The 1,108,167-nt window shown below is 39.8% G+C and overlaps 11 protein-coding genes and 4 pseudogenes across 18 annotated transcripts; 10 read left to right on the forward strand and 5 right to left on the reverse strand.

Annotated features, from left to right (window-relative positions):
• The first annotated feature begins 267 nt into the window (after positions 1-267).
• On the forward strand, positions 268-7,064 carry LOC113923708 (interferon-induced protein with tetratricopeptide repeats 3-like). Of its 2 annotated transcripts, XM_027596758.2 has the most exons (3): positions 311-403; positions 792-1,065; positions 5,404-7,064. In XM_027596758.2, exons 2-3 carry the CDS (start codon positions 1,055-1,057, stop codon positions 6,920-6,922), a joined length of 1,530 nt encoding a protein of 509 aa, XP_027452559.1. In that variant the 5' UTR covers positions 311-403; positions 792-1,054; the 3' UTR covers positions 6,923-7,064. The 2 variants fall into 2 exon arrangements, with proteins under 2 accessions (XP_027452558.1, XP_027452559.1); XM_027596757.2 differs by lacking the exon at positions 792-1,065 and having other exon boundaries at positions 268-403.
• Positions 298-28,218, forward strand: LOC113920742 (interferon-induced protein with tetratricopeptide repeats 1B-like). Its single transcript, XM_035724332.1, has 2 exons — positions 298-403; positions 25,567-28,218. Exons 1-2 carry the CDS (start codon positions 375-377, stop codon positions 26,984-26,986), a joined length of 1,449 nt encoding a protein of 482 aa, XP_035580225.1. The 5' UTR covers positions 298-374; the 3' UTR covers positions 26,987-28,218.
• Positions 28,219-28,461: 243 nt separating this feature from the next.
• On the reverse strand, positions 28,462-30,503 carry LOC113920736 (annotated as a pseudogene).
• A 12,611-nt stretch (positions 30,504-43,114) lies between these two features.
• LOC113920727 (interferon-induced protein with tetratricopeptide repeats 1-like) lies at positions 43,115-53,106 on the forward strand. The gene is made up of 2 exons (XM_035724333.1): positions 43,115-43,350; positions 50,709-53,106. The coding sequence occupies exons 1-2, from the start codon at positions 43,346-43,348 to the stop codon at positions 52,144-52,146; spliced, it is 1,443 nt and encodes a 480-aa protein (XP_035580226.1). The 5' UTR covers positions 43,115-43,345; the 3' UTR covers positions 52,147-53,106.
• A 15,409-nt stretch (positions 53,107-68,515) lies between these two features.
• LOC113920720 (interferon-induced protein with tetratricopeptide repeats 5-like) lies at positions 68,516-70,102 on the forward strand. The gene is given in 1 exon segment (XM_035724320.1): positions 68,516-70,102. A coding segment is annotated over 1 exon segment (1,482 nt). The 3' UTR covers positions 69,998-70,102.
• A 6,954-nt stretch (positions 70,103-77,056) lies between these two features.
• ZNF248 (zinc finger protein 248) lies at positions 77,057-100,598 on the reverse strand. Of its 5 annotated transcripts, none has more exons than XM_027594167.2 (7): positions 100,512-100,598; positions 99,667-99,738; positions 98,858-98,959; positions 98,716-98,757; positions 89,100-89,226; positions 88,717-88,812; positions 77,057-84,123 (listed from the first exon to the last, which is right to left on the reverse strand). In XM_027594167.2, exons 4-7 carry the CDS (start codon positions 98,728-98,730, stop codon positions 82,628-82,630), a joined length of 1,734 nt encoding a protein of 577 aa, XP_027449968.1. In that variant the 5' UTR covers positions 98,731-98,757; positions 98,858-98,959; positions 99,667-99,738; positions 100,512-100,598; the 3' UTR covers positions 77,057-82,627. The 5 variants fall into 5 exon arrangements, with proteins under 5 accessions (XP_027449968.1, XP_027449936.1, XP_027449952.1 ...); XM_027594135.2 differs by having other exon boundaries at positions 77,058-84,126; XM_027594151.2 differs by lacking the exon at positions 99,667-99,738 and having other exon boundaries at positions 77,058-84,126; positions 100,512-100,570.
• Positions 100,599-108,190: 7,592 nt separating this feature from the next.
• LOC113922176 (zinc finger protein 33B-like) lies at positions 108,191-136,580 on the forward strand. The gene is made up of 6 exons (XM_027594092.2): positions 108,191-108,366; positions 111,221-111,283; positions 121,424-121,550; positions 121,810-121,905; positions 130,224-130,337; positions 132,680-136,580. The coding sequence occupies exons 1-6, from the start codon at positions 108,298-108,300 to the stop codon at positions 134,929-134,931; spliced, it is 2,721 nt and encodes a 906-aa protein (XP_027449893.1). The 5' UTR covers positions 108,191-108,297; the 3' UTR covers positions 134,932-136,580.
• Positions 136,581-153,966: 17,386 nt separating this feature from the next.
• ZNF25 (zinc finger protein 25) lies at positions 153,967-168,435 on the reverse strand. Its single transcript, XM_027594182.2, has 5 exons — positions 166,608-168,435; positions 158,181-158,307; positions 157,812-157,907; positions 155,832-155,895; positions 153,967-155,382 (listed from the first exon to the last, which is right to left on the reverse strand). The coding sequence occupies exons 1-5, from the start codon at positions 166,620-166,622 to the stop codon at positions 154,332-154,334; spliced, it is 1,353 nt and encodes a 450-aa protein (XP_027449983.1). The 5' UTR covers positions 166,623-168,435; the 3' UTR covers positions 153,967-154,331.
• A 3,440-nt stretch (positions 168,436-171,875) lies between these two features.
• Positions 171,876-201,087, forward strand: LOC113920713 (oocyte zinc finger protein XlCOF6-like). Its single transcript, XM_035724219.1, is given in 7 exon segments — positions 171,876-172,033; positions 179,878-179,937; positions 190,038-190,097; positions 192,338-192,464; positions 192,736-192,831; positions 196,264-198,086; positions 198,088-201,087. Coding segments are annotated over 6 exon segments (2,529 nt in total). The 5' UTR covers positions 171,876-172,033; positions 179,878-179,922; the 3' UTR covers positions 198,496-201,087.
• Positions 201,088-210,402: 9,315 nt separating this feature from the next.
• On the forward strand, positions 210,403-261,754 carry LOC118356333 (zinc finger protein 33B-like). The gene is given in 7 exon segments (XM_035724294.1): positions 210,403-211,564; positions 212,485-212,656; positions 212,744-212,800; positions 225,304-225,439; positions 225,709-225,804; positions 253,968-256,033; positions 256,035-261,754. Coding segments are annotated over 5 exon segments (2,415 nt in total). The 5' UTR covers positions 210,403-211,564; positions 212,485-212,656; positions 212,744-212,785; the 3' UTR covers positions 256,137-261,754.
• On the reverse strand, positions 217,456-218,822 carry LOC113922224 (annotated as a pseudogene).
• LOC113923735 lies at positions 236,775-237,642 on the forward strand (annotated as a pseudogene).
• Positions 261,755-287,062: 25,308 nt separating the features above from the next.
• On the forward strand, positions 287,063-349,994 carry LOC118356334 (zinc finger protein 37A-like). 2 transcript variants are annotated; one of them, XM_035724296.1, is made up of 6 exons: positions 287,063-287,314; positions 288,976-289,122; positions 298,584-298,710; positions 299,002-299,097; positions 349,065-349,246; positions 349,864-349,994. In XM_035724296.1, exons 1-5 carry the CDS (start codon positions 287,222-287,224, stop codon positions 349,208-349,210), a joined length of 609 nt encoding a protein of 202 aa, XP_035580189.1. In that variant the 5' UTR covers positions 287,063-287,221; the 3' UTR covers positions 349,211-349,246; positions 349,864-349,994. The 2 variants fall into 2 exon arrangements, with proteins under 2 accessions (XP_035580189.1, XP_035580188.1); XM_035724295.1 differs by lacking the exons at positions 349,065-349,246; positions 349,864-349,994 and adding an exon at positions 309,172-313,648.
• On the reverse strand, positions 349,128-828,174 carry CHRM3 (cholinergic receptor muscarinic 3). 2 transcript variants are annotated; one of them, XM_027594112.2, is made up of 6 exons: positions 827,534-828,174; positions 692,579-692,691; positions 616,961-617,023; positions 582,039-582,141; positions 352,046-356,296; positions 349,128-349,264 (listed from the first exon to the last, which is right to left on the reverse strand). In XM_027594112.2, the coding sequence occupies exon 5, from the start codon at positions 356,275-356,277 to the stop codon at positions 354,505-354,507; it is 1,773 nt and encodes a 590-aa protein (XP_027449913.2). In that variant the 5' UTR covers positions 356,278-356,296; positions 582,039-582,141; positions 616,961-617,023; positions 692,579-692,691; positions 827,534-828,174; the 3' UTR covers positions 349,128-349,264; positions 352,046-354,504. The 2 variants fall into 2 exon arrangements, with proteins under 2 accessions (XP_027449913.2, XP_035580190.1); XM_035724297.1 differs by lacking the exons at positions 582,039-582,141; positions 616,961-617,023; positions 692,579-692,691; positions 827,534-828,174 and having other exon boundaries at positions 352,046-352,138; positions 352,273-356,296.
• Positions 828,175-1,032,818: 204,644 nt separating this feature from the next.
• LOC113920705 lies at positions 1,032,819-1,035,465 on the forward strand (annotated as a pseudogene).
• The last annotated feature ends 72,702 nt before the right edge of the window (positions 1,035,466-1,108,167 follow it).

The following is a 1,108,167-nucleotide window of genomic DNA, read 5'->3' on the forward strand; positions in this document are numbered from 1 at the left end:
CACTTGCAAGAAAAGAAAAGCCATTTCCTGGGACTTGCCCTAGATTTATGGTCAGATTCCTGGGAGTGCTTTCACATTCTCTCCAACTGTAAGTTTCAGAGTCATGTTTTGAAAGGACATGCTTTGACTGAGTCATCGCAGATTTCCACCTTAGGTTTTCTTTTCCTCCTCTTGAACTGAATCAGTTTCATTTCCATTTCCATTTCCCTTCACTGACGCAATCGCTCAGAAACTGGGAGAAAACATCAGCTGATGTGCCCCCCCCACCCCGCTCCTTGGCCCCCACGCCCCTTATATAATTCCTTCAGCACTGACTTGAGGCAGAATCCGAAAATTTCAGAAGAACCAATCAGCTGGGAGCCCCGCTTTTCAGAATGGAAGACGAGCAGATGGCAGACATGAGGTCAGTGACACAGGAATGCGTCAGGTCTTGGATGCAGGTTGTAAACTGAGCTTCTGGGTGCACGCAGGGTCCTGTGTGGTCCGGTTGCTCACGGATGAAGCGTGCACTTTCTCTGTGTGTGGTTTTTTGTTTTTTTTTGTTTGTTTGTTTGTTTTTCCAGGGGACACACTCAGGCTCCTGGAGCTTCCAGAACTGCTCCCCTAGCTGGGAGCCTGGATGACAGAAAGGCTTGGCAGGAATGTTAGACCCACTCGGGCACAGTTTGCAGATTTAAAGTTAGACCTCGGGGGAATTACTCGTTATGGGCTTTCGGTGGTGGTTTTCTTTGAAAAGACTAAGAGGTTAAAACCTTCTTGCCGTTTTAAAAGGAAGCATTTCTTTTCAACAGATATTATTATAGGTGGAATTGGTAGTGTAAACGCAACTCCTGCTGAGAGGAATTTTGTCCTGAAACGTTTGATCAGTCCAAGGTGGGAAGTTGAAGAAACAATTATTACAGATGGGCATTTTTCCAGAAATCTTTTACGAAAACAAAACAAGAAGCTGAGGGTTTGTTTTTATTTCTGTGATGAGAGCTGGGGAGCAGCAAGCAATCTCCCTTCAAAACAGAATGACCTAATCTCTTTTTTAATACTGATGTAATGTCTCGTGATGGAAAGCAGGTCAGTGGTTGCCTGGGATGGTGGAGGGGGTTGGCGCTGGCGAGGAGGGCACACTGGGGTATCTTTGGGGATGAGATCGAGTCTATAAGGAGATAATGGTGGTGGTTGCTTGGGTATATACATTGGTTAAAATTCATCAAACTGTACACTTAAAATTTTATTGTATGTAAAGTACAATCTTAGCAAACTTGGTTTTTTTAAAATGCACGTAGACATGCTTAAGATCTGCCATCAGATAGAGCTGAGAGACGAAGCTGTTCCCATCAAACACCCATGGGGACGGAGGATCCCAGTGACCACTCAGGGAGTGAGGAAAGAAAGCCCCCCCAAATGCTCTGAGGGGGCTGGTATTTGGGGATGGGCTGGGTAAGAGGAAGTCACTGCCAAGTGCCTCGGGTTATGGTTTCCTAACTATGTGTCTCCATGAGTGGGGCTGACCAGAAAATGTGGCCCTGCCCAGCGCTGTGTTAGCGGGTTTGCCCAAGAGGCTTTACGGTGGCCTGTGCTTGGGTGTGTCCAGAGCCCCTGACCCGAGGAAGTCTGGGGGGTAGGGGCTCTCTGGACTCTGCTGGACTGACGCCCACATCAAGCTGCCCTGTCCCCAAAGGCTGTAGGGACAGGGGCAGGTTGGGCTGCTCCTCGACAACAGGGCTTAAAACTGCCAAAGGGGAAAAACACCTCGGGGAAAGTGCTAGCACCTGCCGGCCGGCCGGCCGATGGACACCCTCCTCTGCCCCATGAAAAATTCACTTAGAACTATGACACGAATATGCCAGCAATCATGGCAGTAACAGTTTCTCTGTGGTGAGCACTTAGTAGCCCTACTCTGTTCAAAGTCCTTTCCACGTTCAGATCATCTTCCCAATAGCCCGAGGAAGGAAGAACTGTGATTTTTTTTATTAGCCTCGTTTTCGAGATGAGCAAAATGAGGCTCCGAGGGCAAATTACTTGCCTAAGGGAGTTGTCAGAGCAGGTCATTAGTGCTGAGCGTCTTGTAACTATGTATAAAGGCCCAAAGGGTGGAGTGGCTTAATGCTTTCAGTTCTGCTCCCGTCAGAGAGAAGGGGCAGGGACTGAAGGGACTCGTCTCTCAGTGGCCCTATTTGGAGACTGAGGCTGGCTGTCTTGGAGGGAAACTCACACCTTCCAGTGCACAAAGTCACACCTTAGAAGAAGGAAAAGGGGATCTCCCCAGGGCATAGTTCCCTGTAATTTGGATGGAAGGAAAAAGTAAATTCATTCAGGGACATTTTGAATGAAAGGAAATGGGGCTTAGTGACAGGATTTTAGGAAATATTCCAGAGCAGGTCAAAGAAAGAACAATTCCAGGTGTCTTGTGGTCATGTTCCTTTATTCTAGATTGTCTGACTCACCGGTTGATACACTACATTATCTCTGACAAGTACATGGGAAACTGCTTTTCAAAATCCCTCTGGAACAGTGCTTCTCAAAATATGGTACAGGGAGGGGCTCCTGCAGGTACAGAATTCCCAGGAGGCTTGTACAAATGCAGATTCCTGAGCCCAGGCCCACCCTCAGATTTCAACAGACGCCCTGGGCCTATATCCACAATGCGTTTTACCAAATCCCCAAACAGTTGGTGTGGAACCCTGTTCCCAGCAGACGCTGACTTCAGCTCTTGACACATTCAGTTTCAGCTTCTCCTCGGAGTGGATCTAGACAGCATGACATCAGGGTCATTATCCTTTCCTGTTTGATAAAAGCACAGACCTCGGGGCTAGCTTCCCCGGGTGGAAGTCTCTTCAGCATCTGCCAAGGATCCAGGAGCAGAAAATAAAATCAGCCTGGACCCCAGCTTTTCTCCAAGAATAGAGGCCCACCCATAAAAGGATATCTAGATAGACAGCAACCTCCCCCTCTTCTCTTGCCTTGGGTCCATTCCCTCGCCTCTGTGACTCTCACTATAAGGCGTTTCAGATGCAATCACACTGGATCAGCAGTGGCTTAGCTAGACATTGCTGGAGAGACAGAAGAAGCTAGAGCACTTGCAGCAGTGTGTGCGGGCCGGTGCTGGTTCCACAGGAAACTGCGAATAAAGTCAGTGAGCAAAATGTATTTTGACTAGTTAAAGGACTTCCCTTTATTCTGATCTTATTTTTCTTCCTTCTTCAGTAACGATAAAAATGCTTCTCTTTTTCTCTTTGTTTTAATACAGCGTTGGTAAGCAGAGGTGGTTAATGTCTTTGGGGATACGTTTTCTCCACAGTGAGTTGGCAACCCTATCTGGCTCCTAACTTTTTTCTGATATTGTGCTAGTCCGTGAAATCTGAAACTACGGACAATAACTGGGTTTCATGATTTCTGGAGGTTCTTTCCAAGCCCATGGAATCTACTGGTAAGAAAGAAGGAACACAAACTCAGTAAAACACCCCCCAAGCCCCAGGCAAATACCGATGTGAGAACATACTTTGAGAACTCAGTAACTTATTGACCTGAATAAGGCAAATGATCTCCCTTGGTACCTTCCAACCGCAAAGCTCAAATTTGTCAATTTTGTTTGTTTCTCAAAATACATTCTTTCTGTCTGGGGATCTGGCCTGTGTCAGGGACTCTGCCTCGGTGAGACTGACAGCGAGCTTCCAGGTGTCTCTGTGTGTGACCATGGGGAGAGGGTGGAGAAGGGTGGAGAAGCTAAACGGAAAGATCCAGTCTCACAGCATGATGGCAAACACCCCTGGGCTTTCGTTTCTTTACATGGCTCCTTCTAACCAGTCTGGGGGCTCCTAGGCCAGAGAGGGCCAGGATAACGAAACTTTATTCATCTTAGGATCCTTCAAAACTAACCAAGTGACGCAAAGGAGTGGCCCTGTAAAGGGACGTTGGATGGCTGAATCAACCTTGCCCGGAATGTGAGGCCTGAGCCCTGACTTCTAACGGAGCAGGACAAGAGATCCCGGGTCCTCCCCTCCTGTCCACCTCACCCCACGTCGCCTTGCATGGGGCAGTGGAAGGCACGTGCTCCGTGGGTTCTTGCACAGACCCTAACTACAGGAGGCAAAGTTAGGAAGCCAGAGGAAGGGTACCTCTTCTTCTGTCTCGAAAAACTTAGGGTGTGGGTTAGTCAGGGCTCTCCAGAGAAACAGAACTAGTAGGACACACATATAAGTACATTTCAGCTGCCGGGTGATGTCAGGCCCCACCCACCAAGGCTGCGGAGAGGTAGCAAGCATTTGCTAACGGTAGTTGTTTTAGGCTCTTCCCTGTGTTTGCTGGCCAAGATGCAGATGATTCTGAGCACCATAATAGAGGAAATTCAGTCAGCCGACTCCAGAGCTCAGGCTTCACTAAGGGCTTTGTCTTCAGCTTCTACTTGAAGGTTAAGACAGGATGGACTCCGGGATGGAGAACTCTTGGCTGTCCTCTCATCAGCTCGGCCTTGCACTGGCGCCAGCAACTTTGCTCAGATCAAAAGTGGGCAGGTACAAGTAGTGGACTCACAAGGGTCGACCTCAGCTGGGTTTTCTGTGACCTTGTGTATCAGTCAACAGCAAAACCAAACTGGATCTTCACAGCTTTATTCCCATTTCTTGCAAGGGAAAGGCCTTTATACAATTGAACATAGTTTTTGGTTTTCCTCACTGAGAATTTTAACCCTCTTTTTTATTCTACAACAGTTTCTAAACATACTGATTTTTACCTACTTTTTCTCTGCTTTCCAATAAAATAAAGATTAAAATAAAGATTCTCACCTGCTGCTGGTTTAAAAAATATGTGTGTGTGTGTGTGTGTGTGTGTGTGTGTGTATACACACACAAAATGAAAAAGAGAGAGATTTATTATCAGGAATTGGCTCACATGATTATGGAAGCCGAGGACCATAATCGTGGCCTGCTGTCCACAAGCTACAGACCCAGGAGAGAGCCAACAGTGTAATTCTAGTCAGAGTCCAGAGGCCCGAGAACCGGAGGGATAATGCCGTAGGGCTCCCGTCCAAGTCTGAAGGCCTGAGAGCCAGGAATGCCGACGGTATAAGCTCCAGTCTAAGGAGAGGAGAAGACCAATGTCCAGCTCACACAGCCAGACAGACGGAATTCACACTTCCTCTGCCTTTGGGTTCTACTCAGATCCTCAGCAGACGCGGTGAGGCCCATCCACACGGGGGAGGGCAGTCTGCTCTCACTCAGTCCACTGAGTCAGCTGCTAATCTCTCCTGGGGACACCGTCACACCCCCTCCCCCCACCCAGAACTAATGTTTAACAGACATCGGGGATCCCACAGCCTGGCAAGCTGACACACAAAATCAACCTGTAACTGCATCCCAGGTGCAATGTCTAGCAGGCGTGCCATCACAGTGACCGTGTTTATTTTCTCCACAGTGAGGCCAACAAGGATTCTCTGGAGAAAATCCTTCCACAGCTGAAATGCCATTTCACATGGAACTTACTTAAGAAAGACAGCGTCTCAGGTGACCTAGAAGATACAGTATGTCACCAGATTGAATTCCTAAACCCTGAGTCCAAAGCGACAATGTACAATTTCTTGGCCTACATAAAACACCTGAATGGCCACAGTGAGGCGGCACTGGAGCACCTGCGCCAGGCGGAGGAGCTGATCCAGCGGGAGCACTCGGATCAAGCAGAAACCCGAAGTCTGGTCACCTGGGGTAACTACGCCTGGGTCTACTATCACCTGGGCAGACACGCAGATGCTCGGATGTACGTTGATAAGGTGAGACAAACCTGTGAGAAGTTTTCAAACCCATACAGTATCGAGTGTGCCGAGCTTGACTGCGAAGAAGGGTGGACACGGCTGAAGTGTGGGGCAAAGCACAATGAAAGGGCCAAGGTGTGTTTTGAGAAAGCTCTGGCGGAGAAGCCCAACAACCCAGAATTCTCTTCTGGGCTGGCCATCGCGACATACCGTCTGGATAATAAACGACAGACGCCATTCTCCATGGATGCTCTGAAGCAGGCCCTTGAGCTGAATCCCGACAATCAATACGTCAAAGTGCTCTTGGCCCTGAAATTGCAGATGATGAATGAAGAAGCTGACGGGGAGCGGTTGGTTCTGGAAGCCCTGGAGAACACGCCTTGCCGAACAGATGTCCTTCGCAATGCAGCCACATTTTATCAAAAAAAAGGTGATCTAGACAAAGCTATTGAACTGTTTCTAAGGGCATCGAAATTCATTCCAAACAATGGTTACCTCTATCACCAGATTGCGTGCTGCTATAGGGCCAAAGTCAAACAAATTCAGAACACAGGAGAATCTGAAGCTACTAGGAATGGAGAGAAAATTAGAGAACTAAAGCAGTATGCTGTTGACTATGTGATTAAAGCTATTGAGAAGGGAGTAGATCCACTGTATGCATATTCTGACGAGCTCCTGGAAACAGAAGACTATTATCAGATAGCTTGCAGTAAGGAGCTCCCCGGCACTCAGAGGCAACAACCCTGCCAGCACTATCGCGACTTTCAGGGGCATCACAGGAAGTCTGAAGGCACTGCTACCCAGTGTGATTTGGAGGGTTTGCCCACAGGCACAAAAGCAACGGAGGAAGGAAAGACGGAATACCCACCACAGAACACCGCTGGAAATCAGCTTCCACAAAATGCACCGAATTCTTGGTATCTCCAAGGATTAATCCACAAGCTGAATGACGAGCTGCAGCAGGCACTCGAATGTTACGAGAAGGAGCTGGGCTACCTCCTAAGGAACAGCCCCACAGGCATAGGCAGCCTTCTCCTGCCGCTGGCTGAGCTTGAAGAAGGCAGTGAGGCAGTGGGCCGGGACCCGCACAACCCCACTCCCAGAGTTCCCGGAACCCCGAGCGGAAACGCAGAGGAGGGATGGGAACAGAGTCAGGGAACCCGCGACACCCCGGGACTCCTTTAGGGTACATTTTTGTAGCGTTGCTTCCTCATGTCTGTCTCCCCTTTCCATCCCAGCCGTGCACACCCCTCTAGCCTGTGGGCCTGACAACAAAATTACCCATGGACACAGGGCTTCGGGCCTGCACGACGCTGACTCGTTCTTAGTTCGCCCTCCGTTCATCAGATCTCCCCCATCTCTGTCCTTCTTACTGAGACTCTTAGCTGGCCACTGCCTGCCAACAGCTCTCCCAGACTGTGCCCCTTTGCTATCTAGCCTTCTGGAGCCCCTGAAAGACCACCTTTGGACTAACCCCGGAATACTCCTTATGTCTTCCTCTTGGCTTCAGCCATGTGTTTATATATATTCTCGATTGTGACACTCCAGTAAATATGTGTTCTGGATAGTGATGCTACAATAAATTTTAAAATTGCGACTCAGGATTGGAGAAAGTGTGTGGTTTGCATGTGTGACTAAGGGTTATACTCATTCCCCAAGTTTCTCTTCGGGACACTGTCTAGGGATAGTGGGTCATGATACAGCCATACCGTACCATTCTCAATGTGCCCATGGTAGCTCCGTCGTGGAGCCGGCCTGCCCTTGACTTCTGTTCCAGGCCAGGGCCTCGGCTGAGCCCAGGGCCCAGTCAGCAGCTGCTGCTACTGAGCAGGACGGCTGTGCACCCAGAAGTACCTGGGCAGTGGCCTCCCCGACCGTGTGTAGGGGGCACCAGTACGAGGCTGGCTGGAGACAAAGATCTTCACCCTCCTGAGTGGATGAAAATATTCAAGTACGCACCTCCCCGCTGGGGAAACCCAGAGTGTCGTCCACCATGCAGCAACTGTCCACCTCTCCTCACCCCACTGCAAGGCCTGCGTTCGTATGCTCTCCTAGTGGTATCATCTGATTGTCTGTGTACAGAGGAAGACTGTTATATGCCAGTTCCCAGGCAAGACAGAGGGCCTGGCATTCCCAATTCCTTTGTGAGTAGAGGGTCAGAAACTTGACTCTTTCCTCATGCAGAAGGGGAATTCTGGGAAGGTGCTTCATAAGCTACATTGGCTATAAAAGCAGCAGACTTTGGTGAGGGTGCCCCCCAGCCCTGAATTATCTGCTGGCTCCCGAAAGGCTGGCAGAGCAGCCGAGTGCCCGGCAGTCAGTTGCTGACTCCTGGCCAGCCTTGACCTATAGCAGCGCCGTCTCTTGTGTCCAGTTCCAGGGGAGTTGCTGGGTCCATGGAATATGAATATATGAAACTAACACTGAGAGCGTGGAAGAGCGTGCGGTTGGGGGCAAGGTGGGGACTGGCTACAGCGACAGCTGGAGGGGCAGTGTAGGTGAGGAACGGCCTACCATATGCAAACACACGTGCTCAAGGACACAGATTTTAAATAGTAGAGTGGTGATCAGGGAGATTGGAGGTTTCCCCAACAGGGGTACCTGGTTCCATCCCCAGGAATTACACATAGATGACTCCTAGAAGGATCCTGGACACCACCCAGGCTGTCCCTCCATGCTCAGAGTCCCATCCACCTTCCAGACGGTGTTGAGCCTCCCAGAATTGCTGTTGACTGGTCCTGACCTACACACATATGCTGTGATTTATTTTGCTGCCCAGACAATTTTATTGAAAAGATGCCTCTGCATCTACAATCTACCACTGTCTGCGGGAATACCCTCAATCTGCACTTCCTGATGTGTGGCCCTGACCTCGCACAATTCTGCCTCCGGAGACCCAGAGGGCAGTAACATAAATTGCCAGTTTTCACAGACACCCACTCCTCCTTATTTCCTGGGGCCATACCCAACCTTACCCAACTAGTAACCTGGTGGGGACTTAGAGCTCCGAGACCGATGCCATTTTACCACCTAGGCTGTGAGGCAGGCTCGGCTGGTGGTCACACAGCATGTCCCAGCAGATTCCAGGGCTGTCCACAAAACAGACAATTGGAGAAGCGGGGGGGTGGGGGATCAGTCTCCCCAGGGGAAACCATGGACTCCTCCCCTCAAGCTTACCAGCTCCAGAGAAGCAGGGACTCTAACTCCTCTGCGCACAACTGTATGCCCATCCCCATAGTGCCTGGAATGAATGAGGCTCTCAAAAACTTTTGAGAAATATAGGAACACACTGTCTCCCCTGAGAATTTGACACTGCCATTATCACCAGCTCAGAGTCACATCTTCCAAGACAACTTCTCCAAATCCTAGAAGAGGGTGCTGGGAAGATGAAACAGTAAGTGTCCCAAGCTACAGAACAGTAACAATAAAACAATGGCACGTTTATGTGCTGGCCTCTGACCTAGGATCTGTGCTAAGCGCATTGCTAGCATCTAAAAACCAGTGTGGAAGGTACGAGGCTCAGAAAGGTTTGCTAACTTGTCCGAGGGCACACAGCTAGGGAGGGGTGTGACTGGCACTCAAGCCCATAACTGTATGAAACCAAACCACCCTGCTCCCATGAATTTCTGTGCATTCTGATGTGCTATGATTTTGTTGGCACAAGCCAAGAGCTTTCAGGCTGTACTGCAAGGGCAGCTCAGAGCCCCGATTTGTAGATTTCTACTAGAATCTTTTCCTGTCATTTTCTCCACTGAATCCAAACTCCCCTCCCTCACATGGACTCCTGTGTGTGATTCCTGAGCATTCTGGCTTTCCATCTTACTCCTCCTTCCCTCTGTGTTTTGCAATCTAGTGTCAGGTTTTTAAATGCATCCTGATACAGCAAATTCACAGGACCGTGAGAGTGGTAATGCTCCTCAAGCTACATGCAAAGAAATTTAGAATTATGTCTGTGCAGGGCTGAAACGGCCCCTCCAGAACCACCAGCAGCTGACACAGGGAGCTCCATTTTTTAAAAGTCAGGCCCGGACAGCAAAGATCTCTTAAACTCTCAGTGTATACTAGCCTCGGACTTTTTTTCCTCTGCAGTTCATTTTTTTTTTTTTTTAGATTTTATTTATTTATTTATTTGAGAAAGCGAGAATGAGAGAGAGAGAGAGAGAGAGAGATCACATGAGAGGGGGGAGGGTCAGAGGGAGAAGCAGACTCCCCGCTGAGCAGGGAGCCCGATGCGGGACTCGATCCCAGGACTCCAGGATCATGACCTGAGCCGAAGGCAGTTGCCGAACCAACTGAGCCACCCAGGTGCCCTGCAGTTCATTTTCGATTCATTGTCATAGGAAACTGGGAAGGGTGGAGAGAGCCACACTCAGCAAGTCGTGGCCTGTCTTCTCTCTCCTTTGCTCTACTGGATAGAGTTACCATTCCCTAATAGGCTGCTACATTGTGTTTTCCAACGAGAATCCCAGGAAGTTGGCATCGGGGGGTCCCTAAGACATCCCCTGGGTCTGATGATTCACTAGAAAAACTCACAGGACTCAACCTACCATCCTGCTCAAGCATTAGACTTATTACAACAACAGCAAACTCAGCACAGGGAAAGAGTGCATGGGGTGAAGGTGAGAGAAACCGAGGCACAAATTCCCCAGAGTTCTGTCCCAGTAGAATCCTACAGTATGTGCTTAATTCCTCCAGCATCGAATGTGACCACACATCTGAAGCTAGTTGGAGCCTCAGTGCCCAAGGGTTTTATTGGAGACTCATCACACGGGCACCCCCTGCACATATCAATTAGCACATATCAAAATTCCAGACTCCCAGGAGGAAAGCAGGTGTCAGCATTAACCACATGGTTCGCACAAACCTCATGGGCACGGTAAACCAAACTAATCGGTTAGGGAATGGGGGGATCATTCCCAAAATCCCACTTCCCAGATGCCAGGCAAGGGCAAACCTTGCAAGCAGGCCTTTCTAAGGATCGTAGTCGAAGGCCTGATATGTTAACCCTTTCCTGCAGTTCAACCCATTGGTGTTCGTGTACCACAGGTATCTACCCCTTTATCCTTCCTTTTCCCAACAGTGCTTTCACTGTGTTTTGGTGAGTGAGGGTCCTTCAAGCACGGAGTGAGGGGACCCACGACCCCCCTGAGGTTCGCCAATATGCTAAAAGGACTCATACGCAGCATGCCGGCAGAATCGCCAGTAAGTTTTACGATAGTGTAAGGGAGGAAAACAAATCTTTTCCACCTACACTCCCAGCTTGTCCAGCAGGGGCCCTGCCAATTAGGCTGACAAAAGAAAGATTGGCAAGAGAAAAACAGCTCTTTATTAACTGGGACATCCACCCATACACATGGGGGAGCCCAGAGATGCGTCACTCAAAGGGGTGAATGGAAGTAGAGCTTATATAGTGCAGGGGAGCAAAAATCTTTCTCCCTCTAACCTCCTACATTCAGTGACTGGGCCCATGAATCCAACTGATCAGAGCCAGGTGAACAAGAGAAAAAATAGTTTAAATTACATACGTACACGCAGGAGTTCATAAGGAAGACGTGGCTTCCAGAGGTGCAAGATGATCGAGGCTTATAGACCCTCATGCAGTGTTGGTAAGTCACTGGCAGACCTAATCCCCTTCAGCTGGTACTCAAACCTGGCAGAATGAATTTGCTGACATCATAATGTCAATGGATTTTCCTTTTCTTCCTTCTTTTTCTTTTTTAAGATTTTGTTTATTTATTTGAGAGAGAGAGAGAGCGCATAAGCCTGGGGTGGGGGGTGGGGCACAGAGAGACAAGCAGACTCCCTGCTGAGCACGGAGCCAGATGCAACACAGGGGCCCTGAGATCATGACCTGAGCGAAATCAGACGCTTACCCTACTGAGCCACCCAGGCGCCCCTCACTGAATTTTTCTAAGGCTTCATAGTCTAGTGCGGGGTCTCCTGTCTCCATGAACACGTGGAGCCCAGAGAGGCCAGAGGTAATTGAACTGGGATGCTGCAGCGGCAGCACCAAGCACCTGACAATCTGGAATGATGTTGACCACGTTGAACTTTACCTGAGCCCTGTACTACTGGACAAATGCTATGGTCAAAAACTCTGCCCACCCCCCAACTCTGGTGTCTGAGAATGTGAAGAGTTAAGCTAAGCTACTCCAGGGGATTGCAGCCTCAGTATCTGTTTTGTTTCGCCAAGCAGCCTGAGGGGCATCTTGAACTAACATTGGCGTTCATGGGCAAGTGCACACCCTTGATAATGGCCTGCAGAATTACGAGCAAATGTAGGTTCCTGATATGATTTCCCCAGCAGCCCGCCTGAGCAGCAATCTCCCCCGCCTCCGAGGGCCTTCCCCTTCTGTCCCCCTCCCCTTAGATAAGCCCCTGTGGAACTTACCAAAACCCCACTCTCCTTGGTTTGAAGGGACCAATCCAGCCCTTGGCCCAGAGCCCCAAAGCATTTCACTCATGACCCACGATAAAGGCCTCCCGCCATGACTCTCTCTCTGCCTGTGGTCGGCCTTCACCTCCCCATCATGTGGGTTCAGGACCCGTGAGGGATAAACTTGTCCACTTCAACTTCTCTTGTGGTTTTTCGTTAAACCATGAAGAAACACCTTCTCCCGTATTACTTAGATAAAATTCGCCACGGGCCCCACGTTTCCCTCTGATGAGGCCAGACCCAGACCCTCCAGATTCCCGTTCTGTGTCTCATAAATGATCAGCTGAATTATTTGTCTCCATGATCAGCCAGAACAAAATGCCTGTAAATTCAACTTGGCCAAATTTCTCTCTTTCCCCACGAGAGCCTGAAATTTGACTTCCCCCTGAAGTTTAACGAGCATTGGAAGGCCAAACAATCCCTTTCCACGTTTGGCTGACAACAAGGAAAGATTGCCACCCTCTCCCCTCCCCTCCAACACCTTGTTTGCAGCCTTGTTTATACCTCTACATCAAGGAAAAGCCCTCTTTTGACTAATCTTTCAGATACTTGCAGATCTTAAGACCAGAACTGTCTCCCAATTGCCATAATCACTGTCTCTTATTGCAAGTCTTTTTTTCCCCCACTTTATAAACTCAATTTTTAGAGCACTTTTAGACATATGGGAAAATGCACGGGAAGTACAGACTTCTAATATACTTCCCTTCTCCACACCCTCACCCCTCCTCCAGATTCCCCTATTATGAACATGCATTCGTGTGTATATTAGCTCCAACTAAACGAACCAATATTGATACATTACTCCTAACTAGAGTCCATGGTTTACATTAGGGCTCCTTGTATTGAACACAACATTGCGTATCTACCATTACTTTATCATCATAAGAGTTTCATCGCCCTAAAAATGCCCTGTGCCCCAACTATACCACTTCTCCTAAAGCCCTGGCAAGCACTGATCTTTACCCTTCCGATAGTTCCGCTTTTTCCAGAACATCACGAAGTTGGATTCACACAGGATACACAGCCTTTTTAGGATGCTTCTTTCACAGAGCAGTGTGCATTTAATATTCCTTCATGTCCTCTTTGTAGCTTGATAGTGCATCCATTTTAACTGCTGCACAGTATCCCGTTGTGCGAATGTACCACAGTTTGTTTACCCCCTCACCTGTTGAGTCTTGATCGCTTCCAATTTTGGCACCAACAGTGGTGCCTGATCAGCCAGTTCACTGAGAGGAGATGGGTATAATCCAGCCCTGCACCTCTGCTTCTGTGAGTCCAATCCCCAGGTGGTATTTTGCCTGTCCTAGGAACAGTGAGGGGCTAGATCTGACCTAAAGACCCTCGAACAACTGATGATCTTTGGTGAGGGCCAGTGCCAAGACACCTGAAACAAACACATGCCTGGCTGGACACTAAGGATGTTAACCACATATTGGGGCACCCGTCATACAAAATGTCCCATTTCCAGAACACCAAGCTGGTGGTCAGCTGGCATTTTCACGGTCACATATTCCTCGTATCTGCTTCTGGAGGTTTTCTATGACTTGAGATACAAGTGTTGGTTTGGCGGTCCCACGCTAGAGCCTTCTGGAAACCTTAGTGTGGGCAGCCAGCTAAGCCTCAAAACACCCCCCTCCAGAGCCAGGTGTGGTCACAGCACACATTCTTGGAAGTCTTCTCTGCGTAGGGAGTCAGGGGACTATGCTTCTGCAAAACAGTTCAGTTGAAAGATTAAGAGTTAACCCAAGAAGGTTTTTCAGGAAGAAAGAACCCTTCCTCTGTGATTACAAAGCAACCAATGTCGACTGCTCTTTTTATAATTAAATGCTTATGAATCTGTCTCTCCACCTAGATGGCAAGTCACCCGAGAAGAGGAAACAGGTCATATCCATGTCCCAACAGACACGTAACAAATGGTCACTCGTTTTGAAATGCATAAGGAGCTCATGGCAGTGAAGGCTGCTTTGGACATGCCAACAACCTGTTAACCACAGGCTCCGTAAACACCTATGGGCTTCCCAGAGCCTGGAAATGACATGAGTAGTGGAACTTGTGCTTTGCAGCCCAGTTTAGATTTCTAAATTTCAACTGCAACTGGAAAATAGCTTCACCTCTTCTCATTTCTCTTAGTAGACACGGAACCCCTCCAAGTCCCATGATACTTCAGACAAGTCTAAAACTGTTAGCCTCCTAGATCCTGATAACCTATCTCACAGATATTATAAGAGCATGCTACGCAAGACCTTGAGCCTAGTTCAAGTTTGTAAATGTGCCTGAAAATGTACATCGACGATGCCAAGCAAATGAATAATTGACAAAAACAGAGACACAAAAATCTAATCATAACTACAACACAAGGGAGTCAGCTGGAAATCTAATTTATGGTAGCTCAAACACAGCCATTAAAACCCCTCACATGGTATGAAAATTAGTGTACCTTTCGGAAAAGAGTAGTTCACGGTGGCTGAGTATTTTCTCTTATGGATGTGATGGCATGTATTTGCCAAAGTGAGTAATCGCCAAGGTTTGACCTCCAGGCTTTGACCTCCAGAGATGAAAGGTGTTTAGAGGTCAAAGCACTTTGACCTACATTGCTTTAGCATATTGTGTGAATTATTAAGGTGCACGTGGAGACACCAAGGCACGGGGGAATGAAGTTAGTTACTGACTCGGAGCCTCATAGAAAGACAGGTAGGTACTGGCAGTGAGCTCCTGACCCCTCTTCCATAGCGCTCCCGCCAGAAAAGGACCTAGGGATTATCTAAGAAAGTACTTCTCAAACTTTAACATACCAACATACCAATGTCCATGTGATTTACATGGACATTAGGAAGACTCTAATATAGTAGGTCTGTGGAGGGCCCTGAGATTCTGGACTTCCTAAGCTTTAGTTGATGCTGATGCTGCCGGTCCACAGACCATACTGAGAAGCCAAAGTCTAGCTTGGTTTTTAGCGACAATTATTGAACAACACAATTACCTTGGAGTTCCTTCCTTCCTTAATGAATGAATGAATCATCAATCAGTGATAATTCTGATGCCTGGGCCTCCCTCTCAGAGATTCTGATTCGTTGGACTAGAGATCAGCTCAGGTGTCAGGACTCGTTTTTATTTTTCAAAGATTCCCAGGGAACTTTCCATTTTGCAGCCAGGGTTGCAAACCACTGTCCAAGGCTAACCCTTTTCTTTAACTGATGAAGCAACTGGTAAAGTTTATTTATATATTTTTAAAAGATTTTATTTATTTGAGAGAGAGAGCAAGAGCAAGAGAGAGAGAGACAGCACAAGCAGAGTGAAGGGCAGAGGGAGAAGCAGATGCCCCACTGAGCAGGGAGCCCGACGTGGGGCTCCATCCCAGGACCCCAGGATCATGACCTGAGCTGAAGGCAGATGCTTAACCGACTGAGCCACCCAGGTGCCCCTCTATTGCTCTTTTTTTTTTTAATTTTTTTATTGTTATGTTAATCACCATATATTACATCATTAGTTTTTGGTGCAGTGTTCCATGATTCATTGTTTGTTCATAACACCCAGTGCTCCGTGCAGAACGTGCCCTCCTCAATACCCATCACCAGGCTAACCCATCCCCCTACCCCCTCCCCTCTAGAACCCTCAGTTTGTTTTTCAGAGTCCATCATCTCTCATGGTTCGTCTCCCCCTCTGACATACTCCCCTTTTCTTCCTCTCCTGTTATCTTCTTCTTTTTCTTTTTTCTTAAAATATGTTGCGTTATTTGTTTCAGAAGTACAGATTTGTGATTCAACAGTCTTGCACAATTCACAGCGCTCACCATAGCACATACCCTCCCCAATGTCTATCACCCAGCCACCCCATCCCTCCCACCCCCAACCACTCCAGTAACACACAGTTTGTTTCCTGAGATTAAGAATTCCTCATATCAGTGAGGTCATGTGATACATGTCTTTCTCTGATTGACTTATTTCACTCAGCATAACACCCTCCAGTTCCATCCACGTCGTTGCAAATGGCAAGATCTCATTCCTTTTGATGGCTGCATAATATTCCATTGTGTATATATACCACCTCTTCTTTATCCATTCATCTGTCGATGGGCATCGTGGCTCTTTCCACAGTTTGGCTGTTGTGGACATTGCTGCTATAAACATTGGGGTGCACGTACCCCTTCGGGTCCCTACATTTGTATCTTTGTGGTAAATACCCAGTAGTGCAATTGCTGGATCGAACGGTAGCTCTAATTTCAACTGTTTGAGGAACCTCCATACTGTTTTCCAGAGTGGTTGCACCAGCCTGCATTCCCACCAACAGTGTAGGAGGGTTCCCCTTTCTCCACATCCCCGCCAACATCTGTCGTTCCCTGACTTGTTAATTTTAGCCATTCTGACGGGTGTGAGGTGGTATCTCATGGAGGTTTTAATTTGGATTTCCCTGATGCCGAGCGATGTTGAGCACTTTTTCATGTGCCTGTTGGCCATTTGGATGTCTTCTTTGGAGAAATGTCTGTTCATGCCTTCTGCCCATTTCTTGATTGGATTATTTGTTCTTTGGGTGTTGAGTTTGATAAGTTCTTTATAGATTTTGGATACTAGCCCTTTATCTGATATGTCGTTTGCAAATATTTTCTCCCATTCTGTCGGTTGTCTTTTGGTTTTGTGGACTGTTTCTTTTGCTGTGCAAAAGCTTTTTATCTTGATGAAATCCCAATAGTTCATTTTTGCCCTGGCTTCCCGTGCCTTTGGCGATGTTTCTAGGAAGAAGTTGCTGCGGCTAAGGTCGAAAAGTTTGCTACCTGTGTTCTCCTTTAGGATTTGGATGGACTCCTGTCTCACGTTTAGGTCTTTCAACCATTTGGAGTCTATGTTTGTGTGTGGTGTAAGGAAATGGTCCAGTTTCATTCTTCTGCATATGGCTGTCCAATTTTCCCAACACCATTTGTTGAAGAGACTGTCTTTTTGCCATTGGACATTCTTTCCTGCTTTGGCAAAAATAAGTTGACCATAGAGTTGAGGGTCCATTTCTGGGCTCTCGATTCTGTTCCATTGATCTATGTGTCTGTTTTTGTGCCAGTACCATACTGTCTTGATGATCACAGCTTTGTAATAGAGCTGGAAGTCCGGAATTGTGATGCCGCCAGCTTTGCTTTTCTTTTTCAGTATTCCTCTGGCTATTCTGGGTCTCTTCTGGTTCCATACAAATTTTAGGATTATTTGTTCCATTTCTTTGAAAAAAATGGATGGTATTTTGATGGGGATTGCATTGAATGTGTAGATTGCTCTAGGTAGCATTGACATCTTCACAATGTTTATTCTCCCAATCCATGAGCATGGAACGTTTTTTCATTTCTTTGTGTCTTCTTCATTTTCTTTCATGAGTATTTTATAGTTTTCTGAGTACAGATCCTTTGCCTCTTTGGTTAGATTTATTCCTAGGTATCTAATGGTTTTGGGTGCAATTGTAAATGGGATAGATTCCTTGATTTGTCTCTCTTCTGTCTTGTTGTTGGTGTATAGGAATGCCACTGATTTCTGTGCATTGATTTTATATCCTGCTACTTGACTGAATTCCTGTATGAGTTCTAGCAGTTTTGGGGTGGAGTCTTTTGGGTTTTCCACATACGGTATCATATCATCTGCAAAGAGTGAGAGTTTGACTTCCTCTTTGCCTATTTGGATGCCTTTGATTTCTTTTTGTTGTCTGATTGCTGTGGCTAGGACTTCTAATACTATGTTGAATAGCAGTGGTGAGAGTGGACATCCCTGCCGCGTTCCTGACCTTAGGGGAAAAGCTCTCAGCCTTTCCCCATTGAGAATGATATTCGCTGTAGGTTTTTCATAGATGGCTTTTATGATATTGAGGTATGTACCCTCTATCCCTATACTCTGAAGAGTTTTGATCAAGAAAGGATGTTGTACTTTGTCAAATGCTTTTTCTGCATCCTTTGAGAGGATCATATGATTCTTGCTCTTTCTTTTGTTAATGTATTGTATCACGTTGATTGATTTGCGGATGTTGAACCAGCCTTGCAGCCCAGGAATAAATCCCACTTGGTCATGGTGAATAATCCTTTTAATGTACTGTTGGGTCCTATTGGCTAGTATTTTGGTGAGAATTTTTGCATCCATGTTCATCAAGGATATTGGTCTGTAATTCTCTTTTTTGATGGGGTCTTTGTCTGGTTTTGGGATCAAGGTAATGCTGGCCTCATAAAATGAGTTTGGAAGTTTCCCTTCCATTTCTATTTTTTGGAACAGTTTCAGGAGAATAGGTATTAATTCTTCTTGAAATGTCTGATAGAATTCCCCTGGGAAGCCATCTGGCCCTGGGCTTTTGTTTCTTGGGAGATTTTTGATGACTGTTTCAATTTCCTTAGTGGTTATAGGTCTGTTCAGGTTTTCTATTTCTTCCTGGTTCAATTTTGGTAGTTGATACATCTCTAGGAATGCACCCATTTCTTCCAGGTTATCTAATTTGCTGGCATAGAGTTGCTCATAATATGTTCTTATAATTGTTTGTATTTCTTTGGTGTTGCTTGTGATCTCTCCTCTTTCATTCATGATTTTGTTGATTTGGGTCATTTCTCGTTTCTTTTTGATCAGTCTGGCCAGGGGTTTATCAATCTTGTTAATTCTTTCAAAGAACCAGCTCCTAGTTTCGTTGATCTGTTCTACTGTTCTTTTGGTTTCTAGTTCATTGATTTCTGCTCTGATCTTTATGATTTCTCTTCTCCTGCTGGGTTTAGGCTTCATTTGCTGTTCTTTCTCCAGCTCCTTTAGGTGTAGGGTTAGGGTGTGTATTTGAGACCTTTCTTGTTTCTTGAGAAAGGCTTGTATTGCTATATACTTTCCTCGCAGGACTGCCTTGGCTGTATCCCAAAGATGTTGGACAGTTGTGTTTTCATTTTCATTGGTTTCCATGAATTTTTTTAATTCTTCTTTAATTTCTTGGTTGACCCATTCATTCTTTAGTAGGATGCTCTTTAGCCTCCATGTATTTGAGTTCTTTCCGACTTTCCTCTTGTGGTTGAGTTCTAGTTTCAAAGCATTGTGGTCTGAAAATATGCAGGGAATGATCCCAATCTTTTAAAATATGCAGGGAATGATCCCAATCTTTTAAAATATGCAGGGAATGATCCCAATCTTTTCGTACCGATTGAGACCTGATTTGTGACCCAGGATGTGATCTATTCTGGAGAATGTTCCATGGGCACTAGAGAAGAATGTGTATTCCGTTGCTTTGGGATGGAATGTTCTGAATATGTCTGTGAAGTCCATTTGGTCCAGTGTGTCTTTTAAAGTCTTTATTTCCTTGTTGATCTTTTGCTTAGATGATCTGTCCATTTCAGTCAGGGGGGTGTTAAAGTCCCCCACTATTATTGTATTGTTGTCCATGTGTTTCTTTGCTTTTGTTATTAATTGCCTTATATAATTGGCTGCTCCCCTGTTCGGGGCCTAGATATTTACAATTGTTAGATCTTCTTGTTGGATAGACCCTTTAAGTAGGATATAGTGTCCTTCCTCATCTCTTATTACAGTCTTTGTTTTAAAATCTAGTTTGTCTGATATAAGGATGGCCACCCCAGCTTTCTTTTGGTGTCCATTAGCATGGTAAATGGTTTTCCACCCCCTCACTTTCAATCTGGGGGTGTCTTTGGGTCTAAAATGAGTGTCTTGCAGACAGCATATGGATGGGTCTTGTTTTTTAATCCAATCTGATAGCCTGTGTCTTTTGATTGGGGCATTGAGCCCATTTACATTCAGGGTAACTATTGAAAGGTATGAATTTAGTGCCATTGTATTACCTGTAAGGTGACTGTTAACTGTCTGTTCTCTGTGTTCGTTTCTGCTCTTTGCTGCTTTTAGGTTCTCTCTTTGCTTAGAGGACCCCTCTCAATATTTCTTGGAGGGCTGGTTTCGTGTTTGCAAATTCCTTTAGTTTTTGTTTGTTCTGGAAGCTTTTTATCTCTCCTTCTATTTTCAGTGATAGCTTAGCTGGATATAGTATTCTTGGCTGCATATTTTTCTCGTTTAGTGCTCTGAAGATATCTTGCCAGTCCTTTCTGGCCTGCCAGGTCTCTGTGGATAGGTCTGTTGCCAATCTAATGTTTCTACCATTGTAGGTTACATATCTCTTCTCCCGAGCTGCTTTCAGGATTTTCTCTTTGTCTCTGAGACTCGTAAGTTTTACTATTAGATGTCGGGGTGTTGACCTATTATTATTGATTTTGAGAGGGGTTCTCTGTGCCTCCTGGATTTTAATGCCTGTTTCCTTCCTCACATTAGGGAAGTTCTCTGCTATAATTTGCTCCAATATACCTTCTGCCCCTCTCTCTCTCTCTTCTTCTTTCGGGATCCCAATCATTCTAATGTTGTTTCGTCTTATCGTATCACTTATCTCTCGAATTCTGCCCTCGTGATCCTGTAGTTGTTTCTCTCTCTTTTTCTCAGCCTCTTTATTTTCCATCATTTGGTCTTCTATATCGCTGATTCTCTCTTCTGCCTCATTTATCCTAGCATTTAGTGCCCCCATTTTTGATTGCACCTCATCAATAGCCTTTTTGATTTCGATTTGGTTAGATTTTAGTTCTTTTATTTCTCCAGAAAGGGTTTCTCTAATAACTTCCACGCTTTTTTCAAGCCCAGTTAGTATCTTTAAAGTCATGATTCTGAACTCTAGGTCCGACATCGTACTAATGTCCGTATTGAGTAGGTCCCTGGCTGACGGTACTACCTCTTGTTCTTTTTGCTGAGGTGATTTCTTTCGTCTTGTCATTTTGTCCAGAGGAGAATAGATGAATGAGAGAACAAAATGGTAACAGGTTTACAATGTCCCCAGGAAATATACTGTATACCAATCAGAAAAGACCTGAAACCAGGGGAAAAGAAAGGGAAAGAAAGAAAAAAGAAAGAGAAAAAGAAAAAAAGATGAAAAAAAAAAAGATAAAAACAAAAACAAAACAATACAAAAAAAAGCAGAATATGATCAAATATGATCAGGCTAGTGCATAGATCAGTGCCACACACTAGATTTTGGGCGTATTTTGGTCTGTTAGAAAAAAGTGCCTCCTAAAATTTTAAAGGACGAAAGACATATATGTACAAAATAAGGGTTGATACAATGAAGGGATGGAAGATGACTGTAAAGATGAAAATTATAAAAGATTTTATAAAAGGACTTGGTAAGATAAGTTGTTTGAAAAAAGAAAGAAGATTTAAGAAAAAAAAGAAAAAAAGAAAAAAAAAAGGAAAAAGGGAGAGAATGTGATCAGGCAGGAGACTAGAACAAAGCCATACACTAGTGATTTAGGGTATATTTTGATCTGTTAGAAGAAACTGTACCTCAAAATTTTAAAGAGAGAACAACTTATATATATATATATATATGCCAAAAATAAGGGTAACTACTATGAAGGGATAAAATATGACTCTAAAAATGAAAAATAAAAATTTTTTTTTTAAAAAAAGGGGATTGATAAGATGTTGGTTGAAAAAGGGAAAAAGAAAAATAAAAAAAAAAACAGTCAACAAAAATTAACTTTGATGAAATAATGAATCATGGTAAAAAAAAAAAAAAAGCCATGAATCTATGTGCAGTATTCCCCTAGCGCTGGAGTTCTCCCATTCTCCTTGATCGATCAACTTGGTCTTGGCTTGCTGGCTGTTTGGGCTGATCTTCTGGGGGAGGGACCTGTTGCTGTGGTTTCCAAATGTCTTTGCCGGAGGCGGAACTGCCCCGCCCTTGTCGGTCCGGGCTAAGCAAGCTGCTCCGGTTTGTTCTCAGGAGCTTTCGTTCCCTGCAAGCTCTCGGTACAGCTTTGGAGGACCAGGGCGGAAATGGTGGCCTCCCAATCTCCACCCGGAGGAGCTGAGAACTCGGGGCCCCGCTCCTCAGTGCGCCCCCAGAGAAAAGCAGTCACTCCCGTGTCCCCGGTCTCCGGCCGCACTCCGTGCTCACCGGCCTGTGACCGAGCGTTTCTATCTCTGGCACCCGACCCTGCACGGAGTCTCCAAACCCAGCAGATCCCTGCAGTGCATTCCCGCACCGCTCCTCCCCGGGAAGGAAGGGGAGTCTCCCCGGATCTGCTGCTTGTTGGGTCCCTGCTGGGGGAGCCGTGCCCCGACTGGGCCGCAGATCACAGTTTATGGCCACCCCGAGCTGAGAGCCCGCGACTCTGCTCCGTCTCTGCAGCCGGCTTCCCCGCTCTGATACCTGGGAGCTCTGGCGCACTCAGGCACCCCCGGTCTCTCTGTGACCCCAAGGGTCCTGAGACCACACTGTCCCGGGAGGATTCCACCCCCCGCTTAGCCACTGCAGCGACGTCCCCCCGCGGAGCCGACTTCTAAAAGGTCCGATATTGTGCCTCGCGGCTCTAGCACTTGCCAGAAGCGGCCGGCGGAGGCCCCTCCCCCGCCGCCTATCCTCCCGAATATCGCCTCGGATTCACTTCTCCGCACGCCCTACCTTCCAGTAAGTGGTCGCTTTTCTGTTCAGAGAGTTGTTGCTACTCTCCTGTTCGATCTCCTGTTGAGTTCGTAGGTGTTCAGAATGGTTTGATCCCTATTCAGCTGAATTCCTGAGACCAGACGAAATCTAGGTCTCCTACTCCTCTGCCATCTTGCTCTCTATTGCTCTTTTTAATTTGTGAATATACATCGGCGCACGTGTGCACGTGCACACACGTAAACACACTCACACACTTTATTGGCTGTTTCTTCTCTCCCTGATGCTGCTCTGTCCCATGTAGCTCGTGGGTCTGTTTTTCCCAAGGAGACAGTGGGCAAGATTCTGCAAAACTGATCCTGAGCCAGAGCCCCACAGAACCAGGACTACTGCCGGAATCATAGCAATCACGGGACACATGAACACTTCCTCTGTCTTTCTGACATGTTGTCACTAGATGTCAATAGGTGAAGGGGACTAAGTGGCACAGACTTCCAGTTATACAACAGATAAGTCAAGGGATGTGAAGTACAGCATAGGAAATAGAGTCAATAATATTTTAATAGCTCTGTATGGTGACAAGTGGACACTAGACTAATCATGGGTGATTATTTCAAAATATATATAAACGTCAAATGACTATGTTTTACATCTGAAACTAATACAATATTGCATGTCAGCTATACTTCAGTAAAAAATGTTTATGCATAATAATTTTATGCACAAAAATTCCAGAGCCACCCAGCTGTCAGTACAAACAGCCCTTCTAAACTTCATGTCAGTACCAGCTTACATTTCCACACCTTTCTTTCAGATTTGGTTTGGGGCTGGCAACTTACAGAAAGTAAAACTCAACTGGCCTGCTAGAAACCTCCCTTCTGATACACAAGTAGAAGGAAAGAGCTGAAGCGGAGTGATCCCCCTTCCAAAAATCTCTTCTCCCCCACACAGGTCAGCCCTTCCCAGGGAAAGGCTGGATGCCTACTGCCCCTGAGGCTTCGCCAGGCTCTGTGTGTGGGCGTGCCCGGGGCTCCCTGACTTGGGTCCTAAGGTCGGAAGACCCAGACTGCTCTGGCCTGAAGCTCACAGCACAGCACCCTGTCTCAGTAACTGCACAGTCAGAAATATGGCAGCATTCTCCAAATGCTGTGGAGTTATGGCTCCATATGCTCCAGATGGGAAAGGGCTCTAGCTGGAGGCCAGTGTAGACTGCCCACTGCCCAGATGGAGCGACTTGGGACACATCATGAAAGCAACACCCCTAATTGCTGAATGCTCTTCAGTGAGACACACTTGCCATGTGTATTGAATTTCATCTCACCACAACCCGTGAGGAAAGATCTAGTACTCTCCTGATTTTATAGGTATGGAATTAGAGCTTAGGAGGGTGGACCAAGTAGCCCGTGATCACATGGCCAACAGTGGTCAAGTCCAGCACTGAACCCAGACACTGTGATTCCAGATAGCCTTCGCCACCGAGCACCATTGGTCTGTGTGCACAAAAGCAAATGAAGGCAAAATGTCTTACTATTTCTCATTGTGCCCAAGCCGGGGAGGAGTGAAGGGGATCTCAGAGGGAAAAAAAATGTCCCGTTGGCCCCATATCTAGAATAAAAATTATTCCATGATGGAGCTTCAACCTCTCGCATTCAGAGCACATAGCCCTAAAGTAGGGGAGACGGTATATGTCTGGAGAATTCCCCGCCATCAGGTGATTCTGTCAAGTGACAGGTCTTGGACATGTTTTCAAATGCCCCTGGATTTCTCCCTCCACGTAAAACAATGTTTGGCTGAAAGCCACTCATCCCTTTAAGTGAACTTCTGCTCCCACAGTGGGCCATCTTGGTCCTGGTTCCCCTCCTTCTGCCCCCCTGGGTACTCCACTCTCCATTTCCATGCTCCCATTTTGCTTACAGAGTTTTACTGCTACTTCTATCATTAGAGTATACTTCGGGAGTGGGATTGGGATTCTCTCTCTGTGGGCAGTCTTGAGATGTGTTGCGTTGGGGAAGAACACACAAATCTAAGCCATCTCCTGTGCTTATAAGATGTTAAGAAGGCCAGTACATTGTTCTGGGAACAATGGAACGGGCAGATGTGGTCTACTGCAAATTGCCGAAGTCCCTCCTTGGATGAGAGATAGAAAGATGTCTTTAACTCATCCAGAGAGAGATCTTGTACTACGTTCCTTCTCAAGCACACACTTTTCCTAAAAAATTCTTTATATTGGAATGCATAAAACAGATACATTTCCTGTTTGATATTCCTTTTCTGGTTAATCCTTCTTGTCTATATAACCTTCAACATAAGAAGTCTCAGGACACCACTCTGTGTGCTGAAGCAATAATGTAGAAGTTGCCTGAAGAGAAAGAAGAAAGAGCCCCAGACATCTGGGAGCCAGCCCAACACTCTAGGCTAGACCCTGGTGTTGCTAGACAGCAACCCACAGCAAGAACCTGTGTCCTCCCATAGCACCTTCACATTGCCTCAGCACCAGACAAGGCCACCCTGACACCATGACAGATTATGACAAAAACAAGGCCACTCCATAACCATGTGTGAACACAGACAAAAATATGAATGCCATCCAGCGGGGTCCAAAAAAGGCCAAACACAAGGGGAAGCTGTCTCCAGTTTTCTTCTGACAGCATTAGGGATGTACCGCAGTGTTGAGAGGGCACAGAGGGAGAGAAGGGTTTTGTAGTGTTGAGGGTAGGGCTAAAACGATTTTGACATTAGCAGAATTAATATCTCTCGAGTTGCCTTCTAGAGAACACATAACCTACCTGGTGGTGCCATGAAGTGATGAGCATTTCCTCAGGGTTTTTATGTCAACGACCACAGAAGCCAGAGAGGCAACACACATTGGGAAGAAAAGAGCACTGTGGGGTAGAATGTGACTATTCAAAGTGCTGGCTTCATTTCCATTAGACTGAACGCTCCTAAAATTACAAATAATTGTTGTCTATTTTTTCAGTGACAAATCAAATGGGAATCCCCTCGAAGAGAGCCTGGTTCAACTGAGATGTCACTTTACGTGGAAGTTGCTAGTTGAAGACACCGAACTGTCTGATTTGGAAAACAGGATCTTGGATGAGACTGATTTCCTAGACACCAAATACAATGTGGGGACCCACAACCTGCTGGCCTATGTGAAGCACCTGGCGGGCCAGAACCAGGAAGCCCTGGGGAGCCTGCAGGAGGCTGAAGGCTTAATCCAGCAGGAACGTGGTGCCCAATCAGATGTGAGACTTCTGGTCACATGGGGCAACTACGCCTGGCTGAATTACCACATGGGAAGACCCGAAGAAGCCCAGGCTTACCTGGACAAGGTAGAGAACACCTGCAAGGAGTTCGGGGCTCCCTCCCGCTACAGGATGGAGTGTCCCCAGATGGACTGTGAGGAGGGATGGGCCTTGCTGAAATGTGGAGGAAAGAATTATGAACGGGCCAAGGCCTGCTTTGAGAAGGCTCTGGCAGTGGACCCGGAAAACCCTGAATTTAGCACTGGGTATGCGATCACCACCTACCGCCTGGACGTCTTTAACAAAGCAACACAGGTTAGTGAGGCATTCTGTCTGCAGACCCTGAAAGAGGCCATCAGGCTAAATCCAGAAGATGCATATATTAAGGCTCTCCTTGCCCTGAAGCTTCAGGACATAGGCCAAGAAGCTGAAGGAGAAAAGCACATTGAAGAAGCACTGACCAACACGTCCTCGCAGACCTACGTCTTCCGATACGCGGCCAAGTTTTACCGAAGAAAAGGCTCTCTGGACAAAGCTCTTCAGCTCTTAAAAATGGCCCTGCAGGCCACCCCCTCCTCTGCCTTCCTGCACCACCAGATAGGGCTTTGCTACAGGGCACAAATGATCGAAATAAAGAGAGCTGCCAACTGGCAGCCCAGAGGACACATTAGAGAAAATGTCCACAGATTGGTTCACTTGGCTATAGATGAATTTCAAAAGGCTTTGATGATAAGGCCCACATTTGAGTTGGTTTATGTTGTACTGGCTGACATGTATGCAGAATTAGGCCAACACACAAAGGCTGAGGACACTTTTCAGAAAGTGCTGTGCATGAAGAACATCAACGATCATCTACAGCAAAAGATTCATTACCACTATGGCCATTTCCAAGAAGTTTACAAGATATCTGTACATAAAGCAATCACCCATTATTTAGAAGGTCTCAAAATCAAGAGAGCCTCCCACAACAGGGAAAAGATTCTCACTGCCTTAGAGAAGCTGGCTAAAAGATGGGTTCAACAAAATGTACATATGGTGGAAAGTTTGAGCATCCTTGGGTTCATCCACAAATTGAAAGGGGAAGCGAGTGAAGCCTTGGAGTGTTATGAGAAAGCTCTCAGGCTGGCTGCTGACTTCAACACCGTGATTTGAACTAGAGGTCACCATTACCTGTTTAATGTGTTCATAGCTAAATATAACAAACATCTTTGCTGATCACCGCTTTCAGAAACATAGAACATGCTGAAATACAAAACAGTTGATAGAACACAGACTCAGCTGCCTGCTGACCCCCCTCTTTCTTTCCTCGCTGACCCCTCCCCCCTTCTTTCCCCTTCTGTCCATGCACCCATGAAAGGAGCATCCATTCTTCTATAACACATCCCTGTGCTCATTGGCCAAGGCCAATGAATGCTGTTTGGGGCACCTGTTACCTGCTAGACCAACAAGAGTCCTTTTCTTTCTGGCTTTGCATCTGGAATGAACAGCTTCCATCCTCAGTCCATCTGGTCTCCTGGACAGAGGAGTCTTAAACAGGGAAGATTTCAGCCCCTCCTGGGCCCACACACCAGTCACATGCCAGTGTAGCTGTGTGCACGCACCCGTGTATCTGCAGGCACATAACCACAGGAGGCCCACACATTGGTCCAAAGACACTCCTGCTGCTTGGTTCACACACTCAAGGCATGAATTCCTGGAGACGGTGATCCTGAACCAGGGGCACAGGCTGCTCATATACACATGCCTCACACATCCCTCTCCACACACGCTGATTCTTGAGCTCACACAGGCGCATTCCTGCATATTTGTGCACATATGCATTCTGTATTTGGAAAATATCTGACACCAACTACCCACTCAGAAGTTAAAAAGCATAGGAAACAGAAAACAAAAACAGAAAGGATATCTTTTTCATGTGGCCAGGGGCACTGACCTATCAGATCTGAAGGCAAAGCAAATGAGCAAAGATGAGAAAGAAAAAAAGGAGAAGGGACTTCAGGGGGTCACTACCATGTTCCAGCCCCAGGGCCCATTTCCCAGGGCCCTCCTGCAGCCAAGACCTGCTGCTCAGTGAGTCAAATCTCTAACCTCATAAGAAACTCAAACTCTTCCGTATACGTTTGTCCAGCCACTGGCAATCACAAAGGATCTATGTGTTCCAGACATGTGGCTGGACATGTACTCACATCTAAGAAAAATTAAAGTGTATTGGGGAAAGACAAATAAGGGAAAAGCCTATTTAAGAGTTGCCAGCTAAACATGACAAATACAATAATGCAGTTTTTAAGTGCTTGCTGTGTGGTGCATGATACAACCTTCTCCAGTTTCTAACTAAAATATTTTCTCCCAAAACATTCAGTAAAATTAACCACTTGATAAGCTAACAAAGTCTTTGAGTGAATTTTATGGGTGAAATTTTTTAAAAGATGTATGTTCTATGTTTGGGTGGAAGTCGAAAAACAGAAGCAACGTCTAGGGCAATAGAAGGTCAGAGGGGTTGAAACCTTGGGAATACAAACACCACCAAGAATCTTTTAAAATATTGGGTAGGGATTTAGTTCTACAGGCCATGGAATTGTAAGGTTGGTTTTTCCCTGAGAGCTGGAACTGACTGGTGTGGAGGCTGGTCATTCAGAAGACATCTGGGGAACAAAAAACAACGTAATTAGCACCCTTTTCAACTTTGTCGCTACTAAAAAAGAACTGATTTATTATATTTAACCTGCAAAAAACTACTAGAGCAGGAATACTGTCTTTTTTCTTGTAAACAAGATGGGACTAAAGTCATCACAATATGCACGCTGACATTTTTAAAAAATATTTTATTTATTGGAGAGCACAAGCAGGGGGAGTGGCAGGCAGAGGGAGAAGCAGGCTCCCCACTGAGCAGGGAGCCCGATGCGGGGCTCAATCCCAGGACCCTGGGACCATGACCTGAGCCAAAGGCAGACGCTTAACTATCTGAGCCACCCAGGTGTCCCATGCTGACGTGTTTTATCAGCTAATGGAACCGATTGCTTTCTTACACCACAACAAAAACGAAGATAAATTAATGGATCAAGGCCTGATGGATGAGTAGATATGGAATCAAGCAAATACAGTCAAATGTCACTGTAGAATCTAGGTGGTGAGTATACTAGTGTTTGTTGTAAAGTTCTGTCAACTTTTCTCTGTCTGATGATGCTCAAAACAAAACGGTTAGGATAGAAAGTTCAAAAAAAGCCATATCTAAAAGGGAAACCAAAATTAGGCAAGGGAAACAAAATATATATGGGCTAGAGGATAAAAGTGCATGGAGAGAAAATATTCCAAGTGATTTGTTTGACGTGCCGGGTGTTTCTTTTCCCCACACGTGAAACTTTGCAAACACATAACATATAACACAGTCTTTGGCACCGCGGGACAGAGTCACACCCCTGGCTCTCAGCCCTCGACCTTGTGGCACGAGTCGGGAGAAGAGGATGGCTTCTCTCTACTGCTCTCATTGAGGACCAAGGGGACCCACGAACAAACTCCACCCCTTTCCCCTCTCAAGCCAAGGAAAAGCCACCTTGGTCACCTGTGTGGTGCCAACCATGATGGTAAGCAGAAAAGGAAAGGCCTCTCCCAACTATTACAGGGTAAGGGGTAAAAGTAAAGAAGGGGTACAGTTTGGATTAGGCCACAAGAGGGAGCAGGTGACACCATCCAGAAGCATGTGCAGCTTTGGGGGGCAGTTGGGTACGCAGTGATTGGGCCTCTGAGTTACCTTGTCCCTGGCTGAGCAGGAAGAGTAGGGTAAATGGAAGGGGCGCAATTTGGCATTGATGATGTCCCCCAGTTTGGGCTTGAGGGAAGCAACACCCACAAGGAAGCCACCCACAGCAGACTGGCTTGCCAGCTCCTTGCAGGTTGCTCCAGTCCCAGAACCTTCAACATAAACAGGATGCTCTGAGCCCCTGCATCAGCCACGTGAGACTTAAGCCATCCCTGGAGCGTTTCGTGTACTTCCTGTTGCAGTCTGGCCAGTACCAATGGCCCACATGAGCTCATAGGCCAGGACAACCTTGTTCCAGTCCTCTGCATTATCTATGGTGGCCTTGGTTTGCTCAAAAGTGCCTACTCAGTGATGCCAGCTTCCCTCTCACTCAGCTTCTCCCCAGTGCAGGCGATTACTTACAGTCCCTTTGCAAGGGTGCGGGCCCCTTTCTGCCCTATCTGCTCATCTGACTCCCCAGAGACAGGCCTTTTTTCTGAGTGCCCTCAGGAGGGCCAGGGCTGATCACCCAGGGAAGGCCCCGTCCGTCACTGGGCAGCAGTTCTCCCAGCCAGGTCTTGGGGTTCTGCCGGCCAAGTCCATGTGGCCGTGGGGGGCACACAAACTACCTAGGCGTCTGCCGCAGCTTGGCAGTGTTCAGAGAGGTGATGCGTCCCCCCAGACTCTTCTTACAGTGCTCCCCACCAAGAAGAACTTCCTGAGGGCACCATGGCACTGGAACCAACACACAGAAGGCCAGTATCACCCCCACCCCGTGATTTTTCAGTACGCTGTAATTTATCTCTATATTTTTAGAAGGATATATCTTATGGACAAAAAGAAAAGCAAAAAAAAAAAATCTTAAACTCTACTCAGCAATCGTTTTGAAAGTTGTTTTGTTGATTTTCTTACTCTGAGGCTGTTGTAGCACATTGTGGAATAGATGGTATGAATACCAGCCTCACTTAGACATTCAGTTCAGGAGAAAAGATACACAATTAGGTTAAGTAAAAATCTTATAAACTTGAATTTGTAAGGTGAACTCATGATCTGTTTTATCTTTAAAATATACACACAGTGCCAATGCCACTTTCCTGGTTTTGAGCCAGTACTACAGTTATATAGGAATTAGCCATTGGGGGGGTGGGGGTTTGGGGGGGAATGGAGTGAAAGGCATACAAGGCTCTTCCTACAACTTCCTGTGAACCCGTAAATATTTCAAAATAAGCCTGAAATGTCAAAAAGACAATGATAAAATTCAGTTAGTACTTGAATATGTTGCAATAGGCCAAACTGGGGGTCAAGGTGGACTGAGAGAATGCGTGAAGAGCCGAAGATGTGAAATCCATCAGACCATTCACAACAAAGGATTTCTGAGTCCTTGAGTTCTTCACGGATGTAATTGCAAGTACTTGGGAATAATCCCAAAAGCCAAGAACATGCTTTTTATATAGTGGTCCGCACACTCAAAATTCCATTCTTCTTCCATGCCATCCTGTGGATCGGGAGGAGACTGTGGGGTTAATTGTCCATGGTGCAGGAGGGGAAATAAGGCACAGAGTAATGAAGACACTGAATCTGGGCCACACAGAACAGGAAGTAGGTCCAGGGATGGAGTCTCAGATCACTCAGGGAATCTCAGTTATACAGTAGATTACAGGCATCATCTAGGCCCTGCTTCCTGCCCAGGTGTACATCAAAATCACCTGAGGATTTCTGTTTAACACAGAGACAGGAGTGGGGGCCCATTCCCAGACATGTACTCAGTTGGCCTGGGATGGGGCCTAGTTAACATTATTCTTTTTTTTTAAGACTTTTATTTTTATGAGAGTGAAAGAGAGAGAGAGCATGAGCAGGGGGAGGGGCAGAGGGAGAAGCAGGCTCCCCACTGAGCAGGGAGCCCAATGCGGAACTTGATCCCAGGACCCTGGGATCGCGACCTGAGCTGAAGGCAGACGCTTAACCCACTGAGCCACCCAGGACCCTTCATTAGCATTATTCTTAAAACCTCCCTAGATGCTTCTAGTGTGCAGTGAGGGTTGACATCCAATCATCTTTTACCAGCTGAGGAGTCTGAGGCTCATGGAGGTGAAGCAACTCATCCCAGCTGGTCAGTCACTCAGGGAGCTGGTCCGACACCACTCATCGCCTAGTGGTGAAATTTCGTTTTCTGAAAGTTTAGTTTTCTCCAGCTCTCGTTTTCTTTCTCAAGTGTAAACACGTGGGTGCGCGCACGCGCTCGCACACACACACACACACACACACACGGGCGTGTATGTGTGTGTCCTTTGTTGGCTATTTGCTCTCTGATCTCTCTAATGTCACCCATGGACAAGATTCTGAGAATCTGTTCTCTCTGAGCCAAAGCCCCTTAGAACTGGGACCGCTGCCAAATTCACAACAATGACAAACATTCTGTCTATGTCTCTGCATGCTATCCAGTGCGTTTGGAAAATTACAAACCCAATCGCTTTTCTTTTTTTTTTTAAAAGATTTTATTTATTTATTTGAGAGAGAGAATGAGAGAGAGAGAGAGAGAGCACATGAGAGGGGGGAGGGTCAGAGGGAGAAGCAGACTCCCCACCGAGCAGGGATCCCGATGCGGGACTCGATCCCAGGACTCCAGGATCATGACCTGAGCCGAAGGCAGTCACTTAACCAACTGAGCCACCCAGGCGCCCCCCAATCGCTTTTCTCCACAAGAATTCCAAAGACACGTGTTTCCCAAAACAGGAGAGCTTTTCTAATTCATGTATTTTGGCATTTGCTTACTGCCTGAGCATTTGTCAGAACACAGGGATAAACCTATCTCAGGTACTGAGAAGTTTTTATTTGTGCAGAACTTTCTGGCTAGTTCAGGATGCCTCCGAGGAAGCTTATATAACCGGTGAGGCCTGAGCTGGGCGGTGAGCTGGGCACTCTTATGTCAAACCACAACACCTTGCTCTTAGCTCCTGTCCAAGTGATCAGGGATTAAGAGGCTTTCTTGGTATTTGGCTCATTTCCTTCATTCCTGAACCAAGTGGCTTGTTTATCTCCGTCAGGCTGAAACCAAAAGTAACCACGAGAATCTTGATCACTTTAGTAAGAGTAGGTTTTTATATGTTACAGTAGATTCCTTCTATAGTTAGGAGACTGACTGAAAATGGAGCTACCTTCCTTAATCCTTCCTTTCTTACACAGCCATCCAGAATCTAGCCACCAACCTCCATCACGGGCAACAGTGGGCTGAAGCTCTCCTGTAGGGTGTGAGGCAGATCTGGGTCCACACACTGACCAGTCACTGAGTCTTCACACCACTAGAAACACCCCTCAATATGGTGGCAGGTCCACAGTCTTTGGTAATCCAGTTTCATTCAACTCCATACTCACCTGGAAACCCTACAAGACACTGCACAGTCCTTGGCCCTTGACTCTTGATGGTGAAGCTGTGGACGAAAGGCACCATAAGAACGTTCCATCTCTTACCTCAGTTCTCTGTTCTCTCATCTCAACCACTTGCTGTTCTCTCTCAACAAGCTTCTTCTGTTTTTATTATTTTCAGGCCACATGAAAAAACATGGCTGACAAGGGGACCCAAATGCCTATGTGACAGCTCTGACATGCCCCAGATTCAGCTTTCCAGGGAAGCAAGTCTAATTGTCTCCTCCTAACAAATTTTTTTAAAAGATTTTATTTATTTATGAGAGCGAGAGAGCAGGAGCAGGGGGAGGGGCAGAAAAATAGGAGAAATTAAAATCAAACCATTCTGATGTAAAACATGAATGTCTTGTTAAGGATTTAGCTCATCTGAGTAACTTAGGGATTCTGCTTCTACCTGTGAAGAGGTATTTATCCATGTACAACATGAGGTGTTAGCAACGATACAGAGCCTTCCTTGAGCTACAGATAAACAGTCTAATGCTATTCTATTACCAAGGATCACTTGGGCTAGGAAACCTAAAGACTTCTGCTGGGTCTTAATGGTTCAGGGAGCGGAGCGAGCTCTTCTGTTAACAGTTCTGGTAAGGTTTCTCATCATAACTTCTAAGTCTGCCAGGTCTACTCCAAGCCATGAATTTATGATTCCAAGGTATTGGTTAAAATGATCCCCAGAATATGTGGCAGGAAGGTCACAGCCTTGGCTATGACCACAGCTGTTGTCTTCATATTCAAAAAGTTCCTCATCAGGGTAATCATCTATTCTCGGTAAGTCTCTTTTCCTTCTTGAGTGAGATTCGGGAATAGTGGTTGTAGCCATTTTGAGAAAGTTAAAGAGAATGTTAAATACCACAAAAAACAAAAACACATGCCACCAAAGCCTTTCCAACTATCAAGACATTCATAAGCCCAAGACTGGTGATCATATCCACAAAGAAAAATATACCCCTTAGGTGCATACATCAAACCAGACATGGTGACAGTACTCATAAAGTCATTAACAGGCAATGAAGGGAGGTGAGCTCAAGCCAGGGGTCAGTTTGGGGGAGAGTCCCACAAGTTTCATTGAGTTGGCAAGCTTAGGGATGGGCGGCCATGGGGGGAAGGTTGGATATATGTAAAGACAGGGAGGGAAGAACACTAGGTATACAGACACCTTTAAGAGTTAGTGACCACCAGTGAAGAAGTCCTACTGAGTGTAAAACAGCAAAAATCATAAGAATTCCTATACAGAGAAACAATAGTCTAAAATCTCAGTGAGCTTAGGAATTTCCATTAGATTTTGATAGTTATGAAAGAGTTATTGTACTGGTTTGGTCCTGACTCTTGGGAAAATATATTCAGATGTCGTCTGCTTCTTTTCTGGGATGTGGTCAGTTTGAGGTTTTCAGCTGATTTGGTCATCCAGTTGGATGTTGGAGCCTTTTTAGAATGAGAACCATGAATCCATGAATCAGTGCCTTCTAATTTTGTGGCACCAGAGGAGGTTGGATGAAGTCTTTGTGGAGATGTCTTTTCCAATAAACCATATCTCCAGGTTGGAGGCTCTGATGTTCAATGTCTTGGTCTCCCAGGAGCACACTGTGGAAAGGCTATTCTACCAAAGTAGGATTATCCTCTATGGATTTGATTAGGCTTTTGTAAAATTGAAGCATATCCCTTTTTATCAGCTGTGGATTAAAGGAAGGCAAGCTACATTGAATGTCCTGCTACAAGAAGAACAGTCTCTCATTTAACTGGTGTCAGAATGTTAGGAATTTCATATAATTTTTGGAACATTACATTAACATACATCATGCAAATATAACATAAAGAAGGTTTAGTATGACTATTTTTTCTTTAAAGTAGGCTCCACACCCAGTGTGGAGCCCAATGAAGGGCTTGAACTCATGACCCTGAGATCAAGACCTGAGCTGAAATCAAGAATCGGATGCTTAACTGATGGAGCCACCCAGGTGCCCCAGGATTACTTTTTATTTGACAATGCTTCCCATGTATTTTAATATATCAGATAAGACTAATTAATTTAATAGATTGTTCAATGCTCCAGGGACTCTCTTAAAAAAATCCCCCCAATGTTTCTTCCGGTCAAAAAGACTTAATTTAGATTTTGATTTGGGGAGGTTTATAAAGAATATCAGAAGGTTTGGACACCTGGCTAAATAGGATCACAGGAAAGTATGAAACAATACTTATCAATTTAACCAAAGTGACAAAATTCTAGAAGTATACTCCTCCTCATAGTAATCTCAATTCTTCTATCATAAAACCTATTTATTAATAGGCCTAAATATATATAAGGTATATATACACACACACACAATCTTACAATCTCTCTGTAAAAATTAAGAGCCAAAAGCAAATAAACTTATGCATAGCAATCAATGTCTCAATATATTATTTTATTAGGAAATGACTTAAATAAATATTTAATGACTAGCCACCAACTAATTTAATTCAGCAAAACTCCAAGGTTTTAAATTACCAAAAAGATTTGGGGACACTATTTCTTAAGACATTAATATTGCCAGAAAGTTAATTTGTAAACTTTATCTTACTTACATCTACTTAATTCACTTGTTCTTAATAATTATGTTTAGATGAGTCATGAACATTTCACAAGACATTAAACAGCTAACTGTTATCTTTAACTTATCTTTCTTGCTGACAAATTCTGTAACAGAGGTAATATGATCTTGTATGATTAGTAAACCCAGGTAGAAAAATTTGCTTATCTGCATTACATCTAATGCTGGTAACTCTGAAAACATGCCTGTTTTAATTAAACCAACAAACTTCAGTTAGCTTTCATTTATTAAGTTTAACCGTATGGTGCCTGGGTGGATCAGTCGGTTAAGCGTCTGACTTCAACTCAGGTCACAATCTCAGGGTCCTGGGATCAAGCCCCACGTCAGGCTCCCGGCTCAGTGGGGAGCCTGCTTCTCCCTCCCCCTCTGCCTCTCCCTCGGTTTGTGCTTTCTCTCTCTCTCAAATAAATAACTAAAATCTTAAAAAAAACAAAACAAAACAGAAAAGATGAACTCTAGGGCACATGAACTTAAAACTTATTTGGATTAATTGCTATTATAGTCTGGAGAGTTGTTATGAATACTAAATCTATATAAGCACTTAATATTCTTTTTTTAAGATTTATTTATTTATTTTAGAGAGAGAGAGCATGAGCAGGAGGGACAGAGGAAGGAAAGAGAATCTCAAGCAGATGCCCCACTGAGTGTGGAGCCTGACGTGGGGCTCGATCTCACCACCCTGAGATCACAACCTGAGCCAAAGAGTCCTACATTTTCCCAATGGTGCCACCAGGCGCCCCAGCACCTATTATTCTTTCAGCCGATTAAACAGAGCCACAGGCAGTTCAGGAAAAGATGGCAGAGAAGTAGGGGACCCTATTCCAACTGGTCCCCAGCATTGAGCTGGATATCTACCAGACCACTCTGAACACCCACAAAATCAGCCTGAGATGTAAGAAGATAGGTCTGGATCTCTACAAACAGAATATCGCAGGCATTTGGTTTTGAGGTACAAGCGGGGAGCCATGATTCTGTGGGCAGATATTGGAGGATAAACGGCAGGGGGAGGGAGCCTGGCCATGGGGACCCTACACCACCAGTGAGTGATAGCCTTACGCGCTGGGGACAGGGCACAGACTCACAGACCGGTAGTGGCGGGGAAAGGACTTTAGGGCAGCCCCCAGACAGAAACCGGAGCAGCGGGGCGATGTGGGCGAACTGGGGGCGGCTGGCGGTTTTAGAAGCACAAAGGGCAGAGACCTGCCCTGAATTGGAGGCAAGGACTGGTAGCACTGCGGAGGGGCACACAACCCAGGCTGCTGCAGTTTATAGCAGCACAGACAGAAATGGAGATAGTGTGGCCTGGAGAGCTCACTGAAGAACTGACTTCGATCTCTCTGCTCTGAGGCCAAGGGTGGGAAACAATCTCTTCTGCTCTGACTCTCAGAAGAGACCCGGGAAGCTACCAGGGAAAGCTGCCAGAGAACAAAAGCCCCCCCCCAAAAATGGTTTTCACTGATCCTATCTGCCCCACAGGGGGCAGGGCAACTCTGCCGAAACAAGGTTGCCTGAGTAACAGCACAGCAGGCCCCTCCCCCAGAAGACACGCTGGGAAAACAAGAGTCCAGCAACCCTAAGGTCCCTTTAAAACAGGTGCATCTTGCTTCGGTTGTGGTCAATAATTTGGACTCTGTACATTCCCTCAACCACCCCTCAACAGAATGACTAGGAAGAGGAACCCCCAAAATAGGAAAGACTCAGAGACTGTGACTTCTGCCACAGATATAACCAAGATGTCAGAGATGGAATTCAGGGTAGCAATTGTGAAAACAACAGCTAGAATGGAGAAAATGATTAATGGCAACATAGAGTCTCTAAGGGCAGAAATGAAAGCTGAACTGGCAGAACTATCAATGAGATCCAATCTAAGCTAGATAAGCTAACAGCTAGGGTAGGCGAGACAGAAGAACAAATTAGTGATCTAGAAGACCAATTAATAGAAAAGAAGGAAAAACAGGAGGCCAGGGGAAAACGACTCAAAATCCATGAAAATAGAGAAATAAGTGACACCATGAAACGTTCCAATGTCAGAATTATTGGGATCCCTGAGGAGGTGGAGGGAGAGAGAGGACTGGAAGATATATTTGAGCAAATCATAGCTGAGAACTTCCCTAATCTGGGGAATGAAATAAACATTCGTGTTCTAGAGGCAGAGAGGACCCCTCCCAAGATCAAGGAAAACAGGCCAATGCCCCAGCTTGTAATAGTAAAACTCGCAAATCTTAGAACCAAGGAAACCATCTTAAGGGCAGTTGGGGGAAGAGATTCCTTATGTACAGGGGGGAGGAACATCAGAATAACGTCAGACCTATCCACAGAGACCTGGCAAGCCAGAAAGGGCTGGCAAGACATATTCAGGGTACTAAATGAGAAGAACATGCAGCCAAGAATACTTTATCTGGCAAGGCTGTCATTTAGAATGGATGGAGAGATGCAGAGTATCCAAGACCAGCAGAAACTGAAAGAATATGTGACCACTAAGCCGGCCCTGAAGGAAATATTAAGGGGGATTCTAAAAAGGAGAAAGACCCCAAGAGTGATATACAACAGAAATTTACAGAGACAATCTATAGCAACAAGGTCTTCACAGGCAACATGATGACAATAAATTCATATCTTTCAATAATCACTCTCAATGTGAATGGCCTAAATGCTCCCATAAAATGGCACAGGGTTGCAGATTGGATAAAAAGACAGGACCCATCTATATGCTGTCTACAAGAGACTCATTTTGAACTAAAGATACATCCACACTGAAAGTGAAGGGATGGAGACCCATCTTCCATGCCAACGGACCTCAAAAGAAAGCTGGGGTAGCAATTCTCATATCAAATTAGATTTTAAGCTAAAGACTGTAGTTATAGACACAGAAGGACACTGTATCATTCTTTTTTTTTTTAAGATTTTATTTATTTATTTGACAGAGAGAGACACAGCGAGAGAGGGAACACAGCAGAGGGAGTGAGAGAGGGAGAAGCAGGCTTCCCACAGAGCAGGGAGCCCAATGCGGGGCTCGATCCCAGGACCCTGGGATCATGACCTGAGCCGAAGGCAGACACTTAACGACTGAGTCACCCAGGCGCCCTGACACTGTATCATTCTTAAAGGGTCTATCCAACAAGAAGATCTAACAATTGTAAATATCTACTCCCCCAACATGGGAGCAGCAATCTACATAGGTCAACCGTTAATCAAAATAAAGAGTCATATTGATAACAATACATTGATTGTAGGAGACCTCAATAGTCCACTCTAAGCAATAGACAGATCATCTAAGCAGAAAATCAACAAAGAAACAAGAGCTTTGATTGACACACTGGACCAGATGGGCCTCACAGATATATACAGAACATTCCACCCTAAAACAAGAGAATACTCATTCTTCTCAAGTGCACATGGAACTTTCTCCAGAATAGAGCACATACTGGGTCAAAATCAGGTCTCAACCAATACCAAAAGATTGAGATTATTCCCTGCATATTTCAGACCATAATGCTTTAAAACTGGAACTCAATCACAAGAAAAAATTTGGAAGAGATTCAAACACTTGGAAGCTAAAGACCACTCTCCTCAAGAATGTTTGGGTCAACCAGGAAATCAAAGAAGAACTTAAAAAATTCATGAAAACCAATGAGAACGAAAACACATTGGTCCAAACCCTATGGGATACTGCAAAGGCGATCCTAAGGGGGAAATACATAGCCATCTAAGCCTCACTCAAAAAAATAGAAAAATCCCGAATTCACCAATGTACTTTACACCTTAAAGAACTAGAGAAAAAGCAACAAATGATGCCTAAGCCACGCATTAGAAGAGAAACAAGATTAGAGTAGAGATCAATGAATTAGAAACCAGAAACACAGTAGATCAGATTAATAAAACTAGAAGCTGGTTCTTTGAAAGAATTAATAAGATTGATAAACCACTGGCCAGACTTATCCAAAAGAAAAGAGAAAGGACCCAAATAAAATTATGAATGAAAGGGGAGAGATCACAACTCACAACAAGGAAATAGAAATAATTATTAGAAATTATTATTAACAACTATATGCCAATAAATTAAGCAACCTGGAAGAAATGGATGCCTTCCTGGAAACCTATACACTGCCAAGACTGAAACAAGAAGAAATTGACAACCTAAATAGGCCAATAACCAGTAACGAGATTGAAGCAGCGATCAAAAACCTCCCAAAAAACAAGAGCCCAGGGCCTGATGGATTCCCTGGGGAATTCTACCAAACATTCAAAGAAATAATACCTATTCTCCTGAAGCTGTTTCAAAAAATAGAAGGAAAGCTTCCAGACTCATTCTATGAGACCAGCATTATTTAATACCCAAACCAGGCAAAGTCCCCATCAAAAAGAAGAATTTCAGACCCATATCCCTGATGAATATGGATTCCAAAATTCTCAGAAAAATTCTAGCTAATAGGATCCAACAATACATTAAAAGGATCATCCACCACAACCAAGTGGGATTTATCCCCGGGATGCAAGGGTGGATCAACATTCACAAATCAATCAATGTGAGAGAACACATTAATAAGAGGTGAGGGAAGAACCATATAGTCCCTCCAATTGATGCAGAAAAAGCATTTGACAAAATACAGCATCCTTTCCTGATTAAAACTCTTCAGAGTACAGGGATAGAGGGAACATTCCTCAAGTTCATAAAATCCGTCTATGAAAAACCCACAGCGAATATCACCCTCAATGGGGTAAAGCTGAGAGCCTTTCCCTTAAGATCAGGAACACGTCAAGGATGCCCACTCTTGCCACTATTGTTCAACATAGTACTAGAAGTCCTAGCAACAGCAATCAGACAACAAAAAGAAATAAAAGGTATTCAAATTGGCAAAGAAGAAGTCAAACTCTCTCTCTTCGCAGATGACATGATACTTTATGTGGAAAACCCAAAAGACTCCAGTCCCAAATTACTAGAACTCACACAGCAATTCAGGAATGTGGCAGGACACAAAATCAATGCACAGAAATCAGTTGCTCTCTTATACATTAACAACGCAACTGTAGAAAGAGAAATTAGAGAAACAATTCCATTTACAATAGCACCAAAAACCATAAGAGACCTTGGAATAAACCTAACCAAAGAGGTAAAGAATCTATAGTCTAGGAACTACAGAACACTCATGAAAGAAATTGAAGAAGACACAAAAAGATGGAAAAACATTCCATGCTCATGGGTCGGAAGAATAAACATTGTTAAAATGTCTATGCTACCCAGAGCAATCTATACTTTCAGCACCATCCTGATCAAAATTCCAATGACATTTTTCAAAGTGCTGGAAAAAACAACCCTAAAATTTGTATGGAAAAGACCCTGAATCGCCAAGGAAATGTTGAAAAAGAAAAACAAAGTTGGGGGCATCACGTTGCCTGATTTCAAGCTATATTACAAAGCAGTGATCACCAAGACAGCATGGTACTGGCACAAAAACAGACATTTGGACCAATAGAACAGAATAGAGAGCCCAGATATGGACCCTCAACTCTATGGTCAAATAATCTTCGACAAAGCAAGAAAAAATATGCAATGGAAAAAAGACAGTCTCTTCAATAAATAGTGCTGGGAAAATTGGACAACTATATACAGAAGAATGAAACTCGACCATTGTCTAACACCATACACAAAGATAAATTCAAAATGGATGAAAGATTTCAATGTGAGACAGGAATCCATCAAAATCTTAGAGAAGAACATAGGCAGTAACCTCTTTGACATCAGCCACAGCAACTTCTTTCAAGATACATCTCCAAAGGCTGGTGCAACAAAAGCAAAAATGAACTTTTGGGATTTCACCAGGATAAAAAGCTTCTGCACAGCAAAGGAAACAGTCAACAAAACAAAGAGGCAACCCACAGAATGGGAGAAGATATTTGCAAATGATTCTACGGACAAAGGGCTGATTTCCAAGATCTATAAAGAACTTCTCAAACTCAACACCCAAAAAACAAATAATCAAGTCAAAAATGGGCAGAAGATATGAACAGACCCTTCTCCGAAGAAGACATATAAATGGCTAACAGACACATGAAAAAATGTTCATCATCATTAGCCATCAGGGAAATTCAAATCAAAACCACATTGAGATACTACCTTACACCAGCTAGAATGGCAAAAAATTGACAAGGCAAGAAACAACAAATGTTAGAGAGGTTGTGGAGAAAGGGGAACCCTCTTACACTGTTGGTGGGAATGCAAGTTGGTACAGCCACTTTGGAAAACAGTACGGAGGTTCCTCAAAAAAATTAAAAATAGAGCTACCCTATGACCCAGGAATTGTACTACTGGGTATTTAGCCCAAAGACACAGATGTAGTGAAAAGAAGGGCCATATGCACCCCAATGTTCATAGCAGCAATGTCCGCAATAGCCAAACTGTGGAAGGAGCCAAGAGGCCCTTCAACAGATGAATGGATAAAGAAGATGTGGTCCATATATACAATGGAATATTACTCAGCCATCAGAAAGGATGAATACCCAACTTTTACATCAACATGTATGGGATTGGAGGAGATTATGCTAAGTGAAATAAGTCAAGAAAAAAATCAATTATCATATGGTTTCACTTAGTTGTGGAACATAAGGAACAGCGTGGAGGACATTAGGAGAAGGAAGGGAAAAATGAACAAGGGGAAATCGGAGGGGGAGACGAACCATGAGAGACGATGGACTCTGAGAGACAAACTGAGGGTTCTAGAGGGGAGGGGGGTGGGGGACAGGTTAGCCTGGTGATGGGTATTAAGGAGGGCACGTTCTGCGTGGAGCACTGAGTGTTATACGAAGACAATGAATCATGGGTCACTACATCAAAAACTAATGACGCATTGTATGGTGACTAATGTAACGTAATAAAATTAAATTAAATTTAAAAATATAAATAAACAGAGCCACGGGCACCTAGAGAACTGGACAGAACTGGACAGTGCTCCTGCACACCTATGTGAGTCAGGGCTGAGAAGTAAGAACACTTTAGACCACTACCCCAGAGAGCACTAAAAATACCGTCATTAAGGCCTAAAGTGTTCTGTTTGAAGTCTCAAGATGCTAACACAGATATTTTCTCTGTTCCAGTGAACAAAGAAGAGGTTAGATACAGGCTCTTAACTGTCATTGGCCATTCTCAGGAAGGGTATGCAAAACAAAGGCAGAGTAGAATTAGTAAAACACAACCTCTTGGTCAATCACAGCAAATTTGGGTTGAGACTCCAGTTTAGTAATATATATGCAGCATTTTATACTATGAAAGGGACACTTTGTTTCCAGATGAGCAAACAAAGGCACAGATTTGGGGCATGAGCTTGGCAAGTTCACACAAGCCGATTCTCACAGGCATCCCTGGCTCCAGGCTCAGTGGACTATACGTGCCTGGCATTCCTCCCCCGTGCACCCCCCTTCCCTGCCCCCAACCAGCTCTCTATAAGGCCATGCAGAACCTGAGAGAGGAATTCGCCTTGTCAGTGAAACTGCTTTCACCAGCCTCCTCTCAATCGGTTTTTTCAAACAGAACAAAGAAAGCCATCCCTGTTTCATTTTCCCCAAGCTGGAACTCTGCTAACTAGTTTCAGTTTCCACTTTCGGTTTTTATCTTGGTTTCCAGTTTAATTTGGTAACAACACGGCCACAGCTTACTCATTAACTATTTATCTTATAAAGCCCCGAGGTGGAGCTTTAAGTCCAGAGCATCCTCAAGACCGGCTGGATCTCAGAGGAAAACACTGCAGAACCACTGTCTAATTCATCACAGCCATGAGGTAAGGATTTTTCTGCTCCCCCGCCTTTCAGTCTCAAGTTTTGGAAAAACTGTTAATCAAAACCATCTCCAGAGACTTCCCTTCAGTAATGTCAAGTTTCCTTACTCTTCTATTTGAGCATCTGCTTGGGGACAGAGTGTTCATTAATTCAGGCATTTTCCTTTGTGTTAGCATTACCCTGAGGAAGCTTACCTCATAATAAAGCCCAAAGAAGCAGAGGGATGTGGGATGAGAGTTTTCTAGGAAGGGAGAAAATGACCCCCAGTCTCTAAGATTCTTTTCCCTACACTCACTACTGTCTGACAGTTGGTCTGGAAAGAGACAGTGCTTTCTGCTGGCTCCTCACTATGGGGGAAAAAAGGGACCCACATAGCTGTAGGAGCCACAGTCCTGGGTTCTCTCAGATTCTTGAGGAAAATACCGTGGGCATGGGGTAGCAGAAGCTCACAGCCTAGAGAACGAGACCTTCCTCTGGAGACTTCGGTTCTCACTGTCTGTGCTGCTGGGCTCCCAAGGCAGGTCTTCTCAACCTGACTGGATTCAAGATGCGCAGACTACCTCTCCCTATGGAAGCCAGTGGTCTGCAGATCCCTGATATCCTGGCCACGGGGCTTGATCGGAGTTGTGTACTTAGGAACATCCACATATTCCTTAGCTAACGGCCCTAATGTGGGAATTTCTATGTTGTCTAAACTGAATCTTGATTTAAATCACCCTTGATATCAACAGACTAAAAAAATTTTAATTAATATCGACTTGCAAATTTCCCCTCAGTGCTCCAGTGGACAAACTTTTGAAGGGACAGAAGTTCCAGAAAGTGCATAATTACAGGCCTATGATCAACCCTCCTCCCTGGTCTATAGACAGATGGAATGGGTTATCATCGATAAAGGAAATAATAATAATGCTAACAATATAGAAGTAGCTATCACTTCCTCGATGCTTATTAAGTGCCAGCCTGGCTTCTAAAAGTATTATGTAAATTATTACATTTAACCCTCAAAAGACAGCAATGAGGCAGGTACTCGGATCATACTGATTTTGCAATAATGAATCTTAGATTTAGAACCGTTAAGGATCACACAGATAACAAATGATAGAGCTGAGACATGAGCCAGAGTCTCTATTCAGTGATACCTTATTTAACCTTTAAACCAATGTTTCTTTTTTTAAAAAAGATTTGTTTATTTATTTTTAGAGAGGCAGGGGAGGGGCAGAGGGAAAGAGAGAATCCCAAGCAGACTCCCCACTGAGTGCAGAGCCCAGCACGGGACTCCATCCCAGGACCCTGAGATCATGACCTGAGCCAAAGAGTCAGACGCTTAATGACTGCGCCACCCAGGTGCCCCTAAATTTCTTAAAGTGTACCAGTGGGGGGTTCATGAGATCATTTCAGACTGCATACTAATTAGTTTTTGTTTTAATGCTTTTGTGTTTATTTCAACATGTACTAGAGAAAAATATGTATATATCACTTGTAGAATTTCTCCTGGGTTAGCAGCATGATTTTTTATTGTGATCATATAGGTATATATGATAAAATATATTATATATATATAATTATATATAAAATATATAAAAATATTTTATGGTATGATAAAATTAGCCATTTTCACATATATGATTTTGTGGTATTTAGTACATTCATGATGTTGTCCAACCATCACCAGTATCTACTTCAAGAATATTTTCATTACTCTGAGGAGAAACCCCATACCCTTTAAGCATTCACTCTCCACTCATCCTTTGCTCCAGGATCTGGCAACCATTAATCTGCTTTCTCTCTATGGATTTGCCTACTGTGGATATTTCATATCAATGGAAGCATGCAAGAAGTGGCTTTCTGTGGCTGCCTTATTTCACTTAGCATAATGTCTTCAAGGTTCATCCATGTTGTAGCAGGTGTGAGAATGTCCTTCCATGTTTAGGCTAAATAATATTCTACTGTATATATATTCCATTCATCTCTTGATGGCCATTTAGGTTGCTCCCACCTTTTGACTATTGTGAACAATGCTGCTATGAATATAAGTATGTGAATATCTGTTCGAGTCTCTGTTTTCACTTCTTTTGGGTATATACCCCAAAGTGGCACTGCTGAATCATATGACAATTCTATTTAATTTTTTTGAAGAATTATCACCATTTTCCATGGCAACCGCCCCATTTTATATTCCCCGTAGTAATGCACAACAGTTCTAATTTTTCCATATCCTCATCAACACTTGTTTTCTCTGTTTTGCTGATAGCAGCCATCCTAATGGGTATGAAGTGGTATCTCATTTTGCTTTTGATTTGCATTTTGCTAATGACTGGTGATGTTGAGCATCTTTCATGTGCTTAAGGCCACCTGGTATCTTCTTTGGAGAAATGTCTGTTCAATCCTTTGCTCATTTTTTAGTCAGTTGTTGTGTTTTTTCTAATTAAAGATTTTTTATTTATTTATTTGAGAGAGAAAGAGCGTGAGTAGGGGGAGGGGCAGAGGGAGCGGAAGAGAGAGAATCTCAAACAGACTCCCTGATGAGTGGGGAGTCTGATGGGGGGCTCGATCCCAGGACCCTGGGATCATGACCTGAGCCAAAGTCAAGAGTTGGATGCTTAACTGACTGAGTCACCCAGGTGCCCCAGTTGTTTGTTTTTTTGTTGTTGAGTTACAAGAGTTGTCTATATAGTCTGGATATTAATCCCTTATCAGATATGTGGTTTGCAAATAATCTCTCCCATTTTGTGGGTTGTCTTTTCATCTGTCAGTAGTGCTCTTTGATGTACAAACATTTCTAATTTTGATGAAATCCAATTTAATCTCTGTTTACTTGTGTTGCCTGTGCTTTTGGTGTCCTAACCAAGACTGCCAAATCCAACGTCATGAAGATTTTTCCTATTTTCTTCTAAGATTTTTGTAGTTTTGGTCCATTTTGAGGGTTTTTGTTTTTTTTAGTATACAGTATAAGGATCCAACTTCATTCTTTTGCATGTGGATATCCAGCTTTCCTGGCACCATTTGTTTTTTTTGGGGGGGGTTGTTATTTTTTTTAAAGATTTTATTTATTTGAGAGAGCGAGCAAACATGAATGGGGAGAGGGACAGAGGAAGAAGGAGAGAGAGAATCAGACTCCCTGCTGAGCAGGGAGCCGGATGGACCCAGGACCCTGAGATCATGACCTGAGCCGAGAGTAGACGCTTAACTGACTGAGCCACCCAGGCACCCCCTGGCACCAGTCACTGAAACACCTTTCCCCATTAAATGGTCTTGGCACATGTGTCAAAAATCATTTGGCCATCGTTATGGACTGAATTGTGTCCCTCTGGTCACGTGTTGAAGCTCTAACCCCCACTGTGACTGTATGTAGAGGTGGGGCCTGTGAGGAAGTACTAAGGGTTAATTGAGGTCATAAGGGTGGGGCCTTAATCTGAAAGGGCTGATCTCCTTGGAGAAGAGGAAGTGCACTCACTCTCTCTCAATCCAATGCACCATAGAGGAAAAGTCATGTGGATGCCAGTAAGAGCTTTTATCAGGAAACAAATCAGTAGGTACCTTGATTCATGACTTCCAGCATCCAGAACTGTGAGAAAATAAATGTCTGCCGTTTAAGCCACCCAGTATGTGGTACTTCATTATGGTAGCCCTAGAAGACTAATGCAACCATAAATGTGAGTGCTTATTTCTGGGCTCTCAATTCTATTCTACTGATCAATAAGTCTATCTTTATGACCATACCACCTGGTTTTTATTATTGTTGCTTTGTAGTAAGTTTTGAAATCCAAAAGTATGAGACCTCCAACTCTGTTCTTTTTTAAAATCATTTTGGTTATTTGAGATCCCTTGAGATTCCCATCTGAATTTTCGGATGGATATTTCTATTTCTGAAACAAACAAACGATAAAAGCCATTGGAATTTTGACAGGGATTGCACTGAGTCTGTAGATTGCTTTGGGCGCTACTGACATCTGAACAATATTAAAGCTTCCAGGCCATGAACACAGGATGCTTCTTACTTTATTTCTGTCTTCCTTACCTTCTTTCAGCAATGTTCTGTAGTTTCCAGTGTACGAGCCTTTCACTGGAAGGCTTTATTGTTGACTTTATTACTAAGTATTTTATTCTTTTGATGCTATTAAAAAAGAATTGTTTTCTTAATTTGCTTCCTAGGCTGTTCATTGTTAGTGCACAGAAACACAACTGATTTTTACATGTTGATTTTGTATACTGCAAAGGTCTAAATAAACAGAAATATAGCATGTTCATGGACTAGAAGACTCAACATAGCAAAACTGTCAATTCTCCCTTAACTGATATAAAATTCCTATCAAAACTCCAGCAACAGGGCGGCTGGATGGCTCAGTCAGTTAAGCGTCTGCCTTCAGCTCAGGTCGTGATCCTGGGGTCCTGGGATCGAGCTGCAGTCAGGCTCCCTGCTCAGCAAGGAGTCTCCTTGTCCCTTTCTCTCTGCCCCTCCACCCCCCTCATATGCTCTCGCATGCACACACGCTCTCTTTCTCTCCCTCAAATAAAGTCTTTAAAAAAAGAAATATTAAAAACACTCCAGCAAGATTTTTTGTAAATATAGACAATATTAATCTAAAATTTATACGGAAGGGCAAAGGAACTAGGATAATAATTTTTAAGAAGAATAGAGTGAGAGGAATCATCCCACACAATTTTAAGACTATGATAAGTGAAATTATATGGTACTGGTGTAGGGATAAATACATAGCTCAGGGAAACAGAATAAGGAACCAGGAAATAATCCCACATAATTACTGCCAACTGATTTTTCACAAAGGTGCAAAAGCAGTTCAACGAAGAAAGAAGAGTCTTTTCAACAAATGGTGATGAAACAATCAGATACCCATAGGCAGAAAATAAGCCAGCAAATTAATCTTCTTACATTATGCAAAAGTTAACTCAAAATGGATCAGAGATATAATGTAAAACGTGTAGAAGAAATCACAGGAGGGGTGCGTGGGTGGCTCAGTCAGTTATTCGCCTGCCTTCTGCTCAGACTGTGATCTCAGTGTCCTGAGGTCGAGCCCCTCATTGGGCTCCCTGCTCAGTGGGGAGTCTGCTTCTCCCTCTCCCTCCGCCCCTCCCCCAGCTCACACTGGCTCTTTCTCTCTCGCTCTCTCTCAAATAAATAAATAAAAATCTTTAAAATAGGGCGCCTGGGTGGCTCAGTCATTAAGCGTCTGGCTTCAGCTCAGGTCATGATCCCAGGGTCCTGGGATCGAGCCCCACATCGGGCTCCCTGCTCTTCGGGAAGCCTGCTTCTCCCTCTCCCACTCCTCCTGCTTGTGTTCCCTCTCTCTGTCAAGTAAATAAATAAAATCTTTAAAAAAAAATCTTTAAAATAAAACAAAAACAAAAACAAATTAAAGGGGCTCCTGGATGGCTCAGTCGGTTACATGTCTGCCTTCTGCTCAGGTCTTGATCTCAGGGTCCTGGGATCAAGTCCCGCATCAGGCTCCCTGCTTAGCCGGGAGTCTGCTTCTCCCTCTGCCTGCCGCATCCCCTGCTTATGCTCTCTCTCTGGCAAATAAATAAATAAAATCTTTTAAAAATTAATTAATTAACTAAATAAAAGAAAAAGAAATCACAAGAGAGAATCTTCAGGACCTCGTGCTTGCTCTGGGGTTCCTGGACACCATACCAAGAGCATGATCCATGAAAGAAAAAAAATCAATAAATTATAGTTCATAAAAAAATAGAAACTTTTGCTCTTCAAAAGAGCTTATTAAAGGATAAAAAAAAAACAAAAAACAAGAACACAGGCTACACCCTGAGAGAAAATATTTGAAAACCACATACCTCACAAAGGACACATATCTAGAATCTATACAGAATTCTTGAAACCTGACAATGAAAAAACAAACAATCCAATTAGAAAACAGGCAGAAGAAATGAAGAGATATTTCACCAAAGAGGATGTGTGGATGGTAAAGGAGTACTAAAGATTTTCAACACCACTAGTCCATAGGGAAGGGAAATTAAGCCCAAGTGAGATATCACTAACCCCTATTAAGACAGCTAAGAAAAAAAAAATTTTAAGTGAAGTTCCAAATGCTGGTAAAAATGCAGAGAATTGGATCCTTCATGCATTGCTAGGAGGAATGTAAAATGATAGTCACTGTGGAAAATAGTCTGGCAGTTACTTAAAAACATAAGCACACGCTAACCATATGACCTGGATGCCACTCCTGGGCAGTTATCTCTGGGAAATGAAAATGTATGTCCACACAAAAGTCTGTGCACAGCTCTTCATAGTACATTTAACTGTAATAGGCCCAAACTGAAAACAATGGAAATGTCCTAGAATAGATGCATAGGTAAACCAACTATGGCATGCCCATGCCACGGAATATTATTCCCCAGTGAAAAGGAATGACCCATCGATAAACTCAACAACTTGGATGGATGTCAGGGGCATTATGATGAGTGGAAAAAAAAAAAAAGGCAATCTCAAAATGTAACATACTGTATTGTTCCATGATATGACATTCTTGAAGTGACAGAATTGTAGAGATGAAAACAAGTGACCAGAGGCTAGGGATGTTTGGTGAGGAGAAGGGAGGGCAACAGGTGTGATTCTGAAGGAATAATATGAGGTCGATGTTTGTGATGATAAAGTAGTTCTGCACCTGACTGAGGTGGTGGTTCCATGGATTTACTCACTCACGTGATGAAATGACACAAAACTGACAGATATTTTCCCAAAGTCAGTATCTTTGCTATGGTACTGTCGATCGGTAAGGCCGGTCCCTGGAAGAAACTGGGGGAAGGGTACGCCGGACCCCTGTACTCTCTTTGCAAATATCAGTGAGTCTATAATTATTTCCAAATAAAAAGTGGGGGAAAACAAAACTTGGTTGAACAAATATCATCCCTTTTAGGTGGTCTTCGTTTGTTGCAAAATCTACAGACTAAGGTCCTGAAGTGAATAATGTTTCGTAAGGCTCTACCTTTCTAACTGGTTTCTCTCCTGATTAGAGATATAGGAACACAGGACACTCTTATTATAGCACGTAAGATGTATGCTCTAAATGCTTCACAAAAACAGGCGTATTTATTTTCACCCAACTCCAGACTCAAGTGTGGTGCGTCTGTTACTGTCCACGTCTTACCAAAAAGACTCTGAACCACAGAGAGGTTACTTGGTGGAAAGTGGTGAAGCCAGTGTATGGGACCAGACAAGCTGCATCCAAAGTTCGTGCAGATCTTAGAAATATAAGGACTCTAAGGAAAACCACAGCAGGCATGCCCTTTCCAAGGCTAAGTTCCAAAAATGAGGCATTTTATTTGGCTTCTTTCTATTGATTGTTCCTCATTCAACAAAGAAAATGTTTTGTTTTTGTTTTCACAGTAAGAACACGGATGAGGTCAAAGCTAAGCTGGACCAGCTGAGATGTCACTTTACGTGGGAGTTGCTAGTTGAAGACACCGAACTGCCTGATTTGGAAAACAGGATCTTGGATCAGATTGATTTCCTAGACACCAAATACAATGTGGGGATCCACAACCTGCTGGCCTATGTGAAGCACCTGGCGGGCCAGAACCAGGAAGCCCTGGGGAGCCTGCAGGAGGCTGAAGGCTTAATCCAGCAGGAACGTGGTGCCCAATCAGATGTGAGACTTCTGGTCACATGGGGCAACTACGCCTGGCTGAATTACCACATGGGAAGACCCGAAGAAGCCCAGGCTTACCTGGACAAGGTAGAGAACACCTGCAAGGAGTTCGGGGCTCCCTCCCGCTACAGGATGGAGTGTCCCCAGATGGACTGTGAGGAGGGATGGGCCTTGCTGAAATGTGGAGGAAAGAATTATGAACGGGCCAAGGCCTGCTTTGAGAAGGCTCTGGCAGTGGACCCGGAAAACCCTGAATTTAGCACTGGGTATGCGATCACCACCTACCGCCTGGACGTCTTTAACAAAGCAACACAGGTTAGTGAGGCATTCTGTCTGCAGACCCTGAAAGAGGCCATCAGGCTAAATCCAGAAGATGCATATATTAAGGCTCTCCTTGCCCTGAAGCTTCAGGACATAGGCCAAGAAGCTGAAGGAGAAAAGCACATTGAAGAAGCACTGACCAACACGTCCTCGCAGACCTACGTCTTCCGATACGCGGCCAAGTTTTACCGAAGAAAAGGCTCTCTGGACAAAGCTCTTCAGCTCTTAAAAATGGCCCTGCAGGCCACCCCCTCCTCTGCCTTCCTGCACCACCAGATAGGGCTTTGCTACAGGGCACAAATGATCAAAATAAAGAGAGCTGCCAACTGGCAGCCCAGAGGACACGTTAAAGAAAATTCTGACAAAATGGTAAGAATGGCCATATCTCATTTTCAATTTGCTCTGGAACAAAAGCCCACATTTGAAGTTGCTTATATACACCTTGCAAGTATGTACATAGAAGCTGACGACTACGAAAGAGCTGAAGACACATACCAAAGAGCGTTCTGCTTGAAATCACTGGACGAAGAAAAACTGCAAAAGATACATTTCCACTATGGTCAATTTCAGGAATTTCAAAAGAAATCTGAGGTCAATGCAATTATCCATTATTTGAAAGCAGTAAAAATAGAGAAGGCATCATTGTCAAAGGATAAAAGTATGAATTCTTTGGAGAAATTGGCTTTAAGGAAACTTCGTAGAAATGCATCAGATGTAGAAAGCTTGAGCATTCTTGGGTTCATCTACAAAGTCAAAGGAGAAATGAATAAGGCCCTGGAGTACTATGAGCAGGCCCTGTGGCTGGCTGCTGACTTTGGGAACTCTGAGACACAATCCCTAGCCGTGGAAATATGAACCACGTTCACATTTTGTTTGATTTTTAGGTAAATGTGTTTAATCATTTTTTCTGCTTGCTACTTTCAGAAACATATTAAGTAATCCACTATAGTGATACAAGTTTTTAACATTTATACTCAAACCTGATAAAATATTGTTTGTATTCAATAGTGAATAGTGAAACAGATATATATACATTTCTGTATGTGAGAGTGAGAGGAACCATTTCTCTGTGTATGTTATCTAGTAGAAAAACAGTTTTTTGAGTAGATTTGTAGCAGATAAAGCACTGGACTTACATAAAATAAAATGTTTAATTCATTCGTTTTATCAACAAATAGTTTTCAGTGTTAGACACTGAATATGGTGATGTGGGGGAGGAAAAAATCTTTTTACTCTACCCATCTTAGGTTCACTGGCCAGGACCCTGAATGAGACTGACAAGGACAGATCAACAAGAGAAAAACAGAGGTTTATTAACACATGCATCTCACATACACATGGGAACTCCCAGTGACGAGTAACTCAAAGGGTGGTTAGAACTTGGACTTACATAACATCCTAACAAACGAACATTACATTTAGAGAAGGGATAAGAAAAAGGAAAAGAACCTTGAGTTTCTAGTGTGGCAAATTGTAGGAAGGTAAATATATGGGGGAGATTAATGGAAAATAAGAGCTAGTTAATAAGGTCTGTCATGTAGATTTCTCTGGTAGTGACTCTGGGCTGATAAGGGCCTAGAGGTGTCTCAGGCAATCAACTTCTCTCTTGCTGGGTAGAGAGGGTAAGGGGATACCTTTACAAATTTATGTACTGCTTTCAGGCAGATAGGGGGATTGCAGAGAGTTTTTCTTACATCTGCTTCTTAATTGCCTTCAGCTGAAAATAATCCATATGCCAGGTGCCTGGGTGGCTCAGTCGGCTACACATCTGCCTTTGGCTAAGGTCATGATCTCAGGGTCCTGGAATTGGACCCACATCGGGCTCCCTGAGAAGAAGTCTGCTTCTCCCTCTGCCCCCTCCCTGCTCGTGTGCATGCGCATTCTCTCTCTTGAAAAAAAAAAATAAAATCTTTAAAAATAAAAATAATAATCCATATGCCAACGTGGCATATTTTGGGGGTGCATACTCTGCTATCTTTCAATGGAGCAAGCAGACATTTCCCCAAACCTCCTGAAGTTCACAATCTAGAGAGAGAGACAGTAAAACAAGTGCACAGTCAATTCAAGGTCAGCTTTCTCCATGAAGATGCATGGAAGTTCAATTATTCATTGCCAAATTGTTCCAAGCAGCTTCTCTAGTTTTATGCCTTTTGAAGCACTATTTATTCAGTCATTTTCCAGTCTGATCAAGAAATAGGAAAAGGAAGGCGCCCGGGTGGCTCAGTTGGTTAAGCGACTGCCTTCGGCTCAGGTCATGATCCCGGGGTCCTGGGATCGAGTCCCGCATCGGGCTCCCCCTGCTCTGTGGGGAGCCTGCTTTTCCCTCTGCCTCTGCCTGCCACTCCCCCTGCCTGTGCTCTCCCTCTCTCTCTCTGTGTCAAATAGATAAATAAGATCTTAAAAAAAAAAAATAGGAAAAGGATACTAAATGATCTGAGAGACCATCAGTAACAATCATTTTTGATTATGACATTTTATTAAAAGGGGTTGCACACCGAGGAATATTTTTAAAAGGAAAAAATAAGGAAACCACATGACCTTTTTCATTCTTACATTCATTTTGGGGGTGGGTATATTTATTTCCTACTGTGGCTGTAATAAATGACTACAATCTCGGTGGCTTAAAACCACAGAAATGTATTATCTTACAGTCCTGGAGGTAAGAAGTCTGAAATGGGTTTCGTTGGACTGAAATCAAGGTGTTGGCATGGCCACGCTGCCTCTAGAGGTTCTAGGGGACAAGCCCTCTTGTACCTTTTCCAACTACTAGAGGCTGCCTGTATTTCTTGGTGGGGACCCTAATCCACAAGACTACAAGTCCTCAAGGAATTCACAGACAGACTGCACAGGCCTTTGGATTTCTACCAGAATTCTATAGGAATTGAAGGGACCAGATTTTTTTTTTATCATTGAAGGGCAGACATCAGAGTTACAGAGATGCAATCTTCCGCACTTACTTATAACTAAAACCAGAGATTTACTAGATCGAACAAAAATGGCATCTTAGAGTGCTTATGATTGGGGCAGGAGGCCAGGTGGTCCTAAAAAGAAGTCTGACCACTGCCAACTCTCCCAGAGTGAGAAATACTGAAGGTAAATAATTGTTGGATAATTGGTTGATTCTCTACTAGGCAACTCTTCCCAGATATTTCTATCCATCATTTATCACCCAAAAGCAGAGCTCATTCATGCAAAATAAGTCTCTGGATTATGTGATGTGTTTGTGTGAGGTGTGTTTGACAATCTGCAAAGACCACAGTTATTAGTGTCTTATAACCTAATACCATCTCTCTATCCCCTCCCTCCCTACTCTGGAGGAGTTCTCTGCACCCTCTGGGCTCAGTAGCTCTAACGTTTGCAACAGTCTTGATGTTTGCAGAGAAAAACAACAAGCAGCAAATCCAGAAAAACAGATGTTTTTTAGTATTGAAAATGCTACTGCCAAGCTTACACATGACTATCTCCAGCCATTACCAAGAAGTCTCTTTAAATTGACAGCTGACTTCCGGGAGCTGGCTCCTCCCATGGAAATGACTGACAGAACCTCAGCTGGTGTCCTTATTTGGAGTTTCCAAAATTTCTTCAAGTGCCTAGGGAATATCTCTCATGTCCCCTAAATCGGGCCAAGCCACAGCTCCTGCTATTCACTACTGTGAAGGTGCCCCAGGCCAGATCTTTGCTAACTGCTGTCTGCACACCACTGCAAGCTTCAGTTCCTTGCGGACCCTCCCCGGCCACTGATGTCTCCATTCTCATGATGCTGCTGGTGCCAGAACTGCAATGGGAATGAGGGCCCGTACCCATAGCCTGCCCCAGCTTGAATGACCCACCCTCAGTCTGAATCCACAGCTCTGTGGCTTGTCCCCAGCCAGACCAAATGTGATACAGCCACCTCCACTCCGGAGTCCCAGGTTGAAGGGAGTGGGCCTGCTCTGACATGCCCCTTGATATCTACCCTTTTAACCAGGCCTCCTCTTAAACTCAAGTTCCGTCCCCAACTGCTCTTCATCTGTGTTCCACTCTTCCTCTCCTACCTGAAATCCAGCTCTATCTCTTCCAGGCTGTGTTGTGAGGACTAACTCAAATGAATGTAAACAAATACAGGAGGGTATTATTTATAGCACTGATTCTCAAGCAGGGAGGGTGAGAGGGCAGAAGAGAAAGTTGCCCCTGAGAGGAAAAAAAAAAGTTGCTTTGGCAATTTACAATTTTGTTTGTCACAACTGCAGGGTGCTACTAACATCTAGTGGGTATGTGGAAGGATGCCGCTTCGATATCTCACAATGCTGGGCAGCTTCCTACCACACAGATTATCCAACCCAAATGTCAATAGCGCCAACATTGAGAAATCCTCTCCTACACCTATTTCTGAGAAGAGTTATTGCTTAAGTTTTGGTTTCCCAAGCAGATTTTAGATCACATGCCATGCTTCACTTTCTATGTCCCTTTGTTGGTAGCTGTTGTGTTTTACGTGTTGATTAGAATAAATTCAAAAGACAAGGCACTACTGATTTTCCTAAGAACTCACCCAATCCAACAGTCTGTGAAAAAAGATCAATATTCAAATTCCATCTAGTAATTTTGGTATGTTCAACACCCACTCAACAGCCAGGCGTGTTTCTTCTCAATCCTGAAAATGTATCTTTGAAATTTTTACAGATGGCTTTTGTGTTTCTGAATTTGAATTCCTAAACAATATAAGTAGATAACCAGGATGTTTTTTTCCTTTCATGTTTACCTCTGATTACTTAGTTGCTATCCATCTAAACTGTCATAAGCAAAGACAATCTCTTGGCCCGGATATGGTTAAGAGAAAAGAAGGGAAAGAAGTAGGAATGAGGCAGAAAATAACGCACTGAAAAATTTTTCAAGCACTGGAGTGCTTACTGAAATTTTCAACATCCTTGGTAAGGAGGAAATTGTGGGTTTATTTTTCACCCACAACAAACTGTTCAGTACCTTTTCTAAAATGTGGCTTCCTGGGTCACCTGGGTGGCTCAGCTGGTTAAGCGTCTGCCTTTGGCTCATCCCCGTCATGATCCCGGGATCCCAGCCTCACCTCGAGCTCCCTGCTCAGTGGGGAGTCTTCTCCCTTTCCCTCTCCCTGCTCCTGCTCTCTCTCTCTTTCTCACTCTGTCTCTCAAATAAACAAATAAAATCTTTAAAAAATAAATAAATACATAAAATGTGGCTTCCTGCTTCAGTTAAACAGGCCCATGACAGTATCACTCTGATCTTATTTCTTAAGATGTTTTCCCTGCTCTTGCCACTCCAACCACACCATCCATGCATAGCAAGGACGCTCCCACCTCCTGGGGTTTGAACTTTCTTCCCTGCCCCATAACCACAGTGCTTTGAACTTTCCCTGCCTGAACATCCTTCTCTGGCCCCATAACCACAGTGCTCACTCCTTCACCTGCTTCAGCTCTTTACTCAAATGTCACTCAGTGAAACCTTTCCTCCCCCACATATTTATAATGGAAAACATCCTGCACTGTTACCCTATCCATGCTTTTTCTCCATAGCACCATCTGACACACAATGCTTTATTTGTTCATTATCTTTACTCTCTCCAGAAATTAACTCCATGAAGGTAGGTCCCTTGTCTGTTTTCTTCTTTGCTGTACGGACTGTGTCTGGCACAATGTCTGGCTCTTAGCAGTTCAATATAATTTGTTGAATCGATGAATGAATGATTGAAGTCGAAGGGGGCAAAAATTTTAGTGTATGGGTATTTGGCATTTTCTGCTTAGAGTCCCAATACCACCCCTACCTTTATTAGAAGTATATTAAGCAAAGCATGGCTGCCAAGGGCGCAGAAGACAAGCACTGTCATACAACTCTGGGTAGGGGGTGTAGAAATCTCTCAGCAAAGCCATTCGGCAAAAGCTATCAAATTTTACCGCTGGGAGTAATGGTACAGGGACACAGCAGCCCACCTGTGCAATGGGTACGTTGTCTGTTGAATCAGGACGGGAAGCAGGGATTTCCGCTTAGGATGCAGAGAGATACAAAGAGCATCACTGCCACCCTTACAATAAAAATAACACGGAATAATCTTCTGTTGTTTTATTTTTTAAAAGATTTTATTTATTTATTTGAGAGAGAGCCCGCACGCGCATGAGTGAAGGGGAGGGGCAGAGGGACAAGAAGACTCCCGGCAGAGCAGGGAGCCCCACGCGGGGCTCGATCCCAGGACCCTGATCATGGCCTGAGCCAAAGGCAGACGCTCAACCGAATGAGCCACCCAGGTGCCCCTCTCCTGTCATTTTATTAAAAAAAAAAAAAAGTCACTCGAGTTTGTGCATACTCGGCGAGGCAGGCGAGACCCCAGACCAGATGCCAGAGGCCCCGCTGCAAATCCCACACCAGGATCTTGCAAGAGCTTCTGTTTCCTGGATCTGGCCTCCGCCTAGTCCAGGAACAGAGTGACTACCTAGTTTCGTTTTCCCGCTCGGTGCGCCTATGTTCATAAAGGCGAAGGCTCCGCAGGGCTCCGAACTCGCGCTGCAGACGCCTGCCCGCGGGAAGCGCACTCCCGGCCCGGCCGCCTCCGCGCCCCCGGCAGCGTCTACGCCTGCCCGCGCCCCAAGCGCACTCCCCTCGCTCAGTAGCCCGGGCTCCCCGTCCTGAGCAGAAAGCCTGAGGGGACGGCCGCCTCCCAGGACGGCCTGCCACCACCATGAGTGAGGATTTTCTCCGCTTCTGTTCCCAAACTACGCGTAGGCCTCGGACTCCGTGGCCCGCGCTGCGCCACGGTCCTTTCGGGGGCGAGCCCTGGACGCCCCGCAGCGGGCATCGGGGTGGGGCGCCCGCGCGAGCCCGGGCCCCGCCTGCACTGGCCTCCCGCTCCCTTCCGGGACTGTCACTGTCGGCTTGTCACCTGGACCTGCTGCTACCGCCCTGGTGCCTTTCTAACTTCGGGGTCTCAGCTTGTCCCCTCCTGGGAGCTACAGATTCTTGGTGATCCGCCCAGTCCGCGATTTTGTGCGGATGTCTGTAGCTGTCTCCTTTACCAAGGTAAGGCGCAGGGCTGTTTTTCTCATCCGGTTTGTGTGCGCTGCGCTAGCACCCTGCCCTGCACCTGATTAGTGAACCGTCTGCATTAATGAGTTGAGGGATTAGAGGCTAAATTCTTGTTCCAAGTCCTGACTCCAAACACCTACTAGTTGGATGACCCAAAGCAACATTTCTTAAACTCTGTGAGTCTGTTTCTTATCCGTAAAAATGAATGGCATCCAAATCTTAGGACTGTGGAAAGAGTTAATCAACTGCTTAGCATGTTAATATTTGCAAATGCTGATGATTATTATATGAAGTAAAAAAAATGAAATTTAGTAAGTGCCCCACCTCTCACATCCATAGGAAGGGAGGGAGGTTTCAGGAAGGTGCCTGAAGAAAGGAGGAAAAAGGGGTGCCCTGTATGTGTATGTGGGATGGCCTGGAAGCCAGTGAACCCCACTGGGGACTGTCCCCCAAGAATAATGAAAGGCTGCTCCTTCCTGGCCAAAAATCAAAGTTGCCTAAAGATAAATGTTGCCTCTTTCAGACACAAGAGCCTCTCTCTGCCAGCTTCCCAGAGACAAAGTTTGAAAATTAACTGGACAAAGTTTAAAAAGTAAAACTTATCATGGCATCCAGTTGTATACAAATTCCAAGGTCTGGGCAAAGCACTTCAGTGGCTGACTGAGTGACCCTTGGATAGTTCACGGCCACATTCATATTCCCTGGGACAGCCCTCCTCAACCTCCTTGGGCTGGGGTGGACCTTCAAAACAGAAGCAGAGTGCCACCGTACTGTGTGGATGGGCAGGGGCCTGGGCAGGCTGTTAAGGGGTTGTCTTGCCATGATTCTGGTGCACTTGCACCGGAGAAAGAAACCACTAACCTTCACCAAGGGACAATCATACCAGGTTTCCCAGTCAGGACCACAGAAGACAGTCCAAACCCTATCTTCAGAATCAAACACAGGGCCAGACAGAGAGCTGGCCAAGATATAAAGCCAAGTGGGATAGGGAAGACCGCAGTGGGAAAAAGTTCGGATCCATTAGCAGGAAGGGAAGAACTAGCGGGAGTTCGTCATCTGGAGTCCAGGTGCTTTTTATGTTAAGCCTAACTTCGGGGCTGGATGTGCCAGGAGCTGCCAGGATATTATCTACAGTTTCATTCATTCAACAAATATTTATTGAGCTTCCATTATCTGCCTAGCATAGTAGATGCTGCAGACACAGAGGTGAAAAAAATAAAATCACAATAAGGTCTCTATACTCATGGGGTTTATATTTAAATGGGAGAAATAAATAGGTAAGTGAGTAAATAATCAGCATAATTCAGAAAGTGATAAGAGCTACAAGGAAAATAAAATAGTGTAATGGGCTAAGAGAGTGACCTAGAATGGAGGGGGCCGTTTTCGATAGTTCTGCCCCAGCAGCCTCTTGGGTAGGATATATATGAGCTGAGTAACAGGACGAGCTAGTCACGCAAAAATTTAGAAGCAGAGCATCCCAAGTAGAGTAAAAACAACAGGTATAAAAGTCCTTAAACTTGATGTGTTTGAGATAGGAAGAAAAGTCCAGTATGTCTCAAACACAGTGAATGAGGAGAGTAGGAGGAAAAAGGTCGGACGGGTAGGCAAGGCCAGGCTCCTTTGGGACCTGTGGGAAATGGCAAGGGCTGGATTAGTATCTACGGGTGTTGGGTAGCCATTGGGAGATTGTAAGCAGAAGACTGACATGATCTGGTTTATAGTTTCAAAAGTTTACCAGGACTGTATAGGGAATAAAGACAGGAAACAGGGAGATTTGCCCCAGCCCCAAGGAAAGGTGATTGTGGTTCAGACTAGGAAAACAGCAGTGGAAATGCAGAAAAGTGGATGGATTTGAGATGTGGTAGAATTAACAAAACCTTGTACTGGATTGGATGAGGGATTAAGACAAGAGGAATGGAGGGATCAAAGATTACTCCTAGGTTATTTGTCAAACAAGATGGGGAAGAGAGGAGGAACAGGATCAAGGAGTCCAGGTTTCTGTATTGGATATGTTTATTTCAGAGGCCAACTGAACTTCTAATTGAAGATGTGAACTAAAAACTCCTGAAGTCTGGAGTTCAGGGGAGAGATCAGAAGTTGAAGAAGTATGCTGGAAGGTCATCAGGGTATATGAGGAAGTCTTTATTGGATTGTAGGAATAAAGTATTTTAATTCATTTCTTTTGATGATAATTGTATCTTTGATAACTAAGATCAATGCCCTTCCTTCAGATCATTTTTTAAAGATTGTATTTATTTATTTGACAGAGAGAGAGAGAGAGTACAAGCAGGGGGAGCGGCAGAGGGAGAGGGAGAAGCAGAGTCTCCGCTGAGCAGGAAGCCCGATGCGGGGCTCAGTCCCAGGACCCTGCGATCATGACCTGAGCTGAAGGCAGATGCTTAACCAATTGAGCCACCCAGGTGCCCCTGGATCACTTTTAATATATATTTACCTAGCTCTTTCGTTGTTTGAGAGAGCCACTAATCATCCTTAAAGAAATCCCTCTGCCACTTCTTATCTCAAGCACTCTGCACCGCAAGTCCTGGTGAGAGGCGGCTCCATCTAAAATGACCGCAATAATGTAGAATGTTGGGACTTTTGATTGAGGGCTCATATTTGAAACCATCACTTTAACCTGAGACCTTTAAATACCTGGCTTGTCCTTCCCCATGGGCAGCCAAACAGACCTCTTAGCTGTTCTTTAAGCTGCTCTAAAATCCCTTCACATTTTCTTTTTAGGTCCTCCCCAGGCAAAATGAATTTTAAATACATTACATATATCCTATACTTTAAAGTAAACTATTCTAAAAAACAACTTCCAATTTTTATGTTAAAGAGGTAGAATAGCATTATGGTTGAAAGACACTAGCTTTATGCACTCTGAATCAGGCAGAACCAGGTTTGAACCTGAGCTCGGCCACTTCATAGCTGAGTAACCTCGGACATGTAATTTAAATTCTGTCCCCCAGTCCTCATCCATACAACTGTGAAAATAATAAAATGTTATAAAAATTAAATGTAATTTGGAAGTGCTTGGCACACTGCCTGGCATGCAGTAAACTAGTGATGAATGGCAGCTTCTGTTTTTTTATGGTGGGGGGATTGTTTTGTTTTGTTTTTTGAATGCTCATCTGATTGATTCTGGATCATATATTATAAATGGTGCAGCATTTACATTATTGAGCCAAATCAGCAGTGAGCCCAGGTCATATGTATAAAGTTGTTTTTTCAAATCTATCTTGATTTGCCATTTAATTTAGCTCTTCACCTTGAATAAAATATCAAACAATTTTAAGTTAAAAGGAGAGCTCTAACCTGTTGTTCTGGAGGCCTTTTGTTCTAGGAAGCTGGCCAGGCCCAGTATCTCCTGTGTCCTGTCTCATACAGGAGCCACGAGTCATATGTGGTTATTCAAATTAATTAAAAGTAAATAAAATTTAAAATTCAGTTCTTCAGCCATCCTAGTCAGATTTCAAGGGATCAGTGGTCACTTGTGGCTAGTGTCCATCATATTGCACAGCACACATAAGAACATTTCCGTCACGGCAGGAAGTTCTGTTGGCAAGCTCTGGTTTAGAACCTACAATCACTAAAAGGTGATACACACAGAGAGAGTGAGAATAAATATGAAAATTATAAAACTGAAATTAATAATCTACAAATTATCTTAAATGTGTGCTAAAGACAATATTGTCATTAAGGATGAAATTTAGTTTTTATAAAAGTTGGAAAACAATTCATGGAGTAGTAGATTAGATTAAAACCTCAATCTCATATGTGATTCAAAGTACTCTTCTCCTTCCCAGCTCCCAGCAAATATTGATATGAGTGTGATGCAGGACAGGAAAATGAGATATACCAGACTTTAGGAGGACTGGCAAGGTGAGGGTGCAGCATTAGCTAGAGTGGTCAGGGGTACCCCTCTTTGAAGAGCTGACATTTGAGCCAAGATCAGAATTATGAGACTAAGTAATCCTTAGAATTCTCTTAGGAAGAGTTCAGAGTAAGGGTGTAAAAAGCAGGTGCAAATGCCCTGAGGTAGATAGACTTGGCGGAGGAAAGAAACTTTTTTTTAAGGCCAGTACGACTGGAGCACAATGAATAAGAGGAGATTGTACAAAATGAGGCTAGAGATGTAGACATGGGACAGATGATGAAGGGCATGGCAACCATGGTTCCGAGTTTGAGGCTGGAGTTAAAATATTTGAGTATTAACAATGTAGAGCTTCACTTCTGCTTCATGTTCCATCTTCCTTGCAATTATCCTCACCTCTCTGCTGCAGGCATCATTCTTTCCCTTGATACTGAATCATTCCCACTGACATATCATGAAATCATTAACAATTTCATGATTAAAACTTTTTTTGACAGTTCTCTCAGCCTCCTTCCAGATGGAGCTCTGTCTATTCCCTTAATAGTAAAATTCCTTGAAAAGAGTGGCCTATATTCCCCATATCCACTTTTTCACCTCCCATTGTCCCACCAACCAGTAATGTTTTCATCCCTGCCTTTCTAGTAAAATGCTCATCAAGGTCCCCCACAGCTCTGCTACAGCACCAACGGTAATCTCTTCAACCTCTTAGACTCATTGTACATATTGATAGCCATCTGTCCTTCCTGAAATAAATATTTCTTCCTTAGGCTTTCATGACATCATGGACATCATGGATATTTTTTCTTTTTTTCCTTTTTTTTTTTTTTTTAATCCACTTCACCCATCCCCTCATCCACTTCCCCTCTGGCAACCACCAGTTTCTCCTCTGTGTTTTAAGAGTCTGGTCTTTTGTTGGTCTCTTTTCCTTTCATTTGTTTTGTTTCTTAAATTCCACATATGAGTGAAATCATATGGTATTTGTCTTTCACTAATTTATTTCATTTGGCATTATACTCTCTAGCTCCATCCATGTAGTTGTAAATGGCAAGACTGCATTCTTTTTTATGGCTGAGTAATACTCCATTGTGTATCTCGCCATCTTCCTGATCCATTCATCTATCAATGGACTCCTGGGCTGCTTCCATAATTTGGCTGTTGTAAATGATGCTGTGACAAACATAGGGGTGCACGTATCCCTTTAAATTAGTGTTCTGGGGCGCCTGCGTGGCTCAGCTGGTTAAGTGTCTGCTTTCGGCTCAGGTCATGATCCCAGATCCTGGGATCGAGCCCCATGTCAGGCTCTCTGCTCGGTGGGGATCCTGCTTCTCCTTCCTCTGCCTGCCACTCCCCCTGCTTATGCTTTCTCTCTCTCCGGCAAATAAATAAATAAAATCTTTAAAAATAAATAAATAAATAAAATTAGTGTTCTTATATTCTCTAGGTAAATACCCAGTAGTGGATCATATGGTAATTCTATTTTAAGTTTTTTCAGGAAACTCTGCTGTTCTCATTTCCCTGATTAGTGGTGTTGAGCATCTTTTCATGTGTCTCTTGACCATTTGTATGTCCTCTTTGGAAAAATGTCTTTTCAAGTTCTCTGCCCATTTTTAATCAGATTATTTGGGTTTTTTGGTATTGAGTTCTATAAGTTCTTTATATATTTTGGATATTAACCCCTATCATTTGCAAATATCTCTTCCCATTCAGTAGATTGCCTTGTCATTTTGTTGATGGTTTCCTCTGCTGTGCAAAATTTTTTATTTTGGTGTAGTCCCAATAGTTTAATTTTGCTTTTTTTCCCTCGCCTGAGGAGACATGTCTAGAAAAATGTTTCTATGGCCAACGTCAAAGAAATTACTGCCTATATTTTCTTCTAGGAGTTTTATGGTTTCAGGTCTTACATTTAGGTTTTTAATCCATTTTGAGTTTATTTTTTTAATTTTTTAGAAGATTTTATTTATTTATTTAGAGAGAGAGAGCGCGTGAATGCGTGAGTGAGGGGAGGTGCAGAGGGAGACAGAATCTCCAACAGACTCTGTGCTAAGTGCAGAGCTGGATGCGGGGCTGGATCCCACGACCCTGAGATCGTGACCTGAGCCGAAACGAAGAGTCGGTCATTCAACCCACTGAGCCACCCAGGCGCCCCTAAGAGTTTTTGTGTATAGTATAAGAAAGTGGTCCAGCTTCATTCTTTTCCAAGTAGCTGTCCAGTTTTCCCAGCACCATTTGTTGAAAAGACTTTTTCCCTTTGTATGTTCTTACCTCTTTTGTTGAAGAGTAATTGACCATGTAAGCGTGCGTTTATTTCTGAGCTCTCTTTCCTGTTCCATTGATCTCTGTTTTTGTGCCAGTGCCAGACTGTTTTGATGACGACAGCTTTGTAGTAAATCTTGAGATCTGGGTTTGTGGTATCTCCAGCTTTGTTCTTCTTCCTTAATTATTGCTTTGGCTGATCAGGGTCTTTGGCAGTTCCATAAAAATTTTATTATTTGCTCTAGTTCTGTGAAAACTGTTGGTATTTGGGTAGCAACTGCATTAAATCTCTAGATTGCTTTGGGTAGTATGGACGTTTTAACAATACCGGTTCTTCTCATGACACCAGTGCTTTCCAGCTCCCTCACTCATTGCTCGTGCTTGGCCTCCTTTCCTGCTCCTACTCTGCTTGACCTGGAGTGTAGTACAGCTTCGTTTTGACCATTTCATTCTAGAACTCACGGTTTTAAAGTTGATGTGCATGCCAGTGACTCCCCGTTTTATATCCCTAGTTCTAACTTCACTCTCTTCATCCCCAGTATTTTCTTCATTAATATCCAACTTCATACACGACCTCTTGACTTGCATGTCTCATCCGACATCTCAAAATTAACATTTGCAAATAGTCCTCTCGACTTACCCGCTCAGTTCCTGAAGTCAAAGTGTAAGCGTTACCCGGGGTTCCCTCTTCTCCTTCTGGCCCACCCCACACCCAACCCATCGGAAAGAGCTGCCAGCTCTGTCCCGGACATAACCACCCAGACCCCACTAAACCTCCACTGCAACCCCAGCACTGGCTAGCTCCCACTCCCCTTGGATCCCCTCAGCAGCTGCTTTCGTGTCTTTTTCAGGGAGATTTGCTTCAGCCATGCTATTTAAATTTTAACCACCTATTTGACCCCCTGCCAGCCTCCCATTTCTCCTTTTCTGCTTTATTGTTCTCCTTATTACTTCCTACCCATCTCACATACTCTATATTTTCAATTATTTTGGGATATTCTTATGGCACACCCTCCCCACCCTGACCCCTCATTAGAATGTAAGATACATGAAGTCAGGGCTTTTTTTTTTTCCCCCTGTTTTGTTTACTGCTGTATCTCAACACTTTGAACAGTGCCCTGAATAAATTCTCTGGATAATTATTTGTTGAATAAATACTTCCCTATCAGATTCCCAACTTCCTTTCTTGCTCCCACCCCCATTGTCTATTCTCCACAGAGCAGCCAGAGGGATTTTTTTTTTAAGCCTGTATCAAACATTCTCATTTCCCTACTTAAAAATCTCCCTGTAGTCGTTTCCCATTACAACCAGAGTAAAATTAATACTCCTTGTCATGGGCTGCAAGCCCTGCACCTCTGTCCCTGCTACAACCATGCCTCATCTCCCACTCTTCCCCTTCACTATGCATCACATACACTTTCCTACTTTCCTTCCTTCTGGTCCCTGAACACTTCGAGTCTGTTCCCACCTCAGGGCCTTTGCACCTGCTGGTTCCTCAGCCCAAACCAGGGTTTCTCAACCTCAGTATGACTGACATTTTGGGCTCGATAACTCATGGTGCGTGGGGCCTCCCTGTGCGCTGTCAGATATTTAGCCGCATCCGTGGCCTTGATCAGTAGATGCCAGTAGCATTCCTCCAGTGCGATGACTACAGTTGTCTCCAGACATTACCAGACGTTTCGGGGGAGGGACGGCAAAAGCACCCTCGTTGAGAAGCGGTTGCTTAGACCATTCTGCCCTCAGATCTTTGAGGGCTGCTTCTGTTCCATTGCTGAGATCTTACTGTTTCAATTGCTCCTTTCTACATGGGCTGTTCCTTCACAATCTTAACTAAAGTACCCCCCCACACACACACACATACCACCACCACTTAATACCATTAATCTGATTTTTTTTTCTTTTTAACACTCCTCACTATCCGGAATCATGCTGTCCATTTGTGTTTCCATATTGATTTGTTTCCATATTTCTTTTCTTTCAACTCCTTTGGCTCCTTCCTCTTCCAGAGTGAAATTACCATGAAGAAAGGGCCTTTTTCGAACTTACTTGCTCACTACTGTATCCACTACAACTAGAACTGGCACGGATGACGAGGTGGTCGATAAATGTTTTGATGTTTCTGCCCATAAACATTTATACAAATACATGTGGGGGTGGGGGTCCTGTGTACAGTAGAAAGGGGAATATACATGCATGTTCTCACACACAGTGTACCCGGTTCATCCCATAAGCAGGGCACTTCTCTGTTCGAGAGAAGCCTTAAGGAATTTTTTTCTGTATATTTCTTAATTACGGCCAGTGGCAGATTTAGAAAGTCCTTCCTGACTGCCTCACCACCACCATCAACAAAACAAACAAATAAAACTAGGAATATTAATCCAGACTTTGTCCATTGCAGATAGTAGAAACCTAATTCAAACTAGCTTAAACAAAGAAAGAGTTCTTTCTTTCTTTAAGAGAAGTTCAGGGGTAGACAGGGTGATCCAGGCAAGGCTGTTAAGTCACTCTCTTGGGCATTCTGTCCTTCCTCCTGTCGAAGCTCTGTTTTCCGCTCTGTTAGATTCCTTCTCAGGCAGGCCGTCCTCAAGTCTGGAAAGATGGCCACCAGCAAACCCAAACCTATATTCTACCAGTTTAAAATTTTTAGAAGGAAGAGACATACTTCTAGCGAAGCCTCATTTCAGCAAAATGATATTTTAATTGGACTATCTCTGAGTAAATCACTGGGACCAGGGAATGGCTGGAATATCGTGTGTTTTCCCAGACCGGAGTGAATGGTGCACCGCCCATCTCCAATCACATGGACCGATAGTAGAGGAGAGGATGTTCCAGAAATGAAATCCAAGAGAAGGGATCCTCACCAAATCGAAGCCAGAGATGTCCACAGCATTGGACTGTGTACACTGTCCGGGTCACTTCCGTGAACCTTGGCTGGAATGCTGAGTTGTTATTGACTATTTACTTATAAGCTCTGTACAAGCAGGGCTGTGTCTCGTTCAGGGTTCCATCCCCAGGGTTATTTATAAGATCTTGCACATAGAAGGCTGTCCATAATGAATAAATATTTCCTTTCCCTTCCTTTCCCCTTCACCTTCCTAGTTTCAGAGATCCTGTTTCCAGTGGGCTCTGCAGAAATTATACTGGGTCTCGCACAAAGGGAGCTGGGCAAATATTTGTGAAGTAAATATTAAGGGCACTGATAAGTTCATAATAGCCCTTAGCCTCTACTTTTGCCCACAACCCCAGAGGACAAAAGGAGGTAGTGCTTTATAGCAAAACCTACTGAGCTTGGGGCACCTCAGTGGCTCAGATGGTTAAGCGTCTGCCTTCGGCTTGGGTCACGATCTCTGGGTCCTGGGGTGGAGCCCCGCGGGGTGGGCTGCCTGCTCAGCGGGGAGTCTGCTTCTCCCTCTCCCTCTGCCTCTCCCCCTGCTTGTGTGCCCTCTCTGTCTCTCTCAAATGAATAAAATCTTAAAAAAAAAAAAAAACCTACTGAGCTTATTACTTAGCCTCCTTTTGCCTTTTCCCTATCTTCTCTGAAATCTGTTACTCTCCTTTTTATCTACCGAAAATGCTTTCCCCATCTCTTGACAGACCTGTTCCTGTCTGTTTCTGGGCCTTTTCTCTCTGTGGGGTTTCCTTCCTCCCTCAGCAAAAATGATGTATTGGTATGGCTTCCGTGTCTCCTTCAGTGTACTTCTTTTTCTTATTTCTATTCTTCTTTCCTTTCCTATTGATAACACAGAAGTGGAATTTTGATGTTTGTTATTGACTGTTTACAGATCTATGATACTCAATTTTCAAGGCTAGTAAACAAAACATTTAAATTTCTCTCTGTAAAAATAAGTGGTACTTGGCACAGTTAGTGACTGCCAAAAGGAAATCAATACCCAGCCATCTTTGTGGAACTGGTTTTGCAATAAATAATGAGAATTTAATGAAATATTTCTAGGATATAGCTGTACACAGAGGAAACTAATATAAAGTTATAGGGGCCTAGTGCTTCAACTGGAAATTCCAACAGAAGATCAATTTGGTTGCTAAGCAGAGAACAATGTTTAAGGTTTAAAAATGGACTTATTTCTTCAAAAATATAAAAAGGATTTTATCTTTGACAGTGAAATTCCTAAGGACCCCTTGAAGGCCATTCTGTTGGAGTTAGAATGTCACTTTACATGGAATTTACTTAAGGAAGACATTCTGTTTGATGTGGAAGATACAATTGGGCAGCAGCTTGAATCTGTCACCACAGAATCCAGACTTACTCTTTATAACCTATTGGCCTATGTGAAACATCTAAAAGGCCAAAATGAAGATGCCCTAGAATGCTTGGAACAAGCAGAACACATAATCCAGCAAGAGCACTCAGACAAAGAAGTGCGACATCTGGTCACTTGGGGAAACTATGCCTGGGTGTATTATCACATGGACCAGCTTAAGGAAGCTCAGAAGCATTTAGACAAGATAGGGACCACCTGTAAGAAACTGTCCAGTCCTTCTGACTACAGGTCGGACAGGCCTGAGATTGACTGTGAGAAAGGGTGGGCACTCTTGAAATTTGGAGGAAAGTATTACCACAGGGCAAAAGTGGCTTTTGAGAAGGCTCTGGAAGTGGAACCTGACAATCCAGAATTTAACATCGGTTATGCCATCACAGTGTACCGGCTGGACGATACTGACAGACACGGGTGTATAAAGAGCTTTTCTCTGGGCCCGCTGAGGAAGGCTGTCTCCCTGAACCCAGGTAACACCTACATTAAGGTTTTACTGGCACTGAAGCTTCAAGATGTACAAGCAGAAGATGAAGGGGAAAGGTATATTGAAGAAATCCTGGACCAAATATCCTCCCAACCTCATGTCCTTCGTTATGCAGCCAAATTCTACAGGAGAAAAAATTCCTGGGACAAAGCTCTTGAAGTTTTGAAAAAGGCCTTGAAGGTGACACCAATGTCTTCGTTCCTGCATCACCAGATGGGACTTTGCTATCGGGCGCAAATGATCGACATCAAGGAGGCCACAGGCAACAGACCTACAGGGGAGGATAAACTGAGGATGGACAGGCTTATTACAATGGCTATCTTTCATTTCAAAGTAGCTGTGCAATGAGACTTCAAGTTCCCCTTTGTCTACACAGCCCTGGCGAGCATGTATGTCGAGGCAGGCCAGTGTAATAAAGCTGAAGAAGTTTTCCAGAAAGTGCTTCATCTGGAGAACATAACTGATGATCACAAACATCAGATCCACTACTACTACGGCCGCTTTCAGGAATTTCACTGTAAGTCAGAAAGTACTGCCATCCACCATTATTTAGAGGCCTTAAAGATCAGTGACCAATCATCCCTCCGTCCCAAACTGACAAGTGTTCTGAAGAAACTGGCTCTGAAGAGACTTGGTCATGATGCTTCAGATGTGCAGTTATGTGCCCTGGGGCTTGTTTACAAGCTGGAGGGAGAAGAGAGGCAAGCTGCTCAGTACTATGAGCGGGCCCAGAGGATAGATCCAGAAAATGCAGAGCCCCTTGCCGCTCTCTGTGAGCTTCGACTTTCTATTTAAATATATACTCTAGGAAATTGCTTTTAAGCTTTTCTTACCATTTTGGGCTCATATATTTTTATTGTTTTAATCCATTTTTTTTCAAGATTTTATTTATTTATTTGACAGAGAGATACAGCGAGAGAGGGAACACAAGCAGGGCGAGTGGGAGAGGGAGAAGCAGGCTTCCCGCAGAGCAGGGAGCCCGACGTGGGGCTCGATCCCAGGACCCTGGGATCATGACCTGAGCCGAAGGCAGACGCTCAACCAACTGAGCCACCCACGTGCCCCCTATTGTAAATTATAGAACCAATTTTTATTGAATGTTTACTGTATACCAGGCATCATGCTAAATGTGACGAATCTTTTGGCTTTTTTTTTTTAATTAAAATAGTGTATCCATTTGAAAACAAAAACATTCCAGATGCACCTTTCAAAAATGGTATGGCCATTATGACTATATCCCCCTTATCTCTGCTATTTATAATTTTCTGATTAGGGGCACTTGGGTGGTTCATTCAGTTAAGTGTTTTGACTCTTGATGCTTGTCCCTCTCCCTCCGCCCCTCCCCCCTTCCTCACTTTCTCTCAAATAAATAAAATCTTTAAATAATAATAACTTTCTGATTAAATTTTGTCATATTTCCCATATTGCTCACTTATGCAGGAAGCATAATCCTGCATAAGCCTTTGACCCCTAGGTCAAGAACGCTCTTTCAGGAGTGCAAAATTATATTAGTTAAGCTCTTAATTATGCAGCTTGCAAAAGATGGATCCTATCCAGTTCTGACTCTGATGAGGATATTTAATCATTAGCCTAACAGTCACTTAAAGAATCCTTTTTGTTGAAAGAAAAAGTTCATAATAGTAAAAAGTCTGCCATCTATGATGACTTCAATAAAAGGAGAAAAAAACTAAAATAGGGGGGAAAGGATTTCTTTAAATATAGAACTTTAGGGACCCATGAGAAATCAGAAGTGTTATCTCCCCAAAATGTTCACTGCATAACTAGAAACAGTTGTGAGAAAAAAATGAACAATGGAAAATCGTTAGTCTCAAGTTTCTCTGGTCTTTTAACTAGAAGAATAAACCTAACCTAAATTTAATTAATTTTATTCCAACTAAAACTGCAGAGTTTTGGGGTTTAAATTATTGAGACAGAAAGCAGATTGAGAAATTGGGAAAAATGATTTAAAAAAATGGGTAAAATAGATGTCCCCATTCTACATCCATAGATTACCAAGGTTTCAGTGATTTGGTTTTGAGTCTGGACTGGGTGGTTCTTGTACCTCCAATTTCTGGCCTTTCGTTAACTCCTTTAGTATTCCAAACTTACTTCTGGATAGCTTTTTCTTTTACCTGAAGGTTTCAGATTTACATGTTTTCCTGTAGATCTTTCAGGAATACTTAAGCCCTGCTTTTGGCTTGGATATCCACCTTGAAGGGTCTATTGCTTAAGGACTCTTATCCCTGGGGGGCTTTTTAAGTTGAGATGCTGATGAAAGTGGCTTCTTTAAAGTTGTTTCTCTGATTATCATCTACAGTTATATTTACCACCACAGTATTAGTGGAAAAGTGTGCCTTGTGGTTTGATTCTCTGCACTGCCACTGCCTAAAGACTACTATGGATGTTTACTTTTTACTTATTGTTACTATTTTTATTTTAAATTTCTGTTCTGATTTTATTACAAAAGTGATGAATTCTCATTGTAAAATTTTAAACAGACAGAAGCATATGAATTTAAAAGTAAGGCACTCCTCACCCTAACCCAACTCCATACCCCCGTGGTAACTCGTGAACAATAGGTATCCTTCCAGATGTGTTTTCTATGCATATTCAAACGTACATCCATACTGCAATGTATTTCATGAATTAAAATTTTTTAAAAGTTTGATTTACTTAAGTCTCTGCTGTTTTTATTTTACTAACTTCATTTGTTTATTCAAGAAGGAAGAACAGGGAAGGGAATGATCAAGTATTTCAGAAATTCAGGATGAAGTCCTATCCTGTCAGAAGAAGCATTTTTTTTTTAGAAGAAGTATTTATCACATTTTGCAGCACATACTTTATTTTGCAGCAAGTCACTGGGAATAATGTTGGAATTAAGGTTATGTTCCCAAGTATGGACTCCATACACAATAAGATACAATTATGATATCAAAACAATAATACAGCTAAAAGCCTCTAAAATTAAATATTAGACTTTAAAGTCTATTAAATGACTTTAAAATTCACTAGATATTAAAACATTGAAAAAATTGATTCACATGGGGGCGCCTGGGTGGCTCAGTTGTTAAGCGTCTGCCTTCGGCTCAGGTCATGATCCCAGGGTCCTGGGATGGAGCCCCGCATCGGGCTCCCTGCTCCGCAGGAGGCCTGCCTCTCCCTCTCCCACTCTCCTTGCCTGTATTCCCTTTCTTGCTGTGTCTCTCTCTGTCAAATAAATAAAATCTTAAAAAAAAAAAAAGAATTGGTTCACATGATTTTGGAAGCCAAGGATCATAATCGTGGCCTGCTGTCCACAAGCTACAGACCCAGGAGAGAGCCAACAGTGTAATTCTAGTCAGAGTCCAGAGGCCCGAGAACCGGAGGGATAATGCCGTAGGGCTCCCGTCCAAGTCTGAAGGCCTGAGAACCAGGAATGCCGACGGTATAAGCTCCAGTCTAAGGAGAGGAGAAGACCAATGTCCAGCTCACACAGCCAGACAGACGGAATTCACACTTCCTCTGCCTTTGGGTTCTACTCAGATCCTCAGCAGACGCGGTGAGGCCCATCCACACGGGGGAGGGCAGTCTGCTCTCACTCAGTCCACTGAGTCAGCTGCTAATCTCTCCTGGGGACACCGTCACACCCCCTCCCCCCACCCAGAACTAATGTTTAACAGACATCGGGGATCCCACAGCCTGGCAAGCTGACACACAAAATCAACCTGTAACTGCATCCCAGGTGCAATGTCTAGCAGGCGTGCCATCACAGTGACCATGATCTTCTCCACAGTGAGGCCAACAAGGATTCTCTGGAGAAAATCCTTCCACAGCTGAAATGCCATTTCACGTGGAACTTAAGAAAGACAGCATCTCAGGTGATCTAGAAGATACAGCATGTCACCAGATTGAATTCTTAAACAGAGTCCAAAGCTACAACGTACAATTTCTTGGCCTACATAAAACACCTGAATGGCCACAGCGAGGCGGCGCTGGAGCGCCTGCGCCAGGCGGAGGGGCTGATCCAGCGGGAGCACTCGGATCAAGCAGAAACCCGAAGTCTGGTCACCTGGGGTAACTACGCCTGGGTCTACTATCACCTGGGCAGACACGCAGATGCTCGGATGTGCGCTGACAAGATGAGATGAGTTGGGAGACATTCTCACATCACTACAGTACTGAGTGGCCACTGGTTTCTTCAGTGACCAGAGCTGCCTGGGTCCTCAGCAGGGCAGGTCCCTGGGAACTGGGATCACTACCGCCATCTGCTGACACTGTAGCTCCTGCTCCTCCTTGTTTTAGCCATCTGTACATGTCTTAGCTTTGCCGGTCTCTGGGTGCAGCAAAACCAAAGGAGGTCCGTTGCATGCTGCCCTGAAAGGCTCAGAAAGCTGGGTGCTCACTGGGCTCTTCCTTTCCCAGGGAGAACCCTTTCTGGCTGGGAGTTCCCTGTGGGCACTGAGCAGCGCCAGCCAGGGCAGGTGGAATCAGGGGACAAAACGAAGCTCTTTTCCTCTCTTTGAAAAGTTATTCTCAGGGTTTTTATTTTTTATTTTTTTCCATTGTTGCTGAATTTTGGTAAGCGGACACCTGAGCTTTGCCGGAGCTGGTTTTATTCATGAATAAGGTGTGTAACTGTGGATCTCAACTGGGGGCGGCGGGATCCCCTACTTCACCATCTTGGTGACATCACTCTCCAACAGAGTTTTGTGTTTCATTTTCAAATAACTCCTAATCAACGACAAAACTGTCTGATTCACACCTACTGATTGATAAATGAACTTACGTATTTTATTTTTTTAATCTTACAACAACCCCATAAAGTAGTTACTGCTGTCATTCACTTTTTAGCGGGGGAGAAACTGAGTATTTCGATGGTTAAGTCACCTGTGTAGACTCACAAATGTGTTGAGTGGTAGAGTCTGGACGTGTAAGCAGACCAGGCTGACTGCAAAGTCCAGGCTCCTTGACGGTGTCTCACTACAGACTACCAAGACCCCACAGCCCCAGCTCCTATGGGACAGCCTTTAACAACTGTCCTCAGTCACAGTCGCGGGCCTCACTCCTTGGCCTATGCAGCTGAAGAAGAGACCTTCTGGGATCGAGGCCCACACATTTTACTGCATATAGGGAGCTTTCCTCACAGAAAGTGACAGGGGCCATCACAGCTCATCTTCTGCTGGATGCCAGTCATCCTCTCCCCTGTAGCCTTCCCTCCACCTTGAAACAGCCGATGCTTGGCACAGCCTATCCTCCAAGGCCTTTCTCTGAAGGTAAGTCCCGGGCAGGCTCAAAACTACACACAGTAATACACCCAACTGAGAAGCATTTGGAGATTGTGACCACGACACACTGCAATCCAATTACAACTCTTTTTCTTTCTGACTACCAAACTCCACAGAACCCAAAAGAGCACAAACTTCCTTTCCAGTTCTCTGTCCAGAACCGGGTGTCCAAAGGATAAAGGCTGGAGCCTCCCGCATGGAGCTCAGGAGGCTGGAGACAACATGGAGCCGCACACGTGCAGAGCAAAGAGCTGTGCCTTACCTGCCCAGTGTCATCAGAGGTGCCATCTTTTACAGTTCTAGATTCAGTGCCCATTAGCCTCTACGGCCCCTCCTTTAGAGCTGCCCAAAACAATCTCTTCTCCCTGGAGGTGTTGTTTTTACGATTCCTAAGAACAGGGTTTAAAAGGGGGCTTTAATCATAGCCTGTGTCTATACTGAGAGAAACCTACCACAAACAAATGTATATCACAGACACATCATTTATGAACATAGGTAAAACATTTAAGAAAAACTGAAAACAGAGGCCAATAATTAAAAAAATGTCACATCCGTGATCATCAAGATTTCTCTCGGGCTGCAAAATAGGTCTGCTAGGGAATATTATATAAACATTAAACAAAATGGAAAAATTCTAAAAATATAATCCAAGAGAAGACCCCCTCCTCTTGGAATTAACTTTAAGTGCAAACTCTGGCATTTTTATAAAGAGCATGATGCTTTGTGACTATCTCTTTATTGAATAGTACACAGTGAAAATCTTTATTCGTAAATATATTTTAACAATATAAAATTCCTCCCTTATATTCATGATGATACTATAGTCCAGAGATTTACATGTTCAGAGAAAAAAATACCTAGACATAAATAAGAAATGTGCAGCCTGTATGAAGGGAACTATTGGACTTCAGTGAATAATAATTTAAAATATTTGAGTAATAAGAGGTACAAATCATTTTCCTAAATAAAAAGATGAAGTATATTATGGTACAATATTCCAAGCAAAATCTCCACAAACTTTCGTATTTTCACATTTTTTTTTGTTCTGTTGCTAGAACAAATGTAAATTTTATGTAGAATAATAAGAGGCAAACATTTTGTAAAAAGACAGACTGAAGCTGAAGTGTCTTTAATAGCTACAATAATCTAAATATTTTAGTTATGAGTTGTGAAAAGAACATGTAAAGTCCTAATATCATGTTAGAATTTAGTATGTGAAAATGGTACAATCTGCAAGAGGTAGAAAGAAATGGGCCTCCCGGGGTTAACTGATGGTGTCTCCAGACAGCTAGTAAGAGTAGATGTTTACTTCCTATATTGCAATGAATACATATCTGTGTGTAATTTTAAGTATTCCTAATTGAAATATAAAATTTAAACTATCAAAGTTCAAAAAATCATGAGTTTCATAATTTTAATGTTGAGAATGTAGGACACCAATAGCAGACAAAACTTATTTAAAAGTTTGAATTTATGAAATCCTGACTTCAAAAAAAAAAAATCCTTCCGTGGACAAGTTTTAGAGGGTGCTCCAAAATAATGAGAAAGGGAATCATATTAATGTGGAATAATATGTTATAAAGTGAAAAAAGCCATTAGGTATAGTTCTCATTGTTGCTGTAAACAGAGATAAAATATACAGATTCTTATTATGAAGAGCACATAAATCAAGAAGATACTGTAATACTTCTATGACCAACTATTATAAAATGAGCATCTCAGTTAAAATGAGGCTAAAGGACCAAAGGTACTGCAGGTCCTACGGCCGCACACCCCCGAGTGCTGACTGCGGCAGCCAGCCCCGGGGGAAGTGGGGAGCGGCAGGCAGCAACGGTCCACTCGGTGCTCCTGCTCTTGTTCCCCATCCTGGGCCTGCCCATGCTGCTAGGAGGTCTGGCTGAGGCCTGTGAGCTCTGCTCCAGAGGAACCCTGTGCCCTGGTGTCCGGTAGCCCAAGACCTCTCCCCCAAACCCATTTACTGACCTCCTGCCCCAGCCCAGGAACCCCAAAACACAGACCCTGGGTCCATCTGCAGCTTATCTTTTTGCAAACCCTGCCTGACATAAAACAATAAAACTAGAAACTTACAAAATAAATAAATTATAAATAAAAATAAAATGAAGCTAAGGACATGAGCCAACACTGAGCAAGAAACTGAATATGAGCAGTCAATAGTGTTGAACTGCTCAATGTCTCTAGAAAATCAATTCAAGATTATGTAAGGTTGGAAAAGCCCGTAAAAGAATAGGATCCATTATGGAAATGGGTTTGGAGAACTCACGTTTCCAAACTTTGGGTGGATCTGAAATTCATATAGCTTTTCTGGAGTCAAATTCATCAGAACTGAATATGAACTTACTTTTAATCCAGAAATTACAGTTTTAGAAAGAAATCCAAAGAAGAAAACTTGGAGGAGTGTAGAAAGGTGTATGCCCAAAGGTATTCCTCCACAATGTTAATTTATAGTAATAAAAATATTGGAAGTCACCTAAGTGCGTATCAATAGGTTATAGGCAAAACGGCATTGATCCCTAAGAGAGAACCCTAGGTGGTCATTAAAAACGAGCACCTAAGGGCTGAAAAGCCAACATGGACAAGATGTTAATCACATATTCTGAAGTGAAAAATGGGAATTTACAGTATATATGTTATCCTAATACTGTGTGCGTGAGTGTGCATTTCCAAAAAGAACACTGAAATAGAAGCAGCCAAACCAAACACCAGAGACAAAACTACAACCCACCTATGGAGAACAACAGGGAGCAGTATTACTATTAATTTTCCCATATAAGTAAAATTGAAGAACACATTTCAGAGAATGTAGTCTATGACTTCTGTTTAATATTAAAGTCATTTTATTTATATTTTCTAAGCATGATTACTTTCTCTTTGTTACCTAACAGCATGCTGTTTCATAGGTAAAAGTTTTTCACAACCTCCCATAGTATCTGCTCTTCTAAAGTTACTGAGGTTCAGGTATGTTTTTCATCACAACCATTAGCAGTTTTAAAACTTGTGGATACATTTTATAGGAATTTTTAAATGTTTCAAACTATAAAAATATATAATACCTGCACAAATCACCGAATTGTCTGGGAAGGAAAGACCCCCAAAAACATAAACAATAGTTGTTCATCCATAGGCTATTAAAAATTACATGGTTTATTTCTCTTCAGTAGCAATTACAAATACAGTTTTTGCAAATCACTGGGCATGACAGCTTTAAAGTTGTCTAACTCCAGGCAACAACATATCATTTGGAAATGGCATGGATACTTTTGCTTGCAATATACAATTTTAATATTGACAGTATTTCTGATTTGCCCAAGTCAAATGCCCATGAGTCCGGTTTAAGGAGGTAAACAAATATGGATTAAAACACATGGAAAAAGGCCTAGGATACATGCTGAACTAAAAACCAAGTTATTTTAGGAGAGGCAAGTATTGAGAGGCGGGGGAGAAGATTCATCTGTTACATTTTCCTTAGAGTATTTATGGCCTCCTCCCCCAACACGGGTACCTGGTGTGGACCACTGGCACAGGAGCACCCAGTCCCAGGAAGGCTCAGGAAGCAGGACTAGCCCCTGGGCCCTCGTCACAGTTGCCATGCTTCTCCAAGTTCCTTTTCTAGTTTAAAGTATGTGGTTGGAGACCCAAAAGAGCAGGACATGCCTTCACTAGGGGCTGGAGTTCAAGTAGTTCTAAACTCCCCTGCTGTCCTCTGACGATGTGACCTTCTTTGGGTTGGGTGGGGGGGGGGGCGGCTGAAACAAGGGAGAATTTTTGGCCTGTGTGTCACTCCAAGTAAGCTGAAACTGAGGCCTGCTCTTTCAGATGGGGTTAACTATTCCCATCTTTTATATGAGGAAACTGAACCAGAGAGGCTCAACCATCCCAAACTACGGACTCCAGACATGGTTGAGCAGGCAAGATATCCAGCATCACCCTTCCAATTCCTCAAGGATCTGAGGGGACCTTACTCTTAAAAAAGTAGTGTCTAAGTCAGTTCTTCGTTGTCTGAAAGAGAAGCCTGGGGAAGTGCAGAGTCTGAAAGGCGGTGCAGGTGGGGAGGGGGAAGGAGGTGGGAGATTACGTAGTGTCCCATCACTCAGTGGTACATGAAGATTCTGTGGAAATAATGGGAATCAGAACAGGCTAAGCCTTCCCCAGAAACACATGGGATGAAGGAGTTGGGCAAGGGCAGCTACAACTGCAGGTGCCTACTGGGAGCAACAAGCGGCGTGGTTGAGGGCATCTAGGATACCCAGGGGTTGAACCTTTCCAGAAGCGATGGCTCTACCCTTCCCCACCAAGTATAGGCTGGATGTGAAGTGACAGGGCACACCGGGCAAGGGGAGGCTAAGTTCCACACAGAAAATGGGACTAATTCCCAAAAGACAGGTTCTAGAGAATTTACCAGGAAACAATTTCCAGGCACTAGGAATGTGAATTGCTTAGTCATTTCAGAAAGCCATACCTATGACCCAGCCACTCCTTTTCTGACTTTGCACTTGAGCATTAGTTTTTAAGTTCTGGGAGATGACCCAATCACTGGCTGTGAAATCAGTTTAGTATATGGGAATAAGCATTTCTTTTAACAGAATGTGGTACAGCACAAAATAAAACATCGAAGTATATTACAGGTAATTAGGGTGTTGTTTCAGGAAACAAAACCATAGGTACCTAAAATTGTTGGTTATACATGTACATGTATTACACACACACACACTCTCTCTCTCTCCCTCTCTCTCTCTCCCTCTCCAGATAACCAAATGGCTCACTCCCTCCACTGTAGCCTTCCCAGTGAGGTCATCTCTTCTCCATGCTATGCAGACTCAGACATCTCTCTGACAACTTTTCCTATTTTCATTTTATTTTACAGCACTTATTGCCATCATCTTCTCCCTTGCAGACATTTTCCTGATAGAGGACTTCTGATAGCAACAAGGACACAAACTATCTGGTCACAATGACTTGTGAAAAAATAGTCTAGGATGAGTTCTCATTGGCCTATTTTGTAACAAATGACCATTCCTGGATCAATACAAATGCGGGTCCAGGAAGAGATGGTATCATCTGGTCAACTCTTATGTTCACAAGGATGGGCTATCTCATGGGAAGAATGTAGAAAAGTTGCCTCAGGCAAACAAAAAGTAACAGCCACTACACATAATATTTAAGTACATGCTAAAAATGCCCTAGCAAGTGGACAAGGAAAAGGGTGAATTAATCAAACAATGCAGGGACAACTGGCTATTTATTTGGAAGAATACAGAGCTGCTTATCTCACAACACATGTAACAAGAAACACCACAGAGGGACATATGAAAAATGTCATTTAACATAATGTCTGCTTCATGCATGTCAACAGAGACATACCTGCCACAGTGCTCACTTCCAAAAGGAATTTACTTGTGACGATACAAAAGCACAATGAAGTAGAAATACTTAACTTTCAACTAGTAGAATAAGTTTATTTCTAATACTAAGACTTTACATAGGAATTTACAGAAATTAAAAAAACACCGTGCTGCTTATTATCCACTGGCTCCACCCAGACCTTCTCTCCACTTTCTCTGTGCCCACCTGGGCTAACCTGCAGATTGCATCTGGCTGGGTTCTCCAAAGGAAGGCACCAGCAATTCGGTGCCACAATTCTGGTGGGGACAATATCCCCTCGGAGATGGTCTCTCCTCCATGAGAGCAGCTCTTATTGGGCTCTGGTGATGCTAGTTTCTTTCCATCCTTTGCCCCTTTACGACTTAGAATGGTCACAGCTTCTGGGTGATGCTAGTCTCTAGGTGCTTCAGTATCCCTTGTTTCTGGCCCACACCACTGTAATACGTCTACCATTACAATCCTCTTGGTTGGGGTAGAATTCTGTTTTTCATTAGAAGCAGGGCTGATACAAAAGCTATCCTTGTATTAACTTGTCAAAAGAAGTCATTCTTCCCCCAAATCACTGTATAGAACATGAATACTTAGAACTAAGTACTCGTTTGTACCAGCTGGAATACCTTCAGCTAGAAGTAACAGATAGCCTTAAAGAAAAATAAGCAACTATTATTACCACAGTAACAGAAAGTCCTAGCCGAGAACAGGTCCAGATGGAGTTGTGCAGCTCAATGACGTCCCCTCTGAGCCAGGTTTTTCCCATTTTATCTACTGTTATCTTCAAGCTATTGCCCTTCAGGGCCACAAGCTATAATTTGGTATAACATACATACATGAAAAAGTCCAGCATAAGAGAGACAATCTCTCCTTGTGTCTTCTCATGTCACAATAGTTTATCACTAAGATCTTTCCCAGAAGTACCGCAGAATATTCTCCAAACATCTCAACAGAATCATTAGAATAGCATCTCCACGATTAACTTAGATTAATCTGGATTTACTCCTAAATCATCTGGGGGAAGAACGGAAAGAGAGACAAAACAGAGCCCAGCAAGTAAGAAGCAGAGTAGTGGGTGGGCAATGTCTCTTGGAACTGCTCATCACTGTGTTCCAAGGAGGTGTGGGAAAACAGTAGGACAAAGAAGGCAGGGACAGTGTGTGACAACCTATTATTTTAAATACGAATACATAGTTCCTGGGGCACATACAACAGATCATGCCTAAATAGATACGATAATGAAATACCAAGAGTCAGAAAGTGACATTCGAGTACATACCACTATTTTTTATTTGTGGAGTGCAGTGAGTATTCCTGTTCATAAATGGTGTTAACCTTTGCAAAATTCATGTAAATCCCACTGTTATTAACAGCACTTACAACATTATAGACTGACCCAGAGGCAGCTGAAAAACCTCAGAAAAATATTATTTGGCTTCTTTGGGAAGTAGTAGTAGATCGGTAACAATGGCCATACTAATTCCTATTTGCCAGCAACATCAGAGGGAAGGTTGGTGATGTGGTTGTAAAATAACATATACCGGCCAAATGATAAAGAGACTCAGGTAGTATTTACAATTAAGACTGGTGCAGAGGTAGTTAAGAAACCTCACAAAAACAAATTTGGGGTTCTTTACTGAAGAGGCAGTTCAGCAATACTGGCCATAGCCATTTGTTTATGTCAGGAAATGAGGGCGGGGGGTATGTAGTTTGTACTTTAAATTGTCCAGATATATTTTCATATATACACAGTGGTGTGCTGGTAAGTATTTGACAACAGGTTCTCTGAGAAAATAAAAACCCTGGTTTGTAGAGTTTGCCAATTTCCAGGGCATAAATGCTCCCACTAAAGCCAAGCTACCAAAAGGACGACACTGAGTGCAGAGGTGGGAAGAGATGTGCAGTAGCACATTAGATGGTATTTTTACCATGAGACTCGATAATATAAGTAACCTAAAGAACAAAGAGCAAAATGTTATAAAATAATTAAGAAGTGGAGTGCTGTGTATTTATTACCTTTTTAATATAATTTTTAAATAATGACTATGTTTAACAACTGGCTCACAAAATTCCCGAAAATTTAACCATTGGCAGCTGCAAGCCAGTGTGAGCTTACTCCAACACACCACTGTGTACGTGTGGGTTCATGTGTATAAATATATTTACATATACATATATATACATATATAATTATATCAACCTATAAAGACACTGGTGGTATTTAGCGTGGGACATACTAATATAGACCATAATAGCTATTTAATTAAGGGATATTTTCTCTTCACAAGTATGTTGGACTCCAATATGCAAATCAAGCATACCTCTAACTTCTGCTATATTACTATACCCACATCAGGCCTGCAAACATCAGGCCTGCAAAACAAATATTTAATATTGTTGTGACTCAACTTTTTTTAAGCTTCAGATTCCACTGTGAATATGGGTATGAATGAATACCATCCACTATATTTACAATAAAATTTGGTATCACATCTGGAATATGACACAACAAATTCTAGACAAAGATTTCTACCACATTCCTTAAGTGAATAAATTTCCCCTCAATATAAATTTTCTGATGAAAAGCTTCAGTTTTTCTTGAGAGCTTTCACATATTCAAAATATCAGTAAGGTTTTATGCTAGTATTAATTATCTGAAATACGATAAGACATCGCTTTCTAGTAATGTGAGGCATTCTTTGGGCTTCATTCGTCTCATTTTTAAAAATGGTGTAAGAATTTGAAAAGGGCGGGTGAAGGTTTCTGGACATCAGGATGTTGAAAGAGCTTTCACCCTTGTGTGAATTCTCTGGTGTTTTGTAAGTACCGACCTCTGACTGAAGGTTTTTCCACATCCATCACACTCATAGGGCTTCTCTCCTGTGTGAGTTCTCTGATGTTTAGTGAGAGCTGATTTTTCACAGAAGGTTTTCCCACACTCGTTACATTTATAGGGTTTCTCCCCTGTGTGAGTTCTTTGATGAACAATGAGGTTTGACTTCACACAGAAGGACTTCCCACATTCATTACACATAAAGGGTTTCTCTCCTGTGTGTGTTCTCTGATGGACAGTTAGGGCTGACCTGTGGCAGAAGGATTTCCCACACGTGTTACATTCGTACGGTTTCTCCCCTGTGTGTGTTCTCTGATGTTCTGTGAGGTTTGACTTTACACAGAACGTTTTTCCACATTGCTTACATTCATAGGGTTTTTCTCCTGTATGTGTTCGCTGATGGTTGGTAAGGTGTGGTTTCTGACAAAAGGATTTCCCACATTCGGTACATTCATAGGGTTTCTCTCCTGTGTGTGTTCTTTGATGTTGAGTGAGGTTTGACTTCTCCCAGAATGTTTTCCCACATTCACCACATTCAAAGGTTTTTTCTCCTGAGTGACCTCTTCGAAGCTGGGTGAGATGTGACTTCTTGTTGAAGTTATTTCCATTTTCATTGTGCTCATAAGGTTTTTTGCCCATGTGTACTATCTGACGTTTAAAGAGGGTTGACTTTTCCCACGTTTTAGGACCTACTTTATATTCGTGGGGAATCTTTCTTGTATAGGTTCCCTGATGGATAATGAAAGTTGAGTTATCACAGAAGGTTTGCCCATATTCATTGTATTCATAAGGAGTCTCTCCTGTAAGAGTTCTCTGATGTCCCAATCTTAAATCTGTATAGAAGGACTTCCCACAAATATTGCATTCATATGGCTCCATCTCCAAATGAGTTCTCTGAGATAAACTGAGTTCTAAACTGTGGATGAAGGTTCTTCCACATGCATTATATTTACAAAGCGTCTCTCCTATCTGTATTTTCTTGTTTGTGAAAAAGGCCGCTTCCTCATGGAAGGCTTGTCCGTCTTCATTATACTCAGAAGGCGGGTCAAAAATTGGCTGACTGAGGTCGTGGCTATGATTGAGCACATTCCTTTTTTGACTATATTTATAAGATTTCCCTCCGGGAGGTGTTTTCTCATGCTTAATATCAAGGAGCAATTTCTCATATACATTAAACTCATCAGGCTTCTTCCCAGAATAGCTCTTTCTACTAATAATTAAGCCTGAAATATTTTTCAAACTCATTTCACACGAGTCACATATCTTACATGGAAAATTTCTTGAAGGAACAGAATCTGTGCCCAGACTGAAAGCTTTTCTTACTCTATCACCACTATCTACATTTAATGTTTTGTTGGTGGTGAAAGCAAGTTGCCAAAAATGTTCGTCTTCATTGTCCTGGCTGCTCTCTATCAGGTCATCAACTTTCCAGTCTTCTAGAAATGAGAAAAATAACCACATCTTATGAATCCTAGTACACTTCTAATGGGACTAAACTCACACAAACACCCTTTCATGTAGTCGATTCTTTTCTTTTAGGCTCAGTTTCCTGGCGTGAACTAAATCCAAGCAAAGGTTTCCTTTATCCTCCTGGTCTCAGTGGAAAGTAAATACATGCTACAGTGGAAACAGGAAATGGAAACTGGCAAGGACATTTAACATTTTAAATATAAAACCTTCAAAACTGGACGGAAAAGGGTGAAAATTCGAAACTGGGAGTGGCTGATGCAGGGAAACTCAGCGAATGGGGTGAGCCGGACAGAGACACTTAACACTAAATAAAGTGATGTGGAGACTAGTGGACATGCCTTTCAGAGGAGGAACTATGTGTGGTGGAGACAGAACAGTTCCAACCTAATCCCCTCACATACAGATTCCTGGGGTAGGATTCTGGCTGGAGCACATGATTCTACTCTGCGCACCAACACCAAACTTCCTCGGGTTCAACCAAGAAGTACTATAGCCCAGCATCTAGTTTTTCTTTTAACTTATTTTATAAGAAATAATTTTTTTTAAATGCTGTAAGACGCAGACTAGAGAAAGTGAAATAAAATCAAGACACACGGTGAGCAAGCTCTCACAGCTTGACTACTATGGTAGGATTCTCACTAGTATACATGCTGCCCGTCCTTTTTTCCCCTCCATTTGATTTATAAGCATCAACATAAATTTCTGAAAGCGCCTACTTCCTCATTTTTTAAGGAACACTGCTTTACCTCAGACTCTCACTCTCCATCTAGCTGAGATTCACTACACCACAAATATCCAAAAGGAAATACAAAACTGATGAGGGGCAGGCCATCTCTGCGGAAGGACCAGGTTTACTTTGTTTTCTCACAGCTGCTAATGAATCTGTCCTGACTATCAAGTCATACATTGATTCACTTCAATCTGCCGGATTACTTCTCCCCAAAGCCATTCTATGTCTGAGGCAATGTTGATCTCTAAGTCTGCTTTTATAACTAGGTTTATCTTTTCTATCAAGGTTTTCTGCTTTTATATCTAGCCTCATCTGTAGTTTTTACCTACTGGTGAGACCCATAAGGATGTTTCTCTATACAGTTCTGAGACCACTGGTAAACTTTATCATAACAATCCTTGGCTGTGCTTCACTGTTGCCACCCAATGCAACAGCGTCAATCACGTGAGAAAAAACTTCGATGGCAGTCCTGAGCCCACTGCTCCAAGGGCCAAATAGTAGTAATTATTAGCCAGCAAAAACAAATCAATGCAAAACAAACTTTCTGCCAACTGGATTCAAAGTAAGTGTCCAAGCCACCACATCACATGTCCAAGTAACAGTATTTCTGTACAGCTCCAGATGGGCCTCTCATAAACCACTCACTCCCATAAACACAATGCAAACTGCATTCCAGCCCTGGCTCTTCCTGGAACCTGGACATCTTTCTGGATATGCTGCTTTCTTTCATTGAAAATAAGCCAAAAAAAAAAAATAATAAAGAGAATAAATGCCAACAAACACTGCAACACCCCATCCACTTTCATCCTTCACTCAGTCTTTAAAAGTTTACTGCCTGTAAAATTCACCATAATTTGGTGATGAAGTTCCTTGCTCAATGCTACACCCTTTGTCAAGACCACAGTCTAGCTCTTGGCAGGTGTTACCAAAATCCTGCTTCCTCTGACCTCACGAAAGAGACAGAACATGAATAATTCATAAATGCAATGTGCATATGAATTATTTCCAACCTGTATGTGATGAACTGTAATACACGAGGACAAAATGGGAATGTGCTTTTTGGAAAAGTACTACAGAATGCTTTCTGAATGGATGAAAAAGAGTGATCTCTTCCAAACTTGACTTCAGTTAATCAAAAAAGTAATTAGTAAATTATCAGAATTAGGAAAAGAAAGGGCCTTTTCTGTGGGAAAACAAAATCTCAATAAAGAAAGAAACCCTAAGCAAGAGTAATATGATTAGTTCTGAGTTTTGAGGATGTAGCCACTAGTGGGTCATAAAATATGGGTTACTTAAATTACAGGGAAAAAAAAGAGCTCTAATTTAAAGTAAGTGAGATAATAACAAGCCATTACTATGTACCATTCAATGTTTAAACACTTTATACGTACAATATTAAATATCTGAAAAGCAAAGTAAACAAGAATGAAAGTTGTAGACAGAAGAGAAAGCATTTATACACGAAATTTAAAGATACAAGAGAGGATGGGGTTTAGAGGAAATTCTGGAGAGCAGAGAGAAAGGAACGAGACAGGTAGAATAGGAGGACCACATTATCATAGTCAATGAAAGGAGACTTTAATTTTAATTTCATTTCTTAATAAGTAGCAACTTTGCCAGGCTAGTGAAAAATAAATCGGATGCTTCAGGTAAGAAAATAAAAATCATTTAGGGATTAGATCAAGCCAGGAAAGAAAGAACACACAGTTCTGGTTTTGAGTGGGATCAGTGAGACGTGAGAAAACAAAGAGACGGGAAAGCTGGTTTTAAAAGGCAAGCGACCCAGGAGTTTGAGGACACTAGCAATTGGGGATAATGGGTTTAGTGCACTGACCCCGGAGCTGCCATGTAAGATAGTAATAGGATGCTAGGATATTCCTTATTGGATTCCTGAGAAACAAGGCTCCCCAGTTTTCATGGTGCTCAGACTGTTCCTCCTCAAGCTCCTCTCGTGATGAGATTTAATAGATTTTCAGGCCTCGCAGAAGAAGAATTGTTCCAGGACCACTGCTCTCATGTGCAAACCACCACTTTCTAGGAGTCTGCAAACTATGACTGCTGAGCAAAGGTCCTTGAACTACGACTGTTTTTTCCGTTTTTAGAGGGAAAAGACAGAAGAGGCAGTAGGGAGGAGTGAGGAGGGAGAAGAGAGAGGGGAGGAGAGGGAAAAGGAGAACCAGGCAAGAGGAGGAGGAGGAGGAGGAGGAGGGGGAGGAGGGGGAGGAGGGGGAGGGGGAGGAGGAGGAGGAGGAGGGGGAGGAGGGGGAGGGGGAGGAGGAGGAGGGGGAGGAGGAGGAGGAGGAGGGGGAGGAGGAGGAGGAGGAGGGGGAGGAGGACTCACATCCAGACTGCATGTGACCCACCAGACCTAAAATATGTGCTACTGTCTTCACATAAAAGACCACCAGCCTCTGATCTGGAAGCCCTCAGCCAACCTTGTGCCTTTACCACCACCCACAGCTGACGCCTCACGCACGGGCACTACTGGCTCTGGCCTCAGCCACGTGCACCACACTCGCACAGAACCAACATCCTTTTCAACGCACAGCCTGGGCTCTAGCAGTTCTCTCCAGCTTCTCATGTCCAAGTTTAGGTATGTCGTAAGTCCCCTATCATCTCATTTCCTCTCAGTAAATGGCCCCTGATTTACCCATTTGCTTAAGACAAATCAGTCGAGTCATACTGGACTCCTGGCTCTCTTCCACACTATCAATCCAACAGCAAATCTTGTTGGCCTCATCCTCAAGATCTACATACACACCTACCACTCCTCAGCACTTCCAACATCGCCTAAGCCATTATCCTCTCTCCTGTGGAGTATATAATAGTCTCCTAAGTGGTATTCCTTCCTTGCTCGTGCCTGAGCACCACCTAAACACCAGACTGTATTTACTGCATACACTATAAATCAGATCTGATGACTTAATCTGACTTACATTTACTCAAAAAAAAAAAAATACAATGATTTCTCACATCACTCAAAATAAAATTACCATGGTCCATGCTACTTATGACATCACCTCCTATCACTCTCCCCAACACGTATTCACCTCCAGCCACAATGGCCTCCTTGCCATTCTTCAAACAGTCTAAGAACACCGCTGAGAGGTTTGGCACCTGCCTGGAACAGCTCACAGTTTCACTTCACTAGGGTCTCATCCCTCCTTTGGACCTCATCAAACAGGTTTTCTCCAACTTCCTTACCCATTAGCACAGGCCATTATTCTCTACCCCTTCCCCACTCCTTTAACTCTCTCCACAGTGCTTACCACCACAAACACTGTATGTACACAGTCACACACATACACTTGTGCACGTGCGCACACACACATACTTCTTGTCCCTCACTGTAATACACACTCCATGAAAAAGGGATGTTATTCTTTTAATTACCTAAAAACATAACTGGATCATAGTGGGTACCCAACACATATTTGTTAAATGAATGTGTTAAGTATAGCATGAATACACACCAGATAACAAAAGGTGTCTGAAGAGAATAGAGGGAAGGTGAACAATTTTAAAAGATAAGCTAACCAAGAAAAATCACCTAAGATGAAGCCAACTTAGTTTGCATTATAGGTATTAGTAAATCACTCTAAAATATCATAGGACAAAGGAAAGCATTTATGAGGGCAAACTGACATGTGGAGGAATGTGATTAAGGTAATGGAGGGATGTGAGCCAACTGTCCTTTGTCACTTCCAAAGGTCTAAAGTTTAAAAAAGAAATTTCTGAAGAATATTTCACAAGTGATAAACCCTAAACCAAAGGCCTAAGATCTCATTCCGTTGTCTTCCATCTGCCTGTGAACTCACTCTCTCACCTGGGTGGCACTGGCTTGGGAATCCTGCCTCTAATATCCAGGGCTCTTCTCCTTGCTCTATCTTGAAGACCACTTCTGGCTTAGTAATGCAATATCCTGTTGAGAAAAAATAATACCAGATGATGGCTAAATAGCCTGGCTTCAGGGACTCTGAAAAAATGATGGGGAAGAAAGGTACAGCCTCAGGAACTGCCCAAGGGAGATGCCCAAATGAACCAACCCCTGAGGAGGTTAAGAACACAGCATTCTTTATGGTGGCCAGAGAAACTGGTCATCTCAGGACCTTGAATCTCAAGCATCAATCAAAATTCCACAGGCAGTTCATATGTTTCAACAACTAGAAATGCATGCTACGGGTTGTCACAAGGAAAAAAAATTCTTACCTACTGAGACAAAATGGCTGTAATTTTCTAGAATCACATCTCTGTATAGTATCTTCTGAGCAGGATCCAGCAGATACCACTCTTCCTGAGTGAAGTCCACACATACATCTTTGAATGACACTTGTTCCTGTAATGGTATATTCCTTTTCTATATGAAGCTGTCAGAACCATATGACATGGAAGAAATTTAAAAGAGCTAATCTCTTTAGAGTTTGCTAAAAACTGACACATAGGATGCCTTCTTTTGTGTTATTTACTATGTAGGATAAAAGAAATATCTCGTACAAACCAAGTTTCCACTAAAGGCTTAGAACTGTTCCCCTTGCTGCAAATACTACTGATGAAAACAAACACACACCATTCCTGTTCTCAAAGTGCTTATGATGTGATGAGGAGATATATACATTAACATTTATTAAGTTATACACAAGAGGTAGCATGATGCACACAGTAGACTGGAAAGGAAAGCAGAGCAAGAAAAAATTAGTTCTTTAATATTATCATTTATATGATAGAAAAAATAGACAATAAAACAGACAAAGCAGACCAGAAGGGGACCCAGATACTGGAAATAATAAACAAGAACTTCAAAATGGATTATGATTAATATGTTCAATAAAACAGGAAAATATGAACAAAATAACTGGGAGAAGTTCAATGGATATATGGTATGTGTACTGTGCAGAAAAAAATTACTAGAGCAGGCTGAGACTGGTCTGCTTTGAAAGGTCTGCTGCTATAAGGGTATCCCTTGGCTGGCACCTGGGAACTTAAATTACCTAATAAGAATGGTTCACTGAGCCTAAACTGTTTGTGTAAGCAATATGGTTTATACTGCACACATGCATTCCTTCTAAGTCTGGAAGTTTCTGTGCCAAGCAGAGAGTACCAATGTGATCAGCTCCTGATTAAAAACATTGAGCCCTGAGTGTCTACTGAGCTTCCGTGGCAGACATTTCATGTTTGTTGTCAATCTCATTGCTAGATTTGGGAGAAAACTCTTAGAAGTTTGCTCCTGGCTTCCTCTCAACTCTGCTCCATGTGTGCCTTTTCCCCTTATTGATTCTGCTTTATATTCTTGCACTTTAGTAAGTCATAGCCATAAGTAGAACCACCTGCTGAGTCACCCTAGTAAGTCACTGAGCTTGGGGATGGTCTTAGGGACCTCTGATAGATGTGTATACAGACACATACGTATACACATACATACATAGATAAAATGGGCATTCTAGAGCTGAGAAATACAACACTGGAATTAAGAACTCATTAAATGGGTTCAAAATCCTATTAGAGAAAACATATATCAATCTAACAACAATCTAAACATGTATGTATCTAACAAAAGGGTACCAAAATACATACCTCCAAAACTGATAGAACTGAAAGGAGAAATACACAAATTTATAATCCTAGGTGGGAGGCTTCAACACTCCTCTGTCAATACTGAGAGATCAAGGAGGCAGAAAATCAGTAAGTATAAAGATGACCTGAACCACACTATCCATCAACATGATCTAATTGAGTTACAGAATACCCCATCCAAAACAATAAAACACAGATTTTATCATTCTATTCTAGCTCATATGTAACATTCACCATGACAGACCATAGTCTTGGCCACAAAACACACCTTAACAAATTTAAAAGAACAGCTATCATACAAAATACGTTCTCTGACTACAATGGAATAGAAATCAATAAACAAGAAATAGCTGGGAAATCACTTGAACACTTGAAAATTAAACAACACATAAATAACCTATAGTTCAAAGAGGTCTCGAAAGAAATTTTTAAACATTGTACATGAAATAAAAATAAAAATACCACTTATCAAAATTTGTGGGATGAACTGAAAGCAGTACATAGAGGGAAATTTATAGCAGTGTATATATTAGAAAAGTTTCCATCTTAGTACACTATAGAAGAAAAGTAAATTAAGCCAAAAGCAAGCAAAATAAAGGAAATATTAGAATATATCAATGAAATTGAAAACATGAAAAAAAAAGAAAATTAATGACACCAACAGATGCTTCTTTGAAAAGATCAATAAATTAACAAACTTCCAGAAAACCTAACCAAGAAAAAAGAGAAAAGAAACAAATTGTGAATCTCAGAAATGAAAGGTCAACACTACTGATCCTAAGGACATTAAAATAATGAGAATACTACAAACAATTCTATTCCTGAAAAATTAACTTAGTTGAAATGGATAAATTCCTTAAAAGACACAGCTACCAATTCATACAAGGAGAAATAGATAACCTGAACAGATCTATATCTGTTAAAAACAAAATTGAATTACTAGTCAAATCACTCCCAAAATACAAAGTACTAAGCTCAAATGGTGTCACTAGTGAATTCTACTGAACATTTAAGGAAAAAATACTAATTCTCCACAATCTCCTGCAGTAAATAACACCTTCAAACTCATATTATAGGGCCAACATTACCCTGATTCTAAAACTAGATAAAGACATGAGAAACTAAAGACCAATATCTCCCATCAGCAAAGACACAAAAATCCTCAAATATTGGCAAATCAAATCTGACAATGTATACAATGAATTATAAACCATAACCAAGTGGAATTTATTCCAGGTATGGAAGGCCAGGTCAATGTTAATAATAATAAAAAAAAAAATCAATACAATCCAGCACATCAATAAGCCAAAGAAGAAAAATTACATGATCAAATCGATTGATGAAAGAAAAGCATTTGACAAAATCTAACAGCCATTCATGATGAAAATTCTCAGCACACTAGGAATAGGGGGAATTCTCTCAGCTTGATAAAGACCATCCACAAAAACCTTACAGCTAACACCATATTTAATGTTAAGAGACTGGACACTTTTCCCCTAAGGGCAGGAATAGGGCGAGGATGTCTTATCTCAATACTCCTATTCAACTCTGTACTAGAAGTCCTAGCTAGTGCAGTAAGACCAAAACCAAACCAAACCAAACCAAACCAACCCCAAACCAGAAATAACACATATGTGATTGGCTCTGTATCCTGTTTCATTGATCTATCTATTTTTTGTGCCAGTACCATACTGTTTTGATTACTATAGCTTTGTAGTATATCTGGAAATCTGGGACTGTGATCAATTTGTGAAATAAATCCAGCTTTGTTTTTCTTTCCTAATATTGCTCTGGCTATTCAAAGTAGAACAGAACAGGGACGCCTGGGTGGCTCAGTCGTTGGGCCAACATTACCTCAGGTCATGATCCCAGGGTCCTGGGATCGAGCCCCGCACTGGGCTCCCTGCTCCGCGGGAAGCCTGCTTCTCCCTCTCCCACTCCCCCTGCTGGTGTTCCCTCTCTCGCTATGTGTCTTTCTCTGTCAAATAAATAAATAAAATCTTAAAAAAAAAAAAAGTAGAACAGAACAGAGAGACCAGAAATAAGCCAACAGTTATATGGTCAGCTAATCTTCAACAAAGGAGGCAAGAATATCCAATGGGAAAAAGACAATCTCTTCAACAAATGGTGTTGGGAAAATTGGACAGCTAGCTACATGCAAAAGAATGAAACCAGACCACTTTCTTACACCATACACAAAAATAAACTCAAAATGGATTAAAGACCTAAATGTGAGACCGGAAACCGTAAAAATCCTAGAAAAGCACACAGGTAGTAACTTCTTTGACATCAGCCATAGCAACTTCTTTCTAGATATGTCTCTGAAGAGAAGGGAAGCAAAAGCAGAATCAGACTTTGGGACTACACCAAAACAAAAAGCTTCTGCACAGCAAAGGTAACCATCAATAAAACAAAAAGACAACCTACTAATAGGAGAAGATATTTGCAAATGATATATCCGTTAAGGATTTGATATCCAAAATATATAACTCAACACCAAAAAAACCCCAAATAAGCTGATTAAAAACTGGGCAAAGGACCTGAATAAACATTTTTCCAAAGAAGACATTCAGATGACCAAGAGACACATGAAGAGATGCTCAACATCACTAATCACAAGAGAAACTCAAATCAAAACCACAATGAGATATCACCTCACACCTGTCAGAATGGTTAGAATCAAAACAAGAAATTACAAGAGTTGGTGATAATGTGAAGAAAAAGGAACCCTTGTGTACTGATGGTGGGGATGAAAACTGGTTCAGCCATTATGGAAAACAGTGTGGAGGTTCCTCAAAAAATTAAAAATAGAACTATCCTATGATCCAGTAATTCCATTACCAGGTATTTACCCAAAGAAAAGGAAAACGCTGATTGGAAAAGGTATTTATATTGCAGCACTATTTACAGTAGGCAAGATGGATAAAGAAGATGTGGGGTGTGTGTGTGTGTGTGTGTGTGTGTGTGTGTAATGGAATATTACTCAGCCGGAGAAAAGAATGAAATCTTGACAATGCCAACAACATAGATGGATCTAGAGGGTATAGTACTAAGTGAAATAAGTCAGACAAAGACAAATATCATATGATTTCACTCATATGTGCAATTTAAGAAACAAAACAAAGCAAAAAAGAAACAAACAAAAAAAAGAGACTCCCAAATATAGAGAACAAACTGGTGATTATCAGAGGGAGGGTGGGTGGAAGGAGGGGATGAGACAATTGGGTGTATCACTGAAAAGGAAAAACAAACTCTCTTTATTTGAAGTCAATATTATTGTCTATGTAGAAAATCTCAAGTAACTTACAAAAAGAAAGAAAAAAATCTACTGGAAGTAATAAGGAAATATCAAAACATCACAGGATACAAGATCAATAAAAAAAGTCAACTGTTTTCCTGTATCTGAAAATACCACTTACAATTGCACCCCCAAAAAAGGTACTCAAGTATAAAATCTAACACAATATGTATATACAGAAAAACACACCAATCGATGGAAGAAATCAAAGATCTAAAGAAATGGAGAGATAGTCCATATTCATCAATAGGAAGACTCAATATGCCTAAGATGTCAATTCTTTCCAACTTAATCTATAAATTCAACACAATCCAAATAAAACCCCCAGCTATTTTGCAGATACTGACAAAATGATTCTGAAGTTTATATAGAAAGACAAAGGATCTAGAATAGCCAACACAATGTGGAAGAAAAATGAGAATTCACATTGCCTGATCTTAAGAGTTACAATAAAGCGGGCGCCTGGGTGGCTCAGATGGTTAAGCGTCTGCCTTCGGCTCAGGTCATGATCCCAGGGTCCTGGGATCGAGTCCCACATCGGGCTCCCTGCTCCTTGGGAGCCTGCTTCTCCCTTTGCTTCTCTCTCTCTCTCCCTCTCTCTCTCTCCTCCTCTGTCTCTCATGAATAAATAAATAAAATCTTTAAAAAAAAAAAAAAGAGTTACTATAAAGCTACCAGTAACCAAGACAGTGTGTTAGTGCTGAGAGAGACACATAGATCAACAGAACAGAACAGAGGGTCCAGGAATAGATCTACCAAAACAGAGGCAAATGTTTTTTGACAAAGACATAAAGGCAATAAAAGGAGAAAAGAGAGGCTTTCAACAAATGGTGCTTGAACAACTGGACACTCATGCAAAAGAAATCAACCTAGACACAGACCTTACACAAGGAATAACTAAAAATGAATATGAGGTCTAAATGTAAAATGCAAAACTTTAAACCTTCTAGAAGAAAATACAGAACAAATATAGGAGAAAAATCTCTGTGACCCTAGATTTGGTAATAAGTTTTTAGATACAACAGAAAAAGCATATTCCATGGGGGTGGGGGGAAGCACAGGTTGAATATTATTAAAAATAAAATCTGCTCTGTTAAAGACATTTCTAAGAAAATGAAAGACAAGGCACAGACTGGAAGAAAATATCTGCAACATATATATCTAATGAAGGATTTGCATCCAAAAACTACAAAAGAACACTTAAAGCTTCAAAAGAAGAAAACAAATGACCCAATTGAAAAATGGGCAAAAGATCTGAACAAACATTTCACCAAAGATATAAGGATAACAAATATATATATGAACAGATGCTCAACATCACCTATTAGTGGGAAAATGCAGACAACATGACATATTTATTAGAATGTGTTAAATTAAAATTTAAATCCAAAATTATGACAATACCAATTTCAGGTCCAGAATCAGAACAACAAAGATTCTGATTTGTAGTTGGTAGGAACACATATTGATACAGCACCTTTGAAAAAAACAGTTTGGCAATTTTTTGCAAAGCTATACATACATACATACATACATACATACAAAACTGACCCAGCAATTTCACACCCTATGTGTTTGAAAACTTATGTCTGCTTAAAAACCTACACATGCGCACCTTAATTCATAATGGCCCCAAACTGGAAGAATCAAGAGTCCATGGGTTAACAACTCTGAAATCATGTATGTGCATTCTGGAATTGAACTATTAAATAAATGAAATTCAGATGACGTTAGCTGGATTCTCATCGTTAGAGTGGAGATTACAGACAAACAAGGAGAGAAGGTTACAATGTTCCATATGGTAATGATTACAACAGGAGACAACAGTGTGAACTAAAACTTAGCTTAATATATAGATGGTTACATACTGAAATATTTATAGACACCTGTATATACATGAGAAAGTATACACGTGTATTTCCTCTTTCAGTTAGCTGAATGGGTCTGTGAGCAATGACACACCAGTAGCAACAGGCACACCTAGTCCCCAATCTTGGTTTCTCATACTATGCTCCAATGAAAAGAACCAGAGCTATTTAGAAAAAAAAAAAAAAAAAGGCTAATTCCAGAGCAGGAAAGACATAAGATGAACCTGGGGGAGGAAGGAAGAAGTATTCAAACAATAACGGGGTGTGTCAAAAGACACAGGAACCAACAGAAGGTACTTTTTAAACATTTTCTTATTTTTGAGAGAGAAGGAGAGGGAAACAGAGCATGAGCAGGGGGAGGAGCAGAGGGAGAGAGAGAGAATTTCAAGCAGGCTCCACGCTCAGCAGAGAGACCAGGACCCTGAGATCATGACCTGAGCCGAAATCAAGAGTCGGACACTCAACCGACTCAGCCACTCACGCGCCCTTAGAAGAGGCTTTTAATAACCAACCTGAAATAACTTGAGCAATGAAAGAAAACAAGGTAGCATTGTACTATAACCAAAATATAAAATAACTATCCATGAATTCATGCTGATATAAATAAATGGATTAGTAAATAGGAGAGAACAGGAAAATCTCCTATGAAGAATTCCTGATAATTTATGTAGATACTCCAGCAGGAAGGAGGTATCATGTAACTCCCCACTTCTTTCCAAAGAGTACAGTATGAAAACAGAGGAAACAAAGAGTAGCTTTACTGCTACTCGTGACCACATTACTTCAGCTAAGCGATCAACAGTGATACATCACCGTAGTAAGTCATGTTGACAACACTTACCCTTGATATGATGTCACCAAATGACATTATATCTCTGTGGTCTTCCTCCAAGAAGCCCATAACCTCAGTCTTACCATGAAAACAACAGCAGACAATTCCCAATTGAGGGACATCCTACAAAACACCTGAATGTATTCCTCAAAACTGCCAAGGTTATCAAAAACAAGGAAAGTCTGAGAAATTGTCACAGCCAAGGGGAGCTTAAGGAAACAACTAAGTGAAACATGGTATCCTGAAAGAGAAACCTGCATGGGGGAGAAAACACCAGGGTCAATTAGCAAAATACAAATTATATACCATAAAATAATAGTTTGCAACCCATGTAACAGACAAGCATTAGTATGCCTAATATATAAAGAGCTAAACACCGAAGAATAAAAAAAAAAAAAAGCCAGAAACCTAAGAGCAAAATGGGCAAAAGATATGAACAGAGGGTTCACAGAAACGTAAATACATCTTTCAGATACATGAAAAAGAAATTCAACCTCACTCATAGTTTAAAAAATTGCAAATACAAACTTCATAAAATACCACTTTTTATCTATCCATTGCCAAAATTCCAAAAGTTGAACCACATGTTCTATGGAAGAAGCTGTGGACAAAACAGCACTCACTCGGTGTCAAAGGGAGCGACACAAAATGATACCATAATCCCAACTGATCAAGTGTATCAATTATATTCACCCTTTGACCTGGCAATGCACTTCTGGGAATTTATCTGAGAGAAAAAACCTATATGTACAAGGTCATTCATTAGAACATGGTTTGTAGTGGCAAAAGGTTTGAAATAGCTCATAAGTAATAATCACCAGTTTAATAAACAATGGAACATCCATGCTTGAATTACTGTGCGGTTATAACAAAGAAAGAAGCAATCCATGTTCTGTTAACAGAAAGATGTTTGGGACAGGCTGAAAAAAGTGAAAAAAAGCAAAGAAAAAATGGAAAATCATGTAGAGACTCGCTACTCAAAGTGTGGTTCCCTAAGCAGCAGAGTCAGCTTCACCTGGGAGCTTTTTAGAAATGCAAAACCCAGGGCCCTACCAGATCCACTAAATCAAAATCTGCATTTTAACAGGATGCCAGTGAGGTACAGGTGCATCTAAGTTTGAAAAGCCCTAAGGATGATGGATTCCCTTCTAAATAAAAGTACGGGGCATACAAGAATATCTTTTAACTGAAAAAAGAAACACTGGGAGGACAAACAAGAAAGACAGGTATCTACAGTAGGATGACCATATGTTCCAGTTTGTCTGGGACTGTCCCAATATATGCCAGTTGTCCCATCATAACGTTATAGAACCTCTTTCATTCTCAGTGGAAGTTTCTCCATTTAGATGAGAAATAAATGTCACCATTCCTAGAGGGAACATCACTTAACCTTTTAACAATGTTAATATATTACTAATTCAAAATATTTTATTTAAAAAAAAGAAAGACAAAACCAGTCAGGAAAAAAGACAGACTGAAAAAAGCAGTGAGCCAACGATGGGTAAGCAATAAACCCAAGGAGAGGCAACGTCCGGGGCAAAAGGGAAAGACAACTTCATGAGGAACAGGAAGGGAATGTATCAGAGTTAAGAAAGGAGAGCTAGGAGGGAGGTGTCAGAGACAACAGAGACTGAGGACTATGCCATAGGAATGTCAAGTAAGACAAAGACAAAAACTGGATTTGACTACAATTTGGTGGCCTTTTCCAGAAATGCTTCAGGTGAGTGGTGGTGGTGAAGGAGCAAGAATGCATTCATGAGGTTGAAATGCAAATGAGAAATGCAGAGACCAAAACCAGAAGAGTCTGCTACTCAAGCTAGAAATACAAACAAGCTGACGCAAACACTTATGGAGAGTTATCTGGAGGATGTCTGGTCCCTCCATTCTGCCAGATCTTCAAAGTCGTATTCCTGGATTAAGCAGGACCATGAGAGAGCTGTCTACTCAAACCTCATTTTTGGTCCTCTGAAAAGCATCCACACATCTTTGGCATGGTGCTGTGTCTATCAGATGATTACAGGCAATTTCAGTGTTTTGATTAGAAAGATCAGAGAAAATTTCACAACTTGCACAACTCTGTAAAATTAAGAGTCCTACATCTAATTCTACCAACTCTTTGAATTTGCTACTCTCGACATATTTCCCTTCAAGTAATTCTTGCATAGTTTTCTTTTCTCATTGTAAAAATATGAATCCTTACAAACTTTAGAAAACTCATTTTAAAACAAAGTGGGAATAAACAAACAAAAAGCTCACCTGGGATCTGTTCATTTTCCGCTCTTAGTGAAGGAGGGAGAGCTGAGGAAGAAGGAAGGAAGAAGGAAGTTAGGAGAGACTTGGCCTGCCTTGCAGTTCCTGGATTTACCTGCCTACACAGCTCCACATACAAGATACTTACGTGTCCATGTGTGGCTCCGATATATGTTGAGCTTAGACATGATACTTTTCACTGAGTGAATGTAAACATTTGTTTCTTATTGATTTATTACCAATTTAGGTTCTGTGACACAGAAAAATTAAAAACATGAGAAGATGAGTTTAACATTTAACAGTAACCTAAAGGAGGAAACACTATGGATTTGTCAGAACTGATGTGGTAGGGAAAAATTAAAAATCTCAAGCCACATTGTTAATCTGTTTTCCTCTTAACACTGAATCCCTTGAGGTCAGATAATCCAAGAAACCTCTGAAAAAAAGAGATGGGGGTGTTTAAGGCAAGATAAAAAAAAAGTTTAGTTTGTTCTAACCTTCTTACAACTTTCAAAAGTCTTTGACTTAACAATGCAAAATGGGCAGTGGCTCGGGAATTTGCAGACCTGACTTTTAACCATGGTTCTGCAACTAACAAACTGCATGATCTTGGTCAGTCACCTTCTCAGACTCAAAATCTTTTTTTCATTTTTCAAATAAGGTCAAAACAGATAACCTGTTGCCTGCACTACCATCCTGTGCGTCTATAGAGCCAGGAGAGCGGGAACCTCAGCATCTTTCTAGATGCCATTCTCAGCATCTTTCTAGATGCCATCAACGATGGGAAATACTGAACGGAAAATGAGGGAAGTAGGGGGTGTTTGGGGAGGGTGAGAACAGAATTTCCTTCGCTATGGCTGGTGAGCCTTTCATTCCCAACCATGCCCTCACAAACTCTCCAAAGAGGTGACATTTCCTGTGTAACCTGCGTGCCCACCCCTCTCAGCTCCAGCTCACCTCGCTCTTCTTAAATTTGTCCCAGACCTTCCACCGTCACACAGCCTTCGATGGCTTCAGGATACTGTCATGCTTATACATAACAAATAACAAATGAATACATAATAAATAATAACTGGGGACCTGGGGAATGTTAGAGCCAGGAAAGGGCCTTGGTGGCTAGCTAGTCCAGCCTCTATCCTCTTCCATTGCACAAATGAGTTAACTGAGCAATGAAGGCCCTAGAGACTTGTCCAAGCTCCAGCCGCATGTATTACATAAATAACAAATAGCTAGCAAAATGTGAGTGCTCAGAACAATGCCATGCGGCAAGTATTACTGACATCCACACTTTACAGATAAGGAGACCGAGCCTCATGTCGACTATTCGATCAGAGCAATTCATTCACATCTGACGCCCTGCCAGCTTCTCCTACAACCGCGCCCCTCCTAGTAAGCCCGGCGCACATACGACGCACGCACACACGTCAAAACGTCAGGCGCGCACGCACGTCGCGCACGCGCACTCACTCCTTCCCGGAGCCCCACCCCCTCCCTGTGGGCCCAGCGCACACGTCACGCACGCGCACTCCCCACCCGCGGCCGCACGACGGCGCAGCCAGCTTAGCGCTGGGGCTGGACACCTGCGGGCCTTTCGAGCCCGCGAGCCCACGTTCCCACGCGGGACCCTGGTCCCTTAGAGATGCCCCCGCCCGCCGTCCCTTCAACTCTGCAAGCGCCGCTGACTCCTGGGGTCGCTCCGGTGTCCGCGGAGCTCCTACCCACCCCCCGGCCCCGCCGCCCCAGTCGGACCCCCGAGCCGCGCAGGGCCCCCTCGGTCCACGCCCCCACCCCCCGGGGCTCACCCGCAGCTTCCTCGCCGCGTGGACCCGGAAGCCAGGGAAGGTTTCCCACGAGGGGCTGGAGGCCGGGGAAGGACGAGCCGGGAGGAGAAGGCGGGGATGCACATGCGCAGAGGGAGGGAGCGGCGCGGCGCGGCGGCGGCGGGTAGCTGGAGCTCCGCTCCTGGCCGCTTGGGCTGGGAAAGTGCCTCTACCCTTAGAAGGGATGCCTCACCCCTTAGTCGTAAAAAGTAAGCTAATAGTACCGAGCTAGCAGGGTTTTAGTGAAGAGGCCTTTAGGACGTAGATCTAGCACGTAAATTGTTCAGTACCTCTCTCGAGATTGTCTTTCCCCGGTATACACCGTACCCATTTCTTGAGAAATCAGCTGGAGAGTTTCTGCCGACTTTGCCGAGTTGAGAGATTACTAGCTGAGATACTCAAGCCTGCTGCGTAGAGCCAGGCTTCTTTCTGTCCTTGCTCCTCGACCTGTGCATCAAAGCAGTGCGTCTTTTAGACACAAGCCGAGAGAAGGAAAGCTGTGCTTGAATTTCATTTATGTACCTGGTATCTGTGACCAGCGTGGTTATTCTCGAATGAGAGAAGCAGCGAGCTAGCAATTCGGTATTAATACTAAAAACCGTTCATGTGTAAAAAACTGTTCGTGTACCAAACTTGAAGAAAGCACGCTCTCCCGCAACCTCCCATTTACACTACCCCAACTTCCCCCAATATTAACATTTTACAGAGCCATGGTACTTTTATCAAAACTAGGAAAGTAACTCGGGTGCAATTCTATTAACTAATTACAGAGTTTATTCAGATTTCCACTAACGTCCTTTTACTGATCCAGGATCCTATACAGATACCACAGTACATTTAATCATCCTGTCTGCTCCAATCTGTAAGAGTTTTTTCGTCTTTCCTTGTCTTTCATGACCTTCACATGGTTGAAGATCTAGTCAGGTATTGTGAAGAATGTCCCTGAATTTACGTTTGTCTAATGTTTTCTCCTTATTGGACTGAGGTTATAAATTTTTAGGAAGAATCCCTTGGGAGGGTGTGCCCTACCTATGTATCAGGTGACACATGATATCAACTATCATACTAACCTTTATTACTTGGTTAAGATGGTATCTGACAGGTTTCTCCACTATATAGATAGGATTTTTCCATTTCCAGGGTGCACTTAAGAGTGGGTTGCTAAGTCCAATGCACACTCAGGGGACAGAGGAAATTAGCTCCATTTGGAATTTGTGGTCATATTTTAAAATCACCACGTGTATTAATTTGAGAGGAGACCCTCTGAGGCTACCCAAGTATACTGTTTCTATTTAGAGTTTTGGCCACTAATTTTAACTTTCATTGCTGGATCTTGCCTGCAACCACTTTTACTGTGGTGTTCTAAATGGTGATTCTTCTGTTTTACTTCTATATTTATTGGAATTCTTAAGGAAAGATTTTCATTTTCCCCATTTATTTATTCCATCACGTATTTATGTGAGTACGGGCTCATAGATAACCTATTTTTTTCTCCTCCATTGTTACTCAACCCATCTTTCTCACCCAACGCTTCCATCTGTTTTATGTTTTACATCTTTATCCTTTTCAGAAATATGTATCTCCTGAGTTTGGCTTTTTTCACTTAGCAAAATTCATTTAAGCCTCATTGGTGTTGTTGCTCCTTTTCTCAAATCAGCTCCTTTCTCCCCACTTTTTTCATTTCATCCAAAGCTATTATGTTATTATGTTGCTCAGATTGTTCCAGCTTGGGCATTGAGAGCTATCACAGGTTAGCTTTTGGGTCCTTTTAACAAATCCTTATCATTGTTTCTAAATTACTTCCTTACTTTTTGACATACAAGGTGCTCCAGGCTCCTTGTTATTTTCTGTGTCATGAGATCAAGCCCCGCATCAGGCTCTGCACTCAGTGTGGAGCCTGCTTAAGTTTCTCTCTCCCCCTCTCCCTCTGTTTATTTGGATGGTAGTGTTGTTTATGTTGAAATCCTTACTGATTTTCCTTCCGCTGAAAAAAATGTCGATGTCTCCAATTAGGGATTGGATTTGCCTCCTGTATTTTGAAGCTCTGTTGTTAGATGCATACACATTTAGAATTGTTATGCTTTCTTGGATAATTGGTCTCATTTACATTGTGTAACGTTGCACTTCATCCTGGATTATATTCCTTGTGGTGACATCAGTTTATCTAGTATTCATATAGTTTTTTTTCAGTTTTGTTTTGGTTAGCGATTGCATGGTATATCTCCATTCTTTTCTCTAAACCTATGTTTGTATTCAGATGTAGTGTGGGTTTCTTAAGAGAATAACCTTAAATATTTCTTTAAGCACTTTATAGGTGGCATTTTATTTTTTTCTGCTTAGTTTCTCGTGAGAATGCTTTTGAAAGCTGCTGAAAGTGTTTGGATATTATTTGCTTTTCTGTGAACATCTCCGTGTGAGCATTTATTCATAGTAATCTTTTTGACGACTATTGTATATGGTGTCAATGTACATTCATAACATTGCATGAGCAACCATCACAACTGTTTTCAACATGAGTCAAGACCTAAATAAAAACATTATTGTTGAAATAAAAACATTATTGTTGAGAAGAGTATTTGTAAATACATTCATGTGAATCAAGAACAGCATCACCTTGGCCCTAGTGCTCCTCCATTTGCTTTAAGTGGGAAAACTTGTGTGGGCCCTGAGGCCTATAGGGTCTTCTTGGGGTTGAGGAGTCTCTGAGTTTCTAAAACCCCTGAGGGCCTAAAATCTTGTGGACTGGGGGTGTGAGAGTATATTAAAAAATCCCCCCATTGATTTGGTAGGGCCAATAATGCTCTGTGAGTGCCAGGGACCTAGCAGCCATGGGGGAAGCAGCAGTGACTTATGCTCATTTGAGCATATACCGCATTCCTAAAGACCGTATATACCTTCTGAGGATGTTGTTTTCCAGTTGGCAACATAATTGAATCTTCAGTAAACCATTCCACTTTTCAGTTAGACCAGCCGTTTCAGAGTGATAAAGTACTTGGTATGACCAGTTAATTCAATGGGCATGAGCTTAATGCTACACTTCCTCTGTTGTGAAATGAATTTCTTGACCAGAGGCAGTGCTATGGGGAATACTACCATAGTGAATAAGGCATTCTTTAAGACCACAACTAGTGGTGCTGGCAGGAGCATTGCAGATGGGAAAGACAAATCCATATCCAGAATATGTATCTGTTCCAATAAGAATGAATCTCTGCCCCTTCCATGATGGAAGAGGTCAAATATAATCATCCTGCCAGGAGGTGGCTTATTGGTTCTCCCAGATAATGTTGGCATATCAGGACTTGGGGTTGATCTCTGTTCTTGATAACTGATTTGACACTTAGTAGTAGCATTATCTAAGTCAGCCTTGGTTAGGGGAAGTCCATGTTGCTGAGCCCATGTATAATGTCCATCTCTGCTACCATGACCACTTTACTCAGGGGCTAATTCGGGCCATGATCACTCTGGTAGATGGGGAAAGAGTCTTGCTAACATTCACAGAGCATACTATTTTGTCCACCTGATCAAAAGTGCCTTCTATAATAGATGCCCTTTGGTGGACATTAGCTATTAAGTTACAAACTGTGAAGGGTGTGAGATTCTCATCTTACTTGCAAGCTAACAAGTTAGCCTGCCATTTAGATAAAACTGTGACTGGCTAAATTATTAGCTTTAAGAAAGGTAAAATCACAAATACACACTTGCACACAAATACAGAAAACACAAGGTCTTTGGGTCAGAGATAAAGACAGTTTATTACTGTCAGCAAAAGCACCAGCCAGAGTGGCTTCATAGCACTGATTCTCTGACCTACAGTACCCATGGGGCAACACAGTGAAGGCCAGTTGGTGCCTATACATGCAATGGAGAAATCCTGAAATTAAACACTGACTTTATGCAGAATTGCCGGTGACTTTTAGCCTGTGGATATAGTGGATTACATTGATTGATTTTTTTTTTTTTTTTGATGTTGAACCAGCTTTGTCACCAGGAATAAATTCTACTTGGTCATGGTGTATTTTATGGATAGATAGATATCTTATCCGTATCTATATATAGTTGGATTCAGTTTGCTAGTATTTTGTTGAGGATTGTTGCATCTAAGTTCATGAGGAATATTGGCCTGTAGTTTTATTTTTGTACTTCTTGGTTGATACTGGTATCAGCGTAATATATGTCTCATGAAATTAGATGGGGAGCGTTTCCTCCTCTTCTATTTTCTGAACAAGATTGTGTAAAATTGAATGAATTCTTTAAATGTTTGGTAGAATTCTCCAGTGAAATCATCTGGGCCTTGCATTTTCTCTTTTAGATTTTTAAGTACAAATCCAGTTTTTAAAATGGTTGTAGGACTATTCAGATTGTCTATTTCATTTTGGTTGAGTTTCGGAAGTTTGTGATTTTCAAGAAATTCATTTCTTCTAAGTTGTTGAATTTATGAATATAAAGTTCACTGTATTCCTGTAATATCATGTAGTGATAGTTTCTTTAATTGCATCGATGATTTATCTAGCAATAAAGAACATGTTCATTTTGAAGTGTGATACAAAGAAGCTTCTAGAAAGTTTTTTAGTACTTACACAAAAATTTGGTAGAAATAACCAGTTGCCCAAATTCACATCAAATCTGGATATCTCCTAGTATTTACACTTTTCATATAATTTTTTAAATGTTTGCCAATCTCATCATGTCATAACAATATATTATGTGATATTTTAAATATTTACATTTTGTTATTTCTCAGAATATACTTTAATATACAATAATTGGATTGCTCTTTTTTATTGTGTTTTAGTAACACTTTGTATGGTTTAGATGCAAATTCTCTTTTTTTGGCAAATTCTTTATCAGATATGTGTTTAGCAAATATTTTCTTCTATTCTGTTGTCTTTTCATTTGCTTAGCACTCTCTTCCACAGAGTAGATGTTTTTGATGTTAATAAAGTCCCACTTGCCCATTTTTTTTTTGTTTCATGGATGATACTTTTGTGTTGTGTATAAAAATATATCACCAAAATCTCTTAGATTATCACCTTTTTCTTATAGAAGGTTTTTAGTTGGAGGTTTTACATTTAGGTCTATGGTCCACTTTGAGTTAATTTTTGTGAAAAGTGTAAGTTTTATGTCTAGATTCATTTCTTTTGCATATGTGTGTCCTATTGTTCCAGCATTATTTGTTGAAAAACTATCTTTTCTCCATTAAATTAATTGCCTTTGCTCTTTTGCCAAAATCATCAGTTGACTGTATTTGTGTTGGTTTCTATTCTGTTCTATTCATTTTTGTCTTTATTTGCCAATACATACTGTCAAAAATGAATTGGCCATGGAGGTATGTGGTTATTTCTGGACCTTCAATTCTATTCATTATTCTTTTTTTTTATTATTTTATTTATTTGAAAGAGAGAGCACATGAGAGGTGGGAAGGTCAGAGGGAGAAGCAGACTCCCTGCCGAGCAGGGAGCCTGATGTGGGACTCGATCCTGGGACTCCAGCATCATGACCTGAGCCGAAGGCAGCCGCCCAACCAACTGAGCCACCCGCGCGCCCTCTATTCATTATTCTGTAGGTGTATCCTTAAAGCAGCACCACACTGTTCTCTTTTATGTAGCTGTGTAGTAGGTTTAGAAACCATGTGGTGTGAGTCATTCAACTTTGTTTTCAACATTGCTTTGGCTATTTGAGATGCTTCATATTTCCTTACGAATTTGAGGATTGGTTTTTTCATTTCTTCAAAATGGCTGTTGGAATTTTGATGGATAGTGCATTGAATCTGTAGATTGAGTAATATTGCCATCTTAACAACATTATGTCTTCCATGGCATGAACATGGAATGTCTTTCCATTTATTTCAGTCTACTTCAATTCTTTCAGCAATGTTTTACAGATTTCAGTGTATAATTTCTTTATCTCCTTCTTAAGATTATTCCTAGGTATTTTATTCTTTTGTTTGTCTTTGGAAATGGAATTTCCTAATTTCCTTTTCAGATTATTCATTGCTGCTGTATAGAAACACAAGTGATTTTTCAGTATTGATCTTGTATCTTAAACCTTAACCTAATTCATATATCAGGGCTAGTAGAGAGACAGAGAGTGTGTGTGTGTGTGTGTTTGCTAGTATTTTGTTGAGGATTTTATAACTATACTGATAATTTTCACCTGTAGTTTTTCTTTTTGATGTCTTTGTTTTGAATACGGAGAATGCTGGCATCATAGAATGAGTGAAGTGTTCTCTCCTTCATTATTTTGTGGGAGAGTTGGGAAAGGATTGATGTTAAGTATTCTTTTAAATATTTGGTTGCATTCACTAGTAAAGCCATCTGATAGTAGGCTCTTCTTTGTTGGGGTTATTCATTTCTCATTCAATTTCTATTTGTTATGAATCTGTTGAGGTTTTCTATTTCTTCTTCAGTTTTGGTAATTTATGTGTTTCTTGGTATGAACATTGTTTTATACTTAATCATTGGTGCATTTGTCTTTTACCTTACACGAGAAACAGAGGAGTTACTAAAAAAATATATGATACTGTTTTTTTACATTTACCTATGTAGTTATCTTTACTGGTATTCTTTATTTCTTAATATGGCTTCAAGTTACTATCTAATGTCTAATGCCTTCCTTTTCATGCTAAAGGATGCCTTTTAGAATTTTTTTATAGGTCAGGTTCACACTGACTTACCTTGACTAAACTTTGGTCAGGCTTTGCTTCCTTTCACAAGCTCCTGAATTTTGTTTTGTCCCCAGGTCTGAGCAAGCACCCTGAACAGCTCCACTGACCACAGTGGGAACATTTCACATCAGACTACCCCATCATGCATTTTGTTCACCTCCCCCGCTCACTTGCCTAGTTTCCTCTCAAAAGTACCTGCTGACCCATCTTACTCCTCCCTCTAAAAGAAAAGTCTTTTTAAAGTTTATTTAGTTATTTAAGTAATCTCTATACCCAACATTGGGCTCAAACTCACAACCCTGGGATCAAGAGTCACAAACTCCCCCAAATGAGCAAGCCAGGCGCCCCAGAGAAGCCTTTTTCTATTTGATTTTGAGATGCTTTCAGATCCTGAAATCAGAGCCTTGTTCCGATTGCAAGTCTTTCTGAAAAAAGTTTCTCCTTACCTAAGTCTGGATTTATTTTTATTTGACATTTGAAAGTCCTAGTTGCTTACCTTCTTCGCTGCTGAGATGCTATTATTTTATCTATTGTTTACTTTGAAACTGTATTATTTTTATTTTATTGCTAGCGTTTCCTAGTATCTAATTCGTTTTGCTTTCTAGTATATACGTAAGGTACCCTACTTATATTCATAACGCACATTGATTTACATTTTTGCCTCCTTTGGTCGCTTGGCGTTCAAAAAAAGGCACACTGGTTGTGAGACTATTTCTTTGAGGTACTGAAAAAATTCAGGGCTGCCTACAGAAGCGACAACCCCATGCCACAATCTGAATTGGTAAAGAAACAACGTTTCCGAAATTCTCCGAAGTCCTGGGCGAGCAGGCTTATGGGATCTGAAGTCCGGAAGTTTGTGAGCCCGCCGCACGTGGTCAAGGGAGCTGGTCTTCTGCTGCTCCTCCTGCGCATGCGCAGTACCTCGCAGGCGCTCCTAGGTCTTCCGGTCTACTGTGGGAGACGGTCCGGAACGTTCAGGACTCTGGAGGTCTGCATGCCGCTTTGGGAGTTGGCGCGGCCCGAGTGGGAGAGTGGGCGAGACCAGAGGGTTGGGAAGATACGAGAGGGTCCCTGCGGGGGTCCAGGAAGCGGGCGGGGGCGGCGATGCCTGGCAGTAGGGAAGAGGCTCGCGGACCCCGGCGGGACCCTCGGCTAGTCTACCCGAGAGACTGGGTACGAGGAGGCGTCGGCCGGGTGGAGGGACCACGGGACCGGAGAATCTCTATTGGGAGGAATCGGCTTGGGAGGCAGGGAGACGGCGACTCGGCCCCCGGGGGAGGATGCGGACTCCGCGTGGATCCCGCGCCGGGGTTTGTGCGGCCGCGGGAGGAGCGCGCGTTGCGCATGCGCGGTGGGTGCGCTCGGTCGTAGAGCGGCCGGAGTTGAGCGGGTGCTTTGATTTATGTAGGGCTGAACAGTGTATAAAAGTATCCTCTGGGAACATTAACCTACGTGAGGCTTTACGTGTGTAAAACTGACGATATTAATAACACCTGCCTCATGGGGTTGTTTAGAGGATTAAATTCTGTAGCTCAGTGCCTAGCAGTAAATATTAGCCGCTGTTGTTAGACTATTTCTTATCACCGGTTACTTTATGCTCACAACCTCTCACTTAGGTCGGTATAGCTCTCTCTGCTGTAACAAATTAGAAAACCGAGATGGAGAGGAATGTTATACCCTGTGTCACAACACTAGCAGATAAACTAGAAGGCAATTTTATTATTTTTTATTATATTTTTCAATTTTATTTTTTAAAGATTTTATTTATTTGAGAGATGAGGGAGGGCGCATGAACGGGGTGAGGGGCAGAGGGAGAGGGAGAATCAGACTCCCCGCTGAGTAGGGAGCCCTACCTAAGGACTCGATTCCAGGACCGCAAGATCATGACCTGAACTGAAGGCAGCCCGTAACCGACTGAGCCAGCCAGGCGCCCCATCAGAAGACAGTTTTGTTTATTTTTTTAATTTTAATTTTTTAAATTTTATTTATTTATTGGACAGAGATAGAGCCAGAGAGCACAAGCGGAGGGAATGGCAGAGGGAGAGGGAGAAGCAGGCTCTGCACCGAGCAGGGAGCCTGATGCAGCTTTGGATTCCAGGCCCCTGAGATCATGACCTGAGCCTAAGGCAGATGCTTAACCATCTGAACCACCCAGGCGCCCCAAGGCAATTTTAGTTGTTTCTCCAAATGTCATGTTCTTTGCAGCTTGGTGTCTTGGGCACAGTACTTAGCGGAAATAATTCGGCATGTGAATTATCATGTGAATGATCGGCATTTGAACGATTGAATCTTAACCATGTAGTATTTTTTTTTCTGGGATTTCTAGATGTCTTTAGAGCCTTTGATAGAGACAGTATAATTGTATCTGAGTTAGGTTTGTAACAATTCTCAGCAGCCTTGATTTGAGTTTATGGAAGGTCTGACCTGAGAGTCTATGGAATATTGAACTGTGGGCCTGGGTGACAATTCCAGTAAAAATGAATTTGCTCCTCAGGCACATTTTTCATCTACGTTAGAAAAGCAAAGTAAGAAGGAGGAGTCTCTAAATACATAATGTTAGGTGGAGAGAACCATCCCACTATTTGAGGGTTTGTTTTTTTTTTTCTTTCTTTTTTAAAGTAGGCTCAGTGCGGGGCTTCAGCTCATGACCCTGAGATCAAGACCTGAGTTGAGATTGAGTTGGTCGCTTAACTGACCGAACCCCCCCAGGCACCTCTTGAGTGAATTTTGAGCAGAGGCAGTGTATTTCCCAGAGAGGAGCAGATCCTAGGTTTTCACAGCCTGTTCAGAACGAATGAGATTTGAAAATGTTGCCACATTCAGAAGCTCCGAGGCTGCCTAATGGAGGGAAGCTGGGACCAGGGCAGCTGGGCGGGAGGGAGTGAAGGACGGGTAGGTGACGTGGAAAATAGAACTTCACTGGAGGCATTCCAGGGATTGTGGGAAAGGGCCTTAAAAGTAGATGTGAGGCAGTTTTGTCTCAACAATCCCAGTTCAGCCCCCACTCTTTATTTTTCGCTTTTCCCAGATTCTGAGCTCTTCTCACACAGTGAATCTGGCATTTTAAAAGATGTGCTGATGAGTTCTTTATAGGACAGCAATACAAGAAGAGTTGTTTATTTTTCTTCTTGAAAGTTGAGGAGAAATTGGTGCTGAGAGTGTAAGTGAATTTCTCTGGCTTTGTGTTGGGGCAGAACCCAGAGGAAGTGTTGAGTCTCCCCACCCCAGTCCATGCTGACCACATCATCACTGGTAAAACACATTCCTTAAAAGACAGCCATTTGAGAATCTGCACATGCTTTAAAAAAAAACAATTAAAAAGGGGTGCCTGGGTGGCTCAGTCATTAAGCATCTGCCTTCGGCTCAGGTCATGATCCCAGGGTCCTGGGATCAAGCTCCACATTGGGCTCCCTGTTCGGCGGGGAGCCTGCTTCTCCCTCTCCCACTCCCCCTGCATGTGTTTCCTCTCACCGTCTCTCTCTCTCTCTCTCTCTGTCAAATAAATAAATAAATAATCTTTAAAATAAAATGAGAAAAAACAATTAAAAAGTACCATTACCTGAAAGTGCCTCCATCCTTTTTTTGGTAGCTTTGGTTGTGTTCTCTAACTTGAGAAGTAAACAAGGAAATGTACATGTAACAACTTTTGTTGTACAACCTCTGCTGAAGGTTTAGTGTTCCTTCATTTAACGTATTGTAATTTGCTTAACCAATTTTCTCATTTTTAAAATTACTTCGAAACAGAACAGAGGGGTACAGACTTTGTTTAAAAATGTCCTAGACAACAGTTCCATACACCCAGTGAAAAATTGCACACCTTAGCTCTGCATGGCCAAATCATAGTCATACGTGGTCATGTGGGTGCTTTATCATGTGTTGTTTCCTGCCCCTTCTGCAAGGCGAAAAGGGGCAGGAGGCAGAGAGGCATTTCACCCAGGTGATGTTTGCAGCTTTTTAAGAAGGCAAGTCCAGGAACTGCAAGACAGTCTGTACCTCTAATGACTTCATTCCTCTTTTTCTATCCCAGCTCTGCCTTCAGAGATTTCTACAGTTTTCCAAGAGAGACCAGCAAAATATGAACAAATCCTATGTGAGTTGTTGAAGTCATTTTCTGCTTTGTTTTACAATGGATCTTATGAGGATAATGATTCATATTTGAAGTAGAAAAGTAGAAATAGATAAAATGAACCTGATGGGAACAGCATGACACAGTGGTTCTCAAATTTTAGTGTGTATCAGATCAAAACTGGGAAGTGTTTTAAACCATAGGATGGGGCCTGAGAATTTTCATTTTGAACAAGGTTGCAGGTGATACTGAGGTCTATAGACTAGTAGTGTTGGATTAGCAGATCAATAGGGCAGAGTTGGCAAGGAGATAGACACACACACACACACACACACAGATCCTATGAAGTTAGATGGTTATCAGACTTAACTTGCAAATATTTCTGACCTTTTTTTAAATTTTTTTAAATTTTTTTTTAATTTTTATTTTTTAAAGATTTTATTTCACAGAGAGAGACACAGCAAGAGAGGGAACACAAGCAGGGGGAGTGGGAGAAGGAGAAGCAGGCTTCCCGCGGAGCAGGGAGCCCGATGCGGGGCTCGATCCCAGGACCCTGGGATCATGACCTGAGCCGAAGGCAGATGCTTAACGACTGAGCCACCCAGGCGCCCCTATTTCTGACCTTTTAGCCACGACTCCCCTCATGCCCCTGGGAGAAAAAAAAACACGTGCGTGGAGCATCCCGATTTCTTTTGGAACCTAAAGACTTTCTGGCATCAAGAGCTGAATAAAACTTTTGTTTCTGTTTATATAAATGATAAACAACCTTCTTATGGCAAACCATGAACTAAAAGCCTATAATTATCCTTCAGTGGAAGCAAAAAACAGAGTACCAAGCAGAACCCAGTTAATGAGGCTTTTTAGGAGACTATTACTGAAGCCCATGTAGACCACTTTCCCATGGTCTTGGTTTGTTTTTGTTTTCCCTTGATAAAACCTGGAACTTCTATAGAATAAATTGACTGCGTGCCCTTAAAATAATTCCAAAATTCCCAGACCCTGACAACTACTAATCTACTTTGTCAGTATGGACTTGCTTCTTCTCGATCTTTTATATGCGTATAATCATACAGTATGTATTTTTTTGTGTGTGTCTTCCTTCACTTAGTATAATGTTTTTAAACTTCATCCATATTGGAACATGTTACAGACTTCGTTCTTTTTCCTTTCCAGCTTTATTAAGGTATATTTGACAAAACTGTAAGATACGTAGTGAACATCGTGATGATTTTGGTATTTGTATACATTGTGAGAGGACTCCTCCCATCTAATCTAACACATCCATCCCCTCACATATTTCTTTATTTCTTCGGTTTTGTTTTGGTTTTTTTTGGTGAGAACATTTAAGTTCTGCTCTCAGCAAATTTTATTTGTACAATACAGTGATATCAACTATAGTCACCATGTTATACATTAGATCCTCAGACCTTCATTTTACAGTTGAATGTTTGTACCTTTTTACCAAGGTTTCATTCCTTTTTTATTGCTGAAGACTATTCCGCTGTACGGATGGACCACATTCTGTTTTTCCACTTACTGGTTACAGACATTTGGCTTGTTTCTGCTTTACCACTACTGTGAATAGTGCTGCTCTGAACATTCATGTGCAAGTTTTGCTGGAATACGTGTCTTTGGTTCTTCTGGGTATTTACTGAGAAGTGAAAATGCTGGATCATGCATTAGTTGTAGTTTTAACTTACTGAGGAACAGCCGAACCGTTTTTCACAGTGCCTGCACAATTTTATATTTCCACCAACAATGTATGAGAGTTCGTTTCTCCTCATTATTGACAATGATTATCTTTTTATTATTGCCATCCTATTGGGTGTGAAGTAGTATCTCATTGTGGTCTTGATTTGCTTTTCCCTAATGACTAATGAGTACCTTTTCATGTGCTTGTTGGATATTTGTATATCTGCTTTGCAGACATGTTCATTCAAATCCTTGGCCCATTTTTAAATTGGATTTATTGTAAGAGTATTTTGGGTACTAGATTTTTATCAGATACATGATTTTCAAATATTTCTTCCCATTCTGTGAGTTGTCTCTTTTCCTTCTCTTGAAAGTATAGCCTTTGATTCACAAAAGGTTTTAATTTGGTAAAGTCTGTTTAATCTCTTTTCCTTTGTTGTGTTTGCTTTTGATGTCATATCTAAGAATCCGCTGTCAGTCTAAGATCATGAAGATTCACTCCTGTTTTTTTCTAAGAGTGTTCGAGTTTCTAGCTCTTACATTTAGGTCTTTGATTTATTTTGAGTTAATTTTTGTATATGATATGAGGAAGGGGTCCATTTTCATTCATTGGCATATGGATATCCAATTCCAATACCTTCTGTTGAAGAGACCATTTTTTTCTCCCATTGAATCATCTTGGCACCCTTATTGAACATCATTTGACCAGAGATATATGGGTTTATTTCTGGACTCTCAGTTCTGTTCATTTGCTCTGTATGTATAATATCATGCCACTTCCGTTTTGATACTGTAGCTTTGTAGAAAGTTTGAAGTCAGGACATGTGAGTTCTCCAGTTTGTTCTCCTGAACAAATTCTTTTTGACAAATTTGTCAAGATTGTTTTGGCTATTTTTTTTTTTTAATGATTTTATTTATTTATTTGACAGAGACACAGTGAGAGGGAATACAAGCAGGGGGAGTGGGAGAGGGAGAAGGCTTCCCGCTGAGCAGGGAGCCCGATGCGGGGTTCGATCCCAGGACCCTGGGATCATGACCTGAGCCGAAGGCAGACACTTAACGACTGAGCCACCCAGGTGCCCCTTGGCTGTTTTTTTTTTTTTTTTTTTAAGATTTATTTATTTGAGAGAGAGTGCACACAAGTGGGAGTGGCAGGGAGAAGAAGAGAGAATCTCAAGCAGATTTCTTGCTGAGCACAGAGGCCAACGTGGGGCTCGATCTCACGACCCTGAAATCATAACCTGAGCCAAAATTAAGGGCTGGATGCTTAACTGACTGAGCCACTCAGGTGCCCCTTTGTTTAAAATTTAATATTGCATTTAAGATCTATCCAAATTGGTTAATACTTGATTCCTTTTAATATTCTGTTATGACAGCATACATTTTAGTTGTCCATTTCTTCTTATGTCATTTCCGTTTATCATTATTACGTATATATCTTCAGTGACCATCTTTTACATTTTCTCTCCCTGTATAAGAGCAAGCATTCCAAGTATTCCGTAGTGTACACACATGATTAATATGTTGGGTCATAAAGACGAAGGACTTCCAGTGTCACTTGGTACTGCCAAATTGGTCTAAGTGACCATATGACTCTCACCAGCTGTTCTATGATAGGACAGCTTTTCTTTGTCTCCTTGTTGACAGTTGATACTGTTATTTCAAAATTATGGCCAGTCTGATGGATGATGGAAACCTCATGCTTTTGATTTATATTTCTCTGATTATGGATAAGATTGGGCCTTTCACTTTTTTTCTGTGAAATGTTGATTTATGTATTTTGTATATTTTTACTTATTTTTCTGTTAATTTTGTTCTGTATTTCTTATTAATTTATAAATATCCCTTATGAGTTTTGTATAGTAATCTTTCTTCTATTCATTGTAAATGTCTTCTCCAGGGTTTGTCTTATTTTTTTCACTTCGTGGTATCATTGGTCATATGAAAGTTTTACATTTTGATGTAGTCAGATTTGTGAATCTTTTTTCCATGGTTTTTGTTTTTATTTGGGCTTTTTCTTTTTGTTTTGTTTTTTGTTTTTTTTTAGTTTTTGTTTTAGTTCTTTTATCCTTGGGTATATTCCCGTTGTGATACATAGTCATATTCCTGTGTCTTAACTCAGGAGGTATTTCCTCTCTGAGGTATAGCATCAAATTGAGACACAATACGATTCATTTGTTTCATTTGCTCTTTGTTTTTAGAGTTTTGTTTTCATTTTGATAATTATTTTCCGATAAGGATAAAAAATATTTAAATGTTTCTGAGGATGGACTGTGAATATAAAGCAAAGCATATGCACAGATCAGTCTGGTTCCATCTCTGTCCCCCATCTTACTCCTTCTCTTACCCAATGTGGGTGACCATTTTTTTTAAGTTTTTATTTTAATTCCAGTTAGTTAACATACAATTTTATATTAACTTTAGATGTGCAATATACTGATTCTCATTTTGGTTTTTTTTTTAAGATTTTATTTGACAGAGACACAGCGAGAGAGGGAACACAAGCAGGGGGAGTGGGAGAGGGAGAAGCAGGCTCCCCGCTGAACAGGGAGCCCGATGCGGGGCTCGATCCCAGGACCCTGGGATCATGACCTGAGCCGAAGGCATACACCTAACGACTGAGCCACCCAAGTGCCCTGTCATTTTGTTACTGTTAATATAAGCAGGCCTATATGTAGATCTTTGTGTGTCCCATATTGTACTTGATTTTCTCACTTAAACTTTGTTTTTTTTAAAGATTTTATTCATTTGAGACAGAGAGAGAGAACATGAGCAGGGGGAGAGGGAGAGGGAGAAGCAGACTCCCCGCTGAGCTGGGAGCCAGATGTGGGGCTTGATCCCAGGACCTAGAGATCATGACCTGAGCCGAAGGCAGACACTTAACCATCTGAGGCACCCAGGTGCCCCTAACTTAAACTTTGTTTTGTCACTTAATATATTATGGAGTTCACGCTGTAGTGCTACATGGAGATATTCCTCAGTTCTTTTTCCAGTAGCTTAGCACTCCATGGTGTGAGTATACCATAACACATTCAACTAGTTCCTTAGTAATCAATATTTGGGTTGTTTTTAGTTTTTTTTGCAAATATAAATAGTGATATAGCCTTGTTCCTACACCTCTTTCTTTGGCCAGTGTGCCCTTGTGGTTGGTTCCCAGAATTGGGATTTCTGGGTTAAATGGTAAAATCATGTAATTTAGCTAACCATTGCCATATTTCACTTCATGTTAGTTAATCACTTTGCATTCTGAACAGGATATGAGGATACTTTTATGCCTATAACAAATTAAGTATGTATGCTGTTAAACTTGGATTTCTGCCAGTCCAATAGCAGTGAAGTGGTTCAGTATAATTTTTATTTACATTTTGCTTTTTAAAGGGTAAGCTTGATTTTATAAGTTTAGTGCCATTTGTATTTCTCTTCCTGTGAGTTATTGCTTCACAGTTCTTGTCCATATTTAGAGGATTATTGGTTTTTTCCTTTTTAGGAACTCTTTATATAGGGGTACCAACCCTTTCTTTGTCATGTAAGTTGCAAATACTTCTGGGTTGTCATTTTTCTTGTCACCTTTCTTTGGGTTTTATTTAATTCTGCAGAGGATTTGTTTGGTTTTTTGTTTTATAATTTTATGTGATCAAATCTTGTCAGTACTTTATTTTATTGCATCTGGATTTTTAAAAAATTCTGATGCTCTACTGACTGAGCTTTGTGGGCTCTGCATCTGGATTTTTAGTTACGGTTAGGAAAGTTTTATTCTTTCCTAAGTTATGGGGGAACTCACCCATGTTTTCTTCTAGTACTTACATAGCCCCCCCCCTTTTTTTTTACATTTAAGCTTAACCGATCCATCTGCAGTTGTCCTGATGTATAGATGAGAATGGATCCTGTTTTGTCTTTCTTAACCTATTAAATTATCCTACCACTCTTAGTGAAAGATTCTTTTTCCTACTTTATGAAACTGTCATTATCATTTACTAAGTTTCAGATGTGTTTTAGTCTGTTTCCATTGATACGTCTTTCTATTTATAAAGTGTCTCTACCAATTTATTTTATTTATAGCAGTTTTATGTTTATGTCTGGTACTGTCTGGTAGATTAGCTCTCCTCATTGCTCTTTTTTTCAGGTTTTTCTTGGCTGACCTTGCTTTCCTTCCAGTTCAAATATATAGTCAACTTGCCTTATTTCAGGTTAGAAACTTGGTGGTATTTTTTTGAGACTGCATTAAATTGCTCTATTAATTTATGAATCAAAATCTTGATGCTAACATTTCCTATGTGAGAACATGAGCTAGCTTTCAGTTTCTTTAAATGTAGTTTTTGTTGTTGTTGTTTTTAAAGATTTTACTTACTTATTTGACAGAGAGAGACATAGCAAGAGCAGGAACACAAGCAGGGGGAGTGGGAGAGGGAGAAGCAGGCTTCCCGCGGAGCAGGGAGCCCGATGTGGGACTCGATCCCAGGACCCTGGGATCATGACCTGAGCCCTTTCATAGTTTTCTTTATGTAGGTTTTGTTCATTTTTTGTTATAACTTCATGCCTAAATATTTTTACTTCAACTTTTGTATTTTACAATGTTAAAGAAATACATGCATTTTCCTCACATATTTTCTTTATTTGTGATCTACCCCTATCTGCGCCCAAAGTGTCCTTTAAACTTTGTTGGGTTTAGGATCCAATTAAAGATCATGCCCTTGTATTCTTTCATATTATGGACTTTTTTTTTTTAAGTCCTGGTCACATGTCTTGTTAAATAGTTTTCTTGTACTTAACTGTGCTTTAGAATCATCTGAAACTCTTTGAATATTCCTGTACTGAGACTACACTCCATACCAGTTAGATCAGAAACTCTGGGGGTAACACCTGGCAGTGTGCAGCGATGTTGAGAATCATGATTGTAGAATGCCCCCATGTCTATGTTGACTGATCTGTTTTTCCTCATGATTAGATTCAGAATATACATTTTTATTAGGCTCATTTATTGTATACTTATTTATTTGTTTATTTTTAATTTATTTATTTGAGAGAGAGTGCGATCAGGGTGAGAGGGAGAGGTAGAAGCAGACTCCCTGTTGAGCAGAGCACCTGATGCGGGGCTTGATCCCAAGACTCCGGGATCATGACCCGAGCAGAAGGCAGACGCTTAACTGACTGAGCCACCCAGGTGCCCCTGTTGTATGCTTTTTATATGGTCTGACTGTAGCATTATCGGTAATACCACCAGATACCTCCACTTGAAGAGTAGATTTTCTTTTCTCTTTTCGTAAACTAATAATCTGTCAGGTGAAACTTGGAGACTGTGAACGTTCTTATTCCCACTGACCTTTCATCCAGTGGTTGACTGTTTAGGTTGAGCACCTTTTACCATGTTTATTGGCCATGGATCTTTTCTCTTTGAAGTCATTGTTAGGTCCTTTTCGCATTTTTCCATTATATTGTGTTGTTCATATTGATTTTAGAAGTATTTTATATATTCTGGATATAATCTCCTTATCATTTCAGTATGTTGCCAAAATTTCCTGCTGATTTACTTTATTTATTTTATTTTATTTTATTTTTAAGATTTTATTTACTTATTTGACAGAGAGCGAGAGAGCACAAGCAGGGGGAGTAGCAGACAAAGGGAGAGGGAGAAGCAGGCTCCCCAAGGAGCAGGGAGCGTGATGCGGGGCTTGATCCCAGGACCCTGGGATCATGACCTGAGCCGAAGGCAGACGCTTAACTAACTGAGCCACCCAGGCGCCCCTGATTTGCTTTTTTTTAATTAATGGTTTCCTTTTGATTAGTAGAAGTTCTTAATTTTAATGTAATGCAATTTATTTCATTCTTTTCCTTTATGGTTAGTGCTTTTGGTGTCTTGCTTAAAATTTTTTTGCTTGTCTACAGATTATGAAGATAGTTTTTTGTGTTATTTTCTGGAAGTTTTACTGATCACATTTTAACCTATAATCCATCTGGACTTGATTTTCACATATTATGTGAGATTGAAATCAAAATTGGTTTTTTTAATGTCCTTTTCTCACTGCCCTACTATAACACTTTTTTTTATAAACCAGGTGTCCATGCATGTCCAGTTCCTAGACTATAAATTTAGTTCCATTGATCTTTCAGTTTATTCTTTTACTGATAGCACGCTCTGTTAAATTACTCTAACTTCAGAATAAATCTTTATATACACTAGTACATCAATTTTCTACTTCATAATAAGTTCCCTCAAATTTTACAGGTAAGAATCACACAAATTTATTATCTCACAGTTTTTGTGGATCAGGTGTCTAGGACTAGGTTAGCTAGGTTCTCTTAGGCATTAAAGCTGCAGTCAAGGTGTTGCCTGGCTCTCCTTATCTAGGGCTTGGTTGGGTTCCCATTTATACATATGTGGCAGAAATTATTTCTGCACAGCTGTAGAACTCAGAGTAGCTTGCTGCTTCTTTGAGGTCAGTAGAAGATTCTCTGATATTTTACGTTCTTTAAAAGACTCACATGATTAGGTCAGGCCCACCCAAGTCAGTCTCCCTTTTAGACCGAAGTCAGCTGATTAAGGGATATTAATTATACTTGCAAAATCTATTTTGCCATAAAATGTGACATAATCACAGGGACTTAAGTCTCTCTCTTCTACTTCAGAGGAGTTTATATCAAGGTTGGATCCATTGGAGTTAATCTGAGATTCTGCCTACCATAATTAGTGTGAGTTTATTCATTCTGTTCTCCAAGATGGCTTTGGTTATTCTTGGCCATTTAAGTTTCTATGTAAGTTTGAGAATCAACTTACCATTTTCCACAAAAATATCTGCTAAGATTTTAATTCTGATTGTCTTGAATTTATAGGCCGATTTGTGGAGAAATGAAATTTTTTGTAATATTGTCCAAACCATGAATATAGTACATTTCTTTATTTATTTAGGTATTCTTTGTTTTTTTTCTCAATAATACTTTATACATTTCTGGATAATAGTCTATTCTTTTTCCTATTAACAAATTTTTACTATATGGCATGAGTATTGATTAGCTGTTTGGTTTGATAACCTGAGAATGGTATGTCTCTGTGTCTGCTTGCAATATTTTCCACAGTGGTCATCTCATAAGTGGGTAGTATAAAACCTAGGAACTGTACAAGACAGTCTGTTCAGTTATGGGAAGAAAATATTCAGGTGTCTCCCTAGGTTTATTTTAATCCATAAAAAGAAGAGTGAAGAAACCTAACATACAGTGAAATGGGTATAGATAGTAATATTGTACTATGATATATAATGTGGTAAATACAGCTACATTGGCCGTCATTATATAAGCATATCGGAGTTACACAATGTTACCTGCCAAGTTTATTCAGTTGAAAAAAATAAAAGTGACTTAGGAAAAATAATAGTAACAAAGCAATTTAATACATAGATTGACATGATAAGTTTACTATTTATAAAAAAAGGTTTCCTAGATGGAACAGTAACCAACCATTTTGGATACCCCTATCCTACAGGAGTTATGTCCAGAATTACTCAATAACATACTCCCTGAAGACTACTATAGTTCTTTATGTGAACATAGTCCCAACAGTACTTTCCTCTGTGTTCACTTACTCCTTTAACTACATATTTTTTTTAAAAGATTTTATGTATTTGACACAGAGAGCACACACAGACAGCAGGAGCGGGAGAAGCAGACTCCCTGCTGAGCAGGGAGCCTGATGTGGGGCTCGATCCCAGGACTCTGAGACCATGACCTGAGCCGAAGGCAGACACTTAACTGCCTGAGCCACCCGGGCACCCCTTAACTACATATTTTATTTTATTTTATTTTTTTAAAGATTTTATTTATTTATTTGACAGAGAGAGAGAGAGACAGTGAGAGAGGGAACACAAGCAGGGGCAGTGGGAGAGGGAGAAGCTGGCTTCCTGTGGAGCAGGGAGCCCGATGCGGGGCTTGATCCCAGGACCCTGGGATCATGACCTGAGTCGAAGGCAGACGCTTAACGACTGAGCCACCCAGGCGCCCCTTAACTACATATTTTAGATGTGTACATGGTTATGCTGTTGCCCCAGGTTCATGATTGATACTATGTTATCAGTGAAACCCACCCTAATAGCAGGAATAGAACTTTTCTCCCCTCTGTAACCTCACTCTACTTTGCACATGTTTTTACTGTAGTAGAATGGTATGCTACATGGTAGTTGGATGCTTAATGTTTCTGTTTGTCAGATTATATGCTCCTTGAGAACAGTGACCTGGTTTTATTGGTTTCAGATTCTCAAGGTTGGAGAGTTCTTTATGGCATGTAGGCACATGATGGGACATCAGTAACTTATCACAGTGGTGAGGAATGTCTATCATGCTTTCTCCTCCAACCAAGTACAAAAGTAGGTGTGCCAGAACACATTTTCTAATTGTGAACAGTAAACTCCACAACAATTCTCTGACAGCTTTTCCATGTCTTCCAATTGTGATTACTTACATTTGAACACAAATGTGCTGTTTCAGGGATCCTTCTCATTTGAGGATGTGACTGTGGGCTTTACCCAGGAGGAGTGGCAGCATCTGGGCCCTGCTCAGAGGATCCTGTACAGGGATGTGATGCTGGAGAACTACAGCCACCTTGTCTCAGTGGGTAGGGATTGTTTTCCATGTAGACTCCTAGTATGCACTTCCTTTCTTGGTTTGACACCTGTAGAAGCTTTGTTGAGTTTAATGATACTTAGGCTTGAGATTCAAGTATTAAGCAGAAGGATTATTGAAACACCAATAAAGAATGTTTTCTTCTTCACTGAAACGTTGTAATTGGCCCCTGAAGATTCATTTTCTGTCTTCTTCAAGGGCCCTGAAGCCTATGAGCCTAGCCCAATTCCCATGTCTTTTCCCAATTACAGGGTGTTGCATCCCTAAACCAGAAGTGATCTTGAAGTTGGAGCAAGGAGAGCAGCCATGGATACTGGAGGAAGAGTCCCCAAGCCAGAGCTACCCAGGTGAGTTAGTACGTATTAAGCAGATGGACACCAGGTGACATGGTATGAGTTGTTTTTATTCTCAAGTGTTTGTTTATATGTTCATTTTCACATTAAACAAATACTGAGGACCTGCTGTGCCTCACTCAGGTTTTAGGTGCTGAAACACATCAGCGAACTAAATTTGTTCCTGACCTCGTGGAGCTTACGTTCCGATAGGGAAAGATAAGAAATAAACAAGAGCACATACGTACACATACTGTACACATAATATGTCAATAAAATAGCAAGGAAGTTATAGATTGAAAGTAATGAAATGTAATACTTGAGAAAAGGAAGTTCAGGAGGGCATTTTGAGGATATCAACTTGAATGAAATGAGGGTGAACATCATGGGGAGTCTTGATGGCAGAGGTGACGCTAAATGTCAGTCCACCAAGTCAGGAATGTACTTTGTGTTTTTGAGGATACATAAGTATCAGTGTGGATTGGGGGAGAGGAGTGAGCAGAAAGTGGTAAGAGTTGGCGTTGTAGAGGTAATGGAGCTCAAATTACGTAGGGCCATTTGGGGTATGATAAAGACTTTGATTTTATTCTGAGTGAAGTGAGAAGCCATTTGTATAATTTTATCTAATATAAGTGACATGCTTATTTATCTTTTAAATTTTCTCTCTGGCTGCTGGGCAAAGAAAATACTATTAGGGGCAGAGGAATGAAAGTTAGACCATCAGGATGGTATTTCAGTCTATGAAAAGGTGATGATTGCTTACCCTTGGTTGGAAGTGGTGAAGAAGATTAAAAGTGATTGGCTTCTGGATCTGTTTTGAAGATAGGACCTCTAAGATCTGCTGTGAGTTGGATAAGGAATGTGAGAGAAAGAAAGCAGTCAAGAACAACTCCAAGGATTTCATCCAGAGCAGTCAGATGAATGGGGACCAGTTCCGAAGATGCGGGATACTGGAAAGAAACGGTTTTAGAGCGGTCATTAGGAGTTTAGATTGCACATACCAAATTTCAGGTGATTATAAAATACACAGGTTTACAGGGGAATAAGTAAGTATTTGGCTGTATGAGCAGAGGTAATTTAGGGAAGACCCCAGGTTGGAGATACTTATTTGGAAATTATCAACTTATGGTAGTATTTAACGTTTTTAAATTTAGTATTTGAGGCTAAGGGATCGGGTAACCACCTCTCCTTAAAGTTAAGAGTGAACAGATTTGAGAGGTCTGAAGGTTCAGAAGTCATGAAAATGAGAAGACTCAGCAAAGAGAGAAGAAGCAGTTTGGGGTTAAGGTGGAAACAGAAAATGTGGTGTCCTGTAGCCAAGTTAAGACAGTTTGCAAAGACAAAATGAACTTCTTGAGAAGAATATATAAAGTCAGCATTTTCTTTCTCTGCCCACAAATCATCCAGAAGCATTAAGGAAAGTGAGCAAGACAAGCTTCATTATATGACACCAGTGGATATCTGAAATCCCAAATAAGTACAAGTGTAAATGCAGCAAAGCTGATGAAAGGATCAAAGAGTGTATATATCAGCAGGTGGGTAGAAAACAAAAGCATTTCTGATGCTCACCGGGACTGGCAGCGCACTTTTCATGAACAGAGTACATCCTCTGAGGCATGAAACCTAAAACTTTGATGAACAACAGTGCCGTGAATTAGATGCCTGAGTTCCCTTCGTGACAGTTTGGTTCTGCAAAGCAGACGTAGTAAAGTGTAGAAGCACAAACTGTATTTTTCAGTTTCTGAACTATTTTCTCTGTTTCTGTGACGGTGTAAGAGAGACTGTACATGAGGGAAAACCACTTAACAGACACCTAAATGTGCAGAAATAATCTTATATGCTATCTTAGTGGGTACTCCTAGGACAGAGAATTTGAAGCAAAAACGTACTTGATAACCGTTGATCGGGATGTGCAGACCTTCTACAAAAATGAGGGAAGCGGGGGTGGAGGGTTAAGGCTGATTAGAAGGAATGGATGGCTCCAGGGGGTGATTACCTCATTAACTATAGCTCTGTCATTAGCACCTCTGATTGCTCAGAGTACCAGGACCTTTTCTGAGTCTTAATGTGAACCGGTGTGTGCCGGAGCAGCATGTCAGAGGGTGGAAGGGAAAAGCATAGTATCTTTTGTCTTGTTCCTCTCTCGTGAGATGAAACTGTTCTGTAGAGTTTTAACTCCCTTTCTTTTCTGGATTGCAGCAGTTTGTCTAGGCAGATGCTGGGGAAGTCGGAGCCTCCATGGGCCCAGTTCAGCCTCTTGGGCTTGTAGTTTCTGTGAAGTCAGCTCAACGCTCGGTTTTCCTCAATTTGGAGCTGCAGCAACACCAGCCCCAGTGACCTGACTCAGTCATTACCAGGAGAGCAAGCCCTTGCCGAAGCTACTCTGGCGAGGAAGGAAGGCACATCCTGGTTGATCTATAAACTGAGACCAGCACATGTGCAAAACACTTGTTCATAATGAATTATCTCACTAGCCTAAGACATGACTCTGTTCCCTCTCCCAAGTAATCCTTTTGCAGTGTGCTGTTCATTAAAAAGCTCACGTCCTCTGAGCCCAAGTAATGGAAAAGGAACCAGCACAAAATGCATAAAAAACTATTGAAAGAAAAAGGGGGTGAAAAAGATCGGAAGAAAGCTAGTTGGTGATAGAATTGTTATCTGATCAGAGTAGTCATAAAGTAGATAAATAATGTGACCAAATATTAAACCATGAATTTCCAAAGGGTGAACTAATTGAATTAATTATCTCTGTGATACAAGAATTTAAGAAAGATATTAATGAGGGAATAGTAGCAAACACATGGTGGGTGTCAAATTCAGAAAAGAGAACAGAAAATATAATCACAGTAAAGAAGGCAAATTGGAGGAATCCCAAGGAAGAATAGGTACTGTCAAAATTCTGTTCAGAAAGAAATGTAAGCAAGAAGAAAATGAAATAAATTTTGAAGATGACATTAAAAAGAGAGTTCACAAACATACCATACAGAGAATTCATTCCCCAAAATAGAAAGGAAAAGAAATAGAATATTTAAAATATTTCAAGAACACTTTTTGTGGGGGAAGAGATGTATGATTGAATCTACATAAAAGAGCCAGTCCTCGTCAACATTAGGATATATTCTAATAAAGGCACTAGATTTCAAAAAACAGTCATTTTGACAACTGGCCAATAAAAGAGAAAGTCCAAATAGCCTCAGACTTTTCCACAGTAAAATCTGTAGCTAAGAGTCAGAAGAGCAGTTTCTACAAAATCCTCAAGGTGTCACATCGAGAATATTATGCCCAGTTAAGATATTCTTTAACAAAGATAGCACATCTTTTCTGAATAGACAAGAACTCTAGGATCTTTGTTCCTAGAAGCCTCTACTAGAGAATGAATATCAGGTAACCAAGGAATGACATAAAAAAAGGATGGTGAAAAGGCTGGTAGTGGGCTCTGAATTTAACTGAAGAACTAATTTTGTTTTTTAATTTTTTTAAAGATTTATCTGAGAAAGAGAGAGTGAGCATGGTGGGGAGAGGGAGAGAGAAATAAGCAGACCCCACGCTGAGCGTGGAGGCTGATGAAGGGCCTGATCTCACAACCCTGAGATCACGACGAGAGCCAAAACCAAGCGTCAGTCAACCGACTGTGCCACCCTGGTGCCCCCAAAGAACTAATTTTAAAGCACATGTGGGAGCTACATGATAGAAGAGAGTGTACCAGTTGCAAATCTGGGCAACACAGAAAGGCTGCGTATCTATATAGATAAGAGGAAGCCAAAAATAAATGGAGAAGAAAGAAGGAATACAAATAGAGTGAATTGTTATAACATGATGTGTGTATTCCTAAAAAAAAAAAAAAAAAAAATCACTGCTCCATATAAAATAGTGTACTGAAAATCATAGGGCTAATGGGAAAATATCCCCAAAAGCTTTGTCAGTGAAACAATGAGAGGCAGTGTTGAAGTCTGCAGCTATAATTTTGTGGTTATTTCTCCTTTCGGTTCTATTGGTTTTTGCTTTATCAATTTAAAGAATTATTAAGTGAATAAATATTAGGATCTTTATGTCCTCTTGATGAATTGACTCCTTTATGATGATGTCTTTATTTCTAGTAGAACTTTTTTGTTCTGAAGCCTACTTTGATATTAATACAGCTAGTCCACAAATCCTAGCTAAACCATTTATTGGCTTAGACAAGTCACTTAACCTCTTTGAGCCTGTTTCCTCATTGTAAATTTAGATAATAAGACCTTTGTCACAATATTTGTGAGCATCAGATGAGGCAGGATATAAATACACAGTGCCTTGCTAAAAATAGGCATTCGGGACATGTATACTTTTAACCAACATTTAACTGATGCCCTCCTAAAACCTCGGGATACGTCAGTGAATAAGAAAGTCAAGCACTCTGCTTTTGTGGAGCTTAGATTCAGGAGGGAGGTGTAGAGGTAAGGACCACAGAGGAAGAAAGGATGCGAATAAATTAATCTTACAATTTCGGGTCATGCTGAATGCTGTGAAGGGTTTTAAAGACAGGAAAATGAGATGATGTGATGGGGGATAAGTGGACTGTTTCAGCCAAGTGACCAAGGGAGCCTCTTCAAGATTATATTTGAAAAGAACCTAAATTATATGAAAAATCTTGACAGCAAAGACCTGAGAGAAGAGCATTCCTGAGAGAGGCGGGAAGGCCCTGGGTGGGAACACACTAGACTCATTCAGTCAACAGCAAGATGGCTAGTGTGTTTCCAGCATGGCAAGCACAGTGAGCAACGGCATGAAATACACTTGGAGACATCAGCATAAGCTTGATCTTGAAGTCCTAGGCCATGCTGCAAAATTTGAATTTCGTTTAAAAAAAAATGGTCTGTTGCAGTTTTTAGTAGTGAGAGAGACTATAATATAGCAAAAAAAAAAAAAAAAAAAATTTTTTTTTTTTTTTTTTTTTTAATCTTTGCCCATGATTCCTGGCACACAGTTCCGAAAACCCTTGGATTCCCTGGCGTGAAAAGAGTGTCTTTTGTATACTGAGGTAACTTGGTGGCTGGGGGCTGCTAGATCACTTCAGTCCTCGGGGTGGCCACCAGCAGTGGCCAGGGATTTAATCAATCGAGCCTAGGTAGTGAAACCTCCAGAAGAGCCTCTAAACAATAGACTGAGGGGAGCTTTGAGTGGTGTGCCCAAGAGAGGGCACGGGCGTTCCACACACCACACACATCCCCAGACTTTGCCTATATATCTCTACTATGTGGCTGTTCTAGAGTGGAACCCTTTATAATGAACTGGTAATATATAAGTAAATTGTTTTTCTGGGTTTTGTGAGCTGTTCTAGTGAATTATCAAATCTGAGGTGGGCTGGCTAGTCATGGGAATCTACAGTTTATAGTCAGAAGTCCTGGAGGCAACAAAAGAAAAAGCATAAATAGTCCCTTCAGCTTTTTTGTAATGTCTACATGGTATATCTTTTGCCATCTTTTTACTTTTAATCTGTTTATATTTAGAGTGGATTTCCTACAGATAACATGGTTGCATCTTTTTTAACTAATGCGGAAACCTCTTATTTTTTAACGGGAATATTTTAACCACCTAAGTGGTTGCCCTATGGAATACGGTATCTTCAATTTATCACAGTCTGATTTCAAACGACGTCATACTGTTTTATATGAGGCTGTGCAGTGTTATGACAATAACTTCAGTTCCTCCCTCCCTTTCTATGTGGTATTTTACTTCAAACCCCACAAGGCAGCAGTTCTTTCTGCCTACAGGTCTTCATTTGTGCAGGATGTTTTTTCTAGTTATGGAAATCTGGATCGACGCTCTTTTCTGTCCATACTTGATTCACTTCACTGTCTTCTGGGTTACATACTTACTTCCTCCTCTGATTTTTAAATCTTTGTTCTTCTGTATTTATATTCTGTTTTCTCTTATTGCCTTCAAGATTTTCTTTTCATCTTTGGTTTTCAGCTGTTCAATTCTGATGTTTCCAGGTTTACCTTTGATTTGTTTTTGGGGGGTTTCCCGGGTATTTTTCTTGTTGTTTTCTCGGTTACCTAAATGTGTGGTTTGATGTATTTCATCCTTTTTCTTGGGACTCCAGTTACTTAATGTGTGGCTGTATTTGATTACTGTTCCCTAGTTCTTGGGTCTGTCATGTGAGGAGAATTTCCTCAGTGTCTTGTGCTCCATTTTCAGCTTTGGCCTGCCCATCCAAGCCTGTGTCATAGAGGGTTTATCTCTTTACTCGTATTTCTCTTCCAGCAGTCGACTGAGCTCATGCTGTTTCAATGAGAAATAAAGCCAGCCACCAGCTAACAGTGATAAAGATTTTATTCAGTAGCTGTTGGAATAGGTGAGAAGTTTCAGTAAAGCTGAACTCAACTCCAAATACTGCTACGACAGCTAGGGACTTGCAGAGTCGGGGGAATCACTGGATAGAAGATTACTAAGAGAAACATCAACTGTAGGGGGATTCCTGCTGCATGCAGACCAGGCACTAACACATCAGGGGCGGGGTATAAGGAACTTGATCAGATATCAAGGGTGAGGGGATTGTCACTAGACCGACTTAAAAGATTCTTGCTAAAACTGAGCTCAGCCCGGATAGACCTGGAAGACCTAGTCAAGGCCTAGTTGAGAATAGGGCTCAGAGGACACTAACTGGGGTTTAGTCAACAGGAGAGTTCGTGTCAGAGTGGATCATAAAATTTGGGTTGGTAATGAAATAAATTATAGAAGCCATACCTTTAATTATGTAATTTCATTGTAAAATTCTAATGGAAATACTACAGGAAAAGAGAAAATGAAGCCCAAAAGAATGCTTGAGATGAGAGAAGGAGTGGTAAGTGGTAAGAGATGACAAGAGATAGAGGTAAATCTGAACAATAGGTATATAAAGTGATATGATGCTAATGTGTAGGGCTAAAAAACCATGTACACAAAGCAATAACTGCATATAAATGAGGTGAGAGGTGATCAAATTGAGTTTGATGCTTCTGTTCTTCAGAAAAAGAGGTGTAAGATACTGAATTCCTCCAGATTTTAAGTTAAATATTCATGGTATGATGTGATGGATAGCCACCTAAAGCTGAGAAACAGGTGCGTATAACTTCTAAAGTTGTAAAGAAGAAAAAATGGAAAAGATACGAAATTTTTTCAAAAAGAAGGAAGAAAAGTACAATAGAATCGGTAGTAAAATTGTGACAAATACAAAGTGCCAACTAAAATGTGAGAGACGACTTGAATTTTTTTCAGTAATCATAAATGGAAACAGACTACATTTACCTGTTAAAGTGCAAAGTGTCAAATTGGATCTTCAAAATATAATAATACCTTGCTATAGCTAAAATAATAGGTTTTCGTTTATTCTGCTAACTACATGTTATATTTTTAGCATCTTTTACCCACTTGACATTCAGTGTTATATACCTGCCCATATACAGAATATACAGGATATCCCCCCTTCAATGTGGCAAGAAGTAATATCACAATTAGCATTCACAAATCATAAATTTTACCCGCTTCATTTGTTAACCTTTTATGAGTCTTCTCTTGTAACTGTCTTAGTATCATTTTATTTTTCTGACTTCTTTTCTTACTAGTGTTAGATCACTATTGTTTTATTTTTGTAAACTTTAAAAAATTCTTTTTATAGGGTCTCCTGGGCGTCTCAGTTGGTTAAGCATCTGCCTTCGGCTCAGGTGATCCCAGGGTCCTGGGATCGAGTCCCACATTAGGCTCCTTGCTCAGCAGGGAGCCTGCTTCTCACTCTGCCTGCTGCTTCCCCTGCTATGCTTTCTCTCTCTCTCTCTCTCTCTCTCTCTCTCTCTCTCTCTCTCTCTGGCAAGTAAATAAATTAAAAAAAAATTCTTTTCATATTCTCACTTTGCACTGATACCACCCAAAACACTTAGGCATTCTGTTTTACTCTTTGTTCTAATTCCTAAATGCAATTACACTTTGCCGCACAAACCGTCTAATTTATCATGTTAATATCTTGAGTTGTATTTTCCCCAATATGTAATTAGCAAATTTATGTTTTTCTCATTTAATGATCCTTAATATTTTTTTACCTTTTTTTTAAGATTTATTTATTTATTAAGAGCAAACACACATGAGTGGGGGGGTGCAGCAGAAGAGGGAGAGAGAGAATCTCAAGCAGACTCTGCTGAGCATGGAGCCCTAAGCGGGGCTCAATCTCATAGCCGTGAGATCACAACCTGAGCTGAATCCCAAGAGTCGGACACTTAACCAACAGCCACCCAGGTGCTCCAGTGACCCTTAAATATGACTACATCTCATCTCTGTGGCACAGAACTGGTGCTAAACTCCCATTTACTCCTTATTCCTAGGATTGCCCACAGATACGCTTTCCTGCCATACAAGTCCACATTTCATTCCTAACATACTTGGGGATTCTTGTGAATTAATACATGAAAAGTACATGGAGCAGTGCTTGGCGTATGGTAATGGTTACTTTTCCTGTTAACTTTTCCTATTGTTAATAGCATTGTCTTTGTTTTTAAGCACATTTTTTAAATTTAAGCTCAGCTTTCGTAAAATGTTCCTTCCTTGCTTTGATTTACATTATCTAGTATGGAATCTGATTCCTGATAGTGTATGAATGTTGAATGAAGAAGCTATTACTGGATTATAATTTCTTCAAAGACAGCATATCTTTATTTTGTCGTATAATATATAATGGGTATTGGATCATTACTTAATTCATTAACTGTGCCTCTTGATGAGTGAGAGAACCTTTATATTCAGAAAATACTACAAGGAATTTCTAAATGCACATGTTGGGTTATAAACGTGTAGATTCTTATTTTTAAGATTTTATTTACTTATTTGACAGAGAGCACAAGCAGGGGGAGCAGTGGGGAGAGGGAGAGGGAGAAGCAGGCCCCCTGCCCAGCAGGGAGCCCAACGTGGGGCTCGATCCCAGGACCCTGGGATCACGACGTGAGGCGAAGGCAGACGCTTAACAACTCAGCCACCCAGGTGCCCCAAACCTGTAGATTCTTGTTCAATGTTACAGATTTGTAGAAAACTTGGACTTTGTTTTGAAAAAGCACACCACTTGTTAAATACCATTACTTTCATGTCCACTCAGATGTATTCATAGGAAATCAGATATAAATACTTGTGACACCATAGGTTGTAGTTGGGAAAAGAAAAAAGACTACTGAGTATTTCAAATTTCAGCAGTTAACAGGGTATGTTTATGTTTAAAGGGGGTATTATCCAACATTCTGATAGAATGAGATGTATAGAATGTGATTAATTTTAAATTTCAATGTAAGTAGGACTCGAAATGGTAGAGATGTTTGTGAAGACTTATAATGAGACAGTGTCATTTTCCTAAAGAGTGAAGTTCTGAGCAAATCCAAAATGGGAATGTAAACCAGCTGAGTGAAAAGTCTTGGTTGAACTTGAATGATTTTTGGCAAATTAATAGTCTGGCATTTCTAGAAAGAAGACATTTATTATGGACTAGTGAAGTGATCACTTGAGTACCTAATATGTATGTGGTTGGGGACAAATCCCGCCCCCCCGAAATTATAACTGCGGTGTGTTTGCTTCTAATGGTGCTTGGAGACAATGGGCTTTGAATAGGTTTTTTTTTTTTTTTTTTTTTAAGATTTTATTTACTTGACACGGAGAGAGATAGCGAGAGCAGGAACACAAGCAGGGGGAGTGGGAGAGGGAGAAGCAGGCTTCCCGCCAAGCAGGGAGCCTGATGCGGGGCTCGATCCCAGGACCTTGGGATTATGACCTGACGTGAAGGCAGATGCTTAACGACTGAGTCACCCAGGCGCCCTGAATAGGTTTTTAAATAGGGTCATCATTGTTATGTTGTATGTACTGAGCAAGAAGGTAACGTGAAGTATAGCTGAGAATTCTTAGGGTAAATAAATATATCATTGAATGTTTTAGGTCAGGTCTTCCATGGTTATAAATGAAACCACGAAATGTAGAAATCCGGGTGTAAAAGAAAAAAGTATTAATATTATGTCAGAGCAAGTTTACAGTGGGGAAAAATTAGCATCTGGTGGTAGCATATCTGACAAAATAAGTTTGAATATACCACAACTAAAACAACTGATGGGTTTGATCATCTTTCAGTCTTGTTCTCATCTTTTTGATTTTCCTGGTGGACATTTATATTTTTTATAAGTAACACAAGTAGAGGGAAAATTAGAAACCACATTACAGGACTCTATTCACAAGCACAAAGAAATCCGTGCTTTCAGAAATTTAATTTGATATTAACAATGTACTAAATGTATAACAAAACAAGTACTTTTAAAAGGAGGAGAATGAAACTGTAAACATGGAAAGTGTAGAGAGAATTTAGCTGCACTAATGTAAGTATGAGGAATATTATGTAAAGTCTGATCCTTCAAAATATCAAATTGTTCCTCTATTTCTTTCGGGCACTCTTATCTACTAAGTTTCATGGCCTCTCTAGTTCTCTACATTTCCCCTTCCTAGATGAGCCATTTTTTTTCCAAGTCTGTTTTCTTCACCATGCTTTTTATTTATTTCTAATGTATATATTAAGTCTTGAAATATGTATTTGAAAATTGCCAAATGTAGATGTGTGTGTTCTAAGTTTCTATCCCCCTTTTCCACCCTGTCAGGTTTTATTTTTTTTAATCCGAAGGATGGGGCAATATGACTATTTGGGTCACTCTTATTTCACAAAACGAAGTCAGTGATGTAAATGGCATTTGTTTTAAGTGTAATTTCATCATAATTATGATACGATTCATGGCTTATGGTTTGTTTTTCTCACTTCTAGAAGTCTGCAAAGTTGATAACCAACTAGAAAAGAATCAAGAAACCCAGGACAGACATTTTTGTCAAGCCCCGTTTATCAACAACAAAACACTGACTATGCACAGAGGTAATGTATTAGGAAGCATTTTTAATTTCAGCACAGACCCAGTTCCTTCCATAAAAATACCCTGTAGGTGTGACTCGTGTGATATGAATTTGAAATGTATTTCAGAATTAATTATTAATAAGAAAAACTCTTTAAGTAAGAAGCCTGTTAACCTCAATACATATGGGAAATTGTTCCTTCATATTAACCATGAACAAACTCAAATGGGAGAGAAACCTTGTGAATTCATTCAAAATGGAAAATACCTCAGTCATAATGAAGATTTCATCCCATATCAGAGAATTAAAAATACAGAGCAATCCTTTATTCAAAGCGATAAGGAATACAAGGAATGTTGGCAAGCTTTCCATGAGAAGGCAGTTGTCATTCCATATAACCAAGCTCACATAGACCAGAGTCCTTGTGAACATAATGAATCTGATAAAACTTTCTGTAATGATTCAGCCCTCATGGTCCGTAAGATGGCACAAAGAACAGAAAATCCTTGTGAGTTTCATGAATATGCTAAAACTTTTGAGAAGTCATCTCTCTTGGAACACAGAGTTCATGTAGAGGTGAAAGGTTATGAGTATATTGAAAGAGTGGATAATTTCAATGGGAGATCAGACTTCCCTGACACAGGAGAGAGAATATTTGAATATAACAACTTGGGAGAACCTTTCTGGGAGAAGGCAGTTCTGAATGTAACTCAGAGAACACACATAGGAGACAAGGTCTGTGAATGTAATGAATGTGCAAAAACATTCTGCAAAAAGTCAAAACTCACCAAACATCAGAAAATACATACAAGAGAGAAACCCTATGAATGTAAGGAATGTGGGAAATGCTTCTCTCGGAAATCTCTCCTCACTTTACATCAGCGAATCCACACAGGAGAGAAACCATACAAATGTAAGGAGTGTGGGAAATGCTTCTCTAGAAGTTCACACCTCATAATTCATCAGAGAACTCACACAGGAGAGAAACCCTATGAATGTAAGGAATGTAGAAAAAGCTTCTACCATAAGTCATATCTCACAGTACACCAGAGAATTCACACAGGGGAGAAGCCCTATGAATGTAATCAGTGTGGAAAAACCTTCATAAGCAACTCAGTCCTCACAATACATCAGAAAACACACACAGGTGAGAAACCCTATGAGTGTAATCAATGTGGAAAATTCTTCTCTAGAAACTCCTACCTTACAGTACATCTGAGAACTCACACAGGGGAGAAACCCTATGAATGTGAGATATGTGGAAAAACCTTTTGTCACAAGTCAGATGTCACTAAACATGAGAAAACGCACATAGGGGGAAAACCCTATGGATGTAATCAGTGCGGAAAAACCTTTAGTCGCAACTCAGGTCTAAAAGTACATCAGAGAACTCACACAAAGGAGAAGCCATATGAATGTAGTGAGTGTGGGAAATCCTTTTCTGAGAAATCAGTCCTCACAGTACATCAGAGGATACACACAGGGGAAAAACCTTATAAGTGTAATGAATGTGGAAAAACCTTCTACAATAAATCAGACCTCACTAAACACCACAGAACTCACACAGGTGAGAAACCTTATGAATGTAAGGAATGTGGGAAATTCTTCTCTAGGAATTCATACCTTACAGTACACCAGCGAACTCATACAGGAGAGAAGCCCTATGTGTGTAAAAAATGTGGGAAGACTTTTTGCCATAAGTCAGATTATACAATACATAAACGAACACACAGAGGGGAAAAATCGTATCACTGTAATCAGTGTGGGAAGACCTTTACTTGCAGTTCAGTCCTCAGATCACATCAGAGAACTCACACAGGTGAGAAGCCCTATGAATGTAATGAGTGTGGGAAGTCATTTTCTGAGAAATCCATTCTCACCGTACATCAGAGAATACACACAGGGGAGAAACCTTATGAGTGTAACGAATGTGGGAAGTCCTTCTATCATAAGTCAGATCTCACTAAGCATCAGAGAACACACACAGGAGAGAAACCCTATAAATGTAATCGTTGTGGGAAAACCTTCAGTTGTAACTCAGGCCTCAAAGTACATCAGAGAAGACACATAAGAGAGAAGCCCTATGAATGTATTGAGAGTGAGAAAACCTCCAAGAAAACAGTTATCACAGTACATCCAAGGTTACACACAGGGGAAGAAAATTTCTAAACACAGCAGTGAGAGAAATCTTTCTCTTGTGATTCATACCTCAAAATACCACAGAAAATTCACAAAAGACCTGACCCCTATGAATGTAAAGAATGGCCAATCTTTTACCGTAAGTCATCTTCCAAAGTAAAGAAGAGAATACTTATAGTGGCAAATACTCTGAATTTGGTGAATGTTTAAAAATCTGTTGTAAATAAGACAACTAAAAGTGACTGTAGAAGAAACCCTATTAATGCATGTAGGAAATATGGGGAATTATTTTTATTATGAAGTAGAGCTTATTAAAGAAAGAACTTACATAGGAGATAATCCTGTCAATCAAACAGATGAGTGAAAATGTTCTTCCAGAATTTGGCCAGAAATAACAATCAGACCACCCTTGGGAAAAAGTGTCAACATCTTGTATTTTTTTGAGACCTTCATAACACAAGTTGTATTCAATGTATGTCAGGGAAATAATAGGGAAGATACCCAAAGAATGCAGCAAATGTGGTTGAGCCTTTATCAAGAGATGCCATTTTGTTGAGCAAGACAATTGATATTGGAGGAAGTCATAAAGATGTTTTGAATGTGCAGACTGTAACAAAATTCAGACTTTATTATATCTGAAGATTGTATTGAAGGAAGAATGTCTCTAGGTAATATGGACAGAAATTTTCCTTTAGATATATCATTCTTAAAGTTATGTTTTTCTCTGATCTCAAATTTTTTAATAGAAACAAAGCTGAAAATAGACATTTTTAAAAACATTAACTGGAATGCAAAGCTTTTTGAAAAGAACAAATAAACTGAATAATCTTTTCAGACTCTGATTTCACTTCGGGAGAAACACATGACACCCCATGGCCCTCCCTAGCATGAGCCATCATAGGTTTTTGATTAGTCTGTCTCCAGACTATGCTGTTACCTCTGCGAATAATGCTTGATGGTCTGGTTCATCCTGGGGTCTAGTTTTCCCCATGGACTAGATTCATACCAGAATGTACACTGCCACCAGCCAGGGACAGTCTGGAGGACGTATCTGCTTCCTCTTTGTAGGTTCAGGAACCAGAAGAAACATTGAGTGTGTTAATGAAAGTAGAGTACTGTAGGGCATATGACCTTTGTGTCCCAATTGAAATTTCCAGGAAGCTCATCATAGCTCAGCTTTCTTGAATTCAGGCCTGTTGACCCAGTGATAGCCCACCTTTCCAGGGGGTGTGTCCAGTTATGAGGAATATCATAACCATTGCTGTGTCTGCTGCAGGTTGGAAGTAATGTACAAGAATAGTTGAAGTATCTGCATACCATCCTCAAATCCATTCCATATCCTGTAACTTCTGCCACCTTCAGCACTTTTCTAAATTTGGTTAATATTGATCTCACATCTCATTACTTTTACAGTAATATTTTACATATATTTCTGTGTGTGTGTGTGTGTCTAACATTGTTTTCCTTGTATATCAGTGGGAACACGTGTTTTGCAACTTGCTTTTGTCTTCGGGTGCATGGTTTTGATATTTATACATATTGACATACTTAGCTATAGTTGATGCGTTTTAATAAAGCATGATATATGACTATAACAATATTGTCTATTTTCCTGTTTATGATTTTCAAAATTTTAAGAGCTTTGTTATTAAAATAACATTTCCAAATTTTTAAAAATCAACTCTGGGCAATAATTTAAATATGGTTAATTCTACCGACTCAAATTTTAATAAGAGTATACTCATACATATGACTCCTACAGTTTAGAGACAACCCATCACCCAGAAGGGTTTCTCATTCCCCTTTCCCAGTCACTCCTGGGACTTGCCCCCCACCATGGCCCCTGGCAACCAATAATCTGCTTTCAGTAACGAGGTTAGACTGATTTTTTAAAATATCATTTCACATAAATGGAGATATCTAAGATGTCTCTTCCTTGTCTTTTATTCAGCATGATTTTGAGATGTATCCATGTTTTAGCATCTGTCAGTAACTCTTTTGTTTTTTATTAAGTCATATTTTATTGGATGCTTAATTACAGTTTATCCGTTCTCTTTCCAGTTTTTGGTTGTTATGAACATAGCTGCAGTGAACTTCATGTGCATTTTAATGTAGGCATGTTTTTATTTCTCTCGGGTAAATACTTAGGAGCAAAGTTTTTCGGTTTGTAGGATTAGTATATACAATGTCAGACTTCTCTGAAGTGGTTGTTCCATTTTACATTTCTGTCACCAGTGTGTGAGAGTTGGAGTTATTTCACATTTTTGTCAATACTTGGTATTGTTACTTTTTAATACAGCCATTTTAATGTGCATAGTGGCATTTCCCTGTGCTTTTCATTTGCATTGCCTTGATAAATAGTGATGTTACGCATCTTTCACTTACTTGCCATTTGTGTATCTTATTTTGTGAAGCATCTGTTTAAATCGTTTGCCCACTTCGTAGGTTGTCTTATTTTTGAGTTATAAAGATTTTTTATTGATTGGATATTTTCCCCCAATCTGTACCCTCTCCCCCCGTTTGTGGCTTTTTAGAAGTTTTTCATTTTGATAAAGCCCAGCTTACCAGTTTTAATCTTTTTTAAGAAATCTTTGCAGACCCAAGAGTATCAGAGATTTTTCCTCTTGTTTTCTAAATGCTTTAGCTCTATGTTAGGTATATGATCTATTTGGAATACATTTTTGTGTATAGTGTTTTAAGGGTCAAAATTTATATTATTCCATTTGAACATTCCATTTTTTCAGCACCATTTGTTGAAAAGACTATCTTTTCTCCATTGAATTACCTTGGCACCTTTTAAGACATCCAGTTGATTATTTGTCTTTGTGTGTGTCGGGGGTGGTTTCTACCTGTGGGTCCTTTTTCCTGTTCCATTGATCTGTTTAGCTTCTCTACATTGTCTTTATTCCCATATCTTTGTTAATAAGTCTTTAAATGAAATTGTATCAATTCTCCAACTTTGTTCTCTTGTCCAGAACTGTTTTGGCCCTTGCATGTCTTTTGCATTTCCACATACATTTTAGAATGAACTTGTCGGTTTCTAAAAAAAAAAAAACCAAAGGCTGCCTTCATAATTGCTTTTAGGATTTTATTTATTTTATATGTCTGGGGAAAGTTGACATCTTAATAATACTGACTTTCTGATCCATGAATGTGCTCTATCTCACCATTTAATTAGGTCTTTAATTTCTCTCAGCAGCGTTTTGTATTGCCTGAGTACAGACATTGTTTTGTTAGATTCATCCCGAAGTCTGTCTTGATTTGGATGCTATTATAAGTAGTATTATTTATGTAATTTCACTTTCAGTAGTTCTTTGTTAATCTATAGCAATACAGTTGATCCTTGTGTATTGACCTTGTTTCCTGTAACCTTGATAAACATCGTTTTGGTAGCTTTTTGATTCCATAAAATTTTCTAATTGTATATGATCATGTCTCCTGCACTTGCTTCTTTCTTTTCAATCTTTATGCTGTTTACGTCTTTTTTTTTTTTTTTTTTTTTTTTTTTTTTTGCCTTTACTGCATTCTCACTACAATGCTGAAGAGAACTGGTGACAAAAGACCATCCTTGCCTTACTCTCAGTCTTAGGGGACAGCATTGAGTCATTTCCCATGTTTCCTGTCAGCTCTGGGTTTCTCAGGTATAGAATGTTGTTTTTTATTCAAGTTTGCTGAGAGTTTTATGAATAAATGTTGATTTTTGTCATTTGGCCTTTTAAGCACAAAATCTAATCATATGATTCCTTTTTAAATTTTTCTGATATGATTAATTACATTGACATATTTTCAAATGTTTAAACAACCTTGTATTTTCTGGAATAAAATCCACCTGGTTGTGGTCCATCATTTATATGTTGCTGAGTTTGATTTGCAGATTAAGTGTTAAAGACGGTTGTGTCAATATTCACAAAAGAATGATGTCTGTATGATCTGTACTGACCACCCCTCTTTTGTTTTTACATTGATAAAATTTGTTTTCTCTTTCTTCATCGGTTTGGGGGAAATTTATCAGTTTCATTGATTATGCTTTTCAAAAGAATGAGTTTTTGGTTTCATTAATTTTCTCTATTTGTCCTTTTTTTATTTCATTGACTCATGTTCACTTTGCTACTATTTTTATGTTTCCATTCACTATGGGGTTAGTTCTTTTTATAACTTCTTAAAATGAAAGCTGGGTTTTCACTGGTTTTGATACTATTTCCATTTTAATTATAAACTTTTAAAGTTCTGAATTTCACTACAGCATCTAGAAATTCTGGAAAGTTATGTGTTCATTTTCATTTAGTTAAAAATATTTTCTAATTTACATTAAGGTTTCTCCACCCACCCCTGCCATGGGTTATTTAGAAAACTGTTGTGTGATTTCTAAATGTTTGGGATTTTTTTTCAGATACTTTTCTATTCATTTCTAACTTGTTTGTGTTCAGAGAATATAATTTTTATGATTTTCTGTAAGTTTTTCTTGGTGAATGTTCCATGTGAACTTGAAAAGATTATGTATTCCGCTGTCACTGGGTGAGATATTCCCAAATGTCATTTGGTTGATAATGTTTTTGCAAATTATACATATCTATGCTTAATTTCCCTTTCAGTTGTTTTATCAATTCCTGAGACAGATACGAAGTTTCCAGGTGTAATTGTGACCCTGTGTTTTTCTATTGTCGGTTTGTTATACAACTTGAAGCTCTCTTATTTTAGGTACAGTTACATTAAGATTGTTACGTCTTCTTTCTCATTGTGTAATTTTCCTGTTTATTCCTGGCAAAATTCCTTGTCCTGAAATGTGGTTTTTTTGATATTATTATAATCATTTCAGCTTCTTATGATTAGTGTTTGCATGGTATATATCTAATTCCATCTTTCTTTAGTCTATATTTGTTATTTAATTTAAAGTGATTTTTTTCTGTAAGGTAGAGTTGACTCTTGCTTTCTTATCCTGCCTGATAATCGCTGCCTTCTATCTTAATGCTTTTATTTGGAGTAAGTTCTGAGGTGAACATCTACCATCTTGCTATTTTCTTAAATTGAAATTTTTATGAGAGAAATGTAGATTCACATGCAGTTTTAAGAAACAATACATAAAAGTCCAGGGAACACTTTACTCAATTTTCGCTAATGGTAACATTTTGCAAAACTGTTGTATAAATATCACATCCAGGATATTGACATTGATCACAGGCCTTAGGAACATTTCTCGTTTTTCTTCTTTTCATTTGTTTGCATGTATATATTTAGTACAGTACAACTTCATCACTTGTGTAGCTTGTGTGTATCTGTCACTATAGTCAAAATACTGTATAGTTCCATCATCATAAGGACCTCTCGTGTTGCCCTTTTATAACCATACCCTCTTTACCCCTATGTGCTCTGCCACTATCAGTTCAGACATGTTACATAGATATGTATGTATGTCACCTTTGGGATTAGTTTCTATCCCTAGACATAACACCTTGAGTATTCATCCAAGTTATTGTATCAATGGTTCATTCCTTTTTGTTGCTGAATAGTGTTCTGTGTTATATATATATATATATATATATATATATAATAAATTGTTTAACCATTCATTGATAGATCTGGGGTTTTTGCAATTTTTGGCTATTGCAAATAAGCTGCTATGAATGCATCGTTTTGTATTCTCACCAATAATGTATAAGTCATCTAGTTTCTCTGCATCCTTACCATCGTTTGTGTTAGGACTATTTTTTGTTTTAACAGTTCTGAGAGGGGTGGCTTAGTCAGTTAAGTGTCTGCCTTTGGCTCAGGTTGTGATCCCCGGGTCCTGGGGTCAAGTCTTGCATCAGGCTCCCTGCTCAGTGGAGAGTCTGCTTCTCCCTCTTCCTCTGCCCCCCCTGCTTTGTGCTTCATCGCTCTCTCGCTCTCTCTCTCTCTCTCTCTCTCAAATAAATAAAATCTTTAAAAAATTCTGATGGGGCACCTGGGTGGCTCAGTTGGTTAAGCGTCTGCCTTCGGTTCAGGTCATGATTCCAGGGTCCTGGGATCAAGCCCCAGATCGGGCTCCCTGCTCAATGGGGAGTCTGCTTCTCTGTCTCCCTTTGCCTCTCCACCTGCTTCTTATGTGTTCTCTCTCTCCCCCAGCCCCCATCTCAAATAAATAAATAAAATCTTTAAAAAAAATTCTGATAGGTATGTAGTGATAGCTTGCTGTCATTTTATTTTTTTTAATTTATTTTTTTTTTAAGATTTTATTTATTTGTCAGAGAGAGGGCACAAGCAGGAGGAGTGGCAGGCAGAGGGAGAAGCAGGCTCCCCGTTGAGCAAGGAGCCCAATGCGGGACTCGGTATCAGGACCCTGGGATCATGACCTCAGCTGAAGGCAGATGTTTAACCAACTGAGCCGCTCAGGTGTCCCCCTTGCTGTAATTTTAATTTGCATTTCCCTAATGGTGTTTAAAATGTTTTCAAATATATATTTGCTGTCTTTTGCTCTTTGTTGAAGTGGTTCTTTTTGTCTTTTGCCCATTTTCTAACTGGGTTGTGGTTTTGCTGATGAGTTTTGAGAGTACTTTCTATATTCTGGATTATAGTTCTTTGTCAGATACAGGCAAACCTCAGAGATACTGCAGGTTCAGTTCCAGATCATGACAATAAAGCAAATGTTACAATAAAGCGAGTCAGATGAATTTTTTTGGTTTCTCAGTGTTTATGAAAGTTATGTTTACACCTTACTGTAGTCTGTTACGTGTGCACTAGCACTGTATCTAAAGAAAAAAAGAGTAAATACCTTAATTTAAAAATACCTTATTGCTAAAATATGCTAATCATTGTCTGAGCTTTCAGGGAGCTGTAATCTTTTTGCTGGTGGAAGGTCCTGCCTCAGTGTTGTTGGCCGTGAACTGATCAGGGTGGTGGTTGCTGAAGGTTGGGCGGCCGGAGCAATCTCTTGTGGCAACAATGCAAAGTTTGCCACATCGGTCAATGCTTCCTTTCACGAACAATTTCTCTGTAGCATGGGCTGCTCTTTGACAGCCTTTTACTCACAGAACTTCCTTCAAAATTGGAGTCAGTCCTATCAAACCCTGCTGTTGCTTAATCAGCAAGTTTATGTGACAGTCTGGGTCCTTTCTTGTCCTTTCAACAATCTTCACAGCATCTTGAGAAGCAGATTCCATTTCAAGAAACCACTTTCTTTGTTCATCCATAAGAAGCAACTTCTCATCTGTTCAGGTTTTATCATGAGATTATAGCAGTTCAGTCCAATCCTCAGGCTCCACTTCCAGCTCTAGTTCTCATGCTCTTCCCACCACATCTGCAGTGACTTCCTCCCCTGAAGTCTTGAACCCCTCAAAGTCCTCCATGAGGGCTGCAGTCAACTTCCTCCAGACCCCTGTTATGTTGATATTTTGACCTCTTCCCATGAACTACATGGGAATCTGGAATAGGGCATCCTTTTCAGAAGGTTTTCAATTACTTTGCCCAGGTCTATCAGGGAAATTACTATCTATGGCAGGTATAGCCTTCGAAAATGTGTTTCTTTTTTCCTCTTTTTTGAGAGAGAGGGAGGGAGTGCAAGTGGGGGGAGGGGCATTGGGAGGGGGATAGAGAGAATCTTGAGCAGGCTCCATGCCCAGCGTGGAGCCCGACACAAGGCTTGATCTCATGACCCACAAGATCATGACCTAAGTTGAAATCAAGAATCAGATGCTTAACTGACTGAGCCAACCAGACACCTCTAAAGTATATTTCTTAAATAGTAAGACTTGAAAATCAAAATTATTCCTTGCTCCTTGGGCTACAGAATGGATATTTTGTTGGCAGACATGAAAACAAGATTAATGTCATTGTCCATCTTCATCAGAGCTCTTGGGTGACCAGGTGTGTTCCTGGTGAATGAGCAGGAATCTTAATCTGGGTGGTACATGTCAGTAATTGACTTAAATACTATGATGTAAACAGATGTGCTGTTACGCAGGCTTCATTGTTCCATTTATAGAATACAGGCAGAGTAAATTCAGCATAATTATTAGGACCCCAAGATTTTTGGAATGGTACATGAACATTGGCTTCAATTTAAAGTCACCAGCTGCATTAGCCCTTACTGAGAGTCAGCCTGTCTTTAGAAGCTTTGAAGCCAGGCATTGACTTCTCTTTAGTTATGAAAGTCCTAGATGGCATCTTCTGATAGCAGGCTGCTTTGTCTACATTGAAAATCTGTTGTTCAGTGTTGCCACCTTCCTGCATTATCTCAGCTCCATCTTCTGGAGAACTTGCTGCATCTTCTCCATCAGCACCTGCTGCCTCACCTGGCACTTTGATGTTATGGAGACAGCTTCTTTTCTTAAATGTCATGAACCAACGTCTCTGAGGTTCCAGCTTTTCTTTCGCAGTTTCCTCGCCTTTCTCCACCTTCACAGAATTGAAGAGAGTTAGGACCTTGCTCTGGAATAGTCTTTGGCTTAAGGGAATGTGGCTGGTTTGACCTATCCAGACCACACAGACGTTCTCCATATCAGCAATAGGGCTGTTTCGCCCTCTTACCATCTGTGTGTCCACTGGAGTAGCACTTTCAGTTTCTTTCCAAAACTTTTCTTTTGCATTCATAACTTGCCTGACACAAGAGGCCTAACTTTTGGCCTGTGTTGGCTTCTGGCGTGCCCTTTTCACTCAGCTGAGTCATTTCTAGCTTTCGATTTAATTTAAGAGACATGACTTTGCACTTAACACTTGACACTGTAGGTATAAACTGGCCCAATTTCAACATTGTCGTGTCTCAAGGAATAAGGAGGCCCGTGGAGAGGAAGAGAGATGGGGGAATGACTGGTCAGTGGAACGGTCAGCACACACACATTTATGACTAAGGTTGTTGTCTTGGATGGGCACAGTTCTCGTGCCCCCAAATAATTAAAATGCTAACATCAAAGATGACTGATTACATCGCCATAACAAAAATAATAACAATGAAAAAGTTTGAAGTATTGTGAGACTACCAAAACGTGATGAAGAGACGCGAAGTGAACAAACGCTTTTGGAAAAATGGTGCCAATAGAGTTGCTGGACCCAGGATCACCACAAAACTTTAATTTGTAACAAATGCAGTATCTCTGAAGTGCAGTAAAGCAAAGCACAATAAAACAAGGTATGCCTGTATTTGAAAGTCTCTCAAATTTGGCAGAAAACAAATATACAGATTGAAGAAGGAAAGTTAACCACAAGAGGATAAATTAATACAAGTCCATGCAGAGACATGTTTTAATCAACCTAAAAACTAGTAACAGAAAAAATCATGAAAGAAGTTCAAGAAAAACTGTGTATTAACTTTTAGGGAACCCAGTACAAATGGTAAGAGATTTCTCACCTGAAACCTTGGCGGCCAAAAGTATATGGCATAAAATTGTTCAAGCCATTAAATAATTGTCTACTATGAAGTCTGTATTAAAAATAGCCTTTGGGAATAAAAGGGAAATATTTTCTCAGATAAAGGAAAACAGTGTGTTGCATGGTGACCTACCTTCAGACAGTGGCTAAAAGAAGTTTTTCAAGAAAATGATAACAGAGAAGGAGTCTTGGAAATTCAGAAAAGAAAGAAGGAATTGGGTAAAAATATGGGGAACTATAAAACTATTTTCGTAAGCTTCTTATAAATTATTTCATATCGGAAGCAAAAAAAAAATACCACCACCTGATGTGGTACTCAATATATATATAGATGAAAATACTAAAGACAATTATATTTCAAAATAGGACCTGTAAAGAACATAGGTAGTAATATTCCATATGTCATTCAGTGATAAAACATCACTACCAGTGGACTATGAGCAAACAGTAAGAAATGGTACAAAAAAAAAAAAATACCTGAATGTTAATTTTGCCCCAGTCATCCCTCAACAGGGTCTATTCTGAGGCACATCCTTTAGAGTGATTCAGAGTCCATGGTGGTGGTAGACACTGTTCTCTCCAGTGGCACTTTATTAACTTTCCCTCCTTAACTGTCCAACTCTCTCCTTTCCCTCTCTGTTTTCTCGAGGTGACCTCCAAAATAAACTGTGCCTAATTCCATGTCTTATCTTGCTTTTGTGCAAACCCACCGTAGTCCTGTTGGTGCCAGAAGTGGTCCTTGAAATGAGAACTTGAGTTTTCGAATCTAAAACTCGATGACTTACTGGTCACATTTCACTGAAGTCCGCGTCGCTGATAGTATGAGGATAACCCTTGTCATCCTGAAGTAGAAGGGTTCTCCTGTGTGGGGGATGAGGGTGAGGACGGGTAGATTTGTCCTGGGCAGTAGCTGTAGCACTTTGAACGGATGGGGCAATGATAAGTTTATGAAGTTGTGAGAAATGAGTTGTGGAGGTAGTGACTTTTCTGCCTTAGAAGCCTCGAACATACAGGTTCAAGTTAGCTGTCAACACAGGGCATAGTGAAGGATAGTAGACCTCCATAAGAGCATTCAAAAGATTTTTGTGTCCCGAGGAGTGAGGCTGTGTCCTGTTAGGTCATGCCCAAGGTTTAACTTCAGGATGGCAGGAGATTGCAACGGTGCAGGTGTTAATAGACTTCTTGTGCGAAACAGGAGTGGAAAATTGAGATCTAGAATGCGAAATTTGCAGCTGTTCACCCAAGACTTGAGCGCAGAGATTCTTTTAAACTCTTCAGGCTGGCAGAAGCAGCCATTTCTCTTTAATAGAATACCCTACCCCTTCCTGGAGACTGCAGATGCCTTTCACAGTCATACTTGGCCTTCTCGAAAACTACCATCCCTCTCCTCATTTCCTCCCTTAATATTTAATGTAGCTATTGATGGATTTAGTTCTATACTTTCACTCTTTGTTTGGTCCCTCTTTTTTTGTTTCTGATTTCTTGCCCTTTTTCTGTTGAATTTGAATATTTTTAGAATTCGACTTTAATTGATCTGTTGGCTTTTTAGCAATATCTCTTTGCATTATATGTATGGCAGTTGCTAGAGCAACTACCTCAGTATACATCTTCAACTTTTCACCTTCTAGTTGGAGTTAATAAGGTACCATTTCACATAAAATGTTGAGACCTTGCAACCGTAAAAGTCCATTTCCCTCCTGCCTGGCACTGTTCTTTTTGTTATGGTGGTTATATGTGCATTATAAATCCAAGACGAGGTCAGTTTTGGTTTCTAGTAGCTATGGACTGAATGTTTGTGTCCCGCCAGAATTCATGTGTTAAAACCCAGCCTCCCAATAGGATGGTAGTAGGAGTTGGGGTCCTTGGGAATGAATTAGGATTAGATGTGGTCATGGAGTGGGGCCCTCTACTTGCTTCTACTTTTGACTGTTAGTGTTGCCACCTGGCTTCTGCGGGGCCACAATTCCATCATCTCCTTTGGCCTTTGTGAGAGCAGTTCCATAGCGGCATCTCCTACCGTTAGTCTTGGCCTGCAGCGCACAGTCCTCATCAAGCTCGCTTGTTGTACATGTGCTCCTGTCACTGGTGTGCTCCTTCCCACTTGAGTGACCTCCAAAGTTGGCACGGTCTCTTTCGAGAGGACCAGCCCTGTGACCCAGCAGTCCCATTCGTCTTTGTAACTCCTGGAGCTTTGGTTTTAAAATTGTAGGATGACATCTATTAATAGGCTGTTCTTTCAGTGGATTTGGGCAAAATGTGTTCATATACAAGGCTGAAATAGAATATAAAACAGTGCATTATAAATAGTGAGGGTATCTTTCCAGAAATTTTTTTTAGGATACACTTCAGTTGTATTTGTGTATACCATAAATATTTTTTTTCCTTGTCTTTAATGTTTTTACTCTAGATAGCGACGTGGCTTGTCTGATTATATCCTTACACTGTTTCCTCAAGTATAGTGTCATTTGAGGACTTCCTTGACCACCCCCGTCCATCAGTTCTCTAGCTTGCTTTATTGGTTTTTTTATCCTCAAACTTAACCACAGTCTGCCATAAGAAGTATCTTACTTTTTGACCCCCTACCTATCCTGTCTTCCCCAACTAGAATTAAACCTCTGTGAGCTCTGTGAGCGTATGTTTTCTTTTGTTCACTGCTATAAACCCATGCCAAGAATAGTGCCTGGTACATAATAAGTGTTTAAACATTGTTGAAGGTATGACCACATTTAAGTTCTTATTGCTTTTGGAGAATACTGCATTGCTTAAAGGGAACTGATGTTAAAAAAAAAAATAGAAAAAAAACTTGTTTAGAGAAACTCCCATAATGTGTCCAAGACTTAGTAAGTGCTCATATCAATAAGTAAAAGGGTAAAATAGAATTGATTAGAAAATAACATCATGGGTAGAAATGATATTGTTTCGTGCAAATGTGTTTCAAGTTGATATGCATACATTCAATAATACATATATAAATATATAATTATATGTACTGCATTTATCATATATTCACATATCACGTATTCCCACATACATCCACAAAGTTCACTTCCTCATTCTTCAGCTATTTGCTGGACTTCTTTTTCTCAGACCTTTTCTGACCCCCTTTTCAGTTGAATTCCCTCTCTGTAATTCGCTATCCTTTTTTCTTTTTTAAAACAACACTGGCCATCTTGTGTACTATGTATGTAACTTTTTTATATTTCCTAAACCCTGTTCCTCCCCCAATACCCTGCCCACCACAATACAAGTGTTACTAAGGTAGAGCTGTTTTTATTCACTACCTATTTCCACAGTGCCTAAAATAGTTCCTGATAAATGGTAGGTACTTAATAAAGTTTTGTGAATGAATTAATATGTTTCTGTGGGTGTGTTGGTCATGAAGTATAATAAATTGTTTCTTACAGTGTGGAAGTTTTTTTTTAAATGTTTAAAACACTATAAAGAAATTCTTAACTCAATGGCAAAAGTATGGGCAGTAATTGTATTTATAATAGTGAATTCTCTAATTCTTTCATATAGTGAAATTACATTTCACTAATAATAAAAAATTGGAAACTAAATGTTCAACAACTGAAAAGATTCTTGTAGTTTTATAAAGTATGTAATAGTTTAAATATTCAACTTGAGCTATAAACATAGATCGATATGGATAAATCTCAAAACCATAGAATTGAATAGCAAGTTTCAGAAGAGCTTACATGTTACCACACTGAGAAAACTTGCAAGGCAAATATTAATCTATTATTTCTAGACACAAACTCTAGATATAAAGTAAGAGTATAAGTCAATAAAGAAGATAAACAAATTTAGAAGAGTTCAGAGTGGAAAGTTGTAGTTTGGGCAATGATTTTGCAAAGATACCTGTGGCTTTGATTTTTGTAATCTTTTACTTGTTAACAGGGGGATAGGTGTTCATGTTATTCTCCATTCTTTTCTGTTTTATGGGGAAAAAAAATTTTTTTTAAATGACCAGGCTTCCAATACCCTGAAAAGGTTATCTGTAGCACAGAACCTTGCACCTCTCCTGGCCCTAGTGCTTTTCAGGGAATTGGACTGGTGACACCGAGGGCACATGTCATGGAGGTTCCCAGAAATGGCAGTTCTCTAGTTTCATGGTGTGAACATTTTGCCCCTAGAGGACGCAGGGATGGTCTGAGGTACTGGTATCACCCACCACCTCTGGCTGTTCTCTGTCTCTTCAGGGGGAGATTTTGGTCAATCTTAAGCTCTCCTAAGGAGGATTCTAGGATGAAATAGATTGGCAGGCGCTATGTGGAAAGCTGAGGCCAGTCTTGTCACAAACATGTGAGATGGGCTGGTCACAATCTTGCAAGGACTCCCCCCAGGGTGTGATGAGAGTTTGAGGGGAAAGAGAATTTCAAGCCAAGGGAATGATGGGATGAGATGAGATGGTGAGATGTTGCTTATGGTGTTGGAACCTCTGAACGGATGTCTGTAATTACGGAGTCCATATTACGTCAAAAAGCTAGTTAAGAGATACTCTGTACACAAATTTACTCATACCACATAGTTGTGCTAAAATATAGGATTCATTTATGAGGATAAATGGGAAATCATAGATACAGTGAGAACAATGAATCTTAACTATTCTGTTTCTTTAGGTAAATTTAGTACTTTGGCAGCTAACAGAAATCGTTCTGGGAAGTCTGCCTTTAAGTAGCCTACCCAGGACATCCAAGAAAATGTTAATTTTTATGGATTCTCTGAAAAGAAGTGGGAGTTTAACTGTTAAGTATTACTCACAGGTTGCCTCTTACACAATGTCAATGTTCTTCTCTTAGCAGCTCCACATTAATTAGATCTGTAACATTTTCCTCATTAGAGTTTCTCAGTTTCCCTCATTTTGGTCAAAACGGTTTTGACCACGAAGCCCTTAGTGTCTTTAGTGCAGAATCACCATTTATTGTTGGCTGAGCATACTGGCTGTGTAGCAGTGGTTAAGCACCTGGGAACCAGACATATGTAAAGATTCTGTCTTTCTGTTCAATATTCAACATCAATGTTATTTCTTGGTATTACGCCAATGAATGGATTTATTTTAGTCTGTGGGGCCTTTACAACTTAAGCTGTTTTGTCCATTTGTTCCAAAGGCAGAAATAAATGGATCAGATATTCTGGTAATTTTTATCCATGGTTTTATTCTTGTAGCATTTATTATTAAGCATATAAATACAGGAAATGATCCTTTTCAATGTGATTTTAAGACTGACATTAATTGGTGTCTGTTTTAATATATATAATCTCATTACAGAATATGTAGAGGTGTTTCTGGTGACCTTACTTTTGCAAATGCAGTTCTCACCTTTCAGGCATACAGTTTACATGACATTAGATATTTGATAATCTCAATTTATGAGGGGAAAATTCAAGCTATTTCTCAGGTCATTTAGTAACAATTTCATGAGAGTTTATAGGGATTTTAAAAGTATAGATCACATTGCCATTATCATGAGGAATAGTCATAGGACCTTAGGCTAGGGAATATTGAGCTTTTCTGAAAGTATCCTGTATTAATCATGTTTTTTCTGTATTTTATGTTTGGCAACTTTAAAAAGCTTGCTGGACAGGGAGAGTCTTCCTCTTTTAAGAGATGGCAAAGGGCTGATCCTGGAGCTCATCTTTCAAATGTCAACCAACTAGTCCCAGCCCCAGCCTCCTCCTCTAACTCTCTCACAGCAACCTAGTACTTGCCCTGCCCTATATCAGCCAGACAACCCGAAACACCTCTTTGGCCCAGAGCTATAATGCTCCGTGAGGGAGGGTCCAAAGCCACATCAGAACTTTATAGATAAAGCAAGATCTGGTCACCTGTTGAATCTCTTAAATAGAATTATTACTGTAGGGGCACCTGGGTGGCTCAGATGGTTGAGCGTCTGCCTTCGGCTCAGGTCATGATCCCAGGGTCCTGGGATCGAGCCCCACATCGGGCTCCTTGCTCAGCAGGGAGCCTGCTTCTCCCTCTGCCTCTCTCCCTGCTCATGCTCTCTCTGTGTCTCTCTCTCTGTATCTCTGTGTCTCAAATGAATAAAAAAAAATCTTTAAAAAAAAAGAATCATTACTGTAAAAAAAATGTCTGGACAATTTCCCCATCATTGGGGTTTAGTCTTTTTAATTTCCAGCATACAGCTGTAATTGGGGTGGCAGCACGAGACACTGTAGTTGAGCTAGGATTGCTTCTCTTTCATGGGGGTAGATTGTTGTATGTGGGCAAAGCCTTTTTTGACATCAGATTAAACAATGGTCATTGTAGTGTTGTTAATGTGGCAAAACTTCTAAGGGCTTCGTATGCTGCACAACTTTTTGAGAAGAGACTAATCAATATCTAAAGCTTGATTTATGGCTCACTTTCTGTTTCAGTTATCTATTACTGTGTAACAAAAACACCCAAAACTTAATGGTTTAAAATGATTATTTCTTGTAGAGTGGGTGGTTTCTCTGATGCACTTGGCATTAGCTGAAGTCTTGTTTGGCTAGCTAAATTCAGCCAGTGATGGGGCTGGGCCAGAAGGTCTAAAGAAACTTGGCTCACATGTCTGGAATTATATGGGGCTTTCTCCTCATAGCTTGAGTTTCTTCACAGCTTGGTAATTTCAGACTAGTTGAACTTTCTGCATGATGATTAGCTTCAAGAAGGAAAGTGGAAACTGCCACACTTCCTAAAGTGTTGGCCTGGAACTTCTGCCATATTCTACTAAAGCCAAAGCAAGTCACAAGGCCCTTGCAGATTGAAGAGCAGAAAACAAGAATAGCTTTTTAGAATGGAATCAAGAGAAGGAACTGATACTGTCTTTGACCATCATACTAACCAAAGAAGGGCTATACTTATAAATCAGTCCAGGAAATTAAGAAGTGATACAAGTTTGGGAAATAGATTCAGGGATTGGTGGGCTTTCAAAAACAGGAATGTTGAGGGACTGCCTGGCTGGCTTTCCGTTGTAAAAGTTTGGTCACTGGAATGAGGCTGTAGCTGACTTTCTGACTTTCCAGAACATGGTCATAGTCAATGCTGTTGCTGATTGGCCTTCAGAAATGTGGAGCTGTCAGGCCGGCTGGCCCTCATAAGCATGTGTGCATCTGATGAGACACCCATCAGTTGAGCTGGTGATCAGTTGTCTCTGATCTTTCGATTCTTGTGGTTACTAATTCATGACTTAAAACTCTGGCCAAGAGGCAGTCAGTCTCCCTCCATCCTTCTTGACTTCGAAGGCCAGGAATATTTTATTCTTTTCAGAGTATCTTTAAAGTGTTTTCATTAGTACAGACATTATTCTTAGTGACAGGTTTAACAGAGTTACTGGATTTTCCTCAAAAAGCAATAATTTTTATTTAATTTTTGATTGAGAAGCCAGGGGAAACTAGGAAACATATTTGCTTCCACAGCAGGTTGAAATAAAGAACTCCTATGAAGGCATGGCTGTAATCAAGATGGCATGCTTACGTCAGTGTTGGGGAGAGTATTGGTAACAATACTTACGGTTTGAGGATTTAGAAGTTATATAGGTAGCAAAGCAATTACTAAATATCACAGTAGGTGTTCATTGGTGGTAAACAGCAGACAAATCAAGGCATGTTTAAGAAGTTGAGCATCACGAAAGTCATCATTTGGAAGGGGCGGGCAAGTGGCAGGATTTAGATCGGAGCAGCATTTGACAATCCTGAAGTTTAGGCAATAAAATAATTCTGCTGGTACTGTAGTAATACTAGTAATGTAGATTACTAGTAATGTAGCTGGTGGAGTTGGGCATTGTAAGGTTTTTGTTATTAGATTTTGCTAGTTAAGTATGACAAAGATGGTCATGGGATAGTGAGAAAATTATAAAATGATATAGGGAACACTGGCCATTGACTTGGAAGAAAATAAGGGAATATTTTTAGGTAGGGACTAATTAACAATTTGACTTAATTTAGACAGTGTTTATTTTATCCATGTACTGCTATATTCCATCAGAAAATGTTTTGATTTTATGACAGTTCAAATAAAACATTTATTTGAAAAAATTCTAATGCTTAGGCTTTTAACATATAAATACAATATACAAAATAAATACACTGCACAAAACCACCCACCCACAAATTGCTGTATGCATCATTTCTGAAACACATACTATATATAAAAGTACATCATATATGTTGATTGTGGTGTTTTCAGCTCTAAGTAACAGAAAAACTTAACTTTGTAAAGTGCCAGGTAGTAACTATCGCAGGCTCTGTGAGCCATACGGTCTCTGTCAGAACTACTCAACTCTGTTCTTGTAGTGCTAAAGGCAGCCTCAGGCAAAACAGAGACAAATGGTTTTTATTAGTGTTCTAATAAAACTTTATTTATGGACACTGAAATTTGAATATACTTTTCACATGTTGCAAAATATGCTTTATTTTTTTCCACCCACTCAGAAATGCAAAACCATTCTTGGCTTGTAGGCTACAAACACGGGCTTTGGGTCACATCTGAATATCTGAATCCTGTGGGGGAAAATGCACAACCAAGCCAAACCAAGGCACTACAGCAATAAAGTGAGTGGTGAATGTTGGTAGCCAACTTTTTTTCTAGCATAAATCAAGAAATACAAATTATAATGATGATAGTATCTAACATATGCTTTTCTTGTGTCTCAGACACTATTCTAAGTGCTCTAAAAATATTAACTCATTTCTACATCAAAGCAATCCTATCATTACCACTTCTTGTTTATAGAAAAGGAAACAGAGGCACAGAGAGGTTAAGTGGCATGCCCCATGCTGGAATTTGGGCCATGGCAGTAAGAGTCCAGGGTCCACATCTCTTAACCACTACCATGTTGCTTCTGCTATGAAGAAAAAGGCAGCGAAGAACATTCTTAAGACACTCATACAAAATTCTACGGCAGATAGCTCTGCCCCCTGCTAAAACATCAACAGTAAGATGGATACGACTTCTTTATGTAGTGTTATGGTTTAAGTGTTTTCAGCTGTTTTTAAAAATGATTTCAGTCTTTTTTTATGAATAAATGTGTCCCTAATGTAAAACACGGCTGACCTTTCTGAAGGATTGGTTCAGTAACATCTGTATTCATTTAAAAATGCAAGGAAATAGAAAAAGATGCATTAAATTTTAAAAGAATATTACATTTAAAATACACATTAGAGTAACAACAGGAGTCAATGCTGAGACATAATGTGAAATATCTTCACATACGTGAAAACTACTGAACCAAGGCTACATATTTCCCTATGTACAATTATGGAGGGGATCCATGTGCACATAAACATCCACAACCTGTCTTGTAGCGTGCTGACACACATTAGTTCTACATACTAAAGGATTCTTCGCATGTGTATAAGGATATCACCTGGTTTTTTCAATGTGTTTGTGCTTTTTAAAAAGCTTCAAATATCTAGACATTGGTAGGTTTCTTAAAAAACAAAACAAAACCCAAAAAACAAAGGAAACCCCTCAGAATCCAACTGCTGCAACATGACTTTCGGTGTAACTGTTACCCTCACTCAGTACAGATTCTCTTTGAATTTTTGTCAAGGAACTTTCACATATTTGAAATGTCTGCAAAGGTTCTATCCCAGCATCACGGATCTGAAGTTCACTGAAACATCACTTCCCCATAAAGGCTTCTGTATCTGTTGCAGTCTGTGCAGTTACACCTTTGAGTGCTCCAAGTCCACCTGGTGTCAAAGGTTTCTGAATGCTTGGGAAGGATACTGATGGGAGCTTCTCACTCAGGTAAGCTTTTGGATATCTAGTGATGGCTGCCCTGACAGAAAATTCCCTGACATTCGTTTTTACAGGATTTCTCTCATGTGATTTCTGTGTTGTGCGATCTAGTATGACTTCTAAAAGAACCGTCTCCCTCATGTTTTACAGTTTGTGGGTTGTCTGATACTTCATTAAGTCTGACATATGGTAAAAAGCTCTCCCGCATAGATTTAAAGAATTTCTGTGTATTTCCTTTTCTGTCAAGAAAGACTCTTGACTGAAATTTTCTGAGATAGATGATATTCCTAAGTTTTTTGTCTTGGGTGAATTATCCAGTTATTCTGAAGGATGAATTCCAAAATAAGTTCCCTGTTCATAGTATTTATCAGCTTTTTCCCTCTGTGTGTGTCTTCTGATGTGCAGTAAGTTTTGATTTCTGAATAAAAGTTTTCCTACACTCCTGACATTCATAGGGTTTCTCCCCTGTGTGTTTTCTCTGATGTATGATAAAATGTGACTTCTGAGAGAAGGATTTCCCACATTCCTTACATTCATAGGGTTTCTCCCCTGTGTGTGTCCTTTGATGTAATCTGAGGACTGAATTCACAGAGAAAGATTTACCACATTCATGACATTCATAGGGCTTCTCCCCTGTGTGTTTTCTCTGATGTTTGGTGAGGTCTGATTTATAGTAAAAGTTTTTTCCACATTTATTACATTCAAAGGGTTTCTCCCCTGTGTGAGTTCGCTGATGTACTGTGAGAGCTGACTTCTGGTAGAAGCATTTCCCACATTCCTTACATTCATAGGGTTTCTCTCCTGTGTGAGTTCTCTGATGAGTTTTGAGGTGTGAATTTCTAGAAAAGAATTTCCCACATTCCTTACATTTATAAGGTTTCTCCCCTGTATGTGTTCTCTGATGTACTGTGAGGTGTGATTTCTGGGAAAAGGATTTCCTACATTCCTTACATTCATACGGTTTCTCTCCTGTGTGTGTTTTCTGATGTACCATGAGGTATGCCTTAACATAGAAGAACTTCCCACATTCATTACACTCAAAGGGTTTCTCTCCTGTGTGTGTTTTCTGATGTTCTACGAGGTGTGGCTTCTGGTAGAAGGATTTCTCACACTGATTACATTCGTACGGTTTCTCCCCTGCATGAGTCCTCAAATGTCTACTAAGAGATGACAGGTGATAGAAAGTTTTCTTACATTCTTTACATTCATAGGTTTTCTCTCTCGTGTGAGTTTTCTGTTGTACTGTGCGGTCTCCGTTTCTAGAGCCAGATTCCCCACATTCCCTGGGTTTGTCCTTTGAATGAATATGCTGATGTATTAGGAGGATAGACTTCTGGCAGAAGGACTTTCCACATTCATTGCATTTATGGATTTTCTCTCTGGCTTGAGTTTGCTGGTGTTTTGTGAGTTCTCCATTCCTAGAAAGGAAATTTCCAAATTCAGTAATGTCTAAGGTACACTAGCTTAGCTGAGAACCAACTTCTAGAGATTTTCCCATACTGATTAGATTCACAGTTTCTCCACTTACGTTCTCTGACACACACTGTGGTTTAACATTTGGTAGAAGGAACCTTCCCTTGCATTGTATGCACGGTGTCTCTCAAGTGCCTGAGATCTACAAAGCCTCCCTTACCGTGTAACTCAGAAGAATTAAAAGATGAAACTTCAAAGTTTGAATCTCCTGGTCCTGAATAAGATCTCCATTATGGAAGAATGCGTTCCCATTTGGGTTATATGCTTTGGAATTCACTCCAGTTGTTAGTTTTCTCACATTTAGTATGAACTCGTGTTTTCCTACTTCCAGTACTCCCATCAGTCCTTTCTTATTACAAGGCTTCTAATCTTAAAATCGAAATCTTGGACTTGCCTTGAATTTTCAGCTCGGCTTTCCTGGTATTTCGCTCCTAGGTCATGAATTTTCCAGAGGTCTTCTACAAAGGAATCCAAAATTTAATACTGTATAAATCTTAATGTATTATTATGGTTGTAGGGTTGATTCTTAGGCTTCAGGCAATCTCCCCAAATAAAGGAACTCTCAAATGCAAATCTCATCTATCCCACTGGTTTAGAAAAAACAGAAACATTAAAAACTGCAGTAGCAGACCAGGGAAGAAACGTGGTTATAAATCCAAGTACTTCTGACACTTTACAAATATGGCCTTAAAAACTGGCAGGAAAAAGTTAAGGGGGAAGAAAAAATAAAAGAATAGGGAGCAGAGAACAAAAGATATTCAGAGTGCTGCTGAACAAGACTTAGGGACTCAGAATGCTGTAAGCCCATGACAGACAGGAACAGTAAGTAGAGTGACAAGAAAAATTAGAAGACAGCTGTGTTCACTGAAAATTTCAGGGGAAAGATGAAATTGGATGAAAAGCTAACAGGTCTTTGTCAGCTCAAATCTAATTTCCTGTGTTACTTTAGCAGACTATAAACTTCTGCTTGATTTCCTCTATACCCGCACACGACAATCTGTATGCCAACACTAAAGTGACTTTCTGAGAACATCTGTTTCCCCGTGTGTGGAGGAATAGTTCTACACTTTGGGCTCTCACTGTCCATCTAGCTGGCTTAATTTTCACAGGGGCAGAAGACCCAGGAAAACATATATCCTAAAGGAAAGATAATTAAAAAGAGAGTGCAAGCCATCATAAAATGGATGAATTCCCATTTGCAGTAGCAAAGATTTTCAAGCCTGATGGCCAAATACTGCATCTCCAAAGCAGTGTTAGCCACAACTCAATCCCAGGCTTATTCTGCTTTCATAGTTTAGTTCCCACCTCTCTGCTTCAATTTATTACATGATCTATAAAGAGTAATTACTCAACATCATTCTGGAACCTTTACCGACCTTCACAGTTACTCATCTTTAAATGCTTGACAGAAAGTGAAAGATTATGAGCAGAGGCTTGGGGTTGGAATTTCACGGCACTTGTGGAGAAGACGTAAGACGTTACCTGATGGGGACCTGGGCAGGGCTAACTGGGACACACAGGAAACAAGATCGTGTGTGTCTTTGGTCTTAGGAAAGGAGGAGCCCTTGCAGGAGTTACTGTGAAGGGCACAGAGGAGAAGACAGTGCCTGCCTCTTGTTAATTCACATTCAACCTTTCAAGAATATCTAGTGAACAACTACTAAACACCAGGCATTGTTCCTGGTCCTGGCAACATGTAAGTACACAAGTCAGGAATATGAGAAAAGCATTTAAGGAAGCAGAGTGAGATCATCTTAGTAGTTTTTTCTGGCTTGTTTTTAGTTTTTTAAATCTTAGTGTTACAACACTCCAAGTAAGGTGAAGTAGATTTTAGAAGAGATAATGAGTACTTTGTGTGAAAGACAAACCACATCTAAAAGGAAGTATCAACTCTGAAATAATGTAATTGATGAAAGACACAAAGATTTGTAATCTGATTTCAGAGTTTAAAGAGAGAAAAGGAAGTTAATAAAACCGGTGCTGAAAAATAACTGAGGCATCTCATTGTTAGTAAAAGGAGGGAAATGGCATTTGGAGAAAAATTTATCATCAGATTTAAGATTACAGTGTTCTAGAATTTCAGTAACTGGGAATTCTAGAAAGAAGACAAAAATTTAAGCCAAGGTTAGGCAGCAGTTAGATTTTGTATATAGGAAAGAAAAGTAAATCTATTTTTAAAAGTCTGGCAAAGGAGGAATTATGTGGAAAAATGAAAACCGGAGGTGTGATTTATGTTGCTTGCATATGCAGATCAGGTGTCCTTGGTCTTTTCCAAAAGTATAGGGCATTTAAAAAAGAGATTCCTAAAAATATTTCAGAAGGCCAAAGGCACCAACCACCTCACTAGCAACAGGGGCCACAGGTCGTCACTCACCTGGGTAATTCCGATGTGGAAATTCTACTTCCAATATCCACGGTTCTTTTCCTTGTTTCAGCTTGAAGACTGCATTCGGCTTTTTCACACGGTAACCTATTAATGGAAAAGTATGTAATACAGATTACTTGGAATTTAGGGACTTAAAGAATGAGGAAATGCGGTTTTAGGAGAACAATGAAGGTCCTACTTAGGCTTGGCAGATTTAGATTCTTTCAGTGGGGAGGGAGGGGACACAAATATTTTTTCTCGTACCCAAAATGGATTCATCACCTTTTACCCCTGAAACAAAGCTAATATTATGCAGTCCAGCAACTGGGAAAGGAAATGCAAACTCTCGGTAGTTACATATGGGGAAGTTTTTCTCACCCACTGAGATTAGGAGACCATAGTTCTCTTGCATCACTTCCCTGTATAGGGTCCTCTGAGCAGCGCTCAGTAACTGCCACTCTTCCCGGCTGAATTCCACAATAACATCCTTGAATGTTACTGGTCCCTGTAACAACAGATTTCAGTTCAAACTGAAGTAATCAGAGTAGGGCACCACAAAAAGACACGCGTAAACTAGCTGTTAACCTGGCAACTATAAAGTTTACTCTAGAAAGTTAAGATATTTTGCTCCTCTGTACATAGATGAAATGTTCCATATGTATTTACTGAAAATACCACCCATGCCTGGAACTCTGCTGGAGACACGATGAATGAAAGCAACTATTCCTGTTGTCAAGGAGCTTACACTCTGACAAGGAGGCAAAGATGTAAATACTTGATTGCAATATTCATAGCAGGTGCTCTGACAGAAACATGTACCAGACATACGATGGTCACAAATGGGGATAGATATTTGCATTGTATATTCTCAAATCGGATTTTACTAGGTAGTCAAGCTACCATAAACTGGGAAGAAAGAAAATGGAGTCGGCAAAGGCCTTGATGCATGAAAAGTGGCAAGTTTAGGAAAGTTACAAATAAGACGGCATGATATGAGAATAGGAAAGATTAGTTAGAAGGTGATACAGTCCAGTCAGGTGACAGAACATGGAAAAATTCTGAGTGTGTCTCTGGGCCATTAAAATATATTTTGCATACCCACTTAATTGGTGCCTGTTTATAAATACAAATTTGTAAGTCTTTATTAAAAATTGATGTTTTGTTTTTCTATTTATAAGAAAGAGAAATATGAATAGATATTCTGCTATTGCACACTATTTTTCCACTTTGTAGGCTGGCCTACACATCTTTGGGATGTTCACCCATTCACTTACAGATAATGGAGCCACTGAAGAGACAGATGTGAAGTGCTAGAGTTACAGGAGTAGCCTGGTAGTTTAGAAGAAAACACTGAAGTAGAAGAGGCAAATACCACACCAGAATTATGGAGTGTTAGGAAATTAAGGGCATATGTGAACGATAAACATTTAAAATAGCAGCAGTGGGGGGAAGAAACATACCTTCATTGGAAATGAATAATTACTGAGAGCAGGGAAGGATAACTCCTACAGTATCTATAGCGTTTGATAATAGCTAGAACTGTAATGCTAATTATTTTCATTCTCTCATTTTTATTGGTAGGACTATGTAAGGCTATGAAATTTCCTCCAATCATTGCTTTGCTTATATTCCACAGAATCTGACATGTAATGTGAAAACTTGAAGAACTTCTTTGCTGAATATAAGTTCTTCCTTCTACTTTTCTTGAAAACACTGTTCCGCTATTCTTGTTTTATATATATGCTGCTAATGAGAATTATGTCAATTTTATTTTCTTTCCTTGGCAAGGGACGTAGACTTTTTTCCTTGGGACGTAGAGGACTCTTTTTTTCTCTACCTTTAAGTAAGTCTAGTAGTTTTATTAGACTCTCTCTTGGGGTTTACCACTCTGGGTCAGTTCTCTCTGGCACACACAGCCTTTTCAGTATGTAATTCAGTTTTTCTTTTCTTTATGGAAAGTTTCCCTGGATTAAATATTAGCTCTCTTCCACTATTTAGGTTTTGTTATTCACGGATTCTACCTTATTTCCTATTTGTTATTCTCTCTTCCTCTTCCTTGTCCATTCTTAACGGCACCCCTACCCTCTCCCTGACTCCACAGTCTCTTCCAATTCCTCTGCCACATGTCAGTCATCCGACTTGCATTTCTCTTCTTCCAGAGCTGCACTGTCATTTAATCTTCTAACCTGACAGGATTTTCTGTTCTACTATTTCTTCCCTGAGTTACTTTGCTTATATTTTATACCTACTTGCTTTTCAGTTTCTGAGTCTTTAGTCTCTGGGTTTTAAAGTTATTTCCTATCTGAAACTCCTTAATACTGGAAAGCTGTACTCTCCTCTACTTTGCGTTTGTTTGAGGGAGGAGTACTGACGTCAACAAAGTGTTAATTCACGCATTCTACTTTTTTCTTTTAGTACTGTCTGCATGTTGAGTAACATTTTTTGTTCATGATCAAATGAACATAAATGGTGGGGAGGGGTGGAAGTGTTACCCTCGTCTTCAGTTCCCCAAAAAACTCTCTCTGTTGCCAGAGTATATTCACATTCTTGAAGGAAACAGCAGTACTGGGGGTGGGGTCTTCAGATTCTGTGCTAATGTACTTTTCTTTAGGACACCTGATTCCAGCTGCTTGTTTTCTGGCTGCCTTCGCTACTAAGGACACAGGGATTCCACCTCTTTTCCTCTGTGCTGCTGACCGCTTGAAGCTGCCGTCGGTGTTCCCGCACACATTCTAAAGCCCCTCCTTTCTCCTCCCCGTGCCAGTCCTCGGCTCCCACGGTCTCACTCTCCAGCATCTCCCCAGTCAGGGTGAGCGTCTCTGTGCCCACTTGATCTTATGCTGCTCTACAACTATGACCTCGACATCTTTCCTCTTCCATCAGTGCCCTCCTGACTTCCTGCTCTGGGGTGAGCTCCAAACTGCTTTTGCTCGTAATAGTGATCTCCCAACTTATACAGAGACAGAAGTTTCCTGTCTCCTAGCTATACAGTAGGAATAGGTTGGGGCGTGTGGAGACATTTGTATTTTGCCAACTAACATTATTCTGTAGCAACCAGGAAATCCATAAAAGAAACTGGAAAACAAGAAAAAGAATCCGTTGGGCAAGAGGAGACAGAGTTGAATTTTGTTCACGCTGTGAAGTGACTGTGGAACATATAGCTGGAACTGTCTATTCTGATGGATATCCATGTAAGTAAATTTCCACAAAGAATATTGTCATATTTAAAAAACGGGGTTCCAGAAGAGTCAAAAAAGAAGTCTGAAAGCAACAACATTCAAGATAATGGTAGGAGAAACTAGGCCAAGACCAGAGTCTGACAGAACTCTAAGTATATGGGCAGGTCAGGAGGAGAGTGCTTAGGAAGCCAAGGAAAGAGATTCACAGCTAATGGGCAGTTCTAGTTCAAAATCCAAATATAAAAGTCCAAGGTAGTGTAACTTGGTAAGTGCACTCCAAAAGAAGATATATGGGTAGCAAATAAGCACATTAAAACATTTTCAATATATTAGTCATTGGATAAATGCAAATTAAAACCATAATGAGATACCACTACACACCTACCAGCAGGATTTGAAAAAAAATCACAACTGACAATACCAAATCCTGACAAGAATGCGAAATAGGTAGAACTCTGTACATCGTGGTAGGAACATGAAATAGTACAGCTACTCTGGTAAACAGTTTGGCAGTTTCTTATAAAGTTAATCACAATACTAAATTTGAGGCAGGTAAGCACATGCCTAGGTATTTACCCAAGATAAATGAAAATCTCTGTACACACAGAAATCTATATGCAATTGTTTGTAACACCTCCTTTTATAATTGCCACGAAACAGAAACCCAAATGGTTTTCAGCTGGTGAATGCGTTAATAAATTGGGTACATACATACAGCTCAGTACTATTTAGCAATAAAAAAGAATGAACTGTGGGTACAATCAATATGATTACATCTCCAATGCATTATGCTAAATGAACGTTGGTAGCCTCACAAAACTACATACTGTTTGACTTAACTTATATGGTATTCAGGAAAAGGCAAAATTACAGGGATAAAGAATAAATTGGTGATTGCTAGGAATTGGTGGGGGGAACCAAAAGAATTTTGAGGCAAGGAAACTGCTCTAATTCCTCACTGTGGTGATGACTGTGTGCCTTTATGCATGTGTCCAAACTCACTGAAATGTATATCCAAAAAGAGTGAATTCTGCTGTAAGTTAAAGAATAAAGTTAAAGAATAAAGAAGATAAAACAGAGCACAAAACAAAAATGACTTCACACCCATTAGGATGACGACTCTCAACAACAACAACATAAAAACCCAGGAAAATATCAAGTATTGGCAAGGATACAGAGAAACTGGAAACCTTGTGGATTGCTGGTGGAAATGTAAAATGGTGCAACTCCTACAGAGAATCTAGTACGTTGGTTCCTCAAAAACTTAAAGTATTACCATATGATTCAGCAATTCCACTCCTACTTATATATCCAAAACAACTCAAAGCAGGGACTCAAGCACGTATTTGTATACCAGTGTTCACAGCAGCATTATTCAGAATAGCCACAAGGTGCAAAAAAACCCAAGTGTCCATCAAGAGATGAATGCATCAAGGAGAGGTTGGGAAGATGGTGGGGAGGAGGAGGACCTAGCACAATCCTCCATGAATAACTAGGTAACACGTCAGCATAAATAACCATGAAAGCAACCCCAAGACTGGCCGAACAAACTCCACAACTAAAAGTAGAGAAGAGGCTGCATCAAAGAAGGTAGGTGTGAGTATTAAGAGAAGTTGAACTAGATGCAAAAGGAAAGATGGAACACAGTAAAAAGTATAAAATCTTGATTTTTAATAAAACATGCCAAAAAAAAAGAATGCATAAACAAAATGTGGTATATAGAAACAATGGAGTATCATTTAGCCTTTAATAGGAAGGAGGAAATCCTGTCACAATGCTACATTGAATGATATTAAGGACATTATACTGAGTGAAATATGCCAGTTAAAAGCGGCAAATGCTGTGTGATTCTACTTATATGAGAGACCTGGTATAGTCAGGTTATAGATAGAAAGTAGACTGGTGGTTCCCAGGGGAAGGGGGAATAAGGAGTTACTGTTTAATGGCTAGATTTTTTAGTTGTGCGAGATGAAAAAAGTTCTGGAGTTGGATGGTCGTGATGATTGTACCATGATGTGAATGTACTTAAAGCCACTGAACTGTACAGTGAAAAATGGTTAAAATGGTAAGTTTTCTGTATATTTTGCCCCAATTAAAAAATAAAAGTAAAAACCAAACCCCAGAAAACACTAAGAATGGCAGTACGAAAGCATCATATTACCATATGCACCAAAATTGTGGGGGGATCAAGAGCCTAGAAAAAAAGAAATTGAGTCCTATACCTTGAATTTGAATTTTTGGGGCATTTTCAAATTTCAGGGCAGAGCAGAAAGTAGCTTAGAGCTAGCATCCTGACCATAAGGATAAAAAGCTAGTTCTGAATAGAATGTAGAAAGGCAAAAGAGAAGTGGATCTCACCCTAACAATAAGAACAAGCCCCTAAACATAGAAAATTACAAGTTTTCCAAAAACCTATCAGAGAACTGAGAATCAGAGAACTGAGATGAACAAAGGAAAAATTCACAAGAGATGAATGCTCCAGAAAAGAAAACCACAATGACTTTCACTTTTAGGGGCAAGTAGGGGAGAGGGAACCAATCCAGCTCAACAAAATTTTAATGTTTGCTTATGGATTTCTGCGATGTCTTAGAACTCCAGTCAAAGCATGTGAACACCAATCTGCCATTTGATACTAGTGGTGACTGGAGGTTTCACATCCAAAAGGTCCCTAAATGGAAGCCTAGGATCTGCAGGACTTTTTTTTTTTTTTACTTCCCATCAAATGTCTCAGAGTGATCGTTTTATTGTAAGTTGGGGAAACAATTTCTGGAACCAGATAGGAAGCTCCATAACCAATATGAATGGTCTGAAGTACAGACAGCCGAGTACATGGCAAGAGCCCTCCACAGGCTGGGAGCAGAGCACCAGGGCAGGAAGAGACGTCTCCCAAAGGAAGTACAACGAGTCTCATTAGGATAAAGAAAAATCCACACATACACACAGTAGAGTTCAGGTATCTTAAAAGTAGCTAGCCCGGAATGCAAATTTACTTTAGAGGTCTGACAAAAGGTGAATTTTCAGTAGTATCAGTAGAAGACAATGAATGCTTTTCAATGTTTTAAACTGTAAGAACTGTCAGCCAAGAGTTCTATACACAGTGAAAAAGCAGTTTATATTTCAGATAAACCAAACTCAGAATTTTCCACCAGCAGATCCTCACTAAAGCAAGCGAACAGAATAAAAACAACGTAAAGGATGTTTTCAAACAGAAGAAATTTATGCCAATACAACCTGAAAGATTCAAGAAGAAATAAAAAAAGATCACATCATTGGGCCAAAATGGCAATGAACAAACCAAAAATTACAGTATCTGCATAAAATAAACTTCTCCAAGAGTTGGTAGTGATGACTGCACTCAAAATTACTTCAAAAAACTAAAAGGCTCACTAGTCAGTTGTGCTGGCCAAACTGGCCAGTCAGAGATTAGTTACAGAGCACAAAGTGGGGAACATGTGGCACCCCTGAATGAATTCTGGATAAGGAGAATATCCTGTAAAGATACATGTTCAAGACTAAAGCAGAACTGTTGAATAGGCTAATTTTTTTGGAGCTTCCTCCTATATTATTTCTCCCTCTTTCCATAGTCTCTTTCTCCCTACCATCATGCCCAAAGACTGTGATTTTTAGTTAATAACATAATGTCCACACTGAAAGTTTATGATATGGTAGTGAACGATTTCAGAAGCTGGGCTATAAGAATTTTTTTCTTTCTTTCTTTCTTTTTTTTTAAAGATTTACCTTTTTATTTGACAGAGAGCACAAGTAGGCAGAGCGGCAGGCAGAGGAGAGGGAGAGAAGCAGGCCTCCCGCTGAGCAGGGAGCCCGATGCGGGGCTCGATCCCAGGACCCTGGGATCACGACCCGAGCCGAAGGCAGACGCTCAATGACTGAGCCACCCAGGCGCCCCTGGGCTATAAGAATTTCAAACACTATGTCAAGTGCTTATAAAAGGGCTGGGAAATTCAGTGCCAAATACACTCTTTTGTTTTTAAACATTAAATTTATAAAATCAAAGAAATGGTTACCACAGAAGTCAGGATTCATTTTTCTCTGGGTCATGAATGGTGAGGAGGGGCACACGGGGCTTCAAAGATAGTAGTAATTTTCATTTCTTAAGCCAGATAGGGGATACACCTGTGTTTCATCAATATTCCCTTAATTTTACATATACATTAAATACATTCCTTTGATTGCATAAGTATGATTTTTAAATAAAACTTAAATTCAATGTTTTCTTCAGCCTACAAGGTCCTACATATTGCAGCCCTTCTACGTCTTTGATCTTCCCTCTTAGCTCATTCTCCCCTATGTCCGCTCTGTAGCTTCAATGGCTTGAATACTGTTTCTGGAACATGCCTCAGGGTGTTTGTATTTGCTTTTCTTCATACCTAGAATGCTTTTCCCCCAGAATCCTACTTGGTTCCCTCTCTCATTTAACCAGGACTCTCCTCAAATACTACCTTTTTAGAGTGGCATTCCCTAACCACGTTATTCTGTTCCTCACTTCTCTGTGTCACGCTGTCCTCCTAAACTGCCTCTGAGCACATATATCAAAAGTATTACTCAAGGGGCGCCTGGGTGGTTCAGTCGCTTAAGCATCTGCCTTCCACTCAGGTCATGATCTCAAGAGTCCTGGGATCAATCCCCATGTCAGGCTCCCTGCTCAGTGGGGAGTCTGCTTCTCCCTCTTCCTCTGCTACTCCCCCTGCTTGTGCACGGACGTGTGCTCTCTCTCTCAAATGAATAAATAATCTTTAAAAGAGAGAAATATTACTCAAATGCAGACACATATAAAAAATATATTACATTTGTTAGTATCTTCACCAATCTCCTCAGAAAAGTCTTTTTTAACTATTAGAACGTGTCAGCTTCACAGTGGAGGATACAAGTTTTCCAAAAATCTGTTTCACTGGAAAGCTCAACTTTTAACACTAGCAACAAATACTGAGAGTTCTTTTTCTTGAAGTGGCAGGCTCACTTCTGCCATTTTTGAGAAAATGTTGGTAAATACCCGTCCAAATAACCACAGTTTGTCTGCCAGTTGCTCTTTCAAGTAAAAATAGTATTCCATGAAAAGGTGGCTAGGTGAGCTCACGAATCAGTCGCACAAGTGCCTTTTCTCTAGACAACCATCATTCCTCAGTATGTAGCAAAAGTACTGTAAGTCAACTTCCCATTTCCTCAGACTCAGTATTACAAAGATACGTATTCAAGGGTCAAGATTTAATAAATTAATTTTTACTGTTTCATCAAAGATACCCTTAAGTAAAGGTGGCAGTTTTTTATTGTGAGTACACTGCAGAGAAAGTCATTGGTATCACTGTCTTGATTCAGGCCAAACAGGCAGCAACCTAGTCACCATTGCTCTTACACCATCAGTGTGCAAGGCAGTTTGCATCTCAGTATTACGTTCTGACCTCACAGGCCCCTTATTAAGGTCTTGGGGATCCCAGGAATCTGCAGAGTACACTCTGGAACTGCTGTGCTATTCAAACAGCATTTTCCCTTAAGGTGATTTTTAAGTATTTCCACTTTTCGTGTTTAATGTATGGGCTTTCATAAAACTCACTGAAAATAGACACACACCACACACACACACACACACAGGGCCAAGGAAATGACTCACCTGATACTTGTTCATTTTTTGCTGCTCTTGGAAAGGACAGAAACTATGAAGCCAGATAGGTGGAAAACAGAAGTCTTAAAAGACCTTATCTTGCAGCTCAGGAATCACCTGTGAGAAATTTCCATATATTTTAGTAAAACATAAACCCCTAGGAAAATACCCCTTTGAGCCATGAAGAGGAATAGGAGGACCATGATAAAGGAGTTACCCACCTGTCCATTGGTGACTCTGATATAATCATGATGAATCTGGGAAAATTTTGAGTGAATCTAAACATTTCTTTCCTACTGGCCATTCAGTCCATTTAGTAAATGGACAAAAGAATTGAAAACCTTAAACATCCAAAGATAGGTTAGGCAAGGTATATAATATATATCCAAGGTGTTTAATATATATCCAAAGTATGGCCCCCGGTGCTGGCATTACAAATGATGTTAAAAAGAAATACTCATATGGAAGTGTTTAAGTTACATAACAGTTTTTCCTATTAATATTATAAACCCCACAAAGTTAGAAAGTCTTCAAAGCCCTCAAAAATGAACGTTTCCTCTCCCTAAATTGCAGTTTCTCCAGAATCACTTCTCCAAGAAACTTGTTTTGACTTAAACATGGTACTGTGGACGACCTGGAGACTTGTTCTATGCTAGTCTCTGCTATTAACAAACTTAGTGACTTAGTTTCAATGCTATTATTTAACATGAGAAGGAATTAGATCATTTTGAACATCCTTTCCTGTACCATTTTGATTCTATAAGTCTTCACTCATTGCCACAAATCCAGACAGTACCCTGGAATTCACTGTCCCCTCCAATCTTGGGCTGGGCCTTAAGGTAAAAATTAATTAGGCATTGAAGAATTTTGACATGGCCATCTCATCTTCTGACAGCCACACAAATCTAAACCTTAAAATAACAATTTGACACCATAAATCCCAAAACACTTTATCTAGGTAGCAAAAGGTAACTAAATGCCTCTTCCAGCTGGCATGATGCTTACAAAACTTAAGTCCAGACACACCTGCCGAACAGAGACATAACACTTTCTAAGAAACATGGAGCCCCGATGAAATGCCAGTTTTCGTCTGTTAACAAAGTCTGTCCCATTTCCCCTCTCTAGAAACTAGAGGGTTCCCAGCTTCTCCAATAAGACTTAAAATTCAGGGCTCAACTTAACGGTTTCAGTTTACATGTTAGCAGCCCTCTGAGAATAGGGACAGGCCGGAGAATGCAAGAAGGGCCTTAATTAACCTTTTGACACAAGAGTTCTGAGAAAGCCTCAAGAATTTTTGGAAATAGAACTCTAGGTGGTAAGGTTAGGATTACCACACTCACAGTTTTGCTCAGGGACAATTACGGTACTAAATACAACCGAAGACTGGATTATCGTGGGAAACAGCATGAACCGGAGTAAAACAATGAGAATTTACCCACCTTCCTCCGCTAGTCCTGAGTACACCCATTTATCGCTAAACCTCTAGTACTCGTATTAAAATGGAGCTGATTAATAACGATTCAAAGGATGGTTATGATGATAGGATTAAATGAGCCAATAACGAAAAGAACAGCATACCTTGTAAATAAAAGAAGCTCACCTTTATTGAGTCCTTATCATACTTTATATATACAGTCCTATTTAATACAGCAAACAACCCCAGTGGAATTATTTTTGGAATTATTACTGGAATTATTTTACAGATGAGTGCCCGGGTCGTACCGAGGTCGTCCTGCTCGGTTCCTGGCGGGAGCGGGACGCACGCAGGTCCCCGGGCTTGACAGCGCTGCGACGCCAGCAGCCACGCCAGCGCGGACGTGGCGGGCCCGGGGTCCACGTCACAGAAGCCGTCCCCCCCGCGTCCCTCCCCGCTCCCCCCGCGCCCCCGGCCAACTCGGGCCGCCCGGCTCCGCAGGTCGAGAGCCAGGAAGGTGGACAACGGGCAATCCCCCGCAAAGCCCCTGCCTGACCCCCCTCCCCAGTCCTCCTCGGAGGCCAGCTGGGCGCTCGGAGGGGGGCGGCGGCGGCTTCCAGGTTCTCCGACGCGGCGCAGCCGCAGAGACCCGGCTTCCCCCCAGCCCTCCCGGCCACACACCTGCAGGGCAAGGCCACCGCTCCCGGCCCGCGCAGGTTCCAGGCCCCGCCCTCTGTCGCACCGCGCAGACCTGGAGACTCCAGAGTGCTCTCACGCCCCGGGGCGTGAGACAAGATGGCGACTATCAAAAGGAGGTGGGGTTGCGCATGCGCAAAAGGCCCCCGCGCCTCACTCTGAAAATACACTTCCCAGGAGCCTCCGCAGCATCTTCGCTTTGGACAACGTATGATATTCGACCTCTTCCAGCCGCCTGAGTACTGCTGGGATTTTCTGGAGGCTATCACTCAGAGAGAGCGCTAATTTGACCTGGCAGCCCGCAATGTGGGGGCTTGAAAACAAAACCAGCACTGGATAAAGAAAGTACTTGTCCCCCGGCCGCTCCCCCGCTTGTGTGCGCTCTCTGACAAATAATCTTTAAAAAAGAAAGTACTTGTAACTAAGTACAATAGTACGTTCAAAGAATATATCCTGTAACGTCTGAATTAAAGCTTTCAAAATTATGCAAATGATACATGAAACTTGTAATAAAGAGAAAATATGTATAGGCTAAAACAGAAGACTAGTGACACACATACCACTGTCCAAAAAAAAAAAGTTTAATGTGAGTGCACAGTCTGAGATTTTTACTCATTTTATGTTAATGGTATAAAATATTTTAATTCCTTTCACTAGGGAATATATATTAAATATGTAGTGATTTCCTGGTCAGTAACGTCGTGACAGTGATTTACTCTTTCTTGTGCCAACAGAAACGAGTTTTCCATTCAAGGTAATGACAAAAATATTAATTTTTTTTGGTAAGATTAATTTTAAAACATAAAATCCATATAGAGAAAATATACGTACATACCCACGTAGCTGGCGTTCAGGGATGCAGGAACACCTGCCTGTGGGAGTCCCAAATAGAGCAAGTCTGGCCACTCAGCGCTGACAAAAATGCAAAGGCAGAGAAAGGAACCATGGTGAAACAGGAAAGGAATTTATTTCGGTGAGGCCAATACAAGGAAGACGGTGGACTAGCATCTCAAAGACTGTCTCCAAAGTGCTAAAAAATATTTCCAGGTTTATGTAAGAAAGAAAAATGTGGGGCAAAAGACAGTAGGTACTACAGGTCAGCAGTGAGGGTCCAATGGAATCCTTGTCTCGGAGTCAAACATGGGTGGGGGCCTGAGGGCTCAGGCTAGTCCTTATTCCCTAAGTGGGTAGCGTCTGTTAGGGGTGGGATTCTTTACTCTCTTGGTCTTCCACCTGAGCCAAGAGAAGCTGGAAAGAAGAAACCAACCAGAAAGTTTGAGGTCAAAATGGAGGCAACTGAAGTCCTCTTTTATATACACATACCAATTTTCTAGATGGACGGTTGGAGAAATAATTAAAAATAAAAGGTCTTCTTAGAATTCTGCCCCAACAAGTGATTTCAGATTTTGGCCTGGGGAACCATGGATGTAGTTACTATTTATTGATGAAGGATAGTTCACACATAGATATACAAGTATTTTTAGATAATAAATGTATCATTTTTATTTACTGTTATGTTTGTTTAGTACCTGCCTTATTCTCAAGAGAGTTTGTGGTGGTGACTCCCACAACTGATGGACACACAAAAATATACAAATCATACAGCAATAACCTCTTTCACAAAAATGCATACACACAGACTCACTGACACAATAAATACATTTACGTAACCTGACTGGAAATAATGTCTATTTGAGCGCTTACCTTGTGACAGACACTGTCATATCTTCATGAATACATACGTTTTATAGATAGCTCTGCTTTGTTACTGGCATATTTTTTTAAATTTCAGAATATATTTTGAATATCCCTTGTATCATTTAATATATTTCTATCACATTTTTTTTTTTAAGATTTTAGTTATTTATTCATGAGAGACAGAGGAGGAGAGAGAGAGAGAGAAGCAGAGGGAGAAGCAGGCTCCCAAGGAGCAGGGAGCCGCGGGACTTGATCCCAGGACCCTGGGATCATGACCTGAGCCGAAGGCAGACGCTTAACCATCTGAGCCACCCAGGCGCCCTATTTCTATCACATTTAAAGGCTGCTGCTTGGGGCGCCTGGGTGGCTCAGTTGTTAAGCGTCTGCCTTCGGTTCAGGTCATGGTCCCAGGGTCTTGGGATCGAGCCCCGCATTGGGCTCCCTGCTCCACGGGGAGGCTGCCTCTCCCTCTCCCACTGCCTCCGCTTGTGTTCTCTTCTGGTTGTCTCTCTCTGTCAGATAAATAAAAAATCTTAAAAAAATAAAAAAGGCTGCTGCTTGTTATTGTACTTTGTGGATGAGCATATTTTACCCATAAATCTTTGAATATTCTTACTGACTCAACTAAACTGTGAAGGGAATTCTTTATATAATCTTTTAATTACAGCATATAACCCAATAAGTGGAATTACTTGAGTGAAGTACTTATTTAAAATCTTTTAAGTATGCATATATTTTCTGGTTTAGTTAAAAAAATATTGCTTACTTAATTTTGAAAAATTCCTTTTCTTCAATTTTGAGACAAACTCTGCTTGGTAGAGAGATGTTATCTTCTTAATGTATTACTGTATTCCATTTTTTTAACATTTTAATTAAATTCCCTATTCACAAGAACTGATAACTGACAAACATCTTCCTTTTTATTAGTTTTGTGTCTAAAAGATACACCCAGTTCTTTTTACTTTTTTCTTCTTTTACTGAAGTTTCTATTTTCAATCTTAGAATAATAAAGAAAAATGATCACCCATTTACCATTTTCTATACTGGACAAATTTCACATTTTGCCATATTTATCTTGTGTTTGCGAAAACATTTTAAAATAAATTAGATATATTTCACTCTTTAATACTTCAGTATGTATTTCCAAAACTACATTCTTTAATAGCGTACCTATAATCAAACTCCCATGATGTCCGCAAAAGTCTTTCAAAGAGTTGTTTTTTGTTTTGCCAAACCAGGATGCTCTAAAGGACCACAAATTATGTTTAGTAGTTCTTACACGTGAGGCCTAACCTCCGGGAGTGGAGTAGGGGGCGGCCTCTGAAAACGCCAGAGAGAGCTACAGACCTTCCACAGCAACCACCGCCCTACTCTTTGAATAAGACAGGTTTATTTACACAGTTATTTAAACAAGTGGACGCGAAGGATTATGGTAGACGTAGTCTTGAGACTAGTTTGCTTACCCAGCCGAACTTGCGCCCCGCTGCGGACAGTGCTGCGCACGCGCAGCTTCGCCATCTTCCTGGTCCCCCTCCTGCGCCAACAGGTTTAGCGAAGCCCGAAATCCCGTTTCCAGATTTCCCAGTAACTTTCAAGGTCCTGGTTGCCCACCTTCCCAAGAGCAGAGGTTAGAGCGTGGGCCGGGAGGGAAACGGCGGTGATCCTCGGTGGGGAGGAGCCCCGGGACCCCGCAGCGGGAACCCCCACGGCGGGTGGGGGGGCTTCTGGGTGCGGACCAGCGGCTTGAGTTCCAGTGGGTCCCCACTTCTGAGCGAGTGGTCCTGTTCGTGCGCCCCGCGCGTGCGCATGCGTGAGGGTGCGCTCTGGCTGCGTGGGGTGCCCCGTGACTTGGAGGCCGACTTGGCTTTCAGCTGGGTAACAAGTGCCCTGGATGTGGTGTCCTTTGTCTTTGTCCTCACTGGCACTAGTTTCTAGGGGATAGTAAGATTTGAGGTGCTGGGTGAGGGTTCCAATATGAATTTGCCCTCTAATCTTTTTTTTTAAGATTTTATTTATTAGAGGGGCACCTGGGTGGCTCAGTTGGTTAAGCATCTGCCTTTGGCTCAGGTCATGATCCCAGAGTCAGGGTATCGAGCCCCGCGTTGGGCTCCCTGCTTCGTGGGGAGCCTCCTTCTCTCTCTGCCTGCTGCTCCCCTTGTTTGTACTCTCTCTGTGTCAAATAAAATCTTTTAAAAAAATAAGATTTTATTTATTAGAGATAGGAGGAGCTGGGAGAGGGGCAGAGGGAGAAGCTGACGCCCCACAGTGGGGAGCCTGACTAGGGGCTGGATCCCAGGATCCTGAGATCATGACCTGAGCTGAAGTCAGACGCTTAACCAGCTGAGCCACCCGGGCGCCCCTGTCCTCTAATCTTATATCCTAATTTCCAAGGAACCTATGGCCTCCTGTGAGATTATAAAGAGCTGCAATTTCAGAAACAGAAATCTCATCCTGAAGAGAACCCTAGGGACTTTTGATCCCTCTCCAGAGTTTCAGAATGGAGATAGTCCCAGAAAGGGATAGATCCTAGAACTGCAGAGCATAGGATGGCAGTTCTTTGTTTTCCTGTTGAGGTGCCACTGTAACCGAACTAACCTGAGTTAGCTCCTTGGCGAGTCACAGACACAAACTATACCAGATCCAGTCGTCATGCAAAGGAAAATTTGCAGCAGATAAGGAAATCATGAGGAATAACTTACAAAGCCATGAGTCCCTGAGATGGTGGATGTGTTCCTTTTATTTAGGGAGGGGATGAATATTTAGAAAGGGGATCTTGGTCATTTGTGTGTAGAGGAGGCATAAGGTTGTTTCTTAAGGAAACATGCCGGTACATACATACATTCTATGTTATGTTAGTGGTGCTTGTGTGCTCTTTGAGCGGAGATTTTAGTATTGTAATGAGGTAAAAGTTGTAGTCATTCTAGAGGTCACTTCATGGTCGTACCTGCGCAGGTGAGAGTAGGGTTAAGCGCAAACTGGTCTGGGTGGTCTGGCCCTTGTCCAGGCAGTCGCTGTTGCTTGAGGGGTGATTTTGGTTTCCATTTGCTTGAGTTAAGAGAGAAGCTGGAAAGAAGAGGTTAAGGAAAAATGTCGGACAGAGGTCAGTGAGTACAAGCAGGTGGGCAGTAAAAGGTCCAGTCTTGGGGTCCAGCAGGTGACAAATCCCTCTTCTAGTTTTATTCTGCTGCTCATTCTTGAGGGGCACAGGGCAAAGGTCCTCCTTCTGTAGTTCCCGCCAGACACGGATGTAGTCATTGAGATTGTTAGCAGAGCAGAATTTTTCCTCACCCAGTTTTAGATATGTCTGTGGGTCACTAGGTTTAACTCTAAGCTGCTCCTATCTTTATGTTACTACCATCTGTAATTTTTGGCCTCTAGGCATTTGTATAGAATTGTATTAGTCAGTTAATGATGCAAAGTCTAAACAAGCAATCTAAGAGCAGTAGGAATATTAGTGGCCTCAGGATGGGGAAAAATCATGTAGTATTGGTTAACGCTGTTTTAAGAGCCTGCAGACCTCATCAGGGGATCTTCCTTTTTGGTTGAAAGTATCTAGCCAGGCTGCGTGGTTGAAGATTTTTTAAATATCTATTTCCACTTCACTTGAAGTATTAATCCAGGTACAGGATGAGCTGTTTGTTACTGCACATGCTCCTCCTCCTTCTGGTAATAAGTAGTCTAGGGCTAATCATCGTCTAGCGCTACGTTGGCTAAAGAGTTTAGGGAAATTTCTAAGTTTTTGAGGGCATTTCCTGTGTTTTTAGCTAAGGTTTCTATGACAATAGTTAGTTTCCTTGCAGTGACTTTATAACCTATAAAACCTCCCCAAGAGGCATCTACTCCGACAGCCAATCCAACACCAACCAGAATTAGTTTTGAGGCTCTTTTTACCCAGTGGGAAGACTCAATATGGGTTTTTGGTGGAGCTAGCTCCATATTACCATTTTTCTCTCTTGAGGGAGGCTTCACTGTCCTCTTGAAATAATAAAGCCCAGGGCACCTGGGTGGCTCAATCACTTAAGCGGTGGACTCTTGACTTCAGCTCAGGTCATGATCTCATGGTCATGGGAGCAAGCCTCCTGTCGTGCTCGTGCTCAGCGAGGAGTCCACTTGAGATTCTCTCCCTTTCCCTCTGCCCCTCCTCCTGCTCACTCGCACGTTCTCTCTCCCTCTAAAATTAAATGGATAAAATCTTCCCACTCAAAAGCAAATAGTACTTGGAATTTAGGATCTAGTGGGATGCAGGAAAAGGTATCCTTTCAGTCTTACACCATGTAATATTTACTGTTACTCGGTAGTTGGTCATAGAGTATAGGGATTGGGTATTACAGGTCGTATGTCTCAAGCAGCTTCATTAACAGCTCCCGGGCCTTGAACAAATCTGTATTCCTCACTTCCCAGCTTTTTAATAGGTAAAATTGGGGTGTTACATGGGGATCTACATGACCTAATCAACCTGTTAATCACATTTAAGAGCTTGTTAATTACTGGGTGGATCCCTTGTATAGCATCTGGGGCCGGCAATCTATCTGTTTCAATTTTACTTTTACAAATGTGTTGTTAATGGCATGCCCCCACCTGCCCTCACACCCAGACTTTTGGGTTGACTTGCCTTAAGATTTTTTGGGGGGAATTTCCTGTTTTAAATACTAGGATATGTTGTAATAATGACATAAATTCAGTTCCTTGGAATTTAGGGACTTGAATTGCTAATTTGTTGTGTTCTGAACTTACTGTGGGCCTCAATTTGTCTAAAATATCTCATCTTAAAAGAATATGGGACATTCTGGCATATACCAAAAAGAGTGTTTTAATATGTTTGATGCTATTTCACAAGTCAGAGGATCCGGAAACCTTTTGATGTCTCCTTTTCCTGAGAGTCCTTTCATATTACAATTTTTGTTAGAAAGACTACCTTTCTGGGTGTTGAGTACAGAGAAATTAACTCCAGTATCAAGTAAAATTTCTGGCTTCGCTCCTACTGCTGAGAGGTTACTCAGAGCTTCTTTTGGGAGATGAGGATCTAATGGTCCAAGACCAATTGGGGAGCCCTGTGGCCCTATCATATCTCATTTTCAGTTAGGGACAACAGCTGAAATGAGTCCGCTTTGCCCTTCTTCCTTCTGTTCCGGGAGTGGTTCAGGCAGTTCTGTTTCCAGTGCCTTTCCTGCTTACAACGTGCACATTGATTGGACCCCAGCTTTGTTGCTGGTCTTTTGGTCCCACGGAGGGGGCTCAGGGCACTCACCCATAGATGTCTTCTTTTCCTCTTCCAGGTTACTTCATGTAGGCTGGAGAGCTACCACCAGAAGAGCAGCTTGCCTTCTCATCTTCTGGTCTTCTCTTAGGTCCTCCATCACATCCGGTTATGGAACACCTTGAAAGCTAGTTCTGGAAGCTGAGCAGGGTTAGTATTGGGACTTATAGCCCATTCTGGAGTTTCCTTTGGATGTCTGGAGCAGTTTGAGATATGAAATAGATTATTAAGGGCCATTCAACTACCCTGAGCCTCAGGGTCCCAGTTTATATTTCGTCTTAGGGAGTTTTGTAGCCTTTCCGAAAAGGCTGATGGATTTTCATCTGTCCTTTGTTCAATCTCCCTTAATTTGGACCAGGAGATCTGCGTATCTCCTTCATAGCTTTTAAAAGAAGCCGTCAGTAATGCCCTAAACTTTCTATTTCATTGTGGGAGTTGGGATCCCCCTCAGAGTCAGCTCTTAGCGCTGCCTCCTCGTTTAGTCACCAAAAACTTGATCGTGGCTGATACTCTTTATCAGCTTCCTGTCTGGCTCCTGCTAACACAGCAAACTTTTCTTCTACCGTTAAGAGAGTGGTTAGCAAAGCTTGCATATCTGCTCAGACGGGTTGTGGGTAGAAAAGATATCCTGCATTAAACATATAAATTAATCAGGTCAGCCCATAGTCCTTTAGTGTGTGCCTTCCAGTTATACAGGTCCGAGGTCAAAAATGGGACGTGCACATTAATGAGACACCCATCTCCATCAGGTACTCATCTCAATGGCAACATTTCCATCCCTGGCTTAAAATACGTCCCTAATCTGGTAGTGCTATCTGACAAGGGAGGCTAAAGGGATACAAGAGACACTGGGGAAGGCTTTGGGGATGTTCGTAAAGGATTAGAGATTGGTGCTCATGAAGGTGGGGGAGCTGAGGCCTGAGTACCAGAGGAATAAGGCAGAGGCTTATTAACAATTTAATGACTTGGAGGAGGAGTTGGAGATGGGGACAAAGATTCCCTGACTCACCAGAGGGCACAGGACGCATTTTTAGGGTTTTCAATTCTACCTTTTTACAAATCTTATACTTCCTTTGCAGCGCCTCGTTTTGATATAATGCCATAAAGCACTGACCATATGGAATCTCTTCCCATTTTCTCTCTTTTACAAAATAAGCTCAATTGTAGTGTTGTATTAAAATTTAAGGTCCCATTTTCTGGCCACTTCTCTTCATCCTCTAGAGTCTATTATTGTGGCCAGGCTGTGTTACAGAAGAAAGTCGTCTGTTTTTGGGTTAAAGGAAGGTAGTCTAGCGTTTTCCATTTCTGGAGGCTACAGCCCAACGGAGGCTCTCCTTCAGGGTGGAATTGTCGCTCCCATGATCTGGGATTCTTTCTTAGGCTCTCTTACCCTTCCTCAAGGTAACTTACAGTGTTCATGGATACACACAACCTTACCCACAACATGTATGAGACTCGGTTGACTTAAAACCAAGCCCACAAGGAGAGTGGGTTAATGCTAAGGTGTCCAAGTGGGTCTGGGTAGTTGTGCCTTGAGGAGCAGTGGCCTGGTGCATGGGCTGCCTCTTCTGGCCCCTCAACGTCCAGGCAGTCCCAAAGGATTTACTTGGGGAATGGCTCAGGGAGAACCTGGTTTAGATTCAGTAACTCAAGGCACACTTCCCTTTTTAAGAGGAAAAACAAACCTGGAACAGTGTCAGATGTCCCCAACAAACATTAACAGGTCAAACATAAGATGGAGATATCCTTCACCCTTGCTGATTCTATACTAGTCTCATTTGGCCACTTCCCAACTGCCACGCTAAAGCATTCAGCCTCTGAATGGCCAGGTGTTATCCTTTGCCACCCAGGGATGTCTGACTTGACTATAATGAGCGTTCAGTCCCCCTCTGTTGAGTGGAGAGGCCCTGTTCTTAACTGACTGCCAACCTGCCAGGCTTTGTGAGACAACTCAAAGAAAATACTCTTACAGTCGTGCCATAGGCTTGGCACCACTTACCCTTGTGGAGAGATTCTCAGCAAGAGGCTTGGAGTGGCCACAGTGTCTTTAAGGGGGCAGCAATACCAGTCCAGCAGCACAGACCCCAAGAAAGGAGAGCCCCTTCCAGGGATTCCACCCCCAGTCCTGGTTAATTGAATGGGTTAGCCCAGAAGGGCTGCCGCTGCTCCCTGCTCCATCCTTTGGAAACCAGGTAACCAGAGGGCAGAACCTCAGAGGGACAACAGTCATATCTGGGTTGCCAAATTTGTGACCAAACTAACATGAGATTGCTCCGTGGTGTGTCCTAGAACTACATCAGGTGGGATTGTTGCATGAAGCAAAATTTATTTGCAACAAGTAAGGAGATCATGGGGAACCACTTCCAAAGCCCTGACTCTCTGAGCAAGGGTGGATGGTTCCTTTGTTTAGGGTTAGGGAAGCCTTGTCATTGTATGTAGAGGCGAGCATAAGGTCAGGCATATGTCTTAAGGAAACATGCTTATACATACATTGTATGTTAGTAAATGAGACTTGTGCTCATTTTTGGGTGGAGATTTTAGTTTTACAATGAGGTAGAAGTAGTTGTTGGTCATTCCAGAGATTGCTCCGTGGTGCACCTGTTGAGGTGCGAGTCTGGAGGTTAAGCTCCAGCTGGTCTGGGTGGTCCGGGCTGGCTGGAGGTTTTGTCAGGGCACTTGCCTGAGGGGTGGTTTCAGTTTCCATTTGTCTGATTTAAGAGATAAGCTGGAAAGAAGAGCTAAAGGACAAATGGGGGACAGAGGTGGGTACAACCAGGTAGGCTGTAAAAGTCAGGTTTTGTGGTCTAGCTGGGTCCCCACCACATCAGACACCTTACTGCTATGTTTAACCCTTTCACATTTGATGTTACTGTTGACTTGGTTAGATTTATGTCCACCATTTTGCTATGCTTTCCTTATATATCTCATGTCTTTTTTGTTCTTTTGTTTCTCCTTTACTGCCGCCGTTTGTATTAAGTGGATATTCTTTACATTTTCCTTTGATGAATTTTTAAGTAAATTATTTTAGACTTAAAGAATTATGGTCAATATAATGCAGAGATTCTGTCAAAAACAATTATCCAGGTTCTGTCCTGGTGGCCATCAACAAGGAAGTCACAGGCAGCGGTGGGGAAAGTCAGAGGCCTGAGCTGGCATCACTCTAAAACAGAGTCACAAGAAAGCTGGATCCAACCAGATAGGCCCACGAAGGTGGGTGCCACGACAGGAAACTCCAAATAAGGAAGGAAAAAAAACCCTTGCTTCCAAGAAATCCCCACCCCACATAATGAATATTCTACCACCTAGTTAACAACTGTACATAAAAGAGAAACACAGACTCCCAACACCCACGGTTCTTGAGCACGCTTGCTTGCTCTCTCTCGTTCTCAAATCTTGAGAGTGTAGTTTCACTTTACTAATAAACTTCCCCACTGTGTTGTGTCTGTCCTTGAATTCTTCCTCATGATGAGACCAGGAACCTTTGGGGACATTTTTGGGATGGGCCTGGTTGAGGATCCAGGGCCCAGGGTCTCCCCAGTTCATCCAGTGACAACTCTGTAGACCCTACATTAATTTTCTCTATTTTTAACATCTTATATTAGTATGGTATGTTTGTCCCAATTAATGAACCAGTAAAGTGCATATGTTTTCATATTTCCGCAGTTTTTCTGTAATGTTCTTTTTTCTCTTCTGAGTTCCTTTCTAGGATCCTGCACTACATTTAGTAGCTGTCTGCTTAAGCTCCTCATGGCTGTGATCATATTCAAAACTCATGACTTCTAAGTAATTTCCTTCTTTTCACTCATTTCTGTGTTCTTGAGACTATCTATCAGTATGGTAAAAATCCTATATAATGGTATGTTATTGCACATTTCTTCCCAGCTCTGTTCAGTGACATCAGTTGGTAGTCTGTAATTGGCCATGGCAGGGGTATTTATGCGTCTGAAATGGGCAACTAAAAGGGTTTTTTCTTTTTTTGTGGGGGGGTTGTTTGGGTTTGTTTGGGTTTGTTTGAGAGGCTGTTATTAAGTATTTGAGTCTATTGGCACCACTTCTATGTGGCCATTCCCTCTCTTTTTAGGAACCAACAGGACGTTGGCCCATAGAAAGGCATTTTACCCACCAGTATGCAGCGTAGTTGTAGGCAGGTAAATCAAGGAGCTGGAAGGGAGGGAAGATCATTTATGACTCCTCTCTCTTCTATTATTTCTCAGTTGTATCTTCACACGTCTCCATGCCTTTTTAAAGAACAGCAGAAAATGAACAAACGCCAGGTGAGTTGTTTTTTTTTTTAATTCCTATTTTGTTTTACATTAGTTCTTATGCATAAGGTATAACCTTTAAAATGTAAATGTAGAAATAGATAAATGTCAACTTTGGGGGAAATACGGAGTAGCAGATTAGTAGCAGGGCTAAGGGGCTATGATGATGACCTTAAGGTACTTAATGTTGAAGTTGACCTTCAAGTACTTAATGCTGAAGTTGTCAGTGCTGAGCTATACCTCTGTTGCTGATAGCAATAGCAAACATTATTATAGGAAGTGCAGTGAAAAGGAGAATAACCCATCGTGATTCTTAATGGTACACAAAGACTTCCCTAAAATTGTGGGGTGGCATGTTCTACAAATGCATCATTTAGGTTTAGTTCACGGATGGTGTTGTTTAGGACTTCTGTATTCTTTCCAGTTATCTTTTTCTATTAATTCCTGAGAGAAATATTGAAGTGTCCAACTATATTACTTTTTGTCTGTTTTTCAAACTTTCAGTCCTATCATTTTTTATCTCCTATATTTTGAAGCTCCTTTGTTAGGTACATGTACATTTAGTTTTGTCTTGGAAAATTGACCATTTATCATTAATGTAATGTGCCTATTTATCTTCAATAATATCTCCTATTATATATTCTGTTTTGTCTGATATTAACATAGCTACTTCAACTTTCTTTGGATTATTGTTTGTGTTGTATTTCTTTATCTTTTTACTTTTAAGTTATGTATTTTTGTAATTAAGGTCAGTCTCTTGTAGTTAGTGTATAATTGGTCCTGTTTTTTAACCCAATCTGATATTAGAACATTTATATTTAAAAATTGGTTGTCAGTGTAGTGGATTAAAATCTTCCATTTTGCTAGCTACTTATCTGTTTGTTCTGTTCTTTATTTCTTTTTATCTTTTTCTTCTTTTGAATTTGTTTTCTATTATTCCATTTTATCATTGCTGCTGTGTTATATTTTTAAGATTTTATTTATTTGACAATGCCTGCGCACAAGCAGGGGGAGTGGCAGGCAGAGGGAGAGGTCGAAGCAGGCTCCCTGATGAGCTGAGCTCAACGTGGGGCTTGATCCCAGGACCCTGAGATCATGACCTGAGTCAAAGGCAGACGCTTAACCACCTGAGCCACCTAGGCACTCCTTGACTTATTACTTATCTCTTTTTTTTTTACTTTTAAAATAGTTAGCCAAAGACTTATAATACCCGTTTTTAATTGATCAAAGCCTCCCTTCAAATATTAAACCACATGATGTTATAGTATAATGATCTTACAGCAGTATATTCCCAATTATTCTTTCCTATTCTCTGTGCTATTACACCATACATTTTACTCTAACATATGTTATGTAAACATGATACAATACTACTATTTATGCTTTGGGCAGTCAGTTGTCCTTTAGAATAAGGATTGGCAGCCTGCAGCCCATGGGTGAAATTCAGCTCCCTATCTGCTTTCACAAATTAAGTTTCCTGGGAAGACAGCCTCATGCTTTCTTCTATGTATTGTTTGGGGCTACCTTCACAATACAGTGTTTATTATCTAGTTCATTGCAGAAAAAAATTTCCAACCTTTGCTTTAGAACACTTAAAAATTGGGGAGGGAGGAATTAACTTAAATTTTCCTTTTTTATTCCATTTCTATCACTCTTCATTTTTATGTGTAGATTCAAGTTTCACTGGTGCCATATTCCTTTACTATTTCTTTCTTTTTTTTTTAAGATTTTATTTATTTATTTGGCAGAGAGAATGAGAGAGAGAGAGCAGGCAGAGGGAGAAGCAGGCTCCCCACTGAGCAAGGAGCCTGATAACGGGACTTGAGGCGAAGGCAGATGACGCTTAACTGACTGAGCCACCCAGGCATCCCTCCTTTAATATTTCTTGCAGAGTAGTTTGGCTGGTAAAGAATTCCTTAAATTTTTGTTTTTCTGGGAAAGTATTATTTCTTCATTTAAAAAAAAAAAATTATGGATTTGAGAGAGTGAGAGCACAAGCAGGGGGAAGGGCAAAGGGAGGGGGAGAAGCAGGCTCCCCACTGAGCAGGGAGCCAGACATGGAGCTTGATCCAGGAACCCAAGATCATGACCTGAGCCAAAAGCCGATGCTTAACTGACTGAGGCACCAAGGCGCCCCTATTCCTTCATTTTTGAAGATGTTTTCAATAAGTAATTCTTGGTTGACGTTCTCTTGTGTGTCGGGGGGGGTTGTTTTATTGTTTTTGTTTTTTAGTTTTGAAGTTTTTTTTAACTTAAAGTATTGTTGACAAAATATTAAATTAGTTTTAGATGTAAAAGATAGTGACTTAACTATTATATAACATGAAGTGCTTATCACTGTAAGTTACAGTATTTTTGACTATATTTGTTTTTCTTTAAAGATTTTATTTATTCATTTGACAGAGAGAGACACAGCAAGAGAGGGAACACAAGCAGGGGGAGTGGGAGAGGGAGAAGCAGGCTTCCCACAGAGCAGGGAGCCCGATGCGGGGCTTGATCCCAGGACCCTGGGACCATGACCTGAGCCGAAGGCAGACGCTTAATGACTGAGCCACCCAGGCGCCCTTGACTATATTTCTTAGGCTGTACTTTTTCACCCTTGTGACTTATTTATGTTATAATTGAGAAGTTTGTACTTCTTAATCTCCTTCACTAATCTCTCCCCCTCCCCCCTCCCCTGTACTCTTTGCAACCACCAGTTTGTTGTCTGTGTTTATGGGTCTGTTACTCTCTTTTTTGTTGTTATGAGTCTGTTTCTCTTTTGCTGTTGTTTGTGCATTTGTTGTATTTTTTAGATTCCAAATGTAAGTGGAATACAAATGAAATCATATGGTGTCTTTGGTTTCACTTAACATAATACCCTCTAGGTTCATCCATGTCACAAATGGCAAGCTCTAGTTTTTCATGGCTGAATAATATTCCATTGTGTATGTATACTACATCTTTATCCATTAATCTTTCAGTGGACACTATTGCTGCTTCCATATCTGGGCTGTTGTAAATAAAAACAGGGGTGCATATATCTTTTTGTATTCTTACTTTTGTTTTCTTTGTGTGAATACCCAGTAGAAGAATTACTGGGTCATATAGTTCTATTTTTAATTTTTTGAGGAACCTCCATACTGTTTTTCATAGTGGGGGCAACACTTACTTTCCCACCATTCTGCCCGCTTTTTTAATTGGATTATTTGGGGGCTTTTTGATGTTTGTGTGAATGCTTTATATATTTTGGATATTAACCCCTTCTCAGACGGGTCATTTGCAGATAGTTTCTCCTATTTATTAGGTTTCCTTTTCATCTTGTTGATGGTTTCCTTCATTGTGCAAAAGCTTTTCGGTTTGATGTATTCCTGTTTATTTTTGCTTTTGTTTCCCTTGCATGAAGAGACTGATCCAGAAAAGTATTGCAAAGGTTGATATCCAAGAGATTACTACCTGTATTTTCTTTTCAGAATTTTATGGTTTCAAGTTTTACATTTAGGTGTTTAATCTATTTTGAGATTATTTTTGTCTACAGTGTAAGAAAGTGGCCCAGTTTCATTCTTAATGCATGTAGCTGTCCAGTTTTCCCAGCACCATTTATTGGAGAGAGTGTCTTTTCTCAATTGTATATTCTTGCCTCCATTGTCATAGATTAATTGGTGTTCTCTCTTCCTCTCTTCATGTGTGCATAAAGACTCACAATTCTGTTCCATTGACCTATATGTGTATTTTGCAACAGTACCATACTGTTTTGATTATTGTAACTTTGTAGTATTTCTGGAAATTTAGTATTGTGATACCTCAAGCTTTGTTCTTCTTTCTCAGTATTGCTTTGGCTATTTGAGGCTTTTCGTGGTTCCATACAAATTTTAGGATTTTTTTGTTCTAGTTTGTGAAAAACACTATTGGTATTTTGATAGGGATTGCAGATCTATAGGCTGCAATTTATAGATTGCTTTGTGTAGTATGGACATTTTAATTTTAACAATATTGCTTTCTTCCAATCTATGAGGATAATATATCTTTCAATTTATTTGTGTTGCCTTCAGTTTCGTTCATTAATATCTTAAGTTTTTAGAATACAGGTCTTTCACCTCTTAAGTTTATTCCTAGGTATTTTATGCTCTGTGATACAGTTGTTAATGGTATTTTAAAAATTTCTTTTTCTGCTATTTTGTTATTAGCGTATAGAAACAGAACAGATTTCTGTACATTAATTTTGTATCCTACAACTTTACTGAGTTCATTTATTAGACCTAATAGTTTTTTGGTGGGGTCTTTAGGTTTTTCTATGTATAGTATGATGTTACTTGCAAACACAGTTTTGCTTGCACCTTATCAATTCAGATGCCTTTTATTTCTTTTTCTTGTCTGATTGCTATGGCTAAGAATGCCCGTACTATGTTGAATAAAAGTGGTTAAGAGTGTCATGTTCCTGATCTTAGGTAACAGGTTTCAGCTTTTCACCATTGAATATGACATTGATTGATTTGTGTATATTGAACCATCCTTCCATTCCTAGAATAAATCCCACTTGATCCCGGTGAGTGATTTTTTTAATGTATTGTTGGATTTGGTTTGCTAATATTTTGTTGAGAATTTTTCTGTCTTCCTGAGGGATATTGGTGTATAATTTTCTTTTATAGTGTCTTTGGCTTTCCTATCAGAGTAATGCTGACTTCATAGAATAAATTAGGAAGCATTCCTTCCTCTTCTGTGTTCTGGAATAGTTTGAGAATGATAGGTATTAACTCTTTAAATCTTTGGTAGAATTCACCTGCGAAGCCATCTGGTCCTGGACTTCTGTTTGTGGGGAGTTTTTTGATTACCAGTTCAATTTTATTTCTAGTAATTGTCTTTTTTCCCCAGATTGTTCTGTTTCTTCATGATTCAGTCTCAGAAGAGACTATATGTTCTAGAAATTTATCCATTTTTTCTAGATTGTCAATTTTTTTCTAGGTTTTACCAATGTAATTTTTTATAGTAATCTTTTATAGTCCTTTGTACTTCTGTGGTGTCAATTTTAACTAATCCTCTCTTATTATGTTTGAGTCCTCTTGTCGACCTCTGAGAGTCAGGGACCTGGGGCGGCGAAGGAACTGAGAAAAAGAGACGACAGTATAGCGAGGCACAGGGGACCCCGAGCTAACAGCCCGAGGTGCCGAGGTTTATTTTCCATACTCTTATATACCTTCTACAGCAGGGGCATAGTAAGGCACATTCCTCCACGTATACAGGGTTAGTTAAGTATGTAAGAATCTTTAAAACAGAATTTACAGGACAAGGGAACAAAGAGGGGAGTGCACAGTGTGCTGTTTACAGCTGGCTTCCTATCTGCAAAACATCTTCTGCTGCGTACTTTAGAACTGACCACACACGTTCCAAGGGCATTTCACTCTGGTCCTTTCGGGTTATTTTTAACCCTGCGATCTCGAGTTTTCTCAGAGATCTCGGAGTCTGAGCGAACATGCACCAGTGGTCGTTGTGGCATTCTGTTTCCTACATCCTCTCACTTTTTTTCTTGATTAGTCTGGCTAATTCGTCTTTTCAGAGGGCCAGCTCTTAGCCTCATTGATCTGTTCTTTTTTCTTTTTTCTCGTCTCTATTTCATTTATTTCTGCTCTGATCTCTATTATATCCTTCTCTCTCTCTCTTTCTTTTTTTAGATTTATTTATTTTAGAGAGACAGAGACAGCTCAGGGGGAGAGAGCTACAGAGGGACATGGAGAGAGAGAATCTCAAGTATAGACTCCTTGCTGAGTGCAGAGCCCAACACAAGGCACACTACTCTGAGATCATGACCTGAGCTGCAATCAAGACTCAGATGTTTAACCACCTGAGCCACCCAGGCACCCCTCTGTTATGTCCTTCTTTGTGCTAACTTTGGGTTTTGTTTTTTCTTTTTCTAGTTCCCTTCATTGTAAGGTTAGATCATTTATTCGAGTTATTTCTTGTTTTTGATGTAGGTCTTGATGACTATAAATTTCCTTTAGTACTGCTTTTGTTGCAGCTCCAAGATTTAAGACTGTTGTGTTTTCATTTTCATTTCTCTCCGGATATTTCTTGATTTTCTCTTTGATTTCTTCATTGACCCATTTGTTGTTGAGTAACATGCTATTTAGGTTTAGATTTATTTATTTATTTATTTATTTATTTATTTACTTATTTAAAATATTTTATTTATTTGACAGAGACACAGCGAGAGAGGGAACACAAGCAGGGGGAATGGGAGAGGGAGAAGCAGGCTTCCCACTGAGCAAGGAGCCCGATGCGGGGCTCGATCCCAGGACCCTGGGACCATGACCTGAGCCGAAGGCAGACGCCCAACGACTGAGCCACCCAGGTGCCCCTAGGTTTAGATTTAGATTCTCATATATGTATTTCTTCTAGTTTTTTTCTTGTAACCGATTTCTAGTTTTCTCCTGTTGTAGTTGGAAGAGGTGTTTGATATGATTTCAGTCATCTTTAATTCATTGAGACTTGCTTTGTGGTCTAGCATGTGATCTATCCTGGAGAATGTTCCATATGCCCTTGAATGTGTGTTCTGCACTTTGTGGGTAGAGTGTTCTATAGATATCTGTTATGTCCATCTGAACTAATGGGTCATTCAAAGCCACTGTTTCTGTATTGATTTCTTGTTTGGATGATCCATGCATTGATGTAAGCAAGTTGTTAATGTTTCCTACCATTATTGTATTAGTGTCAATTTCTCTTTTCATATGGTAATAACTGCCTCCTGAATTTGAATTCTGTTTATGTTGGGTGGGTATATATTTTCAATTGTTATATCCTCTTGTTGGATTGATCCTGCTTTTTTTTGGTTTTTGTTACCATCTTCGTTTTAAAGCCTATTCTGTTTGATTTTGATATCCCCTGATTTGATATCCCCATGATTTTGATATTTGGGTTTTGTTTCGTTCTGTTTTTTTTTTTTAATGATTATTCCATTTGTTTGGAATATTTTTTTCCATTCCTTTACTTTGAGTCTGTCTGTGTCTTTAGATAGCATATAGATGGATCTTGGTTTTTTTATCCATTACATCACCCTGTGTTTTTTGATTGGAACATTTAGTTCATTTACACTTAAAGTAATTATTGATAGGTATGTACTTACTGCTGTTTTAATAATTGTTTTCTTGTTGTTTTCTGTTCCATTCTTTTACTCTCTTCCATTGTAGTTTGATGGTTTTTTTAGTCTTATGTTTGGATTCCTTTCTCTTTATATTTTGTGCATGTGTTACAGATTTTCAGTTTGTGGTTACCATGGGATTCATATACAATATCCTGTGTGTATGGTAATCTATATAAAGTTGAAGGTTGCTTAAGTTTGAACGCATTATAAAAGCACTAAATTTTTACTCCCTCTTCCACATTTTACGTATATGATGTCACATTCTATATCCTTTTATTTTGTGTAATCCCTTGAGTAATTTTTGTGGATATAATTGATTTTACTACTTTTAACTTCCATACTGGCTCTATAAGTGACTGATCTGCTACCTTTACTATACATTGGCTATTACCAGTGAAATTTTTTTCCTTCTTAATTTTCTTCTCATTGTGGCCTTTTCTTTCCACTTAAAGGAGTCGCTTTAATATTTCTTTTAAAGCTTGTTTGATGAACTCCTTTAATTTTCGTTTGTTTGGGATATTCTATCTGTTCTTCAGTTCTGAATAATGGCCTTTCTGGGTAGAATATTCTTTGTTGTAGGTTTTGTTTTTGTTTTTTTTTTTTCCTTATAGCTCCTTGACTATATCATACCGTTCTCTTCTGGCCTGTAAAGTTTCTGCTGAAAAATCAGCTGATAGCCTTATGGGGTTTCCCTTGTGTGTAACTGCTTTTAAGATTCTGTCCTTATCTTTAATCTTATTTGTTTTAATTATGTGTGTTGGTTTTGACCTCCTTGAATTCACCTTGTTTGGGGCCCTTTGTGCATTGTGGACCTAGATGTCTGTTTCCTTCTCCAGGTTAGGGAGGTTTTCAATTGTTATTTCTTCAAATAATTTTTCTGCTTCCTTGTGTCTCTTTTCTTTTGATACCCCTATAATCCAAATGATACTTGGCTTGATGAGGTCACAGAGGTCTTTTAACCAATCCTCATTTTTTAGTGTAGCTTTTTCTTTTTGCTGTTTAGCTTGGCTGCTTTCCGCTATGTCTTCAAGCGTGCCGGCCCATTCTTCTGCACCCCGTCGGTGGGAGGAGTATCCTGGTGTATGTTCCATTGCATTCTGTCCTTCAGTTCCTGCCGGTTCTTCTCTGTCTTTCATATCCCTCTGTTGAAGATCCCAGTCACTTAATCCACTTTTCTGTTGAGTTTAGTAAGTATCTTTATGGCCATTACTTTGAACTCTATCTGGCATATTGCTTATGTTTATTTTGATTAGCTCTTTTTTCAGTTTTGTCTTGTTCTTTTCATTTGGAACATGTTCCTCTGTCTCCTCATTTTGTCTACCTCTGTTTCTGTGTATTAAGTAGGTCAGCTATGTATACTGGTCTTGAAAGGACTCACCTTGTGTAGAAGGGACCCTGTTCCCTGTAATGCAGTGCCCCTGGTCACCAGAACCAGGTGCTTCAGGAGTATTGCATTGTTGCTGAGCCACGATTGCTGTGGGCGTGCTGGTAGTTGTATCTCACCCTCAGCTTGGCTACCTGTAATGACCTCCTTTGCCTGCTGCATGCACACTGGTGAGCAAGCCTTGCTCTCAGCCTGGTTGTCTGCACTTAGCCACTGGGACAGCTTGGGCGCACTGATGGGCAGCACTTGCTCCGTGCTGAGCCAGCTGAGAGTCTCGGCGCATTGGTGTGTGGGATTAGCTCCCCTCCTGCTCAGGCCTTGAGTCACATTGGAGAGGCACCTTCCTTGCTGGGGCTGCCCACCAGCTATGGTGGGGTGGAAACCACTTTGGAGGAGCACCAGACCCAGGGTGGGTTAGGTGGGGCAGCACTGGAGTGGGGCACATTGTGCTAGAAAGGTAGATGGAGAGTGTTTGCACTGGCTCTGTAAGCATCTGGCTGGGCTTTGGGAGGGCAAGGAAAATAGTGCCCTCCAGCTCCGTTGTTTCTGGAGAAAGCTTTTGTAGATCCCAGCCCTTCCTGCACACATTTTCAAATTAGTTAGTAAATCTTGAAATATACCCAGGTGCTTTTCAAACTGTTCCTTTTGTGCTGTGATTATAACATGTTTGTTTTAACATTTTACGTATGTCATTTTATTGTGTTCTAGTTTATATGGTTCCTGGTAAAAAGTCTGCTTTAATTGTATCTTTATTCCTTTTTTATAATATTTTCTTGTTCACTGGCTGCTTTTAGGATTCTCATTCTCAGTCTCTCACTCTCTAGCAGTTTTAATATGTTGTGTGTCTTTATGCTTTTGGGAGGCATTAATGCAGCTTGGTATTGTTGAACTTCTTGGATTTTTGGTTTGCTTTCTGTCATTAATTGCAACATTTTTTTTTAAGATTTATCTATTTATCTTTGGGGCGGGGGGGGGCTCCGAGGGACAAGAGAGAATATCTCAAGCAGACTCTCCATACCTTGGGGACCCCGACGTGGGGCTCAGTCCCACAACCCTGAGATCACGATCTGAGCTGAAATTAAAAGTTGGATGCTTAACGGACTGAGCCACTCAGGCAGCCCAGTTGCAAGTAATTTTAAGACACTATTTCTGAAAGTGTTTCCTCTGTCCCATTCTTCCCCCCGCCCACGTCCAAATTATGTATATGTTGGAACATTTTATTGTATTTCACAGATTTCACAACTTTTTCTTTTTTTTAAGATTTTATTCATTTATTAGAGCACGTGCACAAGAGAGAGCATGAGAGGGGTGAGGGGCAGAGGGAGAATCAGGTTCTCCATTGGGCAAGGAGCCCAATGCAGGGCTCAATCCCAGGACTCCAGGATCATGACCTGAGCTGAAGGCAGCTGCTTAACTGGCTGAGCCACTGTGGCACCCCTATTTCACAGCTTTTTAATGTTCTGTTCTATTTTTCACTTTTTTTCTCCTTAAGTTTCAGTTTGGGTAATTTCTCTTGACCCATCTTCAGGTTCATTGATTCTTTCCTTAACTGTGCTGATTCATGATCAGCCTGTTGAAGATGTTTTTCATCTGTTACTGTGTTCTCATTTCCAGATTTCCATTTGGTTCTCTGCTGAAATTATCCATTTGATTTTGCATGTCATACAAGTGAAGGTAAATAAGCTAAGATATTCTGAGGGAAGGGTCCAGCTCGTGGCTCCCAGCCTTGGCATCTGTGGATGAAGGGCTTTTTGAATGAAGTGCCGCTGGGCATTTTCAGGAAAAAAACCCTGATAAACAGATTGGGAATGGATGTTTACTCCTCCTGATCCTCTTCTGCACAGCGACTTAGTGTCAGTGGTATTCCCAACTGTGAATGTATATAGTTTGGGAGGTAAATCCCTTTTGTGTGAGGTGGGGACTGAAGGGGCCCCACGAGGACTCGGGGTCCAGGGTGGGCACCATGAAACAGCTTTGGATTTTCAGTGGAATGAATAAAACATAGTCTTACCAAAAAAAAAAAAAAAAAAAAAAAAAAAAATTTTTTTTAAGTCTTAACATACCTTAGAGTCTTTAACATAATTAGTTATAATTCAAATTCTGTTGGATAGTTTCGACATCTATGGAATATCTGTTTCTGGTGGTTACTCTGTATCTTGGTAGTATTTTGTTAGTTTCTTTCCTTTTCATATGGTTTGTAACTTTTTGTTGAAATGTATATATCTTGTGTCATATTCTGAACTGGGGTAACTATGTTTTATTGCCGGAAATGGGTAATTTCCTGCTAGGCTTTTAGTCCAGGGGTTTAACTAGTTAGGAGTTTGGCAGAATTTGAGAGTTATTTTTCTGTTATTACTCTCAGTGCAGCATAGACTTTGACCTTCTGTAGAGATACCTTGTGTTTTAGGATACAGGTTCATTTACTAGAGTTATTTCTGTTCATTTCTGAGTTTTAAGGGTTCTCTTTGCTCTGTGTCTCAGAGAGGGTCTCTACATGCTTTTATTTATCTCCTGTCTTTCTGTCAGCCATATTCTATTGGTACTTGTAATTCTAGGCTTGTTAGCTTGGTGGTGAGAAGTTGTGGGCAGAATGTGTTGTCTTACTCCAATATAGCTTCAGTGTTAGGTCTGCCCTTCCCCCCCACCCTTTTTTTTTTAAGATTTTATTTATTTATTTGACAGAGACAGACAGCGAGAGAGGGAACACAAGCAGGGGGCGTGGGAGAGGGAGAAGCAGGCTTCCCACTGAGCAGGGTGCCCGATGCAGGGCTCGATCCCAGGATCCCGGGATCATGACCTGAGCGGAAGGCAGATGCTTAACAACTGAGCCACTTAGGCACCCTGCTCTGTGTCCTTATGTCTGTCCTGTGTCCTTCTTGGTTCTCTTGCCCCCCCCTCCCCGCACCCAGCTATAGTTGTAGACTCAGTGCTTAATCCTGCCCTCCCTCAAGGAATAGAGTAAATGCCCAGTGGGGTTCACAGAGAAAAAGCCTGTAAAGGGGCGCCTGGGTGGCACGGTCAGTTGAGCATCCTGCTCTTGGTTTTGGCTCAGGTCATAATCTCAGAGTCATGAGATCAAGCCCTGTGGGGAGCTCTGTGCTCAGTGCAGAATCTGCTTGAGACTCACTCTCCCCCTGCCCCTCCTCTCCTCTCTAAAATAAATAAGTAAATTAAAAAAAAAAAGGGGGGGGGAGGAGGAAAAGAAAAGACGCCTGTGAGAAGGTGCAAGTCTCCTCCATGTCTGTGGTCTGAAGCAGTTTCACACTCACATTTCAGCCCTACAGCTTTAACTCTTCAATTAAGCACAAGTTGTGATACGAAATAGTTAATCTTTCTTTTCTTTTCTGACTCCAGTATACATTTTACATTTTCTTTACTTTTTTCATATTCTTTTTTTTTTTTTTAAATCTTATTTATTTATTTGACAGAGACAGCGAGAGAGGGAACACAAGCAGCGGGAGTGGTAGAGGGAGAAGCAAGCTCCCCGCAGAGCAGGGAGCCCAATGCGGGCCTTGATCCCAGGATCCTGAGATTATGACCTGAGCCTAAGGCAGCCGCTTAACGACTGAGCCACTCAGGCGTCCCTACTTTTTACATATTCTAATATGTTCTAGTAATATCTTATTTTCAATTTTGGACTGTGTTGTGTCTGTGTAGTATTTAATTTTCTAGAGAACAAGACAGTGTTTTATTCTCCTTAGTATTCACAACATCCAAGGTGTAGAGCATTAATAAATTAAAATAAGCAGAATGTTCTTTTAGTTTTCTTCTGTAAAACCTAATACAAGACAGTGTACACAGTAGGCATATTGTAACATCAATTCTCAACAGTGAACCTGGGAAGAATTTCCATATTTCTTTCTGTGTGCCCCAATTGTGACCACTTCAGACTGAGCAGAAATGTGCTGTTCCAGGGGTCACTGTCATTTGGAGATGTGGCTGTGGACTTCTCCCAGGAGGAGTGGCAGCACCTAGACCCTGCTCAGAGGACCCTGTACAAGGATGTGATGCTGGAGAACTACCACAACTTTGTCTCAGTGGGTAAGCAGTTTTCACATCAGATTTTGTATAGCATGCATTTTATTTCTTAGATACCAAAACTTTTGGTCTTTCAGAGTTAATATTGTTAAACTTTGCTTTAGGAGTCTGAGGTTGTTAATCTCTTTTGATCACAAGGAACAATTTTTGTATTCTCACATCCTGTGAAGGTTTAAATGAGCATCATCAAGGTGTAGCTCTGGAAATTCTATCTCCTCTCTCCTTTAGAATTGCTGTAGCCCATGTCCAAACTGTGTCGTTTTTCCTTTTACAGGGTATCTCATTAAAAAGCCATCAGTGATCTTAAAGTTGGAAGAAGGAAAGGAGCCATGGATATTGGAGGAAGAATCTCTATACCAGAACTACCCAGGTGAGTTAGTATCAGAAAGGTTAGTGAGGAGCCCAGGGGGAATTATAATCTAGGTGGTCAGTCTAGGAGTTGGACATTACTTAAAATGTTTTCTAAGACTCTCTTCCTAGTGGGACCTACTTTAGAAGTAGAGGATAGATAAATATGTATGATAAAATTAGGAGAGAAAAGGGTAATGCTTGAGAAGGAATGTAAACTGCTTTTCTGATTGTTCAAATTTAGGGGTCCAGGGTTATCATTTATGCAGACAAGCAAGTAATACTGGCTTTTTTGTGTTTAATAGCACAAAAATAAAACTAAGAAAGGTAATAAAGTCTACTAAAATTTGGTTCTTGAGGAGAAGGGAGGAAACAATGTTTTCAGTGTTAGCGTGTTATATAGTAGTACTTGATACTATTTAAACAAATTACCTATGGATTAATAGGATTACAAGTTCATATTTATCAGATAAATGTAACAAAAGTACAGTCTCCTTAATTTTACAATTATCCTTCTGTTGGTACCTAAAAAAAAATAAATAGGAAAAAGACCTATTTTAGTGCCTAAAAAACATTTGCAAACAAGTGGAAGTGTATTTGATGCTAAAAGGAAACCCTTGGTAAATCCTACGGAGTAGGAAATAAGACATTCCCTAGTTATAGTCTGATAAAACCAGAAATTGGTAACAAAATTATTAAGCACACGTGACAAACTATTTCTTTTTCTTTTGTATTCTTGAGTATTTTTTTCTTTGTAAACTTCTAATATTTTTCATGTTCTTGCTTTACGTCAATATGAGTAAGAACTATATTCCCTCATGCTCTTATTTTTTCCCCATTCCTAATTGTAGTTGTGAGAATTTTTTTGTTCTTGATGGTGGTAATTTTGTGTTTTTGTTTGCCTAGAATATGTCTTTTTTTCAGTAGCCTGAGAAGATAAATCTGTGCTCCCCCTATTATTTATTTCATGAAATTTAAATTAACTTGCCTTTTATTGGCTACTGCATTCTGCCTTATTTGGCTGCTCCAATTTTATTTTTATGTTGTTTACACTCAGGCTAAACATCATTAGATCCACTTGCATCAAATGTCAGGCATACTGTATGCTTTCCCATGTCACACCTTTCTTGCTTTCCCTGACTAGATACTAAATGAGTTAATAAGTGAAAATTACTCAGAACATTTTTTAGTATGTAGGTAAAACACTGTTTTTACTGTTATTATATTGAACGTCCTTATGGTACAAGTTAAGTGTATCTGTTTCCAAGAAAGAGCCTTTGAATGTTTGAGCCAGTGTAATCTCTTCTTTCTCTCAGTGTTCAGTACGCAGTGCGTCTTTCAGAAGAAACAAAATTAAATGATCTGTTACCTGATAATATCTACCGTTTTTCACACTTGGGGTATGATCTAACAAAGAAAATGGCGATCGTGTTATTCTTTCTTACTTTGGTATATAACCCGAAATAGACATTTGATAAACACATGTTGATTGGAATCAAGGAGAGGAAAAACTTCATATTATGAAAACATTGTGAAGGATCTCTGTCTGATTACTTAAATGAACCTGTAATTCTTGATTGAGGAATAAAATGGCATAAGGTCTAAACATTTGTGTTTGAAAAAGCTCTCCAGGTAATGCTCATACACCCAGCGTGCTGAAGTCTACTGATTTAAATTACTCAGGTTCACAGAAAATCAGACTTAACAACACCCTGTTATGAGCAGTGGTTATAAAGTGTGGTCTGCAGACCTACCACGTGTTTTTGTAAATAAAATGTTTTTGCAACACAACCATACTCCTTTGTTAACATATGGGCTTTGGCCAATTTCATGCTCTAATAGCAGAGTTTAATATTGTGACAGACAGGTATGGCCTGCAAAACCTAGAATGTGTACTATTTTGCCTTTTAAGGAAAAGTTTGCCATCATCTGGATTGAAGAATGAGAATAAAATTGCATTACCACTTTAAATGCAGCATTTAATTAAGAAGAAAATTGTCATTCTCTCAAATCTAAGAAGCCGTAGATTGTAACTAAACCATTATGTGATGAACCAGTAAGGAAAAAATATTCTGCTCATTATATTGTGACCTGCTTATCGCAGATCTTTTATCAATTATAAGATGCATTCTGATTTTAGAATGTTTAATATGTGTATATTACATTAGATGAAGTGCAGTATATATTACAAAGCAGTGCTATTTATGGTTGTGTTAAAACAGCTCATCTACTTTCAGATTTAGAGTGAATATAAGTTTGAAAGTCTTGAAAGTAGGAAGATTTGAAAAGGCATTCTTGAAGATTTGGAATAATGGTGGTGTTATGTCATTTTTCTAGATACTGAATAGCCTACATCCTAGCCTGGGCTCTGAGTGAGAGAATGCACTTTGACTTTGTAGTCAAGAATGGGTAATTTAATGAGACAAAGAAGTGACTAAACTAGTGCAGAGGATATTGACTGGGGAGTTGTAGAATGCCAACTTGAAATCTGATGTGCATTTAGTTGGCGTAAATTTTGTTCGCTGTGGGTTTTTTAGCTTGGGATAGACTTCGTTGCACTGGGTAGCAAATGTGGACAATATTTTTTAAATGGTAAATCAACATAAATGTTACTCATTTCCTGGGATTTGGTTGGAAATATATGATCCTTAAATTTTGATAAAAACAGAAACCTGAAATGTGGAAATGTGAAATGTGAAAGATAAACCAAAATTAAGTATTAGTATTTTGGCACTGGTAATGCTATTTTATGGAAAAGTAAGTGAACACAAATGTGATTATCATGGTAGGTTCACCTGTTTAGTGGCTATAGTAGAGCAATATGAAAGTATCAAAGCCAAAATAGGGTGATACATCAGATCTATGTTGGCACAGGATTACTTATTTTGTCATTATCTTATACTTTATTTAGGGACATTGGCATTCCTGTTGGGAGGGGAATTAGAGTACAGTCTGATGACTCTTTCCTTGAACATAAAGCCATTGGTGCATTCAGAAATTTATCTTTCTATTGTGTAGGAGGGAAATTCAACTGGAAGCATGAAAACTTGTTTGGGTGTTACTAAAACAACATAGATTTGAGAGTATTAGACCTAGTCTGTCTCCTTAATGTCTCTTTTTTTCTCCATGAACACCTTTGTCTACTCATTTTTCTTGTGATTCCAATTACTTTTCATTAGCTCAGTTGGACCGATCTTATTTTCTGTGATTTTTCTCACACCTGGATCTGTCACTCCTATAGACTCTTCCATCCTCTCTTCATTGCTTCTTGAATTTATATCTTCATTTTCTTCCTTTTTCCACATATGTTTTCTTGAACTGGGTGGGAAAAAGGCACTTTGATCCTGAGGTACTACTGAAACCAAAAGTCAAATATAATAGAACATTTGTATGTTAATCCAGTTCCATTGGAACTGTAAAATTCTTACGGTTTGTTCAATGTTTTCATTTCTAGAAGACAGCAAAGCTTACCTAACAGAGAGAATCCAGAAAAACCAAGACAAATATTTGCCACAAGTTTTATTAAACAACAAAACAGTGACTTCAGAGAAAGTTTATGCTTTAAGAAAATCATCTAATATGAGTACAGAGTTTATTCCTTCAAGAAAAATGCCCTGTAAACATGACTTACATGGAATGAATTTGAAAAATATTTTAATATCAATTGGTAGTAAGAGAAATTCTTCAAGAAAAAAGCCTCCCATGTTAAATGTATATGAGAAACTACTTGATGTTAAGCAGGATAAACCTCATACTCAAGAGATTTCTCATGAAAATAATCAATATGAGAAAGCCCTTGGTCATAAGAATGGTGTTACTGAGCACGTAAATAGTCAGTCTTCAGAGAAGACTTTAAAATATGATGGTGGAACGTCCTTAGGAAAAAAGATCACAGTAATTCCACACAGGCATATTGACACAGGAGAGAAAATCTGTGAATATAATGGACGTGGAGAAACCTGTGAGAGGGCATCTCTCTTGAAATGTCATGGGGTCTCCTTTGAAATAAAACAATGCAAAGGCAATCAGATTGAAAATAATTTCAGCAGGATGTCACATTTCACTAAAGTTCAGAAAAAACAGAGACGTGAGTGTCTATTCAAATGTAGTGAATGTGGGAAAACATTCAACTACAAGTCAAACTTCACAGTGCATCAGAGAACACACACAGGAGAAAAACCCCATGAATTTAATTCATGTGGGAAAACAAGTCACAAATCACCCCTCACAGACCATCAGATAACACATACAGGGGAGAAACTTTATAAATATAGTGAATGTGGGAAGTCCTTTTGTAAGAAGTCATCTCTCACTCGACATGAGGGAACATATACAGGGGGGAAACCTCATGAATGTAATGAATGTGGAAAAACTTTCTGCAAGCAGTCAGCCTTCACTCAACATCAGACAACTCATACAAGAGAGAAACACTTCCAATGTAATGAACTCAGGAAGACTTTCCGTCGCCAGTCAGACATTAAGGTACATCAGAGAATTCACAAAGGAGAGAAGCGCTTCCAATGTAATGAATGCGGCAAAACTTTCCACTGGCAGTCAGACATTAAGCTACATCAGAGAATTCACACAGGAGAGAAACCCTTTCAGTGTAGTAAATGTGATAAAACTTTCTATCGGCGGGCAGATGTTAATGCACATCAGAGAATCCACACAGGAGAGAAACGCTTTCAATGTAATGAATGCGGTAAAACTTTCTATTGGCAGTCAGATGTTCATGCACATCAAAGAACTCACACAGGAGAGAAACCCTTTCAATGTAATGAATGTGGTAAATCTTTCCATCGGCAGTCAGATGTTAATGTGCATCAGAGAACTCACACAGGAGAGAAACGCTTTCAATGTAATGAATGTGGTAAAACTTTCTATCGGCAGTCAGACGTTAATGCACATCAGAGGATTCACACAGGACAGAAACCCTTTCAATGTAATGAATGTGGGAAAACTTTCTATCGGCAGGCAGACGTTAATGTGCATCAGAGAACTCACACAGGAGAGAAACGCTTTCAGTGTAACGAATGTGGTAAAACTTTCTATCGGCAGTCAGAAGTTAATGTTCATCAGAGAACTCACACAGGAGAGAAGCCCTTTCAGTGTAATGAGTGTGGGAAAACTTTCTATCGGCAGTCAGATGTTAATGCACATCAGAGAATTCACACAGGAGAGAAACCTTATAAATGTAATGAATGTGGGAAATCCTTTTATGAGAAGTCATCCCTCACTCGACATGAGAGAACTCACACGGGGGAAAAGCCCTATGAAATGTAATGAATGTAGGAGAACCTTCTGCCAGAAGTCAGCCCTCACTCAACATCAGAGAACTCACACAGGAGATAGACCCTTTCAATGTAATGTATGTGGTAAAACTTACCGTCATCTGTCAGCCATTAATGTACATCAGAGAACTCACACAGGAGAGAAACCCTTTCAGTGTCATGAATGTCAGAAAGCTTTTCTTACGAAGTCGACTCTTATTAATCATCAGAGAACTCACACAGGGGAAAAACCCTTTGAATGTAACGAATGTGGGAAGAGTTTTCGTCATAAATCTACCCTCACTACCCATCTGAGAATTCACTCAGGAGAGAAACCTTATAAATGTTGTGAATGTGGAAAAACTTTTGGCCGGAAATCAGCGCTTACTCATCATCAAGGAATTCACATAGGGTAGAAACTCTGTGGCAGAAACTTGCTGTTTTTCCTAATACACGTTTCTCTTTGTGCTTACACAACTAGTCAAGATTTTCTAGCTTTCCTTCCATTCACATGAAGCCATATGACCTCTGAAACAAATTCCAAGCCTGTAAAGGACCTCATTTGGAATTTTTCCTACTCCCATTTTTCTTTCCTTATCAAAGGGTAATGGAGATCATCCTCAGGATAACTTGGGAGCTAGTCATTAGAGATTACAGAGTCACAGGTTAGAAGAAACCAGGGTCCTGTGCAGAGTTCTGCCTTCTCTAACATCACTTGTAAGTTTTGTCATGAACCAGAAAGTAATTTTGGACTTGTTCAGCCATTACACATTTAGGGCTTTTTGTTGTCATGGTATATCTTAGCGATCCCTCATCTCATATGCATCGCGAATCTAATGAAGGTATGAGAAACACTGTATGTCAGAAAATTCAATAGGCAGGGAAACTGCTGTCAGTATTCTGCATTTTAATAAACTTTCATCAACAAGTCAAGCATTTTGTAAATCAGAAATTTGTGAATTGAAACACCCCAAAATGAAATGGAAATAGGGAAATTTTCACAAAGAATCTACATCTGATTGACCATCAGATAATTGAGAGTAGAATAAAAGCTAATAACTTGAAAAACATTCAAGATTTATTTATCAGAGAATACGTAACAAAAGAAAACTGTCAGTTTAGGAAGTGAGGAAAACATCCTCATCTAGAAATAATCTTCTTCTGGAAGTAATGTTTTGGATGCAATACTAAATATCTTATTAATAACCTGACACGGGATATTTATTTGACCGTCATGGTCAACAAGGAGTATGTAGCTTTGAGAAGGCACAAGTGAGTTGAGTCATCAAAGCAACAGTACTAAGTGTATATGTGAATAACATGTAAACTCAAAGCAACAGTACTAAGTGTATATGTGAATAATATATGTAAACTCAAAGTAACAGCACTAAATGTGTATGTAAATAAAGTAACAGCACTTTGTAAACATCGAAGTAACAGCACTAAGTGTATATGTGAATAATATATGTAAACTCAACGTAACAGCACTAAGTGTCTATGTGAATAAAGTAACAGCACTGCTTGTTCACGTGAATAATAATAATAAGCCTCTGAGCTCTGTTAGGCTTATACATAGGAGTGTGCTCTTTAATGGCTACTTTCTATATGCTTGATTTTGTTTTAGCCTCCAAAATAGTTCTAGTAGGAACAATGCACCCTTACCTAAATAATTTTTGTAACATACACTACGATTTCTGACATTAAATGCTTTTGTTGTCCCATCATATTCTTACACCACAATGTATATTTTTTTAAAAGAAACGTTGAATGCATGACATACCGTGCGTCATGTGTGTTTTCTACTTTTTGGTGGCACGTGTAAATCAGTACAGACATTGTTAACAAACTGTTCTTTTAGGAAATGACCAAATAACAACTGATAAAATCAAGATTTACTTGAAGTATGCAATGATTCAGTACACAGTTATTTATAATACACATCTGAATCAATTTTCAAAATTGTCCTTGAACATTAGTACTTATTATTTCTGTACAGATTGAAAGCAGGGCCTGTTGAAGAAATTTTCCCCATTTTATATTTGTGTTATATCCAAAGGATATGCTTATATAAGTTTTAAGTGTGAAGTTCAGATTTTATGTGAGCAAAAAATTATCTGCATTTGTATTTAGTGTGGTAGAATGCCACATTTTCCCTCCTACAATTATACATGTTTTTTTCAGACAGGCTGTTCTATGTCTGTCACTTATTATTTGAGTGACCTATGTAGTGATTTAATTTCTGCCTCAATTTCCTCATCTGCAAAATGGAGATAATACTACCTACCTCACAGATACTGAACAGTTTGGGTCAGAGTTTTCTGTTATTAGAGCTAAAGGCCTTTATGTTTAGAACTCGAACATTAGAAATAAAATGGTCTGTCATTCCATGGTATGAAATGTATTTCTGCTTCTGGAGTTGATACAAGAAAATTCTTATTAAAACTTTGTATTTTGTCAGGTTTGTCTTTAAAACATATGAAACAAATGTGTTTAAAGTAAATAGAATCATCTAGTGACCTTTTCCTGTTGTTGATTAAATATGGTATAAACTAAAAATCCAACTTTGTTTTTTTCCAAATGAATAGCCAGTTGATCTTTCACCTTTTGATTCATTCACCCCTATTTCGCTGATTTGAAACCACATTTTTGTTGTGTCGAGATTTATCCTTTGGTGGGGCTGTTACATCTCTAGGCCCTGTATCTCTGCCCCCCTTATTCTGGTGGTGCACAATCCAGACGGGCCAACCAAAGGGTACCACCCTACTGCCCCACGCTGATGATTTCACTGCTCTTCACTCTCCGCTTTTTGCTGCTCTGTATAAACTCATTGTGAATTTCAGCGGTTCTGGTAACATTTTGTCACATCCCACTTTGTGCCTTATCCTGAACACTGTTCCTTTATTAAAACCAGCATGACGGTTTTGAGTTACGTCCATGTTTATATATGTAGCTCTTGTAATTTTCTAGTGTCTTATACCTCTGTTCTATTAAAATAACTTAATTCTGTTGAAAGGCATCTTGTTTCTAATTTTTCATGATGATGAACAATACGATTTTGGACATTGTGTATTTTATCCCGAGTAGAGCTGAATCCTCAGCCCACAGTGAGAAAAAGTTTTAGTGACTATAAATACAAACATTTGTTGATGCGATCAGTATTTATTAGTCACTTACTAAAGAGGAGGCATTGTACAACAGTGAATAAAATGTAAGTTCTAGGGGCGCCTGGGTGGCTCAGTCGTTGAGCGTCTGCCTTCAGCTTGGGTCATGGTCCAGGGTCCTGGGATCGAGCCCCGCGTCGGGCTCCCTGCTCTGCGGGAGGCCGCTTCTCCCCTCTCCCACTCCCCCTGCTTGTGTTCCCTCTCTCGCTGTGTCTCTCTCTGTCAGATAAATAAAATCTTAAAAAAAAAAAAAAGTTAAATTCTACTCTTCTGAGATTAAATTGCAGTGAGACATACCAGCGTTGTCAGAAGACAGAAACCATAGCAGTGATTTGAACAGAAACAATACGACCTAAAGCACTGTTAACTTGGTGTACAGTTGTTACTGGGGATCTGAAAGGGTAAAAAGGAACACAGATATCGTGAAGATAGCAGGAATCGAAAAGGGAAAAATGAAACTCAAATGTATCACTAAGATAGCAACTGCAGGCTGCAGCTACCAGCTCTAGGCTGGTCAAATGAAGGGGACCGGGGTAGGGGGGGCCCTCCCTCAGAGCTGAAATGCAGGCCTCCGAAAAGAACCTGTCCCACTGATGTGGTTATTGGAGCCCAGAGGAGGGGCCTCTCTGGACTGGGGCCCATGCTGGCTGAGGAGAGAGTGCTGGTTGCCTGGCACTGGTTTCTCTGATGGGACATGATGACGCTGGTATGCGAGTGTTAGAAAAACTGCAAACTGAATTTAGCTGCTTCTCTCAGAAGACTCCATGCCTGACTGGGGTGTGAAGCAGCATTGCTAAGGTGCTGACAGCACAGTATGCAGAGGGAAAGCCCACAGGAAACGAACGGGAAGAAGCATGTCCTTTGCCCTCCTCACCCTTGCAGTCCTGAAGCATATACTGTTGGCCAGGCATGACAGCTGGTAAAACGTAAGTATGGTCATAGTGGAAAAAGTCGGCTGACCCAACCCAGTCAAGCAACAGAAGTTAACATAAATAATATTGACATTTGGTATCATTCAACAGTATTGAATTTGTGTGCCATCTAATAGGATTAATACATCGGGATTAGTTTTGCCACGTGATTTTTTTTGAGGGACTAAGTGATATGGGACATAAACATTCCGTCTATAGTGTTATTTCTTCATTTTTATTATTTTTATTTTACAAATAATACTGGAATATATTCTTTTTTCAAATTACAGCTATTCCTTTTTTTTTCCCTTCCCTTCCCAGCACAAGGACAGCAGTCCCATTGCAGGTCAGTGAGGTGAAGAGAGCAGCTCACCACAGAGAACAGAGTAGTACCACTGTTCCTATCATAGAGATATGGGACATTGGGGAGTTGGTGGCTAAGGAGATTATAGAGGAAATTGTTGGCGTGGTTGGAGATGGATTACAATGAGGGGAAGAGAGTGTATTGTAAATGGGAGCCACGTTTCTCCTTGTTGAGGGTATTATAAATATAGAAAGGTGGAAGACAGAACCCCGAGGTGTTGAATCAGAATTGGAGGTATTGGTAGGAATTGATCATTTTTTAAATATATATACATTGATAATAGATACATTTATAGGTGTGTGTGTACATACATGGGTAGACACGTGCACATGTATATGCAAATACGTGTGTATACAAACAGACATGCGTGTGTTTGTGTGTGTCTGTGTGTGTATGAATGTCCTCCGTACACATACTTCCTAGCTCTTTATGCTAAGATTGCTTAGAAGCAACTCCATCCAAGGAGCAATGAGCACTAGCTTCTAGAGTTTGGTTTCTAGATACTATCTTCCACTTAAAGGAAGCAGAACTCCTTGGTAAATGCCTGATTCCAGACCTGGGCCTGGAAAAGCAGATGAGCCTAAAACATCTTCCTGTGAGAGAAGGCAAGGAATGGCTCAACGAATAATAGGGGCATAGCTTGAAGATGTTCCTATTGGCCAAATCTGGAACAATTTGAGCATAAAAATGAATAGTAACAATGGAGTATAACCTATGGTATAAAACAAAAAGCCATGAATCCATATTGAGGTAGAAATAAGTGGGGAGAAGGGAAATCTCTTCCTTACTAGTAAATGTATGAGGAACAATGGAAATAGAAAACCAGTATTTGGTAACCATCATAGTAGTGATTATTAGTGAGATGATTAATAGATACTAAGATTGGTGAGTGGTTGAGGAAACAGAATATTGGCATAACCTCAGAATATATCTCCACAAATACCAATTTCAAAGGGGATAATGGTGATGTTACGGTGGGGAAACCTGGCAGACGCCAAAATGACAAGATGATCCAGGCTAATACCACCATGGTCTGCGTTTGTGGCCTCTGACATATACACTGATCCACCTTTTCTGTGGTTGCTACCAAGAAAGTCTGGTAATGAAGAAACACAGGACAAACCCCAGACTGACTGGATCCAGGACCAGAAAGGAAAGACTTTGTTGGGACAGTTGTTGAGATTGGAATGGGGTTTGTGGATTTGACAGTAGTGTTCTGTCAAGGTTGATTTTCTCACTTGTGTATTTGGTTGGTGGTTCTGTAAGAAAGTGTCCTTGTTTTAGGAGAAGGCCTGGCGGAGTACTTAGGAATTGTGATGTATGACATCCGTAGCTCTGTCTCATATACTCAGAAAAGAATAATAGGAGGATAGTTGATCAGACAGAGATATGAAGCAAATGCAGTGAAATGTTAACAGTTGGGGAATCTAGCTGTGGGGGATATGGGAATTCTTTGCACTGTTCTTACAACTTACCTAAAGTTTTGAAATTATTTCAAAGTAAATCTTCCAATAATTAGTTTTTTTTTGAACCCATCACTTGTACATTGGTAGTCTTCCTTGCTGTAACCATTGCTATTAGTTCAGGGTTTAACCTATAACATCTTCCTTTCCCATATATTTAAAACTCATATATATGTACATAAAAGACTATATAAAAGGAGTACCATCTCACTTTAAGATTGTTTTTGATATCCAAATTTTAAATGACATCATTAAGCATTCATGAAGTCTGGTATTTATTATTGTAAATGTTGAAATAATACAATTTCTGAATTATTATTGTCTAGAATCAGAAAATGTTTAAAACAGACTTCACAAATGAACTACGAATTGTGCCTCTGGTTGCCATGTGGTAATGATATTTAACTAGGAAGCCTAAATAAATTTTATAATTGTTGGTATCCTGTGAATGGACCCCACTCTTACACAAGTGCCCAGGAGGTCTTATGGGTGATTTGATGATTTGGGCTTCTTTTAAATTACGAATTAAAATTGAAAATATTTCTTAAAATCTTTAAAAGTCGTCTAAATGAAGGAAGTAAGAAAACCATCATTAGGCAAACCACACATCAATGATTACTGCAGACACTATCCATTAACAGATGCTAGTATTAAGATATTAATTAATTAAAATGAGAAAAAATAGTAACTTTACAGCAGAGGACCCTGCCAGACATAACTTTTAACAGAATGGTTAACGTGTCTCGTAATAAGACATAGAAACATGATGAACTCCCTGATACGATGCTCTGAGAAGCACACATCTCTTAAGTGGTATTTTTGTCCCACACATATATCATCCTAATCATGAAAAACATCAGACAAACACATAGGTGGGGGGCCATTCTACAAAATAACCAACCAGTTTTCATCAAAATGTCAAGGTTGTGAAAGATCAGGAAATACTGGGAAGCCGTCCCCTCAATCAAGTGACACTTCCGCACAGAGTGCTGGTGTCACCCTCATGCAGCTCCACCTTGTCTTCCCTTCTGAACCTGGGATCAGAGTCTTTGATGGCTTCTGAGAATGGCGACATCCTGCAGGTTTTGCCCACTTCTTGGGAGATGAATAACAATCTGATCACAGAAATACAAGGTAAGCTGTTTTGGGGGGTTCTGTCTCTGCAATTTAGCTCTACAGAGAGAGAGAGCTCAGGTAAGAGAGTTTTATCTTCCAGGTGGGATTCCTGTTCATTGTGCTGGGACCTGAGTGCATGAGAAAAATTCACTTGGCATGAAAACTTTATCCAGGGTGCCTTCAAGGTCCATTCGTGTTGCAAGTGGACAAGATTTCCTTCTTTCTCATGGCTGAGTAATACTCTGGTGTGTGTGTGTGTGTGTGTGTGGTGTGTGTGTGTGTGTGTGTGTGTGTGTGTGTGTGTGTGTGTGTGTGTGTGTGTGTGTGTGTGTGTGTGTGTGTGTGTGTGTGTACACACATATATATACCACACCTGCTTTATCCATTCATGTGTTGATGGACACTTAGGTTGTTTCCATATCTTGGGTATTGTGAATAATAATGCAGTAAGCATGGGAGTGCATATATCTCTTCAGTGTCCTTTTCTTTGGGTATATATCCACTAGTGGAATTGCTGGATCATATGAGAATTGTATTTCTGATTTTATGAAGACCGTCCATACTGTTATCTATAGTAGATGTACTGACATATATTCCTACCACCAGTGTGCAAGAGTTTCCCTTTTCTCCACATCCTTGCCAGCACATATTATTTCTTGTGTTTTTGATAATAACCATCCTAACAGGTATGAGGTGATCTCTCATTGTGGATTTGATTTGCATATCACTGATGATGAGTGATGCCTGAGCATCTTTTCATGTACTTGGCCGTGTAGATAACCTACTTTGGAAAAATGCCTATTCCTCTGCCCATTTTTTTTTTTGGAAAGATTTATTTATTTATTAGAGAGAGAGTGGGGTGGAGGGGCAAAAGGAGAGAGAGAATCTCAAGTAGACTCCTTGCTTAGCATGGAGCCTGATGCAGGGCTTGATCTCATGACCCTGAGATCATGACCCTGAAATCATGACCTGAACCGAAATCAAGAATTGGATGCTTAACTGACTGAGCCACCCAGGTACCTCTCCTCTGCCCATTTTTAAATCAGATTTTTGTTGCTTTTGAGTTATAGGAGTTCTTTACTATATTTATTTGATATATGGTTTGCAAATAATTTCTCCTATAGGTTGCCTTTCCATTTTTTTATTGTTTCTTTTGCTGTGTAGCAGCTTTTTAGTTTAATGTAGTCCCACTTGCTGATTTTTTTTCTTTGTTGCTGTACTTTTGGTGTATGTCCAAACAATCATTACCAAGAAAATCATTGTGGAGGAGCTTCTTCCCTATTTTTTCTTCTAAGAGTTTTATGGTATCAGGTCTTAGTGTTTAAGTCTTCAACCTATTTTGAGTTAATTTTGTGAATGGTGTAAGATAGAGGTCCAATTTCATGTTTCTCCATGTGGTTATCTCATTCTCCTAGTACCATTTATTGAAAAGACTGTCTTTCTGCATTGAGGATTTTTTGATCCCTTGTGAAATATTAGTTCCCTGTATATGCATGAGTCTATTTCTGGACTCTTCATTCTGTGCCATTAGTCTACCCAGCTATTTTTATGCCAATACTCTACTGGTTTAATTACTACAGCTCTGTGGTATAGTGTGAAATCAGGAAGTGTGATGCCTCCAGCTGGTTCTTACTCATGATTGGTTTGACTATTCATGGTCTTTATGGCTCCGTACAAATTTTAATATTGTTTTTTCTATTTTGTGAAAAATGCCAGTAAAATTTTGATAGGATTGCATTGAATATATAATAGGCTTTGGGTAGTTTTTCTTTTTTTTTTTTTTAAAGAATTTTATTTCTTTATTCGACAGAGAGAGAGACACAGCAAGAGAGGGAACACAAGCAGGGGGAGTGGGAGAGGGAGAAGCAGGCTTCCTGCTGAGCGGAGAGCCCGATGTGGGGCTCGATCCCAGGACCCTGGGATCATGACCTGAGGCGAAGGCAGCCGATTAACGACTGAGCCACCCAGGCGCCCCTGGATAGTTTTTCAAATTAAGATATAATTGGCATATAACATTGGGTAAGTATTTGGTTGACAACATGATGATTTGGTGCATATATATATATAGTGAAATGATTGCCATAATAAATATAGTTAATATCCATTATCACAAATTGTTACAGGTTTTTTTCTTGTGATGAGAAATTTAAGATCTACTTTCTTAACACCTTTCAAAATTCAGTGCAGTATTGTTAACTATACTTACCATGCCAAACATTATATCCCCCAGCCTTATTTATCTTGTAACTGGCAATTTGTGCCTTTTCACCCCCTCTGCCCATGACACCCACTCCCCCACACCCTGCCTCTGGCAGCCCCCCATCTATATTATGATTTTGGTTGTTTTTGTTTTTTTAAAGATTCCACATATAAGTGAGATCATACAACATTTGTCTTTCACTGTCTGACTTACCTCATTTGGCATAATGCCCTCAAGGTGTATCTGTATTGCAAATGGCAAGATTTCCCTTTTTGTGGCTGAATAATTCCTGTGTGTGTGTGCACGTATGTGTGTGTATTTTCTTTACCATTCATCTGTCCTAGATGAGCACTCTCCAGTTTGTTGTGTGTGTGTGTGTGTGTGTGTGTGCACGTATGTGTGTGTATTTTCTTTACCATTCATCTGTCCTAGATGAGCACTCTCCAGTTTGTTGTGTGTGTGTGTGTGTGTGTTGTGTGTGTTGCACGTATGTGTGTGCATTTTCTTTACATTCATCTGTCCCTAGATGAGCACTCTCCAGTTTGTTTTCCCACCCAGGGCAAAAGGCACTGGGCAGGTTTGCTGGCTCTGCTGGTTCTGCAGTTCTTAGCAAGGACTGCGTGCCTGTTAATAGGTACACAGGTAGAGGAGACTCATTCTGGGTCTCTTGGCATATAGTGTTGGTTCCACAACTCCCACCAACGCATTTTTGTTCATGGATGGATGTCAAATTAGTTTTTTAAAAGGGAGAGAAAAAGGAGGAACCAATGTCTTATGCTTCCATCATGCTGATGTCACTCTCTGGTACTTTTGTTTTAAGTAATCTTTAAACCCAGTGTGGGGCTCGGACTCATGTCCCTGATATCAAGAGTTGCATGCTCTACTGACCGAGCCAGCCAGGTACCCCTCTCTAGTACATTTTTTTAACATGATCTTGTCTTAAAATATTCTTACATAAACCAATTCTTAATTTCAAAGTATTTTGTAACCAATCCCCTATGTAAGTTAGTATACCTCTACAGTACCAGTTTTTTTCTTTTTTTCGCCCAACATGGGGCTTGAACTCACGACCCTGGAATCAAAACTTGAGCTGAAATCAAGTGTTGGGTACTTAACCAACTGAGCCACCCAGGTGACCCTCTACATTACCGCTTTTAATGGTTACATAGTGTTCCACTATATGGCCTTAATTTATTTTGCTTACACAAACTTCAAGGACATTTTGTTTCTAGTATTTGCTTTTATAAATTAAATTGTGAGGAATCCTGTTAGTTTTAGCTATTGCCTCTTTACGCTAAGCCTAGCATTCTCTACTGTGCATTGCGACATTGGTGCTTGGGACTGTGTAAACCACATTTTACACTTGTCCCCTGCTTTGCCTAGGAGACCCTACAGGAAGTTTGGAGGACACGGTTATGGGAGGAGCAGCTTCCTTCTTCCTGTTTTCAGAATGCTTTCCTTAACATCACCCTAGCAATGGCCCTTCACCTTGGCCACCAGTGGTACACTACAGCTTCTTTTTTTGAAATATTTAAAAATTGAGATATAATTCACATATCATTAAATTCACCTCCCTGAAGAGCAGAAAATTCAGTGGTTTCCGGTATATTCACAAAGTTCTGCAACCATCACTAGGAGCTAATCCCAGCAGGTTCGCTCACTCTCCAGCTTCTTTTAGCTCTCCCACATGTAGCCATATTGATTCCTCTCTGACAGGCCGCACCAGCTGAGCAGGACACCCCTCAGAGGCATTATCCCACCATGCCCTTCTGACAGTCCTGCAGTAACTGGACAGCACCCCTCTGAAGGTCTGAATTCCAGTTCTGCGAGGCTCTTCTCTCAGCACCTATGATATATCAGCATGACCCAGGCACCTCCCCTGGTTCAGGTGTGGAATCCCAGTTTTTCAAGCGTGGAATCCTCTTCTGAGTGGCTACGTTTGAATTTGACTTCTTTCATCATGTTACCCTGGGGTGGTAGCTGCTGTCTGCAGTTGTTATCCCCGTTACCTTGGTGTTCACTTTTGACTTTAAAATACCTGTTTTAACCTGTTCTATTAAATTCCCTCTCATCATATTTGAGAGGTTTCTCTTCCCACCTGGACTCTGACTGATGTAAACGTTCTTGTACGTACGTCAATGAAAATTAATTCTATTATTATAAAGTCATGTGTTGTTGTCTAAGTGGAATTTCCCAGTTAAAATTCCTTTAGAATTTGATAAAAATGAGCCTCCAGAGAGTTTACATGAATTAAACTCTCAATAAAAGTGAGTAGGAATAAGCATTTTCTCAAGCACACACCCTAACTCTGTATTACTCTTTTTAAAAATATGTTTGAGTCTTATACTTCAAAATGGTATTTTACTTATTCATAATTGCCCCAAATTGGAAATTAAAGTTACTTGGAAAGAGATAAGTGAAGTGTGGTAAATTCATACCATGGAGTAGGACTTGGGAAATAAAAGCCAACAAGTGTATTGATACTCGAAACAACACTGATGAATCTTAAGTGTATTGTACTAAGTAAAAGATAACAGATTCATAAGATTCCATATGGTAAGAGTGTATATATGTGACTTTCCAGAAAAGGCAAACTATAGGCATGAAGAAGAGAGAGTAGCTGCCAAAGGATAAGAAAGTTTGACCTCAAAAGGGTAGCATGAAGAATTTTGGGGGCTGTGATGAAACAGTTCTGTATTTTGACTGTGGTGGTGGTTACACAGATCTATGCATTTGTCAAAATCCATAAAACTACAGCAGAGTGAACTTTTGTACAGAAATTAAAAAAAAATAAATCTCAATATCTTACATGTTTTTACTTAAACATTGCATTTTTTCAATTCTCATGATGGACTTTTATATATATTTATCATTCATTTTCATTTTATATACCTTTGTCATTCATTATCATATTAGTGCTTAGTTCTGTAGCCCATTTTGTTTTACTTTCTCTTGATTTAAAGATCTCTTTTTTAATTAATATATCTTTTCTTTCAAATAATAAAAATATAATTTTCTTGTTTATTTGCTTTTAACTTCTTAAAAAAATTGAGCTGAGTTGTTTGTTTTTTATAATGTATCAGGTACTGAATTTATGGTTTCTATTTTTGGTGTCACAACTTGTCACCTCTATTTTATTAACTTAGTGTTTTATTTTAAATCTTGAATCCATGTGAATTGTACAATGTGTGATCTATGTACATAACTTTACTCCAAATTGTTGGGAAGGAATTGCTTTTGGAATATTCCTATTCTATCCTCAGTGCTTTGAAATGCTACATTTGTTATACTGCATTCAAAAAATACACTTAGTCATGGCTTTGTTTCCATGAAGCAGATGCCAAAACTATTTTTATTCGAGCAATATTGTGCATATTGATACTTCTCAGGAATTTTTCTTTTTGAAATGTTTTTTGTCTGCTAATTTAGATTATTTATTCCAGATGAAGTTGAGAATGCTTTTGTAAAGTACACATTAAGATACACAAAAATCAAAGAGAAAAAAATATATGCAAGACTGAGATTCTTAGTGGAATGTTTTCAAAGAATATCGCTTCTTTCTGGGAAAGGGTAGATCTTCATTTATTCAAGTAATCTTAATGTCTCCACAGAGGAAAGAGTATGTTCGTGTAAATGAATATATATTTTTGGAATGTGTTTTATGATTTATCTACAATTTTCATTTATTGTTTTCATGATTTTTGATGAACTAGTTTCTTGACCCCGCCTTCTCCCCCGGCTTTTCATTTTCTGAGAGAATCGCTGATGGTGTCCGATACTATTTTTTTTTTTTTTAGGCATTCTTTTATTTTATTGATGGAATCTATTTCCTAGTATTTGAAAAAGTGAACGTGACATGCGGGTTCTCTTTTCCTGACGGCTGTGTCTGAATTGCACACTTGCTGCACATAGAACTCAGCTGTAATCCGTAAACTGTGGGGAGTCCCTGACGGGCTCTGACTGCCTGGGGAACTATCTCAAGCGCCCCAAACTTTCACGTGCTGGGTAAAGACTGCACTCTCAGCCAATCTCGCACCGCCGGTAGTCAGCAGGGAAAGGCAGTTCTGACTTGCAGCACTGATTGCCCGGACTGCCCGGTTCTGCGCAGGCCTGTTTCTGCGCATGCCTGGTTCCGCCTCCTGCCTCCGTGCACTTCCGTCTTCCCCCGCCCCGCCCCCCCCCCCCCACGGTTTTCTTCAGTTCTCGCGTGCGAGGCCGCTTATGCTCTGCGCTTTTGTGGGGCCAGTTCCTCACGACGAGGGAGCGACAGGTAAGCCCGGGACAGTTGGACGAGGGCCGAGGGGTGCGCCGTGCTGCCCGGGGGTCGCGGGTCGGGGGTAGGCGGTCGGTGCCCGATAGTGTGGAGTTCGGCGGAACCCCCGAAGGCAGGATGGGGACGTCTGCATCAAGACTAGGGGTCGGGACCCCACGTGATCGGCCCCTGCGCGGCGCGTGCGGTGCCGTCCGTGGGGCCCCGTTCCGGAGGCCGCGGGAGGAGGGCGTGTGCGCATGCACGGTGGGTGTCGGAACCGGTGGGAAGGGGACAGCGCTGCGGGGAGGGCTTTTGCGCGTGCGCGGCGGGTGGTTGCGTGCGGTGGTCGGGGGAACGGGGCCCACCTGCTGGGGCTGTGCGGTTACCCCCCCGCCTCACGGAGATCCCGTTCCCTCGGTGCTCCCTTTATCCTTCCCGGAGTCTGCGTTGCTCACCAGCCGTGCCCATCACTGCATCCTGATGTGCGCTGTTGCTCCGTCCTGACTTGCCCTGGCATTCGGGAAGGATCCTCAAGAATTGTTTTTGTCTCATTTAATAGAAAAAAAACTTCCCCTCTTGAAGGTTACTGACTTGTTCAGAATTAGTGGCGAAGACTAAAAGTGGTGTCTCCTGACTCATGAGAGAGAACTGCCTGCTTTCCACGCAGGGAAAAGCAAATTACATTAAAAAGATCCTTTGAGAAACGGCAACAAAGACAGAAATTGAAACCTTAGACCTTTCCTTAAAGCACTGCTTTTTATAGCTTTCTGTGGAATCACTAACCAAAGGTTTAGTAACAGTAGGGAAATTGATAAAACAGATTAGTCGGGAGTATTTTTATCACAGTTTTAGTGAAGAGTTAATGTTACTTCACTGGGTGTATTGTTTAAAACCATTTTTTTTATTTAAAGCAATTTTTTTTTTTTTTTTTTTGTGAGCATCAAGAGAAGTTTAAACTGTTAAATCCTCAGGGAGCAAATATTTACATTTACCCAGCGGAAAATGTTATGCCCAGGAGCTACTGCGCGATTATGTCGGAGTCAGGTCCGATAGGTGGTGTGTGAACATCTGAAGGTCGGAGGTCCTGACGCTCTTCTTCCTGTCTGTTGGGTATGTGTGGTTCTGTAGGGCGGGTGGATTCAGGAGCCCCGGGCAGCCCACATCTTCAATGACCCCATCCCTCTTGTTGTAACCCAGCACGTCTTCAGAGTTGTCCGCATTTTTCCAAGACAGCAGAAAATGAACAAATCCCAGGTAAGTTATTTATTCATTCCCCACTTTATTTTACAGTGGACTCTGTGAGATTTGTAGGACTCCGTATGTTAAGATGGGGGAAGTTAGTGATAGATAAACATCTAACTTTACAGAAAATATACAGTAATAGATCAGAAGCAGGGCCAAGTTGGCTTGTAGATAGATACTGATCATTATATATTTTAGAGTTTCTAAGTTGATCCACAAATAAGTCTCTGATGTTCCTGATAACCACGGAAAAAGGAAGATACTATTTTGGGTACAGACAGAATTTTCTTTTTTTAAACACAAGGACTTCTTGGAAGATATCTCTTTTGGTCTTAATATAGGGACATGTAGTGGCTAACCTTCCAGTGACAGCCCTGAAATGAGTGTTTAAAACCATCCCTCACTGAGAGTAACAGGGTCCAGGAGATTGTTCAAGTAGTTAATTTTACTTGTCTTGTTATTTTAGTAGTTAACGTTACAGGTCTTGCTTGACCCTGCTGTGAAAGCTGGTATGTTTAGAGGAATGAATGGCCTGCAGGCCTGTTACAAAAACTCTCCGTAGTGACTTTGGCCAGGTTGGGTGTATAAGTTGCCACAGCGGATGGTTCAGAGTTACATTCTCCTACAAATGTGTCTGAGCTTCCCATTCAGACTCCTCCCTTGGAATTCTGTCATTCTGTCCTGGTCTTTCCTCTCTGCTTTTTGGGATCGATCCAGGTAAAGGTGGCCAATGATTTAATTGTCATTGCTTTCCTTGAAGAACTGCTGCATTATTCTCCTGGCAACTGATGGTGCACGTCTTCTTTGTCCTCTTCCGGTACCAGTCGTCTGATGGCTCTTTCTTGGAGTCTTCCTCATCGTTCCCTATTGTTCAGTTCCAATTTTTCATCCTTTGTCTTTTTTTTTTTAACATGAACACTGAAAAAAATAGGTAGAGAGTTGAACAATACTGTTCATTGTTTTGAGTACTTCTAAAAATGTATAAATTATCTTCATGTATACATGATGGACATTTTTCCCCTCAGTTCACCAGTAATTTGAGATCGATCCATATGTAGTTTATCCCTTGTAATGCTCTGTTTTTCCCACTGTATAGGTGCACTGTATTCTAAATACGATATTTTGTTGGTAGGCATTTAGGTAATTTCCACTTTTCATTAATATAAATACTGCTATGAATATCCGTGTTCTCTCTGCATAGATGCAAGTCTGTCTCCACACTCTGGAGCAGTGCTTCTCAAAGTTAGGTTCTTTGGCCAGAAATGGCAGCATCACCTCGAAACTCGTCTGAAATGCAGATTTTTATGTACCCTCCCAAACCTGTTGGAACAGAAACTTGGGGGGCAAGGCCCAGCAATCCATATTTTTAACGGGGTGCCCATATGATGCTGATACACATCAGATTTAAGAATTATTGCCCTAAAGTCCAGTGATTAGTATTTTTGAGTTACAGGATATGAGGATTTCTAATTTTTCTAGGTAAACTTATTCATTAGAAGACAACTTCCTCCCTCCTCTCCAGACATAAAAATTATTCTTATATTAAAGAGTGTAAAACGTCACTGTTTAATTTCTACTTTTCTGATTATTGAGTTTGTGCAACTTTCATAAACCTATGCTTTTTAAGTTGTTTCAGCCTACTGAGTTTAAGAATTCCCTATGTATTTTAAATGCTAATCTTTTGTTATAATTACTAATTATCTTCTCTTCATATGCTTTGTCTTTTAACATAATAGTATCCTTTCTGAAAGTTTTACATTGTGATACAACCCTTTTATGTCTTGTTTTTTTATTCTTGTTTTTCTGACTCCATGGGCCTAATGAAATTCTTCTATATTCTTTTTTCTAATAAGACTTTTCTTTAATATTTAGTACCTTAATCCAGAATTTTTTTAGTATAATGTGATGAAAGGATCTGATTTTGTACTTGTCCATCTTTAAAAAAATAAGCAGCACAATGAAAGGACTAACACAATACGTGTGAGTGGGAATGCTATGTGTGCTGCTGGTTTTCAACTGAGGTAGATTTTGTCATGTTCACAAAGTATCCTTTGAGTCTTATGTTATTGAAAATTAGAGTTTAATTTTTCCAAATGCTTTCTTAACATTTTATGGGAATGATGATACAGTTTTTCTTTTTAGATCTGTTGAATTACATTTCCACATTTCTTAATAACTAATCTTTGTGTTCTAAAACAAGTCCCAGTTGGTCAAAAAGGGTTACTCTTTTGGTGATCACTGTAATTCTGTTTGGCAGTATTTTTTTCCATAAACTTGTCTATAGTATTCTTAATCATTTTAAAAATACTTAATTTTTTTCACGCATGTGGAATTTTAAGAAACAAAACAGATGAACGTATTGGGGGGGAAGAGAGGGAAACAAGCCATAAGAGACTCTTAAAGACAGAACAAACTGGGGCGCCTGGGTGGCTCAGTCGTTGAGCGTCTGCCTTCGGCTCAGGTCATGATCTCGGGGTCCTGGGATTGAGCCCCGCATCGGGCTCCCTGCTCCACGGGAAGCCTGCTTCTCCCTCTCCCCCTTCCCCTGCTGGTGTTCCCTCTCTTGCTGTGTCTCACTCTGTCAAATAAATAAAATCTTTAAAAAAAAATTAAAAAAAAAAGGACAGAACAGACTGAGGGTTGATGGAGGGAGGTGGGTGGGGATGGACTGTATGAGTGATGGTGTTAAAGAGGGCACTTGTGATGAGCACTGGGTCTTGTATGCAGGTGATGAATCACTAAATTCTCTTCCTGAAACAAATATTGCACTGTATGTTAACTAACTGGAATTTAAATAAAAATTTGGGAAAAAAATAAAAATGTTTAATTTGTTCCTTTTTATTCCTAAAGGTTTTTCTGATTTTTTTGGACTAATGTTTATCACAGATAATACTTTATTCTTCATGGAACCAGCTTTTGGTTTTATTGATTTTCACTGTGTTTTTTAAAAAAGATTTATTTATTTGAGAGAGAGCATGTGCGTGCGTGAGCGCAGGGAGGGGGACAGAGGGAGAGGGAGAGAACGTCTCAAGCAGATTCCACGCTGAGTGTGGAGCCCGATGTGGGGATCGATCTCACAACTCTGAGATCATGACCTGAGCCGAAATCGAGAGTCAGATACTTAACCGACTGTAGCACCCAGGCACCCCTTCACTGTTGTTTTTATTAACTTCTGCTTTTACCTTTATTCCTTCCTTCAGCTATCTTTGGTTATAGGCTGTTTTTTGTAACTTTTTGTTGAAGATGAGTTTATTGTAAGCTTTTTATTATGCCCATGTAAGAATATAATTTCTCTCTACTACTACTTTAGCTACAAAATCCAAGTATCAATATGTGGAGCTTTTTTTCTACACAGGTTTCAGTTTCCTTTCTGATGCCTTCTTGGATCACTAACCTAAAATGTGTTTTATTTTTTTAATAAATCTTATTTTTATATGTATAGCAGATGTATTAAAAAATCCACACATTTTAAGTCTATAGTTCAATGAATTACTACAAATCTAATGCCCACATAACTAATACATAGGTCAGAACAAACACTGGCAGGACTTCTAAAGCCTCCTTTGTGCTCCTCTCACAAATCCCTCCCTACTACCTGTTACCTACCTATTCATTTGTGTATGATCTGTGGCTTCAGGGGTGGAGTTGAGAGTGAAATGATGGAGACCATCTGGCCCTCAAGACCTAAAATATTTGTTTTCTGGCTCTTTACACGGAAAACTTTGCAGATCCTTGGATTAATTTATTAAATTTGTTAATATTGCTGTCATTTGTGTCCTCTTTAAAATTAATTTTCCTTCTCTAAGTCCACATAGATAATCTCCTCTGTTATTTTTAAATGTGTATTGTTTTGGCTTTCACATTTATGTCTACTTTAATGGACTTGCTGTTTACTTTTGTTTGTTTAGAAATCTTTTTACCATTAGGGCATTGCACCTTTTTCAGAACAAGTATAATTTACAGAAATTATAGAATGGAACTTTTTATCAAATATCAATGTTTAACAATGTTTTCTTTAGCTGAAATATTATTTCAATTGTAAAAACCATCTTCCGTTGCAAAAAGTAATCAAAAACCTTATTGGAGGGTGCCTAGGTGGTACAGCCGGTTAGGTGTCTACTCTTGGTTTCAGCTCAAGTTATGGACTTGGGGTGGTGAGATCAAGCCTCACATTGGGCTCTGTGCTTAGCGCAGTCCGCTTGAGATTTTCTCTCCCTCTCCCTATGCCCCTCCTGCTTGTGCGCTCTATCTCTCTCTCTAAAATAAATAAATCTAAAAAAAACAAAACATGGATTTAACTTGATTTTACCAATGTCCTAAGAAGTCTTAAGCTAAACAATATTTTAAGTAGAAAAACACTAATTTTTAAATAGTTTGTATACTTTTTCTGTGGTTATGTGCCTATATTAACTGGTTTGTTTTACAAGAAACCTTATGAGTTTATCACATTAAGCATTACAGAATCCAGGCATGAGCTAATTACCTTCTAACTAAAATACTCTGTATGTAACAATTGCAAGTATCAAAGCCCAACTGCCTGAGTCACCCAGGCGCCCCTAGATTTTACTTGAGAGAGAGCGAGTACCAGCGAGTGTTCACAGAAGCAGGGGGGGAAGGGCAGAGGCAGAGGGAGAAGCGGACTCCTTGCTGAGGAGGGAACCTTACATGGGGTTTGATCCCAGGACCCTGAGGTCATGACCGGAGCCAAAGGCAGACGTCTTCCCAGCTGAGCCACCCAGGTGCCCCTATAATTTCTTCTTTTAAAAAGCATTCCTTAATGCAAGCTCTTGAGGTTTACTGTATCGGGGTAATTATATGTATTTAGGTGGCTCAGCTTTGTTCTGGGATTAGTCCAAAGCCAGGTAGAGTTCTAATGCATGAAAAGCTTTACAGTTCTACCTTAAAGGAGATTTAATATGCCACTATGATTTTCCAAGTACCTTTCAGAAATTGTTTTTGTTTTGTTTTGTTTTTTAAATAACAAGTATATTGCCAGCTTGCAGAGATATGGGGAGTGGGTGCATCATATACCAGCTTTTATCCTCATTTCTCTTACAAACCCTGCTGCCGCCGTCGGTGTCTTTGTGTTCCCTCTCACTGAAGCTGCCAAGTCTTCAATCTCAGCATTTAATTGATGTGTTACCCATTCCATTGTTTCTCGACCTTTGTTGGCATTTGAAGATACCATACTTGCCGTTGGTCCTTCAAGGTAACTGCTGAGACTGACTCCATTCCCAGGGATTATGGCTTCTTGAGTCAAAACAGATTTTTCTAGGTCCAGAGGGTGTGGTTTGTATAAACTATTGAAGCCATATTTGTAAGTGAAATATTAGTGGATTTAAATTCCATCATTTTCTCTGCAGGATCAACTACAGAATGTTCTTGCACAAATGTTTTAGTTCTTGCTGCAATATGAGATTTCACAATGGAAGGCAGTCCCCACTCTGTGCTGAGAAGTCTTTGGCTCTGCAGCCCTCCAGAGCAATCTGTGTGACTGTCCAGTACATCACCTCCAAACACACTTGGGTCCATAGAGTTTGGGTATTTCTGCATTACAGCTGTTGTAACAGTTTCCAATGGGTGGTCAAAGATGCGCTCTGAAGTCCAGATCTTCATGGTGCTGGCCGCTTGCACAATGTCTCTGGTGTTCACTTTTTTCTTTTTTTAAAGATTTATTTTATTTATCTGAGAGACAGAGAGAGAGAAAACACGAGTAGGAGGGGCAGAAGGAGGGAGAGAATCTCAAGCAGACCCAGTGAGCACAGAGCCCATCATGGACCTAATCCCACCATGCCGAGATCATGATCTGAGCTGAAACCGGAAGTCGGATTTTGTTTTATTTTGTTGCTACTTCTTAGGTATTCATTCATATGTGAGGCCATCTGTGCCTGGAGTTTCCTTCATGGGAAGATTTCTTTCTTTCTCTCTTTCTGTCTCTTTCTCGTTACGGAAGCTCTGCGCCCAACATGGGGCTCGAACTCACAACCTTGAGATTGATACCTGATCTGTAACATGTCTTTGTGCATGTATTAGCTGTAACTTGCTCTTTTGCTTTAAAAAAAAATGTAGATACTTACTGATTTTTTTAAACTCTTTTCTAATATATACTATTAAGGATTTGTTTTTTTCTAAGCGTAACTTCTTAGCTGTGTCTCACAGGTTTTGGCATGTCATATTTTTGATAATTCACTTAAAAAAATTCTCTAATCTAGGGGTATGGGGGTGGCTCAGTCGGTTAAGCGTCCAGCTCTTGCTCTCAGCTCAGGTCATGGTCTCAGTGGGAATGAACTGCGTGTTGGGCTCCATGCTCAGCGGGGAGTCAGCTTGAGATTCTCTCTCTCCCTCTGCCCTTCCCCACCCCACTCGCAGGCATGTGGGCACACTCTCTCAAATAATAAATAAATTTAAAAAAAATCCTCTAATCTCTATATAGAAATATATCTCTTAAATAAATATAACAAGAAATATATCTTTTAATCTGTAAACATTGTGAAATTTTCTAGTTAATCTTTTTCTTACTGATTGTTATGTTAAACACTGCAAAAAGAATGTTCTCCTTATGATATCAAATCTTTGAAGTTGTTGAAATCTGCTTTGTGTCCCAGACTGTGGTCAATTTAAGAACAGAAGGTCTGTGTGAATCTGAAAAATACATATATATTGTAGTTTGGGAGTGCATTTTCTCCTTTGAAGGTAGTGTTTCATTTCTCTCTGGCTGCTTTTAAGGTTTGCCATTTATATTCAGTTTTTCTCTTAATTTTTAGTTCTCTTGTTGAAACTCTCAATCTGGCCATCTTTTTCCCTTTATCATTTTTTTTTTAAATTATAGTTGACACACAATGTTACATTAGTTTCAGGTGTACAACATGGTGTTTCAACAAGTCTTTTTCTGTATCATTTTTAACCATAGTTGTTAAATCTGCCAGTTAATTCCAATGTTTGGAGCTCCCTGTGTCTTAAGCTTGAATTTTTGGAAAAAATATACTAGGCCATTCATTTGGCAAATATTTTTTGAACACCTTTCGTTGACTGTTTTAAGTGTTTGGAGTATATACTGTAAACAAAATAATTTTTTCTGAACCTCTTTGGAACCTGGAGTATTCTGGATGGACATGCTGAATTGCTTTCTTTTTCTCTTTCTGAATTTTTTTTTTATCTTTTTAAGATTTTATTTATTTATTTGACAGAGAGAGACAGTGAGAGAGGGAACACAGGCAGGGGGAGCAGGAGAGGGAGAAGCAGGCTCCCCGCTGAGCAGGGAGCCCGATGCAGGGGCACAATCCCAGGACCCTGGGATCATGACCTGAGCCAAAGGCAGACGCTTAACTGAGCCACCCAGGGCGCCCCCCCCTTTCTGAATTACTCTTAATAGACTGTTGTGAATTGAGTTTGCCAGTGTTTTATTTAGAATATTTGTATCAAAATTAAATAGGAACTATTTTTGAACAATATTTTGTTACTAAGTTTGTAACAGTTCACAAATTATTTTTTATGGTATGGGATGTTTAAATTACATGGGTTGTTGGGGCACCTCAGTGGCTCAATTGGTTAAATGTATGCTTTCAGCTCAGGTCACGATCTCTGGGTCCTGGGATTGAGTCCCGCATCAGGCTCCCTTCTCAGTGGGGAGTCTGCTTCTCCCTCTGCCCCTCCCCCCATGTGTGTGGGCTTGCTCGCTCTCTCAAATAAATAAAATCTTTTAATAAAAAAATAAATAAATTACATGGGTTGTTACTTAATGTTGGCTAGACTTTTAATCCTGAAAATATCTGAAATGGATTTTTTCCATGGTAGATCTTCAAGATCTTCAATCGATTTTTAAATATTTTTAAATACTATTTCTGGTTATTGGTCTTTGCACTGATTTTCTACCTTTTTCTAAGTCTATTTTGGTAGTTCCTTAATGCTTTGACCCAAAGCATTTGTTTCTTTTGGCATTTCATACAATATTCTCTTTAGGAAAACAAAATACATTTCGTGGAGATGTGAGTGTATCTCCTATGTTTTCATAGGTACACGTGACTGTGTCTTAAAGTATCCTTGTATTTATAGATGTATTTTCTTTAAGTGATTGGCTTTTCTGGTATTTGGTGCCAGAAAAGATAAATGGATTATTTCTCTTCTTGAAGAATCATCTTTGCTCATTTCATTCTTGTAGCTGTCAGTGTTACCTTATCTGCTGTGAGTTAAGCCAAACCACCTTTTATTTTGCTTATATATTTTTTAAAAGATTTTTTATTTATTCATTTGAGAGAGAGAGAGCCTGGGCAGGGGGAGAGGCAGAGGGAGGGAGAGAAGCAGACTCCCCGCTGAGCAGGGAGCCCTCCATGGGGCTGGATTCCAGGACCCTGAGATCATGACCTGAGCCCAAGGTAGACGCTTAAGTGACTGAGCCACCCAGGTGTCCCTATTTTGCACATATATTTTTTACAGTGTATTTGATATTTGCCCATTATTTTGTTTTCAAATTTTCTTGATCTTGCAAATAACCTGTGACAGGTTTTGTTTTCAAATCAGTTATGTCGGTCATTAGTAAGAAATTCAGCATATTCATATGCCATCTTATAGTTTAGGATTTTTGTTTTACAGTTTTGTTTACTGTATATCCTAGTATAACATCATTAATATTTTGTGTGTTCTACTTTACTATAGTTTTTGTCATACATTTGTTTCTTTACTTTTTGCACTGCTGGTCAAATTTATTTTCTTTTTTATCTAATTTGATAGATTGCTGCTTTCTAGTTTTGATTATGAAGACATTACTGTTATAATAGAGTCTGTATTTCTCTGTTAACATATCTTTGTTGACTAATGTTTTATCATCAGGATCTTTTGATTGTCCATTTCTTTTTCACCCAAGCTAGAAAAGAAGTCAGAATGATCAGAATGATAAACTTCCAAACAAATGCCTTGATTTATGCTCTGGTATTTCAGAATCTTTTGTTTTAGTCTGTTACTTTTATGAACAGCATATCATCAATTTTATGCCAAAAAGTTAGCGTGTATTATAAGTTCCAAAAAGTATTTTTTTTTGTCAGTTCATTGAGGTAAGCTGCATATAACTTAAGTGTCAAGCTAGATGAATTTTTATTTGTGTGTGTATATGCGTGCACACATGCTCACACACACACAGGCACCCCGCCCCCCTTGTAATGACCACCCAGTATCCCAAAAGGTTCTCTGGTACTTCAAGTTCATCTTACTCTGAATCTATTATCATTGATTAGCTTTGCTTGTATGTCTGGCTTCCACTCAGTATAGTATATGTGAGATTCATCTATTTTGCTGAGTGTATCAGTTTTTCTTTTCTTTTTTTTTTTTTTTTTAAGATTTTATTTATTTATTTGACAGAGAGAGAGACAGCAAGAGACAGAACACAAGCAGGGAGGAGTAGGACAGGGAGAAGCAAGCTCCCCGCTGAGCAGGGAGCCCGATGCGGGGCTCGATCCCAGGACCCCGGGATCATGACCTGAGCCGAAGGCAGACACTTAACGACTGAGCCACCCAGGCGCCCCAGTTTTTCTTTTTATTGCTATTATGTATTCCATTATGTAACTGTACTACAGTTTTATTTTTCCATTCTGTTGATGGGCTTTTGGACTGTCTCCAGGTTTTGGCTAATAAAACTGCTATGAACATTTCCTATAGGGCCTTTGGTTGACAAACACTCGTTCATGTTGGATATATAACTAGGAGAGGAATTAATACATACAGCTTTAGTAGAAATTCCCTATTATTATTATTTCTTTTTTAAGATTTTATTTATTTGAGAGAGAGAGACAGAGCATGAGCAAGAGCAGAGGGGAGAAGACAGAGGGAGAAGCAGACTCCCCACTGAGCAGGGAGCCCGATGCAGGACTCAGTCCCAGGACCCTGAGATCATGACCTGAGCTGAAGGCAGACACTTAACCGACTGAGCCACCCAGGTGCCCTAGAAATTCCCTCTTATTTTCCCAAAGTATATATACTTACTTACACTCCCACTGGCAAGGTATGAATGTTCCAGTTGCTTCATATTTTGGCCACTATCTTTATTGGGTATTTTCTGACTTTTTAGATATTCCGAGTGTGTATGTCTTTGTGGTTATCATGTGAGTTAGGATGGGGGGGGCGGTGGTAGATACTAGGTAGTGGCATGAAGGAGCTTCTCAATTTCAGGTAATGTTTTATTTCTTGATCTGAATGCTGGTTTTATGGGTGTGTTCACTGTGAAAATACATTGAGCCATTTCTTTGCCAAAGTATACTTGTGTGTTGTTTTTGTATATATTTATACTTCAACAAAAATTACAAAAATCACAGAGTTGACAATGACAAATTGTTTATCTGAAGAAGTCTCAAGGATATCATTAAGCTAAACCCAGGAGTCAAAATAAGATTAATTTTTTTTCATACATGAAGGTCAGAATTCTTCTCCATGTTTCCGTCCTTCATTTTTTTTTTTTTTTTTTTTTAGAGAGTGCTCATGTGCAAGCCAGGGGAGGGGCAGAGGGAAAGGGAGAAAGAGAATTTCCAGCCGACTCCCGTTTCAGTGTGGAGCCTGATGCGGGGCTCGATCCCATGACCCTGAGATCATGACATGAGTCAAAATCAAGAGTCAGACACTTAACCAGCTGAGCCACCCAGGTGCCCCTAAGTCGAACACATTCTATATTTCACCAATAAGTGTAATATTTGCCATAGGTATATGTTAAAATCCATTATCACACCGAGGAAATTCCTTTCTAGTTTGCCAAGAGTTTTTTGTTTGTTTGTTTTATCATGCTTTTGTGTATATACTCAGGTGATCGTATCATCATCTCTCAGTTTTTAAAACTATTTATTATTATTTTTATTTCCACCTTCAGGCAATTCCTTCATAGCCTGTTCTTTCTCTGTTATTCAGTTAAAACATGGTATTTCCTCACCTTGCGTTCTTGATTATTTTCAGTCTCTTACTTCTCTGAGAGCCTTCTGATTCATTGTTGGTGACGTCAGACACTACCAAATTATTAATGTTTCTCAAATCCTTATTTTCATTCTAGACCTACAGTATTATGTTTCACGTTTAAGATATATCTTATTAAAATACAGTATCTAATTTATTTTTTTCCTTGCTTATTTTGTGATACTTGTGTTTATACAGATGTTTGTACATATACCCTGAGGAAACTTTCTGCCAATAATTGGTGACTGTGTTCTATCACTCTCTTTCCTTTTATCAATTCCCTCTTTGCTTTACAGTTTTTCCTATAGTAGTTTACGTAAATCGTGGTTTTTGTCCATTAGCTTTCCCTTTACTTTTTTGACAGAGTTGCTTCTATAAATAAAAACCTGGTCACATAATTTTAATATACACTCAGATCTCTTTGGCTCCCCTTTCTTTGAAACAGTGAGCCCTAAAGTAGAGGCAAGCACTCTAGATGATATCCCAAATAATCCCTTTGGTGTCTTCTATATGTTCTACAGGCGTTTCAAGTGTAACAGTTCCAAAATCTTCCCTTCTCATTTTCTACACGTTCTAGTTGTCTCTAAATTGAAGACTTAGAACCTAGAATATGTATTCCAGTGAAATAAAATATTAAGCTGTCTCTTTACTTTTTAAAATTGAGGAAAAAAAATTAAAATTTGTCACAAAATATATTGATAGTTTATTTCTATAATTCATAAATATAAACTTCATTAGTACTCAGAAATATTCTTTAAGGTTGAAAGTGATCACATACTTTGGAGATTTGGTCTAAAATTACTCTCTAATCCATGACTTTCTTTCTTCATGGCCCTTTTTGTCATCACAGCTCCAGGCTGTATTCTCAGTGTTTTCTGTACTGTTTGCCCTCTGTTCATTTCCCAGATGGTGTTGGAGGTGCCCTGCTTTTGCTTGTACCATGGCACCGTGTTCATGAAGAGCACAGTATTACTATTTCTCAATCAGCTGTTCTTCAGTGAAGCTCAAAATAGAAATAATTTTGTTCCTCATTTATTTTAGTCTGTCTGCTGTGTACTTTCACCTTAGCAATTATATCATACTACCTCATATTTTTTTACCAAATTGTGTGCTACTTGACTACAAGAATAATTTTATTAATCTTAGCATTTCTAAGAACTAGAATGGTTCCAGATACATTGTGGGATTTGATAATTTTTTACATGAATAAACCTTAAGGCAATGGCATAATATTTCTTTTTTTTTTTTTTTTTTAGGATTTTATTTATTTGACAGGGAGAGAGACAGCGAGAGAGAGACCACAAGCAGGGGGAGTGGGAGAGGGAGAAGCAGGCTTCCCGCTGAGCAGGGAGCCCGATGTGGGGCTCGATCCCAGGACCCTGGGATCATGACCTGAGCTGAAGCCAGACGCTTAATGACTGAGCCACCCAGGTGCCCCTGGCATAATATTTCTGTTAGGATTTCTCATCTTCCCTCAAAGTGTAAAACCAAACAAATGTTTTGCAAACTATTTTGGTAATCATGGTAAGGATTGGTTCCCATACAGCTTTTTCCATGTCACCCAATTCTGAACATTGCACATTGAACAGGAATTCCAGGGATCAGTATCATTTAAGGATGTGACTGTGGGCTTCACCCAGGAAGAGTGGCAGCGCCTGGACCCAGCCCAGAGGTCCTTGTATAGAGATGTGATGCTGGAGAACTACAGTAACCTTGTCTCACTGGGTAAGGTCTGTTTTTTTGTAATTCTAAACAGCATGTTTTAATTCTTTTAGTTATGAAGCATGTATACACTGTAGAGTTTAATGATTTTTTATATTGGAACCAGGAATCAGTGTTGATCTCTTTTGGGCACCAGGAAGATATTTGTGTTTACCTCTCCAATGAAATGTTCAATAGCTCTTCATCAAATAGCTCTGGAAGCTTGCTTCTCTTTCAGAGACCCTGCAGGCTAGGCCTTCTGGTTTGAATCCTAAATTGTTTTGCTTTGACAGGGTATTGTGTTACCAAACCAGAGGTGATCTTCAGGCTAGAGCAAGGAGAGGAGCCATGGATATTGGAGGAAGAATTCCCAAGCCAGAGCTTCCCAGGTGAGTTAATGGATACTGCACAGATGAACGTCAGGGGATTTATTATTTTCCCATGATTAATCCAGAGGTTGACAACTTTAAGATGTTTTTTTCAAGAATATCTCTTTAGAAGTCTTAATCCTTGGAAGTGACTGGGAATACTGGTTTTTGAACCAAATCTCCAGATACCACTCTTACAAGAAATGTTCTTTTTGATTCACTTTGTATTTACCATTCTTAATCTGTCAACAGACCAGTCTTTGCCTGCCTCATCTTTACTGTTGTTTTTCTTCATTCCTTTGTTTCTCAAAGCAGTTTTCAGTTGCCTACCTTACCTCCATTGCTCTGCATTCTTGCCATCATCAGGCATTCTTTCAGATGCTCATTTTTTTACTCAAATAATTTTTGAGTAGTTGCTATTATCTAAATGCTATAGTAGTGAAAGAAATAAGTGTCGATGAGTTTATACAAGTAGCAGTAGTGACCAACAGATATATGAAAACATGGTCAACATTACTAAACATCAGGAAATGCAAATCAAAACCGTACATCACACCATTTAGAATGGCTAGCACCAAGAAGGCAAGAGATCACAAGTGTTGGCAAGGATGTGGAGGAAAAGGAGCCCTTGTGCACTGTTGGCGGTGATGTAAATTGGTTCACCTACTATGGAAAACAGTATAGAGATTCCTCAAAAAGTAAAATATAGAATTACCCTATGATCCAGCAGTTCCACTTGGGGAGACACCCAAAGGAAATGAAAACAGGTTATCAAAGAGAGAATATGCCCGCTGATGTTTATCACAGCATGATTCACAGTAACCAGATATGGAAACAACCTAACTGCCCGTCAGTGGATAAATAATTAAATAGATATGTGTAAATAATAGACTATTATTCAGCCATGAGAGAGGAGGACATTCTGCCACTTGCGAAATGGATGAACCTTGAGTGCATTATGCTAAGTGAAATAAGTCTGACAGAGAAAGGCAAATGCCATGTGGTGTCACTTGTATCTGGAATCTAGAAAAGCCAAACTTGTTATAAACACGAGTAATGTGGTCACCAGGGGGTGGGGGATGTGGGGAAAGAGAGATGTTTAAGGGTAAAAAGTGTAATGAGTAGTACATAAGCCCTAGAGATCTAACATAGCATACAGTGAATACGGACAGTATTGTATTAGAATAATCAGGCTTGCTGAGGCACTAGAACTTGATGATTCCAATCACTACTAAGAAATGGTAACTATGTAACATAATAGCGGTGCTAATTATTGGTACGATGGCAATTACATGGCATATAAATGTATCAAATTAACAGGTTGTACACTGTAAATTTACGGTTATATGTCAAATATAAATTAAAAAGGTAGCACTAAAATCAGATACTTATGTGTATTAAAGCTCTGTAGTGGTAAAAATTATCCTAGAAATGAGAGCAGAGTTAAATGGTGCTACAAGAAGAATAGTTGGGAAACCTTAAAGAGATCACCATTAGAGCAGAATTTGAACGAAATGATTGTGTGAGCTGTGAGGATCCTGCCTCTTCTCAGCAGGGGTAATAGCAACTGCTAAGCCAATGAGTAGGAATGTGCTTGGTGCTTCTTGGGAAATAGCAAAAAAAAGTCACAGTGGCCAAAGGGGAATGATTGATGGGAAGTGGGGGCAGGAAATAATGTCAGGCAGCTATGGTCCAAAAGATGAATATCATAAATCTTACTAAAGATTTTATTTTAATTCTTAGTAGTGTAATTTGGTAAACAAGCAACATCTGATTTATGTTTATAAGATCTTTCTCACCTCTATAGAGAAAATACTGGAAAGAACATAAGTACTTAGAGAGTTCGCTAGTAGTTTTCCTGAAGGGCAATTATGGTCATTTAGTCAAAATTGGGGAGACATGGAGGTAATGAGAAGAGGCTGGATTCTCTTGTATTTGGAATAACTAGAGAACTAACATCAGGGGCTCCTGGGTGGCTTAGTTGGTTAAGCGTCTGCCTTTGGCTCAAGTCATGATCCCAGGGTCCTGGGATTGAGCCCTGCATTGGGCTTCCTGCTCAATGGGGAGTCTGCTTCTCGCCCTTCCTCTCCCTCTGCCCCTCTCCCCCTGCTCATGTTCTCTCTGTTTCTGTCTCAAATAAATAAATAAAATCTTTAAAAAAAAATAAAACTAATCATCAGTATCATCAGGGTAACAAAAAGGGAAGAGATGATGGCACTTGAAGTATTTAAAGGAATAATGATTGAAAACTTCCCAAATTTGTCAAAAGACATAAGAATACTCATTGAAGAATCTGAGTGAACTCTAAGTGAGATGAATCCAAAGAGATCCATACTAATGGCATGTCGTGATTAAATTTCTGAAAACGAGAAAAAATTTTGAAAGTAGAAACAACTCATTTCCTTTGGAAATGATAGTGTATTTGTCATCTGAAACCATGGAGGCTAGAAAGAAATAATACATTTTTTTCCAAGTACTGAAAGAAAAGAACTTTCAAACAAAACTTGTTTAGCTTGTGAAAATATATTCATGAAAGAAGGACAACTGAAGATATCATACAAAGGAAAACAAAGAAAATGTTGTTAGCAAACTTATCTTTTAAAAACGCCTAGAGGAGTTTCTTTAAATAGAAACTAAATAACATAAGAAAGCTTGGAACTTCAAAAAGAAAGAACATTGGAAGTAGCAAAAAATAAGGGTAAATATAATAATGGAGTTTCCTTCTCAGGAGTTTCTGAAATCATATTTGATTATTGAAGCAAAATTTAGAATATCATATGATTTGATGCTCTACATGTGGAGGAAATGATATATTTACAAGCTAGAATATAGGGATTTAATTGAAATTAAAGTGTTACATTTCCATTGAAGTCAGTGGTAAAATGTTGATCTAGGAAGATTGTAATAAATTATATATGTGCATTTTACCTAGAAATGGACTCGAATACCTAGAAGAACCACTAAAAAACTATACAAGGTGGTACACTTAGGAAATACTGTAAGTAAATGAAGGTGGAATCTTTAAAAAGATGTTCAAGTAATCAGTAAGAAAATAAATTAGGAACAGATGAATGAGAAACTGAGAAAACAACAGAAAAATAAAACAGCAGACTTAAACCTTGACATAGTAATATCTACTGTAAATGTAAATGATCTAAACACACCAATTCAGGTATAGACTGGCAGCCTGGATAAAACAAAAAACATGAGGCAGAAATATGTTATCTACAAAGAAATTCACTTCAAATACAACATAGTGAGGTTGATGGGTGACAGAAAAAGATACACTATGCAAACATTAATGAAAACAAAAACAAGACTGACTCCATTAATATCAGATAAAGTAGTCTTGAGAGCAAAGGAAATTATTAGAGAAAAGGCGGTATTCCAACGAAAAAGACTGATCCAAAATGTGACCCCCACCAAACAACAGAAAGAACCTCATAGTACACAAATCAAAACTGATTGAGCTGAAAGGAGAAATAAACAAATTTTCAGTTATATTTGGGGAATTCAGCACCTTACTCTCAGCAATTGGTAGAACTTCTAGATAGCAGATATAAATTAACAGATATAGAAGAAATGAACAGCACCATCAACCAGCAGAATTGAACGAACATTTGTAGAATACTACCTAAAAACAAGGTATGCATTCTTCTCAAGTGCCTATGGAACATTCAGTAAGATACAACATGTCATGGGCCATAAACAAACCTTAGTAAATTTAACAGAACTGAAACCGTGCTATGTTCTCTGAGCACAAGGAAATCAAACTGTGAATCAGTAATAGAAGGTCGGTAGAAAAATATCCAAACCGTTTGGAATTAAGACACATGTAAGTAAAGCGTGAATCAAAGAAGGCTGAAAGGAAATTTTAAAAATACATAGAATTGAAACAGTATACCAATGTATGTGGGAAGCAGCCAAAGCAGTGGTGTTAGGATAAGATGAAAGGTCTCAAATCCATAATTAATTTTCTACCTTTAGAGACTGCAAAAGGGCAAAGTAAATCCACAGCAAATAGGAGGAAGAAAATAAAGCAGGTATCAATGAGTTGAAAATAGGAAAACAATAGAGAAACCTACTGAAACACACAGCCAGTTCTTAGGGAAAAAAATCAGTAAAATTTATTAACCTAGCAATCTTCAATACACACACACACACAACAAACCACCAATATCAGGAAAGAAATGGGGGATATCACTTTGGCATTCATTAACAGGAGGATAATTTAAATGTTATGCTCTTAATTTGATGGTTGAGAAGAGATGGATCAACTCTTTAGAAATTCCAAGCTACCAAAACTGAAGATGAGATGGATAATTTGAAGGTTCTGTGGATTTTCATAGATGACATAGATAATTTGAATTAAATTTAATTTAAAATAAAGAGATAAAATCTCTTACGGATGTTTTCACTATAGAAGACTACCAAACGTGTAAACATTTAAGGAGGAATTAATAATGATCTTACACAATGTCCTCCAGAAAAATAGAAAGCATGGAACACTTCCTAACAGGTTTTTTTGTTATCCTGATACCAAAACCATACAATGACAGTACAGGAAACAATAGTAAATCTATAGACCTATATCTCCCATAAATTTACTAGCAAAATTCCTTAACAAAATATTAGCAAATAGAAACCAGCCATGTATAAAAAGAACCATGACCAAGTGGGATACATACCAGGTATGCGAGAGTGGTTCAACATTAAAAAACCAATCAGTGTAATCCACTATAGGCTAACAAAGATTCTATTATACATAGAATTGCTTTATTTTCTTTCAGATTGTTTATTGTAGGTATGTAGAAACACACCTGATTTTGGGGTGGTTGTATTATAGCCTGGAACTTAACTGAATTCATACATTACCTATAGTAGCTTTCTTATAGATTCCTTAGGATGATTAGTAGTTGGAACCTTCCTTACTCTTTTTTTAATCTCAAAGGTAGATGGTGACTTTATAAGAAAGAAAAACTACAGACAGATGTTTCTTATGAATATAGATGCAAAAATCCAAATAAAATCCAACCATATATAAAAGGCATTACATACCATGGCCAAGTAGGATTGATTCCAAACATGCAAGGCTCATTTACCACTCAAATCAATTAATATAATCCATCCCATCAGGCTGCAGAAAGAAAAATTATATGATCCTATCAATTGATGCAGAAAAAGCATTTGACAGACTCCAACACCCATTCATGATTAAAACTCAGCAAACTAGGAATAGAGAATTTCCTCAACTTGATAAAAAACAATAACAAAAAATCTGTTAGCCTCGTACATAAGAAAGAAGAACTGGATACTTTCTCCCTAAGGTCAGGCGCAAGAATGTCCAGTTTTGCCACTCTTATTTGACATCTGACTAGAAATCCCACGACATGCAATAAAACAGGAATATAAAAGGTACACAGATGACAAAGGAAGAAATAAAACTTTTTTTTTAAGAGATTTGATTGTCTAAGAATCCTAGAAGAGTGGCACACTCCTACTACAAAGAAGTCATTTATAGCAAGACAAGCTTAATATTCAAAAGTCCTTTGCCTTGTCAATATTGTAGTTATAGTTGTCTTTTTATTGTTGCGTTTTAAGAGTTATTTACATATTCTGTATACCAGTCCTAATTAGGTATATAGTTTGCAAATATTTTCTCCCATTTCTGGGTTGTCATTTTACTATTTTGGTTGTGTGCTCTGCAGCAAGAGTTTTTTGTTACATGAAGTACAGTTCTATTTTTGTCACTTGTGGTTTTGGTATTGTATCTAAAAGGGTTGCGTCTGTCCTAAGGACACAAAGATTCACTCCTGTATTTAGTACATAGCTGTTGCATTTAGGTCTGATACCCATTTTTGTGTATGGTGTGAGAAAAGGGTTTATTTTAAGTGTTTTGCATGTAGTATCCAATTGCCTCAGCATCAGTTGTTGAAAAGGATTTTTTTTTTTACCATTGAATCATCTTTGCATCTTTATTGAAAATGAACATAAATATTCAGATTTATTTCTGTATTCCCAGTTTAATTGCATAGATCTGTAGGATTGTCCTTATGCCAGTACCACATTGCCAGTCTTGAGTACTATAGCTTTGTGGGTTTTTTTTAAGATTTTTATTTATTTATTTGAAAAAGGGAGAACATGAGCAGGGGGGAGAAGCACAGGGAGAGGGAGAAGCCGACTCCTTGCTGAGCAGAGAGCTTGATGTGGGGCTTGAGCCTGGGACCCGGAAATCATGACCTGAGCTGAAACTGAGTTGGATGCCCACCTGATTGAGCCACCCAGGCACCCATACAATTAATTTTTGTATGTTGATCTTGTACCCTGTAACCTTACTGAATTCATTTGTTAGTTTTAATAGTATTTTACTGGATTCTATGTACAAGATTGTGTGAACTGCAACTACAAGTAGTTTTTGTTTTTTGTTTTTAATTCAGTTAGCGAACATACAGTACATCATTAGTTTCAGATTTAGTGTTCAATACAGCTGGTTTTATTTCTTTTTTTCCAACCTGTATTTTTTTTTTTTTTTTGTCCTGGCTAGAGCTATCTGTATGAGTGGTGAGAGTAGATTCTTGTCTTGTTCTTGATTTTAGAGGGTGGGGCGCCTGGGTGGCTCAGTCGTTGGGCATCTGCCTTCGGCTCAGGTCATGATCCCGGGATCCTGGGATCGAGCCCCGCATCGGGCTCCCCTGCTCTGTGGGGAGCCTGCTTCTCCTTCTCCCTCACTTGTGCTCTCTAGCTCTCTCTCTGAATCACTCCAATAAATAAATAAAATCTTTAAAAAAAAAAAAAAGAAAGAAAAAAAAGCATTCCATTTTGCACCATTTATCATGTTATCTGTGGACTTTTCATAGATGTCTTTTAAAAGATTGAGAGAGTTTACTTTGTTTCTCGTCTGTTGATTTTATTAAGAAAGGGTCTTAGAGGGGCGCCTGGGTGGCTCAGTCGTTAAGCGTCTGCCTTCGGCTCAGGTCATGATCCCAGGGTCCTGGGATTGAGCCCCACATCGGGCTCCCTGCTCCGCGGGAAGCCTGCCTGTCCCTCTCCCGCTCTCCCTGCTTGTGTTCCCTCTCTCGCTGTGTCTCTCTCTGTCAAATAAATAAATAAAATCTTAAAAAAAAGAAAGGGTCTTAGATTTTGACAAACACTTTTTCTGTGTGTATTGAGATGATCAGGCAGTTATTGTCCTGTTTTTTCCTACTTACATAGGCTAATTGATTTTCTTTTTGGGGGGAGGGGGTTGTTGAAACCATCATACACATGCTAAAATATGAGACTCAGATTTGTTAGTTGAGTTCTAGGTTGTTGAGTTCTTTAGAGCAGGGAATTTATCTCCGTCACCTTTATAAACCTCAGAGCCAGTCATATACCAAGTATGCAGCAAACATACTTGAACTAATAGTGCAGTTTAAAGCTATTTTGTGTCTGCTTAATTGCTGTGATTCATTAAAACCAAATTCTGTTACTAGACAGCTTCTTGGAGAACGTGTAATTAAAGAGTGTAGTAGAGCTTTCATACGAATAGAATGTGTATCTGACCAGCTGTGGTCTGTACGCTCTCTTACACTGCCATGAGTCTGTACTCTGTATGTAATTTTCGGTGGAGCCCTTCACGCTTTGAGGCGGGAAAAAAGAATATGGAGTTGGCCTTGGAGGAGTTGTCTTTATGTGATCTTTGACAATTACATGCGGAATATCCAAGAAGAAAGTTTATAATTGATAAATATTGGGAACATTTTGTGACTCCACCAATTTTAATAGTGTTGCTGGAGTACAAATGGTACCATGCTGTAGAAGTGGCTGTAATTACCATGTGACCTATTAATTTAAACAAAACAAAATGTTCCTTTATAAGTCTTCCTAAAGACTTTTTTTTTAAGTTAGGCATATAGTTTTATTGTATTGTTTTCTTTTCACTGGAGACACTTATTTGTATCTATTTTCTTTTTCTTTCTTTTTTTTTTTTTTTTTAATGGAGGTGTCCTTGACTTTAACTAGTTTCAGGTATGTAACATATTGATTAAATATTTGCATATATTGTAAAATGATCATACCAATAAATCTGGCTAACATCTGTCACCATACATAGTTACAGATTTTTTTGTATGTGATGAGAGCTTTTGAGATCCACTTCTTAGCAACTTTTAAATATGCAGTGTAGTATTATTAACTGTAGTCACCATGTTGTACATTACATCCCATGATTTATTTTTTTATGACTGGAAGTTTGTACCATTTGACTCCCTTTACCTATTTTGCCCAGCCCCAAACCCACACCTCTGGCAGCCACCAGTGTGTTCCCTGTATCTATCAGATCATTGTGTTGTGTTTGCATTTTTCAGTTTCTATATATAAGTGAGATCATTATTGAGATCATTATGATGTTTTTCTTCCTCGTCTGACTTAATATCACTTTGCATAATGCCTTCAAGGTCCATCTGTTTGTCCCCAAATGGCAAGATTTCATTAATTTTTATGGCTGAGGGGCGCTTGGGTGGTTCAGTCGTTAAGTGTCTGCCTTCAGCTCGGGTCATGATCCCAGGGTCATGGGAATGAGCCCCGCATCGGGCTCCCTGCTCTGCGGGAAGCCTGCTTCTCCCTCTCCCGCTCCCCCTACTTGTGTTCCTTCTCTCGCTTTCTCTCTGTCAGATAAATATAATGTTTAAAAAAAATTTTTTTATGGCTGAATAATATTCCACACACATACACCATATATATATGTATATATAATATATAATATATATACACATATATGTAAAATACATATAGTATACACATATATAAAATACATATAGTATACATAATATATGTAGGTTAATATATAATATATATTGTAAATATATATGTAAATACTTATGTATTTATATATATTTACATTTATATATTTGCATTTATATATAGTATATACAGTAAGTTATATATACTTAATATATATATTTTTTTTCTTTCTTTCCTTATTTATATAATGTTGGCAGTGAACAAAGGTGCTTGTATCTTTTCAGGTTAGTGTTTTCATTTTCTTCAGATAAATACCTAGAAGTGGAATTGCTGGATCATATGATAGTTTTATTTTTAATATTTTGAGGAACTTCCATATTGTGTTCTGTAATGGCTGCACGATTTACATTCCCATGAACAGTGCACAAGGGTTTCCTTTTCTTCACATCTTTGTAAACTTGTTATGTCTTGTCTTTTTGATAATAGTCATTGTAATAGGTGTGAAGTGCTGTCTCATGGTTTTGATTTGCATCTCCCTGGTGATGAGTGATGTAGCGTGCCTTTTCATGTACCTGTTGGCCATCTGTACGTCTTCTTTGGAAAAATGTCTTGTTCATGTCCTCCTCCCATTTTAAATGAGATTTGTATTTTTCCGACTGATAATATTACTTCTGTCTTGGATATTAACGACTTGTCAGACAAATGGTTGCAATATTTTCTCCCATTCAGTGGGTTGTCATTTGGTTTTGTTGCTGGTCTTCCTTGCAGTGCAGAAGTTTTTTTTCGTTTGATGTAGTCCCATGTGTTTATTTTTACCTTTGTTGCCTTTGTTTATGGGGTCAAATCCAAAACATCACTGATGTCAGGGAGCTTACTGCTTATGTGTTTTTCTAGGACTTTTATAGTTTTAGGTTTTGTGTTCAAGTCTTCAATCCATTTTGAATTAGATTTTGTGTATGGTGTAAGATAGTGGTTCAGTTTCATTCTTTGGCACGTGGCCGTCCAATTTTCTTAACACCATTTATTGACGTGGTGACCGTCCTTTCTCCATTGTATATGCTTGGCTCCTTTGTTGTAGATTAGTTGGCATATAAATGGGTTTATTGCTAGACTGTCTGTTCTGTTCCACTGATCTCTGTGGTTTTATGCCACTATCATACTGTTTTGATTACAATAGCTTGGTAGTATAGTTTGAAATCAGCAAGCATGATACCTTCAGCTTCGTTGTCCTTCTCAAGATTGCTTCGGCTATTCAGGATCTTTTGTGGTGTTCTACACAGATTTTAGTATTATTTCTTTTAGTGTGAAAATTGCTGTTGGTATTTTCATAGGAATTGCATTGAATCTGTACATTGCTTTGGGTAGTGAGGACATTTTAATGATGATAATTCTTCCAATCCATGAGTATAGTATACGTTCCCAGTTGTTCCTGTTGTCTTCCATTTCTTTCATCGGTGTTTCATTATTTGGAATACAGATCTTTTATCTTCTTGGTTAAGTTTTTTCCTAGGCATTTTATTCTTTTTGGTGCAATTGTAAATTGTAAGTGTTTTCTTAATTGTTTCTCTATTACTTCCTTGTTATTGTATAGAAATGCAGGGTGCCTGGGTGGCTCAGTCCTTAAGCGTCCCCGCATCGGGCTCCCTGCTCTGCGGGAAGCCTGCTTCTCCCTCTCCCACTTCCTCTGCTTGTGTTCCCTCTCTCTGTCAAATAAATAAATAAAATCTTTAAAAAAAAAAAGAAATGCAACAGGTGTCTGTATATTGGAGCAGAGGTGGGGGCAAGAATGCAGCAGGGTCAATGAGCAGGTTGACCTGGGACCCCGGACGGCAGAGAGATTAGTGGCTCCTGTGGGCTAAGGCGCCCCCATCACAGGCGCGGCGCTGCTGAAGCGTGAATGTGGGAGACGACCGGGGCCCAGGTTGATGTGAGAGGCAGGGGAGAACCTCGGAGGGAGGGAGGTCCCAGGTGAGCGGAAGACTACGTGGTGGGCCTGTGGAACGTGATCCCCAAGTCCAGCGCGTGCCGCTGTGTGGGAGCCGGGTCCAGGCCTCCTTGGAGCGGACTGGGGTGGGGACTTGAGCCCACGAAGCAGGAGGGAAGCGGGAGGGAGGGCCTCGCGTCAACAGCCCTGGGGGCTGGGGCGGGCGGGGGCGAGTACCTTTGTGCACCTGGAGAGGCGGGAGGAGTGGAAGCAGGCGCGGGGTGGCAGGAGCGCGCGAGTGCACGAGTGCGCGGCCAGGCAGCCTGGGCGGCGGACCCTGCCTGTGATGGACCGCAGTGGTGAACCTGCGGCAGCCACGGCCGTGTGGCCTCTGGTGGTGCTGCTGCTGGGGTCGGTGTGCTGCGGTTTGGCTCAGCTAATAGTTGACATTACCAGATCTGTAGAACACACGGCTTGCAATGAAACTGTTGTCATCCTATGTTTGCTAATAATGTGGGTGCATCAAACATTAATGAAATGTATGTAAAGTGGAAATTTAGAGAAAAAAGACATTTTGATGGTGCTGTATAAAGGACCACTCAACGGGGATAAGTTTAAGAGGACCAAAATCTCAGAAGGATTGTTTAATGACTTTGCCTCTTTGAGGATGGTTGAGAAAGAGGCTGTCATAGGAAACTACACTTGTGAGGTAACAGAATTAAGCAGAGAAGGGGAAATCATAGAACTAAAATATTGTATTGTTTCATGGTTTTCTCCAAATGAAAACATCCTCGTTGTTTTCCCAATTTTGGCTGTCCTTCTGTCTTGGGGACAGTTTGGTATTGTGACACTAAAATATAAATCCAGTCTTAAAAGGAGAAGACCGTTCTTTTATTTGTTGGACTAGTGTTCACCAGAGTTGTCACTTTGTCCCAAGTGTATATTTAACAAGGAATGCTATGGACTTGGTTTAATTGTAATTCCTACAGTGATACTGATCCTTCAGGTAGTGGGCTGTGTGCTCTCTATGGTTGGACTAAGCCTCTGTGTTTCAGAGTGCACCCCAGTGCATGGCCATCTTCCTTCTAATTTCAGCTTTGGGTATTATAGCTCTAGCAGAATTACTTGGATTAATTTATATGAAACTTGTTGCTTGCAATCAGAAGACTATACAATCTCCTGGGAAAGCTGTAGAGGAAACCCTTAATGAGTAACTGACATGAAATGATGGACTCTAATTTGGAAAGTAGTAAGATGTGAAAGGAATACAGCTGTGTTTAAGCACCATGGCCTTGATTCAGTGTTCAGGTGAACAAAACAAGAAAAATAACTGGTTCTCATCTGTGGGAGAAAGTAGATCATTGACCCTTAAATGGTTGTTAGTTCTAAGTTTTTATTCAAAGCATCTGTAATTTAATTAATAAAAATTATCTGTGTTGTGTGCCCCCCCAAAAAGATTTCTGTATGTTGATTTTTTTTTTATCCTGCAATTTGACCTAATATATTTATCAGTTCTAACACTTTTTTGGTGGAGTCTTGATGATTTTGTATATATAGTATGTCTTCTCCAACTAGTGACAATTTTACTTCTTTACCAATTTGGATACCTTTTATTTATTTATTTTTTGTTGTTGTCTGATTGCTGTGGCTAGGACTTCCATTACTCTGTTGAATAAAAGTAGTAAGAATGGACATCCTTGTCTCGCTCCTGTTCTTAGAGGAAAAGTTTTTCACTATTGAGTATGATGTTAGCTGTGGGTTTTTCATATATGGCCTTTATTATGTTGAGGTATGTTGCCTTTAACCCTACTTTCTTGAAAGATGACCTTATGATTTTTATCCTTTATTTTCTTAATGTTGTATATCACATTGATTTATTTTTGGATGTTGAACCATCTTTGTGTCCCGTAATAAATCCCACATCATTATGGTGTATGATCCTTTTCATGTATTGTTGAATTCAGTTTGCTAATATTTTGTTTAGGTTTTTTGCATCTATGTTCAGCAGGAATATTGTCCTGTAATTTTTTGTTCTTGTAACATCATTGTCAGCTTTGGTATGAGGATAATGCTGGCCTTATAATATGAGTTTGGAAATGTTCCCTCCTCTTCTATTTTTTTGGTAGAGTTTGAGAATGGTATTCTATTTCAGATGATTTGTAGAGGGGCGCCTGGGTGGCTCAGTTGTTGAAGCATCTGCCTTCAGCTCAGGTCATGATCCAGGGGTCCTAGGATTGAGCCCCGCATCGGGCTCCCTGCTCAGCAGGAAGCCTGCTTCTCCCTCTGCCTCTGACCCTCTGCTTGTGTTCTCTCTCTCTCTCTGTCCAATAAATGAATAAAATCCTTCAAATAAATAAATAAATAAATGATTTGTAGAATTCACCAGTGAAGCTGTTTGGTCCTGGACTGTATTTGCGGGGGGGGGGGGGCATTATTTTGGGGGAGGCTTTCGTTTGCTGATTGAGTTTCCTTACTATTTATTGGTCTGTTACAGATTTTTTATTTCATCATGATTCAGTCTTGGTAGGCTCTGTTTTTTTAAGAGATGTATGCACTTGTTCTAGATTGTCAAATTTGTTACAGTTGTTCACAGTGCTCTCATAAAATCCTTTGTATTTCTTTGGTATTAATTTTAACATCTTTTTCATTTCTAATTTAACTTATTTGAGTCCTCTTTTTCTTGGTGAGCCTAATAAAAGTTTAATTAATTCTGTTTATCTTTTCAAAGAACAAGCTCTTAATTTTATTGATCTTTTCTGTTGGCTTTTTAGATAATATTTCATTTATTTCTGCTCTGATCATTATTATTTCCTTCCTTCTACTAATTTGGGCTTTATTTCTTCATCTTTTTCTAGTTCCTTGAGGTGTAAGGTTAGGTTTTTTTTTCTGGTTTCTTAATGTATTTATCACTCCGAACTTCCTTTTTAGAACTGCTTTTTGCTGTATCCTGTAAGTTTTGGTATATTGTATTTCCATTTAAGGTATGTTTTGATTTCTCTGTTGACTCATTGTTCGGGAGCATGTTTAATCTGCACATATCTGTGAATTTTCTAGTTTTCTTCTGGTAATTAATTTCTAGTTTCATACCATTGTTGTCAGAGAAGATACTTGATTGGGTTTGAATCTACTTAAATTTGGTAGGATTTGTTTTTTGTCCTAATGTATGATCAGTCCTTGAAAATTTTTCATGTGTATTGAGCATTTTTCTTTGTTTCTGGATGAAATGTTCTGTAAGTGTCTGTAAAGTCCATCTGGTCTAATGGGACATTTAAAGCCAATGCCAAATGTAAGTTGACAACATAAGATTGGACACATTCTAAAGCTCTGTGGTTTTACTCTCCCCTCCTTATTTTATGGTTTTGATGTTAAATCTTGTATCTTTTGATCTTATGTATCCCTTAACTAATAATTGTAGTTATGGCAATTTTTTTGTACATAAAAGTTTCATACTACAGGGGCGCCTGGGTGTCTCAGTCGTTAGGTCTCTGCCTTCGGCTCGTGTCATGATCTCAGGGTCCTGGGATCCAGCCGCACATCGGGCTCCCTGCTCCACGGGGAGTCTGCTCCCTCTGCCTCTGCCTCTTTTCCCTGCTTGTGCTCTCTCTCTGTGAAATAAAATCTTAAAAAAAAAAAAGGTTCATACTGTTTTTATAAGTGATCAACCCACTATCTTCACAATATTAGAATATTCTGAATTTTACTATATATTTATTTTTACCACTGTGATTTATACTTTTATATGTTTTCCTGTTACTAATTTGTGTTCTTTTGTTTCAGCTTAAAAATGTCCTTTTAACATTTCTTGTGAAGCTGTTCTAGTGTTGGTGGTTTCTAGCCTTTTTTTTTTTTGGTCTGGAAAACTTTTTACTTGTCCTTCAATTCTGAATGACAGCTTTGCTGTATAGAGTATTCTTGGTTAGTAATTTTTTTTTTCTTTTCCAGCTCTTTGAATTTTTGAATATACCATGGCACTTGTCTTCTGGCCAGAAACATTTCTTCTGAAGAATTGGAATAACTAGTTGTGGGTTTTTTGGTTTTGTTTTTGTTTTGCTGCTTTTAAGATTCTCTCCTTGTCTTTAATCTTTGGCACTTTAATTATAATGTGTTTTGGTGTGGGTCTTTTGGATTTATTTTATATAGAAATCTCTGGACTTCCTGAATAGGGATTTCATTTTTTTCCCCCAATTTGGGGAAGTTTTCAGCCATTATTTCTTTAAATAAGTTTTATGCCCCTTTCTTTTTCTTCTCTTTTTGTGACTTCTATAATGTGAGTGTTGGTCTGCTTTGTATGGTCTGATACATCCCCTTAAGCTATATCCCCCCTGACCCCGCTCTAATGGAGTAAGTTCCACTGTCCTGTATTGCAGATCACTGATTTCTTATGCCTCATCTATTCTGCTGTTGAATCCCTCTGATGTATTTTTCAGTTCACCTATTGTATTTTCTGTTTGGTATTTTATTATATTATCTCTTTGTTAAAGTTTAACAAAGAGAACTTTGTTAAAGTTCTCACTGTGTTCATCTATTCTTCTCCGGAGTTTGATGAGTATCTTTATGACCATTATTTTGAACTCCTTATCAGGTAAATCACTTACCATTTCATTAAAGACTTATTCTGAGGTTTTATCCTGTTCTTTCATTTAGAACACATTTCTTTGTTTCTTTATTTTTCTTGATTCTCTGTGTGGGTTTCTGTGCATTAGATCAAACAGCCAACTCTCCTAGTATTGGAGGAATGGCCTCATGTAGGTGAAAACCTTATTGTTCAGCTCTGACTTAGCTCTTGGTTGTCTGTCAAATTTTGTGATTGTCTAACCAGTCTATTTTACTAGTAGTGGCTTTCAGTAGTTGAGGGTGTTTCAAGACCTGTCAGTGTCCCAGTGGGGGGATCTTGGTCAGCATCTAGATTCAGGCTGAAGAGAAGGGAGATCCTCAGGCAGTACCTCTTAAAGTACATAAATGTATACTGTCGTGTGAGACTGAAAGCAGGTCACCCTAGACACCAGAGCCTGGAAATCCAGAAAGTCGAAAAAGTGTGGTAGCAGTTGAGTATACAGACTCCTTTTCAGGAGATACTGGAGAGCGGGAGTGAGGCAGAGGGAGAAGGCAGAGAAGACGCCCTCCAGCTCTAGTAAGTTAGAGGAGGGAGAGTGCACTGTCGGTGCTCACTTGACGTTTTCAGACGGGATCGGGCGCGTTCCGCGTGGTATGGCCGTAGTCACTTACCATTTTCAAATGATAAACTAGCCTTGCATTAGTAGGATAAATCCCACAGGGCCTTTGTGTATAATCCTTTTTATATGTTACTATATAACATTTGCTTGCATTTTGGGGAGTATCTGTGGGTCTGTATTCAAAAGATGTTGATCTTAGTTTTTTATTGTCTTTTCTTATGTCTGATTTTAGTGCCAGTGTGGTATTAGTCTCATATAATGAGTTAGGAGGTCTTTTCTATTTTCTGGAGGAGTATTTGAATAATTAATGTTAATTATTATTTAAATGATTTTAAAAAATTCACTAGTGAAACCATCTGGATCTGGGCTTTTTTTTTTTTTAAGATTTTATTTATTTATTTGGCAGAGAGAGACACAGTGAGAGAGGGAACACAAGCAGGGGGAGTGGGAGAGGGAGAAGCAGGCTTCCTGCTGAGCAGGGAGCCCGATGCCGGGCTCAATCCCAGGACCCTGATCTTATTTTCATGTCAGCCTAAATACAGGTTTGTCAGGTTTCTTGATCTTTTCAAAGAATCATTTTTTGCCTTTCTTTGCTGTTTTATTAATTTTTACTCATCTCATTTTCTATCCTTGCTTGCTTTGGATTGGTATTGCTTTTTTTTTCCATTGTTCTCAGGTGTGCAAGGCAGGTTATTGATTTGGAATCATTCTTTCTTTTTAAGATTTTATTTGAGAGAGAGAGAGCATGCATTTATATTTATTTGAGAGAGAAGGAGAGCCCATGCACCCGTGTGAGCTTGGTGGGTAGGGGCAGAGGGAGCGGGAGAGAGACAATTCCAAGCAGACTCTGCACTGAGTGGGGCTCGACGTCATGACCCTGAGATCATGACCTGAGCTGAAATCAAGAGTCAAATGCTTGACTGACTGAGCCACCTAGGTGCCCTGGGATCCTTTTTTTTAGTATGGTTATTGTGGGTATAAATTATCTTCTTCTTCTTTTTTTTAATATTTTACTTATTTATTTGAGAGAGAGAGACCCACAGGGAGAGAGGGAACACAAGCGGGGGCAGTGGGAGAGGGAGAAGCAGGCTTCCTGCGGAGCAGGGAGCCCGATGTGGGGCTCGATCCCAGGACCCTGGGATCCTGACCTGAGCCGAAGGCAGACGCTTAACGACTGAGCCACCCAGGTGCCCCTATAAATTATCTTCTAAGTACTGTTTTGTGTGTATCTCATAAGTTTTGGTATGTTAAATCTACATTTTTACTTCAAGTATTTTCTAAGTTTCCTTGTTATTTTTTCCCTCTGTTTTATTCAGGAATGTGTTATTTAATCTTATATTTATGAATTCAAAATCCCTTTGTATCACTGATTTATAATTTTCTTCCATTGTGATAGGAGAACCTTTTAAAATCTATCCTGGAAAGGGGCGCCTGGGTGGCTCAGTCATTAAGCATCTGCCTTCGGCTCAGGTCATGATCCCAGGGTCCTGGGATTGAGCCCCACATCGGACTCCCTGCTCCGCGGGAAGCCTGCTTCTCCCTCTCCCACTCCCCTTGCTTGTGTTCCCTCTCTTGTTGTCTCTCTCTCTGCCAAATAAATAAATAAAATCTTTTAAAAATAAAATCTATCCTAGGGAATGTTCCATCTTTTGAAGAATATGTATTCTGCTCTTTTCAAGTGGATTGTCTTAAACATGTATCTGTTAGGTCTAGCTTACTTTATGGTGTATTTTAACTTCCTTTTATTTATTTATTTATTTTTTTGCTTTTTTGTATTCTCCCAGTTGTTTTGTCTATTACTTAAAGTGGGATATTAAAGTCTGTAATTATTGTTGACGTGTGTTTTTCCTTTGAATTCTGTCAGAATTTCCTTCATACACTTGAGACTTTTGTTTTTAGCAGCATATAATTGCTTGGATTAATGTCTCCTTTACTTATTGACCAGTTTCATTGCATGATATCCACTTTATCTCCAATAACACTTTTTTGTGTAAAAATAGATTTTTGCCTGATACTAATATAGCTCCTATAGCCTTTTTATAAATGTTGTGTACTTGATATATTTTTCTCTGTTTTTAAAATTTTCTACCTATTTGTGCTTTGAATCTTGTAGATAGCATGTGCTTGCATATACATGTTTCATACACCCTGACATTTGCTGATTTTTGATTGGATTTCTAGGTCCATTCCCGGTTTTCTGGTGTTGGTATGGTTGGATTTACTCTAGCTGTTTTACTTTTTGGTGTTTATCTGCCTTATGCCTTTTTGATCCTATCATTCTTTTATTACTGCCTTTTTCATTAAGTATGTTTTAGCATAATATTTTAATTTCTTCAATGACGATTTCACTTAAAAATGATTTTCCTGGGGCGCCTGGGTGGCTCAGTTGGTTAAGCAACTGCCTTCGGCTCAGTTCATGATCCTGGAGTCTCTGGATCGAGTCCCCCATCGGGTTCCCTGCTCAGCGAGGAGCCTGCTTCTCCCTCTAACCCTCCCCCCTCTCATGTGCTCTCTCTCTCTCTCTCATTCTTGCTCTCTCAAATAAATAAATCTTAAAAAAAATGATTTTCCTAATGGTTCTAAGATTTTCCTAATAAATTTACATTTTCAGAATCTACTTCAGATATATACTCCCTTATCTACACTGAAATATAGAGATGCCATTCATATATAATTCTATTTATTCTACTCTATTTTTGTGATACTACTTTTGTGCATAGTAGATCTGTATATGTTTAAATTCCAACAATGCATTGTTGGATTTACAACTTTATATAATTTGATGTCTTTTAAAGAAACTGAGACAAGAAAGGATAGCAAGTATTTATTTATGGAGTTTGCTATATTAACGTTCTTATTCACCATTTCTGCTTCATTTCATTTGTTACTGTGAATTCAGGTTACCATCCAGGTTCATTTCCTCACTCTGGTATAACTTTGTTTTTCTGCCTGTGTTTGCTATTGTCAAACGTATTTAATTTCTATAGGTTACAGACCTAACAATATACTTGTATACATATTGGTTGTTGCATGGCCTGGGGCAGTGGTTAGGAGAAGAAATATGTCTTTATGCTGTCTTTTAAAATTACAGAGTTACTTTACCTGCAATCTTTGTGGATTTGAACTAATGACTGGAAATGTATGAGTTTATGTATTTCGCTTTCAGTTTTGAAAACAGTTCTATTTTGTTTTGTTTTTTTTTTCCTAGCTCACAGTATGTCACCCTACCTCCTGCTCTCTGTTGACTCTGTTGAAAAGTCAGGTGTTAATCTAACTGGAGTTCCCTTGTATGTGATGAGTTGTATTTCTCTTGATACTTAAGTTTTCTTTTTGTCTTTCTTTTTAAATAGTTTTACTATGATGCATCTTGGCATGGATCTCTGTTTATCTCATGTGGAGTTTATCTATCTTCTGGAATTTGCATATTATTTTTCTCTTAAGTTTGCAGGATTTCACCGTTCTGTTGAATAGTTTTTCTCCCCTTACTCTTCCTTCTTTTCTTTTGATATTCCCATTATGAATATGTTGGTGCAGATAACACTGTCTTTCATTTATTTGAGGCTTTGTTCAGTTGTCTTCATTCTTCTTTTGTTTAAGTTATATCTATTGATCTATCTTCAAGTTTACTAATTCTTCTTCTGTAAGCTTCAATTGTTGAGCCCATCTAATGAATTTACAGTGCAGGTAGTATAATTTTCAAATTTAGAATTTTTGTTTCATTCTTTTCTGTTTATTAATACTCTCTGTGTGATGAGGTGTCATCAGTACCTTCCTTCACTTCCTTAAACATGGTTGCCTTTTGGACATGTTTGTAATAGCTGCTTTGTGATCTGCTAAGTCCAATATCTGGACTCTTTCAAGGGCAGTTGGTTGCCTGCTGTTTCTCCCATATATGTGAAATTTACTGTTCGTCTTGTGAAACTTTTTTTTTGACAAAAGGATATCTTAGATATTTTGTTCCTAGTCTGATACTGATTCCTTCTTTCTCTAGGGTCCGTTATTATTTTTGCTTGCTTATTTGTTTAATGACTTGATTGGATTATTTGGCTGAAGTCCTTTGCTCCCACCGTGTACCATCTCTGATGTCTGTTGTCAGAGGGCGCTGCCTTGGGCACGCACACGGTTATTAGAATGACGATAGTGTTATGGGGGGGGTGCTCTGTGAGTGTCTTTTTGATGATTCATTCTGTGTGTCAACCTCAGTGGCCTAACTGATGCCCAGATAGCTGGTAAAACATTATTTCTGGGTGTGTCTTGGGGGATGTTTCTGGAAACAGCATTTGATTCAGTAGACTGAATAAAGAGATCCACCCTCACCTTTATGGTCAGATAGCATTTAATTATTTGAGGGCCTGAATGGAATAAAAAGGCAAAGAAGGGCAAATTTTCTTTCTCTTCTTGTGCTGGGATATCTAAGACAAAAATCAATGTTCCTGGTTCTCTGGCCTTTGGGCTCTGGGACTTCCACCACTGGCCCTCTAGTTTGCAGGCCTTCAATCTTTACTAAAAGTTAAACCATCACCTCCTGTAGTTGTCAGGCTTTTTGACTCAGACTGAATTACACCATTGGCTTTCCTGGTTCTCCAACTTTCAAACAGCAGATTGGGGGACTTCTTGGCCTCCATCACTGCATAAGTCAATTCCTTTAATAAACTTCTTCATCTCTCTGTCTCTCTCTCTCTCTCTCTCACACACACACACACACACACACACACACACGCATGTGTGTATATGTATGGTTACTGGCTCTGTTTCTCTGGCAAACCCTGATTAACACAGTTTCTTTCACTGGTCTCTGTGTTAACTTCTCTGCCTCTATTGGTGTCACATCCTGCTTTTAGCCTCTACTAATTATTGGCCCATTGGTCTGTTGTTTCCAACATTGTCCTGGGGTCATATATTGCTCTATGGATTGGTCCAATTTTGAGCCCTTTCAGACCATCTTTATATTGCCCTTCATGGCGAAATCATCTCCTAGAAAATTTATTTTTTTCTCAAAAAATAATTGAGAAAATTATTTCCGTAGAAAATCTTCTATTGTAAGTGTATTTGTGTGAATGTTTCTGGTAGATAGGATCAAATCTATAGCCTGGGTTGTTCTCCTTAATTGTCTCTTTCCCTTGTTCTTCTGGTATAATTTTAGTTGGTCTGTGATTTACCTTGTTGCCTTAATGGAGGCACCAGTCTCTTCTTAGTAGCTGAACACTGAAATTTCATTGTTTTTGAAGGTGGCGTTATTTTCATAAGAAGAACTTGATAGTTCTGTGTTCTGCCTGTGTCTCTGAATATAAGTACTACAATGTTGCTCTGGAGTTAGGAGCCAGAACAGTGCCCCGCTTCTCTCAGAGTGATGCTGTGGTTTACGATTAGTAGATGTGTGTATTTCTGTCTGAGTGTTTCTTAAAACTTGATATAAGCATAAGACACATAATATTCTTCTATAAGAAGTTTAAAATGGTATTGAAAAACTTAAAGAAGTTTTCTATATATGAATAGATTATGTTGTTGATTATTGGAAGGGCCAGCATCATAAAGATGTATTCCTCCCTAATTCACATGCAGATTCAATTAATTCTAATTAGAAATCCTATGAGGTTTGATGGTGTGTTTTTGTTTTCAAGAAGTCAAGTTACCCCTTTAATACTTAGAACCCACAAAATGATTGAGATATACAATGAGCCTGTGGTAATGTAAACCTGAGAAAGCAGAGATTTTTGCCTGTTTTCTTCACTACTTTACCCCCATTTAAAAGGCAGAGATTGCCAAGTGAGATAAATTAAAAGGGTAAGATTCAAACAGGTTGAACATAAAAAGGATGGAAAAAGATACACAGTGGTAAAATTATTCAAAAGGTTATATTCCTGTGTCAGTATTAGATGAAGTGGATTTCAAAGCCAAGAATATTGCCAGAGAAAGAGAAGGATTTTTTTTTCATATTGATAGAGATAAATTTATCAAGAAAACTTAATCCTTTCCTTTTATGGTACAGATAAGTTTTTCAAAGTATATGAAGGAAAACCTGATGGAACTTGAAGGAGAAATAGATGCACAGTTATAGTCTGATATTTCAACATCCCTCTCCCGATAATTAGTAGAAGAAGGAGATGGAAAATAAGCAAAGCTGTAGTAGACTTGAAGAACACCGAATAACCAAATGACCTAATTGACATTTATAAAATACCACCCCCCACACACAGGTAAACCAGTGGAATACACATTCTTTTCAGGAGCACATGAACATAAACCGAGGTAGATCCATATTCTAAGACCTAAAACAAATCTCAATTTAAAAGGAGTCAAGTCATATAAAATGTTTTCTCTTACCAGAGTGGAGATAAATCTAGCTAAATTAAAAATCAGTAACAGAAAGAGCTGTAAAATTCCTAAATAGTTAGAAACTTAATAGCACACTTTTACCTAACTTGATGGTTCAGAGAAGAATTCAGAGGGGAAATTAGAAACTATTTTGAACTGAATGTTCATGAAAACAGAATTTGTAGGAAATTTACATATAGGAAATTTTAATATAGGAAACAAAGTATGTATAATATTTCATTGATTTCATTGTTTTCCATTTGATCTTTATTCCTTCTCTTTTGGGTTTAATTTTCTCTTTTCTAGTGTTTTTTTTTCTTGTTTTTTAAGGTGAAAACAGCTGAGATAATTGAGACCTTTCTTATGCAACACAAGTAAATTTTTTGTGTGTGAATGTATCTAATGCACAAATGCATACATAAAATTCTTTTTATATGGAATATATATTATAAATAATATGTATTTATCATATGTGTAAATTTCATACATGTTGGATTTTGTGTTTGTATACACACATGTATATCTAACACGTGTGTGAAATTCATGCTGGATAAGAAGGAAGGTCACAATTTAATGGCTGCTTCCACCTTACAAATCTAGGGGGACAGGAGCAAATTAAATCCATAGTAAGGAGAAGAAACGAAGTAGTAAATACTAAAGTGTTTAAATAATGTAATTGAAAACAGAAAAATAGTTGAGAAAATTAGTGAAACCAAAAGCTGGTTCTTTAAGATCAGTAAAATTGACAGGCTTCTAGATGAGACAAATTATTGATATCAAGAATAGCAGTGGTGGTGCGCCTGGGTGGCTAGTAGTTAAGCGTCTGCCTTCGGCTCAGGTCATGATCCCAGGGTCCTGGGATAGAGCCCCACATCGGGCTCCCTGCGGCATGGGAAGCCTGCTTCTCCCTCTCCCACTCCCTCTCTTGCTGTCTCTCTCTGTCAAAAAATAAATAAAATATTACAAAAAAAAAAAGTATAGCAGTGGCAATATCACCAAAGATTCTACAGATATTACAAGAAAAATAAGGAAATGTTTTGCCTCTAGCTTTATAAATTCAGCCATTTAGGTAAAATGGACAATTTCCTTCAACAGCTATCCCAGCTCACTTCAGGAGAAATAGATAACCATTCCATGAAGAAAATCCAAGTACAGGGACTTCATTAGTGAGTTCTACCACACATGGAATAATACCAGTTTTACCAAACTCTTCCAGAAAATCCAGAAGGTTATACTAATTCAGTCTCTGAGGCTAGCATTTTGCTAATACCAAAACTAGACAAAGATATTACAGGCATACCTCAGAGATACATTAACAAATTTCAGAACCTATGTGGAAAATCTTTAAAGACAATTTTGATTAAACCCATTTTCATGATACCTATACTCCTTGATGGTGGAGGACTTTGCAGTGAAGGAAGGGGATTTGTATAGTTGAAAAGCACATAGATATTTTCAAAGATACTGTTCTTCTTGAGTGGACTGTATGATGGATGATGTAGTATCAACGTACAGTGTTCTTGAGGGTGATCATGCCTTTAATTCATAGGAGATACATGCTGATACATTTGAAATAACAGGTCATGATGTTTGCATTTAACCCACAGAGTTAATGGTCAGGAAGACTTTATATAGAGAAAGATAAGGCAAGTATGGGAAAAATTTAACAATTTGTAAATGTAGGTGAAAAGCACAGAAATGCTTTATTTTATGGCTCACGCAAACTTGATACTCTGTTTCTTATGTGGAAATTATTCTGTTTACATTTTCTGTCTCTACCAAGTTTAATTTCGATAAGGTGTATTTTCTTAGGAAATTATTTGCTACTTTTCTTTCAAACATACCTGTATCATGTTGAGCAAAAATAGCCTTTTTGATTTTTTTCATACCTTGTTCCAGTGATTGTTTCCTCCTTACTGTTTCTCAGTTTGGGTAGTTGAGCTTTCTTTCCCTTGTTTTTGTTGATTAGCGTAGTCAATGATTTGCTTCCTTTGTTAATCTTTTCAAAGAACCCGCTTTTTTGTTTCTTAAAGATTTTATGTATTTTTTAAGTAATCTCTACACCAAACGTGGGGATTGAACTCAAAACCCCAAGATCAAGAGTTGCATGCTCCACTAACTGAGCCAGCCAGGGGTTCCAAAGAACCAGCTTTTTTGACTTAACTCTTGTTCTACTGTTTTTCTGTTTCTGTTCCATTAACTTCTAATCTAAGTAAACTATCCAGAAGTGAAAGAAGACCTGATGCACATATTCAGAGACCACCAGGAACCTGGGAAAACCGATGTGGAATGGTTCACTAAAGACCGCCTTTAATAAAACTAGTAGACCTTAAAGATGAAGAGAAAGGTTTTTTGTTTTGTTTTGTTTTAAGATTTTATTTATTTGACAGAGAGAGGCACAGTGAGAGAGGGAACACAAGCAGGGGGAGTGGGAGAGGGAGAAGCAGGCTTCCCCTGGAGCAGGGAGCCCGATGCGGGGCTCGATCCCAGGACCTTGGGATCATGACCTGAGCTGAAGGCAGATGCTTAACAACTGAGCCACCCAGGCGCCCTGAAGAGAAAGTTTTTGTCTGTATTATTTTAAATTTATTTTTGTGTTTATCTGTTTTTATCTTTATTATTTCCCTCTTTGTGCTTTCTACTCCATTCTTTTACATTACTATTGTTTTCTTCTAGTTTTTTTTTATTTTTTGAGTCAAGGGTTTACTTATTTTTCATTCTTTGTCACTGATACAAAACATTTGATGCTATGAAATCTCTGATCAGTGTGTGTATCCCATATATACTCCTAAGTAATATTTTCACTATTTTGGTTTAGAACTTCACCTTTGGTTTGTTTCCTTTTTCATCAAAGAGCAGTTTTTACTAGAGAGTTGTTTGTTTTTGAAGTCCCAATGGAAGCTTATTCTTCCCTAATAATTTCTAGTTTTACTGTAGCATTACCTGAGCATTTTACCTGTATCATTTTTTTTTTTTAATGTTTCAGGCACCCTTGAGATGGAAGTGTCTTTTCTATTACAAGTTTTGACATTATAAAGATATATGTCTTCTTGGTTGTTGTCATTAAGTCTTCTACACCCCCAACTTTTTCCTTTTTGATCTTTCTTGAAATACTCTTTTGAATAGTGTATTTCATTTTTTCCTTGCTTTTCTGAGTTCTGCTTCAAGGGTTTTTGGACTCTAGATATTCATAACTGTGATTTTCACATTGAAAGTTGAGGATTTTAGCCTTGTAAAGTGGGGTTTTTGGTTTTTTTTTTTTATCCTTACTGATAACAAGATTGCATCTCTGCTTCCTTATTGTTTCCCTTTGTCTGGAATAATATGGCCCATCCCTTTGGTTTTAGCTTTTTTGAGTCAGTTTTTATCATTATGTTTCCCCTTTATAGCATCAATTTGGATTTTGTTTGTGACACAGTTTGAAGTCATTTGTTAATTGATGAATTAAACCCATTCATATTTATTAATATGATTCATGTTTCGTCTCATTTCTGTCATTTTGTTACATTTAATGAGTGTATCACATTTACTGAATTATTCTGTTTGGTCTTTTTTTCTTTTTGGAGGGAGTCAATTAAATTTTTATGGTTTTGTTCTTGTAGTTACTTTTACACTAATAATTTTTTATACTGGCCTTAGTTGCCCATTTCCTTATTTAACTCTATTTGATTTTTTAGCTTTTAGTGACATTCTTTAGGCTATTATTTATGTGGCTATCTCTGAGCTTATTCTTATTTCTTCTTTTCATTCCTGTTTCCTATAGGTTTTCTAATTGCATTATTTCTGCTTCACTAGAATATATAACATTTATGTATATATGTGTGTGTGTGTGTGTGTGTGTATACACACACACACATACACACACCCATATGTATGTATGTATTTAAAGATTTTATTTATTTGAGAGCAAGAACGTGAGAGGAAAGAGAGCACGAGTAGGGGGTGGTGCAGAGGGAGAGGGAGAAGCAGACTCCCTGCTGAGCAGGGAGCCCGATGTGGGACTCGATCCCAGGACCCCGAGATCATGACCTGAGCCGAAGGTAGACCCTTAGCCAACTGAGCCACCCAAGGGCCTCTAACATTTATATATTATTCTTCTATTCTTGTTCTCAACTTTCTTTTGGTCTTGGGCCTACAATTAAATTATCCACTGCTCAGTTTTTCTGCCAGTGTTCCCTATGAAATCCTTGATTCCCACTTTTTTTTTTAACTTGAAAATGTTCCTCCACTGAGCCTTGCTTTGTTTATTGGTGACAGAATCTATTGCCAAATCTACATTTTTATTTGTTTATTGAGATTTAGTCTTTTTGCCCCAAGGATGTTTCTTCATTTTTAAGGTCTAGTAGTTTTACTAGAGTGTGCCTTAGAGAAGACTGTTCCAGGTCAGCTTTGCCCAGGTTCGTGGTGGTTCTTTAGCCTGTGTGGATGAGGTCTCCTTTTCAGCAGTTTTCTTAGATTATGGCTTCTTTTTGTTTGTTTTGTTTTTAAAGATTTTATTTATTTGAGAAAGAGCGCGAGAGAGGAAACACAGGCAGGGAGAGTGTGAGAGGGAGAAGCAGACTTCTCGCTGAGCAGGGAGCCCGATGCGGGGCTCGATCCCAGAAGCCTGAGATAATTATCTGAGCAAAGGCAGACGCTTAATGACTGAGCCACCCAGGCGCCCAATATTATGGTTTTTAATATTCATTGTTTTTTTTCCTCTGTAGAGAGTATAATCCTACATATATGCATACAATTTTATTTTTAAATTTTTATTTATTTTGCAGACTACCTTCTTTATCCTGGATATTCTTTGTGAACCAGTTCTTCTTTCTTTGGTTTTATTGTCATTCTTTCTGCTCTGTTGTCATGCCTTTTTTCAGGGCTATTTATTAAAATTTCAGTGAAATCTCTTTTCTTTTTGGACTCTCTGTTAGTCTGCCTGGACTGCTATAACAAAACACCACAGACTGGGTGACCTAAATAACCGAAATTTGTTTTCTCACACTTCTGGAGTTTATAAGGCCAAGGGGAAGGTGCCAGCAGGGTTGGTTTCTGGTGAGCCCTGTCTCTTCAGCTTGTAGACAGCACCTTCTTGCTGTAGCCTCGCATGGCTTTTTTTCTGTGCACACAGTGGGAAGAAGCAAGTTGGTGTCTCTTGTGCTTCTAATAAGGATGCTGTTCCTATCAGATTAGTGCTACACACTGATGACCTAATTCAACCTTAATTGCCTCTGTCTCCAGATATAGTCACATTGGGGATTAGGGCTTCACCATATGAATTTGGGAGAGGGACAGTTCAGTTCATAACTGGCTCCTTGTAATTTAAGTCTATTCTAAGATCACTTTGTCCTTCTTACGTTTTATTCCTCACCTGGATCAGTGCTTGCATCCTCAGTTCCCATTAACTACAAGTCCCTTCTGTTGGAGTTCCCAGTGGTCTGAGCTATCACGTATCAGAACTGAGATGTCATCTCAGTGTTTTCCCACTCGTAGTGGGGCTTCCCCTTTCTGGGAATGATTTCATTTGTATTTAATCATCTCTGAGTTCCCTGTCTCTTCTTTATGTATGGTTGCCACAGTCTCTAGCTGACTCTCAATGGATCATTATCAGTTATTTTCTGTGTTTAAATGTTTCTTTCCTTAGTGGCAATTTGAAGTTAGTAGTATTTTGTATGTCCTGGTTATGCTGAAGTCATGGGTTGTTGTAGGTAATTTTATTTGCTCTCCTTATATTGATCCATACAGTTTTTTGGAGGCTAGATGGACACATTCAGATTTTAACGGGTGCTGTTATTCATCAGACACCAGAATGCAGATGTATGTGTTGTAATAGCCAGTTTCCGTTCCCTTTTCCCACTATGCCAGGCTTTTTGTTTCTAGTTTTCATTTTTTGTTTTTCATGTCAAAACTCAAGAATAAAAAGAATATGTACCTACAGTTATTTTCTTCTCTGGACTAGACAAGAAATCCAAATCAGCTCTAACTAACATAGGGCATTTGTATATACATTGCATTCCATAAAAAATGTGTTACTATTCATATGTAAGGTTAATTTTTCTTATTTTTAGAAATCTGGAAAACTGATCACAAGAAAGAAAGGAGCCACGAAAACCAGCCGAAACATGTGTGGGAAGTTGCATTCATCAATAATAAAATGCTAACTGAAGAACGAGGTAACATAGTAGGAAAACCACATAACTTGGACACAAATTCTTTTCCTTCCAGAAAAACCCTCTGTCAGTGTGACTCATGTGGAGTGAGTTTCAACTGTATTTCAGAATTGTTTATCAATAAGAAAAACTATTTAGGAAAAAAGACTGATGAATTTAATGCCTGTGGAAAATTGCTACTCAGTATTAAACACGAAAAAACTCATACTAGAGAGAAAAGTGAATTTTTTAAAAATGGGAAAACTTTCAGTCATGATGAGGACCCTATTCATCATGAGAAGATTCAAACTTTAGAGCAAAATTTTGATCATAACATTTATCAAGAAACCTTCCTTGAAAAGGCAATATTCAGTACATACAAGAAAGAGATTGCAGAAGGGAATGACTGTGAATGTAATGAATATGAGAGAACCTTCTTTGATAAATCCTTCTTATTCCATCAGATAAATTCCTCAAAGGAAAATCACTATGAATTTAGTGGTTGTGGAAAATCCTTACGTGTGAATTCTACCCTTTTGAAACATCATGGGGCACATATGAAACACTATGACTGTAATGAAAGTGGGAATAATTTTAGGAGGAATTTATGCCTTTCACAACTTAAAACTCATAAAGGAGAAAAACACTTTGAATGTAATGAATGTGGGAGAGCGTTTTGGGAGAAATCCCACCTCACTCGACATCAGAGGATACACACAGGAGAGAAACGCTTTCAGTGTAATGAATGTGGAAAAACTTTCTGGGAGAAGTCAAACCTCACTAAACATCAGAGGTCACACACAGGGGAGAAACCCTATGTGTGCAGTGAATGTGGGAAAGCCTTCAGCCACAAGTCAGCCCTCACGTTACACCAGAGAACACATACAGGGGAGAAACCCTATCAGTGTAATGCATGTGGGAAAACGTTTTACCAGAAGTCAGACCTCACTAAACACCAGAGAACACACACAGGGCTGAAACCCTATGAATGCTATGAATGTGGGAAATCCTTCTGTATGAATTCACACCTTACAGTGCATCAGAGAACTCATACAGGTGAGAAACCCTTTGAATGTCCTGACTGTGGGAAATCTTTCTGTCAGAAGTCACACCTTACACAACATCAGAGAACTCACATAGGGGATAAACCCTACGAATGTAATGCATGTGGGAAAACTTTCTACCACAAGTCAGTACTCACCAGGCATCAGATCATTCATACAGGGTTGAAACCTTATGAATGTTATGAATGTGGGAAAACCTTCTGCTTGAAGTCTGACCTCACAGTACATCAGAGAACTCACACAGGGGAGAAGCCCTTTGCATGTCCTGAATGTGGGAAATTCTTCAGCCATAAGTCTACCCTCTCTCAACATTATAGGACTCATACAGGGGAGAAGCCCTTTGAATGTCACGAATGTGGGAAAATCTTCTATAATAAATCATACCTAACTAAACATAATAGAACACACACAGGGGAGAAACCCTATGAGTGTAACGAATGTGGGAAAACCTTCTGCCAGAAGTCTCAGCTCACTCAGCACCAGAGAATTCACATAGGTGAGAAACCCTATGAGTGTAATGAATGTGGAAAGGCTTTCTGTCATAAGTCAGCCTTAATTGTCCACCAGAGAACTCATACAGAAGAAAAGCCCTATAAATGTAATGAATGTGGAAAATCTTTCTGTGTGAAGTCAGGACTTATTTTACATCAGAGAAAACACACAGGGGAGAAACCCTATGAATGTAATGAATGTGGAAAATCCTTCAGTCACAAATCATCCCTCACAGTGCATCACAGGGCTCACACAGGAGAGAAATCTTGTCAATGTAATGAATGTGGGAAAATTTTTTACCGTAAATCGGACCTTGCTAAACATCAGAGATCACACACGGGGGAGAAGCCCTATGAATGTAACACATGTGGAAAAACCTTCTCTCAGAAGTCAAACCTCATTGTACATCAGAGAACACACGCAGGAGAAAAACCTTACGATTGAAGTGGATGTTAGGAATGTCGAGCTGCAGTTCAGCACCCATTATACAAGAATTCACACTGGCGGAAGCTCTGTTGACAGGATATCCTGAATGTTTGGGAACCTTCTTCCACACAAACTGGCCTTATTTTACTCCAAAGTAGACTGCAACAAATGCAGGACAGTCTTGTTAAGTAACATTCCATTGAATGTCACCAAGCAAATACTGGTATAAAATATTGCAGATTTTTTTATTTACAACAATTTTTTTTTTTTTAGCAAAAATACCAGGTTACGTCAGAATTTATATTAAAGAGAAAGCTTTCAATTTGAGGTATATAACTTAAAGATTATTTTTAGAAGTAATATAACATTAGAAGTCGTGTTTTGGGTTTTGATGCCATATTTATCTTTAGGAAACAAAAAGTTGTAATTTATAGATGTATATTGTGCCATGTGAAGCTTTAAAAACCAAAAAAAAAAAAAGTAGTAAAATGAAAAAATAGACAAATTGCAGTCAGACATAGAATTCTCACATGCCCTCCATCAAGCTTCCTCTAATGCTGTCTTCCACAACCACGGTATATTGTCAAGCACAGGAAATTGATGGTACCACAGTACTAAGTCACATACAGTCATTATTTCTACTTCAACAGTTTTTACAAGCACTTTGTACAGTGTAGTTCTGTGAAATTTTATCACTTAATAGTTTGAGTAACCATCAACACAGGTTACAAAATCAAAAAGGTATCTGGAGTCTCTGTTGCATTAGGATTACAAAGGAATCAGGATTTCATCACGAGAAGTTCCCTCGTGTTAATAATCATACTGTTTCTGCAGCCCTCATCCTGGCAATCATGAATGTGAAGCTTTTAAAAAGCAGAGATAAATTGAATAATTAGGGTCACAGCCTTAAATGCTTATGTGAAGTGTCCCTTAAGTTTACAGGACTTATGTATCCACATATGGTTCTTTATATAATAAACCATATGTGCTTCATTTGCATAATGCAACTTAATATAGTTGTGAACAGAGAACAGACACTCCTAATTTAGCATTTGTTACTGTATCAGGCACATCTCCCATGTGTATAAGGGCTGAGCAGCCTTGTAAAAGGAGGCCCACAGAGGTAATACATAACCATTTAGAATGTATAAATCAAAATAACAAAGTGGCAAATAGAATGTGTTCAGTACAGAGGGATATCTAGTCCCTAGTCTCATTTTCCCTGTTCACCCATGGTCCATGTCAAGCCAGGAGGTGCCTTGAGTGTACATATGTGAGTTCTCTAGTCCTCAGCCTAAATTTTGTACAAACCTTCTGTAAGTAACTGCCCTCTAAGGCAGAGGCCAGTGTACCCAGAGACAGATCTGCACCCTTGGAGATTTTTGACTCTGAGGAGAAGGTGGGTTGAGACTGGAGCAGAGCCAGAGTGAAGCTAGAGTGGGGCTTTTATTGAGAGACAGGGTATAAAGGTGGTATACTAGATTACACCATCAGTCAGATTACATAAACCAGGTTACACAAATGAATGATCTTAACTTGCACAAAGAGTCTAAGCTTCCATCTTAGGAAACTAGGATAAGGAGCTGATTAAATCCGGAGTAAGTGAAACAAAAGAAATAATAATTAGAGCAGAAATCAGTGAAATCAAAAACAAAATAGAGGAAATCAGTAAAATCAAAAGTTAGTTATTTGGGAAGGTCAAACTGATAAAACATTAGCTAAATTAACTAAGAAAAAGAGAAGTACTAGGTGCTAATACCAGAAATGAAAGAAAGTCATAACTGATTTCATCCCATCAAAAGGATAATAATACTGTGCATGACTGTGTGTCCACAATTTTCATAACCTACATAAAATGGACCAGTTCCTTGAAAGACACAATCTGCCAAAACTCACAGAAAGATCTATCTGTTAAAGAAACTGAGTTAATACTTAATCTTCCAAATCAGAGTGTCAGGCCCAAATGTGTTTGCTGGTGAATTCTACCAAACACTTCAGGAAGAAATAACCAGTTCTCTACAATCTCTTCCAAAAAGTAAAAACAGAAGAAATACTTCCTAACTCATTCCATGAGCCCAGTATTGCTGTAGTAGCAAAACCAGGCAGACATTACAAGAAAGGGAAACTGCAGACAGAACTCTATGTCTTGGAACATAGATGCAGAAATTCTCAACAAGTCATTAGCAAAGTGAATCCAACTGTATATAACTTCACACCGTGACCAAGTGGAGTTTATTCCAGGCATGCAGTCCTGGTTCAACATTTGATAATCAGTTCACGTAACTCATCACATCAACAGGCAAAAGGAAAATAGTCATATGATCATACTACTAGGTGCAGAAAAGCATTTCACAAAATCTTAACCCATATTCACAATAAGAAATCTTAGCATATTAGAAATACAGGGAACTTCTTTAACTTGTTAAAGCACATCTACAACAGCCCTATCACTAACATCGTACTTAATGGTGAGAAACTAGATGCTTTTCCAGTTAAGATAAAGAGGAAGGAGGCCCCTTTGACCACTCTTTTTCAGCCTCCTTCTGGAAGTCATCGCTAACACAGTATGACAAGTAAAGGAAATAAACTTGGATTTGGAAGGAAGAGATAAAACTGTCTATATTCACACATAACACGATTCTTTAGGTAGAAAATTCGGAGGAGTCAAAAATAGAATACCTTGACACTGCTAAGCAATTATAACAAGGTTACAAGGTACAGTGATTGGGTGGTAAAAAGAAGTGAGCTCTCTAACAGAAGATATGGAGGAACCTTACTTGCACATTGCTGAGTGAAAAAAGCCAATCTGAAAAGGCTTTACACTTTGGTTTCCGTCTAAAATGGATTCTGATAACAGCACAAGTATATGGGGACAGTAAAAAGATCAGTGGTGGCCACGGGTTTGGGACAAGGCAGGGAAGGATGAATAGGTGGATTGTAGAGGATTTTTAGGACAGTGACACGATTCTGTAGGATATTATAATGGTAGATACATGTCATTCATTTGTCAAAGCCCATAAAGTGTAAAACACAAAGGGTAAACCGTAAGGTAGACTGTGGACTTTAGTTAGTCGTAATGTATCCGTATTGTCTCATCAGCTGTAACATATGTACCACACATAACGGGACTGTAGCAGTGGGTGGAAGCGAAGGGGTATGTAGGAACTCTACTTTCTGCTCAGTTCTTCTGTAACCTTAAAACTACTCTAAAAAATAAGGTGTATTAAATAAACAACCCTGCCTGCATATAGCAATGTAGGTGAATCTGTGAAGGTGCTTTCTTCTATACTTACAAAATTAAAAACTCACATTATTCGGTACCAGTTTTCCCATGGTGGGAGGCAGAATGCATTCTCAGAAATCTTACACTGACAACCACTAAACCTATTTTCAGTTACAGCTTTTCTGCTTTTGTAAGCCTTATTATCTTTTTTGGAAGTATCATAAATTTCTTACCTCTCTTCATAATATCTTGTTTCTATATTAAGGTCTTTGTTTCTGTTTCTGCACTGAAAATATAATCAATATTAGTGAACATTTGAGATGTTTTTATAGTCTTTGAAATATTTTAAATTATAGTAACTGTGGCCTGAAATTAAGGCCTAGTATAATGGACTCTTTTACCTCTGAAACCAAGATGGAATCCCACCACCAACTGAGTGAATAGGAGGCAGTTAATACAGTTGTCATAATGAACAGGATGGCCCATCCAAGAACAAGGTCACCATCTAAGATGTGGTTCATCTAGTTATTAACTAATTGTTCTTGCCTGACTAACTGGTTCTGTGATATGACAAAGGCCCTTTGGGACAGAGCTGTCAATCGCAGGCAGGCCTGCCTTTTGACCTGCACTGTACTGCCTTGGTTTTGGGGTGTCACTGTGTCTTCCCACCCTAAAAAGCTCCCTATGAGAGAATTGTTATTTGGCTACACCCCAGGTGACTTCCCTTTGGGTTCAGTTTGGCTGTGAGGCTTCTGCCTGTAAAGGCAGAGACAGCACTGTACCCCTACTGCATTTGTGCCCCACCTACCAAGGGTCTGGTTAGAACTCTCTGGTTACTGCATAGAGTCCGGCAACCATCCCTGGCTGCTCGGGGTGCCCATGCATACCATGGTTTGTTATTGTGCACCACTGGGGTGGGCATGCAGCTGGCCCTTTGTGAAATTTTGGAATGGGTGGACAACCAGCCCCAGGAGAATTAAGCATGGCATTCCAGTTGTCTAATGAGCTGTTGCTCAGGTCAGGGTAGCAGCCTTCCCCCCTCCTCTGCTGCTCCTTCCCTTGTTGCTGTTGCGCACACACCTGATGCCCAGCGGTGTGGAGCTGCACATTTGTGGTGTCCTATGGCCCAGATGCTGATGAGAAAAGGGACCCCTTCCAAATTACCAGAGGAAGCACCTCAAATGCTCTTCTAATGCAAAACCTTTAGCCAGTGAACCTGGGGTTTGCTTAGCACTGTTGTTTTCCAAGGGTCTAACCTTGGAATCATGGAGCTTAATGGCTCTGACCTGGGCTATAGACAAATGACCCTACTGTTTGTGAACCCTGACCGCAGGGAGATTGGCTGGCATTCCCTGGAGGAAGTGACAGCTGCTGATGAAGCCGACTGCTGGGCTTTGGTAGTTTCCCTTCTAACCATGCAGGTCCGTGCCATGGGTGACTGAGTAGAGACAAAAACTGAAAGTTGCGACTTGACATGGCGAGAAATCCAAAACATTCAGAGGGAATTTGTACAGAGAGGAATGAGGGAGAAGATGTGCATGGCAGAAAAGAGGCAGCCATACAGAAGATAATCAGTCAACTGCTGGGCTCTTTGGCCAGGCATGCTCTGCTGCCTGTGTCTGTGTTGGAAGGAAACTCATCCTCGTGTGTGGAGGGGAAAACGCGCACTCTGTGCCTCAGCCAAGGGGATAATCCGGAAGCGACTTCAGCCCAGGATCTTTAATCTGTAAGAAGCACATACTGCCGTGGAGCGCGCCCGTGGCCCTGAAGATCCTGACTGGAGACTCCTCTGGCGAATGAAGTTTGTAAATCTGATCAGAGTAAAGAGAAGCCCCCTGAGGTATATCTAGTGACAACAGAAAGGAAAGAAGCGGCAAGACAGAATGAGGGAGAGGGAGGGACTTAGATATGGGAAGAAGAGACCACAAAATGATGGAAACCAAGGTCCACAGATTGACCCAATTGGGGGTACGGACTTAAAAAAATTTATACAGCAAAAGACAAAAAGGGCACTGATTGGCTTTTGTACCTCTACTATTTTCTGAATTGACTTAAATATCTGCTGAAATGCACCATTGACGAACTTTCAGGGCCTTAAAACAGGGCTCAAATTACAGCTATATCTGGGCATTCCACTAAATTTAATCGTTACTCCCTAAAACCTTGAATGAGTTTTTGAATATAAAAGAGAAGTGCTATCGATTAAATATTTGTGTTTCCTCAAAATTTGTATGTTGAAATCTGAACCCCAGCGTGATGGTGTTTGGAGGTGGGGCCTTTGGGAAAAGGTCAGGTTACGAGGAGGGAGTCCTCATGAGTGGGAGCAATGCCCTTATAAGACCCCAGGGACTCCCTTGGCTTTTTGCCACGTGAGGACAGAGCGAATGCACAGCCATCCGTGAACCAGGAAGCCGGCCCTCACCAGACCCCAGTACCGCCGGCGCCCTGGTCTTGCACTTCCCAGCCTGCTTAACTGTGAGAAATAAATTTCTGTTGTTTATAAGCCACCTGGTCTATGGTATTTCGTTTTAACAGCCTGAACAGTCTGGGATGGATGGATGGATGGATGGATGGATGGATGGAGAAATAGATCGATCGATCTGCTGTACCCTGCTGTTGTTGGTTATATACTGGGTGCTCCAGTACACAGAGGCTCTCACAGACTGAGCCTGGGACCCTACATACACAACTGCCTATTATAGCTTGAATCATGGAAACAGGACCTCACACACATGGCTATGGAGGCTTCCTTGCTACAAGATGGAGGCAAACCTGGGTTCTCTGGCATATCCCACCTGCAAGAGGGGGTGGCCTCTTCTCTAGTCAGTCCCTTACCAGGTGCTGTGATGCTGGAAGAGGTCACTCCTCTCACAGATCCTGTTACTGGGGCAGCCCCTTGGGATTAAATGAACGAACAGTAATAGCAGTTCTTAGACTTTACAGATGACATCATCATCATTGTATGTGATGGAGCACAGGGGAATGTTGCTGGTTTTCATCCCTTATCCAGGATGTCCCTGATAAAGGGAAGGACCCAAGAATCCGCATAACTGGCCAAACATCAGGTAGTCATCTTAGCACTGGATGCCCTGGCCAACAAATGGTCCCATCGGCACAGTTTTACAAACTCTTGGGCTATTACCTAAGAATTGCCCCTTCTTGGGTAAAGAATTCTGGAAACCTTTTGTCTCACAGTATAGGCTGAATATAAATCAAGGTAACATGTTTCTACATGGACTATGGCTATAGGAACTAACCAGGACACTCCTACTACTTTAGGAGTTCCAGGCATTACTGATCATGATCAGGGCACTCCTGTCAATTCTCAGAGCACACAATCCTGCCTGGGCTCTTGAAAAAGGCATTCAGTAGAAGCTTCACTTAACCCTGTAAGTCCCAGGCAGTCCGTTTATTTGAGAGGCCACTTCTTGCATGTGGGACGTGCTATAGTATTTGAGTACACCTGTGCAAATTTGCTATTTAAAGTGTCTGCATAATGCTGAACTTAGACAAATGCTTATGATCTTTGCAGGAGTGCTCATGTATTTGCAGATTATAAAACCTACTCAAGTATTTTTTTTTTTCAACACCCCAACTCCCATACAACCTCTCCTGGGGAAGATGAAAGAAGCTGCTCATTTTTTTTAGATTTTTTTTTTTTAAATTAGCATGAGCAGTGGGGAGGGGGAGAGGGAGAAGCAGACTCCCTGCTGGGCAGGGAGCCCGACTTGGGGCTCCATCCTAGGAGCCTGAGATAGACCTGAACTGAAGGCAGACACATAACTGACTGAGCCATCCAGGAGCCCTGAAAGAAGCCACTCTTAAGAGGTCTAAATGTGAAGGTTTTGAAACATATTTGCAAATCTTTTGACACTTATCCCATTGAAAGGGGAGTTCTGTGTCCCTTTTGAATGTAGGCACATTTGTGACTCTACTGAGCAACAGAATATGGTGGAAGTGATGCTGTATCTTAGTCATGAAAGGCTACAGAACTCACTGCCTTGGTCGCTATTAACACTTGTACTGGGAGACCTGAGCCTCCATGTGAGAAGTCCAACTATACTGAAGCTACCATATCATAAGGAAGCCAAACAACACAGGGAAGTTTTGCCTAGGAATTCTATTAGTCCAGTCTTTGTCTTCCCAAGTCTTATGTTGTGCATGGTAGCCAAGTAAGCCTTCAAATGACTGCAGCGCACCTCTGAGTCATCCCAGCTTTGCCTCAGACATCAAGGAGCAGGGACAAGTTGTGTCTACTATACCCTTTCTGTATTCCCCAGCATAACAACATGGTGAATGTTTTATGTTACTGTGTTTGGGTTGGTTATTACACAACAGTAGTAACCAGGACAGCCAGATCACTGGAATTTGGATGATCATCTTTAATCTGTTTGTATCCTTTTTTGTCATGTAAATCCCATTTCATATAGATTTTTCAGAAATGTGTTTATGACCCTGTTACAGGGCTATGAACCAAAAGCCCCATTAAATGCTTGCTTGTGTAGGTCAGGCCCTATCTGCTGATGCTGTTTGGGAGTAAGGAACATGATTGGTGGTGGTGGTGGGGGAGCTCAGGAATTCTCAGTCTGCTTGCATCCCTAGGGTATAGGACTCCTTTTCCATTGCAAGCTTGGGGCACACAGTTCATTAGGAGTTGAGCATGTACACAAAGTATGGGAAGACCTGTTCAAAACTGAGAATACCACTTTTAACTCCAGAAAAATGGTTCACAGGAAAATACAAAACTTTTTAGGCATGGGGAGGATAAACTGGAACAGTCATTCTGAGGAGTACCTACCTATGAACCAGAAGTCATAATCTTGGTTATATTCACGATATCACGGGTTTTTAAACTGCATGATTAGAATGTAAATGTGAGTTCAATCAGAGAAGCAGAACCATTAGGAGACAGATGTAGACAGAGATTTGTTGCAGGGATTTGACCTTATGCAGTGTGGGAGCTGGTTAAGCAGTTTTCTAATGTACTCCTTCCAAGTCCTTGATCATCCAAACCATTAGCCCCTGTGCATGAATCAGTACAGAAACATAACTATGGCCATCTCTCCTCCCATGACAAATAAGTAACCAGGTGCCCTGCTCAAATTTGTGCCCAGTTGGATGATTTCCTTTCATCACTGACTTTCAGGACCATCTCAGAGTGAGGCTGAAGTTCTGCATACCGTGCAGAATTACCTAACTCAAGCCTGAGTTTTCTCTTTCTCCGTCAGCTGGTCATGAACTCCTCATGAGACACAGCTGTGGGCTGAAGAGGGTAAGACGGTAGAATGTAGTATTAGTAGGGGTCATGGGCATACTTGTGTTTTCCAGGCCTGCTGGAGGCTAATCTTGTATATGCCGTTTCATGTAATGATGAAGTGCTGCTGTGAACACTCAATTTTATGGCTTGGTGGATCAGACAACATCTAATTCTTGATGGGCAGTTCAGGTTACCTGGTAACTTGGTAGCCTGTGGTTGTGTTCAGTCTCCCCTGTGGCCCATCAGGCATGCCAAAAGCTGTTTCTCAAAAGGAGAATAGTTGTTCACAGAGGATGGCATGGCTTTGCTTAAAGAGTCCTAAGGGTATGTGCTGTGATTCACATATAGGTGCCTGCAAAAAGCTCCAAGCCTGACCCTCCACTACCGATACTTCAGGCAACCTTAGATCTGCTGGGTAATACAGCCCAAGTGGCACAGCACTTTGCTTGGCAGCTCGGATCTGTTGCAGAACAGTCTTCTGTTCTGGACCCAACTCAAAATTGATAGCTTTTCTGTTCTCTTAGTAAATGGCTTGGGGTAGCAGGCCCAAATGTGGTGTATATTGTCTTCAAAATCCGAGGTGGCCCAATAATGGTTGTACCTCTTTCCTATTGGTAGGAGAAGCAACTCATTCTTTACCTTAGAAGGAATATCTTGGCATGTCCTACACCACTGGATCCTTAGAAATCTTACCATGGTGGCAGCCCCCTGCATTTCTGTGGGATTAAATCCCACCCTCAGGCACACAAGTGTCTTACCATTGTGTCTTGAGTATTTGCTACTTCCTGCACAGTAGGTTCAACCAGCATTATATCATCAGTGCAATGAATCAGCAAGACATCTATCTGGTGGAAGAAAAAGACAATCCATCTGTCTGTAGACTGGACTATGATATGGGGCTGAAGAGTTGATATGCCCCTGAGGTAGAACAGTGAAGGTGTATTGCTGCCCTTGCCAGCAGAAAACAAACTGTTTATGATGATATTTACTAATAACTATAGAGGGGGGAAAAAGGCATTTGCTGCTAAATTGCTTCACACCAGGTGACAAGGGAAGTGTTGATTTGGTTGTTTTATCGTCTCCATAATTTTTCCTTTTCTGTAAACTATTCCCTTTCTACTATAATTTTTTTTATAGAGCTGTTATTTAGCAAATGAAATGTCTTATTTTCTTTATATTCCCTCATTGGAATATAAACTCCATCAAAACTGGGAGTTATATGCAAACAATGAATCATGGAACACTACATCAAAAACTAATGATGTAATGTATGGTGATTAACATAACATAGTAATAAAAAAATTAAAGTTAAAATTAAAAACTTAAAAAAGAAAAAAAAAACTGGGGGTTTTCTCCATTTTAGGTAGTACTATAAATCCAGTGCCTAGATTGTGGCACATTGTAAATACTCCATGAATAAATGTTAAATGAATGTTTGTGTTTATATTGGATCATGAATCAAAATGTATTTCTTACTATAAATTGAGGTTAAAAATATCTGCAAACTTCAGCAGTTTTTTACAAAGCTAAACATAGTCTTATATAATCCAACTGCTGCACTCCTAGGTAATTACTCAACTTACTTGAAAGCTTAACATTCATACAAAACCTGCATATGAATACTTATACCAGCTTTATTCATAATGTCCCAAATTGGAAGCAACCAAGATACCCTCCAATGGGTGCACGGATAAACAAACTGTGGCATATCCATACAATGAAATACTATTTGGTGATAAGAAAAAATGGTGTATTAAGCCACTAAAAGTCATGGAGCAATCTTAAATGCCTATTGGTTAGTGAGAGAAGTCAGTCTGAAAGAGCTACATGATGTATGATTGATTTTTTATGACCTTGGAAGAAGCAAAATTATAGAGAAAAACATTTATTTAGGAAGCTTCAAGGGGAGGTTGAGAGGGCTGAACAGATGATTTCGCAGGAAATTTTTTAAGCGGTGAAGCTATTATTCTGTAGGATACCATAATGGTGGGTACATGACTTTATGCATTTGTTCAAACCTATAGGACTTTACAACATAAAGAAACTTAATGTAAGCAAATTTAAAAAGCCATTGATGGGTTCCGGGGATACCAGGAAGGATTGCAAACTATCTATGGGGCAACCTCATTGAAGGAGGTGGAGGGTGAAAGGTGCTGACTTAAGTAATTATGGAAGTGAGTGGAGACTATAATGCTCAAGACAAAGAACTGCACAAGCATTCTACTCTAGTTGATAAAGTTGTTTTCCATGGGGTACAGGTTAACAATTCTGGTACTGCTATACATTTACAGTGGGTACTGAGTAAATAGGTAGCAGATGGGAAGAGTCAGGTTTATCACTGTTGCATTGGGAGGTTACAGATCAGCAAGAAAAGGACACTAAAATGATGCACATGGTAATGAGTCAGAGCTGGAAATATCAATGTGGACTTATATTTAACTGTATATAGATACATGATTGCATATATAAGTTTTTATGTTTATATACACATGCTAGTATATACAAAATACATCTTTTCTGTCACCTGACAGGATATAGGTGCACCAACATCCTAGAAGCAACATGTACATGCAGTGCCCAGATCCTGGTTTCTAGTAACACATTCCATATTTAATCTCCAAATAAAGACAATAACAAAGTCATACTTCCTCCATCTAACATTACACAACTCTCCAGGGTACAACTGAAAAAAAATTAGCCATATCCCTGAAAGAGGATGCAGAGTCCTTGGGTGATGTTTATTTACTCTTCTCTTTGATAGCCCGTAACTTAAATAGTATGATTTAAGTTAACAATACTTAAACACTATGATATAAAATCAGTACACCATATACTATGGATATAGGGATAAGAGAAGGTAGTAAACAAAGATACCTACTTAATACATACACCAAGTATAAATTAAGTACATATATTATACTAAGTATAATATGTTAACTAAAAATTTAGTATATAAATATATATGTATTCAGTATATATATTTAATTGAGGATATATGCATATACCTATTAGCAAAATAAGGAAGAAATACTCCTCTGACAATTACAGTCCTTATTTCTGTAACTGGTCATACAGTCACAGTGGGTATTTATAATGATCTTCTTCCACTACCCTTTCTTACTCCCTTTGCCCTCTGCAAGCACTTCAGCTGGTCATGGTTCTTTATCTGGTGGGGTGATCCAAACCTTCCTTCCTGAAGGTTCTGGGACATTAGTAGTCTTTCCTGAATCGGGTTGTTGTAGATTTCCATTGATTTTAATCATAGGACATGCTAGTACTAAGAGATGCCCCAAGGGATCTCCTGTATGCTAGACATACTTTTCCTTACCTCCAATGTGTAGTAACAGTCTAGTTTCTTTAGTAGGATCAATCAACTCAACACAGTATCTCCCTTCTTTGCCTGTTGATTTGAAGGCATGGGGAGCCCAAAATGGCCAAGTTGACAGTCTTAACTTCCATTTCAGTTGAATCATGGTTGTGTCTCCTGATGGAGGCTTTCCTCCATTTGGAACTAATATTTCTATGCCAGCAGAAGAGAAGGTCATGGAGATAGCAAGCAAAAATTTTGCTACTGGTCACTAAAGGTAATAGTGAGTGGTGCCAATGCCATTTCCACCCTTTGGTTCATGGACCTGTGAATCCGGATTATGGGGGAAATAGCACCATTTATTGGACACTGATTCAGAGCATATACAGCCTTCTGGAGAACTTGCCCCAGGTCTGTAAGGTATTGCCACCTACTTGGCACTGTCACTGAGTTTTCAAAAAGCTATTCTACCATTTGTTCAAGCCAGCTTCTTCAGGATGGTAGAGAAGATGGTGAGACTAGTGAATTCTATGAGCCTGGGTCTATTGCCTCACTTCATCTGCTGTGAAGTGATTTCCTTGATCAGAAGCAACACAGTGTGGAACACCATGACAGTGAATAAGACATTCTATAAGTCCACAGATGGTTGTTTTGGCAGAAGCATTGCATGCAAAGAAGACAAGACTGTGTCCAGAGTGTTCCAGTAAGGACAAAATGCTGCCCCTTCCATGAATTTTTGCTGGATTCATTTCCCACTCTTGGACACACAAATGTATTTCTCCTTTTTTCTTTGTCTTGTCCTTCTGGGACTCCCATAATGTGTATGTTGTTTTCTGGATAGTATTCCATAGGTCCTATAGGTTTTCTTCACTCTTTTTCTTTTCTTTTCTTTTTTTTTTTTTCTGTATGTTCCTCTGGATGATTTAAAATGACCTGTCTTTGTGTTCACTTATTTCTTTCTTCTTTTTTTTTAAATTTTTTTAAAAGATTTTATTTATTTATTTATTTGAGAGAGAAAGAATGAGAGGGGGGAGGGTCAGAGGGAGAACAGACTCCCCGCTGAGCAGGGAGCCCCATGCGGGACTCGATCCCGGGACTCCAGAATCATGACCTGAGCCGAAGGCAGTCGCTTAACCAACTGAGCCACCCAGGTGCCCTTATTTCTTTCTTCTTGATTGAATCTATTGTTGAAGCTTTCTATTGAAATTTTCAATACAATCTTTGTACTCTTCAGCTCCAAGAATTTCAATTGGGTTCTTTTTTGTGGTTTCTTTTACTTTGTGGAAGTTCTCATTTTGTTCATTTGTTGTTTCCCTGATCTCATTTGGCTGTCTCTCTGTGTTCTCTTGTACTTAACTGAGCTTTTTTAAAATGATTATTTTGAATTCTTTCTCAGGCAGTATATAGATTTCCATTTCTTTAGGGTTGGTTACTGGGGCTTATTTTGTTCCTATGGTGGTTGTATGTATAGCCTTGTGTTGGTGTCTGTACATTTGAAGAAGCAGTCACCTTTTCTAGTCCTTATGGACTTGAGTTGTCAACGAAGCCCTATACAAGTCAGCCTGGCCAGGAACACTGGGTGGGCTGGTTGGCTGCGTCTGGGAGTGAATGGGCCCAGTGGTGGGTCTGCACTGAAGTTGCATACTCACTTTGCTCTCTTTTTTGCTACAGGAGAATTTACGGGCTAAGGGAATCTCTTTTGGTGCTACACTGTGTGGGTTTCCGGGAGGGGTGATGAGGGTATAGTGAGACTGTTATTCTCACCCTTTTCCATATGTTTGTTTGTTTCTGTGCTCCACCAATGTACTTTAACCTCTCACCTAGATTCTGAAGCTTGTCTGAAGGTATTTTTATCCATGGGTGGTTGTTAAATTGGTGTTTCTGTGAAGGAACAAGGACTGAAACTTCATTTTTGCCATCTTGCTGACATCACTCCTGATTTCCCATTTACTTAGATCCTTAAAATCTTTCACTGAAATTTTCATTATACAAATCTTGTAGAAGTCTTACAGTTTTCATTGTAGTAGTCTTACACTCCTGTTAAATTCATTTCTAAGAACTTTTTTATTTTTGGATTGCTGAATGCTAATGTATGCAAATTCATTTGATATTAATATATTGGGGTCATGTATCCTGTAAACTTGTTGCAGTCATTTATTAGTTCTGATGTTTTTTGTCAGTTTCCTAAGAATTTTCTACATATAAGGTCACATCATCTGCAGATATAGTTTTACCACTTTATTTCCAATCTGGATGACTTTTATTCTATTTCATTGTCTAATTGCCCTTCTAGGACCTTCAGTACAATATTAACTATAAGTGGTAAGAATGGTGTAAGGACAAATACAAATTAAAAATAAGAGGCTTAATATTCCTCTAAAAATAAAGGAAGAGATATCTCTCTTTCTATTTTCTTTTGTAAGCTTGTAAATTCTTTTTCTGCCCCTTCGAGAATGAACATAAATCTTCTTAAATGTCTCTTGGCAGTTTTACAACCTAGAATGTCTTTCTCAAGGGCCTCAGAACCATCTCTTTGAAATGTAAACTTCAAGGGACCTAGCACTCAGGCTTCCCAGTTTCTGTGACAGAGTAGAAGCCTAACTTTGGTGGTGGGTGCCTTGATCCAAGTTGCAAAACTACCTCCTGTCATAAAGATATGAGAAGCTTGTTTTTTGTTTTTTTTGTTCTTTTTTTTTACTTTTTGAAAAACCAATAAACTAACACAGCCAGTCATTCCAATTACCAGGTAAATTAGGGCAAACAATGTGTGATAAATGACGCTCTCAAGTCCTCTTACTTGAGGACTAGTTAGTGTTTATCTTGACAACATGTATGTAATGGGTTGTATCTGCTTGGCTATAAAAAAGGGTGAGGGGTGCCTGAGTGGCTCAGTCGGTTAAGTGTCTTTTTTTTTTTTTAAAGATTTTATTTATTTATTTGACAGAGAGAGACACAGTGAGAGAGGGAACACAAGTGAGGGAGAGGGAGAAGCAGGCTTCCCGCTGAGCAGAGAGCCCCGATGCGGGGCTCGATCCCAGGACCCCGGGATCATGACCTGAGCCAAAGGCAGATGCTGAACAACTGAGCCACCCAGGCGCTCCGCGTCTGACTCTTGATTTTGGCTCAGGTCATGATCTCAGGATTGTGAGATCAAGCCCTGTGTCAGGGTTTGCGCTGAGCGTGGAGCCTGCTTAAGATTCTCTCTCCTTCTTCCTCTGCCCTTCCCCCCACTCACTCTCTCTCTCAAAAAAAAGGGGGGGGTACCAAAAAAAAAAAAAGCAGCTCTTTCTGCCCATGGGTCCTGTCCGCATGCTATAATAAAAACACCTTTTTGCACACACACACACAAAAAAAGTGGGGGAGGTGAGATTTCTTTCTGTCTTTGGATTGTCTGTGATATGTATCATGTCATTCAATAATAAAGTTGTTTTCTTTGTCTTCTGCGTGAGTGGATGTTTTCTAGGTTTGGAGAAGATGTTGTTTTAGATTATATTTCCTTAACAATTTTGGTGTTAAGGATGGGATGAGTTTGGCAATTCCTGACATGATCAGCTGAAGTTGTATGGTCATACGCTAATCAGATAAGAGACATTAAATTGTAAAATGTCCTCCTTCTAAAGTTCTACTTTTTTGGAATGCTAGCCAAACTAACCACCCTGTCCAAATTCAACATTTTACTTTCACTTAATCACCATTAAGTATGATGTTAGCTTGGGTTTTTTATAAATGGCCTTTATTAAGCTCAGGAGGTTGAGGTAGTTCCAGTCTATTCACAGTTTGTTGTGTGTTGTATCACAAAAGGGTGCTGGATTTTGTTGAGTTTTGTTGAGTGCTTTCCTGTGTCTATATGTAATTACATGAGATAACAATATGAGTTTATTCTATTAGTTTGATGTTTTACTGTAATAATCCCTCTTGAGAGTCTGTAACTGATGGTTTGGCATCTCAAAATCATCATCAAGCTGATGGCTAAAGTTGTTTATATTCATACCATCTCTCTGTTTCCACAGGGGCACAGAAATCATATTACAAACCCTCCAACCACAAACCCTAAATCTGTTTTGTTACCTGCCCAGTGGGGCACATCCTCACCTAAGAACTTCCTACACTATAGAAATAAAGGCTCTCATCCATGATTTTCTCTCACTTGTCTCCTCACTGACCTTGGTGCTTCCCTGGGTGGCCCTGCATGGTGTGGTGTGTTCTTTCCTCTTGAAAATTGTACATAATAAAGTTTTCCTTCAAAGGCAGTTATCTTCACGTCTGTCATCTTATCAGACCTGCTTATAACAAATCCTGGGTATATCTTGAGATAACTGGTACAGTGACCAGGGTGGTATGTCTCTAGAATGCTTTTGGCTTACTAACCAATCCCATGGACAGCAAATCCTGCCTGGGAGCACACTGCTGGATGTTGGCACACTTGTGCTTTAGTGGCCACCACATTGTGCGGTGTCTGTTGGGTTGCTCTGGTTACCCAGTTCAGTTGCGTTAGAGCTCAAGAAGAGAGATCATCTGCCTAGCTTAGGGTGCTGTAGTCTGGGCAGAGCAGTCCCCGGTTGGTCCGTGTGTGTTTGTGACAGACACACCTAGACTGGATGAGGTCTCCAGGGTGCTTAGGGTAAGTGGCCACCATACTGAGCAAAGGTCGTCTAAAGGGACTCGAACTGTTACCCTTCCACCCTCACCTGAAAGGCAGGCTTGATGTGTTGACCCTCCAGGCCAGTGTGCCCAGGGGCTGCTCCATTATTCGCCCTTATTTTCCTTGTATTCAAAAGACGCACCAGCTTGCCTCATCAGGTAGTAGGAAACTGCCTGGCTAGGCATTCTTACACTGAAAGGACCTACTGAATATTGGTTTGGGGATGCCTGTCCCATGGCGACCACAGCTCCCTGCAACTGTTATGTGGCTGCTGACTACTGCTATTGTGTGCCTTGGTGCTGTCAGTTTGACTCCAGACCCAGCAGGATGTAAGAGGGCCCGTCTCTGGAGACGAGCGGCTCAATGTTCGATGAAAAAGTTGAACGGAAAGGAATATCTAGTTCTGACTTTGCCCCAAACCCCAAGGATGTGGCCTAATTAATAAAAAATTCTAAAATACTTTATCAGTGTGTATGGGCTCTCTTAAGGGCTGCTGCTTATCAGCACACAAACGGTCTTCTACGCAAAACATGTGAAGCGAAAGCTGATCCCACTGTTGCTCTCTTGGACGTAAACCCCACACGTTTTGAGGTCAAGTGGGACACCCTGGAAGGCCACTAGGGGCCACCAGGAGTTTATCAGGGGAGCATCTAAAAGGGGGGAAAACATGATCAGGAACAGATGACAAAAACAAAAGAAAGGAAGGAAGGAAGAAAGAATGAGTGAATTTACCCACCTAGAGATACAAATCATTCTAAAAGATTTTATTTAAGTGGGGAAAGGCTCTCATTACACTGCAGACAGGGCTAATCTCACAGAGAAGCTCCTGCCTAAAGGCACCAGGGTGCTCCCTCCTCCTCCCCTTTTTCTTTCAGCAGACACATAATCTAAAAACCATGGCTTCAGGCAGATAAAAGCAAAAACAGAAACAAGTAAAAAGAAACAAAAGCCCTAGTTAGAGGGGAGAGAATAAAACACAACTAAATAAGTGACATATGATATTTTAATATAAATATATAGTAAATAAATTACATATGTGTATATATAACTATTAAAACAGAGGTCCTGTAAAAAAAACAAAAACAAAAACAAAACAGAGGTCCCATGATTTGACCCAATTGAAAGTCCAAAATTTCTATACTAAAATGATTTATAAAATAAAAAGATAAAAAGGGTGCTGATTTTCTTTTGAATATAGGTTCTAAATTAACTTTAGTATTTGCTAAAATGCACCAACTGACAAAACTTTGTGGACTTCATCAACACTGGATCTCAAATTATTTGTTATAGGGGCGCCTGGGTGGCTTAGAGGTTGGGCGTCTGCCTTTGGCTCAGGTCATGGTCCCAGGGTCCTGGGATCAAGCCCCGCATCGGGCTCCCTGCTCCGCGGGAAGCCTGCTTCTCCCTCTCCCACTCCCCCTGCTTGTGTTCCCTCTCTCACTGTCTCTCTCTCTGTCAAATAAATAGATAAAATCTTTAAAAAATAAATAAATAAATAAAAAATGTGAGATTCAAACAATGAAGCTAATCTTTAAAAAAAAATTATTTGTTATACCTGGGGAGGCTGCTAAATGTAAGCATCATATCTACTATAATATTAGGATATTAACCAAATAATAGAGGAGAAATAGGTATGTTTCACTTTCACTGTAGCCTTGCCTAAATTTTCCACAGTTGTAGTACCCACTGCCCTAAAATATCCCATATTAGGCATATTAGGCATAGATACCCATAAAATCTTTGGGATTTACAAATTGGCTTGATAAAATGGGAACCCATGGACCCCGGTTAAAATCGTTAATATATCCTAATGTAAGCTAAAATGGCATTAGAGGATTAAAACTTATTATATAAAACCTAATTAATAAAGGACTGATAATCCCCACTACTTTTTTGTGTGACACCCCAATTTTGCCTGTTCTGAAACCTGGAAAATATAAGGGGTGCCTCATGATGAATCACTACAGCCTGAATCCTGTGGTCCCATCCATTAGGGCCCCTGTATCAGTCTACTCAAGCTGTCATGACAAAATAGCATAGGCTGGGTGGCTTAACCAACAGAAATTTATTATCTCACAGTTCTGGAGGCTGGAAAGTCCAAGATCAAGGTCTGATAGGGTGCAGTCTCCAGTGAGGGCTCTCTTCTTGGCTTGCAGATAGCTGCTTTCCTGTTGTGTCCTTTCATGGCTTTCTTGGGTGTTGGCATGTGGACAGAAAAAGAGAAAGCTCACTGTCTGGTCTCTCTTCTTATAAGGTCACTAATTTTATTGGATCAGGACCCTACCGTTATGACCTCATTTAACTTTAATTACTTATTTCTTCAAATATAGCCACACTATGGATTAGGTCTTCAATATACATGTTTTGTGGGACACAAATATTCAGTCCATAACAGCCCTCACACTTACTATCCAATATTGTTAAAATTACTGATTCTATCCAATCAGCAGCTAATAGTTTGCTCTTGTAGACTTGGCCAGCATGTTCTATTCAGTGCCTATTTTAATAGTTTCTCAGTTGCAGTTTGCCTTCAGTTCCCAAGGGACACAACACACCTTTTTCAGACCACTCACAGCATACTTGAGTGGTTCTGCCATTGTGCTCAGTCTTTGCAGACAAGATATTAACTGCTTCACCCTTTCTCCAGGTGGCTGACATTGCAGCACAGGTCTGACATGACATTGATGACATCCTCCTACAAGGAGATTCTTTTGACACACTCATTAAAGACATACAAATCCAGTATCTTTTAGTCTTTTGGGGGGTTCTAGTGATGACATAGTCATCATCTATAAATTTTGCTTCCTCTCACTGCTGCTGCTTCTTACAAATCAACTCACTTCCAGTGGGGCTCTTTCCAGCCAAAAAACTCTAAAATCTGTCCATATTGAAATCAACGGCACTCTTGTGAATGCTCTCAGAAACTCCACTAAAGAGACTTTGACAGCCTCATCTCATGCCTCCTAGAGTCTCTGGTCCACTTATCATGGACATAAGTTAAGTTGCCCAAGAGCTTCTGATGGAAGAGGCTGCACCTTTTAGCTTCATGCTATACACCATTAGAACAACAAATTACTGGCTATATCCTGGGGTATCTCAGAGATAAAGGCTCTCACAGACCCTAAGCCTATGGCCCTCCACACCCAGATGCCCATTATACTTGGGTCATGGAAACAAGACCTCACAAACTTCACTAGCTACCAATGCCTCTTTAATACAAGATGGAGCCAAACCTGGGATCTCTGGCATAATCCACCTGCAGTGGCCTCCCCTGTCCCCAATCCATTGCCAGATGCCATGGTGCTAGAAGAGGCCACCTCTCCTCAAGACCCCTGAGCTGCCTAGAGAGTCCCTTGGGATTAGCCAAATGAATAGCAATAGGAGTTTGTTGGCACTACCATTCATCATAAAAATAATATAACTCAGTGGGATATTGCTGTTTCCATCCCTTAGTCAGGAAGTCTTTGATAAAGGATGAGACCCCAAGGTCAACAAATTTGGCCAAACTTCAGGTAGTCATTTTAGCACTGGATGCTTTTGCCAAAAAATGGTCCCATCTTCACATTTATTATGAACTACTGAGACATTGCTTAAGAGTTAACCCCATCAAAGTAAAGAACTCTGGAAATCTCCTGCCCCCGGATATTCAAAATATAAATATAAATTAAAAAAATATAAATCAAAATCCTACATCTCAGGCTCCCTGAGAGGTGTAGTCTTAAGTGCCTGACTCTTGGTTTGGGGTCAGGTCTTGATCTCAAGGGTGTGAGATTGAGCCCCACACTGGGCTCTACAGTCAATGTGGAGTCGGCTTAAGACTCTCTCCCTCTCCTTCTGCCCCTCCCCAAAATAAATAAATAAACCTTAAAAAAATCATACGTCTCTATACATACTAACGCTATGATACAAGGATTTGCCAGGACATTCCTCTTTCCCTTCAAAGTACAAGACATTACTAGTAGTAACCAAAGCACACATTTTACTTCTCAAAATACACAATTCTGGACTCTTGGAAAAGGCATTCAATAGGACTTCCATGTCCCTGACATGTTCTGGATGGACAGTATACTGAGAGATGTAATTGTCTTCTCAAATAATTCCTCTTCAAATGCCGGTCCAGCAAATGGACCCCTAAATGGACTTCTAACTTACTCCTTGAGCAACTGGGATGGAAAACTAGTGGGGCATATAATTGAAGGCAACCCTGGGGCAATGGTGTTGTGAGTTGGAGTTGGCTGAAATTGAATATATCAGCAGAGTAAGCATGTAAGGTAGGGTACAGGCAATTGGAGACCAAATGACAAGTCCGGCAATTTCTGATTTCCACTGTGTGGGTAGCTTTATTGGCAATCAGTTTAACCAGAATCCTTCATTCTCCATAGCTGATCACTCTGGATATCTGCTCAGTTTTTCGTCCTCTACCATCCTCCAGGTGATGTCTGATCATCTTGGCCTGTCTTTAGCAAGATTCTTGTTAGGTTGGTTTAGCCTAAGTCCTCCTTAACCCTGATGTTTCCTCTTGGTAATTTTCCATCCACAGACCCCCACTCTGCTGCTTGACTATAAATTCCTACTGCCCATGCTGTATTTAGAATTGAGCCTGGTTGTATACTGAGATCCCTTTTTCCCTAACGCAATAGTCCCGAATAAAATCTGTTTGTTTGCTTGTTTGTTTTTGGCTTTACTGTCCAGCTGTTTTTTCCTTGATAATACAATAATTTAGCCATATTTCAGTCAGTCAGTGCTATTCTGTTCTAGATAATCCCGCTTCGGATGTCAATGGTTTTGGAGATCCCCAAGCCATCCTTGGGTTCAGTGATTTGCTAGGAAGTTTTACAGGACTCAGCATATAGTCCTACTCATACCTAAAATTTATTCCAGCAAAATCATCAAGGGGAAAGGCTCTTGGGGCAATGTCCAGAGGGAACCAGACATAAGCTTCCAAGGGTTCTCTCCCTGTGGAGTCACATAGAATGTGTTTAACAACTCCAGCAATGAACTGTGATAGCACATGTGGAATGTTGTCTACCACGTAAGCTCATTAGAATCTCTGTGCTCCTGGTTTTTATGGGGGGCTGGTTATGTAGGCACCTTCTGCCTGGCACATACTAAAATTCCAGATTCTCAGAAGTACGTGTTCAGCATAAACCATATTGTTTGCACAAAGAAATTTAGGCACAGTAAGCCACTCTTATCAGGTAGACTGGTAGGAACACTTCAGGAGTCCAAGCCCCCAAGCCTTTCCAAACTCAAGTTCCCAGATACTAGCCACAGGCCAGCCTTACAAGTAGGCCTTCTAAGGACAGCTGTCTCCATCCACTTAAATGGTAACACTACTTCAATTTATTTTTAGTTTGCAAGTTTGCAATGCTTTCAATGATTCAACCCGTTTGTGATCAGTTATGAGTTCCAACTTGTGACAGACACACTAATGCAGTCATGAGATTATCAATCATTTCAATTTTTGCAGTGGTTGCTATTATCTGTTTTTATCTGCATAAATTTGAATCCTAAAATGCCAAAATGCAAGTGTAAATTGTGTGATGAATTTTCTGAAAAGTGGACATTTATTAAGCAAGGAAAAGTTCCCTTTGAAGCTTTTTGTCCCATATGCAAAAATAGTAGTCGGTATAAACCAGCATATACTAACAGCTAAACATAAGAGATGTATTATTTCCTCAACTAGTACTACAGAAAGTGACAAAATAAATTTACTATTATGAGGAATTCAGATTGAGATAGTAATTTCAGCAGAAGTTGTGAGTACCCTGTATGCTTTATATCATCATCAGTCTCTCAACTCAAATAGATTGTTTGAACATACTGCTGACAGAAGTGTTTTTCTGATTCTGAAGTTGCAATCAGAATATCAGGTGCTAGGATGAAATCATCACCCACAAAAATAGTAGCTCCATTTATGATTACAGAGATTATCAATGATCTAAATGCCCCACCTTTTTTCAGCATAGCCATGGATTCAAGTAATTACAATGCAGAAAACAAATATTTTCCCTTTGCTTCTGTGCTGCTTTTGGTGGAAGTTAATACAAATTTTGGTGGATGTTTGCATAAAGTTGCAGACATGTTTATTCCAAGTTGAAACAAAGCATGAATGATTCTACGGAAGATGTTGGCTGTCCTGCTTATAATACCTGCTGTTCGAATAGCTTTTGATATTCTTTCTATACAGGTTGAAATAATTGTTATGAAATTGTTCCCTTCGAATTTATGCTGTTTGGGTTGAGAGACAAAAGGATTTATGTGACTTTTCTTGGCATTCAGTATTTTTCACTTCTCTTGCATTCAGAACCCCATTGGTTCTCTTTAACAAACACAGTTGAGAGAGTTCTGTTTATATAAAGCACTGAAATCATATTTCAGTTCTCAAGGAAAGGTCCCAATATTCTTGTTGACTATTTATTTTTTCTTGTTGTCTTTTTAAATAATCCATTGAGTGAAGCTAATTTGCTCATTTCTTTTTAGCAACATGATTTTGGAAATTGAAAGAAAAACAAAAAGTATTATTAAATATTCCAGTGTTCAAGGGAACTTGAAAGCATCAAAGGAAGAACTGATGAAGTCATCGTAAGTGCCAAGCTTGTTCTTAAAAGGGAAAAACTTACTTATAAACAGGAAAATAAATTGACTTGTGGATAATCATTATTGTACGTTCCATCACTGTCTTTTGAAATGAGTTCCATCTCTTGTAGAATTTGTTTTTTTTTTTTAAATAAATGTTACTAAATGCTTTTCCAGCATGGGACCAAGTGAATTATCATGTGTAAGGTCAAAGAGGAAGGGAAAAATTGACAAAAAAAAAAAAATGTTCTCTTTTTGTCAGTGAACAACTTCTTTAAAAGTCACTAATCAAGAGATCCAACGTAATTCTGAAGAATGGGAAAGGCAAGTTATGCCATGAAAGATGGTATTATGTATTTCAACAAATCAAAATTTGAAGAGCAATTCCCAGTGTTAACTTCATGCCAGGATAACCACTCATAATGCGAAATTGAGTATGTTTTCTCATCAGTGAACGTCCAGAAGGACAAAGAACGAAATGAGAGAGAGCCGACTACTATTTAAGATATGTTACAATGTAGGGGGGCGGAGCAAGATGGCGGAGGAGTAGGAGACCTAGATTTTGTCTGGTCTCAGGAATTCAACTGAATAGGGATCAAACCATTCTGAACACCTACGAACTCAACAGGAGATCGAACAGGAGAGTAGCAACAACTCTCTGAACAGAGAAGCGACCACTTATTGGAAGGTAGGACGTGCGGAGAAGTGAATCCGAGGCGATATTCAGGAGGATAGACGGCGGGGGAGGGGCCTCCGCCGGCCGCTTCTGGCAAGTGATAGAGCCGCGGAGCACAAAATCGGACCTTTTAAAAGTTGGCTCGGCGGAGGGACGTCGCTGCAGTGGCTAAGCGGGGGGTGGAATCCTCCCGGGACAGTGTGGTCTCAGGACCCTCGGGGTCACAGAGAGACCGGGGGTGCCTGAGTGCGGCAGAGCTCCCAGGTGTCGGGGCGGGGAAGCCGGCTGCAGATACGGAGCAGAGTCGCGGGCTCTCAGCTCGGGGTTGCCATAAACTGTGATCTGCGGCCCAGTCGGGGCACGGCTCCCCCAGCAAGGACCCAACAAGCAGCAGATCCGGGGAGACTCCCCTTCCTCCCCTGGGAGGAGCGGTGCGGGAACGCACTGCAGGGATCTGCTGGGTTTGGAGACTCCGAGCGGGGTCGGGTGCCAGAGATAGCAACGCTCGATCACAGGCCGGGTAAGCACGGAGTGCGGCCAGAGACCGGGGACACGGGAGTGACTGCTTTTCTCTGGGGGCGCACTGAGGAGTGGGGCCCCGAGTTCTCGGCTCCTCCGGGCGGAGACTGGGAGGCCGCCATTTTCGCCCTGCTCCTCCAAAGCTGTACCGAGAGCTTGCAGGGAACAAAAGCTCCTGAGAGCAAACTGGAGCAGCTTCCTTAGCCTGGACCGACAAGGGCGGGGCAATTCTGCCTCCGGCAAAGACATTTGGAAACCACAGCAACAGGCCCCTCCCCCAGAAGATCAACACAAACAGCCAGCAAGCCAAGACCAAGTTGATCGATCAAGGAGAATAGGAGAACTCCAGCGCTAGGGGAATACTGCACATAGATTCATGGCTTCTTTTTTTTTTTTTTTTTTTTTTTTTTTTTTTACCATGATTCATTATTTCATCAAAGTTAATTTTTGTTGACTTTTTTTTATTTTTCTTTTTCCCTTTTTCAACCAACATCTTATAAATCCCTTTTTAAAAAAAAAAAAAAAATTTTATTTTTTTTTCATTTTTAGAGTCATATTTTATCCCTTCATAGTAGTTATCCTTGTTTTTGCCATATATATATAAGTTGTTCTCTCTTTAAAATTTTGAGGTACAGTTTCTTCTAACAGATCAAACTATACCCTAAACCACTAGTGTATGGCTTTGTTCTAGTCTCCTGCCTAATCACATTCTCTCCCTTTTTCCTTTTTTTTTTTTTCCTTAAATCTCCTTTCTTTTTTCAAACAACTTATCTTACCAAGTCCTTTTATAAAATCTTTTATAATTTTCATCTTTACAGTCATCTTCCATCCCTTCATTGTATCAACCCTTATTTTGTACATATATGTCTTTCTTCCTTTAAAATTTTAGGAGGCACTTTTTTCTAACAGACCAAAATACGCCCAAAATCTAGTGTGTGGCACTGATCTATGCACTAGCCTGATCATATTTGATCATATTCTGCCTTTTTTGAATTGTTTTGTTTTTGTTTTTATCTTTTTTCTTTTTTTTTTCTTTTTCTCTTTCTTTTTTCTTTCTTTCCCTTTCTTTTCCCCTGGTTTCAGGTCTTTTCTGATTTGTATACAGTATATTTGCTGGGGACGTTGTAAACCTGTTAGCCTTTTGTTCTCTCATTCATCTATTCTCCTCTGGACAAAATGACAAGACGAAAGAAATCACCTCAGCAAAAAGAACAAGAGGTAGTACCGTCAGCCAGGGACCTACTCAATACGGACATTAGTACGATGTCGGACCTAGAGTTCAGAATCATGACTTTAAAGATACTAGCTGGGCTTGAAAAAAGCGTGGAAGTTATTAGAGAAACCCTTTCTGGAGAAATAAAAGAACTAAAATCTAACCAAATCGAAATCAAAAAGGCTATTGATGAGGTGCAATCAAAAATGGGGGCACTAAATGCTAGGATAAATGAGGCAGAAGAGAGAATCAGCGATATAGAAGACCAAATGATAGAAAATAAAGAGGCTGAGAAAAAGAGAGAGAAACAACTACAGGATCACGAGGGCAGAATTCGAGAGATAAGTGATACAATAAGACGAAACAACATTAGAATAATTGGGATCCCAGAAGAAGAAGAGAGAGAGAGAGGGGCAGAAGGTATATTGGAGCAAATTATAGCAGAGAACTTCCCTAATGTGAGGAAGGAAACAGGCATTAAAATCCAGGAGGCACAGAGAACCCCTCTCAAAATCAATAAAAATAGGTCAACACCCCGACATCTAATAGTAAAACTTACGAGTCTCAGAGACAAAGAGAAAATCCTGAAAGCAGCTCGGGAGAAGAGATATGTAACCTACAATGGTAGAAACATTAGATTGGCAACAGACCTATCCACAGAGACCTGGCAGGCCAGAAAGGACTGGCAAGATATCTTCAGAGCACTAAACGAGAAAAATATGCAGCCAAGAATACTATATCCAGCTAGGCTATCATTGAAAATAGAAGGAGAGATCAAAAGCTTCCAGAACAAACAAAAACTAAAGGAATTTGCAAACACGAAACCAGCCCTCCAAGAAATATTGAGAGGGGTCCTCTAAGCAAAGAGAGAACCTAAAAGCAGCAAAGAGCAGAAACGAACACAGACAACAGACAGTTAACAGTCACCTTACAGGTAATACAATGGCACTAAATTCATACCTTTCAATAGTTACCCTGAATGTAAATGGGCTAAATGCCCCAATCAAAAGACACAGGCTATCAGATTGGATTAAAAAACAAGACCCATCCATATGCTGTCTGCAAGAGACTCATTTTACACCCAAAGACACCCCCAGATTGAAAGTGAGGGGGTGGAAAACCATTTACCATGCTAATGGACACCAAAAGAAAGCTGGGGTGGCAATCCTTATATCAGACAAACTAGATTTTAAAACAAGGACTGTAATAAGAGATGAGGAAGGACACTATATCCTACTTAAAGGGTCTATCCAACAAGAAGATCTAACAATTGTAAATATCTATGCCCCGAACATGGGAGCAGCCAATTATATAAGGCAATTAATAACAAAAGCAAAGAAACACATTGACAACAATACAATAATAGTGGGGGACTTTAACACCCCCCTGACTGAAATGGACAGATCATCTAAGCAAAAGATCAACAAGGAAATAAAGACTTTAAATGACACACTGGACCAAATGGACTTCACAGACATATTCAGAACATTCCATCCCAAAGCAACGGAATACACATTCTTCTCTAGTGCCCATGGAACATTTTCCAGAATTGATCACATCCTAGGTCACAAATCAGGTCTCAATAGGTACCAAAAGATTGGGATCATTCCCTGCATATTTTCAGACCACAATGCTTTGAAACTAGAACTCAACCACAAGAGGAAAGTCGGAAAGAACTCAAATACATGGAGGCTAAAGAGCATCCTACTAAAGAATGAATGGGTCAACCAAGAAATTAAAGAAGAATTAAAAAAATTCCTGGAAACCAATGAAAATGAAAACACAACTGTTCAAAATCTTTGGGATACAGCAAAGGCAGTCCTGAGAGGAAAGTATATAGCAATACAAGCCTTTCTCAAGAAACAGGAAAGGTCTCAAATACACAACCTAACCCTACACCTAAAGGAGCTGGAGAAAGAACAGCAAAGAAAGCCTAAACCCAGCAGGAGAAGAGAAATCATAAAGATCAGAGCAGAAATCAATGAACTAGAAACCAAAAGAACAGTAGAACAGATCAACGAAACTAGGAGCTGGTTCTTTGAAAGAATTAACAAGATTGATAAACCCCTGGCCAGACTGATCAAAAAGAAAAGAGAAATGACCCAAATCAACAAAATCATGAATGAAAGAGGAGAGATCACAACCAACACCAAAGAAATACAAACAATTATAAGAACATATTATGAGCAACTCTATGCCAGCAAATTACATAACCTGGAAGAAATGGGTGCATTCCTAGAGATGTATCAACTACCAAAATTGAACCAGGAAGAAATAGAAAACCTGAACAGACCTATAACCACTAAGGAAATTGAAACAGTCATCAAAAATCTCCCAAGAAACAAAAGCCCAGGGCCAGATGGCTTCCCAGGGGAATTCTATCAGACATTTCAAGAAGAATTAATACCTATTCTCCTGAAACTGTTCCAAAAAATAGAAATGGAAGGGAAACTTCCAAACTCATTTTATGCGGCCAGCATTACCTTGATCCCAAAACCAGACAAAGACCCCATCAAAAAAGAGAATTACAGACCAATATCCTTGATGAACATGGATGCAAAAATTCTCACCAAAATACTAGCCAATAGGATCCAACAGTACATTAAAAGGATTATTTACCATGACCAAGTGGGATTTATCCCTGGGCTGCAAGGCTGGTTCAACATCCGCAAATCAATCAACGTGATACAACACATTAACAAAAGAAAGAACAAGAATCATATGATCCTCTCAATAGATGCAGAAAAAGCATTTGACAAAGTACAACATCCTTTCTTGATCAAAACTCTTCAGAGTATAGGGATAGAGGGTACATACCTCAATATCATAAAAGCCATCTACGAAAAACCTACAGCGAATATCATTCTCAATGGGGAAAGGCTGAGAGCTTTTCCCCTAAGGTCAGGAACGCGGCAGGGATGTCCACTCTCACCACTGCTATTCAACATAGTATTAGAAGTCCTAGCCACAGCAATCAGACAACAAAAAGAAATCAAAGGCATCCAAATCGGCAAAGAGGAAGTCAAACTCTCACTCTTTGCAGATGATATGATACTGTATGTGGAAAACCCAAAAGACTCCACCCCAAAACTGCTAGAACTCATACAGGAATTCAGTAAAGTAGCAGGATATAAAATCAATGCACAGAAATCAGTGGCATTCCTATACACCAACAACAAGACAGAAGAGAGACAAATCAAGGAGTCTATCCCATTTACAATTGCACCCAAAACCATTAGATACCTAGGAATAAATCTAACCAAAGAGGCAAAGGATCTGTACTCAGAAAACTATAAAATACTCAGGAAAGAAATTGAAGAAGACACAAAGAAATGGAAAAACGTTCCATGCTCATGGATTGGGAGAATCAACATTGTGAAGATGTCAATGCTACCTAGAGCAATCTACACATTCAATGCAATCCCCATCAAAATACCATCCACTTTTTTCAAAGAAATGGAACAAATAATCCTAAAATTTGTATGGAACCAGAAGAGACCCAGAATAGCCAGAGGAATACTGAAAAAGAAAAGCAAAGCTGGCGGCATCACAATTCCAGACTTCCAGCTCTATTACAAAGCTGTCATCATCAAGACAGTATGGTACTGGCACAAAAACAGACACATAGATCAATGGAACAGAATTGAGAGCCCAGAAATGGACCCTCAACTCTATGGTCAACTTATTTTTGACAAAGCAGGAAAGAATGTCCAATGGCAAAAAGACAGTCTCTTCAACAAATGGTGTTGGGAAAATTGGACAGCCACATGCAGAAGAATGAAACTGGACCATTTCCTTACACCACACACAAAAATAGACTCCAAATGGTTGAAAGACCTAAACGTGAGACAGGAGTCCATCCAAATCCTACAGGAGAACACAGGTAGCAACCTTTTCGACCTTAGCCGCAGCAACTTCTTCCTAGAAACATCGCCAAAGGCACGGGAAGCCAGGGCAAAAATGAACTATTGGGATTTCATCAAGATAAAAAGCTTCTGCACAGCAAAAGAAACAGTCCACAAAACCAAAAGACAACCGACAGAATGGGAGAAAATATTTGCAAATGACATATCAGATAAAGGGCTAGTATCCAAAATCTATAAAGAACTTATCAAACTCAACACCCAAAGAACAAATAATCCAATCAAGAAATGGGCAGAAGACATGAACAGACATTTCTCCAAAGAAGACATCCAAATGGCCAACAGGCACATGAAAAAGTGCTCAACATCGCTTGGCATCAGGGAAATCCAAATCAAAACCTCAATGAGATACCACCTCACACCCGTCAGAATGGCTAAAATTAACAAGTCAGGGAACGACAGATGTTGGCGGGGATGTGGAGAAAGGGGAACCCTCCTACACTGTTGGTGGGAATGCAAGCTGGTGCAACCCCTCTGGAAAACAGTATGGAGGTTCCTCAAACAGTTGAAATTAGAGCTACCGTTCGATCCAGCAATTGCACTACTGGGTATTTACCACAAAGATACAAATGTAGGGACCCGAAGGGGTACGTGTACCCCAATGTTTATAGCAGCAATGTCCACCATAGCCAAACTGTGGAAAGAGCCAAGATGCCCATCGACAGACGAATGGATAAAGAAGATGTGGTATATATACACAATGGAATATTATGCAGCCATCAAAAGGAATGAGATCTTGCCATTTGCAACGACGTGGATGGAACTGGAGGGTGTTATGCTGAGTGAAATAAGTCAATCAGAGAAAGACATGTATCATATGACCTCACTGATATGAGGAATTCTTAATCTCAGGAAAGAAACTGAGTGTTACTGGAGTGGTTGGGGGTGGGAGGGATGGGGTGGCTTGGTGATAGATATTGGGGAGGGTATGTGCTACGGTGAGCGCTGTGAATTGTGCAAGACTGTTGAATCACAGATCTGTACTTCTGAAACAAATAATGCAACATATTTTGAGAAAAAAGAAAAAGAAGAAGATAACAGGAGAGGAAGAAAAGGGGAGTATGTCAGAGGGGGAGACGAACCATGAGAGATGATGGACTCTGAAAAACAAACTGAGGGTTCTAGAGGGGAGGGGGGTGGGGGGATGGGTTAGCCTGGTGATGGGCATTGAGGAGGGCACGTTCTGCATGGAGCACTGGGTGTTATGAACAAACAATGAATCATGGAACACTGCAGCAAAAACTAATGATGTAATATATGGTGATTAACATAACAATAAAAAATTAAAAAAAAAAAAAGATATGTTACAATGTAAACGGAACACAGACTGTCTCTGGAAGAAATTCTGCAAGTGCATTCAGCAAAACAAGGAACTGCTAGGAGAGCCAATCCATCAGGGAAATATAATTAATGAAATAGGTATGTATTTAGATACTTAAAATTATTTCGGAATAACAACGAATACTGTACTATCAGTATGTCTCCTGCTTTTACCTTATCGAACAGTTCAGCCCAACGTCCCCCAAGTCTGAAGGCTGATTTCCAGCGACGTGGCGTCAGGGATCTGGGAAACGGCGTGCGCCGTGGAGGCGGACGCGGGACTCGCTCCGGGCCTTCTGCGCATGGGCGCTGCGCCCCTCCCGTCTAGTTCGCGTCGGCGGCTGAGGCCTCGCGAGAAGACGGTCCCGGATGCTCCCGCGGCTGACCGCCCGACCGCGGGCGGGGAGTGAGCAGCCGGGGAGCCGCGGGCGTTTGGGCGTGGGTGGCCCTTTAAGTAGGGGCTCCGCGCGGGAGGGGCGGGTGACGGAGTCGGCCTTGGTACCTGAGCTCGGGGTGAGTTCTGCTCCGTCTTATGCATCGAATGCGAACCAGCACGTCCCAGAGCTTGTTACCGAGCGAAGCTTGGTGTTTTCATCTCCGACGTGAGGGGTCGGCCGAGGCCTCGGTAAGACCGGCGGAAACCGGCCTTGGGGCGCTCGTGGCCTGGCGCTTCTCTCTTGGGGAGGGGGAACCTTGTTCTTCTCCACTCACGGTCCCTCTTCGTCCTCCCAGCCACCTGTGGTCAGTGTCGCGTCCCCATGGCAACCGCGTACTTGGCTCAGGGAAGAGACAGAGCCCCAGGTGATGAATGAGCAGGAGGGAGATGCCCTGCCTCATCCTGTCTCGCATCAAACCTGGGCTCGAGGTAGAACCAGCAGCTAGCCGCTGCAGGAGTCCTGACCTTGTTCCTGGAGAACCTGAGCCTGAAACCTGAGTGGAGCATCCAGATCCCGCTGACACCGTGCAGCCTTGCTGTGTCCTCAGTAGCAGCAAAGGTCCAGCTTGTGATTCAGGGTGACAGGAAGGTCCAAGAGCTTTAGATCTCAGATGGGGATTCTAACTGGCTATGCCCTTAGAATGTTCCTGGAACAAGGCAGCTCTTGTGAGGGAGGAAGAGGGATCCCAGAAGCAGGGACCGCTCCTAGGACGCCAGTCAGTTGGCCCCAGACCTCAGTAGAGATAGATGGAAGGGGCAAAGACTCTTGCTCAGCCTGAAGCAGTTTGGGTCCTCCTGCCAGAACCACGGTCATAGCCAGATTCTCGAAGACTGGGGTGATGGTGGACGTTGTGGTCCAGCTTTCAGGAGGAATGTCAGCTGTGGCTGGGAGGGGACGGGACGGGAAGGCAAAAGGAACAGACGGTACTGCCTGTTGGGGAGCTGTGAGGCAGCGTGTGGGAAGAAGGGCTTACCAGCCACAGAGAAGAGGCAGCGTGTGGGAAGAAGGGCTTACCAGCCACAGAGAAGGAAACTACCTCCTTCGTCCCTTCGCCTTTTCTCCACTCCCAGATTCTGAGTGGCTCGCTCACTACAGCACAACTAGCCGTATGCTGATGCCCCCTCTGATAGAATCCGAGATGGTACTGCAGGAAGGGTCCTTAAGTCTTACCTGTTCTCTGCTTAAAGATGGGAGTGGGATAGGGTGGGAAGGAAATGGTTCTTCTTTCACTTAACTTACCTGCTCCTAGTCACACATTTTGTTGTGGCAGAAACAAGAGCAGACATGGAATCTCTTGATGGTCCAAGCAGGTGTTTTCTGCTTTAACAACAGATAAGTCAGAACCCGTTTGTTGTTTTTAATCAAAAGATACGTTTGAGATACCTAAAACTGAGTTAAAGCAAACTTTTTTTTTCCTTTCGAAAAAGACCAGCCCTTAAAAACCCCGTCCCTTTTTTCAGAACCTAGTGGGATTCTCTGCCTTATACTGAACATTACAACTTGATATATTTTTGCTCAGCATCAGTTTTAATGAAAGTGTTATGTTCCATTCCTTGGCTTTTCCTAATTTGTTTATTTAGTGTACTATGTTGCTTACATTTTTCTGTTTTAAAGCATACATTGTTAGTAAATCAGGAGAAAACAAACATTTTTTAAAGATTTTATTTTTAAGTAATTTCTGCACCCAACTTGGGGCTCGAACCTACAACCCCGAGATCAAGAGTCACGCGCCCCACCAGTTGAGCCAGCCAGATGCAAATGTTTTTACATTTAAAAACTAGTATGTCCAAGCGCTCGGGATTTTTGCATGGGCTGCTCCCTCCTGTCATCCTTTCTGTCCCTTCTCAAGGCATCTCCACTTCAGAGGTGTTTTGCCATCAGCTGTGTGGAGTTTTTCAGGCTGGCGCCATCTCTCATGTTGGTTCTTTCCTTCTCAGCTGTACCCTCACGGTTATCCACACTCTTCCAGGGCCAACAGAAAATGATCACATCCCAGGTGAGTTGTTCATTTATTCACAGTTTTGCCTAACAGTGATTATGGGAGGTTCATAAAATGTCTGTACCTTCATGTGAAATAGTAGAAACGGATACGTTAACATCAGGGAAAATGCAGAGCGCAAGTCAACAAATTACAGTACGTGGGCCAAATACAGCCTGCTGCTTATTTTTCTATGGCCCACAAACTAAGAACTTTTAGGTGGTTGAGAAACAAATCAAGAGTAGTATTTTGTGATGGGAAATTGTATGGAATTCAGTGTCTATAAAGTTTTACTGGGCCATAGCCATGCTCGTTCATTTGTGGTTGTGGCTACTTTCATATCATAGGGGTAGAGTTGAGTGGTTGTGACAGAGACTGTGTGGCTTGGCAAGCCTAAGATATTTATTATGTGGCCATTTACCAAAAATGTTTGCAGTTCGCCGACATCCGATATAGTAGGGCAAAGATGCCTCGTGGATAAATGCACATCTTGTGATCTTACTGAGTTTTGAAACTGGAACATAAAAACCTTTTCTGATAAGCCTCATCTGGTGGCATTGTGTACCTTCCAGTGACAGTCCTGCAGTTACACATAAAGAAGTGGTAGGCAGAGAATACTTCTCGTGAATTGTGCCAGCATTAGGACTCCTGGTTGTTCAAAGAAGGAGCAAGTTTGGGCAGACCACAGTGATTAGTGGTAGTCAGTAGGATGAGATAGGCTTTGTGACAGTCCTGGGGACTGCGCAGAATCTACATTTTTGCAGTCTGGTGAGGGATTCCACTCTTTGAATTGTGGTAAAATACATATAATGTGAAATTTGCATTTGAACCCTTTTAAAGTGTAGAATTCAGTTGCACTTAATACATTCACAGTGTTGTACAACCATAATCACCCTCTCCTTCCAGAATAGTTTCATCACATCAAAAGGAAACCCCATACCTTTAATGAGCAGTGCCATGACTTAATGAGCAAATTACTCCCCAGTCTACCCAGCCCCTAGCAACCACTAACCTGCTTTCTGTTTATGGATTTGTCTATTCTGGATAGCTCATATAAATGGAATCATACAATATGTAGTCTTTAATGGGTGGCTTCTTTGACTTACCTTAATGTTTTGAAAACCCATCCATGTCGTAGCATGTACCACTACTTTTATGACTGAATGATAGTCCACTGATGTATAGTCCACCTTTTGTGTATCTATCAGGTGATGGGCATTTGGAGTGATTCCATGTTTGGCTGTTGAGAACAGTGCTGCTATGAGCATTCATGTACAAGTTTTTGTTTGAAGACCTATTTCACTTCTTTCCTGGGAGTAAAATTGATGGGTCATCCTACGTTTAACTTACTGCGAAACCACCAAACTATGTTCTACAGCAAGGTCCCTTGCAAGTCCATATGAATTTTAGGTTAGCCTTTCTATTTCTGCAAAGAAAAGGCTGTTGAGGTTTTGGTGAGGATTGCATTGAATCTGTGCACCACTTTGGGGAATATTGACATTTTAACAATATTAGGTTTTACAATCCATGAACGTGAGATTTTTTTCCACTTACTTAGGTCTTCTTTAATTTCTTTCAGCAATGTTTTGTAGTTTTTGGCGTGCAAATCTTACATATCCTTGCTCAAATTTATTCTTAAGTATTGTATTCTTTTATTTATTTTTATTTTTTTCAAGTCTGAGACCAGGAGAAGTCTGTTCTATTCTCTCTTTTTTTTATTAACATGTAATGTATTATTTGTTTCAGGGGACAGGTCTGTGATTCAACAGTCTTGCACAGTTCACAGTGCTCACCGTAGCACATACCCTCCCCAGTGTCCATCACCCAGCCACCCCATCCCTCCCACCCCCCACCACTCCAGCAACCCTCAGTTTGTTTCCTGAGATTAAGAGTCTCTTATGGTTTGTCTCCCTCTCTGTTTTCATCTTGTTTCATTTTTCCCTCCCTTTCCCTATGATCCTATCTTGTTTCTCAAATTCCTCGTATCAGTGAGGTCATAAGATAATTGTCTTTCTCTGATTGACTTATTTTGCTTAGCATATACCCTTTAGTTCCATTCATGTTGTTGCAAATGGCAAGATTTCTTTCTTTTTTTGATGGCTGCATAATATTCCATTGTATATATATATACCACATTTTATCCATTCATCTGTTGATGGCCACTCTGGAAAACAGTATGGAGGTTCCTCAAAAAGTTGAAAATAGAGCTGCCCTATGACCCAGCAATTGCACTACTGGGTATTTACCCCAAAGATACAAATGTAGTGATCTGAAGAGACATGTGCACCCCAATGTTTATAGCAGCAATGTGCACAATAGCCAAACTATGGAAAGAGCCCAGATGTATTGTATTCTTTTAGATGCTATTGTAAATGAAACTGTTTTCTTAATACAACTCTAATTAATTTCTCTTTCAGCTTAGCTGAAAGCAAGTCACTGAAAACCACTTGACTTGTAAAGGAGATGTTATCCATTCTCACTCACCAATCATTCCCTCCTTTGATGTTCTGGAGGTTTTTGGGTCATGGGGGTATTGCACCTTAGTAAGATTTTCCGCTTTCTTTGTGAGTATATTTTTTTTGGTAAGGAACATGTAAGTAGACATTTTTAGCCTAATATGAAATGCTCTGTCCTTTATATTGAGAATTTGTTCTCATTTTGTTGCGGTTACTGTTATGTGGTTTTAACTCCTTCATCTTTCATTGTAATTTTATTCCCCACACTTTATGTTTTTAAAAAATTTATTGAGGTGAAATTCACATGCAAAATTAACTATTTTAAGGTGACCAAATCAATTCAGTGGCATTTAGAACATTCACAGTGTTATGCAACCACTACCTTAACTGAGTTTCAAAATACTCCCATCATTCTAAATAAAGCCCTTTACTCATTAAGGAGTTTCTCCCCATTCTCTTATTCACCCTATCCCTGGCAACCAGCAGTCTGTGTTCTGTCTCTATGGATTGATCTATTTTGTGTATTTCATACAAATGGAGTCATTCAGTATATGGCCATTTGTGTCTAGCTTCTTTCACTTAGCATGTTTTCAAGGTTCATCCATGTTGTAGTACATATCAGTGCATTTTTACTTTTTCTTTTTTATTGTGGTGAAATACAAATAACAAAATTTACCATCTTAAACATTTTTAAGTGTACGCTTCAGTGGTGTTAAATACATTAACATTGTTGTGCATCTGTCACTCCATTCATCCCCGTAGTCTTTCATCTTGTAAAACTGAAATTCTGTACCTATTAAACAATAACTCCCCACTGGAAAGTACCCTGATACTTCCTGTTTCTGTAATTTTGACTACCCTAACTACCTCATATAAGTGGAATCCTGTAGTATTTGTCGTTGTGTGACTGCCTTATTTCATTTAGCATAATGTTCTCAAGTTTCATCCATGTTATAGCATACTGCAGACTTTTTTTCCGTTTTTAAGGCTGAGTAATATCCCATTGTATGTGTATATACATTTTGTTTATCCATTCATCTGTCCATGGACACGAGTTGCTCTGAATTTTAGCTATTGTGAATAACAATGCTGCTGTGAAAATGAGTGTACAGACATCTTTTTGAGACCTTCTTTTGGATATTTACCTTGAAATAGAATTGCTGGGTCATATGGTAAATTCTGTTTTTAATTTTTTGAGGAATCTCCATAGTGTTTTTCACAGTGGTTGTACCATTTTACATTCCCGCCAACAGTGCATGGGAGTTCCATTTTCTTTACATCCACACCAACAGTTGTTTTCTGTGTTTTTGATAGTAGCAATCCTAATGGGTGTGAGGTGGTATCTTATTGTAGCTTTGATTTGTATTTCCCTAATGATTCATGATATTCAGCATCTTTTCTTGTGTTTATTGACCATTTGTATATCTTCTTTGGAGAAATATCTGTTCAAGTCCATTGCCCATTTTTTAATTGGGTTGTTTGGGGTTTTTATGTTACTGAATTTTAGGAGTTTATATATTCTGGATATTAATCCCTTATCAGCTATATGACTTACAGATATTTTCTCCTGTTCTGTGGATTGCCTTTTTACTCTGGATAGTAACTTTTGTTGTGAAAATATTTTCACTTTCATGAGAAATTTGTCAGTTTCTTCTTTTGTTACCCATGCCTTTGGTGTCTTATCCAAGAAATCATTGCCAAATCCAGTGTTGTGTAGCTTTTGTCCTATATTTTCTCCTAAGAGTTTTATAGTTTTAGGTCTTACATTAAGGTACTATATCTATTTTGAGTTGATTTTTGTATATGGTGTTAGGTAAGGGTCCAGCTTCATTCTTTTGCATGTGGCTATCCAGTTTCTCCAGTGCCATTTGATGAAAAGACTGTCATTTTCCCATTGAATGGTCTTATCAACCTTGTCAAAAATCATTTAACAGTATATGTGAGGGTTTATTTCTGGACTGTCTTTTCTATTCCATTGGTCTATATGTTTCTTTTTATGCTGGTACCATCCTTTTTTGATTACTGTGGCCTTGTATTAAGTTTTGAAATCAGGAAGTATGAGTCTTCTACTTTTGTTCTTTTTCAAGATTGTTGTGGATATTCAGGTTTCTTTAGATTCCGTATGAATTTTAGGATGAATTTTTTCATTTCTCCAAAATATATCATTGGGATTTTGCTAGGGATTTCATTGAATCTGTAGATTGCTTTGAGTAATATTGACATTTTAACAGTAAGCTTTCTAATCCACGTACATGGGATGTGTTTCCATTTATTTATGTTGTCTTTATTTATTTATTTTTAAAGATTTTATTTATTTATTTGACAGAGACACTGTGAGAGAGGGAACACAAGCAGAAGGAGTGGGAGAGGGAGAAACAGGCTTCCCGCTGAGCAGGGAGCCTGATGCAGGGCTCGATCCCAGGACCCTGGGATCATGACCTGAGCCAAAGGCAGATGCTTAACGACTGAGCCACCCAGGCACCCCTATTTATGTCTTCTTTTATGTCTTTCAGCACTGTTTTGTAGTTTTCATTGTGCAAATCTTTTACATCTTTGGTTACATTAATTTCTAAGATTTCTTTTGATGCTTTTGTAAATGGAATTGCTTTTGTAATTTCCTTTTCAGATTGTTCATTGTTCCTGTATAGAAGTGCAACTCATTTTTGTGTGTTGACATATCTTGCTACTTTGCTGAATTCATTTAGTTGATCTGACAGCATTTTTTGTGGAGTCTTTAGGTTTTTCTACATATAAGAGTCTGTCATTTGCACAGATTATTTTACTTTTTCCTTTTCAATTTGAATACCTTTTATTTCTTTTTCTTGTCTAATGCTGTGACTAGAACTTCCGGTACTGTGTTGAATAGAAGTGGTGAAAGCAGGCAGCCTTGCCTTGCTCCTGATCTTAGAAGAATAGCTTTCAACCTTTCACCATTGAGTATAATTTTTCCTGTATTTTTTACATACATGGCTTTTATTATGTGGGGTTAGTTCACTTCTATTCCTATTTTGTTGAGTGTTGTTATCATGAAAGATTGTTGGACTTTGTCAGATGCTTTTTCTGCATCAATTAAGATGGTCATTTTGTTTTTTCCTTCATTGTGTTGATGTCGTGTATTATACTGATCGATTGTTGTATGTTGAACCATACTTGGATTCCAAGAATAGGTCTACCTGGTCATGGTATATAATCCATTTTATTTTATTTTTCAATTGAAGTATAATTAACATAAAATTTTATATTAGTTTAAGGTGTACAACATACTGATTCAGCAGTTCTATACATTAGTCAATACTTACCACAATAATACTTACCACAATACTTACCACTTGTGTAGTCGCCAGCTGTTGCCATACATGATTACAATATTATTGACTTTATTTACTGCTCTGTACTTTTCTTTTTTTTTAAGATTTTATTTATTTATTTGACAGAGAGAGACACAGCGAGAGAGGGAACACAAGCAGGGGGAGTGGAAGAGGGAGAAGCAGGCTTCCTGCCAAGCAGGGAGCCCCATGCAGGGCTCAATCCCAGGACCCCAGGATCATGACCTGAGCCGAAGGCAGCCGCTTAACGACTGAGCCACCCAGGCGCCCCTGCTCTGTACTTTTCATCTCCATAATTTATTTATTTTTTAACTGGAAGTTTGTAACTCTTAATCCTTTTTCTCAGCAATCTCCTACCCACCTCCCCTCTGACACCACCAGTTTGTTCTCTGTATTTATGGGTCTATTTTTTTTTTTAATTTGTTTTGTTTTTCAGATTCCACATGTAAGTGAAATCATACGGTATTTGTCTTTTTCTGTCTGACTTATTTCACTTAGCATAATGCCTTTTAGGTCCACCCATTTTGTCAGGAATGACAAGATCTCATTCTTTTTTATGGCTGAGTAATATTCTGTTGTGTCTGTATACCAAATCTTTCTTCATTCATCTATCAGTGGACATTTGGGTTGCTTCCATATCTTAGCTATTGTAAATAAAGCTGCATTAAAAGGTGCATATATCTTTACAAATTAGTTTTTTTTTTCCTTTGGGTAGATGCCCAAAGAAAGTGGAATTACTGGATCTTAAGATATTTCTATTTTAATATTTTGAGGAACCTCCATACTGTTTTCCACAGTGGCTGCACCAATTCCATTCCCACCCAGAATTCACAAGGCTCCCTTTTTCTCCACATCCTCACCGACACTTGTTATTTCTTTTTGATAGTTGGCACTCTGACTGGTGTGAGGTGATATCTCATTGTGGTTTTTAATTTGCATTTCCCTGATGATGAGTGATGTTGAGCATCTTTTCATGTGTCTGTTGGCCATCTGTATGTCTTCTTTAATCAGTGTTTTTGTGTTTTGTTTTGTTTTGATGTTGAGTTGTTTATGCCCTTTATATATTTTGGATGTTAATCCCTTATTGGATATATCATTTGCAGATTTTTTTTTCCATTTACTGGGTTGCTTTTTGTTTCATTGATGGGTGCCTTTGTGCAAAATCTTTTCATTTTGGTGTAGTTGCAATAGTTTATTTTTGCTTTGTTTCCCTTGCCTTAGAAGACATATCTAGAAAAACATTTCTATGGCCAATGTCAAAGAAATTACCGGCTATGTTTTCTAATGGTTTTATGGTTTCACGGCTCACATTTAGATGTCTAATCTCTTTTAAGTTTATTTTTGTGTATGGCATAAGAAAGTGGAGCAATTTCGTTATTTTGCATGTAGCTGTCTAGATTTCCTAGCATCACTTGTTGAAGAGACTTGTCTTTTTCTCAGTCTTTATTCTTGCTTCCTTTGTCGTAGATTAATTGTCCAAATAGGTATGGGTTTATTTCTGGGGTCTCTGTTCTGTTCCATTGATCTTTGTGTCTTGTTTTGTGCCAATACCATATATTTTGATTACTATAGCTTTGTAGTGTATTACAATCCTTTTGCTATGCTGCTGAATTCTGTTTGATAATATTTTGTTGAGGATTTTTTACATCAATATTCATAAAGGATATTGGTCTCTAGGTTTCTTTTCTCTTTAAAACAATTTATTTAAACAAATAAAGAAGAATTTACCCATTTCCCCCACTCCACCCCCCCACCTCTGGCAATCACCGATTTGTTTTCTGTATGAACGTATTTTTTTTTAAGATTCCACATATCGGAGAGATCACATGGTACTTGTCTTTCTCTTTCTGACTTATTTCACTTAGCATAATGCCACAAAGTCCATCCATGTTGTTGTAAATGGCAAGGTTTCATTCTTTTTTATGGTTGAATAATATTCCATTGTGTGTGTGTGTGTGTGTGTGTGTGTGTGTGTGTGTGTGTGTGTGTGTGTGTGTGTGTATACACATACCACAATTTCTTTATGCTTTCATCTGTGGATGGACTATTAGGTTGTTTCCATATCTTGGATATTGTAAATAATGCTGCAGTAAACATGGGGGTGTATATAACCTTTTGAGTTAATGTTTTTATTTTCTTTGGATAAATACCCAGAAGTGGACTTGCTGGATCATATGATAGTTCTAGTTTTAGTTTTTTGAAGACCCTCCGTCCTGTTTTCCATAGCACCAGTTTAAATTCCCTCCAACAGTGCACACGGGTTCCTTTTCTTTACATCCTCGCCAACACCTGATGTTACTTCTTGTGTTTTTGAGAGCCATTCTAACAGGTGTAAGGTAATATGATTGTGGTCTTGATTTGCATCTCCCTAATAATTAATAATTTTGAGAATCTTTTTAATGAACCTATTAGCCATCTGTATGTCTTCTTTGAATAATGACTATTCAGATCTTTTGCCCATTTTTTAATCAGATTCTTTTTTCTTTCTTTTTTTTTTTTATAAATGAGTTGTATGAGTTCTTTATATATTTTGGATATCAGTCCCTTATTAGATATATTACTTGGCAATATTTTCTTCTATTTAGTAGGTTGCCTTTCCATTTTGTTGATGATTTTCTTCAGTGTGCAAAAATTTTTAGTTATGATGTAGTCCCACTTATTTATTCTTTCTTTTGTTGCTTTTGCTTGTGGTGTCAAATCTAAAATCATTGCCTAGACCTATGTCAAGGAGCTTACCACCTGTGTTTTTTCTAGGCATTTTATGGTTTCATATTTTCCTGTTTCTTTGTATGCCTTGTGATTTTTTGAGTGAACATTGGGCATTTGAATCTAATAATGTGGTAACTCTGAAAATCAGATTCTCCCCATTCTGTAATGTTTGCTGTATTTTCTTATTGTTTTTGTTTATTTTTATTTATTTTTTGATTGTCGTAGGCTTTCTCTGTGCCAAGGACCAGCCTGATGTGTAAAGTTAATGTCTCCTTAGGTGTATTCTGAGCCTTTCCTTGGGTATGCACAGTTACTTTATAATTCTCCTAGTATATGCAGTTGTTTTTGAATGTCTTGGTCTTCAATGTCTGGTTCTTGAAGGGGGAAAAGCAAAGAATGAAGGAGGAGAAAATGAAAAGGGAAAAACACAAACTGAAGGGGACTTGCAGCATCTGGGGGAAATGCATCAACAGTGGCTGTGTGCCTCTTTGCATCTGTGTGATCAGAGGCACCGGTCACAGTCAGAGCATGGGAACTTGCACAGAACCCCTTTATGATTCCTGTCTGTGTTGCACATATTCGTGGTGTGGATTCTTTAAGTCTATGGTAGCTTTGTCTTCGTAGGTATTCTCTACCTACGAAGTCTCATAGGTTTCCTTATGAGAATAACTTCTTTGAGACCAGGAAGAGTATTTTATTCAACTTGGAATTCTCAGAAACTAGGGCAGTTCCAGGTACATGTGAGCACTCAAATTTTTTGTATTAAATAACAAAATAATTCACCAATGGTATTTCTTTTTTTTTTTTTTTTTTTTTTTACTCACAAAGTATAACACAAAATAAGGTGGTATATGGTAGAGGTCCGTAGTAACATTTTCTGGCCAGTTTTCAACAGTAAAAAATGGTAAGAATTAGTCTTTGAACTTCTTTTTTTTTCATATCACCTGATTCTGATCACTTCAGACTGAGCAGAAATGTGCTTTTTCAGGAATCCTTGTCATTCAGGGATGTGACTGTGGGCTTCACCCAGGAGGAGTGGCAGCACCTGGACCCTGCTCAGAGAACCCTGTACAGGGATGTGATGCTGGAGAACTACAGTCACCTTGTCTCAGTGGGTAGGTAGTGTTTGTTTGTCACGGAGACCCCCGGTATGTGTGTCTTTTTTTATTTGCAGAAACTTGCAGAGTTTTTGTAGAATATAATAATATTTAGCTTTGGAATTTGGAGGTCAAGGATGACTTATCTCTTTTGGTTATCAGAAGGAATTTGTTTTCTTCTCCCTCATAACAGGGATTAAGTTAATTTTTTTTTTTTTATTGTATAGTCTTTGAGTTATTATGTCCTCCACTTTCAGAGGCCCTGAAGCTTATCCAGTTTGTCCCAAATCACACACCTCTCATTCACAGGGTGTTCCATTCCTAAACCAGAAGTGATCCTCAAGTTGGAGCAAGGAGAGGAGCCGTGGATTTTAGAGGAAGAGATCCCAAGCCAGAGTAACCCAGGTGAGTTAGTACGTATGAGCCAGATGGAGTTTAGGAGGAAATTAGATCACAAAGGGTTAGTTCAGAGCTTTAAAGCCATTGAAATGTCTTCAGGAATCACCTTTTAGAGGTTCTGGACCTTTGGAAGTAGCATGTTGACATGACTCAAATATTCAGTGTCACTGGATCATCCAGTATCTCCCAGTGTCACTTTTATACACAAATGTTATCTTTTTTCCCCCTTAGGAATAAATTATATAGCATTAAGTACACACATCTTAAGTGTACACATGTACTATGTATGCATGTATGTATTCTTACTATGCACATGTGTATATAGAGTATATATATATATGTGTATATATATATACACACACACATATATATAGTATCTGGCTACTTTGGTTCAGTATTATGTCCATGAGAAACATCCACGTTGTGTATATCATTAGTTTATTGCTTTATATTGCTGTGTAGCATTCCACTGTGACTACCCCAGAGTTTATCTCTTTATTATATTATTAAAACATAGTTAGGATACATATTTGAAACATATTTGTTTTGAAACGTACTTGTTTTGAGTTTTGAGGTATTTGAAAAACATTTATAAATATTCTTGAGTGTGTCTTTTTGAGGAGGACGTAAACTCTTAACTTCCGTTAGATGTATGACCAGAAATGGACTTGCTGGGTAGAGTAATCACATATTCAGCTTTAACAATATTTTTTAGTTTAAGCAGTTTTCCAGAGAGGTTGTACTAAATTGTGTTGCCACTGGCAGTGTATGAGAGCTTTAAGTGCAGTTTGTTATTGTCAGCACTTGGTATCATCAATTAATTTAGCCATTTTAGTCATTGTGTTGTGCTACCTCATTAGGTTTTCATTCCCATTTCTCTGATGACTGATGATGTTGAGCATCTTGTCATATGTTTGTTGGCTATTTGGAACTTCTTCAGCAAAGTTAACTGTTCAGGTCTTTTGCCTGTATTCTTTTATTGGATCATTAGTCTTTTTCTACTGAATTATAGAAGTTTTAAAATAGATTCCAAATACGAATCTTTGGCAGATGTATGTATTGAAAATACCGTTTCTCAATTATGGCTTGTCTTTCCATTCTCTTGAGGACTTCTGATAACAGTTAAAAAGACTGTCCTTTCTCCTGCTGAATTGTGGTTTTATCTTTGTTATTTATCAGGTGACCGTATATTTGTGGTTTTATTTCTGGGCTTTCTGTTTTGTTCCTTTGGGTGATTTATCCATCTTCTTGATAATACCATTGTCTTTTATCTTTATAGTTTAATTATTTATAAGTCATGACATCTGGCAGTGTTAGCCTTCTAGCTTTGCTATTTTCTTCAAGGTTGCCTGGTGATAGCATGAATACAGAATGTTGCCAAGAACATTTTAATCTACAAAATATATTAAAATAATTTCTTTGTTTCCAGATATTATGGACAATGCTATGATACTATGAGCTTTTGCATTTAAATATAAATTTTAGAATCAGCTTGTCAGTTTTCACAAATGCACACACACACACCCATATGCCTATACCTACTGTTTTAGGGCTTTTATTGGGATTGCATTGATCATTTTGGAGAGAATTGACATCTAATGCTAGTGTATAGAAAAACAGTTGGTATTTGCACACTGGCCGTGTATCCTGCAACCTTGCTAAGTTTACTTATTTTGGTAGTTGTTTTATAGATTTCTGAAAAATATTTAGGTCAATAATTGTGTTCTCTATGAATAAAGACAAGTTTACTTCTCCTTCCTAATGTTTATACCTTTTTTCTTTTCTTTGCCTATTGTACTGGCTGAGAATGCCAGTAACATGTTGTACAGAAGAGGTGAAGGTGAACATCTTTGTCTTGTTCTTGACTTCAGAGAGAAACTATTGAGTATTTTAGAATTAATTTTGATTTTAACTGAAGGATTTCTATAAATATGCCTTATCATTTTGAGGAAGTTCTCTTCTATTCCTAGTTTCCTAAGAGGGTTTTTGTTTTTAAAGATTTACTTATTTATTTTAGAGAGACAGAACCAGCATGTGCGTGATGGGGAGAGGGAGAGAGAGAGTGTGTGAAGCAGCCTCCGCGCTGAGCAGGGAGCCCAATGTGGCTCGATCTTACAACCCTGAGATCACAACCTGAGCCAAATCCAAGAGTAAGATGCTTAACTGACTGTGCTACCTGCCCCCCCTTTTTTGAATCATGAATGAGTATTGGATTTTGTCAAATACTTTTTCTGCATGTATTGAGATAATCATGCTTTTTCATATTTATTCTGTTAATATGGTGAGTAATATATTGATTAATTTTCCAACGTTAAGCCAACCTGTTGTGTCTGAAATACATCCTCCATCATAATGTATTTTGCTCTTGTAATCACTGAATTTGGCTTTTCACTATTTTATGTAGGATTTTTCTGTGTGTGTGTGTTCATGAGAACTATTATCCTTAATTGTCCTTCACTGTAACGTTTTCAGGTTTGGTGTTGAAGACTGTACCACTTTCCTAAGATGAGTTGAGCAGTGCTTTATACTTTTCTATTCTATGGATGATATTATGTGAGATTATGTTATTTAACGTTTGATAGATTTCACTTGTGAAGCTTTTGGGGTCTGAAGTTATCTCTTGGTGGAGATTTTAAATTTCAGACTGTTAAATTTTTAGTTTATCTTTGGTAATTTTACCATAAATACAGCACACGAGGTTCCTGGAATAGAGAGCATGAATTAGTATTTGCTTAAAACTGAGTAACAACTTTGTGGCCCCAGTGTGCCTCAGTCTCTGACTCGGAGCAATGAGACAGAAACCAGGTGTTCCACACATACATACAAAGTTGGTATTTTGGGTGAAAAATACTGATAAAATGAATGTGGGTGTTTCTGTAGAAGAGAGAGGTAGCTGTCCCCCTACCCTTTTAAAAGGAGAGAGGAAAACCTTTCCTCCCTTGGGAAGGATTCTGAGTTCACACTCTAACCCTTTGGACTACGAGTACATTTCTTCAGGGGAGAAAGAAGACCCTTGTCTCCAGCCTTATACCCAGCATGTCACCAGGGCCCCCAGTTCCAATGCCCCCACTGAAATGTGAGTCTCTCTGGAGTCTGTCTCTATCTAATTAGTCATAAATTACTTTCCAAGCCTCATTCTTTTACCTTAAGCTCCAAGTTTTATTGAGATTTGCTCGAAAAGTCCTAGCTGTGCAGAAACAAAATTTATTTTCCCTACAGCCCCGCACAATCACTCATTTTATTTCTGACTTCTGGCCAGTTTTTCTGTGTGTGTGCCATTCCTTCATCATTTTGTTTTAGTCTTTAACCATCAAGGTCTGTCTTAGAAAGCTAGATGCTCTTCAGGTATTTCCATTCACTTTTTTTTTTTAACCTGGCCTGAGGCATCAAACCAGGGGCTGCAGTTTGTATTAGTATTTTGCCCTAACTTTGCCTTGACCTGCAAGAAAGAAGTCTGTGGCACATTCTGTTATCCATAGAGCTCTGGCCAGCCAGTTGAAGCTGACTTGAATGCCTTCCAGGCTGAGGCAGGGTCATGAAGCATTTCAGCTCAAGACAGGAACAGATTCTGTACCTCTTTCTAGCAGAATAACCACACTATAGGTAGTAAACCTGCTCCCAGAGGGCATATCTGAGGTCTGTTGCACCACCAGGTATTTCCTCAAATACTTGAATGTTTCTGATAACCACCCCTGTGTGGAGATCACACTTAGATTGCAAGTTAATGCCTTATTTTCACACATGCACACATGCAAGCACAGTCCCAGAGGGTACATGTGGAAATAATGATTTTGCAGTTGTTAGGCCCCCCAGCATGATTTCTCACTGTCTGGTAAGCTTTAGACTCCCCACCCCCAATGCCAGTCCAAATATTTGATTTTGTCCTCTTTTCAGAGGGACTGCCTGAAGGCAGTTCCAAACAGTCCCCTTTGTTCATGACACCATTTCACTTGCCCCCCCTTCTCTATGGTGTGCATGACACCTGGAGGTGTTCCACAGGGACAGTGTAGGAGCTGCTATTGATCAGAGCATCAAGCAGGGATGCTGAGAAGTGAGTTGCTTCTAAAATCATTTTTTTCTAGTTATCCTTCAGTTCTTGAGTTCTAATTTAATACAGAGAATTTCAGTTTCTTGAAATAAATTCAGTTGCTTGAAATTTGTTGATACTGTCTGTTTTCATAAATGTTCCATGCTCACTTGAAAAGAAGGTATAGTCTATAATTGTTTTGTATAATGTTCTACAATGGTATTTTTTCAGGTCTTCTGTATTCTGATTGTCTTTTGTCTGCTGTTCTGTCAGATACTAAGACGTTTTAAAATCTCCAACTGTGATATTTCTTGAAGCTGTATTAGTAGGCAGACAGAAATTGCGGATTGTTACATCTTACTTTTTAATGGACTCTTCAACCATTATGCAGTGCCTGTCTCCATATATGCAGTGATACTTTTGCCTCTAAGTCTGATTCTGGTGTTAGTGTTGCCATACCAGCTTTCTTTTCCATCCTTTACTGTCAGCCTCACCATGTTCTTATATTTAAAGTGTGTCTCTTATAAACTGAAAGCAGTAGTTGTTTGTTAAATCTAGTCTGACACTTAAAATTTTTTATTTATATTACTTAGTCCATTTATGTTTACTGGTATAATTGGACTTAAGCCTACAGTCTTGCTGTTTCTTTTCTTTATGTACCATGTCTTCTTTCTTCTCTTATTCCTCATTTCACAACTCCTTTTGGATTTAAAAAAATTTTTTTTAAACTTAATTCAATGCTTTATTTTTTTATTTTTTTTAAGATTTTATTTATTTACTGGAGAGAGAGAGAGCACAGTCAGGGGGAGCGGCAGGCAGAGGGGGAAGCAGGCTCCCCGCTGAGCAAGGAGCCTGATGTGGGACTCGATCCCAGGACCCTGGGATCATGACCTGAGCTGAAGGCAGACGCTTAACCAACTGAGCCACCCAGGTGTCCCTCCTTTTGGATTTTTAAATTTTTATATTCTTTTGCCTCTATTAGCTTTTAGTTATATATTCTTTCAGAAAATTACTAGTTTTTTGGAGGTTACACTATATGTAACAATATGTAAGTGTGGACGTCAGCAGTGTGAAGATGTTCAAAGTCATGGGAACTATATGAGATCTTCTTGCTCATGGGTATAAATAAAGGAGAGACATCGTCTCATGGCTGAATCCTGGGGCACCATGAGGTTTAGAGGTTTAGAAGTGATAAAGATGAAGATTGAGCAGTGGGGACTATAGGAGGAATCTGTGAGGATGGACTAAAGTTGAGAGAATATGATATTCTGGAGGCCAAGAGAAGTATGTATTTCAAGGAGAAGTAAATGAAACGACAGATGTTGACGGGGATGTGGAGAAAGAGGAACCCTCCTACACTGTTGGTGGGAATTCAAGCTGGTGCAACCACTCTGGAAAACAGTATGGAGGTTCCTCAAAAAGTTGAAAATAGAGCTACCATACGATCCAGCAATTGCACTACTGGGTATTTACCACAAAGATACAAATGTAGGGATCCGAAGGGGTACATGCACCCCAGTGTTTATAGCAGCAATGTCCACAATAGCCAAACTGTGGAAAGGGCCAAGATGTCCATCGACAGATGAATGGATAAAGAAGAGGTGGTATATATACACAATGGAATATTATGCAGCCATCAAAAGGAATGAGATTTTGCCATTTGCAACGACGTGGATGGAACCGGAGGGTGTTATGCTGAGTGAAATAAGTCAATCAGAGAAAGACATGTATCATATGACCTCACTGATATGAGGAGTTCTTAATCTCAGGAAACAAACTGAGGGTTGCTGGAGTGGTGGTGGGTGGGAGGGAGGGGGTGGCTGGGTGATAGACATGGGTGAGGGTATGTGCTATGGGGAGCGCTGTGAATTGTGCAATACCGTTGAATCACAGATCTGTACCTCAAACAAATAATGCAATACATGTTAAGAAAAAAAAGAAGAAGATAGCAGGAGGGGAAGAATGAAGGGGGGTAAATCGGAGGGGGAGAAGAACCATAAGAGATGATGGACTCTGAAAAACAAACTGAGGGTTCTAGAGGGGAGGGGGTGGGGGGATGGGGTTAGCCTGGTGATGGGTATTAAAGAGGGCATGTTCTGCGTGGAGCACTGGGTATTATGCAGAAACAATGAATCATGGAACACTACATCAAAAACTAATGATGTAATGTATATGGTGATTAACATAACACAAAATTTAAAGAGAAAAATACAAGGAGAAGTAAATGGAACTCAGGTTTGAAGATGGAAACAAAGTTGGCATTTTAACCTTGACTTCTTAGGAACAGGAATACAAGAAGAACTAACAGATGCAAATCAAACATCACTTTTGAAAGAACAAGCAGAAAGTTTAACTCTCAACAGCAAAACAAGGGGAAGGGGTTGCCAATAGCTGTGAAATACCAGGTAGAGGTGTGTGCTGAGCTGAAGATTTCAGAGCTGCTCCTTTTGAAGGTGGAACCTGAAATTGTCAAACCTAATCTTGTAGAACAGCAGGAAGGACTTTCAGGATGGTGCTAGATCTCTGTGCTGGGTTTCTTCATGAGAAACAAAGGGGTGGGGTAGAATGAGGACTCACAGGCACAAGCTGTGTTGGAAAGCTGCAGTCCATCTGTGAAGTAGTAGAAAATGAAAAAGACTTTATACTTGAAAAAACTAAAAAGACTTCATTCAGTTGAAGAATAGTAAAGACTGAGGAGAGCATGCAGTGCCCTTGTTAGGAAATATTCCTGCCAGTTTGGAATACGGTTCTCAGTTCACCCCCATGGGAAAGCTGGATCAGGAAATAGCTGGGTCAGGAAAAACCCATCTCCTTCAGTGCTCAGGAATTAAAAACAAAACAAAACAAAACAACAGCCATCACAAGATATATGCAAAGTTATTACAAGAAACAGGAGAAGACAGGACAAGCAAGTGGTAATTCACCTGAAAAATGTCATGCAATGCCTAAATATTATTCCTAGTTTTTAATATAAATTAACAATGAAATAATGGCTTTGGGTGTGCAAGAGCATAAAATAGGCAAATAAGAGGTTCCGAAAGAGATAGTAAGTCCGCAGGAAGATGTATTATGAGCTATGTTATATCACAGGAAATAATTGGAAAAAAAATAAAATCACTGCAGTAATCAAAACACAATTTGAAAAAACAGGTAGAAAAAATAATGCTGAAAGTATAGTAGGAAATATAGAGGTTATAAATGAGAAACCAAAACAACAAAGGGTATGGAAATAGTACCTGACATCAAGTAATGGCTTCTTGTTTTCATTACATATGTTTTATAATTTTTATCCCAAATTTCCTTTGCCAAGACAAGCTCATTGAATACTTCAGCTCAGTTCTCCTTCCGTGTCTGTCCATCAAGAAATTAATTCCTGGTCCTATAATTAGATAATTGTATTTTAGGAGACTTCTCTCCACACACCCCGCCCCCAGGATTTTGATCTTCCCAAGAGAAAGATCTTGGTTTCACTCTTTAATAATCCAGAATTGCACATTATTAACGATTTTGCTTGACCATGGAGTCACATAGAGCCAGATTTTCATAATAATTCAGAAAGTCATTACCATAAACTCTTTGTAAACATATATGCCAGGTCATCAGGCATTAGATTCTGATTTGTCAGGTATACATTGATATAGAGACTGAAAAATCATGCCTGTGTTACCATTCTTGTTTCTTCTGAACAGCATGTAGTAACACATGCTCATTTTAAAAGTTATCATGGAATATGAAAGCCAACTCCATGTCATCCTCCTCATACACACACACATCAAGTCCTAAGAGGAATAGGACACTTTTGATGGGGTTTATATAGATTTGTTAATAACATTTAAATATTTATTTTCATAATAAAACTAACATTTATTATTAATATCATAAATATATTATTCTATACATGCTTTTTTTGATCTTTCAGTAGCATTTTACCATATTTGCTGGTTTTTACAGAAGTATTTTTAAACGTACAGACATTAAACCACTAAATCTTTCAGTATGATGCCTAAAAGCTTGTGTTTGGTAAAGCTCTCCAATTAATTCTGATAAAAACCATTTGTTAAATACCACTGACTTAATATCTATTCAAAGTGTTGAAAGAAAATCATAGGTAGAGTTATGACTGCCAGAAACATAGTTGAATGAAAATCAGAGCTGTGTGAAATATTTAAAAATTCAGCATTTAACAAAGATGTTGTTATAGCAGCGTAGCTCATGTTTGTGTTAAAGTAAATGATACAAACAGGCTTTTTTTTTTTTTTAACTTTTTATTTTAATCACCCAGTGCTCATCACGACAATGTGCTACTTAATCCCCATCATCTGTTTCATCCATTCCCTCCACCTCCCTTCTGGTAACCATCTGTTTGTTCTCTATAGTTAAGAGTCTGTTTCTTGGTTTCTCTCTTTCTTTCTTTTTCCCTTTGCTCATTTGTTTTGCTTCTTAAATTCCACATATGAGTGAAATCATATGGTATTTGTCTTTCTCTGACTGGCTTATTTCACTTAGCATTATATTCTCTAGCTCCATCCATGCCCTGGTAAATGGCAAGATTTCATTCTTTTTTATGGCTGGGTAATATTGCAGTGTGTGTGTGTGTGTGTACACCACATCTTCTTTATCCATTTGTCAATTGATGGACACTTGGGCTGCCATCATAATTTCACTATTGTAAATAATGCTGTTATAAATACAGGAGTACATGTATCTCTTGAATTAGTGTGCTTGTATTCTTTGGGTAAATACTCAGTGGTGCAGTTGCTGGATCATAGGGTAGCTCTATTTTTAACTTTTTGAAGATCCTCCATATTGTTTTACACTGTAGCTACACCAGTTTGCATTCCCACCAACAGTACATGAGGGTTCCTTTTTCTCCGCATCCTTGCCAACATCTATTGTTTCCTGTGTTGTTGATTTTAGCCATTCTAACAGGTGTGAGGTGATACCTCATTGTGGTTTTGATTTGCATTTCCCTGATGAGTGATGTTGAGTATCTTTTCATGTGTCTGTTGGCCATCTATCTATATGTTTTCTTTGGAGAAATGTTTGTTCATGTTTTAGGCCTTTCATTTTTTTTTTCTTTTTAGCAAATGAAGCTGAAAGTGATGGGGAGATTTGGGAAGGCAACTTTTAAAAAACATTATTGGACTGTAAACTAAGAGAATGAAAGAATTTGAGTATAAGGTTATGGATGAGAATGAACAATTTATGGGGACAAACAGCTGGGCTTACAAGAATAAAATATATTCATTCTAGATTTGTAAATTGATGGCTTGGTTCTAATCTGAATCCAGATATAATGATATGTTTGGTTCATTGTGATACCTTTAAAAAAATATTGTCAGTTCTTAGGTTATTGGACTCAGTAGTATTAGTATTGGCATTCTATGGAATTGTATGATACATTATTAGAAATATAGTATTATAGCTAGCAGAGGAGTAAAGACAGATATGCATAATCAAAAAATATTAAGGTACAGGTAAATGAAAGTTCCAGGATTAGGTTTAGAGTTGTAGGTTTTCATGTTATGGGAGATATAAAAGCATTTATATATATATGTATGCAGGATTGAAGACTAATGTTAAATGAAGTGAGATTTGGTTGGGAGAAAGCCAGAAAACATTGCAAGAGGGTTTGATGGCCAGGAGAAGTCCACACTGTTGAACAACTCTGATGGAATAAAGGGAAAATACCATAAATCAAAAGAGCTGTAAATTGATCCTGTGGCAAGAAAGACTTTTTACCACTCATTGTTTTTGCTATTTTGTTGTGTGTTTTTATTCCCGGTGCATCAGAGCTAGAAACAGAATTAGAGATATTAGGGATAGGGTTATCGTACTGTTTCCTTTTGAATTAGAGGTCTTAGAAGTTTGATTTGTTGTTATTGTGTGGAATGGAAAAGAGAGATGAGACTGGAAGTGTGTATACTGTTGTTATAATTGAGACATGAGGAGATAATGAACTAAGCTTGTCCACTCCCCGAAACCTAATTAATTCTGTTTCTCCTAAATATACTTGTCAACTAATCTTCCTTGTTACTCTATTTATATTTCAGAATTAATTAATAACAGTAGAAACTATTCAAGAAAGAAGTTCAATGAGTTTAACAAAGGTAGAAATGGGCTCCGTAATGATAAATATGAAAGAATTCATTCTGAAGAGAAACCTTATGAATATAATAAAAATGGCTTCCACCGTAATGACGACTTTGTTCACCATCAGAAAATTCAAATTTTGGAGCAACCTTTTGAATACAGTGAATGTAGGAAAGCTTTCCATGAGAATTCACTCTTTGTTGTACATAAGAAAGCTTACACAGGGAAGAATACCTGTGAATACACTGAATATGGGAAGATCTTCTGTGATATGTCATCTCTTATTGCTCATCAGAGAACACATCCAAGAGAGAATCACTGTGAATTTAATGAATATGGAGAAAACTTCTTTGAGGAATCCATTCTCTTTGAGCATCAGAGTGTTCAGCCTTTCAGCCAGAAGTCAAACCTCATTCCAATTCAGAGAACCCACTCAATTGACAATATACTTGAATATAATGAATGTGGAACATTTTTTAGTGAAAAGTTAGTCTTTGGTGTACAGCAGAGAACACACACAGGAGAAAAACCTTATGAATGTCATGAATGTGGAAAAACCTTCAACCAGAAGTCAGCCCACACAAGACATCAGAGAACACACACGGGGCAAAAATCTTGTGAATGTCATGAATGTGGGAAAACTTTCTACAAGAATTCAGACCTCATTAAACACCAGAGAATTCACACAGGGGAGAAACCTTTTGAATGTCAGGAATGTGGGAAATCCTTCAGTGAAAAGTCTACCCTCACTCAACATCGGAGAACACACACAGGGGAGAAACCATATGAGTGTTGTGAATGTGGGAAAGCCTTCTCATTTAAGTCCGTCCTTACTGTACATCAAAAAACACACACAGGGGAGAAGCCCTATGAATGTTATGAATGTAGGAAGGCCTTTCTCAGAAAATCAGACCTCATTAAACATCAAAGAACTCACACAGGGGAAAAACCTTATGAATGTCATGAATGTGGGAAATCCTTCTCTGAGAAGTCAACTCTTACCAAACATCTGAGAACTCACACAGGTGAGAAACCCTATGAATGTATTGAATGTGGAAAATTTTTCTGCTACTACTCGGGTTTCACAGAACATCAGAGAAGACACACAGGGGAGAAACCTTTTGGATGTAATGAATGTGGGAAAAATTTCCGTCAGAAATCAGCCCTAATTGTTCATCAGAGAACTCACATAAGACAGAAACCTTATGAATGTAATGAATGTGGAAAATCATTCTGTGTAAAGTCAAAACTCATTGCACATCATAGAACACACACGGGGGAAAAACCCTATGAATGTAATGTTTGTGGAAAATCATTCTATGTGAAGTCTAAACTCACGGTACATCAACGAACACATTTGGGGAGAAACCCTATAAATGTAATAAATGAGGGAAATCACTCTGGGTGAAGTCAAGAGTTTATAGAAAAAGAACAAAAATGGGGAGAAAAATCCATTGGTAACAATGATTGTGAGAACATCTTTGGTCTAAAGTCAGTTCTCACAATATAGCAGAGAACTTCAGAGGGGAGAGAATGATATGAAGCTGTGGAATATAGAAAACTTCTGTGCTGGGATTGGACCCATACTCAGTGGAGAAAACCTATTGGTGAATGAATATAGGGAACCTTTTGCCCAAAGCCACACCTCACTAAACATCAAAGAAAACAAATAAGTTAGAAATATCTATCAGCATTTGTAGGGTAGAGAAGACTTTATCCACAGGCCTTAGAAAATGCACAAATTATAGGAAACTCTAGGAAAGCATTTAGTCTGAGGTGATGACTTGTGTGAAGTGCTTGAAGTAGTATCTGGTCGATGTTGGAAATCACTAGAGAAAATATTTTCAATATGTGGAAGCTTTAAGTTAAATCTAAGCTTATACATCAGAGGTTTTGAAGGGTTTCTAGCAATTTAGGAAATGTGGAGAACGTTTTCATTTAGAAATAGTGTTTTCTTTTTGTAAAGATACACTTTGGCCCCTTGCCAGTCCGTTGTTCCCCTCTGTTTAAGGTATTAGATGTGAAAACACACCACACTGGGAGCACAGTTGTAAGCACGTCAGAGGTTTATTGCTCAGGCATATGCAGAAAAAGAGAAGATTTTTAGCAAGAGGACCCACCAACAGGACTTTCTGATGTCCAGGTAAAAGAGAGACGTTTTGGATCTGGTGACACATGTAGGAGTAGCTTGCCAGCAGGATGTTTTAGTAATTCTGTGATAGACTGATTTTGAGTGGCTCATCCTGGAATAGTGGATCCAAGGGGAAAGGTGAGTTGCTATGCATGCAACATAGTGAATGTAGGAAAAGTGAGTGTGGAGCATAGGTGGTTTCTTTCCTGCCAAGTGTCATCCTGTTGTGAGTGACTTACTGTACCCAACTCTATTTCTCCACGTACTTAACACCTTTCATATGTGATGTAACAATTTCAAAAAAACATTTAGGGCGCCTGGGTGGCTCAGTTGGTTAAGCGACTGCCTTTGGCTCAGGTCATGATCCTGGAGTCCCAGGATCGAGTCCCACATTGGGCTCCCTGCTCGGCAGGGAGTCTGCTTCTCCCTCTGACCCTCCCCCCTCATGCTCTCTCTCTCTTTCTCTCTCTCAAATAAATAAAATCTTAAAAAAAATTTTATATATGAAAATGCATTCTTAAATATAGAGCTTTAAAAAAGCACAAGTAGATAATACTACCAGGTAGGTTATAGTAGCTTATAGCAGATCAGTGTACTAACTGAGAACAGCTAGAAAAATATCACAAAAAGCATCTATTTGAATGCAGCCTATTGCTGCAGAAGCAAAGAGGACTAGAGGTAACATGCAGGAGAGGAGTGAATCCTAGAAAGTACACGGGCAGAATGCAGCTGTTTTACCTGGGAGCACTTGCCAGTTCTGGCCACAGGGAGGAGCCTGAGTATTGAGCGTGGCTCAGGTGGAGGCTGGAACTCTTCCGTAGGAGGGCAGAGACCAGAGCCAGCAGAACTTCTGGCCATCAAGGCTGGAGTGAAAAATTCTTAAACATTAGAGGTCAGACACATGACAGTTTTTGAAGAAATTTTTAGAAGACTGACTCAGCACAGAGCAGGAGCCTGAAAAGCAAAGCTGAAAGTAGATTTTTTTTTTCCAGTACTAAGAAAAAAATGATCAGAATTTGGGAACTGCCAGTAGGATGGGCCCTTGCTGAGCACAGCATGCTATCAGTAAAAGCAAGATCATATCAGAGGTAGAGTGTACCTTACTGCAATTGCAAACGATACCTGGTATTTAAAAAAAAAAAAAAAAAAAAAAACAGAAACCTGCCCAGGAAGAAAACTTTTAAGAACAGATGGCTTCACTGTAGTTACTCCAAATATTTAAGTAGGAAATGATACCAAGCTTTTATGAACTTTTCCAGAGAAAGGAAGATGGAACTTTTCTAATTCATTTTGTGAGCTCAGTATAACCTTGATACCAAAACCTGTAAAAGACATTTCAGGAAAGTAAAGTTACCAGTATTTTATTAATTAAGGTGCGTAATCCTAAATTTAAAAAAATCCAGTCATACCCATGGACCAAGTAATGTTTATTAGAGGAGCCAAGGGATTTAACATTTAAAATGAAATCAGTTTGGCCAGTTCTTCCTCTCACATTCTCCTTTCTCCCTTGTGCTTTCTGTATTTCTCTCTTGCCTTCCCTTCCTAGAGTGGACGTCAGAACAGGCCTGCATTGGCAGATGAGAAAGGTATTGTGGTGAGGTGCACACCTGGATCAGAAGTGTTGAGGGCAGCTGGAAGAGACGATCAGCATGGCTGAAATCTTTAACATTGAGCAAATAAAATGTATTGAGGATGATGAGAGCCCAGACTAGAGAAGGCTTTCATAAAAATGGAGAAGGGGAAAGTTAGAAAACCCCAGAGTGTTGGATCGAAATAGATAACTTCTATGTAACTATGTAACTGTGTGTGTGTGTGTGTGTGTGTGTGTGTGTGTTTTATGGATCTATCTGCTGAGAGGGCCTGCATACAGTGATACCCCAGAAGCAGTGAGCACAGTTTACTAATTTCTTTACCAAGTGCCAGTTCACTAATTTCTAAATGCTGTCCTCCACCAAAAAAGAGACCAAGTCTCTGGAGTGATGGCAGATTCCAGGTCAGAGATAGGAAGAAGTATAAGATGAAGCTGAATCATCTTACCTACAAGACAGAAAATGTTCAAAGACTCTTGGAGACAAAAGAACCATCTTGGACAGGTTCCACTGGCCAAACTTGAGACAGTTCGGACAACAAAATAATGATAGCATCAGAATACAAGAGACTTAATAAAATGTGAATCCATTAATTTATAGTGATATGAATAAATGAGTAAATTTATGGAGGAGAAGGGAAAACTTTTTTTTTAAAGGTTTTTATTTATTTGACAGAGACACAGCTAGAGAGGGAACACAAGCAGGGGGAGTGAGAGAGGGAGAAGCAGGCTTCCTGCCAAGCAGGGAGCCCGATGGGCTCGATCCCAGGACCCCAGGATCATGACCTGAGCTGAAGGCAACGCTTAACGACTGAACCACCCAGGTGCCCCGGGAAAACTTTTCTTTAGAGAAGATGCCAATTAATGTAGGGAGAATAATGGAAATAGGAAAACACCATGGCAGCCATCAGAGTGGTGGTTGATTTAGGTGGTAGTTGCCAACATAGGCTAGAGTTCGTGGGTAGAGGTTTGATGAAGAATATATTAACATAATCTTCAGATATTTCCCCACAAAATACTAATCAGCTGCAAAGGTGAAAGTGGTGATTTTATGATTAAACCCGGCAGACACCAACATGATGAGGTGATCACCTCACCATTGGAGTGGGACAGGTCAACATGATGTGTCCCCTGATGGGATGCCCTGAGAAGAGCCAGCATCATCTGTGTGGTATTTTTGCCAAGAAACATGACCTGTGTTTGCTTAGGAGGAGATATCAGGTGAACCCATTTGAAAGGTTGTTTTACTGAATGCAAAGCCTATTGTCTTTAAAAATGTGAAGGACATGAAAACTCCAGATTGGAGGGGACTGATCTATTTTAAAGATTTATTTATTTATTTTAGAGAGTGAGTGTTCGCGTGAGTAGGGGGAGGGGCAAAGGGAAAGAATCTTCAAGCAGACTTCCTGCTGAGTGGGGAGCCCTATGTGGCGCTTGATCTCATGACCCTGAGATCATGACCTGAGCCAAAACCAAGAGTTGGACTCTCAACCGACAGAGCCACCCAGGTACTCCGAGACTGGAGATATTTTAAAATAACAAAAAGGAAGACTAGACTTTGTTAGAACAGTTGGCAAAATAATATCAGTGTTTATCTCCTGACTTGGATGATTGTTGGGTGCCTTTGTGGAAGATACACCCTGGAGTAGGTAGGGGTAATGGAGCCTCATGTCTGCAGCTTATTTTCAGATGCTTTAGAGAAAGTCTAGTAATTTGTGTGTGTGAGTGCAAGTATGCGAGGGACAGATGTAGGAGGCGCAGTGCAGTTAGGGGAATCGGAGTGAGGGGGATATGGGAGTCTTTTTGGTATTAAGCTTGTGACTTTTGTAAGTGTGAAATTATTTCAGAATAAATATTTAAAAGTTCAAGTTAATTGACATAACCTACCACATCAGTGGAAAAAGCAAGTAACGCCACTTGATTATTTCAATATATGCAGAAAACATTTGATAAAACTTTACACCCATTTGTGGTTAAAAAAACAGCAAAACTAGGAATGGAAGGAAAGCTCGTCAAAAACAAGGAAACCAACATACAGCAAACATCATACCAAGTAGACAAATACTGAGATATCTTTTCCTGATATGAATGAGATAAGAATGCTTATTACCGCTTCTGTTTAACATAGGACTGAAGCTCTAGCTTATCAGTAAGACAAAAAGGAAAAAGAAGTATAAGGCATAAAACTGAGGAGACTGAAGCACAACTCATTATTGGTAGGTGGTATCATTGCATAGAAATGTGAAAAAAATCTATGGAGACGTTATTAGAAGTAAGTGATTAAACAAACTCACTGTACAAAAATTGTTTCTATATATAAACTACAAATAGAAAATAAGTGATACCAGGGAAGTTTTATCCACCCAGGATAGGGTAGCAGAGACCAGATTTACCTGCCTGCCTAAAAACACGGGGAAAAGGGAAACATAAAATCTAGGAAATAATTGTTTTCATGTCAGTGGGCATTAGGCAGTGATCCCTGTGGGTGGATAGGTTCACTACATTGTGGTGATGCTTATACAGGTGTATTAAATTATATCAAGATGTACACTTTAACTACTGTTACATTGCTGTTAGGTTTACAATAGTCCTAAAACAGTAAGTTCTAGAAATCCAAAAACTTCATTGCCAAATTAAGGGATGTTAAAGACCAAAATAAATGGAAGGATATACTCACTGTGTTGATGACTTTGAAGACTCATTCCCCCCACTCCCCAAACTGGATGGTAGATTCAGTGCAACCCTAAAACCATCTAGCAGCTAATTAGAAATTAGCAAGTCTGAATTTAAAATATATATGCAGATGCAATGACTAACCATATCTAAGGACAACCTGAAAATAGAAAAATAAATCTACAGGACTTAGAGTGCTGGATATCAAGACAGTGGTATAGGCAGAAGCATAAACAATGTCCAGAAACAGTCCCCGATATATTAATCTATGACAAAGGTGACAGTGTAATATTGTGGTAAAAAGATGGCATTTTTGATAAATGGTGCTGGGTTAATTGGCTCTCTGTATGTGTAAGAGAAACACTTTGTAGCCACCCACCATACACAGAAACTCGTTTCGTATAGATTGTACATCTAAATGTGAAAGGTAACACTTTTAGAAGAAAATACAGGTAGGCATCGTGGCTTTGGCTAAGACACCTTAAACAAGAAACAAAAACCATAGGTGAATTCGACTACATTAGAATTAGAACTGCTGTTTGTTCAAAAACAAAACCCCCCCAAAAAACAGGAGTTAAGAGACTGGGAGAAGATAATTGCGATGCATATCTCAAACCAAGGACTCTTCTACAGAATATAGAAGGAATTCCAACAAATCAGCAAGAAAAAGAAAAATGAGCAGCAGATTGAACATAATTCACAGAGTATACTTAAATGATCAGTAAATGTGGAAAGTTGCTCAATTTCTTTAGTCATCAAGGAAAAGCAAATTCTAACAAAAATGCAATACCACTGCACACCAGAATAACTACAGTGATAAAACACCAACTGATAATGAAGATCTGAAGCAACTGGGACTAATACAAGTTTGGTGGGAATGTAAGTTGTGCCCTTTGGAAAAATGGACTCTTTCTACTAAAGCTGAACGTACATGTAAATTTTGGCTGTGTAATTATACTTCTGGATGTATCTTGAACAGAAATATATGTTTCCTGAAAGAATGATCATGGTGGTAGTATTCTCAATAGCCCAGAAGTAGAAATAGCATGAATGGGCACCAACACTGAAATGCATGCATAAATTGTGCTCTTCGTTCAGTGCTGTATTCTACAGCAGTAGGAATGAATGAACCACAATTGTGTGCATGCAAAAGAAACAACACAGAAGACTAAGTGCTGTGTTTTTTCATTCAAGAAGCAGGCGAATGTAATACATGGTATTAGAAGTTGGGATGGTGGTTGCCTGGATGGTGGCAGGTTGCAGAGATTGACTTAAGGGGGCTTCTCTGGTACTAATAGTATTCTTTTTATCTCAATATCGATTGTAGGTATATTCAATTTACAAAATTTATTGTGAATTATTTATATATATTCATGTTTGAGTGTAAATGTTCCTTAATAAAAGCAGGAAGTCTGACATTGTTCACTCTCTGCTAAGATTCCTCCAACAGCTTCCCATGTCGCTTAAAAACACAGCACAAGATGAATAATTAGGACAACAGCAGTGAGCATGTGTGTGAAGAATCCCTGTGTAATAAGTGCATATCTATGTGAGTTTACTACGTAAAATATTTTGTTCCCTTCACTATGTGACAGATAACAATGGTGTTCCTTATTAAAAGCTAACCAATTTATCTTATTCAATAAATATGTTAAGTGAAATATTCCACAATTTTACCATATCTCCTACGTGTTCTCTCACAGTTTCCTGGCATATAAAAGTGGATATGGCCAGTGTTTGTATTAATTCTTCAATAAAGAATTCAAACATTGTGTCTATGAAGTTTTTACCTGCCTCAGGGTCCACCAATAGGTGTAATGAAAATACTAATTACACAGAATAAGCAATATCGGGGTACCTGGGTGGCTCAGTCAGTTGGGCATCCAACTCTTGGTTTCGGCTCAGATCCTGATCTCAGGGGCCTGGGATTGAGCCCCGAGTCAGGTGCCGCACTCAGCCGGGGATTCTGCTTATGGATTCTCACTCTCTCCCTCCGCCCCTTCCCCTGCCCATGCGTGTTCTCTCTCTCTAAATCTTTAAAAAAATAAGCAATATCAAGTTAATTAGTGAAAGCAGATGTGGACAGTACTACTTGAGTTCAAACACTATGGGTTTCCATTATATGAAGAAAATATCCAGCTGAAATATTCCAATGAGAAATCTACTTAGGTATGAGTTGCATAGCACCAGTATAACAGGAACTATCTACATTTGTATTATGATGTATATACATATTTTCTCTTATTCATTTCTTCTCCAGTATAGGAGAGGCTGTAGAATTAGAGATCAGATTGCCTGGGTTCTTATGATGTGTCTGGCTCTATCACTTAATAGATTTGAGACAAATTACTGTCTGTACTCAGACTCTCATCTGTAAAATGGGGACATTTATAGTGTCTTGCTCATAGGGGCAATTTAATAAGAGCTGTGCATGTGTTAGCTGTTATTTCTTAAATTAACTTCCAAACAATTGATAGGTTCTTACAGACTCTTTATACCAAACACTCATTTTCTTTTGATGGCAGAGCATTAACTTGTTTTTCACCTTAGCCTGGGAAGGTTCAGAGGCAAAGGTTGACTGGAGTAAGCCAGTCACAAAAGACTCCTCTCAGAGAGTTGTTTGGGATCGGCACGTGTTCTGGTTCTCACCAGAGTTATTTGCAAAGTGTTCTGGAAACTTCTGGGAAAGGTTTCTTTCTTGCCCAGCTGAAATGTTTTATGTCTGGACTTGGCACTTAGTTCTGTCTTGCAACTCGCAGAGGTGGATGGTGGACTGAGGATGGTATGCTGAGTGTGAAGGGTTCCTGAGGAGGTTATTGAGCTGCCTGTTCTACCTTCTGCAGTGAGAATAGGTGGAGGTTGTATTCAGTGATAGGGCAGAGCAGGGGAGTAGCATCCCTGCCCAGGCAGGGCCTCCAGGCTGGCAAAACTCTTGTCTGGGGAGCTGGTCAGGCAGAACTGTGTCCCAGGTTCCTGGCCAGATGGAGCCAGCATCCTCACTGCAGATGTGCAGTGCTGCTGGCCATGATCTCCACTCAAGTGCCGTTGGGTTAGGCAGCTTCCCAGGTGCTCAGGTCAGGCTTTTTCATCAGGTGGGGTGGGCATCTACATTCAGGAGTAGGTGTGGGCTATACGTTAGCTCCCTTGACTGGGTGAAAGGGGGACCAGCTCCAAGCCCTGCAAGGCTCTTTTTTTGGTGTGTGTGTGTGATCTTAGGCTTATTCTGTGGTGGTACATACTTCCCTAACAATGCTAGTTTAAAAGTTAAAAAAAAATAGTAAAAATAACCATGAATACAATAACTGTTTATTGGGTATGCAGTATAAAAATATGTAAACTCTAACATCAATAATGAGAATGTGTGAGAGAGGAGAAGTAAAAGTATAAAGCTTAAATCTGTTAAGTCAACATTTAAGTTAATTTAAGTCAGTTCAACAATCAAGTTGAGTTAAAGTTGTTATCAGTTGAACTTAAGTTGCTATCAGTTTAAAATAGACTTACCATTTTGAGATACTTTATATGTTTCATGGTAACCTCAAGGGAAAAACCTATGGCATTTATACTGAAGAACATCATAAAGAAGTCAAAACATACTGACCAAAAGACATCAAAACACAAATGGATAAGAAGCAAGGAACAGTCAGACTCTACAAGAGTCAGAAAATGATGAACAAAATGGCAATTGTAAGTCCCTACCTGTCAATACTACTTTAATGTAAAGACGGCGTCTTCGAAGACACGGAATGATTGAATGGATAAAACAATAAAATCTCACAATATGCTGCCTACAAGAGACTAGCATTAAGACACATACAGACTGAGAGTGAAGGGATGAAAAAGATATTTCATGCAAATGGTAACCAAAATAGCAGAGATAGCTATACTTACATCAGACAAAATCAACTTTAAAAATAGTAAAAAGAGAAAAGTTCATTATATAACACTAAACGCATCAACCCATCAAGAAGATATAATATTTGTATATATCTATGCACCCAACATTAAAGCAACTAAATACATAAGGTAAAACTAACAGAGCTAAAAGGAAAAATAAACAGCAATACAATAATATTAGGGTACTTTAATACCCCCCTCTCAAAAAGGATAAATCATCCAGAGAGAGAATCAACCAGGAAACAGCAGGTTTGAACATCACTGTGGACCAAATGGACTTAATGGACATATACAGAGCATTCTATCCAACAATAGCGGAATACACATCCTTCTCAAGCCCACGTGGAACACTTCCTAGGGTAGACCATATGTTAGTCCACAAAACAAGTCTTAGCAAATTCAAGGAGATTGAAATCATACCAAGTATTTTCTCTGACTACAATGGTATGAATTTAAAAAAATAACAGGAAGGTAACTGGAAAAACTCACAAATACATGGAAATTAAATAATACTCCCTCAAAAACCAGTGTATGAAAAAAATAAATTTAATGGGTAAAATAGTATCTTGAGACAAATGAAAATAGAAAGACAACATACCAAAGCATATGGGAATGTAGCAATACCTATTCTTTTCAAGCTAGTGCAAAAAACAGAAGAGGAAGGAATGCTTCCTAATTCATTCTCTGAGGCCAGCATTACCCTGACATCAAAGCCGCAAAAGGGCACTACAACAAAAGAAAACCATAGGCCAATAATTTCTGATGAATATAGATGCAAAAATTCTCAATAAAATACCAACAGACCGAATTTAGTGGCACACTGAAAGGATTTTTTACCATGTTCAAGTGGGATTTATCCCTGGGATGGATGCAAGGATGATTTAGCATATGAATGTCAAGAAGGGTGATAGAGCACATTAAAAGAACAAAAGAAAAAAATCATATGATCATCTCAATAGATGTAGAAAGAGCATTTGACAAAATTTAACATCTGTTCCTGACAAAAACTCCTAACAAATTAATTATAGAAGGCTGGATATGACAAGCCCACAGCTAATATCATACTCAATGGTGAAAGTCTGAAAGCTTCCCTCCTAAGATCAGAAAGAAGATGGGGTGTCCCCTGTCACCACTCCTATTCAGCATAATACTGGAGGAGCACTTAGGCAAGGAAAAGAAATAAAAGGTGTCAGAATAGGATTGGAACAAGCAAAACTGTCTTATGTTTGCCGATGGCATGATTTTAAATAGAGAACATCCTATAGACTCCACCAAAATATTGTTAGAGCTAAGCAATGATTTCAGGAAAGTTGCAGGATACAAAATTAGCAGCATTTCAATACACTAAAAACACATTTTCAAAAAGAAAACTCTGCTATACATGGTAGCATGAAAAACAGTAAAATACCTAGGAATAAATTTAACCAAAGAGATGAGAGGTCTCTTCACTGAAAACTGTAAGACATTGATGAAAGAAATTGAAGAAAACACAAATGAATGGAAAGTCATTCCATATTCATTGATACAAGAATTAATATTTTTGAAATCTCGATATTAACCAAAGCCATCTATAGATTCAGTGCAATTCCTATGAAGATTCCAATGGAAATTTTTACAGAAGTAGAAAAAAAAATTATCCCAAAATTTTATATGGAATAACTGAAGACCCTGAATAGCAAAAGCAATCCTATGGGAGGTTCACATTTCCTGATTTCAAGCTATCTTATAAAGCTAAGGAGATCACTGGGCGCCTGGGTGGCTCACTCATTAAGCGGCTGCCTTCGGCTCAGGTCATGATTCCAGGGTCCTGGGATTGAGCCCCACATTGGGCTCCCTGCTCAGCGGCGAGTCTGCTTCTCCCTCTCCCACTCCCCCCTGCTTGTGTTCCCTCTCTCGCTGTGTCTCTCTCTCTGTCAGATAAATAAAATCTTAAAAAAAAAAAAAGCTAGGGTGATCAAAACAGTATGGTACTGGCATAAAACAGACATATAGACTAATACAAATAGATCGAGAGCCCAGAAATAAACCCATGCCTACACCATCAACTAATATTTGACAAGGGAACCAAGAATACTCAATGGAGAAAAGACAGTCTCTTCAATAAATAGTGCTGGGAAAATTGGACATTCACATGTAAAAGAATGAAACAAACCCTATATTACACTGCTCACAAAAACGAACTCAAAATGGATGAAAGACTTAAATGCAAGACAAGAAACCATAGAATTCCTATAAGAAAACATAGATAAAAAGTTCTTTGACATGGGTCTTGGTGATGATTGTTTTTGGTAAAGCAACCTAAAGCACAAGCAACAAAAAATAAACGAGCGGGACTATCTCGAACTGATAAGCTCTGCATAGCAAAAGAAATGATCAACAAAATGAAAAGACAATCTATGGAATGGGAAAAATATTTGTAAACCGTATATCTGATGAAGGGTCAATATCTGAAAGATACAAAGAACTCATGCAACTCAACAGTAAAAAAACAAAACCAATTTAAAAATGGGCCAAGGATCTGAACATTTTTCCAGAAAGATATTCAAATGGCTAACAGGTACATGAAAAAGGTGCTTAATATCACCAGTCACCAGAGGAATGCAAATGGACACCACAGTGAGACATCTTTTGCTTGTTAGAATGATTAGAAGAGAAAAATGCTAGCAAGGGTGTGGGGAAAAGGGAAGCTTTTTTATTGCTGGTGGGACTGTAACTTGGTGCAGCCACTGTGGAAAATAGGTTGAAGGTTCCACAAGGATTAAAATGCAACTACCATATAATCAGGTCATTCCACTTCTGGGAACACATGTGAAGGAAACATGATCAATGAGATATCTGCACCCCCATGTCCAGTGCAGCATCAGCTACAATAGCTAGACATGGGAACAGTCCAAGTGTTTATTGACAGATGAATGGAAAGAGAAGATGTGGTACACACACACACACACACACACACACACACACAGGGGCATAATCAGCCTTATAAAGAAGGAAATCCTGCCATTTGTGACAACTTAGACTTTGAGAGCAGTATGCTAAGTGAAGTGAGTGAGACAGAGAAAGACCAATGCTGCATGATCTCACTTACATGTGGAACCTAAAAAACAAGCAAACAAACAAAAAACCATACTCATAGAAAAAGAATTCAGATTTGTGGTTACCTGAGGTGGTGGGTGGGAGATGTGAGAACTGGATGACGGTGATCAAAATGTGTAAACTCTAAGTTATAAATAGGTACTGGGTATGTAATGTCCAATATGATGACTAGAATTAGCTTTGCTGTATGGTATATATGGAAATTGTTAAGAGAGTAGATCCTAAGAGTTCTCATCACAAGGAACATTTTTTTCTTTTGTATCTATATGAGATGATGAATGTTAACTTACTGTGATAATGTTAACTTACTGTGATATGTTACACTTTGAACTTACACCGTACTGTGTATCAATTATATCTCATTAAAATTGGGGCAAAAATACATGGAATAAAGGTGTTTATAAGAGTGGAAACTGTTTTCTACCACAGAAGAGTGTTGTTTAATGGAAAGGATGTGATAGACATTCTGGAATGCATTTAGAGATGTGCCTAAAACTATGTAATTATGATGGTTTTCTGAGGGCACATGTAACCTACACTGCCAAGACTATTATTTAAGGGGATGGTATGATAGCTTTATCTGTGACACATAAAGAGAATTTTTTAAAAAGTAATAGAGATGGTTGTAGTACTAGGCGTACGTTACTTTGAGGAGCATGTTATTTCAAGGAACGGTTGTGATAATCTTTCAGAATGCATTTAGAGAAGTGTTTGAAACACATGTAATAAAAATGGTTATAAGGGGTAATGTGACTTTGAGTACGATGTATTAGGAAATTGATATTTTAGCCATTCTGTAAATTATATAGAGAAGTGTTTGAACAGACATGCAGTGAAGAGCATTGTTAGAGTGATATATAAATCCATCATTGAGGGGATTGTTATTTCAGTGCGCGGATGTACTATCCATCCTGTAAGGCATTTTGAAGAGAATTTAAAACCACATGTAGTAAGAGTGGCTCTAAGAGTGCTGCTTGCATTCTACTTTGAGAAAAGTTATTTCAGGGAGTGGTTGTGATATCTTTTTTGTATTGAATGTAGAGAAGTGTTTAAAATCATATGTATTTGTAAGGGTGCTTGGAGCATAAGGCTGGACAGTTGGGTTTTCTCTGTTTGTAATGCAAGCACCTGACTTAGGCTTTGATTGCTGAGGGTCCACTCCAAAGAGGCATCCATTCCGAAGTGGCTCTCAAGTCTGGCCTGCACCCCACCCCCGAGGCTCCTGTGTTTATCACTGTTGGTTTGGTAACTGACCATTTGGGCCACTTGTTTTTTTCTCTTTCCATGCTTTAGATTTCCACTGTTATGTTTAGAATTTACCAATAAAAAGTGAGCCCACGAAACCCTAGGCCCCCACCCTGGACTCCAATAAAAGCAGAACTCTAGCTCCCCTCCCCCACCTGCAACCTTGAAGTGTGGCCTCAGGTGTACATGTAATTTCTAGGACTTGTAAGTAATAAACCTCACAGTTCTGAGATCATGATCTGAGCCAAAATCAAGAGTTAAAAGATTTAAAAGATTTAGTTAAAAAAGTTAAAAGATTTAAAAATCAAGAGTTGGACGCTCAACTGACTGAGCCACCGAGGCGCCCCTGGGTACATACTAAATTTTTAATTGCCGAATCATATGGTAGTTCCAGTTTTAATTTTTTGAGGAATCTCGCTTATTTTTTCCTTTGTGACTGTACCATTTTATATTCCCACCAACAATGCACACGGGTCTTTCTCCCCATCCTCACCAGCATCCGTTAGCTCTTGTCCTTTTGACGGTAGCCATTCTAGCAGATTGTGATTTTGATTTGCATTTCCCTAATAAATAGTGAGGTTGACCTGTTAGCCATTTCTGTATCTTCTTTGTAAAAATGTTTATTCAGGTTATTTGCCAATTTTTACATTGATTTTTTTTTTTTGCTGTTGAATTGTGTTCTTTACATATTTTAAATATTAATCCCTTACTTATCAGATATGTGGTTTGCAAATAATTTCTCCAATTCTGTAGGTTTCATTTCCATTTTGTTGATTATTTCTTTCATTGTCCAGAGGCTTTTTAGTTTGTTATAGTCCTACTTGTTTATTTTTTGATTTTGTTGCTTCTGATATAGGTGTCATATAAAAGGTATCATTTCCAAGACCCATGGTAACAAGCTCTTCCATGTTTTCTTCTCAGAGTTTTATGGTTTCAGGCTTACATTTAAGTCTTTAATCCATTTTGAGTTAATTTTTTGAGTGGTTTAAGATAGAGATCTGAGGAGCACCTGGGTGGCTCAGTTGGTTAAGCGACTGCCTTCGGCTCAGGTCATGGTCCCAGGGTCCTGGGATCGAGCCCCACATCGGGCTCCCTCCTCCGCGGGAAGCCTGCTTCTCCCTCTCCCACTCCCCCTGCTTGTGTTCCCTCTCACGCTGTCTCTCTCTCTCTGTCAATTAAATAAATAAATAAAATCTTTTTTAAAAAAATAGAGATCTGGTTTAATTCTTTTGCATGTGACTATCCAATTTTCCCAGCACCATTAAATGCAGAGACTGTCTTCTCTCCATTGAGTGTTCTTGGCTGTCTTGTCAAATGTTACTTGACTGTGAGTATTAAGTTTATTTCTGGGTTCTCTTTTGTTCCACTGGTCTCTCTGTGTGTTTTATGGCAGTACCACAGTGCTGGGATTATTATAGCTGTGTATCCACCTTTGTTCTTCTTGGGATGGCCATGTATGGAATACTTTCTTAAGATCTTATGCATGTAATACTCTATTTTATGCTGGTGAGAATTTAACTTTGATAGCATTCCTAAACTTTCCACTTTTACTCCCCACCCTCCTCACATTTTAGGTTATTGATGTTACAATTTATATGTTTTTATATTATGCATCCAGTAGCAAATTATTGCAGTTATGTTTATTTATAATGCATTTTTTAAACTTTTAAAGTAGACTTATAAGTGAATTATGTACCATCACAGCATTGAAGAATATGACTTCTATTTATTTACTCTTAACAATGAATTTTACACACATATCCATATGTTTTATGATGTTAAATCATCCTTTTATTTCCACTTAAAGTACGCCTTTCATCATTTCTTGTAGGGCAGGTGCAATGGCAATGAACTCCCTCAACTTCTGTTTGTTTGGGAAAGTCTTTATTTCTCCTTGGTTTTGCCTCTCTGCAGGCCTCATTTTCCCAACTGTCCAATGATTAATTAGATTCAGAAACTGTGTAGGTGTGAACTCAGCATGTCAGTGACCCCAGCTCCCTCTGCCCCAGATGCTGTGTGGACAGGACTGCTAAATGCCCATCCAGGCTGCCGAGTGCCTCCCTCCCCCCATTTCTACTAACACAGTCTTTTCCAGAGTCCCCTGAGAAAGCCCGCGTGCAGCCAGGGCCCAACTTGGAGGACAGAGCTGGGTTCACACCTGGCTCCACCTTTTTCCTGGGGTTCTGGGCAAGGCACTGAACCTTTTGGGGCCTTCCCCTTCTCTGCCTCAGTGGCTCCCTGCGATCCCCACCTCCTCGTGGACACATCCCTTACGAAGTCCCTTCTCGTGAGCGTGGACTGGACTCAGTGACCTCTCTCCCATGCGCTGTCGCTTCCAAGAGTTGGAGGTGACTTTTGAGTTCTGTTTCGCTCACTCTTTCTCGTGTTCTCGCCTCTTTTCTCTCTCTCTCTCTCTCTCTCTCTCTCCTCACATCCCTCACTCTGAGGCAGAAGCAGACGTTTTACTGGCTGTGCTCGGAGAGGTTCCTGCAGTCCACAGCTGAGAGGCACCTCGGTCCACCCCGAGTCCTGCCGGCACCCCCAAGTGCGCGCGGCTGTCGTCCAGCCCCTTCGGAGCCTCTGCTGAGACCCGAGCCCCAGCCTCTTGAGATTTCTCAGGGGAGAGGCTCCCAGGGCCAGCGGGATTCCTGGCCCACGGAACCCGTCAATATACATGTCTGTCGTTGCCAGCCCCTGTATTTGGGGGAGCTTTTCCGCACAGAACTAGATCATCCATGCGGTGTGTCAGACCCCAGCCCTGCCCGCAGCCTCCCTCCCGCTCTCGTCTTCTCCCACTGACCAGCCAGCCACGCTGGTGCGCTTCTCGTGGCTTCTCTGGCCACACTCACTTCTGCACAGATGAGCCTTCTCCCAGCGCACCGTTCTCAGGCCGGCTTCTTCGTCTCGTCACTCGCGGTCACAGCCTAAATGTCACTTCCCGTGTCACCTGTGGCGCCCAGCCTTCTCTCACCGCACCGTGCTTTACTTAAATACGGCTTTCGGTCTTTTTTTCTTTCGCGTGCATTTGTTTTTGTGGTGCAGTCCATTCCCCCCCCCCCCCCAGGATGTGAGCTCCCGGAGGGCAGGGCCCCGTCCGCCCTTTTCAGCATTTCAATCGGGGCTCAATCAGTTGCGGAAAGGAATAGCCGAGAGGATCTTGGAGCCCGCACCCCACCTCGGATCAGCTCGGATTGTGCACATGGATGCCCGTAACTCAAGGTGCCTGTTGGGCTGGGACCAGAGAATGGCCGGAATGACCTCCGGGTGCGGCTGCGCTGGCTTCAGTTACCCCCGAGTAGGGGTGGGGTTTGCGGGGGGCAGGGGGTGGGGAACGGGGACACCGCGTGCCCCCTGGTGGCCAACACTGGCATTGCCACCTCACGCAGGAAAACCTCTGTTGGGGTGTTCTGTCTGTGAATTTCAGAGGGCGAGAAGGAGGAAGAGGGAAGGATTAAGGGGTGCGTAGCTGTGTGAGCCTCCCCAAAGCCCCCTAGAATCCTTCTGCTCACATCAAATTGGCCTGGACTTCGCGTGGTCATTCTTAGCTGCAAGAGGTGGGGAACTAGAGGCTTTTCGCTTGGTGAATGGTTACCCTGAATGAAACTGAATCTCTGAGGTTAAGGAAAGAAGAATGGACGCCGTGTGCACAAGGCCAGGGCTCTTTCCCTGCACCAAGCTCCAGGAGCAAGGCGGCACAGTGGAGCTCTTTCCAGATGCATTGGGCATTCATACCCACATTCTACCAAAGCCTCTCTCATTCCTTGGTTTTATTTGTATCCAGAGAGAGAAAGAAAAGTCTTGGTTTCAAACCAGGATATGTGAGTAGGAAACCTGCTTTCACACAATAAGGGGACTAGAATGGGAATACGGAACGGGACCTCCAGGGATGTGTGGTGATGGGTGATTCATTCATAAGGTGTGCCTAGAATTGAAATTGATGGGCAGCCTACCAAGAGCAGAGATCCAGACACAGTAGTTGCTCCAGTGAGAAGTCACCGTCTGTTACCTAAGCCAGCACCCCGTCCCCCACCAGGGGAAGTTAGAAACCACACCTCTTGACTAGCGGTCTCAGCTCCGCACATCATGACCTGCGGGAAGAGGTGCTCCCACTTCTGGACCCAAATCCCTTACCTCAGTTTGTGGTTGTCCTTTTCTGGAATTTTATGTCAGTATATTTTAAAATTTAAACAAAATCGATAAATTCCTTAGAGGGGGAAAAAAGTCTGACTGCTTTCTTGGTCAGTGAATTTTTCGTACTCAAAGAAATGTTCACAAAATGTCAGGCTCTTCTCCCTCTCCCATCAGAGCAAGATTAAGTGACTTCATTTTCACGATGCAAGTGCTCATTTTTATTTATTTTATTTTATTTTTAAATATTTATTTATTTGACAGATAGAGACATAGCAAGAGAGGGAACACAAGCGGGAGGCGGGGAGCGGCAGAGGGAGAAGCAGGCTTCCCGCGGAGCAGGGAGCCCGATGCGGGGCTCGATCCCAGGACCCGGGGATCACGACCTGAGCCAAAATCAAGAGTCATGCACCTAACCAACTGAACCACCCAGGTGCCCCTGGATTTATATCTTTTTAACTATATGTGACTAAGACCACTAGCTTCTCCCACTATTCACTGTTTTCTTCTTCAACAGTAATGAAATGCCTTACTTCAGCTAGGAGCCTGGTGGCTAAGAATAAGGATGAAATGTCCAGCTCCCATTGTGTGTCATGGGTGTGACCATGTGACTCATTCGGGCCAAGTGGCTAATTCTAGTTAATAGGATGTAAGCAGCAGCATCATGTAATAGCTGGTAGAATCCTTCCTTAAAAGAGAGATGTTTTATGCGGTGTGCCCTTTTCTTCTTGATTCCTTTTTCCGTTCTGCTCTCTGGAATGCAGACATGATGGCTGGAGCCCTGACTGCCCTCCTGAGTAATGAGGATGAGCACATGAAGGATGATAGAGTGTGGGGTAGAAGGAGCCTGGGCTATGAGGATCTCATGGATTACCTACATTCAGACCTACATATGAGAGGAAAAAATTTATTTTTGTATAAATCATTTATTTTGGGATCTCTATTATATGTAGCAGATGGAAACAGTGACAGAAAACTGTCACTGAATGGGGTGGGGGGGGGACAGTGTCAGGGCCACAAAGGTGGCCCTTTGTCTGTCTGATAGTCAGGCTGGCTTCAAAACATTCATGTGGGTATGAGGCAGATTTGGTATCGTGCATAGCTGTTTTCAAAGCTGAATTAAGGGTAGATGGAGCACTGTTTTAGGATTAACAGTTTGTTCAAAGTCTACCTTTCTTTTGGGGTACGTGTTGGTCTGCCCGGCTGGGTTCTACCAGTTTCTCTTCAATTTTCCATGACTTGGGTTAATAATGTCGGGCAGTCCCGGGCTTGGGGCCTCACCCTCTGTGTGCGTGCAGACTCCCTTGTGTGTGTGTATATATGCACACCGCTACAGAGGTGCGAAGTGAGGCCCAAACATAGCTGAAGAGCAGCCTCTAGGTGGGTCTGATGCTTGAGTGGTTTGGGGAACCCTAATTCCCTCGTGGCATTCAGAGTTAGCTAACACTTCCGAGAAATCAAAGGGATGTGAGCAGCCACTTTAAATTTGGCCACAGCGTCTGTCAGATAAGACACTGGTGATCTGAATCATGGAATCCTGTAATAATGAAGACCTTCTAAAGAACTGGGGGAAGAATAGTAAAAATTTACAGCAAAATATCCCTCTTCTGCTTATTTTAGTACCAACTTCTATGCTGGGTGGTTTAAAAGTCACTGATTTATTGCAAAATAGTGATGACTATTTCAGCTTTAGGTAAAAGGTGACAAAAGCTTAGAGTGGGTAAAAATGCAGTTCCGGAAGACCTAGAAAACAAAAATACGTTTAAAAAGAACAAGGTTAGAGGATCACATTCCTCGATCTCATGACTACTGGAAAAATGTATGGTGATCGTGACGGTGTGGTATTGTTGTCTGAGAAATAGACCCGGAATAGAGCCCAGAAGTAGATCCACATTTGTACACCGATCGTTTCTTGACAAGAACACACAGACAAATTCACTGGTGGGAGGAGGGGTTATAATTAATGTACTTTTCTGTCTAATTTTTCCTGCATACCACGATGTTTTTAAAGGTTTTTCAATTTTATTGCCTTTATCAGTAGTTTCTTTTACTGTGGAGTAGTCTTGTACAATACTCCCTTTATATACTCACCATTCTCCTCTTGATGGATATCTGAGTTGTTTTCAGTTTGGAGCTGTTATGAATAAAAGAGGTAGGAGCTTTGTGGCAGGCGTCTGTTTTGGGCCGTGTATTTTATTTATCTTGGTAAGTACTAAGGAGCATTATTGTTGGATTATAGAACGGGTACACGCGTCCTTTATAAGAAACGACCGTGGTGATTGTACCATTTTACACTCCACCAAGCAAGGTGGGAAAGTTCGGATGCTTCACATCCTCTCTGACATTTGGTGTCTTTAGTCTTTTTGAATTTTTAGCCCTTTAGAGTGCTGTGTGTTGGGCCTTCTTCACTGTGGTTTTAATTTGTGTTCCCTGATAACAAATCATGCTGAGACTGTGTCCCTATTTATTAACTATTTATATATTTTCCTTTGTGAAGCTTTGTACAAATATCAGGTTGTTTTCTTTACTATTGAAGTGTAGGAGTGTGTGTGTGTGTGTGTGTGTGTGTGTGTGTGTATATAGTCTACCTTTTGGATTCAAGGCCTTTGACAGGCAAGGCCTTAAACAGGAAAAATAAAAGGCTGTTTTTTTCTCATATACAGGTCTATTCAATTTTTGGAGCGGGTGGGATATCTATCTATCTATCTATCTATCTATATATATATGAAGATATTCTCTGAATTTTCCTTCTAAAAACTTTATAATTTTAGATTTCATAATTGGGTATATGGTCCATATAAAATTAATATTGGGGGTATGGTAAGTGGTGGGGGGGTTTCTTTCTTTATTTTTTCCCATACAGATGGTAAAACTAAATTAAAACTAAATATAAAAACTAAGTTTTTATAATCTGTAACCACTGCCCAAATGAAGATCTAGAACACTCCTGTTGCTCTAGAAATTACACACATATATATATTTATTTATTTATATCTATATTTACCTTTATATTTATGTATAAACATTAGCTCAGGCTGCTATAAAAAAATACCATAGACTGGGTGGTTTACAAACCTAACACTTATTTTTCACAGTTCTGAGGGCTGAGGAGTCCAAGGTCAAGGAACTGGAATATTTGGTGTGTGGTGACAGCAACTTTCTCATTCACAGATGCTGCTTGTCACCGGGCACTCAACTCATCCTGGTGGGATCTGCCTGGTTTTGGACTTCAGATAAATGGAATCATGGAATGTATTGTCTTGTGCCTGAGTTTGTCCTGGAATGTGTGATTATTTTGGCAAAGTGCAAACTGCAGCAGAGAAAGAATTTCACTGAGGCAATGTGACTTGAAATCCTCCAATTTTGACCAATATGCTTGTTAGGAAAAAGGGAATGGAATGCAATAAAGAGGAATTGTGCCAATTTGTAAACTGTAGAATCATAGGTAAGGAACACGTGGAATCATTTGATAAAAATGTGGAGCCCAAATTACATAAATTATATTTTGCATTCAGTTGCATAACTTCTATGCATGTGGGTCACATTATAACCTATAATAATTGCATACAATCTTTAAAAAATAACATGTCTAGTTCTGTTATAGTCTACACTAGACAGAAAAGTCAAACACCAGACTGTGCAGTTCAAAATCAGACACCTGCAGCTAGTCCTGATTAGAAAGAAGTGCGCAGGTGGGGATTTATGCAGGAAACAGAAACCTAACCCGTGATTTGAACGGGGATACCTTAATATGATGAATTATTAACTGGCAAGGTGTATAACTACTATTTAATAGGGTTAAAAAAAAATCTGAAGATAACAAGAATTGCAGCTAGGGTGCAGACTCCACCAATTAGACCTGAATTTTAATTCAAAAGTAAGGCACTTAAGGAAGGAAGCTCTGCATTTTGATGGCAAAAGTGGATGGATACACAAGCGTTTGGCTTCCGGAGCGTCGAGGCTGGAAGAACACTGGTCCCAGCGGGAGTAGCAGTTGAAGGAAAGTCTGGAGGTTTGGCGCCACCTTGTGGCCCTGAGGGAAAGGCCAGGAGAACCACTCGAATGCTGGACAAGACATTGTTGAGAAGCTTTCCCGTGTGTCCTCGTCTGTGTCGGCTGACCCTCTGGACCTGGTTCTTGTTCCAGCACTTCCTTCATCTCCATTTTGACCCCTGCCAATGCCTACCTTTTCTGTGTACTAGCCTTTTTTTTAAGTCATTTTTTAATTAGTTTTTCAAAGTACCAACTTTTGTTTGTTGATTTTCCCTAGCGCACGTTTGTCTTTTATTGATTAATTTCTGCTCTTGCATTTATAATTTAGTTGCTTCTACCTTCTCTTGTTGAGTTTGCTATTCTTTCTCTGGCTTCTTGCTTGGTTAACTAATTTTCCAAAATTAACTAATTTTCAATAATTCTTCCTTTCTAATATAAGCATTTGAAGCGATAGTTTTCTCTCAAAGCAACATCCACAAGTATTAATATATAGTATTTTTATTACCATCCAGTCCGAAACAGTTTATACGTTTTACTGCAACATCTTCTCTGGCGGGCGGGTCACGTGGAAGCACATCGCGTCGTTTCTGAACAGTAGGGCATTTTCTGGTGCTCTTTCTGCTGTTGATTTCCGGGGTCATTCCCCTGTTTTTCAGAACACATGCTCAGTGGGACTCCAGTCTTCTGAAATTTGTTAGGACTTGATCCACTGTTCCACATGCCGCCTATTTTGGTGAAGTTTCCATTCGCAATGGAAAAGGATGTCTGTCCTAACCACTGGTGTTCCATATCGTTCTTGCCCCCGGGTCCTGCCTTATTGTGGGGTTGTGCCTGCTTATTCCCACAGTGTGTGAGGTCCTCACCTCGGTTTCTGGACGTGTCCGTTTCCTCCTTTATCTTGAAGCTAGATTATTACATGCAACCACATTTAGGATGTTTATATTGTCCTGACGAACTGGCCTCTCCAATTACGAAATGCTCATCTTTATCTCTGCTAGTAATTCCTCACCTGAAGTCTGCTTTTTTTTTTTTTTATAGTAATAGAGCAACACGGGTTTTTCACTGTGTTGTTTGCGTGGCCGTTATTATCATTCTCTCCTTTTGTGTTAGTCCGTGTGTGCTAAGTGTCAACAGCATAGACTTGAGTTTGGTTTTGTCTTTCAGTCTGACAATATTTATGCTAAATTTCCTTTTGATTAGTCCACTTAATTTAATGTTGGTGTAGTTGGATTTATGGTCACCGTTTTGCTACTCTGTTTCCATATTCTTTTCTTTGTTCCATGATTTCTCCTTCCTAGCTCTCTTTTGAATTATTTTAGCGATTCCATTTTCTCCTCAGTTAGCTTTTCAATGATATCCATGTCGTATCTCCCTGTTAATAATTTTAATTGCTATTATTTTTTTGGTGGCTACCCTTGAGATTTGGTACTTATTTTCTTTTGGATTAATTATTTTTTATAATTCCACTTTTCTACTAGCTTTTTAGTTTAGGTATATATATTTATATCTATTTCTATATACGTATACGTAGATACACATAATTACTTTAATTCAGTCTGTAGTTACTCTAGAGAGTCAATATTTACCCTATACCTAGAGTTGCCTGCTTATATTATCTTTACTACTTAATAAAACATATGAAGACTCTACATTCGTTTATCATCCTCTGCCATTGTTAGTATTGTTATGCTATGTTTCACTTCTAGGTGTTGCATATTATGATTGTTACTTTTTTTATCCTTATATATTTTATTTTATTTTATTTATTTTTTAAAAGATTTATTTTTTTATTATGTTATGCTGTGCTATGTTTCACTTCTAGGTGTTGCATATTATGATTGTTACTTTTTTATCCCTATATATTTTATTTTATTTTATTTATTTTTTAAAAGATTTATTTATTTTTTTATTATGTTATGCTGTGCTATGTTTCACTTCTAGGTGTTACATATTATGATTGTTACTTTTTTTATCCTTATATATTTTATTTTATTTTATTTTATTTATTTTTTAAAAGATTTATTTTTTTTATGTTACGTTAATCACCATACATCACATCATTAGTTTTTGATGCAGTGTTCCATGATTCATTGTTTGTGCATGACACCCAGTGCTCCGTGCAGAACGTGCCCTCTTTAATACCCATCACCGGGCTAACCCATGCCCCACCCCCTCCCCTCTAGAACCCTCAGTTTGTTTCTCAGAGTCCTGAGTCTCTCATGGTTCGTCTCCCCCTCCGATTTCCCACCTTCATTCTTCCCCTTTTTAAAATCAATGGTAAACATTTTCTTCTTTTCTATATACATATATATTTGCTCCTCTTCATATGTATGTATTTTACACACACACACACACACACACACACACACACACACACACACACACACACACTCCTGCTCATTTCTGCTTCAAGTAGAAAACATTTTCTCCAGCTGGAAGAATTCCCTTTAGTATTTCTTGTAGTACAGCTCTTGTGAGGAATTCTTTGGATTTTGTGGGACATAGTTTTCCACGGACTGCTACTTCAAAAACCTGGCCTTTAAACAATGAATGCGGGTCAAGGTAGACATTGTAGGCAAGCAAGGAAAATATTGGATAAGTATTTTGAATTATCTGGGACTTTGATTCTCAGATCACACTGGTATGGGCAACGAACCTCTTTCTTTGATCAGATGTCACGGCTTGTCTTAATGATTTCTGAATTAACAGTTCCGTGGAAGGTTTTATACATTTCACCCCATATCAATATTGACTCATTTCGCTGCCTTGGTTTGTTGGTCTTAACGTCAGAGTGCATGGCTTATGGTGAATACCCAATAAATATTTGCTAACTGGATGAACTTGAAAAGAGGTTTTTAAAAATAAAAATCGGGCGCCTGGGTGGCTCAGTGGGTTAAGCGACTGCCTTCGGCTCGGGTCATGATCCTGGAGCCCCGGGATCGAGCCCCGCATCTCGTTCCATTCTCCGTCTGACCCTCCCCCCTTGTGTGCTCTCTCTCTCTCTCTGTCTCATTCTCTCTCTCAAATAAATAAATAAAATCTAAAAAAAATAAAATAAATAAAAATCATTATATTTTAGACCCAAAGATAAATATAAGCACACTCTTACCACTTGTCAGCTTCTCAGACTCTATTCTGATCAGCAAGCATGCCTAATAAACATCAGTTACATAAGCCAAACGCTGAGCAAAGTGAAACATATGGCATCTAACAACAGATTTTCTGGTTACAACTGCAAGAGGGATATTTGAAGAAAAGCTTCGAACGTGCAAATTCTTTCTAACTGTATCATGGCAAAAGTCACACTCTTTCTGTTGGATTTGATGCAGCATTATATTAATATTACATGATTAGAAACATTATAAATCACAAACAGACTCCCATCCAGATGGAAACGAGTGTAATTATAGGAAATGATCATATAACATCATTAATTGAAATTTAGGTGGAACAAATTTTATATTTAGGAAATTGGTAATTATCAAAGACACTCTTCATTTATACCTGAATTACATTAAAAAGCAAATGACTCATACATATCAAGGTATGTCTCCTTTCATGAATGTGGGTAAATTCTCAAAATTCAACCCCTGTCAGATTTGCCTTATTTACGGTCAACACAAACATGAGACTTGTTAGTGTGGAGACACGAAACACAAAAACTCACCCACTAATGAACACATCACACTTTATTAACTTCAAATAGCTTGTTGTCTGTTAAGATAGTTTGGTTTTCTATTTGGTGCGAAAGTAGGCAAGGAGTCAGATTTTTTCCCTTTCCAGAAACGTTAGCATAAATTAAACTTTAAAAATCACTATCTCTTGTTTTAGGAAATTATTATCTGTCCACTCTAGTGGCAAAATGACACAAAATGAAATATAAAATCCTGTATTTCACTGAATCTAAGTAACCAATTGTGAGCACATTGCTTTTTTTATTTCTAAAATTTTTTTCCATGTAGGGAATATTTTTATTTTTTGTTTTTTTCTTTTCAAATTTTGTATTTGAATTTTGGTTTCTGGAGTAGAATTCAGTGATTCATCACTTACATACAACACCCAGTGCTCATCACAAGTGCCCTTCTTAATCCCTATCCCCCATCTAGCCCCCCCCACATCCTTCCATCAACCCTCAGTTTGTTCTCTATCCTTAAGAGTCTCTTAAGATTTGTTTCCCTCTCTCTACCCCCATATGTTCATCTGTTTTGTTTCTTATATTCCACATAAGAGTGAAATCATATGTGAGCCCATTGTTTTATATACCAGAAAACTTCATTTTACTGTTAACCAATGCTTTTTTTTTTTTTTAAGAAATTTTTTATTTTAGAACAGTTTGAGGTTTACAGAACCCCGAGCTTTTTCGCCATTACTACTGTCATTGTACATGTAGTGACTGAGCTCTTGAAGACTTTAGGTATCGATTTAAATCATGTCTCTTTCTCATGCGTCTGTAAAGAAGGGACTCTAAGCAAAATAATTGTTTCATGTGTTCCCAAAGCTTCTTGATGTTCAGTGTTCCGCTTTTCTGAATCAAAGTCCCCGATGTCCGCTTTTTTTATTTTTCCTTACACTGTTGGCTCTCCGGAACCTTGGTGATGCCAGAGCTTCTGAAAGCATGCCCCCATCTGCTTGCTGGGATTTTCTTCCTGCTTTATGTTCCTTCTGCAAGTTTGACTTGTGGTCCCTTCTCTCTCTCTATCAGGTGTCAAAATGATTTCAGACAACCAGAACACGGACTCCTTTCCTTAACGGTCCTCCCATGGTTTTGTTGACTCAGATGACAAGGGGTGGTCATTGTCCAGACAGATCCCAAGCCTTAACCACCAAAGTCTCATATTTATGGGAAGCCACACCATGTCACAATCCCAACTGGACAACTGTGTTTTTATGATGCAGTCAATTTCAGATGCGTGCGAAACCAGGAAAAGCGTGTGAGTCATAGAACACATGCAATACGTGAATTCTTTTGTCATCTCCAGGAGCTCTCTCCCCACCCCTTCCCCCAACCAGCCTGGGCAATATAACAAAACAAGGCAACATACCTGTAATTGTATTATCCCTATTTTCATGTGGGAGAGAGAAGTGGTTTAAATTAAAGATTTGCCTACATTTTTAAATCATAGAGTTGTTCTACACTAAAGAAAAAATACACTCTTCCGAACTTTACGTTTTATCATTCTTCTTGTTTAAAATACATTGTTGGCTCAAAGCCAGCACTCTTGGCAGCCGGGGGGCCTATGAGATAAGTGGCTGGGGCCTTGAAAGATAAACAGAAGCCACGGGCTATAGGGGGCAGCCAGCGGGGACGCCTGCATATTAGCTGTCGTGTGGGGCCAGGAGCCAACAATGGGGATTATTCGGGCACAGTGCAAAGGGTCAGGGGCCCAGGGAGAAGTCGGCCCACCCAGGATCAGAGGCTGGACAAAGATACCAGGCAACAGTCATGGGACATACCAGGGACTCACTGGCAGACACGAAGTCCAAAGCCCATGGGAGCTGGGGCTCCTAGAAATCATCCTGGGGCAGAATCAGCTTCAGTTCGGTGACTCAGCCATGCTCACACCTCATGTCCATGTGCCCTGAGTCTTTGTGCTCACCAGATTTCACTCACAGACCCCGCCACCAGTCCCGGAAGTGGATTACGTTGGTCATGACTATGACCTACAGAGCACTGCACGGGAGAAGTAGAGGATGTGAGAAGAATGATGACAAAACGGGCTTAGGGAATGTGAAAGGACCACACATGGAGTCCGTGGCATCCTCATGGAAGAGATGCTAAAAAGCCTGTAGAATCGGACAGGCCAATATCTGAATTCTAGCTTAGCCAGTTCATAAATGTATGACCTCAGGCAAATGACTTTTCTGAGACTCGGTTTCCTTTTTGTGGTCTAAAGTTCTCCTAGGACTGTAGGCAGAATAAATAGGATGGAAATGTGTTAGCAGAGCGCCTTGCCCATCGCCGACGTCCAACACAATGGCGGCCACCCTATGTCATTAAGTAAAACATGTCTACGGAGTTTTGAGCATTCTTTTATGAAAAACTGGCAGATAGTGGTAAAAACAAACTCATAAGGATTCGGGAACCTCAATATGGCCTCTCAGAGTACACTGGCTCTCTTCAATCCTAATGTATGTTTTTCAGTGAACAGGAGAATTTACGTACCTTTCATGTTATAAATCATTACGGAACAGCCATAGAACCTAGAACTTGTAATCCTCTGTCTGTACACAATACCACTGAGAAAGACATTTCCGAATCATTTTTAATACCTGGGAGGATCCCACCCTCTCCTAAGTTCCTCTTTCACACCCAGATGATGGCACACCTTGGGTTCCAGTTTTTAGAAATCCATGTCGTAGGCTTCTCTTTTGAAGTACAAACTTCTGTCGTTCCTGGGGAGAGTGGGAGGGTGCATGCCACATTACCACTTTGGTTCGGCCGAAGAATGGCCCCCAAAGATGTCCATGTCCTCATTCCTGGAACCTATGAATGTTTTACTTTACATGGCAGAAGGGATTTTAAAGATGTGATTCAATTAAGGATCTTAAAATGGGGAGATTAATGTGGATTATCTGGGTGGCTCAATTTAATCACAAGAGTCCTTATCAGTGGAAGAGAGAGGCAGATAATCAGACTTGGAGAAACAGGCGTAGGAGTGGAAACAGAGGTGATGAGAATGTGGGCTTTGAAGGGGGAAGGCGCCACCAGCCGGGGAATGCGGGCAGCATCTAGCACTGGAGGAAGGCAAAGCCATGGAGTCTCCCTCAGCCCCTCTGGAAGACATGCAGCCCTGCTAACACCTTGACTTTAATCCAGGGAGGTTCATTTTGCTCTCTGACCTATAGAGCAATAAGAATAAATTTGTGTTGTCATAAGCCACTACGTTTGTGGTGATTTGGGACGCCAGAAATAGTAACTAATGCACCACTCATGTCTTGTTGTGAAGTAATTTAGGAGATGTTTCTTCTAGGTCAGTGCATACTTGGAACAAGAAGGAACTAGGGGAAAAAGACCAAAGAACCCCCCCAAAAAGGGCAATGAAAAGATGTTTGAATATAAGTTTATGTATTTTGCATTTCTTTTCCCTTGTCTGGAAATGACCACACAGAAACACCAGACGAAGTGAAACAAAAGAAACCAAAAATAAGCCTGAAAACAAACAAAGAAAACATTAAGGACTCATTTCAAATGTAAGGCTGGACCTGCCTCGTACCTGGACCGAGTCCGTGTGATGGGTTCATTGCACATACATACCCTTCTCATGCCATATTACTTTCCAGGTGTCTAAAGCTTTCTCTTTCTCTTGTAATGGCAAAGTACATTTAAGTAACTGGACTTTAGTTCTTCAGAAAGAAGAGAGAAATAGCTGATTCCCATGCATTCTCTGTAGCACAAAGGATTTGGGGAAGGGCGAGTCAGTGGCCATGAAATATAAGAAAAAGTCTCAGCCAGGGTGGGGAGCATGGGACACCCCAGATGATCAACCTGGGGGATTTAATTGGGACGTGCTTCTGGATTCTGCTGCTGGAGGTTTGGGGACTCTTGGTGGAAGGGACAGAGTTATTGTTTTTTTGTAGTAATAACCTACAAGCATAGGAAAAAAATGTGGGACATGAAGGCTGTTACAGAAATCACTATTGATTTTGATGTTGAACCAGTTTCAAGCTAGAATAACTGTAAGACAGGAGAAAGATATAACCATTTGGTGGCTTACTGAATAGTTTGAAGTTTAAAGGATGAAAGGAAAAGATGATAGTATCAAAATAGAGAAAGTCAGCTATATATATGTGTACATATTTAATATATTCATATTTTAATTAATATCAAATATTGTGTATGTTATATAATATTAATATTAAATATTTATATATTCATATTTTAATATATATACTTATGTATACATATCTATACATAAATCTATATCTATCTATATATGAAAAATCATCAATATATAAGTATACTATATAAACATTTTACATAGTCATGGAGAAATTTTCCAAATATGAGTCCATTTCAGTGTAAAATCTGGAAAGAAATGTAAAACATTATATTAAAGACCTGAAAATGTATCTAGACCATGTGAAAATTCATATCACCATCCAATAAGTGATATTAATTATTTCCTAAGCTTTTATTGCAATGAGCTCTTTGTTATTTCTAGAGCCTTAGAAATAAGAACAAAAACAGCAGAAATCATAGCACATCCTGCACAGAAAGGCCTCAACTGGGGAGCGGGGAGCATTGTTCATTTCACTGGCTGGCACAAAAGGCTGGAGATCTAATATATTTCTGCTTGAGGAATTATTGATTACACATTAGATAGGAAACTACGTATACTGAAAGAATAATTCCAATCAATTAAAATGTGGAAGTAGGAAGACAGGCTGTTAGATTTTAGTCTATTCATTCACCTAACAAATACAATTTAAGTGCCTGCCAAACTCTGGGCTGTATATACACATGGGATGGTGGCGAGACAGGAAAAACAAACAAAAACCCAGCTTCCGTGGAGCTTACATCCCAGTGAGGGGAGATAGGCAATAAATGCATTTAAAAATGTGTAAAGTGGGAGCACCTGGGTGGCTCAGTCGGTTGAGCATCTGACTCTTGATTTCAGCTCAGGTCGTGATTTCAGGGGTGTGGGATCGAGCCCCGCGTCGGGCTCCCTGCTGAGCGGGGAGTCTGCTGGAGATTCTCCCTCTCCCTCTCCCTCGGTCCCTCCCCCTGTTCCCCCCCTCAAATAAACAGATAAATCTTTTAAAAATGTGTAAAGTAATAAGTGCTGCGAAGAAGCATAGAGTGGGGGTAAATAAGTTGAGCATGGGGTGGGAAGGTGCTATTTTGGAGAGGCGGTGTAGGGAAGGCTGCTCCAAGTAGGTTATGTAAGAGCAGGGGTACTTGCTTTTCCATGAAGCAGCCACACAGGTAGCTGGGAGAGGCATGATCTGGTGGAAATGGCAGTAAGCTAAAGGCATGTGGCTGAAGTGAGCTGCACTTGAACCTCAGGAAACTCCTCTAGGCTCTTTCTCTCCTGTTGGTGGTCACTGTAGAATTCTGGGCAACTCAGTCCCCAACTTCAACTGCCACCCAAAACAGATCATCCTAAAGCCAGTTTGCTCTTTCTCCTGTTGCTCGACACGGGCACTCTGGCCTCGGGGACATTCCCACTGTGCTATTCCTTAAAGCCCCCACTGAGAAATACGAACATGGAGCATGTATAACCAACCCCTACAGTATGGCTTCAACTATGGACAGAAGCATTTGGGATGGTGAGAGTTCTGGAGACCTCCCCCTTTATTCTGAGCAGACTTAACCGTGCATCCTGTTCCACCATGTAAAATATGACACAGCATAAGAAATGCAATCATGGAGCTTTCAGAAAGCTCTGCGCTTCCTGGAGAAATACGCGAACACTCTGTCATCCGTGTCAACCTGAAGGGCCTGGGGCTGTGGGTCCCTGAGCCAGGAGAGAAGACTGTTTGGGGGGCTTTCCTCTCTGCACTGACCTCTGCTCTGCAAAGCAGCGAGAAGCCTTTATCAGACAGGAAACAGAGACTTGTGGCTGAGCTGAAAATGAGCCAGAGTTTTGAACCAGAAACGAACAAGCAAACAACAACAATGGTCAGCTATGAGCCGGAGAAGACAATACTAGATAGAGATGGCAGGAAAATGGGGCTCCTGTGGGCCCCGCGAAGGCTCAGCCATGATGCTGGTTGAGGGCCCCGGCTCAGCTGAAGGTGGGAGCCGGTGAGCCATGGCCTCATAGAAACTTCTGAGCAAGAGATGTGGGGGCTCAGAGGCAGATGTCCGTGGGCAGAAGCCCAGGGGAGGTTTTAGAATTTCCCAGAACATTTTCCGCTTTCTCTCTCTGCTACCTTGGATAGCTTTGGCTTTGAAGACATCTTTTTCTCATACAGGTTGGTTAATCATCTCCATGGAAACTCAGAAGTTCAGATTTTTGACTCTTTGTCGCTTTGCCTTAGCCTTTGCCTTGAGAAGATGGATGGATGGATGGAGGGAGGGACAGATGGACAAATGAATGGATGCACATGTGGATAGATAGATAGAAGCATGGAGCTTTAGCATAAGTGTGTTCTCTGGATAAAATAAGACAGAAACCTATAGGTTCATGAGCAAGATTTGGGCAGGAGTGGGGTGGGGAGTGCCGTGGGGGTGACAGAGAAAGTAAGGGATTGAAAGAAGCTAAGAACACAGCAGTCTTTACCCTTGCAGAATCATAACCCTCCCCATGTGTGATGTCACTGTATCTAAAATGCCACTGACTCTTAACCACATCATCAGTGGTCTTGCTTCTTGGTCCCGGCATCTCTGCGTCAGTGGACACACACCTCCCTTCAGCCTCCCTTCTTCACGGGCTCCTACTTTTTGGCTCTCTTCTGCAGTCCATTGTGCCTTGAGGCAGACCTGGCACCTCTGACTCACGAGATTCGCTGGAGTCAGGGAAGCGAACTGTGGTCAGTGTAAACTGATGCAGCAGGTCTTATCTTTGGTTGGCTGCTTTTCTGTGGACAGAAAAGTGAGGTTGGACCAGCTTCCTGCTGAGCCTGTTATCGGGAGGGCTGCGTGGGGGGGGGGGGTAAGCTGAGCCCCCAGGGATAGGGAGAGCTGAGACTTGCTGGGATCGCTCGTTCCTTCCCACCTCAGTGATGCCCTTGACCGTGAATTATGAGGGATGGCTCAGGCTGTCAGGGAGGTTTCAAGTGGAGAGTAAGTGGTGTGGGAGAAATGAGAGTTGTCTTTATATATTCAGGGATATGCCATATGGATGAGGGGGCTTCTTAGTCTGTCTTCTGTTTCACTGCCCCCCCCTCATTTACATAACATTTTAAAAGCTATATGTCTCTTGCATATTTTTGTCTGTAAAGAGTTGCAATATAAGTTCAAAGGATGTAATTTCCTGCATATGCCATATGATCTCTGTTCATTAAATATATATATATATTTTAAAGATTTTATTTATTTATTTATTTGTCAGAGAGAGAGAGGGAGAGAGAGACAGAGAGAGAGCACAAGCAGTGGGGAGTAGCAGGCAGAGGGAGAAGCAGGCTCCCTGCCCCGATGCAGGGCTCGATCCCAGGACCCTGGGATCATGACCTGAGCAGAAGGAAGACGCTTAACCGACTGAGCCACCCAGGTGTCCCCATTAAATATATTTTTAATCAAAACTTTGAGGGCACCCGGGTGGCCCAGTTGGTTGAGCGGCTGACTCTTGATTTTGGTTCAGGTCATGATCTCAGTGTCATGAGATCCAGCCCCACCTCGGGCTCTCCGCTCAGTGGGGAGTCCGCTTGGGATTCTCCCTCTCCTTCTCCCCCTGCTTACACGCACTCTCTCTGTCTCTCAATAAATAAAATCTTAAAAAAAGAAACCCCAACTTTGTAGTATAGATTTTTTCACTCCCCTATGGAAAATGTATACCTTATAGTCCAATTGGCAAAGGCAGCCCTCATTGCTAATCAACCAGATTCATTTCCTTTGTTAGAAAAAAGCCTTACGTAATTTTCCAATTTAGATAAATGTGGTCATACTTGTTCTTATGACAGCTACCTTACCTTTGAATTCTAATTCATGAATAGATGGATGGATGGATGGATGGATGGATGGATGGATGGATGAATGGATGGATGGACAGATGGACAGATGAATGGATGCCCATGTGGATAGATAGATAGAAGCATGGAGCTTTAGCCTAAGTTTGTTCTCTGGATAAAATAAGACAGCGCTCTCTTCAATATTTCTTTGAAGCTCTATTTGCCTTTCTGCTACAGGCTATTCTCTGAGGAACTGTGTGTTTTAAATCTGTCCTTTTGTTTGCTGTCCAGATTATTTGTGCACACAAGTGAGATTCAGGCCGGGTGAGAAGCATGTCAGGTAAAGGAGGGGAAAGGCAGGTGTAAAGGAGGAGATGATCTTCTAGGCAGGTCAGCTTTGAGGAGCACCTGTGACGGCTGAGGGTCTGGCAAATGATTCCTTGAACTGACCACATTCTAGTGCTGTCTGGAAAGTCCTCGTGTATCCACACCGATATCCATGTTGAGCGGAAGGTGGAAGATCAAGGCCCTAGAGGGAAAGCCTACAGCCAGTGGATAAAGTTAACCAAACAACTAAAACTCTCTAAATACAAAGTGGTCTGCTTTGCTTAATGAGTTTCTTGTCATTGGAATTATTTGCACAGAATCTGGGGTGGGGGGGTGGTGAGCCATCAAGTATGCTATAGAAGTAAGGACCCTTGCATCGAGTATAAATTTGACTGGACAATATTTAAAGAGTTATTTATTTATTTATTTATTTATTGGAAAGAGAGAGAGAGACAGCGAGAGAGGGAACACAAGCAGGGGGAGTGGGAGAGGGAGAAGCAGACTCCTGGCAGGGAGCCTGATGCGGGGCTCGATCCCAGGACCCTGGGACCATGACCTGAGCCAAAGGCAGACGCCTAACGCCTGAGCCACCCAGGCGCCCCTGACTGGAGAATATTTAAAGGGTCTCTTCCAACTAAAGGATTTATGATATTTCACCCAGGAGTGCTCAAACTTCGTAGTGCATTAAGATCCTAATCTTATTTTGGAATCCTGAAGGAAAACAGAGGACCCCATTATCTCTTGATAAACAGTGAGTGTTTGTTTTTGTTTTATTTATCTCTGTATCTCTGTTTTTACACATTGGTTCTATCTTCTAAGTCAAAGTCACTTCTGTTTGCCAAGACTTACCTAACACGATGCGCTATCACTTGCTTGATAGTACACAAAATCATTTCTGTAGCTTCAGAGGCGGGAAGGTCTTCAGTCGAATTAATAAGTCGTATATGAAGTTTATTTATTTGATGTCAGCAAGGGGAGATTTAACTTCTGGGTAAAGGGACACATAAAGCATGAGGAAGGGACCTGGGGTTTGGCAGGGGGAGGGGGCGGGATAGCAAAGCATCAACAAAGGGTGGTATGTTAACGGAGTCTTCCCGCCTTGATAAGGACAGCTCAGGTGTGTATGGTTTTTTTCTGATACAACCAAAAAGGGAAGGCAGTGTTGGCAGGCAGCCTACGTGGCTTTTCCGGAAGTCTCTGGTGAGTCTGATCTTGAAGGTGGTGGACGTGTGGAGTGGTGGGGGAGGGGGAGGGTTGTGGGGGCCCTCACGAATCTGATCACCGCCCCCACACGTGCTCCCGATACTGCCGTGAACACCTAGAGCTGTGTCACTGGTTCCATGGCCGGGTGGGGATGATTTCATGCAAGGCTTCTGGGAAAGTACTTAACTCCTGGCTCAGTGGCAAAGGACCGGCCTTTCTCTATTGTTCTGAAGTTCGTTTCAGAAGAGGCCCTTCTCTGTGATGCCACGGTTAAAGGTACTCCCTGCAGCCGATGCTCAGTGTTGGCTCTCCTTAGTGATCTCTGCTAGTTATGACCTTCCTCTAGATCTAGCTGGAGCCTCTACTGACTCTTTCCATCTCAGGCTAACCTAGATAGCATGACAGTGTAGTCCACTACTTCTAAATATAGCTGTCCCTGCTGGTGGAATCACTAACACGGTCAGATTTCTAAAGTCTCTTTGTGTTCTAGAAGCCAGGGTTGGGGGGTTGTGGCACTTAGAGATCTGTTTGTGTCCATGTGCCAACAATTTACTGAAATAGATTATTATGAAAATTTTGTTGGCCTTATCCAACTAAATGTCAAAGAATCATTCCTACGGTGAGCGTATGAATATACAATCACCACTGCTTTCTATCTCTTTTCCTGGCTTGTAAGTGGCTGTCTGCAGCAGAAGGACAAATTCCATATTTGTCATCTTTATGAATTAATTGTAGCTTCAGTGTTGGCCAGCCCATTCTACTTTTGGGGTGCCCGGGTGGCTCAGAGCACGTGCGCGGTGATGGGGTCCTGTACTCATCTTTACCTATTCAGCATATTCAGGGCAACCTTTGGATCCTATAAAATATCTATCCTGTGGAAGCATGGATTATTTTTCCCCAACAGAGATATCTGATCGCTCAATTATTTTCCAGTAGCAAACGGGCAAGCAATTGGTGTCCGAATAGACAAAGTTGTGGCAATGAGGACGGAGTGATGAATGCAAATCTAAGGGGCATGTCTCTAGCTGCATGATCTGAAGTCAGCTCTCTTTCTGCTCTTTGCAAGATTAAGTTGGCATTTCTCTTATGAACCAAGGGTAGAATACTCTGTTTATAAAGCCCAGTGCTGAGGAGAGTGAGTTCCCACAATCTGAGACTCTCGTTTCCAACATGATTCTCATCAGCGTCCTCCTAGAACTCAAATGAGAATCCATCTTTGACAATGACTGCTTCTTGCTAATTACTTTTGCCCTTCAGTATTGTGAATGCTGTTGGTTAATTCTCATGGGGAATAACAAGTTCCACTGAAAGATACACGTGCCATCTCCAAAAAAACTGAAGTTGGAGTCAGGATGAAGGGCGGTGTACAAAAATGCCCAGGAAGGACCACAATTAGACCAAGGAACTTCTGCTCCAAAGAGGAGCTGCCTGAATTCCCTTTACAACTCTGGCAGTGCTCAGGATGGTGGGATGTCTCTTCCAGATAAGCGCTATGTGCATCCTGTTCCAACACTTAACTCTATGAAATGTAATTTTAATAAAAAATAATTCAAATGAAAATTTAACTAATTGTGGAATATTTAAATCAACCGAATGGTCAATTAAGCCCGAATGACCAATCCCATCTTCTCACTGAAACAATTTAAGATTTCACAAACATGTTTAGCTACAAGTAATAGATACTTAACCCAGTGCCTTTAAACTAAAACGTTTAATTTATTTGATGAATACCCGGGGCAGGCAAAATATATCCAAACAACCGCACTTGGGAGAAGTGTGGAGTTGCAGCTGGACCTTGGGGAAGTCAGGGGTAGATGGTGTCTTCCTCTTGTCTCTGTCGAATCTGACTCATCTCAGTTTTCTCCACATCGGTTTCTGATGTGTTCATGGTAAAACATGGCTGCTAGCTAGCGTTTCCCAATCCTGGCTGAATGAGAGGAGAGTGGCCCCAGAGTCTCTATCCCCCAAATTAAAAAATTCTATGGGAAATTTTTTGGTCAGTCCCACCAGGTACCAGTCCTTGGATTAACTGAGGTCAAGAGAGCAGAGTTCTGTTTTACAAAATTGCTTCCCTTGTAACCATGCAGATTAAGAAGTAGTAAGTCTTCCCAAAAGCTATTTATCATTTCCCTCCAGTGTACCTCTCAGTTAAAAATCAACTCGTGCCTGGTTGATCTTTCCAACTTTAACATATCCTTATGCCTCATTAACTTTTCCATACTCTCAGTCATTGTTGTTTTTTTTTTTCCCTGTAGTTACAGGTTATATCTAACAAAATTATGTAGCAAATTATGGAAGACTTCGGTACAACAGAAAAATCTCAGTATTAATTTCACATAAAACTGCCTGTTATCATAGGGTGTAAGAAAAGTAGTTCATTTTCTGGCAACTTCCATTGCTATCCTCAGGAATCATCATAAAATGGTACGTCAGATCAGACAGGGGTTGTCCTAGGGTCCAGAGAGCATGTGTCCAAATTGTAAACCCAAACTGAGGATTTAATTAATGACAAAGGAGAGAGACAGAGAGAGATTCAGAAAACATTTTCTTGCTTTTACTTGCAAGGTGAAAGGAAGTCTCCACACTGAAGAGGCAGTGTTTGGTTTCTATGGCATGTGCTATGCAGAATAGCCATAAATTAACCAAGCAAGACATTAAAAAAAAAAAAATTCACATCTCTTGCTAAGAGTAACTTCAGTTTGTACCTACACTTGTAATAATTTTAAAGGCAAAGTAATGAAATACAATGCTTGATTTTTATTTTTTGGTAAGAAAATATTTCTGATGGGTCCAAGGAAATGAACAAACAACTCTAAAAAAGGGGAAAAAAAAAAGATAAGGGGCGCCTGGGTGGCTCAGATGGTTAAGCGACTGGCTTCGGCTCAGGTCATGATCCTGGAGTCCCGGGATCGAGCCCCGCCTCGGGGGTCCCTGCTCAGTGGGGAGCCTGCTTCTCCCTCTGACCCTCCCCCCTCTCATGCTCTCTGTCACTGTCTCTCTCTCAATAAATAAATAAAATCCTAAAAAAAAAATAAAAAAGGAAGATAAGCATTTCTTTTGAAAGGAGGGGAATAAAACTCCTTGTTAATGAATTTATCTAGAGAGAAGTATGTTTCCTCACCTACACTCTTGGAATAAGGACAGTGTGTGTAGAGACATTTTATCCATGCTTAATGCACACCCCTAGACACGTCATGGTACACGTTTTGGGTTGTGACAACAGCAGTCTTGGTTGCTGAAGAAAATTCTAGTGTATATAAAAAAGAAAGAGTAGTCAGTGCAAATACCGGCCTCTTCAAGAATGAGCCCTTCTGCGTGTTCTCCCTTTCCCAGAATAAACAGCTCCTGCCGTGCAGAGTACAAAGCAAGCCAACCACATCCTTTGTTTATTAATAGTTTTATTTCTTTATTTTCACTGTTAAACTGGGGGGATAATATCACCACAAAGTTGCAGGCATCATTTTATAGTACAGACAATGGACGTATTTTCAGGAGAAAGAATGAGCGTGGCATGGGGGGGGGGGGGGCACCTGAAATGCCTCCTGAGGAAGGGGAGGGGCCACCAGGTCATAAAAACGGGTAAAATTCAGTGCCTTTGGTAAAGATGTGGACACTATTTTGGATGCAACTATGATACATGCCTTTTGCTTACAAAGCAAATATAGAGCCATCATCTTTTTTTGGATAGTGGTTTCTCATTACATCCTCATGAACGAGAAGGGTGTGATCACCAGACGCATCATAGATGCTGCCCACAAAGCTTCCTGTCCACAGAAATCAACGAGCTCACTCCCCAACTTGGGGAGGCCCGTTTTCATTTAATTATCCCTCAGACCTGCAGCAACTTAGTTCCCGTGTGTTTAAAAAAAAAGAAAAGGGGTGTCGCTCACAAGGTTGCCTTCCATGACTCCAAGCACAAGCCCCAAGGAAGTTTCTCAGGAGGGTCGTAGGTGGGAGGCTGAAGAGCCCGGATACTGGTTGAGGAAGGGATTAAGAAAGAACTTTTGTTTCATTGCTTGCAGAACAGAATGGATTCTCCCCTAACTTCCCACGCCACGCAGAACTGCATGTGGACCAGGTTTTACGCCCAACGACAGATCTTCACTTGCACAAACAGAAAACATATCTTCCTGGCCTCTGCAGACCCTCTCAGTACTTCTCCTACTAGGACGGCCAGGGAGGACCACAGAAGTTCACCAGTCTGGTAAAAAGTTCCCGAGTTCTAGGGATAAAAGAGAGAGTTGATTTTTTTTTTTTCCCTTTCTGTATTCTTCATTATGTCAACGACTTCAAGTCTGTTTAAAATATTTCTCCTTGTTGCTTAGGAACACTGCATGAGCTAATAATCATCACATTTTCCCTTAAGTTACTTTCCCAGCTCGGTGACCCTTGACTACGGCAGCAGCGCGGGGCCGGGGTGCAAATAGTCCTGATAAATATGCATTCTATGGATCATAAGGGATTAAAATTAAACATTCAACATTTATTGAATGTGCACTCTTGGACAGACACTGGGCCAGCCACGGGAGGCAGACAGATGCCTAAAACGCGCTTTTTATCGTCCAGGAACTCACAGAATTGAGGATAAAAATAGTTTGGGGCTCAGTGTGCAAATCGCAGAATTGTTAAGCATTTTGGACTTCAAGAAGGAACAATAAGAGACTTTTATATTCTGGGTTTTTTTTTTTTTTTTTTTTTTTTTTTTTTTTTTTTTTAGGTTAAGATAGGGTTACCGGAGTCTGATTTGGGTGAGGAAAATGTTATTAATAAGTTCTCTGTCACAGAGCCTACAACTTCCTTTTCCATTTGCCTTTTATGTAGGATGTCTCGTGCAACTCCAAGTGGGGGTGACCCCAGCCCGGACCAGAGCAGGAGGGTCCGGCCTCCATGCTGAGTCTCTGTGGTTCTGCTACGACTACCGTAGGCCTAATGTTCTGCTGAAGCATTGGTAACTACCCAAGCATTTGGGGTCCATGTCTACACATCCAAGTTCCCTGTCTATTTGTGTGTGTGAGGCTGTGAATGTAACTACGTCCACTCGACAACGTCAGGAACACCTGCCCCTGTTGGAGCCAGTATTGTGCAGGTGCAAACACCCACGGGGGAAAGTCGCTTTATTAACTTGTCTTTGTTCGATTTGTTTTTGTTTTTCGGTTTTGTTGGTCCCTCAGCAGCCTCCTTTTTCGGGCAGTAACACTAAAGCCGGACAAAGAAGACGGAAATCTCTGGTTCTAAGGAGGCCTGGGTTACTGTCCCCAGAGCCAGCCTCTTACATCTGGCGCATTAATCCTGGTGGAGGCTGAGCATCTACCAAATACAGTCGTGGGAGCACTGTCCTTGAACCTTAAATGCGGGCTGGATGGCTCATGGCTGAGCCGAGCCCGGTGCACACTGCAGTGGAGGGAATGCGCTCTTTTAGAGGAGGAGGTAGGAGGCTCCAAGGAAGGGTTAGTGTTTTGGGTGCCGTGCTCTGCGGTTTCGGTCCCTTTAGGGGAGCTACAGTGGCTCTGTGTGCAAGGCCGTCAGGCCTCAGGTGGGTCCTGGGCTGCAGGGGCATTTCGAACAGTCCAACCCCGGGGCTCACCAACAAACTGTGAGTCCCTTAGACTCTCTTGTCTTGAAATGTAAGGAAATAACTGCTAGATCTCTGAAGTTTTCGGGTGTTCATCAGATATACCATTTTACACCTGCCCCCGGGCCTCAGCTTTGATCTGTTTGCTCTCAGAGGGCAAGTTCAGATGCTTTTGTGTTGTCGATTAGGACAAGCATCTGGAGACCACCCAGGGAGTGTAAGCCACGTGCATGGGTGCACAGCACAGGACACGTAAGTCCCTGGTGACAGATCTGGACCAAGAACTCAGCCCTGCACACCCCCCGCCATGCTAAGTCTAGTGCTTCTTTGTGCTACCTTCGTTCGTCCTCTGAAGGTGCTAGTGATGGACCGTCCGATTTCTCAGTAATATGTCCCTATCTGGTAAGTACGGGACACCCAGAGCGATCCCCAGTTTCGTGCGGTCTGTACCCGCCTCCTCCACCAGCGTGAGCCCTGGCGCCCCTCTTCCCTCCTGGGGCCACCCTCTGCATCGGACTCGGCCCTCCCGTTCCTCACAGGTGATGTCCGGGGGCTCTCATCCCTCTCCAGAGCCATGAACTTGCCCATCTTCTGCAAGGGCGGTTGACAGAGAAAGCAGGGATGCTTCTAGATCTTTACCTACTGCAGCCTCTAATGCATAATGATGCTTTCCTGTTTGTTTTCTCTGTCAGAGTGTAGAACTATTATATGTGAAAGAGTGAACAGAAATGGGCGTATTTTGAGTCAAGCCTGGATTTAAGGCAAGGATGATTCAGGATAATATGGAGAACTAGCAGAGAGACCACAGGTGGGGGATGGGCCAAGAACAGAGCCAAGGGCAATAGGGGACCAGGCAGGTCACTTCTCTTATCCATCTGGTAAGGCCTGGAGAACAGAGGACGGGGGAGTGGCTGTGCGTGCGCGCGCGCGTGTAAGTGTGTGTGCGTGCATGTGGGGGGGGGGCGTGTTCTTCATGCGCGGCTTCTTTTAGGCTTAATTATTTTGCTCTTTCCATTAAAGTGAATAATCAGGAAAGCTCTGCAAACCTCATTCATGTGGAATAACACAAGTTGAAGATGAAGACATTTTGATCGTACCTAAATGCCAAATACCTTCTCTCATGACAAGCCCTTTGGGAAATGCACGCGCAGCTCTGTCCAGTTATAAACACTCCTACCTCTTTGATCACCCATATCCTAAACCCCCCATATTCAAGAATCTGTTTTTCTTATTTTTCTTCTCTGAAAACATCCTAAGAATTGGCCATATTTTTCCACAAACACAATCGGTAGTCAGCATGGAAAAGCAGCTTTCATTTAAAAACAGGAAAGGAGAGCTAGAGGCTGGGAGTAGTTTCTTTTCTGCCACCGTCAGCATTATACAAAGACAGGGGACAGGGGAGGGTCAAGTTCAAGCAGAACTGCTACTGACCTTCGAGGTTAATGCCGAAGCTCTTGGGGGGGGGGGTTCTCCGTTTCTCAGAGGTAATGCTCTCCAATTTTGTCGGAAATACAGGAAACAGCCCTTTGGGAGAAAGGCAGGACAAAAGTTTCAAAAAGAAGGGGAATTCGGGCCGTCCTGGGACACTCCAATCAGCATCCACATGTTTATTCGCGCCCGGCCAACCAGGGTAGGACAATGCAGATGCTGTTGCTCACCAGACGTTTCACAGGTGGATCACAGAACATTCCGTAGTTTGCTCTATGTGTTAGAAAATAGTCTCTGGTTTTTCTTGTTCTTTGGTTGAATGTGGGCCAAAAAAAAAAAAAAATTCTTTTAATTATGCTGATCTGCCTTTTTTTTTTTTTTTACCCTTGTCATGTGATTTCAAACACCACGGGGGGGGGGGGTTACTTCATTCATTTCCCATCAGGTTCAACGAAAGAGTGGTTTTCAACTTTTCCATCAGAGTTACAGTTGGCTTTTTATTCCCCAGGAGTCAGGGGCTTGCCGCCGCCAGCAGGATGGCCATGGCCTCCTCCTCAGCCTCGTCCGAAGCTCCACAGACTGCACGGCTTGCTCGGGGGGCGGGGGGGGGACCCTGAAAGAATCCCTTTCGAGGGACGCCACGGCCGAAGACCGAAGAGTAATATTTGTCAACATTAAATAGACACTTGGTGAAGTATGCATAAATATTTCTTCATCTAAACAGAACACGAAATTAAATAGTTCAGAAACACAGACACTCTACTGAGTCTACTGTTGTCACCTGTAAACACCAGCTCACACTGAACACAGAAGCAGCTTCTACCCCGGCCCCGGGGCCATGCCAGGAGGCCCTGTACAGAGGTGAGGTTTCTTCTCGGCGCCCCCGCCCCCCGCCCCCTCCCCTCCCGCTCCCCACACAGCCCCTGCGAAAGGAAAAGAAGGAACCCCAACAACCACAGCCATGACAAAAAGGACAAGCAATGGCGGCCCCCCTCCCCCACAGCCCCAATACAACATTGAGCTTTTGGATCAATTTCAAAGGAGATACAAAATCATTTTTTTCGAAACATAAGGAAATCAACTTGAAGCAATACTTTTCAAAGTGTTAATACTTTCTTCAGAGGACATGTGAGTTCCCAAACCCCACCCGTGACTGGGTGAGGGTCGCACAAGGAACCCCGGAAAGCACTGGCCACAGCTAGGTGACACAGGTGGAAGCCCTTTTGCGTTTGGAAGGGGCCAGGTGGCAAGACCTCCAACACCACGTTCTCCACTGGGGCGCTCTGCCATAGATATTGCTGCGTGTGACATTCAAGCGTGACACTATAAGTTTCAAGCAGTTGAGACAGCAGAAATTTTGTTGGGCAACATTCAGATTTGGATGATTAAATTCAACCCCGTGGACGCGGTTCGTGGTTGGAGCTCAGAGGGCGCCGGTTTGCTGGAGCTCTGTCGAGGACATCAGCAGAGCCCGGGGCTTACACCCGGAGTCTGGCCCAGCCTTGGGGCTGCACCAGCCTCCGGCGGCGGGGCGGGGGGGGGCAGCTGCCCGCGCCTGCGTATTCCCCGGGGTGGTTTGTGTGTGGGGGGGGAACAAAACCCTGGTTTCCCAAACGTTACACTGGGTTTATTTCACTTTTATGTTGTGTTAGGATCCTAAAGAACTTCAGTTATCAAAGTACTGAAAGCTTATATTGCAAGAAAAATTTGCCAGCTCAGTGATTCCCACTATATTATATACACTTGTGTATGTGTGTGTGTGTGTGTGCGCGTGTGCAGAAGTCTCTCTCTCTCTCTCTCACACACACACACACACACTTATATATTTTTATTGGTACGAAACTGGAACTGCACAAAACAATACTTTGCAAGAATCAAGTCCACAAATAGAATTTAACAACACACCAAAGAAGACAGGGAAGCTCTACTGGGACAAGAAGGTTCAGCTTTACAGCGTATGAAATAATTTCCGAACCACAAATTCACTAGCTGACGTGTTCCACGTGGGATCTGGGTCGACCTGGGTAGACCCCTGTGGGTTCCTCGGGAGGAACGCGGCAGCCGGCTCTGCTGGTGACGCTCATCTGAGATTCCAGCACTAATGGGAACTCAGAGAACCCAGCAGATCAATTTGGCTGTGGAATTGCTGTGATACACATTTTATTTTTCCTCTTTGAGAAAAAAACCACCTAAAGTCTATTTCAGAAAAAATTTCTTTATATTCAGGAATATGCTTTTTTTTTTGTTTTTTTGCTGAATTGGTATCTGACTTTCTATATTAAAATGGATTTATTCAATGGGTCAGTAAACAGGCAGCTTCCTTCATCTCTGGGTGATAAAAAAAAAACCCCAACAACCCATTTTTATCACCACCGGGAATCACCCCTACCCTCCGCCAGCGCCCTCCTAAGGTTTGTGGGTGGATGTGTGCGTTTGGCCGCCGCGCGGGGCCGAGCCTCCCCCTACAGGGCCTGCTCGGGCGCGCGCTTGTGGAAAACGACCGACTGTCTCTGCTGGTACTGCTGTTTCCGCCGCCTGCGCCTGTCACACCGGCAAAGCAGCAGCATCTTGAAAGTGGTTCTGAATGTTTTGTTACACAGCGCGTAGCACACGGGGTTCACGGTGCTGTTGATGTAGCACAGCCAGTAGCCCAGATTCCAATAGGTTTTGGGTATGCAACTGTTACAGAAGGTGTTCACCAGAACCATGATATTGTAGGGGGTCCAGGTGATGATGAAGGCCAGCAAGATGGCGCTGAGCGTCTGGGCCGCCTTCTTCTCCTTGATGAGCGACATCCGTTTCCGCTTGGTGATCTGGCTTCGGGTCTTCAGAGCAAACCTCTTGGCCAGAGTGGCTTCCTTGAAGGACAGAGGTAGAGCAGCCGTGGTCTTGCCCGCCGAGGAGTTGGCCTCGGACGCCTTGGCTCTGTCCTCGGCCGACTCTAGCTGGATGGGAAGCTTGGAGAAGCTTTTCGGAAAGCCAGCCCCGTCGTCCATGCTCTTCTGGGTCTGCAGCTTGCTAGCTCTCCTCTGCAGGTCGGCTGCCCCCAGTGCCTCGTCGGGCACCTGCAGGTTGTCCGAGGAGGGCAGTTTGGTGGAGTTGAGGATGGTGCTGTGGCCAGGCAGCTTGAGCACGATGGAGTAGATGGCTCTGGTCTCGGAGCCGATGTCCTCCTCGTCGGAAGAGGCGGAGTTCTCCAGGGAGGCGGCAGCGTCGTTGTTATTCCAGCTGTCGCTGCTGCTCTGGTCAGGGTCCATCTGCTCCGCGCTGGCCTTCCAGCTCTTGGTGGCAAACCAGAAGTGGCAGCGACCGTACTTCCTCTGGGCCGAGCGTTTCAGGCTCTGCTGTTGCAGCTCGTAGCTGCTGCAGCTCCGAGAGCTACCCGTGGGGTGGACAAAGTTCTCGGCCTCCGCGTCCGTCCCTGAGGCCTGCAGCCCGGCGAGCTCTTTGGTACGTTTTTCCGTTTCCTTATAGATCCTCCAGTATAAAATAGTCATGATGGTGACAGGCATGTAGAAGGCAGCGATGGCCGTGCCGAACGTAATGGTGGGCTCGCTGAGGAACTGGATAAAACACTCGCCGGGCGGCACAGTCCTCTTCCCGACAAAGTACTGCCAGAAGAGGATGGCGGGGGCCCAGAGGACGAAGGAAATGACCCACGCCAGGCCTATCATCACGCCAGCTCGTTTGGTTGTTCGTTTGGCTCGGTATGTGAGCGGCCGCGTGATGGAGAAGTACCTGTCGAAGCTGATGACCAGAAGGTTCATGACGGAGGCATTGCTAGCGACGTAGTCAATGGACAGCCAGAGGTCGCAGGCCAGGTTTCCTAGAGCCCACCGATTCATGATGATGTAGGTGGTAAACAGATTCATGGAAATGACCCCGATAATCAGGTCGGCACAGGCCAGGCTTAAGAGGAAGTAGTTATTGACTGTCTTCAGCTGCTTGTTGACCTTGAAGGCCACGATCACCAGGATGTTGCCGATGATGGTCACCAAGGCCAGGACGCCCGTTAGGAAGGCGATGAAGACCACCTGCCAGATGGTGTGGCCTCCCAGCGGATCGCTGGTGGTGCCATTGGCAGAGGAGAAATTCCCAGCTGCCTGAGAGACGTTGTAGCTGCCGAAGTGAGGGGCCGTGCCCGGGGGCAGCCCGGCATCCAAGGGGCCGTGCACCCAGGACGAGCTGATATTTGGAAACAAAGGCGAGGTTGTATTGTTAGTGTGCCAGCTCATTGTGATTCTCGGACATAGTCTGGGGAGAGAAGAGAGAGAAGACGCTGTTAGGAGCACAGTCTGCCTTCGTTGGGTTGGTTCTTCGCAATGCACAGCTTTTAAAATACGTGGAGGACCTCTTATAGGATGCTGACTCTCAGGCCAGAAACACCCAGTTCTTTCTCTTACTCCAAGGGTGAGGAGCCTGGAGCCGGTAGAGAATGATCTGCTTGAGCACAGCTAGCTGGTGGCATGCACCGCCCATTGTTCTTTCCGCCCACATTCTCCTTATTCCTCAGTATATACCGCATACACTTCATGTCATGCGCTTATCCAACAAAATCTTCCTTCTCTTATTTTAAAGAGAAGGGGGGAAATGGGAGATGCGTCTACGCTACTTATGTGGCATAGCTTTATCCTCGTGCTACGCGATAGACTGATCTTATCCACCTGCATTTTATCCAGCCGGGCGCGTGCCTATCTCAGGCTGGAGGCGAACGCAGCGTTAAGGAGATGGCAAGCGTTTAAGCCTCCCCAGCATGAGCAACATCAACCTGGAACAAGGGAGGTAACAGGTGTAAATCACTTCACATTGTACCACCTCCTTAAGACGCGGATAGAAAAGCAGTGTATCGGTTCTGTGTAATGGTTGATAACAGCATACGAGGAAGGTGTCATATGCTTGATAATATGCAGGATCTCTACCAGAACATTCTGAACTGACCAAACCAGTGTTGCGTATTTCCAGTATTTAGGTAGTTTCACTTGGGCAACGAGAAAGTATTTCAGCACCCACATGCACACATTTGTGTACAAAGACTTGCAAAGCCGCAACTAGTTCTTTCGAACCCTTGTTAACCAAAATATGTAAATAACTATGAATCATTACAGTGAGTGCATCACCGGGAAGACCCCCCCAGGCTGTCTCGGAAAGCTTTGGGTGAGACCCGCCCCCTCCCCTCGGAGCCTCCACGGTTGTTGGCCTGCGGATGCTCACATCACCAGCCACGGTGGACTTGACCCAAAATCATTCCTCAACAAGTATCATTCTATGAATTCAAAGTTTGATAATCCTAGCAAAATACTATTGGGAACACTTGTGTTTAGGCTCTTGATCTAAAAAGCGTTCGACTATAAACTCTTACATACAAATATGTACACGTATCGCCTGGCAAGAGCCCCGCATCAAGCCTTTAGACATCGCCTGTCAGAGTCTCTCAACAGAGAGCCATCAGATTCACGCACAGCCTTCTGGAGTGGCCTCAGCGTGTGGCAGGAAGACTTTGCAGTCCCAAAGGCATAGGTTCAAATCTCAGGTGAGCCGCTTCCTGGGGATGGGATCTTGGGTATGACTTTAACTGTTTTGGAGTACCAGTTGCCTCACTGAGAAATAGGAATTAAACATTCTGTATAGTGGAATAAACTGTTGAGAAATTTAACCTAGAATTCAATAGTAAGCGGTCAAAGAAACTTTGTTTCCCACTGAAATATTTTAATATATGTCCAGTGCTTAGTACAGAACTTGACACAGAGCTGTGTGCTACAGAAGCATAGGGTCTGTTGTTATTTTACTGTTCTTATTGAACAGTGAACTCACTTTGCTTTGGCTTTCAGGATGCTCAAAGCTCAACACAGTGCAATAATAAATGATCAACAGATGAATGGATAAAGAAGATGTGGTATACACACACACACACACACACACACACACACACACACACACAATGGAGTATTATGCAGCCATCAAAAAATGAAATCTTGCCATTTGCAACAATGTGAATGGAACTGGAGGGTATTATGCTGAGCGAAATAAGTCAATCAGAGAAAGACATGTATCATATGATCTCACTGATATGAGGAATTCTTAATCTCAGGAAACAAACTGAGGGTTGCTGGAGTGGTGGGGGGTGGGAGGGATGGGGGTGCTGGGTGATAGACATTGGGGAGGGTATGTGCTATGGTGAGCTCTGTGAATTGTGTAAGACTGTTGAATCATAGACTGTACCTCTGAAACAAATAATACATTATATGTTAAAAAAAAAAGAAGATAGTAGGAAAGGAAAAATGAAGTGGGGGAAATCGGAGGGGGAGATGAACCATGAGAGATGATGGACTCTGAGAAACAAGCTGAGGGTCCTGGAGGGGGTGGGGGGATGGGTTAGCCCGGTGATGGGTATTAAAGAGGGCATGTATTGCATGGAGCACTGGGTGTTATATGCAAACAATGAATCATGGAACACTACATGTAATGGTCGATGATTAACATAACATAATAAAATTTTTAAAGCAGAGAATATAGATTGGACACTTCCTACATGATAGATGTTGTGCAAATCACCATATACTTTATCTCATTTAATCCTTAAAATAATCACAGTTTATAAGAAACAGAGACAGAGTTAAGTAATGTGTCCAAAGATCAAGCTAATGAGTGAGGGAGGAAGGGGGGAAGATTCACACCCAGATCATCTCAAGCCCACCACCTCCGCGTTGCACTATGATGTTTCTCTAACTGTCCACCAGCCTATCCAGATGCTGCATACAACTAGCCTCTCCCAACTGGCTAAAACTCGTTATACACCTCTTTAAAGTGGAATTAATGTGCATTTAAAATTAAATGAGATACTATTTGTCACGTAAAAGATAAGCAAAATATAAATGATCGGATGCAGGCAGTGTTGACAACAGTGTGAAGGGAAGAATTTCGTGGTCTTGGCTACAGTGTGCATTCGTCAACAATGTGGAGGGTAATTTAGCAGCATCTGTTAGAATAATGCACAAATTCCCAGATCCCAGGAGCTGATAGTGTGTATGTATAGTATGTATGTATTTTGGGTGCATGCATACATACACATAAAATACATAAATAGTTGGACATACACAAGCACACACATATAATTTTACATGCACTCACATACATATATATACCTATATATAATTACTTCAGCACTATTTGAAATAGTAAAAAAAAATCATCTAAATATTTTAACCTGTTTTTCTATTACAGAGAAGAATAGTTTAAGAACGTCTGTATAATCCATAGATGAAATCTCCTACAATGCGCTAATTTTCAATTATAGGTGATGGATGGGCTTTTCTTCCTTACTTCTTGTCACTCCTCTGGGTTTTGTTGGGTGTGGTCAACTCATCTTTATCTCTACCTTGCTCCCACTGAGCGATGTCCATATTTGGGAAGAGCTACATGCTGTTTGGGTACTCAATTGCATTTAGGGTTTCTTCCCAGATGCAAATGTGGAAGATCTATCTGCTCTTCCCTCCACCTGGTTCCCAGGTTCCCATAGTCCCTAAAGCACGTCTGCCCATCTTCCCCGCCACACCTGCACCCATATGGATAGATGAGAACAGACCTGTCTTGAACCAGACACCTCAGCTCGACGTCCTGTCTCTGAGTTAACAGCCACTTCCTCCTGGGGAGGCGCGGTGTCCCTCCGGTGTTCTCCCCAACATGTGCTCAGAGGAGTATTACTTTTTTCTTCACATGATCACCCTTAGTCCTGCATTTCTCTTTTACCTTCTACACACTCTGTGAACAGCTTTCTCTCCCCGACATCTTTCATTCCAAAGCTTCCTGGACATAGCGGCTAAGTTTCTTGTCCATGCCTGGGTTGGATGCAGCCCGTATTACATTCCTCCCTTCTTCCTGCTCCCCCTCCCCACCGCGGGCCCCACTGTGTGCTCTGAATCTCACATAACCTCCCACAGCACCTTTTAAAATTCTTAAAACACCTTCTAAGTCTCTGCTGTCATGTCTCATGGAGCTGATCATGCCCTGGGGACTTATTTTCTGCCTTCTTGATTTTCTTATAAGTAACTGTAATGGCCAGTAATCCCAGTACTTTGTATTTGTGTTGATGATACATCTGTCTCCTCTCATCTTTGTTTCTTCCTGTCAATGTCATGCAGTGGATATCTGCTCTTCGGGGCATCAGGCCCACGGTCCTGACCCCTACCTCAGCAATGGGTCCGAAGAACATGCAAACAGGAGCAGTAAGAGTAAATTAAAGGAGCTGATATGGATTCTGGAAAGAGAGAGGATAATTCTCTGTTCTCTGGGATTTCCAGGTGCTGGTGACCTAATTATATCCTCATGGAAAATCTGAGAAGCCAGGAAACATAGAGGAGAGAGATGGCAGGCAATGTGAAGCATGGAGACAGCATGATCATGATGTCTTCTCAAAAAACCTGGATCTAGCCACTCCTGAAGTCAACCCTTCCCCCTTGACCTTGCAGGTTATGGGAGCCAACAATTTCCTTTGTTGCCTATGCTAGTCAGATAGGTTATTTTCATCTGCAGCCAAACAGTCCCAATTAACATAACCGCCACCCTCAACATCAACACTTTTCATTGAACCGCTAGTAGCTTTAGGTCATTATGATTGGTGCCTTTGAATTCAGTAAGTCAGGACTGCCCCCTCCACGGACTTATCCCCTAGATGAGGTATGGCATATTAATAAAATAGTTTTTAAAAAGCACCAAGTATTTTAGGCAATGTCAGATTGCTTCCTGCAGGTAATCATATTATGTTTGTAAAAAATCAAGAGCCAATTAATTTGCTCAGCTGACCAATGTTAGTGAAGAATATAAGTATGAATTTTAGAAATATGCCTTAGATCAATTCTTCTCTTTTGGTTCATTTCATCCTGTGATCTGGAGAGCACCACAAATTATATAATATTCCATTCCAATTATCTTTGTTGGAACACAGAATATAAAAGAAACCAGAATTGTGTCCTACCCATGGGTGGGACTAGCTCTCTGTATTGGGTTCATTAAATACCCATTCTGGGGCTCCTGAAGCCTAGCGGCTTCTTGGCTAATCACTAGAAACTCTGTGAATCACAAACTGTTAGACAGGTGATCTTTGACCTAAATTCTTTGGCATATCTACCGGTAGCCATTGTTCTCTTTATAATTCAACACCAATTCAATATCGAATGCCCCTTAAAAGTGTCAGATATGTGTTTTTTCTTATTTTAAAAATATTCTCATCTCTGTCCATCATACCATGGATATAGATTGTGAACTGAGCAAAAATTTTACCATTCCAAAAGGACCCTTCAAGGAGAGTACCCTGTTATCCCCCCACATGATGCAATATCCAAAGGACAATAATAAGTCAATAGTTAATAATCACGCATTCACTCCAAATAACTACACTTGTCTCCTTCTGATATCTTCATGCGGGAAAGCAAAAAGAAGGATGTTAATCTGGTAGGTGAACGTGTCATCGAGGAAAAGAAAGCCTTTTGAATAGGAAGTGGAAATTATGGGCAAAGCACATTATTAGAACCTGTTATGACCTATAGCTGTGAGGGGAGAACAGTCTAGGAAATCATGGGCACTCCTCTGAAGCTATAATACAATGAGATGCATGAACTGCACTTCTATTAATAAATACGATGCTGATGTTATCAGTAATAACTTTTCATTGGAAAGCAGCGAAGAGTAGTTGAAGAACCATGGTCTTCAGAGCCTGTTTGATTTGGGTTTGAGTTTTGGGTTGGCCGAGAAGGAGGGCAACCTTGGCCAAAGGCCTGACTTCTCTGGGACCACATTTCTTCTTCTGTAAAGATGAATTACCTATGTGGAACCACAAAGGACCCCGAAGAACCAAAACAATCGTGAGAGAGAAGAACAAAGTAGAGACAACACAATGACTGATTTAAAATATATATCACAAAGCTATCGTAATTAAAAGAGTATGATACTGGCCTAAAGACAGACATAGAGACCCGCGTAACCAGAAAGAGTGCTCAGAGATACATCCATGTATATATGGTCAACTGATCTTTGACAAGGGTGTCGAGAATACACAACAAAAAAAGGACAGCCTCTTCTACAAAAGACGTTGGGAAAACTGGACGGCCGCAGGCAAAGGAATGAGACTGGACCCCAATCTTATACCATACACAAAAGTCAACACAAAAACCAACGCAAAATGGATGCAAGACACTTACACGTAAGACCCGCAACTATAAAGCTCCTAGGAGAAAACACGGAGGATGAGCTTCATAACATTGTTCTTGGCAATGCTTCCTGGGTATTTACCCACAAGCACTGAAATCAACATCATGAAGCACCCTCAGCACTCCCCTGTTCATCGTAGTGCTATTGACAGTAGCCAAGACAGAGAAACAAACTAAACATCTATGGACAGATGAATGGATGAAGGAAATACGGTGCGTGCATACGCGGAATACTTTTCAGCCTTAAAAAAGGCAAGAATGCAGTATGTGACAACATGCATGAACCATGAGGATGTTGTGCTGAGTGAGATGAGCCAGTCACACCAAGGACAAATGCAGCGTTATTTACCTAGCCCAAGCGTCTGAAATAGCAGACTGCATAGAAGCGGAGAGTAGCTTAGCGGTTGCTGAGTGTGGGGGCAACAAGGGAACAGGAAACTCCTTATTCAGGGGACAGACACCATGCAAGCTGAGTACGGGCTGGAGACGTCCCACGCGGCATTGGGTCTGCCGCTAACAGCACTGCAGTGTGTGCTTCCATTTTTTTTTCAGGAGGTAGATCTCGTGTTACGTGTTCTTATCACCAGAAAACAAACCCAACCCACGGAATGCCACCACCTACTCTCTGTGGGTTATGAGGAGGCCACGAAACGTGGTGTGGTGAGCTAATTCTTGGGGGTCTTCACCGACCTGCTGCTCACCTTCCACCAAGGCCAACCTCTTGGGTCCTCTACATTGGGTTGTTACTGTAGGAACACAGGGAGACCATGCTCAAAGTCTGGTTTTTATTTTATTTATTTGAGAGACAGAGACAGAGACAGAGGGAGAAGCAGACTCCCCACTGAGCAGGGAGCCGGATGCAGGGCTCAATCCCACGGCCCTGAGATCATGACCTGAGCCCAAACCAGGAGTTGGATGCTCAAGTGACTGAGCCACTCAGGCGCCCCTCAAAGTTTAATTTTTAAAGTAGACTTGGAACACTCCAGGAGAGACAGAGCTTTAAACATTGCAGTCTTTAAACATCAAGGAATGGTGTACTGGCCGAAACATTAGGCAAATGCGACAGGTGCCTCCTGACCCCGTTAAAGTAAATACATCAATACGACTACTACGAAAAGATGATTCAGCTGGATCAATCCCATGGAAAAAGTCCACCACACCATGAGTCAGCAGTTTAATTTCTAGGTATCTGTCCTCTAGAAAGTCTTGCATATAGTAATACACAAGGGGACCTACATAGGTGTTTGCTGAAGCATGTGTTTTCATGACAAAAATTAGGAAAAGTAGAAGAACATCAGTTTGACAGTGGATAAAAGAAATCTGGTAATAAAGGGGAATACGGCAGAAAAAAGTTGATCGATCGATCATCTATGTATGTATGTATGTATGTATCATCTATTGACTTAAACATAAGGTCTGAAGTTATAATTCCAGATGAAAACACAGGGGATAAGCTTCATGACTTTGCTTTCATGGCAATGCTTTCATGGCTGGATACACACATATATAGAAAGTTACAAATGTATACATAAATAGAGAAAGTTTTAAAAGCTCTAAAAGTGTATTGTTGAGTAAGAATAAACAAGTTGTGGGGTGATGAATAGACATGATATGATTTAGGTAGCAACAAAACATACAAAAATAGTGTATATCTTATATAGATATTTGTATGTTTATTTTATTATTATTTTTAAAATTTTATTTATTTATTTGACAGAGAGAGAGACAGCACACGAGCAGGGGGATAAGGCAAGGGAGAAGCAGGCTCCCCACTGAGCAGGGAGTCTGATGTGGGACTCGATCCCAGGACCCTGGGACCATGACCTGAGCCAAAGGCAGATGCGTAACCGACTGAGCCACCCAGGCGCCCTGATATTTGTATGTTTAAAAGTCTCATAAAAAGACAAAGATGCCAATCATACACGGGCAATGACATCTTGGATAGGGAAGACGATGAGGGTGAGGGTGACGGACAATACAGGTTTCAGCTTGATCTGTAATGTCCCTAATGAGAAAAATACCCATTTCCAAAGTCAGAGGGATGCAGGAAAGAGAGCTGAGGGGGAGATCCTGGAATCCTGCCCTCCACCCTGACGCTGGTTCTCCGTGAGGAGAGGGTCAGGAAGAACCACACCCAAGGACTGGCGATAGTAAATAGCAAACGAATGTTGTTGTAAGCTGCTAAGTGTGTGCTGATTCCTGATGTGGAATGGGGCCTGAAAATGGAGATTTAAATTGTTATATAAAAATAAAATTCCCGGGGCCCCTGGGTGGCTCAGTTGGTTGAGCATCTGACTCTTGATTTTGGCTCAGGTCATGATCTCAGGGTCGTGGGATCGAGCCCCATGTCCAGCTCTGTGCTGGGCGTGCAGCCTGCTTGAGACTCTCTCTCTCTCTCTCCCCCTCTCCCTCTGCCCCCCTTGCAATTTCTCTCCCTCAAAAAAAAATATAAGAAAGTAAAATTAAAAATAAAATTCCTTACGCCCTTATCAGAGTGTTAATGGATTGAAAAGATGATATTACACCTTATGCATAAGTGGCTCATGTCCTATCTGACACACAGTAAATCCTAATCCTTCTGTCAGTCATGCACCTTCTCTCCCTACCGTTGTGGGGAACTTTCTTCCTTTCATTCCTCAGAGGGGACCTTCAAAACAGCCATGTCTCTGCACAGCCCACATCTTCTATCCCCAGCCCGAGCGGGGTGCATTTCTGGTGCCCCCATTCTCTTCACAGCAAAGCTGGACCTAGTAAGGGGGTGTCTGTATGTAGCCAGGGAACAAGATCCCCTCTTCCTCCCAACTTTCACTCAGGTCCCATTACCTGAGACATTTTCCATAACCTTCTCCCTGCCTCTGTGCCAGACTCATCTTCTTAAAAGCATCCTCGTGCTCTGGAGGCTCAACAGTGGAAGTCTGGCCAGTATGACATCCGAGGAAAGTGATCAGAAGGTCATAACAGCTTCCATAAAGAATATCTAAAAATACTTATTGAACAAAGAAGTCACCTAATATCTTTCCTCACATACACCTGCCATTTTATAAATAGTATGCAATTTTTTTTAAAAGATTTTATTTATTTATTTGACAGAGAGAGAGAAGCAGCGAGAGAGGGAACACAAGCAGGGGGAGTGGGAGAGGGAGAAGCAGACTCCCCGCCGAGCAGGGAGCCCGATGCGGGGCTCGATCCCGGGACCCCGGGATCATGACCCGAGCCGAAGGCAGACGCTTAGCGACTGAGCCACCCAGGCGCCCCAGTATGCAATTTCCTAAGAACCAGGGGTCCTGGGTGAGATCCACATGAAATGATCAATGTGGGCCTTCTGTTTAAGAGGGGGCAGGACTTCCATGCACCATACTCTTCCTCATCCTGACTCAACAGCCTCCATGCTGTAGAGCTTGTCCGTTTCGAATCAAGGGAGTTCATAATCTTTGCTCACCGATTGACTTACACTGGTGAGGAGATCCAGTGGGTGTTGCCTTGAACACCCTCACTCCTGGATTCTGGGAGGAAGGCCCTCGCCCTCCATGTGGACTCCTCACATCTGTGCACATATAGGTTGGTTCTTGACTTCATTTCCAACTATATATTTTTCCAGACCGTTTTCACTATGTTCTATTTACGATCACCTACAGAACCAATTCACTGAGTTTTTCAGAAAAGAAGTCAGAAACCAATTAGTGGGCCAACAGGAGAACAGAAAAAGACAAGACACAGTGGAACAGGGCATGGTTCCGAAGACTTCTGTTGAAGACACACATATTCATATATGCGGTCATGATGTAAGATGGAATTTGTACTGTGGGTAATGGTCAGCAATGTTTGAAAGCCACCGCCGTGGGTGGCTTGGCATCTTTTATTAATATTTAAAATGAGAAAGTGGAACAAAATGTGAAGTAACTCTTTGAGGATACTAAGTGTAGGGGGAGGGGAAGAATCCCTCTGAGAAACATAGTCCCCCTTCGTTGTAGAAAACATTTTCTCGGATTATAAATCTGTACAATCTCTAGACAGTGTTTTAAAATTTTAAAATATGTAAATATCCAACGTGAGAACACAAGTGCCAGTGCTTAGAGAAACCTGAAAGGGCAGTGGAAGTGTGAGGCATGTTTTTAATGACGAATTCCTAGAGACAAAAGTCCTCTTACTGTCTATAAACCTTCCCGGCAGTACCTGGTCTGGAAAATGAAACAAAAACAAACAAACAAAAAAGGATTGGGGACTGTCAATGTGTGAGCCTTCCGAAATGATGAAAAATGTGCAAATTAATTTCTTCCAGAAGTCCAAATTAATTCCACTTCTATTATTCTTATTGCTATTATAATCGTGACAAATTGTGAAAAATCATGCAAAAACCCCAAAATACCTCTGCAGTTCACAACCACGCTTTTTTCCTCCGATCAATTATTTAGTGCTGCCTCCGTATTCAGAACCCAGTACGCATCATTTTTCAGGGCTTGTTGTGGGTCTCCCTTAGCCTTCTTTGCTAAGAGGGTCTTTGTTGCCATCATCATTCACTACCATCTGCGGCCGCTAATAGGACTTTGCCCAAAGCTATGTGGGTCGGGGAGACGCAATACCAGAGCCAGCCACTAGGTGGCAAAGTCGACTCGGAGAAGAACCTCTGCGGGCAGGTGCCCAGAGGCAGCGCGTTTCCCGGGCTGGTGACCGGGAACCTCCGCTTAGCTCAGTCATGCAGTCCCTGGTGGATATCAAAGAGGGTCAACAAATCCCCTGCAATCAAACGTGTCTTTAAAGGGAATCCAACCTTTGCAGACTCGCACAGTCAGAACCAAACTTTGTGAACTGAGCTCTTGTTATTCATTTCGAGCGGCCAGGAGGAAAGATGTGCCCTAATATGGTGCAATTGCTCATGTCGCGAACAGAACATTCCGGAATGCCAAAATGGGAATCAAATTCCACTTAAAAAAGGACAAAGCTTGTTTTTAAAAAGTTGATGTATCATGCTGCCTCCCTTGGTTGCTGCTTTTCAGAGGTTTTAGGCAATTTGACCACAAAAATGAAGGACGCTTGGCAAAGTATTTGCATCGCTACTGCTTATGCATGACAGTCGATGCTGAAATCACAGGGTTTTACCTCAAAAACAAAAGTCTACATTGGACTCATGATCTGCATCAGCACTCTCAAGCCCCAAACCTTTTGTTAATAGAATTTCTAGCCAAACAGCAAGAAATAGAAAACAAAGGAGTAGTTTTTTTAAACACACATCAGGCCCCTTTGCCCCGAGGGGCCAACTCCTCGCCCCCGGTCCTTACTCTTTTCTGAGGGAAAACGAGGAAAGGAGTGTGTCCTCCGGATCCTGCCCACTGCAGGCCTTCAGGATCTAAGATTCACTTACGAGTTCTTCAAACAACGGGTAATGAATGGTGCTTCTAAACTACTCAAAGCTAATACAATTGCAGAAATAATTCTGATGAAAAAATCTAGTGAAAACAGTCATTTGGACTCCGTATTTCTCACATGAACCCTGAAAGCACAGCTGACAAACTCTTTCGGCTTGATATTTATGTTTTAGGGTTGCTGAAGCTAGACTAGTTACGATTTCTTTTCAAGATCTGTATTTATCAGAGTACTTATTTTTGTATCTGGACATATTTCATGTATCTGATTTCCTTTTAACCTTCAGCCTATTTGCACTCCCCCTTCTGCCCCCCAATTCCCACAGGTACTGAAGGGAGCAGGAGTCACTTGGAAGGCATGCAGCCAAGGGTGGCGCCAAGCCTTGCCAGAGCACGTTAGGGTCAGGAAACATCCCCCTTCTGCCCCACGAGCAATTGCCTGAGCACTCTGATCCTGCCTCCTCATCTATAAAATGAGGATTATCCTACTTGAGGATTAGCTAGAATGTGTAGAAAACACTCAGCATAGCCTGACTGGTCCGTAACAGTTCCTCAACACCCGGTAAGACTAGTTAAGTTTCTGTGGTTGTTCGTTCGATTTTATAGAATGGCTTTTTCAAGGCTAAACAAGAGCCAAGCTTTGTTGAGCTCTAAACCCAGGGCGACTGTGCCCCCAAGAGACACTTGGCAATGTCTGGAGACATTTTTCTTGTCGCCAGTTGGCGAGAATGTGCTACCGGTGCCTAGGGGGTGGGAGGGAGGTCAGGGATGCCGCTCAACATCCTACAAGGCACCGGACAACCCCCTACAACCGAGGAGAATTACCCGGCCCGAGAGGCCAGTAGTGGTAACAGAGATCCTGAAAACTGTAGCATCCCATTTTCCAGGAAAATCTGGACCATGTCCTGGCACTCTTCAAGAATCAGCTCACTTTTAATCCCTCTGGAAATCACACTCTCCACCCTCCCCGCCTGCTGGAATCCACCTCGTCCTACTTTGTTCAGCTCTTCCGCCGTGATTTGAGATAGTCCACGTGTTTGAGTGCTTACCGCGTCTCGGACTGGGGAGACGGTTCTTGCTCCTCAGAAACCACTGCTTGGAGACACCATCAACTATGCTAAATCAGTGCGATAGAAGGACTTAGCGTCAATAATCAGCTTTCCCTGAGTCAGTGAGGAGGTGGCAAAGGAGAGGGAGGGTATTTGGTGAATCTCGAGAAAGAAAACGCCAGGCTGCCAAGCAGGAAAGAAAGAGCACAGCGTTCTGAGTAGAGGGAACAGCCTATGCAAAGTGTTGCAGGCACATCCTACATAGGCTCCCATCAGAGCACACAGTGTTACGATTTTTCTCTCTCAGTACACCGCAGGTGCCTTGAGGGAAGGTTCCACCTTCTCCCACTCAACGTTTTACTCTGAGATCTGCCACAATTTCTTTCCCCTAGCCGACCCAGAAGTGTTGCCTCTGCTCCAGCATAACTGGGATGAACGCAGTTACACTTAGGGCAGGGACATTGATGACAGGAGGGCTCGAGGAGGAGATGCAGGTGCAGGGAGGGTAAACAGGCGGCAGGAAGGCAGAAACTGAGGCTGCATTTGGTGAGCCGCAACTCAAAGGGAAGGCGAGCGGTGGGCTCCGGAGGTGACGGCGGGGAAGCTGGAGAAACCACCCTGGTCTCTCATGACCACTTCAGATCCTGTGCCACTTGGCGGGGGTGACCCCACAAGATACAGAATCTGTGCAATCCGGTTTTTGGGACAGGAAGGAGATGTGGCTGGGAAAGAGGAATCCCCATCGTCAAGAGGCTGAGCCTCTTCCACTGCAGAGAAAGACAGATGAGTTCTCAGCCACCCCGTCCCTTCAACTGTCCCTCTGTGATGGGCACAAGGCAAATTCAGTCTCCTGGGAAAGCAAGCACCACAGATTATTTTGTGATCATTCTTTGCTGCCCCTGACCGAACTCTGGACCTCACACCGGTGACACTCGCCGCATCCCCTGAAGGAGCGGGGATGGAGGTGACTGTCTGGGTTTGGGTCCTGCCTTGTCCTTTCTGAGCAGTGGGACCTCTGAACCCCGAGGATCAAGCACCGGAAAATTAAGAATAATAACACCGTGTGGTTATTAAACACATTCAAGGAGCTAGAAGGTAAAGCAAGGGACACAACTGCCACTGCTCAGCAGGTGTGTAACAAGGGGTCCTCTCTCTCTGGCTACGTGATCACACCCAGAGCTGACGCCGCTGGTTTGTGCTGGTTCCTGGGTGTCCGTGAGGGCTGCGCTCTTCCCGCTCAAACATTTGACGCATCGCTTCTTGTATCTACGCATCTTCATTTTACTATTAGGTTGTAAATTCTTGGGGGCAACGTGAAAAGACATTTTTACTTTTTTTTTTTTGGAGTTTCCAAGTCTGTCATAACCACGAGAGAAGTAAAGCAACTCCTCTGTAGTTAACATGTTCTGTGGATTGATATTTGGTGTATATATAATATGGGAATATGACTAATATTCACTTTTTATCTTTTTTTAATATTTTATTTTATTAGAGAGAGAGAGAGAGAGAGCGAGCGAGCACGCGAGCCGGGGGAGGGACAGAGGGAGAGAGAAAGAGAGAGAGAGAAGCCGACTCCACTGAGCGCAGAGCCCGATGCGGGGCTCAATCTCACGACCCTGAGATCAGGACCCAAGCCAAAATCAAGAGTTGGATGTTCAACCGAATGAGGCACCCAGGCGCCCCTCACTTTTTTCTTATAAAAGCAAATGGGGCAAGAAAAAGACATAGCGAAACTGTGATTCTTCTCAATGACTTGAAAGCAAAAAAAAAAACCCCTTAGGATCAAATGAATTCTACTGAAGAAGAGAAAGAAATGGAGAACGGGAAGAGTTCATTTCCAGGCACAGGAAAAAAAGCAAACGTGCTGGCAAGACGGCTCTGGGATGCTCCCGAAGAATTTATGTGTGGCCAAGACATTCACAGGCGTTGCGCGGGAGGGAAACCATGGAAAGGAACACAAGACCCCACGATTGTCGGTTGAGTTCTATTGTCCTTTCAGGGACATGCCCTTTAAGTTCTTTCTTCATGACTTTAAAGACAACCGTCGTGATGACCCAGGGGCTGTGGGTTTCGGTCTCCGTTTCCCTCCCACCACTGCCGTGGGTAACGTCTCTTCTCCAGGGAGCCAGGCGCTCCTCCAAGTACCGTGTATGAACTCGTGTATTCTTCACAGCCCTCCCACGAGGGGGCGGGGGGGACCTGAAGCTCCAGGAAGCAGGTGCACTAGCCGGTGCAAAGACTTGCCCGGGTCCCCCTGCTAAGTGCAAGATGCAGATGCGGCTGGATCCCGTCTTTTCCTAACCTCCACCCTCTTAGTGGGTCAGCTACGAACTAGCAATGTCCAAATAATACCTAAATGTATAAAGCATAAATTCGGTCCTCCTGCCCTTGTCTCTCCCACTCCCCGTCCCTAGAGGTAACCGCTTAGGTAACAGTTTATTTAGTAAGTAAATCTGTTAGATGAATGGATACCTCCTTCCAAAACCTGTGCGCTTGTGACATTACAGACGTATGTTTTTAAGCGCTCACAATGTGCCAGGCACTCCTCTCCGTGTTTGTACATATATGAAGCCATTTCATCCTCACAAGAATCCTGTGAGTTAATAAGAGTCTTTTATTTAATGGCCAGATGAGAAAACGAGTGGCACAGAGAAGTGAAGTGACCGGGACAGGGTCACACAGCTTCTAGGTGACAGGGTTAAGATTTAAACCAAGGCAGTCTAACCCAAGATATTGCTCCCAACCGCCCAATGGGTATTATGTTGTCTGTCTGGCTCTTCTTTTTCCTTTAACAATATATCGTGGACATCTTTCTCGTTCAGTGCAAATGTATCTATGTCACCCATGCTTAAAAGAAGCCCAAGAACATAAAGAGGGACCCATCTGGGATCCATTTGCCCCTATCACCTTGACTCAAAAAGAGGTTTCAGGGCAGGAAAGTGCACGAGACACAGTGTCCACTGAAGATTCTAACTCCTCTTAAGTGAAATGTTGCCGAGCACAGTGCGACTGTGGCCAGTGCAAATCTCTACAATAGCCCGGAAAAAGAAAATGGCTGGTTTCCAGACTCATTTTCCCCAGTTGCTCCCCTGGAATCCTAGTAAGAAGGCAAAGGGCCATGTGTCCACGTTCACGGCAGCTGGCCTCTGACCGTCCAGCCCACGTCACAAGGCCGAGCAGAAAATCACTTAAATGAACAGACACGGAAGGACCCTGATGACAAAGAAGATGCATGGGGGCTCGAAAACACTAACCTCCAAGAACAGCGACAGAGTTTGATGAAAGAAAATGGAAATTAAATTCTTCAAGTATGATAAGGTGTAGGAAAGGGACTGCTGTGTTGAAAGTACTACCTTTCTGCTAAAATGAAACAATGGGAACAGAAACTGTGAGAATTAAATAAAATAGTAAAATGTATATTTTGGCACAGCCTGGACAATTAAATATTAGAAAACAATGATCTCTTGTTTTGGATTTCCTGAAACCAAATGGAAAGTAGAGCTCACATCACTATTAATTCTGGCTCCATGGGATTAAAAACAAAGGGGCAAAGGAATAAGGTTGAACCAGTTCAACAAAACAGGGCGAATCTTTATTCTAAAACTCGAGAGGAATATGGATGGGAAAAATTAAATACCAGAAGTATGAAATCAATAAAATGAAAAGATGTATTTAGGCAGAAAAGAAGAAATTATACTAAGGATTTGGAATACAAGCAAAACAAAATATAACTTCGGGGTGAGTGCTGAGGTTTGGTGCCCAGAATTACTGTTAGAAATCCCCATCAAACCACTTCCTCTGAGCAATCTGGCACTTGCTGTCCGGGCCTGCCTCAGGGGTCAAGGCATGGAGGGTTCCCGGCTCCAATAGGTTCAGAAGCATCATGTCTCCCACCTGCCCCTGCGATCCGGGGGGCAAGGAGTGGCACCCACATGCATGTGTAACCCAGCAGGGGCGTGATTCGGAGCCAGACCCACCTGATCGCCCAGTGTGCACACCTGTGGGACCTGGGCAGGTGACCTCCCCTCTGAGGCTTGTGTTTCTCTTTCCTCAGGCGATACCCATAAAGCATATGCTTCTGTGGCCTCGATGTGAAGTCTCTATCTGTGGTCCCTGTGAACCACATCTTACTGTTGACCTACAAAGTGTCAAATGCTTTATAGAATTAATATACCACCGTGGAGTGGCCATGCTTCTCGGAAGGACGAAATCAAGGTCATAAGGTGAGAATGAATCCCGGACGGTCCCGCTTTCTGTTCTTGGGCTCCTTTTAAGCATGCATGACATAGGGTCGCCTGGGTGGCTCAGTCGTTAAGCGTCTGCCTTTGGCTCAGGTCATGATCTCGGGGTCCTGGGATCGAGCCCCGCATCGGGCTCCCTGCTCTGCGGGAAGACTGCTTCTCCCTCTCCCACTCCCCCTGCTTGTGTTCCTGCTCTCACTATCTCTCCCTCTGTCACATAAATAAAATCTTTTTTTTTTTAAAGCATGGGTGACATAGATACATTTGCCCTGAATGAGAAAGATGTCCACGATATATTGTTAAAGGAAAAAAAAAAATCTTGCCAACTCCCGGACCCAAATGAATTTAAAGTCTTTATGATACCGGTGCTTCCACATGTCACATCACATTAATACTGGAGACTGAACGGCCGTGTTGCACAGAGCCATGTATCGTGCCGGGCTGTTCTCTTCCGGCGTGTACAACAGGACCTGTGATATAACCACTTCTCTAATAACGGGTCATACAACCATCTACTGAGCACCTACTCCCTATGTGGCATATTTGTTATATATATATTCTACATATGTATTTATTCATTAGGGTAAGTCCTCGTAATAACTCCGTAAGACGGATATTCTCAGGATTTTATGTTTGAGAAAACAGGCTCGGAGGTTAAGACTTTGCCCAAGGGCTAGCGGACTAGTTAAGCAGCAGTGCCGGGGTTACGCACTGTGCTTTCTTTAACCTACACTACCCATGGGGTCTTCTTGCAACTGGCATTAACCGCATGGTTAACGCTGTGTTCATACACTGCTAGCTCGAGGATCAGCACGTTTGATTCCTCTTCCTCTGCAATCGATGAAGCAGGTCAAGGTTCACGGGAGAATTACAGAATTTTAGGGTTAAGTCCCCCCCGAGTTTAAATTTGTTTTCTTTGATACAAACCTGTCTTATTTGTTCTGACCCCCCCTCGTTATGCATGCTGTCCTCTGGCAGGACCCTCGTTTGGCTAATTGGTTAAATCTCTGATTCCTTCCCTGACCTGGCAAATTAGGCAACCTGACTCTGGAAACTCCTGATGAAAGTTCATTATTCAGGGAAGCTGATGAACACACGGCTGGGCTTCTCCGTGAAGGCACGGAATAGAGAGAGCTGCTTCCAGTCTATTTCTCATTGCCATTCCTACTGACACACGAGTACTGGTGTCAGGATGCATTTGTCTCCAGAGAAGAACACCACAGTGACCATGAGCTACCACCACCTCAGTAGGAAGAAACCCTTTCAACTATGAAAACAGGCGGTGAAAGAAAAGGCTTTCTATAGGAGTTAATATTTCAGTATACTGCAGTCAGGGGCAGATACGGGCTCTGTGGAGACTGGAGCTTCTATAACTTTATGGTCCCCCTTTAACAAAATGAATACGGGGCACCTGGGGGGCTCGGTCGGTTAAGCGACTGACTCTTGACTTCGGCTCAGGTCCTGATCTCAGGGACCGCACTGAGCGTGGAGTCTGCTTGAGATTCTCTCTTTCCCTCTCCTTCTACCCCTCCCCCTGCTTTCTGTCTCTCAAATAAATAAATAAAACCTTAAAAAATGAATACAAAATTATGAGTATAAAATACCATCACTCCACTTTCCCCCAGGGGCTTTGTAAAGGGACAGAATTTGAAGTTTTCGCTTTATTAGCTTCACAGTAAATTTTTTCCTAACTCCAATAAAAATTGAGATGATCTGGTTACGATTGAGGAACTGAAAGTTTTTAAAACTCTGCATCTAACTAACTCAATATGTGTATCTGTATATCTAGAGGTAATGAAATTCTCTTCAAAAATATCTCAACAAACCATCATACATATACAATGGCTGGAAATTCTGATGCTGTGGGGAAGGAAATTTAAGTTGCCCAGGTATGATGTATCCCAAAGAATTAGGTTTCTGAAAGTTTAATTAGCTTCCAGAATGAAGACCCCATGAGTCTCCCCTGCATGCCACCAAATGATCAGGTTCAAAAAGGAGGGGGGGCGGGGATGGATTATAAGGAAAAAAAAAAAAAAAAAAGGAAGAGTGAGCTCCCTCTGCTGGCGAGCTGGTGTCAACGCAGAGCCCGAAGTAAAGGGACCCATCTGTCAACACGGGGATCGCCAAGGAATCGTGAGTCACATAAGCGGTCCTTTAATGATGACAAAAGGGCAAATCAGGACATGCAAACCTCACATTTGATTTAGTTTTTCTAAGAATGATAAAGAATAACAAAGAGGAAGTCACTTTCATACGATCATATGTCAGAGACACGTTTATGGGAAAATGTCCTCCACGTATTTGGTACTATGTGGCTCACACCACAAGGCCCAGCAATGCTTATTGGAACCAGGCTGGAATACAATTAGCAAATGTGTGACAAACGGTACCCTATCCAGCTGTAAGCAGGTGTCTACTGTGGTTCCTGAAGGAATGTTAGGTTCAGCCAACTTAACATTCTTAATGAGAGATCAAGAAATGAATGCTAATGACATCTTCACGCGATATTAAACTTGCAACTATTGAAAGCACAAGCAGACATACGGAAAACCATGGAACTGCCTACAATTTTGCAGTTTATTTAAAGAAAACCTCTGACCAGATGTTATGCTATCCATGGCCACTGAAGATGGAAGACCTACAGAAGGAATTAAGTGGAAACTGACTCCAGGAAATATTTAAATAAGATATGATAATGAGACAGAAGAGCTGGCCCTGAGAAAATGTTTCCATGGGAACGTCTATTTTTTTCTTCCCTGTGATATTTTAAATTAGAATACATATCCATCAGGGTTGGAAACCCTCATGCACATACCCCCAAATCATTGGACTGCAGCACATCTCCCGTCCCGTTCTGCTGGCAGTCCATCGCTCGGGAGCTGCTGTGCGCCCCCTACAGTTCCAACCCAAGACTCTCCTCTGTGCTTTCACCAAGGTTTGGGCACCAGAGAAGATGAAGTCAAGGCTTAGATTCTGCCTCAGCAAGCACCAGGAACCATCCCTATCTTGCTTCCTTCAAAATGTCACTGTTACGTGACCCGCTTGTAGTAACAAAAGACACCTAATGAGAGATTAGGGGAGCAGCTTATGCGGTACTCGATATCTTAACAGAATTTTGTTAATCAATTAAAATAACTAGAAATCGCTGTGAGAGCCTTTTGATTAGCATTCCCCTCAACTCTCTAGTGAGGCATCCGAGAGAGGTTAGCTTCCATGGGACAGATCAGAGAAGGAGAGAGAGGGGCACCTGGGTGGCTCAGTCATTGAGCGTCTGCCTTCGGCTCAGGTCATGATCCCGGGGTCCTGGGATCGAACCCCGCATCGGGCTCCCCGCTCGGCGGGAAGCCTGCTTCTCCCTCTCCCACTCCCCCTGCTTGTGTTCCCTCTCTCGCTGTGTCTCTCTCTGTCAAATAAATAAATAAAATCTTAAAAAAGAGAGAGAGAGAGAGAGAGAGAAGGAGAGAGACTGAGGAATGATTTTTAAACCAGTGCGCTTGGACCAGTTAGCTGTTTAGCTGAACTGCCTTGCACTTCATTGAAATGGGCCTCGGAGGAGCTCAAGATGCCCTTGGTGGCTTGTGAGGGAAAAGCCCCTGCAGGTGGCATGGCTTAGTCCCAGTATGTATGTGGGAAGCAGGGAGCAGGTGTGCCCTCTCCTTGATGTGGCTGCTGGAGTCCCATCACATAGTCATTGTTTGGTACCAGAGTTATCACCAAATAAACAGATCTGCTGCGAAAAATAGACCGAGGGCTTCAGCACAAAACCATGCAGTGCTATTTCTCTCAGGGTATAAGAAGTGATCCCAAATAATTGCAATAAGCCGACCAATTTTATTAGGTGAGTGTATACGTCCCTCAAATGAGTTTCCTATACCAGCGCTTCTTAAAGTGTGGTCCCCAGACCGGCAGCATCAGCATCAACCGGTTACTTGCTAGACGTGCAAATTTTTGGACCCCCTGCAGACCTCCTGTATCAGAAATTCTGGAGCAATCCGTGTTTTAACAAGCCTTGCAGGTATTTCTAATGCATGTGAAGGTTTGAGAACTGATGTCCTGCATGATTGGCATGTGTCTTCTACGTCACCTATTAGCAGAATCAAGACACCCACTGGGGAGTGTGGGGGTATTTCAAGGACATCAATTATTTCCCATCTCTTCTAAGATGCCTGCCTGTTATAATTTCTCCAGCGATCTCTAAACATCCTCCTCAGGCATTGGTCCTGGTCGCCTCTCCAGGCCCAATTCTTACCAATCAGATTCTAAACAGACAACGGATTGCAAGGCAGTGAGAAGGAATCAAGACCAGCAGTATGATTCACGTCTTCTATCTGGTAAGACATCTGCTGCTGGTGGCTAAGCATAGTTCCCTTGTTTTCTACGAGCCACTCAGCAAAGATTCACTCTGCACCTACGAATATAGCCTCCCAAGGCTTTGAGGGATATTTAACAAACTTCGTGGCATGTTTTTAAACTCAAGGAATTACAGTCCAGCTGAACAGAAGGAAACAATTAAAAGCATCAAAATTACAGACAGGCTTCCGGCTCTACTTCCCCTCTGCAACGCCCAATACAGTGAGGGGCCAGGGCAGAACTTCTGTACGGACCTGCTCCATGCTAACCCAGGAAGAGAAATACTTAAAACTTAGTAGCGGGGCGCCTGGGTGGCTCAGTCAGTTAAACGTCTGCCTTCGGCTCAGGTCATGATCCGGGGTCCTGGGATCGAGCCCCGCATTGGGCTCATTGCTCAGCGGGGAGCCTGCTTCTCCCTCTCCCACTCCCCCTGCTTGTGTTCCCTCTCTCTCTCTCTCTCTGTCAAATAAATAAATAAATAAAGTCTTTTTTAAAAAAAACAAAACTTAGTAGCAAGCACCACACACATGCTGGATTTACTCTACATCCATCCCCAGGCACGTCCAGTAAAGCTAGATTAATGAAAAGAAAAAAGATACGTCAGGATGCCCGAGGTAAGCTATTTTTCTTACCCTTTATCATCCCTTTATATGAGAGAGATGAACCAAACTGGTTTCTAAAAGTTAATGAAAACGGAGAAGCACTTACTCAGTCTTCACATGGCCGAGCATTAGTTTCTGGGGGTCGCCTAAACCAATCACAACTAGGGTGGCTTAAAACAGCAGAAATTTACTTTCTTACTCTCCCGGTGGTTAGACGTCTAAAATCAAGGTGTTAGAGGGCTGCACTTCCTCCAGAGCCTCTAGGAGAGGATCCCTCCCATGCTTTCTCTCGCGTTTAGTGGCTTCATGGACTCCTTGGCTTGCGGGCACACCCGTCTATTTACCCCGACGGTCACACTGCCTTCTCCCATGTCTTATAAAGGACACTTGTCACTGGACCCACATAGAGCATCCAGGATGATCTCATCTCAAGCCCTGAACTGAATGACACTTGCAAAGACCCTTTTTTCCAGCTCAGGTAGCATTCACAGATTCGGGCAGGTGAGGATGTGGACCTGTCTTGTGGGGGCTGTAGTCTGCCAACATAAAACAGGCAAGGCTAGCCCTCCCGAGAACAGAACTTTGATCAAGCCTGGGCTGATGTCCATGAGTGTCTATGGGTTTCTCTTTTCCTAGGATAAATATACTTCCTCTGTAACTTCAGCTTTGCCAGTGCGGTTTTTCGTTTGCATTAGAAAGATTTTACGAGAGGCGCACTTTCAATAATACTTCAAGAACAAACAGAAGACGAAGAGATTAGAGGTGGAGATTAGAGGTGGGGGTAAATAGAGATAAAGTCGTAGGAAGTAAAGCAGCCGGAAAACAGATACAGTTAAAAGGTATGAGACATTTCATTCTCTCCTCCTTTCCTTGCATTTCTTTAAATTATTTGTATGTCTTACAAGTAAGAATCAAGTGTGTACTATTTGTTAAAAGGAATGGTTGAACACAAACCCAGAGCTAGACTTAAACCCACATACCCGTTTTGTGCCTTTTAGGCAAGTTACTTGATCTCTCTGTGCCTTAGTTTCTTCAGCTGTAAAACATGGATTACTGAGTACCTGAACGTGGGATTGTAAAGAGAATTAAATTAATAAAGCACTTAGAATGCCGGGTACGTAGGGAACAGGTACTGTTCGCTAAATAAAGAAAATAAACATGCCAGGTTCTGAGCTGGCTTTTGGGATGAACAAGACAGACAAACAAAAGGTTACATCCCAGGAGAAAAGAGAATCCTTCAAAGAATAAATTGAACACAACTGAGGTCCTCCAAAGGAAATAAACAGGCTCTGCAGTGGAGGTAAAGGATGCGCAAGACGGGGGGGGGGGGGGGGGGGGGGGGGGGGCGGGTCCTATTTTAGAAAATGTGGGGCAGTGGCGCTCTCTGCTGAAGTGACAACTCAGCTGAGCATAAAAAAGGAGCCACACAGAAAGTGGAGGGAAGCAGCATTATGGACTGAGAGATGTGCTTCTTGATAAGACTAATTGTGTTATACTTTATAATAATGGGTCAGAAAGGGGGGGGGCACTCATTCTACTGAGTAACTGATTCATTGTTATAATTTGTATGTTTCAGCAGAAGCATACAGAGGGTTGAAATAGGCAGGAAATTCTCCTGAGCCACAAGGAAAATATCCCATGTGAGGGAAACACTTGGATACATATTTCCTAAACTACTATGGCCTGACCACCCTCCAATAGTCTTGAGGAGGAGAATCCTTTCTATGCAAAAAGTAGCCTTAAAGCTGTGGCCTCTCCCTGAATAGAAATCACACCCATGGGTAAATGTCACCTCATCACAGGTTTATTGGATTCTTCCTATTGGGTGTAGCCAGCGTGCCCCACACTAGGGGTGTGAGGACCCTGCTTTCTAGCAGCTCGTACCCTATGCGAAAACACTAGGCTACATGGCCTCGTAGTCACAGACACACATATTATAAAGATATGTACGTTTCAGGTTGTAATTTAGCACACATGAGGCTTTCCTTCAAATTTGCCTTCTCACGGCTCCCCCATCAGTTAGCAATTGAGCCCCTCTCAATTTCTCCTACATATGGATGTGAAAGATTAAGTTACTAGATCTCTCTGTGCCTCAGTTTCCTAGGCAGCAAAGTGGAGGTGACAGAAAAGAGCCCCCATCCCCCAGGATTGTGTTGGGATCACATGAATTAATACACGTATTCAGAACAGTGTCTAGTCTGTAGTAAAAACCAAGTATTAAATGATTACAGTTATTACTAGTATCAGGAAAACTTAATTTGCAACAAAGTAAAAGCAAACAAAACAGCTAAGGGTCACCTTCACTAATTACCATATGATGTGGGTGAGTGGTTTCCCCCCTTGGGCTTCAGTTTTCTCCTGGGTAAAATGAGGACAATGGAGGTGATGGGTTGTTCTCTAGCTGTAACTTTGTAGAACTCTCTGTTTCTAAATTCCTCACTGCTGTTGCTGTCCGGGGAAGAACCTGTTGCTTGCAGGGGAAGAACCATAAAAAGATTTTCTTCCATTGGTGCAACTCAAGCTCAAACAACTTACTTTAAATAGTTATTCAAAGGGCATAGGAAGCAGATGGTTGAGTGTGAGTTCCAAGTCAGTGGCTTGGGAAAGAACCCTGGGAACATTAAGGTAAGATCTGGAGACGTGGATTCTTCTGTTTGATTCAGGACGTCGGAAGCTTTGGGGACAATGCCATCGAGGGCAGGGTGAGGCCACTGATGATCACCGCAACGATAAGATGGTGTATATATGGATGGAGCCTGAAATAGATCTGCATCTTATTTTTTCCCCTTATTTTTTTTCACTCCCCCCCCACCCCCTTTCCCTCTCTTTCCCCCTCTCCCACTTTCCTTGTTAGGCCAGTTGGCAGCAGCTTTAGCAACCAGCACCAGCTCCCTTCTGGTTCCTGCTCCTTTCTCTGGTGCTTGCTTACCCTCTGCTGCCTCCGCTGAAAACCAGGATTGCTAGTTGCCTCCTGTGAATGCTCAGGCATATACAAATTAGGAGCAACAAGCAGATGTGTGAAATTACCTGATTTGTTTTCATGGCCCCCAGACACAGAGAGATGTCTGTCTAGCGTTACTGGTGGGACTGCGGAGGGGAGATGTTTCTCGAAGCAGACCCTGCAGGCAAGAAACTGCGCGTGAGCCCAGCAGGATGTGCGGCTGACCACCTCTGTTCTGGACCGGCCAGCAGTTTTCTGGGGGGGGGGGTTGGGGGGGTGAAAAGGAGTCTGCACGCCGGCCACCCCAGCCAGTGGCCCTGTGCCTGGACCGGCCGGTTCATCCACCAGCCTGATTTTCAATTCCATGATTCATCACTTCCTTGCCAGGGGAATTTTCAGACCGAGAGAAAAGGAAACCTGACAGATTTATGGATGTCTTAGTAAACATAAGCAATGCAAAGATGGCTTCTGAGGTCCCATGTGGATATGAACACCGAATTGATAAAACCTAGAGAACACAGCCCAGTCTGAATGAGCGGCCGAGGCTACCGAGCTGTGACGCTCAGTGCTGTGCTTCCCTAGGGCGGTTCCGTAGCACCAGCGTTGCCTGGGAGCTTGCTAGAAGTGCCGGTCCTTGGGCCCCACCTACTGAACCAGAAAGTCTGGGGGTGACACCCACTGGGTGATCCTAATATACACTGGAGATTGAGGACTTGGGGTTTAAAAGAGTCTGGAATCGGGCGCCTGGGTGGCTCAGTCGGTTAGGCGTCTGCCTTCAGCTCAGGTCATGATCCCACGGTCGTGGGATCGAGCCCCGCATTGGGCTCCCTGCTCAGGGGGGAGTCGGCTTCTCCCTCTCCCTCTGCCCCTCCCCCTGCCTGTGCTCTCTCACTCTCTCTCAAAAAATGAAATCTTAAAAATATATAAAAAAGAGCCTGGAATCATTGTCTCTGCTCTATCGCTGCACTTGTCACTCTCTCGACCTGGAAAGTCTGGCCTCCCCTTCCCCGGTCACCTGGTCAAGCCCAGGAGGATGCTCCTGGAGCCTCTCCTCCGCAGGCTGGGACAGGTGTCCCTGTTACACCGTCGCAAGTCACGTGGCAATGAGGACGCCGACTGCCTTCTAGCTGATTCTCTGCCTCCCGCGTACCAGTGGTTATCTGAGGGTAGCAACCGGGTCTGAGTCGCTGCCTTTCCCGAATATCTAAGCTGCCCGGCACAGAGGCACTGGATGGATGGACATCCGGTGTGGGGGAGAAAGGAGGTAAGTTATATTTTTAACATCTAGCAACTTAAAAAATACTGAGAAGATAGTCATCAGATACAATTTTCTGTTAAAAAAATTCTGGATTTTCCCCTCACGGGAAGAAGCAACAGGCAGTGAATGGACGCCCAGGGTTTGAATCCTGTCACAAAACGATGTAGCTTTAGGTCAGTTTTCATCTTGCAGCCTCAGCGTCTTAATCTGTGAAATGGAGAGATGACCGATCTGCAGTAGTTTGGAAAGCGAGAAATAATGTGTAGCATTATCCAGCACATAATACTCACTAAATAAGTGGAAACTGGTGTTCATATTCACCAGTGAGACTTTATATACTGCGTAGTGAAAGCAATGCATTTGGTCCTTTTTAAATAATAGGACTGTAGTTCCCCCAATGTTTCCAACTTCCTAGAGGACCTTAAAGAAAAGAATGCTTTTATGTTCCCAAATAGAAAAGGTGTGTCATCTTCTGCTCACCACTTATGCACAGAGAGATGGAGAGCGAGCTCGTCTGCGGAGGGGACTCGAGGTCAGATGAAGACACTGTCCTGCTCGGGGTCCTAGAGGCTCTCCAGGTCTCTGTCAGCCCCTTTCCGGGCCTGGCTCCCCTGTGACCTCGCTGTCACTTCTCCAGCTGCCTTCTGTAGCTGATAAGCACCCGAGCAGACCACGGTTTTCGCATTCAGAAATCAGACCACCATTAAGGGTGGGCTCGTAATCTCTGCGTATGACCGATGGTTAGGTTATGGAAGAAGACCCCTTACACGAAGCTGGTTATTCAGGTAATTGCTCTGGAATGGGCTAAAACCGCTGACACATACATATGGGAGAGCTGAAACTGAACCAGTGAGCTTTTGCTTCTCCAGTTTGGATCATAAACAAAAGTGGAGTTATTCAGCACGTTACCCATGGGAAGGGGTGCCAATCAGCTATTTGATGTCCCCTATTGCCACAATTTAAAGATTAAGATGCTATGTACTTCTGCCAACACCTGTATAAACGTATAAAACTACCTCCAAGCAGGAGTTTGGAGAGAAGGTGGGGTTGCCGTTAAGTGCTCCGATCTGGGGATGGAGGGAGCAGAGAAGTGTCAGTTTCTTTCTTTTAGTTAATTTGATATTGTCTTGGAAGAAACAATAGGAGAAATCATAAGAGGCCTAAAAGATATTAACTCACAGTTAATTTTGACCAATTGCTAGTCATTTCTCCCAACAAGCTAAATCAAACACCAAGATAAGAAGACCAGTGATTTGTGGTAGAACCAATGGCTATCCCACATCACCCTAAGATACAGCTTCTTACACCATTATCGTCCATAAAAAACACAATTCAGGTAGGTTCCCAATTGTCATACTGTCCCATAGACCTGGGGTTGACTGTGGATCAAAGCTACTGAGCTAAGAAAGGTTTTCACATTTTTTTTTTTAAGAGGCTCAGACTAATATCAAAAGAGTAACTTTTTGTGATGCAAAGAAAGTATATGGAATTCCATCTTCGGTGTCTATCAATAGAGTTTATTGGAGCACAGCAAGGCCCATTTGTTTATGTGTTGTCTGTGGTTGCCTTCACAGTACAACAGAGTTGAATAGTGTAATCAAGAGCGTGTGACAGCAAAACTTAAAATATGTTCTCTTGGGTCCTGTGCAGAGAAAGCAAGTGGACCCCTGCCACAGAAACATGCTGAGCCTGCTTTGTAACATGCATGTCCTCTCAAGTGTTATGGGTCCGCGCTTTGTGCAGAGCTGGCATTTAGATATATTTGTCATATGACTGGACTGTGAACATTTTCCTAGGCAGACACGTACAAAAATATATAATATACTGACCCCGCCTTTGGACCTAACAAGGGACATGGAACATACACATGTGTGTTTACTGAATTCTAAGGCTCTGGAACAACGGGGGTTTGAGTTGCGTGGGTTCACTTATAGGCAGATTTTTTTTTTCAATCAGTACAGTACTGTAGATATATTTTCTCTTCCTTATCATTTTTTTAATAACATTTTCTTTTCTCTAGTTTGCTGTACTGTAAGAAGACAGGATATAGTGCATATAACATACAAGATACGTGCTAATCAACTGTTTTTATTACCGGTAGGGCTAACAGTCAGTAGTTCAGTTTTGGGGGAGTCAAAAGTTATATGTGGATTTTTGGCTGTGAGGGGCATGGGGGGTTGGCACCCCTAACCCCGTGTGGTTCGAGAGTCAATTGTTTTATACATATGTATATGTGTGTGTGTGTGTATATATATGTATGTATGTATATGTGTGTGTGTGTATATATATGTATGTATATGTGTGTATATATATGTATGTATATGTGTGTGTGTATATATATGTATGTATGTATATGTGTGTATATATATGTATGTATGTGTGTGTATATATATGTATGTATGTGTGTGTATATATATGTATGTATGTGTGTGTATATATGTATGTATATGTGTGTGTGTATATATATGTATGTATATGTGTGTATATATATGTATGTATGTATATGTGTGTGTGTATATGTATGTATGTATATGTGTGTGTATATATATGTATGTATGTATATGTGTGTGTATATATGTATGTATGTATATGTGTGTGTGTATATATGTATGTATGTATATGTGTGTGTGTATATATATGTATGTATATGTGTGTGTGTATATATGTATGTATGTATATGTGTGTGTGTATATGTATGTATGTGTGTGTGTATATATGTATGTGTGTGTGTGTGTATATATATGTATGTATGTGTGTGTGTGTATATATATGTATGTATGTGTGTGTGTGTATATATATGTATGTATGTGTGTGTGTATATATATGTATGTATGTATATGTGTGTGTGTGTATATATATATGTATGTATATGTGTGTGTGTATATATATGTATGTATATGTGTGTGTGTATATATATTATGTATGTATATGTGTGTGTGTATATATATATGTATGTATATGTGTGTGTGTATATATATGTATGTATATGTGTGTGTGTATATATATGTATGTATATGTGTGTATATATATATGTATGTATATGTGTGTGTATATATATATGTATGTATATGTGTGTGTGTGTATATATATATATATGTATGTACGTATAGATATATGGTCTAAAACTGAAGTTGCAGGGAAGCTATGTGAAGGAAACCTACACGCAGTGAAGGTCAAACTGCATGAATTCAAAACCAGTTTCCTAGATGAGTGCTAGTGCCTTTGGCACATCACCCATCCTCCTAGGCCTCACTTTGCTCATCTGTAGGATGGGGATAATGCCTGCGTCTCTGGGCTCCTGTGAGGATAATCATAGGCGACATATGTGACATTTGTAGTTGGGTGCTGGGCACATGGTATGCACTTGGTAAATGACAGTCCTCATGTAAAGAACCAGTTCCCCAGATCCGAGGGGCAGGCCAGGATCCGGAAGGCGTCTGCCACTGGCGGACGAGGACAACGAAGCAAGCGTTCATGTGCAGGGAAATGTGAGAGAGACAAGACAGAGGGTGGAGAAGCAGTACGATACACAAGTCCCAGTTTCGGAGTTTGGACTCTAACTAAAAAGAACAGAGCAGGTGCCTGGGTGGCTCAGTGGGTTAAGCGTCTGCTTTTGGCTCAGGTCATGGTCCCAGGGTCCTGGGATCGAGTCCCCAGTCAGGCTTCCCGCTCAGCGGGGAGTCTGCTTCTCCCTCTCCCTCTGCCCCTCCCCCTGCTTGTGCTCTGTCTCTCTCAAATAAATAAATAAAATCTTTTTTTTAAGACTAAAAAGAATGAAGATCTGCTGTTTCCACAAGGAGAGGTAGGCTCGAGGGGGTGGTTTAGAAAACTTCCCTTCCATTATCACGTCCCCAGGGAGGTCTTTTAGGTTCTGCACCGTTTGGGCCTGGAAGACGCCAGATGTGTTCGCGGGCATCCATCCCGATCATACTTTGCTGACCTGGTCGTGACTTTGAAACTACCTGGGGATCTCACGAAAGGCTCTGTTTCCCTAGCAATTCCTGTCCTGGCGTCATTTCAAAAGTACGTTCCGGAAACAACAATATTCTGGCCCTATATTCTATATGCGGTTTTGGAAGAAAAATACGGACAAACTTTCAAGCCGAACAAGAGGAATTCTGACTGAAACACAGTTTTGTGCAGGTGGTTATAGGCTCTGAGGGACTCAAAGCCTGCTGAGTTTTGAGGTCTGTTCCTGACATCTCTCACAGCCCGTATATGACTTGAAATAAACATACCCACGATGCTAAAAATACTCCACAGTGTACCCCGACGGCAGGCTGTCAGAATATTACAGTCTGATTTTTATACTTCCTGCTGATATTTGGACATTTTCACAAGTATGGTGTTTACCATTTTTGTTTTTCTGTATGAAAGGATGGCCATGGACTCAGGCTCGGGGAGGGCAGCCTCGGGAAAGGATGCATGTTGTGGCCTGTCATTCTTGGGTTTCGGCCCCTCTTGTATGCAGGGGTGAATCTGGAGGATTCTCACCATGGCTCTACCCCTTCCTGGCCTAGCCGGGCCCACACATCTGTTGTGTCTCACCGGTGCTACGATTTGTCATGGGGCTGTGAGCTGGAGGGCAGTCACCGGCTCGTCAGCCTCGACCAACACGCTAATCGTCACCTCATTTTACAGACACGAAAACTGAGAACTTCAGGCTCCCGACTGTAACTGGAAAGTGGCAATACAGCCAGGGTTCAGATCTTTGGACTCCCAGAGTCTGTATTCCGACCACACTCATTGCCACGTTTCTAAACGCCCGAGACTCCCCCCCTGGCCTAGTGTTCTGACCTGTAGCTCTAGGTTAGACGGGTCCCGGGACACGGGCCTCCCCAGGATCGTAACTGGGCGCTGTGGTCAAAGGGGGCGGGGAGCACGGAGGTGTGCTGGCCACCTTCCCAAGTTTATTAGGACAACCATGGACTAATTGATTTTGTTTCTGTTTTCAGAATCCAAGCCGCACGATTGTTCAGATTAATTAGCAAGAAGTGGAGAGTCTGCATATAAACACAGGCATATTTATGGCCCCACAACTTTTTCGTTCTTGGACCCAGTGAAAATTCTCAGTGCTGCCCTCATATTTGGCAATATTTGGGAATGCTGCCGTTTACTGATGAGAAAAGGAGAAACTGGGTGAAGGCACTCAACATAAACTCTAAAGTAGAATCCCTTTCAGGCTGGGTAGCTCACAGACTGCAAGTCTCCACACGAAATGTGACAACAGGGACATATTATTAAGGAGCAAACCAAAACAAAGCAGGAGGGAAGGGAGAACAAACTGTAACCATGTATATTCTGATTCAGGTTTACCTCGGTACTTACTTCCATCCACACTGTGCATAAAACATAGAAAAGACAGTAACAAGTCCATAGACTAGTCTGTGGTGCATCCCAGCCAGCCTTTCGTCTTTCAACCCGAGATGCCCTCTTTGTATGTAGTACTGTGTTCCCGTCAATACGATCAGAATACTAACTTTCCACTTTCTTTTTAAAAGATTTTATTTATTTATTTGAAAGAGAGAGAGAGAGCGAGCGAGCACAAGCAGGCGGAGCGGCAGAGGGAGAGGGAGAAGCCCTCGAGCAGGGAGTCCAACACAGGGCTCCATCCCAGGACCCTGAGATCACAACCTGAGCTGAAGGCAGATGCTCAACCGACTGAGCCACCCAGGCGCCCCATCTGCTTTTCTTGGTCGTTTTCTCGCACTAGTACGTTTGGACTGATTCCACAATCCTAACTTTGCAAAACCCACTGGGAGCACATCTCGAGGAGGGGTCCCTGTTGGGGTGGTTGGAGATGGTACTTTAGATCAGAACCAGTGCACACGACCGGGGGTCTGGATAATCCAAGAAGGGAGACACAAAACCACCTCTGTGGCTGCCTGTTATTTTTATGCCTTGCTCACTTTGGAGCGAAGCTAGCTTTCAGGAATGCCTCAGGCGAAAGCTAGTGATTGTCATTTGGGTCAAAAAGGGGATAAACACACCCAGCACTTGTGATCACTTGAGCATTTAGTGCACCAGTGAGAACGTATGGAAAGCAGGATCTCCTCACAGCAGTTCTGCTTTGACCAGATTTCGGTATGAAGAAAAGTGGCTAACGAGGTCAATAGCTATTCTAGAAGCGTAACCGCAGAGTGAACGCCGAGTGCAGAACACACAGGAGGTACTGTGTTCCTTCCCAGAACAGCAGGTGGAATTTTGGGGAAAAATCACCGAAGAACAAACAAACAGTGAACCAGCCCATAAACCCTGAAACTGCTCACCTCTGAGCCTGAGCCACCCCGTCAGCTGGTCCATTTTATGTTTGAATTGTTCGTCTGTCTAGCGCTCCCAGGAACGGATGGTGTCGTATGTCTGGCACATTGCTGACACTCAACAAACAATATTAATCCTTATCATATGACTTAATTGAAGGCCTGCACAGGAAGCTAAGAGACAAGGTTTCATCTGTCCTCCCTGCCCGGAAGGGGCAATTCTGCTTATTTGGACAACTGTGCGTACCTGGGAGATGGACGGCCACTTAGCGTTTTGCCCCTAGTCTCTCTCAGTGTCCTGGGGTATAAACATGTGACTCCATAGAGATGTGACTTCTGGCTCTATTTCGTTCTTCAGCATTGCATACAATGCCTATTCTTTCCCTCTTCAGATAATAAACTCCTTGTGTGCAAAGATTGTACCATTTACACATTTAGAACCTTCCCGGAGCACCTCAGAGAGCAGGCCTCAGTCCTGTCCAGCTTCTAGTACCAAGGAATAACTCAAGAACAAGAACACCAGAACGGCACCCCCCAACTTAAAATTTACATGGCAGTAAAAACAGGAATCCCAAGGGGCGCCTGGCTGGCTCAGTTGGTAGAGCACCTGATTCTTGATCTCGGGGTTGTGAATTTGAGCCTCACCTTGGGTGTAGAGATTATTAAAAAATATATATAAAATAAAATCTTAGGAAAAAAGCAATAATCCCAAAGGAACCTGTTCTAAACAGAAGATGATGTTCTCAAAACCGGACATCAAGGAGTTGCAAGTGCTCCCCCCCACCCCCAGTGCTCCTTCCCTTCCCGGACTGTGCCTTTGCAGCTGCCTGAAGCCTCTGGCCCCCCACGAGTCAAACAGTGACCACCCCACTGGTGAGCACTTGCCAAACACCCTCGGAGAATACGGCACAGAGACGTGTTGACACAGCCCCTGCTTACAGGAATTCTCAATCTGGGCACATGAAGAGACACTACCTAATAAGAAGCAACAAATCCTGTACCAGGCACGCACCCAGCTCCTGGGAAAAGCCCAGGAAATGCTTGTTCCAGACAGCGGGGCTCCAGGAGGAGGCCATGCAGAGGCTCACCTCCACGAACGAAGGGCCGGCCTGGAGGTCAAGTGGATCCAGTGTCCCACCTGACTGCCTGATCCCCACGCCCCAGGCTTCCGAGGCTGTGTCTGAGTGCGTGTTGTTTCCAGACGGAGAGGTCGGAGCTGGAGTGGGAAAGCACGGTCAGCTCCTTCCCAGCTGGCTTCCCGTCGTTGCTGAAAGATGGACTCCGAGTCTAAGCCCTGTTTGTATCACGCTGCATCACGCCTGGGTGACAGTCTGGGAGTGTGACGTTTTGTGGCAGCTTTTAGTACCTGCTGCTGGGGTCCTGGGTAGACCCCACTTGTACACGGCCCCTCGCTGACCAGCAGCCGACACTGGTGGGGCTCCCTAGCACCCGGCTGTGCTGAGGCCTGGCCCCTTGGTGGGGCCAACTCAGTGGACAGGTGGGCTCCAGAGCCATCCAGGGATCAGACTGAAGCAGGCTCCAGCCCAGACCCATCCTTGCTCAGCTCCTGAGAGCATGCCCCCCAGCCCCTGTGGGCACATGAACCCTTGCCGCAGGCTCTGCTTCTCAGGAACTGGACCTAAGGCTTAAAATGCAATTTCACAGGTATACGTAGCATAACAGAGGCAGGTTATTTACCCACATTTTCTCAGTCGAAACTGAGGCTCCCAGTCATGAAGTCACAGTACAACAGTGGAGCCAAGCTCGCTTGCTCTCAGCATCACGAATTCCTCTACTCTTCCTGTGGGGCTGAGAGCAGACCCCAGGCGCAGGGGCCCCTACCTGATTCCTGGCTGACTGTGCGGGAGACAAGTGCTGGACTTTCTCTCATTCAGCTGGGCAAGGAGGAGGGAGGTAGGGGAGGATGTTGAGCGCCAGATGGTGCTTGGGGAGCACGTGAGAACTTTCTAGATCGGGGTCGTGGATTGGGTGTGAAGATGTGGGTGAGGGAAAAACAGCTCCCGAACATTCATAGTGAAGTGGGCTTTGTTGGGGGTGTTCCTTTTGAGATACCTGTTTCATCCGCCACTTAATTTCAGGAGCAGTGCGGGGCAGAGACAGACAGACAGACACAGAGACAGGGAGAAAAACGTAAGGAGAACAGCGCCTCCATGTGGTCCCCGGCTGGCACTCCACCTGCACGGTGTAAACGGTAAAGCTGTAAAACCGAACACGCCCGCTGGAAATTTGTCCCCTGATGCAGCAGAATCATTCCAGGTCCTGGGAGGCGGTTTATAGGAACTTGCTCCAGTAGGTCCCTGACGTTCCCCGAAAGTGCTCAATCAGTGCAGTTTCTTGCCCACACGGTCGGGTCCTACCTTCCTGCAAACCCCATCGGAGGTCTGGCTTGCAGATCTCTTTTCCAGAGCGTGGAAGGCAGGAGGGGCGAGGGCAGGACAGCGTTTGGAGCAGGGCTGTGGTGGGCATGCCGTCGGTGGGCATGCCTCCATGGCTCACGCGGGTCTGGCTAAACGCAAGACGTGGGGCAGCGGGCTCCTCCAACGTGCGTGGGAAGGGACGCTCACAACCAAGAGAAGTCAAAGGCTACTTTGGAGGGGGCCCACGGGCAGGGCTCTAGACACCGCGACAAGAATACACCCTATCCCTCTGATATGCTCTTAGGGCTCGTGTCACGCAAGTCACAGGTGGTATGTGACGTTCAGTGTGTCTTGGAAAATACTCTCCTCCTAGAGGGCATATTCCTATTCCCTACCATCTGATTCCGTTTTCCAAAATGCAGAACACAGTCAATGACACACAATCTGCATTTAAAAACCATTCAGGGAAATGGCATTGTATTTATTCGTCTTAGAACTCTATTTGGACTGGAATAGAGCAATGTCCCTCCATACTGTGGGTGCCTGATGGAGGCTCCGGACTAGAAAAGATCTCCGTGCAAACATTCCTGCTCTGAGGCTGGCAGGGATGGGGGGGGGGGCACTGCGGGAGGCAGCCCAGGGCTCCAGAGTCCGAGGATGCAGCGTTGAATGTGGTCTACCACACACTAGCTGTGTGGTCTGTGGCAAAGCAGTTTTCATACATATCCATTCTTCCTAGGTAAAATGGGAGTAGTGATATCTATTTTATTGCATGATTGCTGAGGTCCAGTAGCATGGAAAATATACATATACATATACAAAATCCCAAGTAAAGGTTTATGAATTCCAGGTGATTAATGATAAATGGTATTTCCTATTTTTTTCTTCAGTAGGCTTCATGCCCCATGTGGAGCCCAACGCAGGGCTTGAACTCACGACCCTGAGATCAAGACCTGAGCTGAGATCAAGAGTGGGACCCTTAACTGACGGAGCCACCCAACGCGCCCCTGATATTTACTATTTTTATTATATAATTTTTGAAATAGGGCTTGTGTTTACTATTCATCCTGTATCCAGTCCTGTGAATTTCTTTGCACACAGTAATTAATAGTGTTTGTTGAATGGATGAAGACATATGCTGCATGATGTCTTCTTTCTCCTTAAACTTTCATATTCATTGTCCGATTCAATGGCAACTATAAAGGTATCAGCCTAATATTTCCCGGCTTAGCATGCTATTGCATTTCTTCTGAATTGGTGCCTTCCTGTTCATGTCCACCACCACAATCCTAGTTTCCAGAGGCGTGTAAAACACAGTTTGGTATTCTTTAAAAGCACAGACTATTCAGCCATGACTCTGGGCAAGCTTTGAATCAACTCCAGCCTCAATTTCTCCCATCTGTAAAATGGGGACAATAGTAGAGCCCCTCATACGGTTGTTGCCAGGATTAAATCAGGCCCTTCATGGAACATGCTAGAACAGTGACTGGCACGTGGTGAGTGCCCTAGCGAGCCCTGAGGTGCGTGTGTCCCTACCGTGCACCAGGCGCCGCTCTAAGCAAGGGGGCTTCAGGGCTGAACCTCCATGAGTTTCTGTGCTCAAGGAGCTGACGTGCTATGCCTTTTCCTCTACATTCATTCTCCTAGCCGGTAGCAGGTTAAGCCCTTAATAGAACAGTACTGATCATGTCTCTTCTCTAATGAAAAGTCTCTGATGGTTCCCCATTGTCTGCCAAATAAAACGCCGGCCCCTCAAGCCTGGAGCCCAATTCCCTATGCAATGCTGCCCTAGTCTTCTCCGCCTTTGATTCTTGCTCTGCTCATCCTGGTGAAACCTGAATTCCTGTGACCCTTTGAACATCCTCCCCTCCCACACTTTCCAGCCCGGACCCCGCCCCTGCGTTCCCAGCACAGGCCACGCCCACACCGCTCCTGTCTCCCCTCACCCCTCCTCCACACGGTGCGTCCTTCTAGCTGCTTGGACTCCATCAGCCACTCAGCGCAATTCCTGCCCTACCTCCCTGTTCTTCCCCCCCCCGCCCCCGCTTTCTCCTTTCTTCCTTCATTTGCATTTTGTTCATTGATTTTTTTTTTTTTGAGAAGGTAATATATTCAGATGGTTCAAAATTCAAGAGCTCCGAATGAGAATGTTTCCCTGACATCCTCATCCCTCAGACACTGAGTGGTTCTGCCCCACAGATACCCAACGCTTTCTGCGTCCCATGATTCTTTTCAGAGGATGTTTTATGCATATATAAGTGTATGTATTATTTTCTTCTTTTCATACAAATGGGAGCGTGTTGTACACAAACAGTTTCCTACAGATACTGTTCTCTGTCTTGCTCTTACACGGAGGAGAATGAGTCCATGTCCATTCCCAAGGAGAGTCCTCCTTCCCGTTATGACTGCATTAGACTCCACGGATGGATCATGATGGATGGATGGATGAATGGACGGATGGATGGTAGCTTAGTCAACTGCTGGCCACTTCGATTTTTTCTGTGTTTTTACCATTACACACAATGCTGCCGTCTGCGTCCTTCCCTTCTGTAACGCGTGTAACTGGTGCGTGTAAATATTCCCAGCAGTGGACTTGACGGTGGAGAGGTACGTGCACTTGTGATTGTGACTGAGGCTGTCACGGCTGCCATCGGAGAAGACGCGTCACTTCACACTCCCGTCAGCAACTTGCGAGAGGCCCAGAGTCTTCTCACTCTTGCCAGCGTAATGTGTCACAATGCTTGGGTGTCTTCTCCAGTCTGAGAGGCAACAGAGGAGCTCCTGGAGAGTTTAATCTGCACGTGAGTCTGTCCCTTGAGAATCGTGGAGAATCAACTAATACAATATCCATACTTCCAGTTTCCGGGTTGATCGCGGCAATTTCAGGACAATTTTAGTGATCGTGGGGGCAGTGACCATCCTTGTCTTATTCCTGATCGAACTGAAACGTGTCTGGTCTTTCCCCTTTAGGTTCGGTGCTCGTTTGGGAGTTAAGATGTAGCACCTATGCAGCAGATCTTACCATTTTTCTCCTTCGATCCCTTAGTGCGTTGAATTGTATTAACCGTTTTCATTACGGCAAACCGTCCTTCCATTCCTCGAATAAGCAAGATTTGGTCACGGGGCATTTCCTCTGAATCCGAACTGCTCTGCGTCCTCGCTGCTACTGTCATATTAAGGGTGGGTCCATCACTTTTCAAACGTAGTATTATTGGGTGGTCTTTGTCCTTTGGTGAGTTTTATAACACCATGTGCTTGTTTTGTTAGGTTCCCCTGCCCTCCCTGCCAACTCCACACAGTGTTCTGGAACCAGTTTAATGGCATTGGGTCATCTCTTCTTAAAAAGTTTGGTAGAAGTCCCCTTGGACACTGCCTAGATCCAGTGCTCTTCATGGTCCCTTTTTTTTTTTTAAGATTTTATTTATTTATTTGTCAGAGAGAGAGAGAGAGAGAGAGAGAGAGCGTGCACGCAGGCAGGGGTAGTGGCAAGCAGAGGGAAAAGCAGGCTCCCTTTCATGGTCCCATTTTAAGGAACCAGCCCCTGGGGTTCCATCTGCCTCCATCCCAGATGCTCTGCTCCTGTGGGGTGACACCCAGGAGCTGGAGTAAGGTGCTCTGGAGCGAGCTTCTGGACAGTGAGGGCACTCCACTGCAAACTGACTCGGGATCTGATGCATTCTGCTCTTGGGGAGGCGGGGTTCTGCATCTGAGCTGCCCGCACAGAAGGAAGAGAAAGCAGCCCGGGCTGCTCAGGGCTTCGTAAGATGATGGTTGTGTTACCACAGGCATGGCAATTGTAGCCTGAATAAAGACCAGCCATTACCCCCATGCTCTCCGAGGACGGCTGAGCAACTGGGTCTGAGCTTAAGTGCCAAGTGTCTCTTCCTTGCAATAATATTAAGAACCTAAGTAATATGAAAAGACGTGGCTTAGCCATAAAGAGTGCAGGTTTTGGACTGGAACAGGCCTGGGTCTGAGCTTTGGCCCCATCTCTGTCAGCTTCCTGCTGCCCGTGCCAAGACTCCTAACCAGCCTGGAAGGTTCCTCAAGGCAAAAACGCCTCCTGAGACCCTGAGGCTCAAAGACATTTAGGAAAATAAACGGATTCTGTCACCTCGTATCCACTGTAATGACCCAAGGGTTAGGGGCATTTTTCTGTAAACCTCGTTTTCACACGCTTTTCATTTAGAATTACAAGGCTGAGAAAGAATTGGAAAACTGCTGTGGATTGTCTCTGTAAAGTGTCCCTGAACTTCACGGGAACAGGTGCTTTGACCTATGTAGGCAAATGGAAAGAAGGCTGCAAATGGAAAGAAGGCAGCACGAACGTGAGCCACACTTGGGTGACTCAGCCCCTGAGCTCCTTCTCTTGCTTTCTGCTCTAGGAAGCCATGTTAGAGTCTTAGTCATATTTATTTCCACAACCTGTTACTAAGTAATAGGCCACCTACAGAAAGCAAATTAATAACTCCCAAACATGAAATTTAATTATTTTCTTACATGTTTTTTAAACATACCCCACCTGAAAATCTCTACTCTTAAGTGCTGTTTTTAAAATGTCAATCCTCATTTTTTTTTTCCCCACATTGTACCATCCTCTTGGGACTCAGCAAAGACAACACAGTAAAAATAATAATGTCCTTGGCATTGGCATTCCACGACTTCCCGGGTCTAGTCATCACTGCACGGACGCACCTGTCCTTGTGAGTGTTTTTAATACCTTGATTTCTCACGGAAAAGGGAAATACGCTAGCCTGAGAGTTGTGTTTTCTCGAAGTCTGAATAATTACTGAGAAACTTAGCAAACTTCCTCTCATGTTTACATCGATTGTCAAGCTCACAAAATCATGAGAGAATTCCATGGATTCTAGAAGGCTCTGAGGTCTCTCTGATTTTGCAGCCTTTATGCAGACAAGACATACTGCGTGAACTGAGAGGCTGGGTCTGGACAGAGTTGTGCCCCCACTCCCACCCCCCACCCCCCGCCGGAAACCAGGGACGGAGGCTCACGCACTGCGAGCTGTTCTGAATCTTTCCGGTAGCTCTAGCATGGGCTCCACAGACAGTCTCAAAGAGGGGCCTATTTTAGAGAATTTAGTTTCCCATATGCAAAATTGCTTCTCTCTCCAAAAACCATTCTTGTCTTTCTACTAAAACATTTTATTTATTTTTCTTCTGATTTGATCAACTTCATCAATTGCTAAAATCACTCAAACTAAGAAGGCCTGGAACAAGTAAACACAATGAGATACTGGGTTGGGTGGATTTTGATCTGGGTTTCCCAGGGACATTTCCAAAGTCCTCAGAGACGTGCTTTTATGGAGCGAGGCAGCCTCTGAAAAGGGGACTAAGGAGTCCAGGTGATCTTGAACACGTGACTCAGCATCTGCGACCCTGCCTTGCCCTCCTTGGTCATGGGGACGGTTCTGAGGCCCTGCGTGGCCCTGTCGTCAGCGTCCTCAGCCTCATCTTGGGGCCTTCTCTGCATCGTCTCTTTGGCTGTGGTGGCCACAGTCAGCTCTGGCTGTTCCTTCTGCCTGGACCTATCTTGCTGAGCCATGCACAGCCATCCCTCAGATATCAACTCCCTCACCTCCTCAGGAAGTCCTTCTGGATCCCCCATCTGCCTCAGCCTCCCCTGCAGATGCCATGATTTCCAAATGCAAGGGCATTTCCCCAGCTGTGACTTTGTCTGTGTGGTTACTGGACCAGAAGCTCCTTTCCCCTTTAGAAGCTCTGCAGCTTCTTTCACGCACACTGCATCCCTAGGGCCCAGCCCAGGGCCCGACTCATGAAATACACCCGGCAGAATATAAACTGAATGCTCTTAATAAAGGACATTAATGACAAGAAGAAAAATAACCTCCTAAATCATAGTCACATTTCTCCCACTAAGTGACTTTTGAGACCTTGGAGACTGCATTTCTTTGGTCCTTAATTTTCTCACTCTGTGACTATGGACAATAATCATAGCGTTCAAAGGATACTATAAAAACAAAATCATAGATATGACTGTAACTGCTCGGGATTAATTTAAAGGATATTTGAAATGCTTCAAATTTCTTTGATAAACTGCATTACTGGTGTGTTCGATGCCACGAGTTTGAGCTGCATGGACTAATTTCTCAATTCCATGCTATCAGTTGCTATCTGCATTATTTAGAAATGATTAACGGACAAGCATATTTGTAATAATTTGTAGTTTAAAAGGCTTGGATACTTCTGATTCTGTGCTTGCTGTTAAATGCAGAAGTGGAGGTATTCACACATGTTAATGATAATAATGGTTTTGTATAGTGCTTTGTACTTTACAGTGAGCTTTCATAGACATTATTAGGGTCCCGTTTCAGAGTTGAGCTAACAGGCTCTGGTTGATACGAAGTGATTAGGTGAGTTGCCCGGGGTTATAGCCCTAGGACACAGAGCTGATACTTGAGTGGAGGTCTTCAGCCTTGAATGTCAAGCTCAGTTCTGACTCCCTGAGCATCCCCACCACCTGCCAGGTCCCTAGGTAGCTTTCTTCTCCTTGTGGCTGCAAACAGTAGAAAAGGTAGACTTCCTTTCCAAATGCTGAGTGTCAGGTTCTTTGGTCTGCATATTTCAGCCCCATCGCTTCTCGGCCTTTTGGCTAAGATCAAGTGCATATTTCAGCCTTAGCAGAGCTTGAGGTTGGGTTTTAGAGTGTCCCTGAAGCTCTTTCTTCTTTTCCTTTTTTTTTTTTAAAGTAGGCTCCACACGCAGCATGGAGCCCAAAGCGGGGCTTGAAATCACAATCCTGGGATGAAGACCTGAGCTGAGATCGAGTTGATGTTTAACCAACTGAGTCACCCAGGCGCCCCCCTTCAAAACTTCTTTTATTTTTATTTATATTTAAAAAAGATTTTATTGGGGCGCCTGGGTGGCTCAGTTGGTTAAGCGACTGCCTTCGGCTCAGGTCATGATCCTGGAGTCCCGGGATCGAGTCCCACATCGGGCTCCCTACTCAGCGGGGAGTCTGCTTCTCCCTCTGACCCTCTTCCCTCTCGTGCTCTCTATCTCTCATTCTCTCTCTCTCAAATAAATAAATAAAATCTTTAAAAAAAAAAATAAAAAAAAATAAAAAAGATTTTATTTATTTATTTGACAGAGAGAGAGAGTGAGCACAAGCAGGGGGAGTGGCAGGCAGAGGGAGAAGCAGACTCCCCACTGAGCAGGGAGCCCGATGCGGGGCTCGATTCCAGGACCCCGGGATCATGACCTGAGCCGAAGGCAGACGCTTAACCGACTGAGCCATCCAGGCGCCCCCCTGAAGCTTCTTTTAATGCTCACCTGGGGTCAGGGTGGTTTTGGCCAGGTGCCACCAACAACAGTAACCACAAGCACTGTAGCTCCTACCATTGTAATGTACGAGTGCCTCATCTGTTTCAGATGTTGTCCTGGGTCTGTTTTTTTTACCCACTATATGTCATTGTAACAATAATCCTGCAAAACAGGTGTTACCGTATCCATTTTATAGGAAAGCAATGGACTTGCCCAAGGTCAGACTACTTGATGCTAGCAATAAGAATCAAAATCAGGTCTGTCCGGTCTAATTTCTCCCTAATATCCTCCCGCCTCTTTAATTCATACAAGAGGATCCAAGTACAGAAGAGAGAGAGTGGTCTTAGACCAGTGTGAGTCAGCCTGATACATACCGTCATGGGCAGACCACTGTTCAGGGCCAGAATATATTCTGAGCATTAGGAACCCAGCCCTGTCTGTTGGTAAATACTTTTATGCTAACCTCTGATGTTACGTACATCCTTGGCTCCTTCTTGCTTGCCCAGAACGTCACTGGACGTTTCCAAACAATTAGATTGTATTGTTTTCTTGCAATGGCCCTGCCAATGGCAAACCTATTTCTTGCTACTCTGAATGGGTTGTGAGAGACATAACAAGCAAATCTCCGAGTCATATGCAAATACTAAAGAAAGAGTAAGATAATTGTGTTCTTGCTCTTTCTCAAGATGATGGGTATGAGAATTAGAGGTGCAGATTTTCCTATAGTGGATTAAAGGTATTTCATCAGTGCCTACTCTGCTCACCACCTCCTCCCCTTCCTCCCTTCCACCCCCTCCTAGACGGGGACTCGGGGACTCAAAAGGGCAAGGAGGGGCAGGCGGGGAATCCAGCTGCGGAGCCGCGGAACAGGACTCCATCTCACTTCCTCCACTGACCCTTTGTTGTGCCTCTCTATGTCACGTCTCTTCTGCCCTTTCTTTTTCTCTGCAGTGCTCACGGCCACATGATGTACACATTCTTATTACTTATTTGTTTTACTGTTTGGTTTTCTGCCCTGAGGATGGTAGGCTCCAAAAGGAAGATCCTTCCCTTCTCTTTTTCCTGTTTTGTAAATTGCTATTACGAAGCTCCTAGAACAGCATCTGGCATGTGACAGGAACGTGTGTATTTGCTGAAAGAATGAAGGAACAAATGAACACATGAATGGAAGAGGACTTCTTTCAGGTTTTTGTGCGAACAAAACCCTAAAAGCACTTCTGGTCTACCTTAAGAACAAAATCCTCGTTGTTGATGAACTAAAAGCAATGAAGGGATCGTCCTACCTCTGGCATATTCTGGAATGACAGAGAGGGCAAGAGAAACAACTCATCGGATATCTTTTGGGGGTTCAGTGAAAATGTTAACTAATGATGTAATAAGAAAAGAAGACACCATGTTCTTTTCTACGCTCGCTCTCTCTGGTTTTCCATCTTAACTCACATTTATCATTTTCAAAGTACTGTTCTGAATACTTACATATAATAATAGTATACCTATTTTGAGATTAAATGATTATATATATATGTACACGTGTATATATATATAAAGTACTTAATACAATGCCTGACACATGACATGTACTATTCATGTGTTATCTATTACTCAATCAATCTTCATTAAAATACGATATAGGCCAATAAAAGCATGAAAAGATGCTCAACCTCATTTATTATTAGGGCAATGAAATCAAAACCACAAAGAGATGCCACTTCATGGCCATTGGGTTAGGCATAATAAAAAATAAAAATAAAAAGGAAAGTGACAAGTATTGACAAGGATATGAAGAAATTAGAACCTTCGTACACTTGTTGGGGATATAAAACAGTGCAGCCACTTAGGAAAACAGTGTGGCACTTCTTCACACGGTTAAGCATAGAGTTCCCATATCACCCAGAAATTCCACACTTAGGTGGAAATGAAAACATATGTGCACACAAGAACCTGTACACAAATGTTCTTGGCAGCATTATTCATGATAGTCAAAAGGTGGAAACAATCCAACTTTCCATCCGCTGATGAATGGATAAACAAAATGTGGTATTTCCATGTAATGGATAATTATTCAGCCATAAAAAGTGATGACATATACCTGATACAATGTGGATAGACCCCAAAATCATTATGCTAAGTGAAAGAAAGAAGAAACAAACAGTCACGTATTGTATAGTTCCATTTATATGAAATGTCTTGAATAAACAAGTCCATAGAGACAGAAAGCAGAAAGGTCGTTGCTAGGGGCTGGAGGTGGGGGGTGGGTGGGGAGTGACTGCTTAATGTGTATGGAGTTGGCTTTTGGGGTGATGACTATATCTTGCAACTGGAGAGTGGTGAGTTACCAATGCTGTGAATGTACTAAATGTCACTAAATTAAAATGGTTAGTGGTTAATATTGTTATGTAAATTTTACCTCCATTAAAAAAAAAAAAATTCCCCAGACTGCATGAAGCGAGTATGATTACTATCCCCGTTTTTATAAACAAAACTCCTCAGACACAGGAAGGTTAGTAACTCACTGCAGGTTTCTTTTCTAAAGATTTATTTATTTAGTTAGTTAGTTAGTTATTTATTTAAGAGAGACAGACAGACAGCAGAGTGAGAGAGAGCACTAGCGGGGGTGGGGGACCGGGGAGAGGGAGAAGACTCCACACTGAGCAGGGAGCCAGCGCAATGCAGGCTCCATCCCAGGACCCTGGGGTCATGACCCGAGCTGAAGGTGGACGCCTAACCGACTGAGCCACCCAGGCGCCCCTCACTGTGGGTTTCATAGGCAGTTGATGGAAGAGCCAAAGTAGAAGTTTAGGCAGTCTGATTTCAGCACACATACTCACACAACTCCACACTCATGCTCCTCTTGTTATTCCTTTCTGCTCTTCTTTGATTTCACAAGTGACAATAAAAACTCAGAGCCAGCTCTAAGGGGGAAGTGTGGAGAAGGAAAAGGATGACCCAGTACATACTTAGAGGGAACGCATTCATGTGTGTGATGAAAGAACACCACCACCTGCTTGCACAATGTTGTGAAATCACCATGCCCAGTTTGTGAGGGCTCTTGAAAACTGGTCAAGGATTTTTAACTGTTGGTGCTTCTCGGCTGTCAATTTTAATGGCCAGTGCATCATTCAGGGAATTAATTTGAAGTCATCTTGCTCTTTGGCAACCAAGAAGAGTTATGATGGATGCAGTGTGAACTATGTAATCTCTACCTTTTATTTATAGCCTTATTTCCAAAAGATAAGCAATTTTAATTAGCATCTGTATCATGTAACTGCCTACTTTCCTGAGGGACCACACTGGTAATATCCCGAGCAATTTCAGATCATGTTATAACATATAAGACTGCAGATAGGTCGTGGTAGTGGCAAGGCATAATTAAAGACCACGAGGAATCGAACAAACCCTTTGTCTGCTGATAAATTACTTTACCCCTTGTATCTGACCGTGCTCTCTCATCCCTATGCTTAGCCGGCTGCCTTCCAGGTCTGGTCATGGTCCTAGACAAAGTAAACAAAAGCACTTCGAGTGACAGTCCAAATTACTTAAAGCGAGCCTCTGGCAGCGCTAAATAATTAGAATAATTTAAAAATGATATAAATAGGGGCGCCTGGGTGGCTCATTCATGAAGCGTCCGCCTTCGGCTCAGGTCATGATCCCAGGGTCCCGGGATCGAGCCTCGCATCGCATCGGGCTCCCTGCTCAGCGGGAAGCCTGCTTCTCCCTCTCCCACTCCCCCTGTTTGTGTTCCCTCTCTCGCTGTCTCTCTCTCTGTCAGGTAAATAAATAAAATCTTAAAAAAATGATATAAATAAATAAAAACAAATGACACATCCTAGTTCAGTTTCCAGACACCCAGGCTGTCACTTCAGAATCTTTTGGAATTATAAGATAAATTTTAGAAAGATGTTCTATTTTTATCTTGATTTTTATTATGCGCGCACACACAGTTTTCTTGATTATTAAGTATTTTCGACCCTTGAAAGCAATAAAACTCAACTCCTAATTTTTAGGGAAAACACCAATATTTTGCCTGTTTGTTGGGCTATCATCATGAATCAACTTGGGAAAGGCGCCTTCGTGTTCATATACTAAATAGGAAGGATTCTGGTTCCAAATGGAAATGTCAAAAACATTATTTTGGCTCTTTCTGTATAAGATGTGTGTTGTGGCATGATCATCTTCCTTATAAATACTGGGATCAGTGACTGAAAGTTATGCATCTGTTTTTGGTTTTAGCAACTTTCTGTGTGTCCCACACTTGCCACTCACTCATCTCTACCCATGCAGCTTCTATCTGAATCTTAAGTCCTTGCAACAGCCTCCTACAAAATCATCTGTTTTAAAAACACTCTTGAATGCTACTTTGTCTTCTGGAAGCTTTCCCCAGCCAAGTTTCCACCACCAAGAATACAAGTACTCATTGGCCATCTCCACTTTTAATCAATGTGTTAAGGAGATTATGTATAGCTGAGGGCTTGCTTAAATTTTTTTACTGAGATGAGTCTACTCTCTTCATGAAATCTCATTCAAGTATGTGTCAACTCTTCCAAGGAGCCTTCAATTATCATCCTAGCTAATGGTGTCCCTTCTTCCCTCTCCCCCTCTGTCCCTCCCTCTCTTTCTCTCTCCTTCCATTCTTCCATCCATAAATGTTTATCAAGGACCATCTATGTGTCAGACACTGTGTGAGGCACTCTGTCAACTACCCCTGCCTTTCGTGATTTCTAATATTCTGTGGCTGTCACCTGTCTTTTCTGGTAGGGATTTCATACCACCTGCACAGTTATAAGCACCATGGTTCAAGAGCTCGAACTGATTCATGGCTGCATACACAAGTCAGTGTGCTGTAGGACAATGAGCATCCGGCTCAAGAGAGCAGTGGATAAAGCCAAAAAAGAGAAGGGAGAATATTGGGTCTTTGCAGAAACCAGAACAACCAGACTAAAATTTTGAGTAGTTTATGGTATTTAAGATCACCTGAAATGATCACTTCTTGGAAACTGTTACACAAAAATTAGTTACATTGATGTGTCTGCTGAAATACTTAGGGGAACATATACTGATGTCTACACTAACTTGGAAGTGCATCGAATAAATACGATGGTGAGCTGGATGGGTAGATGCACATATGTACTGCAGCAAGTACGGTGCAACACTGATTACTGACTGTAGGAGGTGGGTTTAGAGATGCTCACTGTAAAATTCTTTGTTTTTTAGTATTGAAATATTTTTATATTCCTTTTTGGAGAAAAGCTAGTTCTGATGTAAAAGAAATGATTTCTTATTTCACCCACTGCTCAATCTATAAGCAGAGGGGCTTATCTCTCAATAAAGTCCATGCATGCATGCGAACGTGTGCGTATGTGTGTTGTGAATCTGTAAACAGGTCCATCTGTTAGTAAACCTATTAATCTTGACTAGGTTCACAGGATATATTGGTATATTCAGCTAATGCACATTCATCTCCTTTACAGTCTGCCTGTCTATGTATAGTGAAGGAAATTCTTGTCTAATGGAGGTAGTGTTTTGGAAATAGTAATTCATCTGAAGCTTACATAAAAATGTTTGATGGAAAACGAATTATGTGGTTTCTGAATGGATTTCTCAATGAAGCGGCTCATCAAAACAGGTCAACTTCCAGCCTAAAAAGCCCTCTGTAATTTTTTATTCAAGTACTAAGAAATGTTTTGGGACTGTGTGAGGACTCAGGAGCATTTTGGCCATTTCGAAGCCATTATTGAAAGGCAAGGATTTATCCAAAGGACACTGATATTTATGTTCAGGCAGACATTACTAAAGTAATTGCTGGTGAGGAGGAATATGCTGGTGAGTGTCTGAAACACTTAATGCATCTGGATCAATAAAATACATTTCAATTTGCAAAGTCAAGAGTGAAGGGCATTACCAGAAAGAACTGCATAATAAGGCTGTTAAATCTTTGTCGACTTCATGAATGAAGTGACATCCGATACACAGTGATAGAGGTACCTGACAAAAACTAGGAAATGGCTTTCACTCTTGAATTTGAGCAATGCAATTTATAAAATGGAAGAATTAACTTTAAAATGCCTTCCACTTATCTGAATTCTTTTGAGTTGTGCAGTGTTAAGCTTTGAAGGAGTGAAGGAAACATGCTGGAGCTTAAAGTAAATTTTCCACATAAAAATATTTCTGAAGTCTCTAATAGCCTTAGTGATTTAGAAGAACAGACTGGTAAAACCTTTGAAATTATAGTTCTTCCTTGGGAATAATAACGGCTGAAAGCCCATGTTTCATGCTGGATATGACTCCTTAGCCATGAAAGACAAGGCAACAAACAGGTGGTTTGGGGAGTATTTAGCCTTTTTCATTATAAAACCAGGCGGTGTATGAGACATGTTTTCTGTAAATCACCTACAGGCTAAATAGAGCCCATAAAAGTTGAGCACTTTGGCATTTACCTTTTTTTTTGTTGTTGTTTTTTAACATGCCCGGTAGAAGCTTTTATACATCGGGTAAAGAACAAATGTAAGCTTAAATGCCTATGAGCTCAATAGATCTTGATAAATTCCCTCATTACAGGGACATGGCCACTATGGCAGATGGTGTTGTTCAATGCTTTCAAACCATAGAGATGTCAGAGATGGTTTAATAAGAAACCAGATGACTTTAACAGACAAGAGTCTTCATAGGAAATGACCATTTCTTTAGCTTCTTTACATTTGGACTCCTGTGTTCTAACCAAGGATTTTCCAGGTGCTATCAACAAAGAGATTCAGACATAGAATAAAATGTGCTCTTGAGGATAACCAGGAAACAATCCACTTAAGCTTTCATAAATCACTGACTGTTCTGTTCACACGTTGCATGCATTTCAAATGATCAATCAAGTGGGTATTAGGGGCCTATTCTGTGCCCAGTGCTATGGTGAAGTATAAGAGAAGTCAAAAAAGCACACAGCATGGCCTTTCAAGAGCTTGTAATCCGGCTGGAAACAATTAGTGAGTGACAAAAGAGCCAATATAAAGGCGTATTAATGACGGTAGCATAGACTATAGAAATTAATTAGTGGTGAGATATAGAAAGTACATAGAACTGATACAGTATTTGCTTTAAAGTCTCCTAACAGTTATCAAGGCATTGCTAACCTCTGTCAAGTTAGATCTCTACGGCACTGGGAGGGTCAGAAGCGCATGGAAGAAAGAGATACAGCTGGCTCAGTTAAATTCAATATACTGATTAAATAACTTACATAGGACATATAATTGTTTCCCTTGTCATGTTTGCCTTTTGAGGAACATCTCTAGTCTTACATAAATGAGAGAAAAAGCAGGAATCATGGAATTTAATTTTCAAATCATCTTTGCAGGTCTATCATTGTTTTGGCTCTATCTTCGATGTCAATTGGAAAGGAACAGCACATGGATGATTTTAGATTTGTTAATTTACTCTTATGTAACTACATTTCAAAATATTCACAACACACAGCTGGCTCTCAATGCATATCTGTCCTACATTCCTCCTAATAATTATTTGCAAATCTGATAACCTTGTAAAATGACTTCTAAAGTTGCATATTATGACCTGAAGTAACTTCCATTATAAAAACCCTTTGAACTCTATTTTACAATAGAGTTTGCTTTTTCACTGCTGCTTATTTAAAAATGAAATAGCAAAAAACCACAGAATCCAATTGCAAAATGGGCAGAGGATCTGAACAAGCATTTGTCCAAAGACATACAGATACACAAACAGGTACATAAAAAGGTGCTCAACATCACTCATCATCAGGGAAATGCAAATCAAGACCACAATGAGATGTCACCTCACACCTGTTAGAATGGCTGTTATGAAACAGACAAGAAATCACAAGGGTTGGTGAAGATGTGGAGAAAAAGAAATGCTTGTGCACTCTTGATGGGAATGTAAATTGGTGCAGCCACTATGGAAAATTCTACAGAGGGCCTTAACAAAATCAAAAGCAGAAATACCATATGATCCAGTAATTCCACTACTGGGTATTTATCTGAAGGGAAGAAAAGCACTGATTTGACAAGATATATACACCCACATGTTCACAGCAGTATTATTTACAACAGCCAAGACACCGGAGCCACCTAAGTGTCCACTGATGGATGAATGGATAAAGAAAGTGTGGTGTGTGATTTCACTTATACGTGGAATCTTAAAAAAGAAGCAACAACAACAAAAAAAAACAAGCTCATAGATACAGAGAACAGACTGGTGATTGCCAGAGGTGGGGGGTGGGAGATGGGCAAAATGGTGAAGGGGAGTCAAAAGGTACAAACTTCCAGTTACAGAATGAATTAAGACACGGGGATATAATAGACTATAGTTAAGCATGGTGACTATAGTTAACAACACAGTACTGATTTTTGGAAGTTCCTAAGATAGTAGATCTGGAAAGTTCTTGTCATAGGGGATGCCTGCCTGGCTCAGTCAGAGGGGTATGTGACTCTTGATCTCGGGGTCGTGAGTTCGAGCCCCATGTCAGGTGTAGAGATTACTTAATTTAAAAAACTTAAAAGCGAAGTCTCGTCATAAGAAAGAAATCTGTAACCACATGCGGTGATGGATGTTAACTAGACTTATGTGATAATCATTCTGTGATATATAAAGATATTAAATCATTAGGCTGTACGCCTGAAACTAATATAACATTTCGGTTATACCTCAATTTAAAAAAAATAGTAAAAAAAAAAAACCAATTAAAAAAATAAATGATTCCACTCCTTTCCCACATGCTTTCCTCATTCATTCTGTATGTATATTGCTTCATATAACACAGTGTGAATGTTATAAAACACCTAAAAACACAAAGCCTAAAAATGCCACATTATAAATGAACTGCATTTATTTACGTCTTGACCCAACATTTATTCATTAAAAAAATCATCTTGAAAGTATTCTACTTCAATAAATCTATTTGTAACTCAAATATTTTAAACCGCCCTTTATCACAGACTGTGTTGATATTTTAAAGATTTTATTTATTTATTTGAGAGAGAGAGAGAGCGTGTGCGCATGTGCACACAAGCAGGGGGAGAGGCAGAGGGAGAGAGAGAAGCAGACTCCCCGCTGAACAGGGAGCTTGATGGGGGCTAGAACCCAGGACCTTGGGATCATGACCTGAGCCAAAGGCAGACGCTTAACTGACTGAGCCACCCAGGCGCCCCTGTGTTGATATTTTAAATGGGTCTCTCTCTCTGGATATGTATATACTTATATGTCTATATACCTAGCTTTATCTACATGTATATACCAGTCATTTTATTTTACCCTTCTCCCAAGACCTCATTCTCTTCAAAAGTATATGAATAACATTCTTAGCTTGTCTTCTATACTGTATTTTAATAACTCACATTTTGTTCTTCAGCATTCCATTCAATCCTTTCTACTTGATGCATTTTAGCACTTAGGGAACAAGAATAATTGTCCCTGGGAAAAATTCTACCACTGAGTTACTTTTTTGGGATCATTTTAAAAAGAATTAATTTTATTATTATTTGTAACACAGATTGAGCAACATGAAAAAGCATGTGTTTTGTTCAGCGTAAAGCATATTCTGGGAAATACCATTTACACAAACTTTAATGGGAGTGATGACCTTGAAGTTGAGTGGTTCAGCTATTCCCTTTAGTGATGCTACCGAGTGCGAATTTTTTTTCATTTCCATTTAATTTCTTGGAAGTATTATTTACTTATTTATTTGAAAGAGTGAGCACGCATGGGGGGGAGGAGCAGAGGGAGAGGGACAAGCAGACTCCATCTCCACGCTGAGCGTGGAGCCCAACGTGGGGCTCGATCTCACGACCCTGAGATCATGACCTGAGCCAAAATTAAGAGTAGGATGCTCAACTGACTGAGCCACCCAGGCGCCCCTCTTGAAAGTATCTTTTAACATGTTAAGTTTCTTTTGCTTATTTATTCATTCACTGTTCATTTATTTTTTTTCAGTGTCATTGAGACATAATGGTCATATGGTACTGTGAAAGTATAAGGTATATAATGGCATAATGATCTGACTTACACAAATTGTGAAAAAAATAACGATGACTGCTATAAATTTAGTTAATATCCATCATCTCCTATCAATACAAAAAAAAAGACAAAGAAGAAAAAATTTTTCCTCCTTGTGATAAGAACTCAAGATCTATTTTCTCATTGACTGCTAAATATACCATCCAGCCCCATTAGTGATTTCTTGAAAATATTTTATGTCATGATTGAAAGTATTTGCTCAATAATTCTGGAGTATAAGAAGAATTGATAAAATATGGGCAACTGGAACAATCAAGATTGGCTGTTCATAATCCAAGATTCTAAGAGCACCTTTTTCATTTACACATTTCTGGAGAATTCACTGGCAGTGTGGGTCTGAATGCTGAGTCAAGAGACCTGGATTCCCATCTTGGCTGCTAACTATGACTTTATGGTCTTTGCTTCAAATGAAGAACTCCCTCTCTGGAAGGATATAACATCGTTTGTATCTGAAACTCTGCTCAAAAGAACGTAATTGAGGACTTGAAAAATATGCCCGTTGTTAAACTTGCACAAGTACATAATCATTATGTTGGAAGGGACTTGAGGATCGCTTAAAGAGGCGGAAACAGGCGGAGTTGTAATGACTAGACCAAGTTCCCATTACAGTGAAGGGCAGTGCCAAGTTCATTGCTTTTCTAAATTTGTCAGATTCCCCTTTTCCTCCACTTCTCTTCTACGAAACAGACATAGATGTAAAAAATAAGCCTTTTCCAAAGTACTGGAGCATGGTTCCTTGAAATGATGAGGGGAAAAAAAAATCAACCCTCAACAAATTCAGTGTTAATATGAATAGAGTGAGTTAACTGGAGTTGAATTGGAGCTACTGTCTGATGGGTGGTAGTGAAGAAGATGATCTGAATCAGCACTTCCCACACTGCAGCATGCCTTACAAATCAGCCGGGAATTTGGTCCATAAACAGACTCTGCTCCTGTGGGCTTGGGCTGGGACTCGAGACTCCTCAGTTCTAACGACGAGCTCCCAAGTGATGCTGATGTTGCTGGTCACTTTGAGAAGTGGACGTCTACCAGATGGTAGCAAAGCCATTTGGGAGAAAGTCTGTCATTTAGTAATGAATTTTATTTAGACTCCTCTCTAGAGCGAAGGAAGCGACACCTTTCCCATGCTAGCGCTACAGAATAGAGCAAAGAGTCAACAAGCAAGCAGATGGCAACCATGCTTCCTATAAATCAAGTTCTAGGCAACTGCTGAGAGCAGCACATACTTCCTCCTTGTCTCCATTACGGCAATCCTGGTTCCTGAGAAGGTGTCGAATTTTGTTATTTATCTCCTATTTGGAAAGGGCTGGGTGTTTAATACGTTTCAGAAAGGGTTTTTCATCGAATGTGCTTAAAATCAAATTTGGATTCCTATGGGCGTCTATTTCATTTGTTGGACAATTGCATTATCTGGAAAAGCTTCTTCTCAAAGATGTTAAGAAGCAAGAGGTTTAAGCCTGTTGTGTACAGTTTTGCTTGCTCCTGCCACATTATATGGGAAGAAAAAAAACCCACTTTGCTTATATTTGCAATAATTTAGTAAAGAGATGGTTTTTCTTGAACAAAAAAATGGAAATTGTTTTTTCTTAGAACTTCCATATTTCAGCGATATGAATTCTACCTAAAACAGCTAGTCGTTTCTTAATGAAGGATTTAAAATCACTAGATTGCTTTCTTGAATTTTTTTATTTTTCATTTCTGAGATCAATGATTACATTTTTAGGTAATCATTACTTTTCAAAATGAAGGGCAATTTTTTATTCATTCAGTTCATTTTATGTAATTCACTGGAAAGAAGTAAGACTGAGTTTACCTCATCAATATGATCTTTCCTAAGCCAGACTTGGTTTTAGTCACTTTTTCCAGAACTTCATTGTCCTTTGGGATATAGGCTCTGATTCTCAGGGTTCGTAACAGATATAAGAACATCACATGTGGGGGCGCCTGGGTGGCTCAGTCAGTTAAGCGTCTGCCTTCGGCTCAGGTCATGGTCTCAGGGTCCTAGGATCGAGCCCCGCATCAGGCTCCCTGCTCATCAGGGAGTCTGCTTCTCCCTCTCCCTCTGTGATCTCTCTGGCTCTCACTCTCTTAAATAAACAAAAATAAAAATCTTAAAAAAATGTTGCATGTGTCATGGATGCCCATAGTCTGGAAAACATAGATATATTTTTCTTCTGCTTAATATAAATATGTGGAATGGTAGAGTCACTTTATTTTTCTATCTTGGGTCATTCCATCTTCTCTCTTACCAGTGGGAACATACAGCAAACAATATTGTGAGAAGCTGGCAAATCCCATAATTGGAAACCTATGCTCCATCGATGGCTGGTTACAACAGATTTCCCACCAAATTATGTGAAAGTTTTGAAAAGATCGTATATTTCTTAAGTATTTTCCCAGTAATTCAGCAACTTTATATTAAAAGTTATGGTAAGTGTAAAAAAGGAATACATTTCAGTAGGAAAACTAGGGCTCATGAGCTGGAGATAGCAAGTACATCTGTTACTAATATTAACAGGAACATCTGACATTCATTGGGCACTCACTGGTAGCTTTCCCTATATTCTCTTATTTCTTGGAAAAACTCTATGAGACAAGTACTATTGTTGTCTCATTTTATAGATGGGGAAATTGAGAAAACACGAGGTGAATCAACTAAGTCCCACAGCTAGTAAAACAATGAGCTTTATTGATCAAGTCAGAATCAACCTACTTCAAAAGCCTGTGCTTTAATACTTCAGAATATGGGGGAAATGGCAACATATTTTAATAGGACCTCTTTGCATTTTATTGTGCAATAAATATCGGTATTTTATTTCTTGCAAATTTTATCGTTTCATGTGGCAATTTTTCTAGTATTCAAAGAGAGGAAGTCAACAACCCCATTATGCAGTCAGGGTTTTAGCTCTGTTTTAAGACTCAACCCCCAGGCATGCAATGCACCTATAATAGGAACTGTCTGTAGATGGAAGAATGTAGCTGTCTGTAGATGGAAGAATGTAAGAACTGTCTGTAGATGGAAGAATGTCTTATCTTCATGCTACAGTGATACTTGAATCATCCCCAGTAATAAAGACTCTGAGGACAGTGAAGTAAATATGCAAAATCAGAATGGTATTCAGCGTTTTCCTCCATTGATGTGTTGGTTTTGCTAAAAACAGCCCAGATTTTGCCTGAATTGTAAACTAAGCAAATATGACTAGAGGATACACAGGGAACAGATGTTGATTTTTAAAAGACCACTTATCCATCATCACTTTTTTATATAATCAGCTGAAACCAGCATTCAATCCCTTTTCTTAAAATTGTTGAAAGTTTATCTATGAAGACTAAGCCTCAAAGATTGTATGGGGAAAATGGAATAATTTCTTTTGAAAACTCTATACTGTAACGATGATTTGGTGAAGTTATTTATAGAGGATCAAATTATTTTCAATCTTATGGGACCAAGCATGTTAGGAATTGTATTCTTGTAGGTGCTGTGTAAACACCATGACACATAGGCCACCATGATTAGATTAATGAGTCAAGGGGGCATTCTACCTCTTCTTGATAATCAACAAGAAGTGTGCATTGTTCTGTTACACACAAACATGGGATACTGAGATTCCCTTGCAGAAATAAATTCAAATACATACAAATACTTCCAAACAGATGAACAATCTCTTCCCCAGTTGGAGACATACAGGATACGGCTTCAGACACTAAGATCAAAGCTAACACCTGCTGCTTCCTGGATATGAACATCAGGTTATTTAACTTCTCCATGCCTTAGTTTCCATTTGAAAAAAGGTGATAAAATCTTATAAAGATAAAGGGACCGTGTTATAACAGACCACTTAACACAATATCCAGCAGTCAGGAATTGTAATGGTTCTCTATAATTTTTGTGGAGGATCATTAACATGATATACAGTTGACCCTTGAACAATATGGGTTTGAACTTGATGGGTTCACTTACACTGGATTTTTTTTTTTTCAATAAATAGACATACAGTGTTGTGAATGTATTTTCTCTTTCTTATGGTTTTCTTCATAACATTTTCTTTTCTCTAGCTTACCTTATTGTATGAATAGAGTGTATAATACATACAACATAAAAATATCTGTTAATTGTGTTATCAGTAAGGCTTCTGGTTAATAGTTGGCTATCACTACTTAGGTTTTTGGGGAGTCAGAAATTACACGGAGGTTTTCAACAGTGCAGGGGTCAGCTGCCCTAACCTCCATGTTTTCAAGGGTCAACTGTAAAATCACCCTCAGCACCAGGGAAATATTGATAAGTATATTGTAATTTGCTATGGTTGTGAACCAAGCAGTACAAATGACTGAACAAACCAAGATAATTTTGAGGTCAACCTATTTCCAGACTAATTCTGAACAGCAGAAAAGACTGATCACAACTCCTCCTCCTTTTAAAAGCATTAGGTTAGTGATATATTCCTTAGTTGAGTCAGAACTAATTTTATGATTGGATGATGAACATTTTCTGAATTTGGACATTGTCTCCCCAGCCATGGCTAGATGGACAAATCTATTATAATCAGGCAAATGTATAATGCATACAAGTCTTAACAAAAAGGCATTTTTAATACAAGGGTGAAGACTGTGTTAAAGGTGGTTGTTTCCATTTCAAAGAACGAGATCAGCTTCTCGTTATCATGAATCCACATAGTTATTTTTCCTTTACTTATTTTGCTTATTTTCCTTTACTTATTTACTTATTTACTTATTTTCCCCATGTAGTTCAATCCCCATGTAGTTTTTGTTGTTGTTGTTACTCGCTCAAGAAAGTCATACTAGTTAAAAAAAAAAATCAAAGGCATTGTAAGTAATACTTAGATGTATCTAAATCAAATATAAATATGTTATATATAATTTCAATCTTCGATTTAGTGATTTCTGAGGCAAAGCACAGATTCCAATAGTCTGCTAATATTCATTCTCTCTTTCTCTCTGAAATAAACAGATACTCTACTTTTAGCCATACATACAACTACCTCGCTAAAAGACTGCATTTCTTATCCTGGTGTCAGGACTAAATTTTAGCTAATGAGAAGTGAAAGGAAACGTTGACTGTACAAAAGTCTCTTTAAAAGACAAGTGGCATACCACACCCACTTTCGTCTTATTTTTGAGATACAGATGTGATGGGTGGAGCCACAGAAGCAATCTTGGATTATAATACTGTGGATCAAATTCTGTGGTGAAGGGGCGCCTGGGTGGCTCAGTCGGTTAAGCGTCTGCCTTCAGCTCAGGTCATGATCCCAGGGTCCTGGGATGGAGTCCCATGTCGGACTCCCTGCTCAGTGGGGAGTCTGTTTCTCCGTCTCCCTCTGCCCCTCCCCCCTGCTCGTGCTCCCTCTCTATCTCAAATAAATAAACAAAATATAAAAAAAAAACCCCTCTATGCTGAACAGAGCAGAACACTGGAAAGAGTTTGAGTACCCTATAAAAACTGAGCCATGTCAGTCCTGGCCTGCTTCTAAACTTCTTTTTTACTTGTGAGAGAAATAAGTCACTATTACTGAAGCTTGATATTCTGTTTCCCACAGCTGAACTTAACCCCAATCAATATACAAGGTATTTTATGTAGAGTACTCATCCAAAGATATGTTCTATCCAAACTGGATTTCTTTTAGGAGTTACTGTATGCCATATATCTTCCCTGGGAATTCACCATTCATATTAATACAATAGCATAATAAAAACTCAGAGAATCCGATAATAAAAAAAAAAAGTCTGACTTCATTAACACATTGATCCTCAAATTTATTTAATCAGAGATTTTTAAATTTTTGGAATAACACTTCCTAATATCTAGGGTAATCAGTATTCCTTCCACACAATGCACTTTGGGAAATGCTGATCTATTTCTGTTGCTGTTCCTCTGAATTAGCATTTATCATGAATTGGCCATATTGCTCCGTCTTTTATTCACTTGCTGCTTAGGGAGACCTGTCCCTCAGTTTTGTCTCAGATCTTGGCAAAGTTGTCACTTCTGGAATATTTTTCATCATTTTGTCCATTGATGCATTAGACTAAGAGTCCTTTCTTTCTGTGATATGGAGGTGATTAGTTTGACCGAATTTAGATAAAGTCTGTCGGATTTTTCTAGAGTTTATAACAAGAGATCAGTAGGTATTTACTAGGAGTAATAACTTTCCTTTATGTCTAGATAAATGTTCAGGCCAATAACTATAGTAGTCCCAAGAATATAATTTTTGTTATAGGCCTTTCAAAAGAAAGCATTTTCCAGAATTTACTTTAAAAATGACATTGACGCTTAAAAAAAAATGACATTGACCACTGCCATCTATGTCAGAAAATTTACAAGGAAACAAAGCGCAGATTTATTGTAACAACAGGATCCCTGGCCTAGAAAATGTCTATTAAATCATACCTTTTTTTTTTTTAAAGTAGGCTCCACACCTAGCATAGAGCCCTAACGTGGGGCTTAAACTCATCACCCTGAGATCAAGACCTGAGCTGAGATCAAGAGTCAGATGCTTAACCAACTGAGCCACCCAGGCACCTCAATCATAGCTTAAGAACAAAACAAAACAAAAACTGAACTGGAGATAAGTGTATCAAGATAAATTTTCTTCTTCAACAGTTAAAATTTCATTAGTATGTATTTAAAAAATGTGCCCACCTATCCCTCTATTGATAAATTATTTTCTACCAAACCTATATTCTGTAAACACCAATATAAATTTAAGATCTATTTCTGTAAAGGCAATGCTTAAAAGTGATCTTATTTTGGAAAAGCACAAATAAAGTAAGTTTAAAAAATAAGCACGGACCCATCTGGAAGTATATGGCTTAGAGTGATATATAAATGTCCACGCTTGAAGTATGTTTTAGCGTGTATCTGTAAAACAGGCCAGAAATCAGAATTCGGTATGCAAGACCTAAGCCTTCAACTGTTCTGTGGATGTTCTTTAGATATACTACAAGTTCGTTTTCTTTAATGCTCCTTTATGCAAAATTGCTTCAGAAATAAAATTACGCCTTGTTCCACGTAGTGAACTCCAGCGACTTAAAAAGTATTCTTCAACCTGCGTGAAGGGGTGGGTCTATGCCCGAATGAGTACAAGAGCTGGGTAAATGACATACTGAGTGCAGCGGGCAAGCTGTAAGATGACAGGGCATGGTAGGAAACTTCTGGAAACACTGGGTGGTTGACCTGTGGATTCAGATCCAGTGGTGCCAGATTTGTCTCTCCAAGAAAAGCATGTAAACATCCCGACTTTAAGATACTGGTAACAGATTATTTAAAAAGCAAAAACAAACAAAAAACTGCACAAAAATGAGCAGGGTAAAAATCAACCAAAAATTAATGAACAGCAATGGATCGGTGGGTCTAATTTCTAATTTGGCCCAGAGGCTGCTAGTTTGCAACGTCTTGTTTATACCATCGTATTTCCTCACTCAACACCTCATTGAGGAAGCATTTCCTACAGTTTTCTAGTATCTCTTTCTTAATCAGCTCTTGCACAGGCATTACGTAACTTCTACTGTGACTAAGTGGGGCGTAAGGGAAAACTCACTATGAACTGACTACAGTCTCTTCTCTGCAGGTATCATGCCATTCAGCCCATCTGTGACCTCTGCTATCTTTAAAATAAACATATCTTTTAGAGATAGATTCAATCTCCCCTGAATCTGGAGGTTGGAAAAATATTTCCAGAATCTTCTATAAGCCCCTTCCCTTTGTCAGCATTACGTTCCATCTACAACGTTCTCAGACCATGTTCTCTGCACCCCTGCACCCTTGATTACCAATATGGGTGTCAGTGTCTTGGTTAAGAGCCTGAGCTTTAAACTGAGACGCATGGCGGGGGGGGGGATGACTTCTTGTTTTGTCACTTACTCATCAAGTATCTCAGAATAAATTGTTCAGTCTCTCTGCATCTCAATATCTTTATTGGTGAAATAGACTTGATAATAATGTAATCTACTGATGGGAAGGATTGAACAGAGTAACAAATCACAGTTTGTTCTATCCTTAACACTAAATATTAGGGAATTCTCCCTAAATTCAAGTTAAAATGGCACCCATTAGTCTCATACACACACATGTATATGTATATCTTCCCTCTCTCTGTATATATTTTTTTATTACTCAGCCATGAAAAATGAAATCTTGGCATGTATAATAATGTGGATGGAACTAAGGTATATTATGCTAAATGAAATAAGTCAGTCAGAGAAAGACAAATACCATATGATTTTACTCATATGTGAAACTTAAGACAAAACAAATGAACAAAGAAAAAAGAGACAAACAAAAAACCAGACTCTTAACTAGAGGACAAACTGATGGTCACCAGAGGGGAGGTGGGAGGGGATGGGCGAAATAGATGAAGGGATTAAGGGTACACTTATCATGATGAACACTGAGTAAAGTATGGAAGTGTTGAATCACTATATGGTACACTAGAAACTAATATAATGCTGTACATTGATTATACTGGAATTAAAAAAATTAAAATTTTTTTTACCTGTTTCTTCCTTTCGTTTGAAGAAAAATAGAAACACAGTACTTCTATATGGACAATTTAAGTTTTTTAGCTGGTAACATGTGGAAATACTAAAGGTACATGGTTAATCTATGTTTTAGTGTGGGATACACTTTGTCTTATACTGATAGCTAAATCTTGGGCTGGATTTCTTCCTCTGCCTGTATAAGACCATTGCTGAGTCATTCATGCCTCCAGCTAATCTGCTATATCAAAGCAAATAAGGCCTCAAAGGAGACGTGAGACTCCAACAGAGTTTATAATCTAATGGAGTAGGTAAGAGATGTCTATAAGTAACTATGACATAAGTCATCATGGGTCCCTGGGGCTATGGAAGCAGTAAATACCACATTCTACATTTGTGCTCAAGTTCTGAAGGATGGGCAGAATTTGGTAAATGGGGGTAAGGAGTATGGTAATTAGTGTATGGGCAGGAGGAATAATATGAGCAAAGCCACAAAGTCACCAAAGCATGGTCCTTGTTTTCAGACAGGACATTTATATCACTTGCAAAGTAACGAGTAATAAGGCTTAAAAAGCAACAAAAGTAACTCAGGACAAGAAAGCCACAGAAGGGGTTTTGTCCTTACTAAGTGAGTGGTGGTATCAGATACACTGAAGTTTATGGAGGACAGAAATGAGGTGGCCACAAAATTGTAGGCTCTGATCTAAAGGATGGTCAATACAGTGGAGGTCTAGGGGCAGGAAGACCATTTTGGACTCTAGTGATATGGTCTAGGGGAGGGGTGATGAGGGTCTGAGTCCTGGGTAGTGGCCATGAGAATGGAAACCCAAGAGTTCCTGAGACATGGGGACATCATTTTAACACTCCCCCCCCCCCAAATCTGCTGCTATCCCCTATGTTTTATGTGTGTGTGTGTTCAGGTCACCTAGATGATCCATCCGACTTTGGGATTTTATGAAGACACTTGGATTCCTGATCTCTCAAAGTGATCAAAATCTGGGACAAAAAAGATGCCTCTGCAGTGCTCTATTCTTGTAATGTGTTGATCAATTCTTCCCCTTTCTTTTCTTTTCTCCTTCAGCTCTCCCCACCCACCATCAATAAAGAAGAAGAAAATGGGATTTCAAAATGAAATATAAAATTGCATGATATGCAATAGCCATAGGACTTAGACCCAAATTCTAGCTTTGTTATAAATTATATAACCTTAAATAAATCTTTCATTGTTTCTGAACTTCATTAGTGAAGTGAGGGGCAGCCCATTTCAGCATTACCTAGAGGAGATTTTTCAAACTACACAGCCCCAAGATTTTGATATAGGTGTCTCCCCCCACCTCCACCAGCTGAGAATCCCTAGAGGAAGGGAACTCTATGTTTCCTTCCAGATCTAAAGTCTTATTATTCTAAAAATCTCTTTTGCACAACTTCTCTTCAGGCCACTTCCTCATTCAACACAGTTTACTTCTAGTTATCAGCCCCTAGAGATGGAGACCACCTCCTGGGGCTTCTGAAGCTGTCCATCTTCCCATTGACATGAAAATAAGCCAGTTATGCTAATACCTTAAACGGTGTTATTCAAGAGCCACACACTACTCTTGACTCCAAGTAGAAACGAGGTGAGTCTAGTCAGCTCCCGTGGCTTTGGCCATCTCTCTCTTGGAGTTCAGTTTCTACCTTAATTGCCAATGAATTTAGGAGACCAAGTCCCACAGCATTTTGGATCTCTAACCACATGGAACTCCTCTTCATTGTGGAGAAAATTGAGGCCCTACAGGTCTAATGAAAAACAGCAAGTCAACCAATAATGGCGTTTTACTCTTTCCTTTCCTCCCTTGGAGATGACCGGCAGTTTGTGACTCTGCATACAACAAAATTCTACACAGACTCGTAATAGATCACCAAAAATGAACATAATTCTGTCTTATCAGAATGCAACCTCAGACTCAGACATGCCCCACCAAACCCCACATTTCTTCTAAATTCATCTCCAGAGCACGCTAGCTCAAGGCTCATATAGAAAGTTCTAGAAGATTGTCCCCCAGGTGCCATTATCTAACACGTATTCCATTGGTATTATTCAAGGAGAGGCTGATTCCATGAGAAAATTCAGTTGTGTGTAGAGAGCTTTATCATATTTACAGTTATTTTTCAACCTTTCAGGATCAGTGAAAGGCAACACTCGTTGTTCTCAATCCTTGCTCATTACTGAAGATGACACTTCGGGGCAGTTTTGTAGCAGACAAGAGAGGTAGGGTACCTTGAAGTACAACGTAGGCGGACGGCCTCTATATCCATCTGTTCTGGGAGCTGGGCTTTTGTAAATGGCCTAAAATTAGGATGTTTCCTCAGTGTCTGTTGCTGCCCACACGTGCACCATGAACAAGAGACAATCACTTCATATGCCAGGGTGACAGCAATGAATATTAATCACAAAGGAATGGAACAGTGACTGTGCTCTGCTTCTGATTAGCATACTACACACTGACATCATCCTGGAAGATCTAGAGAGGAAACACCACCGTAACTCTTGTTCTTCTGCGAGTGGATGCACTTGGAGTTACTGGAGGAACCCACAGAGGCAAAGGATGAGATTTCTGTTTTTCTGAAGATTTTGTTGGGTTTGGCTTCTAAAATCAGGTCATTAAAACCTTTTACTTAACCAAAAGAACAGTAGAACAGATCAACGAAACTAGGAGCTGGTTCTTTGAAAGAATTAACAAGATTGATAAACCCCTGGCCAGACTGATCAAAAAGAAAAGAGAAATGACCCAAATCAACAAAATCATGAATGAAAGAGGAGAGATCACAAGCAACACCAAAGAAATACAAACAATTATAAGAACATATTATGAGCAACTCTATGCCAGCAAATTAGATAACCTGGAAGAAATGGGTGCATTCCTAGAGATGTATCAACTACCAAAATTGAACCAGGAAGAAATAGAAAACCTGAACAGACCTATAACCACTAAGGAAATTGAAACAGTCATCAAAAATCTCCCAAGAAACAAAAGCCCAGGGCCAGATGGCTTCCCAGGGGAATTCTATCAGACATTTCAAGAAGAATTAATACCTATTCTCCTGAAACTGTTCCAAAAAATAGAAATGGAAGGGAAACTTCCAAACTCATTTTATGAGGCCAGCATTACCTTGATCCCAAAACCAGACAAAGACCCCATCAAAAAAGAGAATTACAGACCAATATCCTTGATGAACATGGATGCAAAAATTCTCACCAAAATACTAGCCAATAGGATCCAACAGTACATTAAAAGGATTATTCACCACGACCAAGTGGGATTTATCCCTGGGCTGCAAGGCTGGTTCAACATCCGCAAATCAATCAACGTGATACAATACATTAACAAAAGAAAGAACAAGAATCATATGATCCTCTCAATAGATGCAGAAAAAGCATTTGACAAAGTACAACATCCTTTCTTGATCAAAACTCTTCAGAGTATAGGGATAGAGGGTACATACCTCAATATCATAAAAGCCATCTACGAAAAACCTACAGCGAATATCATTCTCAATGGGGAAAGGCTGAGAGCTTTTCCCCTAAGGTCAGGAACGCGGCAGGGATGTCCACTCTCACCACTGCTATTCAACATAGTATTAGAAGTCCTAGCCACAGCAATCAGACAACAAAAAGAAATCAAAGGCATCCAAATCGGCAAAGAGGAAGTCAAACTCTCACTCTTTGCAGATGATATGATACTGTATGTGGAAAACCCAAAAGACTCCACCCCAAAACTGCTAGAAATCATACAGGAATTCAGTAAAGTAGCAGGATATAAAATCAATGCACAGAAATCAGTGGCATTCCTATACACCAACAACAAGACAGAAGAGAGACAAATCAAGGAGTCTATCCCATTTACAATTGCACCCAAAACCATTAGATACCTAGGAATAAATCTAACCAAAGAGGCAAAGGATCTGTACTCAGAAAACTATAAAATACTCAGGAAAGAAATTGAAGAAGACACAAAGAAATGGAAAAACGTTCCATGCTCATGGATTGGGAGAATCAACATTGTGAAGATGTCAATGTTACCTAGAGCAATCTACACATTCAATGCAATCCCCATCAAAATACCATCCACTTTTTTCAAAGAAATGGAACAAATAATCCTAAAATTTGTATGGAACCAGAAGAGACCCAGAATAGCCAGAGGAATACTGAAAAAGAAAAGCAAAGCTGGCGGCATCACAATTCCGGACTTCCAGCTCTATTACAAAGCTGTCATCATCAAGACAGTATGGTACTGGCACAAAAACAGACACATAGATCAATGGAACAGAATTGAGAGCCCAGAAATGGACCCTCAACTCTATGGTCAACTTATTTTTGACAAAGCAGGAAAGAATGTCCAATGGCAAAAAGACAGTCTCTTCAACAAATGGTGTTGGGAAAATTGGACAGCCACATGCAGAAGAATGAAACTGGACCATTTCCTTACACCACACACAAAAATAGACTCCAAATGGTTGAAAGACCTAAACGTGAGACAGGAGTCCATCCAAATCCTAAAGGAGAACACAGGTAGCAACCTTTTCGACCTTAGCCGCAGCAACTTCTTCCTAGAAACATCGCCAAAGGCACGGGAAGCCAGGGCAAAAATGAACTATTGGGATTTCATCAAGATAAAAAGCTTCTGCACAGCAAAAGAAACAGTCCACAAAACCAAAAGACAACCGACAGAATGGGAGAAAATATTTGCAAATGACATATCAGATAAAGGGCTAGTATCCAAAATCTATAAAGAACTTATCAAACTCAACACCCAAAGAACAAATAATCCAATCAAGAAATGGGCAGAAGACATGAACAGACATTTCTCCAAAGAAGACATCCAAATGGCCAACAGGCACATGAAAAAGTGCTCAACATCGCTTGGCATCAGGGAAATCCAAATCAAAACCTCAATGAGATACCACCTCACACCCGTCAGAATGGCTAAAATTAACAAGTCAGGGAACGACAGATGTTGGCGGGGATGTGGAGAAAGGGGAACCCTCCTACACTGTTGGTGGGAATGCAAGCTGGTGCAACCCCTCTGGAAAACAGTATGGAGGTTCCTCAAACAGTTGAAATTAGAGCTACCGTTCGATCCAGCAATTGCACTACTGGGTATTTATCACAAAGATACAAATGTAGGGACCCGAAGGGGTACGTGTACCCCAATGTTTATAGCAGCAATGTCCACCATAGCCAAACTGTGGAAAGAGCCAAGATGCCCATCGACAGACGAATGGATAAAGAAGATGTGGTTTATATACACAATGGAATATTATGCAGCCATCAAAAGGAATGAGATCTTGCCATTTGCAACGACGTGGATGGAACTGGAGGGTGTTATGCTGAGTGAAATAAGTCAATCAGAGAAAGACATGTATCACATGACCTCACTGATATGAGGAATTCTTAATCTCAGGAAAGAAACTGAGTGTTACTGGAGTGGTTGGGGGTGGGAGGGATGGGGTGGCTGGGTGATAGACATTGGGGAGGGTATATGCTATGGTGAGCGCTGTGAATTGTGCAAGACTGTTGAATCACAGATCTGTACTTCTGAAACAAATAATGCAACATATTTTGAGAAAAAAGAAAAAGAAGAAGATAACAGGAGAGGAAGAAAAGGGGAGTATGTCAGAGGGGGAGAGGAACCATGAGAGATGATGGACTCTGAAAAACAAACTGAGGGTTCTAGAGGGGAGGGGGGTAGGGGGATGGGTTAGCCTGGTGATGGGTATTGAGGAGGGCACGTTCTGCATGGAGCACTGGGTGTTATGAACAAACAATGAATCATGGAACACTGCACCAAAAACTAATGATGTAATATATGGTGATGAACATAACAATAAAAAAAAATCAAGTAGAAAAAAAAAATAAATAAAAAGAAATTCATTAAAAAAAAAATGGTAAGACCTCACAAACAATTGATGATAAGACTATAGTGACTACAGTGACTAAGACTAAAAAAAAAAAAAGAAGAGATCATCTCAAAAATTTAGCTGTTTAAAAAACTTCTTGTTTTTCTCATTTCATTGTGGATTAAGGAAAATTTTGGAAACTCAAGATTTGGGAATAAATGACTCATGGAATAAAATCAAATCTCCATTAAAAAAAAAAAAAAAATAAAACCTTTTACTTGTTATCCCAGAATAACAGTCTGTACCTTGGGCAGGAACAAGTCTAACGTCTTGCCACATGCATCAGTGGTGTCCACTTTCTGCTGCCTGAGCCTTTCCTCCAGGCCAGGAGACCCCATTTTGACACTCACTGTAACTTACTTGTTTGCAAAACTGGAATATGGTTTCGTAGATTACTGTCACTTTCTCCCAAATACCAGTTTAGTAGGAGTTAAACTGAATTTCAGAACTAGACTGCTTCTTTGAGCATGACTGCGGATAGGAGACCGATGCCCCAGGAAGGATCCGAGTGCTGAGACCAGTGATTGGCTCTTAAATGCATTATGGGGCATAGAGATCATGTTAATGGGGCGAATTCTAGAACTTACACCATGTTTTAAGGTAATCGACTTCTCAGGATCTTTAATGGGATGCAAAAAAAAAAAAAAAAAAAGAGGCCACTATCAGAATAGACCTATATGTTTCCAAATGCACATCAAGCATTAAGGTAAATTTACAGACAATTGTCTAGGAGGGGTATGCCCAAAACTGAGGGAGGAGAAAATTCTCTGGGGAGGGGAGAGCGAGACTGTGTGCGGGTCAAGGGAGTTGGCAGTTCTACCGCTCCTGCTAGAAGTTTTTAGAGTAAGAATGTATTATGCATGCATTATTGTTGAACTTAGAAACAAATAGAATTTGTAACGACTGCATGAATGGGTTTAAAAACTGAGGTGAGAGTTGGACTGCGCTCCGCACCAGGGGATGCCATTCTTCCTCACGTGGGGAGAAGAGCCCAGCCCCTCTCTCCTTCCCTCTCTCTTTGCTTCTGCTCCAGCCCTGAGAATGCTATGGGAAAGCCCTGCTCACCCCCCACCCCCAATGAATTCAGTATCAAGCTTCCCAAACTGTTTATGGTCCTAGCTGCTCCCCTGTAAACCCCCTGACCCTTGCCTCTCTGCTTAAAGGATGGATGTGAATAAGTGGACCCTCAGGAGGTTCTTATCAGTGACCCTGGGTATTTTAAAGCATTTAAACATTTAGGGATATAAATGGTAATGTTCCTAAGCATCCTATTCTGGCTTGGATAGCGCTTCCCAAAGCCCAAACACAAATCTATCCCAATAAAACCTAAAAGATATGGTTGATCAGTATGCAGAACCACTAGAATAGATTTTGTATCCCAAACCAAATACACAGCCTGTAACACCTTGCTATTAAAATAATCTCAAACGGCTTGATGTGACTCTAAAGGCAGTGAAAGCAACTTTGAGTTAAGAGCTACAAAAACCGCCTGAGTTTGAGCCCCAGCATTTATTAGCGTGACCTGGGGCAAGTTAATGAGCCTCAATATTCTCATTTACCAAGGAAAGCATAACAGTACTTACGGTGCCTCTCCGAAGGGGTTATTTGGAGGATCAACTGTTTTGAGATTGCCCTGAAGGACGAATCAAATGGAAGGGGTATTTGTTTTCCATTGTATATTTTCAAAGATGAATTAAATGCTCCCTTCTTTTTACTGGTCCTCTTAAAAAATCTGTCCCCATCCAAGCTTCAATTTTTTTTACATGACATGATGCTTTGTTTGACATCTTCCATAATTTAATTCAAATTTTCTTGGTCCTTTTCTGAATATATAAAAGAATATCTAGCTGCATTTTCCAGAAGTGTCAGTTTCCTAGAAAATAATTTCATAGTTCTGCAATGAGAGCTCTCTTCTTTACCTAGGATAATGTTTTCCACACAAAAGGACCCACTGCATTTTATACGGCTGGTGGTTAACAGTACAATGAAAACTATGTGCTGGGGACCCTGTCATATAATAGGAAATTCCCTGGATCTGCACACAGAAGATGCCAGGGTCTACTTTGTCACTAACCAGCTATGTGACCAGACGACAAATCACCTAACTTCTTTGAGCATCGTTTTCTACCCCTAAAACGGGATAAAACTTCACAGGTTTGTGGCAAGGGATAAATGAGATCAGTTGCATACAAAACAGACATGGCAATTTTAAAGAGTTTACAAATATTAGGAGGAGAACGGAAGAAAGAATGTGTTCAGCATGTATGTTCTGCTTGGCCAGTTACAGCCAACAAGGATACCTACATATTGTAGCGGTATCCCAAACTGCCTGAAAACAGATGGTGTTTGTGGTGCAGCTTGGAACTTTTACCCACACACATCTGATCAAACACTTGAGTCTAGACTCAAGTTGAAGCTCTTTTGTCTGACTCCATGCTCCCCTCCGACCCCGTGTCCCATAGCTGCATTTATAGACCCCAATCTTCAGTCAAAACAAACTGCTTCCCAGCCGCCAAATACTCCCCGAAATTTCCGACCGCACTGTTTATCCACCGCTCAGAGGGCTCTTTCCCATTTTATGCGTCCTGCCTGGTCTTCCGGACTCAGGCCAAATGTCACTGCCTTCATGATCTTTCTCTGAGTCACACATTCTGAGGTACACTCTCTCTTCTTTAAAATTCCGCAGAGCTTTGCCATTTTACCATTCCTACCTTTTAGTGTTGTGACTTAAGCACACAACTTCACCCTCCCAATTACGCTGCAAACTCTTCAAGCCTGAGCCACCCTGTTTCAGCCTCAGGGTACCTGTATAGCCTGGCCCAATGCATCACACTTAATAGAAACTCAGCAAATGAGGAATGAATGGATGAAGGAAGGAGTGAGTGAGATGGATGGCATTCGGTTGATATGGGTCACAAAATACCCAAAGGACACCCCTGCTCTAGCCCTCTCTGGGAGACTGGTGATTCCAGATCAACACATGAAGTCAGCAATCTATAAAATTCTGAAGGAGAGATGTCTAGCCATCATTATATAATTGTGTAGTTCGGGGCTTAAGTGCAAAGATATTTTGCAGGAGCTGAAATTCACTATGATTGGACAATTCTCAATGCCAGGCTCTGCCTTAAGTTCTGGGGGTGTCTAATGAAAAACTTACATAACGTAACATAGCCATTACGTTTCTGGAATTAATTGGTTGCAAATGTCTGTCAGAGTTTGCAGTGTTTTTTAAGGAGAGCAGGACAAACAGGGGGACGCAGTGAGAACCGGTACCTGACCCCCTCACCAGGGTCCCTCTCTGCTCAAAACTAATTGGCAATGTCAGGTTCAGGAAGATCTGGAGACAAGAGGCTGGACAGGACAACCTCTATGGATTCATTCTAATTTTGCAATTCCAGGCCCCTGGATATCTTCCTCGCTCTCTCGAGCTATCATTAAGGATGTGTCAAATGTGTCATTTTATTGGCTCTAAACAGACACTTCAAAGGGCAAGCATGGAAATAAAAGAAAAGTAAGATGTGTTCTCTCTGCTCATACACCGTGAGGCACGGCAGATTCTCAGTTCACGGTTAGCTAGCCTTTCAGTGGGTGATCCATGAAGCACAAGGCAAAAGGACTCAATTTCTTCTCTTTACAGCCCTATTTATTGTGCATTTCTGACAGCAGGGAATGATGCTGACTACGTGCTCCAAAGATTCCTTGCCCACTTCTATTCATCTTACACTTTAAGAAACTTTCATTTTGTTACCACTTCCTGTGTCGTGGACAGTGGTCCAGGAATCCTAGGAGGGGTCTGCTCTCCGGTGAAAAGGGGCTTTGGGGTTTGAGTTCAGGAAGGGCAGGAATGAACTTGGATCCCACACTTCTAGCAGAGCAGGATGTTAAGGACAGAATTGCCTCTTATTGCAGCTTCGCAACCAAGAAATATACTGGGATAGGAATCACATAATCACAGGGTTTCTTATATTTTTATCAGTTGAAATATATTTATATTCTGCTATTTAAAAAAGAGAAGGATTTGATATGGCTTCATTCAGCAAGCACTGTGCCAGGCTCAGATGCTTGGCCGGGGACAGAAGAGAAAAGCACACTTCCTCTAAAGCCACACCCTTTCTTGGTCTGAGGATAAGACTTTGTTTTTGAAATAGATTTGAGAGACAGGACTAGAGCAGTTTGCATTTCCTGATGTTGTGTTAAGTGTTCCTATTTCTCACTTACGAATTTGCTGGATGGGGAGCTGGTCACGCGAGCTTCATCAATTTGAAGCCAATACACTCCTCAGTTGCAATAAGAGGTCATACCAGGTGACTGGCTGGAAGCTCCATCCATGAAGAAATATGTGTGTCTGTGCACGCATGGCATCAGGCACCTTCTTCTCCACGAATGCATCTCCATTAACCCAAAGGAAGCCCTCCTTCAAATTAACCTGCGTAATTACATTCTTTCTGCATGGAATATATTGGGGGGGTATGTGTGCGCACCGGGTCTTTTTTTTTTTTTTAAAGATCTTAAAGATTTTATTTATTTATTTGACAGAGAGAGAGACAGCGAGAGAGGGAACACAAGCAGGGGGAGCGGGAGAGGGAGAAGCAGGCTTCCCGCCGAGCAGGGAGCCCGATGCGGGGCTCGATCCCAGGACCCTGGGATCATGACCTGAGCTGAAGGCAGATGCCTAACCGACTGAACCACCCAGGCGACCCGCATCTGTTCTTTTGGGTTGATTTTTACTGACTGTGCATGGTATTATTTACTGGGTATTTGCATAGAGGTTTCACAGGGAAAATGAACAGGTTTCCTGAGACACAGGTGGGGTTATATGAATCCAAATGTTGAACAGAGGAGTCTGATTTATTCCCTCACCCTACTTTGCTCTTCTTACCTAGTTTCAAACTTTGTTGCTAGCCTTGGAAATGATTCTTAAATTGGCTTTCCATTAGGTAGGTTCTCTACTGCCTGGTAATTCCAGTAGCCTTCTCTAACCAGGTAAGCTTCTGGAATGCTTCCTTTGATAACCCCCAGATAAGCTGGATCATTTTCTCCTCTGCACCTGGTACTTGGTTTTCTTAATTGTGCTTAATGCATTGTTTTGATAGCAGTTTAATGCTTTCTTTCCCCTTACTAGATTATAAACTCTTTAAGGGCAAGGACCATGTTTTATACCTCTGTGTTCCCATTGATTAGCACATAGATGGTTAATTCCTGTTTCTTACATTTAATTTGAAAATAAAACTCTAAAGATGATTAGCTTCAAAATATTTAAGGTTTTCCATCAGTTGCTGCAAAAGATATGTCTGGGATATGGTTGGTTCTTTTTTTTAAGATCTTATTTATTTATTTGAGAGAGAGCAAGCTAGAGAGAGAGAGAGAGAGAGAGAGAGAGAGAGAGAGCATGAGCGGGGGGGAGGGGCAAAGAGAGAGGGAGAAAAAGACATTCTCCTGAGCAGGGAGCCCAATGTGGGGCTCAATGTGGGGCTGGGTCCCAAGACCCTAGGATCACAACTTGAGCTGAAGGCAGACACTTAACTGACTGAGACACCCAGGTGCCCCGTGGTTGGTTCTTTCTTGAACAAGACTGAATACCTGAGCTTTACTCAGACACATTAAATATCCAAAAAAGTGATCTGTATATACATGCATAGTATATGGTACATACAGAAAATGGCCTCAAGGAAAATGCAAAAGTGATTATCTCTGGGGAATGAAGTTATAGGTCATTTTTCTACATCTTGCACTGTAATATGGTGAATGTCTTTTTGTTATAATAAAGACAGTAAATATTAATCATATGGCAGAAGACATATGTGAGATCTTTTCATTCATGTCCTCCTCCATGTTATGAATACTAACAACTGAAACACAGCAGTCAAAGAATTAGTTCATCTAAGCCCACTACTGCATGAACAGATGCTTAGGGTACCACTTTCATATAGAGCTCACTGGTCCCGGGGAGGGAGAGAGGCAAAGTGGGCCAAATGTGATGCAGTTGGGGCAGTTTGGATCCTTTGATGTTGGATGCTGGTTCCTTTGACATTGGATTCTCGCATACTTCTCAATTTTAATTTCTTACAACCCAAATTGCAGTGACTTATGTACATCTTCATTGGTTCCTCTGAATCAGTGGGCTTCTGACTTTTTTGACTGTCTTACAGAAGGAAAGACATTCTTCACTGTGATCTGGTGTGCACACCTAGCCACTCTACTGAGAACTCCATCTCATGTGATAATATCTTCACTTCATGGGCGGTACTCGGATGCTTTTTATTCTGTACAATTCTAAGTGAAAATGCACTTCTTCATCTACTACATTGGTTTCATGTCTTGAAAATTGAAAACCATTGTTTGAAAGTCTAAAGACTTTGAGGTCAACAACCGTGCTTTATTTGTCTGTCTCTTATAATGCCTTCACACACAGAAGAAGTCAAATGTTGTTACCTATTTTTTTCCAGGTAAAAAGAATAACTCTCGAACAGCGCTGCCCAAATGATCTTTTGATCTCCCTCCCCACGTTCCCTATGGTGCAGAGAACATAGTGGACACTGGCTCACTGAAAGACCACAAAAATCTATGAAAGATTCACATGTTTATATCTTCTTTGAAGGAAGGAATAAGGAAAGGGGAAAAAAGAAAGAAAGGCAGAATCAGCTCTGTTTGTCCCCAAACAAAAGGTATAGGAATGAGCTGGCATGGAGATTCCCAAGTGACTGAATATTTGCTGAGCCTCATGTTGGCCAGCAAGAGCTCCATGTGCTTCATATTTTATCATTACTAGACAAAGTGTTACTAGCGGGGAAACACGCTTAAATCAAAATGGCAGTAAGGTAAACCAGCACTTCTCCCTTGATCCCCAGCACCATCACCTAAATCTGTAGCAGATTTGTCTTGACATCTCCAGGTATTGAAAATGAACTAATTAGCCAGGAACCAAAGCTTGCCCAATATCTTCATTTGCTTTTCCTGTAGCATCGACCTTAAGCATACAACCTCGTGCCTATATTAAACTTTACCGCAAACAGATTTATTTTAAGAACACTTCCCTACTGGAACTTACTCAAGCTGTACTCAACAGGTGTCATTGAGAATTTGCTCTATATCAGGCATATGCTAGATCATGGGGGGGGGGCAGAAAAGTAAGTGATACCTGAACAGCTCTCTGTCTAGTTGGCAGAGGCAACCAAATCCACAGTAAGCTTTGCTACCATATTTCAAGTGTAATACCATAGATCTGAGCAAAGAGCTATAGGTTCCCAGAAAGGGAGCCCACCCTTTTGCTGAGTGTGCTAGGTAGAATGGGGGGTGGGGAAGGCTCACAGAGGAGGAGACATTTGAACACAGCTTTGAAGACTGGGTGGGAGTCGTCAAAAGTAGAAGTTACTTGTAAGTGGCTTTCAGGTTAGTGGGGACTATATGAACTTGGCTGCCAGCAGCAAGTTAAATGCAGGATACTCTGGCGATTGCTGAGTGGCTGGGTATTTTTGCTGCCTAAAGGTTTATGGTGTAGGTGGGGCAGGAATAAGTTGACATCAAGTTGAGAAGGAACTTGAGCATCATGGTAGGGAGTTGGGTATTTACTGGGCATTTAAACATGTACCACTTTGTCAACTCTCTAATTGTCAAGTATGTGCAAAGCTGCTCCTCCCCAGTGTTCGTGATGTGGAATTATACAGCTGGAAGGGAGCTCAGGTTATTTTATACAAACCACTAATTTTATACATGAAGAAACAGAAGTATAAGTCATTTGGTTAAAAGGGTCTTTTCCCAGGGTTTGGAGAGAATTCAGCCTATTTGCATATAGATAGAAAGCAATCCTCCTGCTGCTGTTGTATAGACTGGCTGTTAGTCAAAAAGAAAAACAACTCACTGTTTATTTAAATTAAGCAGGAAGGAAGTGTGGGAGCAGGCGGGTGTACCGATAATCTCACTATTCAGGACACAGAGGAATTTGGTATAAAGGTAGCTTTGATTTGGACACCATCCAAGGGAACAGAGCTACAGAAGTACCGGAAGGACTTGGTAATGAGGCAGTTTTATGCCGAAAGTAATCACAAGCAAGAGCCTCTCTTGGATTCCACCAGGGCATCTTTTGCATTCAGTCACGAACAACACACGTAGGACATCTCCTTGGGGATTTAAAACAAAATTCTCCTTAGTTAGTGTACAGGAATTCCTCTGTTGGTAAAAATGAGTTTTGGGGTGGTGGAGACTGAATTCCATGGATACACAGGGCCTGAGAGTATCAGCCTCCTTCAGCTGGGTCCTGTTTCGACCTCCACTGGGATGTAGTGTGAAGATCATAGGACAATGTGACCCAGGAAGAGGCTCTGAAGAGTCACCACCTGGAGGAATTTGAGAAACCTCTCATCTGGCTCTCTCCTTCAGGTGTGCTACCTTCTGATTTCCATGGACGTCAAGCTCTGGGTTGTAGGGCACCATCTTTTTTTTTTTTTAAGATGTATTTATTTATTTGAGAGAGAGAGAGACAGAGAGAGCAAGCAGAGGGAGAGGGAGACAAGCAGGTTCCCTGCTGAGTGGTGAGCCCGACGTGGGGCTCGATCCCAGGACCCTGAGATCATGACCCAAGCCAAAATCAAGAGTTGGACGCTTAACCAACTGAGCCACCCGCCTAGGCGCCTCTGTAGGGCGCCATCTTGAGCCTAGGCTGTACTCATTCCAGTGACAGGACAAGGCTGGTGTTTTGCATGAGCAATCAAGAAGTCTGCTGAGAAAGATCTCATCCTGAGGGGGGACAGAGTCTAGGTAATAAGCTAGATCCAAGGAAAAAGCCTTGTTTCCACGGGGAGACACCAAGTCATTAACTCTGGTTCAGGACAGGTGAACCCAAAATCAAGTCAATACAAAAGCAGAATGTTACTAACTCTCTGGGAGGAGGGAGCTACAAGACTTTGGGCCCATTGCTAAGGAAGGCTGGGGTGCCTTCTTAGCATGTTCAAGTAAGGAAAGGATACAATGAAGGTACCTATATTTCTAAGAATGAATGCAAATGCCACGGATTTTGCAAAGGCAAAAAGTGATTCAAAGCTGAACAAGTAGCCACAGACATCTAGCTTTCCTCATAGGCAGCACAGATTCCAACAATCAGCCTTAGTTTCAGTCTGACAAAATTACAAATGAAGAGCAAGAAGACGACAAAAGGTCGTTGTTGGGCAACTAACCAGTGGAGAGGCACCGTTTCCTCCAGAAGTCAGGAGGTCGGCATTACAACAGAGGGACCACGAAGGTGCACACACCGCAATCTCCTCTCAAGTGACTGTACCATAAAACAATGAGTGATAGCTTCTGTCCCAGACTGCAAGCATGGAGATCTAATTCTTTTCCTCATTTCCATAAAGGTCGTGAGCAAAAATTGGGCTCAACGGCTGAGGCTAAAGTATAATGGTCTTTCCGTAAATATATCAAGCATAAGGGTATAAAGAACGCAAGTGCTTCTCAATGGAAAAGAAAAATATTTCTACCTGCTTTCACAGTCTTACTGGTTCATTCCTGATAAGATATAAAAATATTGCCTTCAACCTATAGAACGCCTGAACTCATCTTGTGGCATTTGGTAAATTCTGTCCCCACAGTGTGCTGGCAAAGAAGACTTTCCCGCCACCTGTCGGCACTCTGGGTCAGGCACCTCCAGACCTCATGTTTGCTGCTGGAATTCAGACTGCGTTTGCAGAGAATGGATATTTGCCAAGCTCTCTTGCAACGATAAACTGTCCCCTTTCCTGAGTACTCACAATGGCTCCATCAGTGTCTTACTCCTTCTAGAGCTGGAGACAGAATTGTAGAAGAAGAGTTCCCATTTTTCTGCCCATGTCTGTTGAAAGTGCCAGAACACTTATCATCATATGGCCAGGAATATATGAAGAAAAATAGCTGCTCCCAGTATTCTAATAGTGTATTCGTTCCCCAATGACCAACTTGACCAAGTTGGTCAAGAGGTATTTACAAAACACTTGGTGCCCAAAGGCTCTGTTGGAAGAGCCAACCTCCAACACCACTAGCCCGCCACCGTTCCCTCTCCTGGTTCATCTGGGCCCGGTGTGTGACCACTTCTGAATTTCATTTCTCAAACAGTCTGATTACTGGGAATCTAAGGATTGCAGGTGAATGGAAGACATTAGGGCACACCTTGTTGGACAGTTCCCACTTGGAGATGAGAGAATGCAGAGATCGACTGCCTCATTTCAGAGCCTCGCGCATCCCCACTCCTGGCCACATCCCCTCCTTCAGCAATGCTGCTTTTACCCCTCCGGGGTGGGGGGCGGGGAACTTGTGGCAGAAAAGCAAAGAATGCAGCATGATACAGCATAACCACTTCCTACACGGGCCGTTAAAATACAAAGTCCACATTAAAAAAATTTCTAAGCACAAAGACAATTTAAAAAATCTCCTCATGAAATGAATAAGGGGATTTTCCGCCTCCTCAGCCAACTGGTACTGAATGTTCTGAAACTGGGACAGAGGAAACATCAAACAAACATCCAGCAGTTTCAGGCATGAGGGCTGTGGAGACGACACGTCGGCAGGGCCCCGAGTGGGGTGTTGTGTGTCCCCCGCCACCCACACCCACAGATTCTCTTGTAAGCGAGTCTCACCCAAGAGAGACATGTCCCACCGAGACATTTCATTTCAGAATCTTGGGGCATCTTGTGCAATTTCACAGATGCTGCCTTAGCTTACACACACCTTGTGACTGAGCGGGGAGCCATAAAGAATAATAAAGATATTTTCCAGCCCTTCGCATACATTCTCTCTTTTAATCCTTACAACAACTTTGAGAAGTTCATATTTTAATCTCTGGTTGGCAGATGTAAGAATAGAAACTCAGAAAGAATCTCCCCAGATATACAGAGCCAATGAACCAGTGGCATGGGATTAATGGAGTTCTTTCTGAGTTGAAAATCTAAGGTGTTTCAAAGAGCATGTTTCACAAACGGTCGGTCTTGAATCATAGTTTCAGGGCATGGGTATCATTTCGCCATTAAAGAGAATTCCTTGAAAGAGACACAGAGATTTCAAATATTAAGCATTTTCTAAATTCTTTGAAAGGAAAGATGGGCACAGTATTTGAGTAGGGAGAAGGACTAATAATTATCAGAAACTCCTATTCAGTTTGTCCATGTATTAGGCAAGGTTCTAACTGCTTATCAGACATTAATTGATCCTGTGAGGGAAAACTACTATCTCCATTTTAGAGATGAGCAAACTGAGCACAGAGAGGTCAAATAATTTGCCCAAGATCGCAGCTAGTAAGTGGCGGAGGAAGGTTTACAATCCCAGCGGTCAAGCTCCAGAGACCCTGGTTTAACCACTCTGTTGTGCGGCCCTCCCTAGCCCTCTCCAACCTGCCAACAGACTACTCGGGTCAAAGCGTTTCTGGTAAGGCTGGTGCGAGAAGGAACACCAAGGACTGATATACTAAAACTTACCTGAAAAGAAATGCTTTTAAAATATGGAACGTAAAATACGGTAAAGGGTCACAGGTGTTTCAGAACCCCAATGCTGGAATAATTCTCGACCTCAGTGGAACCAACTTTAAAAAATTCTAAAAAGAAGAAGAGGAAGAAGAGGAAGAGGAAGAAGAAGGAGAGCGGGGAGAGGTAGGTGGGAAGAGGAGAAGAAAGGAAAGAAAATAAAGAAAAAAAAATCACTGAGTCCCCATATCCAATTAAACGGGGCCTTTGCAGTTGGTATGGCCCAACGGTAGCTGTACCACTGGGAAGCTCTTTGACCGGGCTTCAGCAATAGCTTTGGTAGAGGAGAGAGGTTTATAGATTAAACCTCTATAATTTTATAGAGGTTTAATCTATAATTCCAGTTCCAGTTGGGGAAACGAGGTTCAGAGAGGCCAAGATTCCCACTGCTGGACTCAGACTTGGAACTGTTAGTTCTACACGTATCTACAGTTAAACAGTCCATCTCCCTACACAGATTCATTTATTTCACAAAGAGATGGAGTAAGTTAAAGCCAAACCAAACCAAACTAAACCACCACCACAACAAAAGCAAGCTGACATGAAGGACATTTCGAGAAGGCAAGTCCCACAGAATGGACACCAGCATCTACCACCCTTAGCCCATCCAACCCATCAGCCGATTTAAAATAGACCCAGAATTCTAGTTCCGAGCCATGACCATCACACGCAAAGGTCTCTTAAATGGTCTCCCTGAACGGTTCCCTATACACACAGTAGCCAGAGTGGGCACCTGTAAAAGTATATGTCATATCACTACTGGGCATACAGTCTCTCCAGCCTCTTCCCATTCACTTAGAACCAAATCCAACTCCATGCTCTAGCTCCCGGTTCCCTTCTTGAAGTTCTCCCATACCACTTACCCACTGCTCTCTGGCCATACATGCTCTCTCTATGCTGCTCCAGGAACACTCCAAACATGCTTCTACCCCAGGGCCTTTGCACACAGTGCCTGTCCTCTCTTCCTTGAACTGGTCCCTTCCAGAGAGCACTGTCATGTCAATCAGTTCTTTGCTTAAGTGTCATTGTATCAGAGTCCACCCCTGACTATGCTAGATAACCATCCTCTTCGCGCAACTCTCTCCATAATCATTTTCCTTCATGGCTGTTGTTGCTCCATAATGCTCTGTGTGTGTGTGTGTGTGTGTGTGTGTGTGTGTGTGTGTGTGTTTTGTTTCCACATAGGAATATAAGCTCCACCAGAGCAGGGGCTTTGTTCAATTCACTACTGCATCCCTGCGTCTAGAACACTGCCTGGAACATAACAGCTGCTTAATAACCTTGTGTCTAGTGAGGACTGAATAACTCATGATAACAAAGGTGAATCTGAGACACAAAGAGAAAATTAAATTTTCTCCCACATATTCTGAAAAAAAATGTAAAGAATTTTATCGTGCACTTTATAATGATTTTTAAATTTAAAGCACGTTAAAATTATCCTAGCATTTGATACTTAGGTACCAAAAAATTCTTTGTAGTTCAAATGGATACGTGGCCTAAAATTTATGAAGCGTTGAGGTTCACTGTTAGGTGGAAACGATGTTGAGATTTTTAAGTGGGATAAATTTGTGCTTTTAAAAATTATCTGACTCTTGGTTTTGGCTCAGGTCATGATCTCAGGATCATGAGATCAAGCTCCGGGTCAGGCTCCGCGCTCAGTGGGGAGTCTGCTGGAAGCTTCTCTCCCTGTTCCCCTCTCCCCAGCCCTGCTAGTGTGCACATAGCTCTCTCAAAAAATAGAAATCTTTAAAAAAGATTTCATATTCTCATAGTGAAATTTATGATGGTCACCAAATGTATCTCAGCAAAAGTAATAACTTAACAAAAATAATATGAGAAATAGCTAATGCTTATTGAGGCATGCTCTTTCCAGGCACTGGTCTAAACCTTTTATCAGCTCTCCTTCATTTAACCCTTTAAAAACCTCTGCAGCAGGAACTATTATTACTTTTGATTTACCCATGAGCAAACTGAGATACGGAGTCAAAGCATCTTAATCAAAAGTCACACAGCAAATTAACAGTGGAGCTGGGATACAGCCTGCAATGTGCCCACTTCTCCTTACTCATCCATTTTTAATCTAAAAATCACCTTTTACGTATCTACAATGTGGCGGGTGCTGAGTTGGGTGACAAGGATGCAACATAGTGATGCCTCTCCCCTGGAACAGAGGCGTGGACATGATGTCAGCCTGCCCAAGAGGCCAGCGCCACGTGGGGAAGGCACGGCAGGAACAGCTCCTGGGGCAAGGACTCAGACCCTTCCCCATCTGTATTCCCATTTTAATGGTGGGGTCATTAAGGCACCACAGCGGGATCCAGGGTCTCCCTCTTGCTTCCCTGGAGTCTTCTCCTGAAGCCAGAAGAGAAAGGGAGGATTTCAGCAATACACTGCCTAAGGCTTAATGTTTGGTTCTGTGGGTGGCCTTGAATTTGTGACTCTGCAGCCTGTCACTCTTGCTGCACACTTCCATCCAGGTTTTTTCCTGACATCTGAAGAGGCAGTGTCTCCAAAGAGTATATTTTTGTATTTCTCCATATGCTGCTTTTTGTCTCCTCACATACACTGCCAATAAAACTTGTGAGTTCCACTGCAGGCCAGCTCTGCAACTTGTGTTTAGTGTTGGCCTGGAAAGAAATATACTATTGCTGTTTCCACTGATTCATGTCTTTCCCTCTATTGTAGAAGTGATATTTCTTGTGTTTTCCCCGGGTATCCTGATACACTTTCTCTCATCTTATTTTATCTGTATTTCTTTATATGACTCATAGGTTGCTTTTGTTCATGATTGTGCTTGTTTCCCCCCTAAAATCTACTTAATAAAGTGCCCTACTTCTATGTTTATCTCAAAGCTTTTCTTTGATTACTTTATCTGATTCTTTTCATTTTTCCAACCCCGTGGATTAAGGTAATTTTTTGCTTATTTGGTTCTTTGCCACAGTCTTCTCAAAGTATCAGTGACATTGACCTTGGTTTAATCAGCCTACGACTGCCACATGACACTGAGACCAGAGAGAGGTCAGAGATGCTTTGATGTTGGGGAAATTTCTCTCCCTCCTTCCCTGTTGCTCCCTCACTCCCTCCCCCTTTCTCCCTCCCTCTCCCTCCCACATAGCGTCATTTTGCAGTCATTCAAGTATGTCTGTTGAGCATCATTGTTTATCATATGTTTCAGCGTCTACAGAATATAACAAATGACGGCAGCATTGTAAAATAGCAAAAAGCAGGAACCCTCAAGTTCTTCACAACCGAATGGGGTGGGGAAATGAGCATAAGTAGTTTTTACAAACATATACTTAAATTGTGGTAAAATACACATAAAATATACCACCTCAGCCATTTTTAGGTGTATGGTTCAGTGGCATTAAGTACATTCACATTGTTTTACAACCATCACCAGAACGTTTCTATTTTGCAAAACTAAACTCTATATACCCATTCAACACCAACTTCCCATTCCTCCCAGCCCCCTTCTCCAGTCCCTGACAACCACCGTTCTGCTTTCCCTCTCTATGGATCTGACTCCTCCAGCTACCTTGTAGAAGTGAAATCCTACAGTGTTTGCCCTGTTGTACCTGGCTCACTGCACTCAGCACAGGGTTTTCAAGGCTCCTGCACGTTGCAGCCGATGTCAGAATGCCCTTCCTCCTGAAGGCTGCATAATATCCCACTGCACGTATACACCACACTCTGTTTATTCACCTCTATGCCCACAGACTCTTAGGTTGCTTCTATCCATGGTTATTGTGAATAACACTCTGTGAACATGGATGTGCAATGATCTTTTTGGAGCACGTGTGATTTTAAAGGCTCAAAGTCACAGAATAGTGCAGACACATGGTGAGCACTTACAGCTAGCTGCACGTGGTGCTGAGGGTGTCATGGGAACGACTGAAGCCAGACGGGGGCTGGGCAGAAGAGGGAACTGGTGAGTGGCGCTTTCAATGTGGCAAGAGATAAGGTTTGAGAGCGCAGACGCAGAGAGGGCACTCAGCGTACTAGAATTGTACACGGAGTAACCAGAGAAGGTGAGAAACAAGTGACGGGGTGGAGTGGGGGATGGGACAATCTCGAGGCCAGAATGTACAGTGCCGGCTGGAATGAATGAGGAGAACACTGATGTAAGATATTAAAGACCGTGATTGTAATGTTTTTCCAAAGAAATCCAGACAAGGAAGAATCTGTGAGTTTCTTAGAACTGAAGAGGCATCTGCTGGACAGTGCGTGGGGTGACTGGCAGACCCAGTGCCCAGCACAGAACCTGCAACAGGACAGGTGCGGCAAGCGTCTGTCAAATCTGCGAATGATCAACAAACTGCAGGGGAGGATTGTCAGGCAGGAGACGGGCTAACAGAAAAAGCTGGAGTAGAGGGTTTTGGGGTTCACTCGCAGGAATTAGGGCTGTTGCTCAGCTGTGGGAAATGACAGGTTCTGGATCTGAAACACACTCAGAAGGAAGATTCTGCAGGACAAGATGCTGGAACTCTTTGGTTAGGATTTTGTTTCTATTTGTTGTCAATGCCAAAATAGGTTGCTTTGTTCTAAGAAAACTAATTTATGACTGATGGGCATTTTTCATTGTTAATTTCCTTCCTTTTGCCCTGGGTTCAGTGTGCTCCTCATCATTCATTTTTCTATACAAGGCTCACTTGTAGTCAGGATTTTCACACAAAGACACAATCCTAAGGAATACAGAAACGCAAACACAACCCTCATTAATGGATATGCTAATCTTGTTTTCTCAGCTCGGCTACCTTTCCTTCTTCCTGGGAAAAAGAAACAATACGTTCATTAATTATCTGCTGTTTATCCACAAACTGCAGAGGTTTTTATTTTTTTCACCGAATGTTGCGATCACATGCCAGCAATAAATGGAATGCTACCGGCATTGGACAGGCACTGGAGACAGGCATTTGATATTTTTATGTGTCAAGGCTGGAAAGGAAGTCTCGTTTACAAAGCCACGTGGAAATGCTTCAGCTGAAGGCCTGGAGTCCACCTTGTGTATGCTTGGACCCTAAATGGAAGATGATAAATATATTTGCTGACTTGGGGGACACCTGGGTGGCTCTGTCAGGTAAGCAACTGCCTCTGGCTCAGGTCACGATCCCAGAGTCCTGGGATCAAGTCCCACGTTAGGCTCTGTGCTCAGCAGGGAGTCTGCTTCTCCCTCTCCCTCTGCCCCCCCTCCTTGTGCTCTCTTTCTAAAATAAATAAAATCTTAAAAAAACATATTTGCAGACTGAGATGTCTGACACACATGGCATGAGAGGCTGGAGTGGAGTGAGGCCCCACTGTGGCCCAGCCCCCAGTGTAGGTGCAGATGCCAGGGCACAGCTCCCGGGGTACCAGACGCCACCAGGCAGGTGGCCCTTGGCTATTCTCGGTGGTTATCAGTCTTATCGGTGGGGGTGGCTGCGAGCTTTAGGTATTTGCAGAGGGTCAGCGTCTAACACCCCCATGGTCTCCTTCACTCCGTTTGCATTTGACATTCTACCTGCTTGCCCATTTTCTCTTCAGTTCCTTCTGGAAAACTTATCTTACCCTCATTTGCTATTTTACTTAAAAATCACGAAAGGGTCTTCTGTGTTCTTGACTTGTCCACTTTTTCTGCCTTTCCCCTTGAAACATCTCACATAAACCTCTTGTTGATGAGAAAAATAATTTTATCAGTGTCACAAATTTATGACTATTTTCTGCATTGTTTCTTAAAGATGAACTGATCCATTAGTAAGTTATTTAATTGGGAATATTTTGAATAATCAGTCATAATATATTCTTTTGGTGATACTAACTTGAGGCAGAGAGAGGAGGGAGCAGGAACATGGGCGTTATAGGTTGACACGCTGGGAAACAGGACGCACAGCAGGTGGGCAGAACCCCATTCTGCCTCAGGCTTCACATAGGTGGCCTCCCTGGAGCAAGGCTGGGGGCTTTGTCATCACCGGCTGGTCACCTTTCCTGGGAGCTTCAGATACCATCCTGCATGACCATAAGGTGCCTGGAGGCCTTTTCTAGCTCTACTATTCCATAAGGCTTCTGGGTTTTACATTCCCAGCTGACTGTGATCATGTTCCTGATTCCAAGCCTCATTTTTCCGGAGGGATGTCACCTTATCTGCCTCACTCATCGGACTGTCTAGACGATCAGATAAGATGATGTAGGACATAGTGCTTTGAAATTTATAAACTGCTAAACAACTGTTAGAGATTATGATCAGAGATTAGGTGATAGATAATGACAGTGATCTCTCTTTGACATAAATCTGTGATCAACTTTCTGCCATTGGTTTGTAACCGTTCAGCCTCAAGCTCCTGAGCACCTGATGGAAATATGATATTAATTAAATAATAAATTTGGAGGGGAGAGGCCACACTTCTAGTGTATTCCTTTGCCACTTTAACTGTGGGGAAATGGCAACTCCTGGGTCTGGGTCTCCCTGCATGTCCTCTTTCTCTTTCTCTTTCACTCTGTTTTCTGCGTCATTGTTTCTCCGAGTACTTCTGTTACGTGGGTAACGATACCAACCCTGCGATTTCCTACATTCCTCAAAGGGATCACCTAATGCAAAACCCCGTTCTACGTTTCATTGAACAGCAATGGTGTTAGCGTCCATAACCCCAGTTTACCTCCTATTGATTAATTATATTCTCTTGCCTTGCATGTTAGGGTAAAGGTGTGGATAATAAGAACTTCTGTGCTTATCAGGGTGAAGATAATTTATTGAAATTTAACCAGAAAATTACCTTCCCAGATTGATATTGAAAAGCAGGATCTGGGTCTCAGTCTAAACTTTTTCATCGGTGTCAGGAATTTTTCGAGTTGTAAGAATTATTGGAAGAAGTGCTGATTAGGTTTCTGGAGAATGACGATTCTTCAGCGTGCTCACATTTCTCGCTACCCATCACGGCACACCCACCTCGGATGTGCTAAAGCGGATTCTGGTTAAGCAAATGCACCATGTCTAGAGAGTGGCAAAGCTTCTCTCCGGCAACTCCTACTCAGTTGCCAGTCTCTGTGGCAGTCTATCCTGGCTTTTGAAACACAGATACAAGTTACAAGACACTCTTCAGGAGTGCCAGTGTCGTGACTAAATTATAGTATCGTTTGTTGGTTATAAAAGAGTAATTGTTATTTAATTGTGTTGGTTGTGTTGCCATAATTTTTGAACGATGCTATAACTTAATGGGTTAGATTTCCATCTAGGAATACTCAACATGAATGTTTCTCTTTTATCCCTTAGGCCCTGAATGCTCAAAGCACTGTTTTAGAAAACTATATTCTGATTCCGGAATTTAAAAATTCTGTTCTAGCTGAATTTAACCCTCAATAAAGTAGTCCCAAATTTGACTTTTTTTTTTTTTTATTCCATAAGGAATTGAGCACTGGTGGGCAGGTCGAGGGGTAGTTTCTCACTCCGGTGTCCGGGAGGCTGGCACAGACAAGGCCTGTGTCCCCAACCCTGCCCCCTGTCCCCTCATCACTGTCACTCCCAAGGCATCTGGCACTTAGTTCCTATTTCCCACGCAGTACCGGGTAGTACCTGCCCTCTGCTGAGACTGGAAAGCGGGTGTAAGCAGAACATGCAGCAGAGGGCCTAATCTGGTAGGACTGGTGTCCTTATAAGAAGAGCAAGGGATACGGGAGATCTCTGCCCAGGCGTGCGCAGAGGAGAGGCCATGTGAGGACATGGCGAGAACACTGCCATCTGTGAACCAGGAAGACAGGTCTCACCAGGAACCAGCTCTTGCTGGCACCTTGACCTTGAACTTGTGCCCTCCTGATCTGCGAGAAAGGAAATGTCTGCTGTCTCAGCCTCCCAGCCCGTGGTGCGTGATGGCCACCGGAGCAGACTGAGACAGTGCGCTGCACCCCATGCCGGTTCTTAGCTCCCTGAATCCTCAGAACCTCTGCGCGAGGCTAGCTGAGCATCTTCATTTTGTACACGGAGAAGCAGCCTCAGAAAAACAGAGTCATTTCTCTCAAGTTGCATGGCTGCTAAGCGCCTGCGGACATTTGAACAGGGCAAGGGGTGCAGGAATACTGGAGCTCATTAATTGACTGAATCACAGCTCCCTGAGTCTGGAGCGGGGGGATCTCTTTAAGAGTTAAAGAGCTGTGCACGTGTGTGGGTGCAGGTGGGTGGGTAGTGGGTTTCCTGGGGAGAGGATGGGGTTTTGCACGCATGCGTGCCTGCACTGGGGGAGGCATCCACTGAGGGGAGCTGGTGGAAGTTCAAGGCACAGGAAGCCAAAGGCAGTGGCCCCAGCAACCCGTGGGGGTGTCACTATGCCTTGGAGAAGCTGTTGGAGGCCCTAGGGACCCACTCGAGCTCTGGCTCATGGCCATCTCAGGGGGCTGTGTCCTGTCTTGAAGATGTGGGTGGCTCCGGGGGTAGGACAGTTAGGGAATGTGTCTTCACATCAAACTGACCGAGAAACCCCTGGGAGGCAGGGTACAGTGAGGAGAAACGACTCAGGGTAGGAGACCTTGAGGGAGGGCTGGCCGGGATTTGAGTAGGGCTTCGGCGTCCCGCAGGATGTTTCATAACTTCTCTGTGGGTGTCCCTGGCACGTGGACAGTCTCGGGGCCCTCAGAGTCTCATCTCACTGCCCCACTGCCTCTCTGCTGAGGGTGACAGGCAGAGGTCCAAGTATTGTGCAAAGCTTTTGGCATTCATCAGCTCATCTCTACAGAGAGGCTCAGAGAGGCTGGGTGGTTTCTCAGGTCACTCAGCCGGCAAGGAGAACAGGTGTGGAGCCCAGGAGGCCGCACTCTCCTGCTCTTGACCGCTAGATGGCAGGCTCCGGTGACTCCCCGGAGAAACCCACCTTGCCCCGTCCTTCCTGCAGCAGAAGGGCCGACAGGCACGGCGGGCAAAGGTCTGAGTGTGGTCTTACGAGGGCCGATGCTGAATCCTTTCTTACTGCACCCACGTCTCCGCTTGCCTTGCTTTAAACAGTGCCAGTCCATATAGCATTTACTTCTATACACTCTGTGGGGATTAGTGAGGGGATGCATAGACGTCATTAATAAAGCTCCTCAGGAAAACAGGATTACTATTCCAGCACAGATGGAATAGTAAGTCAAGACTGTATTAGGAAAGACTATCTCTTTGAAGCAAGACAAACACATTCCCTCAGCCTGACTCAGCCTCATGGGAGTGGGCAGCGGCAGACTCAATCACGCCGAGGCGCTGCCCTCCCCTGCATTCGAGATGCTTCTCTGCAGCCCCGTGGCTTGGCCGGCTACAAGAGCATCTGGATGGTAGCAACTGGTGGGTGAATCCTCCAAAGAGAGGACAGCAGGAGGAGAATCTGAGAGGAGCAAACTGACACGGAAATCTGGCTGTGGTTTTTTTTTTCCCTGAATGAGAGAGTTGTAGCCAAAACCAAAACCCAAAGCCAAACCAGAGGGAAATACACTGTGATGACAGGGACCCAGCGTCCAAGTTGTCATTGAGGTCAAAGTGCTGCATCGATTTTGCTGAATTGCTGTCACTACACGTCATTCAACTGCAGAAGAGTCAACGAAAAGTGCAATTTAAAGATACATAGAACTCAGTCGAAGAGGTAACCTCAGACCCAGGCGGCACGCACCCAACAGCAAACCCTGCCCCCAGATGAAAACGTCTGCCCCCTCCCAAAGTCAATTTACCTCTGTCCAATGTTCAAATAACATCATTTTGTTTTACATTTGATTTGACTGCCTACAGGCTGAGCTGGACCTACCCTGTGGTTAATATTCTAGCACTTTCTCTATATTTGGGTGTGTGAGAGCTCACCTTCTTCCGCTTTTCAAATTACTTTTTGGCAAGAGGGAAGCTTTCAGAAGGACTGTTCTTCGGCACTTACATGCTTCGTTTTAATTACTATAAGTTCTGAAATGAGTACTAATTAGGTAGAGATAAGGGTTTATGCACAGTTTATGGACTGAGAGAAAAAGGCAGAAGAGCTCTGAGAATGTTTTAGACAAATCTCTTCATTTTATAACTAGAGGAACGTGATTAAAACTGGAAGAGAGGGAGCCAGGGTGGCTCAGTCGCTTAGGCGTCTGCCTTTGGCTCTGGTCATAATCTCCATGTCCTGGGACAGAGTCCTGCGTCAGGCTCCCTGCTCAGCGGGGAGTCTGCTTCTCCCTCGCCTCTGCCCCTCCCCTGCTCTCTCTCTCTCTCTCTCAAATAAATAAATAAATAAATAAATAAATAAATAAATAAATTCTTAAAAAAACCTGGAAGAGAAAAAATTCCACAGAACAAAGTGCAGACAGTTTAAATGCCTAGTTCAAAGTCATGCGTTGCCTTTACTGGGCAAGTCATGAGAATGGGTACACACGGAACAGCCATTACAATACAGGGGAGATGTTTTCGATTTTATTCATGACTCCTTTTTGACTCTTTGACTTGCAGAATTTACTTTATCCCTATCTTCTGATAACATGATAAAGAGCTAAAATGCATACAAGGGATCAGTGGGCTGCCAGAGGAAAAAGAAGGACAAGCCAATGGCCAGTAACGTGAGGAATCAGAAGGGGCTGAAATCCTGTCCCTGTCTCTGAGGCAGGCTGTGAGTCATCCTCAGAAACCACTTGCTGGGCTGAAGCACAATGCTATCTATCATTTATAGGACTTTTGTGTGGTGCCTTCTGTGTACCATCTTTCTCACCAGTGTGCCTCATGCCTGGGACGATTGAGTCAGCATTAAAGCCAATTTTGTTGGCTTCCATAATGCTGAAGGTGCCAGCACGTACACGTGGCAGTTCCCACAGTTGAGAGAAGAACAGGTGCCTCCAAGGGAGGCGGTGGGGTGGGGGAGGGAAAGGAAGCTTTAGGTGCCTCTGAAAGGTACCATATTCATGTATTCATCTCTGGGCACCTTTGATGTGACTCAGGACTGTTTCTCTGGTACGTGACTAAGAGAAAAAGCAGAGAAGCCTGGGTTTGCTGAGAAATACATCAAACAACCCCTACGGTGACCTTCCTAAAAATCGAACTTTGTCTCCCATGAGTAAGACCTAGCTAACACAAATGAATTTGATGATATTGAGAGAGCGAAGGGGAGAGAGAAACCACACACTAATCTTTTTACTTTGAAATTAACCATTTGACTTCTAGTCCGAGGATACTGAAAATGCTTTAAATTCATTTAAATTTGGACTTCAGTAGCCAAAAGCACAAAACAAAAACAAAAACAAAAACCCCACAAAACCCAATTGGCCTTTTAAGATGGTTTCAGTAGTTTTTTGGTGTGTTTGTTTTTCTCTTTCTTTAGCAAGCTAATAACGTTCATAGCATTGCTGGGGACCTGGGAGTGACTAAAAAGAAAGGCAGTCTGAACCTCTCGGAGTGACAGCGCTGGTACTTCCTAATGCCTTCCCCTCCACGTGCAGTTAAGACTGCAGAGTGGGAGATAAGGCATTTGCTGAAGCAGCGGAGGAAGATAAATATTTGCCAGAGTCAGTTCATGGAAAAAAGTTGTTCTGTTTGATCCAACAAGTGTCTGAGATGCTGGATAGACCAAATCAGGTCCTCCCCCTCCTTTTTTTAAACTATAGATTTTACTACTTAGAATCATTAATACACTGACATGTACTGTGAATCTCTGAATAGGAGAATGTAGTGGGCATCCTTTACTAAATTGGTTATTTTATTTTTTAAACTTTTGTTTGTTTTTTAAAGATTTATTGATTTTAGAGAGAGAATGAGAGAGAGAGAGAGAGAGAGAGAGAGCGAGCACGAGAGCAATGGGGAGGGGCAGGGGGAGAGGGAGACAATCTCAAGCAGACTCCGCTAAGCGTAGAGCCTGGCACAGGGCTGGATCCCATGACCCTGAGATCGTGACCTGAGCTGAACCCGAGAGCCAGATGCTTAACTGACTGAGCCACCCAAGCACCCCACAAATTGGTTTGTCTTTTTTTTCCTAAAGGAAATTTCACACAGCCAGCTTTCTCAGAAGCCTCTTTAGGAAGTGGGACAGTAATGGAAAGGAAGCAGGTTTTGGAAGGAGATACACTGCAGGGCAGACCCTGGCCTTGCCATTTCTCACGTATGTGACCTTGGGCACTTAAGTCCTGTGAGCATTTTGTCTCCTCTGTAAAATAAAATACTTGTATTTCCAGGTTTCTGGGCTGGAAATTTTGTAGTGTGCTTGGCAAAGTGCCAGCATAGGCAGAGACCCATGATTTTAGTTTCCATGAAGGATTTACGGTTTGCTCATTATGATCATATTGGTTGAAAATAGATTTTTTTGCAATTGTAGAAAAATGTGATTTGTTGCCAGCAGAGTCAGGCTTTTATAAATTTGTACAAATGCATATTAAGTAGAATCTTTGAAATTAAGTCACTCCTACTTTGTACTTAATTATGCAGAAACCTTGGACTCCTCTGGCATTTATCTCTCATTTGAAATAGCCTTTTGAGTTATCCTATGCAGTAGGTAGGAGTGTCTTTCTTATTACCTAATTTTGGTGGTCTCGGGTATACCAGTCAGCACACGCTGAATCCTCTATAAATATGGTCAAATTAATCTTTCTTTTTTTCCTTGTGTGAATTGTCTCACAACATACTCTATGGTTTCTGGGAAGCCCTACCACGTATAGCTTATAAGTAAATGTGTACATGCTTACAGGAATATTTTCCATTAAATAGGGAAGATTCTGACAAAAAATTGGCTAAGGGAATTCCCTCATGTTTCATCACCAGTTCTGGGGGCTCCTCAGTGAGACTCAGGCCTTTGTTGCTCAACAATTACAAACAGCACTGGGCTGCCTATCCCAGTTCGTCACAATAGCAGGATCGGATCATCCTTCCTCTATGGGAAGGGACGGTTGCCACTAGCTACAAGATTCTAGCAAGAGACTCCAGGAGGCAGAAATCCTTCTCTAGAACGGAGGCGATCAACCAGTTCAGGCATGACTGAAATGAAGTCAAGTTTTGCTCGTGGTGTCCAGCCTGGGAACTGTGTTGCTGATTTGGCAGCCATTGTTTTAAGCTCAAAACATGCAGCCTCGGTGTTCTCTATATACACAGAGATTAGTATTATTATAAAACTTGCCCAAGTTTTCTTGGTAGAAACCATGAATCTTAAATCGGATTTAAAGGATGCTGGGGCACCTGGGTGGCTCAGTCGGTTAAGTGTCTGACTCTTGATCTCAACTCAGGTCTTCATCTCAAGGTCGTGAGATCCAGGCCCCGTGTTGGGCTCCATGCTGGGTGTGGAGCCTACTTAAAAAAGATAAAACAAAAAAACAAAACAAAAAAAAGAAAGTAGACATCCTTATGAAAAAAGACTTAAATGGGGACCCCACCATGGTTTCCGTCCCCCCTGTAATACATCCCATATGTCCTTTGTTCCTGGAACCAGTGACTTGTTTTGTTAGTCTTAGAGGGTAGAGACCATCCCTTTTTATTTTTTGAATTCCACCTGACACGTATCAGACTTCTGGTATGTTCTGTCAAATAGATGAATGACTGCATTAGTGGGTCTGATTAGAAAGCTCTCTGTGCCTGGCACATCGTCCATGTTGCTCACTTGCAAAATCTACCCAGGGGTCACTGAATAGCTTCTCCTTCTATTCATTCTGGTTACCTCCTCATTTGTGACACTTTTTGCTCCTACAGATTTTTTCCTCTTGTCTTTAAATGGCTTTAAAACATCCTTAAACTGTGTTTAAAATAATGTAGAAAACTTCCTTCTGCCCCTAGAACTTTCCCCTGGAGGGACTCTGACATTAGGTGGTCTGGCATACATATAAAACACACAAAGCAGGAATCAACATGCAGGTCTCATTCCGGAGCATCCCTTCCTAACTCTCAGAGACTAGGGGGCCAGTGGAAATAGCACATGTGACACACAGACTTCGGGTTATATGTCCTTGTTCTGTTTTGGTAAACTGTCCTAGTGAAAACAAGGTATTGAAAACATCAGACTGCGGGGCGCCTGGGTGGCTCAGTCGGTGAAGCGCCTGCCTTCGGCTCAGGTCATGGTCCTGGGGTCCTGGGATCGAGTCCCACGTTGGAGGGGGGCGGTCCTTGCTCAGCGGGGAGTCTGCTTCTCCCTCTGCCTGTCCCTCCCCCGCTTGTGCATTCTCCCTCCCTCTCTCTCATAAATAAAAAAAGACCTTGAAAAACAACAACAACAACAAAAAAAACCAGTGTCAGACTCTGTTCAAGAAGTCGAAGGATAACCGTGTTTGGCTGAAGTAGAGGAGACGGCCTCTAACAGAGATCAGGGGAAGGTAGGTGAAGATGTGCAGATAGGGGACTGACAGCACAGGGGCTGCAGTAGCTAGAGGGAGGAGGCCGAGGCCCACATGAAGGGCTTTAGGAAACAGCCAGAAGCTTTCAGGGAGGGAGTGACGAGATCAAAGTGGCTGGTAAGGAAGATACAGCAGTCTTGGATGGCCTGAATGGGAGACAATAGGTCTTGCGGTCAGCATGCTCCCTGGTGCCAAACGAGCAGCCACATCGTAAGTGCTAAAATAAATCCAATCACAGACTACCTGGAAACAAAAGGCAGAGCCTCCCGGTAGTGTTGATCTGCTCACGGTTTGCAGAAATCATTCTCAGTGATCCCCTAGACTTCGAATCAGGATGGCCTTTACTGACAAAGTCACATCATGGCCAAGTGCAAATTCACAAACTGTGTCTTGCTTTAAAAGGAAAGAAGCTTTTGATTCACATGTATGCATTGAGTACGCTTATCTCCTGAATAGGCAAAGGATCAGGGTTCCTCTATGCCTTTAGAAGCAAAAGGTAAGCACCTCAGTTTGGAACCACGTAAGGCAGAGGTACTTGGCAGTGAACTTTACTCTTACAGATGGGCATTTTCAGAAACGCTAGCACAGCATATTACAAGGTGTGAGTGGTCAGGTGAGGACAGCCCCCTCCCCTAGCCTGGGAGCACTGATAAGCAGGTGGCAGTGTTTAATCACAACTCGGAGCCCACCCCATTTGTTAGCTCTCACTAACATGATCAAGGTGCCTTTGGCCTTGGCCGAGGACCCACAAATGATCATTGTGATTATGCTAAAACTGAACATTCGTCACTCAGTCCTCAAAGATAGCTACTGGGAAATGAAACTTCCAGTAAATTCCAGAGAGATAACATTTGAAATAACTGGCTTGGCTTTAAATTCTGGGATCCTAAGCACCTGACTGGGAAGTCCTCTCCGCCCTTCCCGGCCTCCAGACCCATTCCCCTGGAAGATCTTGGGATGTATACCACCTGGCATAGCCTTTAAAAAAAAAAAATCTCACAGCCGGAAGTCTTGCTTTCCAGGGGAATGTAATCTCTCTGGAATTTACTGGAAGTTTCACATGTCCGTGGGTGCTTCGACTGAGTTTTAGCATGAGCTCAAGTTCTCCCTCATCCGTATAATAGCCTGGGAATCCAAAGCAGCACAGATCCCTTTATGGTGAGGATTACCTCCCACCCGGCATCTCATCCCTGCCCCCAGGATTGCAAGAAGATATTTAGAACAATAGCCATGACACCTTGGAAACTGCAGTGCACAGATCGGCTTGGAACCCCAAGCGTGGGGCTTGGCGTGGGCCGATGAGCACAATGACAACATTCGGCACATGCCCCCCCTGCCCCATGAGGGAACAGAGTCTCAAGACAAAGGAGGAAGCTTTGCAGGTCTCAGGACCAAGAACCACAGTGGCCACACACCCTGCTCCTCCTCAGTTGAGCAGATGGACCTTCACCTTTCCTGGGCCTCCAGACCACCCAGGCGCACAAGTGTGCAGCTTCCTTATCTTCTCAGGGGGCCTGGCAACTCAGCTCAAAGGGCACAAGGAACAGGGAGCAACAATAAGTCGGCAGGAGATTCACTCCTGGGAAGGGACAGGGTGGGGGGACAGGAGCAGAGAAGGGGACAACCTTAGAGCTATTGTGGGTTTGGTTCCAGACCACCGCAGTAAAGCTAATTTCATCACAATGAAGTGAGTCAAATGAAATTTTTTTTTTTTGCTTCCTGGTGCCTATAAAAGCTATGTTTACACTACACAGTAGTCTGTGCAGCATGACACAGCATCATGTCTAAAAAAATAATGTACACACCTGAATTAAAAAATCCTTTATCGCTGAAAAATGCAACCAGCTGAGCACTGGGTGAGTCAGAATCACTGATCACAGATCACCATAACAAAGAGATTAACAAGGAGTAATATCATGTCTGAGAAATCGTGAGATTACCGCAGTGTGACACAGAGACTCGAAGGGAGCAAATGCTGTTGGAAAAAACATGCAAAAGACTGGCGGGATGCAGGGTGGCCACAGACCTTCACTTTGTTAAAAACAAAAAACAAAAACACCCCAGAACCCAAAAAACCAATATCTGCCAAGCCCACGAAAGTGCAACACAATAAAATCAGGTGCACCTGTGCAGATCTTGGCGGGATGAGCAAAACATCAGTTCTCGAACTCCCTTACTTCCCCTTTTGTAAACGCGATGCTTACCTGGGAACTTGTTGAGATACGAGTGATAGGAAAGGCAGCATTACAAACAAGCCTTTCAACAAGTGCTCGTGCCCTGTATCAACGAGTCGTCTTTGATGGGTTTTCTAGAAGAGGGCTGATTAATTCTCTTTAGAATCAGTGTATTTCTAGGAAGTGAAACGACTTTGGGCTACTGTCTGGAAGGCTTTTTACAGAGTCTGTGGAAAGCTGAAGGTTATGAATAAAATCAGTGGTTTGCCCTGATTTTTCCCTCCCGATCCATTTCAAGTCGTGGAGGTAGGAAGCATGGCAGTCTAGTCATACTTGATTCATCAGCCCTAGAGACATGGCAAAGACAATTACCAGGCATTTTCGGGGTGATAAATAAGAAGCTGTCTGCTTCATTCCTTTAGACTTGATGTCTCACTACACCCAGAAAAGATCACCTGTGTTAAGACTGAAAATGGTTCACACAGCACGTAATTAAGGCAGCATGAGGTAATCTCAGCCATCGGGTGATTTCAGGGTGAATTCCCTTTGTCTCCCTTTGTTCAAACACCCAACACGAATCCCCACCTTCTCTGGTGCAGATGAATCCTGCCCATAAAACAGCCTGGCACTTGACTGACGGAGATCAGGGTTGTACAGATGTCCCATGCCCAAAGGTCACATGGTGGAGGGAACAAAGGAGAGGATCGATTTCCTGTCTGCAACTCTGACGTCCACTCTGAGTTGTCGTGGGTAGGTGCGTGCGTGAGCGCTTTCTGAAAGGCGGTCTTTGTGGAGCTCCCATGGAGAAGACTCCTACTTCGGAGGAGCCTGGATGCAACTGGACTCCGTGACTCTTCCGATCTGGGTCCAAGCGACCAGTGTCTCAAAACGGCAAAAGGTGGATGATGATGATACAAAGAATGTAAATGATTTTTGGAATAGGTTTCTTTAAAAACATCTTCTATTTTTTTAAAATAAATATAATGCATAGACATTGCTGAACAGCTTGGAAACAGAGGAAAGAAAGCAATCGATGAGACAGATCATGGTAATCACCCCTGATGCAGAGCCCCTGAGCACCAGCTACTTTTAAAATTCTGGTGTATTTCAGCATTTGGGGATACGTGTGTGTGCAAAACAAAACAAAAACTCGATGACGTGTTTCCAATACATTATAGCAAATTTGTCTCCCTTACATGTACTAAAAGGTATAAATTATATCTTTTATTTGGTGAAACTGATGAGTTAAAACACAACAGAGCATGTAAAGATCAAAGACAAAGTGAGGAAAGCCAGAAAACATTTCACTTAAATATTTGAATGCAACACATGATTACTAAGCCAAAGGAAAACTATTTATCTGGCCTGAAGAATGCTATTTAAATCCCAGGCTCATTCATGCTAAACAGAGGCAACATTTTCCATTCACTTCTCCAAGGCTCCTCTTCTGGAAGCGACCCCCTTTTTTCCCCCTTCTAGCATTCCTATTTATGGGCTTAATGCCCACAATTGAGAAGGATAAGTTTAGAAGGTGTTCGTTGCCAAAATGATCATATTTAAATGGTAGGTCAATTTTAAACAAGGTGGTTTTTTTTTAGGTTGTGCCAACGTATAAACATTATTCTTGCCATAAAACGATAAACTAACACCCACTAATAAAAAGGCCAGAAGAATAATTATTTAGAATGATATATTAACGAGCTTGAGCTACTTTTCCTTTTCTAAAGAAGTAAAAAAGAACTGAATTTATAAAAATTAAAAAGTCACACGATCTTCTACCTAAATAAGCCTTTTCTTATATTTTCACTGTGTTAATGATTAAAATGTGTGGAAGAAAGTATTTGTCAAATTCTCCTATTTGGCAGGACACAACCCAATGGCGAATGTCAAGCAAAGAAGTTTTATCAATAAAAATTTTCATTATCATCACCATCAAAGCCCATGTGGGGCCATTGCCATTTGGAATATTCCCTGACCAGAGGGAAGCCTAGGGAGTGATGGCAGGTGTTCTCAAAATGGAATGTAGGGGCACCTGGGTGGCTGAGTTGTTAAGCGTCTGGCTTTGGCTCAGGTCATGATCCCAGGGTCCTGGGATCGAGCCCCGCATCGGGCTCCCTGCTCAGCGGGAAGCCTGCTTCTCCCTCTCCCTCTCCCCCTGCTCGTGTTCCCTCCCTCGCTGTGTCTCTCTCTGTCAGATAAATAAAATCTTAAAAAAAAAAAAACAACAAAAACGGAATGTAACTTCTTTTTGGTTCTTCTGTGAACTATTTATTATCTTTTTGTCTTTTTTTAAAGATTTTATTTATTTATTTGAGAAAGAGAGAATGACAGACAGAGAGCACACGAGAGGGAAGAGGGTCAGAGGGAGAAGCAGACTCCCCGCCGAGCAGGGAGCCCGACGCGGGACTCGATCCCGGGACTCCAGGATCATGACCTGAACCGAAGGCAGTCGCTTAACCAACTGAGCCACCCAGGCGCCCTATTATCTTTATGTCTTGAAAGATAATGGCAGCATACCTAATATTGCCAGATTTCTTGTATAGCTCTTCTTTCCATGTATCTCTTTCCTTGCCATTCTGAATGATGAAAGGGGGAAATAAAAAGCTGAGATGTATCTGTATTTTAGAAAAGGAAACAGCATGTCGGTGTATATATATATGTGTATATATATATGTCGAAAACATATATATATATATGTTTTCGACAACATACGTGTTTCTAGAAGTGAACACAGTGATGGTCCACCTCCCAGAGGAAGGAAGTCCCGCCTGGCTGGCTTGTCCACGCTCAAGGTCATGTGACCTGCAACGCTATCCACTATTACTCTGCAGGCCTGATATGTCTGGCCTACTAATTCCCTTACTGTTCTCGGCTTAATTCTTGCAGTCAATCCTATTCTCTTGCTAAGCATGCCCATCTGCTCCCGATGGACTCAACAATGATAATCTCTGCCTGTGCACAGATGTGTGTGTGGTGTGTAATTCCAGCCCATATTGCTGGGCCCTGCTCAACACCTGTGCACAGGTGGTTTTTTTAAGTGAGTGAGGCCAAAGCATTTTGAGGCAAGCAGGATAGTGGAAGAGCAGAAAAGTGAGATTTTCAGTTCTCTTCTTCATCAGATGGCTGCTTGAAGCCAGGGAGAAGCTGTTATTGAATCGGAGGCCGGCAGCTGGGGGCTCACGACAGATCTCAGAACCTCTCTTAGGGATTTAAGGGGCTGTTCCGAAAGTGGCTGAGCAGGCCGGGTTTCCCAATGGCCTTGGGAATCAAAAGCTTTCAAAAACCAGAATCAAGCTCTGGGAGAGAGATCTCTCTCTTTCTCTCCCCCCACCCCCTTAACATGTGGTACTGAAATACCACTTATTAAGGTGCTGGAAAGAAACAGCGTGGAACCAAACTTCTTTGGAATTAACCAATAAGGGAAATCAAGTGCTTTGAAGTTAGTACAGTTAATAATAATAAAAAATGATGATACTAATTACAGTCTTCCTAGGAGCATGTTTTACACTTCATGAAGCATTTTAAAGTACCCTAGTTCATTTAGTCCTTACAATAACATGGTAGGATATATAGCACCGGTGTTCCCATTATTAAAAAAATGTAAACCAAGAGATGTACCACGTGTATGAAGTGACAGAAGGGATGGAGTTGGGACTCAGACCCAGATGTCTGTTCCACTGATGCTCACCCCGCTGGTTAACCCTTTCCCTCTATTTTTTCTTGCCTATTTAATGGTTTCATGATGGATTTGGCATGTCTTAGGGTGATATTACAGCTGAGGGAAGCAAAGGAAGGTACCCACTCCACACTGTGTCGGTCGGGGCAGGATGATTTGGAACAACAAAAGCATGTCATACATTTTGATGGAAAACCAACACTGGGAATTTGTATACTTTATTAAATCAACTTCACAGTTTAAGAATATCTTTATAGTGGAATGCCTGGGTGGCTCAGTCGTTAAGCGTCTGCCTTCGGCTCAGGTCATCCCAGGACCCTGAGATCGAGCCCCATGTTGGGCTCCCTGCTCAGCGGGGAGCATGCTTCTTCTCCCTCTGCCTGCTGCTCCCCCTGCTTGTGCTCTCTCTCTGACAAATAAATAAAATCTTAAAAAAATAAAAATGTATTTCTAGTTTTCTTTACTACAGGAACAAATCTTCTCCAGCCTCATGGGAAGGGGTGAATAAGACGAGGATGAGCCTGACCATCCCTTCTTGCCCACCCGCTTTAAGGCTGTGACTCCTCACCTCACCCCCAGTCAGGCCCCGGATTCCTGGGAGCTCAGCTGCAGCAAAGTCCTTCAAGCCTTAGAAACATCAGTTCTTCTCAGTTGTTTGCTCTCCCAGCTGCTTTTCCTGTTCCCTACTCTTCTCTTCCTCATCCCAGTTCGTCACTGTGCCTACCTCTAGGACCTGAATTTATGAGCTGCTTCAGATATCCAATATGTAATTATTGAAAGGTGTGCAGTAGAAGAAACTTATCTGCACCAATGGATATGGGTCAATGAATGGCCCTGAGTGAAGTGAAATGGTGTAAATATTTATCAAGCTTCACTTGAGGCCTGTGAGTTATAGCTTGTAATGAAGCAAGCCATGGCTTTTGCACACCAGGAGTCAGATAAACTGCAACAGACCTGCAGCTCTGTCAGCTATTCATTGTATGAACCTCATCGAATCTCATCAATTAAAGGGGCATGATGCCATCTTTTCCTTTGCAGGGATTAAATGAGATGCCAAATGTGAAGTGTGTAGCCCAGCGTGTCCTGAAACCTAACATCTTCAACATACTATCATTACTACTCTCCTCATTGTGACTTATTTCAGGTCTAGAAGGGGAATAATGTTAAGAGTTAAGGAAATGAACCGAGGATGATTTTAGAATAGGGAAGGAACAGGAGGTAGAAATGAGTTAATGATCTTTGGGATGAATGAGAAGAGAGTAAAGAGTAGAAATATTAATACAAGGACATGATAAAAGAGAACATTTTCAAGAGAAGAAAAGAGATTGCACGAGTCACAGGCAGGCAGAGAGAAATGAAGGGGAAAATATACACAGAGAGAAAAGATGTGAGAGGAGCGGGAATAAGAATCGGAAGAATGATTAATTCTATCTTCTGCTGCCCCCTCAGCCTCAAATAAGAGGAAGAGGCTACATTTATCTCAAGCCAAGTCCTAGGATTTGGGGATGAACTTGCACATGGCCTTCTCTGGACCATCTGATTCTCTAGAAAAGATGCTGTGGAGTTCAGATTCACCATCAACTTGGCTCCCTCAGAAACCCAACTACAAAACAAACTCCCTCAAAAACATAAGGTAGTTTTGATCTAAATGAAGACAAGACTTTCAGTAGTAAGAAGTGGTAGGTGGGCCCTCCACCTATGCAAAGTGGGAACAAGGCAGCTCAAAGGCTGCCAACTTTGAGGAATTCCCAGGAGGGAATGTCAAACAGCAAACGCACAGGTCTTTACCAAAGGAAGAACATTTTCCATAGTGTGGTCCTTTATGAATAAAGAAACACAGTGGATGACTGTGGATGTGAAGATGCAATGAGATAAATCAAGGGGGAAAAAAGTCAATTTCCCTTCATGGTAGTGACATGTCATTTTTCACTCCTGAGTTTTATTCAGCTTCTACTTCATAATGTGGTTCCTCTTTCCTATGCCACTGCCCTTGGAAATATGTCAAAAGACAGTTGATTTTGTGAAAGCACCTTCTGTGGATTTTCTCAGTAAAATCATAAAGCTGTCATCACTGAGGAGAGATAAATGTTCCCTGAGGGGGAATGCTGCCTCTCTCTCATTACCACAATGCCTTTTGCTTCTGGAGACTATAAATCCTCTGATCACCAGAGTTTAAAGGTAATTTGGTTTGGTTGGCAAGTCTGGCAAATCTCAGAATGGCAGGATACCAGTCTGGCTGCCACGGGACCCAGGGCTGCCTCTGCAAAGTTAAATTCAGACAAATGTGAATGTGACATAAGGCAGTTATGGGGATCTCCAATAGGCCATCCTGAAAGGGAGGGCGGTGCCCTGCTTTTCCGCTTCCATTTATGAGAATCCTGCTCTGCCTGGCAACATGGTACAGACTCTTAGCCTGTATCATTTAACTTATTAGCCATGATCACTTACCTACTTCATGCCTTTCGGATTGGATTTTAGTGGCTAAGGCTATAATAGTCATACTCAGAAGGAAGTTGATCTTCAAAAACTTATGATTCAATCTGACACTGAAATGATCACAATTTTGATGATCAGTGAAGGTGGGTAGAGAGACCAGGCACCTCTTGAAATTCAAAGCTCTTTGTATCAGCTGCAGCTGATAAAAAGGGAAAACATTTCCCAGGATTCTCGCCTCACACAAACACCCTCTCCAGAAAATGTAGGTAAACAGATGCGTGGTTTTGAAGGAAATGCAATGATGGACATGCTTGCCTTGTATCTTAAGTACTTTTTCTTTCCGTTTTCCTCACCATAACCAATGGAGTAAGTGGTAAGCTAACATATAGTCCCATTCACCTGCAGGAGGTGCTCTAAGGAAAGTGTTCTCACAATTTGCCGCCTGCCATGCCTTAGGCTTTGTGTTGCAATTAGGAAATACCAAGATGGACCAGCCCCATGGAGACTTGCCCTCACCAAAACTGGCAGGAAGGAAGATAGGTGGATGCCTCCGGGCCTCCTTGTTCATTGGGAAAATACAGCTTTCTATTCAGTCACCCTAGGCAAGAGGCATCTACAAGTGTCTTCACACTGCAATGTCAAGAACTCAAAGTGTCACCTTTCTCAGGGACATTTGTATTCTAAAACAATGGGAAGAAGATGGCAGGATTTAGTATGAACCCTGGATTGCATATGGTGGATCGTAGGATCCACGAGAGGAAATATTTAGCTTCCCTGCGACTCTCAATCGAATCCCAAAGTAAGATTTGGAGATGATTCCACATGGCATCTACATGTGGAGTCCTATGCCCCTCAGCTTCCTTTCCTCACTGCTACTTCAAGACAACAGAGGGCGCTGCTAAGCCGTTAAATGGACCTTTAGCAACTAACTCACAGAGGTAGTGTGGCGCTTTGAACAGCCTTACCATTTGGTGTTCTCTGGTATTTCTTCCTTAATAAGCTCTGTTGAATTTTTACATATTCTCAGCTACTGCTATAAAGTAACTTGCAAGAATGATGGTACTGTATGGCGCAGAATGGTATTTTTCTTTAGCATACACATCAGGGTTATTAGCTTCAGGAGAGACACACAAAACTTCAGGGTTCCTGCTAACCCTGCGGTCTACCGATGGTCTCAGCAACATCAGATTGTATCATTTCAAAGCTGCTTGACTTTCTCCAAATCCCAACCTCTACAGAATCTCCCTTAATAGAAATGATCCCAAGTTTCTCGCTTTCGGAAAAGTCAGGGATTTGTTATAGGGAGAAGGAGAAAATTTAGTCTGTTTTTATAGAACGGAGAGTCATCATGCCAAAGAGCAACCGGCTCGCCCTGGGGCAACAGCTCCTGCTGCACTTGCCCTTGGCCGCCAGGTCAATATGTAGGCTGCAGGAATGTTCATTCACATCCCAAAAGGAACGTGGTGAGTATCCGGTAGCACAGACATAGAAGGGGTAGTATCACAAGCATGGAAAAATACTACGAAAGATTGGCTTGGATAGCTTCTAGAATGCTAAGTTGAATTGCACAGAAGAAGAGAATTTATTCATTATAACACTCCAGGTGCTACCCTTTTAAATTCCATTTGTGTAAGGAATGAAACCCATTAACTGCCACCTAGTAATGTAGTTTATAGAAACTCATTGCAGACACTCTTTTCCTTTAACTATGGTGACTGTTTGGCAGAAGTACACGTTGAGTGGGCAAGTATTGATTTTCTCTGAGCCTAGAACCACGGATCAGACACCTGAACAGAAAACCCAGTTAATCTGCTGGTTGCGATCATGAAAGAAACAAGGAAGGAGTAAATATCCAGGTTCACACAAGGCACATTTCTATAATTTTCAAAGGCACTCTGCCAAATGCATCGACCTGCTCTATCTCAGCTTCTCCACAGAGTCCTGGATGGAAGTGAGATGCTCTGGTTCCAGCCCTGGCTCTCCCTTCCTTGGGAGGCTCTGAAACCCTGTGGTTGACAGCAGGGACTTTGACAAAGGTTAGATGTGTGTTTTGAGGCAAACCGCCCGGCTTCTCTAAAGGCTCAGTTTCCTCGGATCTAAATGGAAACAACCATAATACATACATAATACATAATACATCTAAATGGAAACAATACATAATACATGCATACATAATACATACTCCGGAAAACTGCCGTGAATATCATGATAACATATGTATTGTGCACCATGCTTGGCTCATACGTAGTAAGAACCCAAAAAAATGTTAGCTGTTGTCCTCAGCATTGTTATAAGGCTAACTAGCTATCCGAACGTCCCCGGTCCCCATTTCCTCATTGGGATTATATTAGTGCCTCTGAACCTTGTCCTCTAAAGTACTCCAGCAGCTTCCAAACTGAATGCATCCTCCAGAGGCCAACTGGGAGGGTAACCTGCAGGGGGTGATCTCAATGGCAAAAAAAGCCTTTATACTTTCTTGTTGTTGTTGTTTACAGTTTACATTTCTGTTCTTGCAATTTTTAAAATCAAATTTTGCATTTGCCTTCATAATAAACCTTTGCTTAAATATTTTAAAAGATATCGGAGTTCAAGTTCTGTTAAGCCACATCGGACACCACTGGAAGAGGAACTTGGACCATCCTGTGGGTCTACCGCAGGGGTTGGGGGGCATTCCTGCTGGGCAAGGTGTGGGACTGGTGTGGTCTGCAAACCAGCATTGGAGGCGCCCCCTTGGAGCTTGTGAGAAATGCAGAACCAGGTCTTGGCCGCAGACCCACAGGGTCAGGGCTGCATTTTGTCAAGATCCCTGCATATTAGTATTCGAGTTAATGCTGAGGAGCATTGCACTTGATTTCCAAGGGGCCACGGGCGCTAACCTACTCTGATTAAGTGAGAGGAGGAGGAAATCAGCACACAGTTATGGAGCCCGGGAGCCTGACATCGTGCTAATTAATGTGGGGAACACAGCGATGACAATGCTTTGCTCCTTCTTTAAGGGTTCTCTAGCTGGGAACAAGCTAGAGACCTGGCCCCACAGGAACCTGCCATCTGCCCCATTAGAAATTTGCTCAGCTATTTGTTAGAGATTGTCCACCTTTAAAGAGCGGTGATCATAAAGGAAGTTTGGTGATCTGAACCCAGAGATCTTAGAAAAATGTCCATAATCGTCTCTCCTTCTATTCGCTTCTCCAGCTCCCAACCCATCTCCAGACCTATTAAAATATTCTTCAGTGTTATATTATTCTTTCATTCTTACACATATCTTAGTGCTGAAAAAATTTAACTACCTGGTATGAAGAAATAAAAATCCATTTGGACAAGACTGGCAGTAAGCAGTTTTCTTACGGCAACTCTGGGGATGCATAATAAGTGGTCTGTGTATTGTAGACACCTGTTTACCTCTAAGCCTCCGATATGCTCTCATTTGACTCTGTCGCTAATAATTCCTGGGTTCATTGAAAGTTGCAAGGGAATGAATGCTTTTCTGTATTTTATACAGCACTTATGCTCTCCCTGAGACAGGGTTGTGTTGAGCAGTTTAAGTTTGATGTTGTGCAGAGAGACATTTTCGCCCGAAGACCACAGGACTGGTGCTGTTATGAAAGATTGTCAAGGCACAAAAAGCAAAAAGTTAATGGGAGCGCAACCTGACAGTTTCTTTTGAGGTCGACACATGGGACGGTGTCACTAAAAGTGACAATTGTGGCCAAGTGTCATTTGTGGGGCTGGGCACTTTGGAGAAGAGGAAGGTAAGAACAGCCAGTGAGTTGTCTGAGGGATTCTGTGAGGGGCATCCTCGTTCCTGTGAGCTTAGGTGCAGGGACAGAAGGGACGGCCTCTACCCTGCCCATCAGAAGTGCAGAGCCCACAAATGTGACCTCACTCCTTGATGGCATCGACGATGTTTTAAACCTTTCCCGTCTAACTTCATGAGGGTATTACCAGGACCAGCGCCCCTCCTTTGCACATGCTCATTTAAGCCCATGCCGCCCGGCTCACCCCTCCCACTTCAATCACACAAAGTCTGCCCATGACCTCCTGGGTTTCAAGTCCAGTGGCTTTCCAAAGGATGTTCACCCTCTAGATTTTACTCTAATATTTGAAACAGTTTGTCTTTTGCTCTCCTCTCTTCCTTTGGCACCCCATTCGTCTGCCTCTTCTTAACATATCTGGTTTTCTCCTCTGTGTTCCCCTTCATGGCTTGACCCCTTACCCCATCTGTTAAACAGTCACTTCCTGAGGCCCAGCCCCCATCTTTGTCTAGTAATTCTCTTGTTTTTTAGATATGCATCCATTCCAACAGCTTCAAAGGATGCTTGACTGAAAATACTTCTAGAACACACAGATCAACATCTAAGGTTCTTATTCTCCAGGAGGGAATAATAATTCTCCCACTGTCTCCTGGGCATTTGCATATGATTGACAATCTCTCCATCTACCTGCATCAACTCTAAACACTACCATCGCCCAGGCTGAGTGTTGGTCTTATTAGCACCGTGAAGCCTTCAACGACTTCTAAGCCTAGAACAACTTCATTCTCCCTACTGAATGGTGCCAGTTGAGATCTGCACAGGAATTCTTGCTCTTTGGTATTTCACAGGGTATTTCTCTCCCCAGGAAGTGCAGGATTGAGCGGTCTGATGTTGTGCAGAGTAAGATTTCTGCCTTGCATCATTCACTTATTTAACAAATATTTATGGAATGTCTATGGTGTACCAGGCACTATTCACAGAACTAGGAATGGAGAGGTTAACAACAACAACAAAAAAAATAGTTTGCCATCAGGAAGCTTATATTCCAGAATGGGAGGGGGTCCTGGTCAATCATCTACCTACTTACTTACCTCTCTCAGGTGGTAAAAAGCACCATGAAGAAAAATGAATAAAAGTTAAGAGGGAAGGAAATGATGTGTTTATAGAGGACGGCTATTTATTTAGGGTTGTAAAAGGGGCCTTTCTGATGGGCTGATATTGAACAGAAATCTAAAGAGAGAGAGCAAGTCATGCACGAGACATCTGCAGGAAGGGCATTGGTGCGGGACCCAGAGCATGCTTGTTGTGTACGGGACACAGTGGGGAAGCCAGTGGGGGCCAGGCAGTGAGGGAAGGGGCTGGTGGGGGCAGAGGACACTGGAATGGAGCAGCAGGGAATGGATCCCTGAGGGCCTCGGGTCCCAGCAAAGATTCCGGGTTTTCCTCCAGATGAGAGAAGAAGCCGTTACAGAGTTTGGAATAAGAGTGTTTGAGTGCGATGAGCTGGCTTACATTTTGTAAGAACTGCTCCGCCTGCCATGCTGAGACTAGGCTGGAGCGACTTGCGTATTCAACGACATAAGCATGCGGTGCAGTGAGGAGAATGAAATACATTAAAATAGTTCAGATGGGAGTTGATGGTGAGTTGGGCTGGGAAGTAGGTGAGAGGCTGGTAAAACTGGTCAGAATACTGTGTGTGTGTATACACACACACACACACACACACATATTTTTTAAGACAGAGCCAACAGCAGGAGAGAGAGAAAGAAACAAGAATGACCTCAACTTGTTAGATCTGAGGACCTGGAAAAAGGAGCTGTCAAAGACGGAGGAGTGGGTTTGGGGCCGTGGGAATGTGGGACTGGGTTCCGGGCTTTCTGAGTCAGCGGCATGCACTGGGTGCAGAGATAAAGAATTGGAGAGGCGATTTGTTATATATGCCCTCGATGTCTCACTCTAAGAAGACTACTGCATTGAAAACAGAGCTTCTCAAATGCAGGGTGGCAAAAGGACATCGACCACACAGGGGAAGGCAACGAGGCATATCGCACAAACTGCTACGGCCTTTTGCAGGCTACACGCTAAACACAGCCATCTACTGCATGAGGCTGTTTCCATTACGTAATTGAATTATTCCCTCAAATCGGCCTCACCATTTTCATTTTTTTTAAAGATTTTGTTTATTTATCTGACAGAGAGAGACTAAGAGAGCACAACATGGGGAACAGCAGAGGCAGAGGGAGAAACAGGCTCCCCGCAGAGCAGGGAGCCCGATGCGGGGCTCGATCCCAGGACCCTGGGATCATGACCTGAGCTGAAAGCAGACGCTTCACTGACTGAGCCACCCAACCCCCTCGCCATTTTCATTTTTAAACCATTATTTTGGAGCAATTCAGCAATTGTCTTACTCTTATTGCAAAAACTGTCAGTGTAGTGTAAGGTGAAATATTTGTACAGTTGATAAATGCATTAGTTTGGAAACACCAGAGGATCAAATCTCCTCTAGGATGCCTTGGCGAATGCCAACAGGGGACAGTGGGAGGATGCCTTTCAACAACTGAGCCAGAACCTCTGCGAAGCGGATCGACCGAGTGCTCCGACCACGGACACTTGCTAGGACACACACGAGCCTAGAGCATGGAGCTAATCTCACTGACATGTACACAGAGTCCCCACCACTGATGTGCATGAGATACTTGAAAAATGACATTGAAACTCTGCCTATCTGAAAGAGCCTCTCGTGATGCTTATTTTGAGACCCCCCAACCCTTAAAAAGTGTGACTTCCCCCCCCACCCCGGTGACATATGGGTAAAATCACTGTTTTCCATTTTCCTGCTTCCTGTGACCCCCTTCCTTTTCACTTCATCTCACTATAGTTTCTCTCTTCAATTCTAACAGAAAAGACAGAGTAGGGAGGAAGGAGAAAAACATCAAAACTCCAGCACTTCTCTACACGTGCAAGCTTGGAGGCCCTGGAGAGATGAGGTCCGATCCCTTGAGACTTCAACGTATATTATGTTCAAAGCAGTAGTATTAACAAATGTCTTAAAACAAACTATAATAGCAACAGGAATTTCAACAAGTTGCGTTTCTTTGAAGAACGTGAAAACGTGAAAATACACTTAGCTAGAAGAGTCTAAGAAATGTCTCGCTTGTGCTCCCCACGCCAGAATGTAAATGTCACTGAGCATCGTCAGTGGGAAAATATCAGCATAAACTCCCTCACACCTTATCCTGTGGAGACCATAGTTTATTTATACTCAGCTCAGACGAAGACGAATTGGTCAGATCTAATGTGCTGCCAACTAAGCAAATAACAATTTCAGTTATTTAAAAACGTGGTCCTTCTAAATCTGAAAAAGAATCCCTTTTCATAAAAATGCAAGGATGAATCACCTTCGATAAAAGTTATACGCAATGGATAAATTATTGAACACTACACCTGAAACTAGTGATGTACTATATGTTGGCTAATTGAATTTAAATAAAAAATAAATTAAAAAAACAAAAATTGTGAAGCTCTTCAACATCTACCCAGTTTCAGAAGCTATGGTGAATCCACCCAAGAAGCATGTTATTACAGGTTAAAAAAGCATTTTATAGGACGGAGGAAATGAAAAAATTAAGGGAAGGCCTTCACCCTTATTCTCCTGCTTGAATCCAATCAGTTGGCACACCGTATTTGGACAATTAACAGGACTGAAAGGTGGCTCCTGGAACAGCACGGAGGAGACCGCTTCACGAGAGATTAATCAGGAAACATTCCCTGAGACACTGATGTGTTAACTCACAGCATGAGGGGTTGAAATGACCGGCAGTTATACAAGTCACCCTCGATGGAATTAAACTCCATTGGTGAACAAAATTTAAAGTCACTTCACTCAAAGGCATACATTCTCTTGAAGGATCTTGAGAAAAATTACTTTAAAGAATCACCAATAAAAATATCCATCTACTTTAATAAAATTACTTTTTTTTTTAAGAGAGAGAGAGAGAGAACATGTGCATGAGCAGGGGTGAGGCAGAGGGAGGAAGAGAGAGAGAGAATATTTAGCAGGCTCCACTCCCAGCACGGAGCTGACACGGGACTTGATCTCATGGCCCTAAGACCATGACCTGAGTGGAAATCAAGAGTCCAGTGTTTTATCGACTGAGCACCCAGGTGCCTCTAGTAAAATTATTCTTAAAGACCATCAGAAAATAACCATTATCTCCTACCTACTTTTTATACTCTCTCGTTTTCAAAATACAGCACGACAAATCAAAGGACTTTATATGAGTTAACACCAGAGAAGCTAATATTTTCTTAACTTTTGGTTAAAAGAAATGTAGTTGCTGCAGCAGAGGTAATAATTTGTTTTTCACACAAAAAGGGCAAATACATTATTAAAGACAGTTCTCTCCTCTTCTGAATAACCAGTACCACAGCTGGATGTAAAAGAATGAAAAGGACCACTTTCTCACACCATCCACAAAAATAAACTAAAAAATGGATTGAAGACCTAAATGTGAGACCTGAAACCATAAAAATCCTAGAAGAGCGCACAGGTAATAATTCCTCTGACATCGGTTGTAGCAACATTTTTCTAGCTATGTCTCCTGAGGCAAGGGAAACAAAAGCAAAAATAAACTATTAGGACTACATCAAAATAAAAAGCTTCTGCACAGCGACAGAAACCATCAACAAAACAAAAAAGCAGCCTACAGAGTGGGAGAAGATATTTGCAAATGATATATCTGATAAGGGGTTAATATCCAAAATATATGAAGAACTTATACAACTCAATACCCCAAATGCAAATAATCCAGTGAAAATGGGCAGAGGATCTGAAGACATTTCTCCAAAGACATCCAGATGGCCATCAGACACATGAAAAGATGCTCAACATCACGGATCATCAGGGAAATGCAAATCAAGGCTACAATGAGATACCACCTCACACCTGTCAGAATGGCTAAAATCAAAAACACAAGAAAGAACAAGTGAGTATATGGAGGAAAAGGAACCCTCGTGCACTGTTGGTGGGAAAGCAAACTGGGGCAGCCCCTCTGGAAAACAGTATGGAGGGTCCTCAAAAAATTGAAAATGGAAATACCATATGATGCAGTAATTCCACTGTTGGGTATTTACCCAAAGAAAACAAAAACACTAATTTGAAAAGACATATGCACCCATATGTTTACTACGTTTACTGCAGCATTATCTACAATAGCCAAGATATGGAAGCATACCAAGCGTCCATCAACAGATGAGTGGATAAGGATGATGTGCTGTGTGTGTGAGTGTGTCAGCCATAAAAAAGGAAGAGATTGTGTCGTTTGCGACAACATGGATGGATCTAGAGGGTATATGCTAAGTGAAGCAAGTCAGACTGAGAAAGAAAAATACCATATGATTTCGCTCATGTGTAAAATCTAAAAACAAAACAAAACAGAAACCTAAATGAATAAACGAAAAGAATAAAACATCTAACAATGAAGAACAAACTGATCATGGCCAGAGGAAAGCGGGTAGCGGTCTAAACAAAATGGGGGAAAGGGAGTGGGAGGTACAAGCTTCCAGTTATGGAATGAATGAGTCATAGGCTAAAAGGCACAGCAGAAGGAACATAGTTAATGCTATTGCAGTCGTGCTGTATGTAACAGATGGTAGCTACACTTGGGATGAGCGCAGCATAATGTATAAACTTGTTGAATCATTATGTCCTACACCTGAAACTAACAAAACATTGCATGGCAACTATACTCATATGAAAAAAATATGCATATATACAATGTCAGCAAAAAAAAGATCAGTACTGGGGCGTCTGGGGTGGCTCAGTTGGTTGAGCGACTGCCTTCGCTTCAGGTCATGATCCTGGAGTCCCGGGATCGAGTCCCGCCTCGGGCTCCCTGCTCAGCAGGGAGTCTGCTTCTCCCTCTGACCCTCCCCCACCTCATGTGCTCTCTCTCTCTCTCTCTCTCTCATTCTCACTCTCTCAAATAAATAAATAAAATCTTTAAAAAAAAAGATCAGTACTATATTGTAAAGATTTTGAATATCTACAGTTAGTTTGCAAATGTGAGTTATCTAATGGACTAATAATCTGTCCTCATGTATGGATAGTATAAGCTACTTCGGAAATTATCCAAGATTGGTTATTTACAGAAATGTGACAGCAATGTAATACTGTTATCTGGCCAACATAATGGCTATTCTGCTGTTTAAAAGACTTATTAAATGTATTGATACGACCAGAAACATCTTGAAAATATAAAATTCATGAAAAAATGATGGAACGGAGATATAGCGATGTAATATCAATTACTCACTTAATATTAGAAGTGGTTTAATAGCTTATAAAACTTGCAGATTAATAAACAGAAATACTACTGCTTGTTCAGAGAGTGGTAACTAAAAGCACAGAGTTAGAGCCGAAACAAACCTTTGAATTCATACAGCCCAATGCCCACGTTTTACTGGTAGGAGAATAAAAACACAGAGAGATGATGTATCAAGTACCCCATGGGCACTAATTGAAACAGCACAGAATGTATACAGCAGGTCCTTGGCTATCTGGATGCTCTATTGTCTGAACTCTTGGCATGCTACTGAAACATCCATTTGAGTTATAGAATGGTCACATGAGCAATCTAATACAAATTACAGGTCAGCCCAAGGGAAAAAAAAAAAAAGGAAATGAGCTTTTAAGTGGGAGAGACAAAACTCAAGTTAATGCTAAGGTGTGTGCTGGGCTTGTGAGATTTTCCCCTACCCATGTACTTGCCATCATTACAACAAATAGTATACCTCTTATTTTACTGCGTACTCTGTATTTTCTTCAGTCGGGTGTCAGAGCTAATAGCCGGTACATAATTTGTTTTACTGTAATCTCTGTATTTTCCATTCACAAGTATTTGTTGTACAGAAAATAAAAATTTTCTGACCTAAACAACTGGGGGGAGGGGAGAGTCGGGAGCAAGTACATGTTGTATTTCCTGAAAGTCACACATCTGCTCACTTCCAACGCAGAAGGGTGTGATAAAGTGGGAATTCCCGAAAAGTCCTCAGAGAGCTGAGGTGGTATGCCAATTTTCCCCCTTCAGAGGGTTCTGCCTAATCCTAGCAGATGAAATGTTTCGCGCTTAAAAGCTCAAAAGATAACAGCATCTACAGCAACGTTCACTCCATGACTACTCATCTGATATGTTTAATTCTTTTGCCTGAGCAGTTAAGTTAAATTCTGGATGTTTCTAGGAATCATTTTGCTTCGTATTTATGGTCTCACTGCTTACCGTCAGTTTTTCTTTTTTTTTTTTTAACTTAAATTCAGTTTTTAAAAAGTGTCTAATGTGGGCATGCTCCCTCTCATTGTTTTCTGTAATTATGATAACTTGGTGGATAATGTGAGAGGTGATTCTCCTCAAAGGGAAGGTCACTGATCTTGCCAGTACCCTCCTGGCAGCTCCATCCTAGTGATAAACTACGGGGGCATTGTAATTTTACTTAGCACTCTTCCAGGGACAGATAAAATCCTAATCTCTTGAGACAGAAGATAAAGCCGTATTTAAACAAACAATCCTGAAGTCATCCCTAGATAATTAAAACACCGGTGCCCCAAGATCAGTCAGAATGGATACTGATTTTAAAAGAAGTCCATAATTCATATTCTAATGTTGGGAAAATACCCAAGTGTGTGACAAATATTGAGAAATGACTGAAGCATATTTGTAGTGTTTTTTTTGAAAAGTAACTGAGAGGCCAAACTCTCTCTAGCCAGGAAGAGCAGCGGGCAAGCTCAGGATTTTCCTTCCTATTGATACTTGTATTATAAAAGATAGTTTATTTTCTGTTTTGTGGCATCTGTAGCTAGACCATTCACAGATATAGGCTAGGTCTTGCTGTAAAATGCGAATCAGCCGTGTCACTTAAGCATGTCATATTTTCCCAAAGACACCAGCAACACTGTAACTTGGTGAGCAAACCTCAAGCCCAGGGTCCAAGGCTTAGGTGTTAAACTTGATTCTGTGGTCCACCATCTGAACATCCTTGGAAAGAACCAGTTCTTGTACCTGAGCCTTGAGGTTCACCATCTCTAAGATCCATGCAAGTCCTAACATCCTGTAGCTTTATACAAACCCATTTCGGTTTTAACAGATAGCTATAAACAACAGGAAAACAATGAATTTGAAAGTCATCTTATTTATGGTTTGTTGAATATGAGGAAAATCTTATAAAATGATCTCATCCAGTTGTGAACATTAAAATGCATGTTGATATTGAAAGTTTCTTAGGATTTGAGTCGGACTTACAGGGGAAAAAAAAGTGACTTTTTGTCTGTCTGTCCCAAGGCTTTGCCCAGAGCTGGCAGACAGGCTTTGTTTAGCTGATGTCTGAACATTAATTCTGCATCTCAGCAGCTTTTTGATCAACAGACTGAAAACGCTCAGTGGGCAGGGACTTCTGTCTTGATTGTATAAATAAACTATGGTCTCCACAGGATAAGGTGTGCTTGTTGTGTACGGGGTTTCCCCGGTGTCTGGAACAATCCCTGGCACATAGTAGCTGCTCAATACTACACAAACACATAAGTAAATAGCAGAGCCTTTTCTCCTCCATGATCTTGGCAGTAAAAGTCAGAGAGAGGGGGAAGAAAAGGGGTACAGGAAAAAATAGGATTTTTTTTCTATTAGCCTTGCTGCCCAGTGGCCAAGCAGCTTAGAGAGGCAGAGGCTGAAGCTAACCCTCCCCGTGGACAGTGACCACAGTCACACTCGCCACAGGGAAGTGAGTTGTCCAAGGGCCTGCCCCATTCACTGGACTCTTCCTCTTCTTTTTTAAAAAATCAGTCTTCCGAGTAGGATTTATAAGACTAAATACAGATATTTATAGACACACACACACACACACACACACACACACACACACACACACACTATTATAGGCCTCCTTGCCCCTGTCCATCTACACAGGGTGGTTCTGGAATCCCCATGCCCCATCATTTTCTCACCGCCACAGCTGGATCTGTAAGCTTCTCTCCTGTCTCTTTACTCAACTCCATGAGGACCCGTTCCCCCCTTCCACAACATCTTAGTGTCTGCGCCTCATGAAATACGGTTGTTTTTTTTCTCCTTAAGCTCTCAGAGCTGACAGAGAAGATACTGAACCTTCTGTTTGGTTTGTGATCTCCCAAGGTGAAGCAGCTCTTTGGGTGGCCAGGAAAATGTATCATTATCTCAGACAGCAAAAAATAAAATTGATTAGAAACACCGAGGCACCGATAGCAGCACTTATACGGCGGCTAAAAATGCAGAGATACCCAGACATATTGGCTCTTCGCAATTCATCTTGCTTCAGCACATCTTTAATGGTATTACTGAAGCTGTTCAGCCCGCCCCTTTTCCAGAAAGTCTACAGATCTTGATAAACTGTGGGGAGGGCCATTTTTTTCTTTTCTTTTTTTTTTTAAAGATTTTTAAAATTTATTTCAGAGAGTGAGAGAGAGAGAGAGAGAGAGAGAGCACAGAGGAAGAGTGAGAAGGAGAAGTAGGCTCCCCACTGAGCAGGGGCTCGATCCCAGGACCTTGGGATCATGACCTGAGGGGAAGGCAGACACTTAACCGACTGAGCCACCCAGGCGCCCCAGGCCCTTTTTTTCTTCAGGAGATACCCCTGCGGATATTTTGCTGTAGTGTGTGTGTGTGTGTGTGTGTGTGTGTGTGTGTGTGTGTGTGTAATTTTACTAGTTAAAAACAATAGTCTGTGAATCATTTCATTGTATATTTTTCTTTTAACAGTTCTTTCTACAAAGTCACACCTTTTCTATAACTGCAGAGTAGGTGGGCCTCCAAGTGTGACTTTCATGTCAATAAACCTGTGTTTGGAGGCACAAACTCAGTCTTAGCTCTACTGTGTCTCCTCTGGGAGATTAATGTGACTTAGGAACTGATACTCTGCAAGAGGTTAGGGAACTCGTCTTCCACTTTTAGTTCTGCTACTAACAGCCTTGTGTTTGTCTCTGTTCAGGTTTACACAATTGCCAGGCTAAAGAAAGGGTATTTATCGTAAGTAATCCTCAAAAGACTAAGGAGGAATTTTCTTAGGTAATCCTCAAAAGATTAAAATGGAACGAACTGCATATTTACTCAAGGTGGCTAGGAAGGTTCGAGTCTGGTTAGTAACAGTAAAAATATATGCACTAGGGGCGCCTGGGTGGCTCAGTCGGTTAAGTGGCTGCCTTCGGCTCAGGTCACGATCCTGGGGTCTTGGGATCGAGCCCCGTGTCTGGCTCCCTGTTCAGCAGGGAGTCTGCTTCTCCCCCTTCCTCTGCTGCTCTCCATGCTTATGTTCTCTCACTCTCTGTCAAATAAGGAAATAAAATCTTGAAAAAGATATATGCACGATTTCCTATTGCTTGCATACTGTGCATTGACTGGTTAATCTTCAAATTAATTTTCTCTTCCTCCTCACATACAGCTCTATGACATTCTCTAGCCTCCTTTGTAATGAGGTAGGGTCTGGGTGCTACCAGCGGGCCTCGGGCAGAAGTAATGTGCACCACCTCAAGCCTGGTGCACAGCATGCTCCCATGACCAGTTGCATATGCTCCCTTTCTCTTCCAAATGGCTGCAAAGGAGACACCCTATCTGAACATGGTGGAGCCAGAGGATGGAATGATCATCAAACTGCTGCTCAGAGAAGAGATGCTTGACCAAGAAAACCCGAAGTGGACTCTGGCATAGACGAAATATAAGCTAATACTGGTTCTTTTTCTTTTTTTTTTTTAGTTTGCTAAAAGGTAATTTTCATTTACTCGATGGACATGAATTGCATCTTAATTTTCAGGACTTTAAAATTTTCTTTTTTAATATTTTAATTCCAGTGTAGTTAACATGTAGTGTTATACTAGTTTCAGGTGTACATATAGTGATTCAACAATCCCATATATTACTCAGTGCTCACCACGACAAGTGAATTCCTTCATCGCCATCACCTTTTTCCCCCATCCCCCCCTCCCCACACCATCAGTGTGTTCTCTATGGCTAAGAATCTGATTGGGATTTGTCTCTCTCTCTCTTTTTTCCTCCTTTGTTCATTTGCTTTTTTTCTTAAATTCCACTTATGAGTGAAATCATATGGCATTTGTCTTTCTCTGGCTTATTTCGCTTAGCATTATACTCTCTATGGCAAGATTTCATTCTTTTTATGGCTGAATAATATTCCATTCATCCCACATCTTCTTTATCCATTCATCTATTGATGGACACTTGGGCTGTTTCCATAGTTTGGCTCTTGTAAATAATGCTGTGATAAACATGGGGTGAATGTCCCTTCAAACTAGTGTTTTTGTATTCTTTGGGTAAATACCCAGGTGTGTGATTCCTGGAGTGTAGGGTAGTTCTATTTTTAATGTTTTGAGGAACCTCCATACTGTTTTCCATAGTGGTTGTACCAGTTGGCATTCCCACCAACAGTGCAGGAGAGTTCCTTTTTCTCCACGTTCTTGCCAACACCTGCTGTTTCTTGAGTTTTTGATTCTAACCTTTCTAACAAGTGTGACACGATATCTCACTGTAGCCTTGATTTGCATTTCCCTGATGATGAGTAATACTGAGCATCTTTTCATGACTTCAATTTATGTTACCAAGTTGTAGTAATCAAAACAGTATGGTACTGGCACAAAAATAAACACAAAGATAAAAGAAACAGAATAGAAAGGCTAGAAAGAAACCCACAGTTATATGATCAATTAATCTTTGACAAAGGAAGAAAGTATATGCAGTGGGGACAAAACAGTCTCTTTAACAAATAGTTTTGGGAAAACTGGACAGCTACATAGAAAAGAATGAAACTGAACCACTTTCTTACACCATAAATTTACACCATACATTTTTTCTTACAAAAATAAATTCAAAATGTATTAGTTCCTAAATGTGGGACCAGAAACCATAAAAATCGTAGAAAAGAGCACAGGCAATAATTTCTCTGACAACGGCCATAACAACATCTTTCTAGATATGTATCCTGAGGCTAAGGAAAAAAAAGCAAAAATAAACTATTGGGACTACATCAAAATAAAAAGCTTCTGCATAGTGTAGGGAACAAACAACAAAACTAAAAGGCAACCTACGGAATAAGAGAAGATATTTGCAAGTCCTTTATATATATATATATATATATATATATATATATATATATATCCAAAATATATAAAGAACATAGATAACTCAATGCCAAAAAACCAGATCATGCAATTAAAAAAATGGGCAGGACACACGAACAGACATTTCTTCAAAGAAGACATAGAGATGGTCAACAAGCTAATATTGTTCTATTCCACTGAGGTTTTAGAGCTTATCAATTATATTAGCTAGAACTGCCATAATTAATACATATTCAACATCCTTTCAAAGAACTAAAATAGCATAGAATATACTCTAAAATTAAATGAAATTTCACCCTTCTTTGGTGTTTTAACATATTCTGCAGAGTCTTTCATTCAGGGTCATCCAAATAAAAAACATAAAAAAAGTCTAGTTGCTACAGCTCAGTGGTTGTCTGATTTCCTAATATTAAAATATTGGCCCTACTTGGGATTCAGAGAAAGAAAAAAATACTTAATTATTCAATCTAAGAATTACAGTAAAAATGGCAACTATTCTCATTAACAATGCACTTTATATATAAATACACACATATAAATATGTTTATATATGTTCTATATTTATATGCTACAAATAGAGAACATCTTTTATATATACAATATTTTTACACATATTGGCACATTTAATCCCCCAAATATTCTTTGAGATACTCAGTATTAACTTTACACATTGGAAGCTGCGGGGAAGGCGTGTTTTCACTTACCTAAGGTCGGGCAGGCTTGTCAATAACAGAGCTGTAATTTGAACTCAGTTGTGCTGATGCTTGTGTTCACTCTTATTAAAAGATGAGTCAGAGAGAGTTGTTCCCACATCCTCTTGCATGGGCCAGCATGATCACAGAGTCTGGGCTGTGTTTCACTCCACTGATCTATCTCGAGATCACAAAGACCTCTGAGTTGCCAAATCTGATGACCCTCTATGGGTCACTTCTGCCACTGTAAACTCTGGTTTTGGTTTCTAAGACTTGATTCTCTCCTGGTGTGCTCCCCTCCTCACAAGCTTGTCTCAAGCTTCTACACAGCATCTGCTATATCTGCCCCGTGGAGTTCTCACTCCACATCTGGGTGGCTTTACTCAATTGCCCGAATCCCCCCTAGCTTGTACCAGCCACCTTGAGGCAGAACCTCTTGTCTCTTCATGTTCCAGACATGGCTCTTCGGTTGCCTGGTAACTACACCATGATGTGATGACTTGGGCACTTCCAACATCTAAACTCATGGTCTTTCCTTTTCTGCTGGTCTTAGTGCCTTCTCTGTCTGATTGGTATCATTGACCTATTTACAAAAGCCAATACCCTAGATATGAATCTTCTCCTGACATTCTCCCCAGGTTATTGCAATCACCCACTAATGAGTTTTCCTGCCTTCGGTCTGGCCCCTCTGCTCACCATCTCCACATTCAAACCAGAGTGCTTTTTCTGAAAAACACATCTTGTCATTGAATTTGCTTGCATACTGTCCTTTAATGGCTCTCTATGACTTCAGACTCCCTGGTTTAGCTACAAGATTTTCCACAGCCTGGCGTCCTGCTCACCAAATTCCGCTCCGGCACTCTGCTCACCTGGTTCTTGCCCTGCCTTCCATGGAAGTACAGTGTGGACACCTCAAGCTGGTGGACACCACAGCTCTGTGTCTTTTGCCTAATCACAGTGTCTACCCACAGGAATGCTGTGGGCATTAAATGAGGTAATGCATGTAAAATGTTTAGAGTGGTACTTGGCGCAAAGTACTCATAAGTGTTGGTGATAGTTATGATTTGCTTTTGCCTCACTAGCCTTGCTCAGTGAACAGAAAATTGTTAATATACTGAACTACATACAACTGGGGGGGGAGTGTTCTTGCAGTACGTTTAAAAAATAAAACTAAATCAGACTGCATCTTGATTAAAGCAACACCCATTCTTCCGGAAATTAAATTGACATCAGCAGAATGATAGGCTGATGTGATTGTAGGGGAAACAGAATATGGGTTCGAAGTGCAGCTGGTGAATCCCTTCATGATTACTACAGTAGACCCTTGAACAACACGGGTTTGAACTACAAGGGCCCACTTACATAATGGATTTTTTTTCAATAAATACAGGACAGTATTGTGAATGTATTTTCTCTTCCTTATAATTATAAGGATTTATTAGCTAATACTAATATTAATTCATAACACTTTCTTTTTCTCTAGCTTACTTTATTGGAAGAATACAGTATAAAATACATATAACATACGGGCTCCTGGGTAGCCCAGTCGGTTAAGCGTCTGCCTTCCGCTCAGGTCATGATCTCAGGGTCCTGGGATCGAGCTCTGTGTCAGGCTCCCCAGTCATCAGGCAGTCTGCTTCTCCCTCTCCCTCTGCCCCTCCCTCCTGCTCGTGCTCTCTCTCTCTCTCTCAAATAAATAAAAAAATCTTAAAAAATACATATAACGTACAAAATACGTATTAATCGACTGCTTTTGTTATTGGCAAGGGTTCCAGCCAATAGTAGGCCATCAGTAGTTAAGTTTTGGGAGAGTCAAAAGTTGTGTGTGCAGACTTTTGACTGTGCTGGGGTTGGTGCCCTAACCCCTGTGTTGTTCAAGGGTCACCTGTGTACTCAAACCAGTCACCTGAGATAATGTGTTTAAAATATCAGATTTATTGTCAGGAAATGACAGATGTTGGCAGGGATGCGGAGAAAGGGGAATGCTCCTACATGTTGGTGGGAATGCAAGCTGGTGCAGCCACTCTGGAAAACAGTATGGAGGTTCCTCAAAAAGTTGAAAATAGAGCTACCCTACGACACTGCAATTGCACTACTGGGTATTTGCCCCAAAGATACAAATGTAGTGATCCGAAGGGGGTATGTGCAGCCCAATGTTTATAGCAGCAATGTCTACAATAGCCAAACTATGGAAAGAGCCTAGATGTCCATCAACAGATGAATGGATAAAGAAGATATGGTGTGTGTGTACACACACACACACACACACACACACACACACACACACTCACACAATGGAATATTATGCAGCCATCAAAAAACGAAATCTTGTCATTTGCAACAACATGACTGGAACTAGAGGGAATTATGCTAAGCGAAATAAGTCAATCAGAGAGAGACAAGTATCATATGATCTCACTGATATGAGGAATTTGAGAAACAGGACAAAGGATCATAAGGGACGGGAGGGAAAAATGAAACAAGACGAAACCAGAGAGGGAGACAAACCATAAGAGACTCTTAATCTCAGGAAACAAACTGAGGGTTCTGGAGGGTGGGGGGGTGGGAGGGATGGGGGGGGCTGGGTGATGGACATTGGAGAGGGTATGTGCTATGGTGAGTGCTGTGAATTGTGTAAGACTGATGAATCACAGACCTCTACCCCTGAAACAAATAGTACATTATATGTTAATAAAAAAATTTAAAAAATATTAGATTTGTTGATATCGTGAAAGTACTTGCACCCTCAGGTGCACACACATGCACACTTGACAGGATTTTTGTTAAAACAATTGTACCTCAAGAAAATATTTCTACAACCTTGCAGAGGAAAGGCTCCTAAGTACCAAAACAGGAAGGATCTACAAAGTAAATCTTTCCATGAAGATTAAAATAAAAACAACAACCCCTTGCTGATGGTGGCTTCCATAGTTAGTTGAGTCCCCATTTTTTTCATGAAGGAACTAACCTTTGTCAATCTCAGATGACACATGTGGGATCAGGAGAAATCATCGTCCAAGGCAAAGATTAGCTGAGAAAACCACAAAATATCAAGATAATAAGTTAGATCATAAAAGAAAGAGAAAGGAAGGAAGGAAGGACGGAAGGAAGGGCGAGAAAGAAATCTCACACCAAAAGAAGAGAAAGGAAAAAGGCAAAGACGGACCAGGAGACTAAGGAACACAGAGAAGTCACTAAGGCTGGAGGAGAAGAGAACCAGCCATCTATGTGGTCTCCAGGCAGGTAGGCAGAAAGCCAGGGGCTTAAGTGCTTTATTTTTCTGTGTTCATACCCTCAAATGCTCATCTCAACCGAGTTCCAAAATCCATTAAAATAATACAGCCTCCATAACTCAGATTTTAACTTCAAGAAGTCCCATAGCCAGGCTTTATAAGGTTTCCCCATCCCATTAATTTCGCCTTACCTATACCAAAGAAATACTCCTACATGAAGTCACAGGGGGTTCGTCTATAACTGTGGGTCACCGGGATGCTGGCCTTGAACTGTGTGGCTTGATAAGGGAAAGGATCACGCTGCAGAGGCTGGCAGGCTTCCCTCTGCCTCCCGGCTTCTCTCTGCCTCCCTGGTTCTGTTTATTCCGAGACCCTCAAATCGTGCGGAAGGAGCCACAGCCTTGCCGAGAGGTTGCAAAGCTGGTGTGCGGGTGGCGGAGATTTTGCCAAGTCAGCAAACTGACAGATGGCAAATTGGAAAGCAAGCAAGGGAACGGAGGACACAATGGGGTTGCTGGACAACTGTAGGACACAACGCTGTTTGGTTTTAATTAACAATTTGGTATGCAAATCTAGTAAGCAATAGAAGAAGGAAAAAGACTCAACCCAAATCACGCAAAAACAGAGCTGGGAGAGACATTAAAAATAACTTAGATCCCCCCCACCCAAATATTTATCAAGGGAGGAGACACATGTCACATGACTTGTGTAAGGCCTTGCTGCTGACAAGTTAATTCAGTCCCTAGACATATAAGCAAATAAAAACAAACAAACCCATACATCAAGATTGCTTAGGATTAGTAAGTGATCACTCTGAATATAAAGACAGGAAAAGCAGTCCCCTCGTCCTTCTGACAGGTGATGAGAAGATAATGTTAATCCTTCCTCCTGGAGGGAATAAGAGTGGAAATGGACCCACAGTCAGAGACATCACCTTTCTGAAACTATAAGTGAGTCTCCTTTAAGGATAGGGCTTTTTATGGTCATTGCAAGTGTTTATAATCAGGGAAGGAAAAGTTGGACAAAAAAGGCCAAAATGAAGAGGATCTGGCATCCCCCATAATTGTGGCTCTAAGGAGAGGAATGACAGGATCGCGTGTGGGTAATGTCCAAGTAATTTCTGAATCGAATCCAAATCCCCTAGCTGCTATCAGGAAAACACTGTGTGTGAACTGAGCGGCCCACAGTCATCCACCTCACAGCAAGGGATGCACAGTCCTGTCGCTGCCCTTCCAGAATCCTCCAGTGTCATTGGCAAAGAGTCAGATAGAGGCGGTGGAAATGAGGAAGGGCGGAAGGGGGCTGTGAAGTTTGTATAAATCCTCATCTGCCGAGATGAGTGTGGAAGAGGAGCTGATGCAAATCTTTAAGATCATAAAGGCGTGGGTAGGGTAAACATGGGACTTTTATAGCCAGATGCTGTTAAAACCCGTAGTTTCGGAGAGGCTGGTAGAGGTGACGCCTTGGAGATGTTAGAGGTAAATTGCGGATAAATAAAAGTACCACTTAACCAGTCTATAATAATCTTCTGTCACTCATTACTTCAAGAACAGGTAAAGGCAGGGGCACCTGGGTGGCTCAGTTGGTTAAGCGACTGCCTTCGGCTCAGGTCATGATCCTGGAGTTCCAGGATCGAGCCCCGCATCAGGCTCCCTGCTCAGCGGGGAGTCTGCTTCTCCCTCTGACCCTCCCTCCTCTCATGTGCTCTCTCTCTCTCTCATTCTCTCTCTCTCAAATAAATAAATAAAATCTTTTTTTTTTTTTAAAAAAAAGAACAGGTAAAGGCTGAAAATATATAGAATTCCAAAGGGTGGCTTACGTAATGGCAGGTCTAATAGTTCCATTCTATGTTCTGAGACTAGATCCCTAACGTGTTGGGATGTAGACTGGTTTGAGATGCTATCCCTATACTTTTGAGTGTAAGGACATGGTCTTGCCAAACGTGCTCCAGTGAAGCAGAATACTGGGGTGGTTGGTCAAACCCAGCTCTGTGCTTCTTATGTTCCCCCGAAGAAAAGAGATTGGCGTATCATGTGGGTGTCCGGAAACACAACCTTTCAATGATCTGAAGGATTCAAGTTTGTTGCTACTGTCTTTCATAAATCCTAGAATACAGCAGGCTCTCTACCAACAAGTGGTTCCTTTGGTTTCTTATGCACTTCATTAGTGTCTGAAGAGCAGAGATCCCCAGTCAGCCTTCAACCTGTGTGCTCATGGAATAGAAGCCTGTGTATTTTTCATCTTTGTGCACCACCCATCCCCCTCAGTCCTTTACATAAAACTTTTGTGCCTTTCCCAAATTTGGAGCTTACTGTTTACTGACTTAACGGTGATATATTTAATGTTTAATCTGCCTGAAGTCTTCCTTGCAATTCAGCTGATTCTAACTCTCACACCCAAATAGCACAATCCCAGAACAAAGTTTCATGGAATGTTCGTTTTCTTTGTTATTTGTAATGTCAATTACTGATCTAATTAAACATCCATCTCATTGCATTAGTAAGCAATCCGTATATTTTTCCCCCAATCATTGTGCCTTGAAAAATTTTGTCAAATGTCATTCTGAAATCATGATGCTCTCATTTGAAATCAAGATGCACAAGGTTTTGCTTTACCAATCTCTTCTATCAACTAGATGCTGATGTTGTTGGGGTTTGACTTTCCTTTGGTGGGCTCTTGTTTATCTCTCTTCTATTTATCCATTGTTCACCACCATGTGTTTAATAACTTTTCTAGAATACAAATAGTACAGTGCCTAAGAGAGAGAGCCAAAAAACTTCGGTGGAGAGAATTAGCACTCTGGCTCACACACCGCACTATAGGGCAGTCCCCTGGCCTGGACCTCAGTTAGTAGATCCTTTCCTGGGGTGGAGTCCTTCTTTTCGGTCCTCCCCATTCTTCTTCTTCCTCCCTTGCTTTCATGAACTTGTGGGAAGGGCTTAATATCTGCCTGGGGCTAGGGGGTGAAGGGAGACAGGGAGTGTGGCATCTAGTTCTGAGTAGCAATGTTGAGAGGGATGAGATTATACTGAGCAATCCTTTATATTATTATCCTACTTAATAACCGGCGCTAGTTTTGAAATTATATTAAGATACTATATTTTATTTTTTAAGAGCGAGCAAGAGAGAGAGAGCAAGTGAGCAGGGGGATGGGAGGGGCAGAGGGAGAGAGAGAATCTTAAGCAGGCTCCATGCTCAGCGTAGAGCCCAATGACGCAGGGCTTGATCTCATGGATCTGAGGGCAAGACCTGAGCTGAGATAAAAAGTTGGATGCTTAGTGGACTGAGCCACTCAGGCGCCCCAAGATACTTTGTTTTAGATACTGTTTTAAGGACTTTAAAATCATTAATCCATGTACTCTTTTGTAACAACTTTATAAGGTAGGGATTATTATTATCCCCATTTTACAGATGAGAATACTGAGGCACAAACCCAGGGAGTCTGGCTCCATGGTCTCTGCTTTCAGCTGCTCTACTATGCTGTTATGGAGGGAACAGGGAAGAGAAGAAATATCCAGAGGCCAAATCATAACCTGATGCCTTTTTCAACAGAGAAGACAATGCAAACTAAATGAATGGGGAAACAAATAAGCACATAAGAGAGCAAAGACGCACAAAACTGGTCAGACTTCTCAAACTACAACACGCATACAACACATATGATAGGACTTCAGGTCTACAGATACCTCTGAAAGTCAAAAGCCTCTTAGGGTTGAGAAGCTACAACAGGGCACCCTCACTAGGTCAATCTTTCCCACAGATCTCCCTTCTTACAAACCCACCTGTATTGCACTAAAAACTCCTCCCCCTGCCCCTGTCCATCCCCCCTTTCTGTGCTCACTAGCCGTGGCAGCATGAAACCTCAGGCCACTTCTCCTCAATTTCTGCTGTGGGATAATTTAGTTCTCCTCTCCATTTTCCGCAGATAATACAATCAGTGTTGCAATATGCCGCAAGTTTATTGCCGCATATTTATTCGTCACGATCTAGTCCACAATTTGTCTTTTACAATACCCCATGCTTTCTTCCACTGGAAAATGGAAATCTTGAGCAAATGTGCTCGGGGCATTGCCACGATTACACAGGCGGCCGGGGAAAGGACAGGAATGGGGGCATTGTGCAGACATCTGCGAAGTTCTAAGTACAAGCTAAGGTTGAACTGAATTTTCTGTTTAAGGAGATTCAGGACCCTTCTTTATTCATACTATGAAACATAATATGTGTTCTTAAGCCTTTTTTTTTTTTCACAGCAGAATTCTTTTAGGTAAGGTTTGAAAGTTGCAAATATCCCTACCATCTGGGTACAGATCTTGAACAGTTTCATAGACAGTCTTTCACCTTCTAGAAAGCTGACTGTCTTACATAGCAAAAGAGTACCTGGAGTTTCCCAAATAAGTACTTTTCAGAGAGTGACATTTAATTGTGCAAGCCTGCGGTTCAAATATGCTTGGAGAAGTACATAGGAAAACTTTCAAGCTTCAAACTACTTCTCGAATAATAAATATAAAAGTGTTACTGGATTATTAATGTGGATGTCAAAGATAAAGTTATTGCTTGATATTTTAGTAATTTGCAAAACTGATCTAAATTCTTCTCTTAACTTACCTAAAGAAGTAAAATAAACTTTTAGGCCATGATCCCAAATTGGAACAGACAAAGGGAGGCTATCAGATAAGGCAGAAATATCAAAGAGTAATTATTGCGAAGTTTCAATTCCGTAGAGCTCCAAAAAGACAGAATTCGTATGAAGAATACATATGAGGTTTTTGGCTTTTTACTTTCAGATCCTTCCCCCACCCCACCCCCGCCCCAGTGAAGCTTGATTCTCTCTCCAATGACAGGAAGGATTCCAGAACTATTGTGCACTCAAGTTTAAGGAATCCATTTCCCCTTCCCCAAATCCCTCCCTCTCTGCACCCCAGAGTGGCTATCAGGAAATGCCTGAGTGTACATGGTGTTCCTTTTTTCTGTGAAGGGAAAGCCTTCCTGATCCTTTTTATCAGTAGGAATATCTGAAAGGCAGGGATCAGATAATTCTCATTTCTAAATTGTGGGACTTCTATGAGCCAGTGCAACCCCGGATTTTGAAGAAAGCTGCTGGATGGAAAGTATGGGTGGAGAGCCCCAGAAGGTCAGCACTATTCTGAAACAGGATGCAATCCCTCAGACTCCTATTTTGTTTAATGGCATGTCTGTCATTGTTGATGAACAAAACATTCAATTTTAGCAAAGTATGTCATCCAAGAACTTCAGATTCAAAAGAAATTTTATTTTGCATGGGTCCCTAAATTAAATGTTCTTTTTCTATGTCTTGATTGTACAAATCTTTCTTTTCCCCACATTGAAACAATATTTGGCTTTCATGATTAAACAACACAGGAACTGCTATGTGCTGTAAACCCTCACTCCTCTCTTTAAACAAGCACGTTGCCTGGGAATCCCTACTTTGACTGAACACTGTAAAAGCACCTAATTTATATACGGCCAGACATTGCCATGACTATACAAAGAACAATGCCACCACTGGACTCAAATGGAGACTGAAAGTCAAAGGCACAGAAGAATCTATCAAGATCCATCCCGGCACCCCGAGTAATAGCGAGGCACCCTGGTGTTGTTGGCATGCCAACCGTGATGCTCACAGTGCTAGGCTTGAGGCCAGCCATCCTGATTCGGTCCTCACAATAATCCCAGGAGATATACGGTGTTTTCTTCTACTTTGTAGCTAGGACAAAAAGTGCAGAGAAGTTAAATAATTATCTCTGGCTCCCAGAGCTGCAAATAGTGGAACTAGAATCCTGTCTAACCTTGAATTTCATGATTTTTCCCCCTAGTATATCTAGGTCCAGTCACCTGCTAGTCTGATAATAGTAATTGACATTGGCACAATGCTCCTCCCTCCTTCTTCCATTCTAAAAAAACCCTATGTCTCAAGGTAGCAAGTAGAGATTCCTTTAATAAAGGGAGGCCAAGTTCATCCTCCCAAGTCTAGGGGTTGAATCATGAGTGATATAAACTAGTCAACTTCATCTCATTTCCCTCGACTAATAATTGAGAGCTGAGGGGCCATGGATAAGGGGCCAATGAAACGTAAGGCAAAGACTGCTAGTCAAGACTTCTCTTTCAGAATTTAAAGACCAAAGAACAGGGATCTTTTGCTCCTGTTCTTTAATTTCTGCCTCAAATGTGGATGGATGTGATTCTTGGTGGTGCAGAGCCAGCCTGCAACGATGAGGCAGCAAGAAGAGGATGGAAGTCCATGTGCTAAGAAATAGTAAATGTAGAGATGAAAAAGGGCATTTGCCCCTGATGCCAGCATTGAGCACGTAATTAAAGATCAACACCTGCCTTCCTCTAGACTTCATATTGGAGACAAGTAAGCACTTCATTATCTCGCCCATTAATAGGGTATTCTATTACTTACAGCTGAATACATTAACTGTGAATATAGCTATAAATCAACACCTCAGAATGGGCTCCTGGACTTACAAAGCCAAAAGCTTTTGTTTGTGTTGGCTCCTTAGATGATGCTGAAAACACCTGAGTCCACTAAACAATAAAGCAGAGCCACGTGTGCACCCTTCTCCTACAGACTTTTGATGAATAACCCTTTTCTAGATGGGGATATTTAAAACATTTTGCCATATGAGTCTCTGTTGTAGGCTTTACTGAACATTTTTAAATATCAGTGTAAAAGTCTCCCCATTGTAACCCTAGCATTCTTAAAATATCTCCTTAACTAGAAGTCTCCATGTGCATAGGTTTAATGAGTGTTTACTGTGTGCTAAGCTCTGTGCTGAATATGGAGAATCAGAAATGACAAGACGATAGCCCTGCCTGAAGAAACCGAGTCTTCCAGTGGGTATGAACATGGAAACAGTTATATATTAAAATGTCGGGAGCGACTTTTGCCTGTCGGAGAGGGGAAAGATGCGAGACAGGAAAGAGAAAGGGACATCGAGCTGGGTCTGTGACGTATATGAGGAAGAGCATGGAGGAGAAGCCGAGCAGGAGGCAATGAGAAAAAGGGAAGCATCATTTGTGCAGAGAGGGGGTCACAAAACAGCCCGGTGTGCTATGGGCAGTAAGGGGACTTGCAGAGCAGGCAGGACGATTTGAGATGAGACCAGAGCGGGTGGCGGGGCAGATCTTCTAAGGAAGCTCTGCTAAATTGCTTACAGTTTATCCTATAGACGATGCAAAACAACAGAAGGTCTTTACCCAGTGGAGAGAGAGGTTCAGATTTCAGATGATTCATTATTTCAGTATTTTTCTGTAATGTAAATATAATACGTAGTCATCTAGAAGTTTAAACAATACAGAAGTATATAAAAATGGAAAATTTCCTTGCCTTGATACCCATCTTCTCTCAGAAGAGCTCTTCGTAATACTTGGTGTGTATTCTTCTAGATTTTTCTTTTTGTGCATTCTGTATCACTTATTTTATCTATTTATTCCTTTGCTTGCATCTGTCTCTGTCTCCCTCTGTCTGTATATATCTATCGTTATCTTTATCTACATGTAGATATATATATATGTGTGTATATATATATATATATATATATATATAAAGATAGATATGTATCTTTTTAACAAAGATAGAAACACAAAGACAGGATAACAAATATAGGATATATTAGTAGTATATGTTTTGCCTAAGAGTATATTGTGGATATTCTTCCCTGCCAACACATGCAGATTTATCTCATCATTTTTAACATATATATAGTCTACACCAGGGCTTGGCAGCCTACAGGCCTAGAGGCCAAATCAGCATGTCCCTGTTTTTGTAAATAAAGTTTTATTGGAACACAGCCATGCTCATTTGCTTATGTATCATCTGTGGCGACTTCTTTTTTTCTTTTTCTTTAAGATTTTATTTGTTTTAGAGAGAGAGAAAAAGAGAGGGAGAAAGCGTGCATGCACACAAGGGAGGGGCAGAGGGAGAGAAAGAATCGTTAAGCCATCTCCATGCTGAGCACGGATCCCGATGTGGGACTAGATCTCACCACCCTGAGATCATGACCTGAGCTGAAACCAAGAGTCAGAGGCTTGACTGACTGAGCCACCCAAAGTCCCCATCGTTGTGGTTACTTTCTTGACATAAGAGCAGAGTTAGGTAATCATGGCAGACATCATCCTTACAATGTTTTCTTCCCTCATCCACCGTAAAGGTGGACCACATGCCTGAGGCTAACATCCCTGAATCCTTCATACTGAGATTATTGAGATGTTTATTCAGGTGCTTAACTTTTTTTCGGAATCACATTTTCATAGGAAGTCACATATTTCCTGTGTATATCCTCACACCGCAAGTTAAACATATTTTCATATTTCGCCAAAATTGTTTGTTTCACTTGATGACCATTTCTCACAAAGAAATAAATTTTCCATGTCATGGGCATTACTGATGAAGCTCAGATCCACAGAGGGCCACCAAGTCATATGGATTATATATATATATACACACTGATACTATCTAGGCTCTCCCACAGCCTTTGGAACCCATTCGGATCTAGAACTTTCATTGAGTTTGAGAGCAACAACATGTGACCAAAACAGAAACTAGTATATCTGACAATGCCGTAGGGGGTCAGCTGTACCCTTCAAGCACTGTTCAACATGTTTTAACACAGCACTTTGCTGAGTATTAAGCCAGAATGCTCTAAAATCTAAAATGCACTTTATTTTTTTAATTATTTATTTTTATTTACTTATTCAATTGACAGAGAGAGAGAAAGAGAGAGAGAGACGGAGAGAGGGAACACAAGCAGGGGGAGTGGGAGAGGGAGAAGCAGGCTTCCCGCGGAGCAGGGAGCCCGATGCGGGGCTCGATGCCAGGACCCTGGGATCATGACCTGAGCCGAAGGCAGACGCTTAACGACTGAGCCACCCAGGCGCCCCCAAACTTCACATTTTAAAGCAAAGAAGATCCCGTGGCTGTCTCCGTCTGTGAGAACCAGAGTTCTTAGCTCTGGCTGACATAAGGGCAGCAGGGATGCATTTATTTGCTTGAGACCTCTGAGATCAGATCCAGGGAACTGGGCGCTAGGACCAAACAAAGCCCTTTTTAACGGCCAGCCAAGGGTGCCACAGGCAGGTGGTGACGCACAGTGTCCTTTGCTACCCACTGCCCTGGTTCTCCCCAGCCTGGAAGGGAAAAGCAAACGGATCCCAATCCTCACCGCTGCCCCGATAAAGCAACCGAATTGAAGAAGAAATTCAAAACGCTGATTTGCAAGATCATGCGGGACTTGTTCTGGAAGAAAAAAATCACTGACGTTCTGGCCTGGCCCCCATGGAGAAGTAAGGAAAGGACAGAGTTCTAACACAGGAAAAGGTTCAGTCTGGGAAATGTTCTCAGCCCCCACACAAGCGATTTCCACAGTGGCTAAGGATTTCAACAAAGGAAGCCTCAGATACAAGAAAAAAAGAATTCAAAACTACTAACAAAAGTTTAGAATGGACAGTTCCCCCCTCTATTTCTTACTGCATGTTTTTTTTTTTTTTTAACCTACATTTAGAATTCATTTAATCCTGCCCTGCAGTTAATTTTTTACATGTATTTTCGCCAGGTCGAGCTCTCCTCGAAGGCTCAAGTCCCGCTTTATTCATTTTTGTATCCCTCTCATTCCCCTGCATCCTTTCCCAACTCCAGAAACTACTAGGCATCATAACAGTTATATAATTTTACCCCTTTCTGATCGCTGCCAAGTCTTTGTTTTAGTATTTTCCAGAAAAGGCATTACCTTTAAACAGTCAGCTTGATGGAAAGCAATACTTCGGAAGTGAACGCTAATCCTGAGGTATGCTTTATGAGAAAAAAAATTTCTACTGCCAAATAGATTTGAAAAACGGGATATATGCTATTCTCCTCTTGGGTCACAATGCACATCAGCAAATTAAAGGCTCTGAGAAGAGCTGCAAGCACATCAGTTCTGTCTTGCTTAGCCCAGTCTTCCCTATTTTGTTGAGTAAGAGTACTTTTGTTGTTTTAATCATTTCTGTGGAAATACTCTGGAATTATTACACTTTAGAACTTTGCTACTTGAAGTGTGGTCCCCGTGGTCACCAGCACTGACATCACCTGGGAGCTTGTCAGAAATACCCAAGGTGACTCACACACATCAGTGTTTAGAAACACTGTAGAATACGCCTGAGTAAGCTCTGGAGTCCTAGAAAGGTTGTGAGCTTTGTAACAAGGTAGATACACCTGATTCCGTCCATTAAAAATTGTATGATCTCCTGCAAGAAAATACACATCTTGTGTGGTCATGGTAAACACAATACATAAATCACCTGGCACATGATAAATAATAAATTATAGGAATTAGTATTATTCATGCTCTACATATACTTCACTCATATATTACATGATATATGATTATAGTTAGTCCTTCATTTCAAATGATCACCAGAATTAATTTGTTAATAGTTTTGATTTTAGAAGGTTAGTATAACTAATGTTCACTATAAGGAAAGGGGAATTTCATAACCCCAAAAGGTCCCCTTTTACTTCTCCAAAGGAATTTTATTTATTTATTTTAAATTAAATTAAATTTAAAAATTTTAATTCTAGTTAGTTAACATACAGTGTTATGTCAGTTTCAGGTGCACAACACAGTGATTCAATACTTCCATACATAACCCAGTGCTCATCACAACAGGCGCACTCCTTAATCTCCATCACCTATTTCCCCCATCCTTCCACCCCCCGCCCTCTGGTAACCATCAGTTTGTTCTCTGTAGTTAAGAGTCTGTTCCTTAGTTTGCCTCTCTCTCTTTTGTCCCTTTGCTTCTTTGTTTTGTTTCTGAAATTCCACATGAGTGAGGTCATATGGTATTTGTCTTTATACTCTCTAACTCCATCCATGTGGTTGCAAATGGCAAGACTGCACTCTTTTTATGGCTGAGTAATATTCTTTATCCATTTATCTATCGAGGGACCCTTGATCTGCAAGAATTGTTTTTACTACAGGGACCTACACTTTTGGAGGAATAGGACATTGTTTTACAGAAATTCCAGATGGTTCTCTGTGATTGTTTTCCTTTTCCTGCAGAAGAAATGGAGAACACAGACTTGTACTTAAGTCTTGAATCTGAAAGGTTTAGATTCCTGAAGGTCACATTTTATGCCATTAAATTAATAACCTAATATATATATTTTTAAAGATTTTATTTATTTACCTGAGAAAGAGAGAGAGAGAGAGAGAATGAGAAGGGTGGAGGAGCAGAGGGAGAGGGAGAAGAAGATTCCCCGCCAAGCAGGGAGCCAGACGTGGCACCTGATCCCAGGTCCCCGAGATCATGACCTGAGCCAAAGGCAGACGCTTAACTGACTGAGCCACCCAAGCACCCCTAATCTGATATTTAATTAGGATTTCAACTTCAGTTTATCTTAGGCACGTATAAACATGATGCATTTAAAAAAAAAATCACACCAGCCTGATTTTCATGTTGCATGTAGGAAACATTTACTGAACTTTCATTAGAAAGAAAAATGTGCAAGTCCGTTGGGAGAGAGGTGAAATTAAATGAAAAAAAAAAAAAGATTTGATTAGCAAGCAAAAATCTTCTGTCCACATTCCTGTTTGCTACTACTTTATTTAATATAGATCCTGTGAGCTCTGTTTGTATTTTGTACCCACACATGCTTTAAATGGCCATAATTTTAATTTTTCCTTAGGATTACAGAGTCCTAGAAATTATGTGTTTCAGTATCTCTCTCTAATCTTCTCTCTCTATGCTATATTTTATGTATTTTTTAAAAGATTTTATTTATTTATTTGGCAGAGAGAGACACAGCGAGAGAGGGAACACAAGCAGGGGGAGTGGGAGAGGGAGAAAGAGGCTTCCCGCTGAGCAGGGAGCCCGATGCGGGACTCGATCCCAAGACCCTGGGATCATGACCCGAGCCGAAGGCAGACGCTTAATGACTGAGCCACCCAGGCGTCCCTATTTTATGTATTATATATCACCAATTTCACACACATAATATATATGTATATATATACATATATGTTAAAGATTTATTTATTTATCTGAGACAGAGAGAGAGCAAGTGCGTGAGTGGAGGAAAGGACAGAGGGAGAAGGAGAGAGAGAATCTCAAGCAGACTCCATCCAGAGTGTGGAGCCGGACTCGGGCCTCAGTCTCATGACCCTGAGATCATGACCTGAGCCGAAATCAAGAGTCGGGTGCTTAATCAACTGAGCCACCCAGGTGCCTCGCATAATATATATTTTTAAATTCTTGGAAGGTCCTTTCCCAATAACCTCTTTTTAAATCTTGCAATATTTCCTTAGAAGTAGAAGAGACACATAGCATTTTTTTCATAGAGCACTTCAGAGGCTTCCAGGGGCTTGAGGGGCTTGCAAAGGAACACACAGTGGTTTACAAGCAAAGCCAGGATAAGGACTCAGGTGTTCTGTGTGGTTTTGCTGTTGCTGTTGTTGTTTGTTTTCCATTCTTCTACTAAAGCTACGATTGCATCAACACCAAGCCTTCTGGGATATGGTACAAATACACAATGAAATATCATTCAACCATAAAAAAAGAATGAGATCCTGCTACTTGCAACAACATGGTTGGACCTGGAGGGTATTATGCTAAGTAAAATAAGTCAAGGAGAGACAAATACCGTATGACTTCACTTATATGTGGCATCTAAAAAACAAAACAGATGAACAGAACAAACAGACAAGCGAAAGACAGAAACAGACCCATAAATGCAGAAAACAAACTGGTGGTGGCCAGAGAGGAAGGGGGCCACCAGGAGTGGGAGTTATGGGCTTCCGGTTATGGAATGAATCAATGAATGGGGATGAGAGGTATAGCACGGGGAGGTCAATGCTACCGTAATAGTGTTGTATGGTGATGGATGGGAGCTACACCTGTGAGCATGGCATCTCATATGGAGATGTCAAATCACTATGTTGTACACCTGAAACTAATGTAACATTGTGTTTCTCCTGGAAAAAAACACACCCTTATCCCCCCCAAACCGCAAGTCTTCTGGAAGTTTGATTCTCCAGTGTGGGGGTCTGCATGTTCTTAGCTGTTGGAAGCTAGCCTGCCTTTCTTACGTAGAAACCACGTCCCCATCTACCTGGCAGGAGGGTGGATGGGATCCATGACTGTGAGACCACGGATCTTGTTCCACTTGGAGTCTCTGTATCGGATATCACAGAGAAGCGCTCTGTGAGATGGAGGGCAGGGTATTTTATGAACTCTCCAGCTTTCCCTGTGGATGCTTAACAAATGTCAAGCAAAACCGCAACCGACATTAATAGTTTACTGCATCCTAAAGTTGAAGAGGGTAATACTGGAAACTTCTTTATTTGCAGTATCGGTAGTCTACATTTCCTTATTATGCTTAAAGGACTTTGGTTATTCATCATGTGTTTCAATAAGCCTTGGCGAGACTTATGTACTGTTTTTTCTCTTGTTTTCTCTGCATTTTATTTTCTCTGTGCAACAACACAACCATTTGATGATAAGCTCTCAGAATTTCAGTTATTTATGCAAGCCATTTCTTCTTACTTATCCCTCCCATTTCTGGCATTTATTTTTGTTAAGAAAATACTCATTCATTTTATTAAGTTTATTTCATCCGCCAGTTTGATTCCCACCCCCTCCAAGTTTGACCATAGAAATGCATACTGAATATACTCACTGCTTGAGGGTCTTTCTACTACGTTTCATACATTCTTATATCGAATAAAATAGGTGAAAGTCAGAAGCTGGGTTCTTCCCTCACAAAGCCACTTTTGGTGTCAGGTAAGAAGGAGCCTTCAGTTTTTATGACCACCCTGACACCAGCAACATCAAGAAATTAAACTACGGGTCTTTCAGCCTCAAAATGTGTCTTCCATTTATTTCTGTCAAATGTCACAGACTGTCAAAATAAAGTCTGCCTAGGTTTCTACTGTCTGTTGCTATAAACAGTTAGCATCACAAGCGTCATAACTAGAAACTAATAAAGCATTAACCGCACCTGACCCTGAACAGGACCTATTGCCATAGGGATGCGGACTTAAAAACAGCCAGCGAGGCCCAGGGGTCAATGGCAAAGGGGCCTTCCTTCAGGTTTCCTAGGAGGCAATGGAGAGCAACAGGGAGGACGGAGATGGATTCCCAGGATCCGTGAATAGAGAGAGGTCTGTAGAGAGGTTTGCGAGCTTCCCCTGCGAAAGATCAACATCTCTACAGAGAAGCCTGAGCAGCAAAACTGCGGCACCATGAGAACATTCTGAGTGAGGCACCCTGTGACTGGTACAGTTCCCTCATCTCTCAGATGAGGGCATAAAATGATGATCTCCAGGTCTCTTTCATTTCCAGACTGTTGCAAGTTTATGTTTCCAGACAGGCCTAGAAATCCTCCCCTCCCCGCCCAGAATTTCCCAAGGTGTAGAGCATGGTAAAATGGCAGAAAAGGCTTTCTAGAGTCATATAATTTCATGTCAGTGGTGGCCAGTCAACTCTATGACTAAATTCCTTCACATGATCAAACTTGTTATCCAACAATAGGCAATTTCAGACTCATTAGACAAGACTCCTTTGAACAGTAACTATGTGGAGTATGTCTTCACCTGCTCGGAATTTGTCAAGCCAGGAGATAAATATGAGTAGTGGCTAGAAAACAGCCCCTCTTTGCCAAAAATATTCTATTGAGTTAATGAAGCCTAATTTATCAACCTATTATGCTATCGTTGGACATTCTCAAACTAGCAAAATTCTTTTCTAAGAAGAAAAACTGCATGCACACATAGGAAAGACATAAGGGATTCTGAGAAGTAGAGTTCCCACAGCGGCTGCATAAAACCCCTTGGATTCATTCCCTATTCCACTCTACCACCTGTCACATACCCAAGTCTCGTGTCCAATCCACAAAGCAGAGCAGCTGATCTACTCCGTGGACTCCCTGAGAAAGTAGTCCACCTCAGATGAACACTCACTCACAGTGCATCCACCGTACAGCCTCTGGGCTAATTCCTTCCTCTTTCCCTTCTGTTCTAATGGGAGAGTCTTCTGCACGCAAATGATCATTCTTCCAAGTCAGCATCAGTTTTATTACCCTTTTTGGTCCAAATTTTCAACATACACTTCAAGGCACCCTGTCATTAACTTACCATTTTTTTTAAAGATTTATTTATTTATTGAGAGAGCGCACAAGAGCATGTGTGATGGGGGGAGGGGCAAAGGAAGCGGGAGAGAGAATCTCAGATGCTTAACTGACTGAGCCACCCGGGCACTCGAACTTATCATTCTTAAAGAGGAATACAAAGCAATCTAAAAATAAATAAATGATTAGAGGTGGTACAGTAACATAAATCACTAACTGACACACAATGGGGAAGGAGTTGGCAGCATCGTCAGCTTATAATATTAATGGTCATCTTTCCCCCGAGGAGTTAATGGAATGAAAGCTCACTGAGGACAAACCTTTTAGGTTGTGTGTCTTTTCAATTCTTGGTGCCACAATCTAGAAAATAACTAATACGTTTTCTGTTTCCCTGAATATTGAAGGAATTCATGGGCATTCACAGCAGCCTTTTCAGGAGGGTCCAATCTTTTTCAGGAGGGTCCAATCTCCAGATGACAGAAAATAATATTTACCATCTTCCATTTCATAACACTTTGGTGCTTTCAAAGTACTTCACCATATATATTTGGGATTACTATTCGTGACACAGTATTGTAGAGATTTCTATTTCTGTCTAGACTATGCTGCTAATTAGCTACCTGACTTAACATAGGATTCATTTCTTTGAAATCACTCAATTTTAGGGGTGCCTAGGTGGCTCAGTAGGTTGAGCATCCGACTCCTGATTTCAGCTCAGGTCATGATCTCAGGGTCATGAGATCAAGCCCCACACTGGGCTCCACGCTCAGTGGGGAGTCTGCTTGAGATTCTTTCCTCTGCCCCCCCCCACTCACATGCTCTCTCTCCTCTCTCAAAGAAGTAAATAATTCTTTAAAAAAAGTTTAAAATAAAGGAAACTACTCAATTTTGTCATCTGTAAAATGGGAATAATATTTCACAAATTAGCTGTGAAGTTTAGATATTATATATTCATGATACACTGAAAAGTTAAAAAAAGCTGTTTGAATGCTGGGCCCTCTTTTGCACGTCTGAAAGTGGTTAGTGCAGTACCCACTGAAATGCTAGTCAATGTTCATAATAACTGTGTCATGTTTTTAATTTACTGGCTCCCAATGCTAAGGCTAGTGCTTTGGTTTCGATTATAGGCAGTGGTGTTTATTTTTTGTTTGCATGTTTTCTTTGTTATAGCATGCTAATTTTCTGTACATGCACCTTGTTCTTGCAGAAAAATGAAAGAGCAAAAGGGAAAAAGGGAATAAAGTTTCTTCGTTCCATTTGCAACAAATTTAATAGCTTTCTTCTTAAAACCCTGTATTTGCTATTGCTCTTAAAATAAAAATAGACCTCAAAAATGCCACAGGAGTTTATATGGGCTGTGTAATTATGACTGGAAAAGGATAATTATCTTTGCCACTTTTACAAAGCATCTTATAACAACAGGAAATTTCATTTTTGACACATTTTCAGCTTGTGATTCACTACAGCCCCTACAATCTTATGTGGTTCCAACCATCTCTAGCATGGCGGGTGGCTTAATTTTTTCCTAAAATTTAATACTTTGTCGTTTCATTTAATTTTACTTTGTGATCACTCATCCTACTTGCCAAAGATATAATTAACCTTAATCTTATATTTTGAGATTACAATTCCTTTCTGATTTGGTATCCTCTACAAATTTAATGAATGTGCTTATTATTCCCTCCTTCCCGTCACTGGTAAAATTATGCAGAAAGACTGAGAGGAGAAAGCTGAGCAGGGACAACTACTGGAAAATGTATTTTATTTTTCTGCAGTGTTAAACAGAGGCCCAAATTCTCCCATATTAACTAATGCGGACATATCATAAATGCCTTTATTCATTCATTCCATTGACCTTTATGATGCACTGCGTATGCACTATGCATTTTGTGATGGGCAGTGGGGGACTTTAAAAAGGGTGTGTCATGGATTTTGCTCTTAAGACGCTTACAGTTTATTGAGAAGTAACTTGTAAACCTCAAGGAATAATACAAAATAGAACAGAGATGTGCCATAATGCTAGAAAAAGTAAAAAGCTGAAAAACTGTAGATGAAGTCATAATCAATTCTTTTTGGGAGAAAGATTCACAGAGTCTCATTAGGGACGTGATGGCTGAACTAGGATTTAAGGAGCTGCAAAGAGAGGGAGAGTTCTGGAAATCTGTCGGGTGTGACTGCCCACTGCACGTGTAGAAGGACACTACCCGAGGCTGGGGGATGGATCCCAAGAAAGGAGGAGCAAAGTAATCTTCAGAGCACACAAGCCAGGAAGAATTCATATTTCACCCATCCAGAGTGGAAAGGCCTCCTGACACCTGGGACATCTGGTAAAGCACTCTGAAGAAACCACTGCAATAGTAGGGCCAAAGTGACCTTAAACTAAAGAATTTCTGGGCGTCTCCTAAAAACTTTAAACACAAGTCTCAAAAAGATCAAAATGTTTCCAACTTAAATGCATCCCAGAACAAAGATAAAACATTTTAGAGGAATACAAAGTATCAGTACCTCATAGAATAAAATTCACAATGTCTGGCATCAAATCTAAAAATCCTCAGACATGCAAACAACCAGAAATGTACAATCCCTAATGAAGAGAGAATCAATAGAAATGGGGCCCAGACGTGAAATCGTTAGTAGACAAGGACATTTAAGGAGCTTATACACACACACACACACACACACACACACACACACACACACACACACACACACAGTGTTGAGAAAGTAAAGTAGGAGCATGGCAATAGAATCACTCAAGACGTAGAAAGAAGCAAATCAAACTTCTGGAGACAAAATATACAGTGTCTGAGATTAAAAAAAAGAAGAATGGAGCATCAGTGAGAAGTGGGACAACATCAGATGGCCAAATAAATGGGTAATGAGAGTTCCCTAAGAGGGGACAGAATAGGGGGGAGGGAGGGAGGTAGACACAATGTTTGAAGAAATACTGACTGAAAAATTTCCACATCTGATGAAAACTATAAGCCCACAGATTCAAGAACCTCAAAGAGAAGAAATATGAAGACAAATATACCAGGGAACATCATAATCAGATTGCTTCAAACCAGTGATAAAGAGAAAATCTTAAAAGCGCCCAGAAAAAAACACCAATAATGTGGAGCAGCAAAGGTAAAAAAAAAAAAAAAAATGACTGCAGACTTCTGGTCAGGGTCGATGCAAACCACAAGTAAAAAGAGCAACCCTTTCTGACTAAATGAAAAACCAGCCGTCCACTTGGAATTCAGTCAGAGAACCTATCTTGCAAATACAGGGCAACATAAGGAGATAAAAGGGAGTTCATAAAGGTATGTAGATGAGAAGCGGTGATGTGAATTCAGGGAGCAGATAGGAAATGGGGCACGCAGGGCCATTCGTGGAGGGGCAGGGCTGGCTGAGAGGGTGGAAGGACAGGTAAGCAGCAGACTGAAGGGCCCCTTGACTCTCAAGCCACAATAAACGATTTTTTTTCAAGCACAGTAGGCACTTCCATGTAAATTTTAAAATGGGATGCTATGCTGCCCCGTATTTTAGAAAACCTTGCCCTGAATAAGAACTGGAGAACCAACTGATGTGTCAAATTTTGGCACGTGCACGTGTGTGTGTATAAATACGTAGCATTATATATTGTATAGCAATATTATATATTACAGAAAAATATAATTATTGAAAATATAAGTATTGGGGAGGCTGGGTGGCTCAGTTGGTGAAGCACCTGCCTTTGGCTCAGGTCATGATCCTGGGATCCTGGAATCGAGTCCCGCATCGGGCTTCTTGCTTAGCAGGGAGTCTGCTTCTCCCCCTTTCTCTGAATGCCACTCTGCCTACTTGTGCTCACTCTCTTTCTCTCTCTCTCTCTGTCAAATAAATAAAATCTTAAAAAAAGAAAATGTAAGTATTAAATATAAATATATCCATGGACAATAAAAGACACATCTTAGAAGTTGGTTACAAATTATTCCATGATGCCTATGTGAAAAAATAATGTCCTTACTCCTTCCTCAACTAAGTACTCAAAATTGTGTTGTAGGGGAAGAGCACGGGGCCGGCACTCATTTCCTCTGTGACTTCCTGCCCGTGCAAAAACACACACAACACATGGCACAGCCACACCCAGGTTCCCGTTTCAAAACCTCCTAGTTTTACAGTTTCTTTCAAAACAAATTGAAAGTAACAATATGATTACTGTTGCTATTTTTGTACACAGACTGAAGTCTCTGAAAAGACACGGTCAGTGTTGCTCCATCTTGGATGATAAAAAAGTTGGGGCGCCTGGGTGGCTCAGTCGTTAAGCATCTGCCTTTGGCTCGGGTCATGGTCCCGGGGTCCTGGGATCGAGCCCCGCATCGGGCACCCTGTTCCACCGGGAGCCTGCTTCTCCCTCCCCGACTCCTCCTGCTTGTGTTCCCTCTCTCACTGTGTCTCTGTCAAATAAATAAATAAAATCTTTAAAAAAAAAAAGGTTGGAAAACGTGGTAGTTTCTCTAATCTCTTTTGTTTTGTGGTTACATGGCCATGATTTATTTGGCATACCAAAGGCCCCTTATTTATTTATTTATTTATTTATTTATTGCGTGTACTTCTTTTCTTAAAGTATGACTGGTATCCATCTACATCCTCACTTCCACTTTGATAAACTGATACAAAACAAAAGCCCAGGTAAAATTAGAGATGATATATTAAAGAGCTTGTTCCAAAAAATGTGTTTTTACTGAGTTAACATCCAGCACAAACTCTGTTTGCATGTAGTATGAAGTATGAGTTTCCTCTCTGCTGACGCCCACAGGCCTTCCGGACCCTCTTAAGCAAAACACGGAGTTAGGAGGAAAATGCCCACCCCTGTTTTTATGATTCAGGTATGGACCCATTTGATAAATCTGAATGCTCGACTGCATACACTGTGGAAAAACTACAAGTTCAAGCGCCATGAACCTGATCATACGACAGTCTGTATGGCTGATTTCCCTGATTTCTTCGAAGAGATGCCTCAAGCTTTGAGTTTCCTGAAAGGAGCCTTCAAGAGCCAGCTATGTGAGAACTGGGGGTCACATTCACCAAGTCCAACCTCTATTACATGAATATTTCCAAAACAAAGTTCTCCACTTCTGAAATTCATCAGTAACTGCAATAATTTACCAAAAACCACAATAGGCTCTATAAGATGAGTTTTCCTAATGGGGAAAAAAAACCCCAATAGAATTACAAAATATAATCTGCCCTTTGAACCAGTTATATTCCAAACTGCTTTTAACAGACACGCCAATTAAAAAAAAAATCAAGCATTTAACAATCTCAATTTCCTGAAACTTGTGAGTCATGACGACAACTCCTAAAATGTCAGATAAATCTGGAATCATCTACATGTATGTTTTTATGTATTCATGTGCCAGTAAGCAATTGCCAACCATTTTCCACCTTGTTTGTTGGGGTCGGAAGGGGAGACACCATGCAAGGTACCATCCACTGACTCATTCAACATTCATGCACCAGGGATTTCATTCAATCAGGGTATCAGCTACAATATGGGGGATACAGAGCTCGATGCTGCAGGGGAGACACCAAGGGGAACAAAATATATCTCCTGCTTACCATTTAGAACACAAAGATTAAGAATACCGGATACAAAAGGTTATTTCATAATTACTATTTTGAGACATTTATTTAAAGTTTCAAGAGCTACAGTCCTTGGAAAGAATTATCTAAGGTCAAGGCAAGCTTTTCCGTATCCCCAATCTACCCCCAACTGGGGTCTTCAATTTGGATATTTGATTCTCTTTCTAAAAAAAAAAATCTAGATCGTTAGCTAACTTTTTATATTCCTATTTGGATTTTTATTTGGGGGGCGATACAGTCAGAGGCTAAGTTACATTGGTGACAGGCAAGAGAAAGTATTCCTCTGCAATGTGTTAGTCTTGATTATAATGGCCAGTGAGACTGGGCTGTCTCAGGCGTCCGTGCCAAGTTCAGAAGAGCTGTGTAAGATACTCAGTGTTATCAACCACTACCAATAATTGTTATTAATGCAACAAACTGCTAAGATCTAGCACTGTTTTATTGGGCAGTGCTGGGAATTATCTAATTCTACAAATTAACTTGGATTTTTTAACCGCATATAAGATGTTTGCAGTTGACTGACTACTTCTGACCTAAGAGTCACTCAGGAAGAGTGAGTGGCACTTAAACATCTACATTTCACCAGGATTAAGTACTTAAGTCCCTGCTGCCTTTATTAAGGTACCTGCCCCCATTCATCTATTTCATGAGATGGGCAAACAGAATGCATTAACCCTCAACATTCATTTACCAAATGTTTATTGAGTTTTAAGGTAAGAAAAGCAAAGGATTAAAATGGATTGCTTATATTGAACTTCTACTTTAGATAGCCCCTGGCAAGTACATAAAAAATAACTTTCACATCTACCATCCATTTTTTTAAAAAAGATTTTATTTATTTGTTTTAGAGATAGAGAGCAAGAAAGCGTGAGCGAGCAGTGGGAGGAGCAGAGGGGGAGGCGATGGGAATCTGAAGCTGACTCCGTACTGAGCCCGGAGCCCGATGCGGCACTCATCCCCACGACCAAGAGATCAAGACCTGAGCCGAAACCAAGAGTCAGACGCTTAACCAACTGAGCCATCCAGGTGCCCCCCCAATCCCAAAATTCTTAATAAGGATGTCTTCCCTATGGTTATTTTAAAATAGGGTGTATACACTGGATGGGCACATAGAGACTCATTCATTAGAGAAGGTAGGATATGTGAATTTCAGTTGATTTTCAGTATCTCACTCCTTGAATTAACAATCAAAGGAAGTCTGAGGTAAATATGAATTTGAAACTATTTCATGGATAAGGGAGATAAATTAAAAATCGCAACAATATCCATTTTTGTTCTCAAAAGCCGTCAGCACCTTTGTTTTGAAACTCTCAAAGTCCTTCACAAATAATATTCACAACACTGTCATGTGAGAGAAAATGGTATCTTATTCTCAAGTGAGAAATAGGAGGCAATAGCAAGGCATGTGGTCTATTTTAAATTCCATTTAATAGACGATTTATATTTACAAAACTCTCTAATGTTTACAAGTCACTTGTCCAATGCTTAAAAGTGCAGAGGATAACCCACATCTCAGTATTTCCTCCTCAGCAAGTATAAATAGTCTAAAATGTTTACCTTTGTGTAGTAAGAGGGCAGAAATATTATGTAAAAAACTCAGGCAAGAATAAGATGAGAAGAGAGTGAGGACAACAGTTCACTTATGCTGCCCACCGTGGGCACCACCATTTAACTGCAACTGGAAGGTTCTAAACCTCAAGACTTCAGACAGAAAACAGGTCAGGCCTCGCCACCTTTGTTACACTCAGCATCCAGTTCATTCTTTCAGACCCACCCCCCACCAAAGTTTATCATTATTTCCATAACTAGTCTATTTTTCTTCCTTATTAGATATCGGGTAATAGAACAATAGTGATCCAATATACCCAAACATTTTAGGGCTATGCATTTTACTCTGTCAATACTGATTAGCCCTTCTCTGAAATAAATTGATAGGAGAACATACTCCATAGATGTAATTATACTAATCTAAGAGTTACTCACAAAGAGATAAAAATAATCTAATATGTAAGCTTTAATTATTATGTAACTGATATTTTTCACTTTGGTAGCATTTGATTTCAGTCCAGTTCCTCAATTCTCTTTATCCAGGCTGGTGCAAAATGAATAAAAGAAGTTCTCTCCCTCAATTCTAAGGGGTGTTGGAAACTGTGGGTTCATGCATGAACCAGCCTGATGATGCAGGGTAGCCCAAGATTGCATCATGATGCATCCAAATGTGTGTGTGAGGAAATCAAGTGAACAACACATAGTATCAAGAAATCTGTAGGTCAGAAAGACACATACCCTGTGAGGAGGGGATAAGAAAATACAGAATTTGCTCTCTTTAGTTTCGAAAAATTTGAACTTTCAAAGGTGGATTTCCAAACTGAATTTCACATATAACTGCCCCATCGATCCAGTTTTATTAGGAAGTAAGCTACTCTAAACAAGTGTACTTCCCCCCCGCCCCCGACAACAATGGCTTAGTCTTATAACCAGCACAATTTTTAAAAATTACAAATTTGGAAAAAAAAATTACACCTTTGAGGGGAACCTCATAAAAGGTGCTACAAACTTCTCTTGCTTCTTCTCATATGATTACTATGATCACCAAGGACCATACCTAGGGAATGTGCAGTGTTTCAGGGACTGCCTAGCTGGACGGTTCCTCTGAACAAAACAACCCAGTTCCAAACTCACATGGTTTTAGAGTTTCTTTATTGTTTTCAAGTAAATGTGTGGTACCCCTTCCCTGTACCTCTTCCTTGCTAGGCTATAGGCGGTCCCGCTCCAATCCTCAAGCTGAACTATACAAGTCTCTGGCTGTGCATTTTTCAGTCTGTTGCGAGCCAGGGTAGCAGATCATCAAGCTTCTTAGAACTGTTTGTAAATTGAGAATACACTGACTCCCAGGAGTGCCTGGAAGTTTTTCATTTTTGGCATAAAAATCAGGCACTTTGTTGCTTGGGTTTACTATATCCTAGATATTTGAGGTTCACCGATAAGGCACTTCCTGATAAGTGAGGTTTGATTGTGTTACTGAAATAAAACACAATGGTATACAAAATTCAGCCTGGGGTGCTGCCTGATATACCTAAGGTAAAGGAAACTTTTCAGAGTGTTGATCGCAACATCCCCCATGGTTTTGAACAGATTTCCTTCAAAAAAGAGGATAGAATCCTCCAGAATATTTAACCTGGTTATGGAAGCATTGATAAGGACATGCTTTGGATTCAGTTTTAAGAGAACAAAGAAAAGATAAATCGCATTAAAATTAAAGAGAATTCTACCTCAATAAAGTAGGAAAGTTCCTGTAAGCTTTGCTGGAACAGAAAAGTCCCTTAATCCAATCCATAATCCTTTTAAGACCGGGCAGGACAGACTTGGGTCTGCACATTTTAAATTCATTAATGGTCTTAATCTGAGAATAAGACTGGGCATTTTTTTCCCCACCCTTAGACAAATTATGAAAGAAAATCTTCCTTCCACCTTCTGCCTCTTTCAGCCTCTGGGGGACTAGCCCATAACGCCTAGATTTGAAGTTTTTCTTCCTCACTGTCCTCTGTTTGGAATTACCCCAGGATCGTAGTTCCCTTCATGAACATAGCATTAATTCTCACAGATCCTGTTATGATTCTTTTTGTCCCGTGTTGCAGTGCGTGGATGGACTGCCCATGCTTCGCCCAAGACACATATCTAAAGCAGGATTTTCAGAACACAGAAATGGAAAAAGAAGGACTTGATTTGTTCTAGTGCTTCTCAGTGGGAAGCCAGTGACGTTTGGGACAGAATGACTCTCCGGGGTACTGAGCTGTCCATGTGCCACAGAGCACCCTGGGATCTCCGCCTCTGCCCCGAGTGCACAGTCATTGTGGGAAATTTGCAAATGCCTCCTGGAGGGGTGGTACCGGCCCCAAGCGAGAGCCATTTCAGACAGTGTGCAGTGCTGAAATGTCTCCAGGACAATCCCTGCCACCACATCTCAACAGCAACCATACGGTGAAAATTAGGACCTGGGAGGACCATGAAATCGTCGCTGAGGCAATATGTGAAGGTGTTTAAGTTCCAAATTATTTGTTCACATGGTACTCAAATATTTACCGTTTATAATCGTGGTAATCAAACACATTTCCTTAGTTCCAACCACTGCGGTTGAAAGACATTTGTTCAGAGTGTCTCCTAATTGAAAAATCCTGCATGTCTTATATAAACCCTGTATCTATACACATACACGGTCTGCATGTACCAATAACCTGGTGACTCGTCTGTATTGGCCCCCGGACTATAAAGCTCATCGAAGGCAGTCTTGTCCCCTGTGGTTGTCACTATAATCACAGTGTAATAAGCACAGTGTCTGGCATAAATACATGCTAAAAAGAAAACAAATAAGTGAGTAAGTGAATGGTCACAGCAAACCCTCTACCAACCATTCAAGACGCCTACAATCAATGGGCTCTGTCACACATGATTTATGATATTCAAAAGGTCAACAGACGAAACTGTCTACTTCTATTGAGTTACTTTTCTTACTTTACCTCCCCCCCAAAAAAACACATCTTTTAAAAAAATCCCCTGGGAAATATCCACTATTGTTTTTGTAGCAACTGTGGTCATTTGCCAAATGACATCTTCCTCACCTAGAGGCTGCTTATATAACCCAGGGGTAAACTGAGGCTTCTCTGATGCTCCAACTTCTATAATCAACCATTCATTCAACAAAATATGAGAACTTACCATCTCTCTCTCTGTAACTATAAACATTTATATTTATATCTATAATCTCTCAGGCATACCTCTAAATCCTGGGGCTGTGTCCTGGCGAATAAGCCAGAGACAACTCCTGCTTCAGGAAACTATAATGATATTTCCATATTCTAAGTGCCAGATTTCTTGGAAGAGGTTCCTAAGCTCACTCTAGTAGATTTCAGAAAGAATATAAATCATTCTAATCTTACACAGAGTAGTTTATGCCTTTGCAGTCTTGCCCTCTACCTTTGGCAGTTTATCAAAGTCGTTCCTCCAAACACATACTGTGCTGTCCAAAAGTGGCATTTTAAAAAACATCACCTATCTCTTTATATGTAAATATCAATAAAAAATAATGTATATCTTGAAGTTTCTCGTTCTCTTTACCAAGATCTGAAAAAGCTAACACTAACCCTGACCTTCATCTCCTTTCTCTTTGATTTCTGATGTGAATCCCACAACAGCTGAAGCCTGGTGAAAAAATATTTTAAAAATACAATGATCACATCTAATAGACAATCATAAGAATTTCAGGATTTTCCAATTTAGAAAAACAGCTTAGGAAAACTGGCATGGTTAACCTTTTCTATTTGTTTTTAAGAACGTTTGAATGGATAAATTTAGAGGTTGTTTGTCCTAACTTCACTTAATGTTATTTCATATTTGAAAATGGAAAACAAAATAAATCCTTACAGTACTTACCCTATATTTTTGTTGGCGATTTTTCAATTAGGAAAATATTTAACCAAAGTGGTATTTTGCTGAAAGTCAGTATTCTCTAATTCTATGATACCGAGAACTGGAAGCGATCGTGTAAACGGTTTATTCTCACTCCTCGTTTAATAAAAAGAAAACCACAAGACTATATGCTTGAGACAGGCTTGACTCAAAAGCTTCACAAGGAGGCAACTTCTTTGGACCTGTGTGTGTTCTTCCAATCTCCCCACAGAAGACTAGCAGCTCAAGGAAAATTCCTTGAGCAGAAGCATGGCTGTCCAGCCACCTTCCTTGCTGGGGTACACAGCTTAGTGCTTGTTCTTCCCCAGGGCAGTCTGCGTGGACCTGACAGATGCCACTTCGATGCCTGACCCCAAATTTCCCACCTTTGCACCTCCCTGTTCTTTGTACTTTGCATGCGCTGGAATGAGACTAACTAGAGAGACCTGGAAGATGATCTCACGACGTCAAACTCACTGACTTGGAACAACCCTCGAAGACCTTTATGCGAACAATACCTAAAGTTCTGCTTTCCTTGAGCTCTTGAACTCCAAGGGATCTTTTGCTAGAATGGCTTAGCATTCCCTATCTAACACATAGTCCTGGCGGACTCTTCCAGCAAATTCATTCTCTTTTGTGTCTTGCCACATTACTTTAAAGTAACAATGTGTTATTATTATAGCTCCTAGTTTTAAATGCTTAGTCTGTGCTCCACCCAATGTTAAACACTTTGCCTGGATCATATTATTTATTCACACAAACTCCCTCAGGTAGACTGTATTGTTGACCCCATTTTGTAGATGAGAACATTGAGGGTCCTTGCATAACTTGGATGGAGCTGAGATGAGAGTCCTTGTCTGTCTTGACTGAGTCTTTCTGTTCTTTCTTCTGACCTGATAATTGTTTGTTTCTGGGGAGTTACACTAGCTGGTTATATAAATGGGCAGTGGCCCACAAGTCCAGCATCTAAAAGAAATGATGTCAGGAATAAAAACATTTTGATAAGATTGTCTGTAAGAATCCCAGAAATACGAACTTTGTCGAGAGGGTTGATGCCCACTAGTTCTTAGGCTCATCAGCACAAGTCAGTTTAAGATGAGTGATGTAAATTGCAGATTTACACTGCAGAAATCCAATGGCAGACATTGACAGGTGGGTTGGCACCCTTGTTTCCCTTAGGGCAACACAGAAGACGCAAACAGAAGATGGTAGTGAGTCTTCGATGCATCTCCCCTCAAGGGGTAATTATTTTACACATCTTGATTTGGCATCTTATCCTTTGGTAAGGGTAAGATGAAAGAATCCATCAGGAGATATTTGCTGTGGAGAACATGTTCGGGGATGGCAATGTGGAATCCTTGAATGGAAAGTCCTCACACAGAAATGGAATTTGAAGAGCTGACCAAATAATGGCAGCAACACAAGTTATTAAAAAACTTCTAAATAAATTGCAGAAATATATTTCATATATTTCATTATATATTTCATATTTTTCCCATTTCATTTTTACAGCCTTTCATGTACTTTCTTCCAAGCACATTTATATCTACTTGTCTATCATTTATCACTTCTCCATTTATATCCTGCACACATTTACCAAATCCTGTTCCAGCTAGTCTATCAACTAGGCTGCAAACTCTGATGCTGAGTTACAGGTACCAAGATGGGGCTACATACAGATCAGAATGGATAAGAAAGGCAGTGTGCTCCAGAAGAGAGTGGGAGGAAGAGATGTCACAAATGGGTGATATTTAAGATAAAACTTGAAGTAACTGGGTAAGCATTATCCCCATTAATAAAAATTCCACCTACAAATAATCATTTCTTCAACAGCCGTCATAGGCTATCCTAACCATGAACAGAGACTCAAAGCCACCGTGGTCTTGGCCTCTTTGTATCATTCACAAAGGGCCTTATAATATCTTCTTCCCATCTGGGCAGGTAAGTTCTTTAATACCTCAAATGGGCATTTTAGAACCCGAAGTCAGGATGTCCTACCTGAGTAATTTCTTTAATATCTTAAATGGGCAGTAAGTTCTTTAATACCTTAAATGGGCATTTTATAATCTGAGGTCAGGATGTCTTACCTAAGTTTTAATTTTATTTACAATAAAAATTCTTAAATAACAAATACAGTCATTCTTGTTAGTGATTAAACCGCCCTTGTTAAAATGGGCTTCTAGCACCCCAAAGCTCAGATGCCCACACACTATGCAAAGCTACCCCCTGAAACTTTGTGCCGAGCACTTTAGAGTTTGGAGTGATAATGAGAACACTTCTGCTTTCCTGCTTTAGGATTTGTGGGGCACAATTCAGCATGCACAGCGGTCTGATCAAAACCAAAAGAAAAAAAAAAAAACAAAAAGAGAGATTCCATTGAAGCTCACTACTGCAAAGTTGTCAAGGGTCAAAAGGTAAAGTTTCACTACTGGTAATGATTCCTCTTTCTTTACCAAGTAGTGCCGAACCCAAACCCACATTTTATTAAAATATAAAACAAATCTTGGGGGGAGGGAGAAAAGAAATATGTACCTGGCCTTCTGAACCTGTGAGAAACACCGTCTGTGGTCTTGGCAGCCATGCTGCTCATTGCGTGGGCTTTCCTCACCTGGACTGTTACGAGGAATCATCTTTCTTATGCATTTCAGTACATGGTGCTCTTTTCTTTTCTTTTGATTTTATTTATTTGAGAGAGAGAGTGTGTGTGCACCAGCTTATGTGCGCCAGGGCAAGCATATGAACAGGGGGAGAGGGTAGAGGGGAAGGAAAGAGGGCCAGAGGGGTGAGGGGCAAAGGGAGAGAGGAGGGGGAGGGGGAGAGGGAGAGGGTGAGGGGCAAAGGGAGAGGGAAGGGGGAGGGGAGAGGGAGAAGGTGAGGGTGAGAGGCAGAGGGTAAAGGGCAGAGGGAGAGGGAGAAGCAAACTCTTCACTGAACAGCGAACCTGACACGGGGCTCGATACCAGGACCTTGGGATCATGACCTGAGCCAAAGGCAGACGCTTAACCCACTGAGCCACCCAGGCGCTCCTACTGATGCTCATTTCAACACCCATTTTCAGAGAGTTGAACCTCTTTCAAAGAGCTGCAGGTACAGCCTTGGTATTCCACAGAAATCATTTTCCCTCAATAAAGCCATCTACTCAACACGAAGGTCAAGTATTTCAGCCCTGCCTAAATCTACACAAGGCTAACTCATAAAATAAAAGGCACACCAGGATTTGCATAAACCTCCTTTGTCTTCTGGAAATTGTTCCTTGTTTAATGACGCTGGCGCTTAAAGGCTAATTATATTTATCAAATAAATTCAATCCATCCATTTTGGACTAATCACATATTCCCTGGCTGTTCCTTCTTTCCTTCCTAACATCGAAGCGACAATGAAACAAGATATATGCAAATTGATTCCAGTTAATAACTTCATAGTTTGAATTTTTCTGACCTAGAAATTGACTTTCACACAGAATTTACTACTTAACTGTCCCAACATTTCATTAACTGAAAAACACTGTATATTTAAAAACTCGATGGAATTAAAAAGAGTCAAGGACAGATGGGTATTATGATTTATCCCTTACTAGAATAAGAGCTGAACAAAAGCCCACCATATGACGGTAGGTTGATCAGGCTGAGAATGAGAAAAAAGTGTCCATAAAACCCTGCCTTCACAACAAGAAAGAACTGATGTTTGGAAAGTCAAAATAAAACAAAAATGAGGAATGTGACTCTCAACATGAGAAATAATGATAAGTAGTTAATACCCAATACATTTCAAAGTAGTGCAGATAATGGGTGAGCGTGTGCACATTTTCTTCCTGAGTGATGGTTTAAGATACCCCCATAGCTGCTAATCTAGTACAATTTTACAAAACAGAGAAATCTACAGGTGTCTACTCAAGTTAAAATAACATCATTTCCTTATTCCTATTTTGACAGTAGTCCTTTGCACATCACTATTCCTACAGGAGTAAAAACATTATTCTGCTTGTAAAATTGATTAGAAACATTTTATCAATACATTTAAAATACGGAGCACATTACACATTCTCAAAGCAAAAACTCTGTGCCCTGTGTTTTCTCAAGTTGCTCTCCGCATTTGACCAAAAGGTGGAAATTTGATAAGAAAAGAGGAGCAAGAATGGTTTGGAATGGAAGGATAATACATCACCACTCTTCTACAAAAGCTTCCCAGTCCCAGGTTCCTAATCAGAACCCTGTGAAACTTTTAAAACTCGCAAATGTCCCAGGATTCTGATGGACGTTCTGTGCATCTTCAAAGTGCTCCATGGGTAATTCGATGGATGTCTTAGAGTAAATGCACTGCAAAATTAAGCTGAATGCTCCCACAAGGCAGGGATTTTTGTGTATGTTGTTTATTGCTCTCTAATTAGCTTCCAGAACAATGCTTAGTAGATAGTAGGTGCTTAATAAATATTTGTGCCATGAATGACATGAGTTGCTTGGTAAGAAAACAATTGTAGAACTCGGTCCATTTAAGTATATGGAAAGTCAAATAATTGATGTTTTTTACATCATATAAGGATAAATTTTAATTTTTCCTTTTATTTCATCCATTATCCACAGAAATGAGCCAAACTTCTTGCTAATGGATTGAAATATTTGGAGCAATACACATTAATCTTTAGTAAGGCTTTTAAGTCTTGGAGAGCAAACTGACAAAATCTCTTTATTTAATTTTTTGGGGGACCCTTCATACTTATACCTGCATCCTGACTAGGGAGAGAATGAACTACTTAGAAAGAGAACTGATATTCACTGATGAGGTGGATCAATCTTCATAACAGCATTCCAAAGCTTCTATGACAAACAGTATTAGTGGGACCCTTCCAACCATCTCTGCATATTTTGCTTTACCCATCAAGTGTGCTTTCTCATGGCAAGCTAAGCAGAGGTCAATGAAAGTAACCATTACTTTGGGTAAGAGCTGTTTGTCCTTAGCCAAGTTATTTAAATCTCTGAGTCTCAATTTTGGCACTTGTAAAATTACACATGTAATAAAGTGTTTTAAAAATTAAATAAAAATTCATGTGACAGGGTCTGGCACAGAACAGACATGCAAGAAAGGTGGCTTTGCACTCCGACTCTATCAACACAAAGAATAAGTTCCTGTTTGATTGTGGGGAGCTCCCTTCAACAAGCTTTAAGGTATGCATATTCCTAGTTCCTGCAGCTTGTGTTTTTCCAAAATGAAATACTGCAATTTTGTCAGTATATGGGTAATGGTACTCAGGAATAGAAAATACGGGGGTATTTCTGGATTGCCACCTTTTCTCCCCCCATATATTAAATCAAAATGGGGGAGGGTGCCTGGGTGGCTCAGTCAGTTAAGCATCTGCCTTCAGCTCTGGTCATGATCTTGGGGTCCTGGGATTGAGCCCCACGTTGGGCTCTCTGCTCACTGGGGAGCCTGCTTCTCCCTCTCCCTCTGCCTGACCCTCCCCCGTGCTCATGCTTGTGCTCTCTCTCTCAAAAACAAATAAATAAAATCCTTTAAAAACATAAATCAAAATGGGATTTAGTCACAAGTAAGTTGGATCAGTTTCTTTAGGAACCAAGTAAAACGAGTAGTTAACTGTGACACCTGAGGGTCCAGCTCTGTGGAGAGAAATGTGAATATTTACAAGGTACTCACCTTTCAAAACAGATCATTGGTTTAGAAGGAAAATTATTTAAGGCCTTCAAGACAAAGAAGTCAGACCCATCATATTATGCTCTCCCAAAAATGATAACGATAAGTAACATTAAACACAGGCCTTTATTTATTTAAGGAATATTTTTTTCAATAAGAAGAGGTACCTATAATCTTTCCATAACGTTGACCTGTATGTCTTGGGTGACCGTCACTTTCAACCTCGTCGATAGTTACTATGTACATCAGTTAAGCCTCCTCTTCTCCAATTTAACCTACACTGTATTGCCAGTTACTTTTCTAAACGATGTATCCGATCATGTGACATTCCTGTTTAAAAGCCTTCGATGGGGCACCTGGGTGGCTCAGTCGTTTAAGCGTCTGCCTTCGGCTTGGGTCATGATCCCAGGGTCCTGGGATCGAGCCCCGCATAGGGGTCCCTGCTCAGCAAGGAGCCTGCTTCTCCCTCTCCCTCTGCCTGCCCGCCTGCCTACTTGTGATTTCTGTCAAATAAATAAATAAAGATCTTAAAAAAAAAAAAAGCCTTCGATGGCTCCCATCTGTTTACAGAACAAACACTAAATTCCTTGGCATGTTGGCAAAAGATGTTAGCAATCTGGCTCCCCAGGCTGCTTCTCCAACCTCACCAGGTGGCCCTTTCCCACCCCCTCTGCATTGTGTCCTGCCATACAGCCACATCTGACCCCACTCCCAACACTCTGAACCTCTCTTTGTCCTGTGTCCTGGCACCAACTCTGTCTCTCCGCCTTCAGTGTCCTCCACCCCGATTTCTGCTCCTCAATCTGATGCAAGTTCTTCATGATCCAGCCCAGATACCATCCCCTCTGGGGCAGCTCATCGTATTCCCTTCCCTCTCTGGGCTGCCACAGACTTAAATGGTTTATGAACTGAGGACTTCGGCATGGGTGTGCCAATCCAGATGTCCTCAGCCTGGCATTCTTGATTCTTGTATCTAGCTATGTGCCTCCTTGACCTCTCCCTATGGTTGTTTAATAAGCATCTCAAAATGAAAACCACTAAAACAAATCCTCCCTTCCCACCTGTCTTCCTTCTCAGTAAAGCTCCGCTTGCTGGCTGCCTTCCAGCCACATGGCCTCCTTGATCTTTCTTGAACTAGCCATTCAAGCTCCTGCCTCAGGACATTTGCACATTTCTCTCTGCTGGGAACATCCTTCCTCTCTAGCCACTGGCCCCTCCCCCTGCTCCCCCAGACCTCTGCTCAACTGCTGTCTTCTGTGAGGCTTTCCTTGACCACCCCTACCTAATTCAGTGACTCCCTGTCACTACCCCCCATGCATCTTCTCTTTTTCTAGTTTTTCTATTTTTCCCTATAGTATTTATTACCTACTTATATGCTACATATTGTATTCTTTATTTTTGTTGTTGTTGTGCCCCTGATCAGAATGTAGGGTTAACTGCAGGAACTAGGCCAGTTTTGTTCACTGCTGAATCTCTAGGGCCTAGGGGCCTATGATGGTGCCTAGGACACCAAAATATGAACACACATTGAATGATGTAGGTTTTAATTGTACCATTAAAATGGAGGGCACCTATGTCAAGATTTAAATAAATAAAAATAATTTGACTCTTAAAAAAATAAAGGCACCGAGGCAAGGAGAAATGGAATGATCAGTTCTGAGTAGCCTGGAAAAGGAATAAAACTTGGTGGTTAAGAGCATAGGCTGGGATCTGGGCTCTGATCCTGGCTCTACCACATACTAGACCAGTGGCCCCAAACATATGACCAAGCCTCTCTGTTCCTGCTTGTTTCCACGTGAAATGGGAGGAATCAGGTGCCTCATTTGAAGGCTGCTCGAGGTCTAGCAGGTCCTAACTGCTCAGTCAAGATCAGCTGCTACTATCATCAGATCCAGCTCCCAGGATTCTTATTTTCAGGCCACCCCCACTGAGCTCACACCCTCTATTTCCACAGTTCAGTTATCGAGGAATGTACATCAGGCGCTCTGTTAGATTCTGGGAATTAAACTTCAAATGAGAAAAGATCCCTTGCCCTCAGAGACCGGACACTTGACCACAGAGGGGACCAACACATAGAGCCTGATGGGCTAGAATTTCAGTTCAGGGAGCGCGGCAGAGGAAGTTTGTTGGAACGCGTGATGCCTGCTCTGACTCCTAACAGGTGAGTAAGAGTTAGACATACCAGCTTCAGATCTATGCTCTGGGTAACCCCGGACAAATTTCACAATTTTTACGATCCTCCAGGCACCTGCTGTAAGCAGGGAGGCACTGACCCAAAGTGCAGTCCATGCTCAATAGATATCAGTGCAATGACAGCTGTTGATCTCATCATTAGTTTATGATCACTCCGAAAATGATTCAAACCCACAACCCTCTAAGAAAGAACCATGGAGAGCTTGTGAGAGAAATCACTGTAGCCCCGATCACAGTTAAAAGCAAAGACATCTCCTCCCTCCCCCTGCCCCGGATCCCCAAGAAAAGGAAAGAAGAGAAAAATTGGGGGAGAGAGAGTCAGGATCACTGGTTGAGCTGTCCCCACCCTAACTTTGTTTTTTCTTAAGGGTCCGTCATTTCTGGAGGCTAAAAGCCCTTTTGTAAGTGGTGTTAATTAAAGATGCCTTTTCCTTCCAAAATATTCAAGGAATAAAGACCTTGGTTGGAAGGACGCCCAAACTGTTATTATGCCATCTGCAAATAAAAGCCAGTGCATTGAAAGAAGAGAGGGAACATGTGGAGAAAGCCTTGAAGGATAAAAGGTTAAAACTAAATCACACTAAGGCACAGAGATTTGGTAGGAAAAATGATAGGTTTGTGTTAAAATCCCACCTGAGCATTTGCTAGGGCCGGACCCGGGGCAAGTTGTTGATGGCACCTAGTTCTCTCGTCTGAACCAGGACAGCAACACTTTTCAGGCTGATGGCATAGGCTGAATTAAACTGTAGGATAGAAGGGAAAGTCTGGTCCTCAGTGCCCCAGCCATGCACACTCTCCAAAGATGTGGGTGAATGCATCAAAGACTGTTGACAGAGCTCCCTGGACTGTATTTGTATATTGCATGAATAAAACCCAATTTTTTTTCCATGCATAAATATTATTAATTCAGTCTGTTGTTCTTTGATACAAAATGTTCACCATAAAATAAGTTGTAAGATGTATGAAGAAACAAGTGAATGTGATTCTTGCCCATGACAAGAAATAGTCGATGACAGAAGTAGACACAGAGAGGGTCCGATTTTAGAATTTATCAGGCAGGATTTAAATGATTATACTAAGCATATTCAAGGATCAGTGGATGCCATGCGGGAACAGGTATGGAATTTCAGCAGAGATGGGAATTTTTTTTCATGTTGGGGGAGAAGAGTCTAGAAAGTCAAAGGTCAGAAGGCAAAGACACTGTTTGTAGGAGTGTGACTTCTTACCTAAGAGCGGAGCCTTCTCTAACACTATCCTTTGGAATTATCCAGATTTGAGATGAAATATTCAGATTTTTCACAGATGCAAACTGACTTGTGAACTTATGAGGTCAGAAGTGATAACTGACCTCTTTATCTTTTTTTAAAATTTTTTATTGTTATGTTAATCACCATACATTACATCATTAGTTTTGGATGTAGTGTTCCATGATTCATTGTTTGTGCATAACACCCAGTGCTCCATGCAGAACGTGCCCTCCTCAATACCCATCACCAGGCTAACCCATCCCCCCACCCCCTCCCCTCTAGAACCCTCAGTTTGTTTCTCAGAGTCCATCGTCTCTCATGGTTCGTCTCCCCCTCCGATTTCCCCCCCTTCATTCTTCCTCTCCTGCTATCTTCTTCTTTTTTTTATTAACATATATTGCATTATTTATTTCAGACGTACAGGTCTGTGATTCAACAGTCTTGCACAATTCACAGCACTCGCCATAGCACATACCCTCCCCAGTGTCTATCACCCAGCCACCCCATCCCTCCCACCCCCCACCACTCCAGCAACCCTCAGTTTGTTTCCTGAGATTAAGAATTCCTCATATCAGTGAGGGATAACTGACCTCTTTAATTTGGTGGTGGGAGAAGGGAAAATGTTTCTTGGCAAACAAATGTAGGCTGTGTTTCTTTTTTGCTTTATGAGGGAAACTGTAAAATCTTAACTGTAAATCTCCTCTACACATGGAGTTCATGAGTAAGAATATCGTCTTTTGGAGACATGTCTCTTCTTCCCAAACAGATCTCCACCCCCAGGTTCACGGAAGTGTAACTGACAAATATACACTGTGTTTCTCTCGGTTGTGGCTGGGATCAGAAATGACTGGGCTCACTTGATGGGTCTCTCAGTAATCTCATCGCCACGTTTCATGGAAGTGTCATGTTGATAAGTTTGCATGAATTTTACTAGGAATTGATTTTCCCCAGCAAGAAAACATCAATGCTAAAATGATTAAAGGATATTTATGCTTAACTGGAGTTTACTGAAAGAATATACTGAGAAAAGCACCTGGAATACAATAAAAAGTGATGATAAATGGCATCCAATGGTCACTTGCCACTAATATAAAAAAATTGTTTTTCGGAAAACTGATTTCAACTTTGAGTGCAAACTGTAAATAAAATGAGCAGTAAAATGGAGGCATCCTCATTACATAAGCAAATGCTAGAGTTTCCATTTAAATAGAAGTTATTTTTTTAAATTGGTTTTACTTTGGGCCCCAAGTCATGGCTTCAATTAAATATTACTAGGCATTGAACATATCCCCAAACTGTTTCCCCTTTCAATAAATTATAGAAACTGGTAGCTTTCTAAAAAGATCTTTACTCAGTAGGCACAGTTTAGGTAGAGCCAGATGATAGTAAGAATGAGTAACACGGGCTACAGCAATACTGATTTTTGGTTTTCTTTCAATTATCACAGGGCCTAATTTTCCAATGAATCTTGTTAGAAATTTAAAAATGACACCAGACTCTTGTTTCCTTAATATTCAGACTTGCAAAATGTTATTTCTTTTATTTGCTTATCTACTACTCATTAAATGAATGTGACACACATTAAGATGGTGGTAGATTAAACATGGTCACAGATGATTTCCTTTCTTTCCCATCATGGGAGAGTGTATTCCTTCAGCTCTAGAATCCAGGCTGGACTTGTGATTTGCCTTGACCAGGAGGATGTGACGGTCCTCACGTATGTGACTTCCAAGTTTGGCTGTGACGAGGCCTGTTTCTGCTCTCCCCCTCTCAGACTGGCAAGACTGTTGGCTCAGCCATGCAAAGGGGAACTGAGATGCCTTCGGGCAGCCCCGCTAGTTGCCATACAGGCGAGTGAGACAATCTTGGGCCATCTGGCCCCAGCTGGATCCCAGATGCCTGCAGCTGCATGAGTGACCCCAGGCAGGACAGAAGACCTGCTCAGCTGCAAACAGCCCAAAGTGCAACAAAGTGAGCAGTAGATGGTTATTACCCATAGTCATTAAATTCTAGGGTGGCTCTGCAGCAACGGGTAACTGTGAGAGCAGTTCTTAAAATAATTTAAATGACACAGAGATTTTCTAAAATACATCATTTTAATATAAATTTTCTCTTGCATCAAGTTCAGCAGAGAAGGAGCAAATAGAGAAAGAGGAAAAAATGGATGCACCTTGAGTTGTAACATTTGTTCAAGATAGATAGCTAATGCAATGGTTTTGGTTTATCTTCCCCCCCCCCCGGAAAAAAAAAAAAACATGGATTCATTATATTGCTGAAGAAATTGAAAAGTTTGGGGAATTTCTCCAAAAGTGTATTATAAAACCAACACGTATATTAGTTCTCAACCGATTGAAACTATGATGTTCCTTTTCGGTGCCTCGCAGGGTCTTTGGATCTGTGACTTGTGAGGCACAGAATTCACACATACTTTTACACATGACATAATGAGAAAGCAGAAATGTCAAATGATTGAAGGAATAAACCATGCAAACTGCCGGGGCCTACGGGTCGAAATGCAAGTGCAACAGAGAGAAGACCAGAGAGGCCTCACAGGGACAAAGGCAGAGATGTGGCCAATGGACAAGATGGAATCAGATTTACATTTTAGAAAGAAGTTTCCTTTAATCTACCACAACTCCATCTTTGTGAGGCTGAATGTAGCTTTTGACTATGTTTCCATATAAATATAAGGGGTATAGGGTGTGTGTGTGTGTGTGTGTGTGTGTGTGTGTGTGTGTGTGTGTGTGATGTGACTATACATATGTATGAACGGGGTGTGGGGGCTTCATTGTAAATAAATAAAAAGGCTTTAACTGACTGAATTCAGCCAATATTCAATTGGCTTCAAGGATGAAATTCCTTTCATTTATTTGTTCAAACCCAGATGTCTTACGAAAAGGATATGAGATCGCTTACAGAACACATACAAAGAGCTGGGAAGAAAACATATGAATACATCAAGAAAAAAGAAAAATAGGGAATCATAATAAGATTAAGCTGGGGGAAACATTTTTAAAAACAACAATGATTTATTTTCCTAAACCTGACCTTCACCATCACCTCAGTACGTGTTCGTGAAAACACCCTCAGAGTCAATTTTCTTGGTAGCCCGTGGTACCTCAGAGCATGCAGCGTTCATGTTTTCTGCCTCAGCAGCTCAGACTGAGCCTAGAACATCTTGTCAAAATTCCAGACTTCCAGCTTTGAAAATGGGGAAACAATGGTAATAATAATGATAAAAAAAAGATGCAATTTTTCCTCGCACCCTAAGCAAAGCACTTCACAATATTATTTTGAGAAGATTTCCAGTTGTTGTGTTAAAAGACAATAGTTTTCTTATCTTCGGTTTTAGCCTCTAACATTCCTGGACTTGAGAACATCCTATTCCCTGACAGGAAGAAGGCTGTATGATAGAAAGTGACCTTGCAGGAGACACCCGGATGCCTCAGAGCAGCCTAACTCTTCTCCACTACGACTATGTCACGGTGCTCCACCCCTTTTGGAATACTTTGCTTCCCTATTGCTCTTCTGACTTGGAAACTTGCACACTTAACTCCATTAACACCCACAGAGAAGTGCAGTCCCACACAAGCACACATCTCACTGGAGAGCTCTCCCGTGTGAAGCAGCTCACGTCCTTTCATCAAGCACCAAGGCAAAGAGCAAAGTCAACTGGTCTCCAGATACCAAGCATCCCCCAGCTAGCAGAGTATAAGAGAAATCAATCTCTTTAAAAAATATCAGACTGCTAAAGAACACAGACACTAAGGTTTTTGACATCATTATTGCTGTTTCCCCAAATGATTGGGACGTGCCCCATTTTTCTCAGGATAGTATTTATTTTATTTATTTTCATTTTTATTTTTTTCAGTAGGAGCCCAACGTGGGGCTTGAACTTACGACACTGAAATCAAGACCTGAGCTGAGATCAAGAGTCAGACACTTAGCCCACTGAGCCACCCAGACACCCCATTCCAGTATAGTATTTAAAACAATACTCCCCCCTCCCTGCCACTGTCAAATTTATATATATATATATATATATATATATATATATATATACCCTCCAGCTGGTGACTAAGGTTATCTGGGTACGTAATAGGATGCTGAGCTCTTCAGAATAGTACAATGCCCTGACATTATAGCTGAATTGGGTGTTTCCCAGACTAAGTAAGGGGACCTCTGCATTCACTATCCTCATTCTCTCTAAATTCTTTGATATCTTGGGCACAAAGGAAGTATCTTGCCTAAAAATGAATGTGATTTAGCTCTCCTGACTAAAGTTTTCACAGCTATGTGATGGTATGCTGAAAGACTGCTACAGTTGGCTTGATTGGTTTTGGAGAAGAAAAGTTTTCGGATTCTCCCCCCACCCCCACTGATATAAAGGCCAGTACAAGCACAAGTTCTGAACTCCTATTAATAGTCCTTGCAAGTGCTATAGCAAAGCCCAGTGCACACTCAGTTTCAAGTGCTTCTGAAATGACAGGGAGCTTTCAAACAGAACCCGGCAATGCATTTTTCCGATGCCTATCCCTGCTGGTGCTACTGGGCCCTGTCAAATACATAATATTGAAAAGCCCAACTGGATACCTATTTGCTACAATGTTCTTGGCTGTTCTCCACCCCATCATGTCTCAAGATAGAATCTGCTCAGAGCAGCAAGTCTATTCTTAGAGGCTTCCTGTAGTGAACATTAACAAAGCGACTGGAATCTATGGAGGCAGGTAAGGATGGGAGGAGGGCCGGGAGGAGAGCGAAAACTCCCCAGGAGCAAGCTCAGAGAAGACAGGATGTGTAAGATGCTTTATAGTGTTGATGGACACTTTTACATCAAAAACACATCTTAAATGAAACCCTTCTTTTCCAGGGCCACGGGTGGATTTTTCAATCCTTTTCTAAGAGATACACAACTCCCTGTTTACACAGCGCTCTGCCAAGTGCACTGAGTATGCGCTACATATCTTTAGAGAGAGCGAAAGAGTGCCAAAGTGGTCAATTTTCAGTTTCTGTTCCCAGAGCACAAGAACTAGCAAAAGAAAGTCAGTCGTGGATCTGCCTTGATCGGGTTTTCTCTCTCTCCCTCTCTCTCTCATTTCATTCTCTGTGGCCAAACGTCTAATTCGCAGGTTTCTAAGACCAAACTGATGCCATTCACCCGCCATAGTTGGGAGTCACACTTGCCCAGGGGAGAAGCGGGTTTTTGGCCCATCTCGGGATTAGTGTATCCCAATGTCCCCTTTACACACAACCCCTGGCTCCCAAGATCTCTCTGAGCCTGAGCCTGGGATGGTAATCCCCATCTGGCTGGCTGGGATCACCACCCGTCCCCACCACTAAGCCCCAGTGCTGACCACAAGCTGGGGCTCTCCATATGGGACGTGGATGCTTGCATGTTGAGGATACAGCTTTTCTATAACTCTGTACAAACAGAGGTGGATCCCACAACTACAGACGGCATCAGAGCGAGGGAATGAAGGGCACGGGGTTACCGGGGATGCGGATGGGGCTGAGAGAAGGGACCAAAAGCTGCTTTCCAAAATGCAGATATGATTAAAGAAAAGCTGGGTTACATCCATGCTTCACTGCAAAACCCTCAGGGAAATGAAACCCATGAACCTCAGTCCCTATGAGGTATTCAAAGTGCTTCTCTTCATTCTTGCTGGCAATAATGAAATAGACCAACTAAGGAAGCTCTGACCATGAGTAATTATTTTTTTAATTGACCATGACAAATAAACACTAACAATGTTCGCGTGTGTTCTGAAAGATCAGTTCACTTGACTTGTTAAGTTGTGGAGGTGTGAGATCAGATACTTCAACAGGCCTCTCTGTAATCTGGGTCGATTCTCTTCTCATTGGGATATTTTAGGAAGAGTTGTCTGGGTTAGTTATGACTTCAAACAACTCCAAAGAGCAGAGGGAGCAGCACCGTGTTGTGACGCTCTACCGTGAAAACATCGCTCTGCTCAGGTCACCCCACAGTGCCACATTCAAGCTGCAAAAATGCAAGAAGAAAGTGGTTGTATCTTAAGGGTGAGGAGAAAAATATTGAGAAAAGAGCAAGCAAGGTCAAGCAAGCAAGCAAGCTACTTGGCAGAGGTCTAGCTTCGAACTATGAGTTTGGGACATTAGTAAATGGACTTTGACACATTTGAGCACCTATACCTACAGTCAGTTTTGTTGTTGTTGTTTTCTTGAAATGATTGGCAACAATCATCCCAACAGTATCATTATTTCACTTTCCACAACTGGTCTTGGATTAGTGATCAGATTCAAGTTCCATTATTTGCTCAGATTTTCTGTGGAAAATTCATTTTGTCCAAGGAGATCATTACAAAGCAGTTATACTCATCACCCACAGTGATAAAGGGCAATAATTAAATTATAAAAGTTATTTGGTCAAAATGTAGCTAAAAATTCTGCTAAGTAATATACTAAAGTGAATATGCTGGATGACTAATGATCGTAAGTAGACTCAGGCACATCATTCTTAATATGTATACAGTACTCTAGAGTAATATAATGGAAGTGATATATATGTGGAAAATATAGGTATTAAATCAAATATATACTTGATTGCCCAGAAATTAGTGTTTTGGGGAAAAAATTCCTGAAATGAACCCCAAACATTAAACTATTTAAAAATACTTCTGCAGTAGCGGTAATTCTATGCAAATACAAATGTGTTATATAAGTGTATCCACACATTTTTGGGTAAGACTGAACTTTCATACAAAACTAAATTAAGAGCAGAGAATTGATTTCTGTGATTACCCAATGGATTGTTCTAAGTTGATTCCAAGTTGGAGCCATTTTTTATAGGCAATTTCTTTACAAGTTACTTTATTATAACTTATTATGTTTAAGGAAATAAAACATTAAAAAGGGAATGCTGTCAATTTAATGCTGGAAATGTGAATTTTACTGGCATCATCTGTTATGGAAAGAATATGAGCAAGATCAGCCATTAAGCTTGGAAAATTTTCAAGAACAAAAAAATGAGATAAAGTTTCAAATCTTTGACATAAAGCAAAATCTGTAGCATTCTGTATTAATCTGGCAGTCATTAGGTTTAACATCTGATGATATATCCTAAAATAAATCCTTTACTCCCACAGCCATAGCTATGGACCTACCAATGTCCTTATGTATAATGCAATTGAGGCTGGTATCATTTGTGTTTGGGGCAGTTTTAAAGTCAAGATGGACTTAAATGACGATACATCAGCACGTTTTAAATTCTTCTTCTCCTTCTTGGGCGCCTGGGTGGCTCAGTTGGTTAAGCGACTGCCTTCGGCTCAGGTCATGATCCTGGAGTCCCGGGATCGAGTCCCGTATTGGGCTCCCTGCTCAGCAGGGAGTCTGGTTCTCCCTCTGACCCTCTTCCCTCTCGTGCTCTCTCTCTCTCTCTATCTCATTCTCTCTCTCTCAAATAAATAAATAAAATCTTTAAAAAAAATAAATTCTTCTTCTCCTGCTTCTTCTTGTATTATTTGGTGATTGCTTGTGTTTTTAACTACACCTTATCTTTTAGCTGATAGTAAGAAGCCATTCATCCTTAAAGAGGCCATATTGAGTAGAGATGAAAAGTGCAGGGTTCAGCTCAGATTGCAGAGTTCAAATCCTGGTTCTGTCACCATCTAGCCCGTTGGTTTTGGGGCAGCTCATTTCCTAAAACACCAGTTCCTCATACAACACATTTGCCTACAATAAGTAACCCCCTCCTCACGGAATTTCTGTGAAGACGCACATAGGAAGGGTTCAGGATCTATCAGCTGTTACCATATAGTTGAGAATATAACAGTATAGTGTTGGTTTAGTCTAGACTCCAATCTCATGAGGGGAGTAGTGAAGATGGGGATCGGCACGTCATTAATTTAGTGGTCCATACTGTTTACAGAAGGAGTCCTTATTGCTCAAAGTGGCAAGCAACGCACGGTCCGGCACATCCATGCATCTCCAAGGAAACCCTCCTTTGTGGGCTCAGCTGCTAAATTACTTCAGACTAACTGCTTTTCTGATGTATTTTATTTGTGTAAATTATATAATACTGTTAATTTGTCAGCACTCATCTTAGGGGAGGCAGTTTTCTCTGGACGGCGAATTTCAAGGACAAAAGAAAGGAAGTAACTGGACCGAATTCAGTCCTCACGAGGCAAGATAGGGGGTCAGAAAAAGAAATGCGACAGCAATTTACACCTCCAGCCAAATTACTGCTTCATTTATTATTTATTGTTTCTATTCACTGCTTTTATTTTATTCAAAAGTAATGAATCTGTGTCTGGGAAAGAAAAGTTTGACAGTGACTTGATTTGACAAAAACATTCAGAACTATTTCATGATTTTTAAAACTGGAGTTATCATTTTTAAAAGAATAATAAAAGCAGGGAAGAACCAGTCTCTCATTTGAAGCTTGTCAGCTACATGAGACTTGTGTAGCTTCAGCGGATAGACAGCGGTGAACAGGATTATTAGGCATTACAGGAAACAGACACAGAGAGTGTGCTCTGAATACCCAATTTATGCACGAAGCAAATCAGCATCGTCTATAATACAATGATAGGAACGACTTGACTTTTACTTTGACGGAAGACCTATGGGGGGGCCACTGGAGTTTGAGATCAGTTACATGATCTCAGCCAGGATGATATTAGGGATCATAAACTCATGTTACACTGATTTTATACTAGAGTTTTATGTTTTTGTGTCTGAGCACATATATTCAGTTTGCTTTCTTGCCTACAAAAATGGGTAAATTAAAAGTATGATAATTCTTGGGCGCCTGGGTGGCTCAGTTGGTTAAGCCACTGCCTTCGGCTCAGGTCATGATCCTGGAGTCCCGGGATCGAGTCCCGCATCGGGCTTCCTGCTCAGCGGGGAGTCTGCCTCTCCCTCTGACCCTCCCCTCTCTCATGCTCTCTCTCTCTCTATCTCATTCTCTCTCTCAAATAAATAAATAAAATCTTTAAAAAAAAAGTATGATAATTCTTTCCCTATGCTGATACCCTTTTGGAACAGATGCAAATGCTCTGTATTTCAAATGAGTACAGCCTACGGAATAAAAAATATATATTTATTTTTGTTTTAAATAGTGGAAAATTTCCAACATACACAAATGTAGACATATTGTATTGAACTCCATTACCCAGTTTCAACAACTGCCAACATATGGCAATCTTATTTCGTCTAACTTTCCACCTACTTCTCTCCATCTTGGATTGTACTGAAGCAAATCCCAGGTATATAGCCACTATATCAATATTATGCCTAAAAAATTAACACAGATTCCCTAATGTCCACGAGTAGTATTTGTCTCATTAGATCCTAAGTGTTATTTTATGGTTGGTTTGCTCAAATCTGGATCAAAATAAGGTCCACACATTGCATGTGTTTGGCCTTAGTTTTAGTTCTCTTTTAATCTATGAACACCCCCCCCATTACCCTCCTCCTTTTTTGAAAATCCTAATTTATTTATTTATCATGTGTAATATGGCTTTGACAGTGATTGATGATCACTGCCCAGATTCATTATTTCACTTATTAGTTAAAAAATAGTGATATTCAAAGTTTATCCACTTGTTATATTTTAGTTACTAACTGGAATTCTTCTAAAAAGATAACATTTCCCTCATCAGTGACTTGGGATAGCCCAATATCCAGTTTGCAAAGAGAAGGCAGGAAAAATGCTTGAGTCCTTCCTTTCATTTATCAGTTTTCAGAATGCTAAGTTGAGTTCCTAGCATTCTCCCAAACCTACCACTTTTCTTGTATTATTATTACAAATCCATAAAACTGTAACATACTTAATGTACTTAAATTATTTGTGGATGTACTTTTTGATTTTCAAACTGTCCCATTTCCCATTAGTGGAAGTCCACTAAGTTGGCTCTGGGTCATTTTGCTAGAACCTCAGCAGGCTCTGTCTTCCCTGCTGTTCGTACAAAAAGACACTCTAGGCTCATTCTGAATATTTCTTGTCCCAGACCTGGAGCCGGCTATTTCTCCAAGAAGAACTCTTTCCTTTAAAATGTATTTAAAAAATTTTTTAAAAATTTATTCATTCGAGACACAGAGATACAGAGAGAGAGAGAGAGCATGAGCAGGGGGAGAAGCAGAGGGAGGAGAAGCAGGCTCCCCGCTGAGCAGGGAGCCCGATGTGGGCCTCAATCCCAGGACCCTGGGATCATGACCTGAGCCGAAGGCAGATGCTTAACCATCTGAGCCACCCAGGCACCCCAGAACTCTTTCCTTTACATGGCAAGTGATTTTTAAAGACCAAAATCTGAAAGCTTGGGATGTTCATTGCTATTAGGTTAGTTCCCTTTCAGGAGGAAAAGTTTGGCTTTGCAGAGCCTGAGAAGGAGGTAATAGTCGTGTCACAGATGAAAATAATTGGCATTTGACCAGCACGGCACCTTTTACATCGTGTACAAGTGTGGAGAGTCTGCAGGATACAATAATTTCTATCATTTGAGTAACTGTCTAAATAAAAATAAAATTTGGATCCACAACATCTAGAACCGAGTTCAGTTCAGTTTAATACCTTACACAAAGAAGCCTAAGAGAGGAAATGTTTTATGTTAAATTGGATTTTTAAAAAGATTTTATTTATTTATTTGTCAGAGAGAGAGAGAGCACAAGCAGGGGGGAACGTCAGGCAGAGGGAGAAGCAGGCTCCCTGCTGAGCAGGAAGCCTGATGTGGGGCTCCATCCCAGGACCCTGGGATCATGACTTAAGCCGAAGACAGATGCTTAATCGACTGAGCCACTCAGGCATCCCTTAATGAAATAAAGTTTGTAAAAGGCCCTAGCAATGCTCTGACAGATCAGAAATCCTTGATGAGAATTTACTCCCTTTCACCTTTCCCTACATAAGGAAAGTGTAGCAAAGCCATACTGAAACTAATATTTGAGTTTACTTCTTGACTCAACCCAATTTCCTATTTAGTCCTCACCCTTTACTTTTACTTCAATTTTTTCCCCTCTAAAATGAAAATCACTGTGCTTTGTGGTAAAACTACAGTACCTTTATGTGCATCTACAAAGGTGACAGCAAAACAGGAAGTTATTGCTAGTCTGTAACTTAAGACTTTCTACCCTGAACATTACGACTACTACTAATAAAGATTTCTTGGATGCATACCGTATGTCAAGTATATACGTGCAAAAAGCCACATGCCTACCGTTAATAGAACATTTGCCTCAATTCCTTCCTTTTGCTCATAAATCTTTGAAACAGCTGGAGAAAGCTTTGGGGGGACGGTCTTTATTTCCATTATACCCTGCATCTCTCTTGCCTTTGGAGCCTTTTCCTGCTTTGCATACTCAGGGAGCTGTCCAGATGCTGGAGCTGGATCAGGTCTCCACTTTGGCTCAAGGCTGATGGAGATAGTTGGTGGTATGGTTTGGGATTACAGCCACAGAAAGGTAACTCAAACAGGTAGAGAGCTAGAGAGAATGGAAAAATTTGGCCAACTCAATTATATGACCAGGAAAACAGATGATGAAAGGATAAAATGACATAAAAACTTTCTTTTTTTTGAATAAAATGGATTGAGACAATGGAGACATCTGGAGGGAATATATCACTTCTAAGAATAGAAGCAAGGTTAAAATGACATGTGTTCCTCTTTCTGGATAAAGTTAGCCCAATTAATCAAATGAAATGAGATATTAACTATGATTATCTAAATGTGGTATGTTTTAAACAACTTCATGTGAATCACTGAATTGCATCTGTATGTGGGTAGAGGGCCAACCAAGTGCAAATCTATGGAAGAAAGTCCTCTGCTCAAGCAGGCTGTGTCCCATGGTTATGTCACTGAGCATTTTCTAGACTCAGTTTTTTTTGTTGTTGTTGTTAGAATTCAAATTTAAAGGTTGCTAAATAATTGTGTTTTAACCTGTTTATATTTACTTTTTATATTCTAAAACCATAATCCTCAGAAGGCAGTTTAATATATATTTTAAAATGTAAAACACAAGCACATATAGCTAATTACTGGTTAATTTTTCAGTTTTGGACCAACGTTCCTACCAAACCATTGAGGCCAGCAGTAAAGATTTTTAAATGTTTTTGAGGGAACAATCTTAATGGCTATTTATAGATCATAAATGGTTGGCAAAAGATACATTTGAATCTAAACCAAAATTAAAATGTTTTAAATTACCCAAATGCTGCCATATATTTAAAAAGAGCAGATTTGTACTAGAAAATGTTCACAGTTTCCATATACATTCACATTCACTACACCCCATGCCCCCCATCTCTTTCTCTCACCACCCTTTTATTCTTACTCACATGCAAGAATGCATACAGATATCAGTATATACTCGTAGCATATAAAAACCAACTGTGACAGAGAATCAACCACTGAATTCTTCAGTTGTGAACAGATCACCAGCTGGGATCCTCCTTAATCTCAGCCTTATGGAAATTAAAGGTTGAAAACAAAACTCTTCTAAATATGACAACAGTTACTACAATAGCCAACATCACCTGCAATATAATTCCTTTTGCCCCATTTAGCTCTTGGACACTGGCATCCTCCGCCCTCTTCCATTCTCAACCTACGCCTGATGTCTGGGTGATCTCAGTCGGAACTGTGGATCCAGAGGATGTCTCCGTCCTCATGGCATCCCTGTCTCTATTTTCAGCCTCTGTGTTTCTTCTAACAGAGGTGTACATTCAAGTGCTCACTGGCTCTTTCCACTTGATGATCCAGTGATATACAGCTCAAAATGTTCAAGTATACTAATCAACACCATCCTTCCCCAATTTCCCCCTCTTTTTCTTTCACACAAAGAACCGCACCATTGTCAATCAACCACCCAAGCCAAAAACTTAAAACTATTTTCCCACCTTCTGCATCATCCTTTGCATTCAGTTGGCTACCAAATCCTATACATTTCACCTAACATTGCTCAAATCCACCTCTTCATTCTCCCCACTCCTACCTGCCAATGCCAGTGTTTCTCAGTGCCCACATGAGTCTCCAGGGTACTGCAAGAGTCGGCTTTCTACAATAGGAATCTTTTAGTTGTTTCCTCTGTGGTCAGAACCAAGGTCAAGTTCTGCAGTTCCAGCTTTAGCACTCTGGCTTGCTCATGCAACCTAAATTTGCAGTCTCCAGAACACAACATGTGCTCTTATAATCAGTTTCTTTGAACAGTGTGTCCTCTCTACAAGAATTCCCACACTCTCTTTATCACCTAATATGTACTCAAATATCAAGATTCAGATGAACATCAAGATTCAGATACACTTAAAGACTCAGATAACAGTGTTACTTCTTTTAAGAAGCCTTCCCTGTCCCACTTCTGTGAGTTACAGGCCCTGCGTTTCTTTCCATAGCCTTCTTACAGATCTTCTATTTCGGGGTCAGATGAAATGGAGTAGCTGCATTGTTTGTTCTACTTCTATGAAGTTGTGAAGGTGAAAAGCACGGCTTTGAATCTGCAGTCCCCATATCTAAAACACTACATCTCAAAAATCGGGGTCTCGAGTCCCCTACACACTATTAAGATGATCGACTACACCAAAGACCTTTCGTTTATGGGGTATAGATATCAATATTTACCATATTAAAAGTTAAAACTGAGAATTTAAAAAATAATCTAAAAATAAGCCAATTACATGTCAACATAAATCATGTATTTTTGTGGAAAAGTGGCTGTATTTTCTAAAGCAGAAAATGTACGGGTGAGAGTAGTACTCTTCCCCATTTTTTCAAATTGCATTAATGCCTGGCTTTATAGGAGACAGCTAGATTCTTGTTTCTGCCCCTGAATTCAATGTATTAGGAGAAATGTTGCTTTGGTTGATATACATGAAGAAAATCCAGTTTCACAGAAATATATAGTTAGAAGGAGAGGATTTTAATAGTTTCTTCAGACACTTGTGGATATTTTATTTTGAAAACATGCCCAGGGTGCTTAGGTGGCTCAGTTGGTTGGCTCTTGGTTTCGGCTCAGGTCATGATCTCCTAGTTGGGAGATCAAGCCCTGCATCAGGCTCCTTGCTCAGCAGGGAGTCTGCTTCCCGCCTCCCTCAGCCCCTCCCGCTAAGTGCTCTCTCTCTCCAATAAATATGTCTTGGGTGCCTGGGTGGCTCAGTTGGTTGAGCGTCTGATTTTGGCTCAGGTCATGATCCCAGAGTCCTGGGATGTAGCCCCGCGTCAGGCTCCCTGCTCAGCGGGGATTCTGCTTCTCCCTCTCCTCCTTACTCACGCTCTCTCCCATGCTATCTCTGTATGTCTCTCTCCGAAATAAATAAAATCTTAAAAAAAAAGAAAATACACCCAAAGTCAACAGTAGTATTTTCTTAAATATGAGATGCAATGTGGAATCAAAACCATATCTATAAGGTTTTCACACTATGTTATATTAGAATCCCTTGTATTTTTTTTAAAGATTTTATTTATTTATTTGACAGAGAAAGACACAGGGAGAGAGGGAACACAGGCAGGGGGAGTGGGAGAGGGAGAAGCAGGCTTCCCGCTGAGCAGGGAGCCCGATGTGGGGCTCGATCCCAGGACGCTGGGATCATGACCTGAGCTGAAGGCAGACGCTTAACGACTGAGCCACCCAGGCACCGCTAGAATCCCTTGTATTTTGAATGAATCTTTACCCATGATTTTTGCATTTTTTAAAAAAACACTGGTTCCCTGAATTATTCAGGTCTTCCAAATTTCAACAATTTTCATTATATAATACAAAAAAGGTCACTTTAATTAATATCACAGCATCTCATGAGAAAACTCTTCAAATATTATGAAGCTGTCAAACTCACAACAGTAGATTTATTTTTTCTCATAATTTAAATTTTTACTGAAAGTTTAAGTTTTATCATTGGCAACAAATATTGTTAAGTATTTTCCTTGAAATAACAACTCATTTCATTCATTATTGAGAAAATATCTGTAAAATACCCATCTGAATAACCCAAGTTTATCTGTTAGTCGTCCTTTTAAGTACAGATGGTGTCTCATGAAAAAAATAATCAGTTCAGCTTGCATCTCAAACAAGTATACGTGTTCCTTTTTCAAGGCAAACGTCATGCTTCAGCACGAAACAGAAATTCACGCATACTTCACACGTATTAAAAATATTGAATATTTAAAATTTTTGTGTACTCAAGGATGGAGATTTAACAAAATTAGTTGGTTTAAGAAAATGAAAAAACTGCTTCATCACAAACGTTCTTACATAAAAAACGCGTGGGCAAGGGGCAGTGAGGAATGGCAGCGGCGAGTATAACTCTGTGTCCCTGCCTGGATTCCTGCTAAGGAACCAGCAGTTTTACTTACTACTGATTTACCACCATCAGTGCAAATGTCAACAGAGTGCACATCCTCTTAGTATTATAACCTAATGATTTCTGACCTGGTGTACTCCCTGAAAAGTTCTTGAAGACACACACAGCTCAACAGACCACACTTGGAGAACTGCTGGTCTAGACAATGCCTAAAACACAGTGAGCTCTCAGAATATTCTGAATGAATGAATCCATGTTGGTTCCATCTATAACCATAGTCCTGGTGATGGCTTCAAGGATATATGTGAGTGTGCATGCACGTAGGGCTGTCGGTGTGTGGCGTACAGTGGAGACCCTGTCTGCTTGATGTATGGTTTAATAGACACTTGAGTCAAAATTCAAATGAAAAACAGAGGCTGTGTGTCAAAAATGTCCATTCTGATTTGGGAATATACTAATGGGAAAGGTCTAAGTTACTCCATTATGTGTGCCACTGTCAACTACAAGGGAATATAGCATTGTTGCTTCATTATATGTGGACTTGTCAGTTAGTGCTATTTTAATTATTTTGAAAAGCAATTTATCTACATAATCCTTAACTGAACTACTCTTATGAACTTATGAAATATGGGACAAAGATGAAAAGATTTGAAAGACTCACTTAGCGAAACTGGGTCAGGAATACTGACAGATGAACGTGGCATGTTCCAGATCTAGCTTCCCCTCTCACCATTGTATCTCCATTATTTCCTTTCCTAAAGAGTTGGCCATGAAATAGGTCTATCTTAATGTTACGTGAATCAGAAACTCGGGATTTTTGCCAGAATCCTTAAGATCTCATTCTCTTAGATCCTAAGCTCATTCAAATGGCATATGATGACCCTGACCATTAATGTTCAATGTAACTTCTGTCAGTGGGGGGTGACATGGAGTGTGTGTCCGTTCTGAGAGAAACACAGTGTTTGTTTCACTTATGGGAAACCCTTATCGATAATAGGCAGAAGTGGTTACCTCTATAACCCTGCTGACAGCACGTGAAAAGGAAGTAGGTTATGTAAATTAATCTGGCTGGGATATCCCCTCTTTAAGAAAGGTATTTTTTTTCTTGTACTCTTAGAGTGATAAAGGTAATCTTGGAAAATTTCAACAAGGCATCCTGAGAGGCAGCAAGAATTCCCGACAAAATAGTAAGTGTATCTGATGGAGTAGTGTGTTTAAGGACCTTGTCCCAGTACCGTCAACTGGGGCAGGCACAGGCTTAACCAATGTGGGGTGATAAGCTGTCCACTCTAGGAGAACACATGTGGAGAACTTGTCTGTCAGGAGAACAGGTTTGCAAATATCCAACATGGGAGACTCACCATTGGCCTTAATGAAGCGTGCATGATTCAGTGCTGAGAGCAAATGGCAAGGTTTTTTTTTTTTTTTTTTAATTTCCCTCCCCCTTTGTATTACTTCTCTTTAAAAAAGTTATTTTCACCCTTGCTGATCTGTGGAGGCAGAGTGCCCAATTAAATTACTTTCATTATAAAAGCACATACAGCCAAATACTTTTTATAGTATGCGATTCCAAACCTATAATAAGCATCAAGGGAAAGTAGCACAAAAGCTTTTTAAAATTAAATAGAGACTTTTAAACAATTGGTGATACCAAAAAAGGTCAGAGAGAGTGCCTCACTCTCAAGGGTTCCATTGGCAAAGAAATTGTGAAACTGATATTTAGAAATGAGAGAACATTTTAATACTCATTTTCGGGGGCTCAGGGGCAGGCTACTCAGAATAACAATTATATCCAAACTGAAGATGAAGACCTTTCGGAAAGAATTATCTTCAAAATAGGCTATCCTTCTTCACTTAAGATTTATATTAATACATGATAATAACTTGCGTTTATTGAGAGCTGCCTATGGTGCCAATTGTGTTGTTAGAGATTTATTTGAATTTTACCATCTGGTCCTGACAACAGGCCTATGAAGTGGGCACTGTTATTATCCTTCTCATACAGATGACGGTGGCTGTGAGTTTAACTGTAGTTAAGCTCTGTGAAACTGTGGCGTAGAGTTTATTTATTTATTTATTTACTTTTAAAAGATTTTATTTATTTATTAGAGAGAGAGAATGAGAGAGAGAGAGAGAGAGAGAGAGAGAGCATGAGAGGGGGGACGGTCAGAGGGAGAAGAAGACTCCCTGCCGAGCAGGGAGCCCGATGTGGGACTCGATCCCGGGACTCCAGGATCATGATCTGAGCCGAAGGCAGTCGCTAAACCAACTGAGCCACCCAGGCGCCCCTGTGGCTTAGAGTTTAATTACTGTGTGTGAAGTGACAGAGGGGTAGTGAGTGGTGAAGCCAGTATCCAAACCCAGGGCTGCTAACTCTAGAGGCAACACTTCTCACTATGGTCTTGGAAGGCTACCTATTACCTCATTACTAATTTAGACAACTTAATTTAGACAATAAATATCTGATAAGCACTGCTATCTATCAGGCCTTGTGATAATAAATAAGAAATTGATCTTATTTCTTCACCAACATATAGCTCATCAGCCCATCACTTCTTGTAGTTGGCTCAGCAAGACATTTATTGTCATGTCTGTTTTCACAGAAGGGATACCAAGACAGAGATTGTCCAGGATTTTACACTCAACTGAAAACAGAATTACTGCCCATTGATTTCATCCAAGTGTTCTGTCCACTAAACAATACTCATGTGTCTGGTAGAGAATCAGGAAAATAATTTTTGAGACCATAAAGATGAGTTCTGTACTCCCAAATGTGGTACAACCACTTGGTTAGAACTCTCTAGATAAAGAAGCTACTATAATACTTTAAATTATAGGGCAGTCATATTTTTAAGAAAGTAAATCAGAATTAGCCAAAATATAAGAGAATAGAAAGGAACTAAATGGCCAATAAATGAAACCTCGTTTAGCAATACAGCACATTGATTCCATGGGTATTATGGATTTACCACCACTTTTAATTCAAAAGTTCAGTGCCAATATGAAAATTATTTGTGATATATAGATAAAACATGTATCTGCTTACAATGCACCCAAATTGCATAATATAACCACATCTAGACAGGAAAGTTTACAACAGCTAATATGCTAAATCAGGGATTAGCAAACATTCATTAAAGGGCCTGAGAGCTGCTAGTTTGCAGCATCTGTTGCAATTACTCAACTCTGCCCTTTTAGTGCAAAAGCAGTCATAAGCGATGTGCAAATGAATGAGTGTGGCTGGTGTTCCAATAAAACTTTATTTACAAAACAGGCAGTGGGGTGAATTTTAGCTGAGGGCTGTAGTTTGCTGACTCCAGTGCTCGACCATGGGAATATGAAAGAGTTTAAAGATGTTTACACTAGCGTTTTTAGTAATATTTTCTGATGTTGCTTAATACATTTTAAAGGAGGGGAAATGTGCACATTTCAATAATTGAGGTACATATTTGCTCATTTGAATTCAAACTAGCAGCATTTAAAAAGAAAAAAACCCAATCCACCTTTCCCTCCTTGAAAGAGTTTGCAAATTCTAGGCTAGATTTTAGGGAAAGGAGTCTTTCTAAAATATATAGCCAGGCAACAAAACTCTCATTATTTTTGGTTCAATAATTAAAAATTAATTATCTGACTCTCTATTAGTCAGGCAACAAGCATTTACAGATTGGTTACAAAGTGTTTTGTCTTTTCTAAGCACAGGGGGAATTCACACTTGTAAGAGTTTCCTTGTCAAGAAGCTTAAAATATACTAGATGGAGGCAACTATATTATCTTTATTTATGTAGTGAGACACCTGACATAAAAAGTATGAACATCTATAGAAACAACGTGTATGTCCAATAACAAGAAACGATTAAGTACATCGGGTTGCATAGAGTGGAATTACTCCAGTATACAAAAATATATATTCTGGTATAGTGTAAAAATTACTCTAGTATATCTGCATCCATCTTAGATAGAAGTGTATTCAGTTTTAGTTGATGTGTGGCTATTTCTACTTAACATGTTCATTCAAACTTAAAATATTTTGAAAACAAATGGTCAGTAATTTACTGATTTTAGGTTCTTACTTAATCTTCATTTCCCAAGCTTCAATTTCACTGCAATGGTACTAGAAAAATGGCATAATTATTTGGTAAAGTAGCTTATATTAAATACTACAAAAGCAAAGAAAATATAGTGTCCTTATTCCCCAGACAATGATAAAGCTAGATTTTTTTCTAATAGCCAAATAATTGCAAAAACTCATTTCCTAAGTAACTTCCAAAGTGCAAAGCATGTTGCGGAAGGAAATTATGTTAGAGACCCAGACAGCATCTAGATCAAAGAGGCCCTCCATTTCCAGGAGGGCGACACCTGGATCACTGGGTCAGTGGAGGATGTGCTGCGGAGGGGGTGACAGGGGAATGTCCGGCAAAGACAGCACAGGAGAGGGTGCCTGGGGAGCTCAGTCAGTTAAATGTCTGCCTTTGGCGCAGGTCATGATCTCAGGGTTCTGGGATCAAGTCCCACATCGGGCTCCCTGCTCAGTGGGGAGCCTGCTTCTCCCTCTGCCTCTGCCCCTGCTTGTGCTCTCTCTCTGTCAAATAAATAAATAAAATCTTAAAAAAGAAAATAAAATGACAGCACATGAGAATAAGTGATTGGCTGCTTTTATAATCAGGTCCAGAGGTGTTAAGGGCCTGAAATATGGCACTGGCATAAGAATGTGGGAAAGAGGGCAGAATGAGGAATATTTAGCTGGTACAATCATCAGGCCTCGGTAACTGGTTATGTGTGGGGGACAGGGAAGGAAGAGTAAGCAATGGGGATTCTAGCTTAGAGGATTCAGGGAAAAGTTGAAATGTGGCATACAGAAACACAAGAGGATCAGGGGAGGAAGATGAAGGAGCTCTACTGGAGATCTGTTTGGAGCATCTCAGCAGAGAAAATGCCAGATTAGCCATTCAACATTTGTTGAATGTGTTCTTTGTACCAGGAACTGTGTTATGCATTTGACATGTGTAATCTCAGTGAATCCTCAGAAAAGTCTACTGGTGTACACATTGTAGAGGCAAAGGAACTAACGTCTACCTAGGGTAAGTGACGTCAAAGCATGAATAGTTAAATAAATGGCATACTCCGGACTTAAACTCATTAGTTCATAATTCTAAGTGGACTCTTAACCACGACCACACTGTGATAATAAAAAATAAAATTTGCAGAATGCTGCAAAAAATGATGGCTTTTGCTAATGCAGCCCCACAGGGGTGCTGCCTGGGCTTTGCCATGTGTCTTATCTCTTAAAGAGAATCATGCTTACCGCACTCCACTGGGAGCTCAAGACAGCCTTCTGTAAATAGGGGAGGTTTATAAGGACCAGAATGCATTCATGTCCTCCAAAGTCAACATCCTTGCCAAAAAGACACTGTTCCAGTGTTCTAGCATCTACAACGCAGCCAACAAATCTTCTCACTTGGGCCAATTCTGATTTACAGAAAGACAAAAAGCCAGATTTATGCGATTTCAACCACATTTGAAAGTAACAGAGATTGTACAGCTTGGCTTCACCGACTATCAACCAAAGGCCAAAATATACCCATTCATAAAATGGAGTTTGCTTCCCAACTTATTGTGGTGAAAGCCTCTGGATTTTTGGCGAGCTCTGCAACACAGCACTCAATTGAACTGGTGCTCTAAGGAAGCAAAATGCTACTGTTCTGTACCCTGGGGCCTCATATTTAAGTTCTAGAATCAGGAGAAGCTAAGTGTTATATAGGCCTGGGTCAGTCACAGTGGCCACAGCAATTCCCAATCTAGGTCTAGAAACATCTCATACAATTTCCCCCAAAAGACAGGGATCATATTTAATCACTTTCGATCTTAAGGATTGGGGTACTGAGAAACAGCATATGAAATACCAAACAATGTCAACCACACACAAATTGTTTGATACATGTTAGCTCTTATTACTACAACTTGTAGAAGGATAGTTTAGTAACAGTGGTAGGGGAGCTTGATAACCATTTGCCCAATTGTTGCATTTCTAGTCCGCATGACCCATTATATATTTTAAAGATAAAGTTGAAAAATAACAATCTAAAACAAGTAAAAACAAAACAAAACAAACATCTCTATTAAAGATAATCTGAACTATTCACCTTTCAAAAAAATACTGACGATACACTAAAATTTTTAAAAATAAAAGCTATGTGGGGCGCCTGGGTGGCTCAGTTGGTTAGGTGTCTGACTTGATTTTGGCTTGGGTCCTGGTCTTCAGGGTCACAGGATCGAGGTCCGTGTCAGACTCTGTGCTCAGGGGGGGAGTCTGCTTGGGATTCTCTCTTTCCCTCTCCCTCTGCCCTCCCCACCCTCCCTCTCTCTCTAAAATAAATCTTAAAAAAAGAAAAAGAAAAGCTGTGACTCGATTATATTTTAGAAACAGTTTTATCTTCATAATAAAGTATCTAAAGAAATCACTTAGGCACTTGTATGTTATATGCTTACTGAAGGGAAATGCTTTATGTATTTGGTATTTACGGAAATTAGCTGAGTAATGATACCTTATATATAGCTAAATAACCTGAAGTAAGGACCGCTTCCTCATGTAAGCAGATTTAGACGCTACAGACATGGCAACTCAGCAATATTTCACATGGTACATAGAGGAAGTAAGAGACAGAAGATACAGGATGTTGAGTAAATTCTTGTCTCCATTAACTCCGAGGGTAATCTAGGTACAATATATGCATCAATAAGGAACTGTCAATCTTTAATCAAAACAAATTATACAGTGACAACAGAATCAGCCAGATTTAGTTTGGCTTTTATTTCCCTCTTAATTTTTTATAATCTCTTAAAGTGATACCTGCTCTCTAACTACTCTGGGATATACTCCCATATCAAAATAAGGCACAATCATTCAGTTTATTGAACACAATTCAATAAAGCACAATCATGTTCATGAATGTTCTTGGCCATAAGCACATAGTTTTTTCCAGGCAAGAAAGAATTCATTGAATGATCATCATAAATGCCACTCTTGCCTGGTTAGCTCTAAATTAAGTGTATTATTTGTACAAAGTTATATTTACTACTTTAAATACTGAAGTACTGAAGATTCTTAATTCTAATATACTCGCATTGCAGACAATGCATTTGGGTTGCTCAGTGTGCTTAATGAATAAGAGCTCAATGAAGAAACACTAAAATGAAGGTTGGTTAAATGACTTGACCAGAGTCACAAATCCAGTAGGCAAAGACAAGAAGACTAGAATCTAAGTCTTCAGATTTTACTGTGTCCTTTTTACTATTAAACTGCAAGAGGAAAGACTGCGTAAGTCAGTAAAAATAATACTTAAACCAAGGGTGGGAGGGCAGGGAGCTGTAATTCTGTTCATGAACTAACTGGGTGCATATGAGTGGTTAGGTGCATATGAGTGGTTAGGCGCATATCGCCAATAGGCACCAAGAAACATGGCCACCAGGTTCTTTTTGTTTTGTTAGCTGTCCAGTCAACCTGACTGAAGCAAAGGTGCATTTCACAAGAGTGGAAGAAAACTGGTTTCAGTTGATCCTATTAGAATTTTCCAGGAGAGTGCCTCTTTATAAATCTCCTGGCAAAAATCAAGTGGTTCATGGCTTCACAGGTTTTGGCCAGAACATTAAAGAAATGGAATGATTTATGCAGGAAAAGATAAAAAAAGTTGAACTGTATCTAAACACTTGTCCCTTGAACTAAAACCTGAATGTGAATTGGGAAAGTAACTATTTTTCACTTTTTTCTAGGATTTCATGGTCTGGACTGTATTTCCCAACCCTTTGTTGAGGAAACCCATTTTTCGCATTTTTAAAGTCTGTTGTAAAATTCATTGCCTTGGAAATTCCCCATATCAACTCTGTTTCCCTCCCTCACCTCCTGCAATATTTATTTTTTCATGCTACACTGTTATATGTATTTTTTGGTCTTGTTTGTATTTTTCTCCAATTGTTTCACAAGAACATGTGACACACATGAATGTATACAATTCCCACCCAGATTATACCCTTAACACTTCTTGTTTTCTATTTACCATACTATAGAGGGATAATACATACTGATTATCCCATGATGAGTTTTCAATGTAGGAACCATTTCAATGAAATGTTCTTCATTTGGGCTGACAGTAGGTAAGAGATTTTTTTCATTCTTTTGAATCTATCAGGAGGGGAGTTTTTCTGTACTTGATTAAAATATAAACTCTTACTGTGACTTTCAGTCTGAAACTTTGTCCCGCTTGTTAATGAAATGCGTTTATATCATCCATGGGTTGACACTCTCTTTCTAATGTTCAGGAGCCCTGGAAACGTTAGTAATTATTCAATAAAAATGCCATTCTTAAGTTTTAATGCCGTGCCTATCATTTAAATGTGTTTCTTCCCCCGTTCTGCAATATCTGGGATTCCGATCTAAGCAGAGCCCTCTGAGCTGGTAGGAAAGGCAACTCTTGCAAGGGGGAACTGGAGAAGACCTTTCTTTTCCATCTACTACTCATCGCATCTTCTGTATTCAGCATTCCCTTTAAAGAGAATTTCACTCACAGGATTAGACAGGAATTCCTTTACAGTGTCTGTTTTAAGAACTAAAGTACACTCCATTTTCTGAGAAATAGGCATCATGTCACCGCACAGAGTTTGAACTTTTGACACATTTCTCATCCTGCAACTGAGTACTTCTTTAATTGGGTAACTTGAATAAAATTATGATTATTTTAAATTTTGTAATGCATAATTTCTATATTATAATAACGTACGGAGACCCTTGCTTAAAGAAATAAATGCTCTTCTGAAGTCCATTTCAGTCAAATGTAAATAAAACAAAAATAAAATTTAAAAATGCACACTGCCTCTCAACAAAATCACTCTCTGGCAGTTTTTTTTTTTTAAAGATTTTATTTATTTATTTTACAGAGAGAGAGAGAGAGACAGTGAGAGAGGGAACACAAGCAGGGGGAGTGGGAGAGGGAGAAGCAGGCTTCCTGCTGAGCAGAAAGCCCGATGCGGGGCTCCACCCCAGGACCCTGGGATCCTGACCTGAGCGGAAGGCAGACGCTTAATGACTGAGCCACCCAGGCACCCCTGGCAGAGATGTTTAAAGAAGGAAATTTTATTCACACAGAAAAAAACTGCATTCAAATAAACCTAAGGGGTATCACTTGTCTTTATTTTCATTATATTCAAAGAGATGACCCCTTTGATCATATGTAAGGAGACCTAACAACAGTCATGATTTACAACATGAATTGCATAGGACTTTGTTTTCTTTTTAAATCATGCCTGTTCCATGCATTTTATAGTCAAAGCTCTGGAGAGTCGCATAAAAGAAAAAAAAAACACTCAAATTTCCCATATCTCCACAGACAAAGCCCATTAAGGTTTGGGATTAAGCATTTGGAAATATTAGGAGCATTTAAAATATGCTCACACTTAGCTGTTTGTTCACTTGGTAACTATTTGCAACGTGGAAAGGTCTTGATTTCCGCTTTGAGAAAGATGGAGGCAAATGGCACTACTATTTCATTTCAATAATCCAAGTCAAATTTTTAATACAACTTCTAATTCTATTTTAAACTTTATTTGGATTGGGTGCTACTTTGCTTCCGAATAAGTGACAGAATCATTAATTGCCAGTGGCTTTATGAACATGATATGAAGAATACAAGCCAAGAAAATAAGTAGGATAAAGTTTTTGGTTTTCGCAAAGCATACGGTCATATTCTCTATATTCCGGACATCCTCACAACAAACAAGTAACTCCAAATGTTACTACAACACGGCTCATTAGTCTGCAGGTTGGATATACGACACGTCAAATCCCTTCCCCTGAACCATCATAATTAGTGTCACGACACAGCTTCAACAAAGTTTGCAAGTCCTCGCACTACTCTTCAAAACTTAATGCTGTCATAGGTCTTCTGTGTATGTATTTTTAGTGCCCAGTTCCTAGTTCAGTGTTTAAAAATCCTGCTGATCCTGGACTTGGAACAAAGCTTTCGGAAGCAATCAACAGCTCTTGCCATCACAGGTGCCAAATACACACACAATGTCCTTTTATTTATGGAAATACACACAGATCTATTCTGCATGTGCTCTGAGCCCAACACAAATACCACCCCTTTCCCACAGGCGGCAGGAAGGATGTGGTTTGAAGGACACGGTTGCTTCATCTGAATGTTCAGTTCTTCAAAGACCTCTTGTTTCTACACTGAATCGCGGCACTTCTATTTAAATTTAAGAAGAAACAACTGGCCCATGCCTGAAATCCCACTTTTATTTAGCTAACACTGGCGTTAAAGTAGATGGTATGATTCTCTTTTCCAGCTTACCTTCGGTGCATACATGCTGAAAGTGTGTTCATAATCGGAAGGCGTTTCCGTGAGCTGGTGACCCAGTAATTCCCTACATACACAGGTCAGCTGCAACAACAGTACTAAAATCGCCAGATGAAATGGTCAAAATTACCCAGCGGTTTGATAAAACCAGCTTACTCTGAGCCTAATCCAGGGATAAATATACAGAAAGCTCCACGCAGTGGAAACTGTAAACATTCTAGAACGGCCCCTGACACTGTAAAACACGCAGGTCCGTCACTGCCAGGAAAACAAATATTTGCGGAATTATAGGGCATTATCTTGGTTTTTACCTGAATGCAAACGAGGGCCCCATACTCACAAGCTCCTGTTTAAAGTGGAGAAGTGTAACATGCAGTACAAGGGACTAATTCCATCCCTCCAAACAACTGTAAACTCAGAACATGCAATCCACTAAACCTGATTGTAAATTCAACATATCCTGCGTTCCGGGGAGCTCACCCACTTCATCATTTCACTTGCAAAATGCCCGAGCTCTAAGCATAAACATTTAATCCACAGTCCTGCACCCTTTATTTTCTCCATTATTGTCGGCATTCCCCCTTTCCTGGGCATTCACCAGATGATTTCTTTTTTCAAGTCTTGCACCTTGCACCTGCCTGCCGTCCCAACTAACCCAGTATTTCTGAGCTCCTAAGAAATATGGACGTTTTTCAACTCTGCAGACTCTGTCTTTTTGGGGACTTGAACTTACCTTGGAAAAGATGTATAGTTAGTTACGAATTGCTTCTTCAGCTTTGCACACAGAGTCTATTCTCCCTTTATGATTCCCCTGCAAAGTTACTAGCTCATGAGGACCTATAATTTGAGAAAATAGCTTTGGCAAGAAGGTAGGTAAATTGCTACTAGTGATTACTTATGAATTACTGGAAGTTGACTCTTGAGTTTTCTCTAACCACTTCTCCTTTTTTTCTAATCAGTTTTACTACGTGTGATCTATGACATTACTTAGAACTGTTGAAGTGGACGTCAGGAGAAAGCAAAATGGAAATAGGATGAAAATATTTTATTGGTAACACCCAACCAAAAATACCGCCTTCTGAGAAAGTGTACACAACTCCATCTATCAGGTAGACTATTACTCTGCCCCAGGGTATTAAATAAGCTTCTATGTTTCCGTTCCCAAGTAGAAACAAAGAGCTCTTGACCAAATGTCTGCGCCCTGGTCTTTCAGAAACCCATATCTGGTTCTCAGATACCAGGAAAATTTCACCTAGTGTCATGTTTCATGCTGAGAGTTTTGTATAGCTCTTGTGTAAACCTTGGGTCTCCAAGACACATTCCAAGCTGAATTTATTTCGAATTCCAAACTGGGTTTATTCCATTCCACTCACTTAAAATTCCTATTGTGATTGGAAAATATACACTTCAATTTACCTTCTGTGCACTGTTCGATGAACCACTTGTCACGTTTCACCCTTGAAACCTGCATTTCAATCCTGAGTGGGTCCGTATAACAGTTCATTAAGGCTTTGCTATTATTTGAGAGGAACGTTGTAACATCCACTGTTCTCTTTCTCGGCATTCTTAGGTACGGTAACATGAGAGTTCTGGCAAAATAATAGGATGGTTGCTTCTCTTTCCCCTGCACCTATATACCATTTGCTTGTCCGTACACAAAATCATGTCTCAAAGGAAGTAGAAATACATGTACAAAAGTCAACCTCCCCATCCTGTTAAATCCGTACCACCATATACACTGACATGACATAAAACGAGATCGCTTGACCAACTGCTGAAGTTAAACACAGATTACTACCATTTGGCTAGAGCAGGGCGAGTCATTTCAGGACATGGCCTCAAGGAATGCCAATTTTGAGGAGGAAGGCTCAAACTCAAGCAAGGGAGCTGGCTCTTTGCTCAGGGGAGGTGGATTTCCTGGACAATGTTTAAGCCAGAAATGACGGGTAGCATAAAAGGGTCAACCCACCTTGAGAAAGGAAATGCTATGAGCACCTCAACCCCTAATTTTGGCCACACAAGGACCTTACGACATGGGTCTTTTCTCAGATCTGAAGAAATGGAATTCTAATCCCTAACCAATTGATCATAACCATCAACCACATTTAGTTACTCACAGTAAGAAACATGTGTGTGTAGGTCTCTTAAGTGTTGTATTAGGATTTTTCAGTGGTGACAGAATCGTCGGTTAAGAAAAATATTTCAATTCCTGGCAAAGAAATGGCTCCAGCTCCCCTCTGTGACACTGAAATGCCCAGCAAAGTTCTGGGTTTTCAAAAATAATCTGTTCAACGCTTTCCCTGGTGTGAGCATGATAAAGTCAATACCACCAGCAGCTTCCAAAGTCAGAAGTGACTTCCTCAGCAAGCATACAGACCTGGCACGTGTATCAACCTTATTCAGGGTCCCAGCATTTGCAGTTGAGAAATGGATCCAGAAGACTTTCTGAGAACCTCATGATTCATCTTAGATCCTACCCTTGAACTTTCTCTTTTCTTGGAAGATGTATCATAGCAACATTTTCGTGTGAGACATATGAACGTGATTAAGAATATATGGTGATTAACATAACAATAAAAAATTAAAAAAAAAAAAGAAAAAAAAAAAGAACACCTATGTCTTTCTGGAACTGAAGACAATTCAATTATTGTTTCCTAAAGTGTCACTCCCCAACTATCTTCTGTACAAGCATTCTTCAAATATGCTTATGTGGATGGTTAAAATCAAAGCAAACTGAGAAGCCTCAACCAAGTCAAACAAACACACACGGGAACCAACCAAAACCCTCCCCTGCATTCTCATATCCAGAAAGATCTGCCTTTCCCTGCGTTCCCTGTTAGCCACACCTGGGCTCTACTCTGTGCCTACTTATATTTCTTTCCTTTTTTTTTTTTTAAGAATTTTATTTATTTGAGAGAGAAAGAGAAAGAATGAACAGTGGGGAGGGGCAGAGGCAAATGGAGAAGCAGCCTCCCCACTGAGCAGGGAGCCCGATGTGGGGCTCGATCCCAGGACCCTGGGATCATGACCCGAGCCGAAGGCAGACGCTTAACAGGCTGAGCCACCCAGGAACCCCCTCCACTCATATTTCCTAAAGTTCAGGTTCTTCATTTAAAAAAAAAAAATCCTATTATCTGAGGATCCATTCGTCAGCTTTCTTCATTACCACCTTAACAAATGCTATTTCTTCAATCTCTTATTAAACAGGCTCTCTTCTAAGGAGCACACTGTTCAACTGTACTCCATTTCTCCCCGCAAATGGCTGCAATCTCAGCAAGCTCCCTACCTCACAAAGACTTTAACACGTGGTTTAAAGTCTTAATATCCAATACAAGATCTGGGGTGATTTCAATGTCCCTTTGAAGGACTACCTGACACCCTAGCTTACTCATTGTCATGGTCCCCACCCCTTCATTCTGCTTCAGCCAGTTACATTCATAGCCTCGCACAACTCGGTTACGACACGTGTTGACTCTGAGATATTCTCCAGTGGGCACCCTCTCCATGTTGCATCTCTCAGTTCTGTATTTCAATTACGTCTGTTCTACCCCATTGAGACTTTGAATCTCTTAGAGGCAGTATTTTCTTTCAGTCTACAAACTCCCTTTGGCTCTAAGTTTTGTCCTCACTCTTTACCGTAGACGCGCTAGCCTTGCCGGTACCCACTGATTCCCTGAGGTCCTGTCCTCCCCCCTGCAAAATTTCAACCCAAGAACAATGCAATTGTTTTATTTCTGTGTTTATACATATACTTGTAAGTTTTGGAAAAATCCGTATGGCTCTGCAGAATGGTACTGGTACAGAGCTCCGATCCTCAGGATTGGTGGAATCCCAACACTTCCCAACTATCTGACCACATCCACCTTTCCTCCACATTTTGACTATTCCTTCCAATCCAGTAATATATACCAACCGTAATTTCCTCACTGTCAGCAAAGCCTTCATTTCCTGATTTCATTTTACAGATAAAGGAGCCCAACAAAATGATAACTCTTTCAACTCCTTTTCCTCTCTCTGAATTTATCCTAACCCAGTTCTTGGCCTCTCAGCTCATCAGAAGAAATATCTTTTCTCTTGTCTAACATTGATCTTTCCACCTTTATTCTTGACTCTACCCTCTTCCTCTTTACCTGCTCTATGAGGTATTTCATTCCGCAAACAAACCTTTAGCCACTCCCATGGAGCTGGCTTCTACCAGGTGCTGTGCTGGAGCTGGTGGCTGGTTCTGTGTTTCTTCTAGTATCTGCATCAGTAATATCACACTGACAACTTGATGTCAGCCGTGGTGGGAGCACTGACCCCAGGGCAATGGGCCAAAGCTACAGATCGGGGGTTTGGCTATCAATCCAGCTGGTTCATCAGGACACCACTGCGCATAAACCCCACTCAGAAGAAACAAAAACACAGACCAAAAAAATCTTTACGTCTAGTCTATGTCCCCTTTTGATTATGTTACCCTCTCTCCTTCCTTTTATGTCCTACTTAAAAATGCAGTGTGTACTCAGTCAATCATTCCCTCCTAACCAATTTAAATAATGTCTTTAATTCTTACCAGTTCTTCACTGAACTTGGTATTTCCGAGGTAATCAGTAACCTCCTAGTTGATAAATCTAATGGCTACTTTGCAGTTATTACCAACTTAATCTGATCCTGTGGGCAGCTCCATCTTTATAATTCTCTTGCTTTGGCTTCCAGGATATCACCGTGTCTTGAATTTCTCCTCTGCCTCTCGTCACTTCTTCTCAGGGTCCTTTTCAGGGACCATTCATTTGTGTTCTTTCCTAGCCTGATCCCTACACATTTATTCAATACAGTAGTTAGTATCTGTTTCTCTCTTTAGACAGTGACCTCTCTGAAGGCCAAGACTGTCCCTTCTTGCTCACGAGTGTGCACTCAAGGGGGTGGTTGGGTGGCTCAGTCAGTTAAGCATCTGACTCTTGAGTTCTGCTCAGGTCATGACCTCAGGGCCGTGAGATCAAGCCCCGCGTCGGGCTCCAAGCTCAGTACGGAATCAAGTCCCTTCTCTATCTTTCTCTGAATAAATAAATAAAATCCTAAAAAAAACCCAACAAAACCTTAAAAACAACAACAAGTGCTCAACCGGCAGTTCATGTCATGCTAGCTGCACTAGTCCTGTGAATATTTACTGAATGCATGAATGCGGATCCTGGGAACTTCCAGGATTTCTTCAGGTGGGGAAACTGGGAGAACACTAGATTTCCTGCAGACAAGCATAGAGCTGTTCAAATGCAGGAAATGAAGGCTCTGACAGAGACATAACCTGATTTAGTAAACATCGTGTGGGGAGGCACAGACAGATGAGTTACTCAAATGATACAAGAGCAATTTGTTGTCTTCACAGTATGTCTCGCCTAAAGATCAAGGTTTAAAATCATAAAGAGCTATATACATTTTCCTAGTTTTATGCTCAGTCATTATGTATGCTCAAACAGGGTAGCAATATAATTTATTATGCAAGCTGGGGCGTATTTGTCAGTGAAAGATGGTAATATTAACAAGTATGCCAAAATAACACAGGTAAATGGCTCAGGTCTCCAGATAACTGGGACACATGGTCATCTTAGCTTTAGTTGACATAGCAGAACAAAGTAGGTAAGCGCAAAATTCTCTGTCCAGGGGGAAATGTGACTGGGGTCAGAGAATGACCAGATGCATTACAGAAGAAAGCTTCTTATAACGTGGTGTTGGTATTTGTGCAAACTGTGGAATGAGTAATACATCTGCAATAACCGTCACGAATAATACAATTGCATTAATCATGCTGCATTTTATCGAGAGTTTATGCTGTGTATCATGTTATTTGATCCCCACCATCAACCCAGATTCCTCAAATAACACTGGGCCTGACACAACTGCAGATGAACAAGAACAAGAAGATGAAGAATAAGATCTAGACCGTTCCTAGAGAATCGATTGTTTAAGTATAAAGCCAAGTATTGTCCGTATTGACAGATGAGGAAACTGGTGCCCAGAACTCAGAAATGCAGATAATAAGTTGTATGGCTGGAACGGTGAATCACATCTCTGAATTCCAGCTCAGAGATCCGTTCATTTTGCTAAACTGCCTCCGAAAATGGGACAGCACTCTTAAAAGTATTTTATGTCCTTGTCTGCTACCATGTAGAAATGCCCATAAAGAACATTTACACAATCTTCACAGAGGCAGACTGTGCCCAGGCTCAGTTTGTGTTGTCTGCAAAGACTTCCTTTTTAGGCACTGAGAACTGGCCCTGTGACAGGGATTTAAAGGGGCTTTAAAATGGCAAACACACAACCTCTGATTGGCTTGTCAGTGTATCATACCTCTGCTTCAGTCCTGGGTAAATTAAAAGGGCGAAACTATGGCTTTACTTTGTGGTCAGATTTCACATAGGGGAGCAAAGAAATAGTCCAGCTATGGTCAGTTCAGTCTTGGGGTTCTGAGGCCACCTCTACCACACAAAATGTGGGTATTTCTCCATGATTTGTCCATGAAATATTTCACCTTACAGTTAACAGAAGAATTCTAATTTATTGGTGCTTTGGGGGTCCTCTTCAGTCTTTACAAAACAGACCTTTCGAGATTGCAATTAGGGTGTTAAAGGCAATGTACCATCATGCTATATTCTTCTAAATGCTGGCAAGAGGAACTCATTGCAATGTTGAGACTTTTGGGAGTCAAACTCTTCCCTGCCCCTTGTTACAAAATCCTCTGGGTTTTCATTCCTTCTAACGACAGAGTTCTATGAGTCTAAGATCCTAGTAATAAACTCAAAGGTGAATTTTCGTATTTTCAGTTTTTCAAAATAATATATTTCACTTATTTTACAGAAATATTTCCTAAGTAAGAGATGATTTTCACACCATCTTTTTTTTTCTTCTGATCTGAGAAGAATTTGGTAAAAGGCAAAGGGAAAATCAAAATAGCTCACCAATCAATGAAGTCATTCAAATCACAAGCAAGGATAACTAAAATAGAAGACTTTTAAAATTACCTGAAATTGATCAGGGACAGATTTAACGGAGACATTAATAATCAAAGTTTTTTTTTCCAACATCTATAAAAATCTTGATCTTATGCTCATGACAAAGATGAATAAGATGTGTAATTGAGATAAAAGGAATTATTCTCTTTCTGGATTGTCTGAGAGTTTCTCTTACAGGGAGAACTTTTTTTTGTTGGGAAAGTTTCTAGACAAGTTTGCTGAGGATAAGTGAGGATGGGATTTGCTGCGATGATGATGAGGAGCCTTGGCCTAAGAGGGGCTGCCCTGAGGGAGCTCTGGGGAGGGATCTGGTTATAGCTTTAAGGGGGAAAAGGAAGACAGAGAGAGGCAGAGGGAGGGAACTCAGGTTAGGGTGGAAGGAGGTTTGTGGTGTGTGGTTCAAGGATCCTCTCCTGGAAACCCCTCAAATCTTTGATAAATTGTTAATTTGTTCATCAAATTCCAGAGAGAGTAGAAAGAAAACTGCGAAGGGACTGAGGGGTGGTTCTGGGCACCAGATCTTGACTGGACACACGGAGTTAGGAATGAAGACACCAGTGATTACAAAGAAATCAACCCTTGAGTAAATTCCAGGACTTGTAGGGAGAACTCTGGACTCTAAGAGGATGCAGTGGTGATGCGGTGAATCCTGTTTACTGAATCTCAGAGGAGCAAGAAAACTCCAACTGACCACCAGGGTGTCAGACACGGTCCATGCAATGACCCCAAAGCCTCATGGTGTGGAGGGAAAGACAGATGGGCAAGCAATGAGCAAAAGCTCAGGAATCTTAACCTGTACGACAGGGGCTGTCTGCACAATGTTGTGGGGCCCGGAAGAAGGGCTCCCTTATCCTACCTTGGGACTCGGGGAGGTGTCACCCGGGAGGTGGCTTTTATGGTAGGTCCTGGAGGATGAGCATGAGTGGTCAAAAACTTTGGAAACTCAGGACCGTATCCCTTCAGTTCCCTCAAAAGAAGCCACACAAAACTGCAAAAGAAGAGGAAGAGCTTTTCAAGCAAAGGATATAGCCTGAATGAAGTTGGCCAAGGACACGCACAGGAATTCTGGGGGGCAGTGAAAGCTGCTAGACACATGTTTGCGGAGTGCTCAGAGACAGCACCTAAAGACTCTATTTATTGTCCTTATGCTTAGGAAGAAGCGATTTCTCCAGAATGAGACATAAGAAAAATTTATTAAATTACTTAATCCCCACTTGGTATTCAGTTACAGTCATCAAATTGTCGGTACTATACCTGGTTAAATAATACCCAGTAAATTATTTTAATTTGCATGCTTAATTGAAGCTTGTGTCTGAAGCGAACCTCAGCCCCCCTCTTCACGTCTCCCTCCCCCGTGTCACATATACAGACCCAGAGCACATCTAGCTCTAACAATCTTAATCATTTTCAGTGCTCCGTCATTAGGCTGTCCTGATGTATTTTCTTGCATTATCTGCCTTACTAACTGATATGAAATTACTACAACTTTATGAAATTTCTTTAGATCAGGGAATTTTGCAATGATTGACCTGGATATGAATATAGTTATATAGATGATATACAGATATCAATAGATGGAAAGGTTGCTTATCTTTTAGTCATTAGTTGGGTTATTAAATTGTTTAATTCACAATGGTTTATTCCTGGGGGCCCATGACAAGCTCAACAACATTAACCAGTCTTCAAGGTCAATATTGGTGAAAAGAAATTGCCATTACAAACACTGTGATCAGTGTCTTTCTTATCTGACCAGGGTATCACCATACATTACATCATTAGTTTTTGATGTAGTGATCCATGATTCATCATTTGTGCATAACACCCAGTGCTCCACGCAGAACGTGCCCTCTTTAATACCCATCACCAGGCTAACCCATCCCCCCCACACCCCTCCCCTCTAGAACCCTCAGTTTGTTTTTCAGAGTCCATCGTCTCTCATGGTTCAAGACTGCAGTCTTTTTTAGTAGTATCCCATGATACAATGACATTTCACGCCAAATGCCAATTAATATTTTTAACTTACCACGATGTGAATATGGTTTTGATTTATTATAGGGACTTTTTAAAAACATTTAGGCTTTAAAGATAAAATAAAACAAGGTCACCTTGCTATCGAGCAATATTTGTTAGGAGTGAAGACTTTAGGTATACCAATGGTTATCTCTTTAAGCTTATCTGGAATTTAGCTATCTTCATAAAAATCTCACAACAAATCATACATTGCAGAAATTGCCTCAAAGAGAACTCCTAAAAACCTGCCTCTGACAACAGGATTTCCCAAAGCAGCCACTGAACGGGATAAAGGGTCTTGTAAACGCTTTTCAGCTGTTCCATGTCTACAAGAAGGATTTCATTCATTCATTCATTCATTCATTCATTCATTCATTCATTCATCATTATTTCAACAAATACACAGTCCCTGCAACATAGCAAGGGCTGCTTTAGCTTGGGGCATAGAGATAAAATAGACAAAGTCAGTAATTAAAGGGAATTTTATTCCAAAGGGGACACAAAATTGCAACTGAATTTGTATTGTAACACCAGCTGCTTTCCTGAAAAAATAAAGTGGGGTATCTGGGTCAAAGGAGCAACTGCAATAGAAGAGGATGGGATGTGAAGGGTATGACTACTTTAGATACGGGGGTCAGTGAAAGCTGCCTGAGGTGGAGACAGCTGATCGAACCCCTGCTCCCCAGAGGGCAGTCTGTGAAAGCATTTCAGACAGGGGACGCAGAGAACAAAGGCCTGGGGTGGGAACAAGCTTCACGTGTTCAAGAAGCTGCAAGAAAGTCAACGTGAGTGCGTTTGAGGGCTAAAGCCTTTGATAAATCCTGAGCTGAGTGGCAGAAAATAGGAAGCAAAGGAAAGCATTATATTTTTTAGGATGCGTAAATAACCAGGCAGAACTAGATAGAAAGAGTATGTTTTGGGTAAGCTCTTTTGTGTTTAATGGCTATGTCTTTTTGCCAACGCAGACCTTGAAGGCTGGTTAATGTTGAACTTGTCATGGGACCTGAAGAACACACCGCTACAGATGAAACAGCTTAATAGCCCAGTGAAAGAAACAGATAAATAACTTCAAGTCTACCTTTAGCCCTCAGACTCGGAAACCATTTCGACACCCAAGTGGAGGACAAGCTGGACATTCCTGAAAGTTCCTTCATTAATTAACCATTCTAGCCTCTGAGGAGCAGTTGTCTTAAGCTACCTTGCATATTTCACAAAAGAAATGGAAATAGATATCTTACTCATAAACTCCATTTCCAGGATGGAAGAAAAGCTGTCTCTGCCTCTTTTGGCTTAGGCTCACAAAGTCATATCCACTTGATAGCCTAATTTCTCAGAAAATTAATTTTCCATATCTTCATGGAATGTTTAATGCTTACATTTTAAGGGTGTCTGTTCTTCAAAAATCCACACACATTCATAGTAACTCTGCCAAGACATTTATATAATTTGAAGTATATTTTCTTTCTTGGTTCTGAGGAGTGAAAACCTGAATAATTCAACCTCAGGAACTGCATTCTGAGGCAATACAGATATGATGAATCCTTAGCTATTTAAGAGGAAGCTCACTGCATGGTCATTTATTACGTTGAAAATGTTGAAACACTGAGATCGTTATAAATGCCCAACTATAGAATCATACTCAGCTAGATGAAAGACTATTTTACGAAACATTATATATCAGACAAAATGAGAATAATCTATCGAATGAAGCATGTAAAAGCCCACACTAACATGGGAAATTTAGTTAAGGTTTGTAAAATATATGTAAACTTTTACACACACTCTGATCATAAATGGGAAAAAGGATAAAAATGTTAAAGCTGAGTGAAATTATGAGTATTTTTTTCTATTTTCTAAAACACTATATAGTGTTATGTTGCTAGCATTGGATTTTGTTTTGTTTCATCTTTTGGTTATATTTTTTAAAGTTTTTATTTAAATTCCAGTTAGTTAACATACAGTGTAATATTAGTTTCAGGTGTACAAGATAGTGATTCAATATTTCCTGTACGTCACCTGGTGCTCATCATGACAGGTGCACTCCTTCATCCCCATCACCACTTTCACCCATCCCCCACCCACCACCTGACTCAAACATCCTGCTGGCCATATTTTCCTTCATGTTCCAGAATTACTACATTCAGATACTGACACAGTCCTTCTTAAGGAGATGAGTAGGTATTTTGCTTAATGAAATATCCCATAGTATTTATTTACCAAGTTAGAGACAGATCGAAGGAAATAGCTAAAATAGTATACATAAAGGCATTTAATGTCTATAACTGTATAAAAAATTGCTCCAAGGCCAAAGATAGCCAGTACTTTTCTATATTAAGTTATCCCAAGGTATGTTTATTTTCAATCTATGCTTAAGTTTAGCTACAGAGTCAGGGATAAAGTAGGATAAGTGAAGGTATTTAATTACTGTTTTCTCTTCTACATTCTCAACAGAATAATTGCTGACAAGCTCTGTTGCCCAGAAAATGTCTATTGGAATTATTGAGTACAAGAAATACAAAAGCAATGAAAAAAAGGAGGATGTTTTATTTACATCCTTTTTCAAAACCAGTGCCTCTGTGTTATTAATGTCTTCGTGGGACCAGGATCATACATATGTGTAAAAAGTTTAAAATCATTCCTGAAGTTTTCTTCCAACAAACACTGGTATATTCGTTTGAAAATGTAGATTTCATTTACTTCCAAAACAAGCATCTCATTATTCAGAGCATCCAGGTTTGCAAGGCCAACTGGGTGGCTCAGTCGGTTAAACGTTCAAGATTTCTCGATCTCAGCTCAGGACTTGATCTCAGGGTTGTGAGTTCAACCCCATGTTGGGCTCCATGCTAGGTTTGCAAAACTAAACAAACTGAAGGAAACTTTACACAAACAACAGTTACCAGTTTTGCTGAGACTCATCACACAGTCCTGTAACAGCTATGGGTTTTTCCATCTAGAGATTCACATTTATTTTTTATTGTCCAGCTAATTTATTTTCAACGTATGAGCAAGACCACAAATCAGTCTGTGCATAAGCATATGTTTAAATCTATAAGGAGAAATGTCTGGAATCCTTTTGGTTATGACAATTAGAATTCATAATAATGAAAGAAATATACAACACTTACTGTATTCTTCACATAGCTCATTTCATTCATCAAATTGTCCAAATGAGTCTAGGACACATTTATCCCCCTCTTAGCTGACACATTAACCAAGGTTTGTAAGATTAGTTCATATGTCCACAGCCATCCAGAAAATGTTGTCGCAGCTGCCCGCCAGACTCTAAGTCTCTGTTCTTTCTCCTACGTCCACTGCCTTCACTTTTCTCATACAAGCTGAAAAACTTATTGTTTTTCACATTTCCCTGGAAATTACTATGATAATAAATCTAGTTTTTGTAGTACCTCCTTAGTGCTTCCCAACATCACTCATATACATGTGTGTATGTCAGCACATGTCTCTGGGTATGCGCGCACACACGTGTGGAGGGGATGTGTGAAGCAGAAAGGCAGTAAAATTTTTTTTTCTAGATGCTGAGTTTCAGGAAGTAGTGGAAATCCTCATGGTTAACAAATTCTACCCCTTCAAACCCGCAAGGAGACAGACGATCTAACTCAGGAGATGGCACTTGACAACAGCGTTTCAGGTATTTTATAATTAGGAGGGAGGAGATGGTCTGCACGTTGGGTCATGGGATGTTCTTGAGGCATTCAGCGTCTTTACCATCTCTTGGAAGTTGAATGAAGGTATTCTTTCCCTCGGTTAATATTCCTTCCATCTCAATATATTAGCCAACCTCCTTGATGTTCAAACTCCTCCTCTCAGATTTAAAATATTTAATTATAATTTCTCTTTTATCTTCAATATCATCTACCTCTATCATTCATCTCGCAACTTTATATCCTAATTGTGTATGAAAGCTCATTTAACATCCCAAGGTAATTTAAACCCCTTGCATCTACTGGCCACAGAGCTCCAATGCTTAGAATAATGTCTACATTTATTATTTTGAAAATCAAGGCCCCTAGATATATATATAGTGAATCTCTCTCCCAGCCTGTCATTTTTTCTCCTTTACATACTCTTGTGAGTTGATTTGTGTCCTTCCCAGAAGATGTGTTGAAGTACTAACCCCAGGACCTCAGCATGTGATCTGATTTAGAGGAGGATCTTAACAAAGGTAACTGAGTAAGAATGGGGTCGTTAGGGTGGGTCCTAAATGTGACTGGTGTCCCTGTAAAAAGTGGAAATTTGGACACAAACACATGGGGGAAGGTCATGAGGAGATGAAGGTGGAGATTGACTGGGGTGATGCATCTACAAGCCGAAGAACACCAAAGGTTGTAGGCAGCCCCCTGAAGGGAGGTTCCAGGCATGGAACGGATTCTTCCCTCCAGCCCTCAGAAAGAACCATCATCCTTCCAGCACCGTTATTTCAGACTTCAGCCTCCAGAACTCCGAGACAATGCATTTTTACTGGGTCAGCCCCTCAGTCAGTAATACTTTGTTGCAGTGGTCCTAGTAAAGTAACAACTTGAACTACACTCAAAAAGGGCGATTTGCTTTTCCCCAGCCATGCTCCATACTTCCACTTTTCAAAATTTATTTATGTCAGATATGCCTATAGAATTCCTCATTATCATTTATGATTAGCCCGAAGATGATTTCCACTGTAAATTCTGCAAAATGGCTAGCTGGAATAAATTTATTTCTTCCACGCTCCCTGTAGCACTTTATTTGTATCTTTATTATAAATGTTAATAAGTTCTACCTTGCTTTGTTGTTACTTGTATACATATCTTCCTCTAACAAATAAACCAAGTCCTATGGGGCGAGGACTACCCCTTCCTCCTTCTGGTACTGCTCATGATGGTGGTCACAGTGCTCTGCACAGAGAAGATATGTCGTGTTTATTTTGTTATCTGAGTTACACAAGAGAAGTCCAGCTACTTGGGAAAAGGTTGTGGTGAACTGTGTTTCTGCTTCCGTGATAAGAAACTAACATATACTTCTGATGGTTTATTCTTTTCTCCACATCCTTTCAAGTTGTATCTTCTCCCTGGATCTGGTGTACCATATCTTCCCTTTTTGTAATCAATACAAAAGTTCAAATCAGAGTTCAGCCGAAAGGCCTTTTCTTCAACTGATTCATCAGTTCAAGTGGAAGAAATAATTGCCCATTCATTCATAATTCCCATTCATTACTTGTTTCATCCCACACTTTTCGACTGGTACTGGATGCAGACCCGCTTAAACATGGGTGTGTGCTTTTGGTCTCCAGGTGCATCTACTTCTGCTCTTCTTGAGTAATTTATCTTCAAAGTTATTTATGCAGAAATCGTAGTTGATATAGAATATCTTCAAAAGCTTGTGGGAGGGCATTTCCAAAAATTTTCACACCATCATTTCTTCTTTGAAATGAACAAAGCTGGGGGGGGGGGTGCCTGCATGGCTCAGTCGGTTAAGCATCTGCCTTCAGGTCTTGGGGTCCTGGGATCAAGCCCCACAATGGGCTCCCTGTTCAGTGGGGAGTCTGCTTCTCCCTCTGCCTCTGCCCCCCACTTGTGCGAGGCTAAATGCTTATTATCACCCGAAGAATTATTCCCCCAAAGTTATTCCCCTTCTTTCTAGCTGAAATATCAAATATGATGCAAAAATGAATTGGTCCTGCATTAATTAATAAATAAATACATTCTGAATAGGACTGAATTAAATACAAATGTGAAGTGGATTCACCAACTAAAGCTTACAAGATGACATTATCACTTATTAAAGTGATATCTCTATCTATTGATTTGTACTTAATTTGATTAAACCATTTCTGGCCTAAAGCTTTGAGGACAGGTATATCAAACTTGAGATGGTTTCAATATAATGCTTATAATGTTATCATCTTACAAAAGCAATAAGACTTTGTTTGCTTCGGCTTGAATAAAAGGACACGTACAGGGGTGTCAAAAGAAATGAAAGATCGCCAGGTAACGGTCATTGGTTGGGTGCCTTTATGAATTCCTTGATTTGTACTGTAGTCGTTTCTCACACTTCTACCCAAGACAGTAAAGATCGTATTAATAAGCATTCATCGTTGTGTTTTCCTTAATACAACACTTCCCAAATGTGACCAGGACCTGGAGTTGACTCCCATATTTTGCTTTTAGTCCATAGGCACTGGGGCAGTGAAAGCTAACTCATCTAGCTAAAAGGATTTCTGTATCTGGGGATATGCAATCTCCAGACAATTTAGAAACTTCCTCTGTCACCTTAGGAACCAGAAAGGGATGTAAACTCATAAGAGAATCAAGCAAAATAGAGTTTCCCAGGAGAGCAAAAATATGGCTCATCCATGCTGCTTCCTTTATTTTAACAATGAGCCCAGCACCATGTCTAACGAGGGGCCTGATCAATATATTTCTGTGGTGGTGATACAACTTTGAATTAATGACAACAACATGTGATATAGGAGGACGGGATAAGAGTCTGTGAAATTTTGGAAGCAGTTTAAAATGTTATCGATCTACATATGATATCTATTGAAGACTAGATGTGAGGCTGACATAAAAACACTGAAAATCACGACAAACAAAGCAAGTTACCTGTCGTGTGCCACTTTTTTGGAATAGAGATTCAGGTCTCCATAGAAACTTGATGGCCTGAATTCATGTTTTGTTATTATGCAGCAAATGAGGTGAATTTTATTTTTGTAAATGTGACACTGATTTAGTATATAAGACAAGAATTTTCTACAGCCCTTCATAATACTAAAGTTTTTATTTTGCATGCCCTTTGTGAAATTAAAGTGAAGAAAAAAACCAAAGAGACAGACAACACTTACTTTTCTAGATGTACAGTGATCACGAATGCAATGTTGTGAATGGTATTTGTGAAAGTTAGCTCGAGGTAGCACCCATTATTCAACAAAGGGAAAAATCCGTGTACAAGGTTTTCAAAACAAGAACTACCTACAGTCTTGTACTTTCACAGGAAAGCCAGGATTGAATCTGTGAGAGCCATGGTCACAGGGCAAGTAGAAAGCTCTTCAGCACTCCTGCTGGAAGGGCTGGATATAAATTGCCCCCAATACTGCCCTCAATCTGAAATCCCACAATCAGTCAAATTAGTTGTGCAATTGATCAGTGATTAATTTAAGCGCCATATACCTTTAAGGGTAACTACATCAACCCAAAAGCAACATTCACCAGGCATCCACCGTATGTTTTATGCTATTTCAGGAAAGCTGTGTAGACAAAGCATTAACTGACATGGCCCCTTCTCAAGGCGCTTACTCGCCAGCTCAGAATGAGGAAAGTTAACACAACAGGAACAATTAAGGAAATGATAATAGAATCTTGGGGAGTTGACTTAAGGCTGATTAGTGTGGATCAGAGCAAATACATTACACAGAGGAAGGGGACGAAATAGGGTTTTTAAAGAGCAGGTAAGATTTGGATAGTTGGTAAGGGGTCTGAAGGATATTCCAGGTGAAAGAAATAGTATGAGCAAGAAGGAGGAGGAAACATATTTAAGGCTGTAAGAGTCCAGGCTGCCCAGAACACTGGGTGGGTCAGAAAGGAACTGGGTCACTGAGCCCACACCCCCCACAGGAAGAATGTGCATTAAAATCTCAGGAGCAGAACAGACAGGATGAATGAGATATTTTAGGGAAATGGGAGGGCAATGTCATGCAGCATGGACTCAAATTCAGAGTAAGAGTCAGCTAGCCAAACGAGGTAGGTAATTGCTGGCAAAACTTGAGGCCTAATGTGATGAGGGACAGCTCTCAACCATAAGAATGAAGAGGAGAACTTGATGGCCCTTCTCAAGTCGGACCACACACTGGTGCCGAGGCCTGGGGAAGGAGGGCAGACTCAAAGAGGAGCAAAGAGCATGTGGAGTCCAGGGGGAAGACGAGGGTCGGCAACACCCTCGGTGTGGAAGTCTCCTGCATCGGGTCCTGCTCACCAGTGTACCAGGGCAGGACAGAGACTGCAAGCCTTCCACAGACCGCACAATTCTGCGAAGGACGGACGGGGGCAGGACACCCAAATTCTCAAAATTTGGCCTTGGTGGACCGACTTTAGGAGGAGATGCTCAGTAATCTGAAGTACGGGGTCCTATGGTTCGGTTCAGAAAGCCAACTGCACAAAACCAAGGCCAAGAAATGACTCAACAGAACATCCAAACAGTGGGAAAAAGCCTTAGGAACTTTAGCTGTTGTTAAGAAGATAAATGAGGAGTAAACAAAAGCCAAGTATATAGACGGCTGATACAGGCATTAAACTGATTTCAACCCATTTGTGGAATGTCAGTAAAATGAGGGAGATGACAGCTCTCTTTTCCACCCAGTGGTTCAAATCAGACCTACAGTTTTGTGTTCAGTTGAGGGACCTGCCCTTTCAGACAGAGGTCACAAACAGAAATGCGTCTAAAAGTCAGCAGGTAACTTGGATGAGTAATAACTTCAAGGAGCAAGAACACTGGGAGGAACAAGCCAAACCAAAGAAATAAAGCCCCTCAGATCTTTCTCTCTTTTTCTTTTTCTTTTTTTTTTTTCCCCTCCCAAATACTCAAGGATCAAAAGCCAGGCTGCAGGCTATGGGCTTATGACAACTGCTTTAATAGGAACATGCCCACAAAGGAGAGCTTTCTGGGGATGAACTCAAAACCGTATCACCCAAGGGACAGGGGACGGACTGATAAGATTTATCCAGGACAAGGCTTATTTGACAGCTCTTTTCAAATTTCTGAAGACTTTCAAGTCAGAGCAGAATTAGATTTGTTTGTGATCCCTCCAGTGGATAGATATCAGCAAATGAAACTGACCAGTGAGGTGGTGGGTTTCCGGGCACTGAGGATGCTCACAGCGAGTTTAAACGAACACTTGGTGAGGATGTTATAGAGAGAATAACTCATAGTGGACGGGATGTTGGGATGACAACCTCCGAGATCCTTCGCAAATCTAAAATTCTAACACTGGATGACATCGAGGTCTCAAGTGGGGAGAATGGAAGAGAACACCGGTATCCTGACAGAAAGGTACAGGGCTTGGTGAGGGAGGAGCCCAGAGTGTTTGTACGGCATTTCTTTCATGAGCCTCTAATTATCAGACACCATCTTCATACACGAAAGAACGAATTAAAGATCTAAAGGCGTAGGAATCCAGGATTCTTTTTCCTTTGAGCGAAGGAAAGTACAATCCTGCTGAATGCGAGGGAAACCATGCACAGGAAAAAGGAAACACAAAAGAAAATAAACCTAACTATCTTCCCTATTTTCTTAAGGTTAGTTTCAAATTCAGTTCTGATATTCTAACTAATATTTGGAAGGTTTTTGTCATGTATTTCTGTTCAGCACTGACAGGCAGAAGACATGCTTTTTCTATGTTCCTTTTGGCTGTGCAATTTGGTTCAACCAATTTATAAACACTTAGCAAGTATTCTTCTCTTTGATCAGATAATTCCACTTCTGAGAATTTGCACAAAGGAAGCAATGTGAACTAGAGAAAAATACTTTAGACACACAGAGATGTATACCACAACGACAGAGTTCACCTACGAATAATTAGAACTAATCAAACCGTACAGGACGTCGTTACTTGTTTTAGTCAACTCAGGCTCCTATAACAAAGTACCACAGGCTGGGCGGCTTAGACGGCAGAAATTTATCTCTCACAGTTCTGGAGGCTTGAAAGTCCAAGACTAAGGTGCCCACCAAGTCAGTGTGGTGAAGGTTCTCTTCTCTTAGCCTGTGGACGACCATCTATCACACTGGGGGTTTGGGCTTCAACATATATGCATTTGGGGTGGGGGTGAGGACACAAACATTCAGTCCATAAGACCACTCAACAACGAGCTTTCCAAAACTATGTAATAGAGCAGAACATACTTTTGATAGATTAAAGAAAAAAGAGGATTCAGAAATTACACATACAATATTACTAAAATCATGGTGAGAAAAAACTGAGACACAGGAAAAAATCTTCAAAGAAAAAATACCAGTATGCTAAGCTGTGGTTGTGTCAGTGTGGTCAGACTATGAATGGTTTTTACTCTTTTTTCTTTTATTTTTTAAAAAAATTTAAATATTTTAATTTATTTTTTTAAAGATTTTTTTAAATTTATTTTAGAGAGAGAGAGCGCACAAGTAGGAGGGGCAGAGGGAAAGGGAGAGAGAGAATCTCAAGCAGACTCCACACCGAGTGTGGAGCCTGACGTGGGGCTCAGTCTCACAACCCTGAGATCATGACCTGAGCGGAAACCAAGAGTCAGATGTTTAACTGACTGTGCCATCCAGGAGCCCCTTTTTTTTTTTTTAAAACCTTTTTATTTTCCAGGCTTTAATAGATACATATGTACCACTTTAAAATTGTGCTGAAAGAATTAAGTTTGTGGGAACATGCCTGCTAACCAGCTCATCAAGAACTGATTGAGAGGGGTGCCTGGGTGGCTCAGTCTGTTGTCCTGGGATCAAGCCCCCTGTCGGGCTCCTTGCTCAACGGGGAGCCTGCTTCTCCCTCTCCCTCTGCCACTCCTCTTATTTGTGCTCCCTCTCTCTCTCTCTCTGTGTCAAATAAATAAATAAATAAAATCTTAAAAAAAAAAAGAACTGAATGAGAGTCTATCTTTGTTATGCAAATGGACCCAAGGGGCAATCGAGACCAGACAACCAGGACCCTGGCTACCCACACACCATAGACAGAGCCCATAGGGCACGTAGTCGACCCTCAGTAACTGTTTATTGAACTCATTGTTTCTGCAGGAAGATAGCTGCTGACCATTATAGGGCAATGGGAAAATCAGTGTGTCTCCTCCTAAGCAAGGGAATGTGTTCTAGTTAATCAGCTTTTCTATTTGGAAGAATTAAGTTCTGCCAGTTAAGTGTATACTTCTCTGGAAGTACATTGTATTTATTGTGTTTTAAATCCTATGTACTATTGACTAGATTACTGGTCTCACAGCAAGACATTTTATTTCCAAAACAAAAAGAAGAAAGAAAGGAATGCAACTGATTCACTTCCCTCATTGTTGATGAAATACTGAGTAGCACTCCAGCCTATCAGGGATATCAGGTGGGCATGATTCCGCGCTGGGAGGGGTCCACAACCGTAAATTAAATTACAGCAGCGTGTAAAGAACGAATCTGCTTTAAACTTTTAAGCTATTTTCCTATATGCTACCTTAAATTTCATTTTAGATTAATGACTTAGAAATAATGACCTTTGAGAAGGAAATAGGAGAGTGATTTCTCCAGATCTGAAATAATCTCTTCTTAATTATGTAGTAATGTCAAGTGTAGACATCGTGGCATTCATAATACCTGTCATGGTGCACAGTTCCACAAAATAATAATTACCTCTTAATGCCTGTTTTTAGAAAACGAATTTGACAAACTCGGTTTGTCATTCCTTTCTTAGAATCTTTTTTTTTCTTAATTGCCCCTGTGTATGAATATTTCTCCAGTTCTGTCTGCACAAAGCCAGGGATGTCAAATTTAGTTCACCTTCTCTGCCTACTTTTTTATGCTGCCAGTTTTCCCCTCCCCAGCCACCAACCACAATGGTTACTGATGTCACAAGTATGAAGGGAATGATTTAGAGAATTTAGTTTTCTTTTCTTTTCCCAGTTTATTTTTCCAGGGAAAACACTGGAAAGTGGTGTATATGTGTACACCTTGATGCCTCTCTGTGTAGCTATCTCTATAAACTAGCTTGGGTGATGTCCCTGCGGGTAGAATGGCCAAATATTATGGGGGAAATGGTGCAATAAGGGTGACTCTACTCTAAGCAAGGACATGTGTTTTAGTTATTTAGTCTTTGGAATATTAAAGTCGGTCTCAGTCCTGGTTAAAACTACCATAGTTTTGTAAGTCTGTTGCTTCTTTCTCTCTTAAACTTCTCGAATTCCTTCCCCTCCACTGGTTTCCCTGCTTAGGGACTGGTTTCTCTGTAACCTAAATCCATCCCCTGTGTTACTTTGGTTTTCCCTGAAATTATTTTTGTTCAGTACTTTTCCCTTCTAAAACATGCTTAACAGTGGTTCTATTTGGGTCATTGGATTGATGGTCGTTTTGTTTACTTCTGGATGCTTTTCTGTATATTCTGAGCTTTTACAGCAAAGATATATGACTCAGTTAGTAGGAAAAATTAGTATTACAAAACCAAAATAAAAAATCACATTTTCTTCTTTACACACATATTGATCACACTCTGAGCAGGTCCTACAAGTGCCAACTACAGAAATGTAACCAGTATGATGCCGAACATGTGTGCTTTAGGAGAAGAAAATATGAATTATTATTTATTTTATGCTCACTATCTGTCAGACTCTTCTGTAAATACTTTACATGTATTTCTTGTTTAAACTTCATTTTGCCCTCGGAGTGGAATGTTTTCATAGTCCCTCATTTAAAGATGAAGAAGTTGAAACTCACAGAGGTTCAGGACCTTAACCTAAGTCACAATGTTGTCAAAAATGACAGATGAGAGATGAATCACACAAGGAAGGACACAAGTGTTTATGCTTCGATCAAGATACCTACACTGCTCCCCCAGTGAGAACGTGCATTTTTAAAACAAACATTTACTTTTAAAAATTTTTTTATTGTTATGTGAATCACCATCCATTACATCATTAGTTTGTGATGTAGTGTTCCATGATTCATTGTTTGTGCATAACACCCAGTGCTCCACGCAGAACGTGCCCTCTTTAATACCCATCACCAGGCTAACCCATCCCCCCACCCCTCTCCCCTCTAGAACCCTCAGTTTGCTTTTCAGAGTCCATCGTCTCTCATGGTTCGTCTCCCCCTCCGATTTCCCCCCTTCATTTTTCCCCTCCTGCTATCTTCTTCTTTTTTTTTTTCCTTAACATATATTGCATTATTTGTTTCAGAGGTACAGATCTGTGATTCAACAGTCTTGCACAATTCACAGCACTCACCGTAGCACATACCCTACCCAGTGTCTATCACCCAGCCACCCCATCCCTCCCATCCCCTACCACTCCAGCAACCCTCAGTTTGCTTCCTGAGATTAAGAATTCCTCATATCAGTGAGTTCATATGATACATGTCTTTCTCTGATTGACTTATTTCACTCAGCATAACACCCTCCAGTTCCATCCATGTCGTTGCAAATGGCAAGATCTCATTCCTTTTGATGGCTGCATAATATTCCATTTTAAAACAACCATTTAATAATGTCTTTTATGTAACCATAAATTTCCAAAATATTATAATTTCAAAATTTAATCAAATAAACTAGACTAATGAGGTATTTTACATTTTTTTCATAGTAAGTCTTCAAAACATGTTCTATTTCACACTTGCAGAACATTTCAAGAGCTGAATGGTTACATGTGGCTGGTGGCTGCCATACTGGATACTAGTTCTAGCCACAGATAATTTTTAACTCATTATATTGTTTCTTATAATACCTGTCTTTGTTACTTATTCTTTTTTATTTTTTTAAAATTTCCAGCTTTATTGAGATATTAGTGATTTACGCTTAAGGTGTACAACGTGATTATCTGATACATGTATATGCTGCAAAATAAAGATTAATGACACCTCTGTCCCCATACACAATTACCTACTGTTTTGGTGGAGAAAACATTTGTGACCTATTTTCTTAATAACTTTTAACTTCCAATATAAGTGACAACATATAAAAGCTTGCAGTTTTAAAAAATTCCAGTATAATTAACACATAGTGTTATATTAGTCTCAGGTGTACAATATACTGATACAGCAATTCTATACATTACTCAGTGCTCATCATGATAAGTGTGCTCTTAATTCCCATCACTTATTTCACCCATCCCCCCACTCACTTCCCCTCTGGTGACCATCAGTTTGTTCTTTATAGTTAAGAGTCTGTTTTTTGGTTTGTCTTTTTTTCTTTGTTCATTTGTTTTGTTTCTTAAATTCCACCTATGAGTGAAATAATATGGTATTTGTCTTTCTCTGATTGACTTATTTCACTTAGCATTATACCCTCTAGATCCATCCATGTTATTGCAAATGGCAAGATTTCATTTTTTTATGGCTGAGTAATATTCCCGTGTGTGTGTGTGTGTGTACGCCACATCTTCTTTATTCATTCATCTAGTGGATGGACACTTGGGCTGCTTCAATATCTTGGCTATTGTAAATAATGCTGCAATAAATATAGGGGTGCATGTATCTTTTTGAATTAGTGTTTCTGTTTTATTTAGGTAAATACCTAGTAGTGCAATTACTGGATCATAGAATAGTTCTATTTTGAATATTTTGAGGAACCTCCATACTGTTTTTCACAGTGGCTGCACCAGTTTGCATTCCCACCAACAGTGAATAAGGGTTCCTTTTACTCTGTATTCTCGCCAACACTTGTTGTTTCTTGTGTTTTTGATTTTTGTCATTCTGACAAGTGTGAGATGAGAACCGTGGTTTTGATTTGCACTTCCCTGATGATGAGTGATACTGATCACTTTTCATATGTCTGTTGGCCATGTGTATGCCTTCTTTGGAGAAATGTCTGCTCATGTCTTCTGCCCAATTTAAATAAAAAAAATTTTTTTGGGGGGGTGTTGAGTGGTGTAAGTTCTTTATATGTATTGAAATCCAACCCTTTGTCATGTATGTCCTTTGCAAACATATTTTTCCATTCAGGAGGTTGTCTTTTAGTTTTGTTGATGGTTTCCTTTGCTGTGAGGAAGACTTTTATTTTGATACAGTCCCAACAATTTATAGTTGCTTTTGTTTCCCTTATCTCAGGAGATGTAACTAGAAAAAAGTTGCTATGGCCCATGTCAGAGAAATTACTGCCTGTGCTCTCTTCTAGGATTTTAATGGTCTTAGGTCCCACATTTAGGCCCTTAATCCATTTTGAGTTTATTTTTGTGTATGGTGTAATAAAGTGGTCCAGTTTCATTCTTTTGCAAGTAGATTATCCAGTTTTCCCAACACCATTTGTTGACAAGATTATTTTTTCCCATTTGTATATTTTGCCTCCTTTATTGAAGATTAACTGACCATATAATCATGGGATTATATCTGAGTTTGCTAATCTGTTCCATTGATCTATGTGTCTAGTTTTATGCCAGTACCATACTATTTTGATAACTACAGCTTTGTAGTATGTCTCAAAATCTGGGACTGTGATACCACCAGTTTTATTGTTTTTCAAGATTGTTTTGGCTATTTGGGGTCTTTTGTGGTTCCATACAGATTTTAGGATTATTTGTTCTAGTTCTGTGAGAAAAGCTACTGGCATTTTGATAGAGATTGCATTGAATATGTAGATTGCTTTGAGTGGTATGGACATTTTGACAATACTCGTTCTCCCAATCCATGAACATGGAATGTCTTTCCATTTGTTTGTGTTGTCTTCAATTTCTTTCATCAGTGTTTCATTGTTTTCAGAGTACAGGTTTTTCATCTCCTTGGTTAAGTTTATTCCTAGGTATTTTATTATTTTTGGTGCAATTTTAAATGGGATTGTTTTCTTAATTTCTCTTTTTGCTACTTCATTATTATTGTATAGAAATGCAATGGATTTCTGTACATTGATTTTATGTCCTGCAACCTTACTGAATTCATTTATCAGTTCTAGTAGTTTTTTGATGGAGTTTTTCCAGATTTTCTATATATAGTATCATGACATCTGCAAATAGGGAAAATTTTACTTCTTCCGCACCAATCTGGATACCTTTTAAATCTTTTTGTTGTCTCACTGCTGTGGCTAAGACTTGTAGTACTAGGTTGAATAAAAGTGTTGAGAGTGGACATCCTTGTCTTGATTTTAGGGGAAAAACTCTTGGTTTTTCACCATTGAGTATGATGTTAGCTGTGGGTTTTCTGTATATGACCTTTATTATGTTGAGGCATATTCCCTCTAAACCTCCTTTGTTGAGGATTTTTTCTTTTCTTTTTTTATCACGAATGGATGTTTACTTTGTCAAATGCTTTTCCTGCATCTATTGAGATGACCACATGGTTTTTATCCTTTCTCTTATTGATGTGACAAATCATGTTGATTGATTTGAGAATACTGAACCAGACTTGTATCCCAGGAATAAATCCCACTTGATTGTGTGAATGATTTTTTAAATATATTGTTGGATTTGGTTTGCTAATATTTTGTTGAAGATTTTTGCATCTATGTTCATCAGAGATATTGGCCTGCAGTTCTCTTTTTTTTTGTAGTGTCTTTGGTTTTAGTACCATGGTAATGCTGGCCTCATAGAATGAATTTAGAAGTTTTCCCCCTTCTCTATTTTTTAGAATAGTTTGAGAAGAATAGGTATGAACTCTTTTTTAAATATTTGGTAGAATTCACCTGTGAAGCCGTCTGGTCCTGAACTTCTGTTTCTTGGGAGTTTTTTTGATGACTGATTCGATTTCTTTGGTGGTACTCAGTCTGTTCAAATTTTCTATTTCTTTCTGATTTGGGTTCCTGGTTTGGGGAGGTTATATATTTTATATTATATCTTACAATCCTTTGTATTTCTGTGGGGTTGGTTCTTATTTCTCCTCTTTCATTTCCGATTTTGTTTATTTCAGCCCTCTCTTTCTCTCTCCCCCCTGCTTTTTTGATGAGTCTAGCTAAAGGTTTATCAATTTTATTGATCTTTTCAAAAAACCAGCTGCTGGTTTCATTGATCTATTTTTTTAGTTTCTATTTTGTTTATTTCTGCTCTAATCTTTATTATCTCCTTCTCCTGGCTTTGGGTTTTGTTTGTTCTTCTTTTTCAAAGAACTTGCATTTCTATAGTACTTTACAGTTTACAAGATATAGCACTTATATTTTTATATAGGATTTTCATTCAAGCCACAGGGAAGGTCTCATTATCTCTATTTTAATACGGCAGAACCTTAGGGAGCTTAAGTGTCTTACTCAAGACCAGACATTTTAGCAAAGAGCAAAGTCAGGCCCAGAAATCATGTCTTTTGGCTTCAAATCCAGATATGTATTTTCTATTACTTTATTTGATAAAGATGGTCTACTTACTCTGTGTTATAAAGAAAAGTCTTAAGAGAGAATGTCAGTGCATACATGGAAAGGATGGAGAAGATGTTGAGTTCAGAGGTAATACTTATATATTATGACGACTACAGAGGTAATACCATTCATTAGAAAAGAAAGCAGAAATCAAGATAAATAATTTTGAGGTAATTAGGGTATTTGAATTGTGCATATTCGCTAGCATATTCCCCAAACAACTGAAGTTAAATAACTGTGTAAGTGTAGTTCAAGTTCCAATTTTAGAATAGCAAACTTGAAATAATTCAAAGGCAATAAAATTTTTTTCTCTGGTTTTTAAAAGTTATTTTCTAAATGAATTTTCTTTCCTTTTCATTTCCTCTAAATATTACTGCTCTTAGGGAAAAAGTCATTTTATATAACTATCAAAATAGTTTCAAAAGTTCTTATGGCCCAAGTTTGAGTTTCTGTTACTAAAGCTTAAAACATGCACTAAATAATAAAAAATTTTAAAAAAATGCACTAAAGCCTTTACTGTTTAATATGTAATTTTGCATGTAATGACTGTAGCTGACCACAGAGAGGGTGATGATTTTAGTTACTAGCCCCTCAAGATCTCCCAGATTTCTAGTGAAATTAAGATAAAATAAATATGTGAGAGGCACCTAGGTGGCTCAGTTGCTTGAGCATCTGCCTTCGGCTCAGGTCATGATCCCAGGGTCCTGGGATCGAGCCCCGCATTGGGCTCCCTGCTCAGTGGGAAGCCTGCTTCTCCCTCTCCCTCTGCCTGCCTCTCTGCCTACTTGTAGTCGCTCTCTCTCTGTCGAATAAAAAAATAAAAATCTTAAAAAAAAGATAAAATAAATATGTGAATAATGTCGATGTGCGAACATGTCAAAGTAGTATTAACAACAATCAAAAAATAATAATTCATTTTGTTAGTGTTGTAAACAGTAAGATATACAAAATATGAATATTTCCCCCAAGTAAAATAGAAATATTCTTTAATAATCAACTCCAATTTTGTGACCCACATTGTCATTTCTATGGTATTTTTTTGTTGTTGTTTTGTTTTGTTTTGTTTTTTTGCTCGGCAACATAGATGCCAATGAAAAATATAAAACTCTAAAAAACAAAAAAAGTATGAAAGTGAAAGTAGTTTTATTAAAATAAGCTGTACATATTATTAAAATAAAAGATACCTTTTTTCATACACTGATGATGCAGATCAAAATTAGGGTGATAATATTAGGATGTCAAGTTTGTATTAAAATACAAATGATGGCTCAGCATTTTTTTCAATGTCATCCAAGGTGGACATGCCTTGAGTGTTTCTTACCCTACTGTCCTCCTCTTGCCTCCTCAGCCCTTCACCTCTACAGAGATACTTATCAGAAAAATCTTCTCTAATTTTCTAAGGTTTCTGCTAATTAAAGCCAGCTTGAGACAAATAAGATTATGATAGGGTCAAGCAGCAAACCTTCCTCTTATTAGTCTACTCAGGTTACCATAATCAAAGGCTACCAACGGGGTGGCTCAAAAATACAGACAGCTCACAGTTCTGGACATTAGGGAAGTCCAAGATGAAGGTTCTGGAAGATTTGCTTCTTGATTGGCAGGGGGGATCAGGAGGGTAAAGCTATGTTTTTTTGTTTTTTGTTTTTCTTTTTATAAGGCCACCAATCCTATGGGATTAGGGCCCATCCCTATGATTTCATATAACCTTAATTACCTCCTCAAAGCCCTATGTCCAAATAAAATTGTATTGGGGGTTAAGGCTTCAACATATGAATTTGGGGTCAGGCAATTCAATTCACATTGCTCTCAAAAGCTTGTGAACAAAAGGAAGTGGCCTCTGTTTTGAACTAGTGGACCATGATGGTGTAGAGAGCCGAGGGTAGCAAGCACAATACTTTTTTTTTAAGACTATTTATTTATTTATTTATTTGACAGAGAGTGAGAGAGAGAGAGAGAGAGTGTAAGCAGGGGGAATGGCAGGCAGAGGGAGAAGCAGGCTCCATGCTGAGCAAGGAGCCCGATGTGGGGCTCGATCCCAGGACCCTGGGATCATGACCTGAGCGGAAAGCAGATGCTTAACAACTGAGCCACCCAGGCGCCCCTCACAATACTTTTCTTACAAACCTGTGTGAAGAAAACATGGGGCAAACAGAGGTGTGCATGACTGTGAGCAATACAAACGCTGCATACCCTCTGATGATCTGATCTCTGCTCCTAAATGCATTGAGGATGCATTTCTTTGGAGCAAAGAAGAAATTCACAGAAATGGTTAGAGAAGACTAAGGATTCAACCCGAGGACAGAATTTACGGAAACCCAAACAAATAGATGAAAACACAGCTTCTCTACACTCCAACTGTTTGAACAATTAAACTTTACAATCTTTTAGCTCCCACGCCTGCTATTTCCAAGTTTCACCATCAGGCAACTGCTTTTTTTACGGCAGCATCAAAACCTTCGTGCCTAGTTGCTGTCTCTTTGGTCCTGCAGCAAGAACACAGACAGGACCACCATCTCCTCTTACGGAGCTGTTCGTGAATTTAAAGATCATCGAAGTCCTTCTTGAGAAGCTCTTTGGTTTTCTTAACTGTTCCTGCTTTTTGTTTCGTTACTCATCTTTGTGATTATCCTTTAAATCCTTTTCAAATTCTCCACGCTCCTTTTGAGTTATGGAACCAATCTACTCATTAGGGTCTCATCAGTATTGAGCATAACAGCGGGATTAGCTCGTTATTTTTGAAAATAGCTGGCAACATTGCCAAATAGAGTGGCACGACCATTCTTAGCTCACCTCAATGGCTATTTCTTATTTTGTTTCTTTTTGTCTTTTGTCTTTCAAAATTGTAACTAACCACAGGCCTTCAATTATTTTGAATTATTATTCATTATTTTGAGTTATTGTGAAAATTACCTCTAACTAGAGTTTAAATTCCAGAGTGCTGATTCTGGATTCTAGAACCTTAGTTCTCTTAAACTCCATAGACATACTGCCCCCTATAGAGTCACTTGGCCTGAGCATATGCAAAATGCTCTGGAAGACAAATGGCACCATCAACAAGTCAGGTTTCTTCAAAAGACAGACACCCCATTGTTTTTTTCCTTGTCTGACGGATTCCAGCCTCTGAACATTTATCTTGAAGATGTATTTGTTTTGCTCAAGATGCCTAAGAAAGAGACCACCTTTCAGACTCACGAGAAAGAACCTGGAACAGATTCTAGGAAACTAGCCTACGGGGAATGGTCATAAGATACTGGTGACATCTGAATTTGCTAATTCATTTTGAGATACTTTCATCCCCTAAGGTCTCTTGCCTCAGGATCCTTGTCAAAACACTGAAATAAGTACGCTTTGATTTTATTATTTCACAACTGATCTTTCTAGACACTTGGTCTTGTGGGAAAATCCTCAAATGATGTGCCTTGGGGAGCTGTAAGCCCTGAGTCTAAAAGTGGACATTCTATTTCACAACAAAATATGGAGAGAACCATTCAATCCACTAGTCCTATGCACACCCAAATTAAGAGATGTCATCATGACTGAACAGAAAAGGCAAATACAACATAAAACATTTAGAGTTCATTTAAAATTATGATTGACTATTTTCTCCCTAGGAACAATATTTAAAATTTAAAGTGGATGAATTACTATATGATGAGATCCCCAGGTGGACATGAAGGACACAGCTTAATGTCACTCTAATCTATCTTCAGATAATTGCTTAGTAGTTACTCCCTCAAGCTGACATTTTATTTAAATTAAATCGAATACATGGACTATATTATCTATCTCTTGGCTAAATGATGAAAAACTTATAACCTTTGACTTTTAAAATATTTTCCTTTTTTTCTTTTTTCTTTTTGGTAAGAGTTGGGAAATTTTTCTAAAAATATGTTGAGGAAGGTAAAATTCTTTGAGCAAACACAAGGCATATCCACTGCATTTAAGAAAAAGTACTCTTGGAAAGTTTTTCTTCTTTTTTTTAAGATTTTTAAATTTATTTATTTGAGAGAGAGAGAGAGCATGAGAGGGGGGAGGGTCGTCACCTAGCAGGGAGCCTGATGCAAGACTCGATCCTAGAACTCCAGGATCATGACCTGAGCCGAAGGCAGTCGCTTAACCAACTGAGCCATCCAGGCGCCCTTCTTTGAAAGTTCTTAATCACATTTATCAATACTTCTCTTTACAAGTCTGATGAGCTCTTCCTACAGGTTAAAATGAAATCCAACTGCTTCCTGATGATCTTGAGTCAGCCTTTCAAGCCCCTTACTGCCCAGCTCCCGCTTTGCCACCCTGGATGATTCCTTACCCGATCGGGACTATCTCATGCTTCTCCAACCCCTGAGTGAGTTCCTCTAGTTAGCATCAAGGGCTCAGTCCTTAATTCCCACCTTAGCCTGGCAAATTTCCCTGAGTGATGCTGGTTCTTTAGCTCCTTTGGTCTCATCTAGAGGCCATTCTCTAACCAAAGGTTTCTGCTTTCTGCTACTCTTAGCTAGGGTCCAAACAATGTAATTAATTCAACATTGGATACTTTATAGCTTTACATCAACTCTCTGGATTCCTTTCTCTTGGATTACTATATATATAGCTCAATATATATATGTGCTTAGGTATTTTGTTACAAACAGATGAATTAGAGATAAATATATATTTAAAAATTACCAACCACTACATGTCACACAAACATTTTGAATTTTTAGAAATACTAACACAAACAACCATATGCAACTCTTTTAAATGATGATCCTTTCCCAAAGCAGACAGAAAATAATTTACTGTGAATTTCCATATAAGGGGTAATTTTTTGAGAAAAACAGTCTTATTTTTAAGTATTTTTTTTCTTAAGATGAGAAAGTACTTTGCATGAAATATGCTCAATTTATGTTAATACAGACCCTTCTTTTGGTGATTATTTTGCCTTGCTGGGATGAACGTAGGAATTTCAAGTATTATATGTCCAAAAACTTGCTCTCACGTTACGTTGGAGAGACCAGTTGGGATGCAAATCCATGGCATTGTGGATGTTAGGGCAAAAAGGAAAAGACAACTGAGAAAAAGAGAACTCCACCCACCAGCCCCTTCTCTCCCTCTGAGGGCGAGGTGACCCTTTGAATATGTTCTAGAACCATGCTTAGAAGCATCAACATCCTTAGGATTCTTATCTCTTTCATGCTACATACTCTTATTTCCAGGGCTTGAATTGACATATAACAATATAAAAGAACCCCAAATTTTCTCCAACCAGACAACTCCCTTATGCCCCTCCCAAATATTCCACTAGGAGTTCATCTAAGTGCCTCATATTTTTCATGTTCAAACCTTAACTCATGACCTCCCCTCTACAAACTTGGCCCTCCTGCCCCATATTCTACCTCTGTGAATGACACTGAAAGTGCTCTTTGCACACTTATATCCAGTCTCCCTGCTCTTGTAATAATAAGCCCCTCAGACTCTTAGCTGGTCACATGGAGACCTTCCTTACAGCTGGACCTGGCTGTGCAAGAAAGAGAAATATTCATGTCTACTCCTCACACCCCTGTAAGTTATCAATGGATTGCACCCTTTCCACCATCTATTCTTCATAGAAAAGCCAGAATGATCCTCCTATAAAATCCTTAGATTGCATCACTTCTTTGCTCAAAATCTTCCAAAGGCTTCCCGGGTCACTTTGTCTAGAATTCAAGGTCTTACAGTACTCTACTTGGCCTTCATGATCTGCTCCTGATCCAATTTCTGATTTGATTCCATTTTCTCGTGGTTTTCCTACTCTCTATCCCAGGCTCCTCCTGTCTCCCCTCAACACCTCCAACATGCTCCTACCACAGGGCCTTTGCTGATGCTGGTCCCTTGCCCTGGCTTCTTCTGGTCTCTCTTCCAATGTGACGTTACTAAAAAGGACTTTTTGAACACTCCCTTTAAAAGAACAGTGCACCACACCCCTTTTCCACCAAGATTCTCTGTTGCCCTAATATGCTTATTGAGACTGATCTCCCTGGACACCCCACATTTGAATGTGTATCTCTGTACTTTCTATCTTCCCTACTGTGACATGACCTCCAAAACAGCACATCTTTTTGTTTTATTCTCTGTCACAGCCTCAGTGCCTATGGATGTCTGACACAAAGTATGTAGTCAGTAAATATCCCAGTTTTAAGATCTTTCAGAAAGAGGAAACATACGCTCTCAGAAGACATAGTGCAAGGCTGATGACGTACAGGACATTCCAAATACAAAGTAATTTTACATTTGGGGACCGATTTTATGCTTTGTAACATGCAGCATTATCAAAAATCTAATTCATAGCTGTGCTATTTTACAATTCTTTTCACTCCTATTTTAAAAAAACACTCTAATCAGAGAAATTGACATTTTTATTCATATTCTTGTCGCCTTTTTATGCAAATGTTTACTTAGCATATGCCTGGATGTAAATCGTTCTGTGCACAAAGGAAGTGTGGAAGCTAAGGCAACAATTGGTCCCATTAATATTTTATTACTCGTCATTCCTCCTGCATCTTAAATTTGGGACACCTCAGTTAGAATCCTCCCCTGAAAAAAAATTAACTGAGAAAGATCTCATTCTGTGTTTTTCAACAAAACAAATTAGTAACATTCAAGCAGATCACATTTTTACGTAATTATTATTAAAAACTCCCATGGAGAGAATTAAAGAGGTTTACATTATTTTAAAACAAACCAGGAGTGATATCTATCTATCTATCTATCATCTTTTCTATATATAGAAATTATATATATAATATAAATATATCTTCCACAACAGCTTTTAATTATTATCTTCAACCTTTGGTTTTTGAGTTAAGTCCTTTTTTTAAAGATTTTATTTTTTAAGTAATCTTTACACCCAACGTGAGGCTCGAACTCACAGCCAAGATCAGGATTTGCATGCCTCCCACCCCCCTGACTGAGTCAGCCAGGAGTTCCCATGGTTTTTTTAGTTAAATCTTGAATTGTGATGTTCAATAGTGAATTTATCATAATACTGGGATCAAAGTGATATATATTCTAATAACCAAGACAAGAAAATAAAAGACTGTAGTTTAAGCATAAACTATCCTAGGACACAAAATGATTTAAAAGACTTCAGAAGTATCTGTTTTTGAAAGTCATGGTGTTCCTTTTTTTTTTTCTAAAGATTTAATTATTTATTTGACAGAGAGAGAGAGGTCATGAACAGGGGGAGCTGCAGAGGGAGAGGGAGAAACAGACTCCCCGCTGAGCAGGGAGCCTGATGCAGGACTCAGTCCCTGGACCTGGAGATCATGACCTGAGCCAAAGGCAGATGCTTAACCAACTGAGCCACCCAGGAGCCCCAAAAGTCATGGTGTTCCTTAAGTATCCTTCTTCTTTCACCTCCTAACATAGATACCTCAAAATACCACTACCAACATTTTGTTTGTCCTTGAATTTGAGTCACATATTATGTAAAAAACAACAACAAAATAACACGGTGTTTTGACTTTTTATTCATTTAGTACACATCAACAAAGTTATATTATTTCAATAAGAGTGTTAAGAAAAGGATAAATATTTTTAAAATATTGAGAAGACAAAGTCCTGTTGTTTATAAGCAAGAAAAGGAAAAGAAAAAACCAAAGGAAGAATTTTATACTGAATATAGAAAAAAAGAACACAATGATATTGTGAAAAAACTCACCCAGACGCATATATTTTTTCCAAAATGTTAGTGCAAAATAATAATAATAATAACAATAGTAAAAATTTCTTAAAACTTGAAAATGTTTTTATTAACACTTAATCCTAGTTATTCAAGTTCATCCATTTGCTCACTCATTTATTGAACAAATAGATATTGAGTGTTTATACCGGGCACTCTCTTACATCAATTAAGACAGGATTCTTGCCCTTGGGAGCAATATGTGTTGCAGCAAAAAGACTACCTTCTGCTCTATAAGTGTGGCTCAAAGTCTCTTACCGTGTTCATCTCTGACTTTAATTCCCCATAGGAATTCTTACAATCACTGAATTGTCAAATTTTTCTTTACATACATTATTACCTAATGTTTCTGGAGTGCTTACTATGTTTCAGAGCATCGAGGGTGCAAAGATCCCTCGGACCCACTAGGAGCTCAGGGCTGGAGTAGGTGTGGGCTCGGCGTGAGGGAAGCCCTCAGTCTGCCACTCCAGGGTGTGTGACCCGGAGTCAGATTCTTCCCAATCCCTTCAGACATGGCTTTTCCCCTTCTACCCCTCCCTTTGACATAAAATTGAACTATTTAAAAAAAATTTTTTTTAAAGATTTTATTTATTTGAGAGAGGGGGAGAGAGAACGAGCTGGGGGGGAGGGGCAGAGGGAGAAGCAGATTCCCCACTGAGCAGGGACCCCGATGGGCTCGATCCCAGGAACCTGAGATCATGACCTGAGCCAAAGGCAGACGCTTAACTGACTGAGCCACCCAGGTGCCGCTAAAGTTGAACTCCTAAGGGCCTTTGTGAGGTCTAAATTAAAATCACTATTCTCTGAACTCTAACCTGCACAGGCATAGAGAAAGCCCTTTGTACACCTCATCTCCCAGAATCCTTTTAACAGTCCGTCTGTAAAGTGGGCCTGATTTACCCTTCTTGGCAGAATATGAAAGCAGAGGCTAAGATAAGTCAGGAAATAAGGAGACTCCATTGGCTCAGAGCTGCTGGGTGCAAAGTTTATGCCCATAACCATCACACTATGCTACTTACTATTTATATGGAAGTCTTTTTAAATCAGAGATACATCAACATACAATATTGTTAGTTTTAAACATGTAGTATGTTTATATTTATATAGCCAAATGCATATACTTCTTGGGTGTACCTGGTTAAAATATGTCATATTCATATTAGTGAAGGCAGGGTTTTTTTCTGATTTTGTGAGATGAAGACCACAAACTTGCTAAATTTGTTCAATGGAATGCTAAGATCAAGTGTAAAAGTATATCTAAGTACAGTATGATCTAATTTACTCAGAAAGACCATGTTGTAACAATACTACACGATGTTGTTGCTCTGGAATATTCCTGCTCATAAAGCATGGTGATGACTAATCTCTGAACCCAGCACCAGGATACACAGGTAACATCATCTTCCATTAGGAGTTTATTAACAAATATATTTAAAGTCCTAGATCAAATATGAAACTTGTAGATATTTTCTAAGCATGAGTGAGTCAGTTAATTATTCTTGGGGATTACAGGACACGTTTTAGATCCCATTGATTTTTAAAAAAACATTAGTATGATTTTTAAAATACAGTATTAGTAGAATAATAATGTTCCAGGTAATCTGGCACATATTAGACAATCAACACAAATCTATTGAATGAATGGATGACATCTAACCATAAGTGATAGCTTTTTTCTTGAGACTATTCTAATACCTTAAATTTTTCCCAACTACTTATGTTAGTATATGAGCTGCCAAAGTGAGCACCAAATACTTATGTTAATAATTATGAAGAAACTGAATGACACTACATCTTATAAAAGGTGTTAAAATCTTAGGAGGTAGGGACACTACATTTTTCTCTCTCTGAACTTCTTCCCAACTGAAAAAAATGGTGGGAGGGTGAAAGCTCAAGTTAATGAAACTCGCTGCTAATCTTTTGGATGCTCCTGAATATTGGACAAATTAATTTATTTCATCATTTCCCTAGCTGCAAGGGAATGATAAATCAAGAGGGATTCATGGATCATTTAACATTTATTCAACAATAAAGCATTTATTTAGTGGTCACTTTGTACTGCCACTAGGAATACTATGATGAATACGATGGGGGTGCCAGACGTCAAAGAAGTCACAGCCTGAAGGGGAAGTGATCAAGTATATCATCAAGCTACAATACAGGGTGGTCAGTGCTAGGTAACTGTGAAGGAAGGGTTCTGGGGGAAGAGTATGGTGAACTTAACTCTGCCTGGGGAGAAGAGCAGGGCTTGAGGAAAGGCATCAATGAACAAGTGAGATTTAATCTGGGTCTTGAGATGAATACACATGTGGCAGGAAAGCGGGGGTCAGCGTACTGCAGGGATCATGAGCAACATGTGCAAGCACGGTGTCTGGATGATTATCCAGGAAACAGCTAGTCACGGGAGCAGTGGACATTATGTAGGATGGATGGAAGGAAGCTTGCATAAAAACTCTGCCATTTCAGGGTGAGTTTGTAGGACAGTTGCCTAGAGGTGCCATGGAGTCAACAGTTTTTAAAACAGAAGAGTAACATTATGGGGTCTGCTTAAAAACATATAGATTATTCTGGGATCAGTGCTGAGGAAGGACTGGAGTGACGTAAAACTGGTGGCAGAGAGACAATGGAGGAAATTACTGAAAAGGACATTAAAGTCATTCGGTTGCCCTGATGGGGACATGCAGGACAATGGCGGAGGGGTAAGTCAAAGACAGAACACAGTTCGGAGAACTAGCAAGACCCAGACTATGGGCCAGAGCAGAAGGTTTTATCGTTGCTTTTGTTTGTACTGTTTGGGTGAGCATACAGAATACAGAGACAGAATACAGAGGATTACTGGTTACAAACCCCTCCTTTTTTTTGTGAGAAAGACAATGAAATGACACTTAACTGAGGAGCTCACAGAATATTTAGAAGAACTTGCTTTGCAGTAGATACTCTTTTATTCCTCACTACAATCCCAAGAAGAACATACTACTATTTTCATTTTTAGAGATAAAGAGATCAAAGCTTAGAGAAGTTAAGTATCTTCCTTCGAATTATTGAGCCATCCAGCTTCCGGCTGGGGTTCCATGAGGGGTACAACTGAAATGCAGATGTGGAGTAAGACAAAGCCCCCAAACATGCAATCAGTCAGGACATTCCTTCGAGCTTCCATGCCCTGTGGCATCAGGAAGGGTAAGCAGAGAGTAAAGAACAAGAAAGTCCAGTGAAATGCTGAGTGAGGTTGGAGCACGAGAAGGCTGTGTCCAAAGGGATGAATGAAAAGGGGAATAGCCCGTTTTAGGAAACTCATTTCAACCCAAATTAGAAGTTGAGGGTACCTGGGTGGCTCAGTCAGTTAAGCATCTGCCTTAGGTTCAGATCATGATCTCAGGGTTCTGGATCGAGTCCCACATCAGGCTCTCTACTCAGTGGGGAGTCTGCTTCTCCCTCTGCACACCCCCACCCCCCACTTGTTCACACTCTCTCTCTGTCTCGAAAAAACAAATAAATAAATAATCTTAAAAAAAAAAAGAAGCTGAGCCTAAAATGGAGATAGACTACCTCTTGTTTGTTTTCCCCAGAAGGGTGTGGCCTTCTTGAGGGCAGACAGCATGTCCTGTATTTAAAAGGAAGGAGAAAAGCTTCCTTTTGTACAGGTTTCCACAGGGGTCTCTTGGCTCCATCAGCAAAGCCTTCCTCCCCCTGATGCTCCTCCCCTGCCTCCAGGCTCACTCTCCCCAGGGTCCCTGTCAGAATAGTCACATTCCCTGTACACTTCCCTTTCTTAGGCACATCTGTATCCTTTCACTAATTACGGAGTACTCTCCACAAGGCACTTTTTTAGAGCAGAGTTTCTCCACCTTGGCACTATGGATGCTTTGTTCTGGATAATTCCTTGTTGGGTGATAGGGGTGTCTTGTGTGTTGTAGGAAGTTTGCATCATCCCTGGCCTCTGCCCACTAGATTCTAGGAATGTTTCCCTTCGGTTGTGACAAACAAACATGGCTCCAGAAATTGCCCAATGTCCCATAGGGGACAAAATCACCGTAGTTGAGAAGCACTGATGTACCGGGTAAGGGTTTTGCACTGAGAAAGCAAGGGTTCTGGTTATCATGGGTTCTTCTTCTTAGTAAGTAGATGGGGATTACTTGTGACATAACTTCACTGTAACACACTTTTCAAAGTTAATTGTAAAGTGAGGATGGTATTACCTATCTCACGGGGCTGCTTTGAAGATGAAATCAGATAATCTGAATTAACGATATGTGGTAAGGGACCTACATGGAGACTGGACCATAGCAGTGCCTGGTAAACGTTAAACAGTTGAGCAGATTATAGGTGATACTCAAGTGTTAACTGCTTTGTATTAAAATAATCAATTTAATTTAAAGTGGTCTTTATAAGTTGAAAAAATGTCCCAGAAAGACATCTTTCAATACCACCATGCTGACATTTTGTTTACAACTTAGAGACAGGCGCTCAAATTTATCTTTTATTTTAAATAGGAAGAACCTATATTGCAACCAGAAGTTAAAATATGCTCAAAGTGAAAAAAAAAAGGCTGTTAGAAAAAAAAGAATATGCTCAAAGTCATGGGTAACTAGGAATAAGAATATAAATTTGAGATTTTGAACACTCATTACTTGGTTCTACTTGCCCTGATGTTTTAATACTTTGCACAGGCTATAACGCAGTATTTGGAAATAAGCTGTATGTTAACATGGAAGAGGGGTGTTTTACTGATGATTCATCCTTTCTTATGGATTTATTTCCATTGGTTTTTCCATATTGGAAATAGTCCTTTCAATCTTTTAAGGCCAGAATTCATGCATAGGGATTCTTAAGTCTCTTTTATACATAATGTTGCTTGTAAAATATGTGATTCCCTTCTTCTTTCTTTCTTCTTTTTTACAGATTAGTTATTTTAGAAAGAGAGGGAGAGAGCATACAAGCAGGGGGAGGGAGGGTGGAGAGCAGAGGGAGAGGGAGAGAGAATCTCGAGCAGACTCCATGCTGAGGGCAGAGCCCAACACAGGGCTCGATCCCAGGACCCTGAGAGCGCGACCTGAGTAGGAATCAAGAGTGTGACGCTTAAGAGACTGGGCCACCCAGGCGCCCCATTTTTTTCTTTTTAGAATGATCAAATTGTGTGCCATTCTCCTATGAGAATTGATCACAAGAATTTTCATATTGCAATTGCAATGGATTTGATAGAAGCTTTTAAATGGGGTGGATTTCAAGAGCAGGGCAATGACATAAAATTTGTGCCATTCATATAAGAAGGTGTTGTTTGGGAAAATAAGTAGCAGCTTACTAGACTTTGTTCAATGATCCTATTCTAAATAAATAAATAAATAAAGACGTGTTCATTTTTTTCAAAAGCTTAAAGAGTAACAAAATTAAAAATATGTATATCCAGTAGTAGCTAACATAATAAAAACCGTGTTAGGCAAGCACAGAATTTTATGCCAAATGAAATAAACTAAACATTCAAAATTTAATGCTGACAGGGGCGCTTGGCTGGCTCAGTCGGTAGAGCATGGGACTCTTGATCTAGGGGTTCTGGGTTTAAGCCCCACACTGAGTATAGAGGTTACTTAAAAATAAAATCTTAAAAAAAATTTTAATGCTGACAGTGGTAGAGAACAGAAGACAAAATCAAGACCTCTGGGACCATCGAGGTTAAATTCCACATACAAAATCCTGACTTCAGTGGATTTCTTTCAACCATTAGCTGAAACATGACTACAAATATAAACAAACAGATGCTGATGATCCATACACATGGTTCAGGATAGTGTATCTCATTCCTATTACTGTGATCCTTCAATATGAGTTCAATGGGTCCCACAGTAGCATAAACACTCTAGTCCCATCCGTTGTGTAATTTCTCTTTCTACAGAATGAGTACGTTAATGTTAGGCAGTAATTGTTTTTCGTGAGAATTTTTTTTTTCAGATAATAAAATTGCTTAACTAAATTTTGCTTTAGCTGCCAGGAAACTCAAAGTCAAGCCTAAGGATCAGCAGTAGCAACTGCTGGTCCCTAGGGTTTGTCTCATCGTGACTGATATTTATTCCTCTCTTGGTTCTCTGGTTTTATTTATATTTTTCTTGCCCTAATTTTTCCATTTTGTTTATAAGTATTCTATTTTATTCTTGTGCTAACACACAAAATCTTTTTTTTTTTTTTTGGTAAAAACAGCATAGTACAGATGGATATACAAAAACAAGTAAATAGAAGAAAATGTTTTAGAAAATTAATAATGTAAAGAAAAATATGTTTGAGCATTGACAAGACCAAGTTAAATATGGAAATTCTTGATTTCAAAATACTTGTGATCGAAATGATCATCAATCATATTATTAGGATTCCGATAAAGAAAAATGGTTTGTTTTTTAAAATCTCCCTGATATGGGAATATGATTTAGGAACTCTAAATATATGAAATTACTTATTTCCCAGGCACTGTGTGTTGTTATACGACGAATGCAATCTAGTTTCAAGGTGAAGTTTCACAGCTACTGAGAAAACGAACTTCATGCATCAAGGGCTTCTAGTATTGTGAAGACATCATATCCATTTGGACCATCTACTTGGAGGCAGCAGAAGCTATTCAAATGTTCACTAGTGCAGATTTTTCTATACCACACTAGTACTTATAGCATTTCTGTAGTATTTCACTTTTTCATGTTTGTCCATATGACTCTAGCAAAGTTTTGAAAGATAAGGCACCCCCATTAGGAGCTTTCAGACTAGAACATCTCAACATGGCAGGGAAAAAATTAAAGATGAAAATATTGGTGGAGAAGAAGGAAGCAACCAGCCACGGCCTTATTAATGTCAGAATGAGCTGCCAACCAAATTATGAGGTTTCTTGGCCCTTTGACTTTGTCCAAATCCTTTGAAAATGATGCCCATCTCTCTGCTTTGGCAGGCAGAACACATCTGATACAGTCTCTGATCTGATGCATTACCATTTTCATTGCTCGTTATTTCATGTGTGTAGTTCACTGGCCAAGTCATTTCCTAGCTTGGGTATTTCATCTGCTTGTGTCTAGAAGTAAAATACACTGGAATTATTCATTCCACAAATTCCACAAATATTTACTAACGTCTAATGTGGAGTCCAAACATGGAGGATACTGAAATACTGTATGTTTTGTTCCAAAATATTCACTCTCAAGAGTCAGCACGAGGTGCTAGGGGAATGACAGGAATAAGAAAAAGTCTGATGCATTAGTAAATATCTGTGACAAACGTGTATTTTTGGAGCCATTTGATGCATTAATATAAAATAAGACAAGTATTCACAATGAACTCAGTATTATCAAGCATCCATAGTGTGTCTGACCTATAACAAACATAGGATATATTTATCTTTTATATTCAATTTTTAAAGTTAATCTGGACCAACTCTATGTCAGTTTTAGGGAAGCTCTCCGATTAAAGAGGCGTCATGGCAAATGAAAAACGTCGTAGAAAATGCAAAGTGAAGTACGCTTAACCCAAGGTTCATTTCAGACACTATTAATTTCTCTCTCAATAGCTGTTTCATGTGGTGGCATTATGGTAGATTTTATAGAGATTTTAATCTTCCTCTGTCCAGAACCCAGAGACTCGGGGATATAAGGAATTCAGAAAAAAATGGCTTTATGTTATTTGAAAAGCTTTGTCTGCACTAATGTAAAACTCTAAAACATAAGGAGCATCGCTGTCTGAATCCTTTCAAAGAAATTCCTAAAACAGCGTGAACAGAATCTGTGGCCTTATTAAAGCCTATTCACCACAGAGAATTTTACACAAGACCAATCCACTTTGAACCCCAAAGGAAACACACGGGCATCTCATTCCTAAGCACTGCCCTGTCCTGGGTCTCTAAGGGTGCTCAGTGTCTCCGTGTTTGTGTCTCTCTCTGTGTATTTTGTTTTCCTTCCCCTCCGCCAAATAAACCCTTAGGAGAAAGCTTAAAATATCAACTGTTTTCTTAAATGAAAGATAGTGTTGTGCAGGCATAGTATTTGCATAAATTAGGTCCCCAAACACACTTTAACTTCATTGATGGAAATAATTTAGGATAAAAAAGGTAGCTGTCCTACAGGCATTAATTCAACACCTAGGTAAGCTGCATTGATAACCTCGCCATGGGTCTCCATTACCTGAATGTCAAGTGCACATTTTTGTTATGTTTTTAACGCATGCAGCTCCTTGAACTTTTTAATAACATAAATGGTGAAATGCTCACGGTTCTATGTGGAAGACAGCATGAAATACGAGTTGATTGTGCTGTGTACAAGGGGTGTTGACACAGATCCAAGTTTCCACTCAGCAGCAAAGCAGCTTACATTTACTGATTTCATTTAAAATTCTGATTAAAATAGCATCACTATCCTGCAAAGGGTGTCTTTTTGGACAAAAACATTTTGATGACACCTTATCTTCTTCCCTTCCAATGGGAAGTGCAACATCTACAGTTACGGGTGGTTAGAGTCTAAAGGACAGTTTTCAGTGGCTGAAACAGTGGTCTATAAAGTCACTAGACAGTCACTATGAGATAAAAGAGTCTCCACTGCAGCTCAGATAAATACTTAATTTACATTATTTATTGAAAGGCCTATATATACACAATGGAATATTATGCAGCCATCAAAAGGAATGAGATCTTGCCACTTGCAACGACGTGGATGGAACTGGAGGGTGTTATGCTGAGCGAAATAAGTCAATCAGAGAAAGACATGTATCCTATGACCTCACTGATAGGAGGAATTCTTAATCTCAGGAAACAAACTGAGGGTTGCTGGAGTGGTGGGGGGTGGGAGGGATGGGGTGGCTGGGTGATAGACATTGGGGAGGGTATGTGCTATGGTGAGCGCTGTGAATTGTGCAAGACTGTTGAATCACAGATCTGTACCTCTGAAACAGATAATGCAATATATGTTAAAAAAAAAAAGAAGATAGCAGGAGGGGAAGAATGAAGGGGGGAAATCAGAGGGGGAGACGAACCATGAGAGACGATGGACTCTGAGAAACAAACTGAGGGTTCTAGAGGGGAGGGGGTGGGGGGATGGGTTAGCCTGGTGATGGGTATTAAAGAGGGCACATTCTGCGTGGAGCACTGGGTGTTATGCACAAACAATGAATCATGGAACACTACATCAAAAACTAATGATGTAATGTATGGCGATTAACATAACAATAAAAAATTAAAAAAAAGAAAGGCCTATATATCTGAGCTGCAGATGAAATGATCCTAGCTATAACCATCACCTCCCCACCCAACAAATTCTGTTATTTGTCCCAATTCTGTTATTCTGCCTAAAAATTTACCAGTATCATCATATTTTGCTGGGTGAATCATGCAACTATGAAGGAGTGACATTTAATAAACTTTGGTGGCTGTGCCATAAAATTAATCTTATAATAGTGTCTCTGAAAAATTACAAAATGTTTTTGCTCCTGATGGTGATGTGAGCCCAGGAATCGACTGGGTGGCAATTTGCGGGAGACGTCAGTAACATTTCCGGCCTCTGAGTCACTGTCTAGAGGGGCAGGCAAGCAGAAGATTAGGCCTGAGTCCTGATGTGTGGATGGAATTCAGCTGCCTTGGTACCTTCAGCTACACTTTCTATGCCCTTTGTCCAATTTGCTCCTGAAATTCACTGCCTCGGTGACTCGGTCTTTCAGCAAAGCCTGAACTCAGTCTTCATCCCACCAAAGCATAAATGATCATTATCAGTTATCTTTGTTACTGATAGAGGTGTAAGCAGGAATTGACCAGACATTTTCTATTTACAAACAATCACTCTGGCTGTTGGGTGGAGAATGGATTGAATGGGGACCAGAACAGAAGCGAGAAGGTGATTTTGGGACTATTGCTGAACACTGGTGAGACAAGGAAGTGATGGATGTCACTGGCACTGTGGAGTGATAATTGACATAGAGACAAAGGAAGATTTCGGAGCAATAGTTCTAAACTCCAACTGCCCCTATAAATCATTTGAAGAACTTTTTAAAAGTTCTGAAGCCCCAGCTCCACCCTCTGAGGTTTGGACTTAATTTTCTGGGTACAACCTGGACACAAGCACCTTCTAATCCTGAGGGCTGAGAACCACCGAGTCTTGGCTAAACCTGAAGAACTTGATGGGACAGATGTGGAGAGGTTAAGTAGAGGGAATATTCTCTTGTATGGCAACTAGATTTCTTTAAATGAGTAACTGGTTTAATGGTAGAGCCACTGACAGAGAAAGAGAAGACTGGGAACCCAGATTTTTATGTGAACTCTCCTGGTTTTTTGGTTTGGTAATTTTTTAAAACACATACATATCCACTTCGTGTAGGCCAGAAAGCAAAACAAAACCCGATAAAAAGACGTAGAACACCAGTTGCAAATTCTGTTTAAATCAGAGAGTTAAACTCTAATTATGGATTTCAGACTCTCACAGAACATAGGAGTGAAATTCTTTGGAGACTCTTGGAAACGCAATCGTTAATTACCTGATCCTTCGTTAAGAATAAAGGTGACACACACACACACACACAGAGTAGTCATCCAAGCAGTCCGAATTGGATCACATCAAGAGTTACAGGGCTCATATCTTATAAGAATCTAATTTTAAAACATTTCCTTCAAGAGAACTCATTATATAATAAAACTGTCAAATACTGTATATTTTGTTTTTTAAACCATATTTATATCATGATACACCAAGGGAGTAATTGCCACAAACCTCAGAGATCAAGGGATCATTAATTAATTCATACGCATAGTTATTTAGTTCATAATTTAGCTTTCAGTTTTGTCTAAGCCTAGACTAATTTTTGGGAAAAAAAGAGTTCATACTTTAGAATCTTGAACTACAGACATTATAGTCCTAAATATACCAGAGGATCTGTCATATTTCATATACTTGATTTCCATAGAGTTGTAGATAAATCTTATTATTTTCAGAATCATATGAGCATAGAATTTCCCCTCTTTCCTAGAATGAGTGTATTCTTAATGTGTACTTATCACATGAGAAAGAAAATAAAGGAGTCTTGGAAATCATACTATAGACATGTACTTCTAAGCAGAAAAGACAAAGGTCATCTCTGGCACATAAATGTTACTCCTCAGGACATATTGCAATCTCAGTGAACAACATGAATAACAGGAATGGTTCCTGTTGAATCATAAATATGATTCAAAACAACAGGTAAGCATATATGGACATTTTACATACCTATTCCAGGTAGGATCATCAAACCAATCCAATTTATCAAGGACTCTGCTGTGTGCTGAATATCTCTTGTAGAAGGAAAACAGGTACCATGTCACCACGAAAGCTGAAAATCAAACAAAGAAAGAAAGGGTAAATGAATCTAAATCAAAATAAAAGATGAAGGAGGATACTTGGATCACTAAACTGTGAGAGAGCATTTTATTTATTTTTTCCCCTTTTTATCGAGATATAATTGTTGTACACCACCGTATAAGTGAGTGTAAGGTGTCCAGCACAATGATTTAACTTACATATATCATGAAATGATTACTGCTGTGAGTTTAGTTAGCATCCATCATCTCATATAGATGCCACAAAAACAAAGCAAAAAAGGAAAGAAAAACAATTTCTTTCTCCTTCTGATGAGAACTCTTAGGAAGTTTGTACCTGTTGATCACCCTTCTCCTATTCCTCCAGAGATGGCATTTTAATTAAATGATAAATCTCATAAATAGAGATTTATGTCAGCATTTTCCAGATATTCGTCAAGAAACCCTTCTCTTCTGTAATACCTGTTAGCATCCTGCTGAATGAGTGATTCACATCAACTACTGGGGGAACAATGAGTTTGTGGAACCTATCTCTCCACACAAATATCACATCTGGTGGTCTCTGTCCTATGGTCCCATGTCCTCAGTCTGAAACTTCCAATAATTGGGAGTACTTTATTAGCTTTCCCCCTTAATATGCACACATAATGCATATACATTTGTATTACTTACAGAAAGCTAAGTGTTGAGTTTCCTTCCTAAGTTTTATAGCAAATACGCAAAGAATCACTCACCTAATTAATACAATTTATTTCTTGGCAACAAGTATTTGACATGCATGCATCATTTGATCAACCTTTACCGAGTGAATAAGATGGAAACTGAGTAAGACTTGGTCCTGCCTTCAAAAAGCCCGAGTCCAGTCAAATCAAAGAGGCCACATTGGATGCAGATCATCCAATTACTTGCCCAACCACAGTACAAAGAGGATACAGAGGTGGGCATCACCAATCAGGAGGTCTTTAAGCTGAGTCTTGAATGCTGAGTAGGAAAGTAGGAAAGTGGCAGACAGACAAAGGGACATGGGGGCGGAGGGGAGGAGAATGATATTCAAGCAGCATGTTCAAATGCTGTGAGGGAGAAGGGCATGTCCCAAAAGCCGCCTTAATGGGCGTACAATCGCGTGAAGAAAACAGAACACACACAAACAAATGGCAGAACATCTTTTTACGGATTTCAATTACTGTAAATCAGTCTAACAGTACTAATAAAGACACCTACCCCAATAATTATAGAGAATTTGAACCCTGTTCCTAAATCCTGTAGGCACATGATCTCGTTCTGGTTTCACAAACTCTCTGTAAGACAGGACAGTGTGACCCACGGTTGAGGGGAGGCTGCCATTGAGGGATTTGCCCAAAGCACAAAGTAAGTCATGTAGACTGAGGTGGAAGCTGGGGGGCCAGTCCTCCATTGGCCACAAGGAGAGGCTCACAAGTCCAGGATTCATGAGGAAGTGCTTGTGGTACAATGAACATTGTATGGCCATTCCAGTCACTGTCCTATTTCATGTCGGGAGCTTTCTTGCTGTGTGCTGCAGAGTGGGCCCTGGACACAACGACGCTGCTTCTAATATCACCCTTTCTGTTCCCAGTCTCATGAATGCAAGTGTGGGTAGAAACACAAGATTGTGATTCTTTTTTTTTTTTTTAAAGATTTTATTTATTTATTTGACAGAGAGAGACACAGCAAGAGAGGGAACACAGTCGGGGGAGTGGGAGAGGGAGAAGCAGGCTTCCCACTGAGCGGGGAGCCCGATGCGGGGCTCGATCCCAGGACGCTGGGATCCTGACCTGAGCCGAAGGCAGACGCTTAATGACTGAGCCACCCAGGCGCCCCAGGATTGTGATTCTTAAGTGCACGTTTCTTCACCTTGTGAGTTTGGGTATTTTCAATGCTAGGTGTCTCTGCATGGCCACATTGCCCGCATGGTGGCTCCTGAATGCTGCCCAGCCACAGTGGAAACAATGGTCATTCTGTCTAAACCCCACTGTGATCCTCGAATTCCCTCTGTGGACTTAATTGTTACAAAGGAGTCTCAGGCTTAGTGGGTTTTCACCGCGGGAATCGTCAGTGCTTGAGTAATTTTGCTGGTGCTGTGTGTGGATGAAGGGCTTTGATGTCGGTAGGAAGTTAGAATTGTTGCATCTATTCAGATAAGAAAAGAGACCGCGCTCATTTGTAACATCTAAAAACAGGGAGAGTGGGCATGGAGACGGGGGAAAGTGGGTTTAGAGATGCAAAAATGAAGAAATCTTGTGTGTGACACATAAAGTAAAGGCTTATGTAAGAAATAAAAAATCGAGAGAAGCCCATAGCATTCTCCAGAGGATGAGAAATACAGTTGCCGAGGCTGGAAAAGGCTGCAGAGAGCTTTTTCCTTTCTTCTCCCCCCTCCCCCTTTTCTCTTTAATAAAATCCCGAAGTGAAACTGCTTAAGATACATCTCAGTTCAATTTCTCATCATGAAGGTGAGAGACTGGAACAACTTCTGGTAACCGCCCCCCTCCCCCAAATAGCCTTGGCCTCATGGAAGAAGATAGAAATTTATATTTTCAATGCTTTTCCAGTTGAGAAATTATATGCTTGTTAATAGGCTTTCTCAAACCTTATAATGTCTTAGGAATTATTTTGGCTTTAAAGAAGAATATTTGCTTGGAAAGACAGATCTTGCTACAAAGGCCCTCAAGGTGGATACCAGTTCGAGGCAACTACTGGGCGATAATGCCTGGAAAGCAGATACTAGTTGTAAGACAGACAAAATCCAAATGATGGTATTAGCCAGAATGCAACTTCTAGCAATTGTCTTGTCTTGCGACTGCTTGACCGACTGCACTGGTTACTATAGAAGGAAGCTTGTTCTTGGGTGAGATGCAATAGATAGAAGATTAAGTTAAAGTATTACCCAAAACCAACAGAAAGAGTCAAATAAACAAATCAAAATATCTCTGAGAAACCTAATGGGGGAAAACCTGGAAACGAGACATTGGATGGAGGAATTGGACTCTATGAAGAATCCTAAAATGAGTAATTTATGGAAAGACATTTATGTTGAGTGTATTATCCATTTGTTTGTGTGAACACTTGGTTAATTCATGGGGTCCCACAGATCTGACCTCGGAGCTTTGCAATATAACTCAGTTCTTGCTGGCAGGACAGTTCTCTAGAGAATGCTGACAATGGGTCCCCATGGATGTAGACTCTGGAATGACAAAGCAGGTTCTATGAAACTCCGTACCAAGAGAACGTGAATGGATCATCTGCACGAGAAGAAGTCCGGGGTAGGAGGGTTGGTAGAAGAGATGGGAGAGGGAGACACAGTGAAGAAGTAATCATTCCCCGTGTCCCACTAACACATGAGGCATCAATTAATTCATCAAATCGTTTCAACAACTTTATGAAGCAGGCCTCACTGTCATTAGCTCATGAATGAATAAATTGTTATTTTTTTTGAGAGGCTGATTGACAACAAGAAGTGGCTTGGTTGGAATTTGAGCCTGTGCTTGCTTGCCTGATATTTAAGTGATTTCCTTGATTAAACCTCACTAATAGTAAGGCTTATGTGAAGCCATATGTAAACTTTAAAAATCTGAATTGCAACGAAAGAAATACAAGTAAATAAAAAAAGTGACACAGATTATGTTAACTAAAATTATAAATCATAAAATATAAATGCAGATGACACTATTGGGAAGACAACTGATAAACTCATATACTTCTGGTGGTACTATAGACATGTACAGCCCATTGGACCCCCAATCTGACCTATACCTATGTTAAGAGTCCCTAAATATATTCATATCCTTGGACTTAGTACTCCTACAAATTATCCCAAGGTGATAATTCAAAATTAGAAAATGGCATACTTAGGAAAATGTTCATTGCAGCCTTATTCATTATAGTGAATAATGGAAACAATCTGTGTACCCAATAGGGGAGAATCTAAGAAAATGTTGCTATATTAACTCCACAGTATTATCAAGTAGCCATTAAAGTAATAAATAAGTTGCAATATGGACAATGATAAAGAAAGCTGTATATAAAATTTTATGTTCTGATTATAAGTAGGAACAAAATATATATGTGAGTAAATACTAGCTGGTGACCACAAAAAAGATAATAGTCATGCAAGGGTAGAGTAGCTATGAATGCATTTAAGAAATCTTAATCCCCTTCCCACTGTATAATTTAAAATTGTACTCATTTAAGGTACCTACTGAATTAAAATACAGACCCACAAACACAATATAGTTGGAGTATGTGTTCATATGGTTAAATGGTTTCCAGCATCTATAGTACTATTTTGTTATAGCATTAACCATTTGATAGCAGAGAAAGGGGGAAGGAGATACACTTTGTATGATGCCAGGATAAAATACACCTATTTTAACATAATGACAAAAATCAATTATTTTTATATTATGGCAGTCCAAGGAAAATGAGATAAGATTACAATATAAAGATCTGTTTACATCATTGCCAGTGTATATGATTTTAAATGGCTCTATGACCAACAGTCTTTTCCACTATGTATTATAGCTTTCACCTTCTCACATTCGCTCCATCCCATTTTCTAGGGAAAAAAGCTCAGGGAAGTAGCTCAGGTACAGAATTCTCCCACTCCTTCATTTTCTGCTCTAAGATGTCACCCATGTCCCCAGCAAGGTCTCCTCCATCTACGGGAAGACATTTTCTCTTTGGCCAGGCAAGAAGGAGCGTTTGAAGAAACAAAAACGAGTCTTTGGTTGCTTGCTTCTGCCTCGTGTAAGACTAAGGGTGAGCAAGCAAGTGTGCATCATCTGTCTCATGGGGTATCATACCATTTCTGTCCACTTTTCGTCTCATTCTTGGTTTTAGGCAATAAACCCCTAACACTTGCTGCTCCATAACACTCCCTGTCTTTTAGAAGTGAGATGAAAGTAGAGAAACTTTTTGGAAAGCAAAGGTGCTTCCTAAGCTTATAAATCTTACAAATCATTAGAAAATCACAAACCATATCCCTGCCCTTCCCCTTGCATTATACTTATGCATTTCTGTGTAAAAAGAAACATAAAATTAAGTGGAATTCAGGTATTGTTCAGTCTCTTTTGGACAAGTTAGCATCTCTGTTTACCTTCTCTTTAATTCTAAAATGTGTGTGTGTGTGTGTGTGTGTGTGTGTGTGTGTGTGTGTGTGTGTGTGTGTGTGGGAGATGCATAGTGGAAAGAGGTGTGCCTTCAGTAAATTTAGGAACAGAAAAAAGGGCCCGTGTCTCCAGACATGACTTTTTTTTTTTTTAATCTGCTTTGAACTACGGAGCAGGGTCCCTTATTGATCTGCATGTTCCTGGCTTTGCTGACATTATAGTTAAATTCACCACGGGTAGGTATGCCAACTGCCTTTTTTTCACCTGCTCCAGTTGGGTAGACATCTCTGTTTAACTCATCTCGCCTCCTGCTGACAATGAAGCCTGTTCTGGGGTGTAGCTGTGATGTCCACTCAGCCCAAGGCTGCAGCGCTCGGATCAGAAGTGCCCTCAGCCATGTGATGGCACCCCAGCCCCAGGGACAAATTGTCCAGCTATCTCAGGGTCCTATCTCTGCCACAGGAGACCCCAAGTTCCCAGGCTTCCCTCTGACCTAGCAGGCTGAACTGCTGAGCTCACTAAGATGCTGTAGGAGGGCTGCACACGACATAGCTCCCTGTCTTGGTGCGCACCTCATTTTCACCGACACACTTCTCATTCCCTGAGCTAAAACCCAGAGAGAGAAAGTTGGCAGACACACATTCTGCAGCTTCATTTCACCCCCTCCGTTGTCATTCCTGTTTGGCAGAATTCCTCAGCCTCAGCAAAGGGCTGTGCTTTCCTGGCGTCATATTCTCTTACTAGCAGAGAGTTAGCCTAAGGGTCAGAAGTTGACGGTTTTTTTTGCCATACAATATGACTTGAGTGTTCTGGGCCTGGCTCTTGATAAACTAAAACAAAAATCTAGAACATTTTTAAAAAATAACCTGAACTTCTCTTTATAATCATGGCAGAGTCACAAGGATGGAGTGTAACCTACATCACCTGCACCCCACACACACCCCAAAAAAGCACCTTAGAAGACTGTACAAAAAAAAACTAACTGTTTTCAGGAACTGGACAACAGGTAGTGCAGGACTGTGACGAGAGACGGGAAACCAGTGAACGAAGACAAACCAACACCTGGGCTCTTTGTTTGGAAGAGATTTCTGGAAAGTGGGCAGAGGAAGTGGACAGAGCCCGGTTGCCTCACTGAGTTGAGAAAGTGACGATCTGAGTTTGAGGAGTCCGGGAAGTCTGCGAATAAGATGCTCAACAACGTGAGTTATCAGGAAATGCAGAATAAAACCTCAATTAGAAGCCATCACACACCCGTAATAATAGCTCACATTAAAATGACTGACCGTACTCATGCTGGCAAAGACTCTAACTCCCACACACTGCTGATGGGAATGTAAAATGGCACGACCACTTTAGAAAACAGTTTGCACTTTACTATGTAGTTAAATGTATGTTTAGTACACAGCTGAGCAATTATACTCCTAGTTAGTTTCCCAAGAGAGATAAAAACGTATCTATACAGAAACTTTTTTTTTTTTTTTTTTTTTTTAGAGAGAGAGAGAGAAAGAGAAGAGAGCACATGAGCGGGGCAGTGGGGGTGATGGGAGCAGAGGGAAAGGGAGAGAGAGAATCCCAAGCAGGTTCCACGCTTAGCATGGGGCTTCATCCCACAAATCTGAGATCATGACCTGAGCTGAAATCAAGAATTGGACGCTTAACCAACTGAGCCAGCCAGGCACCCCTATACAGAAACTTTTATATAAATGTTCATAGTAACTTCATTCACAATTATACCAAACTGGAAAAGTAGATGTCCATCAGGTGGAATAGAGAAACAAATCTAGACACTATCATACAGTGGAATAAAAAAATGCAATAAAATGGGATGAACTGCTAATATTCTCAATACCATGTGGAAACCTCAAAAATACTATGCTGAGCAAAAGAAGCCAGTCACAAAAATGTATATCATAGATTCCATTATAATAAAACTCTAAAAAAAAGAAATCTAATCTATGGGTCACAAAGTATAACAGTGATCTCCTGGGGCTTGAGGTGAGGGTAGGGCTCTTGTCAACGGACAAAGAAGGGGTATTAAGGGAACTTGGCGCCATGATGGAAATGTGCTATAGATTTGATTTAGTGATAACAACATGGTAGATGAATCTGGGATTTTTAAAAAAGATTTTATTCATTTATTTTAGAGATGGGGCAGGGCAGAGGGAGAGAGAGAATCAGACTAAGTGCTGAGTGCAGAGCCCAATGCGGGGTTTGAACCCAGGACCCTGAGATCATGACCTGAGCTGAAATCAAGAGTGGGACGCTTAACCAACTGAGCGACTCAGGCGCCCCTAGATGAATCTGTTTAACCTCATCCAAATATACACTTAAAATTGGTGCTTGTTATTGTATATGCGTTATACCTCAATATAGTTGGTTAAGATAAAATCTTAACTGGCTTCTTAATTCTTTTATAATATCAGTGATGCTCTCTTAAAAATTAAATATTTTATTAAAAAACAATTTTTAATATTAAAATATTAATTTAGGGGCATTGGGAAATATGCTATCTTGCATTTGTTTTAAAATAATCCAGTGTCCGTGGGAAAAGAGGGCCATATAGAAGAAACAAGCTGTCTGTATGCTGCTAATTACTGAAGCTAGGGGGTGAGTACAGGGGGTTGAGTATGCTCTTTTGTGTACCTTTGAATAAGTCTGCAGTTTTTTATTTAAAACGTTTTAAACACCTAGCGGATTGCATTTCTTTAATTAAGATATAATCGTTAATATATCGGTTAGTATGACATGTATGTTTTAATCCCCTCCTGTCCATATGCTTATCCCCAGATTGTGTGGTGAAGTCTTTCTGGGTCTTTCTTACATTTTCTTTACAGTCCTTTGCTTTTCTCTTTTTATTTTTTAGTCAATAGCAGCTCTCATATGCAAATCGATGTGTGTCACACATACAAGTCAAGACCTGAATACTCTGAAGGGAAATTGGTTAAATCTGAGTCTGTTGGCTATATTAAGCAAGAATGAATTTCAATAAGCCTGACCTGCAGAAGAGAGGCCCTTTTAGGAATAAACAAAGCAAGGTGTAGAGAAACACCCACTTTGTTACATGAAGTTGAATATCAAGTCCGCTTTAGCAAGTTGATTGAAACAAACAGCGCCAAGAAGCCAGTTCAAAACAGTGAACACCAAGAAAGAGCCAGTTAAGAAAATTTTTCAAAGGGAAAGTACATTGGACTTCATTATTTTCATCCTACCTCTCCTTTTTAAGGCATTTTCCTTGCTAACTTCAGGGAATGCAGGCGCGAAGTCACATGAATGGGGTTTGGGTCCGGAAGTGCTGAGCCCCTTCCTGATGAACACAAGCGTCTAACAGGCTCCATGCTGACAGAACCTCCAAGATTTTCCAGTGAGATTGAAGCTCAGGATGCAGTCAGTCAGAATAGAAATTGATGAACAATGTAGAAGGCAGTGTTCAACTATGTAGGCAGGGATGCCCTTTAGAGAAATTAATGTCCCTTTCAGTTTCTTAGCATTGTACAAAATGGAATATGGCATTTCCTCCTTGATCCTATTATCTCTAGAACTACCCGTTCTTTCTGTGAATAAGACCCCAAAGTGTTTTTCTAATGAGCAAGAATGGACAAAAAAAAAAATGTACTAATTACCAGCAAAGAACATAAGCTTCTGCAATCACACTCTGATGTAATAAATTAGAATTCTGTTTTCCAAAAACCAACACATTATGGATGAACTGGGAATTGTTCTTAATGTTGAACTAGAACAATACAACACCAGGATGTTAAAGAGTGCAAGCTGTACAGAAACAACACTTAATCCCATTATTGTAGAGCTCTAATTTTCCTGTGGACACAGTTTTTTAAAAATTTTAACTTTATCTCCTTGTAAAAGATTTCACCTTAGTAATAGGAGCTTAAGGAAGTTCAAAAGGAAGAGTATGACTATATAGAACAAGGGTCAGAAAAACTTTTAGAATAGAGACATCTTACATCTCTTTCTTTTCCAAGATGTTCTGTATTTAATTATTCCAAAGGACCTCAGGTAGAGCGTATGATACACTAATGGGATCGAATGTCTCTGTGGGATATAAAAAAATGTAAATCATCATCCTTGCCTTGGGAAGTTTACATGATCTGTTGGGCAAAAAGAAAATCATGTCATCAGAAAAATTATAGAAAGTTACATATACATGCATATAATATATATATGGTGTGGATTTTATCTATCTATCTATCTATCTATCTATCTATTCATCCATCCATCCATCCATCCATCCATCCTCTAATGTGGTGCTCAGTGTTACCGGCAGTGAGTCCTACAGCGCTGTGGGAAACGCCTAGATTCATAAAAGATAAACCGAAAAAGAAGGAAATGCTTTAGGGGAGATAAGCTAGATCTTAAATTCTGCGTCTAATTCATAAAATAACAGAGGAGGGAAGTGTTTCAAGGATGGGGGGGACAATAAAAACAAAGGCTAAGAATCAAGAATCAAGATGATATACTGTGGGACCAAGGGGAGACTAACACTGAGCTGAGTTATAGGAAATTAGGTTGGAGCCAGACTGGAGAAAGCCTTGAATGCAGGTCATTAGGAATTTGTGTTTTATCCTGAGAGCAAAGCAGAGTCACTGAGTAGAAGGTTTTTGAGTAGAAAGTTGATGTGATAGAGATCTTTATGTGAAAGAGATCTATAAGAAATGCTGACTAGATACGAAGAGCCGGGGACTAAGGAAGCGGAGGCTAAATCAAATTTTGAAAGTATATCCTTAAGTGATGAATGAAGAACATTTCTAAGTAGTAGTAAACTCCCAATAAAATTAGGTGGCTGGAGTCTGCACACAGTGTCAAATTCCAAGGCAATTCGACACAAAACACTGACTCCATATCTCGTGGAGTTGTGGGAGAAAGACAACAGGTTGTGTACCAGAGTTACAAAGTTACACAGAGAAAGATGGGTTCAGTTCTCATCGGGCAGGAAGGGGCAGTGGGAGATTCGTGTTGGATCCTGCAGAGTGGGGTAGAGTTTTGACAGGAAGACATGAGAGACAAGGGGGTTCAGGTGCAGAGGGACACAGGAAAACGTCCAGAGGCTGCAGCCCGGAACATGGCAGGTGGCCTGCCTGGCGCATCTGTACTTATGGAAGGTAGTGCCTGCAAAAGAAAAGAAAGAAAGATGCCTCTTTGAGGAAATCCCCTTTGGGTTTCAGTCTCCTGATGGAGCTCTGCATTTTTATGGCTTGAATTTACACTGAAGACATGTCAAAAAGCTGAATGATAATCAATCTCTAGCGGAGAGTTGAAACAGAGTCACGATGGGAATCGGTCACACTGGGGATCGTGAGAAAGAATGAGGCCTTGGTAGGACCTGGAGGACCACACCAAGAGTCTAGGCACATGGTGTCTGATGCAGATGCTGAGGCAGGTCTGGAAGAGGAGGGAGAGGTGCCGAAGAGCCTCATGAAGAACACAGTTGACTAGGCTCTGGTAGTGCAAGATCGCGGAGGCATCCATTTCAAAGACACCCATCTCAAGTCAACATACTACCACTGTGGGACACGGCCGCTCATAAAACCACCAGATAAGGAACCAGGTCTCTCCCACGCATGAAGTTCCCCTTCTAGAAAGCCCTGGGTAACCGAGGTCACCCGACCACCTCAGTGATCCCACTCTTCCCTTCCTAAACCCTAATTCCTGCTCTCATGTTTGAAATTTGTTACTCGTGAACCCATTAACCCCTGGGCACCCCATCCCTAGACTCCAAAAAAGGGGGAGCCCTAGGCCACGCTCCCTCTTTCTACCCGTGACCTCACTGTGGGCCCCTGGGTGTACCTTCCACCTTCCAGAACCTGTGAGGAATAAATCTTCTTCCTCAAAGTTCTGTGATGGTTGTTGCTGAGATGTGTTCTGAAACTTTAAGAACCACAAGGGCTGGTTGAGCCCCAACACTGGCTCCGATTGGGGAAATGTCAGCGGAGGGCTCGCTGCAGGTATGTCCAGGTGAGTCCCTCAGGCAGAGACCAACACAAGAACTTCTCAACTGACCGGATATAAAAGAGAAAGGAGATTATTCACCTATCTTGATAAGGCCAAGTTACCAGGAGAACAGTAATTCCTTTGAGATAAAAAGGAGAAGGAAATGTGTGTGTGTGTGTGTGTGTGTGTGTGTGTGGGTGTGTAAATTTCAAGAGAAACGGTAACTAGTTTTGTGTTTCAGAGGTGCTAATTTTGATGGGAGGGTGACTCATTCAGCCATTTAAACAATTAATAACACAGAAATTAAGCCTTGGAGAGAGAGTGTAAAGATTAAAATATAAAGGCGACCTACCTGCCTGACAGCTATGGGAGTTATGTGAGCAGAGGCACGCAGAGTAGGAAGAAGAGAGTGTAAGACAGGAGAGGCAGACCCAGTCTTAGGGAAGAACTATTTTAGGAGGCAGGAGGTGGAAAAGAAGAGTCCAGCCAAAACCCAGGAAGCAACTCAAGAAAGCGGAAAAACACAAAGATCCTCAGATATTACTGATGGCAATGTAAAAAAAAAAAGAAAGATAAGAATTGCCTCCAACTCTGAAAAGTTTCCAGGTAGAAAAGTTGGAAAAATAGGTTAGGTTAGATAAGAGAAGGGTTTATGGAAAAACTTTATGATCAATATTTCAAGATAATGAAGGAGGACAAGCCAAATGACAGTGAGTTAAAGATGAGAGAGGACCGGGCAGGGCAGGTGACAAGGGTGAATCTCTCAGTGAGGGGAATGCAGGAAAACACATGCTCGCTGGAGACAGCACCAGGCACGCAGTGGGGCACTCAAGCTTTTTATTTAATTAATTTATTTTTTCAAAGATTTTATTGAGAGAGAGAGAGAGAGAGCACAGGCAGGGGGAGCGGCAGAGGGAGAGGGCAAAGCAGGCCCCCTGCTGAGCAGGGAGCCCGATGTAGGACTCGATCCCAGGACCCTGGGATCATGACCTGAGCCAAAGGCAGATATCTGTTCAACCGACTGAGCCACCCAGGCGCCCCAAACACTCAAGCTTTTTAGAATGAGTGCAAAGAAGGCAGGGAGCTGAGGTCAACCAACATTTAAAAATTTTTAAGACAAAAATTTTAATTTTTAATGTTTAAAATACCAGGATGAGAAATTAGTAGTAGGCTAAAAGGGCCGATGTCAAAGACCACAGAGATAGGATGGAGAGTCCGGGTTGAAAAGGGGATGTCTTAGTTGAAGGGACACTTCCCCAGAGACAGACAGAGAGATGAGAGGGCAGAATAGGGACAGACGCGTTGAAGATGCCTACAGCGCACGTGTCTGAGCTCTGGGGTCCTCAGAAATGCAGGTGACAGAGTCTTCTAAGACAAGTTAGGTTAGAGGGGCAACATAGAGGTTTGGGACGAAAGGTGAAGCCACGGTGGCAAGGAGACTTGGACATTCGGGAAGGCAGGCAGGAGGACTGCTGAGAAGCCAGGAAGACCCACATTTACCATGGGCCTTGTCTACAAGGTTTGTGGGAGTTTCCAGTAATGTCTTGAGATCCTGACACGGGAGAAGGGCTTCGAGGAGAGTGACAGGGGAAGCCCAGGGGAGGCCAGGAGAGGGAAAGAGGCTGGGGCATGAGAAAAGAAGGCAGTGAGGGAGCTGGACGAAGCCGGGGTCGTCTGAAGGGGACTCCCAGAGCAGCCTCCCCAGGAGAGTCTGAGTAAGAAAAGGACCCACAATAAGGGGCGTGGGAAAACAAAATAAACGTTGAAAGGGGTCCTTCTGCCCAAGGGGCCAGGGCAATTGTTCTCTCCCTCTCATGGAATAAAAAATGAACATGTTTGGCAAGTATTTAGATACACAGAAGGCCCGATTTGTTCTAAGGAAGCAGGAACCAGGGTGCCTGTGACTTTCATTGTAAAGCATGAAGAATAGGGCCACACACAAATGAGAATGTGAAAAATGCTTTTGATACTGTTCAATCAGTGATAAATCAAACATGGAATAAAGCTACTTTTCCTTCCCAGACTACATACATGAGCTAACAGAGCTGGGTTGAGCAGGACGACTGACTTGAAGATAGCACTTTATGCTCAGAAAGAGTAAATATTTACAGACAAAGAGGGTTCTTGGACAACTGAATAGCCATCTATTGCTTTCTGATGTCAGGAAAATATTTTTTGAATGAAGACTGCATTCAAATTTTGGTAGCTTTCATTTCTTCGGGGGCCAGAAGGGACACCCCGAGGATAAACCTGACTATCGTGTAAACTCGGTGTCATGAGTAAGAAAAAAATAAGCGAATTTTTAAAAGTGTCATACATATTTTAAAAGTTTTTTTTGATATTTAAGTGGTTTTCACTTACCACCCAAGACGGTATGCCACTGGTTCCCTGGCCTGGTGAAATCAATAAAATTCTCTTAAAGAAGAGATTTCTTTAAAAGGAAAGATTTCTAAGTACTACGTTCAGAGACTCTGATTCAAGGGCCCTGAGGCAGGCCCCAGGAATCTGCATTTTTACAAAAAGCCTCTAAAGAAATACGGAAAGAGTCTTCTGCTGGTAAGGACTGACTATAGTTAATAAGCCACAAAATAAATATATTTCGATTGGTGCTGTACAAAATTTAAGAGTAAATTGGCATTGCTCCACTCCCACGCCAGATAGAGGACTCACTTGTTTCATTTGGAAATCCAATATGCACGGTTTTCGTTTTGTTTATTCCTCCTTAAAAACAGAAATAAGCTTAACGATAATCAGGCAGTAAACAAGTAAAGCCACGAATGTACTGTATATTCTTCCTTTCTCTATAGTTCCAGTCCCCTGACTCTGACGCCACTGATACGGGATGGGATCATCCTCTGCGTATTTGCCACAGGGCAGCACTCTGTTTCCCTCTCCCGGGCAGGTACAGCAAGAAAAAGAAATGTGAGTGTGTCGAAAGGGAGTGACACGGGATCCAGGCGTTTAGGACACTGTTGACAAAATTCTGTACGTCCATTCTTTTGATATCCTTGTGAGCACGCTAAGGTAAAAGTCAAAGCTCTCATGGTGACTGGTACTGAAAGAGAGGCGAAGACAAAGGGAGAGCAAGAGAGGGGCGATTGAAAGCCCTGATGAAGCAGACAGGACAGAAACTCCTCCCCAGCTCCAACTCGATAGATGTCCCGGCACCAGACAGCCTTGGCTATTCAATTAAGACCTTCAACTTCCTAGACACATGAATCCACAGGAGATATTTAACAAAAGAAGAAAAAAGAGAAGAAGGAGGAGAAGAATGGGTGGAAGAAGGGGGAAGGGGAGGCAGGGAAGGGAGAGGGGAATAAAAACCAACCAAACAATAACAGAAACAAAACCACCCCATAAACACCCCTGCTCTGTATTAACGCCAACTGCAGAAAACTGCTCACTTGAGTCCATCTGAAATTGGACTTGTATTCCTGGGCGCCTCTCCTGAGCTGGACGGGAGGGTGACAGCAGCCACATAAACACAGTCTTTGTGTTCATGGGTTCCTTCAAATATTTGGTAAAAACTAGGGATTGTCTGGAGGCTATCATTCAGTTCTGCTGCACTACAAAGAAAAATCAAGACACTCTGAATATGTTAACCCAAACTTGAAAAGGTAGCCACCACATCCAATCAGGAATGTTGAAAAACATCCTGACAAAAATCATCTCGTCATCCACAGCTTTTGGCTTAATTTCGTCATATCCCGTGGTTAAACACTTTCATAAAGGATCCTGTAACGATCTTCTACAACCGTTTTAGAAAGGAGACCTATTATGGCAGACACATTTCATACTAACTAAAGGCTGTGGATAAAGGACCAATCCCTCTTCCGTGAGACGGGCTCACCATCATTCCCGGAATTCTAAGTTGGCTTTTCAATCAGCTGGCAAATAGGTGTTGATTTTGCAATGATCTCTAAAACAGAGGCTTTCAAACCATTTTGACTTCTTATCCACAATACGATAGATGTATTTTTATATCCAACCCAGTGCACCCATTTGCATGCATGCACACGCATCTAAAAACTTCAAAAATTGTTTCTTGAAACAGTATTTATTTTCACAACGAGTGGTGTGCTTTGATGATTTCCTGTTCAATTTCTTAAATTAACAGAACTTATTCTTTAGGGTAGTTTTAGGTTTGTAGGAAAACTGAACAGAAACTCATTCCTTCCCTCCCCCAGAATCTCTGGTAACCACTGATCATTTTACTGTCTCCATAGTTTTACTGTTTCCAGAATGTCATATAGTTGGAATCCCACAGCATGCAGCTTTTCAGACTGGCTTCTTTCACATAGCACTATACATTTAAGGCTCCTCAGTATCTTTAGAGCTCATTTTCTCATGGCTGGATAATATTACATTGTATGGACGTACCACAGTTTAATATTACTGCATTCTACTTCATTAAAATAACTGGGTTGTAATTTAGGTAAATGATAAACTGATTTCAGAACCTCAGAAGATTCTGTAGTTTTAAAACTATTGCCTAAAATATGACGTTAGGTTTTTGCGGGACACAAAGGGCCAAACAGCTTGGTCCCTATTTTAGGAGCTTAGATGTTACTGGGAAAGAAAAGTCTACATATCTGAGATGTTTAGTAACAAAAGGGGAAGAATAAAACAAAGGGTAATAACAAAACAAAACAAAGGTAAAAGAACTATAAGAAACTAGGTATTCCCTAGTACTGTTGAAGAATATGAAGAACTGGCAAGTGCTGCAATATAAACTCTGTAGAAACAGGAGCTTTTCTGTCAGTCACTGATCACGAGACCTGGGTATATTACTTTTATATTCCTCAGATTCCTCATCTGTAAAATTTATATGATAATAATAATATCTATCACACTGGGTACTTATGAGAAGTACATGAAATCATGCACCCATAAAGCTAAGAAGAGGACCAGGCACACAATAACATATATTTTGTTAAAATATTTATTATTATTAACAACAACATTATCTTTGGTGCTTGCCTGAAATATAGTAAAACTTCAATAGATACTTTTTAAAAAGATTTATTTATTTATTTGAGAGAGAGAGAGCGTGGGCGGGGGAGAGGGAGAGACAGAATCCTTAAGCAGACTCCCCACTGAGTAGAGTGAGATATGGGGCTTGATCCCAGGACCCTGAGATCCTGACCTGAGCTGAAATCAAGAGTGGGCTGCTTCACCGACTGAGGATATTTTTTTGAAACCCTGAAGGATTCCAATTTTCATAACCTTAATTCTTAGAAAAGCCAAGATGTGAGCCTCAAAGAATCTCTGTAGTTTGGTGAGTGCAGAGAGGAGGTGGAATCTAACAGTCTGAAGAGACAGCAGAAGCCTGCGCTGACAAGTAGGAAAGTAAAGGTGGCATTCAGAGGGGAGTGACAAATTACATTAAAGGAGAGTTAGGAGCCAGGATTGAGAAACTCACACTGGACTGCCTTTTAGAGATGCTAATGACCTTTGCAAATGACATATATTAGAACTTCCTCTTTCCAAGGGCTGGAAAGGAAAGCCTCAGTTACCTAAGCAGAGAGAGATACAAAGTCCTGATGCAGGTGCTGATTTCCCTTCTTCCCACCTTGGGACAGTACTAGCTACAGACTATCCTTGGGGGAATGGAGAAGACGCATGTCACATAACTTTCTGTGTTCTGTGGCTCAGGTGAGGGCCTCTGGCTTAGAAAGTCTACGTCTTGTCCTACATTGCAGCCATTTGCCCTACGTGACTGTTCCAAATTTAAATGAAATGCAAAGAATCGACAATTCATTTCTTCAAGTTACACTAGTCCCATTTCAAAAGTTCGAGAACCGCCAGTGCTGAGTGGTCCGTCACTGCGGAAAGTATCTTGCGGGGAAGAGGGTCATGAGGCTGGAGAGGCACCCGCGGGAGGGGAGAAAGATGGTAGCTGGAGGGGAGCTACAGAGAGCCAAGTGAAGTGAAGTTTATTCTGAAACGGGGAGGCTAGTAGATCTTTAAGGAGAGGAAAAGTCTCCAGACAAGAGAAAGACAGAGCAGTTACAACCAATCTTGGGAACAACAGAGGCATAAGATCTCAGGAGACGCAGGAGAAGATAATGGCAGAGCAGGGGCTTAGCTAGAGGTGAAGGAGAAAAGCCCCCACTCCCTGGAGACATAAAGAGTGGACGGCATGTACACAAACAGAGAGTCTTAAAGAGAAGATACAGAGCTCATACCTGTTAACCTTTGAGCAATAACAAAAACCGCCTTGGACGACAGATTTAGACTGCCCTAGTGTTTGCACAAAGTGAATGTGGAATAAATGTCCTTACCGAAAATCAAAACTGCTCGGCTGGAGGCCTGTTTCTCCCTCTCCCACTCCCCCCTGCTTGTGTTCCCTCTCTCGCTGTGTCTCTCTCTGTCAAATAAATAAATAAAATCTTAAAAAAAAATCAAAACTGTAAAATTATTTTGAAGAAGCTATGAGGATGCACAGACACTTTGGACAATTTGGCAACCTTCGGGTGCCAAATATTTGCTCATTTGTATATCCATTAATCAACCAATCGATTATTATTATTGATTGGGTCCTAACATACCAGGTATTCTGAGCAAACTTACAATGAAATTGACAAGTCTGGACTTCAAGAAGAAGCTTAGAGAACAGTCTAAACAGATCCTAAATTACAGAGGACAACTTAAAAATGTTATCTCAGGGATGCCTGGATGACTTCAAGAAGAAGCTTAGAGAACAGTCTAAACAGATCCTAAATTACAGAGGACAACTTAAAAATGTTATCTCAGGGATGCCTGGGGGGCTCAGTTGGTGAAGCGTCTGCCTTTGGCTTGGGTCACGATCCCAGGGTCCTGGGACTGAGCCCCGCGTCGGACTCCCTGCTCGGTGGGGAGCCTGCTTCTCCTTCTGCCTCTGCACCTGTTCATGCTTTCTCTCTCTCTCTCTCTCAAATGAATAAATAAAATCTTTAAAAAAAGTTATCTAAAACTGGGCTGGCAACACCCAGGCATTCATATGTACCTCTTGGCTCCTATCCCTTTGTGGACATTATGAATCCATCTTGATGTGTCTTCTGGTTGGGCCCACAGAAGAAGAAGCCTCAGGATGCCTTTCAACACAATACCTAGTATTCAATCTATCACTTGGTATGAGAACTAAAAATTATTGGTAAATGTAGCACAAATAATGTTAGAATTGTGTAGTGAGCCACACACAGGAAGCCCATGGTGAAGCTATAACCTCTTTTTTTACAATAATAAACTCACCTCATTATTTGAAATCCAAAGAGTTAATCACTCATTTGGAATAAAAAAGTAGATCTCAACAGTTGGTCTCAACTCTCTTAGACAGTCAACCCCTAATCTAGGGACTTTTCCTTATTTGAGAGAACCATAAATAGAGCATAAAGAATTGCAAATCAATATTAACAAAGCGGCACATACTAGACCACTTAAAAACAAACCCAGTAAAGTATATTGCATTGTTCTCAGTTTTTCAATACTTACGCAATAACAGCTGTCAGAGTAAAAAGATAAATCTTGCAATTTCTCTCCAAGGAATGGAGAAGAAAGAATATAGATGTATTAGTTATATATAGGACAAAGCCACCAAGGGCAGGGGAGACAGATGTTATTTTTAATGGTATTTTGCTTTATTTTAAAAGGCAGTCTCCGTAAGTGAACTTTTTCTGAGGGCCAATGACTTACCTGTCTATGCTTCAAATCACAGAATCAAACTAGAGTTAAAATGGTTTTATCGTCAGATTTAGTACCTAAAATATATTTCTGATGGGGAGGGGTGCTGGTATGGGGGGAATGCCAGAGTAGAAAGAGACAATTAAGGAAGAAAAAAAGATTCTCCAACGCCTCTTCTGGTTCCAATCTTGATGAATCGTTCATAGAATCTGCTGACTTTTTGGTGCTGAATCATCAGGGTCCTGAACTGCTGAGGCCACCTTGGTAGCCAGTCACCTGACTCCTTAAATTCCAGGCTCTCCAAGGGAAAAAATTTGGCAGGATGGCTGGTTGTACCTTGGTATCTCTCAATTTACCTGGAACGTTCCAAATTGAAAGGAATAAATATTAAGGAGTTCAGTTCCATTTTCTTCAATATTCTTGTGTAAAGCTGGGTAATGGGCACAGACAGAAATTGAGACTTTGGAGGTATTCCATCTCTTCCTCATGTTTCACCGTAAAATGACTGTCTCCAAAATGACTTTATTCGATAATAATGTCTCCAAAATAATTTCATTCGATAATAACGTCTATGTCATTAAATAGAATTTTAACGGATTTGAAATGGTATATACATGTGTTAATACAGCACTCATAAAAGTTTGCAAAAATATACCCGTTGGCTTTTCTTGTGAAGGGTCCTTTTTTGTTCTTAGACCAAGTTCTTTATAGTAGTATGGTATTAGAATATCCTTTCCCCTTTTTTAGAAAGAGCAGGAGGAGAGGGAAGGGGAGAGAAAGGGAAAGAAAGGGAGAGGGAGAGATATAATCTTAAGCAGGCTCCACACTTAGCACGGAGCCTGATGCCGGGCTCGATTTCACGACCCTGAGATCATGACCTGAGCTGAAATCAAGAGTTGGACGCTTAACTGACTGAGCCACCCAGGTGCCCCATCCTTTCCTTTTCTTAAAAATTAAAAAGGAAAGATTAGTTTTTTAAAAAATTATTCCATTTTCAAAACCAAAAATTCGTAATTCCCTATTAACCTCCTAATCTATTTTGAAATCTCAGAATTTAAGAACCATTAATATAGAAGAAAATAACCGATGTGCACAATCATCACAATATTTCAAAGGCTATGTCTTTTAGAAATAAAACATCTAAATTATAAAAATGAAGTATGATGACTATGCTTAGAAAAGTGTTTTAAATAATAGATATTTTTCCATCATCAGATAAATGATAAAGAAAATGTGGTCAATATATATGTATATATATATATATGATGAAATATTATTTAACTGTAAATAAAACACCAGAATCTTGTCATTTGTGACAATATGGATGAGCCTTGAGGGTAATGGGCTAAGTGAAATAAGACAGGGAAAGACAAATGCCACATGATCTACTTATATGTGGAATTTAAAAAAAGTAAATTTTATGTATAAAGAAACATCCAAAACCAAGCTCATAGATACAGAGAACCAAACTGGTGGTTGCCAGAGGTGGGGGTACGGGGTGGGTGAAACAGGTGGGGGGGGTCAAAAGGGACGAACTTCCAGTTCTCAGATAAGTAAGTCCTGGGATGTATTGTACAACATGGTGGCTAGAGTTATTAATACTGTACTGCATATATGCATGTTGCTAAGAGAGTAAATATTGAAAGTTCTCATCACAAGAAAATAAGAATTCTGTAACTGTGTGTGGTGATGGATATTAACTAGACTTACTGTGCTGATCATTTCACCATGTACATAATATGAATCAGTATGTTGCACACCTGAAACTAATATAACTTGTATGTCAATTCTATCTCAGTTTAAAAAAATAATAGTTTTTATGGGGCGCCTGGTGGCTCAGTCGTTAAGCATCTGCCTTCGGCTCAGGTCATGATCCCAGGGTCCTGGGATAGAGCCCCGCATTGGGCTCCCTGCTCCACGGGAAGCCTGCTTCTCCCCCTCCCCCTGCTTGTGTTCCTTCTCTCTCTGTCTCTCTGTCAAATAAATAAAAATTAAAAAAATAAAAATAAAAATAAAAAATAATAGTTTTTCCAACTCATGTAAGCAATATTTGCTTATTACAAAAACTTAGAAAGGAAAAAATAAAAACATTTTACAAATCACTTATAATCCCAGTACCAATAACAGTTCTTTTTCTTTGCTTTTGCTTAATATTTATTTTTACCAAAAAAAGGGGGGCATGGCATTAAGTCAATTGTTTCATTTCGTATTATTTGGGAAGCCTTTAAAAAGATGGTCCCTGAAGAGAAGACATTTCAAAACGACACTGAGATCGTGCCTGATTGTGCAGGTTAATGAACTCACTTTGCAGATGAGATGTCAGGTGGGCACCTGGCTCTGAGAGCAAATGGGATGAAGATGGCTAATCCTCAGTTTCAAGAATTTACACCAAGAGAGAAAGCTGGCCTGGGGCCATGTGCATGAGGACATCCGAAGTATGTTTAATTTTGGACTCCACGAAAATATCTTGAAACCAAGGCGCTCAAACAGCCTTTGTTAGAAAGACAGGGATAGATGGAAGTATGATTATCTCCCATTCAACAGATGGAAAAAACCCAGCTCAGCCAACAGCCCAGGGGGTCAAAGAAGGGACGAAAAGTTTTCGACGCAGTCTTGAGTTCTATTGTTAGATCTTGCAAATTTTGGTAAGAAACAAGAAACAGTTTAACTTTACTTTGCTTGGCCTTTTGGCCTGCAAGAATACTAAGGCAGGCTGACATTTCGGCTACAAATTTTGCAGCTGTGTAATCACTGGGGTCTGGGAGACCTTACTATACTTGGTTCAGCTCTTGAATGCCTTTTGAGACCAAGACAATAGGACTTATAATTAGCAAACTACCATAAGTCTCAGAGTGTGACACATCAAAAGAATTCTTCTTTTTTCTCTTTCCCTACACAGGGACATAAAAATAGAAAAAGTAACTAGTATATTTGCACTGCTACTCACACTAACTTTAAAAAAATATATCGAAACCTGGAGCTTGGCAACAGCAATGCTCACTGTGATGTGAGCGAATTTTATTTTCCTCTAATATCGAGGCTTCCTGCTGACAGGGAAGAGTCACGTTCCAAAGGCAACTATTCCAAACTGTCCTTTCATTCCCAATGTTACAAATCCAGGGCCTGATTACTTTTCCTGGGCCACTCAAATATGGATTCGGTCTCCCTAACTTCTTCCTGGTTTGAGCCAAATCACACACAGATGCCAGATAAATATTCTGAAACACCTCCCTGATCATGTCAGTTCCCCAATCCCAAACAGTGCATGACTAGCCATTGCAGAGAAACCAGGAATTGAGCAGTCAAGGTCCTTCAAAACCTGATGCCCGCCTACCTTCAAAACGGACTCTCCCTCTCCAGCCCTGTGCAATCTGGAGCTTCCAAAGTAGATTCTGCACCTTTCCTTCACGTGCCTCAACCTTCTCTGTCTTTTTTTCCTCAGGCTGTTTCCCCCACGAAGAGGGCAACTCCCTCTCAAGATTCCGTCCATCCCCCAAGGCCAACCATAAACACCTCTCTCAGAAGCTCTGCTGACACCCAACCAGATGCCATCATTCCTTCCTCTGATCCTCTTTAGAAACTGTCCTCTAGGCCCACTTAGTTAATTCTGTCTTGCTTTTTCAGTGAGTGTGTCTCTTTTTCTGCTGCCACGCAAGGTGAAACGCTGAAGTCTCCCTTGAAAGTCTAGGTCATTTTTTTCCTGAAACAAACTTTCTGGGGTGTTTCTACAAAGGCGTCTGTCTCTGAAGACAGAACTAGCTTCTTGTCCTCCCTACCTGCTCTCTTCCTATCAAAGGGAATACCATCTCACTCATTCCACCACGCATTGCTAGCAAATGATGTAATTCAGCACCTTAGCTTGGTTATTCAGCCTCTCATCCCAGGATGATTTTTAATTGTGAAATCTGTTAGGCTCCCTTCTCCAGACAAGCTCTTTGAACAAGGAACAATATACTGGCTTAAGGACCACTTCCCCTGGTTCTCACAACTCTGAGGCAGGCCAATGCGGCCATCTTAATACCTCTGGGGAGGACAAGGAAGCTCGAAGAGGATGACTGACCTGTCCATAGGAATGTGAGTAGAAAAAAACGTTTGGTGGCAGAAGGAGACTCAGAGAAACTGTCAGATCTACTCGGAAGTTCCTGCTGAGTCTAGGACTGGGAAAGTAGAGCGAAAGGTCATGGGGAGAACTCTTCTTCCTCACCATTTCCTTTCCCTCTTGCTCAGCAGAAAGGAGATAATAAAAATAGCTAAGATTTATCAAGTGTTTACTAAAGGGTAGGCACTACACAAGCATTTTACACGTGATGATCGCATTTACATGAGATGATGATATTTATGAGGTACCTATAATTGCAGAAGGCAGAGGATGAAACGGTATCAGAAAATCAGCTTGCCTGAGGTAGACTCGGGATTTGAATCCACATCACTTTGCATTAAAGTCCACGTTTCTAATCACCAGACCAATACCTCTCAAACTTTAATTCAAGATTGAATGCCACGCACTTAGAGAACTCGTTAATGGCAGGTTCTGATTCAGTAGGGTTGCTATGGGGTCTGAGATTCTGCATTTGCCGTAAGTTCCCGGGTGATGCTGATGCTCATGGTCCACGGATGGCACTTTACTCCCTTTAGAAAGTGCTAGAGTTAGTCACTCAGGCCACTGACATTCTCATTCTGGAGACTAGTCTGGGGCAGGGGAAGAAGGAAGCACGAAGGATCCCCGACTCCGTCTTAGCCAAGCCTACTCTTCAAGCTTCTCTGAACGCCCATCACTGTGGCTGTGCTATGTTGCATAACTCCAGCTTTAAATCCTGCCTTCCTTGTGCTTTCCTAGGAATGTTTTCCTTTTGCAGCACATATACATTATTTCAGGTAATACTTAATGGTATCATTTTGTACCGTAATCTTTTTCCAACTGTCTGGAACACAATCTCATCTACACTTACATTATATGCGTTTCAGAATGCCTTGCCTTTTTTCCTTGATTTGATACATCAAGTCATATAAAATTCCCTAATTATAGGGGCGCCTGGGTGGCGCAGAAGGTTGAGCGTCCAACTCTTGGTTTCGGCTCAGGTTGTGATCCTGAGATTGTGGGACTAGGGGAGACAAAAGCAAGAAGAGCTACTCCAGGTACACTTTGAGGATCGGTGCAAATGATCATGGTTAAGCCATGATCTAATACTAGGAAGAGGCACCAGTGAGCTTGAGGGAAGGTGGGGCAGAGCACAACACCTTAGACCATCTTTCTCTAAGGGCGGAGAGCAGGGTGGACGTTGAGAAATGGGAGAAGTGAAGTTTGAGAATTAGGCAAAAAATCAAATTACACGCTAAGAAGACTAGTTTTTTTTTCTTTTTAAGTCAATGGAGAGTCTATTTCAAACAGTGCAACAGTTAATATTTATTGAGGGCTTACAATGTGCCATTTATTATCTTTACAACACTTCTGTGAGGCAGGTGTTAACTATTTTTTCCATTTTATATATAAGAAAACTGAGAGCCATAGAAGTTAAAGAATGTTGAAGGTCACACAACTAGGAAGTGGCTCAATTTGAATTCCGATTGGATTTTCACTTCAGAAAGAGAAATCTAACCAAAGAGGCAAAGAATCTGTACTCAGGAAACTATAAAATACTCATGAAAGAAATTGAGGAAGACACAAAGAAATGGAAAAATGTTCCATGCTCATGGATTAGAAGAACAAATATTGTGAAGATGTCAATGCTACCTAGAGCAATCTACACATTCAATGTACCCACATCAAAATACCATCCACTTTTTTCAAAGAAATGGAACAAATAATCCTAAAATTTGTATGGAACCAGAAAAGACCTCAAATAGCCAGAGGAATGTTGAAAAAGAAAAGCAAAGCTGGTGGCATCACAATTCCGGACTTCCAGCTCTATTACAAAGCTGTCATCATCAAAACAGTACGGTACTGGCACAAAAACAGACACATAGATCAATGGAACAGAATCTAGAGCCCAGAAATGGACCCTCAACTCTAGGGTCAACTCATCTTGGACAAAGCAGGAAAGAATGTCCGATGGAAAAAAGACAGTCTCTTCAACAAATGGTGTTGGGAAAATTGGACAGCCACATGCAGAAGAATGAAACTGGACCATTTCCTTACGCCACACACAAAAATAGACTCCAAATGGTTGAAAGACCTAAACGTGAGACAGGAGTCCATCAACATCCTAAGGGAGAACACAGGCAGCAACCTCTTCGACCTCAGCCGCAGCAACTTCTTCCTAGAAACATCACCAAAGGCAAGGGAAGCCAGGGCAAAAATGAACTATTGGGACCTCATCAAGATAAAAAGCTTTTGCACAGCAAAAGAAATAGTCCACAAAACCAAAAGACAACCGACAGAAGGGGAGAAGATATTTGCAAATGACACATCCCAGATAAAGGGCTAGTATCCAGAATCTATAAAGAACTTCTTAAAGTCAACACCCAAAGAACAAATGATCCAATCAAGAAATGGCCAGAAGACATGAACAGACATTTTTCCAAAGAAGACATCCAAATGGCCAACAGACACATGAAAAAGTGCTCCACATTGCTCGGCATCAGGGAAATCCAAATCAAAACCTCAATGAGATGCCACCTCACACCAGTCAGAAGGGCTAAAATTAACAAGTCAGGAAGTGACAAATGTTAGCGAGGATGTGGAGAAAGGGGAACCCTCCTACACTGTTGGTGGGAATGCAAGCTGGTGCAGCCACTCTGGAAAACAGTTTGGAGGTTCTTAAAAAAGTTGAAATAGAGCTACCATACGATCCAGCAATTGCACTACTGGGTATTTACCCCAAAGATACAAATATAGGGATCTGAAGGGGTATGTGCACCCCGATGTTTATAGCAGCAATGTCCACAATAGCCAAACTGTGGAAAGAGCCAAGATGTCCGTCGACAGATGAATGGAAAAAGAAGAAGTGGTATATATATATATACAATGGAATATTATGCAACCATCAAAAAGAATGAAATCTTGCTATTTGCAATGATGTGGATGGAACTGGAGGGTATTATGCTGAGCGAAATGAGTCAATCATATGACCTCACTGATATGAGGAATTCTTAATCTCAGGAAACAAACTGAGGGTTCTAGAAGGGAGGAGGGTAGGGGGATGGGTTAGCCTGGTGATGGGTATTAAAGAGGGCACGTTCTGCGTGGAGCACTGGGTGTTATGCACAAACAATGAATCATGGAACACTACATCAAAATCTAATGATGTAATGTATGGTGATTAACATAACATAATAAAAAAAGAAAATAAAAAAAAGAAAGATAAAGGGATGTTTCTGGGTTGCACCTGTCTAATAATGCACATAACTGTAGGACAGAGACCATGGAGAACCAGGGAGCTCAAGGGGAGCAGGGGTGTTCAGTTCTGCTGTTCTGGTTATGGAGTGGGTGGTGAGAACCTGTAGAGAGAGTTGTCTGGTTGGATATATAGATGTGGATGAGGCAAAGACGGCTAAACTAGAGGCACAGATTTGAGGCATTGGGCTAAAGGTCATAGTCTAAGCCTGGAAGTTAAGTGACATAAGAAGAATTCTGAACAGAGCTTTGTGGGGGCAGAGAAGAGGATTTGCACTTAGGCAGGTGACAGAAGAAGAAAAGAGAGAGAGAAGGAAGGAAGGAACGAGGGTAGGAAGGAAGAAGAGAGAGAGAGAGAGAGAGGACAAACTGACAAGGGGGAAAGAGGTAACAATGAGATTCAAGGAGAGGGAAGTCCCTTGCAACCAAGGAAAGAGAGAACTTCAAAAAGGCCTATGGCAACAAAACTTGCAGAGACCTCAGGAAAGGTAGGGATCAAAACTTGTTGGCGTTCATCAACTACTAGGAGATCCCCACTCATTTCTGCAGCGGCATTCCTGGTGCAAAGGGGGGACCCGGAGGCCAGGCTGCAGTGCGTTCAGGAATGCACGGAGGAGGAGGAAACCTAAGGAAAGAATTAGGGTCAGGGAGGGCTGCAGGAAGAGAAAGATGGAGAGACAGAAATGGAAAGAGAACTTAGGCAGGGTGTTGTCTGCTTCTTCTTTATGATGTGAACCCATTTTTCATTTACATATGAAAGGTGAATCATCAAAAGAATTGAAAAGTGTGAAGATGCAGGAGACTTCTTAGTGCTGTTTTCCTGCATCTATTCTTCCCTCGCTCAGATGGGGGGCAGTTTCCTCTTCAGTCTTTAACGTCCTTGTTCCCGATGAAAGCTACCCACCTATTTTTCCCCCTTCCGTCTAGTTCCACACAGCGTTGCCCAGTTAATTTTCCTCCTCTTATGCCCTGGCTCGTACTCCTTCAGTGGTACTCTGATTTTTCAGATAGGATCCAAGCTCCTTTAGATTTACAAAGTCGTTCTCATTCTGCTCGACCCCATCTCTCCCCATCCTTGGAGCCCACCCCACACATCCACACACAAGCCAGAAACCTGAAGCTGCCACCTGCATCCTGCCCCATGATCCCTCGCAATGCCCACAGGTTTCTTTCGCCCATGTAAGTCCTACCCTCCCTCGAGTCTCTGTATATGTCACCCTTTTGACGCCCCTGAAAGCATAAAGAAATGTTACCTCTTGTTCTGCCCTGGTATGTCGTTAACGCATCCTTTTCATGAATATGATCTAAAAGCTCACGTAGGTCTATCACTGAGAAAAGCATCAAGGTTGTAAACCCGCTAAAGCGACAGCCCACGGCAACCACCGGGTCAGGATTTCTTTGCTACTTAAACGACTTAGTGACATTCCTTTTATCTTGTCTTCTATTTAACACTTACATCATTACAAAAATGTGTCCAACTTCTCATCCAAACTGGACTGCATGTTCTTTCAGGAAAGAAGCTGTGTATTAAAGAATGGGTACAGATCATCTAAGATTTCTATCTTAGGAACATACAGCAGGAACTGAATAACTACTTTGCTGAAAAAGAAAACTGGACAGAATTTGCGGTTTTAGAATAAGAAGAAGCTGCACAAATGGAATTTTCTTCTCCCCCCTGTGATACGCTAGAATGTAAATGGAGCACATCCAAAGCTTTGGCCTTTTATCGCATTATGAGATCTTTGTTTTTTCCAAGTCATGAATTCAAATAGGTGCTTTGAGTTGATTTCTTCTTATAGTGGCATGCATGCTGCGTGTTGTTTGGTGTGAAGACTATGCCTCTGGTTTTCACATTCTTTTCTACAATGTTTTTATTGTAACAAGCTCTTTCATTTCTCTTGGAATGTGATTGAATTTCTGTATGTTATGGAACTATTTCTAAAACTCCCTTTTAGTTAAAAAGTGTCACCTCCAAACTTGGATTTTTATGAAATGAATCACCTCTATGACTTTACCAGATTACTCTAGTTTTCGCAAGCTACTCTTTTGTTGCAAGTTTTTAATAGTCGTTTCATAAGATTTATTTAATTTTTGATCTCCATCTCCTGCTACCATTTGTGTGTTTGTTTTAAATGGGATTCTGTGATGTATTTTGATAATTTAATCAACTTTGGGGGGCATTTTATTTCTTTTGCATATAGCATAACACGGATATTTGTTCCCCAAAGGTTCCTTTTATCTTGTTCCCGATTTGGATGTTCTTTTCCCTTTAGTTCAACTGTTCCTCTGAGAATGTAATCATTTTTTTTTAATGCACTGCTTTTATTTGGGTCATTTCTGAAAACTTTTTCATCTATTTCCACATAATGTGTTGCAATCTTGCTAGAGAACTATTGGATTGACTACCTCCCCCAAATGTGCCTTTTTGAACCCGATTGTAGGGCTTCCCACACGCGGGGCTCCTGCGCCCTGGCGGGGTGGGATACCTGCGGATGTCCACAGAGCCCTGGGTGGACGTGCCGATCCCCCAGAAGGCAGGTGTGGCCGAGCACAGGCTGGTCCTGAGTTCTCACGGGCTGCAAGCGTGATGGCAACACCAGGCACCTGCTGCCACTCTGTGATGCTCTGAGCACAGCCGAGGTGGGCCCTGCCACCTGGACATCAAACTTAGTGCCCAGCCACACAGTGAGCCGCTGCCGTCATACACAAGGGGCTGTGAGCCCTGGGAGGTACAGCTGGTGGCACAAGTTGCTGAAGGGCATGATGCAGAATTGGGAGGAGTAAGGGCTGCAAAGGATCCAGGCCGGGGCACCCTGGGGGATGAGGACAGCTCTCTGTGGCAGGCCCAGATCTTTGTTTTCGCCTAAAGCGTATTCTTCTGTCCAGCACCGCCCTGCAACCCAGGCAGCGGGACGCACCGCCATGTCCCTGTGGTCCCGTTGTGTCACCGTCTCGCTCCTCAGAGTGCAGTCTGTATGGGCATCAGCCTCACCGGGGAGCACATCAGAAATGCCAAAGCTCAGGCCTGCCTCAGCCCTTCTGAATCAGAATCTGTATTTTAACAGGTGCATACGCATTAGTGTTTGAGGAGTGCTGCATCCGAGGGTCCGCTCTGGATTTCCTGTGGCCATGAAATGCCCTCTGCAAGGGAAATGCCCACAGGGAGTCAGTTTCTTCTAGACAAGCTTCATACCTGCAGGTCCTCAGAATCCCCAGAGTCTGCTCAGTGCTTAGGGCATAAGTGGTTTCTTCACCACATGCATCCTCAAGTGCCCCTGGGGCTCAATGGCTGGCCAAGGGACAGCTGTGACACAGTGGGGAAAGGAGGACATTAGACCTGCAGGCTGAGTGTCCACAAGAATGCTCCCAAAGCGAGGCCCCTGGAGGAGCAGGGAAGAGCCAGGGGTGGGGAGGGGGGCGGGCCCAGGGACCCCACCTGCACTTTTCCTCCTGGTTCCACACATAGACTGAAGCCCACTCTTGCCCTTTTAGAGGGGTCCAACCTATTTGTAGGGTGATGGCTATAGAAGAATCTATGCTTTCCATGAAGTTTTAAAATACTTGATACTAAGGGCACCTGGGTGGCTCAGTCAGCTAAGCCCCTGCCTTCAGCTCAGGTCATGATCCCAGGGTCCTGGGCTCGAGCCCCGTGTTGGGCTCCCTGCTCCGTGGGGAGCCTGCTTCTCACTCTCCCTCTGCTCCTGCCCCTGCTTGTGTGTGCTCTCTCTTTGTCAAATAAATAAATTAATTAAAAAATTCAAAAAAAATACTTGAAGGTGCCTGGGTGGCTCAGTCGGTTAGGCGACTGCCTTCGGCTCAGGTCATGATCCTGGAGTCCCGGGATCAAGTCCCACATCAGGCTCCCTGCTCAGCGGGGAGTCTGCTTCTCCCTCTGACCCTTCCCCCTCTCATGTGCTCTCTCTCTCTCTCTCATTCTCGCTCTCTCAAATAAATAAATAAATAAAATCTTTAAAAACAAAAACAAACAAAAACAAAAACAAAAACAAAAACACAAAAAAAAATACTTGATACTAAAGAAGTTAGGTTGGATTCCAAAATCATTTGCCTTAAGAAATTTCAACAAAGCATTTGTCAGCGAAAGAAAGTAATAGCTGTTAGATTCTTTAAACATAATTTCAATTGCAGGAAACTCCTGAATGGCTATAAAACAGGTTTTCTATCATCTACTTGTTCTTACCAAGCATCACACAGATAGTGACTGTCAAAACTTCAGCCAGACCATTGATCAAGAATTACAGGTTACTCTTTCTAACCTAATACCTGATAAGAAAAAGTGATATGTAAATTTACACTTCTCATGAAAACATTTGAAAGTATTGTATTGGAAAATTCTATATAAATTCAATACTCAGTATTGTTCCCAACACTTATTTTCTCATCTCTCAATACTAAGAATACATATTGAATTTTTTTCTGCAAAATTCCATATGGATGCTCCCAAATCCTGTCTAATTTACCCATGTACCACACAAACATCACAGGTGCATAAAAAAAGTGAAAAAGGGTGAGAAACATGTATCTACCTAGACAGAGCTGATTAAGAAAAGCTGAGGTGTCCAGAAGAGGCAGGGTGGAGAAGAATATTCCTTCACATTACACATGCAGTATGTCTTTGGATCACAAAAACCTATTATTTCTGAATTCTATTAGAAATATATCCTTTAATAAAGTGCATTTCCTTCCTTTGTGCAATTTGAAAAAAACAGATTTTTTTCCCCTCAACAGATCAGCTTCAAAATTTTTTTTCACATTTTCCTAACATGTAATTATCATCTTCCAAAGACCCAAAAGTGCTGTCAATGTGACTGAAATCAGAATGTAAATATTTTATAAAGAGCTGTCAAATCTCAATTGGCAGAAAACAAAAAGGCCCTGAGTTGCTGTAATCCAACCACAAGGCTACATCATTTAATTGACAGATAAGACATTTTTCTAGTTTCCATTTTCCCATCAGCATTTTAATACATTAGCATGGCGTGCCACTCTGGATAGTCACTGTGACAATTTACTTGAAGATGGAATGAATTCTGAAATGCTCTTGGGGAGATGCCTAGCACAGTAACTGAATTCTGTTTCATGGAACATTTTCACACTCAGTGTATTTGGAATGCCTGTTACTAACACGGACTGCATATTGGCATCCAGGGAATAATGACATGCCCATTAAAAAAGAAAATTAAGGCAAAAGGCTCTTAGCAGTTCAATATTTTATTATTTCAGTCTTTGGAGCCTTCACTCAACAAACATTTCTGATCGCCTATGTGCCAGGCTTAGCTAATAAATCTATGTAAGATCCAAAGGATTGCCCTCTGCCACCCATCATCACAGATCAAAAACGCTGCTAGGAAGAATACCCGAGGTGGTCCCTCCCGAAGATTTACTGCTGCTTCTCTGTGCATTGCTGTCTGTCCCTCTCTCCAGAAGGTTTGTTTTTCCGTTTCATCTTTACCTTTATTTTTTTTCCCCTTCCTTCCTAAGCAATAGACTCATGGGAGACATCTATAAGCCCTGCTTAACTTCTTTTGGGATATCGGACCTATGGGATTTTCTGCCTCTACATTCATGCATTCGGTAAATATTTACGAAGCTTCTTGCAGGGAACAGGCATCCTTACAGGCGCCGTGGTTTTGGCAACGAAGAAACAGACAAGGCCCTGCCCTCACGGAGCTTAGATCATTCTATGGCAAGAGATAAAGAACAAACTGTAAACAAACGTGGCTAAATTCTTCATGTCTTGCCTAAATCCCTTAAGTTGGACGTGTAGGTATTTTTACCGCAAGGGGGTATTTTAGCATGCTTTACAAAAGAGATTTTCTAGTTTTTAGAAGGAATCCAATTTGGGTGCCCGGGCTAGTGCTCACTTCCATGGGGTGGTTAGGGAAGGCTTTAGCAGCTGAGATGTGAATGGGAAGGGCCCCGGGAAGCAGGCAAGAACACAAAGAAACACACTCACAGAATGGTAAAAAGGACAGACGCTGGAGCTGGGAGGCAAGGAGAAGAGTATGGGATGTGTAAGTCACGGTCGTGCATCGGAGTGTTGCCCTTGATGCAGGGGAAGGAGTTGAAGGGTTTTGAGCAGGTCTCAAGCAGAAGAGACGCAGACGTGACGTGGGTTCCCTAGGCACGAGCTGTTGCACACGGAATGGATTTTGGTAAGGCAAGAATGGGAGCCAGACCATCGGGAAGCTCACGCAGTGGTCCAGGCAAAACAGAATGACTTGGGGTAGGGTCGTAACGGAAGACGCAAAAGGAAATGGAGAGATTCAGGATCTATTTGCAAGAAAGGAAAGGGACAGGAAAATCACCAAGAACGCATAGATTCAGAGGCCAAAAGGAAAGCTTGGCTTTAGCAGAGACAGCATGTCGCCGCATTCGCAAAGGAGATCCGACGAGGTAAGCTATTATTTTACACTAAGAGAAGATCGGAATATCTGACACCCTCAATTTACAAATAAAGAACAAAGGTCCTGAGAGGTGAGAAGGCATTTTTAAGCCTCAGTAGAGCTGGCTGTCACCTGTACTGCCCCTCTCATATTTTCCAGCCCAGAGACTCTTCCATTACCCAAGCACCTCCTTCCCTGTCCTTCCCTGGCTCAGCTCAGTACCTATTCAATATTGTGCACGACTTTCTTTCGAAAGGAGTTTCTTTATATAATTTCTTTCACCTGCATTTCCCCCCCTGAACCCAATAAGTATGAGTGAAGTAATAGAGACTGTTAGAAGGAGAATATTTAATATCAGGACTGTAGGTTAAAAGCTGAATTTTGGTGGCCATATTGAGACCATTAGTCCTGAACATTTATTTCAAAAAAAAAAATTTTAAAAAGCAAAAACAACCCAACTCGGAAGTAATATGTTCTTCACCTGCTTTCATAGGCAATTCTAATTCATCTTGATTCCCCCCAATTAGATTTTTCCCTCTTCTTTTTTTTTTTTTAATGTGGAAGAGTCTCAGTTCACTTAGTTTTTATAAATGGATAATCCAAAGGGAATTCTGTGTTATTGAAGAGCAAGCATTCAAAGGGTTTAGTGAGTCGGCAATGCCACTGACTAGCTAGCAGATGTGATCAGCAACAGCACAAGCTCCTAGCAGATACTGTCAGAATAAGCATCAAGGTAGCAGAGTCCAGGGAAGGGAATCTGACGAGTCCAGTTCAAACCTCGCCTTTGACACCTATGATCACAGGACACAGTTCTTAACATCTCCGTTTCCTCATCTGTACATGGGGATACTAACACCCTGACGGCACTCCTGTGAAGATTAAAGAGGCATATCTAGCACAACGCCCAGATCTGAATGCCTGTGAATCAGCTATGTCAGTATTCGGCTCTGAGTGTCAGGAGACCTAACTAATCAGGGTCATGCCGCAGGAGAGCTGATGGTAGGCTCACGAGAGCACAAGAACGTCATCAAGGAGTCAAGCTCATTTACCTTCCCGCTCCAACATCTCTGGCTGTGGTGTGGCTTGCTGCCTTGGAAGAGACTGCCTATCCCAGGGCTAGCTGGTTCTTAGAGAGAGCAAAGGGCGTGGCCCAGAGCCCACCTTTCATATGTAAACCAAGCAATCCAGGATCCACAGTCCCAATTCTCCTCTAACTCACACCCCAAGACAGGATTTCCTGAGCTCTAAGTCACCCAGCACCTGGGACCAGGCGGCCAGAGCCCACCCCTACAACCCAGAGCCCACCTACACTCTTCCAACTGGCCAATCCTCAACCGTTTGCCCCGCCCTGCACAGCTAGTCCCGCAGACAATCCTGGTAAAGACTTTGACTTAGACTTTGTCCTTTCTCTTCTGTCTCCAGACCAAACCTGGTGCTTCCTCAGATGGCCCTGGAGGCAAGGAGTGGCCCTTCTTTCAGGATATGTGAGTAATAAATTCTTTCAATGGTATTGACTGTCATCACTCAGTCACCTTGATAAGTTAAAATCCGTGGCTCCAAATTTTAGAACAGCTTTCCAGGTAGGAAGATGGAGTAATAACAAGGAAAATGTTCCCAAAGATATTCTGCTCTTTTATTTCAGGAAGGGAAAAAATTCAGGAAGGGAAGCCCCCCCACCCCCAGTGTTCACCATCTAGAGTTCATTAGCCAGAACTGGGTTATGTGGCCTCAATAAAGGGATCAGGGAAGGCAAAGATTTTTAAACTAGGCATTTCACTGTCCTTAAAAACAACAGAATTATTATTATTATTATTATTTGGAAGGGAAAAGAGTTATTAGGTAGGCTAGTAGCACTGTCTGCTGAATTTATTAACAATGTTTAAAGGAGATTAAACTTTTTCGCATCTCTCTTTATATTCACTATCAGATTTTGTACAGCATTTTTGGATAAGATGATGTAAATCAAGGGATGATATTTAAGCTTTTACGAATTAGACGAGCTAGAAGATTCTATATATGGTAAAAATTAAAACATTTTGCATTAATTTCCAATAACCCCATGTTGCTACAATTAAGATACAAATGAGTCTTTGAAATAAAATGACTTATTTCCTATTTTAACAAGCATGCTTTCATTGTAATTTTGAATATGATCAGCAAATAAGTAAAAAAAAAGTATCTTTACTAAGACACAAAAATCAAGCACTACTGTAGAGCTATGTTAAGATGCACAGAAAGTAATCAGAAATCATGTTGAAAAACACCAACTTAGAAATTCCTATTCCTCATTAACCTGTTCCACCGATCAAGCCATAAGTCCTTTTATTAAAGCAAAGAACTCAACCCCCAAAGGAGATCTTACCTTATAGTACCTTAGTGGAAATTCTGGATGTCATTTATTTGGCCTCTGATCAGAACACAGGTGCTAGAAGAGAATTAAGAAAATGGGGTTAACATACAACCCTAGGAAGGGAAAAGTCAGTAGGTTACACAAAAGGATTTGAGGAAATGTCAGAAAATTACAGAATTTTCTAGTGAAAGTGATCTCATAGATCAGGGTGCCTAACCATCTCATATAACAGATGAGGATACACGTGGTCAGAGAGTGAAGGTCCCTGTCATTGGCAGAAGAAACGCATCTATTGACTTTCTACGAAAGGTTCTTTGTATATAGTTCTACTCCTCACACCCACCAAAGCTCCGGTCACAGTGAAAGGACATAAAACAAGAAGAGATAACAGTAGAAGTTGCCCGTTCCTTCATTTCATATGTTAGTGATGGTATCCTTGTTTTTTCAGCCAGTGGGTTATTACTATCTACTGCCCTTAGAAGCTCGGGTCTGGTACCTTCTCCAGATGCTACGGACACACACACACACACACACACACACACACACACACACACACACTCACACCTGGCCAGATCTGCTTAGCCCACCTCTTACACAGAGTTAGAGTCAAATCTTAAAGAAGATCCCCCAACCCCATTTCGGACACTGGCATTCACATTTTTAGAGTGTACAGAGTCTGAGATTTAGGCCAGAACCTTAGGAAAGCTTTTAGAAGGTTGACTAAAGGAAGAAAAAGAGGCACCAAGTTCCATGAGCAGAGAACGTCCATGAGCAAGGACGTCACTGGGGACGCAAAGTCAGGAGGGACTAATAAGGGCAATGGGAGAACTTGTTCGGGATGGGGACTGACAAGATGTTGAGATGTTGCTGGGTTTTTAAAAGAAGGACCTTGTAGTTTCTTGCGGGGGGTGAAGGTGAGGTCAGACCATAGGAAGGAAGAGGCTGTGAGGTGAGAGGTTGAGGGTTCCCAGGGTGTGTGTGACAAGAGGGGCTCAGGGCAGCCTCTGAGAGTGGGGTCTACAAGATAAGCCTAGAGATGGAAAGAAGCGTTTCATTCATAATCAGAAACAGATTTGTGTTTTGCATGTCTCTCTTTTTTAAAGTATCCATCTACAAAGGACTGGGAAAAAGGGAAAGAAAGAGAAGTCACTGGTCCTGCATCAGTTTGAGAAGCTTTGTCCTATAGAGAACATCCTTTTCTAGATACCAGCATCTCCTCAGGAGATAACATACGAGCAACTGAAACATCAAGAGAATATGCGGCAATATTGACATTCCCGTTCTTATTAGAGGAAGTGGTGGGAAAGTCACCAAATAACACACTTCAGTGGGAGGATACAGACATTTTGGTCTCTGGTCTCTAACACGCAGAGGTTTTCAGCCATGTGGGGCATGCCAGTAAGCCTAGGCTTCATCTTTCGCCGTTGATCCCTTCTAGAATCTAACAAGTCCAAGGGCGAGTGAATCCCACAGAGGCACGTCACTCCTCTTACTGTAACCTACTAAGTGTCCTGCACATAGAGTTGCTCAATAAGTATTTGTTATATGGATTTTATCATTAAAATTGACCATTATCCAGAACACATCTACCTAATTTACAAGGAGAAGTCCCAACATGCCTACATAGTGGGATTCAGATCATTTTAATAAGTAAATACATATCTCTCAATAAAATAAAATGATGCCACACAAGTAATGATAAACACTACTCAGTCATTAAAGTGTCTGCTAATAAAACTATCTCGTTCACTAAATGAACTGGAGAACAACTGAGATTGAATACCTTGAAGTATTTCTAAGTTTCTCTAACGTTAGACTTGGGAAAGCATTTATTTTGAAAAGCAATAAGAGAACTGGCTTTCATCCTAACTTCAAATGACTTCTATTGCAAATTAACTGCACATGACATTCATTTAGGGGTGAGCTTCAAATCTCTGAGTATAGATGACAGGCTCTACCAAATCCCAGCAAACACGGTTCAAAGGGTTATATAATGAAAATATGATTGGCGATTCCAGAGCTTGTTGTCATAATCCTACAGTTAGCCAAATCAAGAGGAACACGAAGCCTGAGACAGAATAATAACTAGGGAGGGGCGGATAAGACACCTCATTCAATAGGCCAACACAATATTACTTTAAGGATGTATATAGAGAAAGTAGGTGTTTTTGTTAATGTCCTTAAATAGTTTCTTTCTGCACGTCATTGGGTACTTACAGACGTAATGAAGTGGCAATGAGGTGACAGGTCTGGACTTTTAGTATAACCATCTGAGCGGTCCCATTTCCTTCAGTCTTTTCCAAAAAGTCATTATTTGCCTACTTTTTAATTATTGTGCGCATGCATATTGCTCTTGTCTCCTAGAAGACACAGACCACTTGAGCAGATGTTTTGCAATCCAAGTGAAGGATAACTCAATCCACAGCCATCTGATTTAGACAGCACCATACCTGCTCACAGCTCCGAAATAAATAAGTTTAATTAGCTAATTTAATTTCTTGCATTCAGCTGAAATCAGATCCCAGCCTCTTAAGACACAGAATATTCCTTTTTAATTTCACAATATAGCTTTAGTTTTTAACTTGCCTTATCTGAAAACCAAAATAACAAGTGTTTTGACAAAAGTTGTGCCTGACAGCCTGTTTTATGGGAATAGGATAAATATGGTTCTAAAAATGTATATATTATCCTAAGTCTGGTTTGCATTAAGTTCTTATTTAAAAGCGGGATTCACTAAGTATCTGTGCTCACTCAGATGTTGTGTTATATGCTAACTCGTTCCCTCCAAGTCCATTTTCTCATTTTTCAAGCCATCCCATCCAGAAAGGAAAGAGAGAGGTAATTTTTTTTAAAAAGATTTTTAAAAAAGATTTGTCTACCTGAGAGAGAGAGCGAGGGAGCACGTGAGTGGGGGCTAGAGGCAGAGGGAGAGAATCTTCAAGCCAACTCCCCACTGAGCATGAAGCCCACGCAGAGCTCAATCCCACAACGCACAAGATCACAACTTGAGCTGAACCCGAGTCAGACACTTAACCGACTGAGCCACCCAGAGATAATTAAAACATGAAATTGTTCTTATGAATGAAATTATGTATTCCTCTGCTATCATCCCCAATTTGCAGATGAGGCTCAGGAATCAAGTTAACTCTCTCAGAGTTGTCCGGTGAGTGATGCGTAAAGCTGCTGGCCAGGCTTGGACCCTATCCATTTCCAATCGCACTGCAAGCCCTTTGTATAAACCCACTCATGTTATCATCACAGCCCTATCTGTTGTTGTCCACGTTTTATAGATAAAGAAACAGCTCTGTGTTCGCTCTGTGTAGGGGAACAACAGCTCTATGGGGATCCTTGAGACAAAATTTGGTGCTGCTTCATCTTTTTCCATTCACCCTTCCCCTTCTCTGTCCATTCCTTCTTATTTTACTTCATCCAAGACATAAAATAAACACAACTCCTGGTTTGAATGGGCCGAGGTACAATAGGTCCAGCAGTATCTACATTTTTGAGACGTTGCTTTGCCTGTTTTGATAGGCAACAGACTGTGGTCAGAACAGCACAGGGAGAGTTCTTAGTGGACACTGAGCGCTCTACCATAGACAGGCTCTATCCAGGTATCCCTGAGAACGTAACACTCTGGAGGGGAAGTGACAGTAATCGGGAATGCCATTCTTCAGGAGTTTGCTGTCTAGGAATTCTACCGCACTGCGGTGTCTAAGGAGCCACTGAGAAATCAGGATGATGTCCAGTAGGCCAGGGTGACAGAGAACACAATTTTAGAAGTCTTCAAGACAGGTTCCATACTTTTCATCAGGATCGTGGCAGACTGAGTGGCTCCAGTGAGCTGACAAGACCTCGGCCAGCATCTGGGAACATGGGCAAGTTTAATAATCTGGAGTGAGTGCACTGGTTAAGAGTGAAGCAGATCACTGGGTAGGGGTGGAGGGCATCTATTTTAAATAAAAACGAGGAGAGCAAACAGGGATTTGAGGAAGACGAACTGTAAATGCTGTCTCACCAAGACCCCCCGTAGACCTCTCGGAGGTTACACGATTCCCAGAAACCGCCAAGTAGAGGGGATGAATGTGCTTATTCACTGTACAGCAACTGGGCAGGCCTGGGTCTTATTGGCTGGCAGTTTTCAATTTTTAGAGAGCCGGGAGCCTGAGGTCAGCAAGAGTCGCTACTGAGATTCTTATAAAAGTCTCATTACACCAGGAGTTCTGGAAATTCGAGGCAGTATCAATAGACAATTAAATGAAGAGAAAATTATTGCTCTCCATTTCAATTTTAGCAGAAAACGGGAATGGGAGAAGAAAACTGTACCCTATCCGTGGAAAAGGACCACTTCTCAATCCAATCTCCACAAACCTAATCTCATACTGTGGAGATAAAAGTTGGAGGCTAGATTCGACCAGATGTAGAAAGCAGTGTGAAGTGTTATCCAAAGTTTGTAATTTCACATTTCTCTGTACACAGAAAAGTAACAAAAAGGAGCTTCTCTAATAATATTAACACTGTTGGCTGACTCTGTAAGTAGATGTGATTCTTGTGTGCCTTAATTTTTTCTTATAAATTAGAAGGAAAAGTCTTTACTATCAACTACCTAGTCTTTCTACAGGGCCAGTTAAATAATAGAAACTGATGTTTACTAGAATTTAACACATGTAACCAGTTCTTTCAGCATTAGCTGTTTTAAAAAGCAAAAGAAAAACTTCTAAAAAGGCATAGTTTTAAATGTCACTTTTGAGAAGGATGTATGTACGTATTTCTCGTACTATGTTAAATATAAAGACGTTTTAACAGCTTAATGAAATAATTCATGGCCTTCTAAAATCAGACTCTATAGATTATGCCTGCTGGCTGGAGTAGGCAGTTAAATGTCAATTCAGTTTGTTTCTTTTACTAAAAGACACAAGAAAAACTTAGAAGGGAGAAGCTTAGCATAACATAAAATGTACACAAAGTTAGTATCCCATAGTACCCTATGTTACCCTATCCTATTCACAGACTGAATTTTGTCCCCCTCAAATTCGTATGTTGAAAGCCTTAAGCCCCCCCAATGTGACTATATTTGGGGATGGAGCCTTTGAAGAGGTAACAAGGGTTCAATAAGAGCATAAAGGGGGAGCCCTAATCCCAGGGGACTGGTGTCCTGCTAAGAGGAGGAAGAGGAGGACCTGGGTAGCTCCGTAGGTTGAGTGTCTGACTCTTGATTTCTGCTCAGGTCAGGATCTCAGGGTTGTGAGATCAAGCCCCGTGTGGAGCCTGCTCGGGGTTCTTTCTCTCTCTCTCCCTCTGCCCATCCTGCCGGGCAGAACTTCACCTGTAGCTTTTGGCTTTCCTTTTTCTTTAAAATCATCAAATTCTAGAACACTGAAGGTAAAAAGAATTAAAGACCAACTTAGCCCAAATCTTACCATTTCTGAATTTTGTCCTTCGGTTAGCAGTGGTGGATTTAAGATGAAATTTGAACTTTAAGTAGCGTATGTATGATGCTAAAACAGAAATATCCTTGTTTGCTAGCATCTTGCAGTATAAGGATAAAAAAGAAGACTTGACACCTCAGTTCCTTTCATAACATAATTAATTTGAAGGCAATGCATAGCCATGAATATTATGTGGGGCCTGTATCTGAATTAAAGATCAAAAGGGTCATTTATCGCATGTGATTCATCATATTTCTAAAACTGGTGAGGTAGGTTGGTCAAAGATAATAATAAAAAAAAAGGAATCTGTGGGAATGAGGTGGGATGGAAAAGGAGCCATGGGTTGATACATTTTCACTTTTCCTTTTATACAGAAAAACTATTATTTTCCACCTTTTTATCCCCATTGGATATGGAGGTATTTATGAGTTGATATATGCATTTATGAGTAAGCCTAGGAGACTAACTTATCTATAATTCCAAGGAGTCTATGGAAACAGAGTGGAAAGAATAAAGTGGGGGCGGGAGGTTGCTTTGTTCACCCAGGTCCACCATTAACTTTTGTTCTGGAGCCTGAATTCCAGGCAACCTAATGATTTAGAAATGGAGTTAAATGGCCATTTGTGCATAATAATACATAATAAAATATTTTCTATTTTTTTAGCTATAAAGTAATAAAGCTCACTTAAACCAAACCATACCTAGTTATAGAAGGAGAAAAAAAAAAATCAATGATTTCTGTCTTTCCTTCATTCTCACGCCCAAATTCAGTTCCCCGTGAATTTAAAGGTTTGGTGTTTATTGTTCCCTATGTTTTGTTTTATCATTCAACATACCCATTTCCTTTACTGTTTCCCTACCTTTCATATTATTATGTATATGCTTTTCTCAGGAAACAGTACAACACATATTCCTCATCAATCCATATGGATCTAACTCACGCTTTGTAAGAAAGAGCTGATTGAACCCACTCAGCATGAAGTGCCAAAATTTATTCAAACCTTTTACTGTGCATGAGATTATGATTGCTTCCTTTTTTTCCTATTAGAAACAATTTAGCAATAACCAACCTTGTGTATATGTATGTTCACTTTGTGGTTATATATTCCAAAAGTTATAATTTATGGGTTAAAGGGTCTTCGTACTTTATAGTTAAGCCTGTTACTTATCAAAAAGGTTGTAGCAATTTTGTTTCCCACTTTCCATAATTGTGTATTATCTCTGTCTTTCTATCTATTAATCAATCAATCTATCTTATTTTTTGGCAAGAAAATCAGTGTTCCCAGCGTTATCTTTTTATTATCTGGTGGGCCCCAGTGTGTACTAGGAGCACACTGTGAAGAATCTTTGGCCAATGTTCCAGTGTCCTGGCATAAGAGGGAGATAATCATTGGAAAACACATCTTAGGAAAAACAACAGTAACTACTATTCAGAGAATGAATGTGTAAAGGTATTCTATTGAGTGAAAACTCCATTCAGGAAGTTGCTCTACTTGGGAAAGTACATTCTGACTTAAAAGGCGCTGCTATTATTTTCTCCATAAAACTATGATTTTAAAAATGTCTAACCCACCAAATGGTTTCCTGTACTCTTTAATAAAAAGTTCAAAAGAAAATCTGTAACAAAGGGAAAGGTCCAGTCTTGAAGTTCCTTAATTTTATAAACAATATTATATCTTTAAAATACTACCCTTCAGCCAGAAATGGCTCAGTTCACATGCTTGGAAATGTTAATCACCCTTTTCTTCAGGTAACCTTTCCGCAGTCCCCACTCAGGTGGCTGGTAATTATAGTCCTTTAAATCTCAGTCTTTCTCTCTGTCCCTGAAGTTAAGTCATAATACGACTGTGAAAGCCAAAAAGGAGTATTTCTTATTTTTGGTCAAACCAGTATTACAAAGCCTGATCAAATAACAATGTTTCCAGGGATGACTTTTAAGGGGGAAAAATATGCCTGGAGTCGAGATTCTTATAAAGGATATTCTTCCGGGGGCTTCCATCAAGCATCTGAGAAACACCTTACAGGACCACTAGTGAATGTGGAGCCCAAGATCTCTTCTTGGCAGTGGGACGGCCAAGTTCATCCACTACACTTTGGAACTGATTTGGTGATGAAGAATTAGTAATGACGCTAGTTTAATTTAAAACACCTAGGCAGATACACTCTTAAAAAAATAATGAAAGTAGATTTTTCTCTATGCCTAGGGTTTGCTTGTTTGGAGAATAATTTTTTTCCTTTTTTTTTTTTTTTCTTCTTCACTCTTCCTTTCAGTACTCAGGAAACTTCCATGTTCTTGAGCCATAGCTGAGTCTGGACTTTGGGCAGTCACTTGATTCAGTGTCTTGATTTTCTCATCTGCAGCCATCAGAGAAATGATAAAATAACTTGTACAAAAAAGATAGGAAACACTACATCTAAATGATAACATGGCTGTCTTTGGAATGATGGGGATTTGTGTGTTTTTTTTATTCTATCTAACATTCCTGTTTTCAACTATTTTTTAATATAAGCAGATATTACATTCTGATAGCCAAGTCATCTGAAACAAATCCCCTACAATATGAAAGCTGAGCTCGTCTCCAAGTCAGACAGGAGCCCCCAAGCCTGACACCTTCTCTGTGCTTCCTCTCTCCCCCCACTCCTGCTCTGGGTTGCTGGCTTCATCTGTGGCTACCATGTTCCCTGTAATTAAAAGTTAGCCCTACTTTCTATTCATGTAGCTAGCTCTTTCACAGGATTGTAGGTAAGGAATGTGCGCCCCAAATGTTCCTTAAGTCCACACTGCTTTCACGGTAGACATACAGCTAAGACCAGAGGAAGTAACGAAGTCATGCCTGGCAAATTCTTAATGGCAGGCACTTCTCAGAGTACATTACAGCCAAGCCAGATTCCTCAGGAATATAGTTGATCAAGGGGTGCCTGGGTGGCTCAGTTGGTTAAGCGACTGCCTTCGGCTCAGGTCATTATCCCAGGGTCCTGGGATCGAGCCCCGCATTGGGCTCCCTGCTCCGCGGGAAGCCTGCTTCTCCCTCTCCCACTCCCCCTGCTTGTGTTCCCTCTCTTGCTGTCTCTCTCTCTCTCTCTGTCAATTAAATAAATAAAATCTTAAAAAAAAAGGAATATAGTTGATCAAACAGACAAATAAACAAAAGCAAAGAAACTTAAGAACTGCAGGCAGAGTCAGATTTATAAATGCTTCTATAGGATACAAGATAAGCAGAATACTTAGAGACACTGTCACGAAACAATAATAGTGCAGGGACATAAAAAGGACTATCACACACTATTCAAATCCAGACACAAAAGGAATCTCTAGTGGACCAATAAATACATCGGTCATCTCAACTACAGATTGTTATCCATTGTGTGTGTGTGTGTGTGTGTGTATGTGTGTGTTTGCACAAGCGTGTGGCAAGCAAAGGAAATTACTATTAGAACTCTGTATCATTAACAGTGCACTGTATATAGTATGCATATACAAATATAGACATTTTAACACCATATTGGAGATTCAAAATTTTTGGCACAGAACTGTCAACTATATAAAAATTAACTCTTGCTGGCATTGTCGTAGTGAGCCACCTTAACTGTGTGGATTCTGATAGATGACCAAGAGGATAGTGTTTAGAGTAGACAAAAATCAAGCAATCAGAAAACTCTTCACAGGTGTTTACAACATTTTCTAGACTGCACCCGTTGTCCAAGGAGCTCCACAATATTCAAAAAAGAGATTTGGTGCTCAAATAAATTTGGGGATTACTGGGTTAAATACTATGTTACCATTATCTTTAGAGTGGGATCATTCAGAAATTAAAAGAGATACACATTATGAATTTCATAAAGGCAGATGCATTCTGATGCTTGCTTTTCCAATTTTTTTTGGCCACATTGAGTTTCTCTTAAGAGAACTAGAGTAAATGCTGCATTGTACAGCTCAGTTTTTTTCTACTTCAGTACAGAAAAAAAGATCTATTTCTTTCCTAGCTTAACTTGAAAATGAATTTGCTCTTGAGTCTGGATTAGTATTTTCCCCAAGTTCACAGAATCTATAACGTCATGAAAAATAAATTTGTCTTTCCGAAAAGAAAATACGGCATGCTGTGTTGCACAACAAAAACTCATTGATTTGGGATAGAAAAAAAAAATGCAATAACAATTTCCAAAATACGTATTTTCAAATACCACATTTTGTAATGTAATCGTGATATTCTAGGATACACTCTTGAATATCTAATGAGCTCCTGAAACTGTATTTAGCTAAAATTTCAGCCTCTTAAATATTTGGAAAGGTCAATTTTGATGTGATGAATTACAATTTTGGCAATTCCTATTGTACAGCAGTTCTTGGGAAATACAATGCTGTTGGTGGTGGAAACAACATATTTAATCAGTTCCCCTGGAGTTTTCTTGTTAACTATCAGAAAATGCTCAAATGTTCTGAGTTAATGTAGCTTTTTCCTGCGATTAAACAATATCCTCAGTAGGTAAAATGGTTAACACATACTGCCTTCTGATAACCAAGGCTATCCCTTTCTAAATCTGAAGTCTGAAGGATCCCTGGAGCTGAGAGGCTAGAGGACTAAGGGAATTCTTTAATTACAAAGGAGTGTCATTTCCTCATTTTGCGGGAGCCCCAGGGCGGGGCCGTGGGAGGAGCTTCCTCCTGATTGATGGCTGGTTACATGAAGGCATTTGTATCTTCCCTTAGAGAAGTCCATCTGGACGTCTGGATTTCATAGAAACGGTTTCATTCTAGTAACACCCATTTAATTGAGATCACCTCCCCCGCCCTCCAAAACATTGGCAAGATGGGGGAACAAGAAAACAACTAGACTCTAATAAAATTGTCATTTAAAAAAAAAGGGAATTATTACTTAAGAAAGAGTCAGCCAACACTGTATGTTAACTACACTGGAATTAAAATAATAATTTAAAAAATAAGACAAAAAATAAATATTCAAATAATTAATAACTCTTGAAAAAAATGTATAGACTTTTCCCATATTATAGAGACTAGACAGAAGTGAATACTTTTCAAACAAATTGAAGGGTATTTTTATTTGAATCTAATACCTTTGTATTCCATTTTGCTTTTTAAAATTCCATTAACCCTACTGTATCTGAGATTTTCATCACTTTGAAAAAGAATATCTGAATTTTTGCCAATTAAATACTCAATTAGAGATTCAAAAATATTCTACATAAAATATTTTTATAGTCCATGAAATCATTTCCACCTTTGCATAAATTAAAGCACAATTTTCTTTCAACCACATGGGGCATCAGTTATCCTGGGAAAAGAGAAGTTTTGTTAGGTGAAGTAAGAGCTGGATGTTTTAACCACCTAGAAGTTAACAGGAAACACTGGGGATCTGAGTTACAGCGAAGGAAAAGACATTTGAACTTGGGTTCAGGATTTATTTTTCCCAAGCCTGCTGTGAGCCTATTCTGTGCATAAGCATTAAAATCATAACAATTATTTCCATGGCTTCCTAGTGTGATCTGACAACGATTCTCCCACATACATAAAGTGATGAATCCTTAAACTCAAGATTTTTATTTGAAATTTCACAATATATGCAACATAGTTCTCTTGTATCTTTTGGTTGTTTATCCTAATAATAATACCCAATTGATGTTTTGATTTGCTTAGTTGTAAACAAATCAGTAGGACTGCAAATATTTTTCAAGTAAGTAGAAACTTGGTCTTTAAGAAAGCACTGGCCAGATACAGAGCTACCTGACCTACCTTACCCTTCTTTTTCTATTAAATGAGATACCGCACCTTTCCTGATTATTGCTGTCATGACTTTACTTTTCTGATTAATGATTAGAGTTACTAATGTGGGGAGAGTGGGTCCGTATGCCTGTGTGCTTGTCACAGAAAAAGAGTAATAGAGAGTAAGAAACACACACAAGCAGAAAGACTGACCGGGGGAGACAGACACACAGACAGATGTACACATACACAAAGAGAGCCATGTGCTTTTCTTCACCTATGGTCCCTTTATTTTCATTTCTCTTTACCTGCAGATCCTTCATCAAAGAACATTACTCATTTTGAGGCCTGCAACTCCCTAGGCTTCAACTTCTGGTGTGTGTGCATGAGGCTGACGCTGAATAGCACTGTAGTATGTGGTACTTGAGATTGGGAGATTTTTAGAATATATAATTTGTGTGATCCTTATTTCTCCAAAACTACAAACCCTATATTTAAATATGCATTAAAAATATATGTTGTTTTAACAGGATGCCTGGGTGGATCAGTCGGTTAAGCGTCCGCCCTAGGCTCAGGTCATGATCGAGTCCCGCATTGGGCTCCCTGCTCGGCGGGATACCTGCTTCTCCCTCTGCCTGCCACTCCCCCTACTGGTGCTTGCTCTCTCTCTCTCTCTCTCTCTCTCTCTCTCTGACAAATAAAATCTTTATAAAAAAATATGTTGTTTTCATTCTATTTTTTAGAAAAATAAAAGCACTCTGTTGCTCTGAAGTGGCTTGTTCTGCTCCAAGTCACTAGCGCTTCCTTAGAGATAATCTGTAACGTGACTGAAAGAATGACGGTGCATTTAGCCTTTGCTTGTTGCCCACAGTAAGTGCAATTTGCACCTGGCTTGGCAAGAGCTTGTGCTTGATGAACTATCACATCAGCTCTTCACTGCCTGCTATAGGTCTTTCCAAGAGCACTGGGGGAGGCCACCTGGAAGAATCACCTCTGCCTATTTTGTGCTAGGGGGCATTCTCCTAATCTTGAGGTCATGATGGGAAAAGAAAATTAGCATACACATACAGCTTCCGATGTATTCCTAACGGTCTTCAGGAACGACCTCTAATTCTCACGGAAACTCGATGGCAAGGGAGCTATTACTATCTTCCATGTACCTGAGAAGGGAAAGGTCAGGTCCGGAAGGGTAACTTCCTCAAGATGACACAGGTAGTGGGTGGCAGTGGTGGAGTCTGCATCTGGACTGTCCAGCTCCATAACGGGGGCTCTTAGCCACCATGCTATTCCACACCATTGCTCGGGGAGTTAATCCCACCTGACATCACAGGGAAACATTCAGTGGGGACGAAGTTCCATGGTGGATCCAGAGGTTTAATGTGAGACAATGGGCGGCATTTCTTCAGGTGTATTCTGCAGGGAATGGGGGGGGGGGGGGAAGATGGAGATGGGGAAAAAAAAACTAGAAATGAGACTGTTTCTGAATGATACCCTGTCTAGACAGACATTTCTGTGTGTAATGAAGAGTGGGGTTGGCAGGCAGTGAAGAATAGGCCGGTTTCTGTTTATCTGTGGGTTTGATTGCTTTTTTCTTATCTGTCTGAGGAAGAGGGCATGCAATTTATAGAAGAGGGAAAAACATATTTTCTGATTTAAGGAAGAGTTTTAAATGCAACACTCAGGAAAAGCTAATACCCTTTGATTTATCAGAAGTGGCAATTCAATACACAAAGATGCACCCTACAGCTATATGTCAATTAATAAAATCACCTCAAAAAATTTAAGCAAAAACTGCTAAATGATATGTGGTATTATGTCTCATGAGATATTATTCCAAACAAGCTCTTGTGACATATTATTAAAATAAAAATTAAAAATCTGGTACATGTCTTCTAAGAGTCTGCCTTATAAGAAGGTCAGAGCAGCAGGAATTGCAACTGTTCCTCTGATATAACAAAATACTCACATTTATGATAAAAAAAAATACTCAGTGTTTCCATCTCTGAATATCTTTAAGCAGAGTTTATTGCTAGATTCATGAGGACGTGGTAAAGGAAAAGAACCCATTTGGAAACCTACGAGAGCAATCCTAGCTCCACGACCCAGTGGGTAAGTTATTTTATGAATGAGTCTATGTGTATAAACTCAAATCCATAAATTAGAATTTTATAACTCGTACTTAGAATTCTTAAAATCTGTGAGAATTTTCTCTTCATTTTTCATCAACATCAATATCACACACTTCTTAATTATAACCCACTGAAAATACATTTTAGGTAGACTTGCCTGAATTTGCCATGTTATGAAAGTTTGTCTACAGAAATAAATTTTCTTTTAGATGCAAAAAATGTCACTTAAAAAGTATGGATTTAGGGATGCCTGGCTGGCTCAGTAGGCAGAGCACACAACTCTTGATCTTGGGATTGTGAGTTTAAGTCCCATATTAGGCGTAGAGATTACTTTAAAAAAATAAAGTTTGGATTTAGCCAACGCTTAATGAATTGTCAACTTATATGATATTATACTATTTAAATTGTCTGTTTATACTATTTACATGTTGTAAAAATTAGCCTATGAGTGCATGACACTAATCAATGGATAAGAGCTTGGTTTAGAATTTATAGATTTTTCCAGTAAGCTTACCTTTCTTTTTTTTTTTTTTAAAGATTTTATTTATTTATTTGACAGAGAGAAACAAAGTGAGAGAAGGAACACAAGCAGGGGGAGTGGGAGAGGGAGAAGCAGGCTTCCTGCTGAGCAGGGAGCCCCATGAGGGGCTCGACTCCAGGACCCTGGGATCGATCATGACCTGAGCCAAAGGCAGACGCTTAACCATCTGAGACACCCAGGCGCCCCTTACCTTCGTTTTCTTTTCTCTTATACATTTTGACATTTTCATTACTTAGAAAGGGAAATAAAGTTAGCACTCAAATTTGTTTATCTTATTTATGTAAAGGTTAATTTGGTGACAGAAAAATCATTAACGTCCATAGTTTTTCTGAAAAGAAAATTCCTAAGCATTTAACAGAAGTAGAGAGTGGGCACACTGGAGCCGGACAGCTTAGATGTGAATCCTAACTAACTCTGCCACCTACTCATTCGTGACTTTGGACAAATGTCTTTCCTTTCTGTGACTCAGTTTTCTCATTTCTAAATGGGATCACAATATTACACTCATGCTGTAGTGAGCACCAAATTATTTAATGCATTTAAAGTCCTTAGAATGGCTTAATAATGCCTGGTAGGGAAAAGAGCTATTCACTTTTAGCTATTACGGTATCTATATGAAGTTATAAGGTTTTATAAATCTATTATGAATCAGGAACAGCATTAGACAGAACTTGATAATTATGACATGAGAAATGGGACAGCAATACACCATTTAATAAGACATTATAATCTAATATATACAAGACATAAGCATTAAAAAATAAGAGGCATAAATAATGATAGTACAGTTCTTTTCTTAAAAAATGGTTTATTTATTTTATTTGAGAGAGAGCATGTGTGCGAGTTGGTGGGGAGGAGCAGAGGGAGAGAATCCTTAAGCCGACTCCCCGCTTAGCATGGAGCACCCAACGGAGTGCAATCTCATGACCCATGAGATCACAACCTGTGAGATCACGAACTGAGCTGAAACCAAGAGTCGGGTGTTTATCCGACTGAGCCCCCCAGGCCCCCCAAAGATAGAACAGTTCTTGAAGCATGAAGAGTAACATTAGAGATGACTCACACTTTGGACCATTCTTCTAACATCAATTTTAAAAGTTATAGAAATTTAGTTTGATGAATTTATGGATAAAAGTTGATTTTAACAGCATCAAATTAGCTGCAAGTTTGAGTTTACAGAACTATACCTGAAATACATGAAGAACTTTTAACACTCAATAATAGACTGAACAACCCCCAAGAGAAAATATGAACAAAAGATTTTAACAGACACTTCAGTAAAGAATATACACAAATGGTAAATAGGCAACATGAAAAGATGCCCAAGATCATTAGCTATTAGGGAAATGCAAATAAAAACAAGTACCATCACACATCTGCTAGAACTACTAAAATGTAAAACCCTGACCATAGTAAAATTTAGCAAAAATGTAGAGCAACTGGAACTCTCATTTGCTGCTGGGAATGTAAAATCTATAACCACCTTGAAAACCGGTTTGACAGTTTCCTGAAAAGTTAAACATACATCTACCCAGACATTTTGCTCCTGGGTATTTCCCTAAGAGAAATGAAAACTTGTTCCATGCAAAAATATGTACAGAAATGTTCACAGCAGAATTTTCTTAAGAGTTCAATGCTGCAAACAAGCCAAAGGTCTACTAAGAGGTGAATGGATAAACAAATAGTAGAATATCGACATCATGGAATACTCATAAGCAACAAAAAAGAAGAAACTACTCATGCACATAAAAGTATGCATAAATCTTAAAATAATTAAGCTGAGTGAAAGAAGCTAGATCAAAACAGAGTACCTGTTATATGATCCCATTTATATGAAATTCTAGAAAATGCAAACTAATCTATACTGCCAGAAAACACATCAGTGGTTGCCTGGTGACAGGGAATGAAGGGTGGACAGGGAAGGGAGAGATTGCAAAGAATTACAACATTACAAAACATTACAAAGTGACAAACATCCTCTTTATCTTGTTTTTGTCCATGGTTTCACAAATGTACACAGTATGTCAAAACTTCACAGTGGATGCTTTAAATGTATGCAATTAATAGATATCAATTATACTTTAAAGATTTTATTTATTTGACAGAGAGAGCACAAGCAGAGGGAGAGGAGAAGCAGGCTCCCCACTGAGCAGGGAGCCCGATGTGGGGCTCGATCCCAGGACCCTGGGATCATGACCTGAGCCAAAGGCAGCTTCTTAACCCACTGAGCCACCCAGGCATCCCTCAGTTATACTTTAATAAAGCTGGAAAAATAATAAATCAACTGCATGTTTCAATTTATTGTATTTTTCAATGCCCTGCAATTTATGCAAATAGACAATAAAGCAACAGTGTTGGCTCTGCAAGGAAAATGATTTTGCATTGAATTGCTATATATATATAGTATGCCAAATCTATTTGTGAAGTTAAAAATCTTCTTTAAGCAAACATTATGCCTAAGAGTTTTATATTCAAAACCTTTGTCCTGGTGAAGATTGCTACATTTTACCCACAACTGAGTTATGGAACTGATAAACTTTGACTTTCATTAATGTTTCTGCCTGTGTGCCCCTGGTGAGCAGTGCCATTGTCACTATGCACAATTGCAAGGTGGTGTTCAAAAGCAGCAAATGAACTAACTGGTCCATATTCTAAACCTCAGAATTATCGAAGTTTATTGTTTTATGGTTTGGCAAGGGAGCTCTGGCACTTTCTTGCATGTGAAAGTATCTATGTTGGTTATTTTAGAGCATATAGAACAATTAAAACAGATGGAAGTATTTAGGAGGAAATATCCTTGCCAGCAAGAATTTTGTCAGAGCTGCTCTTTTCAGAAACTCTAAATTATTAAAACCCACGAAAGTTTATTTAGACAATAAGTATGTGGGGAACATTTTCAAAAGCAACTTTTGAACAAAAGGAGCCTGTGCGTTAAGTGCATAAAGATTCAGAGGCAGACTTGGGTTATAGCCTGCATTTACCGTGATATTTGTCAAGAAAGCTCAGCCAATGATAAATGAGTTTGATTCATTTACAACTAAATGATTTCAAAATATAATTATACATAGACTTCAAAGTTTTGCTGCAACAGAAATTATATTTAACTTAAGGTGCAATTTATTCTATTCATTATGATACAGAGTAGGGCCTATAAAATAAAGGGACTCTTTGGACCTCAGGAAGTATGAGAACTACTTTGCTTATTAATACATACCTGGTCATTTCTTCCAGAAAAAGCATCTTCCTTAAATATATATATATATATATATATATATATATATATATATATATATATATACACACACACACACACTTCTAGGAGCCCATGGGAGGTTGCTTAATGAAAGCTTTCCTTAATTCTAAACCCAAACAAAAGAATGCATAACTATGCCATAATCTTAAAACAGAACACAGGATATAAGGGGAAACATATTTTCATTATCAAGTTAATAAAATAGTTTTCTTTGCTGCGCAGAAGCTCTATAGTTTGATGAAGTCCCAGTTGTTTATTTTTCCTTTGGTTGCCTTTGCTTTTGGTGTCAGATCCAAAAACTTTTTGCCAAGACCGAGGTCAAGAAGCTTACCAGCTATGTTTTCTTCTAGGAGTCTTATGGTTTCAGGTCTTACATGCAAATCTTTCACCCATTTTGAGCTGATTTTTGTGTATGTGCATAAGGGCCCAGTTTCATTCCTTTGCATGTAGCCGACCAGTTTACCAACATCATTTAATGAAGAGACTGTCCTTTTCCTTGTGCATATTCTCGGCCCCTTTGTTGTAAATTAATTGACCATATATGCCGGGGTTTATTTCTGGGTTCTATATTCTATTCCATTGCTCTAAGCTTGTGTTTTATGCCTACACGATGGCTATCTAATATAGTTTGAAATCAGAAAGTGTGATCCCTCTAGCTTTGTCCTCTGCCTCCACATTGCTTTAGTTTTCAAGGTCTTTTGTGATTCTACACAAATTTTAGAATGGTTTGTTCTATTTTTTGTGAAAAATGCCACTGGAATTCTGGTAGTGATTATGCTGAATCTGTAAATTGCTTTGGGTACTATGAGCATCTTAACAATATTAATTGTTCTAATCCATGAGCACAGAATATCTTTTGTTTGTGTCTTCTGCAATTTCTTTCATCAATGTCTTATAGTTTACAGTGTACAGATCTTTCACCTCCTTGGTTAAACTTATTCCTAGATATTTTATTATTTTTAATGCAATTATAAATGGGATTATTTTCTTAATTTCCCCTTCTGCTAGTTTGTTGTTAGTGTACAAAAGAGCAACTGAATTTGTACATTGATTTTGTATCCTCCAGCTTTACTGAATTAGTTGATTATGTCTAACATTTTTTGGTGGAATCTTTAGGGTTTTCTATATATCACATCATGTCACCTGCAAATAGAGGCAATCTTTCATCTTCCTTTCTGATTTGGATGCCTTTTATTTCTTTTTCTTGCCTAATTGCTCTGGTTAGGATTTCCAGTATTATGTTGAATAAAACTGGTGAGAGTAGGCATCCTGGTCTAGTTCCTGATCTTAGAGGAAAATCAGTTTCACTGTTGAGAATGATGCTAACTGTGAGCTTGTTATATATGGTCTTTATCGTGTTGAGATGCATTCCCTCTATACTGAGTTTGTTGAGAGTTTTTATCAGAATGGATGTTGACTTTTTTCAAAGCTTTTTCTGTGCATTTATTAGATAAGGTTGAACCATCCTTGCATGGCTGGAATAAATCTCACTTGATCTTATACTTCTAAATTTTACAACCATGACTTGCATTGCAAAAAATATTTCAAATAAATCTAAGGAATGCGTGTGAGCTTTTGGGTATTTTTCAGGTCAAGTAATAAATTCCAAAGTTGATTTATGATACACACACACACATATAATGGAATGGTTGATTTAAATTGAGTCTTTTTCATTTTAGTTTATTATATTAGTGGCATTCCAGTGAGATAAATAATTTAAAAGGAAAAGTCAAATTAACTTCTTGTAACAAAAAACAAAGCTGAGTCAGAATTTTATTTTATTTGCCAGCAATCTAAATTATTGAAGAAACTGACCCCACCATTAATATCAGTCCTATATGTACTTTTATTTTCCCTAGGGACATCAAAGCAAGCGATACAAGCAGCCTCCACACCAAGAAACAGTTGTTGTCCCAGCAAGATGCCTATATATTTGCTAAAGGAAACTTGACAACTCTATTTCAACAAACAAAAGTGATCTAGCACTTTTCGTACAGTTATCATGCACCAGGCATAATAATTCTAAGAACCTTAAATGTACTAATTCATCCCTCACAACGACCCCATGCAGGATTCTTGCATTACTGTTCTCCTTGCATAGGTGAGGACTGGATTCAGAGTGATAATTGGCTCCCAGAAAGGAATAAGGTTAGCCTGTTGGGCTTGCCCGTAACACACGAAATTTTGTCATCACTCTGCTTATGTGGAAACAGTTTTTTGCTCTTTTAGTTTATAAAAGAATATATTTCCACTAAATGAAATATGAGTGGTGAGAGGGAAGAGAGGCCAAGTGGACGAGAGTGAGAAGCCAGTATCCCTCCTCAGAGGGTTGCAGCCAGGAGGCTCCCATCTTGGGTGCCGCCTGGGTCACGTAATGATACGTGGTTTGATGGTTTTCAGGGCATTTTGGGTGCCCAGAAGAGACTAGTTAGAGGTTGACACAGGATTTAAAATCTAATTTTCGATTCATTAAAGTTATAAATCAAAATCATGGCTTCCTTAGGCATTTTACTTAGCCACCCAACCCAGCCCCCCTCCATGAATCTGGTAATTTAAGCAATCAATTTAGAGTAGTGTGTCTCAAGGTTTTAGGTTTCAGGATCCTTTTACAGCCTTAAAAATAATTGAAGACCCCAATGAGCCAATGAGCTGTTCTTTAAGTAAATTATACCTATCAATATTGACTGTATTAGAAATGAAAACTAGAAATTTAAACAAAAGTTAATTCGCTTGAGAATAATAAATCCTTAAAAAAATTAATATGAATAATTTATCTTTTGTGAAAAATAACTATGCTTTCCAAACCAAAAAAAATGTAGTAAAAATTGGCACTGTTTTACATTTGTGCAAATCTCAACAGAAGACAGCTGGATTCTCCTATCTGCTTCTGCATTCTGTCTGTTGCAATATCATATTTGGGGAAGCCTCTGCGCGAGTCCACTGGACATGCTGAGGCAGCAAGAGTGAAAAAGCAGTCTGAAATTTTTGCATTGTTATGAAAATAGTTCTGACCATGTGAAATCCCTCACAGACCTGGGGATCCCACAGAATCCCAAGGCACACTTTGGAAACTCATTGCAGCAGTGACCTTGAATACTGTTTGTTACCAACTGATAGGTCTAATCCTTTATAAGTGTCACAAAAACCCAGATGAAAAACCTTCCTAAGCACGTAATTAGTTCTCATGCATTTAATAAGTCAACCTTATAAATGCCAGAAACTTTAAGTTATCTTAACTATCCTAATGAAGAACATAAACTTAAAGAGATTTCTACCCCAAATCCTAAGTTTAAATGATTATACATTTTACATTGGAATTATCAGACTGTAACTCGACTAGGGTGATCTTAAACTTACACGTCTATGAACTACCAATTATGCACAGATTCTCCTTAAAAAATATTAACATCATGGTCTTGATTCTCTTAAATATTTATATTTTAATTCTGTATCTCCTTAGAGGTGAAAGATACTTGCTTTCTAAGGAAGACAATCACCTTCCCAGTCTAACTGGGATTCCTTTTGACTTATTCCTTTGGCTAGGGTTTTCATGGGATTTTATTAGCTGATCTCATGAGAGGCACTGATTCCACTTGGTTATTATATCAATGGCTCCGCTCCAGCAAGAGGGGAAAAAGCATGTAGCCTATAATCCCAAATTCAGTTATGGGCATGACTTATTTTTTTCCTTCTACTCAAAAAGTCTAAAACTCTCACATAGGCTGGTGGCTTGATTGGATTTTGAATACATCTGGATCTTAAGCTATGTAAATGTCTTCTTGCCTAAGGACCTTTGAACTTGACAATATTTCTTCATTCATTCATATTATCTGGACCATATAGCCATACAGATATTTAAACTCTTACCTGATTAAATTTTAGATAGCTCATGTGGCTCCTCCTGGCATAAAAACCAGTGTAACTCAACCGAAAAATGATCTCATGAAATATATAATTCATCCCAACTTTAAAAAAAATAATATTAAATAAAATTTTTCTATTCAAAAATCTCAGTCATTAAATGGAGTATTTTGATTGAAAATAAAGAGGCCCTAATGAAATTAACCCACGTAATCATAGATTAAGAAAGTAAAATGGAAAGAATTCACTCTGCAATTAAATAGTCTAACAATCTTTGAAAGGCACAGAAATTTAAAAAAATACCAGTTGGCATTCCACTTTCCCCAACTGTACCACTTCAGAGGAAACATAGCTGCAAATTCCTGGATTAAAGGAACAATAAAAGTATCTAAAAGTTCTTAGGATGAACTCTATGTTGGGACGGATTTCTCTTGGATGATTTGTAAGCCACAGAAACCGATCCTGTCTCTGGGGATCCAGTCTGTCACTTCATGAAAGGGCAGTTGCAGCTCGACATGCAGAGCCCGCCGGGACTCATGTGGCTCTAGACAGAAGTCTCAGAGAAGGAAGCATAATGTGAGACATATTGTCAGAGACTGGAGTGGATCTTTCCATGTCTCAATCATCTCAGTCTCATCCGAAGAGAGGTGGAAATATGTCCAAGAATTCATCGAGCCCAGAAATTACCGGAATGGGTTACATGAAATGAAGGAATGAACAAATACCATGACATTATTCTAAAGTCATATTTGGAAAACTTGATATTTTTCCAGGTTGCTTTTCTTGATTTAAAGAAAAAAAAACTCTAGCCACAGTTTTCCCATATGGGCTAAGAGTTTTCTATTTCATTTAAAATTTTATTAAGTTTCCAACTTAATAGATGAGTGCAAATAATCACCATCTTTCATGCATGGAACACAAAAGCACAGGCATGAAATGTTTAATCCAACAGCTAAATCTCAAACTTGATCACAAAGAAGATGGTTAGTTCAAAGGAAAAGGATTTAGCCGAGGAGAGAAATTTTTTGAAATGTATTTCGATTTTAAAATTTACATATTGTGGATCCTCTTCATTTTTACTAACATAACTAGGTAGCCTGTGATTCTTATCAAAGTTCATCTTTTACTGCACTGTTGAAGCTTCATAATACCACTGAGGAAAATCAAATAGAATTTGGGCCATAAACTGCCATCTCCAGTAGTAAATGACTAAGCTATAAAAAATTATTTATAGTTATAATTTTCACTCCAAACAGAACTTAATGTAAAACTACTCATTTTTATTGTGAAATTTACCATTACCTATAAACTGTCCATCTTGTATCTGTATGTGTGTGTGTATGTGTATATGTGTGTATGTATGTGTGTATGTGTGTGTGTATATGTGTGTATGTATGTGTGTGTGTGTGTGTGTATGCTTATAAAGGTAAAAGAAACACCCATACACCGGGGCGCCTGGGTGGCTCAGTTGGTTGAGCGACTGCCTTCGGCTCGGGTCGTGATCCTGGAGTCCCGGGATCGAGTCCCACATTGGGCTCCCAGCTCAGTGGGGAGTCTGCTTCTCCCTCTGACCCTCTTCCCTCTCGTGCTTTCTATCTCTCATTCTCTCTCTCTCAAAAAATTAAATAAATAAAATCTTAAAAAAAAAGAAACACCCATACACCCATAACTCAGCCTACCTTTGAGGCTCCCTGTGAGCTTGTCATGCATTAATCGTATAAGGCCATTTTTCATGGGGCATTAATATATTTTCTCTGATAAAGCAGAAGGTCAGTTTCTAGATGCAACTTCAAAAAGACCAAAAGAAAAACTTTTGGTTGTAAAAAGGTCAAACCAGAGCTCGTTGGCGTGGACTATACATGCTTACTTTAGAGTCAACTTCCTTCCAAAGGCTAAGAAAGTCTGATCGACCCCAGGTAGAACACGGCAGTAGCATAAGCCTGCTTTGTCCAAGGTGACAGAATGCTTACCAGGATAGAGCACACATGGCATTGTCTATTACTGAATAGTAGAAGCATTCACATCTGTTTAGAAAACTAAGATATTCCAAAAATGCTGCTTTTTTATTTATTCCTGTTTTACTTATCTATTCCAAAAAGTTTACTTGTCTAAGTTTTTGCCTTCAATTGTAGGAATTCCTTACAAAAAATTTGAGATGAAAAATAAGGAGCATTATATTTTTTAAAAATATTTTCCTGGGGCGCCTGGGTGGCTCAGTTGGTTAAGCAACTGCCTTCGGCTCAGGTCATGATCCTGGAGTCCTGGGATCGAGTCCCACATCAGGCTCCTTGCTCAGCAGGGAGTCTGCTTCTCCCTCTGACCCTCTTCCCTCTCGTGCTCCCCTATCTCTCATTCTCTCTCTCTCAAATAAATAAATAAAATCTTTAAAAAATAAAAAATAAAAAAATAAAAATATTTTCCTATTATGATAAAAGATTATTAAATATTCTTACTTTTTAAACAACAAACAATACTGAACTGATAGGACTCCATATTTCTTCAATATAAATGAAAACAAAAATTAAATAAACAATTATAAAAACAGACAACTTGGACTATACTAAAATTCAAAACTTCTGTGCATCAAAGAGCATAATCAACAGAGTGAAAAGGCAACCCACAGAATGGGAGAAAATATTTGTAAGTCATACACATAATAGGGGATTAATATCTAGAACATATAAAGAAACACTACAACTCAACAACAACAAGACAAACTGAAAAATGGGCAGAGGGCGTGAATACATAATTCTCCAAAAAGGATACAGGAATGGCCAACAGGCATAGGAGAAGATGCTCAATATCACTAATCATTAAGTAAATGCAAATCAAAACCACAAGATCTCTTGACACCCAGTCAGATGACGATGATCAAAAAACAGAAAATGACAAGCGTTGTTGAGGATGTGGAGGATATAAGATAATGCAGCCACTATGGAGAAGAGTATGAAGTCTCTTCACAAAAAGTGAAAACTGGAATGGCCATATGATCCCGCAATTCCACTCCTGGGTAGATATATGAAAAAGAATTGAAAGCAGCATCTCAAAAATTATTTTTACCCCATGTGCCCAGCAGCACTATGCACAATAGCTGCAAGTTCTAGAAGGAACCCAAGTGCTTACACAACAGATGAGTGGATAAGTGGATGTGGTGCATACACGCAATGGAGTATTCTTCAGCTTCCTGACATCTGCTAGGACACGGATGAACTTTGAGGACGTTATGCTAAGTGAAATAAACCAGTCACAAAAAGACAAGTACCGTATGATCCCACTTTATAGGGGTGAGGTATCTAGAGTAGTCAACATCCCAGAAAAAGAAAGTAGAATGGTGGTTGCCAGGGGCTTGGGTGATGGGGAGTTGTCGTTTAACGGGTATAGCGGTCAATTTTGCAAAATGGAAAAGTTCTTCACATTGGTTGCATAACAACTTGAATGTACTTAACACAACTGAACGGTACACTTAGAGATGATGCAAGTTCCTTACACTGTCATTGCAAATAGCTCTAAAAAATGAATTGTTCTGCAGATGTTTAGGGAAAGCACTTCTAGTTTTATATGGACACACTTCCAGCAGGCTTCCTAAATAATTATGTGCACACTCAGCATTAGTTCAAAAAATATGTATTAAGCACCTACTATTTGCCTGTTGTTAAAAATGCTACTTTTTATTGCATAAAGATCTATCAAATGGACACTTTTATTCATTTTTTTTAGAGCTCAAGATGGGCTTTTCAGAGCAGAGAGACAGTCTATTTTCTCTCATCTAAACTCATCACCAATGGAAACCCCTCATTAGTTCAGCATTTCATACTCCCAGTTACTTTCTTATTTTCACACCAAAATTCACGATCTTACATGGCTATTCCATCTCTGACAATATCTCAAATTGTCCATGTTTGTTACTAGAATGATTTTTTTATTATAAAATCATAATCTTAAAGTCTGAAGTGAGTCCTCTCACTCAAAACAGTTTGAAAAAAAAATAGGACCAACTCATTAGCATTGTGGGCATTTATATATTAAAAGTTTTGTGAGAAGAAAGAAGGACGCCACCAGGGGAGCTTTGGCCTGCCGAACTAACATGGTGGAAAAGAGTTATTGCACAACAAAGAACGAAAACATAGCGACTGGATTTACATAAAAAGCATAGCAACAGACTAATTAAAAAATGTAAAAATGTCTAAATAACATCCCTGAGAGCAGCCACAGAGAGAGAGCAGGAACCACCATTTCTCCATTTATTGAGCACTCATGCATTGCACTGTATTCCATGCTTTAGAGGTTGTCCATTTATTTCAACATCACAATAAATACATGGGGTGGGCTATCTCCCCCCTCGTTTTAGAAGCAAAGCTGAGGTTCAGTGAATTTAATTAATTCGTGCAACATAGTTGGTATCCATGAGCCCACCATCTTTTTTCTAATTGGTCTTAAGATCTATCAAACTAGGATAGGCCCAGATGTTCCTTTTTTTTTTTTTTAAAAGATTTTTATTTATTTGACGGAGAGAGACACAGCGAGAGAGGGAACACAAGCAGGGGGAGCGGGAGAGGGGGAAGCAGGCTTCCCGCGGAGCAGGGAGCCCGACGCGGGACTCGATCCCAGGACCCTGGGATCATGACCTGAGCCGAAGTCAGACGCTTAACGACTGAGCCACCCGGGTGCCCCCCAGATGTTCCTTTAAAATGCATGCCCTTTATCTGGCTCTAACCCCACTCCCATTCCTTCCCACTTTATTACTCAATAAACTCTGCCAGATTTTCATGCATATTGGCATTTCCTTTAAGAAAACACAGTTTTTAAAAACCACTTCCATCACAGAAGATCAGTCAGGTCACAAAGATTATCTGCTTGTTTTATGGATCAGGAAACAACCCCACATTGCCATCGGTCATGTCACCACGACTCACATTCCAGGCCTCTCAAAGGTCTCCCATCAATCACCAAACAGCACAGACCTCGGCAAATTAACTGAGGAAAACACAAGATTTGAGAGCGGAGGATGAGGGAAAGCTGTTCCAGCACGGGCTTCACTCCCTTAGGATGATTAATAATTAGCCCTTCTGAAATATGAAGATCCACTTAAGGAATGACATAATCCTCTCCTTTGGGTTCTTAAAGGTAATATTTCAGATGAGAAAGAGGAGTCCAGCCTCCTATCACTGTGCTTTAAAATTGCTCTCCTCCCCCTCCCCCAGCCCACATCCTTTAAATCAATGGGTTTAGAAATCTCAAATATACTTTGTACAATCTGGGAAAATCCTCCTTCAATATGTTCAGAGGTCATTGTCTATATGGGAAACTACCTCTGTCTTGAGTTCCCATGAGTAGTAACCCATCATTTCATCCTTCATGTCTCCATGAAAAATAAAACGTGCCTTATTTCCAACTAAACACATTGTGAGGAGACAAGCCACCCATTAGGAAAAACAGTCATCTTTCTTGTTTCCGTTTGCTTTTCGGGATATTAACCTAAGTGACACAATCTGAAAAATTACCTATCAGGTCACATGGTGGCAACACCCCTGGGAGAGGCATGGGAGCGGGGCAAACAGAGCGCGGCCAGAGTCCAGAGTCCTCAGAGCTCGAGCACAGGGCTTTTCCTACCGATCCAGGTTGATAAGCTTACACTTAGCCAGCTCCGCCCTGCAAAGCAGGGTACCAAGAAGGATAGAAGGCTGGAGAGGCAGCTGATCATGGAGGACATGGCCACAGAAGCTGTCCTCCTCACTCTTGGACTGAAGGAAGTCATGGCAGGATTTTAAGTAGATGGACGATGGATTTACATTTAAAAGTTCATTCTTGGGGGAGCCTGGGTGGCTCAGTTGGTTAAGCATCTGACTCTTGGTTTTGGCTCAGGTCATGTTCTCAGGGTTGTGGGATGGGGCCCCATGTCAGGCTCTATGCTCAGTAGGGAGTCTGCCTGGAATTCTCTCCCCTCCTTCTCTGTCTCAGATAAATAAATATCTAAAAAAAAAAAATAAAGTTTCATTCTGCATAAGAATGTGGAGGGGGATGGGAGAAGACCAGAGCTAAAGACAGAGACCAGTTAAAAGGTGCATCAACCGGAGTCCCAGCAGGAAACCCACTGGCACACTCAAAGGGTTTAATTGAAGATACTTTAAAGAAGGGGTTATTTGCAGAGGTAAGGAACCACAAAGTAAGGGTGAGGCACCTCGGGGCCAGCAGCAATGAAAACCTGTTACCAGCCTGAAGAAGAAACGATAGGAGGAATGGTGTTACTGGAGGCTGGAGAGAACTGGGGTTGGAAGTAGGGCCTCCCCAGAGGAAGGCAACCAAAGCCAGAACCATGGGGACCATCCTCTCTCCTCACATCCTCCGCCTTCCTCCAGGGCCTCCCATTGATTGGGCTCAAGCAGAGGAGCCTACAGGCAGGTCACAGCCGTCTAAGGCACGATTCCGGATGACAGGCAGAGAATGGACTGGGATGTGGGTGGCCAGTGGAGACCAACCATTGAAATAGCTCCTGATAGAGTCACGGTAACAGTTGTCGTTGGTCTGACTACAGGGAGTGACAGTGCCAATAGGGATGAAGGGAAAGGCAGTAGACATTATTTGAGAGTTACACTCAATGTGACTTAGTTTTGAACTGGATGTGGAGTGGGGAAGGGAGCATTCAGAGAAGACTTAGAGGTTTCTGGTTTTGGTGTTGGGGATGGCACTGCTTTTAACCAAAAGAAGGCACATACATTAAAATAGAGGTTTCGAGGAAAAACCAGTTCTTCTGTGTGCATGTTATGTCTGAGGAGTAGCCTAGCAGGCATAAACTATGCATTGCTGGGTTTTACACTACCTTGGTGGGAGGTAGGGGTAGGAAGAAAGCTTTGGGTGTCATCATCAAATGGGTAGAAGTTATAGCCAAGAGAAAAGATGCAAAGCCTATGGATCAGGGAGTAACCCTGTGCAACGTTATTCATATTTAAGAGTCCAAGAAAGGAAAAGAAGAGCCACCAGGAGCCTGCAAAAGAGACTGAGAAGTAGTGGAAGCTGCAGGAGGAGGAGAGGTGTGTGCAGGGTGTCGCTGCAGAAGAAACTGAGAGGAGCTTGCGGAGCATGCAGGGGATTTGGTGATGGGATGGATGGTCATGCTGCCTCTAGGAAGAGCAGTTATATTGGCTGCCAGTAGTAGGGCTGAGCATGGGAGACCAAGGAGTGAAAGTAAAATCCCTCCCACCTTTGAAGAAGTTTGCTGGTGATCAGCAGCTGTGGAATGGAGCAATGCCTACAATGGAAGGCAGGACCGGGGGACGGAGTGCAGATCTCTTTTCAAAATAAAGGTTGAGTACAGTCTGTGGAAGGGAGCTACAAGAGAGGGGTTGAAAACACAGAGAAGAAAAAAGATTCCCAAAGAGATGTCACAAGAGGAGGTAGCAGCTGGGAACAGATGACGGAAGAGCCAAAAAGAAGATAAGGGGTAAGTAAAATTTCAGGTGGCCTCCATTGTGGGAGGTTGAGGGGGCTCATGCTTGGCCTCTGTGTAGATGAAGATGGTGGCGTGGGGCTGGGGCTGGGGGGAGGAGCACAGTTAACCCACAATCAGAGCCCACACTCTCAATTTTGGAAAAAAAGAGAAAGGAGAGGGGGAAAGGCAAGAAGCACTTTAGCGTGTAAAGGAGAAAAATTAGTTGAGAGCAGTTTGTGTACATTCCAAATCAGGAAACCAAATGAAGGTTAAAAAATTGAAACCTTTGTCACTGCTCCTGCAAACAAGTCAGGAGGTACCAACCTTGCTCTGATTCATCTGCGACTCTGCCCTTGAACCACAGTTGTGCCTTATCGTTAATCAGGAACCTTTAATCAAGCAACCCTGCCTTTAAATTTGGGGGGCATGGATAAAGCAACGGGGTTTAATGCCACTTCAACCAAAACAGAGGTAGGTCTTGGATTATACTGAGACAAAAGTGCGATCCAAAGACAGATCAGAGACAAAGGCTGAGAATCACTCTCGCGCACTGGGTCAGCAGCCTTTCACCATACCGGTTTCAAGAGAACATAAAGGTATCGGATATGGATGTATCTTAGGGCACCTTCAAGATGCACAGAAGCCAAGGAATACACGCTTCCTAGCTTTTCTTTGAATCAACAAAGATCCAGCTTGAAGCCTCTGTTCTGCTGGGCTGGCAGGGAAATCTTAGCAGTAACAATAACACAACCATAACGATCTCAATACTGACCAGGCCCTTGCAAAGGTTCTCACATAGAACCAAAGCGTGGGGAGCCCCTCGCCCACCCTAGCGGGTCGTGTCAGCTGTCCACACTGGCATTTGCCTTCAGAGACCCTGGCTCTGCACTATGATGAAGAATTGATTTTACAATTAAGAACTGGATAAGCCCAGCCTCTTGCTAGAACATCCTCTGAAGTCTTGCTGTGTCCCCAGGCGTTGACGCTAAATTACACAAAGGACCCCTATTCTCAGAGAGCCCAATTATCAGAGTTGTATTTTCGGGGAAGGGAAGGCTCTGACAAATCATTTTTGCTCTCTTCCCATTGCCCTCCCCCCGCCACCCAGACTCACAATAGTAAAAACCCCATCAATCAGTTTAGGCTTTTATAGAAGACAAGAGATGCTACTGATTGAAAAAAAAATACAGGGGCACCTGAGTGGCTCAGTTGGTTAAGCATCTGGCTCTTGATTTCAGCTCAGGTCATGATCTCAGGGTCATAAGATCGAGCCCCACATCGGGCTCCATGCTAAGTGCAGAGTCTGCTTGAGATTCTTTCTCTCTCCCTCTCTTTCTCCCTCTGCCCCTCCCCCTGCTTGTGCGCTCTAAATCAATAAATAGGTAAATAAATAAGTAAAATAAATAAATTCTTTAAAAAAATACAAAAATCAAATGAGAGGTAAGAAAATATGAAAGCATAGCTCTCTACTTCAAGTGAGGTAAAGGGAAAGTTGCAAGAATAAACACAAATCAGCATTGCAATCCTTTGCCCTGATTTTCATTGCATATGAAAGGAAACAAATCAAAAGGTATCAACTAAAAACAAATTACGATCAGAAAATGAATTTCAGTCATTTCATTAAAAAATGACAACCCCCCCCCAAGAGATCAGTAACTTTAGAGACCACTGTTTTTACAGTGGTTGCACTTTGTACCTTGGATGAGACCTCTTAGCCTCCCCTACAGGTCAGCTACTGACAATATTTTTACTGTATACCAGTTTACCTTTCACAAATAAATTGCCCTCTTGAAAAAGCCAGTGAAACAAAAATAATTATTCAATTATTTTCCTGTAACACAAAAAAGAGAAACACTGGAATCAGTGAAGAGAACACACACTCTATACCTCCTTGTGTCTCCAGTGCCCCGGGCACCGGAAATGTCCCAAAATGCATTTTGATGATGTAAAACGAGGAATAATCCCAAAAAACATAAGCCAAAGTGAATTATAGTTGGATTTTCATCCATAAAGTCTTTTGGTTTAATTTTATTTACTTGGTTTATTTATTTATTTTTTTGTTTTGTTTTGACTCCTCCATTTAAACTGTGAGCTATTTGGAAAATCGAAAAATTGCTCATTTCTTCGTGGAAGGTTCTTGTTCTTGGATTATCCCTCACTCCCTCTTGAGACGCAGAGAGAAAAATGAAGCTTCTTTGGCATTCTCTGTTCTGAATCTTGTGAAAAAAATTCTGGTCACTTTTGGAGCACTTATATATAAGCATTTGTATATATGTGCAGACAAAGAAAAAGCCATTTTGGGGTCCTTTATCCATTAAATTTTAATCTTTCTAAAAATCATCAACAGAGATTACATCTCTTTCCTCAGAAAGTGTTTCCCACACTCCCAACAGTGTGCCCTGCTGCAAGAAAGCGTTCTTCTCAAGATATGATTAGAGCCGGATCCATTCTCTGATTTACAATTAATCAATTTACTAATTGAAATTAAAATTTATCAGGTGAGGGGCACCTGGGTGGCTCAGTCCCTTAAGCATCTGCCCTCAGCTCTGGTCATGATCCCAGGGTCCTGGGATCGAGTCCCGCATCAGGCTCCCTTCTCGGCAGGGAGTCTGCTTCTCCCTCTCTCCTTCTATCCCTACCCCTGCTTGTGTGCTCGCTCGCTCTCTCAAATAAGTAAATAAATAAATAAAATCTTAAAAAAAAATAAAATGTATCAGGTGATACACCTACCTACCTTTGATAATACAATTTTTGTCCATCAGGAAGAAACAGCATAGTTATGTAGCTCTTTTTTTCATGTGTCATGTTCTCCAAGTAGTAAAACAATGGTTTGTTATTCTTGCTAAGACTTTTTTAAACAATAGACGTTCGACTTCAGGTCTCTTAGTGACTTTCCTTACGTACGAGCTGCTGACTGTCTCTCATACTGGCAGCAATTCCTTCACTCAAAAAAAAAAAAAAAAACTTTTAGGGACATATGGCTTCTCTTCCACCTCCAGGTTTCAAATTGACTTCAAAACACCTACACAGAGTTGGAAGTTCCTAAAGTGTCAACAGCTGAAATGTCCCAGGAGCTGCGAATGCATTTCATGTAAAGAGTCAGAGATGGAAAATTACTGGATTTAAAGAAAGAAGAAAAGAATGGAGAAGAAGGTAGTCTTAGAGGAGTTAGCTCCACATTGATTTCTTTCTTTTTTTTTTTTTCCTTAAGATTTTATTTACTTATTTGACAGAGAGAGACACAGTGAGAGAGGGAACAGAAGCAAGGGGAGTGGAAGAGGGAGAAGCAGGCTTCCCGTGGAGCAGGGAGCCCTATGTGGGGCTCAAACCCAGGACCCAGGGACCATGACCTCAGCTGAAGGCAGACGCTTCACCGACTGAGCCACACAGGAGCCCCTACATTGATTTATTTCTATGCGACTTCAAATGGTCTAGTGAAAGAGAGGTGGAAGAAACAGTCAATATAAAATGTTTTAAACTAAGACTTTTGTGAATCCAGCCAGGTCAAATATACTTTAAAGTGCATTTTTTTCTTCTCCAATTAAAACTAAGAAGCATGAACTAACACTAACACTGATTCTGAGTATAAAGACACTGAATATTTTAGGCCAGGTTCTGTCTCCTAAATATAACATGCATCACATATAGCAAGAAAGACTGGTATAACCTAGTATTCAAAATCATTGGGCTACTTGTAAAGACTTGCAGTATTCTAAAAAACAACTCTAAAATTAAGGAAATACCAAATAGAAAAACAGGACTAAACTTAGGCATTGATGTTGATATCAGAACATATTTCCCCGGGTACACAATTCAATTTTCAACAACACAGGTTCTAATTTGGTTATCTTATACTGAAATGGTTAAAGTAGATTTAGATTTATTTATCTAAAGAAAATTCTAACCTCCGCCACCCAAATGAATGAATGTTAAATGTTGTTTCAAAAACTTACAATGCTTACAGCCTTGGAGAATTGGACAATTGAAAGAGAAGTTTAGAAAATGCTATGATAGAATAAACACCTTAGAAATACTTGGTTTTCAAATACATAAATAAATCCAATGATTCTGTGCTTTATAAAAATATAAATAAATGATTAAGATAGAAGAGGTCTGGTTGCATACGCCAATCCCTTAAGTTACAGGAAATACTTCTTAAGACATACATTTGCCTCAGTTATCAAAATAACGACTTGCATTTAATCATGTATTCCAGAAGTTTTCTGCATGCCACTGGAATTCTAGCTATCAAAAATTGAAGACGGAGACTTAGATCAAACTGAGAAATGGCCACAAATGTATCTGAAGTTGTACATTCTCAGAACACCTTAAAAATTTGAAACACTGACGCGGTCTTCAGTGGATGTTGAACTTAAGTGAACCTTGACACCAATGACAAGTTGATTCTGCAATAATAAATTCACAGGTACAACAGTACCCCTGCTATATTCACAATAGAGATGTGCCTGTGTAGATACAAACACTGCTTCTTATAAACACAAACATCTTGCAAAATGTATTCTTTGCCAATGCATCTCATGATACACACCAAATATAGAAAACCCAACCATTTGGGGAAAAGCTTTGTTGCTACCACTTTTAGTTTCCTTAAACAAAAGTCAACAAACTCCCAAGTAGTACAACTGTGCTTATCAAGTTTGTCTGGTTTTAGAAATGTACTTTTATTCCCTTGCTTGTAAATCAAATGAGTCATTTGAAAAGTACTTCACTTCTGATTTCCAAATGTTAAAACCAATAACATCGTTGTACCATAACACAGAATACAGAAATAATTTGTGCCTAGCAAAGTAATTTCGACATTAAAAGGGAGAAAAAGCTTATCTGCTTCCATGTTTTACAATACTTTCTGATACCTTCCATGCCTGAATAATCATTAACACAGCTTAAAGGGGGAAACACTTTAGTAATATGGAAAATACCTTAAGAACACAATTAAAGTGGTAATATACAGCAGTAAATGATGAACTTGCTTAAGAGTGGATTGGAACATTGCGTTTTAATTACAATTCTGAAGATTTATTTACAACTTAATGGTAAGTGCTGCTAAGTAAGGGTTATAGGTGCTAAGGATTGCTTTGGAACAAGATTATAATCAACTGTGGTAATATGTCAGATGCGTTAATGACTTGTGCTCTCCTTGGGCCCAAATGAAGGTCTCTCTATCAGTGGATGTTCTGCTTAACCTGGTGGTTCCCTGAAGGTTTGACACTGTATCCTCTAGTTGAGAAATGTTACCTTACTGGATTCTTCATAGTGTTATTCATCTTTTACCATGAATCACTCCGGGTTGTGAACTTTCACTTGTGGTAAAATTCTGAACCTGATAAAGAAATGTGTATATTCTCTTGGATGAGGTTACAAAGAGGCAAAGAGTTTGAAATTGCTATCTTCTGTATATTAGTTGGTCCATAAGTACATGCTTTTAGAGGAATCAGCAGAAATAAGAGAAAAGATAAAAACCTGGCATTTGTCTTTGAAAATGGCAGCAGGGAAAGTTTGGGGAAGCTACTGAAATTAATATAGTTATACTTTTTAATATAAGTTAATACAGTTTTCCTAGATAGTACAAACTCAATATTGAATTATAATAGCCTACTAAACCGATCATAGAATTGATCTCAGGCAAATTAAATAAAATATTTGAGCTTTATCATTTTTTTTAAAGGAATGGTCTAGAGTAAGAAATAAATCAGGCAAATCCAATTAATTACTTTGGTCTGACACCCAAACAGATTTTGGAAACTAAAGGAGAAATCAAGGCCTTCAGGCATGAGAATGAAGATCAAAACAAAAACAAAAATAAAAAACCTGACCGTTTCTGTTGAGGAAAAAAATGGCAGGTATATTATGGATGAAGAATAAAATGTTAGTTTTAAGGTCAATCACGGTAGATCACTTTATGCTCAAATAATTGTAAAGGGCACATGTTTCTAGACTCACTATATTTTTGAGAGAAAAAGGCCAAACCTCTTCACTGTAATGAAGCTTTCTGAGATTTTACTTTTCAATACAGTCATGTCATTACAATGTCTAGGACACTATAGGATATACTGATGTCACATATCAGGGACTCCCTCTATTTTTAATGAAGACATGGTGGGAAGGCTTAATTCAAATGAATAAGCCCCACGTTTTCCCCAGATGGGTGGATGTTAGGGCAGTGGTGTCAAAAATGGGTGTAGGCCTTACAAGGAAAAGAGCTTGTCACAGGGAAGGAAGAGTGGTTCAATTTTAGGGAACTGATTGGGAATTGTTGGAAGTGAGGAACTGATTGAACAATTAAGAGTTGTTTTAAGAGTAATACACTAGACCATGTATTACTGTGTGGTATGTGGTGCTTGGCAGTTGGTTGAAACCCATGTTCAAGATGGAGGCCGGGTCTAGTCTAAGATACGCGTGTGGATGTCTTCTTCACACAGAGCTTTTGGGTTTTCCGTCATTTTAAATGTGACACACTGAACCAAACTGATTATTCTTCGACTGTGCTCTGACCAGTGCCTGGGATAATGAGCATAATACTTCCTGTCATGTTGAGACAGTTTCCATCAACAGTAGCTTGATGTTGGGATTTTAGCTGCTGCAACCCTACAATGGGCTTCTACTGAAGTTTGTGGCCAACTGAATTCTTTAGACCTTTTCATTTTTTCATGTAAGTCACTGCTTCTCTTGTCTTTTATCTGTATGATAACATTTTTAATTTAAATATAGGATTTTATGTTTATTCCTGTTATATTTAATCTTTTTGGTTTTGATCCAGCAATTCAAATTCAGCCTGCCAAAAATTCAGATTACTAAATAAGGGATACCGATCAGCAGTTTTCTATCTTCCCTGGAGAAACTAAGGAACTTCAAGTTAAAAATGCATCCTGAAGAATTTGGGTAAGATATAAAGAATTTCTTAAAGGAAGGGTCAGAGAAGCTAGAATAGATACAGGGAAAATTTTTGGTCTCTACTTTGTAAAAATTTATCAAGCCCCCTTTTTTAATTATCAAGTTTCATCTTATGAAAAGTGGTTAAACCATAGTGCTTTAAGTCAGCTTTTATCCCTGTCTCAAGGAGAATTGGCTACCCTTTCTTTGTGTTCCAGATGCATCTTGTGTTACATGCAGATCATAATACTGGTGAGAAATACTGACTTTCTTTGCCCTTTGGTCTCCTTTTATGCTCAACTGTGAAGTTCTTGGGGATAAGAATCATATCTTATTGGTCTTGATATCCCCAGCTACATAATGGGCATTTAAAAAATTTTTAATGGTTGACTTAATAAATCACTGAATGAACTGAAGGTAAAGTATGAAGGTCAAGTATGAAACATTCAGTATCTACTATATTTCTGGCTGAGCCAGAGATCCTCACGGACAAGGCCACTGCTTGGCTTCCTGAGGAGATGAATGGAGTAAGGGAGTCAGACAGACTAGAAGATCTATGAAGATGACCTTGGGTCTCATGGATCCATCACATCCACAATTTTAGGTATAAGGCCCTTTATATACAAACATATAATATGCCTCCGAGAGAAATATAAAATAATAGAAGATTTTTTAAATGAATGATGCTTAAAATGTGGGTTTTCATTTCACATAAAAATCAAAGATCCTATTATTTTATATTTATAACGAAGGCATTGTGTGACATTTGTAAATAAATGGTCTCACTTCTAAAGTCATGCATTTAATGGCGACTTCTATAGTCCTTCAGATGCAAAGTCAGAAATATAGTTTTACATAATTTTCATGTACTAATATATATTTTTTTCATGAACAGTGCTTGCATTTGGTACCTTGAATCATCTTTGGCAGATAGATGTCTCCAAATGTAGGAGGCTATTTTCACTCAGTTGAGTGATTTAGTAGAAATTCAACTTAGTTCCTCATTGAAATCAGTAGATTACCTATTCATAAGTTAATACATTGTTTGATTCTTTTATAATGACATTTCAATAACTCATTAAGGTAACAGTTTTGCTTTTTCACTAACACCTAAAGGTCTAAGATGGCTCTCTAAACCCACTTCCTTGTCTACAAAGTTGTCTGAGCATTTATGAACTACCATATACATGTGAATATATGCATTCCACTTCTTTACACAGCTAAAGCCTGTTTTTTTTTTTTTTTTTTTGGTAAAATGTTAGAGGCAGCATTTCTCCCAGCTTGTGCATCCAGAACTGCTGATATTCTGGTTCCTCTGTCACAGAGCAGGACACTGGGACACAAGAACGCTGAATGTGTATATATATATTTTTTTTTTTTCAACGTTGGGCTCAGTGCCCTTCCTTTTATTTTCCTTTTGATTTTCAAAATCATCTTTTGTTCACAAAAGAAAGATGATTGTCTGCTCAAGCACTGCAATACAGCATCTGAAAATGGAAAATGAAAAGAACAACTGAACATTCCTAGTGGGGGCTTGATTATAGTCACACACCGAATAGATGATCATTGACTCAGTCAACAATTGCTTTGTTGAGCTTCTCTCATTTGCCATGCAGTAGGCCACCTCTTGGAGGTCTGTGAATTCTAGAGAAATATTGTGGTTAACAATCATACAAATATTTCCATATGATAGAGAGATACTTCCAGACACAGGGGTTCATCTCCAAAGAATGGTGTCAACTGGACAGTGGGAAGGCAGATGGATATTCCAGATTATAGTTTCATAAAATTGTCCCCAGGCTCATCTACTCCCTGGGAGCTGCAGGAATGGTATTCTAACTAGCAAATGAACCAATCTGCATACATGCTTAAATCAAGTTTGTTTAAAATTAGAAAATGGCATAATGTATTCCAAAGTTTTTATGCAGTATTCACATAGAATTAAAAATATGCTACATGGTTTGCATTAAGAGAGCAGGGATGTGTAGCTCATCCGTGGGTCTAATAGAATGTTCAAAAACCAAAGTTCAAGAAACCTTTGTACTTCTGTAAAAATAGGAAAATAAAAAAGTAGGAAAATAGAATGCACAAGCTTGTTTACTGGTCTAATAAAAGTATACTTTTAGCTCCTGTGAGAAAGCTACATTGGCTAATCAGATATGTACAATTTAAGTCAATATGAAGCTTCTTTTGTTGCTTAGCACAAGAGAAAGTTTCTTTATAAATGAATCTGAGAAAATGTTTCTCTTTGCCAAAACACACTTTTGTAACTGTGGTTATAATTCCTGAATTAAGCCCGGGAAAAATGACTTGGTTGCTGTTCAGGGGTTAGAGAAATGGAGAAAGGAAGGCAGTGCAGGACAGAGAGACAGGCAGATAAACAGAAAAATAAAATAAAGACTAGTGTCTGTAGGTAATTTAAACAGTTTTGCCACCCTCACTATTTTAATTGCATAGCTGGCTTAAAATTCCCCAGGGCACTGACTGTGTGGGCCACCCTCTGCTTCTCCATGTCCCAACTTGGCCTGTAAATGATGGAATTTCTTGATGAGAAGAAAAGTCCCTTCTGGTTTGTGTGTTTGGGGGTGGGGTGAAGTAGGAGGAGGAAATTCTCCTTCTATCTCCCTTCCCACCATATTTTCCACCAAAAGGAAAGGAGCTACAGCAACCTGGTAAGAGACTGGCCTCTCTAGGGTATGTTATTTATAGGATGGAGGGCTGAACTCTCCGCTCAAGTGGGAACCGAAAGCATGTGACTGTCTATCTGTGGCAAGGGTCACAGCACTGCAGGAAGCAACCAGGACCTAATGGTTGCTCTGTTCAACACCTGTGGGTAAGGTTGAAGGCCTGCCTGCCAGAGGGAGGCCAGGAGGGTCACCCCAAGCTGACTCTGGTCAGCGTGTGACAATATGTGAGGTAGAGCTGAGGTCAATCCTCCCTTGGCTCAGACAAGAGGACATGCACCCAGCTTTCTCTATAAGCCTGGAAAGGTAGAGCCCTGAGAAGTCAGTAGGAGTCCCAGATTTGTCCATTAGTCATATTTTCAAATCCAACTTTACCAAAAAGACCTGGGTTGGGAGATGCCCCTATCCATCCTAAATAAAAGTGAAGCGTCAACCCTCCTTTTTCTCTTCATCTCTCCCAGAGAGAACCTAGAAAGAATAAGAGGCAATAAACCAGCACCCCAAACTTTCAGTACCAATCCTAGAACTGGCTGGAGCTCATTACATATCTCAGAAAGTGCAAGGAAATAATTTTAACTTACTCCAAAAATTTAAGAAGGCTCCTAGCACATTTTTTTCTTGAGTGCCAAAGTTATAATCTGCACACAGAAATAAAAAGGAAGCATGCGACATATCTGCTTTATAACATCTCAAAATATATAATGAAAAGAACTGAAATGTTTCTCAAAGAACACCTGAATAATTTATAAATAAATTAATGGCGAATTTAAGAATAATCTCCTTGAGACATTGACGAATGGGAAGGGGATTATTTTTTAGCTTTTAGTTTTGGGTCTAAGAGGTATCTAAAATTTTATTTCTGTCTGTGTTTTGATTCATGAGTATCTAAAGCCTGACATTTGCTTTGAGAAACTTCCAGGCTGCAAAAAATAGACTGCAGTCCAAGCTCACCTCTGCAGTTTTCACAAAAAGACCTTTATGGCTGCTTGGGCCACAGTTATATATTAATAGGCTTTGGTGTAATTCCAGAGCTAAAATCCACTAAGAGACAGCAACAAAAAAACCTATGTAACTTTCCATCAGTTCTGACTCGCCTTGGCCTCAATTACTGTTTTATGAAGAACCTAAACATCTTTATCACATCAGTTTACAGACATCAGAGGTCTCTTGGGCTGTCTGCTTCCTGGGACAGAGCAGGGTAGATAGAAATTATTCCTTCAGAGAGACAGCATGGCGGGTAGACGGAACAGTAACCCATCGGATCAGGATTTGCATCACGACTGATTAGCTGAGTTCCCCCAGCAAGATTACGTCACGGGGCTTAATATTCTCATCTCTAAAATGGGAATGACAAATAAAACAAACATCGCAGAGGAAAAACTTTTTTTAGAGTGGAGGCAAAGTGCTGGGGCAGTACTAAGTGCCCCATGAACCTCAAGTTCTTTTGCATGCTGTGCAATATTTGATATAAGATGGTGACCGCAGTTTATAGACTATGTTAATCTTGATATGGCCATTTAGAATTCCCATTCTGTCTCTTCAAGTACAAGGACTTAGTGAACTACAACTCTCCACTGGCTTTTATAACATTCAGCCTGAGAAAGAAAATAGGGATCTGCCTGCCAAGTATTTACAACCACCTTAAATTGTGATCATCAGATGCAGGCTACACTGGACCCACTCATCTCAGTGTTTACCCTTGAACATTTCTGTCTCAGGAAAGGCTCATACGGGGGCTTTAGATGACAAAATGATCAAGCAAGGTGTTTCTCTTACATACCTCTGAACTACAAAAGGTTACCAGTGTCCCATTCCATGAATGCATCACATTTTATCTTGCTGGAATCATCCCAATCCTTCTAATGTTAGATAAACCACTCAAAATCTTTGCCTATTGACCTCAGCTTCAAAGACCTCTCTCCTATCACCAAATGAAATAACCTTCTTCCCTGACGAGCTGGTTGACTCTCACAAAAATCCCAGACACAATTTTTTTCTCTCGGATAACACAATTGGATAATCGCAAGAGAGGAAAGACAACACTTTTTACTCAAACAGAATGTCCAGATTATTATCCTTTTAGTATCAAGGTTTTTAGACATCTGCTTATAGATACATGTCTGAAAGGATGTGTAGACTTATATATGTCCACTGTATCTCCAAACACTCATTTATGTGTCATTTTCAAGTTTTATTTTGTTGCTTTCATGAAGAACTCTTGCTTCTTACTGCTGTAAGTTGTGGGCCTATTTGAATTATTCCAACCAGAACCGAGTGCACATATTCACAAAATAATTTGATGTTAGAGTTATAATGCCGATATCTGAATCATGAATTCCAGGTCTTAATGAGCTTCTAGAGTATCAGGGAAGACAATTTACATACTGCTGGTCAACACGATGTCCATGCAACCAACAGTTGCTTTTCCAACTGGTATGTTGAACAAATTATGAGGAATGCATCCTGAGCTAGGGAGAGAAGATGTCGTCACACTTGGCACATTGTGGAGACTAAATCTGAACAGTAATGAGAATCTTCTAAACCCAGACCTCCCAACTCTCTTCTCAACACAAGGTTTTAGCCACTCTCAACAGCTCCCCCAAATTTAGTTTATATCATAGCATTTCTTAAGACTATTTCGTGTTTACTCTTACCCTCACTCTTCTTATATATGTTCTTAAACAACTACTAAAATATTTCAATCCAGCTTAAAAAAAAAACTATTGAATAATGGTTATTTTAAAAAAATCTTAAGAGCCCAAGAATTTGAAATAGACATGAATCATCTGTGCTTTTATGTTTTCCATCTCAACCATCCAGAGGGTTATTCCAATCAAACTGAAGAAAAACCAGCTTGGTTCTGATGTTCTGGTGCTAAGCATGGTCTGGGAAGAAGTAAGGGGGCTCTGGGGCCAGGAGGCCATTGGCAAGGGGAGAAGCAGATCTTGTCTCTTAGTCAAGGCTTCCTCATCTAAGGGAGTCATAAAGTTTGAGTCTATGGTGTGTTCACTGGGAAGCAGGCTAAGAGAGAACCCATAATTTAAAACATTTTTTTCCTTTCTAAATAGTCACAAGATTTTTTGCAAAACTTCCCCAGCTAGAGTAAATAAAAATGAATGATTAGTAACCATTCTGACAATAAAAATGTGCTGGGTGATAAAAATTAAAACAAAGTCCTCTTATGGTGATTATGCTGATGACTTTACACTGTCATGATGCCAAATGAAGGGAATTGAATAAATCTTACACTTCTGCTCAGAAAAGTGGGTGTAGGGGAGGAGAAAAGGGAGAAAAGAGCAAGTCAAAATTAGTGAAACTACTTTTAAAGTAACTTTTAGCTAAGTAATTAACCAGTAAAAATAGATTCTGAGACCTAGTATCCCTATACTAAATTGACCTACATTACCATAGTTCTTTGTGTCTGTGTCCTATCTTCTCAACTAAATTGTCCTAAACTTTGAAGACACACACTGTGCCTTATACCTTCTATATTTAGCACAGTTCCAGACATAGCAGAGGCATTTACTAAATATTTTTTGGACAAATGCATTCTTTCTTGTGCCTAGCATTTAGTAAGCACTTAGTAAATATAAGCATTTTTGAGACTCAAGATATATTTGACTATTTCCATGTTTTATAAACTCAATGAATCATATACAGTTAAGCTATAAACAAATACATATGCATATTTAATACAAAATACCACAAATAGTGTTAACATGCTTGCTTTCCATATGGTTCACTCATTCATGAGACCTGCCCTCCTAAAATTTCACTCTTCCAAGGAAAACAGACACTAAACTATGAGCTAAAGTGTGGTGAGTAGAAGTATGGGATAGTCACATGGTCCAGAGGGAGCAGAGACTCACTGAATGGGTGACAGGGGAGATGTCAGCTAGCCTAGTCAGTCAGCTTGAGTGAAGGCATAGGTATGAGTGAACTCTCATCATCAGAGAAGGCCAGAGACATGCAGCTTGGCGGGAGGGCAGCAGAGAAAGAGAGAGTGACTTATGGTGACTCTGGAGAGCTCACCAGGGACCATATCTGAAGAAGTCTTGCAAATCAAATAAAAGCCACCGTACTTGATCCCCATGGAAGACACTCAAGAGTGCTGAGTGAACGCACAGCTTGATCCTATTAGAAAGACCCATGTGATTTTGGAAAGTTCCCATTAGTTACTGTGTAGAGAATAGATTCTAGAGGGGAGCGACTTAGTTAAGGGGCTTTAGTGAAGGCTATGGTGCTGTTTCAGTAACTCAGGTGACAGAGAATGGCGCCATGGCCTAGGATGGCATTGGAGAGATAACTTTGAGAGGATGGGAAGAAAAGCATGTTTACTTTGAGAGGTGGTGTGTTTGAGATGCCTGCAGCACACAAGAGGCAGGGTGCAATAAAATAAAATGCAAGATGTACCATTTCAGAGCCCAGGACACCTTCGCTCTCCAAGGAAAGTGAGAGTCAGGAGCACGTGGCTGGTGACTGAAGCCGCCCTGTGCATAGACTCTCAGGTGGGAGATTTACCACTCCATGCAACAATGTTGCTACAGGCAGAAAATTGAATTTGTGGTAAAATAACTCAAATACTCAAAAGGTACGTACCACAGACTTACTTTACACAGAGATGGTCCCTTTTTTTTAAAAATAAGACAATAATATAGAATAAAAATAAGTATTTTTAGCGAAGTCAGTCTGCTAATTCTCTAAGCTGAAGGTGTAGCAGTCTAAATCCTCTTCAGTTTGACATTTTCAGGGTCGTGAGAGCACAGAGGAAAAAGTCATAAAGGTTACCACACTGGCCTAATTTGTATTGCCTGATAGAATCCCACACTTGTAGCACACAAACGGTTTCACTCAGCTCACAATTTAGCTTCCCTGTGCTCTCTTATGAGAAATTCAAAGTTTTAGTTATTTAAATGGCATCTGCTTGCAAAGTTGTTAGGCTAAAAAGTCCTACAAATGTCGGGCAGTGATATGTTTTCATTTATATGTATTCTTTCATATTATCATCACAACATTATGGCAGAGATGAAGAAGGACAGAAAGAAAGATATTACAAATCATTTGTGGAACTTATTTTCCTCTGCTCTGTATAGAGTTGAAAGTATGAAAATATTTCTCCTACTTTCTTTTCAGAATAGCAAAGTGGACAGACACAAAGAACTGATGCTCAGGCTTTGGAATCAGACAACCTAAGTTCAAACCTTGGCTTTTCCACTTACCTGCTAAATGACACCCTAACTCACCCTCCTAAACTTCAGTTCCACCATCTGTAATATGGAATCTTACCTACCTTTTAGGATTACCTGGGAGCATTAAATGAGATAATGTAACTAAGGCTAGTCACCCACAAATTGCTCAACACATAGTTAAGCATGGTGAATTGTGTTCAGTTAATGATTGGGCCTTAATCATGTCAGCACCCACAAAGTGACCAGTACAAGGACTCTGGCTTTGCAGGTCCTCAATAAATATTTGTGTAATGGAAACTCCGTAAGCATTTGATGCATACACACACATATATGCACACACATGCACAAACAGGCAAATCTCAGCAGTAACCTCCCTAAGAAGAGAGAGTGTTCGTATCAGACAGACCTGTGTTCTAATTCTAGGTTTGCCACTTACTAGTTGTGTGAGGTTAAACCACTTCTAACCCTGTAAGCTTTGATTTCTCTCTCTGAAGCAGAAGGATAACAATATCGATCTCATAACAATGTTTGAAATTTAAATAATTTTTTTATTATAAGTCCTTAACATATTCCTCCTCGTCCTTCTCATTACTAATATTCTCGAAACAAAACCACACATGTAAGGGTATATATTTTGTCGTATTACTACATGGCTCATATAGTAACTTCCTACCAAAAAATTCTTAATTAAAATGAACATCAAGGGCCGTCTTGAGAGGGTTGAAAAAAAGGTGATAAAATGCAACTCTGGACTACCTCGAAGTCTGTGTAAAGGGTCATGTCCCTGGGTCACTGCCAAGTGCTCAAAGTATGACCCAAACAGCCTATGTTGGGTAGTCATACGCCCTAGAGGCAAACAGTCCTTTGTTCCAGCACTGGAGAGATGGGCTTATCTGAAAAACCAATCCGAAGCAGCAGTCCCACTGAAAACTACATGTTAATATCACATAAAATTTCCTAACTTGTATATAATGAATAGGAATATATATATATTTGGCAAAGTGATGTATCTAAAATCACATATAATAACAAGTAAGAGGGAGCACTAGTAGATATTCTGACACTGGGTCTGAAAATCAGAGCAGAAACATTCAATTGTACTGTCAGTTTTGATAAATTCTCAATGACCACAGATCAATCTCTTAACAGTTTTTTCTTTTGTAGAGTGAGAATAAGAGTGACTTTCCAGCAAGACATAAACAGTTGCTAAACTTATTGCCAAAATAGAAGATTATATAAATAGTATAAAAGTGTGAACAGTATGGAGGAATTTTAGTTTCCTTCCTTGTTAGATAATAGCACCTTAACAATTCAATTAAAAAATAAAATATAGAAACTGATCATAATACTCAGTTAAACATATTTAGTCCATTTCTTTTCAACTAATGACATGTTTGTGTGTGTGCCCCCGTGCACGTGTGTTTTCTGACTAGCACGGTCTGGTTCCAAGAGACTTGGGAAAATAATGGGGGGAAGTAATGTCATCTGTGTATTCATAAATCCTCTCGGTGACAGAGGAGGGGGTAGGTAACTACAGGGTCAATGTGGATGCACATACTACCAAATTATGGACAAAAGATGTGGACAATGACACATAACTGAAGACAGCTAAGTAAAGAGGCAGTCTGCCATAGTGGTTAAGAATACTAGAGCCAGGATGCTTGAGTTCAAATCTCAACTAAATATATCTTTGAGCTGTAGGACCCTGGACAAATTACTCAACTTCTCTGTGCCTTGGTTTCCTCCTCTGCAAAATGGTGGTAACTGTTGCCTACGTCCTAGTGTTTCTGTGAAGATTAACAAGTTCATCTACACATATAAAACACAGCAATGCCTGCCATGCTGTGAGGATGGAGTATTAACTATTAGGAAGGACTGACAAAAAACATTTTAAAGATCTAAAATTCAAAGTAAGTTAAAGGGCACAACACTTATTAAAGGCAAGAAGGATTATTTTGGGAGTAAGGAAAGCTCACATTGACTGCTTTTGGACAATCGAGTTATGTTCCTGGATGAAAAAGGGAAGTGAAAGAGACTGAAAACTCTCCAGGTTTTAACATATTTCTTGTCTTCTCTGTCAAGAAGAATGAGCTCCTGAGTGGATGGAACCTTGCTAAAATGAAATCCAAACTCCCGTTACACGAAAGCAGGGATTATACAGGGTCTCTTCTGGAAGGGAATTCCACTAGCTGGGGAAATAACTTGTATAGGTACCAAAAGAATCCACAAGCAAGAATATTTAGCTCTGACCAGAGATCTTTAAAACCATATACAGAACATGAAGAGTTCCTATAATTATGGAAAATGTACCTGCTGTTCCAATTTCCCAAAAGCAATGCCATTTCTAAATATTGAGACTAATATGTTTGGTATTCCCAAAATGATTCTATTATGGATTAGTATAGTAAAGGACATCAAGAAAAGGGACTAGGGGATCACTGTGGGTTTAATAAAACCAGTCTATGTCAAACTAACTTCATTATTTCCTTTATTAGGGTTGGCAGATTGGTAATTTAGGGAAATGTGGGATATAGTAAAACTTGGGGTCAGAAAAGCATTTAACAAGGTCTGTCATGACATCTTCATTCATTCACTCAACAGATATTTCATAAATGCTTGAATCATGCCAGAATCGAATTCAATTCCCTTATTTGAGAGAAGTGGTGAGACATTCATGCTCATATATATAATAATGGGACAGTGAGAGAATTTAAAATGTAAAGTCAGGGCATCTGGGTGGCTCAGTCAGTTAAGCGGCCGACTCTTGATTTTGGCTCAGGTCATGATCTTGGGGTACTGGGATGGAGCCCCTCAATGGACTCTGTGCTCAGCGGGGAGTCTACTTGAGGAGCCCCCCTCCCTCTCTCTATGCCCCTCTCCCCACTTGCTCTCCCTCTCTCTCTCTCTCAAATAAATAAATAAATTTAAAATGTAAAGTCAATGGGATGCCTGGGTGGCTCAGTTGGTTAAGTGCCTTTGGCTCAGATCATGATCTCAGTGTCATGAGCTCGAGTCTCATGTCAGGCTCCCTGCTCAGTGGGGAGCCTGCTTCTCCCTCTTCCTCTACCTCTCCCCTTACTTGTGCTAACTTTCTCTGTGTCAAATGAATAAATAAAATCTTTAAAAAAGTAAAATAAAATGTAAAGTCAATAGGATCTCGTTTCTTACTAAAACAGGGATGAGGAACTTTAGAGTCACTCCAGGTTTTCTAATTAGGGTAACTGAACAGCAGTGGTTCTCAATGGTTCCCAACAAGTGTTCACCTGGTTGCACAAGAACCACTTAGGGAGCCAATCACATCTTGAGTGGGAAACCAGGAAATTCTGGGTGAGGTCTCTGGGCAGAGTCCTGGTGATCTCTTTAGTATTACATGCTCTTGGGGTGGTTTTGATATTCATCTGGGCTTCGGGACTGCTGAAAAAAATGATAATTAATAAATGGTTTAACCCAGGATAATGAGGTTCATTTTATAAAACGCAACACACTCCTCTCTGTCCATTCTGGTAAGTCAGGCCATTTTCAAGACAGTCCCATAAGAGGTTTTATACTAATGACAAAACAGTATCAGGTGATTAAAACATGATAGAGTGCCTCTCCTAATGTCCTTAAGATTCCGTAGCATATGGGGTGCCTGGGTGGCTCAGTCGCTAAGCGTCTGCCTTCGGCTCAGGTCCTGGGATTGAGCCCCACATCGGGCTCCCTGCTCAGCGGGAAGCCTGCTTCTCCCTCTCCCACTCCCCCTGCTTGTGTTCCCTCTCTTGCTGTGTCTCTCTCTGTCAAATAAATAAATCAAATCTTTAAGAAAAAAAGATTCTGTAGCATAATCTTTTCACTGTTGACCATGGTAGTAAATTCTTACCTTTACTGATAGATTTGATTTTTGGAAAAGGTCCAGTTATTCAGAGCTATATCATATCAATAAGGTGCATAATTAACTTATTAATTTTTCTGAACAAAGTGGTACCACTGAAATATATATAATATATATCTTAGTAAGACTCGGGAAATATTTCTGGTAAATATAAAAAATACGAAATATAACATATAAAATACAAAAATGTACACAAACATTTCTTGTACCAGAAAGTGCAAAGCCACAAGACACAGATTCAGAAGTGTATTCACTATAATTGCACCCGTAGATGGGGCTAGAAATGACTGTAACCTGCAAAAAGCTCCAGCTGGCCTTCCATAGAGACAATCATCTGTGTGATCTGACTTCAGGGGTGCTCCAGAGCCTACATCACACAAAAAGAAGTCTCATTTCTTTGGTTCACTGCAGACGTTCAAAATCTACCCACAAGTGTGCCATTCTTCAGGCTTAAAACGTTGACCATTATAAAAATGCACATACCCTTGGGAAGAATGACATAATAAGCCCTCTCAGATATTAATGTCTTCACATTAATAAGTCTGTCATTTCCTTCATGAACAGGGTTTTACTAGAACTGTAATGATTCTCAGGAGAGATCAGAATGTCCATGATGGGCACTTTAGGGAAATGCCATTGACAGGGGAAGTGAGGATGCTGTAAACAGGACTTGCCTCCTTCAGGATAATGCAGGGCTTGGGCATATTTGAAATGGCAACCAAGACATAAATCTGATAGGAAGTAAGATTTGGAAAAAAAAAATTAGAATGTTATATTCAAACGTGGCGAATTTTATGCAGGATGTTTACAACAGAATAGGTAGCAATGCAAGATTATTAAACAGTTTGTACTCAGAAGTGATTGTTATTCCAAAACCCAACTGCAAGTGCATGCTGCTAACAGTTTTAAGAATTTATATAACCCATCGTTCTGCAACTGTGGGGCAAGGGAGGGGATGATGCATGTGGTGGTAACGACACCTGCCATGTTCCCCCCGTCCATCCCCCTTGCACGAGAGCATGCGTCAGTCCCAAGTGAGCTGGCCTACAGGATTGGCCCATCCTCCCCTCAGGTGTGAGAACTGCTTCATTATGAATTTTCTCTGAACAGCCTGTTTTCCACTATGGTTTTCAAGATGGATATGGACAAAGAAGGATTTCTCATTTTTAAAATAAAATTAAAAGGATATAGGTCATAGCCTAAACTTATCAGTGAACAAATACAGAAAAAAAAGAAAGAAAAAAGAAAGAGAGGGAGGAAGGGAGGAAGGAGGGAGAAAGAAAAGGCTACACAAGACAAAACCAGAACAACACCTAGTTGGAGCTTTGTTAGAAGCCTCTGGATTCGAGTCCTTTAAAATTTAAAGGAAGAATCACAAACATGATGTTTCTAATATTTCAGTTTCAGTTTAAAGATCTCAAATGGTCTTGAAAGTTCCGGACTGTGGGGCGCCTGGGTGGTTCAGTCGTTAAGCGTCTGCCTTCAGCTCGGGTCATGATCTCGGGGTCCTGGGATCGATCCCCGCATCAGGCTCCCTGCTCAGCGGGGAGTCTGCTTCTTCTTCTCACTCTCCCTCTCTATGTGTCTAATCTTTACCCAGAAGGATTTCGCTCCTGTGTGTTTGTGAGTACGATGTGTTTTTCAGAGGGTCACGATGAGGAGCTGTTGGTTTCTTTGCTGCGACGAAGCCCTTGAGATCCACAGTAACTATGCAGACGTGGTGAACTTTCATTACTTCCTCATCATGGACCAAACTGCTCACCAGTTACTTCTCTCAACCTTGCTTTAAAATAAGAGTCATTCTAATGTTCTCTCGGGTGACACTTTCTGAATAATCTCAAGTACCTCTTCTAACCACGATTATTGCACTTAAAATTGCCACTAACTACAGTCCCTGGGAGGAGGAGCATAGGATGAGGGGAGAGGTCTAGCCTCATGGGATGAATAGATAAACAAAATGTGGTGTATCCATAAAATGGAATATTACCTGGCTCTAAAAAAAGGAAGACAATTCTGATATGGGCTACACATGAATGAACCTAACGGCCATTAAGCTAAGTAAAACAAGCCCAGCACAAAAAAGACAAAAACTACATGTTTCCACATATACGAGGTCCTTAGAGGAGTCAAATTCCGCAACACAGAAAGTGGAACGGAGTTGCAGGGGTTGAGAGTGGGGGGCATGGGGAGTTACCATTCCAGGGGGGTAGAGCTTCAGTCTTGTAGGATGTAACGTTCTGGAGGTGGGAGGACCAACATTGTGAATGTACTTAATAGCACTGAACTGTACACATTAAAATGGTTAGGATGGTAAATTTAATGCCACGTGGGTTTTTCATCACAACAAAAATAATTAAAATATGAGTGTATGTGTGTGTGCTCAAAAGTTGTAAAAGGTACACAGCCTGTGGGACGACACACATTTGAGGTCCAGGATGTCATCACCCAGCCGTCCTGCTCCAGCCCTGACGAGTGGCTGCCTGTGGGTGGGGTCACTGAGGTCAATGAGCACGGCCACCTGTGCTCTGACAGCTTCAGTTCTTCCACCCTCTAGAAAGGAACCTTATTTTAGCATAGAACCCAAAGGACTGGCTCACCCTAGGAGAAAACATGAATCCCTTGACAAGACACCACAAAGCAGCCGGGACTTTCAATGCACGCCCATGTCTGCCAATGACCTAAATCAGGAGTCAGAATGAATTCTGTGTCCTGGGCATGAGGCAAAGCTTATCATTACTCTCAAAGGTGTTCTACTTGCTCTAGAAAGTGAGAGGGGGTGAGAACCAATGAATTCAGAAACACAGTAAGTCAAAAGAGACTCTGGTCACTCCTTGGAGATTCTTAGAAGGTATTAGGATTAAAATAATGTGAATGATTTTGGTTGTCCCTGAGCTTTACTAGGATTTGCAGTTTCTCTCTCTTCATTCACAACAGAATGATGGTGACTTTGGTTAACCAGAGCTATAAGAACCTTTCCCACTTTCTGTTTTACTTTACTCAGAGTTCCACCTTTTTAAAAGATTGCATGCTAACAAATAGAAGGAATCTTTGTTTTGAATCTACTTTCATAAAGTAGATTTAGCCACAAAAATAATATCCCAGTTGGAAAAACAAAAACAAAAACTTGGGTCTCCTTAATTTAAATCCCTTAATCCTTAGGTTTGGACATATGAGGTTTAAAGAGTTTCACTATCCTGACATATATTTTACATAAGAATCAAGGCATGGTCTCTTTCTTTTTTCTTTCATTCTTTACATCAGAATCAAGGCATAGTTTTTCTTTCTTTCTTTCTTTCTTTCTTTCTTTCTTTCTTTCTTTCTTTCTTTCTTTCTTTCTTTCTTTCTTTCTTTCTCTTTCTTTCTTTCTTTCTTTCTTTCTTTCTTTCTTTCTTTCTTTCTTTCTTTCTTTCTTTCTTTCCTTTCTTTCCATCAGAATCAAGGCATAGTCTCTCTCTTCCTTCCTTCCTTTCTTTCTCTTTCTTTCTTTCTTTTCTTTCTTTCTTTCTTTCTTTCTTTCTTTCTTTTTCTTTCTTTCTCTTTCTTTCTTTCTTTCTTTCTTTCTTTCTTTCTTTCTTTCTTTCTTTCTTTCTTTCTTTCTTTCTTTCTTTCTTTCTTTCTTTCTTTTTCTTTCTTTCATTCTTTCTTCCTTTCTTTCATTCACTCATTTATTTTAGTTTCAAAGGTAGAGGTCAGTGATTCATTGGTCTCATATAATACCCAGTGCTCAGCACATTACGTGCTCTCCTTAATGTCCATCACCCAGTTATCCCAACCACTTACCCCTCTCCAAGCCTCCAGCAACCCTCAGTTTGTTTCCTATGATTAAGAGTCTCTTATGGTTTGTCTCCCTCTCTGATTTCATTTGTTTTATTTTTCCCTCCCTTCCCCTATGATCCTCTGTTTTGTTTCTTAAATTCCACATAGGAGTGAAATCATATGATACTTGTCTTTCTCTGATTGACTTATTTCACTTAGCATAATCCCCTCTAGTTCCATCCACATCGTTGCAAATGCAAGGCATAGTTTCTGACTCTATAAAATCAGCACTGTAAATTTTGAAATGGTGTCCTCTATTCTAAGGATGACATTAGGGCCAAGTTGTCAATTGGGTAAGATTGTTACTTCCATTCAACACATATTTTTGAAGACTCACTGTGTTTCAGGTATTGCTCTGGGTGATGATGATGGTGATGATGATGATGACAAGCATCATAATCATAACAACATGATGAAAATCATTGCACTTACTGAATGTAAATCATGACAGAAAGAATAAGACAATAAATAATAAATCCAGTAAAAATAGAGAATTCCAAAAAGTGACAGAGACATGGCAAAAAAAAAAAGGCATAAATAAAGTGAGTGGCAGGAAGTGCCTGGGTGCGGTGGGCAGGAGGGATAGCTTGCTCTATTCCGCAGGAGAGTCCAGGTAGGCCTGGTAAAGGAAGTGAGATTTCGCCAAATACTTGACGGAAGTGAAGGGGTCGTCCCAGCGCGTATCTGGGGAAGAGTGCTCCAGGCTCAAAGCCAGAGCTTTGAGACCGGGAGACCGGATGGGAAATGGACATCCAAACATGCGGGGCCTTTCAGACTCCGTAAAGACGGTGGCTTTGACTCAGTGAAAGGAGTCACGGAGGGAGACGAGCAGAGAAGAATAGTGTGCTCTGGCTTATGTTTTACAAAGATCACTTTGGTTGCTCTGCTGAGCATCAGATAAAAGGGGGCAAGGAATGGGAAGATCAAATATCTCTTTCCCTTACCAAGAGCTAGTTGTATGCGAATAAAAGACTAACTCTTGATGGACTGTCGGGCGGGCTGGTGTGGCCTGCTCTCAGATGTGATGATAGCAGGGTCGTCCCAGCATTCTGCAAAGACCGCTCGACCAGGAGACAAGAGACCAGACCCAGCCTCCACCACAAACCGAACAACTGACCGGGAATCTTTCTCGGGGGTGGCGAGGACCTGGCGTGGAAGACGAGGTCCAGAATGTTAAAGCTCTGGGAGTTACAGGAAGACTGGGGGTCCAGAAACGAGAAAGTTAATAGAAGGATGAGATTAATATATTTCCAAAATGGGGATTTCAGCTCAGAGATATGCTCTAAGCAAAACTCAACGCCATCATTTAGAAGAGAGCAGGACAATTCCAGAGGGCGGAGATTTAATGGGGGACCTGAGGGCCAGCAAAAGGAGATCCTTGGCCAGAAGAGCTGCTACCCATAAGAGAATTAAAGAAGATAAAAAGCATGGTTTACAGGGACCGCTACTGCATTGCTCTATGAGATTATGGGCATTTACAATAGGCTGTTTTTAATATAAGTTATGTGCATTTAATATAATTTTGTTCTCATCCAATAACTCTCCCCTATGCAGTAAAATCATTAAAGGACTTTAGCAATCATTTGGGGAAGAAGATGGCTTAAAGAAGAGAATTTCTGGAACACGCTAGAGATCCACGGCCAAGTTTTGGCCCTGGGATGGATCAGCGTTAAGTTAATTAAGGTAATTTTCTACAGAGAATCTTCTCTTGATGATATTTCAACCTACTATTACTCAGCAGCCTCATCTTTGCGAGTTTAACCTCACAGAAGGTGCTCAGCAGAACTGCCCGGCGAGGCAATCGGCACAGCAGAAGGAGGAAGGAAGGATTAGAGGGGAAAAGGGGAAGTGAAGTTCAAAGTTGGGAGCAATTGGCATTGAACAGCAGTAGAAGGGATGAGACCGGATTACAAGTGTCGTAATGGAAAGGGATATGGAGGGAAGAAAATATATGGGGGCCTCCGTGCTCTATACATCCACGGGAGAACAAGGGTCAGGCCAAAGCTCTCCAAATGCCAGAGAACCCTTAGAAGTTTGGCCGGAATGGCAGGGTATGGTCTACCTGCTAAGCGAAACAGAAGGTAAGCATGTTCTGGAGAAGGAAGAGCATTGGAAGTGAAAGTTAAATTCCAAGAGGTATATAAAGAATCACAGACAAGGGAGGGTTAGATGTAAAGTATACAAGCTCGTTTTCTTCTCTATGTACTTTGGAAATGTTTTATGTCATACTTAATAACATGATTTTATTTCTCTTAAATAAAAATAGTTATTTAAAAGAAATTTGAGACAATGGATATGTGTAAATAACAAACATCTCAGATCACACCCATGAAGACCTGGCATTCCTTGTCACTATTTACTTAACTATTTGGCCAGGGGCACATCATTACATCAAAATGATGCATAAAAATCCAATAATCCTTGAGAACAAAGATTTGATGTATTAAGTACTTAATGGAAATAGAAGGCTTCATTTAAATAAACTGGTTTAAAAGAGCAGTGGAGACAAATAAAAATGTATGAATTTGCTCTTTGCTGATGATTATTAATTATGATGCACACTGGCTGGAAACCATGCACATTATCCTGATACAAGTTTATACTGAATTAGGAAATCTCATTCAACATGACTTTCATCAATATCACATTTCTAACAATAACTTACTGATATATAGTCTAGAAATTATAAGCTTCTCCATTTCAGACAAAAAATTAGCAGTATTTCTGATCTACCTAAATGCCTGGAAGAAAGGATTGAATTAAAACTTAAATATTGGCATCTTTTCTCCATTTCATCAAGGTGATTCAGGATCTTTAGCACTCACTGTGGGAATCCCCCAGGGCTCGAAATCATTCTGGATAAAGGAATATTTCACTCTAGCACTGTACTCCCATACACGTGTAAGTCCTATGTGGCAACTTGTAGTTTTGGTGGCAAAATGGCAAATAATAGACATAGGTCAAATCCAAGTTTAAATGCAAAATGCTGTAACTTCCCTTTAGGATAGCTTGTAAGAGTAATTTGACATTATATGCAAATTACTCAGCATGGTGTCTGGCGCATGGCATCTGGCACATGGTACTCTTTTAATTAAAGGGTAACTGACAGGACAAACTGGCTGAGCCAGGGCTTGGAAGAAGAAGTCAAAGAAGTCAGCTCTCCTCCAACACATTGACCAGTATCTAGAGATTGAATTCCAGTGGGAAGAAAGGTATGGTTGCCCAATGCCCATGTATCTATTTGCATTTATGAATTAGTATGATGATTACTTTTAAGAGAAATGGAACTGGAGCTTTAACCACTTCCATTTAGAGTTGGGCATTTCTGAGACTTCTGATGGCCTGGGACTGCCCTGACTGAGCAGGGGAGAGTAATAAAGTGTGGTGGATAGAAATCATTAAGAATAAAAGAAGTCCAAAGCAGTAGGTTCTGCATGGAACGTTACTGTGGGAAGGGCCAGCTGGTGGTGAATGTCTTCACCCAGCCATCTTCAAACAGGAGTATGTCCATGCCCACATTCCTTGGGGCGTAAGTGAAGACACGTCTCAGAGATTACACCAAAGAGCAGGGCTCCAAGATGCTCTAAATTTCACCACCATGTGCCTCGGTGTCAATCTGAATTCATTCAAGCGCACGGCAATGGCATGCCTCTTCAAACTGGAGACGTTTGTCCTTCAGTTTTGAGAGACGTTTTTGTATTGTTTCCTTGTTAAAATTTTTCCCTGAGATTTTCTCTGCACTATGTTTCTGGAACACTTCTGTAGAGGCTTTCCTCAAATAACTTGTGCTTCTTGGTTGTCTGTTCTTATTAACATGCGAAGCCCTAAAAGCTCTTTGGAAGGTCTGGTGCACTGGGGAGGGCTTGTCCACTTCATGGTAGAGAGATCGCAGGCCTGGCCAGTGACTTTTATCTGGTGGCCCCTTAATTGTTGTGATCTTTAGGTTATTTCTCTGGGTAGAATCAGTATATTGAGAGAGAGCTGCCCAGCATCCCTGTTTAGCAGCTGGTGTCATCTAGAACTGGGCAGGCAAGAAGGTTTGGCATCGGGGTCTCCAATTCCCTGTACACTTTCACATAAATCCCTGAGTTTAATCCGACACCTGCCCCTCTTCCCATTTTCCCAGAGTTTTTGGTGGCGGTAGCTCCTACTATCAGAGAAGACGGAGATTGAGTTTATTTCTTGTTATTTTTGTTTGCAAGTGATTAGATGAGAAGGAATGGGAACATCTTTACTCAAAGCTAGGGGTTCAGATAATCGGAATATGCCCTGTTCGCTAAGGTGACCTCTAGCCCAAGTCACTTCTCTCCAGTATTTCCCACCTCACATTTATGAGCAAGATATAGGATTTAAGGGAACATCTTCTATCCAGTTCACCGTTTTTATTTAAAAAGCATCCTCAACTATCAATTATTTGAAACAATGGACAGATTAACGCTCAGCCTCAAGCAAATGAAACTGATCTGCAAGTGTTACTAGAGATTTGAGTATGTGAGACAATCTGGCCTTTCGCAAATCACTGCGCCGTCTGAAGTTGGTAAAAACTCAGAGGAAGTAAAAAGGAAGAGATTTTCCACATCTGGGATGGCTCTTCTCCCTTCTCCCAGGGAGAGCAGGAGCTTCTGACCTGTCCATGTGAGAAGCTCCACGCTGACCTTTCTTTGTTCTGTTGTTGTGTTTTTTAAACGTAAAACATAAGTGTCCCTTTTGATTTCCTAGGAAGGGAGTAGCTAGCCAATTTTAGATGAATCTTCAGAATTCAGTTAAACCACTAAAATAACACAGAGTGGGGGAAATCATAAACCTACAGAAGTCATCTTAAAATACAAATCTCTTAGGGCTAAAGTGAGCCGCCTCTATGTCCCTCCACACTTGACGTTCGTATGAATGGATACCACCCCTGTGGGGGACACCAGACTCGATCCAGCTCTTTCGTCTAGGTCTATGTCTGATGTTCAGTATTGGGAAACCCACTTCAGCACCCATACAAACCAATGTTCTCCTGCTTTGATTTTATTAGCAATAAAGGTGATGCCTTGTTCTGCCCCCTCTCAATTATTCTTTATGTCTCATTAGAATCAGAACTCATAGTATGAAGGGGAGTGGATTTCTTCAACCCCAATGGATACAATCACCTTCCAAAGGCACAGATTTGACAAACTGATTGAAACTACTAACCTACTGCCAATACATAAATGTATTTCCTGATAATTTGCATTGCCATTGTATTTACATTTAAAATAATTACAAAGGCTCTTTTGATAGGCTTCCATAGTAGCCGACTTAATACACAATGAGTTAACTGTGGCTGTCTGTGAAATGAGTCAAAGATCATGAGGAGATCTGTATCTAAAGTTCTTGAAGCCTGTACCTACTAAACACTGTTTGCCATTTTAAAAAACAACCCTACAAATTATGTGCTTTTATAGCCACATCTTAGAGAGTACAAATCAAAGCTTACAGAATGAAGCAAATTTCTTATTGTCATATAGCTGGCAGGCGACAAGACTATTATATTTACATATGTAGGTATACACACATCACTTATGTAAGTATTAGAGATAATGTGATTGTAAATATTAAACCAATGTCTTCTACATTTTCTCCTTTGATTATGTTCCAGTATAGCCTTTCTCTTTTTTGTCAAGGGCACAAAATGGAAAGAACCTGATTCTCTCTAGCAGGGAGCAATGAGAACCAGGCATGATATGTAGAGAACAGACTTGCTGAAATCCCACTGCTTTCATTTACTTTGCCAAGAGCTAAGCAGAGGAGTACTCAGATCCCAGATGTCCCGGGGAGTAGAGATCGTACCCCTATTCTTCCTTAGGGATTAATGCTTAGGCTTGTAGCCAGAAGTATACGATCCTGGGGAAGAGTGGACCAGGAAAAAGAAGAGAAGGGAGAAGGCTAAGAGGTATGTATTCCTATTTTGTTCTCTCCACATTGTCCATGGGACGGGAGGGCAGGTTAAAGAAGAGAGTGCAAAGCAAAGCAGGGCTTTTGTCTCACTTCCCTACCTTGGACTCTGGAAAGAGGCTGCCCACACCAGCCTGGGGTACAGTCCCATGAACAGGAACTCAGCTGCCCAGCACGGCTAGTTAGGGGAGACAGGCAAATTCCATTTCCTAGCCTGGCTCAGTTCCTGGAGGTGGAGACAAGCTCAGAAGTGGCTGAGGGCTTGTCCGCAGACTGGCCAGAGTAGGCCACCATGGCAGGGGGAAGGGATTGCAGAGTGTCAGCCATGCTGGAGCAGAATGGGATATAGTGAAGATCCTAGAGAGAACCCACCAGCAGGTGTTAAAGAGATGGGGAGTCAGCCAGGGAAAACCACAGACTCTGTGCCAAAACAGACCCGCCTTGAGGTTACTACTCATCCAGATTTCATCATTAAATGCCACAGGACAAGCGGGGCAGAGGAGATAGGGCAGCATCCTGGAGCCGGGAGAAGATAGCCTCATGCCCCATGATGTGGATCACATGCTCCATGATATAATGGAAGCCACACATTCATCTCCACATATAGAAGTCATCTTCACTGGTGGGAGTGGTGGGTGACTTGAAGCAGATCATGTCCCAAGACAATGAGCAGTACCTAAGGCACTGCTTGAATGATTGCTTCAAATTAAATTCTGAAAGTGTTTTAGGGTTAAAATAAAGGAAATGTATTTTTTCTGCATATGTGTGTTGCACTGAGAGCAAAAATTTTAACTACAGTGCCAAGAGGATGTCATCAAGTTCTTTTTTTTAAATTAGAGAGTAAGTACCTAAAAGAGAGCTTATTGGTTTTAATGAGGTCAGAGGTAGGTTGAAAGCACCTAGCAATAATTCTTAAATACTTCTTTGATAGGATATTATAACATTGTTTACAATTAAGAAAAGGCATTCATGAAATTGTGGCAAAGAATTAATTTTAAGTTCCTGAGACACCTAGAAAATATAGGGCTACTACATTCAATCCTTCCAATGCAAGGATGTGTTTCTTTTTTTTTTTTTTTAAAGATTTTTTATTTATTCACTTGAGACACAGAGATACAGAGAGAGAGAGCATGAGCAGGGGCAGAGGGAGAAGCAGGCTTCCCGCTGAGCCAAGAGCCCGGTACAGGGGCTTGATTCCAGGACCCTGGGATCATGACCCGAGCCGAAGGCAGATGCTTAACCATCTGAGCCACCCAGGCGCCCCGCAATGATGTGTTTCTTAGAAAGCTCTTCTAGTCATCATGGAGTAAAGATCTTGATCTGGTCGATTTTACTCTACACAAATTTGGTACATTTCTGCAAAGACTTTTTAATCTATCATTGCCAATGAGTTTGTACCAGACACAATGCATGGATTTGTGTTCAGTGAAAGGAATCTTATTTGTTACCAAGAAAGCTGCACCCCGTGGGCACCCTTTCATCTCAGACTGCCTCTCTGCCACCCGGAGGAGCCTGGCTGTGTTGAAGAGCCTACAACTTAGTAACTGAATTGCCAATATTTCTCTATGAACATGGGGTCAAGGGAGAAAAAGCAAGTTTCTGCAAAGTTCCTTTCCAATCCGCATTCCTAGGAGCAATTTTCACGCCCCATAAGGAATTCAAGTCCCATTGTATTTGGCAGCAATTTAGAATAAAAAGCAAATATTTAACCTGGGACTGAAGAATCCTTCAAGGTAGTAAACATACACAGAAGAACCTGAATTAAAAGGAACTGAAATCAGGCATCTAAGTAAAGATGAACAACTCTGCTGCAAAAGATATAGGGTGTTTTAATAACCACAGCTTCTCTTTCCATTAGCAGGTACAATTGCTGCCACTTAAGGAACCAATATGTCTCTCCTGCCTCTTATTACTATGATAAATTGCTAGTGAAATGCATGCCAAAGTGAGTAATGTCTTGCTGGACATTGGTAATTCACTTAGACTGATTAACATAATAACAGATACAATGACATAATCTCCGGATTCACATTATTATCTCTAGCTTGGTCTGCTCTTGCAGACATGCTGCTGAATCAAAATCAAAGATGCTTGGGATGAAAACAGTGTTTTGTTAACGTGGTGTTTCAACATGTATCATTTTCCCAGTTGGACATGTTATAAAACAAGACCAGGTCAGAGCTGTTTTTTGATCTTCTTAATTTCTTTACCATGAGAACAAATTGTCTGAATGTGAGGAAATTATTACTAGAAAACAGAACAAGAACAAGAGAGTTCATTTACCCACCTAAGCTTAAAAATGCCTAATAGCAAGTATTCTAATGTACTTTCAATATATGTCAATGAGGACCATTTAGGCAAAATGTGTCAAGAAACTTTGGAAAATAAATTAAATAAATTGTACTGAGACATTTAAAACTTGAATTCTATAATATTTAATTAGCACAGAACCATAGAGCTTTCTAGTATGACCTCAGTAATTGAGAACAGATGAAGTATTTGGGGTAAAAAGTAATTTGGGTACAAAACTAATTTTTTTCACCCCAAGTCTCCGCTATCTTGTACTATTACAGCTGTGATAGCTTTGATTAGTTGTATTTAACAAAAAGCTCTAGTTAACATCTATATTTTAATATGTTCCACAAACTATATTAGATTTAAAACTACTTGAGAATAGGAAACTCCATGCAACATAGAGTAGATAACTAATGCCCCCCACGAGATGTCAGGTCCTCATCACCAGAACCTGCCCATGTGCTCTTATCTGGAAAAAGAGTCTCTGCGGATGTGATTAAGTTAAGAATCTTGAGGTGGGGAGATTATCCTGGATTATCTAGGTGAGCCCTAAATGTGTTACATGCATAAAAGGAAGGCCATGGACATCTGACCCAAATGGAAGAGGGGCTGAGGTGAAGATCTGGACAGAGATAAGAGTGATGCCAACACTCACCAGAGGTTGGAAGAGTGAGAATTCTTCCTAGAGCCTCCATGGCGGCGGGGGGGGGGGGGGGGGGGGGGAGGTGCAGCCCTGTCACCATCTTGATTTTGGACTTACGTCCTCCAGAACTGTAAGAAAATAAAGTTTGTAGTAATGTTTTTTAAGATTTTATTTATTTATCTGACAGAGAGTGCTTGCGCACAAGCAGGAGGAGAGGGAGAAAGAGAAGCAGGCTTCCCGCGGAGCAGGGAGCCCGATGGGGGGCTCGATCCCAGGACCCTGGGACCCTGACCTGAGCTGAAGGCAGACGCTTAACTGACTGAGCCACCCAGGCGCCCCATGGTAATTTTTTACTCTGATGTCGGGAAACTCATAAACAGCATTTGATTTTTGTTTCCCACAACCCAAATAAAATCTAAAGTCAAGGAGACAAAAATTCCAATGAAAAATGCATTTTTGTTACTTAAAAATATCATTAATTGCAGTGGCTAACCACTACCGTGGAATCATATGTCCTAAGATATATATCTCATCTACTCACCTTATAACTGAACGTTTGTATCCCTTAACCAACACCTCCCCATCTTCCCCATTCCCCAACCCCTGGTAAGGAAACTTTTTTATTCTTTTGTGTGTGTGTGGGGGGGACTTTATAAAGAGATTCCACTCAAATCTCTTGGAATGATTTTTTTAAAAAGATAATCCTACCTATAGGTTATTAGTTGTGTTAAAATATTTTTCCAGATACACTGTTACATTGTATGATTTACCTGTTTCCTTTGTCTACTCTATTTCTTGTATCTTTAGGGATTCCAGCTACTATTTATACTAGTCTCCTTATTTGGAACAATTAAGTGCAGTTTTATAAAATGTTACATATATCCTACTTTACAGTAGGTCTCTGGATCATTTTCTCAGTGGTTAGCTAAGTCTTCATTATTCTATAAAACTGATTCTAAGTGTTGAGTTCAATCTAGTACACTTTTTATGAATGACATAAGCAGAAATTTGTTTCCTTTTATCCTTACTCTATTTGAAAAAAATCTCCATTCTAGGATAATTTCTGAGTAACTAAAGTTAGAAATATATGCATTGTCTCATTAAAGAGTCCCCAAAATGGCTAAGAATTGAGCTTCTAAAACTCATTTTTTGCTATTAAAGTTTTACAGAAATCTGTTAGAGGAAAGTCAGCATGCTTTTTGAGCCATTTCCTGTCCTTGTTCCAGTGCTCATGAAAAAGAGGAACGCTTTAGATAAACCAGCTGCTGGATTGCCTAGAATAGTAAATTACTCTAACACTCCTATTTGATGTGATCTTGTCACACTTTTTTCCAGCAGGATTTCCTCATTTTTCACAACTATTTGTTTCCACTCGAAATTAGCTTCCTACAAATAGCCTCTTGTCAAACGTGTACTGAGCTATGTGCAGTTACCATAAATAAAGAAACTCTAGTTCACTATGCCCACCTCCCTTTAATTAAAAAAAATCACAAAACGTAACTTTTTCATTAAAATGTTGCCTCCTTGCCCCAAAATAGATTACTGCTATAGTATAAAAACTTAGAATTCTGTGAACCCGTTTGGAATTTTTCACGATTATTGAATTATATTGCTAAATGTCTGGGATGAAAAAAGAACAACCATGAAAAGGTCATTCATACATTTGAAGAACTGGTATAAAAGTGATCCAAACCTCTTACTAAATTTTTTTTTTTAGCATAAGCCATTCTTAACTCTTCTACTTTTTATGGACCCAAACATTGGTTATTTTAGTGACATTCTGAGGACTCTTTCTGAAGTTAGCTCTCTGGGGAACTTTAACAATTTCATGCACACTCTAAACTGACCTCATCTTCCTGATTGAAGCCATTTCTGTGATGATCTACTTATTCTTGGAAACAAATAAATATTCATAATTTTGATTATATAATCTAAAGAAAGGGTTTGCACCTGGATGGATCCCTTCATGGTTTCTTGCCTTGTTGCTCCACATCAACCTTGGAATAAAGGACATATTACCCTTTATGAGAAGGAAGCCAAGTCTAGAATATGATATAAATCCCATCTGAACCAATTTTGATGATGTGATTTTATTAATGCATAAATAAAAGGTTTGCTGAAACATGCAATAGCAGTTTATCATCTCTTTGCCTGTATAAATGATGGATGCCAGTCTCTTCCGTTTCACTACCTGGAAAACTTTCCTTTATGTAGTAAAACAGATACATGAGTCTGTGGAAATGTTCTAAAGGAATGACACTTGGTTTCTTTTAAAAATGCTCTGAATAGAACACGAACATCTAGAATCCACACTAAAACTTAATGATTAAGGCTCAGAAAATTTGGGTGATAGACACAAACCTTTTACTTTTGTGATGTCGCATTAACAGTTTGGGCTCTGGCACCAGCCAGACTTGGGCACACATTTAAGTCCTACAACCTGTTAGTTCCATGAACCATAGAACATCTCTTCATCTGGAAAAAAAGGGATAATATATATTTTCTAGGGTGGTCATGAGGATCAAATGACTTGTATGTAAATACTTAAATGAAAACAAGTATGGTGCCTAACAGAATCTCAATAAATGTGTCCCCATTTGCTTCATCCAGACGTCATCAGATACATGTGGCCTGCATGGATTGGGTCAGCAGTGAGGGGACACCTGGGTGGCTCAGTCAGTTATGCCTCTGCATTTGGCTCAGGTCATGATCTCAGGGTCCTGAGATGGAACCCCGCATTGGGCTCCCTGCTCGGCTGGGAGTCTGCTTCTCCCTCTCCCTCTACCACTACCCTCTCCCCTCCACTCATGCTCTCTCTCAAATAAAAATAAAATCTTTAAAAAAAAAAACTGTGTGGGCCTTTAATGAGAAATATTTTCAAATTTCACTGTTTGGGCCCCATTGGTAGAAACTAGTATGAACATTTTAAAGATTGGTTAAATAATGTACACTGAATTAGCAAAACAAAATTATGTATGCACTGTTGGATTTGGGGGGCAGTGCAATAAATTTAACCCTGTCATATAATAGGTGATGGAAAGGAAAAACTGGTATTCTGGAGATATGGGGACTAAACACTGAGAAGCAAAAAGATAAAAAAAAAAAAAGTCAAAAAAGTTTTTTGACTGAGAAATTCTATTTAATACAAATTAGAGTAATACATCTTCATGGATTTATGTGTTCATTTAGTAAATATTTAGTCTCCACCACACTGTAAGCACTATTCTTGGTTCTAGGGATAGAGCCATGAGTGAATAAGACTGAGTTTTTTTCTCTGCTTCCACAGTGCTTACATTCTGGTGAGTAAATGTATAATAAACAAATAGACAAGTATTTAAGAAATAATACATATATGCAGGAAACAAAATGTGGAGGTCTGTTTGAAAGTGGTTGGGGCTCCTTTCCTATGCACTGGGCAGGAAGCCCCTGAGGGCGATGGCACTTCCACTAAATCCTGAGCAAAAAGGAACAGGCAGATTGAGTGTGAGGGGAGGGGATTTTTGACCGAGGCAGAAAGAAGCCAGCTTGGCAGACAAAGAGCCAAAAAGGAAGAGGGTGGTGGAAGATGAGGGGGAGCAAGGGCGGGTGACTGTCATACAGGGCCCTGGCAGCTATAGGATCAAGAGTCTGGACTTTGTCAGGTGTTCTGAAAGCCCCTGCAGGATTGTGAGCAGAGGACAGGTGTGACAGGTGTCAAGAGTGGTGGCAGGGAGAGCCGGTGGGAAGATGGGTCCAGGCACGTACTACCAGAGTGGGAGGATGTGTTATGAAGACTGACTTAATAAAATGTCCTGGTGAATTACCTGTGGGAAATGAGGAAAGAAGCAAAAGAAGAAAAACAACACCTAGGCTTTGCCTGGTTCTCCTGGGAAAGGAGTAAAGTTTGGAAAAGGGAAACAAGACAGGGGAGAGGCACGTTTGGGGTGGAATGAGGAAAATCCACAGTCCATTTCTGCACATGTTCATTTAGAACTATCTGTTAGGCACTCACATGAGGACAGCATCTTTGTTACATGGAGTCTGATCTTCAGAGAAGGGCTTAGGGCTGGAGCTGTCATAGGATCCAGATATAGTCAGAGATTTATGTCAAAAGATGTTTAAATTTCTTTTCAAAATGTCACAAAGAGTGAATGAAAATGAATGAAATGATCACTAATATGGGATAAATACATTATGGTACACCCGTATGGCATAATGTTATGCATCCTTTTTAGAATAATATTTAGAGGAACAGAAAATGGGGAAAATGGGAATGTATTGTTATATTATTAAGAGGAAAAAGGTATGAGTTTTGTAATCCCACATTTGTGTAAAAGTATGTAAATTTTAGAAGTCTAGCATATAGGGGTGCCTGGCTGGTTCAGTTGGTGGACGTGCGACTCTTGATCTCGGGATTGTAGGTTTGAGGCCCATGCCGGGTGTAGAGATTACTTAAAAATAAAATTTGAAAAAAAGTCTACAATATAAAAATATTTGAAGTTACTTTGGAGTTTTTCAGCGGTAAGAATAGAGATGTTTTGTATTTTCAAGTGTATAAAACTATGGAAAAATTAGTGACCATAAAAATAGCAGTTAGCCTATGAGTTACAATAAAACAGCAGAATATATTAAAAGAAAGATCTAGCAAAAACAGTTTAATAATATTTCATTTCCTAATGTTACTATAAATTTATTAACTGAGAAGTAGAAGTATTGATATATTTTCTAATCAATGTGCTTGTATAAAGGTATTGTTTAATTTTTTTTACAAAAGAAAACATTTCTCAATATTTTTTCCTGTTCTTTGCATACATAAATTGTTGGTCCCAGAGAATTTTTGCATACACGTTACTATACTTCACCATTTGTACCTTTTTTTTTTTTTTTAACAAATAAATGGTATCTAGGTAGTCTATGCATCACTGTTAAATTTACTTGGAAAAATGCAATATGACATCCACTCCTGTTCGTTCCAAAACAAAAGGGCCATGAAATGTTTTGTTTCCCCTCAATGGTTGATTTGGATGACACATTGGAAATGATCAATTGTGTAAGAACTGAGCTCTGAAGTGAAAAACAGGGGAAAGGTGTAAGGCACATCATAGTCATTGGAATTGTGTTATATATATCTACAATTATAAAATCAGTGCAAAATTTTCCCTTATTAAACATACACTATCATGGCCATCTAGTGAAATTAACAATGTCATCAACTCAGGCACAAGAAATGTCAATTAGCTTCCTGCAACAGGAATGTCTTCTTTATCAAATTAAACCAGTCAATACGTTCTCTCTCAAAATTCTTCCTAACTTTCCCTGAAATCTTATGAAGAAAATCCTATATTTAAAAAAGTCGGCCCCTGGGAATTTGATGTTAAAATCTGATGCAATGTTTCAACTATCGGTTGTTGGCATTCAATTAAAAACTTTTGATTATAATAAAGCAACTGGGGAAAATGTGTTGTATAACAGTGTTCAAGGTCAAGATTAGGGTCAAGGTTAAGCTGAAATCCAAGATCTGATTTTATTTATTTTTTAAAATATTTTTTAAAAAGTTTTTATTTATTTGAGCGAGAGCGAGAGAGAGGGTGCACAGAATGCAGGGGTGGGGAGGGGCAGAGGGAGAGGGAGAAGCAGACTCCCCGCCGAGCAGGGAGCTCCACGTGGAGCTCGATTTCAGGACCCTGAGATCATGACCTGAGCCAAAGGCAGACACTTAACCAACTGAGCCACCCAGGTGCCCCCCAAGATCTGATTTTAAATGCTAGTGATTAAATAAGTGTTTGTGCCCATACTGGAACATATTTTTAGGAAATACACTGTAGGAACATAAACTGGTGAACCCATGTAAAATGATCTTAACCCAGGTCCAGGATATCAACTGGTTATCAAGGTGTTTCCATGGGTTGTGAATAATGGAGACATATTACTTTGCTTATACAACCTTTTCACAGATTATAAAACTTTCAGATTTAGGGAAAGTGATGGAGCATGGTTATTGCGAATATCATTTATGTCATACTTAATGAGTCTAGCAAGAACTATCCCAGTGGTACAGTGGAGATAAGAGGAAAAGGAAGGCCGTATCAGTGGAAGAGGTCTGCCAGATACCTTAGATGCTTCTGGTACAAGAATTCATTCCGCCCGTATGGACTGAACATCCTTACAGTGTTCAGCACTTTGACAGGTTCTATCTCGGATTACAAAGGGGAATTGGCAATATGGATGCAAGAGAAGCTCAGAGCCCATTTAGGGACAGGAAGATGAACATATAGACAGTGCAGGATTTCAGTTCCATAAATACTTAGTAAGTAATGGCAGAGAAGCTGACTCAGGGGACTCAGAATTCATACATGAGGCAAAAAACTTGGACCAGTATGTTAATGGATGTGTAGGCATTTTCCAGGCATAACAGAAGGTGAAGGCATTCTAAGCAAAGAGGGGAACATAGGCTAGCCTAGTGGCCCAGTAACACAAAAGATCTTAACATGCGTGATAACTGAGAATACCGACCCGCTTTGGAATGTTAGCTGTGTGAGTGGGTAGGGTTGGATATGTTAGGAGAATTTCCTGAAGTCAGATACTGGAGGACCTCTTCTTCTCACTGAAATGTGTCTGGATTTTAATCTCAAGACAAAGGGAGTGTGGCTATGGGAAATGTTTACACAAAAAGTAAAATATTCATATTTGTGTGTTAGAAAGGATTCCAACAGGAAGAGCAATGACCTAGGGAGTAATGCTGGAGTCAAGAGTCTATTACAATGTTAACTGCAATAGTTTGGGTATAAAATCACAGGGCCAAATAGTAGTCATGGCAAGGTAAAGAACAGGATTGGTTTTGTTTGGTTTTAAAAAAGAGAGAGAGGTCATATGATACCTGTCTGGAGTGGTGGGGGGTGGGAGGGATGGGGTGGCTGGGTGATAGACATCGGGGAGGGTATGTGCTATGGTGAGCGCTGTGAATTGTGCAAGACTGTTGAATCACAGATCTGTACCTCTGAAACAAATAATGCAATATACGTTAAGAAAGAAAAAAAGAAGAAGAAGATAGCAGGAGGGGAAGAATGAAGGGGGGGACATCGGAGGGGGAGACGAACCATGAGAGACGATGGACTCTGAGAAACAAACTGAGGGTTCTAGAGGGGAGGGGGTGGGGGATGGGTTAGCCCGGTGATGGGTATTAAAGAGGGCACGTTCTGCGTGGAGCACTGGGTGTTATGCACAAACAATGAATCATGGAACACTCCATCAAAAGCTAATGATGTAATGTATGGTGATTAACATAAGAATAAAAAATTAAAAAAAAAGAGTGAGGGAAGGCGCATGTGCACAGGGGGTTGGGGGGCAGAGGGAGAGGGAGAGAGAGAATCTTAAGCAGGCTCCTTGCCCAGTGTGGAGACCGACGCCCGGCTCCATCACACGACCCTGAGATCATGACCTGAGCCGAAATCAAGAGTCAGATGCTTAACTGACAGAGCTATCCAGGTGTCCCAAGAATAGGATTGTTTTAAAGGACATTAGGTGATGGAATCTGGATTGATCACTCATTTTGGTTGAAGCGTCAAGGGAACTAGGAAAATGACTTAGAAATTCCAATGGGCAACTGCATAGTGGTGATTACCGGTGGTCCGAAGAGTGGGATTGAAAACTAAGTTCAAATTTGGACTTACAAAATTATAACTGCTGTTAGAATGCCGTTAACTCATTCCTTCAAACAGCATTTAGAGAGCACTCCGGGGATCTCTCTATTAAGGGTCAGCTATCACAAGGGAGATAGCGAGAGCAAGGGGCTGTCAACACGGGCGTAAAGGAGCCCCTGAAATGAACATTTTGAAAATGGATGAATTAAAAAGACGAATTAAGAAAACAGAATTCAGAAGAATAAGAGAGCATTAGATAAATAACAGTGGTTTTCTAACTTTTTTTTGACTGTGGCCCCTAATAATAAACACATTTTACCTTTGACCCAACACATCTACATACAAATATAAATGAAACAAAGGCTTTATAAGAATCAATGATGGGATATACTCTGACTTATTTTTTATTTTCTCGTGTTTCATTTAAAAATGCTGCTGGCAATCTACTAAGCTGATTTTATGATTGATTCAGAGGTCACCCTTGAAGTTTGATCAACGCTGACAGGGAACTCGGAAAGACGAGTTTTGTTCAGCATCCAGCTGAACACAGAAGTCTTGAGTGTCAGGAGCAATGTGATTGAATTGCCTTTCTCATTAGCAGGCAAAAGAGAATCTGAACAAAGGGAGAGGGCTCTCTCTACTAATTAAGCGGCTTTTCCTTACTCTACACAGCCCCTGAGGATCTCCTAGCTCACAGCATAAAGGAAAGAATGAGATTAAAGTCCATGATCCAGTTACTTTTTAAAGTTCAAATAAATAAATAAATAAATAAACACCTTGGGTAATAGAGTATAAGCTTGTAGTTGATCTCTCAAAGAAATTGATAAGCAGGGGCATCATTCAATTCAACTAACATTTATTTGTGTCCTCCTTTGTGCCCTCTGTGTTAATTTCCCACTGAGAGTTTAACAAAACTGAAATAAACAACCTGGAACTGCTTCTGTACAATGAGTTCTTCCTTGCCTTGAACTTACTATTTCTATCTTGCAACTTATCTTATGTGCTTCCTCCTTGAAGAAGCTGGAGATAGAGAGAGAGAGAGAGAGAGCGAGAGCTCGCACACATGCGAGCAGAGGGAGAGGCAGAGGGAGAGGTAGAGAGAATCTCAAGCCGACTCTGCTGAGCGCAGAGTCTGATTCAGGGCTCGATCTCATGACCCTGAGATCATGACCTGAGCAGAAACCAAGAGCGGGACGCTTAACCAACTGAGCCATCCGGGTGCCCCAAGACTCTAACGTTTCTGTAACTTGTTTAATGTATTTTTATAGACAAACACTAGGAGTATTAAGACAATGAAATGCAGCTGTAATTACTCTGCTATTAGAGTGTTACACCTTGCAGGATGGGGATTCAATGATAATTACTTTGTCCACAATTTTTACTTTGGCAGAAATCCTTTATTTTTGCTCTTTATATGGAGTAGTGGAACAAGGCAAGATTAGCACTGGTGAGCTCTTCGTGTTCTTCCACCTCAGCACTGTTTTTGCCCCACTGTCCAAAAGCCATTAGACATTATCATTTGACTACATTATTTTTTAATCGAGGTTATTTTAAAAAGCTAAATTTAAAAATCCACTAGCAAGAATGGCTGCAAAATCTTTTGTAGCACAATTTGTATCACTCACTGACTTTTACGTCAATGACATGAAAGTTAAGTGATCTTGATTTGGGAAAGCCACCAAAAATCATGTAGTCAGAGAACCTAGAAAGTAGGTAAGTTTTCAAACATGAAGCTGCGCTTCAAGAGAAGAAAAGAAATATATTTTTAAAGGAATGCATAGCTATGACGTTTTTCATTTCCCCAAGAGGAATGGATGACTTTATCTATCACTGCAATCTAAGTAATTGGAATTTAATATCCATTTATTTGCTGAGCTTAAAAGGTCATTATAGCACATCCGAAAATCACTAAAAATGATTGACTCACTTTCCCAGTTGGAAAACAGGCTCAGCACAGTGCATGGATGACACTTTGTTTATCCAATTTTTTACTTGTTCCTTTCATCACACGCTCTGAGTGCACATCCAATACTACATTTTTAATTAAGTAATGTATATGAATCAATGACTGTTTATACAACCAACTTTCACATGATTATGCAATACAAGCGCAACACATCATGCTACTCCATGCTTCAGCAGAGAGAGAATTTCAACTTCAATTGAAGAATAAAAAAATGGAATTCCTTCTCTTCTCTCTGTGTTATTTTTTCCCCTTTGGGTCTCACGGTGTGCGAGTTTTCTGTCCCCCCTAGCTCTTATAACCCCTCTCAGTGCAATCTGATGATGCACAAAATAGTCTTGAGGATTTCTCCTTTAGATCCTAGAGCACCTACAAATAATCTTACAATGAATAAAGAAAACAAGATAGGAAATACACGAACAATTTTCAAACAAAGACTGTGATGTTTACCAAAATTTTTATTTCTGGAAGTGATCAAAATATGGAGTTTTGACGAGTAAGAATTTCCAACTATATAATCTAAAACTATGCTTTCGAGAAAGTTCAATGAAAGAATTCTTTTTGCTATAAAAAGCAATTACTTTTATGTAAAGTTAAATTTATTACTATTTGTGTATATATATAATATATATCACTATAAATATATATAAATAAATTATATATATGTATATAATATACATAAACACACACACACACTCGACTCCCTCATCCATACCTCTTGCTCCCCACTCCCCAGTGGCTACCTAGAAAAACCCCATGAGGACAGGGATTTTGTTTCAAGAAACAAAAATCTATGCCCACTGCATAGAAGGAGGTCCAGAAATATTTGTTGAATGAATAAAGGGAATACCTGAGTTCTTCAGCTTCAAATATTTAACTAATGCAATTTAAATCATGATTTTCTTTCAGATTATTTAGTCCCCTCAAGTTTTAAATGACTTCAACATATTATAAATACCTTCTTTATTTAAAAGCAAGTGTTAAAACCACTACTTCTTCAAAACTACCTCTGCTTCCCAGGCTTATTTTTTACTATATTTATGTGGTCCTTGTTGAGGGAAATAGATCCACTGAGTGCACATCTAAAAGGAGAGTAAAACAGTGTTAATATCCGTCTATCGGAGAGAGAGGCAAAATATGAGACAAATCAACAAAATTCTTTTCAACTAATTGAGTTGAAAAGAGAGAATGTGAAAGCATTTGGTGAGGTGTACAGAAGATATTTGTTGAGACCAAGCATTTTGATCTCAATTTTGTGGAAGCAATCAATTTCACTATGAAACACATGCCGATTTCATGGCATATATACTGACCATTCAAATGAAAAAAAGTAAGGCCTAAGAAACTCTGTCGAATAAGATATTATTTAACTTTAAGGGTAAACTGTCCAGTCTCAAAAATGCATTTTTAATGCATTTTCCTGAAAGACACCTGCTTGTATCTGTCACTGAGGACACGTCTCAAATAAGTGCAGATTCTCATTTTTATTCATATTGGTTGTTGCAGAAGGATAAAAAAGGAAACCTTTAATTATAATTTTATAAGCTATTTATTCTCTAGATATGAAATAAACGTGGCTGAAAACCTGAAGTGTATTATACTTTCAAAATTAATTTTATTTCAAAAATCAAATTAGTTTTCTACATTCATAAAATACGATATGCCTCCACATGTATGTGACTGTCCTGCAGCGAAGAGGCTGTTACAAATTTAGGTTATGTAAGTATGCATCTGAATTAGTAGTGTACAATGCATATTATACATCTCCTTTGTAAAAAGAAGGTGACAAGTCTGTCCCTGCACAGCAGTCGTGAAGATGACATGATGATGTGGCACAATTTGAGATGAAACCCCACTGCATAGTTACTAGCTCAGTAGATGGTTGTTGCCATTATTGTTACTACATGTCAACATACAACTCTAAGTTCTTTAGCTAAAAAGAATGTCAGAAAATAGACACTGAGATATTCTAATCTTCAAATACATAAAATAAAGACAAAAAGTTATCGGGAAACAATCTGGAAATTCTTCAAGTGTTACCTTTGGGAATAACAAAAAAAAAAACCCACTTCTTTCGATAATATATTATTCTTGCTGTATTGCTCTCTACTTGCTGGAGCCTATCAAAACTTTAATATTGTGATTACAGTAGTCCTATATTTCTACATTAGTCCTATATTTCTCCTTACACACCTGGATGAATATTCATTAGTCCTACATTAGTCCTATATTTTTGCTTACACAACTGGATGAATGTTCTTGATATATGATTCATTCAAACATTATCCCTCTTTGCTAGAAGCATGTCAATCTAAAATAGCTCCTGCATGGAAAACTGTCAGCCCATTTTCCTCTCAAATACATCTTTACTGGCTTAATGCTTTCCATTTACCTACCTACAGCCATCTGTGAAAGCTGCATGGCTTGAGATGCCATGTGTTACTTAGTGTTCTTCATAGTTAGCCTGCATTGACTCCTCTGTATATGACTGATGTACATTAAGTAACAAAGATGAATGCTGAGTGTTAAAATACTGGTTTAGTGGACCCAATGGTCTTTCCTGTTAAAATGGTATTATTCAAGAATAAACATTAAACTAAATGATTTGAAGTCTGCTTCTGAGTTATATACAGCCACTAAAATAGGTTTCAGATAAAATTTCTTGTGGCTACATAACGAGGGTTTTGTTTACTGACTTAGAGGGGGTTTTTTGGTTTGGTTGTTTTTCCCTGTATTTCTTTAAAAAGAAAAAAAAGATTTATTTATTTATTTTAGAGAAATAGAGAGAGAGAACATGCATGTAGGTGGAGAGGAGCAGAGGGAGAGGGAGAGAATCTTCAGCAGACCCCGAGCTGAGGGTGGAGCCTGATCCAGGGCTCAATCTCAGGACCCGAGATTATGACCTGAGCCTAAACCAAGAGTTAGACACTTAACCATCTGAGCCACCCAGGTGCCCTCATCTCTGTATTTCTCAAAAAGATAGCTGAATCCTGTAAGAATGTTGAATTACTCAATATACACATTCCACCTCCCCCTATTCAGGTTAATAGTACTTATCTTCCATGGATGTGTATAAAATTCAACTCCTTTAAAAGGACACTCATAAAGCCACAAATAATTTTTGAGATAGACATCACAAATATATTATGGCCATGGAAATAAGTCCGGCAACATGAGAATCGATTTGTTTGGATGAGCACCATGACTGCTTTTTCTTTTTATTACACCCTAAATCTTAATGCAAGATTTCAAGATGTGGATGTTGATCATGCTGAAGGACTAAAAGTATGGAACGATGCAGAGCCCTGTGGAAAGAGGTCAGAAGAAGCACCAAGGTCATCTCTCACCAAGGTTCCCAAGCACACGTACATGGAACATGGGCTGTTTGCTAGGAATGCACCTCCCAAACCTTTACACTCAAAAGCCTCCTCCACAACCATGACTGTCCTCGTCATGGGCAAACTCGTGAAGGCTAATGCTATTGCAAAAATAAACAGGAAGAATAACAGGAGTGTACAAAGCAACTACTGAGAATATTACAATCTGAATTATAAACAAGTCAGGTTAAATTTATGTGTGAAAGACTATGGGTGCTGTTATGGATGGACACAGAGCTGGACTGACCAAGCACCACCACTGTTTCAGATGGTTTATAGTTAACATGTGAGGCAAGAAGTCTTGGCTTTCTGTTCTGATACATGGCAGCCAGGCAATTAGCTCTTGGCTCAGATCACTGCCCCAAATTATCAGTATTTCCCACCTTGGGAAAAAAATGATGACTCATTTGAAATATGCCACCCAGTACAACCCTGAATTTCGTCCAATATGAGCGCAAAGGACAATACCTTAAGTTTATTTATAACACGAATAAGCATACAATATGGTTTAGATTAAGTGATCACAGAATTGAAAAAGCAAGCCCTTCCTCCCCATCGTTTTGTGACATATGTTCTGCATTTCCACTTCTTTTCTTCTTTTTTCCCTATTTTTTTAGAAAAGAAAATTATTTTAAATGTGGTAACAGTCCAATCTTCATAACAAATTAAACACTGAGCTGATACACCTGATAGGCCTAAAAAGGCTAATGGATTTTTTTTAAAGTCAGGATGCCATATTTAAGTTATGTTTGCATTTTATGATTTGATTTAAATTATTCGTTTGTCTTTTTTGAAATTCTGGATCTAACAAAGTAAATCTTATAATTGGGCATATTTCTAAAAGTCCCCTAAATATAACATATGGCAAGAAGGACATTTTCAGAATCAGAGAATCTCTGATTTAAATTACTTTAAACCTGCATTATATAATAATTTGTGATTATATCTTCACAGCTCTTGATGCAGGTATTGGCTACCATTCCTTGCCAGATGCTCTGGTAAACCATTCTAGCCAACGCAGTATGAAGTATATTTTAATTATTTCCCTTCCCCCAGCCCCCGAAACTGAGACTTTAAAAGGCTCAGTGACTAGGTTCCACCATAAATTAATAAATGGTTTCAAACCTAGGGCTTTCTGATTCCAAAATCTGTGGTGGTCACCACAATCCCACACTCATCTAGTGATAATAACCATTAATGCCGATTAGTTACTAAGCTCAAGAGTTCCTAAGCGCTTGTCTCTACTAACTCGTGTAATCCATAAAACAACCCTATGATATAATTTTATTATTAGACCCATTTTACAGGTGAGCAAACAAAGGCACAAGGAGATTAAGTGACTTGTCCAACATTGCAAAGCTAAAATATGAAAGAATTGGGTTGCAATCCCAGTCTGACTCTAGACAGCTCCCCATACCTAAGGACTATATGACGATATTACCAACTGAATATATGTTACCTGTTATAAGGTTTTTGTCTCACCTAAATGCAAACACTTTATTCATGTAATAAACCATTGCCCCTTCAATAATAATCATATCCAATTTCTGGTGAATAATTTGCAAACCAGTCTCATTGCACTGGCCTGGTTATATAACAACTTGTTTAATTTTAGTGAAAAAGTCTTTCTCAATCTTACTAAATATATTTGTTAAGATTTTTATTTTCAATCTTTTACTTTAAACTGAGTAGCTATATTCTGTTAACAAAAGAGAATGGTCATATGAGGTACTGAAGAGATAGCAGTGAAAAGGAATTAAATGTATTAAACCAAATGATTAATACCTGATTGAATTTCTGTATCATTTCCTTAGTATCCTGAAATTAAACTATACATAAAAAGTATCTAATGCATCTTTTCTCCTCCAAGTGTAAATACCCAAAATTAAATCTAATAAGAAATTATCCTGGAGATCAGGAGCAGAAACACCATTCTTAACAGTTGGTTGGGGACTGGTGTATGCAGTGTGGTGAGAAACATGTTTCTCAAAATTTAAACATAATTTTCTCAAATATGAGAAATTCATCTGAGTCATGAATTAAAATTAAGTATGATTTTATAATTTATATTTTAGAGGAAAAACACACAAAATATCAAGCTGTATTAACCAACTTAAAAAGCAAAGTATATGGGGATTAAGGAGTGCATTTGTTGTGATGAGCAGGGGGTGATATATGGAAGTGTTGAATCACTAAATTGTACACCTGAAACTAATGTTACACTGTATATTAACATGACTGGAATTTAAATTAAAAAACTTAAAAAGAAAGCAAAGTATGATCACAACTTTTATCCAATTCCCTATCTGAAATATGAGTCAACCACAGCCATACCATTTTTATGGGGTTTGCGGTTAACTAATAATTTCACATTATTATCTTACTGGACCTATAAAGTAATCTTATGAATTAGGTAAAGCAGAAATTCTTCCTCTCATTTTGCAGATGGAGGAAACTGAGGCTTGGACTATACACGGATATACTATATCTTCATGTTATAAGGAACTGGTCAGATGATATAACAGATTAAGGTTTTCAGACATAGTATAATTCCCTTTCCATGACACCATAAACATCACGTGTCAATTACCATGTGACACTTTGGGTAAGTGAAAGCATTATCAGATATCCCGTTGGTTAAGACTGTAATAAAATCGAGGTGTTTCTAAACATTACATTAGGTAAAATTTTTATACTGCCAGATTTATATGATATTAAACAACCAAAAGCCATTGCAACTTTCCAGTGACATTTTTTACTCTGTTAAAGGAGAGGTAAAATTCAATTCTTCTAAACTCTGCTATGGAGATGCATATATATCACAGACATAACGGATACATTTTAACCTGTTCTTTCATTTTGCAATTGGTTGGCACACAACCAGAATAAATCTAGCCATATTCACAACATAACACGAACACATGTATTTGCACATTTTTCATTGTGAATGTATACACTCTGTTGAAGATCTCAATATAACCACATAAATGATAATGTATAGATAATACCTAATAGTGAAGGGGCTTCGAGGCATACATCATGACAGGGATGCTTAAAGTTCTATCGATCCACAGCTCACTGAGCAACTCGTAACTGAAATGTGTGCCATCACCATTCAGATCTAAAAAGAAACACAAAGAGATAGCAAAGTCAATAAATATTATTTCATATCATTCATTGAAGAGTATCTTTCCAATACACAGCATTAAAAAAAAATGTTTGACAATCCAGCAAGGGGACCTTAATTCACACATCTCTGTTTTCTCCACAATGCGTAGTACATAGCCATGGAAACACACTATGCCGTCAATAAAGAAGTCTGATTAGGAAGTAGTAGATTTAGTAGTAAATTGGTATGACATTACTGGAAGGCTATACATTTACCAATATAGAACAAAATAGGGCCATCTGGGTGGCTCAGTCAGTTAAAGCATTCGAGTCTTGACTTCAGCTCAGGTCACGATCTCTGGGTCGTGAGATCAAGCCCTGCATAGGGCTCTGTGCTGGGCGTGGAGCCTGCTTAAGATTCTCTCTCCTTCTCCGTCTGCCTCTCCCCACCGCCCCCTCCAACTCTATCTCCCTCTCTCTTAAAAAAAAAAAAAAAGAACAAAACAAACAAAAGGCATATTTAACATCTTTGGATGTAGAATTATTTTTAGGGCCTATGTATTGAACATCCTATCAGGCCTGCGTATGACTTTTTTTTAGTCTTTCACAACAAAGCTGCAACATAAATAGTTTCCTCGTTTACAGCATTCCAGGTTCAGAATAGTAGAGCGACTGGCCCCAGACTCTGACCTCCAGAGCCATGGTCTTCCACCATATCATGTGGAGAGTCCAGGTACATGCGTCACCATCATCCCACGCCTACTTGTACTCCAAACGTACTCCAATATGAGTAACAAATATGAGATACAAAGAGGACCACAGAAAGATGAATCTCCTTGATCTCTGACTCCCCTGCAGTTCTCTGGAAGACAAGCATGGTACTCTGCTCATCACTGTATGGAGTGCTATAGAGTGAGGTTTCATTTTGGGATTTAGAGCCTGCCACATGTAAATATTTGCTGAGTAAATGAACAAATAAATGGCAACAACCAAAGTAGGAATTGGCATATCTTTTTTGTCTAAATTCACACTCTCATTTGATTGATCCTTTCATTTACTTGCCAAAGTTATCTTCCTGTTTGCAACACAATCTCAAGGGAAAAAAAGGAGAATAAGTAATCTGAAAAATCATACGAATTAAGGTCAAATATGTTCACTCGAAGAATTACGCAGTGATCAGTAGTCAGTTTAATTTACTTGAACTGGAGAGGTTCCTGAAGAACAGCAAAAGGTTAAAAACAGAGAAATTTTCCAGAGAAAAAGAATTGGCCTTTCATTCCCAGATCAGATACCGACTTGCTGACAGAACCTAACCACCTTCCCCCTATGACCAGACCCTTTCGTGCACAAAGACAGGAGCAAACAGAAACGACTGAAGGTTCTAGGAAGGAACTAGCAAGAGCTGCTCTGGATTAGAGATGCTGTCATGAAAGAGCTACATCAGACACCCCAGTGGTCAGACCCCAGTTGACCCCACCGAAGAAGCAGTGAGCACCATTGGAGCACTGTCGGTCTAGAGCAGAGAGAGGCTGGCAAACTGCAGCCTTCCGCCTGTTTTTGAGCTAAGAATGGGTCCTACATTTTTAAATCGTTGAAAGGAATCAAAAGAAGCCTGCAAATTATTTGCAATTCAAATTTCAGAGTCTATAAATAAAGTTTTATTGGAACACAGCCACAGCCATTCATTTACATCTCGTGTCTGGCTGCTTTTGGGCTACAATGGAAGAGTTGAGAGGTGGTCACAAATAGCATGACCTGCAAAGTCTAAAATACAGACTATCTGACCTTTTATTGAAATGGTTGGCTGGTTTCTGGTCTAGAGAGTTGTTAGTTCTCCTTTTGGAGGGGATGTTATTCGGGAAAGAAGGTGCTTTTGGGTAGACTGGAAGCAAGGGGTAGGAATCCAATCCTCCCAGAAGATCGGGAGTCCGAGGGGCAACGCAACAGCTGCATGGAGTATGGCCAGGCCTTTTGGGGGACAGTGGGGCTTTTCCCTGGAGGAGGCACCAGAAAGGAGGTGAGACTCAATCACAGTCAATCTGGCACACAGGCTGGGCCAATGAACATGGATGGAGAAAGCTGGCCACCATCACCTCAAGATGTTCTCACTGGCCGTACCTAAGGATGCATAAAAGGGTGATGAAGATAAGCAAAACAAAGCATAATGCCTATAAAAAATAATCTGTTGTGATGAGCCCTGGGTGTTGTATGTAATTGTTGAATTACTAAATTGTACACCAGAATCTAATAGAACACCATATGTTAACTAACTGGCATTTAAATAAAAACTTAAAGGGGCGCCAGGGTGGCTCAGTCGGTTAAGTGTCTGCCTTCGGCTCAGGTAATGATCTCAGGGTCCTGGGATTGAGCCCCACATCGGGCTCCCTGCTCAGCGGGGAGCCTGCTTCTCCCTCTCCCTCTGCTCCTCCCCACTGCTCATGTTCTCGCTCTCTCCCTTTCAAATAAATAAATAAAATCTTTTAAAATAAATAAATAAATAAATAAAAACAAAAAATTAAAAAAATTAAAAATCTATTTTAAAGAAAAGAATCTGCTACATAGCATAAAAAAAAACCTGTGTTGTCTTTATGAAGAAGAAACATTCACATTTGAAAGACACCAAAGAAAGTGAAAAATAAGTTTTGTAGAACATCCATTTTGTATTCTCAATGAAGTTTGAGACAACACAGAACAAAATTCTGAAGATTTATCTTCAGAGAAGTTAATTAAACCCAAATTAGTGAGAAGCCATTTAAGTGCTTTCCCATTTAACTCTTAATTGCATCTTGGTGAAGAGATGAGGGGTTCTGATCTCAAAGACTTGGCTCTGAACACCAAATCCACCATATTCTTGCTGTGTGACCTTGAACAACTTCATACTCGAAGTCTCATTTCCATCACCTCTAAAACAGGGTTATTCTAAAACTTATAAGAAAAAATACACATAAAATGCCCAGCATACCGCCTGTCACATGGGAAGTGTGTGATATTTACCTGCTTCCTGTCTTCTTTCAGGTCTAACCCTGTTTACCTTCCCACCCTCCTGTACTAATACTCAGCCATCCACCATGCCAATTACAGCTATACGAAAGAGGCTGCCGCAGAGGTAGGTCTCTCCTGACTTTGCATTTTCTGCTTTCTTTGGGTAGATTTCACTTTTTAACATTGAGCCCTTTTCTAATCGCACTGATAAATTGATATTCACTTGAAAAAATGTTTAATTCGTTAGTGAATTTTGTAGCCACCTTTAATCCCTTGGGCAGAATTATACAGGCACAACCTTTTGTCCATAAATCTATTATTATAAGTCTTAGTGTATTCTCCGTTAACATGTGTCTTTCCCAGGAGGCTATATCTTGAGCACCTTCACTGATATGATGTGATGTCAAAATGACCCACTATAGTCTCATGGAGAAGACAAATGTGTAACACACACAGATGTACATATGCACACATGTGCGCGCGTGCACACACACACACACACACACACACACACCACATACATTTCTGCCTGCCTATTACTGGCCTAGCAGTGGAGACCACACCTGAGTCTTTTGACTCTTGTTGAACGGACAACACCTCATTCATGCCAACTGCAACCTGAGTGTAACAGCGACTTCAGAAATGCCTGGTGCACAAGGCATCTGTTATTTATTGAAAGAATAAATGAAGAATGAACACAAGAAGAATGCAAACGCAAACCCGGTAAGGATCTGGTGTATAAAAAATGAACACTTAGCACATTCTCGGGGGCACCGACTGCTTAATTATCCTGGAAATCCATCTGAAAATATGCACAAAATAGTATACATCTCTTTGTCTTATTAATTTGGGCAAATCAACTTCAGGAGTAGTTCTCAATGATGATCTTCCCCACTTCTCGAACATCTACTATGTGCCAGACTCTGGTGGGTACAGCCTCAAGGTCAGCCATTTCCAGCCTTATTTTTTTCAGAGGAGGAAGTTAAAGGTGAGCAAAGAGTAGGAAGTTTTTTCTTGACTAGTGTCACACAGACAGTAGAAACTTAAGTATATCAAATTCTAGGCATTTCCATAAAACAAACTAAGCTTGGTGTCTACTTTGTTGAAAAAGGCTCTTAACAGAATACTTACTGTGTAAATAGTCAATCAGTGGTGGTTATTGTTACTACTATTTATTATTATAACCCAACGAAAGGGAAACAGTTTATCACTATGGAATGTTATATTGTGAAACATATTATGCTTTGTTTGCTATAAGAAGTACGGAATTTAGTCTAACATAAGGGTATGTGTCTACAAACGCAGAATATAAAAAGCTATGATAGACTCATTAACATTACAGGCAATTTCATGCAGAGTAAATAATAAATATTGGAAGACACTATGGTAAAAATAAGACTGTGTGATTATAACTAACTTACTTGAAGTTCATCAATTTATTTGAGAAAAGGGCGAACTTGCTTGAGTTCAAATTTTATGTTTTAAAAGAAGCAGACATGTCTACATTTTTAGGAGTGGTGGTAACATCTCAGACTTCTCCACATTTGAAATCTCACTTTTTCTGTCAGCAAGAGAATGCTTACTGTTGTTTTATTAAGAACTATTTGTTTGTCTATTTATTTTGCTATTGGAAATGGAATCATTTAGAGGCAGATTTTAAAAAACACACAAATTACTGAGGCTAAGTTCTCTCTGGAATGGAGTCGTTTAAAACCACCCACTCTACTTAAAAGAGACAAGTTTACCTTAACATTTGCCAATTAGCATAAGCAATCAACACACCGATGCTGACTTCTGCACTCCGAGGATTTATATATATCTCATACAGAGAGCAGAACCACATCAAAGATAATGACAAAAGTCATTACCCAGAAAAGGGAGACAATATTTGACAAGAACAGTAGTTGAGGCTCAAAAACATGTTGATCTGTGCTCAGACAGGACCCGAAAGCTAACTCTGCCAGAGGATATCCAGCTCACAGCTCATCTGCGTCTCAAACTTTTTCATCTGAAGGCAGTTCTAACCTGTGTCCCTTACTAACGAGGCAACTGATGTTCTCTTATTCTCATTGCATTATAAGAGAACAAAGTCACAAAAATTTAAAGAAATCTGTTTAGTCAAAAGCATCTTCAATGAAAGAAAGTAAAAAAAAGTGACCTTGATTGAAACCTGGTCATCTGGGAATCAGAAGCAGCTCCTTCTGTGTGAGTGGGTGGCTTTTCTCCCATACAATGATTATGCCCAGAGATCCACAGCTGATGTATACATTGTTTGAGTACACTAATGGTTATACCCAGGGCACACTGTGATATTCTGGATGAAAATACACATTTTAGCTAGGTTTCTCACTATCTAAAGGATAATCTGATGGGTATTTCTCTGCTAAGACTCTAAAATTAATTTTTACAAGAATTAACTATTTTAATAACTGCATTGGACAGCTACAGTGTTAAGGTAGGAAATAATAAATCAAAAAGAATGATAGCCTTGGCGAAAAAGGCTCAGGCACAACCAAAGTATGAGGTAGATTTCTAAGTTTGTTTTAAATTGCTACTGGGTAGGTTTATATGTGTTTACATCTATAATGAGGCAACTGTCACTTCATGTTTATATTTATTGGCTATTAAACTTTAAAGACTAGTGGTACTGAAAATTAACTTCTATGCTTATTCTATGTTTGCTTTCCTGATGTTCCAATTAGTCTTCTGTATTATTTTTAAGTAAAGACTGTTAAATTAACTAGGCAAAACCCAGGAGACTTTTTTTCTTATGTAATTTACAAAACAGACACAACAGCTTCTAACTCTTAAATTTGATATCTAACTCCAGTATTATCCGATTGGGTTGAGACATCCATTTGGCAGGCTGTGGATAAAGAGCTCTCTTATGAACTAAGAACGTCATGATGGGAGACAAGCGGCTGAACCTTTTGATGGAGGGTTGCTGTGGAGGTTAGCTAATGCAGACAGCTGATAGAAAGTTAGGGCAAAGGGCCAACAGAGGGAAGGTGGGAAACACTTTCTATTGACATCTTCCTGAAAAGAGAAAAAATAAAAAAGAACCTTTCAGAGACTCTCATCACCCTATGTGATCACATTGAAGATGAGAGCTATTAAATTAAAGGAAGACATACTTGGAAAAACGCTCCCAAAAGGCTATGGTACAATCTAGAATCTCATTACTTTAACCGTTCCGTGGTCCTCCCCTTCTCTTTCTTCTCTTCTTGCTCTGCCTCTCCTCCTCTTTCTCTTCTTTCTCCCTGTCCTTTTGAGCAGGAGCATTATCACAGACAGCACTACTCATGTGCCTACTTTATGCCAAGCACTTTGATGGGTACTTTACATGTGGATTTGTTTTCTTTCTACAATCTTCCCAAACCGTTGCTATTGGTATTTCAAAGAAGCTGAGGTTCTTACAGGCTGAATTTCACAGCCAAAGAGCCATGAGTGGGCAAAGGCAGAAACCAAGCCTAATCTAACCTAGTTTAACTGATTTATGAAGAAAAGTAAGATTCCTGTGAGTAGAGCTCTGTGTAAATTCAGAACTCACTGCAACATCGCAGACCCTGAGCATGTAAGGAATTACGATGTGGGTTTGGGGTGGGGGGATGAAACTGGGAGCTGAATTAAATTATCCTTCAGAACCTAACTCCATATCAGAGAGCTGCTCAATTAAACACTCACAGCAATAGAATAGGTACTTAAGGAACAGATGGGATTAATGTCTGAATTTTCATGTTAAAAGGGACCGTGATCCCGTGCCAATGTACCAGTTAATTTATGGATGATAAAAGGGAAGAAAAAGAATTGTTATTAGACCAAGAGGTGTCTAGACTGGAGGAGTGACTAAAGGGGTATTTCTTTACCGAATTGCAACAAAATTAGCAATCTATGAATTCAGTCATTTGATTGATATCTGCTAGGGATTCCAGAGATAAAGCCCAAGGAAAGCAAACTTAAAAGTCAACTTTGAAGCCTAAGAAACAAAAGGAAAGGGGAAAAAAAAACACCCTTAAGTATGATCTTAAAACCTAATGGAACACACTACTGGAATGTGGAAGCTTTCTACCAGAATAGATCAACAGAGGCAAAATATGCATTTATTTCTAAATGGGAAGGGCTTCCTGGCAAATTCTTACATGCTGTCTGCTAGAGTACAGGCTCACTTTCCACTATGGAGAAGCCAGTGCTCCCGTGATTCTGACACCTGGAAAGGCCTCGGTTTCCTGGAAGCACAGTAAGAAGGAAGGCAGCCAAGAGAACACAAAAATTAACGTTGGGGTTTTCTCTTTCCACCTTACCAGCCTGGATATTTAGATGGTTATCATCGTGAATGCCTTTGGACACTTTCCTAGTTTTGTCTTGAAAGGAAGTGATTTATGACTCAGAAATCACACAGCTACCTCCCATGAATATTACAGTTTTCAAAAAAGATGATGGTTTACTAGTATTTTGGGTAAAGAGATGTGTCAGGTATATTTTGGAGTCAGAATATTTTACAAATCTAACAAATGCTCCTTAGTCTTTGGAAGTGATAACGCTTCTTAATGTCAGAGCCCAGGGAAAGACAAATGGGTAAGCATTCCTTAGTGCTGGTATTCAGCATTCTCTTGACTAAGTATGGAAGACTAGAGCAAACGTTTAGGGCAATAGGATACTGTGCTCTTAGGACAGAAGGAAGACGTCCTCATGGCTTAAAGTGGCAGCAAGGTTTGCTTATGGCAAAATGCACTGAGGATTTCAGTATGTGGCTTCACGCAACTGTCTCTCGGTGCAAGGCCCCTCTCTATCCGACACATTTAAGGACGGAAAGTATCACTCTAAATGTGGATAAAAGGATGGACTTCCACTACATTAGAGAAAATAGGTTTCCAGGCCATGTACAAAGTGATATTGAGGGCAGGATTAAGACACAAAGGACAAGCAAGAGTCCTAAAGTATACAGGTATATGGTGCATATGATTAAGCTGCTCTCAAGCTACGCGTTTTATACAATGAACACACTTACTCAGATTATTAACCTCTGGGCAGGGATCTACTGGATTCCACAAGCATACAGCTTCCTGATGGACGCAGGAACACGCTGGCTAGCAGCCTCACCACTAACCACCAAGGCCAGTCAGCAGGAATGCACCCTTTAACATTGCCCTCTTCCCCCCCGTCACAGCTCCTGAGTATTAATCCTGAAGCTGTGCTCTCCGTCTCAGTAGAGACTGCTTGCCATAGGAAGACGATGGCTTTAGCCAAGAGAAAACTAGTAACCATGTCCTCCAGCTGGAACATCTAAATAAATGGTTGAGATTGAAAGGAGAGCATTCAAGCCACAGGCTTCCTCAAATACTCTGCACTGTGGGAATTGGAAAACCAAAGCCAAAGTGAGAATTTCAGTACTTAAACTCGACACCATGAGGAGAAGCCATGTGAGTCCAGTGTTAGTCCTGCCTCCTGGACTCCGAGTGTAGAATGGAATCAGGAGCAACAGACTTAAGATGGCCATGCCAAGACTCAGGTCTAGTAGAAGTTATGATGGAGTCTCAGCAGTCCTTCATGTGTGCAGCAGGCTTGCAGCTTGAAAACAATGCACATTGTTCACCCAGCATGCTTCAAATTGTCAATCTGCTCCATCAACAATTCCAAGCTAGGTGGCACCTGTCTGGGTCAAGGTCAAGCTGCAGCCACCTGTACCCAAAGGCCCAGGTGATAGCCAGCTTCACAGTCCTCCCCTCTACCCAGGCCTAACCTATGACCATGCTCTCAACAGCCACAGACCTCCATGAGACGGACCCATGGTGTTAGGGAACACGCCTCAGAAGTATCGACAGCAGCTCCAGGCCAGAAACCTGCTGAGAGAGATCCCCAAGCAGAAAAACAAATGTAGGGATGAGCGGGAAAAATAATCTTCCCAATAAAAGGTTACTTAAACCTAAACCAAAGCCAAGGGCAACATAGAAGCCTGAAGAATTGCCTGACAAGAACGTGAAAGTGTTTTCACAAGGCAGATCCCACACTAAGTGTGGGTCTGGGGTGCTAGAAACAGGGGGCCCAAAGAGGGAAGAAGAAATGTAAAGGACTTAAAATACATACTAGATGGAAAATGAAGGTCTCTCAAGTAAGACCTGGTGATGCGCTCCACTCAAATTTCTCAACTTGGTAATATGGCAGCAATATGATGAACTCTCCCTTTTGGAGAGAACAGACAAGATGCATTAAAGAGCTTTTTGCCCCAGATATGCTGAGTGCATAATGCCAATATTAACCATTAGAAGATTGCTCCCAATCGAGTTTAAGTCCACAGCATGCAGACTCTGGACCACTGGCCCTGATGGACGGGCATCCTTGTCAATTCCAATTTTATTCTGTCCATCCTCCTGCCCTCAACAAGGACTTGGTGCTGAATGAATTCCATCACTGAGGTTCTCATAAAGGTACAATCATTTGGTGGAAAAAAGTTGTAGAAGCAGTCCAGGCTGCACATGCTAAGAGATGCATCTACATGGTGAGCTGCATGAAAGCAGAGGCTCTTCCTCACCCCTGCATCTCCAGCGCCTAGCACAGTGCCTGATGCATACTTGAATAGTTTCTAATGGGTGTGCATCCTTACAGAAAGATAGGATCTTCAAAGTAAGCCATTACTCAAGCTTAGCACCCACCAGCAGTGGTACTCTACCCTTTGATTAATGAGGGCCTTACTACAACTACACATTATTATTTTTATTATACACTGCTATTTATTGAGGTTCTCCCATGGACTAGGTCAAATGTTAATTGTTCCAAATACGGACTGCATCATTTAATCCTTCTTACTACCTTGAAAAGTTATATTAGCCCCATTTTACAGATGGGGAAACTGGTAATTCATACTTAGGGTGGATTATGCCAAATTTCATTTACCTTCCACCATACAATAACTTAAATTTTTGTTTATTTTCTGTTTCAGGGACTGTCCCTGAAACCAGAAACGATAAGGTAGACTTCTACAGATAAGAGGTGATTGCTCATTCTGGCTTCAGCATGTAGTCAGGGGATAGTAATCTAGTCTGGGATCCATTTCCCAATCTATCATGGGATAAAATAGAGTAATATACATGTGAAAATGCTTTGAAAGTTAAAGACCTATCATTGTAAATCAGTGAGTGTGTGTGTGTGTGTGTGTGTGTTTGCCTAAAATGGACACCGCCATTCTGACACACATATAATGGTGAAGAAAGGAAGCAGGGGACCTCCAACTACCTAGCAAGCACTGTTGAGTCAGCTCACACTCAATGGGCCAGTAGAGGTGGGAGCCAGATTAGCCTCATCACTGGTGTGCCCATTTCCCATCATGGAAAATTTGGCTCACTCATGGGAGCCTGAGTATGTTTTATTACCATGTTCACACAAAAATTGAGAAATAAAAGGAATAGAATGCTCTTCTATTCTAAAAACTTGGAAAAATTTGACCTTTTGTTTCCTCCCACAACGGAGAATGAGAATGAGAATAGTTCAAAATATGTTATTTCTATCAGAGTGCTCAGAATAGTTAAAGGATGCTCCAGAATTATTTAAGGTTTTAATTAGGGGCATTTTGAAAAAAAAATTCATGAAACTAATGAACTAGAGTGAAAATCAACTTAAAAACATAAATAACACTTTGGAGCACCTGGGTGGCTCAGTTGGTTAAGTGTCTGCCTTGGGCTCAGATCATGATCCTGGAGGTCCTGGGATCGAGCCCCATGTCGGGCTCCCGCTCAACTGGGAGTCTGCCTCTTCCTCTCCCTTTCCCCCTCTCCCCTGCTTGGGCTCTCAAACTCTCTCTCTCTCAAATATATAAATAAATAAAACCTTTAAAAAAACAAAAAAAACATAAATAATATTTTAACAGAACCTGCTTTAGTCATTTTTGTTCTCATATTCTTAAGAGGTGATTATGCTTAAATTTGTAGCAAGGATTATATTAAACTTCACCAGACACTCTTCTCTCTTAATAACCTTCTTTTAGCATATTCCTTTTTTAAATTTTAATTCCAATTAGTTAACGTACAGTGTTATACGAATTTCAGATATATGCCATAGTGATTCAACAATTTCATACATCACCTGGTGCTCATCACAACAAGTGCACCCCTCAGTTCACATCATCCATCCTCCCACCCAACCCCACTTCAGTAACCTTCACTTTGTTGGCTACAACTAAGAGTCTATTTCTTAAATTGTCTCTCTCTCCCTCTCCCTCTTTTTCCTTTGCCTATTTGTTTTGCTTCTTAAATTCCACATGTGAGTGAAATCGTATGGCATTTGTCTTTAACTAACTTATTTCGCTTAGCATAATACTCTCTAGTTCCATCTATGCCATTGCAAATGGCAAGATTTCATTCTTTTTCATGGCTGAGTAATATTCCATTGTATACATATACCACATCTTCTTTATTGAATCATTAATTGATAAACACTTGAGCTGCTTTCATATCTCGGTTATTGTAAATAATGCTGCTATAAACATAGGGGTGCATGTATCCCTTCGAATTAGTGTTTTTGTATTCTTTGGGTAAATAGTAATGCAACTGCTAGATTGTAGGGTAGATCTATTTTTAACTTGTTGAGGAACCTCCATACTGTCTTCCACAGTGGCTGCACCAATTTGCATTCCCACAAACAGTGCATTCCCACAAAACTTTTTCTCCACATCCTCACCAATATTTGTTGTTTCTTTTTTTGATTCTAGCTATTTTGACAGGTGTGAAGTGATATCTCACTGTGGTTTTAATTCACATTTCCCCGATGATGAGTGATATTGAGCATCTTTTCATGTGTCTGTTGGCGATCTGGATGTCTTCTTCACAGAAATGTCTATTCACGTCTTCTGCCCATTTTTAATTGGATTATTTTTTGGGTATTGAGTTCTGTAAGTTCTTTATACATGTTGGATACTAACCCTTTATTGCATATTTCATTTGCAAATATCTTCCCCCATTCCATATGTTTGCCTTTTAGTTTTGTCAATTGTTTCCTTTGCTATAGAGAAACTTTTTATTTTGATGTACTCCCAATAGTTTATTTTTGTTTCCCTTGTCTTGGGAGGCATATCTAGAAAGAAGTTGCTACGTTCAATGTCAAAGAGGTTACTGCCAGTGTTACAGGATTTTTATGGTTTTAGGTCTCACACTTAGCTCTTTAATCCATTTTGAATTTATTTTTGTGTATGGTGTAAGAAAGTGGTCCAGTTTATTTCTTTTGCAATGTTGTTGTCCGGTTTTCCCAACACCATTTGTTGACCAGACTGTCCTTTTCCCATTGGATGTTCTTTATTGCTTTGTTGAAGACTGACCATACAGCTGTGGGTTTATTTCTGGGTTTTCTATTCTGTTCTATTGATCTGTGTGTCTACTTTTGTGCCATATGATATTGTTTTGAATACTAAAGCTTTGTAATATAACTTGAAGTCTGGAATTATAAAGCCTCCAGTTTTGCTTTTCTTTTTCAAAATTGCTTTGGCTACTTGGGGTCTTTTGTGGTTCCAATTTTACAGTTGTTTGTTCTAGTTCTGTGACAAATTGGTGTTGGCATTTGATGGGGATTGCATTAAATGTGTAGACTGCTTTGGGTAGTATAGGCATTTAAACAATATTTGTCCTTCCAATCCATGAGCATGGAATGTTTTCCATTTCTTTGTGTTGTCTTCAATTTCTTCCATCAGTCTTTCATAGTTTTCAGAGTTCAGGTCTTTCATCTCTTTGGTTAGGTTTATTCCTAGGTATCTTATTGTTTTTGGTGAACTGTAAAGATTTTATTTATTTATTTGACAGAGAGAGAGAGAGAGAGAGAGAGCGAGAGAGGGAGAAGCAGGCTTCCCGCTGAGCAGGGAGCCCCATGCGGGGCTCAATCCCAGGACCCTGGGATCATGACCTGAGCCGAAGGCAGACGCTTAACCAACTGAGCCACCAAGGCGCCCCTGTTTTTGGTGAACTGTAAATGGGACTGATTCTTTAATTTCTCCTTCTGCTGCTTCATTATTGGTGTATAGAAATGCAACCGATTTCTGTAATGTTGATTTTGTATCCTGCGACTTTACTGATTTTGTGTATCAGTTCTAGCAGTTTTTTGGCAGAATCTTTCAGGTTTTCAATATAGAATATCATGGCAATTGCAAATAGTGAAAATTTTACTCCTTCCTTATTGATCTAGATTGTCTTTTGATTCTTTTTGTTGTCCAATTGCTGTGACTAGGGCTTCCAGGACTATATTGAATAGAAGTGGTGAGAGTGGGCATCTCTGTCTTGTTCCTGAACTTAGGGGAAAAGCTCTGTTTTAACCCATTGAGGATGATGTTAGCCGTGGGTTTTTCTTATATGGCCTTTATCATGTTGAGGTCTGTTCCCTCTAAAACTACCTTGTTGAGGGTTTTTATCATGAATGAGTGTTGTACTTTGTCAAATGTTTTGTTTGCATCTATTGAAATGATTGTATGGTTCTTTTCATTTCTCTTATTGAAGTGGTGTATCATGTTGATTAGTGAATATTGAAGCACCCTTGTAACCCAGGAATAAATCCCACTTGATTATGGTGATGATTTTTAAAATTATTGTTGAATTTGATTTGCTAGTATTTTGTTGAGGGTTTTTGCATCCCTGTTCATCAGGGATATTGGCCTGCAGTTCTTTCTTAGTGGTATCTTTTTCTGGTTTTTGTATCGGGGCAATGCTGGCCTCACAGAATGAATTTGGAAGTTTTCCCTCCTTTCTATTTTTTGGAATAGTTTGAGAAAAATAGATATTAACTCTTCTTTAAAAGTTTGGTAGAATTAGCATGTGAGGCTGTCTGGTCCTGGTCTTTTGTTTGTTGAGAGTTTTTGATTATTGATTCAATTTCTTTGTTGATCAATCTGTTCAAATTTTCAATTTCTTCCTGATTCAGTTTTGGTAGGTTATATGTTTCTAGGAAATTATCCATTTCTTCTAGGTTGTTGATTTGTTGGCATAGAGTTTTTACTAATATTCTCTTATAGTTGTTTGATTTTCTGTTATATTGGTTGTTATTCCTCCTCTCTCAGTTGCGATTTTATTTGAGTCCTTTCTCTTTTTTTCATGCTAAGTATGACTATAGTTTTATCAATTATATTGATTTTTTTCAAAGAATCAGCTCCTATTTTCATTTATCTGCTCTACTGGTTTTTTAGTTTCTATATCATTTATTTCTGCTCTAATCTTTATTATTTCCTTTCTGCTGGTTTTAGGGTTTGTTTGTTGCTCTGTTTCTAGCTCCTTTAAGTGTAAGGTTCGGTTGTGCATTTGAGATTTTTCTTGCTTCTTGAAGTAGGCCTGTATTGGTGTACACTTTGGATGTTTGCTGCATCCCAGAGGCTTTGGACCATTGTGTTTTCATTTTCATTTGTTTCCATATAATTTTTTATTTCTTCTTTGAATTCCTGGTTGACCCATTTATTGCTTAGTAGTATATTATTTAACCTCCATGTATTTGTGATCTTCCCAGATTTTTTCTTGTAGTTTATTTCTAGTGTCATACTATTGTGGTCAGAAAAGATGCATGATATGACTTTGATCTTCTTGAACTTGCAGAGGTTTGTCTTATGGGCTAATGTGTGATCTATTCTGGAGAATGTTCCATGTGCACTTGAAAAGAATGTATTCTGCTGTTTAGGATGGAAGGTTTTAAATGTATCTCCTAAATCCATCTGTTCCAGCGTGTCATTCAAAGCCATTGTTCCATGTTGGTTTTCTGTTTAGATGACCTTTCCATTGATGTAAGTAGGGTGTTGAAGTCCCCTACTATTATTATTATCAAAAGGTTTCTTTATGTTTGTTATTGTTTTATGTATTTGGGTGCTCCTATGTTGGGTGCATAAATATTTACCTTTATTATATCTTTTTGTTGGATTGTCCCCTTTGTGATTATATAGTGTCCTTCTTTGTCTCTTGTTACATTCTTTGTCTTAAAGTCTGTTTTGTCTGATATAAGTATTGCTATTCTGGCTTTCTTTTGACAGCCATTTGCATGATAGATGTTTTTCCATCCCCTCACTTTCAATCTGCAGGTGTCTTTAGGTCTGAATGAGTCTCTATAGATGGGTCTTTTTTGGGGGGGTCTTTTTTTTTAATACATTCTGTCACCCTATGCCTTTTGATTGGAGCATTTAGTCCATTTACATTTAAAATAATTATTGAAGGGGTGCTTGAGTGGCTCAGTCAGTTGAGTGTCGTACTCTTAATTTTGGCTCAGATCATGAGCTCAGGGTTGTGGGATTGAGCCCCAAGTCAGGCTCTGTATTCAGCAGGGAGTCTGCTTCTCTCCCTCTCCATTTGCCCCTCCCCCGGCTTTCTCTCCCTCTCTCAAATAAATAAATCTTTAAAAAATAAAATAATTATCGATAGATATGTATTTATTATCATTTTATTACTTGTTTTATGATTGTTTCTGAAGATTTTATCTCATCCTTTCTTGTCCTTCTCTTTTTCATGGTATGCTGATTTTCTTTAGTGATATATTTGCTATTTCTTTCTCTTTATTCTTTGCATATTTATTAGTGGTTTTTGATATATGGTTACCAGAGGTTTGTATATAACCTCTTCTGCAAATAGCAGTCTATATTAAGCTGATGGTTGTTTAAATTTGAACCCATTCTTTACTCCTCTCTTCCCCATGTTCTAGGTATATGTTGTTATATTTTATGAGTTCCTTGACTAAGTTTTTACAGAAATATTCATTTTTATTACTTTTGTGTTTCCTATCTCTATACTGTCACTTTTGATCTCTCCTTTCCACTCAAAGAGTCCCCTTTAATATCTCTTGCAGGGCTGGTTTAGGGAGCATGAACTCCTTTAGTTTTTGTTTGTCTAGGAAACTCTTTATCTCTCCTTCTATTCTGAATGATAGCTTTGTTGGATAGAGTATTCTTAGCTGCAAATAGTTCGCATTCAGTACTTTGAATATATATCATGCTACTCCCTTCTGGTTTAGCATTTTCTCAATTACTTTCATACTCAGCCTCTCAGTTTTCATTACACTGCTTTTCTTTCGGGGTCTACTTTATCAAATGGGGTGGAAATTCTACATATCTTGTAAGAAAAATTCTTCATCTCAGAAACCAATTCTAGGGACATACTTTTCTACAAAACAAAGTGAATAATAGACACAGTTTTCCTTAGAGTTAAGCAAATTCATGATACCTTGAAATACTTAATTCAGAATAATTCCATTTTAAGTAGAATTATAGAGTGCTACTAAGATTTTAGGAGTACTGACATGATCTAACTACATGATTTATGCTTAATCCCTAAATACAATTATTGGCTGCCATTAATCTATTTATAAAAGTTTCTGATGAGATCTTCTCATGATCCTCTAACATTTTTCAATGTAATTTTCCTCATCTAAATTCATCATCCCTATCACGTATGTAGTTTTTTCCTTGTTTTTGTCCTCAAAACTTTAACAAATAGTGGTCAACTGCAATAACATGAAACAAGTTCTGAAATGAGTCCTATTCTTTTATTATCCTTATCAAACACATAACATGGTGAGCTTGGTACAAAACATGATTCTACATGCCATGAAGCTCACATGTGTTGGTTGCAGAAAATCTTACTCCTTCAAGAATATATTTAGCAATGCAGTGAGATAAATCTTGTTTTAACTTTAAGACATGAAAAAGACAAATAATTCAACATATAAAAGAAATCAAAGGTATATAAATTTATGCACATTTTAATGAGAAGGGTTATTGAAGATACTGACATGATGTGTATGCCAAACTGGGTTGATTCAGAAAATCTTCCCACAAAACATCTATCTGAGCTTGGACTGGACAACACAGAAACACAAGAAATGATGGCCCATTCTGAGCATGGGAGATAGCTCTTGGTTAATGATGACAAGTCAACTGGTCTAGTGTGGGGAATTAAATTCCCTGCACTAGAGAATAAAGTTTGTTTAACAGGATCAGCAAAGGGAAGAGTAATGCACTTCATTCAGATTTTCTATCTTTGAAATGGCACAACAGAAAAGACAAAAACAGAGAAATCCTCAACTTTTAGTTGATATTTTCAATATTTTAAGATAAAGGATGAAGAAAATTAATACAAAATTATGTGGCATTCACATAACTGTTCTAAATGTATCATTTCCAATTTGAGAAAAGTATAATACTTATTACATGGTAGATATTGCCATTGCATTTTTTAAAAAGATTTTATTTTTTATTTGTTAGAGAGAGAATGAAAGAGCGAGCACAAGCAGGGGGAGCAGCAGGCAGAAGTAGGTTCCCCGCTGAGCAAGGAGTGGGATTCCATCCCAGGATCCTGGGATCATGACTGGAGCCGAAGGTAGACTCCCAACCGACTGAGCCACCCAGGGATCCCACCACTGCATTTTAATGAAGAGAAAATAAGTTTTTCAGCTAGTAAGTGGCAAAGCCTAAGTTCACAAACATCACTGTGCTTTGATTCAAAGGTTTATGCTCTTTAACTAAATTGGCAGTATTTACTAACATGTTATAAATAAGTTCAGGATGTTCTTTAATTTTAAAGTTGAATTTGTTTAGGAATAATTTTCATAGAGTAAAACTCACCCCTTTTTTAGTGTATGGCTTGTTGACTTTTTATAAATGTCCACAGTACAGTAACCATGCCAAATATTACAATATATATTTACATCACCCTAGCAAGTACCTGTGTCCCTTTCTAGTCAGTGTCCTCCTACTACCGCACCCCTGGCAACTTCTGCTCTGATTTCCATTCAAGTTTTTCCAGAATGCCATACAAATGAAATCATACAGATAAAAACCCTTTCTATCTGGCTTCTTTTAGATATGCTAAGGAAAATCAATGATCTATGTATCTGTCTTTATGCTATCACACTGTTTTGATTAATGTAGTTTTATATTAAGGTCTAAGGTCAGGAAGTATTAAGTTCTCCAACTTTGTTCTTCTGTTTCAAAATCATTTGATTATTTTGGATGCTGGGAATTCCCACATAAATTTTTGGATCAGCTTAGCACTTTGTGCAAAGATCCTAGGGGGATATTGATAGGATTTTTTGAATCTTTTGATAAAGTTGGCAAGAACTGCCATATTAACAAAACTGAGTCTTTCCATCCATGACCATAAAATGTCTCTCTATTTCATTAAATCTTCATTAATTTCTCTCAGCTAATATGTTCTTTCTCTCAGCAGTGCTTTGAAATTTTTGATGTATAAGTAGCTTCTTTTGCTAAATGTATTCCTACATACTTAATTTCTTTGTGAATGAAGTTATTTTATTTTCATTTTCAGAAAATTCATTGATAGTATGCAGATATGTGATTGACTCTGCTTATTGATACTATATTCTCTGGTATTGTGGAACACTTTTATTAGTTCTAACAGAATTTTTGTGGATTGCTTAGGATTTTCTGCATACAGGATCACATCACCTGCCAATAAAGGCAATTTACTTTTCTTCTAATCTGGATGCCATTTATTTATTTATTTATTTATTTATTTATTTATTTATTTACAAGATTTTATTTATTTACCAAGAAAAAGAGTGAGAGAAAGAGAGAGTGAGAGTGAGCATATGAGTAAGGGTGAGGGAGTTGGGGGAGGAGGGAGAGGGTCAGAGGGAGACAGAGACTCTCAAGCAGACTCCGCGCCGAGCATGGAGCCTGACACAGGGCTCAATCTCACGACCCTGATCATAAACTGAGCTGAAATCCAGTTGGACACCCAACCAACTGAGCCACCCAGACGCCCCTTTATTTACTTTATTTAAATTTAATTTTGGCCTTACTGCAAGTGGTCAGAATGTCCTATAGAATGGTGAGTAGAGTAATGAGACTGGCTATCTTGACTTGTTCCCTATGATAGGGTTCAAATATCACTCACTCATCCTTCAGTATAACATTAGTTGTACGTTTTTTGTACATGCCTTTTAATAGACTGAGAAAGTTCTGTTTTATTCCTAGTTTCTTGACGGTTTTTTGTTTTCACTTTTGTTTTAAAATCAGGAATGCGTATTGGATTTTGCATCTTTTTCGCATCTTTTAGAATGATCATGTATTTTCCCCTTTATTCTATTAATTTGGTACATTAGTTGATGAATTTGAGTATTAAAATAATTTTGTTTTTAAGTGACAAATCACAGCTAATTTACACATGTTGGTCAATTTACACAATGACTTGATTTGCTATTTTGTTGATTTTTTTTGCATTTATATTTATGAGGGATATTGGTCTAGTTTTCTTGTGATGTCTGGCTTTGACATGACAATGATATTGGACTCAAGGAATTAGATGGAAAATGTTTTCTCCTCCTCTTAATTTTGAAGAATTTGTAAAAGAATAGTATGATTTCTTCCTTAAGTATCTGACAATTCACCAAGGAAGTCATGTGGGCCTGGGTTTTCCTTTATCTGAAGATTTTAAATTGCTAATTCTATTTTTTTACTTATTGGCCATTCAGATTTTCTATTTTTTTGAGTCAGTTATGAATTTGTATCTTTCTAGGTATTTATCTATCTCAAGACAATTGTCCAATGTTGGCAGAAAACAGTTCAAAGTATTTCCTTACAATGCCTTTAACTTGGTTATTTGGTAGTGATGTCTTCTCTTGTTCCTGATTTTGACAATTTGTAACTTTTCTTTTTTCCTTGGTGAGTCTAGCTAAAGGTTTGTCCATTGTGCTGATCTTTTCAAAGAACCAACCTTTGGTTTATGTTTTCTCTATTGTTTTTATTGGTTTTCTCTACTGTGCTCCTGTTTTCCATTTCATTGATTTCCACGGCAATCTTTATTATTTTCTTGCACATTTTCATTTTTGTTTGTCCCTCTTTTTTCTAGTATTTTATGATGAAGCTTAGATTAATAATTTGCAATTTCCTTTTATTATATTGTGGGAACTTGAAGCTGAAATTTCCTGTAGCATTGTGTACATTGTATCTCACAAATTTAGATATGCTATATTTTCTTTTTCATTCATTTCAAAATATTTAAAAATTTCCTAGGTGATTTCTTCTGTGACCCATGGGTTGTTTTAGAAGTATTCTGTTCAATGTTTAATATTTGGGGATTAGCTCAAATCTTTTATTTTTGATATCTAATTTAATTTTGTTATGGTGAGAGAACACAGTTTGTGTGACTTGAACATTTTTAAGTTTATTGACTCTTGTTGCATGGGCCTAGCATTTGATTTATCCTGAAAATGCTCCATCCGCACTTGAAATAATATGTATTTTAGTGTTTTGGGGAGGAGTGTTCTACTGATTTCTTTTATTTCAAGTTAGTTGAGAGTGTTATTCAAGTCTTTATATCCTTGCTGGTTTTGTCTCATTATTCTATCAATTGTTAAGGGTAGAAATCTCAAACTATTCTTGTTGAATTGTCTCTATCTCGTTTCAATTTTGTTAAGTTTTGCTTTCAATATTTTAGAGCTCTGTTGTTAGGTGTCTATATGTTTTTAAATTTTTTATCTACCTGATAAACACTTTGAGCATTATAAATATCTTTGTCTCTATTAAATGTCTTTGTCTTTGTGTTAGTCTGTTTTCAAAATTTTATCTGTGTTCTTGTCTTTCGAAAGTTTGACCATGATGTGTCTAGGCATGGCTCTCTTTGTGTTTATTTGACTTGGAGTTTGTTGTGATTCCTAGATATGTAGATTGATATTTTTTAAAAAAATTTGGAAAGTTTGTCATTCGTTTTGCAAATTTTTTCTGTGTTTTCTGCCTTCTTCTTCTGAAACTCCTATATGTTGGTACACCTGATGCTGTACCACAGTCCCTGATGCTCTCTTCATTGCTCTTCATTCTTCCTGTTTTTCATGAATTATTCCTATTCATAAATCTTCAGGTTCACTGATTTTTTCTTCTACCATCTCAAGTCTACTTTTGAGTCCCTCAAGTAAATTTTCATTTTTTTTAAATATAATTTTTTCCTCTTTGTTGATATTCTCTATTTGGTGATACGTCATTCACATACTTTCTTTCAATTCTTTAAAGCATAGAATCCTTTAGTTCTTTGAACATATTTATCATAGCTCCACTGAGTATCTGTATGCTAAATTCCACACCTGGGCCCTCACATTGACAGTTTCTATTAAATGCTGCTTCTTTTTTAATTTTTCTTTAGTATGGGTCATACTCAGAAAGTCCCAGTTTTCTTAAGATTTTTAATCATTAATTTTTATAGGCACACTACTTAGAGCTGCTCAGTTTTAATGTCAACATAAATTTTATTGGCCCGAACAATATAGATAAAAAGGTTATATTAGTTTTAGCTCATTTGTTGGGATAGAAAATTGCATTTGAGGAACTGGGAAATTAGTAGCTAATTCAGTTGTGCAATTTAATTTATTCTATTTTTGTAGGAGTTTATTATCAAAAGAGACATGAGAGCTTAGCAAGGTTGGAGAGAAGGTTCAAGAAAAGAATTTGTTTGTCGGTTAAAAGTGTTTTTATTAGAAGAACAGGGGTGAGACCAGAACCTGAAGCTACCATTGAACCTGCAAAGGGTAATCTCTGAAGACAAATGACTGTTGGGTTGATGTAAAGATGAATGATAAAGGGACTGAAATGGGAAAATGCATAATTAACCAAGTAAAGTAACAGGTAATTAACAAGACATCTCATAATGTACTAGCTATTTAAATTTTAAAATGAAAGACATTTGAAATTAAAAATTCATATATTCACTTCTCAAACTACCACATCAAAGTAGCTGATAATCACTAAACTGAAGATATGCTATATTCTACGATGTGGAATATTCTCTGAAAAAAAAGCAAGACTTGCAAGTATTTCTTCAGTAGCAATTTTTTAATCATATTTTCTTTCTTTAAAGGCAACCATTGCCAAAACAATTGTTCAAAAGACTTCAGTGTGTTGAGAAGTGAATGGAAGGTGGGGAAGAGAATTCAACAAGTAAAGACTGCTCTTTTAGGCCTGAATAAGAAAACAAACGTCCATACTGTTTTGGGGAGTTACAGAAGAAAAGATTTTGTTATGGTTGTCTCCATCCCATCCCAAACTAAATGAATGCCCTTTTATTTCCCTCTCTAACCTCTGCTGCCCCAGGATCTGTAGGTTCTACTTATAACGAAAATTGCCAGTTACCCTATTCAAGTTATGTTTTGGCATTTACTATAGATGGATTACTAGAATTTACAAATTACCTCTGTCACCATTATGCCCTACACCTTCAAACAGAAGAAATCTAGTGCAGACCTGAAAGATCTATGGAAAGTGTTTATTTTATTGTCAGAAGAGACATTCAGCAAGACTTGCCAAGTCTCTCACTGATCAATAAAGTACTTACTCCCTGGATGACAGCAGGAATCAGTCCTGTTGCATATTAATAAGACAAAGTCTCAAGACTCCTCATAACTCATCACACAGTGAGGTCTATCTAGGAGACAGCTGACACGGACAGCTGTGATTTGCCATCATTTCCATATAATAAATAGAAACCAGCAACATAAAAGTGTTCTACTCCCTCCCGAATTCATCCATCCATTTATTCAAACTTATTACAGAATGATAGTTGCTGACATTTATTAAGGGATTTCCATGCTAATCAGTTTAACATTCCCTCTTAATCCTCATATATCCTATGTGGTCTTCATTATTGAGAGTTGGAGGAGTTAGGTAACTTGTAATAGTTCCTAAATTTCTACTGCATGGTGAGCTCTTTGCATAATATAGAAATACAAAATAAATGTCATTGTGCCCATCCTTATAGAAAGTAACCATGTAGAATGAGAAAATAGATTTTTAAGAAGCTGTACTACGGGGGCGCCTGGGTGGCTCAGTTAAGTGTCTGCCTTCGGCTCAGGCCATGACCCCGGGGTCCTGGGATCGAGTCCCGCATCGGGCTCCCTGCTCGGCAGGAAGCCTACTTCTCCCTCTTCCACTCCCCTTGCTTGTGTTCCCTCTCTTGCTGTGTCTCTGTCAAATAAATAAACAAAATCTTTAAAAAAAAAAACTGTACTATGATTAGATGATAATTAAAAATAGTTAATATTTTTTTAAAAATGCTTCCGATACAACACGCTGTTAAGTATCTTAAATTCATTATGTCCTATCATCCTCATAAGACTCTGAGATGGGATCTCTGATTAACTTTATTTTTGTAGATGAGGAAACTGAGTCTTACAGATGTTAATTAAATCATCAAAAGTTATTAGCTTGTCAGTGATGAATGTTATGATTGTGGTGTTTACCCTATGCTCTAGGAACACAGAGTAAAGAGCAAATAATCAACTTGGGAGCTCAGTTAAAGTTTCACACAGAATCATCTGACATTTGAACTGAGGCTTGAGAACTGTGAGTGGGCGTTCACCTTGAAGGAGGCAACGAAAATGTTTGACCTAAGGAACAATGTGGAAAGACAAGCCATTGTCACAGTTGGGAGACAACCAGTAGGTCAGAAGGGCCTGAGGAAAAGATAGGTGAAGACGACAGTGAGAACACAGAAGGATATAGACAGAGTAGGACAGTAGGTTTTTTGAGGGTCTTGCATATTTTTTAAGAAGTCCAGTTTTCACAAGACCATGGTAAATAGCTCAGGCTCTGGGAACTCACCACTCCTAGCTTAGATCCTCTTAGCTCTGTCATTTATCAAATATGTTACCTTGGCCAAGAAACTTTATCTCACCCATGGTCTTTTCATCTGAAAAACTAAGTATAGTAATTATTTTGTAGTTTGTTATAGCAGCAAATGAGATATAAAACTCATAAAAGACTTTCCAGGGTGTGGAGATGTAAAAAGAATCCAAGGAAAGTTAGTTATTTTCATCATTGTGGTTATTACCATTACGGAAGAAACAGACTTAGTTTGCAGCCAGTGGAAAATAAAAGTAAAAAAAAAGGAAAAGCCTAATAAATGAAAATGGGCTCTTCTTCCCTGCTCCGGGAGTTGGTCCTATTAAATACAGCAAAAATTGCTGTATTTCACTTGCACTTAATTGTGGCAAAGAATTCAGAGCAGGAGTGTGTTTGCTGAGACCAGAAAATGTCTTTCTCATTAAAGCTATGGGGAGGCCAACCCAACTAGGGCCTCTAGCAAGTACTGGTGCCCAGGGCAACAGCATTCATATACATCACAGAGGTCAATCCAGTAAGCAAGGTAATGCCCTAAAATACTGGGATGAAGTAGGGTTATTGTGACCCTTCATTAATATAAAAATGTCATAAAAATATCAGGTATCCTTTGAGAGTACATTTTCAGCCAGGGTTTGGAGGTTCAGGAAGCAAGACTTAGCTCTGCAGGGAAAAGGATCAGAGAAAGCATGCAAGTAGTCAGATGTGGTACCAGTTACACAGCCTAAGATGGGACTAATACAGGGAAGACTTGTCTCATGGGCCATTCCAATATGGAGAGACTAGACAAGCAAGGATGCAGGCAATAAGAGGAGATTCAGGGTCAAGGTAGCGTTTGCTTCAGCAGAATAGATCTGAGTAAGGCAAGAAACACTACCTAATTATGATTGCCCCAGATGACGGAGCTAAGGCTTCTTCTGTCTTTCCAGTCCTCCATCATCCCTGGATGCAACTTCACTACCAGGTTAACTCAGGGCTTCCCAAACGTGGCTACCCAATGGAATCACTTAAGAAGCTTTAAAATGTACTGAAACCTGAATGCCACTCCTGAGGACTCTGATTTATGTGGAAATGGGGTATCCTGGGCATCAGGGTCTCTAAAAGCCCCCCAAGTTGATCATAATATGCAGCCAAGGTGGAGAACCACTGGGGTCGACAATATGCTATAAACAGTATCTCATTTCCTGCCTACTTGCCATTATCCCAGATAATGATAAAAGAGAAAATTGTCTTGTGGAAAAAAGGCATCACCTGAGTATTGTTAAAAAGCCACAAATTTAATCGACTTTTAGGCATTAAAACAAAAAATTTAAGCTGTCGTGAGATAGTGGATGGGGGAAGGTGAAGTGCTATATACACACATGTTGCCAATTAATTTGTACATTTTCTCTAAAGAAAAATCTGGGAATATGTTATAATTTGTATTATTTAATGTCAGTTGAACTGCTCAATGAAACCCTAAATAAACAGCCTAATCTGTATACTTTATACTAAATCTATATAAATCATATTTATATTTATATCTATCATATTTATATATATTATATAAATATATAATTTATATTTATATTTATATCATATTTATACTAAATATGATTTAAAGGTTTTTAAAAGAGAGAGGAAAGGAAACCAAAATGCTTAACAATCCAATAGCTGAGAATCAAGTTAGGATACAGCAACATGGGATCATTTGGCTAAGAAAGTAAAAATTAGGTGGATTATCTTAAAACACAAAAACTTGTATAAGAAAAATAAAACAAGATGTACAAGAATATATTCTGGATAATATTAGGTAACAGAAGTGCATGTGAATGGATTGGAATGCTTGAACACGCTCGGTTTTTCACTTTGCAAAGCCCAATATAAAAAAATTCTTAATTTATGCAAGTATTGAAAGAGGGGATAATTTTTTTTTCTAAAAAATGAGGGATCTAAGAAAAATCAAAGAGTAGTATCTGGAAGCAACCTTTGTGGATCAGGCCTTCTGACCTAAGCCAGGTTTACAGGGAAGGGTGAAGAAACTGCAGCTCAAGAATCCACTTCGATGCTACCATTGTCTCTTTTCAAATTTTTGATTTAATCATTTAATTTTATTTGTTTTTATTATTGTGGTAAGACATAGTTACCCTGATTAGAATTCACAAATGGAAGGGAGGGGCACCTGGATGGCTCAGATGGTGGAGCATGTGACTCTTGATCTTGGGATGGTGAGTTCGAGCCCCACGTTCGGTGTAGATTACTTAAAAATAAAATCTTTTTTTTTAATTTTTATTTTTTTATTAAAAATAAAATCTTAAAAAATAAAAATGGAAGGGAAACCTGATTCTCATGCTCAGAGTATGAATTCAGTCTGTGGAATTCATTGATTATATCTAACTGAAAATCCCTTATGGTAACACTTTTCTTAATTACATTTATCACATCTTAGCAGGATATGCCGTTCACCAACCCTGCAGATGGACTTGACAATAAATAATTGAATGTTCTCTCCGTGTTCTCAAGAAAACACCATGCTACGGAGATACAGAGCAATTTCCCTGAGTTGTTACATCAAGTACTACAAACTGGAGAATAAGTTACTTAAATCAAATGCCAGATTGCGGGAAGAACAATGACAAGGAACTGTCTTCTTGAGGAGATAAAAATATAGGCTGTCAGTAAAATTTGCACTTATTTAGAAAAATCACAGCAGGGTTTTTTTTGGGAGAAAAAAGGCAAATAATATTATGAGAAACTGGTATATATATATATATATATTCTTTAAGTCAGTAGGAATCTAGAATTATAAACTGGGTGGGGCTATCGGGTTTTCAAAACTGTTAAAAAGCTTTTGAGTAGGTTTCGTACTCAAAAGCTGAGAAATGTGACTTCAAGTTTTATAGGACCTCCAGAACTCAGACACTTGGTTATCAGTTCCACCCTATAGATCTTACTTTCTAACAGACTTCATGGATTTAACATAGTCTGCCTGGTTTGCCAACACAAATATTTCATTTATGAATTTATTCTTTTATTTATTCGATTTCCTGATTTGAGCACACCTTTTCTGATTATAACTTCTGCATAAAGTCACAAAGAATCCAAACAAAAATGTTCCATTTGACACCACCACACTGCTTCTTCCCATTACCTTCATCTTTTTTTTTTTTAAAGATTTTATTTATTTACTGGACAGAGAGAGAAGGAACACAAGCAGGGGGAGTGGGAGAGGGAGAAGCAGGCTTCCCGCCGAGCAGGGAGCCGGATGCGGCGCTCGATCCCAGGACCCCGGGATCATGACCTGAGCCGAAGGCAGATGCTCAACGACTGAGCCACACAGGTGCCCCCACCCCCATTACTTTCCTCTTACCTGCTGTCCTCTCAGCCATACCTTTGGGCCCTCTGAACATACTGTTCTACCAAAACACACAATCGTTTCTTACTAATTGTCACTGGAAGCCTCAATGGCACCGTTTATGTTCCTTACTCTATTTTTATCAAGAAAATAAAGTGAAATCAGAATTTCTGAATTACAATATGATAATAACAGAGAGACATCAGATGGGGATTAGAAAAAAATTACATAAAACATTTTTCACATATGGGGGACAAAGGATTCAGATTTTATTTTTGTCTTAAACCACATCTGTCGCTCCAGCTATCTGCATTCATCAGCTTATCTGTAATTTTTAAATGATATTTTCATTTGCAAAACATCACTGCTGAGAAATTAATTTCCTGTTGCAGTGCTGGTGTCTAGAGTAGTGGCTTATGAGCCAGACACCTAGTTTGGACATATGTTACTAATGTTATGTTAACCTGGGCATTATCCTTACTTCTAAGATCTGTACCCTCAACTATTAAATGACAGAGCAGGACTCACAAGATGATAAAGGCTACTTCGGTCTTTAAGAGTCTAAGATTCAAGAATTCTCACTACTATACCTTCCCTTAGTGAGAAGGAACAGGATATACCCCCCAAAAAAGTGCTTGATTAATTAGAGAATATTGTAAGATAATCAGTTGATGAAACAACAGGCTCAAATAAAAGCCAATCTTTCATTAATTCGCCAAATATTTAATGAGTACCTACTGTGTGCCAAGCCCTCTGCTAGGAGCTATGTATAGATCGGTGAATAAAATGCACAGGGAGCGACATACTAGTGGGGAAGATAGACAATACCCAAGTATACAAATATATCGACCGGTAATCACACTGTGACAATGTTTAGGAAGAAAATAAAGAGGAAGGATGCAATAAAGCAGTGGGGGATGGGATGGCTTCAGGTGGACAGTTAAGGCAGGCTTTTCAAAGGGAGGGGGGTGACATCTGAGCAGGATCCTGAGGATGACAGTAAAGAGCAGAGGTGGAGGAAAAGCTTTCCAGAAATGGGAACTTGGACAAGTACACAGGCTCGTGTGTCTGTGTTTCTGGCTCTAAGTTCTCATCCCTGCCATTTAACTGTCAGATCTCATGGAAAGTCCCAGATTGGAAGTCTCATAAATGTAGGCAAAAATAACTGGAAAAGGAAAAATAACTGGATCAGAAGAACCATACAGCATTTCTTAGTAGAATTAGCTGATCCCATTTGATATGCTCAACGTATAAAGAGAGTGAGCTTCTCCAAATGTTAAGCGTAATGTACAACTCTTGAGTTTTCTAAAAGCTATCTTCTAGCACACCTGCGAAGGCCAATTATGAGACTACAAGAAGCAGTGCTGAAGCTGCTGGGAAGCGGCCATCACGGTGTGCACATCAAACAGCAAGCAAGACACGTCACTCAACAGCATCCCGGTCCTTCCTCCACAGAATGCACATAAGATCGCTGTGACAAATTTCTGGGCTGTGTTTGAATTGCACTGTCGAGATATTATCCCTGTTTTTGCTACAAAAATTTTGACAATATTAACTCTTATTTGGAATCACCACAGAATGAAATGTTTTTGAACGAATAATCCACTAACAGCAAGTGGACATATATAAGAGAGATACCTTATTTTTCAAGAACTTGTAAACAGTAAGACTAAATAGCATAAAGCCTTTGATAGTTCTGCATGAACTTCAGGTCACCATAAAGAATGTCATTACCAACCTCTGCTCAGAAAACAATCATGGCTGTGGAATAAGATGCTGTCTATAATTTATTCTCTAAAAGTTAAGCCTAGGTTTTGGAATGATTTTGCTACAAAACTTTTCATTACATATGTTTTGAAATGTAGTCAATCCTTCCACTGTTACGCGTTGGATGCCTGTTAAGTGGTAGGCACATTTATACTACGGAGTTTTTTGATTATTAGAAGAAACTAATGAACACAATTATTTCTTGATGCTAGGTGCTACACATTTCTGAGGCAGAGCCTCCTGGGGCCCAGACACCTACAGGCGGAGTAACTTTATACTCAAGAAAGGATTCTGCCAGGTCTGAGGAGCTCCAATTTTTTGCTAGACCACAACTTTTTCTTCTTCTGTGGGCTTACATGACCTTTCCAGAAGGACTTAAACTAATAATGTATGAACTTTTTAGGGGAGTGTTTAGAAACACTGAGTTTCTTTTTCTTAAATCAAGCTCAACATCTGCAAGGCCACATATTTCTTCGAAGGAGAAAGTGTGTTCAAAGCCTAAAGGTCTTTATCCAGAATGCCTCTACCTCCTGATTTTCAACAGCCAGAAAGCTCATTTCCCCAAATGCACAAAAGCAGAACATATAATGAACATATATGCCCAACCAAAATTAATGTCTACTATCTATTGCTATGAAGTCATCACCTCAAAACATGGTGGCTCTAAACAATAATAATGGTTATTATTCTTGTCGTTTCTGTTGCACAGGAACTTGGGACAGGTCTGGCTGGTTAAGTCTACTTTAGGGTCTTTCATGCAGTTGTAGCCATGTTTTGGCTAAGCCTAGAGGATCCATTAAGAGTTTGATTAGGGGGACGCCTGGGTGGCTCAGTCAGTTAAGTGTCTGCCTTTGACTCAGTTCGTGATCCCAGGGTCCTGGGATCGGGTCCCGCATTGGGCTCCCTGCTCTGTGCAGAGCCTGCTTCTCCTTCTGCCTGCCACTTCCCCTGCTTGTGCTCTCTCTCTCTATCTCTCTGTCTGACAAATAAATAAATAAAATCTTTAAAAAATAGTTTGAGTGGGGATGAGGCATTAGCTTCCCAGGAGACTTATTCAAAAGGTTGGCAAACTGGTACAGGCTGGGGGTTGAGGGCATCAGCCCCTCTCCACATGGCCATCTCCCTCCACAGGGTGGCTTCAAACTCCTCATGACAGGGCACCTGCTTCCCTAATTGCAACAATTCAAGAGAGCAAGATGAATGCTGTAAAGCCTGTCATGACATGGCTTGCAAGTCAAATGTCTTATTCTAAGAGTTGAGGCAGCAACAACAGTCTGCCCATGTCCAAGGAATGAGAGCACATTCCTGTCTTTTGACCGAAAATTTTCAGTGTCACATTGTAATAATAGTACTATGACCAAAACAATATATCCCTTCCACATACAAGACATAAAGGAAACCTGTATGTCCAGGTGTGCAATGAAATTTCACTATCTTTCTATAAAATTAAGGCACTGAAGAAATCCTCTGACAACTCAGCGTGATTCATATGGCATATTATTTCAATATCAGAAATTAGTTCATTTTGTGAATAACCAAAAAATGCATAGTGCATATTCATTCTACTTATGGGGAACCGTTATTACTGTGTCAACACTGCAGAATTTCAGAGAATTATGTGGAACACAAATTTTCAGTGACTAAGATCCATAGTCTTGTATCACTCAGAGATCCAGTGTCTTTACAAAGACACCCATGGCTTCATTGGAGCCTTAAATCTAAAGGCTTAATGGCCAGGAAAAATTGTTTGTGTGTCCTAAGGGAGGCAGGAATAGGGCAACACTTACCTTAGCAATGACAATCTATTGGTCACTGGAGAGCGTCAAACTGCCATGTAATGACAAGACTGATAGATGAAGTTTAGGTTTGCTACTGTGATTGGAATCAAAGATAACAGACTTCTGGATGGCACTACAGTAATGTGGAAGGAACATCTAATCCAATTATTTTTAATACAAATCTGAATAATGGAATACATTCTAAAGGATTTCCTGCATGTCTATTTTTGCACTCTCACTGCCAACCTTGATTCCTTCAAGTTCTTCTCGGGTCAAATCTCTGCCTTTTCTGTGCTTTATAATTATGTAACTCCAGAGAGACAGAGTTTTATTAGGATACATTTGAGAGCCTTCGTAAGATTGCACTAACGGTATGCATGTACGTACAAAGGCATTGGGCTGAAGTTGCCTTTTGAAAGTCAACAAATGCCTCTGTAAATAGATGAAAGTGTCCCTAAAACGGGGTCAATATTAGGTCTGTTCAAAGGAACTGACTGCTGCTAAAGCCCTGAAGAACCAGAAGAACCTGGTCGGGATGCTGTTTTAGCTACTGATTTTACTTGAATTACGATGCACATGCCTTGCTGTTATGAACCAGAGTACTTGATGACCATAAAACATTCCCATTCTCCAAATAGTCCTGATTTCAACTTAAATTCTTGTATGCATTTCTTGGATGCCAGAATATTAATACATTGTGGGAATTAAACAAAATGGCTTTTTTTTTCCCGGCAATAATCAGGCACATTTAGAGTTAAAAATTTGGTATTTGAATGTGAAACAATACATTTTGAACTTTAAGAGATAGGGAAAGCAAAAGAATAAGAACCAAGGAGCTAGTTTTTAACCATGTGAAAATGGCAAGTGAGTTCAAATGACAAGGAACATGAGAGAACAATTCTCTTACAGAGAAATATTCAAGGAGTCAAAATAAAGTGGATGAACATTGAATATTCTGTTAAAAACCTCTCTGCTAACAATTGTTTAGACTTATTTCAAAATAGGTCTTCCTTTGATGATAAAAAGAACATTAACCCAATTAATGAACTGCTTAACTTATGAATCACTAATAACTCACATGGAAAACACAGAAAATTTGTATTTCTAATATCAATGAAAAAATTACAAAAAAGTTTGCAAGTTAGTTTTGGTATGCCCTAAAATATGTAGAAGATGCTATATTTCTTAATACTGCCTCACAATGGATGGCTTTATTTGAACTACAATAGACAATCTTAAAATCCGAGTTTAAATTACTACAAAGGAAAATCTGTATAAGTTTTTATTTATCTAGATGCGTGTGTACCACATGCTAAATTTTTAACTATTTACATGGAAGAAATTACATTCAAAGTCTCCCTAAATTATACTCAAAGAAAAATGTATGTTGATGACCTTTCAGAGTCAAATTGTTATGATACAAAGACCATTAGTCCATTATTCTGTGGTCATAGAAGCATTTGTAACAAATAAGCACTGGGCTAAAATGAGAAGGAAAATGAATGAATAGGACAAATCACCCTAGACAAGAAGGCTGTGTCTTAGCAGCTCAACCACTCTCTCTCTGTCTTTCCCATAAGGAGATTCATCTGGAATAGCTACCTTCTCCTCATAAGTACCAGTGTATAGATTTTCCCATCATGACTCTAAACCATGCTATTGCATGTACTGTATTTATAGGTTAACTTCTTACACCAGTTAACTTCCTGGAAATAGCCTCAGCTTTCTGCGCCCCCCCACCCTCCCCCACCGCTCCATCTAAACTTGATTTTGAAGAATTCCAAACTTACAGCAAATTGAAAGGGCCTTCATCCAGGTTGGCCATTTACATTTGACCACATCATTTTCTCCATCACCCACCAAGGGAACCTCATGGGAAGTCCTTTTTGTAGACCTCAGTGTGGAAGACTATATATCGTAATGTGACTGAAACCAATTGCCTACCCTGGTAGTTATATTATGCATCCAGTCCAGTTGTAAAGTTGAGGATGACTTGGGGTAACAGAAGGGGGGCAGTGGGTTAACTGATGATTGAACTGAGATGGGTTCAAATCCACATTGACTTGATTCTCTTTTATAAATGGGAGAAAGTCTTCATTTTTATTTACTATTCCCCTGCATATATTTAATGAGCTGATTACTTCTGGCTATTACAATAGAAAGACTAGCCTACTAATGGTTGTTGCAAATAAGAAAGAAATGAGCTCTCAGTTTTCTGGCAATCCAGACAGAAGAAAGGGGAAAGGAATGAGTTATCCACCTCATCATAGCTATTAAAAGGAAGATTACTAGGGGTAAGATTCCCATGGTTCTATTCAACAACCAAACCAAAGGGCAGCACTCTTAATTTCATAACTCATGTTCCTAAAAGTTCCTAAAAATTTTTAATGAGGTTTGAAAAAAATAAACAGAAAAGTCATAAAAATGTAAAATATAGTATTTTTTTAGGTATCTGGTTATTAATGGCATTATACTTTTACTTATGAAGTGCGTAAGTCACATCTTGTACTACCTTGGCAAAATGATGACAGTTCTATATATTCCATCACATTTTACTCATTCCAGATGCATATTTCTGCCTGCCTAAAAACATGATGCAAGGGGTTAAATGCATTATCACTTTTCATCTCTCACAATAGTAGTTTGTCTGCCATGTTTTTGAAGCCATGCAGCATGCCTTTAGAAAAGTAAATAAGTTAAAGTCCAGAGAAATAATTCTCTCTTTGTTTATGGCAGGAAAAAACAGGTTTGCAACAGACACTGCTCTTCTTCAAGTATAAATATTGTGAAATTCTTTGAGCTAAGATAAAGTATTTCCCCTACTTCATCCTTATCCCAGAATTTTAAAAGGACATATGAATAATTATAAATCATTCTCAATGTCCCATTAAAAGTTTCAATTATATGACATATTTTCTGCCTTTTATTCATACATCTATTTTTAACTTTTACCCAATGCTTATTTGTAAAGTCAATATAAGATTTAAAAGCCAGAGGAAATCTTTCTGGATTTTTAGAAAAAGTTTATTTATTATTTTACTAAGCATTAAAAAAAAACTTTGAATTTGAAATTTTAGCTTATTTATAAGGAAATATGTACAGTTAGCAAGCACTGGCAACATTTTAAGCATTAAAAATATGACCAGTAAATACACCTATCGATAGAGAAAATCAGTATATTTTTTTCTTATACAGTTCAGAATTACATTTACTCACATTTATCTTATTTCTATAAATGTATAGGATGTTAGCAAATGTTAGCAAAGGAAAATATTTTTAAGTTCTTAAATATTCAATGAAGTAATTTCAATTTTCATTTCTGTGGTGATGTTTGGATTTAGAGAAGATTTTGTGATGAACTGAGTCCTGAAATTTTTAAAAATTTATTTCTGCTATGGTCCAACACTTAGTAATGAAATACTTTCACTTGCAAATTTTCTTGTTGATCAAGTTCAGTAGACAGTACCTAGGGTAGGGCACTGAAATAGGTGATGCATGGAAAACTTAAATTCTGCACAAAGAAAATATTCAAAACAGTAAGCTTAAAAAAGACACCCTTCAGAGAAACTAGAAGCTTCCCCAATAAGATCAAGAACAAGCCAAGGATGTCCCCTCCAACCATGCCTTTCAACTTTCCACTAGAAGTCCTAGCTAATGCAGTAAGTAAAGAAAAGGAAATAAAAGGTATACAGATTGGAAAGGAAGAAATAAAATTGTCTTTGTTTGCAGATGACATGACTGTCTATGTCAAAAATCTGAAAGAATAATTTAACTCCTGAACTAATACCTGATTATAGTAAGATTGCAGGATTCAAGGTTAATATAGAAAAGTCAATTGCTTTCCAGTTTACCAGCAATGAACAAGTGGAATTTGGAAGTAAAAACATAATGTCATTTACATTAACACCCAAAAATGAAATTGTTAGGTATAAATTTACCAGAAAAGTACAAGATCTACATAAGAAATACTAAAAAAATCTATAGGTGAATAAAATCAAGAAGAACTAAATAAATAGATATTGCATGTCCATAGATAGGAGAACCAATGTTGTTAATATGTCAGTTCTTCCAACTTGATCTATAGAGTTGATGCAATCCTGATCAAAATCCCAGCAAGCTATTTTGTAGATACTGACAAACCGATTCTAAAGTTCACACACGGAGAAACAAAAAACCTAGAACACCAACTGAATATTGAAGGAGAAGAACAAAGTTGGATGACTGACACTACTGGACTTCAAGGCTTATGTAAAGCCAAAGCAATGAAGACAGTGTGGCCCTGGAGAAAGAAAGGACACAGAGAACAATGGAGCAGAATAAAGAGCCAAGAAACAGACCAATATATAATTAATTGACCTTTGACAAAGGAGCAAAGGTAATACAATGGAGCAAAGATGGTCTTTTCAAGAAATAGTGCTGGAACAACTGGACATCCATATGTAAACAAACAAACAAACAAACAAACAAACAAAAAATCTACACATAGACCCTACACTCTTCATGAACTGAAAATGGATCACAGACCTAAATGTAAAATGCAAAACTCTGGAAAGTTAACACAGGAGAAAACCTAGATGACCTTGGGTATGGTGATAATTTTTTAGATAAAACACCAACATTTTTTGAATAAAACACCATTTTTTTAGATGAAAAAAAAAAACACTTCTAGGCATGATCCATAAAAGAAATAATTGATATGCTGGGCAGTTCATTAAAATTAAAGACTTCTGCTCTATGAAAGACTGTCAAGAGTATGAAAAGGCAAGCTACATGGGGCACCTCGCTAGCTCAGTAGTTAAGCATCTGCCTTCAGCTCAGGTCATGATCCCAGGGTCCTGGGATCGAGCCCTGCATCGTGCTCCCTGCTCTGCGGGAAGCCTGCTTCTCCCTCTCCCACTCCCCCTGCTTGTGTTCCCTCTCTCGCTGTGTCTCTCTCTGTCAAATAAATAAATAAAATCTTAAAAAAAAAAAAGAAAAGGCAAGCTACAGACTGGGGAGGATAGTTGCAAAAGACTCGTCTGATAACGGATTGTTATCTGAAATGTATAAAGAAATCTTAAGACTCAACAATAGGAAAATGGCCAATGAAATTTAAAAATGGGCAAAAGACTTTACCAGACACCTCATCAAAGATGATATGCAGATGGCAAACAAGCCTACGAAAAGATACTCAACATCCTATATAATTAGGAAATTGCAAATCAGAACAAGATACACACCAATTAGAATAGTCAAAATCCAAAAACACTGACAACACTAACGATGATAAGGATGTGGAGCAACAGGAACTCATTCATTACTGGTGAGAATATAAAATGCTACAGCCACTTTGGAAGACAGTTAAGTAGTTTCTTATAAAACAACATACTCATACCATATAATACCACACAGATGTTTAGAGAGGCTTTATCCATAATTGCTAAAATTTAGAAGCAACCAAGATGTCTTTCATTAGGTAAATGGATGAATAAACTGTGGTCCATCCTGACAATGGAATTCAGTGCTAAAAAAGCAAGAGCTAATAAGCTATGAAAATACTTGGAGGAACTTAAGCTGTATACTACTGAGCACAGGAAGCCATCTGAAAAAGCTACATGCTATATGATTCCAACTATATGACATTCTTGAAACAGTAAAACTATGGGGACAGTAAAAAGATGATTGGCTGTCAGTGGTTAGTAGAGGGGAGTGAAGGATGAACAGGCAGAGCACAGATTTCTAGAGCAGTAAAATTACTCTCTATGATACTATAATGGTGGATAAATTATACATTTGTCAAAACCCATAGGATGTATAACCCTAGGAGTAAACCCTAATGTAAACTAAAGACTTTGGAAGACAATGAAGTGTCAGTGTAGGATCACTCTAGTGGGGGACATGGAAGGGGTAGGGCATATAAGGACTCTGTACTTTCCCTTCATTTTTTCTGTAAACTTAAAACTTCTCTAAAAAATAATGTGCAACTAAAAACACAGACATTTCATACATAAAGCTATACTTGAAGGCAGATTCCAACAGTTTCATTATTTTCATTCACAAAAAAGACTCTAGTTGAAACAAGTAAATGATGTGTTTGCTCCAGAAGAAAGTAAGTGCTGTGATATCAGGAAGTTTCCTAATAACTGAGTTTCCAGGACCTGAAGCAGCGTCTGCCCACTGCCATGAATTGGTCATTTGTTAAATGACTAATTACCTGACCAGATTAGTTAATTAATATTTCAAATATTGGGAGCAAGGCTTATAAAAAGATAATTAAAAAGTTTAGAATTTTATATATCCAATTTCTATTTCCAATTGTTAGAACATTTATTTTTTATTATTTTTTAAAGATTTTATTTATTTGAGAGAGAGAGACACACAGTGAGAGAGGGAACACATTTGCTACATGTCAGGCAAAAATTCTCCTAACTCTCCTCCTAATATAATCTGGTGCAACTCCCAAACTAATTGAGCCTAATTTATTTTTTAAATCCCATATAGTTGAAATCATTTAGCAAAGTAATGACAAAAATGGAATAGACATGTCTAACCCTCTTGGAAATTTATTTTTAAGGAGAAAAATAACCAGAGAAATCAGACTTGACACCGTCATTTTTTTAATCCTTTAAAACACTTAATTCTACCAGAAGAAAGTGAACATCTACTTTCAGTTACAGAGTAACAAAATTATAACAAATAATAAATCTCACCTTTATCATACTTTGATCTTAAATACATCTACAAGGTAACAACTATGAGAAAACTGGAAATAGTAACCAATAACCACAGAGCTACAGATAATTTATTTACTCTGTGTTTAATTAATTTTTAAAAGATACCATTAGTACTGGAAAGTAACATCCATGGTTCTAGCCAGTTTTCATAGTTGTTAATAAAATAAAACTGTATGCAATCAATTTGGTTAATATCTCTCTCTGATTTCTTGCATTAATTAGAGTGTATAACCTATAACCATGTACATGTAATTGACGAATGCTGTTCAGTTCCTCGCATCTGGTACTTTCCATTAATTAGCCCTTGGACATTTCATTCTCTTCTCATATAGAGGTGTTTCTGTCTTTCTTTAATATTTTATTTCTCTTTATTGCTGTAGTTGCATTTTTTTTTCTTCTGGACAATTCTATTTCACTCCTAGGGTTTCAGTATTGACTCTGTATCTGTTAAGAGGTAGGTAGGAGAAAATCTCAAACTAGCTAAAACTTATTATCTCACGATACAAAAGTCTAGAGGGTTAGCATGGCCTTCAGGCACATTCTAATCCAATGATGCTATGAAAGACAGTTCTCCTCTCTCAGTGGTGCCATTAGCTTTTCAGTGATGGTCACAATATGGTGGCCCCATTTACGTGCCTCAATACCCGGAGGAAGAAGATGGAACAATTTGTTTTCATTTCTCTTTCCAAAAAACAAGAAAATTCTGCAGAAGTCCCAAGCTGACTCTGCTCCTGTCTCATAGACCTAGATTACTGCACACGGTCTTTTCTAAACCAGTATTTGGTAGGAAAAAATAGAGCTACTATATCTCCAAAAAGAATAGGATTATTTTGTTTGGCTTAAACTAACAATCTGGGAGTAAGATGTATTTTGAGGGAAAAAAATCATTGAGAACTACGGCTTCTTCAATGGTACCTCAGAATTCTTACACAGGGTAAACAGCTTTTTATTTCTTAAAACTTTTCAGTTGTTGACTAAGAAGAAAAACTCATCCACATACACAATCCCTAAGCAAAATTCAAAACTCATGTTCAAAAGGCACACATAAGTATCTTTACACACTGAATTTAGTCTAAAACATGTAAAAATACATAATGTTATTCTTATAGACACTACTAGAGCATAAATATAGAAAGCTCAGGACAGCATGCCACTCTTAAAAAAGTGTTTCTATCTGCTACCTATAGTATCAACATTTCTATGTAAACAGGCATGGATGGTTTTACATGATCCCAGAAGCTTGTGAGTTGCTGAGTGGAAACCAACCAACCGGATCACATGGAAATCAACTCTGCCTGCACCTTGGGGAAAAACGTTAGCTAGTATTTTACCAGAGTCAAAAGCATGAATGCTGTTGGATGGAAATTCTAGGTTAATTTGCTGTTTGTATAAAGGGAAAAAGCATATAAGGGGTATTCCTATTGATGGAATTTATTTTAAATATTTTCAAGACCATAATAGCACATGAAACTCTTTTTAATTACATGTTTAATTATAGTAAAAATTTCTTGTTATAACATATCCAGAGAGAGTGGATGAGAAGAAAGAATATTTCTCAAGAAAAAAATAACAGTCAAATATGTTTACCAACACCCTGAACATTTTCATTAGATGGATTAGTTAAATCAAGAAAGTAAATACAGGGGCACCTGGGTAGCTCAGTCAGTAAGCACCGGCTCTTGATTGTGGCTCAGGTCTTGATATCAGGGTCATGAGATCGAGCCCTGTGGCAGGCTCTGCGCTGGGCATGGAGCCTGCTTAGGATTCTCTCTTTCTTCCTCTCCTCCACCTCCCTCTACTAAAAGAAAGAAAGAGAGAGAGAGAGAAAGGAAGGAAGGAAGGAAGGAAGGAAGGAAGGAAGGAAGGAAGGAAGGAAGGAAGGAAAAAGAAAGAAGGAAAGAAGAAAGAAGGAAAGAAAGAGAGAAAGAAAGAAAGAGAGAGAGAAAGAAAGAAAGAAAGAAAGAAAGAAAGAAAGAAAGAAAGAAAGAAAGAAAGAAAGAAAGAAAGAAAGAAAGAAAGAAAGAAAGAAAGAAAAAGAAAGAAAGAAAGAAAGAAAGAAAAATACAGTCTATGGCCATACCATCCTGAATGTGCCCCATCTCGTCTGATCTCAGAAGCTAAGCAGGGTCAGATCTGGTTAGTACTTGGATGGAAGAAAGTAAAATATGAGCTAGATTCTGAAGAACTTGTACTGGGACTAGAGTGAAAAATTCTCTACCTTTATCTAATCTTTAACTATCTTTCTTTATCTATTTATCTATCTATCTATCTATCAATCATCTATCTATATTCATCTATCTCTAACACCTGGTTTAGATAATGTAATAAGTGTTTGTTGGGCTGGAGACACTACAGAGTGTAAGGTGGAGACCTAGTCCTTCATCTGTTTATCCAGTATATTTATTTGAAATCATTTCCTTTGAAATAAAGTCCTGTTTCTCCTAGTCTTCTCTATTGTTTCAATTAATGCAAAGCTGATTTTTTTCCACATTTTCCAAACATCACCTCACTAATATATAGCTGAAAGGGCCCTCAAGAGCAACTAGTTCAAAGATTAAAAAAAAAAAAAAGCCTAATTTGAAGGAGGTTGAATGAGTTTTCCCATGTCACAACTTAAGTATCACAGACAGAGCTGAAACTGAACACAGCTTACTTGATACTTGATTCATGGTTCAATTAACCAATAATTATGTATTAAACACCCACTATATCAAAAGCACTTTGCTAAGACTTAGGACTGATTCTAAAAGCATTATACAGGGGCGCCTGGGTGGCTCAGTTGGTTAAGTGTCCAACTCTAGGTTTCAGCTCAGGTCATGATCTCATGGTGGTGAAATCGAGCCTGTGTTGGGCTCTGCGCTCAGTGGGAATTCTGCTTGAGATTCTTCTCTCTTTCTCCCACTGCCCCTCTCACCCTGTGCTTGCTCTCTCTCTCTCTCTCTAAAAATAAATAAATCTTTTATTTTTTAAAAGATTTTATTTATTTATTTGACAGAGAGAGACACAGCGAGAGACGGAACACAAGCAGGGGGCGTGGGAGAGGGAGAAGCAGGCTTCCCGCGGAGCAGGGACCCTGATGCGGGGCTCGATCCCAGGACCCTGGGATCATGACCTGAGTCGAAGGCAGACACTTAACGACTGAGCCACCCAGGTGCCCCTAAATAAATCTTTTAGAAAAACAAAGAAAGTGGTTGACATAATTCTCATTGCCTTTGTTCATAAGAGGATCCACATTTCAAGCTCTAGAAATAAGTATCAATATGGGAAGTGTTCTAGTCTTCTCTGTAAGCATCTAGTCCTTTCCATAAGGTAACCATTGGAATTATAAATAGGAGGTTACTCGTGATTATACTTAAAGCAGAATCCTCAAGGCAGAAGGTAGACTGCAGTGAATTAAGAGAATAAAGAGCAAAGATGTAGAATCACTTTTACCCTAATCCTTAGAAGAGGAAAGAATATCACAAGCATTGAACTACAAATGACAAAAACAAAAATAATTAAAGCATGGACAAAACAGAGCTGGTGTTGTAGTTTTTAAAAATGCGAAGACTTCACTTACATTCCTATTTGGTGCTTAAACATATTTTCACAAGAACTTCTGATATTCATGATAATCGACCCAAATTCCAGAAAATATCGAGGTAAATAGTTTGAGGTCCCATTTCATTGTACAGAACTGCACTTCCATAGTCAACTATCAAATACTCTTAACCTGAAAATGTGTAGCTTCACCTGGTGAATATTAACTTGAGGAGAGTCAATCTAATCCTTTTTTTTGGAAAATAAATTTGCATATGATTAATAGTCATTTCCAAAGACCTCAAGATTTACAGGAGAAGCTTGTCTGGTGCTATCTTCTCTGTGAACTCTCCCTCTTCCCCCCCACCCCCCGCCAAGTCAGAAGTAATATTTTCAGCCTCAGGTTCTGTAGCATTGTGCCAGAAATGATTACTGCATTCTGCCTTGTATTCTTACCAGCCATGTACCATGGAGATTCTCTCCAATTGTGTCTTGAATTATCACCCAAATCTCTGCTTTTCTCATAAGCACAAAGCTCCTATTTTCAGGGACTTCTATATAAATTTTAGGGATATCCCCCTCACATCCTAAACCCCAGAAGGTCCAAAATAGAATTTATCTTTTTCACTCGAATGTCTGTTCTTCAGCAGTCACAGCTGTGCTTGACATACAAAAATAAATGAGACCAATTCCCTGAATTCAGGGAGTTTTAGTTTTCTGTTCACATAAACAGGCCCATAAATACATCATTGAAAATATAATACAGCAAGCACTTAGCCCACAGAAAGGTGATCTCTTGATGTTTTTGTCCCGCTCATCAACATTATCAAGAACTACCATCATCAGCATCATCTTTATCATCACAACAAATAGCTACTGAGCCCTAATATGTCTCAGGTACCTTTCTATATGTCAATTCCATTTGTTTCTCATAACAGTGAGAGATAAGTACTAGTAGGATTCCCCTGTCTTAAAGTTGAAGAAACCAAGGCCAAGGGAGGTCAAGAATTTCCCCAAAATACAGAGCTGGTAAACAGTGAAGTCTTTAGTTATGATTAAGTTATAAATTTATTAATGTTATCAATTATGCTATTATATAAGCATTAACTATTTTTTAATGTTCCATAAGAAATGATTATATAAATTATATATAAAATATAGAATATAGGCTATAGATGGTTATGTATTGATAATATAATTAATAAAGTTAAAACTAGTTATTATTAAACTCCATTTTAACATGCAGTTATAAACACTCACAATCCGTATTTTGTTCACAAGTCTGCCGTTTGGGCAGGGCTCAGTGGGGCTGGCTCATCTCTGCTGGTAAGATCAGATGGAGCAGCTCCACTGTGGGCTGTGGGATCCATGTTCCAAGTCCCCACTCACACGGCTGACGAGTGGGTTGCTGGCTGCCACCTGTGAGCATGGCAGGGGCTGAGGGCAGGGGTTTGGGTTCCTGTCCACATGGGCTCCTCCTTAGGCTGCTTTGACGCTTCTTCACAAGATGGTGGCTGAGTTCTTATCATGTCAAGAGAATCAGGTGGTAGGGCATGCCATTTTCAGGATTTGACCGTGGAAGTTACTTCCACTTTATCCACTGGTCAAAGCAGTGATAAAGGTCTCCCTAGGTTCAGTGGAGGGGGACACAACTCTATTTCTTGATGGTGATGGCAGTGACCCAGTTCAAGGAGGGCACATGGGATGGGAGGCACTGTTATTTCTCTCTTTTTTAAAGGTTATAAAGCTAATTCTCTTTTGAGAAATTGTAAAGATAAAGGCTCCTGAATGCAAGGATCCTCACATTTACTAGGGATGGAGGATCTACATAGGAGAGAGCATGCTAAATAAGTTAAATTTTGTATAGCATTCTAGGGAGGAAGCACAGATCAAAAGTATGTCAAAGGTGTAATTGTATAGCAGCTTGTAAATGCCTAGAAGCAGGAACTGATCTATTAAAGTTTTATTAGCTATCTGTTCTCTAACAGGACAAGAGGGAAAAGATACATTTTACATGCAACTCTTAGAAATTAGTTTACACACAAAAATAGATCAGGTGTAGCCAGACACCTACATTTCAGCTTGTTAAGGTCACGTCCATTATAGCACTGATGAATAATTCACTAATCAGTCCGAGACAGCTTTCTTATAAACTCTCAGAAAGTCTATGCTTATGGTTTATGTCCCCTTGTTTTACTTATTAATAAAGCAAAGTTTTTGTCTTCTGTGGGTCCACCTGCCTCTTAAAAAAATTAAGTTACACACACAAAAAGAGACGTAGGATTCATCAGGTGGAACTTAATTTATATCAGATTCATTTTTCATTGAATAGTCTATTTCTTGCAATCTATTTTTGTAATTACTAGGTTGTCTTTAATAACAAATACAGTGACTACAGAAACCCAAGAATGCATGTGACTAATAATCATATTTAATATGCTAGATATTTCAAAAATCTCCAAATGACTTGCATCTTTATAAATTGAATTCTTATTGTTTATAGTAAAAACTGGATACTTGCAAGATTTTTAGTTCTACAAGGCAAGTGTCTTGATATGTACTTATGTATGACTAATAAAAGGTTGAATAAAGCAGATACAGAATTCCCCATATCAACGATGCTCAATGTCCACATTTGACTAGCAGTTTCCACCACTGGGACCTCAATCTTGTTCCACCTGCAGCCTTATGGCAGATATTCACAGCAGTTCATAAATTATTAAGACATGTTTGTATTAGTTGGTAAATAGCTGCTGACTGACTCAAACATCCTAGGTGTTCCCTGGCTGCCCAGAGAGCCCTGGCTCATATCCTAGACACGTTACCCTTTTCCATTGGAGAGCTAATGAATGGCATGGTAGGCTCCCTGCTCAAGCAACATAACCTCATCCAGTCCGACTGGTTGCTACTATTGTTTTAAAGAGTTCACAACTCACTCATCCCTAGTTTCTCCTCCTGATCTTTTCAAAGCATTGGCCATGGCTTCATGCCCTGTTAGGTCTATCACCATTACTCTGCCCTAGCCTCATACTGCCATTGAACCTCTCTCCTGGCACCTCAAGAAAAGGAAAAAAAGCACAAAAAGTGAGTCTCTCTATCCTTTCAACCTTCTATTATTCTTTAAAGATAGAAACTTCCAGAGAAGGAAAAGAGGACTTCAGAACAATGCTATGATTTGCTTCTACTTTATCCAAGTGAAGAGCTAGAGAAATAGTTCATGAGCAAGCAAAGGAGTAAGATCACAGAAGAAGCACAAAAAGACATTAAGACAACGTCCTCGGTGTGGTGCGGGGCTTAGTGACACTCAGTCTCTGGTACCTCTGCTGTTATTACTACTCCATGGAAAATTGTTTACTGATCTGTTTGTTCATTTATTTTCTCCGAAGTCAGTTGAACTTAAGTGTACATTAATCAGTCTTTGTACAGTCCCTGGAGAGCACTGAATAAAATGAAAAGTAACTGCAAAATTGAGGCATTGAGCCCCTATCCCAAAGTATAAGAAGAATGAGCATGTGGGCCCTCATCATCATCACTAACAATCTTCCAAAAGTGTGATCACCACTTCACGTTCCTTGGGATAACAGTTCTCTCTCAATTTACTCTCCAAAGCCATGATTTTGTTATTATTTTCAATAGACCAGATTTGGGGACTTTAATGCAATGGTCCTTTCTGGGTCTGTCTAGTTATTGTAGCACACATCCAACCCCAAATATCCCTCACTAGAAACATAAGAGTCTAGTTCAGTATCTGTGTTTACACACACATAGATGAGAAGACTGGCTGGGGAAAAGGGAATTTTCACCAAAAGCAATGGTGAGGCAGAGAGAATGGATTTAGTAGCAGCTTCTCTTCAGCGGAGGACATCAGTGATTCATCAGGACAGGGCCCTGACTGCCCTGTTTACAGGTTAAAAACAAACAACATAAAAATTTTAAAAACCTTCAGACTGTAGGGGCACCTGGGTGGCTCAGTCGGTTGAACGTCTGACTCTTGCTTTTGACTCAGGTCATGAGGCTGGGATTGAGCCCTGCTTTGGGCCCAGAGCTCAGCGTGGGGTCTGCTTGGGATTCTCTCTCTGCCTCCCCCTCTGCTACTCCCCCTACTCATGCTCTCTCTCTCTCAAATAAAGAAAGAAATAAATAAAATACTTTTTAGTAAAACCAAACCTACATGTATGTCATAGAATTATGACATACATGTAAAATAGTGTGAAATTATGTTCAATACACATCACCCAAGTTGGAGAATTCTAAATATCAACACAAGGAGCTGTTTCAAAAGTTCATTCATGGAGTAATCCGGAGATAAAAGAGACAAGAATTGTCACTGCAGAAAACTTTTCATTGTACCCGTATTTGGTGAGGCTTAGAAAGTTAAAGTCATGAAACTAGCAAACGTAGGACTGGAATTTGAATGGAGGTTCTTGGTTCAGTGTCTCTCTCAAAGCCTGCAGTCCTCACATGTACAGGGAAGTAGTGATATCTGTCCTGTGGAAGGCTGCTTCTGTTTGCTTACCATGGAACCTCTCTCCTGGCACCTCAAGAAAAAGGAAAAAAAGCACAAAAAGTGAGTCTTTCTATCCTTTCAACCTTCTATTATTCTTTAAAGATAGAAACTTCCAGAGAGGGGCGCCTGGGTGGCTCAGTCGGTTAAGCGACCGCCTTCGGCTCAGGTCATGACCCTGGAGTCCCGGAATCGAGTCCCACATCGGGCTCCCTGCTCAGCGGGGAGTCTGCTGCTCCCTCTGACCCTCTTCCCTCTCGTGCTCTCTGTCTCTCATTCTCTCTCTCAAATAAATAAATAAAATCTCTAAAAAAAAAAAAAAAGAAACTTCCAGAGAAGGAAAAGAGGACTTCAGAACAATGCTATGATTTGCTTCTACTTTATCCAAGTGAAGAGCTAGAGAAATAGTTCATGAGCAAGCAAAGGAGTAAGATCACAGAAGAAGCACATGTTCTTCTGTGACACCAACATGCATGCTGTTTTCATCTAGCTTGTCCCTTTGATGATTTCTGCACTATACACACAAGAAAGAGTGAGATACAGAGAGACATCTGAAAATAAAGAGTGGTAGAGATATTATTTTATAGACTCCATGACCAATGATGAATGTCCTCAGGTTCCTGGACATTAGCTAGCAGTAGACAGGAAATATTGGTACAGAATCCCGGCGACAGTGTATATACATTGTACCCCTTTACTCTCTTACTCCTGGTGTTTTCATAGGCTGCCAAAAGTAGGAAGAAAAAGATAAGAAATTAAAAGAAAGTCTGCTTGCTTTTGAGTAGAAGGGAACTCCAAGACGGGGTGTGCAGGAATGAGTAATACGAACAGCAGTAGTGAAAATTAATAATAATAGCCAATATCCATGGAGGGGTTCCTACGTGCTGAAAACTTGATAGATAGATGCATTCATTCATCAGTATTACAATAGCCGTTGTAATTATCACCCCCATTTTATACGTGGTGGTCTGAAGCAGGGCATGCTAGTGTGAGGGCTCACATCTGGCGGAGGGCGGAGCCGTGTTCAGTTCAGAACCGTACCTCCGTGTTCACTCAGGGAGGTAGACAGATCTCAAGTGCCCATTCCACTGTGAGCACAGGGAGCCTGACTCCGACCTCAGGACAGGGATGGAGAGGCACACAGAGGTGTTTTCACGCATGGACTGAGAGAGCCGTTCACAGAAAAGACAGCCAAAGTTGCATGGGGTCTGGGGTGATGGGGAGTGGTGGTGGGGACGGCAGGAGGCTAAAAGGAAGGTTAATTAGAGAAAAGAGAGACGGGGCTACAGGTCCACCATCTGCCTGTTTCTTGGGCTGCTTTCTTGCTCTTCCCTTATGCCTGACAGATGATGGATTACTGTGGAAAAAACCCAAACATCTACATGAATTCCCACAAGTTTAATTCTAAAGACACTGATGTAACCACCTTCTTGTGAGCTGACAAACCAGTAACAATAGACGAAAGCAACATAAATATGTGGTGAGTCCAGGTCCTAATATCTGATTTTTGGAAAAATTATAAGCAGATGCACTAAGAATTTTGTCTCCATTAAAATGAGAAGCGGTGATATAAGGAAGTGAGTGTCCCAATCCGGACAGACATGAAAAATGAAATACTGAAAAATGTCAAATGCTTTAATACAAAGATGATTACAAAAGAAGACCCAGGAGAATCCAGATAAAGGTATTATTTTATCTACTTGGGGGGAGAAAAAAGGTTTTCCCTAGGGAGAAGGAAATGGAATAAAAATAGAAACAATACAAATATTTTTGGAAATTGTTTAAGTGTCATGTACGTAAATATCCACACATATATTCAGTATCAAGTTAACTGTCTATTGAAATGAACATTAGTATACAGTTTGTATTTAAGAATGCTTTTGGGGGTGCCTGGGTGGCACACTCAGTTAAATGTCCAACTCTTGGTTTCAAAGTAGGTGGTGATCTCAGGGTTGTGAGATTGAGCCCGCGCCGGGCTCCATGCTCAGAGTGGAGTCTGCTTGAGACTCTCTCTCCCTCTCCCTCTGCCCCTCCCTCTGCTCTCTCTCTCTGTAGAATAAATAATCCTAAAAAAAAAAAAAGAATGCTCCTGGACATTATTAAACAGCAGAACCTGGACTACTGGACTTTAACTGAGCATAAATAATGCCTAGGGTCTGAATTCCTGTTCCTCCTTACACACAGTTACAGAGTTAAACCACATTGCAAGTTGGAAATTTTAATTTTCTACTCAGTGGGAACCTATTAACTAAGTACAAAGCTCCTACATTTATTATTAGCCTTACTGCTTTTGAAATCCCTACTGTGTGTTTGGCATGGTATCCAAATAATTTTTAAAGCTATTTTCGAACAAAGTTTTCAAGAAACTTTAACCATAAATAAACTTCCATCTTATAAATATGTGATAAGAGCAACTTCCCACAGAGATTAATTTAGCTGAGATATTTTCAGGACAGGAGGGAGAGAATTCTTTTTTAAACTCATCTGATAGGGCTGTGTAATTAAAGGGGACAACTGGGCAAGCCCAGCGGTGAAAACAGTTCTTCAACTAATAACTGGGGTCTCCCAGGTGGATGCTATAGGTCTTACTGAGAAACCGCACTGGTCAACTTGCATGAATCTACACGAAAGTACTAATAAATCTGCAATGTATAACTTCATCAGTTGTATATCTCTAACATTGAATTGCATTAAAATAAACATAATTCTTAAGAGTCTTTGGTTTTTAATCTTAGCTTTTCTTTCCTTGCAAAATCTTTTGATTACAGTATCAAATCTGTGTCCCAGTTTCAGTTCAGCTATTGTCTCAAACTGTACAAGTTCTTCATTTCTTTGAACCTCAGTTTCTTTACCTATAAACTGAGAGCTTGCACTGGCGAGCTCTCAAGGCTACCGTAGTTCCTAAATAGTGTGATACCGAGTTCTGAGCAGACTCATATATACCAGCTCTCATCTCAGATAAGTTTTGGACAAAGGAGCTGTAAGACCAAAGAGTCAGCAAATCCCCTTGAGTCTGATAAAAGTTGGTCTGGAGAAGGGGCAGACTGAGGTTAACTTCATTCACCTCACTGTGGGTAGCTCCGGACCGGGCAGGCCCCCTCTGCTACAGCAGGGACTGCACCCACATGTTCCCAGCCTGGCTCACAGCTGCAAAGGCCCTGCTCTCTGCAGGCAGGGCAGAGAAAAGACAGCGCTGCTGATCAGAGGATGCTACATTATTCTGTCACCATTTCTGCTACAACACTTTCCCACGCGGAAGAGGGAAGAGTGAGGGATTACACCAACACCACCTGTGTTTGGGCAAAAATACCTTCCAGGAAATCAGGAATAGAGAAGCAACATTTCACTTTAAAAACTAAACCATGATTCCTGACACTTTCAGCTCTGAGGCAGGAGGTCCTGAAAAGATACAAAGGTTTAGATAACATTCATTACTGGGGCATGAGTGATACCCAGTATGAGAAGCTGGGTTGTTACTAACCTATCCAAGTATTTTTCTTGCTCAAAAAAGAGTAGTCGGAAATTGTATCCTGCCTTTCTCTACCTGCAAAATATCTAGGCAAAACTTGACAATCTTTATTTGCAACCATACTTTTATTACAAAAGTAAAACATGAATAAATGGAAAACAGACAGGTATAAATTTAGATGTATTTAATATTCATCCACATATGATCTCCTAACCTAATATCTAGAAGAATCTTCAGACACTAATTTCTAACCAATTCTTCCGAAATCTCTGTGTGCATCAAGTGCCAAACAATTCATGTAAGAGGAACTATAACACACAGCCTACAGCTTGCTTCCCACCCCCTCTATGTTTTAAAGATTGTCCTACATCAGCAACTACAAAACTATGTATTTCATTTCAACAACTACTCAGGAGTCCAAAATAGGGATTTACCATAATTTGATTGGTCTCCAATAATGAATATTTAGGAATGACCACTGCAATTTCCATAATACCTTTCATACCTTTACAAGTATATAAGTAAAAAATCTTCCTACAAGGAGAATTTGGCTCATAAGAGTAGTCAATGAGTATACGCATTTCACATTTTGAAAGTTAGCCAAATTGCAGAGTGATGCTTCTAGACCAGTTCACACTCACTAAGAGCCAGGAAGAGTCCCCGTTTACCAATATTTTACTTCACTGAGATTATCTAACATTTTAATCTTTGCCCACCTTGTAGGCTAAAAAGTACTTCATGTTAATGTGCATTTCTCTACTTAGAAATGAGGTGAGCTTCTTTTTTCCCATATGATTACTGTCCATTCATATCTCTTTAACTATAAACTGCTCTTTGAATAATTTTCTGTTGCATGGTTTCTATTTATCTTAGTACTTTAAGGATATTTCTCCTTTGTCTTTCTGTTTTTTTTTTTTTTTTTTTGCAAATATTTAAGCATGTTTCTGTCATTTGATTTTGTGTATTTAGTAGTACAGATTTTTTTATTTTTTTTATTTTTTATTTTTTTAAAGATTTTATTTATTTATTTATTTGAGAGAGAGAATGAAAGAGAGAGAGAGAGAGCATGAGGCGGGGGGAGAGTCAGAGGGAGAAGCAGACTCCCTGCTGAGCAGGGAGCCCGATGCGGGACTTGATCCCGGGACTCCAGGACCATGACCTGAGCTGAAGGCAGTCGCTTAACCAACTGAGCCACCCAGGTGCCCCAGTACAGATTTTTTTTTAAAGGAATAATATTTTTCCTTTCTAGATTAAGATTTATAAATTTGATAGGATTGATAAACGTGCTATCATTTTAGGTTTATTTTTCTCATATCCTTGTAAGCATTCCCAAGATAGTCTTTTGTTATTTTGATTGGGAACACAATGTAGTTATAGACTAATTTATGGGGAATTGACATTTTCACAATACCAAAACTTCCTATCTAAAAACATATCATGTGTTTCCATGAATTCAGTCATTCTTTTACGCCAATAGTGGAGGTTTGAAGTTTTTTATTTTGGCCTGACACATTTCTGACTGAATTTCCTCCTAGATAGGTTATTTCTTTTTGTTGATATTGTACATGGAGGCTCTTCTTCTAAAATTTAAGTGTTTATTTGTTGTGTGTATGGAAACTTACTTAGACCAAGTTATGTACAATAATTTTTTAAAGCCGAACCTTTAATAAATTCTCTTCTTTTTTCATTTGTTTTCACTGAGATTTTCAGGCTTACCACAGATAATGTTATCTGAAAGTAATGATGATATTATAGTTAATTTGAAAGGCTTAACAAGATCATGATTGGGATCTTGAATGTCCTTCACTCCAATAATCACGCGAAAAAATCAAAGAAAATAGCTCTTCAATGTCTTAATCAAGGACCTTTTTCTTACATTTACTTTGAGTTTATTGACTTTATAAAGTTCAACATATGGATGGATTCAATTTTCCTTATTGACTTTTGTATTTGAAAGGAAGAAAGATTAGCGTAAATGTGACAAGAATTTGGTCTTCCTTGCATTGGTTTTTAATTGTTTTCCTCAATAAGTCTGATCTACAAGTTGGTATTTGTATTACATACCAAAAGTTAGAAATTTCAGTGACATAAAGCAAAAGATTCTTCATATTTTCATTTAACCAGCATTCAGTACAGAAGATATAAAGAAGAATGACATGTGGCCCTCTCCCCTCAGGATCTGCCATCTTGATAAGATGGTAACCAATTTATTACAGTAGACAGTAGTAGAGGTGAGTGCCACGGATCAGAAACCAGAATTCTTTTCTAGTGATGCTGATGAGAAAGCATCAGAAAGCAGAAAGTTCAGGAACACAGAGGTAGGGGAGGAGATTCTAAATCAGGAATCAGTAAACTACAGCCTGTCAGCCATCTATTTTGCAAATAAATTTTTACTGCAACATGCTCTCTCCTTTTACATATTATCTAGCTGGTTTTACACCACAACTATGGAGGTGAGAATTTCCAACAAAGATCATACATAGCCTGCAAAGCCTAAAATATTTACTTTCTGGACCTTTACAGATAAAGTTTGCCAACCCTTATCCTAAGCCATGTCATGACCAAGTTCCCACAGACGGAACAGAACTAGGTAGTTTCCATGGTTTGTGTATGTGGGTGGGACAGTTAGAAGTAAACAGGATTGAGAGCGGATTGGGTTTACAGAGAAGTAAGTTGGGAGCTAAGGCCCATGGCTGTCATGTCTGTAACAAGCACTGTAATAAATGGAGGCTGAAGTAGAAAACAGACCACAGTTAGACTGAAGAAAGCCTTGAACGTCAGGCTAAGAAGGTCAGAATGCATCTGGTAGCAGGAGGGATTTATAGATGTTAGAAGGAGGGACATGATCAATATAGATACTGAGAAAGAAAAACGTGGTGTCTATGCCAGAGTATTTGCAAAAAGAGATGGCTGAGAACCTGTGTAGCAGTCAGAGAATGTGGCTTATCCAGCTTTGGCCCCAGACACTTTACACAGTGTCCAAGACACAGAAAGGAAATGAAATTTCTCTCCTTGAATGAAAATAGAAAATTTATTGAAATAATTGGAAGAATGGCCCACACTGTGCCCTGTGCATGCATGCTAGTGACAAGTAAGGGATGTGCAGGAGGTCCCCCTGAGTATAAACACAGGCCCCTAGTGTGCCCCAGCCCCACCATTCCCCAGGATGCTTCTCAACACTGAGGCCAAATGTCATCTGCAAGGAATCAGTGAGCTGGACATACATTTTTGTATTCCCACATCAAAAGAAAAGCCAAGATTGTTGCACCTTTTGAAAAAAGAAATGGGAGGTAGCATATTGTCTGAGACAGAAAAGACTCTAGCTTTGCTGATTTAATAGCAAACTATTGGTCCAATATGTGACTCCTGTAGACAGTTGAGCTTTTGTGCACCCATCCTATTCATGCAAGACACAGCAAAGTAATGGGCAATAGCTGGGTTCTCAGGCATTCTAAAATTGCTAAATTAATCTATGAAGTTTTCATAGCTTGATAAAACAAATAAATGTAATATCCAAAAATTAATAATGCTCTACTTTAGAGTATTAAGAAAATACTAGGGCCACTGATGAACCTGAAGATGATAATGAATGGGGAACGGTTTAGCAAAAATCAGCTTAATTTCAAGATTGCCAGAATGGAAACTACTTCCCCCTATTCAGCAAAACTGGATAGGTGGACACAGAGGTTTCTAGAAATGGATAAGTTGGAGTTTCCCTATAATATTTTCTCTTACACGAAGTATTATATATTATAGAAGGCTTTGTCATAAGATTCCCTCTAAATGTTAGCTTTGCTTTCTCAGAACACAGGCACCTAAGGAGATATCAGCTTCACACTGTGACTTTCACACCACACCCTTGCCTCGTCAAAGCAGAATGCCCAGCCCTACACAGTGTCCACACCTGTCCCTTATTCCCATGTCTGGCTTTCTTCCGTTTTAGTCATCGTGTTCTACATGTTGGAATTATATCCTAGAAACCACTTATAATGAAGATCCTTTGGAGATCTTGAAGGGCTGTTTCAGAGCTAAAACGCCTACATGTGTATTTTGTTAATGACATTCTGTTATTCAACCAAATCCACTGCAGTGAAATGTTTTCCTTTATGCACAAAATAAGCATCCAAGAGAAAGAGAGTTAAATTGATAGCTGTATTCGAAGTAGACCATATCCTGGTTGTGTAAAATCTACATTTGCTGTGATACCAAACCAGCTTTCTAGCCAATTTAAGGGTGGACAAAATGTAAGGCCAATGGCTTACCCACAGCCCTACCTGAACAGCCAAAGAAGGGGAATGATTTGCCCCTACTTTATTCAGAGTCTAATACCACCTTCTGTTTATGTAGACTCCCACTCCGAGGTGCTCACATAATTTTTCAGACAGTATCCAATTAATCTCTTGCTACGTAGGTGGCAGCGTTTCAGATTAAATTATCTCCAGTCTCTCCCTCATTAAAAAAAGAAAAAAGATGTCAAGCATGTGACAAAGCATCTTGTCAAAAACAATTTCACAGTTAAAGAAGCTTTGCGAAAGAAGGGCAAACCACTCCCATTTGCTCCTGCAAAGCCAAGTTTGTGCTGCAACCCCCATCTACTCTTTTGAGAGGTTGACCGTCTCAGATTACTTGGGCTCAGTTTTACTAGGAAGGCCGGTCACGAACAGCCTCTTCCAGGGTGGCATGCAGGAAATGGAGAACCAACACAGGGAACCCGAGCAGCAGATGATCAGTTAATTGTACTGAAGCCTTGGAAGAAACCGTTCAGAATTACAATGGGAGCTTATGACAATAAGAGTTTCTCAACAGCTTCTGGGGAGGTGCATTTTTCTACTGGGGCAACATTCCTGAGCCTCCTCTCAGTCAGTAAAGCTTGAATATCTTCCCGTATAATGAAGGTTCGAATAATGAGAATTTAGAAAATGTAGAACAGACACGTTAATAGTTGTTGTAGGTTTTTCCAAGCACTTCAACAAGGCTGTTAATTATTGCTATGTTAACACTAGCATCTTCAAAATACTGCCCTTACCTTTTTCAAATTTACCTAGAGAGGTCCATAAACCAAAAGAGTAACCCTAGAAGATCCATTTGATTCAAACAGTGCCTTTTACGAACATGCCTATGAAAAAAGTTTTGAGGAATTCAGTGTCATGAAAACAATAATGAAATACCTCCCTATATTTTATATCATGCTATTCATTCATTCATTGGACAAATATTTACTGAGAGTCTACTAAATTCCAGCTACTAAACTAGGTACTGGCCGTAAAAGATGAATATGACAAATATGATACAAAGCAGAACAAAATTTATGACTCAGTGGATAATATAAACAGGCAACTGCACCTCGGGGTAATAACAAAGTTGCACAGCTCAGGGTTACATAGGAACAGCCTGGGTGTGGGATGTCCGAGAAGGCTCCTTGCAGAAAGGGCCATCTAATCTGATACACGAAGGATGAGCAGGGGTTAGCCAGGTGAAGTGAGGGTAAGGGGCAGAAGGCGGACCACCCTTTCTAGGCAAAAAGTTTATCCTATTTTACAGATAAGAGAAACTGTGGTTCAAGTAGGGTATGTGTCTTTCCAAGCTCAGACCAGTTATTTTGTGGAACAGAAACATGCAAACGGTCCTTTTTAGTTTCGGCCCTGTGGTTGTTTTTCTTCCAGAAAGGGCCAATGTTTCCCACCACAGTTGCCTGTCCATGTGGACAGAGGTTAAGAAAAAACAGACATGCAAAAAAAAGAGAAAGGCTATCACCACCAGCAATGTGAGAGAATGCTTGCTCTATGAGTCAGAGAAGCAGCTCCGAAAAGCAGGAGGGTGTCACCGGGCTGTTACCGCCGAGCCCAGACTGGCAAGACCAGAGAAAAAGTGGAAAGAAAGGGGACATGTAGCAGAGATACAGCAAGAGGGGCTGGCACAGAAAGGAGAAGAGAAGATGAAAAAAGAGAGTCCTTATAATGGGGAAAGAGGGCTGCCTTCAAAATTTGCTTGAAAGAAAGATCTTGCCAGATTAATCTTCCTAAAGCACCGTTATGTCTGAGGTTCAGAACCCGTCAATGAGCCCCCCCACCTTTTGCCCCACGATATGGCACCAACCTACCTCCTCCTGCTTATTATTTCTCAAAAAACACTGCACTTCACCAACATATATCTGCACTTTTTGGCCTCTCCCACTTATGTGTGTATCATTCTTGCCTAAGGTGATATACGTGATAGATCTCATACCTCAAACCCCAAAATACTGCCCATCCAGTATCTGTTCAAATAGTACCTCTTACATCATGTGTTATTCTAAGCAGTCCTATTTTTTTCTGTTTGTCTCATACCAGTATTTCAAAGAATTTTACTCCAATATTACCAACATCCTTCTAATTGAGAGTTCAACAAGTATTAATGCCTATATGCCATGGCATTATACTGGGTAAAAAGGAAAACTATAGATTAAAAAATGGCCTCTGTCCCTAATAAGCTCATGTTGTGCATCCTCCATCAATTTAGTGCAGTGAAATGAGCAAAACTCTGATTTATTTAAAAACTAGGCTTTTCAAAATTGGAAAAAAAACAATCCAAGTACATAGTTAAAAAATATTTTTAAAGATTTATTTAGTTTAGAGAGAGAGAGAGTGGGCAAACTGGAGGAGGGACAGAGGGAGAGAGAGAGAGGGAGAATCCTGAAGAAGACTCCCCGCTGAGCAGGGAGCCCAACATGGGGCTCAATCCCAAGACCCTGAGATCATGACCTGAGCCAAAATCCAGAGTCAGTTGTTTAACTGACTGAGCCACTCAGGTGCCCTAAAGTATGTAGTAAAAAAAAATTTAACAACACCCAAAGTGAGTGCTAAAAAGGTAAGTATCTCTCTCTTTTTTTTTTTTTTTAAAGATTTTATTATTATTTATTTGGCAGAGAAAGACACAGCGAGAGAGGGAACACAAGCAGGAGGAGTGGGAGAGGGAGAAGCAGGCTTTCCGAGGAGCACGGAGCCAGATGCGGGGCTCGATCCCAGCATCCTGGGATCATGACCTGAGCCGAAGGCTGACACTTAATGACTGAGCCACCCAGGCGCCCCGGTGAGTATCTCTTTCAATCCTAACCCTCACGTTCTAAAGTCTTTCTAAGACTCAGAACCTCTTAGCAGTTCTTATGTATTGTTAAGAGCTAGTCTGTCTCTCTCCATACGGATGTGTGTTTGTGCATAAAAGCATAAAAATATGCACACCTATACATACATATGAAAATACATTATTCTTAACTATATTCAACCTGACTTTTCCCACTTCGGATTATGTCATGGATATTGTTCCAGGTCAGCACATTTAGATCTACTACCCATTTTAATAGCGGTATAATATTCCATTGAATGGAAACACCACCATTTAGTATTAGTTTCTTATTAGTAGAATTGAGTTATTTTTCTGTGTTCTATTCATATGAACTATGTTAAAACCTTGTTCATGCATTTGGGAGTGTATGAGAGCAAGTGCTCAATCCTCACTTGGTAACTGAGTGGCTGTGAGTGTTAGGCAAGTCACTTCAGTCATCTGAGCCTGCATTTCCTAGTCTATAAAAGAAGGGCTATAAACCTGAGTTTAAATGTGTAAAGTGTGGTACCTGGCACACAGGATGTATTCAATAAATTATAGCTTTTTATAAGATAGTATTATGAGATTCTGCTCATGTGCTTAAATCTCATGGTGTATTGCTATATATAAACTCTAAATAGTTAATACGTTTTAAAGATAAATACATATATGTGTGTGTATGCAAACAAAAACAGTCCTTTGTTTTATCTACATACTTATCCTTTTTGTTGTTCTTCATTCTTTTGTATAAATCCAAACTTTCACTTGGTATCATAACCTAAACATAAACCTTTCAGCCTAAATCACTCCCTTTAGTAGTTCATTTAGTGCAAGTTGCCTGTCATCAAATTATCTTAGCATTTGTCTGCCTGAACTGTTTTATTTAGTCCTTATGTTGGAAGGATATTTTTTCTTTGATGTAGAATCCTAGGTTGACAGATATTTTTTCAGTGCTTTGAAAACATTCCATTGTCTCTCTGGCTTCCATTGTATCTTATGAGAAGTTAACTGTTTTTCTTAACTGTTTTACCGTTGTTCTGTTGGTTTTCTATTCTGGCAGCTTTTAAGGTTTCTTTCATAACTTTGGTTACAGCATTTTGAATACAACACATATAAGATTGGTTTTCCTTGTATCCACCCCATTTGGGTTTACTCAGTTTACTAGATTTGTAGATGGCAGTCTTTAATTTTGGGGGGGAGAAAGGCCATTATTTATTCAAATATTTCTTTTGTCACAATCAGTTTCTCCTCTCCTACAAGGATTTCAGCTACTAATATAAGATTGTTATGGTCCCATAGTTTTGAGGTATTTTGTTACATTTTTTTCACTTTTTACTTCCTCTTTATGTTTTAGTTTACATAATTTCTATTTATCTATCTTAAAATTCACTGATTCCTTCTTTTGCTTATTAAAGAGTTTATTAAAACTCTGTTGTTAAAATCCATGGAATTAAGTCTTCAAATCCTGTATTTTGCAAATTCCGGGGTGCCGGGGTGGCTCAGTCAGTTAAGCAGCTGCCTTTGGCTCAGGTCATGATCCCGGGGTCCTGGGATCGAGCCCCACATTGGGCTACCTGCTCAGCAGAGAGCTTGCTTCTCCCTTTCCCTCTGCCTGCCGCTCTGCCTACTAGTGCTCTCTATCTCTCTGTCAAATAAATAAATTTAAAAAAAATCTTAAAAAAAAATTCTGTTTTTGCAAGTTCATTTCCATTATGTTTTTTTTTATAAGTATCTATTTGCTGTGCTAAAATTCCACATATTGATTCATATTGTCTACCTTTTTTACTACACCTTTTGGAATATCTATTACAGGCATTTTAAATTCTTTATCTACTAATGCTAGCATCTGTAGCATTTCTAGGTCTGTATCTATTGACTGTTCTAGTCTTGACTGTTAAGCGACCTTTTCTTGCTTCTTCAACATTTTGTCATTGTTTATTTTATGCTGAATATTATATGCAAAGAATAATCAGGACAAAAGGTAGTAACATATTCTTCCAGTAACATATTCTTCCAGAAGGTAGTAACATATTTTTCTACTGTCAGGCTGCTAGTGTGGGGATGAGTCAGTCTTATCTGAATTTGACCTTTGTTTGGGCTTTTTATATCTTCATTCAGTTAACCACTGAGGGAAGAATCAGCACTACCCTTTCAACAGGACTTGAGAACTTAACACCCGAAATAGGCTAGATATTCAGTTTTGTTTACAGACCAGATACCTGATTTCCACACTGTGCAAGATCTTTCTCTGACTTATTAACCTCCCTGCCAGCTCTTTGTTTCACGGGGGCATTCACCTTCTCTCCTATTCCTGGTTTACTGCCCATTGGGAGCTCTCTTTCTGTCTCTCTCTTTCTATCCTGCCCCAGCTTCACACAGCATCTGTAGTGCATGTAATAACGGCCCAGAGAGCCTCAAGGGAATGTCCTACTCGTTTCAAAGTCTTGAACAGTCACTACTTGTACATGGTAAAGTCTGGAGTGCTTCCAAGAAGATTCTCTCAGCTTTCCTGCTCCTCCACTGGTTTGCACTCAAAAAGGCCTACAGTTTTATAAGAGGGTTTTTTTTTCCTCAATTTTCTCAGATTTCCCAAGTTTTCCAGCCATGCCCTTAGCTTTGTACTTGCAAAGGCACTATATAATCAGTGAAGGCCCACAGGAAAGAGTTGAGGGATGGTGGATACAGATTCGTTCTATAGCTGGAGTTACTCAGGACTCTCAACTACCACATGAGCTCTCATGCAGATGTTGAAAGTTTATTAAAATTGAGCTGGTTCCTTCTTACCCCCACAACGGCAGACTCTTCTTTCTCTTGCTGCTTCCGTAAGATTGAGATCAGCTGGGGCAGGGGGCTGCTGTCTCTCTTTATCACTTTTTGGATTTTCAGTTCATTTAAGTTTCTTTGCTTCCTCAGGTCTTGGGTGGATTTAAAAACTATGATTTTATAGCATATATAGATTGTTCTCATTGTTAGGATGATAATAGCATCTCTTACGACTTTCTAAATCTTTACTTTATGTGGCAATTCCCCAAGCACATATCTAAGTGCTATTATTCCAATGCTCATGACTTTATGACCCTCAATTTTAGAGTAGGAAACTGAGTCATAGAAAGATTAACTTGCTCAATTTATACAGGCAGTTGGTAGTTGAGTCAGGATTTTAACTGAAGGAGACTAACCTAATCTATTATTCTCCTTGTTTTAACCAGACCTTAAGTCATACAGCATTAGGTGGGCTTCTGTGAGTTTGCCATGGTACTTTACCCCAGCACCTGTGCACATACTGTTTTAAAGCCTACATTGCCCTCCACTGGACGGTCTGCACGTCTAACTCCTACTCATCTTCCATTCTTATTCCAATGCCTAAATCCCTCATCTAGTCTTCTGAGTAGCCCTTTATATCCTCCACTGCCCTGAAAATTTTCCTATTTTCCCTGTGTTTCCAGATTTTTGATTGGTTGGTTCTATGTATATTATATTTTCTCAGCATAACAATGGGACCAATTACCTTAAGTTTAGAGGTACTCCTCCTGAAAAGATATCTGAAGGTTGAAAAAACCCATATGAGCATATTATTTGAAAATGTAATCAGTATGCTTTTAAAAAGTGACTTGATTCTGCATAACTCCAGCTCTGTATCCCTTGACCAACATCTCCCATTCCTTCCTCCCCCAGGCCCCAGGAACTTAACCACTACCCTCCACTTCTGTAGGTTCGACTATGTTAGATGCCACATATAAACTTCAAATTTGCTAAGAGAGTTAAGTGCTCTCACAACAACAACAACAAAAAGGGAGAAAGAAAGGAAGGACAGAAATGGTAGCAAGTGAGGTGATGAATATGCTCATTAGCTTGTTTGTGGTGATCATTTTGCAATGTATACATGCCTTATCACTGTTGATATTAATATAACTAATAACGTTTACAACTCCTTTTGTACTAACATAGCTCTTATTTTCTTCATGTCACATTCTTACTTGTGTATACCCTTCACAGATACAACATGGATGGGTTTGTTCTAACTTAATTACTTCTTAACCACTCTGTTTACAATTTTGTCAACCTAGCAGTTTAATCATCCCATTTTCCTAATTGTTTTGTTGTTTTTCACCTAACTTTTTCTTAACTGCATCTATTTGTCTGGTACTTTGGTACTCCAAAACAAATACATAAGTGATTCTATTGAAGCCCTCCCTGATAACATTTTTCCCTCTGTTACTTTCTTCAGAGTAACCACTACACTGAATTTGGTACTACCACAAACATGTATACATAAATAATCCATGTGTTTTAACAATACAAAAATGGTATAACACTGTATGTACACCTCTGAAAATTCCTCTTTATTTTTTGACTTGCTTTCACTTAATGTATTTAGAGGATACGTTTATCCATGTTGATTTCAGAGCACAAGTGCATTCATTTATGTTATTTATGTTATTCCACTGTTTTAGGATACCTCAGTTTATGTTTTGTTATTGAGTTTCATTAAATTGTTTACATTTTTCATTATTATGAACAATGTTGTCATTAAAATATCAACATCTGGGAATAAAACTGCTTTAGTATGTGTTGTCAAATTATAGTCTAAATTAATTATATAAATATTCACCCACCAACACTTCTTTCTTTCTTTTCTTTCTTTCTTTCTTTCTTTCTTTCTTTCTTTCTTTCTTTCTTTCTTTCTTTCTTTCTTTCTTTCTTTCTTTCTTTCTTTCTTTCTTTCTTTCTTTCTTTCTTTCTTTCTTTCTTTCTTTCTTTCTTTCTTTCTTTCTTTCTTTCTTTCTTTCTTTCTTTCTTTCTTTCTTTCTTTCTTTCTTTCTTTCTTTCTTTCTTTCTTTCTTTCTTTCTTTCTTTCTTTCTTTCTTTCTTTCTTTCTTTCTTTCTTTCTTTCTTTCTTTCTTTCTTTCTTTCTTTCTTTCTTTCTCTTTCTTTCTTTCTTTCTAGAGGGGTAGGACAGAGGGAGAGGGAGAGGAAGAATCTTAAGCAGGCTCCATGCCAAGCACACAACCTGAGGTAGGGCTTGATCTCAAGACCCCGATATCATGACCTGAGCTGAAATCAAGAGTCAGAGGCTCAACTGACTGAGTTACGCAAGAGCCCCTCACCTACCAACAGTTCACAGGGGCTCTGTTGACTTCACATTTTTGCAGCCATTTGGACCATGTCTTAAGTGAACTGCGCATTCTTATCTTTTCTCTATTTTTTATTGAATTAACTTTTTTTGCTGCATATAAGAATTTTCTGTATACTGTAGTTTAATTATCCATCCATGGATGATAAAATGTGTTGCAGATAAATTTCCCCAATCTGTGACTTTTCACTCTTTTGCATATTTTTAAAAAAATTTTGCTCATACTTAAATTCAATTAGTTAAATGTTTCACTCTTTTAGCTTATATGATTTTTGCATTTGATTTAAGAATTTATGCATTTTCCTTAATTCCTGAAAAAATTCTTCTATATTATTTTCGCATTTTAAAATTAGTGTTTAATGGACCTGGGACTTACTTTTAAGTTGGTTTATTTTTTGTCCTTACATATACCCATTTATTCCAGCACCAAGTTTTGAAAAATTATCTGTTCTTTTAATGCCAGTTTATCATATATCAAGATTTCTTTCATATGTGAGGCTATTTCTGGTCTTCGTTATTTCCTTGGTTTATTGTTTATAACTCACCAATACCATAATATTTTAATTAGTATGGTTCCTAATTTGATATCTGTAAAAGGAAACTGTTACCTGCTCTTATTTTTAAAATAAATCTGTCTCATCTTGGCGCTTCAGTCTCCCACATTTGAAAAGAATTGACCTATTTTTGATACTGCATTTTGCCTGCTATCAATGAATATGGCCTATCACCTCTGTTAATCTTTTCAGGAGTTTCTAGCAATGAGGGTTTCCTATAGAGGTAGGCTATAGGAAGCAGGAAGCAAAATCACAGAATGTACAATACTAGGTTACCACAAGCACCAAATCCATAAGAAAAATAAAATCGTTATAGAACCAAAATAAGATGAATGATAAGAAAAGTTCTCAGTACCCACACCTGAAGACAAGAAAAGGATATTTGGGGTTGTCTGCAAGAAGATGGGCCAGGAATGAAGTCATTAGGAGAAGAGCAGAGGGGCGGGCACCTGGGTGGTTCAGTCGGTTGGGTGTCTGCCTTTGGCTCAGGTCATGATCTTGGGATCCTGGGATCAAGCTCAGGGAGTCTGCTTCTCGCTCTCCCTCTGCCCCTCCTTCCTGCTTGTGTGCTCTCCCTCTCTCTCTCTCTCAAAAAAAAATAAAATCTATAAAATAAAAAAGACAACACTGGAGATATATAATAAGCTATCTTTGCACATGAGGCTCATAAGCTTACAATCACTTGTGTTCCTTCTATCTGTGAAGTGATGTTGGACACAGCATAATAAATGCATGGAATTCCAAGAAGCTATTTGAGGAATATTTGGTTATCCTCCCCGCCTTATTGGGGTATCCCTCCTACTTGAAACAACAAAACGAAACCACTTGAGGAACTGGGCTTTTGGTTAAAACCTATGTGTAATTTCTTCAGAACTGACCACAGGCAATTACAAAGGCTTTTCCTGGCAGGTGTCATGGCGGGGAAGCTGTCCTCTCCACACCAGACCTGGTGCACAGACGAGAGTGTGCACAGAAAGAGAAGAGTTACAGTCAAAACTCAGGACCCTCCACCCCACCCCAACCCCTTGCTGGTCACGCTCTTAACTAGCTCTGGTGCCTTCTTTCCTAAGTCTCTTTATCTCAGGTCCTGGGAAGAGGTTTTCTTCAGGTGCCTCTACACAAGACCTCCTTATGGGAGAAGGAGGGGAAACACGTGAAGATACCTTTCCCCACCCAGTACCCAGTACTTTTCCACTATGAGCTTTTACCTCCCTTGCTCCCCCTCCACCCCCATCCTGCCAGGGTTGATAAATCTGCAGGAGCCTTTTGAGCAGGGCTCTCTCTGCAGTGAGACTTCTGGGCTGATCCCCTTGACCATCAACCAGTACACCATTTCATGGGGGGCAAATGGAATGGGGGAGTTCAGCACTTTCTCCGGTTTTAGACTGTTGCTTATACCATCTCAGCAAGTGATTACAGTTTTAACTCTTTCGTTCTTGGCTTGTTGCTTTAATTATTCCACCTACTTCGACACTTGGCAGGCCCAGCTTTCTCTCTCCCTCAGCTGAGCTCCTGACATCACTCTTGGATAGAAAAAGGAATTCCAGCAACCATGATATATTAACAAATATTTAGTGTTGTAAACGTGTAAGTTGTTCTGAAATTCTTTAAAGTATAATTAATGACTCATTGACTTACCTCATATAATCAGTGTAGTGAATTTATGCCCATTTCTTAGGACGACTTAAAGGATTAAAAAACATATAGCCTTTATATCTAAGTATAGGAAATCTTATTGTTTATATAAATGATATATTTGATTCTAGGCCAGGAATTCTGCCCCTTAAGATTGTTTTAAGACTATTCTATTTCACCAAGAATTTTTCAGGAAGTGAGTTCAGTAAAAACTAAAGCCTTCTTGTAATTCTTCAACTTAATACACACACTCTCTTAGCTAAGTCTTGGACAAAGCAGAGCCTGAAGCAAGTATTAAAATACTGACACTTTTTTTGTGAGGTGCAATTCCACAGTGGTGATGAAGAAAAGAAGGAAGGGAGGAAGGAAGTATTCCTATAAGAATAGCAGTCATGAATATAGGGAGATGATCTCAACTCAAGATCCTTAACTAAATTACATCCTCAAAGATGCTATTGCCAGATAAGGTCACAATCACAGGTACCAGGGGTTAGAATCTGGACAACACTATTCAATCCCCTCCAGGTTGAATGGCGCAGGTAAAAGCTCCGTGGGTGTGGTGCAGGGGTTCCACAGCCCTGGGCTATCACCTCAGACTCCAGCCTGCTAAGGGAGCTTGACAAGGGCAGGGGTGGGCACAGTCCTGAGAACAGGTGGTGATTTTGGAAAGAAGGAGGCCATTGAAGGAATCCAAGAGAGTGCTCAAAGTTTGTGTTCAGGACATGCGCTACATTTATTTAACGCCCTGGCTGAAGATTTTTACATGGTAGTCATGATTATGCAAATAATGTTCATTCCTTCAATCATACATTTACTAAGAACATTCAGTGTGTCAGCAACTAGAGATGCCAAGATGATTCAGAGAGAGACCTTAAAGAGCTTACCGTCTAAGAGAGAGACACACACATAAAATAAATGGGCAGAATAAACCGCATGTCCAAGGTATGGGAGGAAGGGAGGCAGAGCATAGGTAGAAATAGTCAGGAAAGTGCAAAGCACTTTAACACACTGCATCCCTCCGACCCTCCCCAGAAATCCTGCAAAATAGCCTTGTTTGAAGGGAAGAGACCCTGAGACCCATGCTGAATAAATTACCCAGATTTCCCTGTAAGACAGATGAGAAGTACAGACTAGCACTCAGGGCTTTTGACTCAGAGTCTAATTTATATTTTTCATTACACTTGCCTTTCATAGAAATTAACAACCTCTGGTCTTCCCTTACCAATCTGGGCTTTTATAACCCCAGAACAATTTTTTCCTTCTGTAGGAATATGTTAGTAAGGTGATATCATTTACTAATGATGGTCTGTTAGTGAACAGACTGGCCATATCTTTCTTAATCTTAACACAGTAGATGTTTTAAGTTTCACTGTTTGCAATCTGTGTCTGAAGACCTGTTTCAATGTATTTTATACATAAGACTATATAGTCATTACACATTAATCATTTAAAGCATATTATAGCACTAAATTCTAAGATAAAGTCATAGGAATGATGTCCAGTTCCCCTGTTTTTAACTTCCGTATGTCAAATGCTAAATAGTACAATGACATTGTTTCAAATACCTGAGTGTACCACCTAAAGCAAAGAATTTAAAGATCCTGATATAAAGATCTTGATGCTGTTTCTAGAAGCTAACAAAAATCCCTCCTAAAACAGCAAATTTCGGTCATATGGAATTGGCACCTATCACTCTCATTTTGCCAAAAACATCACGCCAGACATTAACTTCAATGAATTTAATTTTCCAAAGAAGAAAAACTATACTTTAAAATTAGTACATACTGACTCACTATTTATAGAAAAAAATATATTTAACATTGACGTAATGGTAGAAATATACTGCAGTGCCAAAAGCAGCTAAAAACTTATCTTTGTCACCAAAAGTCAGAAGAAAACTTAGTAATAATCTTATAACCTGATATACTTTATTTCCCTTATCATTAGAGCTACCTACCATGGTCATCTTTTCTAGAAGTCTATTAAATCAACATTTCTCAATGACTGATCCAAAATGGACATTTTGCACTCAGGCAAAAGAGCAGTGAGTCAGAACAGGGAGAAGCAAAGATGTCTTTATGTTACTCAAGAATAGCAAAGTCTATTCCATTACTAAGCCTAAGTTTTGGAGCTTTTTAAAGAAAAAATTATAAGGGGCCATGTGCTTTTTAGCATAATTCCATCTGTTTTACCACTCAGAACTCTTTAACACCCTCAGACTCCGAGGAGACAAATGATCACATTTTGTCATCTTTTCTTCTTGGAATAAAGTTGGGAGGGGGTAGGAAACATTGGTGGAGAAAATGATGAGTTCTATTTTAAGGATGACACTCTGGGAAATACAGAAAATAAAAGTGATCCAACCCCTCAGCAAGAGAAGAACATGACATTAATCCTAATTCCCTTTAACCCAAGCAATAAACTATCTCAGCTAAAGTATCATGTACTAGTCAATGTTAGCACTAAAGCTGCATACTTTGAAATGAAGCCAACAGGTAAAGCTTATAATATATCCAATGCCACAGCAATCATCTACCCCAAATACTTTTTTCTTAATGTCCGTGTTTGCTCGCTCTAGTTCTAAAGGCATTTAAACTCATTCACCCATCACCGGAACCTGTTCGTCACCAAGAATTTTTTTAAAAACAAGCATTCATTTCCAAGGCATGCAGTCTGTGTTCGAAGTCCTGAGGGATGTAGTGCTTCAAGTGACAATGTCACTTTCTTAATTGCTAAGTGTGCCACGTTGAAGAAAAAAAATACTAAATAACCAGAAGAAAAAATTCAGTATACTTAATCACCTATTTAAAGAGGGCAACGATAAAACATGTCTTTATTAACCTTAAAAACTGCATTACTCTTTCTCCAGGATTCTAAATACCTTTTAGAGGGATGAGAAGAGGAACAGAGAAAGACGCAACCATCAGAACATGAGCCTCAGTTCTGCACCTACTCAGATGAGTGACCATGAGAAGCTGATAGAAACTGCTTGCGTCCAGTTTCTTCAGGTGTCTAGTACAGGTGTATCATCCTCCTGTCCATATTAGATTTATATGAACCCAAATAATTGGCATAGAGTTGTAATTTATAATTTCAAATAATAAATGTTACATAATATGAAACCAAAACTACAAGTGAAGGCTTCTTGTTCTCAGAAACATATTCCAGCAGCCAGACTGGAAGATTTGGAATTATGCAGCACAGCTAAGCATTACCTGAATCTAAGTTCCCGGCTCTTCCTTGAGGCAGTGGGGACACAGAAGAATCAAAAGGGATCCTTAACCTTATGCGTCTCCTAGCTTGGCCATGGAGGAGAAGACAAGCATGATGCCGCATACAGATGGAAAACACAGGCAAGAATGTCCCAGAGGGAAATTGAGGAGCAAAGCACCGTCAATGGCACATCTGTATCCTGCTCAACTACTTTGCCTATGCCCATTTCCAGATGTTTGCTTTTCTTTATGCCATCCCGTAAGCCTGGGAGGTTCTCTTTGTTACCTCACCTATCTCCAGAGAGTCCAGAGCATAAGCTTTCACTAACGGGCTGTGAACTGAGAGATGGGGGCCACATCTTCCCCGTTTCTGTAACAGCAGCACTGAGCGCAGAGACACACTGGCTTCTCGTGCGTGTTCAGTATTGAATGGTCACTGGATGAATAAAGAAAACTTAGAAAACATCAAGTCTCCATTTACATGCTTTGATATTATTACAAAACATTTGTGGAGAAAAATGTGTAGACACCTAAAGAAACAGATTTTGATTTGGAGAGGGATAAATCAAATTAGAGGCGTAGCTCTGGAATTCTGTGAGGGGAGGCTTTGGCTCACTCCTTTATTCGTCCATTCTTCATTCTTCATTTCAAGGACTTGCAACACTGCATCAGAAGTTAAGTACTGCTCTTCTTTTAGAAAACACAGGTATGCACATACACACATAGGTCCAGGACGATTTTCATTTTTATAGACTCCTGGACTTTGAACTTTTAAACAGTGCAGTGTTTTTCATTAAAATATTTATGCATATGCCTCAAACAGCTGTGTATTTATACATAAATCACAGCCACGTATGACACATTATATATTGCTAAAATAGAAATGATGCACCAAATGGAAATTTTAAAATATGCAACAAAACATAAACAATATTTATTTCCTACACCCCAAAAAATTGTCTTTTACACTGTACTCTGGAGACCACTGTTTCCAGTGGGAATGTCTCAAATAAAAATAAAAGTTAGAGTCAGGAACCCATTACAGCCATTTCTTTAGAAAAAAGGAAAAAAGGACACGGGACCACCTCAGGGTCATCAGATTTTTTATAGGCAGTCTTGGGGAGTAGAGAGTGAATGCTCCAGGAGAAAAGAAGTAGAAGCTGCCCATCTCTTAAGGCTCAGGACTGGAAGCCAGCAGAGTGTCCCTTCTGACATACTGTGTTGGTCAGAACATTACAGAACCAGCCCATGTTCAAGGGCAGGGGACACAGACATTACATGTGGAATTATCTGCAGTCATCTTTAATCCATTGCAGCCAGAAACAAACCCAAAGGGCAAGTAGGCTTATACTATGAGAGTAAAGTGTCACACAGCTTCGGGGATGAATAAAGAGCACATTCCAAAGGGAGAAAGCCTCCTGCAGAAAGTGACCCAGGAATGAGTTCACAGGGATGGGAGGTCAAGTCCAGCACAGGAGAAAGATAAGCCAGAGGGAAGCAGAGAAGGCATGCCAATGAGAAGCGGGGAAGCGAGATACATGGGTCTTGAGATGCTAACCGTAAGAGCAGATAGGTAACAGCTAAACTTACATTTGCTGAGAAGCAGCGTGGTGGGAGTAACAGTTAAGACAGATGAATGTGGCGGTGACAGATTCAGAAAGCTCAGCTCCAGAGCTAATTTGGAAGCGCGGAGCATGGAAGCACAGTGCCAGGAAGAGAGCAAAGGAACAAGCAAGTAGGAGTCAGGAGGATCCAAATGGACGTTGTCACGAAAGCCTTTCAGGGCACGCCCTTTCAGAACTCACCAGAAGTGATGAAAATTAGACCATATGTGGAAACAAGTTCTGACTTTGGTTTGAAAATAATGTCCTGCAAAATGGCAATTCAAACACAGTCAGCTGTGGCTTATCTCTTGGTTTATTCACGTACTGATGACTTACTGTCCTCTTTATATACCAGATTCTGTGCCAGGACTGATATGATGTCATCTCATCACTACACCCGCTACAGGGCAGGTGTGGATACTCCCCATGTCGTAATCTATGTTGCTCAACGCTATTGAAGTCATTATACGTAGCCAGGAATAATAGAAAATGTAGTTATGTATTTTATCTGCAGAAAAATGAACTGCTTTTTCGAGGAATCAAGACTCACACGTTATTCTCTATTCCTCTCATCATATATTTGCTGACTGCTGATCAGAAAATTAATTTTGTCAACCTGAAGGAGAATAAACATAACACTGACTGTCTAAAGCTGATTCCATAAAATGTCTCAAAAGAGTAAGTTTTTTTTTTCCACAGTGTGGAATTTTAAAACCCAGTGCTAGTAAAATATAACTACCAAGAAATAGCTGTCAACTAAACTTGAGATATAAATTCAAAAGCTCCCAAGATCATTTTTAGTGTCAAACACACTATATGTATATAAAGTTAATCTAAAACTAATTTACATATTTTAAAATGATCTCTATTAGAGCATTTGTGAGTAGTTTAACATCAATCATCTATTTTGCTCTCTTAATCTGCCAGAAAAGTGAACTTGTAGTCAAGTTATTTTTACACACACCCTGCAAGCAGCTGTAAAAGTGTGAATGTACAAAATGAAATGCTGACTGTTTTTTTATATCCCTGGGATGCATTACATTATAAAAACAAAACCAAACAAAAGCATTTATGATCTGGCACAAGAACATAAGTAGAGAAAAGTTCTTCCTTTTTTTCTTTTGATGACTATGGACTTTCAGAATCACAACTTTTGAAACAGATCAACTTTGGGTAACAGAAACTGCTTCTTGTTAATATGACTAGCCCGATATTACCCAATGTACATTATTTACCCAGTGATATAACAAACTGTAAACACTTCTGCTCCCATAAGCCTGCTTGAAGAAAATAAAATGAATGCCCCTCCATTCTCAAATTTAGTAAACATCCCTAAGAGTCCCCACATTGGCCACCTGAAGCAAATTCAGCATTCATGCATTTTATGTATGAGGAAAAAAAATCACAATTATTTACTTGTTTAAATTCATGCAGAAAACTGAAATTCAACTCATAACTAAATCAAACATAATTAAAAAATTTAAAATTTCTACTCATCTGTGAAACAAAGTGGTATTACCTGAGGATAGAGAAGCCGAAGGGCAGGCTCGACAGAAGGTTGTTTTCCTGTGACTTTATTTATTTACTTTTGAAAATGGGAGGTTATCAAGAATGTGAAGGAGTATGTCAGAGGGGGAGACGAACCATGAGAGATGATGGACTCTGAAAAACAAACTGAGGGTTCTAGAGGGGAGGGGGGTAGGGGGATGGGTTAGCCTGGTGATGGGTATTGAGGAGGGCACGTTCTGCATGGAGCACTGGGTGTTATGAACAAACAATGAATCATGGAACACTGCACCAAAAACTAATGATGTAATATATGGTGATTAACATAACAATAAAAAATAAAAAAAAATAAAAAAAAAAAAGAAATACATTTTATCATGCAAACAAGGAATCATGGAACACTACATCAAAAACTAATGATGTAATGTATGGTGATTAACATAACATAATAAAATAAAATTTGAAAAAAAAAAAAAAGAATGTGAAGGAGAAAGAGCTTGTAGGAAGCAAGATGGTGAAGAAAATGAAATCAGGGTGTAGCCCATCCTCCCCTCCTCCCAGAGGAGACAGGAGGATATGGGATATGAGGGGTCCCAGTAGCAGTGGGGAGCGGATAGGGGGACAGGGGTTTGGCGAAAATGGTATTAGTTACCTTCCAGGGAAAAGGGCATATGTTTGTGTGTCCTGGATGGAACCACACTGCAAATCAACCAGAAATAACCACCCAAAGAGCTCATTCTGTCAAAAGAATTATATTATTTTTTGTGTGTTTATGGAAAAAGCACATTCTCTAAGGTTTGCTTGTATAGAATCTGCATTAAGCATACACAGAGCGAAAGGAACATAAATGTAAAGAAATTATGACAAGATATAGAAAGCCAATCCTGCCACAGTGCAATCTGATTTAAAAACAAATAAACAAACAAATAATATCAGCTGTTGCAAATTTTGTCACCTTTAAATTATTTCTCCCTGAGATGGCACGAGATTCAAACACCATGTCATCTGTGTATATTTAACAAAGAATGCATCAGTTCATATGTCCTCTCAGAAGAAGTTATACACAGTTCCTAAATTATAATGCTTTCATTCAGCAGTAAAGGAAAAATAAACATTTAATTTAAAAAATAAACTTGATCAGAACCTATAACCCACATAAGTCTGTCCTTGGTTGGCACATCATATCTAGACTTAAAATATTTGTCAAAGAATACAATCTTAAACTTTCTTCTCTATAAATGTATTAAATTTGGGGGTGCCTGGGGGGCTCAGTTGTTTAAGTGTCTGACTGTTGATCTCAGCTCAGATCTCACAGTCCTGAGTTCAAGCCCCGCATTGGGCTCCATGCTGGGCGTGGAGCCTACTTAAAAAAATTACATATTACATTTTATCTTTGAATCAAGCCAAAATAATCAAGCAAATGATCAAAATTTTATCTTTGAATCAAGCCATAATAATCAAGCCAAAATAATCAAATAATCAACACACAAAGACCACATCATATTGGCCCTTAGCAGAAGTGTTTTGGCTGGAGTTTCCTTAGATATTATGCCACAGACCTCAGTGAAGCCCGTGTTAACAAACAGCCCAATGAACTTCATTTTCGTATTTACTATATCAGTATCACAGATGTTACTCATCACGTCACATGATGTCTCTGCATGAGGAACTATGACAGTCCTCTCTGAAGCACGGGGAACACTACACTCTTGCTATGAGTCTTTTTTAACCCAAAGAACATTATGTTATTTTTTATTTTCCTTTTGTGTTGACTGCTGGGAGACTACAAGCCTATTTGTTTCCCAAAACTTTCAAGTACACCTGAATTGATGTTAACTTACTGCTAGTTAGCTAATTTTTTTCTATCACTACTTCATTTAATTTTATTGTGTTGTAGCCCAAGTATTTTTGAAAATCACCTTCAATCTTTTGGGGGGAGTTGTGTAGAATTTTTTTTCTTGATGTAAAGGAATATAGAATAAGAGAGGATATTTTCCTTAAATGGAAGGATCAATAATATATAAAAACCGAGAATTGCCCAAAGCAATAAGGAAGAAGAGAAAAGACCATCTAAGATGCAACGCTGAGTTGAAATCAACCGCTAGTTTCACCGGTTACAAATGACTTTTGAATGGAGTTTGGTAGGAAATCCATCCCATAATACAAAGAGGTTTCGCTGGCTTTGACCGAGGATGGCAGGTTCGGGCTGATAAAAGGCAGAGAGAGCTCTCTTCTTCATACTCTGGAGCTTCACCACTCCAGCTATGACTGAAAAATCATGCCCATGCCCAAGACAGACCAGAGGAGAAAACTCAGAGCCGGACCCACTTCTTCCCTGACCCCTTTTGTGTTCGTCTGACCTTCCCGTTCTTCCCCAGCACTTGCTCCTGACACATTCTTACAAGCTGCTGGAGAAACATCCAGACCTGAAATAAAATTTATGCATTAAGGTACGTTTTTTCCATTTGGGTAGAATTTTAATTGAAAATTTACAACATTCAATAGAATTCATTCAATTTCATCCCTATAATGTCCCTCTAAAAATCCAGTGCTTAAGATAGAATAAGGATCATAAGGACAAGAAGAACCTGGAAAATAAATGAACTATAAAAAAAAAAAAACAACACTACATTCTGGGGAAAGATTCCTGTACACAGGGTGTAGAAAAAACTAAGAGGATTAAATAGACTCTTACAAACACAGACAATATATTTTCATCCATATTATATTGTAGTCTGAGTAAATAGAAAAATGCAGGGAAATGTTTCATTTAGATTGTTTACATTTAATATGTAATATTAAATTATATATTATAATTAATAATATGATTGTTTTCTTGGTAAGTTTTATTTCTTTCTTGGTAAGTTTTATTTCTTTCTTGGTTTTAATTATGACTATCCCATGGAATAGAATGGAAGTAGAAAAGAGTCAACTCACATAATAAAAAAAAAAATTAAGGTACTTGAGGAAACGGAGAAGAAAATTAATACTTTCTGTTCCTTGAGGCCCATTACATTCTCTTCTAACAAGCTTTAGTCCACTCAAAAGACGCTCTTTTTTAAGGCTCTACCCACTTGCAAGAAACTCCTGTCCTGCATCTGATTTGCTGACATGTTACAGACCGTCAGTTAGGCTAAGTAAAACCAGATATTAGACAAAAGTCTTTCCTCCTTCTAGAAAGTTGCCCCAACCCCAGCAAGTCCATCCCTGCACCAGGGATCTCAGCCACATGGTCCACAAGACTCCCCTTGTGTAGGTCCAAATAACGAGGTTGAACAGTTATTTTTTTTAAGTCCTTGATTGGTATGGAGGTTCCTCAAAAAGTTAAAAATAGAGCTACCCTAGGACACAGCAATTGTAGTACTAGATATTTACCCAAAGGGTACAAACCTAGTGATCGGAAGGGGCACCTGCACCCCGGTTTTTATAGAAGCAATGTCCACAATAGGCAAAATATGGAAAGAGCCCAGATGTCCATCCACAGATGAATGGATAAAGAAGATACACACACACACACACACACACACACACACACACACATTGGAATATATTACTCAGCCATCAAAAATTTGAAATCTTACCATTTGCAACAATGTGGATGGAACTAGAGGGTATTATGCTAAGAGAAATAAGTGAATCAGAGAAAGACAATTATCATATGATTTCACTCATATGTGGACTTTAAGAAACAAAACAGAGGATCATAGGAGAAAGAAGGGAAATATGAAATAAGATGAAATCAGAGAGGGAAACAAACCACAAGAGATTCTTAACTACAGGGAACAAACAGGGTTGCTGGAGGAGAGGTGGGTGGGGGGATGTGGTAACTGGGTGATGGGCATTAAGGAGGTTACATGATGTAATGAACACTGGGTGTTATATGCACCTGATAAATCACTGACCTCTGCTTCTGAAACTAATAATACACTATATGTTAATTAATTCAATTTAAATAAAATAAAATTTTAAAAAATAATGAAGTTAAACATAATCCAACCAAAAAAATAAATTTAAAAATAAAAATACTTGATTTTGGGGTGCCTGGGTGGCTTAGTCAGTTAACCATCTGACTCTTGGTTTTGACTCAGGTCATGATCTCCAGGCCCTGGGATGGAGCCCAAGGGGGCCTGCTCAGCACTCAGCAGGGAGTCTGCTTGAGGAGTCTCTCTGCCTTTCCCCCGCAAAAGTAAATGAATGGACCTTTGTTTTTAAAAATTTTAAATAAAAACATAAAAATTACCTGATTTTTCTTTTACATTTGTGGTGGGAGAAAGACCCCAGACTCCAGATGACAAATTTCATCCTGCTTTGTTAGAAATACTTTCACCCCACCTCTAGCCTCTGGCCAACATTACAAAATCCCAGCTAAAGCTTCCTTGTGTTACAGGAAACCCTGAAACCCTGACACCTAGCTGGGAAGGAGCGGCTAACTGTGGGGGGAAAGACACCTAACTGCCGCGAAAAACAATTCTTTTAAAGAAACTCCTGACAGCTCTGTTCAACACAATACACCATTTCTGCCTAAAGGGTATAAATAAGGCCCATGTATCCAAAGTACCAAGTAGCCAGAAGAACTGCCCCCTGATGGTACTTCTCCCGATTCTTCTTCCCACCTGCAGATTACCCACAGGGTCTTATCTTATTGATTTATTTTATTGAAGTAGAGTTGACACACAATATGATATTAATTTCAGGTTGTACAATTAAAAATTTTTGAGCCTTTGGTTTTTATTTCCAGAACAGTACTAAGTAATTTCTTACTCTGTGCAATGAGGACCTTGCAAAAAAAAAAAATAATAATAATATAAAATAACAATGCAAGCTAAAAACAGTCACTGTCTAATCATGGGTTTGCAAAACTTGGAAATTCCTTCAAAATACATTCAAGAATAAAATCCCTGTGGGGTTTTTTGGCTTGTACATTTATGATAACTTATAGAATTTAGACATAATTATGTATGCCTTATTGTTTAATTATTCTGCTTCACCTTATCTATTTTGGTTCCTGTATTAATTTTAAATACTATGTATCTAAATTTATTGTGTTAGTACCAAGATAATAGGGACTCCTATATGGGAAGAAATAATATATTTCTTTTCATCTGCCGGCTTGATGTATTAGTTAGAACCATACCAATAGAGCCTGGATCACGTATTTAGCTTTGCTTCCCAGGCACATACCACATCCCTATACTCAGCCAGGCATCTTCTAAAATATGGGTCTTGGGACCAATGGCTTGAGTATGCCTGGAAAAACAGTCACAGTTTATGGTAAATCTTGTCATCTTAAACCCAAGGCCTTCTTCTCAGCTTTAGTTTTTCCGTAGATTTATTGCCACCCAACATACTATATATTCCCCTCTTTCCTTATATAGTTTCTTATTTTATATTTTGTATTCTTTTTTTTTGTTTCTTCTCCCGACTATAATGCAAGCTTCCTGAGAACAGGTTTGTTTTTGAGGTCCTAATATTCAACTACCACTGTAGTATATAATTTCCTGGACAACACACATGGGCAGCATAACTGAAATTTAATTGACACCCACAAATTTATACTTTCAAATGAGGAGCAATTTCTGTCACTGGCAGGGGCAAGTGATAAAACAGTTTCACAAGTCACTTGGTTTGGGTCCACACGAGAAGCTGCTGTATTCAATCCCACTCTTTAGAATCTCTTTCTCAAACTATTTTACTTTTATCTGTCAAGGGCACTCTCAAGCAGTTACTTTTGTGGTGAGCATTTTTCACAAAGCAACAAATATAAGAAGAGCTGTATCATTTCTTTTTCTTAAAGATTTTATTTATTGATTTGTCAGAAAGAGAAAGAGAGAGAGCACAAGCAGTGGGAGTGGGAGAGGGAGAAGCAGACTCCCCGCTGAACAAGGAGCCAGATGCAGGACTCGATCCGAGGACCCTGCGATCCTGACCTGAGCCGAAGGCAGACGCTTAACAGACCGAGCCACCCAGGCGCCCCTCATTTCTTGATTAGTAAACCGAGCACCTCTGAGCTGCAGGTGTGTTCCCCTCTGTCCAGACAAGTAGGGTGCTTCCTTTTATCTATAAGCCTCACAGCCGTTGACATATATTTTTGTTCCTCAGAAGTATGAAATCATAGTACTCATCGCGGAACTCTGATTTTGCTCGCCAATAGGCAAAACATCACATTTAAAATCCACAGCACTAGACAAGATCCCAATTTGGTATTTTATAGGTCTCTGACATCATTTATTCTATATTTTACATTACACCGAAGGACACAATTGGAGCTTTCAAAACAAAGCTTGTCAGCTCAAGTGGAAGCAATATATATAGCAACCCAGATATTTCTGGATAAGACTATGAAATGTATAGATAACAGAAGGATAGTCGAAAATTGGAGTCACAATAAAAATCGCTAATGTTTTCAGGTGCTTAACATAAGCCAAGCATCATATTAAGAGGTTCATATGTGTTCTGTCATTAAATCTTTACTTTCAATACTTTATATTCTTCTTCCCAGTTTACAGTGAAGAAAAGTGCGGCTTAAAAAGTGAAGCAACTGGGCGCCTGGGTGGCTCAGTTATTGAGCGTCTGCCTTCAGCTCAGGTCATGATCCTGGAATCCTGGGATCGAGTCCCACATCAGGCTCCTTGGGAAGCCTGCTGCTCCCTCTCCCACCCCCCCTGCTTGTGTTCCCTCTTTCGCTGTGTCTTTCTCTGGCAAATAAATAAAATCTTTAAAAAAATAAGTGAAGTAACCTGCCTATGATCATACAAAGAAAGTCAGGTGGACAGCTGAATATAGACCCAGAAGACCCCCTGGTTTGAACTGGGAAAGCATGGCACAAACACCAAAGATGCAACAAGGTGACCTTTCTGTGGGATAACGGGAACAAGCTGTTTAACCTACTACCAGTCTTCAGAAGCAGGAGGGCTGAAGCTAAGAAATCAAACCACAATGTGAAGAGGTACACCTATAAATAGATAAAAATCCAGTTAGAGGTAGATAAACTTCCAAGTGCTCCTTGTGTGTAAAGGTGAAATTTTACTTTTTCCCTGGTCGTCAACAAGATGGCCCCAGCACTCTGCTCTGAGCTCCCTTCAGTGGAACTAGCTTTGGGGAGGGTCGTTCCCTGGCAGATTCTAGTTGCTGTACTTTCTGGTCCACTGTGGTGTTTCCAGCAGGCCACGTGCCCTTCTGCCAGGCCTAGCCCCTACCACCCCACTCCTGCGGATCCAAGCCAGTAGTCAAGCGATGGTGGGCTACCAGAGTCAGCTATTCAGGCCCAACACTTAGGCTCGGAGACTTTCTCTGAACCCCAACATCATCTGAGGTTCCTGCTTCCTGACATTCCTTCCCTGCTCCCGTCAGAGATGCCAGACCAGTACTGTGGTTCGAAAGCTCTCCCCACCTAGTCCCACTTCCTCCCGACTTAGCCTTCACAGGCAACTCCCCCCCCAGTGAATCTCTTAAACATCTAAATCCAGCTTTTGAACTGACACAGATTGGCTCATGAGAGTAATCATACTTTAACTGCTTCAGAATCTTTGCAGTATCTCAGAATATCTAGTAGAATGCACAAAATGAGTGTCTTGTCTAATGCAAGGTATAATTTATACCTATGTGCATCCTTCTGTTTTTAATGGCTAAACTTGTTCTTTTCTTTTGGAATATATCTGTGTATATTATTTGGAAGTATAAGTGAGCAACAGCTTGCTTATAACATGACATAACGTGTCTGCACAAAAATTTTGTGCAAAATTTTATGAAGATGTACTTTTGACATTTAACCTAAGAACATGGATGCTATTGTAGACATTTGCATACATTTAGATGAAACCACATTAATTAATCCCAAAGTAGGCATTTTAGCTTAGCTTTGGCTACAACACGTGGGATAGCAACAAACCCATCTCCATTTATTATTCTGAATTAGCTATAGTTTCATATTGATAAACATTGTAAGGCAGGAATAAAAGATCACTAGTTAAAATTAGATTTTCTCTTTCTCATTTCGCAGAAGTAATGCTGAAATAAAATGGAGAAGTTAAATTATCTTCATGACAGCAACCTGAGCTTGAAGTTTTCAGGCTTTCGAGCTGATTCTCCAGCCTCTTGGTCTCTTTTATCAACACTACCCCGCATCATTTAATTAGAAGCAAGCCTAAATACAGAAAGAATCTGTTTCATCTTTTTAATTTTCCCTGCTTTCTGGAATAGGAATGGCTTTCTTTTTAAAACAACTGTCAGATATTAATCTAGAGTTTTGCTACAATTTACACTCCCTTTGGGTAATCTGATACACCCATTAATTCTTTGTTTGCTGGCATCAGGCACTGGACTCTGATTGATCCTACGTTATTACGGTGAACTTACCTCCGTGAAATATCCTGGCTACAGTGGAAATTAGTAGTAGAAATATTGGAACATATTTAGCAGCTCAGTGGTTCTTCTGGCAGAGACTCTTAAAATAGGAAACCACCTTTAAAATCTGGGCTTAATGAAGCAATTAATTTCTAGAATTCCTGGGGTCTTTTTCTGACTTTAGTATCGACCCCCTGGAAATAGCATCAGTCACTTATTGCTGTAGATATTCATGGATGGGTAATGAGAGTACTGTTGTCTAATAGTAAAACTACATAAACTTTTTAAAGAAACAGATTATAATTAGCTTCTATAAATGGCCTGTGATTTCTGCTACATTTATGAAATCCAAACCCAGGTTAAAAATAATTCAAACACATGTATTCACAATTATTTTAACATGTGAATTTTCTTTCCTTCATGTGGCCTAAATCAGGGTAGAATGTGATGTATTTGAATTTTAACATGTGGGGATCGGTTTGTGTTACATAGTGATGGGGAGTGGATAAACACCATTTTTTAAAGGATGGGCATAATATTTTATGGAAACTATACTGAAGCAAGAATGTTGTATAACAGCAAAAAAGGTATAGGAATAGTGTGTTTAGATTTTACATTTTCTTTTATTTCAAAATATATGGTATATTAATCAATTAATGATTTTATTTCTAAAATCTAATAGAATGAGTATTCTAAAATATAAATATTCAACTTGAAAAGGCAATAAAATTTAGGAAAACAAGATCAAATATTTTATGTATTATGTTCGTTCTGAACACCTTCCCTCATATATTCTGCATTGTAAAATGTATTTTATTTTTCCCATCCCTTTGCTAGATGTTTTCCTGCTGGCTACCAAGTTAAGTTTATTAAAAATACCTTCTTGGGTGGTTCAGCTGGCCAAGCATCCAACTCTTGATTTCAGCTCAGGTCATGATCTCAGGGTCCTGGGATGGAGCCTTATGTCGGGCCCTCTGCTCAATGCGAAGTCTGCTTGAGATTACCTCTCTCCCTCTGCCCCTGCTCACTCACTCACTCTCTCATAAATAAATAAATAATAAATAAATAAATAAATAAATAAATAAATAAATAAAATAATCTTAAAAAAAAAATCTTCCTGCATTGCCTGACTGGCTCAGTTGGTGGAACATACAATTCTTGATCTCAGGTTCACGAGTTTGAGCCCCACACTGGGTGTAGAGATTATTTAAAAATAAATTAAAAAATATATACATATATATATATATATATATATATTCCTGAAGTTCACAATCCTGCTTTAGTAGAAAATCTGATTTTAAAAAAGATGTTCCAGGCACTGTTAAAAGTGCCCCCCTACATGTGTGATTTCATTTAATCTGCATGCGATCTGTGAAGTGGTACTATTCTTATCTCCAAGTGCCCGTGAGGAAACAGAGGCACAGATGCTGGAGTAAACTGCCCTTGGCCCCACCCAGCGAGATCTCAATCCGAGGGGTCTGCTCCCAAGCCTCCGAACCGTGAAGGCCAGCCCTCCACATTCCTGACCGAATGGGTCTTTTCTTGCCTAAATACTCCTTCTTGGCCACAGTCTTGGTCTTGTCCATATAACTTTCAAATTTAATTCTGCAGAATTTATAAAAGATAGGCTTCTTTATTTTCATTCAAATTCAGACTACTGGGGTGTGTTTCTTTGACTCGACGAGCACCTCCTGGACCTGTACTTCAAACGCCCAAACTGGAAACTGATATTGCTACCCAAACACTGATTTCATCCATCAGTTCACCACTATAATGAGATTTTTAGGATCCGATCCCCAAATGTTCTGATTTTATAAGTAATACTCCAATACTGCCTTGAGGAGAATCCCTAAAAGATTTAAGGACAGACACCTAACCAAAGATAAATTGTTACATCTTATAATTCCACAGGATACAAACCAAGTACAGAACCCGCGTGGACATGTGTTAAGTCTGAGCAAGTCTGAGCTACCTGGGACAATCACACCAGAGCGTGGAACTCCCAAGCCTTGTCATGAAAGTCTGTATCTTTCTCTCTAAAGATGTTTTTGTATCTAGCTTCATAGGACTTTTCTGCTAAATACTCCTAATCCAAAGTGGAATGTCTACAACTCACTTTTCATGACCATATTTATTCTCCACACAGCTGACGTTGTGTAGGAGAGGACATCTCCTGTTGCAGGGTGTAACAAAGAAAGTCCTAATTTAACATCCTGAAATCACAGCGTTGCTCAAGGAAGTGGCAGCAATGGCAGCATCTCATACGGACAATTAGAATCAATGTATAGAAAAAATATTTGACAGAGCAGAGACAAAAACTGGGGAAGCATCATTCATTCTACAAATTTTAACTCCGCATTTCTTTTCCTGTGGCAGTTTAGGCTCTGCATGAGGCTCCAGGATTCACAATGAGTAAGATACAGCTCCTGTCACCTAGAAGTTTGTAGTCTGGTGAGTGAGAGACACAAGTAAATAAATCTTTAACATACAGCGTGACGAGGGCTGCCCTTCCAGGAAGAGCACCGTGAAAATCGGCACCACTGCTCAGAGCTATCTGGCAGAAATGTAAAATGATGCAATCTCCAAAGGGGCTCATTTGGCAGCGCATTTCAAAAGTATGAAAAATGTACATACCCAGGAATTCTTTTTCTAGGAATTTGTCCTACAGAAATGATATTAGACGTGCACAAGAATGCTTTGCTTATAAAAGCAAAATATTCTAAACAGCCTCAAAAGACAAGAGGAGAGGAACTATTACTTAATTACACTCTACCTGTGTGATGGGCTATTCTAAAGATATTACAGTCACGTTTTCTAAGAATATTTAGAGACAGGATTGAATATTAAGTGGAAAAGAGAATATGAAGTATATGCACATCAGTTCCTGAGCTGGTTTTGTTGCTATTGTTATTGCCTGTGCTTTGGAGGGTTTAGAGTTAAGTGCGAGGTAAATATGCTAAAATAATACAATAATATTTTGGGGATTTGACAAGATATACTAAACTGTTTTGTCACGAGCCCTCCTAATTCATTTATTTAAATGGGTTTGCATTAAGTTAAATTGGAAAAAATATATTAAAATACTAGTGGTATTTATCTCTTCATGGAGTTATGGCTCATGTTTATTGTCACCTTTTTATTTCTGTATTTTTATGTAATGTGTTCATATTAACTTTAGAAGCTATAAATGTTTTTAAAGCAAAATAAGAGACAAGTAAAAGTACCCTAGAGAAAAGCCTTAGAATGGGGGGGATTTTTGAGATGGGCACAGAAGGATGACAAACTCTCGCCTGGAGGGGAGAGGGAAAGTGTTCTTGACAAAGGAAAGGGCTTGTGCAAATGCAGAGCCATGGGGTGCTTAAGACAAGGGGGATCTACCTGACTGGAGGGAAATGTAAAGAACACTGGCTTGAAAAGGCACAAAATGTGTAATTTGCAAAGGTTCCTATATTATTAGTAGGCCCAGAGCACCCATATTTACCATGTAACTCTGAATTAACAGATTTGAGAGGCTTAACCAAGCCCCCGATAATTTACTTTGCTTAAGGGGTTACCTACAGAAGTTGTGGTATGTATACACAATGGGATATTACTTGGCCGTAAAAAAGAATGAAATCTTGCCATTTGCAACAACGTGGATGGAGCTAGAGAGTATAGTGCTGAGTGAATACATCTGTCTGAGAAAGACATATACCATATGATCACACTCATATGTGGAATGTAAGAAACAAATGAGCAACGGAAAAAAAAAAAGAGAAAGAGAGAGAAGGAGACAAACCGAGAAACAGACCCATAACTACAGAGAACACACTGATGGTCACCAGAGGGGACGGGGTGGGGAGACGGGTGAAACAGGTGATGGGGATTAGGGAGTGCACTTGTCACGATGAGCACCGGATATGGTACGGAAGTGCTGAATCACTATATTGTACACCTGAAACTAACAGAACACTGTATGTTAACTATACTGGAATTACAAATAAAGACAATAAAAAAAAGTGTTCACCTACCTAACACCTGGCTGAGTACAGACTTGAACTTAGGTCTTCCTACTCCAGATCCATGCCTCTTCCCATTCCATGTTGCAGCTTTGCCTCTTTCTGTTACAATTTTACACACACACACACACACACACACACACACACACACACCCCAGAAAATGACAATTCATCTTAAATAATGGAGAGCTGAGAAAATTAAGTCTGGTTAAGTAAATACTGTAATTAACTAAATTCCTTGTCTTAAAAAAAAATAAATTCCTTGTCTTGGTGGCATCTGTCCCATCAAGAGAGCCCCAAAAGAGCACTTGGAGCCGTCTGCAAGTTCCACACCACACCCCCTCCAACTCCTTCACTTTTAGCTTGGGTCTAAACCTAACTCGAATCCTAGATCCACCTGTAGGAAGGAGTATGAAAAATTATTTTAATGTATTCCACATCTTTCCATTTTAAAAGTCTCCTTCAAGCTCATATAATAACCTTTATATTCACCTCCTTTGCACGTTTTATGTATGTTGAATTATACTGTTCAGGTTTTTGTGCAGTGATTTTTTTTTGCTTTTTTTTCTAAATAATAACCTAAAAAATCTTTTCCTTTACAAAAAAAAAGATGGTTGGGATTGCAGTATTAAATACCTATATAAAGTTAAATATTCTCAAATTATACTAATAATGTCTTTTGGGTTTGACCAGATAAACTAAGAGCTGTCATAAGCCCTCTTAATTTATTTGCTCAGCAGAATTGTAAATGCAGCAGAAAACAGCTTACTGTAATGTAAACAGAGCTTTCCATGTACTGCACACAGGACAAGTTTATTTAATGTAATATATTACACTCACCCATCATTGCTACCTTTCAGTTTATACTTTCATGGTAACAAACGGTTATAATAAACAGAGCCGTTGTGTTAAAAATCAAATAGAAGGCTCAGTGTTCATCCTGTAGTTGAAAAGAATTGGATATTCCTCAACTTTATACTTTGTGATACTAAAGACTCACGGACCAGAGTATTTTGAAACTAGAAAGACTCAATTCCTAATATTGATCCATGGAGAATTTTGGTCTGGATCTTTTACAACTAGTGTAACTGTTAGTATCTCTTTTCATGGCTTAGCCGATTTGTAAGTAGATTGAAAAAAAAAAAAGCTATTTGCCTGCAATAATATTATTTGGGTATTGTATGTAATAATTAGTACCAATACTTCTGTCTTCTTTTAAAATTATCTTGTAACAACAGTGATATCTTAATCACAACAAAGAAATCTGCTAGTATATCATTTTGAGTCTTTATAGAGGAACACTTATTTCCTTTTTAGACAACTTTTAGACAACTTATGTAACCTTCTTCTTGTCTGAGGTAAAATTGTGCTCAGTATTTGTTTTTACAAACTTGATAAAGTGTTCATGTTCTAAAAATCCATTATCTTTGATTCACTAAATTTGAGATATCCTTTAGGGAAATGTATGCTAGGCTCCAGCCTAACATATTAATAATTTACCAAACATGTTACTCTATGCATAATATTTTTAAATTAAAGTTAACAATTTGACTAAAAAGTCCAAGATTCTGATCTAGGAAGTGAATTATATAGGAACACTGTATCCATTTTCAGAACCAAGAGCAGAGTAACCCACACTTTGATACTGGCTGGTTTAGGAAAGATACATTTTTTGAACCTTTACTATGTGTCTAAATCTTACCCTCTGTTGTTTCATTTAATCCCCCCAAATCACTTTCTAAGGCAGCAGTCTTCGGTTTAAAAACAAGGACAGAGCCGCTCAGAGAGTTTGACTGATTGGCCCAGGACCTGGTAATGGTGAAATGGCAGCATCCAGACTGGAATCTGGACCTGTCTGACCTGAACTGCCATTTTTTTTCAAGAACAAAGTGGTGGGCTGGGTTTAGAACCAATGGTGTGGCTGGGATGGATCTACCATTGGATAATGACACGCCAAACCTTGCCACAGAACAAGAAGATACTAAAAGGGGTGTAGATTCCAAGGAAAACACTCTAAATCATGCTGTCAACTCCAACAATGCCTTCTCAATAAACTGATTCCAGTTTTCAGTCTTTTTACCTGGACCCAAAGCTCCTGCTATCATATTATGCATTTGTAAATTTTGTTTTGTTTTTCCTGGCACTCAGCTGCTTTTGAAGAAAAAAAAAAATGCATGCAATTTTTTTTCTTTCCAGAACTTTCCTTACCCTTCCCTCTCTCTTTCCCCAAATTCTTAGAATATTCTAAGAGAATATATAGAGAAACTAACTTAGAATTTTACTTTTACTTAAATCTTTTCCTTCTACATTTTTTTTGTATATTCTTAAGACTTTTTCCAAAATATTTTTAGTATTGGGCAGTCATGAAATCCTCTTTTTTAGCTCTAAAAAGAAAAATATACTACCAGACCTATCTAACAAGTTATTTTGAAAAATCAAACTGAAATCATTCTGTAAACATTTTAAAATGCTAATTAATTTTAAGCTGGTGATGAAATTGATTGCATACATACATACCCATGAACTAGATTCTAATTAAAAATAATTTGTAAAATGTGGAAAAATCTGAAAAAAAATCACAGACCTATACCCTAAGACCCAATACAAACACAAAAATATATCCTCTTTTTGTTTTTAATGCCTATATTTTTACATACCTAATTTTCAATCTGCTTTATTTATTATTGTTATATGGGCAATTTCCATGGTATTAAAATACATTACTAATATCCTTTTAAAAGGTCCCTTAGAACCCCTGTTACCTAATCACTCCCCATGTCTAGATGAACATTTAGATTATTCCAATTCTGTCCTACTTTATTTTTTTAAATTATTTATTTGAGAGAGAGAGCATGAGCAAGGGAAGGGGCAGAGAGAGGGAGAAGCAGACTCTCCGCTGAGCAGGGAGCCGGACGTGGGGCTCGATCCCAGGACCCTGAGATCATGACCTGAGCTGAAGGCAGACGCTTAACTGACTGAGCCACCCAGGCACTACTGTCCTACTTTAAATAGTACTGACTTGTTGGGATGAGCACTGGGTGTTGTATGTAAGTGATGAATCACTAAATTCTATACCTGAAACTAATATGATTTGGTATGTCAACTAAAAAATAAACAACAAAAAATAAAAGTAACATAGTTCATTAAGAATAAAAATTTAAAAAATAAACAGTACTGAAATAAAGATGCACATTGCTCTCACCACACTTAATCATATTTCACTAGAACAGCCCGTTCAGGCTTATGCATTGCTAAGTTGTTTGTTCAAGGGATTGTACCATTTATGCTATTGTTGGTAATGCATGAGTTAGCTCATTTTACTACACATTGACAATCACTGAAAATGTCTTAAAATTTGGGTCTAGTCTACAAAGGGAAAGTTAGGTCATAATGGTTTTAATTTATATTTCTCTGATTATAGTTTAAGATGTAGTGGTTTTTTTCTTGTTTAGACATGTTGATTACTCTTTAGTAAATGGTTGGTTACTTACATCGATCACTAATCTATGAAGTGTTTACTAATTTCTTAGCAGTTTAATTGCTATTATATACTAAAGACAGTTTCCCTTTATTTTGCTACAAGTTACATTCACAGCTTAGTCAGCTCCGAATGTGATTTCTTATTTGGCATAAAGGTTATAAACACTAATGCGTTCAATTCTATTTGCCTTTGTTATTGCTTCTGTCTTCAAGGCTTAGAAAGTGTACAACACTTAAGATGTTTGGTAATTAACTCCATTTTTTTTTTTTTAAATGGATCAGTATCTTCTGTAGTTGGCTGTTTTGCATTCCTTCCCACACTGGACTGCTTCTTAATGGCAGGGTCTTTCTTTCATCCCTGAGTTCCCTGGTGCCTAGTAAACAACACTCCATATTTGCTGGTTTTATATATGGATGAATGGATGGACGGATGGGGACAGTAATAACAATGGCTAATGTTATCTCACTTCTTTAGCACTGTTCCCATCACTTTTTTTGGGTCTGCATGTCTTTTTTATTATTATGTTATGTTAATCACCATACATCACATCATTAGTTTTTGATGTAGTGTTCCATGATTCATTGTTTGTGTATAACACCCAGTGCCCCACGCAGAACGTGCCCTCCTTAATACCCATCACCAGGCTAACCCATCCCCCCACCCCCTCCCCTCTAGAACCCTCAGTTTGTTTCTCAGAGTCCATCGTCTCTCATGGTTCGTCTCCCCCTCCGACTTACTCCCCTTCATTCTTCCCCTCCTCCTATCTTCTTCCTTTTCTTTTCTCTTAACATATGTTGCACTATTTGTTTCAGAAGTACAGATCTGTGATTCAACAGTCTTACACAATTCACAGTGCTCACCATAGCACATACCCTCCCCAATCACTTTTATAAATATTAACTCCTTGATGCATTAAAGTTTCTATTCTTAACCACACTTTTATAACAATCTTAGAAAGAAACAGAAACCCACCTTCAAGAACCTGCTTTTCTAACGCAGGGACATTAGAGGATAGTTGTCAGACTTCTCCCTGCATCCTATGTCTTACGTGATGGCTGCACTGTCCACCAGCAACTATAAAATAAAGGTGAATGCAAAGTACTACAGAATACCGATGACATCTCCCAACCCTCCCAGCTCTTATTGTGAATGCATTCTCTCCCCTCTAAGCTCAGATGCCTTAGTCGTTGGAACAAAGTGTCATAAGGATGATCACTCTCCATTGACTTCCCTATGTCTTTTCTCCTTCATCAGGAGAAAGAAAATTAAAATACAATCTCCTTCTGCTATGAAGAGGAAATGGGGAAATACTTAAGGCAGTGCTTGGCACCTGGCAGAGCTCGGTAACTTTTCGCCATTATCAGCCAGATCATTATTGTCAGTGCAAGTAGCATCACCCAGGTTTTCATTCCTTCTCCTCTGCCAAGCTAGACAAATTTCTGAAAAATAACTACTTCATACCTTTATAGTTCAGCTTCCCCAACTTTCGTATATTCTTCAACATTACAATCGGATTTCCATTCATGAAGATACTACCTCCAGTGTTCATTATCTCCTCATTGCTTAGTCTGCTGGTCTGCTGCACAAAACGAAATCATCTATCGCCCCGAACCTTTGAAACCTTCTATCCTCCCTGTCGCTAATGCCAGAGACCTCAGTACCATTCTCTTCCCACCTGCCCCTACAGGTAAATAATCATCCAGCAAATACCCATCAAATCCAATCCCTCCACGTTGGCGAGCCTCCCTTCCTTTCCACTCTCTCTCTGAGCTCACATCACTCCTGGAGGCCACTGGGAAATATGCAATATTCTCTGCTGCCTTTGATTTGTATTTTTCTCCCCCTAAGACATGCTATATTTTTTGTCAGAGTCATCATTCTAATTCTATCATCCAGTTGTCTTTTCCCCTCAAATTCTCTGAAATCAACCAGACTGGCACACCATTCCAGGTCACATGATCTAGTTCCAACCTCCCTTTCCAGTCTTCCATCTTTCCTTTCTAGGCTCTTCCTCATACGTGACTTCTCTCCTTGAAAAAGTTCTTTTTCTACCCACCTTTCAAATCCTGGCTCATCCAGCAGAGCCTCAGTGAGGTATTTCTTTATTATTAATTCTAGCATAAATTAAGTGTTACATCTTTTATAAATCCTTGGAAATTTTTATATTCCTCAATGTATCTAAAACATTCTTTTTATTTCACTTGTGTATGAAATGTCTGTCTCTCCTATCATACTGTAAAATTCCTTGTTTATCTTTGCAGGACCTGTTGTACCCAGTAGAGAGAGAGAGACACACAGAGAGACAGAGACAGAGATGGAGGGTGTTATTTAACTCTTCTGGATCTTATTTTCTTCTTTTTTAAAATGGAAAACAATTTGAAAAAACAGAGAGAGAAACCAAGTGGAGTAAAAATGTAACGGGCTTTCATATTTTCACTGGTACGTACAAACTGTGTGGCTCTTGAGGGAAGACCCACAACCAGCCTCAGGGGTTTTTACTCATCAGTAAAGCAAGAATACTGAAAATGAGCTGAAGGGTTCTCGTTAAGAACCAGAGAAAACATACGACATGCCTGGCATGATGCTTGGCTCTTAGTACTCGAGATCACGATTGCAATGATTAAAAGCAAATGCCTCATAAGCTATTTTTCAGTAAGCATTACATAACAATAAATGGAGAAGGATTTTGAAAACTATAAAATAAGGAGCACACATTTTACACAAGAGAGCTCAAGCAATATAATTGGAAGAGGGAGACCTCAACAAGTGTTTAATTGAATCTTCGTTTACTCTCAAATTCTCTGTGATGACTGAAGCTTCTTTCACTCACTCGATTTTGGGTAAATCTAGCCTCCGATGAGTCAAAATATTACAATGACTAATGCTCAAACAAAGAAAAATATATTTCTTCACATTTTCACTTCCTAAGCATTTCTTCAGATTCTTCATTAAAGTAAGTACTTTCCAACAAAATACTCTGGATTTATTATATACAGCTTCTAATGGGACAGTCACCTTAAACAGCCGGAAAAATCTTATCCTAACAGCGGTTTTTCTTCACAGACACTTCGATACAATCTTTGCAGTTCCAACTTCATTCTTGCTTACGTAAGTGCAGTTTATTGGCAATTTTTTCCCAGATTTAATGATCTCATACTTATTTCTTCTGAAAAACTGGTATCAATTTTGTATTAGTCACACTGCAAAAAGCAGCTTTCTTTAGTAAACTACAGAAGACTTCACTAAGAGATATTCGCTTTAATACCATATTAGGATACATGACTCATGACAAATTATACAATCATCAGATTATTCCTCAAATACAGGACTATTCCATAAATGACTTTCATCCTCTATGAACACCAAAAACTGCAAGTCACGTATGGGGGGGGGGAAGGATTCTGTAAATTCACTTCAAGTATTTTATAAATGAGAACAATTACCTCAGACTTCTGTAATTCACTATTAAATGGAATAAAATAAGCTTTGTTATCTCACAATAAATTAAACACATAAAACCATCAAGTAGTAATACTTCGTACAACCAAATGAAAATGTTAAAGATAGGTAGGTCTGTTAAAATTGATATTCTTATCCTTATTTGTAAATACATTTTTGAACACCTCAGACTTGATTACCGTGTACATGAAGAGCCCAGATACCCACAGCCAGGGAAGGAAAGGCGACCAGCACACAGAATTCACCAGAAAAGAAACTACGCAGTTCTAAGTATGAAACGAGTATTTTGATTTTCTCTTCCCATGTCTGTTGGCCGTGGGAGAAAGTTTAAGTCTCTGCCATGTCTGGTCCCTTTCTAAATGAAAAAAATAAAACCTGTCATAGGTTTAATCAACTTTAAACATCTCCCTGCTTATAGTTTTCTCTTTCTACTTCTCTAATCAGAGCAAAATCAGTGAGCGTCTGCTCTCAGGACCACCTCAAAGGTCCGATCCACAGACAGTCCCCAGTTCTGCTCAAGTTACCCCTGGCAGGTCAAAAATACAACCGGTTCCTGCCCCAGACACATTTGTATCCAGAATCAGTCCACAATCTCTCAACCCAAAAAATTCTTTACCTCAAGAACACAAAAAGGAAAAAAATGTTGTCTCTGTATATGCATCCATCAAGAACGAGCACGTACTTAATCTGTCTTTAATGCTAAATGACAAACAATCTGAGACAACCTGATATTCAGCCCTGCTATTTGAAAGGAAGCACGTGAGAAAACATACAATGATATGCCCTTTGAAAATTAATATACGGGCTGTCTCTTACTAGGTATACAATGAAATTCGAATCGCACCATATGCTAAAGAAAAAGACACATCTGTAATTTTATCTTAATTTCTGTTAAATGTTTCGTTGTTATCAAGGATTTTAGGATTCTTCATCTGTGCTTGGCAATAGGAGACAGTAATTCAACTAATGAGAAGTGCATAAATTCTTACCCATACAAACAGCTTTATAAACAAATGGGTCAGGCAAGATTTGAAGAAGAATTTCATTTTATTTAAAATTCTTAGTTGCAACCGTGAAAAATATGCAAAAGTTTTAATCACCTGGGGAAGAGTTTCCCAGTCTCTCCCAAGGCCTGATCTGAAAACATCTTCACTGCTTTCCTTCATGCCAGGTCACAAGCAACTTCACATTTACATTGTCTATGGACCTTTTCAATGTGCTGGTCGTTTGTTTGAACAGTCCACTTAGTGTCCAACTCTCTCCCCAACTGAACAAGGCTAGGTTTGCACACAGGTGTGCCCAACTATAAATCTGAAACAAATAATGCAACATATTTTAAGAAAAAAGAAAAAGAAGAAGATAGCAGGAGAGGAAGAATGAAGGGGAGTAAGTCAGAGGGGGAGACGAACCAGGAGAGATGATGGACTCTGAAAAACAAACTGAGGGTCTAGAGGGGAGGAGGGTAGGGGGATGGGTTAGCCTGGTGATGGGTATTAAAGAGGGCACGTTCTGCATGGAGCACTGGGTGTTATGAACAAACAATGAATCATGGAACACTACACCAAAACAAATGATGTAATATACGGTGATTAACATAACAATAAAAAATTTGAAAAAAATCTGTTAATTCTTGCACCCTTCATTTGTAAATTCAATTCTGCTCACATGCAGAGAAATACTGGAAGCTCTCAATGAAAAATGAAGCAATGGAAATGTCATCTCACCCCTTTGACTTTTTATAGGAACAAGAGATTTTTGAATGTCTTTGTAGATATTGATGGAAGACACGTGTCTAAGACCTTACTTAGAATGACACAGAAAATCACCAGAACTAGCTGCAATTTAGGTATCGGTTGTGTTTTGTTCGCTTTTTTGTTTTGTCTTACTTTTGCTTAACTTGGCCAAGAACCAACAGCTCTAATAACTTGCCCAATTATAAATGTTCTTTCACATTTTTGTTCCCATTGTGGATCCATGCATCAGCAAATGATGACACGTGCTTACAATAAAAATCAATAATTTTGGAAAACTTTGTAAAGCCCTCCACTAGTTAATAACCATTATCAGGAGAATTTACTTTGCTTATTTTTACATTTCTGTCCTCAGTCTGCCAGTTTATGAATTTAGCTGTCAACACTAAGAATACTAAACAGTCAAAAGACTAGCAAAGAAAAATACCACCCAGAGTAATGTCTGCCTTACAAAGGAACAGTAAAAGCAAATTCAAACCCCCAGGGGAGACTGAGCTGTTTATAGAGTTGAACCATAAAGATCTGAGCTAGTATCACAGGTTTCCGGACAAGGATCAAGAGATTATTTAATTAGGTACAATTCTGGGGCCATCCTTAGTGTGCTTTTTTAAACATTATTGTAAAGGATATATTTGTTAATTCGCCGAAGAACAAGAGAGCATTGAGACCTGTTTTCTGACAAAAAATAATACATTTGACAAAAACTGCTATTGATGAGGAGACAGGAGTATTCTGAGCGACGGAGCTAAACATCACTCTGACGATAAATATGCCTAATATTTCTCCACCCTCCAAACAGGAACAGCTTAACCCCAGCATGTAGAGTTAGCCATGCCCTTAACACTAGTATTTCTCATAAATGGGATATAGACATTGTACAAGACCAACAGCTCAGCTTCCTGGTTGGATTTTCTGATCTTCGGTCCTCTGTTTTTTCATTTCTTTGCAACTCACTTTCAAGAACTACCTTCTACACTTTTCAGTCATGTGTAGATCCACCAGGCTCCTGGCCCTGCAGTGAGGTCTTTTAAACTTCCTGATATCACCTTCTTGCACATTATTTCCTAAAATCTAATAGACTGATGCCATGCCCTAACAAAAGGTACAATGACTGCCTTCTGCTCCCTCCTGACTGTGCTCTATACTGACAGCCACACTCTATGTCCTAGACACACTTAGTCTACACCATTCATGTACAGAGACCCAGCTGGGCACAATGACATTGAAATGACCACAGCATTGAATAATAAACCAATGAAGCCTAAATTGCAGGAGTTCCAATAACTTGTATGTTTATCAAGATCAACTTTTTGTAGTATGTTGAATGCCTTCTCCATTATTCTAAGAAAAACTAACAAAGAGTTAGAATTTGTCAAACAAGTCCTCTCTGATCCTTCTTTGTAACCTATTTCAATTTCTCTGCTTTATGGTCCTTACAAACCTCTAGGTGTCCTGGTGCTGTTCCTGGTGCAGAGTCCAAAGCTGACCTTCGTCTCCCATCAGCTACGGACCTCAGAAGTACCACAAATGCCAATATTAGTTCTCTTTCCCTAACACTCTTTACATTTTCCCATGAGTGTCTAAATATAAAAGCCATGGAGTGCTATTATTATTATTATTATTATTATCATTATTATTATTACCATTTTCATTATTATTCACATCAGCAGAGCCATTCAGATTTAGGTCTCAGAAGACAGGCCGACTTGACCTCACCGCCTAGGATAACCCAGGAGTTCCAGTGCAACCCAAACCCAAGGAGCATGTTTCAAAATTGTACTTTTACTAACTAGTGGCCTTCAGTGGAATTGCTGGTTTACCCAGGGAAATGTGCCTTTTCAGTAACTGCCATTAACCTACGTGAACCTGTCCATTTTCACACCAAGTATGCCAAGAGAAGATACTGCTGTGACTATTTAAGAAATTGAATATTAGGGATGCCTGGGTGGCTCAGTCGTTAAGCGTCTGCCTTCGGCTCAGGTCATGATCCCAGGGTCCTGGGATGGAGCTTCACATCGGGCTCCCTGCTCAGTGGGGAGACTGCTTCTCCCTCTCCCACTCCTCCTGCTTGTGTTCCTGCTCTCGCTGTCTCTTTCTCTGTCAAATAAATAAATAAAACCTCAAAAAAAAAAGAAATTGAATATTAAGCTGAGCTCGATTTATACAACTATGTAGGAGTGTCACTATGTTCATGACAGTCAGGATTGCACTTTGATTTTGTATGAAACATTCCTTGTTTCCAGAGTCCCTAGGTTATCTCAGTTTGGTTTTCTATTCCTTAACAATTGGGGCACAGTTGGGCAACCTTCTCTTTAGGTAATACCAGAATTCTGGACAAGTTTCAGAAGCACATCACTACTGAAAAATACTATATAATAACTATTTTTTCTTAGATTGCACACTTAATCAGGAAGCCTCAATGTTCTTTAGAAGATATTCATAACTTCAGAAAGTAAACATCATCTCTCCTAACACAGATCACTTAAACCTTTTGTAGCTCAGGAAAGCTTCTCGAATCTCAAATAGTGAGTCTCTATTGTGACTGACACAACAGTTCTATCAAGCTTACAGTAACTACAGGTTTGCTGTGAGTCCACGTCATATAGACAATCTACGAGAAGGAGATTATATAAGAAGCTTTGATGCATAAAAGTAAAACACAGATCAGACTCCACCAGGGTCAGCATGCCAAGAAAAGGCAGTAGAATGCCATGTTTAGCTTGGCCAAATCAAAGCAGAATCTTGTCCTTTATTAGTTTATAAAGTGCAACTCCGTTTTTGAGTTGGATACGGGTTTGAAATTACACACAGAATTAGCTTTACTTGAATATGTCTCTCTGTGTTTATGTGTGTGTCAAAAATTAACACTATTTATAGATAACTTATGTAAGTTTTATGTCTCAAGACTTTAGCCATAGTTGCTGAGAACAAATCTTTCTTAACTATTAAGAAAATGTACTTAAAATATAATATAATAAAAGATGATTTAGGTGAGAACTTTAGCATATTTTGTTGTATTTTAAAATATAATGTGCTTATGGCCAAAGGAGAAATACAATGAACAAGAAGTCATTAATGAGCTTTAAGATCAGAGTTATATCTGCCATTTCTCTTCCACGTGACCTTGACCCTGTGATTCTTCCATTCCCTATTTCAATTACCTGGGTGAAGATCACAGCTCCACACTAGGCAAAGCATTAGGGACATAAGAAGACATTAAAAACTTGAAAATATCATTCAAAAATGCCTCTAAGTTTTCATTTAAACAGATAAAATCTTTGTTCTTTTAATACAGCCAACTAACCCTCTCAGTGGTCTCTAGCTTCAGATTTCAGTCCCAGATTCCCGGAGTTGTTTTGGTGAATCTTTGGGACTCTCCACTTTGTCAATTTTCATCTTCTGCCATTTCTATGGTGTGCACAGGTCTATTAAGAAAGACACTGCACCAAAAACTAATGATGTAATATATGGTGATTAACATAACAATAAAAAATTAAAAAAAAAAAAAAAAAGAAAGACTCTCCCTGCCACCACACTCCTGGGGTCCCCCAGAGCCACAAAGGGGAGTAGGCAGAGCAGAATCCCAAAGCAGAGACTGTGGTGTTATTTCAAAACTCTTAAAGAGGCATGATCAAGCATCAGGAATTATTTAACTGGAAGAGAAATAAACAATTTCCTTACCCACTAGATTGTAAACTATGTAAGGCCACTTATTTAAAAAAAACAAAAGAGTTCATGTGTGAGATAAGCTGTGGATAGCAAGCCATTCGTGTGTGGTTCTGGAATCAGAAATCCCATAAGAGGTCACTTCACTGGGGCATCCTTAATGATAGGATCAAACAAAAAATGCGCAGGCAAAGGCATAACTCCCAATAAAGATGGAATAATAGCACCACTCAAGTCAGAGTTTTATCTGGGAAGGGTGCTGGGAAAAAAAGAAACAAGGCATAAAGATAAACCCCTACACTGCTACTACAATTAATATGTCTGCCCTAGAAAAAGAAACTGTGTATTACACTGAGGTTTCTCAGTGCAAAGCCTTTCGAGGCAGAAGGTGACAAAGAAACACCCTACAGAAAAAGTATCTGAGCACAGTTAATGAATATAAGAGACATTCATAAAACTTTCCCACTTTGGATCAAAATAAGGGCAAGTCACTATGCCCTGCCGGGTTCTGACAGGTTGGTGAGTTAGCTGAACCAATACAGCAGAAGATACAAAGGAACAAATAAAGCTGTGTTATATCCGGATTGCACACACCACTGGGCTGCCCACAATAAAATGCTAAGGGGCAGGGGCACCCTGCCCGTTCATTTCGTAATGGTCTGGTGAGGACAGCAGCTTGAGACACACAGCTCTGTTGACTGTGAGGACAGCAGACTCACATCATGCGGTCCCTGCCCCAGAACGCTCGGGACCAAGTGCTCGCCGACACCTCCAACTTCTGCGTGGCTTGTCCCCCACACATTCGCCTTGACTGGCCAGAAGCGGGATCTTTGAAATTAATTTGTTTCCAATCTGTTGGGTGACGTCAGAAAAACTCTCCCAAACCAACCCTACTGCCGCCTAGAACACTAAGCTAAAATCCCAAGACTTCTCTCCCTTTCTTTCTTATGTGCTGAGGAGCATAAACACACACGCACACACACACATACACAGATTCATTTTTTAAAAAATTTGTCTCACATTATTATTTATGGTATATCATTCAAAATTATTTTTTAAAAAATACCACAACTCTGGGGGTGCCTGACTGACTTACTTGGTGGAGTATGCCACTCTTGATCTCAGGGTTGTAAGTTCGAGCCCCACGCTGGGTGGAGAGATTACTGAAAAATAAAATATTAAAAAAATACCACATATCTTTAAGTCTCAAAAGAGAAGTATGATCCTCTGAACAATGCCTTATATCAAGCCCCTGCAAGGCAAAATGTCACAATATGGAAATGTTGAAAATAATGGTATAAAATGCTTTCCAGTAAAATCAAAGGTCCATTTCAGTCCAAATTTAAATCTAGGTACTGTACAAACACGGTGGAATTCATTTTCCTAGACATTATCTGTAAAACACGGAAAACAACCGAGCATATTTTCAAAAGTATGGACTCTGACCAAAAATAAGTAAGAAACTTCCAAATGCTTAGCCTATAGGAAAGCTGCAGATACAAACATTTATTCACTTACTCGTTGTTTCTTTGGGATGATACCACGTGGCAATCCGACCAATAATAGTGGGAAAACATTTTACTGCGCCCTGAAAAGCACTGAGCATTACTCACTAGTGTTTTTATTTTAAAAAAATTAATTAGATAACTGTTCATATAATTTTTTTCTACTCCCAAGTTTTATGAAACATTTAACATTAATTAATGGGAAAGAAATGGGAACAATACTGCCATCCACAGGCAGTAGAATCCTAAAATGAAGTCCTAAAGCGATAGACACCATAAGGGGAAAACAAAACAAAACAAAACAAAAACTCCTGAAGAGATCTTAAGAAGTTTGCTTCCCTTTCCATAGTGTGATATTTGGAAATCTCAAATTCCCAACCAAAATGCCCATTATGATTTCCTCTCAAAGCAATTACAATCCCATAATTGAATATGTGTATCCTTCCTTCCTTCCTTCTTTCTCTGTTCTCTCTCCTTCTCCCTCAATACCAAGCAAATATTATATGTTAGAATATAAACTCATATGTGCAGGTATTCTTTGTGTTCACTGATGTGTTACCAGCTCTTGGTGCCTAGCACAATGTAGGTGCTCAATAAATATTTGTTGAATTGAACTGAATATGCCCATTCCTGGGAAAAGAGCAATAACTAAGACACAGTTCCTGCTCTCAAGGCAGTCACTATATATCTGAGGAAACAGACAAGATTATCATATAAACCATGTGTTATGTGGTAATTACAGGAGACATGCACAAAATGCTCCTGGAATGCGGAAGGCATCATAGTAATTCTACTTCTATAGAGAGGGAGTCATCTTGGGAAATATCCAGTGAAGATGATGTTTATCCTAAGTTAGGAAAGAGGAGCAGGAATTAGCTAGACATACAAGGCAAGAAAGAGCCTTCCAGGTAGAAGAAATAGGGCACATAAAGGCATGAAGTATGAGATCACAAGGCACTGCCTGCCCAACTAAGGAGAGGCTTGTATCATCTCTATGAAGGGGACCAAAGTTATCAGGCATCAAGGCTCAAGTGTAACGGAGGGGAAACCACTGAAGAATTTCAAACAAAAAAGTAATTTGATCAGACTGTGATCTTCAGAAGCCAGTGCTGAGGGTCAGGGAGGAGGAAACACAGGAAGACTGGAGGACTAAAGCCTAATTAAGGACGAATTACATTTGTTTAGGCGACAGTGTGGTGGGGAGGGTGAAGAAGGGGACAGAGCTCAAGAAATAATAAAAGAGCCTAAAAACTTGGCTGAGAAAGCAGTAATTATTTGTTAACAGACATATTATCTTCAGGTAGAAAATGCATTTGACTAAATTGGACAATTTCTCTTCAATTCTGAAGTACCAGAGAAAACGGAATCTTCTCTATAGATTATGAAATGATACCGTATTTGGTTTTCATACATTCTATTCTCAAACATATCTTGTTGTTTATCACATCACATTTTCAGACGATGAACGTCAACATCAACTTTTCAGAGTAAACAAAGCAGATGTACATGACATGTCGTGGGGCCAGCGCAAGCCCCAATCAGTCCACTTTTGCAAAAGCAACTCTGCTCACAATCTACCTATAGAGTATCTTCCCTACTCACTCTTCATATACCAAATAATAGCAGGGCAGTGACGGCTAATTAGCGAAGATTTAACATAAATGAAACCCAGATGACTGAGGAGGAAGATTAATACATTTCAATCTCAATACAGAATTTGAATGGTCATGTCAAATTATATGTGCACAGACCAGCTAATTTAATACCCCCAAGAAGCGATCAACCAATAACAAGACGTTCCCAGGATTTTCCCAGGAGGTAACAAAACTGTTTACGACATGACGGAGTAGGTAATCACCGGACACTTCCAGATGGGATTCTGAATTTGAACCTCTCACTTACCTTTCCCCTCTTCCCCCACTCAAATCCCTTTTGACAGTCGGCATCTAGAAACCATCTTAGGGTGACACAGTCCCCGTGCACCACTGCTGTGATATCCACATTCTTCAAGATGAGAGAGGGAGACGGTTACAGAGAAAGGGTGTCAGGGTGTCATGCGACGAGCAGCAAGGGGAGCCCTGCTCCTCAGTCTCCCCCACAGCAAGAGCTTGCTGAGTTTTTATATCCGGACACAGTACAGCGTTTAGCACTTTAGCAGATTTCTCTTAAGCAGGCAACTTCCTGACTCCAGGGGAAAGTCTCTAGACCCAGTAATATGGAAATGAAAACAGTTTAGGATTAGAGTCCAGAAGTTTAGTTAAGTACCATTTCAAAACCCCTAAGACAGGGGAGAAAGGAACGCTTGTTAGCATAATTTCTTCAAAGGATGGGAAACACTTCTCTACCTCTCTGTATCTCTCACAGTACTTAATACACTCTCAGTACTTAATATACTAAGTGAATGAAATGAATCACTGTACACTCAAGTGGTAACCAACACTATCCTTGACTATAAATTACAGAGCACGGGAAAGAAAGGCAGGGAACCTCAGGGAATTTAGGCTAAGAGTCACTCTTCTCAAAAAGCAGTGCCTGACCTTGAATGTCTCTGGGTTTATTTTGCTCCGACCTAAATCCACACACAGTAACTTTTAGGGATAATATTTATTTCCTTGTTAGTAAAGAGACTATTGTGTCATGTAGAGCCACTGACCTTGTTAATTTCATTATTTGGCACGCCTAGTTATATCCCCAGGCATTTTAATTGCTCTTTTATAGCCCTTAAAAAATCCTTTTCCTGAAAATGAAAATCGGTGAAGCAGATTTGATAATCTGTGGAGGGTTGACAGAACAAAAAACTGTTGTGTGATCCTTATGTTCCTTATAAATTTATTTCAGGGAGAAAATAAGCTGGGTTGCATGGATTTATTATGTAAATTAATGTTACTCCTTCTGTACCCCAGAGCATTTTACAGGCATAGTAGATGCTATAAATATTTCATGGACAAGTGAATAAATGAGTTAATTTCATTAGATTTTTCAGTGTGTAAGTATTACGAAAGTCACATTCTATCATTCACAGGGAGAAGTTTGACGCAATAGTATAATATATGGATCAGAGGCAGGGACTGGTTTAAAAGAAACTCTAGGATGTGGCTGGTGGCTCAGTCAGCAAAGAATGTGACTCTTGATCTGAGGGTCAAGAGTTCAAGCCCTACGTTGGATGTAGAGGTTACTAAAAAAATAAATAAATAAAACTTAAAAAAAAAGAAACTCCAGTATCAACTAGAAGTAATAGATGTTATGATTTGTAATATGTTGGAAACACTTTTCTATTCACTTAATATTAGAAGTAACTAAGATCTCTTTAGCCATCATTCCCTTCTCATGCTCTGAAAACTCCTATCTTACCAAAAAAACTACTTACTATAGAAAAATCAACATACCAGGGAACATGTCAATGCAAAAAAAAATGTTAACAAGAAAATAGCAAAGAGTTAAACTCCTATCAGCCATTTGATATATGTATTTGGGGAAGTGTGTGTGTGTGTGTGTGTGTGTGTGTGTGTGTGTGTGTGTCTGTGAGATTAAAAAGCAGTATGATTTTAGGTATGAAAATTCCTTTTTTAAATTGAATCTACCTTCTACATCATGTCATCAGGGAGATACAATTTTTTTTAAAGATCTTATTTATTTATCTGTGAGAGAGAATGAGAAAGAGAGAGAGAGAGCAGGATTGGAGGGGAAGATCAGAGGGAGAAGCAGACTCCCCGCTGAGCAGGGAGCCCGATGCGGGACTCGATCCCGGGACTCCAGGATCATGACCTGAGCCGAAGGCAGTCGCCTAACCAACTGAGCCACCCAGGCACCCAGGGAGATACAGGTAGAACAACGATGAGATATCTACCTCCACACACTGATTAGAATAGCCAAAACCCAGTACAGTGACAACACCAAATGCTGACAAGGATATAGAACAACAGGAACTTTCATTCACTGCTGGTGGGAAAGCAAAATGGTACAACCATTTTGAAAGAGAGTTTGGTAGTTTCTTACAAAAGAGGATACTCTTACCCTATGATCCAGCTCCTTGGCATTTAACCAAAATAGCTGAAAATTTACGTCTACACGAATGGATGGTTGTGGCAGCTTTTGTTAAAATTGCCAAAACTTAGAAGCAACCAAGTTGTCCTTCGGCAGGTGAATGAATCAGTGAACAGTGGTACATCCAGACATGGAATATTATTCAACAGTAAAAAGAAATGAGCTATTAAGCCATGGAAAGACATGGAAGAAACTTAAATGCATATCATTAAGTGAAATAAGCCAGTCTGAAGAGGATATATACTCTATGATTCTACCCATATGACACTCTGGAAAAGGCAAAACAGTGGAGAAAGTAAAGTCATCAGTGGCTTCCAGGAATTAGGGGCATGGCAAGGTATGAATGGGCAGAGCACAGAGGATATGATACTATAATGATGGATACCTGTAATCCTATATTGGTCCGAATACATAGAATGTACAATAAATACCAAGAGTGAACCATAATGTAAACTATGGACTTTAGGTGATTAATGATGTGTCAGTGTAAGTTCATCCATTGTTAACAAATGTACCACTCCGGTGGGAAATGTTGATAGTGGGGTAGGTTATGCATATTTGGGGGCAGGGGGGTATATGGAAAATCTCTGTCCATTTCTCCTCAATTTTGCCGTTAACCTAAAAACAAAGTCTTAATTTTAAAAAGTTGAGTCTACCATGTTTAATGCTTAACTAGTTATCTATAGCAATGTTTTCCCAAAATTCAGCTGAACACGGTTTTCTTCTGACTATTCTGGCCAAAGAGTGAATAAGTATCCAGCGGTCCCATGAAAATTATACCTATTGGGGCACCTGGGTGGCTCAGTCATTAAGTGTCTGCCATCGGTTCAGGTCATGATCCCCGGGGCCTGGGATCGAGCCCTGCATCGGGCTCCCTGCTCTGCGGGAAGCCTGCTTCTCCCTCTCCCACTCCCCCTGCTTGTGTTCCCTCTCTCGCTGTGTCTCTCTCTCTGTCAAATAAATAAAATCTTTTAAAAAAAAAAGAAAGAAAATTTTGCCTATTAACTTTTGATAGGTATAAATGTTGAACCTATCTTAAGCAGATAGTAGTAGTTTGAGGGAGTTTGTGAAACTGTATGTATTTCTGGCATTTACTTACTTAATTTAGAATCTAATGTGAAAATTAAAAAGATGTGTTAAATTATGGATTTTACCCATTTTCTTTTCTTTATTTTTTTAAGATTTTATTTATTTATTTATTTGACAGAGAGAGACACAGCAAGAGAGGGAACACAAGCAGGGGGAGGGTCAGAGAGAGAAGCAGTTTCCCTACTGAGCAGGGAGCCCGATGCGGGGCTCGATCCCAGGACCCTGGGATCATGACCTGAGCCGAAGGCAGACACCTAACGACTGAGCCACCCAGGTGCCCCTGGATTTTACCTATTTTCATATGGTGCAAGAAATATTTAAAGGACTGTCTGGGTGCTTATTTACTTAATCAAATGGTTTTATATCCTTTGAGCATATATTTTATTTAATTGTTATCAAATGTTTAATAAGATAAGAGGTAGTAAGATGGCAAAACCCATGTGCAGGAAGTTTGGGAAAACATAAAAGAATTACCATTGAGATGTTAGATGAGAAAAACTCATGATAATGAAGATGAACAGAAAACAGTGACAGAAGGGGAAAAATAATTAAATGCAAAGAGAAGAAAAATGCAATCAGACTAACCAGATAAAAATACCAGATATGAAAAATCAACACATTGTCAGAAGTGTAAAAGAGCAAAGCACAGAAAATATGTGCCATACACTTGAGTTCTGCAGCGTAAAATGATAGGGCAAGAGTTAAACATATTAAGAAAGTATTGGTATGTAACAATCACATCCTGGTTTTATAGCATATGTTATACTGGGTATGAGTGCTAGGTCACAGCTAGCCTTTTTTATCTAGTTTGATGCTAATCTTAATTGGATTGAAATAAATCACTGACAATGACTTAAGAATCATGTAATAAAACCTTACTCAGCAGATTCAATTCAGTTTAATAAGTATCTGTCATCTTACGCGTTGTATTCAGGGATGATGGCTTTTATGTCACTTTGTTAATTTCCCTCTTACACAGAGTTACCACCATGAGCATTCTGCAGGCCTACAGATACAAACTACTAGGTTTACTTAGTTGAGAAAGTTGTTAGATATATAAAATGCTGAAGATACTGAAAGTGTATTCTTTCAAAGGCAAACTTAAGAAATAGTAATATCAATGTGCCTTAAATTGCATCAGGATCCATTAACATGGTTTTGCTCTTGATCTAATAATTTGATTTCAGGAAATCCAAAACATGTCCTCAGAAAACAACCCAAAACTCAGTGGCAGGAAATTCTAGGTACAAAAACCTCATTATAATGTATATTTGCAAGAGTGAAACACATGAAAAAGTATCAACACCCAGTAACAGGACAACAACTAAGAAGGCCGTCTTGCATCTTTCAAATAGGCTATTATTCGGCCGCTAAAAATGAGGAAGGTAAGTAACATGGAGAATCCCCATCATATAATGCTAACCAGGAAACGCTATATGTAACTGTACATGTAATATGTAGAAAAAAGGACATAACACAACAATCTTGAAAGAAATTTCTCTAAGTGATAAAAATGGTTATGTTGGCATGTGAAAATTGCTGTTGTAGTTGTTCTGTTAACAAATTTATATTTTGTAATGGGAAAAAATAAGCTAGAAGCAAACAGTGAAAACATTACTTTTGAGAATCCTTTGGTGAGATGTCAAACAATATAAAATGAAAACCTTTCTTCTACCAAGTATTCTTATGACTAAATTTTTCAGCATCTCTCCAAGTTTTCCTTTGTTTTATTCAACATACATTTATGGAATGTTTGCTATGTATCGTGCCCTTCCCCATATGCATTTCACTCTTACTTCCAAGTGCGAGTCTCCTGACATTTCCTACTGAACACAAGGACTTCACCTTTTTTTCTTTAAAGTACTCTCTGTAATGGTTTCTGACTCCTTGTCAATTCACAACCAGGTCATATGTTGTATTCTGAAATATCACTTCAAACTGTGCCAAAGACTGGAACTATTAATCACTTACATAAAATAATCTACCACCATTTCTGAAATGGAAAACGCTGAACTCTTGCTCCTACGTCTGCCACTCTTAGAGGAGTGTCAGACTCCAGGGGGGTTCAGAAAGGAGCAGGCTCCTCCTTTCTTGTTGCTGGCAGTTGCCACTGCCTTCCTTTCTTGGACAGTGTTGTTACGGGGCATCGGAGTTAATAATTGCCCATCTTCCCTCATGCACCTTTCAGAGCGTGTGCTCGGAGAGTCAGGGGCACAGATGGTACAGGGGGTACAGGGAGGGAAGAGGAGTCCACTGTTGAGGGTGGCGAGTTCTCTTTCCTTCTATTCATGTGTGATGCAAGAACAATGGCACTCAGTTTTACAAATCTGTTCCTGTGGCCACCGCCAGTTTCATAAACTTGTTTGTACACATCACGCTGTGAAATAAAAACAGTCGCCAAAGCCCCTCGATGACTAATTTGCTGGCCATGCCTTGGCCCTTTGTGATTAGATTTTTCTCCTGTAGATGACAGTGCAGATTGTTTCCTCTTTCTTACGACATTCTCCTTCCCTTGAGCAAAACCATCCTCCCCTGATTTTCATCTAGTCCTTTTCTGGACGCTGTTTCTCAGGCTCCTTCTGCCTGTCTCTTCCCTGTTGGTGCTTCTCAAGCTTCTGTCCTGTCTCAGCCTCTTCAGAGTTTATCTCACTCGCTGTTTTCCACTTGCCACTTCAAGTCCACAGTCCCACCATCCACTTGTCTCTACCCTGCTCTGTGCCCAAGGAAGACAACCTCTATGGAGCCTCAGAGCATTTCCTTGCCCTTCGGTTCCACTGTGGATTTGGCCAATGGCAGGCCAAAGTTCAGACGGTGGGAATGGAGGGAGGTCATAGTATGCATCCCCCCAACCACTTTTCCTGCTCGGCCACTTCTGGCAGTGGCCAAGTTTCTCTACGGAAGGCTACAGTACCAATAGGCAGCTCTCTCCTATATCCACATCTCCTTCTGCTTGTCCACCTTCTGTGCTCCTTCCCTTTGGCTCTCCAGACCTAACAGTGATAATGGTTCTCTGATGTTGCTAGTCCCAGCACGTTTTATCAACCCAGCCGGTTTCCTTAATCCTGCCCATAACCTCCATGAACCATTTTATCGTCAAATTCCCCTCGATTACCCCGTTCGCATAAGACATCTGTTTCCTGCGGAGATCTTAACTAATACTCCATCTTATTCTCACTCAGCTTTGATGACCGCCACCGGGTGATGGCTTTAAATCACTATCACCCAATCTCTTTCCAATTCCCAAGTACATATTTCAGAGCCCCTTCTATGTATTCTAAAATAACATCAGATTAACAGAGCCTAAATTAAAAACCCACCCCCTTCACTGACCTCTGCCTGCCCCACCAACATCTCCCTTCAACCCATTTCCCAGTCCATAATTCTCGTTTTGGAAATAGACAACCATCCACCCACCTGCATAATCTAGAAAACTGGCAGTTTTCCCAGTCCTCATTCTCTCTGGCCTGTTATCAAGTACTTTTGGTTTTCTCTCCTACATAGGTTTTAAGCCCATTTCCTTTGCTTTATCTGCATGGTTTCTACTTTAGTCCAGAGTCCATCCTCGTTATATCATACAGGCATCCCTGTTATCTCCCACCAACTAGGTTGTGATCGATTTGAGGAAGAAGACAATTGCTTGCTATTGTTGCCAGTAAAAGCATTGCCTGAATGAGTGATTGAATGAATGAGGTGCAAAGTGAAGATATGAATAGCAGAATTTCACTTTTTCCCATGGGTCTTGCAAATAGCTCCAAACCACTTCAACCTCTGTGTGCGTGTGTGTGCGCACGCTTAATGTGATCCACTAATCTTAATTTTGTTTTGTTTTGTTTTTAGATCAAAACAGTGGTGTGCTAGAAAGTAACTAACAACCAGCTTTCTGAGGGAAAGACCAAAGCTCTGATTTGTAGCCCTTGGCAGTTTCCGTGGTAAAAATATTGTTGGCATTGCCAATTTGAAGCTACCAAAGCACTACCACTGAAGAGGAGCGGGCGCATGGGGCTCTCCTGAGCTGGAAAGCTGGAGGAGGTGGGTCCAGCATACCGCTTAAAGCCACGTTTGTCATAGGGAAGGCCAGATTACCTAACTCATCGGAGATTTCTGAAAGAACAGGATTACAAGGAATGCAGTATTTTAAGATTCAACATGAAAAATAATACGAATTAATAGTCATTTGCCAGGAAAATAATAAAAATAACAAATAAAGGTAGGGACATCATCAGAATCTCATCATCATTTGGAGACAATTTAATTTTGTCCTATGGAAAATTTCCCTCCTCTGTCTTCTTCAATTTATTTTAACTTAATCGAACAAGCATTTACCATGTGCTTATATTTTGTGGGTTTCTGTTCCCGGGGGAGGAACCGCATGTGAAAAAGAAGGTCTTTGTCCATACTACTGATCAAGCAGAATGCCTTACTGCCTGAGAGTTGTGACATTTCTATCTAGTGGAAGGATGAGTGAAGGCTGCTATTTCTAACTGGGAAGACCCACAAAGTGCTCTTGGAAGAACAGGTTGGAGCTGCACTTTGGTAAGAAAAATTACAACACATTGAGAGAAGAAAGAGAGATTGAGGTTAGCAAGGGTACTGGGTTTCCTTGTTTGACACACAGTAGGCACGCAGTAAGTACTGAGTGAATGAATGAATAAGCCAAGACTCACCGAAGAAATGACTGAGGGAATGAAGTAAAGGTAAAGGCAGACATGTGAAAGGTCATCTGATTTGGGTTTGACATCTTGGACCTAAGGTTGCATCTTTCAGCACCTGTCCCAGTATAAACTATTCAACCTTAATTTCTGTCACTCCTACATCACTTGTAGTGAGGTTACCAATCCTTCTTCATCCCATTATCCATCTACTCTGTCTCCATCATTAGCACTCATGTCCAAGCCTCCAAGGGACTGCAAACAGCCTCCCAGACCCTAACCGGGAATCCACTCTGGCCCCGCCCCTCAGCCTCACCCACGCTGCAACCAGAGTCAGCTCTCAGAAATGCCACAGTGAAAGTCTGAGGATTTCTGCCACCCCTTCACTGCTCGTGTAAGATTTAAGATTCCTCAATGCTTTGGACTGTTCTTACAAGAAAGCTGAAACTCCTTAAAGTGGCCTCCAAGGTACGATCTGACTCGGAGGCACGATCGAGGCCCCCACTGCCTTCTTCAGGCTAACACCCACCACCCTCCCCCTGACTCCCTTGTACTGGCCCCACAGCCTTTTTTCAAAGCACCACGTTGTGTCCGCAATACTGTTCCTTGTGCTAAGAATACTCCCCCCTCCTCCTGTCACCACATTGCACATAACACCCTGTCCTCTGAGACTAGGTCAGACGCTGTCTTAGAGCTCCATGTACCTCTCCTTTGTGGAACTTATCACAGCTACAAATGTGTACTTACTGTCATGACTGTTTGATGAATGCTGATCTCTCTCCCACTAGTCTGTACGTTCCAGAGGGAGAGGCTATCTCTGTTTTCACTCAAGTGCTTGGCACCAAATAGCTGCTTAATAGGTGTTTGTTGAATGAATGAATGAAATGACATGCTCATTTCAACCTCCACATCTTTAAAGATTGTTCTCATTCCTGAAGAGACTTCACCCACCCCCCCATGTCCCGCCATGAACACAAATCTAATATTTTTTCCATGCCCACCTCAAAAACCATTATTTAATTCAATAAATGGTCATTAACGAATTCTTCTGTTCCAGGTCCTGTGTTATAAGGACGTGGACTATATGGTTACATAAGATCTTCTCAGCTCCCCTGAGGAATGCCTGGTCTACCCAGAAGGATACACCACCTGCTGCCATATTATGTGTGAGGAGCACTAATATAGATATGGCTGAAATCTATGGACACATAGTAGAGAAACAGGCTAACAGTCTCTGGATATTCAATGTAGCTTCACAAAGGAAGAGGCATTTGGCATGCAGTTTTAAAGCTTTCTTCTTGAATGTTTTCCTACTTCTTAGGGGGAAAAAAATCACAATGATATATTCCCACTCTCTACCCTCCTCTACGGTGCTGCCCTGGACACAGGCAAAGTGGTTAATGCATACCTTTGGCGAAATGGAATCCAGGTGGTCTTTGAGCGTATGTGGTAAAGAGCTTCTATTCCAGTCAAAATGTTCCATAAACAAGTTATCATCATTGTGAGAGTTTTAACTTCTTGATTGCATATGATTCTCTTTTAAATGCAAAAAATATGAGGATCAACATCGCACACCTGCTGTACATATTTTTTTTTTTTTTTGACACATGTCCTAAAAAGATTAAGAAACACCGAGGAAGAAACAAGGTGGAATTTCAATCAATTTCCCAAGAATTCCGTAGGTACAGGTGCCCTGCAGGTGAGTCTAACACACTTTGGCTCATTTCGCCCTGGCTAGAACCCTTTGAGATTGATAGTGCTATCTCTGTTTCACAGATAAGAAGACCAAGGATCAAACAAAGCTCATGCAACTCGGCGGAAATCAAACCGAATGGGCACCTACACCCTCTGATCTTGAGGCCTATCCTCTCCTATCAGACCTACATTTTCTTAGTTGTAAAACTGCCCCATAATGACTTATTCTATGTGATCCCTGCCTTCATGTGTTACATGAGCTTTATTCTTGTCAAAGGATTTCATAAACAACTTATCATTACAAAACCTTTGCCTTCTCAATTGCTGAGACTGTCTCCTGTTTTTTTTTATTTTTTTTGAGATTGTCCTTTAAAAGTAAATATGTGAAGCTTGGCATAATACAACTGCAATCCACACTCTTCCAATGCTCGTTCTGAAGAAACAAAGGAACACAGCAAACAGCGACAACAATGAAATAAAGCAAAAGGCGATTCACTCACTTCCTGGAAGCTCCCTACATACACACACTGGGCAAAGTCACTTTCTCGGGATTTGCAGGGTCTAGAACATGAAGTTACTGAACAGAGTAAAACTCTCAAACTTCAACTCAAGTCCGCAATGGAGAAAAATGCAGTCTCTGCCCAAATCCTTTAATTCCAAAGCTTCCTTACGGTAGTATCATTGAGATGGTCACTTAATTTTGCATCAAAGAAAAACATTTTGTAAAATATAAAAGAAAGGTAAACTCCCTTCTTTTCACCAGGATAGGCAAGCGGCTTCTGGCCTTATTTATTGCCTCTTGGCTAAGGTATCACCGTAGCGTTCATTTTCCTGAATATTATTTGTGTTATAATTTAACAATGGAGAAAAGTCAGCTACAGAGGACAATTACACTTATGTGCCTTATAATTATTGTATTATGTGCGTTCCACGGTGGAAAATAAATTATAACGTTCATTCTTCACAAGATAAAAAAATTTAAGCACATTCGTTAGTTAGTCCAATAAAAAAATCTGGCATCAGTATGGTGTGGTTTGGCAATGAAAACCGGAGCCTGTAAAACTAGCCTAATATAGAAAAATGGACAGATAAAGAGCACATTAGAGGTGACGCATTCCACAGGATAAATTTCACACGGATGATTGGAATTTCTCAATAAAAGGATAAGAGAACTTCATATTTCCTGAACTATGTTTTGGAGGTCAAATCAAGAATGACCAGTTAATATATTCGGAGAGCAAAAAATTCTTCTTATAATGAGCAAGTCACACATATATAAATGCATGTAAAAGCAAGACATAAATGCAATTTTTAAATTAACATTCTTTACGGAGCACCTTAAAGGGGAGTTTAATATTTAAAATGTACTTAAATGACAGATATTTATTAGCAAAACATTAACCTTATATAACCAAATGTTATATGAGTCACTTTACTCTAATAAAAGGTCAGTGCCCCCCCAAATAAAAGACTAAAAACACTGTGGTATTTTATACAAGAAAATCAGAAAATAAAATGGGCATATGAGAATACTGTCACTAATGATGTGATGTTCCCAAGAATAATATAATAATAATATTATTTTTAAAATAATTTCCCAAGAATTATTATTATTATTTTTAAAAATAATTTGCCTACCCAACATGAGGCTCAAACTCATGACCTGGAGGTCAAGAGTCACGCGCTCTACCGACTGAGTCAGTCAGGCACCCAGAAGGAATTCTTTTTAACAAGCATTCTAAACATACAGCACAATTTTGCCGTTTTATGATAATCAAATGCACAAGATGTCTTTTGGATACATAATAAACATTTGTTGAATTATTAAAGAAAGCTGGTTTAAAAAAACAATAAATTGGAATGCATTATTATTCATTTCCTTTGAAAAGATCCAACTCTACCTAGCATCTTTTACAGAGGTTTTATGCACTCTCTATCAACTCTTCTGCCATTTTTCCCCATTAAAAATGTGAATTCTTTTTTAAAAAGTAGAAAAACTTGTAAGAAATTAGATAAAGTTATCAAATGGCCACCAGACTGACAGGTTAACTATGAGAAAAGAAAACAACCTCCATCATGGTGCTCTGGTGTTTCAATGTTTTAACATCACAGTGGGCTTAAAAAGTTTCATTTTCTTTCTTTCTTAAAAAATAAAGCTAAGAAATACATTTAAACTTTGGCCATTCACATAAAACTTACTAACTAAATAAAATAACTGGGAAAGCTAGCATAGTCGACCCAGGGGATTTATACTGAAATCAATACTTATATACCAGTGTTAAAAGATAGAGAGTATTTTTAATAATCTTTACTCAGAGTGATGAAAAACCTCATTAAAATTTCTTATTATGAAACTCATTTTAGACTAAAATTTAAATGTTTTCTTAATTAAAGTGTGTCAACGCTATTAAATTTACAAAAACTTCATAAATATCCAGCTCAGTGGCTTTCAACTCTGCTATAAATCAGGATCCCCTGTGAAACTTTAAAAATCTATTGAATCAAAATCTCCCAGGTCGATTCAGAACACCTCCACTTCTTTAAAGCTTCACAAGAACTTTAGGAACTCCAGTTAGGAGTCTGTTCCTATCCTTTGGCATATGTTTCCTGATGCCTAGTGTATTCCTGATGGTGCCTACTCTGTAAGGTGCAGGGAAAGCAACGATGTAGAAAACATTACGTCCCCATTAAGGAGGGGAAAGAGTTGGTTACAATAAAGTGAGGTACGTGTTAAACAGAGGTAAACACACAGAGTGCTTTGGAGCAAAGAAGAAGAATCCCTGAACCAAGAGGCTATGTCAGAGAGCTCACGTCTCCAAAAATGAGAAGCCTTCAGAGTTTCTTCTTTTGCTAGCAGCCTTGCTCCTCAAGGAGGCTGAGCCAGCAAAGGAACGATCCACTTTTACCCCATGTTAGAACTTTGACCATTGGATGGAGTGTAGAGTCTAATTACTAAATTGAGTCTGGTGTATGACAGGAGAACCAGAGAGTCACTGGACTGTTAATTTTCATACAGGAGCAGGGGAATGCTCAGCTCCACTGAGATGCCATGAAGAGGCAGGGGGAGAAAGACAGAAATACTATTGCTTTACACTCACCCTACACGAGCTGAGCTTGTTCAAGATTCCCTGGATCAAGTGCTGTACAATAAGACCATGAAGAATGATGTAGTCTAGAGTGAAAGGCTCGAGTTATCTTATTTTTGATCTTTTTATACAATAAATTACTGCCCACTTGCATTTTGAGGGTTATATGTGAACATTGTTAACATTTCATTTTTATTAAATTCTGGAACATATGAACAATATTGACTATAGACTCTTCAAGTCCAAAAGCTTTAATCATATACAATCTGATCCTTTTAACTACCATCCTTCAAAATAAGAGATGAAACTTAATAGTCTTATAGAATTCTTTCCTTGTGATTTCCTAACATCAAATCCTATATCCAACTGTACATGTTGTTATAACTTAAAGAAAAACACAAATGTCAAGACGAGTTATATCTCCACATGATTAAAGATACAAAAAGCATAACACTCCCATCCTAACACTTCCAAAAAAGTTAATCCATATGGAAAGGTTGGGTGGGAGCTCATGGTACTGAAATTTGTTTGACTCTAGTAAGTACTTACAAGAACCCTTTTGAGAACTGTATATGTAAAGTCAGATCGAGTCAAATCCACAAATTCATTGAGGCAACACTATGGATTAAAGAAAGAAGGGATAGATGTCTCTGCCTTCAAAACCATGACAAGTCAGAGAGATACATACCATATAGAGATCAGCAATATAAGGACCCTCAGACAAGAATGTAGCTGTGTCTTGTCCTTCACTTCCTTCCTTCCAGCTTTTATCCTAAGCTTCAGACAAAATGGGCCATGCACCCAACCTCCACCCCAAATGTGCCTACCACACTTCCCAGCATGCCCTTCTCTATAAACATCATTTCTGCTTCAGAAATCCTATAGATCTTTCAAGGTCTATTTCAAAGACATGTTCATCCTTAGCACACACTGGATTTGCTCTTTCCCTCCAATGAACTCCCATCTCATTTAAGAACCAAGAATGGCTTGCACCCATGTCCCATGAGGCAGCAGCGAGGAACCCGACCATCACATGACTGGTTATCACGGACAATACCTTCCTTCTCAAGCACTATACTTTCTCCTACTTCAGTGCCAATATCAGCATAATTTCTCCCTAAGAAACATCCAGGGCAGGAGGAAAAATACATAGAAAACTTCAGCTCCTTCATCTAAAGCAAATGGATTTTGAAGAATGTTATTTTTAATAATTAAAACATTTCAAGGTGTTCAATAAACTAAAAAGATAACCATTAAAAAAAAAAAACCCAAATGTCAGGGCGCCTGGGTGGATCAGTTGGTTAAGTGTCTGCCTTCGGCTCAGGTCGTGATCCCCGGGTCCTGGGATCGAGCCCCGCTTCAGCAGGGAGTCTGCTTCTCCCTCTCCTTCTGTCCTCTCCTCCTGCTTGTGCGCGCACTCGCTCTCTCTCTCTCTCTCTCTCTCTCAAATAAATAAAATCTTTTAAAAAACCCCACAAATGTCTCCCCAATATACCAAAGATTAATGGACTCAAAATCTCAAATGCTTCTAAGACACAGGTAATAGAACACTTGGTGCACAATAGCATGGACCACACACAAGTACTGCTTCCTTAATATAAACATCACAAAACGTCTGCCCACTAGCTAGAACTGACCCACAAAAATCTTTCGTTTGCTCATGGACATTTTTTAATTAAAAAAATATATAAAGCAACATCTAAACACGAGTAAAAGTTAGGTAAAAAAAACTTTATTTTAAGCATCTCTTACACACATAACAGATCTGGCAACAGAAGGTAAACTTTGTCTTGTTGCAAAGACAGGTTCAGGGTGAGTAGTGTGTGGTCTTTAGAAGGGAATATGCCATCTATTTGGCCTGAGTACATACAGTCTCCCAGGGGGTACATTTGCAAATCCACTTGACCCACTACCTCCCTGATGTAAGTGTCTGAGTTTAGGACCCCTGCTTCAACACCTAAATGTACACGTGTTTCAGGAAACATTTATGAAACATTTTGATAAAAGAGCAGGCATTACCATCTAAAAAGTCTGCTAGTCTGCTTTATTTATTAAGATGTACTAGCATTCTATCTTATATAAATTTTAACTCAGAAGCAAATGTTTGACGATGGTAAATAAAAAAATATTGAAAAGGAAAAACAAATCTGTTACGTTGGCTATCGGCTCTCAAATAGTTATAACAAAATTCATGACCCAATTGCTTATTTTCTTCATTGCGTTCATCTGTCTAGGGTTAAAAACTTGTGCTATTTTTTTTCAAATTGTCTTTAGTCAAAAGGGAAATCTATGGAACTCAAAATTAATAAGTCTTTTGGACTTCAAAATATAAAATTAGGAATATCTGAAATTGCTGCCTTTAGGCTTAAAGAAATATGCATATATATGTGTAAAATTATGAAAAAAGCAAAAATTAAAACTTAAATTTACATTTCATAAAGTGGCTTAAAACATAATTTATGAGTTTCAAGGATAATGACCATACCACCACGAACTTAGAATTTATTGTTCACTAGGAAGTTAACCTTTTATCAGCTTCTATGGCAATATTCTGAAAAACTGAGTTTGGAGCAATCTCTTTTTCTTTTCTTTAAAGAACCAAATGGAACAAGCTTAAAGTTTACCCAGAAGTACAGACCACTTGTTCTAAAATATACTAGACTATATTCTTTATTCTATCATGAAGTCTATGAATCTCACATCTTAAAATTTTCTCCATTCACACATTTTTTCTTTTGAAAACAGCATGTGTGAGCCACACATATTCACAGCTGAAATTGTTTTCTTTGCATCTTAGGAAGATGACGAAAAGTTCACATGCATCTTCTTTCTCCAAATTCAGAAACAGATGGTAAGGTGATTGCAAAATCACCTAGTCAGTCTGTTATTAGGCAGCCTCTGGATACCACAGGATTCTGTTCTCGCAGACCTTTTTTTTCAACTTACAAATGACCCCCCCCCCGAATTCCCATGATATTATAAGTTACCCCTTGTGCCATACTCTTGCTCCACGAATTGCAAAAACAATTTCCGCAACCACTTTCCTTCTTACTGGTTTCTCCCTCCTCCTCCTTCATCAACAGTGGTGTGACCCAGCTCCTCATATTCCCCAACTACACATCCTCCTTTCTAATGAGAGAGTTAAAGCAGCTTATTAACTGGCAACAAGCTGGGCTGCCAAATCGTATCCACGGGAGAGGACGAAGAATACATATAAACCCTTCCAGAACCTCTCCTCGCCTACCAACCCTGGAATGAGTTTGAAAGGTAAGGGCATATTCCTTGTTAAATCTTACACTTCTTTATTTTAAACTCCCCCCACCCTTGTCTTGACTTACAAACTAGAAATCCATGAAATCATTTTCTGAAAAGAAGGAAAATATTAATTGGCAACAAAAAGAACACATAGATCACAACTGCGACCGATGCCTCACAGTCCTTAGTACAGATGGATGCGTTTTCATTGGAAAGAAGATACAAATACATTTCATTCTAGTTCCCATTCCTGAGCATTTGTCCTTCAAAACAATAAGATTCAAAGAAAGTGAATGAAATGTCCATCAGAGGTTCTACTCCTTACCCCAGAGGACAATATTGTTCTACAGAGAACGTCTCTCTTTTGTGAAGGGGGACATTCCTCTATTTTCCTACATACGTCAACCGTTAATTCCTGCCCTGACAACGTATTGTCATTTGTTTGAATTTAAACTTCAGGGTAAAATGAATGATAGGACGAGATAAAAAAAAATTAGCCTACACAACTGAACTATCATGTAACAAAAACCAACCTACGATCGTTGAAGACATATGATCATATGAAGAATCGTCTTCCTTAAGGTAGATTGTGAAATTCAGATCAAGTGCGGTTTCTCCAGAACACTTAATTCCGTTCATGAAGAGCCTTTTATTTCTCTCAAGACAACTGATAATCAAAGAAGCTAAGCACCATGGCATTTCCATTAGCACATGCCCATATTTGAAAAGTCTGCTCTTCTTCCCGTAATTTTTATCTGTTTGGAAAATCTAAACCACATATAGAAACTGAGGATTTCTGCTTGTCATCTTTTATAGCAATGGTGCCTTATTTACATAAGACAACTAAATTAGTTTCCAATTTTTTCTTTGTATCAGTCTGTAAGATTCATGTTTTCGTCCAGAGATTGCAAACACCTCCAACCAAAACCAGCGTCAGACTCTAGTTTGTTTGAAACCTGGCTTGGACAAGTTATTAAATGTATGTGCGGTTTGTTATACTCACCTATTAATCGGAGAGGATACCTACTTTGTAGTACTGTTCTAAGGATAAATGAGGTAATACAAAGAAAATACTTAGCACTGTTCTAACAGAGAGCAAGCACACAGCATTTTCTGTAAACGTTTATATTATTGTCAGTGAATCATTCTGTGTGAAAGGATCAAACTGGTTTCCTATACCTACCAGCATTTCCACTATTAGCCCTTTGTTCCACAGGGGCAGAAGCTCCCAAGAAACTGATTGTAAAATAAAATTTTCTATTTAATTCTACTCCATATTCATATAGGGCCTATTCAATTTCTACTCTACATATTGAAATAATCCTCCTTCCTCTCAGCCGAATTGAATTTAGGAAAATACACGAAATTAGGCATGCTATCTATGCTAGTCCATTTTTCTGAAAAGTATGTTATCTGATTTGAATGATTTTGTTCTGTTCCAGATTTTTTACTACCTGCTTTGCAGCAAACATAAGTTGAGCTTGATGTTTGTTGAATGTCACACGGCACAGGCAACATGGAAAGTGTGTCCAAATAACATCAAACTGCTGTAAACAGTTGCCGTAGGTAGATGCAGCCCACATGAATATTAAAAATTACTTGAGTTTATTAAAATCTAAGTGAGGAAAGGGGGGAAACATTTTTAAAAAGGTAAGCCACTTGGGTGACTCATTGTGGAATTCTTCTTTTGAGGTATGTCAAAGACAAGTATTCAGCTGTCACCAAAACAAGTGTGTTCAATACAGAATTAGTTGTGAGTCTAAAAGAAGCCAAAGATTAGATGGAACAAAGAGCATAACAGTGACGAGGCGGGCCAGTGACCCAATATTCACTCAGACACATTTGGATTTTCAGCTGCAGAGACACCACCTGTTTGTAAATGGCAGACATGAGGATTGCTTACCAAATGACCACAGAAGTTTCACAAATGACAAGGTCCTAGGCAAGTCTGAAACTCAAATTCCTTTTGTCAAGAACCCTTGTTTCTTTTCAACACAGTTCCCTGCCTTGGGTTTATATTATTCTGATATCATTAATACGATTTAAAACCACCAAAGCAAATATTTGCAATGGAAATAATCAGAGTAGAAAACAAGCTGACGTGTACTTCTTTACTTTAAAGAAGTGTGTGTGTGTGTGTGTGTGTGTGTGTGTGTGTGTGTGTGTGTGTATCCACTACACCCCAAAACCACTCTAACTGCAAAGTAACATCTAAATCCACTTGATTTTGAGTCTCTCCATTTGACGAATTAACTGAATAGCCTGTACAAGTGAGTTCTCTATTTCGACACAGCCATTCACGCTTTTATGTTTTACAGTTGCGTTCATATTAATGTTAAAGTATGTTGACTGAAGTTCACAAAAATGTAGAAGACTATCAGAAGACACCACCATTTGATTGAAATTCAGATTATGGTTCCCTTCTAACCTTCACGGAAAATGGGCCAGAGTATAGGGAGGTATGGCCAGCAGTAGCCAATCAGCAACCCTCAGCTAGACTGAGAAGAACCATCCCTCTCTCCTCCAGATGGTATCTGCTCTGATTTATCCTTGAAAGAAGTCTACAGGATGGTGGATCCTTAATAACTATAATAATTATGATTATATAATCACTCCGCAATGCTCTTAACTTATTCCCCAGTAATCTCCTGCTCTACTCACATCATCTCATAGAAACTAGGCGATGAGACAGGTAAGATAATAATAGAAAAGTAACAATAAAACAGTATATATGTCAGCAAAAATAGCAGTTATTGTCTTTTTGGGGTTCATACGACGTGCAAGGTCTACTAAGTGCTTACACATATACTCATTTAATCTTCCTGATAACCAGAAGAGGCAAGTATAGTAACTATCCTTCTCATGCTACAGATGATAAAATTGTGGCACTCTGAAGAAAAGGGACAGTGCAGGGAGGACAGTGAGGGAAATCCCTAAGAGTAGAGATATATGGTAGGGTCTAGAGAGCAACCAGTTCTGGAAGACTCCTGAGTAGATGGAAGAGGACAGGGAGGAAGGAAGGAAGGAAGGGAGGGAGGGAGGGAGGGAGGGAGGAAGGAAGGGAGGAAGGAAGGATGGAAGGGAGGGAGGGAGGGAGGAAGGAAGGGAGGAAGGAAGGATGGAAGGGAGGGAGGGAGGGAGGAAGGGAGGGAGGGAGGAAGGAATGAAGGAAGGAAGGGAGGAAAGAAGGAAGGGGGGAGGAAGGAAGGAAAGAAGGAAGGAAGGAAGGGAGGGAGGAAGGAAGGAAAAGAGAGAGAGGAAGGGAGAACTTGAGACAAGTATTAATTCTGAGAAAACAAAAAAAAATACAAAAAGAGAAAATATCATAGTTCACTAAATGGTTCACAGTAGTGAGTAAAATTTACATAGTCAAAACATGTTAATATCAAGTACAAACACAACCAAAATTTTAATGTGATTCTCTCGGGAGTATAAGGAAAGACAGTTCCAATAGTAGGAAGTAAATTGTAAAAGCCAAAAAGCAAGACACGGTAGTCCAAGAATGATACTTAGAAATGTGGGAAGTAAATAACAACAACAACAACAACAACAAGAGCCTGAAGAGTGGAAAATGCTTGCCTCTCAAGAGCGGGAAGCTGGGAGGCATGGGGTGCTGAAGACGGCTATAATTTTATCACAGCCTTGGGAGCCGTGTGACTTTCTAAAGGACTGAGATATGATAAAAACTTCAAAACTCTTTGATGACATAGGACTGCAACCACTGTGTAAATCGTATATAAAAAAAACAAAACAAAACAGTGGCTATATCTAGGCTGCCCTTTATCTCAACTGTACTTTGGAAGTGAGAACAGACAGATTTGCCAGTCGGGACAAAGCAAGTTTAAGGACACCTGCAGCCATGGGGCTGACAAAAAGGGCAGCAAGAAGGTAGAAGATAAATGAAATCGTGCTTGGATTTTCTTATTTTGCCTCTGAAAAACATATTGATCTTCTTGACTGCTCAGAGACCCAGTATTAAAGGGCAACAAGAGTGGAGGAGACGTGTTACTGGAAATCCTTCTTTAGGGATAGCAGATGAGTCGATTCTAGAACCAGTCCTGGAGGATCAGAGGATTCCAACGAAGAGATGGTGGAGGAGAGATGCTGACCGCTGACATGAGGGAATCACTGCACGGGTACAGAGCTTCTGGGCAACAACAAATGGGGCTAAAGGCGCAGGGAAGCGTGAGGGGCCATAAAATCACTTCTGCCTCGAGACCGTCCTTGTAAAGGATGACGGTATGCATTCTGTACTGGTGATATTACCCCCTGGGGGTAAAAATGGGTTCTTACAGGGCAGATAAAAGTAGTAGAGATTGCAATGATTTCCAACTTGCCGAATGGCCACATTTTATAAACAGATGTATAGCAAATGTATGGTATTAAATTTTCATGGATTAAAGAGGACATTAGGACCAAACCCCCCCCAAAACAAAAAAACCAAACAAACATTGAAAAGGCTCCTTAGGGGGGTGATAATGAAGAAAATCCAGAAGAGAAACACTGAATTAAAAGAAAATTAACAGAAAAAGAATGGTTGGAGAACTTTGGAATGGAAATTAGTAGAAACTGAGAAGGACCTTACAATTCTGGGAGCACGAGAGGATTTTGTGGTTAAAAAACATTTTAAGGTTAATATCAGCCACCTAATATAATAACACACACCAAAACATTCTTTAAAATGTTAGAGCAGTAAATAACCTCAAATCAAAACTGCTCTAGTATCTGGATCAATGAGCTTGTTTTAACAAAAGATATTCTCTATTCAGTGAATTTCCTGATACCAATCCCAAGCATCTTGTTGCCTTTTAGAGACCAGTAAGTCAAGCTCGTGACAGCTCCAAAATCTATTGGACAATGGCTTCTATGTGATCCCAGTAAAATATCTTCCTAACTTTCCAAATAACCTGCTTCGAAAACTTACCTGTACAAGCATTGTTTCCCACTTTGACTCGGCGCCCAGACAAAGGTTTTCATCTACACCTATGGTTTCAAGACCTGAAAAATGGGAAAAATTCAGGCCCCACTGAGTTCTTGGTGCTGCTGAAACAATTCATACACTTGAGTGTGTGTGCGTTTGGATATGCAGGTCCACAGAAACAGAGTCTCCAGTGAGCGCCTTCTATCCAACCATCATCAGGGAAAATTTGCAGTATTAGGAACACTGATCTTCTCCCGATTATGCCCACGGATCAGCACCCTTCAAACCAGATTACTTATTATAGTATTCTTTAAAGCTACCTCTTAATAGCAAGAAAAATTAGTTGATCCACTTAAGCCTCAAGCTCTATGAGGGCAAGACCCTGTCTTCTTTCTCTAGCACTCTTTCTCCAACCTAGAGCAGCATCCTGGCATAAGCAACTGCTCAAAAACTATCTGAGAAATAAAAAATAGAATACATTATCTTCAAGTACATTTAGCAATATTTCGAGATCTAGATTTTGTTGCGAAAAACCTAATAAAGTACAATACTTAATGTATTTTAAAGAGCCTCAGAATAACCAAACCACTGGAAATCATATTAGCCAAGTAATGCAGAAAATTAAGGATCTTGTGGCATATCAAGAGCATCCCAGGCCAACATACTCTTGATTATCTGTCACATTTTGCATAGTTTACATATGGTAGGCACTCCCTGTTGATTCCTAATGTAATGTACAAATTCAGAAAAGTCCTATTTCGTCTTCCCCTTCCATTTTATAACCTAAGAAATTTCTTGACTTCCTTTGTAATGCATATGCTTATTATAATTAAGTAAATGAGCATTTATGAAAATAGAATTTTTGAAAATGAGAAGGTGGCAAGTTGCTTCTCTCTTATGTAACTGTAATAGGAAAATAGGGGAAAATAGCATTATTGGAAATGAGGCTAGGCATACTCAAGTAAACTTGACTGAATGTGCTAGTTTATTTCATTGTTTTTCCAGTCTAGAATCCTGCAGTTCACTGTAAATGATGCTTAGTGATGATTTTAATATGGGTGTACAAAAGAAAAGGCCATGGTCGAAAGGACAATATGTGGTGGGTTTGTCAGGTTTTGTTTCTGCAATGAGAAACACAAAAGTGGCACTTAATATTCCTTTATTCAGTCAGTGTTTGTTGTGAACCTACTGTGGGCCAGGCAGTGTTCTAGGAACTGGAGATTTAGAGATTAAAAAAAAAAGATCTGGGGTTCCTGGGTGGCTCAGTCGGTTACACGTCTCCCTTCAGCTCAGGTCATGATCCCGGCGTCCTGGGATCAAGCCCCACATCAGGCTCCCTGTTCAGCAGGGAGCCTGCTTCTCCCTCTCCCTCTGCTCCTTCCCCTGCTCGTGCTCTCTCTCTTGCTCACTCTCTCAAACAAATAAAATCTTAAAAAAAAAGATCAAGTTCTTGGTCTCAGAGAGCTCATATTGCAGTGATTATAAGCAGACAATAAATGAAAGGTAAATACACATGATGTCAGATGCTGATAAATACTCTAAATAGAAAGACGGTAGATTGAGACGGTGAATAATGGAAGACAGTGCATGCCATTTCAGATGAGGTGGTCACAGCATGCTTGATCAGGTGATACCGGAGGAAGACCTAAATACTAATTTCTAGAGAGTGTTCCAGACAGAGAGATGAGTACATGCAAGACTCCGAGGCGGAATGTTCCTGGTACAGACAAAAAATAGCAGAGAGTCTCCACATGTAAGGTAAGTTTTGCTTGGCTAGCATGCCTTGCATTTCCATCTCTTCAAATCTTACTGGTCCTTTAAAGTATCTCTCAAGTGAAATTCCTGCAACTAAGAAGTTCCTGGAATCCCTCCAGAAAGATTTGGCTTCTCCACCCTTTGAATCCCAAGAACAACTTGGCTCCGATAACTCTATTTTACAAATTAACATTTTTGTAGATTATAAACACATATCTCGGGGCAAGACTTTGCCACAAATTTTTATAGACCCGTCTGAACCTAGCTGCCCTAAGACAATCATGTCCAGGCTGCTTACGACATCAAAGGCAGCATCTATAGTTGGTGTGAGCTTTCTAAAATTTTAAAGAGTCTGTTAAGTACTCCTTCTTTATAGATTGGTCTGGTTTGCACTTGGAAAACACACAAGATGCCACCCTCAGTCTTCTAAAAGACACGCCGAATCTCATGCTTCGGTTAGTTATTTCTGTGTTGAAAAGGGGATAAATAGGTGGGAACTTCATTAGCAAGATGTGAGCCAACTTTCCACTCTGTAATGGTAATGTTAATCTTGGTTTATACATAAGCGTTGCCCGATATAACTTCTGTTCATGTTTCATTTTCTTTGCATTCCTGCAGCCAATGATAGATCAAATGAAGTAGTCAGGCTGAGTTTCTAGTATCTTTGTTCCTTCTGTCACCACAAACAAAACAAAACAAAACAAAAACAAATAAACTTTGTTTCTCACACATCTGGAATCGTAGCACATTCCCTAGATCCACCAAGTGTGTTCATCTAGGTCTCAACTTGCAAAGTCTATTTTAACTTTTTTTAAAATTTACACAAAGGGAACACTGGTCAAAGTGTGGTAGAGAATTTCTATTCTAGTGAATATCATATCTCATATCTTATAATGCAGATATTATAAGATATTATAAGATACCATAGGGCAGTATCTTACATCATAACTTCAGCAATATATGTGACTTTCAAAAAGGGTTTCAAATATAGGTTGTCCTGTGTTTAAAAGGAAACAGAGCAGGCAGCCACATTAAAAACTAAATGCCAAACAAAAAACAAAAGACAAACTAAATGCCAGGGAATGGTCATATTTAAAGCATGAAATCCATGGAATATAACAGCAACCCTTACCTCTCACTCATGCAGAACTAACAACACTTTCTCATGTCAAGTGGCTCATTTTGAACCTCATTTTAATTTTTCAAGACTTGACCCATTCATTGGACACACAAATGCAGATGTCTGCCATCTAGTGGCAAAAATCAGTATCAGCAGCCTAGTTTTTCTAGAAAACACTCAATATTTTTTTGAGAAAAACTCAATCTAAGCCCTAAGTTTAAAAGGTAGGGGGGAAAGAAAAACTTAAAAAAGGGTAGGGGAAAAGTAAAGCAGAGGAAAGTCACACATCTAACTGGCCATGCTGTTCTAACACCCATATCTCTCTGATCTTGACACCAAGTTAAGGGAGGTTTGTTTAGAACCCCTTGGGAATAGTATTCTAGATCCTATGGATTTTCACAAAGATAGAAGTTCCTTGAAGGCAGCATGTTGCCCTGTTTATTCATCCCTTTATCTCTAGCACCTAGAATAGTGACTGAAACAATTCAGGAACTTAGTAAATTTAATGAAATGACCAATGGCCAGCAGAGGAACAGACCAGACTATGGGTTGCCTACCACAGGAATTTCTAAAATTCTAAAGAACAGAGTGACTGATAATTTTGTTTAATTCTCTTTAAAATTAACATAATACTTTAAATTTGTGAAATACTATTAATTGTATTATGCAGGCTTTTTAAAACTTACTTATTTCTAGAAAATCCATATAGAACGCCCTTAAATCAATGAGCAGAACTAATCTATGCCGACTTTTATGAATATTCATAATAACTGAATTATTATGCACGTATGCAGCAGTTCTAGACTATTCTGTCTCACTTTCCTGACACTATGTTTTTCATATCAATAATATATGTGATATACTTGCTCAGAAAGGTAATCCTTAAATATAGCAACACACACATGCAAAAAATATGGTCTGCTTATCATAGCTCCAAAATATAATCAAGAAACAAAGAAAAAAATCATTGAGGACTGCCTATATTTGAGATAAGAACTTCTATTTTAATATGACCTATGAACACATATCCATATTAAAAAAACAACAACATATTTAGATACAATAAAGTATATTTGATGGAAAGAGTTCCATCTTATTTCTACACCTGAGATCTCAGTCCTTGCTCGACTGTGTTTAAATTCCAGTGGAAAAGAGCACTCCACCCTTCCTCAAAGCCTGAGAAACACCCTAAATTGAATATGACTCATCTTACCAGAGAGAACAGCCTAAGATAATGTACCCCTTGCCAACCCGGCCACTCAGAAAAAAAAAACAAAAACAGAAAATGTTTCTCTCTCGATCTCTATCTCTGTCTCTCTCTCTCTTACTGTTAATCTTCAGTTAGTGAGTCTTAAAATTTAGCAAGCAGAAGTATCGTTCGAGATATTTATTTAAAATGCAGACTGACAGAACCTGACCCTATTCGGATTCAGCAGGTCTGGTTTCAATCCCCAAGACTGCATTTCTAACAAGCACCCCAGATGATTCTGGTGCCCTTGATCTTGGGCTTTGTATGGCTTTAGATACATCACTCTTAATTTTAATTTTTATTTTTTTACCAATCATCTTTTATCGGGTATTAATTCTTTTTCTTTTTTTTAGATCCCATTTATTTATTTAAGAGGGAGAGCATTGAGCTGTATTATAAGCTGGGGGAAGGAACGGGCAGAGGGACAAGCAGACTCCCCACTGAGCAGGGAGCAGGGGTTCCATCCCTAAGCCCCGAGATCATGACCTGAGCTGAAGGTAGACGCTTAACCGACAGAGACACCCAGGCGGCCTAAAACATCACCATTTCTTTTTTTTCTTTAAAGATTTTTGTATGTATTCATTCAAGACACAGAGATACAGAGAGAGAGAGAGAAAGAGAGAGAGCATGAGCAGGGGGACAAGCAGAGGGAGGGGGAGAAGAGCATGAGCAGGGGGAGAAGCAGAGGGAGGGGGAGAAGCAGACTCCCTGCGGAGCGGGGAGCCCGATGTGGGGCTCGATCCCGGGACCCTGGGATCATGACCTGAGCTGAAGACAGACGCTTAACCATCTGAGCCACCCAGGCGCCCCAACATCACCATTTCTAAACCTTTCTGGTGGTTACAAGAATCCCTCAGGAGACTGGCTACTTATGATGATCAACCAATAATGACCACTTCAAAAGTACAATTAGCATTAGTTGGTGAGAGGAGCCGTATTTGGAGGCTGTTATCCAAAAGGACTGTGCCTCTCCAAATGTTAAGGGTCACCAGTGTAACCATGTATCTAACACAGACAACCCTCCGGGCAAGGAAAATTCTATTATGTTCTGTATGATACTCAACAAGAACTGTTGAGTATTGTACTGTTTATTAATACATAAACTATTTTGTCATTATCAAGATACACTGAAAACTGCTAACGCTCATATTTAATTTTCCTCCCCAAAAAGAGTAGTAAGAAAGAATTCACCCAACAACAAATACATAATGAGAGCCGATTATGTGCCAAGGACTGTGTTTGGCCCACAGGATCTATCAGTGAAAAAAACGTAACATAAAAATCTCTGCCCATACAGGGGCAGATTTCGTGAGCTTCTCATTCAGAGTTTACACCATAAAGTCCTAGGTATAGAAAAATAAATAATGGTGGCTCCTGATGAGATGCTCAAAATCTAAAGGAAAAGCCCGTTATTTACATAATTTAGTTCTAGTGCCAACAAGTAGAGCAAATGTTACAGCAGACGCGGGAACAATACAGCCAAGGGGCTTGAGGATTGAACAGGTGACTTTTCTCTGGGAAGGGGGGTCTGCAGTATCTGTGGGCCTGCTCACACTCAGAGGAGGGCTGGCAGCTCCGGAAGCATGGGGGAGTCTGGACGAAAACCTGGAGGCAGCAGAATGGAGGACCACGCAAGGACCCTCCAGCAGGTCAACAGGGCCATAGTGCCACAGCAGAGGGAGGTAAGGAGGATGGAACTGACATTTGTGTAGGAAGTCTGAGTGAAAATGTAATGACAGAATAGGGAAAAGCAAAAGCAGACAGAAAGCAAGAAGACGCATGTTCGAGGCCATGGGGACTGTGGGAGGGGAAGGTGGGAAACGCCCGCCTCAAGGAAGAGGCAATGGGACAAGGAGGGAAGGAGTGGATGGGGCAGCTCAGGAAAACCCATCAGGATGAAGAGACTGTGTGAGAACAGTATTATGTCTCACTCTTACAAATCGAGGGAATACAGATTCAGAAGGTTCGAGTCTGAGATTCCAGGGTGACTGTGATGCAATCAATCAATACAGGAAAAACAGGAGGCATGGTTTATTTTGAGGACAGGTGACGGGTTGCAATGTCCAAACGGAACATTAGAGGTGACCCGGTGATATTCTTTGTGGAAATGTCCAACAGAGCGCCAGAAACGATGTCCCACACTCAAGGGAAGACCATTGGGTCAGCCGTCACCAAAGCCCAAGGGCAGCTGAGATCTCCAAGGGAAGAGGTAGACAGCTGGCAAGATGGGTCCTGGGAAGAGACTCAGCATGGAAGAACACAGAAACCCAGACGTGGAGTCCGAAGACCCAGGCTTATTAAGTCTCTGGCCTTGGGTGAGTCACTCAATGTCTTGGGACCTCGGTTTCCTCAAATATGACTTAAGATGCAGAGTTGTGCTCCATATAATTTCGCTAACTCAGACCACAGGCGTCTCATTCATCTACAAGCGTTAGCCACTTCTTGCCTGCCATTCTCCTTCCAGGTTTTTTCTTCGCGAGACAAAACCAGCTTCACTGACAACCGGAGGTTCCCCAAGCAGACTCCACCCCTCCCGCTACCCAGGCAAATGACCTTCCGGAATTCTACCCCAAAACTGATTCTTCAAAAATTGAGAAATATGGTAGTAGTAGCATTCATCTTTATTAAGAGGTATCTCTCCAAAATTCTTGGAGGAATTTTGATTTTGAGTTCTATAAGAATTTTCTTCTCAACAAATACCTTATATTGCGCACTCACTTACTGACATTCTAAGACACAGTACATATGACCTTTTGTTTTCTCTTGGCACTTCTCCCTAATTTGCAGTTTTGTTAAATATACAAAATGATTTTGTTAGATCTTTGTTAAAGACTTTCTGGGTTTTTTTACTCTACGCTTAGATTCATTCATGAAACAAAAACTAATATATGTATATATATATGTATGTTAGATAAATAAATATTGTCCACATTCAGAATTCAAAATGAATCATCTGCTCTTAACAGATCTAAAGTATGTGAAAGTTTAAATTTCAATATAAAATTCAGCTATCCGAAAGTACTTGTCATCAAACATGATGATTGTAATCTGGCATCAAACATGAGTGACCATTGTTTCTCCACCAGTCCACCGGCCAACATTAGCCTGAAGGTACAAGAGTAACTTGTGCCTACTGGGGCAGTATTATGTCTTACTCTTATAACTCCAAAAGGTCTAATCCTGGGGGCAGAGAAAGTGCTGAATTTAAACATGCTTAACTGATCAGAAGTTCAAAGCAAATGTATTTCTATACTGCTGGGCCATTTTAAGTGGATTGATTTTTATGCCATGAAATCAGTAGATCTTATGGACTACGTTGCAGATTTTAAAAAATAAGGAGGTAGATTTACATTTAAAGTCAGGTCACAAACATCTATTATTATCTCAGTTTTGTATAAAGTAGATGAGAGGATGTATATAGAAAAATATCAGAGGACTGGAGTACCTGGCTGGCTTAGTCAGGAAAGCACGTGACTCTTGACCTCGGGGTCATGAGTTCAAGCCCCACACTTGGTATAGAGCTTACTTTAAAGAGGTTTCAGAGGTTCATGCATCAAATTGTTAACCGTAGTTTTCTTATGGGGCACTGGGTCATGACAGACTTTTACTTTTGACATCACATATTATTGTTGTAATGTTTGCTTTTTAGTATAACCTCTATTACTTTCATAACAAGAAAGCAGCCAATACACTATATTTACATATTTTATATGTTGATGAGTATACTGAGCATTTACAGGAAGACTCCGGATAGGGTCCTTTAGGGCAATCAAGGACAAATGAGACACAGCATCTTCAAGGACTTCACACTTCAGTGTTTGAAATAATTTACACACACACAAGAGTAAATGTGACCAGTGATGAAACTGAGAATCTGATAAAGTAACTAAAAGATGAATTCATGGTAAGAAATGTCAGTTCAAGCAGTCCTTGACAAATTGCTAAAATCTGGGCCCATGAGGATGTGGAAGAAAGGGCATTCTATGCAGCATAAGAAAACATGAAAGTCATGAAAATAGCAGAGCATATACAGAAGAGCAAGTGCTAAGGGAAAGGCGACCTTGAGACTTGGAATTGAATTTAAAATGTAAATCCAAGCTACGGAAGAAGTCAAATGCTAGTTGAATGCTGATGTAATAGATTTAATTGTTATTCAGTAATAATAGAAGGGGGCATCAAAGAAGTTTTCTGAGAATAGGAGAAAAAAATGATCAGATTGGGTCTTCAATTAAAGTGATCTGTATCAAATGGATTAGAAGAAGAGGGCATAGTCAGTGAATTCATCTGGAAAGCTCAGAGACCATGTGAGACAGGTGTACAGAAGGCAGGACTCACATCAGCATCCCCATCACCTGGGCTTGTTAGAAATGCAGATTCTCAGGCCTCAGCCCAGACCTCCTGATTCACAGTCTGTGTTTTACCAAGTTCTCTATGTGATCTGAATGCACACTAAAGTTGGAAAAGCAATAAATCAAGGTGCTGGTAAGAGGAAAGAAAAGAAGCCAAGAGGTTTGAGCTATTACTTGGTTGAGTTATTACAATTTGGCATCTGACTAAATGTGGGAGGTAATGGAAGAGAATAAATCAAGATTACTCAGAAATGTTGAGCTGTAGGATGGTCGGTCATGCTATTCATAGAAATAGGAAACCCCAGGAGAGCAGGATGAGGAGGAAACAGATGAAGGCTGTGCGGTCCGGCCAGCTCATGGAAACGCTCCTTCCAGAAGCCAAGCCGGGCCTGGAGACCATGAAATGGGTGTGATCCGCACTGAGGACACTGGAAGGCATAAAAATAAATGCAGTTACAAAAGGAGGAGGGGGTGAGAAAGGCATGGGGGTCAGCTGAGGAGAAATTCTTAGCCTCGGGAGCTGCTCAGGAGATGAGGTGGGGAAGGTGGGAGGAGGCAGAAGAGCCCCAGGGGAGGAGAGCCAGGGAAGCAGGACGCTTTGAAAATAAGGGGAGGGGGAAGGTGTTGTTAAGAGAGTGAAGGGGACACCTGGGGAAGGACCACTTGTTTGGTGACTGAGAGGTCACCCGTGACTTTTGGCAGAGCGGCTTTTGTGAACCTGGTGGGGATGAAAGCCAGAGAGCCAAAGGTTAGGGTCAGAGGGCAGTAAAATTGGGTGTGTGTGTGGGGGGGGGGCTGGATCTTAGGCATCCAGTGCAAATAAAAAGATTAAGAATAAAGGTGAAAATTTCAAAGGGGCATAAAAGACCAGGTTGAATTAACTTTAAACTGTTGAACTTTAAGGATTTTCTTCTAGAAGAAAGATCAGAAGTATTTTCTTCATAATTCTCAGAATTATTAGGAGGGCAAACAAGCAGAGTAAGAATTAGATTTTTGGCTCAATGTAAGGAGGAGCTGCTTCTCACTGCTCTCTGAAAAAGGAATAGGCTGCCTTGCGAGCATTAATTTCTCAAAGCCTACAGACCACACAATTCAATAGGGAATCATAAAGTAGAATGTTGTTCATCGATAACATTTGTAGCTGGCTGAACGGTGGCCTCTTAAAACATATGTCCACATCCTAATTCCCAAAACCTGCAAATATTACCTTATACGGTAAAAGATGTGATAGTTAAGGCTTTTGGAAGGAGGAGCTTATCCTGGAATCACATGTATTCTTATAAGACGGGCACACAGAGAAGGTGACACACAGAAAAAGAGGAGGCAATGTGACCACAGAGGCAAGAGACTAGAGGCAGGCACAAGTTCAGGAATGTAGACTGCGATCGCAAGCTGCAGATGACAAGGAAGGATTCTCCCCAGGAGTCTTGGGAGGAATTGTGCATCTGCCCACACGTTGACTTCAGACTTCCAGGCTCCAGAATTAGGAGAGAATATATTTCTTCTGTTTTAAGCCATGGGAAATCAATGTGGCGCTTAACATCACCTTCCAAGTCTTAGATTTCTGGAGCTGCTCTCAACTCATGCAGATCATAAGCTCCTGGAAGGCGCAGCTGTGGTTCACTCTCTTGTGAATCCAAAAAAGGATGTCTGTGGTTCCTGGCACATTAGGTAACACTGAACACTGTCGGGGAGATTTACCACAGAAATATACACTCAGGTGTGTAAGTGAAAAAGAGAGATGGATACACACAGACAGTGGATAAAAGATAGATAGATAGATAGTTAGATAGATAGATAGATAGTTAGATAGAAAGGCAGGCAGATGGATAGACTCATTCTACTCAGGCAAGTAAATTAAAATTTAGTTATACTCTCATGAAGTGAACTTCATAAACACAACCTGGGTTATCCTTGGCTGTCACATTTACTCTTAAAGATTGTACAACCGGAATTTGGAGGAAGGACATACATATGGCTTGTAGTCACTTAAATTTTCAGTTTTTCACAATTAAGTGAATTTAGGGGTTTAAAATAATTTATCACAAGAAAAGCAGAAGGATAGCTGCACTCAAGGAAAGTTGAAAAAGGTTGGCTGGGGATTTGGGGGCAAGGAAGGCAGAAAGGAGGACTCGATATGAAGGACTATTGTGGCAATTCCAGTTTTCCCAAATGTCTCCCTTCCCACAAGATCATGTACATAGCATGTGTTATTTTCATGTGAGGAATCACAGGCAAACAAGACAGGAGAATCTCCTCATCCATTTTATGTATGAGAACTTCTTTTCAATGCAGACAATTTGAGGGATCTCCACATGAGAGAAATTGTGCATTTAGACTACTATGAAGTTAAAAAAAACCCCTGAAAATCACAAAAAAAATCACTGTGTTCAATGAACGCTTCTCAATGAATTCACATAGATATAGATAGATACATAGACACATAGAACCCAGCAATATTTGAAATGTATATGGATTCTTGGAGTCTGCCAAATACAACTGGATTGGGATCCACAGGAAATACGAGCTGGCTAGATGAAACTCCAAATGGCTGTGGGCAAGGAGTGGTTCTTAGCTGGGCAGTAACTGGGTTTCTCTCCAGACTGGGTCCAATGGGCAATTCCAGTGAGGGAACCTGCTCCAAAGTGTAAGTTAAAAAAAAAAAAAAATGGACAAAGGCTGTCAGTGGATCCGTTTTCCTAAAGCTCATTGGTAGGATACTCTGGTATGAATCTAATTCTTGGGGCCATAGCTACCTGTGATAAATTAGAAGGCTTTAGCAGAAGAACACCTCGCAACCATAAATGCATGGTCCCCTGCAGTAGACATCTGGTAGCCCCATCCTCTCTGAAACAGGCTGGCAATACTTTACTTTGGCTTCATCATACCTGAATTTTATCTGAACAGCAGTAGTTGGAGGATATCCTGCCTGACCCAGGATGTCTATACTAACACTACTTCCTGCAGTAGAGGTGACTGAAGGTAGACTATGTCATGGCTCAGCTGGTGTGCCAGATTTCAAGGGAACACTGGGAACAGGAAATAAGCTAGGGCTAGGCTAGAACAAATGACCTAATGAAGAATTAATTCTGTAGCGGATAGTCAGCAACTCAAATTACAGTGGCCAGGAGGAGTGTGGAGAACTGAGATTTGATCCTGCCAACAATGACACACAAGGAGACTTGAATTGTCAAGTGGAACTTGGCAGCACAGGTCTCCAGGCAGAAATGATACACTGTCAGGAGGGTGGCTGTGCCTTAGGCCCAGGGGGTTTGTCCACGTTGGGGTTGCCTCAGAGACTGGGAAGAGAAAGAATGTAGTCTTGCTCCTGGAGAGAAGTTCTTGGCAAGGGTGAGGCTCACTGCCAAGGTCATCGCTAAAGTCCTTCCAGGCAACACGTTAGTACTAAAAATGCAAACAAAAGAGAAGTCTAGCCTAGGAGATGGCAACTAGGAAAAGTGTTAAGAGAAACTGAGGCCAGGGGCGCCTGGGTGGCTCAGTTGGTTGGGCGACTGCCTTCGGCTCGGGTCATGATCCCGGAGTCCCGGGATCGAGTCCCGCGTCGGGCTCCCCGCTCAGCGGGGAGTCTGCTTCTCCCTCTGACCCTCTTCCCTCTCGTGCTGTCTCTCTCTCAAATAAATAAATAAAAAATCTTTAAAAAAAGAGAGAGAAACTGAGGCCAGCTGAACATGGCAAACACTAGAGCTCGCTAGGGTTAGGGCAGGGGAGCCGACCTTACACTTCCTTCTGTGGAGCTCCCTGGCGGAAGAATCCGGAGGCCCAGCCTCAGGGTCTCACGCAGAGCAGGGCTGGGGTAGGCTCGAGCTCAAAGCCTCCAGGCATCTGCCACCTGCTGTTTGTCCAATTGTAGTCACTCATTTTTTTCCCAGCATTGTTTCTCCTCAAAGTGTTCACATTTCAGCCGGCTTCCGGATGACATGGCACCATCGGTGAGAAGAAGATGGCAGTTGCTCAAATATCCCTTCCGTTGGCTTGCTGTCACCACCAGTGGATCCCAGGACTGTGTCAATGTGGGGAGCTGCAGCCTCGGCAGAGAAAAGTCTAAGAGGGTGCATGCCAGCCAGAGTACTTGGCCTTCAGGAGTGGATGAGCAGGGAGTTTCAACAGGTGGGACAGCAAAACTGCCAGCCTGCAGGGGAGAGCCTGCCAGAGGCTGCGGCGTCTACAAGCCGCCAAAACGTATGGACAGAAAGGAACACAAGGCAGCCAACTACCGAGCCAGAGAGACACCTGCACCCTGGCTCTCTGTGCTCAATGTCAAATCATATTAAGGGTCTAAATCATGCGCCACATTTAATAGTGCTTTAGAGATTGTTCAAAAATCAGTTTCACATGCGTCATGGCTTCGGACCCTCAAAAGCACTCTGCACCGTGCACAGGGCAACTACTGTCCCCTCCACTTGCATGCTGGGGAAGAAACGCTGGGGGAGGAAACACAATTTTCTTGTAAGGCCCGTTGTGATTCAATATTTTCAACAGCTTCACGGCAACAAAACTGTCTTTATTTCCTCGTTTGAAGGCAATGGCTAATGCAGATCTACCCTGCCCAGGATGTGCACATTTTAGGGAATGGAAGAGTCTAAGGGAGCCCTCCAGACGCAAATGTGGGGTTATAATTGAATGGGGGTAACTTTGGCACCTGTACAGACTTTCTGTGGAGTGCTGGTTGAGGAAGAAGGGCCAAGACTACTGATTTAGGATTCAGAGAGCCTACTTTCAATTTGATCTGAACAGGGACCACTTGCTTAATGGAAAAGATAGAGCCCATCAGACATGAGAAATTAACTTCCAATTTGACAAGCTTTGCCTCTTGTCCAATTCATTAGATGATCTCTTCAGCTTTCTCCCTTAAAATCAAAACTTTCCACTGAGGCTGCAATTCTACCCCGAAGTTCTGTTAAGACTGATAACTAGCACAGGGATTCCCCTGGACTAAATGAGATTGACAGGTAAAAAGTCCTGTGGACCATTTCACTGCCATCACACCTAGGGAAGCACCACATTCAAGGATTAAGCATAAGGCACCATTTATTATGCTGATTAATTTTTTTAAATAACCATGGTAGAGGCATTTGATTAATTTTTTTATTGGAGTCATGTATGTCGTTTTGATATTCTCCTGCAAGAAAAACATATTTTAAATTCACAAACATACTGTATAAAATAAAACATTTCCAGTTACTCACTGAATACTTCAGAACCACAAGGTGAGGGTAATGCTATGGGTCACAATATATTAGGACATAAAATGAGGTTCCGCAAGTGAAGGACAGATGCATCTCTCTGCATACCCGTCAGGGACTCCATCTTCGTATGATTCACAATTCATTCATCTCATATCTGAAGTGCCATTCTTACCACAGCTGTTCTCGACATAAACTGCCCTGCATTGCAAAGAAGACCCAGTTTCTTAATAGTTACACTGACAATGTCCAGGCCATTTAGGAGTAGACAAGTAATTCTTCCAACGTTAACAACTTTGTTAGACAAGAACAGTATGTTGGCTCGGGAAATGATACAGGAAATTTTAGGTAAAAATATGAACAACATTATTACTTTATAATTAGCAAATACACAAGGGAACTTTGTTTTTATTTACGTCATTTAATTTTCTTTCTATTAAATTTACTGGTGTGGATTCAAGAAATTCTAGTTTTGTGAATTTTATGGGTTTTTTTTTCCCCCCAGGCTCATTTTCAACAGGTTGCCTGTAATTAAAAGCTAAAATACCATTAAAAGAAAGTTCGCATTGTTACACACCATAGCTTAAACAACACATTTTCTTTCTGTAAGAAAGTAAATCATTTGTCTTTATAAGGAAAAGAAAATGGGCGCATCCTCAAAAACTCAGCATGCCTAAGTCATCTTCAGAAATAAATAATACTTTTGAAGTGCTATTTTCCCTTTTCTCCCCAAAAAGAAAAAATAAGATAATGCGCATTCTTATATTTCTCTAAACTTTAAAGTTTCCTAAATAAGTTTAAATGTAGATTTAATGCAGAATTACTCCTAGAAGACTCTCATTCTTTCTCTATATGTTGACCAATTCCACACACATTTTCCCTTTTCCCAAATTACACTTCCCTCTTACAATGATCTTCCACGCAAAAGATATACATTGTCAAAGATCTTTTCATTAACCTTTTTATCTCATTTTCTTTTTCAAATATCAAGTCTATCTGAATAAATATTTGCTGTGATTTAAATAAACGGCATTTCAATACGACTATTTTCACATTAAACTCAATTTTGTAGCGCGCCCCCCCCCCCAGCTTATAGAAACAGTCTAAATCAGACCTGCCACATAATTAATTTTAAGTTAGTAATTTAAGGTAAAGTTATATTTCCATATGGAAACCCATTTAAAGATAACATGCTTTCTAACTCAAGGATAGCTAATTATACATTAAGCTAATTGAGACAACCCATGTAAACAAAATCTCAAGGTAGGCTATTCAGTGACAGGAGTGTATGATCTAAACCACAATCCTGTGTCAGGTGGAATGCATACTGGAAAGGCAGACATATTCTATGTATTCTTCGCAATACCAGCTCCCATAACAAGAGGGCGCACCCAACGCTATATCTCTCCCACCACGTTTGGGACAGAAAGACCTTAATACGGGACTGCCACAGTCTTGTCTATATGGACATATTTGTTCTAGGTTCAGCTAGCCCCTTTCTTAAGTATATATTCTTAGGCAGGGTCTCTTTCTTAAGTAAATACAGGAGCATTGTTTTAAACACAGGAAATAGTGATGAATGTCTCATGCAATTTAATGATCTCACAATATGAAATTATTTGGGACTACACAATCAACAAATACACTCTTTTTAAGAAAAGATTATTTTTCACATAGTAACCTGGAAAGACCACAAATGGGAGATTAGGCTATCTGTTTTGTTGTAACTCAAGGCCAAGAGAGAAATGAGAGGTCTGTGCAAAGCATACAGTGACATAACCAGTGTCCTTAACAACATAAACGCTCGGATAAATACATTTACCTCCTAAGAAGAGCCATCCTTTTTAACAACGCAACACAGCCCGAGGGAAGCATATCCTTACAGCCATCAGACGGGTTCAAACAACACTTGCAGACCAATGAATGTTTCCATTCTTGTAATCTGTCCATATGGATGCAATTCCCAAACCCCTGCTTCCTCTACCACTTCCAACCTGCGTGCTACGAGAGTTGCACACACGCACACGCACACCGAAAAGGATCACAATTCCAACACGCACAGCGCGAAGAAGACAAGTGAATCTTGCTGCTCGAGTCAACTGCCCCCCCCCCCAAACATCGTTTAAAAACACGCAGAAATTAACCCAGCTGTAAGGAGGCTGTTCTGGGGGAGGGTTCCAGAGTGGAGATCCGGTGCAATCCAACGGCCGTCGCTCCGCGAGTGTAGACTCTCTCTGGATCAGGAAAGGTGCGCACCCGGGGCTACCCACCTTCGCCCAGGTGTTACACTAAGTGTCAAATTTGCCTTTTCGCCCCCTGAAATGCAATCCGAACAAGCCACCCCGTTTCGAGGTTGGCGAGTGCCTGCCTTAGCCTTCTTAAAAGCGGTAGGAAATCGTATGAGGGAAGCCACACACGCACAGCACACACGCGCGCGCACACAGGCACACACCAAGCCGAGTAGTTCCTCCGGTCCGGACACTTCGTGCCTCAGATCCCGCATTCCGGAGACAGAGAATCCAAGCGGAGGAGAGCCGGGTGGGGCGTCCCCCGCTCTCTCCGGGCCACCGCTCCTGTTACTCCCGTCATTTTCCCGGCACTTGCTGTGACCCCGCATTCCCCACCTTCGGTCCCAGGCTCCCAACTCCGCACACGATCGCGCTCTCTCTAGGTTCAAGTTCCCACCACCACCACCCCCCAAATCGACAGACCAGCGCTCTCCATCCTCCCCAGTATCCTCTTTGCATTCCCCAAAGCAAAGACATTCCCTACCCGGGCCGAAAACTTTTTCCTCCCTTCGCAACACGATCAGGCAAGAAACCGGATCAGCCGCTACCGCCACCCGCTTTACCCAGCGCCCGGGTGGTGAGCACTGTCTTTACCTGGCCGCTGCGCTCCAGGTGACCGTCCCACGGCGGTCGCCCGCGCCTCCCCGACACGCGGGGGGCGCCCGGTCCGCCGTCCCTTAGCCGCCTTCTGCTCGGCGCTCAGGGAGCGAGTGTCCTAGGACCGCCCGCCCATGCCCGGAGCCGCCCTTCGGTTCATCGCGCGTCTCTGCCGAAGCGAGGCTGCCGCCGGCGAACTCACAAGGAGCGTGGGGATCCGGATGGCACCGACTTGCCCCGCGGTGTGCGCTCCCGGGTCCGAGAGCGCTCCGCCCGCGGGCAGCTGCGGCCGCGTCACATGCCGCCTCCAGGCAGCGGCCCGGCACCTGCCCAAGCGGCAGAGCTCTTGGCTCGGCACCGCCGCCCCCGCGCCTCGGGCTCCCTGCACGCTCCGGCCCTCACTGTTCAAGTCTTTTTTTTTTTTTTTTTTTTTCCTTTTCCTCTCTCTCTCTCTCCCTCCTCACTTTTTCCCCCCTTCTTCTTTCCTTCTCCTCTTTTATCCTGTATTCTCTTTTTCCAAAAGCAGACACAAGGCGCTCCAAGTGGGAGGAGGGTCTTTTCCTCCTCACGAACTCTTCCTCTGCCTGGTGGTGGCGGTCGTGGCTACTGCTCACCGCTCCTCCTCTTCTTCCTCCCGCGCTCCTCCTCCTCCTCCCAGGACTGCGAGCACGGGTGTAATGCACAAGCTGCCTGCTGGAGACCCAAACCTGCCCGGCTTCTGAGCATGCCCAGTTGCCTGGCAGGCGCCCCGCTCGGCTCCCGCGTGCGGGCTCCGCTGGCGCGCCTGGCGGGAGGCGAAGGAACCCGGCTCTGGGAGAGCCCGAGGCCTCCTGGCTGGCTCGCTGAGGCCCCACGCGTCCCCAGCTCGTGTGCCCCCGTTACTTCAAGGGCGGGCTCTTGTTGGTCAGTTAGTTTTGCTGCGTTCTCTTCTAAATTGCTCTGGACTGCTTAGAAGGATTGAAAGGAAGTGGATTCTTGGGCACAACTTATTGCTGAAAGAACCCCGGCTCAGTTAAAATAAACGACACTGTTGACCTTTCTTTAGAGAGCAACCTGAGGTTTTTTTTTTTTTTTTTTTTTTTTGGCGAGAGTCTCTTCATGCAGAACAATGTAATAGAGAGAGAACGACCTGGCTTTTCCTCCTCCAGAAGTTGACACCTTAGGGGTAAAAGAGAAACATGCATTTAAAAAGGCGCACGCGCGTGCGCGTGCGCGCGCACACACGCTTTTTTTGAATCAGAAGATAAACCTTGCTAGCCAGGCTTTACATTTTATATGCAATTCAAGAGGAATGAGAAGCTACAAAGAGAGAAAGAAGGAAAGAAAAAGGGAGAAGAAGGAGGTGGGGAGGGAGGAGTAATGTCTTACTATACTACTTTCAGCTAACTAAATAAGGAAAAAGTGGAAAGATGCCAAAGTTGCTGAGATACCAACAAGGCTGCTCCACAGGGCTCTGAAGGTTTTTAAAAGATCATGTAAGGAAACATTACTGGGGAATTGCATAAGGAAGGACAAAGACAATAATTGTAACTCGGGGGGCGGGCGGGGGGGAAGAAAAAGAGAAGTCAGAGCATAGTATGAAATGAAACTTTTAATAATATGAGAAGAGGCAAAATGAATTTGTTAATCCATTTGGAGCAAGAAAATAAACAGGAAAAGAGCTCTTCTTTGAGAAAATAAGTCGTGTTAAGAGAGAAAGAGAAGTATACAAATTCCATTCTGAGTCTACATACTCTCTTCTAGGCAGAACAATCTTTAGAAGAGAAGACACTAGACATTGCTTAGAGAAAATTAAGGTCACAATAGGAAAAATCTAGTGAGAAACCACATGGCTACTTAAATCCAAATATCCAAGTTCAGGTGAATTACATGCAGAATACTGGAATGATAATAACTATTAATATAGTAGCCATCTTGTTTCGACACCTCTCAGGTGGAAATATAATAGTTGCCTTCATATATTTCCCTAACCTTCAAAGCAAACATTTAAAAAAGGTATTTTACCCTCATTTAATAAAGGAGGACAGAAATTTAAAGGAGTACTTTAAATTGCTAGTACGCAATACTAGCCCATTGCGTAGCTAGTAAGATAAATTCAAATTTAAAATACCTTTTCCATTACATAAAATTGCTATTTGCCTATGAGAATGAGAGTACCTTTGATAATATTTGGTAAATCCATAAACAACATACAGGGGGCTAGAAGAATGGGCATATAGAAATATTCCAGTTTTTTTAAATTTTTTATTGTTATGTTAATCACCATACGTTACTTCATTAGTTTTTGAAGTAGTGTTCCGTGATTCATTGTTTGTGTATAACACCCAGACCAGTTTTTTGTTTTTTTTAAGGTAGATTCTCTCATCTATACAGTGATTGTTATATGGATTACTGGCAATATTCTAGAGAAGATCATGAAATAAATCATTTGCCAGTAGTCTGAAAACAAAACAACTACAATTTAATGAAAATATTTTACCAGACTTGCTTCATTTTTCTTTCTTCATTAAACTCATACATGTGGCATTTCCCAATTCCAGCTAACTTTCCCATTATTTTTATGGACAAGTTAAGTGTAAATTGTATATCAACATTGAACAAACTGAAACTAACAGTTTGGACAGAGCTTCCCCAAGTGTCTTGGTAAGTATATTCATGCTACTTCAGAGTAGTGTTTGATTTTGAGCTTGGTGCCCTATTGTTCAGCAAATTTATCAAATTATATATATATAATATATGATAAATATACATATGCATATATACATATTATATATGTAATTTGATAAATACACATATGTGTATATATGAGGAAACATACATATATGAGGATAAATATACATATATACATATACGTGTATAGATGAGGAAAACATAAAAGGGATACTTATTAGATTTGAGAATGAACCAACTTAGGGGCAGTGATTCTTTATAAGATGCTAAAAGTCAAATCCAAAGTGTTTTTTACTTTAGATGTTGATCTAAAACAAAAGAGATAAACTAGAGATAAAATACATTTTGAAATCTTACCTTTTAGGTTTGTTTTTTAAAAAAAAAAATAGGATGGGGTGCCTGGCTGGCTCAGTCTGTAGAGCATGAGACTCTTGATCTCAGGGTTGTGAGTTTGAGTCCCACCTGGGTCTGGAGCCTACTTAAAAATAAACAAACAAAACACACACACACAGAGGATAAGCATAAGATTTACTCATGTATTCAATTATTAAATAAGACTTTGAGGGGGCAGCTGGGGGCTCAGTTGACTAAACATGTGCCTTCTGCTCAGGTCATGATCCCAGAGTCCCAGGATCGAGCCCCATTGCAGGCTCCCTGCTCAGCGTGCAGGCTGCTTCTCCCTCTCCCTCTGCTCCTCTCTTTCTCTCAAATAAATAAAATCTTTAAAAAAAAAAAAAAACCTTTGGTAATGGACAAAACAGCACACTTACCCGTCTACCATAAAATAACTACAAAATCTGGACAAAGTATATAATATATAAAACTACCTTTTCGGCTATTAACAGCAACCAACCCAGGGCGCAATGCTTGAGTAAGAGGAGGTTCTGAAGGAGTCGTTCCCACAGATTATTGTGGGCCATGCCCCCCACCCCCCCACCCCCAGCATAAGCACCAGGGGGTCCAGTTCAAGATGGCGACACAGGGAGCTCCTAAGCTCACCTCCTCCCACAGAACCACCGAATTCAGTTACATACAGAATCATTTCCTCCCAGAAGAGCCTTAAAACTGGTGGAGCAACCCCTTCGCATCAGCAAAGGAGAGAGAAACCACGCCGTCGCAGGTAGGAATGGCAAAGACTCAGTCTCACCATAAGCGCCAGCCCCTTGCACAGACCCACAAGGGGGAGGTAATTCAAAACTTGAAGCTTCTCCCTGAGGAACCAAGGGTTCGTATTTCTCTTGGCGTACCCCAGGTTTAAGACCAGCACCTGAAGGATGAGCCCCCAAAACATGCGGCTTTGCAGACCAACGGGGTCCCCACGCAGGGGCCGCTGGGCGCTGTTGCGGACCGAGGAGCGCCTCCTAAAGCCTCCGCATGCAGACTCGCCGCCCATCCAGGGCCCAGCGCAGAAGCTGCCCTTTTGAAAAGTGCCCAGACTTCATGAGAAAGGGACTCATTTGGTAACTCTGAGGCAAGCATTGGCCTGAGCGGCAGCCGGTGCTGCAAGACTCACTAGGACGGAGCTGGGGAGCGCCATCTTCCTGCTCTCCTCCTCCCTAAAGCCAGCATGTGCCTTTAAAAAAAAAAAAAAATCCCCGCATCGGGCTCCCTGCTCAGCGGGGGGTCTGCTTCTCCCTCTGACCTTCCTCTCTCTCATGCTCTCTACCGTTCTCTCTCTCTCTCTCAATAAATAAATAAAATCTTTAAAAAAATAAAAAAAATCATGAAATAAATCATTTTTTTCTTTTTTAATTTTTTTCTTTCCCGTTTTTCATTTTTCTTCTTCTTTGTTTTTTAAGCGGGCACCATCTTTGCAAGAGCGCCAGCCTCTCTTGTAAGAAAGTGTTTCTACCTGTCCCGTACACCGGTTTTTATGTCTGGTGCCCCGGTTTTTTTTGCACATTTCTGCGAACAATATGACGATATTGTGCCTGACACTTATTGTAGCATCTTAATACATTAAATGTTTTTATTTCTGTTATTGTAATCTCTTTTTTTTAAAGACTTATTTATTTATTTATTTATTTATATGAGAGAGAATGAGAGAGAGAGAGAGCCTGAGAGAGGGAAGGGTCAGAGGGAGAAGCAGACTCCCCACTGAGCAGGGAGCCCGTTGCGGGACTCGATCCCGGGACTCCAGGATCATGACCTGAGCCGAAGGTAGTCGCCCAACCAACTGAGCCGCCCAACCAACTGAGCCACCCAGGCGCCCCTGTTATTGTAATCTCTTGATGAAACTCATTTTCCAGAGGTGAAAGCAGGCTCACATAGGCATAAATGTCTTGTTAAATGCGACAGAGGCGAATAGATGGCAGAAGTTGGATTCAGTTTTCCATCAATCCCCCCCATCCCCCAACCACTCAGTGATGATTTCTGCCTACAGATAATAATATTCTGGTGATGGGACAGTTGTACGTAAGTAAAACAAAATGAAACACAACTTTATGCTCCCATAGCTGGAGCCAATTCAAGGCTGTAGTCTTAAGTGAATAAAGTATGCTTGAGACCATCAGGAGAGTATTATGTGATGGAACCGGGTGAAGGCCTCTATATACACTTTTAAGATTCTGGCAGGTGGACACAGAGATCAGCTGGCTTGTGGCCGCCCAAGACAAGCCTCATATGTAAATCCCTGTGCTTATTAAACCTGCCACCTATCAATCTGGAGCGCTCTGTCTCTGTTTGGACTCTCCTTGTCCTCTGTGTCAAGAGGCTAGTTTCGAATTTCACCTGGGGAGCTCCCAAGGTTGTCTACCAACATCAGTCCCTTGGCTCAGGGAAAGGAATGTCTCTAAAAGAAAAGTAATGCATTCTATCAGGCTCACCCAAATGTGCTTTTTTCTTCTTGAGATCCTGGTCCCTGAATTTAGGTTGCATTGAGAGCAGTTTAATGTCTTTTTTTTTTTTTTTAATCTACAATTTTTAGTTGTTCTCGGTGGAAAAGTTGGCTTGATTGTTATGGATGTCAATAATGGAGAGATGCATTTGAAGGCTATGTGTTAAACAAGTCTAAGGACATTTTAAATGAGGAGTTATAATTGCAAAGGGGAAGCTGGAAACGAAGTGGTGTCAGTGCTTTTCAGGGACAGTGGTGTCTGACTCTCTAGTGATCAGGTCAATTTCTTGACTCTTACCTGGACTTGCTATCCTATTCCTGTGTGGGTGCTTTTGGGATTAAATTTGATATATATGAAATAAAACCTCAAATTAACCTCAACATTAGATAAGATGGAGGCTTATTTCGCTCACCCTAAAAATAATCCAGAAGTATGGTAACACTGCAGTCCCCAGGGAAGCATGTTCCTTCTAGCTTTGTGCTCCACCAGAAATTTGTAGCGATTGTCAAGATGTCTTCATGGTCTACAACAGCTGCTGGAGTTCCTATAATAATGCCTGTGCTGGAAGCAAGTAAGAGGAGGACACAGTAAGAACGGAGGATGGAAGGGATGATCTCTAGCTTGGGAGAGCCACTGTAAGGTCAAAAGGGTCCATCTGCCCCTTTATATCTCATTGGCAACTCCATTTGCAAGAGAGGCTATGAAATGTGGTCATTTGTCAGAATATAATTGTGGAGTTTTGTAAATAAGAAAAACAGGGAAAGTGGATATCAGATAAAAACTCTTAACAATCTCTACTACATTTTCCCATTGCTCTGAAGATTAATCTGTAACATATTTTGAAGCATTTCCTCTTTCTAGCCATGACATAGTCTCTGACTCAGATAATTTTACTCACCCTTTTATAATTCTACTGTAATCTACATCACCACCTATATCACTCTCTTTATAAAGTATACCTATCTGTAGTATCCTAAACAAACCTGATCTAAGACTGAATTCAACTTAGCTGAGAAGATATGGAAATAGCAGGTACTAAAGCATTTGCCTCTTCTAAACTGTAGGTTCCTTATAAGTAGAAAGTATGTTTTATTATTTTATATACTCTCAAAATTTGGTCAAAATTTAACAATAAAATATGAAAACAGTGGAATTAGTCAAAATGAATAAATGAGAACACAAGTTAATTGAGAAAGAGCAAAACATCCTTGGGACTCTCAGAAGCTATAGAGCTTTCACTGATACTGGCAACCTGACATTTTATTTTTATCTATTTTTGATTTTTTAAAAGTTTTTATTATAATTCCAGTTAGTTAACATACGGTGTTACATTAGTTTCAGGTGTATTAACAACTTGACTTTTAAAACCTAATTAGCTCATTGTTTTTTAGCTCCATCTTTGTACCTTCTGCAAAAGACTGGGCATGCTTTTTAACAAGTGTATCTTTTAGTACGTTTGTATGGCTACATACAGTTGCTTTGCTTTTTGTGAGTGCCAGAATTAAACTTCCTTCAAACCAAAGATAATGCAAAGTACACAGACCTATAAAGTCAATTCCTTATCTCTGAACTCTGAGAGTTCAGTGAAGGCATACGGCTTCAGGATTCACAAGTACTATTGGCATTAGAACTCACCTCACATTATTCTTTCACGTTGACTCAAGTTTTTTAACCTCCTTTAAGTCTGGTATATCTCTTAAGTTGTTTCTAAGGAATTTAGATATTAAGTCTTTACCCAACATTTCAACTAATTTTTCATTTGTCAGTCTTTTTTTTTTTTTTTTTCTCTACCAACTCCAAAATTCTATAACCAGCTTGGTCTTCTGATACATAAGTCAGCAAGCAAGCAAGCAAGTAAGTAAGTAAATAAATAATCTCAGTAATTTAGAATAATCTGTTCTAAATCTTAGCAGACAAGCAGCAGTTATCCAGAAAAATAGAGTAAGAAAGAGCATTTCAGGCAGGAAGGATAATGGTAATAGTGACATGGTAACGGCATGTAGCATGGTGTGTGTGTAGAACTAAAAGCTGTTTGATATTAGCAGAGCAGAGTGTTTGAGGCAGAACTAAGTGTAGATATTTGCTAACAAGATAGATACAGCCAGATCTTTGAAGATTTTGTCTTGATTACCAGGATAAGGTGTTTGAATTTCCTGTTGTGGTTAAAAAAGCACCACAGAAGGGTTTTCAGCTAAAGAACAAAATGGCAGCCATTGTGTCAAGCATGGGCTTGATGGGGAATTGACTAGAAGCAGAGAGGGGTTACTTAGGAGGCTGTTTCAGTTAACATAAGCAAGAAACGATGAGGAAGTGACCGAAGAGGATAACTCAAGGGTGATTCCTGGGGGATAGGTGGGCAATGATATTTAAAAAAAAAAAAAAAAACTGTCAGGGGGCGCCTGGGCGGCTCAGTCGTTAAGCTCCTGCCTTCGGCTCAGGTCATGATCCCAGGGTCCTGGGATCGAGCCCCGCATTGGGCTCCCTGCTCTGCAAGAAGTCTGCTTCTCCCTCTCCCGCTCCCCCTGCTTGTGTTCCCTCTCTCACTGTGTCTCTCTCTGTCAAATAAATAAAATCTTTAAAAAAATAATAAGATAAAATAAACTGTCAGTTCGGGAGAATGGCTTTGTTTAAGAGTGAAGATGATTTCAGTGTTTCCTTTGTTGTGTTCACTTTACTTTGGAAACTGAAAGTGGAGATGTCCATCAAACATTTGGAAATAACACTCTGAAGATTAGTGTGGGTCTCATGCTAGGGATGTAAATGTGGGTCACCTGCATCTTTGAGACAGTTGGGTCGATGAGAATCCAGGAGAATACTCAGGAATAATGTTAAGATTGAGGTGAGGTGTCAGTGAAATCCTGGGAAACAGTTACAGTTCAGAAATTGGAAGAGAAAGAGGGAGTATATACAGAAGACAGACCGGAAACTCTCAGAGACATGTCAGCAGAGTTAAAGGAATTCAGGAAGTCAGAATTATCATAATTAGTCAAATGCACTGGAGAGGTCTGGTAAAATAAGGATTTAAAATGTATAAATATAGATAGTAATTCAAATATTAATGAAGATCTTATTGAAGCTGTTTCTCTAAAGTGATAAAGATAGAAATCAAATTTTAATGGGTTAAAAAATAAATGGGAAAGCATGTGTGTGAAAGTTTTAATAGATTTACTGAAGTATAGCTGACATTAAATTGAATGTACATATTAGAGTGCAGTTTTGATAAGTTTTGACATATATGTGTGTATGTATGTGCTTAATCTGATAACAGAAAAAAAATGTATATAGTGATCTTTGCCCCTGGTTCCTGGAACAGAGACCCTAAACTTTGCAATTTCCTAAGTAATAAAAGCACTAGGAGCATCTTTGTTCTAATATTTGGCCTTTGACCTGGGTTCCTGGCACAGAGCTCCTAGCTCCCTTGGAATGTCCTGGGTAATAGGAGTGTCTTTTGTTCTAATGAGGCAACTCTTGGTAGGGTCCCCAATGAGGGCTTATCACTAGAAAGACCAAGTCATAATTAGAAGCTTAGAACTTTAAGCATCCCTCCATCTGCCTTCTCTAGAGAGGGGAGAGGGGCAGAAAATGAAGTTAATAGTCAATCATGCCTACATGATGAAGCCTCACTTGAAACCCCTATAGTAAGGGGTTTCGACAGCTTCTAGGATTGGTGAACACATGAAGGTGTTGGGAGAGTGGCCCAGAGAGAGTATGGAAGCTCCATCCTTTTCCATATACCTTACTCTATGCATCTCTTTATCTGGCTGTATCCTGTCTATCTGTATCCTTATTATATCCTGTATAATAAACCAGTAAATGTAACTAAGCATTTCCTTGACTTCTGTGGGCCATTCTAGAAAATTACTGAATCCAAAGAGAGGACCATGAGAACCCCAATTTATAGCCCACTGGTCAGAATTGCAGGTGACACCCTGGGCTCGATATTGGCATCCCAGGTGGGGGCAGTCTTGTGGAATTGAAGCCTTAACCTGTGGGATCTGATGCTAACTCCAGATAGGTAGTGCCAGAACTGCATCGAAATACAGGGCACCCAGCTAGTGTTGCAGAATTGCTTGACGTGCGGAAAACCCACATAGCTGGTGTCAAAAGTGTTGTAAGTGTGATAACAGTGTGAGAATAAAGAAGAAACACAAGAGTGATACACACACACCCCACTGTCCTTGTTCTTCACCCCCTACAACCCCCAAGCCACTGATTTGCTTTTTGTCACTATAGATTAGTTTTCATTTTCTAGAATTGTATATGAATGGACTCATACATTACATACTCTCTTTTTGGTCTGGCTTCTTTCATTCAGCATAGTAGTGTGGGATTTAATCATGCTGTAGTTAGTATAAGTCATTCATTTCTTTTTGTGTAGAGCTGAGTGTCACAGTTTGTTTATCCACTCACCGATTAATGGACATTTGCGTTTGGACTATTATATGTACAGATTCCATGAACATTTCCCACAAATCTTCTTTGGATATGCACTTTCATTTCTCTAGGATAAATATCCAGGGGTTGAATGGTTTGGTCGCGCAGAGGGTACATGTTTATTTTTTAAAAACTACCAAACTGTACCATTTTATGTTACCATACTTGCAGTGTATGAGAGTTCCAATTCTTCCCTCTCCTCACCAACACTTGATATGGTCAGTCCTTTTATTTTTAGCCAAATAGGTGCGTAGTGATATTTTATAGCAATTTTAATTTGCATTTCCCTGATGACTATTAACGTTGAGCATCTTTTAATGTGCTTATTGGTCATTACTGGCACATATTTGGGAAAGCGTCAGTTCAGTTCTTTTGCCCAATTTAAAACTTTTTTTTCTCGTTACTGAATTTAGAGAGTTTTAAAAATACATTCTGTTTACAGAAGTAGAAGACAGAAGTCCTGATGGATGATGTCTTGGAGACAGAAATGCATGTGGTCAAGGATTAGATAGCAGAGTTAGTTGAAAGGAGCTGGCATAATTGTTTTCTACAACTGGAAGGGAAAAGGCAAAGACAAGCATGGATATAGAAGCACAAATTCTCAAAGCATCTCATGATTTTCATTCCATTCTAAGAAGGAGTATTTGCTTACTCTGTGACTTGCCACAGAGAACCTTTGTTGGACAGATTGGAAGAGATCTCCACAAGTAAAATTGAGATCCATAAGGAAAGACATGGTACTCGTCTTGGAGAGGAAATCATCTGGGTGAGGAAGCCACAGGCAATTTTTTGTTTTGTTTTTTTTTTTTTCAAGAACCACACATAAGAGATGTTGGTACAGTTGCTATAATGATTAGTGGATGTTTGGGAAAGTCTTAGGACATCTTGCTATTTGTATAATCCTGCTAGTATTTCCTCTGGGGATTTCAAGACAGACTTCCATTACTCTTCAATGGTTTTGAAATAAAAACTGCGTTTCTTTTGGATACAAAACTCTCCTGCAGCTGACTTGAAGCCAAGATCTACACAGACACACACACACACACACACACACACACACACACACACACACACACAGTTTGTAATTGGTGAGGACAAGTATGGTAAGGGTTCATGCATAACGGGTAAGCCAAGTAGATCTCATGAATTAGGGGATAAATTGTCCCTGGTAGTGTGGAGGATGGACTTTGAATAGAGAGTATAAGGAGAGTAGTAAAGAATAGAGATCTTCGGAAAAGTCATTGAGGCAGCTGACAGAAGAAACTGAAAAAAATTAAGTGAAATTTTTGCAAGTTCCTCTGAGGTCTCAGCTAACTTTTAATGCCACAAGATTTTTATGGTTAGGCAGCTATTTGTAGGAACCCTCAGCTTCCAGGGTGTAGGAGCTAAGAAGTTAGATCATCATAACAAATGCACTGAGCCCGGATGGTAGAAGCATAAGACTGCATCAGGGTGGCAGATAGGAGGGGAGACTGGATGTCTCAGGAACAGGCTGCGTAGGAAAAAGGAGAAAAGCAAAGAAGAAGGTGACAGTTCTGGGAGTACATGATACTGACATGAGGATGAGTAAATCTTCCACTGATCTCTAGTCTTCAACTTAGCTTTGTCAAGAAACTGCCCAATAAACTAAATCGTTCTATCACCTTTATTACCATTGTCACCATGGGCATATGGGCATATTATCCGTATGGGCATATTACCAGTGACTGAACAAGTACTACATAGCACAAATGTGCAATATGCTAGGGATGCGAAGATGACCAGTATTTGGCCCTGCACTGATGGTGTTCTCAGCACCTGCACTTCGGTTTACAAACTCTCACCTCTTCTGTATCTTCAGAACAGTCTTACTATATCAGCAGCTAATAATCAGATTACTGCTAACATTCCTTAAAATGCTTTTTGACCACTGTTCCCCCATATGGCCTGGCACTGCACTATTGTCTGCTCTTTTTGTTGGACTACTTCTCCGCTTTATATTTCTTTTGCCTCAGTAAAACAAGATAGCTCTTTTGATAAGAAAAGATGTAAAGATATCAATTTTGGTGCCCTATAAAATGCCAACTGTTTGAAATTCTGTCATATATTTCTTTATCACTTTTGCAGAAGTTCCCCTTCTAGTTCTTGCTCTGTATTTATAGTTGTCTTTCCTTTTTAGTAGTTCGCTTACTTTTCCCCAATATTATTACAGCCTTGGGATATAAAAGTATGTTTAATTGCTCCATTAACCCACGTCTTTTGTGCTTGCAAAAAAAAAAAAATAGGGCTTCTAGCCAGATATCTTTACCACTCCAGTCATTTATTAATAGGCCAATAAAACATCCCTTAAAGTATCTTCATCTGATAGAAATCATAGCAGACATTTATATAGAGGTTTCCATTCTGGGAGATCCAAAGTGCTTGGCAGATTTGTGCATCAAACTCCCAGAATTTACGTGTAGCAGAGTAATAATTGATTAGGCAAAGAAATGTAATGATTTTATTAATACAGAATTCAAAGAGCGTGGCTAAAGGGGAAGGAGGAAGCCTATCTCTGCCTCTCTTCAGTGCACCAAAACAATGGTATTTACCATATAGGAAAATATGGGATGGAAACAAAATTACAAAAATGTGCTCTTGGGGCATCTGGCTGTTTCACTCTGTAGAGCATGTGACTCTTGATCTCGGGGTTGTGAGCTCAAGCCCCATGTTGGGTATAGAGGTGACTTAAAAAAAATAAAAAAAAAATATGCTCTAAAGCAGACCGTGATGAGTTGGTAAAATAAAGGGAAGGAAAAAAGAGTAAGAGGATGTGTTTGTGAGGTTCAAGGGAGTAAAAGGAATATAGGGAGAGAAATGACTGCTTCTGTTGCACATTGTGGGCTCACTTTGAACCTGCCTCTACCTACTGTGGCAGGTCAGATACCAGCAGCAGAAAATAATTCTGGGGCTTGTTCAGCTGGTGCAAAGATACTGTGCTCAACGTAGGAGCTCTGAAGGCTGAAGATACAAGGACCATAACACTCCACCCCCCTCTTTTTTTAGTTTTACTTGATAGGCAGTGATTTTTGATCTTTGTGTTCCTCTTGCAAGGATAATGGAGTTGACATTTGAATTCATATTTATACATGGTGTAGGATTTCAGATGCACAAATATAGGTTTCAGAATGAATGGGGAAGTCTGTCTCCTAGGTTGAATATATGATAGAGGAACAGTTAAAGGCGTCATTGGAAGAAAGAGGAACATCTTTATTTTATCCTTGTAAAAAGATGAGGAATACAAGAATAAAACATAGAATCCAAATTACATTATTCTTCCTTAGACATTTTGATGGGGTAGTGTAATTGGTAAATAATTCCATACATTTTGTTGAAATTAATGTAAGTTGAGGTTTACTGGTGAGTGGTAGGCAAATTCATACGAACTTTTAAAATGAAGGAGAAAAGGCAAAAGATTTATGCGATCTGAAGAGAAACCGGAGTATAAAGGAAAAATAAAGGAGAAGGCTTTGGAGAAATTTCATGCTTGTGGTTAAAGGCTTTGAGCTACATGGTCATCCCCTTCCTCCAAGACATAAATCCATTCTCTGCTGTCTTAGGGGGAATTTGCTGGCTGAGTTTGAGCTTTACTGCTTTAAGAGAACAGGTTGTAAAAGTGTTCTTGTAAGACTCTGGCTGCCAGTTTGGAGTTGCCGAATTGTTGATAAATCTAATTAATACCATTTGAAAGTTATAGAATGGGAAAATGGGAAAATGAACCATTTTATTGCAACAAAGCAGCATCAATGACTCCAAGTAATGGCCTCTAATAAAGCTTGTTTAATCACCTGCTGTGAGCAGGCATTTCCTTTCAGCATTTGTAGGCTCAGAACAAAGGAACTATTTTACTTTCTCCTTTTAAATGCCTTCTGTCAGAGCCAGGCTTCAGTGTAGTTAAATTGGCAACCAGCTCCGTGGGATGATTTGCAAAGTGCAGTGAAGCCTTTCATGCCTCTCAGCTTCACCCCACCGCTGGGTGTCCCTGTCCCTTTTGTCTTGAAACTTCACCTTTGGAGTCACTGTTGAGTAACAAACGGTCACTTATATTCATGGTTGTTACCCAAGAGGGTTTATAAGAAAAGAGAAGAACCTGGGGTTAGCTGTTATTACACAAATCGAATATTATATCTATTTGAAGCTGCACGCTATTGAGGCATTAGGAAATATTCAAGCACCGGACAGATTTGGATTGGATACTGGGGAGAAGTTGCTTCAGGCATGGCGGCAGGTGCAGGTGACCATGACCAAACCATGACCAATTGACCACCTGGCAACATGCCTGACTGACAGTTTCAACCAAAGCAGACCTGCCTCTATAATTCCATGAAATCATAAAATCAGTGCCTAGGAATAAGCTTGTACATCAGTTCCTGCATTTTAATGAATTGAGAAACTAGGGTTTTAGAGAGATGCAGTTGCTTTCATGTAGTCTCACCACTAGGGACTACAAAATCTACAAAATCTTAAACTAAAATATGGGTTTTCTGGTTCTTAGTTCAGTGTTCTTTTGTATACTGGTGAATCTTCCAAATATAAGTAATCAATGCCAACAAGTAAAAAAAAAAACACATGATTTTTAATTATTCTTCAGTTTTTAAGAAAAAAGATAGAAAAGGCTGGATGCTGCAAATTATGTGGAGTTAATAAAAATAAATAAATAAGGGTGCCTGGGTGGCTCTGTCGGTTGAGCAGGTCTGACTCTTGATCTTGGCTCAGGTCTTGATCTCATGGTTATCAGTTCAAGCTCCACACTGGGCATGGAGTCTACTTAAAAAAAAAAGTCCTTAGTAGAGGCACATAATTAGTTAAGTATATGTTTTATTTGGATTTTTGCAAAAGCACAACCTGAGAAAAGAAATTGGGTGTAGGTAAATTACTGAAGGGGAAATAGCAAGGAGCAGAAGTAAAAAATTGGGTAAAATGAGAGGAAAAGAAGGTAGAGAAGCCAGCTGTGAGTTTTGATGATCCAGTTGCCACTGTAAGCAAGTGAAACTCAGTCCCACATGGACCCTGCCTTACATTGTCTCCATACAAGATTAGGAAGGCTGGGGTGTTTATCAAGATACCTGTCTCCCGAGGAGGCGGAGCAAGATGGCGGAGGAGTAGGAGACCTGGATTTCATCTGGTCTCAGGAATTCAGCTGAATAGGGGTCAAACCATTCTGAACACCTACGAACTCAACAGGAGATCGAAGAAGAGAGTAGCAACAACTCTCTGAACAGAGAAGCGACCACTTACTGGAAGGACAAAATGACAAGATGAAAAACATCACCTCAGCAAAAAGAACAAGAGGTAGTACCGTCAGCCAGGGACCTACTCAATACGGACATTAGTACGATGTCGGACCTAGAGTTCAGAATCATGACTTTAAAGATACTAGCTGGGCTTGAAAAAAGCGTGGAAGTTACTAGAGAAACCCATTCTGGAGAAATAAAGAACTAAAATCTAACCAAGTCAAAATCAGAAAGGCTATTAATGAGGTGCAATAAAAAATGGGGGCACTAACTGCTAGGATAAATGAAGCACAAGAGAGAATCAGCAATATAGAAGACCAAATGATGAGAAATAAAGAGGCTGGGAAAAAGAGAGATAAACAACTACAGGATCATGAGGGCAGAATTCGAGAGAGAAGGGATGCGATAAGACGAAACAACATTAGAATAATTGGGATCCCAGAAGAAGAAGAAAGAGAGAGGGGGCAGAAGGAATATTGGAGCAAATTATAGCAGAGAACTTCCCTAATGTGGGGAAGGAAACAGGCATCAAAATCCAGGAGGCACAGAGAACCCCTCTCAAAATCAATAAAAAGAGGTCAACACTCCGACATCTAATAGTAAAACTTACGACTCTCAGAGACAAAGAGGAAATCCTGAAAGCAGCTCAGGAGAAGAGATATGTAACCTAAATGGTAGAAACATTAGATTGGCAACAGACCTATCCACAGAGACCTGGCAGGCCAGAAAGGACTGGCATGATATCTTCAGAGCACTAAACGAGAAAACTATGCAGCCAAGAATACTATATCCAGGTAGGCTGTCATTGAAAATAGAAGGAGCGGTAAAAACCTTCCAGGACAAACAAAAACTAAAGGAATTTGCAAACACAAAACCAGCCCTAAAGGGGCTGAAAGGGGTCCTCTAAGCAAAGAGAGAGCCTAAAAGCAGCATAGATCAGAAAGGAACACAGACAATACACAGTCACAGTCACCTTACAGGCAATACAATGGCACTAAATTCCTATCTTTCAATAGTTACCCTGAATGTAAATGAGCTAAATGCCCCAATCAAAAGACACAGGCTATCAGATTGGATTAAAAAACAAGACCCATCCATACGCTGTGTGCAAGAGACTCATTTTAGACCCAAAGACACCCCCAGATTGAAAGTGAGGGGGTGGAAAACCATTTACCATACTAATGGACACCAATATCAGATAAATTAGATTTTAAAACAAAGACTGTAATAAGAGATGAAGAAGGACACTATATCTTACTTAAAGGGTCTATCCAACAAGAAGATCTAACAATTGTAAATATCTATGCCCCTAACATGGGAGCAGCCAATTATATAAGGCAATTAATAACAAAAGCAAAGAAACACATTGACAACAATACAATAATAGTGGGGGACTTTAACACCCCCCTCACTGAAATGGACAGATCATCTAAGCAAAAGATCAACAAGGAAATAAAGACTTTAAATGACACACTGGACCAAATGGACTTCACAGACATATTCAGAACATTCCATCCCAAAGCAACGGAATACACATTCTTCTCTAGTGCCCATGGAACATTCTCCAGAATAGATCACATCCTAGGTCACAAATCAGATCTCAACTGATACCAAAAGATTTGGATTATTCCCTGCATATTTTCAGACCACAATGCTTTGAAACTAGAACTCAATCACAAGAGGAAAGTCGGAAAGAACTCAAATACATGGAGGCTAAAGAGCATCCTACTAAAGAATGAATGGGTCAACCAGGAAATTAAAGAAGAATTAAAAAAATTCATGGAAACCAATGAAAATGAAAATGAAAACACAACTGTCCAAAATCTTTGGGATACAGCAAAGGCAGTCCTGAGAGGAAAGTATATAGCAATACAAGCCTTTCTCAAGAAACAAGAAAGGTCTCAAATACACAACCTAACCCTACACCTAAAGGAGCTGGAGAAACAACAGCAAATAAAGCCTAAACCCAGCAGGAGAAGAGAAATAATCAAGATCAGAGCAGAAATCAATGACATAGAAACAAAAAGAACAGTAGAACAGATCCATGAAACTAGGAGCTGGTTCTTTGAAAGAATTAACAAGATGGATAAACCCCTGGCCAGACTGATCAAAAAGAAAAGAGAAATGACCCAAATCAACAAAATCATGAATGAAAGAGGAGAGATCACAAGCAACACCAAAGAAATACAAACAATTATAAGAACATATTATGAGCAACTCTATGCCAGCAAATTAGATAACCTGGAAGAAATGAATGCATTCCTAGAGATGTGTCAACTACCAAAATTGAACCAGGAAGAAATAGAAAACCTGAACAGACCTATAACCACTAAGGAAATTAAAGCAGTCATCAAAAATCTCCCAAGAAACAAAAGCCCAGGGCCAGATGGCTTCCCGGGGGAATTCTATCAGACATTTAAAGAAGAATGAATACCTATTCTCCTGAAACTGTTCCAAAAAATAGAAATGAAGGAAAACTTCCAAACTCGTTTTATGAGGCCACCATTACCTTGATCCCAAAACCAGACAAAGACCCCATCAAAAAGGAGAACTACAGACCAATATCCTTGATGAACATGGATGCAAAAATTCTCACCAAAATACTAGCCAATAGGGTCCAACGGTACATTAAAAGGATGATTCACCATGACCAAGTGGGATTTATCCCTGGGCTGCAAGGCTGGTTCAACATCTGCAAATGAATCAACGTAATACAATACATTAACAAAAGAAAGAACAAGAATCCTATGATCCTCTCAATAGATGCAGAAAAAGCATTTGACAAAGTACAGCATCTTTCTTGATCAAAACTCTTCAGAGTATACGGATAGAGGGTACATACCTCAATATCATAAAAGCCATCTATGAAAAACCTACAGTCAATATCATTCTCAATGGGGAAAAGCTGAGAGCTTTTCCCCTAAGGTCAGGAACGTGGCAGGGATGTCCACTCTCACCACTGCTATTCAACATAGTATTAGAAGTCCTAGCCACAGCAATCAGACAACAAAAAGAAATCAAAGGCATCCTAATTGGCAAAGAGGAAGTCAAACTCTCACTCTTTGCAGATGATATGATACTTTATGTGGAAAACCCAAAAGACTCCACCCCAAAACTGCTAGAACTCACACAGGAATTCAGTATAGTAGCAGGCTATAAAATCAATGCACAGAAATCAGTGGCATTCCTCTACACCAACAACAAGACAGAAGAGAGACAAATCAAGGAGTCGATCCCATTCACAATTGCACCCAAAACCATAAGATACCTAGGAATAAATTTAACCAAAGAGGCAAAGGATCTGTACTCAGAAAACTATAAAATACTCTTGAAAGAAATTGAAGAAGACACAAAGAAATGGAAAAACGTTCCATGCTCATGGATTGGAAGAACCAACATTGTGAAGATGTCAATGCTACCTAGAGCCATCTACACATTCAATGCAATCCCCATCAAAATACCATCCACCTTTTTCAAAGAAATGGAACAAATAATCCTAAAATGTGTATGGAACCAGAAGAGACCCTGAATAGCCAGAGGAATGCTGAAAAAGAAAAGCAAAGCTGGCGGCATCACAATTCCGGACTTCCAGCTCTATTACAAAGCTGTCATCATCAAGACAGTATGGTACTGGCACAAAAACAGACACATAGATCAATGGAACAGAATCGAGAGCCCAGAAATGGACCCTCAACTCTATGGTCAGCTAACCTTTGACAAAGCAGGAAAGAATGTCCAATGGAAAAAAGACAGTCTCTTCCACAAATGGTGTTGGGAAAATTGGACAGCCACATGCAGAAGAATGAAACTGGACCATTTCCTTACACCACACACAAAAACAGACTCCAAATGGTTGAAAGACCTAAACGTGAGATAGGAGTCCATCAAAATCCTAAAGGAGAACACAGGTAGCAACCTTTTCGACCTCAGCCGCAGCCACTTCTTCCTAGAAACATTGCCAAAGGCAAGGGAAGCAAGGGCAAAAAGGAACTATTGGGATTTCATCAAGATAAAAAGCTTTTGCACAGCAAAAGAAACAGTCTACAAAACGAAAGGACAACCGACAGAATGGGAGAAAATATTTGCAAATGACATATCAGCTAAAGGGCTAGTATCCAAAATCTATAAAGAACTTATCCAACTCAACACCCAAAGAACAAATAATCCGATCAAGAAATGGGCAGAAGACACGAACAGATATTTTTCCAAAGAAGACATCCAAATGGCCAACAGACACATGAAAATGCGCTCCACGCCGCTCGGCATCAGGGAAATCCAAATCAAAACCCTAATGAGATACCACCTCACACCAGTCAGAATGGCTAAAATTAACAAGTCAGGAAACGACGTATGTTGGCGGGGATTCGGAGAAAAGGGGAAACCTCCTACACTGTTGGTGGGAATGCAAGCTGGTGCAGCCACTCTGGAAAACAGTATGGAGGTTCCTCAAACAGTTGAAAATAGAGCTACCATACAATCCAGCAATTGCACTACTGGGTATTTACCCCAAAGATACAAATGTAGGGATCTGAAGGGGTACGTGCACCCCAATGTTTATAGCAGCAATGTCCACAATAGCCAAACTGTGGAAAGAGCCAAGATGTCCATCGACAGATGAATGGATAAAGAAGAGGTGGTATATATACACAATGGAATATTATGCAGCCATCAAAAGGAATGAGATCTTGCCATTTGCTACAACATGGATGGAACTGGAGGGTGTTATGCTGAGTGAAATAAGTCAATCAGAGAAAGACGTGTATCATATGACCTCACTGATATGAGGAATTTTTAACCTCAGGAAACAACCTGAGGGTTGCTGGAGTGGTGGGGGATGGGAGGGATGGGGTGGCTGGGTGATAGACATTGGGGAGGGTATTTGCTATGGTGAGTGCTGTGGTTTGTGCAAGACTGTTGAATCACAGATCTGTACTTCTGAAATAAATAATGCCATATATGTTAAGAAAAAAAAAAGAAGAAGATAACAGGAGGGGAAGAATGAAAGGGAGTAAGTCGGAGGGGGAGACGAACCATGAGAGACGATGGACTCTGAAAAACAAACTGAGGGTTCTAGAGGGGAGGGGGTGGGGGGATGGGTCAGCCTGGTGATGGGTATTAAAGAGGGCACGTTCTGCGTGGAGCACTGGTGTTATGCACAAACAATGAATCATGGAACACTACATCAAAAACTAAGGATGTAATGTATGATGATTAACATACAATAAAAACAAAGACTCCTGTCTCCCACTTGTAGAAGATTGCTCTCAAGAGATTAATTCCCCTACCTTGGCCAGTTTGATCCGCTTGCAGCTGAGTGGCCTCCTGTGGCTTAGGAGAAAGCCTAGAAGCAACAAAGCAGAGGGGCACTCAAGATTTGGGGCACTGGCAGTGGGTTTGGAACTGTCCACCACTGGTGGGCTGAAATCAGCTGTGTTCGCAGGAGTTTGCACAATGCATCAGAACCATCGACTATAGCCTAATTCTTAACTATGAAAAAATAAACAAAAGACATTTAATGAGTTCTCTATTAATAATGCTTGTGAAATTGGAATTGAATCTTCTGGGGCTCTCTTGAAGTGGATTTGTGGGTTCTTGTAAGCTAGACCTTTAGGCATGCATGTTATTCATGGAGAAGGTGCCAAACTCCAGACAGAAGGTAGAATCAGTACCAATAAAAATAATGCTTCTTTGGATTTATGTAAACTTTAAACTTTTCCCCAAATCTCATACGTTATCTCATTTTTGTCCTCCCAAGGATCTCATTTTTCTTTGAACATGTTGGCCTCCTTTTTGCTTCCACTCTCTTGTGATATATAATCCTCTCTTTAAATTTTTTTATTGTTATGTTAATCACCATATATTACATAATTTGTTTTGGTGTACTGTTCCATGATTCATTGTTTGTTCATAACACCCAGTGCTCCATGCAGAATGTGCCCTCCTTAATACCTATCACCAGGGTGACCCATCCCCTTACCCTCCTCCCCTCTAAAAACCTCAGTTTGTTTTTCAGAGTCCATCATCTCTCCTGGTTCGTACCCCCCTCTGATTTACTCCCCTTCATTCTTCCTCTCCTGCTATCTTCTTCTTTTTCTTTTTTCTTAAAATATGTTGCGTTATTTGTTTCAGAAGTACAGATCTGTGATTCAACAGTCTTACACAATTCACAGCGCTCACCGTAGCACATACCCTCCCCAATGTCTATCACCCAGCCACCCCATTCCTCCCACCCCCAACCACTCCAGCAACCCTCAGTTTGTTCCTGAGATTAAGAATTCCTCATATCAGTGAGGTCATATGATACATGTCTTTCTCTGATTGACTTGTTTCACTCAGCATAACACCCTCCAGTTCCATCCATGTCGTTGCAAATGGCAAGATCTCATTCCTTTTGATGGCTGCATAATATTCCATTGTGTATATATACCACCTCTTCTTTATCCATTCATCTGTCGATGGACATCTTGGCTCTTTCCACAGTTTGGCTATTGTGGACATTGCTGCTATAAACATTGGGGTGCATGTACCCCTTCGGGTCCCTACATTTGTATCTTTGGGGTAAATACCCAGTAGTGCAATAGCTGGATCGAATGGTAGCTCTAATTTCAACTGTTTGAGGAACCTCCATACTGTTTTCCAGAGTGGCTGCACCAGCTTGCATTCCCACCAACAGTGTAGGAGGGTTCCCCTTTCTCCACATCCCCGCCAACATCTGTCGTTCCCTGACTTGTTAATTTTAGCCATTCTGATGGGTGTGAGGTGGTATCTCATTGAGGTTTTGATTTGGTATAATCCTCTCTTTAAATGCCTTTTAAAAAGGTAGGCAGATCTTTCAATACACAGGTAAAAATATCAGTTCCTTTATGAAGTCCTCCCTATTTCACCAGGAAAGCAGAATAAGATGCTTTCCTCTTTGTTTCTGAAGATTTCTTTCTCCCTCCCTCTTTTTCTTTCTTTCTTTCTTTTTTTCTTTCTTTCTCTCTTTCTTTCTTTCCTTCCTTCCTTCCTCCTCTCCTCCTCCTCCTTCTTTTTCTTCTTCTTCTTTTTTTTCAGGCAACAATAACCCTTCTGGGTTTTAAGTGCACAGATTCAAACAGGAAATTATTTTTTTCCATACTACTCTGATTAATATTTAGAACAAAACATAGTCCACAGCATGGATATGGGGGTACATAACACTATAAACTTGCTATTAATTTAGATTTTCTGAAAGACATTATTTTCAAGAATCTTGACTATTAAAAAGAACTTTTTTATTAGCGTTGAATTTAAATAGTTTGTGGTATCAGATGGAAACTTAGCAATATTGCTGCCTCTGCCCATAAGCAGAAACACTGACTTCATCTCTTATTAAATTAAGAGAGATCTATAATTCTGAATTACAACGTGTGAAGATGGAAAGAAAAAGTAGGAATTTAATTATTTATCAAAGTAGAGAGAGATGAGGGGCACCTGGCTGGCTCCATCAGTGGAGCATGCAACTTTTTATGTAGGGGTTGTAAATTTGAGCCCTATGCTAGGTGTAGAGATTGCTAAAAAATAAAATATTTTTTGAAAAAGTAAAGAGAGGCGAGTTATGTATAAGTCTACAAGTGGGTTATTAGTGAGAAGGAAGCTGATTTGTTCCTTGGATATTGGAAAGAGGAAGCTGAGGAAGCTGTGGCACCATGACTATGAAAGGGCTTGTTAGAGATGGGCTGTAAGCCTGGGGCAGTTTGGAAGTTTACAGAAGACGCTGCTAGATTTCCAGCTCTCACCTCCACCTCGATTTGTTAGGCAACTACAGCTTCTAAGCTTCCTAGGAATGGGAAGCATACTATCTGGAGAAACTGAATGAGAGAGGCTTAGATTAAGAAAACCAGGTACAGAAAAATGTAGGGTGGTGTGCAAGATTGAAAGAGGGCTGTTCGATGGAAGTCCATGTACCAACTACATGGTGAGCTGCCACCCTCCTCCCAATCTCTCTTCCTCCTACCTGGCTGGAGAACACCAGCCATCAGGTTTTTGCCCAAGACCAAGAATATGAAGGCTCCTTCTCTAAATAAACCGAACCATTCCAGAGAGAAAACCTAGATCTTGCCATGTATTGTTCTCCAAAACCCACCTAATTTTACAGTGAGTCTTGCTGGTCAGCATATTCTGCTCTTCATACAGAGCTTAAAAGCATTTTTTACTATGAACAGACAAGTAGGTATCTCAAAACTTTTGAGAGAAATCTCTAACATGAAAAGGAGAAACCAACAAACAAATAATACCTTAGGAGCTCAGAAGAAGTAGGAACAATGTTGAAAGCAAAGAAAACTTCAGGGGCGCCTGGGTGGCTCAGTCGTTAAGCATCTGCCTTCAGCTCAGGTCATGATCCCAGGATCCTAGGATCGAGCCCCACATCAGGCTCCCTGCTCCACAGGAAGCCTTCTTCTCCCTCTCCACTCCCCCTGCTTGTGTTCCCTCTCTCGCTGTGTCTCTTTCTGTCAAATAAATAAATAAAATCTTTTTTAAAAAAAAGAAAACTTCAAAGAAATAGTAATTAATGTACTCGGAGACATAAGATTAAGGAAGAGCCAAATGCTGTGAAGAAGGAATAGAAATCAAAATAAGAGCTCTAGGAAATTAAAAATATCACGGAAACTTTTTTTTTAAAAGTAAAAATGTTTTCAGTATTGAAGTCAAGAAAAACTACTAGAAAGTAGAACACACAAGCAACCAAAGGCATAATAAGAAATGAAGTTGTGATCATTTTGGGAACAATCCATGGAACATCCAACTAATAAAGATCGCAGAATGAGAGAAAATAAACATTGGAGAGGAGGAAATAAATAAATATTACAGAAAATTCTCCAAAGTGAAGGATATCAATCTTCAGATTGCAGTGAATCATTGAGGCTTCAGAATAATGAATTAAACAAAAGACTTAACCAAGTCACATTTTTAGGATACTTTTAAATATCATATCATAAAAGTTCCCAGAATAAAATGATAAAATGACTGGTGCTATACAAAGGATCCCAGCTAAAAGGGATACATATGTGTGTGTGTGTGTCTGTGTGTGTGTGTGTGTGTGTGTGTGTGTGTGTGTGTGTGTGTGTGTATAATGAGAGTTTTCTGTAATGCCATTTGAAACTAGAACATTTGGATCTGTGTAGACACAATTTTGAATTGTGTCTACAAATGTTACAAATTGATAAGTTTGATATGATACAAGATTTGTAAACACACACACACAAACACATACATGAAGGGAGAAGAGAGAGACCCACCTTTATTTCTACTCATTACACTGTCTTTTCTGCAGATACAATGGAAGAAGCTTCTTAGTCTTATCAAAAGCCAATCCTGCCTTTGAGATGTGGATCCTCTTCTGACTAGTTTACTCAAGAACCTTGCGTCTACAATCATCCCCTTTCTCTACTGCATCATTTTCTCCTATGTTACTGAATAATTCCCTTTAGCACACAGGTAAGCCCTAATAGGTCTTAACTTTAGAAAGGACAGATATCGTGTCTTTCTCTAGCCACTCTTCCTTTTGTCTGCTTATCTTCACAGCACATTTTTTTAACTTTTATTTTCTAATTTTATCACCTCTCATTTACTGTTCTGTCCACTTCAGTTGGACCTTCATTGTTACCACCATAAGAAACTGCTCTCATCAATGTTCCCCACATTGTCAGATGTAATGTCTAATTCTCTGTTCACATATTACTTGCCTACTGAACAGAATGTGACATGGTGAACCACTATTTGCTATTTGAACCAAGTTTATTTACTTGATTCTGGGACATTACTATGTACAATTTTCTGTCAGGTTACTGGCTCATCTGCCTTGGTCCACTCCTCTACTTGATTTCTCTTGTGAAGTTTACTTGGATGTCTAATAGGCATCTTAAAATGTTTACAACATATTTCGAAATACTTCTCATTGTATTTAAAAAGCTGCAACTCCTGGGGCACCTGGGCGGCTCAGTTGGTAAAGCGTCACACTTTTGATTTCGGCTCAGATCATGATCTTAGGTTCATGAGATGGAGCCCCCATGTCAGGCTCCATGCTCAGTGTTAAGTCTGTTTAAGATTCATTCCCTCTCCCTCTGCACTCCCCTCCTGCTCACACGCTCTCTCTCTTTCTGAAAAAAAAATTTAAAAATTAAAAAAAAGCTGCAACTCTTGACTATGACATGCAAAGCTCTATATTGGTGCTGTCTATTAAAAATATAATGTGGGCCATAGTTGCAACTTAAAGTTTTCTAGCAATCACTTTAGAAAAAGTAATTTATTTTTTTCCATTTGTTCTAGTTCCATATATATATATATTTTTTACTTGCTTTAATAGTGTACTTACAAATATTTATTCTTCATTTTCTTTTTTTTAAGGTTTTATTAGAGAGAGAGAGAGAGAGATTGCATGAGCAGGGGGAGGGACAGAGGGGCAAGCAGAATCCCTGCTGAGCAAGGAGCCCAGTGTGGGGCTGGATCCCTGATGAGATCATGACCTGAGCAGAAATTAGACTCTTACTGACTGAGCCATTTAGGCGCCCTCTTTTTTTTTAAATTTTTAATTTGTATATAGTTGACACACAATGTTACATTAGTTTCAGGTGTACAACAGAGTGATTCAACATCTCTATACATTGTCTGTGTTTGCCACAGTGTAGCTACCAAGTGTCACTATACAACACTATTACAATACCATCAGCTATATTCCCTATGCTATGCTTTTTCTTCCTGTGATTTATTCATTCCGTGACTGGAAGACTGTGTCTCCCAGTCCCGTTCAACCCATCTTGCCCATCCCAGGAGCCCCCATCCTTCTGGCAATCATCAGTTTGTTCTCTGTATTTATAGGTCTGATTCTGCTTTTTGTTTGTTTGTTTATTCATTTCTTTAGCATTTTTAGGTTCCACATATAAATAAAAGAAAAAGCTTTTGCACAGTGAAGGTAACCATCAACAGAACAAAAAGACAACTACTGAATGGGAGAAGATATTTGCAAATGATAATATCCAATAAGGGGTAAAACTTTTATAATTCAACACCAAAAAAAAATCCAATTAAAAAATGGACAGAAAATCTGAATAGACATTTTTCCAAAGAAGACATCCAGATGGCCAACAGACACATGAAAAGATGCTCAACATCACTAATCAGCAGGGAAATGCAAATCAAAACCACAGCCTGTCAGAATGGCTAATATCAAAAAGACAAGAAATAACAAGTGTTGGCAAGAATGTGGAAAAAAAGGAACCCTTGTGCGCTCCTTGTTGGGAATGCAAACTGGTACAGCCACTGTGGAAAATAGTATGACATTCCTCAAAATGTTAAAAATAGAAATACCATATGATGCAATAATTCCACTGTTGGGTACTTACCCAAAGAAAATGAAAACACTAATTCAAAAAGGTATATTCAAGGGTGCCTGGCCAGCTCAGAGGAGCATGCAACTCTTGATCTTGGGATTGTGAGTTCAAGCCCCCTGATGAGTGTAAAGATTACTAAAAAAATTAATTAAAAATAAGTTATATGCACCCCTATGTATTGCAGAATTATTTACAGTAGCCAAGACATGGAAGCAACCCAAATACCCATCAATAGATAAATGGATAAAGAAGATGTGATAATTACACATCTATAACATATATATATATAATTTTATTTATGTATCATATTACACAAATGTATAAATGAATAATTTATATAATTATATAAACAAATAAAATATAAAATTATATAAATAAAAATAAATATTATATATAAAGTATATATTATATGTATATTTGAATGTTACACAGCCATAAAAAAGGATGAGATCTTGCCATTTGTGACCTAGAGGATATTATGTTAAGTGAAACAAATCAGACTGAGAAAAACAAATACTATAGTATTTCACTTAGAAAAAGTAATTTAATAGTAAAAGCTAACAAGTCATTTAATGGTAAAATATATTTCATTTAATCCAAAATGTCCAAAATCATCATTTCAATATATAATCAATATAAAATTATTAATGAAATATATTTTTTTCTACACTAGATCTTGACCTTCAGTGTGTATTTCAATTCAGATCATCTTGATTCAGACTAGCTTGATTTCAAGTGCTCAGTAGATCCATCTGGCTAGTGGCTCCCATATTGGACAGTGCAGGTGTATATGGCTTAGCCCTAATTACTTCTGCTACCTCTGTTACTATCAGTCTCCGCATCTTCAGTCATACTCATCCAACTGACCTCCTTCATTCTTCAAATATGCCAAGTTTATTTCCATCTTCGGCCTTTGGCAATGCCAGCCCCCCTGTTGGATTTTGATTCCCCAGAGTGTCTTAAGTTGAACTCCTTCACATTCAGATATCAGCTCATATGCTACCTCTTTGCTAAGGTCTTGCCTTACCATCCAATGTAAAGTAGTGCTCCCTCTCCAGACCCTCTTAGTCCAATTAATCAAGTTTGTCTTTTTTGTAAAACTTACGCATTTCACTATTGTCTGCTCTCTTGCACCACTAGATTGCTGTCTCAATCATATGAGCTTTATATAGCTTGTTCACAGATGTATTCTAGGGCTTAGAGCAGCTTGTGGAATACAGAAAAGACAGATGACTGTATAAATGAAGGAATAAAAGGATCATTAAAATGGTGTAGTAGTAGTAATCACACACTATTGTTTATTCTATTGCTTTTTCTAAGTTTGCTATAACAAACACATATTACTTTTGGAATAAAAAATAACAATGAAAGCCTTCATAATAAACTAGCAAAAAATGTTATGAAGTCACTGGGTGCTAGGCTAGGTGGACAATCAGAAGTATCAAAAAGGGTGTTACCTTCCTGGTGAAGTGAATGTAGTTTCCTCTAAATGAGAGATTTAGCTGCTTTGCAATATATATTTGATGAATGTCTGACACTTAATCCTGAGCTGACCAAAAGTGTAGTTTACCTCAGATGTTGTAATGGATGGATAATGCTCATTATCTGATTCTGTTGTTCTTGGCATTTGGCATCAGGCCAAATTATAGCACTCATACACTGTGTACAAGGTTACTCCGGGAGCATGGTGGAAAATATTGGAGAGATACTAAAACCCCTTGCTTTAATCCTAACTATGCACTTGAGTATGGTGATGTCACATGTATTTGCTCCAGGTAAATGGTTCTCATTTCCCAGTCTCCATCTTAGGATTCTCTAAAGCATACATGTTTGATCTGGTATCCTGTGAACCTGCATTCCTAAACATTCATTCCAAGAGATTCTGTTAACCTTAGTTGTGAAACACAGCCTGAAGTCAAGGATCTATTCCCTCTTACAATGCAAGTTCTTCTGAGGGGAATACCACAATGAGCTATTGGCAATTTAGTGGATGAGATTTTCAGGTCTTTTTACATTGGCAACTTATTGGGAAAGCAGAGTTTAAGGAGAAAGGGGTAAATATTTCTGTAGAAGGTGAGGGCTGCCCAGGGAGAGAGTTTATTACAATAGAATTTTTTGAGCTGCCAGAGCTCAGCATATGAAGGCTGGGCATGGCTGGTCTGCAAGAAGATGGAAAGGCACCAAAGAAAAACAGTGCCCACCACAAAATTTTTCCAAGATATACAATTGTATTGGGGGGAAATCCTCTATACACACTCAATTATATAGAAGAATGAAGAAAAATGTTGAAACACAGGGTGACAAGCAGCACATTCCCTAGACCCCTGTTAGAGGTTTATTTTAGAGATTTACCTAACTGAGATGTGGAAAGATGAATTGTTTGGCGTGACACTCCTGCATCCTATCAGTGATGAGAAATGAAGACTGAATCAGGTCTCTTAAGGACTCTGAATCACCTGGCTATTCGCCGAAAGTGGAATAAAGAAACCACTCTATCTCTTCTTCTTTCCCTTTACGCTTTCGGTTTAGTGAACCAGTTTACACCTACTGCTGATGAATCATCTTTCTAAATGACCCTGCTAAATCATATGCAGTTAATTATAAAGATTTTAGTGCTATGTTTTGTGTGTGGGTTGTAGATTACCATTGCCTGACCACATCCTCAGTAAAATTTAAACTGTCATCAGCCTACAAATAAAAGAGTGAATTCTTCATTTCCTATAGTTGCAGAGGAAGAAAAAAAAAGTGTGGAATAAACTCTCACGTCAAAATAAGACTTGACTCCAGCCTTTTGTCTCTGAGTGCACTAGCTGCACACAGCTGACCCAGACTACATCTGGGACTCTTTGGTACTGTTACTTCAATTATCCTCTTTGTGAAGGAGAGCGCCAGCAGAAATAGAACAGACATCTTGTTAAAGAGTAAATAAGTTTTACACCAGGAAAAGAGAATTACATAGGGCAAAAGACAGGTTTGTGGGGCCAGATGATGTGAAGGGCAAATTTTTAAGTGGTAACTTCATTGGCAAAGACAGATTCATCTCAGAATAAAATTATTTTTCCATATCATAGGGAATAAAAGTTATTGGAGTGTGGGATGTTGAATATTGGATACCTGAAATGTCTGATTAGTTTGAGGAAAAAAATAATATCTGTGTTTATAATTGCACTCCTTGGTATTTACGCGAAGGAGTTCAAAACGGATGGGCACACAAAACCCACACACAAATGTATATAGCAGCTTTACTCATAATTGTCAAAACTTGGAAGCAACCAAGATGTCCTCCAGTAGGTGAATGGATAGATAAACTCTGGTCCATCCAGACAATAAAATACTGGTTAGCACTAAAAAGAGATAAGCTACCAAGCCATGAAAAGACAGGGAGACACTTTAAAAGAGTGTTACTAAGTGAAAGAAGTCAATGTGAAAAGGTTTCACATTGTATGATTCCAGCTATAGGACATTCTGTAAAAGACAAAATTATGGAGACAGTGAAATGATCAGTGGGTGGGGAGGGCTGAACAGGTGAAGCACGGAGGATTTTCAGGGCAGTCAAAACCCTGATGAATACCACAATGATGAATATATGTCCTTATACATTTTCCAAGCCCACAGGGCATACACCAAGAGTGAACAATAACGTAAACTGTGGACTTTGGGTGATGATGGGGTGTGTCAGTGTGGGTTCATCCATTGTAACAAATGGACCACGCTGGTGGAGAATGTTGATAATTGGGGGGGGGCAATGCATGTGTGGGGCAAGGGGATAATGGGAAAATCTATGTAGCTGCTGCTTGGTTTGGGGGTGAACTTAAAATTGCTCTAAAAAAAGTAGTCCTTTTTTTAAAAGATTTATTTATTTATTTTAGAGAGAGAGAAAGAGAGAGTGGGGGGGGCAGAGGGAGATGGAGGATCTCAAGCGGACTCCGCAGTGAGCGTGGAGCTGGCTGTGGGGCTGGATCTTGTGACCCTGAGATCACAACCTGAGCTGAAACCAAGAGTTGAAGCTCAACCGACTGCACCACTCTGGCGCCTCAAAAAGTAAAATCTTAATACAAATATTGCTGGCCATAGTTTTACTATTTACCCACAAACCAAGAAGTCACATAAAATATATCAAATTTGTAATTATTTCTATTTTACATTTTATCCAAATGTAATAATTAGTGGGGACAAAACTTTTTTATGCCATTTCCTGTTAAAGAGACTTTAAACCTGGCTTAACACTATTTTCTAAGTCTTTTTATTGCAGAAAAAACTAAGTTGTTTCCCCCCATTTATCTATAGTATAATGTAGTATAGTCCATGTAGAGTTTTACTAGTAAGAACAAACATTTCTTAATGGTGGGAAGGGAATATATGTACTCCGAAGTCAATAAAGCCCACTTTAGTTATCTATGTGAAAAGAGGCAAAATAAAATACATTAAAAGTCTAATTTTATTTGTCATAGAACAGATTATAAATAGTAGAGCTTTTCTTCTAGAAGAATTTAATTTTTGAAGCTCCCTATAACTAATTTTATCTTAATTTTTATTATTTACTTATATTTTACAGAATATAATACATGTTAATTGTGGAAAGATTTTTTTTTAAAAACTTTTATTTATTTATTTGACAGAGAGATAGAGAGCGAGAGCAGGAACACAAGCGGGGCAGTGAGAGAGGGAGAAGCAGGCTTCCCATGGAGCCCAACGTGGGGCTCGATCCCAGGACCCTGGGATCATGACCTGAGCTGAAGGCAGACGCTTAACGACTGAGCCACCCAGGTGCCCCCATTGTGGAAAGATTTTAAGAGTGCAGGGACAAAGAGAAAAATTCCTGTACTTCATCAACTCAAGTGGCTATATGATACTCCATTTTTGATGTAACATTTGTGTGATCAAACCCATAAGGGTTCATTATTTCTCCCCAGCTGTGAGCTTCTGTAATGAATGTTACAATAAACACTTTTGTTCAAGTATTACTTGGCAGTTGTCTAATGGTCCAAAAATGTTCTACCACTGCCTAGTGCCATTAATAATGGCTATGAATGATACTTTCTATTCAATATCACGTTTCTCAGTGGACTAGTCAAGAAACACAAATCAATGTCTGTATTAACCTGTAATTATTTAATTAGTAGTAAATGTGGAATTCTTTTTAATATTCTTACCACCCATTTGTGTTCCTATGTTATTAATTTATCAGCTCATGTCTTAGCCTATTTTTAAAAAACTGGTGATATTTTTTGACTTCGGGTGCATTGAGTTAATTGTACTCATCAATGGTCTGGCATGATATTGTCATTGTTCTCTGCATAGTACAATCCTGTTTTGTTCCTTTGTTTTGTTTTCTAATTATTCACATATTCCATTTTCTTCTGTTGTATTTCTAATCTCCCACATAGATATTCATTCTAAAGTACTTAATGTACATTTGTGTGTGTGTGTGTGTTTGTATGTATGTTGTTCTTTATACACATATGAATTTGGTTTACATAAATTTTATATTATGTTAGATGTTTCATTCTAGCAGTTTTGGGGTGGAGTCTTTTGGGTTTTCCACATACAGTATCATATCATCTGCAAAGAGTGAGAGTTTGACTTCCTCTTTGCCGATTTGGAGGCCTTTGATTTCTTTTTGTTGTCGGATTGCTGTGGCTAGGACTTCTAATACTATGTTGAATAGCAGTGGTGAGAGTGGACATCCCTGCCACGTTCCTGACCTTAGGGGAAAAGCTCTCAGCTTTTCCCCATTGAGAATGATATTGACTGTAGGTTTTTCATAGATGGCTTTTATGATATTGAGGTATGTACCCTCTATCCGTATACTCTGAAGAATTTTGATCAAGAAAGATGCTGTACTTTGTCAAATGCTTTTTCTGCATCTATTGAGAGGATCATATGATTCTTGTTCTTTCTTTTGTTAATGTATTGTATCACGTTGATTGACTTGCGGATGTTGAACCAGCCTTGCAGCCCAGGGATAAATCCCACTTGGTCATGGTGAATCATCCTTTTAATGTACCGTTGGACCCTATTGGCTAGTAGTTTGGTGAGAATTTTTGCATCCATGTTCATCAAGGATATTGGTCTGTAGTTCTCCTTTTTGATGGAGTCTTTGTCTGGTTTTGGGATCAAGGTAATGGTGGCCTCATAAAACGAGTTTGGAAGTTTTCCTTCGTTTCTATTTTTTGGAACAGTTTCAGAAGAATAGGTATTCATTCTTCTTGAAATGTCTGATAGAATTCCCCTGGGAAGCCATCTAGCCCTGGGCTTTTGTTTCTTGGGAGATTTTTGATGACTGCTTTAATTTCCTCAGTGGTTATAGGTCTGTTCAGGTTTTCTATTTCTTCCTGGTTCAATTTTGGTAGTTGATACATCTCTAGGAATGCACCCATTTCTTCCAGGTTATCTAATTTGCTGGCATAGAGTTGCTCATACTATGTTCTTATAATTGTTTGTATTTCTTTGGTGTTGGTTGTGATCTCTCCTCTTTCATTCATGATTTTGTTGATTTGGGTTGTTTCTCTTTTCTTTTTGATCAGTCTGGCCAGGGGTTTATCCATCTTGTTAATTCTTTCAAAGAACCAGCTCCTACTTTCGTGGATCTGTTCTACTGTTCTTTTGGTTTCTAGTTCATTGATTTCTGCTCTGATCTTTATGATTTCTCTTCTCCTGCTGGCTTTAGGCTTTATTTGCTGTTGTTTCTCCAGCTCCTTTAGGTGTAGGGTTAGGTTGCGTATTTGAGACCTTTCTTCTTTCTTGAGAAAGGCTTGTATTGCTATATACTTTCCTCTCAGGACTGCCTTTGCTGTATCCCAAAGATTTTGAACAGTTGTGTTTTCATTTTCATTGGTTTCCATGAATTTTTAAAATTTTTCTTTAATTTCCTGGTTGACCCATTCATTCTTTAGTAGGATGCTCTTTAGCCTCCATGTATTTGAGTTCTTTCCGACTTTCCTCTTGTGATTGAGTTCTAGTTTCAAAGCATTGTGGTCTGAAAATATGCAGGGAATAATCCCAATATTTTGGTATCGGTTGAGACCTGATTTGTGACCTAGGATGTGATCATTCTGGAGAATGTTCCATGGGCACTAGAGAAGAATGTGTATTCCATTGCTTTGGGATGGAATGTTCTGAATATGTCTGTGAAGTCCATTTGGTCCAGTGTGTCATTTAAAGTCTTTATTTCCTTGTTGATCTTTTGCTTAGATGATCTGTCCATTTCAGTGAGGGGGGTGTTAAAGTCCCCCACTATTATTGTATTGTTGTCAATGTGTTTCTTTGCTTTTGTTATTAATTGCCTTATATATTTGGCTGCTCCCATGTTAGGGGCATAGGTATTTACAATTGTTAGATCTTCTTGTTGGATAGACCCTTTAAGTAGGATATAGTGTCCTTCCTCATCTCTTATTACAGCCTTTGTTTTAAAATCTAATTTGTCTGATATAAGGATGCCCACCCCAGCTTTCTTTTGGTGTCCATTAGCATGGTAAATGGTTTTCCACCCCCTCACTTTCAATCTGGGGGTGTCTTTGGGTCTAAAATGAGTCTCTTGCACACAGCGTATGGATGGGTCTTGTTTTTTAATCCAATCTGATAGCCTGTGTCTTTTGATTGGGGCATTGAGCCCATTTACATTCAGGGTAACTATTGAAAGTTATGAATTTAGTGCCATTGTATTGCCTGTAAGGTGACTGTTACTGTATATTGTCTGTGTTCCTTTCTGATCCTTGCTGCTTTTAGGCTCTCTCTTTGCTTAGAGGACCCCTTTCAATATTTCTTGGACGGCTGGTTTCGTGTTTGCAAATTCCTTTAGTTTTTGTTTGTTCTGGAAGCTTTTTATCTCTCCCTCAATTTTCAATGAGAGCCTAGCTGGATATAGTATTCTTGGCTGCATATTTTTTCATTCTTCACCTTATTTTTTTAAAAAATTAATCCAGATTGTTAGGTGTATATCTAGTTTATTACTTCTGACTTCTAAAAATAATTCTGCTTTCATTAATCACATTTTGTGAGTCTTGTCTCCCAAGAAAGGGCACACAGATTGCCCCTAATGTCCCAGCAGTGAAATAAAATACTTTTAGAAATAATCTTTGCTTAATTTTACCCAGGAATGTAATAGCTATGCATTTTTGACTGAGCACTGTTATATGTGTCACAAATATTTCCCCTACTTTGTGATTGATTGATTGGGCTGATTGCTTATGTAGTCAAATCTGTCAACTTACGCATAACTCTTTCTGGCCTTGGCATCACATTTAGAAGGCGATCCTAATCCACTAGGCATATACTATTTGTCTATGTGATTTATTTTATTATGGTCATAACTGTAATGAATCTGGAATTAATTTTGTTAAAAAGAAGAGGTATAAATTTCACTTAATCTTTTTCAAATATTTAACCAATATATCAACCTAATTAATTGAAGAGATATTTCTTTCTGCACAGACTTGAAATGATAAACTCATCTCAATTCAATTGTATTTTAATCTATTTCTGGGCTTGCTGTTCACTTTCATTGATTATTTTATTCTCAGGCAGATATAATAGTTTTCAAAAAATATAGAATTATACTATGTTTTGTTTACCTGGTTGATTAGGATAACTTATTCTTTATTATTTTTTAAGTTTAGAAATAACTGCTTGTTTTAAAAAAATAAAATTACAAGGACACTTGGGTGTCTCACTTGGTTAAGCAACTGCCTTTGCTTAACTGAGTGATCCCAGAGTCCCAGGATCAAGTCCAGCATCAGGCTCCTGCTCATCAGGGAGTCTGCTTCTCCCTCTGACCCTCCCCCTTCTCATGTTTTCTCTCTCTCAAATAAATAAATAAAATCTTTAAAAAAGCCCCAAAGTTTTAAAAAATAATAATAATAAATTACAATGTGTATAGGAAAAAATTAATACTCATAATTTCTTAATTGCCAGAAGTCATCAGTTGTTAACATTTATAAGTCTATCTTGTGATAACTTTTCCTGTCTCTTGTAACATATATGTATTTTTCCAAGTTTTTAAAAAGTGGGATTCTAATATACTTATTTTTGACAACTTGGTTTCCTCACTGTTCATATTGACATATTTTAAGTACAAAAATACTTTTTATCAGTTATGCTGGGTTATGCTTCAGTAATAGTAAATATAATATATATATATATTATATATATAATATATATATATAATATAAATAAATATAATAATGATAGTAACAATAAACAATTCCTAAATTTCAGTGTTTTAAAACAATAAAGGCTTATTTTTTGTTCGACTACATATTTATTGAAGTTGCTGGGATCTGTACTCTGTAATATTCTTATTCAGTGTCTTGGAGCAAGTTATATCTATGCTAGAGGGAAAGAAAACATGAATTATAAATAAGCTTTAGCCTAATACAGCAATGTCATTTCATTGGCCAGACCAAGACTCATGACTATGCCTAACATTAAGAGGATTGGAAATCGCAAAGTATATTACATGCCCAGAAGGGGAGAAATGACATATTTTTGAGCCATTTTAAAACTACCACAAAACATAGTTGAATTCACATATAAATACAATGTCATTTTTTCCGACATTCTTCACTGATAAACATTCAGAATATTTCCATTTTCCCTTTGGTATATAATGCTGTGAGAAATATTATTTACTGTAAGTGTTGAAAATATGTTTGTAGATTAAATATTTTTATGAATTCATGATGAATTTTTAAAAGTTATGTTGCTGGATCAAATAATTGTTGTCAAAGTACTTTTCTTAAAAATTAAGGCAATTTGCCATTCAAGGTCCCATGAGCAAACTCATTTCCCTATATCCATGCCAACGTTAGATAGTATCAATTTTCTGATATTTTTATTTTGTGTTTTTAATTATCACATTTTTTAGTAGTAGTAAGGTAGAAGATCCATTCATGGGCTTATCAAATGTTTATATTTACTGTTTTTTTGAATCACCTAATAATATTCTTTGCCTAATTTAAAAATACTATCTAAATGTAGATTTGTACTGAAGCCAAAAACCTAAGTACCTAAATATACATCATATTTATCAACAATTCTTGTGTATTCCTGAAGTCTTAGCAAAATGATGACTTTCTTTATTCTTATGTACTCCCATTTCAAAATGAAATAAATTATTATATTATTTAATGGTTTTACAAAATTCTTTGGCTAAGAGTTAGATTTTTTTTCCCTTAAAGCTATTCATAGCACCAACTGCAAGGGAAATGTGGGGAATAGTTTATGTAAATACTGTGTCAGGAGGGTGATCAACCAACAACAGCCTGTTTTAACATTCTAAATTATCAAAAGACAAGAACTAGATTGTATTTGTATTTTTTTTTTTTTTTTGTCTTTGCCCCCTGCACAGTGATTGCCATGTAGTTTATTAGTAATACTGTCAATAGTGTTTGAAGAGATGCATGAATGGGTTACTGGGAAAGTCCAGGCATTTATTTATTGTGGTACTTGACTTTTTAGATCATTGAACTACAATTCCATAAATACTACATACATGCTGGGGGCGGGTGGAGGTTTGTTTTGTGTTTTTGTTTTGTTTTTTGTTTTTTGTTTTTTAAGACAGAGAAATGTTTGCTTAAGTTCCTAAGGATTAAACTCTGGGGTTATGGAAAGGGTTTGTTCTCTTTCCTCTCAGTCAGGATGACAGTAAATCGAAAATCATTTAGGGAACCTGCTCTGAGGACCAGGGGCCCTATAGCGTCATTGCTCTTGATAATCCAATTATGGCAGGTGGCGAGTCAGGCAAATCTCCCAGAGCTTCTAAGGGCTCCCCAGCTACAACGAGCTGTCAGGCAGGAAAGATTTACAAGGAAGTTTATTTGAGTGCCAGTGTTATTGCTGTGCAAATAAACACCTTCCTACATTATTACCATGTGTAATCATTAACATGTAGGTATAAACTTTCCAGTTCACACCTCATTCAGTTCACAGCTCAAGGGGATTGGGATTCACCTTCTCTTTTTTTATTAACCAATCTTTGCCCAGGGAATAAGTGGTGCCTTCTGTCTCTCAAAACTTTTCTATTTTCCTTTCTACTGACTTTCAGTCAACAAAACTGCTGAAGTCACTGCTGCTTAAAATAAACAATAAAAAACAAACAAGCTGACAAGTCTTCTCTAAAGTTGCTGCCTCTTCCCACATGGTCCGTTTCTCCTCTTTCTTTTGCCAGGACGCGACTTCAAAAGGAGAGCATGCTTCCGGGACTCCATTTTCTCCCCTTTCAATTTTTAATTTTTTTTTTAATTTTTCACTTTTTCAATCTGGGTTTGTCCCTCTTTTATTCCTAAAAGTTGTCTGTAAGTACCAAATCCAGTGACCTTCTTCTCAGTCTTCAACCTTTTTAAACATTTTTATTTTTCCCCCAGCCAATGACAATGTGGTCGCTGTCCTCTGGGTTAGATTCTTGCACTCATGGAGCCCGATGACTCATGCTGCCTCCAGTCTCATGCATGTGTGGTCCTTTCCCACGTTCCTTCAGTGCTTGACCAATAGAGCCAATGGATTCTTGCAAAGGCAATTTCTTCCCAGACTAGAGAACATCCTTTTTCCTGAAACATCATTTCTTTAGTTTAATTTCATGTTCTTCTATGCCCCTGGTTCTGTATATTACTCCTTCAGGGACCTCTCTCCCTCGCTTCCTTTCTTTTTATTTTTTATTCCTTTCCAAGTGTAATAAGAAGTGGAATGTATTAACTTTAGCAAGACTAGGTCACAAAGTAGAAATAAAAAGCTCGTCAGTATCTAGGCAGTTCATATCTATCCCTGCCATCCCTGTGGAAAAATGTAAATGACTAGTGGTTTTGGGGTAGTAAGAGAACCACTCTTCTTTGCGTCCAAAGCTTGTAATCAGAATGGTGATTGTCATTACCTGTATGCTGCTCATGCACATTACACCTTCCTAATATTCCTTTGAATGAAATCACAAAGGTTTTAATGTGTCATCGGTGTGAATTATTGACACTCTATGCTGTATCAAGAAAAAGTGAATCATTTGGTTTTTGATTTCCCATGTGTATTTTTCATCATTTGTTGTTATTAAAGAGGCAAATGTACCTATATTCTGTGCATAATCAAAGGTTATTTATATACCCACAGTGAGTCACTATATAGCATATTTAATTACTTGTGCAATCTTCTTTATGGTTATTTATGTGCAATAGTAAAACCCAGATCTTTGTATATTAAATAATGGTTTAGTGTGGACATATACCTGATGAACAGGATCTTTAATTAAACAGGAAGAATGTTTCATTCCACTTTGAGTGCTGTGTCACATTTCTGACTTCAGTCAAATCAGATGACAAAACTAAATAATATGCTCTTAGGTAGATCTGCCTATAGATTTTTTTTCAGATATGAAGTGAAGCTATACTTCTCTGTAAGCATAAGATCTCCCTGTTGGTTATTCCAGTTGGCATTTCTTCCTGACAATATCTTATGCTGAATTGAAATATGGAGGACTACTTTTTGGCTGGCCCACGTGAAAATAGCTTATGATCCCTATAAAAATGCCCAAATCTTTAGTATTTCCTTTAATTTATTAGGGACTTACAAAGCTTTTGAGTTATTCTTCCAATAAACAAAATACAGTAAATATTTATTAAATTACAGAATAAGAACATGGTTATGTTAAAAAAAAGTCATCCTTCATTTAGTTTTTCTCTAATATATGCCTGCCTGCAGGACAACAGAACATGTTCTAGCTTGTATTACATAAGAAATAGTAAATCCAATTTAAAAAATACCATTGAATGGGAAATGTGTTTAATTTCCTATGAGTTATTGTGGTGCATTTGATAAAAGATATTTAGGAGAATTTACTTTTATGCCCTGAACCTTCAAAGCCCTGCATATCAAGTCATCCAAGGAGAACTAGCTTGATGGTATTCATCATAAGCCAAGAATAACACAAATGCTGTTTAGCATGAAATATATTTTATTTCACCAAATCAAAAATACATTCATGAGACTGAGTTTTTTCTTAGTCGTCTGGACTTCAACCTCTGGATGTTTTTGGATCCCTTTTTTTTCTCCAGTAAAAGCAAAAAAAAAGAAAAAAAAAAAGGTTAAACAGTACAGACCCCAAGGCTTAGACTAGTCACTACCTAGGTCTTCCCCTGTCATCTGTGACTTTTCCTGCATACGGGATTGCTATGTTCATTGTATTTCTTACTTGTTATGGATGTCTTTTCTTCACTGTAGGCCTGGCCTGAATAATTTCATTTCTTCAGAATCATTTTTGGTAGCTATTTTTACTTTATTGACTTGTTTTCTTTGTCCAATTTCAATAGAAGTCATTGGAAATGATACTAGCAATGAAGCCTACATTGGCCAATTGGATAATTTTTTTCCCTCTTTAGATTTGAAATAGTTTAGTTCAAGAATTCAAACCAGAAAAGACAGGAAATACACCTAAATAGAATTCCAGCTTGAGCCCCTGAATTAGTGATGACCAATATGGATTCCTGAATTAAAAGCATAATGTCAAGTATTCTACTAAAAATGGAAATAGGTTTGAGCTAGTTTGAATTGTATTCTGTTTCAGATTTATAGAGGAGCTATTCTATTGATTGTATTAGAAAGTACAAAGAAACAAAACCTGAATGATTAGGTGTTTATGAAATTTCTTATGATTGTACATTTTGGAATTATTTTAAAATTAGTTTTCTAGTTGTGAGATATTAATGAAAAGAAGTCAAACTGTATTTTTAAAAGTATAATGTTACAAAACATTTTTGATCATTTCTTTACCCTCAAAAATAAAGTCAACGTACTCATTTATTTTTATAATGTTTATTTTATTTTTAACTGAGAATGCCAGTTTCAGAGTTATCCTGCTGTGAAGGTGAAAAGTAGTATTCAGGCCTTGAAACGCTGATGTTTGCTGAAGCTGTCCCTTGGCAGCCTAATCAGTGGTCATTCTAGAATTTGAGGCTGAGTGCCTGGGTTTACCCCATGTAATTGTGTAACATTTGGAGTTCCTTACCCCTCTGTTTCTTGACTATTACATGAGCTCTAAGTACCAAACATGCCAACACTACCACATATATAGACCAGTACCCTGAACATGGTATGGACTAGAGAGCTCATTATTTTGCTCTTATTTCTATTTTGTCTAATGATTTAAGATTAACTCTTGTAAATAGTAAACTAGAAACAAGCTTATCAACAACTTTGAGTTAATATTCTTGTTTCTAGATTTAGAAATGAAAGACTGGATCACTAATATGATCTGTGTAGGTTTCCACTGTATCAGAAAGGTCCAAAATAGAGTTCCATCTCTATTAAATTGAAAAAAAAAATGTTATTTCCTTGCATGATCACATAAAGGTTGAAGGCTTTAGTAACAGTGATACAAGGTACAGAAGGGAAGTCAACGTCTATAAACTATTCACTAAAAAGAATGCACTGCTTGTTTTTTTCTTGCTGTTTTAGATGGGAAAGAAGTGTGGTTTCAATTATATATTATATTGCACTCTGTAACAAAGACTGATTACTTAATCAGCAGATAAAGTAATGAAAGAAGGAGGGCTTTAGATGAATTACAGGGAAGGGAAACTTCTCTTTTAATTCAATTCTCTTATGTAATTCAAGAGATATTATGAAAGTTTATAAAATAGAAAAAATCAAGTTAGGATTCTCACTGAAACCCATATCATTTAAACCACCAAGAATTATATAAAAATCTAATCACCATTTACCTAACTCCTAGGATTTTCATTAATACCTACAGTTATATATTTGGTCTAATACATGAGGTGAATCCTGTTTGTCTGGTTAGCCTTCAAGAATTTAGCTTATTGTCATCAGTGAATATCATAGAAACATGCCAGCCTTCATATTTGAGGATGGTCTGAACCATTGTAGTAAGAAATAGCCCCTGGGTCAATACTCTAGCAATAGAAATAGATTTGATTTTGTGTAAATGCATCCTGTTGTCCAGTATTCCTTTTAACCAATGGTAGAAATGTCAAAGTTATTCTGAGCTAAGAGATCATGGTTGCAAAGCATGCTCACAAAGGCTCCAGAGTCAACGTTTCTTGATTGAGTGGGCCCCAAATGTACTCAAAATTATCAAAAAGTTAATACTAATTGAATCTGAAATACTATATAATAATACTTCTAATACTAATGTTAAAAGATAATATTCATTGATAATATTCGTTCTTTTTTCTATTTCAGTTGCTACCTTTGATTACTAAACTTTGTTATGATTGTTATACAACCAAAATTTTATTTGTCTTTTCATTAATTATTTTCCCTATTAATTTTCCTTAAAAATCTCTTTAAGCCATGCTCAAAGAGCACTGACATCTCTCCTTGAGGCAATTTTAGAAACATCTACAGCATTTTCTTAAGAGAAAATTATCCCTATGTCCTCAAGATGTCAGCTCTGTTCTCAGAGGGTAAAATTCATGGAATTATTGTGATTTTCTCCCCTTTCATTTTATATCAGCTTTTCTTTTATTTTAATTAGCTGCAAAAGTGGGTTTATACTTTGGGAAGAAGTCTGACTCTTATAATTTCTTTATTTATAAATTGTTTTACTATAGACTGTGAATTTCAGTGCTTTGGTGACTAATTCATCAGCTTTTTCCCTATGCTGTCAGTCATATGATGTCTCTTTCTGAGTGGCATTCACCACTGATAGGAGCACATTTGCCCAGAAAAACCACTGAATTTATAAAAAAAAGAAAAATAGTTATCCTGAAATGAGTGCTATTTTGGTTGTTCATTTGCCCTAATCAAATATGAAATTTAACATGTCTTATAATTTACCTTTCTCATCTTCCAATTTATTTTCCTCATCAGAAGGGGAACAATGCTCTGAAAAACACTCGTTGACATCTCTCTATACTTGTTTCGGCGTTCTACATTTATTAGGTTATAATGAATCCCTATGTGGAAGGCAGGGACCCAATTACTCAAGAAGTATTTATTAAACATCTGAGCCAAACATCACTGAAATGCACATCTAGAAGGATTCTTAGATCCCTAGAGATCTTTTAGCCTTCTAAATGATGTCGTAGGGATGCTGTAGCTTCTTAGAGATCTTTTAATCCAAGTCTTTCATTGTTTAGGTGAATGTTCTTAAGGCCAGTGGGGGGAAGTGACTTTTCCGGAACCATACAAATACCTCCCCAGTTAGGACAAAAGCAGAAAGATACCTGCAGGAAGGGATGAGAGCTGAAGTATCTGACACATTTTTTCCTTCTAATCTTTTTGTTGACTCAACCATCAAGACTTGCAAAGCATTTCCTTCATTCTGTTCTCTTCCAGGTCTGCCTGTCCTTTATCTCATTACTACTATCAAACATACCCTTACATTTAAAACTTGAGTTCAGTTTATTCCAGTGCTTACTATTGGGGCTTGATCTCTGGTAGTAATTCTAAGGCTTCTCAACTGTGTGAAAACTCTCAGGATGTAGGGGGTGCTTCATATTTTTGCTTATGCTCAGCCCCCCCCCCCCCCGATGGTGTCTATACCTATTTTCTATCTATTTGTAAGGGGTCAGTTTAGGCCTACGTAACCAACCCGTCTCTCTCATTCTTTTCATATCTGATAGCATTTATTGTAAATACAACTCGTGGTTTAATGAGAAAAAAAAGCAGGACTGCCTCCAACAGACCTGATCTTGAATTTTGGCTCTATTATTTATAACTATTTAGCCTTAGGCAAACTATGTTACCTCTTGAGCTTGTTTCTTCATCTAGATTATTGGAATATAAAAGCTTATTTTTAAAGGTAGAGGTGAGGATTGAACAATATAATATTTTAAAAACATCTAGGACCACTCATCACATAGTAGGCACCCTAAAAATTAAAACTTTCATTTTATTACTTTTTGTATCATTATATTTTTCTTTATATGAGTGCATTATCTCCAAACTTGAACTTAAAATTCCTAGGGTTTGTATAAGCTTTTGTATTTTCACTATTTGAAGCTGGGGGATTGGATAAAAAGTCCATTTATATTTGGGATGGGACTAAAATACTAAATTTCTAATTTTAGTAGTTTTTTTAAAAAAAGATTTTATTTATTTATCTGATGGAGAGACAGGGAGAGATCACAGGTAGGCAGAGAAGCAGGCAGAAGGAGAGAGAGAAGCAGACTCCCTGCTAAGCAGGACCCTGGGATCATGACCTGACCGGAAAGCAGCTGCTTAACCAACTGAGCAACCCAGGTGCCCCCGATTTTAGTAGTTTTGATTTAAATTTTCACTTTTACTATCACTTTTACTATGAACTGCTTTACCTCAAGTATAACTTGGTTGCCCAGCTAAGAAAATTATTTTATGAACATATTTATTCAGGAAAAATTTTAATTACATCATTTTTATTTTAAGATGATTACAGTTACAAAGAAGTCTTAGAGCCATAATGATTACATTTTAACTACAGTTCCGATATCAACTATAGTCTTGGCAACAATCTCTATGGCTTTGGATAACATTACATCAGTATCTTGCCAACCCTGTAAGATGTACGTAAGCACTGTTGTGCCTCGTGCCCCCTCACAAGAGAATGTGAGAATTATTAATTCTATGCAAAAGTGTTTGAGTCTTGAATGCAAACAGGTCTGAGCCAATATTGAAAGCATGTGGGTTTCAGACTGCTGAATGCCAGGAATGTGCATCATGTTCTATTCCTAAATTTGAGTAGAATTGAGTAGGTGTTTTTTTTTTTTTCTTTCTTTCTCTCTTTCTTTCTCTCTTTCTTTCTCTCTTTCTCTCTCTTTCTCTTTCTTTCTCTTTCTTTCTTCTTCTTTCTTTCTTTTCTTCTTTCCTTTCTTTCTTTCTTTCTTTTCTTTCTTTTCTTTCTTTCTTTCTTTCTTTCTTTCTTTCTTTCTTTCTTTCTTTCTTTCTTTCTTTCTTTCTTTCTTTCTTTCTTTCTTTTGAACTTCTTAGTTTAAGAATTGGTCAATATTGGGACATCTATTATTGTAATGTCTTAGATCTAGGCTTAAGAATAAAACTCAGTTCCCAGGGCACTTTGATCCTTTTCATGTCTATCTCCCCACATTTTGCATAAGCTTTGTAGGTGAGACACATAGCATAAGTTCTCTTTTCAACTTGAATGCTGAAAATACTAATGTTTATAAAGTACTGGAGAAAGGATTCAAGAATGTTTTACTTGCTTCCTCTGTTATTTAGAATCAGACAGTCCACTCAATTAGATACTAATCTTACGTTCTCAATTTTAAACAAGTTTTGTTTCAAATATTTAGCAGAAACACTTACCTAGAGTATACTTTACTAAGTAAAAAAAAAAAAAAAAACAACACAAAAAACACTTGTGATCTTTATATATTGCAAAAGAATTTATCTGCTTTAAAAACTAGTATCAAGGGGCACCTGGGTGGCTCAGTCGTTGGGCATCTGCCTTTGGCTCAGGTCATGATCCCAGGGTCCTAGGATCGAGCCCCGCATCAGGCTCCCTGCTCCGTGGGAAGCCTGCTTCTCCCCTCTCCACTCCCCTGCTTGTGTTCCCTCTCTCGCTGTGCCTCTCTCTGTCAAATAAATAAAATCTTTAAAAAAAAATTTAAAAAATAGTATCAGGTTGTAGGATGTGAAAAGCAATAGTATTTTTAACTTTGCCAAGATACGCAGAAAGAGATATATATGGATCTCTGTCTATTCTCTCTTTCCTCTTGCTCTCAATTCTTTGATAATCTGACAGTGTAGGTATTATATCATTTCAAAGATGAGAATATTGAATCTCGTAAAGGTGGAATGATATGCTCAGGGTCTTGGAGCTTATTACTGACAAACTTGGTATTTCAATTCAATGCTCTGACAATAGATTCAATTCCTTTCCTGCATCATAATTAATAAGTCTTGAAACTGTTTTACCATCCTCTTGCTAGTTACTCATGCACCATTTTTTGGTGAAAATTATGTCAAACTGTTTTGAAAGTCATAGGTGCTCTACAAACAAATGTTAATGAACATGTTTGCTCTTACTATTCCATACTACATGTGTAATGTAAGCCTAGGAGGTTAAGGCATTTTGTACCTCCCTAGATCTCCAAAGGGAGGATAATAACTTCAATAGAAAACCTATTTTAATCATCTTTTGGGCAAGAAACTATTAAACTTGGCACAGTGGTCATGGAAACTGTAAACTATTCTGCAATATATGCAATTGACTCCAAACAGAGCTAGGAAGCTCTGTTTAGCAACTTTATTTGCGAATCAGTGCTCAGTCAAATCCTGACTGCATTTAGAAGTAAGCATCTTGTCTTTAGTTTTCTCAGGACCTTGCAAGGTTTTTTTAAATTTTTTTCCTGTAGTATATGTCACATTATAATTTATGGCTTGATTTCTCATTGAGACTGTGAAATTCTTGGGGGCAAGGTCCAGACTTGCTGACTTTCCCCATCAACAGCATTTATTACAGCATTATGGCACAGTATAGGTGTTCAATGAATGTTTATTGAAATGAATAAACAGACTTTTGTATTATAAATTGTTTCTCAGGAAAGTTAGATTTCTAAGATCATTGATCTAAAATTCACTTAAGTGCTGTTTGCTCTGAGAGAGCCCCATTAGTTATCTAAATTGTACTCCATAACTTAACAATAATGATGTGATTGTTTCAAGGAAGCAAATGGGTAAAGTTCGCCCGTGCCACCCAGGTACCACGTGTTGTGTGCTTTGCTGTGTGAACCTCCTGACGATGCTCTCCCAGGAGTCCGGATGTACCAACCAATCCTATACCCCCTTTGAGGTTCACATTTACCTCGTTCTCACTACTGGTAAATACAAAAGAAAACTCTATTTTTGTTGTCACACTAATTTTTTTTTCAAAATCAAATATATCCCATGGGTGATATATCTGAAATGCAAGTTTATGGATCCTAATATAAAAATAGATCTGTGCCAGTTTTATACCAAGTTCATGATGAATAAGAATGGAATGTGGAGAGAAGATAAAAAAGAGTCTCTCAACAACAACAACAAAATCCTAAGTTCTTTATTTACATGTGTGTTTATATGCACATGTGTGTAAACATGTATGCACATGCACACACACACATTTTTTATCACATAATTATATTTAATTCCAAATATTTTTAACTCAGATTTTATCAGGTGAGATGATAATTTTTCCCAGATTAAAGCATATCATATTTGGGCACATATGAATCCTAAGACCACAACTTTTATTTTTTCCCACCCCTTTCTTCACAGTATAGAACAATGGTTCACTGTAAATGGATGAATTAATCCAATGTGTGTGACAAGACCAAAGTACTACTACGTTGTCCAATAAGCTGACACAAGACTTCACTTGTGAAATCTTAGAAATGTTGAATAATGTCAGATGTGGGAACTTCTTACTACTGATTGCGTTGTGCTATGATGTTTAAGTGTGGTCTCTGAAAAAAAAAAAGTTTCAAATACTTGAATTGCATTATAGATCTCTGCTCTCCACAGAGTCATAGAGCTGATGACAATTGCTATTGGGTGAGTACTTTCTGAGGCTCTTTACTATGTTCAATTAACAGGGTAAACTTGGACTTTAGAGCAGGGCTGATTTGGACCTAAGTCTTGGCTCCCACACTTAATCGCTGTGTAAATTTGGGTTAATGACTGAATCCCTCAGAACCTCATTGTTTTCAACCATACATTTTTTTAAAGATATTATTTGTTTATTTGAGAGAGAGAGAGCACTAGAGAGCGAGAGCAAGCAGGAGTGTTGGGGAGGGGGGACATGAGCAGGGAGCCCAGTGTGGGACTCCATCCCAGGACTTTGGGATCATGACCTGAGCCGAAGGCAGATGCTTAACCGACTGAGCCACCCAGGCACCCTCAAACCGTACGTTTTGAATAAAGACAGTTTACCTAGTTTTGGAGAGGATTGTTGCTAATATATGGTATCCACTCAACAGATAAATGACAAAATGATAGACACGAGGTGTGACATGTCTCCCAGGATGTCTGTAGGAAGCTGGGAAATGTGCACTCACTCACATGAAACAGTTAGTAAACCATACAGGGTAATAAATACATAAATGAAATCTAAGATGCCAAGTCTAGGCTCTTAACAATAATAATTATCTGTGATATGCTGATCATTAGTTGAATAGGATTTCAGAAAAGAGTGACATGATTGATAACAAGGATCATTCCTAGAAGACTATGGAGAAGGGGGTTTTAAAATAGGCATTTAGATGTCTACAGAAAATTGGAGAAAAATTTCCAAGGAGAGAATTGTATAAACAGAGCTGCAAGCAAAAGGGACAAACATAAGATTTTTTCCCCCCAAGACATTTAGGGAATTGGCTTTAGAAGTGCAGAAAGTAAAATGGAGTGGTAGAGAATATTCTTGACAGGTATACTAAGCCCAGATTATAAAGGGTACTGAATGTGAGAAAACAGAAATAATTTCATTGTCTTAAATAAACAAATTTAATCAACTTTTTAGAAGAGCAAAGTACTGTGATGAAAACAAGATGGATAGGAGAGAGTATAGTCATGGAGGAGACACAGGAACGGAAGAAGGAATGATGGCACCAGCTGAAGAGAAAGATGTTAGGAAAGAGGAAGCAGTTGGTTTTTAATCATATTATTGACTTGAAAAAAAATCAGTGGAACATTGGGTGAAAACGGCCAGTCAGAAGGATATGAGATACAGATTTCAGTAGCTACTGAATGCTTTAGAATTAACAGTCGCCTGAAAGAAAACTATTCATTGGCAAATGAAAAATTAAGATCTGGATAAGTTGAGAAATTAGCCTGTAAATACGGTTCAGGGATCTGTCCCACCTCCCATCTAGCACCATTTCCATCAAAATGACATTTTAGCATTGAATGAATGCACTCCCCAAAGGCCAGATAGGTTGTCTGGAGAACTCAGGAGGCTTAAATATGGGAATGCAAATGTTTAGAGGAAAATAAGTCAGTGAGGAACACCGCAGGGGTGGTCAGAGAGATTGAGGCAGGGTCAGTGTATCTTAGCTCCTGGGAAGGAAGGGAAGGGAGGAAACCATTCTGTGGGGAAGATGATGTTCACCTGATTCTGTGTTTAAGAAGGACAACAAGTAGAAAATAAGGATAGACTGTAAAGGCAGAGAAAAAGGATCTAAATGAGTGAGAGAATTCACAGGAGCGGGGTGTGAGAGCTGTGGAAATGGATGCCCTCCAGGATGAGAACAAATGATGTTTAGCCTTAGCCAAGTAAAAGGGGGATTTATTTCAAGACTCATGGGAGGAATAAAAGATTATGTACAATACAAAACACAACTGTTAAACTAGAAATAAAGTTACAAGTGAACACCTATCAAATTTATTTATTAATTGGTTTGTTTGGGGTAGAGTAAAAGTCAAACTCACAAGTACATGACAAGGCCATGAGGAGTGGTGAATTGTATTTTCAGAAAGAGTAGAATTCTGGGGCACCTGGCTGGCTCAGTTGGTAGAGCTTGAGACTCTTGATCTCAAGGTTATGAGTTCAAGCCCCACACTGGGTGTAGAGATTACCTAAAAATAAAATCTTAAAAAAAATAAGAGTAGAATTCCTGCAGAAGTTGGTGTATGGAGAGTAGAATTAAAGAAATTAATAAAGATACTGTATTAGCAATGAGTTGGGATGAAAATAATAAAATAGCTGAGTCACTGTGGCTTTAGACATTTAGAGACCTCCCATTATAAAAAGTGTAGAGAGAGGGAGTTCCTGAATTGGTTCAGCAACCCAATAATATCAGGGTTTTGAGTCAGCTTTTGTAGATTTTTCTTGGCTTCTCTTCCATTCCAATGGACATCTATTCATAAGACAAAAAAAGTTAGAAGGAAGAGTGTGAAAACAGAAAATCTCCCCATGCATCTTTTTTTTTTATTAGAAACAAAATTTTGACCATGTTCAAATGAAATGTGTTTTTATCTACATCTTGTGAAAGAACCCAGGTGAAGGAACGAGTTCACAAAGATGGGTGGTTGCCAGGTGCAGGGGGTGGGGAGCTGAGGGAACTGAATGAAAGCAGCCAGAATGTACAAACTTCCCATTGTAGGAGAAGTTCTGGGGAGGTGAGGTACGGCAGAGTGACTATAGTTAACAACTCTATTGTACATTTGAAAGTTGCCAGGAGTGTAGATCTTAATGTCATCACAAGGAAAAAAGAATAACTATGAGAGGTGATGAAGGTTAACCACTTATTTGGTAAACATTTCACAATACTTACATATAGCAAATCATTATTTGTACACCTAAGACTAATACAGTGTTTTATGTCAGGTGTATCTCCATAAAGCCAGAAAAAAAAATAATTCCAATGATGTGAAAATGTTGGGGTTCTGAGAGAATGGCCAAGGAAGAATTCTTGAGGTGTCTTTGATGCAAAAAGGTGGTTGTATTTAAGCCCGGGGACAGGCCCCGGGGGTAGAAAGAGCTGCACCGGGGTCATGAGGAGCGACCCATTATATACTTTCAAGTTGGGAGGAGGTCAGGGAGAGCGTAAGTCTCTAAGGAATTTTGGAAGCAAGGTTTCCAGGACCTTGGGGGGCTAGCTATTGTTAGGAAAAGGTCATTTATTACTGTCTAGTAAAACTTTAGTCATGAGACCCTTCAGAATGCATATCATGGAGCCATATATTTGGAGGAAGATGATTGCTAACATATATCTTGGTGGGGTAGGTGGGGGCTAGAGAAAGAGGAAGTTTCCAAAGTAATTTTTATATGTTAAAGGAGACTTACAGGATCCTGAAGGTTGGACTAATGTTAAGCTAAAATTGCCGTTTGCCCTTAGCAAAGTATTAACTTCAAGGCCGTTGAGTTCCTAGAGGAATGTCACTGTGTCTGTCTCAAGGACTTGTCAATGGGCTCTAAGTTGTAAGGAAATTTAACTTTTTTCTTTAGTCTTTGTTCTCCACAATACCAGGAGGTATTCTACATCTGTTGGTATGTATATATACGGCTCAGTAAAGTTGGGCTAGTCACTCAGCCTCTCAAAATATATAGACAGATAGATAGATAGATGATAGATAAATAGATAGATAGATATTACATTTAATAGTATTGTATATTACATTTGTATATACATAATATATATGTAATTGTATAATTATATATTGTATTAACTGTATTATATATAGTATAATATATATTACATTTTTATAAACATAATATGTAATATATAGATAGATTTACATTTTACAATATATATATTACATTATACTCTACATATTACATTTTGATATAATATTCAAATAGTATGACAAACACTGCAAATCAACGAAACTTCTCCTAATATTTAGAATGAGGAAACATTTGCAATTGAAATTCTGTCTGCAGAATGATATTCACATGAAGGCTTTAAACAGTAGACATGTTATATTGATTTTAAAAGTGTTTTTAATTGATAAATGATGTTTCCAGTTTTCTTTATTATTATTACTTTGATCCTCTAGTAGAAAGAAAAAAATGCCCTGGCATTGGTATTGGTGGTACTGGTATTGGCGAATTTTGTCAGAGATTATAAAACCACAAAGGAGCCTCAACATAATGCACACTTTATTTGAACTCCTAATGGAAAAGTCAGTAAATAAACAAACATAAATATATTTGATCAACATTCCATTACATTACTTTGAAATGATATATGACAAGACCCAATATGTTATCCTATCTCTATAATCGTGTGAAAGATCTAGTGTTATTAATTTTCTACAAAGATAAGAATTAGGTATGTGGTTCTTGTTTATGCGAACTCTGTCACAGGAAAAAGTAGTAGTAATTAGTACTATACATTGAAGAATGAATATGCTGAATATATGTTGAATAGGGACAGCTGGATTAATACATATCTGGGTTCCAGACCTGCCTTTACCTCTGTGTTACCTTGCGGTTGCTTAAATTTTCTGATCCTTATTTTCTTTATCTGTAAAATGGGAATAATCACAGTAATTAAGTAACATGATACATACAAGATACTTTGCACGGTGCTTGGCATGTTCTAAGTAATCAGTAATTGTGAACTGTTAATAATATTAATTTATTATTAGTTTTACACATAGTAAAGTATGTATTTCTTTTTTTTTTAAGATTTTATTTATTTATTTGAGAGAGCAGAGAGCACAAGCAGGGGGAGGTGGGGAGAGAGCACTGAGGGAAAAGGAGAAGCAGACTCCCTGCTGAGCAGGGAGCCCAACTTGGGTCTCCATCCCAGGACCCTGAAATCATGACCTGAGCCGAAGGCAGACATTAACTGACTGAGCCACCCAGGCACCCCAAAGCACATATTTCTTTAAAAAATTTTGCTTGGAAGGATCAGGAAGAGTTTCCCTAAGAGTCCAACTTTGACCTATATAGCAAATTAATGCAAGAAGTCAGTAAGAAAAGAAACAATATAGAAATTCTTCCATGCCATTTACCTGATAGGATGCATCTGGAAGAAAGATGTTCTCCCTAATCAACTATTACAAAACAATTGATCTGTTAAGGTAGGGCCAGAGAGGAGCTTGCTTCAGTATCTCCTGCTTCAATCATTGCCTGAAGTGTCCTTATTTCATGTTTTTTGTTTTTTTCTTAGTTTTCCAGGGCCCCTTTCCAGTCAATCCCCCCTGCCCATAGCAAAATATGTTGTGATTTCTATCACCATAGATTGGTTTTGCCAGGCAAAACCGTATATAACTATACGGTTTGTACACTTTAATGCCTGGCTTCTTTCACTCAACATAATAATTATGAATTTCATTGGTGTTGTGTATACCAGTGGATTATTTTTAACTGTTTTTCAAATATATGTAAAAGCTATAGGACAAATGTTCAAAAGATTTCTATATGCCATTTATCTAAGTCACTAATTGTTAATATTTTACCACATTTGCTGTCTCTTTTCCTCTCTAAGCCATTTAAGGTAAGTTGTAGACTTTATGCCCCATTAACCCTAAATTCTTCCACGTATACGTTTCTCAAAACAGCATTTTCCTGCAGAACATCAGATGTCAGAATATCACATTGATATAATACTAACATCTAAATGAGATGCCTTATTAAAATTCCACCAAATGTCCCTATATTTTCCTTTATGGATAGAAAAAAAAAGTGGTTGTTTTGTGGGGTTTGTTTGTTTGTTTGTTTGTTTGGTTGGTTTGGTTCAGGATCTAATCCAGGATCAAGTATTACATTTATTTTTGAGGTCTCTTTGGGATCATTTAATTAGGAACAGTTCCTCAGTTTGACATTTTCTTTCATAATCTTGACATTTTTGAAGAGTGGAGGCATTGTATAATGTCCTTGAATTTGGGTTTGTCTGATACTTCCTCATTATTAGATTCAGACTATGCATTTTTGGCAGGAATTCCATAGGAGTGATGATGTATCTTTCTCAATTCATCATATCAGGATGCTCATAATGTCAATTTGCCCCATTAGTTGTAATATTTACATTGGATACCTGGTTAAGTTAGTGTCGGCCAGTTTTTTTCTTCTGCAAAGTTATTTTTTTTTACCCTTGTTATTAAGAAACACTTTGAAGGGGCCCCTGGGTGGCTCAGTCAGTTAAGCGTCCGCCTTGGGCTCAGATTGAGCCCCACATTGGGGCTCCCTGCTCAATGGGAGTCTGCTCTTCCCTCTCCCTCTGCCTGCCACTCTCTCTCTCTCTGTCAAATAAATTAAAAAAATCTTAAAAAAAAGAAACACTTTGAAGACAGATAATTAATCTTATTTTTAAAACATTTTTTTAAAGTAATCTCCATGCCCAGTATGGGGCTGGAACTCACAAGCTGAGAACAAGAGTCACATCCTCTGAGCCAGCCAGGCGCCCCAGTTTATTTTTAAAAAACAAATATTCTCGTCCCCACAAATGGCCAGTTTGTTAATCCATGTATCTGTTGATGGGATTTGAGTTGCTTACAATTTGGGGTTATTATGAATAAATTTGCTATGAACATTCTTGTGCAATTGTTTCTATGGACATGTTTTCATTTCTCTGTGTGGATACTAAGAATAAAATTCCTGGGTCGTTTGGTAGATATATCTTCCATTTTTCCTTCCATCCTTATCTCTCCCCTTCCTTCCTTCCTTTATCTCTCTCTTCTATTCTTTTGTTTTCCTTCTTTTCCTTTCCTTTCCTTCCCTTGCCTCGCCTCGCCTCGCCCCTCCCCTCCCCTCCCCTCTATGGCTCTACACCTCACATAGGGCTTGAACTCACACCGCTGGGATTGAGAGTCGCATGCTATACTGACTGAGCCATCCTGGCACCCCTGGTAGATGTATATCTCATACACACACACACACAAACACACACACACACACACACACACACACACACACGTTTCCAAAGTGGTTGTACCAGTTGACACTCCCCTCAGCAATGTAAATGTGTTCCTATGGTTCCAAATCATGGCAATAGTTGGCATTGACCTCTTCTTAAATTTTTTTTTAAAGATTTTATTTATTTATTTGACAGAGAGAGAGACAGTGAGAGAGGGAACACAAGCAGGGGGAGTGGGAAGGGGAGAAGCAGGCTTCTTGCCAAGCAGGGAGCCCAATGTGGGGCTCGATCCCAGGACCCTGAGATCATGACCTGAGCCAAAGGCAGTCGCTTAACCAACTGAGCCACCCAGGCACCCCGACCTCTTCTTAAATTTTAACCCATTGAGTTGTTGACAAATGGTATCTCATTTTGATTTTAATTTTAATTTCCCTCATGACTAATAATATTGAGCATACTTTAATATGCTTATTGGCCAATTACTTAATTTAAAGATTTATTTATTTATTTGTCAGAGGGAGAGAGAGAGAGAGAAAGCAAGTAAATACAAGCAGGGGGAGCGGCAGGCAGAGGGAGAAGCAGACTCCCCACAGAGCAGGGAGCCCGATGCAGGACTCTATCCCAGTATCCTGGGATCACGACCTGAGTGAAGGGCAGATGCTTAACTGAGTGAGCCACCCAGGCATCCTGCTTATTGACCATTTATATATCTTCTTTTGTGAAGTGTCTTTTGAAATATTCCGCCCACTTTATACAGGGTTATTGTTCTGTTGGTTATTGTTCTGTAGGAATTCTTTATATACTCTGGATACAAGTTTTTCTTTTATTATTTTTTACGGGTTCTTTATATATTCTGGGTAACAATCTTTCATTATACATATTGATTGTGTATATTTTCTTCCAACCTATTGCTTGCAGTTTCATTTATTAAGTGGTATCTTTTCATTAGCAGAAGTTTTGATTTTATGAAATCAAATTGTCATGAAAAACATTATAGTTAATAGTTTTCTTATACTAGGAATTTTTTTTGTCTGACTCAAATTCATGAAGATATTCTTGCATGTCTTCTAAAACTTTTATACTTTTAGCACCTATACTCATGGTTATGATCCATGATGCAGTAATTTTTGCACATGGTATAATGCAGAGTTCAATGTAATTTTCCCTGTATTCAATTGTTTTTTCACTACTTTTGGAAGACTTTCCTTTTCATTTAATTATCTCAGGTGTTGAAAGCTTATCAATTACATATGTATGGTTCTATACCCAGAATAAATCCATTTTGTTAATATATTTGTTTATTCTAGTACAATATCGGTTGCCATAATTAGGGTAGATGAATGAAAAAATTTGAAATTAGATTAGGTAAAATCTCTGAATTTTTTAAGAGATTGTTTTGGTTTTATTTGAGTATTTTACTTTAAATTTCTTATTGTTATGTTAATCACCATACATTACATCATTAGTTTTTGATATAGTGTTCCATGATTTATTGTTTGTGCATAACACCCAGTGATCCATGCAGAACGTGCCCTCTTTAATACCCATCACCAGGCTAACCCAACCCCCCCGCCCCTCCCCTCTAGAACCCTCCGTTTGTTTTTCAGAGTCCATCATCTCTCACGGTTCGTCTCCCCCTCTGATTTACTCTCCTTCATTCTTCCCCTCCTGCTATCTTCTTCTTTTTTTTTTTTCTTAACATATATTGCATTATTTGTTTCAGAGGTACAGATCTGTGATTCAACAGTCTTGCACAATTCACAGCGCTAACCATAGCACATACCCTCCCCAATGTCTATCACCCAGCCACCACAACCCTCCCACCCCCCCCACAACTCCAGCAACACTCAGTTTGTTTCCTGAGGTTAAGAACTCCTCGTATCAGTGAGGTCATATGATACATGTCTTTCTCTGATCGACTTATTTCACTCAGCATAACACAGTCCAGTTCTATCCATGTCGTTGCAAATGGCAAGATCTCATTCCTTTTGATGGCTGCATAACATTCCATTGTGTATCTATACCACCTCTTCTTTATCCATTCATCTGTCGATGGACATCTTGGCTCTTTCCACAGTTTGGCTATTGTGGACATTGCTGCTATAAACATTGGGGTGCATGTACCCCTTCAGATCACTATATTTGTATCTTTGTGGTAAAATCCAGTCGTGCAATTACTGGATCGTATGGTACCTCTATTTTCAACTGTTTGAGGAACCTCCATACTGTTTTCCAGAGTGGTTGCACCACCTTGCATTCCCACCAACAGTGTAGGAGGGTTCCCCTTTCGCCACATCCCCGCCAACATCTGTCGTTTCCTGACTTGTTAATTTTAGCCATTCTGACAGGTGTGAGGTGGTATCTCATGGAGGTTTTGATTTGGATTTCCCTGATGCCGAGCGACGTTGAGCACTTTTTCATGTGTCTGTTGGCCATTTAGATGTCTTCTTTGGAAAAATGTCTGTTCATGTCGTCTGCACATTTCTTGATTGGATTATTTGTTCTTTGGGTGTTGAGTTGGATAAGTTCTTTATAGATTTTGGATACTAGCCCTTTATCTGATAGGTTATTTGCAAATATTTTCTCCCATTCGGTTGATTGTCTTTTGGTTTTGTGGACTGTTTCTTTTGCTGTGCAAAAGCTTTTTGTCTTGATGAAATCCCAATAATTCATTGTTGCCCTTGCTTCCCTTGCCTTTGGAGATATTTCTAGGAAGAGGTTGCCGCGACTGAGGTCGAAGAGGTTGCTGCCTGTGTTCTCCTTTAGGATTTTGATGGACTCCTGTCTCACATTGAGGTCTTTCAACCATTTGAGTCTGTTTTTGTGTGTGGTGTAAGGAAATGGTCCTGTTTCATTCTTCTGCATGTGGCTGTCCAATTTTCCCAACACCATTTGTTGAAGAGACTGTCTTTTTTCCAATGGACATTCTTTCCTGCTTTGTCGAAGATTAGTTGACCATAGAGTTGAGGGTCCATTTCTGGGCTCTCTATTCTGTTCCATTGATCTATGTGTCTGTTTTTGTGCCAGTACCATACTGTCTTGATGATGACAGCTTTGTAATAGAGAATTACAAATGGCGGACTTGTGATGCCGCCAGCTTTGCTTTTCTTTTTCAGCATTCCTCTGGCTATTCAGGGTCTCTTCTGGTTCCATACACATTTTAGGATTATTTGTTCCATTTCTTTGAAAAAGGTGGATGGTATTTTGATGGGGATTGCATTGAATGTGTAGATGGCTCTAGGTAGCATTGACATCTTCACAATGTTGGTTCTTCCAATCCATGAGCATGGAACGTTTTTCTATTTCTTTGTGTCTTCCTCAATTTCTTTCATGAGTATTTCATAGTTTTCTGAGTACAGATCCTTTGCCCCTTTGGTTTGATTTATTCCTAGGTATCTTATGGTTTGGGTGCAATTGTAAATGGGATCGACTCCTTAATTTGTCTCTCTTCTGTCTTATTGTTGGTGTATAGGAATGCCACTGATTTCTGTGCATTGATTTTATATCCTGCTACTTTACTGAATTCCTGTATGAGTTCTAGCAGTTTTGGGGTGGAGTCTTTTGGATTTTCCACATAAAGTATCATATCATCTGCAAAGGGTGAGAGTTTGCCTTCCTCTTTGCTGATTGGATGCCTTTGATTTCTTTTTGTTGTCTGATTGCTGTGGCTAGGACTTCTAATACTATGTCAAACAGCATGGTGATAGTGGACATCCCTGTCACGTTCCTGACCTTAGGGGAAAAGCTCTCAGCTTTTCCCCATTGAGAATAATATTGGCTGTAGGTTTTTCATAGATAGCTTTTATGATATTGAGGTATGTACCCTCTATCCCTATACTCTGAAGAGTTTTGATCAAGAAAGATGCTGTACTTTGTCAAATGCTTTTTCTGCATCTATTGAGAGGATCATAGGATTCTTGTTCTTTCTTTTGTTAATGTATTGTATCACATTGATTGACTTGCGGATGTTGAACCAGCCTTGCAGCCCAGGGATAAATCCCACTTGGTCATGGTGAATCATCCTTTTAATGTACCGTTGGACCCTATTGGCTAGTATTTTGGTGAGAATTTTTGCATCCATGTTCATCAAGGATATTGGTCTGTAGTTCTCCTTTTTGATGGGGTCTTTGTCTGGTTTTGGGATCAAGGTAATGGTGGCCTCATAAAATGAGTTTGGAAGCTTTCCTTCCATTTCTATTTTTTGGAACAGTTTCAGGAGAATAGGTATTCATTCTTCTTTAAATATTTGGTAGAATTCCCCCGGGAAGCCATCTGGCCCTGGGCTCCTGTTTGTTCGGAGATTTTTGATGACTGCTTCAATTTCCTTAGTGGTTATAGGTCTGTTCAGATTTTCTATTTCTTCCTGGTTCAATTTTGGTAGTTGATACATCTCTAGGAATGCATTCATTTTTTCCAGGTTATCTAATTTGCTGGCATAGAGTTGCTCATACTATATTCTTATAATTGTTTTTATTTCTGTGGTGTTGGTTGTGATCTCTCCTCTTTCATTCATGATTTTGTTGATTTGGGTCATGTCTCTTTTCTTTTTGATCAGTCTGGCCAGGGCTTTATCAATCTTGTTAATTCTTTCAAAGAACCAGCTCCTAGTTTCGTTGATCTGTTCTACTGTTCTTTTGGTTTCTAGTTCATTGATTTCTGCTCTGATCTTGATTATTTCTCTTCTCCTGCTGGGTTTAGGCTTTATTTGCTGTTCTTTCTCCAGCTCCTTTAGGTGTAGGGTTCGGTTGTGTATTTGAGACCTTTCTTCTTTCTTGAGAAAGGCTTGTATTGCTACACACTTTTTCTTAGGACTGCCTTTGGTGTATCCCAAAGATTTTGAACAGTTGTGTTTTCATTTTCATTGGTTTCCATGAATTTTTTAAATTCTTTTTTAATTTCCTGGTTGACCCATTCCTTCTTTAGTAGGATGCTCTTTAGCCTCCATGTTGAGTTCTTTCCGACTTTCCTCTTGTGATTGAGTTCTAGTTTCAAAGCACTGTGGTCTAAAAATATGCAGAGAATAATCCCAATATTTTGGTACTGGTTGAGACCTGATTTGTGACCTAGGATGTGATCTATTCTGGAGAATGTTCCATGGACACTGGAGAAGAATGTGTATGTTGCTTTGGGGTAGAATGTTCTGAGTATGTCTGTGAAGTCCATTTGGTGCAGTGTGTCATTTAGTGTCTTTATTTTCTTGTTGATCTTTTGCTTAGATGATCTGTCCATTTCAGTGAGGGGGGTGTTAAAGTCCCCCACTATTATTGTATTGTTGTCAATGTGTTTCTTTGCTTTTGTTATTAATTGCCTTATATAATTGGCTGCTCCCATGTTCGGGGCATAGATATTTACAATTGTTAGATCTTCTTGTTGGATAGACATTTAAGTAGGATATAGTGTCCTTCCTCATCTCTTATTACAGTCTTTGGTTTAAAATCTAATTTGTCTGATATAAGGATTGCCACCCCAGCTTTCTTTTGGTGTCCATTAGCATCATAAATGGTTTTCCACCCCCTCACTTTCAATCTGGGGGTGTCTTTGGGTCTAAAATGAGTCTCTTGCACACAGCATGTTGATGGGTCTTGTTTTTTAATCCAATCTGATAGCCTGTGTCTTTTGATTGGGGCATCGAGCCCATTTACATTCAGGGTAACTATTGAAAGATAGGAATTTAGTGACATAGTATTGCCTGTAAGGTGACTGTTACTGTATATTGTCTGTGTTCCTTTCTGATCTATGCTGCTTTTAGGCTCTCTCTTTGCTTAGAGGACCCCTTTCAATATTTCTTGGACGGCTGGTTTCGTGTTTGCAAATTCCTTTAGTTTTTGTTTGTTCTGGAAGCTTTTTATCTCTCCTTCAATTTTCAATGACAGCCTAGTTGGATATAGCATTCTTGGCTGCATATTTTTCTCGTTTAGTGCTCGGAAGATATCATGCCAGTCCTTTTTGGCCTGCCAGGTCTCTGTGGATAGGTCTGTTGCCAGTCTAACGTTTCTACCATTATAGGTTACATATCTCTTTTCCCGAGCTGCTTTCAAGATTTTCTCTTTTTCTCTGAGACTCGTAAGTTTTACTATTAGATGTCGGGGTGTTGACCTATTTTTATTGATTTTGAGAGTGGTTCTCTGTGCCTCCTGGATTTTGATGCCTGTTTCCTTCCCCTCATTAGGGAAGTCCTCTGCTATAATTTGTTCCAATATACCTTCTGCCCCTCTCTCTCTTTCTTCTTCTTCTGGGATCCCAATTATTCTAATGTTGTTTCGTCTTATCATATCGCTTATCTCTCGAATTCTGCCTCGTGATCCAGTAGTTGTTTATGTCTCTTTTTCTAGCTTCTTTATTTTCCATCATTTGGTCTTCTATATCGCTAATTCTCTCTTCTGCCTCATTTATCCTAGCAGTTAGTGCCCCCATTTTTGATTGCACCTCATTAATAGCCTTTTTGATTTTGACTTAGTTAGATTTTATTTCTTTTATTTCTCCAGGAAGGGTTTCTCTAATAACCTCCATGCTTTTTTCAAGCCCAGCTAGTATCTTTAAAATCGTCATTCTGAACTCTAGGTCTGACATCATACTAATGTCCGTATTGAGTATGTCCCTGGCAGAGAGTACTACCTCTTGTTCTTTTTGTTGAGGTGATTTTTTTCATCTTGTCATTTTGTCCAGAGGAGAAGAGATGAAATGAGAGAACAAAATGTTAGCAGGTTTACAAAGTCCCAGAGAATATACTTTAAACAAATCAGAAAAGACCTGAAACCAGGGGAAAAGAAAGGGAAAGAAAGAAAAAAGAAAGAGAAAAAAAAAAGAAACAGAAAAAGATAAAAACAAACAAAAACAGAACAAAAAAAACCAGAATATGATCAAATATGATCAGGTTAGTGCATAGATCAGTGCCACACACTAGATTTTGGGTGTATTTTAGTCTGTTAGAAGTAAGTGCCTCTTAAAATTTTAAGGAAAGAAAGACTTATATGTGTACAAAATAAGGGTTGATACAATGAAGGGATGGAATATGTCTATAAAGATGAAAATTATCAAAGAGTTTATAAAAGGAATTGTAAGATAAGAAGTTGTCTGAAAAAAAAAAGAAGATTTAAAAAAAAAAAAAAAAAATGGGAGAGAATGTGATCAGGCAGGAGACTAGAACAAAGCCATACACTAGTGATTTAGGGTATATTTTGATCTGTTGGAAGAAACTGTATCTCAAAATTTTAAAGAGAGAACAACTTATATATATATGCCAAAAATAAGGGTACCTACTATGAAGGGATAGAATATGACTCTAAAACTGAAAAATAAAAAATGTTTTTTTAAAAAAGGGATTGATAAGATGTTGGTTGAAAAAGGGAAAAAGAAAAATTAAAAAAAAAACAGTTAAAAAAATTAACTTTGAAAGACTAATGAATCATCGTAAAAAAGCCATGAATTCTATGTGCAGTATTCCCCTAGCGCTGGAGTTTTTCTGTTCTCCTTGATCGGTAAACTTGGTCTTGGCTTGCTGGCTGTTCGTGCTGATCTTCTGGGGGAGGGGCATGTTGCCGTGGTTCCCAAATGTCTTTGCCGGAGGTGGAATTGTCCCGCCCTTGTCCATACGGGCTAAGTAATCTGCTTGGGTTTGCTCTCGGGAGGTTTTGTTCACTGCAAGTTCTCAGTACACCTTTGGAGGATGAGAGTGAAAATGGCAGCCTCCATTCTCCAACCGGGAGGAGCCGAGAACTCTGGACCCCGCTCCTCAGTGCGCCCCCAGAGAAAAGCAGTCACTCCTGTCTCCCCTGTCTCCCACCTCACTCTGTGCTCACCCGGCCTGTGACCGAGTGTTTCTATCTCTGGCACCCGACCCCGTGTGGAGTCTCCAAACCCAGCAGATCCCTGCGGTGCGCTCCTGCGCCGCTCCTCCCGGGGGAGGAAGGGGAGTCTCCCCGGCTCTGCCGCTTGTTGGGTCCCTGCTGGAGGAGCAGTGGCCCGACTGGGCCGCGGATCACAGTTTATGGCCACCCCAAGCTGAGAGCCCGCGCCTTGGCTCCGTCTCTGCAGCCGGCTTCCCCGCTCCGATACGTGGGAGCTCTGCCTCACTCAGGCACCCCCGGTCTTTCTGTGACCCCGAGGGTCCTGAGACCACACTGTCCCGCGAGGGTTCCACCCCCTGCTTAGCCACTGGAGCGACGTCCCTCAGCAGAGCCGACTTCTAAAAGGTCCGATTTTGTGCTCCGCGGCTCTAGCACTTGCCAGAAGCGGCCGACGGAGGCCCCCTCCCCCGCCGTCTATCCTCCCGAATATCGCCTCGGATTCACTTCTCCGCACGTCCTACCTTCCAGTAAGTGGTTGCTTCTCTGTTCAGAGAGTTGTTGCTACTCTCTTCTTCGGTCTCCTGTTGAGTTCGTAGGTGTTCAGAATGCTTTGATCCCTATTTAGCTGAATTTAGCTGAGACCAGATGAAATCCAGGCCTCCTACTCCTCCACCATCTTGCCAAAAATAATCTATATTTGAGTATTAAATCATATTTGGCTTTTAAGTATATTAGCTATTTTCATTTTTATGTAAGTTTTACAATCAAATTTTCAGTTTCTATTAAAAAAACCTATTGGGATTTTGATTCAGTTTTACTAAGTTTATACATCAATTTGAAGGCAATTGCCATGTTAGTAATCTTGAGGTTTTCACTCAACAGGCATAGTATATCTATTAATTTATTTAGGTCTTAAAAAATATTTTTGCACTCTTTGGTAGTTTTCAGTATAGTGTTCTTGAATATCTTTGTTAAGTTGAATCTTAATGCTTTATATATTTTATGTTATTCCAAGAGGAATTGTTTTAAAACCCATTTTTCAATTTTTATCGCTTCTATATTGACACAATTGATTTTTTTGTAAAGTGAAGTTGCATCCTATGGCAATTCTCCACTGAGTGTGAACTTAGCTTTGTTTTTCCTAGATGCCCTTTACCATGCTGATAAAGTACCTTACAAATTTGTTTGCTATGGATGGCGTTCTTTTATTTTTTTATCTTTAATGAGTATCAAATACAGTCACCTGCTTTATCTGATAATCAGTTTATAATCCTTTATTCAATCCCGATGGTGAATTAAATGATTGATTTTTCTAGTTTTAAACTAAATTACATTTCTGGAATAAACCTCACTTGGTCATGGTGTGCTTCCCTTTTATATATTGCTTGTTTTGGGTTGTTTTGGCTAAGAGTTTTAAGGAGTTTTGCATGTAGATTTCTGAGAGATACTTGTGTACAGTTTTTAAAGGCTATCACATATTTGTCTTAACTTGGTATCAGGGTAATTCCAGCATTATAAAATGACTCGAGAGGTATTCTCTCTTCCTTTATTTCCTGAAAGAGTTTGTTTAATACTGACATTAATTCTTCATTATTTTTGACAGAATCCCTAGCAAAGCTATTTATGTCTGCTTTCTTTGTCTTTTTTTACTTAATACATACTTTACTTTTTTTTTACTTAGTACAAGGCTATTTAAACTTCTTAATTCTTCCTTTATTAGTTTTGCAATTTATGTTTTTCAAAGAATGTGTCCATTATAGTTTGAAAGTTATTGACATAAGGTTGTTTTTGTCTTGACTTTATCTTTTTAATGCTTATAAAGTTGAGCCTTGAACAATATAAGTAGGTTGATTATATGTGGAATTTTTTCTTTTTGGCTTTTTTCCTCTTTTTATCTGTATATGTGGATTTTTTTTTTACAGTACTGTAAATGTATTTTCTCTTCCCTGTGATTTTAACAGTTTTTCCTGTAGCTTAATTTATTGTAAAATACAATATATAACACATATAACATACGTAGGTGTTAATTGACTGTTTATGTTTTCTGTAAGTCTTCTGGTCAACATTAGGCTACCCATAGTTAATTTTGGGAGGAGTCAAAAATTGTATGTTGATTTTGGACTTGAGTAGGGTCAGTACCCCAAACCGTGCATTATTCAAGGGTCAACATAGTGTGTTATAAGTCAAATTGTATCCACACAAAAGATATGTTGAAGTCCTGTGAATGTGACTTTATTTAGAAGTGTGGGCATTGCAGATATAATTAGTTAGGTACAGGTGAGTTCATACTGGGGGTAAGGTGGCTTTGTAAGAAGAAGAGAGAGACACAGAGAGGTATAAAGAGACACACAGGAAAAGATGGACATATGTAGTTGAAGGCAGAGATTGGAATCATGCTACCATAAATCAGGGAATGCCTGGGGGCCATCAGAAACTAGAGAGATTCAAAGAAGCATCCCCAGAGAGTTCCGTTTTTGGAATTCCATACTCCAGAGAATAAATTTCTGTTATTTTAAGGCACAAAGTGTGTGGTCCTTTGTTATGGCAGTCTCTGGAAACTCATATGAAGTTATATCCACTTTTCTAAATCAAATACTTGTATTTTCTGTCTTGCTTTCTTTGGGGAGGCAGGAATGACTCTTGCCAGAAGTTTGTTTATTAGTCTTTTCAAAGAAACAAATTTTGATATTTTCTATTGTTTTTCTGGTTTTTATTCATTGAAATTTGTTCTTATCCTCATTCTGTCTACTTATTTTGGGTTTAATTTGCTCTTTATTTTCTAGATTCTTTTTTTTTTAATTAAGTTTTTTGTTTTAATTCCAGTGTAGTTAAGATACAGTGTTACAGGTGTACAATATAGTGATTCAACCATTCTGTACATTACTCAGTGCTCATCAGGTTAAGTGTACTCTTAATGTCCTTTACCTATTTCACACATCCCCCACCTACCTCCCCTCTGGAACCATCAGTTTATTCTCTGTAGCTAAGATTTTGTTTTCTGTGTGTGTCTCTTTTCCTTTGCTCATTTGTTATGGTATTTGTCTTTCCCTGACTAACTTACTTCACTTAGCATTATACTCTCTAGCTCCATCCATGTTTTTTCAAATGGCAAGATTTCATTCTTTTTTGTGGTGGAATAATATTCCATTGTGTATATATACATCTTCTTTATCCGTTCATCTATCGATGGACATTTGGGCTGCTTCCATAACTTGGCTATTGTAAATAATGCAGCAATCAACATAGGGGTGCATATAATGCTTCAAATTAGTATTTTCATTTTATTTGGGTAAATACTCAGTGGTGTGATTACCTGATCATAAGGTAGTTCTATTTTTAATTTTTTGAGGGAACTCCACACTGTTTTCCAAGTGTCTGTAACAGTTTCCATTCCCACCAACGGTGCACAAGGGTTCCTTTTTCTCCACACCCTCACCAACACTGGTTGTTTCTTACTTTCTAGATTCTTAAGGTGGGAAATTAGATAATTGATTTAAGCCTATTTTATAATAGTATAATCATGAAAAAGTATAAATTTTCCTCTAAGCATACTTTAATCTTCATTGCAGAAAATGTGATATGTTGTGTGGTCTTTATTATTCAGTTAGTATTTTCTAATTTCTCTTGTGATTTCTTTTTTGGCCAATGGATTATTAGTAGTGTGTGATTTAATTTCCAAATAGATGGATAATTTTCTAGACATATTTTTGTTTATTTGATTCCTAATTTAAAGTTGCCATTGTCAGAGAACACTTCATTAAATTTTATTCTCCAGAATTTAGAGACACATTTTATTTCCATTGTGTGGTCCATCTCAGTAAACATTCCATGTGCACTGGAAAAGAATGTGTATTCCATAAACATTGAATGCAGTGTTCTATAAATTATTAATTGGTTATTTCAAATTGGATAATAATTTTTTAAAGATTTTATTTATTTATTTGATGGGGAGAGAGAGCACAAGGGGGTGGAAGATGGGGGAAGCAGCCCCCCTTGCTGCAGGCAGAGGGAGAAGCAGGCTCCCCCCTGAGTAAGGAGCCCAATGCAGGCCTCCATCCCAGGACCCTGGGATCATGACCTAAGCCAAAGGTAGATGCTTAACCAAATGAGCCACCCAGGTGCCCCTGGATAATAATGTTTTTGAAATCTATATTCTTACTGACATTCTTTCTAGTTTTTCTGTTATTAAGAGAGGGATGTCTAATTATCTAATTAAAAACTTATCCACTTTATTTCTGAAAGTTTTTTGCTTTATGAATTTTGTAGCTCTGTTAATAGGTACACATTTGGAATTCTTAAGTCTTCTTGTTGAATTGATTCAGCTTTTATGGTGACATATATATGTATTTTATATATTACACATAATTACATGTTATAATTTTACAACAGGTATAAATTTTACAATAGAATTTTTATATAATATATTAACGTATGTATGATAAGAACTTATTGATATATATTTGTATATATACACACACACAAAGGTGATATATATATTATTTTATGTATATACATACACATGCATAAACACAGACACACTGATATACACCAGATTTTACACACACACACACACACACACACACACACACACTTACACGTATGTAAAAACTGGTAATCTTACCTCTTTAATTCTGCTAATAATCCTCATCTTTTTTTTTAAGTTTTTTTTTTAATACTTTATTTTTAAGTAATCTCTGTACCCAATATGGGGCTTGAACTCACAACCTGGAGATCAAGAGTTGCATGCTCCACCAACTGAGCCAGCCAGGATAACCCAGTATTCCTTATCTTGAAGCCTAATTTGTCTAATAATAATAATACCACATCAATTTTCTTGTGCATATTATTTGTCTGTAAAATCTTTTCCAATTCTTTTGTATTCTTTGTTTCTTTTTTTTTTTAAAGATTTTATTTGTTCATTTGACAGAGAGATACATAGCGAGAGAGGGAGCACAAGCAGGGGGAGTGGGAGATGGAGAAGCAGGCTTCCCGCTGAGCATCCAGGAGCCCAATGTGGGGCTCGATCCCAGGACCCTGGGATCATGACCTGAGCTGAAGGCAGATGCTTAAAGACTGAGCCACCCAGGCGCCCCATGTATTTTATGTTTCTTTATCTATTTAAAGTAATTGTGTTATCATAGAGTTTATTCTTATCTTCTTAACCAGTTTGACAGTCTCTGTCTTTAATTTGAATGTAAATTTCTTTTATAGTTAATGTAGTTATTCATATGTTTGGGTTTAAATCAACTCTCTTGCTGTATGTATTATAGTAGATCCATTGAATTTTTGTCACTCCGATTTTCTCTTCCTGCTTTACTTTGTATTAACTAAAAAATTTTAAGCACAATATTTTAATATCTCTTTTGGCTTTCAACTATATTAGCTTCTTTGTATGATTTTCTAGCATGGTGAATATGGGGTTGCAATATGCATTATTAATCAATGAAAGTCTACTTAGAGTTAATAGTCAATTATTTCATGTATAGTACAAGAATCTAAAAGCAACAGAAGTCTATTTAACTACCAGTCATCCTTTGTGTGATTGTTGTTATATATTTTACATCTATAGGTGTAATAAGCCCTAACAGTCAAAGTTATTATTTTTGTCTATTTTCGAAGAAAATAAAAGGAGCTAAAATGTAATCTGTGACATTTACCCCATACCTATCATTTCAAGTGATCTTTATTTCTTACTATAGATTTGCGTTTTCATGGGGTCTCTTTTCCCTTTAGAATGAAGAACTTCTTTTAGTATTTAATGTAATGATTGTCCACTGGTAACAAATTGTCTCAAATTTTCTTAACTGAAAATGTTACTTTTTGTAGTGTTTTCCTTCTATATAGAATTCTGGATATTTTTTTTTAATTTTGTATTTAAATTTTAGTTAGTTAATGTACAGTACAGTATTGGTTTCAGGATAGAATTCAGTGATTCATCACTTACACACAACACCTAGTGCTCATCACATGCCCTCTCTAATACCCATTGCCCATCTAGCCCATTTGCCACCCACTTCCTTAGAATTCTAGATATTTCTTCAAATTTCTTTAAGTACTTTGAGTATATTCTTTCATTGCCATTTTGTTCCCATTGTTGCTAATTACAAACAAGCCATTACTCAGATTTTTGCCATAATGTGCCTTCCCCCCACACCCAGTTTCCTCAAAGATTTTCTCTTGATCTCCAGTTTTAAGCATTTTAACTATGATGTAACTAAGTGTGGTTCTTCTTTTTTTTTTTTTTATTTATAGCGCTTGGTGATTCCTGAACCTTTTGGATATCAAAATAGATTTTTATGATCATATTTGCAAATTTAGGTAATTATTTTTTCAAATTTTTTTTGTCTTATCCTCTTTTTCCCTCTTTCCAATGGGACCCAATTTCATATGTATAAGGCTATTTGACATTTTCCTTCAGCTGAGGCTCTGGTTGGTTGTTTTTAACTACTCTGTTATTCAGATTGGATATATTCTCTTGACCTGTTTTCAAGTTCACTGACACTTTCTTCTGCCAGCTCTAATCTACAGAACTCCATTCAGTTAATTTCTGATTTCAAATAATGAATTACCTTTTTTCAGGTATGATTTGCCTCTGTGCTTTGTGATTCTTTGTTTTCTCACTGTGACATTCTTTTTTCTTTTTAAGTCCAACATATTTAGTAAAGCAGCAAAATTTTTACTAGCTAATTCAAATATCTGAGTTATAAGAAGGTCAGTGTATATTGGGAAGTTTTTGTCCTCCTAGACTGGTGAATATATTTTCTACCTTTTTGTTTTATTTCCTAGTAGTTTTGACTATTTGGTGTATATTGTATGTAACATGTTGTAGGGAGTTTGAATTAGATCATCTTCCCTTAAAAAAGGTGTTGAATTTTGTTCAGTGAGGCAGTTACATCTTTTTTATTCTGTCAGGATTGGTTTTACTCTTGGTTTGATGGAACTACTTCAGTTTTAAATTTAGTCTTTGTGACCCTTCTTATGAGACATTTACTTCCCTTACGCCTAAGTCGTGACATTTACAAAATCTTACTGGAATATCACAGGAACTCACTGAAGCTGTATTATTCTTGCTGGACTAGAAACCCACTGTGTCCCAGGACTTGTGTTTCCCTTCAGCCAAAAATTATTGTCCTGTACTACCTGTGGCCTAATTCCTGAAACAGTTGAAACGGTAGTGTATTTTAGCCCGTTAGTAGTTACTGTCAAGGATGGAATGCAGTTCTGTAAATTCTTTCTTTCTTTCTTTCTTTCTTTTTTTAAGATTTATTTATTCATTCCAGAGAGAGAGTGAGAGAAAGTGCACAGAAACACACGGGAGTGGGGAGAGGGGCAGAGGGAAAGAGAATCTCAAGCAGACTACCTGTGAAGTGCGGAGCCTGAGGAAGGTCCCATCCCGTGATCATGACCTGAGCTGAAACCAAAAGTAGGTCGCTCAGCCAGCTAAGCCACCCAGGCGCCCCCTGTAAATTCTCTTTCAAGTAAAAACTTTATACATTGAAAGTTTTGCTGTCATATATAATGTACTTTTGCTTTCTTTCAGCAAGATGTGGTAGTGTATTAATTTCCTATTTCTGCCGTAACAAATTACCACAACCTTAGTACTTTCACATAACACAAATTTATTTATATTTATATAAATTTATTATATAATTATGTATTATACATATTATATTTATATAAATATATATTTATTTTATGCTTATATATTAAATATTTATGGTATATTATATATTACATGTTATACAATGTAGTATATACCATTATATTGTATTATTATATAGTAACATTCTATTTATATTTATTATATAGTTATTTATTATTTATTACTTATTTACTATCTCACAGTTCTGGAAGTCGGAACTCAGAAATGAGTGTCAATGGGGCTACATGCTTCTACTGGGTCCAGTGGAGAACCTATGTTTGAGCCCTTACTGGTCTCTGGGGGCCACGTGAACTCCTTGGCTTCAGGCTGCTTCCTCTGACTTGTCTGTGCCTCACTGCAGACTCTGTCTCCTTGTCTGATGCTGGCCCTCTTGCCTCTGCCTTACAAGGTTCCCTATGATTACTTAGGTCCATTTGATAATCCAGGGTAATTTTCCCATCTTAAGCATCTTCCCATCCTTAATTTAATCACATCTGCAAAGTTCCTTTTGCAGATACAGCAATGTTTTCATAGGCTCCAGGGATTACAATGTGGACATTTTGGGGAGACCATTGTTCTTTTAATATAATACGTATATAAACTTTACATATATTATACTATATTATGTTATATTATTTATTTATTTTTTTACTTAAGAAGCATAGTCAACTCTATAGCCTTTATGGGTTTGGGCAGAAGGCATGAAGAGGCTATAGGATGACCTGGTCTGAGAAGGGAAAGTTATCTGGGCCAGTGTTCAGGGAGAGTGTACCTTAAAGTTGATCTTAAAGAGGGTAAGCATCGGTTCCAATTGCTGAAATTTTAAGGGGATGATTTGGTTTCCAAACTAACCCATCTAGTGACATGATGAGGGGAAAAAGTTGAGGTACTTAGTTCTAATTCACCATCAGGTGTGACACATGGAGCCCCAGAGCAAGGAATGGTAGGGTCTCATCTCACAGGACTTGTCCCATCAGGGATTTATTATGCAGATCGAGAATCAGAACAGAAGTACCGTATGAAAGCTGGGCATGACATTGAATTCAGGGGGTAAGCATACGGATTCATATCCAGTTTTGAGCAGGAAGACTCTCCAGCTCTCATTTGAAGGTGAGACTTAATTTTTAAACCAGTTACCAGGATTGGTTCTTAACTTCTTGAGGCCTAGCATGGACTGTATTTGCTGGCTTCAGGTTTTTAATAATCACCACTGTGAAGTTCTGGGCAGTCAAAATTTAATAATCAATAAATATAACTAGTATTAACCGACTTTTGTTTGTTGCATAATGGACAGCAATGGATGAAGCTCTGAGCAAAGCTTTACACCATATAAACACCATATAAACTTGGGTATAATACCCAAGTTGTGAAGATCAAGCGTAGACTCTATGCACTGCATATGCTTTCTGCCTAATCCCTAAACATATTAGGTGCTCATAAATGCATTACCAATATTGTTCTTATTATTAGCTTTCTTCGGGGGGGTGCAGCAAGATGGAGGAGGAGTAGGAGACCTAGATTTCGTCTGGTCTCAGGAATTCAGCTGGATAGGGATCAAACCATTCTGAACACCTACGAACTCAACAGGAGATCGAAGAGGAGAGTAGCAACAACTCTCTGAACAGAGAAGCGACCACTTACTGGAAGGTAGGACGTGCGGAGAAGTGAATCCGAGGCGATATTCGGGAAGATAGACGGCGGGGGGAGGGGGCCTCCGTCGGCCGCTTCTGGCAAGTGCTAGAGCCGCGGAGCACAAAATCGGAACTGTTAGAAGTCGGCTCCACTGAGGGACGTCACTGCAGTGGCTAAGCAGGGGGTGGAACCCTCGCGCGACAGTGGGGTCTCAGGACCCTCGGGGTCACAGGAAGACCAGGGGTGCCTGAGTGCAGCAGAGCTCCCAGGTATCGGAGCGGGGAAGCCGGCTGCAGAGACGGAGCTGAGGCGCGGGCTCTCAGCTCGGGGTGGCCATAAACTGTGACCCGCGGCCCAGTCGGGCCACTGCTCCTCCAGCAGGGACCCAACAAGCGGCAGATCTGGGGAGACTCCCCTTCCTTCCCGGGGAGGAGCGGCGCGGGAACGCACCGCAGGGATCTGCTGGGTTTGGAGACTCCACACGGGGTCGGGTGCCAGAGATAGCAACGCTCAGTCACAGGCTGGGTGAGCACGGAGTGCGGCCGGAGACCGGGGACACGGGAGTGACTGCTTTTCTCTGGGGGCGCAATGAGGAGCGGGCCCCCGAGTTCTCAGCTCCTCCAGGCGGAGATTGGGAGGCCACCATTTTTTGCCCTGGTCCTCCAAGGCTGTACGGAGAGCTTGTAGGGAACAAAAGCTCCTGAGATCAAACCCGAGCAGCTTGCTTAGCCCTGACCGACAAGGGCGGGGCAATTCCGCCTCCGGCAAAGACGTTTGGGAACCACGGCAACAGGCCCCTCCCCCAGAAGGTCAGCACGAACAGCCAGCGAGCCAAGACCAAGTTTACCGATCAAGGAGAACGGGAGAAATCCAGCGCTAGGGGAATACTGCACATAGAATTCATGGCTTTTTTTTACCATGATTCATTAGTTCATCAAAGTTAATTTTTGTTAACTGTTTTTTTTTTTTCTTTTTCTTTTTCCCTTTTCAACCAACATCTTATCAATCTCTTTTTAAAAAAAAAATTTTTTTTTATTTTCATTTTTAGAGTCATATTTTATCCCTTCATAGTAGTTACCCTTATTTTTGGCATATATATATATATATATATATATATATATATATATATATATATGTAAGTTGTTCTCTCTTTAAAATTTTGAGATATGGTTTCTTCTAACAAATCAAAATATACCCTAAATCACTAGTGTATGGCTCTGTTTTAGTCTCCTGCCTGATCACATTCTCTCCCTTTTTTCTTTCTTTTTTTTAATCTTCTTTCTTTTTTCAAACAACTTCTTATCTTATCAAGTCCTTTTATAAAATCTTTTATAATTTTTATCTTTACACTCATCTTCTATCCGTTCCTTCTATCAACCCTTATTTTGTACATATATGTTTTTCTTCCTTTAAAATTTTAGGAGGCACTTTTTTCTAACAGACCAAAATACGCCCAAAATCTAGTGTGTGGCACTGATCTATGCACTAGCCTGATCATATTTGATCACATTCTGCTTTTTTTGTATTGTTCTGTTTTTGTTTTTATCTTTTTTTTATCTTTTTTCTTTTTTTTCTCTTTCTTTTTTCTTTCTTTCCCTTTCTTTTCCCCTGGTTTCAGGTCTTTTCTGATTTGTATACAGTATATTTGCTGGGGACATGTAAACCTGTTAGCATTTTGTTCTCTCATTCATCTATTCTCCTCTGGACAAAATGACAAGACGGAAAAAATCACCTCAGCAAAAAGAACAAGAGGTAGTACCGTCAGCCAGGGACCTACTCAATACGGACATTAGTACGATGTCGGACCTAGAGTTCAGAATCATGACTTTAAAGATACTAGCTGGGTTTGAAAAAAGTGTGGAAGTTATTAGAGAAACCCTTTCTGGAGAAATAAAAGAACTAAAATCTAACCAAGGCGAAATCAAAAAGGCTATTTATGAGGTGCAATCAAAAATGGGGGCACTAACTGCTAGGATAAATGAGGCAGAAGAGAGAATCAGTGATATAGAAGACCAAAAGATGGAAAATAAAGAGGCTGAGAAAAAGAGAGATAAACAACTACAGTATCACGAGGGCAGAATTCGAGAGATAAGTGATACGATAAGATGAAACAACATTAGAATAATTGGGATCCCAGAAGAAGAAGAAAGAGAGAGAGGGGCAGAAGGTATATTGGAGCAAATAATAGCAGAGAACTTCCCTAATGTGAGGAAGGAAACAGGCATCAAAATCCAGGAGGCACAGAGAACCCCTGTCAAAATCAATAAAAATAGGTCAACACCCCGACATCTAATACTAAAACTTACGAGTCTCAGAGACAAAGAGAAAATCCTGAAAGCAGCTCGGGAGAAGAGATATGTAACCTACAATGGTAAAAATATTAGATTGGCAACAGACCTATCCACAGAGACCTGGCAGGCCAGAAAGGACTGGCAAGATATCTTCAGAGCACTAATCGAGAAAAATATGCAGCCAAGAATACTATATCTAGCTAGGCTGTCATTGAAAATAGAAGGAGAGATAAAAAGCTTCCAGAACAAACAAAAACTAAAGGAATTTGCAAACACAAAACCAGCCATCCAAGAAATATTGAAAGGGGTCCTCTAAGCAAAGAGAGAGCCTAAAAGCAGCAAGGATCAGAAAGGAACACAGACAACATACAGTAACAGTCACCTTACAGGCAATACAGTGGCACTAAATTCATACCTTTCAATAGTTACCCTGAATGTAAATGGGCTCAATGCCCCAGTCAAAAGACACAGGCTATCAGATTGGATTAAAAAACAAGACCCATCCATACGCTGTCTGCAAGAGACTCATTTTAGACCCAAAGACACCCCCAGATTGAAAGTGAGGGGGTGGAAAACCATTTATGATGCTAATGGACACCAAAAGAAAGCTGGGGTGGCAATCCTTATATCAGACAAACTAGATTTTAAACCAAAGACTGTAATAAGAGATGAGGAAGGACACTATATCCTACTTAAAGGGTCTATCCAACAAGAAGATCTAACAATTGTAAATATCTATGCCCCGAACATGGGAGCAGCCAATTATATAAGGCAATTAATAACAAAAGCAAAGAAACACATTGACAACAATACAATAATAGTGGGGGACTTTAACACCCCCCTCACTGAAATGGACAGATCATCTAAGCAAAAGATCAACAAGGAAATAAAGACTTTAAATGACACACTGGACCAAATGGACTTCACAGACATATTCAGAACATTCCATCCCAAAGCAACGGAATACACATTCTTCTCTAGTGCCCATGGAACATTCTCCAAAAGAGATCACATCCTAGGTCACAAATCAGGTCTCAACCGGTACCAAAATATTGGGATCATTCCCTGCATATTTTCAGACCACAATGCTTTGAAACTAGAACTCAATCACAAGAGGAAAGTCGGAAAGAACTCAAATACATGGAGGCTAAAGAGCATCCTACTAAAGAATGAATGGGTCAACCAGGAAATTAAAGAAGAATTAAAAAAATTCATGGAAACCAATGAAAATGAAAACACAACTGTTCAAAATCTTTGGGATACAGCAAAGGCAATACTGAGAGGAAAGTATATAGCAATACAAGCCTTTCTCAAGAAACAAGAAAGGTCTCAAATACACAACCGAACCCTACACCTAAAGGAGCTGGAGAAAGAACAGCAAATAAAGCCTAAACCCAGCAGGAGAAGAGAAATAATAAAGATCAGAGCAGAAATCAATGAACTAGAAACCAAAAAAACAGTAGAACAGATCCACGAAAGTAGGAGCTGGTTCTTTGAAAGAATTAACAAGATGGATAAACCCCTGGCCAGACTGATCAAAAAGAAAAGAGAAATGACCCAAATCAACAAAATCATGAATGAAAGAGGAGAGATCACAACCAACACCAAAGAAATACAAACAAGTATAAGAACATAGTATGAGCAACTCTATGCCAGCAAATTAGATAACCTGGAAGAAATGGGTGCATTCCTAGAGATGTATCAACTACCAAAACTGAACCAGGAAGAAATAGAAAACCTGAACAGACCTATAACCACTGAGGAAATTGAAGCAGTCATCAAAAATCTCCCAAACAAACAAAAGCCCAGGGCCAGATGGCTTCCCAGGGGAATTCTATCAGACATTTAAAGAAGAATTAATACCTATTCTCCTGAAACTGTTCCAAAAAATAGAAATGGAAGGAAAACTTCCGAACTCATTTTATGAGGCCACCATTACCTTGATCCCAATACCAGACAAAGACCCCATCAAAAAGGAGAATTACAGACCAATATCCTTGATGAACATGGGTGCAAAAATTCTCACCAAAATACTAGCCAATAGGATCCAACAGTACATTAAAAGGATTATTCACCACGACCAAGTGGGATTTATCCCTGGGCTGCAAGGCGGTTCAACTTCCGCAAGTCAATCAACGTGATACAATACATTAACAAAAGAAAGGACAAGAATCATATGATCCTCTCAATAGATGCAGAAAAAGCATTTGACAAAGTAGAGCATCCTTTCTTGATCAAAAATCTCATAGTATAGGGATAGAGGGTACATACCTCAATATCATAAAAGCCATCTATGAAAAACCTACAGCGAATATCATTCTCAATGGGGAAATGCTGAGAGCTTTTCCCCTAAGGTCAGGAACGCGGCAGGGATGTCCATTCTCACCACTGCTATTCAACATAGTGTTAGAAGTCCTAGCCACAGCAATCAGACAACAAAAAGAAATCAAAGGCATCCAAATCGGCAAAGAGGAAGTCAAACTCTCACTCTTTGCAGATGATATGATACTTTATGTGGAAAACCCAAAAGACTCCACCCCAAAACTGCTAGAACTCATATAGGAATTCAGTCAAGTAGCAGGCTATAAAATCAATGCACAGAAATTAGTGGCATTCCTATACACCAACAACAAGACAGAAGAGAGACAAATCAAGGAGTCGATCCCATTCACAATTGCACCCAAAACCATAAGATACCTAGGAATAAATTTAACCAAAGAGGCAAAGGATCTGTACTCAGAAAACTATAAAATACTCATGAAAGAAAATGAAGAAGACACAAAGAAATGGAAAAACGTTCCATGTTCATGGATTGGGAGAACCAACATTGTGAAGATGTCAGTGCTACCTAGAGCAATCTACACATTCAATGCAATCCCCATCAAAATACCATCCACCTTTTTCAAAGAAATGGAACAAATAATCCTAAAATTTGTATGGAACCAGAAGAGACCCCGAATAGCCAGAGGAATATTGAAAAAGAAAAGCAAAGCTGGTGGCATCACAATTCCGGACTTCCAGCTCTATTACAAAGCTGTCATCATCAAGACAGTATGGTACTGGCACAAAAACAGACACATAGATCAATGGAACAGAATCTAGAGCCCAGAAATGGACCCTCAACTCTATGGTCAACTCATCTTTGACAAAGCAGGAAAGAATGTCCGATGGCAAAAAGACAGTCTCTTCAACAAATGGTGTTGGGAAAATTGGACAGCCACATGCAGAAGAATGAAACTGGACCATTTCCTTACACCACACACAAAAATAGACTCCAAATGGTTGAAAGACCTAAACGTGAGACAGGAGTCCATCCAAATCCTAAAGGAGAACACAGGTAGCAACCTCTCGACCTCAGCCGCAGCCACTTCTTCCTAGAAACATCGCCAAAGGCAAGGGAAGCCAGGGCAAAAATGAACTATTGGGATTTCATCAAGATAAAAAGCTTTTGCACAGCAAAAGAAACAGTCAACAAAACCAAAGACAACCGACAGAATGGGAGAAAATATTTGCAAATGACATATCAGATAAAGGGCTACTATCCAAAATCTATAAAGAACTTGTCCAACTCAACACCCAAAGAACAAATAATCCAATCAAGAAATGGGCAGAAGACATGAACAGACATTTTTCCAAAGAAGACATCCAAATGGCCAACAGGCACATGAAAAAGTGCTCCACATCACTCCGCATCAGGGAAATCCAAATCAAAACCTCAATGAGATGCCACCTCACACCCGTCAGAATGGCTAAAATTAACAAGTCAGGGAATGACAGATGTTGGCGGGGATGTGGAGAAAGGGGGAACCCTCCTACACTGTTGGTGGGAATGCAAGCTGGTGCAACCCCTCTGGAAAACAGTATGGAGGTTCCTCAAACAGTTGAAATTAGAGCTACCGTTCGATCCAGCAATTGCACTACTGGGTATTTACCCCAAAGATACAAATGTAGGGACCCGAAGGGGTACATGCACCCCAATGTTTATAGCAGCAATGTCCACAATAGTCAAACTGTGGAAAGAGCCAAGATGTCCATCGACAGATGAATGGATAAAGAAGAGGTGGTATAGATACACAATGGAATGTTATGCAGCCATCAAAAGGAATGAGATCTTGGCATTTGCAACGACGTGGTTGGAACTGGAGGGTGTTATGCTGAGTGAAATAAGTCAATCAGAGAAAGATATGTATCATATGACCTCACTGATATGAGGAATTCTTAATCTCAGGAACAAACTGAGGGTTGCTGGAGTGGTGGGGGGTGGGAGGGATGGGGTGGCTGGGTGATAGACATTGGGGAGGGTATGTGCTACGGTGAACTCTGTGAATTGTGTAAGACTGTTGAATCACAGATCTGTACTTCTGAAACAAATAACGCAACATATTTTAAGAATAAAGGAAAAGAAGGAGATAGCAGGAGAGGAAGAATGAAGGGGAGTTAGTCAGAGGGGGAGACGGACCAGGAGAGATGATGGACTCTGAAAAACAAACTGAGGTTTCTAGAGGGGAGGAGGGTAGGGGGATGGGTCAGCCTGGTGTTGGGTATTAAAGAGGGCACGTTCTGCATGGAGCACTGGGTGTTATGAACAAACAATGAATCATGGAACAGTACACCAAAACAAATGATATAATATATGGTGATTAACATAACAATAAAAAATTAAAAAAAAATTAGCTTTCTTCATCATGTGACAACTCTTTCCTGTCTTCTGTCCCATCACAGTCAACATAAAACACACTCCAGCCACACCAGCCCCTCAAGGATTCTCTGATTGGGCTCTTCAGCTTCTTCTGCATTGACCCAGGCTGTGACTTCCCACAGAAATCCACTCTGTGTAAATGTTTCTCTGACTTTCCTAAGTAAGGTTTGCCTCTCTGTCTCTCCATAGCACTTCATATGTTTCACAGAACCCTTCTCACATTGATTATAATTGTCTGTGCCTTTGCCACTAGACAGAAAGTCTACTGTCACCAGTCATCTTTGCGCTCCCAGGAGCGCAATGTCTAATGTCACTGACATAATGACATCTAAGGTCAGTGCTTGGCACCTGATTGGTGACTTACTATTTATTCATTATTTATTTACATTTTATTTATTTTGTTTTTTAAATAATGTCTACACCCAACGTGGGGCTCAAACTGATGACCCCGAGATCAAGTGTCTCATGTTCTACCGACTGAGGCAGCCTGGCACCCCTGTTGGCGACTTTTTAGATTTAAGTAGTTTTTATATACTATATGACAAATCTTTGATGTAGTATTTCATTACTTAGTATTGGTCGTTGTAATTGCATTAGTCTTCATGTAATTAATATATTGGTAAATAATTAATTAACATATTGGTAAATTAATTTAAAAAAACTTAGGAGCTTCTACCAAGTTGCAGTGTTAGGTGCCACTGATAGAAAAATGTTGATAAAAGACAAACTAAAACCTACTGCTTCTATATTTAAGGCATTTACAATTGAATGGATGACTTGTGGCCAACTATTGTAACACAACTTGTTGATTACAGTAACAGAGATCCTGTGGACTCACAGAATGTCAGCTGTTAACTTGTCTGGAAAACCTGTTGCTTGAGCTTCCATTTGCTCCCACACCTCTTCCAAATTCCACGTGCACACAGTATCTGCATCTTCTTGCCTCTCTGCTGCTGGTCATTCTCCCCCCACCGCCTTACTTTACCTCCTTGTACTGCATCGCACCTTCTCCCAGATATATTCCCAGAGCTCTCAGTTTGGTCCTAGGGGCCCCACTGCGAACTCCAGGATACTCCTATCCAAATCTCTATTACCATAATCAGCACATTGTATTATAATTGTCTACCCAAGTCATGCACTCAGTTGTAAATGCCTTAAAGCCTAAGCAGTATGTTTAATTCCTTCTTTTAATCACTTGTTGCTGTTGTGTTTAAGAAGTTAGCATGCTCCCTATCCCCTTTGGTAACCACACTAAACATGCATGGTTCCTGGGAGACAGCCTACAGCCCGGAATAAAAGACAGAATTCCAAAGGGTTAAATTTAAGGAATACTCCACCCTGGTGTCAGAAGTCTATGTTTCAGACCAAATGAGGCAAAATTAGTTTACTACAACAAGACATAAAAAGATAGTTTAGCTAGGGGAAGAGAGAAGCAGTAGAAGTAAGTTGAAGACTGGAGTTATCTTGGTCCCTGTGGCTGGCGGTGTGTGCTCAACCTGTCTCCTCTTAAAAAGGGTGGCCACTAAGGTCATTGCTCATTTGGGGAGACTATTCTGGGTACCAGGGGCTAGAGTTTGGGGGTGTTTGCTCGGCAGGAAAACCTGCCTAGAATTAAGTGCAGCATTTTGGTAGTATGCATAGTGGAGTTTGGAGAGAGACAGAACCTGGTGGGAGAAGGCAAAGACAGTCCCCAGTTTCCCTCAGGGCTCAGTTTGATTCATAGATTTCCAATAGGTCTACAATCACTTGTGAAAAGATCTGGAAGGGCGAGCCATTTTCCCAGCCACCACATGGGGCCACCCAACACAGTAGAGTTCTGGCCCCAGAACACGTGCCTGGAACCCTCTCTGCAGTGGATTTTGGGGGCGGGCAGCCATGCTTCCTTGCACTGGGGTCCAGCGGGGACCCACACAGATGGAATGCCTCCTAAGCGGCCAACTTTGGCTGCAGTCCAGGCTGACACAGCCAGCCCCAGGCATGGACTGAGGTTTGACAGTCACAGCAGAAGGCCAAGGACCACCCAGACCACATATGCAGTGTCTCTCCTTGAGGGAGGACAGTCCCATAAGCCCTCTCGCCTTTTCCCACCTGCAGCTCTGTTAGACAGGGACATCAGCAGCCTGAGAAAAGGAAGTAAGAGCAAGAGGTGAAGGCCTTAAGACGGGGAAGTAAGGCGCTGTGGCTAGTGATGGAAATAATAATACTTGAATCTGACTGAATATTTACCCAAAGGAAGTGAAGTTTTAAACTAAAAGAAAAAAGAATACCTGGAAATGTCATGATTTTGTTAACCCTTGGCCATTGAGAAAGAATGAGGCCTTGAGAAAGGAAACCCGTTTTATATCAAAACAAAGATATATATTTTTCCCCCCTGCAAACATTTGATTTTACAGTCTAATTTGCACTTTGCCATGGAATCAGCATGCTTTCACTATTGTGATTTGTAGCATGAATAGCGATCGATGGATAGTGTAATTGTAATTTATTATATTATTTTTAACTTGACAATAACTGAAATGGGAAGGATAGAATGAATATTTCTTAGTTGGAATAATCAGCCTCAGAAAAGTTGTGACTTCTGACCTACAGACCAGTGATGATTCTGCTGCCCCAAGCTGCCTGGTAAAGATCAGTGATAAGAATTCTCCAGGCTTCCTTCAGGGACCTTCTGCATCAGGATCAATGGGAATATTTGTTAAAAATGGAGATTCTTGGCCACACACCTATCTGTGGAGATCAAAATACATAGGAATGGAGCCTAGGAAAACAGCACATTAACTGTGTTGCCCAGATTATTTGATGCTTGCTGACATCTGAGAGCTACCAAAGACCACGTTGCTTCTCCAGCTGATGTGTCGTCTTGACATGACCTTAGGGTTTGGTTGTGAATAGGGCTGAAAATACATCAAATTCCATTTTTGACTTTTGTAATTCAGAATGCATGTAGAAGCCCTTTCCTTTTACCTCCAAAACATGCACATTAAAAAAAAAAATTAAAGACCGAGACCTCAACTGTAAGAAACTGGGATTGAATCATTCAGATTCTGCCATGCTGTAGCTGACAGCTTTGATCTATGCAGTCAGAAGTCACTGTGAAGCAGAGTGTGCACATGACTTCTCCTCTGCTTGTTAGGCCATTAGTTTTCCTGTTGGTTATTCTCAGCTTCCTTTCTTCCTTCGCTTCAAGCCTTTAAGCCATCCTGTATCTGGCAGTGATTACCTTCGTCTCTTCTTCATGTCCTGCTTCTAGGAGCCACTGCTGTTCACTCAGATATGTGAGCAAGTGATTTCTGTGAGTCCTGTTTCATTTTTGGTTTTATGAATGTTTCTTCATTTGCAAGTTAAAAAACACTGCAAGTATCTTGAGAAAATAAAAAGGGACGATTATCGTATATGAGCCTGTGTGTACATGAATTAAAAACAAACAAACAAAAACAAAAACACAGGGATGTCCCAGACCTATGCAGAGAAGGCCATGGGTGTGGGCTTTAGAAGAAGTTGGAAGTAGGATATGAACACTACAAGGTATTGACTTCCTCAAGCTCTTTCTTTTTGAAGGTACATGGTCTCTACCTTTTCTTCTCCCTGCACATCAGCTTCATCATTTCTATTTTGTGGACAATGGACACTTGAGACCTACTACAATTGAATCTTGGCTCATCTTCAGGCCTTCTCTTACTCCTTTTTTTCTACGGTTTCATCAAAATAGGTGGCTTCCTAGTCAGTTACTACAGCCTGTGTTTTCCTTACTTTGGTCCCGCTCTTTGCCTTGGATTCCCAACCTTTAATCTCACATGTGGAAGCCGTAAACATCCAATTCCTCAAATGCCATATCCTCGGGGTGTCTTCTTCAAATCCTTTATCTAGAAGATGTCTTTTCCTCCTCTCAGGGGGTACATTATGTTTCCGATCGGAGGCGAAGAGTTTGTGTCCATAGTTTATTTTCCATGATAGATAACACGTTCATTGAAGTTAGATACTTTGTGTATTTCAGCGTCTCTTGTTCATAGCAGATACACAGTAAATACTAACAGGGAAAAAGACAGGTGGTCAACAACAACACAAATGTAAACAACAACAACGCAAATGTACCGTCCATCACGCATCTAAGAAATACAATGCACCTTCATGCTCCTTTTTGTGGGATTGTCACATGATACTTCCAATGTGGAGTTTAGGAAAGGAAAGGGTCAGTGTCAAACAGTTACAAGGCTTCATTAGGTTACTGATGCACTCTTGAGAATACTTTTTATAAGATAGTATGCAGCACTGGGATACCCTATGGAGTAGAAAATTGCTGTGGGAGCAGTTGGTAAGGGTGTATAGCAGCTGTTTTTCAAAGTTAAATAGTCTGTTTTACAAAAGGAATTATTCAAATATAAGAAAAAACTTTTGCTTGTAGAAATCAGTAACTAAAAAAAGATTATTCTAAAAAACATCCTTCCTTTTGCCGCTCTTAGGGGAAAAAAAAGACAACTTAAAATAAATAAAATGTCATCCAACTTCCCCTCCAACATGCATAGCAGTTAAAAAAAAAATGGAAGAACAAACGTGTATCGAGCGAGAGCCAAATTGAAGCAAATGCAAATGGGAATGCTTTCCTAATAATACCCTTCCTGATAAACCCTGCAGAATAGCCTCACAGTGAAATTGTTGACATACCGTTCAGTGTAACAAAATTCTAGGGCCAACCTAGGTGCCAGCAGTGATGTGTGGCTGTATAAGGAGTGAGAGAAAAGAGAGAGAGAGAGGAAAGAGAGAGAGAGAGAGAGAGAGAGGTGTGCGTGTGTGTGCGCGCGCGCGCACACACACACAGGCAGACTTTAGAAGAGAGCCTGTAAAAACTGCTAGATCGGCGGCATCTGATTGAATGTAATTGCTCTTGTGGTATTGGTAACTGAGCCACAAAGTGGGTCATGCAGCCCATTTGACTTCTTTCCTGGGATCCATCAGCCTGGAGCTTTTGCGTTCTTTGAACAAAAAGGGAGGGAAATGATCAAGGCAGACATCTGAACAAACACATGCTGGTTATACAGCACAGTGTGGCTTCCAGAGCTGATCCCTTACCTGATTTGGCATATCAATTATTTGTACCTTCTGCCTCCTCCTACGTAAGCTCAAAGCTGTGCCATGCCTTGCTGATTTACTCTGATAAGGTCTCACTGCCTGCCTTCGCAGCAGTTTGCATGACCTTAGGGAATTTGTTCACCTAGTATCCATATCTGACCTAGTATGCATTAGAAGCAGTGAGTTACAAAATTGAATCCTCAGATATGAACAAAATAAAAGTGAAGGAATATCGGTAATTTAGAGCAACCGAAGAGAAAAAACAGATCTATAGTATATGGAGACATAAGTAATTTGGCATATCTCCATGTATACTGTAATTTATAATACATCTGAAAATCAAAGCAAAAATAATGCTTACAAATCAAAACAAAACAAAACAAAAACCTTAAGTAATTCTAAACCACTCCTCCCTTAATTGCATATTTCAGATTTTCTTTCACAAAATCTTTCTTTCATGAGAGCAGACCTGTTGCCAATATGGTCAGGGAGATTTATTTGACTCATGGAATGTAAGGAAAGAGACCTAGGCAACGTTATAAATAATAATTACCATCATTGATAGCATACAAAGTGTATTATTAATTTGGTAGTAATAAAGAGAGTCAGAAATTTTATCAGGAGGGAAGCCTTGGTGTTCTTTAAAATCACACGCTCATTGTGTAGAAAACACAGTTGTTTGATGGAGGCTGGACTAACATCCGGGTACTAGCTATCACTGTCATGTTTTTATTTCTATATTGCTTTCATATAAGAGCTACAGCTTTGATAACAGAAAGTAAAATAGCTCATGGTGATATACACTGAGGATATATGACCTGCTTTGTAGTGCAAATAAATGCTTAAAATGATATATGTGAAAGCACACTGGTTCTCACATTCTAAGTGTGTAGTAAAAGTTTATTGAATGAATGTAATAATTTAATATATATCTTAAACCATAATTTGGTTATAACCTTCATAACATAAATGTCCAATATCTCACAGGCAGGGCAGCCAGCCTGTCAGCAAAATTATTTTACTGGAAGATGGATTTAAAGCAATATAGATAGAGTCAGTATTTCATGGATGCCCTCAGTTCCAGAAATGTAGTCATTGTTGATTTAGTGCAGCACAAATTATTTATATTTAGAAGGTCACCTCTTTTTTTCTTTTTTCTTCTGTGAGTGGTATTAGAGAGAGGTTAATTGAGGAAATCACACTTTTAAAAAAAGCCTGTAAAAGTCAATTATGAGTGGAGAGTATTTCTTTTTTGCTTTTAGTTTGTTGAATGTAATTTTATTAATAGTATGCTTAAAATTATTCAATATATAGGCCCGGGAGTGACACTATTTTGGACTTAGAGTTCCTAAATTTTTAAAATTTTGTGACTTTATCAGTAGCTAAACCAAATGCATAGTGACTGGGGTTTTGGAAGGCCATCTCATTTCCCAAGCATCTCACATTTATGAGAATTTATCATCATCAGAGTATGTCGTTCCCCACTGCCATCCCCTTACCCGTCAAGTGGCATTGCAAGTAAGGTAGGTCTGCCCACTTGGGCGCTCCCTGTTCCACACACTTTGTGTTCCTTAACAAAACTTTCTCGATTTTTGTCCTGTGACCTTTCACCTCCCATTGATTGGTCTGACCTTAGCTATCAACTCGTGTCATTTCTCCACTAACATTCTTTACATTTTACCCAGGACTCATTGATAAGGTTGAGTAAAGTAAGCGTGCAATTTTTTGGGTAATTTAAGCTACCACCATGCTTTGTCTCTATTACCTGGACAATTGACTTGCTAGGAAGTGAAGAGATTATTAACTTGCAATTATTCAGGCAATTCAAGTCAAAGCAATGTTTTTGCTTGAATTATCCAGATAATTGCTTCAAATCTGTATTTTCCTTTGCTAATTGAGAGCTAACCTTGGGAAATCAGCTTAGGCAGCAAATAGCCTCAGAGATTCTAATTCAAACATTCATCCCTGGAATTTTTATTGGTAGCTGATTTCATTGTACTTCTATAAGGTTAATACAACATCTAACTTCGTGGACAAAGAGCAGGTAGGTAAAGTGCCTTGTATGATTATAGATAAAGATGAAGCCAAATGAACTTCATAGACCATTAACAGAACTTTGCCACTTAAACTGTAATTACCCTTGGTCAAAAGCAAAAGAAGACTACGGATGGTAGTCCATGTTCTGTAGTTCTTAGTCTACAATTAGGCAGATTATGTCATGGTTCTTTTGGGTTCAAAGAAAAGTGGTCTACCTCAAGGCCTAAAGAAAACGGAATTTATTTTTAAGTTATACAAAGGCTGGAGCTGAATTGGGAAGGTGTTCTCTTCTCTGTCTCCCTCTTAGGACTGTCCTGAAAGCTCACTCAGGAATCTCGGCATCTCTCAGCACATTTGGTCATCATCCTACTCATTGCATTTTGCTTGCAAAACACCTAAAATTGCTCCTCCTGCTTCCGGTCTCTTCCAGTCATCCATCTCTGTTTATTTCAATCTCAGAGTCTCCTATTTCTGCACTCTCGAGATGAATGTGATTGGTTCTGCTCAGTTTTTCAAGCAGGTGGTTTATGGGGACTGACCATAGCTAAGTCAATAAGCTGGGGCAGGCCATTAGGTTCAATGCAGAACAGTCCCTTGCCCTGAAGGCTCATCCGCAGGGGTGTAGACACGGATTCCCTTGGAAGTGTGTGCAGTGGGTCAGGTAATGACTCACTTCTATAGTGCTAAATGTATACCTTACAGGTCTTGTTGAAAAATTGCAAGATTCAGGGCGGCCTGGGTGGCTCAGTTGGTTAAGCAACTGCCTTTGGCTCAGGTCATGATCCTGGAGTCCCGGAATCGAGTCCCATGTCGGGCTCCCGGCTCAGCAGGGAGTCTGCTTCTCCCTCTGACCCTCCCCCTGTCTCGTGCTCTCTCTCTCAAATAAATAAATAAAATCTTAAAAAAAAGAAAAATTGCAAGATTCAGTTAATCTTTTCCTTCAAATGATGGTAATATATAAAAATCATAAATATCAAAAACATGTTGTCTTGATTAAAAAGTAGGGCTCTGGAGACTGAGAGTTATATGCAAACATCTACCGAGTGTCCATTATATCCAGGTGCTGGTGCTTGGAACACAGCGGTAAGACAGATGGCATGTCCTGTACCACTTACTTTGTAACAGGGGGAGACATATTATAAGCAAATATGCAAATTCTACAAAAGGCAGGGTCTGCAGTGGTAATTGCAATGAAGAAAAATAAAGTTCGGTAAGGGGACAGAAAATGCTTAAGGTTAATAATTAGATGAGATGTCAGAGAAGGCTTTTCTGAAGGAGTGATATTTGAGCAGAAATGGGAAGGAAGCATGTGACTGTCTAGGGGAAAGGTGTGCCAGATAGAAGGAAGAGCAAGTGCAAAAGTGCCCTAGTGGGAATATGTTGCCTGGTGTCCTCCAGGAATATGAGGGAGGCCACTGTGGCTGGAGAGCAGGGAGCTAGGGGGCAAATAGTCATACAGGAGGTGACATAAGGGAGGAAGGCAAGGGTCAGGTTCATATCATTCTTTAAGTCGTGGGGATGAAGTTTGGACTCGGTTCTAAGTGAGATTGCAGGGCTTCGAGCAAGACAGTAGCATTAGCTTTTTTATGTTTTCAGAGTGATTTGAACTGCTGTTTGGACTGTAGACTGTGGAGGGGAAGAGAGAAAGCATGGAGCCCATTTAAGAGGCTGTTGTATTTGTGGGTGTGACTAGCACTGTAGTATAAGAATGGTGAGAAATGCTACATTCACAGGTCTAGGATATATTGTGTTAGGAAAGCCGATAGAATTTGCTAATAGTTTTGATTTGAGTTATGAGTGAAGCGAAGGAGTCAAAAATGATTCCAAGTATGTTAGCCTGATGAAGGGGTGAAAGGGGGTGCCATTTTCTGAGATGAAGGGAGACTTGGGGCGCCAAGATTTTGGGTGCAGGGAAGCAGGAGTTCATTCTTGGATGTGTCAATTTTGAGTCATGCAAGTGTGGATGCTAAATAATTAGTTGTCTAATTCTAGAGTTGAAAGGAAAATTAGATTGGAAAACAGATGAGAAGCTATCTTGAAAATGAAGCAAAGATACTTCACTGAGAAAGTTGTATGGAAGAGAACTACCTCTTATTCAACTCCTGGGTTGTCTTACCCCGTTTTCTTATATCTATACACAGAAAAGTTTCCAACCTTATCATCATCACAAATATTCGCCCTAATTATGATATTTAAGTCACTACCTGATTCTTTGCACATTATCATTATAGTTCCCTGCTCTAAATTACTCTTGCCGGTTTTGATTTCTCCAGTGCTAGCGATCTTCCTTATGTTGTCTTCTCCGCCAAATTATGGAGCTATATCTCTCACCTTTTAAAGAAATTACCTTAATACTCATTTTCCACATTAATTACATGAGGTTCTGACTCATCCTTTATTCTGTACTCACATTCCACTGTGTTCCATTTGTGCTATGTTGATTTTATATTTGGTTCAAAAAATACCTTTGAAGAATGTGCCAAGAACTGTGCCCTTTTGCTTTATAGATGATCTGATTCTTTTTCGTATCCATTACAATGTTTACAGCATCGTCTTTTAATTTTTTAAATTAAAATTTTTTAAGTATTTCACTTTTTATAGAGAGAGAGAGAGAGAGATAAATAGATGAAGGGAGGGGCAGAAGGAGAGGGAGAGAGAATCTCAAGCAGGCTCCACACCCAGCGAGCCCAGCATGGAGAACCTGCTAAGGGCTGGATCTCACGACACTGAGATCATGACCTGAGCTGAAATCAAGAGGTGGACGCTTAACCGACTGAGCCACCCAGTATTTTCTCTTAAATAATAATGTTAACATTTGTAATCATAAGAACAATCCATAATGTGTAAGTAGTGCTTTACTTTTACAAAGACTGGTCCCATATCATATTGCCTCTCAGGGCAATATTACCATTATCTTGATTTTATCGGTATTTATGTTGAATATCTATTATGGCACCAGCTCCAGGAAATAAAGAATGTAGAGAAGGATGGGAAAGTGACACTTCGTTCCATTGACTTATCATGTGAAATAATATTTACATTTAATTAGATAGAAAATGAAAACAGATCAAAGGTACAGTTGTGCAGCAATTAGAGGTTCAGTGGCCTGTATCATGTGAGCAAACACTGTTAACTGTGAGGACAAAAAACTGGATTGCCAGCAGTTCCAAAACTGTAGTTGTTTTAAGAGTGTGCTAAGTAAGTAGCCAGTCATTTTTTAATTGTTATTTTTTAAAAATATTTTATTTTATTTCATTGACAGAGAGAGACACAGCGAGAGAGGGAACACAAGCAGGGGGAGCGGGAGGAGAAGCAGGCTCCCCGTGGAGCAGGGAGCCCGTGGCGGGGCTTGATCCCAGGACCCTGAGATCATGAGCTGGGCCGAAGGCAGACGCTTAACGACTTTATCACTGTCATGAGCACTATCATTGTATGACAGGGCTCCAGCTAGGGTATCGTCTATTTTGTCAAGTTAAAACATTTCTTCCTCATCGTGAGAAATTGCGTGGAGTAAGGAAGGGGCCCAGTGAATTCTTATATCTAATATACTAAGAAATTATTTTAACATACTTTAATGTTTTGTGACCAGAAGTTGCTGCTTTTGTTCATGGCGGGTTTCCTTAGGCTATTATGTTGATTTTGATAAGGAACCAGGAACCAAGCTGTGCACCTTTAAATAAGCTAATTCCTAGTCCCTAATTGCCCAGGCTATGGAGTGAGGAAGTTGAACTATAGGATCTCTGTTCTTCTAATTTAGAAATTCTTTGAGTCTATGACATGCATAATAAACTCAGTATAACACTCTGCCTGTCCCAAAACAGGTGGTGTTCTTTTGCAAAGTTCCGTTCTAGTCTGTCTTTTGTCTGTGAACAATCGTATAGTCTCAAGAATTTAATACCACATGAGTATTGGTTACTTCCAAACACAGATCTACAGCCCAGCATTCCCCAAACTGTGTTTGTGGGGCACTAGAGTTCCTCAAGATAGTAATAGTACTTCAGTCATAAGTAGTTCCATTGGATGTAATTTTTAGGATTCTGCTTACTCTGTTCCCCACTTGGAGATAAACAAAGCACCCAAAGCGGCTTAAGTGCTTTGAAAAATCTTGCAGTGCAGAAGGTGCTTAAGACAATGTTTCACGACCTGTTTGGGGTACCAGCAAATATCTTTGTTTACCTATCTTCTCCTGAACCCTGGAAATCCTCAGTAAACAGAATATAGAGCTCCTGGTGCTTGAATAAGTCATCTGAAATTAGGATCCCTGCATGTTTCCTCATGTGAGTCACTGAAAGAATAAGATCTCATGTTTTTATTTCTCAAACTTCAAATACTTTTTTTTTTGCATTCACATTTTCTGCAGTGCAAAAACACTATCGTTCAAAATATCTAATTGATCAAAATCTGGATGATTGCTCAAGTCAGACCGATAAAAAAAGGAAAGAAAACAGTGCATCAGATTGTGCATTTCCATTTGTTCATTGAACAAATGCTGCATTATTTATTATTTTCCTCTTCTACTTCAACGGTAGAAAGAACAGAAATGCTTAAATGAGTACTTACTGCGTAATGCAAAAAACAATTGGTTGTTGGGATATAAAATCTTTTGAAGGCTAAATATTTCAGATATGACATGAAATTTAAAAGATAGTGTTCCTGAAATCACAGAGACTTATTCTAGCTCACTTAAGGAAGTAAGTCGGATGATATTATTTCATGAAATGCAACCATGTAAAATAAACTTCCTTAAGACTGATTCTGTCATTGAAAAATAAAATTTCTTGTAAATATTGGAATAAAGTTGGCGAACACTATAATTTTTCTGTGCACACACATATATTAGGGCATATTTAGAACTTATTCTCAGCCTAGAGCCACTTAAACCTCACTGCTCACCTGTGAACTGTATTATTAAACAAGGTCATTCTTATCACACATCACAATTGCAGCTTACCTTAGTTAATTGTTAATAGCCCCGACCTGTGGCTTTCAGTAACCAAGTTATCAGGTCAGTGCCATGTGAGACAGTTACCTGAAGTGAAACTAATTCCTCACTATCTTTATTCTGGGCATTAGACAAATTATCTTTCATGAGATAACGTTAAATGCATAAATTTAAGTGTCAAGAGGATATCTTATTCCTTAGGAAGGTAATCATAGTGGTCTTAGAAAACAGGGTTAAATCTTCAAACATTATTGACAGTAGATACTCTCCATTTACATTCTATGACTAACTCTAAGAGGAGAGTTTGTTATTCTATTAGTTTCCTTGCTTCTTTCATCTTTTCAAAGAATGAGTTTTCTACAAGGAGGAAAATTTAGGGAAGCAAGATGTCGATGCTTGTTAATAAGCAAAAATGAGATGTTTAAATGAGTTGAGCTTTGCCACTCTTAACCCAACAAATCCTCCAAAACAAGTTTAGCATTAAAGATTAATTTGGCCAGAGGAAAGAATTAACAACAGGAAACCAAGCCAAATGTATTGTAACTGTCTAGAAAAAGAAAAAAAAAGTTTTTATATTATAATTTCTTTTCCCCTGTCCTAAATATATGCTTAAATAGTGACTCTTAGGAAATATGGTAGGTTCTTATAATTTTTAAAATTCTCAGAGGAAGATGGTTTATTTTTCTTCCTGGTGTGAATTGTACAAAGGTAAAATTTTACATACAAAATTGTGGGATTTTTGTAATTAAAAAAAGTAATTTTCATTAAATGGCCAAACATTTCCTTGGAGGTCAGAAAACAAACTCAGTAAAGGAAGAATAGTAATATAGCATCACACAATGTATATGAGGCTCCTGGCATTTCTTTTCTTTTTTTTTTTAAGATATTTTTTATTTATTTATTTGACAGAGAGAGAGAACAAGTAGGCAGAGGGGCAGGCAGAGGGGCAGGCAGAGGGAAAGGGAGAAGCAGGCTTTCTGCTGAGCAGGGAGCCCGATGCAGGGCTCGATCCCAGGACCCTCGGATCATGACCTGAGCTAAAGGCAGACGCTTAACCAACTGAGCCACCCAGGCGCCCCGCTCCTGGCATTTCTAATTCATTCTTTTAGACTCCTGATATCCTTTCCTCCATTCATAACTCATCAGGCATAATATTCGCTCAAGTGATGTTCACTGATACTGAGTATCCATTGGTAATTACTCTTGGGGTGAGCTCTGTTCTCAAGGTAAGTGTGACCTTTCCTGCTCAGGAAGCATCTTGGTCTCAGTCAACCAGAGATGATCTGAGGTGGGTGTCCAAGGAGAGGTCTATTCCAGGGTCAAAGTAAAGCAGACCGTCAGTTTTTCTGCTAGCATCTAAATTATATGCATTTCACCAGTATAAGGAAAGGGTTTTGACATTTAGCTAATAGACCCAGAAATTTGGGTATGACACTTGCTCAGGCTGAAAAACAGCTGGACTTCTAAGTTAAACTAAGCCAATCATTGCAGGTAATGGAAGGTAAGGCAGCACAAGATGGATGTTTGAATCCATTCTCTTCATTTTACTAATTAAAAACCTGGGGCCCTGAAAGGTCATGTGGCATGGTGGAAATCTCATGGATTATAAGTGTCAGCTAGGAGTTTAATCAGATTCAAATCCAGGTGCACTACCTGGCATGCTTTCTCTTTCGAAATATTCAGTCAATAAGCATTGATTGATTTTTTTACAGAACTTCGAATCTGGAAATATACCTAAGTAATTAAACCTGAGGTAGATATTTTTCAAAGATTCAACAAAAAATAATATTTATACAAGAAGTGGAGTTGAGTGCTTATCCCATGAGCTTTAACATTATCGAAAGTTAATCTATGTAATTCATGACAAGTTGACACAAAGAGGCAAGGAGGGATGAAGGAAATGATAAATAATCTCAGCAATTATTTAAGTCTGTCCTGTACTTGCCTACCCTTTGGGCGATTTGTAAATAAGAATTTCTTAGAATGTATTTGTAAGCTAACTCAGAATCAGTGAGAGGGGTTACAAATCTCAACTCCACTATTGGACACCATCACTGTAATGACTTTATGATTTTTTTAAAAAGATTTATTTACTTATTAGAGAGAGAGAAAGTGCACAAGCAGGGAGAGGGAGAAGCAGGCTCCCTCGGCAGGGAGCCTGACGCAGGGCTCCATCCCCGGACCCTGGGACCATGATCTGAGCCGAACACACCCACTTAACCAACTGAGCCACCCAGATGCCCCTGTAATGACTTTATGATTGTCTATAATTATATTTAAGAACTACTCTAGTACAACATTTTGATCATTATCTTTTATTCACTGTATTTAGACATAGGGCTAGATGGGACGTTATTCACCTTGATGTTATTGGTATTGGTCTATGAGGAATAAATATAAGATAGACCTGCAAACAATTACCCAGAACCCCCTTCTGGAGCATCTTTAAATTTGATGAGAAATTCTCTTGTAGCTGCCCTCACTTGGCTTCAGAGATTAAGAGAGCACTTTCTTCTTTCCTTTCCATCCAACATGACTTGCCTGAGAAGTCCTGATAACTTCTCCCCTTCCCTAAATGTCTCAGCCTTGTTTGAATTTCTGGGTTGGGATGATGCTGAGTTTAACACGGCTCATTCTTTCATTTCTGAGGAAGCTCTTAACATGTCAAATTCCAATTTGAGGAGATCTCTTTAGAATGTGCGAATACTTACCACTTCTTTAGACTCCATTTTGGGCCCATTAAGAATTGCTGAAAATCAGGAAAGTGTTCATTTACCATCTTAACTGTGTAGGCTGTTGATATCAGTCCTGCTAACAGTGGTGACTATGATTTCTAAAAAAGAAAGGCTTAGCAATTACTCTCCAGTTTAAAGTGAGAAATGCTTGGAGTTTGTCTTCAGGTTGCTTGCAGTCCTTAGCACTTTGGTCTATTGGTCTATTTTGGAAGGTGATGATGGTGGGAGTTGTCATAGAAAGCAAATCATCAAGAGTCTCCCAGTTTCTTCAATCCCTTGCTCTACACCCCGCCTTCCCCACACAAGCCACGCTTCAGCTCCTGGTATTGTGGTTGGCACCGCTGAAGAAATGATTCTCTGGGATGACCACAAGCCTGCTGTTTCTTGCATGACAACCCAGCTCCATCTTGGGAGGGACACTAAGATATCGCTGTGCTGAGCTTGCAAGGGCCAAACAGGCTGCCAAATCCCAGAATGTGGACAGCGTTGCTTCCAGTGTCTATGGGAACATGGGTAATTTTTTTTTTTTTTTTGGTGGGGCTTTTGTCTTTATAAACAAAATTCATGCGTCCATGTTAAGGTATGGTGACTTACCAATTTAGATTTAGATTTAGAAGGATGATGGAGAAGAGGTACCCAATTATTTCTTTATCATCCAATCAGTGCATGAGGATCATTTCTTTTAAATCATTTTTTTAAAAGATTTTATTTATTTGACAGAGAGAGACACAGCGAGAGAGGGAACACAAGCAGGGGGAGTGGGAGAGGGAGAAGCAGGCTTCCCATGGAGAAGGGAGCCCGATGTGGGGCCCGATCCCAGGACCCTGGGACCATGACCCAAGCTGAAGGCAGACGCTTAATGACTGAGCCACCAGGCACCCCACATGAGGATCATTTCTGATAGTTAGGCATTATCATCTTCTGTTCAGATCTAGGAACTATCAATCTCCTCATGGACTTTATTATCAAATGCACCTTTCCTGGCTAATTTCGTATGTCCACCACAATGAAAAGGTAGAAATTCTGCTACTACTTAAAATGGCACTGCTCCTCAGAATCTGTTTCCACTGAAATGATATGGATATTCTTCCCTTTGCTGTTGCATTATATCCTTTACCTAATGCTGAGTACATTGATCCTCATGACACCACATTATCCATTGAGCCTTAAGTGAATATTAGATTCTGTCTTACCATAGATTGTTACTCTGCTTTGCTGAGAATGAGCTCAGATGCAAATCTAATCCAAATATTGTGAAAGGATATTCAGAATAATGTGAAAGATAATTCATTTTCTTGCCATGTTAAACTTACTGTTTGGATTTTATGGTGCAAACACAGGACAATACATCTTCCAGCCATGTCTTCTCTTGAGGCCACAATCACCGTATTCCTAGAATGTGGTCTCACAATGTTGTCCCTGCCTTCCACATACCAACACAGGTGCGGAGGATAGTTCAGGGGCAAAGCAAGAAGCCTGGTCCCATTTGCACAAGGAATGTCAGTCTCTCGTCTGGTGTGGCTTCATAATGTCCAAGGAGAGACTGCATTGCCGAATCTATTGGATGCAAGAGAAGACACTGATTAGCACGGCCTATTTCTGTTGTGGAGCAATAATTTCAGAATCCCTTGAAAGGAATGGGCACAGCCACCCCTGAGGACTGCCTCATATGTGCTGGGAAGTTAGTGGAGGAGGTCAGTTGACTATTTGGGGGACTGGTGGCATAGAGAACACAAGGTGCAAGGAATTCTGCCGTTCCTCCACTACTCTCAAGTCTAGACCAGAGGCAGTGATGTACGGATGAGAGCTGATTAACTGCATCATGTCAAGCAGGAAGGGGTAATATACCAGACCAGACAGGAGAGGGAACCAGAACAATCCAAAAAACCCAATCCAAAGAAGGAATCAAGAGTTACAAAACGGATAGGGCTGAAAGAGATTGATCCCCAAAGTGGTGACCCTAAAAAGAACATCCCGAAAAAGACTTTCAACTGGGATTTATTGCTTTTAGAATCATTATCATACCCCTACCCACCCCAAAACCATGTGCTCCAGCACCAGTGGTGTGTCTGGCATTGCTCCAAGCCAGCAGCCTGCGTCCTGCTAAGAAGAGTGAAGCTGTGGAGGGAGGTGGGGAATCTGGACCATCCTCCAGAGTGGGAAGCCTGCTTTCGACCAGGGGCAGGCACACTGATTCAAGAGCCTTAATTCCTAGGTTACAGTGAATATGTGGAACTGATTCTTTATTTTATCTTCTCTCAAGATGAAGTGGTTTTTTTTTTTTTTTTTTTTTTTGGTGTTTGTTTTTCTTTCTTGGCCACAAATCAAGAGATAACAAAGTAAAAAAAAAAAAATGGTTACAAGTTCCCCTAAATTTTTCTCTCACGAGCACTTCAAGCCTGCTGCTGTTCTTGGAGAAAACAAAAATATGAAAATAAATCATGGAGACTTTTTTAGAAAAAATAGTTTATAGGAAAAAAATTAGGGCACCTGAAATATCAAAATAAAACTGTGACTCACAAACCAGAACTCTGATTAATGGCATATTATGTAATAGGTTATTAAGACCTGGCAAATAACAGTACATTATATGCAACAACATTTATGGGAATAAATATAATCATCCAGTCCCTCTCTCTTAAAAATCTGTATCACTATTTTAATTTTTCAGATAAAGTTTATTCTTTACCTGGTTGTTTCTTTGTATAAAAAATGATAAATTGAGGTATTTCTAAGGTATTTGAACGTTGTTATATTCTAGTGATGTGTATTTTTTCTGAATAATAATTTGATGGAAAAAGATACTTCTAGATATCTATTAGAAATGATAAGAGAAATTAGAGCTCTCTACATTTCTACAATATAAAAAATTAAACCAGTTGCTGAGGCATTTGGACAATAACATTACTTTGCCTAAATAAAGCTTAAATGTTGCTTGAGACTAAATAATATGAGAAGCATGTTTTTATGTATTTTCAGATTTACTTTTCCCTAGCCATTTATGTAATGAAAATATGCAGTTTCACAATAATTTAAACTATTTTAAATGCAAAAATATGGCTTTCAATTTTTAAATATAGAAATAGTTTATGTCAATGAGCATATATCTCTCCTTGGGAATTTATCACAGATTTTTCAAAGCAAATTTGTGTCTCGAGGTTACCATTAGTACTCTTACTTTTAGAGTTTGTTGTAGAGTTCAGTTTTTTAAACCAAGAACATCAACCTTCTATTTCAAGAGTAATGAGTTCATTGTCCTGTGACAATGGGTGTTATATATTCTTTGAACAATTATCTACTGAGCACCTCACTCAGTCATTGTGTACAACATGAAGTTTCCTGCCCACCAGAAACTTAGGATCTTAGTCAGAAAGTACATCCTAACACAAATATCTATAGCGAAAACAAAGAATAAAGTCTAAGAGAGTCTAAAATGAAACTCTACTGAATTACAAAGCATAGATTTAAAAACATTTTGTGTAAAATCTTTTTTTCTGAGAAAGAAATTATAAAACATTTTAGTCAGAGAGAACAGAATGGACAAAAAAGTTGAATGAATGAGCTGTGTATAGGAAATGGCCAATAACTCGTTTTGTCTGAAGCATGGAATAAGATAGGGACAAAATGGTATAAGGGGTTTGCACCTGATGGTGAAGAAAACTGATTCTGAGCTGTGAATGAGGCATCAGGGAAGAAACCCAACTACAGGCAGCTGGAATGGGGACCTGGGGAGTTGGGGGAAGAGCAGGCTGGGCATGCAGATCCTGAAGTCATCTGCATAGAGAAGAGAGATGGAGCTACCTGAAGGCATGACTTCGGAGAGCTGGACATCCAGAAGATAAAAGGTGGTAGAGAGAAGCCAGGACGCTACTCCTCAGGGGATGTTAGGAGAAACCAGAATGACTGGCAGGACAGAAAAAGCAGTGGTATAGAGAGGGCATGTCAAACAAAGGATAAGCAACAGGGAAAAATGATGGGAAAAACTGATGAAGGTGTAGGCTGAAAATGGGGTTTGGAGATGAGGAAATTACCAGCGATATTTGAACAAACAATTCAGTTAACAGCTCTGGCAGAAACACTTAATATGTATCCATTTAAAATGCAACAGTTCTTTCTGAAATGTTTCCTTTGTGGCATGAAAGAGTTATTGCATTTTTTTAAAAGACAAAATTTACCATTGTAGAATAACTTGGACACGGAAAAATCCTCCTCCTCATGTCTGGAATTGACCGCCACCCCCAACCCCCCCCCAAAAAAAACCGCACAAGCAAAGTCAGGACAGTGAGACTGACAGTAAACTTAAACCCTTCAGGTTTTATAAAGAAATCAAAATCTGGGGTGGTTGGGTGGCACAGTCGGTTAAGCCTCTGACTGGTTTCGGATCAGGTCATGATCTCAGGGTTGTGAGATTGAGCTCCTTGTTGGGCTCCAGGTTTAGCATGGAGTCAGCTTGAGAGTCTCTCTCTCCCTTTCCCCTCCCCCTTCCCCTGTTCTCTCTCTAAAATAAATAAATAAATATTTTTAAAAAAGAAATAAGAATCTAAATTGCTAGGCTGAGGTATGCATCACTATGCAGAGAGAGAGAGAGAGACATGTTCAGCAAAGCTAGATATTAAACTTCTTTGAACAGCCGAACTCTTAACTTCTTTCTTAAGTTTCATTTCAAAAATGAAAATATGGGGCGCCTGGGTGGCTCAGATGGTTAAGCATCTGCCTTCGGCTCAGGTCATGATCCCAGGGTCCTGGGATCAAGTCCCGCATCGGGCTTCCTGCTCCTTGGGAGCCTGCTTCTCTCTCTCTCTCTCTCCCTCTGTCTCTCATGAATAAATAAAGAAAATCTTTAAAAAAAAAAAATGAAAACATGTTCCTAGGAAACAAATGCACTGTACTCAAGATGAAAAATAAAAACTTAACCAAGGATAAAGCCAAAGATTGAAATATAAGGAAAATAGTCATTTTCTTCTAAAAATTTAAGAAATGGGGCACCTGGGTGGCTCAGTCGTTAAGCGTCTGCCTTCAGCTCAGGTCATGATCCCAGGGTCCTGGGATCCAGCCCCACATCGGGCTCCCTGCTCGGCAGGAAGCCTGCTTCTCCCTCTCCCACTCCCCCTGCTTGTGTTCCTGTTCTCGCTGTGTCTCTCTCTGTCAAATAAATAAATAAAATCTTAAAAAAAAATAAAAAGAAAAAGAAAAAGTTAAGAAATGTAATGCAAACAAAGGTGCATATTCTTGGAGATGAAGTCTTTTTTTTCAAATTTTTTATTGTTATGTTAATCACCATACATTACATCATTAGTTTTTGATGTAATGGAGATGAAGTCTTATCTGGGATAAGCATTCTTTAAAAGCCAAAGGTACAAGTTAAAAGCAACTGGCTTCTACACTTCTTTTGGTTCTTTGTTCTTTACTGTAAATATAATAATTGTTCATCTGTTTAAGCAAGGCCTGCAGGGCTGAGAGCACATCAAAGGTGTTTGCCGCTATTGATTTGTCATGAACTTCAGATTTGTATACAAGTAAGAGGCTGCTTGGACTTGTACCAGAATAGATATACACATTATCTTTTTTCCTTATGTGGTGGTTTTTCAACATGATGTTTTCTAAAATGAGGCATACCTTTGTGAGGTTCACGACTTTTCAAGGAAGTAGCATGAATATGCCTCCCTAAATAGGCATAAAATTCGTTAGAGACTGCTTCATTGAAGAGACATTGCTCTGATGTCAGTGTTGGAATATTTCTAAGTTTAAAAGAAGATTGATAGGAATTTAATGGTCTGGATCTTTTCAACCCAAGATTATACATATAACAAGAATAAGCAAAAAAGCCCAGCTTGAAGAAAGCATTATTTTTACTCTAATATAATAATAATTTCTTCTATATTTTGAATGCTACAAACAAAATCATTTATACCGCCAAGATGATTAAATTACTTTTTACCATTCGGTCTTAACATCTTTCTAGGGTTAAGCTATAATTTCTATGAGCTGCATAGAGAGATACATATTTCTTTTCTGAATACATACATACTTACATAAGGAGAAGACTAAGGTAAAGGAAATGCCATATCACAAGATATGAGAAGGCTAAACGAAGGAAGACAGTTTCATAGTTGAAAAGTTAATGTTTCCAAACCTGATGTAAGTCAAGAACCAAGAAATGAGGACCGTATGGTATTGAACATTTTCTATTTAAAACTCGGTGGCATTTATCCATTTTTTTAGAATCATTGAGGTGGGTTGCATTTAATCTGTTACTTAACAACTCTATGAATTTAGTAACTACCTTATCATCCAAGATCCAAGTAAATGTATTCCAATTCAAAATCATTATAAGTTTGTTGGTAACAAATATTAATCCTATAATGCTGGGGTTTTTTCTTGTTTGAGTCGTAGCAAGTAAAACAAAAAATCAATGTGGTTTGCTTGAGGGATATATATGTTTTCTACTTATGTATATGTGTTTGCCAATTTAATCACTCTCAATGATATTAATATATCATAGTTGTCCTCTAAGGAAGGAATTCAACAGTTGCCTACTATAGTTTAGGATTCAAGCAGATTTTGTTCAAATCTGAACTCAGTATGTGATCTTGACCAAGTGGCTTTCCTTTCTGAATCTCCCCTCTTCTATAAGATAAGCATAATATACCGATTCATAGTTCAGAGGTAATACAGTAATGGTCTGACTAATAGCATAACACCTTTTTGTAACTTAAAACCTATCAGCACACCTTCATCCCCCTACCCCATGTTTTCATGTAGGAACAAAGCCTTTTGTTTGAGTAGATGCCCACTGATGGATATCTCCGAGTCTTTCTTGAGTAAACCATATTCATAATACTTTGACTAAAATTTCAGTTCTTAATTTTTAACGCCAAATGGTTGCTTATACACAAACACTTATGAAGTACATTCAGGAAAGTCAATATTTTTACATTTTTAACTCACATTTTACAGTTGTTTATCCCACACCTAATTCCACAGAGTTTGGGGTTTGAGGCAAGGAGCAACCACTTGCCTTTACTCAGTTTCCAGCTACTTATCTTACTTTTCTTTATACAACTATGTATTGCTCGGTTTTCTGCTCTCTCATAAAAATACATAGTGGAAAAAAAATACATAGTGAACATAATGAGTGAAAAGTATAAACAGGTGAGATCAGGAGATCCCCCTGCTTCAGGTGACTAGGTCTGTATTAATATTTTTTCAGGGAGAATGGAGAATTCCTGTTAATTCCAAATCAACACTGTATAAGTTAAAACTCTTCTGTAGTATAAATGATCTCAAGCCCTCTTCAAATATGTGTTTATTAAAGCAAAGCCGTCATCTAATGTTTTACACAACCTAAATGATAAGGCCATTCTGATTATTGCACGTGCACACACACTACATTTCCCGCATTTTCTTTTCCTGCACAGTCATTTTGTACTCAGTGCACAGAGCAGAAGTACAGTGAGGCGACCCCTTTCTACCGTGGACACTCTCCTTCTATCTTTGGCTTTTTTTATTTCTGACTCTGTGTTGATCTGAGTATAGGGTTTGGGGATGGCTAGGTGGAAAGTTAGAGCTGGGGAAAGATGCTGGGGTTGCTACTCTGACAGTCATGAAGGCCACACAAGGAGTTTACATACCAGGACTGCCATATTCTGTTATTGTTGTTGTTGTTGTTTTTAAGATTTATTTATTTATTTGAGGGGGGAGGGGCACAAGGGAGAGGGAGAGAGAATCCCCAAGCAGACCCCATGCTCATCATGGAGCCTGATGCAGGACTCCATCTCATGACCATGAGATCAGGATCTGAGCCGAAACCAAGAATCAGCTGCTTGACCAACGGTTACCACCGAGGCTCCCCGAGGAATGCCACAGCCAATCTATTCACCTATCCATGTATCTATCCATCTATCTTCTATCTATTTATTGTGGTCAGAGTGAATACAGTTGAGAGTTTGGTCTCATGGATTCTACACGAGCACTTTGGTTTTACAACAGCATATTTGCTCATTTCCTCCTTAAATTTCACATTCAAGTGATGTCTATTTGATTATTAGCTTTCTAGTTTTAAAGTTATAATATTTTAAATTTAAATTTAATAGTGTTTTTAAAATTTAAATTGTGTTTATTGTTAATAGTTCAAATGTCACATATTTTGTTATTTTATACTAATCCATTTTAATTAATGTGTATATACAATTTAAATATTTTTATTTATTTATTTATTTGAGAGAGAGAGAGAATGAGAGAGAGAGAGAGCATGAGAGAGGGGAGGGTCAGAGGAAGAAGCAGACTCCCTGCCGAACAGGGAGTCTGATGCGGGACTCGATCCCGGGACTCCAGGATCATGACCCGAGCCGAAGGCTGTGGCTTAACCGACTGAGCCACCCAGGCACCCCTAATGTGTATATACAATTTATTAACCACTAAATTTCAAGCTCCTAAACATCACCCAATACAAATGCATTTTCAAATTTTAGCTGTCTTTTCTTTCTAACTTTTAATGGCTATAGTCCTGATGATTGTGCTGCTTATAAGTTTATCCACAAAAACAGAGATTTAAAATGGGGATAAAGTCTAGTATTTTTATCCTATTAGAATTTAGAAAAACTCATACTTATCTGGCTCAAATACTATGGCCACTTGCTGGCATTATAAAATTCACTAGGATAGACTGTGCTCATTGTAGTAGTTAAGACTGTGTTTAGCTACAAGTAATAGAAAACCAAAAGAAAAATCTCTTTGAAAAGAGAGGGGTTTTGTTTGTTTGGTTTTTCAACATATCAAGTAGTCCAGAGTAGGCTGCCCAGGACTGCCCAGGTGCTGTGGCCCCAGGACTCTGCTTGGGATTCAGCTTGTCATCCGGCCATCCTTCACGTGTTGTACTTGCCACCTCCCATTGGCCCCCAGGGTCGCACTGGGTTTCAGGCAGGAAGAAGAAATCAAAAGGCCAAAGTGCACATGTCTGCTGAAACTTCCCGATTTGAAAGAAATTTCCCCAATGCCCCACTCAGTGTCATTAATATACCTGTCATTAGCCACATTCAGTTATCTCTAATTGCAAAAGGGCCTATACATCGAAATATTTTATCTGAGCATGTTGTAAGCCTGAACAAGTGGGAGCCTTTTGGACAGGAGGAAAGGGAGAATAAACACCCCAGAGGCTGATATCAGCGTCTCGCACAATGCCCGAAGACCCATGTGCTTGCACAACACAGAGTTCCCCCCCAAAACTGTACACTTTGAGGTTTGTATTTCCTCCCTGCTTATGTGTATGTTGAGATGGAAAATGAGGAAGGGTTAGCAGGGAGGTGCTGCATTCCAACACATTCTCAAGTTTGAAGAGAAGCCTCGGAAATCCCAGGATCTGAGCTTGTGAGCAAGAGTACTTTAGCAAAGTGACAGAAAGTATGTTATACTTGAGCACAAACTGTGACACTGAGGGGGAAGCTGGGAATAAGGGCAGATGCTGGGTAGATAGATACTCCCAGAGGGATCTAGAAGAAATCATCTGCAGTTTGGTGATAGTATCATCAGATTTTGAGAAAACAGCAAATCCTCTTTCATACAAAATTTTAAAAATTAAAATACCCATGTTTTCATGCCTCATTCTTTGAGTCTTGCTGGCTGGGTGATATTGGTTCTTTAGATGTTACAATGTAATCTAAACTTTCAATATGTGCACTTAAAATGCTGTAAAACTTTTATGTAGCCAATGTGCCATTCTTTAACCCCAGGTGATGAACATTTAAAAAAATCATATATGAAAGCCATAAAAAAGAAACAAATTTCACATAATATGATATTGTCTTGAAATATCTGTGATATACTTTTTTAATGAGAAGAGATACATTATTAAATAGCATTTTCTATTTTTTCATGACATTACTTGAAATGAGTAATTTCCTGTTTACATATGTATTCTAACTTTGTGTTTGTTTGGAGTGGAGAAGCTGAAAGGCGCTACTTAAAAGTGTAGTATTTTCATGTCAATATAAATGAAATTTACTGAAAGTGATTTTTAAAAAGATTTTATCTATTTACTTATTTATTGAGTGAGAAAGAGTGCGTGCAAGGCGGGGGGTGGGGGGGAGGTAGGTGGGGGAAGGAGAACAGAGGGAGAGGGAGAGTCTCCCAAGCAGTGCAAGCCTCACACGGGGCTCCATCTCACAACTTTGAGATCGTGATCTGAGCTGAAATCAAGAGTTGGATTCTCAACAAACTGAGCCATCCAGGCACCCCTAAAGATTTTATTTTTAAGTAATCTCTACACCCAATGTGGGGCTTGAACTCACAACCGTGAGATCAAGAGTTGCATGCTCTACCAACAGCCAGACAGGTGCCCTTGAAAGTTTTGATGATTATTCCAGTTTTGAGAAGGGAAAATTAAAAACTAAATATTTTTTTAAAAGATTAAAAAAATTTTTTTAAGCAATCTTTACGCCCAAAATGGGACCGGAACCCACAACACTGACATCAAGAGTCTCCACCAATTGAGCCAAGCCAGGCACCCCTAAAAACTGTGTTTTCTACGAAATTGTACCTCTGCTTTGATTTTTGTCAGGATGCTGTAGACCCCAGTCTAAAACAACTTTCCATGACTTTAAGAAGTATTCACTGCAGCTTAAAACTGGAATATACAAAATGTTTATAACTAAACTTTGCATATATGCCTTAGCTAAAATTCAATTTTATTTCCTCATTTTCCTATTTCTAATCATACCTACAAGAAAAACAAAGACTAGTTCTGTGCATATAATAGCACAGATTCAATTATCTTTTGAAACTAGGTTTCTCTCTTTGTAAATTGGATTAGTTATAACCTCATCATTTGTGAAAGGAAATAAAATTGTTGATATGGAAAAGGAAAAGAGGTTTTTTTTTTAAAGTTTCAAAGGTTTTTTCTTAGTAGTCTTATATTTTTATGGAATTGTGTATATATTGAAGTTTCTTTTATTAACCTACAAAACTTGTTTTAAAAAAATTATGTTTAACTTTCTCTTCTTCCATCACTGCCCAGAAAAACAGTCTTGTTCAAATCTTTCGTTCCTTTGCTATGGCCACTACCTCCCTGCAGACACCTCGAATTCTCCTCAAGTTCTGAGAATGTCTATATTAGTCCAGCGCTCTGCTTTCTCACAGTACTACCTTGCCTCAGGCCTGTCTATTCCTTTTTACCAAAACTTGCTTATCTCATCTTCTAATATGACAGACATGATGTTATTCGTGCCAACACTGGACAGTTTATTAGAGCGTTCTAATAAATTAATGTCATAGTGCAAATTTATACAAGTTCCTTCAGAGATATTGCGATCGTCTGATATTTTAAAACTGGCTTCTGCATAACAATACTGCCAAAAGATGTTAATACATGCCCTATTAAAATATAAAAACATTTTAGAGGGGTGCCTGGGTGGCTCAGTCCTTAAGGGTCTGCCTTTGGCTCAGGTCCTGGGATCGAGCCCCGCATCAGGCTCCCTGCTCAGCGGGAAGCCTGCTTCTCCCTCTCCCGCTCCCCCTGCTTGTGTCCCTCTCTCGCTGTCTCTCTCTCTCTCTCTCTCTCTCTGTTAAATAAATAAATAAAAATCTTAAAAAAAAAAAAGAATGACCATTGGGGAAGATGGGCTAAGACTAACCAGGGATGTGTATAGACTTTGTTTTGCAACCAGCTAAGAGTAGCTTCACGTTCATGACATTCCCTGTCATCTCTTTTCCCAGCCGACTGCCTTATGGAATACCTTAAGAAGATGTTGAGGAAGAAAAGATGGGGGGAGGGGAGATGGAGCTACAGAAACCACAGATTATATTGTATTGTTAAAAATGTACCAGGATTTGTTTTAATCAGGTATGGCAAGACACACACACAAAGAAATAACTGTCATGAAGAAAGACATTTGTATACTCAAAGATCCCTCCCTAGAAGCAGGAGAAACGGCAGGCCATGCAGGACCACATGGGGAAGCACCGGGGTCAGTCAGGGGTCAGGAGGAGTAAGAGGAAAATTTGAGCAAAAGCCTTTATCGTGGTGTCTGTGAGAGGGAATGGGTGAGGCAGCGTAGGGAGGCTTAGGACTGGCTAGTTGGAATAGTTTCAGTGGGCTCTGGAAAGTAGATGGGCCCACCTTGTCTGATACCTGGGCATGCTATAATTACGGCAAGTGGACAGTAGCTAACAGTGTAGGAGTTCTAGAAAGGAGGTGGTTGGCCTGTGTGGGCTTTAGATTGGTTTGCATAGGAAAGGCGTGCTCAACAGAGGAATTATTTGCTATCTGTGAGAACTGGCTAGCCCTGGACCGGGCAGTCTCTTACCAGTCAGTGAGGCCTCAGATGCCAGAGCATCAGAAATGCGGGGGGAATACACACACGCACAGAGGCGCGTGCGCGTGCGTATATGTAATCTTACGTTATTAATAGTATAATATTAATAATGTAAGATATTATATATATATATATAATTAATAGACCCATCAGGGCTATACCTGCTGGATTGAGAAAACAACTGGTGGTCTATTTAATATTGTCCTCTTCTGTACCTTAGCAACACCAGCCAAGAAGGAGGTGGAAAGATTCAACTCGATTGACCTGTGAATCAATGTTCACCAGCAAAACAGAAACAACACTAGCTCCTTCTGAATAAAATAATTTAATACAAGAAATTGGTTACACAGGTGAAGAGTGGCCTGACAAGATAAAGAGAGACAGCAAGGCCTCCTAAACTTAGCTACAGCATGAAGCCACTCTCGGCCTGGGAGGGGAGGAACGAGGAGTAGGGTTAACAGAGCTCACAAGCTAAAGGACAGGGACGAGAGCAGAAAGCAGGCTGTTGGCTCCCAGCTTGGGACTGTGGCATAAAGGGAGGTCCCTCCCAATGGGAACTAAAGCTGCCGAGGGGATGCCGAGAGGCTGAGGAGCAGTGACACACAATACGCGGGCTTCTACCTTCCTTCAGCCCTGCTTCCCATGGTCTCAAACGGCCCTAGATGCCGGAGGACAAGGGAGCATGGAAAATAGTTTCTTGAGATGCAGAGCAGGCGGGAGGCTGTCAGGAAATGATCCGAGAGCAAACAGGGCATATCCTGCAATTCAGAGAGATGCAGGCTCAGGACCAGAGAGACAGGAAGCCTCCTGGGTACTGGTGCCAGGTGCTTATTTCTGAGGCAGCCACATCAAGGTCACCCAGCTGCTCTCCTCAAATCTGTTACGAGAAAAATGGAGCCAGAACGAGAATACAGGCAGAGTTCCATGCCCTGTAGAATCCTCCGACTCTTGGGTCTTCCAACCACGGGGTCAATGACTGGGGCCTGTCAGGAGGCCGAATTCCTCAGCTTGCTGCCTCAAGGGAAACCCCTTCTTCAGTCTGTGCAGCCTGATTGTTTTTGCAAGACAGACTGTCTTCATCTTTCCCTTTGGGAGAACTTAAACGCAGCCTCTTTGAAGCTTCCTTTGACTCTGCTAAACCTTGTTTAAAATTTGCATTTTAGGCTGCATCGCCTGCGAATGACTTTGAACATGGGTGGGAGGGAGGGCTGGTTTACACACTGCCCTCTGGCTTCGCAGGAACATAAATTGTCTTCTGATCCCTGTGTTAGCAGAAAACACACTGAATTAGCTGTTTCCCTTCTGGTTCTTTCCTAACTCGATTGGTTTTGTCTACGGGTCCAGACTCTGGGCAAAAAGAGACATGCTATCTCAGTGGTTGTTGAAAGGCAACCTGTTTCATGCCTGTGTGTATGTGGGTTACAGTAGCACGCCTGTGAGTCTGAATACTATAACTTCACATGTGTGTCTGAGAATTCAGCTGGATCATTCCCTTCGTGGAGGCACGGGCTCTGCTCAATAAATAATACTGATTGACTAGTAATTTTCCTTAGTGCTTTGACAGTGTCTTCAAACTGTCACCAAATGGGACACCGCTGATTACAGAAATTACAGTGTTATAGAAATTATAGAATTCTGTAATTTCTGTTACAGAAATTACAGAAAAAAGCCAGAGTTTTGCATACAATATGCCTCCGAAAATGGAGTGGCCATTGTATTGAGAGTATGAGTCTGTACCAACCAGTGAGTAGGCACAGATGAAGTCATCTTCAGTTTCATTCCGTTAGAACCCCGATAAGCTGAGTTTTGTGAGGGATGCCTGGGTGGCTCAGTCGGTTAAGTGTCTGCCTTCGGCTCAGGTCATGATCCCAGGGTCCTGGGATCGAGTCCCACATGGGGCTCCCTGCTCAGCAGTTAGCCTGCTTCTCCCTCTGCCTGCCGCTTCCCCTGCTTGTGCTCTCTCTTTCTCCGACAAATAAATAACAAAAATTAAAGAAATAATCAGTATGTGATTGTGATACATTTAAAAAAGAAAACTGATTTTATGAAGTGAGGGAAAACATTTGGAAATGTTCCTGACCTACCTTGGCTGACATAGGATTATATATACAAGTAAAGAGACGAAATATGTACATGGATGACAGTTATGTTTCCACTAACATCTAAACAGTTTTTTACTTTTATTCCCCGAGATCCAAAATACAGTTTCTCCTGAAAGGACCGGACGTATCCTTTTTGATTTACTTAGTAGTTTTAAATCTAAATGCCTTCTCAGCATGGTAGGGTAGGTCACACAGCAAAGTAAGTTTGGAACAAAGGTCAGGACAGCTGACAGAAGCCAACTGAGTAGGCGGATCATCATTATTTACAAACATAAAGAAAGTAGGTGGTAGGAAACTTGAAAAGGAAAATTCAATGCCTGTGCTAAAATAAAGAGCACCACAAGCTGTCCAAAACAATTCTTCTTTTCCTAAATCGAATGTGAAGACCAGAAAAGAAAATGATATTGTACAGTGCTCATGTCTTTCTCTGTCCTTTCTCCCATTTTAACTTTGTCCTCTCTGCCCAAGCTCTCCTTTTGGCTTAACTAAATGTTGCCCATGTTGTTTATCTATTATAGAAATGAGGTTAGGTCATGGGAAATATTCATTCCTTTGTCCTTTCATTCACTTGTTCACTTGTTTCATACTTTTGCAATTTCCGCACATACTTTTTGAGTGTCTTCTGTGTATCGGACACTAGGTGCTGGGAAAACAGTGGTGAGAAAAGCAGACAAAGTCCCTGCCTTCTGGGTTTTATATTCTAGTGAGCAGAGAGAGACAATCAATTAACTAAATAACTAAAGCATATAATAGAGCACATGGATGGTAGGTTTTATGGAAAGAAATAGAGCAGGAAGGGAGAGAGAGGTGGTCACAGACATTTCACCTTCTTGAGAGGATTAAGGGGGCTGCTCTAGGGAAGCTAAAATTTGAGTCAAAACCTGAGAGAAGTGAGAGAATGAGCCCTGTGGATATTTGGGAGAAGAGTGTTCTAGGCAAAGGAACAGCCAGGAAATACAAAGAAGTTTGCCTGAGGTATTTGAACAACAGCGAAGAGGTCATTGTGGAGCCGAGTGAGCAAGGGAAGGAGGAGTAGGCATAATGGGCTGATGGTGGGGTGATCAATCCTAAGAAACCCTGCAGCCCATGGCATCAAGTTTGCCTTTTACTGTGATGAGATGTGGAGCCATGGGTGGGCTTGAGCAGCAGGGTGTCTGTAGCTGGCGTGTTGAGAACAGGCTGAAGAGAGTGAGGGTGTCTGTTGGGAAACAGACTTGGAAGCTGCTAGAACAAGCCAGGTAGGAGGTGATGGTGGTTTGGGCCAACGCGGTAGCAGTAGAACACGTGTGAAGTCTGTGGGTTCTGAATAGATACTGAACATAGAGGTAAAAGAATTGGTTAATGGACCATTTTGGATAGCAGATGAATGAGCAGAGTCAGAAATGACTCTAGGGATTTTATTTTATTTTATTATTTTTTAAGTAGGCTCCATGCCCAGTGTGGAGCTTGAACTCACGACCCTAAGATCAAGAGTTGCAAGCTCCACCAGCTGAGCCAGCCAGGCGCCCTGATGCCAGGGGTTTTAGCCTGAGCAATAGGAGGGATGGAATTGTCCCCACTGAATGTGAAAGTCTGTGTTAGGAAAGGATTTGAGAGCAGGGAAAACTCGGGGATCACTTTAGGACAGGCTGGGACTTGGGTGTCTATTAGATACGCAAGTGGAAATGTCAAATAGGCAGATAGATATAAGGGGTCGGGGTTCATGGAGATGTCTGGGGCTGGAGATATAAATGCAGGGATTGTCAACATACAGATGGTTTTTAAAGCCACAGAACTGAAGAGGATAGTGAAAAGAATTAAAGTAAATAGAATATAAATGCTCAAAGGATTGGTCCTGGGAACAGGGCTCCCATAGCCAACGGCACAACTAGGTGCTGCATAACTCCTTCAGGAGCCATTTACCTTGACCGGAAAGCAGAAGCAGGCGCGGAAAGCTAAGAGTGTGGTGACCTGACAGCCAAATGAAGCAAGGGCTTCAGGGAAGGAGAATCAACTGTGCCAAATGCTCTTAAGGGTTCCCATAAGCTGAGGACTGAGCAATCACCGTTGGCTTTACCATACGGAAGAAACAGGACATGGCTTTTCCCTGGGAGTAATTCAGAGTCTAGCACACTCCAACAGGCCAGGTTTTATAGCTGTAGGCAAAGTGCCAGAAAGTACAGAAGGGGGGTAGGTAACAACTTTGACGGAGGGTGGAGGGGAAGAGTACAGCGAAAATGTGATATAAACACGTAAGTGTTGATATGAAAAACTGTTAAGAGCTAAGGCAAATATTTGAAGATATTAATGCAGTAAGTGACCAAGAATAAATTATTTCTGTTCAGTGGAGGAGCCTTATCTTAGTGAGAGTTGGTCTGGAAGATGTTCCTTTCCTGTGATAGCTAGGGCTGACCTCTCACTCTTATTAATACTGTTTTGGGTACTCCTGAAGCTGTTTCAGGTAAACAGAGACAAACATCATCTTGGAAGCACCTGACACGAGGCATATGGCAGAAGAAGCATTGGAAAGATTGGCATTATATAGACACATGCATGGTCAGCTAGAGAACAGGGATGTCTGAAACAGTGTGAATGCAGTTGATGCAAGATTTGTTTGAGGATCTGGACTTGGAACAGAAATGTAAAACTCTGTGAAATCAGTTTAGCTGTCCATATACTAAAAAGAGTTCATTTTACCGTATTTGTAAAAGAAGAGAAAAAGGCTTGGGACAATTAACTAAAATAACTTTTCTGCATTAAATGAAATAATACATCTGTAGCATCCAGGGTAAAATAATCACTCTATACAATGTATCTCTTTTCCGTAGTTTAGGCATACCTAATGTAATTCTTTAGTAAGCTATGACCATTCCCTCCTAGTGTTTGATTAGTCATTCTCAACTAATATTTTTTCTTGTGTTTATAAATTCCAGAGTAAAGAACCCTTGAGGTTTGGTTATTGATTGGTTGGATGTCTTCTGGTTTTTGACATTAAGATTTCATCACTCACTGTAAGTAAACTGAGTAAGACGTACCCAACAAATACTATTTCCTTGTTTTTGTGGTTTTGATTACACTGTGGTGTCAAGGGCTTTTGAATTGTATTTTGAAGGATATTTAGGTATGTTTCAGTGAAGGGATAAAGTCTGCTCTAGAAAGAAAGCCTAGATATTAAGGCATCGTGGCATGAGAATGGTCTTCGAGCTCAGTAAATAGTGTTGTAGTGTGATTGCTGGGTAGGATGCACGCATATGAGAGGTAGGAATTAAATCTATGCACATAAGAGCACTTTTCATAATATGCTGGAGAACTTGGACATTGAATTAGTTTTCTTGCAGGGGTTTAATTAATGCACAATGAACTAGACATATTTAGAGTAGATAATCTGATATATTATGACATATGTAGACACTGATGAGACCATCACTGTAATAAAGATAATGAATATATCCATCATCACCAAAAATTTCCTCCTGCCCCTTTTGTAGTTCTTCCTTCCTGCAATGCCCACATCCCCACTGATTTGCTTCTGTCACTATTGATTTACATGCAGTTTTTGGAATATTCTATAAAGGGGATCATAAAGTACTTTTTGATTTGGCTGCTTTCATTCAACATGATTAGGTTGAGATTCATCCATGTTTTTTAATATATCCATAGTTCATCCTTTTTATTGTGGAGTAGTATTACAATGTGTACATATACCACAATTTGTTTATTGATTCAACTGTGGGTGGACGTATGGGTTGTTTCCAGTTTGGAGCTATTATGAAGCCATTATAAACATTCATGTATAGGGGCCCCGGGTTGGCTCAGTCTGTAGAGCATGCAACTCTTGATCTTGGAGTTGTAGGTTCGAGCTCCATGTTGGGTGTAGAGATTACTTAAAAAAATAGAATTGTAAAAAAAAAGAAATTCATGTACAGATGTATTGTTATATGCTTTCATTTCTCTTGGGCATACCTGGGAGAGGGAAGGTTGGGGCACATGGTGTCTATTTACAATATTAGGAAACTGCCAACCTATTGCCCAAAGTAATTGTACTACTTCATATTTCCATTGGCAGCTCAATTTTGCTCCACATCCTTGTCAACATTTGGTATAACCAGTCACTTAATGTTAGCTGTTCACATACATATTTAGTGGTATCTCGTTATGGTTTTAATTTGCATTTCCTTAATAACTAATGCTGTTGAACAGCTTTTCAGGTGCTTATTTGTCTTCCATACATCTTCTTTGGTAAAGTCTTTTGCCCATTATTTTAATTGGGTTGTCTGTTTTATTATTGGTGGGTTTTGAGGGTCCATTATGTATTCTGAATATATTCCTTTATCAGATGTGATTTATTTTTAGTTTAATTCTACTGTGATCAGAGAACACATTTTGTATGGCTTGAAATCCTTTAGATTTGTTGGCATTTCTTTTATGGAACATTTTCTTAAGGGTTCCATGTGTACTTGAAGAGATATGCATTCTACGTTGTTGTGTGGAGCAATCAAGCTAGTTGATAGAGTTGGTTAGTGCTTCTATATCTTTTTTGATTTACTGTCTATATGTTCTATCAGTTATTGAGGGAGGGTGATTGAGGTATCCAACTCTAATTATGGATTTTTCTGTTTCTCTTTTCAGATCTATCATGAGTTTTTGCCTCACAAATTTTGAAGTTCTATTATTAAGTACACAGACATTTAGGCTTTTTATGTTCCCTTGATGCACTGACCTCTTTATCATTTTTGAAATGACCTTTTTTATCCCTAGTAATATTCTTTGCTCTGAAAGATATTTTGTCCGGCTATAGCAACTGTAGCTTACTTTGGATTAGTGTTAGTGTGCTCTCTATTTTTCCATCTTTTACTTTTAACTCTTTGTGTTTTTATACTTAAAGTTGGATTACTGGTTGGTAACATATGAGTTATTTGTTGGCAGAAAGTTGGGTCTTATTTTTTATCCAATATGAAAGCCTCTTTTTTTAATTGCAATGTGTAGACCCTTTATATTTCATGTGACATTTCCTATTTTGTCCTATGTGTTCTTTGTTCAATCTTTCTTTTTTTTAATTTCTTTTGAAGTCACTGAGTATTTTTTAATGGTTCTATTTTATGCACTCTCTTGGCTTTTGAACTATAATTCTTTGTTGTGTGATACTAGAGGTTCTTTTAGGATTTTTAGTGTACGTCTTTAGCTTGCCACAGTCTACTGATATTATACCACCACTTTATAATATAAGAAATATATATATATATACATACATATACATAATATGCATGTATATATACATATATATTGTATATAATATTATATATAACGTAATAAGAATATGTTTCTATTTATCTCATCTTGTCCTTTGTCTTTTTTTCTCTACATTTTACTACTGACAAATGTTACAAATCCCATAGTAGATTGTTATTTTTGCCTTAAACAATCAATTACCATTTAAAGAGATCTAATTAGTAAGAAAAAAGTCTTTTGCATTTACCCATGCAGTTACCATTGCCTGTGCTCTTCATTTCTTGGTTCAAATTTCTAGCTTCTGTCATTTTCTTTTCTCCTGAATGGCTTGATTCAGTATATTTTATGGTACAAGTGTGCTGATGGTGAATTCTTTTAGCTCTTCTTCGTCTAAAAAAGTCTTTATTTTGCCTTTGCTTTTGAATGTTAATTTTTATTGAATTTAGAATGCTGATCAGTGGAATTTTTTTTTTTAAGTGCTTTTAAGATTTTGTTTTATTGTCGTCTGGTTTACCTTGTTTCCAATGAGAAATCTGCTATCATTCATATCTTTGTTCCATTGTATGTAATTTGACTTTTTTTCTAACTGATATTAAGATTTACTCTTCATCACTTCTTTTAAAAAATATTTTATTTATTTATTTATCAAAGAGAAAGAGAGCGAGAGAGCACAAGCGGGGTGAAGGGCAGAGAGAGAAGCAAACTCCCCGCTGAGCAGGGAGTCTGATGTGGGACTTGATCCCGGGACCGTGGGATCATGACCTGAGCTGAAAGCAGATGCTTAACCGACTGAGCCACCCAGGTGTCCCTCTTTTAAGTAATTTTTTAAAGCAACTATAGTTTCCTTTATTTTTTGGAAGGTCAGGTAGGAGGTTGTTGAGATTCTTAGAAGTGTTCATATTTTGAGCTTCTCATGAAAGAGCTATAGACTTCATCAATTTTTTTCCTGCCCTCTCTCATCCTCTTGGGGCTATAATTAAATATATATGAGGCCATTGAAGACCTTAGAATTATTACAATCTATAAAATATTTTTAAAAGTGGTAGGTTTTAGCATGTTAACAACTTTGGTAACATTTTGGACCATGATCGATAAAAGGGAGAAATTAGTGATTAAAGAGACCAGTTGGGAAATATCATAATAGCATTGGTGAAAAATCCCAAGGCCCTAAATTTAAGCAGTGGAAAGAAGTAGAATCAATGGAATTGTATGTATGATGTAGAATTCACTGTTTGGACGTTTGGACAGTGTTAATGAGGCACAGGGAAAAATCTAGAAAGTTACATTTGCCTCTAGTTTGGACCTTTGAGGGCTATTTATTCCAATAAGCAACGTATAGAAAACCATTAGCAAAAGATTTGAGGGTGTAAGAGAGATGATGATTCTAGATGTTCATTCCAGTGTCATGCAAGATATTTTGGTTGAAATGCATATTTGCCAGTTGATATGCTTGGCAAGAGAGTTTGATGGGGAGACAGCAGCAGAAAGGAAATTATTCTCTTATATTGGAAACAAGGTAAACCACTGTAAGTGGGAACTTATAATACTGCTCTGTTAAAATAGAGTACATGGGGTGCCTATGTGGCTCAGTGGGTTGGGCAAACGACCCTTGATTTTGGCTCAGGTCATGATTTCAGGGTCGTAGGGCTCCATGCTCAGTGTAGGGTCTGCTTGTCCCTCTCCCTCCCCCCCGACGGTGTGTTCTCTCTCTCAAACAAATAAATAAAATCCTAAAAAAAAAAAAAATGAAATGCACATGAAACAAAGAAGGGTTGCTGGAACATACTGGTATAGGGGAGGGAGCTAAAAGTAGGGCAGCCAATGAAGGAGACTGAAACTCAACACATTAGAAGGAGAAAATAGTCTCATATCATCTCAGGTCAACTTACCAGGAGGTTGGAGAAGTAGGAGGGGTCTGTGGAAATGCTGAAATTGCGAACTGGTCACTGTGAATCTTGCAAGCAGAAGTTTCAGTAACATGGTTGGAGTTTGAGTCAGCTTATTGTTGCTAGAAGGATGCATGGAAAGCTAAGGAAATAAGGATGGGAGAAAATTTTTGAGCCACGTGGTTAGGAGAAGAAGCAAGGTAGTGAGGAGAGAAGGCTGAAGTTTAGGGTAGAGGAGGTAAGGGTGTGATTTGAGTACGGACAAGATAAAAATAGGTAGATGAGAGACCAAAGATGCTAGAAATGAGAAGGAAAGGAACTGTCCTCATTGAGCAGTGACTAAGAGGCAAAGCCATGAGGTCTTGGAGAATTCTGAATTTAAGAGAGAAAAAGCAGAGGAAGAAAATCAAAATTTATTAAGGCCTGTACATTGCTAATTGCTTGACACATATTATAGGATTTATAATGTGTGTAACCATCACTCTATAAGGTAGTGCTTAGTACCTCCACTTTACAATTGAGACAAAGAGAGACTCAGACAAATTTAATAACCCTTTGTGTCATGGTTAATAAACGATGGAACTAGGAGTCATACTCAGGTATATCTAAAGCAGGTATATCTAATATTCTTTTTCCTCCACCGAGCCAAGTTGGAGAAGGCTTCGGGTTTGAAATTGGGATACTTTGTTTTGATCTTCCACACAAGGAAAGGAAGTAAATATAAGCGAATACAGAGATCTTTGTGTCTGGAGGCAGAGGGAAATCAAAGTGTTCGTATCTGATGGTTCTATTTTATCTGCAGATGAATGTCCCTGCACGTGTGTACCTGGGGACTTGGGGCGAGTGATAAAGATTTAGATCCTTTGGGGCACCTGGCTGGCTCAATCAGTAGAGCATGCAACTCTCGATCTCCGGGTTATAAGTTTGAACCCCACGTTGGGTGTAGAGATTACTTAAAAATAAAATCTTTAAAAAAAGATTTAGATTATTTATTATGGGAAACAGAAAAGATGACAGACAAGAAATAAATCAAGAAATTATGTTTGTTCAACTTCTAAATATATTTAGGAGAATTTCTTTGGAGTTTCATCTGTATTTCTATTATTAGAAAATGAAGCATATGAAGTTCTTAGTAAGAAATTAACACTTCTATCATTGGAAAAGTAGATGTAAACCATAATTTGTTATAATTTTGGCTCAGTGCTGCATTTTGGGGTATGAACTATTTTAAATTTATTAGAACTATCCTGGAAGTCATTAAATTTATTGTACTTTTAAAGTTATAAATCTTCTGAAAAAACAGCAGATAACATATCATTTGGGATTGGGTATACAGATATTTTCATCAAATTCAATAGCTTTTACCCTCAAAATGTCTTTTGGCTTATAAATAAATAAATTATGGTACAATAAACATGAACCTTGTTTGAAGTCACTTGAAGTGAAAGGACAATTGGTTTGAAAAGATAGATGTGTTATTTTCTCCTCTGTTCAGGATGACCAATGATCATGACAAAGAAGATTGTTTTAATCAAATGGTTTAAGTAAATATTTTAAATAAATTGAGACAGTGAGAATTAATTCCACTTATTTGGAGAAAATAAATCTCCCCATAAATGAAGTGGCTCCAAGAAGGTTTGAGAAAAGTTCATGATGATTCTTTAGTGTGTGTTATAAAACTAGATAATAAACAAACCCAGTGTTGAAGTGTTTACTAAGTGAATAGAGTGAAAGGAATCACTAGCGTTTTGTGAATCGTGCTGGGGAAGGCAAAGGGAAATGGGGCTGTAAAGAAGGGCTTCAAGGAAGACCTAGCGTTTGTGTGCTGCCTTGGAGGATGGTTGGGATTAACCAGCTGTTAACGGGGAAAGATGCTGATACAGAATGAAAAAGAAATAGTAGCAAACACCTGCTGTGTAAAGGTTAGTATGTGTCAGGTTCTTCCTAAAGACTCTATATATACCTAAAATAGATACTGTTGTTATTGTTTTATATGAAGAAACTCAGGCATAAGGAAGTTAAGTAACAGGCATACCTTTTCACAGCTAATAATGTGATGAAGCTTGGATTCAAACTGTAAACATAAAACATGAAAGAATGAATTAATGCATTCTTCCAGAATATTCTTGGAGAGAAAGTTTCAGATAGGTAGACATTAAGTCTAAACATAAAGCAACAGCCTGTGAGATAGACAGGCTAGGTATCATTCTCAGATTATATAATCTCATACCAGAAACAGAATTGAAACAGGAATTCTAGCTTCAAGTTCAGTGTTCATGCTTTTCTTTTTTCTTTTCTTTTTTTTTTTTTTTGTTCATGCTTTTCATTTGAATGTTGACTGTGTGCCGCTCAGCAATCATGTATTTGGCCAACAAATATTTATCTTGAATTTATTATGTTCTAGATACTCTCCTAGGAACTGGGGATTCCATGAAGAATGAAGCTTCCCTTTTATTAGGGACAATAAATAAATATATAACTAAATATAAACTACGTAAACAAAACTGTATGATGGTGATACTTCCGGGAACAAAATAAAACCAAGTAATACAGAGTGACTGGGGCAAATTTAGACTGGATGGTCAGAACAGGTTTCTCTGAGGATGTGATGTTTGCTCTGAGAGACAAATGAGAAGACAGATGAGCAGAGCGGTCCACATAGGGAGAGCACAAATGATCATGGCTACATGTGGTCAGGGAGTAGAGAGAGCAAGTCAGGGCTGTCAGAGGTAGCAAAGGGAGTGGAGAGTGGAAAGAAATGGGAGAGCAAAGTTATTCTTTTAGATTATGTATAGCATGGAGGCCACTGGAAGGAGTTCGGGGTTTTTTAAATATTAGTGGCAGCACTGGAAATTTACCATTTAGTGTGCAGGTATAAGCCACCATTTCCAAAAGCCTACAACCTGAGTTTCATGTAATCCATGTAGACTGTTTTTTTTCATTACAGCATTCTTTGTAGAATAGAAATTTCAGAAAATTCCAGAGTCATTCACACACCATTATATTCAGCATACAGAACCTAAGTAACCAAAATGCAGCTAGTGAGATCTCTCAGGACTGGAAAAATTCTAGCAGAGAATCCAGCAGGAAAGCAAGATGCAATAATACAGATGTAGGTACTTCTGGAAACAGAGCAGGATTTTAGGTTCTAGTATACTGTGTGGATGTAGATACATAGAATCATAATGTTAGAGCCAGAATGGAGCTCAGTGATCATCTCATTTTATAAATGAAGAAATTGGAGCCCAGCCAAGTTATTCACTTGCTCAGGGTCATAAAACTCATTAAGCAGAGCCAGAATGAAATTATTCCTGTAAGTAAGATGCCGAAGAAGGGAAATAGAAAAATCTCTCCTTTATATTCATTGACTTTGCCAAAGCATTTCATTCTGTGCTATAGTAATTCATTGAGGTTGAAGCCAGTATTTTGCGCCACTCAATGATTGCCCCATCTACAATGCTTTTCTGTCCTTCCTCTTGCCCTAGGGAAACAGCCCATCTCCTCATCTATTTATCCACTGAGAACCAGAGATGCTGCTATTTTAGCCTACATGAGACATTTTTTGTGTCTCATCTTACCTTCCCTCACCCACCTCTTTACTCAAGGTGTGTGTGGCCACTACATGTAGCTGCAACCTGAAATACTATGCCTTAGGTCAGTTGCATATTTCTTGCTTTTTGCCCTGAGAATTCTCTGTGGCCCTTGCCCTTGGCCCCCATGGGCATCTTAAAGGAACCACTTGCCATTCTAAGATAAACAGGAAGAATGAGGAAACCCTTAACCAATGAGGAGGGAGGTTGATGCAGGTCGGCTTCCATGACTAAGGCAACCTGCTTCCTGCTTCCATGACTAAGACAGCCAGTCCTGAGGACCATACTTCATGGCTCCTTAGAGAGTCCCCAGTGGAACTGGTCCCCCACTGTCCACAGCAGTAGCCCTGTAGCCTTGAATTTGTCTTCAAACTTTCCCTGTTTCATGCTTCTCAGTCCTCCACTTTTGTGGAGTAAATCCTTGGAATTACTTCCCAAAATAAGCTCCATGAGTGCCATCCTTTGTTGGGGATCTTACACTGTGATATCACCCATTTGTTCTACATGGCAGTTAGATGAAAACTCAGGTGAGAGATGGGATTAAATAATTTTAAATGATTCCTATTATTTATAAAATTGTATTTTAATTTATAAACTAGCATAACCACTGTGCAAAATATGTGATCAGTGGAGAGAAGAAAAGAAATGACATATAAACCTTAGCATCCAAACATAACTTTTTTCAGAATATTGATATATTTCAATCAAACCTTCTATCTGGAGCCTATTTATTTTATATACATGTAATCATAGTTTGCTAATGTTTTTGGGTCTGTGTTTAAGCACTTACTATATTAGTATATAGTGTTTATTAGAATAGCAATGATGATTATATAACCAATTGGCTTATGGTGGTGTCTCAACTACTTGGGGAACGTGAACATTAAACTTTTTATTTTTGTTTCAATAATTGCTTTCAAATTATGACATCAAATCTCCTTTCCTGGCTGCATTTTAAGTACCTGATGACATCTTGATCCGATTGTAACTCTTCTGTCATGTTTTTATCATTGAAATTAGTTCACTCATTTAAAATTCCAATTTCATACCCAATTGAAAGCCCTTCTCTTTCTCTTGTGAGGGCTAGCTAGAAGTGTGTGGAATAGGGTGGGAGCTTGTCATCATCTCAACAAGTCCCTTTCTTTTTCAGGCTAAAGTCTTTCTAACCTGAGGGTCATGGAAGAGGGTTTTTAAAGAGCAGATGTCTCTCTAGAATGAGTGAGGTCCAGTCCTCTGCTCGTTGGTTGTCTCTGTCTCTCCAGTTAACACTGACACGCTCTGTGTAGCAGATGTCTGAATGGCAGCTGAATATGGGATCTGGCTCTGGCTATCTCTTTCCATCTTATTTCACCTCCAATGCCTGAATTCTGTTGCTGGCTGGATCTCCTTGCCATTTGGGCAGCACTTTTAGTTGGACTATAAAAAAATCAGTTGAAGCTCTACTACATAGGTGTCTTTTGATTCAGTGAAAGAATCTAAAAGGCAAAACTTCAAAATTAATGCTTCTAAATATACGGTGCTGACTCTGTGGAACTAAACCGTTAGTTACAAATGGACCTCTCCGGCTATATCAGCTTAAAACCTTTGGCTGGACTAAACAACAACAGATTTTAGAGGAAAGTGGATTACCTAATTTGCATGCATACTGGGGCGATTTCATGATATCAAAGTCCAAACTGAATGAGGTTCATGGGGAAGACAGCAATGATGGGTTTGCTCTGATATTCTAGGGTCAAGACACACAAACAGGTAGCAGGGAACAAAGCTGCCCTACTATTAAAGGCAACACCCCTCATGGGCAGGGAAAGAATCTGAGGCTTCTCTGACCATCCCGAGGCCCAGTCATAGATCACAGACAAGAGATAATTGAGGGTAATGGTGTCTTTTTGTCCCTCCTGGAGGGAAAGTTAATGATAGCAATAGCTACCGTTTATTGAATACCATGTACCAGGCACTTTATGCACATAATCATTAAATTACTCTGTAAGATAGATATCATTTACATTTCATTGATGATGCTCAGAGTTAAATGATTTGTCCAAGACTACAGAGCTAGCCGCCATTACTATTTCCTTCTCAGAGACTACATGATCCGGGGAAGAAGAAGTCTTATTTGTGTTTTCGTCGTAATTATTGTCAAGTGTTAGCTTTCCCTTTGCCCAAATTTCAAGCCCTGTTTAAAGGAAGAGATGATAAACATGCGTATTCAAAAATAAATGTGCCTTCAAAATATTTTGTTTCAGAGTGTGGAGTATTTAGGGCAAACGCATTTGCTTCTCTGTCAAAGACACTCGAAGGTTCGAGTGGAGGAAGTAGAAAGAGGTGCAGTGGGTGGCCTCCAAGGAAAGCAGGCTCGACTTGGTGCATTTTCAGTTGAAAGAGCAGGGGCAGAGCTTGTGGAGAGATGAAAGTGCTGAGGGAAACAGGCGCTCTGTCCTCCAAGGCCAGGATCAAGGTGATGCAAACACCGCAGGTCCAGGCAACAGAGTCGGTGCTGAGAAGTCCAGCCCAGCCCAGCCCCACCGCTGTATTCAGACAGGAGAGGGGAAAACGCAGAAGAGAACCATGAAGGGAAACTCTATGAAATGTGCACATCCGCCCTTGACATTATTCTAAGATCAATTATCTGCCTTTTTTTTTTTTTTTTTGACAAGGTTAGCTGAGGCTTTTCTTTTTTCTGACATCCTCCACTGTGGCTTGAATATTCAAACAGCAAAACTGACATTTCAAGAGAATAAACCATTGACAGGCTGCTTTAATCTCCCCAAGGGGCAGTAGAGATGGGATTGTTTTGTTGAGGTAGTTGACTGAAAGTTTTGAAATGACAAAGAAAGACTAAGGTTTTCAGCATATCTGAACGTGCAGCATGCCAAAATGAATCAGCTGTTGTTACTGAATGTCTACTAAATACTTCATGTGAAAGTTAGCAGTTCATAATTGAATAAACATAATTGAGAAGTTTTGTTAATGACAAGTTATTGTTCCCGCTTGAGCTTATCAATTACCTACCCAAAATTCTCTTCTAGTCTGTCACTTGTATCTGTGAATATATGTACCCGTAAACTAGCCCGAGCAGATATGAATTGAGAGAATATTCGTAAAATGAGGTAAATCTGTTAATATAGACTCATACATAAAACCACCTTTCTGCAGTAATGCCAGAAATTCAAAATAGTTGATTCATAAGAGAGTAAAACAATCCAGAGATCCTACTTGTTTTCTTGGGATTTGTCCTACTTTATTATTATTATTTTTAAGTAGGCTCCATACGCAAAGTGGGGCTTGAGCTCATGACCCTGAGATCAAGGGTCGCATCTCCACTTACTGAGCCAGCCTGTTACCCTTGTCCTACTTTACAACAAATTCACTGTTGGTTTTAAAAGTACTGATCATTTTGTTCATAATTTTGATTTGTCTTTGACATTCATTTGGAAGCTGTATCAGGGTTCCATCAGAGAAACAGAATTGTGTACACGCACGTGCACAGATTTTTTTTTTCCCCCAAGGAATTGGTGAATGTAATCGTGGGGTCTGGCTAGGTAAATCTGAGATCAAAAGACCAGAACAACAGGCTGGAAACTCTCCAGTAGGAACAGAGGATGCAGCTGAGAGGTAGGATTTCTTCTTTCTCACAAAAACTTCAGTTATGCTCTTGAGGCCTTTCAAATGATTGGATGAAGTTCACCCATATTATTGAGGATAATCTCCTTTACCTAAAACCAACTGGTTGTAGTGTTGATCACTTCGACAAAATACCTTCACAGCAACATCTAGATTAGTGTTTGAGTCATTGGGAATTAAGATGTAGCCAAATTGACACATGAAATTTGCCATGACAGTGGTCGACTCAAATTCACATTTAGAATTCGAGTTTCCGTAGACCATAATGTAGAAATTGAACAGACATTTAAAGATACAGTGTATCTTCAAAGGTCTGTGGAGAATCACCCTGAATAGGAAAAAGGGAAGGGGCGCCTGGGTGGCTCACGCATCTAAGTGGCTGCCTGCAGCTCAGGTCATGATCCCGAGATCCTGGGACTGAGCCCCGTGTCCATGTCTCTGCTCAGCAGGGAGTCTGCTTCTCCCTCTACGTCTCCTTCTCATGCTCTCTCTCTTTCTCTCACATTCTCTCTCTCTCAAATAAATAAATAAAATCTTAAAAAAAAGGGAAGAAGGGAAATAGAATACAGTTTGGCATGACATGACGTTCTTCCTACTTCACTTTTATTCTAAAACTTTGGAGCTCCCCAAGTGCACAGATTTGAATTTGCATACTCCTCAATTCAAAGTACACTACTTCATTAGTTTGTGTACAGATGTTGGCTTGCCATTTTGTTTTTTCCTTGTTTATTTTATTTTGCCCGTTTTCACTAGGACCAACTTTCATCCTTCCTCTTGTTACTATACCATGCTACATTATACTGTTAACTTGCACAGTGCTGGGCTATGCTGTGTTATACAACAGTATGCATATGATACATACTGTAATATACTTAATATACATAATATGTCAGATATGCATGCATCCTTTAATAATGAAGTATCATTTCTACAGGTATATACTTTAACATATTTTGAATTATGCTATATATTTCATTCTGCTTTCTCCTTTTATTACTGGAGTTCTCCCCATGATGCTGTGCATTCATGAAGTCTAATCCTTCATTCTGCTCTGTACTTTTCCCTTGAATGCATCCACCGTATCTTATTTTTCAATTTTTCCATTTATGGACCACCTGTGTTGCTTCCAAATCATCACTATTCTACACACAAAAAGAACAGAGTGATGAAATTTAAGTACGCGTCTCCTTTTGGATCTTTGCAAACATTTCCTGGTAAATATACACCCTGGCAGTTACAGCAGTTTGTAAATGTAATTTGCCACATGAACTGACAAAAGAAAATACCATGTGTTTTGTTCAGTGCATATAAAATACAGATAAAATTCAATACATATTTTAGTTAAAAACTCTTGATTGTGATGGGTAACTTTTTAAACGTATTTTAATTAATAATTTTTAAACTGTAATTCTAAGTGAAATGAACATATAGTTCTTGCAGTCTTCTTATTGTGGTTTTGACATCGAGTTTGCACAAGCCTTAGAAAATGGATTAAGCAGAGTTGTCTTTCTCCGTTCCTTGAAATTTTGGTATAAACCATCTGGTCAGGGGTCTTCCAAGAGAGGATGGAAGGTATAGTTTATATTTATATATATTATTCATATATTGTTTATAACAATACGCTTATTGTTCAACTTTTAAAGATATTTGTCCCTTCAAGGTTTTAATTTCTTTTTGCACCAACTTTGGTGTTTTGTATATTTTTCAGAAACCCATCAATTTGGTTTGGGCTATGGCGTATATATCTGAATCATATTATTCCCTTGTTCTACTTACCTCCCCATAATCTAAAATTATCCTCCTCTACGTATATGTATTTTGCTCTTCTGAAATTTATTTTTTTCTTGTTCCATATTGCTAGAGGTTTGGCCATCTTATTGATCTTTTCAATAAATCAGATGTGCAATATGTTGTCATTATATCCACTTTTTGGTTCTCTGATTTGTATGTTTTGATCTTAGAGTTATTTTTTCTTTTATCTTATTACTAAAGGAGTTGCTACATTTCTTTTCTCTAGGTTCTTGATTTGAGTGCTCAGTTCTGTATTTTCAATATTTCTTGTTTTCTGGTAAGTACATTAAGTGCCATATTTCAAGCTATAAATATTACTTCAGAACTGTCCCGCAAATATCAGGGTGTAGTGTTTTCATTGACAATTACTCTTATGTATACTTTCCTTTATGCCACTCTCTTTAACAAAAGTAATTAGCAATATATTATGAAATCATAATGCGATTCCATTTTGAGGTAGATTGCATGTTGACTGCATTTTATTGAGACTTGAGACTGTTTTTTGAGAATTGGTTCATGGTAAAATTTGGTGAGTGTTCCAGGTGTGGTAGAAAAACACACAATGGTTGTGAAGTTCTCTTTGCCCATTTTGTCTGTTCTGTCAGTTTCTCAGAGTGTGCCTTCATAGTTTGCCAGTTGGTGCTATATTTACCTGAAGTTATATTTTACACACACACATGTTATAAAATATAGGTTTTATAATTATTCAAGTATGGAAAGGCCAACAGATCTGGAGATGACCACCATTGAAAAGACTGTTATACATATGTATTGCAAAAGAAGGGGGCACGCCCTGCTGTGGCGGGGGCGGAGTGGGGAAGCAGGCACCTAGGGAAGCATGAGAGTCACTCAGGAGGCAGAAAGAGGGAGACAGAAATGTGAGCAAGACCCTTTATGTGGTTTCTGTGGGAAAGAGTGAGTTAGGCAGGTGAAGTAGGTTTAGAATTGGTTAAACTGATTATCTTCAAATAGGAGCTGGAAGGAGTATTGGCTTCCCAAGCAGACAAATCTGCTTTTATCTGAAATCCAGTAGTGATCAGTTGTGGTATCTCGGGAAAGCCACTTCAATTCTCTGAATGTCAATTTCCTCTACTGTAAAAAGGGAGTAATAATATTTCCCTTGCGAGGGTGTTTAAGTGTGTGAAGTTCTGCCTTATAGTAGGTACTCCTTATAGTAGGTGCTCCTTAATGACTGTTCGTGTATGTATATCTCTTGTTCATTGAGTTGCCTCCTTCTTCCTTCAAGTTAATAAATCACCTTAGCTGCAAACTCTTGAAAGCCATGGGACATTGTCTCAAGGATAAAATCATTTTCCCAACACTGCATATTTGCCAGTATTAATAATACTTCCTCTTATCAGTGTTGAACTTCTGCTATTCTTGGAGTGTTTAATGAAGGGCAATGTTTCTAGGAGAAAGCTCCTTCTCTCTCTGTCTGTCTCTCTTTAGCTAAACCTGGCTGCTTCTGTGAAACCTTCCCCTTTAACTTTGACAAATTTCTTGACACTTGCCTTCTTCAGATCTGTTAAACTAGAACAGCTAAGGCCCAGAACCTTCTGGCTCATTCCAGACCATTTTTTTAAACAATCCCAATAAAGGTAGGAAATAAACAAAGAGCTTTACCTTAGCAATAAATGGGACTTGAAATTAATCTTAAATATAGTATTTAGTGATCATGGCTGAAATTTACAGAACAATATATCCACTGAATTTTCTAATTTATTCTAACTCTGGGACAAATTTGTCTCAGCCTTGGCTTTTGCTCAACTTCTCTGAGAACGTCTTCAAACCCCAGCTTACCTGAGAGAAGACCTTAGAACATACTGATTCTTGCTAGCCCCTGTTCTCAAAGTTGGGGAACTCTGAATTCCATCCAAACATGAACAAAGTGCCTGGTACCACTGTGGGGGATGTCCGGGGATCCCAGCGTCATCGAATATACCCCTCAATCACCAAATGTACCCTCTCCCTTCCCACTACAGTTATACAAACTAAAAATTCTTTTGCTTTATCATGCATAATAGTTATAGAATGAAGGGGGAGTGCTTAGTTTTAAATGTGTACTTTCCTCTTTGTCCAGATTCTGATATATAATGTGTCTCAGTTGGGACCCAGGGATCAAAAATTTTAGTGAGCAGACTTACTGATTCTGACAGTCATGGTCTAAGGAATCATTTTGAGAAGCATTGTTATATGAAGGCATGGATAACTAGTTTCCAAAAGTCAACTCCACAGTGATGGTTTATGTCTTATTTCTTGCTGACCCTCAGTGCCAAGAGCTTCACATGTCAATCAGCTTTTTGATATTTGTTCAAAGACTGATGATGCCTGTTGAGGTCAAACATGAGCTAGTCCTTGGGACACAGAGTCCTAATTTGGATTGTTGACCATACCTGTTGAGGGCTAGCTCCCAAATCAGATAGGTCCTACATTTCTACAGTCTTTCCCTTCCCATTGGTCTATTATACCTGAGAATGTATCTCATAGACCCCTCAACTACAGGGAGAAAAATTTATCAAGGGTTTCAGCTGCTGTAATTTGAAATGCCTTGCTCAGGTGCACCCCCAGCCTCCACTTATTGTCACAAGTGTTTCCTTGGATGAAATCATTACATTTCTTTCTGACATGAGTGTACTTTCAGAGAACCCAGTCTAACACAAGTGCTACCAGAAGAGATCTGGGAAAGTATACAGTAAGATGACGATGTAGGACTGATTTGCCCACCACTCAACAAGCAAAGAAGATGCCATCTTGGTTGGTAGGTGAGGCACATGCCCCTGGTGCAAGGTAGCCTTTCAGTTGCTAAAGATTTCACTGGTGGTAATCTGACAGAATGTTCCTGTGGAGAAGAATGCTGTAGCTGGTATACTCATGCAAACATTTCAGAAATATGAGGGGGAACATAGCCTACAGAAATAACATAGTAACTTGTATTTGTTTTTTAAAGTTTTTATTTGTTTATTTGAGAGAGCACAAGCAAGGGGAGTGGCAGTGGGAGAGGGAGAAGCAGGCTGCCTGCTGAGCAGGGAGCCTGACGCAGGGCTCGATTCCACGACCCTGAGATCAAGCAGGCAGGTCTATGATATGGAGATCAAAGCCTTGGTGGGAAAACCTGGAACTCTGAAACATTGGACTGAGGCATTTAGATGGGTGCTCATTAGGATGTTGACTCTGCGGTCCATCCCTTCTCTCTCAGACTCTTTGGATTTGCCGAGATGGCCCACTCTTCCCTGCTAAGAGCTAAGCACTTCTGTTGTGCTAAAACGTGTACAGAAGCACCTTCCAAATAAGGCAAGTGGCAGCCCCTCAGATGTCCTTCTACCTTCTGTCCTCATTGCCAGGCTGATAATCCTAACATAAGTTGTAAAATAATGTGGCTAGGGATATTCTAGGCTTGATACGAGAGGAAAGAGATAATAAAAAGAAGAAAAAAGATCTAAAGACTCCAAGGTTTTTTTTTTTTTTAAAGAGTCCAAGAATTAACTAGAATGTACCAGCATGATCCAGAGCAGCACTCCCGATTGGATTGGACTGGGATGTGATGCTGGATAAGCAAAAAGTCATTGGCTTGGAGGAATTTGCTTAGGGAAGTGGCAGTCTCACTAACTAACTCTCAGTGAAATAGAGTGCCCGAGTTGTCCTGGCAGATGGTAGAGGAGGAAGCTAGGAGGGGGAGGGGAGTAGGCATGCTGGAATGGATCTATTATTTTAGGACGGAAGACTCACCAGAGATTATGTTCCAGTGAGGGCTCATACATCATTCCCTGAGGCTGTCAGCCCATACCCTCATGATCTAGAGCCACCAACATCACTAAGAAGAGTTGGGTGATGGCTCTCCTCTGTAGGCCAGGGCAGAGTGTAGGAGATCTAGGCTCATTAATGACCATGGGGATGACAGAGCCCCAGAGTAATGGAGGCCAAGTGGAGGCATTTAAACAATGGAAGTTAGGAGGCCTCAATCACCATAATAATCTGCAAGAATAGCCAAGGGAGCTTGAACTGGGGAGTTGTGGAAAAGATTAATAATGCACTGTGTCCATAGGGCAAAATAGATAGGCAGCCAACACAGGTGCTGCTTAACATCCGTAAGAAATAAAAGGATGGGGGGCGCCTGGGTGGCTCAGTCAGTTGGGTGTCCGACTTCAGCTCAGGTAATGATCTCAGGGTTCTGGGATCGAGCCCCGCATTGGGCTCAGGGCTCGGCTGGTAGACTACTTCTCCCTCTCCCTCTGCCCCTCCCCTTGCTGTGCTTTCTCTCTCTCTCTCAAATAAATAAAAAATATCTTTTTAAAAAAAGAAATAAAAGGTTGAGAATGGAGGAGTAGGAGGGAAATGGTCATCACTCAAATTAAAAGTCACTAATGTTGACTGACTACCAAGTGAGATAATCGTTGTAAGCAAGGAAACTTAAGGCAAGGCATCTAATAGTGCCCATTTGAATGGATACCTTTATCACAGTCACGTTTTCAGACCGGCGAATAATTTGTGATTTATTTAGCCAGCCTGCAAGATTGTTTTAATTAAGGTGGCCAAGATGCTGTGGAAACTGCCTGTTAATTGGTTTCTGTTTATTATCTGATGTTTTTCTCATATCTCATTATTTTCAGTGAATGTGGATGAGAGAAAAAAAAACGTGAAAAATATTTGTCATGGAGTATGGTTTTAAGATCTGATTTACCCATGAGAAACTGCAGTTTGACTCCTCGAACTTGTAGGCTCACACATTTCCACTTTGGAAATAGTATATCCTGCTACTGGAGAGCAGTTCTGCCTCTGTAGGTTGGACGGGAGAAGAAAGTAGGATCTTACTCTATTCTGTCTAAGAGGGTTGCTTGCTTTCCACCTGAGTGAATCCTGTTAGACATAGTGGGCATGGTGACTGATTCTGAGCAGATGTCAGGGTGACTTAAATGAGTCAGGCACACAATACCAGGGGACTTAACACACAAAGTAGCTAAATTTTAATGAAGAAAGACATATGTGGGGAATTTGAAATCTGCAACATTTTTCACTGTCTTGGCCAAATAGGTAATTGCTACTTTGCTGTCTTAGAACATTTGTTATCATGTTGTCGCGGTATTAGTTTAAAGCCAGGAGATTTGGTACCTATATTCCAAGTATTTTTCTTGTAAAACAGTTAAATCCAAAGTCCTTTTGTTCTTTCCAGTGATAGAGGAAATTTAAGTTGATTGTGAAAGAAGTTTTACTCTTAACTATCTGGTTAGGTGTGAAAAACTTAAGTGGAAAAATAAGGGGTGCGTGGATGGCTCAGTCATTTGAGCATCCCACTCTTGATTTTGGCTCAGGTCATGAGATCGAGCCCCACATCGGGCTTCTCACTGAGCATGGGGCCTGCTTAAGATGGTCTCTCTCCCCGCTCATGCTCACTCTCTTAAAAAAAAAAAAAAAAAGGAAAAAGGAAAAGAGAAAGAAAACAGTGGTGATTTCACTGACACTTGCTTTACATTATTTCAATAAATTTTCTGATCATTATTCTCACCTTAGTTCAGATATAGGTAACCTATTTAATATTAAAAGCCAATGATCCATGGAGAAATTAATAAGGCTGCGTAAGAAAAAATACCCAGAGATTCAGAATACACACACACACACACACACACACACACACACACAAAGAATTTCACAGATGGGGATAGAGTCACTTGTACATACAAAAATGGAGTAATAGGGGCACCTGGGTGGCTCAAATGGTTGGGTATCTGCCTTCGGCTCAGGGCATGATCTCCGGGTCCTGGGATCAAGCCCTGTGTCAGGCTCCCTGCTCATCAGGGAGTCTGCTTCTCCCTTTCCCCCTGCTTGTGTTCTCTCTGTCTCTCTCCCTCTCAAATGAATACATAAAATCTTTTAAAAAATAGAGTAATAAAAGGAGCTAAAGAAAAAGACATGTACTATGTATGTACTTTATAAGATTTTATCCGTGTACATATATGTTTACAAATATAAAATATTTAAAATGACTTTACCTAATATTTACCTAAAGCTTTTTAAGAACAAGAACCCTCACCTTCAATAGAGTCACTGCTTTTGAGAATGGGAATGCATCTTCCTACTTTACAATAAAAATGATCTTTTTTTTTTTAAATTATAGTTGACCCCCAATGTTACATTAGTTTCAGGTGTACAACATAGTGATTCACTCTGCATGTTATGATCTGCTCACCACATGTGAAGCTACCAGGTGTTAAACTATGGTCTTTATATTTTTAAGATTTTATTTAATTATTTGAGAGAGAGTGAGAGAGAGAGCACGAGAGCATGGTGGAAGGCAGAGGGAGAAGCAGTCTCCCCACTGAGCAGGGAGCCCGATGTGAGGTTCGATCCCAGGACCCTGGGATCATGACCTGAGCCGAAGACAGATGCTCAAACGACTGAGCCACCCAGGCGCCCAGCTGTGGTCTTCTTTAACAGAGTGTGGCACTTGGTGATGCTGTGAAGTCACACGGTTTTACCATCATTGCCTTACATAGCCTGCTTTGCTTGTGCTTGTCACAGACCAGCATACGTCAAGGCTGAGATGCTGTCACCACACACCATCCACATGGGCCTCACCCTGGAAGTGGGATCTGCTGCATCCTTTACTCTGCTGTGAGTTGTTATGTCCCCTGATCTACCTCTCGATTCATTATGCTTCCTTTCTCAGGAAATAACATTTTTACTTTAACAAATAGCTGTAACCAGACTACTTATTTCAGAGAAGTAACAGAAAAATCTGACAACACTATTCCTCATATTTGCAGACACTTTAAGGAAGAGCTAGGTATCTGAGATACCCTGAGGTATCTCAGATAAGGGAAAGAGTACATATATTTCTTGACATTTACTACGATCTGAGGAAAAACTGAAGCTCTTTTTCTCTGTACACGCTATATGAAAAGTCAAAAGAATTTCAAAATATTAGATAGTTTGTCGGGGGGGAGAAAATAAAAAACCCATAATTTTATCACTCTAAGAATCTGTAATGGTGTTTGTGTATTTTCTTCCAAACTTGTTTTCCTCAGTAATGTACCTTACATGGTTAAACTGAATTAAGTTAGATTTATATTGAGTTTAGTATTGAAATAGTACTCATTTATATAAAATTCTCTTTTTGGTTTTAATGGTACCAATATTTGGCCATAATATCATTTTATAGCATATTTTAAAATGATTATCATGACATTAATAGAAATTAAAGTACACAAATATGTGTTTTAATGTATACTTATAACCAAATTAGAAATTATTTTAAAAATGAAACTATAAATATAAACCATACCTGAATGCCCAAATAGAAAGATGAATAAGATTAAAATGACTGTATTGCAGAAAAATAGCTTTAAAAAGGGTTCCTGGGTGGCTCAGCCAGTTAAGCATCTGCCTTCAGCTCAGGTCATGATCCCAGGGTCCTGGGATTGAGTCCCACTTTGGGCTCCCCAGTCAGCGGGGAACCTGCTTCTCCCTCTCCCTCTGCCCCCTGCTCATGGTTGCTCTCTCTTTCAAATAAATAAATAAAATCTTTAAAAAAAAGGAAAAATGGCTTTAACGAACTGAAAAAAGATAGAACACAATATGGGCATATTTTCTAATTCCCTTTGTTACTAATAGCTCTAATAAATAACAACAGAAAGTTGGGCAAAGACCTGACCTAGAATTTTAAAGAAGGAAATAAATACAGAATGTAATGAATACATTCATTTTTATTGAACCTTATAAAATATTAAATATTAGCCTAAAATTTAAGAAACCCAAATTAGTTAAAGTGCTCTTTTAAAAAAAGGGACCTTGAAGCCAGACTCTCAGACAATCTGTATACAAATCTCAACTCTAAAACCTGGATGGTCATGTGACCTGAGACCAGTCACTCAACTATACCGTGTCTCAGTTTCCTCATTAGCAAAATGGGGATAGTAGCAATTCCTAGTGTTGTTTTGGGGATAATAAGCTAACCTTCATAAGCATTCACATGTGGTGCCTTAAAAAAAAATGAGCTCTCATGTGAGAAGTGGCCACGGGACTTAGGACCAAAGGGTGGCTTCCAAGAGCAAAGGGTGACCCTGGCCAGCAGCCATCAAGTCATTTGAAAACACAGTCCTACAATCCCAAGGAACTGAATTCTGACAACAATCCAGGAGCCCCAGAGAATACAGTCCCCACTGATTTTACTGGTGGGATCCTGAGCAGAGAGACCAGCTAACTGGCTCCCACCCTCATGACCCACAGGAACTGTGAAATGATAAATTTTTGCTGTTTAAGCTACTGAATTTGTAGTAATTTATTATACAACATCTTCTCATTCATTGAAGGTCTCACAGGGTCTAGTAGAGTATACATAGGAGTTTGTGAATAAATGTTTGTTCAGCAAATAAATAAGTGACCAACTCTGGCTTTTAACTGGCCTTTGAATATTTTATAATAAAATAAAGAGTCCTTTTAGCTATGCCCTTCCTGTGATTCATAAGACAAAACAAATCCATTAAAATCAATACTTATATCCAAGATGAAAAAAATAATAATGAAAATAAAATACTGAGATTCATTCCATAAATCATCTGAAAATTTCTTTTTTTTTTCTTTTTGCTTCATTGTAGTATAGTCATATCATGTATTTTGGAAAGGAAATGGAGAAATGATTATGAAGCGTTTCCTTGGTTGATGAAGTAGGAGAGAATATCAGTAAATTAAATGACCCTTTATAGCACACCTAAGCTTATTTTGCTTGCAGTATTATCTACTTAAGGTAATAAAATGAAATAAAACTCCCTGTTTTCTTGATAACAACCTAAACCAAAGCATGGAATCTGTCCCTTCCTAGGGTCACAAATTGACCTATAAGATTCTCAACAGCCCCGCTATCACACTGTAGCACGAGAATATGTTTAACTTTTAGTTGTTTATTGAGGAATCTCCATTCAATGAAGTATGAACAAGAAACGATTTTATTTGTTCTAATCACTGCTCCACAACTGTCCCGTATTGAACCCTTTTTGTTGTTGTTGTTGAGTACTAGTTTTCTCAGTAACATATTGGTCAAGTTTTGGAACTTTTCACTCATTTTAATATTTGGATATTTTCATTATGGTATTTAAAGTCACTGCATGTGTCCTCAAATGGTGGAAGGGGGTAGGAAAGTTCCGGGGGGCATTTTTTTTATTTTTAAGATTTTATTTATTTATTTGAAAGACAGAGAGAGAGAGAAAGAGAAAGAACCAGCAGGGAGAGAGGGAGAAGCAGACTCCCCACCGACCAAGGAGCCTGACATGGGGCTTGATCCCAGGATCCTGGGATCGTGACTTGCACCAAAGGCAGATGCTTAACCAACAGAGCCACCAAGGTGTCCTATTTATTTATTTGAGAAAGAGAGAGAGAGCACGATGGGGAGGGGCAGAGGGACAGAAAATCCCAAGCAGACTCCATGCTGAGCACAGAGCCCAACTGGGGGCTTGATCCCAGGACCCTGAGATCATGACCCGAACTGAAAGCAAGAGTCAGACAACTTAACTGACTGTGCAACCCAGGTGCCCCTGTGGGGCATCTTTTATAAGGGCACTAATACCAACCATGAAGGTTTCGCATTCATGACTTCATCACTTCCCAAAGGCTCCACCTCCAAATACCATCACTTTGGGAGTTAGGATATAACATATGAATTTTGAGAGGATATAAACATTCAGTCCGTAGCAGGAATACTAGTGAAACCAACTTGAGGTTCAGCCAATGAACTAATAATTAAAGAACGCTCTTTTTCTCTGTCTATACATAGTATTATTGGCTCCATCAATTAGAGCAAGATATTGCCTGTAGGTACAGCATATTAATGTATTTTTACTACTAGTATTATACTATTAAATGCTCTAGTTACAGGAGAACATTCTCACGTGACTTCACTATTCTTGGAGGAACTAATAATAATTCCTGGGTAATTAATTTTTTTCCTGAATTTAAATATAAACCCAGCCCTCATACCTAAGATAAAATAACAGAGGCTCAATTTCAAATTTGCCGGGTGAGTTTTGCTCGCTTATCAGTGGGAGATATGATATGACATCTTTGTTTTGCATGGTTATTCTCAATCCTAAGCCATGCTCGCAAGGATGATAGAAAATCATGGCTGTATCAAAAATCTCAATGGTACGTGTTTAGTTCCTTTACCAGATGTTTTCCTTTAACCTGGGATTGCTATGCTAAATGCCCATGCAACTTCACTATCACTATTGGTAACTCCCTGCTCTGGATAACATGAAGAGCTTGTCACCTATATGTATTTGAATTCATCTGAACTTTCCCCCCCATGCTACAAAAATAAAAACATACATTTTGGGACGCCTGGGTGGCTCAGTCGTTAAGCGTCTGCCTTTGGCTCAGGTCATGATCCCAGGGTCCTGGGATCGAATCCCACATCTGGCTCCTTGCTTAGTGAGGAGCCTGCTTCTCCCTCTCCCTCTGGTATTCCCCCTGCTTGTGCTCCCTCTCTCTCTCTCTGACAAATAAACAAAAATCTTTAAAAAAAAACCATACATTTTATGACTATCTCAAGTAGGTGGACTTCATACTATCTCTGAAGAATATTCCCTGCTAGGAAAAGATAGTGCAGTGACCTGAGAATGAAGCATACGATTCTTTGAAATAGCAGACACAGAGAGAAGATAAAATGGCTTTCAGAAATATCTTTGATGTCTACCAGTAGCCCAGAAACATGAGGACAGCACCCTCTCTAACAAACCTATTAAATTGCTATTGGTCAGGGTAGCAATTTTTTACAAAGTGCCTCTTATTTTTGTATTTTTTTATTGGAATACATTTCAACATTTACAATTTTTATCCTCTTAGGAGTGTTTTAAGAACTTGATTACTGAGGGAAGTTAATTTAATAATGGATACACCACTCTAGTCAATCCAGGCATCTGTCATGTTGCCAGCAAAGCAGTGCCTTATTTCAAATCCAGGAAATAAAAGAGCAGGTAAAATATGATTAAATTGGCTGTTATGAAATTTGGCTAAAACCTGGGAACATATACCTTTACTTTTTTTTTTTTTGTATTAAGTGCCAGAGGACTCAGAAAATAAGTTTATTGTCTTGAATCTAACATTGCATAAAAAGATATAAGTGAGAAATTATTTAACCATTCACTCATATTGAGGGATAATATTTCTAGAGATACAAATTTCATCTTTACCCTGCTTTCATCCATTCCTCACATAGCAGCAATGATTAACTTAAAAATTATGTTGAGAGAATGTATGGTGGATGCCAATTGGTGGACTCTGCTAAAACTCCTACTAAAATACCTAGAAGCACTGGGTAAATTATAACCACAAAAAAATAAGGGTAGGAAGTTCCCAGGTGACAGAGATGGGGAGAAAAAGTGAAAGCTAGAACAATAATAAATGAACTGCTGTGGTTATAGAGGCCTGAGGAAGAGGTAGAGGTAATCTGACCAGGAGCCAGGAAAAAAGACAAAACCTTATGTACTTGTTAGGTTAGAATTTACCTGTGACCCCTCTTTTACCTTGAGACACTCTGGGTGCTGTACCCTCAATAGAACAAAGCCATTAATTAGTCCAGGGAATTAGCAACTTGCTTTGGTATTGAGTGTAAAAAAAATAAGAGGACCCTGTGAACTATGGAATCATGTGTTTTATGTAGATTTAGGATAAATATAAGCTAACCAGGTGTCAGGATTCTCTAAATCAAAAGTGAGTGTGTATTATTTAATATCTGTGACAACTTTGGTGCACCTGGTAGAAAGAAATGCAAACCTTGTCTGAAGGATCTTTCAAAACTCAGGCTTGGAATATTCCCATAGAAGAAAACAAGCCCTGCTGTAGATAAAATAATGCAATTCCAGAGAACTTAAGAAAAATAAAACATATTACATGAATGCTAGTGAGTGAACCCAACACACAGGCCGTAAGAGACTTAGCAAAGTCACTAAACAAGCCAATAGTAACAACAGAAACAACAATAACAAACTGTGGGGACAACAGTGGGAGGAGGGGAAGACTCTGGTTTCAAGAGTTGGCACATTATATTATTTTAAAAATCCAATTTCACAAAAAATAATTATGTCAAATGCAGAGATAAAGAAAACTATGGCCATACATAGGCAAAAAAAAGCAGCTAATACAAACTGTTCCTGAGGGGCACAGAGGTGGGATTAACTAAACAAATACTTTAAGTAAGTTATTAAAAATATCTTTAAAAAACTGTATCTTAAGAATGAAAGGAAAATATGTGAGTGAGATCTCATTAAGTAGAAAATGTCAACAAAGAGAAAGGAATTGCATTAAAAAAAGAGAGAACCAAAGAGAAATTTATGGTTTTATTTATTTATTTTTTAATTCTTTTAAAAAAAGATTTCATTTTTAAGTAATCTCTACATCCAACATGGGGCTCAAACTCATAATACCAAGATCAAGAGTCACATGCTCTAACAACTGAGCCAGCCAGGTGCCCTGTGGGTTTTAAAAGTCAAGTAACTGAAATGAAAAATTTACTAGAAGAGACCAATAACATACTAGAAGTGAAGAAAAACATCAGAAGAAAAATATTGGTGAAAGTAAAGATAGGACCTTGAGATTATCCAGATTAAGGAGCAGAAAGAGAAAAGAATGAAGAAAAATTAACGGAACCTCAGAGACCTGTGGTCATCTTCAAGCATGCCAACATACACATAATGTGAGTCCCAGAAGGAAAGGAGAGAGAGAGAAAGGGAAGGAAGAATATTTGAAGAAATAGTGGCTGAAAACTTGCCAGATTTATGACAAACATAATGACAAATCCAAAGAATTCAGCAAGCTCCAAGTAGGATAAACTTAAAGAGGTCCACAGCGTGACACATCATAATAAAACTGTTGAAAGACAAAAAACAGAGAGTCTTGACTACTGCAATGGAAAAACAACTCATGTTGTATGGTCCTTCACATGATTAACAGATGACTTATCATCAGAATCATGGAAGTCAGGAAGCAGTGGAATGAGATATTTAAAGTACTGGTAAAAAAGGACTCCCCAAATGAGGGAAAATTTCCCCAAAATGAGGGAAAATTAAGACATTCCCAGATGAACAAAAACTAAGAGAATCTGCACAGCTCAACAAAAATTACTAAAGGGAATTTTCAGTCTGAAGTGAGAACACTCAACAGTAACTCATATCTCCACAGAGAAATAAAGAACACCAGTAAAGATAACTATGTGGATAAATATAAAATACAATACCAATGTGGTTTTTATTGTAACATTTGTCTTCTGCCCGATTTAAGGATAATGGGCTTATGATGCATAAACAGGTAATGTATATGAAAATAATAGCTCTAAGGATGGGGATGGAACAGATCTATGTTGGAGCAAATCTTTTTATGTTATTGAAATTAACTTGGTGTTGGAGGGCGGAGCAAGATGGCGGAGGAGTAGGAGACCTAGATTTTGTCTGGTCTCAGGAATTCAGCTGGATAGGGATCAAACCATTCTGAACACCTACGAACTCAACAGGAGACTGAAGAAGAGAGTAGCAACAACTCTCTGAACAGAGAAGTGACCACTTACTGGAAGGTAGGGCGTGCGGAGAAGTGAATCCGAGGCGATATTCGGGAGGATAGACGGCGGGGGAGGGGCCTCCGTCGGCCGCTTCTGGCAAGTGATGGAGCCGCGGAGCACAAAATCGGACCTTTTAGAAGTCGGCTCCGCTGAGGGACGTCGCTGCAGTGGCTAAGCGGGGGGTGGAATCCTCCCGGGACAGTGGGGTCTCAGGACCCTTGGGGTCACAGAAAGACCGGGGGTGCCTGAGTGCGGCAGAGCTCCCAGGTATCAGAGCAGGGAAGCCGGCTGCAGAGACGGAGCAGAGTCGCGGGCTCTCAGCTCGGGGTGGCCATAAACTGTGATCTGAGGCCCAGTCGGGGCACGGCTCCCCCAGCAGGGACCCAACAAGCAGCAGATCCGGGGAGACTCCCCTTCCTTCCCGGGGAGGAGTGGTGTGGGAACGCACTGCAGGGATCTGCTGGGTTTGGAGACTCCGTGCGGGGTCGGGTGCCAGAGATAGAAACGCTCGGTCACAGGCCGGGTGAGCACGGAGTGCGGCCGGAGACCGGGGACACGGGAGTGACTGCTTTTCTCTGGGGGCGCACTGAGGAGCGGGGCCCCAGTTCTCAGCTCCTCTGGGTGGAGATTGGGAGGCCACAATTTCTGCCCTGGTCCTCCAAGGCTGTACGGAGAGCTTGCAGGGAACAAAAGCTCCTGAGAGCAAACCGGAGCAGCTTCCTTAGCCCGTACCGACAAGGGCGGGGCAATTCCGCCTCCGGCAAAGACATTTGGAAACCACGGCAACAGGCCCCTCCCCCAGAAGATCAGCACAAACAGCCAGCGAGCCAAGACCAAGTTGATCGATCAAGGAGAACGGGAGAACTCCAGCGCTAGGGGAATACTGCACATAGATTCATGGCTTTTTTTTTTTTTAACCATGATCCATTATTTCATCAAAGTTAATTTTTGTTGACTGTTTTTTTTTTATTTTTCTTTTTCCCTTTTTCAACCAACATCTTATCAATCCCTTTTTTTAAAAAAAAAACATTTTTTATTTTTCATTTTTAGAGTCATATTTTATCCCTTCATAGTAGTTACCCTTATTTTTGGCATATATATATAAGTTGTTCTCTCTTTAAAATTTTGGGGTACAGTTTCTTCTAACAGATCAAAATATACCCTAAATCACTAGTGTATGGCCTTGTTCTAGTCTCCTGCCTGATCACATTCTCTCCCTTTTTCCTTTTTTTTTTTTAAATCTTCTTTCTTTTTTCAACCAACTTATCCTACCAAGTCCTTTTATAAAATCTTTTATAATTTTCATCTTTACAGTCATCTTCCATCCCTTCATTGTATCAACCCTTATTTTGTACATATATGTCTTTCTTCCTTTAAAATTTTAGGAGGCACTTTTTTCTAACAGACCAAAATACGCCCAAAATCTAGTGTGTGGCACTGATCTATGCACTAGCCTGATCATATTTGATCATATTCTGCTTATTTTGTATTGTTTTGTTTTTGTTTTTATCTTTTTTTTTTCTTTTTCTCTTTCTTTTTTCTTTCTTTTCCCCTGGTTTCAGGTCTTTTCTGATTTGTATACAGTATATTTGCTGGGGACGTTGTAAACCTGTTAGCATTTTGTTCTCTCATTCATCTATTCACCTCTGGACAAAATGACAAGACGAAAGAAATCACCTCAGCAAAAAGAACAAGAGGTAGTACCGTCAGCCAGGGACCTACTCAATACGGACATTAGTACGATGTCGGACCTAGAGTTCAGAATCATGACTTTAAAGATACTAGCTGGGCTTGAAAAAAGCGTAGAAGTTATTAGAGAAACCCTTTCTGGAGAAATAAAAGAACTAAAATCTAACCAAGTCGAAATCAAAAAGGCTATTGATGAGGTGCAATCAAAAATGGGGGCACTAAATGCTAGGATAAATGAGGCAGAAGAGAGAATCAGCGATATAGAAGACCAAATGATGGAAAATAAAGAGGCTGAGAAAAAGAGGGAGAAACAACTACAGGATCACGAGGGCAGAATTCGAGAGATAAGTGATATGATAAGACAAAACAACATTAGAATAATTGGGATCCCAGAAGAATAAGAGAGAGAGAGGGGGGCAGAAGGTATACTGGAGCAAATTATAGCAGAGAACGTCCCTAATGTGAGGAAGGAAACAGGCATTAAAATCCAGGGGGCACAGAGAACCCCTCTCAAAATCAGTAATAATAGGTCAACACCCCGACATCTAATAGTAAAACTTACGAGTCTCAGACACAAAGAGAAAATCCTGAAAGCAGCTCGGAAGAAGAGATATGTAACCTACAATGGTAGAAATATTAGACTGGCAACAGACCTATCCACAGAGACCTGGCAGGCCAGAAAGGACTGGCAAGATATCTTCAGAGCACTAAACGAGAAAAATATGCAGCCAAGAATACTATATCCAGCTAGGCTATCATTGAAAATAGAAGGAGAGATCAAAAGCTTCCAGAACAAACAAAAACTAAAGGAATTTGCAAACACGAAACCAGCCCTCCAAGAAATATTGAGAGGGGTCCTCTAAGCAAAGAGAGAACCTAAAAGCAGCAAAGAGCAGAAACGAACACAGACAACAGACAGTTAACAGTCACCTTACAGGTAATACAATGGCACTAAATTCATACCTTTCAATAGTTACCCTGAATGTAAATGGGCTAAATGGCCCAATCAAAAGACACAGGCTATCAGATTGGATTAAAAAACAAGACCCATCAATATGCTGTCTGCAAGAGCCTCATTTTAGACCCAAAGACACCCCCAGATTGAAAGTGAGGGGGTGGAAAACCATTTACCATGCTAATGGACACCAAAAGAAAGCCGGGGTGGCAATCCTTATATCAGACAAACTAGATTTTAAAACAAAGACTGTAATAAGAGATGAGGAAGGACACCATATCCTACTTAAAGGGTCTATCCAACAAGAAGATATAACAATTGTAAATATCTATGCCCCGAACATGGGAGCAGCCAATTATATAAGGCAATTAATAACAAAAGCAAAGAAACACATTGACAACAATACAATAATAGTGGGGGACTTTAACACCCCCCTGACTGAAATGGACAGATCATCTAAGCAAAAGATCAACAAGGAAATAAAGACTTTAAATGACACACTGGACCAAATGGACTTCACAGACATATTCAGAACATTCCATCCCAAAGCAACGGAATACACATTCTTCTCTAGTGCCCATGGAACATTCTCCAGAATTGATCACATCCTAGGTCACAAATCAGGTCTCAATCAGTACCAAAAGTTTGGGATCATTCCCTGCATATTTTCAGACCACAATGCTTTGAAACTAGAACTCAACCACAAGAAGAAAGTCGGAAAGAACTCAAATACATGGAGGCTAAAGAGCATCCTACTAAAGAATGAATGGGTCAACCAAGAAATTAAAGAAGAATTAAAAAAATTCATGGAAACCAATGAAAATGAAAACACAACTGTTCAAAATCTTTGGGATACAGCAAAGGCAGTCCTGAGAGGAAAGTATATAGCAATACAAGCCTTTCTCAAGAAACAAGAAAGGTCTCAAATACACAACCTAACCCTACACCTAAAGGAGCTGGAGAAAGAACAGCAAATAAAGCCTAAACCCAGCAGGAGAAGAGAAATCATAAAGATCAGAGCAGAAATCAATGAACTAGAAACCAAAAGAACAGTAGAAGAGATCAACGAAACGAGGAGCTGGTTCTTTGAAAGAATTAACAAGATTGATAAACCCCTGGCCAGACTGATCAAAAAGAAAAGAGAAATGACCCAAATCAACAAAATCATGAATGAAAGAGGAGAGATCACAAGCAACACCAAAGAAATACAAACAATTATAAGAACATATTATGAGCAACTCTAAGCCAGCAAATTAGATAACCTGGAAGAAATGGGTGCATTCCTAGAGATGTATCAACTACCAAAATTGAACCAGGAAGAAATAGAAAACCTGAACAGACCTATAACCACTGAGGAAATTGAAACAGTCATCAAAAATCTCCCAAGAAACAAAAGCCCAGGGCCAGATGGCTTCCCAGGCGAATTCTATCAGACATTTCAAGAAGAATTAATACCTATTCTCCTGAAACTGTTCCAAAAAATAGAAATGGAAGGGAAACTTCCAAACTCATTTTATGAGGCCAGCATTACCTTGATCCCAAAACCAGACAAAGACCCCATCAAAAAAGAGAATTACAGACCAATATCCTTGATGAACATGGATGCAAAAATTCTCACCAAAATACTAGCCAATAGGATCCAACAGTACATTAAAAGGATTATTCACCATGACCAAGTGGGATTTATTCCTGGGCTGCAAGGCTGGTTCAACATCCGCAAATCAATCAACGTGATACAATACATTAACAAAAGAAAGAGCAAGAATCATATGATCCTCTCAATAGATGCAGAAAAAGCATTTGACAAAGTACAACATCCTTTCTTGATCAAAACTCTTCAGAGTATAGGGATAGAGGGTACATACCTCAATATCATAAAAGCCATCTATGAGAAACCTACAGCGAATATCATTCTCAATGGGGAAAGGCTGAGAGCTTTTCCCCTAAGGTCAGGAACACGGCAGGGATGTCCACTCTCACCACTGCTATTCAACATAGTATTAGAAGTCCTAGCCACAGCAATCAGACAACAAAAAGAAATCAAAGGCATCCAAATCGGCAAAGAGGAAATCAAACTCTCACTCTTTGCAGATGATATGATACTGTATGTGGAAAACCCAACAGACTCCACCCCAAAACTGCTAGAACTCATACAGGAATTCAGTAAAGTAGCAGGATATAAAATCAATGCACAGAAATCAGTGGCATTCCTATACACCAACAACAAGACAGAAGGGAGACAAATCAAGGAATCTATCCCATTTACAATTGCACCCAAAACCATTAGATACCTAGGAATAAATCTAACCAAAGAGGCAAAGGATCTGTACTCAGAAAACTATAAAATACTCATGAAAGAAATTGAGGAAGACACAAAGAAATGGAAAAACGTTCCATGCTCATGGATTGGGAGAATCAACATTGTGAAGATGTCAATGCTACGTAGAGCAATCTACACATTCAATGCAATCCCCATCAAAATACCATCCACTTTTTTCAAAGAAATGGAACAAATAATCCTAAAATTTGTATGGAACCAGAAGAGACCCAGAATAGCCAGAGGAATACTGAAAAAGAAAAGCAAAGCTGGTGGCATCACAATTCCGGACTTCCAGCTCTATTACAAAGCTGTCATCATCAAGACAGTTTGGTACTGGCACAAAAACAGGCACATAGATCAATGGAACAGAATCGAGAGCCCAGAAATGGACCCTCAACTCTATGGTCAACTTATTTTTGACAAAGCAGGAAAGAATGTCCAATGCCAAAAAGACAGTCTCTTCAACAAATGGTGTTGGGAAAATTGGACAGCCACATGCAGAAGAATGAAACTGGACCATTTCCTTACACCACACACAAAAATAGACTCCAAATCGTTGAAAGACCTAAACGTGAGACAGGAGTCCATCAAAATCCTAAAGGAGAACACAGGTAGCAACCTTTTCGACCTTAGCTGCAGCAACTTCTTCCTAGAAACATCGCCAAAGGCACGGGAAGCCCAGGCAAAAATGAACTATTGGGATTTCATCAAGATAAAAAGCTTTTGCACAGCCAAAGAAACAGTCCACAAAACCAAAAGACAACCGACAGAATGGGAGAAAATATTTGCAAATGACATATCAGATAAAGGGCTAGTATCCAAAATCTATAAAGAACTTATCAAACTCAACACCCAAAGAACAAATAATCCAATCAAGAAATAGGCAGAAGACATGAACAGACATTTCTCCAAAGAAGACATCCAAATGGCCAACAGGCACATGAAAAAGTGCTCAACATCGCTCAGCATCAGGGAAATCCAAATCAAAACCTCAATGAGATACCACCTCACACCAGTCAGAATAGCTAAAATTAACAAGTTAGGGAACGACAGATGTTGGCGGGGATGTGGAGAAAGGGGAACCCTTCTACACTGTTGGTGGGAATGCAAGCTGGTGCAACCACTCTGGAAAACAGTATGGAGGTTCCTCAAACAGTTGAAATTAGAGCTACCGTTCGATCCAGCAATTGCACTACTGGGTATTTACCCCAAAGATACAAATGTAGGGACCCGAAGGGATACGTGTACCGCAATGTTTATAGCAGCAATGCCCACAATAGCCAAACTGGAAAGAGCCAAGATGCCCATCGACAGATGAATGGATAAAGAAGAGGTGGTATATATACACAATGGAATATTATGCAGCCATCAAAAGGAATGAGAGCTTGCCATTTGCAACGACGTGGATGGAACTGGAGGGTGTTATGCTGAGTGAAATAAGTCAATCAGAGGAAGACATGTATCACATGACCTCACTGATATGAGGAATTCTTAATCTCAGGAAACAAACTGAGTGTTACTGGAGTGGTTGGGGGTGGGAGGGATGGGGTGGCTGGGTGATAGACATTGGGGAGGGTATGTGCTACGGTGAGCGCTGTGAATTGTGCAAGACTGTTGAATCACCGATCTGTATTTCTGAAACAAATAACGCAACATATTTTAAGAAAAAAGAAAAAGAAGAAGATAACAGGAGAGGAAGAAAAGGGGAGTATGTCAGAGGGGGAGACGAACCATGAGAGATGATGGACCCTGAAAAACAAACTGAGGGTTCTAGAGGGGAGGGTGGTAGGGGGATGGGTTAGCCTGGTGATGGGTATTGAGGAGGGCACGTTCTGCATGGAGCACTGGGTGTTATGAACAAACAATGAATCATGGAACACTGCACCAAAAACTAATGATGTAATATATGGTGATTAACATAACAATAAAAAAGAATAAGGTGAAATTAACTTGGTGTTTAAATGAAGTGGATTTTGTCGAGGTTTTAATTATAATTCCCAAGTAAATCATTAAAAACATAATTCAAAAATAGTAAAAGAAACAGTAGAGATTTACAATGGTATCCTAGATGGGTGCCTGGCTAGCTCAGTCTGAAGTGTGTGACTCTTGATATTGTACTGAAAATTTTAGCCATGGCAGTTAGGCAAGAAAATGAAATAAATGGCATTCAGCTTGAAAAGGAAAAAAGCACAGCTCTATCTGGGGATGCCATCATCTTATACAGGAAATCCTGAAGAACACACACACAAAATATTAGAACTAATAAATGAGTTCAGCAAGTTTGCAGGATACATGAACAATACACCCCCAAAATCAATTGTGTTTCTACGTATCAGCAATTAATAGTCAGAAAATGAAATTAGGGGCACCTGGGTGGCTCAGATGGTTAAGCGTCTGCCTTCGGCTTAGGTCATGATCACAGGGTCCTTGGGATCAAGCCCCACGTTGGGCTCCCAGCTCAGTGGGGAGTCTGCTTCTCTCTCTGCCTCTCCTGCTTGTGCTCTGTCTCTCTCTTTCTCTCAAATGGATAAATAAAATCTTAAGAAAAAAATAGAAAAGAAAATTGAAAAGAAAAACACTCCAGTGGCACCTGGCTGGCTCATTGGAAGAGTGTGTAACTCTTGATCTTGAGGTTGTGAGTTTAAGCTCCACACTTGAGTGTAGAGATTACTAAAATAATTAAATCAACTTAAACAAGAAAATCCATTAGTAATAGTATGAAATAGACTAAAATACCTAGAGATGAATTTAACAAAAGATGTGAAGACTTACATGTTGAAATGTACAAAATACCATTAAAAAATTAAAGATGGTCAGGGGCACCTGGGTGGCTCAGTCATTAAGCGTCTACCTTCGGCTCAGGTCATGGTCCCGGGGTCCTGGGATCGAGCCCCATATTGGGCTCCCTGCTTCAGCGGGAAGCCTGCTTCTCCCTCTCCTACTCCCCCTGCTTGTATTCCCCCTCTCGCTGTGTTTCTCTCTGTCAAATAAATACATAAAATCTTTAAAAAAAATTAAAGATGATCAAAATAAATGGGAAGACATTCCATATTCATGGATGGGGTGACTTAATATTATTATCATGGTATTAGTCCCCTAATTAGTCTATAGATTCAGTACAACTCTTAAAAACTACAAGGAACTCAGAATAGCCATAGTGATCTAGAAAAAAGAAGGAAGTGTTGGAGGACTCAACCTTTTGATAGCAAATTTACTAAGATGCTATAGTAATCAGTGATCAAGACAGTGAGTTACTGAAATGAGAATACAAATATAGATTAATGAAATAGCATTGAAATTAACACGTTTGAGGTCAATTAATCTTTGTTAAGGGTTCCAACTATTCAATATTGGAAAAGTAGTCTTTTCAACAAATGATGCTGGGAAAACTGGATATCTATATGCAAATAATGAAGTTGCATCCCTTTCTCACAACATACACACAAAAAAATTCAAAATAGATTTAAAAAAACCTAAATATGAGGGCTTAAACTGTAAAAATTTTTAGAGAAAATATAGGAGGGGGTGCCTAGGTGGCTCAGTTGGTTAAGCATCTGCCTTCAGCTTGGTCATGATCCCAGGCTCCCTGCTGGGCTAGAAGCCTGCTTCTCCCTCTCCCTCTGCCTGATGCTCCCCCTGTCTGTGCTTTCTCTCTCTCTCTGTCAAATAAATAAATAAAATCTTAAAAAAAAGTATAGGGGTACATCATGTTGAACTCTTAAAATATGTCCTCTCATCACAACAAAATTAAAGTAGAAATCCATAACAATAGCATATCTGGAGAATCTCAAATATTGGGAAATAAACAGCAAACATCCTAGAAACCCATGTGACAAAGAAGAAAATCTCAGGTGATTATAATCTAAATGGTAATGAAAATAAAATATATCAGAATTTGTGGACTACAACAAAATCAGTGTTTTGTAAGAAGTTTATAACTTTATATATGTATTGTTTTAATCAATGATCTGAATTTCCACTATTAGAAATTTGATAAACAACAGTAAATTAGACAGCAGAGAATAATAAAAGAATAAAACAATAAAATCAAAAACAGATCATAGGTACAATTAACAGAGGCAAAAATTTATTTGTTTTGGAAATATTAATAAAGTTGATAACCTGTAGAATGGGTGAATCAAAAAAGGCCAAACACAAATTATTTTTTTTTTAAAGATTTTATTTATTTATTTGAGAGAGAGAGAATGAGAGATAGAGAGCACAAGAGGGAAGAGGGTCAGAGGGAGAAGCAGACTCCCTGCCGAGCAGGGAGTCCGATGCGGGACTCGATCCCGGGACTCCAGGATCATGACCTGAGCCGAAGGCAGTCGCTTAACCAACTGAGCCACCCAGGCGCCCCAAACACAAATTATTAATAGTAATGACTCTCAGCATGCCTGGGCCGCTGCTTCCTATGCTACCTTCTCTTCTGAGAGCTTGTCTGTTTTGTAAATCCTGCCCTGTCTTCTGACATTTGTTGCATGCTGCTAACTGAACAGCTCATGCTCTGGTGTCAGGTAAGTTGTTAGCAAGGACTTCGGAAGCTTAAGCAATGGAAACCCAATACCTTCAGTGGCTGGAAATAATTATGGCTACTTTTTCTTGGTTACTGTTTTGGCAAGGAAGCCTGTCAAGTTGTGAATGATTTGTTGAGTCATTGGCAAGATGAGACAAGTGGAAGGAAGGGGACAACTCATTTGCTGCTTAATCACAGAATGAATGAGTTGAGAAGTGAAGAGTAAATAGACGGTACCGGATAGGCAGTGGATGTCCCACAGTTCCTAAGGATTTACAATGTTATTTTGATTGTGTTGTGTGTTTACTTTCACACTAATAATGTGAATGAGCACTGATGAGTAAATTCAGAACTGCTATGATATCTCCAGAATAAAAGGAAGGCAAAATATAAAACTTGTGACACTTTCTATACCCATCTAGGGTCTTCTCCCCTTTAAAATAAATGTCCTTTAAAAATGACTTGGCTATTAACAAAACTAGGAATAGATTGTTTGAAAGATAAACAAAATTGGTACAAAGATAAAGGAAATACTATATTGAAGAGATATCTGCACCCCCATTACAAAACATATTGAGGTAGAATCATTATGCTGGACACATTAAACTTACGGGGTGCTGTATGTCACTTATATCTCAATAAAACTTGGAAAAAAGAAAAACTGTGAGTTGGCTATGCTTATGTGTCCTCACCTCTCAATCTTTCTTAGATTGCTCTAACAAGATTTTCATCCCTATCACTTTTATCTTGGTTACAGATTTCTAAATATAATACATAATTCTAAGTTACCACTTTACTTGGCATCTCAGTGGCCTACAAAAACTGCTATTGTCTTTCTTGAGACATTTTACTCTAGGATAACTGCTTCCTTGGTTTGTTTTCTTTTTCTAATGCGCTGCTGTACCTTTTCACTCTCCTTTATTTATTCTTTCTCATCCTGTTGACTGCATTATAGTGCCCTAGTGACTAGGCGTTAGACTTCTCATCTATACTGACCCTGTACTCTCATCCAACCCCATGATGTTACTTACAATCCATTTTCTAATATGACCAAATTTTGTATCTCTCTTGAGTCCAAACATTCAAACATCCTGCTACATCCAGACTTTTCTCTGATCAATAAATGTGGATCTGAATCAATCTTGTCTAGATCTTGGAGAAAGGAGTGTACCTGTTTATATCTAGGGTTCAGTTAGAGAAAACTTATCATAAACTCAATTTTATGTACAAACTATAAATTATTCATTAAAAACAAGTGTTTTTAGTTTTTCATTCTTAAAAAATAAAAGATCGTTCCAAATTTGTAAGTACCTGTATGCAAACCTACTTTATAAAGCAGAATCCAAACATAAATGAAGCAAATTAAAGATCATTTGAATCTCTCCATCCCCAGTCATATAAAATTACACATTAGTGATTTTGCTTTTATCACAGTTATCCTGAGGTCAGAAAAAAAGAACAGAATTAGACTGAAAGATTGGTTTTTGAGTTCACTGGTTTGTGGTTATGCATTGTTGTATAGTAAATGACCACCAGACTTACAGGCTTTAGTTATTACCCCTTTCGGTTTTGTGCACTACTGAGCTCAGCTCTGTGGTTCTCACTTGGGGTCTCTCATGTGGTAAATGAAGTTGCAGTCAGCTGAAGCTTTGACTGGCTGGGTATCCAATGGCTCCTTCACATGACTGAAATTTGATGCTGGCTCTAGACTGAGAGCTTAGCTATGTAGCTGTTCATTGGCATGCCTACACAAGGGCTCACCGTGTGGCTTGGGATTCTACAACATGACAGATGGATTTTTCAGAAGAAGAGTTCCAAGAGCAGGAACTCTGCTCTTGGAACTCATTATGATTCATATGACCCAGCCTTGGAAATCGTGCAGTGTTATTTGGTTCTTCTGCTTTTTATCAGTCAAGTGCATCCCAGGGTCAGTCCAGATTCAAGGGGAAGGAAACTGGACTCCACCTCTTGATGGGGAGAATAAAAAAAATTTGCAGTCACCTATAATCTACCATATGGTTTGAGTTTTCAGTTGCACCTGTGGCTAGACAAGGGATACCTGTATCAATCAGTATTAACATCTAAGGTCAACAGATTATAAGTTGGCTTCTGGAGGATCCACGAAGTGACTAAGCTATTGATAAGACACACACATGTTATCTCACTGCTAATGGAGTACTGCTAAGTTGAATGACGGCCAGTCTTGTGAGTCAATTTTCTTTCCCTCTCACTGAAGTCAATGAGCACTTTAAGAAATGAAAAATACTTTCAAAAGCATTCCTATGAACTACTCCATTAATTGAGTCTTTTATAACTTTATTAGATATGCTTACCCTAATATGTTTAAAGTTAATGGAATAATTGAGATGAATGGGTTTGTAAGTTTAACCATCATAATAACACTTACAACCAGGAGAAGAGTCAGGGGAACATATCTTAAAAGTATGCTTGAAATGGCAAATTATGATACTGAAAGTCAAGGATCTGAAGGAGATATTCACAAGTCAACTGGTTTTGTTATGGGACTTTCAGGAAAGCCGATGATTAAAAATCTAAAGATAGGTAGTTTATAGTTTTATTTAAAAATATTCCTATCAGTTGCACACTTTCTCATTAGCTTGCTCTATTCCTAACCACTGTCATAGTCTCTACATTTTCACAGTGAACTTGAGGTCAAGGACCAGTCTCATAAAAATATTTGTAATCCTCATAGTACCAAGTGCAATGTTCTACAGTTATTAGACAACAAGTAATAAAGGGATTGTGTAAGAAAAGTAATATTCAGTCATCCTTGAAGATGATCCACAAATTTTCTAAGCAATTTTATTGCATAAAATCCTTGAAGACATCACACAGCTTGTTTTTTTTGTTTTTGTTTTTTTTTTTTTTTTTTTTTTTAAGGCAAAGCAACTCTAACCTGTTCATCAAACACTTAGGAGTATTCACTATGGGTAACAGTCTGGTGCTAGAGACTAAGGAGAAAAAAAAAAAAAAGGTAACCAATGCAGTCCTATTTTATACACATGTGAGTTTAAGTTGATGTATCTGGTTCATTGTTAAGGTGGTGTGAGGATATTTAAATTATTTTTAATTAGTGATAATACAAAAGAACTATTTAGAAAAAACCACTTTTCTGCTTTTTAACAAGGAAAAAAAAAGATTTTCTGTTATAAAAAGGATTGGAGAAATATATGTGTTGTAAAAGAAATATCCATTGTAGTCTTTCAGTTAAAGTAAATTTATATTGAATCAATTCCGACAGGTTTAGAAAAATCCTGTCTCAGATGAAATGTACTACGTAAATGCATGATTTAAAAAGCAGTGGTAACAAGCAATAGGGGAATTTTACGACCTTCATTATCTCTAGGGCACTCCCAGACCAAAAGACTGCTAAGCTGGTCACCAAAATCAATTTTCTGTTCCTCTTGCTAGTCTCCATGTCTCAATCTATGAGAAGCCATACAACTGAGCTCTAGTCAATGGAACTTGGGCCAACCAATAAAGAACATGCATTGACATGACTTAGGTTATTTTCCCCACTCTGCTCCATGAAATAAAATAACTTAGACTTCTCCCAGGCCCATCCTCCACTAACATGGAACCAGTATAGACTGTTAAATGTGTGAGAATTAAAAGCATTTATTTTGTTGACCCACTACATTTCTGGATCTATTTGTTACTCAGCTTAACCTACCCCAACTAATACATTGTACAATGCATATTAAAAGACATTTAGATTCCATGTAAAAATAATTTCTATAAAATTTTGAAAATATACCTATAATTATGATTTTAAAAGTATGTCTAAATGAACACCTTTAATATGCAACTGGCTATATGTTCTCCATACTTAGAGTGTAAACCTGGTCATTTTTGTAGTGTAAAAATCTAAACTATGAATTGCTGACGAAGTTAAGATCTTGTGAATGCCAAGCTAACAATTATTGTTAACAATCCCCCTCCCTCCCTCTGTCCCTCCCTTCCTTCCTTCTTTTTTAGTCTATACACATTTAAATAAATGCTAACTTTGTGCAATTTTCTTTCCATTAGGAGGCACTGCATCTTTTTTTATGTGCCTATGACGTATAATGACTTACTCAAATGCATAGCCACTCACTTCATTAGAAGGCATAGTCCAGTTACACAAAAAGAGTAGAAAATACCGTATGGCTTTTTTCTCTGCAGTATATCCTGTACTTATCATATAGTGTCTGGCACATGGCAAACTCATAGTGAATGTGGAGAGAATTTCCTGGTGAAACTTGAGCCCCACGTAGAGAAGATCTATGTAGTCACTTAGAAATCAGGTAAACTTTTAGATACTGAGGGTACGAGATGGGGATGAGTCATATTGGTCATAGACAAATAAGCAGAATACAAATACCAACCAACCCAAATTGGGATCAGAGATTGAGTGATACTGACACCAAGTTCTTTTTTTTTTTTTAAGATTTTATTTATTTATTTGACAGAGACAGACACAGCAAGAGAGGCAACACAAACAGGGGGAGTGGGAGAGGGCGAAGCAGGCTTCGTGCCGAGCAGGGAGCCCAATGTGGGGCTCGATCCCAGCACCCTGGGATCATGACCTGACCTGAAGGCAGATGCTTAACGACTGAGCCACCCAGGCGCCCCCTGACACTAAGTTCTTAAAAAAAAATTTTTTCCCACTACTTGGGAGCTACAATGCACCCACAAGGGAAAGACTTGTGATCACAAATGTGAAGTTTGGGTGAGTTTGCAGGAAGGCAAAATAAAAGAATACCTATTTATTTCTACTTAAAAAAATTCCTTTCCCACAATTTGTCAATCTACTGTTTATCTTTTTCCAAAGTAGCTTGAACAAGAGGACTGAGGGTGCACCTAATAAAGAATACAATTTGGGGTGCCAGGGTGGCTCAGTTGGTTAAGCTTCCGACTCTTGGTTTCAGCTCAGGTCATGATCTCAGGGTTGTGGACTCTGGCCCCTCATGGGGTTCCCCACTTGGTTGGGGGTCTGCTTGAGATGCTATCTCTCTCTCTCCCTCTGCCTGTCCCTCCCCCCCACTCTCTTTCTCTCAAATAAATAAATCTTAAAAAAATATGATTTGACTAATTCTGGACATTTTTATTTTTTATTTTTTAAAGGTTTTATTTATTTATTTATTTATTTATTTATTTATTTATTTTTAATTTATTTGAGAGAGAGTGAGAGAGCAAGAGAGAGCACAAGCCAGGGGAGAGGGAGAAGCAGACTCCCCACTGATGAGGGAGCCTGATGCCGGGCTTGATCCAGGACTCCGGAACCATGACCTGAGCCGAAGGCAGACGCTCAGCAGAGCCACCCAGGTGCCCCTAGTTCTGGACATTTTAAGAAGAGATTCTCTTGTTCTTTGGGATCTGCATATCTACCCTTTTGTCCTTCATCCAAGGAACCCTTTGGAATTTTTAAATAAAGGTTGTAATTTATTTACAGTGTAATGCACAGATTTTGAGGATATATCCTGATGAATATTGAGAAATATATATGCCCATATAACAAAAACCGTAATCAAGAAACAGAGTGTTTCTCCTACCCCAGAAATCACATTTGTGCCTCTACCCAGTCAATGCTCAGATCTCTCCTGGGGCAAACACTACTTTGATTTTTATTACCATAGTTAAAGCTTGCTTTTTATGGAATTCCTTATAAATGAAATCATGCAGTATATATTTTTATTTCGGTATTATTTTATTCAACATAATTTTTTAAAGAACCATCCGTGATTTGCATATATAGTTTATTCTTTTTTTATTGCTGAGAAGAATATTCTATTTGGTTGATTATCCTTTTTTTTTGTTGTTAATAGATATTCCCTGTTGTGAACATTTTTGTATCTGCCTTTTTTAGTGATCACATGCTTTGTTATCTCTTGTGCTTATACCTAGAAGAGGAGCTGCTAGGACATGGTATATATTAAACTTGAAATGAAATTACCTATTGGTTTTCCAGAGTAGTTACACTATTTTACACTCCCTCTAAAAATACATGAGCATTCCCATTGTTTCATATCCTTAATCATAGATGGTATTGTCTGGCATTTTAATGTTTTCATTCTAGTTCATGTGAAGCAGCATGTCTTTGTAGATTGAATTTGAGTTTCCCTGATGCCTAATGATATTGAGCACCTTCTCATAACTTATTAACCATCTAGGTATCTTCTTTTGGGAAGTGTCTGTTCATATCTCCTGCCAGTTTTCATTGGGATATTGGCTCTATAATACTGAGTTGGAATTTTTTGTGTGTAATTTAGATGCAAGTCTTTTGTTAGATATATATGGGTTATGAATATTTTTTCCTAATCTGTGGCTTTTTCTTTTATTAATTGGTGTCTTTTGATGAGCAGTATTTCAATTCGTTGTTTCTTTTTATTGTCATTAGTACTTTTATGATGTGTCTAAGAAATATTTGTGTACACCAAAGTTGAGAAAATATTTTCCTGTGTATGCTTTTAGCAGCTTTATAGTTTAATTTTTGTTCGGGTCTATGATCTATTTGGCATTAATTTTTTTAAAGATTTTATTTATTTATTTTAGAGAGATAGATAGAGAGAGCGAGAGCATGCAAACTGGGGGAGGAGAGAAAGGGAAAAAGACTCAAGCAGACTCAAGCCCACTCCATGCAGAGCTTGGAGACTGTTTCAGGGCTCGATCTCACGACCCCGAGATCACGACCTGAGCCAAAACCAAGAGTCAGACACTTAACTGACTGAGCTACCCAGGCACCCCTGGAATTAATTTTTTGACTGGTGTGAAGTAGATCCTGAGTTCATTGTTCCATTTGTTCAACAACATTTATTGCGAAAACTTTTGTTTCCCCCTCTGAATTGCATTGGCTTCTATGGTTCTCTTTTCTATTCCGTTGAACTATTTGTCTCTTTCTGTCAATACCGTGCTGTCAAAATTAATGTAGGTTTATTGTACGCTTTATAATTAGGAAGTAATATATCTTATGTTGTAGTATGTTACCTTGAAACCAAGTAATGAAAGCCCTCTAAAATTGTTTTTCTTTTCCTAGATTGTTTTGGCTCTGCCAGATCCTCTCCAATGTCACATAAATTTTAGAAGCACCTTATATTTTTATAAAAAAAAAAAAGCCAGGATTTTGATCTAGATAGCATTGAATCACTAGTTTAATCTGAAAGTTAATATCTTAACAATACTGATTTCATTTTATGAATAAGACATATCTCCTGATTCATGTAACTCGCCCTTAATATCTCTCAAATTATTTTTCATATTTCGCTGTAGAGTTCTTGCATATCTTTCATTAAATTTATTTCAAAGTGTTTTGTTTTTGATACTGTATTGTTCTTCTTAAAAAATTTCATTTTCCAATTATTTGTTCCTGTTATGTAAGAATGCAATTAAATTTAGTAAATTGGCCTGTGTCTCCTAGCTTTACAGTATTTTTTTTAGATCTACTTCTCTATTTCTTTGTTGATCTGAAGAGCTTTCTTTAGTATTTTTGCAGGTGGTTTTTGAGCCAATGAATTCTCTCAGCTTTTGATTATCTAAATATTTCTTTATATTGCCTTTATTTGTAAAAGATTTTGCTAAATATTGAATGGAGGGTTGTCTTTTTCTTCTTTTTGCACATTAAAAGTCTCATTTTGTTGTCTACTAGCTTTTATTGTATCTATGGGAAGCCAGTTATTCTTACTACTATGTGGTGCCTACTTAAAATAAAAATTTAAAAAGAACAGAGAAAAAAATAAATTTATTTTTGATTTTCAGTAGTTTGGCTTTGATGTGCCTAGGGGTGGTTATTTTTGTTTATTTATTGAGCTTAGGTTTGCTGTTCTTCTTGGAAATGTATATTGATGTTTTACAATATTATGGACCTTTTAGCCATTATTTCATGAATTCTTTTTTTGTTGTATTCTTTCTGTTCTCTTTTTCTGACTAATTACAAATAGGTTAGAAATTTGGTGTTTTCCTGCAGGTCACTCTTCATCTTTTCATTTTTTAAAAAAAGACTTATTTATTTTAGGGGCACTTGCTTGGCTCAGTCAGTTAAGTGTCTGCCTTCCGCTCAGAGTCATGATCCTAGGGTCCTGGGATCGAGTCCTGCATTGGGCTCCCTGCTCAGCAGGGGACTCTGCCTCTCCCTCTCCATCTGACTCTTTCCCAGCTCATGTTCTCTCTCTCTCTCTCTCTCAAATAAATACATAAAATCTTTTTTAAAAATGATGGGGGAGTGGTAGGGGGAGGGACAGAGGGAAAGGGAGAGAGGGAATCTCAAGCAGACTCCCCACTGAGCCCCAATGTGGGGCTGGATCCCACAACCCTGAGATCATGACCTGTGCTGAAATCAAGAGTGGGAGGCTTAACCAACTGAGCCACCTGGGCGCCCCTGTCTTTTCGTTTTTAAAATTTATTTTTGCTTTTACTTCAATTTGGACAATTTCTATCAATCTGTGTAAGGTTCATTAACCCTTTCTGTTGTGTGTAAGCTATGTCCAAAATTATTACCTAGGTTAGGAGGAGGGAAATTGATTTACTCTACTTTAAATTTCTTATCTTAAATAAAATTTACATTTAAGATATTATTTATTTAAGTTTTAGAGTTTTTGTTTCATTTATATAGTTTCCTTTCCTATTCTATAATTCTCCATTTCATCTCTGAATCTATCCTAATTTGCTTGTTTTGTGTTTTTGTTTGTTTGCTTTTTGTAATTGTTTAACATTTCAATCACAGTCCTCTTAAACTTCTTCCTGCTGATTCCAGTATCTGGGTCCCCAGTTGCTCTGCCTGTTTTGACTATATTTTCTCACAATTATGGTAACATTCCCTCTTCTCTGCATACATTTAAAAAAGATTTAATTCTGGTCATTTACATTAAATAGAGTGGAGATTAGAACTGTAATATTTTTTCATTGTTTTGTATTATTATTATTTTTTAAAGATTTCATTTATTCATTTGACACACAGAGAGAGACAGCGAGAGAGGGAACACAAGCAGGGGAATGGGAGAGGGAGAAGCAGGCTTCCTTCTGAGCAGGGAGCTTGATGCAGGACTTGATTCCAGAACCCTGGGATCATGACCCGAGCAGAAGGCAGCCACTTAACAGACCGAGCCACCCAGGCGCCCGTTTTTTTTTTTCCTGGGGAGTTCAAATAGTATTTCTCTCTTGGGGGCAAGTAGTGTAAAGGAATGATATTTCAGATTCCATGAAGAGTTGAGTTTGTGTAGCCTGTTACCATAAATTGATTGCATTCACCTGTGGTTTCAAATTGGGTTAAGACCCTCTCTCTGCTTTTCTGCTAATCTCTTTGATCTTGTCAGGGGTTGAGCTGGAGTGGTTCAGATGGCAATTTTAAGTAGTTTTCGTTCACTTTTGATTCTACTCTAGCTGATCCCTCGAATGTGAAGCACTATATGGCTGTGCAAGGCTGCATGAAGACTTTCTGCTTTTCTTTCTTACCTCCATTGTCTTTAGTCAGCAATATTCTGCAAAGGGAAAGGAGAGGATTGAAGGGTCAAGATGTTTAATTTTTCTATTACTGATTTTCTCTGTTCCATCTGTCATTGGCTGATTTTATAGTATTTCTGCAAGGCTCTGTCTTTGACAGACCTGCTTTTCCACTTACCTATTCCCACACTAGGCCCTTGATCCCAGGTGTGGAAGTAGCGCTTTGATAGCCTATGAGGGGCTCATCTCTATCTGGAATTTAGTTCATTAAGACATCTTTGTGTTCAGTGCTCTTCAATAGCTTTAAAAAAATTATGCATGTTAGCATATCTATTTTCATCTCGCTGCTACCATGGGAGTGAAATTCTTTCATGTACTCCTACATCCTAATTGGAAGTAGAAACCCAATTAACCTTTTCCAAAAACATAAAACTCTTAACTTTTATTAACACCTTCAGTGTGTAGTTTGTAATATCTTCTGCAATAGGTTATATTTACATAGATTTTGCCCCATTTATTTGTCCATCTTGAAAGTGTCTATATTTGTTAATCATACCATTAACCACAATACTGGTTATAGGAGAGTAGAGTGGGGTTTCTTTGAGAGTATGGGCTTTGGTGTCGAGAGACTTGGCTTTGAATCCGATACTATCATATGTTAATGGTCTGGGTTTGCCTCATTGGAAGACGGTGATACCTAATAGCAGTTTCTTCCTTTAGTTGTTACAAGAATTAAATGTCATTGCCTGTGAAATGTACATGTCTGTTGCATAGTAAGCACTTAATAATAAGTTCTATTATTGTTCTACCTTATTGTAAATATGTCTTATTTTCTTACACGTGTCACTCTATCACAGTCTTTCTTTCACTTTCAAATTACTTAATGAGAATCTAGACGTGTTCTGGTGGGTGGTCTGCAGTTAAAACAAGGAACTTTTTGCATACCAAAGTACAGATGACTCAAATTTCCACCTCAGTCTGACAGACATACAGATGAAAGACAACTGAGAAAATGGTTGCAATGTTTAAGAAATCTTTTACACATAGTTATTTTATTTAATTCTCTGTCAAAGCTTTGGTTTAATGAACCATAAGATGACTTAATAAATGAATTAATCAACTCTTTGGAGATGTAATCAGCAATTAGTAATTTCAGGTGATTATTTTAGAAACAAATGCATTTAAATGTCTACATGTTGCCAAGGCAAATTCTTTGAAATGATAATATAATTTATAAGTGGGAAGAACATACTATATGATGATGACTTTATATTTGTAACTGCCATAAATATGTGAAACAATGTAATGAGGCTTAATGCTCATAATTGTTCTGACCTGCTAAATATGTTGCTGAAGGTAAGTTATGAAATTTATTTTTGATATTTGTGGAATATCTACGTTGTATCTTCATAAAAAGTTAACTTAGACTTTATAAGGAGCTAATATAGAAGAAAAAGTATTCTAATTCATTATTTTTTGAATATTGACAAGATTCCTTGTCAGCATTTTATATTGCTGGGCAATTTAGAAAAAGCTCAGATGGCTATTCTTTGCCTTCGTCTTAAGGCTCAAATAAATGTTGGCCAGGGGAACTCCCTCATGCCAGCTTCCTTGACAACCACAATGGCTATAAACATCTTTTTCTTTAGGCCACGAGCAAAGCCTGCCTAAACTAATTTCCAGTAGGTCGTGCTTTTGTATTGTGACCATTGGTTTACCTTCCAAGTGTTAAGAACACCTGCTGGCAGAAGTAATCTGCAGGCCACCTTATCATAACTAGAGCAGAAGAGGAAAGGAACAAAAAACACAAGGAGGAAGAACATTCAGACCTTTTTTGATATCAACCCTAAAACTCCACCCACTGGCACACTGATTACAGGTCTTTCAGAATTTCCAACTTTCCCTTGATCCATTTCTCCCTTAGGATGAAATGAAATGAGCTCCCCCAAGAGGTTGGAAGGTGACCTACAATCCAACATCTGCTTTTATTGAGATGAAATTTTAAAAAATATACTTTATTTATTTATTTGAGAGAAAGAGAGCACAAGCTAGGAGAGCAGCAGAGGGAGAGGGAGAAGCAGACTCCCCGCTGAGCAGAGAGCCAGACTCAGGGCTCCATCCCAGGACCCTGAGATCATGACCTGAGCCCAAGGCAGATGCTTAACTGAGCCACCCAGACGCCCCAGAGGTGAATTTTTTTAAAAAGCATATTGTTAACAATTTCTTTAGGTTTTTGTCTCCAGGATTGTTTAATGGTTTAATGACTTCAGATTTGCATTCTGATGCTACATAGATTTTTCCACCGGAAACTCCACTAATTAAACTTCTATTCTTAATTTCTCCAGTGACCTCTCCAAGCTTATCAACAAACTTGATTGCCTTCTAGGAACAAATGATGGTTTCTGAAATTTAATTTCCACCACACATGTGAAAATATTGTGTGCTACCATCCCTCAGCAAACCATTTTGTTGTTAAAAAATCATACATTTACATTTAAAATATCAAATTGATATTTGTAATATAAATATATAAACCAACTTAGAATATATGAAATATGCATTCAAAAGCTTGATAGGTCAAATTCATGAATAAACAATTAGTGGAGAGTAAAGAACTATATAAATGGAATTATTTTATACTTCATGAGAATTTCATGGCTAATCTTCATTAAATTTCCTTTTTACTCCATAAGCTTTAATTTTATTTAACATTTCCACCAAGAGAATAGTTGTTTGCATTGCTTACTTGAAAGTGAAAATTGCACTTGCAAAAGACCAGCTTTGTTTACTTCTTTTGCAGTTCTGGTGATGATTTAAAGGATGCATATACTTTAACCTGTGTAAGGGTAGCCTTTAGGAATAAACTGAGTGAACAAGCAGTTTTAATTGTGGTGATCAGTGTAAAAATTGTAAAAATCATGTTTTCTTAACTGTTGTCTTGATACGATTATTTGGTAACACTACCAAATTCCATGCTCATCAGTAGAACATTCCATATTCCCTGTATTACTAAGAATTTTGCAGTTGTCTCTCATAAGTAATGAGAGATCATGGTGGTGTTTGATTCTGAGGCAACAACAATATGAGTTAAAGTTAATGCAAGCAGAGAAGTGGCCTTCCATTAAGTAAGGCTGAGAGAAACTGAAATTCAGATTTCTAAATGCATGGAAGATAAAACTGAATTGTCACTTCGAGGACAGAACCTCTGCTAATGTAGATTAGAGCCTCTTCAGAAGACTAAAAGCTTTTAAGGAAATTATAAATATTTCTTTTCACTACTCATGAACCTAGGCACAAAATCTTTCTTATTCATATTCTCAAATAAGATTTATTTAATCTCTGCTACAGTACTCATTATGGTTGGAAATTGTAGTACTTCAAAGCAAAAATAACAGCACATGTCTCCCAGTGTTGTGTTGATTAAAAAAAAAACACCTTTTTTCCTCTTTTCTTCAAATTTGGCTCTACCATTTATTAGCTGTGTGATCTTGGGCATGGTTTTTATACTTGTTGAGGCTAAATTATATCATCAGTAAAATTGTTTAAAGGGCACTTCTGTGAATAATTTAGAAAAAGCCTAATTGCCCAGCAAATAGTAAGTGCTATTGTTATTTATTATTCTTATTTGTTTGTTTGTATATTTGTTACCCAGCGCATCCTGACCACACAGGCAGAAGAGTAGTCATCTCAGCAGATAGTTCTTGTGTAGTCCACCGAGCTGTTCTGCCTCAGCCCTTCTGACTTATATTCCGTTATCTTTCAATGGCGAGGTTCCTGGAATGAGCTATAGACCAGTACTCCTCAGACTTTAATGGGCACACTGGTCACATGAAGTTTCTCCATTTCTAAAAACTTCCAGGTGATATCAATGCTGCTGATTCATGGACCACACTTTGAGTAACAAGACTCTGGCTTAGCACTGCCCAGATAATGGGAATGTTCTGGATATGTGCTGTCCAGTATGTCTGCCACTGGGTACGTGTGGTGAGCGCTACTGAGGAACTCCATCTTTAATTTTATTTTTAAAATATTTAAATTCATCTGTACCTAGTGGCTATTGTATTGGGCAGTGCGGTTGGAAAGAAACTGGCTCATCCTGATATTCTTTTTCAACATTCTTTTTGTATTACCAGGCCCTGGGTGGGTTTTCTTCTGAAACAAATGATAATTTTTATGCACAGTCCTTATTAAGTTACTGCCCAGAGATCTCTGGTCCTTTGTTTCATCTAAGGGTTAAGACCTCCTAGAATCTCACCAGGGCTGGTACTAGGCCAGGCCACCTAACTGGCTTCTAAGTCCAGAAGTCATCGGGGTGTTCTGGATGACCACACTTTTTATCTTCCTGACTTCCTGTTAAGTGTTGCTTGAGGGTCAGTATCTCTAGAGGCTGAGTTGATATGAGATTCAGCAGTAGGGAGTCTGTCTGCTTTTTTTTTTTTTTTTTTTTTTAACTTGGTGATTCATTGCTTTGCTCATTTTGCATCCCGATTATACTTGTGCTTCATCTACCTAATGATTCACAGTTTTTACAGTGAGGTGCTTAATGTTGCTAATGGACAGATGTTTAAAGAGACAGAGGAGGAAGATGGAAATGATCTCACTGACATTATACAGTCTGAAGGATTGTAATTATATTTTAAACTCATATCCTTTCCTCACAATCACCAAAGCAAAGGAATGTATTTCTGCAGAATTTTTTAGTTTTTGCTTATTTCTATTTATTTCACTGGGGTTTAGCCTCTATTCAAAGACCTCATTCCTTCTCTCAAAGAAAGTGCCTTATTAGTTTACAGGTCTTCATTTTTTTATTTGCTTCTTTGCTCTCGATTTCCAAAGTGTACAACACTAAAGATGTGAAAATACTGAGCTAAACTCTAAGAAAAGCTTGACATATATACATACTAGTATTGAACACAGCTAAATTAATATGATATTAAAGGAGAACTACTGAAATCATACAGTTGGTTTGGTCAATATTTAACGTAAAGCTGTTATTGAAATGAATCTTTGACTAGGACAAATTCTGTCAAGATTTTCTGTCACATTACCCAAGTCATTGTCTGTTCTTGAGCAATACTTAAGTTGAAAAAGATATTTCTTTTGCTGCTATTGAAGTTATTTGGTGTTTTAATGATTTTATCTTTCTTTTAAATCAAATAAACTACAAGGCACTTAGGTTCCAGATTCTTATTTTGCCTTTGTGATGGGAAGTATCTGATATAAATATAACATAAATGCATATGGATTGTCTTTTTCATGTGGATTAGAGAATAGAAATCCATCTCAGCTGTGATTATTGGTTGTATCATATTTGACTCCATCTCTTACATTTGTTTCCAAGACAAATGTTCTCTTGTTACTGAATTGTTCTCTTGTTACTGAATGAAATGCACTGGAACAAACATTTAACAAAAAGGTAGGAAAAATGGGTTTCGTTTAGTGAGAATAAAACTAAGCATTAGAGGAAGTGTTCGAAAATGAGTGGAGACCAAGATCTCTTAAGAGAACCAGGCTGAAAAGGCTGATCTAGAGTTACAGGAAAGGGACAAATGCTATAAGGGATTGGTTGGGGAGCAGATACTTTGCTATTTTAGTTTTAAGAATAAAACATTACCATTAGAAGTCAAGAGTAACCCTATGCGTTCCAAAGGTGGAAGCCACAGATATCTTTGTGCAAATGTGACAGGGCTAATATACCTAAGAGCTCACCTAGTCTTTCACAGGTGAGGAAACCATGAAGGGGGGGAAATGCCGACTTTTGTACCAAACTCCTTACTGATGGGCAAAGCCAGGGAAGAACTCAGCCCCCAGATTCTCCACTCACCACAGGCATGGTTGGGAGGAAAGCAGGGTGCATTCTTACCATTTGGTAAGGTTCATTCCAACCGTTCATTCCAACCATTTGGGACCTAGGAGCCATTTCCTGTTGCTTTCTGCATTGTGCTCTTCCTGTTGGCCTGACCCATCCACTTGCGCCCTTCCTGGTTTGGGTTACATTTCACGAGTCCATTCTTGCCCCTCAGCCTCACCCTACTCTTTCCTTCCATCTCCACTTTTCAGATTGGTTTGACACAGTTATTAATTTCTTCATCATTTATCTACTTCCTTAGTTTTTAAAATTAAAATGTAATTCTAGCATGCCTAAAAGTATAGAGGAGAATATCATAAACAACCCTGTAGCTACCCAATTAAGAAAAAAAAACAAAACTATATGCTACTCATGCTTCGGAGCATGCGTAGATTCAGTTGACAATACCTGTCCTTAGCACAATTTCATTCCCTCCCCTCGCTTCTCAAATGACCTGGATCCTGAATTTAGTGTTTATCATGCCACATCGTCTTTATACTTAGAAAAAAATTTGTGTGTATCCAGATAAAGGCATCATATTGTTACGGCTGTAGTAAATATTTTGTTCATATGTCGACGTGTAACTCTGTGAGTTTCTTTAGGATTTAAATCCTGAGTTAAAGACTCTGCACAGTTGAAACTTTAATACATGTTGCCTAATTGCTCTTCAAAGTTGTTGGAAAATTTATACTCATACAATCAACATATATCTATTTCCATTGGTCGGTATCCCTTATAACACTTGGTATTATCAGACTTTTACCTTTTTACCCACTTGATGGGTATGAAATGATGTCTTACTCTTGCTTTACTTCTAATTTCTCTAATTTCAATTTTTAAATTCCTATTGAGATCTTTTATGTGCATTAGTCATTTCCAATTTATAATTCTGTAAATAATCTCTTCCTATCATTTATCTATTGAGTTATATTGGGTTATTTGTTTTATTTATCTGCATGCTAATACTTTATTATTATTATATATCCTTATTCTTCTACACTGCTCATTTTTATTTTTTAATTTATTATTTATTTATTTTTTAAAAGTAGGCTCCATGCCCGACTTGGGGCTTGAACTCATGACCCTGAAATCGAGTTGTGTGCTGTACCAACTGAGCCAGCCAGGTGCCCCTACACTGCTCGTTTTTATATGTGCTAAGTTTTCTATAAACTTGTCATGAATTCCCCAGAATTCTCCTATGGAACTCTAATACACTTCTGATAAAATATTCTATTGATTTCATTTTAAAAAATTTGGCTTACAGTCCCCTTCTGGAAGGACTCTGTGCTCCTGCTCTTATCTGGACTGATTGTTTTCTAGTCTAAGGACACATCTGTTCCTGGACTCTGCCTGTCACTCACAGCCCCGGAAGTCCCTTTGCATGAATTCCACATTGGATCCTTTCTTTCCTGGGTTCTATGTAATCTTCTTGGTCCACTGTTCATTTTAGTGGAGTTAATTTTTTATTGCTGTCATAAGAATGAGTGTGGTGCCCATGAGGTTAATTTTTAAGAACTGTCATGTCTGAACATCTGTTTATTCTATCATCTCATTTGATCTTTTATTTCCCATCTTTCTTTCTGATGTATTTTGGAAGATTTTCTCAACAATAGCTTCATATTCCTTACTGAGTTTTAAAATTCTAATTATCTATTTTTAATTTAAGAAATTTTTCTTGTTATCTATTCCTCTTTATTATTTTTCTTCTTCTGTAATGGAAAAACTATCTTCTCTCATTGTTATGAGGATATTAACTCTAACATTTAAAACTTTTCCTCTTCCTGCACTGTAATTCTCCTTCCTGAAATCTTCTTTGATCTATTTGATTTGACCTCACAGGTTTTCCTCAAATGTTTGTTTTCTTGGCTTAAAGCATTATCAAGATTGAAATTTTATGTTCATATATGGGACTTGTCAACTGATGGACTTCATTGTAATAAATAGGATGGTGACCAGGGCTTTTCTTTCTTTGCAGGTATATTAATCAGTGTATTCCAGAGAAATAGAATCAATAGGGCATGTGTGTGTGTGTGTGTGTGTGTGTGTGTGTGAGAGAGAAAGGGAGAGACAGAGACAGAGACAGAGAGATTTTAAGGAATTGGCTCATGAAATTATGGAGGCCGACAAGCCCCAAAACTGCAGGGGTTGCTGGCAGGCTGGAGACCCAGGGAAGAGCCGATGCTGTAGTTCAAGCGCAAAGGCCTTCTCCTGGCACAATTCCCTCTTGTGCAGGGGAGGCCGGTATTTTGTTCTACTTAAACCTTCAACTGATTGCATGAGGCCCACTCACATTATGGAGGAAAATGTGCTTTATTCAAAGTCCACCAATTTAAATATTAAGTTTCATTCAGACTACCCTCACAGAAACATCCAGAATAATGTTCGACCAAATATCTGGGCACTGTGGACCAGCCAAGCTGTCACATAAAATCAACCATCACAGTGGGATACCTAAATATAAATAATAGTAAGTATTCTTTCTTATTCTATAGGGTTTCCAAAGGGAAGATCTCTAATCTTTTGCCCGAAGATAGTTAGCAAGCATTCCAGAAATCTGGGAGCTAATGAAGGAATTAGGCCTGGGGAAGAGGTTGTCACCAACATTATATAGAATGTCTCTTTACCTCCCCGGTTTTGAGATGGTGCTTCATGCATGCTCTCTGCACCGACTTATGTCTAAACCCTCGTTTCAACTTCTTCAAAGAATAAATGCTGGTCTTTGCTAGGGTGTGAAAAGAAACTTGGAACTCTAACTGGTTCTTTATACAGACATCCAACAAATTATCCTGTTTTTTTTTTTTTAAGATTTTATTTATTTATTTGACAGAGAGAGACACAGCAAGAGAGGGAACACAAGCAGGGGGAGTGGGAGAGGGAGAAGCAGGCTTCCCGCAGAGCAGGGAGCCCGATGTGGGGCTCGATCCCAGGACCCCAGGATCATAACCCGAGCCGAAGGCAGACGCTTAATGACTGAGCCACCCAGGTGCCCCCAAATTATCCTGTTTTCAATGCCACAGTTCACCTATGCCTGCTGAGGTAACTGGATGTCCCTAGTCTTTATCCTCACCTAGGTCTTAGGGTATGAATTAGCATGCTTCTCTTTATAGTTCCTGTAGCAAACCCTTAGACTGCAACTCTTTTTATTCTGTTAACTTAGTTGCAAGTCTTTTGCCAGATAGCCAGCTTCCGAAAATTTGTTGCCAAAGGTCATCCGGCGATATCTTTTCTCTTCTCATTATTTTCATGTATTTATGCTTTATTAAAAAAGATTTTATTTTTAAGTAATCTCTACACCCAACGTGAGGCTCAAATTCACTACCATGAGATCAGGAGTCTCATGTTCTACCGACTGAGTCAACCAGGAACCCCGATGTGTTTATACTTTTTAAAACCAGCTTTATGTATATGTAATTCACATACCATGCGATTCATCCACTGAGTTTATCACTAAATTTTTTTTAATCACTAAAATTTTTTAAAAATTATTTATTTTTTGCAGTTTGAGTAGAGGGTAGAAATAAACATGCATGTTTAGTTATAAGTTTTCTGTTATTTTTTTGTTTTTGTCTTTTTAAACTTCCCTCCCCCCCATATTTTTACAAATTGAGATATAATTAACATATTATAAAATTTACCCTTTTGAAGGGTGCCAGTCAGTGGTTTATAATAACAACAAAAAGTTGTGCAACCATTACCACTAATTTCAGAACATTGTCATTGCCTCAAAAAGGAACCCCATACCCACTGCCATTCCCCATCTCTATGTTCCTCTGGCCTTTTGGAACCAGTGATCTGCTTTGTGTTTCTATGGATGTTCCTATCCTGAACATTTAATGTAAATGGCAACATATAATATGTGACCTTTAGCACCTGGTTTCTTTCACTTAGCGATGCGTTTTCAAGGTACTATATTGATATTTCATTCCTTTTAACGACTGTATAATATTCCATGTGTAGACACAGCATATATTGTTAATCCATTCATCTGTTCATCGACTTTAAGGTTGTTTCCACATTTGACTATTATGAGTCATGCTGCTGTGGACATTTGCTTACACGTTTTTGTGTGAACAAATGTTAATGTCCCCTGGATATATATCTAGGTGTGGAATTGCTGGGTTAGATGGTAATGTTATTTTTAACTTTTTGAGGAATTACCAAACTCTTTTTCAAAGCTGCTGACTTATTTTATGTTTCCACCCCCAGCGTCTCAGGGTCCCAATTTCTTCATATCCTCTTTAACATTTGCTATTTCCCAGTTTTTATTATAGCCATCCTAGTAAGAATGAAAAGATATCTTGTGGTTTTGATTTTAATTTACCTAGGGACTAATGATGTTGAGCATCTGACCATGGCCATTTGTATAAAATCTATGAAGAAATGTCCTTTCAAGCCTTTATCCATTTGTATTCAAGTTGACCTTTAATTGTTGAGTTGTAAGATTTCATTTTATGTTCTGAATATTAGTCTCTTATCAGGTATATGATTTGCAGATATTTTCTCTGTGTATTATCTTTCCACTCTCTTGATAGTGTCCTTTGAGGCACAAAAAGTTTTAATTTAGTAAAGTTTAATTTTTCTATTTTTTCTTTGGTTGTTTGTGCTTTAGGTGTTATAGCTAAGAAACCATTGCCTAACTAAGGTCACAAAGATTTATACTTACGTTTTCTTCTACGAACTTTATAGTTTAACCTTTAAATTTATGTCTTCAATCAATTTGGAGTTAATTTTTTATATGATGTAAGAGGTCCAAATTTATTCTTTTCTAAGTAGATATACAGTTACCCCAGCACCATTGTTGAAAAGACTACCCTTTCCACATTGAAGTGTGTTGGTGTCTTTGTCAGGAGTCAGCTGACTATAGATGTATGGGTTTATTTCTAGACTCTCAATTTTATTTCATCAATATATAGATCTATTCTTATACCAGTATTGCACTGTCTTTATTTAATCTTTCATTATGTTTGAAATTGGTAAGTGTGAGTCCTCCAAGTCTGTCCTTTTTCCATTTCATTAGTTTGGCTCTCTTGCATTTGCATATGAATTTTAGGACTGACTTGTCCATTTTTTCAAAAAAGATAGAGTTTTATAGGAATTATACTTACTTTGTACATCAATTTAGGGAGTATAGCCATTATAGCAGGCATTAGGTCTTCCAATCTATGAACAAGAGATCTCTTTTGACTTATTTAGGTCTTTTAAAATTTCTTTCAACAATGTAGTTGAAAGTTTTCAGTATACAAATCTTTAACATTTTGTTAAATTTTTTCTTAGGTGTTTTTTTCCATTCAAAGTTATTGCAAATGAAATTATTTTAAATGTTTTTTAAATTTTAAAAAGTGATTTTCAGATTTTTCATAGCATGTACATCAAAATGAAACTTATTTATGCAGATTAATTTTATATCCTGCCATCTCACTGACATTGTTTATTAGCTTGAATAGTTGTTTTGTGTGAGAGTATATCTTAGGGTTTTCTATGTTTAAGACTATGTCATCTACAAATAAAGATAATTTTACTTCATCATTTCTAATTGCTCTGGCTAGAACCTTGAGTATAATGTTGAAAAGCAGTGGTGAGAATGGACATCCTGTCTTGTTCCTGATCTTCAGGGGAACACCTTCAGGCTAAATACACATGTTAGCTGTGGGTTTTTCATAACTGTCCTTTTTTAGGTAGAGGAAGTTCCCTTCTATTCCTAGTTTGTTAAGTGTATTTATCATGAAAGGATGATGAATTTTGTTAAGTGCTTTTTCAGCATCTTTTGAGATAACTGTGGGATTTTTGTCTTTTATTCATTTGAAACAATACAGTGCATTAATTAATTTTTGCATAGTCAACCAATCTTGCATGACTGGGGCAAATTCTATTTGGTCTTAGTACATCATCTTTTTATATCTATTGGATTGGGTTGTCTAATGTTTTGAGAATTTTTACATCCATATGCATTAGGGATATTAGTCTATAGTTTTCTTGTGATGTCTTTATCTGGTTTTGGTGTTAGGGTATTATTGGCCTCATAGGATGGATTATGGCATGTTCCCTGCTCTTCTATTTTTTTTTTTAATGGATAAATATATTAGCAAATAAATACATTTCTCAACATAGTGCCTGACTCAAGCATCTTTCTGTCTGGTTCAGATATAAATACCCATGTGAGTGTCTAGGTGCTAATTCCCCACTGACTTTGAGGGAAGAAGGTTCCCCTGTAGGGTCCTGTGCCCACTTAGCTCCCACATTCACATTCCAAATGGGATAATGCCTGAGGAGCTGGCAGTGGTCCAGCTGCCCTGTTTTGGAAAATTTTGAGAATGATTGACATTAGTTCTTCCTTAAACACTTAGTAGAATTCACCAGAGAATGTATTTGGTCCTGAGCTCTTCGTTGTTGGAAGTTTTTTGTTTTCTTACTTAATATTTTTACTTGTTATGGTTGTCTGTATTTCTTCTTGAATCATTTTTGGTAGTTTTTTTTTAAGATTTTATTTATTTGACAGAGAGAGACAGTGAGAGAGGGAACACAGGCATGGGGAGTGTGAGAGGGAGAAGCAGGCTTCCTGCTGAGTAGAGAGCCCAATGTGAGGCTGGATCCCAGTACCCTGGGATCATGACCTGAGCTGAAGGCAGACACTTAATGACTGAGCCCCTCAGGTACCCCCATTTTTGGTAGTTTTTGTCTTTATAGGAATGTACCTATTACATCTAGGTTACCTAGTATTCCTATCTAATCTTTTTATTTTTAAGGTCAGTAGTAATGTCCCTCTTTCATTTCTAGCTTTAGTAAGTAGAATCTTCTTGCTTTTTATTTCTTGGTCAATCTAGCTCATGTTTGTCTACTGTTGATTCTTACAAAGAACCAACTTTATATTTTAAATATTTTCTCTATATTTTTGAAGATTTTATTTATTTATTCATGAGAGACAAAGGAAGAGAGAGAGAGAAGCAGAGGGAGAAGCAGGCTCCCAAGGAGCAGGGAGCCCGACACGGGACTCGATTCCAGGACCCCAGGATCATGACCTGAGCCGAAGGCAGACGCTTAACCATCTAAGCCACCCAGGCGCCCAAAATTTTCTCTATTTTAAAAAAATTTCGGGCGCCTGGGTGGCTCAGTTGGTTAAGCGACTGCCTTCGGCTCAGGTCATGATCCTGGAGTCCCGGGATCGAGTCCCACATCGGGCTCCCTGCTCAGCGGGGAGTCTGCTTCTCCCTCTGACCCTCCCTCCTCTCATGCTCTCTCTCTATCTCATTCTCTCTCTCAAATAAATAAATAAAATCTTAAAAAAAAATAAAAAAATAAAAAAATAAAAAATAAAAATAAAAAAATTTCTATTTAACTGATTTCTGCTCTATTTTTAAAACTAGTTCTTTCCTTCTTTATATTTTGGGTTTTATTTGCCCTTCTTTTTTGTTGTTTGCTAAGGTGGAAGTTTAGCTTGTTCTTTCAGAATTTTCATCTTTTTATGGGTGCCTGGGTGGCTCAATTGGTTAAGCACCTGGCTGTTGATTTTGGCTCAGGTCGTGATCTCACCATCGGGCTCTGTGCTGGGCATGGAGCCTGCTTAAGATTCTCTCTCTCTCTCTCTGCCCCTCCCCATCTATAAAAAAATAGCTGATTTAAGGTCTTTTTCAGTAAGTCTAACACCTGGGCATCCTTAAAAACTGTTCCTGTTTATTGATATTTGTCGTTTCTTTGTATGTCATATATTTTTGTTGTTGATAACTGGAAATTTTGAATTATATAGTGTGGCAACCCTAGGAATTAGATTTTCCCCCTTTCCAACATTTGTTGTTGCTGCTTGTTTTAGTTGTTTTATCATTTAGTGTCTTTTGAAGTAATTCTTTGGAGTCAATATTCTTTCTTGTATGTGATCACTGAAATCTCTACTCACTTAGTTTTGGCTTAACTAATGATTGGACATATATTTGCTTAAATACCAGAAACCAATAAATCTCTTTTTGCCAGGGGACCTTGTGTTTATGTCCAGGCATGTTTTTAGCACTCAGCGAAACAGTTAGCACTTCTGTCCTTGCCTTCACTTCATCCTTATGTAGAGCTTCAAAGTCAGCTAGAAGTGAGAGCTTAGGGTTCTCCCAAGTCTGTTCTGTCAAAGTGTATGGCCTTCTAGATTCCCAGAATGTGTCATAACTTTTGAAAAAGTTTATGGGCATCTCATTTCTCAGCTTTTCCTTTTAATCTTTTTGGATAGTCTTTTGTTTGTGCCAACTAGTACCCTCCATTACATCAAGCAATGGGAGGTTAAAACACTTGCCTTTAATTGCTTTTGACAAATGCCTTCTAGGTGAAGAATTTTCACTCTGGGGGAGCTTCTAAGTAGGTCAAATACAAACAGCCTTGTAAGTTGGCTCTTCAAGGAACTACCAGCAGATCAAATCATAACAGTTCTTTGGGAATGAGGCTATGAAAATGATCCAGTCCTATTCTGCTACCTCCAATAGTTGTCAGTCTGCAACAGGACTGTGGGCTCTTATTTTTCGAGACTGGAGAGCAGGGGATAGAACTAGGGCAAGTCAAAATGTCATAAAAGTTGCTGTCTCTACTGAGATTCAACTGCTTTTCTTGAATAAATGCCACCTGGGCCAGAGCAAACCTTCAGTTGATTTTCAGAGTTCTGAAAATTAAAATTCTGTCATTTAAAAAAATTTCTGTTATGGAGGAGCCCATTCTCAGAGGTCCTTACTTTGCCATTTTTGCTGATGTCATTGGTATGTTGGTGACAGAGCTTGAGACATTTGGAGAATTATTTATGCTGAAGTGGTCTAGTCTATGAAGGGTTATCCTACATGATAAGGTTGATGACTAGCCAGCTTTGTCATTTGATGTGGCCTGGTCTAATAGGGTGTATATATTCCAGTCTGCAGTATTTGTCATTATGTCTGCTCTAATCCGTGGACATAATTGTTTTTTCTCCCTTGACTGGGATAATGTGGAACAATTAATTTCATATCAGAACATAATTAACATGTACCGTACTGCCTAAAGGCTTGAGAAATATAACCCTTGTGCTCTCCAGTGCCAGGAAACTCAACTTCTTCCCCCTTTGGTCTAGGGTGCATAGGAAAAGGTAATGAAAAATGCTCCAACTTAAAAAGTATCTGGGGGTCTTTTCATTGTTTAAGGGTCAATTTTGTTAGAGGGAAGTAACCAGCTGTTACCTTTATCTTGGATACTAAAAAAGTAAGCACATTTTTTTCTCTGTAAGCATATTAACCTACTAAAGATTACTGCCCAACAAGCTATGAGAGGAAAATGATTGATGTGGTACTGCCATGATTACTTTGCTTTAAATGGGGCCATGTGTAATGGATTTCTCCAGGGCCAACACTAACTGGGATAATAGCCTTAATTTTTACTCTGTTCTAGATTCTCTGGCCTCTGGGCTGCTAACCATACTTGTTCAGCCAATGAGGCAGGGGTGATTACTTTGTGGTCACAAGGTGAGGGCCATAGTGCTCTTTGGGGGAGCCTGTGGGTGGAAAAAGACAGCTGTCTCTGTCGTTCCCCAAAGTTTCCACAAGGGGGTGTGTCTCCAAAGCATGCTCACGTAACCTATGTTGATGGCACTTACTGGACACTTCTCTATTTGCTTTTGTGGCTGTGGTTCTGGTAATACCTCCAGCTCTAATGAGCAGTAACCACTTTGCTCAGTCATAGAAAAGGCTTTCAAGCCCAGGGTGTTCATGAGCTGCCTGTGCTCTTCTGTTCTCCCTGTCAGTGTTAAGAGTCCTATGAGCAGCTGAGCATAAAATATGCAGTTATGTATCCTGGCTTAACTAGTACCACTATGAGTGGCTTACAACTAATCAGTGCCCTGACATCCTTTCTGGTCTTTCTGTTTTCTTCATATGCTATTTGCTTAAGTTCTTGATCTCCCAGAAGAAACCAGGAAGCCTGTGGCACAGGAGACAAGAAGTCTCCTGACTGAATTCCTGTCACTTTCCTGAATCTTCCTTCCCTTAATAGAGACAGGGTCCTTTCCTTGATGGAATCAGCTTGACCTTGTTAGTTCTTTTGACACTAGGCTGCCTATGAAAGCCTCCCTTAGCAAGACCAGTGATATTCCTCGCTACCTGCCCAGGTATTCAGTGGATTCTTTCCACAATGGGTGGTCATACCTGCTCCTCCAACTCTCACAGTTGGAAGGAGTTTATAGACGTACATCCTGTGCCACATTTAACATCACAGTCCCGACCAGAAGCTCCCTGCCAGGACTGAGATTTGGTTTGTATCTGTGGAACAGATTTTCTAGTACGCCTGTTTCATCCTCTGCCATTATGGGGGTCAGGAGTACTCAAGCACCTGTGAATCCTTTACCAGAGTGTAATGATACCCTTCTTTTATTGTTTTCCTGCCATCAGTAGGGAGGCAAAGGTAACAAACCTATTAACAAGGACGAACCATAACCATGCAGCATTCTTAACAGAACACATCTGCCTATAGGCAGAAAACTGGCTGTAATCCTAGATTTTGGTGGCATAACTCACTGACTCCAGCAACCAACCGGCTCAAAGTCATTATGTAAAGGCCAGCTCCTTGTTTCTTGGCTTTAATGGTATGGATGAATCAGAAACGAATTTAGCACCTCAGAGAGAGCTGACTTGACCCAAGAAAGCTTCTGCATCATCTGCACAGAGGGCATTTATGGCCTTATTTATGCCAGAAACTAGAGTGATAGAACCTGTATTCGTCTGGTAGGCTGTCATAACAAAATACCACAGACTGGGTGGCTTACACAACAGAAGTTTATTTTCTCACAATTCTGGAGGCTAAAAGTCCAAGGTCAAGGTGTTGGCAGGATTGGTTTCTTCTGAGGCTTCTCTCCATGGCCATCCCTGTGTCTTCACATTGTCTTCCTTCTGTTATCTATGTCCAAATTTTCCTCTTCTTATAAGGAATGCCAGTCAGATTGGATTAGGACCCACACTAATGACCTCATTTTAACTTAATTATCTCTGTAAAGACCCTATCTCCAAATCCAGTCACATTCTGACTAGGAGAATGAGGACGTCAGCATATGAATTGTAGAGGGATGTAATCCAGTTCATAATAATAGCGCTTCCGAAATATTTTGTTAACCCAGATCTGGTATGTTCCCCGAGCAACTCCTTGCCTGACCATTGTAAGGAAGTGTGAATGTCTTCTTATTCTCGATAAGACCGCCTACAGCTGTCATTGTGTGTACGTTTGAAGCTCTGATTTTAACCTATTGTCTAAGTCAGTGTCACATGGACGTAAAAGGATGTTTGATTTTCGCTTCTCCAAAACAACGTACATTACTCTAAGTTGACTAAGTTGCCTATCAGCTAACTCATGTGAAAACCTGTTGTGTGCATGTCTGCCCTGTATGTGGCTTGTGACCTCCCAGACAGCTCTCCAGCACTGTCAACCAACAGGAACCCCCACAGCAGTCCTCATTTGGAGTCTACTCTTTTTTTTTTTTAAGATTTTATTTATTTATTTGTGAGAGAGAGAAAGAGAGAATGAGCCAGGGGAGAGGCAGAGGGAGAGGGAGCAGCAGACTGCCCGCTGAGCAGGGAGCCTGACACGGGACTTGATCCCAGGACCCTGGGATCATGACCTGAGCTTAACCCACTGAGCCACCCAAGCACCCCGGGAGTCTACTCTTAAGACCTCAGGTGATCTTATCTATATTAAAAGTTTTCTTTTAGAATGAGCATTTATTGCTTGTGTAATAATACAAGTCATCCATTGTCATTCTAATATCTGGACAGAAGTTATTTATATGAGAATATCCATAGGGATTTAAGAAGGCCAAGCAAGGAAAACAGTTTCACCATGTACCAAGGAAGACCTTAGTTCTTGAAGCAGCTTGCGAGGGGTACTATTCTTTGTCAGGTTACTCTTCAGAATGGGAAATAATACGTGTGGCTGGCCTGATCCTCACTTGTGGGAGAAGGTAACCAGTATCTCCTAATGGAGTGAACATGCAGAGGTAAACAGTAAGCAACTTTTGTCTGAAAACTCTTGACTAAGTGATCAAACTTGATGCATACAATGTATCAAAAGAGAGCTTTGCCCTTCCACTTCACTTTTTCACACTGTTCCTTCTGCACCTTCTTAGTGCTCTTTACTTGGTGAAGAAACACAAGTCACTAGATGGTTTCTGTGTTCTTTCCATTCCCTTCCCACCCCCAACTTAAGAGGCTCCTAGCCATGACCTGTATCAGCAGGACTGAGCTCTGTCTGGCTTTTTTTCTTTAAAGTAATAACTGTGCTGGGTTATAAATCAGGGTTCTCTTCAACAAGGTTTTTTAACTATAGAAGAAAGTTATCAACTACTCTTGTGTTCCTTGTCATTTCCCAACTTCCCTCTAAATATGGAAAGTGGCCTGGGACAGGTCCTTCCCTTGGATCACGACTCACAATCTGTTCAGTGATGTCCAGCCTTGTTTAGGTATAGATATAATCTAATTTTCTTATCTAAGCGGGCCCTAGGGATGCCTGGGTGGTTCAGTTGGTTAAGCGTCTGACTTGATTTTGGTCCAGGTCATAATCTCATGGTTGTGAGATCGGCCCCCACTGTGGGCTCTGAGTTCAGTGGGGAGTCCGCTTCTCTCCCCCCGCTCCCTCTGCCCCTTCCCTCCTACCCTGCCGTTTGCATGCTCTCTCTCTGAAATAAATGAATAAATCTTAAAAAAATTATAAAAAATTATTAAAAAAGTAAATCTTTAAACAAGCCCTAAATTCTGATTACAGTATAATAATTTTGTTTTCATATACAGTTTCAAGAAACCTAATGATTTGGTAGCTTGCTTCTCAGTATTTTGATAGAGGAATATATATATATACATATATATGTGTATACACACACACACATATACATATATGTGTGAAACCACTTATTTTAAACTATTTACTCTTATTTTATTGGCTCATGTGAGTAAACAGTAAGTGGTAGAATTTTGTGATCTAATTCACTCTGTGCGAATGCATAATGATCATTACATATTTTAGAATCATAATCAATGGCAGTGATATCTTGCAAGTGTCAGTAAAGTATTTCCATTTGGAGAAAAGAAAAATAATATACTAGGGACACGGAAGGAAAAGAACACGTATTTAAGTGTCCCTGAAAGCAGACATTAACAGATCTAATAATTATCTAGTGTGCTGCTTGAATTTCAAGTCCTCAACTTTGGTGCTGAACATCTGGAGCACTTTCATAAAAGCTCAGGTTTCTTTCAGCTTTCTACCATCCTGAGAGTCATGTAAGTGAACTAATAACTCCCACAGATCAAATGGTCCTGCATACAGTTGGACAAGATGGTTATACAAATAAACCTTGACATGAATGCGTCTATTGTCAACTCAGTGTAAGTGAACATCTGCTGATCATGTAGTATGTTAATAAAACGCACTTAGAATGACTGGCTCACTCAGAACATTGGCAAAAAGGTGATAAAACCCATAAGCCCCGGGCTACTGGCGCTCACTTGTCTAACAATGGAAATTAACCATTGTAATATTTTCTACTTCAGTACTTTTATTAATATTTGCTAAGGGCTTACCAAAAACCTTCTACCGAGTGCTATGAGTGTAGGTCATTTTTTAAGGGCATATATAAGCTAGAGCACCTCTCTTCCAGAAGTTTTATTACTAGATTTAGACAAGAAGTAGAAATACAGAAGAATTGGGCATATTTATACAGGAAATAAGGACCAAAAAAAGAAAAAGAGATGTAGGGGCGCCCAGTGGCTCAGTTGGTTAAGTGTTTGCCTTTGGGGGTCCTGGGATTGAGCCCCACATCGGGCTCCCTGCTGGGCAGGGGGCCTGCTGCTCCCTCTCCCTCTGCCACTCCCACTGCTTGTGCTCTCCTGCTCTCTCTCTGTCAAATAAATAAATAAAATCTTAAAAAAAAGAGAGAGAGAGAGAGATGTATAGTTTTGTTTGAGGGAAGCACCACTTATAAGTGAGAAGCGACTACAAACCAAAGATTGGGTTGTAAGGAATGGAAGGAAAAGATGATAAAAGATGGAAGGAAGTCCTTCTCTGCAAAGGTGAGGGCGATTGTTGAGTACAAGCATGGTTAAATGGCAATTAGGAAATAAATATGTTTGTAAAAGTAATGAGAGTCTACAGAACAGGGCAACCGCGGGACTAGATTTAGAAGTCTTAATATGATAGAGCATGGAGAAGCTAATGATGAATTTTTAAATGATGTTTACCATCTGGTGAGTTGTGGATCCAACATTTGCTTACTTAATCTAAACAGTCACCTCTAATATAAAGATCAAGGTGTTAGTAAATCTTTATGATGTTTTACAAATATAACTTCCTAGCATGTATTCATTCACTACCGACCACTTACTGTGTATAAAATGCCATGTTATGAATGTGTGAAAAAAGCGTGGATCTTGATAGAAACTTAAAATCTCTAAGAGTATCCAGACAAGCATGTGATATTTATAATAAAAGTGGACTGTGTTAAGGCTCATAAAAGTAATAAATGCTCTGGGAGTTAAAGTATGAAGACATTAATGCCAAAAGGGGGCAAGATGGCCCTCTATGTCACTAAGTAACTGAACAGAAGAAATTCTGCCATCAGTTTAGTAAGTTACGCAAAATGGGATGCAAAAGGACTTAGAATCCTGGATCCAGCATTCACTTGTGTGACTTTAAGTTGTATGATATAATATCTTTAATAAATTGTATGTTATTTAATATCTTTAAGTATCAGTTTCCCCAGATTGCCTTTTCTGCTTTCTTTGAAATTATTTTCGCAGAAATTCTCGAGGTTTTTTTTTTTAAGGGTTAGAGTAAAATTATTTTTACAGAACTATTTGTATCCTAAACCTAAATGATATTGAACATGTGTTTCTATATGGGTTGCATTAAGAATTACAATAACTTAAGCTTTTTGATATCCATCGTACTTTACGAGTACCTTGGATATTTATTGATTAAAGAGGGCACTGAGTTGATATTTAATTTACAAAAGTAAAATATAAGGTAGAGTAAAGGGGAATCTACTCAAAATAGAGGACCAAGAACCCAATATTCATGATTGTAGTTTGTCAGCCCTCAAATTCTTTTCATTAGATAAGACAAACTCTTTGCTTTCATATGTGTGTCAAATGGGGCTTGCCAATTAAAACACTGTGTTTTTGCATGTTGGGGTTTACTTGATAAAGGGAAGCAATGTAAAAGTTAAAAAAATTAAAATCTTTTGATATTATACTCTTTTGGCCTTAAGAGTTTACATATAACAACCTTTTGTAGACTGTCATGAAAAACACGGTTTTTAGGGTTCTCTTCAGAAAGTAAAACAAAGTTTATAAAGAGCTGCTGTAACAGGTTAGCTCCACAATCATGCACTATTAGAATAAATGTGTAAGGAAAAATCATAATCAAAGGACATAATTCTTAATCATTAATGTGGAGAGTTTTGGAAAAAATTAAAATCTTGCTTTTTGCATTTTAATACATAAGCATTTGAAAGTAGGCTTCCCCCCTCCCCAGGAATTGTTGACTTTAAACATTCGGTTTTAATATTTGGGAATGCAAATTATGAATCATTGACAAGAAATGTAAAAGGTGAGTCTTAACTATTGATCAGCAGAGCGGAAGACCACCAACGACTTCTTTCCTCTTATTCTCCCCAAAAAGATAGATTTGTCATTCTTTCCAACTCCTCTCTTCTCCATTGTTGTATAAAATTCTAATTTTGGTGGCTGAGTGGCCTTTCCTTCAGACCAAAAGAATATGTCTGGCAGGTGGCCAAGCTACCTTTTTCCAAACATAAGGCTAGGATAAATCTTACCACCTTAACGTCTTCTGCCAGATCTGGCTCTGTTGCTTCCTCAGTGGTCTTGATACCCCATGGCCAAAATCCTGCTATAGAAAAATCCCCAGGGGAAATGTAAATACCAGAGAAATGACTCATGGGAAGACACAAGAGATTCTGTTTCACTGCAAGTCATCTGCTTAGAAAGAGGGATATATTATGCTCTAGCAGTGTTTCATCGTCAATTGATGGAAAATGTTTTTCTCTAAGGCCTGGCAACAGTTTTTCCTTATCTAATCAGTGTTCACAGTAGCAGTTCCATAAAAAATGGAATTGGTTTTGGTGGCCACATTCAAGTATTTCTGCCAATTTTTCTTGCATTGCTGAAGCTTAGAGTAGTCATGCATATATGTCTTTCACCATGAATGAGGCAGTCTTTGTTCCTTTGTAAGCTTTTTCACATTGGCTATGCTATTGTAACCACAGTCACATGAATTGGTCTGAGCCTTTATCTTCAGAGACTTTGATAAAGTTAATCTCTTATACAAACTGGACATGAGCCAGTATTCATAAGTCTCTACAACAGAACAGCCTGTTATGACAAAGCACACAGCAATATTTTCAGCCAATTGATCACAAAGCATATGGATACTTTCCCCTTCTTGGGAAAATTTTATGAGGATGGCAGAGTGTTCATTTGGAACATTTTATGTTTGGACCAAAATACTCCTTTCAATACCTTAGAGGTTTAGTTGTGGCAATCGATATTATCCATATATTACAAACTCAGTAGAATTGAGACAACATTTTTAACCACTATATTTCCAATACTGGGTTAACTACTAGGGATAGAAAGAGGGTTAGGATGTAGGGCAAATGCATGACTCCAAGATTTAATAAATTTTAATAATTAATTTAATAAATTAGTAATATTTTTTCTAAATTTAGAAATTTTAAAGAATTGTGTCTAATTTTTTTTAAATTGCTTTTGTGCTTATCATGTGATCAAATGATGTTCACTTTCTCATTTCCCAGTGGGGTCTAATGTCAGTTTTTCTATGAAAAATATATTGCTTTTTTTCTGTATTTTCTGAGCACTATTATCTTTCATGCTAAGATACTCCAACTTGCAAACATTAAGTACTTCAAGATTTGCCAAATATAGAAACTATTGCTTTTTGTTTTTAACTTAGTTGTAATTCAACTTATTTAATATACTTAGTAAGTAGATAGAGCTAGCAGTAGTCTATAACATTTAGAAGTGTCTCTAGAAACTGTATTTTCATTGATCGCTATGGGGTAAAGTACTGATGATATATGTCCTTCCTGTTGGTTTTGTGTTATGTCAAAAATGAAAACAACAGAGTGATGGAGTTAAAATTGTGAGCATTAAATACGGTTTTAGGTCCTGTTAAAATTGAATGAGCAGGATTATCAAGTTTTATATATTAAAATGTTGGTGCTGCATATATTTTTATATAGTTCATAGTTTTTGCAAAATCCTTAGCTGACTAAGAGCTAATCTTTAATATTTGAATGACCTTGTGAGATATATCACTGTATAGTGAAAGAACTCTGGATTTGCAATTATATATGAATCCTTTTAATCTTTAATTTTATTTTGATATACACATTGGCTGGGCAGAAGCTTTCCTTATATTCAGAATTTCATACCTGGGGAAGGAATTATAATATATTAGCAGGGTATATCAAATATTTGCAAACATTTTGTCTCAGTTGTGTAGACTTAGATGCTTTCATTATAAATGTTTCAGGTTTTGGGCGCCTAGATGGCTCAATCTGTTAAGCGTCTGACCCTTGATTTTGGCTCAGGTCATGATCTCGGTGTCCTGGGATTGAGCCCTGCATAGGGCTCCTCGCTCACCGGGGAGTCTGCTTCAGGATTCTCCCTCTCCCTCTGCCCCTCTTCCCGTTCACTCTCTGTCTCTAAAATAAATAATTAAATCTTTAAAAAATAATAAATGTTTCAGGTTTCATGAAAATCAGTTGGTTTTTAAAAATTATATTGCCACAGCTTGTGCCAGTTTCATTAGCCTCTTTCCCCCCCTTATTTGCATTATATTTGCATTTTTCTTATTTGCATATTTGGATGTAAGGGAGCACGGTAAGATATCTGGACAGAATAGTAAAAGGTTTTCTGTATCTCCAAATCAACTAAATTGACTCAGAGTTTGTTTCAAGAATGCTCAGCCAGGAGCATCATCATAGTTTATAAAAGTTACATCTATCTTTTAGTGTTGGAAGCTTTCTAGTGGGAAAAGAGCAGTATTACATGATCCAGATTTGAGATTTTGTTTTTTTTTTCCATTTACAACATGTTTGAATCTCATTAAATCTTGTCTTTACAGGGAATAAAACAATATTTTTCTCAAAGCTATATTGAAAGAAATTAATGACCTGATACACTCGAAAGCATTTTTTAAATGTTAGATGAATTAACATATTTACACCTTTTAAGAGGTGGATATTTGATTCTGGTTTTGAGAAATAGTATTTATTACTCTGTATTCACTCAAGGAAAACCTGGATGAATTGTATCACTGGGTGTGGTTTCTTGGTTGTGTGTCACTTGTATTTTTATGATACACAGTAATCTTTTGACTAGTAGAGAACGGTTCCTAAATTGTGATTGGAGGCACTGAAAGTACAAAGTCAAAGTCTAACAAGAGCACTATGGCTATTTGAATAATTTTCCTATCTAAGAATATCATTTCTGATTTATGTGTGTTGACTTCAGTATTGTGTTTAATTTAGGAATTATGAAATTTGCCAAGAATAACTGGTTAAGGCAGCTTGACCTGTGTAGCTGAAAGATTCCTGTTGCTACTTTGATATTAGTTACACAATACCTGTATGGGACTTAGATCTCATGCCTCAGAAAAATTGATCTCAGTTTCCTCTGTGGTCATGTCCTGAGTCCTGGCTCCCTATACTATTGTTAAAAATCAGAAAATTTTATTTTATTTTGTTTTATATTTTAATCAAGATGTAGTTGACATGTTCAATGACATACAACATTATATTAGTTTCAGGTACAACATAATGATTTGATTTTTGTATATATTGCAAAATTATCACCGTAGTAATTCTAGCTATATCCATGATCATACATTAGTTTCAAAATTTTGTGTGTGTGTGTGTGTGTGTGTGGGTGTGTAATGAGGACTTCTAAGATGTATTCTCTTAACTTTGACATATGCACTACAGTGTTATTAACTAGAGTCACCATGCTGTACCTTACATCCCCATGGCTTATTTACTGTGTAATTGAAAGTTTGTACCTTTGACCCCTTTCACCAGTTTTCACCCACCCTTCCACCCTCCACCTTTGGCGACTACTTATCTACGCTGTGTATCTTATGATTCTTTTTAAAATTCCACATATAAGATCCTATGCTATTTGTTTTTCTCTGACTTATTTCTCATCGTATAATATCCTTCAGATCCATCCATATTGTCACAAATGGCAAGATTTCTTTTTTCTTTTTAAAACATTTTAATTAACTGAGAAATTAAATAATTTGAAATTATAATTCTAGTGTAGTTAGCATACAGTGCTATATTAGTTTCAGGTGTACAATATAGTGATCCAACAGTTCACTGGTATAGCCACTGTAGAAGACAGTATGGAGATTCCTCAAAAAATTAAAAACAGAACTACCCTTGTGATCCAGGAATTGAACTACTGGGTATTTACCCAAAGAATATGAAAACACCAATTTGGGGGGATATATGCACCCCTATGTTTATTGCAGAATTTTTGTTATAATAGCCAAACTATGGAAGCAGCCCCAGTGTCCATTAATAGATGAATGGATAAAGAAGATGTGATACACACACACACACACACACACACACACACACACACACACACTCACAATAGAATATTATTCAGCTGTGAGAAGAATGAAATCTTGCCATTTGCAACAACATGGATGGATCTTCTCTTTCTTTTTTATGGCTGAATACTATTCCATTTTATGTGTATGTGTATACACACATGCATTCTCTTTATCTGTTCATCCATCCATGGACATTTAGGTTGTTTCCATATCTTGGCTATTGGAAATAATGCTGCAAAGAACATGTGGGTGCATATATCTAAACTTATATTTTAATTATAAGTTTCTGTGGTCAAATTATAGGATTTAAAAGTGACTTTGAAATTCCGACATGATTTCACTTTCATTGTAAGTGAAAATTTTCGGTGTTATGAAATAAGCTTGCAAAGGAGAGAATGAAGTTGATTTGTGGAAGTACTGATGAGGTATCTTGTAGTGAAGAAGCCCAAGCAGATAACTGGTCTGGATGTGTAGGAAATCTAAGGTTTCTGGTATAAAATTTGACATAGCCAGGCTCCTTAGTTACTGGGTACCTCTTGTTGTAAGTAAAGAAATTGAAGGTACAGTTCCAACATGCTAGACTGAGTCTATAAGAGGATCAGGCTTCTCTTTCCTGTCAATTTACCTTCCAACTCCCTGGCCGTTCCTAAAAACTCAGAATGCTGGCAAATGATCAGAAATACAGGAAAGATCATACTGAATACTCAAAATGTGTAAATCTATGATTCCAGGAGGTATATTCCAGCCTTTTTCATTATTGGCAAATTCACAACCAGGTGCTTAGAGCAGATTGGCTTGTAAAGTTAACGAGACTGAACAGCTTCCCAGTGTCATCAGCAGCAAGGCCATGGAAAGGTACCCCCTTGGCCAGATTGAGGTGACATTGATTAGATTCAATCTTCTTGCCCCATTTTTTTAAACTTTGGCTGAACAGAAAAGAAAAGCAGAAGATCTCCCTGAGGGATAAGGAAATGGCCATTCAAGTATTATTATTACTATTTTATTTTCTGTCTCTTTGCAAACAAGTCTAGAGACCACTCCAGTCCAACTGGAAGGGAGATGTTTTGGGGAGACAAACATCAAGAAATATTTAATATTGGAGTAGAATCTCATTAATTTATTATTCAAACAAACATATTCAAAAAGTGTGAGGTGGAAATGAAATTCTGTATTGTGCTATTTGAATTAAATCACCTTGCAGTGCTCAATATACTTGTGAGGCATGATCAGAATGATATGTTGAAACAGATAAGGTAGCTCTCACAAAAATCTCTTTCAGTTGTTGCCTTAGCCTATTCAGGCTGCTACACACAATACTACAGACCGAGTGGCTTATAAACAACAGAAATGTATTTCTCACACTTCTGGATGCTGGGAAGTCCAAGATCTTACCACAGGCAGGTTCAGTGTCTGGTGAGGACCTCCTGGTTCATAGATGGCTGTTTTCTCACTGTGTCTCACATAGAGGAAGAGGGAAGGGAGCTCTCTCTCAGATCTCTCTTATAAGGGCACTAACCCCAGCCATGAGGGCTCCCTCATGACCTAATCTCTTCCCAAAGGCCCCACTCCTAATACCATCACTTTGAGGGTTAACATTTCAACATAAGAATTTTAGGGGGACACAAACATTCAGACCATAGCAGTTGTATTAACATAAGTTTTTCTGGGAAGAAGTTTGATTGCTCTCCCCAGGTTAGGGCACCCACGGATAAGTTGGTCATCACCTGTCATAGCCAATATATATTATTAGTGTTATTTATAGCACTAATAAGCTGAACTTCCAAAGTTTCTATCTTTAGCCCTAACTTTGATCTGAATTTAAGACACATTTGTGCAATTGTTTATATAACATTTCCACTTAATATTAATTTCATATTTGTTACGTGCAAAAAAGAAAATGTTTTGCATCCCTTTCCTTTCTCATAGGAGTCGTTCCTTTTTCCTCTCTTTTCCTTAATACTTACCTCCAAATCCATCACTATGCTCTATGCTATACTTTTAAAGTATATTCCCAACCCAGCTCCTTGACACTGCTCTACCAATCGTGCCACTCACTCTCACCTCTCACTCGGATTATGGCAACCCCCCCAGCCCGAGCAGTCCTTGCATCTCCACAACAGTGGCATTTCTGACAACACAGTGCATGTGATCATTTTATTGTATTTTTTTTTAAATTTAATTTCAATAGAGTTAACATACAGTGTTATATCCAAGTGATCATTTTAAATGATAAATGCATTCCTGTCATTCCCACGCTCAGAACACTATAATGGCTCCCCCTCACATATAGGAGAAGTAAAATACAACTGTCTCCCTCCATGGGCCTCCATGACCTACACGACTGGCTTAAGTTTCTAAGCACATTTCCCACCACTTCTCCTTTTGTAAATGTGCTCCGGCTCACTGGTTTCTTGCTCATCCTTGAGCGAGCCTATGCGGTTCACTCTTTCTCCTCATTCGGTTGTCTGTTCAAATTTCATCTCCTTAGGTAGGCTTCGCTGATTCTGCTACCTACATTAGGTCTTTTGTCTGGTGTTTTGAAGTTCCGCTATGATGCATGAGGCATGGACTCTCTATTTTTCCTTCTTTGTCTATGTTGTGCTTCCTCTATCTATAAATCCGTTTCTGTCATTAAAGGGTTTATGTCCTGCATTAAATCTGAAAAATCTTCAGGCATTGTCTTAGTCAGCTGGGGCTGCTATACCAAAATGCCATCAACTGAGTCACTTAAACAGACATTTATTTCTCATTTTGCAGACTGTGAAGTCTAAGATCAGGGTACCAACATGGTCAGATTTTTGGTGAGGACGCCCTTCTTGGCTTGCAGAAGGCTGCCTTTTTGTTGTGTCCTCACATGACAGAAGGAGACAGAGAGAGAGAGAGAGAGAGAGAGAGAGAGCACTCTGGTCTCTTCCTCTTCTTATAAGGACACTGATCTCATCATGGAGCCTCAGCTTCATGACCTGATTTTACCCTACCTCTCAAAGGCTTCACCATCACACTGGGGAATAAGACTTCAACATATAAATTTGGGATATGGGGGGGGGAAGATAGTCAATCCATAACACGCATTGTTTTTACAAATATTTTCTCTCCTTCATGGATTATGATTAGTTGCCTCTTACTCTTTCTTGTTTTCAATCAAATTAATAATTAATAAGGACCCTGCATTTCAATACAAAACAATTAAGATGGCAATGTACAGCAATAAAAGAGGTTTCAATGAAATTTTACTCCCACACTTAACTAATAATGGAATGCTCATACTGGGTAATACAAAGATGACTTCTTTGTAACAAACACAATCAGATATTAAGTATGATAGAAACCTATATACCAAGTTAAAAATATAATTTTTTCAAGTCTAACCAGATACAAAAAGAAATACCCAAAACATAACTGTAGAAAGAACTCAATAAGATATGAACTGTGTAAGCTCTCTGAGGTCAAGAAATAGGAGAAAATAATTAAATCATGCTGTTATAATGGTCTCAATAATGGGAAAGTTGGCCTATAAGGGTAGCTGGAGGGTGATGAGTGCCCATTTGAATTTAGGCCCCATGGTTTTAAAATATAATCAGCTGATCTGGTTAAATATTTTCTTCCCCCTGAGCTGTGGATCTGTAAAGGTAAAGTTACAGAGAAGGTGGGAGGGTGGGTGGGTAGCATTCACTCAGGTTTAGCATTTTGACTCAAGTATAATGGAAGAATATAATGGATAGGGAACTTAAAGATTTTGCAAAGGACCATCAGTATGGTGTAAAGGCCATCTACTGAATGGGAGGTTTGTTGGCTTGATTTTTGGTCTTTTCAACTATCCAGCAAGCTCTTTAGAGCCAGAGTTTGTATTGTAGACATCTTTTTATCTTTAGTACCTTATATATTGCTTAAAATTTAGGAGGCAATCAATCAATTTTAAATCTATAAATGGATGAATTAATATGTTGGGCATATTGTGGAAGATATTGAATCTCAGGACAAGGTGAATAGATTTTGTCCTTTTTTTCCTATTCTGTTTTAGGTCATGATAATTCTGGATTGCAAAATTCAGGGAAGTTATGAGAGAAGGAATGATGTCTGAGTAGGGCTTTGCCAGGTAGACTTAGATGCCTGCCAAATAGACAAGAAACAGAATGGCATTCCTGGCATAGGAAACAGCCCAGGCCAAGGTACAGAGTCAAGAAACAATACAGTGTGTCAGGGAATTCTAAGTAGTTGGAGTGCTGGAACATAACTGTGAGGTGGTGTATGGGAGAGGCGAGTCGAAGAGGTAGGTGGGAGCAGAAGAGAAGGAGCACCATTTTAGGCAGAAAGTCTTATAATGTGAAGCCATAAAAGCCTGCACCATCCCCCCAGCCAGCTCATCTTTATAGAAGTTTTTACATGAATAGGCAATGACCTGCCAAGGCAAGCATGGAACCCAACCAGAGGGCAAAACAAATGAAAGTCAGCCAGGCCCTGGGCCAGTCTGAGAGCTGTCTTCTAGCTAGTCACAGAAGACTGCATGATTCTCAGGAGAGCTTGGCGGGAAGTAAGAAAACAACTAGGTGACATCTATCTGGTCTTCAGTTATACATGTGTCTACCTAACGTCACAGCTCAGGAAGCAGACCTATAACTCAAATCCAGATGCATTTAAGTTTCTCACAATCTGTTGCTTGTTACTGCCACAATAACAATGAATATTGTTATTCATTGTGAATATTGTGAAATTATTAAAAAAATTATTTAAAAAAAACAAACAAATCCAAAACCTGAAATAGGATATATCTGAGCAACTATCCATCACAGTATTCATCTGGATGGCTCTACCAGCTATCAGGGAGCTCACTTGGACAAACTATTTGCTAACTGTTGCTTTAAGTTAGGTACTACCTACGTACTACCAACACAGACCTAAGGAAGAGGCAGGTCTTGACCTTGAAGAGCTTACTGAGCTTACAGATGCTGACCAGTCCAAGTGCTTTCTGAATGGAGACTGTCTCTAATTCGGGTATCACTGGGGAAGAGGATGTAAAGTAGTTTAAGCTGTGATAAAGTTTAAAAACCAAGACATTTTTACAATCAGAGAAAGACATGTACCATATGACCTCACTGATGCGAGGAATTCTTAATCTCAGGAAACAAACTGAGGGTTGCTGGAGTGGTGGGGGGTGGGAGGGATGGGGTGGCTGGGTGATGGACATTGGGGAGGGTATGTGCTATGGTGAGCGCTGTGAATTGTGCAAGACTGTTGAATCACAGATCTGTACCTCTGAAACAAATAATGCAATATATGTTAAGAAAAAAGAAAAAGAAGAAGAAGATAGCAGGAGGGGAAGAATGAAGGGGAGTAAGTCGGAGGGGGAGATGAACCATGAGAGACGATGGACTCTGAGAAACAAACTGAGGTTTCTAGAGGGGAGGGGGGTGGGGGGATGGGTTAGCCTGGTGATGGGTATTAAAGAGGGCATATTCTGCATGGAGCACTGGGTGTTATGCACAAACAATGAATCATGGAACACTACATCAAAAACTAATGATGTGATGTATGGTGAGTAACATAACAATAAAAAAATTAAAAAAAAATAAAAACCAAGACATTTTTTAAAATGGGACCTGTTACGAATCTTTAAACTCTACAGATCTTTAAACTATACAGATGTATTACTAAGTGACACAGTCAAGCACACACACAAAAATAATAGAAAACAAGACATATCCAGTGTACCTCAGAAATGTTTACTATTTTTTGAGGGACTATTATATTACAGATGAAATTGAAGCCACCTGCCAAGTTTCATCCATCTTTATGCCCTCCTAGATACATAATCAACAAATCAAATTTGTTTATCCTTTTCTTTGTGTTTTTTACCTTTCCTACATATATATGCATCCATAACTAACATATAGTATTTTTGTTGTTTTTAAAATTTACAAAGGCAAGATATATTTAATTTTTTTACACTGTTGTTTAGTGGTCTATTTGTAAACATATCATAATTTACTCAATCCCTTTTTGATGGAATTTTAAGTCTGTTCTGCCTTCCTTCCTTCCTTCCTTGCTTCCTTGCTTCCTTCCTTCCTTCCTATCTTCCTTCCTTCCTTCCTTCCTTCCTTCCTTCCTTCCTTCCTTCCTTCCTTCTCTCCTTCCTTCCAAATAGCATTCTAATGGACATTTTTTTACCTAACTTGCTGTGTACCTGTATGAATATTTCTATAGTGTATATACCCAGAAGTGGAACTTCTTGACCTAAGATGTTCACATCTTTATTGAATTGACCTGACATTGGGAAATTGCTCTCCAAAGTTGTTGAACTAATGTATATTCCCACCAGAATTATTAGAGCCTTCCTTTTTTTCCCATGTAAGCATCAACACTTGGTATTATAAGGCTTCCAACATTTATGTTGGAATTGGTTATGTGTGAAATTGCATCTCTGTTTTAATTTGTCTAAATTAACACTAATTGACAGCTAGTGAGGTTGAACCTCTTTTTCACGTTTATTAGCCACTTGAATTTTCTCTTGAAAACCGTCGGCCAGGTGGGATTTTGGTTAGGAATCTCTGGGGAGAAAATTCACATCTGAGCTAATTCTGGTTAGCAGAATTCAGTTCATTGTGATTGTAGGACTGAGATTCCCATTTCATCACTGGCTGTCAATCAGGGGCCATTCTCAGATTCAAGGGGATACATACCTATCTTGCCACGTGGCCCCACCCAAACTTGAAGCCAGCAGTAGTATGCTTAATCCCTCTCATGCTTTGAATCTTTGAATTTTCCTCTCACTTCTAGACCCAGATTTAAAGGTCTGGTGTTATTGAGTGAATCTCACCTGAATAATCTCCCTATTTTAAAGTAAACTGATTTGTGACTTTAATTTCATCTTCAAAATCCCCTTTGTTATACCATGTAACATAACCATAGAAGTTACTTTTCCTATATAGAATCTTCCCACATTCATCGGGGGGAGATTACCAAAGGGTGAAGGTCATTGACTATTATCTATCACAGGCCTCCATGGGAACAGCTAGAAAACATACTTTGAGAAATTAAGACAAAAGAATATCAGAGGAATAGGTTATATTCCTAAATTGAAAAAAAAATCTATATTCCAAGTCTGTCTCTTCTTTCAAACTGATCTGTGGTTCAATCACAAAATCACATCAAAGAACAGAAAATAAAAGATTCACTTGAAAATTTATTATAAGCATGAATACATAAGAATGGCCAAAAACCAATCTTAAAAAACAAAGTTGGAGAACTTAAACCAGCAGAAAACATTACTTATTATAACGCTATGCTAACTAGTATAATGTTGATAGGAAAACAGACCAATGAATATAGTAGGTAGGTCAACAACTGTTCCACACATATGCTAGACATTTGACTTACAACAAAGATGAACTATAGGATGGGGAAAGAACAGCATTTATAAAATGGTGCAGTATAGGGGTGCCTCGGTTGCTCAGTCGGTTAAGTGGCTGCCTTCAGCTCAGGTCATGATCCCAGGGTCCTGGGATCGAGCCCTGCGTCGGGCTCCCTGCCCCTCAGGGAGCCTGCTTCTCCCTCCCCCTCTGCCTGCCGCTCTGCCTACTTACGCTCTTTCTCTCTCTGTGTCAAATAAATAAATGAAATCTTAAAAAAAATAAAATGGTGCAGTATAAATTGGATATCTATACGAAAAAAACCCTATTTTTGACCCCTTCATCACATCATACAGAAGAATCTATTTTAGGTAGGTGGTAGCGTTGGTTAGGAAATGGAATAACATCATTTGTGGGTTAAAAATTGTTAAATCATTTCAGGAAATTGTTTGGCAGTATTTAGTAAAGCTGAACATATGCCTCACCCATGGTTCAGCAGCGCTACCCCTGAGCAAAAGCCAGCAGAGATGTGTATAAATGCATACAATGGGCACATATTAATATGTTCACAGCAACATTGCCACAATAGTTCCATGCCAAAGACTACCGAGTAATCCATCCACATTAGAATGAATAAATAAATTATAATATGTCCACAAAATAATAAAATATTAGATCACAGGAAGGATAAACAAATGTTTGCACAAAGCAACATGGATGACTCTCAAATATATGACGTTAAATGAAAATAGCTAAGTCACTAAAGACAGCATCTGGAGTAGCACTGTCCTGATTTTACTGAAGACATTGAGCTGAAGAAAGGTGATACACATCCAATATTTATGATTTCTAATAATAGGCATGGTGTCACACCATGGGGATTCAGTGGCAATAAACAGCTGAGCATGCGTGTTGGGCTTTTGCCCCCTAAGCCTAAGATATTGATCACTCTACTTCTTCCCCAAAGAAGGTGATAATTAAATATATTATACATATAAGTATAAAATAGAAAAATATATATATCCCTGATGTTCCCTTACTCCTCTGATCACCAGGTATAAGTTAAATCACCAAAAAGTGATTTCTCCTTCATAATAAAAATGAATAAATACTGAATAATTAATGTTGCTTGGGGATGTATATAAGTGTGTGAAATAACAGGAGTTTTTCTTAGAAAGAGGAGACAATTACATGGGGAGATATATTTTACTTAATGGAAAGGAGAGATATTTGAAATGTTTCAACTGTTCTCAAATTCCTTTGCATATTTATTACAATCCTGATCAAAATTAGCATAATACTTTTAAAGAATTATTAATTTAACAAAACACGAAGTTTAGACCATATCACTCTATCAAAATGTATAAGACAAATGTGATGGTAAAAGTTCATGAACATATGTCAGAATATATCAAAGAACAACATAAAAAGTTGAGTGTTGCTGATATATAATAAGATACATTGGAGGATATAAAAATTTTTGAATAAATGTAAAGATAAAACTTCTGGATAAAAGAATCAATTTGATGTGTAATATAGAAGAAAATCTGAAAAAAATCCCTATAGACCCTATAAGGGATTCCAAGGATTTTGATATGTGAAAATATAATGAAAACACCAATTGCTTTGGTCATAAGAGTTGAAAGAGAATTAAGCTATGTAAAGTTTTAGTTTTTATAAATATAAAATGGGCACAAATTTATTTGCTATTTAATTTTGAACAGAAAATTTGAAAATGTATAAATTAACATATTACACTGATTTTCATAAAGAAAGAAAATCCTATATGCATGGTATTCCAGAAAAAAAATTAAAAAATAATATGCATTACATGGTGATATTGAGGAAATTTGGTAATTTAGACCTTCCAGTTCCCTGGTGACCAAGCAACTAGAGATTACCTGATTTATTTTGATAAAAAACAAAACTTTTTTAAAAAGATTTTATTTATTTATTAGAAAGAATGAGATAGAGCACAAGCGGGGTGGGGGGGGAGGAGAAGCAGGCTCCCTGCTGATCATGGAGTCCATGGTGGGGATCGGTCCCAGAACCCCGGGACCATGACCTGAGCCGAAGGCAAATGCTTTACCGGCTGAGCCACCCAGGTGCCCCCAAAACAAAACTTTTTTTTAACTTATTTTTCATCAGTTAAGACATGCCAGCATGGTTTAATGGTAAGTGTCCTAGGTCAGAGAAACCAAGACATTAAATTATATATGGTTCTAAATAAAGTCTTTAATATCTGTGTTTTGGTTTCCTAATCTGTAATTAATGGAGACCGATTTGTGTTTTTCTACCTCTTAAAATACTGAAACGGGCTAGCCAAAGACAGGTGACCTGTGGAAATTTGAGCATGCTTTGAGCTCTTATGGGACTTTTTTTAGCCTCATTGGAATTTGGTTTGCTTTCCTGTGAAATGAAGCAGTTGGAATAAATGATGCTTAAGATTTTGTCCATTTCTAGTATGCCATGTCTGTATTTTGCTGCTTCTAACTGACAGGTGATTCATGATATAATTGCTCAAGTAGTTCTGTGACATTCCGAGCTCAAAAAGCTATGAAAGCATAACTAATATAACATCTTAAAACATTATCATTTCTTAATGTCTTTCCTTCTCTTATCCTGCCCTCAAGTTTGTAGCCAAAGGCATTTTCTTACTTAGGCAATTTTATGCCTTTTATGTCACACTGAACCAGAAAAGAAATAGCCCTTTCCAAAATATAAATACATTGATTAGCTCTTTCCCTTGTTTTTCCTTTGTCAGGCTGTTTAATGATTCATCTTATCTTAAAACACAGGCATTAAATTATTGATGTGTGGAACTGTCCATAGGGCACAGAGAAGTGCTAATTCTTACGTACTTTGTAGGTTTTTGCTGTTGTTGCTATTGTAAGTAGTACCTAATTTCCATTGCTCTAAGGGTACGGTGTGGGGAAGGCTTGTGAAGGGGTCCTCAAGAAGTCATTGTGGCATAAAAATTATTTCGAGCTGAAGGTATTTGAGTTCTTAAAATCCCTAGCTGCCTATAAGCAGAGCCTCCAGAAAGAACTCAGTTGTCCTAAATTCCTTCCCCGGAGCAACTCTAATCTCTTCTCCGAGAGGAGTAGTCAGCACCACACACAGTGTCACAAAACTATCACATCGCCCTTCTATTCTCATAAGGGTCCATGTTTTTCCAAAATTCATTTGTTTTCCCGTAAGTACCCTTTCTCCCCCCGCACCCCACAAATAAGTCATTTGTTCTCTTGGAAGTACCACTCTGCTCCTCCTATCCCCCGTTGAGATGGTATCTAAGCCCCAAATTCAAATCTCCTCTTTGAGTCCACAGGTCTTTTGTTGATCTAACTTCTGTCCGTTTAATTTGCAAGTTCCCGGAGAAGAATCTAACAGAGTGGAGGGAAGGTTTGCTCTCCTCAACACTTGCTACCCGGTGGGTCTCTTGCTTATTAGGCAATAACTTGGCAGATCCGCAGTCTCAGTACATGAAGGTCATTTCTTTGGGAACTTTCAGTGTCTTGAGAGAAGAATCCTCAAGTCTCGGGGCTTAAGTCATATCTAGGGTCTTAAGAGATATGAGGTGCAACACTTCTCACCGTTCACTAGGGCATCTTTCACATAATCCTCCTGTTTTCATCTCTGGGCTAACCCTCTTCCATCAAGTGCTCTTGATGTTACTGAGCCCAGAGCTTTTCTGGTTAAATTTCTATAAAAATTAAGGGCAGATGGATCTCCTGTGGGAGGCAAGGGTTAGCAGGCTTGTACGCTGCTCTTTGTAGGATGCCGATGGTCCAACTTTTCTGCCCTGACTTTCTCTATTTTTGAAGGAGGTTGCTTTTTTTTTTTTTCTCATTTCTGCACTGTAAGTTAGTGAGATTTCAGAGGGAAAGGAGGTACACATTTGTGATGATTCCTCCAAGTTAACACTGTTGGACTGTTGGCTCTGGTGATCTCTGTTAAGTCAGTCAACCCCTCCTCCATTTTCCTTTTTTAAAAATTCAATTTTCTGAATTAGGTAAAATTAGAGAATTTAGGGGAAAATTGTGAGAGACTTTGAAATGGGTGAAAAGATTACTGGGTGTCTTTAAAATAAAACTAGGCATTGATGGGGCACCTAGGTGGCTCAGTTGGTTAAGCATCTGCCTTCGGCCTGGGTCATGATCCCAGGGTCTTAGGATCGAGCTCCTCCTTGGGCTTTCTACTCGGCAGGGAGCCTGCTTCTCCCTCTCCCTCTCCCTCTGCTGCTCCCTCTACTTGTGAGCCCTCCCTCTCTCTCTGTCAAGTAAATGAGTAAAATCTTTAAAAAAATAAAATAAATAGATAAAACCAGGCATTGAGTTTGTGATCCCGTTGAATCTCTGTGCCTTTCACTGTCTTTGAGCTCTTCTGTAAATTGTCAAATACTGATATTAATACAAATGATCTGCCCATAGGAATACAAATTTCCTTGGAGATAGGGTTGATTATTGCCTTGCTGATATTGGCCAGTTTTGCATCTATAGGGGAATTTATGTCAGTAATTCTCTCTGCCTAAATACATGCATGCTCTTTGGATTCTCCTTTGAAACCCTTGTAACATCTTACTGGTCCCCGCATTAATGAGTTAATATTTGATATGTGTGCATTTCAAATTTGTGTGAGTCATTATTTTACCTTTTCAAGATTATTCTTTTAAATATGAAATTTATGGACTTGAAGTCCTAGAAAAGTAGTTTTTGTTATTAAGGTTTCATAAGAGTGAAATTGTAGTTTTATATTTCAATTTGCAAAGAGGGAACATGATTTAAGAAATAGTGACTATGGGGGCACCTGGGTGTCTCAAGTCAGTTAAGCGTCTGACTCTTGATTTCAGTTCAGGTCATGATCTCAGGGTGGTGAGAATGAGTCCACATTGGGCTCCATGCTGGGTGTGGAGTTGGCTTCAGATTCTCTCTCTCCCTTTGTCTCCTTCCCCCAATGCTTGCGCGCTCTCTCTCTCTCTCTCTCAAAAAAAAAAGTTACTACGGAAGGGCTCACATAAATGAAGGTAAAGACGGATTAAGAGAACAAATGGAAGCAGCTTTTCATGGAGACATTAGGTCAATGCCTTGAACTTGGTAGGCAGATAGGCATCATTTTAAAATATAAACTTCACTAGTTACCGATGGAGTGATCCTGGAGGGCCATCTCCTTTAAGTGTCAGTTTTCACAAGTGCAAAATAAAGATGATAATAAAAATCACTTGAAGCTGTTGTGAGAATAAAATAAAATAATCTCTATAAATTATTTAGCAGAGAACCTATTATGTAGTAAGCAATCAATAGCTATATCAGATACTAGATACCTGTGCTCAGAGATATGAGAAATTGATAGAATTTTTGTAAATAATCACAGTATATTTTATTTTATTTTATTTTATTGTTTTAAGTAGCTCCACACCCAACATGGGACTTAAACTCACAACTCTGAGATCAAGAGTCCCATGCTCCACTGACTGAGCCAGCCAGGTACCCCAGTACGTTTTAAAGGTAAAAGTTCTGTAGTATCTGAAAACATCTTCTGTCATGAAAATATAAAATATAAATATAAAATACAATGTTTTATACTTCTGCATTATCAAAGTAATATGAATATTACACATCAATAGGAAATTAACCTATTACATTGAGTTCCCCTCCACCCCCCTTGGTAAGTTAGCCGTCAGAATAATCATAATTAGTTTAAAAAGAAATTTTTATATGATACGCTTATTTTGATATTTTTGATCATTTCTGTGAAAGATAATACAAATTTGCTGCTTTTGTGCAAGCCTCTTCAACATTTTTTCTCTTCTCCTAAGAGCTCCTCACATTCTTTTCCCTCAGTTTCTACTTTCTTTTCTGTATGTTGACCTTGAACAATGACAGTAGCTCCTGCTTATGAGAGGAAAAATACCATCAGCCTTTCTTTCTTTCGACTGAAAGGCTTTTTGATGCTGCTGTGAGAGATAATAGTTGTGAAGGTGTTTTGGCTAATGGAAGCATGGTCACAGACATACCACAAGATGGTCTTGTACTGGTTCCTGAAAAACAGGTTGCTCTTGATTATGAAAAACTCATTTCCTGTTGTTGATAATTCAAGCACTACCTTTTTTTCCTTCTTTTGCTAAAAGTGTCTGATTGCTTTTGCTGGCTAGGGTCACAAACAAAATATTAGGTTTGATATTCAAAAAAAAAAAAAAGAGAGAGACTAACTTTTTATCTTACTTTATTATTTTTTTTAGGAAGACTACCTTTCTAAAATGACTGCAGTCAGACACATACTGTCCCCATGTTCACTGTACTTGGTAGAACGTATTCTCCACCCCACCCCACCCCATTTTTCCTTTTTGACAAGACAGAATGTTTAAAATAATTGCTTCAGGTAGCCCAGCTAATAAATAGTAGAGCTGGTATTTGAACACAGCTCTGTATGACTTCAAAGACAATGTTCTTCCTAGAGCACCAAGTCAACTTAAGAAGGAAAAAGAAATGTAAGCAAGCCTCAGGCTTGGCTTGAGAATGCAAGACTGGAAACGCAAGAATTAGTGAGATATATAATCTTTTGTTTTGTTTGAATTTTGAATAAGAGGATTAAGTATTATTTCTTCATGATATTCTTCTCTGAGACGGGTTAAAACAACAATTCTGTTCTTCATAAATGAAAACTGAAGGTATGTCCTATCTGGTGCATAACCCATCATTTTCAGGCTCTCTGCCTGGCCGTGAGAATACTTTTTCTGGTAGCTTCCTTGTCTCTGACTGGAGCTATTACAACCATCAGAAATGACGAGATTTTCCTCCTTTATTTTCTTCTAGAAATTTCATGGTCTTTGCTTTTATGTATAAATCCATGATCCTTTATGAGCTAATTTTTAAGGATATTGTTAGTTAGAGGTCAAGGTTAAATTAAATTTCTTTAATTTAATCTTGTTTGGTTCTTTGACAAATTTGACTTTTCAAAAGTCATAGTACTATTAAATGGTGGAGCCAGCGCTAATTGTACAAAGTCTGTAATCTGTGCTCTAAGCCACTACAATCCTGCCTTTTTTCCACTAGATTATTGATTTATGGTGACTAAATCATTTTTCTTACATTGTTACAAATGTCACCCTATTCTGTGGTTAACTCATAAACTTGGCTGTTTCTGTGGGCGCCTGGTGGCTCAGTTGGTTAAGCGACTGCCTTCGGCTCAGGTCACGATCCCGGGGTCCTGGGATCGAGTCCCACATCAGGCTCCCCTTGCTCTGCAGGGAGCCTGCTTCTCCCTCTGCCTCTGCTTTTCACTCCCCCTGCTTGTGCTCTCTCTCTCTTTGTCACATAGATAAATAAAATCTTTAAAAATAAAAAAATAATAATAAACTTGGCTCTTTCTAGAATTTCACTGATTTACCTCTAACCAATGACTTACCACTGACCACTGATAAGCTAGACTGCTTATTCTTTTAAGATGGTGGAAGAAATACTATGTTTATTTTCAACAGCTTTCATAAGGTATAACTGACATACAATAAGCTGAATATTCTGTTCCCTCTCATCTGTGTCCTGTTCTGAGGCAACCATTGATCTTCTCTGCGTTATCATAAATTAGTTTCCATTTTCTAGCCTGAAAATGGAGGGACACATGGCTGCCTCAGTCCATAGAGCATGCAACTCTTGATCTCGGCGTTGTGAGTTCAAGCCCCACATTGGAGGTAAAGTTTACTTAATAATAAAAAAAATTAGAATGAAAATGGAATGTTATATAAATGGAATCATATAGTATGTACTGTATTTTTTGTGACTTAAGACTCCAAATCGTTATTTTGAGATTCATCAATAGTTTATTCTTTTCATTGCTGAATAAGGATGTGAAATGTTGGGGTTCAGAAGCCAATGGTCAAGAAAGAATTCTTGAGATGTCTTCAGTACAAAAAAGGTGGTTTTATTAAAGCATGGGGATGAGACCCGTGGGTAGACAGGGCTGCACTGGGATTGTGAGGAGTGACAGAGTATATACTTTCAAGTTGAGAGGAGATTAGGGATAGTGTAAGTCTTTAAGGAATTTGGGAAGCAAGGTTTTCAGGACCTTAAGGGGCTAGCTACTGTTAGGAAAAGTCAGTTACTATTGCCTGGTAAAACCTTAGTCATGAGACCCTTCAGATCTATATCAGTGGGCCATATGCATGGAGGATGATTGCTAACATATATCGTGTGTGTGTGTGTGTGTGTGTGTGTGTGTGTGTGTGTGTGTGTGTGGCGGGGTAGAAATAGAGGAAGTTTCCAAAGGAATTTTTTTAAAAAGATTTTGTTTATTTGAGAGAGAGAGAGAGAGCATGAGTGTGGGAGAGAGAGGCAAAGGGAGAGGTGATAAGCAGACTCCCCCTGAGCAGGGAGCCAGATGAGGGGTTCGATCCCAGGACCCCGAGATCATGACCTGAGCTGAAGGCAGACGCTTAACCGACTGAGCCATGCAAGCACCCTCCAAAAGAATTTTTATATGTTAAAGAAGATTTACTGGATCCTGGAGATAAGGCTAATGTGCCTTTTGACTCTAGCAAAGTATTCACATTGAGGAAGTTGAGTTCCTGGAGGAAGGTCACCCTGCCTGTCTCAAGTACTTGTCCATGGGCTACAAAGGAAATGTAATTTTTTCCCTACATTTCTCTTGTCTTTGTTCTCCAAATCAAATAATATTCAGTTGTATCAATGCACTACAACTTGTTATCCATTCATCTATTGAGGGACATTTGTGTCCATCTATTGATGGACATTTGTGATGTCCAATGGACATCACAAAGCTGCTATAGACATCATGTGCAAGTTTTTCTACAGATATATTTTTGTCCTAAATTTTCATTTTAGAAATGAAAATTTTAGTTTTTTAGCTTTGGTTTTACATTTAGGTCTGTGCTCCAATTTCTCCTAGATAAATATGTAGGAGTGAGATGGGTGGTCTATCTATTAGGAGTATATTTCACATTTTAACAAAAACCTCAAGAGTTTTCCAAAATGGTTGTACCTTTTTTATATTCCTGTCAACCATATATGAACGTTCTAATTGCAGCACAAACTTTGTCAACACTTAGTATGGTCAGATTTTTCTTCTTCTTTTTTTTAAGAATTGTGTTTTATTCTACTAGGTGCATTTTGATCCCTTATTGTGATTTTAATTTTCACTCCCTTAATGGCTAATGATATTGAGGACCTTTTTAATGTGCTAATTTGCCATCATTTTTGGTGAAATAGCTGTTCAAATCCTCCCTCCTGCCCCCCCCCCAACTATTTTTTTATTGGTTTGTTTTCTCAATGGAATTTTGAAGGCTCTGGGCACCTGGGTGGCTCAGTTGTTGGACGTCTGCCTTCGGCTCAGGTCATGATCCCAGCGTCCTGGGATCGAGTCCCTCATTGGGCTCCCTGCTCAGCAGGGAGCCTGCTTCTCCCTCTGCCTGCCTTTCTGCCTACTAGTGCTTCTATCTCTCTGTCAAATAAATAAATAAAAAATCTTAAAAAAAAAAAAAAGGAATTGTGAAGGCTCTTTATATGTACTGGGTTCAAGTCCTTTATCAAGTAAATGATTGTGCAAATATTTACTCCCAATTCATGGCTTGTCTTTTCATAACCCTTGGAAGCGAAAAGTTTCTTAATTTGGAAAAGTCCAATTTACCAAATTTTCCTTTTATTGGTTTTCTTTAGATGTTGATCTAAGAAGTCTTTGGCAAACCCAAAGTTGTGAAGACTTTCTCCTAAATTTTCCTTTAGAAATTTCAATTTTAGTTTTACATTTAGGTCTGTGATCCAATTTAAGTTAATTTTTATATACATTGTGACATTTGGATTAAAGTTACATTTTTAGTGGATCTCTAACTGTTCAGGTATCTTTTGCTGAAAAGACTAGCCTTTCTCCATTGAATTGTGTATGAACCTTTGTCAAAAATGAAGTGACCGTATACATTCTGGTCTGTTTTTATACTCTTTTTCTAACCCACTGATATGTTTGTCTAGCTCTTGGCCTATCCCACACTGTCTTAGTGACAAAAATAATTCTAAGTTGTTCTGGCTTTTCTGGCTCTTTTGTATTTCCATAAGAATTTTAGAGGGGTGCCTGAGTGTCTCAGTTGGTTAGGCATCAGACTTGGGGTTTTGGCTCAGGTCATGATCACAGGGTCTTGGGATTGAGTCCTGCCTTGAGCTCCACGCTCAGTGGGGAATGTGCTTGAGGATTCTTTCCCTCTGCCCCTCCCTCTGCTCTCTCTCCCTTCTTCTCTCTCTAAAATAAATAAATAAATCTTTCAAAAAAAGAATTTTAGAGACAACTTGTCAACTGCTTTAAAAATTCCTGGTTTCATGACATGATACGCTATGAGAAAACCCAAAATACTCTACCAAAACTTGCTAGAACTGATACAGGAATTCAGCAAAGTCCCTGGATATAAAATCAATGCACAAAAGTCAGTTGCATTTTTATACATTAACAATGAGACAGCAGAAGGAGAAATCAAGGAATCGATCCCATTTACAATTGCACCAAAAACCATAAGATACCTAGAAATAAACCTAACCAAAGAGGTAAAAGATCTATACCCTGAAAACTATATAACACTTATGAAAGGAATTGAGGAAGACACAAAAAAATGGAAAAACACATGGAAAGACAGTCTCTTCAACCAATGGTGTTGGGAAAATTGGACAGCCACATGCAGAAGAATGAAACTGGACCACTTTCTTACACCATACACAAAAATAAACTCAAAATGGATAAAAAACCTAAATGTGAAACAGGAATCATCAAAATCCTAGAGGAAAACACAGGCAGCAACCTCTTCGACATTGGCCATAGCAGCTTCTTTTAAGACATGTCTCCAAAGGCAAGGGAAACAAATTTGAATATGAACTTTTGGTACTTCATCAAGATAAAAAGCTTCTGTACAGCAAAGGAAGCAATCAACAAAACTAACAGGCAACCTACAGAATGGGAGAAGATAATCACAAATGACATATCAGATAAAGGGCTAGTATCCAAAATCTATGAAGAACTTATCAAACTCAATACCCAAAAAACAAAACATCCATTCAAGAAATGGGCAGAAAGCATGAACAGACATTTCTTTAAAGAAGACATGCAAATGGCCAGCAGACACATGAAAACATGCTCAAATCACTCGGCATCAGGGAAATACAAATGAAAACCACAATGAGATACCACCTCATACCGGTCAGAATGGCTAAAATGAACAACTCAGGAAACAACAAATGTTGGCAAGGATGCAGAGAAAGGGGAACCCTCTTAACACTATTGGTGGGAATGCAGCCACTCTGGAAAACATTATGGGGGTTTCACAGAAAGTTAAAAATAGAACTACCCTATGACCCAACAATTGTACTTCTAGGTATTTATCCAAAGGATACAAAAAAATTCAAAGAGGCACCTGTACCCCAACGTTTATAGCAGCACTGTAGCCAAAACATGGACAGAGATTTCCATTGACAGATGAATAGATAAAGAAGAGGTGGTATATATATATACCACCTACAATTCATAGATAGATATATCACAATGCAATATTACTCAGCCATCAAAAAGAATGAAATCTTCCCATTTGCAGTGACATGACTGGAACTAGAGGGTATCATGCTAAGCAAAATAAGTCAACCAGAGAAAGACAAATACCATATTATTTTACTCATATGTGGAAATTCAGAAACAAAACAGGTGAACCTAGGGGAATGGAAGGAAAAATAAAATAAGATAAAAACAGAGTGGGAAGCAAACCATAAGAAACTCTTAAGTATAGGAAACAAACTGAGGGTTGCTGGAGGGGAGGTAAGTGGGGTAATTGGGTGATGGGCATTAAGGAGGGCACTTGAGGTAATGAGCACTGGGTGTTATATGCAACTGATGAATCACTAAATTCTACCCCTGAAACTAACTTTATTGTGATTATGATTACACCGTATCTATAGATCAATTTGAGACTTGTTATTAATAATATTGATCCTTCTGACTCATGGACAGGGTATATTTCTTCATTTATTTATGTATTCCTTAATTTCTTTCAGGAATGATTTATAGCTTTCCGTTGAGAGATCTTTTGTCAGATCTAACCCAAAGTATTTCATATTTTGGTTGTCATTTTAAAAGTTACTACCCTTTAATTTCTATCTCCTATTGTGTATTGCTAGTATATAGAAATAAAATCCGTCTTCATATTGATCTTTATCCTGAAACCTTGTTGAACCAGTAGGTTTGTGTATATTGTTTTTTTATTTCAGTCTGACCATCTATATATATATTTCAATTTATTTTGTTCCTCTGAGTCTCACGTATGTTTTAAATTTTGTATATATACATATGTACACATATATATTTCTTGTTAAGATACATATATATGTATTTATGTATATATGTATGTGTATACTTAATCCTTTTTAGTTTCTCTCTTGATTTTTTTTTACAATATTGTACTGTATAACGTCTCTACCCTATTTTAAGTTATTTTCTTATTTCTTGCTCTGCACCTCCCAGAATAGATCTGCCTTAATATTCCTGGCATGCTCAGTTATTAACTGAGAGCGACCCTTGAGAAGTGTTGCCTCTGTGCAAATGCATCAACAGATTTCTGAGGACAGAGCTGGGGCCTTCATTACCCTTGCAGTCAGAGATTTGAGAGGTGCATTCATTTGTTCTACAGAGCCAACCTCACCCCTCTATCATAGTCTAAGAAATATCTTTAGGAAAAAAGGTAGAGTGATGCAGGGTTACAGACTGAAAGTTCATGTTCCCTTCACATACGCATGTTGAGACCCCAACCCCCAATGTGACTGTATTTGGAAATATTTGGAGGTGATTAAGGTTAAACTAGGTCATAAGGGTGGAGCCTTGATTCAAGATAAGGTCCTTATAAGAAGAGACACGAGAGATCTCTCTCTTTCTGATATGTGAGGACACGGCGAGAAGGCATCTGCAAACCAGCAAGAGAGTCCTCATCAGGAATCACATCAGTGGGCACCTTGATCTGGGACTTCTAGCCTCCAGAACTGTGAGAGAGCAAATTATTGGTGGCTAAACTACCAAGTCTTTGGTATTTGTTATGGAAGCTTGAGCAGACTAAGACACAGAGTTTACCTCATTGGTTTCTTTTCTCTTGGGGATCCTGTCATTCCTGTCTCGTGTCTTCTGCCTGGTAATGATATTTTTCATATAGTCTGTCCAGTTTTCTGGCTTCCTGTGTGTGTGCCAAAAGGGTATGCCCAATCCTAGTAATTTCACTGCAGCCGTAAGTGGAAGTCGTTTAGTGAAGTATCTGCTTCTTCTGTTGGGTTGGGCAATATCCATAGCAGCAGGAGGACTTGGGCCACTACTTCCAGTTTTAGAATTCGTTACCTCTCCCTCTGGCCCACAGCAATCACTTTCCTTAAAGATTGTCCACCTACAGAAAGCCCGAAGATAGTTCTTGGCACATCTCCTTCCTGTCCCTCTTCATACATCATCCCCACATTTCTGTTTATAGCTTCTGTGGAATGCTTCCTATAGTGCATACTCTAACACAGTATATCTGCAGGGAGTCATGAAAACAGACTTAGGCTAAATATTTTGAGAAATCTATATTACAGTTCCTTCCTGGTTGTTCAAAATGCAAGTTAGCTTATCTCCAGCTAGGAAAACTCTATTCCTCCGACTTACCATTTTTCTTCGTTATTGATGATGAATTTTTTCAACTTCTGTGGAATCCTTATTTTGCAGAATGGTATTTCTGTGGAAAAATTTAGAGGTGACATAGTTATTTTAACATCTCCAACATCTTATATTCAGCTATATTCAGCACATATTAGTTCTTTCACTGATGTCACTGTGAACTTTTATAACTTCAATATTTCACCTAAATTATGAAAATATTATTGGGAGGATCAAGTGAAATGATGCATTACTAAAGTGCCTGACTCATCAGCAGGCACTTAACAAGTTAGTACCCCGTATTCCACCTTTATTGGTCAAATATAAGACATTTAAAACAAAGTATAAAATACATTATCCAAACATCATGTGCTTTTGTATGTGTCATTTAGAAAAACCCGTGGCTCTAACCAAGGAGAGCCATTCTTTCTGTTGTTGTTGATGGTGTGTTCAGTATTTGGCAGCATGTCTCTATCGTGTAACAAATAAACATTTCAATAAATATTTGTCTTAAGATCAGATATCATAGTTCATTGTCTTTGGTATTTATTGCTCTGTTCATGTGTGGTAAGTTTTGAAAGAAGGGTTATTATAGAAACAAAAATATATTTTTGTTTTATATTTCTTTTACATAAAGAAATTTTAACTGATCTCTGTGGAATTTGAACAAGTGTTGGAGCTAAATATAACCTAATACAGGAGACTCATTAGAGTCACGGAGTAAAGTTTACTGCCAAAAAACCCCGTGCGACATGAGTGTGCTTTAGCAGAACACCGAGGAGAAGACTTGTGGTGTAGAGTGATGACAATACCATAAATCTGGGGTGAGGGACGAATCCTGATTCTATGGAACCAAACACACACTGCCTCTCCTCTACTAGTAGTTCTAGAAGAGATCTAAAATATTTTACTTTCTCCTCTTTCTGTTTTATTATTTACGTATTTTCTTCAACATCTTGTGAGACCCATGGGACAGGAATTAGGCTTTATTTTTGTTTGTTTTCCTAGGATATAACACAGCGCTTGACAAGGAAACAATATTTAGTAAACGTTGTTAATTTAAACATTTGTCCATGCCCTGTCACATTAAGACTAGTATGATTTGGCATTAAAGCTCTGTCTCAGTTTTGCATTTGCTTGTTCCAACTAGAAAACTAAGATCCAGATAATAATAAAAAATAATTTTACTCTACAAATCCATTGCAAGTTGAGAACAGCAACTATTGAACAATATATTTTATATAGTTGATAGTAACTCTTTGTTGAATTGTGACATGAAAATTTTAGGGGAGCTTGTACTCTATGTTAATATATTCATCCCAGTATTGAAAGATATTAAAGAAACAATCATTTTAAATAAATCTTATAATTAAGGAATTATTTTATACATGTAAAGTTTTATATTTAAATTTTATTTTTCTATTAAGCATTCTTCCAATTTTAAGAGATAAATTACCTTTACTTATATTTAGAAACCTACATTGATTTTTTAATTCTTTTTCAGACCTTGCAAATTCATTTCTGCAAATTATTATTAAAATTTTCATAGCACTTTATTTATTTTTCTTTAGACACAAAATATAAGCTTTTAGAATAAGAACAAAAATCAAAGCACATGATATATATAAAAAGCTGATGTTTAACAAACATTACATAATCCAGAAAAATAATATATTTCCATTACTGTAATGCCTGACACATTCACTTAATTTTCTCATACATTTTTTGGCTTAACAGTTTTTTAATCACTCTTTGATCATATTAAAATTTGTAGTCATTGACTATAAGGAGAATAGAAATAAAATTCAACTTTTCTCTAGTGTAATTGATTAAAAAATTTTCCTTCATAATTTACTCTTAATGTCATAAGGTATTAATTTTAGGTTTGTCATCAAATTTGGGAAAACCTCTATCAAATTTCTTGCATAAGCTATAAGACTTCTTGTCATAGCACTTTATTTTAAATATGCTTTTGTTTTCCTTTTCCCTATCAGGGCACACAATAATCTTAAGCAAAAAATCAGTATCGTCTCCAATATTAGGAGGTGAACGGAGGTGAAAATAATTTTTAAATGACTTGTATTTTTTTCATAATGAGTCAGATACACCTGGACTCTATCCCAAACCTAAGTCCTGATCCAAAGTTCCTCACTCCTGGAAATGAAGGCTCTAGCTCCTAGCCAGATGTCTTTAGATGAGCTTTTCAAATATGCAAGTTAATTGGTTTTTTCCCATTGCATGCATCTTCCCTCTAAATACAACTTTTTCTTTTGGTTAAAATTTTCAAAAGGATTTTAGGCTGACGGATTTGGGAATGATTGTGTGTGCTTAGCATTGTTGATGCCTATGGTAATAAAGGAGGTTCTGTTCATAAAGAAGTTAAGTTATGATACTATCTTCATGGGTAAATATGCTGTCTTGAAAGTCACTATTGCATACTCTGAAAGCTGAGGCTTATTTGTCTATTCAAAATTTTCTAACAGCAAGTTGATTTGCACTTAATGCGGTTTCATGGGTCTTATGAAATATGACACTTAAAATCATCTAGCACCTGAAATATTTTCATTGAAGATTGTTTGTTGTTATCGATTATACGTTAATTCTGGCGGCAACATTTTTGTAGAAACAGTGGGAAACTGTATAGATAATATGTAGTATAGACATTGCTTACCTCTGTCGCCCACCTTCACTTAACTGACATGCTGGATTGATACCCCCTCTTCTCTCAGTAAAATAAAATTATGACTGCACAGAGCATCTCATTTAAAAAATGCTTTTGTTAAAAATCTCACTATCAGGGTGGGACACCTGGTGGCTCAGTCCAGTTAAGCATCCAACTCTTGATTTCGGCTCAGGTCATGATCTCAGAGTTGTCTATACCTGCGTGCATACACATATTTAAATAAATTTGGGTTATAATAATGCATGTGTTTATAAATCCATCAATGGAACTGTCTTGTACATCAAAGACCTAGTTGTGGATCTATTCAACATAAATGCAAGGTGATGAGTGTACATGTTAATTTTAGGATATCTCCAACAGCTATAATGTGATAAGAAGATGTATGTGCTTCTATCTGTGACAAATTCACATTCGCTGTTGTTGCTACTGTGCTTTGTTGACTGATTTACTACTGACAGAAATGATAAATTTTGGTTGCAGGTCAGTGAAAATAACCCATCCATATTCACGAACCTACTGACACCTAGTTCTTGGACCTTAGGTTAAGAATGTTGTAGTAAATCAAATTAGAATAGGTGAGGTTGGGAATATGGTATGTTTAGAACCTCCTAAACTAAACATCACAGCTGTTTCCTTTGAGAATGTTCAAGGTAGGCATTTGGGATTTTCAACAATTAGTAAATGTAACAACCACCCAAAAGGGGCTAAAATACATCGCTTTCCTTGGAAAAAAAATTGACTATGATTTAACACTCTTATCTGAATATAAGCATAAAAATTCATGAATAATCATAAACAACCTATCGACAGGAAAATTCAATAGTAGTTATTTGAGGCATTGTCTAGAAAACTTAGTAGAATGTGTGATTCTCATAGAAATTTGGCTTTTTTCTCACCTCTTATGAAATAAAGATGTTTTGAAGAGTTGTGACCTCCAATCAAATATATTTTACAAATTTCCAGATAAAATGGGATCAATTTCATTCTCAATTACAACCCAGAATACAGGCTAATTCAATTGTACTGAGCTTACTCCTTTAAGTATCTTGCGGGTGGCATGACTTCTAAAACATATTCAAATCATTGCCATATAAAGGGAGATTAAAATAAAACCTTTATTTGTTTTTGTGGTTAACTGTTAAAAGTTACTTTGAGGGAAATCAGTGTAGTGAGAGTGGCCTTTTAATAATTCTAAGTGCTTAACAGAAGGTAAAATTATATTTTATTTTTAATTTGAATTACATGCTTTCTAACAGAAAATAAACTATGCTATATTTAATGCTATAATTAGGAACTAAATTATTGTCTTTTCTTAGTGATTTTGATGCAAGACTCCTTGCCACAGAAAGAAGAAAGTGCCTCAGTTAAAATCTGCTAAGATATTCTTCCTTTAACACTGCTTTTGGGTACCCGTTTTGCAAATTATCACTATTTATGTACACAAAATAAGTGCTTTTCTTTACCCATGTAGAAACATTAAAAAAGCAGCCATTTCCTGTTAGAAGATGCGATAGTGGTAGAACAGTTAATTATGTCAATGTTCAGTGACTTGAGTTCCACAATTTTCAAATTTCTTACTGCAAATATTAGGTAGATAAGGTATTAATATTGAATATAAATAATAGAATCTGTTAAAAATCATATTTATCTGTCTCCAGTCTGCCTATGCTTTCCTGAAATTGTTAAGCAAAGGTGCAATATTTAATGGGACTACCTTATAAATCAAACCAAATATTACGGGAAAAAGAAAAGAGAAATGCTAGGCAGAATACAAAAATGCCTCTAACATTTCAGATGTGAAGCCTTTAAAGAAAGACCTTCACTAAGGTCTCTGAACATCCACTGCATGTCCAGCCATGAGTTAGAAAAGGACAGTTTTTACCTTCAGGAAACATACAGCCCCGCTGAGAAAGTAAAATGTCAGCATGGCCACAGTTTCACTTCTGGGCAGTCCTTACTAAATGTAAGACCAACACTGAGAAATGGGGACATGATATGAGGAATCAGAAAAAATATCCGGTGTAAAAGAAGATATCAAATAATATGCATAGAATATACGAAATAAGAAATCACCTATGACTCCACAGTTTCGTGGCCTAGATTCTGGAGCTTGGGCCAGTGCCCTATTTTCAGAGCTAACCAAGATCCCAGACCTGTCACGTTCATTCATTCATCCAATTGTTCTTTTATTCAGGCCATCAAATATATAATGTATTTGTGCTGAGATGGAGGGGTCAAAAGACAAAGTCTGTGTCCTGATAAAGAGGGGATGGAAAATATGACAAAATAAGTCATAGAAAATATGTGATCTAGAAGCCGCGGCGGCTGTTCTCCGGGGAGCAGGCGTGTGGCCCTTTCCCCGCCTTCTTTTCCTTCCGCTGCCAGTGAGTGATTCAGGCCATGCGCTTCCCACTGCCGCCCGCTCTGCCTGCCATCGGAACTGGAAAGCCGAACGAGTTGTGGCCGTCGAGCAGCTGGCGCTCCCCTTCCTCCTCTCCTTCTCCTCTTCTCTCCTTCCCTCTCCTTCCCTGGCCCGCCGCCCGGAGGCCTGAGACCGCCGAGCCCCCCAGCCCACGCCGCGGCCGACAGGAGCTTCTTGTTTGGCAGCCGCTCCTCTAAAACGTTTAAACCAAAGAAGAACATCCCAGACGGTTCTCACCAGTATGAACTCCTAAAGCATGCAGAAGCCACACTTGGTAGTGGCAATCTCCGGATGGCTGTCATGCTTCCCGAGGGGGAAGATCTAATGAATGGGTTGCAGTGAACACTGTGGATTCTCCAATCAGATTAATATGCTTTATGGAACAATCACAGATTTCTGTACAGAGGAAAGTTGTCCAGTGATGTCAGCTGGCCCAAAACATGAGTATCATTGGGCAGATGGAACAAACATAAAGAAGCCTATTAAGTGCTCTGCGCCAAAGTATATTGATTACCTGATGACTTGGGTTCAGGACCAGTTGGATGATGAGACATTATTTCCATCAAAAATTGGTGTCCCATTCCTGAAGAATTTCATGTCTGTGGCAAAAACTATATACTCAAACGCCTCTTTAGGGTTTATGCTCACATTTATTACCAGCATTTCGACCCTGTGATCCAACTTCAGGAGGAAGCGCATCTCAAGACATCTTTCAAGCACTTTATTTTTTTTTGTCCAGGAATGCAACCTTATTGATAGAAGAGAACTTGCACCACTCCAAGAACTGATTGAAAAACTCACCTCAAAGGACTAATAAAAGGATGAAGAGCTGTGCAAGTTGTTCCTCAAATGAAGTGTGTGGAGTGTAAAAAAAAAAAATGTGATCTATAAAATGAGACAATTTGTATGCTCAGATTTATTTCTTTTTTTTTAAAGATTTTACTTATTTATTTGAGAGAGAGAGAGAGAGAGAGAGAGCATGACAGGAGGGAGGGTCAGAGGGAGAAGCAGACTCCCTGCTGAGCAGGGAGCTGGATGTGGGACTCCATCCCAGGACTCCAGGATCATGACCCGAGCCGCAGGCAGCTGCTTAACCAACTGAGCCACCCAGGCGCCCTGCTCAGATTTATTTCTAAGGGGCAAGTTTCAACCTCATAGAGGGAAGCAAATATTAATTTAGTTTTCAGATTCTTGGGTATTAAGGCCACATGAAAAAGATTTTATGTAAGTGAATAGAGCAGGAAGTATCACATTATTTGTATTCTGAATTATGATTTTCCATGTGATAAGAAGGTCTCACTGCAAGGTTGCTGAAAAGCCATAACACTAACTGTATAGCTATTTAAAACAAACAAACAAACAAACAAACAAACAAACAACCTTCCTTCATACTAAGAGGTCCTTTACAAATATCATGGTGAAAAAGAAAAAGGGAATGTGAAGAAACATGGGACATGAATTGATCTGATAACCACAATGGTGTTACAGCTGATGGTTTCCCTCATGGAAAGGGATAAACTATCATTTCAGTTGGCGCCAACTTCCCCCAACAGCTCCTGGAGATGGGCATAAGAGCTTTCTTGATTAAAATATGTTAATCTTCCTATTACTCTCTGAGGAGTGAATTTGAACAGAGTTCCTAACTTTGGATTTTGAAAGTAGAGAAACTTAAAGTTATGGAAATTAATTGCCTCTTTCCTAGGTTGTCCAACCTGATTCCAGTAGACTTATTTATCTTGCCAGAATGGATACTACATTTTCCTTTCAATATTTAGACTCTTCCTTTTCCTAAACCAGCATCCCTGAAGTATGTGTATCATTAACCAAGGCCTTTTCCAGATTCCAAAAAAATTAATGATTGCTCCATTCTTCCAGTCACCCCAGAATAAAAACCAAGTTACTATTGTCCCTCTGATCACCATATTTAATCCATTGCCTACTCATGCAGAGTTTATACCTGCAATATTTATATAATTATACCGATTATTTTACTGTTTATTACTTTGTATGGCAATAATCTCTATATTATGCTTCATCTTTTGTAAGAGAACAAGATAAGTAGAGAAAAATACTCAAGAATATAAGCATTGAAAGAAAGATTTTTGGGTAAGAAACACCAAAGTCAACGCTAGAACTTGCTGATTAAGAGGCAGACATGCACATCAGAAGTCAAGTGACAGAATGAGACTCAAATATTGGCTCTTCCATTTACTGGTTTTGTGAGTTTTAAAGATTCAACTTCTTTGATCCTCAATATTCTCATCATTATACTGAACAATGATGAAAATAATGCCTACTTCAGAGAGCTGTTGGATGAGTGAAGGAGAAAATGTATGTTGATTGCTCAGCACTCTTCCTGACATTTAGTAAGAACTTACAAATACTATTGTTTTTTTTTTATTGTAACTGTTGTTGTTATACACAAATAACAGTGTTGAGCTGAAGCCTGCTCACACAAGTACTTCCAACCATTACTTCAGTGACCTCATATTGGTAGCTTGAAATTAGAAGTGGTAAGGATATTTACACCATAGAAATTGGCAAGTAATAAGAACCGGTTTTGTTTTTGTTTTCCTAGAGAACCTACTGCTAAACATTTACTAGCAAACCACTGGTGTTGAGTTTGTTGATGTTGTGTTTTGATATAGTTATCCTACATAGGTCAGAGATAAAACAATGGACAAGTGAGTGAACAGGATGAGTTCATACCTAGTATAAGTTACCCAGGAAATGAAGTAGGTCCTCAAACAGTAAGCTAGACCTGAAAGCTAATGCTTAGATAGCTAAGTGGTTAGATCCTTCCTTTGACTTGGATTATGTTCAGATGTGTAATTTTGATGATTACCAGAAATCTAGTAAGTTTCAGTAGCCTGTGAGCTAGGTCTTCTTCTGTGGATCACAAGCTGTCATATTTTATATGCCACTTTATCCAGATTTTACACTCTGTATCAACTTGCAGACTGACTAGTCTTCAGTAAATTATTTCTTGATTGTTCCAGTTCTGTCTCTGCCATGCTGGGGGTCTGTGGAGAAGGAAACTCAGGTGTGTACTCCTGGGTCAGAGAACAGAGGGGCAGAAGTGGTATCGGTTGACCACTGTAGCTACAGGAGTGGTAATCACAGAGTCCCCAAAGGGAGGGTGAACGTTGGGGAGTCATCCTTCTGACTCTTTAAACAAGAAGATTCTCTGTCAAATACCAAGTTCTGTTTTGTGCTTTAATTTTTACTAAGTATTTTTTTTCTTATACTAGCAACACTTTAATTCAGGCTGTTACTTAAGCTCTCATCTTGTTTGTGTTGTTATAATCTCTCCCTATATATTATATATATATATATTTATTCTAATATTTTTTGTTCTAATTCTTCCTATGCCAACTTATAAAAGAGAGAATGAAAGAGAGAAAGAAACTTCCTATTAATTTGTATTGCCTAAAATATTTTATACAAACAAACTCATTGGTCTGATATTCAGGATTTTTTCCCAGTGTGGTTTTAATCTGCCTTTTCAGATTTATCTCCCATTTGTTCTCCTATATACCATGCAAAGAAGCCAAACCATAAAGTTATTTTATTTTGGTACATGATTTGGACTTGCTAAAAAACCAAAATTCAACTGAGTAAAATGTAAAGATCTCATTGGTTTTATTCCACAATTCATGAATCAGGCAGTGTCCAATCTGGCAGACAAAAAGGAGCTCTGAGGAGCTGTGTAAAATGAAAGACTTTCATAGGCAGAAGGGAGTGGGAACGAGGAGGTTACAGGAAGCTAAAACGTGGATTGGTTATCGCAGGATTACTTTCGTTTAGGGAATGGCAGAGGTTTATCAGACAGATTACCTAACACTAGTGCCAATGAGGTAGTTACTGACTGGTTTAAGATTCCATTTCTGAGAGAGCCAAAACTGTAATTAAGTTAAGTTTCAGTTTAGTGATATGGAACTTAGCATAAGCAACTCCATTTTGGGCCTCTTGCCATGTTGTTACAGACTTCTGTGCTCCATGCGGTTCGTATAAGGCTATTTCTTCTACTAACATACCCTTCTCTACTATCTCTGCTTGTCACAAAATTTAAAATTTGTACCACACGCTTTATGTTCCAGTAGTACCTTTCATCATTTTTTATAATGAATAATTCTCTATTTAAGGTTCAAAGACGCTTAACAATTTGTAAATATTTGGCAATTGTTACATTTGGTTTTGTATTATAATTCTTGGGGAATGATTACATTTGGACAGAGGGACAGGAGACAAGATGGAAGAAATCAGCACAATTCCCTTTCAGACTAGAGACCTGTCAAGGAAAGGAATGCAATTGATTCCAGACCTTGTGGATAGCTGGATGGCTAGACACAGAGCTCAGAGTATGTGGAATGCTCAGATGAGATTCAGGCAGGGGTCAGTACCAGCTAGCTTCTTTCTTTCTTTCTTTCTTTTCTTTTCTTTCTTTCTTTCTTTCTTTCTTTCTTTCTTTCTTTCTTTCTTTCTTTCTTTCTTTCTTTCTTTCTTCTTCTTTCTTTCTTTCTTTCTTTCTTTTTTCTTTTCTTTCTTTCTTTCTTTCTTTCTTTCTTTTTCTTTCTTTCTTTCTTTCTTTCTTTTTTCTTTTCTTTTCTTTTCTCTCTTTTCTTTCTTTCTTTCTTTCTTTCTTTCTTTCTTTCTTTCTTTCTTTCTTTCTTTCTTTTTCTTTCTTTCTTCTTTCTCTTTCTTTTAGAGAGATAGAGAGCATGTGCATGCATGTGTGAGTGGGGGGCAGAGGGGCAGAGGAAAAGAGAGACTCTTAAGCAGGCTCCATGCTCACCATGGAGCCCAATGCAGGGTTTGAGTTGACCTGAGATCATGATGACCTGGGCGGAAATCAAGAGTTGGATGCTTAACTAACTGAGCCACCCAGGCGCCCTGGTACCAGCATTTCTAAATGAGGGTGGAGTAGGGGAGGTAGCCTGTGACATTGAGGATCCAAGATAAGACAACCCTTAAGAAGCTAATTATCATCAGAAAAATAATCAGGATGCAGCTTTTCCCATACAAGAGGATAGAAGAACCAGGCCAAATATCTGGGTGGAAATCAAAGTACAGCCCATATAATTTCTGTGTTTGGGCAAGCGTGACATCAGAGAAAGAGGACTAGGTGAGCTTTGACCAATGTGAGCATTCAAGGTGTACCTGCCTTCAATTCTTAGCAAAACCTTAGCAGTGTTCCTGAGCTCAGATTTGAGAGGTTAACTCAAGACACACCAGAATAAAGGGAGAAAACAGAAGGTGAATTGGGTCTGAAGCTTTAATGTACACACTGCCTCTGTCAAGATTAGCTCAAGAACAGGAAAAACCTGAGCCAACTGATGTGTATGCTGGAGGCATCTAGGCTGCAGACCCTCAGGTTGTAAGACTTTGATGCCTAATATTCATTTAGCTGTGTTTTGAACCTATAGAGAGTAACAAGTTACCTCATTAATATGTCCGTTGCTTAACACGCCTAAGACCTTGCATATAGAAGCTTCTCAAAAATATAAGGATTAGTCAGGGGTACCTGGGTGGCACAGTTGGTTAAGTGCCCAACTCTTAGTTTTAGCTCAGGTCATGGTATCACGGTCATGAGATCAGCCCCACATTGGGCTCCATGCTCAGCACAGAGTCTGCTTGAGATTCTCTCTCCCTCTCCCTCTGCCCCTCCTGCTTGTCCTTGCTCTCTTTCAAATAAATAAATCAATCTTTAAAAAAAAAGGATTAGTCATCGGATAAGGCATTCTGACAACACATCTTCGTTATACAGTGAAGTTCAAGACCTGAGTCCTGTGCCTCTATTGCCTCATCTCTAAAATGTGGACAATACTTTTTATATTGTAGGGTTATTGTGAGATAATGTATATAACAAAATAAAAACACCTATTAATATCATCATCATAATCCCTTTTTTTAAAATTCTTATGCTTTTAAGTGTTAGTCCAATTACAGTAGAGATGAGATGTCCCTATTGTATTTTCTGTTCCATGGATTGAGGATAAGATTGCTATTAATTATTCATAACAAATTTACACTTCAATCAAAATTGTGGTTATTTCTTTGAGTTGCTTATAATACACAACCTACGTAGATTACAAAAGATTTCAGCCTTTATGCTTGTTTTTAATAGACGCTCATATTCAGTGTTAAAACAGTACATCTACATTAAATGTGACATTTTTTTCAATTAAAGAAGAAAAAGTATAACATTTAAAGGTCATGTTGTTTGTATCCTTAATAAATACAGTAAAATAAAATGCCAATCTGAATATTTCATTAAGTAGGTAAGTTTGCTAGGCTGTCATTCTCAGAATTTAATTTAGAAGAAAACATCCACATTTTTCTTGGATGTTATCTCTTATAAAATTACTAATACCGACTGCAGTGAGTCAATTTAATACAGAAAACTAGTTAAAAAGCATAGCACTGTCATTCGTGAAGGCTCGCAGCAGCTCTGTGACGAGAAAATACATTGAAAAATAAATCTCTTTTGTGTGGGCTAGAGTCAATGGCTACCAGAGTCTGGGGTTTATCCAAATCTTTTGGATGATTGTTCATTTGTAAGAGAATTGGTAAATTCTGAAATTTATATCTGAAGAATATTCCTAAAGGTCTTTAATTTATCCATATGCTCTGAGTTGGACAGAACTACCAGTATATTCCCAAATGTGAATAATCAGTTAAAAATATACTTATATAAAAATACATTCTTGTTAATAATATTATTTAGTTTTCAGAGTTCAACGAAGACTTCCAGACCAGTCTTTGCAGCTGGTTCCTGTATTGTCACTACCTTTGGGGCAATCCACTCGTAATTTGCTCCCAGGTTTTGCCTCAGAAGCAAACATTTCTTCAGCCCACTGGAAGTTATATGTTGCAAAGTCTCGTCAAAGTCTGGGAGAGTAATTGTATCTCCTTGAATGTGATGCTATTAATTAAATTACTGAAAACAATTATAATAGTAATAAAACATATTGAGGTATATGATCATAATGGTAATGAATTTGAATGCTTATGTAGAACAGGCTTTGTGTTAAATGCTTTTTGTGCATTATCTCCTTTATTTGAATTCTTACAGTATTTCTTGGGGAGTAATATTATTATTAATTTATTTAACAAATATTCATTGCATCCCGAAATACCTCATTGGTATCTGGAGGTGAAAAAATATGCAAATTCTCAGTAATTCTGTAACATCATATAATATCTAGTCTATAATTTTTCATTCTCCCAAATATTTTCCCCCACCCCTCAAATCAGGAGCAAATTAAGATTCTTGCATTGACTTTTTCAATCTAAAAAAATCTGCTTCTTCTTTTTTTTCACTTTTCACATTAATGTCCTATACTGAAGATAGTGGGAATTTAAAATTCATATTCAATCATGATACCAGCTCACATCCTAGGCCAGAGTCAACTTCTAGTTTTTGATCATTAGGTAGAGTTGTTTTCTGTTCTCTTCTTTACAGACGGTTCTGCTATCCTTGGCTCCAAGATTTATTGAGAAAGTGAACTTCTACGTTATTTTGATAATGGGTCTAACTCTGAAGTCTCATCTCCTGTATTTGTGACAACATTCAGATTGCAGCTCCAAATGCTTAAATCCAGTGCTGATAACCACATGAAACTTTTGGCTTGATCTGATCACCAACATTCAGGTGCCCCCTTCCTTGATGAAGCTTTTGTGACTTTCCGTTTTTTTCTGGGATTCACCCAAATAAATTTTAAAATTTAAATATTTTATCCAATATTTTATTGTGCTTGTAGTGGGAAAAAATGCTTGATTCATCAGCATAGTCTGCTATTTTTTATGCAGAATTCTATTTTCTGTTTTATTAAACATTAGATTTATGAATAACAAGTAGATACCCTTTGGTTAAACAATATTAAGTGCAACGAGAACTTCATGGATTAAGATATGTGAAAAGAATGAAAAAATAATTAGGGAACAAAAGCATCAAATAAATACTTAGATGTTTTTAGTCAACAACAATAGAAATTATGGAAATGATTTTTTATTTAGGTTTTTGATGCTTTGAGTCCTATTTACATCAAGAAATTTAACCTAGATTGGGATTTAGCATTTGAAGTTTCAGTATTTGTTTGTATACATATTTACATATGCATTTGCACATGCACGTTAAATTCTTTCCATCCTAATTTTTGTGAATTCTAAATACTTTTTTTACTTCATTGAGATTTCATCCAAAATTTGGCATACTTCCACTTGATTAAGAAGTTGCTGTAAAGAACTTGTCCTGGATTCTGCATTTTTTATATGAGCATTCTATAATTGCTATGTCTAAATTAAATTTTTTTAGAAGAAAGTAACAATCTTAGCAAAGATTTATTGGTAATAGAGACACATTTGCACATCCTCTTTGGATCACTTTCTCATATGAATACAGGTGAGGTTAGCTGTGTCACATGGATTATTTTCATAATTTTATATGTCTCCTAGCACACTACATTCTGTTAAAAGAGGACTTAGCAAATGTTCTAAATTATTTTTCTTTTAAATATACTACCTTCTACATAAATATGTGCTGGGAATGGAAATGATATTCTAAGATCAAGAAAATAGGCAGGGCACCTGGGTGGCTCAGTTGGTTAAGCAACTGCCTTCGGCTCAGGTCATGATCCTGGAGTCCCGGGATCGAGTCCCACACTGGGCTCCTTGCTCAGCAGGGAGTCTGCTTCTCCCTCTGACCATCTTCCCTCTCATGCTCTCTATCTCTCATTCTCTCTCTCTCAAATAAATAAATAAAAGCCTAAAAAAAAAGAAAATAGACAATGTACTTAACAGACATGTGAAGAATAGATCAGATCCCAAACACGAATCCATAAAAATATAATTTTATTGCAATAACCCCAAAGAGTAATTTTGGGAAAGAATACCACAAGGTGCATATGAAAGATTATTTCCTCTCAGGGTTTCGACAAGGTAAAAATAAAATAAAAAGTGGAGTAGCTCAGGTAAACAGTACATAAACTAATCTGTGAAAACAATAAAAAACTTCAAGTACAGGATACTTAATATGTCATAGGGAAAATAAAACAAACAAAAAGAACAGAGGTGATATGAGCAAAAGTTATCCAAGTGCTTTCACTAACTGAAATTGCTCTCCCTTGACTAGCCATCACTCTACTTCCCAAATCATGTCCCCTGATCTTCTCACAGTGTATGAATATGCTCTATGGGGAACCATCATCATGATGTGTTTATTTAAGCTCTGAATGTAAGAAAAAGGACATATGGCACCTCATCTCATTCCCTATCACTCAACTCTAAAATGTAATGCTAAAAAACAAAGCTGCTCAAACCAGCCATTACAATTCTATCTGCATTTTTGAAGAAAGCAGTTTGAAATTAGACCTTTCTGCTCTTTGAAGTTATTTTAAGGTAGAGAGTTCACTACAGATTCAAAGAAACATATTTAAGTGTACAGGAAAAGTTATGTATTTTTCACATATTTCTCTGAGAATTAAAAATGGTATGAAATAATTCCAAGCTATTCAAAATTCTATTTTAATTAAAGAAGTAAACCATAGCAATTCAAATTAAAATAAATCTCCTCACTCAAACCATGGCCTGATTCCCTTCCTGAGCCCTAGAGGAAAGGGTGGATATGTACACATAGGGAGTCAGTGGAGTCATTTTATGAATGATTTTTTTCAAAAAATTCCCAATAATAAATGAGATTAGATAAGACAGTTAATTTAAATTTTGTACCAATTACTTTTTAGAAATTGCATAAGGTTATAAAATTTGTTTTATCACGTGTGCAGTATTAAAAATTCTCCATTTTTTTTCCGTGAGAATATTCTTCTAAAGATTTATTTATTTTAGAGAGAGAGAAAGAGTGAGAGAGAGTGTGAGCAGGGGGAGGGGCAGAGGGAGAGAGAGAAGCATAGAAGCAGACTCCCTGATTAGCACGGAGTGGGGCTTGATCCCACAACCCTGAGATTATGACCTAAGCCGAAATCAAGAGTCGGATGCTCAACCGACTGAGCCACCCAGGTGCCTCACTTCCATGAGAATATTTTAATCACCAAACTGCGCTTACTTTTAAGCTCTCATGATCTCTTTTATTTTTTAGTTTAACTTTATTTAGTGAATTTTAAGGTTGGTCCAATTACAAAAATGCAATTTATTAAAAAGGTAAGGCCAATATTAAAACATTTCCTTCCTAACATGTCCCAAAATGTCACTAAACTTTAGAGGTAAGTACTATGTAAATCTTATACCCTAGTGTTAATGAACAAATTAATCTTATACTATGGTATAAGAACAGTGAGCTTTTCTTTTGACAATTGCTAGCAGTAAATATTTACATGATCACAGAGTGAATTGCTTTAAATTTATGGTCGCACTCTACTATTTTTGCCCGCCCACAATGTCCTCTATTCACTCATTAAAAAATAATTTACTAGGGGTGCCTGGGTGGCTCCGTTTGTTAAGCCTCTGACTCTTGATTTCAGCTTAGGTCATGATCTCAGGGTCGTGAGGTTGAGCCCTGCCTTGGGCTCTGTGCTCAGCAGGGAGTCTGCTGGAGATTCTCTCCTTCTCCCGCCTCCTCTGCTCCCCCCTCTGCTCTCTCTCTAAAACCAATGAATAAATCTTCAAAAAAATAATAATTTACAAAGATCTGATGGGGTATGTACTTTGCCAGGCACTGTAGCTACAAAAGTGAGAAAACTCATGATCATAATTGGGTTGACAGGCATCCAGGAAGTCAGTGGTCATCTTGATAGGTCATCTTGATAGGTACTATGATCATATCAGTACCATGTTCAGTGGGAATACAGAGGAAGGTCTAACGTGGTCTAAAGGACTCAACGTAGGATCTGCAGAGGATGTGTCATCTTTGCTGAGACTAAGATATCTTCTCTCTCTCTTTTTTTAATTTTATGTTATGTTAGTCACCATACAATACATCATTATTTTTTTTTAATTTTAAGATATCTTCTCCTACGATATCTTTCTGTGTGTGCTTGTGTATATTTTAATGTTCTCAATTATAACTTAAAATAAAAAGCTAGACGTAAATCTCTGAAAAACAAAACAAAGCAACTGGCAATATTTAGGATGATTCCATAGGACTAAAAAGGACCATTAGATGTTATTTAAATGGAGAACACTCAGATATTCTAAAGCCATGTAATTAAGAATTGATAATAGAAAAACATTGATGAGAATTGAGTAACACTATGATTCCATTCCCCCCCATTATCACAACAACAATGTTTAGTAAAATTCTACTTACTGATTTTTAAAATCATTTTTTTTTACCTCCATAATTAATTTGAAGGTGAATTTGTTTGGAAACTTTTGATTATATGCTTTTAGCTTGTCATGTTGTACTGTGGAAAGAAGCATAACAATTTTTACCTTGAGCTAGGACATTTCTGCATACGGAAGCAATATGCTTAAGAATTACATAGGTAGATAATGGGCTGTGAAGAAAGAAATATAAAGTAAATCTAATGATGCTTTTACTCTTAATGGTCTATAATCACTTCTTTATAATTTTGTTTATTCATGAAAGTAAATTTCACTGACTGCTATATTCAACGTGCTGTGCCAGGTAAATGGACAAAGGGAAAAGACCTTGATATTTATATCAGGATTCTCTAATTTGTATCAGCTGCAATTTGGATCTGGTGACGAATATAGTAAGCAACTTCACTTAATTGTACCTCTTCCTTCTGTTTTGGTTTTGAACATGTGATGAAAACAAGGCTTGGAAGCAAATATCTCATCAGAGCCTTCCCTCATGACCAGAATGGAAGTGTACCTACTCTGTGACATGATACAGACGTTTGATACTGACATGAACCCAAAACAATTGCCCTCAAAATGGTTTAATTTGATGGGGTTTTTTTCATCAAAAACCAGATTTTAAAAAATTAACTCAAATCGGGAATGTCAAATGTAGTCCTGAGAGGCATGGTTATTAAAATAAAGGGCTAAAAAATGGGTTAATTTGTAGTTCTTGTTTTGTTGACCAAGAAAGGTCATACATCTTTTTCACATACTAATAAGCCTTTTTTTTTCCCTCAGAAAGATTGTTCTGAGAACATACGACTAGTGAATTAAAGTGTTATAAAACATTACAGATACCTCAATGTGTTGATGCCACTACTTCTGTAGGAACTTTGCATTTGTTATAGAATATACATTGCTCTGAGCTTATAATGATTTTTATAGTTTTTTAGCTGGAAGAGAACTTGTTGTTTGCCTACTCCCCTAACTGCCATCTGAAGAAACAAGTATAGCCATGTGGCTTGTGCTGGGTTATAAGACTAATGAATGGCCCCTAGCAAGAGAGGTTCCCAGGACTCTTGACTCCTTATTAAGCGTTCCTCTGAAGGCCAACCTGTATCAGATAGTAGAAAGTTCATTCTTTAAAAGTTCCCTGTTAGCCTCAAAAGTGAAATATAGTTGAAAAAGATTTCCTTGTTTAAACAATGCATCGCACTGCCCACGAAGTATTTTAACTGGAAACCTGTTCAATGATTCTCCTGCCATATGATGCTGTCTTGATTTTTGCAAATTCAACTAAAGTCCTAACAAGTACCTGTGTTACTCAGTCTGTAAAAGCAACAGGCATGTCCCTATTTGGTAAGAACCAAGATATTTTATGAGTGAGCTCTATATGATTTACAAGAGCCAGTTGGTTCTCTCCATTCCTTGACATGCAACAGCACTTTCTTTATCAAGGGATAGTAAGTACCGGATCCAAGTTCCCCTCCTAACTTTGCATTCTGTACCTTCACCCTCAAAGCCATGGCAAACACCACTAATCAGCCTTGGACCCTGTTTGCCTCAGTCTGGACGTAGCCCATTTCTTAGCCACGCAATGCTCTAGGAAGTCCCAAGGGATGAAATGAAGCTGCCGAATGACATCCAACTTGTTTACCATCCTGGCCCTAAACCCTTTTGCTCCACACCCTGGCCCTTATTCTTCTCTTTCCCCCTCCTCATCTGTATTTATCTTGGAAGACACTGGAGATTTAATAGCTTGGACTTTCTTAGAATGTACACAAATTAATTTTTTTTTGACATGATGGTATTACAGAGCCATGATGGTACAGAGTGGCAATACAATGCTACATTTCTTCATTCCTTTTACTCTGTTCATTGTTATGTCTTCATTTCTATTAGTGATCTGGCAACAAATAGTTTCCTCTTCCCTTGGCATCTGCCAGTTGTCCTTCAGATCTCTGCTTCTAATTTCCCCTTTCAGATATTATAAGCTGAAAAGCAGCAAACTAAACATGTTGTGTCTTTACTAAACTAGTAAAGGAAGTATCCACACGCTCGTACGTGGTCCAGGTAGAAGGATGCATGTGTTTGGGGACTGCTGTTATAGAAGCCCTTCTTTTAAGACCTGGGTATAAACTGGGTTGTGGTGCATCGTATGGAAGATTAGGCCAGATTAAATGGAACCACTCAGCTCTGTCTCTTTCCTGCACGTGTCTGTTATAATTCAAACATGATTCTCCTGAGAGCAGAAGCCAGTTGTTGGTCTTCTTCAGTGACCACAGATGAACAAGAGATAAGCAGGTTGGCCCGGAAGTGTTTATAGGGATTATGGCCAAATCAGATCTCCAATCTATTTTCAAAAAGAGAAGCCCCATTTTGGTTGAGCTAACATCTGAAAACAGGGGTGAGGAGCAGGCAGGATTGGAGGAGCAGTGTCAAGTGAGAGCAGTAGTTCAGGTGTTGTACAGAAGGTCTCTCAGTCAGCAGAAGACTGCAAACATGGGGGTTTGGCATATAGCTGTTACCCCTGGATATAGGGGCCTATTATCTATCTGTAGAGTCAGTTTCCCAGTTAACTTGCCATTCTGCTGTAATTTTCCCAGATTTGGGGCAGTAATCATGGAGTATTTGTCAGCGCAAGCCTTCAATGCATTCTAGCCAGCACCCGATCAGGATTAAGGCACTGGGTTGGCCTTTGGCCCAGCGTGGGTTGAACAGTTTTCATTTTACCTGCACAGTTGTCTGACATTTGTTTTCCACCAGAACTAAGTGAGTTATTGGGGCTTGGCATTCTCCTTCTGAGTTGCATTCTTGTTTGGAATGGTCTTTGATTTCAAATTCATTAATGAGCTCTATGATGCACCCACTCAAAATATCTCCCTGGAAAGCTGTTCATGCTGACCATGGGTGATAAAAGTGCTGCCATCTTGAAATTTCTCATCCAGCATGAAGCTCAGAACCACCTCCTCTCTGCTTATTATGATGCTATCCATGGGATATCTGCCACTTTTATTGAGGAAGCAGTAGCAGTCATTCAGGTTTTCCAACACTTTCTTGAAAATAGTCATCATCTTAAGCATTATGTTCTCTTATAAAGGTTGTGAATATTGATTGTGTTTCCCCCAAAATGCTTCCATTGCCTTTTAAGAGTGTAGATGGACACGTTTGGTGAAGCACCTTTTATTACCCCGAGTCATGGAAGAGGGGCCTCTCCTTGAAATGCTGCTTCTTCTGGATGCTTCCAGATCCTTCTTGTTTGTTTCCTTTTGTAAGGTGTAACTGGAGATACCAACAGTACCAGTGGTGGCTTCAGAATGATTCTGAGTAGAAAGTGGGTATCTCCATTCTGCAGAGAGTGCTAGTACTGAGTGCATTCTCAAGCATCTTGCAGGTGGAATGCATCTCTTCTATTAGGGCATGCATCTGGTCACTGTCCGACCAAGTGCCCTGTTTTCATGGCCTGAATGGCATCCGGGACTGGATAGGATAGGTTTGGCAACATGCTGCAGTCACGGACCAGTGAAAAAACCACAGAGTGGTTTGTAGTGGAGTGGACGGCCATTTAGAGCTAGAAATGTGATGCACATCATTAGGGTACAAGGACCAAATTTTAATAATTTGGGATATTAAAGTCTTCCAAGATGATTCCTCGTCTGCACTTTAAAAGTCTCTGCAATGACACATGACATCTCATTCCTCCTCTCTGTAAAGTTTTGTTCTCTTTACATTTTTCTCATTCCAATCCTAACACAGATGCTAGACAACACAATAAAAAGCTTAGATAACTAGTTACTAGAGCAAGTGGGCATATATGGTCTGCCAAATCCCAGAATTGACTCCACAGTACTGTTTACCAGCTTAGAAACTCCTGTGTCTTAACTTAAGATGGATAGTTTGTCTTCTTCAGGAGAAAAATGATAAAAGAAAGATGGGATTTTAGGGAGGCCTTTCTCTCGGACATCCCACTGAGCACCCCTGTGCCTGGGAGGCAGAGTGTTGCTCTCTACCGCAGTCTGGCTATTTCTCACGAGCCCTTTTCTTCCCAAACATCTGCAACAGGGATCAAGAGCCCAGGCCAAGGAGAAATGTGGCTAGACTAGACGAGAGAATGCCCAGGAATATACTGTATCCAAGGACCAAGGTGATGGATGGCCAGAGCCCTGCTCTTTGACCAAATCGTGGCTCTTTTCTTGTACTGACCTTTTCAACCGTGGTGCTGGCCGCTGCTCCTGACCTTGAGCAGTTTTCCAGGACTGAGACCCTCTTTGCCTTTCTTGATGCACTTCTAGGCTCTGCTGTAGATGTGTACTGCTACAGATTCTTGCTAATCATTGCTGCGTGGCTGAGAATGCCCCTGAGCAGTGTGAACAACAGACACTCAAATCAGTGTGACAAATCAATCACTTGTTTCTTTCCTAATATGAATCCCCCTCCTTCCACCCCAACAATACCACCAAATTAATCAGGAGCTAGACCTTATCTGAGAAGAGATAGTGTTGGCCAAACCAGGCAAACTGTTAATGTGCCAACCTGCTGTCATTGATTGCAGACAAAATTTCTCCAGGAAAAGAGTAATCATATCTTCTCCAATATTTTAATCCAAGACCTAGTGCTTTCTCTCTGATGATTTTACAGCTTGTGGGAAATGTATTTAGAATTTGAAAACAATATTCAGAGAGGAAAGATGGACTGCATTCTTATTACTGTCATTAAAAACAAATGCTTTTAGTTATGTATTGTAATGACTGTAATTCAGGTTGTTGTAAGCTGCTTTAGTTGAGTTGCCTCTAAAAATACATACGGAATGTATTTGATGATGTTTATTTCATATTTCTGGCAATATTTTGTGACCATCTGCCAGACTTCATGCTCTTACAAGCAGAGGTATTTTGTGTTTCACAAGACCAACTAAGTACCTTTGTTTCAGGGACGATCTAATCCTCCTTGAGAGAATTTGGCTATACAAATTCTCTTATTTTGGTGAAGTACCCTTTCTAAATTATTTTGTTTATTGCACTGTGCCAATTTCATGCAGTCTAAGTACCAATTACTTTTAGAGTGAATTCCTTTGCTCTTAGTTATTTTGAAATATTAGAATAAAATTACTGGAAACTTTCATTGAATTGCATGCTTCCAAAGAAGGTAAAATGTATTTCTTATTGCTATTTTATTTTCCTGCTAATGGATATTAACTTCTGTTTTCTAACCTGTCTCTTGTATGGTTGATTAACAAAGAATAACAAATTGACTGAATTTGGAGAAACTGTCATGGACAGAGTAATTTGTGAGAATTTAAGGAACTTGCGATGTAAAGATGGGAGGAATGTGTTGAGCCAGAGAAGATTTGGTAATATTTGGTAATGTTTGAGGGATATTTGATTACTGTGGGGATTTTTTTTTTCTTTTTCTTTTTCTTCTTTTATTGGGGGGTGGACAGAGGGAGAGGAAGAGAAAGAATCTCAAGCAAGCTCCATGCCCAGTGCAGAGCCCAGTGTGGGGCTTGAACTCACGACCCCGAGATCATGACATAAGCCGAAACCAAGAGTTGGACGCTTAACCAGCTGAGTACCCCTACTGTGGAGATTTAAGCCAATATGGCAGGAGATCAGTATTTACTTCAAGAAACTTCTCTGTTTATGTAGGGGAATCTACTTAAGCTTTTGAGGCAAAAATGTTTGTAAATTCATCTGAAACAAACAAGCAAAAATATATTCATCTCATACTCTACAACCAAATACATTCCAGACCTTTTAAAGTTTTTGAAAAAGAGAGGAGGAGCAAGATGGTGAAAGAGTAATTTCATCTGGTCCCTGGAATTCAGCTAGATAGTTATCAAACCATTCAGAACACCTACAAACTCAACAGGAGATTGAAGAAAAGAATAGCAGCAATTCTGTGAACAGAAAAGTGACTACTTTCTGGAAGGTAGGACGCGCAGAGAAGTGAATCCGAGGCAATATTAGTGAAGATAGAACGCGGGGGAAGGGAGACTCCGTCAGCCACTACCGGCAAGTGATAGAACAGCGGAGCACAAAATCAGAACTTTTAGAAGTCTGCTGTGCTGAGGGACATCACTCCAGTGGCTAAGCTGGGAGTGGAACCCTCGCTGGGACAGTGTGATCTCAGGACCCTCAGGGTCACAGGACCAAGGGTGCCTGAGTGCGGCAGAGCTCCCAGGTACTGGAGCAGGGAAGCCGGCTGCAGAGACGGAGCCGAAGAGTGGGCTATCAGCTCGGGGTTGGCATAAACCATGATCTGCGGCACAGTCATGCCACTTCTCCTCGAGCAGGGACCCAAAAAGTGGCAAATCAGGGGAGACTCCCCTTCCTCCCCAGGAGGAGCAGCACGGGAGCACACCACAGGAATCTGCTGGGTTTGGAGACTCCAAACGGGGTTGTGAGCCAGAGATAGAAATGCTCATTCTCAGGCCGGGTGGGCACGGAGTGTGGCCAGAGACCAAGGAGACAGGAATGATTGATTGCTTTTCTCTGGGGCTCACTGAGGAGTGGGGCCCAGAGCTCTCGGCTCCTCTGGGAACAGATATTGGGAGGCCACCATTTTCATTCTCGTCGTCCAAAGCTGTACGGAAACCTTGCAGGGAACAAAAGCTCCAGAGAGCAAACCCAAGCAGATTACTTAGCCTGGCCCCTGGCAAGAGCAGTGCAATTCCCCCTCAGGCAAAGACATTTGGGAACCACAGCAACAGGCCCCTCCCCCAGAAGATCAGCAAGAATAGCCAGCCAAGACCAAGTTTACCAATCAATGAGAATGGCAGAACTCCAGCACTAGGGGAATACTGCTCATAGAATTCACCACTTTTCCCCCATGATTCTTTAGTCTTTCAAAGTGAATTTTTAAAATTTTCTTTGTTTTTTTTTTATCTATTTTTTAGTTGCTTTTTCTTCTTTCTTTTTTCAACCAACATCTTATCAATTCCTTTTTTAAAATCTTTTTTAATTTTCATTTTTACACTTATATTCTATCCCTTCATTGTATTTAACCTTATTTTTTGTGTATACACACACACACACACACACACACACACACACATATATGTGTGTGTGTGTTTTTCTTTCTTTAAGCTTTTGGGATACAGTTTCTTCTAACAGACCAAAATATACCCTAAATTTAGTGTATATGACATTGTCCCAGTCTCCCGCCTGATCACATTCTTTTTTTTTAAATTTTTTCATTCTTTTTTCAACCAACTTATCATAACAATTCCTTTTTTAAAATCTTATTTAATTTTCATCTTTGCAGTCATATTCCATCCCTTCATCATACTTACCCTTATTTTTGTATATATTTAAGTTTTTCTTTCTTTAAAATTTTGGGAGACAATTTCTTCTAACAGAACAAGATACACCCAAAATCTAGTGTGTGGCTCTGTTCTATTAACCAGCCTGATCATATTCTTTCTCTTTTTTTTTCCTTTTCTTTTCCTCCTGGTTTCAAGTCTCTTCTGATTTGTTTAATGTATTTTTTTCCTTGGGTCGTTGTTATCCTTTTAGCATTTTGTTCTCTCATTCATCTATTCTCCTCTGGACAAAATGACAAGACAGAAAAATTCACCTCAACAAAAAAGAACAATAAGCAGTACCGACTGCCAGGGACCTAATCAATACAGACATTAGTAAGATGTCAGAACTAGAGTTCAAAATGACGATTATAAAAGCACTAGCTGGGCTTGAAAAAAGCATAGAAGATACTAGAGAATCCCTTTATGGAGAAATAAAAGAACTAAAATCTAACCAAGTCGAAATCAAAAAGGCTATTAATGAGGTGCAATCAAAAATGGAAGCTCTAACTGCTAGGATATATGAGGGAGAAGAGGGAATTCGTGTAATAAAGAAGACCAAATGATGGAGAATAAAGAAGATGAGAAAAGGGGAGATAAACAACTACTGGATCACAAGGGGAGAATTGGAGAGATAAGTGATACCATGTAGCGAAACAACATTAGAACAATTAGGATCCCAGAAGAAGAAGAGAGAGGGGGACAGAAGGTATTTTGGAGTAAATTATAGCAGAGAACTTCCCTAATTTGGGGAAGGAAACAGGCATCAAAGTCCAGGAGGCACAGAGAACCCCTCTCAAAATCAATAAAAATAGGCCAACACCCTGACATCTAATAGTAAAACTCACAAATCTCAGAGACAAAGAGAAAATCCTGAAAGCAGCTCGGGACAAGAGGTCTGTAACCTACAATGGTAGAAACATTAGATTGGCAGCAGACCTACCCAGAGAACTGGCAGGCCAGAAAGGATTGGCATGATATATTCAGAGCACTAAACGAGAAAAATAAGCAGCCAAGAATACTATATCCAGCTAGGCTGTCGTTGAAAAATAGAAGGAGAGATAAAAGGCTTCCAGGACAAACAAAAACTAAAGGAATTTGCAAACACCAAACCAGCCCTAAAAGAAATATTGAAAGGGGTCCTCTAAGCAAAGACGGAGCTTAAAAGTAACATAGACCAGAAAGGAACACAGACAATATACAGTAACGGTCAACTTACAGGCAATACAATGGCACTAAATTCATATCTTTCAATAGGTACCCTGAATGTAAATGGGCTAAATGCCCCAATCAAAAGACACAGGGTATCAGATTGGATAAAAAAAGAAAACAAGACCCATTGATATGCTGTCTGCAAGAGACTCACTGTAGAAGCAAAGACACCTCCAGATTTAAAGTGAAGAGTGGGGGGCACCTGGGTGGCCCAGCTATTAAGCTTCGGCCTTCAGCTCAGGTCATGATCCCAGGGATCGAGCCCTGCAGCGGGGAGCCTACTTCTCCCTCTCACACTCCCCCTGCTTGTGTTCCCTCTATTGCTCTTTATCAAATAAATAAATAAAATATTTTAAAAATCTATTTATAACCTAAGGGGTTAGAAAACCATTTACCATGCTAATGGACACCAAAAGAAAGCTGGGGTGGCAATCCTTATATCAGACAAATTAGATTTTAAACTAAAGACGGTAATAAGAGACGAGGAAGGACACTATATCTTACAAAGTATCTATCCAACAAGAAGATTTAACAGTTTTAAATAACTATGCCCCTAACATGGGAGCAGCCAATTGTATAAGCCAATTAATAACAAAATCAAAGAAACACATCAACAATAATACAATAATTTTAGGGTACTTTAACACCCCCCTCACTGAAATGGACAGACCATCTAAGCAAAAGATCAACAAGGAAATAAAGGCTTTAAATGACACACTGGACCAGATAGACTTCACAGATATATTCAGAACATTCCATCCAAAAGCAACAGAATACACATTTTGCTCTAGTGCCTATGGAACATTCTCCGGAATAGATCACATCCTAGGTCAAAAATCAGGTCTCAGCCAGTACCAAAAGATTGGGATCATTCCCTACATATTTTCAGACCAAAATTCTCTGAAACTAGAACTCAATCACAAGAGGAAAGTCAGAAAGAACTCAAGTACATGGAAGCTAAAGAGCATCCCACTAAAGAGTGAATGGGTCTACCACGAAATTAAGAATAAAAAAAATTCATGGAAACAGGGGTGCCTGGGGGGCTTAGTCATTAAGCATCTGCCTTTGGCTCAAGTCGTGATCTCTGGGTCCTGGGATCGAGCTCCGCATTCGGGGTCACTGCTCCACAGGAAGCCTGCTTCTCCCTCTGCCACTCCCGCTGCTTGTGGTGCCTCTCTTGCTGTGTCTCTCTCTTTCAAATAAATAAAATAAAAAAAATCTTTAAAAAAAATTCATGGAAACAAATGAAAATGAAAACACAACTGTTCAAAATCTTTGGGATGCAGCAAAGGCGGTCCTAAGAGGAAAGTATATAGCAATACAAGCCTTTCTCAAGAAACAAGAAAGGTCTCAAATATACAACCTAACCCTACACCTACAGGAGTTGGAGAAAGAACAGCAAATAAAGCCTAAACCCAGCAGAAGAGCAATAATAAAGATTAGAGCAGAAATCAATGAAATAGAAACCAAAAGAACAGTAGAACAGATCAACGAAACTAGGAGCTGGTTCTTGGAAAGAATTAATAAGATTGATAAACCCCTGGCCAGACTTATCAGAAAGAAAAGAGAAATAACCCAAATAAATGCATAAATGAAAGAGGAGAGATCACAACCAACACCAAAGAAATACAATTATAAGAACATATTATGAGCAACTATATGCCAGCAAATTAGACAATCTGGAAGAAATGGATGCATTCCAAGAGATGTAAAAACTACCAAAACTGAACCAGGAAGAAATAGAAAACCTGAACAGACCCATAACCACTAAGGAAATTGAAGCAGTCATCAAAAATCTCCCAACAAGCAAGAGCCCAGGGCCAGATGGCTTCCCAGGGGAATTCTATCAAACATTTAAAGAAGAATTAATACCTATTCTTCTAAAACTGTTCTAAAAAATAGAAATGGAAGGAAAACTTCCAAACTCATTTTATAAGGCCAGCAATACCTTGATCCCCAAACCAGACAAAGACCCCATCAAAAAGGACAATCACAGACCAATATCCCTGACGAACATGGATGCAAAAATTCTCGCCAAATTACCAGCCAATAGGATCCAACAGTACATTAAAAGGATTATTCGCCATGACCAAGTGGGGTTGATTCCTGGGCTGAAAGTTTGGTTCAACATTTGTAAATCAATCAATGTAATACAATACATTAATAAAAGAAAGAACAAGTAACATATGATCCTCTCAATAGATGCAGAAAAAACATTTGATAAAGTACATCATCCTTTCTTGATTAAAACTCTTCACAGTGTAGGGATAGAGGTTACATACCTCAATATCATAAAAGCCATCTATGAAAAAACCACATTGAATATCATTTTCAATGGGGAAAACTGAGAGATTTCCCTAAGGTCAGGAACATGGCAGGGATGTCCACTTTCACCACTGCTATTCAACATAGTATTAGAAGTCCCAGCCACAGCAATCAGACAACAAAAAGAAATCAAAGGCATCCGAATAAGCAAAGAAGAAGTCAAACTCTCACTTTTTGCAGATGATATGATACTTTATGTGGAAAACCCAAAGACTCCGCCCCAAAACTGCTAGAACACATACAAGAATTCAGTAAATTGGCAGCATATAAAATCAATGCACAGAAATCAGTTGCATATCTATACACTAACAATAAGAGAGAAGAAAGAGAAATTAAGGAGTTGATCCCATTTACAGTTGCACCCCAAACCATAAGATACCTAGGAATAAATCTAACCAAAGAGGCAAAGGATCTGTACTCAAAAAATTATAGAATACTCATGAAAGAAATACAGGAAGACATAAAGAATTGGAAAAAGGTTCTATGCTCATGGATTGGAAGAACAAATATTGTGAAAATGTCTATGCTACCTAGAGCAATCTGCACATTTAAAGCAATCCCTATCAAAATACCAGCAACTTTTTTCAAAGAAATGGAACAAATAATCCTAAGATTTGTATGGAACAAGAAAAGACCCAGAATAGCCAGAGCAATGTTGAAAAATGAAATCAAAGCTGGTGGCATCACAATTCCGGACTTCCAGCTCTATTACAAAGCTGTAATCATCAAGGCAGTATGGTACTGGCATAAAAACAGACACATAGATCAATGGAACAGAATGGAGAGCCCAGAAATGGATCCTCAACTCTATGGTCAACTCATCTTTGACAAAACAGGAAAGAATGTCTAATGGAAAAAAGATAGTCTCTTCAACAAATGGCATTGGGAAAATTGGAAAGCCACCTGCAGAAGAATGAAACTGGACCATTTTCTTACACCACACACAAAAATAGACTCAAAATGGATGAAAGACCTAAATGTGAGACAGGAATCCATCAAAATCCTTGAGGAGAACACAGGCAGCAACCTCTTTGACCTCAGCTGGAACAAATTCTTCCTGGAAACATCACCAAACGCAAGGGAAGCAAGGGTAAAAATGAACTATTGGGACTTCATCAAGATTAAAAGCTTTTGCACAGCAAAGGAAACAGTTAACAAAACCAAAAGACAACCAACAGAATGGGAGAAGATATTTGCAAATGACATATCAGATAAAGGGCTAGTATTGAAAATCTATAAAGAACTTATCAAACTCAACACCAAAGAACAAATAATCCAATCAAGAAATGGGCAGAAGACAAGAAAAGACATTTCTGCAAAGAAGATATCCAGATGGCTAACAAACACATGAAAAAGTGGTCAATATCACTCAGCTTCAGGGAAATCCAAATCAAAACCTCAATGAGATACCACCTCACACCAGTCAGAATGGCTAGAATTAACAAGTTAGGAAATGACAGATGTTGGCAGGGATGCGGAGAAAGGGGGACCCTCCTACACTGTTTTTGGGAATGCAAGCTGGTGAAACCCCTCTGGAAAACAGTATGGAGGTTCCTCAAACAGTTGAAAATAGAGCTACCCTACAACCCAGCATTTACACTACTGTGTATTTACCCCAAAGATACAAGTGTAGTGATCCAAAGGTTCACGTGCACCCCATTGTTGATAGCAGTCTTGTCCACAATAGCCGAACTATGGAAAGAGCCTAGATGTCCATCAACAGATGAATGGATAAAGACAATGTAGTATATATATAGAATGGAATATTATGCAGACATCAAAAAAATGAAACTTGTCATTTGCAACAATGTAGATGGAACAGAGGGTATTATTCTAAGTGAAATAAGTCAATCAGAGAAAGATAAGTATCATATGATCTCACTGATATGAAGAATTTGAGAAACAAGATAGAGGATCATAGAGGAAGGGAGGGGTAAAATGAAACAAGACGAAAGCAGAGAGGGAGACAAACCATAAGAGACTCTTAATCTCAGGAAACTGAGGGTTGTTGGAGTGGAGGGGGGCGGGAGTGATAGGGTGGCTGGGTGATGAACACTGGGGAAGGTATGTATTATGGTGAGCGCTGTGAATTGTGTAAGACTGATGAATCACAGACCTGTACCCCTGAAACAAACAATACATTATATGTTTTAAAAAAAGCAAAAAGGGGCGGAGCAAGATGGCGGAGGAGTAGGAGACTTGGATTTCGTCTGGTCTCAGGAATTCAGCTGACTAGGGATCAAACCATTCTGAACACCTACGAACTCAACAGGAGACCGAAGAAGAGAGTAGCAACAACTCTCTGAACAGAGAAGCGACCACTTACTGGAAGGTAGGACGTGCGGAGAAGTGAATCCGAGGCGATATTCGGGAGGATAGACGGCGGGGGAGGGGGCCTCCGTCGGCCGCTTCTGGCAAGTGCTAGAGCCGCGGAGCACAAAATCGGACCTTTTAGAAGTCGGCTCCTCTGAGGGACGTCGCTCCAGTGGCTAAGCGGGGGGTGGAACCCTCGCGGGACAGTGTGGTCTCAGGACCCTCGGGGTCACAGAAAGACCGGGGGTGCCTGAGTGCGGCAGAGCTCCCAGGGATCGGAGCAGGGAAGCCGGCTGCAGAGACGGAGCCGAGGCGCGGGCTCTCAGCTCGGGGTGGCCATAAATTGTGATCCGCGGCCCAGTCGGGCCACTGCTCCTCCAGCAGGGACCCAACGAGCGGCAGATCCGGGGAGACTCCCCTTCCTCCCCCGGGAGGAGCAGTGCGGGAGCGCACCTCAGGAATCTGCTGGGTTTGGAGACTCCGCACGGGGTCGGGTGCCAGAGATAGCAACGCTCGGTCACAGGCCGGGTGAGCACGGAGTGCGGCCGGAGACCGGGGACACGGGAGTGACTGACTGCTTTTCTCTGGGGGCGCACTGAGGAGCGGGGCCTCGAGTTCTCGGCTCCTCTGGGTGGAGATTGGGAGGCCACCATTTTCACCCTGGTCCTCCAAAGCTGTACCGAGAGCTTGCAGGGAACAAAAGCTCCTGAGAGCAAACCCGAGCAGCTTGCTTAGTCCAGACCGAAAGGGCGGGGCAATTCAGCCTCCGGCAAAGACATTTGGGAACCACGGCAACAGGCCCCTCCCCCAGAAGATCAGCACGAAGAGCCAGCCAAGAAGGAGAACGGGAGAACTCCAGCGCTAGGGGAATACTGCACATAGAATCCATAGCTTTTTTACCATGATTCATTAGTTTTTCAAACTTAATTTTTTTAACTGTTTTTTGTGGGGTTTTTTTGAAATTTTCTTTTTCCCTTTTTCAACCAACATCTTATCAATCCCTTTTTTAAAAAAACATTTTTTATTTTTCATTTTTAGAGTCATATTTTAACCCTTCATAGTAGTTACCCTTATATTTGGCATATATATATAAGTCGTTCTCTCTTTAAAATTTTGATATACAGTTTCTTCTAACAGATCAACATATACCCTAAATCACTAGAGTATGGCTTTGTTCTAGTCTCCTGCCTGATCACAGTCTCTCCCATTTTTTCTCTTTTTTTTAAATCTTCTTCTTTCTTCTTTCAAACAACTTCTTATCAATTCCGTTTATAAAACCATTTATAAGTTTCATCTCTTCAGTCATCTTCCATCCCTTCATTTATCAACCCTTATTTTGTACATATATAAGTCTTTCTTCATTTAAAATCTCAGGAGGCACTTTCTTCCAACAGACCAAAATACACCCAAAATCTACTGTATGGCACTGATCTATGCACTAGCCTGATCATATTTGATCATATTCTGTTTTTTTTTTTGTTTTGTTCTGTTTTTGTTTTTTTATCTTTTTCTTTTTCTTTTTCTTTTTTTCCTCTTTCTTTTTTCTTTCTTTCCCTTTCTTTTCCCCTGGTTTCAGGTCTTTTCTGATTGTATAGAGTATATTTGCTGGGGACGTTGTTAACCTGTTAGCATTTTGTTCTCTCATTCATCTGTTCTCCTATGGACAAAATGACAAGACAAAAAAAAACACCTCAGCAAAAAGAACAAGAGGTAGTACCGTCTGCCAGGGCCCTACTCAATACGGACATTAGTACGATGTCGGACCTAGAGTTCAGAATCATGACTTTAAAGATACTAGCTGGGCTTGAAAAAAGCGTGGAAGTTATTAGAGAAACCCTTTCTGGAGAAATAAAAGAACTAAAATCTAACCAAGTTGAAATAAAAAAGGATATTAATGAGGTGAAATAAAAAATGGGGACACTAACTGCTAGGATAAATGAGGCAGAAGAGAGAATCAGCGATATAGAAGACCAAATGATGGAAAATAAAGAGGCTGAGAAAAAGAGGGAGAAACAACTACAGGATCACGAGGGCAGAATTCGAGAGATAAGCGATACTATAAGATGAAACAACATTAGAATAATTGGGATCCCAGAAGAAGAAGAAAGAGAGAGAGGGGCAGAAGGAATATTGCAGCAAATTATAGCAGAGAACTTCCCTAATGTGGGGAAGGAAACAGGCATCAAAATCCAGGAGGCACAGAGAACCCCTCTCAAAATCAATAAAAATAGGTCAACACCCCAACATCTAATAGTAAAACTTACGAGTCTCAGAGACAAAGAGAAAATCCTGAAAGCGGCTCGGGAGAAGAGATATGTAACCTACAATGGTAGAATCATTAGATTGGCAACAGACCTATCCACAGAGACCTGGTAGGCCAGAAAGGACTGGCATGATATCTTCAGAGCACTAAACGAGAAAAATATGCAGCCAAGAATACTATATCCAGCAAGACTGTCATTGAAAATAATAGAAGGAGAGGTAAAAAGCTTCCAGGACAAACAAAAACTAAAGGAATTTGTAAACACAAAACCAGCCCTCCAAGAAATATTGAAAGAGGTCCTATAAGCAAAGAGAGAGCCTAAAAGCAGCGTACACCAGAAAGGAACACAGACAATATAGAGTCACAGTCACCTTACAGGCAATACAATGGCACTAAATTCCTATCTTTCAATAGTTACCCTGAATGTAAATGGGCTCAATGCCCCAATCAAAAGACACAGGCTATCAGATTGGATTAAAAAACAAGACCCATCCATATGCTGTCTGCAAGAGACTCATTTTAGACCCAAAGACACCACCAGATTGAAAGTGAGGAGGTGGAGAACCATTTTCCATGCTAATGGACACCAAAAGAAAACTGGGGTGGCAATTCTTAAATCAGACAAATAAGATTTTAAAACAAAGCCTGTAATAAGAGATGAAGAAGGACACTATATCTTACTTAAAGGGTCTATCCAACAACAAGATCTAACAACTGTAAATATCTATGCCCCTAACATGGGAGCAGCCACTTTTATAAGGCAATTAATAGGAAAAGCAAAGAAACATATTGACAACAATACAATAATAGTGGGGGACTTTAACACCCCCCTCACTGAAATGGACAGATCATCTAAGCAAAAGATCAACAAGGAAATAAAGACTTTAAATGAAACACTGGACCAAATGGACTTCACAGACATATTCAGAACATTCCATTCCCAAAGCAACGGAATACACATTCTTCTCTAGTGCCATGGAACATTCTCCAGAATTGATCACATCCTAGATCACAAATCAGGTCTCAACCGGTACCAAAAGATTGGGATTATTCCTTGCATATTTTCAGACCACAGTGCTTTGAAACTAGAACTCAATCACAAGAGGAGACTCGGAAAGAACTCAAATACATGGAGGCTAAAGAGCATCCTACTGAAGAATGAATGGGTCAACCAGGAAATTAAAGAAGAATTAAAAAAATTCATGGAAACCAATGAAAATGAAAGCACAACTGTTCAAAATCTTTGGGATACAGCAAAGGCAGTCCTGAGAGGAAAGTATATAGCAATACAAGCCTTTCTCAAGAAACAAGAAAGGTCTCGAATACACAACCTAACCCTACACCTAAAGGAGCTAGAGAAAAAACAGCAAATAAAGCCTAAACTCAGCAGGAGAAGAGAAATAATAAAGATCAGAGCAGAAATCAATGAAATAGAAACCAAAAGAACAGTAGAACAGATCCACGAAACTAGGAGGCGGTTCTTTGAAAGAATTAACAAGATTGATAAACCGCTGGCCAGACTGATCAAAAAGAAAAGAGAAATGACCCCAATCAACAAAATCATGAATGAAAGAGGGGAGATCACAACCCACACTAAAGAAATACAAACAATTATAAGAACATATTATGAGCAACTCTATGCCAGCAAATTAGATAACCTGGAAGAAATGGGTGCATTCCTAGAGATGTATCAACCACCAAAACTGAACCAGGAAGAAATAGAAAACCTGAACAGACTTATAACCACAAAGGAAATTGAAGCAGTCATCAAAAATCTCCCAAAAAACAAAAGCCCAGGGCCAGACGGCTTCCCAGGGGAATTCTATCAAACATTTAAAGAAGAATTAATACCTATTCTCCTGTAACTGTTCAAAAAATAGAAATGGAAGGAAAACTTCCAAACTCATTTTATGAAGCCACCATTACCCTGACCCCAAATCCAGACAAAGACCCCATCAAAAAGGAGAATTACAGACCAATATCCTTGATGAACATGGATGCAAAAATTCTCACCAAAACACTAGCCAATAGGATCCAACAGTACATTAAAAGGATTATTCACCATGATCAAGTGGGATTTATCCCTGGGCTGCAAGGCTGGTTCAACATCCGCAAATCAATCAACGTGATACAATACATTAACAAAAGAAAGAACAAGAATCCTATGATCCTCTCAATGGATGCAGAAAAAGCATTTGACAAAGTACAGCATCCTTTCTTGATCAAAACTCTTCAGAGTATAGGGATAGAGGGTACATACCTCATTATAAAAGCCATCTATGAAAAGCCTACAGCGAATATCATTCTCAATGGGGAAAAGCTGAGAGCTTTTCCCCTAAGGTCAGGAACGTGGCAGGGATCTCCATTCTCACCACTGCTTTTCAACATCATATTAGAAGTCCTAGCCACAGCAATCAGACAACAAAAAGAAATCAAAGGCATCCAAATGAGCAAAGAAGAAGTCAAACTCTCACTCTTTGCAGATGATATGATACTGTATGTGGAAAACTCAAAAGACTCCACCCCAAAACTGCCAGAACTCATACAGGAATTCAGTAAAGTAGCAGGATATAAAATCAATGCACAGAAATCAGTGGCATTCCTATACACCAACAACAAGACAGAAGAGAGTAAAATCAAGGAGTCGATCCCATTTACAATTGCACCCCAAACCATAAGATACCTAGGAATAAATTTAACCAACGAGGCAAAGGATCTGTACTCAGAAAACTATAAAATACTCTTGAAAGAAATTGAAGAAGACACAAAGAAATGGAAAAACGTTCCATGCTCATGGATTGTACGAACAAACATTGTGAAGATGTCAGTGCTACCTAGAGGAATCTACACATTCAATGCAATCCCCATCAAAATACCATCCACCTTTTTCAAAGAAATGGAACAAATAATCCTAAAATTTGTATGGAACCAGAAGAGACCCCGAATAGCCAGAGGAATATTCAAAAAGAAAAGCAAAGCTGGCGTCATCACAATTCCGGACTTCCAGCTATATTCCAAAGCTGTCATCATCAAGACAGTATGGTACTCGCACAAAAACAGACACATAGATCAATGAAACAGAATCGAGAGCCCAGAAATGGACCCTCAACTCTATGGTCAACTCATCTTTGACAAAGCAGGAAATAATGTCCAATGGAATAAAGACAGTCTCTTCCACAAATGGTGTTGGGAAAATTGGACAGCCACATGCAGAAGAATGAAACTGGACCATATCCTTACACCACACACAAAAATAGACTCCAAATGGTTGAAAGACCTAAACGTGAGACAGGAGTCCATCAAAATCCTAAAGGAGAACACAGGCAGCAACCTCTTCCACCTCAGCCGCAGCAACTTCTTCCTAGAAACATCGCCAAAGGTAAGGGAAGCAAGGGCAAAAATGAACTATTGGGATTTCATCAAGATAAAAAGCTTTTGCACAGCCAAAGAAACAGTCCACAAAACCAAAAGACAACCGACAGAATGGGAGAAAATATTTGCAAATGACATATCAGATAAAGGGCTAGTATCCAAAATCTATAAAGAACTTATCAAACTCAACACCCAAAGAACAAATAATCCCATCATGAAATGGGCAGAAGACAGGAACAACATTTTTCCAAAGAAGACATCCAAATGGCCAACAGATGCATGAAAAAGTGTTCAACATCGTTCGACATCGGGGAAATCCAAATCAAATCCTCAATGAGATACCACCTCACACCAGTCAGAATGGCTAGAATTAACAAGTCAGGAAACGACAAACCTTGGCGGGGATGTGGAGAAAGGGGAACCCTCCTACACTGTTGGTGGGAATGCAAGCTGGTGCAATCCCTCTGGAAAACAGTATGGAGGTTCCTCAAACAGTTGAAAATAGAGCTACCATACGATCCAGCAATTGCACTACTGGGTATTTACCCCAAAGATACAAATGTAGGGATCCGATGGGTTATGTGCACGCCAATGTTTATAGCAGCAATGTCCACTATAGCCAAACTGTGGAAAGAGCCAAGATGTCCATCGACAGATGAATGGATAAAGAAGAGGTGGTATATATACACAATGGAATATTATGCAGCCACAAAAAGGAATGAAATCTTGCCATTTGCAACGACATGGATGGAACTGGAGGGTGTTATGCTAAGTGAAATAAGTCAATCAGAGAAAGACATGTATCATATGACCTCGCTGATATGAGGAATTTTTATCCTCGGGAAACAAACTGAGGGTTGCTGGAGTGGTGAGGGGTGGGAGGGATGGCGTGGCTGGGTGACAGACATTGGGGAGGGTATGTGCTACGGTGAGCGCTGTGAATTGTGCAAGACTGTTGAATCACAGATCAGTACTTCTGAAACAAATAATGCAATATATGTGAAGAAAAAAAAAGAAGAAGATAGCAGGATGGGAAAAATGAAGGGGAGTAAGTCGGAGGGGGAGACGCACCATGAGAGATGATGGACTCTGAGAAACAAACTGAGGGTTCTAGAGGGGAGGGGGTGGGGGGATGGGTTCGCCTGGTGATGGGTATTAAAGAGGGCATGTTCTGCGTAGAGCACTGGGTGTTATGCACAAACAAGGAATCATGGAACACTACATCAAAAACTAATGATGTATGGTGAGTAACATAACAATAAAAAAATTGAAAAAAAGGAAAAAAATTATTTTTCTCTGACTTTATAATGTAGAGAAGAAAGGTGATTTGTCATAGAAACAAATAGCAGGTTTGAATGGAAAAAATATTTGAATCAGAAAAACTGAAATAATTAAAGTGCTGAAGAAAATGTAAGTGAATGATAATATGACCTTATGGTGATAATGGAGTACCTAGGTATGACATCAAAAATTTAAATTTACGGGAAAGTGTTTATACGTTTGACAGTAAAAAAAATTTTTAATTTCCCTTTGTTGAAATGGTTAAAAACAAAAAATACCCTAAGAAAACTGTGCTTTGTGCTCTTTTCCTCTCCATGAAATGTTCTTCTGTCCCTCTTTACCTGACTCACTCTCATGTACTCTTCCAATCTCAATTTAAGCCTTATGTCTATGGGTTGTCTTCCCTGACGCCCTGATGGACTGACTCTCTTAGCTCTTCTGCCATACTTTCTCTGCCAGGGAATCATTTATCAACCACATCCTAGGTGACATTGTTAGTGGCCATCTTTTTTGCTAGACTTGGGGCACAAGAGGGAAGAAGCCATGTTTTATATTCACAGTGCTACCTGCCACTCCTAACACATATTACCTAGTGTACAGTAGGTCCTCCATAAATATTATTGGCCGTTGAAATGAATGAGTGTTTGGAGAGCTCATTATGACCTAGTAGATGAAGGATAGGAACCCTCAACACACACACACTCAAAACTGTGACACTTTAATAACAATCAAATACAAATTAAATGATATTTATGTATATCTCAGTTATCTATAATTGTGTATGTGTGTGTATTCTTTGTCAGAATACCTAAGAAAATAAATAATGTCATGAATTGCCTGTGGGGGTATGATAAAACATGAAAGACTATGGACTGTGAGAAACAAACGGAGGGTTCTAGAGGGGAGGGGGGGGGGATGGGTTAGCCTGGTGATGGATATTAAAGAGGGCACGTTCTGCATGGAGCGCTGGGTGTTATACACAAACAATGAATCATGGAACACTATATCAAAAACTAATGATGTAATGTATGGTGATTAGCATAACATAATAAAATAAAATTTAAAAAAACCATGTATCTCATAAACCACTTGTGGAAAGAATTTCAGTTGGTGCAAATTCTCTGTAAAACTGATTACTGTTCACACAGTAATTTATGTTAAGAAAAGAACTTGTTTTAGGGCGCCTGGGTGGCTCAGTCATTAAGCGTCTGCCTTCAGCTCAGGTCATGATCCCAGGGTCCTGAGATCAAGCTCCGCATCAGGCTCCCTGCTCCGCGGGAAGCCCGCTTCTCTCCCTCTCCCACTCCCCCGGCTTATGTTCCCTCTCTCGCTAACTCTCTCTCTGTCAAATAAATATATAAATAAAATCTTAAAAAAAAAAAGAAAATAACTTGTTTCATTGAACATGGATGAATGTAAAGGTAAGCTGAGAACAGTGTTTTGTAAGAGTAAGAAACTGAAAATAAACTAATGTTTATCAATAAGATATATGTATACGTGTCTGTCTGCCTGTGTGTGGATATTAAAATGATAGTAAAATCCCATTTTTGTAAAAATATATCACAGATGCATAAATATTTAAATATCTGAAGAAAGGATCTGGAAAGGATGCCCAACATATTAAAAGTGTTTATGTCTTGGTATTTATTAGCATATCATCCTAATTATCCATTGATCTATGCTTTCTCCTCAGTTCAACTATTTTGTTCTAAAATATAAGGTCCTTAAGAAGGATGGGTGAATGGATAGAAAGATAACCAGGCAAGTCAACAGACATAATGAGACATGAAGCTACTGACTTCATTTTTAGGGTTCTTCCCAAAGCGGAGCTTGAGAGAGAGAGAAAAAAATTATGTCCCCCTGGTTGGTTCTGGAACACCATCCTGGGAGAAAGCTCTAGGGACAGGTGTATGAAGCAGGGAAAGAGATAAAATCCATTAAAGACTACATTAGCAATTTGCCACTTTGGTGACTAGTTGCTTGATTTCATGGGCTTCGAAGGTAAGATTAATTTTATCTGCCTCATGGCAGATGAAAAGTCTGACTTCTGTTGTTCCGGTTGTGCACATGTATCTCTTTGGGGGTCAGGAACTCAGGAATCAAGCTCTGCCAGGTGGATGTGACTGAGCTACTTGGAAGGAAATCATGAGAAAAATGCAAATATTATTGTAATTGCTAATTTTGGAGGGAATGTTGTGATTTAAAAAAATTACTAACACTAAAATTGGGCTTAAAAGCATTCCTTTGGGAATATCAGTTACCCCTGGGAGAATTCCCTCAGCAGTGCAGAGCAGTTTTAGCTGTTATTCTGTTTCTGAAGACAGAGAAAGCCCACACAAGCCAAGCCGCATTCAGTCATTCCTGAGTTTCTAGCATGATTACTAAGAGTTCAGAAGAGACGTCAGCCCCATTTCTGAAATAGAATCTAAAGAGCAGATATCTAGTTTTGGTTGCTGGAGAGAAGCAGTGTAAGCAAAGCTGGGAAGTATCCTGATAAACACATCTCTACAATTAGGTATTCATTTGTAGCCAGAAAATACTTTTAATTCCTGATAAGGAGTTAATAACTGAGATCAACCATGCTGAGAGTGTTATTATTTAGAATTGAAGAGCAGGGATGCTTTAAGTGCTAGATACTTCTAATTGGAATGCTGAGGTGGTGAAGCAGATGTGGTCTGGTGACAATAATTATGTTTTTCTGAACAGTACCTCATCAACTATCAACATTGTCCTTTGGATATAGAAGTAAATATAATACAAGAATTATTTTTAGGTATGGGTTCAAGATATTAATATAAAAAGTAATTTAAAAAATGTTTAATCAAGAATTTTTTTTGAAGATAGCATTGGAATTTGATTTGTTTAGTGGTGGATAGCAGAGTGTTGCTTATATACTAATTAAATATGCTTACATTGAAGAACAGATCTGTTTGCACATAGAAAATGTGAATAGACGTGGATGGGAAATAGTGTTATAAATGAGTGACTCTCATTTATATATGTGGATGAATGAATCTGAGGTTTAAAAATAAATGAATCTTACTAGGTCCATGTTCTTACCATTAAAAAGTTAGTATCATTGAAGTTCTGGTTAAATTAGAAATCTTCTAAAATGGGACTAATTGCCTTTTCCAAATGAAGAACAATGTGGAGGTGAGCGCTTTTTTCTTTCTTTTTAATTAAGGCATACTCATTCATTTCAACTATTTTATATTTTGTGGGGCATAATTCAATTAATTGGAACGTGATCCAGAGGTAAAGGAGAAAAGCTGGAATAATTTGCATAGAGCAGCTCAAACTCTATCACTATTGAGCTTCAGAAGGCAGGGGATTCATTAGGTCCCAATTCTCTCAAAGGAATGTGGAATGCTTAGAGAGAAAAGAGTCTATTAAGCAGCTCTGTTCTAAGGGAAAGAATTTGAAATAAAAGGTATTTACTTCTGCCAGCTTGAATTTTTCTCATGTCCCCAACCCATTATATTTTTTAATTGGAGAAATTGATATCCATTTGTTCAATTAATTCGCTCTGTACAGTGCTCAAAATACATGTCTTTCTCTTTCTAAGGAACTAGAATCTTCATCTTAGGGGAAACACTTTTGTGGCCACCCATCTTTCCCTTTAATTTCCTTCCCGACCTGTTATTTTTCTGCCCCTACTCATTCCCATACATTCCTCTACCAGTTATTTCAGTGGTGTCTGCTGGAAATGTTACTAAAATACCAAGAAGTCTCCTGACATCCTTAACCTTGCCTTAAATGTCCACTGTGACAGATCGGATTGTTGGATCTCAATCTTTCACTCTAAGTTTTTCAGTTAAGCGAAAGAACTATCCCTCACCCACTGATCTTGCACTGGGCACGTCATTTGCTTTGTCCAATAGAATATGGGCAAAATAGTGGTTTATTTGTTCCAAGCTGACGCTTCAACATTCCTCAACGGTTTTCCTACTCAGACTCTTGCTCTCTGTCATCCAGTAACAACTTGCCTCAAGTAGCCATGGTTCCAAGGAAAGGGAAGAGATGCCCAAGAACAGATCGAACCCAACTCAAAGTCTAGAAGCAAATCCAGGTGATCTGTGGGCTGAAGCAGAGTAGCCCCAGACAAACCCGTGGGTAAGAAAAAGGAATGTCTGTGCTTGTAAGCCACTGATTTTTAGGGTGGCTTGTAATGCAGCATTGTTACGGTGAAGGATGACCACAACATACTCCTTTTACCCGCTCAGATGAACTGAAACCTAACAACTTCTACTCCTCTGTCTTCACTTAGCTAAAAATTGCTATTTCACTTATGTCATTTTTAAGGTTATCGAATCCATTTGGAGAAGTGTAACTGTTCTGGAGTGTAAACTGACATCATCTATTCAAATTAAAACTAAGCTTTCTCTACAACCATGAACTACTGGTTATATATTCAAAAGAAATGCTCAGGGCGCCTGGGTGGCTCAGTTGGTTAAGCGACTGCCTTCGGCTCAGGTCATGATCCTGGAGTCCCGGGATCGAGTCCCGCATCGGGCTCCCTGCTCAGCGGGGAGTCTGCTTCTCCCTCTGACCCTCTTCCCTCTCATGCTCTCTATCTCTCATTCTCTCTCTCTCAAATAAATAAATAAAATCTTTAAACAAACAAACAAACAAACAAAAGAAATGCTCAGCCAGGGGCATCCATGAACTTGTTCATTAAGTATGATTTGTGTTGCAGGGGATTGGTTATAATTGAATGCAGTCAGTATCAGGTGTTATCGAGTTCAAATAAATGAACAGGCAATCAAACTAATCAATAACAAAACAGATCCTCTCTTATCTCTCATTCAAGTGATGAAGATATCTATAAACCATTGATCCATTTACAGTGACCATCAAATAATCAGACCATAAAACCAAATCCTCAATTGCTGTCACCAATGGGGAATAATAACTATCCTCCTCTAACAAACCAAAAGCAGAAGCATTTCATGCCCATCTGCCACGGAGAGTCACCCAGCAATTTGAAGCAACTGTTGTATTTGTACACATGGCAACATGTGGAAGTTTAAAAACATAACATCCAGCGAAAAAAACCAATGAAATAGAATGAGATACTGACGTAATGACATTTGTGAAAATTAAAAAGATGTGTGCACACGTGAACACATATTAATAGAAAATATCAACATTTAAAAACATCACAATAATTCTCCAGAAGGGGAGCAGAAAGGGAGTGGAGGGTGAGACATGGACATTGGCATGTTAAAAAATGTGACAAGGGGAGAGCTTAGAAGTGATCCAAGACCAGAGTGTGCCTTGGACCTGGAGTATCACAGAATCAAACCTACCATCGGAGTTAAAAAAGAAAAAAAGCATGTTGGGGCGCCTGGGTGGCTCAGTGGGTTAAGCGTCTGCCTTTGGCTCAGGTCATGATCTCAGGGTCCTGGGAACGAGCCCAAATCGGGTTCCCTGCTTGGCAGGGAGTCTGCTTCTCCCTCCGTCCCTCCACCCACCCCCCATGCTGTCTCTCTTGCTCTCTCTCAAATAAGTAAAGAAAAGCTTTTTTAAAAAAAGCATGTTATAAACTCTTTCCCCAAACCATGTGAAAATAATCATCTTATTTTTTTGACAGTTATTAAAATGATTGATTTTTCTCATTTTATCATTTGATGTATTTCAACTAGCTTATACTAGATAATATTTAATTTTATTTTCTTTCCAAATAACTAAATCTCTCAGTCTTTTATTGAATAGTCCTTGTTTTCCAGAACTGATCTGTGATGCCTCTGTTAACATAAATTATTATATATATATTCTAGGGACTTAAGGTTCTTTCACCATTTATTGAATTGTTTTCCTGTTTTCTGTATTAGTATTCCAATACTTAAACATTGTAACTTTATATAATTTTAGAGGTCTTCCCCTGAGACACTCAGTGGATTCACCTGATGGAACTGGATGAACTTTCTCACCAAGGAAGTGGGGAGCCTCATGTCCAGGGTAAGTCTCAATATGATGAATTCAAAGTGGCAGTAGAATAATTAATTTCTCCTCTTCAATAATTTTGTGTTTTGCTGTGCTGTGTTTTTGGTTTGTTTAAGGCAGATAAATTATGATCCACTAGTGGCAGCATGATTGGTAATTTGCTTTATGGTCTGATAACTTGCTGATTGCTATAAATGGATTAATGGTTTATTGAGATATTTTATCTCTTGAATTAGAGATGATGGAGAATCTGTTTTGTTATTCCAGTGTGTTTGATTGCCTATTTGTCTATTTGAGTTTGAATCAATCAAGAATTTTATGAGCACTGGGAAGGAGAATTCTTTAATATCTAGACTGGCGGATATTTGTGTTTCCATATTTATTTTTGGCTAAAATTGTAGAATTGCAACTACAAGCATCCTCTGTGTTTATATGTCTATGTCTGTAATTTAGAATGGCCTTTACCTCTTACGATTGTGTGATGTTTTCCTATTTCTTGAGAGTACTAATGATTTAGATTTAAAAAAAACCCAGTTTGGGGAGGTATGGATGCAAGCAAAGGGGTTTTGCTTTCCATAAAACTGGGTATCTGACCCAAAGTGAGAGAGCATTAAGACCCTGTAATTTCTCCAGGCAGAAATTACCGGCCATGGTGAGGCTCACCACATCTTAAACCATTTTTATAGGCAGGGTAATGATTGCAATTCTTTCTGCTGTTTTGTAGCATCAGTGGTACAAATCTGGATAGATATTTCTCAGTTGCATTTTACATGCATACCGTATTCCATTTCTAAGTCATACAAAAGTTGTATTTCTGAGTGCACCCCGATGTTCATGTGGTATAGCTGAGAACAAGAGAACAATAGTTAACAGTCACTATTTACTATGATTGATTGTGATTTGCCCAAGAGGAAAAGGAAAAAATCATGAGAAGTTTAGAAGGTGTTTGGATACTTCAGGATTTGATGAATGGTCATCTGAAACACCCAATTCAAATACATGCACACAGTCACATGCTTGGAGCCCCACACACCCAGAAGCATGTCCATGAGGATGTATGTTGTGTTTTACTGAGAGCTTGGAGGTGAGCAAGGACATTTATATAGCCCAAACAGAAACAAGTTAAAATTTAATTTTAAACATCCCTCTTCTTTTAGGAGAAACAACAAATAATTTCAAAACAAATTTCCCCTCTTTTTCTAATTCAGAAAAATCTCATTCTAGCTTAGAGCTCCAAAACCAGCTCTGAGATTCCCTAATCCTACCTTGTGCAAAAGCCAGGTAAATTGCCCCACTGTACTGGAAGCCATCCTTTGAAGGCCTTTCTCTCCTTTCCTCCAGTTGCAACAAGGCTTTGAAAGCAGTGGAAAGATAGTAGACCTTTCCTCCCAAACATGTTCCTTTCCCTAGGACAAACGGGCACTATGGTTGATACAATGAATCTCTTTTTTTTTTTTTGGCTGTATCAGTGCAGTTTGATATTTATATTTCCATTTCTCTCTTCCCCCCCCTCTTTGCATGCTAATTGTTTTCTTTTCCCTTATTTATTTTTAAACATTCTGTATATTTCAGAAGTGTTTCATATAACTGGTATATATTTGGATTTAGTTATATAATTTACATTTCCATTTTTTCTTTTGTGTCTCTTCAGTTGCCTGCCCCCATTGTTTTTTTTTTTTACTTTTACATGTATATTTCAAAAGTGTTTTGTATGATCAGCATTTAGTTGGAAGTCATTATGTAAACCAATCTGAGTGCTATCCCAGTTTATTAGGATGTGATCATCTTGTACCCATTGTGCCTCATTCTTGGATTCTTGGATTCTGAGGATAGCATTTTTCTGCATAATCTGACACTCTAAGCTTTCTCTTTGGTTGTAAGCGAAATTTAGGAAACACTTCAAATTCCTTGATGCATCATTCCCAAAACTACACTGACTTCACATCCAGATGAGAAAGACCCCCCAATCCTATTTCTCACTTGTTTAATGAGGAGCAAAGGCAGTAGACTAGGAACCCAGGGAGAGAGAAGGTAAAGCTTCCTGAAGGAGTGGCTTCATCTTTCAGATTTATGTCGTATTTCCTCTACTGGAAGATCGATATAATATTAGTACCTGCCTCAGGAGTTTTTAGTTAGGATTAAATAAGATAATACATTATAAAATTCCTGGCATAGTGCCTGCCATTAAGAAATAAAAAAAAACATATGTATATCATTACTCTTATCAGTGAACATGAGGTTTGGCTGGTTTTTAAGTGTCTTCATTTCTGGGCTGAAACGTATGGAGCTTCCTGAGTCAGTACTCAAGGTACTCCAGGTACTCAGGGGTACCAAGTACCATCACCAGAGTATAGGAGAGATAAGGTTGAGTGTGAAGAGACTGCAGGAGGAAACAGGCTAGGAGATTTTACCATAGTTCAGGCAAATCAAGATGACTGGCTCCTTCTAATTTGTGTCTTGGAAATTTCTATGTGAAAGGAAGCACCGCATTGGTGGCAGAACAGAATATTTTGGGGAGTTCACTCTACAGTTTTGTCTCTTACCTTGTATAACTTTGGGGAAGTAATTTAATTTCAGGCAGCCCAAGTGTCCTTATCATTAAAGTGGGTAGCAACAGTATCTCTCTCCTAAGTTCCTTTGGAGTGCTCAAGCAGATCGTACATATGAAGCGGTTTCATAACCAGAAAGCACTATTCAAATGTCAATTATTTAAGTAAAGACTTTCCAGAATGTCAGACTTAATGCTGCAAACAAAAGCTAAATCTAAGTTCAAGAAATAACAGGGCAAGAAATAATTTTCACATCTCCCCCCCCCATAGAATAACTTCCTGGATGTTTATTTTCCTTCTTAAATAGATACTTCCTTTCTATCTAATTTTGCAGCATTCTACAGCTTCATCAGCTATCAGCAAAATCAAGCTGTCCTCACTTGACTTGGAATATCATAGAAATGATAAACTAAACAGCTTAGAATAGCACAAACTGGAGAGCATAATGCAAGCCTCTCAAGTTCAGAGGCTTAACCATTACATACAGACTGTATGTGTTAGCTTTCCAGAGCTGATTAAAACCACCCAAGTTTAATTGTGTCATTGTTTGCATTCCACAGCATTTGCTAAGCCCTCATTAGCATGTGGTCTTCATATCAACCGTGTAAACTGTAAATTAAATTTGAGGTATGTCTTTAAAAATGCCTTCATCGATGACATAAAAAAAAAAATCTGCCCATCTCCAAGCTTTGAACGTAACTCGTCCGATTTGGGAATAATTTATTCCTCGGCTACCTTAATCGTTACTCTTTAATAGCCATGTCTCCTTAAGAAAAAAGATGTTTTATCAAGAATAACATTTAAAAAAATGTCACAAAGATCACCGTTCTGCTATTTTTTCATGTTCCTCAGAAAAAGCATAATGCACTCTCTCAGACAACTTCCAGGCTTAAATTAATGAACATTTTCTTCTTTAAGCCTTGAAGAATGTGATTTCTGATGACATAGCGCAGACATACATCTAAATATTTGAAGATTTGAGGTGCCCCGCCCTCCCCCCTGGGGCTTGGACCACTTTCCAGCCTCACAGTCTTCTTTGAAGGAAGGGTTGCCTGAGTTTTCTCTAAGATGTCTCATTGAGGCCCAAAGTGGTAGCAAGGAGTCATTGAAATTTAGAAAGGTAGTTGAATTTTAATCCACCTGTCTTCCACGGGGCTAACTTTCAGATCTAGCTCTATGTCTCGCTGTCCTTAGCCACAACCCACCCAACTCCCGAGGCTGGCTGGCAGAAGGTGCTAGGAAGGTCCATTTATCCTGAAATGGATGCCTCTGGTTTGTGAGCCTGCTTCCTAGGGGCTGCCGGGGAGAGTTGGTTGCATTCTGTGTAGCTCCCCTGTTCCTTAGGAGGTGCTCTCTCCACCCTTACCTTAGCCAGGGTAAGCCCGAAGTTCCTAGCCCATAATAAACGTGCCTCGCCTGCTGTTGGCATTTTCACAGAAACTTTGCACTTTCGCAACAGACTTTCAGAGAGGGACAGGACTTGACAAGTCAACAAACGATCATTTTGCTAATTCCATATGCATGTGTGACTCACGACTCATCCCGCTGTACTGCCGAGCCGCCTTTGTGAGAGCGACAGCTGTTTGCCTTTCAGCGTCATGATGGGGCAGTTTTTCCTTATAGACGATGTGCGGGGAATCATTTCTTTGTCTTAGAACGGAGGCCGTGTTTCAGGTTTAGAAGCCTCGACTGAGCAGGGTGCCCGGGTGGCTCAGTTGCTTAAGCGAGTGCCTGTGGCTCAGGTCATGATCCTGGAGTCTCGGGATCCAGTCCCGCATCCAGTCCCGCCTTGGGCTCCCCGCTCGGCAGGGAGTCTGCTTCTCCCTCTGACCCTCCCCCCTCTCACGTGCTCTCTCTCAAATAAATAAATGAATAAAATCTTAAAATAAAAAGTTTAAAAGAAGCCTCGACTGAGCAAGGTCTCTATATTGCAGCGTATGTGCGTAAACTTGGACACTGTCTGCCTTCGCCCCCCAGGAAAGGCAGTGTGGAGCGAGGAGAACCTCAGAGTTAAGAGGCTCGGCCCCCCTTTTTAGTGTGATTTGCTCACCAGTAGCTGGATGACGTCAGGGCCTTTGCTTTAAGGAGGTACCCAGATGGTCTCCAGGTAAACTAACTGAGCGCCTCAATGAAAATGTAAGCTTGTATTATTTTCTGGGTTTTTCTCAGATGTCCAGGGCTTTTATCAGATTTTCAGCAGAGTCTGTGATTCCCAGCAGATTAAAAATTACTCTTACTGGGTCGTGGTTCTAGTTATGGGGTTCACTTGGGGAATCTTTCATTGTCTCCCAATCTCCTCTAAAGATGATCCGAATGACAGATCATGACCAAAAGGAGGCAGCTTTGTTTTCACCAAAAAAAAAAAAAAAGTGTAAACCCAGATTTCATTGCTGTTGATTATATTTTAGATTACTCTCTCTCTCTCTAAAATAACTAAATACATCTTTAAAAAATAAAGGGAGACAATCCAGTGGAAGCTTAATTGCCTTATTTATTGTAGTAACAGTAAAAGTAGTTCTCCTCCGTCTCTGAGTGTATCACTGCTAACATGGGGGTACGGAGAAATCCAGGCTTTCTGCCCTTAAATCTGGAGAGGGGGTTACTGCTCACCCTGAGGCGCGGTCTATCCGTGGTCACTCCGGCTGCCAATCTGCATGTCCTCCTGGAGTTCTCACAGGAGGGTGTCCCCAGATTACGATGGCTACCGATCAAATGTCACCCATGTCTCACTGAAGATTAAGGTGTTTTGCTGTTGTTTTTAACAGAGCAAATAACGAGAAGAATACATGTTGTAACTTTAACAAATTTACTTCCCTTTCCCACATTAGGGTTAGGTTCTTTTTCCACATTAGGATTAAGATTCCCTTCTACCTGGATATTTAAATGTTCCTCATTTCTTCTTCCAGAGGTGACTTGAAGCCTTCCAATACCGTGTTCTCTCTGCTTCCACCAACCATTTCCGCTTCTCTATAGAAGGAAGAGCTTCTCCCGCCAGCATGGCCCGGATCTCCCCAGATGTTAATCCCAGCCCTCCTCCAGGGGCATTGCTCCCTGGACTCTCCCCTGAACTCCAGCAGTGCACTCACCATTGCTCTCGCATGCCTAACTGATACCGTGGTCCCAAGATGCTCCAAACTGACTTCATAATCTTTTTTTCCCAACGGTGCTTCCTCCAGTCTTTCCCCCACTGCCTTCTCCTCTCTCGCTTGCTCAGTCTCTGCACCTGCCTCCCAGTCTCCTCTCTTGGCTCACTCCCCTGGGGCCACCCTGCCACCTGCCCTCCAACACAGAGCACCGGAGGCATTTGCTGTTACCTCTCCTAATGATGCCCCAGGCATTTCGTGGTCTTTGCTCTAGCTACATCCTTCAGGTCTGCTCAAATGTGTCTTCTAAGTTCACACTTCCCAGGACACACCGTTAAAAGTTACAACCCCTCTGCCTATGTCCCTAGACCCTTCTCTGCTTCATTCCTCTCTCTCTAGCATTTATCTCCATGAGTCATAATATCTATTTTACCTATATATTTGTTTGTGGACTGTGTCCCCCAAATCCAACTAAAATGTAACCTCCCTAACGCCAGGGATTTTTGTCTCTGATGATCGTTGCTGTATCCACTGCCCCTGGAATAGTGCTTGTCACAATTTTTAGGCTCTCAATAAATGTTTGCTGAAAGGAGTCATGAAATGAAACTAGAATTATATGTAGAAGAGCCATTCACCTGGGAAGTTTGGACTCTGTAATTTTAATGGGAAACTGGCCATTCATTGGTAGACTCCTTTGTATTGTAGTGAAGAAATTCAGACATTTGCAGCTGTCTCAGCCCAACTAAAGAAATATCCAAGCTTGGGACCGTGCATAAAGGTTTCCGCCTTGATCTCGGGTAGCAGACATGTTTGGTCTTACCTAGCAACTTGGATTGATTCATCAGTCAGAGTACTGTATTTAAGGCATGTGGTTAGGAGTTGACATTATCAATCGGGATTCAGAGAATCTCCAGACGTTTACATTTTCAAACAAAATTCTGCAAATCGATTCCATGGTCAGCTTCAACATTTTCTGTTTCTTAGCAAATGGCGATAAATGATCACAAAGAGAAAGTAAAGATTGCTGTTTATTAAATATCTCTTTAAAAATGCAGCCAAGAACAACTAACTTAGCCTTAAATTTTTTAAGATAAAAAATGCTGGTGATACGAAAGAAAAAAAAAAAACCATGACTATTAATTGTGGATTTCTTTCTAATTTCAAAAGCGCTGGCAACTCTAAATCACATTTCCCTCTTCCAACCCACACCGACCCCTGACTTTGAATTGATTGTGAAAATACAGGTGGGTCACTTCGTAGATCAACAACTTCAGAATAATGATGGATGAATTTATGGTCACTGAATTTTCATGTCATTAACCACATAAAAATTGATGATACCTCACGCTGTATTACAATATATTTAGCATTTGTTTTTATTTTGCTGGAGGCAGAATACTCATGGTTTGAAACATATTTGGGGGTTGGGCAGGGATCAGTTAATCACTTTATCTTTTTACATGAAGAAAAATAAAAAGGCATCCAGAGGAGTTCCTGGCATAAGAGAAGTCATGCTATGATTGCACCTGTCGCTGAGATTAGAAACGGGAGCAATTGGTTGTGTTGGTTTTTATATTAAATTATAATTACTCTAAAGCTTGTATTCAGATATAAAAACAATTGAGAATAAGTTTTAGAGATAATGCTAAAGCCCAGTCCTATTCTTTCACGGTGACATTATGTTGAATTTGTCAGTAAACCATTTTTACAGGAATCCAGGGCTAAGGTAACTTTAAAAAGTGGTGAAAATTCATGACCTGTGTCAGGGGAAAAAAAAGACCGAAAACCCAGACTGTCTGTTTTTTAGTGCTATTCAAAGGTCAGCACAATTCATCATTACCTTCTGTGACAAAACGATATCTTACAACAAAAATTAAGGTAATAAAATTGTAAAAAAACGAGCGCCAGTTCCCTTCAGGTAACTGGCTGCTCGTAATTGCAACACAGAAGGGTTTGTAGGATATCTATGATGGTTTTATCTATTTCAGTAGAACCAGTCTGTACACCAGGTAGATACTTCTAGAATAGAGGGAAAACCTGATTTCATGCACAGACCTATTTATTTAATTTATATATCTTCTTTGCTCAAAATCCAGCCTCCTAAGTGCAACTGAAAATTAGATGTCCACAGGACACCTGAACAAGATCCAGGCGCATCTGCTTTGACATGTTGATAATTCATTCTCAGCCCTAATTAGGAAGAGCAGCGAGAAGCTTTGCCTGGCTTCTCAGCGAAGAGGTTTACCTGTGCGCCCATGGAGGTGCAGAGCTCATGACTCAGGCAACCCATGTGGGGACAGAGGTGCATTTGACAGCTCATCTCTGTCCTTTGGTCAAACAGCAAGTAGCCTCATGCAATCTCCTTGCCTGCCTTTCCTCTTTCTTTCTTTCTTTCTTTCTTTTTTCTTCTTTCTTTCTTTTTTCTTTTTTCTTTCTTTCTTTCTTTCTTTCTTTCTTTCTTTCTTTCTTTCTTTCTTTTTTCTTTCTTTCTTTCTTTCTTTCTTTTTTCTTTCTTTCTTTCTTTTCTTTTTCTTTCTTTCTTTCTTTCTTTCTTTCTTTCTTTCTTTTTCTTTCTTTCTTTCTTTCTTTCTTTCTTCTTTCTTTCTTTCTTTCTTTTCTTTTCTTTTCTTTCTTTTCTTTCTTTCTTTTCTTTCTCTCTTTTCTTTCTTCTTTCCTTTCCTTTCCTTTTTTTTTTTTTAAGATTTTATTTATTTATTTGTCAGAGAGAGAGAGAGAGAGAGAGAGCACAAGCAGGGGGAGCTGCAGGCAGAGGGAGAAGCAGGCTCCCCGCCGAGTAGGACTCGGTGCCAGGACCCTGGGATCATGACCTGAGCCGAAGGCAGCTGCTTAACTGACTGAGCCACCCAGGCGCCCCTCACCCTCACTTTTCTATGTAACAAGGCCAAGCTGACTTGCCAGCCCAGGAATCAGCCTTTCTCAGATCTGTAAGGGATTTTATATTGGCCTGTCTAAATCTTCTTCATCTTCTCTCCTTTCATCATTGCATTTTATTTTTGCGTGTCAGGTCACTGCTCTCCGTACAATTCCGCTCAGGAAAATACGAGATTGAATCAGGCAAAGCAAAAGTAACACCATTTTACTCATTTCATTTCCTCTCTCTTAAATAGCCTGGTTTCCATGTGAAGATACAGCTTAATTCCTACAGCCTTATCTTATATTTCTATCTACACTACTAACATACCTTTCCCACCTTGATTGTCTAGTCTTAAACTGCTCTTTTCTTGAGAAAGCAATAACCATTTACTGTTTGTGTAGGTAGACGTTGTCCTAATACTTTAACATGTTTGTTTTTTCCTTTTTCTCTCTATCAAACCTGTGAGGTAGAAATTATTATTCCCATTTTACAGATGAGGAAATGGAGGATCGAGAGGCTAAGTGATTTGCCGACTATCACACAGTCAATAAAATTGCAGATCTGGGATTTAATCTGAGGTCTGTGTTCCTCCCATTCCTACCCAGCTAGTTTACATCAGCAGATCTCATGGTTGCAAAGAAAGACTACAAATGAGACCAACAGATAGGAGAATGACTTAAATTCTTGCAGGTTTACTTCTAAATCAGCTTTCAGTCCAACTTCTCGCCGTTCCCAGCACCGCTGCTCTCCTTCTAATTGCTTCTTAAGGGGCTCTGTGTTTTCCATCTTTTTTCTGTCAAATTCGCTCTTCCCACAGATGCTAGACATGGCTTTCAAATGTAAATCTGACAGTATTATTTTCTTCCCTAAAAATCCTTCCGTAGTTTTCCTTCACCTACACTGTTACACGCAGGTGCTCCAGCGATTCAGCAAATGCTCAAAATGATTCTCGTTTAAAATAGTTTTAGTATTCTCTACTGGTTTAAAAGATCAGGTATGTTCTAATAAAATTTATTTATGATTCATTTTTTAGATTTATTTATTTTAGAGAGAGAGTGTGTGTGCCCGAGGTGGGGAGGGACAGAGGGAGAGAATCTCAGACAGACTCCGCACCCAGTCCCACAACGCTGAGATCATGACCTGAGCTGAAATCCAGAGTTGGACACTTAGCCTACTCGGCCACCCAGGCGCCCCAAGAAAATTTATTTTTAACCCTTTAAAATCAGTGTAGGATTAAGGGGCAGGCTACCGGCTGCTTACAATGCCCATGTAAAAGGGGCATGAAAACCTCCCTAATAAGAATAGGTGTTTTTAATGCCGGTATACTCAGATTTCCGTGAGGGATCTTTAACATCATCTGCAGAAGGTACATTTATTCTTCTCCCCTTGAAGTATTTTGTGCTCCCAAACAAAAATAAGCAAAATAAATCAGTAACAAAAACCCCACAATTTTCACTGGTACTGACCTCTTTTTGCTAACTATTTTACAACTGACACAGGTTAAGCACATGCCCCAGTCACATTCCCATTGCATATTGATGTAGCTGACATGGTTATTCTGAAGTATCAGTTCTTTTTGGTGGGTGTGGGCACCGTCTAATTTTTAGAGATCCTGAGGTCTATAGGTTTCCAACCCTCCAACTGTGCCATGAGAAAAGGTGTTAAAATGAATGCTGAGTCCCAGACCAGCTTCTACCACACATAAAAACCATCTGTTAGCAAGAAATTACAAAAAGTTGTGCTATGGCTTCCGAAAACATGGAGTCCCAGCTCTCTGTCCTTGTACTTTACATAAAACATTCACTCAAGCCAGATGTGTTTTAGCAGCTAATTTTCTGGATAGGGGAAGGAAATATTTCTCTGGTTATTGGCTGCAGAAACCTAAGCCTAGAGCACTGCTTCATAATGTGTAGGACATTGGGCTCAATGGGTTCTTGGGTGGATTTCTTAAAAATATCTAGTCAATAGGCATATCTTGAAAAATTCCAAGGTCCATTATGCTAATTAACACAATCTTCTCTGTAGCTGTTGGAGAAAGTGTTAGCACTTACAGTAGCTGTATTTGAATTGAGTTTCTGAATAATAGACTTCTATAGGATAACTACAACTGGAGTTGTTTACTGACAACATCTAAGAGACGGAGGAAAACTAAACCCAAACACCAGCCTCACTAGAGTGAAGTAAATGGGATCCAAAAAATTCATTCAGCTAATTCATGCAGAGGTGACCTTGGGATTTGGAGCCTGGGGACCGTGAGGGAGGCTGCCTGATCCTCCAAAGAGTAAGAAATAGTGTCACTAGCAGAGCACTGGAGAACAAGTGCTGTTCTACTCTTCACGGAATACATCAAAATGCCATTCCCTTCTGAGTTTCAAGGGAAAATCTTGATGATCTCTTTCCTTAGTAATGGACTGACTTCTATAGTCTCAATTTCAGGCATCAGCTCCTTGACTCATTGGCAGCCACCACTGCTCATCCTTCTACTCTAGGAGCTGCAGAGAAAAGTTCCTCTTTCTCCATATCCCCAGACAGTCGGGGATGGGCTCAGGACCTGCACTCAGCTAAGAAGACATTCATACCCAAGGTAGGGTAGGAATCACTCATGAAGCCACTGCAGTGTCCCCACAGTGGAGACCGCGCCCTGCTGCACACAGATGCATCCTAGCTGGCTGGTCCCTGCTGAAAGTAGAGTTGCCATTTTTTCCTGATTTGAGAACTTTAAGGTTGTCTCGGTTCCTGTGCACTTCCTAAGCTGTGTCCCTTTGTCAATTCTGTGAACCCCCAAACCTTCCCATAATTTATCCCTTTTGTTTAAATACCTAGATTTGGATTTTGTTACTTGGTAATGAAAAAATTTGGATACAAAGAAACACATGTTTCCTAAAAGAACCCCAGCCCTACCAGGGCCTTTAATAAAAGTTAGGTTAAGTATTAAAAGTTATTGGTGACAGGCTGCCATAAATCCTTAGCCAGTCCTGGGGGCTCACTGGAAGGACCCATCCCTGGTCAGCTTATTAAGCGGCTTCAGGTTTGCTGGCACTCAAGCTCTCCCCTTGTCCACCAAGATCCCAGAATAATGCTTCTTTTGCCATTTCTGTTTCATAAAAATTAAAATTCAACTAAAATTAAATTTAGATATAAAATATGCCGAGGGTGAGATCTGGGGGTTCACTGAAGTGGCCTCATTGAACTTAATGCTTGACTATATAAGTTGATGTCGCCAACTGTAGCTTGTGTAATTATACTAATAAGGGACTATTTTTTTTTCATGTTTTATATACTGGATCTCTGGGTAGACATTGTTTGAATAAGGGGTTATTCCACTTCGAAAGACTGAAAGCGATGCCCTGCAGAATATGCTTCAAAGTATTTAGCATAGGATTAGAAAGCCCTCTATGATTTGGGTCCAACTCACTAAACTCTTCAGCCTCATTTCTGTCTACATAATGACTCATTCTGTAAACGTTCTGACAACTGCTCAGCTTGTAGTCCTGCTTCTTTCCTCCTACACAATGTGTTGTTTTTGCCTCATGTTTTGCCTTCTGCCTGCAATGCTTTCTTCTCTCCTGTGAGTTGGTTAAGTCCTGCTACCCCTTACGACTTGAGCATCAGCAGTAGGGGCCTCCCTGCACATATCCATGTGACCGGAGTACGAGCCCTTCAAAGCTGGCTTCCTTGTACCACAGGAAAGAGATTGCCCTCACCATATGTCCTCATTGGTTTTGCATTTGGGTTTTCTGTCTGCCCTAATGGAGGGAGGGCTCCTTGTGGGCAGAGAAATCACAATGTTTGGCCCCTAACAGAGACATTGTGAGATTGTGATTTATAATAAGAAATATATCTTTCTTATATACCTCTGTCCCTGTCTCAGCCACAGCCCAACTAAAACTCTCGTAAATTCCTAAATGACAAGAGCACTAGGAACATTTTTTGTTCTAGTATTTGGTCTTTGATCTGGGTTCCTGACAGAGGACTCTTGAAACCCTTCAAATTTCCTGGGTGACAATAGCGTCTTTTGTTCTAATGAGGTGACTCTGGGTAGGCTCTTGGATGAAGGCTGGTCACCCACCAGAAAGACCACGCCACGATCAGAAGCTTGGAATTTTCAACCAGTGCTTGCCTCCCCACCTCCATTCCATTCTTTTGAGAAAGGGAGAGGGCTAAAAATGGAGTTAATGATTGATCAGACCTATGTGATGAAGCCCCCATAAAAATCCCAAAGTTATGGGGTTTGGAGAGCTTCCAGGTCGGTGACCATGTGGAGGTGTGGGGAGAGGGGCACCCATGGAGAGGGTATAGAGGCTTCCTGCCCTTTCCCACATACTGTGCCCTAAGCATCCTTTCCTTTGTCATATTCTTTTATAATAGACCAGTATACACTAAGTATACAGTGTTCCTGAGTTCTGTGAGCTGCTCTAGCAAATTAATCGGACCAGAGGAGGAGATGGTGGGAACCTCAGATTTATAGCTAATTAGTCAGAAGCACAGGTGATGACCTGGACGTGCGTCTGAACAAGGCGGGACAGGGGCAGTCTTGTGGGACTGAGTCCTTAACCTGTGGGATCTGATCTCCAGGTAGACAGTGTCAGAATTGAGTTCAATTGTAGGACACCCAGTTGGTATCAGAGCATTGCCGGTTGGTGGTGGGGAAATCCACTCCCCCCATTGGATTTGGTTCCAGAATACCCTTTTAGACTCCTTTTAGACAAGAATATTAACTCATATCATGATATCATCGTATTTAAACAGCTAACACGTCAAATTTTTCACATTCTTGTTTGGAATGCATGCATATATAGCAAAAAAAATGGGAACATGTTTAATATTCTCTAACTTAACCTGCTTCTCCTGCTTTTATCTTCCCAGTTGAATTCTAGTTTGAGTGGTTTGCAATGATTTCCCGTAATTCTGTTAACATTGACTGCGGTATTGCAGATAAGAACCACAAAGCCATTGTGGTTCTCTTTCCTTTGTAAAGCTGAGTTTTTTTTGTGTGTTCGTTTGCTGTTTTCATTTATTTTGGTGCCGTGTTTTTTGTATGTATATATGTGTGTCTCTGGAAACTTGGAGGAAGTCAAAATTTCTAATAGGATTTGAGTGTGTGTGTGTGTGTGTGTGTGTGTGTGTTTTCCTAAAATGTTTTCATCAGCAATGGAAATTTGTCATAATTAATTTTCTTGATTATTGATTTCCGTATCTTTTTTTTCTGTATGCTCTTCAGTGGGTGTCGGCGTGCCTACATTTTCCAAGCACGTATCTTACCTTTTTTTCTCTGTGTTGAATCTTTTCACTTTCCTGTAGTTTCAATACAGTTGATCTTCACAAATTTCATTTCTAGAACTTGCAATTTGTTCTTGACTTACGAATGAGGTAGGAATTTTTTCGATCGTGCTTTCAATTTCCAAGACCTTTTCCAGCAGTCTGATTGCCTCTCTTTGCAACTTGCTCTTGTTTTTATCACGGCAATTCTCTTGAATCTGCCTGGGAATACTAATAAGCTATTTGTAAAGTCCTCTCTCACTTCTTTCATTAATTCTGTTTTCTTTGGCAGATTTTTTTTTTTCTCCTTTTAGAGTGTGGAGTTATCATTTCTGGCTGCTCTTTTCCTTTGCATCCAGTGTTGTATTCTGATTGCTCATATTTTTTAAAAAATGAAAGGGTAGCTCCTCGTTTGGGGAGCTGATGCTGGTTCCTCCAGGGATTCTGTGGCCCAGAGATAACTTCTCCAGCAGGTGCTGTGGCCACAGGTCTTCGCTTCCTTAGTGCATTTTCTGTATTTGCGTGAAACCTGGCATGGTGGTTGCAACAACACGGGTAGAGGCTTCAGCATCCAACTATTCTGTGTTCAGATGTTTGATGGAGATCCTGGAGAACTAATTTTTTTCCCCGAAAAGTATAGTTAATTGACTCTCCACTATTTTTGATTGACTTCATTCCTAGCTCTTTGCAATGAAAAGGTAATTATGTACTGAATTCATATAAATAAGAATTATAAATAGAAATTCTTATAAATAAGAATGCTCTTATATCTCTCCAGAAACACGATCCATTGAAGTTTTAACAATATCCTCGCATAAGTAGCCCATTCTTTTAATTACTGAAATTTCAAGGTCCTTCTTTTTATGTCTTCTTATTAAATATCTTAGCTATTTGGCCATTTATGATTTCACAGAATTTGCAGTGTCCCTGGGAGTTCAAATTAAACCTCGCTGAGGTTTAGTTGAAATTATATGAAATTATTTAATTGAAGAACTAGCATTTGAAAAATTTCCTTTTACCTGTTCAGGCACGCATTTCTCCATTTCTTTAATTAAGTCTGTCATAAGTGCTGCATATTTCCTATTAAGATATTCCTAGGAATTTTATATTTCATAGTTATTTTGAATGTAATATTTTTTCCATTGCACATCCTCACTGGTTAAAATGGTCCCTAAGAAACATTTGATGTTTCATATAGTCATTTGCAAGTGTTCATCTTAAACATTTTTTCCTTATTTCTCTTAGGCTGTCAGGTAACTTTATTGTATCTTTTCATTTAAAGAAGACATATTTCAAACACATAAAATGATATAACAAACACTTGTACCCATCTCTTAAAAATAATAGTTAGCTATATTTATTTTTGATATTTAAAATTATATAAGTATAACTAAATAAAGTTGGCTGAAAATCTTTTTACAACATCTCTTCTCAATCCTGTTCCCTCCTGTCATTATCAAAAGAAACCATGATCCTGAGGTAATCGATTATCTTTCCTATCTGTGATTTAATAATTTTACTATCTATGAATTTGTCCATGAACAATGCACAGTATTATTTTAAATGGTTTAAGATGTGCATAAACTATAATATACCGAATATATGCTTCTTTATTTTTCTAAAAATTTCTCACATGACCAATCCCAGATGCAAAGGATAGAGAAATAGAGCACAATTCTTGAAGAAGTTGCCTCATAATCACAGACCTGTACCTCTGAAACAAATAATACATTATATGTTAAAAAAAAAAAAAAAGAAGATAGTAGGAAGGGAAAAATGAAGGGGATAGAATCAGAGGGGGAGATGAACCATGAGAGACTATGGACTCTGAGAAACAAACTGAGGGTTCTGGTGGGGAGGGGGTGGGGGGATGGGTTAGCCCGGTGACGGGTATTAAATAGGGCACATATTGAATGGAACACTGGGTGTTAAACGCAAACAATGAATCATGGAACACTACATCAAAAACTAATGATGTAATGTATGGTGATTAACATAATATAATAAAATAAAATTTAAAAAAATCAGCAAAAGTCCCTGTCTTGAGGTGCTGCTTACTTGAAACATTTGGTGGTGTGTGTTACATAAATAAAAGTCCAATATTCTGTAAAAAAAAAAAAAAAGTTGCCTCATAAGATAGTGGCCATTAAAAAGCTAACAACCAAACAAACCAAGAAACCTACTCTAATACAGAGAATTATAAATAACATAAAAATTATCCAAATATTAACATATAATTTGATTTTTAAAACATGATAATTATAAATGTCTATTTCTCCACTTGGCTATTCTATGTTCTATTTGCCATTCTTCTATCATTGTGTATCTTAATTATATATTTTTATTTTTTTGCAACAGGTCTCTGTGTAAATAAATTTGTGTTTATTTCTAATTATTTCTTTATGATAGCTCTGTGAATTGGAAACACTTCCAAAATGCATGATTTATTCAAAAATATTTTTTCCTAATAAATAGCTCAGTTGCCCTTTATAAAAATTATGCTGTTGTTTTCTACCACCAGCAGAGAATTAAGATGGTTTCCTTTAGTCAGCGTTCTTCAGAGAAACAGAACCAATAGGATGCATTGAATATACATATATTGTATACACACCCACATCCGTATCTATATATATACATATCTATGTACCTATCCTCTATCTTTCCTTCTTGTTTTATTGTAAGGAACTGACAAGCTGGGGGCCAAAGAGGGCCAATGTGTATTTCCAGCTTGAGTCCAAAGGCCTGAGAACATACCTGAGTTTTGATGGTATAAATTCCTGAAAACCAGCAGACTGGAGACTCAAGAAATACAATGAACGATCCAAGTCCAAAGGGGAAAAGAGATCAATGTTCTTGCTCAAGCAAATCAGGCGGGAGGAGTTCCTGCTTACTCAGCGGTTTTGTTCTATTCAGGTCTTCACTTGATTGAAGGCACTCACTCACATTATGGAGGGCAATCTGCTTTATTCAGTCTACTGATAAATGTAAATCTCATCCAGAAACACCCTCATAGAAACAGAATAATGTTTGCCCAAATGTCTGCACATCCTATGGACTCATCAAGTGGACACTTAAAATTAACCATCATATGGAATATATTTGTTACTGCTTTATGAACTCCTGTCTTCTGTTCATCATCATATCTCATATGAACAACCACTTAACATCCTCAAGCAGCATGTTATGATTACTGTTTGCCAATTGGAAAAAAAAAATTACAAAACATCCCCTTAGAGGACTATATTAAGGACCAGGTATAAAATTTGATTTTTTGGTTCTTTTTATGTGCTCAATGCACTCAATTTTAGTGATAGAAAAACTTATCAGGGACATTCTTGTCTGTAATTTAGAGCCTAAAATTCAAAAGATTTATTTCCTTTGAATGAACCGTAGCTCACAAAGAAGCTTACATTTGAATAAGAACACAGAAAGTTGGTGCAGACAGGATTGGATTTGACTCCTGACTTGTCCACTTTAGCCAGTTGCCCTTGGACCTCAGCGAGGCTCAATAAATGTTTCTTGAATGAATAAATGAGTCAGTAGAACTTAGCTTTCTATTTTAGACTACATTTAAAGTGTTGTAAGGATTAAGTAAACTTAAATGTGAAAATACACAGAAATCCTGGCAGACAGTCATAGCTTGATAAACGGTAATAATAATTGTTGTTATGGTGGTGGTGGCTTTTATTACCCTGAAGCTGACATCAGCCCTCTGACCACAGGTAATAGAGTAGAATATCTGTGTTGATATGAATGCCTAGGGTTACTGAAAGACTCACTAAGTGAATCTAAAAGCTACACCTAGAATATATTCCCTATCAATATGTATCATATAATTTAGCGCCTATTTTTTTGTAATAATGGTAAAATGACAAGATGACACCTATTCTGAAACATTTTCACAACTTATATATATGATGTAAAATGAAATAGGGCTATTTTAGCCCTACATATATATTTTTTCATGGGCTGAAAATTATATGCTTGAAAAGCAATTTAGTTAATACAGGAGGTAGCACAAAATGTAGTAATAAAAGGAAGAAGCCTATTATTGTAAAACAATGTATCTAAAATGAGAGATAATCAAATTGATTTGCATTTTCTTAGAAGTAAGACTTGTCTATTTCTTCTTTCACTGCCCCAAACGATTATGAATTCAAATTCTTTTTTTAAATTTTTTTATTTTTTAAAGATTTTATTTATCTGAGAGAACGAATGAGAGATAGAGAGCACAAGAGGGAAGAGGGTCAGAGGGAGAAGCAGACTCCCCGCTGAGCAGGGAGCCTGATGCAGGACTCGATCCTGGGACTCCAGGATCATGACCTGAGCCGAAGGCAGTCGCTTAACCAACTGAGCCACCCAGGGGCCCTAAATTCTTTTTTTTTTTTTTTAAGGTTTATGTATTCATGTGAGAGAGAGGGAGAGAGAGAGTGAGTACAAGTGGGGAAAGGGGCAGAAGGAGAGAATCTCAAGCAGATTCCCCACTGAGCATGGAGCCCAAGGCGGGGCTTGATCCCATGACCCTGAGATCATGACCTGAGCTGAAACCAACAGTGGGTCACTTAACCAACTGAGCCGCCTAGGCGCTCCTGAATTCAAATTCTATTGGGACAATATTTGTCAGACATTTATCAGGACGGAAACTGAGAGACTGAATACAAATGGACAATAGCCAGACCACATATAAAAATAGAGCCCTCATCCACAATCTGCAGCAACCATTTCCTAATTTCTGCTTCCACTTCTAACTTATGACCAAGCAAACAAAGCCAAACATGCTCCCCTCACCAATTACTTAGAATGCCTGTCTCCAGTTTCCACATGCCAGTGGCCTTCAATCAGGGCAAACCCAAAACCTTCCATTTTTTTCCCACTATAAAGTTTTCCCGCTCCTTGTTCTGCCTGTTGAGTCTCTGCCAGGCACAAGTGGTCGGGACTGACTCTTTTTATGGCAAGCTCTGAATAAAGCCTTTGCTTGTTCTCATTTGGGTGGGTTTTGTTTATTTCCACAGAACAGAAAAAGAAAATTCCATATAAAGGATTATATGAAATCATTTCATATAAAGAATTCATATCATCATTCAATATAAAAGATTTCAAGCAGTGAATAATTCTGAAGATTTGCATGTGTCCTGTTAATTAGGTACTACAATGTGATTTTGTTTACCTTACTTTTTTTTAAGATTTTCTTTATCGAACATAAAATAAATAAAAATAACTTCAAAAAAAAGATTTTCTTTATTTTAGAGAGAGAGAGAGCGCGCTCGTGTGTGTGTGTGTGTGTGTGTGCGCACATGGTGTGGGGGAGGGGCAGACGGAGAGGGAAAGAGAGAACCTCCAAGGGGACTCCCCGCTGAGCACAGAGCCCAACACAGGGCTGGATCTCACCACCCTGAGACCATGACCTGAGCCGAAACCAAGAGTCAGAAGCTCAACCGACTACACCACCCAAGAGCCCCTGTTTACCTTACTTTTATGATGCCCTGGTTGTTTTACTGCTCTCCTTTCAACTACATTAACTTTCCTTTGTAATACCTGGAGTGGCAAGTTTACTAGCTCTTAAGCTCTCTTCCATTATTAGTAGTATAGTTAAGTATTACAGTAATAATCTCAGAGATAGCTTCTTATGTGTAAAGCGTGGATTGTGATAATCTTACCTGGAACAGTTAATGTTTAATGGATACTTTCAACAGCTGGATGTGTTTAGTTTGTGCACTGTTTTTAGAAAGCTTTTGAAGAAAGAGTGTACTTAAAGGTCTGATTGCCTAGATATCAATGTCCTTCTTAGGCTTTAAGCAGGAAGCAAGTTCAGAATTACTCCTTAACTAATAAAATGACTGTGAATTCACTGTATATATAAACATTTATAATAACACTGAAGTATGTTGCACAATTGTTGTGCTTGAGTCTGAAACTGGATTAATTTTAAATTGAATAGGAGTTCTAAATAAAGACAATGAAAATACAAAATCTGTGATGGGTCCTGCTATGGATTGAACTGTGTCCCCCCCACCCCCCGTTCATATGTTGAAGCTCTGACACCCGGTTTAATTATATCTGGAGAAGGGGCATTTGGGAGGTAATTAAGTTTAGATGAGGTCATGAGGATGGCTCAGTCATGATGGGATTAGTGTCCGTGTAAAAAGGTAAAGAAACCAAAGCTCTCTGTCTCTTCCTGCCGTGTAAGGAAAGATACAGAGAGAAGGCAGCTGGCTTCAAGTCAGGAAGAGAGCCCTCACTGCGGAACATAACTGGCTGGCATACTGACCTTGAATTTCCCAGCTTCTGGAACTGTGAGAAATAAATACCTGTTGTTGTAGCCACCCGATCTGTGGTATTTTGTTATGGCAGCCCAAGCTGATTAATACAGGTTTTAAAAATTCACCAAAATATCCAGTTATTTCAAATGCTCTTAACGTTTTAATGAATGTTTCCATCTTCATCCAGTAACCTACTATGTGGAATATTTTTTATTAGTCTTTTCTTCTGCCTTTAGAGAAGACTTCTGTTGAAACTATTCAGTTGATGGGGCTGACTATTAAATGTAGATATTAAAATGACTGAAAACCGTGAATCTTAAAAGATAGTTTGAATTAGATTCAAAATAAAGTATTAAAATTACATTTTGATAATGAGAAATTTCAGTGCAGTAACTGTTTTCTTTAATAACTAAAGCACTTAAGGCAATCCCATTTCTCCACTTAGTTTTGCTAGATTGTATGGGTTTGGGCATGGTGCGTTCTTCCTGTACCTTTGTAAATTTATAAATGGTGTGCATTTTCTATTTCGATCCAATAGTTATTGTGGACTGTGATGTTTCATTTCTAAGTAGGTAAGATTATGTTGGTATGGTTTTTGTAGTTTATTTCCAATTTCTTTTGTTTTAGGATAGAAATGCGATCTATCTTTCTCTCTTATATGTATCTTGTGCATGTGTTCAGCATTGTTGATTACTTACTCAATTGTTTCTCTCCTTTTTATTTGTACTCTAATAGATCTGTTTCTTTACAGTTTCTTTTTTCTTTTCTCTTTATCTTTAAAAAACATTTTCAAAAAGAATTGAACAAGTTGCATTTATTTTTCCTGTAGCTTTTATTTCCTTTGTAGTCATCATCTCTGACTTGGCTGCTTTGGCACACTCACGTTTCCCTGCCGGGCTTGGGGACAAGCCACCAGCTATTATCTTGTGAGGACTTCATCCCCTGATCTCCAGCATCCTTCTCCACAAGCTGAGATTTTTGGAACATATTCATTTCCCTGGTCTTCTTTTCACCATGATCTGAAAGAGCCTTTCCTTTTTTTTTTTTTCCTTTTCTCTCTCTTTTTTGACACCCTAACTCCAAGTTTTAATTGACATAATTTAATATTTTCTTTTTCTTTTTTTTTAAAGATTTTATTTATTTACTTGACAAAGAGAGACACAGCGAGAGAGGGAACACAAGCAGGGGGAGCGGGAGAGGGAGAAGCAGGCTTCCCGCGGAGCAGGGAGCCCGATGCGGGGCTCGATCCCAGGAGCCCGGGACCATGACCTGAGCTGCAGGCAGACGCTTAACTGACGGAGACCCCCAGACGCCCCAACATAATTTAATATTTTCAATCCCAGATTCTTCTTATATTTTTCCTCTCCATGTCAGCTATCCTCCATTTTGATGATTTGCAGTCATTTGATTTCAAGGATTTCTCTTCAATCTTGAGCATCCTTATGATCATTTGATTGCACTCATTTCAATGATAGGTATGTGAAAAATGACATCCCTCCTTCTCCTCCTCCATTGCTATTCCCTTTGCCTTCCTGTCTCTTGAGGTTTTCCCCTGATATAATTGTGTTGGTTAGACGAGGAAGAAGAATAGTGTATTTCCTGAAGGGTAGCATATCGACGTGTATCTTACTTTTTTCCCCTGTCAGGGATTAGTATCTTGACTAGGAATGGAAGGATCAGGCTGTGATTCTTGCTTCTCAATATTCTGTACGTGGTTTTCTGCTGCTTTGCTTTTTGCCCCTATGGCAGACAACGAGCCTGTGGCTGCTCTGATCCATTTTCCTTTTTAGGTAATTTGTTTTTTCTCTCTGGAAGCTTGTAAGTGTTTTCTCCTTTTCTTTGAAGTTCTGGAATTTCTCCAAGCATTTTTTAATCATCAACTTTGCCTGGGTTGTTTAATGAATAATTTTTATCTGCAGGCTTGGCTCTTTCTTCAGCTCAAGTAAAAAAAAAAAAAAAAAATACGTGTTTATTTTATTTCATTTCCTGTCCTCTCTCTGTTTCTGCCCTTTCCCCCAGGACTCCAGAACAATCCACATGCATTTCTATGAGACCTCTCTTCCAAATTCTCACGTTCCCGGTATAGTTTTCTGTCTCTTTATGCTTTTGGCTCTGTGCTTTAAAATATTTCTTACATTGTATCATCTAGGTCACCAATTCTGATCTCACCAGTAACTGTCCTATTTTTCAACATCTATTGAATATTTTTAGTTTTATATTTCTATAAAGTCTTTTGTACCATGACTGAAACTCCCTAAATGTTCACTATTGTTCATGGTCTGGCCTATCTCTTCTAGTGGTTTAATTTTTATATTTTTGGGGTGCTTAATGCGAGCTTATTTTTTTCCCTTTCCCTCTCCTTGCTTGCTTGACTGTGTTAGATGTATTAGTATTGTTTTTTTTTTTTTTTTTCCCTTGTTTGTTGATGTTCTTATCCACCTTCTGGGACATATCCAGAGGAAATAGCCACGTTAGTGGCAGAACTACCAAGATTCTTTACTTACAGGCTAGTCATTGAGCAGCAACATGTTCTCAATCCCCCATCATAGCACACAAGGTTGACACTGTTCTTCCATCTCTTCTCCCTCTTTTATCTGGAGAAGGGATTGAGGCAGCCATTTGGGTTCTCAGCAATTTAAGAGTGAGAAGACCAAGGTCATACTGGTAGATGGACACATTTACCCCTCAAGTGCACAGAGCTGTTCTCGCTAGGCTATACTATTTTAAGGGTCTCTCCCTGGGTATCCCCAGTACTGGTCTCCAGGTTCTTATATGGCCCAAATATAAGATAGTCTCGTACCAGTTGTTTTTTTCAAGTGTCTCTCATATAGTCCCAGTACCAGCAGATACTAGACTCCAAAGAGGTAGATTGATTCATTGGATCTAACTGGAATCACACTTGATTTAACTTGAATTGAGTAACATGTGTTGGTGCTATATACACTTTTATTTATATGTTATCCACTATATGAATAGCCTCTGTCAATTGGTTCCCAGAGGAATCTTATACATCCTCAGAGAAACAGTTCATTTTTCTTCTTCCATTGATCCTTTCCCGATCCAGTGTGCTTGTCTCTGAATGTCTCTTGTGTTCACTCTCTTTCTTTAGTTTAACAGTTTGAAAAGTTTATTTATTTTGTTTACTGTCTTTAACATTGCACGACACATAGGAGTAACTCAATACATTCATTTAATGAATAAATAAGTGAACGAATTCATGCTAACACGAGTAGTTTTAATACAAGATCAAATATGGAAAATATATATAGGTCACAACATCTTGTACCACATGATATACTTAATGATGAAAAAATAGTATTTGTGTAATATTCTGTAAGAAGCAGAAAGTGGCTAGTCACTGGGAATCTTTTCTTTCAGTGCTCCTTTTCATATCAGCATATTTGTATAACTTTACTAAAATATGACTGGCAAAATGTATAGACTAAATGTGTTGAAATCATCTCAGATCAAATGCTGTGTCTTACTGTCTTCTTCAGGGTTGGCCTCTGAGTGACAGATGTTAGTGTGCATAAGAATAAACAGAGGCGGGGCGCCTGGGTGGCTTAGTTGGTTAAGCATCTGCCTTTGGCTCAGGTCATGATCTCAGGGTCCTGGGATCAAACCCCACATCGGGCTCCCTGCTCAGCAGGGAGTCCATTTCTCTCTCTCTGCCCCTTTCCACTGCTCATTCTCTCTCTCTCTCTCTCTAAATAAATAAATAAGATCTTTTAAAAAAAAAAGAATAACCAGGAACCCTGTAAGGTGAAGTCTCCTTTGTCCTCTTCTTGAAAGTCTAATTCAGTAGATGTGAGGTGGATCCCAGATTTCTGCTTCTTTATAAAGTACCCCAGATGATTCTGTTTCGGTCATGCAAACTCCACCCTTGGAGACACACTGGTTAAGTGCCTCAACAAATATTTGTTGAAATGAATTAATTCATCTAAGAAGCTTCATCATTTCATATTATTATTCTTTAAGAAATGAGTAAAGAATTCTTCTCTTAAAAATTAAAAAAAAAAAACACCATAGATACAGAGAACAGATTGGTGGTTGCCAGAGGCAGGCGGGTAAAAAGGTAAAACTTCAGTTATTAAATAAATAAGTCCTGGGGATGTAGTGTAGAGCATGGTGACTACAGTTCAGAACACTGTATTGCATATTTGAAAGCTCCTAAGAGAGTTCATCTTAAAAACCCTCATCACAAGAGGAAGAAATGTCGTGTAATGATGTGTGGTGACGGATGTTAATTAGGTTTATTGTGGCGATTATTTAGCAATGTATACAAATATCAAATCATTATGTTGTACACCTGAAACTAATGTCATGTTAAATGTCATTATGCCTTAAATAATAAAAAAAGAAAAAGAAGAGATTTTTAACATATAATTTCTCTATGGAGATATCACTCTGATTTAAATGCCCAAGTGAAACATGCCAGGTGACTGGTGTTGGGAAAATCAATGTAAGGGTGTAAAAGAAAAGAGCAGTATGAAAATGTTATGCCTGGAAGAGACAAATCCATAGGCAGAAGGTGGATTAGTTGGGTTCCAGAGGCTGGAAGGAGAGTGACTGTTAATGAGAATGGAGTTTTGGGGGATGAAAATGTTCTAAAATTAGATAGTGATGGGGGAACAACTCCAGGAATATACTAAAAACTGTTGAATTGTGCACTTTAAAAGGGTGAATTTTATAGTATGTGAATTATAACTCACACACTCTATTCTATAGTCTCAATAAAGCTATTATTAAAAAGAATAGGAATGAGTCCAGTAAATTATATAAAGATTAATAAGTCAAGCAAAAGAACAAAAGAACGACTGTGCGCTTATGTCTGACTCCTTTGGGATATAAGGCTGACACTGTTGTGGCAGACATTGAATACAGAGCTCTTATGGGGGGTCAAGGGAACTTTATATTCAAACCAGATTGTGAAGGTGTCTTAACCCTTGCTGAACAAACTCTGTCAATAGAGCTCAAATATTTAGTGAGATTATGCACATTGGGATCAGAAGGAAGAATTGAATTTACCATGTAAGTAAGCCAAACACACACACAGACACACACACACACACACACACACACACACACACACACACACACACACACACAGTATGATGCGCTATTTTTCTCCTGATCCTGCAGACAGACATGGAAATAAAAAAATCCCATCCAGTTGCTCTATCTAGAAATAAAAACTGAAGTTAGTCTCTTAGTATTACTATCAATATTTCCTTTTGGTTTACTTGATTTCTATCTTGTTTTTTAGAGGGCAGGCATCTACCTTCCTCTCCTGCCCTTGGCATTAACAAAAGATTCAGAAACCCGAAGCTGTTACTGTACCTTGACAGCAAGTGGAAGAAGGAGCAGAGAGGAAGGATGTATTCAGGCAAGGACTGAGCAAAGGTAACAGTTTTCCTTTGTTATCAGGTGGCCCCATTGGCAAGGAGGTTTGTTTTTTTTTTCTTTCTTTCTTTCTTTCTTTTGTGAATTTGAGAGAAAGCAGCTGTTCAAAAACGGATGGCTATTCCTTAGGTTTATTATTTTTTTTTTTCAGAATTGGTATTAAACATTGAGAAGATGCCACAAGCCATTCAAAATGATGAGTGAGTGAGAGGGCAAAAGCAGACACCTGCTAGATTTTCTTTAAATCTCTGATTTTTCTTTAAATGCAAGCACAATAATAAATATTTTAAAAAATTGCCTACCTGAAGCTAATATAAAATTTGCTACTCTTCCTTACATATTTTATTACAGAACAAACTTTAAAAGTGAAAGTGGATTATTTTTACCGCTAGTAATCATAGAAAGATAATATTGTATTAAGTAGACTGCTGGTGTCATCCCTCACTGGTGGGTAGAAATAAGTGAATTTTCAAAGGTTTTCCTTCAACATGGGCAGAAAATGATGACTAAATGAATCTTTATTAGATGGGCACTTTGTTTATTAGAGGGGTACTTTGTTTATTAGAGGGGTACTTTGTTTATTGAGGAAGACATAGAAACTGCTGGTTCTGTTTCTAGAAATCATGACTAACAAAAATCCTCAGAGAGATAGTTGGAAAATGACAAAATTTTAATTTAAATAACTGGTTGAACCTCTTCCCTTGATTACAGTAGGTGAGCAAATGAAGTAGACGAGCTCTGGAATGCATAGTTACACTGTTTATGAATCTTTAGGTGGAGTGTTCATATGTGTCCTCCCTATAGCCTTAGGAGATATACACATACTTTATGGCATCATGCTGTTTTTGCATGTTTTGAACACAACTCTACATTGTAGTAAAAATAGTTTTATTCAGTTACAGAGGTTTGGCTAAATAGAAGCATTTGCATATTTAGCTAGGCCATTGCAACAGACAGAACAGATCAAAGATTTCCTCTATCTCTGATAACATACAAGGCATTTTATATATAGAAATGTATATATATATATACTGTTATACTGTTATAAAATAATAATTATTCTTCTTCTTGTATACATGTAGAAACCAAGGTTCAAATAACTTTCTGTAGGTCACAGTGTTAGTAAGTAAGGATTTAAATCCATGTCCACTTGAACACAGTGGTTTCTCTCCCTCCAAAATGCACACCACCACATCCTAATAATGAATTAGATAAATGTTTAATTAAACAGAAATTCACTGAGACCTTACCCTATGCCAGGCATGACGCTAGATGCTGGTTTTTATTGAGATATGGAAGCTGCCCTCCTCCTTGGATGTTCCATTCAGCTCACTCCCCCCCTTTTCCAGATGCACCTCTCCTCTCCCTTCATGGTGCATGCTTCATGAAAGCATAGACCTATTAAGTCAAGTCTGGGGTACAACCGCAGTGAGTCATGATCTCCGTCTTCTGTGACAGCCTAGTAAGGACAGGTACAGTCGGAGTGGCTCATGCTATGACAGACTATTGAACACGCAGGCCTTGGTGAGCACCCCCCTCGTTGCAGCTGCTGTAGCTGGCGGTTGAGGGGGGTTGGTTACAAGGAAGTGGACTTGCAAATGTGCGGGCGTCCTTCCAAGGCCCCCAAACCAATTCCTGTTCTCCTTTCCAAACCCTTCTTTCTTTTCAGTGTCTCAGCCTCCTATTGAATAAAAATCAGTAAACCTATCTCTGCTCCTGAGGTGTTTTACTCCCTCCCCTTCTCCTGGTTACAGTACAGACCCTTGTGGTTAATCCTCTCTGAGGCACACCACAGAAGGTAGAACAGTCTTACTATTGAGCATGTCCTCCAGCAGGAAGCCAGCTCCCCGGGAGGCATTTCTCCTACCTGGACCTATAACGAATCTCCTCACGGTGGGATTCACTCTCTCTGGTAGCATCTTATTCTAATACAATCTGAAAAGACCCGTGGGTTCCCATTCTCCTCCGTAAGGCAGATTCTCACCGCTAAGCCTTGATGCAGCATTGGACTCTTCTGCCCTAGCTCAGAAGTTCTGTTTTCTGCCTCGTGTTTTCATGTTTCTTGTGGTTGCTACTAAGAAAAAGTTCATCTTTTCAAAATAATCAGACATTAAAGAAGCATTCCTTGAGAGCTTTCAGTGCCAGCAAGGACACCAGATTGTAATTTGATGCATGCACTGTTTCTGGTGTGGAGAAAACCAGATCTTGTCTCAGGAAGAGTTCTTAGAGCTTTATGTCCACCTTTATATGAAAGGGAGAATCTAAATGAGACCACTGTGCTTTGTGTCTATCTTTCCAGGGTTAACTCCTTTAACTTCCTGCTCTAAAGTCCCGTGTTTTGAAGGACACGAAACCCCGTCCTTCTTAAACTAGTTCATGCGTTTTCCTGCTCACTCAGATTTCAACAATAGTTCTTAGGTTCATGATGTGAACTCTTCCACTAATATTCACTGACTCTACATATTAGACTATTGGGCAACATATAAAAATAGTAATTATTTTATTTCTTAAGTAAACTTTTATGTTTATTTATTATCCATATAAGCAATATTAATTGCATTAAATTAATATTAAAATATAATTCCAGTGTATGCCTTCAGAAGGAAATATTATAGGCATGTCTTCTTTAAGAGTGCCAATAAGGACATTGTATTAAACTACTAGTATATAATGAAAACATTTTTAAGTAATAAATTTCATTTTTTAGAACATTTGCATTTTTAATTTCAAGTGCCACAGAAAAATTGATAAGATAGTATTAGAATTCCCATATACCCATATGCCCTGCATCCAGTTTCCCTTATAAACTAGCATCTTATGTTTGTGTGGTACATTTGTTATCATTAATGGACAGATTTTGATACATTAGTATTAACCTAGTTTATTCCAGATTTCCTTATTTTTATCTAATGTCATTTTCTGTTCCAGAATCCCATCTCAGATAAAAGCACTATATTTAGTTTTCTTCTCTCCTTTGTCTCTTCTTGGCTGGGATAGTTTCTCAAAATTTTCTCGTTTTTCAACCTTGATAGTTTTAAGGAATACTAGTCAGGCATTTCGTAGGATTCCTTTATATTGGAATTTGCCTGATATTTCCTCAAGACTAGACTGAGATCATGGGTTTTTAAAAGAAAGACCGCAGAGTTCAAGTACCATGTTAACATCGTATCAAGGGTACATGCTATCAGTGCGACATGTCACTCTTGATGTTGACCTTGGCCACCTGGCTCACACAGTTTTTATCAGTTTTCTCCACTGTAAAGTTTATATTTTTCTTCCATTTTTCAAATACACTTTTGTATGTAAGAAGGAAGTTACTATGTGTGATTCATACTGTTAAAAAAGAGACAACAGACCCAAAATGGAGTGATTTATGCTAAACCCATGTCCCAAACCGAGACTTAATACCTAATATAATTATGGTTTAGCTTCTTCCAGGAATGTAATCTTACCTAGTTATTCTAGAATTACCTGGTCAAAACTAATAGGGTAATCTGCCTGATAGACCCCTGCTGTCCCCCAAAGGAAGGTGACTTTGCCTGAAACAATTAGCTCTTTGCTAGTACCTTCTCTTTAATTTTTATTTTTTTTAAGTTTTAATTTTAATCACCCAACGGTCATCACAAGTGCACTTCTTAATCCCCATTGTCTACTTCACCCATGCCCCTACCCACCTCCCCTCTGGCTACCATCAGTTTCTTCTCTATAGTTAGGAGTCTGTTTCTTGGTTTCTCTCTCTTTGTTCCGCTTTGCTCATCTGCTTTGTTTCTTAAATTCTCATATGAGTGAACTAATTATGGCATTGTGTTTCTCTGACTGACTTATTTTACTTAGCAAAATTCTCTCTAGCTTCCGTGTTGTTGCAAATGGCAAGATTTCGCTCTTTTTTATGGCTGAATAATATATATGCATATATATGTGTATATATATATATATATATGCCACATCTATAGATATATATAGATACGTAGATATGGATATATACCACATTTATAGATTTATCTGCCACATCTTCTTTATCCATTCATCAATTGATGGACACTTAAGCTGTTGCCATATCTTGTCTATTGTAAATAACGCTGCTATAAATATAGGGGTGCATATATCCCTTCAAGTTAGTGTTCTTGTATTCTTTGGGTAAATACCCAGTAATGTGATTGCTGGATCATAAGGTAGCTCTATTTTTAACTTTTTGAGGAACCTCCATACTATTTTCCAGAGTGGCTGCACCAGTTTGCAGTGCATGAGGGCTCCTTTTTCTCCATAACCTTGCCAACATCTGGTGTTTTTTGTGTTTTTGAATTTAGCCATTCTGAAAGTGATACTTAATTGTACCTTTAATTTCATTTCCCTGATGAGAAGTGACGATGAGCATCTTTTCACATGTCTGTTGACCATGTGAAAATATCTTCTTTGGAGAAATGTCTGTTCATGTCTTTGGCCCATTTTTAATTGGATTATTTTTTTGGGGGGTGTTGAGTTTTATAAGTTCTTTATATATTTTAGATACTAGCTCTTATCAGATAAGTCATTTGCAAATATCTTCCCCCATTCCATAGGTTGCCTTTTAGTTTTGTTGATTGTTTCCTTTGCTGTGCAGAATCTTTTTATTTTGATGTAGTCCTAATATTTTATTTTTGCTTTGCTAGTTACTTCTTTAATCCACCATCCTTCTGCCTATAAATTTCTCTCATTTTGTACAACTCTTTGGAGCTTTTTTCTATCTACTAGATGGGATGTTGCCCAATTCATGAATCACTATGAATAAAGCCAATAAGATCTTTAAATGATTTCAGTTGAATTTTGTTTTTTAAATAATACTTAACAAGGCAGGGAAATGGTTGTGCTCTCCCTCTGAAAGGGAGAGTGTCTATATAAATTGTGCAGAATTCTACAATGGAAATCTGTCTCTTTTTTTTATGTATTCAATTACTTATTTATATCATGTGTTTATCATATGTATATTTATACCACATTTGTAACTGTTTTCTATCCATTGCCTTCTTCGATTTTGTTTTTGTTTTTTTTTAAGATCAGGAGTCACATGATCTAAGGACTGAGCCAGCCAGGTGCCCTTCTTTGTTTCTTTTTTAAAAAAATCTTTTCATGCCTTCTCTGGCTTTAGTGGAGCATTTTATATGACTTTATTTTCTCTCCTCTTCTTGCATATTAGATCTCTTTTTGATTTTTTAAATTATGGATCTCCTTACAGCTTGCAGTTTACACTAACAACTAATCTAAATCCACTTTCAAATTCCATTATACCACTTTATAGTGCAGGTCACTTATAACACAGTATTTCCAATTTGTCCCTCCTTTTTCTTGTAATATTGCTATGATTCATTTCGCTTTATCTACACAACACATTGTTATTATCATTACCTTGAACACAAAGTGCCTACTACATCAGTTAAGAATGCAAAAATATTTCATTTACCTTCTTTTATCCTTTTTCTATTTTTTTTTATTTACAGAGATCCAAGTTTCTGACCTTACCATTTTCCTTTGTGTAGAACTTCTTTTGATTCCATCTTGCAGTGGTAGTTTGCTTGCAATAAATTCCCTCACTTTTTGTTTTCCTGAGAAAGTCTTTATTTTTCTTTCACATTTGAAGGATAATTTTTTGGATATCTAGAATCCTAGATTGGTAGATTTTGCTTTGAACACTCAATATGTTGCTCCATTCTGTTCTTGTTTGCATGGTTAATGATGAGAAGTGGGCAGTATTTCTTATTCTTTCTCTTGTAGGTCAGGTACGTTTTGCCTTTAGCTTCTTTCAAAACTTTCTCTTTCCATTTGGTTTTCTATACTTTGAATATGATGTGACTAGGTGTAGACTTGTTTTTTTGTTTGTTTGTTTTTTCGTATCCTGTTTTGTATTCTGAGCTTCCTAGATCTGACTTGGTGTATGCCATTAATTTTTGGAAATTTTTAAGCTATTATTACTTCAAATATTTCTTCTGCTTTATCTTTTCTCCTTCTGGTATTCCAATTACATGGATATTATACCTTTTGAAATTTTCTCAAAGTTCTTGGATGTTCTATTTCTTTTTTTTTTCATTTGTTTTCTCTTTGTATCCCAGTCTGTCAAGTTTCTGTAACGTTAAGTTCACCAATACTCTTGATGAGTCCATCAAAGGCATTCTTCATTTCTTTTAGTGTTTTTTATACTTTTAGCAATTCTGTTTATTCTTTCTTAGACTTTCTATCTTTCTGCTTTTATTATCCATCTATTATGGTATGTTGTCTACTTTTGCCTTTAGAATTCTTACAGTAATTATACTTATTTTAAAATGATAATTCCAACTTCTGTGTCATATTTGAGTCTGCTTCTAATGCTTGCTTTGTCTCTTTAGGTTGTATTTTTTCTTGCTTATTAACATGTCTTGTAATTTTGTTGAAAATGGACAGAACATATTGAGTGATAAGAATGAAGTCAATGAATGTGAAGTTTTACATTAATTGAGCTAAGAATTGGATGCTGTGTAATATTTGCTATTGGCGAAGTTTCCAGGGTCTTCAAATTCCCCTGCTATCTTTGTCTCTCATGTTGTCTCTGATTTCCCCCTAAAAAATCTTAGAGCCTTGCTTTGGAGCTCATTCAGCTGCATCGTTTTTATTATCCCAGAGCCTTTGATGGTGGTAAGGAGTAGAGGATGGGAAGTATTCTGTAATCTTTTGATTAAATCTCAGTTTCTTAGTGGCTTGTGTACCTGGGATATGGCCTTTGCAAGCGTAACATGGCTTTTTTTTTCCTTTCCCACCCTAGTTGACACAGGAAGCCTAGAGGGGCCTTCAGGTGGGTAAGTTTCCCCTACTTCTAGGTATAACTAAGGTCTTTTTTTTTTTTAATTGGACAGCAAGCCTTCATCATGGAAAATGCCTACTTCTCCCTAAAAGAGCCATGAGGGCATCATTCCTGGCTCTTCACCATGAGAATTCTGTGGGGCTTCCAGAGGCATAACTCATAGAAGTGTGGGGTTCTCATAAAACTAAAGCCTTGGGGGGGGGGAGCAAGATGGCGGAGGAGGAGGAGACCTGGATTTCATCTGGTCTCAGGAATTCAGCTGAATAGGGATCAAACCATTCTGAACACCTACGAACTCAACAGGAGATCGAAGAGAAGAATAGCAACAACTCCCTGAACAGAAATGCGACCACTTTCTGGAAGGTAGGACGTGCGGAGAAGTGAATCCGAGGCGATATTCAGGAGGATAGACAGCGGGGGAGGGGCCTCCGTCGGCCGCTTCTGGCAAGTGCTAGAGCCGCGGAGCACAAAATCGGACCTTTTAGAAGTTGGCTCCGCTGAGGGACACCACTCCAGTGGCTAAGCGGGGGGTGGAACCCTCGCGAGACAGTGTGGTCTCAGGACCCTCGGGGTCACAGAAAGACCGGGGGTGCCTGAGTGAGGCAGAGCTCCCAGGTATCAGAGCGGGGAAGCCGGCTGCAGAGACGGAGCCCAGGCGCAGGCTCTCAGCTCGGGGTTGCCATAAACTGTGATCCGTGGCCCAGTCGGGCCACTGCTCCTCCAGCAGGGACCCAACAAGCAACAGAGCCGGGGAGACTCCCCTTCCTCCTCCGGGAGGAGCAGCGCGGGAGCGCACCGCAGGGATCTGCTGGGTTTGGAGACTCCACACGGGGTCGGGTGCCAGAGATAGCAACGCTCGGTCACAGGCCGGGTGAGCGCGGAGTGCGGCCGGAGACCGGGGACACGGGAGTGACTGCTTTTCTCTGGGGGCGCACTGAGGAGCGGAGCCCCGAGTTCTCAGCTCCTCCGGGCGGAGATTGGGAGGCCACCATTTTCGCCCTGGTCCTCCAAAGCTGTACCGAGAGCTTGCAGGGAACAAAAGCTCCTGAGAGCAAACCCGAGCAGCTTGCTTAGCCCGGACCGACAAGGGTGGGGCAATTCCGCCTCCGGCAAAGACATTTGGGAACCACGGCAACAGGCCCCTCCCCCAGAAGATCAGCACAAACAGCCAGCGAGCCAAGACCAAGTTTACCGATCAAGGAGAACGGGAGAACTCCAGCGCTAGGGGAATACTGCACATAGAATTCATGGCTTTTTTTACCATGATTCATTAGTTTTTCAAAGGTAATTTTTTTAACTTTTTTTTAAATTTTTCTTTTTCCCTTTTTCAACCAACATCTTATCAATCCCTTTTAAAAAAAAAAACATTTTTTATTTTTCATTTTTAGAGTTATATTTTATCCCTTCATAATAGTTACCCTTATTTTTGGCATATATATATAAGTTGTTCTCTTTTTAAAATTTAGAGATACAGTTTCTTCTAACAGATCACAATATACCCTAAATCACAAGTGTATGGCTTTGTTCTAGTCTCCTGCCTGATCACATTCTCTCCCCTTTTTTTTTCTTTTTTTTCTTTTACATCTTCTTTCTTTTTTCAAACAACTTCTTACCTTATCAATTCCTTTTATAAAATCTTTTATAATTTTCATCTTTACAGTCATCTTTCATCCCTTCATTATATCAACCCTTATTTTGTACATATATAAGTCTTTCTTCCTTTAAAATTTTAGGAGGTACTTTTTTCTAACAGACCAAAATATGCCCAAAATCTAGTGTGTGGCACTGATCTATGCACTAGCCTGATTATATTTGATCATATTCTGTTTTATTGTATTGTTCTGTTTTTGTTTTTATATTTTTGTTTTTGTTTTTGTTTTTCCTCTTTCTTTTTTCTTTCTTTCCCTTTCTTTTCCCCCAGTTTCAGGTCTTTTCTGATTTGTATAGAGTATATTTGCTGGGGACTTTGTTAACCTGTTAGCATTTTGTTCTCTCATTCATCTATTCTCCTCTGGACAAAATGACAAGACAAAAAAAAAAAATCACCTCCGCAAAAAGAACAAGAGGTAGTACCGTCTGCCAGGGACCTACTCAATACGGACGTTAGTACAATGTCGGACCTAGAGTTCAGAATCATGACTTTAAACATACTAGCTGGGCTTCAAAAAAGCATGGAAGTTATTAGAGAAACGCTTTCTGCAGAAATAAAAGAACTAAAATTTACCAAGTCGAAATAAAAAAGGATATTAATGAGGTGCAATCAAAAATGGGGGCACTAACTGCTAGGATAAATGAGGCAGAAGAGAGAATCAGCAATACAGAAGACCAAATGATGGAAAATAAAGAGGCTGAGAAAAAGAGAGATGAACAACGACAGGATCACGAGGGCAGAATTCGAGAGATAAGAGATACGATAAGACGAAACAACATTAGAATAATTGGGATCCCAGAAGAAGAAGAAAGAGAAAGAGGGGCAGAAGGTATATTGGAGCAAATAATAGCAGAGAACTTCCCTAATGTGGGGAACAAAACAGGCATCAAAATCCAGGAGGCACAGAGAACCCCTCTCAAAATCAATAAATATAGGTCAACATCCCAACATCTAATAGTAAAACTTACAAGTCTCAGAGACAAAGAGAAAATCCTGAAAGCGGCTCGGGAGAAGAGATATGTAACCTACAATGGTAGAAACATTAGATTGGCAACAGACTTATCTACAGAGACCTGGCAGGCCAGAAAGGACTGGCATGATATCTTCAGAGCACTAAACGAGAAAAATATGCAGCCAAGAATACTATATCCAGCTAGGCTGTCATTGAAAATATAAGGAGAGATAAAAAGCTTCCAGGACAAACAAAAACTAAAGGAATTTGCAAACACAAAAACAGCCCTCCAAGAAATATTGAAAGGGGTCTTCTAAGCAAAGAAAAAGCCTAAAAGCAGCGTACACCAGAAAGGAACACAGACAATATACAGTCACAGTCACCTTACAGTCAATACAATGGCAATAAATTCATACCTTTCAATAGTTACCCTGAATGTAAATGGAATAAATGGCCCAATCAAAAGACACAGGCTATCAGATTGGATTAAAAAACAAGACCATCAATATGCTGTCTGCAAGAGACTCATTTTAGACCCAAAGACACCCTCACATTGAAAGTGAAGGGGTGGAACATCATTTACCATGCTAATGGACACCAAAAGAAAGCTGGGGTGGCAATCCTTATATCAGAAAAATTAGATTTTAAAACAAAGACTGTAATAAGAGATGAGGAAGGACACTATATCCTACTTAAAGGGTCTATCCAACAAGAAGATCTAACAATTGTAAATATCTATGCCCCAAACACGGGAACAGCTAATTATATAAGGCAATTAATAACAAAAGTGAAGAAACACATTGACAACAATACAATAATAGTGGGGGACTTTAACACCCCCCTCACTGAAATGGACAGATCATCTAAGCAAAAGATCAACAAGGAAATAAAGACTTTAAATGACACACTGGACCAAATGGACTTCACAGACATATTCAGAACATTCCATCCCAAAGCAATGGAATACACATTCTTCTCTAGTGCCCATGGAACATTCTCCAGAATAGATCACATCCTAGGTCACAAATCTGGCCTCAACTGGTACTAAAAGGTTGGAATTATTCCCTGCATATTTTCAGACCACAATGCTTTGAAACTAGAACTCAATCACGAGAGGAAAGTGGGAAAGAACTCAAATACATGGAGGCTAAAGAGCATCCTACTAAAGAATGAATGGGTCACCAGGAAATTAAAGAAGAATAAAAAAAATTCATGGATACAATGAAAATGAAAACACAACTGTACAAAATCTTTGGGATACAGCAAAGGCAGTCGTGAGAGGAAAGTATATAGCAATACAAGCCTTTCTCAAGAAACAAGAAAGGTCTCGAATACACAACCTAACCCTACGCCTAAGGGAGCTGGAGAAACAACAGCAAATAAAGTCTAAACTCAGCAGGGG

Source organism: Zalophus californianus, chromosome 15 (assembly GCF_009762305.2).
Source record: "Zalophus californianus isolate mZalCal1 chromosome 15, mZalCal1.pri.v2, whole genome shotgun sequence".
NCBI classification, from domain to species: domain Eukaryota; kingdom Metazoa; phylum Chordata; class Mammalia; order Carnivora; family Otariidae; genus Zalophus; species Zalophus californianus.

Bases quoted from the DNA above. Each gene is read 5' to 3' on its own strand.
- LOC113922176 (XM_027594092.2), top strand. From the start codon at position 108,298: ATGCCTGGCAGTAGGGAAGAGGCTCGCGGACCCCGGCGGGACCCTCGG. The intron at 108,367-111,220 runs GTACGAGGAGGC...TTTCTATCCCAG, and splicing joins TAGTCTACCCGAGAGACTGG to CTCTGCCTTCAGAGATTTCT. The intron at 121,551-121,809 runs GTAGGGATTGTT...TCCCAATTACAG, and splicing joins CAGCCACCTTGTCTCAGTGG to GGTGTTGCATCCCTAAACCA.
- ZNF248 (XM_027594135.2), bottom strand. The intron at 88,813-89,099 runs GTAAGAATTTTT...TTTTCTCAACAG, and splicing joins CAGCCATTTTGTCTCAGTAG to GATATTGCATTACTAAGCCA. The intron at 84,127-88,716 runs GTGAGAGAGTGA...TCTCATTTCTAG, and splicing joins CCCAAGCCAGTGCCACCCAG to AAGACTGGAAAGTTGATGAC.
- LOC113920742 (XM_035724332.1), top strand. From the start codon at position 375: ATGGAAGACGAGCAGATGGCAGACATGAG. The intron at 404-25,566 runs GTCAGTGACACA...CTATTTTTTCAG, and splicing joins GAGCAGATGGCAGACATGAG to TGACAAATCAAATGGGAATC.
- ZNF25 (XM_027594182.2), bottom strand. The intron at 155,896-157,811 runs GTGAGTGACGAC...ATTCCTTTGTAG, and splicing joins TCCACATCGGAATTACCCAG to AAGACCTCTGGAAAATTCAT. The intron at 155,383-155,831 runs GCAAGTCCAAGA...TTTCCTTTCTAG, and splicing joins AGCCGAGCTGAAAATTCAAG to GAATGGAGAACTCACAAAAC.
- LOC113923708 (XM_027596757.2), top strand. From the start codon at position 375: ATGGAAGACGAGCAGATGGCAGACATGAG. The intron at 404-5,403 runs GTCAGTGACACA...TTTTCTCCACAG, and splicing joins GAGCAGATGGCAGACATGAG to TGAGGCCAACAAGGATTCTC.
- CHRM3 (XM_027594112.2), bottom strand. From the start codon at position 356,277: ATGAGCTGGCACACTAACAATACAACCTCGCCTTTGTTTCCAAATATC.
- LOC118356334 (XM_035724295.1), top strand. From the start codon at position 287,222: ATGCATCGAATGCGAACCAGCACGTCCCAGAGCTTGTTACCGAGCGAA. The intron at 287,315-288,975 runs GTAAGACCGGCG...TCCCTTCTCAAG, and splicing joins AGGGGTCGGCCGAGGCCTCG to GCATCTCCACTTCAGAGGTG. The intron at 298,711-299,001 runs GTAGGTAGTGTT...TCTCATTCACAG, and splicing joins CAGTCACCTTGTCTCAGTGG to GGTGTTCCATTCCTAAACCA.